Raw genomic sequence first — 945,473 nt, 5'->3', positions numbered from 1 at the left:
TACTGCAAATGTGGCTTAGTAGTTCTGAGTTAGAGCACTAGACTTATAAACCATTGGTTGTGAGCTCCAATCTTACTGGGGCCTACTCAAAATTAGCTCAGTATTTAAATTCACCGTCAATTAACAAGGGCTTTAATTATAAATATTTAACAGTTCCAAGACTGACCATGCAACAACAGGCTCGTCTCTCTTGCACTCTCTCTCCCCTTCCAAAGCCCTCTCTGCCTTCCCCATCACGACCCGTTCTACATCTTTTTACCCCGTCTTTCACTCATGCCCCTCTGCCCCCTTTCCACTCGATCGCCTCACCCTCTCTCCTTCCCCCTCACTCCCATTCCCCTCTCTCTCCCCTTCCCCTCTCTTGCTCTCCCCTTCCCTCTCTACTTTTATTCGCTCCCCACTCCTTCCCCTCTCCCTCCTTCCTCGTCTATCTTACTTCTCTCCCCAACCCCTCTGTCCACTAACCACTCCTTCCCCCTCTCTCCCCTTGCCTCTCTCACTCCATTCACTCTCTCCCTCCCTTCCACACACTCTCTCCCCTTCCCCCCTCTTTCCTCTCCGCGTCTGTCTCTCCCCTTCCCCTCTCTCTTCCTCCCTGTCTCCCTTTTCCCCTCTCTCTCACTCCTTTCCCACTCGCTCCCCTTCACCTCTCTCTCTCCCCTTCCCCCGCTCTCCTCCCCTTCCACTCTCTCTTCCTCCCTCTCTCCCCTTCCCCCTCTCTCACTCCCCTGCCACTCTCTCTTTTCCCTTCTCCATTCTTTCCTGCTCCGTTGCAGAGCAGGTGGCTTCATAGCTCAGGGGTTACAGCACTGGTCTATTAAACCAGAGGTCGCGGGTTCAACATTCCAGCAAAGCCCTACTCAAAATTAGCTCAGCATTAAAATTCACCGTCAATTAACAAAGGCTCAAAATATAAAAAAGCTCTGAGACTGACCCTAAAAGAAAACTTTCTCCTTTTGTCCCTCTCTCCCTGCTTTCCCCATCACTACACATTCTGCCTCTTTTTACTCATTCCCGCTCTCTCGCTTTCCCCGTTTCTCTTTATCACTCATTCCCCTCTCTCTCCCCTTCCCCACTCTCTCCCCTTCCCCACTCTCTGCCGTTCCCTTCCCTCTCTTTCCCTTTCCCCCTCTCTCTCTCACATCTTCCTCTCTCTCACCCATTCCCTCTTTCCTCCACCCATTTCCACACTCTCTCTCCCCTTCCCTCTCTCTCTCCCCTTCCCCCTGTCCCTCTCTCTTTCCCCCGTCGCTCTCGCACCTTCCCCCTTCTCCCTCTCCCCTTCCCTCACTATCTCTCTCCTTCCCCCGCTCTCTCTCCTTCCCCCCATCTCTCTCCCCTCCCCCCTCTCTCTCTCCTTCTCTCTCTCCCTCCCCTTCCCCCCCCTCTCACTCCTTCCACTCTCGCTCTCCCCTTCCCCTCTCTCTGTCTCCTTGTCTCACTTCCCCTCTCTTTCCTGCTCCTCCCCCTGGCTTATTTATAGCAGGTGGCTCCATAGCTCAGGGGTTGGCCACGAAGTATTGGTCGAGTCGCCCCACGAAGGTTTCCCAATCATCTCCCTCTGAAAATTTCTCCAGGATGCCAACTGTTCTCTGCATCTTTGGGTTCATCAGTATCTCGTCGCCAGTTGTTGTGTATGAATAAAGAGTCTGACCAGATACTGCGGGCTCAAAGCAAAGTGTGACCTTAGTCTTTTATTACAGGTCTCCAGAGTGCCTCTCCAGCCTGTGAGGCCTCCTTATGTACAGGTGCTCCCAAGGGACTGTTGGATCCCTTGGGACTCCAGGGGATGAGCCCTCTGGTGGTTACACAAAGTATTTACAGGTTTACATATATAACACCCATCATGACCCGTTCTATATCTTTTTACCCCTCTCTCCCTTTCCCACCATCTTGCTTTCCCCGTCTCTCACTCATTCCCCTCTCTCACTCTCTCCCGTCTCCCTCGCCTCACCCTTTCACCTTCCCCCTCTCCCTCTCTCTCCTACCCACTCTCTCCACCCTCTCTCCCCTTCTCTCTCTCCCCTCCCCCTTTCTCTCCCCATCCCCCTGTCTCTTTTTTCCCTTCCCTCTCTCTCTCCTTCCCCCTCTCTCTCCCCTTCCCTCTCTCTCTCACTCCCTCAAATCTCTCTTTTCCCTTCCCCTCTCTTTCCTACTCCTTTCCCTGTCAGCTACTGCAAATGTGGCTTAGTAGTTCTGAGTTAGAGCACTAGACTTATAAACCATTGGTTGTGAGCTCCAATCTTACTGGGGCCTACTCAAAATTAGCTCAGTATTTAAATTCACCGTCAATTAACAAGGGCTTTAATTATAAATATTTAACAGTTCCAAGACTGACCATGCAACAACAGGCTCGTCTCTCTTGCACTCTCTCTCCCCTTCCAAAGCCCTCTCTGCCTTCCCCATCACGACCCGTTCTACATCTTTTTACCCCGTCTTTCACTCATGCCCCTCTGCCCCCTTTCCACTCGATCGCCTCACCCTATCTCCTTCCCCCTCACTCCCATTCCCCTCTCTCTCCCTTCCCCTCTCTTGCTCTCCCCTTCCCTCTCTACTTTTATTCGCTCCCCACTCCTTCCCCTCTCCCTCCTTCCTCGTCTATCTTACTTCTCTCCCCAACCCCTCTGTCCACTAACCACTCCTTCCCCCTCTCTCCCCTTGCCTCTCTCACTCCATTCACTCTCTCCCTCCCTTCCACACACTCTCTCCCCTTCCCCCCTCTTTCCTCTCCGCGTCTGTCTCTCCCCTTCCCCTCTCTCTTCCTCCCTGTCTCCCTTTTCCCCTCTCTCTCACTCCTTTCCCACTCGCTCCCCTTCACCTCTCTCTCTCCCCTTCCCCCGCTCTCCTCCCCTTCCACTCTCTCTTCCTCCCTCTCTCCCCTTCCCCCTCTCTCACTCCCCTGCCACTCTCTCTTTTCCCTTCTCCATTCTTTCCTGCTCCGTTGCAGAGCAGGTGGCTTCATAGCTCAGGGGTTACAGCACTGGTCTATTAAACCAGAGGTCGCGGGTTCAACATTCCAGCAAAGCCCTACTCAAAATTAGCTCAGCATTAAAATTCACCGTCAATTAACAAAGGCTCAAAATATAAAAAAGCTCTGAGACTGACCCTAAAAGAAAACTTTCTCCTTTTGTCCCTCTCTCCCTGCTTTCCCCATCACTACACATTCTGCCTCTTTTTACTCATTCCCGCTCTCTCGCTTTCCCCGTTTCTCTTTATCACTCATTCCCCTCTCTCTCCCCTTCCCCACTCTCTCCCCTTCCCCACTCTCTGCCGTTCCCTTCCCTCTCTTTCCCTTTCCCCCTCTCTCTCTCACATCTTCCTCTCTCTCACCCATTCCCTCTTTCCTCCACCCATTTCCACACTCTCTCTCCCCTTCCCTCTCTCTCTCTCCCCTTCCCCCTGTCCCTCTCTCTTTCCCCCGTCGCTCTCGCACCTTCCCCCTTCTCCCTCTCCCCTTCCCTCACTATCTCTCTCCTTCCCCCGCTCTCTCTCCTTCCCCCCATCTCTCTCCCCTCCCCCCTCTCTCTCTCCTTCTCTCTCTCCCTCCCCTTCCCCCCCCCTCTCACTCCTTCCACTCTCGCTCTCCCCTTCCCCTCTCTCTGTCTCCTTGTCTCACTTCCCCTCTCTTTCCTGCTCCTCCCCCTGGCTTATTTATAGCAGGTGGCTCCATAGCTCAGGGGTTGGCCACGAAGTATTGGTCGAGTCGCCCCACGAAGGTTTCCCAATCATCTCCCTCTGAAAATTTCTCCAGGATGCCAACTGTTCTCTGCATCTTTGGGTTCATCAGTATCTCGTCGCCAGTTGTTGTGTATGAATAAAGAGTCTGACCAGATGCTGCGGGCTCAAAGCAAAGTTGACCTTAGTATTTTATTACAGGTCTCCAGAGTGCCTCTCCAGCCTGTGAGGCCTCCTGAAGTACAGGTGCTCCCAAGGGATTGTGGGAACCCTTGGGACTCCAGGGGATGAGCCCTCTGGTGGTAACACAAAGTATTTACAGGTTTACATATATAACACCCATCATGACCTGTTCGACATCTTTTTACCCCTCTCTCCCTTTCCCACCATCTTGATTTCCCCGTCTCTCACTCATTCCCCTCTCTCACTCAATCCCGTCTCCCTCGCCTCACCCTCTCAACTTCCCCCCTTTCCATCTCTCCCCTACCCACTCTCTCCACCATCTCTCCGCTTCTCTCTCTCCCCTCCCCCTTTCTCTCCCCATCCCCCTGTCTCTCTTTCCCCTTCCCTCTCTCTCTCACTCCTTCCACTCTCTCTTTTCCCTTCCCCTCTCTTTCCTGCTCCTTCCCCTGATTTTCCAAAACCAGGTAGCTCCATAGCTCAGGGGTTAGAGCACTGGTCGAGTAAACCAGGGATTGTGAGTTCACATTTCACTGCTTCTTACTCAAAATTAGCTCAGTATTTAAATTCACCATCAATTAACAAGGGCTTTAATTATAAATATTAAACAGCTCTGAGACTGACCTTGGAACAACAGGTTCTCTCTCCCTTCTCCATCACGACCCATTCTACATCTTTTTCCCGCTATCTCGTTTTCCCCGTCTCTCACACATTTCCCCCTCACTCACCTCACCCTCTCTCCCCTCACTCTCTGCCCTCCCCCTCTCTCTCTCTCACTCCTTCCCCCTCTCTCCCCTTAACATCTCTTTCCCCTTCCTCCCTTTCTCTCCCCTTCCCCTCCTCTCTCTCACTCTCTCTTCCCTCTCTCATTTCCCTTTCCTTTCAGATTCTTCCCTTCTCCCTCTCTTTCCCTTCCCCATCTCTCTCCCTTTCCCCTCCCTCTCTTTCCCCTTCCCTCTTTCCTACTCCTTCCCTTCTCTCTCCCCCTTCTACATTCTCCCCACCTCCCTCTCTCCCCTTCCCCTCCCTGTCTCCCCTTCTCCCTCTCCCTCACTCCTTCCCCTCTCTTCACTTCCCCTTCCCTTCTCTCCCCTCCCCCTGTCTCACTCCCCTTCTGCTCTGTCCTCTTCTTCACTCTTTCTCACTCCTTCCCTCTCTCTTCCCTTAACCTCTCTTTCCCCGTTACTCTCTTTCTCCGCTGACCCTCTCTCTTTCTCCTGATCTATCCTTCCCCCTCTCTCTCACTCCTTCACCACTCTCTCCCGTTTCTCTCCCTCTCTCGCCCCTTCCACTCTCTCTCACTCCTTCCACTCTCGCTCTCCCCTTCCCCTCTCACTTCTGCCCTGTCTCCCCTTCCCCTCTCATTTCTGTTCCTTCCACTGTCATTATTAAAGCAGGTGGCTCCATAGCTCAGGGATTAGAGCTCTGGTCTTGTAAACCAGGGGTCATGGGTTCAAATCTCACTGGGGCTTACTTAAAATTAGTTTAGTATTTAAATATGCATCACTCTCTTCTGCCTTTTCCCTTTCCTTTCAAACTCCCCCCTTCTCTCTCTCTCTCTCTCTCCCTTTCCCCTCTATTTCCCTCTCCTTGACTCTCGACCCCCATCATAAAAGGTTTATAAAACAACAGCACTTGTGTGCTGAGAGATTTGCTTAGTATTGTCACTGGTGGCAATAAACGCCTGGGCTGTCGCTATGGCCTGACTCAAGGTTGGCGTCTCGACAGGCAAAAGTTTGCGAAGTATATAGAAGTCCTTGAGCCTGTGCTCCAAATGTCCTTCAAAATTTACAATGTCCTGCAAGGCCCCTTAGCTTGGTGACATAGCTTGCCACTTCCTGGACTTTAGACCTCTTGCACGTGTAGAACCGGTACCTCGCCATCAGAATGCTTTCGTTCGGGTTCCATGCTCCCGGTCCAGTGTGCACAACTCATCGTACGATTTCTCTGTGGGTTTCGCTGGAGCAAGCAGGTTTTTCATGAGGCCATACGTTGGTGCCCTGCAAACGGTGAGGAGAATCGCCCTTCGATTGGCAGCGTTCGTTTCTCCTTCCATCTCGTTGGCCACGAAGTATTGGTCGAGTCGCTCCACGAAGGATTCCAATCATCTCCCTCCGAAAATTTCTCCAGGATGCCCACTGTTCTCTGCATCGTTGGGTTCGTCATCTGTATCTCGTCGCCAGTTGTTGTATATGAATAAAGAGTCTGACCAGATACTGCGGGCTCAAACCAAATTGTGACCTTAGTCTTTTATTACAGGTCTCCAGAGTGCCTCTGCAGCCTGTGAGGCCTCCTTAAGTACAGGAGCTCCCAAGGGATTGTGGGATCCCTTGGGACTTCAGGGGATGAGCCCTCTGGTGGTTACACAAGGTATTTACAGATTTACATATATAACACCCATCATGACCCGCTCTACATCTTTTTACCCCATCTCACTTTCCCACTATCTCGCTTTGCCCGTCTCTCACTCATTCCCCTCTCTCACTCTCTCCCGTCTCCCTCGCCTCACCCTCTCACCTTCCCCCCTCTCTCCCCTACCCACTCTCTCCACCCTCTCTCCCCTTCTCTCTCTCCGCTCCCCCTTTCTCTCCCCATCCCCCTGTCTCTCTTTCCCCTTCCTCTCTCTCTCTCACTCCTTCCCCCTCTCTTTCCCCTTCCCCCTCTCGCTCTCCCCTTCCCCCTCTCTCTCCCCTTCCCCCTCACTCTCCCCTTCCCCACTCTCTCTCACCCATTCCCTTTCTCTCCTCTACCCAATTCCTCCTCTCTCTCCCCTTCCCCTCTCTCTCCTTCCCCCTCTCTCCCCTTCCCCTCTCGCTCCTCTTCCACCATTCCCTCACTCTCTTCTTCCCTTCCCTCTCTCTCTCTCCTTCCCCTGTCGCTCTCGCACATTCCCCCTTCTCCCTCTCCCCTTCCCTCGTTATCTCTCTCCTTCCCCGCTGTCTCCACTTCCCCATCTCTCTCCCCCCTCTCTCTCCCCTTCCCCTTCCCCATTTCTCTCCCCTTCCCTCTCTCCCTCCCCTTCCCCCCTCTCTCTCTCCCTTTCCCCCTCTCTCTCCCCTTCCACTTTCGCTCACTCCTTCCTCTCTCCCTTTTCATTTTCTCCCCTTCCCTCTCTCTCTCTCCTTCCCCTGTCGCTCTCGCACCTTCCCCCTTCTCTCTCTCCCCTTCCCACTCTCTCTCTCCTTCCCCCATCGCTTTCGCACCTTCCCCCTTCTCCCTCTCTCCTTCCCTCGCTATCTCTCTCCTTCCCCGCTGTCTCCCCTTCCTCCCATCTCTCTCCCCTCCACCCTCTCTCTCCCCTTCCTCGTCCCCATTTCTCTCCCCTTCCCTCTCTCCCTCCCCTTCACCCCCACTCTCTCTCCCCTCCCCTGTCTCTACTTTTCTCGCCCTCTCCCTCCTCCCTATATCTTCTTCCCTCGCTCTCGCTCTCCTCTTTCCCATCAGACTCTCCCCCTCCCCCTCTGGCCCATTCCCCCCTCTAAATCTCCCCTTCCCCTCTCTCTCTCTCCCTTTCCCCCTCTCTCTCTCATTCCTTCCACTCTCTCTTTTCTCTTCCCCTCTCTTTCCTGCTCCTTCCCCTGTTTTTCCCAAAACAGGTGGCTCCATAGCTCAGGCGTTAGAGCACTGGTTTTGTAAACCGGTCGTGAGTTCAAATCTTACTGGGGCATACTCAAAATTAGTTCAGTATTTAAATTCACCATCAATTAACAAAGACTTTAATTATAAATATTAAACAGCTCTGAGACCGACCCTGGAACAGAAGACTCTCCTGTTCTCATTTTGCCCCCTTAGCCGTCCTTTCCCCTTCTCCCTCTCTCCCTGCTTTACCCATCACTGCACATTCTGCCTCTTTTTACTCTTTCCCGCTCTCTCACTTTCCCCGTTTCTCTTTATCACTCATTCCCCTCTCTCTCCTCTTCCCCACTCTCTCTCTGCTTCCCTCTCTCTCCCCTTCCGCTTCCCCCTCCCTCTCTCCCCTTCCCCCTCTCCCTTCCCCCTCCCTCTCTCTGCTTCCCTCTCTCTCTCGCCTCCACCCTCTCTCTCCCCTTACCCCCTCTCTCCGTCCACTGTTGGTCACTCCTTCCCCTCTCCCTTTTCATTTTCTCCGCCACTCTCTCTCCTCCCCTGTCTCCCTCCCTCACTCCCTCCCTCCTCCCTTTCTCTCCTTCCCTCGATCTCGCTCTCCCCATTCCCATCAGACTCTCTCCCTCCCCCACTGGCCCATTCCCCACTCTCTCCCTTTCTCCCTCCCCACGCTCTCCCCTCCCCCACTCTCTCCCCTTCCCCCTCTCTCCCCTTACCCCCACTCCCCTTCCCGCTCTTCAACACTCGTTATACTCTTTCTCACTCCTACCCCTCTCTCCCTTCCCCCTCTCTCCCATTCACCGATCTCTCACTCCTTCGCCGCTCTCTCACTCCTTCACCACTCTCTCCCCCTCCCTCCCTATCTTTCCCCTACCCGCCTGTCTCTCTCCCCTTCCCCTCTCTCTCCCCTTCCCCCTCTCTGTCACTCCTTCCACTCTCTCTTTTCTCTTCCCCTCTCTTTCCTGCTCCTTCCCCTGTATTTCCCAGGGCAGGTGACTCCATAGCTCAGGGGTTAGCGCACTGATCTGGTAAACAAGAGGTCGTAAATACAAATATCACTGGGGTCTACTCAAAATTAGCTCAGTATTTCAATTATAAATATTAAACAGCTGCGAGACCATCCCGAGATCAAAAAACTCTCCTGATCTCCTTTCGCCGCCTTACCCATCCTTTCCCCTTCTACCTCTCTCCCTGCTTTCCCCATCACTTCACATTCTGCCTTTTCTTACTCTTTCCCGCTCTCTCGCTCTCCCCGTTTCTCTTTATCACTCATTCTGCTCTCTCTCCCCTTCCCCCTCTCTCTCCCCTTCCCCACTCTCTCCCCTTCCCCTCTCTCTTTCCCATTCCCCCCCTCTCTCACATGTTTCAATTTCTCATCCGTTCCCTCTCTCTTTTCCACTCATTTCCTCCTCCCTCTCCCTCTCCTTCCCCTCCCTCTCGCTCCCCTTCCGCCTCTCTCCCTCCCCATCCCCTCTCCCTCCCCTTCCCCCTCTCTCTCTCCCCTTCCCCCTCTCTCTCCCCTTCCCCCTCTCTCTCCCCTTCCCCACTCTCTCTCAACCATTCCCTTTCTCTCCTCTACCCAATTCCTCCTCTCTCTCCCCTTCCCCTCTCTCTCCTTCCCCCTCTCTCCCCTTCCCCTCTCGCTCCTCTTCCACCATTCCCTCACTCTCTTCTTCCCTTCTCTCTCTCTCTCTCCTTCCCCCGTCGCTCTCGCACCTTCCCCCTTCTCCCTCTCCCCTTCCCTCGTTATCTCTCTCCTTCCCCGCTGTCTCCACTTCCTCATCTCTCTCCCCCCTCTCTCTCCCCTTCCCCACTCTCTCTCAACCATTCCCTTTCTCTCCTCTACCCAATTCCTCCTCTCTCTCCCCTTCCCCTCTCTCTCCTTCCCCCTCTCTCCCCTTCCCCTCTCGCTCCTCTTCCACCATTCCCTCACTCTCTTCTTCCCTTCACTCTCTCTCTCTCCTTCCCCCGTCGCTCTCGCACCTTCCCCCTTCTCCCTCTCCCCTTCCCTCGTTATCTCTCTCCTTCCCCGCTGTCTCCATTTCCCCCATCTCTCTCCCTCCTCTCTCTCCCCTTCCCCTTCCCCATTTCTCTCCCCTTCCCTCTCTCCCTCCCCTTCCCCCCTCTCTCTCTCCCTTTCCCCCTCTCTTCCCCTTCCACTTTCGCTCACTCCTTCCTCTCTCCCTTTTCATTTTCTCCCCTTCCCTCTCTCTCTCTCCTTCCGCCGTCGCTCTCGCACCTTCCCCCTTCTCTCTCTCCCCTTCCCACTCTCTCTCTCCTTCCCCCATCGCTTTCGCACCTTCCCCCTTCTCCCTCTCTCGCTATCGCTCTCCTTCCCCGCTGTCTCCCCTTCCTCCCATCTCTCTCTCCTCCACCCTCTCTCTCCCCTTCCTCTTCCCCATTTCTCTCCCCTTCCCTCTCTCCCTCCCCTTCCCCCCCTCTCTCTCTCCCCTCCCCTGTCTCCACTCTTCTCGCCCTCTCCCTCCTCCCTTTATCTTCTTCCCTCGCTCTCGCTCTCCCCTTTCCCATCAGACTCTCCCCCACCCCCTCTGGCCCATTCCCCCCTCTAAATCTTCCCTTCCCCTCTCTCTCTCTCCCTTTCCCCCTCTCTTTCACTCCTTCCACTCTCTCTTTTCTCTTCCCCTCTCTTTCCTGCTCCTTGCCCTGTTTTTCCCAAAACAGGTAGCTCCATAGCTCAGGCGCTAGAGCACTGGTCTTGTAAACAAGGGGTCGTGAGTTCAAATCTCACTGGGGCATAATTAAAATTAGTTCAGTATTTAAATTCACCATCAATTAACAAAGACTTTAATTTTCAATATTAAACAGCTCTGAGACCGACCCTGGAACAGAAGACTCTCCTGTTCTCATTTTGCCCCCTTAGCCGTCCTTTCCCCTTCTCCCTCTCTCCCTGCTTTACCCATCACTGCACATTCTGCCTCTTTTTACTCTTTCCCGCTCTCTCACATTTCCCCGTTTCTCTTTATCACTCATTCCCCTCTCTCTCCTCTTCCCCACTCTCTCTCTGCTTCCCTCTCTCTCCCCTTCCGCTTCCCCCTCCCTCTCTCCCCTTCCCCCTCTCCCTTCCCCCTCCCTCTCTCTGCTTCCCTCTCTCTCTCGCCTCCACCCTCTCTCTCCCCTTACCCCCTCTCTCCGTCCACTGTTGGTCACTCCTTCCCCTCTCCCTTTTCATTTTCTCCGCCACTCTCTCTCCTCCCCTGTCTCCCTCCCTCACTCCCTCCCTCCTCCCTTTCTCTCCTTCCCTCGATCTCGCTCTCCCCATTCCCATCAGACTCTCTCCCTCCCCCACTGGCCCATTCCCCACTCTCTCCCTTTCTCCCTCACCACGCTATCCCCTCCCCCACTCTCCCCCCTTCCCCATCTCTCCCCTTACCCCCACTCCCCTTCCCGCTCTTCAACACTCGTTATACTCTCTCTCACTTCTACCCCTCTCTCCCTTCCCCCTCTCTCCCCTTCACCGCTCTCTCACTCCTTCGCCGCTCGCTCACACCTTCACCACTCTCTCCCCCTCCCTCCCTATCTTTCCCCTACCCGCCTGTCTCTCTCCCCTTCCCCTCTCTCTCCCCTTCCCCCTCTCTGTCACTCCTTCCACTCTCTCTTTTCTCTTCCCCTCTCTTTCCTGCTCCTTCCCCTGTATTTCCCAGGGCAGGTGACTCCATAGCTCAGGTGTTAGAGCACTGATCTGGTAAACAAGAGGTCGTAATTACAAATATCACTGGGGTCTACTCAAAATTAGCTCAGTATTTCAATTATAAATATTAAACAGCTGCGAGACCATCCCGAGATCAAAAAACTCTCCTGATCTCCTTTCGCCACCTTACCCATCCTTTCCCCTTCTACCTCTCTCCCTGCTTTCCCCATCACTTCACATTCTGCCTTTTTTTACTCTTTCCCGCTCTCTCGCTCTCCCCGTTTCTCTTTATCACTCATTCTGCTCTCTCTCCCCTTCCCCCTCTCTCTCCCCTTCCCCACTCTCTCCCCTTCCCATTCCCCCTCTCTCTCACATCTTTCAATTTCTCATCCGTTCCCTCTCTCTTTTCCACTCATTTCCTCCTCCCTCTCCCTCTCCTTCCCCTCCCTCTCGCTCCCCTTCCCCCTCTCTCCCTCCCCCTCCCCCTCTTCCTCTCTCTCCCCTTCCCCCTCTCTCTCTCCCCTTCCCCCTCTCTCTCCCCTTCCCCCTCTCTCTCCCCTTCCCCACTCTCTCTCACCCATTCCCTTTCTCTCCTCTACCCAATTCCTCCTCTCTCTCGCCTTCCCCTCTCTCTCCTTCCCCCTCTGTCCCCTTCCCCTCTCGCTCCTCTTCCACCATTCCCTCACTTTCTTCTTCCCTTCCCTCTCTCTCTCTCCTTCCCCCGTCGCTCTCGCACCTTCCCCCTTCTCCCTCTCCCCTTCCCTCGTTATCTCTCTCCTTCCCCGCTGTCTCCACTTCACCCATCTCTCTCCCCCCTCTCTCTCCCCTTCCCCTTCCCCATTTCTCTCCCCTTCCCTCTCTCCCTCCCCTTCCCCCCTCTCTCTCTCCCTTTCCCCCTCTCTCTCCCCTTCCACTTTCGCTCACTCCTTCCTCTCTCTCTTTTCATTTTCTCCCCTTCCCTCTCACTCTCTCCTTCCCCCGTCGCTCTCGCACCTTCCCCCTTCTCTCTCTCCCCTTCCCTCTCACTCTCTCCTTCCCCCATCGCTTTCGCACCTTCCCCCTTCTCCCTCTCTCCTTCCCTCGCTATCTCTCTCCATCCCCGCTGTCTCCCCTTCCTCCCATCTCTCTCCCCTCCACCCTCTCTCTCCCCTTCCTCTTCCCCATTTCTCTCCGTTTCCCTCTCTCCCTCCCCTTCCCCCCCACTCTCTCTCCCCTCCCCTGTCTCCACTCATCTCGCCCTCTCCCTCCTCCCTTTATCTTCTTCCCTCGCTCTCGCTCTACCCTTTCCCATCAGACTCTCCCCCGCCCCCTCTGGCCCATTCCCCCCTCTAAATCTCCCCTTCCCCTCTCTCTCTCTCCCTTTCCCCCTCTCTCTCACTCCTTCCACTCTCTCTTTTCTCTTCCCCTCTCTTTCCTGCTCCTTCCCCTGTTTTTCCCAAAACAGGTGGCTCCACAGCTCAGGCGTTAGAGTACTGGTCTTGTAAATCAGGGGTCGTGAGTTCAAATCTCACTGGGGCATACTCAAAATTAGTTCAGTATTTAAATTCACCATCAATTAACAAAGACTTTAATTATAAATATTAAACAGCTCTGAGACCGACCCTGGAACAGAAGACTCTCCTGTTCTCATTTTGCCCCCTTAGCCGTCCTTTCCCCTTCTCCCTCTCTCCCTGCTTTACCCATCATTGCACATTCTGCCTCTTTTTACTCTTTCCCGCTCTCTCACTTTCCCCGTTTCTCTTTATCACTCATTCCCCTCTCTCTCCTCTTCCCCACTCTCTCTCTGCTTCCCTCTCTCTCCCCTTCCGCTTCCCCCTCCCTCTCTCCCCTTCCCCCTCTCCCTTCCCCCTCCCTCTCTCTGCTTCCCTCTCTCTCTCCCCTCCACCCTCTCTCTCCCCTTACCCCCTCTCTCCGTCCACTTTTGGTCACTCCTTCCCCTCTCCCTTTTCATTTTCTCCGCCACTCTCTCTCCTCCCCTGTCTCCCTCCCTCACTCCCTCCCTCCTCCCTTTCTCCCCTTCCCTCGATCTCGCTCTCCCCATTCCCATCAGACTCTCTCCCTCCCCCACTGGCCCATTCCCCACTCTCTCGCTTTCTCCCTCCCCATGCTCTCCCCTCCCCCACTCTCTCCCCTTCCCCCTCTCTCCCCTTACCCCCACTCCCCTTCCCGCTCTTCAACACTCGTTATACTCTCTCTCACTCCTACCCCTCTCTCCCTTCCCCCTCTCTCCCATTCACCGATCTCTCACTCCTTCGCCGCTCTCTCACTCCTTCACCACTCTCACCCCCTCCCTCCCTATCTTTCCCCTACCCGCCTGTCTCTCTCCCCATCCCCTCTCTCTCCCCTTCCCCATCTCTGTCACTCCTTCCACTCTCTCTTTTCTCTTCCCCTCTCTTTCCTGCTCCTTCCCCTGTATTTCCCAGGGCAGGTGACTCCATAGCTCAGGGGTTAGAGCACTGATCTGGTAAACATGAGATCGTAAATACAAATATCACTGGGGTCTACTCAAAATTAGCTCAGTATTTCAATTATAAATATTAAACAGCTGCGAGACCATCCCGAGATCAAAAAACTCTCCTGGTCTCCTTTCGCCGCCTTACCCATCCTTTCCCCTTCTACCTCTCTCCCTGCTTTCCCCATCACTTCACATTCTGCCTTTTTTTACTCTTTCCCGCTCTCTCGCTCTCCCCGTTTCTCTTTATCACTCATTCTGCTCTCTCTCCCCTTCCCCCTCTCTCTCCCCTTCCCCACTCTCTCCCCTTCCCCTCTCTCTTTCCCATTCCCCCCCTCTCTCACATCTTTCAATTTCTCATCCGTTCCCTCTCTCTTTTCCACTCATTTCCTCCTCCCTCTCCCTCTCCTTCCCCTCCCTCTCGCTCCCCTTCCCCCTCTCTCCCTCCCCATCCCCCTCTTCCTCTCTCTCCCCTTCCCCCTCTCTCTCTCCCCTTCCCCCTCTCTCTCCCCTTCCCCCTCTCTCTCCCCTTCCCCACTCTCTCTCACCCATTCCCTTTCTCTCCTCTACCCAATTCCTCCTCTCTCTCGCCTTCCCCTCTCTCCCCTTCCCCTCTCGCTCTTCTTCCACCATTCCCTCACTTTCTTCTTCCCTTCCCTCTCTCTCTCTCCTTTCCCCGTCGCTCTCGCACCTTCCCCCTTCTCCCTCTCCCTTTCCCTCGTTATCTCTCTCCTTCCCCGCTGTCTCCACTTCCCCCATCTCTCTCCCCCCTCTCTCTCCCCTTCCCCTTCCCCATTTCTCTCCACTTCCCTCTCTCCCTCCCCTTCCCCCTCTCTCTCTCCCTTTCCCCCTCTCTTCCCCTTCCACTTTCGCTCACTCCTTCCTCTCACTCTTTTCATTTTCTCCCCTTCCCTCTCACTCTCTCCTTCCCCCGTCGCTCTCGCACCTTCCCCCTTCTCTCTCTCCCCTTCCCACTCTCTCTCTCCTTCCCCCATCGCTTTCGCACCTTCCCCCTTCTCCCTCTCTCCTTCCCTCGCTATCTCTCTCCTTCCCCGCTGTCTCCCCTTTCTCCCATCTCTCTCCCCTCCACCCTCTCTCTCCCCTTCCTCTTCCCCATTTCTCTCCGTTTCCCTCTCTCCCTCCCCTTCCCCCCACTCTCTCTCCCCTCCCCTGTCTCCACTCTTCTCGCCCTCTCCCTCCTCCCTTTATCTTCTTCCCTCGCTCTCGCTCTCCCCTTTCCCATCAGACTCTCCCACTCCCCCTCTGGCCCATTCCCCCCTCTAAATCTCCCCTTCCCCTCTCTCTCTCTCCCTTTCCCCCTCTCTCTCACTCCTTCCACTCTCTCTTTTCTCTTCCCCTCTCTTTCCTGCTCCTTCCCCTGTTTTTCCCAAAACAGGTGGCTCCATAGCTCAGGCGTTAGAGTACTGGTCTTGTAAATCAGGGGTCGTGAGTTCAAATCTCACTGCGGCATACTCAAAACTAGTTCAGTATTTAAATTCACCATCAATTAACAAAGACTTTAATTATAAATATTAAACAGCTCTGAGACCGACCCTGGAACAGAAGACTCTCCTGTTCTCATTTTTCCCCCTTAGCCGTCCTTTCCCCTTCTCCCTCTCTCCCTGCTTTACCCATCACTGCACATTCTGCCTCTTTTTACTCTTTCCCGCTCTCTCACTTTCCCCGTTTCTCTTTATCACTCATTCCCCTCTCTCTCCTCTTCCCCACTCTCTCTCTGCTTCCCTCTCTCTCCCCTTCTGCTTCCCCCTCCCTCTCTCCCCTTCCGCCTCTCCCTTCCCCCTCCCTCTCTCTGCTTCCCTCTCTCTCTCCCCTCCACCCTCTCTCTCCCCTTACCCCCTCTCTCCGTCCACTGTTGGTCACTCCTTCCCCTCTCCCTTTTCATTTTCTCCGCCACTCTCTCTCCTGCCCTGTCTCCCTCCCTCACTCCCTCCCTCCTCCCTTTCTCTCCTTCCCTCGATCTCGCTCTCCCCATTCCCATCAGACTCTCTCCCTCCCCCACTGGCCCATTCCCCACTCTCTCCCTTTCTCCCTCCCCACGCTCTCCCCTCCCCCACTCTCTCCCCTTCCCCCTCTCTCCCCTTACCCCCCACTCCCCTTCCCGCTCTTCAACACTCGTTATACTCTCTCTCACTCCTACCCCTCTCTCTGTTCCCCCTCTCTCCCATTCACCGCTCTCTCACTCCTTCGCCGCTCTCTCACTCCTTCACCACTCTCTCCCCCTCCCTCCCTATCTTTCCCCTACCCGCCTGTCTCTCTCCCCTTCCCCTCTCTCTCCCCTTCCCCCTCTCTGTCACTCCTTCCACTCTCTCTTTTCTCTTCCCCTCTCTTTCCTGCTGCTTCCCCTGTATTTCCCAGGGCAGGTGTCTCCATAGCTCAGGGGTTAGAGCACTGATCTGGTAAACATGAGATCGTAAATACAAATATCACTGGGGTCTACTCAAAATTAGCTCAGTATTTAAATTATAAATATTAAACAGCTGCGAGACCATCCCGAGATCAAAAAACTCTCCTGATCTCCTTTCGCCGCCTTACCCATCCTTTCCCCTTCTCCCTCTCTCCCTGCTTTACCCATCACTGCACATTCTGCCTCTTTTTACTCTTTCCCGCTCTCTCACTTTCCCCGTTTCTCTTTATCACTCATTCCCCTCTCTCTCCTCTTCCCCACTCTCTCTCTGCTTCCCTCTCTCTCCCCTTCTGCTTCCCCCTCCCTCTCTCCCCTTCCGCCTCTCCCTTCCCCCTCCCTCTCTCTGCTTCCCTCTCTCTCTCCCCTCCACCCTCTCTCTCCCCTTACCCCCTCTCTCCGTCCACTGTTGGTCACTCCTTCCCCTCTCCCTTTTCATTTTCTCCGCCACTCTCTCTCCTCCCCTGTCTCCCTCCCTCACTCCCTCCCTCCTCCCTTTCTCTCCTTCCCTCGATCTCGCTCTCCCCATTCCCATCAGACTCTCTCCCTCCCCCACTGGCCCATTCCCCACTCTCTCCCTTTCTCCCTCCCCACGCTCTCCCCTCCCCCACTCTCTCCCCTTCCCCCTCTCTCCCCTTACCCCCCACTCCCCTTCCCGCTCTTCAACACTCGTTATACTCTCTCTCACTCCTACCCCTCTCTCTGTTCCCCCTCTCTCCCATTCACCGCTCTCTCACTCCTTCGCCGCTCTCTCACTCCTTCACCACTCTCTCCCCCTCCCTCCCTATCTTTCCCCTACCCGCCTGTCTCTCTCCCCTTCCCCTCTCTCTCCCCTTCCCCCTCTCTGTCACTCCTTCCACTCTCTCTTTTCTCTTCCCCTCTCTTTCCTGCTCCTTCCCCTGTATTTCCCAGGGCAGGTGTCTCCATAGCTCAGGGGTTAGAGCACTGATCTGCTAAACATGAGATCGTAAATACAAATATCACTGGGGTCTACTCAAAATTAGCTCAGTATTTAAATTATAAATATTAAACAGCTGCGAGACCATCCCGAGATCAAAAAACTCTCCTGATCTCCTTTCGCCGCCTTACCCATCCTTTCCCCTTCTACCTCTCTCCCTGCTTTCCCCATCACTTCACATTCTGCCTTTTTTTTACTCTTTCCCGCTCTCTCGCTCTCCCCGTTTCTCTTTATCACTCATTCTGCTCTCTCTCCCCTTCCCCCTCTCTCTCCCCTTCCCCACTCTCTCCCCTTCCCCTCTCTCTTTCCCATTCCCCCCCTCTCTCACATCTTTCAATTTCTCATCCGTTCCCTCTCTCTTTTCCACTCATTTCCTCCTCCCTCTCCCTCTCCTTCCCCTCCCTCTCGCTCCCCTTCCCCCTCTCTCCCTCCCCATCCCCCTCTCCCTCTCTCTACCCTTCCCCCTCTCTCTCTCCCCTTCCCCCTCTCTCTCCCCTTTCCCCTCTCTCTCCGTCCACTGTCACTCACTCCTTCCCCTCTCCCTTTTCATTTTCTCCCCCACTCTCTCTCTCCCCTCCCCTGTCTCCACTTTTTACGCCCACTCCTTCCTCCCTTTCTCTCCTTCCCTCGTCCTCGCTCTCCCCATTCCCATCAGACTCTCCACTTCCCCCTCTGGCCCATTCTCCCCTCTCTTCCTTTCTCCCTCCCCACTCTCTACCCACTCTCTCACCCCTCTCTCATCTTCCCCACTCTCTCCCCTTCCCAACTCTATCTCCCCTCTTCCCCACTCTCTCCCTTCCCCCCTCTCCCCTTCCCCCCTCTCTCCACCTCCCCTCCCCGCCTCGCTCTCTCCCCTTCCCCTCTCTCTTTCTCCCTATTTTCAGGGGTCGTGAGTTCAAATCTCACTGGGGCCTACTCAAAATTAGCTCAGTATTTAAATTCACTATCAGTTAACAAGGGGTTTAATTATAAATATTAAACAGCTCGACATTGGATCTACAGGCTCAACTCACATCCTTCCCCCTCTCCTCTTCTCGTCTCTCTTACACTCTCTCTCCCCTTCCAAATCTCTCTCTCCCTTCCCCATCATGACCCGTTTTACATCTCTTTACCCCTCTCTCACTTTCCCGCTATCTCGCTTTCCCCATCTCTCACTCATTCCCCTCTGCCTCTTCCCCTTGCCTTGCCTCACCCTCTCTCCTTCCCTCTCTCTCTTCCCTTCCCCTCTCTTGCTCTCCCCTTCTCTCTCTACTTTCATTCTCTCCCCACTCCTTCCCCTCTCTCTCCTTCCTCGTCTATCTTACTTCTCTCCCCAACCCCTCTGTCCGCTAACCACTCCTCCCCCCTCTCTCCTATTCCCTCTCTCACTCCATCCACTCTCTCCCTCCCTTCCACACACTCTCTCCCCTTCCCCCCTCTTTCCTTTCCCCCTCTGTCTCTCCCCTTCCCCTCTCTCTTCCTCCCTGTCCCACCTTCCCCCTCTCTATCCCCTTCCACTCTCTCTTTTCCCTTCCCCTCGCTTTCCTGCTCCTTCCCCTGTTTTTCCCAAAGTAGGTGGCTCTGTTGCTCAGGGGTTAGAGCACTGGTTTAGTAAACCTGGGGTTGTGTCTTCAGCTTTCAGGGGGGCCTCCTCAAAATTTACTCAGTATTTAAATTATCTGTCAATTAACAAAGGCTTTGATTATAAATAATAAACAGCTCCAAGACCGACCCTAGAAGAAAAGGTTTCCCTATTCTTGTCTCTCTCTCCTTTCCCTCTCTCCCTGCTTTCCCCATCACTAAACATTCTGCCTCTTTTTACTCGTTCCCGCTCTCTCACTTTCCTCATCTCTGTTCATCACTCATTCCCCTCTCTCTCCCCTTCCCCTCTCTCTCCCCTTTCCCATTCTCTCCCCTTCCCCTCTCTCTCCCCTTCTCCCTCTCAACCCACTCTCCCCCCTCCCCCCTCTCTCTCCTCCTTTCCCTCCCTCTCTTTCTTTCTTTCTCCTCCCCCTCTCTCTCACTCCTTCCACTCTCTCTTTTCCCTTCCCCTCTCTTTCCTGCTCTTTCCTGCTCTTTCCCCTGTTTCTACAGCGTAGGTGGCTTCATAGCTCATGGGTTCAAGCACTCGTCGAGTAAACCAGAGATCGTGAATTCAAATCTCACTAAGGCCTACTTTAGTATTTAAATACCCATCTCCTGTCTCTCTTTTTTCCCTTTCCTTTCAGGTTCTCCCCCTCTCTCTGCCCTCGCCCCTCTCTCTCACCCCTTCCCCCTCTCTCCCCTTGACATCTCTTTCCCCTTCTTCTCTCTCCCTCCTCTCACTCTCCTTTCCCTTTCCTTTCAGATTCTTCCCTTCTCCCTCTCTTTCCCTTCACCATCTCTCGCCCCTCCCCTCCCTCTCTTTCCCCTTCCCCTTTCTCGTCCCTCTTTCCTACTCCTTCCCATCTCTCTCCCCACCTTCTAAATTGTCCCCACCTCTCTCTCTTCCCTTCCGCTCCCTGTCTCCCCTTCCCTCTCTCTCTCACTCCTTCACCACTCTTTCCCGTTCCTCCCCCTCTCTCTCCCCTTCCGCTCTCTCTCACTCCTTCCACTCTCGCTCTCCCCTTCCCCTCTCTCTGCCTCCCTGTCCCCCTTCCCCTCTCTTTCCTGCACTTTCCCCGGGCTTCCTTAAAGACGGTAGCTCCATAGCTCAGTGGTTAGAGCACTGGTTTTGTAAACTAGGAGTCGTGAGTTCAAATCTCACTGGGGCCGACTTAAAATTAATTTAGTAATTAAATATGCATCTCTCATTTTTGGCACTCTCTTCCACCTCTGCCTTTTCACTTTCAGTCTCACTTTTCCCTTTCCTTTCAGACTGCCCCCTTCTCCCTCTCTCTCTCCCCTTCCCCTCTCCTTGCCCTCCCTCCCACCCCCCCCCCACTCACTCTCTCCCCATCATAAAAGGTTAATAAAACAACATCACTTTGTTCACAGTACTTGCAGCAGCACTTGTGTGCTGAGAGATTTGCTTAGTATTGTCACTGGTGGCAATAAACGCCTGGGCTATCGCTATGGCCTTACTCAAGGTTGGGGTCTCTACAGTCAAAAGTTTGCGAAGTACAGTTTCGTGGCCAATGCCAAGTACAAAGATGTCCTTGAGCATGTGCTCCAAATGTCCTTCAAAATTTGCAATGTCCTGCAAGGCCCCTTAGCTTGGTGACATAGCTTGCCACTTCCTGGCCTTCAGACCTCTTGTACGTGTAGAACCGATACCTCGCCATCAGAACACTTTCCTTCGGGTTCCCATGCTCCCGGACCAGTGTGCACAACTCATCGTATGATCTCTCTGTGGGTTTCGCTGGAGCAAGCAGGTTTTTCATGAGGCCATACGTTGGTGCCCTGCAAACGGTGAGGAGAATCGCCCTTCGTTTGGCAGCGTTCGTTTCTCCTTCCATCTCGTTGGCCACGAAGTATTGGTCGAGTCGCTCCACGAAGGATTCCAATCATCTCTCTCCGAAAATTTCTCCAGGATGCCCACTGTTCTCTGCATCGTTGGTTTCGTCATCAGTATCTCGTCGCCAGTTGTTGTGTATGAATAAAGAGTCTGACCAGATACTGCGGGCTCAAAGCAAAGTGTGACCTTAGTCTTTTATTACAGGTCTCCAGAGTGCCTCTACAGCCTGTGAGGCCTCCTTAAGTACAGGTGCTCCCAAGGGATTGTGGGATACCTTGGGACTTCAGGGGATGAGCCCTCTGGTGGTTACACAAGGTATTTACAGATTTACATATATAACACCCATCATGACCCGCTCTACATCTTTTTACCCTCTCTCACTTTCCCACTATCTTGCTTTCCCCATCTCTCACTCATTCCCCTCTCTCCTTCCCTCACTCACTCCTTCCCCTCACTCTCTCCATCCCCTCGCTCTCTTTCCCGACCTCCCTCTCTTCCTCGCTGTCTCCCCTCACCCCTCTCTCTCTCTCCCCCTCCCCTCTCTCACTCCTCCCCCTCTCTCTTTCCCCTTCCCCCCCTTTCTCACTCCTTCTGCACTCTCTTTTCCTTTCCCCTCTCTTTCCTGCTCCTTCCCGTTTTTCCCAGAGCAGGTGGCTCCATCGCTCAGGGTTTAGAGCAGTGGATCGTGAGTTCAAATCTCACTGGGGCCTAATGTTAGTATTTAAATACTCGTCTCTCATTTCTCCCACTCGTTTCCCTCCCTCCTATCTCTCTCTTTGCCCTTTCCTTTCAGGTTATCCTTCTCTCTCTCTCCCCCCCCTCTCTCTCACTTCTTCCCCCTCTCTCCCCTTAACCTCTCTTTTCCTGTCCTCCCTCTCTCTCCCCTGCCGCTCTCTCTTCCACCCAATCTCCCCATCCCCTTCCCCTTCCCCCTCTATCTCACTCCTTCCGCTCTCTCCCCTCCCCCTCTCGCTCCCCTTCCCCTCTCTCTCTCACACCTTCCCCTCTCTCTTTCCCCTTGTCCCCTCTCTCTCACTCCTTCCCCTCTCTCTCCCCTTCCCCTTCCTCTGGTCCCCTTTCTCTCCCCTTCCGCTCTCTCCCCTGCCCTTCTCTCCCACTCCTTCTACTCTCTCTCCCTCCCTTCCACACCCTCGCTCTCCATCCCCTTCCTCTCTTTGCCCTCCTCCTTCTTTTCCTCGCTGTCTCCCCTTCCGTCTCTCTCACTCCTTCCCCACTCTCTCCCCTTCCCCTCTCTCTACCCTTCCTCTCTCTCTCCCCTTCCCCTCTCTCTCACTCCTTCCCCTCTCTCTCCCCTTCCGTCTCTCTCACTCCTTCCCCTCGCTCTCACCTTCCTCTCACTCTCTCTCACCCCTTCCCCCCTCTCTCTCCTTCCCTTTCTCTCTCCCCTTCCATCCCTCTCTCCGCTTCCCCATCTCTCTCCCCTTCCCCCTCTCTCTCCCCCTCTCTCTCTTTGTCCACTGTCGCTCACTCCTTCCCCTCTCTCCACTCTTCTCACCCCCTCCCTCCTCCCTTTCTCTCCTTCCACCCCTGTCTCTCCCCATTCCCATCAGACTCTCCCCTCCACCTCCAGCCCATCCCCCCTCTCGCCCCTTCTGCTCCCCTCTCTCCCTTCCCCCTCTCTCCCATTCCCTTCTCTCTCACTCTTTTGCCACTCTCTCCCCCTCCCTCCCTCTCTTTCCCCTCCCCGCCTCTCTCTCTCCTTTTCCCCTCTCTCTTTCTCCCTGTCTCCAGGGATTGTGGGTTCAAATCTCACTGGGGTCGACTCAAAATTAGCTCAGTATTTAAATTCACCGTCAACGAACCAGAGCTTTAATTATAAATATTAAACAGCTCTGAGACTGACCCTGGAACAACAGGCTCCCCTCACACCCTTCCCCCACTCCTCCTCTCGTCTCTCTTACACTCTCTCTCCCCTTCCAAATCTCTCTCTCCCTTCCCCCTCACAACCCATTCTACATCTTTTTACCCCTCTCTCCCTTTCCCACAATCTCGCTTTCCCCGTCTCTCCATCATTCCCCTCTCCCCCATCCTCCTCCCTCACCACACCCTCTTTCTAATTCCCCCTCTCTTCCCTCACTCTTTATCCTTCCCCCTCTCTCTCCCTTCCCCTCACACTCCCCTTCCCCTCTCTCTACCCGGCTCCTTCTCTCTCCCCTTCCCTCTCTCACTCTCCCCGTCTTCCCCTCATTCCACTCTCCCTGCCTTCTCCCTCCCTCCCCTCTCTCTTCCCTTCCACACTCTCTTCCCTTCCCCTGCCTCTCGCTCCCCTTTCCCCCTCTCTGTCACTCCTTCCATTCTCTCCCTTTCCCCTTTTCCCTCCCTCCTGTCTTTCTCTTTTTCCGTTCCTTTCAGGTTTTCCCCCTCTCTCTCCCCTCCCCCTCTCTCTCACTCTCACTCCTTCCGCCTCTCTCCCCTTCCCCTCTCTCTTTCTCCCAGTCTCCCCTTCCAACCTTCTCTCCCACTCCTTCCCTTCTCTCTCCCACCCTTCCACACACTCTCTCTCTCTCCATCCCCTCCCTCTCTTTCCCCACCTCACTCTCTTCCTCGCTGTCTCCCCTTCCCTCTCTTTCACTCTCTCCCCTTCCCCTCTCTGTCCTCCCCCTCTCTCTCTCACTCCTTCCCCCTCTCTCCTCTTAACCTCTCTCTCCTTTTCCCCTCTCTATTCCTCCCATCTCCCCTTTCTCCCCTCTCTCTCACTCCTTCCCATTTCTCTCCCCATCCAATCTCTCCCCTCCCCTCTCTCCCACTCCTTCCCCCCTCTCCCCCCACCCTTCCACATTCTCTCTCCTCTCCCTCTCTTTCCCCAACTCCCTCTCTTCCTCGCTGTCTCCATTCCCCTCCCTCTCTCTCCCCTTCCCTCTCTCTCTCACTCCTTCCACTTTCTCTTTTCCCTTCCCCTCTATTTCCTGCTCCTTCCCTTGTCTTTCCTAAAACAGGTGGCTCCATAGCTCAGGGGTTGTGAGTTCAAATCTCACTGGGGCCTACTCAAAATTAGCTCAATATTTAAATTCACTGACAATTAACAAGAGCTTTAATTATAAATATTAAACAGCTCCGAGACCGACCCTGGAACAACATGCCTCCCCTCTCCTCTTCTCATCTCTGTTACACTTTCTCTCCATCCAAATCTCTCTCCGCCTTTCCCCATTCTACATCTTTTTAGCCCTCTCTCCCTTTATCGCTTTCCCTGTCTCTCACTCATTCCCCTCTCCCCCCTTCCCGCTCCCTCCCCTTCCCCTCTCTTTTCCCCTTCTCCTCTCACTCCGGCCTTCCCGCTCGCACCTTCCCCCTCTCTTTTCCTCTCTCCTCTCTCTCACTCCTTCCCCTCTTGCTCACCTTCCCCTCCCTCTCTCTCCCATTCCCCTCTTTCTTCCTACCTGTCTCACCTTCCCTCTCTCACTCCATCCAATCTCTCTCCCCACCCCCTCTCTCTCTCCCCTCCCACTCTCTCCCCTCCCCATTCTCTCTCCTTCCTCACTCTCTCCCGTTCCCCTCCCACTCTTTCCCCTTCCCCCTCGCTCACACATCTTCCTCTGTCTCACCTGTTCCCTCTCTCTCCTCTACTCATTTTCTTCTCTCTCTCTCTCCTTCCCCTCTCTCTCTCCCCTTCCCCCTCTCTCTCTCCTTCCCCTATCTCACCCCTTCCCCCTGTCTCTCTCCCCTGGAGTATTGTGTACAGTTTTGGTCTCCTAATATGAAGAAGGACATTCTTGCTATTGAGGGAGTGCAGCGAAGGTTCAACAGACTGATTCCCGGGATGGCAGGACTGATCTATCAAGAACGACTGGATCAACTGGGCTTGTATTCACTGGAGTTCAGAAGAATGAGAGGAGATCTCATAGAAATGTTTAAAATTCTGATGGGACTGGACATGTTAGATGCAGGAAGAATGTTCTCGATGTTGGGTAAGTCCAGAACCAGGGGTCCCAGTCGAAGGATAAGGGGTAAGCCATTTAGGACCGAGATGAGGAGAAACATCTTCACCCAGAGAGTGTTGAACCTGTGGAATTCTCTACCACAGAAAGTTGTTGAGGCCAATTCACTAAATATATTCAAAAAGGAGTTAGATGTAGTCCTTACTAGTAGGGGGATCAAGGGGTATGGCGAGAAAGCAGGAATGGGGTCCTGAAGTTGTATGTTCAGCCATGAATTCATTGAATGGCGGTGCAGGCTCGAAGGGCCGAATGGCCTACTCCTGCACCTATTTTCTATGTTTCTATGTTTCTATGTTTCCCTCACTCTCTCTCCCCTTCACCCTGTCTGTCTTCCCTTCGCTCACACTCTCTCCCCTCACCCTGTCTCTCTCCACTTCCCTCGGTATCTCTTCCCTTTCCCCTCTCTCTCCCCTTCCCCTTCCTCTCCCCTTCCCTCTCTCTCTCCTCTTCCCCCTCTCTCTCTCTCTCCCCTTCCACTGTCAGACACGCCTTCCCCTCTCCCTTTTAATTTTCTCCCCCATTCTCTCCCTCTCCTCCCCTCGTCTCGCCCCCCTCCCACCTCCCTTTCTCTCCTTCCCTCGCTCTCGCTCTCCCCTTTCCCATCAGACTCTCCCCCTCCCCGTCTGGCTCATTCCCCCTCTCTCCCCTTCTCCCTCTCGACTCACCCTCCCCGCTTTCCCTGCTCTCTCGAACTCCTTCCACTCTCTTTTTTCCCTTCCCCTCTCTTTCCTGCTCCTTCCCCTGTCTTTCTCAGAGTAGGTGGCTCCATAGCTCAGGGGTTAGAGCACTGTAAACCAAAGGTCGTGGTTTCAAATCTCACTGGGGCCTTCGCAAAATTAGCTCAGTGTTTAAATTTATGTCAATTAACAAGGGCTTTAATTACAAATATGAAACAGCTCCGAGACTGACCCGAGATCAAAAGGCTTTCCTGTTCTTGCCTCTCTCCCCGATCGTCCCCTGATCCACCCTTTCCCTCTCTCCCTACTTTCCCCATCACTACACAATCTGCCTCTTTTTACTCGTTCCCGCTCTCTCATTTTCCCCGCTACTTTTCTCACTCATTCCACTCTCTCCCCTTCCCCACTCTCTGCCCTTCCCCACTCTTTCCCCTTCCCCCTCTCTCACACATCTTCCTCTATTTACTGTTCCCTCTCTCTCCTCTACCCATTTTCTCCCCTCTCTCTCTCTTTCTCTCTCCTTCCTTCCTCTCTTCCTTCCCCCCCTCTCTCTCTCTCCTTCCCCCTGGCTCCCCTTCACCCTTCACCCTCTCCCCTTCCCTCTCTCTCTCCCCTTCCCCCTCTTTCCCCTTCCCTCTCTCTCTCCCCTTCCCCCTCTTTCCCCTTCCACTGTCGCTCACTCCATCCCCTCTCCCGCATAATGTTCTCCCCCACTCTCTCCCTCCACTCCCCTGCCTCCACTCTTCTCGCCCCCCTCCCTCCTCCCTCCTCCCTTTATCTCCTTCCCTCGCTCTCACTTTCCCCTTTCCCATCAGGCTCCCCCTCCCCCTCTGGCCCATTCCCCCCTCTCTCCCTTTCTCCCTTTCTCTCCCCTTTCCCCCCCCCCCACCTCTCTCCCCTTCCCCTCCCTCTCTTTCCCCTTCACCCCCTCTCTCACTCCTTCCACTCTCTCTTTTTTCCCTTTCCTTTCAGATCCTACCCCGCTCTCTCCCCATCCCCCACTCTCTCTCCCTTTCTCACTCCTTCCCTACTCTCTTCCCCCTCTCTTCCCTCCCTCCCCTCACTCTCTTTTCCCTTTCCTTTCAGATTTTTCCCTTCTCCCTCTCTCTCTCCTTCCCTTCCCCATCTCTCTCCCTTTCCCCTTCCCCTCTCTCTTCCCTCTTTCCTACTCCTTCTCTTCTCTCTCCCCACCTCTCTCCCTCCCCTTCCCCTCTCTGTCACCCCTCCCCCCCCTCTCTCACTCCTTCCCCTCTCTTCCCTTCCCCTTCACTTCTCTCCCGTCCCCCTGTCTCACTCCCCTTCTGCTCTCTCCTCTTTCTCACTCCTTCCCCCTCTCTTCCCTTAACCTCTCTTTCCCCATCCCTCTCTCTCTCCCCCCTCTCTTTCTCCTCATCTACCCTTCCCTCTCCCTCTCACTCCTTCACCACTCTCTTCCGTTCCTCTCCCTCTCTCTCCCCTTCCCCCTCTCTCTCACCCCTTCCACTCTCTCTTTTCCCTTCCCCTCTCTTTCCTGCTCCTTCCCTGTCATTTTCAGAGCAGCTGGCTCCATAGCCCAGGGGTTAAAGCAGTGGTTTGGTGAACCAACGGTTGTAAGATCAAATATCAATGCGGCCTGCACAAAGTTAATTCTGTATTTAAATTCGCCATCAGTTAACAAGGATGTTAAACAGCTCCGAGACCGACCCTGGAATAACACTCTCTCTCTCCCGTTCTACATCTTTTTCCCGCTATCTCGCTTTCCCCGTCTCTCATTCATTCCCCCTTCCCCCTCTCTTGCTCTCCACTTCCCTCTCCACTTTCATTCACTCCACACTCCTTCCCCTCTCTCTCCCCTTCACTCTCTCCCTCTCTCCCTCCACACACTCTCTCCCCTTCCCCCCTCTTTCCTCTCCCCCTCTGTCTCTCCCCTTCCCCTCTCTCTTCCTCCCTGTCTCCCCTTTTCCCTCTCTCCTTCCCCACTCTCTTCCCTTCTCCCTCTCTCTCACTCCTTCCCCATTCGCTGCCCTTCCCTCTCTCTTTACTTTTCCCCCTCTCTCTCACTCCTTCCACTCGCTCTTTTCCCTTCCCCTCACTTTCTGCTCCTTCCACTGGCTGTATCAGGGCAAGTGGCTCCATAGCCCAGGGGTTAGAGCACTAGTCTAACAAACCAGCGGTTGTGAGTTCAAATCTAACTTGTGCCTACTCAAAATTAGCTCAGTGTTTTAGTTCATCGTCAATTAACAAGGACTTTAATTATAAATATTAAACAGCTCCGAGACTGACCCTGGAACAAAAGGTTGTCCTTTTCTCTTCTGCAACTTTCCCCATCATGACAAGTTCTGTCTCTTTTCCCTTCCCCTTCCCCCTCTTCCTCTCTCTCAAACATTCAGCAAGAAAACACCATTTTTAATAGTTATATTATTGGCTTCTCGTGTGATGTCAAATTTTCAACCTCCACTAACTCGCTAATAATTTTTTTTAAATTTGCAAGGTTTTATATTTACTTAAAGAACTTCATGATATTAACTCACATTGAAAAGTCTGATTCAAAGCTAGGATTATATCAAACAATTAACATCCATTTCTGTTCTTTTAATGGAACTGGTGACCAACATTTTGTGAGGAGTGTCGTTGATCCTGGTTCTTTTCTCATTTGTATTGGTCTCTCCCAACATTTTGCTGCCTTCTGTCAAAGATTGCTAGCCAATTGGAGTCTCACCACATTGATCCAGTCATTGAATTGGGTGCAGCATTGTGCACACTTAATCTGGCCAATCACAGCAGAAACCTGATGACATTGCAAAATAAAATTATAAGATTTTAGCTGGTTCAGTATTAACAAGACCAGTTATGTGAATTGCATGAAATATTGTTGAATGGCGGAGCAGGCTCGAGGGGCTAGATGGCCTACTCCTGTTCCTAATTCTTATGTTCTTATTCTCTCTCTCTCCTTTGTCCATTTCCTCCTCTCTTTCTCTCTCTCTCCTCCCCCTTTCTCTCTCCCCTTCCACCTCTCTCTCCCTTCCTCCCTCTCTCTCTCCTTCGCTCACTCTCTCTCCTCTCCCTTTCCTCCCTTCAACCTCCACCCTCTCCCCTTCCCTCGGTATCTCTCCCCTTTCCCCCTCTCCCCTCTTCCCTTTCCCCTCTCTCTCCTCTTCCCCCACTCTCTCCCCTTCCCCTCTCTCTCTCCCCTTCCACTGTCACTCACTCCTTCCCCTCTCCCTTTTCCTTTTCTCCCCCACTCTCTCCCTCCACTCCCCTGTCTCCACTCTTCTCGCCCTCTCCCACCTCCCTTTCTCTCCTTCCCTCGCTCTCGCTCTCCCCTTTCCCATCAGACTCTCCCCCTCCCCCTCTGGCACATTCACCCCTCTCTCCCCTGCTCCCTCTCTCCTCTTCCCCCCTCTCTATCCCCTTCCCCTCCCTCTTTTTCTCCTCCCCCTCTCTCTCACTCCTTCCACTCTCTCTTTTCCCTTCCCCTCTCTTTCCTGCTCCTTCCCCTGTCTTTCCCAAAACAGGTGGCTCCATAGCTCAGGGGTTAGAGCAATAGTCTAGTAAACCAAGGGTCGTGGGTTCAAATCTCACTGGGGCCTACTCAAAATTATCTCAGTATTTAAATTCACTGTCAATTAACAAGGGCTTTAATTATAAATATTAAACAGCTCCATGACTGACACTGGAACAAAAGGCTCTTCTGTTCTCCTTTTGCCCCCTTACATGTCCTTTCCCCTTCTCCCTCTCTCCCTGCTTTCCTCATCACTACACATTCCGCCTCTTTTTACTCTTTCACACTCTCTCGCTTTCCCCGTGTCTCTTTATCACTCATTCCCCTCTCTCTCCCCTTCCCCACTCTCTCACTCCCCTTCCCCACTCTCTCGCTCCCCTTCCCCACTCTCTCTCCCCTTCCCCCTCTCTCTCCTCTTCCCCCCTCTCCCCTCTCTCTCCGTTTCCCCCTCTCTCTCCCCTTCCCCTCTCACTTTTCATTTTCTCCCCCACTCTCTCCCTCCCCTCCCCTGTCTCCACTCTTCTCGCCCCCTCCCTCCTCCCTTTCTCTCCTTCCCTCGATCTCACTCTCCCCTTTCCCATCAGACTCTCCCCCTCCCCCTCTGGCCCATTCCCCTCTCTAAGTCTTTCTCCCTCCCCACTCTCTCCCCTACCCACTCTGTCCCCACTCCATCCCCCTCTCTCTCCCCTTCCCCCTCTCTCTCCCTTTCCCTCCTCTCTCAAGCCTTCACCCACTCTCTCCATTTCCCCCTCTCTCTCACTCCTTCCCTTCTCTCTTCCCACCCTTCCACACACTCTCTCTCTCCATCCCATCCCTTTCTTTCCCCTCCTCCCTCTCTTGCTCGCTGTCTCCTCTTCCCTCTCTCTCACTCCTTCCACTTCATCTCTCTCCCCTTCCCCCTCTCTCTCACTCCTTCCACTCTCTCTTTTCCCTTCCCCTCTCTTTCCTGCTCCTTCCCCTGTTTTTCCGCGAGCAGATGGCTCCATAGCTCAGGGGTTAGAGCGCTAGTCTAATAAACCAGCGGTCATGAGTTCAAATCTCACTGGAAACTCCTCAAAATTAGCTCAGTATTTAAATTCACCAGCAATTAACAAGGGGTTTAATTATAATTATTAAACAGCTCCAAGACCAACCCTGGAACAACAGGGACCCATTCTACATCTTTTTACCTTCTCTCCCTTTCCCGCTATCTCGCTTTCCCTGTCTCCCACTCATTCCCCTCTGCCTCTTCCACTTCCCTTGCCTCACCCTCTCTCCTTCCCCCTTTCTCCTTCCCCTCTCCAGTTTCATTTTTTCCTCACTCCTTCCCTCTCTCTCTCCCCTTCCCCTCACTCTCTCTCTCCCCTTCCACTCTCTCTCTCTCCACTTCCCCTCTCTTTCCCCCTTCCCTCCCTCTCTCTCCCATAACCCTCTCTCTTCCTCCCTGTCTCACCTTCCCTCTCTTACTCCATCCACTCTTGCTCCCCTTCCCTCTCTCTCTCACTCCTTCCACGCTCTCTTTTCCCTTCCCCTCTCTTTCCTGCTCCTTCCCCTGTCTTTCCCTGAGCAGGTGGTTCCATAGCTCAGGGGTTAGAGACTGGTCTAGTAAACCAGGCGTCGTGGATTCAGATCTCAGTGGGGCCTACTCAAAATTAAATCAGTATTTAAATTCACCATCAATTAACAAGGACTTTAATTATAAATATGAAACAGCTCCGAGACCGACACTGGAACAAAAGTCTCTCCTGTTCACCTCATCCCCTCTCTCTTTCCTGTTCCCCCTCTCTCTTATCTGTTCCCTCTCTCTTCTCTACCCATTTCCTCCTCCCTCTCTCTTTTCTTCCCCCCGCTCTCTTTCACCTTCCCCCTGTCTCCCCTTCCCCCTTCCTTTGCCCATCCCCGTCTCTCTCCCTTTCCCCCTTCTCTCTCCCGTTCCCCATCTCTCTATCCCCTTTCCCCCTTCTCCCTCTCCCCTTTCCTCACTATCACTCCCCTTCCCCTCCCTCTCTCCACTTCCCCTCTCTCTCCCCTTCGCCTTCTCTCCCCCTTCCCCCTCCCTCTCTCTGCTTCCCTCTCTCTCCCCTTCCCCCTACTCCCCTTCCCGCTCTTAAACACTCATTATACTCTCTCTCACTCCTACCCCTCTCTCCCTTCCCCCTCTCTCCCTTTCACTGCTCTCTCTCTCCCCTTCCCCATCTCTCAATCCCCTTTCCCCCTTCTCCCTCTCCCCTTTCCTCGCTATCTCTCCCCTTCCCCTCCCTCTCTCTTTTCTTCCCCCCGCTCTCTTTCACCTTCCCCCTGTCTCCCCTTCCCCCTCCCTTTGCCCATCCCCATCTCTCTCCCTTTCCCCCTTCTCTCTCCCCTTCCCCATCTCTCTCTCCCCTTACCCCCTCTCTCCGTCCACTGTTGGTCACTCCTTCCCCTCTCCCTTTTCATTTTCTCCGCCACTCTCTCTCTCTCTTCCCCTGTCTCCACTTTTTTCACTCCCTCCCTCCTCCCTTTCTCTCCTTCCCTCGCTCTCGCTCTCCCCATTCCCATCAGACTCTCTCCCGCCCCCTCTGGCCCATTCCCCACTCTCTCCCTTTCTCCCTCCCCACGCTCTCCCCTCCCCCACTCTCTCCCCTTCCCCCTACTCCCCTTCCCGCTCTTAAACACTCGTTATACTCTCTCTCACTCCTACCCCTCTCTCCCTTCCCCCTCTCTCCCATTCACTGCTCTCTCACTCCTTCACCACTCTCTCCCCCTCCCTCCCTATCTTTCCCCTACCCGACTGTCTCTCTCATCTTCCCTTCTCTCTCCCCTTCCCCTCTCTCTCACTCCTTCCACTCTCTCTTTTCCCTTCCCCTCTCTTTCCTGCTCCTTCCCCTGTATTTCCCAGGGCAGGTGACTCCATAGCTCAGGGGTTAGAGCACTGGTCTAATAAACCAGAGGTCGTAGATTCAAATATCACTGGGATCTACTCAAAATTAGCTCAGTATTTCAATTATAAATATTAAACAGCTCTGAGACCAATCCTGGAACAGAAGACTCTCCTGTTCTCCTTCTTTCCCCTTCTCCCTCTCTCCCTGCTTTGCACATTCTGCCTCTTTCGCGCTCTCTCGCTTTCCCCGTTTCTCTTTACCACTCATTCTGCTCTCTCTCCCCTTCCCCCTCTCTCTCCCCTTCCCTTCTCTCTTTCCCATTCCCCCCCTCTCACATGTTCCACTCTCTCATCCGTTCCCTCTCTCTTCTCTACTCATTTCCTCCTCCCTCTCCCTCTCCTCCCCCTCCCTCTCTCTCCCCTTCCCCCTCTCCCTCTCCTTCCCCTCCCTCTCTCTCCCCTTCCCCCTCTCTCTCTCACCTTCCCCCTCTCTCACTCCTTCCCCCTCTCTCTCCGTCCACTGTCACTCACTCCTTCCCCTCTCCCTTTTCATTTTCTCCCCCACTCTCTCCCTCCCCTCCCCTGTCTCCACTTTTTACGCCCCCTCCCTCCTCCCTTTCTCTCCTTCCCTCGCTCTCGCTCTCCCCTTTCCCATCAGACTCTCCCCTTCCCCCTCTGGCCCATTCCCCCCTCTCTTCCTCACTCCCTCCCCACTCTCTACCCACTCTCTCCCCTTCCCAACTCTATCTCCCCCTTCCCCCCTCTCTCCCTTCCCCCCTCTCTCCCCTTCCCACTCTCTCCACCTCCCCTCCCCGCCTCTCTCTCTCCCCTTCCCCTCTCTCTTCCACCCTATCTTCAAGGGTCGTGAGTTCAAATCTCACTGGGACCTACTCAAAATTAGCTCAGTATTTAATTTCACTATCCGTTAACAAGGGCTTTAATTATAAATATTAAACAGCTCCGAGACCGACATAGGAACTACAGGCTCCCCTCACATCCTTCCCCCTCTCCGCTTCTCGTCTCTCTTACACTCTCTCTCCACTTCCAAATCTCTCTCTCCCTTCCCCATCACGACCCGTTTTACATCTTTTTACCCCTCTCTCACTTTCCCGCTATCTCGCTTTCCCCGTCCCTCACTCATTCCCGTCTGCCTCTTCCCCTTCCCTTGCCTCACCATCTCTCCTTCACCCTCTCTCTTCCCTTCCCCTCTCTTGCTCTCCCCTTCCCTCTTACTTTCATTCTCTCCCCACTCCTTCCCCTCTCTCTCCTTCCTCGTCTATCTTACTTCTCTCCCCAACCCCTCTGTCCGCTAACCACTCTTCCCCCCTCTCTCCTCTTCCCTCTCTCACTCCATCCACTCTCTCCCTCCCTTCCACACACTCTCTCCCCTTCCCCCCTCTTTCCTATCCCCCTCTGTCTCTCCCCTTCCCCTCTCTCTTCCTCCCTGTCTCACCTTCCCCCTCTCTCTCCCCTTGCACTCTCTCGTTTCCCTTCCCCTCTCTTTCCTGCTCCTTCCCCTGTCTTCCCCAAAGTCGGTGACTCTGTAGCTCAGGGGTTAGAGCACTGGTTTAGTAAACCTGGGGGTGTGTCTTCAGCTTTCAGGGGGGCCTCCTCAAAATTTACTCAGTATTTAAATTCACTGTCAATTAACAAGGGCGTTGTTTATAAATAATAAACAGCTCCAAGACCGACCCTAGAAGAAAAGGTTCCCTATTCTTGTCTCTCTCTCCTTTCCCTCTCTTCCTGCTTTCCCCATCACTAAACATTCTGTCTCTTTTTACTCGTTCCTGCTCTCTCGCTTTCCTCGTCTCTGTTCATCACTCATTCCCCTCTCTCTCCCCTTCCCCTCTCTCTCCCCTTCCCCACTCTCTCCCCTTCCCCTCTCTCTCCCCTTCTCCCTCTCAACCCACTCTCCCCCCTATCCACTCTCTGCCCACTCTCTCCTCTTCCCCTCTCTCTCTCCTCCTTCCCCTCCCTCTCTTTCTTTCTTTCTCCTCCCCCTCTCTCTCACTCCTTCCACTCTCTCTTTTCCCTTCCCCTCTCTTTCCTGCTCTTTCCTGCTCTTTCCCCTGTTTTTCCAGAGCAGGTGGTTCCATAGCTCAGGGGTTCGAGCACTGGTCGAGTAAACCAGAGATCGTGAGTTCAAATCTCACTAAGGCCTAACTTAGTATTTAAATACCCACCTCTCTTTTTCCCTTTACTTTCAGGTTTTCCCCCTCTCTCTGCCCTCCCCCCTCTCTCTCACCCCTTCCCCCTCTCTCCCCTTAACATCTCTTTCCCCTTCCTCTCTCTTCCTCCTCTCACTCTCCTTTCCCTTTCCTTTCAGATTCTTCCCTTCTCCCTCTCTTTCCCTTCCCCATCTCTCGCCCCACCCCTCCCTCTCTTTCCCCTTCCCCTTTCTCTTCCCTCTTTCCTACTCCTTCCCTTCTCTCTCCCCACCTTCTACATTTTCCCCATCTCTCTCTCTCCCCTTCCCCTCCCTGTCTCCCCTTCCCTCTCTCTCTCACTCCTTCACCACTCTTTCCCGTTCCTCCCCCTCTCTCTCCCCTTCCCCTCTTTCACTCCTTCCACTCTTGCTCTCCCCTTCTCCTCTCTCTGCCTCCCTGTCTCCCTTCCACTCTCTTTCCTGCTCCTTCCCCTATCTTCCTTACAGCAGGTGGCTCCATAGCTCAGGCGTTAGAGCACTGGTCTAGTAAACCAGGGGTCATGAGTTTAAATCTCACTGGGGCCTACTCAAAATAAGCTCAGTGTTTAAATTAACGAAGACTTTAATTATAAATATTAAACAGCTCTGAGACCGATCCTAAAACAAAAGTCTCTCCTGTTCTTGCCTTTCGTCCCCTTCTCCCTGCTTTCCCCATCACTATACATTCTGCCTCTTTTTACTCTTTCCCACTCTCTCGCTTTCCCTGTTTCTCTTTATCACTCATTCCCCTCATCCCTTCCCCACTCTCTCCCCTTCCCCATTCTCTTCCCTTCCCCTCTCTCTCCCGTTCCCCTCCCTCTCTCTCCCCTTCCCCCTCCCTCTCTCCCCCTTCCCCCTCCCTCTCTCCCCTTCCCTCTCTCTCCCCTTCCCCCTCTCTCTCCCCTTCACCCACTCTCTCCCCTTCCCCCTCTCTCTCCCCTTCCACTGTCACTCACTCCTTCCCCTCTCCCTTTTCATTTTCTCCCCCACTCTCTCCCTCCCCTCCCCTGTCTCCACTCTTCTCACCCCCCTCCCACCTCCCTTTCTCTCCTTCCCTCGCTCTCGCTCTCCCCTTTCCCATCAGACTCTCCCGCTCCCCCTCTGGCCCTTTCCCCCCTCTCTCCCTTTCTGCTCCCCCCTCTCTCCCCTTCTCCCTCTCTCCCATTCTCCACTCTCTCACTCCTTCGCCGCTCTCTCACTCCTTCGCCTCTCTCTCCCTATCCCCACCCTCTCTTTCCCCTCTCTGCCTCTCTCTCTCCCCTTCCCCTCTCTCTTCCTCCCTGTCTCCAGGGGTCGTGAGTTCAAATCTCACTGGGGCCTGCTCAAAATTAGCTCAGTATTTAAATTCACCGTCAATTAACAAGGGCTTTAATTATAAATATTAAACAGCTCCGAGACCGACCCTGGAACAACAGGCTCCCCTCACACCCTTCCCCCCTCTCATCTCGTCTCTCTTACACTCTCTCTCGCCTTCCAAATCTTTCTCTCCCTTCCCCATCACGACCCATTCTACATCTGTTTACCCCCCTCTCCGTTTCCCACTATCTCGCTTTCCCCGTCTCTCACTCATTCCCCTCTCCCCCTCCCTCACCATACCCTCTTTCTAATTCCTCCTCTCTCCCCTCACTCTCTATTCTCCCCCTCTCTCTCCCTTCCCCTCATACTCCCCTTCCCCTCTCTCGACCCGGCTCCATCTCTCTCACCTTCCCTCTCTCACTCTCCCCGCCTGTCACTCATTCACCTCTCCCCGCCTTCCCCCTCCCTCCCCTCATGCTCTCCCCTTCCCCCTCTCTTTCCCCTTCCTCCCTTCTCTCCCACTCCTTTTCTTCTCTCGCCCCACCATTCGATACACTCTCTCTCTCTCTGCATCCCCTGCCTTTCTTTCCCCAGCTCCCTCTCTTCCTCTCTTCCTCGCTGTCTCCCTTCCCCTCTCTCTCTCTCTCCGCTCCCCTGCTCTCTCACTCCTTCCACTCTCTCTTTTCCCTTCCCCTCTCTTTCCTGCTCCTTCCCCTGTCTTTCCCACAGCATGTGGCTCCAGAGCTCAGGGGTTAGAGCACTATTCTAGTAAACCAGGCGGTCATGAGTTCAAATCTCACTGGGGTGTAATTTGGTATTTAAATACCTGTGTCTCATTCCTCCCACTTTTCCCTTTCCTTTCAGGTTCTCCCACTCTCTCTCACTTCATTCCCATTCCTCCCTCCTCTCTCTCACTACTTCCCCACTCTCTTCCCTACCTCCTCTCACTCTCTTTTCCCTTTCCTTTCAGATTCTTCCCTTCTCCCTCTCTCACTCCTTCCCCTCTCTTTCCCGTCCCCATCTCTCTCCCTTTCCCCTTCCCCTCTCTCTTCCCTCTTTCCTACTCTCTCCCCACCTCTCTCTCTCCCTGTCTCCCCTCCCCACCTCCCTCCCTCCCCTTCCCCTCCCTGTCACCCCTCCCCCTCTCTCTCACTCCTTCCCCTCTCTTCCCTTCCCCTTCACTTCTCTCCCCTCCCCCTGTCTCACTCCCCTTCTGCTCTCTCCTCTTTCTCACTTCTTCCCCCTCTCTTCCCTTAACCTCTCTTTCCCCATCTCTCTCTCTCTCCCCTCTCTCTTTCTCCTCATCTACCCTTCCCTCTCCCTTCACTCCTTAACCACTCTCTTCCGTTTCTCTCCCTCTCTCTCCCCTTCCCTCTTTCTCTCACCCCTTCCACTCTCTCTTTTCCCTTCCCCTCTCTTTCCTGCTCCTCCCCTGTCATTTCTACAGCAGCTGGCTCCATATCGCAGGGGTTAAAGCAGTGGTTTGGTAAACCAGCGGTTATAAGATCAAATGTCAATGCGGCCTACACAAAGTTAATTCTGTATTTAAATTCGCCATCAGTTAACAAGGATATTAAACAATTCCGAGACTGACCCTGGAACAACAAGCTCCCCTCTGTAGCACTCTCTCTCTCCCGTTCTACATCTTTTTACCCCTCTCTCCCTTTCCCACTATCTCGCTTTCCCGTCTCTCTTTCAGTCCCCTCTCCCCACTTTCTCCTTCCCCCTCCCTCCCTTCCCCCTCTCTTGCTCTCCACTTCCCTCTCTACTTTCATTCACTCCACACTCCTTCCCCCTCTCTCCCCTTCCCTCTCTCACTCCATCCACTCTCTCCCTCCACACACTCTCTCCCCTTCCCCCTCTTTCCTCTCCCCCTCTGTCTCTCCCCTTTCCCTCTCTCTTCCTCCCTGTCTCCCCTTTTCCCTCTCTCTATCTCCTTCCCCACTCTCTTCCCTTCTCCCTTTCTCTCACTCCTTCCCCATTCGCTCCCCTTCCCCTCTCTCTTTACTCTTCCCCCTCTCTCACTCCTTCCACTCGCTCTTTTCCATTCCCCTCTCTTTCCTGCTCCTTCCCCTGGTTGTCCTAGAGCAGGTGGCTCCATAACTCAGGGGTTAGAGCACTGGTCTAGTTAAACCAGGGGTCGTGAGTTCAAATCTCACTTGGGTCTACTCAAAATTAGCTCAGTGTTTTAGTTCATCGTCAATTAACAAGGGCTTTAATTATAAATATTAAACAGCTCCGAGACTGACCCTGGAACAAAAGGTTCTCCTTTCCCGTCCTTTTCTCTTCTCCAACTTTCCCTATCACGACACGTTCTGTCTCTTTTCCCTTCCCCTTCCCCCTCCCTCCCACATCTTCCTCTCTCTCAAACATTCCCCTCTCTCTCCTTTGTACATTTCCTCCTCTCTCTCTCTCTCCTCCCCTTTCTCTCTCCCCTTCCCCCTCTCTCTCCCTTCCTCCCGCTCACTCTCTCTCCTCTCCCTTTCCCCCTTCACCCTCCACCCTCTCCCCTTCCCTCGGTATCTCTCCCCTTTCCCCCTCTCCCCTCTTCCCTTCTCCCTTTCTCTCCCCTTCCCCCTCTATCTCTCCCCTTCCACTGTCACTCACTCCTTCCGCTCTCCTTTTTCATTTTCTTCCCCCCCTCTCTCCCTCCCCTCCCCTGTCTCCACTCTTCTCGCCCTCTCCCACCTCCCTTTCTCTCCTTCCCTCGCTCTCGCTCTCCCCTTTCCCATCAGACTCTCCCCTCCCCCTATGGCCCATTCCCTCCTCTCTCCCCTTTTCCCTCTCTCCTCTTCCCCCTTCTCTCTCCCCTTCCAATCCTTCTCTTTCTCCTTCTCCTCTCTCTCACTCCTTCCACTCTCTCTTTTACCTTCCCCTCTCTTTTCTGCGCCTTCCCCTATCTTTCCCAACGCAGGTGACTCCATAGCTGAGGGGTTAGAGCACTGCTCTAGTAAACCAGGGGTCGTGAGTTTAAATCGCACTGGTGCCTAATTTAGTATTTAAGTACATTTCTCCCACTCTTTTCCCTTTTCTTTCAGGTTCTCCCCCTCTCTGCCCTTCCCCTCTCTCGCTCTATCTCTCTCTCTCTCTCACTCCTTCCCCCTCTCTCCCCTTAACATCACTTTCCCCTTCCTCCCTTTCTCTCCCCTTCCCCTCCTCTCTCTCACTCTCTATTCCCTCCCTCCTCTCTCTCTCCTCTCCCTTTCCTTTCAGATTCTTCTCTTCTCCCTCTCTCTCCCCTTCCCCTCTCTTTCCGCTCCCCATCTCTCTCCCCTTCCCCCCTCTCTTTCCCCCTTCCCTCTTTCCTACTCCTACCCTTCTCTCTCCCCCTTCTACATTCTACATTCTCCCCACCTCCCTATCTCCCCTTCCCCCTCTCTCACTCCTTTCCCTTTCTTCCCTTCCCATTCACTGCTCTCCCCTCCCCCTGTCTCACTCCCCTTCTGCTCCCTCCTCTTCTTCACTCTTTCTCACTCCTTCCCCCTTTCTTCCCTTAACCTCTCTTTCCCGGTCCCTCTCTCTCTCCCCTGCCCCTCTCTCTTTCTCCTAATCTACCCTTCCCTCTCTCTCTCACTCCTTCACCACTCTTTCCCGTTCCTCCACCTCTCTCTCCCCTTCCCCTCTCTCTCACTCCTTCCACCCTCACACTCCCCTTCCCCTCTCTCTGCCTCACTGTCCCCCTTCCCCTCTCTTTCCTGCTCCTTCCCCTGTCTTTCTTACAGTAGGTGGCTCCATAGCTCCGGGGTTAGAGCACTGGTGTTGTAAACCAGGGCTCGTGAGTTCAAATTTCACTTGAGCCTACTCAAAGTTAGTTTAGTATTTAAATATGCCTCTCTTTTCTGCATCTGCCTTTTCACTTTCGCTCTCACTTTTCCCTTTCCTTTCAGACTCTCTCATTCTCCCTCTCTCTCTCTCTCTCTCTCCCCTTCCCCTCTTTTTCCCTCTCCTTTCCCTCCCTCCCCACCCTCATAAAAGGTTTATAAAACAACATCACTTTGTTCACAGTACTTGTAGCAGCACTTGTGTGCTGAGAGATTTGCTTAGTATTGTCACTGGTGGCAATAAACGCCTGGACTATCGCTGTGGCCTTACTCAAGGTTGGGGTCTCTACAGTCAAAAGTTTGCGAAGTACAGTTTCGTGGCCAATGCCAAGTACAAAGAAGTCCTTGAGCATGTGCTCCAAATGTCCTTCAAAATTTGCAATGTCCTGCAAGGCCGCTTAGCTCGGTGATATAGCTTGTCACTTCCTGGCCTTCAGACCTCTTGTACGTGTAGAACCGATATCTCGCCATCAGAACACTTTCCTTCGGGTTCCGTTGCTTCTGGACCAGTGTGCACAACTCATCGTACGATTTCTCTGTGGGTTTCACTGGAGCAAGCAGATTTTTCATGAGGCCATACGTTGGTGCCCTGCAAACGGTGAGGAGAATCGCCCTTCGTTTGGCAGTGTTCGTTTCTCCTTCCATCTCGTTGGCCACGAAGTATTGGTCGAGTCGCTCCACAAAGGTTTCCCAATCATCTCCCTCCGAAAATTTCTCCAGGATGCCCACTGTTCTCTGCATCGTTGTGTTCATCATCTGTACCTCGTCGCCAGTTGTTGTGTATGAATAAAGAGTCTGACCAGATACTGTGGGCTCAAAGAAAAGTGTGACCTTAGTCTTTTATTACAGGTCTCCAGAGTGCCTCTCCAGCCTGTGAGGCCTCCTTAAGTACAGGTGCTCCCAAGGGACTGTGGGATCCTTTGGGACTCCAGGGGATGAGCCCTCTGGTGGTTACACAAGGTATTTACAGGTTTACATATATAACACCCATCATGACCCGTTCTACATCTTTTTACCCCTCTCTCCCTTTCCCACCATCTTGCTTTCCCCGTCTTTCACTCATTCCCCTCTCTCACTCTCTCCCGTCTCCCTCTCCTCACCCTCTCAACTTCCCCCTTTCCCTCTCTACCCTACCCACTCACTCCATCCTCTCACCCCTTCTCTCTCTCCCCTCCCCCTTTCTCTCCCCATCCCCCTGTCTTTCTTTCCCCTTCCTCTCTCCCTCTCCTTCCACCTCTCTTTCCCCTTCCCCCTCTCTCTCACACCTTCCACTTTCTCTTTTCACTTCGCCTCTCTTTCCTGCTCCTTCCCCTGTCTTTCTTAGAAAATGTGGCTCCATATCTTCGGGGTGAGAACAGTGCATTTGTTAATAAGGGGTCGTGAGTTCAAATCTCACTGGCGCCTACTCAAAGTTATATTTTTATTTAAGTTCATTGTCAATTTACAAGGGCATTAATTTTAAATATTAAACAACTCTGATACTGACCCTGGAACAAAAGATTCTCCTGTTCTCTTTTCGCCCCCTTACCCGTCCTTTCCCCCTTTCCCTCTCTCCCTGCTTTCCCCATCACTACACATTCTGCCTCTTTTTACTCTATCCCGCTCTCTCGCTTTCCCCGTTTCTCTTTCTCACTCATTCCCCTCCCTCTCCCCTTCCCCCTCTCTCTCCCCTTCCCCACTTTCTCCCCTTCCCCCTCTCTCTCCTCTTCCCCCCTCTCTCTCCCCTTCCCCCCTCTCTCTACGCTTCCACCTCTCTCTCCTCTTCCCCCTCTCTCTCCCCTTCCCCCCTCTCTCTACGCTTCCCCGTCTCTCTCCGCTTCCCCCACTCTCTATCCCCTTCCCCCTCTCTCTCGACTTCCACTGTCACTCACTCCTTCCCCTCTCCCTTTTCATTTTCGCCCCCACTCTCTCCCTCCCCTCCCCTGTCTCCACTCTTCTCGCCCACTCCCTCCTCCCTTTATCTCCTTCTCTCACTCGCGCTCTCCTTTCCCATCAGACTCCCCCCTCCCTCTCTGACCCATTCCCTCCTCTCTCTCTTTCTCCCTCCCTCCCCACTCTCTCCCATACCCACTCTGTCCCCACTCTCCCCCCTCTCCTCTTCCCCCACTCTCTCTCCCCTTCCCCCTCTCTCCCTTTTCCCGCTCTCTCCCCTTCCCCCTCTCTCTCACTCGTTCCACTCTCTTTTCCCTTCCCCTCTCTTTCCTGCTCCTCCCCTGTCTTTCTCAGAGTAGGTGGCTCCACAGCTCAGGGGTTAGAGACATAGAAACATAGAAATATAGAAAATAGGTGCAGGAGTAGGCCATTCGGCCCTTCTAGCCTGCACCGCCATTCAATGAGTTCTTGGCTGAACATGCAACTTCAGTACCCCATTCCTGCTTTCTCGCCATACCCCTTGATCCCGCTAGTAGTAAGGACTACATCTAACTCCTTTTTGAATATATTTAGTGAATAGGCTTCAACAACTTTCTGTGGTAGAGAATTCCACAGATTCACCAGTCTCTGAGTGAAGAAGTTTCTCCTCATCTCGGTCCTAAATGGCTTACCCCTTATCCTTAGACTGTGACCCCTGGTTCTGGACTTCCCCAAAATTGGGAACATTCTTCCTGCATCTAACCTGTCTAAACCCGTCAGAATTTTAAACGTTTCTATGAGGTCCCCTCTCATTCTTCTGAACTCCAGTGAATACAAGCCCAGTTGATCCAGTATTTCTTGATATGTCAGTCTCGCCATTCCGGGAATCAGTCTGGTGAACCTTCGCTGCACTCCCTCAATAGCAAGAATGTCCTTCCTCAAGTTAGGAGATCAAAACTGTACATAATACTCCAGGTGTGGCCTCACCAAGGCCCTGTACAACTGTCGGAACACCTCCCTGCCCCTGTACTCAAATTCCCTCACTATGAAGACCAACATGCCATTTGCTTTCTTAACCGCCTGCTGTATCTGCATGCCAACCTTCAATGACTGATGTACCATGACACCCAGGTCTCGTTGCACCTCCCCTTTTCCTAATCTGTCACCATTCAGATAATAGTCTGTCTCTCTGTTTTTACCACCAAAGTGGATAACCTTACATTTATCCACATTATACTTCATCTGCCATGCATTTGCCCACTCACCTAACCTATCCAAGTCACTCTGCAGCCTCATAGCATCCTCCTCGCAGCTCACACTGCCACCCAACTTAGTGTCATCCGCAAATTTGAAGATACTACATTTAATCCCCTCGTCTAAATCATGAATTTACAATGTACACAGCTGGGGCCCCAGCACAGAACCTTGTGGTACCCCACTAGTCACCACCTGCCATTCTGAAAAGTACCCATTTACTCCTACTCTTTGCTTCCTGTCTGCCAACTCGTTCTCAATCCATGTCAGCACACTACCCCCAATCCCATGTGCTTTATCTTTGCACATTAATCTCTTGTATGCGACCTTGTCAAAAGCCTTCTGAAAGTCCAAATACACCACACCAACTTGTTCTCCCTTGTCCACTCTACTGGAAACATCCTCAAAAAATTCCAGAAGATTTGTCAAGCATGATTTCCCTTTCACAAATCCATGCTGACTTGGACCTATCATGTCACCTCTTTCCAAATGCGTTGCTATGACATCCTTAATAATTGATTCCATCATTTTACCCACTACCGATGTCAGGCTGACTGGTCTATAATTCCCTGTTTTCTCTCTCCCTCCTTTTTTAAAAAGTGGGGTTACGTTGGCTACCCTCCACACCACAGCACTAGTCTAGTAAACCAGGGATTATGAGTTCAAATCTCACTCCAACCTGCACAAAGTTAGCACTGTATTTATATTCACCGTCAATTTACAAGGACTTTAATTATAAATATTAAACAGCTCCGAGGCCGACCCTGGAACAACAGGATCCCCTCGTCTCTGTAACAATCTCTCTCCGCTTCCAAATCTCTCTCTCCCTTCCCCATTCTACATCTTTTTACCCCTCTCTCCCTTTCCCGCTATCTCGCTTTCCCCGTCTCTCACTCACTCCCCTCTTCCCCCTTCCCCCTCCCTCGCCTTATCCTCTCTCCTTCCCCCTCACTCCCCTTCCCCTCTCTCTTCCCTTCCCCTCTCTCTCCCCTTCCCCTCTCTTGCTCTCCCCTTCCCTCTCTACTTTCATTCGCTCCCCACTCCTTCCCCTCTCTCTCCTTCCTCGTCTATCTTACTTCTCTCCCCAACCCTGCTGTCCGCTAACCACTCCTTCCCCCTCTCTCCCCTTCCCTCTCTCACTCAATCCTCTCTCTCCCTCCCTTCCACACATTCTCTCCCCTTCCACTCTCTTTCCTCTCTCCCTCTGTCTCTCCCCTTCCCCTCTCTCTCCCTCCCAGTCTCCCCTTCCCCCCCTCTCTCACTCCTTCCCCTCTCTCTCCCCTTCCCTCTCTCACCCCATCCATTCTCTCCCTCCGTTTCACACACTCTCTCTCCTTCCCCCCCCTTTCCTCTCCCCGTCTGTCTCTCCCCTTCGCCTCTCTCTTACTCCCAGTCTCACCTTCCCCCTCTCTCTCACTCCTTCCCCTCTCTCTCCCCTTCCCTCTCTCACTCCATCCACTCTCTCCCTCCGTTCCACACACTCCCTCCCCTTCCCCCGCTCTCTCTCCCCTTCCCCTCCCACTCTCACTCCTTCCCCCTCTCTCTCACTCCTTCCACTCTCGCTTTTCCTTACCCCTCTCTTTCCTGCTCCTTCCCCTGTTTTCTCATAGAAGGTGGCTCCATAGCTCAGGGGTTAGAGCACTCACGGGTCTCGTTAACCAGGGGTTGTGAGTTCGAATCTTCACAGGGAGCTACTCAAAATTAGCTCAGTATTTAAATTCACCGTCAATTAACAAGGTGTTTAATTTTAAATATTAAACAGCTCCGAGACTGAACCTGAAACAAAAGTCTCTCCTGTTCTCCTTTCCCCATCACTGCACATTCTCTCGCTTTCCCCATTTCTCTTTATCACTCATTTCCCTCTCCCCTTCTCCACTCTCTCCCGTTCCCCTCCATCTCTTTCCCCTTCCCCCTCTCTCTCATCCGTTCCCTCTCTCTTCTCTACCCATTTCCTCCTCCCTCTCTCTCTCCTTCCCCTCCCTCTGTCACTCTCCCCTTCCCCCCTCTCTTTCCCCTTCCTCCTGTCTCTCTCCCCTTCCCCATCTCTCAATCCCCTTCCCCCCTTCTCTCTCTCCCCTTTCCTCGCTATCTCTCCCCTTCCCCCTCCCTCTCTCCGCTTCCCCCTCTCTCTCCCCTCGCCTTCTCTCACCCCTTCCCCCTCCCTCTCTCCACTTCCCTTCCCCCTCTCTCTCTCCCCTTCCCCCCTCTCTCTGTCCACTGTTGCTCAGACATTCCCCTCTCCCTTTTCATTTTCTCCCCCACTCTCTCTCTCTCCTCCCCTGTCTCCACTTTTTTCGCCCACTCCCTCCTCCCTTTCTCTCCTTCCTTCGCTCTCTCTCTCCCCATTCCCATCAGACTCTCCCCCTCCCCCTCCCCCTCTGGCCCATTCCCCACTCTCTCCCTTTCCCACCATCTTGCTTTCCTCGTCTCTCACTCATTCCTTTCTCTCACTCTCTCCCGTCTCCCTCGCCTCACCCTCTCACCTTCCCCCGTCTCCCTCTCTCCCCTACCCACTCTCTCCACCCTCTCGCCCCTTCTCTCTCTCCCCTCCCCCTTTCTCTCCCCATCCCCTTTCTCTCCCCATCCCCCTATCTCTCTTTCCCCTTCCTCTCTCTCTCTCACTTCCCCCTCTCTCTCCCCTTCCCTCTCGTTCTTTTCCCTTCCTCTCTCTTTCCTACTCCTTTCCCTGTTGTCATCTGCAAATGCGGCTTAGTCGCTCAGGGGTTAGAGCACTAGACTTATAAACCATTGGTTGTACGTTCAAATCTTACTGGAGCCTTCTCAAAATTCACCGTCAATTAACAAGGGCTTTAATTATAAATATTAAACAGCTCCAAGACTGACCATGCAACAACATCCACTCTCTCTCTCCCCTTCCTCTCTGTTGCTCCATGTCTCCCCTTCCCCCCATCTCTCTCTCCCCTTCCACTGTCGCTCAGTCCTTCCTCTCTCCCTTTTCATTTTCTCCACCACTCTCTCTCTCCCCTCCCCTGTCTCCACTCTTCTCGTCCCCTCCCTCCTCCCTTTCTGTCCTTCCCTCGCTCTCGCTCTCTCCTTTCCCATCAGACTCTCCCCCTCCCCCTCTGGCCCATTCCCCCCTCTCAATCTCCCCTTCCCATCCCTCTCTTTTCCCTTCCTCTCTCTTTCCTGCTCCTTCCCCTGTCTTTCACAAAACAGGTGGCTCCATAGTTCAGGGGTTGGAGTATTGGTCTTGTAAACCAGGGGTCGTGAGTTCAAGTTTCACTGAGGCCTACTCAAAATTAGCTCAGTATTTAAATTTACTGATAAATATAAAACTGCTCTGAGACCGACCCTGAAAGAAAGCTCTACTTTCATCCCTTTTCTCTTCCTGCTTTCCCCATCACTACACATTCTGCCTTTTTTTACTCGTTCCGCTCTCTCGCTTTCCCCGTTTCTCTTTATCACTCATTCCCCTCTCTCTCCCCTTCCCCCACTCTCTCCCCTTCCCCACTCATTCCCCTTCCCTCTCTCTCACCCATTCCCTTTCTCTCCTCTACCCAATTCCTCCTCTCTCTCCCCTTCCTCTCTCTCTCTCTCCTTCCCCTCTCTCTCCTTCCCCGTCCCCTCTCCCTCCTCTTCCCCATCCCTCACTCTCTTCTCCCCTTCCCTCTCTCTCTTCCCTTCCCCCGTCGCTCTCTCTCCTTCCCCCGTCGCTCTCGCACCTTCCCCCTTCTCCCTCTCCCATTCCCTCGCTATTTCTCTCCTTCCCCGCTGTCTCCCCTTCCCCCCATCTCTCTACCCACCCCTCTCTCTCCCCTTCCCCTTCCCCATTTCTCTCCCCTTCCCTCTCTCCCTCCACTTCGACCCTCTCTCTCTCCCTTTCCCCCTCTCTCTCCCCTTCCACTGTCGCTCACTCCTTCCTCTCTCCCTTTTCATTTTCTCCCCTTCCCTCTCTCTCTCTCTCGTTCCCCCGTCGCTCTCGCACCTTCCCCTTCTCCCTCTCCCCTTCCCTCGTTATCTCTCTCCTTCCCCGCTGTCTCCCCTTCCCCCATCTCTCTCCCCCCTCTCTCTCCCCTTCCCCTTCCCCATTTCTCGCCCCTTCCCTCTCTCCCTCCCCTTCCCTTCTCTCTCTCCCTTTCCCTCTCTCTCTCCTCTTCCACTGTCACTCACTCCTTTCCCTCTCCCTTTTCATTTTCTCCCCCACTCTCTCTCCCTTCCCCTGTCTCCACTCTTCTGGCCCCGTCCCTCCTCCCTTTATCTCCTTCCCTCGCTCTCGCTCTCCCCTTTCCCATCAGACTCTACCCCTCCCCCTCTGGCCCATTCACCACTCCCAATCTCCCCTTCCCCTCTCTCTCTCCCCTTCCCCCTCTCTCTCACTCCTTCCACTCACTCTTTGCCCTTCCCCTCTTTTTCCTGTTCCTTCCCCTGTTTTTCCCAAAACAGGTGACTCCATAGCTAGGGGGTTAGAGCACTGGTCTAGTAAACCATGGGCCGTGGGTTCAAATCTCGCTGGGGCATACTTAAAATTGGCTCAGTATTTAAATTCACTGTCAATTAACAAGGGCTTTAATTATAAACATTAAACAGCTCTGAGACCGACCCTGAAACAGAAAACTCTCCTGTTCTCCTTTTGCCTCCTTACCCATCCTTTCCCCTTCTCCCTCTCTCCCTGCTTTCCCCATCACTACACATTCTGCCTCTTTTTACTCTTCCCCGCTCTCTCGCTTTCCCCGTTTCTCTTTATCACTCATTCCGCTCTCCCCTTCCGCTCTCTCTCCCCTTCCCCACTCTCTCGCGTTCCCCTCCCTTTTTTCCCCTTCCCCCTCTCTCTCACATCTTCCTCTCTCTCATCCGTTCCCTCTCTCTTCTCTACCCATTTCCTCCTCCCTCTCTCTCTCCTTCCCCTCCCTCTCGTTCCCCTTCCTCCTGTCTTTCTCCCCTTCCTCCGGTCTCTCTCTCCTTCCCCCTCTCTCTCCTCATCCCCTCTCTCTTTCCCGTTCCCCCTCTCTCTCTCACATCTTCCTCTCTCTCATCCGTTCCCTCTATCTTCTCTACCCATTTCCTCCTCCCTCTCTCTCTTCTTCCCCTCCCTCTCTTTCACCTTCCCCCTGTCTCCCCTTCCCCCTTCTCTTTGCCCTTCCCCGTCTCTCTCCCTTTCCGCCTTCTCACTCCCCTTCCCCCTTCTCTCTCCCCTTCCCTCCTCTCTCTCCCCTTCCCCATCTGTCAATTCCCTTCCCCCTTCTCCCTCTCTCCTTTCCTCGCTATCTCTCCCCTTCCCCCTCCCTCTCTCCGCTTCCCCCTCTCTCTCCCCTTCGCCTTCTCTCTCCCCTTTCCCCTCTCTGTCCCCTTCCCCCCTTCCCCTTCCCCCTCCCTCTCTCTGCTTCCCTCTCTCTCTCCACTTCCCCTCTCTCTCCACTTCCCCCTCACTCTCCCCTTCCCCCCTCTCTCCGTCCACTGTTGGTCACTCCTTCACCTCTCCCTTTTCATTTTCTCCCCCACTCTCTCTCTCTCCTTCCCTGTCTCCACTTTTTTCACTCCCTCCTTCCTCCCTTTCTCTCCTTCCCTCGCTCTCGCTCTCCCCATTCCCAGCAGACTCTCTCCGTCCCCCTCTGGCCCATTCCCCACTCTCTCCCTTTCTCCCTCCCCACGCTCTCCCCTCCCCCCTTCTCTCCCCTTCCCCACACTCCCCTTCCCGCTCTTAAACACTCGTTATACTCTCTCTCACTCCTACCCCTCTCTCCCTTCCCCCTCTCTCCCATTCACCGCTCTCTCACTCCTTCGCCGCTCTCTCACTCCTTCACCAATCTCTCCCCCTCCCTCCCTATCTTTCCCCTCCCCGACTCTCTCTCTCCCCTTCCCCTCTTTCTCTCCTTCCCCTCTCTCTCACTCCTTCCACTCTCTCTTTTCCCTTCCCCTCTCTTTCCTGCTCCTTCCCCTGTATTTCCCAGGGTAGGTGGCTCCATAGCTCAGGGGTTCGAGCACTGGTCTAGTAAACCAGAGGTTGTAGCTTCAAATATAACTGGGGTCTACTCAAAATTAGCTCAGTATTTAAATTATAAATATTAAACATCTCTGAGCCCGACCCTGGAACAGAAGGCACTCCTGTTCTCTTTCCTCTCTCCCTGCTTTTGCCATCACTACACATTCTGCCTCTTTTTACTCTCTCTCGCTTTCCCCATTTCTCTTTATCACTCATTCCCCTCTCTCTCCCCTTCCCCCTCTCTCTCCCCTTCCCCACTCTCTCCCCTTCCCCTCTCTCTTTCCCATTACCCCCCCCCCACCTCTCACATCTTCCACTCTCTCATCCGTTCCCTCTCTCTTCTCTACTCATTTCCTCCTCCCTTCCCTCTCCTTCCCCTCCTCCTCGCTCCCCTTCCCCCTCTCTCCCTCCCATCCCACTCTCCCTCTCTCTCCCCTTCCCCCTCTCTCTCTCCCCTTCCCCCTCTCTCTCCCCTTCCCCCTCTCTCTCCATCCACTGTCACTCACTCCTTCCCCTCTCCCTTTTCATTTTCTTCCACACTCTCTCTCTCCCCTCCCCTGTCTCCACTTTTTACGCCCACTCCCTCCTCCCTTTCTCTCCTTCCCTCACTCTCGCTCTCCCCATTCCCATCAGACACTCCCCTTCCCCCTCTGGCGCATTCCCCCTCTCTTCCTTTCTCCCTCCCCACTCTCTACCCACTCTCTCCCCCCTCTCTCATCTTCCCCACTCTCTCACCTTCACAACTCTCTCTCCCCTGTTCCCCACTCTCTCCCTTCCCCCCTCTCCCCTTCCCCCTCTCTCTCTCCCCTTCCCCCGCTCTCTCCGTCCACTGTCACTCACTCCTTCCCCTCTACCTTTTCATTTTCTTCCCCACTCTCTCCCTCCCCTCCACTGTCTCCACTTTTTATGCCCACTCCCTCCTCCTTTTCTCTCCTTCCCTCGCTCTTGCTCTCCCCATTCCCATCAGACACTCCCCTTCCCCCTCTGGCCCATTCCCCCCTCTCTTCGTTTCTCCCTCCCCACTCTCTCCCCCCTCTCTCATCTTCCCCACTCTCTCCCCTTCCCAACTCTATCTCCCCTCTTCCCCACTCTCTCCCTTCCCCCCTCTCCCCTTCCTCCCCCTCCCCTCCCCGCCTCTCTCTCTCCCCTTCCCCTCTCTCTTTCTCCCTATCTTCAGAGGTCGTGAGTTCAAATCTCACTGGGGCCTACTCAAAATTAGCTCAGTATTTAAATTCACTATCGGTTAACAAGGGGTTTAATTATAAATATTAAACAGCTCGACATTGGAACTACAGGTTCCCCTCACATCCTTCCCCCTCTCCTCTTCTCGTCTCTCTTACACTCTCTCTCCCCTTCCAAATCTCTCACTCCCGTTTTACATCCTTTTACCCCTCTCTCACTTTCCCGCTATCTCGATTTCCCCGTCGCTCACTCATTTCCCTCTGCCTCTTCCCCTTCCCTTGCCTCACCCTCTCTCCTTCCCTCTCTCTCTTCCCTTCCCCTCTCTTGCTCTCCCCTTCCCTCTCTACTTTCATTCTCTCCCACTCCTTCCCCGCTCTCTCTCCCCTTCCCTCTCTACTTTCATTCTCTCCCCAGTCTTTCCCCTTTCTCTCCTTCCTCGTCTATCTTACTTCTCTCCCCAATGCCTCTGTCCGCTAACCACTCCTCCCCCCTCTCTCCTCTTCCCTCTCTCACTCCATCCACTCTCTCCCTCCCTTCCACACACTCTCTCCTCTTCCCCCTCTTTCCTTTCCCCCTCTGTCTCTCCCCTTCCCCTCTCTCTTCCTCCCTGTCTCACCTTCCCCCTCTCTCTCCCCTTCCACTCTCTCTTTTCCCTTCCCCTCTCTTTCCTGCTCCTTCCCCTGTCTTCCCCAAAGTAGGTGACTCTGTAGCTCAGGGGTTAGAGCACTGGTTTAGTAAACCTGGGGTTGTGTATTCAGCTTTCAGGGGGGCCTCCTCAAACTTTACTCAGTATTTAAATTCACTGTCAATTGACAAGGGCTTTGATTATAAATAATAAACAGCTCCAAGACTGACCCGAGAAGAAAAGGTTTCCCTATTCTTGTCTCTCTCTCCCTGCTTTCCCCATCACTACACATTCTGCCTCTTTTTACTCGTTCCCGCTCTCTCACTTTCCTCGTCTCTGTTCATCACTCATTCCCCTCTCTCTCCCCTTCTCCTCTCTCTCCCCTTCTCCATCTCAACCCTTCTCCCCCCTATCCACTCTCTCCCCACTCTCTCCTCTTCCCCCTCTCTCTCCTCCTTCCCCTCCCTCTCTTTCTTTCTTTCTCCTCCCCCTCTCTCTCACTCCGTCCACTCTCTCTTTTCCCTTCCCCTATCTTCCCCTCTCTTCCCCTCTCTTTCCTGCTCTTTCCTGCTCTTTCCCCTGTTTTTCCAGAGTAGGTGGCTTCATAGCTCAGGGGTTCGAGCACTGGTCTCGTAAAGCAAAAATCGTGAGTTCAAATCTCACTACGGCCTAATTTAGTATTTAAATGCCCATCTCTAGCTACCTCCTGTCTCTCTTTTTTCACTTTTCTTTCAGGTTCTCCCCCTCTCTCTGCCCTCCCCCTCTCGCTCTCACCCCTTCCCCTTCCTCTCTCACTCTCCTTTCCCTTTCCTTTCAGATTCTTCCCTTCTCCCTCTCTTTCCCTTCCCCATCTCTCGCCCCTCCCCTCCCTCTCTTTCCCCTTCCCCTTTCTCTTCCCTCTTTCCTACTCCTTCTCGTCTCTCTCCCCACCTTCTACATTCTCCCCACCTCTCTCTCTCCCCTTCCCCTCCCTGTCTCCCCTTCCCTCTCTCTCTCACTCCTTCACCACTCTTTCCCGTTCCTCCCCCTCTCTCTCCCCTTCAGCTCTCTCACTCCTTCCACTCTCGCTCTCCCCTTCCCCTCTCCCTGCCTCCCTGTCCCCCTTCCCCTCTCTTTCCTGCTCCTTCCCCTGGCTTCATTAAAGCAGGAGGCTCCATAGCTCAGTGGTTAGAGCACTGGTTTTGTAAACTAGGGGTCGTGAGTTCAAATCTCCCTTGGGCCCACTCAAAATTAATTTAGTTTTTAAATATGGATCTCTCATTTGTGGCACTCTCTTCCACCTCTGCCTTTTCACTTTCACTCTCACTTTTCCCTTTCCTTTCAGACTCCCCCCTTCTCCTTCCCTCTCTCTCTCTCCCCTTCCCCTCTCTCCCCCTCTCCTTGCCCTCCCTCCCCCCCGCCCACTCACTCTCTACCCATCATAAAAGGCTTATAAAAAAACATCACTTTGTTCACAGTACTTGTAGCAGCACTTATGTGCTGACAGATTTGCTTCGTATTGTCACTGGTGGCAATAAACACCTGGGCTATCGCTATGGCCTTACTCAAGGTTGGGGTCTCTACAGTCAAAAGTTTGCGAAGTACAATTTCGTGGCCAATGCCAAGTACAAAGAAGTCCTTGAGCATGTGCTCCAAATGTCCTTCAAAATTTGCAATGTCCTGCAAGGCCCCTTAGCTCGGTGACATAGCTTGCCACTTCCTGGCCTTCAGACCTCTTGTACGTGTGGAACCGGTACCTCACCATCAGAACACTTTCCTTCGGGTTCCATGCTCCCGGACCAGTGTGCACAACTCATCGTATGATTTCTCTGTGGGTTTCGCTGGAGCAAGCAGGTTTTTCATGAGGCCATACGTTGGTGCCCTGCAAACGGTGAGGAGAATCGGCCTTCGTTTGGCAGCGTTCGTTTCTCCTTCCATCTCGTTGGCCACGAAGTATTGGTCGAGTCGCTCCACGAAGGATTCCCAATCATCTCCCTCCGAAATTTTCTCCAGGATGCCCACTGTTCTCTGCATCGTTGGTTTCGTCATCAGTATCTCGTCGCCAGTTATTGTGTATGAATAAAGAGTCTGACCAGATACTGCGGGCTCAAAGCAAAGTGTGACCTTAGTCTTTTATTACAGGTCTCCAGAGTGCCTCTCCAGCCTGTGAGGCCACCTTAAGTACAGGTGCTCCCAAGGGATTGTGGGATCCCTTGGGACTTCACGGGATGAGCCCTCTGGTGGTTACACAAGGTATTTACAGATTTACATATATAACACCCATCATGACCCGCTCTACATCTTTTTACCCCTCTATCACTTTCCCACTATCTCGCTTTCCCCATCTCTCACTCATTCCCCTCTCTCCTTCCCTCACTCACTCCTTCCCCTCACTCTCTCCATCCCCTCCCTCTCTTTCCCGACCTCCCTCTCTTCCTCGCTGTCTCCCCTCACCCCTCTCTCTCTCTCCCCCTCCCCTCTCTCTCACTCCTCCCCCTCTCTCTTTCCCCTTCCCCCCTCTCTCACTCCTTCTGCTCTCTCCTTTCCCTTCCCCTCTCTTTCCTGCTCCTTCCCGTTTTTCCTAGAGCAGGTGGCTCCATCGCTCAGGGGTTAGAGCAGTGGGTCGTGAGTTCAAATCTCACTGAGGCCTAATGTTAGTATTTAAATACCCGTCTCTCATGTCTCCCACTCGTTTCCCTCCCTCCTATCTCTCTCTTTGCCCTTTCCTTTCAGGTTATCCTCCTCTCTCTCCCCTCCCCCTCTCGCTCTAACTCCTTCCCCCTCTCTCCCCTTAACCTCTCTTTTCCTGTCCTCCCTCTCTCCCCTGCCGCTCTCTCTTCCAACCAGTCTCCCCATCCCCTTCCTCTTCCCCCTCTCTCTCACTCCTTCCGCGCTCTCCCCTCCCCCTCTCTCCCACTCCTTCCACTCTCTCTCCCTCCCTTCCACACTCTCTCTCCATCCCCTTCCTCTCTTTTCCCACCTCCTTCTCTTCCTCGCTGTCTCCCCTTCCGTCTCTCACTCCTTCCCCTCTCTCTCCCCTTCCCCTCTCTCTCCCCTTTCCCTCTCTCTCTCACTCCTTCCCCTCTCTCTTTTCCCTTGTCCCCTCTCTCTCACTCCTTCCCCTCTCTCTCCCCGTCCCCTTCCTCTTGTCCCCTTTCTCTCCCCTTCCGCTCTCTCCCCTGCCCCTCTCTCCCACTCCTTCCACTCTCTCTCCCTCCCTTCCACACTCTCGCTCTCCATCCCCTTCCTCTCTTTCCCCTCCTCCTTCTTTTCCTCGCTGTCTCCCCTTCCGTCTCTCTCACTTCTTCCCCACTCTCTCCCGTTCCCCTCTCTCTACCCTTCATCTCTCTCTCCCCTTCCCCTCTCTGTCACTCCTTCCCCTCTCTCTTTCCACTTGTCACCTCTCTCTCACTCCTTCCCCTCGCTCTCACCTTCCTCTCTCTCTCACCCCTTCCCTTTCTCTCTCCCCACTTCCCCCTCTCTCTCGCCACTTCCCTCTCTCTCCCCCCGTCCACTGTGGCTCACTCCTTCCCCTCTCTCCACTCTTCTCACCCCCTCCCTCTTCCCTTTCTCTCCTTCCCCCCCTCTCTCTCCTCATTCCCATCAGACTCTCCCCTCCACCTCCAGCCCATCCCTCGTCTCTCCCCTTCTGCTTCCCCCCTCTCTCCCCTTCCCACTCTCCCATTCCCCTCTCTCTCACTCCTTCGCCACTCTCTACCCCTCCCTCCCTCTCTTTCCCCGCCCCGCCTCTCTCTCTCCCCTTACCCTCTCTCTTTCTTCCTGTCTCCAGTGATTGTAGGTTCAAATCTCACTGGGGCCTACTCAAAATTAATTCAGTATTTAAATTCACCGTCAATGAACCAGGGCTTTAATTATAAATATTAAACAGCTCTGAGACTGACCTTGGAACAACAGGCTCCCCTCACACCCTTCCCCCACTCCTCTTCTCGTCTCTCTTACACTCTCTCTCCCCTTCCAAATCTCTCTCTCCCTTCCCCATCACGACCAGTTCTACATCTTTTCACTCCCCTCTCCCTTTCCCACTATCTCGCTTTCCCCGTCTCTCCCTCATTCCCCTCTCCCCCATCCTCCTCCCTCACCACACCCTCTTTCTAATTCCCCCTCTCTTCCCTCACTCTTTATCCTTCCCCCTCTCTCTCCCTTCCCCTCACACTCCCCTTCCCCTCTCTCTACCCGGCTCCTTCTCTCTCCCCTTCCCTCTCTCACTCTCCCCATCTTCCCCTCATTTCCCTCTTCCCGACTTCCCCCTCCCTCCCCTCTCTCTTCCCTTCCCCACTCTCTCCCCTTCCTCTGCCTCTCGCTCCCCTTTCCCCCTCTCTCTCACTCCTTCCACTCTCTCCCTGCCCCTTTTCCCTCCCTCCTGTCTTTCTCTTTTCCCTTTCCTTTCAGGTTTTCCCCCTCTCTCTCCCCTCCCCCTCTCTCTCACTCCTTCCGCCTCTCTCACCTGAACCTCTCTCTCCCCTTCCCCTCTCTCTTTCCCCCAGTCTCCCCTTCCTAACTTCTCTCCCACTCCATCCCTTCTCTCTCCCACCCTTCCACACAATCTCTCTCTCTCCATCCCCTCCCTCTCTTTCCCCACCTCACTCTCTTCCTCGCTGTCTCCCTTGCCCTCTGTCTCACTCTCTCCCCTTCCCCTCTCTGCCCTCCCCCTCTCTCTCTCACTCCTTCCCCCTCTCTCCTCTTAACCTCTCTCTCCTTTTCCCCTCTCAATTCCTCCCATCTCCCCTTCCTCCCCTCTCTCTCACTCCTTCCCATCTCTCTCCCCACCCAATCTCTCCCCTCCCCCTCCCCTCTCTCCCCACCCTTCCACATTCTCTCTCCCCTCCCTCTCTTTCCCCACCTCCCTCTCTTCCTCGCTGTCTCCCTTCCCCTCCCTCTCTCTCCCCTTCTCCCTCTCTCTCACTCCTTCCACTCTCTCTTTTCACTTCCCCTCTCTTTCCTGCTCCTTCTCCTGTCTTTCCTAAAACAGGTGGCTCCATAGCTCAGGGGTTGTGAGTTCAAATCTCACTGGGGCCTACTCAAACTGAGCTCAATATTTAAATTCACTGTCAATTAACAAGAGCTTTAATTATAAATATTAAACAGCTCCGAGACTGACCCTGGAACAACATGCCTCCCCTCTCCTCTTCTCATCTCTGTTACACTTTCTCTCCATCCAAATCTCTCTCCGCCTTTCCCCATTCTACATCTTTTTAGCCCTCTCTCCCTTTCTCGCTTTCCCTGTCTCTCACTCATTCCCCTCTCCCCCCTTCCCACTCCCTCCCCTTCCCCTCTCTTTTCCCCTTCCCCTCTCACTCCGCCCTTCCCGCTCGCACCCTCCCCCTCTCTTTTCCTCTCTCCTCTCTCTCACTCCTTCCCCTCTTGCTCACCTTCCCTTCCCTCTCTCTCCCAGTCCCCTCTTTCTTTCTCCCTGTCTCACCTTCCCTCTCTCACTCCATCCAATCTCTCTCCCCACCCCCTCTCTCTCTCCCCTCCCACTCTCTCCCCCTCCCCACTCTCTCTCCTTCCTCACTCTCTCTCGTTCCCCTCCCACTCTTTCCCCTTCCCCCTCGCTCACACATCTTCCTCTGTCTCACCTGTTCCCTCTCTCTCCTCTACCCATTTTGTTCTCTCTCTCTCTCTCCTTCCCCTCTCTCTCTCCCCTTCCCCCTCTCTCTCTCCTTCCCCTATCTCACCCCGTCCCCCTGTCTCTCTCCCCTGGAGTATTGTGTAAAGTTTGGTATCCTAATCTGAAGAAGGACATTCTTGCCATTGAGGGAATGCAGCGAAGGTTCACCAGACTGATTCCCGGGATGGCAGGACTGACCTATCAAGAAAGACTGGATCAACTGGGCTTGTATTCACTGGAGTTCAGAAGAATGAGAGGAGATCTCATAGAAATGTTTAAAATTCTGATGGGACTGGACATGTTAGATGCAGGAAGAATGATCCCAATGTTGGGGAACTCCAGAACCAGGGGTCACAGTCTAAGGATAAGGGGTAAGACATTTAGGACCGAGATGAGGAGACACTTCTTCACCCAGAGAGTGGTGAACCTGTGGAATTCTCTACCACAGAAAGTTGTTGAGGCCAGTTCACTGAATATATTCAAATAGGAGTTAGATGTAGTTCTTACTACTAGGGAGATCAAGGGGTATGGAGAGAAAGCAGGAATGGGGTACTGAATGCATGTTCAGCTATGAATTCATTGAATGGCGGTGCAGGCTCGAAGGGCCGAATGGCCTACTCCTGCACCTATTTCTATGTTTCTATGTTTCTATGTTTCCCTCACTCTCTCTCCCCTTCCTCCTGTCTCTCTTCCCTTAGCTCACACTCTCTCCCCTCACCCTGTCTATCTCCCCTTCCCTCGGTATCTCTCTCCTTCCGTCTCTCTCTCCCCTTCCCCTTCCTCTCTCCTTCTATCTCGCTCTCTCCCCTTCCCCCCCTCTCTCTCTCTCTCCCTTTCCACTGTCGCACACGCCTTCCCCTCTAACTTTTAATTTTCTCCCCCATTCTCTCCCTCTCCTCCCCTCGTCTCGCCCCCCTCCCACCTCCCTTTCTCTCCTTCCCTCGCTCTCGCTCTCCCCTTTCCCATCAGGCTCTCCCCCTCCCCCTCTGGCCCATTCCCCCCACTCCCCCCTTCTCCCTCTCGACCCACTCTCCCCGCTATCCCCGCTCTCTCGAACTCCTTCCACTCGCTCTTTTCCCTTCCCCTCTCTTTCCTGCTCCTTCCCTGTCTTGCCCAGGGCAGGTGGCTCCATAGCTCAGGGGTTAGAGCACTGGTCTTGTAAACCAGGGGTCGTGGGTTCAAATCTCACTGGGGTCTTCACAACATTAACTCAGTATTTAAATTTATGTCAATTAACAAGGGTTTTAATTACAAATGCTAAACAGCTCCGAGACTGACCCGAGATCAAAAGGCTTTCCTGTTCTTGTCTCTCTCCCCCATCGTCCCCTGACCCGCCCTTTCCCCCTTTCCCTCTCTCCCTACTTTCCCCATCACTACACATTCTGCCTCTTTTTCTCGTTCCCGCTCTCTCGTTTTCCCTGCTACTTTTCTCACTCATTCTACTCTCTCCCCTTCCCCTCTCTCTCCCTCATTCCCCACTCTTTCCCCTTCCCCCTCTCTCACACATTTTCCTCTATTTACTGTTCCCTCTCTCTCCTCTACCCATTTTCTCCTCTATCTCTCTCTCCTTCCCCCCTCTCTTTCCTTCCCCCCCTCACTCTGCTTCCCCTATCTGTCCCCTGCCCCCTGGTTCCCCTTCACCCTTCACCCTCTCCCTCCCCTTCCCCCTCTTTCCCCTTCCACTGTCGCTCACTCCATCCCCTCTCCCGTTTAATTTTCTCCCCCACACTCTCCCTCCCCTCCCCTGTCTCCACTCTTCTCGCCCCCCTCCCTCCTCCCTTTATCTCCTTCCCTCGCTCTCTCTCTCCCTTTTCCCATCAGACTCCCCCTCCCCCTCTGGCCCATTCCCCCCTCTCTCCCCTTCTCCCTTTCTCCCTTTCTCCCTTTCTCTCCCTTCCCCCCCCACCACTCTCCCCTTCCCCTCCCTCTCTTTCCCCTTCCCCCCCTCTCTCACTCCTTCCACTCTCTCTTTTCCCTTCCCCTCTCTTTCCTGCTCCTTCCCCTATCTTTCCCAGAGCAGGTGGCTCCAGAGCTCAGGGTTTCGAGCCCTCGTCTAGTAAACCAGGGGTCGTGGGTTCAAATCTCCCTTGGGCCTAATTTAGTATTTAAATACCTGTCTCTTATTCCTCCCACTTTTCCCTTTCCTTTCAGGTTCTCCCCCTCTCTCTGCCCTCCCCCTCTCTCTCACTTCTTTCCCCTTCCCCTCCTCTCGTTCACCACTTCCTCCCTCATCTCACTCTCATTTCCCTTTCCTTTCAGATCCTTCCCCTCTCTTTCCCTTCCCCATCTCTCACTCTCTTCCCTTCCCCTTCACTTCTCTCCTCTTTCTCACTCCTTCCACCTCTCTTCCCTGAACCTCTCTTTCCCCATCCCTCTCTCTTTCTCCGAATCTACCCTTCCTTCACTGCTCTCTTCCGTTCCTCTCCCCTTCCCTCTCTCTCTCACTCCTTCCATCTCTCTTTTCCCTTCCCCTCTCTTTCCTGCTCCTCCCTTGTCATTTTTAGAGCAGGTGGCTCCATAGTACAGGGGTTAAAGCAGTGGTTTGGTAAACCAGCGGTTGTAAGATCAAATATCACTGTGGCCTACACAAAGTTAATTCTGTATTTAAATTCGCCATCAGTTAACAAGGATATTAAACAGCTCCGAGGCCAACCCTGGAACAACAGGCTCCCCTGTGTAACAATCTCTCTCTCCCTTCCCCATCACAACCACTTCTACATCTTTTTGCCGCGATCTCGCTTTCCCCGTCTCTCATTCATTCCCCTCTCCCCACTTTCTCCTTCCCTCTCCCTCCCTTCCCCCTCTCTTGCTCTCCACTTCCCTCTCTACTTTCATTCACTCCACACTCCTTCCCCCTCTCTTCCCTTCCCTCTCTCACACCATCCAATCTCTCCCTCCACACACTCTCTCGCCTTCCCCCCTCTTTCCTCTCCACCCTCTGTCTCTCTCTTCCTCCCTGTCTCCCCTTTTCCCTCTCTCTCACTCCTTCCCCACTCTCTTCCCTTCTCCCTCTCTCTCACTCCTTCCCCATTCGCTCCCCTTCCCCTCTCTCTTTACTCTTCCCCTCTCTCTCTCACTCCTTCCAGCCGCTCTTTTCCCTTCCCCTCTCTTTCCTTCTCCTTCCCCTGGCTGGCCTAGTGCAGGTGGCTCCATAGCTCAGGGGTTAGAGCACTGGTCTAGTAAATCTCACTTGAGCCTACTCAAAATTAGCTCAGTATTTAAATTCATCGTCAATTAACAAGGGCTTCAATTATAAATATTAAACATCTCCGAGACTGACCCTGGAACAAAAGGTTCTCCTTTTCCCTTCTCCAACTTTCCCCATCATGACACGTTCTGTCTCTTTTCCCTTCCCCTGCCCTTTCCCCCTCCCTCTCACATCTTCCTCTCTCTCAAACATTCCCTCTCTCTCCTTTGTCCATTTCCTCCTCTCTCTCTCTCTCTCTCTCTCTCTCCTCCCCCTTTCTCTCTCCCTTCCCCCTCTCTCTCCTTCGCTCACTCTCTCTCCTCTCCCTTTCCCCCTTCACCCTCCACCCTCTCCCCTTTCCCCCTCTCCCCTCTTCCCTTCCCCCTCTCTCTCCCTTCCCCCCTCTCTCTCTCCTCCCCATCTCACTCCTTCCCCCGTCTCTCTTCCCGTCGCTCACTCTCTCTCCTCTCCCTTTCCCCCCGTCACCCTCCACCCTCTCCCCTTCCGTCGGTATCTCTCCCCTTTCCCCCTCTCCCCTCTTCCCTTCCCCCTCTCTCTCCCTTCCCCCCTCTCTCTCTCCTCCCCTATCTCACCCCTTCCCCGTATCTCTTCCCTTCGCTCAATCTCTCTCCTCTCCCCTTCCCCCCTTCACCCTCCACCCTCTCCTCTTCCCTCGGTATCTCTCCCCTTTCCCCCTCACCCCTCTTCCCTTCCCCCTCTCTCTCCCCTTCCCCCTCTCTCTTCCCTTCCCCCTCTCTCTCTCCCCTTCCACTGTCACTCACTCCTTCCCCTCTCCCTTTTCATTTTCTCCCCCACTCTCTCCCTCCCCTCCCCTGTCTCCACACTTCTTGCCCCCTCCCACCTCCCACCTCCCTTTCTCTCCTCCCCTCGCTCTCGCTCTCCCCTTTCCCATCAGACTCTCCCCCTCCCCCTCTGGCCCATTCCCCCCTCTCTCACCTTCTCACTCTCTCATCTTCCCCCCTCTCTCTCCCCTTCCCCTCCCTCTCTTTTCCCTTCCCCTCTCTTTCCTGCTCCTTCCCCTGTCTTTCCCAAAGTAGGTGATTCCATAGCTCAGGGGTTAGAGCACTGGTCTCGTACACCAGCGGTTGTGGGTTTAAATCTCACTGGGGCCTAATTTAGTATTTAAGTACCTGTCTCTCATTCCTCCCAATCTTTTCCCTTTTCTTTCAGGTTCTACCCCTCTCTGCCCTCCTCCTCTCTCTCTCTCACTCCTTCCCCCTCTCTCCCCTTAACATCTCTTTCCCCTTCCTCCCTTTCTCTCCCCTTCCCCTCCTCTCTCTCAATCTCTATTCCCTCCCTCCTCTCTCTCTCCTTTCCCTTTCCTTTCAGATTCTTCCCTTCTCCCTCTCTCTCCCCTTCCCCTATCTTTCCGTTCCCTATCTCTCTTCCCTTCCCCTCCCTCTCTTCCCCCCTTCCCTCTTTCCTACTCCATCCCTTCTCTCTCCCCCCTTCTACATTCTACATTCTCCCCACCTCCGTATCTCCCCTTCCACTCCCTGTCTCCCCTTCCCCCTCTCTCACTCCTTTCCCTCTCTTCCCTTCCCCTTCACTTCTCTCCCCTCCCCCTGTCTCACTCCCCTTCTGCTCCCTCCTCTTCTTCACTCTTTCTCATTCCTTCCCCCTTTCTTCCCTTAACCTCTCTTTCCCGGTCCCTCTCTCTCCCCCCGGCTCCTCTCTCTTTCTCCTAATCTACCCTTCCCTCTCTCTCTCACTCCTTCACCACTCTTTCCCGTTCCTCCACCTCTCTCTCCCCTGCCCCTCTCTCTCACTCCTTCCACCCTCACTCTCCCCTTCCCCTCTCTCTGCCTCACTGTCCCCCTTCCCCTCTCTTTCCTGCTCCTTCCCCCGTCTTCCTTACAGCTGGTGGCTCCATAGCTCCGGGGTTAGAGCACTGGTCTTGTAAACCAAGGGTCATGAGTTCAAATCTCACTTGGGCCTACTCAAAGTTAGTTTAGTATTTAAATATGCATCTCTTTCGCTTTCCCTTTCCTTTCAGAGTCCTCCCTCACACTCTCTCTCTCCCCATCATAAAAGGTTTATAAAACAGCAGCACTTGTGTGCTGAGAGATTTGCTTAGTATTGTCACTGGTGGCAATAAACGCCTGGGCTATCGCTTTGGCCTTACTCAAGGTTGGGGTCTCTACAGTCAAAAGTTTGCGAAGTATAGTTTCGTGGCCAATGCCAAGTACAAAGAAGTCCTTGAGCATGTCCTTCAAAATTTGCAATGTCCTGCAAGGCCCCTTAGCTCGGTGACATAGCTTGCCACTTCCTGGCCTTCAGACGTCTTGTACGTGTAGAACCGGTACCTCGCCATCAGAACGCTTTCCTTCGGGTTCCCATGCTCCCGGACCAGTGTGCACAACTCATCGTACGATTTCTCTGTGGGTTTCGCTGGAGCAAGCAGGTTTTTCATGAGACCAAACGTTGGTGCCCTGCAAACGGTGAGGAGAATCGCCCTTCGTTTGGCAGCGTTCGTTTCTCCTTCCATCTCGTTGGCCACGAAGTATTGGTCGAGTCACTCCACAAAGGTTTCCCAATCATCTCCCTCCGAAAATTTCTCCAGGATGCCCACTGTTCTCTGCATCGTTGGTTTCGTCATCAGTATCTCGTCGCCAGTTGTTGTGTATGAATAAAGAGTCTGACCAGATACTGCGGGCTCAAAGCAAAGTGTGACCTTAGTCTTTTATTACAGGTCTCCAGAGTGCCTCTCCAGCCTGTGAGGCTTCCTTAAGTACAGGTGCTCCCAAGGGATTGTGGGATCCTTTGGGACTCCAGGGGATGAGCCCTCTGGTGGTTACACAAAGTATTTACAGGTTTACATATATAACACCCATCATGACCCGTTCTACATCTTTTTACCCCTCTCTTCCTTTCCCACCATCTTGCTTTCCCCATCTCTCACTCATTCCCCTCTCTCACTCTCTCCCCTACCCACTCTCTCCACCCTCTCTTCCCTTCTCTCTCTCCCCTTCCCCTTTCTCTCCCCATCCCCTTGTCTCTTTTTCCTCTTCCTCTCTCTCTCTCCTTCCCCCTCTCTTCCCCGTTCCCTCTCTCTCTCACTCCTTCCAGTCTCTCTTTTCCCTTCCCGTCTCTTTCCTACTCCTTTCCCTATTAGCTTTTACAAATGTGGCTTAATAGCTCTGGGTTAGAGCACTAGATTTATAAACCATTGGTTGTGAGTTCAAATCTTACTGGGGCCTGCTCAAAATTAGCTCAGTATTTAAATTCACCATTAATTAACAAGGGCTTTAATTATAAATATTAAACAGCTCTAAGACTGACCATGCAACAACAGGCTCGTCTCTCTTGCACTCTCTCTCCCCTTCCAACACCCATCTGCCTTCCCCATCACGACCTGTTCTACATCTTTTTACCCCGTCTTTCACTCATTCCCCTCTGCCCCCTTTCCACTCAATCGCCTCCCCCTCACTCCCATTCCCCTCTCTCTCCACTTCCCCTCTCTTGCTCTCCCCTTCCCTCTCTACTTTCATTCACTCCCCACTCCTTCCCCTCTCTCTCCTATCTCGTCTATCTTACTTCTCTCCCCAACCCCTCTGTCCGCTAACCACTCCTTCCCCCTCTCTCCCCTTCCCTCTCTCACTCCATCCACTCTCTCCCTCCCTCCACACACTCTCTACCCTTCTCCCCTGTCATGTATTCAACCAGCATTGTAACCCATGTATAAACTGACCTAAGTTGTACACCGTGAGAACACTGACCACTAGGTGGGAGACACTCCTAACCTGGACCTTCAGGTATAAAAGGGGAAGCTCCACCCACCTTCATCACTTGAGTGCTAAGGAATAAAGGACAGGTCACAGACTGACCTTCTCTCAAGCATGGGCCTCGTGTGCATTTATACTGTGTAGTAAGGACGTATCAATGGCGACAAGAAACTGGGATTTAAACCATGCAAGCATGGCCACTAGCAGAACAGACGAGAGGTACTGTGTTAAGGAATGGTTGGGACAGAGATTCAACATTGTTAAAGCAGCACACAGTTCTCCAGGCAGACAAGGGCAGTCAGGCATGCCCCAACATGTAGTTGAACCCAGAGGGGGAGTTCGACAGAGACAATGGCAAGCTGAACAGCGATTCACACCATTGCAAGGGACAATGCGGCCAGTAATGGGCCCATCAACACCTGTTAATGGTGCACTCAAGGACAATAACAGGGGCAGTCAGGGACGATCGACTGGCAAAGGACCTTTTGTTTCAAACCGCAACTCATGCTGGAGGCTTGGAGGCACACATTCAGCCGGAGTTTGCAGAGATGAGCAAAATACCTGCAGAAATTGCAGAAATGGACACTGGGGGAAATCGCTGGAAGCTGAAGTTCAGTGAGTTCATGTGGAGCACGTATACAGGACGCCACCGATAATGATGAAAGTGCTCCTCAATGGCATCCCAGTATCAATGGAGTTAGACACGGGTGCCAGCCAGTCCCTGATGGGTATCAAACAGTTCGAAAAGTTGTGGGCATCCAAGGCCAGGAGGCCAAAATTATCGCCGATTGACGCACAGCTACGGACTTATACAAAGCAGATCATTCCGCTAGGCAGCGCCACGGAAGTCGTGACCCACAAAAATTCGGAGAACAGGTTGCCACTCTGGATTGTCCCAGGGGACGGTCCCGCACTACTGGCGAGGAGTTGGCTTGCTGTCATGAACTGGAAATGGGGCGATGTCAATGCAATTTCCTCTGTGGAGCGAGTATCATGCTCACAGGTCCTGGACAAATTTGACTCATTATTTCAACCTGGCATTGGCACTTTCATGGGGGCCAAGGTAGTGATTCACATAAACCCGGACGCCAGACCAGTACAGCACAAGGCCAGAGCGGTCCCGTACGTGATGCGGGAAAAGATAGAAGGTGAATTGGACCACCTGTTGAGGGAAGGCATCATCTCACCAATCGAATTCAGTGACTGGGCGAGCCCGATTGTGCCGGTGCTCAAGGCGGATGGGTCGGTCAGGATATGTGGCGATTACAAGGCCACCATCAATTGGATGTCGCTCCAAGACCAGTACCCGCTACCGAGAGCGGAGGACCTCTTTGCGACCCTATCCGGTGGCAAACTTTTTTCAAAATTGGACCTGGCTTCAGCTTACATGACCCAGGAGCTGGTGAGTGAGTCGAAGAAGCTGACCACCATCACGACACACAAGGGGTTGTTTGAGTACAACAGATGTCCATTCGGGATTTGCTCGGCCGCCGCGATCTTACAATGAAATATGGAAAGCCTCCTCAAGTCGATTCCAGGGACGGTGGTTTTTCAGGACGACATCCTCATTACGGGTTACGATACTGAAGAACACCTCCACAACCTGGAGGAGGTGCTACGCAGACTGGACCGGGTAGGTCTGTGAGTGAAAAAGGCGAAGTGCATCTTCCTAGCTCCAGAGGCAGAATTCCTGGGGGGGAGGGTAGCAGCAGACGGGTTCAGCCCTACTGCGTCCAAGACAGAAGCGATCCAGAGAGCACCCAGACCCCGTAACACGATGGAGCTGCATTCGTTCCTGGGGCTCCTGAACTATTTTGGTCACTTTCTTCCCAAATTGAGCACGCTGCTAGAGCCGCTACACGTGCTCCTACGCAAAGGTCGTGAATGGGTCTGGGGGGACAGCCAGGAAAGGGCTTTTAATAGAGCACGCAATTTGTTATGTTCCAACAATCTGTTAACGCTATATGACCCATGTAAGAAACTTGTGTTAACGTGCGATGCGTCGTCCTATGGTGTCGGTTGTGTGTTGCAGCATGTCAATGCCAAGGGTCAGTTACAGCCGGTAGCTTATGCCTCCAGGAGTCTGTCCCAGGCAGAAAGGGGCTACGGGATGGTAGAAAAGGAGGCGCTCGCATGTGTATATGCGGTAAAGAAAATGCACCAGTACCTGTTTGGCAGGAAATTTGAGCTGGAGACAGATCACAAACCCCGAACGTCCCTTTTGGCCGACAACAAGGCCATAAATGCAAACGCATCGGCCCGCATACAGAGGTGGGCACTCATGTTAGCTGCCTATGACTACACAATTCAAAACAGACCGGGCACCGAAAACTGCGCTGATGCACTCAGCAGGCTCCCACTAGCCACCACTGAGGGGGCTACCGAGCATGGTGCTGAGATGGTCATGGCTGTTGAAGCTTTCGGAAGCGAAGGCTCCCCCGTGACAGCCCGTCAGATTAAAGTCTGGACAAATAGAGACCCGCTATTGTCTTTAGTCAATAAATGTGTCCTGAATGGGAACTGGGCAGCCACGTACAGGGCATGCCCTGAGAAATTTAAACCATTTCACAGGCGCAAGGATGAGCTCTCGATTCAGGCCGATTGCCTACTGTGGGGAAACCGCGTAGTCATGCCCCAGATGGGCAGAGAGGTGTTCATCAGAGAACTCCACAATGGGCACCCGGGCATTGTCACGATGAAGGCAATTGCCAGGTCACATGTTTGGTGGCCAGGATTAGATGCAGATCTGGAACTTTGTGTTCGCAGGTGCAACACGTGTGCCCAGCTGGGCCATGCGCCCAGGGAAGCCCCCCTTAGCCCCTGGCCATGGCCCGCCAAGCCTTGGTCACGCATTCATGTGGACTATGCAGGTCCTTTCATGGGGAAAATGTTTTTGGTTGTAGTAGACGCCGACTCCAAATGGATCGAGTGTGACATTTTAAATCCAAGCACATCCTCTGCCACGGTAGAAAGTCTACGGGCAATGTTCGCCGCCCACGGTCTACCGGACATCTTGGTCAGCGACAATGGCCCGTGCTTCACAAGCACTGAATTCCAGGACTTCATGGCAGGCAATGGAATTAACCATGTTAGAATGGCACCGTTCAAGCCGGCCTCAAACGGCCAGGCAGAACGAGCAGTGCAGATAATCAAACAGGGGATGCTCAGATTCCAAAGGGGTTGCCTACAAACCCGCTTATCACGCCTCCTGTTAGCCTATAGATCCCGACCACACTCGCTCACAGGGGTTCCACCCGCAGAGCTACTAATGAAAAGGGCGCTCAAAACCCGATTATCCCTTATACACCTCACCATGAAAGAAATTGTCGAGAGCAGGCGCCAGTCACAATATCACTACCATGACAGGAATGCGAGGGCGCGATGTATTGATGTAAATTATCCTCTTTTTGTCCTCAACTACGCTGCAGGGCCCAAATGTCTCGCAGGCACTGTGGTTGCCAAAGAGGGAAATAGGATTCTGGTAGTTAAACTTACCAATGGACAAATCTGCCGCAAACATGTGGATCAAACAAAAAGGAGATTCAGCAACCCCATAGAAGAAGCAGAGGAAGAACACGATATAGAGTTCACTCCACCACAGGTGACCGACCACCGGAACCAAAGGAAGGAGAGCCCAGTCACTGTGGGCAGTCTGGACAGGCCTGAGGCACTGCAAACAGCAGACACTCAGGCCAGCGCCCAACTACCGGAGCCCCAACTCAGGCGCTCTACAAGGGAGCGTAAACCACCAGAGAGACTCAACCTGTGATCCCAATAAGACTTTGGGGGGGGAGGTGATGTCATGTATTCAACCAGCATTGTAACCCATGTATAAACTGACCTAAGTTGTACACCGTGAGAACACTGACCACTAGGTGGGAGACACTCCTAACCTGGACCTTCAGGTATAAAAGGGGAAGCTCCACCCACCTTCATCACTTGAGTGCTAAGGAATAAAGGACAGGTCACAGACTGACCTTCTCTCAAGCATGGGCCTCGTGTGCATTTATACTGTGTAGTAAGGACGTATCACCCCCTCTTTCCTCTCCCCCTCTGTCTCTCCCCTTCCCCTCTCTCTTCGTCCCTGTCTCCCCTTCCCCCTCTCTCTCACTCCTTCCCCACTCTCTCCCCTTCCCCTCTCTCTCCCCTTCCCCTTCTCTCTTCTCTTCCTCCCTCTCTACCCCTCCCCCTCTCTCTCACTCTCTCCCCTTCCCCCGCTCTCGTTTCCCTTCTCCACTCTTTCCTGCTCCATTCCAGAGCAGGTGGCGTCATAGCTCAGGGGTTACAGCACTGGTTTATTAGACCAGAGGTCGAGGGTTCAACATCCCAGTAAAGCCCTACTCAAAATTAGCTCAGTATTAAAATTCACCGTCAATTAACAAAGGCTAAAGATATACAAAAGCTCTGAGACCGACCCTCAGAGAAAACTCTCTCCTGTTCTCATTTTGTCCCTCTCTCCCTGCTTTCCCCATCACTACACATTCTGCCTCTTTTTACTCATTCCCGCTCTCTCGCTTTCCCCGTTTCTCTTTATCATTCATTCCCCTCTCTCTCCCCTTCCCCACTCTCTCCCCTTCCCAACTCTCTGCCGTTCCCCTCCCTCTCTTTCCCTTTCGCCCTCTCTCTCTCTCACATCTTCCTCTCTCTCACCCATTCCCTCTCTTTCCTCGACCCATTTCCTCCTCTCTCTCCTTCCCTCTCTCTCCCCTTCCCCCTGTCTCTCTCTCTTTCCCCCGTCGCTCTCGCACCTTCCCCCTTCTCCCTCTCCCCTTCCCTCATTATCTCTCTCCTTCCCCCATCTCTCTCCCCTCCCCCCTCTCTCCCCTTCTCCTTCCCCCCCTCTCACTCCTTCCACTCTCGCTCTCCCCTCCCCCTCTCTCTGCCTCCCTGTCTCACTTCCCCTCTCTTTCGTGCTGCTTCCCTTGTCGTTTTTATTGCAGGTGGCTCCATAGCTCAGGGGTTAGAGCACTGGTCTTGTTAAACCAGGGGTCTTCAGTTCAAATCTCACTGGGGCCTACTCAAAATTAGCTTAATATTTAAATTCACCATCAATTAACAAGGGCTTTAATTATAAATATTTAACAGCTCCAAGACCGACCCTGGAACAAAAGGCTTTCCTGTTCTCGTCTTTCGCCCCTTTCAATGTCGCTCATTCCTTCCCCTGTCTCCACTCTCCTCGCTCCCTTTCTCTCCTTCCCTCGCTCTCGCTCTCCCCTTTCCCATCAGACTCTCCCCCTCTGGCCCATATTCCCTACCCTCTCTCTCCTCTTCGCTCCTCTCTCTCTCCCCTTCCTGCTCTTAAACACTCGTTACCCCCTTTCTCACCTTCACCCACTCAATTCGTGGGAAACCCCCCCCACAGTGTTTGGACTCATTGGAAAGGAAATTTAACTTGGAACTATCTACCAGAAAGTTTGAAGTCTTAAAATACTCATGGAAGAAACTACAAACTTTAATCGAATTTTGGATTCTGCACGACAAATTAAGTCTGTGGGCAGGTTTAGTAGAACTAAATAAAGAAGCCAGTTTGATTATTGAAACTGTTTGGGGCATTGAGACTAAAATAGATTGTGTGGAAAATGGATACTCGAAAACCCTTCTCCACAAGAGACATTAACATTGCAACAATTAATTCAGAGATGGCCAGCCATCAACCTGAACCTGGAAAGCCATTTTCAGCTGATGCCATAAAAAAAAGACCCACTCTAGCCTTTATGCAAAAACCAAGCACAAAGAACATTGTGATTACCAAGCTAATATTTCCATCAAGAAACAGATTTAGAAGATCAGCCCACCCGAGACATATTAGCTTTTATCGAGCCTGCCAAAATTAAACAAAGAATTTTGGTCTGATTTGGCACGAAGGTAAGGACAGCTCCTACAGTATAACTGTTTTAACAAAGGGTATGCCATAATGTGCCTTGGCCATCAAGAAGGGAGAGAAACCAACGCGACAGTTGTAAACTAACATCTCCAGCCTTGACGTCCTGAAATCAAAAAGGAAGGAAGAACATCACCTGCGCGGCAGCAACAGACCACAGCCAATGTGGTACCACTAAAAACCACCGCGATCGACCAACCTCGAAACAAAACTTCACAAGGAAGAAACCGAAGAATCGAAAGTTTCCACTCTACAATCTCGGCCTGACTACCAACAGGTGAAAACGTTACCTAAAAGGACTTTGAAACCTATTTCTAACGAAAGAAAATGCGTACTTACCCCACAAATCCAAAACGTGCCCTACCGCATCAGTGGACTCAGCCCAACTGAAGATTGAGCAGTAAGAAGTCTTCTCCGACGTTCGGGGTACGGCAAGCAGAACCTACAGAATCCAACGAACCACAAAACCGCCAACTACCACTAACTGACCAGAAAGGATTGGTAAGCATAGTCCCTGCCTGCCCTGGAATCCAACCTAGCTAGGATTAGGAATCGGGGAGGTAGGAGGTATAATTTTCACTGTAACCCCTTTGAATGTGTGATGTATTGTTCTTTATTAGTGTAATTATAAGTGTGACATTGTATTTTCTTATCCTTAATAAAATCAAAGTTTTTTTGCACCAAACCAGTTGTCTCTTCCACTTTATCACACCCCAAATTAATCCATAATCTCGAACCCAAGAGAGTGGGGGCAATTTGAACTGCTTAGAAGGTCAGAGGTGAACCTGACCCCCGGGACCATCCCATACACCTCTCTCTCTCCCCCTCCCCTCTTTCTCTTTCCCCTTCCCGCCTCTCTCTCTCTTCCTCCCTCTCTCCAGGGATTGAGTTCAAATCTCACAGGGGCCGACTCAAAATTAGCTCAGTATTTAAATTCATCGTCAATTAACAATGGCTTTAATTATAAATATTAAGCAGCTCCGAGACCCACCCTGGAACAAATGTTCTCCTGTTCTCCTTACCCTTCCTTTCCCTTCTCTATCTTTCCCTGCTGTCCACATCACTACACATTCTGTCTCTTTCTGCTTCCCCCGTTACTTTTCGCATTCATTCCCCTCTCCCCTTCCTCCTCTCTCTCTCTCCCCTTTCCTCTCTCTCTCCCCTTCCCCCTATCTCTCTCTCCCCTTTCCTCTCTCTCTCCCCTTCCCCCTCTCTCTCTCCCCTTTCCTCTCTCTCTCCCCTTTCCTCTCTCTCTCCCCTTCCCCCTCTCTCTTTCCCCTTCCCTCCCTCTCTCTCTCTCTCCTTCCCCCTCTCTCTCTCTCCTTCGCACACTCTCTCTCTCCCCTTCCCTCTCTCTCTCTCCCCTTCCCCCGCTCTCTCTCCCCCCTTTCATTGTCGCTAACTCCTTCCCCTCTCCATTTTCATTTTCTCCCCAACTCTCTCCCTCCCCTCCCCTGTCTCCACTTTTTCGCTCCCCTCTCTCCTCCCTTTATCTCCTTCCCTTCCTCCCTTCTCTCCCACTCCTTCCCTTCTCTCTCCCACCTTTCCACACACTCTCTCTCTCTCTCTCCATCCCCTCCCTCTCTTTCCCCACCTCACTCTCTTCCTCGCTGTCTCCCCTTCCCTCTCTCTCACTCTCTCCCCTTCCCCTCTCTGCCATCCCCCTCTCTCTCTCACTCCTTCCCCCTCTCTCCTCTTAACCTCTCTCTCCTTTTCCCCTCTCTATTCCTCCGATCTCCCCTTCCTCCCCTCTCTCTCACTCCTTCCCCTCTCTCTCCCCACCCAATCTCTCCCCTCCCACTCTCTCCCACTCCTTCCCCTCTCCCTACCCACCCTTCCACATTCTCTCTCTCTCCACCCCTCCCTCTCTTTCCCCACCTCCCTCTCTTCCTCGCTGTCTCCCTTCCCCTCCCTCTCTCTCCCCATCCCCCTCTCTCTCACTCCTTCCACTCTCTCTTTTCCCTTCCCCTCTTTTTCCTGCTCCTTCCCCTGTCTATCTTAAAACAGGTGGCTCCATAGCTCAGGGGTTAGAGCGCTGATTTTGTAAACCAGGGGTTATGAGTTCAAATCTCACTGGGGCCTACTCAAAATTAGCTCAATATTTAAATTCACCGTCAATTAACAAGGGCTTTAATTATAAATATTAAATAGCTCCGAGACCGACCCTGGAACAACAGGCCTCCCCTCTTCCACTTCTCATCTCTGTTACACTTTCTCTCCATCCAAATATCTCTCCTCCTTTCCCCATTCTACATCTTTTTAGCCCTCTCTCCCTTTCTCGCTTTCCCTGTCTCTCACTCATTCCCCTCTCCCCCCTTCCCGCTCCCTCCCCTTCCCCTCTCTTTTCCCCTTCCCCTCTCTCTCCGGCCTTCCTGCTCGCACCTTCTCCCTCTCTTTTCCTCTCTCCTCTCTGTCACTCCTTCCCCTCTTGCTCACCTTCCCCTCCCTCTCTCTCTCCCATTCCCCTCTTTCTTCCTCCCTGTCTCACCTTCCCTCTCTCACTCCATCCAATCTCTCTCGCCTTCCCCTCTCTCTCCCCTTTGCCTCTCTCTCTCCCCTTCCCCTCTCTCTCACTCCTTCCCCTCTCTTTTCCCCTTCCCCTCTCTTTCCTGCTCCTTCCCCTGTCTGTACCAGAAAAAGTGGCTCCATAGCTCAGGGGTTAGAGCACTGGTCTAGTAAACCAGGCATCATGAATACAAATCTCACTGGGACCTAATTTATTATTTAAATACCCGTCTCTCATCCCTCCCACTCTCGTCACCCTTTTCCCTCCCTCCTGTCTCTCTCTTTTCCCTTTCCTTTCAGGTTCTCCCCTTCTCTCTCCCCTTCCCCTCTCTGTCCTCCCCCTCTCTCTCTCACTCCTTTCCCCTCTCTCTCTCACTCCTTCCCCTCTCTCCCCACCCTCCACACGCTCTCTCTCCATCCCCTCCCTTTCTTTCCCCACCTCCCTCTCTTCCTCTCTCTCTCCACTTCCACCAATCTCTCCCCTTTCCTCTTTCTCACTCCTTCCACTCTCTCTTTTCCCTTCCCCTCTCTTTCCTGCTCCTTCCCCTGTCTTTCCCAGAGCAGGTGGCTCCATACCTCAGAGGTTAGAGCACTGGTCCAATAAACAGGGGCCTACTCAAAATTAACTCAGTATTTAAATTAACAAGGGCTTTAATTATAAATATTAAACAGCTCCGAGACTGATCCTAGATCAAAAGGTTTCCTTGTTCTTGTCCCTTTCCCTCTCTCCCTGCTTTCCCCATCACTACATATTCTGCCTCTTTTTACTCGTTCCCGCTCTCTCATTTTCCTGGCTACTCTTCTCACTCATTCCCCACTCTCTCCCCTTCCCCAATCTCTCCCGTTCCCCTTCCACTCTCTCCCCCACCCCACTCTCTCCCCTTCCTCTCTTTCTCCCCTTCCCCACTCTCTCCCCTTCCCCACTCTCTCCCCTTCCCCTCTCTCTCCCCTTCCCCACTCTCTCCCCTTCCCCACTCTCTCCCCTTCCCCTCTCTCTCCAGTTCCACACTCTCTCCCCTTCCACTCTCTCTCCCCTTCCCCTCTCTCTCCCCTTCCCCTCTCTCTCCCCTTCCCCACTCTCTCCCCTTCCCCACTCTCTCCCCTTCCATAGTCTCTCCCCTTCCCCTCTCTCTCCTCTTCCCCACTATCTCCCCTTCCCCACTCTCTCCCTTTCCCCACTCTCTCCCCTTCCCCTCTCTCCCCTTCCCCACTCTCTCTCCTTCCCCACTCTCTCCCCTCCCACTCTCTCCCCCTCCCCACTCTCTCTCCTTCCTCACTCTCTCTCGTTCCCCTCCCACTCTTTCCCCTTCCCCCTCGCTCACACATCTTCCTCTGTCTCACCTGTTCCCTCTCTCTCCTCTACCCATTTTCTTCTCTCTCTCTCTCCTTCCCCCCTCTCTCTCCCCTTCCCCCTCTCTCTCTCCTTCCCCTATCTCACCCCTTCCCCCTGTCTCTCTCCCCTGGAGTATTGTGTACAGTTTTGGTCTCCTAATCTGAAGAAGGACATTCTTGCTATTGAGGGAGTGCAGTGAAGGTTCACCAGACTGATTCCCGGGATGGCAGGACTGGCCTATCAAGAAAGACTGGATCAACTGTGCTTGTAGTCACTGGAGTTCAGAAGAATGAGAGGAGATCTCATAGAAATGTTTAAAATTCTGATGGGACTGGACATGTTAGATGCAGGAAGAATGTTCCCAATGTTGGGTAGGTCTAGAACCAGAGGTCACAGTCGAAGGATAAGGCGTAAGCCATTTAGGACCGAGATGAGGAGAAACTTCTTCACCCAGAGAGTGGTTAACCTGTGGAATTGTTGAGGCCAGTTCACTAAATATATTCAAAAAGGAGTTAGATGTAGTCCTTGCTACTAGGGGGTTCAAGGGGTATGGCGAGAAAGCAGGAATGGGGTCCTGAAGTTGGATGTTCAGCCATGAACTCATTGAATGGTGGTGCAGGCTCGAAGGGCCGAATGGCCTACTCCTGCAACTATTTCCTATGTTTCTATGTTTCTATGTTTCTATGTTTCCCTCACTCTCTCCTTCCTCCTGTCTCTCTTCCCTTCGCTCACACTCTCTCCCGTTCCCCTCCCTCTTTTTCCCCTTCCCCCTCTCTCTCACATCTTCCTCTCTCTCATCCGTTCCCTCTCTCTTCTCTACCCATTTCCTCCTCCCTCTCTCTCTCCTTCCCCTCCCTCTCTTTCCCCTTCCTCCTGTCTTTCTCCCCTTCCTCCGGTCTCTCTCTCCTTCCCCCTCTCTCTCCTCATCCCCTTGCTCTTTCCCGTTCCCCCTCTCTCTCTCACATCTTCCTCTCTCTCATCCGTTCCCTCTCTCTTCTCTACCCATTTCCTCCTCCCTCTCTCTCTTCTTCCCCTCCCTCTCTTTCACCTTCCCCCTGTCTACCCTTCCCCCACTCTTTGCCCTTCCCCTGTCTCTCTCCCCTTCCCCCCTCTCACTCCCCTTCCCCATCTCTCAATCCCCTTCCCCCCTTCTCCCTCTCTCCTTTCCTCGCTATCTCTCCCCTTCTCCCTCCCTCTCTCCGCTTCCCCCTCTCTCTCTCCTTCGCCTTCTCTCTCCCCTTCCCCTTCCCCCTCCATCTCTCTGCTTCTCTCTCTCTCTCCACTTCCCCTCTCTCTCCACTTCCCCTCTCTCTCCACTTCCCCCTCTCTCTCCACTTCCCCCTCTCTCTCCCCTTACCCCCTCTCTCCGTCCACTGTTGGTCACTCGTTCCCCTCTCCCTTTTCATTTTCTCCTGCATTCTCTCTCTCTCCTCCCCTGTCTCCACTTTTTTCACTCCCTCCTTCCTCCCTTTTTCTCCTTCCCTCGCTCTCGCTCTCCCCATTCCCATCAGACTCTCTCCCTCCCCCTCCCCACTCTCTCCCTCCCCCTCCCCACGCTCTCCCCTCCCCCACTCTCTCCCCTTCCCCCTTCTCTCCCCTTCCCCCCACTCCCCTTCCCGCTCTTAAACACTCGTTATGCTCTCTCTCACTCCTACCGCTCTCTCCCTTCCCCCTCTCTCCCATTCACCGCTCTCTCACTCCTTCTCTGCTCTCTCACTCCTTCACCACTCTCTCCCCCTCCCTCCCTATCTTTCCCCTCCCCGACTCTCTCTCTCCCCTTCCCCTCTCTCTCCCCTTCCCCTCTCTCTCACTCCTTCCACTCTCTCTTCGCCCTTCCCCTCTCTTTCCTACTCCTTCCCCTGTATTTCCCAGGGCAGGTGACTCCATAGCTCAGGGGTTAGAGCACTGGTCTAGTAAACCAGAGGTTGTAGATTCAAATATCACTGGGGTCTACTCAAAATTAGTTCAGTATTTAAATTATAAATATTAAACAGCTGCGAGACCAACCCGAGATCAAAAAACTCTCCTGTTCTCCTTTTGCCCCCTTCTCCCTCTCTCCCTGCTTTCCCCATCACTACACATTCTGCCTCTTTTTGCTCTCTCGCTTTCCCCGTTTCTCTTTATCACTCATTCCGCTCTCTCTCCCCTTCCCCCTCTCTCTCCCCTTCCCCTCTCGCTTTCCCATTCCCCCCCTCTCTCTCACATCTTCCACTCTCTCATCCGTTCCCTCTCTCTTCTTTACTCACTTCCTCCTCCCTCTCCCACTCCTTCCCCTCGCTCCCCTTCCCCCACTCTCCCTCCCCTTCTCCCTCTCCCTCTCCTTCCCCCTCTCTCTCCCCTTCCCCCTCTCTCTCCGTCCACTGTCACTCACTCCTTCCCCTCTCCCTTTTCATTTTCTTCCCCACTCTCTCCCTCCCCTCCCCTGTCTCCACTTTTTACGCCCACTCCCTTTCTCTCCTTCCCTCGCTCTCGCTCTCCCCATTCCCATCAGACTCTCCCCTTCCCCCTCTGGCCCATTCCCCACTCTCTCCCTTTCTCCCTCCCCACTCTCTACTCACTCTCACCCCCCTCTCTCATCTTCCCCACTCTCTCCCCTTCCCAACTCTATCTCCCCTCTTCCCTTCCCCCCTCTCTCCACCTCCCCTCCCCGCCTTTCTCTCTCCCCTTCCCCTCTCTCTTGCTCCCTATCTTCAGGGGTCGTGAGTTCAAATCTCACTGGGGCCTACTCAAAATTAGCTCAGTATTTAAATTCACCGTCAATTAACAAGGGGTTTAATTATAAATATTAAACAGCTCCGAGACCGACATTGGAACTACAGGCTCCCCTCACATCCTTCCCCCTCTCCTCTTCTCGTCTCTCTTACACTCTCTCTCCACTTCCAAATCTCTCTCTCCCTTCCCCATCATGACCTGTTTTACATCTTTTTACCCCTCTCTCACTTTCCCGCTATCTCGCTTTCCCCATCTCTCACTCAGTCCCCTCTGTCTCTTCCCCTTCCCTTGCCTCACCCTCTCTCCTTCCCCCTCTCTCTTCCCTTCCCCTCTCTTGCTCTCCCCTTCCCTCTCTACTTTCATTCTTTCCCCACTCCTTCCCCTCTCTCTCTCACCTTCCCTCTCGACTTTCATTCTCTCCCCACTCATTCCCCTCTCTCTCCTTCCTCGTCCAACTTACTTCTCTCCCCAACCCCTCTGTCCGCTAACCACTCCTCCCCCTCTCTCCTCTTCCCTCTCTCACTCCATCCACTCTCTCCCTCCCTTCCACACACTCTCTCCCCTTCCCACCTCATTCCTCTCCCCCTCTGTCTCTCCCCTTCACCTCTCTCTCTCGCCTTCCACTCTCTCTCCCCTTCCCCCTCTCTCTCCCCTTCCCACCTCTTTCCTCTCCCCCTCGGTCTCTCCCCTTCCCCTCTCTCTCTCGCCTTCCACTCTCTCTCCCCTTCCCCCTCTCTCTCCCCTTCCACGCTCTCTTTTCCCTTCCCCACTCTTTCCTGCTCCTTCCCCTATCTTCTCCAAAGTAGGTGACTCTGTAGCTCAGGGGTTAGAGCACTGGTTTAGTAAACCTGGGGTTGTGTCTTCAGCTTTCAGAGGGGCCTCCTCAAAATTTACTCAGTATTTAAATTCACTGTCAATTAACAAGGGCTTTGATTATAAATAATAAACAGCTCCAAGGCCGACCCTAGAAGAAAAGTTTTCCCTATTCTTGCCTCTCTCCCTGCTTTCCCCATCACTACACATTCTGCCTCTTTTTACTCGTTCCTGCTCTCTCACTTTCCTCGTCTCTGTTCGTCACTCATTCCCCTCTCTCTCCCCTTCCCCACTCTCTCCCCTTCCCCTCTCTCTCCCCTTCTCCCTTTCAACCCACTCTCCCCCCTATCCACTCTCTCCCCACTCTCTCCTCTTCCCCCCTCTCTCTCCTCCTTCCCATCCCTCTCTTTCTTTCTTTCTCCTCCCCCTCTCTCTCACTCCTTCCACTCTCTCTTTTCCCTTCCCCTCTCTTTCCTGCACTTTCCTGCTCTTTCCCCTGTTTTTCCCAACGTAGGTGGCTTCATAGCTCAGGGGTTCGAACACTGGTCTAGTAAACCAGAGATCGTGAGTTCAAATCTCACTGAAGCCTAATATAGTATTTAAATACCCATCTCTTGCTACCTCCTGTCTCTCTTTTTTTCCTTTCCTTTCAGGTTCTCCCCCTCTCTCTGCCCTCCCCCCTCTCTCTCACCCATTCCCCCTCTCTCCCCTTAACATCTCTTTCCCCTTCCTCTCTCTCCCTCCTCTCACTCTCCTTTCACTTTCCTTTCAGATTCTTCCCTTCTCCCTCTCTTTCCCTTCCCCATCTCTCGCCCCTCCCCTCCCTCTCTTTCCCCTTCCCCTTTCTCTTCCCTCTTTCCTACTCCTTCGGTTCTCTCTCCCCACCTTCTACATTCTCCCTACCTCCCTCGCTCCCCTTCCCCTCCCTGTCTCCCCTTCCCCCTCTCTCTCACTCCTTCCCCTCTCTTCCCTTCCGCTTAATTTCTCTCCCCTCCCCCTGTCTCACTCCCCTTCTGCTCTCTCCTCTTCTTCACTTTTTCTCACTCCTTCCCCCTCTCTTCCCTTAACCTCTCTTTCCCCATCCCTCTCTCTCCCCTGCTCCTCTCTCTTTCTCCTAATCTACCCTTCCCTCTCTCTCTCACTCCATCCACTCTCGCTCTCCCCTTCCCCTCTCTCTCACTCCTTCCACTCTCGCTCTCCCCTTCCTCTCTCTCTGCCTCCCTGTCTCACTTCCCCTCTCTTTCCTGTTCCTTCCCCTGTCTTCCTTATAGCAGGTGACTCCATAGATCAGGGGTTAGAGCACTGGTCTTGTAAACCAGGGTGTTGTGACTTCAAATCTCACTGGGGCCTACTCAAAATTAGTTTAGTATTTAAATATGCATCTCTCCCTCCTCACTATTACTTTGCCCTTTCAGACTCCCCCCTTCTCCCTCTCTCCCCATCATAAAAGGTTTAAAAAACAGCAGCATTTGTGTGCTGAGAGATTTGCTTAGTATTGTCGCTGGTGGCAATAATCTCCTGGGCTATCGCTATGGCCTTACTCAAGGTTGGGGTCTCGACAGTCAAAAGTTTGCAAAGTAGAGTTTCGTGGCCAATGCCAAGTACAAAGAAGTCCTTGTGCATGTGCTCCAAATGTCCTTCAAAATTTGCAATGTCCTGCAAGGCGCCTTAGCTCAGTGACATAACTTGCCACTTCCTGGCATTCAAACTTCTTGTACGTGTAGAACCGGTACCTTGCCATCAGAATGCTTTCCTTCGGGTTCCGATGCTCCCGGACCAGTGTGCACAACTCATCTTATGGTTTTGCTGGAGCAAGCAGGTTTTTCATGAGGCCATACGTTGGTGCCCTGCAAACGGTGAGGAGAATCGGCCTTCGTTTGGCAGCGTTCGTTTCTCCTTCCATCTCGTTGGCCACTAAGTATTGGTCGAGTCGCTCCACGAAGGTTTCCCAATCATCTCCCTCCAAAAATTTCTCCAGGATGCCCGCTGTTCTCTGCATCGTTGGGTTTGTCATCTGTATCTCGTCGCCAGTTGTTGTGTATGAATAAAGAGTCTGACCAGATACTGCGGGCTCAAAGCAAAGTGTGACCTTAGTCTTTTATTACAGGTCTCCAGAGTGCCTCTCCAGCCTGTGAGGCCTCCTTAAGTACAGGTGCTCCCAAGGGATTGTGGGATCCCTTGGGACTTCAGGGGATGAGCACAAGGTATTTACAGATTTACATATATAACACCCATCATGACCCGCTCTACATCTTTTTACCCCTATCTCACTTTCCCACCATCTTGCTTTCCCCATCTCTCACTCATTCCCCTCTCTCCTTCCCTCACTCACTCCTTCCCCTCACTCTCTCCATCCCCTCCCTCTCTTTCACGACCTCCCTCTCTTCCTCGCTGTCTCCCCTCACCCCTCTCTCTCTCTCCCCCTCCCCTCTCTCTCACTCCTCCCCCTCTCTCTTTCCTCTTCCCCCCTCTCTCACTCCTTCTGCTCTCTCTTTTCCCTTCCCCTCTCTTTCCTGCTCCTTCCCGTTTTTCCCAGAGCAGGTGGCTCCATCGCTCAGGGGTTAGAGTAGTGGGTCGTGAGTTCAAATCTCACTGGGGCCTAATGTATGTATTTAAATACCCGTCTCTCATTTCTCCCACTCGTTTCCCTCCCTCCTATCTCTCTCTTTGCACTTTCCTTTCAGGTTATCCTCCTCTCTCTCCCCTCCCCCTCTCTCTCTCACTCCTTCCCCCTCTCTCCCCTGAACCTCTCTTTTCCTGTCCTCCCTCTCTCTCCCCTGCCGCTCTCTCTTCCACCCAATCTCCCCATCCCCTTCCCCTTCCCCCTCTCTCTCACTCCTTCCCCTTTCTCTCCCCTTCCGCTCTCTCCCCTCCCCCTCTCTCCCACTCCTTCCACTCTCTCTCCCTCCCTTCCACACTCTCTCTCTCCATCCCCTTTCTCTCTTTCCCCACCCCCTTCTCTTCCTCGCTGTCTCCCCTTCCCCCTCTCTCACTCCTTCCACTCTATTTTCCCTTCCCCTCTGTTTCCCGCTCCTCCCTCTCTCTTTCCCAACTTTCTTCCATTCCCGTCTCTCCCCTTCTCCCCTCTCTCTCACTCCTTCCTCTCCCTCTCTTTCCCCTTCCATCGCTCTCTCACTCCTTCCACTCTCTCTTTCCCCTTCCCCTCTCTTTCCTGCTCCTTCCCTTGTTTTTCCCAGCGCAGGTGGCTCCATAGCTCAGAGGTTATAGCACTGGTCTAATAAACTAGGGGCTGTGAGGTCAAATCTCACGGGGGCCTACTCAAAATTAGTTCATTATTTAAATTAACAAGGGCTTTAATTATAAATATTAAACAGCTCTGAGACCGACCCTGGAACAACAGGCTCCCCTCACACCCTTTCCCCTCTCCTCTTCTCATCTCTCTTACATTCTCTCTCCGCTTCCAAATCTCTCTCTCCCTTCCCCATCATAACCCGTTCTACATCTTTTTTCCCCGTCACTCACTCATTCCCCTCTCCCCCCTTCCCCCTCCCTCGCCTCCCCCTCTCTCCTTCCCCCTCTCTACTTTCATTCTTTCCTCACTCCTTCCCTCTCTCTCCCCTTCCCCTCTCTCTCTCCCCCTCCCCCTCTCTTTTCCTTTCTTCTCTCTCTCACTTCTTCCCCTCTCTCTCCCCTTCCCCTCCCTCTCTCTCTCATACCCCTCTCTCTTCCTCCCTGTCTCACCTTCCCTCTCTCTCCATCCACTCTCTCTCCCCTTCCCCCTCTCTCTCACTCCTTCCACTCGCTCTTTTCCCTTCCCCTCTCTTTCCTGCTTCTTCCCCTGTCTTACCGAGAGTAAGTGGCACCATAGCTCAGGGGTTAGAGCACTGGTCTTGTCAAACAACGGGTCGTGGGTTCAAAGCTTACTGGGACCTAAATGCCTGTCTCCCACTCTTTTCCCTTTTCGTTCAGGTTCTCCCCCTCTCTGCCTTCCCCCTTTCCCCCTTTCTCTCTCTCACTCCTTCGCCCTCTCTCCCCTTGACATCTCTCTTCCCTTCCCCTACTCTCTCTCACTCTCGCTTCCCTCCGTCCTCTCTCTCGCCTTTCCCTTTCTTTTCATATTCTTCCTTTCTCCCTCTCTCTCCCCTTCCCCTCTCTTTCCCTTCCCCATCTCTCTCCCCTTCCCCTCCCTCTCTTTCCCCTTCCCCTCTCCCTTTCCTCTTTCCTACTCCTTCCCTTCTCTCTCCCCTTCTACATTCTCCCCACCTCTCTCTCTCCCCTTCCCCTCCCTGTCTCCCCTTCCCCCTCTCTCTCACTCCTTCCCTTCTCTTCCCTTCCCCTTCACTTCTCTCCCCTCCCCCTGTCTCACTCCCCTTCTGCTCCCTCCTCTTCTTCACTCTTTCTCACTCCTTCCCCCTCTCTTCCCTTCACCTCTCTTTCCGTGTCCCTCTCTCTCTCCCCTGCACCTCTCTCTTCCTCCTAATATACCCTTCCCTCTCTCTCTCACTCCTTCACCACTCTTTCCCGTTCCTCCACCTCTCTCTCCCCTTCCCCTCTCTCTCACTCCTTCCACTCTCGCTCTTCCTTTCCCCTCTCTCTGCCTTGCTGTCTTCCTTCCCCTCTCTTTCCTGCTCTTTCCCCTGTCTTCCTCACAGCCGGTGGCTCCATAGCTCAGGCGTTAGAGCACTGGTCTTGTAAACCAGGGGTCGTGAGTTCAAATCTCACTGTGGGCCTACTCAAAGTTAGTTTAATATTTAAATCTTTCACTTTTCCCTTTCCTTTCAGATTCCCCCGCTCTCCTCTTTTTCCCTCTCCTTTGCATCGTTGGGTTCGTATCTCGTCGCCAGTTGTTGTATATGAATAAAGAGTCTGACCAGATACTGCGGGCTCAAAGCAAAGTGTGACCTTAGTCTTTTTTTTTTACAGGTCTCCAGAGTGCCTCTGCAGCCTGTGAGGCCACCTTAAGTACAGGTGCTCCCAAGGGATTGTGGGATCACTTGGGACTTCAGGGGATGAACCCTCTGGTGGTTACACAAGGTATTTACAGATTTACATATATAACACCCATCATGACCCGCTCTACATCTTTTTACCCCTATCTCACTTTCCCACTATCTCGCTTTCCCCGTCTCTCACTCATTCCCCTCTCTCCTTCCCTCACTCACTCCTTTCCCTCACTCTCTCCATCCCCTCCCTCTCTTTCCCGATTCCCTCTCTTCCTCGCTGTCTCCCCTTACCCCTCTCTCTCCACCTCCCCTCTCTCTCACTCCTCCCCCTCTCTCTTTCCCCTTCCCCCCCTCTCTCACTCCTTCTGCTCTCTCTTTTCCGTTCCCCTCTTTCCTGCTTCTTCCCGTTTTTCCCAGAGCAGGTGGCTCCATCGCTCAGGGGTTAGAGCAGTGGGTCGTGAGTTCAAATCTCACTGGGGCCTAATGTTAGTATTTAAATACCCGTCTCTCATTTCTCCCACTCGTTTCCCTCCCTCCTATCTCTCTCTTTGCCCATTCCTTTCAGGTTATCCTCCTTTCTCTCCCCTCCTCCTCTCTCTCTCACTCCTTCCCCCTCTCTCCCCTTAACCTCTCTTTTCCTGTCCTCCCTCTCTCTCCCCTGCCGCTCTCTCTTCAACCCAATCTCCCCATTCCCTTCCCCTTCCTTTCTTATCCCACCTCCTTCTCTTCCTCGCTGTCTCCCCTTCCCTGTCTCTCACTCCTTCCCCTCTCTCTTTCCCCTTGTCCCCTCTCTCTCACTCCTTCCCCTCTCTCTCCCCTTCCCCTCTCTCTCACTCCTTCCCCTCTCTCTTTCATCTTGTCTCCTCTCTCTCACTCCTTCCCCTTTCTCTCCCCTCCCGCTCTCTCCCCTTCCCCACTCTCCCACTCCTTCCACTCTCTCTCCCACCCATCCACACTCTCTCTCCATCCCCTTCCTCTCTTTCCCCACCTCCTTCTCTTCCTCGCTGTCTCCCCTTCCGTCTCTCTAACTCCTTCCCCACTCTCTCCCCTTCCCCTCTCTCTCCCCTTCCCCTCTCTCTCACTCCTTCCCCTCTCTCTTTCATCTTGTCCCCTCTCTCTCACTCCTTCCCCCCTCTCTCCCCTTCCCCCTCTCTCTCCCCTTCCCTTTCTCTCTCCCCTTCCATCCCTCTCTCCCCCTTCCCCCTCTCTGTCCCCTCTCCCCCTCCTCTCTCGCCTTACCCCTCTCTCTCCGTCCACTGTCGCTCACTCCTTCCACTCTCCACTCTTCTCACCCCCTCCCTCCTCCCTTTCTCTCCTTTCCCCCCTCTCTCTCCCCATTCCCATCAGACTCACCCCTCCCCCTCTCTCCCCTTCCCGCCCTCTCTCCCCCTCCCCTCTCTCTCACTCCTCCCCCTCTCTTTCCCCTTCCCCCCCTCTCTCACTCCTTCTGCTCTCTCTTTTCCCTTCCCCTCTCTTTCCTGCTGCTTCCCGTTTTCCCATTGGGGCCTAATGTTAGTATTTAAATACCCGTCTCTCATTTCTCCCACTCGTTTCCCTCCCTCCTATCTCTCTCTTTGCCCATTCCTTTCAGGTTATCCTCCTCTCTCTCCCCTCCCCCTCTCTCTCTCACTCCTTCCACCTCTCTTTTCCTGTCCTCCCTCTCTCTCCCCTGCCGCTCTCTCTTCAACCCAATCTCCCCATCCCTTTCCCCTTCCTTTCTTTTCCCACCTCCTTCTCTTCCTCGCTGTCTCCCCTTCCCTCTCTCTCACTCCTTCCCCTCTCTCTTTCCCCTTGTCCCCTCTCTCTCTTCCTCGCTGTCTCCCCTTCCCTGTCTCTCACTCCTTCCCCTCTCTCTTTCCCCTTGTCCCCTCTCTCTCACTCCTTCCCCTCTCTCTCCCCTTCCCCTCTCTCTCACTTCTTCCCTTCTCTCTTTCCTCTTGTCTCCTCTCTCTCACTCCTTCCCCTTTCTCTCCACTCCCGCTCTCTCCCCTTCCCCACTCTCCCACTCCTTCCACTCTCTCTCCATCCCCTTCCTCTCTTTCCCCACCTTCTTCTCTTCCTCGCTGTCTCCCCTTTCGTCTCTCTAACTCCTTCCCCACTCTCTCCCCTTCCCCTCTCTCTCCCCTTCTCCTCTCTCTCACTCCTTCCCCTCTCTCTTTCATCTTGTCCCCTCTCTCTCACTCCTTCCCCTCTCTCTCACCTTCCTCTCTCTCTCACCCCTTCCCCCCTCTCACCCCTTCCCCCTCTCTCTCCCTTCCCTTTCTCTCTCCCCTTCCATCCCTCTCTCCGCTTCCCCCTCTCTCTCCCCTTCCCCCTCTCTGTCCCCTCCCCCCTCCTCTCTCGCCTTACCCCTCTCTCTCCGTCCACTGTCGCTCACTCCTTCCCCTCTCCACTCTTCTCACCCCCTCCCTTTCTCTCCTTTCCCCCCTCTCTCTCCCCATTCCCATCAGACTCACCCCTCCCCCCTCTCTCCCCTTCCCGCCCTCTCTCCCATTCCCCTCTCTCTCACTCCTTCGCCACTCTCTCCCCCTCCCTCCCTCTCTTTCCCCTCCCCACCTCTCTCTCTCCCCTTCCCCTCTCTCTTTCTCCCTGTCTCCAGGGTTGTGGGTTCAAATCTCACTGGGGCCTACTCAAAATTAACTCAGAATTTAAATTCGTCTTCAATGAACCAGGGCTTTAATTATAAACATTAAACAGCTCTGAGACTGACCCTGGAACAACAGGCTCCCCTCACAGCCTTCCCCCTCTCTTCTTGTCTCTCTTACACTCTCTCCCCTTCCAAATCACTCTCTCCCTTCCCCCTCACGACCCGTTCTACATCTTTTTACCCCTCTCTCCCTTTCCCCGTCTCTCACTCATTCCTCCTACACCCCCCCTCCTCCTCCCTCACCACACCCTCTTTCTAATTCCCCCTCTCTTCCCTCACTCTTTAGCCTTCCCCCTCTCTCTCCCTTCCCCTCACACTCCCCTTCCCCTCTCTCTACCCAGCTCCCTCTCTCTCCACTTCGCTCTCTCACTCTCCCCATCTTCCCCTCTCCCCGCCTTCTCCCTCCCTCCCCTCTGTCTTCCCTTCCCCACTCTGTCCCCTTCCCCTGCCTCTCGCTCCCCTTCCCCCCTCTCTCTCACTCCTTCCACTCTCCCTTTCCTCTTTTCACTCCCTCCTGTCTTTCTCTTTTCCATTTCTTTTCAGGTTTTCCCCCTCTCTCTCTCCTCCCCCTCTCTCTAACTCCTTCCGCCTCTCTCCCCTGAACCTCTCTCTCCCCTTCCCCTCTCTCTTTCTCCCAGTCTCCCCTTCCTCTCTTCTCTCCCACTCCTTCCCTTCTCTCTCCCCACACTTCCACACTCTCTCTCTCTCCATCCCCTCCCTCTCTTTCCCCACCTCACTCTCTTCCTCGCTGTCTCCCCTTCCCTCTCTCTCACTCTCTCCCCTTCCCCTCTCTGCCCTCCCCCTCTCTCTCTCACTCCTTCCCCCTCTCTCCTCTTAACCTCTCTCTCCTTTTCCCCTCTCTGTTCCTCCCATCTCCGCTCTCTCTCACTCCTTCCCCTCTCTCTCCCCTCCCCGTCTCTCCCACTCCTTCCCCTCTCTCTCCCCACTCTTCCACATTCTCTCCATCTCCTCCCTCTCTTTCCCCACCGTCCTCTCTTCCTCGCTGTCTCCCTTCCCCTCCCTCTCTCTCCCCTTCTCCCACTCTCTCACTCCTTTCACTCTCTCTTTTCCCTTCCCCTCTCTTTCCTGCTCCATCTCGTTGGCCATGAAGTATTGGTTGAGTCACTCCACGAAGGTTTCCCAGTCATCTCCCTCCGAAAATTTCTCCAGGTTGCCCACTGTTCTTTCCATCGTTGGGTTTGTCATCTGTATCTCGTCGCCAGTTGTTGTGTATGAATAAAGAGTCTGACCAGATACTGCGGGCTCAAAGCAAAGTGTGACCTTAGTCTTTTATTACAGGTCTCCAGAGTGCCTCTCCAGCCTGTGAGGCCTCCTTAAGTACAGGTGCTCCCAAGGGATTGTGGGATCCCTTGGGACTCCAGGGGATGAGCCCTCTTGTGGTTACACAAAGTATTTACAGATTTACATATATAACACCCATCATGACCCGCTCTACATCTTTTTACCCCTCTCTCCCTTTCCCACCATCTTGCTTTCCCCATCTCTCACTCATTTCCCTCTCTCACACTCTCCCGTCTCCCTCGCCTCACCCTCTCACCTTCCCCCCTCTCCCTCTCTCCCCTACCCACTCTCCCTTTCTCTCTCTCCCCTCCCCCTTTCTTTCCCCATCTCCCATTCTCTCTTTCCACTTCCTCTTTCTCTCTCCTTCCCCCTCTGTTTCCCCTTTCCTCTTTCTCTCACTCCTTCCACTCTCTCTTTTCCCTTCCCTCTCCCTTTCCTGTTCCTTCCCCTGTCTTCCGCAGAAAAGGTGGCTCCATAGCTCAGGGGTTAAGAGCACTGGATTTGTAAACTAAGTGTCGTGAGTTCAAATTGCACTATTCAAAAATTATTTAAATTCATTATCAATTAACAAGGACTTTAATTATAAATATGAAACAGCTCTGAGACCGACCCTAGATCGGAAAGGCTCTCCTGTTCTCCTTACCCGTCCTTTCCCCTTCTCCCTCTCTACCTACCTTCCCCATTGTGAATGTTTAAAAATGTATAGAGACATTGAAGTTGAGAACGTGGGAATTGTATAGGGACAGTATAAGCTAACAAAGAATTCATGGAGGAATAGCCATGACATCTCAGACTCGAGACTGCGAAATGTTACAACACTAACACATATTGAAAAAAAACCCACAGCTTGCAGAAAATCCTCAAGGTCTTATTAAATCATGTTATTAACCTGAAACATTAACAGAAGATCTTTGTTTAAAATCAGACCATACTTAGGTCAGCTTATGAGTGGACAAAGGGAAAGAGGGATCAAAAGAGATAGGCTGAACTAGGATGTCACTCTGGCCCTATCTTGTTATCTTTTGCCGAAAATGAATAACCGTCGTCCCTTTACAATGTAACGCCACTTTGTCCGTAGGAAGTGGGTGCGTTCTATCAGAGTTGCATTCCTTCTGTCTGATAAGGTCCCCGATCGGGATTTGCTTTTTAAATAAAAGCTTGCTTTGTTTAAAGCACAAACGGTATTCGTTTCAGTAATTTTGCTGAACCAGATTGAGGTAAAAGAATCCAGAAATCAACATTTGGTGTCAGAAGTGGGATCTCAACGGACGACTGTCGAAAACTTGTGAATTAAGAGCCAGACTAGCCTTGGACGAGACGAGGGGAAAGTGGCCACTGGAGTGAGTATGATTTCAATACTGCTCCAGTTTCCCCCGGTTTCAAAAGTCTGAGGAAAGTTTAGCCACTCGCTGGTTCTCAGGTAGTGTCTGAACGAGATCCAGGACAATCTGGTGAATACCTTTCAAACTTAGAATAGGGATAGAGATAGGGAAATTGCACGGTGATGCAAACCAAGTGGCGACTTGGAAAGATAGGTTAGAATAGGTAAGTCTTGCGCGGTGACGCAAACCAAGCGGCGACTTGGAAAGATAGGTTAGAATAGGTAAGTCTGCCTGGGTTTGAGGCCCAGAGCCTGCCTGGGTTCGAGGCCCAGTGTCTGTGTGGGTTCAAGGCCCAAGTATATCCGTGCGGCGACACGGAGAGTAGGGATAGTTAGAGCTAGATAGGGATAGATGATCAATCATGGATCCAAAAATTAATAGGAAAGAAAAGAGACTCTTGTGAACGTTTGTTTTAAATGAGAAATGCTTGTGTGATTTTTACTGTGTAAAAAAAAAGCCGGGGAGTTGTGGTTTGTTTTAGCTCCACCCACTTTTTCAAACAGAATGAAAGTTTTTTTTAACCCTTCGTAGTGTTGTCCTGTATGTGGGAAGTTTAAGAGTGTGAACCTTATTGAATTACGTATATTCGGATGATAAGTTACGGAGCCAGGAAATGCACAAAGGATAGGTTTGTTGAGTAAAAAAAAAAAAGAAAAAAATACATGGTCCCGGTGGTTAAAAAAAAGGATTTGACATGCTCACTTACTTGTCGAAAGAAAACATTCAGAGAAGGCACAGCAAAACAACTGAGATGGATTCAAAAGGATTCAAAAAAAATATTATATTAAATAACATGACCTTGAGGCTGGAACAATTGAGATAACGAAAAGCAGTCCACAGCCTATGTGCCAGACTTCTCTCTAGTTATGGAAAAGACAAAAAAAAAGTAACGTACTAAATAGGTGCTGAAAGAAAAAAAAAATGTTCTGAGATTTTAAATTATGAGAAAAATTCCACTGCAGTCTAAAAAAAAATCACTCCTGTCGAGTTGGCAGAAAAACGCCATTAAATTAGGGCTTTCATTGACAGAAGGAGGACATATTAAAAACCGTAGACGTCTTAAAGAAAGAGTGCACGCACGAGAAACGTACTCAGAGTTCCACTGGGACCTCTGAGAAATGTATCGATAGACTACTTAGTTAAAATGGTTGGCTTTGCGTTGACCGAGGCTGATGACGAAATTGAATTTCAGTAAACAAATGTGTGGTCTCGTTTTAAATCAATTAAAAAAAAATATCTTTGGCAAGTACTTGAACAAGAAGTTAAAAAAATATTGGAGTTTAATCAAATGCTGCCTTTCCTGATGAAAATATTTTTTTTCACATGGTTACGTGAAGTCACGTAATGACATCAGGTCTTCTTACAAACCTGTAAAGGAGTTAACCCTTTCCATTGAAAGCCATTTCATACTGAACATTACCAATTTGGATTTCTTAATAGAAAAAAGTCTCACCTAATAGAGGAATGGTGCGATAGTCAGAATAAAAATAAAAACAGAACTAGCTTATGTAATAATACTTGCCTGATACAATAAAGAAATAGATACTCAAACAAAACAAATTGAAGAGTTAAAAGGCTAAGATAAATAAGCTGAAAGGGATCCACAAACCCAACTTAACCCTGACCTCCGATTTCACGGAGTGACCTCGACATGCATGGATATAATGCAGAATCAAGGGACCTGTGGGCCCTGGTAAAGCAAACCCTGAGCCCAACTGAGCATGCCTGATTTCTAACTCACCTAGGACGTGCTACTCATGATGCATTGGTAGTTGCTCACCCTAACGATGTCCAGGATCGCCTAAACGCTTTCTTTAATGCTCTCACCACGACCCTTCAGAAGCCCATCAGTATGGAGCCGCCTTGGGTGGAAGGACCAAAACCTGACCCAAGGGGATACCAGATGGAACCGCAGTATTGCGTGCAGGGTTGGGTGGATAAACAGAGATACGGTTATATCAAACACCCAAATGGCCCGGGCCCTGCTAATTACGGACCGCCCTACTGTCCCCAGCCTGGTATGGGAAGAGGTCGGGGCTGGGAAAGACAAGATGGATGCTTTATTTGTGGGCAAGAAGGACATTGGAATAGAAATTGTCCCTCCCGTCAGCACGAAAAAGGAAGAGGAGGAAGAGGAGGGGGGCAAGGGGGGAGAGGACGGGGATCTTACACTAACTTCTCCCAGAACAACCCCTTTGGCCAACCGTCCCCCGATTCGTATTGACTACGCAGCTTGATTGTGCAGGGACCCTCCCCGGACGACGAACCGATGATATTGTTAAAAATTCGGAATGAGTGGCAACCCTTCTTGATAGATACGGGAGCCTTCATGTCTTCTGTACAATCAAAGCTTAAACTCCCCGCCTTCACTGAAACACAGGAACTTTCAGGATTCCTGGGACAAGTCTCGACATTCCCGGTGTCAGAACCGGTTAAAATGGGTTACCAGGAAGAATCGGTGGAACATCGATTTATTATCACAACCAATCTGGACTGTAACTTGATGGCTAGAGACCTCCTCTGCAAATTCCAGTTGCATTTGGAGTGTGGAGATGATGGGATTATTGTAAAACAGGGAACCCTTAAGCGGCAGTATTATACCACTAGAACCCCTCAGTGGTGGTCTCTGGACTTGCCGCAGGCACCCTATCACGTGACCCTAGCATACGATCCCAGTGGAAAGAATCAGGACCTGCAGAACTTTTATCAGGATCACGAAGGGGAAGTGAAGGAAATTCTATTAAGGGCTCGAATGACTGGACCGGAAGGGAAGGCAGATTTTGTGGAAATGGACAGTTCCCAACGGTGGCACCACATATTACTCGTGAAGTATTACCTCCCCACCACGCTAAAGATTTGGAAGTTATGGTGCGCCAGGCTATAGACGAGGCTGACCCTACCAGCCGGGATGTGCAAATTGTAAAACATGGCCGAACAGTCCAATTCCACGGGGACCCTGAGAAGGTCTTAACGACTCTACAGCATCATACTGGCTCTGACATACCTGACTATGTGGATCCGTATGTGTGGGCAGAGGACCCCTCCCAAGTGGGTTATACTCCCATTGATCCGATTGAGATCCCAGTGTAGGGCAATGTGGACTGGCCCTCTATCTGACAGAACCCACTGAAATCACAGGCAATCCTAAACTGACCTTTCGGCACTGTACTGCCATTAATCCGGCCTGTTTTCTTACTGAGCCACCCCAAGATGAGGAAGAACCCAGTCATGATTGTTTATCTTTAATTTAAGAGGCCACATCAGTCATGGAAGATTTAGTTGATGTACCAATGGAAGATCCAGACTGTATTATGTATGTTGACGGAAGTTCTTCTATTAATCCAGAAGGTATACGAATCTCAGGATACGCCATAGTAAACCAGGAGAATCAGGTCTTGGAATCTGCCGCTTTTGAAACCGCCTATTCTGCCCAACAAGCTGAACTATTCGCCCTCACCCGAGCCTGTATCTTGGCCAAAGATCTCAAAGTCAATATCTATATCGACTCTAGGTATGCCTTTGGGGTGGCCCATGATTTCGGACAATTATGGCAAAATAGGGGATTCCTAACCTCACAGGGGAATGAGATATCCCGTAACTAGTATCTGATTTGTTGCAAGCCCTCATTCTCCCCAAACACATTACAGTTGTTAAATGTACCGCCCACACCACCGGAAAATCCCTGGTTGATATAGGGAACCACTGTGCTGATAAAGAGGCTAAACAGGCCTCTCGTGACCAACAGATGGTAGTGCCCAAAATGATGAGTCAGACTAAAAATCCTGCGAAGGATAAGTTAGCCAATGCAAACCATCCAAGATGTTATAAAAGCACAGGAGGACGCTCCTGAAAAAGATAAACTGTTGTGGAAATATTATGGATGTACTTATGACAATGTTTCTAAACTCTGGACCACTCCCACGGAACAGACTTGCATGTCTGATGAGTTGGCTCTATGGGTTATTGACTGTATGCATTTTGCTACTCATTGTGGAGCAAGAACCACGAGTGATACACTTTTGGCTACTTGGTGGCACCCTAGACTCCAGGCACTCGCCCAGAACATCAGTAGTCATTGCCTGGTTTGCCAGCAACATAATCCAGGAAAGGGAGTCCCCTGTGATTGGGGTAAAATGCCCCTACCCGAAGGTCCCTTTGAGACATTTCAGTTGGACTACATTGAGTTGCAAAAAGTTCAGTGTTACAAATATGTGTTAGTAATAGTAGATGTGTTTAGCAAATGGATTGAAGCCTACCCTACCCTGGACAATGAGGCTCAAACTGTTGTTAAGGTGTTAATGAGGGAAATTGTTCCTAGATATGGTATCTCAGCTCGACTGATGACCACCTATGTTCTTTCTCTGACTCAGGCTCTGCGACTAGCTCACAACCAGGTTCAAGATGCTCACCTCGACCTCCCAGTTTTACCTGAATTGTCCCTCGTGGCACCAGGGAAGTATGGATTCGGAAGGGATTAGAGCCACAATGGGAGGGGCCTTTTCAGGTGATCCTCACTACCCCCACTGCAGCCAAGGTTGAGGGGAAAAGTGCCTGGGTTCACCTGCACCACTGCAAGCTCACCACCCTCTAACTAACCTATTTTACTGGTTATTCTAACTCCTGTTTCTGTTCCAGACTTCCTCTTCTCCATAGCTGAACAAGGCCATTGGCATCCTAATTGGAACGTGGACCAGTTTGAACTTTTACCCGTAGTGATAGACAGCCAGCTACACCGACGGTGACCTGAGAAGAGAGACGGGAAAACTGAACTCTTTTAATCAGCAAAATAATTGGACTATTTATCTAAATCCTGAGCCATAAGATGAAACTGTCTGTATGCCACAGTCTGTATAATAGTGTTGATATATGACAGTTTCGGCGCATGGGAGGGGAGACAGAGACGAGAGCTCCATGTAAACACCTTTTTGTACATGTCTTATGTTTATGCGCAAAATGGGAACTTTTCTAGATGTTGGGTGTGTTCACATTCCTTATACATTCCAAAGGGGGAATTCCTTTGCGCCCCGTTCCACTAACCCTAACTGAGACTGTCAGATGGATTCAGAGCCAAACTATCACGAGAGGAGGGGGGCCAATACAATACTGCTGAAGCTCTGGAGGGCATCACAGCTGTAATGGTAGCAATAAGGATCGTAGCATTACAAAACCGAATGGCCCTCGATTATCTGTTAGCTGAGAAAGGGGGAACGTGTGCCCTGATAGGGTCTGAATGTTGCACTTACATTCCTGATAGTTCAGAAAACATAACCAATCTCGCTGATCACATAAGAAGGGAGGTGAAGAAGTTATCCACACCAGCAGAAGGATCTAGCTGGTTTGATTGGCTATCAGATGGATCTTGGAGATCCTATCTAATTGTTGGTTGCCTTAACCTTTGATGTAAAGTAATGATGGCAAGGTTAGCAAACCCTCTTGTGGTCAAGGGCTCTCGAGTTATGATCCAACGAACTAAAGAACTAGTCGACACTAACAACAATATGGATCAGGAAAGAGAGTGCGAACGGCTGAATGCGATACTTCTGGAATAGTCATCAGGGTTATCATGGAATGATAAAAGGGGGGAATGTGAATGTTTAAAAATGTATAGAGACATTAAGTTGAGAATGTGGGAATTGTATAGGGACAGTATAAGCTAACAAAGAATTCATGGAGGAATAGCCATGACATCTCAGACTCGAGACTGCGAAATGTTACAACATTAACACATATTGAAAAAAAAACCACAGCTTGCAGAAAAACCTCAAGGTCTTATTAAATCATGTTATTAACCTGAAACATTAACAGAAGATCTTTGTTTAAAATCAGACCATACTTAGGTCGGCTTATGAGTGGACAAAGGGAAAGAGGGATCAAAAGAGATAGGCTGAACTAGGATGTCACTCTAGCCCTATCTTGTTATCTTTTGCCGAAAATGTATAACCGTCGTCCCTTTACAATGTAACATCACTTTGTCCGTAGGAAGTGGGTGCGTTCTATCAGAGTTGCATTCCTTCTGTCTGATAAGGTCCCCGATCGGGATTTGCCTTTTAAATAAAAGCTTGCTTTGTTTAAAGCACAAACGGTATTCGTTTCAGTAATTTTGCTGAACCAGATTGAATCCAGAAATCAACACAGTCATCCTGGTTAATCGTTGCCACTGGATAAAGACCTAGCTCTGTCAAGCTTGTGTGGTGGCTGATGTGCAACGGTCACCACACATTAAAAAAATTCACGCACAGGCATCCTCCACCCCCTCAACTGGAGTTCAGGACTGGAACATCGGGTCCTTTATTGAAACATCTGTGAACTCTCGTGGAAGAAAGTCATCCTCGCTCGAGGGCCTGCCTATGATGATGATAATTTAATGCAGAGATTGTAAAGTGATGCATTTTGGAAGGAAGAAAAAGGGGAGGCATTTTAAACTAAATGGTACAATTTAAAGGGGATGCAGAAACATGTGTATGTACACAAATCTGGGAGGGTGACAGGATCAGCTGATCAATCTGTTAAAGCATATGGAGCCTTGGCTTTATGAACAGCAGTATAGAATATAAAACCAAGTAAGTTATGCAATGAGGAACTTAACACAATCACTAAGGAGATGGTACTTAGTAAGATAATGGGACTAAAAGCGGATAAATCCCCTGGACCTGATTGTTTGCATCCGAGGGTCTTAAGAGAAGTAGCAGCAGGGATTGTGGATGCATTGGTTATAATTTACCAAAACTCCCTGGATTCTGGGGAGGTCACAGCAGATTGGAAAACTGTAAAAAAGGAGGCAGACAAAAAGCAGGAAACCATAGACCAGTTAGCCTAACATCTGTGGTTGGGAAAATGTTGGAGTCCATTATTAAAGAAGCAGTAGCAGGATATTTAGAAAAGTATAATTCAGTCAGGCAGAGTCAGCATAGATTTATGAAGGGGAAGTCATGTTTGACAAATTTGCTGGAATTCTTTCAAGGATGTAACAAACAGGGTGAATAAAGAGGAACCAGTGGATGTGGTGTATTTGGACTTCCAGAAGGCATTTGACAAGGTGCCACATAAAAGTTTACTGCACAAGATAAAAGCTCACAGGGTTGGGGGTAATATATTAGCATGGATAGAGGATTGGCTACCTAACAGAAAACAGATAGTTGGGATAAGTGGTTCATTCTCTGGTTGGCAAACAATAACTAACTAATGGAGTGCCGCAGGGATCAGTGCTGGGACCCCAACTATTTACAATCTATATTAACGACTTGGAAGAAGGGACTGAGTGTAACGTAGCCAAGTTTGCTGATGATACAAAGATGGGAGGAAAAGCAATTTGTGAGGAGTACAAAAAAACCTGCAAAAGGATATAGACAGGCTAAGTGAGTGGGAAAAATTTAGGCAGATGGAGCATTATGTTGGAAAATGTGAGGTCATGCACTTTAACAGAAAAAAATCAAAGAACAATTTATTATTTAAATGGAGAAAAATTGCAAAAGGGTGCAGAAAAGACTAAGGGGCATGATTACAGGGATGAGGGACTTCAGTTATGTGGATAGAATGGAGAAGCTGGGGTTCTCCTTGGAGCAGAAAAGGTTGAGAGGAGATTTGATGGAGGTGTTCAAAATCATGAGGGGTCTGCACAGAGTCGATAGAGAGGCTGTTCCCATTGGCCGAAGGGTGAAGAACCAGAGGACACAGAGTTAAGATGATTGGCAAAGGATCCAAAGGCAGCAGAAGAAAACAATTTTTTACGCAGTGAGTGGTTAGGATGTGGAATGTACGGCCTGAAAGGGTGGTGGAGGCAGACTCAATTGCGGTGTTGAGAAGGGAGTGGGATCAGGGTGTGAAGGAGAGACAATTGTGGTGTTGAGAAGGAGTGGGATCAGGGTGTGAAGGAGAGACAATTGTGGTGTTGAGAAGGAGTGGGATCAGGGTGTGAAGGGGAGACAATTGTGGGGTTGGGAAGGGAGTGGGATCAGGGTGTGAAGGAGAGACAATTGCGGGGACTGGGACTCCCTGAGATGCTCTGGCAGGGAGCCGGCACGGGCCGAGGGACCTCCCTCTATGATGTCACCAGTCTCTGATTCTGTGCCTGAGGCTTCAACTGGCGAAGTCCCGCCCCTCGCCCCCCCTCCGATTGGTTAGAGGACCCGCCGCCACCTCAGCTCTCCAAGCCCCGCCCGTGCTCTCGCAGCTAACGTCAGTCACCGCCGTGGAATGGATCACGTGACCCAGTCCCGCTCCCTGCAGGAGACCCCGTGCTGTCGCCGCTCAATCCGCTCCGCTCGGTGCCCGGGCCGCTCCGGTTTGTATTTTATTTTTATTTATCTCTCCGCCCGCGCTCATTCCGCTATTTATATAAAAAAAACCCTCATAAAACTCACTTTCCGCGGGTGATCCGGGCTCTCAGGCGGGGTGTGCGCTGAGCATCCGCGGTGGGGGCCGCGTGGCTGTGGGCGGGGCCAGGGGGCGCATGCGCGGTGCTCGCCACAACTCAGCGCGGAGAGCTTTCTGGGGCGCGGGGGCTTGTGGGTTTTTGCAGCCGCCATTACTATTGGTGCAACCTGTGCAGCAGCTGGGGTCTGGAAATCAGCTTCACTGCCGCTGGGCTGGGAAAGGACGATTTGAGACAACATTTTTAAGTTTGTGATGCTTTGTCGTTTGGGAATTTCCAGCCCCAAAATTAATATTTTTTATTAATAGAGTAACTTTTGAGAATTATATTGGGTGGGAGGACAAAGTGCCAAGGGTGGATGTAGACATGATTCAGTTGGTGGGTCCCACAGGTGAGCTTTGGTTCAAATATGGGAATGTGTTTTTTTCCACTCTCCCCTCCTGTGTGTGTGTGTAAGTCACCCATGGCTCAGTGGGTAGCACTCTCGCCTCTGAGTCAGAAGGTAGTGGTTTGAAGTCTCACTCGAGAGACTTGAACACAAAATCTAGGCTGACACTGCAGCGCAGTGCTGAGGGAGTGTCACTCTGTCGGAGGTGCCGTCCTTTAGATGAGATGTTAAACTGAAGTCGGGTCTGCTCTCAGGTGGATGTAAAAGATCCTGTGTCACAATTTTGAAGAAGAGTAGGGGAGTTATCACCGATGTTCTGGGGCCAATATTTATCTCTCAATAGACATCATTAAAACACATCATCTGGTCATTATCACATTTGCACTTCAAAATTGGGTGTAAATGCTTTGGACCGTCCAGTGGTCGGAAAAGGCGTTATATAAATGCAGGTCTATCTTTCTTTATTGATGTTCAAAGAGGCCATTAATGGTCCTATAGAATCGTAACAACACAGAAGGCGGCCATTTGGCCCGTCGAGCCCATGCCGAATCTGAGCTAGTCTTACTCCCTTGCCCTTTCCACGTAGCCCTGCAAACATCACCCATCACTCCTGTGCTCGCTGACCTATATTGGCTCCCAGTTAAGCAACACCTCGATTTCAAAATTCTTATCCTTGTTTTCAAATTCCTCCATGGGCTCGGCCCTCCCTATCTCTAATCTCCTCCAGCCCTATAATCCCCCTACAGCTTCCTATTCTGGCCTTTTGATTATTGCTAATTTTAATTGCTCCACTATTGTCGGTCATGCCTTCAGCTGCCTCGGTCCTAAGCTCTGCAATTATCTCCCTAAATCGCTCCTCCTCTCCACTTCACTTTTCTCCTTTTAAAAGGCTCCTTAAACCCTACCTATCATGCAGGTACAGCAGGCAATTGGAAAAGCAAATGGTATGATGGCCTTTAATACAAAAAGATTTGAGTATCAGAGTAAAGACGTACAAATGCAATTATATGGGGCCCTGGTGAGACCGCATCTGGAGTATTGTGTACAGATTTGGTCTCCTTACATAAGGAAGGATATACTTGCCATAGAGGGAGTGCAACAAAGGTTTACCAGATGGATTCCTGGGATGGGGGGATTGTCCTATGAGGAGAGATTGAGCAGACTAGGCCTACACTCTCAAGAGTTTAGAAGAATGAGAGGTGATCTCCTTGAAACATGCAAAATTCTCAAAGGGCTTGACAGGGTAGATGCAGGGAGGATGTTTCCCTTGGCTGGGGCATCGACAACCAGGGGCCACAGTCTCAGAATAAGAGATCAGCCATTTAGGACTGAGAAGAGGCGAAATTTCTTCACTCAGAGGGTGGTGATTCTTTGGAATTCTCCACTCCAGAGGGCTGTGGAGGCTCAGTCTTTTATATATTCAAGACCGAGATGGATAGATTTTTGGATATTAAGGGATATGGGGATTGGATGTGAAAGTGGGGTTGAAGTAGAAGATCAGCCATGATCTCATTGAATGGCGTAGCTGGCTCGAGGGGCCGAATAGCCTTCCTGCCCCTATTTATTATGTTCTCCTCGCCCAATCGTTTGGTCATCTGCCCCAACATCTCCTGGGCTTCAGGGTCCCGGTGATCAGCAGAGAAAGAACAACAACTTAGAATCATAGGCCCCAAGTTTCGTCCCGCGGCGAAAACGGCGCTTAAAAAAAAGTCCGATATTCTAGCTCGATGTCTGCTTGGCGCGGCGTGCTCTTCGCAGCAGGGGGCGGAGCCTAACACTCGCGCCGATTTTCTAAGTAGGAGGGGGCGGGTACAATTTAAATTAGCCTTCGTGGTGCCGGCAACCCTGCGCGTGCGCGCATGCGCAGTCTCAAACAAACATTGGCACTCGGCCATTTTTAAAAGGACTGCAGAAAAAGTGAAGATTTGTTTCTTGGACCCACTGACGCCGCCCCATAAGCATGGCCGAACGGCCTAAAGAATCTTAATCAGCTGCGTGTGTCCTGTGTTCTTTCTTCGGCTCCCGGCCAGCCACTGACACCGCTGCTATCTCATGGCCGAATGGCCTCATGTCCGTCCTTCCGCTCCTAATTCTTCGGCTGCCTTCGAGCCACTGACGCCGCCCCATAAGCGTGGCCGAATGGCCTAAAGAATCTTAATCAGCTGCGTGTGTCCTGTGTTCTTTCTTCGGCTCCCGGCCAGCCACTGACGCCGCTGCTATCTCATGGCCGAATGGCCTCATGTCCGTCCTTCCGCTCCTGATTCTTCGGCTGCCTTCGAGCCACTGACGCCGCCCCATAAGCATGGCCGAATGGCCTAAAGAATCTTAATCAGCTGCGTGTGTCCTGTGTTCATTCTTCGGCTCCTGGCCAGCCACTGACGCCGCTGCAATCCCATGGCCGAATGGCCTCAAGTCCGTCCGGGTGCTGCATCTTCGCGGGGAATGAAGGCCTGCCTCAAGCACCGCAGCTCAGCTCGAAGGCTGCTTCCCGCCTACCGCTGCCGTCGAGACACCCCTGCCTGTCTCCAACATGAAAGGCCTGCCTGAAGCACAGCAGCTCGAATGCTGCTGCTGTTTCACACAGGTAGGAAGATTTATTTAATATTTTCTTTGCTTATACATTTTTATTCAGGTTTGATTTATTTGTATAATATTTGTATAAGTATAACTAAGGATTGATTGTAGAATTTAATGACTTCCCTTCCCCCACCCCCCACCTCGTTCCCTATGCCTAATTTGTAACCTATGCCTGATTTTATAAAGTGTAGACAAGGTTTTTGAGCGTACAAAAATCTTCACTTACTCCATTCTAGTTTGGAGTAAGTTTTCACTGCCGAAACTTTGAAAACAGGCATAAGTGGCCGGACACGCCCCCTTTTTGAAAAAGAAATTCTGTTCCAAAGTGAAACTGTTCGAACTGACTAGAAATCAGGAGCAAATCATGTCGAAACTTGGGGCCATAGAATGGTTACAGCATAAAAGGCGGCCATTCAGTCTGTCGAGCCCATGTGGGCTTTCAGCTAGTCCCTCTCCCCCGCCTGCAAACTATTCCCCTTCAGATACTTATCCAACTCCCTTTTGAAAGATAAGATTAAGTCTGCCTCCACCACCCTTTCAGGCCATGCATTCCAGATCTTAACCACTCACCGTGTAAAAAAAAAGTTTCTTCTTATGTTGCCTTTGGTTCTTTTGCCATCACCTTAACTCTGTGTCCTCTGATTCTCCACCTTTCTACCAATGGGAACAGTTCTCTCTATCTGCTCTGTCCAGATCCCTCATGATTTTGAACACCTCTATCAAATCTCCTCTCAATCATCTCCGCTCCAATGAGAACAACCCCAGCTTCTCCAGTCTATCCATGTAACTGAAGTCCCCCATCCATGGAATCATTCTCGTAAATCTTTTCTGCATCCTCTCTAAGGCCTTCACATCCTTCCTACAGTGCGGTGCCCAGAATTGGACACAATACTCCAGTTGGGGCTGAACCAGGGTTTTATACAGGTTCATCATAATTTCCACACTTTTGTACTCTACCTCTATTTATGAAGCTCAGGATCCTGTAAGCCTTTTTAACTGCTTTCTCCAGCTGCCCTGCCACCTTCAATGATTTTTTGCATACATACCCCGAGGTCTCTCTGTTCATGCACCCCCTTTAGGATTGTACCATTTAGTTTATATTTCCTCTCACATTTTGGTAGAAAGAATATCACTTCACACTTTTCTGGGTTAAATTTCCTCTGCCACGTGTCCGTCCATTTTACCAGCCCGTCTATGTCTTCCTGAAGTTTATCACTCTCCTTGTCACTGTTCACTATACTTCCAAGTTTTGTGTCATGTACAAATTTTGAAATTGTGCCCCAAGTCATTAATATACATCAAGAAAAACAGTGGTCCTAGAACCGAACCCTGGTGAACACCACTGTATACCTTCCCCCAGTCCAAAAAACAACCGTTCACCACTACTCTGTTTCCTGTCCCTTAGCCTATTTTGTATCTATGCTGTCACTGTCCCTTTTATCCCATGGGCTTCAACTTTGCTGGCAAGCCTTTTATGTGGCACTTTGTTGAACGCCTTTTGGAAATCCATGTACACCATGTCAACTGCATTACCCTCATCAACCCTCTCGGTTACCTCATCAAAAAACTCGATTAAGTTGGTTAATCATGATTTGCCTTTAATAAATCCATGCTGGCTTTCCTTAATTAATCCACACCTATCCAAGTGACTGTTAATTTTGTCTCTGATCACTGTTTCTAAAAGCTTCCCCACTACTGACGTTAAACTGACTGGCCTGTAGTTGCTGGGTTTAATTTTACACCTTTTTTGAACAATGGTGTAATATTTACAATTCTCCAGTCCTCTAGCACCACTCCTGTATCTATGGAGGTTTGGATTATTATGGCCTGTACTTTTGCGATTTCTGCCCTCAATTCCCTCAGCATCCTAGGATGCATCACATCTGCACCTGGTGATTGATCTACTTTCAGTACAGCCAGCCTTTTTAATACCTCTTCTTTATCAATTTCTATCCATTCAAGGATCTCCACAACTTCCTCCTTCACTATGTCTATGGCAGCATCCTCTTCCTTGGTGAAGACAGATACAAAGTACTCATTTAGTACCTCAGCCATACTCTCTGCCTCCATGCATAGGTCTCCTTTTTGGTTTTTAATCAGCCCCACCCTTTTACTATTTATATGCCTGTATCAGAACATAAGAAATAGGAGCAGGAGTAGGCCCAACACCCCCTCAAGCCTGCTCCGCCATTCAATAAGATCATGGCTGATGATTCCACTAGACTCCAAAAATCTATCTATCTCAGCTTTGAATATATTTAGAGACTCAACATCCACAGCCCTCTGGGACCACAAATTCCATAAGATTCACACCCCTCTTAGTGAAGGAATCCCTCCTCATCTCTGTCTTAAATGGCCTTCCCCTTATCCTGAGTCTGTACCCCCTAGTACTAGACACTCCAGCCAGGGGAAACAACCTCTCAGCATCTACCCTGTCATTCCCCTTCAGAATTTTGTATGTTTCAATCAGATCACCTCTCATTCTTCTAAACTCAAGACTTTTGGATTACCTTTGATGTTGGCTGCCATTCTATTCTCCTGCCCTCTTTGCCCCTCTCATTTTCTTCTTCACTTCTCCTCTGATCTTTCTATATATATATCCTGATTCTCAGATGTATTAGCAACCGCACATCTGTTATACACACTCTTTTTCTGCTTGATCATATTCTCAAAGTGTTTCGTCATCCGGGGAGCCTTGACTTTGGTTGTCCTACCAGTGGGAATGTACTCAACTTGTACCTGAACTATTTATTCTTTAAAGGCAGACCACTGATCCATTACAGGTTTAAACTAGCTTGGCAGGGGGATGGGAACCTGAAAATAGATTCAGTAGGTAGAGGAGTAAAGCTGGAATTAGAAAGCAAATATAAAGAAAGTGAGTTTGAAGGAGAGAGGAAACAAGTAGGAAAAAAGGGTAAAAAAACAAACTTAGGCACTTTGTCTGAATGCATGTAGCATTTGTAACAAAATAGATGAGTTGATGGCACAAATTGAGACAAATGGGTATGATCTGATATTATAGAGATGTGGTTGCAAGGTGACCAGGACTGGGAATTAAATATTCAGGGGTACTTGACAATCCGGAAGGACAGACAGAAAGGAAAAGGAGGTGAGGTAGCTCTATGGATAAAGGATGGAATCACTGCAATAGTAAGAAATGATATTGGCTCAAATGATAAGGGTGTTGAGACAGTTTGGGTGGAGATAAGGAATAATAAGGGGAAAAAGTCACTGGTGGGCATAGTCTATAGGCCCCCGAACAGTAACAACTCTATTGGTCGCAGCATAAACCAGGAAATAGTGGGGGCTTGTAAAAAGGGAACAGCAATAATCATAGGTGATATTAACCTCTATATTGATTGGACAAATCAAATTGGTCAGGGCAGCCTTGAGGAGTTCATGGAGTGCATAAGCAACGGGTTCCTTGAGCAGTATATAACAGAACCAACCAGGGGCAGACTATCTTAGATCTGATCCTGGTGTAATGAGACAGGATTAATAAACAATCTCCTAGTAAAGGATCCCCTCGGAATGAGTGATTATAGCATGACTGAATTTCAAATTCAAATGGAGGGTGAGAACGTTGGATCTCTAATCAGCGTACTAATCTTAAATAAAGGAGACTATGAAGGTGTGAGGGCAGAATTGGGTAAAGTGGACTGGGAAAATAGATTGAAGTATAGGACAGTTGATGAACAGTGGTGTACATTTAAGGAGATATTTCACAACTCTCAAGAAAAATATATTCCAGTGAGGAGGAAAGGGTGTAAGAGAAAAGATAGCCATCTGTGGCTAACTAAAGAAATAAAGGACGGTAACTAAAAACAAGGGCATACAAAGTGACCAAAACTAGTGGGAGGACAGAAGACTGGGAAGCTTTTAAAAGCCAGCAAAGAATGACAAAAAAAATTATTAAGAAAGGGAAGATAGACTATGAAAGTAAACTAGCACAAAATATAAAAACAGATAGCAAGAGTTTCTATTGGTATATAAAAAGGAAAAGAGTGGCTAAAGTAAATGTTGGTCCCTTAGAGGATGAGACCGGGGAATTAGTAATGGAGAACATGGAGATGGCAGAAACCCTGAACAAATATTTTATATCAGTCTTTACAGTAGAGGAAATCAACAATATTCCAACAGTGGATAGTCAAGGGGCTATACCGGGGCAGGAACTTAACACAATCACAATCATTAAGGAGGTGGTACTCCGTAAGATAATGGGACTAAAGGGAGATAAATCCCCTGGAGCTGATGGCTTGCATCCTAGGGTATTAAGCGAAGTAGTGGCAGGGATTGTGGATGAATTGGTTGCAATTTACCAAAATTTCCTGGATTCTGGGGCAGTCCCAGCAGATTGGAAAACTGCAAATGTAACGTCCATATTTAAAAAAAGGAGGCAGACAAAAAGCAGGAAACTATAGACCAGTTAGCCTAACATCTGTGGTTGGGAAAATGTTGGAGTCCATTATTAAAGAAGCAGTAGCAGGACATTTGGAAAAGCAAAATTCAGTCAGGCAGAGTCGGCATGGATTTATGAAGGGGAAGTCATGTTTGAAAAATTTGCTGGAATTCTTCGAGGATGTAACAAACAATGTGGATAAAGGGAACCAGTGAATATGTTGTATTTGGACTTCCAGAAGGCATTTGCCACAGAAACGGTTACTGCACAAAATAAAAGTTCACGGGGTTGGGGGTAATATATTAGCATGGATAGAGGATTGGCTAACCAACAGAAAACAGAGAATTGGGATAAATGGTTCATTCTCGGGTTGGCAATCAGTAACTAGTGGGGTGCCGCAGGGATCAGTGCTGGAAACCCAACTATTTACAATCTATATTAATGACTTAGAAGTGTAACGTAGCCAAGTTTGCTGATGATACAAAGATGGGAGGAAAAGCAACGTGTGAGGGGGACACAAAAAATCTGCAAAATGACATAGACAGGCTAAGTGAGTGGGCAAAATTTTGGCAGATGGAGCATAATGTTGGAAAGTGTGAGGTCATGCACTTTGGCAGAAAAAAAAACCAAAGAGCAAGTTATTATTTAAATGGAGAAAGATTGCAAAGTGCTGCAGTACAGCGGACCTGGGGGTACTTGTGCATGAAACACAAAAGGTTAGTATGCAGGTACAGCAAGTGATCAGGAAGGCCAATGGAATCTTGGCCTTTATTGCAAAGTGGATGGAGTATAAAAGCAGGGAAGTCTTGCCACAGTCATACAGGGTATTGGTGAGGCCACACCTGGAATACTGCCTTGGTTTCCATATTTCCGAAAGGATATAGTTGCTTTGGAGGCAGTTCAGAGAAGGTTCACGAGGTTGATTCTGGAGATGAGGGGTTTGACTTATGAGGAAAGGTTGAGTAGGTTAGGCCTCTACTCATTGGAATTCAGAGGAATGAGAGATGATCTTATCGAAACGTATAAGATTATGAGGGGGCTTGACAAAGTGGATGCAGAGAGGATGTTTCCACTGATATGGGAGACTAGAACTCAAGGGCATAATATTAGTTTTAAATGGGTGGCCCCTTATTCTAAGATGAGGAGGAATTTCTTCTCTTAGAGGTTGTAAATCTGTGGAATTCACTGCCTCAGAGAGATGTGGAAGCTGGGACATTGAATAAATTGAAGACAGAGATAGACAGTTTCTTAACCGATAAGGGAATAAGGGGTTATGGGGAGAGGGCAGGGAAGTGGACCTGAGTCCATGATCGGATCAGCCATGATGGGGGTAATGTACTGACGTGGATAGAGAACTGGTTGGCAGACAGGAAGCAGAGAGTCAGGATTAATGGGTCCTTTTCAGAATGGCAGGCAGTGACTAGTGGAGTGCCGCAGGGCTCAGTGCTGGGACCCCAGCTCTTTACAATATATATTAATGATTTGGATAATGGAATTGAGTGTAATATCTCCAAGTTTGCAGATGACACTAAACTTGGTGGCGGTGTGAGCTGTGAGGAGGACACGAAGAGGCTGCAGGGTGACTTGGACAGGTTAGGCGAGTGAGCAAATACATGGCAGATGCAGTATAATGTGAGGTTATCCACTTTGGGAGCAAAAACACGAAGGCAGAATATTATCTGAATGGCGACAGATTAGGAAAAGAGGAGGTGTAACGAGACCTGGGTGTCATGGTTCATCAGTCATTGAAAGTTGGCATGCAGGTACAGCAGACGGTGAAGAAGGCAAATGGTATTTTGACCTTCATAGCAAGGGGATTTGAGTATAGGAGCAGGGAAGTCTTGCTGCAATTGTACAGGGCCTTGGTGAGGCCCCACCTGGAATATTGTGTTCAGTTTTGGTCTCCTAATCTGAGGAAGGACGTTCTGGCTATTGAGGGGGTGCAGCAAAGGTTCACCAGACTGATTCCAGGGATGGCTGGACTGACATATGAGGAGAGACTGAATCAACTGTGCCTTTATTCACTGGAGTTTAGAAGGATGAGAGGGGATCTCATAGAAATATATAAGATTCTGACTGGACTGGACAGGCTAGCTGCGGGAAGTATGTTCCCGATGTTGGGGAAATCCAGAACCAGGGGACACAGTCTTAGGATAAGGGGCAGGCCGTTTAGGACTGAGATGAGGAGAAACTTCTTCACTCAGAGAGTTGTTAACCTGTGGAATTCCCTGCTGCAGAGAGTTGTTGATGCCAGTTCATTGGATATATTCAAGAAGGAGTTAGATATGGCCCTTACGGTTAAGGGGATCAAGGGGTATGGAGAGAAAGCAGGAAAGGGGTACTGAGGTGAATGATCAGCCATGATCTTATTGAATGGTAGCGTAGGCTTTAAGGGCTGAATGGCCTACTCCTGCATCTATTTTCTTTGTTTCTATGATCTTATTAAATGGCGGAGCAGGCTCGAGGGGCCTTACGGCCTACTCCTGCGTCTATTTTTTATGTTCTTATGTCCATGTTCCGACTGTGGGAAGAGCTTTAAAAGTCCCAGGGAGCTGAAGGTGCACCAGCGAGCTCTCATTGGGGAGAGGCCACTCACCTGCTCCATGTGTGGGAAGTGATTCACTCAGCTATCCACCCTCCTGTCACACCAGCTTGTTCACACTATCGAGAGACCGTTGAAATGTTCTGACTGTGGGAAGTGCTTTAAAAGCTCAAAGCGTTAAGAGACACCAGCGTGTTCACACTGATCATAGCATCCTGCAGCACATGAAGCTTCGGCCCTTCATGTCTGTGCTGCCATTTTAAAAGAGCTGTCCAATTTAGTCCCCCACCCCAGCTTTATCCCCATAACCCTGTAATCTAGTTCTCTTCAAGCACACGTCCAATTGCTGTTTGGAAGTTCCTATGGAACCTGAATCCACTATCCTTTCAGATGGTGCATTCCAGACCTTAACTACCCTCTGTGTGAAAACAATTCTCTCTAGTTATTGTGGCAATTATTTTGAATCTGTGACCTTTGGTTACCGACCCTTTTGCCAGAGGCAACAGTTTCTCCCGACTTGCTCTATCATAACCCCTCATAACCTTTAATATCTCTATTAGGTCTCCTCTTAACCTTCTCTGCTCTAAGGGGAACAATCCCAGCTTCTCCAGTCTCTCCACATAACTGAATTCCCCCATCCCTGGTAACATCCTGGTAAACCTCCTGTGTACCTTCTCCAAGGCCATGTCATCCTACCTAAAGTGTGGTGCCCTGAACTGTACACAAGGCTCCAGCTGAGGCTAAAACCCTGCAGCTATACAGAGCCCTGGTTAGACCACACCTGGAGCACTGTGAGCAGTTCTGGGCACCACACCTTGGGAAAAATAGATTGGTCTTGGAGGGAGCGCAGTGTAGGTTTACCAGAATGATAGCCGGACTCCAAGCGTTAAGTTACAAGATTACACAAATTAGGGTTTTGTTCCTTAGAAGTTGGAAGGTTAAGGGGTGATCTGATCGAAGTGTTCAGGATATTAAGGGGAACAGATAGGGTAGATAGAGAGAAACTATTTCTGCTGGTTGGGGATTCTAGGATGAGGGGGAGGGGGTTAGTCTAAAAAATTAGAGCCAGTCCTTTCAGGAGTGAAATTAATAAAGACTTCTACACACAAAGGGTGGTAGAAGTTTGGAAAACTCTTCTGCAAATGGCAATTGATGCTAGATCAATTGTTAAACCTGAGATTGATGGCTTTTTTTAACCAAAGGCATTAAGGGATATGGGCCAAAGATGGGTGTGTAGAGTTAGGTCGCAGATCAGCCCTGATCTCATTGAATGGCAGAACAGGCTCGAGGGGCTGAATGGCCAACTGCTGTCCTATGATCTTAACTAGTGATTTGCAAAGGTTTAGTGTAACTTCCTTGCTTTTGTATTCAATGGCCCTATTTGTAAAGCCAAGTATCCCATACACTTTCTGAACCACCTTACCAACTTGCTGTTGCACTTTCAATGATTTGTGAATGTGCAACCCCGGGTCCCTCTGTCTTGCACCCCCTCCAAATATGGCCAGTTAGATTATACTACCTCGCCATGTTGTTTCTCCAAAAGTGCATCACTTCACACTTATCCGCATTCCATTGCATCTGCTATGTGTCTGACCATTTCACCGGTCTGTCTATGTCCTCCTGACGCCTGCTACTATCATGCTCACTATTTACAATGTTGCCAAATTTTGTATCATCCGTAAACTTTGAAATTGTACACCCATACACAAGTCTAGGTCATTTATATATAACAAGGAAAGCAATACTGCTAATACCAACCACTGGGAACCCCACCGCATACTTCCCTCCAGTCAGAAACCTATCCATTCAGCACTACTCTCTGCCGCCTATCCCTTAACCAATGATATACTCAATTTACCATCATTCCTTTCATTCCCTGTGCTTCTTTTTTCCGATTACCTCACTTATGTGATCCTTTATCAAATGCCTTTTGAAAGTCCATATACACAACAACATCTGCACCACCTTTGTCAACCCTCTGTTACTTCATCAAAAACCTCAATCAGGTTAGTCAGACACGATTTGTCTTTAACAAATCCATAATGGGGGCCCCTTATTAACCCATGCTTCCCCTCGTGAGAATTCATTTTGTCCTTGACAATGGTCTCTAGTCATTCACCCACCACTGACGTTAGAGTGATTGGCCTGTAGTTACCAGGTTTAGCCCTCTCCCCTTTTATAAACAGGGGTGTAATATTTCCAATCCTCCAGTTCTCTGGCTCCACTCCCATATATCCACTCCCATCTTTCCTCCTTATGCTTGGTTTGTACCCGGTGTCAAATGTTGTTTATAATGCTCTGATGAGTAACAAATTCCGGAGAGGGGAAAAAATACTATTTTTAGTTTCAAATATTAAATTCCACAGAAGCACGGGGTTTGTCTGCTTTTATTCATGAATTTAAAAAGTCTACATTAAAATCTGAGCCAGTGGGTTGTAAGCCCCAGAGCCTTGTGTCCAATAAGGGCAATAAAGGCCCGCCGCCTCCCCTGGCCCCAGGCCCTGAACAATGGACAGCACAAAGTCCCTCCCCTCGGGCTCCCCGATTGGTTGGAGGACGCGCCGCCGGCTCGCTCCTCCAGCCCCGCCCCGCCCCGCCCCGCTCGCTCTGTATTGGTCGGAAGCTCCTCCAGCACCGACCCTTGCTCCCCATTGGTCGGAAGCTCCTCCTGCCCCGCTCGCTCCATTGGTGGAAGCTCCCGTCAATCTTCTCCGGAAGGACCCGTGCCGACTCCGCACCACAGGATACGAGCGCGCAGGCGGAGCACCGAGTGTGGGGGAGGGGCGGTTACTGTTCTCTGGGCCTGCGCGGTTATTACCGATAGCGACCGAGAGGGGCCACTGTGCCGGACGCGGTTCTGCGTGCGCATGCGTGGACTCGGCTGTCAATCACCCATCATGCAGCGCGGTTGCTGGTGACACCTGTGACATCATAGAATCAGAGCCATTGACATCACAGAAGGAGGCCATTCGGCCCATCGTGTCCCTGCCGGCCGACACAGAGCTATCCGGCCTAATCCCACTTTCCAGCTCTTGGGCCGTAGCCTTCTGGGTACAACACTTCAGGTGAACATCCAAGTACTTTATAAACGTGGTGAGGGGTTCTGCCTCTACCACCCTTTCAGGCAGTGAGTTCCTGACCCCTACAACCTTCTGCGTGAAAACATTTCTCATCAAATCCCCTCTAAACCTTCTGCCAATTACTTTAAATCTATGCCCCCCAATTATTGACTCCTCTATTAAGGGAATTAGGTCCTTCCTATCCACTCTATCTAGGCCCCCCCATAATTTATACTCCTCAATTAGGTCTCCCATCAGCCTTCTCCAATCCAAAGAAAACAAACCTAGCCTATCCAATCTTTTCTCATCGCCAAAATTCTCCAGTCCAGGCAACATCCTCGTGAATCTCCTATGTACCCTCTCGAGTGCAATCACATCTTTCCTGTAATGCTGTGGCCTAACTAGTGTTTTGTACAGTTGAAGCATAACCCTGCTCTTGTAGTCTATGCCTTGGCTAACAAAGGCAAGTATCCCAAATGCCTTCTGAACCACCTTATCTAGCTGGCCTGCTATTTTCAGGGATCTGTAGACATGCATTCCAAGGTCCCTCTGTTCCTCTACACTTCTCAATGTCCTACCATTTATTGTATATTGCATTGTCTTGTTAGCCCTTCCCAAATGCATTGCCTCACACTTCTCTGGATTGAATTCCATTTGCCACGTTCTGCCCACCTGACCAGTCCATTGATATCTTCCTGCCGTCTACAGCTTTTTTCTTCATTTTCAACCACACGGCCAATTTTTGTATCATCTGCAAACTTCTTCGTCATATCCCCTACATTCAAGTTCAAATCATTGATCTATACCACAAAAAGCAAGGGACCTAGTACTGAGCACTGCGGAACGCCATTGTATACAGCCTTCTAGTCACAAAAACACCCATCGACCATTACTCTTTGCTTCCTGACTCTGAGCCAATTTTGGATCCAACTTGCCACTTTGCCCTGGATCCCATGGGTTTTTACCTTTGTCTACCATGTGGGACCTTATCAGAAGCTTTGCTAAAATCCATATCGACTACATCACATACACAACCCTCATCGACCCTCCTTGTTACCTCGATGGTAGAGCTATCCAATTAGTTCCACCCTCCTGATCTTTCCCAATATCTTCCCTTCAGTATTTATCCAATTCACTTTTGAAAGGTACTATTGAATCTGCTTCCACCATCATTTCATGCAGTGCATTCCAGATTGCAACAACTCGCTCATAAAATGTTTTTCCTCACGTCGCCTCTGCTTCTTTTGTCAATCACCTTATTCTGTCTCCTCAGGTTACCAACCCTTCTGCCTCTGGGAAAGTGTTTCTCTTTATTTAGTCTATTAAAACTGTTCATGATTTTGAACACCTCGATGAAATCTTCTCTTAAACTTTTCTAAGGCTAAGGATTAAGCCATTTAGGACCGAGATGAGGAGAAACTCCTTCACCCAGAGAGTGGTGAACCTGTGGAATTCTCTACCACAGAAAGTTGTTGAGGCCAATTCACTAAATATATTCAAAAAGGAGTTAGATATAGTCCTTACTACTAGGGGGATCAAGGGGTATGGCGAGAAAGCAGGAATGGGGTACTGAAGTTGCATGTTCAGCCATGAACTCATTGAATGGCGGTGCAGGCTTGAAGGGCCGAATGGCCTACTCCTGCACCTATTTTCTATGTTTCTATGTTTTCTATGTTTCTGCTCCAAGGAGAATAACTGCAGCTTCTCCAGTATCTCCACATAACTGAGGCCCTTCATCCTTGGTACCATTCTAGTAAATCTCTTCTGCACCCTCTCTAAGGTGTAGACATCCTTCCGAAAGTGTGGTGCCCACAATTGAACACAATGTGCCAGCTGAGGCCTAACCAGTGTTTATAAAGGTTTAGCATAACTAAACATCAAATGCTGATATTTGTGTGATGGGGTTTAGACGGGTGAGGTTTATCCAGTCAGTTGGATGTGAGCTGAAGCATGTGCACTTGGAGCGGAGAGCCAGGGACACGCTGTGTAACCGGGCACAGACACTCTGCACAGCCCACACATCACTTGTTTCCCACTTGGCCCAAAAGGAATATATTAATTGCAACAATTCAGTTGAATTAATTTTAAGTAGTTTTGTTTATTAATTTAATCATGCTTCTCTAATTTTATTTCTTAACTCAGATTCACGGCCTCATTTTATTTCTTCCTCTGAGCCCCTCAACTTCATCTGGCAGCATAATGTTGCTGAGTGGTGATTGATTGCCCTGGGAACCAACAGGAAGAGAGCTCAGCGGCCGGAGGGCCCAGGGAGCAGCGTGTTCTGCAACCAATCGCGGGGCTTGGGGGATGGATCCTGAGTCGGCCAGTCAGGTGAGTCAGTGGGAACCGCTGTTAAACAATTGATCTTTTAAAAGTTATATGAGATTTCTTTTGTCAACCAAACAGTTTACCATTTGTCAGTATTTTGTTTCCCTAGAGTTCCTATTATGAGTTTCAGACATTTCAGTGTCAAGTGGAGCATTTAAAGGTCATTCAATTTCCTCTTTCCATGTCACTGTTTGAAACGGACAGAGATTGATTACCTAAGAGCATAAGAAATAGGAGCAGGAGTAGGTCATTTGGCCCCTCGAGCCTGCTCTGCCATTTAATAAGATCATGGCTGATCCGATCATGGACTCAGTTCCACTTCCCTGCCCGCTCCCATAACCCTTTACTCCCTTACCGCTCAAAAGTCTGTCTATCTCCGCCTTAAATATATTCAATGACCCAGCCTCCACAGCTCTCTGGGGCAGAGAATTCCACAGATTTACAACCATCTGAGAGTAGAAATTCCTCCTCATCTCAGTTTTAAATGGGCAGCCCCATATTCTGAGACTATGTCCCTGAGTTTTAGTTTCCCCTATGAGTGGAAATATCCTCTCTGCATTCTCCTTGTCAAGCCCCCTCATTAACTTATATGTTTCGATAAGGTCCCCTCTCATTCTTCTGAACTCCAATGTGTATAGGTCCAACCTACGGAACCTATCTTCATAAGTCAACCCTCTCATCTCCAGAATCAACCTCGTGAACCTTCTCTGAATAGCCTCCAGTGCAAGTATATCCTTCCTTAAATACGGAGACTAAAACTGAACGCAGTACTCCAGGTGTGGCCTCACCAATACCCTGTACAGTTGCAGCAGGACTTCTCTGATTTTATACTCTATCCTCCTTGCAATAAAGGCCAACATTCCATTTGCCTTCCTGATCACTTGCTGTAGCTGAATACTAACTTTTTTTGTTTCATGCACAAGGACCCCCAGGTCCCTCTGTACTGCAACACGTTGCAGTTTTTCTTAATTTAAATTATAATTTGCTTTTCTATTTTTTCTGCCAAAGTGGATAACCTCACATTTTCCCATATTATACTCCATCTGCCAAATTTTTTCCCACTCACTTAGCCTCTCTATGTCCCTTTGCAGATTTTTTGTGTCCTCCTCACAATTTGCTTTCCCACCCATCTTTGTATCATCAGTAAACTCAGCTACATTACACTCGGTCCCTCCATCCAAGTCATTGATAGAGATTGTAAATAGTTGAGACCTCAGCACCGATCCCTGCGGCACCCAATAGTCACTCTTTGCCAACCGGAAAATGACCTGTGAACTTTTATCTTGTGCAGTAACCTTTTATGTAGCACCTTAACGAATGCCTTCTGGAAATTGAAATACACCACATCCACTGGTTCCCTCTTATCCACTCTGCTCATTACATCCTCAGAGAACTCCAGCAAATTTGTGAAACATGATTTCCCTTTCATAATACCACGCTGAATGAATTATGCTTTTCCAAACATCCTGCTACTGCTTCCTTAATAATGGATTCCAGCATTTTCCCAACGACAGATGTTAGGCTAACGGGTCTATACTTTCCTGCTTTCTGTCTACCTTTTTTAAATAGGGGCGTTACATTTGCCGTTTTCCAGTCCGCTGGGACTTCCCCAGAATTCAGGGAATTTTAGTAGATTACAACCAATGCATCCACTATCTCTGCAGCCACTTCTTTTAAGACCCTAGGATGTAAGCCATCAGGTCCAGGGGACTTGTCCACCTTTAGTCCCATTATTTTACCGAGTACTACTTCTTTAGTGATAGTATTAAGTTCCTCCCGATCTATAGCCCCTTGATTATAGAAATATAGAACATAGGTGTGGGAGTAGGCCATTCGGCCCTTCGAGCCTGCACCATCATTCAATAAGATCATGGCTGATCATCACCTCAGTACCCCTTTCCTGCTTTCTCTCCATACCCCGTGATCCCTTTAGCCATAAGGGCCATATCTAACTCCCTCTTGAATATATCCAACGAACTGGTATCAATAACTCTCTGCGGTAGAGAATTCCACAGGTTAACAACTCTCTGAGTGAAGACGTTTCTCCTCATCTCAGTCCTAAATGGCTTACCCCTTATCCTTAGACTATGTCTTTCTGGTTCTGGACTTCCCCAACATCGGGAACATTCTTCCTGCATCTAACCTGTCCAGCCCGTCAGTATTTTATAAGTTTCTATGAGATCCCCTCTCATTCTATAAACTCCAGTGAATACAGGCCCAGTCGATCCAGTGTCGTCTCATATTTCAGTCTTGCAATCCCAGGAATCAGTCTGGTGAACCTTCGTTGCACTCCCTCAATAGCAAGAACGTCCTTCCTCAGATTATGAGACCAAAACTGAACACAATATTCCAGGTGAGGCCTCACCAAGGCCCTGTACAACTGCAGTCAGACCTTCCTGCTCCTATACTCACATCCCCTAGCTATGAAGGCTAACATGCCATTTGCCTTCTTCACCACCTGCTGTATCTGCATGCCAACTTTCAATGACTGATGTACCATGACACCCATGTCTCGTTGCACCTCCCCTTTTCCTAATCTCTCGCCATTCAGATAATATTCTGCCTTTCGTGTTTTTGCCATCAAAGTGGATAACCTCACATTCATCCACATTATACTGCATCTGCCATGCATTTTCCCATTCACCTAACCTGTCCAAGTCATCCTGCAGCCTCTTGGCATCCTCCTCGTAGCTCACACCGCCACCCAGCTTAGTGTAATCTGCAAACTTGGAGATATTGCACTAAATTCCTTCATCTAAATCATTGATGTGTATTGTAAATAGCTGGGATCCCAGCACTGAGCCCTGCGGTACCCCACTAGTCACTGCCTGCCATTCTGAAAAGGTCCCGTTTATCCCGACTCTCTGCTTCCTGTCTGCCAACCAGTTCTCTATCCACGTCAATACATTACCCCCAATACCATGTGCTTTAATTTTTCACATCAATCTCTTGTGTGGGACCTTGACAAAAGCCTTTTGAAAGTCCAAATACACCACATCCACTGGTTCTCCCCTGTCCACTCTCTCAGTTACATCCTCAAAAAATTCTAGAAGATTTGTCAAGCATGATTTCCCTTTCATAAATCCATGCTGACTTGGACCGATCCTGTCACTGCTTTCCAAATGAGCTGCTATTTCATCTTTAATAATTGATTCCAACATTTTCCCCACCACTGATGTCAGCCTAACCGGTCTATAATTCCCCTTTTTCTCTCTCCCACCTTTCTTAAAAAGTGGTGTTACATTAGCTACCTTCCAGTCCATAGGAACTGATCCAGAGTCGATAGACTGTTGGAAAATGATCTCCAATGCATCCACTATTTCTAGGACCACTTCCTTAAGTATCCACTATTGGGATGTTTTTAGTGTCTTCTACCGTGAAGACCGATACAAAATATTTGTTCAATGTCTCTGTCTTTTCCCTATTCCCCATTATTAATTATTAATTCCCCCATTATACATGTGTCGTAGTTAAAGTAACATCCTTCCTGTTAGTGAGTCATATTCTGCACTGGGGGAGACGGCTGGTGGCTTCAGCCTTTAACATTCTCATCCTCTTGTTCTAATCCCTCCAAGGCCTCACCCCTCCCTATCTCTGTAAACTCCTCCAGCCCACCAACACGCTTAATAAGGAGGCACAGTTTTCAGTGTCAGGAGGATCAGTAACCAGAGACTCAGATTTAAAGTGATTGGCAAATGAACCAGATTGTACATGAAGGGAGAAATGAAGCAGCGAGATGTTATGACCTGGAGCACACTGCCTGAAAGGGTGGTGGAAGCAGATTCAATCGTAACTTTCAAAAGAGATCAGTACTTGAGTTGGAAAAAAATACCGGGTTATGGGGTAAGAGCAGGGGAGTGGAACTAATTCTACAGCTTCGGAGGAAATAATGTTCCAGAGAAACTCGAACTGTCTGATCAGAATATCTATGCTGTGATTACTTTTTAAATTATGAAGCCAGATTGCAGAGACTCGGCTTGTATTCCCCAGAATATAGAAGAATAAGGGGGATCTAATTGAGGTGTTTAAGATGATTAAAGGCGTTGATGGGGTAGATAGAGAGAAGTGATTTCCTCTGGTGAAGGGGACAGAACGTTTAAGAAAATGAAAGCTCGGGGATGAAAGCTCACAAATGCTGAGAGGTTGTTTCCCCGGCTGGAGAGTCTAGAACTCAGGGTCATAGTCACAGAATAAGGGCTCGGACATTTTGGACTGAGATGAGAAGAAACTTCTTCACTCAGAGGGTTGTGGATCTTTGGGATTCTCTGCCCCAGAGAGCTGTGCATGTTCAGTCTGTGAGTATATTCAGGGCTGAGATAGATGTATGGACACTTAAGGAATTAAGGGATACGGGGATATGGCGGGAAAGTGAAGTTGAAGCACAAAATCAGCCTTGATCTTATTGAATGGCAGAACAGGCTCAAGGGACTGAATGGCCTTCTCATGCTCCTATGTTCCTATTTGCAGTGATGACTTTTGTAAACTCCTTTTCCAGGGGATTAGAAGGTGAAGATATGCAGAAGGGATTAAACCTGGGTCCCTCCTGTTAATATGACTCAGTCACATCGGTCAGTGTCTTTACCCACTGAGCCATTGGGAGGAGGGTTCTGTGACCCTGCTGGAGAATGCATGTGTAAGGCCTCAAGGGAGGGCAGTGGAATAGTCTGTCGACACTCAACTGTTGAGGTTCACTCATGGAGATTGGGCACATGGGTCACATATTGGAGAGAAACTGGTGAGTGTAGAACTGAACCCAGCCAGAGTCAGCACCTTCAGGGGGAGGAGAGGGAGGGGAACCAGTGAGTGTAGAACTGAACCCAGCCAGAGTTAGCACCCTCAGGGGGAGGAGAGGGAGGGGAACCAGTGAGTGTAGAACTGAACCCAGCCAGAGTTAGCACCCTCAGGGAGAAGAGAAGGAGGGGAACCAGTAAGTGTAGAACTGAACCCAGCCAGAGTCAGCACCCTCAGGGAGAGGAGAGGGAGGGGAACCAGTGAGTGTAGAACTGAACCCAGCCAGAGTCAGCACCCTCGGGGGTGGAGAGGAGAGCAGGGAATTAATGCAAAGTACCTTGTGCCTTGTTCTCGCCCTGGTATCATAAATCAACTGAACTCAGTCTTCCCCTCCTGAAGTCTATAGGCTCTAAAACTTTAGCTTGGTGTCACTCAGTCCCTACTCCTTGACTTACCTCCCCTTCTCTCCTCCTCTTTCCCCCTTGTGTTCCACTCTGGGCCTTGGGCCTTCCCCGGGGATTCTCAGTATGAACAGGGGGATGTGTGTTGAGACAGGATGTCCCAGCTCTCCACCTTTAAAGGGACAAGGAGAGGACCAGCTGGGCTGAATGGCCCTGCTTTATGACATCACTGCAGTGCCCAGCAACCACCTTCCCTGAGCCCTGCTCATTATGGGCTGGGTTGAGCTCAGTGCTGTTACAGGAAGGGAAACAGGAGCAGGGTTCGGCCCGTGTGGAGCCCAGGATTAATGGGGAGAGGTACAGGATCAAATTATACCTTACTGAGTGAGAAATGTCAGTGTCCCAGACACTCCCTGTCCCTCCGTACCTGTGTCGGGGAGCAATTGATGGGTTTCAATTTAGGTGAATTTTTGTGCTCATCGAGGTGATGGAGGTTAGTGCCGGGCAACAGGATATTTGATAAGAACAGAAGAATTCGGAGCAGGAGTAGGCCATACGGCCAATCGAGCCTGCTACGCCATTCAACAGGATCATAGCTTATCTTAAAAGTTTTTATCAGTCAGAGAACCTCTTGTCAACCTCTGGGATTCCTGGGGCAGGGACTAGAGCTAATTTACATACAGAATATAACTCCATCGACACTTCCCTGGGAGTGTTTGATGGGGACAGTGTAGCGGGAACTTTACTGTGTATCTAACCTGTGCTGTACCTGCCCTGGGAGTGTTTGATGGAACAGTGCAGAGAGAGCTTTTCTCTGTATCTAACCCATGCTGTACCTGCCCTGGGAGTGTTTGATGGGACAGTGTAGAGGGAGCTTTACTCTGTATCTAACCCGTGCTGTACCTACCCTGGGAGTGTTTGATGGGACAGTGTAGAGGGAGCTTTACTCTGTATCTAACCCGTGCTGTACCTACCCTGGGAGTGTTTGATGGGACAGTGTAGAGGGACCTTTACTCTGTATCTAACCTGTGCTGTACCAGCCCTGGGAGTGTTTGATGGGACATTGTAGAGGGAGCTTTACTCTGTATCTAACCCGTGCTGCACCTGACTGCAGAATGCTTCAGGCAGACACTTGGTGCTCAGAATACCCCATTCCACGGCACTGACATCCATCACTTCCATGAGAACAACATTTAACTGTAATTAAAAGATATGAGAAACCCATCAGTTCCTCCCCTGGACACAGATCCAGAGGGACAGTGAGTGTCCCGAACATTGTTGTACAGTGTGCTCGACAGTTCTTCCCTGGATCTGAACGTTTTGGTGATGATTTGAATTTGATGCCCTCGAGTTACTGACTCACCGACTGGTGGAAATAGTTTATCCTCATTTATCTAATCAACTGTGAACAGCTCCCTCAGATCTCCAATTCCCCTTTGTTCTAATGAAAAGAGCCCCAGTTTCTCCAATCTCCCCTGATAACTAAAGCCTCTCTTCCCTGGTCCCATCTCAGTGAATCTCTCTGCACCCTCTCCATGACCTCGACGTCCTTCCTGGTGTAAGATCCCCAAAACCTGACACAATATTCGAACTGCAGCCTAACCAATGATTTGTGCAGGTTTACCCTTTTGTACTCCACACCCCTATTTATAAAACCTAGGATCCCATGTGCTTTTTAACCACTTTATCAACTTAAAGATTTGTGTATCTGAACTCCTTGTAGGTTTTAGAGTTATTAACATATCATGACTAAAATATGTTGACATCAAATAGCTGATTAATGTGTATTGTGGGAAATAGAGGTTAAGTCTGAGTTAGAAACTCAAACAGGCCTTCACTGTCGACAGGTTGCTATGACAACACTGATAAGACATTCCATTTACTGAATCAACTGGTTGTAATCTGATCGGGGAAAGGACAGGGTTTGTCTGTTATTAACTGCAATATAAACTTAAACCAGAGTGAGTAATAGAATAGATTAGATTATAATGTGTGATGTTTATACCTATAACTGTTAAACAATCTGAAATAAAGTAATGAACAGCAAGCAGGGGAGTTTAGGGATAAAGAGAAAATTACTGAGAAAAGTAACTGCTGGGAACCAGGGAAAGTGACCTTGTAAATCACAGATTAGAGAAATTCCAGCTGTCTTTTCCTCACTTCCTGCCCAAACCCAGCAGAGAAAACAAAGAAGAGTCCGGTGCCAGAGGTGGATCAGTGCAGGGTATAAAAGTGAGGGGAGACTGATGTAAGGGGGCAGTCGGTACTGGAGACATCGGAGATCAAGCTCAGGGCGCCCGAGGTTCCATCCAGCGGGCTGACCTGGTGTCAGTTACTGTGGACACGCGGGACTTGTATCTTTACTCTGATTGATGGATCAATATAAGGTACGTCAGTGGACTGAGAATCTGCTCATCTTGTATTTCTTAGTAAGATATTAAAGTTCCTGCCACTGGACTCTTGAACCTGCTAATTAATGAGGCAAGACGTTAGCTAGAATCTTACAACCCTAAATCTCTCTACTCTGCTACTCTTTTTAAAGTTTTACCATTTAATGTACATTTTCTCCCAAAATCTATCATCACATTTCTCTGCATTAAATTTCATTTGCCATTTACCTGCCCCATTTACTAACCTGTGTGTTCACACTGAAGTCACTTACAGTCCCTTCACAGTTGGCCATGGTCCCACTTTTGGCATCATCTGGAGATTTTGATCTTGACCCGATGGCCTACATCCTAGGGTTTTGAAGGAGGTGGCCATTGAGATAATGGATGCATTGGCTGTCGTCATCCAAAATTCCATAGATCCCAGAAAGGTTCCCACATATTGGAAGGAAGCTAATGTAACTCCGCTATTTAAGAAAGGAGGGAGAGAGAAAATGGGGAACTTACAGACCAGTTAGCCTGACATCAGTCGGAGGGAAAATGCTAGAATCTAATATTAAGTATGTGGTAACAGAGCAATTAGAAAATAGTAATAGGATTGGGCAGAGTCGACATGGATTTATGAAAGGGAAATCATGTTTGACAAATCTGTTAGAGGTTTTTGAGATTGTAACTAATAGAATAGATAAGGGGGAACCAGTGGATGTGGTGTATTTGGATTTTCAGAAAGCATTCGATAAGGTGCCACACAAGAGGTTATTAAACACAATTGGGGCTCATGGGATTGGGGGTAATATACTAGCATGGATTTAGGATTGGTTAACGGGCAGAAAACAAATAAACGGTAATTTTCGGCTTGGCAGGCTGTTACTAGTGGGGTGCTGCAAGGATTGGTACTTGGGCCCCAGCTATTCAGAATTGAATGGGGGAATTGTCCAATAAGGAGAGATTGAGTAGACTAGGCCTATATTCTCTAGAGTTCAGAAGAATGAGATGTGATCTCATTGAAACATATACAATTCTTACAGGGCTTGACAGGGTAGATGCAGGGAGGATGTTTTCCCTGACTGGGGAGTCGAGAACCAGGACTCACAGACTCAGAATAAGGGGTCGGCCATTTAGGACTGAATTGAGGGGAAACTTCTTCACTCAGAGGATGGTGAATCTTTGGAATTTTTTACCCCAAAGGGATATGAAGACTCAGTCTTTGAGTATATTCAAGACAGAGATCAATAGATGTTTGGATATTAAGGGAATCGAGGGATATGGGGACAGTGCAGGAAAGTGGAGTTGAGGTAGAAGATCAGCCATGATCTTATTGAATGGCGGAGCAGGCTCGAGAGGCCGAGTCACGTACACTTGCTCCTAATTCTTATATCCTTCTGTTCTTAGACCCTAGCCCAGATCGTTTCTCTATATTGGGAAGAGCAATGGTCCCAACACCGACCCCGAGGGATACCACTGTTTGCATCCCTCCAATCTGAAGAACATCCATTAACCACTACTCTCTGTTTTATGCCCTTAACTCAACTTCCTCTTCACGCTGCCCCACTCACTCCCTATAATACTGTGAGCCTTAATTTTGATGAACAAACCTTCTGTCCGGCACTTTATCAAACACCTTTTGACAATCCATCTACACAACATCCACTGCATTTCCTGTCTCACTACACTGTTATTTCCTGAAATAATCCCTGCTGTCTGTCCTGAATCAATCCATTTCACTACCAAATGTTGCAGAGTTTGCTCCAACCCACAGGGTTTCATCTGTTTAAAGCCACAACAGATAGGCCCACAAAGCGGCACCACGGCAAACTCCAGGGACAGGGAGGAAGTGAGTCAGGGAGCGTCTGTAAATGAGAGAGAAATAGAAACTGGTGAGGGAGCGTCAATGAATGAAGGAGAAATCCAGACAGGTCAGGGAATGTCTCTAAATGAAGGAGAAATGGAGACTGGTCAGGGAGCGTCTGTAAATGAAGGAATAATGGTGACTGGTCAGGATGAGGGCTTCAGCAGCGGATGAGCTGAGGTAAGGGTTGAGGTGGGTGATGCTACGGAGGTGGAAATAGTGGGTCTTCGTTATGCTGCAGATATGAGGTCGAAAGCTCATTCCAGGGTCAAATATGACACCAAGGTTGCGAACAGTGTGGTTCAGCCATAGACAGAAGTTGGGGAGAGGGATGGAGTCAGTGGCTCGGGAACGGAGTTTGTGGCAGGGACTGAAAACAATGGCTTCGATCTTCCCAATATTCAATTGGAGAAAATTTCTGCTCATCCAGAACTGGATGTCAGACAAGCAGACTGACAATTTAGAGACCGTGGAGGGGTCGAGAGACGTGGGAGTGAGGTAGAGCTGGGTGCCGTCAGCGTACATGTGGAAACTGATGCTGTGTTTTCAGATGATGTCGCCAAGGGGCAACATGTAGATGAGAAATAGGAGGGGGCCAAGGACAGATACTTGGGGGACACCAGAGATAACAATGGGGATAACAACAGTGGGAAGAGAAGCCATTGCAGGAGATTCTCTGGCTACGATTAGATAGATAAGAATGGAACCAGGCGAGTGCAGTCCCACCCAGCTGGACGATGGTGGAGAGGTGGTGGGGAAGGTTCGAGTGGTCAACCGTGTCAAAGGCTGCAGACAAGTCAAGAAGGACAAGGAGGGCTAGTCTGCCTTTGTCACAGTCACAAAGGACGTGGTTTGTGACTTTGATGAGAGCCGTCTCGGTACTGTGGCAGGCGCGGAAACCCGATTGGAGGGATTCAAACATGGAATTGTGGGAAAGGTGGGCACGGATCTGGGAGGTGACAACAGTTCAAGGACTTTGGAGAGGACACATAGCAGCATAGAAACATAGAAATTTACAGTGCAGAAGGAGGCCATTTCGGCCCATCGTGTCTGCGCCGGCCGACAAAGAGCCACATGGCCCTCGGTCAGCAGCCCTAAAGGTTACATACAAACCCATGAACAATGACGGAAAGGCAAAGAGCACCCAGCCCAACCAGTCCGCCCCACACCACTGCAACACCCCTTATACTAAAAACATCTACACTCCACCCCAACCGGAGCCATGTGATCTCCTGGGAGAGGCAAAAACCAGATAGAAACCCAGGCCAATTTAGGGAGAAAGAAATCTGGGAAAATTCCTCGCCGACTCATCCAGGCGATCGACACTAGTCCAGGAGATCACCCTGGCCGTATTCTATTCCCTGCAGTACTTATCATTATATCTGTGCTGACCAACAAAAAGTCATCTCGTCTAATCCCAATTACCAGCTCGAGGTCCGTAACCCTGCAGGTTACAGCACTTTAAGTGCCCATCCAACCATCTCTTAAAAGTGGTGAGGTTTTCTGCATCCACCGCTCTTCCAGGCAGTGAGTTCCAGCCCCCCACAATCCTCTGCATAAAGAAGCCCCTCCCCCCTCAAATCCCCTCTAAACCTTCCACTAACCACCTTAAAACTATGCCCCCTCAGAATAGCCCCCTCCACCAATGGAAATAGACCTTTACTATCCACTATGTCCAGGCCCCTCAATATTTTGTGCATCTCGATGAGGTCTCCTCTCAACCTCCTCTGTTCCAATGAGAACAAACCCAGCCTATCCAATCTGTCCTCATAACTAAGATTCTCCATTCCAGGCAGCATCCTAGTAAATCTCCTCGGCACCCTCTCCAGTGCAATCACGTCCTTCCTATAATACGGACCAGAACTGCACGCAGTACTCCAGCTGTGGCCTAACTAAAGTATTATTCAATTTAAGCATAACCTCCCTGCACTCATATTCTATGCCTTGGTCAATAAAGGCATACATTCCGTATGCCTTCTTAACCACCTTATCCACCTGGCCTGCTACTTTCAGCGATCTGTAGACAAGCATTCCAAGGTCCCTTTGTTCATCTATACTATTTAGTGACCTACCGCTTAATGTATATACCCTTTCCTTATTAGCCCTCCCAAAGTGCATCACCTCAGACTTCTCTGAATTAAATTTAATTTGCCACTGCTCTGCCCACCTGACCAGTAGATTAATATCCTCCTGCAGCCCATGACTTTCCTCTTCATTATCAACCACACAGCTAATTTTAGTGTCGTCTGCAAACAAGGGGAGGTTGGAGATGGGGCAGTAGTTTGCAAGGATCGTGAGGGGTGAGGGGGGCGGGTGCGGAAATTGAGGGTTAGTTTTTTGAGAAGAGCAGTGATGATGACAGATTTGAGGGAGGGGGGACAGTACCTGAGGAGAGAGAACCGTCAACAATTTCAGCTAAATGGTGACTGGTCAGGGAGCATCTGTAAATGAAGGAGAAATGGAGACTGGTCAGGGAGCGTCTGTAAATGAAGGAGAAATGGTGACTGGTCAGGGAGCGTGTGGAAATGGTGACTGGTCAGGGAGCGTGTGGAAATGGTGACTGGTCAGGGAGCGTGTGGAAATGGTGACTGGTCAGGGAGCGTGTGGAAATGGTGACTGGTCAGGGAGCGTGTGGAAATGGTGACTGGTCAGGGAGCGTGTGGAAATGGTGACTGGTCAGGGAGCGTGTGGAAATGGAGACTGGTCAGGGAGCGTGTGGAAATGGTGACTGGTCAGGGAGCGTGTGGAAATGGTGACTGGTCAGGGAGCGTGTGGAAATGGTGACTGGTCAGGGAGCGTGTGGAAATGGTGGGAATTGGTGACAGGTGAAATGTGGAAAGTGGAACTCGCTGCCACAAGGAGTGGTTGAAGCAGACAGCATTAAAGAGGAGGCTTGATGCATCCATGAGGGAGGAGGGAATAGAGGAATATGGGGGCAGGGTGGGATGATATCATTAGAGTGAGAAGAGATGGTATTGAGTATAAACATTGGCGCAGACCCGCTGGGTTGAATGGCCTGTTTCTATGCCTGTACAGCAGGGGTGGTTTAATACTTGGGCCTCTGGGACCCTGGGGTAGATTCATGCACAGAACTATGTGGCCGACGGGCCCTCCCCAGAGGAGGATCAATGCTCGTGCCTATGGGGCCCTCCCCCAGGGATGGATTGACACTGCTGATGGCCCACAGTGCCTTTTGGGTCTCCAGTTTTTATGCTAAGTCTGTTCAGTCTATCACACTTAGCTCGATGGATCATAGAATCATAGACATTTACGGCATGGAAGGAGGCCATTTCGGCCCATCGTATCCGTGCTGGCTGACAAACAGCTATCCAACCTAATCCCACTTTCCAGCTCTTGGTCCGTAGCCCTGCAGGTTACAGCACTTCAAGTGCACATCCAAGCATCCCTTAAATAATCATGGGTGATTTTAACCTTCATATTGATTGGACAAAGCAAATTGGTCAGGGTAGCCTTGAGGAGTTCATAGAGTGCATCCCGGATAGTTTCCTTCAATAGTACGTTGCAGAACCAATCAGGGAGCAGGGTATCTTAGAGCTAGTACTGTGTAATGAGGCAGGATTAATAAATTATAAGAACATAAGAAATAGGAACAGGAGTAGGCCATGCAGCCCCTCAAGCCTGCTCCGCCATTCAATAAGATCATGGCTGATCTGATCATAGACTCAGCTCCACGTCCCTGCCCGCTCCCCAGAACCCCTTATTCCCTTATTGTTTAAGAATCTGTCTATTTCTGTCTTAAATTTATTCAATGTCCCAGCTTCCACAGCTCTCTGAGGTAGCAAATTCCACAGATTTACAACCCTCTGAGAGAAGAAATTTCTCATCTCTGTTTTAAATGAGCGGCCCCTTATTCTAAGATTATGCTCCCTAGTTCTAGTCTCCCCCATCAGTGGAAACACCCTCTCTGCATCCACCTTGCCAAGCCCCCTCATAATCTTATATGTTTCTATAAGATCACCTCTCATTCTTCTGAGGCCCAACCTACTCAACCTTTCCTCATAAGTCAAACCCCTCAATCCTGGAATCGACCTAGTGAATCTTCTCTGAACTGCCTCCAAAGCAAGTATATCTTTTTGCAAATATGGAAACCAAAACTGTACACAATATTCCAGGTCTGGCCTCACCAATACCTTATATAGCTGTAGCAAGATTTCCCTGCTTTTATACTCCATCCACTTTACAATAAAGGCCAAGATACTATTGGCTTTTCTGATCACTTGCTGTACCTGCATACTATCCTTGCGTTTCATGCACAAGTACCCCCAGGTCCCGCTGTACTGCAGCACGTTGCAATTTTTCTCCATTTAAATAATAACTTGCTCTTTGATTTTTTTCTGCCAAAGTGCATGACCTCACAATTTCCAACATTATACACCATCTGCCAAACTTTTGCCCACTCACTTAGCCTGTCTATGTCCTTTTGAAGATTTTGTGTGTCCTCCCATCTTTGTATCATCAGCAAACTTGGCTACGTTAGTCCCTTCTTCCAAGTCAATATAGATTATAAATAGTTGGGGACTCAGCACATCCCTGCGGCACCCCACGAGTTACTGGTTGCCAATCAGAGAATGAACCATTTATCCCGACTCTCTGTTTTCTGTTAGTTAGCCAATCCTCTATCCATGCTAATATATTACCCGCAACCCCATGAACTTTTATCTTGTGCAGTAATCTTGTCAAATGCCTTCTGGAAGCCCAAATACATCACATCCACTGGTTCCCCTTTATCCACCCTGTTTGTTACATCCTCGAAGAACTCCAGCAAATTTGTCAAACATGAATTTCCCTTCATAAATCCATGCTGACTCTGCCTGACCAAATTTTTCTTTTCCAAATGTCCTGCTACTGGTTCTTTAATAATGGACTTCAACATTTTCCCAACCACAGATGTTAGGCTAACTGGTCGATAGTTGCCTACTTTTTGTCTGTCTCCTTTTTTAAATAGGGGCCTATTTAAATTACAACCAATGCATCCACAATCCCTGCCGCTACTTCTCTTAAGACCCTAGGATGCAAGCCATCAGGTCCAGGGGATTTATCTGCCTTTAATCCCATTATCTTATCTCATAGTAAAAGATCCTCTCGGAATGAGTGATCATAATATGGCTGAATTTCAAATTCAGTTGGAGGATGAGAAAGTTGAATCTCAAACCAGTGTCCTAAGCTTAGATAAAGGAGAATACAAAGGTATGAAGGCAGAGTTGGCTAAAGTGGACTGGCAAAATAGACTAAGTAATGGTTGATGAACAGTGGCAGACATTTAAAGAGATATTTCATAACTCGCAACAAAAATATATCCCAATGAGAAGGAAAGACTGTAAGAGAAGGGATAACCATCTGTGGCTAACTAAGGAAATAAGGGATGGTATCAAATCGAAAACAAAGGCATACAATATGGCCTAGTGGGAGGCCAGAGGATTGGGAAATTTTTAAAAGCCAACATTGAACGACTAAAAAAATGATTGAGAGGGAAGATAGATTATGAAAGTAAACTAGTATGAAATATAAAAACAGACAGCAAGAGTTTCTACAGGTACATAAAAAGGAAAAGAGTGGCTAAAAAAATGTTGGTCCCCTGGAGAATGAGACTGGGGAATTAATAATAATAATAATAATTAATAAAAACAGAGAGACAGACTATTATCTGAATGGTGACAGATTAGGAAAAGGGAAGGTGCAACGAGACCTGGGTGTCATGGTACATCAGTCATTGAAGGTTAGCATGCAGGTACAGCAGGCGGTTAAGAAAGCAAATGGCATGTTGGCCTTCATAGCGAGGGGATTTGAATACAGGGGCAGGGAGGTGTTGCTACAGTTGTACAGGGCCTTGGTGAGGCCACACCTGGAGTATTGTGTACAGTTTTGGTCTCCTAATTTGAGGAAGGACATTCTTGCTATTGAGGGAGTGCAGCGAAGGTTCACCAGACTGATTCCCGGGATGGCGGGACTGACCTATCAAGAAAGATTGGATCAACTGGGCTTGTATTCACTGGAGTTCAGAAGAATGAGAGGGGACCTCATAGAAACGTTTAAAATTCTGACGGGTTTAGACAGGTTAGATGCAGAAAGAATGTTCCCAATGTTGGGGAAGTCCAGAACCAGGGGTCACAGTCTGAGGATAAGGGGTAAGCCATTTAGGACCGAGATGAGGAGAAACTTCTTCACCCAGAGAGTGGTGAACCTGTGGAATTCTCTACCACAGAAAGTAGTTGAGGCCAATTCACTAAATATATTCAAAAGGGAGTTAGATGAAGTCCTTACTACTCGGGGGATCAAGGGTTATGGCGAGAAAGCAGGAAGGGGGTACTGAAGTTTCATGTTCAGCCATGAACTCATTGAATGGCGGTGCAGGCTAGAAGGGCTGAATGGCCTGCTCCTGCACCTATTTTCTATGTTTCTATAATGGAGAACAGGGGAATTAATAATGGAGAACAGAGAAATGGCAGAGACGTTGAACAAATATTTTATATCGGTCTTCTCTGTAGATGACATGAAGAATATCCAATAGTGGATAATCAAGGGGCTATAGGTAGGGAGGAACTTAATACAATCACTGAAGTAATACTGTGTAAAATAATGGGACTAAAGGTGCATAAATCCCCTGGACCTGATGGCTTGCATCCTTAGGAGAAGTAGCGGCAGGAATAGTGGATGCATTGGTTGTAATTTACCAAAATTCCCTGGATTCTGGGAGGGTCAAACTGGAATTGTAACACCCCTATTTAAAGAAGGAGGCAGACAAAAAGCAGGAAACTATGGACCAATTAGCCTAACATCTGTCATTGGGAAAATGCTGGAATCCATTATTAAGGAAACAGTAGCGGGACATTTGGAAAAGCATGATTCAATCAAGCAGAGTCAGCATGGTTTTATGAAAGGGAAATTATGTTTGACAAATTTGCTGGAATTCTTTGAGGATGTAACAAGAAGGGTGGCTAAGAGGGAACCAGTGGATGTGATGTATTTGGATTTCCAGAAAGCATTCGATAAGGTGCCACATAAGAGGTTACTGCATTGGTGGGAGTTGTCTTTTGGCCTCCAAACAGTAGTGGTAGTGTAGGGGATGGCATCAAAAAGGAAATTAGAGATGCATGTAACAAGGGTACTACAGTAATCGTATGTGACTTTAATCTACATATAGACAGGCCAAACCAAATTATTAATAATACTGTAAAAGATGAATTCCTGGAGTGTGTACAAGATGTTTTTTAGACCAATATGTTGAGGAGCCTACTAGGGAACAGGCTATCCTAGATTGGGTATTGTGTGATGAGAAGGGGTTAATTAACAGTCTTGTTGTGCTGGGACTTTTAGGGAAGAGTGACCTTAACATGATTGAATTCTTTATTAAGATGGAAAGTGAAGTAATCTAATCCGAAACTAGGGTCCTAAATCTAAACAAAGGAAACTACGAAAGTATGAGGAGTGAATTGGCTATGATAGATTGGGAAGATTCATTAAAAGGCATGGTGGTGGATAGGCAATCGCTAACATTTAAGGAAACATAGAAATTAGGTGCAGGAGTAGGCCATTCAGCCTTTCGAGCCTGCACCGCTATTCAATAAGATCAGGGCTGATCATTCACCTCAGTACCCCTTTCCTGCTTTCTCTCCATACCCCTTCATCCCTTTGCCTGTAAGGGCCATATCTCACTCCCTTTTGAATATATCTAACGAACTGGCCTCAACAACTTTCTGTGGTAGAGAATTCCACAGGTTAACCACTCTCTGAGTGAAGAAGTTTCTCCTCATCTCGGTCCTAAATGGCTTACCCCTTATTCTTAGACAATGACCCTGGTTCTGGAACTCCACAGCAATGGGAACATTCTTCCTGCCTCTAACCTGTCCAATCCCGACAGAATTTTATATGTTTCTATGAGATCCCCCCTCATTCTTCTAAACTCCAGTGGATACAAGCCCAGTTGATCCAATCTCTCCTCATATGGGAATCAATCTGCTGAACCTTCGCTGTACTCCCTCAATGACAAGAACGTCCTTCCACAGATTAGGAGACTAAAACTGAACACAATATTCCAGGTGTGGCCTCACTAAGGTCCTGTACAACTGCAGTAAGACCTCCCTGCTCCTACACTCAAATCCTCTAGCTATGAAGGCCAACATGCCATTTGCCTTCTTCGCCGCCTGCTGTACCTGCATGCCAAACTTCAATGACTGATGTACCATGACACCCAGGTCTCATTGCACCTCCCCTTTTCCTAATCTGTCACCACTCAGATAATATTCTGTCTTCCAGTTTTTGCCAGCAAAGTGGATAACCTCACATTTATCCACATTATACTGCATCTACCATGCATTTGCCCACTCACCTAACCGGTCCAAGTCACCCTGCAGCCTCTTAGCATCCTCCTCACAGCTCACACCACTACCCAGCTTAGTGTCATCTGCAAACTTGGAGATATTACACTCAATTCCTTCATCCAAATCATTGATGTATATTAGAAATAGCTGGGGTCCCAGCACTGAGCCCTGCGGCACCCCACTGGTCACTGCCTGCCATTCTGAAAAGGAATGAATGAATGAATGAATGAATTGCAACAGTTATACATTCCTTTCTGGCATAAAAACACAAAAGGAATGGCTAACAAAAGAAATTAAGAATAGTATTAGATTCAAAGAGGAGTCATACAAAGTTGCCAGAAAAAGTAGCAAGCCTGAGGATTGGGAGCAGTTTAGAATTCAGCAAAAAAGGACTAAGACATTGATTAAGAGGGGAAAAATAGAGTATGAGAGTCAATTTGTAAGGAACATAAAAAACGACTGCAAAAGTTTCTAGAAATGCGGAAAAAGAAAAAGTGAAGACAAATGCAGGTCCTTTACAGACAGAAACGGGAGAATTTATAATGGGGAACAAAGAAATGGCAGAACAATTAAATAAATACTTCGGTTCTGTCTTCACGGAAGAGGACACAAATAACATCCCAGAAATTCTAGGGAACCAAAGATCTAGTGAGCAAGAGGAATTAAAGGAAATGATTATTAGTAAGAAAATAGTGCTGGAGAAACTAATGGAACTGAAGGCCGATAAATTCCCAAGGCCTGATGATCTGCATCCAGAGTACTAAAAGAGGTAGCCATGGAAACAGTGGATGCATTGGTTGTCATCTTCCAGAATTCTATAGATAATGGAACAGTTCCTGCAGATTGGAGGGTGGCAAATGTAACCCCACTATTTAAAAAAAGGAGGGGGGGAGAAAACAGGAACTACACATCAGTAGTAGGGAAAATGCTGGAGTCTATTATAAAGGATGTGATAACGGTACACTTAGATATCAACGGGATTAGACAAAGTCAACATGGATTTACGAAATTAAAATCATTTTTGACAAACCTACTGGAGTTTTTTGAGGATGTAACTGATAGAATAAAAAGGGAGAACAAGTGGATGTAGTGCATTTAGATTTTCAGAAGACCTAAGATAAGGCCCCACATAAGAGGTTAGTGTGCAAAATTAAAGCACATAGACAGGATTGGGGCAATGTACTGGCTTGGATTGAAAATTGGTCAACCGACAGGAAACAGAGAGTAGGAATAAACAGGTCTTTTTCAGGGTGGCGGGCAGTGACTAGTGGGGTACCACAGGAATCAGTGCTTGGGCCCCAACTATTCACAATATTTATAAATGATTTGGATGAGGGAACCAAATGTAATATTTCCAAGTTTGCTGACGACACAAAACTAGGTGGGATTGTGAGTTGTGAGGAGGATGCAAAGACGCTGCAAGGCGATTTAGATTGGTTGAGTGAGTGGGCAAACACATGGCAGATGCAGTATAATGTGGATAAATGTGAAGTTATCCACTTTGGTAGGGAAAACATATGGACAAAGTATTATTTAAATGGTGATAGCTTGGAAAGTGTCGATGTACAGAGGGACCTGGGTGTCCTTGTACACCAGTCATTGAAAGCAAACATGCAGGTGTAGCAAGCAGTTAGGAAGCCAAATGGTAGGTTGGCCTTCATTGCAAGAGGATTTGAGTACAGGATCAAGGATGTCTTTTTTTTTATTAAAAAAAAAATAGGTGCTGGAGTAGGCCATTTGGCCCTTCGAGCCTGCACCACCATTCAATAAGGTCATGGCTGATCATTCCCTCAGTACCCCATTCCTGCTTTCTCTCCATACCCCTTGATCCCCCCAGCCGTAAGGGCCATATCTAACTCCCTCTTGAATATATCCAATGAACTGGCATCAACAACTCTCTGCGGCAGGGAATTCCACAGGTGAACAACTCTGAGTGAAGAAGTTTCTCCTCATCTCAGTCCAAAATGGCCTACCCCTTATCCTAAGACTGTGTCCCCTAGTTCTGGACTTCCCCAACATCGGGAACAATGTACACGTATCTAACCTGTCCAGTCCCGTCAGAATCTTATACGTTTCTATGAGATCCCCTCTCATCCTTCTAAACTCCAGTGAATAAAGGCCCAGTTGATCCAGTCTCTCCTCATATGACAGTCCAGCCATCCTTGGAATTAGTCTGGTGAACGGTCGCTGCACTCCCTCAATAGCAAGAACGTCTTTCCTCAGATTAGGAGACCAAAACTGAACACAATATTCCAGTTGAGGCCTCACTAAGGCCCTGTACAACTGCAATAAGACCCCCCTGCTCATATTCTCAAATCCACTAGCTATGAAGGCCAACATACCATTTGCCGCCTTCACCGCCTGCTGTACCTGCATGCCAACCTTCAATGACTGATGTACCGTGACACCCAGGTCTCGTTGCACCTCCCCTTTTCTTGATCTGCCGCCATTCAGATAATCTGCCTTCATGTTTTTGCCACCAAAATGGATAACATCACATTTATCGAAATTATACTGCATCTGCCATGCATTTGCCCACTCTGCTAACCTGTCCAAGTCACCTTGCAGCCTCTTAGCATCCCCCTCACAGCTCACACTGCCACCCAGTTTAGTGTCATCTGCAAAATGGAGATATTGCACTCAATGCCTTCATCCAAATCGTTACTGTATATTGTAAAGAGCTGGGGTCCCAGCACTGAGCCCTGCGGCACTCCACTAATCACTGCCTGCCACTCTGAAAAGGACCCGTTTATCCCGACTCTCTGCTTCCTGTCTGCCAACCAGTTCTCTATCCACGTTAGTACATTACCCCCAATACCATGCGCTTTAATTTTGCACACAAATCTCTTGTGTGGGACCTTGTCAAAAGCCTTTTGAAAGTCCAAATACACCACATCCACTGCATCCCAGAGTACTTAAGGAGGTGGCCTTGGAAATAGCGGATGCATTGACAGTCATTTTCCAACATTCCATAGATTCTGGATCAGTTCCTATGGAGTGGAGGGTAGCCGATGTAACCCCACTTTGTAAAAAAGGAGGGAGAGAGAAAACAGGGAATTATAGACCGGTCAGCCTGACATCGGTAGTGGGTAAAATGATGGAATCAATTATTAAGGATGTCATAGCAGCGCATTTGGAAAGAGGTGACATGATAGGTCCAAGTCAGCATGGATTTGTGAAAGGGAAATCATGCTTGTCAAATCTTCTGGAATATTCTGAAGGTGTTTCTAGTCGAGTGGACAAGGGAGAACCAGTTGATGTGGTGTATTTGGACTTTGAGAAGGCTTTCGAAAAGGTCCCACACAAGAGATTAATGTGCAAAGTTAAAGCACATGGGATTGGGGGTAGTGTGCTGACGTGGATTGAGAACTGGTTGGCAGACAGGAAGCAAAGAGTAGGAGTAAATGGATACTTTTCAGAATGGCAGGCAGTGACTAGTGGGGTACCGCAAGGTTCTGTGCTGGGGCCCCAGCTGTTTACATTATACATTAATGATTTAGACGAGGGGATTAAATGTAGTATCTCCAAATTTGCGGATGACACTAAGTTGGGTTGCAGTGTGAGCTGCAAGGAGGATGCTATGAGGCTGCAGAGTGACTTGGATAGGTCAGGTGAGTGGGCAAATGCATGGCAGATGAAGTATAATGTGGATAAATGTTATCCACTTTGGTGGTAAAAACAGAGAGACAGACTATTATCTGAATGGTGACAGATTAGGAAAAGGGGAGGTGCAACGAGACCTGGGTGTCATGGTACATCAGTCATTGAAGGTTGACATGCAGGTACAGCAGGCGGTTAAGAAAGCAAATGACATGTTGGCCTTCATAGCGAGGGGATTTGAGTACAGGGGCAGGGAGGTATTGCTACAATTGTACAGGGCCTTGGTGAGGCCACACCTGGAGTATTGTGTACAGTTTTGGTCTTCTAACTTGAGGAAGGAATTCTTGCTATTGAGCGAGTGCAGCGAAGGTTCACCAGACTGATTCCCGGGATGGCGAGACTGACATATCAAGAAAGACTGGATCAACTGGGCTTGTATTCACTGGAGTTCAGAAGAATGAGAGGGGATCTCATAGAAACGTTTAAAATTCTGACGGGGTTAGACAGGTTAGATGCAGGAAGAATGTTCCCAATGTTGGGGAAGTCCAGAACCAGGGGTCACAGTCTAAGGATAAGGGGCATGCCATTTAGGACCAAGATGAGGAGAAACTTCTTCACCCAGAGACTGGTGAACCTGTGGAATTCACTACCACAGAAAGTTATTGAGGCCAATTCACTAAATATATTCAAAAAGGAGTTCGATGGAGTCCTTACTACTAGGGGGATCAAGGGGTATGGCGAGAAAGCAGGAATGGGGTACTGAAGTTGCATGTTTAGCCATGAACTCATTGAATGGCGGGGCAGGCTCGAAGGGCCAAATGGCCTACTCCTGCACCTATTTTCTATGTTTCTCCTTTGTCCACTCTGCTCGTTACATCCTCAAAAAATTCTAGAAGATTTGTCAAGCATGATTTCCCTTTCAGAAATCCATGCTGACTTGGACCAATCCTGTCACTGCTTTCCAAATGCTCTGCTATTTCATATTTAATTACTGATTCCAACATTTTCTCTACCACTGATGTCAGGCTAACCAGTCTATAATTCCCTGTTTTCTCTCTCCCTACTTTTTAAAAAAGTGGTGTTACATTAGCTACCCTCCAGTCCATAGGAACTGATGCAGAGTCAATACAATGTTGGAAAATGATCACCAATACATCCACTATTTCTTGGGCCACTTCCTTAAGTACTCTGGGATGCAACCTATCAGGCCCTGGGGATATATCGGCCTTCAATCTCGTCAATTTCCCTAACACTATTTCCTGACTAATAAGGATTCCCTTCAGTTCCCCCTTCTCGCTGGACCCTCGGAGCCCTAATATTTCTTGAAGGTTATTTGTGTCTTCTTTAGTGAAGACAGAATCAAAGTATTTGTTCAATTGGTCTGCCATTTCCTTGTTCCCCGTTATAAATTCACCTGATTCTGACTGCAAGGGACCTACATTTGTCTTCACTAACCTTTTTCTCTTCACATATCTATAGAAGCTTTTGCAGTCAGTTTTTATGTTCCCTGCAAGCTTCCTCTCATACTCTATTTTCCCCCTCCTAATTAAACCCTTTGTCCTCCTCTGCTGAATTCTAAATTTCTCCCAATCCTCAGGTTTGCTGTTTTTTCTGGCTGATTTATATGCCTCTTCCTTGGATTGAACGTTTCCTCTAATTTCCGTTGTTAGCCACGGTTGAGCCACATTCCCCGTTGTATTTTTACTCCAGACAGGGATGTACAATTGTTGAAGTTCATCCATGTGATCTATAAATGTCTGCCATTGCCTATCCACTGTCAATCCTTGAAGTATCATTTTCCAGTCTATCCTAGCCAATTCACGTGTCATACCATCGGAAGTTATCTTTCCTTAAGTTCAGGACCCTAGTCTCTGAATTAACTGTTTCACTCTCCATTTTAATAAAGAATTCGACCATATTATGGTCACTCTTCCCCAGGGGACCTCACACAATAAGATTGCCAATTAGTCCTCTCTCATTACACAACACCCAGTCTAGGATGGCCAGTTGTCTAGTTGGTTCCTCGACATATTGGTCGAGAAAACCATTTCTAATACACTCCAGGAAATCCTTCTCTACCGTATTGAAATCAGTTTGGTTAGCCCAATCTATCTGTAGATTAAAGTCGCCCATGATAACTGCTGTACCTTTATTGCATGCATCCCTAATTTCCTGTTTGATGCCATCCCCAGCCTCACTACTACTGTTTGGTGGTCTGTTTACAATTCCCACTAACGTTTTCTGCCGTTTGGTATTCCGCAGCTCTACCCATACAGATTCCACATCATCCAAGCTAATGTCCTTCCTTACTGTTGCGTTAATTTCCTCTTTAACCAGAAATGCTGCCCCACCTCCTTTTCCTTTCTGTCTATCCTTCCTGAATGTTGAATACCCCTGGTTGTTGAGTTCCCAGCCTTGGTCTTCCTGGAGCCATGTCTCCGTAATCCCAATTATATCATGTTCGTTAAAAATTGCCTGCGCGGTTAATTCATCCACCTTATTATGAATACTCCTTGCATTGAGACACCGAGTCTTCAGGCTTGTTTTTTTAACACTCTTTGTCCCTTTTAGAATTATGCTGTAACGTGGGCCTTTTTGATTTTTGCCTTGGATTTCTCTGCCCTCCACTTTTACTTTTCTCCTTTCTATCTTTTGCTTCTGCCCCCATTTTACTTCCCTCTGTCTCCCTGCATAGATTCCCATCCCCCTGCCATATTAGTTTAACCCCTCCCCAAAAGCACTAGCAAACACTCCCCCTCGGACATCAGTTCCGGCTCTGCCCAGGTGCAGACCATCCGTTTTGTACTGGTCCCACCTCCCCCAGAACCGGTTCCAATATCCCAGGAATTTGAATCCTTCCCTCTTGCACCATTCCTCAATATACGTATTCATCTTAATTATCCTGTTATTTCTACTCTGATTAGCACGTGGCACTGGTAGCAATCCTGAGATTACTATCTTTAAGGTCCGACTTTTTAATTTAACTCCTAGCTCCTTAAATTCAGCTTGTCGGATCTCATCCCGTTTTTTACGTATGTCGTTGGTACCTATATGCACCATGTTAGGGTTAACTTCAAACCACCACTCGGAGTCCATTAGCCTTAAAGTAAATGCAGTTTTTATTAATAAAAGATACAAACCGGCAGGAGAGTTATCCTTGAAGGAATGCTCAAAGAAACTGCCACAGACATCTTATTTTATCCACTTTCAGATTATAGCATTACGTAATTACGCAAGTTACAATTAATACGTGCTGATTGATTAACACATGATTGATTGGTCGGGTGCTTCCTCCAATCTGCCTTCTATATGCCTTAATTGGTAATTCCAGATACATGTTGTTATGATTCTTTTTATACAATTCAAATTCTGTTATCTGTGTCTGTGCCTGGCTCCTAAGGCCTTTGGTCTATGAATTGGAACATCTGCTCCTCTGTGGAAGGCATCCCACACATGCTTCCCACAGTCTGAAAATCAGGCTGTGGGATCCATTTAAAAAAACCTGTTCACCCCATTTTAAAACATCCCAATTATTATTATGAATTGTAATTACAATTTGTAATCTGCCCTTTCAGTCCCTCCTGTTGGTCCCTGATTATTTCTAAATAATCAGCTTAGCACATATATATTCTGAGCTATCTGCTGGAAATGGTGATATCAAGTCCATATCCTTGGGATCGCTCATAGTTCCATCTTTTGCAGAGTGTTTACATACTACCCCTGACCATTTCCCTGGGATATTGGCACGTCACTTATATTTGTTTTTGTCCATACAGAGCATAAGCTCGGGAGGCTTAGTTGTTTCCCTAATGTGTTACAAAGTCATTCGCCTCCCTATCATGCCTACATTATATAGTTAACAAGGCTGTTTGCTGTTCGGCTAGAACCACACGGTTGTATATCCCTCAGATCTTACACAGCAGATATAGTTGTATCACGATATATATCCCTACCACTACATTATTACCACAATTGTATGCCACATCAATTTGAGGACTGCGTAGGCTTTAGGTGACCAGCCCTTAAAAATGTCTCGCCATGAACAACAATTTTCCTTTCCCTGCCTTATCCTGTCTTGATTCGTGTGTCTCCCGCCTCGGTTTCGTTAATCAGGCGATAGGATTGGGACACTCCCGACTCATTATCAGGTATTTGTTCTGTCTTTGTGTTTGATAACAAAGGCTTTCTGCGTTCTTGGTTACAGGCCTTGGCCAACGTCTTCGCTCTGCGTCTCTTGTATTTGCCTGCACATTCTCCCCGGAGTATCAGCACCACTATTGCTGCACTAGGACTAACACATGGGATATAATTCTAATCCCTATCTTGTAACTTTACTCGGGTATGCCTCACACTTGTTACATGACATCACCAACCAACTCGAGGCTATTCCTATCTGTACTACCACTAGTGTATGTGAAAGGATCCTTATCCACGGATGTATAATCTCAAGTACCAAGGCAGGTTTTTCAGGTTATCCTTTATTTCACTGTCCAGTTCTTTTGCTTTTATTCTTTAGCTCATAATATATTTTAATGTTATTTCTTAATGGTCCTTTGAGCTCAGTGAATCTTCAAGTAACAGGGGAATTGGTGGTGCTTGCTCTTCCATGTAATCATCAATATCTTGCTTCATCTCATCGCTTATGTTTAATGTCATTGTCTTCCTGGCGTGTATATACGTCATGCGTGCTCTTCCCACTGCCACCGTCATTCTGGGAGTAAAGCAAAAGTTAGGCATTGTAATGTTACAAGTCAAACCTCCGTAATTGTAAGTTCCCAGGCTAGTTACCACACAATATTCTCCTCGCCCTTGATAGGTGTAATGTGTGGGTTCGGTTCGGGCAGGGCTTATTCCAGTGACACATCCTTCCGTAGTATTGTCAAACCCGCAGCTATCCTTGCTCCCGTCTCCCACTGGGTGAGGGCATATAGTTAGGCTTCCTTCTCTCCGGCACCCGGATAAAGATATTCCCCTTATATTTCCATTCTTTTTGATCTCATACTGGTCCATCACGGATGTACTCTTCCCCTCGTATTATGTCTGTTTCCCCTCGCATCCTCCTGTAACCGCATACACCCTAGAGCAGGTCTCCAGTCATCCTGGTTCAACCCTTGTCACTGGATAAAGGCCAAGCTCTGTCAAGCCCCGAGTGGTGGCTGATATGCAACGGTCACCACACATTAAACAAATCCAGGCACAGGCATCTTCCACCCTTCAATTGGAGTTCAGGACTGGAACATCGGGTCCTTCATTGAAACATCTGTGAACTCATGTGGAAGCAAGTCATCCTGGTTCCAGGGAACGCCTATGATGATGAGTCATTCCTTTCAGGGTGCAGGCGTCTAATGGCCCAGTGTGCTGTGCCATTTCTTTCAACTGGGTGCTATTTATTCAATCTGGAACTTGCCCGGTTTGTATCTGATCCATATTGTGTCTCACCTGACCGATCATACATCTCCCATAGGCATGACATGTGTCTCTTTTCTTGTCCTCGCCATTGTCCTCTTATTCCTGCTTATTTAGCTCATTAATTGTTCGTGCATGGCCTTCCAATACGGATATCCCTCTAGCAGTATTTTGGATGTTTCAGATCCTAACTCTGAAGATTCTATCCCTATCCTGGCCGATTTCCTCATTAGTACCTCCATCATTCCCCTCAAACTATCTACTCCTGATGGGATCGCCTGTATATCTAGTGCATCTATTAGAGGGGGGCATGTACAGTTAATACGTCATTCTCTATAGATCTCCTCTGTCTTCCTCCTTTGTGTCTCAGCTTCTTGTGTTACTCCCTTGCTCCTCATGTGTCACTAGCTTTTCTCAGGATTGTGTCTAGTAATCGTGTGTGCAACGCTTTAGTCTTGGGGCTAAACTTTTCTGGCAGGTATAGGGCTGATAAATTTATTTAACATTTCATACTGCACATTGTCAAATAACAACATTACTTCTGTTCCAGGTTTAACTTCCATGCACTTTCCCAAGGTTAATTCCCCTGGTTTACAATATTCAGGTAACATTTTGTTACCCACTTATCTTGTGGCTTCAAGATAAACGCTCCTGACATTCAGATGCCACCTCCTAGGGGCTGCTTTATGTAGTTGTTGTACCCTCCGGTGTGGGTATATGCTTCTGGGCCCCCAGGGGCAACCTTGTAGCTTGTCCTTGTAGAATAGGAAGAGCGGTGGTGATCACGTTTATATTCTGTTGATAAAACACACCCTGGATATTCCAGGTTTTTAGTTAGAGTCTTACCATTTCTATTTCAACCGCATTGTTTGCACCATTTTTTCTCCGATTGTTTGCACCGTTTCTCCGGGCATGTGCCCCTTTCTAGAGCAATATTATTATAGCCAGTACCCCTAATATTGCAAATATCCATCCTAATCCTCTAAAACTTCCCTCTGTCGTACCCTTATATCCTTTCAGCTGGGACCAGTGCTTCCACCAGCCCCTACCTTTCATACTCACGCAAGCACATGTATCTCCACTAATTAATACCTTCTATGGTCCACTCCACCGAGGTGCGAACCCTGGTTTCTCTGTCACCTCCTTAACCATTGCCTTCGCCCCCACCTCTGGGATTATAGCCGAGGCGATTATCACACCATCTTCATCTCCCTCCTTCTGCCTTTCCCACACCTCCTGTCGCATATCTTTCAACTGCTCACTCAATTCCCTCACACACTTTCTGATTCTGTCTCATAGTACGTTCCTCCTGTCACTATTCCTTCTGGTAACCTCATTGCCTCACTCGAGCCGGTTGTAAGGGTTCGATTCATTCTCTCTACCATCCCTGAACTCTAGGGGTGATATGGGATGTGAATCTTCTGCTTAATGCCGAATATTCTACAAGTTTCTTTCATCACTTGACCCGTGAAATGAGTCCCTTGATCCGAGTCAATCATGTGGTAATAGGACTGCCTCCCATTTAGCATTTCCACCAGTGTGTGTTTTGTGTGCAGTATTATTTCTCCTGTCATTATGACATGCTCACTAATTTTGACTGCCCAAGTGACACAATCCAGTGCGGCCACACATCTGGACAGACCGGGAGCCGCTGGTGATTGCTGTGTCCAGTAGTAAGCTACGGGTCTCATTCTATCCCCATGTATGTGTGTCACCACAGCTCCATAGAAGTCTCCCTGGTTCTCACAATGTACATGGAACGGGAGATCCATGTTCGGGAGTCCCAGCCCTAGAGCTGACATTAAGGCTTCCTTCAGATTACCGTATGCTGCTTCTTGTTCGGGGCCCCACTCTATAGTTTCTAAGCATGGTCTTCCCCCTTTCACTAGCCGCTGTAATGCTTCTGCAATTGTCGCAGTTAGATACAAAATTCCTACAATAGTTAAAGAACCCCAGTACCTTACACACCCCTCGGACTGTTTTTGGTCGGGGAATAATCCTAATGGCCTCCTTCCTGTCATTGGACATGGTCCTAGTTCCTTGGGATATTTTGTGTCCCAGGTATGACAGCTTGTCCAATTTGTGCTTTTTTGGGATTTACTTTAAATCCTGCTTTCCGTTATCTCAAATGTCTTTTCCATAACTAGAATAGAGTCTAGCACGTAGGCTTTGAAAGCTGCTTTCCGTTATCTCAAATGTTCCAGTTTCAAGGCCCATTACATCTCACTTTCTGTGGTTCTTCAACCACCGTATCTGAAGTCACAAGTTCAACTTATGTTGTCCTTTGTTCTAAACTGCTAAAACCTGTAGTTTTAACATTTTAATTTTTCCAAAATCCCTTTTACATTTTCGCAGATAGCTCCCCACTTGCCCAGGAGTTTGACCTGATCCCTGAAGGTATTTCTAGATTGTTCGAAACCTTTTAGTTTTATTTCCTTTTTTTTTAACAAAAGATCAGATTTAACTTTTTATTTTAAATGTATCTCATTTTTTTGTGCCTTTTCTTAATCAGTGGTACTTGAAACCTTCACAACAAAATTAACTCTTCACTGTTCCCATCCTAATTACTGTTCCCCTTTTGTAGTATTTGTACTTATTGTTGGATTACAAAATGTCAAATATGGTAATACTGTTTTTTTTTTAACATCGGACTTCTCATTTATGTTTATAGTGATTCTCAGATCACAGAATGTAAAGTACTTGTTTTATAATTATGTGCTTAACTTCTGTTTTAGAGGCTGATCAAAAACTCTAATCTTTTGCTCTGTAACTTCAATTTTGTGATACAGTATCTCATAAATTACATCTTTTTAAGCTTCAGCTTCTGACGCAGTATGTGTACTTTTATTAAAAGGCTTCCAAACCCAAGATTTTCCAATACAACCAAAATGTTTATCAAGGAAAATCACCTGAAATATCTCAAAATCCCAATTCAAATATTGTACTGCCGATCTTTTATTTCAAAATTTTTTTTACTGAGCTAGAAGCTTTCGCGTCAAGGTTTTACACAAAGGAAAATGGGGGGGGGGGGGTGACTTCCCCAGCCTGCAGCCCACGCAGGCTTTAAAAAAAAAGGCATTACAACTTCCCTTCTCTGTTCTTTATCTCATTCCTAAACTAAATTTATTGTCTTTCAACCCAATGTAATCAATGATTACATGTTTTCTTTTGACAAATGAGCGTGTCGAAATTTTTTAAAAAACCAACGGGACCACACATTTTTTATCTTTTGCTCAACAAACCGATCCTTTGTGTATTTCCTATCTCCGCAACTTATCATCCGAATAAATCCGCACCTTAAAATGTAATTCAATTCTAGGTACACACTTTCTTCAAACTTCCCACATACAGAGCAACACTGCAAAGAATTTAAAAGAAAACTTTCACTCTGTCTGAAAAAGTGGGTGGAGCCACCATTTTCCCAAACAGGCTTTCAGACACATGAAAAATTCATTAATTCCCACCTCAAATATTCCGCAGTCAAAAATCACACAAGCACTTTCATTCAAAGACAGACATTCACAAAAGTCTCTCTTCATTCAACAAAGCTTATTGTTTGGCTGGCTCTATTTTAGGATCCATACTTCACTTAAGATAGTCACTATAAGATTTTTATGGTCGTCCGAAAAATATCTACTAAGCGAGCCGTCCGGCCCCCAATCAATTCTTTAGTTTCCTCGGGTCCTAATCCTAACCCTGTTAATGGGGGATACAAATTTGGGCCAAATTCCTTTGTCCATTCCCTTTTGTCATCTATATCTATTTTTATACTTGCATCCTCTTGCCTTTTGTCACTTTCTCTGTCCATCTCACCTTCGGGTATCTTTCTATTCGTCTGTACGGCTGCTAAAATGATTTTTATCCCTTCATAATATCCTGCCTCAACCATCTTCTTAACCTTTTCAAATTTATCTCTCAGAAACTCTTCTAGTAGTTTATACCTCACCCCTCCAAGGGCCTTGGCAGTTTCCTTTGCCATTTCTTACACCGGGGCTTTTTTCCCAGTTCCCGTTTTTCCGCCTTTACTTATGCGGAGCTTTTTCCACCGAGGCTTTTTCCCCGATATCCCGTATACGTACTTATTCTCCTGACACACGTATCTACTTACAGTGTTCTGACACACCCCTCAGCTGGATTTACCGGCTGCACGGACTCTGCTTCAGATTTGTTGGATCTCTGGCTGGGACTTTGGGAGGAGAATTTCTCAAGGTAATTCTCTACTCACTCGGTTTGGCTGTTTGAGTTGAATCTTCCCCTGCAGTAGATCCTGCCCGACTACGCCAAGTTGTTAGGGTTAACTTCAAACCACCACTCGGAGTCCGTTAGCCTTAAAGTAAATGCAGTTTTTATTAATAAAAGATACAAGCCGGCAGGAGAGTTATCCTTGAAGGAATGCTCAAAGAAACTGCCACAGACATCTTATTTTATACAGTTTCAGATTATAGCATTACGTAATTACGCAAGTTACAATTAATACGTGCTGATTGATTAACACATGATTGATTGGTCGGGTGCTTCCTCCAGTCTGCCTTCTATATGCCTTAATTGGTAATTCCAGATACATGTTGTTATGATTCTTTTTAAACAATTCAAATTCTGTTATCTGTGTCTGTGCCTGGCTCCGAAGGCCTTTGGTCTATGAATTGGAACATCTGCTCCTCTGTGGAAGGCATCCCACACATGCTTCCCACAGTCTGAAAAACAGGCTGTGGGATCCATCTTAAAAAACCTGTTAACTCCATTTTAAAACATCCTAATTATTATTATGAATTGTAATTACAATTTGTAATCTGCCCTTTCACACCACGGCAACTGGCTGTTCACACCCCCCCCCCCACCCCCCTCCAGAATGCACTGCAGCCGCTCCAAGTCATCCTTGACCCTTGCACCAGTGAGGCAACATACCATACCATCCTGGAGTCTCGGTTGCGACCGCAGAAATGCCTATTTATTCCCCTTACAATAGAATCCCCTACAACTATCGCTCTCCCACTCTTTTTCCTGCCCTCCTGCGCAGCAGAGCCACCCCTGGTGCCATGGACTTGGCTGTTACTGTCTTCCCCTGATGAGTCATCTCCTCCAACAGTACCCAAAGTGGCGTATCTGTTTTGGAGGGAGAGGACCCCTGCACTACCTTCCTTCCACTGCTCTGCCTGATGGTCACCCATTCCCTATCTGCCTGTGTAAACTTTATCTACAGTGTGACCAACTCACTAAACGTGCTATTCACGACATCCTCAGCATCGCGGATGCTCCAGAGTGAATCCATGTGCAGCTCCAGTGCTGCAATGCAGTCTGTCAGGAGCTGCAGCTGGATACACTTCCTGCAAACATAGAAGTGTTCCTGATTTCCCACATAGCACAGGAGGAGGAGGAGGAGGAGGAGGAGGAGGAGAGGGAGGGGAACCAATGGCTCCCCTTCAGGGGAGGAGAGGGAGGGGAACTTTCAGAGGAGGAGAGAGAGAGGAACCAATGACACTATATCTGAACCCACCCCAAGTCAGCACCTACAGGGGAGGAGAGGGGAACAAGCGAGTGCGAACTGAACCCAGCCAGAGTCAGCACCTTCAGGGGAGGGGAGGGAGGGGAACCAGTGAGTGTAAAACTGAACGCGGCCACACTCAGCACCTTCATGCGAGGGCAACCAGTGAGCGCAGAACTGAACTCAGCCAGAGTCAGCACCTTCAGGGGAGGAGAGGGAGGGGAACCAGTGAGTGTAGAATTGAACACAACAATAGTCAGCTCCTTCAGGGGAGCAGAGGGAGGGGAACGAATGAGTCTATATCTGAACCCACCCCGAGTGAGCCCCTTCAGGGGAGGAGAGGGGAACAAGCGTGTGCGGAACTGAACCCAGCCAGAGTCAGCTCCTTTTGGACAGGGAGGGGTAACCAGTGAGTGTAGAACTGAACCCAGACAGAGTCAGCACCATCACAGGAGTAGAGGGAGGGGAACCAGTGAGTGTAGAGTTGAACCCAGTCAGAGTCAGCATCTTCAGGGGAGGGGAACCGGTGAGTGCAGAACTGGACCCAGCCCCTTCAGGGTAGGAGAGGGAGGGGAACCAGTGAGTGTAGAACTTAACCCAGCCAGAGTAAGCTCATTTGAGAGGGAGGGGAAGCAGTGAGTGCAGAACTGGACCCAGCCAGAGTCTGCACCATCAGGGGAGGAGAAGGAGGGAAACCAGAGTGTGTAAAATTGAACCCAGCCACAGTCAGCACCTTCAGGTTTACTCCCTGGTTCCACTCATAGAAACATCAAAAATAGGTGCAGGATTAGGCCATTCGGCCCTTCGAGCCTGCACCACCATTCAATAAGATCATGGCTGATCATTGCCTCAGTACCCCTTTCCTGCTTTCTCTCCATACCCCTTGATCCCCTTAGACGTAAGGGCCATATCTAACTCCCTCTTGAATATATCCAATGAACTGGCATGAACAATTCTCTGCGGCAGAGAATTCCACAGGTTCACAACTCTGAGTGAAGAGGTTTCTCCTCATCTCGGTCCTAAATGGCCTACCCCTTATCCTAAGACTGTGTCCCCTGATTCTGGACTTCCCCAACATCGGGAATATTCTACACGCATCTAACCTGTCCCATCCTGTCAGAATCTTACATGTTTCTATGAGATCCCCTCTCATCCTTCTAAACTCCAATGTATAAAGGCCCAGTTGATCCAGTCTCTCCTCATATGTCAGTCCTGCCATCCCGGGAATCAGTCTGGTGAACCTTCCCTGCACTCCCTCAATAGCAAGAACATCCTTCCTCAGATTAGGAGACCAAAACTGAACACAATATTCCAGATGAGGCCTCACCAAGGCCCTGTACAACTGCAGTAAGACCTCCCTGCTCCTATACTCAAATCCCCTAGCTATGAAGGCCAACATACCATTTGCCGCCTTCACCGCCTGCTGTACCGTCATGACAACTTTCAAAAACTGATGAACCATGACACCCAGGTCTCGTTGCACCTCCCCTTTTCCTAATCTGCCGCCATTCTGATAATATTCTGTCTTCACGTTTTTGCCACCAAAGTGGATAACCTCACATTTATCCACATTATACTCCCATCTGGAAATCCCCTCATCACGGGAATGGAGACAAGTCCAGACCTAAAGTGTGCGCAGTACTCCAGGTGTGGTCTTACCAACGCCCTGTACAGTTGTAGCAGGACTTCCCTACTTTTATACTCCATCCCTCTTGCAATAAAGGCCAGCATTCCATTTGCCTTCCTGATTACTTGCTGTACCTGCATGCTAACTGTTTGAGTTTCATGTACAAGAACCCCCAGATCCCTCTGCACTACGGCATTTTGTAATAGTCTCCATTTAAATAATAATTTGCTTTTTTATTTTTCCTACCAAAGGGGATAACCTGACATTTTACAACACTATAGTCCATCTGCCAGATTTTTGCCCGTTCATTGAGCCTATCTATATCCCTTTGTAGATTCTTTGCGTCCTCCTCACAACTTGCTTTCCCACCTATCTTTGTATCATCTGCAAATTTGGCTACGTTACACTCGGTCCCTTCATCCAAGTCATTAACATAAATTGTAAATTGTTGAAGCCCCAGAACTGATCCCTGCGACACCCCACTAGTTACAGTTTGCCAACCGAAAAATGACCCATTTTTCCTGAATCTGTTTTGTGTTAGTTAACCAATCCTCTATCCATTTTGACTGCAGGGGTTGGATTCTACTATTATTGCTGGTGTTACTCGCATCCTGACTGAATCGTGTTTGTTCTGTCAGTTGGAGTTTGTTCTGCTGAAGTTGATAACCCCGAAAACTGGGCTGGAGTTGAATATTTTGATATTTCAAACAACACAGTGTGTCGATAATTGACGTTTCCAAGATAAGGTGAGACTAATTGATGTCCTGTTACCGACTGCACCATTTTGCGCATTTTCTCCTTTCTAATTTGAATATTTCAGTTCTCATACCTTCAATTACTCTTATGGACAAATCCCAGTCCCCCATAAATTTGAGAGTATTTCTCCTTACATAAGAACATAAGAAATAGGAGCAGGAGTAGGCTATTCCTCGAGCCTGCTCCACCATTTAACATGATCATGGCTGATCCAATCATTGACTCAAGTCCACTTCCCTGCCCGCTACCCATAATCCCTTATTCCCTTATCAGTTAAGAAACTGTCTATCTCTGTCTTAAATTTATTCAATGACCCAGCTTCCACAGCTCTCAGACGGTTATAAATCTGTGGAATTCACTGCTTCAGAGAGAAGAAATTCCTCCATCTCAATTTTAAATTGGCAGCCCCTTATTCTAAGATCATACCCCCTAATTCTAGTCTCCTCTATCAGTGGAAACATCCTCTCTGCATCCACCTTGACAAGCCCCCTCATAAACTTATACGTTTCGGTAAGATCACCTCTCATTCTTCTGAATTCCAATGAGTAGAGGCCCAACCTACTCAACCTTTCCTCTAAAGTCAACCCCCTCATCTCTGGAATCAACATTGTGAGCCTTCTCTGAATTGCCTTCACAGCAAGTATATCCTTTCTTAAATATGGAAACCAAAATTGTATGCAACATTCCAGGTGTGGCCTCACCAATACCCTGTATAACTGTAGCAAGACTTCCCTGCTTTTATACTCCATCCCCTTTGCAATAAAGGCCAAGATTCCATTGGCCTTCCTGATCACTTGCTGTACCTGCATACTAACCTTTTGTGTTTCATGCACCAGGTCCCGCTGTACTGCAGCACTATGCAATTTATCTCCATTTAAATAATAACTTGCTCTTTTATTTTTTTCTGCCAAAGTGCATAACCTCACACTTTCCAACATTATACTCCATCTGCCAAACTTTTGCCCACTCACTTAGCCTGTCTGTGTCCTTTTACAGGTTTTTTGTGTCCACACTGTTTTACCTCCCATCTTTGTAACATCAGCAAACTTGGCTACGTTACCCTCGGTCTCTTCTTCAATATAGGTTGTAGATAATTGGGATCCCAGCACTGTTCCCTGCAGCACCCCACTCGATACTGATTGCCAACCCAAGAATGAACCATTTGTCCCGACTCTGTTTTCTGTTAGTTAGCCAATCCTCTATCCATGCTAATATATTACCCCCAACCCCATGAGCTTTTATCTTGTGGTAACCTTTTATGTGGCACCTTATCGAATGCCTTCTGGAAATTCAAACACATCACATCCACTGGTTCCCTCTTATCCACCCTGTTCATTACAACCTCAAAGAACTCCAGAAAATGTGTTAAACATAGTATATTCTTCAATGCAAGGAGTCTAGGGAATAAGGCAGATGAGCTGAGGGCACAGATATACACGTGGGAGTATGATATTGTAGCTATTACTGAGACATGGCTAAAAGAAGGGCAGGAATGGCAGCTCAACATTCCTGGTTACAGGGTTTTCAGATGAGATAGAGATGGGGTAAAAAAGGAGGGTGCATTGCAGTATTGATTAAAGAAACAATTAAAGCTGTGAGGAGGGATGATGTGTCAGAAGGATCATCAAATGAGGCTACATGGGAGAACTGAAGAAGGGACAGTCACACTGCTGGGGATGTACTATAGACCCCCAAACAGTCAGAGGGAGACAGAAGAGCACATATGTCGGCACATTTCTGACAGGTGCAAAAACAATAGGGCAGTAATAGTCGTAGATTTCAACTACCCTAATATTAACTGGGATAGAATTAGTGTGAATGGTATAGAGGGAGCAGAATTTTTAAAACGTATTCAGGAGAACTTTTTTAGCCAGTACGTAGCAATCCCAGCAAGAGAGGGGGCAGTTCTGGACTTAGTTTTAGGAATGAAGCTTAGGCAGGTGGAAGGGGTATCAATGGGAGAGCATCTTTGGTGCTGGTGATCATAATTCAGTCAGATTTACGGTAGCCATGGAAAAGGACAAAGATGGACCAGGAATAAAAGTTTTCAACTGGGGAAAAGCTAATTTTACTCAGCTGAGATGTGATTTAGCCAAAGTGGACTGGAAACAGCTACTTGAAGGTAACTCAGTGTCCGAGCAGTGGGATGCATTCAAGGGGGAGATAGAGGGTTCAGAGCAAGTACGTTCTCCTAAAGAGAAAGGGTGGGGCTAATAAATCTAGAGGGACGAACATTTACTTTAGCCACTCTTCTTTTTTATATACCTGTAGAAACTCTGTTTTTAGATTTCTTGCTAGTTTACTTTCCTAATCTATCTTCCCTTTATTATTTTTTTAGTCATTGTTTGCTGGTTTTTCAAAGTTTCCCAATCCTCTAGCCTCCCACTAATCTTGGCCATTTTGTATGACATTGTTTTCAATTTGATACCCTCCCTTATTTTCTTAGTTAGCCACGGATAGTTATCCCATTTGTTAAAGTCTTTCCCTCTCATTGGAATATATTTTTGTTGAGAGCTATGAAATATCTCCTTAAATGTCTGCCACTGTTCATCAACCGTGTTACACTTTAAATCTATTTTCCCAGTCCACTTTAGCCAGCTCTGCCTTCATACCTTTGTAGTCTCCTTTATTTAAGCTTAGAACACTGGTTTGAGATCCAACTTTCTAACCCACCAACTGAATTTGATATTCAACCAAGCTATGACCACTCTTTCCCAGTGGATCCTTTACTAGGAGACCATTTATTAATTCTGTAAAAATTATGAGGACAGGTTGCACAGACTAGGCTTGTATTCCATTGAATATAGAAGATTAAAGGGTGATCTAATTGAGGTGTTTAAATGATTAAAGAAGTTGATCGGGTGGATGGAGAGAAACGATTTCCTCTGGAGGAGGAGTCCACAACAAGGGGTCACAACCTTAAAATCAGAGCCAGGCCGTTCAGGATGAGGTTAGGAAGCACTTCCTCACACAAATGCTGATTGGCTGTTTCTCTTGGCTCGAGAGTCCAGAACTAGAGGTCAGAGTCTCAGGATAAGGGGTCGGCCATTTAGGACTGAGATGTGGAGAAATTTCTGTAGTCCGAGGGTTGTGAATCTTTGGAATTCCCTACCCCAGAGTACTGTGGATGCTGAGTCGTTGAGTATATTCAGGGCTGAGAGAGAGAGCTGTTTGGACAGTAAAGGAATCATGGGATACGGGGATAGTGCGGGAAAGTGGAGCTGAAGAACAAGATCAGCCTTGATCTTATTGAATGGCGCAGCAGGCTTGAGGGGCTGTTTAACCCACTCCTGCTCATATTTCTTATGTTCTTAAAGCCGAGTGGAAATCTGGAACTCTGTTCCCCATAAAACTGAGGCTGGCCGGGACAATTGAAAATTCTAAAACTGAGATAGATAGATTTCCTTAGGCAAGGGTATTAATGGCGATGGAACCAAGGCAGGTAGACAGAGTTAAAATACTGATCAGCCACAATCTCATTGAATGGTGGGACAGGCTCAAGGGGCTGAATGGCCTATTCCTGTTCCTATGTTCTTACTTACAGTGATGACTTTTGCGAACAGCTTTCACAGGGGATTAGAAGGTGAGGATATGCAGACAGGATTAAACCTGGGTCCTCCTGTTCCTATGACTCAGTCACACTGGGCATTACCTGTACCCACTGAGCCATTAGGAGGACGGTCCTGTGACCCTGCTGGAAAATGCACGTGTGAGGCCTCAGGTGAGGACAATGGAATAGCTTGTCGACACTCACTGTCGAGGTTCACACAGGGAGATTGGGCACATGGGTCACATATTGGAGAGAAATTGGTGAGTGTAGAACTGAACCCAGCCAGAGTCAGCACCTTCAGGGAGGCGAGGGAGAGGCACCAGTGAGTATAGAACTGAACACAGCCAGAGTCAGCACCTTCAGGGGAGGAGAGGGCGGGGAACCAGTGAGTATAGAACTGAACACAGCCAGAGTCAGCACCTTCAAGGGAGAAGAGGGAGGGGAACCAATGAGTGTAGAACTGAACACAGCCAGAGTCAGCAGCTGCAGGTGAGGAGAAGTAAGTGTACCAGTGAGTGAGTGTAGAACTGAAACCAGCCAGAATTGGTGGTGAAAACTGGGAGTGGAGGAGAAACAGTATAGAAATGTGCGATGGTTTGGATTTCAGCACAGCAGGAGGGACAATGTGTGGGAGCTTTGGAAGAACAAGAGAGGAAAGAATGTTCCATGGAAACTAGATGTGTCTATTCTGAATTTCTGCCTTGTACTGACAGTGATGAGTTTTATTATCTCCTTTTACAGCGTATTATAAGGGGAGATTTTCAGACAGGAAACACAAACCAAACATCACATCACATCAAGATCTGACACAGTCACTCCATTCATCAGGACCTGAATATCATCGGCCTTTGAAAGTGGAAGGAGAAATATTTGTTTATTCTGTCTGTGGGAAAAGATTTCAAACATCAGTGTGACTGGAAAAGCACCGAGACACACACACCCGAGTGAGTGTTCCAGTGCACTGCCTGTGGAAAGAGCTTTAACCAGTTACACAGTCTGAAAAAACATCGCACCATTCAAAGCGCGAATAAACTGTAAACATGTTGTGTGCGTGGGCGAGGCTTCAGCTGATCGTCCAACCATGGAGAGTCACAAAGATACCCGCACCATGGAGAAACCGTGGAAATGTGCTGAATGTGGGCAGGTATTCAGATCACCATCTGAGCTGGAAATTCATCAACGCAATCACACTGGGGAGAGGCCGTTCACCTGCTCAGAGTGTGGGAAGGGATACACTTGTTCATCCTACCTGCAGTCACACCAACGCACTCACACTGGGGAGAGGCCGTTCACCTGCCTCGTGTGTGGGAAGGGATTCATTCAGTCATCCCACCTTCAAAGTCACAAGCGAGTTCATACTGGGGAGAGGCCATTCACCTGCTCTGAGTGTGGGAAGAGATTCACTCATTCATTCATCCTGCTGACACACCAGCGAGTTCACACTGGGGAGAGGCCATACACCTGTTCTGAGTGTGGGAAGAGATTCACTCGGTCATCCACCCTGCTGAATCACCAGCGAGTTCACACTGTGGAGAGGCCATACACCTGCTCTGAGTGTGGGAAGAGATTCACTCGGTCATCCACCCTACTGAATCACCAGCGAGTTCACACTGGGGAGAGGCCATTCTCCTGCTCTGAGTGTGGGAAGGGATTCACTCGGTCATCCTTCCTGCTGATACACCAGCGAGTTCACACTGGGGAGAGGCCATTCACTTGCTCTGAGTGTGGGAAGGGATTCACTCAGTCATCCACCCTGCTGATACACATGCGAATTCACACTGGGGAGAGGCCGTTCACCTGCTCTGTGTGTGGGAAGGGATTCATTCAGTCATCCACCCTGCTGATACACATGCGAGTTCACACTGGGGAGAGGCCGTTCACCTGCTCTGTGTGTGGGAAGGGATGCAGTACGTCATCCAATCTGCTGAAACACCAGCGCGTTCACAAGTGACTGCAGGGGTTGGAATCTGCTGTTGTTAATCACATCCTGACAGAACCATGTTCATTCTGACAGTTGAGGTTTGTTTCTGCTGATAATAACCTTTTCACTGGGCTAGGCTTTAATATTCTGGATATATTGCTGATTGTGTTCGTGCGGCTGCAGTGTCCATTTAAGAGAAGCTGTGTGTTACCTTTCCCCTTAATTCAGCGACTCTCAACAGAAATTCAGTTTGGAATAAAATTATGAACTTTTATTTAAATTCTAAACTGATCTTTGGTACAAAATCTACAATAGTGTGTGAAAGTTTCCACTGAATAAAATCTCCAATTAGAAAAAGCTTGCTGACAATTCTTACTGACTTGCACATTACACACAGTGGCCCCTCCATTATCCACCAGAAAGAAGGGGAATGGGAATTGGTGGGGAATCAATGTCCCCAAATGTTGCCCCTCCCATCTGGTGTAGCAATCCCCTTGGCACGGGAATGGAGACAAGTCCAGACCAAAACTGTGCAGTACTCCAGGTGTGGTCTTGCCAACGCCCTGTACAGGTGTAGCAGGACTTCCCTACTTTTATACTCCATCCCATTTGCCTTCCTGATTAATTGCTGCAACTGCATGCTAACGTTTTTAGTTTCATGTACAAGAACCCCAAGATCCTTCTGTACGACAGCATTTTGTAATTTTCACATTTAAATAATTTATTTTTTTATTTTTCCCACCAAAGGGGATAACCTGACATTTTACCACATTATAGTCCATCTGCCAGATTTTTGCCAGCTCATTGAGCCTATCTATATCCCTTTGTGGATTATTTGTGTCCTCCTTTCAACTTGCTTTCTCACTCATCTTTGTATCATCAACAAATTTGGCTACGTTACACTCAGTCCCTTCATCCAAGTAATTAATATAAATTGTAAATATTTGAGGCCCCAACACTGATACCTGCGGCACCCCACTAGTTACTGATTGCCAACCAGAGAATGACCCATTTATCTCGACTCTCTGTTCTCTGTTAGTTAGCCAATCCTCTATCCATGCTGATATATTACCCCCAACCCCATGAACTTTTACCTTGTGCAGTAACTTTTTATGTGGCAACTTGTCAAATGCCTTCTGGAAGTCAAAATGCACCTGATCCACTGGTTCCCCTTTATCCACCCTGTTCATTACATCCTCAAAGAATTCCATCAAATTTGTCAAACATGACTTCCCCTTCATAAATCAATGCTGACTCTGCTTGACCGAATTTTGCTTTTCCAAATGTCCTGCTATTGCTTCTTTAATAATGGACTCCAACACTTTCCCAACCACAGATGTTAGGCTAACTAGTTTCCCGCTTTTTGTCTGCCTCCTTTTTTAAATAGGGGCATTACATTTGCAGTTTTCCAATCTGCTGGGACCTACCCAGAATCCAGGGAATTTTGATAAATTACAACCAGTGCATCCACTATCCCTGCCGGTACTTCTCTTAAGACACGAGGATGCAAGCCACTTCGTTGCTCTTGCCTCATAACCCTGCAAATCTTTCCAACTCAAATATTTATCTCTTTTGAAAGTAACGTGAATCTGCTTCCATCACCCTTACAGGCAGTGCGTTACAGGCCATAACATCTGGCTGCTTAATTTTTCCCCTTCGTGTAACATCTGGTTCAGTTGCCAATCACCTTAAATGGGTGTCCTCTGGTTACCGAGCCTTCTGACACTGAAAATTGTTTCTCCTTATTAAGAGAGTTGGTGGGCTGGAGGAGGTTACAGAGATAGTGAGGGGCGAGGCCTTGGTGGGATTTGGACAAGAGGAGTATTTTAAAGGTTGAAGCCACCAGCTGTCTCTCCCAGTGCAGAATGTGACTCACTGCTAACAGGAAAGATTTTTGTTTAACGACTAAAGATGCATAATGAGGGTAAATCAATCTCTGTACCTTTAACTAACAGCAACATGGACCCCCGACACTGTAAATTGTTTCTCATTATAGAAGCATAGAAATTTACAGCACGAAAGGAGGCCATTTAGGCCCATCGTGTCTGCGCAGGCCGACAGAGAGCTATCCAGCCTAATCCCACTTTCCAGCTCTTAGTCCGTAGCCATGTAGGTTACAGTACTTCAAGCACACATCCAAGTATTTTTTAAATGTGGTGAAGGTTTCTGCCTCTACCAACCTTTCAGGCAGTGAGTACCAGACCACACACCACCCTCTAGGTGACAAAATTTCCCCTCAAAACCCCTCTAATCCTCCTACCAATTACTTTAAATCTATGCCCCCTGATTGTTGACCCCTCTGCAAATGGAAATAGGTCCTTCCTATGCACTCTATCTAGGCCCTTCTCAATTTTATACACCTCAATAGGGTCTCCCCTCAGCCTCCTCTGTTCCTAAGAAAACAAACCCAACCTATTAAGAGCGTTGCTGGGCTGGAGGAGGTTACAGAGATAGGCAGGCGTGAGACTTTGGAGGGATTTCAACAAGTGGAGGAGTATTTTAAAGGCTGAAGCCGCCAGCTATTCCTCCAGCACAGAATGTGACTCACGACCAATAGGAAGGATGTTACTTTAACTACGACGACTGCATAATGAGGGGAAATCAATCTCTGTCCCTTTAAGTAACAGTGACATGGTAAGAGGGAAATGAATGATCTTTTCAACATCTATTCCACTTGGCACTGAAGTGTCTGGAACTCATACTAGGAACTTTTGGGAAACAAGATATTGACAAATGTTAAACTGTTATGTTGAGAAAACAAACCTCGATTTAACTGTTAAAAGATAAATTCTTTAAGAGGGCTTCACGCTGACTCACCTGACAGCCCGACTCAGGCTCCAACCCTGAAGCACCTCGATTGGCTGCAGAACACGCTGCTGCCTTGGCCCACCTGTCATGGCCTACTCCTGCACCTATTTTCTATGTTTCTATAGCAGGAATGGGGTACTGAAGTTGCATGTTCAGCCATGAACTCGTTGAGTGGCGGTGCAGGCTCGAAGGGCTGAATGGCCTACTCCTGCAACTATTTTCTATGTCATGTATGCAACCCCAGGCAACCTGTATAATGCTGCCACCAAAGGGCTTACCTGTTGGAGTCCCAAGGGATCCCAGCATCCCTTGGGAGCACTGTATATAAGCAGGCCTCCCACGCTGTACCAGCATTCTGGATGGAGTCTGCATAAAGGAGCTAAGGTCACACTTACTCATTGTCTACAGTACTCAGTTGCATTACTTTATTATGAGCATAACAATTGGCGATGAGATAACGAACAACCACGCTTAAATGAAGAGAACTGTTGGTATCCTGGAGAAATTCTCAGAAGGGGATGATTGGGAGGCCTTCGTAGAGCGAATGGACCAATGCTTTGTAGTCAACGAGCTGGAAGGGGATAAGAACACTGCCAAACGAAGGGCGATCCTCCTCACCGTCTGCGGGGCAACAACCTATGTGGCCTCATGAAGAATCTTCTCGCTCCGATGGAACCAACAACCAAATCCTATGAAGAACTGTGTACGCTGGTCCGAAAGCACCTAAATCTGAAGGATAGCGTTCTGATGGCAAGGTATCGATTCTACACGTGTCAGCAGTCTGAAAGCCAGGAAGTGACGAGCTACGTCGCCAAACTAAGGCGCCTTGCAGGACATTGCAAATTCGATGGATTCCTTGAGCAAATGCTAAGAGACTTTTTTGTGCTTGACATTGGCCATGAGGTTATCCTTCGCAAACTGTTGACTGTTGAAACACCAAATCTGAACAAAGCCACTCACTCACCTACTCACTCACTCACTCACTCATCCACCCACTCATTCACTCCCACTCAATTACTCACTCACTTACTCACTCACTCACTCACCCACCCACTCACTCCACACACTCACCCACCCACTCACTCAGCGACTCACTCACTCATCAAATCACCCACTCACTCACTCTCCCACTCATCACTCACTCACTCCGATATTGGGGAAGTCCAGAACCAGGGGACACAGTCTAAGGATAAGGGGCAGGCCATTTAGGACTGAGATGAGGAGAAACTTCTTCACTCAGAGAGTTGTTAACCTGTGGAATTCCCTACCACGGAGAGTTGTTGATGCCTGTGCATTGGATATATTCAAGAGGGAGTTAGATATGGCCCTTGCAGCTAAAGGGATCAAGGGGTATGGAGAGAAAGCAGGAAAGGGGTACTGAGGGAATGATCAGCCATGATCTTATTGAATGGTGGTGCAGGCTCTAAGGGCCGAATGGCCTACTCCTGCACCTATTTTCCATGTTTCTATGATAGCCCAGGCATTTATGTCCACCAGCGATAACACCAAACATATTTCACAGCATAAAGAGGTTTCGGCAAGTACGGTACACAAAGTAACATTGTTTTCAGGCAGAAATGCATATGACAGAACGTAAACGCCGGCAGCTGCACGACCTCAGGTGACCCAGAGTCCACCATCAACCATTAATTCGAGGCAGTTAACACCTTGTTGGTGCTGTGGAGGTGATCATCGAGCCCATCAATGCCGCTTCAAACACTATGTGTGCAAAGGCTGTGGAACAATGGGACACCTCCAGCGAATGTGCAGATGAGCTGTAAATCCTATAAACCACCACATTGCAGAGGAGAATAGATTCATGGCGGATCAGGCTGAACTAGAGACTCGAACCAAGGAGGCAGAAGTGTACAGGGTACACACTTTCACCACCGATCATGCTAAAAGTTTAATTGGATCGAATTCCAGTATCCATGGAACTGGACAAGGGTGCGAGGCAGTCTATCATGAGCAAAAAGGCCTTCAACAAGCTGTGGTGCAACAAGGCACACAGGCCCAAGATTAGCTCCATTCATACCAAGGTAAAAACTTACACTAAAGAGCTCATCCCTGTAATTGACAGTGCAGCAGTAAAAGTCTCCTATGATGGAGCAGTGCACGAACTCCCAGTATGGATTGTACCAAGAGATAGCTTCACACTGGTCGGCAGAAGCTGGCTGGGAAAAATCTGTTGGAATTGGGACAGTATCCGAGCATTCTCGTCCATCGACAACACCTCGTGCCCAGGTTCTGAGCAAGTTCCCATCATTGCTTCAGCCAGGCATCAGCAGTTCCTTGGGGTCACAGGTACAGATCCACTTGGTTCCTGGTACACACAAGGCATAGGCAGTACCATATATGATGCGAGAGAAAGTGGAAATTGAGCTGGACAGGCTGCATTGAACTCCATCATCGCGCCGATGGAGTTCAATGAGTGGGCCAGTCCTATTGTTCCAGTTCTCAAAGGTGACAGCACGGTCAGAATTTGTGGGTACTATAAAGTAATGATTAATTGTTTTTCGCGACAGGACCAGTACCCACTACCTAAGGCAGACGACCTATTTGCGACTCTGGCTGGAGGAAAGACATTCACCAAGTTGAACCTGGCTTACATGACGCAGGAGCTGGTGGAATCTTCAAAAGGCCTCACCTGCATCAACACGCACAAAGGTCTGTTCATCTACAATAGGTGCCCGCTTGGGATTCAATCGGCCGCGGCAATTTTCCAAAGGAACATGGAGAGTCTGCCACAGTCGGTTCTGCACACCGTTGTTTTCCAGGACGACATACTGGTCACAGGTCGGGACACCATCGAACACTTGCAGAACCTGGAAGAGGTTCTAAGTCGGCTAGATCGCGAGGGACTCAGGTTGAAATGCGCAAAGTGTGTTTTCCTGGCACCAGAGGTCGAGTTCTTAGGGAGAAGAATCGCGGCAGACGGCATCAGACCAACCGACACCAAGACAGAAACCATCAAGAATGCGCCAAGACCACAGAACGTGATGGAGCTGAGGTCGTTCCGGGGACTCCTCAACTATTTTGGTAATTTCCTACCCGGTTTAAGCACCTTGCTAGAACCTCTACATGTGCTACGCAAGGGAGACAACTGGATATGGGGGAAATCACAAGAGGCTGCTTTTGAGAAAGCCAGAAATCTGTTATGTTCCAACAAACTGCTTGTCTTGTATAACCCATGTAAACGTTTAGTGCTAGCTTGCGATGTGTCTTCATACGGGATCGGATGTGTGTTATAACAAGCTAACAAATCGGGAACATTGCCACCAGTCGCCTATGTGTCCAGGAGCTTATCCAAGGCCAAAAGGGCCGACAGCATGATTGAAAAAGAAGCTCTGGCATGCGTTTACGGGTGAAAAAAATGCACCAGTATCTCATGTTTGGTCTCATGTTTGAGCTGGAAACTGACCATAAGCCGCTCATATCGTTATTCTCAGAGAGCAAAGGGATTAATACCAATGCCTCTGCCCGCATCCAAACATGGGCGCTCATGCTGGCTGCATACAACTATGTAATCCACCACAGACCAGGCAGAGAAATGCACTGATGCTCTCAGTCGGCTACCATTGCCCACCACCGGGGTGGAAATGGCACAGCCTGCAGACTTGCTCTTGGTGATGGATGCATTTGCAAACGAAAAGGCATGTGTTATGGCCCGCCAGATGAGGACCTAAACCAGCCAGGATCCTTTACTATCCCTTGTAAAAAAAACTGTGTCCTCCTTGGGAGCTGGTTCAGCTTCCCAGCGGAAATGCATGAAAAGATCAAGCAGTTCCAGCGGTGCAAAGACGAAATGTCCATACAGGTGCACTTTCTTTTGTGGGATAATCTCGTGGTTTTGCCCAAGAATCATAGAAACATAGCAATTAGATATAGGAGCAGGCCAAATGGCCCTTCGAGCCTGCACACCATTCAATTAGATCATGGCTAATCATTCAACCTCAGTACCCCTTTCCACTTTCTCTCCATACCCCTTGATCCCTTTGGCCGTAAGGACCATATCTAACTCCTTTTTGAATATATCTAACGAACTGGGCTCAACAACTTTCTGCGGGAGAGAATTCCACAAGTTCACAATTCTCTGAGTGAAGACGTTTCTCCTCATCTCGGTCCTAAATGGCTTACCCCTTATTCTTAGACTGTGACCCCTGGTTCTGGAACTCCCCAGCAACAGGAAAATTCTTCCTGCCTCGAACTTGTCCAGTCCCATCAGAATTTTATATGTTTCCATGAGACCCCCTCTCATTCTTCTAAACTCCAGTGGATACAAGCCCAGATGATCCAGTCCCTCCTCATATGTCAGTCCTGCCATCCCGGGAATCAGTCTGGTGAACCTTCGCTGCACTCCGTCAATAGCAAGAACGTCCTTCCTCAGATTTGGAGACCAAAACTAACACAATATTCCAGGTGTGGCCTCAGCAAGGCCCTGTACAACTGCAGTAAGACCTCCCTGCTCCTATACTCAAATTCTCTAGCTATGAAGGCCAACATACCATTTGCCGCCTTCACTGCCTGCTGTACCTGCATGCCAAACTTCAATGACTGATGTACCATGACACCCATTTCTCATTGCACCTCCCCTTTTCCTAATCTGTCACCATTCAGATAATATTCCGCCTTCCTGTTTTTGCCACCAAAGTGGATAACCTCACATTTATCCACATTATACTGCATCTCCCATGCATTTGCCCACTCACCTAACCTATCCAAATCATCCTGCAGTCTCTTAGCATCCTCCTCATAGCTCACACCACCACCCAGCTTAGTGTCATCTGCAAACTTGGCGATATTATACTCAATTCCCTCATCTAAATCATTGATGTATATTGTAAATAGCTGGGGTTCCAGCACTGAGCCCTACGGCACTCCACGAGTCACTGCCTGCCATTCTGAAAAGGACCCGTTTATTCCGACTCTCTGCTTCCTGTCTGCCAATGAGTTCTCTATCCTCGTCAATACATTAAACCCAATACCATGTGCTTTAATTTTGCACACTAATCTCTTGTGTGGGACCTTGGCAAAAGCCTTTTGAAAGTCCAAATACACCACATCCACTGTGTCCACTCTACTAGTTACATCCTCAAAAAATTCTAGAAGATTTGTCAAGCATGATTTCCCTTTCATAAATCCATGCTGACTTGGACCGATCCTGTCACTGCTTTCCAAATGCGCTGCTATTTCATCTTTAATAATTGATTCCAACATTTTCCCCATCACCGATGTCAGGCTAACCTGTCTATAATTCCCTGTTTTCTCTCTCCCTCCTTTTTTAAAAAGTGGTGTTACTTAGCTACCCTCCAGTCCATAGGAACTGATCCAGAGACAATAGAATGTTGGGAAATGATCACCACTATTTCTCGGGCCTTAAGTACTCTGGGATGCAGCCTATCAGCCCCTTGAGATTTATTGGCCTTCAATCCCATCAATTTCCCGAACACAATTTCCTGATTTCCTTCAGTTCCTCCTTTTTGCTAGACCCTCGAATCCCTAGTATTTCCGGAAGGTTATTTGTGTCTTCCTTAGTGAAGGCAGAACCAAAGTATTTGTTCAATTGGTCTGCCATTTCTTTGTTTCCCTTATAAATTCACCAGATTCTGTCTGCAAAGGACCTACGTTGGTCTTCACTAATCTTTTTCTCTTCACATATCTATAAAAGCTTTTGTAGTCAGTTTAAATGTTCTCTGCAAGCTTCCTCTCATACTTTATTTTCCCCTTCTAATTAGACCCTTTGACCTCCTCTGCTGCATTCTAAATTTCTCCCAGTCCTCAGATTTGCTGCTTTTTCTGGCCAATTTATATGCCTCTTCCTTGGATTTAACACTATCCCTAATTTCCCTTGTTAGCCACGGTTGAGCTACCTTCCCCTTTTTATTTTTACTCCAGACAGAGATGTACAATTGTTGAAATTCATCCATGTAATCTATAAATGTCTGCCATTGCCTATCCACTGTCAACCCTTTAAGTATTATTTGCCAGTCTATCCTAGCCGATTCATGTCTCATACCATTGAAGTTACCTTTCCTTAAGTTCGGGACACTAGTCTCTGAATTAACCCTGTCACTCTCCATCTTAATAAAGAATTCTACCATATTATGGTCACTCTTCCCCAGGGGGCCTCGCACAACAAGATTGCTAATTAATCCTCTCTCATTACACAACACCCAGTCTAGTATGGCCAGCTCTCTAGTTGGTTCCTCGACATATTGAACTAGAAAGCCATCCCTCATACACTCCAGGAAATCCTGCTCCACCGCATTGCTACCACCTTGGTTAACCCAATCTAGATGTAGATTAAAGTCGCCCATGATAACTGCTATATTGCTAATTTCTTGCTTGATGCCATTCCGAACCTCACTACTATTGTTTGGTGGTCTGTCCACAACTCCCACTAGCGTTTTCTGCCCTTTGATATTCTGCAGCTCTACCAATACAGATTCCACATCTTCCAAGCTAATGTCCTTTCTTACTGTTGCGTTAATTTCCTCTTTAACCAGCAATGCTACCCCACCTCCTTTTCCTTTCTGTCTATCCTTCCTGAATGTTGAATACCCCTGGATATTGAGTTCCCTGCCTCGGTCACCCTGGAGCCATGTCTCCGTAATCCCAGTTATATCATAATCTTTAATAGCTGCCTGCGCAGTTAATTCATCCACCTTATTACAAATACTCCTCGTATTGAGGCACAGAGCCTTAAGCCTTGTCTTTTTAACACTCTTTGCCCCTTTAGAATTTTGCTGTAATGTGGCCCTTTTTGATTTTTGCCTTGGGTTTCTCTGCCCTCCACTTTTACTATTCTCCTTTCTATCTTTTGCTTCTGCCCCCATTTTATTTCCCTCTGTCTCCGTGCATAGGTTCCCATCCCCCTGTCTGGGAAACGTTCATACGCGACCTACACAGTATCCATCCAGGGATAATAATGATGAAAGCTATAGCCAGATCCCATGTGTGGTGGCCCGGCATCAAGGTAGACAGAGTCATGCATGTGCCAATGCAACAGTTGCTCTCAACTGAGTAATGCACCCAGAGAGGCACCGCTAAGTTTGTGGTCATGGCACTCCAAACCGTGGCCGAGGATCCACGTTGACTTTGCAGGCCCATTCCTGTTTTTGGTTGTTGTGGATGCTTATTCAAAATGGATTGAATGTGTAATAATGTCTGCAAGCATGTCCCCACTGCCACATCGAAAGCCTATGAGCCATGTTTGCCACACATGGCCTGCCCGATGTCCTTGTCAGTGACAATGGGCCATACTTCATCAGTGCTGAATTCAAGGAATTCATGACCCGCAATAGGATCAAGCACTTCACATCTGCCCCGTTCAAGCCCACATTCAATGGTCAGGCAGAATGGGCAGTCCAGACCATCAAGCAAAGCTTGAAATGCGTATTGAAAGGCTGCCTGCAAACCCGCCTCACCCGAGTCCTGCACCAGACCCCACTCGCTCACTGGGGTTCCTCCAGCCGAGCTGCTCATGAAAAGGGCGCGCAAAACAAGGTTCTCTCTTGTCCACCCTGATCTCCATGATCACATCGAGGACAGGTGGCATCAATAAAGCATGTACCATGATCGCGCAAACTTGTCACGTGATATTGAATCAATGACCCTGTATTTGTACTCAGTTATGGACATGGTCCCAAATGGCTTGCTGGCACTGTCATAGCCAAAGAAGAGATCAGGGTGTTTCAGGTCAAACTTGCCAATGGACTAATATTCAAAAAGGCTTTGGACCAAACCAAACTGCGATTCACAAACAGCCACGAGCAACCCGATGAGGACACCACCAACTTCGACCCTCCAACATACACACAAGTGGCAACCGACATGACGGTTGACCACGAAACTGAACTCACCATCCCCAGTAGCCCAGCAAGGCCAGCTGTCCAGCAGCCCAGTGAAGAACCAACCAACTCACCCACACCCGCATTTGTACCGAGACTATCGACAAGGGAGCGAAAAGCCCCAAATCGTCTCACCCTGTAAATAAGAGTACTATTGACTTTGGGCGGGAGTGATGTCATGTATGCAACTCCAGGCAACTTGTATAATACAGGCACCAGAGGGCTTACCTGTTGGATCCCAGCATCCCTTTGGAGCACTGTATATAAGCTGGCCTCCCACACTGTACCAACACTCTGGAGTCTGAATAAAGGAGCTAAGGTCACACTTACTCATTGTCTACAATACTCAGTTGAATTACTTTATTATGAGCATAACACCACCGATCTCTGAGCTCTCTTCCTGTTGGTTCCCAGGGCAATCAATTACCACTCGCCAACATTATGCTGCCAGATTAAGTTGACGGGCGCAGAGGAAGTAATAAATTGAGGCGGTGAATTTGAGTTAAGAAATAAAATTAGAGAAGCATGAATAAATGAATGAGGAGAGGCAATATAAACTAAAGGGTACAATCCTAAATGGGGTGCATGAACAGTGAGAACTGCGGGTTTACGCACACAAATCGCTGAAGGTGGCAGAAAAGGTTGAGAAAGCAGTTAAAAAACTTACAGGATCCTGGGCATCACAGAGGTGAGGCATACAAAAGCAAGGAGGTTATGATGAACCTTTGTAAAACACTGGTTCAGCCTCAACTGGAGCAGTGTGTCCAATTCTGGTCACCGCACATTATGATGTGAAGGCCTTAGAGAGGGTGCAGAAAAGATTTACAAGAATGATTCACGAGATGAGGGACTTCAGTTACATGGATAGACTGGAGAAGCTGGGGTTGTTCTTCCTTGAGCAGAGAAGGTTGAGAGCAGAATTGATAGAGGTGTTCAAAATCATGAGGGATCCAGACAGATTAGATAGGGTTGCAGGGTGGCCAAGACTGAGAATTAAACATACAGGGGTATCTGACAATTCGGAAAGATAGACAAGAAGGGAAAGGACGTGGGGTAGCTCTGTTAATAAAGGATAATATCAGGGCAGTTGTGAGAGACGATATTGGCTCTAATGAACAAAATGTTGAATCATTGTGGGTGGAGATTAGAGATAGTGAGGGGAAAAAGTCACTGGTGGGCGTAGTTTATAGGCCCCCAAATAATAACTTCACGGTGGGGCGGACAATAATCAAGGGAATAATGGAGGCATGTGAAAAAAGAACGGCAGTAATCATGGGGGATTTTAACCTACATATCGATTGGTCAAATCAAATTGCATGGGGTAGCTTTGAGGAGGAATTCATAGAATGCATAAGGGATTGTTTCTTAGAACAGTATGTTACAGAACCTACAAGGGAGCAAGCTATCTTGGATCTGCTCCTGTGTAATGAGACAGGAATAATAAACGATCTCCAAGTAAAAGATCCTCTCGGAATGAGTGATCACAGTATGGTTCAATTTGTAATACAGATTGAGGGTGAGGAAGTAGTGTCTCAAACGAGTGTACATAAGAACATAAGAACATAAGAATTAGGAACAGGAGTAGGCCATCTAGCCCCTCGAGCCTGCTCTGCCATTCAAAAAGATCATGGCTGATCTGGCCGTGGACTCAGCTCCACATACCTGCCCGCCCCCATAACCCTTAATTCTTTTATTGGTTAACAATCTATATGATTTGAATACATTCAATGAGCTAGCCTCAACTGCTTCCTTGGGCAGAGAATCCCACAGATTCACAACCCTCTGGGAGAAGAAATTCCTTCTCAACTTGGTTTTAAATTGGCTCCCCCATATTTTGAGGCTGTGCCCCCTATTTCGAGTCTCCCCGATCAGTGGAAACAACCTCTCTGCCTCTATCTTGTCTATCCCTTTCATTATTTTAAATGTTTCTATAAGATCACCCCTCATCCTTCTGAACTCCAACGAGTAAAGATCCAGTCTACTCAATCTATCATCAAAAGGTAACCCCCTCATCTCCGGAATCAGCCGAGTGAATCGCCTCTGTACCCCCTCCAAGGCTAGTATATCCTTCCTTAAGTAAGGTGACCAAAACTGCACGCAGTACTCCAGGTGCGGCCTCACCAATACTCTGTACAGTTGCAGCAGGACCTCCCTGCTTTTGTACTCCATCCCTCTCGTAATGAAGGCCAACATTCCATTTGCCTTCCTGATTACCTGCTGCACCTGCAAACTAACTTTTTGGAATTCATGCACAAGGACCTGCAATTTCTGCGGTCTGGAGGAGTCCGTGTTCCATGTTTTTATTGAATGCACAAGGTTGCAGCCCCTGTTCCACTATTTGAAGGGGCTGCTCCTGAAATTCTGGCTGCACTTCAGTCCCACTCTCCTGATCTTTGGGCACCCTGTGCGGAGGGGAGCGGGTAGGTCCGAAGGCCTCCTCGTAGGACTGCTCCTGGGCACGGCCAAGGGTGCCATCAGCCGGTCCAGGCAGCGGGCGGTCGAGGGGGTCGTTCAACCTGACTGCCTGCCTCTCTTCCGCTCTTACATCCGGTCCAGGGTGTCCTTGGAGATGGAGCACGCGGTGTCCACCGGTACGCTCGCGGCCTTCCGCGAGAGGTGGGCACCGGAGGGACTGGAGTGCATCATCACGCCCGGCAACCAAATTTTAATTTGATTTTACGTTTTAAAGTTAATTTGTTTTAATTGCCGGTGCTTTTAGTGTCCCCTTCCCTTTTATAGGGGGCACTGGGGAAAAATTGTGATTTTAGTGCCCAAAAAAAAAAAAAAAAAACACAAAAAAAAACCAAAAAAAGGAAAAAAGGGCCTTGTAAATGTCTGGTGTGTCACCCAGGTCGGGTGGCACAGTTTAATGTTTATGTTTTGCAGGTAGACTCTAAAAGAGTTTCATGCACAAGGACCCCCAGGTCCCTCTGCCCCGCAGCATGTTGTAATTTCTCCCCATTCAAATAATATTCCCTTTTACTGTTTTTTTTCCCAAGGTGGATGACCTCACATTTTCTGACATTGTATTCCATCTGCCAAACCTTAGCCCATTCGCTTAACCTATCCAAATCTTTTTGCAGCCTCTCTATGTCCTCTACACAACCCGCTTTCCCACTAATCTTTGTGTCATCTGCAAATTTTGTTACACTACACTCTGTCCCCTCTTCCAGGTCATCTATGTATATTGTAAACAGCTGTGGTCCCAGCACCGATCACTGTGGCACACCACTAACCACCGATTTCCAACCCGAAAAGGACCCATTTATCCCAACTCTCTGCTTTCTCTTAGCCAGCCAATTCTCAATCCATGCTAATACATTTCCTCTGACTCCGCATACCTTTATTTTCAGCAGTAACCTTTTGTGTGGCACCTTATCGAATGCCTTTTGGAAATCTAAATACATCACATCCATCGGTACACTCTATCCACCATGCTCGTTATATCCTCAAAAAATTCCAGTAAGTTAGTTAAACATGATTTCCCCTTCATGAATCCATGTTGCGTCTGCTTGATTGCAATATTCCTATCTAGATGTCCCGCTGTTTCTTCCTTAATGATAGCTTCAAGCATTTTCCCCACTACAGATGTTAAACTAACCAGCCGATAGTTACCTGCCTTTTGTCTGCGCCCTTTTTTAAACAGAGGCGTTGCATTAGCTGCTTTCCAATCTGCTGGTACCTCCCCAGAGTCCAGAGAATTTTGGTAGATTATAACGAATGCATCTGCTATAACTTCTGCCATCTCTTTTAATACCCTGGGATGCATTTCATCAGGACCAGGGGACTTGTCTACCTTGAGTCCCATTAGCCTGTCCAGCACTACCTCCCTAGTGACAGTGATTGTCTTAAGGTCCTCCCTTCCCACATTCCTGTGACCAGCAATTTTTGGCATGGTTTTTGCGTCTTCCACTGTGAACACCGAAAGAAAATAATTGTTTAAGGTCTCAGCTATTTCCACATTTCCCATTATTAAATCCCCCTTCTCATCTTCTAAGGGACCAACATTTACTTTAGTCACTCTCTTCCGTTTTATATATCGGTAAAAGCTTTTACTATCTGTTTTTATGTTTTGCGCAAGTTTACTTTCGGAATCTATCTTTCCTTTCTTTATTGCTTTCTTAGTCATTCTTTGCTGTCGTTTAATATTTTCCCAATCTTCTAGTTTCCCACTAACCTTGGCCACTTTATACGCATTGGTTTTTAATTTGATACTCTCCTTTATTTCCTTGGTTATCCATGGCTGGTTATCCCTTCTCTTACCGCCCTTCTTTTTCACTGGAATATATTTGTGTTGAGCACTATGAAAGAGCTCCTTAAAAATCCTCCACTGTTCCTCAATTGTGCCACTGTTTAGTCTGTGCTTCCAGTCTACTTCAGCCAACTGTGCCCTCATCCCACTGTAGTCCCCTTTGTTTAAGCATAGTACGCTCGTTTGAGATACTACTTCCTCACCCTCAATCTGTATTACAAATTCAACCATACTGTGATCACTCATTCCGAGAGGATCTTTTACTAGGAGATCGTTTATTATTCCTGTCTCATTACACAGGACCAGATCTAAGATAGCTTGCTCCCTTGTAGGTTCTGTTACATACTGTTCTAAGAAACAATCCCGTATGCATTCTATGAATTCCTCCTCAAGGCTACCCCATGCAATTTGATTTGACCAATCGATATGTCGGTTAAAATCCCCCATGATTACTGCCGTTCCTTTTTCACATGCCTCCATTATTCCCTTGATTATTGTCTGCCCCACCGTGAAGTTATTATTTGGGGGCCTATAAACTACGCCCACCAGTGACTTTTTCCCCTTACTCTCTCTAATCTCCACCCACAATGATTCAACATCTTGTTCATTAGAGCCAATATCATCTCTCACAACTGCCCTAATATCATCCTTTATTAACAGAGCTAACCCACCTCCTTTCCCTTCTTGTCTATCCTTCCGAATTGTCAGATACCCCTGTATGTTTAATTCCCAGTCTTGGCCACCCTGCAACCACGTTTCTGTAATGGCCACCAAATCATACCCATTTGTAATGATTTGTGCCGTCAACTTATTTACTTTATTTCAAATGCTGCATGCGTTTTGGTAATGTGTTTAAATACTAGTTTTTAAACCATGATTTTTAGTTTTGACCCCTCCTGCAGCCCCTTTATATTCATACATATTGTCCCTTCTTATCATCTTGTGGTTTGCACTTACCCCAGTGCTACTCTGCTCTGTTGCATACTGCCTTTTGCATTCTTTCTTGGGGTCCTGTTCCTCTGCGCTCTCACCCACTCTAACTAGCTAAGAGCCCTCTCCTGGGTTCCGAATACTCCTCGCATTGAGGCATCGAGCTTTCATGCTTGCCTTTTTATTACACTTTGACCCTTTAGAATTTTGCTGTACATTGGCCCTTTTTGTTTTTTGCCTTGGGTTTCTCTGCCCTCCACTTTTACTCATCTCCTTTCTGTCTTTTGCTTCTGTCTCCATTTTGTTTCCCTCTCTCTCCCTGCTTTGGTTCCCATCCCCCTGCCATATTAGTTTAACTCCTCCCCAACAGCACGAGCAAACATTCCCCCTCGGACATTAGTTCCGGTCCTGCCCAGGTGCAGTCCGTCCGCTTCGTACTGGTCCCACCTCCCCCAGCACCGGTTCCAATGCCCCAGGAATTTGAATCCTTCCCTGCTGCACCACTGCCCAAGCCACGTATTCATCTGAGCTATCCTGCGATTACTACTCTGACTAGCACGTGACACTGGTAGCAATCCCGAGATTACTACTTTTGAGGTCCTACTTTTTAATTTAGCTCCTAGCTCCTTAAATTCGTCTCGTAGGACCTCATCCCTTTTTTTTTTTAACCTATGTCGTTGGTACCAATGTGCACCACGACAACTGGCTGTTCTCCCTCCCTTTTCAGAATGTCCTGCACCCACTCCGAGACATCCTTGACCCTTGCACCAGGGAGGCAACATACCATCCTGGAGTCTCGGTTGCGGCCGCAGAAACGCATATCTGTTCCCCTTACAATTGAATCCCCTATCACTATCGCTCTCCCACTCTTTTTCCTGCCCTCTTGTGCAACAGAGCCAGCCACGGTGCCATGAACTTGGCTGCTGCTGCCCTCCCCTGATGAGTCATCCCCCTCAACAGTACTCAAAGCATTGTATCTGTTTTGCAGGGGGATGACCGCAGGGGACCCCTGCACTACCCATTTGTAATGATTTGTGCCGTCAACTCATTTACTATATTTCGAATGCTGCGTGCGTTTAGGTAAAATGTTTTAATACTAGTTTTTAAACCATGATTTTTAGTTTTGACCCCTCCTGCAGCCCCTTTATATTCATTACATATTGTCCCTTCTTATCACCTTGTGGTTTACACTTACACCAGTGCTACTCTGCTCTGTTGCATCCTGCCTTTTGCATTCTTTCTTGGGGTCCTGTTCATCTGTGCTCTCACCCACTCTAACGAGCTCAGAGCCCACTCCTGGGTTCCGAATACTCCTTGCATTGAGGCACCGAGCTTTCAGACTATGCTTAAATAGAGGGGACTACAGTGGGATGAGGGCAGAGTTGGCTAAATTAGACTGGGAACACAGACTAAACGGTGGCACAATTGAGGAACAGTGGAGGACTTTTAAGGAGCTCTTTCATAGTGCGCAACAAAAAATATATTCCAGTGAAAAAGAACGGCGGTAAGAGAAGCGATAACCAGCCATGGATAACCAAGGAAATAAAGGAGAGTATCAAATTAAAAACCAATGCGTATAAGGTGGCCAAGGTTAGTGGGAAACTAGAAGATTGGGAAAATTTTAAATGACAGCAAAGAATGACTAAGAAAGCAATAAAGAAAGGAAAGATAGATTACGAAAGTAAACTTGCGCAAAACATAAAAACAGATAGTAAAAGCTTTTACCGATATATAAAACGGAAAAGAGTGACTAAAGTAAATGTTGGTCCCTTAGAAGATGAGAAGGGGGATTTAATAATGGGAAATGTGGAAATGGCTGAGACCTTAAACAATTATTTTGTTTCGGTGTTCACAGTGGAAGACACAAAAACCATGCCAAAAATTGCTGGTCACAGGAATGTGGGAAGGGAGGACCTTGAGACAATCACCATCACTAGGGAGGGTGTGCTGGACAGGCTAATGGGACTCAAGGTAGACAAGTCCCCTGGTCCTGATGAAATGCATCCCTGGGTATTAAAAGAGATGGCAGAAGTTATAGCAGATGCGTTCGTTATAGTCTACCAAAATTCTCTGGACTCTGGGGAGGTACCATCGGATTGGAAAGCAGCTAATGTAACGCCTCTGTTTAAAAAGGGGGGCAGACAAAAGGCAGGTAACTATAGACCGGTTAGTTTCACATCTGTAGTGGGGAAAATGCTTGAAGCTATCATTAAGGAAGAAATAGCGGGACATCTAGATAGGAATAGTGCAATCAAGCAGATGCAACATGGATTCATGAAGGGGAAATCATGTTTAACTAATTTACTGGAATTCTTTGAGGATATAACGAGCAAGGTGAATAGAGGTGTACCGATGGATGTGATGTATTTAGATTTCCAAAAGGCATTCGATAAGGTGCCACACAAAAGGTTACTGCAGAAGATAAAGTTATGCGGAGTCAGAGGAAATGTATTCGCATGGATAGAGAATTGGCTAACTAACAGAAAGCAGGGAGTCGGGATAAATGGGTCCTTTTCAGGTTGGAAATCAGTGGTGTGCCACAGGGATCGGTGCTGGGACCACAACTGTATACAATATACATAGATGACCTGGAAGAGGGGACAGAGTGTAGTGTAACAAAATTTGCAGATGACACAAAGATTAGTGGGAAAGCGAGCTGTGTGGAAGACACAGAGAGGCTGCAAAGAGATTAAGCGAATGGGCTAAGGTTTGGCAGATGGAATACAATGTCGGAAAATGTGAGGTCATCCACCTTGGGAAAAAAAAACAGTAAAAGGGAATATTATTTGAATGGGGAGAAATTACAACATGCTACAGTGCAGAGGGACCTGGGGGTCCTTGTGCATGAATTCCAAAAAGTTAGTTTGCAGGTGCAGCAGGTAATCAGGAAGGCAAATGGAATGTTGGCCTTCATTGCGAGAGGGATGGAGTACAAAAGCATGGAGGTCCTGCTGCAACTGTACAGGGTATTGGTGAGGCCGCACCTGGAGTACTGCGTGCAGTTTTGGTCACCTTACTTAAGGAAGGATATACTAGCTTTGGAGCGGGTACAGAGGCGATTCACTAGGCTGATTCCGGAGATGAGGGGGTTACCTTATGATGATAGATTGAGTAGAATGGGTCTTTACTCGTTGGAGTTCAGAAGGATGAGGGGTGATCTTATAGAAACATTTAAAATAATGAAAGGGATAGACAAGATAGAGGCAGAGAGATTGTTTCCACTGGTCAGGGAGACTAGAACTAGGGAGCAGAGCATCAAAATACGAGGGAGCCAATTTAAAACCGAGTTGAGAAGGAATTTCTTCTCCCAGAAGGTTGTGAATCTGTAGAATTCTCTGCCCAAGGAAGCAGTTGAGGCTAGCTCATTGAATGTATTCAAATCACAGATCGATAGATTTTTAAGCAGTAAGGGAGTTAAGGGTTATAGGGAGCGGGCGGGTAAGTGGAGCTGAGTCCACGGCCAGATCAGCCATGATCCTGTTGAGTGGCAGAGCAGGCTCGAGGGGCTAGATGGCCTACTCCTGTTCCTAATTCTTATGTTCTTATGTACTGTTCCCACTGGCGGAAGGGGTGAGAACCAGAGGAGACAGATTTATGGTGATTGGCAGAAGATCATCATCATCATAGGCAGTCCCTCGAATCGAGGATTACTTGCTTCCACGTTAAAAAGTTCACAGGTGTTTCAATGAAGGACCTAAAATTCCAGGTCCAAACTAAATCTTAAAGGGTGGAAGATGCTGTGTGTGGAATTTTTAACGTGTGGTGACCGTTGCATGCCAGCCACCACACGGCCTTGACAGAGCTAGGTCTCGGTCCACTGGCAAAGATTAATCAAGACGACTGGAAACCAGCTCTGCTGCACGGACCTAGTGCACACACAAATCGCAGTGTGGACTGGCCCGTGCTGCACCTGGGTCCTCGCCTCTTCTGGGCCCTGAACTTGCGCCTCTCCTGGGCCCCGATCACGTCCCTCTACAATTTCTCGCCACTCCTTCGCCCCGACCTCGCCGCTCCTGCTGTACCTGCCCATGCTCCAATCACTGACCTGGACCTTGGTAACGTCCCTTTTCACTGCCGTTGCTCTCCTGCTGCAGCATGTGAGCTCCCTGGAGTGGTGTGCTGCCACGTTGCTCCTTCCACTCCGTGGCCTGCTCCAATGGTGCTTGCAGGCCGGGGGCCACTCACCCTGCTGGGCCAGGCCACCACGCTGCTCCTTCCCCTCATCGGCCTGCTTCAATGGTGGTCACAGGCTGGGGGCCACTCAGACTGCTGGTCTGGGCCACTCAGACTGCTGGTCTAGGCCACCACGCAGCTGCGTCCGCTCGCTGGCCTGCTCCGATGGTGCTTGCAGGTCGGGAGCCGCTAAGTCTTCTGGGCTAGGCTGCTATGCTTCTCTTTCTGCTACCCGGCCTGCTCCTATGGTGCTCGCAGGCTAGGGGCCGCACAGACTGCTAGGCCAGGTAGACATGCTGCTCCTTCCATTCCCCGGCCTTCTCCTATGGTGCACTGATTGGTAGACTGCGGGTAAGGCACACAAAGAAACTACACTCAGGGCAGTTGAACGGCCTCTCCCCAGTGTGAATTCGCTCGTGTACCAGCAGGTGGGATGGACGAGACACACAAACACCCGAGTGAGAGTGTTCCAGTGCACTGCCTGTGAAAAGAGCTTTTACCAGTTGCACAGCCTGAAAAAACATCGCACCATCCACAGCGGGGAGAAACCGTACATATGTTGTGTGTGTGGACGAGGCTTCAACTGATCGTCCAACCTGGAGAGACACAAGGACACCCGCACCACAGAGAAACCGTATAAATGTGGGTATTCAATTTCCCCTCTGCGATGGAAACCCATCGATGCCGTCACAATGGAGAGAGGCCGTTCAACTGCCCCGTGTGTGGCAAGGGATTCACTGGTTCATCCAACCTGCTGGTACACGAGCGAATTGGCAAAAGAACCAAAGGCAATGTAAGAAAAATAATTTTTATGCGGCGAGTGAACACAAGAACATAAGAATATAAGAATTAGGAACAGGAGTAGGCCATCTAGCCCCTCGAGCCTGCTCCGCCATTCAAGAAAATCATGGCTGATCTGGCCGTGAACTCAGCTCCACTTACCCGCCCGCTCCCCGTAACCCTTAATTCCCTTATTGGTTAAAAATCTATCGATCTGTGATTTGAATACATTCAATGAGCTGGCCTCAACTGCTTCCTTGGGCAGAGCATCCCACAGATTCACAACCCTCTGAGAGAAGAAATTCCTTCTCAACTCGGTTTTAAATTGGCTCCCTCGTATTTTGATGCTCTGCTCCCTAGTTCTAGTCTCCCTGACCAGTGGAAACAATCTCTCTGCCTCTATCTTGTCTATCCCTTTCATTATTTTAAATGTTTCTATAAGATCACCCCTCATCCTTCTGAACTCCAACGAGTAAAGACCCAGTCTACTCAATCTATCATCATAAGGTAACCCCCTCATCTCCGGAATCAGCCTAGTGAAGTTTCTCTGTACCCACTCCAAAACTAGTATATCCTTCCTTAAGTAAGGTGACCAAAACTGCACGCAGTACTCCAGGTGCGGCCTCACCAATACCCTGTACAGTTGCAGCAGGACCTCCCTGCTTTTGTACTCCATCCCTCTCGCAATGAAGGCCAACATTCCATTTGCCTTCCTGATTACCTGCTGCACCTGCAAACTAACTTTTTGGAATTCATGCACAAGAACCCCCAGGTCCCTCTGCACCGCAGCATGTTGTAATTTCTCCCCATTCAAATAATATTCCCTTTTACTGTTTTTTTTTCCAAGGTGGATGACCTCACACTTTCCGACATTGTATTCCATCTGCCAAACCTTAGCCCATTCGCTTAATCTATCTAAATCTCTTTGCAGCCTCTCTGTGTCCTCTACACAACCCGCTTTCCCAATAATCTTTGTGTCATCTGCAAATTTTGTTACACTACACTCTGTCCCCTCTTCCAGGTCATCGATGTATATTGTAAACAGTTGTAGTCCCAGCACCGATCCCTGTGGCACACCACTAACCACTGATTTCCAACCCAAAAAGGACCCATTTATCCCGACTCTCTGCTTTCTGTTAGTCAGCCAATTTTCGATCCATGCTAATATATTTCCTCTGACTCCGCGTACCTTTATCTTCTGCAGTAACCTTTTTTGTGGCACCTTATCGAATGCCTTTTGGAAATCTAAATACACCACATCCATCGGTACACATCTATCCACCTTGCTCATTATATCCTCAAAGAATTCCAGTTCGGGCCTGAAAGGGTAGTGGAGGCAGACTCACTAACAGCTTTCAAAAGAGAGTTGGATAAGTATCTGAAAGAAAACATTTGCAGGGCTGGGGGGAAAGGGCGGGGCAGTGGGACAAGCTGGGATCCGGCAAGGTCTCGACGGGCAGAATGGCCTTCCGTGCTGTAACCGTTCTCTGATTGTGTGAGGAGAACCACTCTGTTCCCTGACTCAATCTAAAACCTACCTGATTGTGAGCACCTCTGTTAAACCTGCCCTGACCCTTAACTGCTCCAAGGAGAACCACCCCAGATGCTGCAGCCATCATCTTATTGAATGGTGGCAAGCTCCAGGGACCAAATGCCGACTCATCTCCTATTTCTGATGTTCTCATGTGTTCATGTCACTGGTCCCCATCCTGCACCTGATGGCCTCCCTGCAGTAAGATGGCCGCCGCGCATGCTCCCTGCCCTGCAGCGGGACAATGGCAAGCATTGTGACGTCGAGGAAGCCCCGCCCCTGTCACTCCCTGCGGCGGGCAGACCCGTGCTGCCCAAAGATGGCGGCCGAACTCCCCGCAACCCCCGACAGTAACCAAGGCCCTCCCCAGCCAATGGCGAGGCGGCGCGGGGCACCAGCCCACCCAGCGCGCGCTGCACCGCGCCAATCAGCGGCGGGGGGGCGGGGCCGCGGCACCAATCAATCAATCGGCGAACAATCCAGGGCGCGTGGTGCTGAAGGGAAAGTGTCTCTGGCGACACAAACAGAAGATGCTGGAAGTGTCCGCGGCTCAGGCAGCATCTGTGGGCAGCGTCAGAGGGGGCGGGGCCGCGGCCCTCCGTCACAACTGGAGAGTGCTGGGAAAGAACAGATCCTGAAGGAGCACTGAAAGGGGGAGGGGGAGAAAGTACAACAGGGAAGGTCTGTGATAGGGGAAAGGCAGGAGAGATTAGAGAGACAAAAGGGAGGATGGGCCGAATTCATTGGTAATGGCAGGAGTTAGAACAACATTAGTCAGGATGGGGTGTGAATGGTGGGATAATGATTAGCGGCCATTCGAGACAAGGAGAAAAAACAGACTCCCGTGGGGGCGGGGGGGGGAGACCATGAGAAATAGGAGCAGGAGTGCGCCAACCGGCCCGCAGAGCCTGCACTCCATTCAATAAGATCATGGCTGATCATTCACCTCAGTACCCCTTTCCTGCTTTCTCTCCATACACCTTGATCCCTTTAACCATAAGGGCCATATCTAACTCCCTCTTGAATATATCTAATCAACTGGCATCAACAACTGTCTGCGGTAGGTAATTCCACAGGTTAATAACTCTCTGAGTGAAGAGCTTTCTCCTCATCTCAGTCCTAAATGGCTTACTCCTTATCCTAAGATAAGGTCCCCTGGTTCTGGACTTCCCCAACATCGGGAACATTCTTCCTGCATCTAACCTGTCCAGTCCCATCAGAATTTTATATGTTTCTATGAGATCCCCTCTCATCCTTCTAAATTCCAGTGAATAAAGGCCCAGTCGATCCAGTTTCTCCTCATATGTCAGTCCTGCCACCCCAGGTATCAGTCTGTGAACCTTCGCTGCACTCCCTCAATAGCAAGAACGCCCTTCCTCAGATTAGGAGACCAAAACTGAACACAATATTCCAGGTGAGGCCTCACTAAGGCCCTGCACAACTGCAGTAAGACCTCCCTGCTCCTATACTCAAATCCGCTAGCTATGAACGCCCACATACCATTTGCCTTCTTCACCACCTGCTGTACCTGCATGCTAACTTTCAATGACTGATGTACCATGATACCCAGGTCTCGTTGCACCTGCCCTATCCTAATCTGCCACCATTCAGATCATATTCTGCCTTCATGTTTTTTCCACCAAAATGGATAAACTCACATTTATCCACATTATACTGCATCTGCCATGAGTTAACCCACTCATCTAACCTGTCCAAGTCACCCTGCAGCCGCTTAGCGTCCTCCTCACAGCTCACACCGCCACCCAGTTTAGTGTCACTGCAAACTTGGAGATATTACACTCAATTACTTCATTTAAATCATGAATGTATATTGTAAATAGCTGGCGTCCCAGCATTGAGTCCTTCAGCACCCAACTAGTCACTGCCTGCCATTCTGAAAAGAAATCGTTTATCCTGACTCTCTCCTTCCTGTCTGTCAACCAGTTCTCTATCCACGTCAGTACATGTACTTTACCATGTACTTTAATTTTGCACAACAATCTCTTCTGTGGGACCTTGTCAAAAGCCTTTTGAAAGTCCAAATACACCACCTCCACTGGTTCTCCCTTGTCCACTTTACTAGTTACATCCTCAATAAATTCTAGAAGATTTGTCAAGCATGATTTCCCTTTCATAAATCCATGCTGACTTGAGCTGATCCTGTCACTGCTTTCCAAATGCGCTGTTATTTCATCTTTAATAATTGATTCCAACATTTTCCCCACTACTGATGTCAGGCTAACTGGTCTATAATTACCCGTTTTCTCTCTCCCTCCTTTTTAAAAAAGTGGTGTTACTTTAGCTACCCTCCAATCTATAGGAATTGATCCAAAGTCGATAGACTGTAGGAAAATGATCACCAATGCATCCACTATTTCTGGGGCCACTTCCTTAAGCACTCTGGGATGCAAGCTATCAGGCCCCGGGGATTTATCGGCCTTCAAGCCTATCAATTTCCCTGACACAATTTCGCACCTAATAAGGATTTCCTTCAGCTCCTCCTTCTCACTAGACCCTCGGTCCACTCATATTTCCGGTTGGTTATTGGTGTCTTTCTTCGTGAAGACAGAACCAAAGAATTTGTTCAACTGGTCCGCCCTTTCTTTGTTCCCCATTATAAATTCACCTGAATCTGACTGCAAAGGACCTACATTTGACTTCACTAATCTTTTTCTCTTCACATATCTATAGAAGCTTTTGCAGCCAGTTTTTATGTTCCCAGCAAGCTTCCTCTGAAACTCTATTTTCCACCTCCTAATTAAACCCTTTGTCCTCCTCTGCTGAATTATAAAATTCTCCCAGTCCTCAGATTTGCTGCTTTATCTGACCAGTTGATATGCCTCCTCCTTGAATTGAACATTATACTTAATTTCCCTTGTTAGCCACGGTTGAGCCACCTTCCCCGTTTTATTTTTACTCCAGACAGGGATGTACAATTGTTGAAGTTCATCAATGTGATCTTTAAATGTTTGCCATTGCCAAGCCACCATCAACCCTTTAAGTATCATTCATCAGTCTATTCTAGCCAATTCATGTCTCATCCCATCGAAGTTACCTTTCCTTAAGTTCAGGACCCTAGTCTCTGAATTAACTGTGTCACACTCCATCTTAAGAAAGAATTCTACCATATTATGGTCACTCTTCCCCAAGAGGTCTCGCACAACAAGATTGCTAATTAGTCCTCTCTCATTACACATCACCCAGTCGAGGATCGCCAGCCCTCTAGTTGGTTAATCGACATATTGGTTTAGAAAACCATCCATAAAAGACTCCAGGAAATCCTCCTCCACCTCATTGCTACAGTTTGGTTAGCCCAATCAATATGCAGATTAAAGTCGCCCATGATAACTGCTATACCTTTATTGCACACATCCCTAATTTCTTGTTTGATGCTGTCCCCCACCTCACTACTATTGTTTGGTGGTCTGTACATAACTCCCACCAGCGTTTTCTGCCCTTTGGTATTCCGTAGCTCCACCTATACTGATTCCACATTATCCAAGCTAATGTCTTTCCTTACTATTGCGTTAATTTCCTCTTTAACCAGCAACGCCACCCCACCTCCTTTTCCATTCTGTCTATCCTTCCTGAATGTTGAGTACCCCTGGATGTTGAGTTCCCAGCCTTGGTCACCCTGGAGCCATGTCTCCGTGATGCCAATTACATAATATCCGTTAACAGCTATCTGTGCAGTTAATTCGTCCACCTTATTATGAATACTCCTCGCATTGAGGCACAGAACCTTCAGGCTTGTCTTTTTAATACACTTTGCCCCTTTAGAATTTTGTTGTAATGTGGCCCTTTTTGCTTTTTGTCTTGGGTTTCTCTGCCCTCCACTTTTACTTTTCTTCTTTGTACTCCTGCATCCTACTCCATTCATCTACACTCACTGATTCCTGGTATTGTTGTTGATGTACAAAATTCTAAATAAATGACACTGCTCTCTGAACAGCACTTAATTACAATTGTTGACATTTACAATGGGTTTGCTTCTGCCCCCATTCTACTTCCCTCTGTCTCCCTGCATAGGTTCCCATCCCCCTGCCATATTAGTCTAACCCCTCCCCAACAGCACGAGCAAACACTCCCCCTCGGACATTGGTTCCGGTCCTTCCAGGTGCAGATCAATTGTACTGGTCCCACCTCCCCCAGAACTGGTTCCAATATCCCAGAAATTTGAATCCCTCCCTTCTGCACCACTGCTCAAGCCACATATTCATCTGAGCTATCTTGTGCTTCCTACTCTGACTAGCACGTGGCATTGGTAGCAATCCTGAGATTACTATCTTTGAGGTCCTACTTTTTAATTTAGCTCCTTGCTCCCTAAAATCGTCTCGTAGGACCTCAACCAGAACAAGTTTGGGGTTTGATATGATAGAAGGCAAACTAGGTGAGAAGTGACATTAGTTAGATTGAGAAAAAGCACTAAAATGGAATATCAATTGGTAGAAACATAGAAAAATAGAAACATAGAAAAAAGATGCAGGAGTAGGCCATTCGGCCCTTCGAGCCTGCACCACCATTCAATGAGTTCATGGCTGAACATGCAACCTCAGTACCTCATTCCTGCTTTCTCACCGTACCCCTTGATCCCCCCTTAGTAGCAAGGACTATATCTAACTCCTTTTTGAATATATTTAATGAATTGGCCTCAACAACTTTCTGTGGTAGAGAATTCCACAGGTTCACCACTCTCTGGGTGAAGAAGTTTCTCCTCATCTCAGTCCTAAATGGCTTACCCCTTATCCTTAGAATGTGACCCCTGGTTCTGGACTTCCCCAACATTGGGAACATTCTTCCTGCATCTAACCTGTCTAAACCGTCAGAATTTTAAACGTTTCTATGAGATCTCCTCTCATTCTTCTGAACTCCAATGAATACAAGCCCAGTTGATCCAGTCTTTCTTGATATGTCAGTCCCGCCATCCCGGGAATCAGTCTGGTGAACCTTCGCTGCACTCCCTCAATAGCAAGAATGTCCTTCCTCAAGTTAGGAGACAAAAATTGTGCACAATACTCCAGGTGTGGCCTCACCAAGGCCCTGTGCAACTGTAGCAATACCTCCATGTACTGTGATCACGAAGCAATCAAATATTCGAAACACTGTTTGAAACACAGATACTTTATTCAACATTTATACAGGGTTTTAAATTCCAGCTCAGGTATAGGGGTTATTAAGATCATCAGAAACGAACAAGAGCTGCCAGAATGAACATGGTTCAGTGCCCTATTAAATCACAGTAAATCCTGTTCTATTCACAAATGCAGCCTTTCTCCTCAGCCCATTTAAAACTGAGATGAGGAGGAATTTTTTTTCTCAGAGGGTTATAAATCTGTGGAATTCTCTTCCCCAGAGAGCAGTGGAGGCTGGTTCATTGAATATATTTAAGGCGGAGATAGACAGATTTTTGAGCGATAAGGGAGTAAAGGGTTTTGGGGAGCCTGGGAAGTGGAGCTGAGTCTGTGATCAGACCAGCCAAGATCTTATTGAATGGGGAGCAGGCTCGGGGGGCCGGCGGGCCCACTCCTGCTCCGATTTCTCATGGTCTTATGTACCCAACATGCCCCGCGGGGGATAATGTGCCGCAACAAGATTACAGGAGCTCAGTGCGCGTGCGCATGCGCAGGTTCTGGTGGGTGGGCTTTGGAGCAGGCGCGTTGCGGGTAATAGCGGAGGCAGCACGTTTTAGACAGGCTCTTCAGAAGTGTCCTTTTCAGCGGGAAGGAGCGGAGTAATGGACCAGCGGGGATCCCGGGATGCTTCATAAACAACCGGTGCCCGCCGCAAGCCGGAAATAATAACCGGAATATCAGCGGTTGCAGCTTCGGGGCTTTCTCCCGGTCACAGGCCCTGGCTAACGGCGGCCATCTTTGTGTAGGAAGTCAGGTTCAACGGTCCGCCATCAATATTGAGTGAGTAGCACAGCACATGCGCGGCCATCTTGGTGCAGGAACAATGTAAATGATGTCAGTGTCTGGAATTGAACCCAGCCAGAGTCAGCACCTTCAGGGGAGGGGAACCAGTGAGTGTAGAACTGAACCCAGCCAGAGTCAGCACTTTCAGGGGAGGAGAGGGAGGGGAACCAGTGAGTGAGGAACTGAACGCAGCCAGAATCGGTGGTGAAAACTGGGGGTGGAGGGGAAACTCTAGAACATAAGAAATAGGAGCAGGTGTAGGCCATTTGGCCCCTTGAGCCTGCTCCCCATTCAATAAGATCATGGCTGATCCGATCATGGACTCGGCTCAAATTCCCCGTCCGCTCCCCATAACCCTTTACTCCCTTATCGCTCAAAAATGTGCCTATCTTCACCTTAATTGTGTCACTCTCCATCTTAATAAAGAATTCTACCATGTTATGGTCACTCATCCCCAAGGGGCCTCGCACAACAAGATTGCTAATTAGTCCTCTCTCATTACAGCTCACCCAGTCTAGGAAAGCCAGCCCTCTAGTTGGTTCCTCGACATATTGGTCTAGAAAACCATCCGTAAAAGACTCCAGGAAATCCTCCTCCACCGCATTGCTACCAGTTTGGTTAGCCCAATCAATATGTAGATTAAAATCGCCCATGATAACTGCTGTACCTTTATTGCACGCATCCCTAATTGCTTGTTTGATGCTGTCCCCAACCTCACTGCTACTGTTTGGTGTTCTTTACATAACTCCCACTAGCGTTTTCTGCCCTTTGGTATTCCGTAGCTCCATCCATGCTGATTCCACATCATCCAAGCTAATGTCCTTCCTTACTATTGCGTTAATTTTCTCTTGAACCAGCAACGCCACCCCACCTTCTTTTCCATTCTATCTATTCTTCCTGAATTTTGAATACCCCTGGATGTTGAGTTCCCAGCCTTGGTCACCCTGGAGCCATGTCTCCGTGATGCCAATTACATCATATCCGTTTACAGCGATCTGTGCAGTTAATTCGTCCACCTTATTCCGAATACTCCTCGCATTGAGGCACAGAGCCTTCATAGAAACATAGAAAATAGGTGCAGGAGCAGGCCATTCGACCCTTAGAGCCTGCACCACCATTCAATAAGATCATGGCTGATCATTCCCTCAGTACCCCTTTCCTGCTTTCTCTCCATACCCCTTGATCCCTTTAGTCGTAAGGGCCAGATCTAACTCCCTCTTGAATACATCCAATGAACTCCGACACTCCCTCAGTACTGCCCCTCCGACAGTGCGGCACTCCCTCAGTACTGCCCCTCCAACAGTGCGGGGCTCCCTCAGTACTGCCCCTCCGACAGTGCGGGGCTCCCTCAGTACTGCCCCTCCGACACTGCGGCACTCCCTCAGTACTGCCCGTCCGACAGTCACTCCCTCAGTACTGCCCCTCCCACAGTGCGGCACTCCCTCAGTACTGCCCCTCCCACAGTGCGGGGCTCCCTCAGTACTGCCCCTCTGACAGTGCGGCTCTCCCTCAGTACTGCCCCTCCGACAGTGCGGCACTCCCTCAGTACTGCCCCTCCGACAGTGTGGCACTCCCTCAGTAGTGTACGGTACCCGCCCCTCCCCCACTCACTTCAGGCTTGTCTTTTGAACACACTTTGCCCTTTAGAATTTTGCTGTAATTTGGCCCTACACTTTAACCATCCTACACTTCAATCTATTTTTCCAGTCCACTTTTGCCCAATCTGCCCTCATACCTATGTAGTCTCCATCATTTAAGCTTAGAACGCTAGTTTGAGATCCACATTTCTCGCTCTCCATCTCAATTTGAAATTCAACCATGCTATGATCACTCATTCCAAGGGACTCCTTTATTTGGAGATTGTTTATTAATCCTATCTCATTACACAGGACCAGATCTAAGTTAGCCAGCACTTAAGAGGAGGAGAGGGAGAGGAAACCAGTTATTGTAGAATTAAACCCAGCCAGTGTCAGCACCATCAGGGAAGGGAGAGGGAGGGGAACAAGTGAGTGTAGAACTGAACTCGCCAGATCAAGCTCATTCAGGAGAGGAGAGGGAGAGGAACCAGTGAGTGCAGAACTGAACCTAACCACAGTCAGCACCATCAGGGGAGGAGAGGGAGGGGAATCAGTGAGTGTCGAACTGAACCCAGCCAGTGTCTGCACCATCAAGGAAGCAGAGGCTGGGGAACCAGTGAGTGTCGAACTGAGCCCAGCCAGAGTCAGCACCATCAGGGGAGGGGAGGGAGGGGAACCAGTGAGTGTAGAACTGAACCCAGACAGAGTCAGCATAAGAACATAAGAAATAATAGCAGGAGTAGGGCATACGGCCCCTCGAGTCTGCTCCACCATTTAATACGATCATGGTTGAGCCGATCATGGACTCAGATCCACTTCTCTGCCTGCTCACCCTAACCCCTTATTCCCTTATCGCTTAAGAAATTGTCTACCTCTGTCTTAAATTTATTCAATGACCCAGCTTCCACAGCTCTCTGAGGCAGCAAATTGCACAGATTTACAACCCTTTGAGGGAAGACATTCCTCCTCATCTCAGTTTTAAATGGGCGGCCCCTTATTCTAAGATTATGCCCTTTAGTTCTCGTCTCCCCTATCAGTGGAAACATCCTCTCTGCATCCACCTTGTCAAGCCCCCTCATAATCTTATACGTTTCAATAAGATCACCTCTCATTCGTCTGAATTCCAATGAGTAGAGGCCCAACCCTTCTCAACCTTCCCTCATAGGTCAACCCCCTCATCTCCGGAATCAACCTTGTGAACCTTCTCTGAACTGCCTCCAAAGCAAGTATATCCTTTCTTCGATATAGAAACCAAAACTGCACGCAGTATTCCAGGTGTGGCCTCACCAATACCCCGTATAACTGTAGCAATACTTCAATGTTTTTATACTCCATCCCCTTTGCAATAAAGTTCAAGATTCCATTGGCCTTCCTGTTCACTTGCTGTACCTGCATACTAACCTTTTGTGTTTCATGCAGCAGGAGTCCCCAGGTCCTGGTGTACTGCAAATTTTTATCCATTTAAATAATAACATGCTCTTCGAATTTTTTTCGCCAAACTGCAGAACCTCACACTTTCCAACATTATACTCCATCTGCCGAATTTTTGCCCACTCACTTAGCCTGTCTATGTCGTTTTGCAGTTTTTTTTGTCCTCGCACATTACATTTCCTCCCATCTTGGCTACATTACACTCGGTCCCTTCATCCAATTCATTAATCTAGATTGTAAATAGTTGGGGGCCAAACACTGATTCCTGAACACCAAACACTGGTGAGCCTGAAGGCTTTGTGTCTTAATGCAAGGAGTATCCGCAATAAGGTGGATGAATTAATTGTGCAAATAGATGTTAACAAATATGATGTGATTGGGATTACGGAGACGTGGCTCCAGGATGATCAGGGCTGGGAACTCAACATTCAGGGGTATTCAACATTCAGGAAGGATAGAATAAAAGGAAAAGGAGGTGGGGTAGCATTGCTGGTTAAAGAGGAGATTAATGCAATAGTTAGGAAAGACATTAGCTTGGATGATGTGGAATCTATATGGGTAGAGCTGCAGAACACCAAAGGGCAAAAAACGTTAGTAGGAGTTGTGTACAGACCTCCAAACAGTAATAGGGATGTTGGGGAGGGCATCAAACAGGAAATTAGGGGTGCATGCAATAAAGGTGCAGCAGTTATAATGGGTGACTTTAATATGCACATAGATTGGGCTAGCCAAACTGGAAGCAATACGGTGGAGGAGGATTTCCTGGAGTGCATAAGGGATGGTTTTCTAGACCAATATGTTGAGGAACCAACTAGGGGGGAGGCCATCTTAGACTGGGTGTTGTGTAATGAGAGAGGATTAATTAGCAATCTCATTGTGCGAGGCCCCTTGGGGAAGAGTGACCATAATATGGTGGAATTCTGCATTAGGATGGAGAATGAAACAGTAATTTCAGAGACCATGGTCCAGAACTTAAAGAAGGGTAACTTTGAAGGTATGAGGCGTGAATTGGCTAGGATAGATTGGCGAATGATACTTAGGGGGTTGACTGTGGATGGACAATGGCAGACATTTAGAGACCGCATGGATGAAGTACAACAATTGTACATTCCTGTCTGGCGTAAAAATAAAAAGGGGAAGGTGGCTCAACCGTGGCTATCTAGGGAAATCAGGGATAGTATTAAAGCCAAGGAAGTGGCATACAAATTGGCCAGAAATAGCAGCGAACCTGGGGACTGGGAGAAATTTAGAACTCAGCAGAGGAGGACAAAGGGTTTGATTAGGACAGGGAAAATGGAGTACGAGAAGAAGCTTGCAGGGAACATTAAGGCGGATTGCAAAAGTTTCTATAGGTATGTAAAGAGAAAAAGGTTGGTGAAGACAAACGTAGGTCCCCTGCAGTCAGAATCAGGGGAAGTCATAACGGGGAACAAAGAAATGGCGGATCAATTGAACAAGTACTTTGGTTCGGTATTCACTAAGGAGGATACAAACAACCTTCCGGATATAAAAGGGGTCAGAGGGTCTAGTAAGGAAGAGGAACTGAGGGAAATCTTTATTAGTCGGGAAATTGTGTTGGGGAAATTGATGGGATTGAAGGCCGATAAATCCCCAGGGCCTGATGGACTGCATCCTAGAGTACTTAAGGAGGTGGCCTTGGAAATAGCGGATGCATTGACAGTCATTTTCCAACATTCCATTGACTCTGGATCAGTTCCTATGGAGTGGAGGGTAGCCAATGTAACCGCACTTTTTAAAAAAGGAGGGAGAGAGAAAACAGGGAATTATAGACCGGTCAGCCTGACCTCAGTAGTGGGTAAAGTGATGGAATCAATTATTAAGGATGTCATAGCAGTGCATCTGGAAAATGGTGACATGATAGGTCCAAGTCAGCATGGATTTGTGAAAGGGAAATCATGCTTGACAAATCTTCTGGAATTTTTTGAGGATGTTTCCAGTAAAGTGGACAAGGGAGAACCAGTTGATGTGGTATATTTGGACTTTCAGAAGGCTTTCGACAAGGTCCCACACAAGAGATTAATGTGCAAAGTTAAAGCACATGGGATTGGGGGTAGTGTGCTGACGTGGATTGAGAACTGGTTGTCAGACAGGAAGCAAAGAGTAGGAGTAAACGGGTACTTTTCAGAATGGCAGGCAGTGACTAGTGGAGTGCCGCAAGGTTCTGTGCTGGGGCCCCAGCTGTTTACATTGTACATTAATGATTTAGACGAGGGGATTAAATGCAGTATCTCCAAATTTGCGGATGATACTAAGTTGGGTGGCAGTGTGAGCTGCGAGGAGGATGCTATTAGGCTGCAGAGTGACTTGGATAGGTTAGGTGAGTGGGCAAATGCATGGCAGATGAAGTATAATGTGGATAAATGTGAGGTTATCCACTTTGGTGGTAAAAACAGAGAGACAGACTATTATCTGAATGGTGACAGATTAGGAAAAGGGAAGGTGCAACGAGACCTGGGTGTCATGGTACATCAGTCATTGAAGGTTGGCATGCAGGTACAGCAGGCGGTTAAGAAAGCAAATGGCATGTTGGCCTTCATAGCGAGGGGATTTGAATACAGGGGCAGGGAGGTGTTGCTACAGTTGTACAGGGCCTTGGTGAGGCCACACCTGGAGTATTGTGTACAGTTTTGGTCTCCTAACTTGAGGAAGGACATTCTTGCTATTGAGGGAGTGCAGCGAAGGTTCACCAGACTGATTCCCGGGATGGCGGGACTGACCTATCAAGAAAGATTGGATCAATTGGGATTGTATTCACTGGAGTTCAGAAGAATGAGAGGGGACCTCATAGAAACGTTTAAAATTCTGACGGGTTTAGACAGGTTAGATGCAGAAAGAATGTTCCCAATGTTGGGGAAGTCCAGAACCAGGGGTCACAGTCTGAGGATAAGGGGTAAGCCATTTAGGACCGAGATGAGGAGAAACTTCTTCACCCAGAGAGTGGTGAACCTGTGGAATTCTCTACCACAGAAAGTAGTTGAGGCCAATTCACTAAATATATTCAAAAGGGAGTTAGATGAAGTCCTTACTACTCGGGGGATCAAGGGTTATGGCGAGAAAGCAGGAAGGGGGTACTGAAGTTTCATGTTCAGCCATGAACTCATTGAATGGCGGTGCAGGCTCGAAGGGCTGAATGGCCTGCTCCTGCACCTATTTTCTATGTTTCTATGTTTCTATGTTTCCTGCAGCACCCCACTGGTTACTGATTGCCAACCCGAGAATTTATCTCGACTCTCTGTTTTCTTTTAGTTAACCAATCCTCTATCCATGCGAATATATTACCCCCAACCCCGTGAACTCTTATCTTGTGCGGTAACCTTTTATGTGGCACCTTGTCAAATACCTTCTGGAAGTCCAAATACACCACATCCACTGGTTTCCCTTCATTCACCCTGTTCCTCAAAGCCAGAGTCAGCACTTTTAGGGGAAGAGAGGGAGGAGAACCAGTGAGTGTAGAACTGAACCCAGCCAGAATTGGTGGTGAAAACTGGGAGTGGAGGAGAAACAGTCTAGAAATGTGCGATGGGTTTGGATTTCAGCACAGCAGGAGGGACAATGTGTGGGATAGGAATTTACAGCTTTGGAAGAACAAGAGAGGAAAGAATGTTCCATGGAAACTAGTTGTGTCTATCCTGAATTTCTGTCTTGTACTGACAGCGATGAGTTTTATTATCTCCTTTTACAGAATATTAGAAGGGGAGATTTTCAGAGAGGAAACACAAACCAAACATCACGTCAAGATCTGACGGAGTCAATCGATTCATCAGGACCTGAATATCATCGGCCTTTGAAAGTGGAAGGAGAAATGTTTGCCTGTTCTGCCTATTGGAAAAGATTTCAAACATCAGTGTGACTGGAAAAGCACCGAGACACACACACACCCGAGTGAGTGTTCCAGTGCACTGCCTGCGGAAAGAGCTTTAACCAATTAAACAGCCTGAAAAATCATCGCACCATTCAAAGCGCGAAGAAACTGTAAACGTGTTGTGTGCGTGGGCGAGGCTTCAACCCATCGTCCAACCATGGAGAGTCACAAGGATACCCGCACCATGGAGAAACCGTGGGAATGTGGTGACTGTGGGAAGGTATTCAGATCACCGTCGATGCTGGAACTTCATCGACGCAGTCACACTGGGGAGAGGCCGTTCACCTGCTCCGAGTGTGGGAAGGGATTCACTGGGTCATCCCAACTTGTAGCTCACCAGCGAGTTCACTCCGGGGAGAGACCGTTCATCTGCTCTGAGTGTGGGAAGGGATTCACTTGTTCATCCCAACTGCTGAAACACCAGCGAGTTCACACTGGGGAGAGGCCGTTCATGTGCTCAGAGTGTGGGAAGGGATTCACTTGTTCATCCCAACTGCTGAAACACCAGCGAGTTCACACTGGGGAGAGGCCATTTACCTGCTCTGAGTGTGGGAAGGGATTCACTTGTTCATCCCACCTGCTGACACACCAGCGAGTTCACACTGGGGAGAGACCGTTCATGTGCTCAGAGTGTGGGATGGGATTCGTTACTTCAGCCACCCTGCTGACACACCAGCGAGTTCACACCGGGGAGAGGCCATTCACCTGCTCTGAGTGTGGGAAGGGATTCACTCGGTCATCTGAACTCCTGAAACACCAGCGAGTTCACACTGGGGAGAGGCCGTTCACCTGCTCTGAGTGTGGGAAGGGATTTACTCAATCATCCAACCGGCTGACACACCAGCGAATTCACACTGGGGAGAGGTCATTCACCTGCTCCAAGTGTGGGAAGGGATTCACTTGTTCATCCGACCTGGTGAAACACCAGCAAGTTCACACTGGGGAGAGGCCATTCACCTGCTCTGAGTGTGGAAAGCGATTCACTCGTTCATCCACCCTGCTGACACACCAGCGAGTTCACACTGGGGAGAGGCCATTCACCTGCTCTGAGTGTGGGAAGCGATTCACTCGGTCATCCCACCTGCTGAGACACCAGCGAGTTCACAAGTGACTGCAGGGTTTGGAATCTGCTGTTATTGCTGCTGTTAATCACATCCCGACTGAATCATGTTCATTCTGACAGTTGGGGTTTGTTTCTGCTGATGTTAATAACCCTATAACTGGGCTGGACTTTAATATTCTGGATATATTGCAGATTGTGTTCTCGGGGCTGCAGTGTCCATTTAAGAAACGCTGTGTGTTATCTTTCCCCTTAATTCAGCAACTCTCAACAGAAAGTTAGTTTGCAATAAAATTATGAACTTTTACTTCAATCCTAAATTGATTTTTGGTACAAAATCTGCAATAGTGTGTGAAAGTTTCTACTGAATAAAATGTCCAATTAGAAAGAGCTTGCTGATGATTCTTACTGACTTGCACATTGCACACAGTGGCCCCTCCATTATCCACCAGAAAGAAAGGGAATGGGAATTGGTGGGGAATCCGTGTCCCTAAATGTTGCTCCTCCCGTCTGGTGTAGCAATCCCCTCGGCACGGGAATAGAGACAAGTCCAGACCAAAACTATGCGCAGTACTCCAGGTGTGGTCTTACCAACACCCTGTACAGGTGTAGCAGGACTTCCCTACTTTCATACTCCATCCCCCTTGCAGTAAAGGCCAGCATTCCATTTGCCTTCCTGATTACTTGCTGTACTTGCATGCTAACTTTTTGAGTTTCAGGTACAAGAACCCCCAGATCCATCTGTACAACAGCATTTTGCAATAGTCCTCATTTAAATAATAATTTTGTTTTTTCGTTTTCCTACCAAAGGGGATAACCTGACATTTTACCACATTATGGTCCAACTGCCAGATTTTTGCTCGCTCACAGAAACATAGAAAATAGGTGCAGGAGTAGGCCATTCGGCTCTTCGAGCCTGCACCACCATTCAATGCTTTCTCCCCATATCCCTTGATCCCTTTAGCTGTAAGGGCCACATCTAACCCCCTTTTGAATATATCTAACGAACTGGCCTCAACAACTTTCTGTGGTAGAGAATTCCACAGGTTCACAATTCTCTGAGTGAAGAAGTTTCTCCTCATCTCAGTCTTAATTGGCTTACCCCTTATCCTTAGACTGTGACTCCTGGTTCTGGACTTCCCGAACATCCGGAACATTCTTCCTGCATCTAACCTGTCCAATCCCCTCAGAATTTTATATGTTTCCAATGAGATCCCCTCTCATTCTTCTAAATTGCAGTGAATATAAGCCTAGTCGATCCAGTCTTTCTTCATATGTCAGTCCTGCCATCCCAGGAATCAGTCTGGTGAACCTTCGCTGCACTCCCTCAATAGCAAGAATGTCCATCCTCCGATTAGGAGACCAAAACTACACAATATTCAAGGTGTGGCCTCACCAAGGCCCTGTAGAACTGCAGTAAGACCTCACTGCTATACTCAAATCCTCTCGCTATGAAGGCCAACATGCCATTTGCCTCCTTCACTGCCTGCTGTACCTGCATGCCAACTTTCAATGACTGATGTACCATGACACCCAGGTCTCGATGCACCTCCCCTTTTCCGAATCTGTTACTATTCAGATAATATTCTGCCTTCATGTTTTTGCCACCAAAGTGGATAACCTCACATTTATCTACATCATACTGCATCTGCCATGCATTTGCCCACTCATGCAACCTGTCCAAGCCACCCTGCAGCCTCTTAGCATCCTCCTCACAGCTCACACTGCCACCCAGTTTAGTGTCATCTGCAAACTTGGAGAGATTACATTCAATTCCTTCATCTAAATCATTGATGTATATTGTAAATAGCTGAGGTCCCAGCACTGAACCTTGCGGTACCCCACTAGTCACTACCTGCCATTCTGAAAAGGACCCATTTATGCCTACTCTTTGCTTCCTGTCTGCCAACCAGTTCTCTATCCACGTCAATACATTACCCCCAATACCATGTGCTTTAATTTTGCACACTAATCTCTTTTGTGGGACATTGTCAAAAGTCTTTTGAAAGTCCAAATGCACCACAGCCACTGGTTCTCCCTTGTCCACTCTACTAGTTACATCATCAAAAAATTCAAGAAGATTTGTCAAGCATGATTTCCCTTTCATAAATCCATGCTGACTTGGACCAATCCTGTCACTGCTTTCCAAATGTGCTGCTGTTACATCTTTAATAATTGATTCCAACATTTTCCCCACTACTGATGTCAGGCTAACCGGTCTCTAATTCCCTATTTTCTCTCTCCCTTTTTTAAAAAAGTGGTATTACACTCGCTACCCTTAAATCCATAGGAACTGATCCAGAACCGATAGAATGATGGAAAATGACCACCAATGCATCCACTATTTCTAGGGCCATTTCCTTAAGTACTCTTGGATCCAGACTATCAGGCCCTGGGGATTTATCGGCCTTCAATCCCATAAATTTGTGTAACACAATTTCCTGACTAATAAGGATTTCCTTCAGTTCCCCCTTCTCGCTAGACCCTCGGGCCCCTAATATTTCTGAAAGGTTATTTGTGTCTTCCTTAGTGAAGACAGAACCAAAGTATTTGGTCAATTGGCCTGCCATTTCTTTGTTCCCCATTATGAATTCACCTGATTCTGACTGGAAGCAATTTATGTTTCTTTTCACTAATCTTTTTCTCTTCATACATCAATAGAAGCTTTTGCAGTCAGTTTTTATGTTTCCTGCAAGCTTCCTCTCAGATGTTGCCTGACCTGCTGAGATTTCCAACAGTTTGTTATTATTTCAGATTTCAACATCTGCAGTATTTTGCTTTTGTATTAAGAAAGAAAGACTTGCATTGATATAGCGCCTTTCATGTCCACCAAACGTCTCAAATGCTTTACAGCCAATGAAGTACTTTTGGAGTGTAGTCACTGTTGTTATGTGGGAAACGCGGCAGCCAATTTGAACACAGCAAGCTCCCACAAACAGCAATGTGATAAATGACCGGATACCCTGTCCATGTTATATTGGAAGATCGAGGTATGTTATGGCAGATCAGGGCCATAAAAGGAGCAGCGTGCGGCCCAGGGAGCAGCGTGGAGGCATGCAGCTTCAGGGAGCAACGCGAGCTGTGAAGGCAACAAAGAGTGACGTCATCAAGGTCCAGGTTGATGATTGGACCGTGGGTCAGTGCAGCAGGAGCGGCGAGGGACGTGATTGGGGCCCAGGAGAGGTGTGAGTTCGGGGCCCAGGGGCAGCACGGGCCAGCCCACACTGATATGTGTGCGCACTAGGTCCATGCAGCAGAGCTGGTCTCCATTCGTCCTGGTTAATCCTTGCCACTGGACCAAGACCTAGCTCTGTCAAGCCCGTGTGGTGGCTGGTGTGCAACGGCCACTACACGTTAAAAAAATCCATGCACAGGCATCTTCCTCCCTTCAGGATGTAGTTCGGGACATCCAGTATTTTGCCAATGACCGATGATTCCACATCATCCAAGCTAAGGTCCTTCTTACTATTGTGTTAATCTCCTCTTTAACCAGCAACACTACCCCACCTCCTTTTCCTTTCAGTCTAACCTTCCTGAATATTGAGTTACCAGCCTTGGTCACCCTGGAGCCATGTCTCCGTAATCCCAATTACATCATATCCGTTAACAGCTATCTGCACCTTATTATGAATGCTCCTCACATTGAGACACAGTCTTCAGGCTTATTTTTTAACACTCTTTGTTCTTTTAGAATTATGTTGTAATGTGGCCCTTTTTGATTTTTGCCTTTGATTTCTCTGCCCTCCACTTTTCCTTATCTCCTTTCTACCTTTTGCTTCTGCCCCCATTTTACTCTGTCTCCCTGCATAGATTCCCATCCCCCGGCTGTATTAGTTTAAACCCACCCCAACAGCACTCGCAAACACTCCCCCTAGGACATCAGTTCTGGTCCTGCCCAGGTGCAGACCGGTTGTCATGGTCCCACCTCCCCCAGAACTGGTTCCAATGTCCTAGGAATTTGAATCCCTTCTTCTTGCACCATTCCTCAAGAAACGCATTCATCTTAACTATCCTGCTATTTCTACTCTGACTAGCACGTGGCACTGGTAACAATCCTGAGATTACTACCTTTGAGGTCCGACTTTTTAAATTAACTCCTAGCTCCCTAAATTTAGCTTGTTGGATCTCATCCCATTTTTTACCTACATCGTTGGTACCTCATTATCCTATCTATATCCCTTTCTAGATTATTTGCATCTTCCTCACAACTTGGTTTCCCACCTATCTTTGTATCATCAGCAAATTTGACTGTGTTACACTTGGTCCCTTCATCCAAGTCATTAATATAAATTGTAAATAGTTGAGGCCCCAGCACTGATCCCTGCAGCACCCCACTAGTTACAGTTTGCCATCTGGAAAATGACCCATTTATACCGACTCTCTGTTTTCTGTTACTTAGCCAATCCTCTATCCATTCTGATATATTACCCCCAACCCCGTGAGCTCTTAGCTTGTGCAGTAACCTTTTGTGTGGCACCTTATCGAATGCTTTCTGGAAATGCAAATATACAACTTCAACTGGTATTCCTTTATGCACTCTGCTCATTACATCGCCAAGCAACTCCAGCAAATTTATCAACCATGATTTCCCTTTCATAAAACCATGCTGAATCTGCTTGACTGCAACATGATTTTCTAAATGTCCTGCTACTAATTCCTGAATGATGGATTCCAGTATTTTCCCAATGACCGATGGTAGGCTAACTGGTCTATGGTTTCCTGCTCTCTGCCTCCCTCCTTACTTGAATAGGGGTGTTACATTTGCAGTTTTCCAGTCTGCTGGGACCTCTCCAGAATTCAGGGAATTTTGGTAGATTACAACCAGTATATCCACTATCTCTGCAGCCACTTCTTTTAAGACCTTAGGATGCATGCCATCAGGTCTGGGGGATTTGTCCACCTTTAGTCCCATTTGTTTGCTGAGTACTTTATCTCTAGTGATAGTGACTGTTTTAAGTCCCCCCTCACACCACCCTGACCACCGCAATAGCTCCTTGATTATGGGATGTTTTTAGTGTCCTCTACCGTGAAGAATATTACAAAATATTTGTTCACAATCTCTGCCATATCCGTGTTTCCCGTTATTAATTCTTTAGTCTAATCCTCTAAGGGACCAACGTTTACTTTCGCTACTCATTTCCCTTTTATATACCTGTAGCTGCTCTTACTGCCTGTTTTTATATTTCTTGCTAGTTTGTTCTAATGCTATCTTTTCTGTCTTTATCATTTTATTGTCGTCCTTTGCTGATTTCTAAAAAATTCCCAATCTTCTGGCCTTCCACTGTCTTTCACAACATTATATCAGACAGGAGGGGATTGGTGTCTGACTGTGGGGTTGGTTTATATCAGACAGGAAGGGATTGGTGTCAGTGACTGTGAGGTTGGTTTATATCAGACAGGAGAGGATTGGTGTCAGTGACTGTGGGGTTGGTTTTTTCAGACAGGAGAGGATTGGTGACATGGAATCATTGCAGTTTACAACACAGAATGAGGCCATTAGGCCCATCATGTCTGTGCAGCCGAAAAAGAGCTATCCAGCCAAATCCCACTTTCCAGCTCTTAGTCCGTCGCCCTGTAGGTTAATGCACTTCCAGTGCATATCCAAGTACTTTTGTAAATGCGATGAGGGTTTCTGCCCCAACAATTCTTTCAGGCAGTAAGTTCCAGATTCCCATCTCCCTCTGGAGGTTATGCTGGAACTGTGTAAAACACAAGTTAGGACACAGCTGGAGTACTCACACAGTTCTGATCATTACATTACCCTATTGGGCCAGCCCTTGCTCACCCTATTGGACCAACATGGGCTCACCCTATTGGACCAGCAGAGAAAATCAGCAGCTCATTTAGTTTATTCTCACTCTGCGCACAGCGGGTGCAGAACTGAACCCAACCTTGTAAGCTGGCAATGCATCATTACAGTCACACTGGGGAGAGGCTGTTCACCTGCTCTGAGTGTGGGAAGGGATTCACTCATTCATCCAACCTGCTGAGACACCACCAAGTTCACAAGTGGCTGCAGGGGTTGGTTTCTACTGTTACTGCTGCTATTAATCACATCCTAACTGAATCATGTTCATTCTGTCAGTTGGGGATTGTTTCTGCTGATGTTAATAATCCCTATAACTGGGCTGGAGTTTAATATTTTGATATTTCAAATAACAGAGTGTGTCGATATTTGATGACTCCAAAATAAGAAGAGACTAATTGACATCCTGTTACTGACTGCTCCATTTTGTGCCGTATCTCCTCTCTAACTCTGGATTATTTCAGTTCTTATACCTTCAGTTACTCTCAGGGGCAAGTCCCAGTTTCCCATATCTTCCAGAGTTGATCTCCTAGCCTTGGTATCCAGGGAAGGTGTTGGTAACACGCCCAGGATCACTAAACATAAAACCCAGTCTGTTAATCACCTTCAGATACTGGACTTAGCGTGTGTCCCACATCTCTCTCACCTTCGATGTGTGAATGGAGCATCACGCCTGCAAACCTGGTTTCAATTTGTATTGAATCCACTCAGAAAACATATTTTTAAAAATACGTACATGTAAACCAATCACATCAAATAATTGGCAAAGATTTAGAGTCAACAAGATGAATAAGTAAACACATTACGGCCCAATAAACCAGCTCTATATTCATAGGAGAAAGTTTGTTATCTAATTCGTCAAATGTCAGTTGGTGAGATGAGCGACTGAATCACTTTCCATGTACAACAGCATCCATTCCCACTGTCCCCACATTTACAGTGTTGAGTCAGGTGGGTGCACGGGTCTCACAGGCTGTACGATTGGTTGAAGTTGTATCCACACACACAACATGTGTCCTGTTTCTCCCCACTGTGATTGGTGTTTTTACAAAGGCTGATGAGAAGGTAATCCTGATCAATCCGGGAATCTGTCAAATCTTGATGCAATGTTTGGTTTGAGTTTCCCAGCTGCAGATCATCCCCTTCTAATTCCCTGCAAATAAATGGTGCTTACAAACATTATTACTTTAAATACAGGATGCAAATTCAGAACAGACAATTCTAGATTCTACACAACATTCTGTCACCTCCTGTCGCTCCTAAGCTATAAATTCCTTATTCTAGACACTCTCCCTCCATCCTCACTGTCTAAATTCAACATTCCTTTCATCGTCTGAGATTTATTATCTCCAGAAAATGCTGAATCTGGCTGTGTGCAATTCTACAGACAGTAGTTAACCTCTAGTGCCTCACCGTCAGTCGACTCAATGAGTGCCAGCGGATTTCCACTGTGGTAGGCATCACAGCTTCAAATCCTGTCCTCAAATGACACCCACACACTTCCCCAGTTGAGTTCACTGGATCAGTATGAACAGTAGAGACACTGGCTGATTTTTACTCATATTTAGCCCAGTGGTACTGAGGACACTCATAATCCCTGAACTGCTGCCTTGGCTGAGGTCAACTCTCAACCCAGATCATGAATCGAACTTGGGAACTTCCCAGTCAGTATTGCAGTGTTCTAAAATTTGGGGGGTTGGGGGAGGGTTAGAACAGAATATTTTGAAACAAATTTGACTCCACCTTTAACCAACACCTTCATCACACTGCACAATTCTGAAATCTTTCCAAATTATACAAGTGGATCATCAAACACAGTGAGACATTTTAGAAAGGCTCAAGTCACTGAAATAGATAGCTTTACAATCTCTGCACAGTACAGAAAGGAGCGACTGTTGATGGGAGCTGTGTTAGTGAAGTCCTCCGACACCCCAAGATAAACTGGACTGTCCCTTTAACTATAATGAGGCAGAGAAAGGGGAGTCCCTACCCCTTTAAATATCTGCCCCATTCCCCCAGGCAGTGGGAGGAGGAACAGCGCGCGGTCTCTTTATATCCTGATCCACCAAGCACCGCTGGATGAGCTAAAGATCATAGAATGATGATCGCATCAGGTTACACAGAACAACTGAAATGAGCACACAAAGTCTATATATATATATATATCATAGCATATATATATATATATATATATATATATCGCATTTTTTTTTCTATATATATATAGTGTTTGTGTATACAGAGCACATCATTTTTAATATTTGCTAGTCAATTCCAGAGATAAATTATCTTCACCAATTATTTTCCAGCATTTTATTTCCAATGTAATTGCAGAGTGTTTAATACCTTTACCATTTATTGATAACCCATTGTCTTGTGTGGTCTTGTTCAGAAAGTGATGTCACACTGACCATTCCGTTACCAAGGTGACCATGTCTGTCCACAGTGTTCAGTGGGAAAGGGGACTAAATCACACCGAGGATAATGAGCTGCCCACCACCGGTCTCCGAGCTTTATTGTCCAGTGATCACCTCACCATCACACAGAAGCTCCTGATATTTACCTCCAGTGTGGATCATTGGTCGAAGTGATGGTCAAAATGAAATTGGATGTGTGAAATATGGGTTGGGGTGAAGGAGGGTTTGGTGTGAGGGGGCTTGGGGTGAGGGGGGTTGCAGAGTAGGAGTGAGGGGTGTTGGGGTGAGGGGGGTTGGGGCGAGGGGTGAAGGAGAGGTTGGGGTGAGGGGGGTTGAAGTGAGGGGGGTTGGGGTGAGGCGGGTTGGGGTGAGGGGGTGAAGGAGGGGTTGGGATGAGGGCGGTTGGGGTGAGGGGGTGGAGGAGGGGTTGGGATGAGGGGGGTTGGGGTGAGGGGGTGAAGGAGGAGTTAGTGTGAGGGGGGTTGGGGTGAGTGGGTGGAGGAGAGGTTGGGATGAGGGGGGTTCGGGTGAGGGGGTGAAGGAGGGTTTGGGGTGAGGGGGGTTGGGGTGAGGGGGTGGAGGAGGGGTTGGGGCAAGCAGTTGGAGAGTAGGGGTGGCTGGTGTGCAACCACATGTTAAAAAAATCCAGGCACAGGCATCTTCCACCCTTCAGGATGTAGTTTGGGATCCGGAATATTAGGTCCTTCATTGAAAAACCTGTGAACTCATCTCTTTTTGCATAGAAGCAAGTCATCCTCATTTCGAGGGACTGTCTATGATGATAATGATGATGATGATGATGGTGCAGATGGTGCAACGTTACCGAGAGGGTCCTTTAATTTGGAAATAACTTCAAGGTGTAAACGACCTTGATCTTTGCTGGAACAAAAAGAAGAACTCCAGTTATGTTCAACTTCTTATCTGCAGTAATGGATCTTGAATACCACAGCATGGTGACAAAATTGAATGTAAGACTTTTTGAAAAAAATGCCTGGAATGAATGATTTGGAATTATGTGTTATCTTCCACGACAGATTGCTCAAGAGGGAAGATAAAGAACTTGCAGCAAACACATTGCAGATACCTTTTGTATTGTTCAATCACAAAGGCTGGACATAGGTTTGTGTGAAAATAAAATTGACTATCTAAATAGATAGGAGTTGCTGCTCAAGCATTCGGGAATGGAAATGTAATCCATATAATCTAAGTTTGAGCTGTGGAGGGAAGACCTCTCACAGAGCGGTGCTATTTTTTGTTTTGTTTTTTTCTTGCAGAAGCAAGTGGAAGTGAGGTCGCAGGATGAAATATCGCAGCCAGCAAGGTCCAGGTGAACGAGGGAATGCTGTGCATAGAATGCTGGGGAAACATCGTTGACCTACATTCTTCCTGGTTAAGCAACGCCTCGATTTCAAAATGTTCATGCTTGTTTTCAGATCGCTCCATGGCCTCGCCCCTCCCTATCTCTGTAATCTCCCCCAGCCCCACAACCGCTGAGATATCTGCTCTCCTCTAATTCTGCCTTTTTGAGCATCCCTGATGGTAATCGCTCAACCTTCTGTTGCCTTGACCCCAATCTCTAAAACCTCTCCGCCTCTCATTCCTCCTTTAATCTGCTCCTGAAAACCTATGTCTTTGACCAAGCTTTTGGTCACCTGTCCTGATATCTGTTTATGTGGCTTGGTGTCAAGTTTTTGTCTTATAATACTCTGTGAAAATCCTTTGGACGTTTTATACATTAAAGGCATTATATAAATACAAGTTTTTGTTTTTGCTGATTCCCTTGATTTGACCTCTCATGGTATTTCATGGAACACTGCACAGAAACAGGCCATTCGGCCCAACTGGTCCATGTCGGCGTTTAAACTCCACACGACCCTCCTCCCACCCGATCAACATATCCTCCTATTCCTCTACAGTGAGGAGTTCCACAGTCACTGGTTGCCTTCTGGTGCCCGTCCAAAGGGCCAATGTGTGAGGGTATGCAGTGATTGTTGGCAGCCTATTCAACCTTGGGGGCATCACAGTCCAAAACAACGCCCCCTTTGCAGACTTGGCCTTTGCTGCTGGGGTGAGTGGACAGTGATCAGTAGCAGGAGCCCAGGGCACTGAGGTTAACTGCAGTCTCCCCAACTGCAGCCCTGGATGGGATCCGCTGACAACCCCCACAGTGAGAAGCTGGAATGTGCAACCTCTCCTGCACTTGGGAGCAAGGGAGGTCAAGGGTCAGCACAGAATCAAATCAACCTTGACCCCCAGCCTCCCTCACTCAGGAGAACCAAGTTGCATTGTATCATGACGTCTGTACTCTTCATGACGTCAACACGTTCCAGCGCGCGTCACCCTCGGCCGCCCGCCCACTGTTCCCGCGGTCTCACTCCCCATTGGTCGGGAGCTCCCGTCAATCAGGCCGTGGGCCCGGGTCACGTGTCGCTCGAGTGCGCGCGCCGCCCAACGGCCGGAGGCGGAGAGAAGGTTCCGGAGCGGGGAGGAGGACGAAGCGGCGGCGGCGCAGGGGAGCCCCGGAACCGGCGGGGAGGCTTTCTAAACACCTGGGGTAGGCCTCAGGCCACCAACAACAACCTGCGGCTCCGGCGTTTGCCCCGAGCTCGAGTGGGTCAGACCCTTCGGGGAGGCGGGAGGAGATTGTGGGGGCGGCGGAGGGTGTGGACCCGCGGGTGGGCCGGGGAGCTTCACCCACACCCGCTGTAGGCCTCAGGCCCCAATCACAGCCCACAGGCTGAGCCCGGCTTTGTCCCCCCCGCGGTGACAGGCCCAGGGGCTGGCTCACTCTGGCTGCCTGCCTCTCCTCCACGGTCAGGGAAGGAGGGAGAGAGAAAACGGGCAATTCGGGGCCAGTTAGTCTGACATCAGTCCTTGGGGGAAATGCTGCAATCCATTACTACACAAGTGTAACAGGGCACTGAGAAAATCAGGCTCTCAGTCTGCTCTCAACATGGTCTTGTGGGAGGGAAATCGTCTTTAATGCATTTATTAAGCTTTTTGAGGATGTCAGCAGCAGGGTGGATGAAGGGGAACCAGTGGCTGTAATGTTGCAGGATTTCTAAAACGCATTTGATGTGCCACATAAAATGCTAATTGAGAGCTCACGGAGTTGGGGGTAATATATTAGCACGGATAGAGGATTGGTTAACGGACAGAGAGTCGGGATACACGGGACATGTTCCGGTTGGCGGGCTGTAACTAGTGGGGTACTGCAAGGATCGGTCAGCTTTGGTCTTAGCTTTGCTTTGGCCTCAGCTAATTACAATCTGTATTAAAGACTTGCATGAAGGGATCAAGTACAATGTATCCAAGTTTGCTGACGATACAAAGCCAGGTGGGAAAGTACGCTGTGAGGAGGACGCAAAGAGCCTGCAAAGGGATCATGGACAGGTCAAGAAAGTGGGCAATAAGGTGGCAGATGGAGGAGTATAATGTGGGGAAATGTGAGGTTATTCACTTTGGTAGGAAGAATAGAAAAACAGAATATTTTTTAAATGGTGAAAAACTAATAAATGTTAATGTTCAGAGAGATTTAGGTGTCCTCGTACAGGAAACACAGAGCGCTGGCCTGCAGGTACGGCAAGCAATCAGGAAGGCATGTGGGCCTTTATTGCTAGGGGTACAAGAGTAAGGAAGTCTTGCTACAATTGTACAAGGCCTTGGTGAGACCACACCTGCAGTACTGTGTACAGTTTTGGTCTCCTTATCTGAGGAAGGATATACTTGCCTTAGAGAGAGTGCAATGAAGGTTCACCAGATTGATTCCCGGGATGGGGGGGATTGTCCTATGAGGAGGGATTGAGCAGTATGCGCCTATACTCTTCCGGAGTTTAGAAGAATAAGAGGGGATCTCATTGAAACATGTAAAATTCTGAGGGGGACTGACAGGGTAGATGCTGAGAGGTTGTTCCCCTCGGCTGGAGAGTCTAGAAATAGGGCCCACAGTCTCAGAATAAGGGGGTCGGCCATATAAGACTGAGATGAGGAGGAATTTCTTCACTCAGAGGTTTGTAAATCTTTGGAATTCTCCACCCCAAAGGCCTGTGGGTGTTAGTATATTCAAGACTGAGATAGATAGATTGTTGGACTCTGGGGGAATCAAGGGATATGGAGATCAGGCAGGAAAGTGGAGCTGAGGCTGAAGTTCAGCCATGATCATAGTGAATGGTGGAACAGGCCTGAGGGACCGTATGGCTTATTCTTGCGCTTAATTCTTGTGGTCTTTTGTCTTGTCGGTGCCCGGATGGCCCTGGAGAGGGAACATGCGGTGTGCACTGGTTCCTTGATGCCTTGGTGACCGGTGGCACCCCAGGGTATGGAGTGTCTCATACACACTGGGAACAACATTCTGGTTTAGTTGGGAAAGTGCCCTTTGCTTTTGTTGCTTATTTTGCCGCCTTTTAATTTGATTGGATCACATGTTTGTGGGAACAAGAGAGGAAAGAATATTCCATGGAAGCTGGAATTGTCTGTTTTGATTTTCTGCCCTGGACTTACAGTGATGACTTTTGTGAACTCTTTTACAGGGTATTAGAAGGGGAGGATTTGCAGACGGGAAATTCAAACCAAACATCACATCGTCACTCGATTCATCAGGACCTGAATATCATCGACCTTTTGCAAGTGGAAGAAGAAATGTTTGCCTGTTCTGCCTGTGGGAAAATATTTCAAATATCAGTGTGACTGGAAAAGCACCGAGACACACTCACCCGAGTGAGATTATTCCAGTGCACTGACTGTGGAAAGAGCTTTAACCAGTTACACAGCCTGAAAAAACATCGTGTCATTCACATTGGGGAGAAACCGTACACATGTTCTGTGGGGACCAGGCTTCAACTGATCGTCCAACCTGGAGAGACACACGGACACCTCGCACCATGCAGAAACCGTGGAAATGTGGGGACGGTGGGAAGGGGTTCAATTACCCATCCCTGTTGGAAACTCATCACTACAGTCACACCGGGGAGAGGTCGTTCTGCTAAGAGTGTGGGAAGGGATTCATTCGCTCATCCACCCTGTCGGCACACCAGCGTCACTGACACCACGTGGACTGGGAAAGTATGTTAAACGGTAAGACTGTAGAAATGCAGTGGCAAACATTTAAGGAGATATTTCATAACTCTCAGCAAAGATTTATTCGTGAGAAACAAAGATGCTTAGAGAAGGCTGGACCATCCCTGGCTAACTAAGGAAGTAAAGGATGGCATCAAATTGAAAAAAAGCATACAATGTTTTGAAGGACAGTGGAAGGCCAGAGGATTGTGAAATTGTTCGAAACCAGCAAAGGACGACTAAAAAAATGATGACAGAGAAGATAGCAGCTGAGAGCAAACTAGCAAGAAATATCAGTAAGAGTTTCTGCAGGTATATAAAAAGGAACCGAGTAGCTAAAGTAAACATTGGTCCTTTCGAGGATGAGACTGGAGAATTAATATTGGGAAACATAGAAATGGCAGAGATTTTGAACAAATATTTTGTATTGCTCTTCATGTTGGAGGACACTAAAAACATCCCAACAGTTGATAATCAAGGAGCTATTGCTGTGGTGGTGGGGGAAGGGGGGACTTAAAACAGTCACTATCACTCGAGATAAAGTACTCAGCAAACAAATGGGACTAAAGGTGGACAAGTCCTCTGGACCTGATGGCACGCATCCTAGGGTCTTAAAAGAAGTGGCTGCAGAGATAGTGGATGCATTGGTTGTAATCTACCAAAATTCCCTGAATTCTGGAGAAGTCCCAGCGGACTGGAAAACCGCAAATGTTACATTCCTATTCAAGAGATGAAGACAGAAAGCAGGAAACTATACACTAGTTAGCCCACCATGTCATTGGGAAAATACTGGAGCCCATCATTAAGGAAGAAGTAGCAGGACATTTAGAAAATCATATTGCAGTCAAGCAGAGTCAGCATGGTTTTATGAAAGGGAAATCATGTTTGACAAAGTTGCTGGAGTTGTTTGAGGATGTAACAAGCAGAGTGAATAAAGGAGAACCCTTTGATGTCTTACATTTTGATTTCCAGAAAGCATTCGATAAGGTGCCACACAAAAGGTTACTGCACAAACTAAGAGCTCACGGGGTTGGGGGTAATATATTAACATGGATAGAGGATTGGTTAACTAACAGAAAACAGAGAGTTAGGATAAATGGGTCATTTTCAGGTTGGCAAACAGTAACTAGTGGTGTGCTGCAGGGATCAGTGCTGGGGCTTCAACTATTTATAATTTATATTAATGACTTGATGAGGGGACTTAGTGTAATGCAGCCAAATTTTCTGCTGATACAAAGATAGGTGGAAAGCAAGTTGTGAGGAGGACACGAAGGATCTACAAAGGGATTTGGATAGGCTCTGAGTGGGCAAAAATCAGGCAGATGGACTATAATGTGGTAAAATGTCAGGTTATCCCCTTTGGTAGGAAAAATTTAAAAAAATTATTATTTAAATGAGGACGATTACAAAATGCTGTAATACAAAGAGATCTGGGCGTTCTTATACATGAAACGCAAAAAGTTAGCATGCAAGTCAGCAAACAATCAGGAAGGCAAATGGAATGCTGGCCTTTATTGCAAGGGGGATGGAGTATAAAAGTAGGGAAGTCCTGCTACACCTGTACAGGGCGTTGGTTAGACCACAGCTGGAGTACTGCACACAGTTTTGGTCTGGACTTGTCTCTATTCCTGTGCCGAGGAGATTGCTACACCAGACGGGAGGGGCAACATTTGGGGAGACTGATTCCCCACCAATTCCCATTCCCCTTCTTGTGGATAATGGAGGGGCCACTGTGTGTAATGTGCAAGTCAAGAATTGTCAGCCAGCTCTTTCTAATTGGAGATGTTCTTCAGTGCAAACTTTCATACCATTGTAGATTTTGTACCAAAGATCAACTTAGGATTAAAGTAAAAGTTCATAATTTTATTGCAAACTAAATTTCTGTTGAGAGTCGCTGAATTAAGGGGAAAGATAACATACAGCGTTTCTTAAATGGACACTGCAGCCCCAAGAACACAATCAGCAATATATCCAGAATCTTAAAGTCCAGCCCAGTTGTAGGGTTATTAACATCAGCAGAAACAAACCCCAACTGTCAGAATGAACATGGTTCAGTCGGGATGTGATTAACAGCAGCAATAACAACAGATTCCAACCCCTGCAGTCACTTGTGAACTCGCTGGTGTGTCAGCAGGTCGGATTACCGAGTGAATCCCTTCCCATACTCCGAGCAGGTGAACGGTCTCTCCCCAGTGTGAACTCTCTGGTGAGTTACAAGTTGGGAAGACCCAGTAAATCCCTTCCCCCACACGGGGCAGATGAACGGCCTCTCCCCAGTGTGACTGCATCGATGAATTTCCAGCTCTCACGGTTTTCTGAATACCTTCCCACAGTCCCCACATTTCCATGGTTTCTCCATGGTGCGGGTATCCTTGTGACTCTCCATGGTTGGACAATCAGTTGTGAATGGTGTGATGATTTTTCAGGCTGTGTAACTGGATAAAGCACTTTCCACAGGCAGTGCACTGGAACACTCTCACTAGGGTGTGTGTGTCTCGGTGCCTTTCCAGTCACACTGATGTTTGATATCTTTTCCCACAGACAGAACAGGCAAACATTTCTCCTTCCACTTTCAGAGGCCGATGATATTCAGGTCCTGATGAATCGATTGACTTCGTCAAATCTTGACATGATGTTTGGTTTGTGTTTCCTGTCTGAAAATCTCCCCTTCTAATACGCTGTAAAAGGAGATAACAAAACTCATCACTGTCAGTACAAGACAGAAATTCAGAATAGACACATCTAGTTTCCATGGAACATTCTTTCCTCTCTTGCTCTTCCAAACCTGTAAATCCCTGTCCCACTCATTGTCCCTCCTGCTGTGCTGAAATCCAAATCAACACACATTTCTAGACTGTTTCTCCTCCACTCCCAGTTTTCACCACCAATTCTGTCTGGGTTCAGGTCTACACTCACTGGTTCCCCTCCCCCTCCTCCCCTGAAGGAACAGTGCAGATGGAGCTTTACTCTGTATCTTACCCTTGCTGTACCTGCCCTGGGAGTGTATGATGCGACAGTGTAGAGGGAGCTTTATTGTGTATCTGGCTCTTGCTGTATCAACATGGGAATGTTTGATGGGACAGTGTAGAGAGAGCTTTCCTCGATATCTAACCCTTGCTGTACCTGCCCTGGGGATGCTTGCTAGGACAATGTAGAGGGATCTTTGTTTTGTATTTAACACGAGCTGTCCCATCCCTGGGAGTTTTTGGATGGTACAGTGTAGAGGGAGCTTTACTCTGTATCTAACCCATGCTGTACCAGCTGTGAGCGTGTTTGACGGACCAGGGTAGAGGGAGCTTTATGGTGTATCTAGGAGCTTTACTCTGTATCTAAATGATGCTGTACCTGCCCTGGGAGTGATTGATGGGAAGATATAGAGTGAGATTTTCTCTATCTAAACTGTGCTGTACCTGCCCTGGGAGTGATTGATGGGAAGGTATAGAGGGAGATTTTCTCTATCTAACCCGTGCTGTACCTGCCCTGAAAGTGTCTAATTAGTGAGTGTAGAACACAAGCACAAACGAATATAAGAAACTGGAGCAGCAGCAGGCCATACTGCCCCTCGAGCCTGCTCCGCCACCCAACACGATCATGGCTGATCCGATCATGGACTCGGGTCAATTCCCTGCGCTCCATATAACCCTTTATTCCCTTATCAGTTAAGAAACTGTCTATTTCTGTCTTAAATTTATTCAATGTCCCGTCTTCCACAGCTCTCTGAGGCAGCGAATTCCACAGATTTACAACTCACCGAGAAGAAATTACTCCTCATCTCAGTTTTAAATGGGCGGCCCCTTATTCTAAGATTATGCCCCCTAGTTCTAGTCTCCCCTATCGGTGGAAACATTCTCTCTGCATCCACCTTGTCAAGCCCCCTGATAATATTATACGTTTCGATAAGATCACCTCTCATTCTTCTGAATTCCAATGAGAAGAGGCCCAACCTACTCAACCTTTCCTCATAAGTCAACCCCCTCGTCTCTGGAATCAACCGAGTGAACCTTCTCTGAACTGCCTCCAAAGCAAGTATATCCTTTCGTAAATATGGAAACCAAAACTGCACGCAGTATTCCAAGTGTGGCCTCACCAATACCCTGTATAACTGTAGCAAGACTTCCCTGCTTTTATTCTCCATCCCCTTTGCAATAAAGGCCAAGATTCCATTGGCTTTCCTGATCACTTGCTGTACCTGCATACTAACCTTTTGTGTTTCATGCACAAGTACCCCCAGGTACCACTGGACTGCAGCACTGCAATTTTTTTCCATTTAAATAATAACTTGCTCTTTGATTTTTTTTCTGCCAAAGTGCATAACCTCACACTTTCCAACATTATACTCCATCTGCCACATTTTTGCCCACTCACTTAGCCTGTCTATGTCCTTTTGCAGGTTTTTTGTGTCCTCCTCGCACATTGCTTTTCCTCCCATCTTTGTATCGTCAGTAAGCTTGGCTACGTTACACTCGGTCCCTTCTTCCAAGTCATTAATATAGATTGTAAATAGTTGGGGTCCCAGCACTGATCCCTGCAGCACCCCACCAGTTACTGATTGCCAACCCGAGAATGAACCATTTATCCCGACACTCTGTTTTCTGTTAGTTAGCCAATTCTCTATCCATGCTAATCATCATCATAGGTAGTCCCTCGGAATCAAGGACGACTGAGTCCTTAGGTGGCTGAATAGTCCAATATGAGAGCCACAGTCCCTGCCACAGGTGGACAGACAGTCGTTGAGGGTAAGGGAGGGTGGGACATGTTTGCTGCACATTCTTTCCGCTGCCTGCGCTTGATTTCTGCATCCTCTTGGCAATGAGACTCGAGGCGTTCAGTGCCTTCCTGGATGCACTTCCTCAACTTAGGGTAGTCTTTGGCCAGGGACTCCCAGGTGTCGGTGGGGATGTTGGACTTTATCAGGGAGGCTTTGAGGGTGTCCTTGTAACGTTTCCTCTGTCCACCTTTGGCTCGTTTGCCATGAAGGAGTTCCGAGTAGAGTGCTTGCTTTAGGAGTGTCATGCCTGGCATGCGGGCAGTGTGGCCTGCCCAGTGGAGCTGATCAAGTGTGGTCAGTGCTTCAATGCTGGGGATGTTGGCCTGGTCGAGGACGCTAATGTTGGTGCACCTGTCCTCCCAGGGGATTTGTAGGATCTTGCAGAGGCATCGTTGGTGATATTTCTCCAGTGATTTGAGGTGTCTACTGTAGATGGTCCATGTCTCTGAGCCATACAGCAGACAAATACCCCAGCTATTTACAATATACATTAATGATTTGGATGAAGGAATTGAGTGTAATATCTCCAAATTTGCAGATGACACTAAACTGGGTGGCGGTGTGAGCTGTGAGGAGAACGCTAAGAGGCTTGAGGGTGACTTGGACAGGTTAGGTGAATGGCCAAATGCATGGCAGATGCAGTTTAATGTGGATAAATGTGAGGTTATCCACTTTGGGGGCAAAAACATGAAGGCAGATTATTATCTGACTGGTGGTCGATTAGGAAAAGGGGAGGTGCAATGAGACCTGGGTGTCATGGTGCATCAGTCATTGAAAGTTGGCATACAGGTACAGCAGGCGGTGAAGAAGGCAAATGGTATGTTGGTCTTTATAGCTCGGTATTTTGAGAATATGAGCAGGTAGGTCTTACTGCAGTTGTACAAGGCCTTGGTGAGGCCTCACCTGGAATATTGTTTTCAGTTTTGGTCTGCTAATCTGAGGAAGGATGTTCTTGCTATTGAGGGAATGCAGCGGAGGTTCACCAGACTGATTCCCGGGATGGCTGGACTGACATATGAGGAGAGACTGGATCGACTGGGCCTTTATTCACTGGAGTTTCGAAGGATGAGAGGGGATCTCATAGAAGCATATAAAATTCTGATGGGACTGGACAGGTTAGATGCAGGAAGAATGTTCCCAATGTTGGGGAAGTCCAGAACCAGGGGACATAGTCTGAGGATAAGGGATAAGCTATTTAGGACTGAGATGAGGGGAAACTTTTTCACAGAGTTGTTAACCTGTGGAATTCCCTACCGCAGAGAGTTGTTGATGCCAGTTCATTGGATATATTCAAGAGGGAGTGAGATATGGCCCTTATGGCTAAAGGGATCAAGGGGTATGGAGAGAAAGCAGGAAAGGGATACTGAGGTGAATGATCAGCCATGATCTTATTGAATGGTGGTGCAGGCTTGAAGGACTGAATGGCCTACTCCTGCACCTATTTTCTACATTTGTATGTTTCTATGTATCTATCCCATGCTGTACCTGCCCTGGAAGTGTCTGATGGGAGAGTGTAGAGAGAGCTTAGCTCTGTATCCAACCCTTGCTGTACCTACCCTGGAAGTGTCTAATGGACAGTGTAGAGGGAGCTTTGCTCTGTATCTATCCCATGCTGTACCTGCCCTGGAAGTGTCTAATGGACAGTGTAGAGGGAGCTTTGCTCTGTATCTATCCCTTGCTGTACCTGCCCTGGAGTGTTTGAGGGAACAGAGTAGAGGGAGCTTTGCTCTATATCTTTCCCTTGTTGTACGTATCCATTATCCCTGCTCTCTGTCTCCTGCCATTTAGCCAATTTCCTAACCAGGTCAATAATTTGCCCCCAATTCTGTGACTTCTACCTTGAATAACAGTCTCTATGTGGGACTTTATCAAATGCCATCTAGAAATCCATATCAATAAAATTACACCAAACTAATAGCGAATTATTTCTCCCATTGAATTATTTTTAGTGTCGCTTCGCTCATTAGTATTTTCCCAATACCTTCCCTGCATCCCAAGGCTAGGAAAGGCACGCTGGAAGGTATGGAAAGCTGGGACTTGTCAATGATAGTAACCTTATGTATAAAAACTGAGATAATCTAGAGTGAGAAAGGAGAAAAGGCCCCAAAATGGAGCAGTGGGTAACAGGACATCAATTAGTCTCCTATGTCTTACAGAAATAAAGAACATAAGAAATAGCAGCAGGAGTTGGCCATATCACCCCTTGAGCCTGCTCCGCCATTCAATCTTTTATCTCAACTCCACTTTCCTGCACTATCCCCATAGCCCTTGATTCCCCAAATATACAAAAATCTATCCATCTCTACCTTGAATATACTCAACGACTGAGCTTTCACACCTCTCTGGGGTAGAGAATTCCAAAGATTTATTGCCCTCGGAGTGAAGAAGTTTCTCCTCATCTCAGTCCCAAATGGCCGACCCCTTATTCTGAAAATGTAACACCTGGTTCTAGACTGCACAGCCAGGGGAAACATCCACCCTGTCAAGCCCTGTAAGTATTTTATATGTTGCAATGAGATCACCTCTCATTCTTCTACATTCATAAGAACATAAGAACATAAAAAATAGGAACAGGAGTAGACCATACGGCCCCTCGAGCCTGCTCTACCATTTAATATGATCATGGCTGATCTGATCATGGACTCGGCTCCACTTCCCCGCCCGCTCACCATAACCCCTTATCGTTTAAGAAACTGTCTTAAATTTATTCAATGTACCAGCTTCCAGAGCTGTCTGAGGCAGCAAATTCCACAGATTTATAACTGAGAGAAGAAATTTCTCTTCATCTCAGTTTTAAATGGCAAACCCTTATTCTAAGATCATGCCCTCCAGTTCTAGTCTACCCCATCAGTGGAAACATCCTCTCTGCATCCACCTTGTCAAGCCCTCTCATAATCTTATATGTTTTGATAAGATCCCAGAGAATATAGGCCCAGTCTCCTCAATCTCTCCTCATAGGGCAACCAACCCCCCACCCCCCGCCCCCACAATCCCGGGAAGCAGTCTGGTGAACCTTCATTGCACTCCCGCTATGACAAGTATATCCTTTCCTAGGTAAGGGGACCAAAACTGTACACAATACTGCAGGTGTGGTCTCACCAAAGCCCTAACTAACTGCAGTAAGACATCTTTACTCTTATCCTCAAATCCTCTTGTAATAAAGGCCCCATACCATTTGCTTTCTTAATTTCTTGCTGTATCTGCATGTTAACTTTGTGATTTGTGTACAAGGACACCCAGGTCCCTCTGAACACCAACATTTCCCAATCTCTCACTATTTTAAAAAGTACTCTGCTTCTCGATCTTTCCGACCAAAGTGGATAACTTCACATTTCTCCACATTATATTCTATTTTCCATGTTCTTACCCACTCACTGAGACTGTCAAAAACCCCTTGAAGCCTTTTTGCATCATCCTCACAACTTATATTCCCACCTCGCTTTGTGTCATCAGCAAACTTGGATATTCAGGTTGAACCTCCCTGGTCCGGCAACCTCCCTGGTCCGGCATCATTCCCGGCGAGGGGACGCGACCCACGCTGGGTCCCGGGGCTGGTCGCTTCTCCTCTTTCCCCCCACCCCCTGGTCGGGTCAGAGGGGGAACGAGAAGTGCGGTAGCCGACCGAGGTGTCGAAGCTAGGCCTGAAATGCTGTGCAGTGAGCTACTGCACAGCGCATGCGCAGAACACAGCCGGATCTTTGTGCAGCATTTCAGGCCCAGCTTCGGCGCCTTGGTCGGCCGGCACACTCCTGGCTCCCTCTCCACGCTGATCTGACCGGGGAGGGGGCAGCGGCTGGCCCCAGGTCACAGCATGCCCCCCCCCCCCCATTCCTGGGACACAAGAGATAAAGTGCCCTCCCCCAGGGACACAGCATGTGCAACAGCTGCACGGCACCTCGTGTTAACTGGACTCTGACGTGGATCCCAGTGAATGGAGCAGAAACCTGTCCGGAAACATTGCTGCCAATGGGATTTTAAAATCTGGGGGTCTGTGTAATCTCCCGTGGTCTGGAAAATGCTCTGGTCTGGCACTGGTCAGGTTCCGAGGGTGCTGGACTGGAGAGGTTCAACCTGTGTTACATAGAAACATAGAAAATAGGTGCAGGGGTAGGCCATTCGGCCCTTCGAGCCTGCACCGCCATTCAACAAGATCATGGCTGATCACCCACCCCAGCACCTCCCCCCCCCCCCCCCCACACCCCCTGAACACCCCCCCAGACGCAAGGACCACATCCAACTCCCTCCCGAACACATCCAATGAATTGGCATCAACACCTCTCCGCGGCAGGGAACCCCACAGGCCAACAACTCCCCAGGTGAAGAAGTCTCTCTCCATCCCAGCCCCAAACAGCCCACCCCCCCCGGCTCCGGACCCACCCAACACCGGGAACACGCCCCCCGCACCCAACCCGCCCCGTCCCGTCAGAATCCTTCCCAAATGCCGAATACTCCCGGATGTTGAGCCCCCAGATCCGGCCACCCCGGAGCCACGCCCCCGCGACGCCAACCACACCACATCCACCAACCGCCATCTGCGCAGTCAATCCGTCCACCCTACTCTGAACACTCCCCGCACCGAGGCACAGAGCCCCCAGGCCCGCCCCTCCAACACACTTCGCCCCCCCCAGACCTCCGCTGCAATGTGGCCCCTCCTGTCCCCCACCCTGGGTTTCTCCGCCCCCCACCTCCACCACTCTCCCCTCCATCCCCCGCTCCCGTCTCCCCTCATCTTCCCTCTGCCTCCCCGCACAGGCTCCCATCTTGGGGGCAGTAACCTTCTGGGGCCAGGAATTTTAGCCCCCGGCATGGAAGTCCTGCTCTCGCCGCAGAATTGGCCTTACCACCCCTCACTGGAAGCGGAGTGCAATTTCCCACACTCCACTTCCTTTGGGGGCAGTTACCGGGCTACGACTGGATTCTCCTGTGACAGTTTGAACTGGTGCTCTCCACTCTCTCTCCTGCAACAGTTACATTGGGTCCCTTCATCCAAATCATTGATATAGATTGTGAATAGCTGAGGCCCAGTCACCGACCCTTGCGGTACCCCACCAGTTACAGCCTGCCAATCTGAAAATGACGCGTTTATTCCTATCCTCTGTTTTCTCTCCATTAACCAATCCTCAATCCATGCTAGTATTTTACCCACAATCACATGGGCCCTCATTTTGTTCAATAACCTCTTGTGTGGCACCTTATCAAATGCCTTCAGTAAATCCAAATACACCCCATCCACTGATTCTCCCTTATCGAACCTACTAGTTACAACCTCAAAAACTGTATTCGCTGTTCACGATGTGGTCTCCTGTATATTGGGGAGACCAAATGCAGATTGGGTGAGCACTTTGTGGAACACCTCCGTTCAGTCTGCGAGTGTGACCCTAGCTTCCGGTCTCCTGTCACTTTAATTCTCCACTCCCACTCTGACCTCTCTGTCCTTGGTGTCCTACACTGTTCCAGTGCAGCTCAACGCAAGCCCAAGGAACAGTACCCCATCTTTCGATTAGGCACTTTACAGCCTTCCGGACTCAACATCAAGTTCAACAATTTCAGACCATAATCTCTGCCCATATTTTGTTCCCTTTCCTCCCTTTTTTTTTACAAACTTCTCCCAGTTTCCCATGACAGCTGGTAATTATTCAGGCATTCACACCCTATCTAGACTCATCTTTTGTTTCCTAACTTGTGCCATTACTTTATCAGTTTGGCCCATCATCACCTTTGTCTCTTAAACCACTTCTGCCTCCCACCTGATCACAGATATTCCCTTTTGTTCTTTCCTCCCCTCCCCCTTTCAGGGCCCCAGCACTTCCTTAACAATCTGTTACATTTGAAACTTTTGCCAGTTCTGATGAAAGGTCACAGACCCGAAATGTTGGCTCTGCTTCTCTCCACTGATGCAGCCTGACCCGCTGAGATTTCCAGCTTTTTCTGTTTTAAATTGATTCGTTAATTCATTCTTTTTTATGATTTTAGTTTTATTATTTATTGGTTTTATCTCATTTAGTCACTAATTAAAGAAAGTAGTTATGAATTAGATTGTTTGTCCGTTATCTAGAATCAGATGAGCAGAAATTTTCTCCAAATATTGCAAAGACCGAAGCCATTATCTTTGGCTCCCGCCATAAACTGCGTTCCCTAACCACTGACTCCATCCCTCTCCCGAGCATGAATCTGAGAGTGAACAAGACTGTTCACAACCTCAATGTCATATTTGACCCTGAAATGAGTTGAGCCACATATCCGCAGTATAACTAAAATTGCCTTTTTCCACCTCCGTGACATTGCCCACTTCAGGCCCTGCTTCAGCTCTTCTGCTGCTGAAACCCTCATCCATGTCTTTGTTACCTCTAGACTTGACTATTCCAACTCACTCCTGGCCTCCCACATTCTACACTACAGAAACTTGAGGTCATCCAAAACTCAGCAGCCCGTCCTAACTCGCACCAAGTCACGATCACCCACCACCCCTGTGCTCGCTGACCTACATTGGCTCCTGGTTAAACAACGCTCGATTTCAAAATTCTCGTCCCTGTTTACAAATCGCTCTTTCTCAGCCTCACAACCCCACGAGATGTCTGCACGCCCCAAATTCTGCCCTCTTGAACATCCCTCATTACAATTGCTCCACCAGCGGTGGCCGTGCCCTCAGCTGCCTGGGCCCCAAGCTCGGGAACTCCCTCCCTAAACCTCTCCCCCTCTTTCCTCCTTTAACACGCTCCTTAAAACCTGCCCCTTTAAACAAGTTGTTGGACATCTGCCTTAATTTCTCCTTTTGTGTCTGGGTGTTAAATGTATGTGTTGTGTCTGTAACGCTGCTGTGAAGCCCTTGGGACGTGTTGCTCTGTTAAAGGGCGCTATATAAATACAAGATGTGATTCCAGCAATGGACACTTTGTCAGCCCGCGGAGGGACAAAGCTTGTCCGACTCACCAACCAATCAGCGTCCTGCAGCACCGTGACGTCATTACCCCTCAGCAGATTCTGCCCCAAGATGGCGGCCGGTGCCGGGGGCCTGTCACCGGGAGAAGCCCCGCTGCTGCCCCCCGGGGACCCCGCTCGGGGCAAACGCTGGAGACGTAGGTTTTTGTTTAGGGCCTGAGGCCTACCCCGGGTGTTCAGAAACCCTCTCCGCCGGTTCCAGGGCTCCCCTGTGCCGCCAATGAAAGACCTAATATTCCGGAACCCGAACTGCACCCTGAAGGGTGGAAGATGCCTGTGCTTGTATTTTTTTAACGTGTGGTTGCACACCAGCCACCCCTACTCTCCAATTACTAACCCCAACCTCTCCTTCACCCCGACTCTCAAACCCCCCTCACCCTAACCAATCCTTCACCCCAACTCTCAAACCCCCCCTCACCCCAACTCCTCATTCATCCCTACTCTAACCCCCTCACACCAACCCCTCCTTCACCCCAACTCCTATTTCACACATACAATTTCATTTTGACCATCACTTATACCAATTATCACACACTGGAGGTAAATATCAGGAGCTTCTGTGTGATGGTGAGGTGATCACTGGACAATAAAGCTCAGAGACTGGTGGGGGGCTGCTCATTATCCTCGGTGTGATTTAATCCCCTTTCCCACTGAATACTGCGGACAGACATGGTCACCTTGGTAACAGAATGGTCAGTGTGACATCACTTTCTAAACAAGACCACACAAGACAATGGGTTATCAATAAATGGTAAAGGTATTAAACAGTCTGCAATTACATTGCAAACAAAATGGAAATAAAATGCTGGAAAATAATTGGTGAAGATAATTTATCTCTGGAATTGACGAGCAAACATTAAAAATGATGTGCTCTGTATACACACACAATATATATATAGTGCGATCCACATTCTATGATCTTTAGCCCATCCGGCGGTGCTTGCTGGGTCAGGATCTAAAGAGACCGTGCGCTGTTCCTCTCCCCACTGCCTGGGGGAATGGGGCAGATATTTACAGGGACAGGGACTCCCCTTTCTCTGCCTCATTATATTTAAAGGGACAGTCCAGTTTATCTTGGGGTGTTGGAGGACTTCACTAACAGAGCTCCCATCAACAGTCGCTCCTTTCTGTACTGTGCAGTGATTGTAAAGCTGTCTATTTCATTGACTTGAGCCTTTCTAAAATGTCTCACTGTTTTTGCTGATTCAAGTGTATAATTTGGAAAGATTTCAGAAGTGCACACTGTGACGAAAGTGTTGGTTAAAGGTGGAGTCAAATTTGTTTCAAAATATTCTGTTCTAATCCTCCCCAACCCCCGCAAATTTTAGAACACTGCAATACTGACTGGGAAGTTCCCAAGTTCAATCCATAATCTGGGCTGTGAGTTGATCTCAGCCAAGGCAGCAGTTCAGGGGTTATAATTGTCCTCAGTACCACTGGGCTAAATATGAGTTAAAAATCAGCCAGTGTCCCTACTCTTCATACCGATCCAGTGAGCTCAACTGGGAAGTGTGTGGATGTCATTTGAGGACAGGATTTGAGGCTGTGATGCCTACCATAGTGGAAATCCTGCTGGCACTCACTGAGTCGACTGACCGTGAGGCCCTAGAGGTTAACTAATGTCTGTGGAATTGCACCCAGCCAGATTCAGCATTTTCTGGAGATAATAAATCTCGGACGATGAAAGGAATGTTGAATTTAGACAGTGAGGATGGAGGGTGAGTGTCGAGAATAAGGAATTTACAGTTTAGGGGGGACAGGAGGGGACAGAATGTTCTGTAGAATCTAGAATTGTTCTGAATTTCTATCCTGTATTTAAAGTAACAATGTTTGTAACCACCATTTATTTGCAGGATATTAGAAGGGGAGGATCTGCAGCTGGGAAACTCAATCCAAACATCGCATCAAGATTTGACAGATTCCCGGATTGATCAGGATCACCTTCTCATCAGCCTTTGTAAAAACACCAATCACAGCGGGGAGAAACAGGACACATGTTGTGTGTGTGGATACACCTTCAACCAATCGTTCAGCCTGTGAGACTCATGTACCCACCTGACTCAACACTGTAAATGTGGGGACAGTGGGAATGGATGCTGTTGTACATGGAAAGTGATTCAGTCGCTCATCTCACCAACGGACGTTCGAGGCATTAGATAACAGACTTTCTCCTGTGAATATAGAGCTGGTTTATTGGGCCGTAATGTGTTTACTTATTCATCTTGTTGACTCTAAATCTTTGCCAATTATTTGATGTGATCGGTTTACATGTACGTATTTTAAAAAGTCTGTTTGCTGAGTGGATTCAAATACAAATTGAAACCAGGTTTGCAGGCGTGATGCTCCATTCACACATTGAAGGTGAGAGAGATGCTGTGGGGCACACGCTAAGTCCAGTGTCTGAAGGTGATTAACAGACTGGGTTTTATGTTTAGTGATCCTCGGCATGTTATCAACACCTTCCCTGGATACCAAGGCTAGGAGATCAACTCTGGAAGGTGTGGGAAACTGGGACTTGCCCCTGAGAGTAACCGAAGGTATAAGAACTAAAATAATCCAGAGTTATAGAGGAGAAAAGGCCCAAAATGGAGCAGTCAGTAACAGGATGTCAATTAGTCTCTTCTTATTTTGGAGTCATCAAATATCGACACACTCTGTTATTTGAAATAACAAAATATTAAACTCTAGCCCAGTTATAGGGGTTATTAACATCAGCAGAAGCAATCCCCAACTGACAGAATGAACACGATTCAATTAGGATGTGATTAACAAAGAAACATAGAAAATAGGTGCAGGAGTAGGCCATTTGGCCCTTCTAGCCTGCACCCCCATTCAATGAGTTCATGGCTGAACATGCAACTTCAGTAGCCCATTCCTGCTTTCTCGCCATACCCCTTGATCCCCCTAGTAGTAAGGACTTCATCTAACTCCTTTTTGAATATATTTAGTGAATTGGCCTCAACAACTTCTGTGGTAGAGAATTCCACAGGTTCACCACTCTCTGGGTGAAGAAGTTTCTCCTCATCTCGGTCCTAAATGGCTTACCCCTGATCCTTAGTCTGTGACCCCTAGTTCTGGACTTCCCCAACATTGGGAACATTCTTCCTGCATCGAACCTGTCTAAACCCGTCAGAATTTTAACGTTTTTATGAGATCCCCTCTCATTCTTCTGAACTCCAGTGAATACAAGCCCAGTTGATTCAGTCTTTCTTGATATGTCAGTCCTGCAATCCTGGGAATCAGTCTGGTGAAACTTTGCTGTACTTCCTCAATAGCAAGAATGTCCTTCCTCAAGTTAGGAGACCAAAACTGTACACAATACTCCAGGTGTGGCCTCAGCAAGGCCCTGTACAACTCTGGTAATACCCCCCTGCCCCTGTACTCAAATCCCCTCGCTATGAAGGCCAACATGCCATTTGCTTTCTTAACCACCTGCATGCCAACCTTCAATGACTGATCTACCATGACACCCAGGTCTCGTTACACCTCCCCTTTTCCTAATCTGTTAACATTCAGATAATAATCTGTCTCTGTTTTTACCACCAAAGTGGATAACCTCACATTTATCTACATTATACTTCATCTGCCATGCATTTGCCCACTCACCTAGCCTATCCAAGTCACTGCAGCCTCATAGCATCCTCCTCGCAGCTCACACTGCCACCCAACTTAGTGTCATCCGCAAATGTGGAGATACTACATTTAATCCCCTCGTCTAAATCATTAATGTACAATGTAAACAGCTGGGGCCCCAGAACAGAACCTTGCTGTACCCCACGAGTCACTGCCTGCCATTCTGAAAAGTACCCATTTACTCCTACTCTTTGCTTCCTGTCTGCCAACCAGTTCTCAATCCACGTCAGCACACTACCCCCAATCCCATGTGCTTTAACTTTGCACATTAATCTCTTGTGTGGGACCTTGTCGAAAACCTTCTGAAAGTCCAAATACACCACATCAACTGGTTCTCCCTTGTCCACTCTACTGGAACCATCCTCCAAAAATTCCAGAAGATTTGTCAAGCATGATTTCCCTTTCACAAATCCATGCTGACTTGGACCTATCATGTCACCTCTTTCCAAATGCGCTGCTATGACATCCTTAATAATTGATTCCATCATTTTACCCACTACCGATGTCAGGCTGACCGGTCTATAATTCCCTGTTTTCTCTCCCTCCTTTTTTAAAAAGTGGGGTTACATTAGCTACCCTCCACTCCATAGGAACTGATCCAGAGTGTATGGAATGTTGGAAAAAGACTTGTCAATGCATCCGCTATTTCCAAGGCCACCTCCTTAAGTACTCTGGGATGCAGATCATCAGGCCTTGGGGATTTATCGACCTTCAATCCCATCAATTTCCCCAACACAATTTCCTGACTAATAAGGATTTCCCTCAGTTCCTCCTACTAACTAGACCCTCTGATCCCTTTTATATCCGGAAGGTTGTTTGTGTCCTCCTTAGTGAATACCGAACCAAAGTACTTGTTCAATTGGTCTGCCATTTCTTTGTTCCCAGTTATGACTTCCCCTGATTCTGACTGCAGTGGACCTACGTTTGTCTTTACTAACCTTTTTCACTTTACATATCTATAGAAGCTTTTGCAGTCCGTCTTAATGTTCCTGCAAGCTTCCTCTTGTACTCTATTTTCCCTGCTCTAATCAAACCCTTTGTCCTCCTCTGCTGAGTTCTAAATTTCTCCCAGTCCCCGGGTTCGCTGCTTTTTCTGGACAATTTGTATGCCACTTCCTTGGCTTTAATACTATCCCTGATTTCCCTTGATAGCCACGGTTGAGCCACCTTCCCTTTTTTATTTTTACGCTAGACAGGGATGTACAATTGTTGCAGTTCATCCATGCGGTCTCTAAATGTCTGCCATTGCCCATCCACTGTCAACCCCTGAAGTATCATTCGCCAATCTATCCGAGTCAATTCACGCCTCATACCTTCAAAGTTACCCTTCTTTAAGTTCTGGACCATGGTCTCTGAATTAACTGTTTCATTCTCCATCCTAATGTAGAATTCCACCATATTATGGTGACTCTTCCCCAAGGGGCCTCACACAACAAGATTGCTAATTAATCCTCTCTCATTACACAACACCCAGTCTAAGATGGCCTCCCCCCTTGTTGGTTCCTCGACATATTGGTCTAGAAAACCATCCCTTATACACTCCAGGAAATGCTCCTCCACCGTATTGCTTCCAGTTTGGTTATCCCAATCTATATGCATATTAAAGTCACCCATGATAACTGCTGCACCTTTATTGCATGCAACCCTAATTTCCTGTTTGATGCCCTCTCCAACATCACTACTACTGTTTGGAGGTCTGTACACAACTCCCACTAATGTTTTTTGCCCTTTGGTATTCCGTAGCTCCACCCATACCGATTCCACATCATCCAATCTAATGTCTTTCCTTACAATTGCATTAATTTCCTATTTAACCAGCAACGCCACCCCACCTCCTTTTCCTTTCTGTCTATCCTTCCTAAATGTTGAATACCCTTGGATGTTGAGTTCCCAGCCTTGGTCACCCTGGAGCCTTGTCTCCGTGATGCCAACCACATCGTATCCGTTAACTGCTATCTGCACAGTTAATTCGCCCACCTTATTCTGAATACTCCTTGCATTGAGGCACGGAGCCTTCAGGCTTGCCTTTTTAACACACTTAGACTCTTTAGAATTCTGCTGCAAAGTGGCCCTTTTTTTTTTGCCTTGAGTTTCTCAGCCCTCCACTTTTACTCATCTCCTTTCTGTCTTTCGCTTCTGTCTCCATTTTGTTAACAGCAGCAACAACAGTCGATTCCAACCCCTGCAGTCACTTGTGAGCTCGCTCAGTACAAACGGTCTGCACCTGGCAGGACCGGAACCAATGTTTGCAAGTGCTGTTGGGGAGGGTTTAAACTAATACGGCAGGGGGATGGGAATCTATGCAGGGAGACAGAGTAAAATGGGGGCAGAAGCAAAAGGTAGAAAGGAGATAAGGAAAAGTGGAAGGCAGAGACATCAAAGGCAAAAATCAAAAAAGGCCACATTACAACATAATTCTAAAAGAATCAAGAGTGTTAAAAACACAAGCCTGAAGGATCTGTGTCTCAATGTGAGGAGCATTCATAATAAGGCGCAGATAGCTGTTAACGGATATAATGTAATTGGGATTACGGAGACATGGCTGCAGGGTGACCAAAGCTGGGAACTCAACATCCAGGGGTATTCAGTATCCAGGAAGGATAGACAGAAAGGAAAAGGAGATGGTGTAGTGTTACTGGTTAAGGAGGAGATAAATGCAATAGTAAGGAAGGACATTAGCTTGGATGATGTGTAATCTGTACGGGTACAGCTGCGGAACACCAAAGGGCAGAAAATGCGAGTGGGAGTTGTGGACAGATCACCAAACAATAGTAGTGAGTTTGGGGATGGCATCAAACAGGAAATTAGGGATGCGTGCAATAAAGGTACAGCAGTTATCATGGGTGACTTTAATCTACATATAGATTGGGCTAACCAAACTGGTAGCAATACGGTGGAGGAGCATTGCCTGGAGTGTAAAAGGGATGGTTTTCTCGACCAATATGCAAAGGAGCCAACTAGAGAGCTGGCCATCCTCGACTGGATGTTGTGTAATGAGAGAGGATTAATTAGCAATCTTGTTGTGCGAGGCCCCTTGGGGAAGAGTGACCATAATATGATAAAATTATTCCTTAAGATGGAGAGTGACACAGTTAAATCAGAGACTAGGGTCCTGAACTTAAAGAAAGGTACCTTCGATGGTATGAGACGTGAATTGGCGAGGATAGACTGGCGAATGATACTTAAAGTGTTGATGGTGGATAGGCAATGGCAGACATTTAAAGATCACATGGATGAACTTCAACAATTGTACATCCCTCTCTGGCGTAAAAAAATCGGGAAGATGGCTCAACCATGCTAACAAGGGAAATTAGGGATAGTGTTAAATCCAAAGAAGAGGCATATAAATTGGACAGAAAAAGTAGCAAACCTGAGGACTGGGAGAAATTTAGAATCCAGTAGAGGAGGACAAAGGGTTTAATTAGGAGGGGGGAAATCATCATCATAGGCAGTCCCTCAAAACGAGGATGACTTGCTTCCATGACAAAATAGGATGAGTAAACAGGTGTTACAATAAAGCATCTAATATTCCAGGTCCCGAACTACATCCTGAAGGGTGGAAGATGCCTCTGCATAGATTTTTTTAATGTGTGGTGGCCGTTGCACACCAGCCACCTCATGGGCTTGACAGAGCTAGGTCTTGGTCCAGTGGCAAGGATTAACCAGGACGACTGGAGACCAGCTCTGCTGCATGGACCTAGTGCACACACATATCGCAGTGTGGGCTGGCCCGTGCTGCCTCTGGGCCCCTGGCCCAGAACTCACACCTCTCCTGGGCCCCAATCACGTCCCTCCACAGTCTCTCGCCGCTTCTTCGCCCTGACCTCGCTGCTCCTGCTGCACCGACCCACCTTCCAATCATCAACCTGGACCTTGATGCCATCACTCTTTGTTGCCTTCACAGCTCGCGCTGCTCCCTGGGCCGCACGCTGCTCATTTTATGGCCCCGATCTGCCATAACGTATCCCGATCTTCCAATATAACATGGACAGGGTATCCGGTCATTTATCACATTGCTGTTTGTGGGAGATTGCTGTGTTCAAATTGGCTGCCGCGTTTCCCACATTACAACAGTGACTACACTCCAAAAGTACTTCATTGGCTGTAAAGCGTTTGAGACGTTTGGTGGACATGAAAGGCGCTATATCAATGCAAGTCTTTCTTAATACAAAAGCAAAATACTGCAGATGCTGAAATCTGAAATAATAACAAACTGTTGGAAATCTCAGCAGGTCAGGCAACATCTGAGAGCAAAAATAGAGTGTGAGAGGAAGCTTGCAGGAAACATAAAAACTGACTGCAAAAGCTTCTATAGATATGTGAAGAAAACTAGATAAGTGAAAACAAATATAGGTCGCTTGAACAGAATCAGGTAAATTTATAATGTGGAACAAAGAAATGGCAGGCCAATTGAACAAATACTTTGGTTCTGTCTTCACTAAGGAAGACACAAATAACCTTTCAGAAATATTAGGGGACCAAGGGTCTAGCGAGAAGGGGGAACTGAAGGAAATCCTGATTAGTCAGGAAATTGTGTTACGGAAATTTATGGGATTGAAGGCCGATAAATCCCCAGGGCCTGATAGACTGCATCCCAGAGTACTTAAGGAAATGGCCCTAGAAATAGTGGATGCATTGGTGGTCATTTTCCTTCATTCTATCGACTCTGGATCAGTTTCTATGGATTTAAGGGTAGCGAGTGTAATACCACTTTTTGAAAAAGTGAGCAAGAAAACAGAATTATAGACCGGTTAGCCTGACATCAGTCGTGGGGAAAATGTTGGAATCAATGATTAAAGATGTAACAGCAGTGCATTTGGAAAGCAGTGACAGGATCGGTCCAAGTCAGCATGGATTTATGAAAGGGAAATCATGCTTGACAAATCTTCTAGAATTTTTTGACGATGTAACTAGTAGAGTGGACAAGAGAGAGCCAGTGGATGTGGTGTATTTGGACTTTCAAAAGGCTTTTGACAAGATCCCACAAAAGAGATTAGTGTGCAAAATTAAAGCACATGGTATTGGGGGTAATGTATTGACGTGAATAGAGAACTGGTTGGCAGACAGGAAGCAAAGAGTAGGCATAAATGGGTCCTTTTCAGAATGGCAGGTAGTGACTAGTGGGTTACCGCAAGGTTCAGTGCTGGGACCTCAGCTATTTACAATATACATTAATGATTTAGACGAAGGAATTGAATGTAATCTCTCCAAGTTTGCAGATGACACTAACCTGGGTGGCAGCGTGAGCTGTGAGGAGGATGCTAAGAGGCTGCAGGGTGGCTTGGACAGGTTGCATGAGTGGGCAAATGCATGGCAGATGCAGTATGATGTAGATAAATGTGAGGTTATCCACTTTGGTGGCAAAAACATGAAGGCAGAATATTATCTGAATGGTGACAGATTAGGAAAAGGGGAGGTACATCGAGATCTGGGTGTCATGGTACATCAGTCATTAAATGTTGGCATGCAGGTACAGCAGGCAGTTAAGGCGGCAAGTGGCATGTTGACCTTCATAGCGAGAGGATTTGAGTATAGCAGGGAAGTCTTACTGCAGTTGAACAGGGCCTTGGTGAGGCCACAACTTGAATATTGTGTACAGTTTTGGTCTCCTAATCTGAGGATGGACATTCTTGCTATTGAGGGAGTGCAGCGAAGGTTCACCAGACTGATTCCTGGGATGGCAGGACTAACATATGAAGAAAGACTGGATCAACTCGGCTTATATTCACTGGAATTTAGAAGAATAAGAGTGGATCTCATAGAAACATAAAATTCTGACAGGATTGGACGGGTTAGATGCAGGAAGAATGTTCCGGATGTTGGGGAAGTCCAGAACCAGGTCTCACAGTCTAAGGGGTAAGCCAATTAAGACTGAGATGAGGAGAAACTTCTTCACTCAGAGAATTGTGAACCTGTGGAATTCTCTACCACAGAAAGTTGTTCAGGCCAGTTCGTTAGATATATTCAAAAGGGAGTTAGATGTGGCTCTTACAGCTAAAGGGATCAAGGGGTATGGGGAGAAAGAATTGAATGGTGGTGCAGGCTCGAAGGGCCGAATGGCCTACTCCTGCATCTATTTTCTATGTTTCTATAACGGGCAAAAATCTGGCAGATGGACCATGTGGTAAAATGTCAGGTTATCCCCTTTGGTAGGAAAAAGAAAAAACAAAATTATTGAAATGGGGACTATTGCAAAATGCTGTAGTACAGAGGAATCTGGAGGTTCTTCGACATGAAACTCAAAAAGTTAGCATGCAAATACAGCAAGTAATCAGGAAGGCAAATGCAATGCTGGCCTTTATTGCAAGGGGGATGGAGTATGAAAGTAGGGAAGTCCTGCTACACCTGTACAGGGCATTGGTAAAACCACACCTGGAATACTGCGCACAGTTTTAGTCTGGACTTGTCTCTATTCCCATGCCGAGGGGATTGCTGCACCAGACGGGAGGGGCAACATTTGGGGACACGGATTCCCCACCAATTCCCATTCCCCTTCTTTCTGGTGGATAATGGCGGGGCCACTGTGTGTAATGTGCAAGTCAGTAAAAATTGTCAGTAAGCTCTTTCTAATTGGACATTTTATTCAGTAGAAACTTTCACACACTATTGCAGATTTTGTACCAAAGATCAATTTAGGATTAAAGTAAAAGTTCACAATTTTATTGCAAACTAACTTTTTGTTGAGAGTTGCTGAATTAAGGGGAAAGATAACACACCATGTTTCTTAAATGGACACTGCAGCCCCGAGAACACAATCAGCAATATATCCAGAATATTAAAGTCCAGCCCAGTTATAGGGTTATTAACATCAGCAGAAACAAACCCCAACTGTCAGAATGAACATGGTTCAGTCAGGATGTGATTAACAGCAGTAATAACAGCAGATACCAACCCCTGCAGTCACTTGTGAACTCGCTGGTGTGTCAGCAGGTGGGATGACCGAGTGAATCCTTTCCCACACTCAGAGCAGGTGAATGGCCTCTCCCCAGTGTGAACTCGCTGGTGTCTCAGCAGGTCGGCTGAACATGTGAATCCCTTCCCACATTCAGAGCAGGTGAATGGCCTCTCCCCGGTGTGAAGTCGCATGTGTATCAGCAGGGAGTATGACCGAGTGAATCCCTTCCCACACTCTGAGCAGGTGAATGGCCTCTCCCCAGTGTGAACTCGCTGGTGTGCCAGCAGGGTGGATGACTGAATGAATCCCTTCCCACACTCTGAGCAGATGAACGGCCTCTTCCCAGTGTGAACTCGCTGGTGTGTCAGCAGGGTGGATGACCGAATGAATCCCTTCCCACACTCTGAGCAGGTGAATGGCCTCTCCCCAGTGTGAACTCGCTGGTGTTTCAGCAGGTAGGATGACTGAGTAAATCCCTTCCCACACTCAGAGCAGGTGAATGGCCTCTCCTCAGTGTGAACTCGCTGGTGTATCTGCAGGATGGATGAATAAATGAATCCCTTCCCACACTCAGAGCAGGTGAACGGTCTCTCCCCGGTGTGAACTCGCCGATGAGCTATAAGTTGGGATGACCCAGTGTATCCCTTCCCACACTCTGAGCAGGTGAACGGCCTCTCCCCAGTGTGACTGCGTCGATGAATTTCCAGCTTAGATGGTGATCTGAATACCTTCCCACAGTCACCACATTTCCATGGTTTCTCCATGGTGCGGGTATCCTTGTGACTCTCCATGGTTGGACGATGGGTTGAAGCCTCACGCACGCACACAACACGTTTACAGTTTCTTCGCGCTGTGAATGGTGCGATGATTTTTCAGGCTGTTTAATTGGTTAAAGCTCTTTCCACAGGCAGTGCACTGGAACACTCACTCAGGTGTGTGTGTCTCGGTGCTTTTCCAGACACACTGATGTTTGAAATCTTTTCCCACAGACAGAACAGACAAATATTTCTCCTTCCACTTTCAAAGGCCGATGATATTCAGGTCCTGATGAATCGATTGACTCCGTCAGATCTTGACGTGATGTTTGGTTTGTGTTTCCTGTGTGAAAATCTCCCCTTCTAATATTCTGTAAAAGGAGATAATAAAACTCATCACTGTCAGTACAAGACAGAAATTCAGGATAGACACAACTAGTTTCCATGGAACATTCTTTCCTCTCTTGTTCTTCCAAAGCTGTAAATCCCTATACCACACATTGTCCCTCCTGCTGTGCTGAAATCCAAACCCATCGCACATTTCTAGACTGTTTCTCCTCCCCTCCCAGTTTTCACCACCAATTCTGGCTGGGTTCAGTTCTACACTCACTGGTTCCCCTCCCTCTCCACCCCTGAAGGTGCTGACTCTGGCTGGGTTCAGTTCTACACTCACTGGTTCCTCTCCCTCTCCACCCCTGAAGGTGCTGACTATGGCTGGGCCCAGTTCCACATTCACTGGTTTCCCTCCCTCTCTTCCCCTAAAAGTGCTGACTCTGGCTTTGAGGAACAAGGTGAATGAAGAGGAACCAGTGGATGTGGTGTATTTGGACTTCCAGAGGTATTTGACAAGGTGCCACATAAAAGGTTACCGCACAAGATAATAGTTCACGGGGTTGGGGGTAATATATTCGCATGGATAGGATTGGTTAACGAACAGAAAACAGAGATTCGGGATAAATTCTCGGTTTGGCAATCAGTAACTAGTGGGGTGCTGCAGGAATCAGTGTTGGGCCCCCAACTGTTTATAATCTAGATTAATGAATTGGATGAAGGGATCGAGTGTAATGTAGCCAAGATGGGAGGAAATGTAATGTGCGAGGAGGACACAAAAAACCTGCAAAATGACATAGACAGGCTAAGTGAGTGGGCAAAAATTTGGCAGATGGAGTATAATGTTGGAAAGTGTGAGGTTATGCACTTTGGCAGAAAAAAATTCGAAGAGCATGTTATTATTTAAATGGAGAAAAATTTGCAGTACAGCGGGACCTGGGGAGTCCTGCTGCATGAAACACAAAAGGTAAGTATGCAGGTACAGCAAGTGAACAGGAAGGCCAATGGAATCTTGGCCTTTATTGCAAAGGAGATGTTGTATAAAAGCAGGGATGTCTTGCTACAGTTATACGGGGTATTGGTGAGGCCACACCTAGAATACTGCATACAGTTTTGGTTTCCATATCTAAGAAAGGATATACTTGCTTTGGAGGCAGTTCAGAGAAGGTTCACAAGGTTGATTCCGGAGATGAGGGGGTTGACTTATGAGGAAAGGTTGAGAAGGTTGGGCCTCTACTCATTGGAATTCAGACGAATGAGAGGTGATTTTATAGAAACGTATAAGATTATGAGGGAGCTTGACAAGGTGGATGCAGAGAGGGTGTTTCCACTGATAGGGGAGACTAGAACTAGAGGGCATAATCTTAGAGTAAGGGGCCGCCCATTTAAAACTGAGATGAGGAGGAATGTCGTCCCTCAAAGGGTTGTAAATCTGTGCAATTTGCTGCCTCAGAGAGCTGTGGAAGCTGGCTCATTGAATAAATTTAAGACAGAGATAGACAATTTCTTAATCGATAAGGGAATAAGGGGTTATGGGGAGCAGAGAGAGAAGTGGACCTGAGTCCATGATCGGCTCAACCATGATCGTATTAAATGGTGGAGCAGACTCGAGGGGCCGTATGACCTACTTCTTCTTATGTTCTTATGCAGACTCTGGCTGGGTTCAGTTGTACACTCACTGGTTCCCCTTCCTCCCCTCCCCTGATGGTGCTGACTCTGGCTGGGTTCAGTTCTACACTCACTGGTTCCCCTCCCTCTCCCTCCCCTGATGGTGGTGATTCTGGCTGGGTTCAGTTCTACACTCACTGGTTCCCCTCTCTCTCCTCCCCTGATGGTGCTGACTCTGGCTGGGTTCAGTTCTTCAATGAAATGTTCACCACTCTCTGCTCCCTTGATGGTGCTGACTCTGGCTGGGTCCAGTTCTTCAATCACACGTTTCCCACTCTCTGCTCCCCTGATGGTGCTGACTCTGGCTGGGTTCAGTTCTTCAATCACACGTTCCTTTCTCTCTCCGCCCCTGAAGGTTCTGACTCTGGCTGGGTTCAGTTCCACACTCACTGGTTCCTCACCTCTCCTGAAGATGCTGACTCTGGCTGGGTTCAGTTCTACACTCACTGGTTCCCCTCTCTCTCCTCCCCTGATGGTGCTGACTCTGACTGGGTTCAGTTCTACAATAACTGGTTTCCTCTCTCTCTCCTCCTCTGAAGTGCTGGCTATCTTAGATCTGGTCCTGTGTAATGAGATAGGATTAATAAACAATCTCCGAATAAAGGAGCCCCTTGGAATGAGTGATCATAGCGTGGTTGAATTTTAAATTCAGATGGAGAGCGAGAAATTTGGATCTCAAACCAGAGTTCTAAGCTTAAATGATGGAGACTACATAGGTATGAGGGCAGATTGGGCAAAAGTGGACTGGGAAAATAGATTAAAGTGTAGGATGGTTAAAGTGTAGGGCCAAATTACAGCAAAATTCTAAAGGGGCAAAGTGTGTTAAAAACACAAGCCTGAAGGCTCTGTGCCTCAATGCGAGGAGTATTCGGAATAAGGTGGACGAATTAACTGCACAGATAGCTGTTAACGGATATGATGTAATTGGCATCACGGAGACATGGCTCCAGGGGGACCAAGGCTTGGAACTCACCATCCAGGGGTATTCAACATTCAGGAAGGATAGACAGAATGGAAAAGGAGGTGGGGTGGCATTGCTGGTTAAAGAGGAAATTAATGCAATAGTAAGGAAGGACATTAGCTTGGATGATGTGGAATCAGTATGGATGGAGCTACGGAATATCAAAGGGCAGAAAACGCGAGTGGGAATTATGTACAGACCACCAAACAGTAGTAGTGAGGTTGGGGACAGCATCAATTAAGAAATTAGGGATGCGTGCAATAAAGGTACAACAGTTATCATGGGCGATTTTAATCTACATATTGATTGGGCTAACCAAACTGGTAGCAATGCTGTGGAGGAGGATGTCCTGGTGTGTATTAGAGATCGTTTTCTAGACCAATATGTCGAGGAACCAACTAGAGGGCTGGCCATCCTAGACTGGGTGATGTGTAATGAGAGAGGACTAATTAGCAATCTTGTTATGCGAGGCCCCTTAGGGATGAGTGACCATAATATGGTAGAATTCTTTATTAAGATGGAGAGTTACACATAATTAAGGTGAAGATAGGCACATTTTTGAGCGATAAGGGAGTAAAAGGTTATGGGGAGCGGACGGGGAATTGGAACCTAATCCATGATCGGATCAGCAATTATCTTATTGAATGGGGAGCAGGCTCAAGGGGCCAAATGGCCTACACCTGCTCCTATTTCTTATGTTCTCGACAGTTTCCCCTCCACTCCCAGTTTTCACCATCGATTCTGGCTGGGTTCAGTTCTACACTCACTGGTTCCCCTCCCCTGAAGGTGCTGACTCTGGCTCAGTTCAGTTCTACACTCACAGGTTCCCCTCCCCTGAAGGTACTGACTCTGGCTGGGTTCAGTTCCACACTCACTGGTTCCCCTCCCCTGTAGGTGCTGACTCTGGCTGGGTTCAGTTCCAGACACTGACATCATTCACATTGTTCCTGCACCAACATGGCCGCGCATGCGCTTTGCTACTCACTGAATATAGATGGCAGACCGTTGAACCTGACTTCCTGCACAAATATGTCCGCCGTTAGCCTGGGCCTGTGGCCGGGAGAAAGCCCCGAAGCTGCAACCGCCGATATTCCGGTTATTATTTCGGGCTTGCGGCGGGCACCGGTTGTTTATGAAGCCTCCCCGGCTCCCCGCTGGTTCATTACTCCGCTCTGTACCGATGAAAAGGACACTTCTGAGGAACCAACCCAAAACATACTGCCTCCGCCATTACCCGCACCACAAATGCTCCAAAGCCCCTCCCCCGCCCCCCCAGGACCCGCGCCTGCGCACTGAGCTCCTGTAGTCTGGGTGCAGCACATTCTTCCCCGCGGGGCATGCTGAGTACATAAGACCATGAGAAATAGGAGCAGGAGTGGGCCACCCGGACCCCTGGGCCTGCTCCCCATTCAATAAGATCATGGCTGATCTGATCATAGAGTCAGCTCCACTTCCCTGCCCGCTCCCCAGAGCCCTTTACTCCCTTATCGCTCAAAAATTTGTCCATCTCCGCCTTAAATATATTCAATGAACCAGCCTCCACTGCTCTCTAGGGCAGAGAATTCCACAGATTTACAACCCTCTGAGAAAAGAAATTCCTCCTCATCTCAGTTTTAAATGGGTTGAGGAGAAAGGCTACATTTGTGAATAGAACAGGATTTACTGTGATTTCACTGGGCACTGTACCATGTTCATTCTGGCAGCTCTTGTTCGTTTCTGATGAACTTAATAACCCCTATACCTGAGCTGGAATTTAAAACCCTGTCTAAATATTGAATAAATTATCTGTGTTTCAAACACAGTGTTTCGAATATTTGATTGCTCCGTGATCACAGGAGACCAAGTGATGTTCCATTTTAGTGCTTTTTCTTAATCTAACTTATATCACTTCTCACCTAGTTTGCCTTCTATCATATCAACCCCCAGACTTGTTCTGTTTAAGGTCCTACAAGACGAATTTGTGGAGCTAGGAGCTAAATTAAAAAGTAGGACATCAAAGGTATTAATCTCAGGATTGCTATCAATGCCACGTGCTAGTCAGAGTAGGAAGCACAGGATAGCTCAGATGAATACATGGCTTGAGCAGTGGTGCAGAAGGGAGGGATTCAAATTCCTGGGATATTGGAACCAGTTCTGGGGGAGGTGGGACCAGTACAATTGATCTGCACATGGGAGGGACCGGAACCAATGTCCTCGGGGGAGTGTTTGCTCATGCTGTTGGGGAGGGGTTAGACTAATATGGCAGGGGGATGGGAACCTATGCAGGGAGACAGAGGGAAGTAGAATGGGGGCAGAAGCAAACCCATTGTAAATGTCAACAATTGTAATTAAGTGCTGTTCACAGTGCAGTGTCATTTATTTAGAATTTTGTACATCAACAACAATACCAGGAATTAGTGAGTGTAGATGAACCAGAGTAGAATGCAGAAGTAGAAAGAAAAAAAGTAAAAGTGAGGGCAGAGAAACCCAAGACAAAAAGCAAAAAGGGCCACATTACAGCAAAATTCTAAAGGGGCAAAGTGTGTTAAATAGACAAACCTGAAGGCTCTGTGCCTCAATGCGAGGAGTATTCGTAATAAGCTGGAGGAATTAACTGCACAGATAGCTGTTAACGGATATGATGTAATTAGCATCACAGAGACATGGCTCCAGGGTGACCAAGGCTGGGAACTCAACATCCAGGGGTATTCAACATTCAGGAAGGATAGACAGAATGGAAAAGGAGGTGGGGTGGCGTTGCTGGTTAAAGAGGAAATTCGTGCAATAGTAAGGAAGGACATTAGCTTGGATGATGTGGAATCAGTATGGGTGGAGCTATGGAATACCAAAGGGCAGAAAACCCTAGTGGGAATTATGTACAAACCACCAAACAATAGTATTGAGGTTGGGGACAGCATCAAATAAGAAATTAGGGATGCGTGCAACAAAGATACAGCAGTTATCATGGGCGACTTTAATCTGCATATTGATTGGGCTAACCAAACTGGTAACAATGCGGTGGAAGAGGATTTCCTGGAGTCTTTTACGGATGGTTTTCGAGACCAATATGTCGAGGAACCAATTAGAGGGCTGTCCATCCTAGACTGGATGATGTGTAATAACAAAGGACTAATTAGCACTCTTATTTGCGAGGCCCTTTGAGGAAGAGTGACCATAATATGGTAGAATTCTTCATTAAGATGGAGAGTGACACTGTTAATTCAGAGACTAGGGTCCTGAACTTAGGAAAGGTAACTTCGATGGTATGAGACATGAATTGGCTAGAATAGACTGGTGAATGAGACTTAAAGGGTTGACGGTGGCTTGGCAATGGCAAACATTTAAAGATCACATGGATGAACTTCAACAATTGTACATCCCTGTCTGGAGTAAAAATAAAACGGGGAAAGTGGCTCAACCGTGGCTAACAAGGTAAATTAAGTATAGTGTTCAATCCAAGGAAGAGGCATATCAACTGGTCAGATAAAACAGCAAATCTGAGGACTGGGAGAATTTTATAATTCAGCAGAGGAGAACAAAGGGTTTAATTAGGAGGCGGAAAATAGAGTTTGAGAGGAAGCTTGCTGGGAACATAAAAACCGGCTGCAAAAGCTTCTATAGATATGTGAAGAGAAAAAGATTAGTGAAGACAAACGTAGGTCCCTTGCAGTCAGATTCAGGTGAATTTATAATGGGGAACAAAGAAATGGCAGACCAGTTGAACAAATACTTTGGTTCTGTCTTCACGAAGAAAGACACCAATAACCTTCCGGAAATATGAGTGGACCGAGGTTCTAGTGAGAAGGAGGAGCTGAAGGAAATCCTTATTAGGCGGGAAATTGTGTTAGGGAAATTGATGGGATTGAAGGCCGATAAATTCCCGGGGCCTGATCGTCTGCATCCCAGAGTACTTAAGGAAATGGCCCTAGAAATAGTGGATGCATTGGTGATCATTTTCCAACCGTCTATCGACTCTAGATCAGTTCATATTGGCTGGAGGGTTGCTAATGTAACGGCACTTTTTTAAAAAGGAGGGAGAGAGAAAACGAGTAATTATAGATCAGTTAGCCTGACATCAGTAGTGGGAAAAATGTTGGAATCAATTATTAAAGATGAAATAACAGCGCATTTGGAAAGCAGTGACAGGATCAGTTCAAGTCAGCATGGATTTATGAAAGGGAAATCATGCTTGACAAATCTTCTAGAATTTTTTCAGGATAGTGGATGCGGTGTATTTGGACTTTCAAAAGGCTTTTGACAAGGTCCCACACAAGAGATTGGTTTGCAAAATCAAAGCACATGGTATTGGGGGTAATGTACTGACGTGGATAGAGAACTGGTTGGCAGACAGGAAGGAGAGAGTCGGGATAAACGGGTCCTTTTCAGAATGGCAGGCAGTGACTAGTGGAATGGTTCAGTGCTGGGACCCCAGCTATTTACAATATACATTAATGATTTATGTGAAGGAATTGAGTGTACTATCTCCAAGTTTGCAGATGACACTAAGCTGGGTGGCGGTGTGAGCTGTGAGGAGGACGTTAAGAGGCTGCAGGGTGACTTGGACAGGTTAGGTGAGTGGGCAAACTCATTGCAGATGCAGTATAATGTGGATAAATGTGAGCTTATCCACTTTGGTGGAAAAAATATGAAGGCAGAATATTATCTAAATGGCGGCAGATTAGGAAAGGGGAATTACAACGAGACCTGGGTATCATGGTACATCAGCCATTGAAAGTTGGCGTGCGGTACAGCAGATGGTGAAGAAGGCAAATGGTATGTGGGCGTTCATATCTAGCGGATTTGAGTACAGGAGCAGGGAGGTCTTACTGCAGTTGTACAGGGCCTTAGTGAGGCCTCACCTGGAATATTGTGTTCAGTTTTGGTTCCTAATCTGAGGAAGGACGTTCTTGCTATTGAGGGAGTGCAGCGAAGGTTCACCAGACTGATTCCCGGGATGGCAGGACTGACATATGAGGAGAGACTGGATCGACTGGGCCTTTATTCACTGGAGTTTAGAAGAAATTAAAAACCAATGCGTATAAGGTGGCCAAGGTTAGTGGGAAACTAGAAGATTGGGAAATTTTTAAACAACAGCAAAGAATGACTAAGAAAGCAATAAAGAAAGGAAAGATAGATTACGAAAGTAAACTTGCGCAAAACATAAAAACAGATAGTAAAAGCTTTTACCGATATATAAAACGGAAGAGAGTGACTAAAGTAAATGTTGGTCCCTTAGAAGATGAGAAGGGGGATTTAATAATGGGAAATGTGGAGATGGCTGAGAACTTAAACAATTATTTTGCTTCGGTCATCACAGTGGAAGACACAAAAACCATGCCAAAAATTGCTGGTCACAGGAATGTGGGAAGGGAGGACCTTGAGACAATCACTGTCGCTAGGGAGGTAGTGCTGGACAGGCTAATGGGACTCAAGGTAGACAAGTCCCCTGGTCCTGATGAAATGCATCCCAGGGTATTAAATGAGATGGCAGAAGTTATAGCAGATGCATTCGTTATAATCTACCAAAATTCTCTGGAGTCTGGGGTGGTACCAGCGGATTGGAAAGCAGCTAATGTAACGCCTCTGTTTAAAAAAGGGGGCAGACAAAAGGCTGGTTAGTTTAACATTTGTAGTGGGGAAAATGCTTGAAGCTATCATTAAGGAAGAAACAGCAGGACATCTAGATAGGAATAGTGCAATCAAGCAGACGCAACATGGATTCATGAAGGAGAAATCATGTTTAACTAATTTACTGGAATTCTTTGAGGATATAATGAGCATGGTGGATAGAGGTGTACCGATGGATGTGATGTATTTAGATTTCCAAAAGGTATTCGATAAGGTGCCACACAAAAGGTTACTGCTGAAGATAAAGGTACGTGGAATCAGAGGAAATGCATTAGCATGGATAGAGAATTGGCTGGCTAACAGAAAACAGAGAGTCGGGATAAATGGGTCCTTTTCGGGTTGGAAATCAGTGGTTAGTGGTGTGCCACAGGGATCGGTGCTGGGACCACAACTGCTTACAATATACATAATTGACCTGGAAGAGGGGACAGAATGTAGTGTAATAAAATTTGCAGATGACACAAAGATTAGTGGGAAAGCTGGTTGTGTGGAGGACACAGAGAGGCTGCAAAGAGATTTAGATAGGTTAAGCGAATGGGCTAAGGTTTGGCAGATGGAATACAATGTCGGAAAATGTGAGGTCATCCACCTTGGGGAAAAAAACCGTAAAAGCGAATATTATTTGAATGGGTAGAAATTACAACATGCTGCGGTGCAGAGGGACCTGGGGGTCCTTGTGCATGAACTCTTTTGGGGGAAACAAAAACATTAAATCGTGGCCCCCCGATCTGGGGGACGCACCAAACATTTACAAGGCCCTTTTTTTTTGTTTTTTGTATTTTTTTTGTTTGTTTTTTTTTAAAGTTTTTTTTTGGGCACTAAAATCATATTTTTTTCTCCAAGTGCCCCCTATAAAAGGGGAGGGGGACACTAAAAACACCGGCAATTAAAACAAATTAAACTTTAAAATATAAAATCAAATAAAAATTTGGTTGCCGGGCGTGATGATGCACTCCAGTCCCTCCAGTGCCCACCTCTCGCGGAAGGCCGCGAGCGTACCGGTGGACACCGCGTGCTCCATCTCCAAGGACACCCTGGCACGGATGTACGCGCAGAAGAGAGGCAGGCAGTCAGGTTGAACGACCCCCTCGACCGCCCGCTGCCTGGACCGGCTGATGGCACACTTGGCCGTGCTCAGGAGCAGTCCTACGAGGAGACCCTCGGACCTACCCGCTCCCCTCCGCACAGGGTGCCCAAAGATCAGGAGTGTGGGACTGAAGTGCAGCCAGAATTTCAGGAGCAGCCCCTTTAAATAATAAAACAGGGGCAATAATAAAACAGGGGCTCCTTGTGCATGAATCCCAAAAAAAAGTTAGTTTGCAGGTGCAGCAGGTAATCAGGAAGGCGAATGGAATGTTGGCCTTCATTGTGAGAGGGATGGAGTACAAAAGCAGGGAGGTCCTGCTGCAACTGTACAGGGTATTGGTGAGGCCGCACCTGGAGTACTGCGTGCAGTTTTGGTCACCTTACTTAAGGAAGGATATACTAGCATTTGAGGGGGTACAGAGATGATTCACTCGGCTGATTCCGGAGAGGAGGGGGTTACCTTATGATGATAGATTGAGTAGAGTGGGTCTTTACTCGTTGGAGTTCAGAAGGATGAGGGGTGATTTTATAGAAACATTTAAAAATAATGAAAGGGATAGACAAGATAGAGGCAGAGAGGTTGTTTCCACTGGTAGGGGAGACTAGAACTAGGGGGGCACAGCCTCAAAATACGAGGGAGCCAATTTAAAACCGAGTTGAGAAGGAATTTCTTCTCCCAGAAGGTTGTGAATCTGTGGGATTCCCTGCCCAAGGAAGCAGTTGAGGCTAGTTCATTGAATGTATTCAAATCACAGATAGATAGATTGTTAACCAATAAGGGAATTAAGGGTTTTGGGGAGGGGGCGGGTAAGTGGAGCTGAGTCCACGGCCAGATCAGCCATGATCTTTTTGAATCGCGGAGCAGGCTCGAGGGGCTAGATGGCCTACTCCTGTCCCTAATTCTTATGTTCTTATGTACGCTCGTTTGAGACACTACTTCCTCACCCTCAATCTGTATTACAAATTCAACCATACTGTGATCACTCATTCCGAAAGGATCTTTTACTTGGAGATCGTTTATTATTCCTGTCTCATTACACAGGAGCACATCCAAGATAGCTTGCTCCCTTGTAGGTTCTGTAACATACTGTTCTAAGAAACAATCCCGTATGCATTCTATGAATTCCTCCTCAAGGCTACCCTGTGCGATTTGATTTGACCAATCGATATGTAGGTTAAAATCCCCCATGATTACTGCCATTCCTTTTTCACATGCCTCGATTATTCCCTTGATTATTGTCCGCCCCAACGTGAAGTTATTATTTGGGGGCCTATAAACTTTTCCCCCTTATTATCTCTAATCTCCACCCACAATGATTCAACATTTTGTTCATTAGAGCCAATATCGTCTCTCACAACTGCCCTGATATTATCCTTTATTAACAGAGCTACCCCACCTCCTTTCCCTTCTTGTCTATCTTTCCGAATCGTCAGATACCCCTGTATGTTTAATTCTCAGTCTTGGCCACCCTGCAACCACTCTATCTAATCTGTCTGGATCCCTCATGATTTTGAACACCTCTATCAATTCTGCTCTCAACCTTCTCTGCTCAAAGAAGAACAACCCCAGCTTCTCCAGTCTATCCACGTAACTGAAGTCCCTCATCTCATGAATCATTCTTGTAAATCTTTTCTGCACCCTCTCTAAGGCCTTCACATCATAATGTGCGGTGACCAGAATTGGACACACTGCTCCAGTTGAGGCTGAACCAGTGTTTTACTAAGGTTCATCATAACCTCCTTGCTTTTGTCTGCCCAGGATCCTGTAAGTTTTTTAACTGCTTTCTCAACCTTTTCTGCCACCTTCAGCGATTTGTGCGCGTAAACCCACAGTTCTCACTGTTCATGCACCCCCTTTAGGATTGTACCCTTTAGTTTATATTGCCTCTCCTCATTTATTTATTTATGCTTCTCTAATTTTATTTCTTAACTCAAATTCACGGCCTTAATTTATTACTTCCTCTGCGCCCGTCAACTTAATCTGGCAGCATAATGTTGGCGAGTGTTAATTGATTGCCCTGGGAACCAACAGGAAGAGAGCTCAGAGATCGGTGGTGTTATGCTCATAATAAAGTAATTCAACTGAGTACTGTAGACAATGAGTAAGTGTGACCTTAGCTCCTTTATTCAGACTCCAGAGTGTTGGTACAGTGTGGGAGGCCAGCATATATACAGTGCTCCAAAGGGATGCTGGGATCCAACAGGTAAGCCCTCTGGTGGCAGTATTATACAGGTTGCCTGGGGTTGCATACATGACATCACTCCCTCCCAAAGTTAATAGTACTCTTATTTACAGGGTGAGACGATTTGGGGTTTTTCGCTCCCTTGTCGATAGACTCGGTAGAAATGCGGGTGTGAGTGAGTTGGTTGGTTCTTCGCTGGGCTGCTGGACAGCTGGACAGCTGGCCTTGCTGGGCTGCTGGGGATGGTGAGTTCAGTTTCGTGGTCAACCGTGATGTCGGTTGCCACTTGTGTGTATGTTGGAGGGTCGAAGTTGGAGTCCTCATCGGGTTGCTCGTGGCTGTTTGTGAATCACAGTTTGGTTTGATCCAAAGCCTTTTTGAATATTAGTCCATTGGCAAGTTTGACCTGAAACACCCTAATCTCTTCTTTGGCTATGACAGTGCCAGCAAGCCATTTGGGACCATATCCATAACTGAGTACAAATACAGGGTCATTGATTCAATATCACGTGACAAGTTTGCACGATCATGGTACATGTTTTATTGATGCCACCTGTCTTCGATGTGATCATGGAGATCAGGGTGGACAAGAGAGAGCCTTGTTTTGAGCGCCCTTTTCATGAGCAGCTCGGCTGGAGGAACCCCGGTGAGCGAGTGGGGTCTGGTGCAGTAGCTGAGCAGGACTCGGGTGAGGCGGGTTTGCAGGGAACCTTCCAACACGCATTTCAAGCTTTGCTTGATGGTCTGGACTGCACATTCTGCCTGACCATTGAATGTGGGCTTGAACGGGACAGATGTGATGTGCTTGATCCTATTGCGGGTCATGAATTCCTTGAATTCAGCACTGGTGAAGTATGGCCCATTGTCACTGACAAGGACATCGGGCAGGCCATGTGTGGCAAACATGGCTCGTAGGTTTTCGATGTGGCAGTGGGAACATGCTTACAGACATTATTACACATTCAATCCATTTTTAATAAGCATCCACAACAACCAAAAACAGGAATGGGCCGCAAAGTCAACGTGGATCCTCGACCACGGTTTGGAGTGCCATGATCACAAACTTAGCGGTGCCTCTCTGGGTGCATTACTCAGTTGAGAGCAACTGTTGCATTGGCGCATGCACAACTCTAAGTCTACCTTGATGCCGGGCCACCACACATGGGATCTGGCTATAGCTTTCATCATTATTATCCCTGGATGGGTACTGTGTAGGTCACGTATGAACATTTCCCTGACAGGGGGATGGGAACCTATGCACAGAGACAGAGGGAAATAAAATGGGGGCAGAAGCAAAAGATAGAAAGGAGAATAGTAAAAGTGGAGGGCAGAGAAACCCAAGGCAAAAATCAAAAAAGGCCATATTACAGCAAAATTCTAAAGGGGCAAAGAGTGTTAAAAAGACAAGCCTGAAGGCTCTGTGCCTCAATACGAGGAGTATTCGTAATAAGGTGGATGAATTAACTGCGCAGGCAGCTATTAAAGATTATGATATAATTGGGATTACGGAGACATAGCTCCAGGGTGACCGAGGCAGGGAACTCAACATCCAGGGATATTCAACATTCAGGAAGGATAGACAGAAAGGAAAAGGAGGTGGGGTAGCGTTGTTAGTTAAAGAGGAAATTAACGCAACAGTAAGAAAGGACATTAGCTTGGATGATGTGGAATCTGTATGGGTAGAGCTGCGGAATATCAAAGGGCAGAAAACGCTAGTGGGAGTTGTGTACAGACCACCAAACAATAGTAGTGAGGTTCGGAATGGCATCAAGCAAGAAATTAGCGATATAGCAGTTATCATGGGCGACTTTAATCTACATCTAGATTGGGTTAACCAAGGTGGTAGCAATGCGGTGGAGCAGGATTTCCTGGAGTGTATGAGGGATGGCTTTCTAGTTCAATATGTCGAGGAACCAACTAGAGAGCTGGCCATACTAGACTGGGTGTTGTGTAATGAGAGAGAATTAATTAGCAATCTTGTTGTGCGAGGCCCCCTGGGGAAGAGTGACCATAATATGGTAGAATTCTTTATTAAGATGGAGAGTGACAGGGTTAATTCAGAGACTAGTGTCCCGAACTTAAGGAAAGGTAACTTCAATGGTATGAGACGTGAATCGGCTAGGATAGACTGGAAAATAATACTTAAAGGGTTGACAGTGGATAGGCAATGGCAGACATTTATAGATTACATGGATGAATTTCAACAATTGTACTTCCCTGTCTGGAGTAAAAAATAAAAAGGGGAAGGTAGCTCAACCGTGGCTAACAAGGGAAATTAGGGACAATGTTAAATCCAAGGAAGAGGCATATAAATTGGCCAGAAAAAGCAGCAAATCTGAGGACTGGGAGAAATTTAGAATGCAGCAGAGGAGGTCAAAGGGTCTAATTAGGAGGGAAAATAAAGTATGAGAGGAAGCTTGCAGAGAACATTTAAACTGACTGCAAAAGCTTTTATAGATATGTGAAGAGAAAAAGATTAGTGAAGACCAACGTAGGTCCTTTGCAGACAGAATCTGGTGAATTTATATGGGAAACAAAGAAATGGCAGACCAATTGAACAAATACTTTGGTTCTGCCTTCACTAAGGAAGACACAAATAACCTTCCGGAAATACTAGGGATTCGAGGGTCTAGCAAAAAGGAGGAACTGAAGGAAATCCTTATTAGTCAGGAAATTGTGTTTGGGAAATTGATGGGATTGAAGGCCGATAAATCTCAAGGGGCTGATAGGCTGCATCCCAGAGTATTTAAGGCCTGAGAAATAGTGAATGCATTGGTGATCATTTCCCAACATTCTATTGTCTCTGGATCAGTTCCTATGGACTAGAGGGTAGCTAAGTAACACCACTTTTTAAAAAAGGAGGGAGAGAGAAAACAGGGAATTCTAGACTGGTTAGCCTTACATCGGTGGTGGGGAAAATGTTGGAATCAATTACTAAAGATGAAATAGCAGCGCGTTTGGAAAGCAGTGACAGGATCGGTCCAAGTCAGCATGGATTTATGAAAGGGAAATCATGCTTGACAAATCTTCTAGAATTTTTAGAGGATGTAACTAGTAGAGTGGACACAGTGGATGTGGTGTATGTGGACTTGCAAAAGGCTTTTGCCAAGGTCCCACACAAGAGATTAGTGTGCAAAATTAAAGCACATGGTATTGGGTTTAATGTATTGACGTGGATAGAGAACTGGTTGGCAGACAGGAAGCAGAGAGTCGGAATAAACGGGTCCTTTTCAGAATGGCAGGCAGTGACTAGTGGAGTGCCGCAGGGCTCAGTGCTGGAACCCCAGCTATTTACAATATACATCAATAATTTAGATGAGGGCATTGAGTATAATATCGCCAAGTTTGCAGATGACACTAAGCTGGGTGGCGGTGTGAGCTGTGAGGAGGATGCTAAGAAACTGCAGGGTGACTTGGACAGGTTAGGTGAGTGGGCAAATGCATGGGAGATGCAGTATAATGTGGATAAATGTGAGGTTATCCACTTTGGTGGCAAAAACAGGAAGGCAGAATATTATCTGAATGGTGACAGATTAGGAAAAGGGGAGGTGCAATGAGAAATGGGTGTCATGGTACATCAGTCATTGAAGTTTGGCATGCAGGTACAGCAGTTAGTGAAGGTGGCAAATGGCATGTTGGCCTTCATAGCTAGAGGATTTGAGTATAGGAGCAGGGAGGTCTTACTGCAGTTGTACAGGGCCTTGCTGACGCCACACCTGGAATATTGTGTTAGTTTTGGTCTCCAAATCTGAGGAAGGACGTTCTTGCTATTGAGGGAGTGCAGCGAAGGTTCACCAGACTGATTCCCGGGATGGCAGGACTGACATATCAAGAAAGACTGGATCAACTGGGCTTGTATCCACTGGAGTTTAGAAGAATGAGAGGGGGTCTCATGGAAACATATAAAATTCTGATGGGACTGGACAAGTTCGAGGCAGGAAGAATTTTCCCATTGCTGGGGAGTTCTAGAACCAGGGGTCACAGTCTAAGAATAAGGGGTAAGCCATTTAGGACCGAGCTGAGGAGAAACCTCTTCACTCAGAGAATTGTGAACCTGTGGAATTCTCTACCGCAGAAAGTTGTTGAGTCCAGTTCGTTAGATATATTCAAAAAGGAGTTAGATATGGTCCTTACGGCCAAAGGGATCAAGGGGTATGGAGAGAAAGCGGAAAGGGGTACTGAGGTTGAATGATTAGCCATGATCTTATTGAATGGCGGTGCAGGCTCGAAGGGCCATTTGGCCTGCTCTGCATCTAATTTCTATGTTTCTATGATTCTTGGGCAAAACCACGAGATTACCCCACAAAAGAAAGTGCACCTGTATGGACATTTCGTCTTTGCTCCATTGGAACTGCTTGATCTTTCATGCATTTCCGCTGGGACGCTGGACCAGCTCCCATGGAGGACGCAGTTTTTTTACAAGGGATAGTAAAGGATCCTGGCTGGTTTAGATCCTGATCTGGCAGGCTGGAACGGGTGCCTTTTCGTTTGCAAATGCATCCATCACCAAGAGCAAGTCTGCAGGCTGTGCCATTTCCACCGCGGTGGTGGGCAATGGTAGCCAACTGAGAGCATCAGTGCATTTCTCTGCCTGGTCTGTGGTGGATTACATAGTTGTATGCAGCCAGCATGAGCACCCATGTTTGGATGCGGGCAGAGGCATTGGTATTAATCCCTTTGCTCTCTGAGAATAGCGATATGAGCGGCTTATGATCAGTTTCCAGCTCAAACATGAGACCAAACATGAGATACTGGTGCATTTTTTTCACCCCGTAAACGCATGCCAGAGCTTCTTTTTCAATCATGCTATAGGCCCTTTTGGCCTTGGACAAGCTCCTGGACGCATAGGCGACTGGTAGCAATGTTCCCGATTTGTTAGCTTGTTGTAACACACACCGGATCCTGTATGAAGACACATCGCAAGCTAGCACTAAACGTTTACATGGGTTATACAAGACAAGCAGTTTGTTGGAACATAACAGATTTCTGGCTTTCTCAAAAGCAGCCACTTGTGATTTCCCCCATATCCAGTTGTCTCCCTTGCGTAACACATGTAGGGGTTCCAGCAAGGTGCGTAAACCGGGTAGGAAATTACCAAAATAGTTGAGGAGTCCCCAGAACGACCTCAGCTCTGTCACGTTCTGTGGTCTCGGCATGTTCTTGATGGCTCTTCTGTCTAGGTGTCGGTTGGTCTGATGCCGTCTGCCGCGGTTCTTCTCCCTAAGAACTCGACCTCTGGTGCCAGGAAAACACACTTTGCGCATTTCAACCTGAGTCCCTCGCGATCTAGCTGACTTAGAACCTCTTCCAGGTTCTGCAAGTGTTCGATGGTGTCCCGACCTATGACCAGTATGTTGTCCTAGAAAACAACGGTGTGCAGAACCGACTGTGGCAGACTCTCCATGTTCCTTTGGAAAATTGCCGCGGCCGATCGAATCCCAAACGGGCACCTATTGTAGATGAACAGACCTTTGTGCGTGTTGATGCAGGTGAGGCCTTTTGAAGATTCCACCAGCTCCTGCGTCATGTAAGCCAGGTTCAACTTGGTGAATGTCTTTCCTCCAACCAGAGTCGCAAATAGGTCGTCTGCCTTAGGTAGTGGGTACTGGTCCTGCAGCGAAAAACAATTAATCATTACTTTATAGTACCCACAAATTCTGACCGTGCTGTCACCTTTTAGAACTGGAACAATAGGACTGGCCCACTCATTGAAGTCCACCGGCGCGATGATGCCTTCTCACTGCAGCCTGTCCAGCTCAATTTCCACTTTCTCTCACATCATATATGGTACCGCCCATGCCTTGTGTGTACCAGGAACCAAGTGGATCTGCACCTGTGACCCCGAGAAACTGCCGATGCCTGGCTGAAACAATGATGGGAACTTGCTCAGAACCTGGGCACGAGGTGTTGTCGATGGATGAGAATGCTCGGATACTGTCCCAATTCCAATGGATTTTTCCCAGCCAGCTTCTGCCGAACAGTGTGAGGCTATCTCCTGGTACAATTCATAGTGAGAGTTCATGCACTACTCCATCATAGGAGACTTTTACTGCTGCGCTGTCAATTACAGGGATGAGCTCTTTAGTGTAAGTTTTTACCTTGGTATGAACGGAGCTAAGCTTGGGCCTGTGTGCCTTGTTGCACCACAGCCTGTCGAAGGCCTTTTTGCTCATGATAGACTGCCTCGCACCCTTGTCCAGTTCTATGGATACTGGAATTCGATCCAGTTAAACTTTTAGCATGATCGGTGGTGAAGGTGTATACCCTGTACACTCGTGCCTCCTCGGTTCGAGTCTCTAGTTCAGCCTGATCCGCCATGGATCTGTTCTCCTCTGCAACGTGGTGGTTTACAGGATTTGCAGGTCATCTGCACATTCGCTGGAGGTGTCCCATTGTTCCACAGCCTTTGCACACATAGTGTTTGAAGCGGCATTGATGGGCTCGATGATGACCTCCACAGCACCAACAAGGTGTTAACTGCCTCGAATTAATGGTTGATGGTGGGCTCTGGGTCATCTGAGGTCATGCAGCTGCCGGCGTTTACGTTCTGTCATATGCATTTCTGCCTGAAAACGATGTTACTTTGTGTACAGTACTTGCTGAAACCTCTTTATGCTGTGAAATATGTTTAGTGTTATCGCTGGTGGACATAAATGCCTGGGCTATCATAGAAACATAGAAAATAGGTGCAGGAGTAGGCCATTTGGCCCTTCGAGCCTGCACCACCATTCAATAAGATCATGGCTGATCATTCCCTCGGTACCCCTTTCCTGCTTTCTCTCCATACCCCTTGATCCCTTTAGCTGTACGGGACGTATCTAACTCCCTCTTGAATATATCCAATGCACAGGCATCAACAACTCTCTGTGGTAGGGAATTCCACAGGTTAACAACTCTCTAAGTGAAGAAGTTTCTCCATATCTCAGTCCTAAATGGCCTGCCCCTTATCCTTAGACTGTGTCCCCTGGTTCTGGACTTCCCCAACATCGGAGTGAGTGAGTAATGAGTGGGAGAGTGAGTGAGTGAGTGATTTGGTGAATGTGAGTGAGTGAGTGGATGGGTGAGTGAGTGGAATGAGTGAGTGGGTGAGTGAGTGGATGGGTGAGTGGATGGGTGAGTGGATGGGTGAGTGGATGGGTGAGTGGGTGGGTGAGTGTGTGGAGTGAGTGGGTGAGTGAGTAAGTGAGTGGGTGGATGAGTGAGTGAGTGGGAATGAGTAGGTGAGTTAGTGGCTTTGCTCAGATTCGGTGTTTCAACAGTCAACAGTTTGCGAAGGATAACCTCATGGCCAATGTCAAGCACAAAAAAGTCTCTTAGCATTTGCTCAAGGAATCCATCGAATTTGCAATGTCCTGCAAGGCGCCTTAGTTCAGCGACGTAGCTCGTCACTTCCTGGCCTTCAGACTGCTGACACGTGTAGAATCGATACCTCGCCATCAGAACGCTATCCTTCAGATTTAGGTGCTTTCGGACCAGCGTACACAGTTCTTCATAGGATTTGGTTGTTGGTTCCATCGGTGCGAGAAGATTCTTCATGAGGCCACATAGGTTGTTGCCCCGCAGACGGTGAGGAGGATCGCCCTTCGTTTGGCAGTGTTCTTATCCCCTTCCAGCTCATTGACTACAAAGCATTGGTCCATTCGCTCCACGAAGGCCTCCCAATCGTCCCCTTCTGAGAATTTCTCCAGGATACCAACAGTTCTCTTCATTTAAGCGTGGTTGTTCGTTATCTCATCGCCAATTGTTATGCTCATAATAAAGTAATGCAACAGAGTACTGTAGACAATGAGTAAATGTGACCTTAGCTCCTTTATGCAGACTCCATCCAGAATGCTGGTACAGCGTGGGAGGCCTGCTTATATACAGTGCTCCCAAGGGATGCTGGGATCCCTTGGGACTCCAACAGGTAAGCCCTCTGGTGGCAGCATTATACAGGTTGCCTGGGGTTGCATACATGACATAGAAAATAGGTGCAGGAGTAGGCCATTCGGCCCTTCGAGCCTGCACCGCCACTCAACGAGTTCATGGCTGAACATGCAACTTCAATACCCCATTCCTGCTATAGAAACATAGAAAATAGGTGCAGGAGTAGGCCATGACAGGTGGGCCAAGGCAGCAGCATGTTCTGCAGCCAATCGAGGTGCTTGAGGGTTGGAGCCTGAGTCGGGCTATCAGGTGAGTCAGTGTGAAGCCCTCTTCAAGAATTTATCTTTTAACAGTTAAATCGAGGTTTGTTTTCTCAACATAACAGTTTAACATTTGTCAATATCTTGTTTCCCTAGAGTTCCTATTATGAGTTCCAGACACTTCAGTGCCAAGTGGAATAGATGTTGAAAAGATCATTCATTTCCCTCTTACCATGTCACTGTTACTTAAAGGGACAGAGATTGATTTCCCCTCATTATTCAGTCGTAATAGTTAAAGTAACATCCTTCCTATTGGTAGTGAGTCACATTCTGTGCTGGAGGAATAGCTGGCGGCTTCAGCCTTTAAAATACTCCTCCACTTGTTGAAATCCCTCCAAAGCCTCACCCCTGCCTATCTCTGTAACCTCCTCCAGCCCAGCAACCCTCTTAATAGGTTGGGTTTGTTTTCTTTGGAACAGAGGAGGTTGAGGGGAGACCTTATTGAGGTGTATAAAATTGAGAGGGGCCTAGATAGAGTGCATAGGAAGGACCTATTTCCGTTCGCAGAGGGGTCAACAACCAGGGGGCATAGATTTAAAGTAATTGGTAGGAGGATTAGAGGAGAAATTTCTTCACCTAGAGGGTGGTGTGGGGTCTGGTACTCACTGCCTGAAAGGTTGGTAGAGACAGAAACCTTCACCACATTTAAAAAATACTTGGATGTGTACTTGAAGTACTATAACCTACATGGCTACGGACTAAGAGCTGGAAAGTGGGATTAGGCTGGATAGCTCTCTGTCAGCCTGTGCAGACACGATGGGCCTAAATGACCTCCTCCCATGCTGTAAATTTCTATGCTTCTATAATGAGAAACAATTTACAGTGTCGGGGGTCAATGTTGCTGTTAGTTAAAGGTACAGAGATTGATTTACCCTCATTATGCATCTTTAATCGTTAAACAAAAATCTTTCCTGTTAGCAGTGAGTCACATTCTGCACTGGGAGAGACAGCTGGTGGCTTCAACCTTTAAAATACTCCTTGTCCAAATCCCACCAAGGCCTCGCCCCTCACTATCTCTGTAACCTCCTCCAGCCCACCAACTCTCTTAATAAGGAGAAACAATTTTCAGTGTCAGAAGGTTCGGTAACCAGAAGGCACCCATTTAAGGTGATTGGCAAATGAACCAGATGTTACATGAGGGGGAAAAATTAAGCAGCCAGATGTTATGGCCTGGAATGCACTGCCTGTAAGGGTGATGGAAGCAGATTCACGTTACTTTCAAAAGAGATAAATATTTGAGTTGGAAAGATTTGCAGGGTTATGAGGCAAGAGCAGCGGAGTGGCTTGCATCCTCGTGTCTTAAGAGAAGTAGCGGCAGGAATAGTGGATGCACTGGTTGTAATTTATCAAAATTCCCTGGATTCTGGGTAGGTCCCAGCAGATTGGAAAACTGCAAATGTAACGCCCCTATTTAAAAAAGGAGGCAGACAAAAAGCGGGAAACTAGTTAGCCTAACATCTGTGGTTGGGAAAGTGTTGAAGTCCATTATTAAAGAAGCAGTAGCAGGACATTTGGAAAAGCAAAATTCGGTCAAGCAGAGTCAGCATCGATTTATGAAGGGGAAGTCATGTTTGACAAATTTGATGCAATTCTTTGAGGATGTAATGAACAGGGTGGATAAAGGGGAACCAGTGGATCAGGTGCATTTCGACTTCCAGAAGGCATTTGACAAGTTGCCACATAAAAGGTTACTGCACAAGGTAAAAGTTCATGGGGTTGGGGGTAATATATCAGCATGGATAGAGGATTGGCTAACTAACAGAGAACAGAGAGTCGGGATAAATGGGTCATTCTCTGGTTGGCAATCAGTAACTAGTGGGGTGCCGCAGGTATCAGTGTTGGGGCCTCAACTATTTACAATTTATATTAATTACTTGGATGAAGGGACTGAGTGTAACTTAGCCAAATTTGCTGATGATACAAAGATGGGTGAGAAAGCAAGTTGAAAGGAGGACACATATAATCTACAAAGGGATATAGATAGGCTCAATGAGCTGGCAAAAATCTGGCAGATGGACTATAATGTGGTAAAATGTCAAGTTATCCCCTTTGGTGGGAAAAATAAAAAAATAAATTATTTAAATGTGAAAATTACAAAATGCTGTAGTACAGAAGGATCTGGGGGTTCTTGTACATGAAACTAAAAACGTTAGCATGCAGGTACAGCAAGTGATCAGGAAGGCAAATGGAATGCTGCCCTTTATTGCAAGGGGGATGGAGTATAAAAGTAGGGAAGAGTTGCTACAACTGTACAGGGCGTTGGCAAGACCACACCTGGAGTACTGTGCACAGTTTTGGTCTGGAGTGGTCTCTATTCCCGTGCCAAGGGGATTGCTACACCAGATGGGAGGGGCAACATTTGGGGACACTGATTCCCCACCAATTCCCATTCCCCTTCTTTCTGGTGGATAATGGAGGGGCCACTGTGTGTAATGTGCAAGTCAGTAAGAATTGTCAGCAAGCTTTTTCTAATTGGAGATTTTATTCAGTGGAAACTTTCACACACTATTGTAGATTTTGTACCAAAGATCAGTTTAGAATTAAAGTAAAAGTTCATAATTTTATTCCAAACTGAATTTCTGTTGAGAGTCGCTGAATTAAGGGGAAAGGTAACACACAGTGTTTCTTAAATGGACACTGCAGCCCCGAGAACACAACCAGCAATATAGCGAGAATATTAAAGCCTAGCCCAGTTATAGGGTTATTAACATCAGCAGAAACAAACCCCAACTGTCAGAATAAACATGGTTCTGTCAGGATGTGATTAACAGCAGCAATAACAGCAGATTCCAACCCCTGCAGTCACTTGTGAACGCGCTGGTGTTTCAGCAGGTTGGATGACGTACTGCATCCCTTCCCACACACAGAGCAGGTAAACGGCCTCTCCCCAGTGTGAACTCGCATGTGTATCAGCAGGGTGGATGACTGAGTGAATCCCTTCCCTCACCTGCAGCTGCCGACTCTGGCTGGGTTCAGTTCCACACTCACTGGTGCCTCTCCCTCGCCTCCCCTGAAGGTGCTGACTTTGGCTGGGTTCAGTTCTACACTCACCAATTTCTCTCCAATATGTGACCCTTGTGCCCAATCTCCGTGTGAACCTCGACAGTGAGTGTCGACAAGCTATTCCACTGTCCTCACCTGAGGCCTCACACAAATGCACGTGTGAGGCCTCAGGTGAGGACAGTGGAATAGCTTGTGACACTCCACTGCTCGAGGTTCACACGGCAGATTGGGCACAAGGGTCACATATTGGAGAGAAATTGGTGAGTCGTAGAACTGAACCCCTGTGAATGCTGTTGCAAAAGTCAGCACTGTAAGTAGGAACATAGGAACAGGAATAGGCCATTCGGCTCCTTGAGCCTGTCCCACCATTCAATGAGATTGTGGCTGATCAGTATTTTAACTCCGTCTACCTGCCTTGGTTCCATCGCCATTAATACCCTTGCCTAAGGAAATCTATCTATCTCAGTTTTAGAATTTTCAATTGTCCCAGCCTCAGTTTTATGGGGAACAGAGTTCCAGATTTCCACTCGGCTTTAAGAACATCAAAAATATGAGCAGGAGTGGGTTAAACAGCCCCTCGAGCCTGCTGTGCCATTCAATAAGATCAAGGCTGATCTTGTTCTTCAGCTCCACTTTTCCACACTATCCTCGTATCCCATGATTCCTTTACTGTCCAAACAGCTCTCTCTCTCAGCCCTGAATATACTCAACGACTCAGCATCCACAGTACTCTGGGGTAGGGAATTCCAAAGATTCACAACCCTCGGACTACAGAAATTTCTCCACATCTCAGTCCTAAATGGCCGACCCCTTATCCTGAGACTTTGACCTCTAGTTCTGGACTCTCGAGCCAAGAGAAACAGCCACTCAGCATTTGTGTGAGGAAGTGCTTCCTAACCTCACCCTGAACGGCCTGGCTCTGATTTTAAGGTTGTGACCCCTTGTTGTGGACTCTTCCTCCAGAGGAAATAGTTTCTCTCCATCCACCCGATCAACTTCTTTAATCATTTAAACACCTCAATTAGATCACCCTTTAATCTTCTATATTCAATGGAATACAAGCCTAGTCTGTGCAACCTGTCCTCATAATTTTTACAGGATTAATAAATGGTCTCCTGGTAAAGGATCCACTGGGAAAGAGTGATCATAGCTTGGTTGAATATCAAATTCAGTTGGTGGGTAAGAAAGTTGGATCTCAAACCAGTGTTCTAAGCTTAAATAAAGGAGACTACAAAGGTATGAAGGCAGAGCTGGCTAAAGTGGACAGGGAAAATAGATTTAAAGTGTAACACGGTTGATGAACAGTGGCAGACATTTAAGGAGATATTTCATAGCTCTCAACAAAAATATATTCCAATGAGAGGGAAAGACTTTAACAAATGGGATAACCATCCGTGGCTAACTAAGAAAATAAGGGAGGGTATCAAATTGAAAACAATGTCATACAAAATGGCCAAGCTTAGTGGGAGGCTAGAGGATTGGGAAACTTTGAAAAACCAGCAAACAATGACTAAAAACATAATAAAGGGAAGATAGATTAGGAAAGTAAACTAGCAAGAAATCTAAAAACAGAGTTTCTACAGGTATATAAAAAGGAAGAGTGGCTAAAGTAAATGTTCGTCCCTCTAGATTTATTAGCCCCACCCTTTCTCTTTAGGAGAACGTACTTGCTCTGAACCCTCTATCTCCCCCTTGAATGCATCCCACTGCTCGGACACTGAGTTACCTTCAAGTAGCTGTTTCCAGTCCACTTTGGCGAAATCACATCTCAGCTGAGTAAAATTAGCTTTTCCCCAGTTGAAAACTTTTATTCCTGGTCCATCTTTGTCCTTTTCCATGGCTACCGTAAATCTGACTGAATTATGATCACCAGCACCAAAGATGCTCTCCCACTGATACCCCTTCCACCTGCCCAAGCTTCATTCCCTAAAACTAAGTCCAGAACCGCCCCCTCTCTTGCTGGGATTGCTACGTACTGGCTAAAAAAGTTCTCCTGAATACATTTTAAAAATTCTGCTCCCTCTATACCATTCACACTAATTCTATCCCAGTTAATATTAGGGTCGTTGAAATCTACGAGTATTACTGCCCTATTGTTTTTGCACCTGTCAGAAATGTGCCTACATATTTGCTCTTCTGTCTCCCTCTGACTGTTTGGGGGTCTATAGTACATCCCCAGTAGTGTGACTGTCCCTTCTTCAGTTCTCCCATGTAGCCTCATTTGATGATCCTTCTGACACATCATCCCTCCTCACAGCTTTAATTGTTTCTTTAATCAATACTGCAATGCACCCTCCTTTTTTACCCCCATCTCTATCTCGTCTGAAAACCCTGTAACCAGGAATGTTGAGCTGCCATTCCTGCCCTTCTTTTAGCCATTTCTCAGTAATAACTACAATATCATACTCCCACGTGTCTGTCTGTGCCCTCAGCTCATCTGTCTTATTCCCTAGACTCCTTGCATTGAAGAATATATTATGTTTAACAAATTTTCTGGAGTTCTTTGAGGCTGTAATGAACAGGGTGGATAAGAGGGAACCAGTGGATGTGATGTGTTTGAATTTCCAGAAGGCATTCGATAAGGTGCCACATAAAAGGTTACCACAAGATAAAAGCTCATGGGGTTGGGGGTAATATATTAGCATGGATAGAGGATTGGCTAACTAACAGAAAACAGAGTCGGGATAAATGGTTCATTCTTGGGTTGGCAATCAGTATCGAGTGGGGTGCTGCAGGGAACAGTGCTGGGATCCCAATTATCTACAACCTATATTGAAGAAGAGACCGAGGGTAACGTAGCCAAGTTTGCTGATGATACAAAGATGGGAGGTAAAACAGTGCGGACACAAAAAACCTGTAAAAGGACACAGACAGGCTAAGGGAGTGGGCAAAAGTTTGGCAGATGGAGTATAATTTTGGAAAGTGTGAGGTTATGAACTTTGGCAGAAAAAAATAAAAGAGCAAGTTATTATTTAAATGGAGATAAATTGCATAGTGCTGCAGTACAGCGGGACCTGGTGCATGAAACGCAAAAGGTTAGTATGCAGGTACAGCAAGTGATCAGGAAGGCCAATGGAATCTTGGCCTTTATTGCAAAGGGGATGGAGTATAAAAGCAGGGAAGTCTTGCTACAGTTATACAGGGTATTGGTGAGGCCACACCTGGAATATTGCATACAATTTTGGTTTCCATATTTAAGAAAGGATATACTTGCTGTGAAGGCAATTCAGAGAAGGTTCACAATGTTGATTCCAGAGATGAGGGGGTTGACTTTAGAGGAAAGGTTGAGTAGGTTGGGCCTCTACTCATTGGAATTCAGAAGAATGAGAGGTGATCTTACCGAAACGTATAAGTTTATGAGGGGGCTTGTCAAGGTGGATGCAGAGAGGATGTTTCCACTGATAGAGGAGACTAGAATTAGGGGGCATAATCTTAGAATAAGGGGCTGCCAATTTAAAATTGAGATGGAGGAATTTCTTCTCTCTGAAGCAGTGAATTCCACAGATTTATAACCATCTGAGAGCTGTGGAAGCTGGGTCATTGAATAAATTTAAGACAGAGATAGACAGTTTCTTAACTGATAAGGGAATAAGGGATTATGGGGAGCGGGCAGGGAAGTGGACTTGAGTCAATGATTGGATCAGCCATGATCATGTTAAATGGTGGAGCAGGCTCGAGGAATAGCCTACTCCTGCTCCTATTTCTTATGTTCTTATGTAAGGAGAAGTACTCTCAAATTTATGGGGGACTGGGATTTGTCCATAAGAGTAATTGAAGGTATGAGAACTGAAATATTCAAATTAGAAAGGAGAAAATGCGCAAAATGGTGCAGTCGGTAACAGGACATCAATTAGTCTCACCTTATCTTGGAAACGTCAATTATCGACACACTGTGTTGTTTGAAATATCAAAATATTCAACTCCAGCCCAGTTATAGGGGTTATCAACTTCAGCAGAACAAACTCCAACTGACAGAACAAACACGATTCAGTCAGGATGCGAGTAACACCAGCAATAATAGTAGAATCCAACCCCTGCAGTCAAAATGGATAGAGGATTGGTTAACTAACACAAAACAGATTCAGGAAAAATGGGTCATTTTTCGGTTGGCAAACTGTAACTAGTGGGGTGCCGCAGGGATCAGTTCTGGGGCTTCAACAATTTACAATTTATGTTAATGACTTGGATGAAGGGACTGAGTGTAACGTAGCCAAATTTGCAGATGATACAAAGATAGGTGGGAAAGCAAGTTGTGAGGAGGACGCAAATAATCTACAAAGGGATATAGATAGGCTCAATGAGCGGGCAAAAATCTGGCAGATGGACTATAGTGTTGTAAAATGTCAGGTTATCCCCTTTGGTAGGAAAAATAAAAAAGCAAATTATTATTTAAATGGAGACTATTACAAAATGCCGTAGTGCAGAGGGATCTGGGGGTTCTTGTACATGAAACTCAGCATGCAGGTACAGCAAGTAATCAGGAATGCAAATGGAATGCTGGCCTTTATTGCAAGAGGGATGGAGTATAAAAGTAGGGAAGTCCTGCTACAACTGTACAGGGCGTTGGTAAGACCACACCTGGAGTACTGCGCACACTTTAGGTCTGGACTTGTCTCCATTCCCGTGATGAGGGGATTGCCAGATGGGAGTATAATGTGGATAAATGTGAGGTTATCCACTTTGGTGGCAAAAACGTGAAGACAGAATATTATCAGAATGGCGGCAGATTAGGAAAAGGGGAGGTGCAACGAGACCTGGGTGTCATGGTTCATCAGTTTTTGAAAGTTGTCATGACGGTACAGCAGGCGGTGAAGGCGGCAAATGGTATGTTGGCCTTCATAGCTAGGGGATTTGAGTATAGGAGCAGGGAGGTCTTACTGCAGTTGTACAGGGCCTTGGTGAGGCCTCATCTGGAATATTGTGTTCAGTTTTGGTCTCCTAATCTGAGGAAGGATGTTCTTGTTATTGAGGGAGTGCAGGGAAGGTTCACCAGACTGATTCCCGGGATGGCAGGACTGACATATGAGGAGAGACTGGATCAACTGGGCCTTTGTACATTGGAGTTTAGAAGGATGAGAGGGGATCTCATAGAAACATGTAAGATTCTGACAGGACGGGACAGGTTAGATGCGTGTAGAATATTCCCGATGTTGGGGAAGTCCAGAATCAGGGGACACAGTCTTAGGATAAGGGGTAGGCCATTTAGGACCGAGATGAGGAGAAACTTCTTCACTCAAGAGTTGTGAACCTGTGGAATTCTCTGCCGCAGAGAATTGTTGATGCCAGTTCATTGGATATATTCAAGAGGGAGTTAGATATGGCCCTTACGTCTAAGGGGATCAAGGGGTATGGAGAGAAAGCAGGAAAGGGGTACTGAGGCAATGATCAGCCATGATCTTATTGAATGGTGGTGCAGGCTCGAAGGGCCGAATGGCCTAATCCTGCACCTATTTTTGATGTTTCTATGAGTGGAACCAGGGAGTGAACCTGAAGGTGCTGACTGTGGCTGGGTTCAATTTTACACACTCTGGTTTCCCTCCTTCTCCTCCCCTGATGGTGCAGACTCTGGCTGGGTCCAGTTCTGCACTCACTGCTTCCCCTCCCTCTCAAATGAGCTTACTCTGGCTGGGTTAAGTTCTACACTCACTGGTTCCCCTCCCTCTCCTACCCTGAAGGGGCTGGGTCCAGTTCTGCACTCACCGGTTCCCCTCCCCTGAAGATGCTGACTCTGACTGGGTTCAGCTCTACACTCACTAGTTCCCCTCCCTCTACTCCTGTGAAGATGCTGACTCTGTCTGGGTTCAGTTCTACACTCACTGGTTACCCCTCCCTGTCCAAAAGGAGCTGACTCTGGCTGGGTTCAGTTCCACACACGCTTGTTCCCCTCTCCTCCCCTGAAGGGGCTCACTCGGGGTGGGTTCAGATATAGACTCATTCGTTCCCCTCCCTCTGCTCCCCTGAAGAAGCTGACTATTGTTGTGTTCAATTTTACACTCACTGGTTCCCCTCCCTCTCCTCCCCTGAAGGTGCTGACTCTGGCTGAGTTCAGTTCTGCGCTCACTGGTTGCCCTTGCATGAAGGTGCTGAGTGTGGCCGCGTTCAGTTTTACACTCACTGGTTCCCCTCCCTCCCCTCCCCTGAAGGTGCTGACTCTGGCTGGGTTCAGTTCGCACTCGCTTGTTCCCCTCTCCTCCCCTGTCGGTGCTGACTTGGGGTGGGTTCAGATATAGTGTCATTGGTTCCTCTCTCTCTCCTCCTCTGAAGGTTCCCCTCCCTCTCCTCCCCTGAAGGGGAGCCATTGGTTCCCCTCCCTCTCCTCCTCCTCCTCCTCCTCCTGTGCTATGTGGGAAATCAGGAACACTTCTATGTTTGCAGGAAGTGTATCCAGCTGCAGCTCCTGACAGACTGCATTGCAGCACTGGAGCTGCACATGGATTCACTCTGGAGCATCCGCGATGCTGAGGATGTCGTGAATAGCACGTTTAGTGAGTTGGTCACACTGTAGATAAAGTTTACACAGGCAGATAGGGAATGGGTGACCATCAGGCAGAGCAGTGGAAGGAAGGTAGTGCAGGGGTCCTCTCCCTCCAAAACAGATACACCACTTTGGGTACTGTTGGAGGAGATGACTCATCAGAGGAAGGCAGCAGCAGCCAAGTCCATGGCACCAGGGGTGGCTCTGCTGCGCAGGAGGGCAGGAAAAAGAGTGGGAGAGCTATAGTTGTAGGGGATTCTATTGTAAGGGGAATAGATAGGCATTTCTGCGGTCGCAACCGAGACTCCAGGATGGTATGGTATGTTGCCTCACTGGTGCAAGGGTCAAGGATGACTTGGAGCGGCTGCAGTGCATTCTGGAGGGGGGTAGGGGGGGGGTGTGAACAGCCAGTTGTCGTGGTGTGAAAGGGCAGATTACAAATTGTAATTACAATTCATAATAATAATTAGGATGTTTTAAAATGGAGTTAACAGGTTTTTTAAGATGGATCCCACAGCCTGTTTTTCAAACTGTGGGAAGCATGTGTGGGATGCCTTCCACAGAGGAGCAGATGTTCCAATTCATAGACCAAAGGCCTGAGGAGCCAGGCACAGACACAGATAACAGAATTTGAATTGTTTAAAAAGAATCATAACAACATGTATCTGGAATTACCAATTAAGGCATATAGAAGGCAGATTGGAGGAAGCACCCGACCAATCAATCATGTGTTAATCAATCAGCACGTATTAATTGTAACTTACGTAATTACGTAATGCTATAATCTGAAACTGTATAAAATAAGATGTCTGTGGCAGTTTCTTTGAGCATTCCTTCAAGGATAACTCTCCTGCCGGCTTGTATCTTTTATTAATAAAAACTGCATTTACTTTAAGGCTAACGGACTCCGAGTGGTGGTTTGAAGTTAACCCTAACAACTTGGCATAGTCGGGCAGGATCTACTGCAGGGGAAGATTCAACTCAAACTGCCAAACCGAGTGAGTAGAGAATTATCGAGAAATTCTCCTCCCAAAGTCCCAGCCAGAGATCCAACAAATCTGAAGCAGAGTCCGTGCAGCCGGTAAATCCAGCCGAGGGGTGTGTCAGAACACTGTAAGTAGATACGTGTGTCAGGAGAATAAGTACGTATACGGGATATCGGGGAAAAAGCCTCGGTGGAAAAAGCTCCGCATAAGTAAAGGCGGAAAAACGGGAACTGGGAAAAAAGCCCCGGTGTAAGAAATGGCAAAGGAAACTGCCAAGGCCCTTGGAGGGGTGAGGTATAAACTACCAGAAGAGTTTCTGAGAGATAAATTTGAAAAGGTTAAGAAGACGGTTGAGGCAGGATATTATGAAGGGATAAAAATCATTTTAGCAGCCGTACAGACGAATAGAAAGATACCCGAAGGTGAGATGGACAGAGAAAGTGACAAAAGGCAAGAGGATGCAAGTATAAAAATAGATATAGATGACAAAAGGGAATGGACAAAAGAATTTGGCCCAAATTTGTATCCCCCATTAACAGGGTTAGGATTAGGACCGGAGGAAACTAAAGAATTGTTTTGGGGCCGGACGGCTCGCTTAGTAGATATTTTTCGGACGACCATAAAAATCTTATAGTGACTATCTTAAGTGAAGTATGGATCCTAAAATAGAGCCAGCCAAACAATAAGCTTTGTTGAATGAAGAGAGACTTTTGTGAATGTCTGTCTTTGAATGAAAGTGCTTGTGTGATTTTTGACTGCGGAATATTTGAGGTGGGAATTAATGAATTTTTCATGTGTCTGAAAGCCTGTTTGGGAAAATGGTGGCTCCATCCACTTTTTCCAGACAGAGTGAAAGTTTTCTTTTAAATTCTTTGCAGTGTTGCTCTGTATGTGGGAAGTTTGACGAAAGTGTGTACCTAGAATTGAATTACATTTTAAGGTGCGGATTTATTCGGATGATAAGTTGCGGAGATAGGAAATACACAAAGGATCGGTTTGTTGAGCAAAAGATAAAAAATGTGTGGTCCCGTTGGTTTTTTAAAAAATTTCGACACGCTCATTTGTCAAAAGAAAACATGTAATCATTGATTACATTGGGTTGAAAGACAATAAATTTAGTTTAGGAATGAGATAAAGAACGGAGAAGGGAAGTTGTAATGCCTTTTTTTTAAAAAGCCTGCGTGGGTCTCTCGAGGCTGAAGGCTGGGGAAGTCACCCCCCACCCCGCATTTTCCTTTGTGTAAAACCTTGACGCGAAAGCTTCTAGCTCAGTAAAAAAAAATTTGAAATAAAAGATCGGCAGTACAATATTTGAATTGGGATTTTGAGATATTTCAGGTGATTTTCCTTGATAAATATTTTGGTTGTATTGGAAAATCTTGGGTTTGGAAGCCTTTTAATAAAAGTACACATACTGCGTCAGAAGCTGAAGCTTAAAAAGATGTAATTTATGAGATACTGTATCACAAAATTGAAGTTAAGAGCAAAAGATTAGAGTTTTTGATCAGCCTCTAAAACAGAAGTTAAGCACATAATTATAAAACAAGTACTTTACATTCTGTGATCTGTGAATCACTATAAACATAAATGAGAAGTCCGATGTTAAAAAAAAAAACAGTATTACCATATTTGACATTTTGTAATCCAACAATAAGTACAAATACTACAAAACGGGAACAGAAATTAGGATGGGAACAGTGAAGAGTTAATTTTGTTGTGAAGGTTTTAAGTACCACTGATTAAGAAAAGGCACAAAAAAATGAGATACATTTAAAATAAAAAGTTAAATCTGATCTTTTGTTAAAAAAAAAGGAAATAAAACTAAAAGGTTTCGAACAATCTAGAAATACCTTCAGGGATCAGGTCAAACTCCTGGGCAAGTGGGGAGCTATCTGCGAAAATGTAAAAGGGATTTTGGAAAAATTAAAATGTTAAAACTACAGGTTTTAGCAGTTTAGAACAAAGGACAACATAAGTTGAACTTGTGACTTCAGATACGGTGGTTGAAGAACCACAGAAAGTGAGATGTAATGGGCCTTGAAACTGGAACATTTGAGATAACGGAAAGCAGCTTTCAAAGCCTACGTGCTAGACTCTATTCTAGTTATGGAAAAGACATTTGAGATAACGGAAAGCAGGATTTAAAGTAAATCCCAAAAAAGCACAAATTGGACAAGCTGTCATACCTGGGACACAAAATATCCCAAGGAACTAGGACCATGTCCAATGACAGGAAGGAGGCCATTAGGATTATTCCCCGACCAAAAACAGTCCGAGGGGTGTGTAAGGTACTGGGGTTCTTTAACTATTGTAGGAATTTTGTATCTAACTGCGACAATTGCAGAAGCATTACAGCGGCTAGTGAAAGGGGGAAGACCATGCTTAGAAACTATAGAGTGGGGCCCCGAACAAGAAGCAGCATACGGTAATCTGAAGCAAGCCCTAATGTCAGCTCTAGGGCTGGGACTCCTGAACATGGATCTCCCGTTCCATGTACATTGTGAGAACCAGGGACACTTCTATGGAGCTGTGGTGACACACATACATGGGGATAGGATGAGACCCGTAGCTTACTACTGGACACAGCAATCACCAGCGGCTCCCGGTCTGTCCAGATGTGTGGCCGCACTGGATTGTGTCACTTGGGCAGTCAAAATTAGTGAGCCTGTCATAATGACAGGAGAAATAATACTGCACACAAAACACACACTGGTGGAAATGCTAAATGGGAGGCAGTCCTATTACCACATGATTGACTCAGATCAAGGGACTCATTTCACGGGTCAAGTGATGAAAGAAACTTGTAGAATATTCGGCATTAAGCAGAAGTTTCACATCCCATATCACCCCTAGAGTTCAGGGATGGTAGAGAGAATGAATCGGACCCTTACAACCGGCTCGAGTGAGACAATGAGGTTACCAGAAGGAATAGTGACAGGAGGAGCTGACTTAGGCCCCCTATGAGACCGAATCAGAAAGTATGTGAGGGAATTGAGTGAGCAGTTGAAAGGTATACGACAGGAGGTCCGGGAAAGGCAGAAGGAGGAGGATGAAGATGGTGTGATAACTGCCTCGGCTATAATCCCCGAGGTGGGGGCGAAGGCAATGGTTAAGGAGGTGGCAGAGAAACCAGGGTTCGCACCTCGGTGGAGTGGACCATAGGAGGTATTAATTAGTGGAGATACATGTGCTTGCGTGAGTATGAAAGGTAGGGGCTGGTGGAAGCACTGGTCCCAGCTGAAAGAATATAAAGGTACGACAGAGGGACTTTTTAGAGGATTAGGATGGATATTTGCAATATTAGGGGTACTGGCTATAATAATATTGCTCTGGAAAGGGGCACATGCCCGGAGAAACGGTGCAAACAATCGGAGAAATGGTGCAAACAATGCAGTTGAAATAGAAATGGTAAGACTCTAACTAAAAACCTGGAATATCCAGGATGTGTTTTATCAACAGAATATAAACGTGATCACCACCGCTCTTCCTATTCTACAAGGACAAGCTACAAGGCTGCCCCTGGGGGGCCCAGAAGCATATACCCACACCGGAGGGTACAACAACTACGTAAAGCAGCCCCTGCGGGGTGGCATCTGAATGCCAGGAGCGTTTATCTTGAAGCCACAAGATAAGTGGGTAACAAAATGTTACCTGAATATTGTAAACCAGGGGAATTAACCTTGGGAAAGTGCGTGGAAGTTAAACCTGGAACAGAAGTAATGTTGTTATTTGACAATGTGCAGTATGAAATGTTAAATAAATTTATCAGCCCTATACCTGCCAGAAAAGTTTAGCCCCAAGACTAAAGCGTTGCACACAAGATTACTAGACACAATCCTGAGAAAAGCTAGTGACACATGAGGAGCAAGGGAGTAACACAAGAAGCTGAGACACAAAGGAGGAAGACAGAGGAGATCTATAGAGAATGACGTATTAACTGTACATGCCCCCCTCTAATAGATGCACTAGATATACAGGCGATCCCATCAGGAGTAGATAGTTTGAGGGGAATGATGGAGGTACTAATGAGGAAACAGGCCAGGATAGGGATAGAATCTTCAGAGTTAGGATCTGAAACATCCAAAATACTGCTAGAGGGATATCCGTATTGGAAGGCCATGCACGAACAATTAATGAGCTAAATAAGCAGGAATAAGAGGACAATGGCGAGGACAAGAAAAGAGACACATGTCATGCCTATGGGAGATGTATGATCGGTCAGGTGAGACACAATATGGATCAGATACAAACCGGGCAAGTTCCAGATTGAATAAATAGCACCCAGTTGAAAGAAATGGCACAGCACACTGGGCCATTAGACGCCTGCACTCTGAAAGGAATGACTCATCATCATAGGCGTTCCCTGGAACCAGGATGACTTGCTTCCACATGAGTTCACAGATGTTTCAATGAAGGACCCGACGTTCCAGTCCTGAACTCCAATTGAAGGGTGGAAGATGCCTGTGTATGGATTTGTTTAATGTGTGGTGACCGTTGCACATCAGCCACCACTCGGGGCTTGACAGAGCTTGGCCTTTATCCAGTGACAAGGGTTGAACCAGGATGACTGGAGACCTGCTCTAGGGTGTATGCGGTTACAGGAGGATGCGAGGGGAAACAGACATAATACGAGGGGAAGAGTACATCCGTGATGGACCAGTATGAGATCAAAAAGAATGGAAATATAAGGGGAATATCTTTATCCGGGTGCCGGAGAGAAGGAAACCTAACTATATGCCCTCACCCAGTGGGAGACGTGAGCAAGGATAGCTGCGGGTTTGACAATACTACGGAAGGATGTGTCACTGGAATAAGCCCTGCCCGAACCGAACCCACACATTACACCTATCAAGGGCGAGGAGAATATTGTGTGGTAACTAGCCTGGGAACTTACAATTACGGAGGCTTGACTTGTAACATTACAATGCCTAACTTTTGCTTTACTCCCAGAATGTCGGTGTCAGTGGGAAGAGCACGCATGACGTATATACACGCCAGGAAGACAATGACATTAAACATAAGCGATGAGATGAAGCGAGATATTGATGATTACATGAAAGAGCAAGCACCACCAATTCCCCTGTTACTTGAAGATTTAACTGAGCTCAAAGGACCATTAAGAAATAACATTAAAAGATATTATGAGCTAAAGGATAAAAGCAAAAGAACTGGACAGTGAAATAAAGGATAACCTGAAAAACCTGCCTTGGTACTTGAGATTATACATACGTGGATAAGGATCCTTTCACATACACTAGTGACAGTACAGATAGGAATAGCCTCGAGTTGGTTGGTGATGTCATGTAACAAGTGTGAGGCATATCCGAGTAAAGTTACAAGATAGGGATTAGAATTATATCCCATGTGTTAGTCCTAGTGCAGCAATAGTGGTGCTGATACTCCGGGGAGAATGTGCAGGCAAATACAAGAGACGCAGAGCGAAGACGTTGACCAAGGCTTGTAACCAAGAACGCAGAAAGCCTTTGTTATCAAACACAAAGACAGAACGAATACCTGATAATGAGTCGGGAGTGTCCCAATCCTATCGCCTGATCAACGAAACCGAGGCGGGAGACACACGAATCAAGACAGGATAAGGCAGGGAAAGGAAAATTGTTGTTCATGGTGAGACATTTTTAAGGGCTGGTCACCTAAAGCCTACGCAGTCCTCAAATTGATGTGGCATCCAATTGTGGTAATAATGGTAGTGGTAGGGATATATATCGTGATACAACTATATCTGCTGTGTAAGATCTGAGGGATATACAACCGCGTGGTTCTAGCCGAACAGCAAACAGCCTTGTTAACTATATAATGTAGGCATGATAGGGAGGCGAATGACTTTGTAACACATTAGGGAAACAACTAAGCCTCCCGAGCTTATGCTCTGTATGGACAAAAACAAATATAAGTGACGTGCCAATATCCTAGGGAAATGGTCAGGGGTAGTATGTAAACACTCTGCAAAAGATGGAACTATGAGCGATCCCAAGGATATGGACTTGATATCACCATTTCCAGCAGATAGCTCAGAACATATATGTGCTAAGCTGATTATTTAGAAATAATCAGGGACCAACAGGAGGGACTGAAAGGGCTGATTACAAATTGTAATTACAATTCATAATAATAATTGGGATGTTTTAAAATGGAGTTAACAGGTTTTTTAAGATGGATCCCACAGCCTGATTTTCAGACTGTGGGAAGCATGTGTGGGATGCCTTCCACAGAGGAGCAGATGTTCCAATTCATAGACCAAAGGCCTTAGGAGCCAGGCACAGACACAGATAACAGAATTTGAATTGTAGAAAAAGAATCATAACAACATGTATCGGGAATTACCAATTAAGGCATATAGAAGGCAGATTGGAGGAAGCACCCGACCAATCAATCATGTGTTAATCAATCAGCACGTATTAATTGTAACTTGCGTAATTACGTAATGCTATAATCTGAAATTGTATAAAATAAGATGTCTGTGGCAGTTTCTTTGAGCATTCCTTCAAGGATAACTCTCCTGCCGGTTTGTATCTTTTATTAATAAAAACTGCATTTACTTTAAGGCTAATGGACTCCGAGTGGTGGTTTGAAGTTAACCCTAACATGGTGCATATAGGTACCAACGACATACGTAAAAAACGGGATGAGATCCGACAAGCTGAATTTAAGGAGCTAGGAGTTAAATTAAAAAGTCGGACCTTAAAGATAGTAATCTCAGGATTGCTACCAGTGCCACGTGCTAATCAGAGTAGAAATAACAGGATAATTAAGATGAATACGTATATTGAGGAATGGTGCAAGAGGGAAGGATTCAAATTCCTGCGATATTGGAACCGGTTCTGGGGGAGGTGGGACCAGTACAAAACGGATGGTCTGCACCTGGGCAGAGCCGGAACTGATGTCCGAGGGGGAGTGTTTGCTAGTGCTTTTGGGGAGGGGTTAAACTAATATAGCAGGGGGATGGGAATCTATGCAGGGAGACAGAGGGAAGTAAAATGGGGGCAGAAGCAAAAGATAGAAAGGAGAAAAGTAAAAGTGGAGGGCAGAGAAATCCAAGGCAAAAATCAAAAAGGCCCACGTTACAGCATAATTCTAAAAGGGACAAAGAGTGTTAAAAAAACAAGCCTGAAGACTCTGTGTCTCAATGCAAGGAGTATTCGTAATAAGGTGGATGAATTAACCGCACAGGCAATTATTAACAAACATAATATAATTGGGATTACGGAGACATGGCTCCAGGAAGACCAAGGCTGGGAACTCAACATCCAGGGGTATTCAACATTCAGGAAGGAGAGACAGAAAGGAAAAGGAGGTGGGACAGCATTGCTGGTTAAAGAGGAAATGAACGCAATAGTAAGGAAGGACATTAGCTTTGATGATGTGGAATCTGTATGGGTAGAGCTGCGGAATACCAAAGGGCAGAAAACGTTAGCAGGAGTTGTGTACAGACCACCAAACAGTAGTAGTGAGGCTGGGGATGGCATCAAACAGGAAATTAGGGATGCATGCAATAAAGGTATAGCAGTTATCATGGCGACTTTAATCTACATATAGATTGGGCTAACCAAACTGGTTTCAATATTGTGGAGAAGGATTTCCTGGAGTGTATTAGAGATGGTTTTCTAGACCAATATGTCGAGGAACCTACTGGACAACTGGCCATCCTAGACTGGGTGTTGTGTAATGAGAGAGGACTAATTGAGTGACCATAATATGGTAGAATTCTTTATTAAGATGGAGAGTGAAACAGTTAATTCAGAGACTAGGGTCCTGAACTTAAGGAAAGATAACTTCCGATGGTATGACACGTGAATTGGCTAGGATAGACTGGCAAATGATACTTAAAGGATTGACAGTGGATAGGCAATGGCAGACATTTATAGATCACATGGATGAACTTCAACAATTGTACATCCCTGTCTGGAGTAAAAATACAACGGGGAATGTGGCTCAACTGTGGCTAACAAGGGAAATTAGGGAAAACATTCAATCCAAGGAAGAGGCATATAAATCAGCCAGAAAAAACAGCAAACCTGAGGACTGGGAGACATTTAGAATTCAGCAGAGGAGGACAAAGGGTTTAATTAGGAGGGGGAAAATTGAGTATGAGAGGAAGCTTGCAGGGAACATAAAAACTGACTGCAAAAGCTTCTATAGATATGTGAAGCGAAAAAGATTAGTGAAGACAAATGTAGGTTCCTTGCAGTCAGAATCAGGTGAATTTATAATGGGGAACAAGGAAATGGCAGACCAATTGAACAAATACTTTGGTTCTGTCTTCACTAAAGAAAACACAAATAACCTTCCAGAAATACTCGGGCTCCGAGGGTCTAGCGAGAAGGGGGAACTGGAGGGAATCCTTATTATTCAGGAAATAGTGTTAGGGAAATTGACGAGATTGAAGGCCGATATATCCCCAGGGCCTGATAGGTTGCATCCCAGAGTACTTAAGGAAGTGGCCCTAGAAACAGTGGATGCATTGGTGATCATTTTCTAACATTGTATTGACTCTGCATCAGTTCTTATGGACTGGAGGGTAGCTAATGTAACACCAATTTTAAAAATAGGAGGGAGAGAGAAAACAGGGAATTATAGACCGGTTAGCCTGACATCAGTGGTGGGGAAAATGTTGGAATCAATTATTAAAGATGAAATAGCAGCTCATTTGGAAAGCAGTGACAGGATCGGTCCAAGTCAGCATGGATTTATGAAAGGGAAATCATGCTTGACAAATCTTCTAGAATTTTTTGAGGATGTAACGAGCAGAGTGGACAAAGGAGAAACATAGAAACATAGAAAATAGGTGCAGGAGTAGGCCATTCGAGCCTGCACCGCCATTCAATGAGTTCATGGCTGAACATGCAACTTCAGTACCCCATTCCTGCTTTCTCGCCATACCCCTTGATCCCCCTAGTAGTAAGGACTACATCTAACTCCCTTTTGAATATATTTAGTGAATTGGCCTCAACAACTTTCTGTGGTAGAGGATTCCACAGGTTCACCACTCTCTGGGTGAAGAAGTTTCTCCTCATCTCGATCCTAAATGGCATGCCCCTTATCCTTAGACTGTGACCCCTGATTCTGGACTTCACCAACATTGGGAACATTCTTCCTGCATCTAACCTGTCTAAACCCGTCAGAATATTAAATGTTTCTATGAGATCCCCTCTCATTTTTCTGAACTCCAGTGAATACAAGCCCAGTTGATCCAGTCTTTCTTGATATGTCAGTCCCGCCATCCCGGGAATCAGTCTGGTGAACCTTCGCTGCACTCCCTCAATAGCAAGAATGTCCTTCCTCAAGTTAGAAGACCAAAATTGTACACAATACTCCAGATGTGGCCTCACCAAGGCCCTGTACAACTGTAGTAACACCTCCATGCCCCTGTACTCAAATCCCCTTGCTATGAAGGCCAACATGCCATTTGCTTTCTTAACCACCTGATGTACCTGCATGCCAACCTTCGATGACTGATGTACCATGACACCCAGGTCTCGTTGCACCTCCCCTTTTCCTAATCTGTCACCATTCAGATAATAGTCTGTCTCTCTGTTTTTACCACCAAAGTGGATAACCTCACATTTATCCACATTATACTTCATCTGCCATGCATTTTCCCACTCACCTAACCTGTCCAAGTCACTCTGCAGCCTCATAGCATTCTCCTCGCAGCTCACACTGCCACCAGTTACCAATTCCCTTCATGTACAGACGCTCCCTGACCAGTCACGATTTCTCCCTCATTTCCACACACTCCCTGACCAGTTACCAATTCCCTTCATCTACAGAAGCTCCCTGACCAGTCACCATTTCTCCCTCATTTCCACATGCTCCCTGACTAGTCACCATTTCCACACGCTCCCTAACTAGTCACCATTTCTCCCTCATTTCCACACGCTCCCTGACTAGTCACCATTTCCACACGCTCCCTGGCCAGTCACCATTTCCACACGCTCCCTGACCAGTCACCATTTCCACACGCTCCCTGACCAGTCACCATTTCCACACGCTCCCTGACCAGTCACCATTTCCACACGCTCCCTGACCAGTCACCATTTCCACACGCTCCCTGACCAGTCACCATTTCCACACGCTCCCTGACCAGTCACCATTTCCACATGCTCCCTGACCAGTCACCATTTCCACAGCTCCCTAACTAGTCACCATTTCTCCCTCATTTCCACACGCTCCCTGACTAGTCACCATTTCCACACGCTCCCTGACCAGTCACCATTTCCACACGCTCCCTGACCAGTCACCATTTCCACACGCTCCCTGACCAGTCACCATTTCCACACGCTCCCTGACCAGTCACTATTTCTCCCTCATTTCCACACACTCCCTGACCAGTCACCATTTCTCCTTAATTTACAGACACTCCCTGACTTATCACCAATTCCCTTGAGCACATCGATCTCGGCTGACACTCCAGTGCAGTGATGAGGGAATGATGCTCTGTTGGAGGTGCCATATTTCGGATGGGACGTTAAACTGAGGCCCCGTCTGCTCTCTCAGGTGGTCATAAAAGATCCCATGGCACTATTTCGAAGAAGAGCCAGGGACTTCTCCCTGGTGTCCTGGCCAATATTTATCCCTCAATCAACATGACAAAAACAGATTATCTGATCATTATCACACTGCTGTTTGTGGGAGCTTGCTGTACTCAAGTTGGCTGCCTGCTGCGCTTCCCACACTACAACAGTGACTACACTCCAAAAGTAATTCACTGGCTGTAAAGCGTTTTGAGACTTCTGGTGGTCATGACCGGCACTATATAAATACAAGTCTTTCTTTCTTCTTTCTTTCTTGATTGACAGACGCTCCCTGACCAGTCTCCATTTCTCCTTCATTTACAGACGCTCCCTGACCAGTCACCATTTCTCCTTCATTTACAGATGCTCCCTGACCAGTCACCATTTAGCTGAAATTGTTGACGGTTCTCTCTCCTCAGGTACTGTCCCCCTCTCCCTCAAATCTGCCATCATCACTGCTCTTCTCAAAAAACTAACCCTCAATTCCCCTCCCCCCCCCACCCGATCCTTGCAAACTACCGCCCCATCTCCAACCTCCCCTTGTTTGCAGACGACACTAAAATTGGCTGTGTGGTTGATAATGAAGAGGAAAGTCATGGGCTGCAGGAGGATATTAATCTACTGGTCAGGTGGGCAGAGCAGTGGCAAATTAAATTTAATTCAGAGAAGTCTGAGGTGATGCACTTTGGGAGGGATAATAAGGAAAGGGTATACACATTAAGCGGTAGGCCACTAAATAGTGTAGATGAACAAAGGGACCTTGGAATGCTTGTCTACAGATCCCTGAAAGTAGCAGGCCAGGTGGATAAGGTGGTTAAGAAAGCATACGGAATGTATGCCTTTATTGGTCAAGGCATAGAATATGAGAGCAGAGAGGTTATGCTTAAATTGAATAATACTTTGGTTAGGCCATAGCTGGGGTACTGCGTGCAGTTCTGGTCTGTATTGTAGGAAGGACGTGATTGCACTAGAGAGGGTGCAGAGGAGATTTACTAGGATGCTGCCTGGAATGGAGAATCTTAGTGATGAGGACAGATTGGATAGGCTAGGTTTGTTCTCATTGGAACAGAGGAGGTTGAGAGGAGACCTCATCGAGGTGTACAAAATGTTGAGGGGCCTGGACATAGTGGATAGTAAAGGTCTATTTCCATTGGTGGAGGGTGCTATTCCGAGAGGGCATAGTTTTAAGGTGGTTGGTGGAAGGTTTAGAGGGGATTTGAGAGGAGGCTTCTTTACGCAGAGGGTTGTGGGGATCTGGAACTCACTGCCTGGAAGAGTGGTGGATGCAGAAACCCTCACCACTTTTAAGAGATGGTTGGATGGGCACTTAAAGTGCTGTAACCTGCAGGGTTACGGACCTAGAGCTGGTAATTGGGATTAGATTAGACGACTTTTTGTTGGTCAGCACAGATATAATGGTAAGTACTGCAGGGAATAGAATACGGCCAGGGTGATCTCCTGGACTAGTTTCGATCGCCTGGATGGGTCGGAGAGGAATTTCCCAGATTTTTTTCTCCCTAAATTGGCCTGGATTTCTATCTGGTTTTTGCCTCTCCCAGGAGATCACATGGCTCCGGTTGGGGTGGAGTGTAGATGTTTTTAGTATAAGGGGTGTTGCAGTGGTGTGGGGTGGACTGGTTGGGCTGGGTGCTCTTTGCCTTTCCGTCATTGTTCATGGGTTTGTATGTAACCTTTAGGGCTGCTGACCGAGGGCCGTGTGGCTCTTTGTCGGCCGGCGCGGACACGATGGGCCGAAATGGCCTCCTTCTGCACTGTAAATTTCGATGTTTCTATGTTGCTATGTTTCCTCTCCAAAGTCCTTGAACTGTTGTCACCTCCCAGATCCGTGCCCACCTTTCCCACAATTCCATGTTTGAATCCCTCCAATCGGGTTTCCGCGCCTGCCACAGTACCGAGACGGCTCTCATCAAAGTCACAAACCACGTCCTTTGTGACTGTGACAAAGGCAGACTAGCCCTCCTTGTCCTTCTTGACTTGTCTGCAGCCTTTGACATGGTTGACCACTCGAACCTTCCCCACCACCTCTCCACCATCGTCCAGCTGGGTGGGACTGCACTCGCCTGGTTCCATTCTTATCTCTCTAATTGTAGCCAGAGAATCTCCTGCAATGGCTTCTCTTCCCACTGTTGTTATCCCCATTGTTATCTCTGGTGTCCCCCAAGTATCTGTCCTTGGCCCCCTCCTATTTCTCATCTACATGTTGCCCCTTGGCGACATCATCTGAAAACACAGCATCAGTTTCCACATGTACGCTGACGGCACCCAGCTCTACCTCACTACCACTTCTCTCGACCTCTCCACGGTCCCTAAATTGTCAGTCTGCTTGTCCGACATCCAGTTCTGGATGAGCAGAAATTTTCTCCAATTGAATATTGGGAAGATCGAAGCCATTGTTTTCGGTCCCTGCCACAAACTCCGTTCCCTAGCCACTGACTCCATCCCTCTCCCCAACTTCTGTCCATGGCTGAACCACACTGTTCGCAACCTTGGTGTCATATTTGACCCTGAAATGAGCTTTCGACCTCATATCCGCAGCATAACGAAGACCCACTATTTCCACCTCCGTAGCATCACCCACCTCAACCCTTACCTCAGCTCATCCGCTGCTGAAGCCTCATCCTGACCAGTCACCATTATTCCTTCATTTACAGACACTCCCTGACCAGTTTCCATTTCTCCTTCATTTAGAGACATTCCCTGACCTGTCTGGATTTCTCCTTCATTCATTGACGCTCCCTCACCAGTTTCTATTTCTCTCTCATTTACAGACGCTCCCTGACTCACTTCCTCCCTGTCCCTGGAGTTTGCCGTGGTGCCGCTTTGTGGGCCTATCTGTTGTGGCTTTAAACAGATGAAACCCTGTGGGTTGGAGCAAACTCTGCAACATTTGGTAGTGAAATGGATTGATTCAGGACAGACAGCAGGGATTATTTCAGGAAATAACAGTGTAGTGAGACAGGAAATGCAGGGGATGTTGTGTAGATGGATTGTCAAAAGGTGTTTGATAAAGTGCCGGACAGGAGGTTTGTTCATCAAAATTAAGGCTCACGGTATTAAAGGGAGTGAGTGGGGCAGCGTGAAGAGGAAGTTGGGTTAAGGGCATAAAACAGAGAGTAGTGGTTAATGGATGTTCTTCAGACTGGAGGGATGTAAACAGTGGTATCCCTCGGGGTCGGTGTTGGGACCATTGCTCTTCTCAATATAGAGAAACGATCTGGGCTAGGGTCTAAGAACAGAAGGATATAAGAATTAGGAGCAAGTGTACGTGACTCGGCCTCTCGAGCCTGCTCCGCCATTCAATAAGATCATGGCTGATCTTCTACCTCAACTCCACTTTCCTGCACTGTCCCCATATCCCTCGATTCCCTTAATATCCAAAAATCTATTGATCTCTGTCTTGATTATACTCAAAGACTGAGTCTTCATATCCCTTTGGGGTAAAAAATTCCAAAGATTCACCATCCTCTGAGTGAAGAAGTTTCCCCTCAATTCAGTCCTAAATGGCCGACCCCTTATTCTGAGTCTGTGAGTCCTGGTTCTGGACTCCCCAGTCAGGGAAAACATCCTCCCTGCATCTACCCTGTCAAGCCCTGTAAGAATTTTATATGTTTCAATGAGATCACATCTCATTCTTCTGAACTCTAGAGAATATGGGCCTTGTCTACTCAATCTCTCCTTATTGGACAATCCCCCCATTCAATTCTGAATAGCTGGGGCCCAAGCACCAATCCTTGCAGCACCCCACTAGTAACAGCCTGCCAAGCCGAAAATTACCGTTTATTTGTTTTCTGCCCGTTAACCAATCCTAAATCCAAGCTTGTATATTACCCCCAATCCCATGAGCCCTAATTGTGTTTAATAACCTCTTGTGTGGCACCTTATCGAATGCTTTCTGAAAATCCAAATACACCATATCCACTGGTTCCCCCTTATCTATTCTATTAGTTACAATCTCAAAAACCTCTAACAGATTTGTCAAACATGATTTCCCTTTCATAAATCCATGTCGACTCTGCCCAATCCTATTACTATTTTCCAATTGCTCTGTTACCACATCGTTAATATTAGATTCTAGCATTTTCCCTCCGACTGATATCAGGCTAACTGGTCTGTAAGTTCCCCATTTTCTCTCTCCCTCCTTTCTTAAATAGCGGGGTTACATTAGCTTCCTTCCAATATGCGGGAACCTTTCTGGAATCTATGGAATTTTGGATGACGACAGCCAATGCATCCATTATCTCAATGGCCACCTCCTTCAAAACTCTAGGATGTAGGCCATCAGGTCAAGATCAAAATCTCCAGATGATGCCAAAAGATGGACCATGGCCAACTGTGAAGGGGCTGTAAGTGACTTCAGTGTGAACACACAGGTTAGTAAATGGGGCAGGTAAATGGCAAATGAAATTTAATGCAGAGAAATGTGATGATAGATTTTGGGAGAAAATGTACATTAAATGGTAAAACTTTAAAAAGAGTAGCAGAGTAGAGAGATTTAGGGTTGTAAGATTCTAGCTAATGTCTTGCCTCATTAATTAGCAGGTTCAAAAGTCCAGTGTCAGGAACTTTAATATCTTACTAAGAAATACAAGATGAGCAGATTCTCCGTCCTCTACCGTACCTTATATTGATCCATCAATCAGAGTAAAGATACAAGTCCCGCGTGTCCACAGTAACTGACACCAGGTCAGCCCGCTGGATGGAACCTCGGGCACCCTGAGCTTGATCTCCGATGTCTCCAGTCCCGACTGCCCCCTTACATCAGTCTCCCCTCACTTTTATACCCTGCACTGATCCACCTCTGGCACCGGACTCTTCTTTGTTTTCTCTGCTGGGTTTGGGCAGGAAGTGAGGAAAAGACAGCTGGAATTTCTCTAATCTGTGATTTACAAGGTCACTTTCCCTGGTTCCCAGCAATTACTTTTCTCAGTAATTTTCTCTTTATCCCTAAACTCCCCTGCTTGCTGTTCATTACTTTATTTCAGATTGTTTCACAGTTATAGGTATAAACATCACACATTATAATCTAATCTATTCTATTACTCACTCTGGTTTAAGTTTATATTGCAGTTAATAACAGGCAAAACCTGTCCTTTCCCCGATCAGATTACAACCAGTTGATTCAGTAAATGGAATGTCTTATCAGTGTTGTCATAGCAACCTGTCTACAGTGAAGGCCTGTTTGAGTTTCTAACTCAGACTAAACCTCTATTTCCCACAATACACATTAATCAGCTATTTGATGTCAACATATTTTAGCCATGTTATGTTAATAACTCTAAAACCTACAAGGAGTTCAGATACACAAATCTTTAAGTTGATAAATTGGTTAAAAAGCACATGGGATCCTAGGTTTTATAAATAGGGGTGTGGAGTACAAAAGGGCAGAGGGCATGTAAACCTGCACAAATCATTGGTTAGGCTGCAGTTCGAATATTGTGTCAGGTTTTGGGGATCTTACACCAGGAAGGATGTTGAGGTCATGGAGAGAGTGCAGAGAGATTCACTGAGATGGTACCAGGGAAGAGAGGCTTTAGTTATCAGGGGAGATTGGAGAAACTGGGGCTCTTTTCATTAGAACAAAGGGGAATTGGAGATCTGAGGGAGCTGTTCAAAGTTGATCAGATAAATGAGGATAAACTATTTCCACCAGTCGGTGAGTCAGTAACTCGAGGGCATCAAATTCAAATCATCACCAAAACGTTCAGATCCAGGGAGGAACTGTCGAGCACCAACAATGTTCGGGACACTCACTGTCCCTCTGGATCTGTGTCCAGGGGAGGAACTGATGGGTTTCTCATATCTTTTAATTACAGTTAAATGTTGTTCTCATGGAAGTGATGGATGTCAGTGCCGTGGAATGGGGTATTCTGAGCACCAAGTGTCTGCCTGAAGCATTCTGCAGTCAGGTGCAGCACGGGTTAGATACAGAGTAAAGCTCCCTCTACACTGTCCCATCAAACACTCCCAGGGCTGGTACAGCACAGGTTAGATACAGAGTAAAGATCCCTCTACACTGTCCCATCAAACACTCCCAGGGTAGGTACAGCACGGGTTAGATACAGAGTAAAGCTCCCTCTACACTGTCCCATCAAACACTCCCAGGGCAGGCACAGCACAGGGCTAGATACAGAGTAAAGCTCCCTCTACACTGTCCCATCAAACACTCCCAGGGCAGGTACAGCACAGGTTAGATACACAGTAAATTTCCCGCTACACTGTCCCCATCAAACACTCCCAGGGAAGTGTCGATGGAACTATATTCTGTATGTAAATTAGACTCTAGTCCCTGCCCCAGGAATCCCAGAGGTTGACAAGAGGTTCTCTGACTGATAAAAACTTTTAAGATAAGCTATGATCCTGTTGAATGGCGTAGCAGGCTCGATTGGCCGTATGGCCTACTCCTGCTCCGAATTCTTCTGTTCTTATCAAATATCCTGTTGCCCGGCACTGACCTCCATCATCTCGATGAGCACAAAGATTCACCTAAAGGTAACACAAACCCATCAATTGCTCCCCAACACAGGTACTGAGGGACAGAGAGTGTCCGGGACACTGACATTTCTCACTCAGTAAGGTATAAATTGATCCTGTACCTCTCCCCATTAATCCTGGGCTCCACACGGGCCGAACCCTGCTCCTGTTTCCCTTCCTGTAACAGCACTGAGCTCAACCCAGCCCATAATGAGCAGGGCTCAGGGAGGTTGGTTGCTGGGCAGTGCAGTGATGTCATAAAGCAGGGCCATTCAGCCCAGCGGGTCCTCTCCTTGTCCCTTTAAAGGTGGAGAGCTGGGACATCCTGTCTCAACACACATCCCCCTGTTCATACTGAGAATCCCCAGGGAAGGCCCAAGGCCCAGAGTGGAACACAAGGGGGAAAGAGGAGGAGAGAAGGGGAGGTAAGTCAAGGAGTAGGGACTGAGGGCCACCAAGCTAAAGTTTTAGAGCCTATAGACTTCAGGAGGGGAAGACTGAGTTCAATTGATTTATGATACCAGGGCGAGAACAAGGCACAAGGTACTTTGCATTAATTCCCTGCTCTCCTCTCCACCCCCGAGGGTGCTGACTCTGGCTGGGTTCAGTTCCACACTCACTGGTTCCCCTCCCTCTCCTCTCCCTGAAGGTGCTGACTCTGGCTGGGTTCAGTTCTACACTCACTGGTTCCCCTCCTTCTCCTCTCCCTGAGGGTGCTGACTCTGGCTGGGTTCAGTTCTACACTCACTGGTTCCCCTCCCTCTCCTCTCCCTGAAGGTGCTGACTCTGGCTGGGTTCAGTTCTACACTCACTGGCTCCCCTCCCTCTCCTCCCCCTGAAGGTGCTGACTCTGGCTGGGTTCAGTTCTACACTCACCAGTTTCTCTCCAATATGTGACCCATGTGCCCAATCTCCATGAGTGAACCTCAACAGTGAGTGTCGACAGGCTATTCCACTGCCCTTCCCTGAGGCCTCACACGTGCATTCTCCAGCAGGGTCACAGGACCCTCCTCCCAATGGCTCAGTGGGTAAAGACACTAACCGATGTGACTGAGTCATATTAACAGGAGGGACCCAGGTTTAATCCCTTCTGCATATCCTCACCTTCTAATCCCCTGGAAAATGAGTTTACAAAAGTCATCACTGCAAGTAGGAACATAGGAGCATGAGTAGGCCATTCAGCCCCTTGAACCTGTTCTGCCATTCAATAAGATCAAGGCTGATTTTGTGCTTCAACTTCACTTTCCCGCCCTATCCCCGTATCCTTTAATTCCTTAAGTGTCCATACATCTATCTCAGCCCTGAATATACTCACAGACTGAACATGCACAGCCCTCTGGGGCAGAGAATCCCAAAGATCCACAACCCTCTGAGTGAGGAAGTTTCTTCTCATCTCAGTCCAAAATGTCCGAGCCCTTATTCTGTGACTATGACCCTGAGTTCTAGACTCTCCAGCCGGGGAAACAACCTCTCAGCATTTGTGTGAGGAAGTGCTTCCTGACATCACCCTGAACGGCCGAGCTTTAATTTTCTTAAACGTTCTGTCCCCTTCACCAGAGGAAATCGCTTCTCTCGATCTACCCCATCAATGCCTTTAATCATCTTAAACACCCCAATTAGATCCCCCTTATTCTTCTATATTCTGGGGAATACAAGCCTAGTCTCTGCAATCTGGCTTCATAATTTAAAAAGTAATCACAGCATAGATATTCTGATCAGACAGTTCGAGTTTCTCTGGAACATTATTTCCTCTGAAGCTGTAGAATTAGTTCCACTCCCCTGCTCTTACCCCATAACCCGGTATTTTTTTCCAACTCAAGTACTGATCTCTTTTGAAAGTTACGATTGAATCTGCTTCCACCACCCTTTCAGGCAGTGTGCTCCAGGTCATAACATCTCGCTGCTTCATTTTTCCCTTCATGTAGAATCTGGTTCATTTGCCAATCACTTTAAATCTGAGTCTCTGGTTACTGATCCTCCTGACACTGAAAACTGTGTCTCCTTATTAAGAGTGTTGGTGGGCTGGAGGAGGTTACAGAGATAGGAAGGGGTGAGGCCTTGGATTAGAACAAGAGGATGAGAATGTTAAAGGCTGAAGCCACCAGCCGTCTTCCCCCAGTGCAGAATATGACTCACTAACAGGAAGGATGTTACTTTAACTACGACACATGTATAATGGGGGAATTAATAATTAGTAATGGGGAATAGGGAAATGACAGAGACATTGAACAAATATTTTGTATCGGTCTTCACGGTAGAAGACACTAAAAACATCCCAATAGTGGATACTTAAGGAAGTGGTCCTAGAAATAGTGGATGCATTGGAGATCATTTTCCAACAGTCTATCAACTCTGGATCAGTTCCTATGGACTGGAAGGTAGCTAATGTAACACCATTTTTTAAGAAAGGAGGGAGAGAGAAAAAGGGGAATTATAGACCGGTTAGGCTGACATCAGTGGTGGGGAAAATGTTGGAATCAATTATTAAAGATGAAATAGCAGCTCATTTGGAAAGCAGTGACAGGATCGGTCCAAGTCAGCATGGATTTATGAAAGGGAAATCATGCTTGACAAATCTTCTAGAATTTTTTGAGGATGTAACTGAGAGAGTGGACAAGGGAGAACCAGTGGTGTATTTGGACTTTCAAAAGGCTTTTGTCAAGGTCCCACACAAGAGATTGTTGTGAAAAATTAAAGCACATGGTATTGGGGGTAATGTATTGACGTGGATAGAGAACTGGTTGGCAGACAGGAAGCAGAGAGTCGGGATAAACGGGACCTTTTCAGAATGGCAGGCAGTGACTAGTGGGGTACCGCAGGGCTCAGTGCTGGGATCCCAGCTATTTACAATACACATCAATGATTTAGATGAAGGAATTTAGTGCAATATCTCCAAGTTTGCAGATTACACTAAGCTGGGTGGCGGTGTGAGCTACGAGGAGGATGCCAAGAGGCTGCAGGATGACTTGGACAGGTTAGGTGAATGGGCAAATGCATGGCAGATGCAGTATAATGTGGATGAATGTGAGGTTATCCACTTTGATGGCAAAAACACGAAGGCAGAATATTATCTGAATGGCGAGAGATTAGGAAAAGGGGAGGTGCAACGAGACGTGGGTGTCATGGTACATCAGTCATTGAAAGCTGGCAAGCAGGTGCAGCAGGTGGTGAAGAAGGCAAATGGCATGTTAGCCTTCATAGCTAGGCGATTTGAGTATAGGAGCAGGAAGATCTGACTGCAGTTGTACAGGGCCTTGGTGAGGCCTCACCTGGAATATTGTGTTCAGTTTTGGTCTCCTAATCTGAGGAAGGACGTTCTTGCTATTGAGGGAGTGCAACGAAGGTTCACCAGACTGATTCCTGGGATTGCAAGACTGAAATATGAGGAGACACTGGATCGACTGGGCCTGTATTCACTGGAGTTTATAGAATGAGAGGGGATCTCATAGAAACTTATAAAATACTGACGGGCTGGACAGGTTAGATGCAGGAAGAATGTTCCCGATGTTGGGGAAGTCCAGAACTAGGAAGACACAGTCTAAGGATAAGGGGTAAGCCATTTAGGACTGAGATGAGGAGAAACTTCTTCACTCAGAGAGTTGTGAACCTGTGGAATTCTCTACCGCAGAGAGTTATTGATGCCAGTTCATTGGATATATTCAAGCGGGAGTTAGATATGGCCCTTATGGCTAAAGGGATCACGGGGTATGGAGAGAAAGCAGGAAAGGGGTACTGAGGTGATGATCAGCCCTGATCTTATTGAATGATGGTGCAGGCTCGAAGGGCCGAATGGCCTACTCCCGCACCTATGTTCTATGTTTCTATAATCAAGGGGCTATAGGTAGGGAGGAACTTAATACTATCACTAAAGAAGTAGTACTCGGTAAAATAATGGGACTAAAGATGGACAAGTCCCCTGGACCTGATGGCTTACATCCTAGGGTCTTAAAAGAAGTGGCTGCAGAGATAGTGGATGCATTGGTTGTAATCTACTAAAATTCCCTGAATTCTGGGGAAGTCCCAGCGGACTGGAAAACGGCAAATGTAACGCCCCTATTTAAAAAAGGCAGACAGAAAGCAGGAAACTATAGACCAGTTCGCCTAACATCTGTCGTTGGGAAAATGCTGGAATCCATTATTAAGGAAGCAGTAGCAGGATGTTTGGAAAAGCATAATTCAGTCAGCGTGGTATTATGAAAGGGAAATCACGTTTCACAAATTTGCTGGAGTTCTCTGAGGATGTAATGAGCAGAGTGGATAAGAGGGAACCAGTGGATGTGGTGTATTTCAATTTCCAGAAGGCATTCGTTAAGGTGCTACATAAAAGGTTACTGCACAAGATAAAAGTTCACAGGTCATTTTCCGGTTGGCAAAGAGTGACTATTGGGTGCCGCAGGGATCGATGCTGAGGTCTCAACTATTTACAATCTCTATCAATGACTTGGATGGAGGGACCGAGTGTAATGTAGCTGAGTATACTGATGATACAAAGATGGGTGGGAAAGCAAATTGTGAGGAGGACACAAAAAATCTGCAAAGGGACATAGAGAGGCTAAGTGAGTGGGAAAAAATTTGGCAGATGGAGTATAATATGGGAAAATGTGAGGTTATCCACTTTGGCAGAAAAAATAGAAAAGCAAATTATAATTTAAATTAAGAAAAACTGCAACGTGTTGCAGTACAGAGGGACCTGGGGGTCCTTGTGCATGAAACACAAAAAGATAGTATTCAGCTACAGCAAGTGATCAGGAAGGCAAATGTAATGTTGGCCTTTATTGCAAGGGGGCGAGAGTATAAAAGCAGAGAAGTCCTGCTGCAACTCTACAGGGTATTGGTAAGGCCACACCTGGAGTACTGCGTACAGTTTTAGTCTCTGTATTTAAGGAAGGATATACTTGGATTGGAGACTATTCAGAGAAGGTTCACAAGGTTGATTCTGGAGATGAGAGGGTTGACTTATGAAGATAGGTTGCGTAGGTTGGACCTATACACATTGGAGTTCAGAAGAATGAGAGGGGACCTTATCGGAACATATAAGTTAATGAGGGGGCTTGACAAGGAGAATGCAGAGAGGATATTTCCACTCATAGGGGAAACTAAAACTCGGGGACATAGTCTCAGAATATGGGGCTGCCCATTTAAAACTGAGATGAGGAGGAATTTCTACTCTCAGAGGGTTGTAAATCTATGGAATTCTCTGCCCCAGAGAGCTGTGGAGGCTGGGTCATTGAATATATTTAAGGCGGAGATAGACAGACTTTTGAGCGGTAAGGGAGTAAAGGGTTATGGGAGTGGGCAGGGAAGTGGAACTGAGTCCATGATCGGATCAGTCATGATCTTATTAAATGGCAGAGCAGGCTCGAGGGGCCAAATGACCTACTCCTGCTCCTATTTCTTATGTTCTTAGGTAATCAATCTCTGTCCGTTTCAAACAGTGACATGGAAAGAGGAAATTGAATGACCTTTAAATGGTCCACTTGACACTGAAGTGTCTGAAACTCATAATAGGAACTCTAGGGAAACAAAATACTGACAAATGGTAAACTGTTTGGTTGACAAAAGAAATCTCATATAACTTTTAAAAGATCAATTGTTTAACAGCGGTTCCCACTGACTCACCTGACTGGCCGACTCAGGATCCATCCCCCAAGCCCCGCGATTGGTTGCAGAACACGCTGCTCCCTGGGCCCGCCCACCTTTGAGCTCTCTTCCTGTTGGTTCCCAGGGCAATCAATCACCACTCAGCAACATTATGCTGCCAGATGAAGTTGAGGGGCTCAGAGGAAGAAATAAAATGAGGCCGTGAATCTGAGTTAAGAAATAAAATTAGAGAAGCATGATTAAATTTATAAACAAAACTACTTAAAATTAATTCAAATGAATTGTTGCAATTAATATATTCCTTTTGGGCCAAGTGGGAAACAAGTGATGTGTGGGCTGTGCAGAGTGTCTGAGCCCGATTACACAGCGTGTCCCTGGCTCTCCGCTCCAAGTGCACATGTTTCAGCTCACATCCAACTGACTGGATAAACCTCACCCATCTAAACCCCATCACACAAATATCAGCATTTGATGTTTAGTTATGCTAAACCTTTATAAACACTGGTTAGGCCTCAGCTGGCACATTGTGTTCAATTGTGGGCACCACACTTTCGGAAGGATGTCTACACCTTAGAGAGGGTGCAGAAGAGATTTACTAGAATGGTACCAAGGATGAAGGGCCTCAGTTATGTGGAGATACTGGAGAAGCTGCGGTTATTCTCCTTGGAGCAGAAACAAAGAAAACATAGAAACATAGAAAATAGGTGCAGGAGTAGGCCATTCGGCCCTTCGAGCCTGCACCGCCATTCAATGAGTTCATGGCTGAACATGCAACTTCAGTACCCCATTCCTGCTTTCTCGCCATACCCCTTGATCCCCCGAGTAGTAAGGACTACATCTAACTCCTTTTTGAATATATTTAGTGAATTGGCCTCAACAACTTTCTGTGGTAGAGAATTCCACAGGTTCACCACACTCTGGGTGAAGGATTTTCTCCTCATCTCGGTCCTAAATGGCTTACCCCTTAGCCTTAGAAAAGTTTAAGAGAAGATTTCATCGAGGTGTTCAAAATCATGAACAGTTTTAATAGACTAAATAAAGAGAAACACTTTCCAGAGGCAGAAGGGTTGGTAACCTGAGGAGACAGAATAAGGTGATTGACAAAAGAAGCAGAGGCGACATGAGGAAAAACATTTTATGAGCGAGTTGTTGCAATCTGGAATGCACTGCATGAAATGATGGTGGAAGCAGATTCAATAGTACCTTTCAAAAGTGAATTGTATAAATACTGAAGGGAAGATATTGGGAAAGATCAGGAGGGTGGAACTAACTGGATAGCTCTACCATCGAGGTAACAAGGAGGGTCGATGAGGGTAGTGCATGTTATGTAGTCGATATGGATTTTAGCAAAGCTTCTGATAAGGTCCCACATGGTAGACAAAGGTAAAAACCCATGGGATCCAAGGCAAAGTGGCAAGTTGGATCCAAAATTGGCTCAGAGTCAGGAAGCAAAGAGTAATGGTCGATGGGTGTTTTTGTGACTAGAAGGCTGTATACAGTGGCGTTCCGCAGTGCTCAGTACTAGGTCCCTTGCTTTTTGTGGTATAGATCAATGATTTGAACTTGAATGTAGGGGGTATGACGAAGAAGTTTGCAGATGATACAAAAATTGGCCGTGTGGTTGAAAATGAAGAAAAAAGCTGTAGACGGCAGGAAGATATCAATGGACTGGTCAGGTGGGCAGAACGTGGCAAATGGAATTCAATCCAGAGAAGTGTGAGGCAATGCATTTGGGAAGGGCTAACAAGACAATGCAATATACAATAAATGGTAGGACATTGAGAAGTGTAGAGGAACAGAGGGACCTTGGAATGCATGTCTACAGATCCCTGAAAATAGCAGGCCAGGTAGATAAGGTGGTTCAGAAGGCATTTGGGATACTTGCCTTTGTTAGCCAAGGCATAGACTACAAGAGCAGGGTTATGCTTCAACTGTACAAAACACTAGTTAGGCCACAGCTAGAGTACTGCGTGCAGTTCTGGCCACAACATTACAGGAAAGATGTGATTGCACTGGAGAGGGTACAGAGGAGATTCACGAGGATGTTGCCTGGACTGGAGAATTTTGGCGATGAGGAAAGATTAGATAGGCCAGGTTTGTTTTCTTTGAATTGGAGAAGGCTGAGGGGAGACCTAATTGAGGAGTATAAATTATGGGGGGGCCTAGATAGAGTGGATAGGAAGGACCTAATTCCCTTAATAGAGGGGTCAATAACTGGGGGGGCATAGATTTAAAGTAATTGGTCGAAGGTTTAGAGGGGATTTGATGAGAAATGTTTTCACCCAGAGGGTGGTGGGGGTCTGGAACTCACTGCCTGAAAGAGTGGTAGAGGCAGAACCCCTCACCACGTTTATAAAGTACTTGAATGTTCACCTGAAGTGCTGTACCCAGAAGGCTACGGCCCAAGAGCTGGAAAGTGGGAATCGGCCGGATAGCTCTGTGTCGGCCGGCAGGGACATGATGGACCGAATGGCCTCCTTCTGTGCTGTCAATGGCTCTGATTCTATGATGTCACAGGTCTCACCAGCAACCGCGCTGCCTGATGGGTGATTGACAGCCGAGTCCACGCATGCGCACGCAGAACCGCGTCCGGCACAGTGGCCCCTCTCGGTCGCTATCGGTAATAACCGCGCAGGCCCAGAGAACAGCAACTGCCCCTCCCCCACACTCGGTGCTCCGCCTACGCGCTCTGATCCTGTGGTGCGGAGTCGGCACGGGTCCTTCCGGAGAAGATTGACAGGAGCTTCCAACCAATGGAGTGAGTGGGGCAGGAGAAGCTTCCGACCAATGGGGAGCAAGGGACAGTGCTGGAGGAGCTTCCAACCAATACAAAGCGAGCGGGGCGGGGCTGGAGGAGCGAGCTGGCGGCGGGTCCTCCAACCAATCGGGGAGCCCGAGGGGAGGGACTTTGTGCAGTCCATTGTTCAGGGCCTGGGACCAGGGGAGGCGGCGGGCCTTTATTGCCCTTATTGGACACAAGGCTCTGGGGCTTACAACCCACTGGCTCAGATTTTAATGTAGACTTTTTAAATTCATGAATAAAAGCAGACAAACCCCATGCTTCTGTGGAATTTAATATTTGAGACTAAAAATAGTATTTTTTTCACTCTCCGGAATTTATTGTTACTTTCAGACAATAAATGTATTTATACAGTGTTTTTAACGTAGTAAAACGACCCAACGTGTTTCATCAGAGCATTATAAACAACATTTGACACCGGGTACAAACCAAGCATAAGGAGGAAAGATGGGAGTGGATATATGGGAGTGGTGCCAGAGAACTGGAGGATTGGAAATATTACACCCCTGTTTATAAAAGGGGAGAGGGCTAAACCTGGTAACTACAGGCCAATCACTCTAACGTCAGTGGTGGGTGAATGACTAGAGACCATTGTCAAGGACAAAATGAATTCTCACTTGGAGAAGCATGGGTTAATAAGGGGCCCCCATTATGGATTTGTTAAAGACAAATCGTGTCTGACTAATATGATTGAGTTTTTTGATGAAGTAACAGAGGGTTAACAAAGGTGGTGCAGATGTTGTTGTGTATATGGATTTTCAAAAGGCATTTGATAAAGTACCACATAAGTGAGGTAATCGGAAAATAGAAGCACAGGGAATTAAAGGGATGATGGTAAATTGAGTATATCATTGGTTAAGGGATAGGAGGCAGAGAGTAGTGCTGAATGGATGTGTTTCTGACTGGAGGGAAATATGCAGTGGGGTTCCCCAGGGGTTGGTATTAGCACTATTGCTTTCCTTGTTATATATAAATGACCTAGCCTTGTGTATGGGTGTACAATTTCAAAGTTTACGGATGATGCAAAATTTGGCAACATTGTAAATAGTGAGCATGATAGTAGCAGGCGTCAGGAGGACATAGACAGACCGGTGAAATGGTCAGACACATAGCAGATGCAATGAAATGCAGATAAGTGTGAAGTGATGCACTTTTGGAGAAACAACATGGCGAGGCAGTATAATCTAACTGGCCATATTTTGGAGGGGGTGCAAGACAGAGGGACCCGGGGTTGCACATTCACAAATCATTGAAAGTGCAACAGCAAGTTGGTAAGGTGGTTCAGAAAGTGAATGGGATGCTTGGCTTTACAAATAGGGCCATTGAATACAAAAGCAAGGAAGTTACACTAAACCTTTGTAAATCACTAGTTAGGATCATAGGACAGGAGTTGGCCATTCAGCCCCTCGAGCCTGTTCTGCCATTCAATGAGATCAGGGCTGATCTGTGACCTAACTCTACACACCCGTATTTGGCCCATATCCCTTAATGCCTTTGCTTAAAAAAAGCCATCAATCTCAGGTTTAACAATTGATCTAGAAACAATTGCCATTTGCAGAGAGTTTCAAACTTCTACCACCCTTTGTGTGTAGAAATGTTTCCTAATTTCACTCCTGAAAGGACTGGCTCTAATTTTTAGACTCTGTCGTTTGTTCCCCCCCCACCCCCCGCTCATCCTAGACTCCCCAACCAGCAGAAATAATTTCTCTCTATCTCACCTATATGTTCCCCTTAATATCCTGAACACTTTGATCAGATCACCCCTTAAACTTCCAACTTCTAAGGAACAAAACCCTAATTTGTGTAATCTTGTAACTTAACGCTTGGAGTCCGGCTATCATTCTGGTAAACCTACACTGCGCTCCCTCCAAGAACAATCTATTTTTCCCAAGGTGTGGTGCCCAGAACTGCTCACAGTGCTCCAGGTGTGGTCTAACCAGGGCTCTGTCTCGCTGCAGGGTTTTAGCCTCAGCTGGAGCCTTGTGTACAGTTCAGGGCACCACACTTTAGGTAGGATGACACAGCCTTGGAGAAGGTACACAGGAGGTTTACCAGGATGTTACCAGGGATGGGGGAATTCAGTTATGTGGAGAGACTGGAGAAGCTGGGATTGTTCCCCTTAGAGCAGAGAAGGTTAAGAGGAAACCTAATAGAGATATTAAAGGTTATGAGGGGTTATGATAGAGCAAGTCGGGAGAAACTGTTGCCTCTGGCAAAAGGGTCAGTAACCAAAGGTCACAGATTCAAAATAATTGCCACAATAACTAGAGAGGAATTGTTTTCACACAGAGGATGGTTAAGGTCTGGAATGCACCATCTGAAAGGATAATGGATTCAGGTTCCATAGGAACTTCCAAACAGCAATTGGACGTGTGCTTGAAGAGGACTAGATTACAGGGTTATGGGGATAAAGCTGGGGTGGGGGACTAAATTGGACAGCTCTTTTAAAATGGCAGCACAGACATGAAGGGCCGAAGCTTCATGTGCTGCAGGATGCTATGATCAGTGTGAACACGCTGGTGTCTCTTAACGCTCTGAGCTTTTAAAGCACTTCCCACAGTCAGAACATTTCAACGGTCTCTCGATAGTGTGAACAAGCTGGTGTGACAGGAGGGTGGATAGCTGAGTGAATCCCTTCCCACACACGGAGCAGGTGAGCGGCCTCTCCCCAGTGTGAGCTCGCTGGTGCACCTTCAGCTCCCTGGGACTTTTAAAGCTCTTCCCACAGTCGGAACATGTACATAAGAACATAAAAAATAGACGCAGAAGTAGGCCGTACGGCCCCTCGAGCCTGCTCCGCCATGTAATAAGATCAAAGAAACATAAAAAATAGACGCAGAAGTAGGTCGTACGGCCCCTCGAGCCTGCTCCGCCATTTAATAAGATCAAAGAAACATAGAAAATAGGTGCAGGAGTAGGCCATTCAGCCCTTAAAGCCTACACCACCATTCAATAAGATCATGGCTGATCATTCACCTCAGTACCCCTTTCCTGCTTTCTCTCCATACCCCTTGATCCCCTTAAGCGTAAGGGCCATATCTAACTCCCTCTTGAATATATCCAATGAACTGGCATCAACAACTCTCTGCAGCAGGAAATTCCACAGGTTAACAATTCTCTGAGTGAAGAAGTTTCTCCTCATCTCAGTCGTAAATGGCCTGCCCCTTATCCTAAAACTGTGTCCCCTGGTTCTGGACTTCCCCAACATCGGGAACATACTTCCCGCATCTAGCCTGTCCAGTCCAGTCAGAATCTTATATGTTTCTATGAGATCCCCTCTCATCCTTCTAAACTCCAGTGAATAAAGGCCCAGTTGATCCAGTCTCTCCTCATATGTCAGTCCAGCCATCCCTGGAATCAGTCTGGTGAATCTTCGCTGCACCCCCTCAATAGCCAGAATGTCCTTCCTCAGATTAGGAGACCAAAACTGTACACAATATTCCAGGTGGGGCCTCACCAAGGCCCTGTACAACTGCAGCAAGACTTCCCTGCTCCTATACTCAAATCCCCTAGCTATGAAGGCCAACACACCATTTGCCTTCTTCACCGCCTGCTGTACCTGCATGCCAACTTTCAATGACCGATGAACCATGACACCCAGGTCTCACTGCACCTCCCCTTTTCCTAATCTGCCGCCATTCAGATAATATTCTGCCTTCGTGTTTTTGCCCCCAAAGTGGATAACCTCACATTTATCCACATTATACTGCATCTGCCATGTATTTGCCCACTCCCCTAACCTGTCCAAGTCACCCTGCAGCCTCTTTATGTCCTCCTCACAGCTCACACCGCCACCAAGTTTTGTGTCATCTGCAAATTTGGAGATATTACACTGAATTCCATCATCCAAATCATTAATATATAATGTCCCAGCTTCCACATCTCTCTGAGACAGTGAATTCCACAGATTTACAACCCTCAGAGACAAGAAATTCCTCCTCATCTTAGAATAAGGGGCCGCCCATTTAAAACTAAGATTATGCCTTCGCGTTCTAGTCTCCCCTATCAGTGGAAACATCCTCTCTGCATCCACCTTGTCAAGGCCCCTCATAATCTTATACGTTTCGATAAGATCATCTCTCATTCCTCTGAATTCCAATGACTAGAGGCCCAACCTACTCAACCTTTCCTCATAAGTCAAACTCATCTCCAGAATCAACCTCGTGAACCTTCTCTGAACTGCCTCCAAAGCAAGTATATCCTTTCGTAAATATGGAAACCAAAACTACATGCAGTATTCCAGGTGTGGCCTCACCAATACCCTGTATGACTGTAGCAAGACTTCCCTGCTTTTATACTCCATCCACTTTGCAATAAAGGCCAAGATTCCATTGGCCTTCCTGATCACTTGCTGTATCTGCATACTGACCTTTTGTGTTTCATGCACAAGTGCCCCCAGGTCCCGCTGTACTGCAGCACTTTGCAATCTTTCTCCATTTAAATAATAACTTGCTCTTTGATTTTTTTTCTGCCAAAGTGCATGACCTCACACTTTCCAACATTATACTCCATCTGCCAAATTTTTGTCCACTCACTTAGCCTGTCTATGTCCTTCTGCAGATTTTTTGTGTCCTCCTCACACATTGCTTTTCCTCCCATCTTTGTATCACTCAGTCCCTTCTTCCAAGTCATTAATATAGATTGTAAATAGTTGGGTTCCCAGCACTGATCCCTGCGGCATCCCACTAGTTACTGATTGCCAACCCGAGAATGAACCATTTATCCCAATTCTCTGTTTTCAGTTAGTTAGCCAATACTCTATCCATGCTAATATATTTCCAACCCCGTGAACTTTTATTTTGTGCAGTAACTGTTTCTGTGGCACCCTGTCAAATGCCTTCTGGAAGTCCAAATACAACACATCCACTGGTTCCCTTTATCCACATTGTTTGTTACATTCTCGAAGAATTCCAGCAAATTTGTCAAACATGACTTCCCCTTCATAAATCCATGCTGACTCTGCCTGACTGAATTATGCTTTTCCAAATGTCCTGCTACTGCTTCTTTAATAATGGACTCCAACATTTTCCCAACCACAGATGTTAGGTTAACTGGTCTATAGTTTCCTGCTTTTTGTCTGCCTCCTTTTTTAAATAGGGACATTGTATTTGCAGTTTTCCAATCTGCTGGGACCTCCCCAGAATCCAGGGAATTTTGGTAAATTGCAACCAATTCTTCCACAATCCCTGCCGCTACTTCTCTTAAGACCCTAGGATGCAAGCCATCAGGTCCAGGGGATATATCTGCCTTTAGTCCCATTATCTTACTGAGTACCACCACCTTAGTGATTGTGAGTGTGTTAAGTTCCTCCCCCGCTATAGCCCCTTGACTATCCACTGTCGGAATATTGTTAATTTCCTCTACCGTAAAGACTGATATAAAATATTTGTTCAGGGTTTCTGCCATCTATCTCCATGTTCTCCATTATTAATTCCCTGGTCTCCTCCTCTAAGGCACCAACATTTACTTTAGCCACTCTTTTCCTTTTTATATACCAATAGAAACTCTTGCTATCTGTTTTTATATTTTGTGCTAGTTTACTTTCATAATCTATCTTCCCTTTCTTAATAATTTTTTTAGTCATTCTTTGCTGGCTTTTAATAGCTTCCCAATCTTCTGTCCTCCCGCTAGTTTTGGTCACTTTGTATGCCCTTGTTTTTAGTTGGATACCGTCCTTTATTTCTTTAGTTAGCCATGGATGGCCATCTTTTCTCCGCCACCCTTTCCTCCTCACTGGAATATATTTTTCTTGAGAGTTGTGAAATATCTCCTTAAATGTACACCACAGTTCATCAACTGTCCGACACGTCAATCTATTTTCCCAGTCCACTTTATCCAACTCTGCCCTCATACCTTCATAGTCTCCTTTATTTAAGCTTAGTACGCTGGTTAGAGATCCAACTTTCTCACCCTCCATCTGAATTTGAAATTCAATCATGTTATGATCACTCATTCCGAGAGGATCCTTTACTAGGAGATTGTTTATTAATCCTGTCTCATTACACAGGACCAGATCTAAGATAGCCTGCCCCTGGTTGGTTCCGTTACATACTGCTCAAGGAACCCGTCCCTGATGCACTCTATGAACTCCTCCCTCAAGGCTACCCTGACCAATTTGATTTGTCCAATCAATGTAGAGGTTAAAATCACCCATGATTATTGCTGTTCCCTTATTGCAAGCCCCCACTATTTCCTGGTTTATGCTCCGACCAACAGAGTTGCTACTGTTCAGGGACCTATAGACAACGCCCACCAGTGACTTTTTCCCCTTACTGTTCTTTATCTCCACCCAAACTGTTTCAACATCCTCATCATTTGAGCCAATATTGTTTCTTACTATTGCAGTGATTCCATCCTTTATCAATAGAGCTACCCCACCTCCTTTTCCTTTCTGTCTGTCCTTCCGGATTGTCAAGTACCCCTGAATATTTAATTCCCAGTCTTGGTCACCTTGCAACCATGTCTCTGTAATGGCTATCAGATCATACCCATTTGTCTCAATTTGTGCCGTCAACTCATTTATTTTGTTACAAATGCTACATGCATTCAGACAAAGTGCCTAAGTTTTATTTTACCTTTTTTTCCTGCTTGTTTCCTCTCTCCTTCAAATTCACTTTCTCTATATTTGCTTTCTAATTCCAGCTTTACTCCTCTCCCTACTGAATCTATTTTCAGGTTCCCATCCCCCTGCCAAGCTAGTTTAAACCTGTAATGGAACAGTGGTCTGCCTTTAAAGAATAAATAGTTCAGGTACAAGTTGAGTACATTCCCACTGGTGGGAAAGGTAGGGCAACTAAAGTCAAGGCTCCCCGGATGACGAAACACCTCGAGAATATGATCAAGCAGAAAAAGAGTGTGTATGACAGATGTGAGGTTGCTAATACACCTGAGAATCAGGCTATATATAGAAAGATCAGAGAAGTGAAGAAGAAAATAAGAGGGACAACGAGAGGGTATGAGAATAGAATGGCAGCCAACATCAAAGATAATCCAAAAGTCTGGCATTTAGAAGAATGAGAGGTGATCTGATTGAAGCATACAAAATTCTGAAGGGGAATGACAGGGTAGATGCTGAGAGGTTGTTTCCCCGGCTGGCGTGTATAGAACTCGGAGGCACAGACTCAGGATAAGGGGTCAGCCATTTAAGACAGAGATGAGGAGGAATTCCTTCACTCAGAGGGGTGTGAATCTTTGGAATTTGTGGTCCCAGAGGGCTGTGGATGCTGAGTCACTGAATATATTCAAAGCTGAGATAGATAGATTTTTGGAGTCTAATGGAATCAAGGGACATGGGGATCAGGCGGGAAAGTGGAGTTGAGGTCAATGATCAGCCATGATCTTATTGAATGGCGGAACAGGCTTGATGGGGTGTTGGGCCTACTCCTGCTACTATTTCTTATGTTCTTATACAGGCATATAAATTGTAAAAGGGTGGGGCTGATTAAGGACCAAAAAGGAGACCTATGCATGGAGGCAGAGAGTATGGCTGAGGTACTAAATGAGTATTTTATCTGTCTTCACCAAGGAAGAGGATGGTGCCATAGACATAGTGAAGGAGGATGTTGTGGAGACCCTTGAATGGATAGAAATTGATAAAGAGGTATTAAAAAGGCTGGCTGTACTGAAAGTAGATCAATCACCAGGTGCAGATGTGATGCATCCTAAGATGCTGAGGAAATTGAGGGCGGAAATCGCAAAAGTACTGGCCATAATAATCCAAACCTCCATCGATACAGGAGTGGTGCCAGAGGACTGGAGAATTGTAAATATTACACCATTGTTCAAAAAAGGTGTAAAATTAAACTCAGCAACTACAGGCCAGTCAGTTTAACCTCAGTAGTGGGGAACCTTTTAGAAAGTGATCAGAGACAAAATTAAGTCACTTGGATAGGTGTGGATTAATTAAGGAAAGCCAGCATGGATTTATTAAAGGCAAATCATGATTAACCAACTTAATCGAGTTTTTTGATGAGGTAACCGAGAGGGTTGATGAGGGTAATGCAGTTGACGTGATGTACATGGATTTCCAAAAGGCGTTCAACAAAGTGCCACATAAAAGGCTTGCCAGCAAAGTTGAAGCCCATGGGATAAAAGGGACAGTGACAGCATAGATACAAAATAGGCTAAGGGACAGGAAACATAGTGGTGAACGGTTGTTTTTTGGACCGGGGGAAGGTATACAGTGGTGTTCGCCAGGGTTCGGTTCTAGGACCACTGTTTTTCTTGATGTATATTAATGACTTGGGGAACAATTTCAAAATTTCTACATGACACAAAACTTGGAAGTATAGTGAACAGTGACAAGGAGAGTGATAAACTTCAGGAAGACATAGACGGGTTAGTAAAATGGACGGACACATGGCAGAGGAAATTTAACCCAGAAAAGTGTGAAGTGATATTCTTTCTACCAAAATGTGAGAGGAAATATAAACTAAATGGTACAATCCTAAAGGGGGTGCATGAACAGAGAGACCTCGGGGTATGTATGCAAAAATCATTGAAGGTGGCAGGGCAGCTGGAGAAAGCAGTTAAAAAGGCTTACAGGATCCTGAGCTTCATAAATAGAGGTAGAGTACAAAAGTGTGGAAATTATGATGAACCTGTATAAAACACTGGTTCAGCCCCAACTGGAGTATTGTGTCCAATTCTGGGAACCGCACTGTAGGAAGGATGTGAAGGCCTTCGGGAGGATGCAGAAAAGATTTACGAGAATGATTCCATGGATGGGGGACTTCAGTTACATGGATAGACTGGAGAAGCTGGGGTTGTTCTCATTGGAGCGGAGATGATTGAGAGGAGATTTGATAGAGGTGTTCAAAATCATGAGGGATCTGGACAGAGCAGATAGAGAGAACTGTTCCCATTGGTAGAAAGGTGGAGAATCAGAGGACACAGAGTTAAGGTGATGGCAAAAGAACCAAAGGCAACATAAGAAGAAACTTTTTTTACACGGTGAGTGGTTAAGATCTGGAATGCACGGCCTGAAAGGGTGGTGGAGGCAGACTCAATCTTATCTTTCAAAAGGGAGTTGGATAAGTATCTGAAGGGGAATAGTTTGCAGGCGGGGGAGAGGGACTAGCTGAAAGCCCACATGGGCTCGACGGACTGAATGGCCGCCCTTTATGCTGTAACCATTCTATGGCCCCAAGTTTCGACATGATTTGCTCCTGATTTCTAGTCAGTTCGAACAGTTTCACTTTGGAACAGAATTTCTTTTTCAAAAAGGGGGCGTGTCCGGCCACTTATGCCTGTTTTCAAAGTTTCGTCAGTGAAAACTTACTCCAAACTAACTTAGAATGGAGTAAGTGAAGATTTTTGTACGCTCGAAAAAACCTTGTCTACACTTTATAAAATCAGGCATAGGTTACAAATTAGGCGTAGGGAACGAGGTGGGGGGTGGGGGAAGGGAAGTCATTAAATTCTACAATCAATCCTTAGTTATACTTATACAAATATTATACAAATAAATCAAACCTGAATAAAAATGTATAAGCAAAGAAAATATTAAATAAATCTTCCTATCTGTGTGAAACAGCAGCAGCATTCGAGCTGCTGTGCTTCAGGCAGGCCTTTCATGTTGGAGACAGGCTGGGGTGTCTCGACGGCAGCGGTAGGCGGGAAGCAGCCTTCGAGCTGAGCTGCGGTGCTTGAGGCAGGCCTTCATTCCCCGCGAAGATGCAGCACCCGGACGGACTTGAGGCCATTCGGCCATGGGATTGCAGCAGCGTCAGTGGCTGGCCGGGAGCCGAAGAATGAACACACAGCTGATTTAAGATTCTTTAGGCCATTCGGCCATGCTTATGGGGCGGCGTCAGTGGCTCGAAGGCAGCCGAAGAATCAGGAGCGGAAGGACGGACATGAGGCCATTCGGCCATGAGATAGCAGCGGCGTCAGTGGCTGGCCGGGAGCCGAAGAAAGAACACAGGACACACGCAGCTGATTAAGATTCTTTAGGCCGTTCGGCCACGCTTATGGGGCGGCGTCAGTGGGTCCAAGAAACAAATCTTCACTTTTTCTGCAGTCCTTTTAAAAATGGCCGAGTGCCAATGTTTGTTTGAGACTGCGCATGCGCGCACGCGCAGGGTTGCCGGCACCACGAAGGCTAATTTAAATTGTACCCGCCCCCTCCTACTTAGAAAATCGGCGCGAGTGTTAGGCTCCGCCCCCTGCTGCGAAGAGCGCGCCGCGCCAAGCAGACATCGAGCTCCTTGAATATCGGACTTTTTTTTAAGCGCAGTTTTCAGCGCAAAAAACAGGCGGCCAGCTCGGAGGTGCGCTGTTTTCGCCACGGGACGAAACTTGGGGCCTATGATTCTAAGTTGTTGTTCTTTCTCTGCTGATCACCGGGACCCTGAAGCTCAGGAGATGTTGGGGCCGATGACCAAATGATTGGGTGAGGAGAACATAATAAATAGGGGCAGGAAGGCTATTCGGCCCCTCGAGCCAGCTACGCCATTCAATGAGATCATAGCTGATCGTCTACTTCAACTCCACTTTCACATCCAATCCCCATATCCCTTAATATCCAAAGATCTATCCATCTCGGTCTTGAATATATACAAAGACTGAGTCTCCACAGTCCTCTGGAGTGGAGAATTCCAAAGAATCACCACCCTCTGAGTGAAGAAATTTCGCCTCTTCTCAGTCCTAAATGGCCGATCTCTTATTCTGAGACTGTGGCCCCTGGTTGTAGATGCCCCAGCCAAGGGAAACATCCTCCCTGCGTCTACCCTGTCAAGCCCTATGAGAATTTTGCATGTTTCAAGGAGATCACCTCTCATTCTTCTAAACTCTTGAGAGTGTAGGCCTAGTCTACTCAATCTCTCCTCAAAGGACAATCCCCCATCCCAGGAATCCATCTGGTGAACCTTTGTTGCACTCCCTCTATGGCAAGTATATCCTTCCTTATGTAAGGAGACCAAAACTGTACACAATACTCCAGATGCGGTCTCACCAGGGCCCTATATAATTGCATTTGTACGTCTTTACTCTGATACTCAAATCTTTTTGTATTAAAGGCCATCATACCATTTGCTTTTCCAATTGCCTGCTGTACATGCATGATAGGTAGGTTTTAAGGAGCCTTTTAAAAGGAGGAAAGTGAAGTGGAGAGGAGGAGCGATTTAGGGAGATAATTGTAGAGCTTAGGACTGAGGCAGCTGAAGGCACGACTGACAATAGTGGAGCAATTAAAATTAGCAATGATCAAAAGGCCAGAATAGGAAGCTGTAGGGGGATTATAGGGCTGGAGGAGATTACAGAGATAGGGAGGGCCGAGCCCATGGAGGAATTTGAAAACAAGGATGAGAATTTTGAAATCGAGGTGTTGCTTAACTGGGAGCCAATATAGGTCAGCGAGCACAGGAGTGATGGGTGATGTTTGCAGGGCTACGTGGAAAGGGCAAGGGAGTAAGACTAGCTCAGATTCGGCATGGGCTCGACGGGCCAAATGGCCGCCTTCTGTGTTGTTACGATTCTATAGGACCGTTAATGGCCTCTTTGAACATCAATAAAGAAAGATAGACCTGCATTTATATTACGCCTTTTCCGACCACTGGACGGTCCAAAGCATTTACACCCAATTTTGAAGTGCAAATGTGATAATGACCAGATGATGTGTTTTAATGATGTCTATTGAGAGATAAATATTGGCCCCAGAACATCGGTGATAACTCCCCTACTCTTCTTCAAAATTGTGACACAGGATCTTTTACATCCACCCGAGAGCAGACCCGACTTCAGTTTAACATCTCATCTAAAGGACAGCACCTCCGACAGAGTGGCACTCCCTCAGCACTGCGTTGCAGTGTCAGCCTAGATTTTGTGTTCAAGTCTCTCGAGTGAGACTTCAAACCACTACCTTCTGACTCAGAGGCGAGAGTGCTACCCACTGAGCCATGGGTGACTTACACACACACACAGGAGGGGAGAGTGGAAAAAAACACATTCCCATATTTGAACCAAAGCTCACCTGTGGGACCCACCAACTGAATCATGTCTACATCCATCCTTGGCACTTTGTCCTCCCACCCAATATAATTCTCAAAAGTTACTCTATTAATAAAAAATATTAATTTTGGGGCTGGAAATTCCCAAACGACACAGCATCACAAACTTAAAAATGTTGTCTCAAATCGTCCTTTCCCAGCCCAGCGGCAGTGAAGCTGATTTCCAGACCACAGCTGCTGCACAGGTTGCACCAATAGTAATGGCGGCTGCAAAAACCCACAAGCCCCCGCGCCCCAGAAAGCTCTCCGCGCTGAGTTGTGGCGGGCACCGCGCATGCGCCCGCTGGCCCCGCCCACAGCCACGCGGCCCCCACCGCGGATGCTCAGCGCACACCCCGCATGAGAGCCCGGATCACCCGCGGAAAGTGAGTTTTATGAGGGTTTTTTTTATATAAATAGCGGAATGAGCGCGGGCGGAGAGATAAATAAAAATAAAATACAAACCGGAGCGGCCCGGGCACCGAGCGGAGCGGATTGAGCGGCTACAGCACGGGGTCTCCTGCAGGGAGCGGGACTGGGTCACGTGATCCATTCCACGGCGGTGACTGACGTTAGCTGCGACCAATAGCGAGAGCACGGGCGGGGCTTGGAGAGCTGAGGTGGCGGCGGGTCCTCTAACCAATCGGAGGGGGGGCGAGGGGCGGGACTTCCGCCAGTTGAAGCCTCAGGCACAGAATCAGAGACTGGTGACTTCATAGAGGGAGGTCCCTCGGCCCGTGCCGCCTCCCTGCCAGAGCATCTCAGGGAGTCCCAGTCCCCGCAATTGTCTCTCCTTCACACCCTGATCCCACTCCCCTCTCAACACCGCAATTGTCTCTCCTTCACACCCTGACCCCACTCCCTTCTCAACACCGCAATTGTCTCTCCTTCACACCCTGATCCCACTCCCTTCTCAACACCACAATTGTCTCTCCTTCACACCCTGACCCCACTCCTTCTCAACACCACAATTGTCTCTCCTTCACACCCTGATCCCACTCCCTTCTCAACACCACAATTGTCTCTCCTTCACACCCTGACCCCACTCCTTCTCAACACCGCAATTGTCTCTCCTTCACACCCTGATCCCACTCCCTTCTCAACACCACAATTGTCTCTCCTTCACACCCTGATCCCACTCCCTTCTCAACACCACAATTGTCTCTCCTTCAAACCCTGATCCCACTCCTCAACACCACAATTGTCTCTCCTTCACACCCTGATCCCACTCCTTCTCAACACCACAATTGTCTCTCCTTCACACCCTGATCCCACTCCCTTCTCAACACCACAATTGTCTCTCCTTCACACCCTGATCCCACTCCCTTCTCAACACCACAATTGTCTCTCCTTCACACCCTGATCCCACTCCTTCTCAACACCACAATTGTCTCTCCTTCACACCCTGATCCCACTCCTTTCTCAACACCACAATTGTCTCTCCTTCACACCCTGATCCCACTCCCTTCTCAACACCACAATTGTCTCTCCTTCACACCCTGATCCCACTCCCTTCTCAACACCACAATTGTCTCTCCTTCACACCCTGATCCCACTCCCTTCTCAACACCACAATTGTCTCTCCTTCACACCCTGATCCCACTCCCTTCTCAACACCGCAATTGAGTCTGCCTCCACCACCCTTTCAGGCCGTACATTCCACATCCTAACCACTCACTGCGTAAAAAATTGTTTTCTTCTGCTGCCTTTGGTTCCTTTGCCAATCATCTTAACTCTGTGTCCTCTGGTTCTTCACCCTTCGGCCAATGGGAACAGCCTCTCTATCGACTCTGTGCAGACCCCTCATGATTTTGAACACCTCTATCAAATCTCCTCTCAACCTTCTCTGCTCCAAGGAGAACCCCAGCTTCTCCATTCTATCCACATAACTGAAGTCCCTCATCCCTGTAATCATGCTCCTTAGTCTTTTCTGCACCCTTTTGCAATTTTTCTCCATTTAAATAATAAATTGTTCTTTGATTTTTTTCTGTCAAAGTGCATGACCTCACATTTTCCAACATTATGCTCCATCTGCCTAAATTTTTCCCACTCACTTAGCCTGTCTATGTCCTTTTGCAGGTTTTTTTGTACTCCTCACACATTGCTTTTCCTCCCATCTTTGTATCATCAGCAAACTTGGCTACGTTACACTCAGTCCCTTCTTCCAAGTCGTTAATATAGATTGTAAATAGTTGGGGTCCCAGCACTGATCCCTGCGGCACTCCATTAGTTAGTTATGTTTGCCAACCAGAGAATGAACCACTTATCCCAACTCTCTGTTTTCTGTTAGTTAGCCAATCCTCTATCCATGCTAATATATTATCCCCAACCCTGTGAGCTTTTATCTTGTGCAGTAAACTTTTATGTGGCACCTTGTCAAATGCCTTCTGGAAGTCCAAATACACCACATCCACTGGTTCCTCTTTATTCACCCTGTTTGTTACATCCTTGAAAGAATTCCAGCAAATTTGTCAAACATGACTTCTCCTTCATAAATCTATGCTGACTCTGCCTGACTGAATTATACTTTTCTAAATATCCTGCTACTGCTTCTTTAATAATGGACTCCAACATTTTCCCAACCACAGATGTTAGGCTAACTGGTCTATGGTTTCCTGCTTTTTGTCTGCCTCCTTGTTTACAGTTTTCCAATCTGCTGTGACCTCCCCAGAATCCAGGGAGTTTTGGTAAATTATAACCAATGCATCCACAATCCCTGCCGCTACTTCTCTTAAGACCCTCGGATGCAAACAATCAGGTCCAGGGGATTTATCCGCTTTTAGTCCCATTATCTTACTGAGTACCACCTCCTTAGTGATTGTGTTAAGTTCCTCATGGCATAACTTACTTGGTTTTGTACTCTATACTGCTGTTCATAAAGCCAAGGCTCCATATGCTTTAACAGATTGATCAGCTGATCCTGTCACCCTCCCAGATTTGTGTACATACACATGTTTCTGCATCCCCTTTAAATTGTACCATTTAGTTTAAAATGCCTCCCCTTTTTCTTCCTTCCAAAATGCATCACTTTACAATCTCTGCATTAAATTATCATCATCATAGGCAGGCCCTCGAGCGAGGATGACTTTCTTCCACGAGAGTTCACAGATGTTTCAATAAAGGACCCGATGTTCCAGTCCTGAACTCCAGTTGAGGGGGTGGAGGATGCCTGTGCGTGAATTTTTTTAATGTTTGGTGACCGTTGCACATCAGCCACCACACAAGCTTGACAGAGCTAGGTCTTTATCCAGTGGCAACGATTAACCAGGATGACTGTGTTGATTTCTGGATTCTTTTCCCTCAATCTGGTTCAGCAAAATTACTGAAACGAATACCGTTTGTGCTTTAAACAAAGCAAGCTTTTATTTAAAAGGCAAATCCCGATCGGGGACCTTATCAGACAGAAGGAATGCAACTCTGATAGAACGCACCCACTTCCTACGGACAAAGTGATGTTACATTGTAAAGGGACGACGGTTATACATTTTCGGCAAAAGATAACAAGATAGGGCTAGAGTGACATCCTAGTTCAGCCTATCTCTTTTGATCCCTCTTTCCCTTTGTCCACTCATAAGCCGACCTAAGTATGGTCTGATTTTAAACAAAGATCTTCTGTTAATGTTTCAGGTTAATAACATGATTTAATAAGACCTTGAGGTTTTTCTGCAAGCTGTGGTTTTTTTTTCAATATGTGTTAATGTTGTAACATTTCGCAGTCTCGAGTCTGAGATGTCATGGCTATTCCTCCATGAATTCTTTGTTAGCTTATACTGTCCCTATACAATTCCCACGTTCTCAACTTAATGTCTCTATACATTTTTAAACATTCACATTCCCCCCTTTTATCATTCCATGATAACCCTGGTGACTATTCCAGAAGTATCGCATTCAGCCGTTCGCACTCTCTTTCCTGATCCATATTGTTGTTAGTGTCGACTAGTTCTTTAGTTCGTTGGATCATAACTCGAGAGCCCTTGACCACAAGAGGGTTTGCTAACCTTGCCATCATTACTTTACATCAAAGGTTAAGGCAACCAACAATTAGATAGGATCTCCAAGATCCATCTGATAGCCAATCAAACCAGCTAGATCCTTCTGCTGGTGTGGATAACTTCTTCACCTCCCTTCTTATGTGATCAGCGAGATTGGTTATGTTTTCTGAACTATCAGGAATGTAAGTGCAACATTCAGACCCTATCAGGGCACACGTTCCCCCTTTCTCAGCTAACAGATAATCGAGGGCCATTCGGTTTTGTAATGCTACGATCCTTATTGCTACCATTACAGCTGTGATGCCCTCCAGAGCTTCAGCAGTATTGTATTGGCCCCCCTCCTCTCGTGATAGTTTGGCTCTGAATCCATCTGACAGTCTCAGTTAGGGTTAGTGGAACGGGGCGCAAAGGAATTCCCCCTTTGGAATGTATAAGGAATGTGAACACACCCAACATCTAGAAAAGTTCCTATTTTGCGCATAAACATAAGACATGTACAAAAAGGTGTTTACATGGAGCTCTCGTCTCTGTCTCCCCTCCCATGCGCCGAAACTGTCATATATCAACACTATTATACAGACTGTGGCATACAGACAGTTTCATCTTATGGCTCAGGATTTAGATAAAGAGTCCAATTATTTTGCTGATTAAAAGAGTTCAGTTTTCCCGTCTCTCTTCTCAGGTCACCGTCGGTGTAGCTGGCTGTCTATCACTACGGGTAAAAGTTCAAACTGGTCCACGTTCCAATTAGGATGCCAATGGCCTTGTTCAGCTATGGAGAAGAGGAAGTCTGGAACAGAAACAGGAGTTAGAATAACCAGTAAAATAGGTTAGTTAGAGGGTGGTGAGCTTGCAGTGGTGCAGGTGAACCCAGGCACTTTTCCCCTCAACCTTGGCTGCAGTGGGGGTAGTGAGTATCACCTGAAAAGGCCCCTCCCATTGTGGCTCTAATCCCTTCCGAATCCACACTTCCCTGGTGCCACGAGGGACAATTCAGGTAAAACTGGGAGGTCGAGGTGAGCATCTTGAACCTGGTTGTGAGCTAGTCGCAGAGCCTGAGTCAGAGAAAGAACATAGGTGGTCATCAGTCGAGCTGAGATACCATATCTAGGAACAATTTCCCTCATTAACACCTTAACAACAGTTTGAGCCTCATTGTCCAGGGTAGGGTAGGCTTCAATCCATTTGCTAAACACATCTACTATTACTAACACATATTTGTAACACTGAACTTTTTGCAACTCAATGTAGTCCAACTGAAATGTCTCAAAGGGACCTTCGGGTAGGGGCATTTTACCCCAATCACAGGGGACTCCCTTTCCTGGATTATGTTGCTGGCAAACCAGGCAATGACTACTGATGTTCTGGGCGAGTGCCTGGAGTCTAGGGTGCCACCAAGTAGCCAAAAGTGTATCACTCGTGGTTCTTGCTCCACAATGAGTAGCAAAATGCATACAGTCAATAACCCATAGAGCCAACTCGTCAGACATGCAAGTCTGTTCCGTGGGAGTGGTCCAGAGTTTAGAAACATTGTCATAAGTACATCCATAATATTTCCACAACAGTTTATCTTTTTCAGGAGCGTCCTCCTGTGCTTTTATAACATCTTGGATGGTTTGCATTGGCTAACTTATCCTTCGCAGGATTTTTAGTCTGACTCATCATTTTGGGCACTACCATCTGTTGGTCACGAGAGGCCTGTTTAGCCTCTTTATCAGCACAGTGGTTCCCTATATCAACCAGGGATTTTCCGGTGGTGTGGGCGGTACATTTAACAACTGTAATGTGTTTGGGGAGAATGAGGGTTTGCAACAAATCAGATACTAGTTACGGGATATCTCATTCCCCTGTGAGGTTAGGAATCCCCTATTTTGCCATAATTGTCCGAAATCATGGGCCACCCCAAAGGCATACCTAGAGTCGATAAAGATATTGACTTTGAGATCTTTGGCCAAGATACAGGCTCGGGTGAGGGCGAATAGTTCAGCTTGTTGGGCAGAATAGGCGGTTTCAAAAGCGGCAGATTCCAAGACCTGATTCTCCTGTTTTACTATGGCGTATCCTGAGATTCGTATACCTTCTGGATTAATAGAAGAACTTCCGTCAACATACATAATACAGTCTGGATCTTCCATTGGTACATCAACTAAATCTTCCATGACTGATGTGGCCTCTTAAATTAAAGATAAACAATCATGACTGGGTTCTTCCTCATCTTGGGGTGGCTCAGTAAGAAAACAGGCCGGATTAATGGCAGTACAGTGCCGAAAGGTCAGTTTAGGATTGCCTGTGATTTCAGTGGGTTCTGTCGGATAGAGGGCCAGTCCACGTTGCCCTGCACTGGGATCTCAATCGGATCAATGGGAGTATAACCCACTTGGGAGGGGTCCTCTGCCCACACATGAGGATCCACATAGTCAGGTATGCCAGAGCCAGTATGATGCTGTAGAGTCGTTAAGATCTTCTCGGGGTCCCCGTGGAATTGGACTGTTCGGCCATGTTTTACAATTTGCACATCCCGGCTGGTAGGGTCAGCCTCGTCTATAGCCTGGCGCACCATAACTCCCAAATCTTTAGCGTGGTGGGGAGGTAATACTTCACGAGTAATATGTGGTGCCACCGTTGGGAACTGTCCATTTCCACAAAATCTGCCTTCCCTTCCGGTCCAGTCACTCGAGCCCTTAATAGAATTTCCTTCACTTCCCCTTCGTGATCCTGATAAAAGTTCTGCAGGTCCTGATTCTTTCCACTGGGATCGTATGCTAGGGTCACGTGATAGGGTGCCTGTGGCAGGTCCAGAGACCACCACTGAGGGGTTCTAGTGGTATAATACTGCCGCTTAAGGGTTCCCTGTTTTACAATAATCCCATCATCTCCACACTCCAAATGCAACTGGAATTTGCAGAGGAGGTCTCTAGCCATCAAGTTACAGTCTAGATTGGTTGTGATAATAAATCGATGTTCCACCGATTCTTCCTGGTAACCCATTTTAACCGGTTCTGACACCGGGAATGTCGAGACTTGTCCCAGGAATCCTGACAGTCCCTGTGTTTCAGTGAAGGCGGGGAGTTTAAGCTTTGATTGTACAGAAGACATGAAGGCTCCCGTATCTATCAAGAAGGGTTGCCACTCATTCCGAATTTTTAACAATATCATCGGTTCGTCATCCGGGGAGGGTCCCTGCACAATCAAGCTGCGTAGTCAATACGAATCGGGGGACGGTTGGCCAAAGGGGTTGTTCTGGGAGAAGTTAGTGTAAGATCCCCGTCCTCTCCCCCCTTGCCCCCCTCCTCTTCCTCCTCTTCCTTTTTCGTGCTGACGGGAGGGACAATTTCTATTCCAATGTTCTTCTTGCCCACAAATAAAGCATCCATCTTGTCTTTCCCAGCCCCGACCTCTTCCCATACCAGGCCGGGGACAGTAGGGCGGTCCGTAATTAGCAGGGCCCGGGCCATTTGGGTGTTTGATATAACCGTATCCCTGTTTATCCACCCAACCCTGCACGCAATACTGCGGTTCCATCTGGTATCCCCTTGGGTCAGGTTTTGGTCCTTCCACCCGAGGCGGCTCCATACTGATGGGCTTCTGAAGGGTCGTGGTGAGAGCATTAAAGATAGCGTTTAGGCGATCCTGGACATCGTTAGGGTGAGCAACCACCAATGCATCATGAGTAGCACGTCCTAGGTGAGTTAGAAATCGGGCATGCTCAGTTGGGCTCAGGGTTTGCTTTACCAGGGCCCACAGGTCCCTTGATTCTGCATTATATCCATGCATGTCGAGGTCACTCCGTGAAATCGGAGGTCAGGGTTAAGTTGGGTTTGTGGATCCCTTTCAGCTTATTTATCTTAGCCTTTTAACTCTTCAATTTGTTTTGTTTGAGTATCTATTTCTTTATTGTATCAGGCAAGTATTATTACATAAGCTAGTTCTGTTTTTATTTTTATTCTGACTATCGCACCATTCCTCTGTTAGGTGAGACTTTTTTCTATTAAGAAATCCAAATTGATAATGTTCAGTATGAAATGGCTTTCAATGGAAAGGGTTAACTCCTTTACAGGTTTGTAAGAAGACCTGATGTCATTACGTGACTTCACGTAACCATGTGAAAAAAAATATTTTCATCAGGAAAGGCAGCATTTGATTAAACTCCAATATTTTTTTAACTTCTTGTTCAAGTACTTGCCAAAGATATTTTTTTTTAATTGATTTAAAACGAGACCACACATTTGTTTACTGAAATTCAATTTCGTCATCAGCCTCGGTCAACGCAAAGCCAACCATTTTAACTAAGTAGTCTATCGATACATTTCTCAGAGGTCCCAGTGGAACTCTGAGTACGTTTCTCGTGCGTGCACTCTTTCTTTAAGACGTCTACGGTTTTTAATATGTCCTCCTTCTGTCAATGAAAGCCCTAATTTAATGGAGTTTTTCTGCCAACTCGACAGGAGTGATTTTTTTTTAGACTGTAGTGGAATTTTTCTCATAATTTAAAATCTCAGAACATTTTTTTTTTCTTTCAGCACCTATTTAGTACGTTACTTTTTTTTTGTCTTTTCCATAACTAGAGAGAAGTCTGGCACATAGGCTGTGGACTGCTTTTCGTTATCTCAATTGTTCCAGCCTCAAGGTCATGTTATTTAATATAATATTTTTTTTGAATCCTTTTGAATCCATCTCAGTTGTTTTGCTGTGCCTTCTCTGAATGTTTTCTTTCGACAAGTAAGTGAGCATGTCAAATCCTTTTTTTTAACCACCGGGACCATGTATTTTTTTCTTTTTTTTTTACTCAACAAACCTATCCTTTGTGCATTTCCTGGCTCCGTAACTTATCATCCGAATATACGTAATTCAATAAGGTTCACACTCTTAAACTTCCCACATACAGGACAACACTACGAAGGGTTAAAAAAAACTTTCATTCTGTTTGAAAAAGTGGGTGGAGCTAAAACAAACCACAACTCCCCGGCTTTTTTTTTACACAGTAAAAATCACACAAGCATTTCTCATTTAAAACAAACGTTCACAAGAGTCTCTTTTCTTTCCTATTAATTTTTGGATCCATGATTGATCATCTATCCCTATCTAGCTCTAACTATCCCTACTCTCCGTGTCGCCGCACGGATATACTTGGGCCTTGAACCCAGAAAGACACTGGGCCTCGAACCCAGGCAGGCTCTGGGCCTCAAACCCAGGCAGACTTACCTATTCTAACCTATCTTTCCAAGTCGCCGCTTGGTTTGCGTCACCGTGCAATACTTACCTATTCTAACCTATCTTTCCAAGTCGCCGCTTGGTTTGCATCACCGTGCAATTTCCCTATCTCTATCCCTATTCTAAGTTTGAAAGGTATTCACCAGATTGTCCTGGATCTCGTTCAGACACTACCTGAGAACCAGCGAGTGGCTAAACTTTCCTCAGACTTTTGAAACCGGGGGAAACTGGAGCAGTATTGAAATCATACTCACTCCAGTGGCCACTTTCCCCTCGTCTCGTCCAAGGCTAGTCTGGCTCTTAATTCACAAGTTTTCGACAGTCGTCCGTTGAGATCCCACTTCTGACACCAAATGTTGATTTCTGGATTCTTTTACCTCAATCTGGTTCAGCAAAATTACTGAAACGAATACCGTTTGTGCTTTAAACAAAGCAAGCTTTTATTTAAAAAGCAAATCCCGATCGGGGACCTTATCAGACAGAAGGAATGCAACTCTGATAGAACGCACCCACTTCCTACGGACAAAGTGATGTTACATTGTAAAGGGACGACGGTTATTCATTTTCGGCAAAAGATAACAAGATAGGGCCAGAGTGACATCCTAGTTCAGCCTATCTCTTTTGATCCCTCTTTCCCTTTGTCCACTCATAAGCTGACCTAAGTATGGTCTGATTTTAAACAAAGATCTTCTGTTAATGTTTCAGGTTAATAACATGATTTAATAAGACCTTGAGGATTTTCTGCAAGCTGTGGTTTTTTTTTCAATATGTGTTAGTGTTGTAACATTTCGCAGTCTCGAGTCTGAGATGTTATGGCTATTCCTCCATGAATTCTTTGTTAGCTTATACTGTCCCTATACAATTCCCACGTTCTCAACTTCAATGTCTCTATACATTTTTAAACATTCACAATGGGGAAGGTAGGTAGAGAGGGAGAAGGGGAAAGGACGGGTAAGGAGAACAGGAGAGCCTTTCCGATCTAGGGTCGGTCTCAGAGCTGTTTAATATTTATAATTAAAGTCCTTGTTAATTGATAATGAATTTAAATAATTTTTGAATAGTGCAATTTGAACTCACGACACTTAGTTTACAAATCCAGTGCTCTTAACCCCTGAGCTATGGAGCCACCTTTTCTGCGGAAGACAGGGGAAGGAACAGGAAAGGGAGGGGGAAGGGAAAAGAGAGAGTGGAAGGAGTGAGAGAAAGAGGAAAGGGGAAACGGAGGGGGAAGGAGAGAGAAAGAGGAAGTGGAAAGAGAGAATGGGGGATGGGGGATGGGGAAAGAAAGGGGGAGGGGAGAGAGAGAAAGGAAGAGAGGGTGGAGAGAGTGGGTAGGGGAGAGAGGGAGAGGGGGGAAGGTGAGAGGGTGAGGCGAGGGAGACGGGAGAGAGTGAGAGAGGGAAATGAGTGAGAGATGGGGAAAGCAAGATGGTGGGAAAGGGAGAGAGGGGTAAAAAGATGTAGAGCGGGTCATGATGGGTGTTATATATGTAAATCTGTAAATACTTTGTGTAACCACAAGAGGGCTCATCCCCTGGAGTCCCAAGGGATCCCACAATCCCTTGGGAGCACCTGTACTTAAGGAGGCCTCATAGGCTGGAGAGGCACTCTGGAGATCTGTAATAAAAGACTAAGGTCACACTTTGCTTTGAGCCCGCAGTATCTGGTCAGACTCTTTATTCATACACAACAACTGGCGACGAGATACAGATGACGAACCCAACGATGGAAAGAACAGTGGGCAACCTGGAGAAATTTTCGGAGGGAGATGACTGGGAAACCTTCGTGGAGCGACTCAACCAATACTTCATGGCCAACGAGATGGAGCAGGAAAGAGAGGGGAAGGGAAAAGAGAGAGTGAAAGGAGTGAGAGAGAGAGAGAGGGGGAAGGGGAGAGAGAGGGAGGGGAAGGGAGACAGCGAGGAAGAGAGGACGGTGGGGAAAGAGAGGGAGGAGATGGAGAGAATGTGGAAGAGTGGGGAGAGAGAGGGGAAGGAGTGGGAGAGACGGGGAGGGGAGAGAGAGGGGAAGGAGTGAGAGAGAACGGAGATGGGAGGAACAGAGAGGGGAAAAGGAGAGAGAGGTTAAGAGGAGAGAGGGGGAAGGAGTGAGAGAGAGAGGGGGAGGGCAGAGAGGGGAAGGGGAGAGAGTGAGAGAGAGGGAAGGGGAGACAGCGAGGAAGAGAGGGAGGGGATGGAGAGAGAGAGAGTGTGTGGAAGTGTGGGGAGAGAGAAGGGAAGGAGTGGGAGAGAAGAGAGGAAGGGGAGACTGGGAGAAAGAGAGAGGGGAAGGGGAGAGAGAGGTTCAGGGGAGAGAGGCGGAAGGAGTGAGAGAGAGGGGGAGGAGAGAGAGAGGGGGAAAACCTGAAAAGAAATGGAAAAGAGAAAGACAGGAGGGAGTGAAAAGAGGAAAGGGAGAGAGTGGAAGGAGTGAGAGAGAGGGGGGAAGGGGAGCGAGAGGCAGGGGAAGGGAAGACAGAGGGGAGGGAGGGAGAAGGCGGGGAGAGGGGAAGATGGGGAGAGTGAGAGAGCGAAGGGGAGAGAGAGGGAGCTGGGTAGAGACAGGGGAAGGGGAGTGTGAGGGGAAGGGAGAGAGAGGGAGAAGGCTAAAGAGAGGGGGAATTAGAAAGAGGGTGTGGTGAGGGAGGAGGATGGGGGGGGGTAGGAGGAATGAGTGAGAGACGGGGAAAGGGAGAGAGGGGTAAAAAGATGTAGAACGGGTCGTGAGGGGGAAGGGAGAGAGAGATTTGGAAGGGGAGAGAGTGTAAGAGAGACAAGAAGAGAGGGGGAAGGCTGTGAGGGGAGCCTGTTGTTCCAGGGTCAGTCTCAGAGCTGTTTAATGTTTATAATTAAAGCCCTGGTTCATTGAAGATGAATTTAAATACTGAGTTAATTTTGAGTAGGCCCCAGTGAGATTTGAACCCACAACCCTGGAGACAGGGAGAAAGAGAGAGGGGAAGGGGAGAGAGAGAGGTGGGGAGGGGAAAGAGAGGGAGGGAGGGGGAGAGAGTGGCGAAGGAGTGAGAGAGAGGGGAATGGGAGAGAGGGCGGGAAGGGGAGAGAGGGGGGAGGGGTGAGTCTGATGGGAATGGGGAGAGAGAGGGGGGAAAGGAGAGAAAGGGAGGGGGTGAGAAGAGTGGAGAGGGGAAGGAGTGAGCGACAGTGGACGGAGAGAGAGGGGTAAGGCGAGAGAGGAGGGGGGAGGGGAGAGAGAGGGGGAAGCGGAGAGAGGGATGGAAGGGGAGAGAGAAAGGGAAGGGAGAGAGAGGGGGAAGGGGGGAAGGGGTGAGAGAGAGAGGAAGGTGAGAGAGAGAGGGGACAAGATGAAAGAGAGAGGGGAAGGAGTGAGAGAGAGGAGAAGGGGAGAGAGAGGGGAAGGGGAGAGAGTGGGGAAGGAGTTAGAGAGACGAAAGGGGAGACAGCGAGGAAGAGAAGGAGGTGGGGAAAGAGAGGAAGGGGATGGAGAGAGAGTGGAGGGAGTGGGAGAGTGGGGAAGGGGAGAGAGCGGGAGGGGAGAGAAAGGGGAAGGAGTGAGAGAGAGGAGACAAGAGGAAAGAGAGAGGGGAAGGAGTGAGAGAGAGGGGAATGGGAGAGAGAGGGGAAGGAGTGAGAGAGAGGGGACAAGGGGAAAGAGAGAGGGGAAGGAGTGAGAGACAGGGAAGGGGATACAGCGAGGAAGAGAGAGAGGGGACAAGGGGAAAGAGAGAGGGGAAGGAGTGAGAGAGAAGGAAGGGGAGACAGCGAGGAAGAGAAGGAGGTGGGAAAAGAAAGGAAGGGGAAAGGGATGGGGAGATTGGGTTGAAGAGAGAGCGGCAGGGGAGAGAGAGGGAGGACAGGAAAAGAGAGGTTAAGGGGAGAGAGGTGGAAGGAGTGAGAGAGAGAGGGGGAGGGGAGAGAGAGGAGGATAACCTGAAAGGAATGGGCAAAGAGAGAGATAGGAGGGAGGGAAACGAGTGGGAGAAATGAGAGACGGGTATTTATATACTAACATTAGGCCTCAATGGGAAAACGGGAAGCAGCAGGAAAGAGAGGGGAAGGGAAAAAAGAGAGCAGAAGGAGTGAGAGAGGGGGGGAAGGGGAAATGAGGGGGAGGAGTGAGAGAGAGGGGAGGGGGAGAGAGGGCGGGAAGGGGAGAGAGGGGGAGGGGTGAATCTGATGGGAATGGGGAGAGAGAGGGGGAAAGGAGAGAAAGGGAGGAGGGAGGGGGTGAGAAGAGTGGAGAGTGGAAGGAGTGAGCGACAGTGGACGGAGAGAGAGGGGTAAGGCGAGAGAGGAGGGGTGGAGGGGACAGAGAGGGGGAAGGGGGGAGAGAGGGATGGAAGGGGAGAGAGGGGGGAAGGAGTGAGAGAGAGGGGACAAGATGAAAGAGAGAGGGGAAGGAGTGAGAGAGAGGGGAAGGGGAGAGAGAGGGGAAGGGGAGAGAGAGGGGAAGGGGAGAGAGTGGGGAAGGAGTTAGAGAGACGGAAGGGGAGACAGCGAGGAAGAGAAGGAGGTGGGGAAAGAGAGGAAGGGGATGGAGAGAGAGTGTGGATGGGAGGGAGAGAGAGTGGAAGGAGTGGGAGAGTGGGGAAGGGGAGAGAGCGGGAGGGGAGAGAAAGGGGAAGGAGTGAGAGAGAGGAGACAAGATGAAAGAGAGAGGGGAAGGAGTGAGAGAGAGGGGAAGGGGAGAGAGAGGGGAAGGAGTGAGAGAGAGGGGACAAGGGGAAAGAGAGAGGGGAAGGAGTGAGAGACAGGGAAGGGGAGACAGCGAGGAAGAGAAGGAGGTGGGAAAAGAAAGGAAGGGGAAGGGAATGGGGAGATTGGGTTGAAGAGAGAGCGGCAGGGGAGAGAGAGGGAGGACAGGAAAAGAGAGGTTAAGGTGAGAGAGGGGGAAGGAGTGAGAGAGAGAGGAGGAGGGGAGAGAAAGGAGGATAACCTGAAAGGAATGGGCAAAGAGAGAGATAGGAGGGAGGGAAACGAGTGGGAGAAATGAGAGACGGGTATTTAAATACTAACATTAGGCCCCAGTGAGATTTGAACTCACGACCCACTGCTCTAACCCCTGAGCGATGGAGCCACCTGCTCTGGGAAAAACGGGAAGCAGCAGGAAAGAGAGGGGAAGGGAAAAGAGAGAGCAGAAGGAGTGAGAGAGGGGGGGAAGGGGAAAGAGAGAGGGGGAGGAGTGAGAGAGAGGGGAGGGGGAGAGAGAGGGGTAAGGGGAGACAGCGAGGAAGAGAGGGAATCGGGAAAGAGAGGGAGGGGATGGAGAGAGTGAGGGAAAGGAGTGAGTGAGGGAAGGAGAGAGGGGAATGAGTGAGAAACGGGGAAAGCGAGATAGTGGGAAAGTGAGATAGGGGTAAAAAGATGTAGAGCGGGTCATGATGGGTGTTAGAAATGTAAATCTGTTAATACCTTGTGTAACCACCAGAGGGCTCATCCCCTGAAGTCCCAAATGATCCCACAATCCTTTGGGAGCACCTGTACTTAAGGTGGCCTCACAGGCTGCAGAGGCACTCTGGAGACCTGTAAAAAAAAAGACTAAGGTCACACTTTGCTTTGAGCCCGCAGTATCTGGTCAGACTCTTTATTCATATACAACAACTGGCGACGAGATACAAACCCAACGATGCAAAGGAGAGGGAAAAAGAGGAGAGCGGGGGAATCTGAAAGGAAAGGGAAAAGTGAAAGATTTAAATATTAAACTAACTTTGAGTAGGCCCACAGTGAGATTTGAACTCACGACCCCTGGTTTACAAGACCAGTGCTCTAACGCCTGAGCTCTGGAGCCACCTGCTGTGAGGAAGACAGGGGAAGGAGCAGGAAAGAGAGGGGAAGGAAGACAGCAAGGCAGAGAGAGGGGAAGGGAAGAGCGAGAGTGGAAGGAGTGAGAGAGAGGGGAAGGGGAGAGAGAGGTGGAGGAACGGGAAAGAGTGGTGAAGGAGTGAGAGAGAGAGGGAAGGTATATTAGGAGGAAGAGAGAGGTGCAGGGGAGAGAGAGAGGGACACGGAAAGAGAGGTGAAGGGAAGAGAGGGGGAAGGAGTGAAGAAGAGGAGGGAGCAGAAGGGGAGTGAGACAGGGGGAGGGGAGAGAAGTGAAGGGGAAGGGAAGAGAAGGGAAGGAGTGAGAGAGAGGGGGAAGGGGAGACAGGGAGGGGAAGGGGAGAGAGAGAGGTGGGGAGAATGTAGAAGGGGGAGAGAGAAGGGAAGGAGTAGGAAAGAGGAAAGAGAGAGGGGAAGGGGAAAGAGAGGGAGGGGAGGGAGAGAGATGGGGAAGGGAAAGAGAGGGGAAGGGGAGAGAGAGGGAGAAAGGAAGAATATGAAAAGAAAGGGAAAGGCGAGAGAGAGGACGGAGGGAAGCGAGAGTGAGAGAGAGTAGGGGAAGGGAAGAGAGATGTCAAGGGGAGAGAGGGCGAAGGAGTGAGAGAGAGAAAGGGGGAAAGGGGGAAGGCAGAGAGGGGGAGAACCTGAACGAAAAGGGAAAAGAGTGGAAGGAATGAGAGACAGGCATTTAGGTCCCAGTAAGCTTTGAACCCACGACCCGTTGTTTGACAAGACCAGTGCTCTAATCCCTGAGCTATGGTGCCACTTACTCTCGGTAAGACAGGGAAGAAGCAGGAAAGAGAGGAGAAGGGAAAAGAGCGATTGGAAGGAGTGAGAGAGAGGGGGAAGGGGAGAGAGAGTGGATGGAGAGAGAGGGAAGGTGAGACAGGGAGGAAGAGAGAGGGGTATGAGAGAGAGAGAGAGGGTAAGAAGTGAGAGAGAGAAGAAAGGAAAAGAGAGGGGGAGGGGGAGAGAGAGAGGGGAAGTGGAGAGAGAGGGAAGGAGTGAGGAAAGAATGAAAGTAGAGAGGGGGAAGGAGAGAGGGTGAGGCGAGGGAGGGGGAAGGGGGGAGAGGGGAATGAGTGAGTGACGGGGAAAAAAGATGTAGAACGGGTTATGATGGGGAAGGGAGAGAGAGATTTGGAAGCGGAGAGAGAATGTAAGAGAGACGAGAAGAGGAGAGGGGAAAGGGTGTGAGGGGAGCCTGTTGTTCCAGGGTCGGTCTCAGAGCTGTTTAATATTTATAATTAAAGCCCTTGTTAATTTAAATAATGAACTAATTTTGAGTAGGCCCCCGTGAGATTTGACCTCACAGCCCCTAGTTTATTAGACCAGTGCTATAACCTCTGAGCTATGGAGCCACCTGCGCTGGGAAAAACAAGGGAAGGAGCAGGAAAGAGAGGGGAAGGGGAAAGAGAGAGTGGAAGGAGTGAGAGAGCGATGGAAGGGGAAAGAGAGGGAGAGGAAGGAGTGAGAGAGAAGGGAGAAGGGGAGAGACGGGAATGGAAGAAAGTTGGGAAAGAGAGAGGGAGGAGCGGGAAACAGAGGGGAAGGGAAAATAGAGTGGAAGGAGTGAGAGAGAGGGAAGGGGAGACAGCGAGGAAGAGAAGGGGGTGGGGAAAGAGAGGAAGGGGATGGAGAGAGAGAGTGTGGAAGGGAGGGAGAGAGAGTGGAAGGAGTGGGAGAGAGGGGGAGGGGAGAGAGCGGAAGAGGAGAGAAAGGGGAAGGAGTGAGAGAGAGGGGGAAGGGGAAGGGGATGGGGAGATTGGGTGGAAGAGAGAGCGGCAGGGGAGAGAGAGGGAGGACAGGAAAAGAGAGGTTCAGGGGAGAGAGGAGGAAGGAGTGAGAGAGAGAGGGGGAGGGGAGAGAGAGGAGGATAACCTGAAAGGAAAGTGCAAACAGAGAGATAGTAGGGAGGGAAACGAGTGGGAGAAATGAGAGACCGGTATTTAAATACAAACATTAGGCCCCAGTGAGATTTGAACTCACGACCCACTACTCTAACCCCTGAGCGATGGAGCCACCTGCTCTGGGAAAAACGGGAAGCAGCAGGAAAGAGAGGGGAAAGGAAAAGAGAGAGCAGAAGGAATGAGAGAGGGGGGAAGGGGAAAGAGAGAGGGGGAGGAGTGAGAGAGAGGGGAGGGGGAGAGAGAGAGAGGGGTGAGGGGAGACAGCGAGGAAGAGAGGGTGGTCGTGAAAGAGAGGGAGGGGATGGAGAGAGTGAGGGGAAGGAGTGAGTGAGGGAAGGAGAGAGGGGAATGAGTGAGAGATGGGGAAAGCGAGATAGTGGGAAAGTGAGATAGGGGTAAAAAGATGTAGAGCGGGTCATGATGGGTGTTATATATGCAAATCTGTAAATACCTTGTGCTCATCCCCTGAAGTCCCAAGGGATCCCACAATCCCTTGGGAGCACCTGTACTTAAGGAGGCCTCACAGGCTGGAGAGGCACTCTGGAGACCTGTAATAAAAGACTAAGGTCACACTTTGCTTTGAGCCCGCAGTATCTGGTCAGACTCTTTATTCATATACAACAACTGGCGACGAGATACAGATGATGAACCCAACGATGCAGAGAACAGTGGGCATCCTGGAGAAATTTTCGGAGGGAGATGATCGGGAAACCTTCGTGGAGCGACTCGACCAATACTTAGTGGCCAACGAGATGGAAGGAGAAACGAACGCTGCCAAACGAAGGCCGATTCTCCTCACCGTTTGCAGGGCACCAACGTATGGCCTCATGAAAAACCTGCTTGCTCCAGCAAAACCATAAGATGAGTTGTGCACACTGGTCCGGGAGCATCGGAACCCGAAGGAAAGCGTTCTGATGGCGAGGTACCGGTTCTACATGTACAAGAGGTCTGAAGGCCAGGAAGTGGCAAGTTATGTCACTGAGCTAAGGCGCCTTGCAGGACATTGCAAATTTTGAAGAACATTTGGAGCACATGCACAAGGACTTCTTTGTACTTGGCATTGGCCACGAAACTCTACTTTGCAAACTTTTGACTGTCGAGACCCCAACCTTGAGTAAGGCCATAGCGATAGCCCAGGAGATTATTGCCACCAGCGACAATACTAAGCAAATCTCTCAGCACACAAGTGCTGCTACAAGTACTGTTGTTTTTTTAAACCTTTTATGATGGGGAGAGAGGGAGAAGGGGGGAGTCTGAAAGGGCAAAGTAATAGTGAGGAGGGAGAGATGCATATTTAAATACTAAACTAATTTTGAGTAGGCCCCAGTGATATTTGAAATCACGACACCTGGTTTACAAGACCAGTGCTCTAACCCCTGATCTATGGAGTCACCTGCTGTAAGGAAGACAGGGGAAGGAACAGGAAAGAGAGGGGAAGTGAGACAGGGAGGCAGAGAGAGAGGAAGGGGAGAGCGAGAGTGGAAGGAGTGAGAGAGAGGGGAAGGGGAGAGCGAGAGTGGAAGGAGTGAGAGAGAGAGGGAAGGGTAGATTAGGAGAAAGAGAGAGGAGCAGGGGAGAGAGAGGGATGGGGAAAGAGAGGTTAAGGGAAGAGAGGGGGAAGGAGTGAGAAAAAGTGAAGAAGAGGAGAGAGCAGAAGGGGAGTGAGACAGGGGGAGGGGAGAGAAATTAAGCGGAAGGGAAGAGAGGGGAAGGAGTGAGAGAGAGGGGGAAGGGGAGACAGGGAGGGGAAGGGGAGCGAGGGAGGTAGGGAGAATTTAGAAGGTGGGGAGAGAGAACCGAAGGAGTAGGAAAGAGGGAAGAGAAAGGGGAAGGGGAAAGAGAGGGAGGGGAGGGGCGAGAGATGGGGAAGGGAAAGAGAGGGAGAAGGGAAGAATCTGAAAGGAAAGGGAAAGGAGAGTGAGAGAAGGGAGAGAGAGGAAGGGGAAAGAGATGTTAAGGGGAGAGAGGGGGAAGGGGTGAGAGAGAGGGGGGAGGGCAGAGAGAGGGGGAGAACCTGAAAGGAAAGGGAAAAAAGAGAGACAGGAGGTAGCAAGAGATGGGTATTTAAATACTATATTAGGCTTTAGTGAGATTTGAACTTACGATCTCTGGTTTACTAGACCAGTGCTCGAACCCCTGAGCTATGAAGCCACCTACGTTGGGAAAAACAGGGGAAAGAGCAGGAAAGTGCAGGAAAGAGAGGGGAAGGGAAAAGAGAGAGTGGAAGGAGTGAGAGAGAGGGGGAGGAGAAAGAAAGAAAGAGAGGGAGGGGAAGGAGGAGAGAGAGGGGGGAAGAGGAGAGAGTGGGAAGAGAGTGGATAGGGGGGAGAGTGGGTTGAGAGGGAGAAGGGGAGAGAGAGGGGAAGGGAGAGAGTGGGGAAGGGGAGAGAGAGGGGAATGAGTGACGAACAGAGACGAGGAAAGCGAGAGAGCAGGAACGAGTAAAAAGAGGCAGAATGTGTAGTGATGGGGAAAGCAGGGAGAGAGGCAAGAATAGGGAAACCTTTTCTTCTCGGGTCGGCCTTGGAGCTGTTTATTATTTATAATCAAAGCCCTTGTTAATTGACAGTGAATTTAAATACTGAGCAAATTTTGAGGAGGCCCCTCTGAAAGCTGAAGACACAACCCCAGGTTTACTAAACCAGTGCTCTAACCCCTGAGCTACAGAGTCACGTACTTTGGAGAAGACAGGGGAATGAGCAGGAAAGAGTGGGGAAGGGAAAAGAGAGAGTGGAAGGGGAGAGAGAGGGGGAAGGGGAGAGAGAGTGGAAGGTGAGAGAGAGAGGGGAAGGGGAGAGACCGAGGGGGAGAGGAAAGAGGTGGGAAGGGGAGAGAGAGGGGGAAGGGGAGAGAGAGTGGAAGGCGAGAGAGAGAGGGGAAGGGGAGAGACAGAGGGGGAGAGGAATGAGGTGGGAAGGAGAGAGAGTGTGTGGAAGGGAGGGAGAGAGTGGATGGAGTGAGAGAGGGAAGAGGAGAGAGGGGGGAGGAGTGGTTAGCGGATAGAGGGGTTGGGTAGAGAAGTAAGTTGGACGAGGAAGGAGAGAGAGGGGAATGAGTGGGGAGAGAATGAAAGTCGAGAGGGTAGGTGAGAGAGAGAGGGGAAGGAGTGGGGAAAGAATGAAAGTAGAGAGGGAAGGGGAGAGCAAGAGAGGGGAAGGGAAGAGAGAGGGGGAAGGAGAGAGGGTGAGGCAAGGGAAGGGGAAGAGACAGAGGGGACTGAGTGAGAGATGGGGAAAGCGAGATAGCGGGAAAGTGAGAGAGGGGTAAAAAGATGTAAAACAGGTCGTGATGGGGAAGGGAGAGAGAGATTTGGAAGTGGAGAGAGAGTGTAAGAGAGACGAGAAGAGGAGAGGGGGAAGGATGTGAGGGGAGCCTGTAGTTCCAATGTCGGTCTCGGAGCTGTTTAATATTTATAATTAAACCCCTTGTTAATTGACGGTGAATTTAAATACTGAGCTAATTTTGAGTAGGCCCCAGTGAGATTTGAACTCACGACCCCTGAAGATAGTGAGCAAGAGAGAGGGGAAGGGGAGAGAGAAAGCCGGGGAGGGGAGGTGGAGAGAGGGGGGAAGGGAAGAGGGGAGATAGAGTTGGGAAGGGGAGAGAGTGGGGAAGATGAGAGAGGGGGGTGAGAGTGGGTAGAGAGTGGGGGGGGAGAAAGGGAGAGAGTGGGGAATGGGCCAGAGGGGGAAGGGGAGAGTCTGATGGGAATGGGGAGAGCGAGAGCGAGGGAAGGAGAGAAAGGGAGTGGGCGTAAAATGTGGAGACAGGGGAGGGGAGGGAGAGAGTGGGGAAGAAAATGAAAAGGGAGAGGGGAAGGAGTGAGTGACAGTGGACGGAGAGAGAGGGGGAAGGAGAGAGAGAGGGGGAAGGGGAGAGAGAGAGGGAGGGGAAGGAGAGGGAGAGGGGGAAGGGGATGGAGAGTGGGGGAAGGGGAGCGAGAGCGAGGGGAAGGAGTGGGAGAGGGAGGAGGAAATGAGTAAAGAAGAGAGAGGGAACGGATGAGAGAGTGGAAGATGTGAGAGAGAGGGGGGGAATGGGAAAGCGAGAGGGGAAGGGGAGAGAGAGGGGGAAGGGGAGAGAGAGCGGAATGAGTGATAAAGAGAAACGGGGAAAGCGAGAGAGCAAAAAGAGGCAGAATGTGTAGTGATGGGGAAAGCAGGGAGAGAGGGAGAAGGGGGCAAAAGGAGAACAGGAGAGTTTTTTGATCTCGGGTCGGTCTCGCAGCTGTTTAATATTTATAATTTAAATACTGAACTAATTTTGAGTAGACCCCAGTGATATTTGAATCTACAACCCCTGGTTTACTAGACCAGTGCTCTAACCCCTGAGCTATGGAGTCACCTGCCCTGGGAAATACAGGGGAAGGAGTAGGAAAGAGAGGGGAAGGGCGAAGAGAGAGTGGAAGGAGTGAGAGAGAGGGGAAGGGGAGAGAGAGGGGAAGGGGAGAGAGAGAGTCGGGGAGGGGAAAGATAGGGAGGGAGGGGGAGAGAGTGGTGAAGGAGTGAGAGAGCAGAGAAGGAGTGAGAGAGCGGTGAATGGGAGAGAGGGGGAAGGGAGAGAGCGGTAGGAGTGAGAGAGAGCATAACGAGTGTTTAAGAGCGGGAAGGGGAGTGGGGGGAAGGGGAGAGAATGGGGAAGGGGAGAGAGTGGGGGAGGGGAGAGCGTGGGGAGGGGGAGGGAGAGAGTCTGATGGGAATGGGGAGAGCGAGAGCGAGGGAAGGAGAAAAAGGGAGGAAGGAGGGAGTGAAAATAGTGGAGACAGGGGAGGAGAGAGAGAGAATGCTGGAGAAAATGAAAAGGGAGAGGGGAACGAGTGACCAACAGTGGACGGAGAGAGGGGGTAAGGGGAGAGAGAGGGGGAAGTGGAGAGAGAGGGGGAAGTGGACAGAGAGGGGAAGTGGAGAGAGAGGGGAAGTGGAGAGAGAGAGAGAAGCAGAGAGATGGAGGGGGAAGGGGAAGGGGAGGGGGAAAGGGGAGAGAGAAGGGGAAGGGGAGAGAGAAGGCGAAGGAGAGAGAGAGGGGGAAGCGGAGAGAGGGAGGGGGAAGGGGAGAGATAGCGAGGAAAGGAGAGAGGGAGAAGGGGGGAAGGGGATTGAGAGATGGGGAAGGGGAGTGAGAGGGGGAAGGGGAGAGAGACAGGGGAAGGGCAAAGAGTGGGGGAAGGATAGACAGGGGGAAGGTGAAAGAGAGGGAGGGGAAGAAGAGAGAGAGGGAGGAGGAAATGGGTAGAGAAGAGAGAGGGAACGGATGAGAGAGAGGAAGATGTAAGAGAGAGAGGGGGAACGGGAAAGAGCAAGGGGATGAGGAGAGAGAGGGGGAAGGAGAGAGAGACCGGAGGAAGGGGAGAAAGACAGGAGGAAGGGGAAAGAGAGGGAGGGGAAGGAGAGAGAGAGGGAGGAGGAAATGGGTAGAGAAGAGAGAGGGAACGGATGAGAGAGAGGAAGATGTGAGAGAGAGGGGGAAGGGGAAAAAGAGGGAGGGGAACGGGAGAGAGTGTGAGCGAAGGGAAGAGAGACAGGAGGAAGGAGAGAGTGAGGGAAACATAGAAACATAGAAACATAGAAACATAGGAAATAGTTGCAGGAGTAGGCCATTCGGCCCTTCGAGCCTGCACCACCATTCAATGAGTTCATGGCTGAACATCCAACTTCAGGACCCCATTCCTGCTTTCTCGCCATACCCCTTGAACCCCCTAGTAGCAAGGACTACATCTAACTCCTTTTTGAATATATTTAGTGAACTGGCCTCAACAATTCCACAGGTTCACCACTCTCTGGGTGAAGAAGTTTCTCCTCATCTCGGTCCTAAATGGCTTACGCCTTATCCTTCGACTGTGACCCCTGGTTCGAGACTTCCCCAACATTGGGAACATTCTTCCTGCATCTAACATGTCCAGTCCCATCAGAATTTTAAACATTTCTATGAGATCTCCTTTCATGCTTCTGAACTCCAGTGACTACAAGCACAGTTGATCCAGTCTTTCTTGATAGGCCAGTCCTGCCATCCCGGGAATCAGTCTGGTGAACCTTCACTGCACTCCCTCAATAGCACGAATGTCCTTCTTCAGATTAGGAGACCAAAACTGTACACAATACTCCAGGGGAGAGAGACAGGGGGAAGGGGTGAGATAGGGGAAGGGGAGAGAGAGGGGGGAAGGAGAGAGAGAGAGAAGAAAATGGGTAGAGGAGAGAGAGGGAACAGGTGAGACAGAGGAAGATGTGTGAGCGAGGGGGAAGGGGAAAGAGTGGGAGGGGAACGAGAGAGAGTGAGGAAGGAGAGAGAGTGGGGAGGGGGAGAGAGTGGGAGGGGAGAGAGTGGGGAAGGGGAGAGAGGGGAAGGGGAGAGAGTGGGGAAAGGGAGAGAGTGGGGAAGGGGAGATAGTGGGGAAGAGGAGAGAGAGGGGAAGGGGAGAGACTATGGAAGGGGAGAGAGTGGGGAAGGGGAGAGAGAGGGGAAGGGGAGAGAGAGGGGAAGGGAAGAGAGAGTGGAAGGGGAGAGAGTGTGGAACTGGAGAGAGAGGGGAAGGGGAGAGAGTGGGGAAGGGGAGAGAGTGGGGAAGGGGAGAGAGAGGGGAAGGGGAGAGAGTGGGGAAGGGGAGAGAGTGGGGAAGGGGAGAGAGAGAGGAAGGGGAGAGAGTGGGGTGGGGGAGAGAGTGGAAGGGGAACGGGAGAGATTGGGGAAGGGGAGAGAGTGGGGAATGAGTGAGAAGAGTAGCCAGGAAAATAAGAGAGCGGGAACGAGTAAAAAGAGGCAGAATATGTAGTGATGGGGAAAGCAGGGAGAGAGGGAAAGGGACAAGAACAGGGAAACCTTTTGATCTAGGATCAGTCTCGGAGCTGTTTAATATTTATAATTAAAGCCCTTGTTAATTTAAATACTGAGTTAATATTGAGTAGGCCCCTGTTTATTGGACCAGTGCTCTAACCCCTGAGGTATGGAGCCACCTGCTCTGGGAAAGACAGGGGAAGGAGCAGGAAAGAGAGGGGAAGGGAAAAGAGAGAGTGGAAGGAGTGAGAAAGAGGAAAGGGGAGAGATTGGTGGAAGTGGAGAGAGAGAGGAAGAGAGGGAGGTGGGGAAAGAAAGGGAGGGAATGGAGAGAGAGCGTGTGGAGGGTGGGGAGAGAGGGGAAGGAGTGAGAGAGAGAGGGGAAAGGAGTGAGAGAGAGAGGGGGAGGACAGAGAGGGGAAGGGGAGAGAGAAGGGGAGAACCTGAAAGGAAAGGGAAAAGAGAGAGACAGGAGGGAGGGAAAAGGGTGACGAGAGTGGGAGGGATGAGAGACGGGTATTTAAATAATAAATTAGGTCCCAGTGAGATTTGTATTCATGATGCCTGGTTTACTAGACCAGTGCTCTAACCCCTGAGCTATGGAGCCACTTTTTCTGGTACAGAGAGGGGAAGGAGCAGGAAAGAGAGGGGAAGGGGAAAAGAGAGGAGAAGGAGTGAGAGAGAGGGAAGGGGAGAGAGAGAGGCAAAGGGGAGAGAGAGGGGAAGGCGAGAGAGATTGGATGGAGTGAGAGAGGGAAGGTGAGACAGGGAGGAAGAAAGAGGGGAATGGGAGAGAGAGAGGGAGGGGAAGGTGAGCAAGAGGGGAAGGAGTGACAGAGAGGAGAGAGGAAAAGAGAGGGAGAAGGTGCGAGCAGGAAGGCCGGAGTGAGAGGGGAAGGGGAAAAGAGAGGGGAAGGGGAGGGAGCAGGAAGGGGGGAGCTGGGAATGAGTGAGAGACAGGGAAAGCGAGAAAGGGAGAGAGGGCTAAAAAGATGTAGAATGGGGAAAGGCGGAGAGATATTTGGATGGAGAGAAAGTGTAACAGAGATGAGAAGTGGAAGAGGGGAGGCCTGTTGTTCCAGGGTCGGTCTCGGAGCTATTTAATATTTATAATTATAGCCCTTGTTAATTGACAGTGAATTTAAATATTGAGCTAATTTTGAGTAGGCCCCAGTGAGATTTGAACTCATAACCCCTGGTTTACAAAATCAGCGCTCTAACCCCTGAGCTATGGAGCCACCTGTTTCAAGATAGACAGGGGAAGGAGCAGGAAAAAGAGGGGAAGGGAAAAGAGAGAGTGGAAGGAATGAGAGAGAGGGGGATGGGGAGAGAGAGGGAGGGGAAGGGAGACAGCGAGGAAGAGAGGGAGGTGGGGAAAGAGAGGGAGGGGATGGAGAGAGAGAGAATGTGGAAGGGTGGGTAGGGAGAGGGGAAGGAGTGGGAGAGAGGGGGAGGGGAGAGATTGGGTGGGGAGAGAGAGGGGAAGGAGTGAGAGAGAGGGGAGGAAGGGGAGATCGGAGGAATAGAGAGGGGAAAAGGAGAGAGAGGTTAAGAGGAGAGAGGGGGAAGGAATGAGAGAGAGAGGGGGATGGCAGAGAGGGGAAGGGGAGAGAGTGAGAGAGAGGGAAGGGGAGACAGCGAGGAAGAGAGTGAGGTGGGGCAAGAGAGGGAGGGGATGGAGAGAGAGAGAGAGTGTGTGGAAAGGTGGGAGAGAGAAGGGAAGGAGTGGGAGAGAAGGGAGGAAGGGAAGGAGATAAAGGGAGGAGAGAGGGGAGCGAAAAAGTGGAGACAGGGGAGGGGAGGGAGAGAGTTGGAGAGAAAATGAAAATGGAGAGGGGAAGGAGTTAGCGACAGTGAAAGGGGGAGAGAGAGCGGGGGAAGGGGAGAGAGAGAGAGGGAAGGGGAGAGAGAGAGTGTGCGAAGGGGAGAGAGAGAGGGGGAAGGAGAGAGAGAGAGAGGGAGGGAAGGGGAAAGAGAGAGGGGGAAGGGGAGAGAGAGAGGAAAGGGGAGAGAGGGAGGGAAGGGGAAAGAGAGAGGGGGAAGGGGAGAGAGAGAGGAAAGGGGAGAGAGAGGGGAAAGGGGAGAGAGAGAGAGGAGGAAGGGGAGAGGGGAATGAATGCAAAAAGTAACGGGGGAAGCAGAAAGAGACAGAATGTGTAGTGATGTGGACAGCAGGGAAAGATAGAGAAGGGGAAAGGAAGGGTAAGGAGAACAGGAGAGCATTTGTTCCAGGGTGGGTCTCGGAGCTGCTTAATATTTATAATTAAAGCCATTGTTAATTGACGATGAATTTAAATACTGAGCTAATTTTGAGTCGGCCCCTGTGAGATTTGAACTCAATCCCTGGAGAGAGGGAGGAAGAGAGAGAGAGGCGGGAAGGGGAAAGAGAAAGAGGGGAGGGGGAGAGAGAGAGGTGTATGGGGTGGTCCCGGGGGTCAGGTTCACCTCTGACCTTCTAAGCAGTTCAAATTGCCCCCACTCTCTTGGGTTCTAGATTATGGATTAATTTGGGGTGTGATAAAGTGGAAGAGACAACTGGTTTGGTGCAAAAAAACTTTGATTTTATTAAGGATAAGAAAATACAATGTCACACTTATAATTACACTAATAAAGAACAATACATCACACATTCAAAGGGGTTACAGTGAAAATTATACCTCCTACCTCCCCGATTCCTAATCCTAGCTAGGTTAGACTCCAGGGCAGGCAGGGACTATGCTTACCAATCCTTTCTGGTCAGTTAGTGGTAGTTGGCGGTTTTGTGGTTCGTTGGATTCTGTAGGTTCTGCTTGCCATACCCCGAACGTCGGAGAAGACTTCTTACTGCTCAAACTTCAGTTGGGCTGAGTCCACTGATGCGGTAGGGCACGTTTTGGATTTGTGGGGTAAGTACGCATTTTCTTTCGTTAGAAATAGGTTTCAAAGTCCTTTTAGGTAACGTTTTCACCTGTTGGTAGTCAGGCCGAGATTGTAGAGTGGAAACTTTCGATTCTTCGGTTTCTTCCTTGTGAAGTTTTGTTTCGAGGTTGGTCGATCGCGGTGGTTTTTAGTGGTACCACATTGGCTGTGGTCTGTTGCTGCCGCGCAGGTGATGTTCTTCCTTCCTTTTTGATTTCAGGACGTCAAGGCTGGAGATGTTAGTTTACAACTGTCGCGTTGGTTTCTCTCCCTTCTTGATGGCCAAGGCATATTATGGCATACCCTTTGTTAAAACAGTTATACTGTAGGAGCTGTCCTTACCTTCGTGCCAAATCAGACCAAAATTCTTTGTTTAATTTTGGCGGGCTCGATAAAAGCTAATATGTCTCGGGTGGGCTGATCTTCTAAATCTGTTTCTTGATGGAAATATTAGCTTGGTAATCACAATGTTCTTTGTGCTTGGTTTTTGCATACAGGCTAGAGTGGGTCTTTTTTTTATGGCATCAGCTGAAAATGGCTTTCCAGGTTCAGGTTGATGGCTGGCCATCTCTGAATTAATTGTTGCAATGTTAATGTCTCTTGTGGAGAAGGGTTTTCGAGTATCCATTTTCCACACAATCTATTTTAGTCTCAATGCCCCAAACAGTTTCAATAATCAAACTGGCTTCTTTATTTAGTTCTACTAAACCTGCCCACAGACTTAATTTGTCGTGTAGAATCCAAAATTCGATTAAAGTTTGCAGTTTCTTCCATGAGTATTTTAAGACTTCAAACTTTCTGGTAGATAGTTCCAAGTTAAATTTCCTTTCCAATGAGTCCAAACTCTGTGGGGGGGTTTCCCACGAATTATCCCACGAAGAGAGTGGGTGAAGGTGAGAAAGGGGGTAACGAGTGTTTAAGAGCAGGAAGGGGAGAGAGAGGAGCGAAAGGGGTAGGGAGTATGGGCCAGAGGGGGAGGGGGAGAGGGAGAGTCTGATGGGAAAGGGGAGAGCGAGAGCGAGGGAAGGAGAGAAATGGAGCGAGGAGAGTGGAGACAGGGGAAGGAATGAGCGATATTGAAAGGGGCGAAAGACGAGAACAGGAAAGCCTTTTGTTCCAGGGTCGGTCTTGGAGCTGTTAAATATTTATAATTAAAGCCCTTGTTAATTGATGGTGAATTTAAATATTAAGCTAATTTTGAGTAGGCTCCAGTGAGATTTGAACTGAAGACCCCTGGTTTAACAAGACCAGTGCTCTAACTCCTGAGCTATGGAGCCACCTGCTATAAAAAAGACAGGGGAAGCAGCACGAAAGAGAGGGGAAGTGAGACAGGGAGGCAGAGAGAGGGGAAGGGGAGAGCGAGAGTGGAAGGAGTGAGAGGGGGGGGAAGGAGAAGGGGAGAGAGAGGGGAGGGGAGAGAGATGGGGGAAGGAGAGAGATAATGAGGGAAGGGGAGAGGGAGAAGGGGGAAGGTGCGAGAGCGACGGGGGAAAGAGAGAGAGACGGGGGAAGGGGAGAGAGAGGGAAGGAGAGAGAGAGGAGGAAATGGGTCGAGGAAAGAGAGGGAATGGGTGAGAGAGAGGAAGATGTGAGAGAGAGAGGGCGAAAGGGAAAGAGAGGGAGGGGAACGGCAGAGAGTTGGGAAGGGGAGAGAGTGGGGAAGGGGAGAGAGAGGGGAATGAATGATAAAGAGAAACGGGGAAAGCGAGAGAGCGGGAATGAGTAAAAAGAGGCAGAATGTGTAGTGATGGGGAAAGCAGGGAGAGAGGGACAAAATGAGAACAGGAGAGAGTTTTCTTTTAGGTTCGGTCTCAGAGCTTTTGTATATTTTTAGCCTTTGTTAATTTTAATACTGAGCTAATTTGAGTAGGGCTCTACTGGGATGTTGAACCCTCGACCTCTGGTTTAATAAACCAGTGCTGTAACCCCTGAGCTATGACGCCACCTGCTCTGGAATGGAGCAGGAAAGAGTGGAGAAGGGAAAAGAGAGAGGGGGAAGGGGAGAGAGTGAGAGAGAGGGGGAGGGGTAGAGAGGGAGGAAGAGAAGAGAGAAGGGGAAGGGGAGAGAGAGAGGGGAAGGGGAGAGAGTGGGGAAGGAGTGAGAGAGAGGGGGAGGGGGAGACAGGGACGAAGAGAGAGGGGAAGGGGAGAGACAGAGGGGGAGAGGAAAGAGGGGGTGATACGTCCTTACTACACAGTATAAATGCACACGAGGCCAATGCTTGAGAGAAGGTCAGTCTGTGACCTGTCCTTTATTCCTTAGCACTCAAGTGATGAAGGTGGCTGGAGCTTCCCCTTTTATACCTGAAGGTCCAGGTCAGGAGTGTCTCCCACCTGGTGGTCAGTGTTCTCACGGTGTACAACTTAGGTCAGTTTATACATGGGTTACAATGCAGGTTGAATACATGACATCACCTCCCCCCCCAAAGTCTTATTGGGATCACAGGTTGAGTCTCTCTGGTGGTTTACGCTCCCGTGTAGAGCGCCTGAGTTGGGGCTCCGGTTGTTGGGCGCTGGCCTGAGTGTCTGCTGTTTGTAGTGCCTCAGGCCTGTCCAGACTGCCCACAGTGACTGGGCTCTCCTCCCTTTGGTTCCGGTGGTCGGTCACCTGTGGTGGAGTGAACTCTATATCGTGTTCTTCCTCTGCTTCTTCTATGGGGTTGCTGAATCTCCTTTTTGTTTGATCCACATGTTTGCGGCAGATTTGTCCATTGGTAAGTTTAACTACCAGAATCCTATTTCCCTCTTTGGCAACCACAGTGCCTGCGAGCCATTTGGGCCCTGCAGCGTAGTTGAGGACAAAAAGAGGATAATTTACATCAATACATCGCGCCCTCGCATTCCTGTCATGGTAGTGATATTGTGGCTGGCGCCTGCTCTCGACAATTTCTTTCATGGTGGGGTGTATAAGGGATAATCGGGTTTTGAGCGCCCTTTTCATTAGTAGCTCTGCGGGTGGAACCCCTGTGAGCGAGTGTGGTCGGGATCTATAGGCCAACAGGAGGCGTGATAAGCGGGTTTGTAGGCAACCCCCTTGGAATCTGAGCATCCCCTGTTTGATTATCTGCACTGCTCGTTCTGCCTGGCCGTTTGAGGCCGGCTTGAACGGTGCCATTCTAACATGGTTAATTCCATTGCCTGCCATGAAGTCCTGGAATTCAGTGCTTGTGAAGCACGGGCCATTGTCGCTGACCAAGATGTCCGGTAGACCGTGGGCGGCGAACATTGCCCGTAGACTTTCTACCGTGGCAGAGGATGTGCTTGAATTTAAAATGTCACACTCGATCCATTTGGAGTCGGCGTCTACTACAACCAAAAACATTTTCCCCATGAAAGGACCTGCATAGTCCACATGGATGCGTGACCAAGGCATGGCGGGCCATGGCCAGGGGCTAAGGGGGACTTCCCTGGGCGCATGGCCCAGCTGGGCACACGTGTTGCACCTGCGAACACAAAGTTCCAGATCTGCATCTAATCCTGGCCACCAAACGTGTGACCTGGTAATTGCCTTCATCGTGACAATGCCCGGGTGCCCATTGTGGAGTTCTCTGATGAACACCTCTCTGCCCATCTGGGGCATGACTATGCGGTTTCCCCACAGTAGGCAATCGGCCTGAATCGAGAGCTCATCCTTGCGCCTGTGAAATGGTTTAAATTTCTCAGGGCATGCCCTGTACGTGGCTGCCCAGTCCCCATTCAGGACATATTTATTGACTAGAGACAATAGCGGGTCTCTATTTGTCCAGACTTTAATCTGACGGGCTGTCACGGGGGAGCCTTCGCTTCCGAAAGCTTCAACAGCCATGACCATCTCAGCACCATGCTCGGTAGCCCCCTCAGTGGTGGCTAGTGGGAGCCTGCTGAGTGTATCGGCGCAGTTTTCGGTGCCCGGTCTGTGCCGAATTGTGTAGTCATAGGCAGCTAACGTGAGTGCCCACCTCTGTATGCGGGCCGATGCGTTTGCATTTATGGCCTTGTTGTCGGCCAAAAGGGACGTTCGGGGTTTGTGATCTGTCTCCAGCTCAAATTTCCTGCCAAACAGGTACTGGTGCATTTTCTTTACCGCATATACACATGCGAACGCCTCCTTTTCTACCATCCCATAGCCTCTTTCTGCCTGGGACAGACTCCTGGAGGCATAAGCTACCGGCTGTAACTGACCCTTGGCATTGACATGCTGCAACACACACCCGACACCATAGGACGATGCATCGCACGTTAACACAAGTTTCTTACATGGGTCATATAACGTTAACAGATTGTTGGAACATAACAAATTGCGTGCTCTATTAAAAGCCCTTTCCTGGCTGTCCCCCCAGACCCATTCGCGACCTTTGCGTAGGAGCACATGTAGCGGCTCTAGCAGCGTGCTCAATTTGGGAAGAAAGTTACCAAAATAGTTCAGGAGCCCCAGGAACGAATGCAGCTCCATCGTGTTACGGGGTCTGGGTGCTCTCTGGATCGCTTCCGTCTTGGACGCAGTAGGGCTGAACCCGTCTGCTGCTACCCTCCCCCCCAGGAATTCTGCCTCTGGAGCTAGGAAGATGCACTTCGCCTTTTTCACTCACAGACCTACCCGGTCCAGTCTGCGTAGCACCTCCTCCAGGTTGTGGAGGTGTTCTTCAGTATCGTAACCCGTAATGAGGATGCCGTCCTGAAAAACCACCGTCCCTGGAATCGACTTGAGGAGGCTTTCCATATTTCATTGGAAGATCGCGGCGGCCGAGCAAATCCAGAACGGACATCTGTTGTACTCAAACAACCCCTTGTGTGTCGTGATGGTGGTCAGCTTCTTCGACTCACTCACCAGCTCCTGGGTCATGTAAGCTGAGGTCAGGTCCAATTTTGAAAAAAGTTTGCCACCGGATAGGGTCGCAAAGAGGCCCTCCGCTTTCGGTAGCGGGTACTGGTCTTGGAGCGACATCCGATTGATGGTGGCCTTGTAATCGCCACATATCCTGACCGACCCATCCACCTTGAGCACCGGCACAATCGGGCTCGCCCAGTCACTGAATTCGACTGGTGAGATGATGCCTTCCCTCAACAGGTGGTCCAATTCACCTCTATCTTTTCCCGCATCACTTACGGGACCGCTCTGGCCTTGTGCTGTACTGGTCTGGCGTCCGGGTTTATGTGAATCACTACCTTGGCCCCCATGAAAGTGCCAATGCCGGGTTGAAATAATGAGTCAAATTTGTCCAGGACCTGTGAGCATGATACTCGCTCCACAGAGGAAATTGCATTGACATCGCCCCATTTCCAGTTCATGACAGCAAGCCAACTCCTCCCCAGTAGTGCGGGACCGTCCCCTGGGACAATCCAGAGTGGCAACCTGTTCTCCGAATTTTTGTGGGTCACGACTTCCGTGGCGCTGCCTAGCGGAATGATCTGCTTTGTATAAGTCCGTAGCTGTGCGTCAATCGGCGATAATTTTGGCCTCCTGGCCTTGGATGCCCACAACTTTTCGAACTGTTTGATACCCATCAGGGACTGGCTGGCACCCGTGTCTAACTCCATTGCTACTGGGATGCCTTTGAGGAGCACTTTCATCATTATCGGTGGCATCCTGGTGTATGAACTGTATACGTGCTCCACATGAACTCACTGAACTTCAGTTTCCAGCGATTTCCCCCAGTGTCCATTTCTGCAATTTCTGCAGGTATTTTGCTCATCTCTGCAAACTCCGGCTGAATGTGTGCCTCCAAGCCTCCAGCATGAGTTGCGGTTTGAAACAAAAGGTCCTTTGCCAGTCGATCGTCCCTGACTGCCCCTGTTATTGTCCTTGAGTGCACCATTAACAGGTGTTGATGGGCCCATTACTGGCCGCATTGTCCCTTGCAATGGTGTGAATCGCTGTTCAGCTTGCCATTGTCTCTGTCGAACTCCCCCTCTGGGTTCAACTACATGTTGGGGCATGCCTGACTGCCCTTGTCTGCCTGGAGAACTGTGTGCTGCTTTAACAATGTTGAATCTCTGTCCCAACCATTCCTTAACACAGTACCTCTCGTCTGTTCTGCTAGTGGCCATGCTTGCGTGGTTTAAATCCCAGTTTCTTGTCGCCATTGATACGTCCTTACTACACAGTATAAATGCACACGAGGCCCATGCTTGAGAGAAGGTCAGTCTGTGACCTGTCCTTTATTCCTTAGCACTCAAGTGATGAAGGTGGGTGGAGCTTCCCCTTTTATACCGGAAGGTCCAGGTTAGGAGTGTCTCCCACCTAGTGGTCAGTGTTCTCACGGTGTACAACTTAGGTCAGTTTACACATGGGTTACAATGCTGGTTAAATACATGACAGGGGAGAAGGGGAGAGAGTGTGTGGAGGGAGGGAGAGAGTGGATGGAGTGAGAGAGGGAAGGGGATAGAGGGGGAAGGAGTGGTTAGCGGACAGAGGGGTTGGGGAGAGAAGTAAGATAGACGAGGAAGGAGAGAGAGGGGAAAGAGTGGGGAGTGAATGAAAGTAGAGAGGGAAGGGGAGAGCAAGAGAGGGGAAGCGGAGAGAGAGGGGGAGGCGATTGAGTGGAAAGGGGGCAGAGGGGAATGAGTGAAAGACGGGGTAAAAAGATGTAGAACAGGTCGTGATGGGGAAGGCAGAGAGGGCGTTGGAAGGGGAGAGAGAGTGCAAGAGAGACGAGCCTCTTGTTGCATGGTCAGTCTTAGAGCTGTTTAATATTTATAATTAAAGCCCTTGTTAATTAATGGTGAATTTAAATACTGAGCTAATTTTGAGCAGGCCCCAGTAAGATTTGAACTCACAACCAATGGTTTATAAGTCTAGTGCTCTAACCCAGAGCTATTAAGCCACATTTGCAGAAGCTGATAGGAAAAGGAGTAGGAAAGAGAGGGGAAGGGAAAAGAGAGAGTGGAAGGAATGAGAGAGAGGAAGAGGAAAAAGAGACAAGGGGATGGGGAGAGAAAGGGGAAGGGGAGAGAGAGAAGGGAAGAGAGGGTGGAGAGAGTGGGTAGGGGAGAGAGTGAGAGAGGGGAATGAGTGAGAGACGGGGAAAGCAAGATGGTGGGAAAGGGAGAGAGGGGTAAAAAGATGTAGAACGGGTCATGATGGGTGTTATATATGTAAATCTGTAAATACTTTGTGTAACCACAAGAGGGCTCATCCCCTGGAGTCCCAAGGGATCCCACAATCCCTTGGGAGCACCTGTACTTAAGGAGGCCTCACAGGCTGGAGAGGCACTCTGGAGACCTGTAATAAAAGACGAAGCTCACACTTTGCTTTGAGCCCGCAGTATCTGGTCAGACTCTTTATTCATATACAACAACTGGCGACGAGATACAGATGACGAACCCAACGATGCAAAGAACAGTGGGCAACCTGGAGAAATTTTCAGAGGTCGATGACTGGGAAACCTTCGTAGAGCGACTCAACCAATACTTCATGGCCAACGAGATGGAGCAGGAAAGAGAGGGGAAGGGAAAAGAGAGAGTGAATGGAGTGAGAGAGAGGGAGAAGGGGAGAGAGAGGGAGGGGAAGGGAGACAGCGAGGAAGAGAGGGCGGTGGGGAAAGAGAGGGAGGGGATGGAGAGAATGTGGAAGAGTGGGGAGAGAGAGGGGAAGGAGTGGGAGAGAGGGGGAGGGGAGAGAGAGGGGAAGGAGTGAGAGAGAGGGGAGACGGGAGGAACAGAGAGGGGAAAAGGAGAGAGAGGTTAAGAGGAGAGAGGAGGAAGGAGTGAGAGAAAGAGGAAAGGGGAAACGGAGGGGGAAGGAGAGAGAAAGAGGAAGTGGAAAGAGAGAATGGGGGATGGGGAAAGAAAGGGGGAGGGGAGAGAGAGAAAGGGAGAGAGGGTGGAGAGAGTGGATAGGGGAGAGAGGGAGAGGGGGAAGGTGAGAGGGTGAGGCGAGGGAGACGGGAGAGAGTGAGAGAGGGAAATGAGTGAGAGATGGGGAAAGCAAGATGGTGGGAAAGGGAGAGAGGGGTAAAAAGATGTAGAGCGGGTCATGATGGGTGTTATATATGTAAATCTGTAAATACTTTGTGTAACCACAAGAGGGCTCATCCCCTGGAGTCCCAAGGGATCCCACAATCCCTTGGGAGCACCTGTACTTAAGGAGGCCTCACAGGCTGGAGAGGCACTCTGGAGACCTGTAATAAAAGACTAAGGTCACACTTTGCTTTGAGCCCGCAGTATCTGGTCAGACTCTTTATTCATATCCAACAACTGGCGACGAGATACAGATGACGAACCCAACGATGCAAAGAACAGTGGGCAACCTGGAGAAATTTTCGGAGGGAGATGATTGGGAAACCTTCGTAGAGCGACTCAACCAATACTTCGTGGCCAACGAGATGGAAGGAGAAACGAACGCTGCCAAACGAAGGGCGATTCTCCTCATCGTTTGCAGGGTACCAACGTATGGCCTCATGAAAAACCTGCTTGCTGCAGCGAAACCGTACGATGAGTTGTGCACACTGGTCCGGGAGCATCGGAACCCGAAGGAAAGCGTTCTGATGGCGAGGTACCGGTTCTACACGTACAAGAGGTCTGAAGGCCAGGAAGTGGCAAGCTATGTCACCGAGCTAAGGGGCCTTGCAGGACATTGCAAATTTTGAAGGACATTTGGAGCACATGCTCAAGAACTTCTTTGTACTTGGCATTGGCCACGAAACTATACTTCGCAAACTTTTGCCTGTCGAGACCCCAACCTTGAGTAAGGCCACAGCGATAGCCCAGGCGTTTATTGACACCAGTGACAATACTAAGCAAATCTCTCAGCACACAAGTGCTGCTGTTTTATAAACCTTTTATGATGGGGAGAGAGAGAGTGTGAGGGTGCGGAGGGAGGGCAAGGAGAGGGAGAGAATAAGAGACTCTGAAAGGAAAGGGAAAGTGAGGAGGGAGAGCGAAAGGGCAGAGGAGAGAGATGTATATTTAAATACTAAACTAACTTTGAGTAGGCCCAAGTGAGATTTGAATTCATGACACTTGGTTTACAAGACCAGTGCTCTAACCCCGGAGCTATGGAGCCACCTGCTGTAAGGAAGACGGGGGAAGGAGCAGGAAAGAGAGGGGAAGGGGGACAGTGAGGCAGAGAGAGGGGAAGGGGAGAGTGAGGGTGGAAGGAGTGAGAGAGAGGGGAAGGGGAGAGAGAGGTGGAGGAACGGGAAAGAGTGGTGAAGGAGTGAGAGAGAGAGGGAAGGGTAGATTAGGAGAAAGAGAGAGGAGCAGGGGAGAGAGAGAGGGACCGGGAAAGAGAGGTTAAGGGAAGAAAGGGGGAAGGAATGAGAAAGAGTGAAGAAGAGGAGGGAGCAGAAGGGGAGTGAGACAGGGGGAGGGGAGAGAAGTGAAGGGGAAGGGAAGAGAGGGAAAGGAGTGAGAGAGGGGGAAGGGGAGACAGGGAGGGGAAGGGGAGATACGGAGGTGAGGAGAATGTAGAATGTAGAAGGGGGGAGAGAGAAGGGATGGAGTAGGAAAGAGGGAAGGGGGAAAGAGAGGGAGGGGAAGGGAAGAGAGATAGGGAACGGAAAGATAGGGGAAGGGGAGAGAGAGGGAGAAGGGAAGAATCTGAAAGGAAATGGAAAGGAGAGAGAGAGGAGGGAGGGAATAGAGATTGAGAGAGAGGAGGGGAAGGGGAGAGAAAGGGAGGAAGGGGAAAGAGATGTTAAGGGGAGAGAGGGGGAAGGAGTGAGAGAGAGAGAGGGGGAGGGCAGAGAGGGGGAGAACCTGAAAGAAAAGGGAAAAGATTGGGAGGAATGAGAGACAGGTACTTAAATACTAAATTAGGCCCCAGTGAGATTTAAACCCACAACCGCTGGTGTACGAGACCAGTGCTCTAACCCCTGAGCTATGGAATCACCTACTTTGGGAAAGACAGGGGAAGGAGCAGGAAAGAGAGGGGAAGGGAAAAGAGAGGGAGGGGAAGGGGAGAGAGAGGGGGGAAGATGAGAGAGTGAGAAGGTGAGAGAGGGAGGAATGGGCCAGAGGGGGAGGGGGAGAGTCTGATGGGAAAGGGGAGAGCGAGAGCGAGGGGAGGAGAGAAAGGGAGGTGGGAGGTGGGAGGGGGCAAGAAGTGTGGAGACAGGGGAGGGGAGGGAGAGAGTGGGGGAGAAATTAAAAGGGAGAGGGGAAGGAGTGAGTGACAGTGGAAGGGGAGAGAGAGAGGGGGAAGGGGAGAGAGAGGGGGAAGGGAAGAGAGAGGGGGAAGGGGAGAGAGAGGGGGAAGAGAAGAGGGGTGAGGGGGAAAGGGGAGAGATACCGAGGGAAGAGGAGAGGGTGGAGGGTGAAGGGGGGAAGGGGAGAGGAGAGAGATTGAGCGAAGGGAAGAGAGACGGGGAAGGGTTGAGATAGGGGAGGAGAGAGAGAGGGGGGAAGGGAGAGAGAGGGGGAAGGGAAGAAGGGAGAGGGGGAAAGGGGAGAGATACCGACGGAAGGGGAGAGGGTGGAGGGTGACGGGGGGAAAGGGAGAGGAGAGAGAGTGAGCGAAGGGAAGAGAGACGGGGGAAGGGGTGAGATGGGGAGGAGAGAGAGAGGGGGGAAGGGAGAGAGAGGGGGAAGGGAAGAGGGGAGAGGGGGGAAGGGAAGAGGGGAGAGGGGGAAAGGGTAGAGGGTGGAGGGTGAAGGGGGAAAGGGAGAGGAGAGAGAGTGAGCGAAGGAGAGAGAGGGGGAAGGGAGAGAGAAAGGGGGAGGAGAGAGAGAGAGAGAGAGAGGAGGAAATGGACAAAGGAGAGAGAGGGAATGTTTGAGAGAGAGGAAGATGTGAGAGGGAGGGGGAAAGGGCAGGGGAAGGGAAAAGAGACAGAACGTGTCATGATGGGGAAAGTTGGAGAAGGGAAAAGGAGTACCTTTTGTTCCAGGGTCAGTCTCGGAGATGTTTAATATTTATAATTGAAGCCCTTGTTAATTGACGATGAATTTAAATACTGAGCTAATTTTGAGTAGGCTCAAGTGAGATTTACTAGACCAGTGTTCTCACCCCTGAGCTATGGAGCCACCTGCACTAGGACAACCAGGGGAAGGACAAGGAAAGAGAGGGGAAGGGAAAAGAGCGGGTGGAAGGAGTGAGAGAGAGAGGGGAAGAGTAAAGAGAGAGGGGAAGGGGAGCGAATGGGGAAGGAGTGAGAGAGAGGGAGAAGGGAAGAGAGTGGGGAAGGAGTGAGAGAGAGGGAAAAGGGGAGACAGGGAGGAAGAGAGAGACAGAGGGGGGAGAGGAAAGAGGGGGGAAGGCGAGAGAGTGTGTGGAGGGAGAGATTGGATGGTGTGAGAGAGGGAAGGGGAGAGAGGGGGAAGGAGTGTGGAGTGAATGAAAGTAGAGAGGGAAGTGGAGAGCAAGAGAGGGGGAAGGGAGGGAGAGGGAAGGAGAAAGTGGGGAGAGGGGAATGAATGAGAGATGGGGAAAGCGAGATCGCGGCAAAGGGAGAGAGGGGTAAAAAAATGTAGAAGTGGTTGTGATGGCGACGGGAGAGAGAGATTGTTACACAGGGGAGCCTGTTGTTCCAGGGTTGGCCTCGGAGCTGTTTAATATCCTTGTTAACTGATGGCGAATTTAAATACAGAATTAACTTTGTGTAGGCCACAGTGATATTTGATCTTACAACCGCTGGTTTACCAAACCACTGCTTTAACCCCTGCGCTATGGAGCCACCTGCTCTAAAAATGACAAGGGAGGAGCAGGAAAGAGAGGGGAAGGGAAAAGAGAGATGGAAGGAGTGAGAGAGAGAGAGGGAAGGGGAGAGGAACGGAAGAGAGCAGTGAAGGAAGGGTAGATTCGGAGAAAGAGAGAGGGATGGGGAAAGAGAGGTTCAGGGAAGAGAGGTGGAAGGAGTGAGAAAGAGGAGAGAAGTGAAGGGGAAGGGAAGAGAGTGAGAGATGGGGAAGGGAAAGAGAGGGGAAGGATCTGAAAGGAAAGGGAAAGGAGAGTGAGAGGAGGGAGGAAGTGGTGAGCGAGAGGAGGGGAAGGGGAAAGAAGTGAGAGAGAGGGGGAGGGCAGAGAGAGGGGGAGAACCTGAAAGGAAAGGGAAAAGTGGGAGGAATAAGAGATAGGTATTTAAATACTAAATTAGGCCCAAGGGAGATTTGAACCCACGACCCCTGGTTTACTAGACGAGGGCTCGAAACCCTGAGCTCTGGAGCCACCTGCTCTGGGAAAGATAGGGGAAGGAGCAGGAAAGAGAGGGGAAGGGAAAAGAGAGAGTGGAAGGAGTGAGAGAGGGGGGGAAGGGGAAAGAGAGGGAGGGGAAGGGGAGAGAGGTGGGGGGAAGGGAGAGAAAGGGAGAAAGGGAGAAAGGGAGAAGGGGAGAGAGGGGGGAATGGGCCAGAGGGGGAGGGGGAGTCTGATGGGAAAAGGGAGAGAGAGAGCGAGGGAAGGATATAAAGGGAGGAGGGAGGGGGGCGAGAAGAGTGGAGACAGGGGAGGGGAGGGAGAGTGTGGGGGAGAAAATTAAACGGGAGAGGGGATGGAGTGAGCGACAGTGGAAGGGGAAAGAGGGGGAAGGGGAGGGAGAGGGTGAAGGGTGAAGGGGAACCAGGGGGCAGGGGACAGATAGGGGAAGCAGAGTGAGGGGGGGAAGGAAAGAGAGATAGAGGAGAAAATGGGTAGAGGAGAGAGAGGGAACAGTAAATAGAGGAAGATGTGTGAGAGAGGGGGAAGGGGAAAGAGTGGGGAATGAGGGAGAGTGAGGGGAAGGGGAGAGAGTGGAATGAGTGAGAAAAGTAGCAGGGAAAACGAGAGAGCGGGAACGAGAAAAAGAGGCAGAATGTGTAGTGATGGGGAAAGTAGGGAGAGAGGGAAAGGGGGAAAGGGCGGGTCAGGGGACGATAGGGGAGAGAGACAAGAACAGGAAAGCTTTTTGATCTCGGGTCAGTCTCGGAGCTGTTTAATATTTGTAATTAAAACCCTTGTTAATTGACATAAATTTAAATACTGAGTTAATGTTGTTAATTGACATAAATTTAAATACTGAGTTAATGTTGTTAATTGACATAAATTTAAATACTGAGTGAATGTTGTGAAGGCCCCAGTGAGATTTGAACCCACGACCCCTGATTTACAAGACCAGTGCTCTAACCCCTGAGCTATGGAGCCACCTGCTCTGGGCAAAACAGGGAAGGAGCAGGAAAGAGAGGGGAAGGGAAAAGAGAGAGTGGAAGGAGTTCGAGAGAGCGGGGATAGCGGGGAGAGTGGGTCGAGAGGGAGAAGGGGAGAGTGGGGGGAATGGGCCAGAGGGGGAGGGGGAGAGCCTGATGGGAAAGGGGAGAGCGAGAGCGAGGGAAGGAGAGAAAGGGAGGTGGGAGGGGGGCGAGACGAGGGGAGGAGAGGGAGAGAATGGGGGAGAAAATTAAAAGTTAGAGGGGAAGGCGTGTGCGACAGTGGAAAGGGAGAGAGAGAGAGAGAGGGGGAAGGGGAGAGAGCGAGATAGAAGGAGAGAGGAAGGGGAAGGGGAGAGAGAGACGGAAGGAGAGAGATACCGAGGGAAGGGGAGATAGACAGGGTGAGGGGAGAGAGTGTGAGCTAAGGGAAGAGAGACAGGAGGAAGGGGAGAGAGAGGGAGGGAAACATAGAAACATAGAAACATAGAAAATAGGTGCAGGAGTAGGCCATTCGGCCCTTCGAGCCTGCACCGCCATTCAATGAATTCATGGCTGAACATGCAACTTCAGTACCCCATTCCTGCTTTCTCTCCATACCCCTTGATCCCCCTAGTAGTAAGAACTACATCTAACTCCTATTTGAATATATTTAGTGAACTGGCCTCAACAACTTTCTGTGGTAGAGAATTCCACAGGTTCACCACTCTCTGGGTGAAGAAGTGTCTCCTCATCTCGGTCCTAAATGTCTTACCCCTTATCCTTAGACTGTGACCCCTGGTTCTGGAGTTCCCCAACATTGGGATCATTCTTCCTGCATCTAACATGTCCAGTCCCATCAGAATTTTAAACATTTCTATGAGATCTCCTCTCATTCTTCTGAACTCCAGTGAATACAAGCCCAGTTGATCCAGTCTTTCTTGATAGGTCAGTCCTGCCATCCCGGGAATCAGTCTGGTGAACCTTCGCTGCACTCCCTCAATGGCAAGAATGTCCTTCTTCAGATTAGGATACCAAACTTTACACAATACTCCAGGGGAGAGAGACAGGGGGACGGGGTGAGATAGGGGAAGGAGAGAGAGAGGTGGAAGGGGAGAGAGAGAGGGGAAGGAGAGAGAGAGAGAGAACAAAATGGGTAGAGGAGAGAGAGGGAACAGGTGAGACAGAGGAAGATGTGTGAGCGAGGGGGAAGGGGAAAGAGTGGGAGGGGAACGAGAGAGAGTGAGGAAGGAGAGAGAGTGGGGAGGGGGAGAGAGTGGGAGGGGAGAGAGAGAGGGGGTGGGGAGAGAGATTGGATGGAGTGAGAGAGGGAAGGTGAGACAGGGAGGAAGAAAGAGGGAACTGGGAGAGAGAGGGAAGGGAAGGTGAGCAAGAGGGGAAGGAGTGAGAGAGAGGAGAGAGGAAAAGAGAGGGGGAGGGTGCGAGCGGGAAGGGCGGAGTGAGAGGGGAAGGGGAAAAGAGAGGGGAAGGGGAGGGAGTGGGAAGGGGGGAGAGGGGAATGAGTGAGAGACAGGGAAAGCGAGAAAGGGAGAGAGGGCTAAAAAGATGTAGAATGGGGAAAGGCGGAGAGAGATTTGGATGGAGAGAAAGTGTAACAGAGATGAGAAGAGGAGAGGGGAGGCATGTTTTTCCAGGGTCGGTCTCGGAGCTGTTTAATATTTATAATTAAAGCTCTTGTTAATTGACAGTGATTTAAATATTGAGCTAATTTTGAGTAGGCCCCAGTGAGATTTGAACTCACAACCCCTGAGCTATGGAGCCACCTGTTTTAGGAAAGACAGGGGAAGGAGCAGGAAAGAGAGGGGAAGTGAAAAGAGAGAGTGGAAGGAGTGAGAGAGAGGGGGAAGGGGAGAGAGAGGGAGGGGAAGGGAGACAGCGAGGAAGAGAGGGAGGTGGGGAAAGAGAGGGAGGGGAGAGAGAATGTGGAAGGGTGGGGAGAGAGGGGGGAAGGAGTGGGAGAGAGGGGGAGGGGAGAGATTGGGTGGGGAGAGAGATGGGAAGGAGTGAGAGAGAGGGGAGGAAGGGGAGATGGGAGGAATTGAGAGGGGAAAAGGAGAGAGAGGTTAAGAGGAGAGAGGGGGAAGGAGTGAGAGAGAGAGAGGGGGAGGGCAGAGAGGGGAAGGGGAGAGAGTGAGACAGAGGGCAAGGGAGACAGCGAGGAAGAGAGTGAGGTGGGGAAAGAGAGGGAGGGGATGGAGAGAGAGAGATTGTGTGGAAGGGTGGGAGAGAGAAGGGATGGAGTGGGAGAGAAGTTAGTAAGGGGAGACTGGGGGAAAGAGAGAGGGGAAGGGGAGAGAGAGGTTCAGGTGAGAGAGGCGGAAGGAGTGAGAGAGAGGGGGAGGGGAGAGAGAGGGGGAAAACCTGAAAGAAAAGGGAAAAGAGAAAGACAGGAGGGAGGGAAAAGGGGAAAGGGAGAGAGTGGAAGGAGTGAGTGAGAGGGGGAAAGGGGAGCGAGAGGCAGAGGAAGGGGAGAGAGTGGGGAAGGGAAGAGAGAGGGGAGGGAGGGAGAAGTCGGGGAGAGGGAAATGAGGGGAAGATGGGGAGAGTGAGAGAGGGAAGGGGAGAGAGAAGGAGCCGGGTAGAGAGAGGGGAAGGGGAGTGTGAGGGGAAGGGAGAGAGAGGGGGAAGGATAAAGAGTGAGGGAAGAGAGGGGGAATTAGAAAGAGGGTGTGGTGAGGGAGGAGGATGGGGGAGAGGGGAATGAGGGAGAGACGGGGAAAGCGAGATAGTGGGAAAGGGAGAGGGGAGTGAAAAGATGTAGAACTAGTCGTGATGGGGAAGGGAGAGAGAGATTTGGAAAGGGAGAGAGAGTGTAAGAGAGACGAGAAGAGGAGAGGGGGAAGGGTGTGAGGGGAGCCTGTTGTTCCAGGGTCAGTCTCAGAGCTGTTTAATATTTATAATTAAAGCCCTGGTTCATTGACGGTGAGCGGGTCATGATGGATGTTACATATGTAAATCTGTAAATACCTTGTGTAACCACCAGAGGGCTCATCCCCTGAAATCCCACAATCCCTTGGGAGCACCTGTACTTAAGGTGGCCTCACAGGCTGGAGAGGCACTCTGGAGACCTGTAATAAAAGACTAAGGTCACACTTTGCTTTGAGCCCGCAGTATCTGGTCAGACTCTTTATTCATACACAACAACTGGCGACGAGATAGTGATGACGAAACCAACGATGCAGAGAACAGTGGGCATCCTGGAGAAAATTTCGGAGGGAGATGATTGGGAAACCTTCGTGGAGCGACTCGACCAATACTTTGTGGCCAACGAGATGGAAGGAGAAACGAACGCTGCCAAACGAAGGGCGATTCTCCTCACCGTTTGCAGGGCACCAACGTATGGCCTCATGAAAAACCTGCTTGCTCCAGCGAAACCCACAGAGAAATCATACGATGAGTTGTGCACACTGGTCCGGGAGCATGGAACCCGAAGGAAAGCGTTCTGATGGTGAGGTACCGGTTCCACACGTACAAGAGGTCTGAAGGCCAGGAAGTGGCAAGCTATGTCACCGAGCTAAGGGGCCTTGCAGGACATTGCAAATTTTGAAGGAATTTGGAGCACATGCTCAAAGACTTCTTTGTACTTGGCATTGGCCACGAAACTGTACTTCGCAAACTTTTGACTGTAGAGACCCCAACCTTGAGTAAGGCCATAGCGATAGCCCAGGTGTTTATTGCCACCAGTGACAATACGAAGCAAATCTGTCAGCACATAAGTGCTGCTACAAGTACTGTGAACAAAGTGATGTTTTTTTATAAGCCTTTTATGATGGGTAGAGAGTGAGTGGGCGGGGGGGAGGGAGGGCAAGGAGAGGGGGAGAGAGGGGAAGGGGAGAGAGAGAGAGGGAGGGAGAAGGGGGGAGTCTGAAAGGAAAGGGAAAAGTGAGAGTGAAAGTGAAAAGGCAGAGGTGGAAGAGAGTGCCACAAATGAGAGATCCATATTTAAAAACTAAATTAATTTTGAGTGGGCCCAAGGGAGATTTGAACTCACGACCCCTAGTTTACAAAACCAGTGCTCTAACCACTGAGCTATGGAGCCTCCTGCTTTAATGAAGCCAGGGGAAGGAGCAGGAAAGAGAGGGGAAGGGGGACAGAGAGGCAGGGAGAGGGGAAGGGGAGAGCGAGAGTGGAAGGAGTGAGAGAGCTGAAGGGGAGAGAGAGGGGGAGGAACGGAAAAGAGTGGTGAAGGAATGAGAGAGAGAGGGAAGGGGAGACAGGGAGGGGAAGGGGAGAGAGAGAGGTGGGGAGAATGTAGAAGGTGGGGAGAGAGACGAGAAGGAGTAGGAAAGAGGGAAGAGAAAGGGGAAGGGGAAAGAGAGGGAGGGGAGGGGCGAGAGATGGAAAGGGAAAGAGAGGGAGAAGGGAAGAATCTGAAAGGAAAGGGAAAGGAGAGTGAGAGAGGAAGGGGAAGGGGTGAGAGCGAGGGGGGGGGAGGGCAGAGAGAGGGGGAGACCCTGAAATAAAAGTGAAAAAAGAGAGACAGGAGGTAGCTAGAGATGGGCATTTAAATACTAAATTAGGCCTTAGTGAGATTTGAACTCACGATTTTTGCTTTACGAGACCAGTGCTCGAACCCCTGAGCTATGAAGCCACCTACTCTGGAAAAACAGGGGAAAGAGCAGGAAAGAGCAGGAAAGAGAGGGGAAGAGAGGGGAAGATAGGGGAAGGGAAAATAGAGAGTGGAAGGAGTGAGAGAGAGGGGGAGGAGAAAGAAAGAAAGAGAGGGAGGGGAAGGAGGAGAGAGAGGGGGAAGAGGAGAAAGTGGGGAGAGAGTGGATAGGGTGGAGAAGGAGTTGAGATGGAGAAGGGGAGAGAGAGGGGAAGGGGAGAGAGAGGGAAATGAGTGATGAACAGAGACGAGGAAAGTGAGAGAGCGGGAACGAGTAAAAAGAGGCAGAATGTGTAGTGATGGGGAAAGCAGGGAGAGAGAGACAAGAATAGGGAAACCTTTTCTTCTAGGGTCGATCTTGGAGCTGTTTATTATTTATAATCAAAGCCCTTGTCAATTGACAGTGAATTTAAATACTGAGTAAAGTTTGAGGAGGCCCCCCTGAAAGCTGAATACACAACACCAGGTTTACTAAACCAGTGCTCTAACCCCTGAGCTACAGAGTCACCTACTTTGGGGAAGACAGGGGAAGGAGCAGGAAAGAGAGGGGAAGGGAAAAGAGAGAGTGGAAGGGGAGAGAGAAGGGGAAAGTTAAACAGGGAGGAAGAGAGAGGGGAAGGGGAGAGACAGAGGGGGAAAGGAAAGAGGGGGAAGAGGAGAGAGTGTGTGGAAGGGAGGGAGAGAGTGGATGGAGTGAGAGAGGGAAGAGGAGAGAGGGGGGAGGAGTGGTTAGCGGACAGAGGCATTGGGGAGAGAAGTAAGATAGACGAGGAAGGAGAGAAAGGGGAAAGACTGGGGAGAGAATGAAAGTAGAGAGGGAAGGGGAGAGAGAGCGGGGAAGGAGTGGGAGAGAATGAAAGTAGAGAGGGAAGGGGAGAGCAAGAGAGGGGAAGGGAAGAGAGAGAGGGAAGGAGAGAGGGTGAGGCAAAGGAAGGGGAAGAGGCAGAGGGAAATGAGTGAGCGACGGGGAAAGCGAGATAGCGGGAAAGTGAGAGAGGGGTAAAAGGATGTAAAACGGGAGTGAGAGATTTGGAAGGGGAGAGAGAGTGTAAGAGAGACGAGAAGAGGAGAGGGGGAAGGATGTGAGGGGAGCCTGTAGTTCCAATGTCGAGCTGTTTAATATTTATAATTAAACCCCTTGTTAACTGATAGTGAATTTAAATACTGAGCTAATTTTGAGTAGGCCCCAGTGAGATTTGAACTCACGACCTCTGAAGATAGGGAGAAAGAGAGAGGGGAAGGGGAGAGAGAGAGGCGGGGAGGGGAGGGGGAGGAAGGGGAGAGGGGGGAAGGGAGAGAGTGGGGAAGAGGGGAGATATAGTTGGGAATGGGAGAGAGTGGGGAAGATGAGAGAGGGGGGAGAGAGTGGGGAGGGGGAAACGAAGAGAGGGGGGAATGGGCCAGAGGGGGCAGGGGAGTGTCTGATGGGAATGGGGAGAGCAAGAGCGAGGGAAGGAGAGAAAAGGAGGAGGGAGTGGGCATAAAAAGTGGAGACAGTGGAGGGGAGGGAGAGAGTGGGGAAGAAAATGAAAAGGGAGAGGGGAAGGAGTGAGTGACAGTGGACGGAGAGAGCGGGGGAAGGGGAGAGAGAGAGGGGGAAGGGGAGAGGGGGGAAGGGAGAGAGTGGGGAAGAGGGGAGAGAGAGTTGTGAAGGTGAGAGAGTGGGGAAGATGAGAGAGCGGGGAGAGAGTGGGTAGAGAGTGGGGAGGGAGAAAGGAAGAGAGGGGGAATGCGCCAGAGGGGGAAGGGGAGAGTCTGATGGGAATGGGGAGAGCGAGAGTGAGGGAAGGAGAGAAAGGGAGGAGGGAGTGGGCGTAAAAGGTGGAGACAGGGGAGGGGAGGGAGAGAGAAGGGAAGAAAATGAAAAGGGAGAAGGGAAGGAGTGAGTGACAGTGGACGGAGAGAGCGGGGGAAGGGGAAGGGAGAGAGTGGGGAAGAGGGGAGAGAGAGTTGGGAAGGGGAGATAGTGGGGAAGATGAGAGAGGGGGGAGAGAGTGGGTAAAGAGTGGGGAGGGAGAAAGGAAGAGAGGGGGAATGCTCCAGAATGGGAAGGGGAGAGTCTGAAGGGAATGGGGAGAGCGAGAGCGAGGGAAGGAGAGAAAGGGAGGAGGGAGTGGGCGTAAAAAGTGGAGACAGGGGAGGGGAGAGAGAGAGTGTGGAAGAAAATGAAAAGGGAGAGGGGAAGGAGTGAGTGACAGTGGATGGAGAGAGAGGAGGAAGGGGAGAGAGAGGGGGAAGGGGAGAGAGAGAGGGGGAAGGGGAGAGAGAGGGAGAGTGGGATGGGAGGGAGAGAGGGGGAAGGGGAGCGAGGAGGAGGGGAAGGAGAGGGAAGGGAGGAGGAAATGAGTAGAGAAGAGAGAGGGAACGGATGAGAGAGTGGAAGATGTGAGAGGTGGGGGGGGTAATGGGAAAGAGAGAGGGGAAGGGGAGAGAGTGGGGAAGGGGAGAGAGAGGGAAGGGGAGAGAGAGGGGAATGAGTGATAAAGAGAAACGGGGAAAGCGAGAGAGAGTAAAAAGAGGCAGAATGTGTAGTGATGGCAAAAGCAGGGAGAGAGGAAAGAGAACAGGAGTGCCTTCTGTTCCAGGGTCGGGCTCAGAGATGTTTAATATTTATAATTTAAATACTGAGCTAATTTTGAGTAGACCCCAGTTATATTTGAAGCTACAACCTCTGGTTTACTAGACCAGTGCTCGAACCCCTGAGCTATGGAGTCACCTACCCTGGGAAATACAGGGGAAGGAGCAGGAAAGAGAGGGGAAGGGAAAAGAGAGAGTGGAAGGAGCGAGAGAGAGGGGAAGGAGAGAAAGAGGGGAAGGGGAGAGAGAGAGTCGGGGAGGGGAAAGATAGGGAGGGAGGGGGAGAGATTGGTGAAGGAGTGAGAGAGCGGCGAAGGAGTGAGAGAGCGGTGAATGGGAGAGAGGGGGAAGGGAGAGAGGGGTAGGAGTGAGAGAGAGTATAACGAGTGTTTAAGAGCGGGAAGGGGAGTGTGGGGAAGGGGAGAGAAGGGGGGAGGGGAGAGCGTGGGGAGGGAGAAAGGGAGAGAGTGGGGAATGGGCCAGAGGGGGACGGGGAGAGTCTGCTGGGAATGGGGAGAGCGAGAGCGAGGGAAGGAGAGAAAGGGAGGAAGGAGGGAGTGAAAAAAGTGGAGACAGGGAAGGAGAGAGAGAGAGTGGGGGAGAAAATGAAAAGGGAGAGGTGAAGGAGTGACCAACAGTGGGCGGAGAGAGGGGGGAAGGGGAGAGTGAGGGGGAAGGGGAGAGAGAGGGGAAGTGGAGAGAGAGGGGAAGTGGAGAGAGAGAGGGAAGCAGAGAGAGGGAGGGGGAAGGGGAAGGGGGGAAGGGGACAGAGAGGGGAAAGGGGAGAGAGAAGGCGAAGGGGAGAGAGAGGGGGAAGCGGAGAGAGGGAGGGGGAAGGGGAGAGATAGCGAGTAAAGGAGAGAGGGAGAAGGGGGAAGGGAATTGAGAGATGGGGAAGGGGAGAGAGAGGGGGGAAGGGGAGTGAGAAGGCAGAAAGGGAGAGAGACGGGGAAGGGCAAAGAGAAGGGGGAAGGGGAGACAGGGGGAAGGTGAAAGAGAGGGAGGGGAAGAAGAGAGAGAGGGAGGAGGAAATGGGTAGAGAAGAGAGAGGGAACGGATGAGAGAGAGGAAGCTGTGAGAGAGAGAGGGGGAACGGGAAAGAGAGAGGGGATGAGGAGAGAGAGGGGGAAGGAGAGAGAGACCGGAGGAAGGGGAGAAAGACAGGAGGAAGGGGAACGAGAGGGAGGGGAAGGAGAGAGAGAGGGAGGAGGAAATGGGTAGAGAAGAGAGAGGGAACGGATGAGAGAGAGGAAGATGTGAGAGAGAGGGGGAAGGGAAAAAAAGGGAGGGGAACGCGAGAGAGTGGGGAAGGGGAGAGAGAGCGGAAGGGGAGAGCGGAATGAGTGATAAAGAGAAACGGGGAAAGCGAGAGAGCGGGGAAGAGTAAAAAGAGGCAGAATGTGTAGTGATGGGGAAAGCAGGGAGAGAGGGAGAAGGGGAAAGGATGGGTAAGGAGGCAAAAGGAGAACAGGAGAGTTTTCTGTTTCAGGGTCGGTCTCAGAGCTGTTTAATATTTATAATTAAAGCCCTTGTTAATTGACAGTGAATTTAAATACTGAGCCAATTTTAAGTATGCCCCAGCGAGATTTGAACCCACGACCCGTGGTTTACTAGACCAGTGCTCTAACCCCCGAGCTATGGAGTCACCTGTTTTGGGAACAACAGGGGAAGGAACAGGAAAGAGAGGGGAAGGGCAAAGAGTGAGTGGAAGGAGTGAGAGAGAGGGGAAGGGGAGATTGGGAGTGGTGAATGGGCCAGAGGGGGAGGGGTAGAGTCTGATGGGAAAGGGGAGAGCGAGAGCGAGGGAAGGAGATAAAGGGAGGAGGGACGGGGCCAGAAGAGTGGAGACAGGGGAAGGGAGAGAGAGTGGGGGAGAAAATGAAAAGGGAGAGGGAAAGGAGTGAGTGACAGTGGAAGAGGAGAGAGAGAGGGAAAGGGAGAGAGAGAAGGGAAGGGGAGGGAGAGAGGGAAGGGGCGAGAAATGGGGAAGGGGAAGGGGAGAGAGAGGGGGGAGAGAGATGGGGGAAGGGGAGACAGCGGGGAAGGAGAGAGATAACGAGGGAAAGGGAGAGGGAGAAGGGGAAGGTGCGAGAGCGACGGGGGAACGAGAGAGAGAGAGAGGGAAGGGGAGAAAATGAAAAGGGAGAGAGGAAGGAGTGAGCGACAGTGGAAGGGGAGAGAGAGGGGGAAAGGGAGAGAGAGAGGGGGGAAGTGGAGGGAGAGAGGGAAGGGGAGAGAAATGGGGAAGGGGAAGGGGAGAGAGAGGGGGAGGGGAGAGAGATGGGGGGAAGGGGAGACAGCGGGGAAGGAGAGAAATAGCGAGGGAATGGGAGAGGGAGAAGGGGGAAGGTGCGAGAGCGACGGGGGAAGGAGAGAGAGCGACGGGGGAAGGGAAGAGAGAGAGGGAAGGGGAGAAGAGAGTGAGGGATGAGGAAGAGGAGGGAGAGGGGATGGGGAAGGAGAGAGAGGGGAAGGAGAGAGAGAGAGAGGAAGGGGAGAGAGAGGAGGAATTGGGTAGAGGAGAGAAAGGGAATGGGTGAGAGAGAGGGAAGGGGAATGAGTGGGGAAGGGGAGAGAGTGGGGGAAGGGGAGAGAGAGGGGAATGAGTGATAAATTGAAACGGGGAAAGCGAGAGAGCGGAACGAGTAAAAAAAGGCAGAATGTGTAGTGATGGGGAAAGCAGGAAGAGAAAAGGGATGAAAGTAGAGCTTTCTTTCAGGGTCGGTCTCAGAGCAGTTTTATATTTATCAGTAAATTTAAATACTGAGCTAATTTTGAGTAGGCCTCAGTGAGACTTGAACTCACGACCCCTGGTTTACAAGACCAATACTCCAACCCCTGAACTATGGAGCCACCTGTTTTGTGAAAGACAGGGGAAGGAGCAGGAAAGAGAGAGGAAGGGAAAAGAGAGGGATGGGAAGGGGAGATTGAGAGGGGGAATGGGCCAGAGGGGGAGGGGGAGAGTCTGATGGGAAAGGAGAGAGCTAGAGCGAGGGAAGGACTGAAAGGGAGGAGGGAGGGGGCGAGAAGAGTGGAGACAGGGGAGGGGAGAGAGAGAGTGGTGGAGAAAATGAAAAGGGAGAGAGGAAGGACTGAGCGACAGTGGAAGGGGAGAGAGAGATGGGGGGAAGGGGAGACATGGAGCTCCCTGTGAAGATTCGAACTCACAACCCCTGGTTAACGAGACCAGTGAGTGTTCTAACCCCTGAGCTATGGAGCCACCTTCCTTGAGTAAACAGGGGAAGGAGCAGGAAAGAGAGGGGTAAGGAAAAGCGAGATTGGAAGGAGTGAGAGAGAGGGGGAAGGAGTGAGAGTGGGAGGGGAAGGGGAGAGAGAGCGGGGGAAGGGGAGGGAGTGTGTGGAACAGAGGGAGAGAGTGGATGGAGTGAGAGAGGGAAGGGGAGAGAGAGGGGAAGGAGTGAGAGAGAGGGGGAAGGTGAGACTGGGAGTAAGAGAGAGGCGAAGGGGAGAGACAGACGGGGAGAGGAAAGAGGGGGAAGGAGAGAGAGTGTGTGAAACGGAGGGAGAGAATGGATGGGGTGAGAGAGGGAAGGGGAGAGAGAGGGGAAGGAGTGAGAGAGAGGGGGAAGGGGAGACTGGGAGGGAGAGAGAGGGGAAGGGGAGAGACAGAGGGGGAGAGGAAAGACAGGGGAAGGGGAGAGAATGTGTGGAACGGAGGGAGAGAGAGGATTGAGTGAGAGAGGGAAGGGGAGAGATGGGGAAGGAGTGGTTAGCGGACAGCAGGGTTGGGGAGAGAAGTAAGATAGACGAGGAAGGAGAGAGAGGGGAAGGAGTGGGGAGCGAATGAAAGTAGAGAGGGAAGGGGAGAGCAAGAGAGGGGAAGGGGAGAGAGAGGGGAAGGGAAGAGAGAGGGGAAGGGGAGTGAGGGGGAAGGAGAGAGGATAATGCGAGGGAGGGGGAAGGGGGAAGAGGGGAATGAGTGAGAGACGGGGAAAGCGAGATAGCGGGAAAGGGAGAGAGGGGTAAAAAGATGTAGAATGGGGAAGGGAGAGAGAGATTTGGAAGCGGAGAGAGATTGTTACAGAGACGAGGGGATCCTGTTGTTCCAGGGTCGGCCTCGGAGCTGTTTAATATTTATAATTAAAGTCCTTGTAAATTGACGGTGAATATAAATACAGTGCTAACTTTGTGCAGGTTGGAGTGAGATTTGAACTCATAATCCTTGGTTTACTAGACTAGTGCTGTGGTGTGGGTAGCCAACGTAACCCCACTTTTTAAAAAAGGAGGGAGAGAGAAAACAGGGAATTATAGACCGGTCAGCCTGACATCGGTAGTGGGTAAAATGATGGAATCAATTATTAAGGATGTCATAGCAACGCATTTGGAAAGAGGTGACATGATAGGTCCAAGTCAGCATGGATTTGTGAAAGGGAAATCATGCTTGACAAATCTTCTGGAATTTTTTGAGGATGTTTCCAGTAGAGTGGACAAGGGAGAACAAGTTGGTGTGGTGTATTTGGACTTTCAGAAGGCTTTCGACAAGGTCGCATACAAGAGATTAATGTGCAAAGTTAATGCACATGGGATTGGGGGTAGTGTGCTGACATGGATTGAGAACGAGTTGGCAGACAGGAAGCAAAGAGTAGGAGTAAATGGATACTTTTCAGAATGGCAGGCGGTGACTAGTGGGGTACCACAAGGTTCTGTGCTGGGGCCCCAGCTGTTTACATTGTAAATTCATGATTTAGACGAGGGGATTAAATGTAGTATCTCCAAATTTGCGGATGACACTAAGTTGGGTGGCAGTGTGAGCTGCGAGGAGGATGCTATGAGGCTGCAGAGTGACTTGGATAGGTTAGGTGAGTGGGCAAATGCATGGCAGATGAAGTATAATGTGGATAAATGTAAGGTTATCCACTTTGGTGGTAAAAACAGAGAGACGGACTATTATCTGAATGGTGACAGATTAGGAAAAGGGGAGGTGCAACGAGACCTGGGTGTCATGGTACATCAGTCATTGAAGGTTGGCATGCAGATACAGCAGGCGGTTAAGAAAGCAAATGGCATGTTGGCCTTCATAGTGAGGGGATTTGAGTACAGGGGCAGGGAGGTGTTCCGACAGTTGTACAGTGCCTTGGTGAGGCCACACCTGGAGTATTATGTACAGTTTTGATCTCCTAACTTGAGGAACGACATTCTTGCTATTGAGGGAGTGCAGCGAAGGTTCACCAGACTGATTCCCGGAATGGCGAGACTGACATATCAAGAAATACTGGATCAACTGGGCTTGTATTCACTGGAGTTCAGAAGAATGAGAGGGGACCTCATAGAAACGTTTAAAATTCTGACGGGTTTAGACAGGTTAGATGCAGGAAGAATGTTCCCAATTTTGGGGAAGTCCAGAACCAGGGGTCACAGTCTAAGGATAAGGGGTAAGCCATTTAGGACCGAGATGAGGAGAAACTTCTTCACTCAGAGACTGGTGAATCTGTGGAATTCTCTACCACAGAAAGTTGTTGAAGCCTATTCACTAAATATATTCAAAAAGGAGTTAGATGTATTCCTTACTACTAGCGGGATCAAGGGGTATGGCGAGAAAGCAGGAATGGGGTACTGAAGTTGCATGTTCAGCCATGAACTCATTGAATGGCGGTGCAGGCTAGAAGGGCCGAATGGCCTACTGCTGCACCTATTTTCTATATTTCTATGTTTCTATATCTCTAACCCCTGAGCTGTGGAGCCACCTACTCTGAGAAAGACAGGGGAGGAGCAGGAAAGAGAGGGGAAGGGAAAAGAGAGTGGAACGAGTGAGAGAGAGGGGGAAGGGGAGAGAGCGGGAAAAGGGAGAGAGGGGGAAGGGGAGAGAGAGTGGGGAAGAGGAGAGGGGGGAGAGTGGGGACAGAGTGGGTATGGGAGAGAGTGGGGAGGGAGGGAGAAAGAGAGAGAGGGGGAATGGGTCAGAGAGGGAGGGGGGTGTCTGATGGGAAAGGAGAGCGCGAGTGAGAGAAGGAGATAAAGGGAGGAGGGAGTGGGCGAGAAGAGTGGAGGCAGGGGAGGGGAGGGAGAGAGTGGGGGCGAAAATGAAAAGGGAGAGGGGAAGGAGTGAGTGACAGTGGAAGTCGAGAGAGTGGGGGAAGAGGAGAGAGAGGGGGAAGCGTAGAGAGAGGGGGGAAGGGGAGAGAGAGGGGGGAAGAGGAGAGAGAGGGGGAAGGGGAGAAAGAGGGGAAGGGGAGAGAGAGGGGGAAGGGGAGAGGGAGGGGAATGAGTGAGAAAGAGAAACGGGGAAAGCGAGAGAGCGGGATAGAGTAAAAAGAGGCAGAATGTGTAGTGATGGGGAAAGCAGGGAGAGAGGGAAAGGGGGAAAGGACGGGTAAGGGGGCGAAAAGAGAACAGGAGAATCTTTTGTTCCAGGATCAGTATCAGAGTTGTTTAATATTTAAAATTAATGCCCTTGTAAATTGACAATGAACTTAAATAAAAATATAACTTTGAGTAGGCGCCAGTGAGATTTGAACTCACGACCCCTTATTAACAAATGCACTGTTCTCACCCCGAAGATATGGAGCCACATTTTCTAAGAAAGACAGGGGAAGGAGCAGGAAAGAGAGGCGAAGTGAAAAGAGAAAGTGGAAGGTGTGAGAGAGAGGGGGAAGGGGAAAGAGAGGTGGAAGGAGAGAGAGAGAGGAAGGGGAAAGAAAGACAGGAGGATGGGGAGAGAAAGGGGGAGGGGAGAGAGAGAAGGGGAGAGAGGATGGAGTGAGTGGGTAGGGTAGAGAGGGAAAGGGGGAAGTTGAGAGGGTGAGGAGAGGGGGACGGGAGAGAGTGAGAGAGGGGAATGAGTGAAAGACGGGGAAAGCAAGATGGTGGGAAAGGGAGAGAGGGGTAAAAAGATGTAGAACGGGTCATGATGGGTGTTATATATGTAAACCTGTAAATACCTTGTGTAACCACCAGAGGGCTCATCCCCTGGAGTCCCAAGGGATCCCACAGTCCCTTGGGAGCACCTGTACTTAAGGAGGCCTCACAGGCTGGAGAGGCACTCTGGAGACCTGTAATAAAAGACTAAGGTCACACTTTGCTTTGAGCCCGCAGTATCTGGTCAGACTCTTTATTCATACACAACAACTGGCGACGAGGTACAAATGACGAACACAACGATGCAGAGAACAGTGGGCATCCTGGAGAAATTTTCGGAGGGAGATGATTGGGAAACCTTCGTGGAGCGACTCGACCAATACTTCGTGGCCAACGAGATGGAAGGAGAAACGAACACTGCCAAACGAAGGGCGATTCTCCTCACCGTTTGCAGGGCACCAACGTATGGCCTCATGAAAAATCTGCTTGCTCCAGTGAAACCCACAGAGAAATCGTACGATGAGTTGTGCACACTGGTCCAGAAGCAACGGAACCCGAAGGAAAGTGTTCTGATGGTGAGATATCGGTTCTACACGTACAAGAGGTCTGAAGGCCAGGAAGTGACAAGCCCGATCACCGAGCTAAGCGGCCTTGCAGGACATTGCAAATTTTGAAGGACATTTGGAGCACATGCTCAAGGAGTTCTTTGTACTTGGCATTGGCCACGAAACTGTACTTCGCAAACTTTTGACTGTAGAGACCCCAACCTTGAGTAAGGCCATAGCGATAGCCCAGGCGTTTATTGCCACCAGTGACAATACTAAGCAAATCTCTCAGCACACAAGTGCTGCTACAAGTACTGTGAACAAAGTGATGTTGTTTTATAAATCTTTTATGAGGGTGGGGAGGGAGGGTAAGGAGAGGGAAAAAGAGGGGAAGGGGAGAGAGAGAGAGAGAGAGGGAGAATGAGAGAGTCTGAAAGGAAAGGGAAAAGTGAGAGCGAAAGTGAAAAGGCAGAGGCAGATTTAAATACTAAACTAACTTTGAGTAGGCTCAAGTGAAATTTGAACTCACGACCCCTGGTTTACAACACCAATGCTCTAACCCCGGAGCTATGGAGCCACCTACTGTAAGAAAGACAGGGGAAGGAGCAGGAAAGAGAGGGGAAGGGGGACAGTGAGGCAGAGAGAGGGGAAGGGGAGAGAGAGGTGGAGGAACGGGAAAGAGTGGTGAAGGAGTGAGAGAGAGAGGGAAGGGTAGATTAGGAGAAACAGAGAGGGGCAGGGGAGAGAGAGAGGGACCGGGAAAGAGAGGTTAAGGGAAGAAAGGGGGAAGGAGTGAGAAAGAGTGAAGAAGAGGAGGGAGCAGAAGGGGAGTGAGACAGGGGGAGGGGAGAGCAGTGAATGGGAAGGGAAGAAAGGGAAAGGAGTGAGAGAGGGGAAGGGGAGATAGGGAGGTGGGGAGAATGTAGAATGTAGAAGGGGGGAGAGAGAAGGGTAGGAGTAGGAAAGAGGGAAGGGGGAAAGAGAGGGGGGAAGGGGAGAGAGATGGGGAGCGGAAAGAGAGGGGAAGGGGAGAGAGAGGGAGAAGAGAAGAATCTGAAAGGAAAGGGAGAGGAGAGAGAGAGGAGGGAGGGAATAGAGAGTGAGAGAGAGGAGGGGAAGGGGAGAGAAAGGGAGGAAGGGGAAAGTGATGTTAAGGGGAGAGAGGGGGAAGGAGTGAGAGAGAGAGAGATAGAGAGAGAGAGGAGAAGGGCAGAGAGGGGGAGAACCTGAAAGAAAAGGGAAAAGAGTGGGAGAAATGTACTTAAATACTAAATTAGGCACCAGTGCGATTTAAACTCACGACCCCTGGTTTACTAGAGCAGTGCTCTAACCCCTGAGCTATGGAGTCACCTGCGTTGGGAAAGATAGGGGAAGGCGCAGAAAAGAGAGGGGAAGGTAAAAGAGAGAGTGGAAGGAGTGAGAGAGAGGAGAAGGAGAAAGAGAAGGATTGGAAGGGGAGAGAGAAGGGGGAAGAGGAGAGAGGGAAAAGGGGAGAGAGGAGGGAATGGGCCATAGGGGGAGGGGAGAGTCTGATGGGAAAGGGGAGAGCGAGAGCGAGAGAAGGAGAGAAAGGGAGGTGGGAGGGGGCGAGAAGAGTGGAGACAGGGGAGGGGAGGGAGAGAGGGGGGGAAGAACATGAAAAAGGAGAGCGGAAGGAGTGAGTGACAGTGGAAGGGGAGAGAGAGAGGGGGAAGGGAAGATAGAGGGGGAAGGGGAGAGAAAGGGAGAAGGGAAGAGGGGAGAGGGGGAAAGGGGAGAGATACCGAGGGAAGGGGAGAGGGTGGAAGGTGAAGGGGGAAAGGGAGAGGAGAGAGAGTGAGCGGGAGGAAGGGAGAGAGAGGGGGAAGGGGAGAGAGAAAGGGGAGGAGAGAGAGAGAGAGAGAGGAGGAAATGGACAAAGGAGAGAGAGGGAATGTTTGAGAGAGAGGAAGATGTGGGAGGGAGGGGGAAGGGGAAGGGAAAAGAGACAGAGCGTGTCGTGATAGGGAAAGTTGGAGAAGAGAAAAGGACGGGAAAGGAGAACCTTTTGTTCCAGGGTCAGTCTCGGAGCTGTTTAATATTTATAATTAAAGCCCTTGTTAATTGACGATGAACTAAAACACTGAGCTAATTTTGAGTAGACCCAAGTGAGATTTGAACTCACGACCCCTGGTTTAACTAGACCAGTGCTCGAACCCCTGAATTATGGAGCCACCTGCTCTGGGACAACCAAGGGAAGGAGCAGGAAAGAGAGGGGAATGGAAAAGAGCGAGTGGAAGGAGTGAGAGAGGGGGAAGAGTAAAGAGAGAGGGGAAGGGGAGCGAATGGGGAAGGAGTGAGAGAGAGGGAGAAGGGAAGAGAGTGGGGAAGGAGATAGAGAGAGGGAAAAGGGGAGACAGGGAGGAAGAGAGAGGGGAAGGGGAGAGAAAGAGGGGGAGAGGAAAGAGGGGGAAGGGGAGAGAGTGTGTGGAGGGAGAGAGTGGATGGAGTGAGAGAGGGAAGGGGAGAGAGGGGGAAGGAGTGTGGAGTGAATGAAAGTAGAGAGGGAAGTGGAGAGCAAGAGAGGGGGAAGGGAGGGAGGGGGAAGGAGAAAGTGGGGAGAGGGGACTGAAAGAGAGACTGGAAAGCGAGATAGTGGGAAAGGGAGAGAGGGGTAAAAAGATGTAGAACGTGAGAGAGAGAGTGCTACAGAGGGGAGCTTGTTGTTCCAGGGTCAGTCTCGGAGTTGTTTAATATCCTTGTTAACTGATGGCGAATTTAAATACAGAATTAACTTTGTGTAGGCCGCATTGATATTTGATCTTATAACCGCTGGTTTACCAAACCACTGCTTTAACCCCTGCGATATGGAGCCAGCTGCTGTAGAAATGACAGGGGAGGAGCAGGAAAGAGAGAGGAAGGGAAAAGAGAGAGTGGAAGGGGTGAGAGAGAGAGGGAAGGGGAGAGAGAGGGAGAGAAACGGAAGAGAGTGGTTAAGGAGTGAAGGGAGAGGGAAGGGTAGATGAGGAGAAAGAGAGAGGGGAGAGAGAGAGAGATGGGGAAAGAGAGGTTAAGGGAAGAGAGGGGGAAGAAGTGAGAAAGAGGAGAGAGCAGAAGGGGAGTGAGACAGGGGGAGGGGAGAGAAGTGAAGGGGAAGGGAAGAGAGGGGAAGGAGTGAGAGAGAGGGGGAGGGGTGACAGGGAGGGGAAGGGGAGGGAGGGAGGTGGGGAGGGGAGACAGGGAGAGACAGAGGTGGGGAGAGAGTAGGAAAGAGGGAAGAGAGAGGTGACGGGGAAAGGGAGAGAGATGGGGACGGGAAAGAGAGGGGAAGGAGTGAGAGAGGGAGAAGGGAAGAATCTGAAAGGAAAGGGAAAAGAGAGTGAGAGGAGGTAGGGAAGAGAGTGGGGAAGTAGTGAGAGAGAGGAAGGAGGAATGGGAATGAAGTGAGAGAGAGGGGGAGAACCTGAAAGGAAAGGGAAAAGTGGGAGGAATGAGACACATGTATTTAAATACCAAATTACACCCCAGTGAGATTTGAACTCATGACCGCCTGGTTTACTAGAATAGTGTTCTAACCCCTGAGCTCTGGAGCCACATGCTGTGGGAAAGACAGGGGAAGGAGCAGGAAAGAGAGGGGAAGGGAAAAGAGAGAGTGGAAGGAGTGAGAGAGCGGGGGAGGGGAAAGAGAGGGAGGGGGAGGGGAAGGGGAGAGAGTGGGGGGGAAGCGGAGAGAGAGAGAGAGGGGAAGGGAGACAGCGAGGAAGAGAGGAAGAGAGGGAGCTGGGGAAAGAGAGGCAGGGGATGCAGAGAGAGAGAGAGTGTATGGAATGGTGGGGAGAGAGAAGGAAAGGAGTGGGAGAGAAGGGAGGAAGGGGAAAGAGAGGGGGAAGGGGAGAGCATGAGGGGAGGGAGGGGGAAGGCGGGGAGAGGTGAATGAGTGACAGGCGGGGAGAGTGAGAGAGGGAAGGTGAGAGACATGGAGCCGGGTCGAGAGAGGGGAAGGGGAGTATGAGGGGAAGGGAGAGAGAGGGGGAAGAATAGAGAGTGAGGGGAGAGAGGGGGAATTAGAAAGAGGGTATGGTGAGGGAGGGGGAAAGGGGGGAGAGGGGAATGAGTGAGAGACGGGGAAAGCGAGATAGTGGGAAACGGAGAGGGGGGTAAACAGATGTAGAATGGGTCGTGATGGGGAAGGGAGAGAAAGATTTGGAAGGCGAGAGAGAGTGTAAGAGAGACGAGATGAGAGGGGGAAGGGTGTGAGGGGAGCCTGTTGTTCCAGGGTCGGTCTCGGAGCTGTTTAATATTTATAATTAAAGCCCTTGTTAATTGACGGTGAATTTAAATACTGAGCTAATTTTGAGCAGGCCCCAGTGAGATTTGAACTCACGACCCCTGGAGACAGGGAGGAAGAGAGAGGGGAAGGGGAGAGAGAGAGGCAGAGAGGGGAAAGAGAGGGTGAGGATAGGGAGAGAGAGGCGAAGGAGTGAGAGAGCGGCGAAGGAGTGAGAGAGCGGAGAATGGGAGAGAGGGAGAAGGGGAGAGAGGGGGGAGCAGAAAGGGAGAGAGGGGGAAAGGGCCAGAGGGGGAGCGGGAGAGTCTGATGGGAAAGGGGAGAGCGAGAGCGAGGGAAGGAGAGAAAGGGAGGTGGGAGGGGGGTGAGAAGAGTGGAGACAGGGGAGGGGAGGGAGAGAGTGGGGGAGAAAATGAAAAGGGAGAGGGGAAGGAGTGAGTGACAGTGGAAGGGGAGAGAGAGGGGGAAGGGGAGAGAGTGGGTGAAGGTGAGAGAGAGGGGGAAGGGGAGCGAGAGGGGAGGGGGAAGAGGGGAGAGAGGGAGGGGGAAGGGGAGAGAGAGGGAGGGGAACGGGAGAGAGAGGGGAAGGGAAGAGAATGGGGAAGGGGAGAGAGTGGGGAAGGGATGAGGGGAATGAGTGATAAAGAGAAACAGGGAAAGCGAGAGAGTGGGAAAGAGTCAAAAGAGGCAGAATGTATAGTGATGGGGAAAGCAGGGAGAAGGGGACGAAAGGCAAGAACAGGAGAGACTTTTGTTTTAGGATCGGTCTCAGAGCTGTTTAATATTTATAATTAAAGTCTTCGTTAATTTAAACACTGAGCTTATTTTGAGTAGGCCCCAGTGAGATTTAAACTCACGACCCCTGGTTTACTAGACCAGTGCTCTAACGCCTGAGCTAAGGAGCCACCTGCTGTAAGGAAGACAGGGGAAGGAGCAGGAAAGAGAGTGGAAGCGAGACAGGGAGGCAGAGAGAGGAGAAGGGGAGAGCAAGAGTGGCAGGAGTGAAAGAGGGGAAGGGGAGAGAGAGGGGGAGGAACGGGAGAGAGTGGTGAAGGAGTGAGAGAGAGAGGGAAGGGGAGACAGGGAGGGGAAGGGGAGAGAGAGAGGTGGGGAAAATGTAGAAGGTGGGGAGAGAGAAGGGAAGGAGTAGGAAAGAGGGAAGAGAAAGGGGAAGGGGAAAGAGAGGGAGGGGAGGGGCGAGAGATGGGGAAGGGAAAGAGAGGGAGAAGGGAAGAATCTGAAAGGAAAGGGAAAGGAGAGTGAGAGGAGGGAGAGAGAGGAAGGGGAAAGAGATGTTAAGGGGAGAGAGGGGGAAGGGGTGAGAGAGAGGGGGGAGGGCAGAGAGAGGGGGAGAACCTGAAAGTAAAGGGAAAAAGAGAGGTGGGTATTTAAATACTAAGTTAGGCCTTAGTGAGATTTGAACTCACGATCTCTGGTTTACTCGACCAGTGCTCGAACCCCTGAGCTATGGAACCACCTGCTCTGGAAAAACAGGGGAAAGAGCAGGAAAGAGCAGGAAAGAGAGGGGAAGGGAAAAGAGAGAGTGGAAGGAGTGAGAGAGAGGGGGAGGAGAAAGAAAGAAAGAGAGGGAGGGGAAGGAAGAGAGAGAGAGGGGAAGAGGAGAGAGTGGGCAGAGAGTGGATAGGGGGGAGAGTGGGTTGAGAGGGAGAAGGGGAGAGAGAGGGGAAGGGGAGAGAGTGGGGAAGGGGAGAGAGAGGGGAATGAGTGATGAACAGAGACGAGGAAAGCGAGAGAGCAGGAACGAGTAAAAAGAGGCAGAATGTTTAGTGATGGGGAAAGCAGGAAGAGAGGGAAAGACAAGAATAGGGAAACCTTTTCTTCTAGGGTCGGTCTTGGAGCTGTTTATTATTTATAATCAAAGCCCTTGTTAATTTAAATACTGAGTAAATTTTGAGGAGGCCCCCCTGAAAGCTGAAGACACAACCCCAGGTTTACTAAACCAGTGCTCTAACCCCTGAGCTACAGAGTCACCTACTTTGGGGAAGACAGGGGAAGGAGCAGGAAAGAGAGGGGAAGGGAAACGAGAGAGTTCAAGGGGAGAGAGAGGGGGAAGGTGAGACAGGGAGGAAGAGAGAGGGGAAGGGGAGAGACAGAGGGGGATAGGAAAGAGGGGGGAAGGGGAGAGAGTGTGTGGAAGGGAGGGAGAGAGTGGATGGAGTGAGAGAGGGAAGAGGAGAGAGGGGGGAAGAGTGGTTAGCGGACAGAGGGGTTGGGGAGAGAAGTAAGATAGACGAGAAAGGAGAGAGAGGGGAAGGAGTGGGGAGAGAATGAAAGTAAGAGGGAAGGGGAGAGCAAGAGAGGGGAAGGGAAGAGAGAGGGTGAAGGAGAGATGGTGAGGCAAGGGAAGGGGAAGAGGCAGACGGGAATGAGTGAGAGACGGGGAAAGCGAGATAGCGGGAAAGTGAGAGAGGGGTAAAAAGATGTAAAACGGGTCGTGATGGGGAAGGGAGAGAGAGATTTGGAAGTGGAGAGAGAGTGTAAGAGAGACGAGAAGCGGAGAGGGGGAAGGATGTGAGGGGAGCCTGTAGTTCCAATGTCGGTCTTGGAGCTGTTTAATATTTATAATTAAAGCCCTTGTTAACGGATAGTGAAATTAAATACTGAGCTAATTTTGAGTAGGTCCCAGTGAGATTTGAAATCACGACCCTTGAAGATAGGGAGGAAGAGAGAGGGGAAGGGGAGAGAGAGAGGCGGGGCGGGAAGGTGGAGAGAGTGGGGAAGGGGAGAGAGGGGGGAAGGGAGAGAGGGGGGAAGGGGGAGATAGAGTTGGGAAGGGGAGAGAGTGGGTAGAGAGTGGGGAGGGAGTGAGGAAGAGAGGGGGGAATGGGCCAGAGGGGGAAGGGGAGAGTCTGATGGGAAAGGGGAGAGCGAGAGCGAGGGAAGGAGAGAAAGGGAGGAGGGAGGGGGCGTAAAAAGTGGAGACAGGGGAGGGGAGGGAGAGAGTGGGGGAGAAAATGAAAAGGGAGAGGGGAAGGAGTGAGTGACAGTGGACGGAGAAAGAGGGGGAAGGAGTGAGAGAGGGGAAAGGTGAGAGAGAGAGGGGGAAGGGGAAAGAGAGGGAGGGGAAGGAGAGGGAGAGGGGGAAGGGGAGAGAGAGGGAGGGGGAGGAGAGGGAGGAGGAAATGAGTAGAGAAGAGAGAGGGAACGGATGAGAGAGTGGAAGATGTGAGAGAGGGGGGGGAATGGGAAAGAGAGAAGGGAAGGGGAGAGAGAGGGGGAAGGGGAGAGAGAGCAGAATGAGTGGTAAAGAGAAACGGGGAAAGCGAGAGAGCGCGAAAGAGTAAAAAGAGGCAGAATGTGCAAAGCAGGGAGAGAGGGAGAAGGGGAAAGAAGGAGAACAGGAGAGTCTTCTGTTCCAGGATTGGTCTCAGAGCTGTTTAATATTTATAATTGAAATACTGAGCTAATTTTGAGTAGATCCCAGTGATATTTGAATCTACGACCTCTGGTGTATTAGACCAGTGCTCTAACCCCTGAGCTATGGAGTCACCTGCCCTGGGAAATACAGGGGAAGGAGCAGGAAAGAGAGGGGAAGGGAAAAGAGAGAGTGGAAGGAGTGAGAGAGAGGGGAAGGGGAGAGAAAAGGGAAGGGGAGAGAGACAGTCGGGTAGGGGAAAGATAGGGAGGGAGGGGGAGAGAGTGGTGAAGGAGTGAGAGAGCAGTGAATGGGAGAGAGGGGGAAGGGAGAGAGGGGTAGGAGTGAGAGAGAGTATAACGAGTGTTTAAGAGCGGGAAGGGGAGTAGGGGGAAGGGGAGAGAGGGGGAAGGGGAGAGAGTGGGGGAGGGGAGAGCGTGGGGAGGGAGAAAGGGAGAGAGTGGGGAATGGGCCAGAGGGGGAGGGAGAGAGTCTGATGGGAATGGGGAGAGCGAGAGCGAGGGAAGGAGAGAAAGGGAGGAGGGAGGGAGTGAAAAAAGTGGAGACAGGGGAAGAGAGAGAGAGTGGCGGAGAAAATGAAAAGGGAGAGGGGAAGGAGTGACCAACAGTGGAAGGAGAGAGGATGTAAGGGGAGAGAGAGATGGGGAAGGGGAGAGAGAAGGGGGAAAGGGAGAGAGACGGGGATGGGCAAAGGGAGGGGGAAGGGGAGACAGGGGGAAGGTGAAAGAGAGCGGGGGGAAGAAAAGAGAGAGGGAGGGGAAGGGGAGAGATAGCGAGGAAAGGGGAGAGGGAGAAGGGGGAAAGGGGATTGAGAGATGGGGAAGGGGAGAGAGAGAGAGCAGTGAATGGGAGAGAGGGGGAAGGGAGAGAGGGGTAGGAGTGAGAGAGAGTATAACGAGTGTTTAAGAGCGGGAAGGGGAGTAGGGGGAAGGGGAGAGAGAGGGAAGCAGAGAGAGGGAGGGGGAAGGGGGAGAGAAGGCGAAGGGGAGAGAGAGGGGGAAGTGGAGAGAGGGAGGGGAAGGGGAGTGATAGTGAGGAAAGGGGAGAGGGAGAAGGGGGAAAGGGGATAGAGAGATGGGGAACGGGAGAGAGAAGGGGGAAGGGAGAGAGGCGGGGATGGGTAAAGGAAGGGGGAAGGGGAGACAGGGGGAAGGTGAAAGAGAGCGGGGGGAAGAGGAAATGGGTCGAGAAGAGAGAGGGAACAGATAAGAGAGAGGGGGAACAGGAAAGAGAGAGGGGATGAGGAGAACAGGAGAGACTTTTGTTCCAGTGTCGGTCTCGGAGCTGTTTCATATTTATAATTAAAGTCCTTGTTAATTGACGGTGAATTTAAATATTGAGTTAATTTTGAGTAGGCCCCACTGAGATCTGAATCCACGACGCCTGGTTTACTAGACCAGTCTCTAACCCCTGAGCTATGGAACCACCTGCTCAGGGAAAGACAGGGGAAGGAGCAGGAAAGAGAGGGGAAGGGAAAAGAGAGCGTGGAAGGAGTGAGAGAGAGAGGGAAGGGGAGCAAGAGTGGATGGAGTAAGAGAGGGAAGGTGAGACAGGGAGGAAGAGAGAGGGTTATGGGAGAGAGAGGGGGGGAAGGGGGAAAGAGAGGGGAAGTGGAGAGAGAGAGAGTGGAAGGGGAGAGAGAGAGTGAGGGGAAGGGGAGAGAGAGAGGGAAGGAGTGAGGAAAAAATGAAACTGGAGAGGGGAAGGAGAAAGGGGGAAGGAGAGAGGGTGAGGCAAGGGAAGTGGAAGAGGCAGAGGGGAATGAGTGGGAGACAAGGAAAGCGAGATAGCGGGAAAGGGAGAGAAGGTAAAAAGATGTAGAATGGGTCCCGTTGTTCCAGGGTTGGTCTTGGAGCTGTTTAATAATTATAATTAAACCTCTTGTTAATTGCTGATGAATTTAAATACTGAGCTAATTTTGAGGAGTCTCCAGTGAGATTTGAACTCATGACCGCTGGTTTATTAGACTAGTGCGCTAACCCCTGAGCTATGGAGCCATCTGCTCGTGGAAAAACAGGGGAAGGAGCAGGAAAGAGAGGGGAAGGGAAAAGAGAGAGTGGAAGGAGTGAGAGAGAGGGGGAAGGGGAGAGAGATGAAGTGGAAGGAGTGAGAGAGAGGGAAGAGGAGACAGCGAGCAAGAGAGGGAGGAGGGGAAAGAAAGGGATGGGATGGAGAGAGAGAGTGTGTGGAAGGGTGGGGAGAGAGAAGGGAAGGAGTGAGAGAGAGGGGGAAATGGAGAGAGTGGGTGAAGGCTTGAGAGAGCAGTGAATGGGAGAGAGGAGGGAAAGGGAGAGAGAGGGGGAAGGGGAGAGAGAGGGGGATGGAGTGGGGACAGAGTGGGTAGGGGAGAGAGTGGGGAGGGAGAAAGACTTAGAGAGGGGAATGGGCCAGAGGGGGAGGGGGAGAGTCTGATGGGAAAGGGGAGAGTGAGATCGAGGGAAGGAGAGAAAGGGAGGAGGGAGGGGGCGAGAAGAGTAGAGACAGGGGAGGGGAGGGAGAGAGTGGGGGAGAAAATGAAAAGTGAGAGGGGAAGGGGAGAGAGAGGGGGAAACGGAGAGAGAGGGGAGAGGGGGAAGAGGAGAGAGAGGGGGAAGGGGAGAGAGAGAGGGGGTAGGGGAGAGAGAGAGTGGGGAAGGGGAGAGAGAGGGGGAAACAGAGAGAGAGGGGAGAGGGGGGAAGAGGAGAGAGAGGGGGAAGGGGAGAGAGAGTGGGGAAGGGGAGAGAGAGGGGAATGAGTGATAAAGAGACACGGGGAAAGCGAGAGAGTGTGAAAGAGTAAAAAGAGGCGGAATGTGTAGTGATGAGGAAAGCAGGGAGAGAGGGAGAAGGGGAAAGGACGTGTAAGGGGGCAAAAGGAGAACAGAAGAGCCTTTTGTTCCAGTGTCAGTCACGGAGCTGTTTAATATTTATAATTAAAGTCCTTGCTAATTGACAGTGAATTTACATACTGAGATAATTTTGAGTAGGCCCCAATGAGATTTGAACCCACGACCCTTGGTTTACTGGACTATTGCTCTAACCCCTGAGCTATGGAGCCACCTGTTTTGGGAAAGACAGGGGAAGGAGCAGGAAAGAGAGGGGAAGGGAAAAGAGAGAGTGGAAGGAGTGAGAGAGAGGGGGAGGAGAAAGAGAGGGAGGGGAAGGGGATAGAGAGGGGGGAAGAGGAGAGAGGGAGCAGGGGAGAGAGGGGTGAATGTGCCAGAGGGGGAGGGGGAGAGTCTGATGGGAAAGGGGAGAGCGAGAGCGAGGGAAGGAGAGAAAGGGAGGTGGGAGAGGGCGAGAAGAGTGGAGACAGGGGAGTGGAGGGAGAGAGTGGGGGAGAAAAGGAAAAGGGAGAGGGGAAGGAGTGAGTGACAGTGGAAGGGGAGAGAGAGAGGGGAAGGGGAGAGAATGGGGGAAGAGGAGAGAGAGGGGGAAGGGAAGAGAGGAGAGGGGGAAAGGGGAGAGATACCGAGGGAAGGGGAGAGGGTGGAGGTTGAAGGGAGGAAAGGGAGAGGAGAGAGAGTGAGCGAAGGAGAGAGAGAGGGAGGAAGGGAGAGAGAGGTGGAAGGGGAGAGAGAAAGGGGGTGGAGAGAGAGAGAAAGAGAGGAGGAAATGGACAAAGGAGAGAGAGAGAATAAGAACATAAGAATTAGGAACAGGAGTAGGCCATCTAGCCCCTCGAGCCTGCTCCGCCATTCAACAATATTTCATGCAATTCACATAACTGGTCTTGTTAATACTGAACCAGCTAAAATCTTATCATTTTATTTTGCAATGTCATCAGGTTTCTGCTGTGATTGGCCAGATTAAGTGTGCACAATGCTGCACCCAATTCAATGACTGGATCAATGTGGTGAGACTCCAATTGGCTAGCAATCTTTGACAGAAGGCAGCAAAATGTTGGGAGAGACCAATACAAATGAGAAAAGAACCAGGATCAACGACACTCCTCACAAAATGTTGGTCACCAGTTCCATTAAAAGAACAGAAATGGATGTTAATTGTTTGATATAATCCTAGCTTTGAATCAGACTTTTCAATGTGAGTTAATATCATGAAGTTCTTTAAGTAAATATAAAACCTTGCAAATTAAAAAAAAATTATTAGCGAGTCAGTGGAGGTTGAAAATTTGACATCACACGAGAAGCCAATAATATAACTATTAAAAATGGTGTTTTCTTGCTGAATGTTTGAGAGAGAGGAAGAGGGGGAAGGGGAAGGGAAAAGAGACAGAACTTGTCAGGATGGGGAAAGTTGGAGAAGAGAAAAGGACAACCTTTTGTTCCAGGGTCAGTCTCGGAGCTGTTTAATATTTATAATTAAAGTCCTTGTTAATTGACGATAAACTAAAACACTGAGCTAATTTTGAGTAGGCACAAGTTAGATTTGAACTCACAACCGCTGGTTTATTAGACCAGTGCTCTAACCCCTGGGCTATGGAGCCACTTGCCCTGATACAGCCAGTGGAAGGAGCAGAAAGAGAGGGGAAGGGAAAAGAGCGAGTGGAAGGAGTGAGAGAGAGGGGGAAAATTAAAGAGAGAGGGAAGGGCAGCGAATGGGGAAGGAGTGAGAGAGAGGGAGAAGTGAAGAGAGTGGGGAAGGAGGAGACAGGGAGGAAGAGAGAGGGGAAGGGGAGAGACAGAGGGGGAGAGGAAAGAGGGGGGAAGGGGAGAGAGTGTGTGGAGGGAGAGAGTGGATGGAGTGAGAGAGTGAAGGGGAGAGAGAGGGGAAGGAGTGTGGAGTGAATGAAAGTGGAGATGGAAGTGGAGAGCAAGAGAGGGGGAAGGGGGAATGAATGAGAGACGGGGAAAGCGAGATAGCGGGAAAAAGATGTAGAACGGGCGAGAGAGAGAGTGTTATTCCAGGGTCGGTCTCGGAGCTGTTTAACATCTTTGTTAAATGATAGCGAATTTAAATACAGAATTAACTTTGTGTAGGCCGCATTGATATTTGATCTTACAACCGTTGGTTCACCAAACCACTGCTTTAACCCCTGGGCTATGGAGCCAGCTGCTCTGAAAATGACAGGGAAGGAGCAGGAAAGAGAGGGGAAGGGAAAAGAGAGAGTGGAAGGGGTGAGAGAGAGGGGGAAGGGGAGAGAGAGGGAGAGGAACGGAAGAGAGTGGTGAAGGAGTGAGAGGGAGAGGGAAGGGTAGATGAGGAGAAAGAGAGGGGGGAGAGAGAGAGGGATGGGGAAAGAGAGGTTAAGGGAAGAGAGGGGGAAGGAGTGAGAAAGAGGAGAGAGCAGAAGGGGAGTGAGACAGGAGGAGGGGAGAGAAGTGAAGGGGAAGGGAAGAGAGGGGAAGGAGTGAGAGAGGGGGGGAGGGGTGACAGAGAGGGGAAGGGGAGGGAGAGAGGTGGGGAGAGAGAAGGGAAGGAGTAGGAAAGAGGGAAGAGAGAGGGGAAGGGGAAAGGGAGAGAGATGGGGAAGGGAAGGAGAGAGAGAGGGAGAAGGGAAAAATCTGAAAGGAAAGGGAAAAGAGAGTGAGAGGAGGGAGGGAAGAGAGGGGGAAGAGAGTAGGGAAGGAGTGAGAAAGGGAGAGAGAGTGGGGGAAGGGGAGAGAGCGGGGTAGGATCTGAAAGGAAAGGGAAAAAAGAGAGAGTGGAAGGAGTGAGAGAGGGGGGGAAGGGGAAAGAGAGGGAGGGGAAGGGGAAGGGGAGAGAGAGGTGGGGGGTGGGGAAAGGGGAGAGAAAGGGAGAAAGGGAGAGAGGGGGGAATGGGCCAGAGGGGGAGGGGGAGTCTGATGGGAAAGGGGAAAGTGAGAGCGAGGGAAGGAGATAAAGGGAGGAGGGAGGAGGGAGGGGGGCGAGAAGAGTGAGGGGAGGGGAGGGAGAGAGTGGGGGAGAACATTATGCGGGAGAGGGGATGGAGTGAGCGACAGTGGAAGGGGAAAGAGGGGGAAGGGGAGAGAGAGAGGGAAGGGGAAAGAGGGGGAAGGGGAGAGAGAGAGGGAAGGGGAGAGGGTGAAGGGTGAAGGGGAGCCAGGGGGAAGGAGAGAGAGAGAGGGGGGGAAGGAAGAGAGGAAGGAAGGAGAGAGAAAGAGAGAGAGAGGGGAGAAAATGGGTAGAGGAGAGAGAGGGAACAGTAAATAGAGGAAGATGTGTGAGAGAGGGGGAAGGAGAAAGTGTGGGGAAGGGCAGAGAGTGGGGAAGGGGAGAGAGTGGAATGAGTGAGAAAAGTAGCGGGGAAAACGAGAGAGCGGGAACGAGTAAAAAGAGGCAGATTGTGTAGTGATGGGGAAAGTAGGGAGAGAGGGAAAGGGTGGATCAGGGGACGATCGGGGAGAGAGACAAGAACAGGAAAGCCTTTTGATCTCGGGTCAGTCTCTGAGCTGTTTCATATTTGTAATTAAAGCCCTTGTTAATTGACATAAATTTAAACACTGAGCTAATTTTGTGAAGGCCCCAGTGAGATTTGAAACCACGACCCTTGGCTTACAAGACCAGTGCTCTAACCCCTGAGCTATGGAGCCACCTACGCTGAAAACAACAGGGGAAGGAGCAGGAAAGAGAGGGGAAGGGAAAAAAGAGAGTGGAAGGAGTTCGAGAGAGCAGGGAAAGCGGGGAGGGTGAGTAGAGAGGGAGAAGGGGAGAGAGGGGGAATGAGCCAGACGGGGAGGGGGAGAGTCTGATGGGAAAGGGGAGAGCGAGAGCGAGGGAAGGAGAGAAAGGGAGGTGGGAGGGGGGCGAGACGAGGGGAGGAGAGGGAGAGAATGGGGGAGAAAATTAAAAGGGAGAGGGGAAGGCGTGTCTGACAGTGGAAGGGGAGAGAGAGAGAGAGGGGGAAGAGGAGAGAGAGAGGGAAGGGGAGAGGAAGGGGAAGGGGAGAGAGAGGGGAAAGGGAAGAGATACCGAGGGAAGTGGAGAGAGACAGGGTGAGGGGAGAGAGTGTGAGCGAAGGGAAGACAGACAGGGTGAAGGGGAGAGAGAGTGAGGGAAACATAGAAACATAGAAACATAGAAAATAGGTGCAGGAGTAGGCCATTCGGCCCTTCGAGCCTGCACCGCCATTCAATGAATTCATGGCTGAACATACAACTTCAGGACCCCATTCCTGCTTTCTCGCCATACCCCTTGATCCCCCTAGTAGTAAGGACTACATCTAACTCATTTTTGAATATATTTAGTGAATTGGCCTCAACAACTTTCTGTGGTAGAGAATTCCACAGGTTCAACACTCTCTGGGTGAAGAAGTTTCTCCTCATCTCCGTCCTAAATGGCTTACCCCTTATCCTTCGACTGGGAACCCTGGTTCTGGACTTACCCAACATCGAGAACATTCTTCCTGCATCTAACATGTCCAGTTCCATCAGAATTTTAAATATTTCTATCAGATCTCCTCTCATTCTTCTGAACTCCAGTGAATACAAGCCCAGTTGATCCAGTCGTTCTTGATAGATCAGTCCTGCCATCCCGGGAATCAGTCTGTTGAACCTTCGCTGCACTCCCTCAATAGCAAGAATGTCCTTCTTCATATTAGGAGACGAAAACTGTACACAATACTCCAGGGGAGAGAGACAGGGGGAAGGGGTCAGATAGGGGAAGGAGAGAGAGAGAGGGGGAAGGGGAGAGAGAGAGGGGAAGGAGAGAGAGAGAGAAGAAAATGGGTAGAGGAGAGAGAGGGAACAGGTGAGACAGAGGAAGATGTGTGAGCGAGGGGGAAGGGGAAAGAGTGGGAAGGGAACGGGAGAGAGTGAGGAAGGAGAGAGAATGGGGAGGGGAGAGAGTGGGAGGGAAGAGAGAGAGGGGGTGGGGAGAGAGATTGGATGGAGTGAGAGAGGGAAGGTGAGACAGGGAGGAAGAAAGTGGGGAATGGGAGAGAGAAGGAGGGGAAGGTGAGCAAGAGGGGAAGGAGTGAGAGAGAGGAGAGAGGAAAAGAGAGGGGGAAGGTGCGAGCGGGAAGGCCGGAGTGAGAGGAGAAGGGGAAAAGAGAGGGGAAGGGGAGGGAGCGGGAAGGGAGGAGAGGGGAATGAGTGAGGGACAGGGAAAGCGATAAAGGGAGAGAGGGCTAAAAAGATGTAGAATGGGGAAAGGCAGAGAGAGATTTGGATGGAGAGAAAGTGTAACAGAGATGAGAAGAGGAGAGGGGAGGCATGTTGTTCCAGGGTCGGTCTCGGAGCTGTTTAATATTTATAATTAAAGCTCTTGTTAATTGTCAGTGAATTTAAATATTGAGCTAATTTTGAGTAGGCCCCAGTGAGATTTGAACTCAACCCCTGAGCTATGGAGCCACCTGTTTTAGGAAAGACAAGGGAAGGAGCAGGAAAGAGAGGGGAAGGGAAAAGAGAAAGTGGAATGAGTGAGAGAGAGAGGGAAGGGGAGAGAGAGGGAGGGGAAGGGAGACAGCGAGGAAGAGAGGGAGGTGGGGAAAGAGAGGGAGAGGAGAGAGAATGTGGAAGGGTGGGGGGGGAGAGGGGGGAAGGAGTGGGAGAGAGGGGAGGGGAGAGATTGGATGGGGAGAGAAATGGGAAGGAGTGAGAGAGAGGGGAGAAAGGGGAGATGGGAGGAATAGAAAGGGGAAAAGGAGAGAGAGGTTAAGAGGAGAGAGGGGGAAGGAGTGAGAGAGAGAGGGGGAGGACAGAGAGGGGAAGGGGAGAGAGTGAAAGAGAGGGAAGGGGAGACAGCGAGGAAGAGAGTGAGGTGGGGAAAGAGAGGGAGGGGATGGAGAGAGAGAGAGTGTGTGGAAGGGTGGGAGAGAGAAGGGAAGGAGTGGGAGAGAAGGTTGGAAGGGGAGACTGGGAGAAAGAGAGAGGGGAAGGGGAGAGAGGCGGAAGGAGTGAGAGTGAGAGAGAGGGGGAGGGGAGAGAGAGGGGGAAAACCTGAAAGGAAAGGAAAAAGAGAAAGACAGGAGGGAGGGAAAAGGGGAAAGGGAGAGAGTGGAAGGAGTGACAGAGAGGGGGGAAAGGGGAGCGAGAGGCAGGGGAAGGGAAGAGAGTGGGGAAGGGAAGAGAGAGGGGAGGGAGGGAGAAGGCAGGGAGAGTGGAATGAGGGGAAGACGGGGAGAGTGAGAGAGGGAAGGGGAGAGAGAAGGAGCCGGGTAGAGAGAGGGGAAGGGGAGTGTGAGGGGAAGGGAGAGAGAGGGGGAAGGATAAAGAGTGAGGGAAGAGAGGGGGAATTAGAAAGAGGTTGTGGTGAGGGAGGAGGATGGGGGAGAGGGGAATGAGGGAGAGACGGGGAAAGCGAGATTGTGGGAAAGGGAGAGAGGGGTAAAAAGATGTAGAATGGGTTGTGAGGGGAAGGGAGAGAGAGATTTGGAAGGGGAGAGAGAGTGTAAGAGAGACGAGAAGAGGAGAGGGGGAAGGGTGTGAGGGGAGCCTGTTGTTCCAGGGTTAGTCTCAGAGCTGTTTAATATTTATAATTAAAGCCCTGGTTCATTGACGGTGAATTTAAATACTGAGCTAATTTTGAGTCGACCCCAATGAGATTTGAACCCACAATCCCTGGAGACAGGGAGAAAGTGAGAGGGGAAAAGGAGAGAGAGAGGCGGGGAGGGGAAAGAGAGGGAGGGAGGGGGAGAGAGTGGCAAAGGAGTGAGAGAGAAGGGAATGGGAGAGAGGGGGAAGGGAGCAGAAGGGGCGAGAGGGGGGATGGGCTGGAGGTGGATTGGAGAGTCTGATGGGAATGGGGAGAGAGAGGGGTGGAAGGAGAGAAAGGGAGGAGGGAGGAGGTGAGAAGAGTGGAGAGAGGGGAAGGAGTGAGCGACAGTGGACAAAGAGAGAGAGGGGGAGAGAGAGGGGGAAGGGGAGAGAGATGGGGAAGCGGAGAGAGGGATGGAAGGGGAGAGAGAAAGGGAAGGGGAGAGAGGGGGGAAGGGGTGAGAGATAGTGAGAGGAAGGTGAGAGCGAGGGGAAGGAGTGAGAGAGACGGAAGGGGAGAGAGAGGGGAAGGAGTGAGAGAGAGGGGACAAGGGGAAAGAGAGAGGGGAAGGGGAGAGAGAGAGGAAGGGTAGAGAGAGGGGAAGGGGAGAGAGTGGGGAAGGAGTGAGAGAGACGGAAGGGGAGACAGCGAGGAAAAGAAGGAGGAGGGCAAAGAGAGGAAGGGGATGGAGAGCGAGGGTGTGGAAGGGATGGAGAGAGAGTAGAAAGAGTGGGAGAGAGGGGCAGGGGAGAGAGCGGAAGGGGAGAGAAAGGGAACCACAGGAAGGGGAAGGGGAGAGAGAGGGGAAGGAGTGAGAGAGAGGGGACAAGGGGAAAGAGAGAGGGGAAGGTGTGAGAGAGAGAGGGGAAGGGGAGCGAGAGGGGGAGGGGAGAGAGCGGAAGGAGTGAGATAGAGGGGGAAGGGGAAGGGGATGGGGAGATTGGGTGGAAGAGAGAGCGGCAGGGGAGAGAGAGGGAGGACAGGAAAAGAAAGGTTAAGGGGAGAGAGAGAGAGGAGGATAACCTGAAAGGTAAGGGCAAAGATAGAGATAGGAGGGAGGGAAACGAGTGGGAGAAATGAGAGACGAGTATTTAAATACTAACATTAGGCCCCAGTGAGATTTGAACTCACGACCCACTGCTCTAAGCCCTGAGCGATGGAGCCACCTGCTCTGGGAAAAACGGGAAGGAGCAGGAAAGAGAGGGGAAGGGAAAAGAGAGAGCAGAAGGAGTGAGAAAGGGGGGGAAGGGGAAAGAGAGAGGGGGAGGAGTGAGAGAGGGGAGGGGGAGAGAGAGAGAGGGGTGAGGGGAGACAGCGAGGAAGAGAGGGAGGTCGGGAAAGAGAGGGAGAGGATGGAGAGAGTGAGGGGAAGGAGTGAGTGAGGGAAGGAGAGAGGGGAATGAGTGAGAGATGGGGAAAGCAAGATAGTGGGAAAGTGAGAGAGGGGTAAAAAGATGTAGAGCGGGTCATGATGGGTGTTATATATGTAAATCTGTAAATACCTTGTGTAACCACCAGAGGGCTCATCCCCTGAAGTCCCAAGGTATCCCACAATCCCTTGGGTGCACCTGTACTTAAGGAGGCCTCACAGGCTGTAGAGGCACTCTGGAGACCTGTAATAAAAGACTAAGGTCACACTTTGCTTTGAGCCCGCAGTATCTGGTCAGACTCTTTATTCATACACAACAACTGGCGACGAGATACTGATGACAAAACCAACGATGCAGAGAACAGTGGGCATCCTGGAGAAATTTTCAGAGGGAGATGATTGGGAAACCTTCGTGGAGCGACTCGACCAATACTTCGTGGCCAACGAGATGGAAGGAGAAACGAACGCTGCCAAACGAAGGGCGATTCTCCTCACCGTTTGCAGGGCACCAACGTATGGCCTCATGGAAAACCTGCTTGCTCCAGCGAAACCCACAGAGAAATCGTACGATGAGTTGTGCACACTGGTCCGGGAGCATGGGAACCCGAAGGAAAGCGTTCTGATGGCGAGGTATCGGTTCTACACGTACAAGAGGTCTGAAGGCCAGGAAGTGGCAAGCTATGTCACCGAGCTAAGGGGCCTTGCAGGACATTGCAAATTTTGAAGGACATTTGGAGCACATGCTCAAGGACTTCTTTGTACTTGGCATTGGCCACGAAACTGTACTTCGCAAACTTTTGACTGTAGAGACCCCAACCTTGAGTAAGGCCATAGCGATAGCCCATGCATTTATTGCCACCAGTGACAATACTAAGCAAATCTCTCAGCACACAAGTGCTGCTACAAGTACTGTGAACAAAGTGATGTTGTTTTATTAACCTTTTATGATGGGGAGAGAGTGAGTGGGGGGGGGGGGGGAGGGAAAGGAGAGGGGAAGGGGAGAGAGAGAGAGAGAGAGGGAGAAGGGGGCAGTCTGAAAGGAAAGGGAAAAGTGAGACTGAAAGTGAAAAGGCAGAGGTGGAAGAGAGTGCCAAAAATGAAAGATGCATATTTAATTACTAAATTAATTTTAAGTCGGCCCCAGTGAGATTTGAACTCACGACTCCTAGTTTGCGAAACCAGTGCTCTAACCACTGAGCTATGGAGCTACCTGCTTTAAGGAAGCCCGGGGAAAGTGCAGGAAAGAGAGGGGAAGGGGGACAGGGAGGCAGAGAGAGGGGAAGGGGAGAGTGAGAGTGGAAGGAGTGAGAGAGAGGAGGAGGAACGGGAAAGAGTGGTGAAGGAGTGAGAGAGAGAGGGAAGGGGAGACAGGGAGGGGAAGGGGAGAGAGAGAGGTGGGGAGAATGTAGAAGGTGGGGAGAGAGATGGGAAGGAGTAGGAAAGTGGGAAGAGAAAGGGGAAGGGGAAAGAGAGGGAGGGGAGGGGCGAGAGATGGGGAAGGGAAAGGGAGGGAGAAGGGAAGAATCTGAAAGGAAAGGGAAAGGAGAGTGAGAGGAGGGAGAGAGAGGAAGGGGAAAGAGATGTCAAGGGGGAGAGAGGGGGAAGGGGTGAGAGAGAGGGGGAGGGCAGAGAGAGGGGGAGAACCTGAAAGGAAAGGGAAAAAAGAGAGACAGGAGATGGGTATTTAAATACTAAATTAGGCCTTAGTGAGATTTGAATTTACGATCTCTGGTTTACTCGACCAGTGCTTGAACTCCTGAGCTATGAAGCCACCTACGCTGAAAAAACAGGGGAAAGAGCAGGAAAGAGCAGGAAAGAGCAGGAAAGAGCAGGAAAGAGAGTGGAAGGGAAAAGAGAGAGTGGAAGGAGTGAGAGAGAGGGGGAGGAGAAAGAAAGAAAGAGAGGGAGGGGAAGGAGGAGAGAGAGGGGGGAAGAGGAGAGAGTGGGGAGAGAGTGGATAGGGGGGAGAGTGGGTTGAGAGGGGAAGAGAGAGGGGAAGGAGAGAGAATGGGAAAGGGGAGAGAGAGGGGAAGGGGAGAGAGAGGGCAATGAGTGATGAACAGAGATGAGGAAAGTGAGAGAGCGGGAACGAGTAAAAAGAGGCAGAATGTGTAGTGATGGGGAAAGCAGGGAGAGAGGGAAAGGAGAGAGAGACAAGAATAGGGAAACCTTTTCTTCTAGGGTCGGTCTTGGAGCTGTTTATTATTTATAATCAAAGCCTTTGTTAATTGACAGAGAATTTAAACACTGAGTAAAGTTTGAGGAGGCCCCCCTGAAAGCTGAAGACACAACCCCAGGTTTACTAAACCAGTGCTCTAACCCCTGAGCTACAGAGCCACCTACTTTGGGAAAAAAACAGGGGAAGGAGCAGGAAAGCGAGGGGAAGGGAAAAGAGAGATTGGAAGGGGAGAGAGAGGGGGAAGGTGGGACAGGGAGGAAGAGAGAGGGGAAGGGGAGAGACTGAGGGGGAAAGGAAAGAGGGGGGAAGGGGAGAGAGTGTGTGGAAGGGAGGGAGAGAGTGGATGGAGTGAGAGAGGGAAGAGGAGTGGTTAGAGGACAGAGGGGTTGGGGAGAGAAGTAAGATAGACGAGGAAGGAGAGAGAGGGGAAGGACTGGGGAGAGAATGAATGTAGAGAGGGAAGGGGAGAGAGAGAGGGGAAGGAGTGGGGAGAGAATGAAAGTAGAGAGGGAAGGGGAGAGCAAGAGAGGGGAAGGGAAGAGAGAAAGGGAAGGAGAGAGGGTGAGGCAAGGCAAGGGGAAGAGGCAGAGGTGAATGAGTGAGAGATGGGGAAAGCGAGATAGCGGGAAAGTGAGAGAGGGGTAAAAAGATGTAAAACGTGTCATGATGGGGAAGGGAGAGAGAGATTTGGAAAGGGAGAGAGAGTGTAAGAGAGACGAGAAGAGGAGAGGGGGAAGGATGTGAGGGGAGCCTGTAGTTCCAATGTCGAGCTGTTTAATATTTATAATTAAACCCCTTGTTAACTGATAGTGAATTTAAATACTGAGCTAATTTTGAGTAGGCCCCAGTGAGATTTGAACTCACGACCCCTGAAGATAGGGAGAAAGAGAGAGGGGAAGGGGAGAGAGAGAGGCGGGGAGGGGAGGTGGAGAGAGGGGGGAAGTGGAGAGGGGGGAAGGGAGAGAGTGGGGAAGAGGGGAGATAGAGTTGGGAAGGGGCGAGAGTGGGGAAGATGAGAGAGGGGTGAGAGAGTGGGTAGAGAGTGGGGAGGGAGAACGGAAGAGAGGGGGGAATGGGCCAGAGGGGGAAGTGGAGAGTCTGATGGGAATGGGGAGAGCGAGGACGAGGGAAGGAGAGAAAGGGAGGAAGGAGTGGGCGTAAAAAGTGGAGACAGGGGAGGGGAGAGAGAGAGTGGGGAAGAAAATGAAAAGGGAGAGGGGAAGGAGTGAGTGACAGTGGTCGGAGAGAGAGGGGAAAGGGGAGAGAGAGGGGGAAGGGGAGAGAGAGGGAGAGGGGGATGGGGAGGGAGAGAGGGGGAAGGGGAGCGAGAGGGAGGGGAAGGAGAGGGAGAGGGAGGAGGAAATGAGTGGAAAAGAGAGAGGGAACGGATGAGAAATTGAAAGATGTGAGAGAGGGGGGGAATGGGAAAGAGAGTGGGGAAGGGGAGAGAGAGGGGGAAGGGGAGAGAGAGCAGAATGAGTGATAAAGAGAAACGGGGAGAGCGAGAGAGCGGGAAAGAGTAAAAAAAGGCAGAATGTGAAGTGATGGAGAAAGCAGGGAGAGAGGTAGAAGGGGAAAGGATGGGTAAGGCGGCGAAAGGAGATCAGGAGAGTTTTTTGATCTCGGGATGGTCTCGCAGCTGTTTAATATTTATAATTTAAATACTGAGCTAATTTTGAGTAGACCCCAGTGATATTTGTATTTACGACCTCTTGTTTACCAGATCAGTGCTCTAACCCCTGAGCTATGGAGTCACCTGCCCTGGGAAATACAGGGGAAGGAGCAGGAAAGAGAGGGGAAGAGAAAAGAGAGAGTGGAAGGAGTGACAGAGAGGGGGAAGGGGAGAGAGAGGGGAAGGGGAGAGAGACAGGCGGGTAGGGGAAAGATAGCGAGGGAGGGGGAGAGAGTGGTGAAGGAGTGAGAGAGCGGCGAAGGAGTGAGAGAGCGGTGAATGGGAGAGAGGGGGAAGGGAGAGAGGGGTAGGAGTGAGAGAGAGTATAACGAGTGTTGAAGAGCGGGAAGGGGAGTGGGGGTAAGGGGAGAGAGGGGAAAGGGGAGAGAGTGGGGGAGGGGAGAGCGTGGGGAGGGAGAAAGGGAGAGAGTGGGGAATGGGCCAGTGGGGGAGGGAGAGAGTCTGATGGGAATGGGGAGAGCGAGAGCGAGGGAAGGAGAGAAAGGGAGGAGGGAGGGAGTGAGGGAGGGTGACAGGGGAGGAGAGAGAATGGCGGAGAAAATGAAAAGGGAGAGGGGAAGGAGTGACCAACAGTGGACGGAGAGAGGGGGTAAGGGGAGAGAGAGGGTGGAGGGGAGAGAGAGAGGGAAGCAGAGAGAGGGAGGGGGAAGGGAGAGGGGGAAGGGGAGAGAGGGAGGGGGAAGCGGAAGGGGAGAGAGAGGGAAGCAGAGAGAGAGTGGGGAAGAGGAGAGAGAGGGGAATGAGTGATAAAGAGAAACGGGGAAAGTGAGAGAGCGGGAAAGAGTAAAAAGAGGCAGAATGTGCAGTGATGGGTAAAGCAGGGAGAGAGGGAGAAGGGGAAAGGACGGCTAAGGGGGCAAAATGAGAACAGGAGAGTCTTCTGTTCCAGGGTCGGTCTCAGAGCTGTTTAATATTTATAATTAAAGTCTTTGTTAATTGATGGTGAATTTAAATACTGAACTAATTTTGAGTATGCCCCAGTGAAATTTGAACTCATGACTCCTGGTTTACAAGACCAGTGCTCTAACGCCTGAGCTATGGAGCCACCTGCTTTGGGAAAAATAGGGGAAGGAGCAGGAAAGAGAGGGGAAGAGAAAAGAGAGAGTGGAAGGAGTGAGAGAGAGGGGGAAAGGGAGAGAGAGAGAGGGGAAGGGGAGATTTAGAGGGGGGAATGGGCCAGAGGGGGAGGGGGCGAGTCTGATGGGAAAGGGGAGAGCGAGAGCGAGGGGAGAAGATAAAGGGAGGAGGGAGAGGGCGAGAAGAGTGGAGACAGGGGAGGGGAGAGAGAGTGGGGGGGAAGGGGAGGGAGAGAGGGAAGGGGAGAGAAATGGGGAAGAGGAAGGGGAGAGAGAGGGGGGAGGGGAGAGAGATGGGAGGAAGGGGAGACAGCGGGGAAGGAGAGAGATAGCGAGGGAAGGAGAGAGGGAGAAGGGGGAAGGTGCGAAAGCGAAGGGGGAAGGAGAGAGAGAGTGGGAAGGGGAGAGAGAGAAGGGGGAAGGTGCGAGAGCGACGGGGGAAGGAGAGAGAGAGAGGGAAGGGGAGAAAATGAAAAGGGAGAGAGGAAGGAGTGAGCGAAAGTGGAAGGGGAGAGAGAGGGGGAAAGGGAGAGAGAGAGGGGGGAAGGGGAGGGAGAGAGGGAAGGGGAGAGAAATGGGGAAGGGGAAGGGGAGAGAGAGGGGGGGAGGGAGATGGGGGAAGTGGAGACAGCGGGGAAGGAGAGAGATAACGAGGGAAGGGGAGAGGGAGAAGGGGGAAGGTGCGCGTGCGATGGGGGAAGGAGAGAGAGAGAGGGAAGGGAACAAGAGAGTGAGGGAATGGTGGAAGAGGAGCGAGAGGGGATGGGGAGAGAGGGGGAAGGAGAGAGAGGGGAAGGGGAGAGAGAGGAGGAATTGGGTAGAGGAGAGAAAGGGAATGGGTGAGAGAGAGTGGGGAAGGGGAGAGAGTGGGGAAGGGGAGAGAGGGGATGAGTGATAAAGAGAAACGGGGAAAGCGAGAGAGCGTAAAAAGAGGCAGAATGTGCAGTGATGGGGAAAGCAAGAAGAGAGGGAGGAAGGAGAGTTTTCTTTCAGGGTTGGTCTCAGAGCTGTTTTATATTTATAACTTTTGCGAACTAACAGTGAATTTAAATACTGAGCTAATTTTGAGAAGGGCTCAGTGAGACTTGAACTCATGACACTTGGGTTACTAGACCAGTGCTCTAACCCCTGAGCTATCGAGCCACCTGCTATGGGACACACAGGTGAAGGAGCAGGAAAGAAAAAGAGAGGGAGGAGAAGGGGAGAATCTGATGGGAAAGGAGAGAGCGAGAGCGAGGGAAGGAGAGAAAGGGCGAGAAGAGTGGAGAGAGAGGAAGGGGAGAAGGGGAGACATGGAGGAAGAGAGTGGATGTTGTTGCATGGTCAGTCTTGGAGCTGTTTAATATTTAGAATTAAAACTCTTGTTAATTGACAGTGAATTTTGAGTCGGCCCCAGTAAGATTTGAACATACAACCAATGGTTTATAAGTTTACTGTTCTAACCCCTGAGCTACTAAGCCGCATTTGCAGATGACAACAGGGAAAGGAGTAGGAAAGAGAGCGGAAGGGAATAGAGGGAACGGAAGGAGTGAGAGCGAGAAGGGGAAGGGGAAAGAGAGACAGGGGGATGGGGAGAGAAAGGGGGAGGGGAGAGAGAGAAGGGGAGAGAGGGTGGAGAGAGTGGGTAGGGGAGAGAGGGGGGAAGGTGAGAGGGTGAGGCGAGGGAGAAGGGAGAGAGTGAGAGAGGGGAATGAGTGAGAGACGGGCAAAGCGAGATAGTGGGAAAGTGAGATGGGGTAAAAAGATGTAGAGCGGGTCATGATGGGTGTTATATATGTAAATCTGTAAATACCTTGTGTAACCACCAGAGGGCTCATCCCCTGAAGTCCCAAGGGATCCCACAATCCCTTGGGAGCACCTGTACTTAAGGAGGCCTCACAGGCTGCAGAGGCACTCTGGAGACCTGTAATAAAAGACTAAGGTCACACTTTGCTTTGAGCCCGCAGTATCTGGTCAGACTCTTAATTCATATACAACAACTGGCGACGAGATACAGATGACGAACACAACGATGCAGAGAACAGTGGGCATCCTGGAGAAATTTTCGGAGGGAGATGATTGGGAAACCTTCGTGGAACGACTCGACCAATACTTCGTGGCCAACGAGATGGAAGGAGAAACGAACGCTGCCAAACGAAGGGCGATTCTCCTCACCGTTTGCAGGGCACCAACGTATGGCCTCATAAAAAACCTGCTTGCTTCAGCAAAACCCACAGAGAAATCATACGATGAGTAGTGCACACTGGTCCGGGAGCATGGAACCCGAAGGAAAGCGTTCTGATGGCGAGGTACCGGTTCTACACGTACAAGAGGTCTGAAGGCCAGGAAGTGGCAAGTATGTCACCGAGCTAAGGGGCCTTGCAGGACATTGCAAATTTTGAAGGACATTTGGAGCACATGCTCAAGGACTTCTATATACTTCGCAAACTTTTGCCTGTCGAGACCCCAACCTTGAGTAAGGCCATAGCGATAGCCCAGGCGTTTATTGCCACCAGTGACAATACTAAGCAAATCTCTCAGCACACAAGTGCTGTTGTTTTATAAACCTTTTATGATGGGGGTAGAGAGTCAAGGAGAAGGGGAGAGAGAGAAGGGGGAGTTTGAAAGGAAAGGGAAAAGGCAGAAGAGAGTGATGCATATTTAAATACTAAACTAATTTGAAGTAAGCCCCAGTGAGATTTGAACTCATGACCGCTGGTTTACAAGACCAGAGCTCTAATCCCTGAGCTATGGAGCCACCTGCTTCAATAATGACAGTGGAAGGAACAGAAGAGAGGGGAAGGGGAGACAGGGCAGAAGTGAGAGGGGAAGGGGAGAGCGAGAGTGGAAGGAGTGAGAGAGAGTGGAAGGGGCGAGAGAGGGAGAGAAACGGGAGAGAGTGGTGAAGGAGTGAGAGAGAGGGGGAAGGATAGATCAGGAGAAAGAGAGAGGGGCAGCGGAGAAAGAGAGTAACGGGGAAAGAGAGGTTAAGGGAAGAGAGAGGGAAGGAGTGAGAAAGAGTGAAGAAGAGGACATAGCAGAAGGGGAGTGAGACAGGGGGAGGGGAGAGAAGTGAAGGGGAAGGGAAGAGAGGGGAAGGAGTGAGGGAGAGAGAGAAGGGGAGACAGGGAGGGGAAGGGGAGAGAGGGAGGTGGGGAGAATGTAGAAGGGGGAGAGAGAAGGGAAGGAGTAGGAAAGAGGGAAGGGGAAAGAGAGGGAGGGGAAGGGGAGAGAGATAGGGAAGGGAAAGAGAGGGAGAAGGGAAGAATCTGAAAGGAAAGGGAAAGGAGAGAGGGAAGAGAGAGTGAGAGAGAGGAGGGGAAGGGGAGAGAAAGGGAGGAAGGGGAAAGAGATGTTGAGGGGAGAGAGGGGGAAGGAGTGAGAGGGAGGGCAGAGAGGGTGAGGTGAGTGAGGGGGAAAGGGAGAGAGAGGGGAATGAGTGAGAGACGGGGAAAAGATGTAGAATGGGGAAGGGAGAGAGAACCTGTTGTTCCAAGGTCAGTCTCAGAGCTGTTTAATATTTATAATTAAAGCCCTTGTTAATTGATGGTGAATTTAGATACTGAGCTAATTTTGAGTAGGCCGCAGTGATATTTGAACTCACAATCCCTGGTTTACTAGACCAGTGCTCTAACCCCTGAGCTATGGAGCCACCTGCTTTTGGAAAATCAGGGGAAGGAGCAGGAAAGAGAGGGGAAGGGAAAAGAGAGAGTGGAAGGAGTGAGAGAGAGAGGGAAGGGGAAAGAGAGACAGGGGGATGGGGAGAGAAAGGGGGAGGGGAGAGAGAGAAGGGGAGAGATGGTGGAGAGAGTGGGTAGGGGAGAGATGGAAAGGGGGGAAGTTGAGAGGGTGAGGCGAGGGAGACGGGAGAGAGTGAGAGAGGGGAATGAGTGAGAGACGGGGAAAGCAAGATGTTGGGAAAGGGAGAGAGGGGTAAAAAGATGTCGAACAGGTCATGATGGGTGTTATATATGTAAACCTGTAAATACTTTGTGTAACCACCAGAGGGCTCATCCCCTGGAGTCCCAAGGGTTCCCACAATCCCTTGGGAACACCTGTACTTCAGGAGGCCTCACAAGCTGGAGAGGCACTCTGGAGACCTGTAATAAAAGACTAAGGTCAACTTTGCTTTGAGCCCGCAGTATCTGGTCAGACTCCTTATTCATACACAACAACTGGCGACGAGATACTGATGAACCCAAAGATGCAGAGAACAGTGGGCATCCTGGAGAAATTTTCAGAGGGAGATGATTGGGAAACCTTCGTGGGGCGACTCGACCAATACTTCGTGGCCAACCCCTGAGCTATGGAGCCACCTGCTATAAAGAAGCCAGGGGGAGGAGCAGGAAAGAGAGGGGAAGTGAGACAAGGAGGCAGAGAGAGGGGAAGGGGAGAGCGAGAGTGGAAGGAGTGAGAGGGGGTGAAGGGGAGGGAGATAGAGAAGGGGAGAGAGAGGGGTGAGGGGAGAGAGATGGGGGGAAGGAGAAAGAGCGGGGGAAGGAGAGAGATAGTGAGGGAAGGGGAGAGGGAGAAGGGGAAGGTGCGAGAGCGAAGGGGGAAAGAGAGAGGGACAGGGGGAAGGGGAGAGAGAGAGAGGGAAGGGGAGAGAGAGTGTGTAAATGGGTGGAGGAAAGAGGGAATGGGTGAGAGAGAGGAAGATGTGAGAGAGAGAGGGGGAAAGGGAAAGAGAGGGAAGGGAACGGCAGAGAGTGGGGAAGGGGAGAGAGTGGGGAAGGGGAGAGAGAGGGGAATGAGTGATAAAGAGAAACGGGGAAAGCGAGAGAGCGGGAATGAGTAAAAAGAGGCAGAATGTGTAGTGATGGGGAAAGCAGGGAGAGAGGGACAAAAGGAGAAAGTTTTCTTTTAGGGTGAGTCTCAGAGCTTTTTTATATTTTTAGCCTTTGTTAATTGACGGTGAATTTTAATACTGAGCTAATTTTGAGTAGGGCTCTGCTGGGATGTTGAACCCGTGACCTCTGGTTTAATAGACCAGTGCTGTAACCCTTGAGCTATGAACCCACCTGCTCTACAACAGAGCAGGAAAGAGTGGAGAAGGGAAAAGAGAGAGTGGCAGGGGAGAGAGAGAGGGGGAAGGGGAGAGAGTGAGGAAGGAGTGAGAGAGGGGGGGAGGGGGAGAGAGGGAGGAAGAGAGAGTGGAAGGGGAGGAGAGCGGGGGAAGGGGAGAGAGAGAGGGGAAGGGGAGAGAGTGGGGAAGGAGTGAGAGAGAGGGGAAAAGGGAGACAGGGAGGAAGAGAGAGGGGAAGGGGAGAGACAGACGGGGAGAGGAAAGAGGGGGGAAGGGGAGAGAGTGTGTGGAAGGGAGGGAGAGAGTGGATGGAGTGAGAGAGGCAAGGGGAGAGAGGGGGAAGGAGTGGTTAGCGGACAGAGGGGTTGGGGAGAGAAGTAAGATAGACGAGGAAGGAGGGAGAGGGGAAGGAGTGGGGAGCGAATAAAAGTAGAGAGGGAAGGGGAGAGCAAGAGAGGGGAAGGGGAGAGAGAGGGGAATGGGAGTGAGGGGGAAGGAGAGAGGGTGAGGCGATCGAGTGGAAAGGGGGCAGAGGGGAATGAGTGAAAGACAGGGTAAAAAGATGTAGAACGGGTCGTGATGGGGAAGGCAGAGAGGGCTTTGGAAGGGGAGAGAGAGTGCAAGAGAGACGAGCCTGTTGTTGCATGGTCAGTCTTGGACCTGTTAAATATTTATAATTAAAGCCCTTGTTAATTGACGGTAAATTTAAATACTGAGCTAATTTTGAGTAGGCCCCAGTAAGATTGGAGCTCACAACCAATGGTTTATAAGTCTAGTGCTCTAACTCAGAACTACTAAGCCACATTTACAGTAGCTGACAGGGAAAGGAGTAGGAAAGAGAGGTGAAGGGAAAAGAGAGAGTTGAGGGAGTGAGAGAGAGAGAGGGAAGGGGAGAGAGAGGGGGAAGGAGAGAGAGAGGGAAGGGAAAAAAGAGACAGGGGGATGGGGAGAAAAAGGGGGAGGGGAGAGAGAGAAGGGGAGAGAGGGTGGAGAGAGTGGGTAGGAGAGAGAGGGAGAGGGGGAAGGTGAAAGGGTGAGGCGAGGGAGACGGGAGAGAGTGAGAGAGGGGAATGAGTGAGAGACGGGGAAAGCAAGATAGTGGGAAAGGGAGAGAGGGGTAAAAAGATATAGAATGGGTCATGATGGGTGTTATATATGTAAACCTGTAAATACTTTATGTAACCACCAGAGGGCTCATCACCTGGAGTCCCAAGGGATCCAACAGTCCCTTGGGAGCACCTGTACTTAAGGAGGCCTCACAGGCTGGAGAGGCACTCTGGAGACCTGTAATAAAAGACTAAGGTCACACTTTGCTTTGGGCCCGCAGTATCTGGTCAGAATCTTTATTCATACATAACAACTGGCGACGAGATACAGATGACATACCCAACGATGCAGAGAACAGTGGGCATCCTGGAGAAATTTTCGGCGGGAGATGATTGGGAAACCTTCGTGGAGCGACTTGACCAATACTTCGTGGCCAACGAGATGGAAGGAGAAATGAACACTGCCAAACGAAGGACGATTCTCCTCACCGTTTGCAGGGCACCAACGTATGGCCTCATGAAAAACCTGCTTGCTCCAGCGAAATCCACAGAGAAATCGTACGATGAGTTGTGCACACTGGTCCGGGAGCATCGGAACCCGAAGGAAAGCGTTCTGATGGTGAGGTATTGGTTCTACACGTACAAGAGGTCTGAAGGCCAGGAAGTGACAACCTATGTCGCTGAGCTAAGGGGCCTTGCAGGACATTGCAAATTTTGAGCACATGCTCAAGGACTTATTTGTACTTGGCATTGGGCACGAAACTGTACTTCGCAAACTTTTGACTGCAGAGACCCCAACCTTGAGTAAGGCCATAGCGATAGCCCAGGCGTTTATTGCTACCAGTGACAATACGAAGCAAATCTCTCAGCACACAAGTGCTGCGAACAAGGTGATGTTGTTTTATTAACCTTTTATGATGGGGGGAGAGGGAGAGGGAGAGTGGAGGAGGAGGAGGAGGAGGGAGGCAAGGAAAGAGAGAGTGAGCGAGAGAGAGAAGGGGGCAGTCTGAAAGGAAAGGGAAAAGTGAGAAGGCAGAAGAGAATGCCAGAAATGAGAGATGCATATTTAAATACCAAACTAATTTTGGGTAGGCACCAGTGAGATTAGAATTCACGACCCCAGTTCTCTAACCCCTGAGCTATGGAGTCACCTGCTTTAGTGAAGCCAGGGGAAGGTGCAGGAAAGAGAGGGGAAGGGGCGACAGGGAGGCAGAGAGAGGGGAAGGGGAGAGCGAGAGTGGAAGGAGTGAGAGAGAGGAGAAGGGGAGAGAGATATGGAGGAATGGGAAAGAGTGGTGAAGGAGTGAGAGAGAGAGGGAAGGGTAGATTGGGAGAAAGAGAGAGGGGCAGGGGAGAGAGAGGGACGGGGAAAGAGAGGTGAAGGGAAGAGAGGGGGAAGGAGTGAGAAAGAGTGAAGAAGAAGAGAGAGGACAGGGGGAGGGGAGAGAAGTGAAGGGGAAGGGAAGAGAAGGGAAGGAGTAGGAGAGAGGAAGGGGAAGGGGAGAGAGATGGGGTACGGAAAGAGAGGGGAAGGGTAGAGAGATGGAGAAGGGAAGAATCTGAAAGGAAAGGGAAAGGAGAGAGAGAGGAGGGAGGGAAGAGAGAGTGAGAGAGAGGAGGGAAAGGTGAGAGAGTGGGGAAGGTGAGAGAGTGGGGAAGGTGAGAGAGTGGGTAAGGGGAGAGAGTGGGGAAGGGGAGAATCTGAAAGGAAAGGGAAAGGAGAGAGAGAGGAGGGAGGGAAGAGAGAGTGAGAGAGAGTGAGAGAGAGGAGGGAAAGGTGAGAGAGTGGGGAAGGTGAGAGAGTGGGGAAGGTGAGAGAGTGGGGAAGGTGAGAGAGTGGGTAAGGGGAGAGAGTGGGGAAGGGGAGAGAGTGGGGAAGGGGAGAGAGAGTGGGGAAGAGGAGAGAGTGGGGAAGGTGAGAGAGTGGGTAAGGGGAGAGAGTGGGTGAGTGGGGAAGGGGGGAGAGAGTGGGGAAGGGGGGAGAGGAGAGAGAGGAGAAGGGGAGAGAGAGGGGAAGGGGAGAGAGTGGGGAAGGGGAGAGAGAGTGGGGAAGAGGAGAGAAGGGGAGAGAGGGGAGAGAGTGGGGAAGGGGAGAGAGTGGGGAAGGAAAGAGAGGGGAAGGGAAGAGAGAGGGGAATGAGTGAGAAATGTAGCGAGGAAAACGAGAGAGCGGGAACGAGTAAAAAGAGGCAGAATATGTAATGATGGGGAAAGCAGGGAGAGAGGGAAAGGGACAAGAACAGGGAAACCTTTTGTTCCAGGGTCAGTCTCTGAGCTGTCTAATATTTATAATTAAATCCCTTGTTAAATGACGGTGAATTTAAATACTGAGCTAATTTTGTGTAAGTCTCACTGAGATTTGAACCCACGACCCCTGGTTTAGAGGACCAGTGCACTAACCCCTGAGGTATGGAGCCACCTGTTTTGGGAAAGACAGGGGAATGAGCAGGAAAGATAGGGGAAGGGAAAAGAGAGAGTGGAAGGAGTGAGAGAGAGGGGGAAGGGAAGAGGGAGAGAGAGGGGAAGGGAGACAGCGAGGAAGAGAGGGAGCTGGGGAAAGAGAGGGAGGGGATGCAGAGAGAGAGAGTGTGTGGAATGGTGGGGAGAGAGAAGGGAAGGAGTGGGAGAGAAGGGAGGAAGGGGAGAGAGAGGGGGAAGGGGAGAGAGTGGGGAAGGGGAGAGAGAGGGGGAAGGGGAGAGCGTGAGGGGAGGGAGGGGGAAGGCAGGGAGAGGGGAATGAGTGACAGACGGGGAGAGTGAGAGAGGGAAGGGAAGAGAGAGGGAGCCGAGTCGAGAGAGGGGAAGGGGAGTGTGAGGGGAAGGGAGAGAGAGGGGGAAGAATAGAGAATGAGGGGAGAGAGGGGGAATTAGAAAGAGGGTGTGGTGAGGGAGGGGGAAAGGGGGGAGAGGGGAATGAGTGATAGACGGGAAAGCGAGATAGTGGGAAAGGGAGAGGGGGGTAAAAAGATGTAGAATGGGGCGTGATGGGGAAGGGAGAGAGAGATTTGGAAGGCGAGAGAGAGTGTAAGAGAGACGAGAAGATAAGAGGGGGAAGGGTGTGAGGGGAGCCTGTTGTTCCAGGGTCGGTCTCAGAGCTGTTTAATATTTATAATTAAAGCCCTTGTTAATTGACGGTGAATTTAAATACTGAGCTAATTTTGAGCAGGCCCCAGTGAGATTTGAACCCACGACCCCTGGAGACAGGGAAGAAGAGAGAGGGGAAGGGGAGAGAGAGAGGCAGAGAGGGGAAAGAGAGGGAGGGGATGGGGAGAGAGTGGCGAAGGAGTGAGAGAGCGACGAAGGAGTGAGAGAGCGGTGAATGGGAGAGAGGGAGAAGGGAGAGAGGGGGGAGCAGAAAGGGAGAGAGGTGGGAATGGGCAAGAGGGGGAGGGGGAGAGTCTGATGGGAAAGGGGAGAGTGAGAGCGAGGGAAGGAGAGAAATGGAGGTGGGAGGGGGGTGAGAAGAGTGGAGACAGCCGAGGGGAAGGAGAGAGTGGGGGAGAAAATGAAAAGGGAGAGGGGAAGGAGTGAGTGACAGTGGAAGGGGAGAGAGAGGGGGAAGGGGAGATAGTGGGGGAATGGGAGAGAGAGGGGGAAGGGGAGAGAGGGAGGGGGAAGGGAGAGAGTGGGGGAAGGGGAGAGAGTGAGGGGGAAGGGGAGAGAGAGGTGGAAGGAGAGAGAGAGGAAAGGGGAGAGAGGGAGGGGGAAGGGGAGAAGGGGAGAGAGAGGGAGGGGAACGGGAGAGAGAGGGGAAGGGAAGAGAATGGGGAAGGGGAGAGAGTGGGGAAGGGATGAGGGGAATGAGTGATAAAGAGAAACAGGGAAAGCGAGAGAGCGGTAAAGAGTAAAAAGTGGCAGAATGTGCAGTGATGGGGAAAGCAGGATGGCTGGGTCAGGGGGCGAAAGGCAAGAACAGGAGAGACTTTTGTTTTCGGATCGGTCTGAGAGCTGTTTAATATTTATAATTAAAGTCCTTGTTTATTGACAGGGAATTTTGAGTAGGCCCCAGTGAGATTTGAACCCACAACTCCTGGTTTACGAGACCAGTGCTCTAACCCCTGAGCTATGGAGCCAACTGCTTTGAGAAAGATAGGGGAAGGAGCAGGAAAGGGAGGGGAAGGGAGAAGAGAGAGTGAAAGGAGTGAGAGAGAGGGGAAGGGGAGACAGCGAGGAAGAGAGGGAGGCGGGGAAAGAGAGGGAGGGGATGGAGAGAGAGAGAATGTGGAAGGGTGGGGAGAGAGGGGAAGGAGTGGGAGAGAGGGGGAGGGGAGAGAGTGGGTGGGGAGAGAGTGGGGAATGAGTGAGAGAGAAGAAAGGAAGGGGAGACTGGAAGAAAGAGAAAGGGGAAGGGGAGAGAGAGGTTAAGAGGAGAGAGGGGGAAGGAGTGAGAGAGAGAGGGGGAGGGCAGAGAGGGGAAGGGGATAGAATGAGAGAGAGGGAAGGGGAGACAGCGAGGAAAAGGGTGAGGTGGGGAAAGAGAGGGAGGGGATGGAGAGAGATAGAGTGTGTGGAAGGGTGGGGAGAGAGAAGGGAAGGAGTGGGAGAGAAGGGAGGAAGGGGAGACTGGGAGAAAGAGAGAGGGGAAGGGGAGAGAGAGGTTAGAGGGGGAAGGAGTGAGAGGGGGAGGGGAGAGAGAGAGGGAAAACCTGAAAGGAAAGGGAAAAGAGAAAGACAGGAGGGAGGGAAAAGGGAAAAGGGGAAAGAGAGAGAGTGGAAGGAGTGAGCGAGAGGGGGAAAGGGGAACAAGAAGCAGGGGAAGGGGAGAGAGTGGGGAAGGGAAGAGAGAGGGGAGGGAGGGAGAAGGCGGTGAGAGGTGAATGAGGGGAAGACGGGGAGAGTGAGAGAGGGAAGGGGAGAGTGAAGGAGCCGGGTAGAGAGAAGGGAAGGGGAGTGTGAGGGGAAGGGAGAGAGAGGGGGAAGGATAGAGAGTAAGGGGAGAGAGGGGGAATGAGAAAGAGGGTGTGGTGAGGGAGGGGGAAGGGGGAGAGGGGAATGAGGGAGAGACAGGGAAAGCGAGATAGCGGGAAAAAGATTTAGAACGGGTCGTGATGGGGAAGGGAGATAGAGTGTAAGAGAGATGAGCCTGTTGTTCCAGAGTCGGTCTGAGAGCTGTTTCATACTTATAATTAAATCCTTTGTTAATTAACAGCAAATTTAAATACTGAGCTAATTTTGAGTCGGCCCCAGTAAGATTTGAACCCATGCCCACGGGTTTAAAAGACCAGTGCTCTAACCCCTGAGCTATGGAGCCACCTACTCTCAGAACGACAGGGGACGGAGCAGGAAAGAGAGAGGAAGGGAAAAGAGAGAGTGGAAGGAGTGAGAGAGAGAGGGGAAGGGGTGAGAGAGAGGGGAAGGGGTGAGAGAGAGGGGGAGGGGAGCGAGAGGGGGAGGGGGAGACAGGGAGGAAGAGAGAGGGGAAGAGGAGAGTGAGGTTAGAGGGGGAAGGAGTGAGAGAGAGGGGGAGGGGAGAGAGAGAGGGGGAGGGGAGCGAGAGGGGGAAAACCTGAAAGGAAAGGCAAAAGAGAAAGACAAGAGGGAGGGACAAGGGAATAGGGGAAAGAGAGAGATGCAGGGGAAGGGGAGAGTGTGTGGAAGGGAGTGAATGGAGTGAGAGAGGTGGAAGGAGTGGTTAGCAGACAGAGGGGTTGGGAATAGAATAAGATAGACAAGGAAGGAGAGTGAGATCGTGGGAAAGGGAGAGAGATATTTCGATGGAGAGAAAGTATAACAGAGATGAGAAGAGGAGAGCGGAGAGTTGCTAAAGGGTCAGTCTCAGAGCTGTTTAATATTTATAATTAAAGCCCTTGTTAATTGACAGTGAATTTTGAGTAGGCCGCAGTGGAATTTGATCCCACAACCCCTGGTTTACTAGACCAGTGCTCTAACCCCTGAGCTATGGAGCCAACTGCTTTGAGAAAGATAGGGGAAGGAGCAGGAAAGGGAGGGGAAGGGAGAAGAGAGAGTGAAAGGAGTGAGAGAGAGGGGAAGGGGAGACAGCGAGGAAGAGAGGGAGGCGGGGAAAGAGAGGGAGGGGATGGAGAGAGAGAGAATGTGGAAGGGTGGGGAGAGAGTGGGAGAGAGTGGGTGGGGAGAGAGTGGGGAATGAGTGAGAGAGAAGAAAGGAAGGGGAGACTGGGAGAAAGGGAAAGGGGAGAGAGAGGTTAAGAGGAGAGAGGGAGAAGGAGTGAGAGAGAGAGGGGGAGGGCAGAGAGGGGAAGGGGATAGAATGAGAGAGAGGGAAGGGGAGACAGCGAGGAAAAGAGTGAGGTGGGGAAAGAGAGGGAGGGGATGGAGAGAGATAGAGTGTGTGGAAGGGTGGGGAGAGAGAAGGGAAGGAGTGGGAGAGAAGGGAGGAAGGGGAGACTGGGAGAAAGAGAGAGGGGAAGGGGAGAGAGAGGTTAGAGGGGGAAGGAGTGAGAGGGGGAGGGGAGAGAGAGGGGGAAAACCTTAAAGGAAAGGGAAAAGAGAAAGACAGGAGGGAGGGAAAAGGGAAAAGGGGAAAGAGAGAGAGTGGAAGGAGTGAGCGAGAGGGGGAAAGGGGAACAAGAGGCAGGGGAAGGGGAGAGAGTGGGGAAGGGAAGAGAGAGGGGAGGGAGGGAGAAGGCGGGGAGAGGGGAATGAGGGGAAGACGGGGAGAGTGATAGAGGGAAGGGGAGAGAGAAGGAGCCGGGTAGAGAGAAGGGAAGTGGAGTGTGAGGGGAAGGAAGAGAGAGGGGGAAGGATAGCGAGTAAGGGGAGAGAGGGGGGATGAGAAAGAGGGTGTGGTGAGGGAGGGGGAAGGGGAAGGGGGAGAGGGGAATTAGGGAGAGACGGGGAAAGCAAGATAGCGGGAAAAAGATTTAGAACGGGTCGTGATGGCGAAGGGAGATGAGCCTGTTGTTCCAGAGTCGGTCTGAGAGCTGTTTCATATTTATAATTAAATCCTTTGTTAATTAACATCAAATTTAAATACTGAGCTAATTTTGAGTCGGCCCCAGTAAGATTTGAACCCATGCCCACGGGTTTAAAACACCAGTGCTCTAACCCTTGAGCTATGGAGCCACCTACGCTCGGAAAGACAGGGGAAGGAGCAGGAAAGAGAGAGGAAGGGAAAAGAGAGAGTGGAAGGAGTGAGAGAGAGGGGGAAGGGGTGAGAGAGTGGAAGGAGAGAGAGAGAAGGGAGGGGAAGAGGTGAGAGAGTAGAAGGAGTGAGAGAGAGGGGACAAGGGGAGAGAGGGGAAGGGGAGAGAGTGGGATGGAGTGAGAGAGATGGAAGGGAAGACAGCGAGGAAGAGAAGGATGTGGGGAAAGAGAGGGAGGGGATGGAGCGAGAGTGTGGAAGGGAGGGAGAGAGAGTGGGAGAGAGAGGGAGGGGAGAGAGCTTAAGGGGAGAGAAAGGGGAAGGAGGGGGAAGGGAAAAGAGAGAGTGGGAGGAGAAGGGGCGGAGGAGGGGAAGGAGTGAGAGAGAGGAGAGAGGAAAAGAGAAGTGGAGTGAGGGGCAAGATAGAGGAGGAAGGAGAGAGAGGGGAAGGAGTGAATAAAGTATGATAGTGGAGAGGGGAAGGGAAGAGGGTGAGAGGAGGGAGGGGGAAGGGGAGAGAGGGGAATGAGTGAGTGATGGGGAAAGCGATAGCGGGAAAGGGAGAGAGGGGTAAAAAGATGTAGAATGTGGAAGGCGGAGAGCGATTTTGATTGAGAGAAAGTGCAATCGAGACGAGAGCCTGTTGATCCAGGGTCGCTCACGGAGCTGTTTGATATTTATAATTAAAGCCCTTGTTAATTGACATACTGAGCTAAATTTGAGTAGGCCCCAGTGAAATTTGAACTCACGACCCCTGGTTTACGAGACCATTGCTCTAACCTCTCAGCTATGGAGCCGCCTGTTTAGAAACAAATAGGGGAAGGAGCAGGAAAGAGAGGGGAAGGAAAAAGAGAGAGTGGAAGGAGTGTAAGAGAGAGGGGAAGGGGAGAGTGAGCGGATGGAGAGAGGGAAGGTGAGACAGGGAGGAAGAGAAAGGGGTATGGGAGAGAGAGGGAGGGGAAAGGGAGCAAGAGGGGAAAGAGTAAGAGAGAGGAGAGAGGAAAAGAGAGGGGGAGGGGCAGAGCAGGAAGACGAGAGTGAGAGGGGAAGGAGAAAAGAGAGGGGAGGGGGAGAGAGAGGGAAGGAGTGAGGAAAGAATGAAAGTAGAGAGGGGAAGGAGAAAGGGGAAGGAGAGAGGGTGAGGCGAGGGAGGGGAAAGAGGAAGAGGGGAATGAGTGAGAGACGGGGAAAGGGAGATAGTGGGAAAGGGAGATAGTGGGAAAGGGAGAGAGGGGTAAAAAGATGTAGAAGGGGAGAGAGGGGAGAGAGGGAAGGGGAGAGAGTGGGGAAGGGGAGAGAGTGGGGAAGGGGAGAGAGAGGGGAAGGGGAGAGAGTGGGGAAGGGGAGAGAGTGGGGAAGGGGAGAGAGAGGGGAAGGGGAGAGAGTGGGGAAGGGGAGAGAGTGGGGAAAGGGAGAGAGTGCGGAAGGGGACAGAATGGGGAAGGGGAGAGAATGGGGAAGGGGAGAGAGAGGGGAAGGGGAGAGAGTGGGGAAGGGGAGAGAGAGGGGAAGGGGAGAGAGTGGGGAAGGGGAAAGAGTGGGGAAGGGGAGAGAGTGGAATGAGTGAGAAAAGTAGTGGGGAAAACGAGAGAGCGGGAACGAGTAAAAAGAGGCAGAGTGTGTAGTGATGGGGAAAGTAGGGAGAGAGGGAAAGGGTAGGTCAGGGGACGATAGGGGCGAGAGACAAGAACAGGAAAGCCTTTTGATCTTGGGTCAGTCTCAGAGTTGTTTAATATTTACAATTAAAGCCCTTGTCAATTGAAAATGAATTTAAACAATTTTTGAATCGGCCCCAGTGCAATTTGAACTCACAACACCTAGTTTACGAATCCAGGGCTCTAACCCCTAAGCTATGGAGCCACTTTTGCTGGCGAAGATCCGAGAAGGAGCAGGAAAGAGAGGGGAAGGGAAAAGAGAGAGTGGAAGGAGTGAGAGAGAGGGGGAAGGGGAAAGAGAGGTGGAAGGAGAGAGAGAGAGAGGAAGGGGAAAGAGAGACAGGGGGATGGGGAGATAAAGAGGAAGGGGAGAGAGGGTGGAGAGAGTGGGTAGGGGAGAGAGGGAGAGGGGGGAAGGTGAGAGGGTGAGGCGAGGGAGACGGAAGAGAGTGAGAGAGGGGAATGAGTGAGAGACGGGGAAAGCAAGATGGTGGGAAAGGGAGAGAGGGATAAAATGATATAGAATGGTTCATGATCGTTGTTATATATGTAAACCTGTAAATACCTTGTGTAACCACCAGAGGGCTCATTTCCTGGAGTTCCAAGGGCTCCCACAATCCCTTCGGAGCACATGTACTTAAGGAGGCCTCACAGGCTGGAGAGGCAGTCTGGAGACCTGCAATAAAAGACTAAGGTCATACTTTGCTTTGAGCCCGCAATATCTGGTCAGACTCTTTATTCATACATAACAATGCGTGACGAGATACAGATGACTACCACAACGATGCAGAGAACAGTGGGCATCCTGGAGAAATTTTTGGAGGGAGATGATTGGGAAACCTTCGTGGAGCGACTCGACCAATACTTCGTGGCCAACGAAATAGAAGGAGAAACGAACGCTGCCAAACGAAGGGCGATTCTCCTCACCGTTTGCAGGGCACCAACGTATGGCCTCATGAAAAACCTGCTTGCTCCAGCGAAACCCACAGAGAAATCGTACGATGAGTTGTGCACACTGGTCCGGGAGCATCGGAACCGAAGGAAAGCGTTCTGATGGCGAGGTATCGGTTCTACAAGTACAAGAGGTCTGAAGGCCAGGAAGTGGCAAGCTATGTCACCAAGCTAAGGGGCCTTGCAGGACATTGCAAATTTTGAAGGACATTTGGAGCACATGCTCAAAGACTTCTTTATACTTGGCATTGGCCACGAAACTATACTTCGCAAACTTTTGACTGTAGAGACCCCAACCTTGAGTAAGGCCATAGCGATAGCCCAGGCGTTTATTGCCACCAGTGACAATACTAAGCAAATCTCTCAGCACACAAGTGCTGCTACAAGTACTGTGAGCAAAGTGATGTTGCTTTATAAATATTTTATGAAGGGGAGAGAGAGAGTGGAGGGGTGTGGGGAGGGGGGCAAGGAAAGGGAAAAAGAAGGGAATGGGAGAGAGAAAGAATGAGAGAGTCTGAAAGGAAAGGGAAAGTAAGGAGGGAGAGCGAAAGGGCATAGGCAGAAGAGAGAGATGCATATTTAAATACTAAACTAACTTTGAGTAGGCCCCAGTGAGATTTGAACTCACGACGTCTGGTTTACAAGACCAGTGCTTTAACGCATGAGCTATGGAGCTACCTGCTGTAAGGAAAACAGGGGAAGGAGCAGGAAAGTGAGGGGAAGGGAGACAGGGAGGCAGAGAGAGGGGAAGGGGAGAGTGAGGGTGGAAGGTGTGAGAGAGAGGGGAAGGGGAGAGAGAGGTGGAGGAACGGGAGAGAGTGGTGAAGGAGTGAGAGAGAGAGGGAAGGATAGATTAGGAGAAAGATAGAGGGACGGGGTGAGAGAGAGGGACGGGCAAAGAGAGGTTAAGGGAAGAAAGGGGGAAGGAGTGAGAAAGAATGAAGAAGAGGAGGGAGCAGAAGGGAAGTGAGACAAGGGGAGGGGAGAGAAGTGAAGGGGAAGGGAAGAGAGGGAAAGGAGTGAGAGAGGGGGAAGGGGAGACAGGGAGGGGAAGGAGAGATAGGGAGGTGGGGAGAATGTAGAATGTAGGAGGGAGAGAGAGAAGGGAAGGAGTAGGAAAGGGGGAAGGGGGAAATAGAGGGTGGAAGGGGAGAGAGATGGGGAACGGAAAGAGAGGGGAAGGGGAGAGAGAGGGAGAAGGGAAGAATCTGAAAGGAAAGGGAAAGGATAGAGAGTGGAGGGAGGGAATAGAGAGTGAGAGAGAGGAGGGGAGGAGGAGAGAAAGGAAGGAAGGGGAAAGAGATGTTAAGGGGAGAGAGGGGGAAGGAGTGAGAGAGAGAGAGGGGGAGGGCATAGAGGGGGAGAACCTGAAAGAAAAGGGGAAAGGGTGGGAGGAATAACACACAAGTATTTAAATACTAAATTGGCACGAGTGAGATTTGAACCCACAGACACTGGATGACAAGATCAGTGCTCTAACCCCTGAGCTATGGAGCCACCTGCTCTGGGCAAGACAGGGGATAGAACAGGAAAGAGAGGGGGAAGGGAAAAGAGAGAGTGGACGAGTGAGAGAGGGGGAAGGGGAGAGAGCAGATGGAGTGAGAGAGGGAAGGTGAGACAGGAGGAAGAGAGACGGGTATGGGAGAGAGAGGGACGGAAAGGGGAGCAAGAGCAGAAGGAGTAAGAGTGAGGAGAGAGGAAAAGAGAGGGGGTGGGGCAGAGAGAGGGAAGGAGTGAGGAAAGAATGAAAGTAGAGAAGGGAAGGAGAGAGGGGGAAGGAGAGAGGGTGAGGTGAGGGATGGGGAAGGGGGGAGAGGGGAATGAGTGAGAGACAAGGAAAGCGAAATAGTGGGAAAGGAAGAGAGGGGTAAAAAGATGTCGAACGGGTCATGATGGGGAAGGGAGAGAGAGATTTGGAAGGGGAGAGAGAGTGTGAGAGAGACGAGAAGAGGAGAGTGGAAAGGGTGTGAGGGGAGCCTGTTGTTCCAGGGTCGGTCTCGGAGCTGTTTAATATTTATAATTAAAGCCCTTGTTAATTGACAGTGAATTTAAATACTGAACTAATTTTGAGTAGGCCCCAGTGAGATTTGAACTCACAATCCCTGGGGACAGGAAGGAAGAGAGAGGGCAGGGGGAGAGCGAGAGGCGGAGAGGGAAAAGAGAGGGAGGAAGGGGGACAGTGAGAGAGCTGCGAAGGAGTGAGAGAGCGGCGAAAGAGTGAGAGAGTGGCGAATGGGAGAGAGGGGTAGGAGTGAGAGAGAGGGTAACGCGTGTTTAAGAGCAGGAAGGGGAGAGAGGGGGGAGGGGGGGCAGGGAGAAAGTGAGAGAGGGGGGAATGGGCCAAAGGGGGAGGGGGAGAGTCTGAGGGGAAAGGGGAGAGCGAGAGCGAGGTAAGGAGACAAAGGGAGGAGGGAGGGGGCCGAGAAGAGTGGAGACAGGGGAGGGGAGGGAGAGAGTTAGGAGAAAATGAAAAGGAAGAGGAGAATGCATGAGCGACAGTGGAAGGGGAGGGAGAGGGGAAAGGGGAGAGTGAGAAAAGTAGCGGGGAAAGCTAGAGAGCAGGAAAGAGGAACAGCACAGACTTTTGTTCCCGGGTCGGTCTCAGAGCTGTTTAATATTTAAAATTAAATCCTTCGTTAATTGACAGTGAACTTAAATACTGAATTAATTTTGAGTAGGCCCCAGTAAGATTGGATCTCACGACCCGCTGGTTTACTAGACCAGCGCTCTAATCCCTAGCTATGGAGCCACCTGCTTTTAGAAAATCAGGGGAAGGAGCAGGAAAGAGAGGGGAAGGGAAAAGAGAGAGTGGAAGGAGTGAGAGAGAGGGGGAAGACGAGAGAGAGGGAGGGGAAAGAGAGACAGGGGGATGGATAGAGAAAGGGGGAGGGGTGAGAGAGAAGGGGAGAGAGGGTGGAGAGAGTGGGTAGGGGAGAGAGGGAGAGGGGGTAAGGTGAGAGGGTGAGGCGAGGGAGACGGGAGAGAGTGAGAGAGGGGAATGAGTGAGAGACGGGTAAAGCAAGATGGTGGGAAAGGGAGAGAGGGGTAAAAAGATGTAGAATGGGTCATTTATATGTAAACCTATAAATACCTTGTGTAACCACCAGAGGGCACATTCCCTGGAGTCCCAAGGGATCCCACAATCCCTTGGGAGCACCTGTACTTAAGGATGCCTAACAGGCTGGAGAGGCACTCTGGAGACCTGTAATAAAAGACTACGGTCACACTCTGCTTTGAGCCCGCAGTATCTGGTCAGACTCTTTATTCATACACAACAACTGGCGACGAGATACAGATGACGAACCCAACGATGCAGAGAACAGTGGGCATCCTGGAGAAAATTTCGGAGGGAGATGAATGGGAAACCTTCGTGGAGCGACTCGACCAATACTTCGTGGCCAACGAGATGGAAGGAGAAACGAACGCTGCCAAATGAAGGGCGATTCTCCTCACCGTTTGCAGGGCACCAACGTATGGCCTCATGAAAAACCTGCTTGCTCCAGCGAAACCCACAGAGAAATCGTACGATGAGTTGTGCACACTGGTCCGGGAGCATGGGAACCCGAAGGAAAGCGTTCTGATGGCGAGGTATCGGTTCTACACGTACAAGAGGTCTGAAGGCCAGGAAGTGACAAGCTGTGTCACCGAGCTAAGGGGCCTTGCAGGACATTGCAAATTTTGAAGGATATTTGGAGCACATGCTCAAGGAGTTCTTTGTACTTGGCATTGACCACGAAACTGTACTTCGCAAACGTTTGACTGTAGAGACCCCAACCTTGAGTGAGGCCATAGCGATAGCCCAGGCGTTTATTGCCACCAGTGACAATACGAAGCAAATCTCTCAGCACACAAGTGCTGCTACAAGTACTGTTAACAAAGTGATGTTGTTTTATAAACCTTTTATGATGGGGAGAGAGAGAATGGAGAGGTGTGGGGAGGGAGGGCAAGGAGAGGGAAAAAGAGGGGAAGGGGAGAGTCTGAAAGGAAAGGGAAAAGTGAAAAAGCAGATGCATATTGAAATACTAAACTAATTTTGAGTAGGTGCCAGTGAGATTTGAACTCACGACCGCTGGTTTACAAGACCAGTGCTCTAACCCCTGAGCTATGGAGCCACCTGCTGTAAAGATGACAGGGGAATGAGCAGGAAAGAGAGGGGAAGCGAGACAGGGAGAGTGGAAGGAGGGAGAGAGGGAAGGTGAGTCAGGGAGGAAGAGAGAGGGGTATGGGTGAGAGAGGGAGGGGAAGGGGAGCAAGAGGGGAAGGAGTAAGAGAGAGGAGAGAGGAAAAGAGAGGGAAAGCGGGAGAGTGGGAAGATGGGAGTGAGAAAAGAGAGGGGGAAGGGGAGAGAGTGGGGGAAGGAGAGAGAGAGGGAAAGAGTGAGGAAAGAATGAAAGGAGAGAGGGTGAGGCAAGGGAGGGGGAAGGGGGAAGGGGGGGAGAGGGAAATGAGTGAGGGACGGGGAAAAAGATGTCGAATGGGTCAGGGAGAGAGAGAGTGCACGAGAGACAAGAAGACGAGAGGGGGAAGGGTGTGAGGAGAGCCTGTTGTTCTATGGTCGGTCTTGGAGCTGTTTAATATTTATAATTAAAGCCCTCGTTAATTGATGGTCAATTTAATTACTGAGCTAATTTTGATTTGGCCCCAGTGAGATTTGAAACCACGACCCCTGCTTTACAAGACCAGTGCTCTAATCCCGGAGCTATGGAGCCACCTATTCTGGGAAGCATAGGGGAAAGAGCAGGAAAGAGAGGGGAAGGGAAAAGAGAGGGTGGAAGGAGTGAGAGAGAGGGAAGGGGAGACAGCGAGGAAAAGAAGGAGGTGGAGAAGGAGAGGAAGGGGATGGAGAGAGAGAGTGTGGAAGGCGTGGGATAGAGGGGGAGGGGAGAGAGCGGAAGGGGAAGGAGAGAGAGAGAGAGAGAGCGAGGGCAGAGAGGAGAAAGGGAGAGACGGTGTGAGAACCTGAAAGGAAAGGGAAAAGAAAGACAGGAGGGAGGAATGAAAGACGGGTATTTAAATAATAAACTAGACACCCGTGAGATTTGAACTCACAACCTTTGGTTTACAAGACCAATGTTCTAACTCCTGAAGGGTTGTTATGTATCTCACACTACTGTACATAACTGTAGCTTACCATGCTATACATGACTGTAACCAGAAATGACCTGTAACCACAAGCTTACCTTACCACCAGGGGTGCACTTGCAGGAGACACTGGATACTTGTCCCAGACAGGTATATAAGGACAGGTCTCAGGCAAGTGTGGCATTCGAGAGCTGTGTAATAAAGGTGCAGGTCCTGAGTGACCTTGACTTCAGTATGTGCCTCGTGTGAATCTGTACTGCGGGGACAGGACTTTACAGTGGCGACGAGTTACGGGATTACAGAATCCACAGAATGGCGACCAACGGCTCAGATGAGAAATACAATGCGGGAGACAATTGGGAGGACGTTATAGAAAGACTCCCAGCAAAGCTTTGTAAGCAAAGACTGGTTCGACGATGATACGGCAGACAAGAGAAGAGCCCATCTCTTGACCAGCTGTGGCTCGAAAACATACGCTTTAATGAAGGACCTGCTGGCACCCGAGAAACCAGCAAGCAAGTCGTTTGAAGAGTTGGCTGGTAAGAGACCATCTGAAGCCAGCGAGCAGCCCACACATGGCCAAACACAGGTTCTACAACTACAGACGCTGTGTAGGCCAGAGCATACCCAACTTCGTGGCGGAACTTCGGAGGTTGGCTAGCTTATGTGATTTCTCCGATGAACTAAGGAGAGAAGTACTGAGAGACTTTTTAATTGAAGGAATAGGCCACGCAGGCATATTCCGAAAGCTCATAGAGACCAAGAACTTGACCTTAGAGGCAGCAGCACTGGTTGCACAGACATTCTTGGCAGAAGAAGAAGAAACGAGGTTGATCTACACTGCAGGTACGACAACTAATGAAACATCGGAACAAGGGGTTCACAGCGTGAAACAAGCCGGTACCCCCACACACAGATAAAGGCAGGAGAGCAGGCCCTCAGCAGCAGGCAGTAGCGCCAGAAGCCATCAAGGACCACATGAACGGCCGTTCACACCTCATCAACCCACAATGCGAGCAATCAACTACAGACTGAGAGAAGCTCAAGAGAGATCAGCCAGACGCAGCTCATCCTTTGGAAACAATGGAAGCGGTCTGTGCTGGAGATGTGGGGGAAGGCACTCATCAAGGGGGTGTCAATTTCAGCATGCTGTTTGCAGAAACTGCAACTATACAGAACATCTGGCCCGCATGTGCAGAAAAACGGCAGCTTGGCTGGTATACGAATCGGAAGGGTCGGAAAGCGGACCAGAAGACGGTGGGGACAGTACCCGGGATGCCGAGGTACAGCGGGTCAACACGATCAATAGCCACTGATCCTACAACAAGACGCCTCCAATAATGATGAGGGTCCTACTCAACGGGATACCCGTCAACATGGAGCTGGTTACGGGAGTGAGTCAATCTCTCATGAGCGCTCAACAATTTGAACAGCTGTGGCCGCACAAAAGAGACAGACCAAAACTCACAAGGGCCGACACCAAACTAAAGACCTATACCAAAGAAATCGTACCAGTCCTCGGGCAGCGCCATGCTCTCAGTCACACACAAAGGGACAGTGAACCGACTTCCCCTGTGAATTGTCCCCGGAGATCTCCCAGCACTGCTGGGGAGAAGCTGGCTGGCAAAACTAAACTGGAAATGGGGTGATATTCACGCCATGTCGTCAGAGGAACGGACCTCCTACTCAACAGTTCTAAGTTGATTTGAACACCTCTTTCAGCCAGGTGTGGGCACCTTCAAAGGGACTAAAGTCAAAATCTACAGCAGACAGAATGCTAGACCGGTCCATCACAAGGCCGGAGCTGTGCCCTATGTGATGAGGGAAAAGATTGAACACGAACTAGACAGGTTTCTGCGGGAAGGCATTATATCACCTGTGGAATTTAGCGACTGGGCAAGTCCCATCATCCCCGTCATGAAGCCTGATGGATCCGTACTAATCTGTGGGGTCGACAAATCTAACATAAACAGAGTCTCCCTACAGGACCAATACCCGCTGCCCAGAGTAGAGGACTTATTTGCCACATTAGCTGGAGGTAAACTTTTCTCAAAATTAGACCTCACATCTGCGTATATGACGCAAGAATTGATCGAGGTGTCCAAGCTACTCACCACCATCAACACACATCGAGGCCTTTTCATGTACAATCGATGCCCATTCGGCATCAGGTCGGCAGCTGCCATATTCCAGCGCAACATGGAAAGTCTGCTCAAGTCCATCCCGGGGACGGTTGTATTTCAAGATGACATAGTTATCACGGGCAGGGACACCGACTCCCATCTCCGTAATTTGGAGGAAGTACTAAGTCGATTGGATCGGGTAGGCCTACGAGTCAAGAAATCCAAGTGTCTGTTTCTTGCGCCCGAGGTTGAATTTTTGGGCAGAAGGATTGCCGCTGATGGAATCCGCCCAACAGAGTCCAAAACAGAAGCAATTCGCCTGGCACCCAGGCCCCGGAATGTCTCAGAACTGCACGCCTTTCTTGGGCTACTCAATTACTTTGGTAACTTTATGCAGAACTTAAGCACACTGCTGGAACCTCTCCACGTGCTGCTCAGGAAGGGGTGCGATTGGTTTTGGGGGGACGCCCAAGAACGCGCCTTCAATAAGGCACGCAACCTTCTGTGTTCCAACAGTGTTTTGGCTTTCTTTGATCCAGGTAAAAAGCTAGTTCTCACATGCGATGCGTCAGCGTATGGGGTCGGATGTGTTTTGCAACATGTCAATAGTGCGGGTAAATTACAACCCAGAGCTTATGCCTCCAGGTCACTTTTGCGGGCGGAGCGCGGGTACGGAATGGTGGAGAAAGAGGCGCTCGCGTGTGTGTATGGTGTCAAAAAGATGCACCAATATCTTTTCGGGGCCAAGTTCGCATTAGAAACCGACCACAAGCCCCTCACGTCCCTCCTATCCGAGAGCAAGGCAATAAACGCCAAAGCCTCGGCGTGAATTCAACGGTGGGCACTCATGCTGGCGTCCTACGACTATACCATAAGGCACAGACCAGGCACAGACAACTGTGCCGACGCGCACAGCAGGCTACCCCTGGCGACCACGGAAAGGTCTGATGAACAGGACTGTGAGATACTCATGGCAATCAATGCCTTTGAGTCCACAGGTTCGCCCATGACGGCTCGCCAAATCAGAGCCTGGACAGCCAGCGACCCCACGTTGTCCTTAGTAAAAAGATGTGTCCTAACTGGTGACTGGGCAGAGGCTCACGATGTCTGCCCCGAGGAATTAAAACCCTTTCACAGGCGCATGCATGAGCTATCACTACAAGCAGACTGCCTGATGTGGGGCAGCCGAGTAGTCATGCCTCTGCGAGGTGGAGAGGCATTTGTCCGGGAGCTCCACAGCGAGCACCCGGGGATCATTCTCTTGAAGGCCATAGCCAGATCCCACGTCTGGTGGCCTGGTATTGACGCGGACTTGGACCTCTGCGTCCGAAGGTACACCATTTGTGCCCAACTCAGCAATGCCCCCAGGGAGGCTCCACTGAACCCCTGGCCTACTAAAGCGTGGTCGCGGGTGCACGTAGATTTAGTGGGCCCATTCATGGGCAAAATGTTCCTCGTAGTTGTAGATGTATTTTCAAAGTGGATCGAATGCACCATTTTAAACTCGACCACAACCCTCACCACTGTGGAGAGCCTCGCAATCATGTTTGCAACGCACGGAATTCCTGACATATTGGTCAGTGACAATGGTCCGTGCTTCACCAGCGTAGAATTCCAAGACTTTATAATTGACCACGGCATAATCATGTCAAGACGGCACCGTTCAAGCCAGCCTCCAACGGCCAGGCGGAGAGAGCAGTGCAAATCATTAAACAAGGCATGCTTAAAATCGAAGGTCCCACGCTGAAGGGTTGCCTGTCGCGACTGCTGCTGGCATACAGATCTCGTCCGCACTCATTGACTGAGATCCCCCCCCCCGCGCAACTGTTGATGAAAAGGAGGCTCTCATTAATCCTCCAGACATGCACGAAATCGTTGAGGCAAAGCGCCGTAAGCTGACTGAGTACCATGACAGAAATTCGAGGGGGAGATGGAATGAGATAGGGGACAAAGTGTTTGTGCTAAACTATGGCAGGGGTCCCAAATGGCTTGCAGGGACAGTAACAGGTAAGGAAGGAAACAGGCTACTGGTAGTACAAATGGACAATGGCCAAACCTGCCGGAGGCAAGTAGACCAAGTCAAAAGTAGATTTACCAACAACACTGCAGAACCAGAGGCAGACTACAATGTGGAACTCACATCACACCTGATGGACAGGCAGAGGGAACAACCTGAGGAAAGGGCAATCCCAACAGACAGCCCAGGCGAGATACCAGCAATCACACTGAAAGAACAACAGGCACCAAGGCAAACAACTGAACCACAACTAAGACACTCCACGCGAGAGCGTAGACCACCTGAGAGACTGAATCTATAAAGACAATAAGACCTTGGGGGAGGGTGATGTATCTCACACTACTGTACATAACTGTATCTTACCATACTATACATGACTTTAACCAGAGATGACCTGTAACCACAAGCTTACCTTACCACCAGGGGTGCACTTGCAGGAGATACTGGATACCTGTCCCAGACTGGAAAATAAGGACAGGTCTCAGGCAAGTGTGGCATTCGAGAGCTGTGTAATAAAGATGTACGTTCTGAGTGACCTTGACTTCAGTATGTGCCTCGTGTGAGTCTGTACTGAGGAGACAGGACTTTACACAGGGGAAGGAGCAGGAAAGAGAGGGGTAGGGAAAAGAGAGAGTGAAATGAGTGAGAGAGGGGGAAGAGGAGCGAGGGAGGGGAAGGGGAGAGAGAGGGGGTAGAGGAGAGAGGGGGATAGAGTGGGTATAGAGGGAGAAGGGGAGAGAGGGGGGAATGGGCAAGAGGGGGGAATGGGCAAGAGGGGGAGGGAAGAGTCTGATGGGAAAGGGGACAGCGAGAGCGAGGACAGGAAGAAAGGGAGGTGGGAGGGGGTGAGAAGAGTGGAGACAGGGGAGGGGAAGGAGAGAGTGGGGGAGAAAATTAAAAAGGAGAGGAGAAGGCTTGAGCGACAGTGGAAGGGGAGAGAGGGGGGAAGTGGAGAGACAGAGAGGGAAGGGGAGAGGGAGGGGAAGCAGAGAGAGAGGGGAAAGGGGAGAGAGTGAAGTGTGAAGGAGAGAGAAGGTGGAAGGGGAGAGAGACAGGGGGAAGGGGTGAGATAGGGGAAGGAGAGAGGGGGAAGGAGAGAGAGAGGGCGAAGGAGCGAGGGAGAGAGGAGAAAATGGGTAGAGGAGAGAGAGGGAACAGGTGAGAGAGAGGAAGATGTGTGCGAGAGGGGGAAGGGGAAAGAGTGGGAGGGGAACGGGAGAGTTTGGGGAAGGGGAGAGAGAGGGGAAGGGGAGAGAGAGGTGAAGGGAAGAGAGTGGGGAAGGGGAGAGAGAAGGGAAGGGGAGAGAGAGGGGAAGGGCAGAGAGTGGGGAAGGGGAGAGAGAGGGGAAGGGCAGAGAGTGGGGAAGGGGAGAGAGAGGGGAAGGGGAGAGAGTGGGGAAGGGGAGAGAGAGTGGGGAAGGGGAGAGAGAGGGGAAGGGGAGAGAGTGAGGAAGGGAAGAGAGTGGGGAAGGTGAGAGAGTGGGGAAGGGAAGAGAGAGGGGAATAAGTGAGAAAAGTAGCGGGGAAAGCGAGAGAGCGGGAACGAGTAAAAAGAGGCAGAATGTGTAGTGATGGGGAATGTATGGAGAGAGAGAGAAGGGAAAAGGAGGCGATAGGAGAGCGAGAGACAAGAACAGGAAAGCCTGTTGTTCCAGGCTTGGTTTAATATTTATAATTAAAGTCTTTGTTAATTGACCGTGAATTTAAATACTGAGCTAATCCCAGTGAGATTTGAACCCACGACCACTGGTTTACTAGACCAGTGCTCTAACCCCTGAACTATGGTGCCACCTGCTCTGGGAAAGACAGGGGAAGGAGCAGGAAAGAGAGGGGAAGGGAAAAGACAGACTGGAAGAAGTGAGAGAGAGGGGGAAGGGGAGACAGGGAGGAAGAGAGGGGGTAAGGGGAGAGAGTGTGTGGAAGGGAGGGAGATAGTGGATGGAGTGAGAGAGGGAAGGGGAGAGAGGGGGAATGAGTGGTTAGCAGACAGAGGGGTTGGGGAGAGAAGTAAGATAGAGGAGGAAGGAGAGAGAGGGGAAGTAGTGGGGAGCGAATGAAAGTAGAGAGGGAAGGGGAGAGAGAGGGTGAGGCAAGGGAGGGGGAAGGAGCGAGAAGGGAATGAGTGAAAAACGGGGAAAGCGAGATAGGGGTAAAAAGATGTAGAACAGGAAGGGGACATGGTGTGTGGAAGGGAGGGAGAGAGTGCTCGAGAGACGAGAAGAGAGCCAGTTGTTCCAGGGTCAGTCTCGGAGCTGTTTAATATTTATAATTAAAGCCCTTGTTAATTGACAGTGAATTTAATACTGAGCTAATTTTAAGTCGGCCCCAGGGAGATCTGAACTCACAACTCCTGGTTTGTAACACCAGAGCTCTAACCCTTGAGCTATGAAGCCACCAACTCTGGGAAAGACTGGGAAGGAGCAGGAAAGAGAGGGGAAGGGAAAAGAGAGAGTGAAAGGAGTGAGAGAGAGGGGGAAGGGGAGAGAGAGAGAAGGGGAGAGATAGCAAGGGAAGGGGAGAGGGAGAGGGGCACGGGAGAGAGTGGGGATAGAGTGAGAGAGAGGGAAGGGGAGACAGCGAGGAAGAGAGGGAAAGAGAGGGAGGGGATGAAGAGAGAGAGTGTGGAAGGGGGTGGAGAGAGAGGGGTTGAAGTGGGAAAGAGGGTAATGGGAGAGAGCGGAAGGGGAGAGAAAGGGGAAGGAGTGAGAGAGAGGGGGAATGGGAGAGAGAGGGAGGAAGCGGAAAGAGATGCTAAGGGGAGAGAGGGGGAAGGAGTGAGAGAGAGAGGGGGAGGGGAGAGAGAGGGTGAGCCAAGGGAGGGGAAGGAGCGAGAAGGGAATGAGTGACAGATGGGGAAAGCGAGAGAGTGGGAAAGGAAGAGAGGGGTAAAAAGCTGTAGAACGGGACGTGATGGGGAAGGGAGAGTGAGATTTGGAAGGGGAGAGAGAGTGCAAGAGAGACGAGAAGAGGAGAGGGGGAACATAAGAACTAGGAACAGGAGCAGGCCATCTAGCCCCTCGAGCCTGCTCCGCCATTCAATAAGATCATGGCTGATCTGGCCGTTGTCTCAGCTCCACTTACCCGCCCGCTCCCCGTAACCCTTAATTCCCTTATTGGTTAAAAATCTATCTATCTGTGACTTGAATGCATTGAATGAGCTAGCCTCAACTGCTTCCTTGGGCAGAGAATTCCACAGATCCACAACACTCTGGGAGAAGAAATTCCTTCTCAACTCGGTTTTAAATTGGCTCCCCCGTAATTTGAGGCTGTGCCCCCGAGTTCTAGTCTCCCCGACCAGTGGAAACAACCTCTCTGCCTCTATCCTGTCTCTCCATTTCATTATTTCAAATGTTTCTATGAGATCACACCTCATCCTTCTGAACTCCAACAAGTGAAGACACAGACTACTCAATCTATCATCATAAGGTAACCCCCTCATCTCCGGAGTCAACCAAGTGAATCGTCTCTGTACCCCGTCCAAAGCTAGTATATCCTTCCTTAAGGAAGGTGACCAAAACTACACGCAGTACTCCAGGTGCGGCCTCACCAATACACTGCACAGCTGGGTGTGAGGGGAGCCTGTTGTTGCAGGGTTGGTCTCGGAGCTGTTTAATATTTATAATTAAAGCCCTTGTTAATTGACAGTGAATTTCAATACTGAGCTAATTTTGAGTAGGCCCCAGTGAGACTTGAACTCACGACCCCTGGTTTACTAGACCAGTGCTCTAACCCCTGAGCTATGGAGCCACCTGTATTGGGAACGACAGGAGAAGGAGCAGGAAAGAGAGGGGAAGGGAAAAGAGAGAGTGGAAGGAGGGAGAGAGGGTGAAGGGGAAAGAGAGAGGGGAAGGAGTGAGAGAGAGCGGGAAGGGGCGACAGGGAGGAAGAGAGAGGGGAAGGGAGAGACAGAGGGGGAAAGGAAAGAGGGGGTAAGGGGAGAGAGTGTGTGGAAGAGAGGGAGAGAGGGGATGGAGTGAGAGAGGGAAGGGGAGAGAGGGTGAAGGAGTGGTTAGTGGACAGAAGGGTTGGGGAGAGAAGGAAGATCGACGAGGAAGGAGAGTGAGGGGAAGGAGTGGGGAGCGAATGAAAGTAGAGAGGGAAGGGGAGCGAGAGGGGAAGGAGAGAGGGTGAGGCGAGGGATGGGGAAGGAGGGCGAGGGGAATGAGTGAAAGACGGGGAAAGCGAGATCGGGGTAAAAAGATGTAGAACAGGAAGGGGACAGAGTGTGTGGAAGGGAGGGAGAGAGTGCTCGAGAGACGAGAAGAGAGCCAGTTGTTCCAGGGTCAGTCTCGGAGCTGTTTAATAATTATAATTAAAGCCCTTGTTAATTGACAGTGAATTTAATAATGAGCTAATGTTGAGTAGGCCCCAGTGAGATCTGAACTCACAACTCCTGGTTTGTAACACCAGAGCTCTAACCCTTGAGCTATGAAGCCACCAACTCTGGGAAAGACCGGGAAGGAGCAGGAAAGAGAGGGGAAGGGAAAAGAGAGAGTGAAAGGAGTGAGAGAGAGGGGGAAGGGGAGAGAGAGGGAAGGGGAGACAGCGAGGAAGAGAGGGAAAGAGAGGGAGGGGATGAAGAGAGAGAGTGTGGAAGGGGGTGGAGAGAGAGGGGTTGAAGTGGGAAAGAGGGTAATGGGAGAGAGCGGAAGGGGAGAGAAAGGGGAAGGAGTGAGAGAGAGGGGGAATGGGAGAGAGAGGGAGGAAGCGGAAAGAGATGCTAAGGGGAGAGAGGGGGAAGGAGTGAGAGAGAGAGGGGGAGGGGAGAGAGAGGGAGAGAACCTGAAAGGAAAGGGAAAAGAATGAGACAGGAGGGAGGGAAAAGGGCGAAGAGAGTGGGAGGAATGAGAGACGGGTATTTAAATAATAAATTAGGCCCCAGTGAGATTTGAACTCACGACCCCTGGTTTACTAGACCAGTGCTCTAACCCCTGAGCTACGGAGCCACCTGTTCGGGTAAAGACAGGGGAAGAAGCAGGAAAGATAGGGGAAGGGAAAAGAGAGAGTGGAGGGAGTGAGAGAGAGGGGGAAGGGGAGAGAGTGCCGATGGAGTGAGCGAGGGAAGGTGAGACGGAGGAAGAGAGAGTGCTTTGGGAGAGAGAGGGAGGGGAAGGAGTGAGAGAGAGGAGAGAGGAAAAGAGAGGAGGAGGGGGAGAGCAGGAAGGGGAGAGAAAGGGGAAGGAGTAAGAGAGAGGGGGAATGGGAGAGAGAGGGAGGAAGCGGAAAGAGATGCTAAGGGGAGAGAGGGGGAAGGAGTGAGAGAGAGAGGGGGAGGGGAGAGAGAGGGAGAGAACCTGAAAGGAAAGGGAAAAGAAAGAGACAGGAGGGAGGGAAAAGAGCGAAGAGAGTGGGAGGAATGAGAGACGGGTATTTAAATAATAAATTAGGCCCCAGCGAGATTTGAACTCACGACCCCTGGTTTACTAGACCAGTGCTCTAACCCCTGAGCTACGGAGCCACCTGTTCGGGTAAAGACAGGGGAAGAAGCAGGAAAGATAGGGGAAGGGAAAAGAGAGAGTGGAGGGAGTGAGAGAGAGGGGGAAGGGGAGAGAGTGCCGATGGAGTGAGCGAGGGAAGGTGAGACGGAGGAAGAGAGAGTGCTTTGGGAGAGAGAGGGAGGGGAAGGAGTGAGAGAGAGGAGAGAGGAAAAGAGAGGAGGAGGGGGAGAGCAGGAAGGGGGAGCAAGAGGGGAAGGGGAAAAGAGAGGGGAAGGGGAGAGAGAGAGGAGAAGGGGAGAGAGAGGGAAGGAGTGAGGAAAGAATGAAAGTAGAGAGGGGAAGGAGAAAGGGGGAAAGAGAGAGGGTGAGGGGTGGGAGGGGGAAGGGGGAGAAGGGAATGAGTGAGAGACGGGGAAAGCGAGATAGTGGGAAAGGGAGAGAGAGGTAAAAAGATGTAGAACGGGTCGTGATGGGGAAGGGAGAGAGAGATTTGGAAGGGGAGAGAGAGTGTAAAAGAGACGAGAAGAGGAGAGGGGGAAGGGTGTGAGGGGAGCCTGTTGTTCCAGGGTCAGTCTCAGAGCTGTTTAATATTTATAATTAAAGCCCCTGTTAATTGACGGTGAATTTAAATGCTGAGCTAATTTTGAGTAGGCCCCAGTGAGATTTGAACTCACAACCCCTGGGGACAGGGAGGAAGAGAGAGGGGAAGGGGAGAGAGAGGTTGAGATGGGAAAGAGAGGGAGGGAGGGGGAGAGAGTGGCGAATGAGTGAGAGAGAGGGGGAAGGAGAGAGTGGGGAGGGGAGAGAGTGGGGAGGGAGGAAGAAAGGGAGAGAGGGGGGAATGGGCCAGAGGGGGAGGGGGAGAGTCTGATGGGAAAGGGGAGAGCGAGAGCGAGGGAAGGAGAGAAAGGGAGGTGGGAGGGGGCCAAAAAAGTGGAGACAGGAGAGGGGAGAGAGAGTGTGGGAAGGGGAGAGAGAGTGAGAGAAAGGGGGAAGGGAAGAGAGAGGGGGTAGGTGAGAGGGGGGGAAGGGATGAGAGAGAGAGGGGGGATGGAGAGGGGGAAGGGGGAGAGAGGGATGGGGAAGGGGAGAGAGGGTGGAGGGGAGGCAGCGAGGAAGAGAGGGAGGTGGGGAAAGAGAGGGAAGGGATGGACACAGAGAGAGTGTGGGAGGGAAAGGAGTGGGAGGGGGGAGAGCGAAAGGGGAAGGAGTAAGAGAGTGGGGGAAGGGGAGAGAGTGGGGAGAGGCTGGGTAGGGGAGAGAGTGGGGAAGGAGTAAGAGAGTGGGGGAAGGGTAGAGAGGGGGGAGATACTGGGTAGGGGAGAAAGTGGGGAAGGAGTGAGAGACGGGGAAAGGGAGACAGGGAGGGAGAGAGAGGGAGGGAAAGGTAAGCAAGAGGGGAAGGGGTGAGAGAGAGGAGAGAGGAAAAGAGAGGGGGAGCAGGAGAGCGGGAAGGGGGGAGTGAGAGGGGAAGGGGTAAAGAAAGTGGAAGGGGAGAAAGAGGGAAGATAGAGGAGGAAGGAGAGAGAGGGGAGGAGTGGGGAGTGAATGAAAATAGAGAGAAGAAGGGAAGAGTGTGAGGAGAGGGAGGGGGAAGGGAATGAGTGAGAGACGGGAAAAGTGAGTGTAATGTCTGTAAGCTTGTAATGTTTGTAGCTCCACACTGTGGATGTGGACGTATTGTGTACTGCAACTGCAGAGTTAATAATAAACAGAACCAGGCAGATTTCCGGAGACTTCCGACAGAGCTGCCTGCCATGTTCGGAAGCTGCGTGTGAATATATCACATTTGGCAGCGAGATGGGATTTTTCGGATGATTTGAAGCTTAAATTTTGTTGGTGAACGATTCAGCCAGCCGACAGAGTGACTTTGGAAGGTTCTGTCTTTGGAAAAAGCTGCAATAATCCGAGGTAAAATACAGCACACGGTGTGAACAGCTAGAGATTAAAATGGCTGGTGTAATCGGACATTTAGGAGAATATAGACACGGCCGGGAACGTTTTAAAGCGTATGTGGATCAACTACAAATGTATTTCACTGCAAATAACATAATCGAAGTTCCAGACAATGCAGTCCAGAACCGGGCTGTGTTGGAACATAAGAAAGCGATCTTCTTATCAGAGGCAGGTCCGACATTATACAAAAACCTTGTAAATCTGCTTGTGGCTGACGAGCCAAAGGACACAACGCTTAAAGAGATTTTAACGAAACTGGAGCAGCACTATAACCCCAAACCGTTAGAAATTGCTGAAAGCTATCATTTCGGGATTCGGAATCAAAAGGCTGATGAAAATATCAGTGATTACATCGTAGCATTAAAAAAGCTATCGATGCACTGTAATTTTGGAAACTTTCAAAACCGCGCATTACGGGATCGTTTTGTTTGTGGGGTGAAAAATGATGCGATCAGAAGGAAGTTATTGACGACAGATGACTTGACTTTTGAGATTGCTTGTCAGACAGCGAAGTCGATGGGCATGGCCGAACAATATTCCCGAGAATTAAATAATAATTACGGTCGTCAGTCAACCGAGGTAAATCACCTGCACGATCAAGGTAAAAGACAGTTGGGGCCCAAAGTCTCAGAAACTGCAAATTCTAACAGAGTGTCGAAGTCGTGCTATAGGTGCCTGGGACAACACATTGCTCAAAGTTGTCCATACGTGAAGGCAGAGTGTTTCTTCTGCAAAAAGACTGGGCATCTTGCAAAGGCATGCCGACTGAAGGGCAAACCAGTTTTTAAAGCTATGAGTCCAGCGTTCAAAGCTATGATAGAAATCCCAAGAGACTACATAGCATGGAAGAACAACAACAGGACAAGGAGATGTTCGAGTTACATGTCATCAGGAGCACGAGGTTAACGGACAGCGATTCGGGAAGCATCAAAAGCCACATAGATGTTACGGGATTCAAGATACCAATGGAAATTGACACGGGTGCATCCGTGAGTGTAGTACCGGAGTCACTGTACCTCGACAATTTCCAACTGGAGAAATCCAAGATAGAGCTGCGAGGCTACTCGGGAGAGAAAATTCCTGTGGTAGGTCGTATCACCGTACCAGTGAAATATAAAGATCAATTTCAGAACTTGCCTCTAATAGTAGTGAAAGGAGACAAGCCTGCTTTACTCGGAAGAAATTGGTTGAGCTCACTGAAGCCGGATTGGAGTGAGATTTTCTGTGTGGAAGCAAGATTTTCATCAACGGATGAGGTTATCAAGCAGTATCCGAAGGTGTTCTGTGAAATGGGCAGTCCGATCCAAGGCTTCAAGGCGAGTGTCAGGGTACAGAAGGACGCTAGATCAGTTTAATTACAAGCCACGTTCCGTACCATATGCACTCAAGGAGAAAGTTGAGCAAGAACTCAAAAGGCTAGAGACTGAGAACATTATTTGTAAGATAGATTGATGTATATTGGGCTACACCATTGTTGTTGTACCTAAGTCTGATGGTAAGGTAAGATTGTGTGGTGATTATAAGGTAACCGTAAACCAGGTTCTAGAGGGTAATGTCCCCAATACATTGCCGAATATAGAAGATTTGTTCACAACACTGACAGGTGGTCAGATCTTCTCAAAACTGGATCTGACGAATGCCTACTTACAGCTTGAACTAGATGAAGAGTCCAAGTCATGTTTGACTATAAATACTCATCTCGGCCCATATCAATTTAATAGGTTACCGTTTGGAGTGTCTTCCGCCCCTGTCATATTCCAAGGGGTAATGAACCAGGTTTTGTAAAGGTATTGAAGGGGTAGTATGTTATTTGGATGACATACTAATTTCAGCATCAAATAGGCAAATTCATAATAATACAGAAACATAGAAACATAGAAAATAGGTGCAGGAGCCGGCCATTCGGCCCTTCGAGCCTGCACCGCCATTCAATGAGTTCATGACTGAACATGCAACTTCAGTACCCCATTCCTGCTTTCTCGCCGTACCCCTTGACTACATCTAACTCCTTTTTGAATATATTTAGTGAATTCACCTCAATAACCTCACATTTCTCCACATTATTCTTCATCTGCCATGCATTTGCCCACTCACCTAACCTATCCAAGTCACTCTGCAGCCTCATAGCATCCTCCTCGCAGGTCATACTGCCACCCAACTTAGTGTCATCCGCAAATTTGGAGATACTACATTTAATTCTCTCGTCTAAATCATTAATGTACAATGTAAACAGCTGGGGCCCCAGCACAGAACCTTGCGGTACCCCACTAGTCACTGCCTGCCATTCTGAAAAGTACCCATTTACTCCTACTCTTTGCTTCCTGTCTGCCAACCAGTTCTCAATCCACGTCAGCACATTACCCCAATCCCATGTGCTTTAACATTGCACATTAATCTCTTGTGTGGGACCTTGTCGAAAGCCTTCTGAAAGTCCAAATATACCACATCAACTGGTTCTCCCTTGTCCACTCTACTGGAAACATCCTCAAAAAATTCCAGAAGATTTGTCAAGCATGCTTTCCATTTCACAAATCCATGCTGACTTGGACCTATCATGTCACCTCTTTCCAAATGGGCTGCTATGACATCCTTAATAATTGATTCCATCATTTTACCCACTACCGATGTCAGGCTGACCGGTCTATAATTCCCTGTTTTCTCTCTCCCTCCTTTTTTAAAAAGTGGGGTTACATTGACTACACTCCACTCCATAGGAACTGATCCAGAGTCTATGGAATGTTGGAAAATGACTGTCAATGCATTCGCTATTTCCAAGGCCACCTCCTTAAGTACTCTGGGATGCAGTCCATCAGGCCCTGGGGATTTATCGGCCTTCAATCCCATAAATTTCCCCAACACAATTTCCCGACTAATAAGGATTTCCCTCAGTTCCTCCTTCTTACTAGACTCATTACTAAAACATTGAATGAAGTCCTCAAACAGCTAGAGAAGCACAGAGTGCGAGTGTCTGCTCGTAAGTGTGAGTTATTTAAAAACTCAGTTGAGTACTTAGGGTACAGAGTAGACAAAGATGGCTTACATCCAACCATGGAAAAATTGGATGCAATTTGAAATGCACCCACTACCAAGGTGTGGCAAAGGCTACATATTGATTTTGCTGAGTTAGAAGGACAACAATTGTTCATTGTGATTGATAGCCATTCGAAGTGGGTTGAGGTGTTTCCAATGTGGAAAATAACAACAAGTAAAACAGTGGACATTTTACGAAAATTATTTTCTTCATTTGGCTTCGCTGAAGAAATTGTTTCAGATAATGGACCACAATTTCGTTCAGAAGAATTTGCACAATTCACGAGCAAAAATGGTGTGAAACATACCAAGGTTCCACCACACCACCCTGCTTCGAATGGTGCAGCAGAGCGCACTGTAAAAATTGTAAAACGTGCCTTCATAAAACAAATGTTAGATCCAAATCCAAGGAAACGACAATTGTCATTGGATCACAAATTGGCAAATTTTTTGATTACATATCGAAATACTCCTCACACAACCACTGGTAGAACACCAGCAGAGTTGTTTCTCCAATGACAGCCATGAACCAGATTCTCGTTGTTAAAGCCAAATTTGGCACAGTCCGTCGAAGAGACACAATTAAAACAGAAAGAGAATCATGATAGAGGTAGAGTAAAAGAGAGAAATGTGAAATTAAACCAGAAGGTGAGAGTGAAGAACCATCACCATAAATGGTTAAAGTGATTACCAGGAAGAGTGGTGAAGATATGTGGTCCTCGCACATATTTGGTAAAGATGTTTGATAATGGACAGGTTAGGTTTGTCCATATTGATCATATTTTACCTACAGACATTGAAGGAGTTGAAGGTGGGAATGATTCAATTATTTCTGACTCATCAGATAGTTTTGATACACCAGTAGCAAATCCTAAATCCAATGGACTGGAAACAAATCCAGGAGAGAATCAGAATGAAAGTCTGAGTCCGAGTCAGGAAAACAAAGAGCCTGACGTTAGAGTGAGTTCAAATGAAAATCAAGGAAATTCCGTGGAGGAAAACGTTCCTCAGGATGAGCCTCGAATGAGTGTGAAATCGACACCATGTTTGGAAGGTCCTGTTCGAGAGCGAAGGGATCCTCTTCGAAATGGAAAACAAGTGGTAAAGTTAAATTTGTAAATATGGGAAAAATAATAAGTTTATATCCTGTGTTATGTATAAACATGAAAGTTATGTATGATGTTTGTTATAATTACTTCTTCATTAAGGAGGGAGAAGTGTAATGTCTGTAAGCTTGTAATGTTTGTAGCGCCACACTGTGGATGTGGACGTATTGCGTACTGCAACTGCATAGTTACTAATAAACAGAACCAGGCAGATTTCCGGAGGCTTCCGAGCGTGCTGCCTGCCATGTTGGAAGCTGTGTGTGCTTGTGCTCTGTAAATATATCACAGTGAGATAGCGGAAAAGGGAGAGAGGGGTAAAAAGACAAAGGCAGATGGAGAGATGGTGCAACTGAGACGAGAAAAGAACTTGTTGTTTCAGGGTTGGTCTCAGTGCAGTTTAATATTTATTATTAAAGCCCTTGTTAATTGACAGTGACTTTAAATACTGAGCTAATTTAGAATGAACCCCCGTGAGATTTGAACCCACGATCTTGGTTTACTAGACCAGTGCTCTAACCCCTGAGCTATGGAGCCACCTGCCCGAGGCTGTGGGTCATTCCCCAGTTAGTGCTGTGTGTTTGAAGAATGCGGAGGGGTCAGTGAAACGCTCAGATTGTGTCTCATCCCCCAGACTCCTGCCTCCACCTCTTCAATATTCGCCTCTCAACATCGATATATCGTATCTTTCACGTGATAAAACATCCCAAGGCAACTCAGTCACACTCTGGCCCAATCTCTCTGTCTCTCTGTCTCTCTGTCTCACTCCCTCTGTCTCTCTATCACTTTCTCTCTGTCGCTCACTGTCTCTCGAGCCGGAAGGAGTTAGAGAGGGGCAAGGAGAAAGTCAGAAGGGAAAGGAGAGAGAGAGAGAGGGAGGAGAGAGATTGAGGAGTGAGTGGAGAGAGAGGAGCGGAGAATGGGGAGGGGAGAAAGCGGGGGAAAGGGACAGGGAGAGGGAAGGAGTGAGTGAGAGGGGGAAGGGGAGAGAGAGAGAGAGAGAGGGAAGGAGAGAGAGAGGAGCGTATCAGTAGTTGTTATTACATCGATAGTCCACTAGGTGGGGCTCTATTAGAGGACGAGAGAGGGAAGGGGAGAGTGAGGGGAAGGAGTGAGAGAGAGGGAAGGGGAGAGTGAGGGGAAGGAGTGAGAGAGAGGGAAGGGGAGAGTGACGGGAAGGAGTGAGAGAGAGATGGAAGGGGAGAGTGAGGCGAATGAGTGAGAGAGAGGGAAGGGGAGAGTGAGGGGAAGGAGTGAGAGAGAGACGGGGAAGAGGAGAGACAGAGGGAACAACAACAATAATGTATATTTATACAGCGCCTTTAACGTAGTGAAACGTCCCAAGGTGCTCCACAGGAGGATTATGCGATAAAAATTAGTGCAGGTGGGGGGGCGGTTTTAAGGAGTGTCTTGAAGGAGGAAAGAGAGGTAGAGAGGCGGAGAGGTTTAGGGAGGGAGTTCCAGAGCTTGGGGCCCAGGCAACAGAAGGCCCGGCCAGCGATGGTGGAGCGATTATAATCAGGGATGGTCAGAGGGCAGAATTAGAGGAGTGCAGACATCTCAGGGGGTTGTGGGGCTGGAAGAGATTACAGAGATAGGGGGGGTGTAGCGGCTGGAGGAGGTTACAGAGATAGGGAGGGGTGTAGGGGCTTGGGGAGGTTACAGAGATAGGGAGGGATGTAGTGGCTTGGGGAGGTTACAGAGATAGGGAGGGGTGTAGGGCTGGAGAAGGTTACAGAGATAGGGAGGGCTATAGGTGCAGGAAGAGGTTACAAAGATAGGGAGGGGTGTAGGGGCTGGATGAGGTTACAGAGATAGTGAGCAGTGTAGGGGCTGGAGGGGGTTACAGAGATAGGGAGGGTTGTAGTGGCTGGAAGAGGTTACAGAGATAGTGAGGGGTGTAAGGGCTGGAGGAGGTTACAGAGATAGGGTGGGGTGTCGTGGCTGGAGGAGGTTACAGAGATAGGGAGGGGTGTAGGGGCTGGAGTAGGTTACGGAGATAGGGAGGGGGTGTAGAGGCTGGAGAAGATTACAGAGATAGGGAGGGGTGTAGGGGCTGGAAGAGGTTACGGAGATGGGGAGGGGCGAGGGTCCATGGAGGGATTTGAAAACAAGGATGAGAATTTTGAAATCGAGTCGTTGCTTAACCAGGATTCAATGTCGGTCGGCGAGCACAGTGGGTGAGGGGTGAGCAGGACTCGGTGCGAGTTAGGACACGGGTCAGCGAGCACAGGGGGTGATGGGTGAGCGGGACTCGTTGCGAGTTAGGACACGGGACAGCAAGCACAGAGGGTGATGGGTGAGCAGGACTTGGTGCGAGTTAGGACACGGGGCAGTGAGCACAGGGGGTGATGGGTGAGCGGGACTCGGTGCGAGTTAGGACATGGGACAGCGAGCACAGTGGGTGATAGGTGAGCGGGACTCGGTGCGAGTTAGGACACGGGGCAGTGAGCACAGGGGGTGATGGGTGAGTGGGACTCGGTGCGAGTTAGGACACAGGGCAGTGAGCACAGGGGGTGATGGGTGAGTGGGACTCGGTGCGAGTTAGGACATGGGGCAGCCGAGTTTTGGATCACCTCTAGTTTATGTCGGGCAGAATGTGGGAAGGAGTGAGAGAGAGAATCAGAGAATCATAAACATTTACACAGCACGGAAGGAGGCCATTTCGGCCCATTGTGTCCGCGCCGGCCGACCAAGAGTTACCCAGCCTCATCCCACTTTCCAGCTCTCAGTCCGTAGCCCTGTAGGTTACGGAACTTCAAGTGCACATCCAAGTAGTTTTTAAATGTGGTGAGGGTTTCTGCCTCTACCACCCTTTCAGGCAGTGAGTTCCAGACCCCCCCCCCCACCTTCTGGGTGAAGACATTTCCCCTCAAATCCCCTCTAAACCTCCCCCCAATTACTTTAAATCTATGCCCACCGGTTGTTGACCCCTCTGCTAAGGGGAAATAGGTCCTTCCTATCCACTGTATCCAGGCCTCTCATAATTTTATACACCTCAATTAAATCTCCCCTCAGCCTCCTCTGTTCCCAGGAAAACAACCCCAGCCTATCCAATCTTTCCTCATAGCTAAAATTTTCCAGTCCTGGCAACATCCTGGTAAATCTCCTCTGCATCCTCTCCAGTGCAATCACATCCTTCCTGTAATGTGGTGACCAGAACTGCACGCAGTACTCCAGCTGTGGCCTAACCAGTGTTGTATACAGTTCGAGCGTAACCACAGGGCGGGGGTAAGGTATGCATTTAATAAATTTGGTGAATTTACAGAATGCCCTCCGAGGGTCAAACAGATGTGGCCGTGGGATTCATTATTTGTGGAAAATCCCAACTGGATCATCTTGTGTCCATTGCCGCATCTTGAGACTAGAACCAGCGAAGGCAGGAACTGGGAAATGTCAGGATATCACAGGAAGGATGTGATTGCACTGGAGAGGGTGCAGAGATTTACCAGGATGTTGGCGGGACTGGAGAATTTTAGTGACGAGGAAAGATTGGATGGGCTGGGGTTGTTTTCTTTGGAACAGAGGAGGCTGAGGGGAGACCTCCATTCCTTCACCCAGAGGATGGTGGGGGTCTGGAACTCACTGCCTGAAAGGGTGGTAGAGGCAGCAACCCTCACCACGTTTAAAAGGTACTTGGATGTGCACTTGAAGTGCCGTAAGCTGCAGGGCTACGCACCGAGAGCTGGAAAGTGGGATTAGATCACCATCATAGGCAGTCCCTCGGAATCGAGGAAGACTTGCTTCCACTCTCAACATGAGTCCTGAGGTGACTGAACAGTCCAATACAGGAACCACAGTCCCTGTCACAGGTGGGACAGATAGTCGTTGAGGGAAGGGGAGGGTGGTGCTGGTTTGCCACACGATCCTTCCACTGCCTGCGCTTGGCGACGAGCTCAGCGCCCTCTCAGATGCACTTCCTCCTCCACTTAGGGCAGACTGGTCTTTGGCCAGGGACTCCCAGCTGTCGTTGGGGATGTTGTACTTTATCAGGGAGGCTTTGAGGGTGTTCCTGTAACATTCCCTCTGCCCACCTTTGGCTTGCTTGCCGTGAAGGAGTTCCGAGTCGAGCGCTTGCTTTGGGAGTCTCGTGTCTGGTGCATGCAGACTATGTGGCCTGCCCAGCAGATAGGTCTTGGTCGGCCGGCACAGACACGATGCGCCGAAATGGTTTCCTTCCCATCTGTAAGTTTCTATGAGTCGATGATATATTTGTGTCTCTGAGACTGGATGTGGAAAAGGTGGGATACAGACTGGGGGTGGGAAGTGAAAGTGATGTGGGCAGATTGTAAAGTGCGGAGTGAGCGGTTCCTGTTGATGGTGTCGGCCTGTCGCCGATTGACAGTCAATTCAGTAACAGAAGCCAAGATTGAGTTGACCCCAATGAGATTTGAACCCACAACCCCTGGTTTACAAGACCAGTGCTCTAACCCCTGAGGTATGGAGCCACTTGTGACACTTACTCCTTTTTGCATCTTACTATTGTTAACATGGAGGTGGGGCCCGAATAATCATTGTTGGTGATTCATCTCTGAACATTGACAGAATCTTACAGCACACAAGGAGGGCCATTCAGCCAATCGTGTCTGTGCCGGCACTGTGAGAGAGATTAGTGCTTGGAAGTTGTAAAAGGAGGGAGAGAGGGGAATGAGTGGGAGAGGGAATGGGAGAGAAAGGGGGAAGGAGTCAGCCAGAGGGGAATGGGAGAGAGCGGAATGGGAGAGAGCGAGAGGGGGAGGGGAGAGAAATGGGAAGTCGAGAGAGGGAGGAGGCAGGGGAGAGAGAAAGGAAGGGGAGAGGGAGGGAGCAGGGGAGAATCTGAAAAGAAAGGCAAAAGAGTGAGAGAGAGGAGGGAGGAGAAGGGAAGGGGAGAGAGAGGGAAAGGGGAGAGAGATGGGAAGTCGAGAGAGGAAGGAGGCAGGGGAGAGAGAAAGGAAGGGGAGAGAGAGGGAGCAGGGGAGAATCTGAAAAGAAAGGCAAAAGAGGGAGAGAGAGGAGTGAGGGGAGGGAGCGGAAGGAGAGAGAGGGGAAGGGGAGAGATAGATGGAGAAAGTGAGATCGCGGGAAAGTGAGAGAGGAGCTAAAAAAAAATGTAGAACGAGTCGTGATCTGGAAAGCAGAGAGACAAGGAAAGGCGTGAGGGGAACTTGTTGTTTCAGGGTCAATCTCAGAGCTGTTTAATCTTTATAATTAAAGCCCTTGTTAATTGACAGTGAATTTAAGTACTGAGCTAATTTTGAGTAGGCCCCACTGAGATGTGAACCCATGACCCCTGTTTTACCAGACCAGTGCTCTAACCCCTGAGCTATGGAGCCACCTGCCCCGGGCTGTGCGTCATTCCCCAGAGCGAGAGGGGGAGGGGAGAGAGATGGGAAGTCGAAAGAGGGAGGAGGCAGGGGAGAGAGAAAGGGGACGGGGAGAGAGGGAGAAGGGGAGAATCTGAAAGGAAAGGGAAAAGAAATAGAGAGAGGAGGGAGGGGAAGAAAGGGAGCGGAGAAGGAGGAGGGAGAGGGAGAGTGGAAAGGCAGAGTCGGAAGGGGAGAGAGTGGGACGGGAAGAGGGTGAGGCGAGAGAGGGGAAAGGGGGAAGAGGGGAATGAGTGAGAGACGGAGAAAGTGAAATAGCGGGAAAGTGAGTGAGGAATAAAAAGATGTGGAACGGGTCATGATTGTTGTGTATGCATGTAAACGTCACCAATATGTAAGACTTGCCACTAGGGGGCACACCTGTGGGAGACCCAATGGTCACCTGAGCACCCTGGGACAAGCAGGTATATAAGGTGACTCACCATGCTACTTCCCCACTCTGGAGTCTGAATAAAGAGCACAAGGTCACAACAGTTTGAGCTTTCAATACAGTCCTGTGGATTTATTCTGAACATCACATACTGGCGACGAGTAACGGATCACGAACCTTTATGCAGTAATGGCTGCCGTTGGTATTGTTGAGGGATTTGTTGAGGGTGATGATTTGGGAAGCCTTCGTTGAGCGTCTCGACCGGTACTTCGTCGCCAACGAACAGGACGAGGCTAAGAGAGAGCGATCAAGCCCAGGGCGATTCTCCTCACCGTATGTGGGTCTCCGATATACGGCCTGATCAAAAATCTGCTGGCACTGGTCAAACCAGAGGAGAAGACTTACACAGAGCTGTGTGCGCTGGTGTGGGAACGCCTTAAGCCGAAGGAGAGCATCTTAAAGGCCAGGTATCACTTTTACAAGCACCGTCGCTCCCAGGGCCAGAAGATTCCTTGCGAGGCAGTACGATTTTTGATGGATCTTTGCGGCAAATGTTGATGAACGGTTTCGTGCTTGGAATCGGCCACGAGGTCATCCTTCGCAAGCTGCTGTCTGCCGAATCCAGGGATAAACGGGTCCTTTTCGGAATGGGAGGCAATGACTAGTGGAGTGCCGCAGGGCTCAGTGCTGGGACCCCAGCTATTTACAATATACATCAATGATTTGGATGCAGGAAGTGAGTGTAATATCTCCAAGTCTGCAGATGACACTAAACTGGGTGGCAGTGTGAGCTGTGAGGAGGACGCTAAAAGGCTGCAGGGTGACTTGGACAGGTTAGGTGAGTGGGCAAATGCATGGCAGATGCAGTATATTGTGGATAAATGTGAGGTTATCCACTTTGGGGGCAAAAACACGAAGACAGAACATTATCTGAATGGTGACAGATTAGGAATAGGGGAGGTGCAATGAGACCTGGGTGTCATGGTACATCAGTCATTGAAAGTTGGCATGCAGGTACAGCGGGCGGTGAAGAAGGCAAATAGCATGTTGGCCTTCATAGCGAGGGGATTTGAGTATAGGAGCAGGGAGGTCTTACTGCAATTGTACAGGGCCTTGGTGAGGCCTCATCTGGAATATTGTGTTCAGTTTTGATCTCCTAATCTGAGGAAGGACGTTCTTGCTATTGAGGGAATGCAGCGAAGGTTCACCAGACTGATTCCCTGGATGGCTGGACTGATATATGAGGAGAGACTGGATAAACTGGACAATTATACACTGGAGTTTAGAAGGATGAGAGTGGATCTCATAGAAACGTATAAGATTCTGACGGTATGGGACAGGTTAGATGCAGGAAGAATGTTCCCGATGTTGGGGAAGTCCAGAACCAGGGGTCACAGGCTAAGGATAAGGGGTCGGCCATTTAGGACTGAGATGAGGAGAAACTTCTTCACTCAGAGAGTTGTTAACCTGTGGAATTCTCTACCACAGAGAGTTGTTGAGGCCAATTCATTGGATATATTCAAGAGGGAGTTAGCTACGGCCCTTACGGCTAAAGGGATCAAGGGGTATGGAGAGAAAGCAGGAAAGGGGTACTGAGGTGAATGATCAGCCATGATCTTATTGAATGGTGGTGCAGGTTCGAAGAGTCGAATGGCCTACTCCTGCACCTATTTTCTATGTTTCTACGTTTCTATCTGAGCAAGGCCATCGCGATAGCCCAAGCCTTCATATCCACGAGCGATAACACGAAACAGATACCCTCACAGAATCGAAGCTCACCGGCAAGTACTGTGCATAAAATAATGTATTCAGCAGGCAGAACGGCACAGGACAGGGCCCACATGACCGCAGAGGCCAGACCTAGGCCTAGAGTGACTCAGAGTCCGCCGTGGGGCATGAATGCGTATCCATTAGCACCATGTTGGCGCTGCTGGGGCAGCCATCGAGCTCATCAATGTCGATTCAAGCCCTGTGTGTGTAAGGGCTGTGGAACAATGGGGCACCTCCAGCGAATGTGCAAACGATCTGTGACTCACCACGTGGCAGAGGGTCACGCTGAACGAGCAGGAGAGGCAACTCAACCTGAGGCTGAAGGGGAAGTAGATGGGATACACACCTTCACCACCAAAAGCCCTCCGATAATGTTAAAAGTTGAACTTAACGGCACTCCAGTCTCCATGGAACTAGACACGGGGGCGATTCAATCAATAATGAGCCAGAAGGCATTCGAGAGGCTGTGGGGGGCGACAGAGCACAATGACCCAAGCTGATCCCGATTCAGGCAAAGCTGCGCACCTACACCAAGGAACTGATACCAGTTATTGGTAGTGCGGGCATAAGGGTATCCCATGAGGGAGCAGTGCACGATTTACCACTGTGGATTGTTTCAGGTGATGGGCCAATGCTGCTTGGTAGAAGGTGGATGGGGAAGATTCGATGGAACTGGGAAGACCTCCGTGTACCTTCTCTGGCGAACAACCTCTCCCCTTGCTCAAAGGCTGAGCAAGCCCCCACCTTCAGCTGAACCAGGCGTCGAAGTGCAGATCGATTTGCAGAACCCCGAGGCACAGGCCGCTCGTCGCGACCACGAGGAGGCGAAGATCAACCGAGCAGCGGTTACAGACGGGGGTACCCACCACCCGAAGCCGATGACCTCTTCGCGGCGACGGAAAAGGCTCCAGGTCAACCAAGTGGAGCGGGGCTCCGTCCGAAACCGAATGTGTCTTCCCGACGCCAGATGTGAAATCCCTGGGGAGGAAGATGGTGGCAGTCGAGAGAAGCGTCCAGACCACGGGTCGAGAGAGCGTTCAGACGGCGGGATGTGGCCGCAACGGAACAGAGGCATGTGTTGCCCAGCAAGGAAGGCGACTGGGTTTGGGGCAAAGATAAAGTGGAGGGCCGCTGAGAAGGCCAGGAACCCACTACGTTTGCACTGTGGAACCCATGTGAGCATTCTTTCGCGGCCAATGATGTACTATCATATGGGGTCGGGGGTACATTAAAACAAGCCAAAGTAGAGGGCAAACACCAACCAGTTGTATATGTATCTGACAAAGTGTTTGTAGCAAGTGATGTGTTATAACACGAGGTCGGGAGTGTTGTACAGCAAGCCAAAGTAGCGGGTGAGCCCCAACCAGTTGTATATGTATCTGACAAAGTGCTTGTAGCAAGTGATGTGTTACCACACGAGGTCGGGAGTGTTGTACAGCAAGCCAAAGTAGCGGGCGAATCCCAACCAGTTGTATATGTCTCTAACAAAGTGTTCGTAGCAAGTGATGTGTTACCACACAAGTTCCGGAGTGTTGTACACCAAGCCAAAATAGCGGGCAAGCCCCAACCGGTACATGTATCCTATAAGTTACCCAAGGCAGTAGCCTGCGTTCACAGGGCAAAAGAGACGCACCAACGTGGATCCCAATATGTGCCCGAGTCAGACAAGCTGCACATCCCACAGTTTTGGGAGAGCAGAGGCACCATTATTAAGGCTTTGTTTCGAATATGTCTTACACTGTCTGTGCTCTGTAACATGATCCGCCACGGGCCAGGCACTGAGAACGGCGCTGATGCCCTCAGTTGGCCAACCTTGCCCACCAACCGGGATGGAAATGGCGCAGCCCACAGACCTGCTCGTTGTTACGGAAGTGCGAGAAAGCGATGAGTCAACCGTAACGGCCCCCTCAGTTTAGGACCTGGACCAACCAGGGTCCCACATTACCGCCTGCTCACGGCGAACCGCCAGATGGGGGTGATGCAGCTTATCCATCGCAAAGACATAATGCTCATCCCATCAGATTGCCCCCCCTGTGGGGCAAACCCTGCAACGTTGCAAAGAAAGGCAGGGAGGCTACACACAGTCGGTGGTGCGGGAACCTCTGTACTATGGCCCAGGATCCACGGGGACCACACGGCCTCCCGCTACCACTGAAAGTCTCAGGGCCGTATCGGCCATCCTGGGCTCGCCAGACCTTAGGGTCAGCGACAATAGTCCGCAGCGGGCAGCCCAAACCACAAAGCCGAGCACCACACATGTCACGGTAGACTCCCTGCAGACCCTGGCTGTCCCGGGTTGCTACGCAGTCACCAGGCAGAATCGCTCAGGACCGAGCCTTCTGTATGCTTTCAGCAGAGAATGCACCACGATCGTACGCTCCCCTCCACGCCACATCAGAGTAAGTGACGTCGACAATATTCAGGGACCCCAGATGGGCCGAGAGCACTGTGTTAGCCAAAGAGGGGAATGGAGTGTGTGTGTGTGTGATGAAAATGGAGTGTTTGGTTGTGAAACCATATACTGGGCAAACGCAGAAAGCGTTTGGACCAGACCAGACTGAAAACTATCGATAAGCAGGCCACCATTGTGAAAAGAACTGGCCACGTCAGTCCCATCACACCAGCCACTCGGCCAGGCAGCAACGTTCCGACCAACTCACCCATGCCAAGAATTCAAATCAGGTGATCGACCCGGGGACACAGGGCGTCATATCGCCTCAACTTGCAAATAACTTGTACATAAGCTTTTGGATGGGGCTGGGGGGGGGGAGTGATGTTATATATGCACGTAAACCTCACCAATATGTAAGACTTGCCACTAGGGGGCACACCTGTGGGAGGCCTAAGGGTCACTTGTGCACCCTGGGGCAAGCAGGTACATAAGGTGATCTACCATGCTGCTTTCCCACTCTGGGGTCTCAATAAAAAGACCAAAGTCACAATAGTTTCAGCTTACGATACAGACCTGTGGATTTATTCTGAACATAACAGTGATGGGGAGGCCAGAGAAAGATTTGGAAGGGGAGAGAGAGTGTAAGAGAGACAAGGGAAGCCTGTTGATCCAGGGTCGGTCTCAGAGCTGGTTAATATTTATAATTAAAGCCCTTGTTAATAGACGGTGAATTTAATAAATTAGCTGATGTTGAGTAGGCCCAGTGAGATTTGAACTCACGACCGCTGGTTTACTAGACCAGTGCTCTAACTCATGAGTTTTGGAGCGACCTGCTCTGGGAAAGACAGGGTAAGGAGCAGGAAAGAGAGGGGAAGGGAAAAGAGAGCGTGGAAGGAAAGAGAGAGAGGGGGAAGGGGAGACAGCGAGAGAAGGAGTGAGAGAGAGCAGGAAGGAGTGAGAGAGAGGGGGAAGAGGAGACAGAGAGGGGAAGGAGTGAGAGAGAGGGGGAAGGGGAGACAGAGAGGGAAGAAGTGAGAGAGAGTAGGATGGAGTGAGAGAGAGGGGGAAGAGGAGACAGAGAGGGGAAGGAGTGAGAGAGAGGGGGAAGGGGAAAGAGAGGGAGGGAAAGGAGTGAGAGGGGGAAAGGGGAAAGAGAGTGTGGAAGGAGTGAGAGAGGAAGGGAAGGGGAAAGAGAGGGAGCAGAAGGAGAGAGAGAGGGGAAGGGGAGAGAGAGAGAGTGTGGAAGGGAGGGAGAGAGGCGAGAGGAGAAAGGGGGGAAAGGGGAGAGAGAGTGTGGAAGGGAGGGAGAGAGTGGAAGGAGTGAGAGGGGGAGGGGAAGAGAGTGGAGGAGTGAGAGAGGGAAGGTGACAGAGAGGGAAGGGAGACAGGGAGGTAGAGAGCGGGAAGGGGAGAGAGGGGGGGAAGGGAGGGCTGTGGCAGGGGAAAGAGGAAGAAAAGGGAAAAAGAGGGGGAAGGAGTGAGAGAGAGAGTGGAAGGAATAAGAGGGTGGGGGAAGGGAGAGAGAGGGGGAAGGAGTCAGAGAGAGAGGGGAAGGAATGAGTGGGAGGGGGAAGGGAGAGAGAGGGGGAAGAAGTCAGAGAGAGAGGGGAAGCGGAGAGAGAGTGGAAGGAGTGAGAGAGAGGGGAAGGACTGAGAGCGAGGAGGAAGGGGAAAAATGGAGGAAGAGAGAGAAGGGAAGGGGAGAGAGAGAGGGGCAGAGGAGAGAGAGGGGGAGAGGAGAGATCGGAACAGGAAAGAGAGGGAGAAGGGGAGAATCTTAAAAGAAAGGGAAAAGGGAGAGACAGAGGAGGTAGGGGAGGGGAGAGAGGGGAGGGGAGAGGGAAAGGGAGAGTGAAAAGGCAGAGGGGGAACGGGAATGAGGGGGAGGGGAGGGAGAGGGAAGATAGGGGAGGAAGGAGAGAGAGGGAAGGAGTGCACGGTGAATGAAAGTGAGAGAGAAGGGGAGAGAGGGGAAGTGGAGAGCGAGAAAAGGGAAGGGTTAGAGGGAGGTGGGAAGGGGAATGCGAGAGTGGAGGAGTGGAAAGAGACGTGAAGGGGAAAGAGAGCGGGAAGGGGAGAGGGGAAAGAAAGAGAGATGGTGAAAGGGTGGGGGAGAGGGGTAGAGGGGAGCCTGTGAGGGATGGGGAAAGCTCGATAGCGGGAAAAAGATGCAGAATGGGAAGGGAGAGTGATATTACTGGAGACAGAAGGAGATTGTTGCTCCAGGGTCAGTCTCAAAGCTGTTGTTAATTGAGGGCGAATTTAAATATTGATTTAACTTTGAGTAGGCCCCAGTGAGATTTGAACACATGACCGCTGGTTTACAAGACCAGTGCTCTAACCCCTGAGCTATGGAGCCACCTGCTTTTGCAGTTACAGGGGAAGGAACAGGAAAGAGAGGGGAAGGGAAAAGCGAGAGTGGAAGGAGTGAGAGAGAGGGGGAAGGGGAAAGAGAGGGATGGGAGAGAGAGGGAGACAGAGTGAGAGAGAGGGGAGTGTCAGAGAAGGAGAGAGGGAGTGGATAGACGGGAAGAGGAGAGAGATGGGAAGACGAGAGAGGGAGGAGGCAGGGGAGAGAGAAAGGAAAGGGAGAGAGAGGGAGAAGGGGAGATCTGAAAAGAAAGGGTAAAGAGAGAGAGTGGAGGGAGGGGAGGGAAGAGAGTGGAAGGGGAGAGGGAGAGTGATGGGGAGAGTGAAAAAGCAGAGGGGGAAGGGGAGAGAGGGGGGAGAGAGAGAGAGAGGCAAGCTAGAGGAGGAAGGAGAGAGGGGGGAAGGAGTGGGGGGAGAATGACAGTCGAGAGGAAAGGGGAGAGAGAGAGAGAGAGGGGAAGGGGAATGAGCGAGGGGAATGGTAATGTGGGAGGGGAAGGGGAGAGAGAGAGGGGGAGGGGGAAAGAGTGGGGACGAAGAGAGAGTTAAGGGGGATGGGAGAGAGAGGGGAAGGACTGAGAGAGGGAAGGGGAGAGAGAAGAATAGATGGTTCTGTTGTGTATCTGTAAAGCATGCACTCCCATCTTCCACCACCAGGGAGTGCATCCCCTGAAGTCCCAATGGATCCCAGCATCCCTTGGGAGCACTGTATATAAGCCGGCCCCTAAGGCCTGTTCTTCACTCTGGAGTGTCTTAATAAAGACTGAGGCCACTGTTACTTTAACCTCCCTGTGTGCAGTCTCATCTGTGTTAGGAACACAAGAGGTTCATTCTCTGGTTAGCAACCAGTAACTAGTGGGGTGCCGCAGGGATCAGTGCTGGGATACCAACTATTTACAATCGAGATTAACGACTTGGAAGAAGGGACTGAGTGTAACGTAGCCAAGTTTGCTGACGATACAAAGATGGGAGGAAAACCAATGTGTGAGGAGGACACAAATAATCTGCAAAAAGACATAGACAGGCTAGGTGAGTGGGCAAAGATTTGGCAGATGGAGTATAATGTTGGAAAGTGTGAGGTCATGCACTTTGGCAGCAAAAAAATCAAAGAGCAAGTTTTTATTTAAATGGAGAACGATTGCAAAGTGCTGCAATACAGCGAGACCTTGGGGTATTGTGCATGAAATGCAAAAGGATAGTACGCAGGTACAGCAATTGATCAGGAAGGCCAATGGAATCTTGGCCTTTATTGCAAAGGGGATGGAGTATAAAAGCAGGGAAGTCTTGCTTCAGTTATACAGGATATTGGTGAGGCCACACCTGGAATACTGCGTGCAGTTTTGGTCTCCGTATTTACGAAAGGATATACTTGCTTTGGAGGCAGTTCAGAGAAGGTTCACTCGGTTGATTCCGGGGATGAGGGGGTTGACTTTGAGGAAAGTTTGAGTAGGTTGGGCCTCTACTCATTGGAATTCAGAAGAATGAGAGGTGATCTTATCGAAATGTATAGGATTATGAGGGGGCTTGACAAGGTGGATGCAGAGAGGATGTTTCCACTGATGGGGGAGAATAGAACTAGGGAGCATGGTCTTAGAATAAGGAGCCGCCCATTCAAAACTGAGATGAGAAGAAATTTCTTCTCTCAGAGGGTTGTAAATCTGTGGAATTCACTGCCTCAGAGAGCTGTGGAAGCTGGGACATTCAATAAATTTCAGACAGAAATAGACAGTTTCTTAAACGATAAGGGGATAAGGGGGCGGGCGGGGAAGTGGACCTGAGTCCATGATCGGATCAGCCATGATCGTATTAAATGGCGGAGCAGGCTCGAGGGGCCATATGGCCTACTCCTGCTGCTATTTCTTATGTCCGTATATTTTTATCGGAGAATCTGAAAAGAAAGGGAGAAGAGACACAGAGAGTGGGTAGGGGAGAGGGTGAGAGAGGGGAATGAGTGAGAGACTGGGAAAAAGATGTTGAATGGGTTACAATGGGAAGGGAGGAGAGAGTACGAAGGAAGCCTGTTGTTTCAGGGTCGGTCTCTGAGCTGTTTAATATTCATAATTAAAGCCCTTGTTAATTGACGGTGAATTTAAATACTGAGTTAATTCTGAGCAGGCCCCAGTGAGATTTGAACTCACGACCCCTGGTTTACTAGACCAGTGCTCCAACCCCTGAGCTATGGAGCCACCTGCGCTGGGCTGTGGGTCATTCCCCAGTTAGTGATGTGTGCTTGAAGAATAAGGAGGGGTCAGTGAAACGCTCAGATTGTGTCTCATCCCCCAGACTCCTGCCCCCGTCTCTTCAATATTCGCCTCTCAACATCGATATATCGGGTCTTTCACGTAGTAAAACATCCCAAGGCAACTCAGTCACACTCTGTCCCAATCTCTCAGTCTCCCTGTCTCTCTCTTTCTGTCATGTATGTGTGCTTGGGGTTATTAGCCACCAGGTGGGGCCACTGTTGGAGGTCATTGGGCTGTGCACACGTGTGTGCGGCCCAGGTATAAAAGGCCAGCCATCTTGTAATGTAATCACTTTGGGCCCTAATAAAGTAGAGCCAGGTTTGTACCTGTTCGAAGTTTACAGTATTCCGTCTGTTCAGTTATTGCACAAACAACACTTTCTCACTCTCTCTGTCTCTCTCACAGACTCTCACTTTCTCTCTGTGTGTCTCTCGAGGGGGAAGAAGAGAAAGGGGAAGGGGAGAGAAGGGGAAGAAGTGGGGAGAGAATGAAAGTAGAGAGGGAAGGGGAGAGAGGGGGGAAGGAGTGGGGAGAGAATAAAAGTCGAGAGGGAAGGGGAGAGAGGAGAGAGAGGGGAAGAGGAGAGCGAGGAAGGGGAAGGGGAGAGCGAGGAAAGGGAAAGAGAGAGAGGGAAACGGGAAAGAGAGGGAGGGGAAGGAGAGAGAGGGGTGGTGAGAACGGGGAGGGGAAGGAGGGAGAGACGGGAAGGAGAGAGGATAAGAAAGGAGAATGAGTGAGAAAAGATGTAGAATGAGTCATGATGGGGAAGGGAAAGAGAGCTTTTTAATATGGGAGAGAGAGTAAACCAGGACGAGAAGAGGAGAGGGGAGCTGTCATTCCAGGGTCAATCTCAGAGCTGTTTAATATTTATAATTAAAGCCCTTGTTAATTGACAGTGAATTTAAATACTCAGCTAATTTTGATTTGGCTCCAATGAGATTCAAACTCACGACCGCTGGTTGACAAGATCAGTGCTCGAACCCCTGAGCTATGGAACCACCTACTCTAGGAAAAACAGGGGAAGGAGTAGGAAAGAGAGGGGAAGGGAAAAGAGAGAGTGGAAGGAGTGAGAGAGTGGGGGAAGGGGAGAGAGAAGGGGGAAGGGGAGTGAGAGGGGAAAGAGAGGTAGAGAGGCGGAGAGGTTTAGGGAGGGAGTTCCAGAGCTTGGGGCCCAAGCAACAGAAGGCACGGCCACCGATGGTGGAGCGATTATAATCAGGGATGCTCAGGAGGGCAGAATTAGAGGAGCGCAGACATCTCGGGGGGTTGTGGGGCTAATGGAGATTACAGAGATAGGGAGGGGTGTAGGGGCTGGAGAAGGTTACAGAGATAGGGAGGGGTGTTGGGGCAGGAGGAGATTACAAAGATAGGGAGGGGTGTTGGGGCTGGGGGAGGTTACAGAGATAGGGAGGGGTGTAATGGCAGGAGGAGGGTACAGAGATAGGGAGGGGTACAGGGGCTGGATGTGGTTACAGAGATAGGGAGGGGTGTCGGGCTGGAGAAGGTTACAGAGATAGGAAGGAGTGTAGGGCCTGGAGGAGGTTACAGAGATAGGGAGGTGTGTTGGGGCTGGGGGAGGTTACAGAGATAGGGAGGGGTGTAGTGCTGGAGAAAGTTACAGAGATAGGGAGGGTGTAGGGGCTAGTGGAAGTTACAGAGATAGGGAGGGGCGAGGGCCAAGGAGGGATTTGTAAACAAGGATGAGAATTTTGAAATCGAGGTGTTGGTTAACCGGGAGCCAATGTTGGTCGGCGAGCACAGGGGGTGATGGGTGAGCGGGACTGGGTGCGAGTTAGGACACGGGGGCAGCCGAGTTTTAGATCACCTCTAGTTTACGTGGGGTAGAATTTAGGAAGAAGTGATAGACAGGGGAAAGGGGATGGGAGGGGCGGGGAGGGGATGGAGAGAGTGAGGGGAAGGAGTGAGAGAGGGAATGGGAGAGAGAGAGAGACAGGAAAAGATTGAAAGTGAGGGGAGAGAGGGTGTGGCGAGGGGGGAATGAGTGAAAGACGGGGAGAGCGAGATAGCGTTAAGGGAGAGCGGGGTAAAAAGATGTCAAATGGGAAAAGGCAGAGAGAGATTTGGATGGATAGAAAGTGTAAGAGAGACAAAAGCCTGTTGTTGCAGGGTCAGTCCTGGAGGTGTTTAATATTTATAATTAAAACCCTTGTTAATATTTATAATCGAAGCTTTTCCTAATTGACAGTGAATTTTGAGTCAACCCCTGCGAATTCTGAACTCACGACCCTTGGTTTGCAAGACTAGTGCTCTAACCCCTGAGCTATGGAGTCACCGGTTTTGGGAACGACACTGGAAGGAGCAGGAAAGAGAGGGGAAGGGGAGAGAGAGACGGGGAAGAAGTGAGAGAGAGGGGGAAGAGGAGACTAGCAGGGGCAGGGGAGAGAGAGGAAGGAAGGTGCAAGAGAAGTTAAGGGGAGAGATGGGGAAGGAATGAGAGAGAGAGGGAGGGCTGAGAGGGGAAGGGGAGAGAGAGCGGAGGAAATGGGTACAGGAGAGAGAGGTGAAGGGGAGAGAGAGGGAAACGGGAGAGAGTGGGGAAGGGGGGAGAGAGCGGGGAAGGAGTGTGAGAGGGGAAGGAGTGAGAGAGTGGGGAACGGGAGAGAGTGGGGAAGGGGAGAGAGAGGGGAACGGGAGAGAGTGGGGAACGGGAGAGAGTGGGGAAGGGGAGAGAGTGGGGAAGGAGTGAGAGAGAGGGGAACGGGAGAGAGTGGGCAAGGGGAGAGAGTGGGGAATGGGAGAGGGAGAGGAAGAGTAAAAAGAGGCAGAATGTGTAGTGATGGGGAAGGTCGGGAGAGAGAGAGAAGGGTAAAGAACGGGTCAGGGGGCAAAAGGAGAACAGAAGAGTCTTTTGTTGCAGGTTTGGTCTCGGAGCTGTTTAATATTTATAATTAAATTCCTCGTTAATTGACATTGTATATAAATACTGAGCGAATTTTGACAAGGGAGACTTCAACTCACGATCCCTGGTTTAACGAGACCAGTGCTCTAACCCCTGAGCTATGGAGCTACCTGCGCTGTGAAAGATAGAGAAAGTAGCAGGAAAAAGACAGGAAGGGAAAAGAGAGAGTTGATTGAGTGAAAGGGAGGGGGAAGGGGAGAGAGAGGAGAAGGAGTGAGATAGAGGGGGAAGGGGAGACAGGGGGGAAGAGAGAGGGGAAGGGGAGAGACAGAGGGGGAGAGGAAAGAGGGAGGAAGGGGAGAGAGTGTGTGGATGGGAGGGAGAGAGTGGATGAAGTGAGAGAGGCAAGGAGAGAGGGGGAAGGAGTGGTTAGCGGACAGAGGGGTTGGTGAGAGAAGTAAGATAGACGAGGAAGGAGAGAGAGGCGAAGGAGTGGGGAGCGAATGAAAGTAGAGAGGGAAGGGGAGAGCAAGAGAGGGGAAGGGGTGAGCGAGGGGAAGGGGAGAGAGTGGGGAAGGGGAGAGAGTGGGGAAGGGGAGAGAGAGAGGCGAAGGGGAGAGAGTGGGGAAGTGGAGAGAGAGGGGAATGGGGTGAGGAATGGGAGAGAGTGGGGAAGGGGATAGAGTGGGAAAGGGGAAAGAGTGGGGAAGGGGAGAGAGAGGGGAAGGGGAGAGAGTGGGGAAGGGGAGAGAGAGGGGAACGGGAGAGAGAGGGGAACGGGAGAGAGTGGGGAAGGGGAGAGAGATGGGAAGGGGAGAGAGTGGGGAAGGGGAGAGAGAGGGGAAGGGGAGAGAGTGGGGAAGGGGAGAGAGAGGGGAACGGGAGAGAGAGGGGAAGGGGAGAGAGAGGGGAAGGGGAGAGAGTGGGGAATGAGGGAGAGAGTGGGGAATGAGGGAGAGAGTGGGGAATGAGGGAAAGAGTGGGGAAGGGGAGAGTGAGGGGAAGGGGCGAGAGTGGGGAAGGGGAGAGAGAGGAGAAGGGGCGAGAGTGGGGAAGGGGAGAGAGTGGGGAAGGGGAAAGAGTGGGGAATGAGGGAGAGAGGGGGGAAGGGGAGAGAGAGGGGAAGGGGCGAGAGTGGGGAAGGGGAGAGAGAGGGGAAGGGGAGAGTGTGGGGAAGGGGAGAGAGCGGGGAAAGGGAGAGGGGAATGAGTGATAAAGAGAAACGGGGAAAGCGAGAGAGCGGGAAAGAGTAAAAAGAGGCAGAATGTGCAGTGATGGGGAAAGCAGGGAGAGAGGGAGAAGGGGAAAGGAGAATCTTCTGTTCAAGATTCGGTCTCGGAGCTATTTAATATTCATAATTAAACCCTTTGTTAATTGACAGTGTATTTAAATACTAAGCTAATTTTGACAAATCCCCAGGGAGATTTGATCTCACGACCCCAGGGGTGACAAGACCAGTATTCTAACCCCTGAGCTATGGAGCTACCTGCTCTGTGAAATAAAGAGGAAGGAGCAGGAAAGAGACAGGAAGGGGAAAGAGAGAGTTGATGAGTGAGAGAGAGGGGGAAGTGGAGAGAGAGGAGAAGGAGTGAGAGAGAGGGGGAAGGGGAGACAGGGGGGAAGAGAGAGGGGAAGGGGAGAGACAGAGGGGGAGAGGAAAGAGGAAGGAAGGGAAGAGAGTGTGTGGAAGGGAGGGAGAGAGTGGATGGAGTGAGAGAGGCAAGGAGAGAGGGGGAAGGAGTGGTTAGCGGACAGAGGGATTGGAGAGAGAAGTAAGATCGACGAGGAAGGAGAGAGAGGGGAAGGAGTGGGGAGCGAATGAAAGTAGAGAGGGAAGGGGAGAGCAAGAGAGGGGAAGGTTGAGAGAGGGTGAGGCGAGTGAGGGGGACGGGGGGAGAGGGGAATGATTCAGAGACGGGGAAAGCGAGATAGTTGGAAAGGGAGAGAGGAGGAAAAAGATGCAGAACAGGTCGTGATGGGGAAGGGAGAGAGAGATTTGGAAGGGGAGAGCGTGTAAGAGAGACGACATGCCTGTTGTTCCAGGGTCGGTCTCAGAGATGTTTAATATTTATAAGTAAAGCCCCTGTTAATTGACTGTAAATTTAAATACTGACACTAATTTTGAGTCGCCCCCAGTGACGTCTGAACCTACGACTCCTGGTTTACAAGACCAGTGCTCTGACCCCTGAGCTATGGAGCCACCCGCCCTGGGAAAGACAGGAGAAGGAGCAGGAAAGAGAGTGGAAGGGAAAAGAGAGAGTGGACGGAGTGAGAGAGAGGGGGAAGGCGAGAGAGAGGGAGGGGAAAGGGAGAGAGTGGGGAAGAGAGGGAGGTGGGGCAAGTGAGGGAGGGGATGGAGAGAGGGAGAGTGTGGAATGGGCGAGAGAGGGGAAGGGAAGAGAGTGGGGAAGGAGTGGGAGAGAGAGAGGGAGAGGAGAGAGTGGGAGGGGAAGGGGATGGGGAGACAGTGAGTAATAGAGAGGGTCAGGGGAGAGAGTGGGGAAGGGGAGAGAGTGGGGAAGGGGAGAGAGAGGGGAATGAGGGAGCGAGTGGGGAAGGGGAGAGAGAGGGGAAGGGGCGAGAGTGGGGAAGGGAAGAGAGTGGGGAATGAGGGAGCGAGTGGGGAAGGGGAGAGAGAGGGGAAGGGGCGAGAGTGGGGAAGGGGAGAGAGAGGGGAAGGGGAGAGAGAGGGGAAAGGGAGAGAGTGGGGAATGAGGGAGAGAGTGGGGAAGGGGAGAGAGAGAGGGAAGGGGAGAGAGTGGGGAAGTGGAGAGAGAGGGGAAGGGGAGAGTGGGGAATGGGAGAGAGTGGAGAAGGGGAGAGAGTGGGAAAGGGGAGAGAGTGGGGAAGGGGAGAGAGTGGGGAAGCGGAGAGAGAGGGGAAGGGGAGAGAGGGGAAGGGGAGAGAGTGGGGAAGGGGAGAGAGTGGGAAAGGGGAGAGAGAGTGGAAGGGGAGAGAGTGGGGAAGGGGAGAGAGAGGGGAACGGGAGAGAGAGGGGGAGGGGAGAGAGTGGGGAAGGGGAGAGAGAGGGGGAGGGGGAGAGAGTGGGGAAGGGGAGAGAGAGGGAAGGGGAGAGAGAGGGGAAGGGGAGAGAGTGGGGAAGGGGAGAGAGTGGGGAATGAGGGAGAGAGTGGGGAAGGGGAGAGAGAGAGGAAGGGGCGAGAGTGGGGAAGGGGAGAGAGAGGGGAAGTGGCGAGAGTGGGGAAGAGGAGAGAGTGGGGAATGAGGGAGAGGAGTGGGGAAGGGGAGAGGGGAATGAGTGATAAAGAGAAATGGGGAAAGCGACAGAGCGGGAAAGAGTAAAAAGAGGCAGAGTGTGTAAAGCAGGATCTTCTGTTCAAGATTCGGTCTCGGAGCTGTTTAATATTCATAATTAAAGCCCCTGTTAATTGATAGTGTATTTAAATACTGACACTAAATTTTGAGTCGGCCCCAGTGAGATTTGAACCCACGACTCCTGGTTTACAAAACCAGTGCTCTGACCCCTGAGCTATGGAGCCAGCAGCCCTGGTAAAGACCGGGGAAGGAGCAGGAAAGAGAGTGGAAGGGAAAAGAGAGAATGGAATGAGTGAGAGAGAGGGGGAAGGCGAGAGAGAGGGAGGGGAAAGGGAGAGAGTGGGGAAGAGAGGGAGGTGGGGCAAGTGAGGGAGGGGATGGAGTGAGGGAGAGTGTGAAATGGGTGAGAGAGGGGAAGGGAAGAGAGTGGGGAAGGAGTGGGAGAGAGAGAGGGAGAGGAGAGAGTGGGAGGGGAAGGGGATGGGGAGACAGTGAGTAATAGAGAGGGTCAGGGGAGAGAGTGGGGAAGGGGAGAGAGTGGGGAAGGGGAGAGAGAGGGGAATGAGGGAGCGAGTGGGGAAGGGGAGAGAGAGGGGAAGGGGCGAGAGTGGGGAAGGGAAGAGAGTGGGGAATGAGGGAGCGAGTGGGGAAGGGGAGAGAGAGGGGAAGGGGCGAGAGTGGGGAAGGGGAGAGAGAGGGGAAGGGGAGAGAGAGGGGAAAGGGAGAGAGTGGGGAATGAGGGAGAGAGTGGGGAAGGGGAGAGAGAGAGGGGAAGGGGAGAGAGTGGGGAAGTGGAGAGAGAGGGGAAGGGGAGAGTGGGGAATGGGAGAGAGTGGAGAAGGGGAGAGAGTGGGAAAGGGGAGAGAGTGGGGAAGGGGAGAGAGTGGGGAAGCGGAGAGAGAGGGGAAGGGGAGAGAGGGGAAGGGGAGAGAGTGGGGAAGGGGAGAGAGTGGGAAAGGGGAGAGAGAGTGGAAGGGGAGAGAGTGGGGAAGGGGAGAGAGAGGGGAACGGGAGAGAGAGGGGGAGGGGAGAGAGTGGGGAAGGGGAGAGAGAGGGGGAGGGGAGAGAGTGGGGAAGGGGAGAGAGAGGGGAGGGGGAGAGAGAGGGGAAGGGGAGAGAGTGGGGAAGGGGAGAGAGTGGGGAATGAGGGAGAGAGTGGGGAAGGGGAGAGAGAGAGGAAGGGGCGAGAGTGGGTAAGGGGAGAGAGTGGGGAATGAGGGAGAGAGTGGGGAAGGGGAGAGAGAGAGGAAGGGGCGAGAGTGGGGAAGGGGAGAGAGAGGGGAAGGGGAGAGAGAGGGGAAGGGGAGAGAGTGGGGAAGGGGAGAGAGTGGGGAATGAGGGAGAGAGTGGGGAAGGGGAGAGAGAGAGGAAGGGGCGAGAGTGGGGAAGGGGAGAGAGAGGGGAAGTGGCGAGAGTGGGGAAGAGGAGAGAGTGGGGAATGAGGGAGAGAGTGGGGAAGGGGAGAGGGGAATGAGTGATAAAGAGAAATGGGGAAAGCGACAGAGCGGGAAAGAGTAAAAAGAGGCAGAGTGTGTAAAGCAGGATCTTCTGTTCAAGATTCGGTCTCGGAGCTGTTTAATATTCATAATTAAAGCCCCTGTTAATTGATAGTGTATTTAAATACTGACACTAAATTTTGAGTCGGCCCCAGTGAGATTTGAACCCACGACTCCTGGTTTACAAAACCAGTGCTCTGACCCCTGAGCTATGGAGCCAGCAGCCCTGGTAAAGACCGGGGAAGGAGCAGGAAAGAGAGTGGAAGGGAAAAGAGAGAATGGAATGAGTGAGAGAGAGGGGGAAGGCGAGAGAGAGGGAGGGGAAAGGGAGAGAGTGGGGAAGAGAGGGAGGTGTGGCAAGTGAGGGAGGGGATGGAGTGAGGGAGAGTGTGAAATGGGTGAGAGAGGGGAAGGGAAGAGAGTGGGGAAGGAGTGGGAGAGAGAGAGGGAGAGGAGAGAGTGGGAGGGGAAGGGGATGGGGAGACAGTGAGGAAGAGAGAGGGTCAGGGGAGAGAGTGGGAAAGGGGAGAGAGTGGGGAAGGGGAGAGAGAGGGAAAGGGGCGAGAGTGGGGAAGGGGAGAGAGAGTGGGGAAGGGGAGAGAGAGGGGAAGGGGCGAGAGTAGGGAAGGGGAGAGAGTGGGGAAGGGGAGAGAGTGGGGAATGAGGGAGAGAGTGGGGAAGGGGAGAGAGAGGGGAAGGGGCGAGAGTGGGGAAGGGGAGAGAGAGGGGAAGGGGAGAGAGTGGGGAAGGGGAGAGAGAGGGGAAAGGGAGAGAGTGGGGAATGAGGGAGAGAGTGGGTAAGGGGATAGAGAGGGGAAGGGGAGAGAGTGGGGAAGGGAGAGAGTGGGGAAGGGGAGAGAGTGGGGAAGGGGAGAGGGGAATGAGTGATAAAGAGAAACGGGGAAAGCGAGAGAGAGTAAAAAGAGGCAGAATGTGTAGTGACGGGGAAAGGGAAAGGAGAATCTTCTGTTGAAGGTTCGGTCTCGGAGCTGTTTAATATTCATAATTAAACCCCTTGTTAATTGACAGTGTATTTAAATACTAAACTAATTTTGACAAATCCCCAGAAAGATTTAATCTCACGACCCATGGTTGATAAGACCAGTGCTCTAACCCCTGAGCTATGGAGCTACCTGCTCTGTGAAAGATAGAGGAAGGAGCAGGAAAGAGAGTGGAAGGGAAAAGAGAGAGTGGAAGGAGTGAGAGAGAGGGGGAAGGCGAGAGAGAGGGAGGGGGAAGGGAGAGAGTGGGGAAGAGAGGGAGAGAGAGAGGGAGAGGAGAGAGTGGGAGGGGAAGGGGATGGGGAGACAGTGAGGAAGAGAGAGGGTCAGGGGAGAGAGTGGAGAAGGGAAGAGAGTGGGGAAGGGGAGAGAGAGGGGAAGGGGCGAGAGTGGGGAAGGGGAGAGAGAGGGGAAGGGGCGAGGGTGGGGAAGGGGAGAGAGTGGGGAAGGGGAGAGAGTGGGGAATGAGGGAGAGAGTGTGGAAGGGGAGAGAGAGGGGAAGGGGCGAGAGTGGGGAAGGGGAGAGAGAGGGGAAGGGGAGAGAGTGGGGAAGGGGAGAGAGAGGGGAAAGGGAGAGAGTGGGGAATGAGGGAGAGAGTGGGTAAGGGGAGAGAGAGGGGAAGGGGCGAGAGTGGGGAAGGGGAGAGAGAGGGGAAGGGGCGAGAGTGGGGAAGGGGAGAGAGTGGGGAAGGGGAGAGAGTGGGGAATGAGGGAGAGAGTGGGGAAGGGGAGAGAGAGGGGAAGGGGCGAGAGTGGGGAAGGGGAGAGAGAGGGGAAGGGAAGAGAGTGGGGAAGGGGAGAGAGAGGGGAAAGGGAGAGAGTGGGGATGGGGAGAGAGAGGGGAAGTGGAGAGAGTGGGGAAGGGGAGAGAGTGGGCAAGGGGAGAGGGAAATGAGTGATAAAGAGAAATGGGGAAAGCGAGAGAGAGTAAAAAGAGGCAGAATGTGTAGTGATGGGGAAAGGGAAAGGAGAATCTTCTGTTCAAGGTTCGGTCTCGGAGCTGTTTAATATTCATAATTAAACCCCTTGTTAATTGACAGTGTATTTAAATACGAAACTAATTTTGACAAAACCCCAGAGAGATTTGATCTCACAATCCCTGGTTGATAAGACCAGTGTTCTAACCCCTGAGCTATGGAGCTACCTGCTCTGTGAAAGATAGAAGAAGGAGCAGGAAAGAGACAGGAAGGGAAAAGAGAGAGTTGAATGAATGAGAGGGAAGGGGAAGGGGAGAGGGAGGGGAAGGAGTGAGAGAGAGGGGGAAGGGGAGACAGGGGGGAAGAGAGAGGGGAAGCGGAGAGACAGAGGGGGAGAGGAAAGAGGGAGGAAGGGGAGTGTGTGGAAGGGAGGGAGAGAGTGGATGGAGTGAGAGAGGCAAGGAGAGAGGCGGAAGCAGTGGTTAGCGGACAGAGGGGTTGGGGAGAGAAGTAAGATAGATGAGGAAGGAGAGAGAGGGGAAGGAGTGGGGAGCGAATGAAAGTAGCGAGGGAAGGGGAGAGCAAGAGGTGAGAGAGGGTGAGGCGAGGGATTGGGACGGGGGGAGAGGGGAATGAGTCAGAGACGGGGAAAGCGAGATAGTTGGAAAGGGAGAGAGGAGGAAAATGATGTAGAACAGGTCGTGATGGGGAAGGGATAGAGAGATTTGCAAGGGGAGAGCGTGTAAGAGAGACGACATGCCTGTTGTTCCAGGGTCGGTCTCAGAGATGTTTAATATTTATTATTAAAGCCCCTGTTAATTAACTGTGAATTTAAATACTGACACTAATTTTAAGTAGACCCCAGTGAGGTTTGAACCCACGACTCCTGGTTAACAAGACCAGTGCTCTAACCCCTGAGCTACGGAGCCACCTGCGCTGGGAAAGACGGGAAGGAGCAGGAACGAGAGTGGAAGGGAAAAGAGAGAGTGGAAGGAGTGAGAGAGAGGGGGAAGGCGAGAGAGAGGGAGGGGGAAGGGAGAGAGTGGGGAAGAGAGTGGGGAAGGGGAGAGAGTGGGGAAGGGGCGAGAGAGGGGAAGGGGCGAGAGTGGGGAAGGGGAGAGAGAGGGGAAGGGGCGAGAGTAGGGAATGAGGGAGCGAGTGGGGAAGGGGAGAGAGAGGGGAAGGGGCGAGAGTGGGGAAGGGGAGAGAGAGGGGAAGGGGCGAGAGTGGGGAAGGGGAGAGAGAGGGGAAGGGGAGAGAGTGGGGAATGGGAGAGAGAGGGGAAAGGGAGAGAGTGGGGAATGAGGGAGAGAGTGGGGAAGGGGAGAGAGAGGGGAAGGGGAGAGAGAGGGGAAGGGGAGAGAGTGGGGATGGGGAGAGGCGAAGGGGAGAGAGTGGGGAAGGGAGAGAATGGGGAAGGGGAGAGAGTGGGGAAGGGGAGAGGGGAATGAGTGATAAAGAGAAACGGGGAAAGCGAGAGAGCGGGAAAGAGAAAAAAGAGGCAGAATGTGTAGTGATGGGGAAAGGGAAAGGCGAATCTTCTGTTCAAGGTTCGGTCTCGGAGCTGTTTAATATTCATAATTAAAGCCTCTGTTAATTGATAGTGTATTTAAATACTGACACTAATTTTGAGTTGGCCCCAGTGAGATTTGAACCCACGACTCCTGGTTTACAAAACCAATGCTCTGACCCCCTGAGCTATGGAGCCACCAGCCCTGGCAAAGACAGGAAAAGGAGCAGGAAAGAGAGTGGAAGGGAAAAGAGAGAGTGGAATGATTGAGAGAGAGGGGGAAGGCGAGAGAGAGGGAGGGAAAAGGGAGAGAGTGGGGAAGAGAGGGAGGTGGGGCAAGTGAGGGAGGGGATGGAGAGAGGGAGAGTGTGGAATGGGCGAGAGAGGGGAAGGGAAGAGAGTGGGGAAGGAGTGGGAGAGAGAGAGGGAGAGGAGAGAGTGGGAGGGGAAGGGGATGGGGAGACAGTGAGGAAGAGAGAGGGTCAGGGCAGAGAGTGGGGAAGGGGAGAGAGTGGGGAAGGGGAGAGAGTGGGGAAGGGGAGAGAGAGCGGAAGGGGCGAGAGTGGGGAAGGGGAGAGAGAGGGGAAGGGGCGAGAGTGGGGAAGGGGAGAGAGTGGGGAAGGGGAGAGAGTGGGGAATGAGGGAGAGAGAGGGGAAGGGGAGAGAGAGGGGAAGGGGCGAGAGTGGGGAAGGGGCGAGAGTGGGGAAGGGGAGAGAGGGGAAAGGGAGAGAGTGGGGAAGGGGAGAGAGAGGGGAAAGGGAGAGAGTGGGGAATGAGGGAGAGGGGAATGAGTGATAAAGAGAAACGGGGAAAGCGAGAGAGAGTAAAAAGAGGCAGAATGTGTAGTGACGGGGAAAGGGAAAGGAGAATCTTCTGTTCAAGGTTCGGTCTCGGAGCTGTTTAATATTCATAATTAAACCCTTTGTTAATTGACAGTGTATTTAAATACTAAACTAATTTTGACAAAACCCCAGAGAGATTTGATCTCACGAACCATGGTTGATAAGACCAGTGTTCTAACCCCTGAGCTATGGAGCTACCTGCTCTGTGAAAGATAGAGGAAGGAGCAGGAAAGAGACAGGAAGGGAAAAGAGAGAGTTGATTGAGTGAGAGGGAGGGGGAAGGGGAGAGGGAGGGGAAGGAGTGAGAGAGAGGGGGAAGGGGAGAGACAGAGGGGGAGAGGAAAGAGGGAGGAAGGGGAGAGAGTGTGTGGAAGGGAGGGAGAGAGTGGATGGAGTGAGAGAGGCAAGGAGAGAGGGGGAAGGAGTGGTGAGCGGACAGAGGGGTTGTGCGCCGGCGTGGGCCAGCCTATTGGCCGCGGACGGACGATGCTTCGCCGCCGCCGTCGCGGAGGATGGAGGAGCGCGCCCGGCGTCCCTACGGACTCACATTCTCACGGACATGCGCGGGCGGCGAGATTTGGTTGGCGGATGGCGGCTGCGGGACACCTTCGGGCGGGGACGGGCCTTTGTTACTGTCGGGGGTTGCGGGGAATTCGGCCGCCATCTTTGGGCAGCACGGGACCGACCGCCGCGGGGAGCGACAGGGGCGGGGCTTCCTCGACGTCACAATGCTTCCCATTGTCCCGCTGCAGGGCAGGGAGCATGCGCGGTGGCCATCTTACTGCAGGGAGGCCATCAGGTGCAGGCTGGGGACCAGTGACATGAATACATGAGAACATCAGAAATAGGAGATGAGTCGGCATTTGGTCCCTCGAGCCTGCCACCATTCAATAAGATGATGGCTGCAGCATCTGGGGTGTTTCTCCTCAGAGCAGTGAAGGTGCAGGGCAGGTTTAACAGAGTTGCTCACAATCAGGAACGCTTTCGATTGAGTCAGGGACCAGACTTATGTGTTCTGCTCACACAATCAGAGAATGGTTACTACACGAAAGGCCATTCAGCCCATCCAGCCCTTGCTGGCTCCCAGTTAGTCCCACTGCCCCGCCCTGCAAATGTTTTCTTTCAGATAATTATACAACTCCCTTTTGAAAGTAGTGATTGAGTCTGCCTCCACCACCTTTTTCAGGCCGTGCATTCCAAATTGTAACCACTTGCTGCATAAAATAGATTTTTCTTACATCACCTTTGGCTCTTCTGCCAATTCGCTCATGTACCAGCAGATTGGATGAACGAGTGAATCCCTTCATATACACAGGGCAGTTGAACGGCCTCTCTCCATTGTCACGCCGTCGATGAGTTTCCAGTGCAGAGGGGCAATTGAATCCCTTCCCACAATCCCCACATTTTCACGGTTTCTCCGTGGTGCGGGTGTCCTTGTATCTCTCCAGGTTGGACGATCAGTTGAAGCCTGATCCACACACAGAACATGTGTACGGTTTCTCCCCACTGTGAATGGTGTGATGTTTTTTCAGGCTGTGTAATTGGTTAAAGCTATTTTCACAGGCAGTGCACTGGAACACTCTCACTCGGGTGTGTGTGTGTGTCTCGTTCATTCCACTTACTGGTACACGAGCGAATTCACACTGGGGAGAAGCTGTTCAACTGTCCTGTGTGTAATTTCTTTGTGTGTCTTACCCGCAGTCTACCAAAGAGTGCACCATCGGAGCAGGCCAGGGAGCAGAAGGAGCAGCATGGCGGCCTGGCCCAGCAGTCTGTGCGGACCCTAGCCTGCGACCACCATTGGAGCAGGCCGGGGAGCAGAAAGAGAAGCATGGCAGCCTAGCCCAGCAGACTGAGCGGCCCCCGGCCTGCGAGCACCATCGGAGCAGGCCAGCGAGCGGACGCAGCAGCGTGGTGGCCTAGACCAGCAGTCTGAGTGGCCCCCGGCCTGCGACCACCATTGAAGGGAGCAGAATGTGCTGCAGCAGGTGAGCAATGGCAGTGAAAAGGGCCGTCACCAAGGTCCAGGGCAGTGATTGGAGCGTGGGCAGGTACAGCAGGAGCGGCGAGTTCGGGGTGAAGGAGCGGCGAGAGATTGTAGAGGGGCGTGATCGGGGCCCAGGAGAGGCGCGAGTTCAGGGCCTAGAAGAGGTGAGGACCCAGGTGCAGCATGGACCAGCCCACACTGCGATTTGTGTGCGCACTAGGTCCGTGCAGCAGAGCTGGTCTCCAATCGTCTTGATTAATCCTTGCCACTGGACCAAGACCTAGCTCTGTCAAGGCTGTGGTGGCTGGCATGCAATGGTCAGCACACGTTAAAAATTCCACGCACAGGCATCTTCCACCCTTCAAGATTTAGTTTGGACCTGGAAATTTAGGTGCTTCATTGAAACACGTGTGAACTTTTTAACATGGAAGCAAGTCATCCTCGATTCGAGGGACTGCCTATGATGATGATGATCTTCTGCCAATCACCATAAATCTGTCTCCTCTGGTTCTCAACCCTTCTGCCAGCGGGAACAGTATCTCTCTATCTAATCTGTCTGGACCACTCATGATTTGGAACACCTCTATCAACTCTGCTCAAAGAAGAACAACCCCAGCTTCTCCAGTGTATCCACGTAACTGAAGTCCCTCATCTCATGAATCATTTTTGTCAATCTTTTCTGCACCCTCTCTAAGACCTTCACATCCTAATGTGCGGTGCCCAGAATTGGACACAATGCTCCAGTTGAGGCTGAACTAATGTTTTACAAAGGTTCATCATAACCTCCTTGCTTTTGTACGCCATGCCTCTGTGATGCACAGGATCCTGTAAATTTTTTAACTGCTTTCTCAACCTGTCCTGCCACCTTCAGCGATTTGTGTGCGTAAACCCGCTCACTGTTCATGCACCCCCTTTAGGATTGTACCCTTTAGTTTATGTTGCCTCTACTCGTTCATTTATTAATGCTTCTCTAATTTTATTTCTTAACTCAGATTCACGGCCTCAATTTATTACCTCCTCTGAGCCCATCAACTTAATCTGGCAGCATAATGTTGGCGAGTGGTGATTGATTGCCCTGGGAATCAACAGGAAGAGAGCTCAGAGATCGGTGGTGTTATGCTCATAATAAAGTAATGCAACTGAGTACTGTAGACAATGAGTAAGTGTGACCTGAGCTCCTTTATTCAGACTCCAAAGTGTTGGTACAGTGTGGGAGGCCTGCTTATATGCAGTGCTCCCAAGGGATGCTGGGATCCAACAGGTAAGCCCTCTGGTGGCAGTATTATACAGGTTGCCTGGGGTTGCATACATGACATCACTCCCTCCCAAAGTCAATAGTACTCTTATTTACAGGGTGAGATGATTTGGGGCTTTTCACTCCCTTGTCGATCGTCTCGGTACAAATGCAGTTGTGGGTGAGTTGGTTGGTTCTTCGCTGGGCTGCTGGACAGCTGCCCTTGCCGGGCTGCTGGGGATGGTGAGTTCAGTTTCGTGGTCAACCGTGATGTCGGTTGTCGCTTGTGTATATGTTGGAGGGTCGAAGTTGGTGGTGTCCTCATCAGGTTGCTCGTGGCTGTATGTGAATCGCAGTTTGGTTTGGTCCAAATGATTTCTGCACATTAGTCCATTGGCAAGTTTGACCTGAAACACCTGACTCCCTGCTTTGGCTATGACAGTGCCAGCAAACCATTTGGGACCATTTCCACAATTGCGTACTAATACAGGGTAATTGACGTCAATATCACGTGATAAGTCTGCATGATCATGGTACCTGCTTCATTGATGCCACCTGTCCTCGATGTGATCATGGAGATCAGGGTGGACAAGAGAGAGCCTTGTTTTGAGCGCCCTTTTCATGAGCAGTTTGGCTGGGGGAACCCCCGTGAGTGAGGGGGGTCTGGTGCTGTAGCTGAGCAGGACTTGGGACAGGCGGGTCTGCAGGGAGCCATCCGATAAGCATTTCAAGCTTTGCTTGATGGTCTGCACTGCCCGTTCTGCCTGACCGTTGGATGTGGGCTTGAACGGGGCAGATGTGAAGTGCTTGATCCCATTGCGGGTCATGAATTCCTTGAATTCAGCACTGGTGATGTATGACCCATTGTCGCTGACAAGGACATCGGGCAGACTGTGTGTGGCAAATATGGCTTGAAGGCTTTCAATGGTGGCAGTGGATGTGCTTACAGACAATATTACAGATTCAATCCATTTTTAAGCATCCACAACAACCAAAAACATTTTGCCGAGGAACGGGCCTGCAAAGTCATTGTGGACCTCGACCATGGTTTGGAGGGCCATGACCACAAACTTAGCGGTGCCTCTCTGGGTGTATTGCTCAGTTGAGAGCAAGTGTTGCATTGGCGCATGCATGACTCTAAGTCTGCGTCGATGCTGGGCCACCACACATGGGATCTGGCTATAGCTTTCATCATTACTATGCCTGGGTGGGTACTGTGTAGGTCGTGTATGAACATTTCCCTGCCTTTCTTAGGCAAAACCACACGATTACCCCACAAAAGAGAGTCCGCCTGTATGGACATTGCGGCGTTGCACCGCTGGAATGGCTTGATCTCTTCATGCATCTCCGCTGGGATGCTGGACCAGCTCCCATGGAGGACACTGTTTTTTACAAGGGACAGTAAAGGATCCTGGCTGGTCCAGGTCCTGATCTGGCAGGCGGTAACGGGTGACTTTTCATTTTCAAATGCATCCATCACCAAGAGCAAGTTGCAGGCTTTGCCATTTCCACCCCGGTGGTGGGCAATAGTAGCTGACTGAGAGCATCAGCGCATTTCTCTGCCTGGTCTGTGGTGGATTACATAGTTGTATGCAGCCTGCATGAGTGCCCATGTTTGGATGCGGGCAGAGGCATTGGTATTAATCCCTTTGCTCTCTGAGAATAGCGATATGAGCGGTTTATGGTCAGTTTCCAGCTCAAACATGAGACCAAACAGATACTGGTGCATTTTTATCACCCCGTAAATGCATGCCAGAGCTTCTTGTTCAATCATGCTATAGACCCTTTTGGCCTTGGACAAACTCTTGGATGCATAGGCGACCGGTTGCAATGTTCCCGATTTGTTAGCTTGTAACACACACCCGATCCCGTATGAAGATGCATTGCAAGCTAGCACTAAGCGTTTACATGGGTTATACAAGACAAGCAGTTTGTTGGAACATAACAGATTTCTGGCTTTCTCAAAAGCAGCCTCTTGTGATTTACCCCATACCCAGTCATCTCCCTTGCATAGCACATGTAGAGGTTCTAGCAAGGTGCTTAACCCAGGTAGGAAATTACCGAAATAGTTGAGGAGTCCCCAGAATGACGGCAGCTCTGTCATGTTCTGTGGTCTTGTCGCATTCTTGATGGCCTCCGTCTTGGCGTCGGTTAGTCTGATGCCATCTGCCGTAATTCTTCTCCCTAAGAACTCGACCTCTGGTGCCAGGAAAACACACTGCGCATTTCAACCGGAGTCCCACATGATCTAGCCGACTTAGAACCTCTTCCATTTTCTGCAAGTATTCGACGGTGTCCCGACCTATGACCAGTACGTCGTCCTGGAAAACCACGATGTGTGGAACCAACTGTAGCACACTTTCCATGTTCCTTTGGAAAATTGCTGCGGCCGATCGAATCTCAAACGGGCACCTATTGTAGATGAACAAACCTTTGTGCGTGTTGATGCAGGTGAGGCCTTTCGAAGATTCCACCAGCTCCTGCGTCATGTAGGCCATGGTCAGGTCCAACCTGGTGAACTTCTTTCCTCCAGCCAGAGTCACAAAATAGGTCATCTGCCTTGGGTAGCGGGTACTGGTCCTGTAGCAAAAAACAGTCAATCGTTACTTTCTAGTCCCACAAATTCTGACCGTGCCGTCGCCTTTGAGAACCAGAACAATAGGGCTGGCCCACTCATTGAACTCTACCGGCGCAATGATGTCTTCTCACTGCAGCCTGTCCAGCTCAATTTCCACTTTCTCTCGCATCATATATGGTACCGCCTTTTGGTGGATGGGTTGTGTACCGGGAACCAAGTGGATCTGTCCCTTTGACCCCGAGAAACTTCCGATGCCTGGCTCAAACAATGATGGGAAATTGCTCAGAACCTGGGCACATGAGGCGTCATCAACGGACGAGAGTGCTCGGATGCTGTCCCAGTTCCAGCGGATTTTTCCCAGCCAGCTTCTGCCGAACAGCGTGTGGCCATCTCCTGGTGCAATCCATAGTGAGAGTTCGTGCACTGTTCCATCATAGGAGACTTTTACTGCTACCCTGCCAATTACAGGGATCAGCTCTTTAGTGTAAGTTCTTACCTTGGGATGAATGGAGCTAATCTTGGGCCTGTGTGCCTTGTTGCACCACAGCCTGTCAAAGGCCTTTTTGCTCATGATAGACTGACTCGCACCCGTGTCCAGTTCCATGGATACTGGAATTCCATCCAGTTTGACTTTTAGCATGATCGGTGGCCATTTCGTGGTGAAGGTGTGTACCCAGTACACTTCTGCCTCCTCAGTTCTAGTCTCTAGTTCAGCCTGATCCGCCATGGATCTGTTCTCCTCTGCAACATGGTGGTTTTCAGGGTTTGCAGCTCATCTGCACATTCGCTGGAGGTGTCCCATTGTTCCACAGCCTTTGCACACATAGTGTTTGAAGCGGCATTGATGGGCTCGATGATCACCATCACAGCAACATCAAGGTGTTAACTGCCTTGCATTAATGATTGATGGCAGACTCTGGGTCATCTGCGGACATGCAGCTGCAGGCGTGTACATTCTGCCATATCCATTTCTGCCTGAAAAGGACATTACTTTGTGTACAGTACTTGCCAAAACCTCGTTATGCTGCGAAATTCGTTTAGTGTTATCGTTGGTGGCCATAAATGCCTGGGCTATCGTTATGGCTTTGCTCAGATTTGGTGTTTCAACAGTCAACAGTTTGCGAAGGATAACCTTATGGCCAATGCCAAGCACAAAAAGTCTCTAAGCATTTGCTCAAGGAATCCATCGAATTCCAATGTCCTGCAAGGCGCCTTAGTTCGGCGATGTAGCTTGCCACTTCCTGGCCTTCAGACCACTGACACATGTAGAATTGATACCTTGCCATCAGAACGCTTTCCTTCGGATTTAGGTGCGTTCTGACCAGCGTACACAGTTCTTCATAGGATTTGGTTGTTGGTTTCACCGGAGCGAGAAGATTCTTCATGAGGCCATAGGTTGTTGCCCCGCAGACGGTGAGGAGGATCGCCCCTCGTTTGGCAGTGTTCTCATCTGCTTCTAGCTCGTTGACTACAGAGTATTTGTCGAGTCACTCCATGAAGGCCTCTCAATCATCCCCTTCTGAGAATTTCTCCACGAGACCAACAGTGTTCCGTGGTTGTTCGCGTGGTTGTTCATTATCTCGTCGCCAATTGTTATGCTCATAATAAAGTAATGCAACTGAGTACTGTAGACATAGAAACATAGAAAATAGGTGCAGGAGTAGGCCATTCGGCCCTTCGAGCCTGCACAACCATTCAATAAGATCATGGCTGATCATTCCTTCAGTACCCCTTTCCTGCTTTCTCTCCATACCCCTTGATCCCTTTAGCTGTAAGGGCCATATCTAACTCCCTCTTGAATATATCCAGTGAACTGGCATCAACAACTCTCTGCGGTCGGGAATTCCACAAGTTAACAACTCTCTGGGCGAAGAAGTTTCTCCTCATATCAGTCCTAAATGGCATGCCCCTTATCCTAAGTCTGTGTCCCCTGGTTCTGGACTTCCGGAACATTCTTCCCGCATCTAAGCTGTCCAGTCCCATCAGAATCTTACATGTTTATATGAGATCCCCTCATCCTTCTAAACTCCAGTGTATAAAGGCCCAGTTGATCCAGTCTCTCCTCATATGTCAGTCCAACCATCCCTGGAACCAGTCTGGTGAACCTTCGCTGCACTCCCTCAATAGCAAGAACGTCCTTCCTCAAATTAGGACTGAACACAATATTCCAGGTGGAGCCTCACCAAGGCACTGTACAACTGCAGTAAGACTTCCCTGCTCCTATACTAAAATCCCCTTGCTATGACGGCCAACATACCATTTGCCTTCTTCACCGCCTGCTGTAGCTGCATGCCAACTTTCACTGACTGATGCAGCGAGACCCAGGTCTCGCTGCATCGCCCCTTTTCCTAATCTGCCGCCATTCAGATAATATTCTGCCTTCGTGTTTTTGCCTCCAAAGTGGATAACCTCACATTTATCCACATTATACTGCATCTACCATGTATTTGCCCACTCGCCTAAACTGTCCAAGTCACCCTGCCGCCTCTTAGCGTCCTCCTCACAGCTCACACCGCCACCCAGTTTAGTGTCATCTGCAAACTTGGAGATTTTGCACTCAATTCCATCATCTAAATCATTAATATATATTGTAAAGAGCTGGGGTCCCAGCACTGAGCCCTGCAGCACTCCACTAATCACTGTCTGCTATTCTGAAAAGAACCCATTTATCCCGACTCTCTGCTTCCTGTCTGCCAATCAGTTCTCTATCCTCATCAGTACATTACCCCCAATACCATGTGCTTTAATTTTGCACACCAATCTCTTGTGTGGGACCTTGTCAAAGCCTTTTGAAAGTCCAAATACACATCCACTGGTTCTCCCTTGTCCATTCTACTAGATACACCCTCAAAAAATTCCAGAAGATTTGTCAAGCATGATTTCCCTTTCATAAATCCATGCTGACTTGGACCAATCTATCACTGCTTTCCAAATGCGCTGCTATTTCATCCTTAATGATTGATTCCAACATTTTTCCCACTACTGATGTCAGGCTAACCGGTCTATAATTACCCGTTTTCTCTCTCCCTCCTTTTTTAAAAAAAGTGGTGTTACATTAGCAACCCTCAAGTCCATAGGAACTGATACAGAGTCGATAGATTGTTGGAAAATTACCAATGCATCCGCTATTTCTTGGGACACTTCCTTAATTACTCTGGGATGTAGACTATCAGGCCTTGGGGATTTACCGGCCTTCAATCCCGTCAATTTCCCAAACACAATTTCCCGCCTAATAAGGATAACCTTCAGTTCCTCCTTCTGTAGCCCCTCGGTCCCTTGGTACATCCGAAAGGTTATTTGTGTCTTCCTTTGTGAAGACAGAATGAAAGTATTTGTTCAATTGGTCAGCCATTTCTTTGTTCACTATTATAAATTAACCCGAATTCGACTGCAAGGGATCTACGTTTGTCTTCACTAATCTTTTTCTCTTCACATATCTATGGACGCTTTTGCAGTCAGTTTTTATGTTTCCAGCAAGCTTCCCCCTCTTAATTAAACCCTTTATCCTCCTCTGCTGAATTCTAAATTTCTTCCAGTCCTCCAGTTTGCTGCTTTTTCTGGCTAATTTATATGACAATGAGTAACTGTGACCTAAGCTCCTTTATTCAGACTCCAGAGTGCTGGTACAGTGTGGGAGACCTGCTTATATACAGTGCTCCTAAGGGATGCTGGGATCCCTTAGGACTCCAACAGGTAAGCCGTCTGCTGGTAGTATGCAACCCCAGGCAACCTGTATAATACATGACAGGTGGGCCAAGGCAGCAGCATGTTCTGCGACCAATCGCGCTGATTGAGGGTTGGATCCTGAGTCGGACTGTCAGGTGAGTCAGTGTGAACCCCTCTTAAAGAATTTATCTTTTCACAGTTAAATCGAGGTTTGTTTTGGCAACATAAGAGGTGAACATTTGTCAGTATTTTGTTTCTCTGGAGTTCCTATTATGAGTTCCAGGCACTTCAGTGCCAAGTCGAATAAAAATTGAAAAGATCATTCATTTCCCTCTTAGCATGTCACTGTTAGTTAAAGGAACAGAGATTGATTTCCCCTCATTATGCATTCGTAGTAGTTAAAGTAACAGCCTTCCTATTAGTAGTGAGTCACATTCTGTGCTGGAGGAGATGGCTGGTGGTTTCAGTCTTTAAAATACTCCTCCACTTGTTGAAATTCCTCCAAAGTATCACCCCTGTCTATCTCTGTGGCCTCCTCCAGCCCAGCAACCCTCTTAACAATTTGGGTTTGTTTTCTTTGGAACAGAGGAGACTGAAGGGAGACGTTATTGAGGTGTATAAAATTATGAGGGGTCTAAATAGAGTGCATAGAAAGGACCTATTTCCGCTCACAGAGGGGGGTCAACAACCAGGGGGCATAGATTTAAAGTAATTGGTAGGAGGTTTAGAGGGGAAATTTCTTCACCTAGAGAGTGGTGGGGGTCTGGTACTCACTGCCTGAAAGGTTGGTCGAGGCAGAAACCCTCATCACATTTAAAAAATACTTGGATGTGTACTTGAAGTACTGTAACCTACAAGGCTACGGACAAAGAGCTGGAAAGTGGAATTCGGCTGGATAGCTCTCTGTCGGCCTGCGCAGACACGATGGGCCTAAATGGCCTCCTTCCGTGCTGTAAATTTCTATGCTTCTATAATGAGAAACAATTTACAGTGTCGGGGGTCTGTGTTGCTGTTAGTTAAAGGTACAGAGATTGATTTACCCTCATTATGCATCTTTAGTCATTAAACAAAAACCTTTCCTGTTAGCAGTGAGTCACATTCTGCACTGGGAGAGACAGCTGGTGGCCTCAACCTTTAAAATACTCCATGTCCAAGTCCCACCAAGGCCTCGCCCCTCACTATCTCTGCAATCTCCACCAGCCCACCAACTCTCTTAATAAGGAGAAACAATTTTCAGTGTCAGAAGGCTCGGTAACCAGAGGTCACCGATTTAAGGTGATTGGCAAATGAACCAGATGCTACACGAGGTGGAAAAATTAAGCAGCCAGATGTTATGGCCTGGAATGCACTGCCTGTAAGGGAGATGGAAGCAGATTCATGTTACTTTGAAAATAGATAAATATTTGAGTTGGAAAGATTTGCAGGGTTATGAGGCAAGAGCAGCGGAGTGGGAAGTAGCGGCAGGGATAGTGGATGCACTGGTTGTAATTTGCCAAAATTCCCTCGTTTCTGGGGAGGTCCCAGCAAATTGGAAAACTGCAAATGTAACGCCCCTATTTAAAAAAGGAGGCAGACAAAAAGCCTAACATCTGTGGTTGGGAAAGTGTTGGAGTCCATTATTAAAGAAGCAGTAGCAGGACATTTGGAAAAACAAAGTTCGGTCAAGCAGAGTCAGCATGGATTTATGAAGGGGAAGTCATGTTTGACAAATTTGCTGGAATTCTTTGAGGATATAACGAACAGGGTGGATAAAGGGGAACCAGTGTATTTGGACTTCCAGAAGGCATTTGACAAGGTGCCACATAAAAGGTTACTGCACAAGGTAAAAGTTCCTGGGGTTGGGGGTAACATATCAGCATGGATAGAGGATTGGCTAACTAACAGAAAACAGAGAAGTGGGATAACTGGTTTATTGTCTGGTTGACCATCAGTAACTAGTGGGGTGCCGCAGGGATCAGTGCTGGGGCCTCAACTATTTACAATTTATATTAGTTACTTGGATGAAGAGACCGAGTGTAACGCGGCCAAATTTTCTGATGATACAAAGATGGGTGGGAAAGCAAGTTGTAAGGAGGACACAAATAATCTACGAATGGGTATCGATAGGCTCAGTGAGCTGGCAAAAATCTGGCAAAAATCTGGCAGATGGACTATAATGTGGTAAAATGTCAGGTTATCCTCTTTGGTAGGAAAAATAAAAAAGTAAATTATTATTCAAATGTGACAATTACAAAATGCTGTAGTACAGAAGGATCTGGGGGTTCTTGGACATGAAACTCAAAAAGTTAGTATGCAGGTACAGTAAGTAATCAGGAAGGCAAATGGAATGCTGGGGGATGGTATAAAGGTAGGGAAGTCCTGCTACAACTGCACAGGGCATTGGTAAGACCACACCTGGAGTACTGCGCACAGTTTAGGTCTGGACTTGTCTCCATTCCCGTGCCAAGGGGATTGCTACACCAGACGGGAAGGGCAACATTTGGGGACACGGATTCCCCACCAATTCCCATTCCCCTTCTTTCTGGTGGATAATGGAGGGATCACTGTGTATAATGTGCAAGTCAGTAAGAATTGTCAGCAAGTTCTTTCTAATTTTATTCAGCGAAAACTTTGATACGATTGTAGATTTTATACCAAAGGTCAATTTAAAATTAAAGTAAACGTTCATAATTTTATTCCAAACTGAATTTCTGTTGAGAGTCGCTGAATTAAGGGGAAAGATAACACACAGCGTTTCTTAAATGGACACTGCAGCCCCGAGAACACAATCAGCAATATATCCAGAATATTAAAGTCCAGCCCAGTTATAGGGTTATTACATCAGCAGAAACAAACCCCAATTGTCAGAATGAACATGGTTCAGTCAGGATGTGATTAACAGCAGTAATAACAGCAGATTCCAACCCCTGCAGTCATTTGTGAACTCGCTGGTGTGTCAGCAGGGTGGATGACCAAGTGAATCCCTTCCCACACTCAGGGCAGGTGAACGGCCTCTCCCCAGTGTGAATTCGCTGGTGTCTCAGCAGGGTGGATGACTGAGTGAATGCCTTCCTACACTCAGAGCAGGTGAATTGCCTCTCCCCAGTGTGAACTAGCCGGTGTGTCAGCACGTGGGTTGAACAAGTGAATCCCTTCCCACACTCAGAGCAGGTGAATGGCCTCTCCTCATTGTGAACTCGCTGGTGTGTCAGCAGGGTGGATGACTCAGTGAATCCCTTCCCACACTCAGAGCAGGTGAATGGTCTCTCCATAGTGTGAATTCGCTGGTGTTTCAGCAGGGTGGATGACTGAGTGAATCCCTTCCCACACTCAGAGCAGGTGAACGGCCTCTCCCCAGTGTGAACTCGCTGGTGTGACTGTAGATGGGATAATCGAGTGAATCCCTTCCCACACTCACAGCAGGTGAACGGCCTCTCCCCAGTTTGACTGCGTTGATGAACTTCCAGCTCAGATGGTTTTCTGAATCTCTTCCCACAGTCACCACATTTCCACGGTTTCTCCATGGTGCGGGTATCCTTGTGACTCTCCATGTTTGGACGATCAGTTGAAGCCTCACCCACGCACACAACACGTTTACAGTTTCTCTGCAATTTGAATGGTGCAATGTTCATTTAGGCTGTGCAACTGCTAAAGCTCTTTCCACAGTCAATGCACTGGAACACTCACTCGGGTGTGTGTGTCTCGGTGCTTTTCCAGTCACACTGATATTTGAAATCTTTACCCACAGGCAGAACAGACAAACATTCCTCCTTCCACTTTCAAAGGCCGATGATATTCAGGTCCTGATGAATCGATTGTCTCCGTCAGATCTTGACGCAACGTTTGATTTGTGTTTCCTGTCTGAAAATCTAACCTTCTAAAAAGCTGTGAAAGGAGATAACAAAACTCATCACTGTCAGTACAAGACAGAAATTCAGAATAGACACATCAAGTTTCCATGGAACATTCTTTCCTCTCTTGTTCTTCCAAAGCTGTAAATGCCTGTCCCACACATTGTCCCTCCTGCTGTGCTGAAATCCAAACCCATCGCACATTTCTGGACTGTTTCTCCTCCACTCCCAGTTTTCACCACCAATTCTGGCTGGGTTCAGAAATACACTCACTCACTGGTACACTTCCTTCTCCTCACCTGCAGCTGCTGACACTGGCTGGGTTCAGTTCTACACTCACTGGTTCTCCTCTCCTAAAGGAGCTGACTCTGGCCGTGTTCAGGTCTACACTCATAAGAACATAAGAACATAAGAATTAGGAACAGGAGTAGGCCATATAGCCCCTCGAGCCTGCTCCGCCATTCAACAAGATCATGGCTGATCTGGCCGTGGACTCAGCTCCACTTACCCGTCCGCTCCCCATAACCCTTAATTCCCTTATTGGTTAAAAATCTATCGATCGGTGACTTGAATACATTCAATGAGCTAGCCTCAACTGCTTCCTTGGGCAGAGAATTCCACAGATTTACAACCCTCTGGGAGGAGAAATTCCTTCTTAACTCGGTTGTAAATTGGCTCCCCCGTATTTTGAGGCTGTGCCCCCTAGTTCGAGTCTCCCCGACCAGTTGAAACAACCTCTGTGCCTCTATCTTGTCTATCCCTTTCATTATTTTAAATGTTTCCATAAGATCACCCCTCATCCTTCTGAACTCCAACGAGTAAAGACCCAGTCTACTCAATCTATCATCATAAGGTAACCCCGCCTCATCTCCGGAATCAGCCCAGTGAATCGTCTCTGTACCCCCTCCAAAGCTAGTATATCCTTCTTTAAGTAAGGTGACCAAAGCTGCACGCAGTACTCCAGGTGCGGCCTCACCAATACCCCATACAGTTACATAGAAACACAGAAAATAGGTGCAGGAGTAGGCCATTCAGCCCTTCGAGCCTGCACCGCCATTCAATGAGTTCATGGCTGAACATGCAACTTCAGTACCCCCTTCCTGCTTTCTCGCCATACCCCTTGATCCCCCGAGTAGTAAGGACTTCATCTAACAACCTTTTGAATATATTTAGTGAATTGGCCTCAACTATTTTCTGTGGTAGAGAATTCCACAGGTTCACCACTCTCTGGGTGAAGAAATTTCTCCTCATCTCGGTCCTAAATGGCTTACCCCTTATCCTCAGACTGTGACCCCTGGTTCTGGACTTCCCCAACATTGGGAACATTCTTCCTGCATCTAACCTGTCTAAACCCGTCAGAATTTTAAACATTTCCATGAGGTCCCCTCTCATTCTTCTGAACTCCAGTGAATACAAGCCCAGTTGATCCAGTCTTTCTTGATAGGTCAGTCCCGCCATCCCGGGAATCAGTCTGGTGAATCTTCGCTGCACTCCCTCAACAGCAAGAATGTCCTTCCTCAAGTTAGGAGACCAAAACTGTCCACAATACTCCAGGTGTGGCCTCACCAAGGCCCTGTACAACTGTAGCAACACCTCCCTGCCCCTGTATTCAAATCCCCTCGCTATGAAGGCCAACATGCCATTTGCTTTCTTAACCGCCTGCTGTACCTGCATGCCAACCTTCAATGACTGATGTACCATGACACCCAGGTCTCGTTGCACCTTCCCTTTTCCTAATCTGTCACCATTCAGATAATAGTCTGTCTCTCTGTTTTTACCACCAAAGTGGATAACCTCACATTTATCCACATTATACTTCATCTGCCATGCATTTGCCCAGTCACCTAACCTATCCAAGTCACTCTGCAGCCTCATAGCTTCCTCCTCGCAGCTCACACTGCCACCCAACTTAGTGTCATCCACAAATTTGGAGATACTACATTTAATCCCCTCGTCTAAATCATTAATGTACAATGTAAACAGCTGGGGCCCCAGCACAGAACCTTGTGGTACCCCACTAGTCACTGCCTGCCATTCTGAAAAGTACCCATTTACTCCTACTCTTTACTTCCTGTCTGACAACCAGTTCTCAATCCACGTCAGCACACTACCCCCAATCCCATGTGCTTTAACTTTGCACATTAATCTCTTGTGTGGGACCTTGTCGAAAGCCTTCTGCAAGTCCAAATATACCACATCAACTGGTTCTCCCTTGTCCACTTTACTGGAAACATCCTCAAAAAATTCCAGAAGGTTTGTCAAGCATGATTTCCCTTTCACAAATCCATGCTGACTTGGACCTATCATGTCACCATTTTCCAAATGCACTGCGATGATATCCTTAATAATTGATTCCATCATTTTACCCACTACTGAGGTCAGGCTAACCGGTCTATAATTCCTTGTTTTCTCTCTCCCTCCTTTTTTAAAAAGTGGGGTTACATTGGCTACCCTCCACTCGATAGGAACTGATCCAGAGTCAATGGAATGTTGGAAAATGACTGTCAATGCATCCACTATTTCCAAGGCCACCTCCTTAAGTACTCTGGGATGCAGTCCATCAGGCCCTGGGGATTTATCTGCCTTCAATCCCATCAATTTCCCCAACACAATTCCCTGACTAATAAAGATTTCCCTCAGTTCCTCCTCCTTACTAGACCCTCTGACCCCTTTTATATCCGGAAGGTTGTTGGTGTCCTCCTTAGTGAATACCGAACCAAAGTACTTGTTCAATTGGTCTGCCATTTCTTTGTTCCCAGTTATGACTTCCCCTGATTCTGACTGCAGGGGACCTACGTTTGTCTTTACTAACCTTTTTCTCTTTACATAGCTATAGAAACCTTTGCAATCCGCCTTAATGTTCCCTGCAAGCTTCTTCTAATACTCCATTTTCCCTGCCCTAATCAAACCCTTTGTCCTCCTCTGCTGAGTTCTAAATTTCTCCCAGTCCCCGGGTTCACTGCTATTTCTGGCCAATTTGTATGCAATTTGCAGAAGGACCTCCCTGCTTTTGTACTCCATCCCTCTTGCAATGAAGGCCAATATTGCATTCGCCTTCCTGATTGCCTGCTGCACCTGCAAACTAACTTTTTGGGATTCATGCACAAGGACCAATTGTGGAGCAGTGGAGGCGTGTCCTGCACAGTAGGAGCTGTGAGCAGTGAGAGGAGCAGCTATCAACTTGTGCTCCTGCCTGGAAGGCCTGGAGAGCCCTGAGAACAGCCCAGGAAGAGAAGGAAGGAAGGGGCTTCACCACCAACTTTCACCCAGAGGGAGAGGAGGAGAAAAGAAAACTTTCAAACATTTTACCATTCTACAAAGAGTTGGAGAGAGGGGGAAAGGACCAACAAACATCCAGTGTGGAAGGAGGGAGACTCTACTATTTCTACAGGTGGGTGTATTGGTGCAGTCCCAAAAAGACTTTGTTGAATCAGTGGGGGGAGGAAAGAAGACCACTGAGGGCCGGAACATCGCGGGGGGTGTGTGTGTGTGGAAGTGTGTGTGGGGGCCTTGCTACAACTAGGCCCCACACACAATTGAACCCCCCCCCCCAATTGCCTAGCCTGGGATAGCTGGAGCTACCAGGCTCAAGACTTTCATCACCTAATTAAACATCGTTGGGAGTGTGTGCCTGGTTGGCTCGAGCTGCCCCAGGTGAAGACATCTTCTCCCCTCACCTGAAGACCATCCCAAAGACTGTGTTTGTGTTTTTGCCATCTGGGGATTGCACCCACCCACAGCTGCGAGGGGAGACCTGACCTCGCAGTTCCCCCCCCCCCTTCCCACCCCCCTCTCTCTTTCTCTGTTATTCTCTGTTTCTCCCCTCTCTCTCTGAGACCCCTTCCTCCTAAATTAAAAAAAAAGATAAAACAATTAAGACAACTGAGCAGAGGGAGCAAGGCCCCGCCCCAATTGCCAACTAGGGGAGAGGTGCCTCGTTAAGAGCTCCTCTGCTCAGTCAAATCAAACGAGGCCAATCAAGACCATTAAGGCCTGTGACTTTGGGGTTGGTGTAGCCCTTAAAGGGACCCCGTGATGGCGACCCCATCCACGCCGGTGGCAGGGCCAGCAAGAACATATGCGCAGGTGGCAACCGCTTCCACGGCACCTCCTGCGCCACCTGCTGCCCTGCCACCCTTTCGACTTATTACTAAAAACACAGGGTCAAGAGCTACACTCACCCCACAATGAGCATTGAACAGTGCGTGCGGGCGATGGCTGGGGTAGTCGGCCCCTCGGCCATTGTCGCAGCCTCCAAGATGTCTGGGAAGGCCGTGTTCTTCCTGGGGTCGGAGCGGGCGGTGTCCCTGGCCCTCGAAAAGGGGCTCACGGTGGGCGGGACGTTCCTGCCGGTGGACCCTCTCGAGGCCACCGCGCAGAGGGTCATCATATCGAACGTCCCGCCCTTTGTTCCCGCTGAGCTCCTCCTCCCTCACCTACACCAACTGGGGGAGGTAAGGTCGGGGATCAACCCCATACCGCTCGGCCTCAGGGAGAACAGCCTGCACCATGTGTTCTCCTTCCGCCGCCAGCTGTTTGTCCGGCTGGTGCGGGAGGAGACGACGGAGGGGTCTTTTAATGTGGTGCACGAGGGGACTGCCTACCGCGTCTTTTGGACGTCGGACGGCGTGCGGTGCCGTGCCTGCAGGGAGGTGGGGCACGTTCGCAAGAACTGCCCCGCCTCCAAGGCCGCCAAACCACCGAAGGCGGCCAAGGCTGGCGCCGCCGCCACCCCTCCCCCTAGATGCGTCCACATGCCGTAGGTGCGCGAGCATCGCCGGGGGCCGATGCTTTCACGGCCTCTGGCGGGGGGGAGGGATTGCGTCCGACCGGAAAGAAGGCGCGGAAGAAGGCAAATCATCTAGAGGCGGATCCCCTCAGTGCGCCAGAAAATATGACCACCGCGCTCAGCCCAACCCCGTCACCGGCGAGCGCGGGGTGACCTGAGCCCGTGCCTGAGCCCTTGACCAATACCTCAGAGGGGCCCGGGCGCGGGCAAGAAAAGGAAAAGGGGGGGCGGAGCGGGAGGCCTCGGCAGACATGGAGGTCTCCCTGCCTTATTGCACCCCCAGGAACAAAAAGAGGCACCACCCCAATGAGGCGGAGGGGGAACAACATCCCTCCGCAGAGGAGGCGGTGCCCGCCGCGTGTCCCGCGTCCCCCACCAGCGCCCCCAAATTGCGCTGCAGGCGCGAGGAGTCTGTCCCCGGGGAGGGTGAGACAGTTGAGGCTGCCCAGCCGCTGCCTCCTGGGGAGGGCGTGGAAGATCTGCCTGTCGTGGGGGGCGTGGGGCCGGCGGAAGAATGCGTAGCCGCCGGGTCGAGCATCCCGGGGACTGAGGCGGGCGGGGCCGAAAAGGCCGAACCTGAGCCCGCCCAGCCAATACCCAATTTTCCCCGGGATTTGCTCGACTCGGCAGAAACTGAAAATTTTAACATACATCCACACGATGGACCGGGGGGTGGCGGCGGGGAGGGGGAAGAACAACAACCCTCGCCCCCTACTTTGGAGCTGAGGGACTTGGTGGGCCTGGAGAATTTTCTAAACCAGGTCTCTCCGTGTTCCCCGGCTCCTGGGGTGGAGGAGGAACCCCTTCCGCTGTCGCTTCCCGACCCAGCACCAATTTTAAAAGAGCCCAGTGGGGACTCCTCTGCTGACGATCCTGGGGGTGGGATCGGGGCAGAACCAGGGCCAGATGGAGCGGCCGGGCCGTTTGCCGTACCTCGTGCGGTCGACGGGCCGGCTGCAAGCAGCGACCTCCCGGAGGGGGACGGGGACTCGGTGGAGGACGCGGGTGAAGATCTCGAGTCCATCGCCAGTGAGGCGGTGGATCTGCTCGCGGCCGCCACTGAGACCCTCCTCATTCCTGCAGAGGAACTCCGGGACTTTTTGGTCCAGTGCCGGGGTCGCCGCGACCATGCCCGTCTGGCCCTGGAAAGATGGTCCGAGCCGGGGCTGCTCGTCGCGTCCGTCCGCGCCGCCGCTAAAACCATGGCCGCGGGCCGGCCCTTATCAAAGGCTCAAGGCCTTGAGCTGCGCCGGCTCAAAAAGTTCCTCGCTGGGCTGCTGAAGGAGTGGAGGTCAACAAACGACTCCACTCCCACCCCCACAATAGGTTAGGTAGAGGTTGTACTATGCTCTAGTCATGAAGATAACCATAGCCAGCCTCAACATCAACGGCGGCAGAGGGGCACGCCGTAGATTTGACAATTTTTCGCTCCTGCGGGAGGGGAAATATGCGGTGTGCTTCCTGCAAGAAACCCACACCGTTCCGGGAGACGAAGCCACGTGGCTCCTGGAATGGCAAGGAGAGGTCCGCATGAGCCACCTCACCGCCATTTCTAGTGGGGTGGCCATCTTGCTGGGCCCGCATTTTCAGCCGGAGATCTTGGGGGTCGAGGAGCCCGTGCCAGGCCGCTTGCTGCACGTAACGGTTCGCCTGGGGGACGTGCCGATCCATCTCGTGAACGTGTACGCCCCTCAGCCCGGCCCGCAGCAAACGCGCTTCTTTGAAGAGGTGTCCGCTCTTCTTGGCTCCGTCGATGTCGGCGACTGCATTGTCCTCGGGGGGGAATTTAACTGCACCCTCGAGGCGAGGGACTGCTCCGGTGCCCTGCAGTGCATTACGGCGATGGAGAAGTTGAGGGACCTGGTCGGGTCCTTCGACTTGGTGGACGTCTGGCGAAATCTCCACCCCGACTCCAGCGCCTTTACTTGGGTGAGGCCTGGAGTAGGATGGTCCAGAGTCGACCGCCTTTACGTGTCTCGGGCGTACGTTTCCTGCATCCCGGCGGCCTCCATGCGGCCGGTGCCGTGTTCGGACCACCACCTGGTGTGGGCGGAGCTCGCTTCGCTCCGCGCGAGGACGGGGTTCGCGTACTGGCACTTTAACAACCAGCTGCTGGAGGACGTGCGGTTCCAGGACTCGTTCCGTCGATTCTGGGCCGACTGGAGAAGGAAGCAGGGGGGCTTCCCCTCCTTGAGGCTATGGTGGGACGTGGGCAAGGCTCACGTCCGCGTCTTCTGTCAAGAGTACGCGAGGGGGTCGACCAAGAGGCGGGGGGCCAGAGTCGGGCGCCTAGAAAAAGAGGTGCTCGACCTGGAAGCCAGTCTCGGTCAAGTCGTCCAGGACCCGGCCCTGTGGACGGTGTACGAAGCGAAGAAGGCCGCGCTGAAGGACCTGCAGCTCGTCGGGTCCCGAGGCGCGTTCGTGAGGTCGCGGATCCGGTTCCTGCGGGATCTGGACCGTGGCTCCCCCTTCTTCTACTCGCTGGAAAAAAGGCAGAGTGTCCGTAAGCAGCTCTTGACGCTGCTGGCCGACGGCGGCTCTCTCGTCTCGGATCCGGAGGGCGTCAACAACAGGGCACGTGAATATTACGAGGCTCTGTTCTCTCCGGATCCGTCCAGCGAGGAAGCGCGTAGAGCTTTGTGGGAGGACCTGCCGAAGGTCAGCCCGGAGAGCGCCGAAAATCTGGAAGCTCCGCTAAGCCTGGTGGAGCTGACCGGTGCCCTCGCCCGGCTCTCGAGGGGAAAATCTCCGGGGCTGGACGGGCTGACCGTGGAGTTCCACAGGGCATTCTGGGACGTCCTGGGGAGCGACTACGCGCGGGTCCTGGGGGACAGTCTGGCGACCGGGGAGATGCCCCTCTCTTGGCGCAGGGCAGTCATCGTCCTGCTGCCTAAGAAGGGCGATCTCCGCCTCCTTAAGAACTGGCGCCCGGTCTCCCTCCTCAGCACGGACTACAAAATCTTCGCCAGGGCGATGTCTGCTCGCCTTGGTGCCGTGCTGGACCACATGATCCACCCCGACCAGTCCTACACGGTCCCGGGCCGGACAATCCACGATAACATCCATCTGGTCCGGGACCTCATCCATTGTTCCCAGGAGGCTGGTCTGTCGGTCGCCTTCCTATCCCTCGACCAAGAGAAGGCGTTCGATAGGGTGGATCATGACTATCTGCTCGGAACTCTGCGCGCTTTCGGGTTCGGGACGCATTTCGTCGCCCGGATCCGACTTTTGTATGCCGCCGCGGAGTGTCTGATTAAGGTTAACGGGTCCTTGACGGCGCCCCTTCGCTTTAGGAGAGGGGTGCGCCAGGGATGCCCCATGTCCGGCCAGTTATACGCCGTTTGCGTGGAGCCTTTCCTGCGCCTCTTGCGGACGAGGTTGACGGGACTGGCTCTGCAAGGGCCGGGCGTGGAGGTCGTCCTCTCGGCTTACGCCGATGACGTGCTCCTCGCGGTAGAGGATCCCGCTGACCTGCGGAGGATGCGTGAGTGCCAGGAGATTTACTCGGCCGCGTCCTCCGCCAGGATCAACTGGGAGAAATTTTCCGGACTCCTGGTGGGTCAGTGGCGGGTGGACTCCCTGCCGGAGGAGCTCAGGCCTTTTGCCTGGAGCACGACCCATCTCCTCTATCTGGGAGTCTACCTTAGCCCCGACGAGGGAGCCTGGCCGGCGAACTGGCAGGAGCTGGAGGCCAAGTTCGCCGCTCGCCGAGGGCGCTGGACAGGACTGCTCCGAGTGCTCTCCTACAGGGGTCGAGCGCTAGTCATAAACCAGCTGGTGGCCGCAATGTTGTGGTACCGGCTGGTCACTTTGACCCCTCCCCCTGCGTTTGTCGCCAAGATACAGAAGAAGCTGGTGGACTTCTTCTGGAACAACAGGAAGCACTGGGTCTCTGCTGCGGTCCCGAGTCTCCTGCTTGAGGAGGGCGGTCAGTCGTTGGTGTGCGTCCATCTTCAGACCCTGCAGAGATACCTTTACGTCGAGCCCCCTCCTGGCTGGTGTGCTCTGGCGAGGTATTTCTTCCACCAGCAGCGCGACCTCAATTATGACACGCAGCTCCTGTTTGTCAACTTGGGGGGTGCTAGGACCGCCCTCCGGGAGCTGCCTGTCTTTTACAGGGAACTCATCAGGGTCTGGAACAAAGTCTCCACCAAGCGCAGCTCTCCGCCGGCTGGAGTGGCGGCCGTCCTCCAGGAGCCGCTGCTCGGGAATCCGTACCTCCACGACCGAGGTTTTATGTGGCGGTCGGAAGAGAGGGCTGTGGCTGGTGAGGTGACCAGGGTCAGGGACCTGCTCGATGGCACGGTGCCTAAATTCTGCCAACGTCCGCCACGCAGCCGATGCCATCGAGTCGCTAAAAACAGCTCTGGGCCCTGACCCCGTTAGGTGCATCGAGGAGGCTCAAGCACGTGGGGAGATCCCGTCCGAACTGACCCCCGTCCGGACGGAATTCCTCATCGGCGCCAAACCCCGGAACCTCCCTCGGGGGCCGGCGCCTCACAACTTGAGCCGCCTCGGGGAAATCCCCTCCGTGCCTTTCAGTTCCGCGTGGAGGGGTTTCTTGTACGGGCTGCTCCTGCACACTCTCAACTTTGCCATCCTCGCCGGCCGTCCGGACACGCCATGGCGTACCATCTTGCCGTCCGGAGGAGACGGGGGTCTCCGATGGAGGGCACTCTACGCAGGGGTCCTCCCACTATTCGTCGGGGACTTGGCCTGGAGGGTGGTGCATGGAGCAGTGCCGTGCAACAAATTTTTAAGCCGGTTCACGGACTCCCAGGCCGCCTGCAATTTCTGCGGTCTGGAGGGGTCCGTGTTCCATGTTTTTATTGAGTGCACGAGGTTGCAGCCCCTGTTTTATTATTTGAAGGGGCTGCTCCTGAAATTCTGGCTGCACTTCAGTCCCACTCTCCTGATCTTTGGGCACCCTGTGCGGTGGGGAGCGGGTAGGTCCGAAGGCCTCCTCGTCGGACTGCTCCTGGGCACGGCCAAGGGTGCCATCAGCCGGTCCAGGCAGCGGGCGGTCGAGGGGGTCGTTCAACCTGACTGCCTGCCTCTCTTCCGCTCTTACATCCGGCCCAGGGTGTCCTTGGAGATGGAGCACGCGGTGTCCACCGGTACGCTCGCGGCCTTCCGCGAGAGGTGGGCACCGGAGGGACTGGAGTGCATCATCACGCCCGGCAACCAAATTTTAATTTGATTTTACGTTTTAAAGTTTAATTTGTTTTAATTGCCGGTGCTTTTAGTGTCCCCCTCCCCTTTTATTGGGGGCACTGGAAAAAATTTGATTTTAGCGCCCCAAAAAAAAAAAAAAAGGAAAAAGAAAAAGGGGCCTTGAAAATGTCTGCTCTGTCACCCAGGCGGGTGGCACGGTTTAATGTTTATATTTATTTTCAGGTAAACTCAAAAGAGTTTCATGCACAAGGACCAATTGTGGAGCAGTGGAGGCGTGTCCTGCACAGCTGGAGCTGTGCTGCAGTGAGGAGAGGAGCTACCAACTTTTGCTCCTGCCTGGAGAGCCCTGAGAACAGCCCAGGAAGAGAAGGAAGGAAGGGGCTTCACCACCAACTTTCACCCAGAGGGAGAGGAGGAAAAAGCAGAAAACTTACAACTTTTTACCATTTCTACAAAGAGTTGGAGAGAGGGGGAAAGACCAAAACAACATCCAGTGTGGAAGGAGGAAGACTCTACCATTTCGACAGGTGGGTGTGGGTGCATTTCCCAAAAAGACTTTGTTGTATCGGTGGGGGGAGGAAAGAAGACCACTGAGGGCCGGAACATCACGAGGGGTGTGTGTGTGTGGAAGTGTGTGTGGGGGCCTTGCTTACAACTAGGCCCTACACACAACTAAACCCCCCCCCCCCATTTGCCTAGCCTGGGATAGCTGGAGCTACCAGGCTGAAGATTTCTTTTCTTTAAATACCCATTTTAACATCGTTAGGAGTGTGTGCCTGGTGGCTCTAGCTGCCCCAGGTGAAGACATCTTCTCCCCTCACCTGAAGACCACCCCAAAGACTTTGTGTTTTGCCATCTGGGGATTGCACCCACCCACAGCTGCGAGGGGAGACCTGCCCTCGCAGTTCGCCCCCCCCCTTCCCACCCCCCTCTCTCTTTCTCTGTTACTCTGTTTCTCCCCTCTCTCTCTGAGACCCCTTTCTCCCAAATTAATTTTAAAAAAACAATTGAGACAACTGAGCAGAGGGAGCAAGGCCCCTCCCCAATTGCCAACTAGGAGAGAGGTGTGCCTCGTTAAGGGCTCCTCTGCTCAGTCTTTAGACAAGAGGCCAATTAAGACCATTAAGGCCTGTGACTTTGGGGTGGGTGTAGCCCTTAAAGAGACCCCGTGATGGCGACCCCATCCACGCCGGTGGCAGGGCCAGCAAGGACATATGCGCAGGTGGCAACCGCTTCCACGGCACCTCCTGCGCCACCCGCTGCCCTGCCACCTTTTCGACTTATTACAAAAAAACACGGGGTCAAGAGCTACACTCACCCCACAATGACCATCGAGGAGTGCGTGCGGGCGATGGCTGGGGTAGTCGGCCCCTCGGCCATTGTCGCAGCCTCCAAGATGTCTGGAAAGGCCGTGTTCTTCCTGGGGTCGGAGCGGGAGGTGTCCCTGGCCCTTGAAAAGGGGCTCACGGTGGGCGGGACGTTCCTGCCGGTGGACCCTCTCGACGCCACCGCGCAGAGGTTCATCGTTTCAAATGTCCCGCCCTTTGTTCCTGCTGAGCTCCTCCTCCCTCACCTACAAGAACTGGGGGAGGTAAGGTCGGGGATCAACCCCATACCGCTCGGCCTCAGGGAGAACAGCCTGCGCCACGTGTTCTCCTTCCGCCGCCAGCTCTTTGTCCGGCTGGCGCGGGAGGAGACGACGGAGGGGAACTTTAATGTGGTGCACGAGGGGACTGCCTACCGCGTCTTCTGGACGTCGGACGGCGTGCGGTGCCATGCCTGTAGGGAGGTGGGGCACGTTCGCAAGAACTGCCCCGCCTCCAAGGCCGCCAAACCACCGAGGGCGGCCAAGGCTGGCGCCGCCGCCACCCCTCCCCCTAGTTGCGTCCGCGTGCCGGGAGCCGTAGGTGCGCGGGCATCGTCGGGGGCCTTTGTTTTCACGGCCTCCAGCGGGGGGGAGGGAGAGCGTCCGATCGAAAAAAAGGCGCGGTAGACGACGAGACATCTAGAGGCGGGTCCCCTCAGTGCGCCGGAAAGTTTGACCACCGCGCTCGGCCCAACCCAGTCACCGGCGAGCGCGGGGTGCCCTGAGCCCGTGCCCTTGAACAACACCGCAGAGGGGCCCGGGCGCGGGCAAGAAAAGGAAAAGGGGGGCGGAGCGGGAGGCCTCAGCAGACATGGAGGTCTCCCTGACTCAGCGCACCTCCAGCAACAAAAGGAGGCGCCGCTCCGTTTAGGCGGAGGGGGAACAACATCCCTCCGCGGAGGAGTCGGTGCCCGCCGCGTGTCCCGCGTCCCCCACCAGCGCCCCCAAGCAGTGCCATACGCGGGAGGAGTCTGTCCCCGGGGAGGGTGAGACAGTCGAGGCTGCCCAGCCTCTGCCGCCCGGGTATGGCATGGAAGATCTGCCTGTCGTGGGGGGCGTGGGGCCAGCGGAGGAATGCATTGCCGCCGGGCCGGGCGTCCCGGGGACTGAGGCGGGCGGGGCCGAAAAGGCCGAACCTGAGCCCGCCCAGCCAATATCCAACTTCCCCCGGGATTTGCTCGACCCGGCAGAAACCGAAATTATCAAGAATTTTAACGAAACTGTAAATGCTGGGCCGGGGGGTGGCAGCGGGGAGGGGGAGGAACACCCACCCTCGCCCCTTACTTTGGAGCTGGGGCACTTGGGGAGCCTGGGGATTTCCTATGGCCGGGTCTCTCCTTGTTCCCCGGTTCCTGGGGCGGAGGGGGAACCCCTTCCGCTGTCATTTCCCGACCCAGCACCATTTTGAAAAGAGCCCAGTGGGGACTCCTCTGCCGACGATACTGGGGGTGGGATCGGGGCAGAGCCAGGGCCGGTTGGAGCGGCCGGGTCATTTGCCGTACCTTGTGCGGTCGATGGGCCGGCTGCTGGCGGCCACCTCCCGGAGGAGGACGGGGACACGGTGGGGGACGCGGGAGAAAATCTAGAGACCACCGCCAGCGAGGCGGTGGATCTGCTCGCGGCCGCTGCCGAGACCATCCTCATTCCTGCAAAGGAACTCCGGGACTTTTTGGCCCAGAGCCGGGGTCGCTGCAACCAAGCCTGACTGGCCCTGGAATAATGGTCCGAGCTAGAGCTGATCAAGGGGTCCGTCCGCGCCGCCATTAAAACCTTGGCCTCGGGCGGGCCCTTGACAAACGCGCCACAACTTGAGCTGCGCGAGCTCGAGGGACTCCTCGCTGGGCTGCGGAGGGAGCGGAGTTCAACAAAAGACTCCGCTCCCTCCCCCACAATAGGTTAAGGTAGAGGTTGCACTATGCTTTTGCCATGAAGATAACCATAGCCAGCCTCAACATCAACGGCGGCAGAGGGGCACGCCGTAGATTTGACAATTTCTCGCTCCTGCGGGAGGGGAAATATGTGGTGTGCTTCCTGCAAGAAACCCACACCGTTCCGGGAGACGAAGCCACGTGGCTCCTGGAATGGCAAGGAGAGGTCCGCATGAGCCACCTCACCGCCATTTCTAGTGAGGTGGCCATCTTGCTGGGCCGGCATTTTCAGCCGGAGATCTTGGGGGTCGAGGAGCCCGTGCCAGGCCGCTTGCTGCACGTAACGGTTCGCCTTGGGGACGTGCCGCTCCATCTCATGAACGTGTACGCCCCTCAGCCCGGCCCGCAGCAAACGCGCTTCTTTGAAGAGGTGTCCACTCTTCTTGGCTCCGTCGACGGCGGCGACTGCATTGTCCTCGGGGGGGATTTTAACTGCACCCTCGAGGCGAGGGACCGCTCCGGTGCCCCGCAGTGCATGACGGCGATGGAGAAGTTGAGGGACCTGGTCGGGTCCTTCGACTTGGTGGACGTCTGGCGAAATCTCCACCCCGACTCCAGCGCCTTTACTTGGGTGAGGCCTGGAGTAGGATGGTCTAGAGTTGACCGCCTTTACGTGTCTCGGGCGTACGTTTCCTGCGTCCCGGCGGCCTCCATGCGGCCGGTGCCGTGTTCGGACCACCACCTGGTGTGGGCGGAGCTCGCTTTGCTCCGCGCGAGAACTGGGTCCGCGTACTGGCACTTTAACAACCGGCTGCTGGAGGACGTGCGGTTCCAGGACTCGTTCCGTCGATTCTGGTCCGACTGGAGAAGGAAGCAGGGGGGCTTCCCCTCCTTGAGGCTATGGTGGGACGTGGTCAAGGCTCACGTCCGCGTCTTCTGTCAAGAGTACACGAGGGGGTCGACCAAGAGGCGGGGGGCCAGAGTCGGGCGCCTAGAAAAAGAGGTGCTCGACCTGAAAGCCTGTCTCGGTCAAGTCGTCCAGCACCCGGCCCTGCGGACGGTGTACGAAGCGAAGAAGGCCGCGCTGAAGGGTCCAGAGGCGCGTTCGTGAGGTTGCGGATCCGGTTCCTGCGGGATCTGGACCGCGGCTCCCCCTTCTTCTACTCGCTGGAAAAAAGGCAGAGTGTCCGTAAGCAGCTCTTGACGCTGCTGGCCGACGACGGCTCTCTCCTCTCGGATCCGGAGGGCGTCAACAACAGGGCGCGTGAATATTACGAGGCTCTGTTCTCTCCGGATCCGTCCAGCGAGGAAGCGCGTAGAGCTTTGTGGGAGGACCTGCCGAAGGTCAGCCCGGAGGGCGCCGAAAATCTGGAAGCTCCGCTAAGCCTGGCGGAGCTGACCGATGCCCTCGACCGGCTCTCGAGGGGAAAATCCCCGGGGCTGGACGGGCTGACCGTGGAGTTCCACAGGGCGTTCTGGGACGTCCTGGGGAGCGACTACACGCGGGTCCTGGGGGAAAGTCTGGCAACCGGGGAGATGCCCCTCTCTTGGCGCAGGGCAGTCATTGTCCTGCTGCCTAAGAAGGGTGATCTCCGCCTCCTTAAGAACTGGCGCCCGGTCTCCCTCCTCAGCACGGACTACAAAATCTTCGCCAGGGCGATGTCTGCTCGCCTTGGTGCCGTGCTGGACCACATGATCCACCCTGACCAGTCCGACATGGTCCCGGGCCGGACAATCCACGATAACATCCATCTGGTCCGGGACCTCATCCATTGTTCCCAGGAGGCTGGTCTGTACCGGTCGCCTTCCTATCCCTCGATCAAGAGAAGGCGTTCGACAGGGTGGATCACGACTATCTGCTCGGAACTCTGCGCGCTTTCGGGTTCGGGACGCATTTCGTCGCCCGGATCCGACTTTTGTACGCCGCCGTGGAGTGTCTGATTAAGGTTAACGGGTCCTTGACGGCGCCCCTTCGCTTTAGGAGAGGGGTGCGCCAGGGATGCCCCATGTCCGGCCAGTTATACGCTGTTTGAGTGGAGCCTTTCCTGCGCCTCTTGCGGACGAGGTTGACGGGACTGGCTCTGCAAGGGCCGGGCGTGGGGGTCGTCCTCTCGGCTTTCGCCGATGACGTGCTCCTCGCGGTAGAGGATCCCGCTGACCTGCGGAGGATGAGTGAGTGCCTGGAGATTTACTCGGCCGCGTCCTCCGGCAGGATCAACTGGGAGAAATGTTCCGGACTCCTGGTGGGTCAGTGGCGGGTGGACTCCCTGCCGGAGGAGCTCAGGCCTTTTGCCTGGAGCACGACCCATCTCCTCTATCTGGGAGTCTACCTTAGCCCCGACGAGGGAGCCTGGCCAGCGAACTGGCAGGAGCTGGAGGCCAAGGTCGCCGCTCGCCTAGGGCGCTGGACAGGACTGCTCCGAGTGCTGTCCTACAGGTGTCGAGCGCTAGTCATAAACCAGCTGGTGGCCGCAATGTTGTGGTACCGGCTGGTCACTTTGACCCCTCCCCCTGCGTTTGTCGCCAAGATACAGAAGAAGCTGGTGGACTTCTTCTGGAACAACAGGAAGCACTGGGTCTCTGCTGCGGTCTTGAGTCTCCCGCTTGAGGAGGGCGGTCAGTCATTGGTGTGTGTCAGCGCCCAGCTCGCGACTTTCCGTCTTCAGACCCTGCAGAGATACCTTTACGTCGAGCCCCCTCCTAGGTGGTGTGCTCTGGCGACGTATTTCTTCCGCCAGCAGCGCGACCTCAATTACGACACGCAGCTCCTGTTTGTGAACTTGGGGAGTGTCAGGACCGCCCTCCGGGAGCTGCCTGTCTTTTCCAAGGAACTCATCAGGGTCTGGAACAAAGTCTCCACCAAGCGCAGCTCTCCGCCGGCTGGAGTGGCGGCCGTCCTGCAGGAGCCGCTGCTCGGGAATCCGTACCTCCACGACCGAGGTTTTATGTGGCGGTCGGAAGAGAGGGCTGTGGCTGGTGAGGTGACCAGGGTCAGGGACCTGCTCGATGGTGGAGGAGCGGGCTGGATGGCGCCAGACACGCTGGCGCGGCGCCTAAATTCTGCCAACGTCCGCCACGCGGCCGATGCCATCAAGTCGCTAAAAACAGCTCTGGGCCCTGACCCCGTTAGGTGCATCGAGGAGACTCAAGCACGTGGGGAGATCCCGTCCGAACTGACCCTCGTCCGGACGGAATTCCTCATCGGCACCAAACCCCGGAACCTCCCTCGGGTCCGGCGCATCACAACTTGAGCCGCCTATGGGAAATCCCCTCCGTGCCTTTCAGTTCCGCGCGGAGGGGTTTCCTGTACGGGCTGCTCCTGCACACTCTCAACTTTGCCATCCTCGCCGGCCGTCCGGACACGCCGTGGCGTACCATCTTGCCGTCCGGAGGAGGCGGGGGTCCCCGATGGAGGGCACTCTATGCAGGGGTCCTCCCACTATTCATCGGGGACTTGGCCTGGAGGGTGGTGCACGGAGCAGTGCCGTGCAACAAATTTTTAAGCCGGTTCACGGACTCCCAGGCCGCCTGCAATTTCTGCGGTCTGGAGGAGTCCGTGTTCCATGTTTTTAATGAGTGCACGAGGTTACAGCTCCTGTTTTATTATTTAAAGGGGCTGCTCCTGAAATTCTGGCTGCACTTCAGTCCCACTCTCCTGATCGTTGGGCACCCTGTGCGGAGGGGAGCGGGTAGGTCTGAGGGCCTCCTCGTAGGACTGCTCCTGGGCACGGCCAAGGGTGCCATCAGCCGGTCCAGGCAGCGGGCGGTCGAAGGGGTCGTTCAAACTGACTGCCTGCCTCTCTTCCGCTCTTACATCCGGTCCAGGGTGTTCTTGGAGATGGAGCACGCGGTGTCCACCGGTACGCTCGCGGCCTTCTGCGAGAGGTGGGCACCGGAGGGACTGGAGTGCATCATCACGCCCGGCAACCAAATTTTAATTTGATTTTATGTTTTAAAGTTTAATTTGTTTTAATTGCTGGTGCTTTTAGTGTCCCCCTCCCATTTTATACGGGGCACTGGAAAAAAAATGTGATTTTAGTGCCCAAAAAAAAAAAAAAAAAAAAAACACAAAAAAAACACAAAAAAGGGAAAAAAAAGGGCCTTGTAAATGTCTGGTGTGTCATCCAGGTCGGGTGGCACGGATTAATGTTTTATATTTTTCAGATAAACTCCAAAAAGAGTTTCATGCACAAGGACCAATGGTGGAGCAGTGGAGGCGTGGCCTATTCCATTGGAGCCCTGCTGCTGTGAGGGAAGGAGCTACCTGCTTTGCTACTGTGTGGAAGGCCTGGAGTGAGCCCTGAGACCAGCCCAGGAATAGGAGGGAAGGACTGGCTTGCTACCCACTCAACATCCGGAGGGAGAGGTGGAGTACAGAAACATTTATCACCTTTATTACTGCTACAGAGAGTTGGAGAGAGGGGTAAAAAATAACAACCTGTGTGGAAGGAGGGAGATTCTGCATCATTCTACAGGTGGGTGTTGGTGCATTCCCCGAAAGACATTGTTGTATTGGTGGGGGGAGAAAAGAAGACCTTTCGAGGGCCGGAACATCGCGGGGGGTGTGTTTGTGTGGAAGTGTGTTTGGGGGTCTTGCTTTCAACTAGGCCCCACACACCACTGAAGCACCCCTCCCCCATTGCCTAGCCTGGGATAGCTGGAGCTACCAGGCTGATAACTATATATTTACCCTAATTAACATCGTTGGGAGTGTGTGCCTGTGTGGCTCCAGCTGCCCCAGGTGAAGACATCTTCTCCCCCCACCCGAAGACCACCCCAAAGATTGTGTTTTGTTTGCCATCTGGGGAGTGCACCCAACCATCGATGTGAGGGGAGACCTGCCCTCGCAGCCTCCCTCTTTCCCACACCCCCTCACTCTATCTCTCTCTCTCTGTCTCTCCCCTCTCTCTCTGAGAGCCCTTTCCTCCTAAATTTTAAAAAACAATTAAGACAACTGAGCAGAGGGAGCAAGGCCCCTCCCCAATTGTCAACTAGGGCAGAGGTGTGCGTCGTTAAGAGCTCCTCTGCTCAGTCTTATTGAACGAGGCCAATTAAGACCATTAAGGCCTGTGACTTTGGTGTGGGTGTAGGCCTTAAAGGGACCCCGTGATGGCGACCCCATCCACGCCAGTGGCAGGGCCAGCAAGGACATATGCGCAGGTGGTGTCCACATCCACGGCACCTCCTGCGCCACCTGCTGCCCTGCCACCTTTCAGACTTATCACCAAGAAACACGGGGTCAAGAGCTACACTCACCCCACAATGAGCATCGAGGAGTGCGTGCGGGCGATGGCTGGGGTAGTCAGCCCCTCGGCCATTGTCGCAGCCTCCAAGATGTCTGGGAAGGCTGTGTTCTTCCTGGGGTCGGAGCGGGCGGTGTCCCTGGCCCTTGAAAAGGGGCTCACGGTGGGAGGGACGTTCCTGCCGGTGGACCCTCTCGAGGCCACCGCGCAGAGGGTCATCATTTCAAACGTCCCGCCCTTTGTTCCCGCTGAGCTCCTCCTCCTTCACCTACACCAACTGGGGGAGGTAAGGTCGGGGATCAACCCCATACCGCTCGGCCTCAGGGAGAACAGCCTGCGCCATGTGTTCTCCTTCCGCCGCCAGCTTTTGGTCCAGCTGGCGTGGGAGGAGACGACGGAAGGCAATTTTAATGTGGTGCACGACGGGACTGCCTACCGCGTCTAATGGACGTCGGACGGCGTGCGGTGCCATGTCTGCAGGGAGGTGGGGCACGTTCGCAAGAACTGCCCCGCCTCCAAGGCCGCCAAACCACCATTCAAATAATATTCCCTTTTACTGTTTTTTTCCCCCAAGGTGGATGACCTCACATTTTCCGACATTGTATTCCATCTGCCAAACCTTAGCCCATTCGCTTAACCTATCCAAATCTCTTTGCAGCCTCTCTGTGTCCTCTACACAACGCTGTTTCCCACTAATCTTTGTGTCATCTGCAAATTTTGTTACACTACACTCTGTCCCCTCTTCCAGGTCATCTATGTATATTGTAAACAATTATGGTCCCAGCACTGATCCCTGTGCCACACCACTAACCACCGATTTCCAACCCGAAAAGGAACCATTTATCCTGACTCTCTGCTTTCTGTTAATCATCCAATTCTCTATCCATGCTAATACATTTCCTCTGACTCTGCATACCTTTATCTTCTGCAGTAACCTTTTGTGTGGCATCTTATTGAATGTTTTTTGGAAATCTAAATACACCACATGGTTAGGATCTGGAATGCACGGCCTGAAAGGGTAGTGGAGGAAGAATCAACAACAGCTTTCAAAAGAGAGTTGATTAAGTTTCTGAAAGAAAACATTTGCAGGGCCGGTGTGAGGGAAGGGCGGGGCAGTGGGACGAGCTGGGAGCCAGCAGGGTCTCGACGGGCCTAATGGCCTTCCGTGCTGTAAACATTCTCTGATTGTGTGAGGAGAACCACTCTGTTCCCTGACTCAATCTAAAGCTTCCTGATTGTGAGCACCTCTGTTAAACCTGCCCTGCACCTTCACTGCTCCAAGGAGAACCACCCCAGATGCTGCAGCCATCATTTTATTGAATGGCGGCAAGCTCGAGGGACCAAATGCCGACTCATCTCCTATTTCTGATGTTCTCATGTATTCATGTCACTGGTCCCCATCCTGCACCTGATGGCCTCCCTGCAGTAAGATGGCCGCCGCGCATGCTCCCTGCCCTGCAGAGGGACAATGGAAAGCATTGTGACGTCAGGAAGCCCCGCCCCTGTCGCTCCCTGTGGAGGCCGGTCCCGTGCTGCCCAAAGATGGCGGCCGAACTCCCCACAATCCCCGACAGTATCCAAGGCCCGTCCCCGCCGGAAGGTGCCCCGCAGCCGCCACCCGCAGACTCGGCGGCCAAATCTCGCTACCCGCGCGTGTCCGTGAGTATGTGAGTCCGCAGGGAGACCGGGCGCGCTGCTCGGGCCGCTGCTCCATCCTCCGCGACGGCGGTGAAACGTCGTCCATCCGTCCGCGGCCAACAGGCTGGCCCGCGCCTGCGCACAACTCCGCCCCGCCTCACCCGGGCCCCCGAGTTCAAAGGCCGCGAGCGGAGCCCGCCAACCGCCCGTCAGCCCGCAGCCAATAGCGAGGCGGCGCGGGACACCAGCCCACCCAGCGCGCGCTGCTCCGCGCCAATCAGCGGCGGCGGGGGCGGGGCCGAGGCGCCAATCAATCAATCGGCGAACAAGCCAAGGCGCGCGGTGCTGAAGGGAAAGTGTCTCTGGCGACACAAACAGAAGATGCTGGAAGTGTCCGCGGCCCAGGCAGCATCTGTGGGCAGCGTCAGAGGGGGCGGGGCCGCGGCCCTCCGTCACAACTGGAGAGTGCTGGGAAAGAATAGATCCTGAAGGAGCACTGAAAGGGGGAGAGGGAGAAAGGACAACAGGGAAGGCCTGTGATAGGGGGGAAGGCAGGAGAGATTAGAGAGACAACAGGGAGGATGGGCCGAATTCAAATAGTACTGACAGGAGTTAGAACAACATTAGTCAGGATGGGGTGTGAATGGTGGGATAATGATCAGTGGGCACTAGAGACAAGGGAAAAAAACATGCTCGGTGGGTGAAGACCATGAGAAATAGGAGCGGGAGTGGGCCACCCGGACCCCAAGCCTGCTCCCCATTCAATAAGATCATGGCTGGTCTGATCATAGAGTCAGCTCCACTTTCCTGCACACTCCCCAGAACCCTTTACTCACTTATCGCTCAAAAATCTGTCTATCTCCGCCTTAAACATATTCAATGACCCAGCCTCCACAGCTCTCTGGGACAGAGAATTCACCGATTTACAACCCTCTGAGAGGAGAAATTCCTCCACATCTCAGTTTTAAATGGGCGGCCACTTTTTCTGAGACTATATCCCCTAGATACACTATCCCATCAAAAACTGCCAGGGCAGGTACAGCACGGGTTAGACAGGAAGGTTTAAGCTGGGCATTCCAGAACTTGGGGCCTGGACAACAGAAGGCACAGCCAACAAAGCCACCAGTGGTTGAACAATGATAATCAGGGATGCTCAGGAAGGCAGATATCTTTTTGGCCGAGGGGTGAGGGGAGCAGATGTGGGGCTGGAAGAGATTACAGAGCTAGGGAGGGGCGAGGCCATGGAGGGATTTGAAAATAAGTATTAGAATTTTGAACTCAAGGCGTTGCTTAACAAAAGCCAGTGTAGGTCAGCGAGCAGAGGGGTGATAGGTGAGCAGGACTTGGTGTGAGTTCGGACACGGGCAGCCGAGTTTTGGATCAACTCTGGTTTATGTAGGGTAGAATGTGGGAGGAGTGCGTTGGAATTGTCAAGACCAGAAGTAACAAAGGCATGGATGAGGGCTTCAGCGGTGGATGAGCTGAGGCAAGAGCAGAGATGGGCGATGTTACAGAGGTGGAACTAGACAATCTTAGTTATGCTGTGGATATGTGGTCAAAAACGTATTTCAGGGTTAAGTATGACACCAAGGTTGCGAACAGACTGGTTCAGTGTCAGACAGAAGTTGGGGAGAGGAATGGAATCAGTGACTAGGGAACGGAATTTGTGGCAATAACAATTACAAATATCACGATATTTCACAGGCTATCACGTGTAAAATGTGTGGATGAGTTTGTTAAATTTAATCTGTTCCAAAACCGGGTTAACTGATACAGAAAGTAACGGATTTCAAATCGTACATAGAAATCATAGAAAATAGGTGCAGGAGTAGGCCATTCGGCCCTTCGAGCCTGCACCGCCATTCAATGAGTTCATGGCTGAACATGCAACTTCAGTACCCCATTCCTGCTTTCTCGCCATACCCCTTGATCCCCCTAGTAGTAAGGACTACATCTAACTCCTTTTTGAATATATTTAGTGAATTGGCCTCAACAACTTTCTGTGGTAGAGAATTCCACAGGTTCACCACTCTCTGGGTGAAGAAGTTTTTCCTCACCTCGGTGCTAAATAGCTTACCCCTTATCCTTAGACTGTGACCCCTGGTTCTGGACTTCCCCAACATTGGGAAGATTCTTTCTGCATCTGACCTGTCTAAACCCGTCAGAATTTTAAACGTTTCTATGAGATCCCCTCTCATTCTTCTGAACTCCAGTGAATATAAGCCCAGTTGATCCAGTCTTTCTTGATATGTCAGTCCTGCCATCCCAGGAATCAGTCTGGTGAACCTTCGCTGCACTCGCTCAATAGCAAGAATGTCCTTCCTCAAGTTAGGAGACCAAAACTGTACACAATACTCCAGATGTGGCCTCACCAAGTACAACTGTAGTAACACTTCCTTGCCCTTGTACTCAAATCCCCTCGCTATGAAGGCCAGCATGCCATTTGCTTTCTTAACCGCCTGCTGTAACTGCATGCCAACCTTCAATGACTGATGTAGCATGACACCCAGGTCTCGTTGCACCTCCCCTTTTCCTAATCTGTCACCATTCAGATAATGGTCTGTCTCTCTGTTTTTACCACCAAAATGGATAACCTCACATTTATCCACATTATACTTCATCTGCCATGCATTTGCCCACTCACCTAACCTATCCAAGTCACTCTGCAGCCTCATAGCATCCTCCTCGCAGCTCACACTGCCACCCAACTTAGTGTCATCCGCAAATTTGGAGATACTACATTTAATCCCCTCGTCTAAATCATTAATGTGCAATGTGAACAGCTGGATCTCCAGCACAGAACCTTGCGGTACCCCACTAGTCACTGCCTGCCATTCTGAAAAGTACCCATTTACTCCTACTCTTTGCTTCCTGTCTGCCAACCAGTTCTCAATCCACGTCAGCACACTACCCACAATCCCATGCGCTTTAACTTTGCACATCAATCTCTTGTGTGGGACCTTGTCGAAAGCCTTCTGAAAGTCCAAATACACCACATCAACTGGTTCTCCCTTGTCCAGTCTACTAGAAACATCATCAGAAAATTCCAGAAGATTTGTCAAGCAGGATTTCCCTTTCACAAATCCATGGTGACTTGGACCTATCATGTCACCTCTTTCCAAATGCGCAGCAATGACATCCTAAATAATTGATTCCATCATTTTACCCACTACCGATGTCAGGCTGACCGGTCTATAATTACCTGGTTTTTCTCTACCTCCTTTTTTAAAAAGTGGTGTTACATTAGCTACCCTCCACTCCATAGGAACCGATCCAGAGTATATGGAATGTTGGAAAATGACTGTCAATGCATCCGTTATTTCCAAGGTCACCTCCTTAAGTATTCTGGGATGCAGTCCATCAAGCCCTGGGGATTTATCGGCCTTCAATCCCATCAATTTGCCCAACACAATTTCCCGACTAATAAGGATTTCCTCCAGTTCCTCCTTCTCATGAGACCGTCTGACCCATAGTAACATAGAAAATAGGTGCAGGAGTAGGCCATTCGGCCCTTCTAGCCTGCACCGCCATTCAATGAGTTCATGGCTGAACATGCAACTTCAGTACCCCATTCCTGCTTTCTCGTCATACCCCTTGATCCCCCTAGTAGTCAGGACTTCACCTAACTCCTTTTTGAATATATTTAGTGAATTGACCTCAACAACTTTCTGTGGTGGAGAATTCCACAGGTTCACCACTCTCTGGGTGAAGAAGTTTCTCCTCATCTCGGTCCTAATTGGCTTACCCCTTATCCTGAGACTGTGACCCCTGGTTCTGGACCTCCCCAACATTGGGAACATTCTTCCTGCATCTAACCTGTCGAAACCGATCAGAATGTTAAACATTTCTATGAAATCCCCTCTCATTCTTCTGAACTCCAGTGAATACAAGTCCACTTGTTCCAGTCTTTCTTGATATGTCAGTCCTGCCATCCCGGGAATCAGTCTGGTGAACCTTCGCTGCACTCCCTCAATAGCAAGAATGTCCTTCCTCAAGTTAGGAGACCAAAACTGTACACAATACTCCAGGTGTGACCTCACGAAGGCCCTGTAGAACTCTAGTAACACCTCCCTGCCCCTGTACTCAAATCCCCTGGCTATGAAGGCCAACATGTAATTTGCTTTCTTAACTGCCTGCTGTACCTGCATGCCAACCTTCAATGACTGATGTACCATGACACCCAGGTCTCGTTGCACCTCCTCTTTTACATCCGGAAGGTTGTTTTTGTCCTCCTTAGTGAATACCGAACCAAAGTACTTGTTCAATTGGTCTGCCATTTCTTTGTTCCCCGTTATGACTTCCCTTGATTCTGACTGCACCAGCATTCAATAAGATCATGGCTGATCATTCCCTCAGTACCCCTTTCCTGCTTTCTCTCCATACCGCTTGATCCCTTCAGCCATAAGGGCCATATCTAACTCCCTCTTGAATATGTCCGATGAACTGGCATCAACAACTCACTGCGGTAGGGAATTCCACAGGTTAACAACTCTCTGAGTGAAGCAGTTTCTCCTCATCTCAGTCCTAAATGGCTTACCCCTTATCCTTAGATAAGGTCCCCTGGTTCCGGACTTCCCCGACATCGGGAACATTCTTCCTGCATCTAAACCTGTCCAGTCCCGTCAGAATTTTATGTTTCTATGAGATTCCCTCTCATCCTTCTAAACTCCAGCGAATTAAGGCCCAGTTGATCCAGTCTCTCCTCATATGTCAGTCCTGCCATCCCGGGAATCAGTCTGGTGAACCTTCGCTGCACTCCCTCAATAGCAAGAACGTCCTTCCTCAGATTAGGAGACCAAAACTGAACACAATATTCCAGGTGAGGCCTCACTAAGGCCCTGTACAACTGCAGTAAGACCTCCCTGCTCCTATACTCAAATCCGCTAGCTATGAACGCCCACATACCATTTGCCTTCTTTACCACCTGCTGTACCTGTATGCCAACTTTCAATGACTGATGTAGCATGATACCCAGGTCTCGTTGCACCTCCCCTTTCCTAATCTGCCACCATTCAGATAATATTTTGCCTTCATGTTTTTTCCACCAAAGTGGATTAGCTCACATTATACTGCATCTGCCATGAGTTTGCCCACTCACCTAACCTGTCCAAGTCACCCTGCAGCCTCTTAGCGTCCTCCTCACAGCTCACACTGCCACCCAGCTTGGTGTCATCTGCAAACTTGGAGATATTACACTCAATTCCTTCATCTAAATCATTAACGTATCTTGGAAATAGCTGGCGTCCCAGCATTGAGTCCTGCGGCACCCCACTAGTCACTGCCTGCCATTCTGAAAAGGACTAGTTTATCCCAACTCTCTCCTTCCTGTCTACCAACCAGTTCTCTATCCACGTCAGTACATTACCCACAATACCAGGTGCTTTGATTTTGCGCACCAATCTCTTATGTGGGACATAGAAACATAGAAACATAGAAAATAGGTGCAGGAGTAGGCCATTTGGCCCTTCTAGCCTGCACCGCCATTCAATGAGTTCATGGCTGAACATGCAACTTCAGTACCCCATTCCTGCTTTCTCGTCATACCCCTTGATCCCCCTAGTAGTAAGGACTTCATCCAACTCCCTTTTGAATATATTTAGTGAATTGGCCTCAACTACTTTCTGTGGTAGAGAATTCCACAGGTTCACCACTCTCTGGGTGAAGAGGTTTCTCCTCATCTCGGTCCTAAATGGCTTACCCCTTATCCTTAGACTGTGACCCCTGGTTCTGGACTTCCCCAACATTGGGAACATTCTTCCTGCATCTAACCTGTCTAAACCCGTCAGAATTTTAAACGTTTCTGTGAGGACCCCTCTCATTCTTCTGAACTCCAGTGAATACAAGCCCAGTTGATCCAGTCTTTCTTGATAGGTCAGTCTCACCATCCCGGGAATCAGTCTGGTGAATCTTCGCTGCACTCCGTCAATAGCAAGAATGTCCTTCCTCAAGTTAGGAGACCAAAACTGTACACAATACTCCAGGTGTGGCCTCACCAAGGCCCTGTGCAACTGTAGCAACACCTCCCTACCCCTGTACTCAAATCCCCTCGCTATGAAGGCCAACATACCATTTGCTTTCTTAACCGCCTGCTGTACCTGCATGCCAACCTTCAATGACTGATGTACCATGACACCCAGGTCTCTTTGCACCTGTCCTTTTCCAAATCTGTCTGAATTCAGATAATAGTCTGCCTCTCTGTGTTCACCTCACATTTATCCACATTATACTTCATCTGCCATGCATTTGCCCACTCACCTAACCTATCGAAGTCACTCTGCAGCCTCATAGCATCCTCATCGCAGCTCACACTGCCACTCAACTTAGTGTCATCCGCAAATTTGGAGATACTACATTTAATCCCCTCATCTAAATCATTAATGTACAATGTAAACAGCTGGGGCCCCAGCACAGAACCTTGTGGTACCCCACTAGTCACTGCCTGCCATTCTGAAAAATACCCATTTACTCCTACTCTTTGCTTCCTGTCTGCCAACCAGTTCTCAATCCATGTCAGCACACTACCCCCAATCCCATGTGCTTTAACTTTGCACATTAATCTCTTGTGTGGGACCTTGTCGAAAGCCTTCTGAAAGTCCAAATATACCACATCAACTGGTTCTCCCTTGTCTACTTTACTGGAAACATCCTCAAAAAATTCCAGAAGATTTGTCAAGCAGGATTTTCCTTTCACAAATCCATGCTGACTTGGACCTATCATGTCACCTTTTTCCAAATGCGCTGTGATGACATCCTTAATAATTGATTCCATCATTTTACCCACTACTGAGGTCAGGCTGACCGGTCTATAATTCCCTGTTTTCTCTCTCCCTCCTTTTTTAAAAAGTGGGGTTACATTGGCTACCCTCCACTCGATAGGATCTGATCCAGAGTCAATGGAATGTTGGAAAATGACTGTCAATGCATCCGCTATTTGACCTTGTCAAAAGCCTTTTGAAAGTCCAAATACACCACATCCATTGGTTCTCCCTTGTCCACTTTACTAGTTACATCCCCAAAAAATTCTAGAAGATTTGTCAAGCATGATTTCCCTTTCATAAATCCGTGCTGACTTGAACTGACCCTTTCACTGCTTTCCAAATGCGCTGTTATGTCATCTTTAATAATTAATTCCAACATTTTTCCCACTCCTGATGTCAGGCTAACTGATCTATAATTACCCATTTTCTCTCTCCCGCCATTTTAAAAAAAGTGGTGTTACATTTAGCAACCCTCCAGCCTATAGGAACTGATCCAGACTGTTGGAAAATGATCACCATTGCATCCACTATTTCTAGGGCCACTTCCTTAAATACTCTGGGATGCAGACTATCATGCCTTGAGGATTTATCGGCCTTCAATCCCATCAATTTCCCTCACACAATTTCCCGTCTAATAAGGATTTCCTTCAGCTCCTCCTTCTCACCAGACCCTCGGTCTGCTAGTATTTCCGGAAGGTTATTGGTGTCTTTCTTCATGAAGACAGAACCAAAGTATTTGTTCAACTGGTCCGCCATTTCTTTGTTCCCCATTACAAATTCACCTCAATCTGACTGCAAGGGACCTACGTTTGTCTTCACTAATCTTTTCCTTTTCACATATCTATAGAAGCTTTTGCAGCCAGTTTTTATGTTCCCAGCAAGCTTCCTCTCAAACTCTATTTTCCGCTTCCTAATTAAACCCTTTGTCCTCCTCTGCTGAATTATAAAATTCTCCCAGTCCTCAGATTTGCTGCTTTATCTGACCAGTTGATATGCCTCCTCCTTGGATTGAACATTATAATTAATTTCCCTTGTTAGCCACGATTGAGCCACCTTCCCCGTTTTATTTTTACTCCAGACAGAGATGTACAATTGTTGAAGTTCATCAATGTGATCTTTAAATGTTTGCCATTACCAAGCCACCATCAACCCCTTAAGTATCATTCACCAGTCTATTCTAGCCAATTCACGTCTCATACCATCGAAGTTACCTTTCCTTCAGTTCAGGACCCTAGTCTCTGAATTAACTGTGTCACTCTCCATTTTCTACCAAAACATTCTACCATATTATGGTCACTCTTCCCCAAGGGACCTCGCAAACAAGAGTGCTCATTAATCATTTCTCATTACACATCACCCAGCCTAGGATGGCCAGCCCTCTAGTTGGTTCCTCGGCATATTGGTCTAGAAAACCATCCGTAAAAGACTCCAGGAAATCCGCTTCCACCGCATTGCTACCAGGTTGGTTAGCCCAATCAATATGCAGATTAAAGTCGCCCATGATAACTGCAGTACCTTTATTGCACGCATCCCTAATTTCTTATTTGATGCTGTCCCCAACCTCACTACTACTGTTTGGTGGTGTGTAAATAACTCCCACTAGCGTTTTCTGCCCTTTGGTATTCCGTAGCTCCACCCATACTGATACCACATTATCCAAGCTAATGTCCTTCCTTACTATTGCGTTAATTTCCTCTTTAACCAGCAACGCCACCCCACCTCCTTTTCCATTCTGTCTATCCTTCCTGAATGTTGAATACCCCTGAATGTTGAGTTCCCAGCCTTGGTCACCCTGGAGCCATGTCTCCGTGATGCCAATTACATCATATCTGTTAACAGCTATCTGTGCAGTTAATTCGTCCACCTTATTACTAATACTCCTCGCATTGAGGCACAGAGCCATCAGGCTTGTCTTTCTAACACACTTTGCCCCTTTAGAATTTTTCTGTAATGTGGCCCTTTTTGCTTTTTGTGTTGGGTTTCTCTGCCCTCCACTTTTACTTTTCTTCTTTCTACTCCTGAATCCTACTCCATTCATCTACACTCACTGATTCCTGGTATTGTTGTTGATGTAAAAAAATTCTAAATTAATGACACTGCCTTTTGAACAGCACTTAAATAGAATTGTTGACATGTACAATGGGTTTGCTTCTGCCCCCATTCTACTTCCCTCTGTCTCCCTGCATAGGTTCCCATCCCCCTACCATATTACTCTAATCCCTCCCCAACAGAACGAGCAAACACTCCCCCTAGGACATTGGTTCCGGTCCTTCCCAGGTGCAGATCAATTGTACTGGCCCCACCTCCCCCAGAACCAGTTGCAATATTCCAGGAATTTGAATCCCTCTTTTCTGCACCACTCCTCAAGCCACGTATTCCTCTGAGCTATCCTGCGATTCCTACTCTGACCAGCACGTGGCATTGGTAGCAATCCTGAGATTACTACCTTTGAGGTCCTACTTTTTAATTTAGCTCCTATCTCCATAAATTCGTCTTGTAGGACCTCAAACAGAACAAGTTTGGGGTTTGATATGAAAGAAGACAAATTGGTGAGAAGTGATATAAGTTAGATTAAGAAAAAGCACTAAAATGGAACATCAATTGGTCTCCTGTGATCACGGAACAATCAAGTATTCGAAACACTGTTTTTGAAACACAGATAATTTATTCAACATTTATACAGGGTATCAATTTCCAGCTCACGTATAGGGGCTATTAAGATCATCAGAAACTAACAAGAGCTGCCAGAATGAACATGTTTCAGTGTCCAATGCAATCACAGTAAATCCTGTTCTATTCACAAATGCAGCCTTTCTCCTCAGCCCATTTAAAACTGAGATGAGGAGGAATTTCTTTTCTCAGAGGGTTGTAAATCTGTGGAATTCTCTGCCCCAGAGAGCCGTGAGGGCTGGTTCATTGAATATATTTAAGGCGGAGATGGACAGATTTTTGAGCGATAAGGGAGTAAAGGGCTCTGGGGAGCGGGCAGGGAAGTAGAGCTGACTCTATGATCAGATCAGCCATGATCTTATTGAATGGGGAGCAGGCCCGGGGGTCCGGGTGGCCCACTACTGCTTATATTTCTCATGGTCTTATGTACCCAGCATGCCCCGTGGGGAAGAATGTGCCGCACCCAGACTACAGGAGCTGAGTGCGCAGGCGCGGGTCCTGGGGGGCGGGGCTTTGGTGTGTGTGTGCAGTGCGGGTAATGGCGGAGAGCACAAGTTTTGTGTGGGCTCCTCAGAAGTGTCCTTTTCATCGGTACAGAGCGGAGTAATGAACCAACGGGGAGCCGGGGAGGCTTCATAAACAACCGGTGCCCGCCGCAAGCCCGGAATAATAACCGGAATATCGGCGGTTGCAGCTTCGGGGCTTACTCTCGGTCACAGGACCAGGCTAACGGCGGACATTTTGGTGTAGGAAGGCTGGTTCAACGGTCTGCCATCTGTATTCAGTGAGTAGCAAAGCGCATGCGCGGCCATGTTAGTGCAGGAACAAAGTGAATTATGTCAGTGTCTGGAACTGAACCCAGCCAGAGTCAGCACCTACAGGGGAGGGGAACCAGTGAGTGTAGAACTGAACCCAGCCAGAGTCAGTACCTTCAGGGGAGGGGAACCAGTGAGTGTAGAACTGAACCCAGCCAGAGTCAGTACCTTCAGGGGAGGGGAACCAGTGAGTGTAGAACTGAACCCAGCCAGAATCGGTGGTGAAAACTGGGAGTGGAGGGGAAATTCTCTAGAACATAAGAAATAGGAGCAGGTGTAGGCCATTTGGCCCCTTGACCCTGCTCCCCATTCAATAAGATCATGGCTGATCCGATCATGGATTAGGTTCGAATTCCCTGTCCGCTCCCCATAACCCTTTACTCCCTTATCGCTCAAAAATGTGCCTATCTTCACCTTAATTATGTGTCACTCTCCATCTTAATAAAGAATTCTACTCTTCCCCAAGGGGCCTCGCACAAGATTGCTAATTAGTCCTCTCTCATTACACATCACCCAGTCTAGGATGGCCAGCCCTCTAGTTGGTTCCTCGACATATTGGTCTTGAAAACGATCTCTAATACACACCAGGAAATCCTCCTCCACCACATTGCTGCCAGTTTGGTTAGCCCAATCAATATGTAGATTAAAATCGCCCATGATAACTGCTGTACCTTTATTGCATGCATCCCTAATTTCTTATTTGATGCTGCCCCCAACCTCACTACTACTGTTTGGTGGTGTGTACATAATTCCCACTAGCGTTTTCTGCCCTTTGGTATTCCGTAGCTCCATCCATATTGATTCCACATCATCCAAGCTAATGTCCTTCCTTACTGTTGCGTTAATTTCCTCTTTAACCAGCAATGCCACCCCACCTTCTTTTCCATTCTGTCTATCCATCCTGAATGTTGAATACCCCTGAATGTTGAGTTCCCAGCCTTGGTCACCCTGGAGCCATGTCTCCGTGATGCCAATTACATCATATTGGTTAACAGCTATCTGTGCAGTTAATTCGTCCACCTTATTCCGAATACTCCTCGCATTGAGGCACAGAGCCTTCAGGCTTGTGTTTTTAACACACTTTGCCCCTTTAGAATTTTGCTGTAATTTGGCCTTACACTTTAACCGTCCTACACTTCAATCTATTTTCCCAGTCCACTTTTGCCCAATCTGCCCTCATACCTATGTAGTCTCCGTCATTTAAGCTTAGAACGCTGGTTTGAGATCCAAATTTCTCGCTCTCCATCTGAATTTGAAATTCAACCATGCTATGATCACTCATTCCAAGGGGCTCCTTTATTCGGAGATTGTTTATTAATCCTATCTCATTACACAGGACCAGATCTAAGATAGCCAGCACTTCAGAGGAGGAGAGAGAGAGGAAACCAGTTATTGTAGAACTGAACCCAGTCAGAGTCAGCACCATCAGGGGAGGGAGAGGGAGGGGAACCAGTGAGTGTAGAACTTAACTCGTCCAGATCCAGCTCATTCAGGAGAGGAGAGGAGAGGAACCAGTGAGTGCAGAACTGAACCCAGCCAGAGTCAGCAGCATCAGGGGAGGAGAGAGAGAGGGGAACCAGTGAGTGTAGTACTGAACCCAGCCAGAGTCAGAAGCTTCAGGGGCAGAGAAAGGAACATGTGATTGAAGAACTGAACCCAGCCAGAGTCAGCACCATTAGGGGAGGGGAACCAGTGAGTGTAGAACTGAACCCAGCCAGAGTCAGCATAAGAAGAAGTAGGCCATACGGCCCCTCGAGTCTGCTCCACCATTTAATATGATCATGGTTGAGCCGATCATGGACTCAGGTCCGCTTCTCTGTTTGTTCCCCATAACCCCTTATTCCCTTATCGATTAAGAACTTGTCTATCTCTGTCTTAAATTTATTCAATGAGCCAGCTTCCACAGCTCTCTGAGGCAGCGAATTGCACAGATTTACAACCCTTTGAGGGAAGACATTCCTCCTCATCTGTTTTAAATGGGCGGCCCCTTATTCTAAGATTATGCCCTCTACTTCTAGTCTCCCCTATCAGTGGAAACACCCTCTCTGCATCCACCTTGTCAATCTCCCTCATAATCTTATACGTTTCGATAAAATCACCTCTCATTTGTCTGAATTCCAATGAGTAGAGGCCCAACCTTCTCAACCTTTCCTCATAAGTCAACCCCCTCATCTCCGGAATCAACCTTGTGAACCTTCTCTGAACTGCCTCCAAAGCAAGTATCTCCTTTCTTAGATATGGAAACCAAAACTGTACGCAGTATTCTAGGTGTGGCCTCACCAATAACCCGTATAACTGTAGCAAGACATCCCTGCTTTTATACTCCATCTCCTTTGCAATAAAGGCCAAGATTCCATTGGCCTTCCTGTTCACTTGCTGAACCTGCATACTTACCTTTTGTGTTTCATGCAGCAGGACTCTCCAGGTCCCGCTGTACTGCAAATTTTTCTCCATTTAAATAATAACATGCTCTTCGAATTTTTTTCTGGCAAACTGCATAACCTCACACTTTCCAACATTATACTCCAACTGCCAAATTTTTGCCCACTCACTTAGCCTGTCTATGTCATTTTGAAGGTTTTTTGTGTCCTCACACATTGCATTTCCTCCCATCTGGGCTACATTACACTCGGTCCCTCCATCCAATTCATTAATCTAGATTGTAAATAGTTGGGTGCCCAACACTGATTCCTGCAGCACCCCACTAGTTACTGATTGCCAAACCGAGAATTTATCCCGACTCTCTGTTTTCTGTTAATTAACCAATCCTCTATCCATGCGAAAATATTACCCCCAACCCCGTGAACTTTTATCTTGTGCGATAACCTTTTATGTGGCACCTTGTCAAATACCTTCTGGAAGTCCAAATACACCACATCCACTGGTTCCCCTTCATCCACCCTGTTCCTCAAAGCCAGAGTCAGCACTTTTAGGGGAAGAGAGGGAGGGAAACCAGTGAATGTGGAACTGAACCCAGCCATAGTCAGCACCTTCAGGGGTGGAGAGGGAGGAGAACCAGTGAGTGTGGAACTGAACCCAGCCAGAATTGGTGGTGAAAACTGGGAGTGGAGGAGAAACAGTTTAGAAATGTGCGATGGGTTTGGATTTCAGCACAGCAGGGGGGACAATGTGTGGGATAGGGATTTACAGCTTTGGAAGAACAAGAGAGGAAAGAATGTTCCATGGAAACTAGATGTGTCTATCCTGAATTTCTGTCTTGTACTGACAGTGATGAGTTTTATTATCTCCTTTTACAGAATATTGGAAGGGGAGATTTTCAGACAGGAAACACAAACCAAACATCACGTCAAGATCTGACGGACTCAATCGATTCATCAGGACCTGAATATTATCGGCCTTTGAAAGTGGAAGGAGAAATGTTTGTCTGTTCTGCCTGTGGGAAAAGATTTCAAACATCAGTGTGACTGGAAAAGCACTGAGACACACACACACCCTAGTGAGTGTTCCAGTGCACGGCCTGTGGAAAAAGCTTTAACCAATTAAACAGCCTGAAAAAGCATCGCACCATTCACAGCGCGAAGAAACTGTAAATGTGTTGTGTGCATGGGCGAGGCTTCAACCCATCGTCCAACCATGGAGAGTCACAAGGATACCCGCATCATGGAGAAACCGTGGAAATGTGGTGACTGTGGGAAGGTATTCAGATCACCGTCTGAGCTAGAAATTCATCGACGCAGTCACACTGGGGAGAGGCCGTTCACCTGCTCCGAATGTGGGAAGGGATTCACTGGGTCATCCCAACTTGTAGCTCACCGGCGAGTTCACACCGGGGAGAGACCGTTCACCTGCTCTGAGTGTGGGAAGGGATTTACTCGGTCATCCGACCTGCGGATACACCAGCGAGTTCACACTGGGGAGAGGCCATTCACCTGCTCTGAGTGTGGGAAGGGATTCACTTTTTCATCCAACCTGCTGGCGCACCAGCGAGTTCACACTGGGGAGAAACCTTTCACCTGCTCTGAGTGTGGGAAGCGATTCACTCAGATATCCCACCTGCTGACACACCAGCGAGTTCACACTGGGGAGAGGCCATTCACCTGCTCTGAGTGTGGGAAGGGATTCACATGTTCATCTGACCTGCTGATACACCAGCGAGTTCACACTGGGGAGAGACCGTTCGCCTGCTCAGAGTGTGGGAAGGGATTCACTACGTCATCCACCCTGCTGACACACCAGCGAGTTCACACTGGGGAGAGGCCATTCACCTGCTCTGAGTGTGGGAAGGGATTTACTCGGTCATCCGACCTGCTGATACACCGGCGAGTTCACACTGGGGAGAGGCCATTCACCTGCTCTGAGTGTGGGAAGGGATTCACTTTTTCATCCAACCTGCTGGCGCACCAGCGAGTTCACACTGGGGAGAAACCTTTCACCTGCTCTGAGTGTGGGAAGCGATTCACTCGGTCATCCCACCTGCTGACACACCAGCGAGTTCACAAGTGACTGCAGGGGTTGGAATCTGCTGTTATTGCTGCTGTTAATCACATCCCAATTGAACCATGTTCATTCCGACAGTTGGGGTTTGTTTCTGCTGATGTTAATAACCCTATAACTTGGCTGGACTTTAATATTCTGCATATATTGCTGATGGTGTTCTCAGGGCTGCAGTGTCCATTTAAGAAACGCTGTGTGTAATCTTTCCCCTTAATTCAGCGACTCACAACAGAAAGTTAGTTTGCAATATATTATGAACTTTTACTTTAATCCTAAATTGATCTTTGGTACAAAATCTACAATAGTGTGTGAAAGTTTCTACTGAATAAAATGTCCAATTAGAAAGAGCTTGCTGACAATTCTTACTGACTTGCACATTACACACAGTGGCCCCTCCATTATCCACCAGAAAGAAGCGGAATGGGAATTGGTGGGGAATCAGTGTTCCCAAATGTTGCCTCTCCCGTCTGGTGTAGCAATCCCCTCGGCACGAGAATAAAGACCACTCCAGCACAAAACTCTGCGCAGTGCTCCAGGTGTGGTCTTACCAACGCCCTGTACAGTTGCAGCAGGACTTCCCTACTTTTATACTCCACCCGCCTTGCAATAAAGGCCAGCATTCCATTTGCCTTCCTGATTACCTGCTGTACTTGCATGCTAACTTTTTGTGTTTCATGTACAAGAATCCCCAGATCCATCTGTGCATAGAAACATAGAAAATAGGTGCAGGATTCGGCCCTTCGAGCCTGCACCACCATTCAATAAGATCATGGCTGATCATTCACCTCCGTACCCCTTTCCCGCTTTCTCTCCATACCCCTTGATCCCTTTAGCCGTAAGGGCCTTATCTGACTCCCCCTTGAATATATCCAATGAACTGGCATCAACAACTCTCTGCGATAGGGAATTCCACAGGTTAACAACTCTGAGTGAACTTTATCCTCATCTCAGTCCTAAATGGCTCAGCGTTTATCCTTAGACTATGTCCCCTGGCTCTGGACTTCCCCAATATCGGCAACATTCTTTCTGCATCTAACCTGTCCAGTCCTGTCAGAATTTTATATGTTTCTGTGAGATCCCCTCTCATCCTTCTAAACCCCAGTGAATACAGGCCCAGTTGATCCAGTCTCTCCTCATATGTCAGTCTTGCGATGTCAGGAATCAGTCTGGTGAACCTCCGCTGCACTCCCTCAATAGCAAGAACGTCTTTCCTTAGATTAGGAGATCAGAACTGAACACAATATTCCAGGTGTGGCCTCACGAAGGCCCTGTACAACTGCAGTAAGACCTTCCTGCTCCTATACTCAAATCCCCTTGCTATGAAGGCCAACATACCATTTGCCTTGTTCACCGCCTGATAATCCTGAATGCCAACTTTCAATGATTGATGTACCATGACACCAAGGTCTCGCTGCACCTCCTCTTTTCCTAATCTGCCGCCATTCAGATAATATTCTGCCTTCGTGTTTTTGCCACCAAAGTGGATAACCTCACATTTATGCACATTATACTGCATCTGCCAGGCGTTTGCCCACTCACCTAACCTGTCCAAGTCACCCTGCAGCCTTTTAGCATCCTCCTCACAGCTCACACTGCCACCCAGTTTAGTGTCATCTGCAAACTTGGAGATAATACACTCAATTTCCTCATTCAAAGCATTAATGTATATTGTAAATAGCTGGGGTCCCAGCACTGAGCTCTGCGATACCCCACTAGTCACTGCCTGCCATTCTGAAAAGGACCCGTTTATCCCGACTCTCTGCTTCCTGTCTGCCAACCAGTTCTCTATCCACATCAGTACATTACCCCCAATTCCATGTGCTTTAATTCTGCACACCAATCTCTTGTGTGGCACCTTCTCAAAAGCCTTTTGAAAGTCCAAATACACCACATCCACTGGTTCTCCCTTGTCCATTCTACCAGTTACATCCTCAAAAAATTCTCGAAGATTGATCAAGCAGGATTTCCCTTTCATAAATCCATGCTGATTTGGGCCGATCCCATCACTGCTTTCCAAATGTGCTGCTATTTCATCTTTAATAATTGAATCCAACATTTTCCCCATTACTGATGTCAGGCTAACCGGTCTATAATTACTCGTTTTCTCTCTCCCTCCTTTCTTAAAAAGTGGTGTTACATTGGCTACCTCCAGTCCACAGGAACTGATCCAGAATCGATAGACTGTTGGAAAATGATCACCAATGAATCCACTAATTCTCGGGCTACTTCCTTAAGTACTCTGGGATGCAGTCGATCATGCCCCGGGAATTTATCAGCCTTCAATCCCATCATTTTCCCGAACACCATTTCCCACCTAATAAGGATTTCCTTCAGTTCCTCCTTCACACTAGACCCTCGGTCCCCTAATATTTCCGGAAGATTATTTGCGTCTTCCTTCGTGAAGACAGAACCAAAGTAGTTGTTTAACTGGCCCGCCATTTCTTTGTTCCCCATTATAAATTCACCTGAATCTGACTGCAAGGGACCTACGTTTGTTTTCACTAATCTTTTTCTCTTCACATATCTATAGAAGCTTTTGCAGTCAGTTTTTATGTTCCCTGCAAGCTTCTTCTCATACTCTATTCTTTCTCTCAGATGTTGCCTGACCTGCTGAGATTTCCAGCAGTTTGTTATTATTTCAGATTTCAGCATCTGCAGTATTTTGCTTTTGTATTAAGAAAGAAAAACTTGCATTGATGTAGTGCCTTTTATGTCCACCAAATGTCTCAAACGCTTTACAGCCAATGAAGTACTTTTGGAGTGTTGTCACTGTTGTAATGTGGGAAACGCAGCAGCCAATTTGAACACAGCAAGCTCCCATAAACAGCAATGTGATAAATGTCCGGATACCCTGTCCGTGTTATATTGGAAGATCGGGATATGTTATGGCAGGTCGGGGCCATAAAAGGAGCAGTGTGCAGCCCAGGGAGCAGCGTGGAGGCATGCAGCTTCAGGGAATAGCGCAAGCTGTGAAGGCAGCAAAGAGTGACGTCATCAAGGTCCAGGTTGATGATTGGACCAAGGGTCGGTGCAGCAGGAGCGGCGAGGTCGGGGCAAAGGAGCGGTGAGAGACTGTGGAGGGACATGATTGGGGCCCAGAAGAGGTGTGAGTTCGGGACCAGGGGCCCAGAGTCAGCACGGGCCAGCCCACACTGTGATATGTGTATGCACTAGATCCATGCAGCAGAGCTGGTCTCCAGTCGTCCTGGTTAATCCTCGCCATTGGACCAAGACCTAGCTCTGTCAAGCCCATGTGGTGGCTTCTGTGCAACGGCCACCACCTTAAACAAATCCACGCACAGGCATCTTCCTCCCTTCAGGATGTAGTTCAGGACCTGGAATATTAGGTCCTTTATTGAAACACCTGTGAACTCATCCTATTTTGGCGTGGAAGCAAGTCATCCTAGTTTTGAGGGACTGCCTATGATGATGATTTCCCCCTCCTAATTAAAACCTTTGTCCTCTGCTAAATTCTAAATTTCTCCCAGTCCTCAGGTTTGCTGCTTTTTCTGGCTAATTTATATGGCTCTTCTTTGGATTTAACACTATCCCTAATTTCCCTTGTTCGCTACGGTTGAGCCACCTTTCCCATTTTATTTTTACCCACGACAAGGATCTACAATTGTTTAAGTTCATCCATGTGATCTTTAAATGTCTGCCATTGCCTATCCACCATCAACCCTTTAAATATCATTCGCCAGTCTATCCTGGACAATTCATGTCTCATACCATCGAAGGTACCTTTCTTTAAGTTCAGGACCCTAGTCTTTGAATTAACTGTGTCACTCTCCATCTTAATGAAGAATTCTGCCATATTAATGTCACTCTTCCCCAAGGGGCCTCGCACAACAAGATTGCTAATTAATCCTCTCTCATTACACAACACCCAGTCGAGGATGGCCAGCTCTCGAGTTGGTTCCTTGGCATATTGGTCGAGAAAACCATCCCTTATACACTCCAGGCAATCCTCCTCCACTGTATTGCTACCAGTTTGGTTAGCCCAATCTATATGTAGATTAAAGTCACCCATGATAACTGCTGTACCTTTATTGCACGCATCCCTAATTTCCTGTTTGATGCCATACCCAACCTCCCTACTACTGTTTGGTGGTCTGTACACAAGTCCCACTAGCATTTTCTGCCCTTTGCTGTTCTGCAGCTCTACCCATACAGATTCCACATCATCCAAGCTAATGTCCTTCTTACTATTGCGTTAATCTCCTTTTTAACCAGCAACACTACCCCACCTCCTTTTCCTTTCTATCTATCCTTCCTGAATATTGAATACCCCTGGATGTTGAGTTACCAGCTTTGGTCACCCTGGAGCCATGTCTCCGTAATCCCAATTGCATCATATCCGTTAACAGCTATCTGCGCCTTAGTATGAATGCTCCTCACATTGAGACAGTCTTCAGGCTTGTTTTTTTTAACACTCTTTATTCTTTTCGAATTATGTTGTAATGTGGCCCGTTTTGATTTTTGCCTTTGGTTTCTCTGCCCTCCAATTTTCCTTATCTCCTTTCCACCTTTTGCTTCTGCCCCCATTTTACTTCCTTTTGTCTCCCTACATAGATTCCCATCCCCCTGCTGTATTAGTTTAAACCCTCCCCAACAGCACGAGCAAACACTCCCCCTAGGACAGTTCCGGTCCTGCCCAGGTGCAGACCGGTTGTATTGGTCCCACCCCGCACCCCCCCCCCCAGAACCGGTTCCAATGTCCCAGGAATTTGAATCCCTCCCTCTGGCACCATTCCTCAAGAAACCTATTCATCTTAACTATCCTGCTATTTCTACTCTGACTATCATGTGGCCCTGGTAACAATCCTGAGATTACTACCTTTGAGGTCCTACTTTTTAATTTAACTCCTAGCTCCCTAAATTCAGCTTGTTGGACCTCATCTCATTTTTTACCTATATCGTTGGTACCTCATTATCCTATTCATATCCCTTTCGAGATTATTTGCATCTTCCTCACAACTTGGTTTCCCACCTATCTTTGTATCATCAGCAAATCTGACTGTGTTACACTTGGTCCCTTCATCCAAGTCATTAATATAAATTGTACATAGTTGAGGTCCCAGCACTGATCCCTGCAGCACCCCACTAGTTACAGTTTGCCAACCAGAAAACGACCCATTTATACCGACTCTCTGTTTTCTGTTACTTAGCCAATCCTCTATCCATTCTGATATATTACCCCCAACCCCGTGAGCTCTTAGCTTGTGCAGTAACCTTTTGTGTGGCACCTTATCGAATGCTTCCTGGAAATGCAAATATACAAGTTCAACTGGTATTCCTTTATGCACTCTGCTCATTACATCGCCAAGCAACTCCAGCAAATTTATCAACCATGATTTCCCTTTCATAAAACCATGCTGACTCTGCTGGACTGCAACATGATTTTTGAAATGTCCTGCTACTAATTCCTTAATGATGCATTCCAGTATTTTCCCAATGACCGATGGTAGGCTAACTGGTCTGTGGTTTCCTGCTCTCTGCCTCCCTCCTTACTTGAATAGGGGTGTTACATTTGCAGTTTTCCAGTCTGCTGGGACCTCTCCAGAATTCATGGAATTTTGGCAGCTTACAACCAGTACATCCACTATCTCTGAAGACCTTAGGATGCATGCCATCAGGTCCGGGGGATTTGTCCACCTTTAGTCTCATTTGTTTGCTGAGTACTTTATCTCTAGTGATAGTGACTGTTTTAAGTCCCCCCTCACCCCACCCTCACCACCACAATAGCTCCTTGATTATCAACTGTTGGGATTTTTTAATGTCCTCTACCGTGAAGAACAAGACAAAATATTTGTTCAAAATCTCTGCCATTTCCGTGTTTCCCGTTATTAATTCTTCAGTCTCATTCTCTAAGGGACCAACGTTTACTTTAGCTACTCATTTCCTTTTTATATACCTGCAGATGCTCCTACTGTCTGTTTTTATATTTCTTGCTAGTTTGTTCTCATGCTATCTTTTCTGTCTTTATCATTTTTTTGTCGTCCTTTGCTGGTTTCTAAAAAATTCCCAATCTTCTGGCCTTCCATTGTCCTTCACAAGATTATATCAGACAGGAGGGGATTGGTGTCAGTGACTGTGGGGTTGGTTTATATCAGACAGAAGAGGATTGGTGACATGGAATCATAGCAGTTTACAACACAGAATGAGGCCATTAGACCTATCATGTCTGTGTGGCCGAAAAAGAGCTATCCAGCCTAATCACACTTTCCAGCTCTTGATCCGTAGCCCTGTAGGTTAATGCACTTCCAGTGCACATCCAAGTACTTTTGTAAACGCGATGAGGGTTTCTGCCCCTACTATTCTTTCAGGCAGTAAGTTCCAGATTCCCACCTCCCTCTGGAGGTTATGCTCGAACTGTGTAAAACACTAGTTAGGACACAGCAGGAGTACTCACACAGTTCTGGTCTTTGCATCACCCTGTTGTGCCAGCCCAGGCTCACCCTATTGGGCCAGCACAGGCTCATCCTATTGGGTCAGCCCGGGCTCAACCTATTGAGCCAGCCCGGGCTCATCCTATTGGGCCAGCATGGACTCAGCCTATTGGGCCAGCCCGGGTTCAGCCTATTGGGCCAGCACAGAAGACCCAGTAGAGAAAATTAGCAGCTCATTGAATTTATTCTCACTCTGCGCACAGCAGGTGCAGAACTGAACCCAACTTGTAAGCTGGAAATGCATCGTCGCAGTCACACTGGGGAGATGCTGTTCACCTGCTCTGAGTGTGGGAAGGGATTCACTCATTCATCCGACCTGCTGAGACACCAGCGAGTTCTCAAGTGACTGCAGGGATTGGATTCTTCTGTTATTGCTGCTGTTAATCACATCCTAACTCAATTGTGTTCATTCTATCAGTTGGGGATTGTTTCTGCTGATGTTAATAACCCCTATAACTGGGCTGGAGTTTAATATTTTGCAATTTCAATTAACAGAGTGTGTCAATATTTGATGACTCCAAAATAAGATGAGACTAATTGACATCCTGTTACCGACTGCTCCATTTTGGGCCTTTTCTCCTTTCTAACTCTGGATTATTTTAGTTCTTATACCTTCGGTTACTCTCAGGGGCAAGTCCCAATTTCCCATACCTTCCAGAGTTGATCTCCTAGCCTTGGTCTCCAGGGAAGGTGTTGGTAAGACGCCCAGGATCACGAAACATAAAACCCAGTCTGTTAATCACCTTCGGATACTGGACTTAGTGTGTGCCCCACAGCATCTCTCTCACCTTCGATGTGTGAATGGAGCATCACACCTGCAAACCTGGTTTCAATTTGTATTTGAATCCACTCAGCAAACATATTTTTTAAAAGACGCACATGTAAACCAATCACACCAAATAATTGGCAAAGATTTAGAGTCAACAGGATGAATAAGTAAACACATCACAGGCCAATAAACCAACTCTATATTCACAGGAGAAAGTCTGTTATCTAACTCCTCGAATGTCAGTTGGTGAGATGAGCGACTGAATCACTTTCCATGTACAACACCATCCATTCCCACTGTCCCCACATTTACAGTGTTGAGTCAGGTGGGTGCACGGGTCTCACAGACTGAACGATTGGTTGAAGGTGTATCCACACACACAACATGTGTCCTGTTTCTCCCCGCTGTGATTGGTGTTTTTACAAAGGCTGATGAGAAGGTGATCCTGATCAATCCGGGAATCTGTCAAATCTTGAGGCGATGTTTGGATTGAGTTTCCCAGCTGCAGATCCTCCCCTTCTAATACCCGGCAAATAAATGGTGCTTACAAACATTGTTACTTTAAATACAGGATAGAGATACAGAACAGACAATTCTAGATCCGACACAACATTCTGTCCCCCCGGGGGGGGGCCTGTCACCGGGAGAAAGCCCCGCAGCTGCCCCCCGCCCGGGGAAAGGCCGGAGGCCCACAGCGGGTGTGTGTGAGGCGGATAATGCGGAGTGTTGTCTCTCGGGCGGGACGGCGGGGCCTGGGCCCGCACTCGGTGTGTGTGAAGCCCGCGGCCCCCCGGGTTTTATTAACCCGCTCCCTCCCTCCGCCCATCTCACAGCCGCCCCACCGCGCATGCTCAGCTCACGCTGCACGGGTGATTGACGGCGGCTCCGGTCCAATAGGATGAGCAGGGGGCGGGGCTGGAGGACCGAGCGGGCGGGGCTGGAGGACCGAGCGGGCGGTTGGTCCTCCAAGCAATCGGAGTGTGCGAGGGGCGGGGCTTGCGGTCACCATTCCCCCCCCCCCCCGGATCTCCAGCACTGAGCATGCGCGGGCGGCGGCGGCAACAATTGGTGGAGCCCGGATGATGTGGGACACGAGACGGTGGGTTGTCGGCGCGGGGCAGGAATTGGAGCCGCGAGTGGGGCTGGTGAGTGACATAAACACCTGGTGTAGGGCCCAGGGCCCAATAACAGGCCAGAGGCACCGGAGGGACTGGAGTGCATCATCACGCCCGGCAACCAAATTTTAATTTGATTTTACGTTTTAAAGTTAATTTGTTTTAATTGCCGGTGCTTTTAGTGTCCCCTTCCCTTTTATAGGGGGCACTGGGGAAAAATTGTGATTTTAGTGCCCAAAAAAAAAACAAAAAAAGAAAAAAAAAAAAAAAAAAAACAGGCCAGAGGCTGAGCCCGGGGTTGTCCCGCCCGCCCGCGGGGACAGGGCCTCAGGCTCCCAGGGACACCCACACTCAATGCATTCTGGAAGCAGGAGAGAAATGGGAGGCATTCTAAACCAAATGGTCCAATTTAAAGGTGACCACAAATCTGTGAGGGGCAGGATCAGCTAATCAATCTGTTAAAGCATTAATAGCAGTATAGAGCACAACAACAAGCTTATTATGGTCAACCTTTATCAGTCACTAGTTAGACCTCAGATATTGAGGGTTGGGCTCAATTCTGGGCACCACACTTTGAAAAGTTCATCAATAATAACATAGAAAATAGGTGCAGGAGTAGGCCATTCGGCCCTTCGAGCCTGCACCACCATTCAATAAGATCAGGGATGATCATCACCTCAGTACCCCTTTCCTGCTTTCTCTCCATACCCCTTGATCCCTTTAGCCGTAAGGGCCATATCTAACTCCCTCTTGAATATATCTAATGAACTGGCATCAACAACTCTCTGCGACAGGGAATTCCACAGGATAACAACTCTCTGAGTGAAGAAGTTTCTCCTCATCCCTGTCCTAAATGGCCTACCCCCTTATCCTTAGACTGTATCCCCTGGTTCTGGACGTCCCCAACATCAAGAACGTTCTTCCCGCATCTAACCTGTCCCGTCCCGTCAGAATCTTATACGTTTTTATGAGATCCCCTCTCATCCTTCTAAACTCCAGTGAATACAGGCCCAGTTGATCCAGTCTCTCGTCATATGTCAGTCCAGCCATCCCTGAAATCAGTCTGGTGGACCTTCGCTGTACTTCCTCAATAGCAAGAACGTCCTTACTCAGATTAGGAGACCAAAACTGAACACAATATTTCAGGTGAGACCTCACCAAGGCCCTGTACAATTGCAGTAAGACCTCCCTGCTCCTATACTCAAATCCCCTAGCTATGAAGGCCAACATACCATTTGCTTTCTTTACTGCCTGCTGTACCTGCATGCCAACTTTCAATGACTGATGAACCATGACACCCAGGTCCCATTGCACTTCCCCTTTTCCTAATCTGCCTCCATTCAGATGATAATCTGCCTTTGTGTTTTTGCCACCAAAGTGAATAACCTCACATTTATCCACATTATACTGCATCTGCCATGCATTTGCCCACTCACCTAACCTGTCCAAATCACCCTGCAGCCTCTTAGCATCCTCCTCACAGCTCACACCGCCACCCAGTTTAGTGTCATCTGAAAACTTGGAGATATTACACTGAATTCCTTCATCCAAATCATTTATGTATATTGTAAAGAGCTGGGGTCCCAGCACTGAGCCCTGCGGCACTCCACTAGTCACTGGCTCCCATTCCGAAAAGGACCCGTTTATCCCGACTCTGCTTCCTGTCTGCCAACCAATTCTCTATCCACGCCAGTACATTGCCCCCAAAACTTTGATTTTGCACATCAATCTCTTATGTGGGACCTTATCAAAGGACTTTTGAAAGTCTAAAAATTCCACATCCACTGGTTCTCCCTTGTCCACTCTACTAGTTACATCCTCAAAAAATTCCAGAAGATTTGTCAAGCATGATTTCCCTTTCATAAATCCATGCTGACTTGGACCGATCCTGTCGCTGCTTTCCAAATGCGCTGCTATTTCATCCTTAATAATTGATTCCAACATTTTCCCCACTACTGATGTCAGGCTAACCGGTTTATAATTACCTGTTTTCTCTCCCTCCTTTTTTAAAAAGTGGTGTTACATTATCTCCCCTCCAGTCCATAGGAACTGATCCAGAGTCGATAGACTGTTGGAAAATAATCACCAATGCATCCACTATTTCTAGGGCCACTTCCTTAAGTACTCTGGGATGCAGACAATCAGACCCCGGGGATTTATCGGCCTTCAATCCCATCAATTTCCCCAACACAATTTCCCGCCTAATAAGGATATCCTTCAGTTCCTCCTTCTCACTAGACCCTTGGTCCCCTAGTACATCCAGAAGGTTATTTGTGTCTTCCTTCGTGAAGACAGAACCAAAGTATTTGTTCAATTGGTCTGCCATTTCTTTGTTCCCCATTATAAATTCAACTGAGTCCGACTGCAAGGGATCGACGTTTGTCTTCACTAATCTTTTTCTCTTCACATATCTATAGAAGCTTTTGCAGTCAGTTTTTATGTTCCCGGCAAGCTTCCTCTCGTACTTTATTGTCCCCCTCCTAATTAAACCCTTTGTCCTCCTCTGCTGAATTCTAAATTTCTCCCAGTCCTCAGGTTTGCTGCTTTTTCTGGCCAATTTATATGTCTCTTCCTTGGATCTAATACTATCCTTAATTTCCCTTCTTCGCCAAAGTTGAGCCACCTTCCCCGTTTTCTTTTTATTCCAGACAGGGATGTACAATTGTTGAAGTTCATCCATGTATCTATAAATGTTTGCCATTGCCTATCCACCATCAACCTTTTAAGTATCATTTGCCAGTCTATTCTAGCCAATTCACGCCTCATGCCATCGAAGTTAGCTTTCCTTAAGTTCAGGATCCTAGTCTCTGAATTAACTGTGTCACTATCCATCTTAATAAAGAATTCTACCATATTATGGCCACTCTTCCCCAAGGGGCCTCGCACAACAAGATCGCTAATTAGTCCCTTCTCATAATACATCACCCAGTCTAGGATGGCCCGCTCTCGAGTTGGTTTCTTGACATATTGGTCAATAAAACTATCCCTAGAACACTCCAGGAAATCCTTCTCCACCGCATTGCTAGCAGTTTGGTTAGCCCAATCTATATGTAAATTAAAGTCGCCCATGATAAATGCTGTATCTTTATTGCACACATCCCTTATTTCTTGTTTGATGCTGTCGCCAACCTCACTACTAATGGTTCGTGGCCTGTACACAACTCCCACCAGCGTTTTGTGCCCTTTGGTATTCCGTAGCTCCACCCATACCGATTCCACATCATCCAAGCCAATGTCCTTCCTTACTATTGCATTAATTTCCTCTTTAACCAGCAACGCCACCCCACCTCCTTTTCCTTTCTGTCTATCCTTCCTAAATGTTGAATACCTCTGGATGTTGAGTTCCCAGCCTTGGTCACCCTGGAGCCATGTCTCTGTGATGCCAATTACATCATATCCATTAACTGCTATCTGCACAGTTAATTCGTCCACCTTATTCCGAATACTCCTCGCATTGAGGTATAGAGCCTTCAGGCTTGTATTTTTAACACACTTTGCCCCTTTAGAATTTTGCTGTAATGTGGCCCTTTTGTTTTTTGCCTTGGATTTCTCTGCCCTCCACTTTTATTATTATTCTTTCTATCTTTTGCCTCTGTCTCCCTTTTATTTTCCTCTGTCTCCCTGCATAGGTTCCCATCCCCCTGCCATATTAGTTTAACTCCTCCCCAACAGCACGAGCAAACACTCCCCCTAGGACATTGGTTCCGGTCCTGCCCAGGTGCAGACCGTCTGGTTTGTACTCATCCCACCTCCACCAGAACTGGTTCCAATGTCCCAGGAATTTGAATCCCTCCCTTCACTCCTCAAGCCACGTATTCATCTGAGCTATCCTGCAATTCCTACTCTGACTAGCACGTGGCACTGGTAGTAATCCTGAGATTACGACTTTTGAGGTCCTACTTTTTAATTTAGCTCCTAGCTCCCTAAATTCGTCGCATAGGACCTCATCCCGTCTTTTACCTATATCGTTGGTACCTATATGAACCACGACAACTGGCCGTTCACCCTCCCTTTTCAGAATGTCCTGCACCCGCTTCGAGACATCCTTGACCCTTGCACCAGGGAGGCAACATACCATCCTGGAGTCTTGGTTGCGGCCGCAGAAACGCCTATCTATTCCCCTTACAATTGAATCCCCTATCACTATCGCTCTCCCACTCTTTTTCCTGCGCTCCTCTGCAGCAGAGCCCGCCACAGTGCCATGAACTTGCCTTTCCCTGATGAGTCATCCCCCTCAACAGCACCCAAAGCGGTGTATCTGTTTTGCAGGGGGATGACCGCAGGGGACCCCTGCACTTCCTTCCTTGCACTGCTCTTCCTGTTGGTCACCCGTTCCCTCTCTGGCTGTGTACCCTTTACCTGCGGTGTGACCAACTCGCTAAACGTGCTATTCACGTCATTCTCAGCATCATGGATGCTCCAGAGTTCATCCACCCGCAGCTCCAGAGCCGCAATGCGGTCCGTCAGGAGCTGCAGGTAGATGCACTTCCCGCACACGTAGTCGTCAGGGACACCGGAAGCGTCCGAGTTCCCAAATAGTACAGGAGGAGCATAACACGTGTCCGAGCTCTCCTGCCATGACTTAACCCTTAGATTAACTTAATTGAGCAACAACAATGTTAAAATGTTACTGACTGATAAAGAAAGAAAAAGAAAAACTACTTGCCAATCACTTACCCCCTTGGCTGTGACATCACCTTTCGATTTCTTTTTACTTTTTTGCCTCCCTGTAGCTGCACAAGCTCCGCCTCTCCACGCACCTCCCGAGCCTCTCGCCGACGCGCCACGAACTCCCGACGACTCACAGACGCTGGGCCTTTTTATAGGCCTCTCCTCGCACCTCCCGAGCCTCTGGCTGATGCACCACGAACTCCCAACGACTCACGGAGGCTGGGCCTTTTTATAGGCTTCTCCATGCAATAATTTTCAAAACGATAAGTGCTTCGGAGGAGTTGCCTGGACTGGAGAATTTTAGCTATGAGGAAAGATTGGATAGGCTGGGTTTTTTTTTGGAAGGGAGGAGGTTGAGAGGGGAGACCTAATTGAGGTGTATTAAATTATGAGGGGCCTGGATAGAGTGGATAGTAGGACCTATTCCCCTTAGCAGAGGGTCAACAACCAGGGGGCATAGATTTAAAGTGGTAGGAGGTTTAGAGGGGATAGCTCTTCACCCAGAGGGTGGTGGTGGTCTGGAACTCGCCACCTGAAAGGGTGGTAGAGGCAGAAACACTCATAGCATTTAAAACAAACTTGGATATGCATTTGAAGTGCCGTGACCTACAAGGCCACGGACCAAGAGCTGAAAAGTGGGATTAGGCTGGATAGCTCTTTGTCGGCCGGCACAGACACGATGGGCTGAATGGCCTCCTTCAATGCTATAAACTTCAGTGATTCCATGATCCTGTACTTAGTGATGACGTTTGTAAATTATGAGAAATATAGAAGATTAAAGGGTGATATAATTGAGGTGTTTAAGATTAAAGGAGTTGATAGGGTGGATGGAGAGAAACGATTTCCTCTGGTGGAGGAGTCCACAACAAGGGGTCAAAACCTTAAAATCAGAGCCAGGCCGTTCAGGGTGATGTCAGGAAGCACTTCCTCACACAAATGCTGATTGGCTGTTTCTCTTTGTTGGAGAGTCTAGAACTAGGGGTCATAGTCTCAGGATAACGGACGGTCATTTAGGACTGAGATGAGGAGAAATGTCTTCACTCAAAGGGTTGTGAATCTTTGGAATTCTCTGTCCCAAAGAGCTGTAGATGCTCAGTCGTTGAGTGTATTCAGGGCCGAGATCGATAGATGTTTGGACACTAAAGAAATCAAGGGGATACGGGGTAGTGCGGGAAAGTGGAGCTGAGGTAGAAACATAGAAAGTAGGTGCAGGAGTCGCCATTCGGCCCTTTGAGTCTGCACCACCATTCAATATGATCATGGCTGATCATGCAACTTCAATACCCCATTCCTGCTTTCTCTCCATACCCCTCAATCCCTTTAGCTGTAAGAGCCACATCTTACTCCATTTTGAATATATCTAACGAACTGAACTCAACAAATTTCTGTGGTAGAGAATTCCACAGGTTCACAATTCTCTGAGTGAAGAAGTTTCTCCTCATCTCGGTCCTATAGGCCCTTATCCTTAGACTGTGAACCCTGGTTCTGGACTTCCCCAACATCGGGAACATTCTTCCTGCATTTGACCTGTCCAATCCCGTCAGAATTTTATATGTTTCTATGAGATCCCCCCTCATTCTTCTAAATTCCAGTGAATACAAGCCTAGTTGATCCAGTCTTTCTTCATATGTCAGCCTTACCATCCCATCAGCCATGATCTTATTGAATGGTGGAGCAGGCTCGAGGGACTGTTTAGCCTACTCCTGCTCCTATTTCTTATGCTCTTAAAGCCTAGTGGAAATCCGGAACTCTGTTCCCCATAAAACGGAGGCTGGGGACCAATTGAAAATTCCAAAACTGAGATAGATAGATTTCCTTAGGCAACAGTATTAATGGCGATGGAACCAAGGCAGGTAGACGGAGTTAAAATACTGATCTAATTGAATGGCGGAACAGGCTCAAGGGGCTGAATGGCCTATTCCTGTTCCTATGCTCCTACTAATAGCCTGTCGACACTCACTGTCGAGGTTCACACACGGACATTGGGCACATGGGGGGGGGGGTGTGTGTTACTGTGTTTTGGGCAGTGGGTGGGGAAGGGGATTATCAATGACTGGGCTGTAGGGTGGGGAAGGGGATTATCAATGACTGGGCTGTAGGGTGAGGAAGGGGATTATCAATGACTGGGCTGTAGGGTGGGGAAGGGGATTATCAATGATTGGGCTGTAGGGTGGGGAAGGGGATTATCAATGATTGGGCTGTAGGGTGAGGAAGGGGATTATCAATGATTGGGCTGTAGGGTTGGGAAGGGGATTATCAATGATTGGGCTGTAGGGTTGGGAAGGGGATTATCAATGATTGGGCTGTAGGGTGGGGAAGGGGATTATCAATGACTGGGCTGTAGGGTTGGGAAGGGGATTATCAATGATTGGGCTGTAGGGTGGAGGAGGGGATTATCAATGACTGGGCTGTAGGGTGGGGAAGGGGATTATCAATGACTGGGCTGTAGGGTGGGGAAGGCGATTATCAATGATTGGGCAGTGGGTGGGGAAGGGGATTATCAATGATTGGGCTGCAGGGTGGGGAAGGGGATTATCAATGACTGGGCTGTAGGGTGGGGAAGGAGAGAGAGGGGAACCAGTGAGTGTCGAACTGAACCCAGCCAGAGTCAGACATTAGTGAACCAGTTGGGTTTTTACGACAATCCGGCCGCTTTCATGGTCACTTTGTTCGAGTGCCGGCCCCACAAATTAGCAGATTCATTGTTCAATTTTCTAATCTGCCTCTTTGTGGGTTCTCTCTCACACTCCCTTTTTCCTGTTTTAAATTAATTTTACAGGGTATTAGAAGGGGCGGATTTGCAGACGGGAAGCTCAGATCGCACACTGCATCAAGATCTGACAGAGTCACTCGATTCATCGGGACCTGAATATCATCGGCCTCTCAATATGGAAGCAAAAAGCACCGTTGACGGTGGGGAGAAAGTGTACACGTGTTGTGTGTGTGGACGTGGCTTCAGCCGAATCTCTGGCCTATCAAGGCACAAGCGCAATCACACTGGGGAGAGGCCGTTCACCTGCTCCGAGTGTGGGAAGGGATTTACTCAGTCATCCGACCTTCTGAATCACCAGCGAGTTCACACTGGAGAGAGACCGTTCACCTGCTCCGTGTGTGGGAAGGGATTTACTCAGTCATCCGACCTTCTGAATCACCAGCGAATTCACACTGGGGAGAGACCTTTTAAATGCCCGGACTGCAGGAAATGCTATAAAAGTTCTGGGGAACTGAGCTGCCATCAACGTGTTCACAGTGGGGAGAGACCGTTCAGGTGCTCTCACTGCGGGACTGGGTTCAGGCGATCATCTAAACTCACTGTACACCAACGAGTTCACACTGGGGAGAGGCCATTCACCTGCTCTGAGTGTGGGAAGGGATTCACTCAGTCATGCAACCTGCTGCTACACCAGCGAGTTCACACTGGGGAGAGGCCGTTCACCTGCTCTGAGTGTGGGAAGCGATTCACTCGTTTATCCAGCCTGCTGGCACACCAGCGAGTTCACAAGTGACTGCAGGGTATGGATTCTGCTGTTTTTGCTGCTCTTAATTACAAGCAGGACTGAACCATGTTCATTCTGACAGAGGATCGTTCAGCGGGAACAGAACCTCAGCCTGGACACAGTCCTTCAGGACCACACTGAGAGGGGAAAATGGCACTTTGGTCTTCCTCGTCTCTCTGCACTGACACAAAGTCGTCGTGCGGGTTAATCTTGAGGTGTGTACGAAATGAGTCCCAGCCACACTCTTCCATTGTTCAGAGCTCCTGGGCACGGAACAGAAGGCTCCTTTAGAAATGAACCCCAGTACTTTGTTTGCTGTTTTAAATGGCCGTATTAACCCGTGTCGCTACTTTCAGTGATTTGTGTATCTGTACCCCTCGATCCCTTTGCTCCTCTGCCCCATTTAGACTCTTATTTTCCAAATATAATGTGGCCTCCTTATTCTTCCTACCAAAACGCACCACCTCTCACTGATCTGTACTGAAATACATTTGCCAATTACACACGCATTCTGAAACTTATTAATGTCTTGCATTTTGTCACAGTCTTCCTCAGTATTAAATCTACTTTCCAATTTGTGTCATCTAAAAATGTGGAAATTGTACTTCTGATTCCCGAGTCCAAATCCTTTATGTAAATGGTGAACAACAGTGGTACCAGCACCGATCCCTGTGGAACACCACCTCCCACCTATTGCCAGAACAGTGGTCCCAGCACCGATCCCTGTGGAACACCACCTCCCACCTATTGCCAGAACAGTGGTCCCAGCACCGATCCCTGTGGGACACCACCTCCCACCTATTGCCAGAACAGTGGTCCCAGCACCAACCCCTGTGGAACACCACCTCCCACCTGTTGCCAGAACAGTGGTCCCAGCATCGATCCCTGTGGAACACTACCCCCCACCTATTGCCAGAACAGTGGTCCCAGCACCGATCCCTGTGGAACACCACCTCCCGCCTATTGCCAAACTGGGTAGCTACACTTAATCCCTACTCTGTTTCCTGTTTTGTAACCAGCTTGCTATCCACAACAGTATGTAAGATCTGCAAGATGACCAAGGTCAGGCCGTGTGGAGTGAAGGGCCAGGCAGCAGAATGGATGGAAAGATGGCTGCAAAACAGAAATCATTTGTTGGAGTTGAGGGCAGTTTGTTGCCATATTTCCATCCATTCTGTTACCTGACCTTTGACTCCACACGATCTGACCATGGTCATTTTGTAAGAGGGTACATACTGCAGACACAGTGCACCAGAGGTGGAGGGGGTGGATATTGAGTCCTGTGACAGGGGCGCTGATTTCTCAGTCAGTTTTGTGGCAGCGCTCGTGGCGTTTTTCACCACGTTCCAATTTTTAAAATAAAAATCTTATTGCCAGTTTATTAAAGCCATTAAAAGCCTCTCTGATAGGGGTCACAATAAAATGATGCCTCATAGCTTTCCATCAGAGTTAGAATCCTAGTTAGAAAGCATTTAGTGACTGAGCCAGACTGGGCCGGGCCTAAGGTGTGAGTTAGTGATGGAAAAGTGGTGGCCAGCGTACTTGGCCCCAGGGCTGAGAACCCGGGCACTCGGGTTTCTGTGACATTGATTGATGAATTTTGTTCATTGCCCAGTCTCAGTCGCAATGGCGGGTCATCTTACTGTCCAGCGGAGGGGGGGGTCCCCAATGGAGGGCTCTCTACGCAGGGGTCCTTCCCTGCACCATTGGGGATCTGGGGTGGAGAGTGTTGCACGGAGCAGTCATGTGCAACAGTTTTTATTATTATTAATAACTTTTATTTATAGGGCGGCTTTAACATAGTAAAACGGCCCAAGGTGCTTCACAGCAGTGTAACAAGACACAACAGATACATTTGACACTGAGCCATAAAAGAAATTAAGGCAGATGACCAAAAGCTTGGTTAAAGAGATAGGTGTTAAGGAGCATCTTAAAGGAGGAAAGAAAGGTAGAGAGGCGGAGAGGTTTAGGGAGGGAGTTCCAGAGCTTAGGGCCCAAACAGCTGAAGGCACGGCCATCAATGGTTGAGCAGTTACAATGAGGGATGTTCAAGAGGACAGAATTTGAGGAGTGCAGAGGTCTTGTGGGGTTGTGAGGCTGAAAAAGACAGGGAGGGGCAAGGCCATGGAGCGATTTGTAAACAAGGATGAGAATTTTGAATCGAGGCCTTGTTTAACTGGGAGCCAATGTAGGTCAGAAAGCACAGGGGTGATGGGTGATCGTGACTTGATGCGAGTTAGGACATGGGCTGCTGAGTTTTGGATGACCTCAGGTTTACGTAGTGTAGAATGTGGGAGGCCAGCCAGGAGTGAGTTGGAGTAGTCAAATCTAGAGGTAACAAAGGCAAGAATGAGGGTTTCAGCAGCAAGAGAGCCGTTCTTAACACCCTTCCAGATTCCAAGGCTGGGTTTGTTTTTTGCAGCCTAGAGGAGTCCATGGCCCATGTATATATTCAATGTGAGAGGTTGCAGTCCCTGTATAGTTACCTGAAGGGTGTGCTCCTCAATTTTTGGTTCCCCTCCCTCCTCCCCTGAAGGTGCTGACTCTGGCTAGTTTCAGTCCTACACTCACTGGTTCCCCTCCCCTGAAGGTGCTGAGTCTGGCTGGGTTCAGTTCCACACTCACTGGTTCCCCACTTTTTGCGAAGTGCTCCTGGCACTTTATTAAACACACATACAGTAGAAGCACATTAATGTGATGGGAGATCACTGACACACAAGCAGCCAGCGCTGTGGAGCCTCCTGAGAATCCGGTCCCTTTACAGCCAGTATTTACAGGAGCTGGGACACGGAAAGATTCCCATTAAAATCACTGATACATTTGTTAACTAAAAATAGTAATTTCTCCTCCATTTACAGACGCTCCCTGACCAGTCCCCATTTCTCCTCCATTTACAGACGCTCCCTGACTCGATGGGGATTTCCCGGCATTTGCTGGTTGTCTCGGGGTTTGTGTCTGAAACTGGCGGGTAGTTGTGGGGAGGCGGATAATGCGGAGTTTGTCTCGGGCCTGGGCCCGCACTCGGTGTGTGGAGACCCCCCCCAGGGGTTCGGAAGAGCGGGGCGGGGCCAGAGCTAGTCGTCAGATGGTCCTCCAACCAATCAGTGTGAGGGGCAGGGCTTGTGCCACTCAGTGGGCGGGGCTGAGCCCGGATCTCCCTCATTGGCTGAAACACTGCATCATTTTTAAAGTTGATTTATCTTGAGAAAACGGGATCTTTCTGTTGTGGCTTTAAACAGATGAAATGCTGTGGTGCGGAGCAAACATTCCAACATTTGTTTGTGAAATGTATTCATTCAGGACAGACAGCAGGGTTTCAGGAAATGCAGGGGATGTTGTGTAGATGGATTGTCAAAAGGTGTTTGATAAGGTGCCGGACAGGAGGCTTGTTGATCAAATTAAGGCTCAGAGTATTAAAGGGAGTGGGGCAGCTGGATAGGAAGTTGGATTTAGGGCAGAAAACAGAGTAGCGGTTAATGGAGGTTCTTCATAGAAACATAGAAAGTAGGTGCAGGAGTAGGCCATTCAGCCCTTTGAGCCTGCACCACCATTCAATATGATCATGGCTGATGATGCAACTTCAGTACCCCATTCCTGCTTTCTCTCCATATCCCTCCATCCCTTTAGCTGTAAGGGCCACATCTAACTCCCTTTTTAATGTATCTAATGAATTGGTCTCAACAACTTTCTGTGGTAGAGAATTCCACAGGTTCACAATTCTCAGTGAAGAAGTTTCTCCTCATCTCGGTGCTAAATGGCTTACCCCTTATCCTTAGACTGTGAACCCTGGTTCTGGACTTCCCCAACATCGGGAACATTCTTCCTGCATCGAACCTGTCCAATCCCGTCAGAATTGGAGGGCGTAAACAGTGGAGTCTTCCTGGGTCAGTGTTGGGACCATTACTCTGCTCGATGTAGAGAAATGATCTGGGCTTAGGTGTATGGGGCATATGATCAAAATCTCCAGTTAATGCCAAAAAGGACCCATGGCCAACTGAAGCGGACTTTAAGTGCCTTCATTGTCAATACACAGGTTAGTAATTGGAGCGGGTAAATGTGAAATGAAATTTAATGCAGAGAAATGTGCTGCGATAGATTTTGGGAGGAAGAAAAAGAGAGGAAATGTACATTAAATGGTAAAACTTTCAATGGAGTAGAGGAGCAGAGAGATTTAGGATTGTAAGATTCTACTAATTCCTTGTCTTATTAAGGATCGAGAGTCTAGTGTTAGAACACAAGAAATAGGAGCAGGAGTAGGCCATCTGGCCCCTCGAGTCCGCTCTGCCATTCAATAAGATCATGGCTGATCTGATCCTGGCCTCAACTCCACTCCACTTCCCTGCCTGCTCCCCATAACCCTTCACTCCCTTATCTTTCAAAACTCTGTCTATCTCCACCTTAAATATATTCAATTATTATTAGCAACTTTAACATAAGAAATATAATTTGAGCAGATCCTCTGTGCTCTACCACATCAGAGTAAAGATGCAAGTCCTGCGTGTCCACAGTAACTGACACCAGGTCAGCCCGCTGGATGCCCTGAGCTTGATCTCCGGTGTCTCCAGTCCCGACTGCCCCCTTACATCAGTCTCCCCTCACTCTTATACCCTGCACTGATCCACCTCTGGCACCGGACTCTTCTTTGCCTTCCCAGCTGGGTTTTGGCAGGAAGCGAGGAAAAGACAGCTGGAACTTCTCTCATTTGTGATTTACAAGGTCACTTTCCCTGGTTCCCAGCAGTTACTTTTCTTCAGTAATTTTCTCAATATCCCTAAACTCCCCTGCCTGCTGTTAGTTGTTATTTCTTATAGTTCCACAATTATAGGTATCAACATCACACATTATAATCGAATCTATTGTGTTACTCACTCTGGTTTGAGCTTACATTGTGGTTACTGACAGACAAACCCTGTTCTTTCCCCCGATCTGATTACAGATTGCAACAGTGGGTTCAGTGAATGGAATGTCTGATCAGTGTTGCCATGGTGACCTGTCTGCAGTGAATCGATTGTTTGAGTTTCTAACTCAGACTAAACTTTTCTTTCCCATGATGCACATTTAAGTTAAAGTCAATGTATTTTAGCCATTTTATGTTGATAAAGTGGTTAAACAGCACATGGGGTCCTAGGTTTTATAAATAGGGGTGTGGAGTACAAAAGAGCAGAGGGCATGTAAACCTGTACAAATCATTGGTTAGGCTGCAGTTCGAATATTGTGTCAGGTTTTGGGGATCTTACACCAGGAAGGATGTCGAGGCCATGGAGAGGGTGCAGAGAGATTCACTGAGATGATACCAGGGAAGAGAGGCTTTAGTTATCAGGGGAGATTGGAGAAACTGGGGCTCTTTTCATTAGAACAAAGGGTAATTGGAGATCTGAGGGAGGTGTTCAAAGTTTGATCAGGTAAATGAGGATAAACTATTTCCACCAGTCGATGAGTCAGTAATTCGAGGGCATCAAATTCAAATCATCACCAAAAGGCTCAGACCACGGGAGGAACTATCGAGCACACTGTACAACAATGTTCGGGACACTCACTGTCCCTCCGGATCTGTGTCCGGGGAAGGAACTGATGGGTTTCTCTTATCTTTGGGTTAACTGATGTTCTCATCGAGGTGATGGATGTCTGTGGCGGGGAATGGGGTATTCTGAGCACCTAGTGTCCGCCATAAACACTCTCCAGTCAGGTACAGCACGGGTTAGATAAAGCTCCCTCTACATTGTCCCATCAAACACTTCCAGGCAGGTACATGGACATGTTACCAATACCTTCTCTGGATACCAAGGCTAGGAGAGACACTCTGGAAGGTATGGCGAGCTGCGGTTTGTCCATGAGAGTAACTGAAGGTATGAGAATTAAAATAATCACAAGTAATGATCGGGTGTCAGTCGTGGCTCAGCGGTAGCAGTTTTGTCTCTGAGTCAGTAGGTTGTGGGTTCAAGTCCACCTGTAGAGACTTGAGCACAAAATCTAGGCTGACATTCCAATGCAGTACTGAGGGAGTGCTGCCCTGTCAGTGTTCCCATCTTTCGGATGAATCGCTGAACCGAGGCCCCATCAGCCTTCAATCAATATCACTAAAACAGATTATCTGACCAGTATCACATTGCTGTTCGTGGGAGCTTGCTGTGTGCAAATTGTCTGCCGCATTTCCTACATTGCAACAGTGAATGCACTTCAAATGTACTTTGATGTTGTTGTACCTCATTGGCACTTTGGGACATCCTGAGGTCAGGTAAGGTGCTACATAAGGACAGGTCTTTGTTAAATGGAGAAAAGTTCCAAAAAAGGATCAGTCAGTAACAGGATATCAATTAGTCTCCTCTTATATTGGAGAAATCAAGGAATCGACACACTGTGTTGGAACCAAAGCTGATTTATTTGTCAGATATCCAGAAAATAAAATTCCAGCCCAGTTACAGGAGAAACACAGCCCGACTGTCAGAATGAACACTGTTCAGTTCCGATGTGATTCACAGCAGAATCCAATCCCTGCAGTCACTTGTGAACTCGCTGGTGTTTCAGCAGGTGGGATGGGGCAGTGAATCCCTTCCCACACTCAGCGCAGGTGAACGGCCTCTCCCCAGTGTGGATATGTTGGTGTTTCCTCAGATCACTTCTGCTTTTAAAGCTCTTCTCACAGTTATAACATTTAAATGGTCTCCTATTGGTGTGAACAACTTGGTGTGCAGTGAGATTGCATGACTGAGTGAATCCCTTCCCACACACACAGCAGGTGAATGGCCTCTCCCCAGTGTGAACTCGCTGGTGTCTCAGCAGACTGGATGACTGACTGAATCCCTTCCCACACTCAGAGCAGGTAAACGGCCTCTCCCCAGTGTGGATACGCTGGTGAGCCAGAAGGTTGGATGAATTTGTGAATCCCTTCCCACACAAGGAGCAGGTAAACGGTCTCTCGTCAGTGTGAAAACGCAGGTGTCTCAGGTGGTGAGATGATTTCATGAATCCTTTCCCACACACACAGCAGACAAATGGTCTCTCTCCAGTGTGAATTCGTTTGTGATGAGTGAGGTGAGATGAACAAGTGAATCTCTTCCCACACTCTGAGCAGGTGAATGGCCTCTCCCCGGTGTGAACTCGCTGGTGTTCAATGAGGTTGGATGAAATAGTAAATCCCTTCCCACACACAGAGCAGGTGTACGGCCTCTCCCCAGTGTGACTGCGTCGATGAATTTCCAGCAGGGACGGGGAACGGAATCCCTTTCCACAGTCCCTACATTTCCACGGATTCTCCATGGTGCGGGTGTCCTTGTGTCTCTCCAGATTGAACGATCAGTTGAAGCCTGGTCCACACACACAACATATGTACAGTTTCTCCCCGCTGTGAATGGTGCGATGTTTTTTCAGGCTGTAACTGGTTAAAGCTCTTTCCACAGTCTGCACAGGAACACTCACTCGGGTGTGTGTGTCTCGGTACTTTTCCAATCACACTGATGTTTGAAATCTTTTCCCACAGACAGAACAGACAAACATTTCTCTTTCCACATTTAGAGGCCTATGATATTCATGTTGCGGTGGATCGAGTGACTGTCAGATCTTGGTGATGTTTGGTGTGAGTTTCCCATCTACAAATCTTCCTTTTCTAATCCCCTGTAAAAGGAGTTTACAAAAGTCATCACTAAGGACAGGATAGAAATTCAGAACAGTCAATTCTAGTTTCTATGGTACACACATTCCTCTCTGGTGTCCCCACAGCTGTAAATCCCCATCACACACACTATCCCTACTCCCCATGCTGAAATCCAAACCCATTACATCATCTCCAACATTTTTTCCTTCTTGCTGAAGGTGCTGACTCTGGCTGGGTTCAGTTCTACACTCACTGGTTCCCCTCCCTCTCTGACCCTGAAGGTGCTGACTTTGGCTGGGTTCAGTTCTGCACTCACTGGTTCCCTTCCCTCTCCTCCCCTGAAGGTGCTGACTGGCTGGGTTCTAGTTAGGCCACAGCTAGAGTACTGTGTGCAGTTCTGGTCACCACATTACACGAAAGATGTGATTGCACCAGAGAGGGTACAAAGATTTACTTGGATGTTGCCTGGACTGGAGAATTTTATCTATGAGGACAGATTGGATAGGCTGGGGTTGTTTTCTTTGGAACAGAGGGGAGACCTCATTGAGGTGTATAAAATTATGAGGGGCCAAGATAGAGTGGATAGGAAGGACCTATTTCCCTTAGTAGCAGGGTCAATAACTGGGGGGGCATAGATTTAAAGTAATTGGTCGAAGGTGTAGATGGGATTTGAGAAGTTTTTTTCACCCAGAGGATGGTGGGAGTCTGGAACTCACTGCCTGAAAGGGTGGTAGAGGCAGAAACCCTCATAGCATTTAAAAGTACCTGGATGTGCACTTGAGGGGCCTAGATAGAGTGGATAGGAAGGACCTGTTTGCTTTAGCAGAATGGTCAATAACTCAGGGGGCAGAGAATTAAAGTAATTGGTAGAAGGATTAGAGGGGAGACCTAAATGAGGTGTATAAAATTATGAGGGCCTGGATCGAGTGGATAGCAAGGACCTATGTCCCTTAGCAGAGGGGTCAGCTGTAGCTCAGTGGGTAGCACTCTCATCTGAGACAGAAGGTTGTGAGTTCAAGACCCACTCCAGAGACTTGAGCACAAAAAAAAATCTAGGCTGACACACCAGTGTCGTGCTGAGGGAGAGGAGCTGACTTTCGGATGAGACATCAAACCGAGGCCCCGTCTGCTCTCTCTCTGGTGGACGTAAAAGATCCATTGGCACTATTTCGAAGAAGAGCAGGGGAGTTATCCCTGGTGTCCTGGCCAATATTTATCCCTGGTGTCCTGGCCAATATTTATCCCTCAATCAACATAACAAAAATAGTTTATCTGGTCATTATCACATTGCTGTTTGTGGCAGCTTGCTGTGCTCAAATTAGCCACTGCATTTCCCACATTGCAACAGTGACTATGCTCCAACAGTACTTCGTTCTCTGTAAAGAACTTTGAGATGCCAATCGTCGTGAAAGGCGCTGTATAAATGTAAGTCTTTCTTTTTTGTGCCGTTACCTACAGGGCTACAGACCAAGAGCTGTAAAGTGGGATTAGGCCAGAGAGCTCTGTGCCGGCTGGCAGGGACACGATGGGCCCAATGGCCTCCTCCTGTGCTGTAAATGTCTGGGATTGTATGATGTCACAGGTCTCACCAGCAGTCGCACTGCCTGATGGGTGATTGACAGCCCAGAGTCCACGCCTGCGCACCGGGAACCGTGTCCGGCACAACGCCTCCCTCTCGGTCGCAATGGTAATAACCGCATATGCCCAGAGGACACCAACCGCCCCCTCCCCCCACACTCGGAGCTGCACCTGCGCACTCGGATCCCGTAGCACGGAGTCGGCATGGGGCCTTCCGGGGAAAGGCGTTTGTGTCTGTTTAAGAGCCGCAATCGGAGTTTTCTCTGCTCCGATTGGGTAGAGAATTGCGCGGGGGGCAGCGGGGGAGAGAATAAAGGGAAATCCAAACCTGAGAGTACGCACACCCGGGTCCCGAGACCAGTTTCCACCAGTTTGGCGGAGCACGCTCGTAGGACACGTGACACGGGCCCACGGCCTGATTGACGGGAGCTTCCGACCAATGGGGAGCGAGTGGGGCGGCCTGGAGCAGCGAGCCGGCGGGTCCTCCAACCAATCGGGGAGCCCGAGGGGCGGGACGTGCACCGCTGATTGTCTGAGCCGCAGCGCGCGGCTTTGTGCAGTCCCTTGTTCGGGGCCTTAAATATATTCAATGACCCAGTCTCTACAGCTCTCTGGGACGGAGAATTCCACAGATTTACAACCCTCAGAAGAAATTCCTCCTCATCTCAGTTTTAAATGGGCGGCCCCTTATTCTAAGACTATGTCCCCTAGTTTTAGTTTCCCCTATGAGTAGAAATATCCTCTCTGCATCCACCTTGTCGAGCCCCCTTCATATCATATGTTTCGATAAGATCACCTCTCATTCTTCTAAATTCCAATGGGTATAGGCCCAATCTACTCAACCTACCTTCATAAGTCAACCCCGTCATCTCCAGAATCAACCTAGTGAACCTTCTCTGAACAGTCTCCAATGCAAGTATATCCTTAAATACAGAGACCAAAACTGTATGCAGTACTCCAGGTGTGGCCTCATCAATACCCTGTACAGTTGTAGCAGGACTTCTCTGCTTTTATACTCTCGACCCATTGCAATAAAGACCAACATTTCATTGGCCTTCCTGATTACTTGCTGTACCTGCATACTAACTTTGTGTTTCATGCACAAGGACCCCCAGATTTGTTAGATTTCTATGAGGAAAGACAGGAGGAGGCTCGAGTGGAGCAGAAACGCTAGCACGGACTAGTTGGGCCGAATGGCCTGTTTCTGTGCTGTATATCCTATGTAAAATCAGTTGTGAATAACCTTGTGCATTAATTTTCCAGTTTTATGCCATGAAAGAACCCACAGGTTAACAGGTTAATGATTTACATCAGTTTTTTCTTACTAATGAATTGAATAGATTGGTCGACTGCTTTTACAATAGTCGTGATCATTATTTGATAATTGCATTAAGTCCTGCATCAGACATTACATGCTTCCATTTCATTTATCATCTTATTTGAAGTCCATATGAATAATATTTACATGTACTCTTGTCTGGTATAAGAACTTAATAGGAGCAGGAGTAGGCCATACGGCCCCTCGAGCCTGCTCCATCATTCAAGCTGATCATGGCTGATCCGATCACGGACTCGGGTCCACCTCCCTGCCCGCTCCCCATAACGCCTTATTCCCTTATCGTTTAAGGAACTGTCTATTTCGGTCTTAAATTTATTCAATGTCCCAGCTTCCACAGCTCTCTGAGGCAGTGAGTTCCACAGATCCACAACCCTCAGAAGAAATTTCTCTTCATCTCAGTTTTAAATGGGCGGCCCCTTATTCTAAGATTTTGCTCTCTAGTTTTAGTCTCCCCCATCAGTGGAAATATCCTCCCTACATCCATCTTGTCAAGCCCCCTCATAATTATTGTGTATGTAGGCACTCTGTTAATGACTCCACGAGGCAGGGGTATGGCACTCGAACTGAACAGACTGTAGTCCTTTATTGCAGCTCCTAAAGTGAGGACACCAAGAGGTGAGCTCCCTTTTATACTGGGTTACCTGCAGTGTACAGGTGACCAATGGGTCTCCAGCAGCAGCACCCTCTGGTGTACAGGTAAGGTATATACAGGGTGAAGGTACATTCAGGTCCAGTGTTCAGTACATCATTACATCATTGACATGCATACATAACAATAATCTTATACGTTTCGATAAGATCACCTCTCATTCTTCTGAATTCTAATGAGTAGAGGCCTTTCCTCATAAGTCAACCCCCTTATCTCCAGAATCAACCTTGTGAACCTTCTCTGAACTGCCTCCAAAGCAAGTATCTCCTTTCATAAGTATGCTTAAGATGTGCACACTTAAAATTTTACGGGTTATCTAAGAAAACAGGAAAGGCTCTCCGTTCAAATAGATCAAGCACTAACTCCTAATGCAGAAGACCAAGTCATGGAGGAAGTAGTTCAGAAGCCAGAGAACATTGTTCGGACAAAGATGCAGTTGGTGAGGTGCAGGGAGATTCTGGCTGTAGGGAGGTGGGTTGTGATGCAGTTGGTGAGGTGCAGGGAGATTCTGGCTGTAGGGAGGTGGGTGGTGATGCAGTTGGTGAGGTGCAGGGAGATTCTGGCTGTAGGGAGGTGGGTGGTGATGCAGTTGGTGAGGTGCAGGGAGATTCTGGCTGTAGGGAGGTGGGTTGTGATGCAGTTGGTGAGGTGCAGGGAGATTCTGGCTGTAGGGAGGTGGGTTGTGATGCAGTTGGTGAGGTGCAGGGAGATTCTGGCTGTAGGGAGGTGGGTTGTGATGCAGTTGGTGAGGTGCAGGGAGATTCTGGCTGTAGGTTGTTGGGTTGTGATGCAGTTGGTGAGGTGCAGGGAGATTCTGGCTGTAGGGAGGTGGGTGGTGATGCAGTTGGTGAGGTGCAGGGAGATTCTGGCTGTAGGGAGGTGGGTTGTGATGCAGTTGGTGAGGTGCAGGGAGATTCTGGCTGTAGGGAGGTGGGTTGTGATGCAGTTGGTGAGGTGCAGGGAGATTCTGGCTGTAGGGAGGTGGGTGGTGATGCAGTTGGTGAGGTGCAGGGAGATTCTGGCTGTAGGGAGGTGGGTTGTGATACAGTTGGTGAGGTGCAGGGAGATTCTGGCTGTAGGGAGGTGGGTGGTGATGCAGTTGGTGAGGTGCAGGGAGATTCTGGCTGTAGGGAGGTGGGTGATGAGTGTGGTAATGATGATGAATTGCGAACCGAGAAATAGGTCTGTGCACATTGAAGATAAATGACAAAAGGTACTGGAGGAGCAGCAGAAAGGGCTAAATGACAGTGTAAGAAATCCTGTAAGGACTCAAGCTTCCCATGCAAGAATGGCTTGGAAAAATCAAGGCAATTTCCTTTGTTATACTTCCAGTTTTTGGTGAAAAAGATGCTTGCAAAGAATATTTCAAATATGAATAACTGTCAGTCTGCTGCGAAAATAATACTGGGACTTAGAAAAGTAAATGGCGGTGTTCTTCTGAGAAAAAATGGGAGAGAGATGACCAAATAAAAACCATGGAACTGGTCAGGAACATTGAAGTAGCTGCAAGAAGCATTTACATTGGAGGAGGGAGCAGGCCAGGAGGAAAGGTGATCCAAATGACATTGATTACAGAGTGGAATCTAGACAGCAGGTGGGAGATATACAAGAACCAGGTAACATTAACAAGGGTAAACTAGGGGCCAAAAGATGGAACATCTACAGTAAGCTGTATAGACGTGAATGCTGAATGCATTCGGAATCAGCAATTCCAAAACACGAGGCTACTGTGGCACTCGGGAACTCCAGTGTTGTGGGAATATTATAAACATGGCTGACTGCAGAGGATGGTGCACAGGGACAGGAGGAGCCTGTTCCACCATTCAGTGAGATCTGTACCTCAACTGCATTTACCCACTTCTGCTCCATATCCCTTGATGCCCTTAACCAACAACAATTTACCCATCTCAGTTTTGAAAATGTTGAATTGTTTGATCCTCGTATTCAGTCTTTTAAGGGAGGGAGTTCCAGATTTCCACAACTCAGTCAAATGAATTTGAAAAAAAAAGTAAATTAGAGGAAAAAAATATATTCAGGCACAGCAGAGTAGACAGCAGGGATGTGATGTGGGCCTGGATGTCAAAGACACCAAGGAGATTAAAGCTGTTCATTCTGTGAAAGAGCTGTCCAATTTATTCCCACACCCAATCCTTTCCCCATAACCCTGCAAATTAGTTCTCTCCAACTACATGTCCAATTGCCCTTTGAACGTCCCAACGGAATCTGCTTCCACCACCCTGAGGCCTAACCAGTGATTTATAAAGGTTCAGCATGACTTCCTTGTATTGAATTCAATGCCCCCATTTACAAAGCCAAGTATCCCACAAGCTTTCTTCACTGTCTTATCAACTTGCCCTGCCACCTTCAAAGGTTTGTGAACATTTACCCAATTCCTTCTGTTCTTTCACAACCCACAAAATAGCACGATTTAGGTTACACTGCCTCTCCATGTTGTTTGTCCCAAAATACATCACTTCACACTCATCCGCATTAAATTGTATCCCTCCTCTGCCTCACCATTCCCCATCCCATCCCCCTTCCTCTCCTCCTTCCCATCCCCCCTCCCCAATGTACGTTGGGTCCCATACTCTCTGGAGTTAAAAAGAAAGAGAGGTGTTCTCATTGAAACACAAGATTCTGAGGGGGGACTGATAGGGTAGATGCTGAGAGGTTGTTTCCCATCTGGAGAGTCTAGAACTAGGGGACATAGTCTCAGGATAAGGGGTCGGCCATTTAAGACCGAGATGAGGAGGAATTTCTTCGCTGAGAGGGATGTGAATCTTTGGAATTCTGTAACTGTAACCCAAAGGGCTATGGATGCTGAGTCTCTGAGTATATTTAAGGCTGAGATCGATAGATTTTTGGACTCTGGGGGAATCAAGGGATATGGGGATTGGGCAGGAAAGTAGAGTTAAGGTCAAAGATTAACCATGATCTTATTGAACGGGGGAGCAGACTCGAATGGTAAGCGGGGGGGGGACCCTGATAATAAAGGATGACAATAGAGAATAATAAAGAACCTAGTTTCCCCTTAATTGCATCTATGCTATTCGCCTCAACAACTCCATGCAGCAGCAAATTCCACATTCTCAACACTCTCTGGGTAAAGAAGTCATCCTCTTAAAACTGTGCCTTCATATAGTGTGACAGGAGGGAGATAATTGCACCAAGACCTGCCCCCAACTCCTCCTGTCTATTTTTCTGTATTACCAGCTTGGGTTTTTTTAAGACTCAGAAGGTTATAAGTTTAAGTCCTGCTCCACCTTGAGCACAGAATCTAGGCTGACACACCAATGCAGTGCTGAGGGAGCGCTGCACTGTCGGAGGTGCCGTCTTTCGGATGAAATCTTAAACCGAGCCCCCGTCTACCCCCTCAGGTGGATGTAAAAGATCTCATGGCACTATTTTGAAGAGCAGGGGAAGTTATCCACAACGCCCTGGCCAATATTTATCCCTCAACCAACATCAACAAAAACATATTATTTGGTCGCTAACACATTGCTGCTTGTGGGAGCTTGCCGTGTGCAGATTGACGGCCACGTTTCCTACATTACAACCACAAGTACACTTCAAAAGTAGTTCCAGATCACAACAACTCGCTGTGTTTAAAAAAACAAAGTTTCATTTCACCCCGCTTCTTAAATCGGTGTCAACACTGAGCCACGTGAGGAGATATTAAGACAGGTGACCAAAAGCTGGTAAAAGAGGCAGGTTTTAAGGAGCGCTTTAAAGGAGAGGGGTAGAGAGGCGGAGAGGTTTAGGGAGAGAATCCAGAGCTCAGGGCCCAGGCAGCTGAAGGCACGGCTGCGGTTTGTGAATTTAAAAATGATCCGCTATATGGTGCCCACTCCAAATAACAGACTTGGCAGGTCCGGAATTAGGTGCATTACCTTCCAATAGATGAAACATTTGATCTGTGCCCTCTGCAGCACATCCTGTACCCAGCAGCCAGGCCTGTGGCTCACTCACTGGGCAGCAGACCCTGTCATTGCAAACACTGTTTCAATGTGTTTCCCCTGTGTAACAATCCACAACAACATTCAACACATTATATATAGTACAGACTGGAGCAAACACATCCCCCTCCTCCTCAATCCCCCCTCCCCTCATCCCAGCCCTCACCCCCCGGGTATAAAACCAGGCGGCTCCAACTCACCGACACAAGGGCCCAGCGCCGCGTCACTGGCGCCCGGCCCAAACACACTGCCCGAGCTCCGAGTCCCACTGAGGCCCGGGTCCGCCTCCCTCACTCTGAGTGACAGACGCTCCGGCCAATCCGCTTCCCCCGGGAGAGCCCCGCCACCGCAAACCCGCCTCCCTCACTCTGAGTGACAGGCGCTCCGGCCAATCCGCTTCCCCCGGGAGCTCCTCACCGGGCCGCCCCTGGCCAATCAGCGCTGCCGGGAGGCGGGGTTTGCGGCCTTGATTTGGGTTGAGCGAGGCTCGCGCTCGGAGCTTGGCGGTTGGGTTGAAATATTTGAATGTTTAACGGGCGGTGACCTTTGCCCCTGTGTTCCACTCCAGGACATTGTGACTATTTACTGAGGCGGCCGAGAGCTCGGGCCTTACACTGAACATCCGTAAGACAAAGGTCCTCCAGCAGCCTGTCCCCGCCGCACAACACTGCCCCCCAGTCAGCAAGGTCCACGGCGCGGCCCTGGACACCGGGGACCATTCCCCAAACCTCGGGAGTCTCTTATCAACAAGGGCAGGCATTGACCACCAGATCCAACACCGCCTCCAGTGCGCCAGTGCAGCCTTCGGCCGCCTGAGGAAAAGAGTGTTTGAAGACCAGGTCCTCAAACCTACCACCAAGCTCATGGTCTACAGGGCTGTAGTAATAGCCGCCCTCCTGTATGGCTCAGAGACATGGACCATGTACAGCAGACAGCTTAAGTCGCTGGAGAAATACCACCAACGATGTCTCCGCAAGATCCTGCAAATCCCCTGGGAGGACAGACACACCAACGTTAGCGTCCTCGACCAGGCCAACATCCCCAGCATTGAAGCACTGACCACACTCGGTCAGCTCCGCTGGGCAGGCCACATTGTCCGCATGCCAGACACGGGGCTCCCAAAGCAAGCGCTCTATGCGGAGCTCCGTCACGGCAAATGAGCCAAAGGTGGGCAGACGAAACGTTACAAGGACACCCTCAAAGCCTCCCTGATAAAGTGCAAAATCCCTACTGACACCTGGGAGTCCCTGGCCAAAGACCGCCCTAAGTGGAGGAAGTGGATCGGGAGGTTGTTGAGCTCTTCGAATCTCAACGCCGCGAGTGTGAAGAGGTCAGGCGCAGGCAGCGGAAGGAACGTGTGATAAATCAGTGCCATCCCCACCTTCCTCCGACAAATATCTGTCCCACCTGTGTCAGGGTCTGTGGCTCTCGTATTGGACTGTTCAACCACCAAAAAACTCATTTTAGGAGTGGAAGCAAGTCTTCCTCGATTCCGAGGGACTGCCTATGAAAAAAAGAGGGATTGGCGGGACAACAACAGCAACTTGTGTTTATATAGTGCCTTTAACACAGTAAAAGGTCCCCAGGCGCTTCACAGGAGGGTCACAGATTGTTTTGTCTATTCCGAGGCGGATCTGCGATTGTCACCGAACTAATCTGCCTCCCACAATATCTACAGAATCCCGGGAATACCCGCAACCTCCCCGAGAATGGTCTTCATCATCATCAGCGCTCCCTGGAACCAGGATGACTTGCTTCCACATGGGTTTGCAGATGTTTCAATGAAGGAGCCGATATTCCAGTCCTGAACTCCAATTGAAGGGTGGAAGATGCCTGTGCCTGGATTGTTTTAACGTGTGGTGACCGTCTCACACCAGCCACCATACGGGCTTGACAGAGCTCGGCCTTTATCCAGCGGCAAGGGTTAATCAGGACGGCAGGAGACCTGCTCTGCTGCAAGGACCTAGTGCGCACACATATCGCAGTGTGGGCAGGCCCGTGCTGCCCCTGGGCTCTCGGCTCTTCTGGGCCCCGTACCCTCATTTACCGCACCTCCGCCACGATCTCTCAGCGCACCTTCGCCACGATCTCTCACCGTTCCTCCGCCACGATCTCTCACCGTTCCTCCGCCACGATCTCTCACCGTTCCTCCGCCACGATCTCTCACCGCACCTCCGCCACGATCTCTCACCGCACCTCCGCCACAATCTCTCACTGTTTCTCCGCCACGATCTCTCACCGCTCATCCGCCCCGACCATCCCGCTCCTCCGCTGTACCTGGACCCCGTCGATGTTCCTGCCCACGCTCCAAACTGCGACCTGGGTTTTGCTGATGTCATCCAGTCGCCCACCTCGAAGCCGTTGCACACTTGTAGCAGCTCACTCTGGAAGCTGCAGTGGTATGCTCTTTTATCCTCCCGACCCGCGGTGGCTTTTTTTTCTTCAAAAATGTACTTTATTCATATAAAATTTTCACAATACATTGGAAAATAGTTCAGTACCTTGTGGTCAGCAATTCCATACAATTCGTTTGGATGCTGACAGCAGTTCCATACGATGCACTAGCGTGCATTTCATTTCAAGGTACAGTTTAGTACAATCTGTAAATCACGTTACATGTAGTACTGTGCAAATAAGGGTATTACATGGAGCAGATAATAACAGGATTACATTACATTCCAGGATACATTTCAATACCGATCATGAATCACGTTACATGTAGCACTATGCAGATGAAAGCATTACATGGAACAGATGAGAATATGTCCTCTCACAGGTCAGGGTGGCCCGCGATGTCCCAGGACCCATGCTGCTCTTTTATCCTCCCGACCTGCGGTGGTGACCTCTCACAGGTCAGGGTGGCCCTCGATGTCCCAGGACCCACGCTGCTCTTTTATCCTCCCGACCTGCGGTGGTGTCCTCTCACAGGTCGGGGTGGCCCACGATGAATAAATGCCCCGGAATAAGTTGCCCTGATATTGACGCTCATTGTAATTATTTCTGTGGTTCCCAACTTTAATATTCTCCTGAAAGTCCCACTGCAATCCAGTTCCAGTTCCATTGAGGGTGTAAAAGAAAAGATAGCCATCCGTGGCTAACTAAAGAAATAAAGGACGGTATCCAATTAAAAACAAGGGCATACAAAGTGGCGAAAACTAGGAAGGACAGAAGATTGGGAAGCTTTTAAAAGCCAGCAAAGAATGACTAAAAAAATCATTAAGAAAGGGAAGATAGACTGTGAAAGTAAACTAGCACAAAATATAAAAACAGATAGCAAGAGTTTCTCTCGGTATATAAAAAGGAAAAGAGTGGCTAAAGTAAATGTTGATCCCTCAGAGGATGAGAACGGGAATTAGTGATGGGGAACATGGAGATGGCAGAAACTCTGAATAAATATTTTGTATCAGTCTTTATGGTAGAGGACACAAACAATATTGCAACAGTGGATAGTCAAGGGGCTATAGCGGGGGAGGAACTGATCACAATCACTAAGAAGTAAGATAATGGGACTAAAGGTGGATAAATCCCCTGGATCTGATGACTTGCATCCTAGGGTCTTAAGAGAAGTAATGGCAGGGATAGTGGATGCATTGGTTATAATTTACCAAAATTCTCTGGATTCTGGAGAGGTCCCAGCAGATTGGAAAACGGCAAATGTAACACCACTATTTAAAAAAGGAGGCAGACAAAAAGCAGGAAACTAGACCAGTTAGCCTAACATCTGTGGTTGGGAAAATGTTGGAGTCCATTATTAAAGAAGCAGGAGCAGGACATTTGGAAAAGCATAATTCGGTCAGGCAGAGTCAGCATGGATTTATGAAGGGGAAGTCATGTTTGACAAATTGCTGGAATTCTTTGAGGATGTAACGAACAGGGTGGATAAAGGGGAACCAGTGGATTTGGTGTATTTGGATTTGCAGAAGGCATTTGAGAAGGTGCCAAATAAAAGGTTACTGCGCAAGATAAAAGTTCACGGGGTTGGGGGTAATATATTAGCATGGATAGAGGATTGGCTAACAGAAAACAGAGAGTCGGGATAAATGGTTCATTCTCAGGTTGGCAATCAGTAACTAGTGGGGTGCTGCTGGGACCCCAACTATTTACAATCTATGTTAACAACTTGGAAGAAAGGACCGAGTGTAACGTAACCAAGTTCGCTGACGATGCAAAGATGTGATAAAAAGCAATGTGTGAGGAGGACACAAAAAACCTGCAAAACAATAGACAGGCTAAGTGAGTGGGCAAAAATTTGGCAGATGGAGTATAATGTTGGAAAGTGAGGGTCATGCACTTTGGCAAAACAAATCAAAGAGCAAGTTATTATTTAAATGGAGAAAAATTGCAAAGTGCTACAGTGCAGCGGGACCTGGGTTATTTGTGCATGAAACACAAAAGGTTAGTATTCAGGTACAGCAAGTGATCAGGAAGGCCAATGGTATCTTGGCTTTTATTGCAAAGGGGATGGAGTATAAAAACAGGGAAGTCTTGCTTGTTGTACAGGGTATTGGTGAGGCCACACCTGGAATACTGCCTTGGTTTCCATATTTACGAAAGGATGTACTTGCTTTGGAGGCAGTTCAGAGAAGGTTCGCTAGGTTGATTCCGGAGATGAGGGGGTTGACTTACGAGGAAAGGTTGAGGAGAATGGGCCTATATTCATTGCAATTCAGAAGAATGAGAGGTGATCTTATCGAAACATATAAGATTATGAGGGGGCTTGACAAGGTGGATGCAGAGAGGATGTTTCCACTGAGAGGGGAGACTAGAACTTGGGGGCATAATCTTAGAATAAGGGGCCGCCCATTTAAAACTGAGATGAGGAGAAATTTCTTCTCTCAGGGTTGTAAATCTGTGGAATTCGCTGCCTCAGAGAACTGTGGAAGCTGGGACATTGAATAAATTTAAGTCAGAGGTAGAAAGTTTCTTAACTGATAAGGGATTAAGGGGTTATGGGGAGCAAGCAGGAAAGTGGACCTGAGTCTACAATCAGATCGGCCATGATTGTATTAAATGGCAGAGCAGGCTCCAGGGGCCATTTGGCCTACTCCTGCTCCTATTTCTTATGTTCTTATGTAAAAGGCCGATGATAATCAGCCCTTGATGAATCGACTAAATCTGGCAGATAGGGACGTGATCTTTGGGTTTGATGTTCCCGTGTGCTAATCTTCTCCTTCTAATATTCTTTAAAAGGAGTTTACAAAAGTCATCACTGTAAGTACAGGATAGAACTTCAGAACATTCTCTCCTTCTTGTTCCTGTCCCATGGGCCATGCAGCGCCGATACACCTGGGTAATCTGGGCCTGTCACTGATGGTAAAACCCGCAGCTCCCGCCCCGCTGGACACACACGTGACAACCAATGAGCCAATGGTTTTCCTGGTGCCCTCCCCGCCCCTGGTGCCAGGCTCGGTAATTGACCATCATGTGGGTCGGTGCCCTATCCCACCCCCCCCCACCACCACTGGTGCCAGGCTAGATACACGGCCATCCTGTGGGGTCGGTGCCCTCCCCTGGTGCCAGGCTCGGTGTACACCATCCTGTGGGGTCAGTGCCCTCCCCTGCTGCCAAGCTAGATACACGCCCATCCTCTGGGGTCGGTGCCCTCCCCTGGTGCCAGGCTCGGTATACGCCATCCTGTGGGGTGGGTGCCCTCCCGTGGTGCCAGGCTTGGTATACGCCCATCCTGTGCGGTCGGTGCCCACCCCGACATGACGTCATAGAGACTGCGTTGCCAGGTTACTGATGTCACACAGCTCGCGTTGCTGGGGTTTGACGTCACGCACCCCTTCTTGCCGGGTTGTAACGTCACGCAGCTCGTGCTGCCGGATTGGTGACGTCACTGGCGCTGAGTGAGCGACGGCGCGGGTTCGAATCGCAGCCACGTGACCCGCAGCGAGCTGCTTCCGACTGTGGGAGTAGGCGGGGTAAATGGCAGATACAGGGCCGCGATTGGTGGACGGCCTGTCAATCAGGTCAATCAGCCAATTGCAGGGGCGGACAACGCCTCCCTGAGCACGCTGTGAGGCGGCACTGCGCATGTCCGGGATCCTGGATTGCAGTGAGACAAGATGGCGGAAAGTGAGCGGAGCTGAGCGGCACCGGAGGGGGAGGGGGCCGAGGGAGAGTATCCCGGGGGGAGAGTGGGAGGGGGCCGAGGGAGAGTGTCCCGGGGGGAGAGTGGGAGGGGGCCCCGGACACGCGCACACAGACTGACACAGGCACACCCCCAGAATGACTGGGGAGGGAGGTTCCTGCGAAAGCTCAGGGACTACTGTAGTCGTCTCTCTCTTCCCCTCCGCCCCCCCCCCCCCCGCACTCCTCTTCCCCCCTCCCCATCCCCATGGCGCCTCGTCTGGGACCCAGTCAGTGTGTAACCCGGGGGCCCAGTGAGATCAGACAGTGTGTAACCCGGGGGCCCAGTGAGATCAGACAGTGTGCAACCCGGGGGCCCAGTGAGATCAGACAGTGTGTAACCCGGGGGCCCAGTGAGATCAGACAGTGTGTAACCCGTGGCCCAGTGAGATCAGACAGTGTGTAACCCGGGGCCCAGTGAGATCAGACAGTGTGTAACCCGGGGCCCAGTGAGATCAGACAGTGTGTAACCCGTGGCCCAGTGAGATCAGACAGTGTGTAACCCGGGGGCCCAGTGAGATCAGACTGTGTGTAACCCGGGGGCCCAGTGAGATCAGACTGTGTAACCCGGGGAGAATTCTGGTGATTTTCTGTAAGTCCAGACGGATGAGAGATCTGAGGAAAAGGATGAAATCAAACAGAAATGCTGGACATGTACTTTTCTGAAATGTTGGAAAAACACTTTACATTACATTCCACTTCACAACATTAACCTTCTAACTTTCTGCCCTGTGATAATTAGATCTCCCGGTGAATGGCGGAGTGATTGAGAAAATTCCACAGCTGGAAGGAAACAGGGATTGTGGACTGAGGAACAACAGCAGGTGAACCAGCACAGGATTGTGAGAGCACCAACCAGGGAGCCCCTTCCGATTGAAAGCGCTTCAATAGATCGACTGGGGAGAAAGGTAAGAGAAAGTGCCATTTACTCAGATACACACCGGTCCTGTAGACAGTACACACAGGTTACAAGGTAAGACAGGAAATGAGACCGGGGGAGACTAACCACTGAGCACAATTATCCAGCATGAGTCCGTGCAATGGGATGTGAAGTGAGATCAGTTTCTGTCTTTAAACACAGTCACAGTGAAAATGTGTGTTTTAGAGTAAAGGGCTTTGATCTAAGAGGTGACTCCAGTTTGAGGGAGAGCCCAGCAGATGGACCGGTCTCTGTACATTAGGTGCGGCTGAACTCGCACCAACACCATCAGATCTCATGTTGAAATATTTCCCATCTGGTGAGAAAGCCAATGGAAAGATTGAACCGGAAGCACATCATCAATTCACTGATCACGGTGCACAGTCCAATCTGAAAGACCAGCACGGCCTATCACCCACAGAATCAATTATTCATTCATGAACATTTAGAATTATAAGAAAATATATTGATAACTACCGTATATACTCGCGTATCATGCGACTTTTGAAGACCTAAATTGTAACCTAAATTTGGGGGGTCGCATGATACGCGAGATACAAAATTTGCGGGTGTGAAGTGCTGGCCAAGATTAGGCTGTTAGGCTGTTAAGCAGACCGTATCCACGCTGAATCTCAGCAGGTATCTCCTGGGCTGGATTGCAGCCTCTATTGTCACTTGTACTGTATCTTTGCTGTGGTCTAGAGATCGCCACCCACAACTCCCTCTGAAGTTTGCTGCATTATTAGAGGCTCCATCTATCTCAGCCCATGCTTCTTTTACCCGCAAACACAGTAGAGGCTGTGGCTGAACGACGCTAGTCAAGCCAGCTGGAATGATTGCTGTATCGGTGTTCGATTCGCGAACAGCTTTCACAACAGAATCCACTCGATGTTTCATAATTCGGTTGTTAAGGTCTGTATTCGATCGTTGTTATGTGTTAGGGTACTTGTTACGTGTTGGGTACTTGTTAAACTTGTTTGATAGCCTAGCCTAGTGGCATCTGGTATATCAAAAAAGTGACTCGCATGATACATGAGATATATGATAAAATCATGTTTTGGGGACGAAAATTTAGGGGTCGCATGATACGTGAGATCGTAGGATACGCGAGTATATACGGTACTTGTATTGATAACTACTAATATTGAAACATTGATCACTAGAGATATGCAGTATTCTAATATGCTGAAACACAGATATGGAGAGTTGCAATTTATTGATTGGCGTCGTACTTGACCCCGAGATGAGCTTCTGAACCCATATTCCCTCGATCACCAAGTACGCTTACTTCCACCTCCATAACATCGCCGGTCTCTGCCCCTTCCTCAGCTCATCTGCTCAAACCCACATCCATGCCCCTGATCGGTCTCACACCTCGCACTCTCTATAAACTTGAGCTTAAACTTAGGGGGCATAGTTTTAAGGTGGTTGGTGGGGGAGTTGAGGGGGGGTGCTTCTTTACGCAGAGGATTGTGGGGATCTGGAACTCACTGCCTGGAAGAGTGGTGGATACAGAAACCCTCACCACTTTTAAGAGATGGTTGGATGGGCACTTAAAGTGCCATAACCTGCAGGGTTACGGACCAAGAGCTGGTAATTAGGATTAGACGAGATCACCTCTTGTTGGCCGGCGCAGATATAATGGTAAGTGCTGCAGGGAATCGAATATGGCCAGGTTGATCTGGACTAGTTTTGGTCGCCTGGATGGGCAAGAGAGAAATTTTCGCAGATTTTTTTTTCCCTAAATTGGCCTGGGTTTTTGCCTGGTTTTTGCCTCTCCCAGTACATTACATGGTTCTGGTTGGGATGGAGTGTCGAATGTTTCGGTCAAGGGGTGTCGCAGTTGTGTGAGGCGGGCTGGTTGGGCTGGGTGCTATTTACCTTCCCGACATTGTTCATTGTTCATAGGTTTATATGTAACCTTCAGGGCTGCTGACCGAAGGCCGTGCGGCTCTTTGTCGGCCGGCGCGGACACGATGGTCTGAAATGGCCTCCTTCTGCGCTGTAAATTTCTATGTTTCTTCAACACTCCTGCCCATATCCTTACTCAAGAACACAAGAAGTAGCAGCAGGAGTTGGCCATACGGCCCCTCCCATCTACTCCGCCATTCAGTAAGATCTCTATTCGATAGAGAATTTTAAAGATTCATAACTCTGAGTGAAGAAATAGCTCCTCCACATAGTCTTAAATGACCGATCTCTTATCCTAATACTAGGACCCCTAACTCTAGACTATCCAGCCCTTGTCAATTCCTCTCAGAATTTTATATGTTTCAATGATATCACCTTCCGTTCTTCTAAACTCCAGAGAATATCGGCCTATTCTACTCAATCTGTCCTCAGCCCTCTCATCCCAACTTGTACCAATTTCCGTTCACTCATCACCCCTGTGCTCGCTGAACTACATTGGATCCTGGTCCATCAGTGCCTCGCTTTCAAAATTCTCATCCTTGTTTTGAAATCCATCCAGGACCTTGCCCCTCCCTATTGCTGTAACCTCCTCCAGCGCGACAACCCTCAGATCTTTGCATTCCTCCAATTCTGGCCTCTTGAGCAGCGCCAATGTTCAGCAATATTGGTGGCCGTACCTTCAGCTGCCGAGGCCATAAGCTCTGGAATTCCTCCCTAAACCTCTCCACCTTTAAAATGCTCCTTAATACCTACCCTTTTGAACAAGCTTTCAGTCACCTGTGCTAATATTTCCTTCTGTGACTGGGTGTCAAAGTTTGTTTGCTAACAGTCCTGTGAAGTGCCTTGGGACATTTTACTACGTTTAAGGCGTGATATAGATGCCATTTGTTGCTGATAACCGAAGATATTTTGAATCGTAATATAACAAAACTACAGGCAATAGATTGATAACTGCAGAGGAAGAGGATTGTCATGTATTGCTAATAGTGTGAATTCTTTTAATGTGAAGTGGCCCTTGCACATTCGCTACCACACGGGATTGGCAGAGCAAGGTCTTGGTCCAATGGCAAGGGATCCAAGATGACTGGAGACCAGGCTCTGCTGCATGTTTCCTCTGGCACTGATTCTCACTGGGATACAGGCTAAGTGAGTGGGCAAAACTTTGGCAGATGGAGTATAGTGTGGGAAAATGTGAACTTACCCACTTTGGTAGGAGAAATAAAAAAGCAAATTATTATTTAAATGGGGAGAGAATACAAAATGTCGTGTACAGATGGACCTGGGGGTCCTTGTACATGAAACACAAAAATTTAGCATGCAGTTACTGCAATTAATTAGGAAGTCAAATGGAATGCTGGCCTTTATTGCAAGGGGGATGGAGTATAAAAGTAGGGAAGTCCTGCTGCAACTGTATATAGCATTGGTAAGACCACACCTAGAGTACTACGTACAGTTTTGGTCTCCTTATTTAAGGAAGAATATACTTGCACTGGAGGCAGTTCAGAGAAGGTACACGAGGTTGATTACTAAGATGAAAGGTTGAGCAGGTTGGGCCTATATTCCTTGGAGTTTAGAAGACGTAGAGGTGATCTCATTGAAACGTATACAATTTTGAGGGGGCTTGACAGGATAAATGCAGAGAGCATGTTTCCCTTCGTGGGGGAATCTAGAACTAGGTGGCATAGTTTCAGGATAAGGGGTCGCTCATTTAAAACGGAAATGAGGAGGAATTTCTCCAGGAGGGACGTAAATGTTTGGAATTTTCTATCTCAGCTGTGGGGGCTGGGTCATTGAATGTATTTAAAGTGGGGATAGACAGATTTTTAAAAGATAAGGGAGTCAGGGATTATGGAGAACGGGCGGGGAAGTGGAGTTGAGGCCTGGATCCAATCAACCATGATCTTGTTGAATGGCGGAGCAACCTCGGGGGGCCAAATGGCCTACTCCTGCTCCTATTTCTTGTGTTCTATACCTGCCCTTGGAGCTTTTGATGGGACAGTGTAGAGGGAGTATTACTCTGTATCTAACCCATGCTGTACCATGCCCTGGGAGTCTCTGATTGGACAGTGTAGGCAGAGGTTTACTCTGTATCAAATCCGTGCAGCACCTGCCCTGGGAATGTTTCGTTAGACAGTGTACATAAGAGCATAAGGAACAGGAGTAGGCCATACGGCCCCTCGATCCTGCTCCGCCATTCAATAAGATCATGGACTCAGCTCCACTTCCTTGCCCGCTCCCCATAACCCCTTATCCCCTTATCGTTTAACAAACTGTCTATTTCTGTCTTAAATTTATTCAATGTCCCAGCTTCTACAGCTTTCTGAGGCAGAGAATTCCACAAATTTAGAACCCTGTGAGAGAAGAAATTTCTCCTCATCTCTGTTTTAAATGGGCGGCCCCTTATTCTAAGATCATGCCCTCTAATTCTTGTCTCCCCCATCAGTGGAAACATCCTCTCTGCATCCACCTTGTTGAGCCCCCTCATAATCTTATACATTTCGATAAGATCGCCTCTCATTCTTCTGAATTCCAGTGAGTAGAGGCCCAACCTACTCAACCTTTCCTCATGTCAACCCTCTCATCCCCGGAATCAACCGAGTCAACCTTCTCTGAACTGCCTCCAAAGCAACTATATCCTTTTGTAAATATGGAAACCAAAACTGCACACAGTATTCCAGGTGTGACCTCACCAAAACCTTGTATAGCTGCAGCAAGACTTCCCTGCTTTTATACTTCAACCCCTTTGCAATAAAGGCCAAGATACCATTTGCCTTCCTGATCAATTGCTGTATCTGCATACTATCCTTTTATGTTTCATGCACAAGTACCCCCAGGTCCCGCTGTACTGTGGTGCTTTGCAATCTTTCTCCATTTAAATAATAACTTGCTCTTTGATTTTTTTCTGCCAAAGTGCATGACCTCACACTTTCCAACATTATACTCCAACTGCCAAATTTTTGCCCACTCACTGAGCCTGTCTATGTCCTTCTGCAGTTTTTTTTGTGTCCTGCTCACACATTGCTTTTCCACCCATCTTTGTATTGTCAACAAACTTGGCTACGTTACATTCAGTCCCTTCTTCCAAGTCGTTAATATAGATTGTAAATAGTTGGGGACCCAGCACTGATCCCTGCGGCACCCCACCAGTTACTGGTTGCCAACCAGAGAATGAACCATTTATCCCGACTCTCTGTTCTCTATTAGTTAGCCAATCCTCCATCCATGCTAATATATTACCCCCAACTCCGTGAACTTTTATCTTGTGCAGCAACCTTTTATGTAGCACGTTGTCAAATGCCTGCTGGAAGTCCAAATACACCATATCCACTGGTTCCACTTTATCCACCCTGTTCGTTACATCCTCAAAGAACTCCAGCAAATTTGTCAAACATGACTTCCCCTTCATAAATCCATGCTGACTCTGCCTGACAGAATTTTGCTTATCCAAATGTCCTGCTACTGCTTCTTTAATAATGGACAAGGGCAACATTTTCCCAACCACAGATATTAGGCTAACTGGTCGATAGTTTCCTGTTTTTTGTCTGCCTCCTTTTTTAAATAGGGGCGTTAAATTTGCAGTTTTCCAATCTACTGGGACCTCTCCAGAATCCAGGGAATTTTGGTAAATTACAACCAATGCATCTACAATCCCTGCCGCTACTTCTCAAGACCCTAAGTTGCAAGCCATCAGGTCCAGGGGAAATATCTGCCTTTAGTCCCATTATCTTACTGAGTACCACCACCTTAATGATTGTGATTGTGTTAAGTTCTTCCCCCCGCTGTAGCCCCTTGACTATCCACTGTTGGAATATTGTTAGTGTCCTCTAACGTAAAGACAGATACAAAATATTTGTTCAGAGTTTCTGCCATCTCCATGTTCCCCATTACTAATTCCCTGGTCTCGTCCTCTAAGGGACCAACATTTACTTTAGCCACTCTTTTCCTTTTTATAAACCTATAGAAACTCTTGCTATCTGTTTTTATATTTTGTGCTAGTTTACTCTCATAGTCTAACTTCCCTTTCTTCATTTTTTTTGTCATTCTTTGCTGACTTTTAAAAGCTTCCTAGTCTTCTGTCCTCCCACTAGTTTTGGTCACTTTGTATGCCCTTATTTTTAGTTGGATACCGTCCTTTATTTCTTTAGTTAACCACAGATGGCCATCTTTTCTCTTGCACCCTTTCCTCCTCACTGGAATGTATTTTTCTTGAGAGTTGTGAAATATCTCCTTAAATGTACACCACTGTTCATCAACCGTCTTACACTTTAATCTATTTTCCCAGTCCACTTTACCCAACTCTGCCCTCATACCTTCATAGTCTCCTTTATTTAAGCTTAGTACGCTGGTTAAAGATCCAACTTTCTCACCCTCCATCTGAATTTGAAATTCAATCATGCTGTGATCACTCAATCCGAGGGGATCCTTTACTAGGAGATTGTTTATTAATCCTGTCTCATTACACAGGATCAGATCTAAGATAGCCTGCCTCCTGGTTGGTTCTGTTACATACTGCTCAAGGAACCCGTCCGTTATGCACTCCATGAACTCCTCCTCAAGGCTGCCCTGACCAATTTGATTTGTCCAATCAATATGGAGGTTAATATCACCTATGATTATTGCTGTTCCCTTTTTACAAACCACCACTATTTTCTGGTTTATGCTGCAACCAACAGAGTTGTTACAGTTCGGGGGCCTATAGACTATGCCCACCAGTGACTTTTTCCCCCTTATTATTCCTTATCTCCACCCAAACTCAACATCCTTATCATTTGAGCAAATATCATTCCTTACTAGTGCAGTGATTCCATTCTTTATCCATAGAGCTACCCCACCTCCTTTTCCTTTCTGTCTATCCTTCCGAATTGTTCAAGGACCCCTGAATATTTAATTCCCAGTCCTGGTCACCTTGCAACCACATCTCTGTAATGGCTATCAGATCATACACATTTGTCTCAATTTGTGCTGTCAACTTATCTATTTTGTTACAAATGCTACGTGCATTCAGACAAAGTGCCTAAGTTTTTTTTTACCTTTTTTTCCTGTTTGTATCCACTCTCCTTCAAACTCACTTTCTTTATTTTTGCTTTCTAATTCCAGCTTTACTCCTCTCCCCACTGAATCTATTTTCAGGTTTCCATCCCCCTGCCAAGTTAAACCCTCCCCAACAGCACTAGCAAACCCCCCCCGCGAGGATATTGGTCCTTGCTATGTTGAGGTGCAACCCGTCCGGCTTGTACAGGTCCCACCTCCCCCAGAAGCGATCCCAATGCCTCAGGAAACTAAAGCCCTCCCACCTGCACCATCTCTCCAACCATCTGCTCGATCCTCCTATTTCTGTACTCACTAGCTCGTGGCACCAGGAGTAATCCAGAGATTACTACCTTTTGAGGTCCTGCTTTTCAGTCTCTCTCCTAGCTCCCTAAACTCTGCCTGCAGGACCTCATTCCTCTTCCTACCCATGTCATTGGTACCGATGTGGACCACGACCTCTGGCTGTTCAACCTTCCCCCCCCCCCCCCCCCAGAGTGCAGAGAGAGCTTTACTCTCCACATAACCCGTGCTGTACCTGCCTTGTGAGTGATTGATGGGACACTTCAGAGGGAGCTTTGCTCTGTGTCTAACCCATGCTCTACCTGTCCTGTGAGCTTTGATGGGTTGGTGTATAGGAAGCTTTCCTCTATATCTAACCCGTACTCTACCTGTCCTCGTTGTGTTTGATAGGACAGTGTAGAGGGAGGTTTACTCTGTATCTAATCCATGCTGTACCTGTCCTAGGAGTGTTTGATGGGACGGTGTAGAGGGAGGTTTACTCTGTATTTAACACAAGCTGTACCTGCTCTTGGAATATTTGATGGGACAGTGTAGAGGGAGCTTTCCTCTATATCTAATCCATGCTGTACCTGCCCTGCAAGTGTTTGATGGGACAGTGTAGACGGAGCTTTATTCTGTATCTAATTTTGCTATACCTGCCCTGCGAATGTTTGATGCGGCAGTGTAGAGGGAGATTTATTCTGTATCTAATTTTGCTGTACCTGCCCTGCGAGTGTTTGATGCGGCAGTGTAAAGGAAGCTTTACTCTGTATCTGGCCGCACTATACCTGCCCTGGGAGTTTTTGATGGGACAGTGTAGAGGGAGCTGTACTCTGTATCTAACCCGTGCTGTACCTGCTGTAGCAGTGTTTGAGGGGACAGTTCGAGAGAGCTTTAGTCGGTACCTAACCCATGCTGTACCTGCCCTGAGAGTATTTGATGGGACAATGTAGAGGGAGATTTACTCTGTATCTAACCCGTGTTGTACCTGCTCTGCGAGTGTTTGATGGATAATGTAGACGGAGATTTACTTTGTATCTAACTCGTGTTGTACCTGCTCTGCGAGTGTTTGATGGATAAGATAGACGGAGATTTACTTTGTATCTAACCCGTGTTGTCGCTGCTCTGCGAGTGTTTGATGGATAATGTAGACAGAGATTTACTCTGTATCTAACCCATGTTGTGCCTGCTCTGCGAGTGTTTGATGGATAATGTAGACGGAGATTTACTCTGTATCTAACCTGTGCTAACTTAGCAAGTTGTGAGGAGGACACATAAAGAACCTACAAAGGGATATGAAGAGGCTAAGTGAGTGGGCAAAACTTTGGCAGATGGAGTATAATGTGGGAAAATGTGAGGTTATCCACTTTGGTAGGAAAAATAAAACAGTAAATTCTTATTTAAATGGGGAGAGATTACAAAATGCGATAGTACAGAGGGATCTGGGGGTCCTTGTACATTAAACACACAAAGTTAACATGCAGTTACAGCAATTAATTAGGAACGCAAATGGAATGTTGGCCTTTATTGCAAGGGAGATGGAGTGTAAAAGTAAGAAACTGTACAGGGCGTTGGTGAGACCACACCTGGAGTACTGCGTACAGTTTGGTCTCCTTATTTAAGGAAGGTATATTTGCACTGGAAGCAGTTCAGAGAAAGTTCCCGAGGTTGATTACTGAGATGAAGGAGTTGTCATAAGAAGAAAGGTAAAGCAGGTGGGGCTTATACTCTTTGGAGTTTAGAAGACTTTGAGGTGATCTTATTGAAACGTTTAAGATTCTAAGGGGGCTTGACAGCATACATGCAGAGAGCATGTTTCCCTTCGTGGGGGAATCTAGAACTAGGGAGCATAGTTTCAGAATAAGAGGTAGCTCATTTAGAACTGAAATGAGGAGGAATTTCTTATCTGAGGGATGAGAATCTTTTGGAATTCTCTAAATCCCAGAGCTGTGGCGACTGGATCATTGAATGTATTTAAGGTGGAGATAGACAGATTTTTGAATGATAAAGGGAGTCCACGGTTATGGGGAGAGGGCGGGGAAGTGGAGTTGAGGCCAGGATCAGATCAGCCATGATCTTATTGAATGGCGGAGCAGGCTCGAGGGGCCTAATGGCCAACACCTGCATCTATTTCTTATGTTCGAGACCTGCCCTTGGAGTGTTTAATGGGACAGTGTAAAGGGAGCTTTACTCTGTATCCAATTTTGCTGTGCCTGCTTTGGCAGTGTTTGATGGGACAGTGTAGAGGGAGCTTTATTCTGTATCTAACCCATGCTGTACCTGCTCTGCGAGTGTTTGATGGATAATGTAGATGGAGATTTACTATGTATCTAACCTGTGCTAACTTAGCAAGTTGTGAGGAGGTCGCTAAGAATCTACAAAGGAATATAGCGAGGCTAAGTGAGTGGGTAAAACTTTGGCAAATAGAGTATAACGCGGGAAAATGTGAGGTTATCCACTTTGGTCGGAGAAATAATAGAGCAAATTATTATTTAAATTGTGAGAGATTACAAAATGCAGTGGTACAGTGGGATCTGGGGGTCCTTGTACAGTAAACACACAAAGTTAGCATGCAGTTACTGCAATTAATCTGCAAGGCAAATGGAATGTTGGCCTTTATTGCAAGGGGGATGGAGTATAAAAGTAGCGAAGTCCTGCTGCAACTGTACAGGGCATTGGTAAGACCACACCTGGAGTACTGCGTACAGTTTTGGTCTCCTTATTTAAGGAAGGATATACTTGCACTGGAGGCAGTTCAGAGAAAGTTCCCGAGGTTGATTACTGAGATGAAGGGGTTTTCATAATGAGAAAGGTTGAGCAGATTGGGCCTGTACTCATTGGAATTTAGAAGTCTTAGAGGTGATCTTATTGAAACGTATAAGATTCTGAGGGGGCTTGACAGGGTAGATACAGAGAGGATGTTTCCCCTCGTGGGCGAATCTAGAACTAGGGGGCATAGTTTCAGGATAAGGGGTAGCTCATTTAAAACTGAAATGAGGAGGAATTTCTTCTCTGAGGGTTGTGAATCTCTGGAATTCTCTACCTCAGAGAGCTGTGGGGGCTGGGTCATTGAATGTATTTAAGGTGGGGATAGACAGATTTTTGAATGATAAGTAGGTCAAGGATTATGGGGAGTGGGCAGGGAAGTGGAGTTGAGGCCAGGATAGATCAGCCATGATCTTATTGAATGGCGGAGCAGGCTCGAGGAGCCAAATGGTCTACTCCTGCTCCTATTTCTTATGTTCCATACCTGCCCTTGGAGTGTTTGATGGTACAGTGTAGTGGGAGATTTGCTCTGTATCTAATCGATGCTGTACATGCCCCGGGAGCTTTTGACAGGACAGTGTAGAGGGAGCTTTCCTCCATATCTAATCCGTGCTGTACCTGCCCGAGGAGTCTCTGATGGGACAGTGTAGGCAGAGGTTTACTCTGTATCTAATCCGTGCTGCACCTGGCCTGGGAGCGTTTCGTAAGGCAGTGTACATAAGAACATAAGGAACAGGAGTAGGCCATACGGCCCCTCGATCCAGCTCCGCCATTCAATAAGATCATGGTCTCAGCTCCAGTTCCCCGCCCACTCCCCATAAACCCTTATCCCCTTATCGTTTAACAAACTGTCTATTTCTGTCTTAAATTTATTCAATGTCCCAGCTTCCACAGCTCTCCCAGGCAGCGAATTCCACAGATTTACAACCCTCAGAGAAGAAATTTCTCCTCATCTCTGTTTTAAATGGGTGGCCCCTTATTCTAAGATCATGCCCTCTAGTTCCAGTCTCCCCCATCAGCGGAAACATCCTTTCTGCATCCACCTTGTCGAGCCCCCTTATAATCTTGTATGTTTCGATAAGATTGCCTCTCATTCTTCTGAACTCCAGTGAGTAGAGGCCCAACCTACTCAACCTTTCCTCATAAGTCAACCCCCTCATCCCTGGAATCAACCGAGTGAATCTTCTCTGAACTGCCTCCAAAGCAACTATATCCTTTTGTAAAGATGGAAACCAAAACTGCACACAGTATTCCAGGTGTGGCCTTACCAAAACCTTGTATAGCTGCAGCAAGACTTCCCTGCTTTTATACTCCATCCCCTTTGCAACATAGGCCAAGATACCATTGGCCTTCCTGATCACTTGCTGTACCTGCATACTATCCTTTTGTGTTTCATGCACAACTACCCCCAGGTCCCGCTGTACTGTGGCACTTTGCAATCTTTCTTCATTCAAATAATAACTTGCTCTTTGATTTTTTTCTGCCACAGTGCATGACCTCACACTTTCCAACATTATACTCCAACTGCCAAATTTTTGCCCACTCATTTAGCCTCTCTATTTCCTTCTGCAGATTTTTTGTGTCCTCACACATTGCTTTTCCACCCATCTTTGTATTGTCAGCAAACTTGGCTACGTTACACTCAGTCCCTTCTTCCAAGTCGTTAATGTAGATTGTAAATAGTTGGGGTCCCAGCACTGATCCCTGCGGCACCCCACTAGTTACTGGTTGCCAACCAGGGAATGAACCATTTATCCCCACTCTCTGTTCTCTACTAATTAGCCAATACTCTATCCATGCTAATATATTACCCCCAAACCCGTGAACCTTTATCTTATGCGGTAACCTTTTATGTGGCACCTTGTCAAATGCCTGCTGGAAGTCCAAATACACCATATCCCCTTTATCCACCCTGTTCGTTACATCCTCAAAGAACTCCAGCAAATTTGTCAAACATGACTTCCCCTTCATAAATCCATGCTGACTCTGCCTGACCGAATTTTGCTTTTCCAAATGTCCTGCTACTGCTTCTTTAATAATGGACTCCAACATTTTCCCAGCCACAGATGTTAGGCTAACTGGTCTATAGTTTCCTGTTTTTTGTCTGCCTCCTTTTTTAAATAGGGGCGTTACATTTGCAGTTTTCCAATCTGCTGGGACCTCTCCAGAATCCAGAGAATTTTGGTAAATTACAACCAATGCATCCACAATCCCTGCCGCTACTTCTCTGAAGACCCGAGGATGCAAGCCATCAGATCCAGGCGAGATATCTGCCTTTAGTCCCATTATCTTACTGAGTACCACCTTCTTAATGATTGTGAGTGTGTTAAGTTCCTCCCCCACCCTATAGCCCCTTGTCTATCCACTGTTGGAATATTGTTGGTGTCCTCTAATGTAAAGACAGATACAAAATATTTGTTCAGAGTTTCTGCCATCTCCATGTTCCCCATTACTAATTCCCTGGTCTCGTCCTCTAAGGGACCAACATTTACTTTAGCCACTCTTTTCCTTTTTATATACCTATAGAAACTCTTGCTATCTGTTTTTATATTTTGTACTTTTTTATTTTTATAGTCTATCTTCCCTTCAGTTTTTTTAGTTCTTTGCTGACTTTTAAAAGCTTCCTCGTCTTCTGCCCTCCCACTAGTTTTGGTCACTTTGTATGCCCTTGTTTTTAGTTGGATACCGTCCTGTATTTCTTTAGTTAGCCACGGATGGCTATCTTTTCTCTTACACCCTTTCCTCCTCACTGGAATATATTTTTCTTGAGATTTGTGAAATATCTCCTTAAATGTACACCACTGTTCATCAACCGTCCTACATTTTAATCTATTTTCCCAGTCCACTTTACCCAACTCTGCCCTCATACCTTCATCGTCTCCTTTATTTAAGCTTAGTACGCTGGTTAGAGATCCAACTTTCTCACCCGGCATCTGAATTTGAAATTCAATCATGTTATGATCGCTCATTCTGAGAGGATCCTTTACTAGGAGATTATTTATTAATCCTGTCTCATTACACAGGATCAGATCTAAGATAGCCTGCCCCCTGGTTGGTTCTGTTACATACTGCTCAAGGAACCCGTCCCTTATGCACTCCATGAACTCCTCCTCGAGGCTACCCTGACCAATTTGATTTGCCCAATCAATATGGAGGTTAATATCACCTATGATTAATGCTGTTCCCTTTTTACAAGCCCCCACTATTTCCTGGTTTATGCTCTGACCAACAGAGTTGCAAATGTTCGGGGGCCTATATCCTATGCACACCAGTGACTTTTTCCCCTTATTATTCCTTATCTCCACCCAAACTGTCTCAACACCCTTATCATTTGAGCAAATATCGTTCCTTACTATTGCAGTGATTCCATCCTTTATCCATGGAGCTACCCACCTCCTTTTCCTTTCTGTCTGTCCTTCCGGATTGTCAAATACCCCTGGATATTTAATTCCCAGTCCTGGTCACCTTGCAACCACATCTCTGTAATGGCTATCAGATCATAACCATTTGTCTCAATTTGTGCCGTCAACTTATCTATTTTGTTACAAATGCTACGTGCATTTAGACAAAGTACCTTTCAGTTTGTTTTTTTACCTTTTTTTCCTGCTTGTTTCCTCTCTCCTTCAAACTCACTTTCTTTATTTTTGCTTTCTAATTCCAGCTTTACTCCTCTCCCTACTGAATCTATTTTCAGGTTCCCATCCCCCTGCCAAGATAGTTTAAACCCTCTCTAACAGCACTAGCAAACCCACCCGCGAGGATATTGGTATTTGCTATGTTGAGGTGTAACCCGTCTGGCTTGTACAGGTCCCCCCTCCCCCAGAAGCGGTCCCAATGTCTCAGGAAACTAAAGCCCTCCCACCTGCACCATCTCTCCAGCCATCTGCTCGATCCTCCTATTTCTGTACTCACTAGCTCGTGGCACCAGGAGTAATCCAGAGATTACTACCTTTTGAGGTCCTGCTTTTTAATCTCTCGCCTAGCTCCCTAAACTCTGCCTGCAGGACCTCATTCCTCTTCCTACCTATGTCATTGGTATCGATGTGGACCACGACCTCTGGCTGTTCAACTCTCCCCCCCAGAGTGTAGAGAGAGCTTTACTCTCTACATAACCCATGCTCTACCTGCCCTGTGAGCTTTGATGGGTTGGTGTAGGGGAAGCTTTCCATTATATCTAACCCGTACTCTACCTGCCCTAGTTGTGTCTGATAGGACAGTGTAGAGGGAGGTTTACTCTGTATCTAATCCATGCTGTACCTGCCCTGGGAGTGTTTGTTGGGACAATGTAGAGGAAGGTTTACTCTGTATCTAACATAAGCTGTACCTGTTCTTGGAATATTTGATGGGACAGTGTAGAGGGAGCTTTCCTCTATATCTAATCCATGCTGTAGCTGCCCTGGGACTGTTTAATGGAACAGTAGAGAGGGATATTTTCTCTGCATCTAACCAGTACTGTACCTGCCCTGCAAGTGTTTGATGGGGCAGTGTAGACGGAAATTTACTCTGTTTCTGACCCGTGCTGTCCCTGCCCTGGGAGTTTTGGATGGGACAGTGTAGAGGGAGCTGTACTCTGTATCTAACCCGTGCTGTACCTGCTGTAGCAGTGTTTGAGGGGACAGTTAGAGGGAGCTTTAGTCGGTACCTAACCCATGCTGTACCTGCCCGAGAGTATTTGATGGACAGTGTAGAGGGAGCTTTACTTTGTATCTAACCCGTGTTGTACCTGCTCTGCGAGTGTTTGATGGATAATGTAGACAGAGATTTACTTTGTATCTAACCTGTGCTAACTTAACAAGTTGTAAGGAGGACGCAAAGAATCTACAAAGGGATATAGAGAGGCTAAGTGAGTGAGCAAAACTTTGGCAGATGGAGTATAATGTGGGAAAATGTGAGGTTATCCACTTTGGTAGGAAAAATAAAACAGCAAATTATTATTTAAATGTGGAGAGATTACAAAATGCGATAGTACAGAGGGATCTGGGGGTCCTTGTACATTAAACACACAAAGTTAGCATGCAGTTACAGCAATTAATTAGGAACACAAATGGAATGTTGTCCTTTATTGCAAGGGAGATGGAGTATAAAAGTAAGAAAGTGCTTCTGCAACTGTACAGGGCTTTGGTGAGACCACACCTGGAGTACTGCGTACAGTTTGGTCTCATTTAAGGAGGGGTGTACTTGCACTGGAAGCAGTTCAGAGAAAGTTCCCGAGGTTGATTACTGAGATAAAGGGGTTGTCATGAGAAGAAAGGTAAAGCAGGTTGGGCCTATCGGAGTTTAGAAGACTTGGAGGTGATCTTATTGAAACGTATAAGATACTGAGGAGGCTTGACAGGGTAGATACGGAGAGGATGTTTCCCCTCGTGTGGGAATCTAGAACTAGGGGCATAGTTTCAGAATAAGGAGTTGCTCATTTAAAATTGAAATGAGGAGGAATTTCTTACCTGAGGGACGTGAATCTTTGAGATTCTTTACCTCAGAGAGCTGTGGGGGCTGGGTCATTGAATGTATTTAAGGTGGGGATAGACAGATTTTTGAATGATAAGGGAGTCAAGGGTTATGGGGAGCGGGAGGGGAAGTGGAGTTGAGGCCAGGATCAGATCAGCCATGATCTTATTGAATGGCGGCGCAGGCTCGAGGGGCCAAATAGCCGACTCCTATTTCTTATGTTCTATACTTACCCTTGATGGGACAATGTAAAGGGAGCTTTCCTTTATATCTAATCCAGGCTGTACCTGCCCTGGGAGTGTTTGATGGGACAGTGCAGAAGGAGATTTACTCTGTATCTAACCTGTACTGTGTCTGTCATGGGAGTGTCTGATGGGACCGTGTAGAGGGAGGTTTACTCGATCTAATCTGTGTTGTACCTGCCCTGGTGGGATAGTGTAGATGGGACTTTACTCTGTATCTGACCCGTGCTGTACCTGCTCTGGGAGTGTTTGATGGGACTGTGTAGAGGGAGCTTTACTCTGTATCTGACCTGTGCTGTACCTGCCCTGGCATTGTTTGATAGGGGAGAATAGAGAGAGCTTTACCCTCCGCCTAACCCATGCTATACCTGCCCTTGGAGTGTTTGTTGGCTGGTGTAGAAGAATCTTTTCTATGTATCTAACCCATACTGTACCTCCCCTGGGAGTGTTTGATGGGAAGTATAGAGGGAGCTTTACTCTGTATCTAACCCGTGCTGTACCTGCCCTGGGAGTGTTTGATGGGACAGTATAGAGGGAGCTTTACTCTGTATCTAACCCGTGCTGTGTGGGCCCTTGGAGTATTTGATGGGACAGTGAAGTGGGACCGTTACTGTGTATTAAGACCCAAGGTTGCAAGCCATCAGGTCCAGGGGACTTTTCCATCTTTAGTCCCATTATTTTACTGAGCCCTTTTTTTGTGATAGTGATTGCTTTAAGTTCCCTCCTCACTATAGCTCCTTGATTATCTATTATTGGGATGTTTTTAGTGTCTTCTACTGTAAAGACTGATACAAATTATTTGTTCAAAGTCTCTGCCATTTCCCTGTTCCCCATTATTAATTCCCCAGTCTCATTCTCTAAGGGACAACGTTTACTTTAGCTACCCTATCCTTTTTACATACCTGTAGAAGCTCATACTATCTTTTTTGTATTGCTTGCTAGTTTACTCTCATAATCTATCTTCCCTCTATTATTTCTTTAGTCATTTGCTGTTTTTTTTAAAAATTTGCCAATGCTCCGGCCTCCCACTGATCTTGGCCACTTTGTATGACATTGTTTTCAAATTGATACCATCCTTTACTTCCTTCGTTAGCCACGGATGATTCTCCCTTCGCTTAAAGTTTTCCCTTCTCACTGAAATATACTTTTGTTGAGAGTTATGAAATATCTCCTTTTTTGTCTGTCACTTTTTCTCAACCGTCTTACACTTTAACCTATTGTCCTAGTCGACTTAAGCCAACTTTTTTTTAATACGTTCACGGGATGTGGGCGTCGCTGGCAAGGCCAGCATTTATTGCCCATCCCTAATTGCCCTTGAGAAGATGGTGATAAGCCACCTTCATGAACTGCTGCAGTCCGTGTGGTGATGGTAGTGCCACAGTGCTGTTAGGGAGGGAGTTCCAGGAATTTGACCTCGCGACGATGAAGGGATGGCGATATGCTTTCAAGTCAGGATGGTGTGTGACTTGGAGGGGAATGAGGAGGTGGTGGTGTTCCCATGTGCTTGCTGCCCTTGACCTTCTCAATGTTAGAGGTCACAAGTTTGGGAGGTGCTGCCGAAGAAGCCTTGGCGAGTTGCTGCAATGCATCTTGTAGATGGTACACACTGCAGCCACGGTACGCCGGTGGTGGAGGGAGTGGATGTTTAAGGTGGTGGATGAGGTGCCAATCAAGCGGGCTGCTTTGTCCTGGATGGTGTCGAGCTTCTTGAGTGTTGTTGGAACTGCACTCATCCAGGCAAGTGAAGAGTATTCCATCACACTCCTGGCTTGTGACTTGTAGATGATGGACAGGCTTTGGGGAATCAGGAGATGACACACTCGCCGCAGAATACCTAGTCTCTGACCTGCTCTTGTTGTCACAGTATTTATGTGGCAGGTCCAGTTAAGTTTCTGGTCAATGGTGTCCCCCAGGATGTTGATGGTAGGGGATTCGGCGATGGTAATGCCATTGAATGTTAAGGGGCAGTGGTTAAACTCTCACTTGTTGGATATTGTCAGGCACTCGAGTGGCGCGAATGTTACTTGCCACTTATCCGCCCAAGTCTGAATGTTGTCCAGGTCTTGCTACAAGCGGGCATGGACTGCTCCATTATCTGAGGAGTTGCAAATGGAACTGAATACTGTGCAGTCATCAGCGAACATCCCCAGTTCTGCTTTCATACCTTTGTAGTTGCCTTTATTTAGAATCAGGACACTGGTTTGAGATCTGACTTTCTCACCCTCCAACTGAATTTGAAATTCAACCATGTTACGATCACTTTTTCCTAGAGGATCCTTTACTATGAGATAATTTATTAATCGTGTCTCATTACACAGTACCAGATCGAAGATAGCCTGCTCCCTGATTGGTTACTTCAACTTACTGTTCAAGGAAACCATCCCGGATACACTCTTATAAACTCTTCCTCAAGTCTACCTTGGCCAATTTGATTTGTCTAATCAATATGAAGATTAAAATCGGCCATGATTATTGCCGTACCTTTCTTACAAGCCTCCATTATTTCTTGATTTCTACTCCATCCAACAGTGTAGCTACTGTAAGGGGGCCTATGGACTACGACCATCAGTGACTTATTCCCCTTATTTTTTCTTATCTCCACTCAAACTGATTCTACATCTTGATCTTCTGAGCCAATATAATTTCTCACTACTGCACTGATCTCATTCTTTATTAACAGAGCTACCTCACCTTTTCCTTTCTGTCTATCCTTCTGAATTGTTAAATGCCCCTGAATATTCAGTTCCCAGCCTTGGTCACCTTGCAACCACGTCTCTGTAATGGCTATCAGATCATACCCATTTGTATCTATTTGTGCCGTCAACTCATCTATCTTTTTCCGAATGTTGTGTGCATTCAGATAAAGAGCTTTTAATTTTGTTTTGTTACCATTTTTGTCTGCTTTGACCCTATTTTCTGTTATTTTATACATTCTGTCCCTTCCTGTCACAGTCTGGCTATCATTTCCCCCACCACTACCCTGCTCTATTGCCTTCGCCTTACACTTTGAATGTTTTAATTTCCTCTCATCTGAACCCTCCCCCCCACCTATTTAGTTTAAAGGCCTCTTTATAGCCCTAGTTATTCGCTTTGCCAGGACACTAGCAGCAGCCTGGTTCAAGTGAAGCCCGTCCTAAAGGAACAACTCCCTCTTGCCCCAGTACTGGTGTCATTGCCCCATGTACCGAAACCCATTTCTCCCACACCAGTCTTTGAGCAACGTGTTCATCTCTCTGATCTTATTTACCCTATGCAAATTTACTCGTGGCTCAGATAGTAATCCAGAGATTATTGCCTTGTGGTTCTGCTTTTTAATTTAGCTCCGAGCTGCTCAAAATCACTCAGCAGAATCTCTTTCTTTGTTCTGTCTATGTCATTGGTCCCTACGTGGGCCACGACAACTGGATCTTCCCCCTCCCACTCCTAGTTCCTCTCCAGCCCAGAGGAGATGTCCTGAACCCTGGCACCAGGCAGGCATCACAGCCTTCGGGACTCCCGCTCTCGGCTGCAGAGAACAGTATCTATCCCCCGAACTATACCCTTTCCGACCACTACAACATTTATTTTTACTCTTCCCCATTGAATGGCCTCCTGTACCACGGCGCTGTGGTCAGTTTGCTCATCCTCCCTGCAGTTCCTGCCCTCGTCCAAACAGGGAGCAAGAATCTCGTACCTGTTGGACAATTGCAGGGGCTGAGGCTCCTCTATCACTACCTCCTGGGTCCCCACAGCTGCCTCGCTCGTAGTCACACCCTCCTGTCCCTGACCACGGACCAAATTTGAATGAATTAATCTAAGGGGTGTGACTGCCTCCTGGAACACAGGGTCCAGGTAAGTCTCCCCCTCCCTGATGTGTCGCAGTGTCTGCAGCTCGGACTCCAGCTCATCAACGCGGAGCCGAAGTTCCTCGAGCAGCCAACACTTACTGCAGATGTGGTCGCCGTGGACCTCAATGGGGTCAACCAGCTCCCACATGTAGCAGCAGTAACACATCGCCTGCCCTGCCATCTCGAATGGATTTAATTAAGTTTTCATGTTTTGAAAGTTTAGATTTTTAATCCCAGCTCTTAATTTAAACCAATGCCCAAGAAAAGAGAAAAACTGACCAACCAATCACTTCCCTGCTTTCCTGTGACATCACACTTTGAATCTTTTTACTTCTTACCCTCCCAGGTCACTTGGTGCTGTTTCGGCTGTCTGCTCGGCTGACTCACGCCCTTTGTCGGCTTACCGCTGCTCCCACTCTGTGCCCTTTCCGAAGTCCCGCAGCTCGGCTGACTCACGCCCTTTGTAGGCTTACCGCTGCTCCCACTCTGTGCCCTTTCCGAAGTCCCACTGCTCGGCTGACTCACACTCTTTGTAGGCTTACCGCTGCTCCCACTCTCGCGCCCTTTCCGAAGGGATGGGCGCAAGTAGGTTTTCCCCCTCGTGTTGGTTCTCTCACCACCTGCTGCAGGCCCAGTCTGGCAGCGATGTCCTTCAGGACTCGGCCAGCTCGGTCAGTAGTGGTGCTGCCGAGCCAGTCTTGATGGACGTTGAAGTCCCCCACCCAGAGTACATTCTGTGCACCTTGCTACTCTCAGTGCTTCTTCCAAGTGGTGTTCAACATGGAGGAGCACTGATTCATCAGCTGAGGGAGGATGGTGGGTGGTAATCAGCAGGAGGTTTCCTTGCCCATGCTTGACCTCGAGCCATGAGACTTCATGGGGTCCGGAGTCAATGTTGAGGAGTCCCAGGGCCACACCCTCCCGACTGTATACTACTGTGCTGCCACCCCTGGTGGATCTGTCCTGACGGTGGGACAGGACATACCCAGGGATGGTGATGGAGGAGTCTGGGACATTGGCTGAAAGGTATGATTCTGTGAGTATGACGATGTCAGGATGTTGCTTGACTAGTCTGGGACATCTCTCCCAATTTTGGCACAAGTTCCCAGATGTTGGTGGGAAAGACTGGGCTGGGTGTGCCGTTGTCGTGTCCGTAACCGGGGCGGAGGTCGATGCCGGGTGGTCCGTCCGGTTTTATTCTTATTATTGATTTTCATAGCGGTGGATCAATTGATGAATCAATATGTACTTATTGAATGGCGGAGCAGGTTCGAGGAGACAAATGGCCGACTCCTGCTTCTAATTCTTATGTATTTATACCTTAGCCCAGATCATTTCTCTATATTAAGAGCAATGGTCCCAACACTGACCCTGGGGACACCACTGTTTACATCCCTCCAGTCTGAAGAACATCCATTAACCATTACTCTCTGTTTTCTGCCCTTTACCCAACTACCTCTCCACGCGGCCCCACTCCCTTTAATACCGTGAGCCTTAATTTGATCAACAAGCCTCCTGTCCGGCACCTTATCAAACACTTTTTGACAATCCATCAACACAGCATCCCCTGCATTTCCTTTCTCACTGCACTGTGTTATTTCCTGCAATAATCCCTGCTGTCTGTCCTGAATCAACCCATTTCACTACCAAATGTTGCAACGTTTACTTCTGTAGCCAGAATCCCCCGCGCAGGGGTAAAGTGCTCTATCAATGACAACAGGAGCCCAGACGTGGGACCGGGCTGTGCTCTGAGCAGGCCCAGTGCCAGTGGTGGAGGTGGTCTGAGGCGGAAGAGGCGTTCCGCGAGTCGGTAGGAGCTTGTGGGCTCAGCAGAGGAATTGGACCCCTGGGTGGGCTGGGCAGCTTCATAAATACCTGGTGTAGGCCTCAGGCCCCGAATACGAGCCCACAGGCCCCATGTTTGACCCGCGGTGATAGGCCGGACCGCTCGGGGTAACTAGCCAAATTCTTGGACAGGATCAGGGCGCCTGCGCGGCTATCTTGCTACAGGAGCAGAGGGTGGGCGGGGCTTTAGAGTCCCAGTGACCAGAAGAGAAACTCATTCCTCATTTATTCTCAGTCTGCACACTAGGGATGTAGAACTGAACTCAACCAGAGAAGAGGGAGTGAGAAAACAGCAGATGGAAGAAAGAAATGATGGAGATGGTGCGATGACTTTGGATTTCAGCAGCAGGAGGAGGGAGAGTGTGTGGGACGGGAATTTACAGCTTTGGGGGAACAAGAGAGGAAAGAATGTTCCGTAGAAACTAGGATTGTCTGTCCTCAATTTCTATCCTGCACTTCCAGTGCTGACTTTTGTAAACTCCTTTTACAGGATATTAGAAAAGGAGGATTTGCAGACGGGAAACTCCAACCAATCATATCGAGATCTGACAGAGTCACTCGATTCACCTGTATATCATCAGCCTTTGAATGTGGAAGGAGAAACATTTGTCTGTTCTGTCTGTGGGAAAAGATTTTCAACATTAGTGTGACTGGTAAAGCACCGAGACACACACACCCGAGTGAGAGTGTTCCAGTGCACTGACTGTGGAAAGAGCTTTAACCAGTTACACAGCCTGAAAAAACATTGCACCGTTCACAGCGGGGAGAAACCGTTCATGTATTGTGTGTGTGGACGAGGCTTCAACTGATCGTCCAACCTGGAGAGACACAAGGACACCCACACCATGGAGAAACCGTGGAAATGTGGGGATTGTGGGAAGGATTCAATTGTCCCTCTGAGCTGGAAACTCATCGCTGCAGTCACAACGGAGAGAGGCTGTTCACCTGCCTCGTGTGTGGGAAAGGATTCACTTATTCATCCAGCCTGCTGGTACATGAGCGAATTCACATTGGGGAGAGGCCGTTCACCTGCCCCGTGTGTGAGAAGGGCTTCACTCAGTCATCCAACCTGCGGACACACCAACTCACTCACACTGGGGAGAGGCCATTCATCTGTTCCGAGTGTGGGAAGGGATTCACTTGTTTATCCAACCTGCTGAGACACCAACGCATTCACACTGGGGAGAGGCCGTTCATCTGCTCTGCGTGTGGGAAGGGATTCACTCGATCATGTGAGCTGCTGACACAGCAACGCATTCACACTGGGGAGAGGCCGTTCATCTGCTCTGAATGTGGGAAGGGTTTCACTCGATCAACCCATCTGCTGACACACCAACGCATTCACACTGGGGAGAGGCCGTTCACCTGTTCCGTGTGTTCGAAGGGATTCACTCAATTATCCATCCTGCTGATACACCAACGCATTCACACTGGGGAGAGGGCATTCACCTGCTCTGAGTGTGGGAAGGGGTTCACTCAGTCATCCAACCTGCTGAGACACCAGCGACTTCACAAGTGACTGCGGGGGTTGGACTCTGCTGTTATTGTTGCCGTTAATCACATCCAAGTCTGAACCATGTTCACTCGGACAGTTGGGGTTTGTTGCCGTTGGTGTAATTAATCCCTTATAACTGGGCTGGAGTTTAATTTTCTGGATATCATAGAATGGTTACAGCACAGAAGGAGGCCTTTCGGACCGTCGAGCCCTTGCCAGCTCTCTGCAAGAGCACTTCAGCTAGTCCCACTCCCTGCCCTTTCCCCGTAGCCCTGCACATGCTTTATTTCCGGTACTTATCCAATTCACTTTTTGAAAGCCACGATTGAATCTGCCTCCACCAGCCTTTCAGACTGTGCATTCCAGATCCTAACCACTCGCTGCGTAAAAAAAAAATATTTTCTCATGTCGCCTTTGGTTCTTTTGCCGATCACCTTGAATCTGTGTCCTCTGGTTCTCCACCCTTCCACCAATGGGAATATTTTCTCTCTACTCTGTCCAGACCCCTCATGATTTTATCAAATCTCCTCTCAACCTTCTCTGTTCTAAGAACAACCACCCCAGCTTCACCAGTCTATCCATGTAACTGAAGTCCCTCATCCCTGGAATCATTCTTGTAAATCTTTTCTGCACCCTCTGTCAAATAACTGTCAAATAAATCAGCTTTGTTTCCTACATACAGTGAGTCGATTCCTTGATTTCTCCATGGGGGAGACTAATTGATGCCCTGTTACCGATTGTTTCAGTTTTGAACCTTTTTTCCGTTGTTAAAGGAAGACTTGTATTTATAAAATGTTTTTCATGGCCTCTGTTTTAGTGATGTTGATTGAGGGATAAATGTTAGCCAGGACACCAGAGATCTTTCTTCTTCGAAATAACGTCATGGAATCTTTTACGCCCACTTGAGAGGTCAGATGGTTCTGATTCTTTTTTTATTCGTTCACAGGATGTGGGCATCGCTGGTAAGGCCAGCATTTATTGCCCATCCATAATTGCCCTTGAGAAGATGATGGAGAGCCACCTACTTGAACTGCTGCAGTCCATCTGGTGATGGTACTCCCATAGTACTGTTGGGGAAGAAGTTCCAGGATTTTGACCCAGCGATAATGAAAGAACGGCGATATGCTTCCAGATCAGGATGGTGTGTGACTTGGAGGGGAACGTGGAGATGGTGGTGTTCCCATGCGCCTGCTGCCCTTGTCCTTCTTGGTGGTACAGGTCGTGGGTTTGGGAGGTGCTGCCGAAGAAGCCTTGGCGAGTTGCTGCAGTGCATCTTGTACCTGGTAAACACTGCAGCCACGGTACGTCAATGATGGAGGGAGTGAATGTTTAAGGTGGTGGATGGGGTGCCAATCAAGCAGGCTGCTTTGTCCTGGATGGTGTCGAGCTTCTTGAGTGTTGTCACAGTTGCACCCATCCAGGCAAGTGGAGAGTATTCCATCACACTCCTGACTTGTGCCTTGTAGATGGTGGAAAGGCTTTGGCGAGTCAGGAGGTGAGACACTCGCCGTAGAATACCCAGCCTCTGACCTGCTCTTGTTGCCACAGTATTTATGTGGCTGGTCCAGTTAAGTTTCTGGTCAATGGTAACCCCGAGGATGTTGATGGTAGGAGATTCGGCGATGGTAATGCCATTGAATGTTATGGGACAGTGGTTAGACTCTCGCTTGTTGGAGATAGTCATTGCCTGGCACTTTTGTTCGTGAATGTTACTTGCCACTTATCAGCCCAAGCCTGAATGTTGCCCAGGTCTTGCTGTATACAGGCATGAACTGCTCCATTATTTAAGTTGTGAATGGAACTGAACACTGTGCAGTCATCAGCAAACATCCCCACTTCTGACCTTATGAAGAAAGGAAGGTCATTGATGAAGCAACTGAAGATGGTTGGGCCTAGGACACTGCCCTGAGGAGCTCTTGCAGCGATATCCTGGGGCTGTGATGATTGGCCTCCAACCACCACAACCACCTTCCTTTGTGCTAGGTATGATTCCAGCCAGTGGAGAGTTTTCCCCCTGATTCCCATTGACTTCAGTTTTACTAGGGATCCTAGATGCCACACTCGGTCAAATGCTGCCTTGATGTCGAGGGTAGTCACTCTCACCTCACCTCTGGAATTCAGCTTTTTTGTCCATGTTTGGACCAAGGCTGTGATGACGTCTGGAGCTAAGTGGTCCTGGGGGAGCCCAAACTGGGTATCAGTGAGCAGGTTATTGGTGAGTAAGTGCAGCTTGATAGCACTGTTGACGAAACCTTCCATCACTTTGCTGATGATTGAGAGTAGACTGATGGGGCGGTAATTGGCCGGATTGGATTTATCCTGCTTTTTGTGGACAGGACATACCTGGGCAGATTTCCACATCGTCTGATAGATGCCAGTGTTGTAGCTGTACTGGAACAGCTTGGCTAGAGGCGCGGCTAGTTCTGGAGCACAAGTCTTCAGCACAACAGCCAGTATGTTGTCAGAGCCCATAGCCGTTGCTGTATCCAATGCATTCAGCCGTTGCTTGACATCACGTGGAGTGAATCGAATTGGCTGAAGACTGGCTTCCTTAGGAGGCGGCTGATATTGATCATCCTCTTGGCATTTCTGGCTGAAGATGGTTGTAAACACTTCAGCCTTTTCATCTCACACGATCAAGATGTAGAATCAGTTTGTGTGGAGATAAGAAATAATAAGGGAAAGAAATCACTGGTGGGAGCAGTCTATAGGCCCTCTAACAGTAGCTACACTACAGGACAGCATATAAATCAAATTATTTTAATTTTGATTGGACAAATCAAATTGGCAAAGGTAGCCTTAAGGAAGAGTTCATAGAGTGTATTCGGGATGTTTTCTTAGAACAATAGGATGTGGAACCAACCAGGGAGCAGACTATTTTAGATCTGGTAATATGTAATGTGACTGGATTAATTAATGATCTCATAGTAAAGGATCCGCTTGGGAAGAGTGATCATAACATGGTATAATTTCAAATTCGGTTTGAGACTGAGAAACTTGGATCTCGTACTAGCGCCCTGAACTTAAATAAAGGCAATTACAAAGGAAGGGTAAGATGGTAGCTAAGCAGTGGCAGACATTTAAGGAGATATTTTATAACTCTCAGCAAAGATATATTCCAGTGAGAAAGAAAGACTGAAGAAGGGTGAACCAGCCATGTCTAACTAAGAAGTAAAGGATGGTGTCAAATTGAAAACAAAAGCATACAATGTTGCAAAGATTAGCGGAAGGCCAAAAGATTAGGAACAACTAAAAAAAGAAAAAAGGGAAAGGAGATAGATTGAGAGTATACTTGCAAGAAATATAAAAAGAGACAGTTAGAGATTCTACAGGTATATAAAAAGGAAGAGAGCAGCTAAGTTGGTCCCTTAGAGGATGAGACTGGGGAATTAATAATGGGAAACCGGGAAATGGCAGAGAATTTGAAAAATATTTTGTATCGGTCTTCACTGTAGAAGACACTAAAAGCATCCCAATCATGGATAATCAAGGGGCTATCGGGAGGGTGACAAGATGGACAAGTCCCCTGGACCGAATGGCCTGCATCCTATGGTATTAAAAGAAGTGGCTATAGAGATAGTGGCTGCATTTGCAAAAATCCCTGGATCCTGGAGAGGTCCCAGTGGATTGGAAAACAGCAAATGTAATTCCCCTATTTAAGAAAGGAGGGAGACAGAAAGTAGGAAACCATTAGCCTAACATCAGTCACTGGGAAAATGCTAGAGTCCATTACATAGAAACAGAGAAAATAGGTGCAGGAGTAGGCCATTCGGCCCTTTGAACCTGCACCACCATTCAATAAGATCATGGCTGATCATTCCCTCTACCCCTTTCCTGCTTTCTCTCCATACCCCTTGATCCCTTTAGCCGCAAGGACCATATCTAACTCCCTCTTGAATATATCCAATGAACTGGCATCAACAACTCTCTGCGGTAGGGAATTCCACAGGTTAACAACTCTGAGTGAAGAAGTTTCTCCTCATCTCAGTCCTAAATGGCCTACCCCTTATCCTAAGACTATGTCCCCTGGTTCTGGACTTCCCCATCATCAGGGGTCACAGTCTGAGGATAAGGGGTAAGCCATTTAGGACCGAGATGAGGAGAAACTTCTTCACCCAGAGAGTGGTGAACCTGTGGAATTCTCTACCACAGAAAGTAGTTGAGGCCAATTCACTAAATATATTCAAAAGGGAGTTAGATGAAGTCCTTACTACTCGGGGGATCAAGGGTTATGGCGAGAAAGCAGGAAGGGGGTACTGAAGTTTCATGTTCAGCCATGAACTCATTGAATGGTGGTGCAGGCTAGAAGGGCTGAATGGCCTGCTCCTGCACCTATTTTCTATGTTTCTATGTTTCTATGGAACATTCTTCCTGCATCTAACCTGTCCAGTCCCGTCAGAATCTTATATGTTTCTATGAGATCCCCTCTCATCCTTCTAAACTCCAGTGTATAAAGGCCCAGTTGATCCAGTCTCTCCTCATATGTCAGTCCAGCCATCCCGGGAACCAGTCTGGTGAATCTTCGCTGCACTCCCTCAATAGCAAGAACGTCGTTCCTCAGATTAGGAGACCAAAACTGAACACAATATTCCAGGTGAGGCCTCACCAAGGCCCTGTACAACTGCAATAAGACCTCCCTGCTCCTATACTCAAATCCCCTAGCGATGACGGCCAACCTTCGCCGCCTGCTGTACCTGCATGCCAACTTTCAATGACTGATGAACCATGACACCAAGATCTCGCTGCACCTCCCATTTTCCTAATCTGCCGCCATTCAGATAATCTGCCTTTGTGTTTTTGCCCACAAAGTGGATAACCTCACATTTATCCACATTATACAGCATCTGCCATGCCTATAAAAAGCCGCGAGAGGCGTCAGTAGGTGCGTCGGAGAGTCGTGAGTCCGAGGTCGGCGAGAGGCCTACAAAAGGCGTGTCGGTGCAGCTACAGGGAGAGGGGAAAAAAGAAAGAAATAGAAAGGTGACGTCACAGCCAAGGGGGTAAGTGGCTGGTGATTGGTAAGTAGTTTGCCTTCTTTTTTCTCTTCTATATCAGTGAGTAACTTTTAGCATTGTTGTTGCCAATTTAAGTGTATCTAAGGGTTAAGTCATGGCAGGAGAGCTCGGACACGTGTTATGCTCCTCCTATACTATGTGGGAAATCAGGACGCCTCCGGTGTCCCTGACGACGACGTGTGCGGAAAGTGTATCCGCCTCCAGCTCCTGATGGACCGCGTTGCGGAATTGGAGCTGAAGGTGGATTCACTCTGGAGCATCCACGATGCTGTGAATAGCACGTGCAGCGAGTTGCTCTTACCGCAGGTAAAAGGTCCACAGCCAGATAGAGAATGGAAGACCAAGGAAGGTAGTGCAGGGATCTCCTGCGGTCATCCCCCTGCAAAACAGATACACCGCTTTGAGTACTATTGAGGGGGATGACTCCTCGGGGGGGAACAGCAGCAGCCAAGTTCATGGCACCATGGCTGGCTCTGCTGCACAGGAGGGCAGGAAAAAGAGTGGGAGAGCGATAGTGATAGGGGATTCAATTGTAAGGGGAATAGATAGGCAATTCTGCGGCCGCAACCGAGACTGCAGGATGGTATGTTGCCTTCCTGGGTCAAGGATGTCTCTGAGCGGGTGCAGGACATTCTGAAAAGGGAGGGTGAGCAGCCAGTTGTCGTGGTGCATATAGGTACCAATAACAAACGTAAAAAACGGGATGAGGTCCTACGAGGCGAATTTAGGGAGCTAGGAGCTAAATTAAAATGTAGGACCTCAAAAGTAATCTCAGGATTGCTACCAGTGCCACGTGCTAGTCAGAGTAGGAATTGCAGGATAACTCCGATGGCTTGAGGAGTGGTGCAGAAGGGAGGGATTCAAATTCCTGGGACATTGGAAGCGGTTCTGGGGGAGGTGGGACCAGTACAAACTGGATGGTCTGCACCTGGGCAGGACCAGAACCAATATCCTAGGGGGAGTGTTTGCTAGTGCTGTTGGGGAGGAGTTAAACTAATATGGCAGGGGGATGGGAACCTATGCAGGGAGACAGAGGGAAATAAAAAGGAGGCAGAAGCAAAATATAGAAAGGAGAATAGTAAAAGTGGAGGGCAGAGAAACCCAAGGCAAAAAACAAAAAGGGCCACATTACAGCAAAATTCTAAGGGGGCAAAGTGTATTAAAAAAAAAACAAGCCTGAAGGCTCTGTGCCTCAATGCGAGGAGTATTCGGAATAAGGTGGATGAATTAACTGCTCAGATAGCAGTTAACGGATACGATGTGATTGGCATCACGGAGACATGGCTCCAGGGTGATCAAGGCTGGGAACTCAACATCCAAGGGTATTCAGCATTTAGGAAGGATAGACAGAAAGGAAAAGGAGGCAAGGAGGCGGGGTGGCGTTGCTGGTTAAAGATGAAATCAATGCAAATGTAAGGAAGGACATTAGCTTGGATGATGTGGAATCGGTATGGGTGGAGCTGCGGAATACCAAAGTGCTGAAAACACTAGTGGGTGTTGTGTATAGACCACCAAATAGTAGTAGTGAGGTTGGGGACAGCATCAAGCAAGAAATAAGGGATGTGTGCAATAAAGGTGCAGCAGTAATCATGGGCGACTTTAATCTACACTTTGATTGGGCTAACCTAACTGGTAGCAATGCGGTGGAGGAGGATTTCCTGGAGTGTATTAGGGATGGTTTTCTAGACCAATATGTCGAGGAACCAATCAGGGAGCTGGCCATCCTAGACTGGGTATTGTGTAATGAGAAGGGACTAATTAGCAATCTTATTGTGCGAGGCCCCTTGAGGAAAAGTGACCATAATATGGTAGAATTCCTTATTAAGATGGAGAGTGACAAAGTTAATTTGGAAACCAGGGTCCTGAACTTCAGGAAAGGTAACTTCGACGGTATGAGGTGTGAATTGGCTAGAATAGACTAGCAAACGATACTAAAAGGGTTGACGGTGGATAAGCAATGGCAAACATTTAAAGATCACATGGATGAACTTCAGCAAATGTACATCCCAGTCTGGAGTAAAAATAAAACTGGGAAGGTGGCTCAACCCTGGCTAACAAAGGAAATAAAGGATAGTGTTTAAAGCAAAGGAAGGGGCATATAAATTGGCTAGAAAAAGCAACAAATCTGAGGACTGGGAGAAATTTAGAATTCAGCAGAGGAGGACTAAGGGTTTAATTAAGAGGGGGAAAATAGAGTATGAGCTGAAGCTTGCAGGGAATATAAAAACTGACTGCAAAAGTTTCTATAAATATGTGAAGAGAAAAAGATTAGTAAAGACAAACGTAGGTCCTTTGCAGTTAGATGCAGGTGAAATTATAGTGGGGAACAAAGAAATGGCAGACCAATTGAACCAATCTTAGGTTCTGTTTTCACGAAGGAAGATACAAATAACCTTCCAAAGATACTAGGGGACAGTGGGTCTAGTGAGAAGGAGGAACTGAAGGATATCCTTATTAGGTGGGAAATTGTGTTGGGAAAATTGATGGGATTGAAACATAGAAAAACATAGAAACTAGGTGCAGGAGTAGGCCATTCAGCCCTTCTAGCCTGCACTGCCATTCAATGAGTTCATGGCTGAACATGCAACTTCAGTACCCCCTTCCTGCTTTCTCGCCATACCCCTTGATCCCCCGAGTAGTAAGGACTTCATCTGACTCCCTTTTGAATATATTTAGTGAATTGACCTCAACTACTTTCCGTGGTAGAGAATTCCACAGGTTCACCACTCTCTGGGTGAAGAAGTTTTTCCTCATCTCGGTCCTAAATGGCTTACCCCTTATCCTTAGACTGTGACCCCTGGTTCTGGACTTCCCCAACATTGGGAACATTCTTCCTGCATCTAACCTGTCTAAAGCCGTCAGAATTTTAAACGTTTCTATGAGGTCCCCTCTCATTCTTCTGAACTCCAGTGAATACAAGCCCAGTTGATCCAGTCTTTCTTGATAGGTCAGTCCCACCATCCCGGGAATCAGTCTGGTGAATCTTCGCTGCCTCCCTCAATAGCAAGAATGTCCTTCCTCAAGTTAGGAGACCAAAACTGTACACAATACTCCAGGTGTGGCCTCACCAAGGCCCTGTACAACTGTAGCAACACCTCCCTGCCCTTGTACTTAAATCCCCTCTCTATGAAGGCCAACATGACATTTGCTTTCACGTCACCGCGCAGTTTAAATCCAATCAGTGCCTGGACGGGCCAAGTGATATACAAGGTCGACGTCACACCTGACTTGGACACTTATTTCCTAAGTTTAGAAGGTATTCGCCAGATTGACCTGGATCTCGTTCAGACACTACCTGAGAACCAGCGAGTGGCTAAACTTTCCTCAGACTTTTGAAACCAGGGGAAACTGGAGCAGTATTGAAATCATACTCACTCCAGTGGCCACTTTCCCCTCGTCTCGTCCAAGGCTAGTCTGGCTCTTAATTCGCAAGTTTTCGGCAGTCGTCCGTTGAGATCCCACTTCTGACACCAAATGTTGATTTCTAGATTCTTTTCCTTCAATCTGTTTCAGTGAATACACTGAGGCGAACACCAAAGGAGCTTGTAACAAAAGCAGTCTTTATTTCTCTCACCGGTCGAGACTTATCAGACAGAAGGAATACTCTCTTGATAGAGCGTACACACTTCCTACGGACAAGTAAGTTTTCATTGTGAAGGCACACAGTTATACATTTTTTGGTACAAGATAACAAGATACAATTAGAGTGACATCCTAGTTCAGCCTATCCCTTTTGATCCCTCCTTTCCTTTGTCCACTCATGAGCCGACATCTATACGAGCTGTTTTTACTAAAGATCGGGCATTGTTTCTAAATGTTACAATTTTACTGGCGTGACTAGTAACTGAGACCTTGCAATTCTGCTAATTGTGCTGATGTTGTAATATTTGCAATCTGACATTCTCTTAGTTATTTTTCCATGGCTTATACATTTTCATATATTCAGTTCACTTCACTGTCTTTATTTTCATATACCCAGTTCACATATCCACACCCGGGGAGCTGGCCAAGCACGCCGTGTCGGAAGGGAAAAAGGCGGTGACCGAGTACACCAGCTCCAAGTAAAACTCCACGCTGTCCTGACAGAACACCCCAAACACAACGGCTCTTTCAAGAGCCGCCCACAACCTCGCTGAAAGAGCTGCACAAGCATCACCCTTTAGACTCAATTTACTGTAATTATTTACTGTAATTATTTCCTAACCAAATGTGTTTGAGAACCTTTGCAGTTCCAGCTGTGGATTTAGTTTTGAATTCTCATAAGCAGCTTCACTGACCGGTTCGATGTTGAGCCGCTGTTGAATTTCCCGCCATTCAAGCTACAAACACAGTTCCTCTCGCTCTTTCCCATTTACAGTGCCTGCCGAAGAATTAAGAGCTTGTTTAGGGGATGAGAATCAGATTTCAGTCACCTCATTCTCTCGCAAGCCCTTTTCAAGTTTATTTTTCAATTCCTATTGTGGGTCAATCCGTTTATTAACCCGGGACTCCCCGCAGTGTAACAACCCAGAATGGGAGTTCGGACAGAGACCAGAACGGGAGCAGTGTGAACACTCTGTCCCTCTTATCTTTTCACAGAAGGACCCCCAGTTCTGGTCTCACTCCCGGCTGTGCGGAGGATCGATCCATGATCTGTGATTCCCAACTTTTACACAGTTTGAGCTGGAATGTGTCCCTGTTACAGAGTCAGTGGGGATTGATTGCTGTCCGTTACAAACAGTTTGAAAGTGAACGTGAATTTAATCCTGATTGTAACAGCCTGGAATTTGTAAGGGAAATATGGAATAAAATAAAAGGAAGTAAAACCTGTTTGTAAACCTTTGGCTAATGATGAATTTATTAACATAATCCGCACTTAAAAAAATTATTGGGGTTTTTGAAATTAAAAATGGTTCGAGGTCTGACTGTTGACAGGAATTTCCGCCCTCGTTTCATTGGTGGTCTCAACAGACTATGGGTAAGGCGAGAGGTTAACATTCAGCGGCGATTTGAGTGAAGAATCATCATGTCTGGCCAAGGTAAAGGAGGCAAAGGACAGGGTAAAGGCGGGGCCAAACGGCACCGTAAAGTGCTCCGTGATAACATCCAGGGCATCACAAAACCAGCCATCCGCCGCCTGGCTTGCCGTGGCGGTGTCAAGCGGATCTCGGGCCTGATCGACGAGGAGACCCGCGGGGTGCTGAAGGTTTTCCTGGAGGATGTGATCCGGGATGTGGTCACCTACACTGAGCACACCAAGCGCAAGACGGTCACTGCCATGGATGTGGAGTACGCTCTGAAACGGCAGGGCCGCGCTCTCTGTGGATTCGGTGGCTGAACAACTCGACCCTTTCCCCCCAACACAACATAAAGGCTCTTCTCAGAGCCGCCCACCGCCTCACAGAGAGAGCAGTGACCTGGGGAACGGGGCGGGGGCGAGACAGTTGATTTACATTTTGTTCAGCATAGATACGTTTTTCGCCAAGATCTGTATTGTGGCGTTAGGTTTATTAAATCAGCATATGCACGATGGACGCAGTGTCCTTTTAGTCTTCGAATCATAGACATTTACGGCATATTCCAGGTGAAGGTAATACTGAAACAACTAATGTAGTTACAGCAGTGACCGATAAGAAAGGTGTTGAATTAACCGGTGGGAGGACAGTGAGGGTCTCTTGCCCTCACAGAAGGATTCCCAAGTCCTGATCAGAAGTGACCCTCAGGCAATCTCGGATATAAACAGGTCAATGTCTGGAACATGTAGACATCTAGACCGACAAAGACAGCAGCGAGTTTGCTGTTCAGATTATTGAATATATATATATATATAGGAAAACACGTGAATGAACCTTCCTCACAAGACCGCCGTCAGTAACCATGTTTGCCTGAGAGCAGAATAGAAACAGAATAGAATAAAAGGAAAAGGAGGTGGGGTAGCATTGCTGGTTAAAGAGGAGATTAATGCAATAGTTAGGAAAGACATTAGCTTGGATGATGTGGAATCTATATGGGTAGAGCTGCAGAACACTAAAGGGCAAAAATCGTTAGTGGGAGTTGTGTACAGACCTCCAAACAGTAGTAGTGATGTTGGGGAGGGCATCAAACAGGAAATTAGGAGTGCATGCAATAAAGGTGCAGCAGTTATAATGGGTGACTTTAATATGCACATAGATTGGGCTAGCCAAACTGGAAGCAATACGGTGGAGGAGGATTTCCTGGAATGCATAAGGGATGGTTTTCTAGACCAATATGTCGAGGAACCAACTAGGGGGGAGGCCATCTTAGACTGGGTGTTGTGTAATGAGAGAGGATTAATTAGCAATCTCATTGTGCGAGGCCCCTTGGGGAAGAGTGACCATAATATGGTGGAATTCTGCATTAGGATGGAGAATGAAACAGTTAATTCAGAGACCATGGTCCAGAACTTAAAGAAGGGTAACTTTGAAGGTATGAGGCGTGAATTGGCTAAGATAGATTGGCTAATGATACTTAAGGGGTTGACTGTGGATGGGCAATGGCAGACATTTAGAGACTGCATGGATGAATTACAACAATTGTACTTTCCTGTCTGGCGTAAAAATAAAAAAGGGAAGGTGGCTCAACCGTGGCTATCTAGGGAAATCAGGGATAGTATTAAAGCCAAGGAAATGGCATACAAATTGGCCAGAAATAGCAGCGAACCTGGGGACTGGGAGAAATTTAGAACTCAGCAGAGGAGGACAAAGGGTTTGATTAGGGCAGGGAAAATGGAGTACGAGAAGAAGCTTGCAGGGAACATTAAGGCGGATTGCAAAAGTTTCTATAGGTATGTAAAGAGAAAAAGGTTAGTAAAGACAAACGTAGGTCCCCTGCAGTCAGAATCAGGGGAAGTCATAACGGGGAACAAAGAAATGGCAGACCAATTGAACAAGTACTTTGGTTCAGTATTCACTAAGGAGGACACAAACAACCTTCCGGATATAAAAGTGGTCAGAGGGTCTATTAAGGAGGAGGAACTGAGGGAAATCTTTATTAGTCGGGAAATTGTGTTGGGGAAATTGATGGGATTGAAGGCCGATAAATCCCCAGGGCCTGATGGACTGCATCCCAGAGTACTTAAGGAGGTGGCCTTGGAAATAGCGGATGCATTGACAGTCATTTTCCAACATTCCATTGACTCTGGATCAGTTCCTATCGAGTGGAGGGTAGCCAATGTAACCCCACTTTTTAAAAAAGGAGGGAGAGAGAAAGCAGGGAATTATAGACCGGTCAGCCTGACCTCAGTAGTGGGTAAAATGATGGAATCAATTATTAAGGATGTCATAGCAGCGCATTTGGAAAATGGTGACATGATAGGTCCAAGTCAGCATGGATTTGTGAAAGGGAGATCATGCTTGACAAATCTTCTGGAATTTTCTGAGGATGTTTCCAATAAAGTGGACAAAGGAGTACCAGTTGATGTGGTATATTTGGACTTTCAGAAGGCTTTCGACAAGGTCCCACACAGGAGATTAATGTGCAAAGTTAAAGCACATGGGATTGGGGGTAGTGTGCTGACGTGGATTGAGAACTGGTTGTCAGACAGGAAGCAAAGAGTAGGAGTAAATGGGTACTTTTCGGAATGGCAGGCAGTGACTAGTGGGGTACCGCAGGGTTCTGTGTTGGGGCCCCAGCTGTTTACATTGTACATTAATGATTTAGACGAGGGGATTAAATGTAGTATCTCCAAATTTGCGGATGACACTAAGTTGGGTGGCAGTGTGAGCTACGAGGAGGATGCTATGAGGCTACAGAGTGACTTGGATAGGATAGGTGAGTGGGCAAATGCGTGGCAGATGAAGTATAATGTGGATAAATGTGAGGTTATCCACTTTGGTGGTAAAAACAGAGAGACAGACTATTATCTGAATGGTGACAGATTAGGAAAAGGGAAGGTGCAACGAGACCTGGGTGTCATGGTACATCAGTCATTGAAGGTTGGCATGCAGGTACAGCAGGCGGTTAAGAAAGCAAATGGCATGTTGGCCTTCATAGCGAGGGGATTTGAGTACAGGGGCAGGGAGGTGTTGCTACAGTTGTACAGAGCCTTGGTGAGGCCACACCTGGAGTATTGTGTACAGTTTTGGTCTCCTAACTTGAGGAAGGACATTCTTGCCATTGAGGGAGTGCAGCGAAGATTCACCAGACTGATTCCCGGGATGGTGGGACTGACCTATCAAGAAAGACTGGATCAACTGGGCTTGTATTCACTGGAGTTCAGAAGAGTGAGAGGGGACCTCATAGAAACGTTTAAGATTCTGACGGGTTTGGACAGGTTGGATGCAGGAAGAATGTTCCCAATGTTGGGGAAGTCCAGAACCAGGGGTCACAGTCTAAGGATAAGGGGTAAGCCATTTAGGACCGAGATAAGGAGAAACTTCTTCACCCAGAGAGTGGTGAACCTGTGGAATTCTCTACCACAAGAAGTAGTTGAGGCCAATTCACTAAATATATTCAAAAGGGAGTTAGATGAAGTCCTTACTACTCGGGGGATCAAGGGGTATGGCGTGAAAGCAGGAAGTGGGTACTGAAGTTTCATGTTCAGCCATGAACTCATTGAATGGCGGTGCAGGCTAGAAGGGCTGAATGGCCTGCTCCTGCACCTATTTTCTATGTTTCTATGTTTCTATAAAGAACAGAGTATAAATCTGGAGGGGATGTAACTGATGACCTCATACAAGAATTTGAGATTGTGGCGAGCAATAAATCTGATTGGATGTTTAAAGAGACCAATCAGAGACATATGGAACAATGGAAATTGACAACGCAACCAATGAACCAATCACATTCATTGCCTTCACCCATCCCTCATTAGCATAGGGCTGTGGGCGGAGTGTGGGGGCTGCCTATATAATGCGAGCCCGGAGCAGATCTCCCTTCAGATCTGTGCCTGACTGAACAAGACGATGTCTGAGGAAAAGAAACAAGCTTCAAAGAAAGGCGCCAAGAAAGTAATCAAGAAAACACCACCGAAGGGCGGCAAGAAGCGCAGAAAGTCGAGGAAGGAGAGTTACTCCATCTACATCTACAAAGTGATGTTCACCCCGACACCGGCATCTCCTCCAAGGCCATGGGCATCATGAACTCGTTTGTGAACGATATTTTCGAGCGCATCGCGGGTGAGGCTTCCCGCCTGGCCCATTACAACAAGCGCCGCACCATCAGCTCCCGGGAGATCCAGACCGCCGTGCGCCTGCTGCTGCCCGGGGAGCTGGCCAAGCACCCCGTGTCGGAAGGGACAAAGGCGGTGACCAAGTACACCAGCTCCAAATAAAACTCCACGCTGTCCTGACCGAACAAACCCCAAACACAACGGCTCTTTTAAGAGCCATCCACAACATCATTCAAAGAGCTGCACAAACCCTTTATACTGAATTTACTGTAATTATTTTCCGAACAAGTGTGTGTGAGAACCTTTGCAGTACTAGTTATGGATTCAGTTTTGAATTCTCAAGCAGCTTCGCTGTCTGGTTCGACCTTGGCGTCGCTGGAATTTCCCGCAGTGAGTAAACTCCAAACACTGTCCCTGGTCGCATTCCCTTTGCTCTCAGACCCGTTCATTCACAGCGCCTGCTGACAAAGGGCTTATTTTGGGGGGCGGGGAAACTCCGATTTCAGTCATACATTCTCACTCAAGCCCTTTTCACTTTTTTTTTTATTCCGTTGCGGCTCAGTCCGTTATTAACCTGAGACTTCCCTCAGTGTAATAACCCAGAACGGGAGCAGTTTGAACACACTATCTCTCTTCACAGAAGAACGCCCAGTTCTGGTCTCACTTCCACAGCAGTTCCTGTGAAAAGAAGTTCACTTTTACAAAGATGAGCTGGGAATGTGTCCCATTACAGAATCAGTGAGGACTGAGTCCCGCCCGTTACAGACAGTTTGAAACTGAAGCCGAATGTAATCCTGATTGTAGCAGCCTGGAATTTGCAAGGGAAATATGGAATAAGATAAAAGGAAACAGTGTTTTGAAGTATTTGCTAATGGTGAAGTTACTAGTATAATTCACAATTTTAACAATTATTGGCGGGATTTTTTAATTTAAAAAATCGTTAGCTTCTGACTGTTGAGAACCAGTAATTTCCGCCCTCCTTTCATTGGTGGACTAAGCAGGCTGTGATTGGTCATCGGAAACAACCAATGAAATTCACTAGAGAGTGACCAATTACAACTTCACTCCCTGAATCCCTCCAGAAGCTATAAGAAGGGCAGATGTGGGAGGAGCTTCTCATTCTTTCTCTGAGCCTGTGGATTGTGGAAATGTCTGGAAGAGGGAAAACTAGCGGAAAAGCTCGGGCCAAGGCCAAGTCTCGCTCCTCCCGGGCCGGACTGCAGTTCCCTGTGGGCCGTGTTCACAGGCTCCTGCGGAAGGGGAACTACGCTGAGCGTGTGGGTGCCGGAGCCCCGGTCTACATGGCTGCTGTGCTCGAGTATCTGACCGCTGAAATCCTGGAACTGGCCGGCAACGCGGCCCGTGACAACAAGAAGACCCGCATCATCCCCAGACACCTGCAGCTGGCCATCCGCAACGACGAGGAGCTCAACAAGCTGCTGGGAAAGGTGACCATAGCTCAGGGCGGAGTGCTGCCTAATATCCAGGCTGTGCTGCTACCCAAGAAAACCACCACTTCGTCCAAGAGCAAGTAAAGCGGACAGGATTTAATCTAATAACCCAAAGGCTCTTTTCAGAGCCACCCACAGTATCTGTGAAAGGCTGCTTACTGTCTGAATGGAGACCTTGAGGTAATGTACCGATAAATTGGCCTGTTTCAGACCTGTATTCGGGAGTTTTCAGTTACCGGTCTCTGCATTACGGTTCTCTACTCACACAAACGCTCTTCTAGTTAGCAGCGAATAATTGAACTACAGTTGTTAAAGACTCAAAAATTGTATAAATACCGCAACCGGTTCCCTAAATATTTTTTAGTCTGTCAATGAAAGCTGTATGAAGAGAGTCGGCGGTTATTAAAAGGGCCTAGTTTAATTCTGGTCTGGTTTGAGAGTTTGAATGCTGGTTCTGTTCTCGGGAGATCCGGCCGTTTCCGGGCTGTGTATTTCTCTCCTGAGCCGGTCAGTTCAGACCTACACTGAGTAGCCAAGCGCAAGATGGTCACTGCCATGGATGTGGTGTACGCTCTGAAACGGCTGGGCCGCATTCTATGGATTCAACGCGACCCTCTTCCCCCAAGCAAAAAGCAAAGGCTCTTCTAAGAGCCACCCACCGCCTCACAGGCGGGCGGGGGAGGGAGAGATAGTTGATTTACATGTTGGTCTGTATAGATATATGTTTTTCGCCAAGGTCTATGTTTTAAATCAGCATATGCACGATGAACGGAATATCCTTTTAAGTCTGAGAATTATAGACATTTATCATCGAAGCTTACATAGAAACATAGAAAATAGGTGCAGGAGTAGGCCATTCGGCCCTTCGAGCCTGCATCGCCATTCAATGAGTTCATGGCTGAACATGCAACTTCAGTGCCCCATTCCCGCTTTCTCGCCATACCCCATGATTCCCCTAGTAGTAAGGACTACATCTAACTCCTTTTTGAATATATTTAATGAATTGGCCTCAACAACTTTCTGTGGTAGAGAATTCCACAGGTTCACCACTCTCTGGGTGAAGAAGTTTCTCCTCATCTCGGTCCTAAATGGCTTACCCCTTATCCTTAGATGATGACCCCCTGGTTCTGGACTTCCCCAACATTGGGAACATTCTTCCTGCATCTAACCTGTCTAAGCACATTAGAATTTAAACGTTTCTATGAGATCCCCTCTCATTCTTCTGAACTCCAGTGAATACAAGCCCAGTTGATCCAGTCTTTCTTGATATGTCAGTCCCGCCATCCCGAGAATCAGTCTGGTAAACCTTCGCTGCACTCCTTCAATAGCAAAAATATCCTTCCTCAAGTTAGGAGACCAAAATTGTACACAATACTCCAGGTGTGGCCTCACCAAGGCCCTATACAACTGTAGTAACACCTCCCTGCCCCTGTACTCAAATCCCCTCGTTATGAAGGCCAACATGCCATTTGCCTTCTTAACCGCCTGCTGTACCTGCATGCCAACCTTCAATGATTGATGTACCATGACACCCAGGTCTCGTTGCACCTCCCCTTTTCCTAATCTGTCACCATTCAGATAATAGTCTGTATCTCTATTTTTACCACCAAAGTGGATAACCTCACATTTATCCACATTATACTTCATCTGCCATGCATTTGCCCACTCACCTGACCTATCCAAGTCACTCTGCAGCCTCATAGCATCCTCCTCACAGCTCACACTGCCACCCAACTTAGTGTCATCCGCAAATTTGGAGATACTACATTTAATCCCATCGTCTAAATCATTAATATACAATGTAAACAGCTAGGGTCCCAGCACAGAATCTTGTGGTACCCCACTAGTCACTGCCTGCCATTCTGAAAAGTACCCTATTACTCCTACTCTTTGCTTCCTGTCATAAGATTTAGGAACAGAAGTAGGCCATCTAGCCCCTCGAGCTTGCTCCGCCATTCAACAAGATCATGGCCGATCTGGCCGTGGACTCAACTCCACTTACCCGCCCGCTCCCCATAACCCTTAATTCCCTTATTGGTTAAACATCTATCTATTTGTGATTTGAATACATTCAATGAGCTAGCCTCAACTGCTTCCTTGGGCAGAGAATTCCACAGATTCACAACCCTCTGGGAGAAGAAATTCCTACTCAACTCGGTTTTAAATTGGCTCCCCCGTATTTTGAGGCTGTGCCCCCTAGTTCTAGTCTCCCTGACCCATTGAAACAACCTCTCTGCTTCTATCATGTCTATCCCTTTCATTATTTTAAATGTTTCTAGAAGATCACCCCTCATCCTTCTGAACTCCAACGAGTAAAGACCCAGTCTACTCAATCTATCATCATAAGGTAACCCTCTCATCTCCGGAATCAGCCTAGTGAATCGTCTCTGTACCCCCTCCAAAGCTAGTATATCCTTCCTTAAGTGAGGTGACCAAAACTGGCAACCAGTTCTCAATTCACGTCAGCACACTACCCCCAATCCCATGTGCTTTAACTTTGCTCATTAATCTCTTGTGTGGGACCTTGTCGAAAGCCTTCTGAAAGTCCAAATACACCACATCAACTGGTTCTCCCTTGTCCACTCTACTGGAAACATCCTCAAAAAATTCCAGAAGATTTGTCAAACATGCTTTCCCTTTCACAAATCCATGCTGACTTGGATCCATCATGTCACCTCTTTCCAAATGCGCTGCTATGACATCCTTAATAATTGATTCCATCTTTTTACCCACTACTGATGTCAGCTGTCTGGTCTATAATTCCCTGTTTTCTCTCTCTCTCCTTTTTTAAAAAGTGGGGTTACATTGGCTACCCTCCACTTCATAGGAACTGATCCAGAGTCTATGGAATGTTGGAAAATGACTGTCAATGCACCCGCTATTTCCAAGGCCACCTCCTTAAGTACTCTGGGATGCAGACCATCAGGCCCTGGGGATTTATCGGCCTTCAATCCCATCAATTTCCCCAACACAATTTCCCGACTAATAAGGATTTCTCTCAGTTCCTCTTCCTTACTAGACCCTCTGACCTCTCTTATATCCGGAAGGTTGTTTGTGTCCTCCTTAGTGAATACCGAACCAAAGTACTTGTTGAATTGGTCTGCCATTTCTTTGTTCCCAGTTATGACTTCCCCTGATTCTGACTGCAGGGGACCTACGTTTGTCTTTACTAACCTTTTTCTCTCTACATATCTATAAAAGCTTTTGCAGTCCATTTTAATGTTCCCTGCAAGCTTCCTCTCGTACTCTATTTTCCCTGCCCTAATCAAACCCTTTGTCCTCCTCTGCTGACTTCTAAATTTCTCCCAATCCCCGGGTTCACTACTATTTCTGGCCAATTTGTATGCCACTTCCTTGGCTTTAATACTATCCCTGATTTCCCTTGATAGCCACGGTTGAGCCACCTTCCCTTTTTTATTTTTACGCCAGACAGGGATGTACAATTGTAGTTCATCCATGCGGTCTCTAAATGTCTGCCATTGCCCATCCACTGTCAACCCCTTACAGCACGGAAGGAGGCCACTTCGGCCCATCGTGTCCGCCGGCCAACAAGAGGCTATCCAGCGGAATCCCACTTTCCAGCTCTAGGTCCGTAACCCTGCAGGTTACGACACTTCAAGTGCACATCCAAGTAGTTTTAAATGTGGTGAGGGATTCTGCCTCTACCACCCTTTCAGGCAGTGAGTTCCAGACCCCACCACCCTCCGCGTGAAGACATTTCCCCTCTAAACCTTCGACCAATTATTTTAAATTTATGCCCTCTGTGCTAAGGGAAATAGGCCCTTTACGGCACAGAAGGTATGGCATATTTCAGGTGAAGGTAATACAGAAACAGCTAATGTAGTTACAGCAGTGACCGATAAGAAAGGTGTTGAATTAAACGGTGAGCGGAAGGACAGTGAGGGTCTCTTGCCCTCAAAGAAGGACTCCCAGGTCGTGATCAGAAGTGACCCTCAGGCAATCTCGGTGATAAACCGGTTAATGTCTCTCGAACATGTAGAAATCTAGATCGACAGTGACTTTGCTGTTCAGATTATTGAATATATATATATGGAAAACACGTGAATGAACCTTCCTCACAAGACCGTCCGTCAGTAACCATTTTTGCCTGAGAGCAGAATAGAAACATAAAGAACAGAGTATAAATTGGGAGGGGATGTAATTGATGACTTCGAATTTGAGATTGTGGCGAGCAATAAATTTGATTGGTCTCTTTAAACATCCAATCAGAGAGATACAGAACAATAGAAATTGACAACGCAGCCAACGAACCAATCACAGTCATTGCCTTCACGCATCCCTCATTAGCATCGGGCTGTGGGCGGAGTGTGGGGCTGCCTATATAATGCGAGCTCCGAGCTGAGTTTCTTTCATAATTGTGCCTGACTGAACAAGACAATGCCTGAGGAAAAGAAACAAATTGCCAAGAAAGGCGCCAAGAAAGTAATCAAGAAAACACCACCGAAGGGCGGCAAGAAGCGCAGAAAGTCGAGGAAGGAGAGTTACTCCATCTACATCTACAAAGTGATGAAGCAGGTTCACCCCGACACCGGCATCTCCTCCAAGGCCATGGGCATCATGAACTCGTTTGTGAACGATATTTTCGAGCGCATTGCGGGTGAGGCTTCCCGCCTGGCCCATTACAACAAGCGCCGCACCATCAGCTCCCGGGAGATCCAGACCGCCGTGCGCCTGCTGCTGCCCGGGGAGCTGGCCAAGCACGCAGTGTCGGAAGGGACAAAGGCGGTGACCAAGTACACCAGCTCAAAGTAAAACTCCACGCTGTCCTGACAGAACAAACCCCAAACACAACGGCTCTTTTAAGAGCCACCCACAACATCGTTGAAAGAGCTGCACAAACGCGTCATCTTTTAAACTCAATTTACTGTAGTTATTTCCTGAGCAAGTGTGTTTGACAACCTTTAAAGATCCAGCTGTAGATTTAGATTTGAATTCTCAGATAAGCGGTTTTACTGTCTAGTTCAACCTGAGCTTCGCTGATGAATTTCCCTCCCAGTAAACTACACACACTGTCCCTGGTCGCCTGCCGACGAATTATGATCTTGTTTTAGGGGGTGAGACTCAGACTTTAGTCACCTCATTCTCTCTCTTTATAGTTTAAAATAAAATTGTAGTTCGGGGTCAATCTGCTTATTAACCGAGACTCCGTGTGTAACAAGCCAGAATGGGAGTTCTTCCAGAGACCAGAACGGGGGCAGTTTGAACACTCTGTCCCTCTTTTCTCACAGAAGGACTCCCAGTTCTGGTCTCACTCCCGCCTGTGCGGAGGATCGATCACCATCTGTGATTCCCAAATTGTACAAAGATTGAGCTGGAATGTGTCCCGTTACAGAAAATTCCCGCCCATTACAGACTGTTTGAAACTGAACCCGAATTTAATCCTGATTGTAACATCCTGGAATTTGCAAGGTAATATAGAATAAGACAGAAGGAATTAAAACTCTTTGACTAATGATGAATTTATTAATATAATCCGCACTTGTAAAAATTATTGGCGGGCTTTTTGAAATTGAAAATTCGTCAAAGATCGGACTGTTAACAATAATTTTCGCCCTCTTTTCATTGGCGGACTAAAAAGACGGTGATTGGTCATCAGAAATGACCAATCACAAGTTCGCTCCCTGCATCCCTCCAGGATGTATAAGAAGGGCAGATGTGGGAGGAGTTTCTCATTCTTTCTCTGAACTTGTGGATTGTGGAAATGTGTGGAAGAGGAAAAAGCGGCGGAAAAGCTCGGGCCTAGGCCAAGTCTCGCTCCTCCCGGGCCGGACTGCAGTTCCCTGTTGGCCGTGTTCACAGGCTCCTGCGGAAGGGGAACTACGCTGAGTGTGTGGGTGCCGGAGCCCCGGTCTACATGGCTGCTGTGCTCGAGTATCTGACCGCTGAAATCCTGGAGCTGGCCGGCAACGCGGCCCGCGACAACAAGAAGACCCGCATCATCCCCAGACACCTGCAACTGGCCATCCGCAACGACGAGGAGCTCAACAAGCTGCTGGGAAAGGTGACCATCGCTCAGGGCGGGGTGCTGCCTAATATCCAGGCTGTGCTGCTGCCCAAGAAAACCACCACTTCGTCCAAGAGCAAGTAAAGCGGACAGGATTTAATCTAATAACCCAAAGACTCTTTTCAGAGCCACCCACAGTATCTGTGAAAGGGCTGGTTACTGGTCTATGGATTATAATTGTTCGAGATCTAATTTAACAGATTGAATGTCTGGCAATCAAGCTGCGAATTTCCTGATCAGAAATGAGGCTAAAACATTTTCAGTATAAGCGAATGCATTGAACCATGCAGAATTTTACCCTTTAAATTTGCATACAGGAATGACCCAGAATTACAGCTCTGGTCATTTTAAAATATTCCAAATAGTATCCCACCTGTCACCGCATTAAGAGCTGGGTTTAAAGGCAGGATTCAGACTTCGTGCTCTCTCCTGAAAATCTATCCCGGTCTGTGGATAATTTACTTATTCCTACCCACGTTGAGCAGGTGCAATCAGTATATGGGACACCTCGACCAAACCCACATGGTGAGATCTTAACCGCATGCACTGTATAAACCCTCAGTTACAGTAACTCGGCCTTTTGGCTAAGATCATGCATAACTGACCTGACCAGCCACCATGACCTCCGGGTGGTTTCTCCCTGGTCAGGAAGGTATATGCTTGCTTTTTTGGAAACAGGAGGTGGGTGGGGTGGCTTGACCCATCCACCTCCACGGAGGTGTGTGGGGGACCTGACCCATCCACCTCCATGGCACGAACCTGGTATTGCAGTACTTCCAGGAACGGTGCAGTGGCTCTAGGCCTTTTGGCTAAGAGCATTGGCGCAGAGTGATCCTTGGCGTGTGCAAGGTGACCTCTGGCGTTTGTGATTTGACAAAGAATTGGAACGATTGGCTACGAATTTCAAAAAAAAAAAGACTACAAGACCCACACAGTTAGATAGTCACCTCCTGCACTGTATAAACCCCCAGTTACAGTAACACTACAAGACTCACACAGTCAGATATTCACCTCCTGCACTGTATAAACCCCCAGTTACAGTAACACTACAAGACCCACACGGTCAGATATTCACCTCCTGCACTGTATAAACCCCCAGTTACAGTAACACTACAAGACTCACACAGTCAGATATTCACCTCCTGCACTGTATAAACCCCCAGTTACAGTAACACTACAAGACTCACACAGTCAGATATTCACCACCTGCACTGTATAAACCCCCAGTTACAGTAACACTACAAGACCCGCACGGTCAGATATTCACCACCTGCACTGTATAAACCCCCAGTTACAGTAAGACTACAAGACCCACACGGTCAGATATTCACCACCTGCACTGTATAAACCCCCAGTTACAGTAACACTACAAGACCCACACAGTCAGATATTCACCACCTGCACTGTATAAACCCCCAGTTACAGTAACACTACAAGACCTGCACGGTGTGTGCATAGGCCAGTTTACCTGGTGCCGGTCGCAGCTCTTTCCTTTGCTGATTTGGTGACTCTGAAAAGAGCGGTTGTTGCACTTGGTGCTGAAGCTCCGAGCCGGGGCAGGGGGAGTCTCGGCGCGCTCTCCACGGATGCGGCGGTCCAGCTGGATGTGTTTGGGCATGATGGTGACTCGCTTGGCGTGGATGGCCTCAAAGAGCCCCACCAGGTAAGCCTCGCTGGCCTCCTGCAGGGCCATGACGGCCGAGCTCTGGAAGCGCAGGTCGGTCTTGAAGTCCTGAGCGATCTCCCACACCAGGCGCTGGAAGGGCAGTTTGCGGATCAGCTGCTCGGTGGATTTCTGGTAGCGGCAGATCCCCCTCAGAGCCACGGTGACGGGTCTGTAGCGATGAGACTTCTTCACTCCGCCTGTGGCCGGGGCGCTCTTCCGGGCCGCTTTGGTCGCCAGCTGATTGTGAGGAGCTTTCCCTCCGCTCGGTTTGCGCTCTGTCTGCTTGGTCCTGGTTCACCAAGAGAAAAACAATGTGCACAGAATGATCCCAAATTGAGCATCTCAAAGGGTCAAGGCTCCCAGCTTTAAACATTCTCTGTCCTTGCCCCCCAGGTCCAGTTCCTTTGCTCAGATTCTGATAAAAGTAAATTGGGAAAAGTTCACTTTGATTTAAAGGCTGAATTATTGCAGAGAGCTGCGCATGCGGGGTTAAGCCCCGCCCCCTGTGACGATTTCCAGGAAGCAGAAGGGCGCATGCGCCCTCCCTCCCCCAGCCCTGCCTGTGAGCGCCATTCACTCAGTGAGCGGAAGGAGATGGTTTAAACAGCCGGGAATGGAGACTCTGCGGCCCCGGGGTAAGGCAGCGAGCAGCAGCCTCCTTACAACAGCACATCGCTTTGGGAGCGTGTCCGCAGATGGGCTCAGAGATCGGCACTGAGTCCGGGGGAAGTTCAGGGGGAATCGGGGTCTGTGTGTAACAGGCGGAGTGGAGCAAGAACTGGTCTCAGTGCGTGGAGTGAGTGGGGGAAGGGAGAGGCCATTCTCGGGCTGTGTGTGGACAGCGTGTGTCCCGGGTAAGGGAGACAGAATGGGAAGGATCTGCTGTTTACAATCATTGCTGCTTTCTCCCTGCAAACCAGTAGTGAACGTTCCTGCTTTAGTTCCAGTCTCACCGTGTTTGTTGTCATTGGACAGCGAGCAGTGGAAGCAGAGCCGGACACTGAGGATTTATACAAGGACCATCTATTGCAGGCACCGGGTGAGAAATGTGAAGGACATGTTTTAAACAGCGGCTTATTGTTTTTGGTTGAACGGTTAGTGCCCTGGGAGAGGGGAGGAGCAATCTGAGCTGTGTAAAGATCCGCGCTCCATCGGGCAGTCCCATTCCTGAAGCAGGGGTTGGGTTGTGTCTGGATGTCAGTAAATTGCTGTAAATCTGCCTAACACACTTGGTGTGCAGAAGCTGGGTGCTACAATACTGCAGTCGAGTCAGACACAAACTGTTTGTATCGCTGGCTTCCCTTTGTGAATGTTCATAACGAATATTAATTGAACGATTACATTCATCACTTTAGTATTTTCTACCTCTCCTGTTCTTGAATGATCAGAGATACATTTTCTTCCTCCAGGTAAGTAATTGAAGGAACCGGAACAAATGTGAAGTTTATTCCACCTGAGACATAAGGAACAGTGCAACCGGCTCCTTGTCACACACAGTAAGTACGGTATCACTCACAGAGTGCAAATACACAGAGAGATAAGAACATAAGAAATAGGAGCAGGAGCAGGCCACATGGCCCCTCGAGCATGCTCCGCCATTTAATACAATCTTGGCTGATCCGATCCTGGACTCCGGTCCACTTCCCTGCCCGCTCCTCATAACCTCTTATTCCCTTATCGGTTAAGAAACTGTCTATTTCTGCTTAAATATATTCAATGTCCCAGTTTCCACAGTTGTCTGAGGCAGCGAATCCACAGATTTACAACCCTCGGAGAAAATACATTTCTCCTTATCTCTGTTTTAAATGGGCGGCCCCTTATTCTAAGATTATGCCCCATAGTTCTAGTCTTCCCCCATCAGTGGAAACATTCTCTCTGCATCCACCTTGTCAAGCCCACTCATGATCTTATATGTTTCGATAAGATCACCTCTCAATCTTCTGAATTCCAATGAGTAGAGGCCCAACCAACTCAACCTTTCCTCCGAAGTCAACCCCCTCATCTCCGGAAATAACCAAGTGAACCTTCTATGAACTGCCTCCAAAGCAAGTATATCCTTTTGTAAATATGGAAACTAAAACTGCATGCAGTATTCCAGGTGTGGTCTCACCAATACCCTGTGCAACTGTAGCAAGACAATAGTTGGGTTCCCAGCACTGAAACCTGCGGCACCCCACTAGTTACTGATTGCCAACCCGAGAATGAACCATTTATCCTGACTTTCTGTTTTCTGTTCATTAGCCAATCCTTTATATCAGCCATGCTGATATAATACCCCCAACCCCATGAACTTTTATCTTGTGCAGTAACCTTTTATGTGGCACCTTGTCAAATGACTTCTGGAAGTCCAAATACACCACATCCACTGGATTTTATCCACCTTCTTCATTACATCCTCCTTCTTCATTACATCCTCAAAGAATTCCAACAAATTTATCAAACATGACTTCCCCTTCATAAATCCATGCTGTCTCTACCTGACTGAATTATGCATTTCAAAATGTTATGCTACTGCTTCTTTAATAATGGACTCCAACATTTTCCCAACCACAGATGTTAGGCTAACTGGTCTATAGTTTCCTGCTTTTTGTCTGCCTCTTTTTTTTAAAATAGGGGTGTTACAGTTTCAGTTTTCTAATCTGTTGGGACCTCCCCAGAATCCAGGGATTTTTGGTAAATTACAACCAGTGCATCCACTACTCCTCTTAAGGCCCAAGGATACAAGCCATCAGGTCCAGGGGATTTATCTGCCTTTAGTCCCATTATCTTACTGAGTACCACCTTCTTAGTGATTGTGTAAAGTTCCTACCCCCCCATAGCCCCTTGACAATTCACCTTTGGGATATTGTTAGTGTCCTCTACTGTAAAGACTAATACAAAATATTTGTTTAGAGTTTCTGTCATCTCCATGTTCCCCATTACTAATTCCCCGGTCCCGTCCTCTAAGGGACCAATGTTTACTTTAGCCACTCTTTACCTTTTTATATACCTATAAAAAGTTTTGCTATCTGTTTTTATATTTTGTGCTAGTTTACTTTCATAGTCTATTCTCCCTTTCTTAATCATTTTTTTAGTAATTCTTTGCTGATTATCAATTCCACACTCACAGACGGCAGAAGTAGTCAGTCCTGCAATGATCCCAATTTGCAGATATACATTTTCAATCCAGCAATCAAACAGAGCAGGAGAGACAGAAGTTGTTAACATTTCACCACAACTCAATACCATTCACAGGTGGATCCATCAATCCCAGTCCAAAAACACACCCATTATCAGCTGGAAAGCCACTATGCTAATCTCACAATTGTGCAGCCTTAGTGACAAATCAAATATCAGAGAGAATAGACAAATAGTATCTGAAAGATAGAGAATAAAACCACAACATATACCCCAGATTGGAGACTTATCTACACATTACATACCCATCCAAAAGTCTCAGGAAGATTCAGACTGAGAGATACAGAATGAATCCCACAATCACTAACAGTACCAGAGACTGAAAAATGCAGAATGTATTCCACACTCACACAGTACCACAGATGGATAGAGACAAAATCAATCCTACACTCACACAATACTTGAGACTGAACGATACTCAATGAATCCCAGACTCTCACACCGTACCAGAGACTGAGCTACAGAATGAATCCCATACTCTCACACCGTACCAGAGATTGAGAGCTACAGAATGAATCCTATACTCTCACAAAGTACCAGAGACTCAGAGCTACAGAATGAATCCCATACTCACACACCGTACCAGAGACTGAGAGATACAGAATGAGCCCACGTTAATAAACTATACCAGAAGCTGACAGACATTGAACAAATTCAACACATACATTAAGTGGCAAATAACAACTAAAGCATGATTAACCCCACATTCAACTATTTAAATCTATATTAATGACTTGGATGAAGGGACTGAGTGTAATGCAGCCAAGTTTGTTGTTGATACAAATATGGGTGGGAAAGCAAATTGTGAGGAGGACACACAAAATCTGCAAAGGGATATAGACAGGCGAAGTGAGTGGGCAAAAATTTGGCAGATTGAGTATAATGTGGGAAAATGTGAGGTTATCCACTTTGGCTGGTTACAAATTTACAATTGGTAGTTTTTGACCAATATCGACTCCCACAGGGAGAGATAATTCTGCAATAAGGAAGGAACTGGGCAAGATTTGAAATGTTTTAACAAAGGATTCGAGGGACTCTTGCATTTTGGATCTTTATTTTGTCCACTCGAGGAGTTAGATAATAGACTTTCTCCTGTGAATATAGAGCTGTAATATTAGGCCATGATCTGTTTACTTGTTCATCTTCTGTTCAATACATTTGCTGAGTAAATTGAAAACCAGATTTGCAGGCGTGATGCTCTATTCACACATCGAAGGTGAGGGAATGCTGTGGGGCACACGTTAAGTCCAGTAGCTGAAAGCAATTAACAGACTGGGTTAAATGATTCCGGGCATGTGAAGAAACATTGCATAGAAACTAGAATTGTCTGTTGTGAATTTCTATCTTGTACTTACAGTGATGACTTTTGTAAACTCATTTTACAGGGTATTAGAAGAGGAGGATTTACAGATGAGAAACTCAAACCAAACATCACATCAAGATCTGACAGAGTCACTCAAGTCATCAGGACCAGAATATCATCGGCTTTTGAATGTGGAAGGAGAAATGTTTGTTTGTTCTGTCTGTGGGAGAGGATTTCAAACATCAGTGTGACAGGATAATCACCGAGACACACACACCCGAGTGAGAGTGTTTCAGTGCACTGACTGTGGAAAGAGCTTTAATCAGTTACAAATCCTGAAAAAACATCGCACCATTCACAGCGGGGAGAAACTGTACACTAGTTCTTTGTGTGGATGAGGCTTCAACTGATCATCCAACCTGGAGAGACACATGGACATCCGCACCATGGAGAAACCATGGAAATGTGAGGGCTGTGGGAAGAGATTCAATTACCCATCCCAGCTGGAAACTCATCAACGATTTCACACTGCGGAGAGGCCATTCACCTGCCGTGTGTGAGAAGGGATTTGCTCAGTTATCCAACCTGCTGAATTACCAGCGAGTTCACACCGGGGAGAGGCCGTTCACCTGCTCCGTTTTTGGGAAGGGATTCACTCTGTTCGTCTGTCTCCAGATACACCAGCGAGTTCACACTGAGAAGAGGCCGTTCAGCTGCTCTGTCTGTGGGAAGAGATTCACTCAGTCATCCCACTTGCTGGTACACAACAAGCGAGTTCACACGAAGGAGAGACCGTTTCCTTGCTCCGTGTGTGTGAAGGGATTCACTGTATCATCCGACCGCCTGAAACACCAACAAGTTCACAACTGACTGCAGGGGTTGGATTCTGCTGTTAATTACACCCAAGACAGAACTATGTTAATTCTGGAAGTTGGGATTTGTCTCTGCCTGTAACTGGGCTATAGTTTGATAATCTGTATAAATGTCAAATAAATCAATCAGCTTTCTTTTAAACACCGTGTGCCTAGTCCTTGATACCTCAATGACAAGACAAGCTGATTGAGGACTTGTTACGAACTGGGTGGAATCCAGCTTAGAACAGAGTTCCCACAACTTTTTAAAAGATGAATCTACAAGACATTCAAGTCTGACATTCGATTTCAAATTATGGGAAATATTCTGATAATCTGTTACTGTCACGGGGCAAAGCAGCATTGTTACTTTAACATCAGTTTAATCAAACTCAATGGGCAATCTGATCTCCAAAGGGAAACGTCTTCTTAAAGCTGATGGTGTCGGCAGTTCTGCAGCTCCTTTCTCACTGTGAGCTCATTCTTTATTTCTTCATTCATTCTCGGGATGTGGGCGAGCCAGGTCGGCATTTATTGCCCATCCTTAATTGCCCCTTTAGAAGGTGGTGGTGAGCCGCTGTCTTCTTGAACCATGCTGCAGTCTATGTGCTGAGGTCAGGCTGGTGTGTGACTTGGAGGGGAACTTGGAGGAGCTGGTCTTTCCATGGACCTGCTGTCCTTGTCCTTCTACATGGTGGAGATTATGGGTTTAGAAGGTGCAGTCACAGAAGCCTTGTTGACTTGCTGCTGTTGATGGTGACACAGTGGTCCTCATGTTTTTAATCCAAGACAGGCCTCAGCCCAGTCATTTGTTCCCAATCTTGATGCAGTGGTTCAAGAGATGACAGGTATCTGGAGCAGTATCGAGAGGTGCTGGGTATCAGGAGCAGTATCTGGGATGGGTGGGACAGTAAGCTGTGCCGTGAACACAAAGCATCTGCAAAAGGATATGGACAGGTTAAGAGAGTGGGCAATAAGGTGGCAGATGGAGCATAATGTGGGGGACTGTGAGGTTATTCACTTTAGTAGGAAGGACAGAAAAACTGAATGTTTTAAGTTGTGAGAAAATGTTAAATGTTGGGTGTTCCGAGAGGCTTGGGTGTCCTCGTACAGGAAACACACAGTTGGCATGCAGGTACAGCAAGCAATTAGGAAGGTGAATGGCATGTTGGCCTTTATTGCAAGGGGTTTGGAGTACAAGAGTGAGAAAGTCTTACTACAATTGTACAGGGCTTTGGTGAGGCCACAGAGGCGGTCCAACGAAGGTTCACCAGATTGATCCCTGGGATGAGAGGGTTGTTCTATGAGGAGAGATTGAGTAGATTATACTCTCTGGAGTTTAGAAGAATGAGAGAGGATCTCATTGAAAAATATTAGATTCTGAGGGGGATTGACAGGGTAGATGCTGAGAGGTTGCTTCCCCTGGCTGGAGAATCCAGAAATAGGGGGCATAGTGTCAGGATAAGGGGTATGCCTTTTCAGACCAAGTTGAGGAGGAATGTCTTCACTCAGAGGGTTGTGAATCTTGGGAATTCTCTACCTAAAAGGACTGTGGATGCTGAGTCATTGAGTATATCCAAGGCTAAGATAGATAGATTTATGGACTCTAGGGGAATCACAGGACTATGGGGAACAGGCCTGAAAGTAGAATTGAGGTCGATGATAATCCATGATCTTATCGAGTGACAGAGCAGGCTCCAAGTGCTTCCAATTCTTATGCTCTTCTGTTCTTAACTAGTTTCCAGAGACTGAAGGGTGTGTAACCAGAGGACACAGTTTTAACTAGCGAAAGAATCAGAGGCGAAATGAGGAAAGTAAGTACGCAGTGAGCTGTTATGATCTGGAATACACGGCCTGAAAGGGTGCCAGGAGCAGATTCAGTAATAAGTTTCTAAAGGGAATTGAGTAAATACTTGAATTGGAAAAAATGCAGGGCTATTGGGAAAGAGTAGGGGGAATGGGACTAATTGGGATATTGGGAAGGAGCAGGGGGAGTGGGACTAATTGGGATATTGGGAAGGAGCAGGGGGAGTAGGACTAATTGGGATATTGGGAAGGAGCAGGTGGAGTGGGATAATTGGTTAGATCTTTCACATGAGTTCCAGCACAGGCACCAGTGGGCTGGATGTACACGATCTGAAATGTATCATTCTTCGACTCTGTGATTCAGTAACTACATCATGTCTCTGTTTATATTACACTACACCCTGTCTCTGTTCATATTATACTAGACCCTGTCTCTGTTTATATTACACTAGACCCTGTCTCTGTTTATATTACACGAGATCCTGTGTCTGTTTATATTACACTAGGCCCTGTCTCTGTTCATATTACACTAGGCCCTGTCTCTGTTTAGATTACACTACGCCCTGTCTCTGTTTATATTACACTGGGCCCTGTCTGTGTTTATATTACACTAGACCCTGTCTCTGTTTATATTACACTGGACCCTGTCTCTGTTAATATTGCACCACACTCTGTCTCTGTATTCCACTAGATCCTGTATCTGTTTACATCACTCTGGGCCCTGTAGCAGTTATTACTGCACTAGACCCTGTCTCTATTTATATTACATGAGGCCCTAACTCATTTACTTAACGCGATTCCCTTTCTCACTTTATATTACAATACAACCTCTCTCAGCTAATACTGAACCCGGTCTTGCATCTGTAAGATATAGAGACAGATGATAGATAGAGGAATTTATAAATATTGATAATCATAAAGATATGTATTTGCATGTGTGAAAGGATGCAATCATTTTGTTTTTTTTACTTAGAAGCAGGTTTATTCTTGTTAATAGCTATCAGCAGCTGTGGGCAATGTCCTGTTGATCTGGTATTGTGTGGGTAATATTTGTGTTGAGAGGATGGGGTGAATCTTGTAACAATCTCCCAGAGATGGACTGGGATTGAGGGACAGGACTGAAGGGGAGCAATTCACTTTGCCCTACTTAGTGGCACTCTGTGTGTTAAAGGTTACTAATTCACACTGTGTCCTGTGCCAACTGTTCACAGATTTTAATGCTAAGGATTGTTTTTCCTGCAGTGTTTTCCATTGAGCTTTGCCTGGCCCACTGATTGTGTCAGACAGAGCCTGGAACAGGGACCTCACAGCACCGCCGGATGGGCAGCCGCAGGGTCCTAATGTCCGCTGGGTACACTAACTCTCATCTGGTTAAGAGAAACAACTGGGAAAAAAAGCACACACCTCACTCTATATATGTGGGGTGTGTGGGTGTACAAAGTACATCATAATGTTTGCAAGTGCATTCTGCAAAAATAAATGATTATCTTCACCAGTTATTTTTCACCATTTTATATCCTTTTATTCAGAATGTAATTGCAGATAGTTTAATATAATTCCCATTTATTGATAACCCATTGTCTTGTTTAGAAAGTGATGTCACACTGACCATTCCGTTACCAAGGTGACCATGTCTGTCCACAGTATTCAGTGGGAAAGGGGATTCAATCACACTGAGGATAATGAGCAGCACACACTGGTCTCTGCACTGATCGCCTCACCATCACACAGAATCTCCTGATATACACCTGGAGTGTGTGATGGTTGGTGTAAGTGATGGTAAAAATAAAACTACCTGTACGTGGCATGAAGTTAATAAACCTGTAATTCTCTGCCCGAATAGTTCCCTCATTTGAAAAGAATGAAACACTTTTTACTCTCGAGAGTGGGAGAGCTATAGTGGTAGGGGGTTCAATTGTAAGGGGAATAGATAGACGTTTCTGCGGCCGCACTCAAGACTCCAGGATGGTATGTTGCCTCCCTGGTGCAAAGGTCAAAGATGTCTCAGAGCGGCTGCAGGACATTTTGGAGGGGGTGGGGGGTGAACAGCCAGTTGTCGTGGTGCATATAGGTACCAACGATATAGGAAAAAAATGGGATGAGGTCCTACAAGCTGAATTTATGGAGCTAGGAGTTAAATTTAAAAAGTAGGACCTCAAAGGTAGTAATCTCAGGATGGCTGCCAGTGCCACGTGTTAGTCAGAGCAGGATAGCTCAGATGAATACGTGGCTTGAAGAGTGGTGCAGAAGGGAGGGATTCAAATTCCTGGGACATTGGAACCGGTTCTGGGGGAGGTGGGACCAGTACAAACAGGACGGTCTGCACCAGGGCAGGATTGGAACCAACGTCCTCGGGGGTGTGTTTGCAAGTACTGTTGGGAGGTGTTAAACTAATATGGCAGGGGGATGAGAACCTATGCAGGGAGACAGAGGGAAGTAGAATGGGGGCAGAAGCAAAAGATAGAAGAAGAATAGTAAAAGTGGAGGGCAGAGAAACCCAAGGCAAAAATCAAAAAGGGCCATATTACAACAAAATTCTAAAGGGGCAAAGTGTCTTAAAAAGACAAGCCTGAAGGCTCTGTGCCTCAATGCGAGGAGTATTTGGAATAAGGTGGACGAATTAACTGCACAGGCAGCAATGAATGAATATGATATCATTGGCATCACAGAGACATGGCTCTAGGGTGACCAAGGCTGGGAACTCAACATCCAGGGGTCTTCAACATTCAAGAAGGATAGACAGAAAGGAAAAGAAGGTGGGGTAGCATTGCTGGTTAAAGAGGAAATTAACGCAATAGTAAGGAAGGACATTAGCTTGGATGATGTGGAATCTGTATGGGTGGAGCTGCGGAATACCAAAGGGCAGAAAACATTAGTGGGAGTTGTGTACAGACCACCAAACAGTAGCAGTGAGGTTGGGGACAGCATCAAACAAGAGATTATGGATGCATGCAATAAACATACAGCAGTTATCATAGGTGACTTTAATCTACATATAGATTGGGCTAACCAAACTAGTAGCAATACGGTGGAGGAGGATTTCCTGGAATGTATTAGGGATGGTTTTCTAGACCAATATGTCGAGGAACCAAGTAGAGGTCATCCTAGACTGGATGATGTGTAATGAGAAAGGACTAATTAGCAATCTTGTTGTGCGAGGCCCCTTGGGGAAGAGTGACCATAATATGGTAGAATTCTTCATTAAGATGGAGAGTGATACAATTAATTCAGAGACCAGGGTCCTGAACTTAAGAAATTTAGACTGGCAGATGATACTTAAAGGGTTGACGGTGGATAGGCAATGGCAAACATTTAAAGATCACATGGCTGAACTTCAACAATTGTACATCCCTGTCTGGAGTAAAAATAAAACGGGGAAAGTGGTTCAACCATGGCTAACAAGGGAAATTAAGGATAGTGTTAAATCCAAAGAAGAGGCATATAAATTGGCCAGAAAAAGCAGCAATTCTGAGGGCTGGGAGATATTTAGAATTCAGCAGAGGAGGATAAAGGGTTTAATTAGGAGAGGGAAAATGAGAGGAAGCTGGCCGGGAACATAAAAACTGACTGCAAAAACTTCTATAGATATGTGAAAAGGAAAAGATTAGTGAAGACAAACGTAGGTCCCTTGCAGTCACATTCAGGTGAATTTATAATGGGGAACAAAGAAATGGCAGACCAGTTGAACAAATACTTTGGTTCTGGCTTCACGAAGGAAGACACAAATAACCTTCAGGAAGTACAAGGGGACCGAGGGTCTAGTGAAAAGGAGGAACTGAAGGATATCCTTATTAGGCGGGAAATTGCGTTCAGGAAGTTGATGGGATTGAAGGCCGATAAATCCCCGGGGCCTGATAGTCTGCATCCCAGAGTAATTAAGGAAGTGGCTCTAGAAATAGTGGATGCATTGGGGATCATTTTCCAACAGTCTATCGACTCTGGATCATTTCCTATGTGCTGGAGGGTAGCTAATGTAACACCACTTTTTAAAAAAGGAGGGAGAGAGAAAACAGGTAATTATAGACCAGTTATGCTGACATCAGTAGTGGGGAAAATGTTGGAATCAATTATTAAAGATGAAATAACAGCGCATTTGGAAAGCAGTGATAGGATCGGTCCAAATCAACATGGATTTATGAAAGAGAAATCATGCTTGACAAATCTTTTGGAATTTATTAAGGATGCAACTAGTAGAGTGGACAAGGGAGAACCAGTGGATGTGGTGTATTTGGACTTTCAAAAGGCTTTTGACAAGGTCCCACACAAGAGGTTGGTGTGCAAAATTAAAGCACATGATATTGGTGGTTATGCACTTACGTGGATAGAGAACTGGTTGGCAGACAGAAAGCCGAGAGTCGGGATAAACGGGTCCTTTTCAGAATGCCAGGCAGTGACAAGTGGTGTGCCGCAGGGCTCAATGCTGGGATCCCAGCTATTTACAATATACATTAATGATTTGGATGAAGGAATAAGAACATAAGAATTAGGAACAGGAGAAGGCCATCTAGCCCCTCGAGCCTGCTCCGCCACTTAACAATATGATGGCTGATCTGGCCGTGGACTCAGCTCCACTTACCCGCCCGCTCCCCATAACCCTTAATTCCATTATTGGTTAAAAATCTATCTATCTGTGACTTGAATACATTCAATGAGCTAACCTCAACTGCTTCCCTGGGCAGAGAATTCCACAGATTCACAACCCTCTGGGAGAAGAAATTCCTTCTCAACTCGATTTTAACTTGGCTCCTCTGTATTTTGAGGCTGTGCCCCCAAGTTCTAGTCTTCCCGACCAGCAGAAACAACCTCTCTGCCTCTATCGTGTCTATCCCTTTCATTATTTTAAATGTTTCCATAAGATCACCCCTCATCCTTCTGAACTCCAACGAGTAAAGACCCAGTCTACTCAATCTATCATCATAAGGTAACCCCCTCATCTCCGGAATCAGCCGAGTGAATCGTCTCTGTACCCCCTCCAAAATTAGTATATCCTTCCTTAAGTAAGGTGACCAAAACTGCACGCAGTACTCCAGGTGCGGCATCACCAATACCCTGTACAGTTGCAGCAGGACCTCCCTGCTTTTGTACTCCATCCCTCTCGCAATGAAGGCCAACATTCCATTTGCCTTCCTGATTACCTGCTGCACCTGCAAATTAACTTTTTGGGATTCATGCACAAGGACCAATTGTGGAGCAGTGGAGGCGTGTCCTGCACAGTTGGAGCTGTGAGCAGTGAGGAGAGCAGCTAGCAACTTGAGCTCCTGCCTGCAGAGCCCTGAGACCAGCCCAGGAACAGAAGGAAGGAAGGGGTTTCACCACCAAATTTACCCAGAGGGAGAGGAGGAGAACAGAAAACCTTTAAACAACTTTACCATTCTGCAAGGAGTTGGAGAGAGGGGGAAAAACCACAACAACCATCCAGTGTGGAAGGAGGGAGACTCAACTACTCTACAGGTGGGTGTGGGTGCATTTCCCCAACAGACTTTGTTGTATCGGTGGGGGGAGGAAAGAAGACCACTGAGGGCCGGAACATCGCGGGGGGTGTGTGTGTGTGTGTGGTAGTGTGCGTGGGGGCTGTGCTTACAACTGGGCCCCCCCCACAATTGGAACCCCCCCCACCCCCCCCACATTTGCCTAGCCTGGGATAGCTGGAGCTACCAGGCTGAAGAGTCATTAATCACCCTATTGAGGATCGTTAGGAGTGCCTGGTGGCTCCAGCTACCCCAGGTGAAGACATCTTCTCCCCCCACCTGAAGACCACCCCAAAGACTTTTGTGTTTTGCCATCTGGGGAGTGCACCCACCCACAGCTGCGAGGGGAGACCTGCCCTCGCAGCCCCCCCCCCTTCCCACCCCCCTCTCTCTTTCTCCGTTACCCTCTGTTTCTCCCCTCTCTCTCTGAGAACCCTTTCCTTCCAAATTTTTAAAAAAATAACAATTAAGACAACTGAGCAGAGGGAGCAAGGCCTCTCCCCAATTGTCAACGAGGGGAGAGGTGCCTCGTTAAGGGCTCCTCTGCTCAGTGAACATAAGAGGCCATTAAAGACCATTAAGGCCTGTGACTTTGGGGTGGGTGTAGCCCTTAAAGGGACCCCGTGATGGCGACCCCATCCACGCCGGTGGCAGGGCCAGCAAGGACGTATGCGCAGGTGGCAACCGCTTCCACGGCACCTCCTGCGCCACCCGCTGCCCTGCCACCATTTAGATTAATTACTAGAAAACACGGGGTCAAGAGCTACACTCACCCCACAATGAGCATTGAGGAGTGCGTGCGGGCGATGGCTGGGGTAGTCGGCCCCTCGGCCATTGTCGCAGCCTCCAAGATGTCTGGGAAGGCTGTTTTCTTCCTGGGGTCGGAGCGGGCGGTGTCCCTGGCCCTCGAAAAGGGGCTCACGGTGGGCGGGACGTTCCTGCCGGTGGATCCTCTCGAGGCCACCGCACAGGGGGTCATCGTGTCGAACGTCCCGCCCTTTGTTCCCGCTGAGCTCCTCCTCCCTCACCTACAACAACTGGGGGAGGTAAGGTCGGGGATCAACCCCATACCGCTCGGCCTCAGGGAGAACAGCCTGCGCCACGTGTTCTCCTTCCGCCGCCAGCTCTTTGTCCGGCTGGCGCGGGAGGACGTGACAGAAGGGCACTTTAATGTGGTGCACGAGGGGACTGCCTACCGCGTCTTCTGGACGTCGGACGGCGTGCGGTGCCATGCCTGCAGGGAGGTGGGGCATGTTCGTAAGAACTGCCCCGCCTCCAAGGCCGCCAAACCACCGAAGGCGGCCAAGGCTGGCGCTGCCGCCACCCCTCCCCCTAGTTGCGTCCGCGTGCCGGGAGCCATGGGTGCGCGGGCATCGTCGGAGGCCTTTGTTTTCAGGGCCTCCGGCGGGGGGGAGGGAGAGCGTCCGAGCGGAAAGAAGGCGCGGAAGAAGGAGAAACATCTAGAGGCGGGTCCCCTCGGTGCGCCGGAAAGTCTGACCACCGCGCTCAGCCCAACCCAGTCACCGGCGAGCGCGGGGTGCCCCGAGCCCGTGCCCGGGCCCTTGAATACCACCACAGAGGGGCCCAGGCGCGGGCAAGAAAAGGAAAAGGGGGGGGCGGAGCGGGAGGCCTCGGCAGACATGGAGGTCTCCCTGACTCCGCGCGCCCCCAGGAACAAAAAGAGGCACCGCCCCAATGAGGCGGAGGGGGAACAACATCCCTCCGCGGAGGAGGCGGTGCCCGCCGCGTGTCCCGCGTCCCCCACCAGCGCCCCCAAATTGCGCTGCAGGCGCGAGGAGTCTTTCCCCGGGGAGGGTGAGACAGTTGAGGCTGCCCAGCCTCTGCCTCCCGGGGATGGAGTGGAAGATCTGCCTGTCGTGGGGGGCGTGGGGACCGCGGAGGAATGCGTAGCCGCCGGGTCGAGCGTCCCGGGGACCGAGGCGGGCGGGGCCGAAAAGGCCGAACCTGAGCCCGCCCGGCTATTATCCAACTTCCCCCGGGAGTCGCTCGACCCGGCAGAAAAACAAACAAATAACTATGACACTGTAGATGCTGGGCCGGGGGGTGGCAGCGGGGAGGGGGAGGAACACCCACCCTCGCCCCTTACTTTGGAGCTGGAGCACTTGGAGGGCCTGGGGATTTCCTATGGCCGGGTCTCTCCTTGTTCTCCGGTTCCTGGGGCGGAGGGGGAACCCCTTCCGCTGTCATTTCCCGACCCGGCACCATTTTTAAAAGAGCCCAGTGGGGACTCCTCTGCCGACGATCCTGGGGGTGGGATCGGGGCAGTGCCAGGGCCGGTTGGAGCGGCCGGTTCATTTGCCGTACCTTGTGCGGTCGATGGGCCGGCTGCTGGCGGCCACCTCCCGGAGGAGGACGGGGACTCGGTGGGGGACGCGGGTGAAGACCTAGAGACCACCGCCAGGGAGGCGGTGGATCTGCTCGCGGCCGCCGCTGAGGCCCTCCTCGTTCCTGCAAAGGAACTCCGGGACTTTTTGGCCCAGAGCCGGGGTCGCCGCGACCAAGCCCGACTGGCCCTGGAAAAATGGTCCGAGCCAGAGCTGATCAAGGGGTCCGTCCGCGCCGCCGTTAAAACCTTGGCCGCGGGCGGGCCCTTGACAAAGGAGCAGCACCTTGAGCTGCGCGAGCTCGAGGGACTCCTCGCTGGGCTGCGGAGGGAGCGGAGTTCAACAAAAGACTCCGCTCCCTCCCCCACAATAGGTTAAGGTAGAGGTTGCACTATGCTTTTGCCATGAAGATAACCATAGCCAGCCTCAACATCAACGGCGGCAGAGGGGCACGCCGTAGATTTGACAATTTTTCGCTCCTGCGGGAGGGGAAATATGCGGTGTGCTTCCTGCAAGAAACCCACACCGTTCCGGGAGACGAAGCCACGTGGCTCCTGGAATGGCAAGGAGAGGTCCGCATGAGCCACCTCACCGCCATTTCTAGTGGGGTGGCCATCTTGCTGGGCCCGCATTTTCAGCCGGAGATCTTGGGGGTCGAGGAGCCCGTGCCAGGCCGCTTGCTGCACGTAACGGTTCGCCTGGGGGACGTGCCGCTCCATCTCGTGAACGTGTACGCCCCTCATCCCGGCCCGCAGCAAACGCGCTTCTTTGAAGAGGTGTCCGCTCTTCTTGGCTCCGTCGACGTCGGCGACTGCATTGTCCTCGGGGGGGATTTTAACTGCACCCTCGAGGCGAGGGACCGCTCCGGTGCCCCGCAGTGCATGACGGCGATGGAGAAGTTGAGGGACCTGGTCGGGTCCTTCGACTTGGTGGACGTCTGGCGAAATCTCCACCCCGACTCCAGCGCCTTTACTTGGGTGAGGCCTGGAGTTGGATGGTCTAGAGTCGACCGCCTTTACGTGTCTCGGGCGTACGTTTCCTGCGTCCCGGCGGCCTCCATGCGGCCGGTGCCGTGTTCGGACCACCACCTGGTGTGGGCGGAGCTCGCTTCGCTCCGCGCGAGGACGGGGTCCGCGTACTGGCACTTTAACAACCGGCTGCTGGAGGACGTGCGGTTCCAGGACTCGTTCCGTCGATTCTGGTCCGACTGGAGAAGGAAGCAGGGGGGCTTCCCCTCCTTGAGGCTATGGTGGGACGTGGGCAAGGCTCACGTCCGCGTCTTCTGTCAAGAGTACGCGAGGGGGTCGACCAAGAGGCGGGCGGCCAGAGTCGGGCGCCTAGAAAAAGAGGTGCTCGACCTGGAAGCCCGTCTCGGTCAAGTCGTCCAGGACCCGGCCCTGCGGACGGTGTACGAAGCGAAGAAGGCCGCGCTGAAGGACCTGCAGCTCGTCGGGTCCCGAGGCGCGTTCGTGAGGTCGCGGATCCGGTTCCTGCGGGATCTGGACCGCGGCTCCCCCTTCTTCTACTCGCTGGAAAAAAGGCAGAGTGTCCGTAAGCAGCTCTTGACGCTGCTGGCCGACGACGGCTCTCTCGTCTCGGATCCGGAGGGCGTCAACAACAGGGTCCGTGAATATTACGGGGCTCTGTTCTCTCCGGATCCGTCCAGCGAGGAAGCGCGTAGAGTTTTGTGGGAGGACCTGCCGAAGGTCAGCCCGGAGGGCGCCGAAAATCTGGAAGCTCCGCTAAGCCTGGCGGAGCTGACCGGTGCCCTCGCCCGGCTCTCGAGGGGAAAATCCCCGGGGCTGGACGGGCTGACCGTGGAGTTCCACAGGGCGTTCTGGGACGTCCTGGGGAGCGACTACGCGCGGGTCCTGGGGGAAAGTCTGGCGACCGGGGAGATGCCCCTCTCTTGGCGCAGGGCAGTCATCGTCCTGCTGCCTAAGAAGGGCGATCTCCGCCTCCTTAAGAACTGGCGCCCGGTCTCCCTCCTCAGCACGGACTACAAAATCTTCGCCAGGGCGATGTCTGCTCGCCTTGGTGCCGTGCTGGACCACATGATCCACCCCGACCAGTCATACACGGTCCCGGGCCGGACAATCCACGATAACATCCATCTGGTCCGGGACCTCATCCATTGTTCCCAGGAGGCTGGTCTGTCGGTCGCCTTCCTATCCCTCGACCAAGAGAAGGCGTTCGACAGGGTGGATCACGACTATCTGCTCGGAACTCTGCGCGCTTTCGGGTTCGGGACGCATTTCGTCGCCCGGATCCGACTTTTGTACGCCGCCGCGGAGTGTCTGATTAAGGTTAACGGGTCCTTGACGGCGCCCCTTCGCTTTAGGAGAGGGGTGCGCCAGGGATGCCCCATGTCCGGCCAGTTATACGCCGTTTGCGTGGAGCCTTTCCTGCGCCTCTTGCGGACGAGGTTGACGGGACTGGCTCTGCAAGGGCCGGGCGTGGAGGTCGTCCTCTCGGCTTACGCTGATGACGTGCTCCTCGCGGTAGAGGATCCCGCTGACCTGCGGAGGATGCGTGAGTGCCAGGAGATTTACTCGGCCGCGTCCTCCGCCAGGATCAACTGGGAGAAATGTTCCGGACTCCTGGTGGGTCAGTGGCGGGTGGACTCCCTGCCGGAGGAGCTCAGGCCTTTTGCCTGGAGCACGACCCATCTCCTCTATCTGGGAGTCTACCTTAGCCCCGACGAGGAAGCCTGGCCGGCGAACTGGCAGGAGCTGGAGGCCAAGGTCGCCGCTCGCCTAGGGCGCTGGACAGGACTGCTCCGAGTGCTGTCCTACAGGGGTCGAGCGCTAGTCATAAACCAGCTGGTGGCCGCAATGCTGTGGTACCGGCTGGTCACTTTGACCCCTCCCCCTGCGTTTGTCGCCAAGATACAGAAGAAGCTGGTGGACTTCTTCTGGAACAACAGGAAGCACTGGGTCTCTGTCGCGGTCTTGAGTCTCCCGCTTGAGGAGGGCGGTCAGTCGTTGGTGTGCGTCAGCGCCCAGCTCGCGACTTTCCGTCTTCAGACCCTGCAGAGATACCTTTACGTCGAGCCCCCTCCTAGGTGGTGTGCTCTGGCGAGGTATTTCTTCCGCCAGCAGCTCGACCTCAATTATGACACGCAGCTCCTGTTTGTGAACTTGGGGGGTGCCAGGACCGCCCTCCGGGAGCTGCCTGTCTTTTACAGGGAACTCATCAGGGACTGGAACAAAGTCTCCACCAAGCGCAGCTCTCCGCCGGCTGGAGTGGCGGCCGTCCTGCAGGAACCGCTGCTCGGGAATCCGTACCTCCACGGCCGAGGCTTCATGTGGCGGTCGGAAGAGAGGGCTGTGGCTGGTGAGGTGACCAGGGTCAGGGACCTGCTCGATGGCGGAGGAGCGGGCTGGATGGCGCCAGTCACGCTGGCGCGGCGCCTAAATTCTGCCAACGTCCGCCGCGCGGCCGATGCCATCGAGTCGCTAAAAACAGCTCTGGGCCCTGACTCCGTTAGGTGTATCGAGGAGGCTCAAGCACGTGGGGAGATCCCGTCCGAACTGACCCCCGTCCGGACGGAATTCCTCATCGGCGCCAAACCCCGGAACCTCCCTCGGGGGCCGGCGCCTCACAACTTGAGCCGCCTCGGGGAAATCCCCTCCGTGCCTTTCAGTTCCGCGCGGAGGGGTTTCCTGTACGGGCTGCTCCTGCACACCCTCAACTTTGCCATCCTCGCCGGCCGTCCGGACACGCCATGGCGTACCATCTTGCCGTCCGGAGGAGGCGGGGGTCCCCGATGGAGGGCACTCTACGCAGGGGTCCTCCCACTATTCATCGGGGACTTGGCCTGGAGGGTGGTGCACGGAGCAGTGCCGTGCAACAAATTTTTAAGCCGGTTCACGGACTCCCAGGCCGCCTGCAATTTCTGCGGTCTGGAGGAGTCCGTGTTCCATGTTTTTATGGAATGCACGAGGTTGCAGCCCCTGTTTTATTATTTGAAGGGGCTGCTCCTGAAATTCTGGCTGCACTTCAGTCCCACTCTCCTGATCTTTGGGCACCCTGTGCGGAGGGGAGCGGGTAGGTCCGAGGGCCTCCTCGTAGGACTGCTCCTGGGCACGGCCAAGGGTGCCATCAGCCGGTCCAGGCAGCGGGCGGTCGAGGGGGTCGTTCAACCTGACTGCCTGCCTCTCTTCCGCTCTTACATCCGATCCAGGGTGTCCTTGGAGATGGAGCACGCGGTGTCCACCGGTACGCTCGCGGCCTTCCGCGAGAGGTGGGCACCGGAGGGACTGGAGTGCATCATCACGCCCGGCAACCAAATTTTAATTTGATTTTACGTTTTAAAGTTTAATTTGTTTTAATTGCCGGTGCTTTTAGTGTCCCCCTCTCCTTTTATAGGGGGCACTGGAAAAAGGAAAAATTTGATTTTAGTGCCCCAAAAAAAAAAACACAAAAAAATAAATAAAAAAGGGGCCTTGTAAATGTCTTGTGTGTGTCATCCAGGTCGGGTGGCACGGATACATGTTTTATGTTTTTGCAGGTGAACTCCAAAAAGAGTTTCATGCACAAGGACCAATTGTGGAGCAGTGGAGGCGTGTCCTGCACAGTTGGAGCTGTGAGCAGTGAGGAGAGGAGCTATCAACTTTTGCTCCTGCCTGGAGAGCCCTGAGAACAGCCCAGGAAGAGAAGGAAGGAAGGGGCTTCACCACCACTTTCACCCAGAGGGAGAGGAGGAAAAAGCAGAAAACTTTGAACAACTTTACCATTCTGCAAAGAGTTGGAGAGAGGGGGAAAAGACCAAAACAACATCCAGTGTGGAAGGAGGGAGACTCTACAATTCTACAGGTGGGTGTGGGTGCATTTCCCAAAAAGACTTTGTTGTATCGGTGGGGGGAGGAAAGAAGACCACTGAGGGCCGGAACATCGCGGGGGGTGTGTGTGTGTGTGGTAGTGTGCGTGGGGGCCGTGCTTACAACTAGGCCCCCCCCCACAATTGGAACCCCCCCCACCCCCCCCACATTTGCCTAGCCTGGGATAGCTGGAGCTACCAGGCTGAAGATTTTCATTAATCACCCAATTAAAGATCGTTAGGAGTGCCTGGTGTCTCCAGCTACCCCAGGTGAAGACATCTTCTCCCCCCACCTGAAGACCACCTCAAAGACTTTTGTGTTTTGCCATCTGGGGAGTGCACCCACCCACAGCTGCGACGAGAGACCTGCCCTCGCAGCCCCCCCCCCTTCCCACCCCCCCCCCCCCTTTTCTCTGTTACTCTGTTTCTCCCCTCTCTCTCTGAGAGCCCTTCCTTCCAAATTTAATTTAAAAAAACAAACAATTTAAGACAACTGAGCAGAGGGAGCAAGGCCCCTCCCCAATTGCCAACTAGGGGAGAGGTGTGCCTCATTAAGGGCTCCTCTGCTCAGTCAATCTACAAGAGGCCTAATAAAGACCATTAAGGCCTGTGACTTTGGGGTGGGTGTAGCCCTTAAAGGGACCCCGTGATGGCGACCCCATCCACGCCGGTGGCAGGGCCAGCAAGGTCGTATGCGCAGGCGGTGTCCACATCCACGGCACCTCCTGCGCCAGCCGCTGCCCTGCCACCTTTCAGACTAATAACTAAAAAACACGGGGTCAAGAGCTACACTCACCCCACAATGAGCATTGAGGAGTGCGTGCGGGCGATGGCTGGGGTAGTCGGCCCCTCGGCCATTGTCGCAGCCTCCAAGATGTCTGGGAAGGCCGTGTTCTTCCTGGGGTCGGAGCGGGCGGTGTCCCTGGCACTTGAAAAGGGGCTCACGGTGGGCGGGACGTTCCTGCCGGTGGACCCTCTCGAGGCCACCGCGCAGAGGGTCATCATTTCAAACGTCCCGCCCTTTGTTTCCGCTGAGCTCCTCCTCCCTCACCTACAACAACTGGGGGAGGTAAGGTCAGGGATCAACCCCATACCGCTCGGCCTCAGGGAGAGCAGCCTGCGCCACGTGTTCTCCTTCCGCCGCCAGCTCTTTGTCCGGCTGGCGCGGGAGGACACGACGGAGGGAGATTTTAATGTGGTGCACGAGGGGACTGCCTACCGCGTCTTCTGGACGTCGGACGGCGTGCGGTGCCATGCCTGCAGGGAGGTGGGGCATGTTCGCAAGAACTGCCCCGCCTCCAAGGCCGCCAAACCACCGAAGGCGGCCAAGGCTGGCGCTGCCGCCACCCCTCCCCCTAGTTGCGTCCGCGTGCCGGGAGCCATGGGTGCGCGGGCATCGTCGGAGGCCTTTGTTTTCAGGGCCTCCGGCGGGGGGGAGGGAGAGCGTCCGAGCGGAAAGAAGGCGCGGAAGAAGGAGAAACATCTAGAGGCGGGTCCCCTCGGTGCGCCGGAAAGTCTGACCACCGCGCTCAGCCCAACCCAGTCACCGGCGAGCGCGGGGTGCCCCGAGCCCGTGCCCGGGCCCTTGAATACCACCACAGAGGGGCCCAGGCGCGGGCAAGAAAAGGAAAAGGGGGGGGCGGAGCGGGAGGCCTCGGCAGACATGGAGGTTTCCCTGACTCCGCGCGCCCCCAGGAACAAAAAGAGGCACCGCCCCAATGAGGCGGAGGGGGAACAACATCCCTCCGCGGAGGAGGCGGTGCCCGCCGCGTGTCCCGCGTCCCCCACCAGCGCCCCCAAATTGCGCTGCAGGCGCGAGGAGTCTTTCCCCGGGGAGGGTGAGACAGTTGAGGCTGCCCAGCCTCTGCCTCCCGGGGATGGAGTGGAAGATCTGCCTGTCGTGGGGGGCGTGGGGACCGCGGAGGAATGCGTAGCCGCCGGGCCGGACGTCCCGGGGACTGAGGCGGGCGAGGCCGAAAAGGCCGAACCTGAGCCCGCCCAGCTATTATCCAACTTCCCCCGGGAGTCGCTCGACCCGGCAGAAAAACAATTAAATAATTATGACACTGTAGATGCTGGGCCGGGGGGTGGCAGCGGGGAGGGGGAGGAACACCCACCCTCGCCCCTTACTTTGGAGCTGGAGCACTTGGAGGGCCTGGGGATTTCCTATGGCCGGGTCTCTCCTTGTTCTCCGGTTCCTGGGGCGGAGGGGGAACCCCTTCCGCTGTCATTTCCCGACCCAGCACCATTTTTAAAAGAGCCCAGTGGGGACTCCTCTGCCGCCGATCCTGGGGGTGGGATCGGGGCAGTGCCAGGGCCGGTTGGAGCGGCCGGTTCATTTGCCGTACCTTGTGCGGTCGATGGGCCGGCTGCTGGCGGCCACCTCCCGGAGGAGGACGGGGACTCGGTGGGGGACGCGGGTGAAGACCTAGAGACCACCGCCAGGGAGGCGGTGGATCTGCTCGCGGCCGCCGCTGAGGCCCTCCTCGTTCCTGCAAAGGAACTCCGGGACTTTTTGGCCCAGAGCCGGGGTCGCCGCGACCAAGCCCGACTGGCCCTGGAAAAATGGTCCGAGCCGGAGCTGATCAAGGGGTCCGTCCGCGCCGCCGTTAAAACCTTGGCCGCGGGCGGGCCCTTGACAAAGGAGCAGCACCTTGAGCTGCGCGAGCTCGAGGGACTCCTCGCTGGGCTGCGGAGGGAGCGGAGTTCAACAAAAGACTCCGCTCCCTCCCCCACAATAGGTTAAGGTAGAGGTTGCACTATGCTTTTGCCATGAAGATAACCATAGCCAGCCTCAACATCAACGGCGGCAGAGGGGCACGCCGTAGATTTGACAATTTTTCGCTCCTGCGGGAGGGGAAATATGCGGTGTGCTTCCTGCAAGAAACCCACACCGTTCCGGGAGACGAAGCCACGTGGCTCCTGGAATGGCAAGGAGAGGTCCGCATGAGCCACCTCACCGCCATTTCTAGTGGGGTGGCCATCTTGCTGGGCCCGCATTTTCAGCCGGAGATCTTGGGGGTCGAGGAGCCCGTGCCAGGCCGCTTGCTGCACGTAACGGTTCGCCTGGGGGACGTGCCGCTCCATCTCGTGAACGTGTACGCCCCTCATCCTGGCCCGCAGCAAACGCGCTTCTTTGAAGAGGTGTCCGCTCTTCTTGGCTCCGTCGACGTCGGCGACTGCATTGTCCTCGGGGGGGATTTTAACTGCACCCTCGAGGCGAGGGACCGCTCCGGTGCCCCGCAGTGCATGACGGCGATGGAGAAGTTGAGGGACCTGGTCGGGTCCTTCGACTTGGTGGACGTCTGGCGAAATCTCCACCCCGACTCCAGCGCCTTTACTTGGGTGAGGCCTGGAGTTGGATGGTCTAGAGTCGACCGCCTTTACGTGTCTCGGGCGTACGTTTCCTGCGTCCCGGCGGCCTCCATGCGGCCGGTGCCGTGTTCGGACCACCACCTGGTGTGGGCGGAGCTCGCTTCGCTCCGCGCGAGGACGGGGTCCGCGTACTGGCACTTTAACAACCGGCTGCTGGAGGACGTGCGGTTCCAGGACTCGTTCCGTCGATTCTGGTCCGACTGGAGAAGGAAGCAGGGGGGCTTCCCCTCCTTGAGGCTATGGTGGGACGTGGGCAAGGCTCACGTCCGCGTCTTCTGTCAAGAGTACGCGAGGGGGTCGACCAAGAGGCGGGCGGCCAGAGTCGGGCGCCTAGAAAAAGAGGTGCTCGACCTGGAAGCCCGTCTCGGTCAAGTCGTCCAGGACCCGGCCCTGCGGACGGTGTACGAAGCGAAGAAGGCCGCGCTGAAGGACCTGCAGCTCGTCAGGTCCCGAGGCGCGTTCGTGAGGTCGCGGATCCGGTTCCTGCGGGATCTGGACCGCGGCTCCCCCTTCTTCTACTCGCTGGAAAAAAGGCAGAGTGTCCGTAAGCAGCTCTTGACGCTGCTGGCCGACGACGGCTCTCTCGTCTCGGATCCGGAGGGCGTCAACAACAGGGTCCGTGAATATTACGGGGCTCTGTTCTCTCCGGATCCGTCCAGCGAGGAAGCGCGTAGAGTTTTGTGGGAGGACCTGCCGAAGGTCAGCCCGGAGGGCGCCGAAAATCTGGAAGCTCCGCTAAGCCTGGCGGAGCTGACCGGTGCCCTCGCCCGGCTCTCGAGGGGAAAATCCCCGGGGCTGGACGGGCTGACCGTGGAGTTCCACAGGGCGTTCTGGGACGTCCTGGGGAGCGACTACGCGCGGGTCCTGGGGGAAAGTCTGGCGACCGGGGAGATGCCCCTCTCTTGGCGCAGGGCAGTCATCGTCCTGCTGCCTAAGAAGGGCGATCTCCGCCTCCTTAAGAACTGGCGCCCGGTCTCCCTCCTCAGCACGGACTACAAAATCTTCGCCAGGGCGATGTCTGCTCGCCTTGGTGCCGTGCTGGACCACATGATCCACCCCGACCAGTCATACACGGTCCCGGGCCGGACAATCCACGACAACATCCATCTGGTCCGGGACCTCATCCATTGCTCCCAGGAGGCTGGTCTGTCGGTCGCCTTCCTATCCCTCGACCAAGAGAAGGCGTTCGACAGGGTGGATCACGACTATCTGCTCGGAACCCTGCGCGCTTTCGGGTTCGGGACGCATTTCGTCGCCCGGATCCGACTTTTGTATGCCGCCGCGGAGTGTCTGATTAAGGTTAACGGGTCCTTGACAGCGCCCCTTCGCTTTAGGAGAGGGGTGCGCCAGGGATGCCCCATGTCCGGCCAGTTATACGCCGTTTGCGTGGAGCCTTTCCTGCGCCTCTTGCGGACGAGGTTGACGGGACTGGCTCTGCAAGGGCCGGGCGTGGAGGTCGTCCTCTCGGCTTACGCCGATGACGTGCTCCTCGCGGTAGAGGATCCCGCTGACCTGCGGAGGATGCGTGAGTGCCAGGAGATTTACTCGGCCGCGTCCTCCGCCAGGATCAACTGGGAGAAATGTTCCGGACTCCTGGTGGGTCAGTGGCGGGTGGACTCCCTGCCGGAGGAGCTCAGGCCTTTTGCCTGGAGCACGACCCATCTCCTCTATCTGGGAGTCTACCTTAGCCCCGATGAGGAAGCCTGGCCGGCGAACTGGCAGGAGCTGGAGGCCAAGGTCGCCGCTCGCCTAGGGCGCTGGACAGGACTGCTCCGAGTGCTGTCCTACAGGGGTCGAGCGCTAGTCATAAACCAGCTGGTGGCCGCAATGCTGTGGTACCGGCTGGTCACTTTGACCCATCCCCCTGCGTTTGTCGCCAAGATACAGAAGAAGCTGGTGGACTTCTTCTGGAACAACAGGAAGCACTGGGTCTCTGTCGCGGTCTTGAGTCTCCCGCTTGAGGAGGGCGGTCAGTCGTTGGTGTGCGTCAGCGCCCAGCTCGCGACTTTCCGTCTTCAGACCCTGCAGAGATACCTTTACGTCGAGCCCCCTCCTAGGTGGTGTGCTCTGGCGAGGTATTTCTTCCGCCAGCAGCTCGACCTCAATTATGACACGCAGCTCCTGTTTGTGAACTTGGGGGGTGCCAGGACCGCCCTCCGGGAGCTGCCTGTCTTTTACAGGGAACTCATCAGGGTCTGGAACAAAGTCTCCACCAAGCGCAGCTCTCCGCCGGCTGGAGTGGCGGCCGTCCTGCAGGAACCGCTGCTCGGGAATCCGTACCTCCACGGCCGAGGCTTCATGTGGCGGTCGGAAGAGAGGGCTGTGGCTGGTGAGGTGACCAGGGTCAGGGACCTGCTCGATGGCGGAGGAGCGGGCTGGATGGCGCCAGTCACGCTGGCGCGGCGCCTAAATTCTGCCAACGTCCGCCGCGCGGCCGATGCCATCGAGTCGCTAAAAACAGCTCTGGGCCCTGACTCCGTTAGGTGTATCGAGGAGGCTCAAGCACGTGGGGAGATCCCGTCCGAACTGACCCCCGTCCGGACGGAATTCCTCATCGGCGCCAAACCCCGGAACCTCCCTCGGGGGCCGGCGCCTCACAACTTGAGCCGCCTCGGGGAAATCCCCTCCGTGCCTTTCAGTTCCGCGCGGAGGGGTTTCCTGTACGGGCTGCTCCTGCACACCCTCAACTTTGCCATCCTCGCCGGCCGTCCGGACACGCCATGGCGTACCATCTTGCCGTCCGGAGGAGGCAGGGGTCCCCGATGGAGGGCACTCTACGCAGGGGTCCTCCCACTATTCATCGGGGACTTGGCCTGGAGGGTGGTGCACGGAGCAGTGCCGTGCAACAAATTTTTAAGCCGGTTCACGGACTCCCAGGCCGCCTGCAATTTCTGCGGTCTGGAGGAGTCCGTGTTCCATGTTTTTATTGAGTGCACGAGGTTGCAGCCCCTGTTCCATTATTTGAAGGGGCTGCTCCTGAAATTCTGGCTGCACTTCAGTCCCACCCTCCTGATCTTTGGGCACCCTGTGCGGAGGGGAGCGGGTAGGTCCGAAGGCCTCCTCGTAGGACTGCTCCTGGGCACGGCCAAGGGTGCCATCAGCCGGTCCAGGCAGCGGGCGGTCGAGGGGGTCGTTCAACCTGACTGCCTGCCTCTCTTCCGCTCTTACATCCGGTCCAGGGTGTCCTTGGAGATGGAGCACGCGGTGTCCACCGGTACGCTCGCGGCCTTCCGCGAGAGGTGGGCACCGGAGGGACTGGAGTGCATCATCACGCCCGGCAACCAAATTTTAATTTGATTTTACGTTTTAAAGTTAATTTGTTTTAATTGCCGGTGCTTTTAGTGTCCCCTTCCCTTTTATAGGGGGCACTGGGGAAAAATTGTGATTTTAGTGCCCAAAAAAAAAACCAAAAAAAGAAAAACACAAAAAAAAACAAAAAAAGGGGGGGGAAAAAAGGGCCTTGTAAATGTCTGGAGTGTCACCCAGGTTGGGTGGCACCGTTATTGTTTTATGTTTTCACAGGTAGACTCTAAAAGAGTTTCATGCACAAGGACCAATTGTGGAGCAGTGGAGGCGTGTCCTGCACAGTTGGAGCTGTGAGCAGTGAGGAGAGGAGCTATCAACTTTTGCTCCTGCCTGGAGAGCCCTGAGAACAGCCCAGGAAGAGAAGGAAGGAAGGGGCTTCACCACCACTTTCACCCAGAGGGAGAGGAGGAAAAAGCAGAAAACTTTGAACAACTTTACCATTCTGCAAAGAGTTGGAGAGAGGGGGAAAAGACCAAAACAACATCCAGTGTGGAAGGAGGGAGACTCTACAATTCTACAGGTGGGTGTGGGTGCATTTCCCAAAAAGACTTTGTTGTATCGGTGGGGGGAGGAAAGAAGACCACTGAGGGCCGGAACATCGCGGGGGGTGTGTGTGTGTGTGGTAATGTGCGTGGGGGCCATGCTTACAACTAGGCCCCCCCGCCACAATTGGAACCCCCCCCCACGCCCCCACATTTGCCTAGCCTGGGATAGCTGGAGCTACCAGGCTGAAGTTTCTTTAAATCACCCTATTAAAGATCGTTAGGAGTGTGTGCCTGGTGGCTCTCGCTACCCCAGGTGAAGACATCTTCTCCCCCCACCTGAAGACCACCCCAAGGACTTTTTGTTTTGCCATCTGGGATTGCACCCACCCACAACTGCGAGGGGAGACCTGCCCTCGCAGTTCCCCCCCCCCTTCCCACCCCCCTCTCTCTTTCTCTGTTACTCTGTTTCTCCCTTCTCTCTCTGAGGCCTCTTTCTTCCAAATTAATAAAAAAAAAAACAATTAAGACAACTGAGCAGAGGGAGCAAGGCCTCTCCCCAATTGACAACGAGGGGAGAGGTGCCTCGTTAAGGGCTCCTCTGCTCAGTTAATATACGAGGCCATTAAAGACCATTAAGGCCTGTGACTTTGGGGTGGGTGTAGCCCTTAAAGGGACCCCGTGATGGCGACCCCATCCACGCCGGTGGCAGGGCCAGCGAAGACGTATGCGCAGGTGGCAACCGCTTCCACGGCACCTCCTGCGCCACCCGCTGCCCTGCCACCTTTCAGACTTATAACCAGGAAACACGGGGTCAAGAGCTACACTCACCCCACAATGAGCATCGAGGAGTGCGTGCGGGCGATGGCTGGGGTAGTCGGCCCCTCGGCCATTGTCGCAGCCTCCAAGATGTCTGGGAAGGCTGTGTTCTTCCTGGGGTCGGAGCGAGCGGTGTCCCTGGCCCTCGAAAGGGGGCTCACGGTGGGCGGGACGTTCCTGCCGGTGGACCCTCTCGAGGCCACCGCGCAGAGGGTCATCATATCGAACGTCCCGCCCTTTGTTCCCGCTGAGCTCCTCCTCCCTCACCTACACCAACTGGGGGAGGTAAGGTCGGGGATCAACCCCATACCGCTCGGCCTCAGGGAGAGCAGCCTGCGCCACGTGTTCTCCTTCCGCCGCCATTTCTTTGTCCGGCTGGCGCGGGAGGAGACGACGGAGGGGAACTTTAATGTGGTGCACGAGGGGACTGCCTACCACGTCTTTTGGACGTCGGACGGCGTGCGGTGCCATGCCTGCAGGGAGGTGGGGCACGTTCGCAAGAACTGCCCCGCCTCCAAGGCCGCCAAACCACCGAAGGCGGCCAAGGCTGGCGCCGCCGCCACCCCTCCCCCTAGTTGCGTCCGCGTGCCGGGAGCCGTAGGTGCGCGGGCATCGTCGGAGGCCTTTGTTTTCAGGGCCTCCGGCGGGGGGGAGGGAGAGCGTCCGACCGGAAAGAAGGCGCGGAAGAAGGCAAAACATCATGAGGCGGGTCCCCTCAGTGCGCCAGATAATTTGACCACCGCGCTCAGCCCAACCCCGTCACCGGCGAGCGCGGGGTGCCCCGAGCCCGTGCCCGAGCCCTTGAACAACACCACAGAGGGGCCCGGGCGCGGGCAAGAAAAGAAAAAGGGGGGGCGGAGCGGGAGGCCTCGGCAGACATGGGGGTCTCCCTGCCTCAGCGCATCTCCAGCAACAAAAGGAGGCGCCGCTCCGTTGAGGCGGAGGGGGAACAACATCCCTCCGCGGAGGAGTCGGTGCCCGCCGCGTGTCCCGCGTCCCCCACCAGCGCCCCCAAGCAGCGCCGTAGGCGGGAGGAGTCTGTCCCCGGGGAGGGTGAGACAGTCGAGGCTGCCCAGCCTCTGCCTCCCGGGGATGGCATGGAAGATCTGCCTGTCGTGGGGGGCGTGGGGACCGCGGAGGAATGCATTGCCGCCGGGCCGGGCGTCCCGGGGACTGAGGCGGGCGGGGCCGAAAAGGCCGAACCTGAGCCCGCCCAGCCAATACCCAACTTCCCCCGGGAGTCGCTCGACCCGGCAGAAACACAATTTATTGATTTTAATGAAACTGTAGATGCTGGGCCGGGGGGTGGCAGCGGGGAGGGGGAGGAACACCCACCCTCGCCACTTGCTGTGGAGCTGGGGCACTTGGAGAGCCTGGGGATTTCCTATGGCCGGGTCTCTCCTTGTTCCCCGGTTCCTGGGGCGGAGGGGGAACCCCTTCCGCTGTCATTTCCCGACCCAGCACCATTTTTAAAAGAGCCCAGTGGGGACTCCTCTGCTGACGATCCTGGGGGTGGGATCCGGGCAGAGCCAGGGCCGGTTGGAGCGGCCGGTTCATTTGCCGTACCTTGTGCGGTCGATGGGCCGGCTGCTGGCGGCCACCTCCCAGAGGAGGACGGGGACTCGGTGGGGGACGCGGGTGAAGACCTAGAGACCACCGCCAGCGAGGCGGTGGATCTGCTCGCGGCCGCCGCCGAGACCATCCTCATTCCTGCAAAGGAACTCCGGGACTTTTTGGCCCAGAGCCGGGGTCGCTGCAACCAAGCCCGACTGGCCCTGGAAAAATGGTCCGAGCCAGAGCTGATCAAGGGGTCCGTCCGCGCCGCCGTCAAAACCTTGGCCGCGGGCGGGCCTTTGACAAAGGCGCAACACCTTGAGCTGCGCGAGCTCGAGGGACTCCTCGCTGGGCTGCGGAGGGAGCGGAGTTCAACAAAAGACTCCGCTCCCTCCCCCACAATAGGTTAAGGTAGAGGTTGCACTATGCTTTTGCCATGAAGATAACCATAGCCAGCCTCAACATCAATGGCGGCAGAGGGGCACGCCGTAGATTTGACAATTTTTCGCTCCTGCGGGAGGGGAAATATGCGGTGTGCTTCCTGCAAGAAACCCACACCGTTCCGGGAGACGAAGCCACGTGGCTCCTGGAATGTCAAGGAGAGGTCCGCATGAGCCACCTCACCGCCATTTCTAGTGGGGTGGCCATCTTGCTGGGCCCGCATTTTCAGCCGGAGATCTTGGGGGTCGAGGAGCCCGTGCCAGGCCACTTGCTGCACGTAACGGTTCGCCTGGGGGACGTGCCGCTCCATCTCGTGAACGTGTACGCCCCTCAGCCCGGCCCGCAGCAAACGCGCTTCTTTGAAGAGGTGTCCGCTCTTCTTGGCTCCGTCGACGTCGGCGACTGCATTGTCCTCGGGGGGGATTTTAACTGCACCCTCGAGGTGAGGGACCGCTCCGGTGCCCCGCAGTGCATGACGGCGATGGAGAAGTTGAGGGACCTGGTCGGGTCCTTCGACTTGGTGGACATCTGGCGAAATCTCCACCCCGACTCCAGCGCCTTTACTTGGGTGAGGCCTGGAGTAGGATGGTCTAGAGTCGACCGCCTTTACGTGTCTCGGGCGTACGTTTCCTGCGTCCCGGCGGCCTCCATGCGGCCGGTGCCGTGTTCGGACCACCACCTGGTGTGGGCGGAGCTCGCTTCGCTCCGCGCGGGGACGGGGTCCGCGTACTGGCACTTTAACAACCGGCTGCTGGTGGACGTGCGGTTCCAGGACTCGTTCCGTCGATTCTGGTCCGACTGGAGAAGGAAGCAGGGGGGCTTCCCCTCCTTGAGGCTATGGTGGGACGTGGGCAAGGCTCACGTCCGCGTCTTCTGTCAAGAGTATGCGAGGGGGTCGACCAAGAGGCGGGCGGCCAGAGTCGGGCGCCTAGAAAAAGAGGTGCTCGACCTGGAAGCCCGTCTCGGTCAAGTCGTCGGGGACCCGGCCCTGCGGACGGTGTACGAAGCGAAGAAGGCCGCGCTGAAGGACCTGCAGCTCGTCGGGTCCCGAGGCGCGTTCGTGAGGTCGCGGATCCGGTTCCTGCGGGATCTGGACCGCGGCTCCGCCTTCTTCTACTCGCTGGAAAAAAGGCAGAGTGTCCGTAAGCAGCTCTTGACGCTGCTGGCCGACGACGGCTCTCTCGTCTCGGATCCGGAGGGCGTCAACAACAGGGTCCGTGAATATTACGGGGCTCTGTTCTCTCCGGATCCGTCCAGCGAGGAAGCGCGTAGGGTTTTGTGGGAGGACCTGCCGAAGGTCAGCCCGGAGGGCGCCGAAAATCTGGAAGCTCCGCTAAGCCTGGCGGAGCTGACCGGTGCCCTCGCCCGGCTCTCGAGGGGAAAATCCCCGGGGCTGGACGGGCTGACCGTGGAGTTCCACAGGGCGTTCTGGGACGTCCTGGGGAGCGACTACGCGCGGGTCCTGGGGGAATGTCTGGCGACCGGGGAGATGCCACTCTCTTGGCGCAGGGCAGTCATCGTCCTGCTGCCTAAGAAGGGTGATCTCCGCCTCCTTAAGAACTGGCGCCCGGTCTCCCTCCTCAGCACGGACTACAAAATCTTCGCCAGGGCGATGTCTGCTCGCCTTGATGCCGTGCTGGACCACATGATCCACCCCGACCAGTCCTACACGGTCCCGGGCCGGACAATCCACGATAACATCCATCTGGTCCGGGACCTCATCCATTGTTCCCAGGAGGCTGGTCTGTCGGTCGCCTTCCTATCCCTCGACCAAGAGAAGGCGTTCGACAGGGTGGATCATGACTATCTGCTCGGAACTCTGCGCGTTTTCGGGTTCGGGACGCATTTCGTCGCCCGGATCCGACTTTTGTACGCCGCCGCGGAGTGTCTGATTAAGGTTAACGGGTCCTTGACGGCGCCCCTTCGCTTTAGGAGAGGGGTGCGCCAGGGATGCCCCATGTCCGGCCAGTTATATGCTGTTTGCGTGGAGCCTTTCTTGCGCCTCTTGCGGACGAGGTTGACGGGACTGGCTCTGCAAGGGCCGGGCGTGGAGGTCGTCCTCTCGGCTTACGCCGATGACGTGCTCCTCGCGGTAGAGGATCCCGCTGACCTGCGGAGGATGCGTGAGTGCCAGGAGATTTACTCGGCCGCGTCCTCCGCCAGGATCAACTGGGAGAAATGTTCCGGACTCCTGGTGGGTCAGTGGCGGGTGGACTCCCTGCCAGAGGAGCTCAGGCCTTTTGCCTGGAGCACGACCCATCTCCTCTATCTGGGAGTCTACCTTAGCCCCGACGAGGGAGCCTGGCCGGCGAACTGGCAGGAGCTGGAGGCCAAGGTCGCCGCTCGCCTAGGGCGCTGGACAGGACTGCTCCGAGTGCTGTCCTACAGGGGTCGAGCGCTAGTCATAAACCAGCTGGTGGCCGCAATGTTGTGGTACCGGCTGGTCACTTTGACCCCTCCCCCTGCGTTTGTCGCCAAGATACAGAAGAAGCTGGTGGACTTCTTCTGGAACAACAGGAAGCACTGGGTCTCTGCCGCGGTCTTGAGTCTCCCGCTTGAGGAGGGCGGTCAGTCGTTGGTGTGCGTCAGCGCCCAGCTCGCGACTTTCCGTCTTCAGACCCTGCAGAGATACCTTTACGTCGAGCCCCCTCCTAGGTGGTGTGCTCTGGCGAGGTATTTCTTCCGCCAGCAGCTCGACCTCAATTATGACACGCAGCTCCTGTTTGTGAACTTGGGGGGTGCCAGGACCACCCTCCGGGAGCTGCCTGTCTTTTACAGGGAACTCATCAGGGTCTGGAACAAAGTCTCCACCAAGCGCAGCTCTCCGCCGGCTGGAGTGGCGGCCGTCCTGCAGGAGCCGCTGCTCGGGAATCCGTACCTCCACGGCCGAGGTTTCATGTGGCGGTCGGAAGAGAGGGCTGTGGCTGGTGAGGTGACCAGGGTCAGGGACCTGCTCGATGGCGGAGGAGCGGGCTGGATGGCGCCAGACACGCTGGCGCGGCGCCTAAATTCTGCCAACGTCCGCCACGCGGCCGATGCCATCGAGTCGCTAAAAACAGCTCTGGGCCCTGACTCCGTTAGGTACATCGAGGAGGCTCAAGCACGTGGAGAGATCCCGTCCGAACTGACCCCCGTCCGGACGGAATTCCTCATCGGCGCCAAACCCCGGAACCTCCCTCGGGGGCCGGCGCCTCACAACTTGAGCCGCTTCGGGGAAATCCCCTCCGTGCCTTTCAGTTCCGCGCGGAGGGGTTTCCTGTACGGGCTGCTCCTGCACACCCTCAACTTTGCCATCCTCGCCGGCCGTCCGGACACGCCATGGCGTACCATCTTGCCGTCCGGAGGAGGCGGGGGTCCCCGATGGAGGGCACTCTACGCGGGGGTCCTCCCACTATTCATCGGGGACTTGGCCTGGAGGGTGGTGCACGGAGCAGTGCTGTGCAATAAATTTTTAAGCCGGTTCACGGACTCCCAGGCCGCCTGCAATTTCTGCGGTCTGGAGGAGTCCGTGTTCCATGTTTTTATTGAGTGCACAAGGTTGCAGCCCCTGTTCCATTATTTGAAGGGGCTGCTCCTGAAATTCTGGCTGCACTTCAGTCCCACACTCCTGATCTTTGGGCACCCTGTGCGGAGGGGAGCGGGTAGGTCCGAAGGCCTCCTCGTAGGACTGCTCCTGGGCACGGCCAAGGGTGCCATCAGCCGGTCCAGGCAGCGGGCGGTCGAGGGGGTCGCTCAACCTGACTGCCTGCCTCTCTTCCGCTCTTACATCCGGTCCAGGGTGTCCTTGGAGATGGAGCACGCGGTGTCCACAGGTACGCTCGCGGCCTTCTGCGAGAGGTGGGCACCGGAGGGACTGGAGTGCATCATCACGCCCGGCAACCAAATTTTAATTTGATTTTACGTTTTTTAAGTTTAATTTGTCTTAATTGCCGGTGCTTTTAGTGTCCCCCTTCCCTTTTATAGGGGGCACTGGGGAAAATTGTGATTTTAGTGCCCAAAAAAACAAACAAAAAAAAAGGCCTTGTAAATGTCTGGAGTGTCACCCAGGTCGGGTGGCACCGTTTAATGTTTTTATGTTTTGCAGGTAAACTCAAAAGAGTTTCATGCACAAGGACCAATTGTGGAGCAGTGGAGGCGTGTCCTGCACAGTTGGAGCTGTGAGCAGTGAGGAGAGGAGCTATCAACTTTTGCTCCTGCCTGGAGAGCCCTGAGAACAGCCCAGGAAGAGAAGGAAGGAAGGGGCTTCACCACCAACTTTACCCAGAGGGAGAGGAGGAGAACAGAAAACATTTCAACTTTTTTACCATTCTGCAAGGAGTTGGAGAGAGGGGCAAAAGACCAACAACATCCAGTGTGGAAGGAGGGAGACTCTACATCTTCTACAGGTGGGTGTGGGTGCATTTCCCAAAAAGACTTTGTTGTATCGGTGGGGGGAGGAAAGAAGACCACTGAGGGCCGGAACATCGCGGGGGGTGTGTGTGTGTGTGGTAGTGTGCGTGAGGGCCGTGCTTACAACTAGGCCCCCCCGCCACAATTGGAACCCCCCCCCACGCCCCCACATTTGCCTAGCCTGGGATAGCTGGAGCTACCAGGCTGAAGTTTCTTTAAATCACCCTATTAAAGATCGTTAGGAGTGTGTGCCTGGTGGCTCTAGCTACCCCAGGTGAAGACATCTTCTCCCCCCACCTGAAGACCACCCCAAAGACTTTTTGTTTTGCCATCTGGGATTGCACCCACCCACAGCTGCGAGGGGAGACCTGCCCTCGCAGTTCCCCACCCCCCTTTCCACCCCCCTCTCTCTTTCTCTGTTACTCTGTTTCTCCCCTCTCTCTCTGAGGCCTCTTTCTTCCAAATTAATTAAAAAAAACAATTAAGACAACTGAGCAGAGGGAGCAAGGCCTCTCCCCAATTGCCAACGAGGGGAGAGGTGCCTCATTAAGGGCTCCTCTGCTCAGTTAATATACGAGGCCATTAAAGACCATTAAGGCCTGTGACTTTGGGGTGGGTGTGGCCCTTAAAGGGACCCCGTGATGGCGACCCCATCCACGCCAGTGGCAGGGCCAGCGAAGACGTATGCGCAGGTGGCAACCGCTTCCACGGCACCTCCTGCGCCACCCGCTGCCCTGCCACCTTTCAGACTTATAACCAGGAAACACGGGGTCAAGAGCTACACTCACCCCACAATGAGCATCGAGGAGTGCGTGCGGGCGATGGCTGGGGTAGTCGGCCCCTCGGCCATTGTCGCAGCCTCCAAGATGTCTGGGAAGGCTGTGTTCTTCCTGGGGTCGAAGCGAGCGGTGTCCCTGGCCCTCGAAAAGGGGCTCACGGTGGGCGGGACGTTCCTGCCGGTGGATCCTCTCGAGGCCACCGCGCAGAGGGTCATCGTGTCGAACGTCCCGCCCTTTGTTCCCGCTGAGCTCCTCCTCCCTCACCTACAACAACTGGGGGAGGTAAGGTCAGGGATCAACCCCATACCGCTCGGCCTCAGGGAGAACAGCCTGCGCCACGTGTTCTCCTTCCGCCGCCAGCTCTTTGTCCGGCTGGCGCGGGAGGACACGACGGAGGGAAGTTTTAATGTGGTGCACGAGGGGACTGCCTACCGCGTCTTCTGGACGTCGGACGGCGTGCGGTGCCATGCCTGCAAGGAGGTGGGGCACGTTCGTAAGAACTGCCCCGCCTCCAAGGCCGCCAAACCACCGAAGGCGGCCAAGGCTGGCACCGCCGCCACCCCTCCCCCTAGTTGCGTCCGCGTGCCGGGAGCCGTAGGTGCGCGGGCATCGTCGGAGGCCTTTGTTTTCAGGGCCTCCGGCGGGGGGGAGGGAGAGCGTCCGACCGGAAAGAAGGCGCGGAAGAAGGCAAAACATCAAGTGGCGGGTCCCCTCAGTGCGCCAGATAATTTGACCACCGCGCTCAGCCCAACCCCGTCACCGGCGAGCGCGGGGTGCCCCGAGCCCGTGCCCGAGCCCTTGAACAACACCACAGAGGGGCCCGGGCGCGGGCAAGAAAAGGAAAAGGGGGGGGCGGAGCGGGAGGCCTCGGCAGACATGGAGGTCTCCCTGACTCCGCGCGCCCCCAGGAACAAAAAGAGGCACCGCCCCAATGAGGCGGAGGGGGAACAACATCCCTCCGCGGAGGAGTCGGTGCCCGCCGCGTGTCCCGCGTCCCCCACCAGCGCTCCCAAATTGCGCTGCAGGCGCGAAGAGTCTGTCCCCGGGGAGGGTGAGGCAGTCGAGGCTGCCCAGCCGCTGTCTCCTGGGGATGGAGTGGAAGATCTGCCTGTCGTGGGGGGCGTGGGGCCAGCGGAAGAATGCATTGCCGCCGGGCCGGGCGTCCCGGGGACTGAGGCGGGCGGGGCCGAAAAGGCCGAACCTGAGCCCGCCCAGCCAATACCCAACTTCCCCCGGGAGTCGCTCGACCCGGCAGAAAAACAATTTATTGATTTTAATGAAACTGTAGATGCTGGGCCGCGGGGTGGCAGCGGGGAGGGGGAGGAACACCCACCCTCGCCTCTTGCTGTGGGGCTGGAGCACTTGGAGAGCCTGGGGATTTCCTATGGCCGGGTCTCTCCTTGTTCCCTGGTTCCTGGGGCGGAGGGGGAACCCCTTCCGCTGTCATTTCCCGACCCAGCACCATTTTTAAAAGAGCCCAGTGGGGACTCCTCTGCCGACGATCCTGGGGGTGGGATCGGGGCAGAGCCAGGGCCGGTTGGAGCGGCCGGTTCATTTGCCGTACCTTGTGCGGTCGATGGGCCGGCTGCTGGCGGCCACCTCCCGGAGGAGGACGGGGACTCGGTGGGGGACGCGGGTGAAGACCTAGAGACCACCGCCAGCGAGGCGGTGGATCTGCTCGCGGCCGCCGCCGAGACCATCCTCATTCCTGCAAAGGAACTCCGGGACATTTTGGCCCAGAGCCGGGGTCGCTGCTACCAAGCCCGACTGGCCCTGGAAAAATGGTCCGAGCCAGAGCTGATCAAGGGGTCCGTCCGCGCCGCCGTTAAAACCTTGGCCGCGGGCGGGCCCTTGACAAAGGCGCAACACCTTGAGCTGCGCGAGCTCGAGGGACTCCTCGCTGGGCTGCGGAAGGGAGCGGAGTTCAACAAAAGACTCCGCTCCCTCCCCCACAATAGGTTAAGGTAGAGGTTGCACTATGCTTTTGCCATGAAGATAACCATAGCCAGCCTCAACATCAACGGCGGCAGAGGGGCACGCCGTAGATTTGACAATTTTTCGCTCCTGCGGGAGGGGAAATATTCGGTGTGCTTCCTGCAAGAAACCCACACCGTTCCGGGAGACGAAGCCACGTGGCTCCTGGAATGGCAAGGAGAGGTCCGCATGAGCCACCTCACCGCCATTTCTAGTAGGGTGGCCATCTTGCTGGGCCTGCATTTTCAGCCGCAGATCTTGGGGGTCGAGGAGCCCGTGCCAGGCCGCTTGCTGCACGTAACGGTTCGCCTGGGGGACGTGCCGCTCCATCTCGTGAACGTGTACGCCCCTCAGCCCGGCCCGCAGCAGACGCGCTTCTTTGAAGAGGTGTCCGCTCTTCTTGGCTCCGTCGACGTCGGCGACTGCATTGTCCTCGGGGGGGATTTTAACTGCACCCTCGAGGCGAGGGACCGCTCCGGTGCCCCGCAGTGCATGACGGCGATGGAGAAGTTGAGGGACCTGGTCGGGTCCTTCGACTTGGTGGACGTCTGGCGAAATCTCCACCCCGACTCCAGCGCCTTTACTTGGGTGAGGCCTGGAGTAGGATGGTCTAGAGTCGACCGCCTTTACGTGTCTCGGGCGTACGTTTCCTGCGTCCCGGTGGCCTCCATGCGGCCGGTGCCGTGTTCGGACCACCACCTGGTGTGGGCGGAGCTCGCTTCGCTCCGCGCGAGGATGGGGTCCGCGTACTGGCACTTTAACAACCGGCTGCTGGAGGACGTGCGGTTCCAGGACTCGTTCCGTCGATTCTGGTCCGACTGGAGAAGGAAGCAGGGGGGCTTCCACTCCTTGAGGCTATGGTGGGACGTGGGCAAGGCTCACGTCCGCGTCTTCTGTCAAGAGTACGCGAGGGGGTCGACCAAGAGGCGGGCGGCCAGAGTCGGGCGCCTAGAAAAAGAGGTGCTCGACCTGGAAGCCCGTCTCGGTCAAGTCGTCCAGGACCCGGCCCTGCGGACGGTGTACGAAGCGAAGAAGGCCGCGCTGAAGGACCTGCAGCTCGTCGGGTCCCGAGGCGCGTTCGTGAGGTCGCGGATCCGGTTCCTGCGGGATCTGGACCGCGGCTCCCCCTTCTTCTACTCGCTGGAAAAAAGGCAGAGTGTCCGTAAGCAGCTCTTGACGCTGCTGGCCGACGACGGCTCTCTCGTCTCGGATCCGGAGGGCGTCAACAACAGGGCCCGTGAATATTATGGGGCTCTGTTCTCTCCGGATCCGTCCAGCGAGGAAGTGCGTAGAGTTTTGTGGGAGGACCTGCCGAAGGTCAGCCCGGAGGGCGCCGAAAATCTGGAAGCTCCGCTAAGCCTGGCGGAGCTGACCGGTGCCCTCGCCCGGCTCTCGAGGGGAATATCCCTGGGGCTGGACGGGCTGACCGTGGAGTTCCACAGGGCGTTCTGGGACGTCCTGGGGAGCGACTACGCGCGGGTCCTGGGGGAAAGTCTGGCGACCGGGGAGATGCCCCTCTCTTGGCGCAGGGCAGTCATCATCCTGCTGCCTAAGAAGGGCGACCTCCGCCTCCTTAAGAACTGGTGCCCGGTCTCCCTCCTCAGCACGGACTACAAAATCTTCGCCAGGTCGATGTCTGCTCGCCTTGGTGCCCTGCTGGACCACATGATCCACCCCGACAAGTCCTACACGGTCCCGGGCCGGACAATCCACGATAACATCCATCTGGTCCGGGACCTCATCCATTGTTCCCAGGAGGCTGGTCTGTCGGTCGCCTTCCTATCCCTCGACCAAGAGAAGGCGTTCGACAGGGTGGATCACGACTATCTGCTCGGAACTCTGCGCGCTTTCGGGTTCGGGACGCATTTCGTCGCCCGGATCCGACTTTTGTACGCCGCCGCGGAGTGTCTGATTAAGGTTAACGGGTCCTTGACGGCGCCCCTTCGCTTTAGGAGAGGGGTGCGCCAGGGATGCCCCATGTCCGGCCAGTTATATGCCGCTGGCGTGGAGCCTTTCCTGCGCCTCTTGCGGACGAGGTTGACGGGACTGGCTCTGCAAGGGCCGGGCGTGGAGGTCGTCCTCTCGGCTTACGCCGATGACGTGCTCCTCGCGATAGAGGATCCCGCTGACCTGCGGAGGATGCGTGAGTGCCAGGAGATTTACTCGGCTGCGTCCTCCGCGAGGATCAACTGGGAGAAATGTTCCGGACTCCTGTTGGGTCAGTGGCGGGTGGACTCCCTGCCGGAGGAGCTCAGGCCTTTTGCCTGGAGCACGACCCATCTCCTCTATCTGGGAGTCTACCTTAGCCCCGACGAGGGAGCCTGGCCGGCGAACTGGCAGGAGCTGGAGGCCAAGGTCGCCGCTCGCCTAGGGCGCTGGACAGGACTGCTCCGAGTGCTGTCCTACAGGGGTCGAGCGCTAGTCATAAACCAGCTGGTGGCCGCAATGCTGTGGTACCGGCTGGTCACTTTGACCCCTCCCCCTGCGTTTGTCGCCAAGATACAGAAGAAGCTGGTGGACTTCTTCTGGAACAACAGGAAGCACTGGGTCTCTGCCGCGGTCTTGAGTCTCCCGCTTGAGGAGGGCGGTCAGTCGTTGGTGTGCGTCAGCGCCCAGCTCGCGACTTTCCGTCTTCAGACCCTGCAGAGATACCTTTACGTCGAGCCCCCTCCTAGGTGGTGTGCTCTGGCGAGGTATTTCTTCCGCCAGCAGCGCGACCTCAATTATGACACGCAACTCCTGTTTGTGAACTTGGGGGGTGCCAGGACCGCCCTCCGGGAGCTGCCTGTCTTTTACAGGGAACTCATCAGGGTCTGGAACAAAGTCTCCACCAAGCGCAGCTCTCCGCCGGCTGGAGTGGCGGCCGTCCTGCAGGAACCGCTGCTCGGGAATCCGTACCTCCACGGCCGAGGTTTTATGTGGCGGTCGGAAGAGAGGGCGGTGGCTGGTGAGGTGACCAGGGTCAGGGACCTGCTCGATGGCGGAGGAGCGGGCTGGATGGCGCCAGACACGCTGGCGCGGCGCCTAAATTCTGCCAACGTCCGCCACGCGGCCGATGCCATCGAGTCGCTAAACACAGCTCTGGGCCCTGACTCTGTTAGGTGCATTGAGGAGGCTCAAGCACGTGGGGAGATCCCGTCCGAACTGACCCCCGTCCGGACGGAATTCCTCATCGGCGCCAAACCTCGGAACCTCCCTCGGGGGCCGGCGCCTCACAACTTGAGCCGCCTCGGGGAAATCCCCTCCGTGCCTTTCAGTTCCGCGCGGAGGGGTTTCCTGTACGGGCTGCTCCTGCACACCCTCAACTTTGCCATCCTCGCCGGCCGTCCGGACACGCCATGGCGTACCATCTTGCCGTCCGGAGGAGGCGGGGGTCCCCGATGGAGGGCACTCTACGCAGGGGTCCTCCCACTATTCATCGGGGACTTGGCCTGGAGGGTGGTGCACGGAGCAGTGCCGTGCAACAAATTTTTAAGCCGGTTCACGGACTCCCAGGCCGCCTGCAATTTCTGCGGTCTGGAGGAGTCCGTGTTCCATGTTTTTATTGAGTGCACGAGGTTGCAGCCCCTGTTCCATTATTTGAAGGGGCTGCTCCTGAAATTCTGGCTGCACTTCAGTCCCACTCTCCTGATCTTTGGGCACCCTGTGCGGAGGGGAGCGGGTAGGTCCGAAGGCCTCCTCGTAGGACTGCTCCTGGGCACGGCCAAGGGTGCCATCAGCCGGTCCAGGCAGCGGGCGGTCGAGGGGGTCGTTCAACCTGACTGCCTGCCTCTCTTCCGCTCTTACATCCGGTCCAGGGTGTCCTTGGAGATGGAGCACACGGTGTCCACTGGTACGCTCGCGGCCTTCCGCGAGAGGTGGGCACCGGAGGGACTGGAGTGCATCATCACGCCCGGCAACCAAATTTTAAGTTGATTTTACGTTTTTAAGTTTAATTTGTTTTAATTGCCGGTGCTTTCAGTGTCCCCCTTCCCTTTTATAGGGGGCCCTGGGGAAAATTGTGATTTTAGTGCCCAAAAAAAAAACAAAAAAAGAAAAACACAAAAAAAAAAGGGGAGAAAAAAAATAAAAAGGGTCTTGTAAATGTCTGGAGTGTCACCCAGGTCGGGTGGCACCGTTTAATGTTTTATGTTTTCGCAGGTAAACTCAAAAGAGTTTCATGCACAAGGACCAATTGTGGAGCAGTGGAGGCGTGTCCTGCACAGTTGGAGCTGTGAGCAGTGAGGAGAGGAGCTATCAACTTTTGCTCCTGCCTGGAGAGCCCTGAGAACAGCCCAGGAAGAGAAGGAAGGAAGGGGCTTCACCACCAACTTTCACCCAGAGGGAGAGGAGGAGAAAAGGAAACTTTTTTACATCTTTACCATTTCTGCAAGGAGTTGGAGAGAGGGGGAAAAGACCAACAACAAACATCCAGTGTGGAAGGAGGGAGACTCTACAATTCTACAGGTGGGTGTTGGTGCAGTCCCAAAAAGACTTTGTTGAAGCGGTGGGGGGAGGAAAGAAGACCACTGAGGGCCGGAACATCGCGGGGGGTGTGTGTGTGTGGAAAGTGTGTGTGGGGGCCTTGCTTACAACTAGGCCCTCCCCACAATTGGACCCCCCCCCCCATTGCCTAGCCTGGGCTAGCTGGAGCTACCAGGCTGAAGATTGCTTTAAATCACCAATTGAATATCGTTAGGAGTGTGTGCCTGGTGGCTCTAGCTGCCCCAGGTGAAGACATCTTCTCCCCTCACCTGAAGACCACCCCAAAGACTTTGTGTTTTGCCATCTGGGGATTGCACCCACCCACAGCTGCGAGGGGAGACCTGCCCTCGCAGTTACCCCCCCCTTTCCACCCCCCTCTCTCTTTCTCTGTTACTCTGTTTCTCCCCTCTCTCTCTGAGGCCCCTTTCTCCTAATTTAAAAAAAACCAAAAAAACAATTGAGACAACTGAGCAGAGGGAGCAAGGCCCCTCCCCAATTGCCAACTAGGGGAGAGGTGTGCCTCATTAAGGGCTCCTCTGCTCAGTTAATATACGAGGCCAATAAAGACCATTAAGGCCTGTGACTTTGGGGTGGGTGTAGCCCTTAAACGGACCCCGTGATGGCGACCCCATCCACGCCGGTGGCAGGGCCAGTGAGGACATATGCGCAGGTGGCAACCGCTTCCATGGCACCTCCTGAGCCACCCTCTGCCCTGCCACCTTTTCAACTTATCACCAGGAAACACGGGGTCAAGAGCTACACTCACCCCACAATGAGCATTGAGGAGTGCGTGCGGGCGATGGCTGGGGTAGTCGGCCCCTCGGCCATTGTCGCAGCATCCAAGATGTCTGGGAAGGCTGTTTTCTTCCTGGGGTCGGAGCGGGCGGTGTCCCTGGCCCTCGAAAAGGGGCTCACGGTGGGCGGGACGTTCCTGCCGGTGGACCCTCTCGAGGCCACCGCGCAGAGGGTCATCGTGTCAAACGTCCCGCCCTTTGTTTCCACTGAGTTCCTCCTCCCTCACCTACACCAACTGGGGGAGGTAAGGTCGGGGATCAACCCAATACCGCTCGGTCTCAGGGAGAACAGCCTGCGCCACGTGTTCTACTTCCGCCGCCAGCTCTTTGTCCGGCTGGCGCGGGAGGACATGACGGAAGGGCACTTTAATGTGGTGCATGAGGGGACTGCCTACCGCGTCTTCTGGACGTCGGACGGCGTGCGGTGCCATGCCTGTAGGGAGGTGGGGCACATTCGCAAGAACTGCCCCGCCTCCAAGGCCGCCAAACCAGCGAAGGCGGCCAAGGCTGGCGCCGCCGCTACCCCTCCCCCTAGTTGCGTCCGCGTGCCGGGAGCCATAGGTGCGCGGGCATCGTCGGAGGCCTTTGTTTTCAGGGCCTCCGGCGGGGGGGAGCGAGAGCGTCCGAACGGAAAGAAGGCGCGGAACAAGGAGAAACATCTAGAGGCGGGTCCCCTCGGTGCGCCAGACAATTTGTTTACCGCGCTCGGCCCAACCCAGTCACCGGCGAGCGCGGGGTGCCCCGAGCCCGTGTCCGAGCCCTTGAACAACACCACAGAGGGGCGCGGGCAAGAAAAGGAAAAGGGGGAGGCGGAGCAGGAGGCCTCGGCAGACATGGAGGTCTCCCTGCCTCCGCGCACCCCCAGGAACAAAAGGAGGCACGGCTCCGATGAGGCGGAGGGGGAACAACATCCCTCCGCGGAGGAGTCGGTGCCCGCCGCGTGTCCCGCGTCCCCAACCAGCGCCCCCAAGCTGCGCTGTAAGCGAGAGGAGTCTGTCCCCGGGGAGGGTGAGACAGTCGAGGCTGCCCAGCCTCTGCCTCCCGGGGATGGCGTGGAAGATCTGCCTGTCGTGGGGGGCGTGGGGATCGCGGAGGAATGCATTGCCGCCGGGCCGGGCGTCCCGGGGACTGAGGCGGGCGGGGCCGAAAAGGCTGAACCTGAGCCCGCCCAGCCAATACCCAACTTCCCCTGGGAGTCGCTCGACCCGGCAGAAAATGAAACATATGTCTGTTATGACACTGTAGATGCTGGGCCGGGGGGTGGCAGTGGGGAGGGGGAGGAACACCCACCCTCGCCTCTTGCTGTGGAGCTGGAGCACTTGGAGAGCCTGGGGATTTCCTATGGCCGGGTCTCTCCTTGTTCCCCGGTTCCTGGGGCGGAGGGGGAACCCCTTCTGCTGTCATTTCCCGACACAGCACCATTTTTAAAAGAGCCCAGTGGGGACTCCTCTGCTGACGATCCTGGGGGTGGGATCGGGGCAGAGCCAGGGCCGGTTGGAGCGGGCGGGTCATTTGCCGTACCTTGTGCGGTCGATGGGCCGGCTGCTGGCGGCCACCTCCCCGGAGGAGGACGGGGACTCGGTGGGGGACGCGGGTGAAGACCTAGAGACCACCACCAGCGAGGCGGTGGATCTGCTCGCGGCCGCCGCCGAGACCATCCTCATTCCTGCAAAGGAACTCCGGGACTTTTTGGCCCAGAGCCGGGGTCGCTGCAACCAAGCCCGACTGGCCCTGGAAAAATGGTCCGAGCCAGAGCTGATCAAGGGGTCCGTCCGCGCCGCCGTCAAAACCTTGGCCGCGGGCGGGCCCTTGACAAAGGCGCAACACCTTGAGCTGCGCGAGCTCGAGGGACTCCTCGCTGGGCTGCGGAGGGAGCGAAGTTCAACAAAAGACTCCGTTCCCTCCCCCACAATAGGTTAAGGTAGAGGTTGCACTCTGCTTTTGCCATGAAGATAACCATAGCCAGCCTCAACATCAATGGCGGCAGAGGGGCACGCCGTAGATTTGACAATTTTTCGCTCCTGCGGGAGGGGAAATATGCGGTGTGCTTCCTGCAAGAAACCCACACCGTTCCGGGAGACGAAGCCACGTGGCTCCTGGAATGGCAAGGAGAGGTCCGCATGAGCCACCTCACCGCCATTTCTAGTGGGGTGGCCATCTTGCTGGGCCCGCATTTTCAGCCGGAGATCTTGGGGTTCGAGGAGCCCGTGCCAGGCCGCTTGCTGCACGTAACGGTTCGCCTGGGGGACGTGCCGCTCCATCTCGTGAACGTGTACGCCCCTCAGCCCGGCCCGCAGCAAACGCGATTCTTTGAAGAGGTGTCCGCTCTTCTTGGCTCCGTCGACGTCGGCGACTGCATTGTCCTCGGGGGGGATTTTAACTGCACCCTCGAGGCGAGGGACCGCTCCGGTGCCCCACAGTGCATGACTGCGATGGAGAAGTTGAGGGACCTGGTCGGGTCCTTCGACTTGGTGGACGTCTGGCGAAATCTCCACCCCGACTCCAGCGCCTTTACTTGGGTGAGGCCTGGAGTTGGATGGTCTAGAGTCGACCGCCTTTACGTGTCTCGGGCGTACGTTTCCTGCATCCCGGCGGCCTCCATGCGGCCGGTGCCGTGTTCGGACCACCACCTGGTGTGGGCGGAGCTCGCTTCGCTCCGCGCGAGGACGGGGTCCGCATACTGGCACTTTAACAACCGGCTGCTGGAGGACGTGCGGTTCCAGGACTCGTTCCGTCGATTCTGGTCCGACTGGAGAAGGAAACAGGGGGGGCTTCCCCTCCTTGAGGCTATGGTGGGACGTGGGCAAGGCTCACGTCCGCGTCTTCTGTCAAGAGTACGCGAGGGGGTCGACCAAGAGGCGGGCGGCCAGAGTCGGGCGCCTAGAAAAAGAGGTGCTCGACCTGGAAGCCCGTCTCGGTCAAGTCGTCCAGGACCCGGCCCTGCGGACGGTGTACGAAGCGAAGAAGGCCGCGCTGAAGGACCTGCAGCTCGTCGGGTCCCGAGGCGCGTTCGTGAGGTCGCGGATCCGGTTCCTGCGGGATCTGGACCGCGGCTCCCCCTTCTTCTACTCGCTGGAAAAAAGGCAGAGTGTCCGTAAGCAGCTCTTGACGCTGCTGGCCGACGACGGCTCTCTCGTCTCGGATCCGGAGGGCGTCAACAACAGGGCCCGTGAATATTACGGGGCTCTGTTCTCTCCGGATCCGTCCAGCGAGGAAGCGCGTAGAGTTTTGTGGGAGGACCTGCCGAAGGTCAGCCCGGAGGGCGCCGAAAATCTGGAAGCTCCGCTAAGCCTGGCGGAGCTGACCGGTGCCCTCGCCCGGCTCTCGAGGGGAAAATCCCCGGGGCTGGACGGGCTGACCGTGGAGTTCCACAGGGCGTTCTGGGACGTCCTGGGGAGCGACTACGCGCGGGTCCTGGGGGAAAGTCTGGCGACCGGGGAGATGCCCCTCTCTTGGCGCAGGGCAGTCATCGTCCTGCTGCCTAAGAAGGGCGATCTCCGTCTCCTTAAGAACTGGCGCCCGGTCTCCCTCCTCAGCACGGACTACAAAATCTTCGCCAGGGCGATGTCTGCTCGCCTTAGTGCCGTGCTGGACCACATGATCCACCCCGACCAGTCCTACACGGTCCCGGGCCGGACAATCCACGATAACATCCATCTGGTCCGGGACCTCATCCATTGTTCCCAGGAGGCTGGTCTGTCGGTCGCCTTCCTATCCCTCAACCAAGAGAAGGCGTTCGTCAGGGTGGATCACGACTATCTGCTCGGAACTCTGCACGCTTTCGGGTTCGGGACGCATTTCGTCGCCCGGATCCGACTTTTGTACGCCGCCGCGGAGTGTCTGATTAAGGTTAACGGGTCCTTGATGGCGCCCCTTCGCTTTAGGAGAGGGGTGTGCCAGGGATGCCCCATGTCCGGCCAGTTATAAGCCGTTTGCGTGGAGCCTTTCCTGCGCCTCTTGCGGACGAGGTTGACGGGACTGGCTCTGCAAGGGCCGGGCGTGGAGGTCGTCCTCTCGGCTTACGCCGATGACGTGCTCCTCGCGGTAGAGGATCCCGCTGACCTGCGGAGGATGCGTGAGTGCCAGGAGATTTACGCGGCCGCGTCCTCCGCCAGGATCAACTGGGAGAAATGTTCCGGACTCCTGGTGGGTCAGTGGCGGGTGGACTCCCTGCCAGGGGAGCTCAGGCCTTTTGCCTGGAGCACGACCCATCTCCTCTATCTGGGAGTCTACCTTAGCTCCGACGAGGGAGCCTGGCCGGCGAACTGGCAGGAGCTGGAGGCCAAGGTCGCCGCTCGCCTAGAGCGCTGGACAGGACTGCTCCGAGTGCTGTCCTACAGGGGTCGAGCGCTAGTCATAAACCAGCTGGTGGCCGCAATGTTGTGGTACCGGCTGGTCACTTTGACCCCTCCTCCTGCGTTTGTCGCCAAGATACAGAAGAAGCTGGTGGACTTCTTCTGGAACAACAGGAAGCACTGGGTCTCTGCCGCGGTCTTGAGTCTCCCGCTTGAGGAGGGCGGTCAGTCGTTGGTGTGCGTCAGCGCCCATCCCGCGACTTTCCGTCTTCAGACCCTGCAGAGATACCTTTACGTCGAGCCCCCTCCTAGGTGGTGTACTCTGGCGAGGTATTTCTTCCGCCAGCAGCGCGATCTCAATTATGACACGCAGCTCCTGTTTGTGAACTTGGGGGGTGCCAGGACCGCCCTCCGGGAGCTGCCTGTCTTTTACAGGGAACTCATCAGGGTCTGGAACAAAGTCTCCACCAAGCGCAGCTCTCCGCCGACTGGAGTGGCGGCCGTCCTGCAGGAGCCGCTGCTCGGGAATCCGTACCTCCACGGCCGAGGTTTTATGTGGCGGTCGGAAGAGAGGGCTGTGGCTGGTGAGGTGACCAGGGTCAGGGACCTGCTCGATGGCGGAGGAGCGGGCTGGATGGCGCCAGACACGCTGGCGCGGCGCCTAAATTCTGCCAACGTCCGCCATGCGGCCGATGCCATCGAGTCGCTAAAAACAGCTCTGGGCCCTGACTCCGTTAGGTGCATCAAGGAGGCTCAAGCACGTGGGGAGATCCCGTCCGAACTGACCCCCGTCCGGACAGAATTCCTCATCGGCGCCAAACCCTGGAACCTCCCTCGGGGGCCGGCGCCTCACAACTTGAGCCGCCTCGGGGAAATCCCCTCCGTGCCTTTCAGTTCCGCGCGGAGGGGTTTCCTGTACGGGCTGCTCCTGCACACCCTCAACTTTGCCATCCTCGCCGGCCGTCCGGACACGCCATGGCGTACCATCTTGCCGTCCGGAAGAGGTGGGGGTCCCCGATGGAGGGCACTCTACGCAGGGGTCCTCCCACTATTAATCGGGGACTTGGCCTGGAGGGTGGTGCACGGAGCAGTGCCGTGCAACAAATTTTTAAGCCGGTTCACGGACTCCCAGGCCGCCTGCAATTTCTGTGGTCTGGAGGAGTCCGTGTTCCATGTTTTTATTGAGTGCACAAGGTTGCAGCCCCTGTTCCATTATTTGAAGGGGCTGCTCCTGAAATGCTGGCTGCACTTCAGTCCCACTCTCCTGATCTTTGGGCACCCTGTGCGGAGGGGAGCGGGTAGGTCCGAAGGCCTCCTCGTAGGACTGCTCCTGGGCACGGCCAAGGGTGCCATCAGCCGGTCCAGGCAGCGGGCAGTCGAGGGGGTCGTTCAACATGACTGCCTGCCTCTCTTCCGCTCTTACATCCGGTCCAGGGTGTCCTTGGAGATGGAGCACGCGGTGTCCACCGGTACGCTCGCGGCCTTCCGCGAGAGGTGGGCACCGGAGGGACTGGAGTGCATCATCACGCCCGGCAACCAAATTTTAATTTGATTTTACGTTTTAAAGTTTAATTTGTTTTCATTGCCGGTGCTTTTAGTGTCCCCCTCCCCTTTTATAGGGGACACTGGAAAAATTTGATTTTAGCGCCCCAAAAAAAAAACCAAAAAAAAGAAAAAAAAGGAAAAAAAAAAAAAGGGGCCTTGAAAATGTCTGCTGTGTCACCCAGGCGGGTGGCATGGTTTTAATGTTTATGTTTATTTTCAGGTAAACTCAAAAGAGTTTCATGCACAAGGACCAATTGTGGAGCAGTGGAGGCGTGTCCTTCACAGTTGGAGCTGTGAGCAGTGAGGAGAGGAGCTATCAACTTTTGCTCCTGCCTGGAGAGCCCTGAGAACAGCCCAGGAAGAGAAGGAAGGAAGGGGCTTCACCACCAACTTTCACCCAGAGGGAGAGGAGGAGAAAAGGAAACTTTTTTACATCTTTACCATTTCTGCAAAGAGTTGGAGAGAGGGGGAAAAGACCAACAACATCCAGTGTGGAAGGAGGGAGACTCTACATTTCTACAGGTGGGTGTTGGTGCAGTCCCAAAAAGACTTTGTTGAATCGGTGGGGGGAGGAAAGAAGACCACCGAGGGCCGGAACATCGCGGGGAGTGTGTGTGTGTGGAAAGTGTGTGTGGGGGGCCTTGCTTACAACTAGGCCCCACACACATTTGACCCCCCCCCCCCCAATTGCCTAGCCTGGGATAGCTGGAGCTACCACGCTGAAGTTTCTTTAAATCACCAATTGAATATCGTTAGGAGTGTGTGCCTGGTGGCTCTAGCTGCCCCAGGTGAAGACATCTTCTCCCCCCACCTGAAGACCAACCCAAAGACTGTTCTTGTGTGTTTTGCCATCTGGCTGAGTGTCCGTAAGCAGCTCTTGACGCTGCTGGCCGACGACGGCTCTCTCGTCTCGGATCCGGAGGGCGTCAACAACAGGGCCCGTGAATATTACGGGGCTCTGTTCTCTCCGGATCCGTCCAGAGAGGAAGCGCGTAGAGTTTTGTGGGAGGACCTGCCGAAGGTCGGCCCGGAGAGCGCCGAAAATCTGGAAGCTCCGCTAAGCCTGGCGGAGCTGACCGGTGCCCTCGCCCGGCTCTCGAGGGGAAAATCCCCGGGGCTGGACGGGCTGACCGTGGAGTTCCACAGGGCGTTCTGGGACGTCCTGGGGAGCGACTACGCGCGGGTCCTGGGGGAAAGTCTGGCGACCGGGGAGATGCCCCTCTCTTGGCGCAGGGCAGTCATCGTCCTGCTGCCTAAGAAGGGTGATCTCCGCCTCCTTAAGAACTGGCGCCCGGTCTCCCTCCTCAGCACAGACTACAAAATCTTCGCCAGGGCGATGTCTGCTCGCCTTGGTGCCGTGCTGGACCACATGATCCACCCCGACCAGTCCTACATGGTCCCAGGCCGGACAATCCACGATAACATCCATCTAGTCCGGGACCTCATCCATTGTTCCCAGGAGGCTGGTCTGTCGGTCGCCTTCCTATCCCTCGACAAAGAGAAGGCGTTCGACAGGGTGGATCACGACTATCTGCTCGGAACTCTGCGCGCTTTCGTGTTCGGGACGCATTTCGTCGCCCGGATCCGACTTTTGTACGCCGCCGCATAGTGTCTGATTAAGGTTAACGGGTCCTTGACGGCGCCCCTTCGCTTTAGGAGAGGGGTGCGCCAGGGATGCCCCATGTCCGGCCAGTTATACGCCGTTTGCGTGGAGCCTTTCCTGCGCCTCTTGCGGACGAGGTTGACGGGACTGGCTCTGCAAGGGCCGGGCGTGGAGGTCGTCCTCTCGGCTTACGCCGATGATGTGCTCCTCGCGATAGAGGATCCTGCAGACCTGCGGAGGATGCGTGAGTGCCAGGAGATTTACTCGGCCGCGTCCTCCGCCAGGATCAACTGGCAGAAATGTTCCGGACTCCTGGTGGGTCAGTGGCGGGTGGACTCCCTGCCGGAGGAGCTCAGGCCTTTTGCCTGGAGCACGACCCATCTCCTCTATCTGGGAGTCTACCTTAGCCCCGACGAGGGAGCCTGGCCGGCGAACTGGCAGGAGCTGGAGGCCAAGGTCGCCGCTCGCCTAGGGCGCTGGACAGGACTGCTCCGAGTGCTGTCCTACAGGGGTCGAGCGCTAGTCATAAACCAGCTGGTGGCCGCAATGCTGTGGTACCGGCTGGTCACTTTGACCCCTCCCCCTGCGTTTGTCGCCAAGATACAGAAGAAGCTGGTGGACTTCTTCTGGAACAACAGGAAGCACTGGGTCTCTGCTGCGGTCTTGAGTCTCCCTCTTGAGGAGGGCGGTCAGTCGTTGGTGTGCGTCAGCGCCCAGCTCGCGACTTTCCGTCTTCAGACCCTGCAGAGATACCTTTACGTCGAGCCCCCTCCTAGGTGGTGTGCTCTGGCGAGGTATTTCTTCCGCCAGCAGCGCGACCTCAATTATGACACGCAGCTCCTGTTTGTGAACTTGGGGGGTGCCAGGACCGCCCTCCGGGAGCTGCCTGTCTTTTACAGGGAACTCATCAGGGTCTGGAACAAAGTCTCCACCAAGCGCAGCTCTCCGCCGGCTGGAGTGGCGGCCGTCCTGCAGGAATCGCTGCTCGGGAATCCGTACCTCCACGGCCGAGGTTTTATGTGGCGGTCGGAAGAGAGGGCTGTGGCTGGTGAGGTGACCAGGGTCAGGGACCTGCTCGATGGCGGAGGAGCGGGCTGGATGGCGCCAGACACGCTGGCGCGGCGCCTAAATTCTGCCAACGTCCGCCACGCGGCCGATGCCATCGAGTCGCTAAAAACAGCTCTGGTCCCTGACTCCGTAAGGTGCATCGAGGAGGCTCAAGCACGTGGGGAGATCCCGTCCGAACTGACCCCCGTCCAGACGGAATTCCTCATCGGCGCCAAACCCCGGAACCTCCCTCGGGGGCCGGCGCCTCACAACTTGAGCCGCCTCGGGGAAATCCCCTCCGTGCCTTTCAGTTCCGCGCGGAGGGGTTTCCTGTACGGGCTGCTCCTGCACACCCTCAACTTTGCCATCCTCGCCGGCCGTCCGGACACGCCATGGCGTACCATCTTGCCATCCGGAGGAGGCGGGGGTCCCCGATGGAGGGCACTCTACGCAGGGGTCCTCCCACTATTAATCGGGGACTTGGCCTGGAGGGTGGTGCACGGAGCAGTACCGTGCAACAAATTTTTAAGCCGGTTCACGGACACCCAGGCCGCCTGCCATTTCTGCAGTCTGGAAGAGTCCGTGTTCCATGTTTTTATGGAATGCACAAGGTTGCAGCCCCTGTTTTATTATTTGAAGGGGCTGCTCCTGAAATTCTGGCTGCACTTCAGTCCCACTCTCCTGATCTTTGGGCACCCTGTGCGGAGGGGAGCGGGTAGGTCCGAAGGCCTCCTTGTAGGACTGCTCCTGGGCACGGCCAAGGGTGCCATCAGCCGGTCCAGGCAGCGGGCGGTCGAGGGGGTCGTTCAACCTGACTGCCTGCCTCTCTTCCGCTCTTACATCCGGTCCAGGGTGTCCTTGGAGATGGAGCACGCGGTGTCCACCGGTACGCTCGCGGCCTTCCGCGAGAGGTGGGCACCGGAGGGACTGGAGTGCATCATCACGCCCGGCAACCAAATTTTAATTTGATTTTACGTTTTAAAGTTTAATTTGTTTTAATTGCCGGTGCTTTTAGTGTCCCCCTCCCCTTTTATAGGGGGCACTGGAAAAAATTTGATTTTAACGCCCCAAAAAATAAAACCAAAAAAAAAGGAAAAAAAAAAGGGGCCTTGAAAATGTCTGCTGTGTCACCCAGGCGGGTGGCACGGTTTAATGTTTATGTTTATTTTCAGGTAAACTCAAAAGAGTTTCATGCACAAGGACCAATTGTGGAGCAGTGGAGGCGTGTCCTGCACTGTTGGAGCTGTGAGCAGTGAGGAGAGGAGCTATCAACTTTTGCTCCTGCCTGAAGAGCCCTGAGACCAGCCCAGGAAGAGAAGGAAGGAAGGGGCTTCACCACCAACTTTCACCCAGAGGGAGAGGAGGAAAAAGCAGAAAACTTTGTACATCTTTTTTTTTACCATTCTGCAAAGAATTGGAGAGAGGGGGAAAAACCAACAAACATCCAGTGTGGAAGGAGGGAGGCTCTACCATTCAACAAGTGGGTGTATTGGTGCAGTCCCAAAAAGACTTTGTTGAATCGGTGGGGGGAGCAAAGAAGACCACTGAGGGCCGGAACATCGCGGGGGGTGTGTGTGTGTGGAAGTGTGTGTGGGGGCTTTGCTTACAACTAGGCCCCACACACAACTGAACCCCCCCCAATTGCCTAGCCTGGGGTAGCTGGAGCTACCAGGCTGAAGATTTCTTTTCCTTAAATACCCTGTTAAACATCATTAGGAGTGTGTGCATGGTGGCTCGAGCTGCCCCAGGTGAAGACATCTTCTCCCCTCACCTGAAGACCACCCCAAAGACTTTGTGTTTTGCCATCTGGGGATTGCACCCACCCACAGCTGCGAGGGGAGACCTGCCCTCGCAGTTCCCCCCCCCCTTCCCACCCCCCTCTCTCTTTCTCTGTTACTCTGTTTCTCCCCTCTCTCTCTGAGGCCCCTTTCTCCTAATATTTTAAAAAAACAATTGAGACAACTGAGCAGAGGGAGCAAGGCCCCTCCCCAATTGCCACCTAGGGGAGAGGTGCCTCGTTAAGGGCTCCTCTGCTCAGTTAATATACGAGGCCAATAAAGACCATTAAGGCCTGTGACTTTGGGGTGGGTGTAGCCCTTAAAGGGACCCCGTGATGGCGACCCCATCCACGCCGGTGGCAGGGCCAGCGAAGACATATGCGCAGGTGGCAACCGCTTCCACGGCACCTCCTGCGCCACCCGCTGCCCTGCCACCTTTCAGACTTATAACCAGGAAACATGGGGTCAAGAGCTACACTCACCCCACAATGAGCATTGAGGACTGCGTGCGGGCGATGGCTGGGGTAGTCGGCCCCTCGGCCATTGTCGCAGCCTCCAAGATGTCTGGGAAGGCCGTGTTCTTCCTGGGGTCGGAGCGGGCGGTGTCCCTGGCCCTCGAAAAGGGGCTCACGGTGGGCGGGACGTTCCTACCGGTGGATCCTCTTGAGGCCACCGTGCAGAGGGTCATCGTATCGAACGTCCCGCCCTTTGTTCCCGCTGAGCTCCTCCTCCCTCACCTACACCAACTGGGGGAGGTAAGGTCGGGGATCAACCCCATACCGCTTGGCCTCCGGGAGAACAGCCTGCGCCACGTGTTCTCCTTCCGCCGCCAGCTCTTTGTCCGGCTGGCGCGGGAGGAGACGACGGAGGGGTCTTTTAATGTGGTGCACGAGGGGACTGCCTACCGCGTCTTTTGGACGTCGGACGGCGTGCGGTGCCATGCCTGTAGGGTGGTGGGGCATGTTCGCAAGAACTGCCCCGCCTCCAAGGCCGCCAAACCACCGAAGGCGGCCAAGGCTGGCGCCGCCGCCACCCCTCCCCCTAGTTGCGTCCGCGTGCCGGGAGCCATGGGTGCGCGGGCATCGTCGGGGGCCTTTGTTTTCACGGCCTCTGGCGGGGGGGAGGGAGAGCGTCCGACCGGTAAGAAGGCGCGGAAGAAGGCAAAACACTTAGAGGCGGATCCCCTCAGTGCGCCAGAAAATTTGACCACCGCGCTCAGCCCAGCCCCGTCACCGGCGAGCGCGGGGTGCCCTGAGCCCGTGCCTGAGCCCTTGACCAATACCGCAGAGGGGCCCGGGCGCGGGCAAGAAAAGGAAAAGGGCGGGGCGGAGCGGGAGGCTTCGGCAGACATGAAGGTCTCCCTGCCTTCGCGCGCCCCCAGGAACAAAAAGAGGCACCGCCCCAATGAGGCGGAGGGGGAACAACATCCCTCCGCGGAGGAGGCGGTGCCCGCCGCGTGTCCCGCGTCCCCCACCAGCGCTCCCAAATTGCGCTGCAGGCGCGAGGAGTCTGTCCCCGGGGAGGGTGAGGCAGTCGAGGCTGCCCAGCCGCTGTCTCCTGGGGATGGAGTGGAAGATCTGCCTGTCGTGGGGGGCGTGGGGCCAGCGGAAGAATGCATTGCCGCCGGGCCGGGCGTCCCGGGGACTGAGGCGGGCGGGGCCGAAAAGGCCGAATCTGAGCCCGCCCAGCTATTAATCAACTTCCCCCGGGAGTCGCTCGACCCGGCAGAAACACAAATCAGTGATTTTAATGAAACTGTAGATGCTGGGCCGGGGGGTGGCAGCGGGGAGGGGGAGGAACACCCACCCTCGCCTCTTGCTGTGGGGCTGGAGCACTTGGAGAGCCTGGGGATTTCCTATGGCCGGGTCTCTCCTTGTTCCCCGGTTCCTGGGGCGGAGGGGGAACCCCTTCCGCTGTCATTTCCCGACCCAGCACCATTTTTAAAAGAGCCCAGTGGGGACTCCTCTGCCGACGATCCTGGGGGTGGGATCGGGGCAGAGCCAGGGCCGGTTGGAGCGGCCGGTTCATTTGCCGTACCTTGTGCGGTCGATGGGCCGGCTGCTGGCGGCCACCTCCCGGAGGAGGACGGGGACTCGGTGGGGGACGCGGGTGAAGACCTAGAGACCACCGCCAGCGAGGCGGTGGATCTGCTTGCGGCCGCCGCTGAGACCATCCTCATTCCTGCAAAGGAACTCCGGGACTTTTTGGCCCAGAGCCGGGGTCGCTGCAACCAAGCCCGACTGGCCCTGGAAACATGGTCCGAGCCAGAACTGATCAAGGGGTCCGTCCGTGCCGCTGTCAAAACCTTGGCCGCGGGCGGGCCCTTGACAAAGGCGCAACACCTTGAGCTGCGCGAGCTCGAGGGACTCCTCGCTGGGCTGCGGAGGGAGCGGAGTTCAACAAAAGACTCCGCTCCCTCCCCCACAAAAGGTTAAGGTAGAGGTTGCACTATGCTTTTGCCATGAAGATAACCATAGCCAGCCTCAACATCAACGGCGGCAGAGGGGCACGCCGTAGATTTGACAATTTTTCGCTCCTGCGGGAGGGGAAATATGCGGTGTGCTTCCTGCAAGAAACCCACACCGTTCCGGGAGACGAAGCCACGTGGCTCCTGGAATGGCAAGGAGAGGTCCGCATGAGCCACCTCACCGCCATTTCTAGTGGGGTGGCCATCTTGCTGGGCCCGCATTTTCAGCCGGAGATCTTGGGGGTCGAGGAGCCCGTGCCAGGCCGCTTGCTGCACGTAACCGTTCGCCTGGGGGACGTGCCGCTCCATCTCGTGAACGTGTACGCCCCTCAGCCCGGCCCGCAGCAAACGCGCTTCTTTGAAGAGGTGTCCGCTCTTCTTGGCTCCGTCGACGTCGGCGACTGCATTGTCCTCGGGGGTGATTTTAACTGCACCCTCGAGGCGAGGGACCGCTCCGGTGCCCCGCAGTGCATGACGGCGATAGAGAAGTTGAGGGACCTGGTCGGGTCCTTGACTTGGTGGACGTCTGGCGAAATCTCCACCCCGACTCCAGCGCCTTTACTTGGGTGAGGCCTGGAGTTGGATGGTCTAGAGTCGACCGCCTTTACGTGTCTCGGGCGTACGTTTCCTGCATCCCGGCGGCCTCCATGCGGCCGGTGCCGTGTTCGGACCACCACCTGGTGTGGGCGGAGCTCGCTTCGCTCCGCGCGAGGACGGGGTCCGCGTACTGGCACTTTAACAACCGGCTGCTGGAGGACGTGCGGTTCCAGGACTCGTTCCGTCGATTCTGGTCCGACTGGAGAAGGAAGCAGGGGGGCTTCCCCTCCTTGATGCTATGGTGGGACGTGGGCAAGGCTCACGTCCGCGTCTTCTGTCAAGAGTACGCGAGGGCGTCGACCAAGAGGCGGGCGGCCAGAGGCGGGCGCCTAGAAAAAGAGGTGCTCGACCTGGAAGCCCGTCTCGGTCAAGTCATCCAGGACCCGGCCCTGCGGACGGTGTACGAAGCAAAGAAGGCCGCGCTGAAGGACCTGCAGCTCGTCGGGTCCTGAGGCGCATTCGTGAGGTCGCGGATCCGGTTCCTGCGGGATCTGGACCGCGGCTCCCCCTTCTTCTACTCGCTGGAAAAAAGGCAGAGTGTCCGTAAGCAGCTCTTGACGCTGCTGGCCGACGACGGCTCTCTCATCTCGGATCCGGAGGGCGTCAACAACAGGGCCCGTGAATATTACGGGGCTCTGTTCTCTCCGGATCCGTCCAGCGAGGAAGCGCGTAGAGTTTTGTGGGAGGACCTGCCGAAGGTCAGCCCGGAGGGCGCCGAAAATCTGGAAGCTCCGCTAAGCCTGGCGGAGCTGACCGGTGCCCTCGCCCGGCTCTCGAGGGGAAAATCCCCGGGGCTGGACGGGCTGACCGTGGAGTTCCACAGGGCGTTCTGGGACGTCCTGGGGAGCGACTACGCGCGGGTCCTGGGGGAAAGTCTGGCGACCGGGGAGATGCCCCTCTCTTGGCGCAGGGCAGTCATCGTCCTGCTGCCTAAGAAGGGCGATCTCCGCCTCCTTGAGAACTGGCGCCCGGTCTCCCTCCTCAGCACAGACTACAAAATCTTCGCCAGGGCGATGTCTGCTCGCCTTGGTGCCGTGCTGGACCACATGATCCACCCCGACCAGTCCTACACGGTCCAGGGCCGGACAATCCACGATAACATCCATCTGGTCCGGGATCTCATCCATTGTTCCCAGGGGACTGGTCTGTCGGTCGCCTTCCTATCCCTCGACCAAGAGAAGGCGTTCGACAGGGTGGATCACGACTATCTGCTCGGAACTCTGCGCGCTTTCGGGTTCGGGACGCATTTCGTCGCCCGGATCCGACTTTTGTACGCCGCCGCGGAGTGTCTGATTAAGGTTAACGGGTCCTTGACGGCGCCCCTTCGCTTTAGGAGAGGGGTGCGCCAGGGATGCCCCATGTCCGGCCAGTTATACGCCGTTTGCGTGGAGCCTTTCCTGCGCCTCTTGCGGACGAGGTTGACGGGACTGGCTCTGCAAGGGCTGGGCGTGGAGGTCGTCCTCTCGGCTTACGCCGATGACGTGCTCCTCGCGGTAGAGGATCCCGCTGACCTGCGGAGGATGCGTGAGTGCCAGGAGATCTACTCGGCCGCGTCCTCCGCCAGGATCAACTGGGAGAAATGTTCCGGACTCCTGGTGGGTCAGTAGCAGGTGGACCCCCTGCCGGAGGAGCTCAGGCCTTTTGCCTGGAGCACGACCCATCTCCTCTATCTGGGAGTCTACCTTAGCCCCGACGAGGGAGCCTGGCCGGCGAACTGGCAGGAGCTGGAGGCCAAGGTCGCCGCTCGCCTAGGGCGCTGGACAGGACTGCTCCGAGTGCTGTCCTACAGGGGTCGAGCGCTAGTCATAAACCAGCTGGTGGCCGCAATGCTGTGGTACCGGCTGGTCACTTTGACCCCTCCCCCTGCGTTTGTCGCCAAGATACAGAAGAAGCTGGTGGACTTCTTCTGGAACAACAGGAAGCACTGGGTCTCTGCTGCGGTCTTGAGTCTCCCGCTTGAGGAGGGCGGTCAGTCGTTGGTGTGCGTCAGCGCCCAGCTCGCGACTTTCCGTCTTCAGACCCTGCAGAGATACCTTTACGTCGAGCCCCCTCCTAGGTGGTGTGCTCTGGCGAGGTATTTCTTCCGCCAGCAGCGCGACCTCAATTATGACACGCAGCTCCTGTTTGTGAACTTGGGGGGTGCCAGGACCGCCCTTCGGGAGCTGCCTGTCTTTTACAGGGAACTCATCAGGGTCTGGAACAAAGTCTCCACCAAGCGCAGCTCTCCGCCGGCTGGAGTGGCGGCCGTCCTGCAGGAATCGCTGCTCGGGAATCCGTACCTCCACGGCCGAGGTTTTATGTGGCGGTCGGAAGAGAGGGCTGTGGCTGGTGAGGTGACCAGGGTCAGGGACCTGCTCGATGGCGGAGGAGCGGGCTGGATGGCACCAGACACGCTGGCGCGGCGCCTAAATTCTGCCAACGTAAGCCACGCGGCCGATGCCATCGAGTCGCTAAAAACAGCTCTGGGCCCTGACTCCGTTAGGTGCATCGAGGAGGCTCAAGCACGTGGGGAGATCCCGTCCGAACTGACCCCCGTCCGGACGGAATTCCTCATCGGCGCCAAACCCCGGAACCTCCCTCGGGGGCCGGCGCCTCACAACTTGAGCCGCCTCGGGGAAATCCCCTCTGTGCCTTTCCGTTCCGCGCGGAGGGGTTTCCTGTACGGGCTGCTCCTGCACACCCTCAACTTTGCCATCCTCGCCGGCCGTCCGGACATGCCATGGCGTACCATCTTGCCGTCCGGAGGAGGCAGGGGTCACCGATGGAGGGCACTCTACGCAGGGGTCCTCCCACTATTCATCGGGGACTTGGCCTGGAGGGTGGTGCACGGAGCAGTGCCGTGCAACAAATTTAATTTTTAAGCCGGTTCACAGACTCCCAGGCCGCCTGCAATTTCTGCTGTCTGGAGGAGTCCGTGTTCCATGTTTTTATTGAGTGCACAAGGTTGCAGCCCCTGTTCCATTATTTGAAGGGGCTGCTCCTGAAATTCTGGCTGCACTTCAGTCCCACTCTCCTGATCTTTGGGCACCCTGTGCGGAGGGGAGCGGGTAGGTCCGAGGGCCTCCTCGTAGGACTGCTCCTGGGCACGGCCAAGGGTGCCATCAGCCGGTCCAGGCAGCGGGCGGTCGAGGGGGTCGTTCAACCTGACTGCCTGCCTCTCTTCCGCTCTTACATCCGGTCCAGGGTGTCCTTGGAGATGGAGCACGCGGTGTCCACCGGTACGCTCGCGGCCTTCCGCGAGAGGTGGGCACCGGAGGGACTGGAGTGCATCATCACGCCCGGCAACCAAATTTTAATTTGATTTTACGTTTTAAAGTTTAATTTGTTTTCATTGCCGGTGCTTTTAGTGTCCCCCTCCCCTTTTATAGGGGGCACTGGAAAAATTTGATTTTAGCGCCCCAAAAAAACCAAAAAAAAAACAAAGGGCCTTGAAAATGTCTGCTGTGTCACCCAGGTCGGGTGGCATGGTTTTAATGTTTATGTTTTTGCAGGTAAACTCAAAAGAGTTTCATGCACAAGGACCCCCAGGTCCCTCTGCATCGCAGCATGTTGTAATTTCTCCCCATTCAAATAATATTCCCTTTTACTGTTTTTTTTTTCCAAGGTGGATGACCTCATATTTTACAACATTGTATTCCATCTGCCAAACCTTAGCCCATTCGCTTAACCTATCTAAATCTCTTTGCAGCCTTTCTGTGTCCTCTACACAACCCGCTTTCCCACTAATCTTAGTGTAATCTGCAAATTTTGTTACACTACACTCTGTCCCCTCTTCCAGATCATCTATGTATATTGTAAACAGTTGTGATCCCAGTACCGATCCCTGTGGCACACCACTAACCTGATTTCCAACCCGAAAAGGACCCATTTATCCCGACTCTGCTTTCTGTTCGCCAGCCAATTCTCTATCCATGCTAATACATTTCCTCTGACTCCGCGTACCTTTATCTTCTGCAGTAACCTTTTGTGTGGCACCTTATCGAATGCCTTTTGGAAATCTAAATACACCACATCCATCAGTACGCCTCTATCCACCATGCTCGTGATATCCTCAAAGAATTCCAGTAGATTAGTTAAACATGATTTCCCCTTCATGAATCCATGCTGCGTCTGTTTGATTGCACTATTCCTATCTAGATGTCCCGCTATTTCTTCCTTAATGATAGCTTCAAGCATTTTCCCCACTACAGATGTTAAACTAACCGGCCTATAGTTACCTGCCTTTTGTCTGCCCCCTTTTTTAAACGGAGGCGTTACATTAACTGCTTTCCAATCTGCTGGTCCCTCCCCAGAGTCCAGAGAATTTTTGTAGATTATAACGAATGCATCTGCTATAACTTCCGCCATCTCTTTTAATACCCTGGGATGCATTTCATCAGGAACAGGGGACTTGTCTACCTTGAGTCCCATTAGCCTGTCCAGCACTACCCCACTCGTGCTCGTGATTATCTCAATTGAGTATAATATCTCCAAGTTTTCAGATGACATTAAACTGGATTGTGGTTTGAGTTGTGAGGAGGACGCTAAGAGGCTGCAGGGTGACTTGGACAAATTAGGTGAGTGGGCAAATGCATGGCAGATGCAGTATAATGTGGATAAATGTGAGGTTAGAATATTATCTGAATGGCAGCAGATTAGGAAAAAGGGAGGTGCAACAAGACCTGGGTGTCATGGTACATCACTCATTGAAAGTTGGTATGCAGGTACAGCAGGCGGTGAAGAAGGAAAATAGTATGTTGGCCTTCATAGCTAGGGCTTTTGAGTATAGGAGCAGGGAGCTCTTACTGCAGTTGTACAGGGCCTTGGTGTGGCCTCACCTAGAATATTGTGTTCAGTTTTGGTCTCCTAACCTGAGGAAGGACGTTCTTGTTATTGAGGGAGTGCAGTGAAGGTTCACCAGACTGATTCCTGGGATGGCAGGATTGACACATGAGAGACTGGATCAACTGGGCCTTTATGCACTGAAGTTTAGAAGGATGAAAGGGGATCTCATAGAAACGTATAAGATTCTGATGGGACTGGACAGGTTAGATGCAGGAAGAATGTTCCCGATGTTGGGGAAGTCCAGAACCAGGGGACACAGTCTAAGGATAAGGAGTAAGCCATTTAGGACTGAGATGAGGAGAAACTTCTTCATTCAGAATTGTTAACCTGTGGAATTCCCGACCGCAGAGAGTTGTTGATGCCAGTTCATTGGATATATTCAAGGGGGAGTTAGAGACGGCCCTTATAGCTAACGGCATCAAGGGGTATGGAGAGAAAGCAGGAAAGGAGTATTGAGGTGAATGATCAGCCATGATCTTATGGTGGTGCAGGCTCGAAGGGCCTACTCCTGCACCTATTTTCTATGTTTCTATGCACAGAAGGATCTGGGGGTTCTTGTACATGAAACTCAAAAAGTTAGCATGCAAGTACAGCAAGTAATCAGGAAGGCAAATGGAATATTGGCCTTTATTGCAAGGGGGGTGGAGTATAAAAGTAGGGAAGTCCTGCTGCAACTGTACAGGGAATTGGTAAGACCACACCTGGAGTACTGCGCACAGTTTTGGTCTGGACTTGTCTCTATTCCCATGCCGAGTGGATTGCTGCACCAGATGGGAGGGGCAACATTTGGGGACACATTTCCCACTAATTCCCATTTCCCTTCTGTCTGGTGGATAATGGAGGGGCCACTGTGTGTAATGTGCAAGTCAGTAAGAATTGTCAGCCAGCTCTTTCTAATTGGACATTTTATTCGGTAGAAACTTTCACACACTATTGCAGATTTTGTACGAAAGATCAATTTAGGATTAAAGTAAAAGTTCATAATTTTATTGCAAACTAACTTTCTGTTGAGAGTTGCTGAATTAAGGGGAAAGATAACACACAGCGTTTCTTAAATGGACACTGCAGCCCCGAGAACACAATCAGCAATATATCCAGAATATTAAAGTCCAGCCCAGTTATAGGGTTATCAGCAGAAACAAACCCCAACTGTCAGAATGAACATGGTTCAGTCGGGATGTGATTAACAGCAGTAATAACAGCAGATTCCAATCCCTGCAGTCACTTGTGAACTCGCTGGTGTGTCAGCAGGTTGGATGACCGAGTGAATCGCTTTCCACACTCAGAGCATGTGAATGGCCTCTCCCCAGTGTGAACCCGCTGGTGCCTGAGCAGGTCGGACGAACAAGTGAATCCCTTCCCACACACGGAGCAGGTGAATGGCCTCTCCCCAGTGTGAACTCGCTGATGTTAAAGCAGGGTGAATGACTGAGTAAATCTCTTCCCACACTCAGAGCACGTGAATGGCCTCTCCCCAGTGTGAACTCGCTGGTGTCTCAGCAGGTCGGATGAACAAGTGAATCCCTTCCCACACATGGAGCAGGTGAACGGCCTCTCCCCAGTGTGAACTCGCTGGTGTTTCAGCAGGTTGGATGAACAAGTGAATCGCTTCCCACACACGGAGCAGGTGAACGGCCTCTCCCCAGTGTGAACTCGCTGGTGATTTACAAGGTCGTGTGACACATTGAATCCTTTCCCACACTCAGGGCAGGTGAATGGCCTCTCCCCAGTGTGAACTCGCTGGTGTGTCAGCAGGTCAGATGAACAAGTGAATCCCTTCCCACACACGGAGCAGGTGAATGGCCTCTCCCCAGTGTGAACTCGCTGGTGTTTCAGCAAGGTGGATGACTGAGTAAATCCATTTCCACACTCAGGGCAGATGAATGGCCTCTCCCCAGTGTGAACTTGCTGGTGTTTCAGCAGGTTGGATGAACAAGTGAATCCCTTCCCACACTCAGAGCAAGTGAACGGCCTCTCGCCAGTGTGAACTCACTGGTGATTGACAAGGTCGTATGACACATTGAATCCTTTCCCACACTCAGGGCAGGTGAATGGCCTCTCCCCAGTGTGGATGCGCTGGTGTATCAGCAGGCTGGATGACGTAGTGAATCCTTTCCCACACTCGGAGCAGGTGAACGGCCTCTCCCCAGTGTGAACTCGCTGGTGTGTCATCAGGTCAGATGACTGAGTGAATCCCTTCCCACACTCGGAGCAGGTGAATGGCCTCTCCCCAGTGTGACTGCGTCGATGAATTTTCAGCTTAGACGGTGATCTGAATAGCTTCCCACAGTCACCACATTTCCACGGTTTCTCCATGGTGCGGGTATCCTTGTGACTCTCTATGGTTGGACGATGGGTTGAAGCCTCGCCCACACACACAATACTTTTACAGTTTCTTCGCGCTGTGAATGGTGCGATGTTTTTTCAGGCTGTGTAATTGGTTAAAGCTCTTTCCACAGGCAGTGCACTGGAACACTCACTCGGGTGTGTGTGTCGCGGTGCTTTTCCAGTCACACTGATGTTTGAAATCTTTTCCCACAAACAGAACAGACAAACATTTCTCCTTCCACTTTCAAAGACCGATGATATTCAGGTCCTGATGAATCGACCGACTCGGTCAGATCTTGACGTGATGTTTGATTTGCGTTTCCTGTCTGAAAATCTCCCCTTCTAATATTCTGTAAAAGGAGATAATAAAACTCATCACCGTCAGTACAAGACAGAAATTCAGGATAGACACATCTAGTTTCCATGGAACATTCTTTCCTTTCTTGTTCTTCCAAAGCTGTAAATCCCTGTCCCACACATTGTCCCTCCTGCTGTGCTGAAATCCAAACCATCACACATTTCTACACTGTTTCTCCTCCACTCCCAGTTTTCACCACCAATTCTGGCTGGGTTCAGTTCTACACTCTCTGGTTCCCCTCCCTCCCCACCCCTGAAGGTGCTGAGTCTGGCTGCATTAAGTTCCACATTCACTAGTTTCCCTCCCTCTCTTCCCCTAAAAGTGCTGACTCTGGCTTTGATGAAGGGGACCAGTGGATGTGGTGTATTTGGACTTCCAGAAGGTATTTGACAAGGTGCCACATAAAAGGTTACTGCACAAGATAAAAGTTCACGTGGTTGGGGGTAATATATTCGCATGGATAGAGGATTGGCTAACTAACAGAAAACAGAGAGTCGGGATAAATTCTCGGGTTGGCAATCAGTAACTAGTGGGGTGCCGCAGGAATCCGTGTCGGGACCCCAACTATTTACAATTTATATTAACGACTTGGGTGAAGGGACCGAGTGTAATGTAGCCAAGGTGGGAGGAAATGCAATGTGCGAGGACACAAAAAACCTGCAAAACGACATAGACAGGCTAAGTGAGTGGGCAAAAATTTGGCAGATGGAGTATAATGTTGGAAAGTGTGAGGTTATGCACTTCGGCAGAAACAAAATGTGAAGAGCAAGTTATTATTTAAATGGAGAAAAATTTGCAGTACAGCGGGACCTGGGGGTTCCTGCTGCATGAAACACAAAAGGTTAGTATGCAGGTACAGCAAGTGAACAGGAAGGCCAATAGAATCTTGGCCTTTATTTCAAAAGGGGATGGAGAATAAAAGCAGGGAAGTCTTACTACAGTTATACAGGGTATTGGTGAGGCCACACCAAGAATACTGCGTACAGTTTTGGTTTTCATATCTAAGAAAGGATATACTTGCTTTGGAGGAAGTTCAGAGAAGGTTCATGAGGTTGATTCCAGAGATGAGGGGGTTGACCTATGAGGAAAGGTTGAGAAGTTTGGGCCTCTGCTCATTGGAATTCAGAAGAATGAGAGGTGATCTTATCGAAACGTATAAGATTATGAGGGAGCTTGACAAGGTTGATGCAGAGAGGATGTTTCCACTGATATAGGGGAGACTAGAACTAGGGGCATAATCTTAGAATAAGGGGCCGCCCATTTAAAACTGAGATAAGGAGAAATGTCTTCCCTCAAAGGGTTGTAAATCTGTGCCATTTGCTGCCTCAGAGAGCTGTGGAAGCTGGCTCATTGAATAAATTTAAGACACTGGTTCCCCTCCCTCTCCTCTCCTGATGGTGCTGACTCTGGCTGGGTTCAGTTCTACACTCACTGGTTCCCCTCCCTCTCCTCCACTGAAGGTGCTGACTCTGTCTGGGTACAGTTCTACACTCACTGGTTACCCTCCCTCCCCTCCCCTGATGGTGCTGACTCTGGCTGGGTTCATTTCTACACTCACTCATTCCTCTCCTGCTGGTGCTGACTCTGACTGTGTTCAGTTCTACACTCACTGGATCCCCTCCCTCTCCTCCCCTGAAGGTGCTGACTCTGGCTGGGTTCAGTTCTACACTCACTGGTTCCCCTCCCTCTCTTCCCCTGAAGGTGCTTACTCTGGCTGGGTTCATTTCCACACTTACTGGTTCCCCTCCCTCTCCTCCACTGAAGGTGCTGACTCTGTCTGGGTACAGTTCTGCACTCACTGGTTCCCTTCCCTCTCCTCCCCTCATAGTGCTGACTGTGGCTGGGTTCAGTTCCATACTCACTGGTTCCCCTCCCTCCCCTGATGGTGCTGACTCTGGCTGGGTTCAGTTCTGCACTCACTGGTTCCTCTCCCTCTCTTCTCCTGAATGTGCTAGATCTGGCTGAGTTCAGTTCTATACTCATTTGTTCCCCTCCCTCTTCCTCCCCTGATGGTGCTGACTCTGGCTGGGTTTAATTCTACAATCACTGGTTTCCTCTCCCTCGCCTCCTCTGAAGTGCTGACTATCTTAGATCTGGTCCTGTGTAATGAGATAGGATTAATAATCAATCTCCGAATAAAGGACCCCCTTGGAATGATCGTAGCATGGTTGAATTTCAAATTCAAATGGAGGGCGAGAAAATTGGATCTCAAACCAGCGTTCTAAGCTTAAATGATGGAGATTACAAAGATATGAGGGAAGATTTGGCTAAAGTCAACTGGGAAAATAGATTAAAATGTAGGACAGTTGATGAACAGTGGCGTCCATTTAAGGAAATATTTCGCAACTCTCAAGAAAAATATATTGCAGTGAGGAGGAAAAGGTGTAAAAGAAAAGATATCCATCCGTGGCTAACTAAAGAAATAAAGGGCTTTTAAAGTGGCCAAAACTATTGGGAGGACAGAAGATTGGGAAACTTTTAAAAGCCAGCAAAGAATGACTAAAAAAATGATTAAGAAAGGGAAGATAGACTATGAAAGTAAACTAGCACAAAATATTAAAACAAATAGCAAGAGTTTCTACAGGTATATAAAAAGTAAAAGAGTGGCTAAAGTAAATGTTAGTTCCTTAGAGGATGAAACCAGGGAATCAGTGATGGGGAACATGTGTGGATATCTGAACGGAATATATGGAATTAAGGACAGTAAAGTAAACGGGATATATGAAAATGTATAAGCCATGGAAGAATAGCTGGGAGAATGTCAGATTGCAAATAGTGCAACATCAGCATAGCTAACAGTCTGTCTCAAGGTTTCAAGTCACTAATCCTGCCAATAATATATAATTGTAACATGAAATACATCTGCAGAATTGCAAGGTCTCAGTAAATAGTCACACCATTAGGATTGAAACATTTGGAGGCAATACTTGAGCTTTCAAGAAGAACATCTCATATAGATTGACTAATGAGTGGCTGAGTTAGACTGTCAATCCATTTGTATTTTGTTATCTGATTTCAAAACTGTATAACTGTTAACGCTTTACGATGTAACTTCACCTATCCGTAGGGAGTGTGTACGCTCTATCCAGAGAGTATATCTTCTGTCTGATAGGTCTTACTGGCCGGTAATAAAGACTGCTTTGTTCAAAGCACAAGAGGTATTCGACTCAGTAATTTTACTGAACCAGATTGAAGTAAAAGAATCCAGGAATTAACATTTGGTGTCAGAAGTGGGATCTCAACGGACGACTGCCGAAAACTTGCGAATTAAGAGCCAGACTAGCCTTGGACGAGACGAGGGGAAAATGGCCACTGGAGTGAGTATAATTTCAATACTGCTCCAGTTTCCCCCGGTTTCAAAAGTCTGAGGAAAGTTTAGCCACTCGCTGGTTCTCAGGTAGTGTCTGAACGAGATCCAGGACAATCTGGTGAATACCTTTCAAACTTAGAATAGGGATAGAGATAGGGAAATTGTGCGATGATGCAAACCAAGCGGCGACTTGGAAAGATAGTTAGAGCTAGATAGGGATAGATGATCAATCATGGATCCAAAAAAAATTAATAGGAAAGAAAAGAGACTCTTATGAATTTCTGTTTAAATGAGAAATGCTTCTGTGACTTTTACTGTAAAAAAAAGCCGGGGAGTTGTGGTTTGTTTTATCTCAAACAGAATGAAAGTTTGTTTTAACCCTTCGTAGTGTTGTCCTGTATGTGGGAAGTTTAAGAGTGTGAACCTTATTGAATTACGTATATTCGGATGATAAGTTGCGGAGCCAGGAAATGCCCAAAGGATAGATTTGTTAAAAAGAGAAAAAATTACATGGTCCCGGTGGTTTAAAAAAAAAAAGAAAAACTTGTTGAAAGCAAACATTCAGAGAAGGCACAGCAAAACAACTGAGATGGATTCAAAAGGATTTAAAAAAAAAAAATTATATTAAATAACACGACCTTGAGGCTGGAACAATTGAGATAACGAAAAGCAGTCCACAGCCTACGTGCCAGACTTCTCTCTAGTTATAAAAAAAAAAGTAACGTACTAAATAGGTGCCGAAAGAAAAAGATGTTCTGAGATTTTAAATTATGAAAAATATAAAATCACTCCTGTCCAGTTGGCAGAAAAACTCCATTAAATTAGGGCTTTCATTGACTGATTGAATTTAAACTGCGCAGTAACGTCAAAGGATAGGGAAATTTGGAGACTAAAAGAAATTAATTGAGGCTCATAAGAAATCAAAATTAGAAAATTAGGCTCACAGGGAATAAAATGGGGATTTAAATAGAGGATAGGTGTTCAACTCAGGTACGACGTCGACCTTGTATATCACTTGGCCCGTCTAGGCTCTGATTGAATTTAAAAAAAAACCCCGCAGCAACTCGGAAGGTAGGGCCGACGCGAACGCGCGGCCGAGAGAGAGAAGGGCCGAAGCGAACGCGCAGTGACGTAAACGCGCAGTGAAGCGAACGCGCAGTGACGTCAACGTGCAGTGACGTAGACGCGCGGTGACGTAAACGCGCAGTGACGCCGACGCGTAATGACGCAGAGGCGCAGCAACGCGAATCGCGAAAGTCAGTGCTAATGGCAGTAAGTCTGTAAGTCTTAAAGTGTTTAGAGTTTTAAGTTTAGTTTTAAGATCGCGCGGCTATGCGGACCGTGCGGTGATGCGGGTAATTTTGTAGATCGTGCGGCTATGCGGACCGTGCGGCGATGCGGGTAAGTGTTAGAAGTCTTTGTCTATTTTGTAGATCGCGCGGCTATGCGGACCGTGCGGCGATGCGGGTAAGTGTTTGAAGTAAAGTTAAAGTATCTTAACTCGCGCGGCGACGCGAGCCACGGGTCGACGCGGATTGCGCGGCGACGTGAACTGCGAGGCAACGCGGATTGCGAGGCGACGTGAACTGCGAGGCGACGTGGTAGTTTAGTATTGAGATCGTGCGGCGACGCGGACCGTGCGGCGATGCGGGTAAGTGTTAGATTTGGAGTTAGTTAAAGTCCGTGTTAGTTCTGTAAAGTCTGTGTCTATTTGTAAGTTTGTTTAAATTGCACGACGACACGAACGCGTAGCGACACAGTAATACGAGGGGCAGTGTGAAAATGGGAAATCAGTTAGATAAAACCACGGATGCGGATAGTCCGCTACAAAAGTTATGTGAGGAATTCCCTGAAAGAGCTGAAGACTTTAGAAAATTATCAGGAGCCCTGAACAAATTATTAGGGGATGACCAGTGGCCTCTAAGTGACACTAGAAGCGTAGAGGTAAAAAAAAAGCACAGGGATTAATTTGGAGAAGGGGACGAGGAAAAGGGGATAAAAAAAATTTAATTGCAACCTGGCGACATTATTGTCAGAAATTAAAAGATGCATCACTTCTATCGAGTTGGCAAACAATGCTATTAAATTAGGACTTGCATTGACAGAGGGAACACATGTTAAAACTGTAGACGTCTTTAAAAAAAAAGAATGAATGTGCGCACGAGAAACTTGCTAAGAGATCCTCTGGGACCTCTGAGAAAGGTATTGATCAACTACAAGTTAAAATGGCTGGCTTTGTGTTAACCGAGGCTGATGATGAAATTGATGAGTGGCCACTGACTCAGCGCCCAACGGCGCCTCCCGCACCCCCTGGCCTCTTGCTCCAGTCCTCTTCCCAACACCCTCCACCTAACACTCCGGTAAAAAGAGTTAGGAACAACCACATATCACCAAAGCAACAAACCCAAACTGACTCCTCATCCTCTGATAGCGATTCGGATCCCCAGTTTACAAGCAATACAGCCGAAAGAACCAGATCTCACACTCGAAAGGGCAGAACTATATCTCAACATCACAAACAGTCCCGTAAATCTTCTAGTCAACCTACCAGTCCAAGTTGTGAAAGACATAGCAAACACCCCCGCCGATCGAGACGCAGAACTGTCAAGCAGTCAGACAGCTCTGAAACATCCTCCGGCCTGGAAATGATTTCCAAGATCCCAAAGTCCCGACACCAATTCCCTGTCAGACCAATGCCAAACCCTGATGCACAACAAGCTGCAGACCACCTCTCTATAGATGTCTGTGATCTTCAAACAACTATTTGATTGCTCACGCTATCCGGACAGATGGAAAGGGCAGTTAAATATTATTGGCAGAAAAAGAAAGGGGAGGGGGGAGGTGCGCCCCCAACCCGGGTCAAAACTGAATACGTGACTAGAAAGGAAGAGCCATCTCGGGAGGAAGGATCAATAGAACCGCAGTGTTGCATACAGGATTGGATGGATAAGCAAGGATACGGTTATACTAAACAACCAAACGGCCCGAGCCCTGCTAATAAACCTCCCTATTGTCCCCGGCATGGTATGGAAAGAGGCCGGGACTGGGTAAGAGGAATTGACTGTTTTAATTGTGGGCAGGAAGGACATTGGAATAAAAATTGCCCCTACCGTCAGCATGGAAAAGGAAGAGGAGGAAGAACAGGGGGGCAAGGGGGGAGAGGAGGATCTTACACTAACTTCTCCCAGAACAACCCCTTTGGTCAATTGTCCCCCGATTGACTACGCAGCTTGATTGTGCAGGGATCCTCCCCGGACGACGAACCCATTCTGAATGAGTGGCAACCCTTTTTGATAGATACGGGAGCCTTCATGTCTTCTGTACAATCAAAGCTTAAACTCCCTGCTTCTACTGAAACACAGGAACTTTCAGGATTCCTGGGACAAATCTCGACATTCCCAGTGTCAGAACCGGTTAAAATGGGTTACCAGGAAGAATCGGTGGAACATCGAGTTGTTATCACAACCAATCTGGACTGTAACTTGATGGCTAGAGACCTCCTTTGCAAATTCCAGTTGCATTTGGAGTGTGGAGATAACGGGATTATTGTAAAACAGGAAATCCTTAAGCGGCAGTATTATACCACTAGAACCCCTCAGTGGTGGTCTCTGGACCTGCCGCAGGCACCCTGTCACGTGACCCTAGCATACGATCCCAGTGGAAAGAATCAGGACCTGCAGAACTTTTATCAGGATCACGATGGGGAAGTGAAGGGAATTCTATTAAGGGCTAGAGTGACTGGACTGGAAAGAGAGGCAGATTTTGTGGAAGTGGATAAGAATCTGTGGAAACAGCCCCTAACAATGGCACCACATATTGCTTGTGAAGTATTAGCCCCTCACCATGCTAAAGATTTGGGAGTTATGGTACGCAAGGCCATAGATGAGGCTGACCCTACCAGCCGGGATGTGCAAATTTCATGGGGACCCCGAGAAGGTCTTAACGACTCTACAGCATCATACTGGCTCCGGCATACCTGACTATGTGTGGGCAGAGAACCCCTCCCAAGTGGGTTATACTCCCATTGATCCGATTGAGATCTCAGTGCAGGGCAATCCGACAGAACCCACTGAAATCACAGGCAATCCTAAAATGACTTTTTGGCACTATACTGCAATTAATCCGGCCTGTTTTCTTACTGAGCCACCCCAAGATGAGGAAGAACCCAGTCATGATTGTTTATGTTTGTTCACGGAAGTACTTCTATTAATCCAGAAGATACACGAATCTCAGGATACGCCATAGTAAACCAGGAGAATCAGGTCTTGGAATCTGCTGCTTTGAAACCGCCTATTCTGCTCAACAAGCTCAACAATTCGCCCTCACCCAAGCCTGTATCTTGGCCAAAGATCTCAAAGTCAATATTTATACCGACTCTAGGTATGCCTTTGGGGTGGCGCATGATTTCGCACAATTATGGAAAAATAGGGGATTCCTAACCTCACAGGGGAATGAGATATCTCATAAACAGTTAGTATCTGATTTGTTGCAAGCCCTCATGTTCCCCAAACGCATTGCCATTGTACCAAGAGGCCAAACAGGCCTCTCGTGACCAACAGATGGTAGTGCCCAAAATTATGAGTCAGATTAAAAATCCTGCAAAGGATAAGTTAGCCTCGGAAAAACCAATGCCAACCATCCAAGATGTTATAAAAGCACAGGGGGACGCTCCTGAAAAAGATAAACTGTTGTGGAAATATTATGCATGTACTTATGACAATGTTTCTAAACTCTGGACCACTCCCGCGGAACAGACTTGCATGTCTGACGAGTTGGCCTCATGGGTTATAGAATGTCTGCATTTTGCTACTCATTGTGGAGCAAGGGCAACAAGTGATACACTTTTGGCTACTTGGTGGCACCCTAAACTCCAGGCGCTCACCCAGAATATCAGTAGTCGTTGCCTGGTTGGCCAGCAACATAATCCAGGGAAGGGAGTCCCCTGTGATTGGGGTAAAACGCCCCTACCCGAAGGTCCCTTTGAGACATTTTAGTTGGACTACATTGAGTTGCAAAAAGTTCAGTGTTACAGATATGTGTTAGTAATAGTAGATGTGTTTAGCAGATGGATTGAAGCCTACCCTAACCTGGACAATAAGACTCAGACTGTTGTTAAGGTGTTAATGAGGGAAATTGTTCCTAGATATGAGATCTCAGCTAGACTGATGACCACCTATGTTCTTTCTCTGACTCAGGCTCTGCGACTAGTTCACAACCAGGTTCAAGATGCTCACCTCGACCTCCCAGTTTTACCCGAATAGTCCCTCGTGGCACCAGGGAAGTATGGATTCGGAAGGGATTAGAGCCACAATAGGAGGGGCCTTTTTAGGTGTCACTCACTACCCCCACTGCAGCCAAGGTTGAGGGGAAAAGTGTCTGGGTTCACCTGCACCACTGCAAGCTCATCACCATTTAAACAAATTTTGCTGGTTAGTCTAATTCCTGTTTCTGTTCCAGATCTCCTCCTCCCTATAGCTGAACAAGGCAGTTGAAGGAGGATCAGTTTGACCAAATACACTGACGGAGACCTGAAGGGAAACGTGAAAACAGAACTCTTTTTATCAGCTAAATAATTGGACTATTTATAAGATGAGATTGTGTCTGTATGCTACTGTCTGCATAATAGTGTTGATATATGACAGTTTTGGTGCACGGGAAGGAAGACAAAGGCGAGAGCTCCATGTAAACACCTTTTTGTATATGTCTTACGTTTATGCGGAAAAAGGGCACTTCACTAGATGCTGGGTGTGTTCACATATCCCTATACATTCCAAAGGGGGAATTCCTTTGCGCACCGTTCCCCTGACCCTAACTGAGACTGTTAGATGGATTCAAAGAAACGATATTGGAACAGGTAGCTCACCGCACTGCTGAGGCTCTGGAGGGCATCACAGCTGAAATGGTAGCGATAAGGACCGTAGCATTACAAAACCGAATGGCCCTCGATTACCTGTTAGCTGAGAAAGGGGGAACGTGTGCCCTGATAGGATCTGAATGTTGCACTTACATTCCTGATAGTTCAGAAAACATAACCCACCTTGCCGATCACATAAGGAGGGAGGTGAAAAAGTTATCCACACCAGCAAAAGAACTTAGCAGGTTTGATTGGTTTCTGGGTGGATCTTGGAGATCCTATCTAATACATGGGGCAATTGTTCTCATCATAATAATTACCTGCTGTTTGATTGTTGGTTGCCTTAACCTCTGCTGTAAAGCAATGACAAGGTTAGCAGACCCTCTTGTGGTCAAGGGTTCCCGGGTTATGATCCAACAAACTAGAGAACTACTCAACAATGCAATACTCATAGAATGATCCTAAATGTTATCATAGAATGATAAAAGGGGGGATGTGGATATCTGAACGGAATATATGGAATTAAGGACAGTAAAGTAAACGGGATATATGAAAATGTATAAGCCATGGAAGAATAGCTGGGAGAATGTCAGATTGCAAATAGTGCAACATCAGCATAGCTAACAGTCTGTCTCAAGGTTTCAAGTCACTAATCCTGCCAATAATATATAATTGTAACATGAAATACATCTGCAGAATTGCAAGGTCTCAGTAAATAGTCACACCATTAGGATTGAAACATTTGGAGGCAATACTTGAGCTTTCAAGAAGAATATCTCATATAGATTGACTAATGAGTGGCTGAGTTAGACTGTCAATCCATTTGTATTTTGTTATCTGATTTCAAAACTGTATAACTGTTAACGCTTTACGATGTAACTTCACCTATCCGTAGGGAGTGTGTACGCTCTATCCAGAGAGTATATCTTCTGTCTGATAGGTCTTACTGGCCGGTAATAAAGACTGCTTTGTTCAAAGCACAAGAGGTATTCGACTCAGTAATTTTACTGAACCAGATTGAAGTAAAAGAATCCAGGAATTAACACATGCAGATGGCAGAAAATCTGAACATATATTTTGTATCAGTCTTTATGGTTGAGGACACCAAAAATATCCCAACAGTGGATAGTCAAGGGGTTATAGCGAGGGAAGGAACTTACCACAATCACAAAGGAGGTGGTATTCGGACTAAAGGCGGACAAGTCCCCTGGACGTGATGCCTTACATCCTAGAATCCTAAGAGAAGTGGCTGCAGAGATAGTGGATGCATTGTTTGTAATCTACCAACGTTCCCTGGATTCTGGGGCGGTCCCAGCAGATTGGAAAACTGCAAATGTAATGCCCCTATTTAAAAAAGGAGGCAGACAAAAAGCAGGAAACTATAGACCATTCGTCTAACATCTGTGGTTGGGAAAATCCTGGAGTCCAATATTAAGGAAGCAGTAGCAGATCATTTGGAAAAGCATGATTCGATCAAGCAGAGTCAGCATGGTTTTATGAAAGGGAAATCATGTTTGACAAATTTGCTGGAGTTCTTTGAAGATGTAACGAGCAGGGTGGATAAGGGGGAACCAGTGAATGTGGTGTATTTGGATTTCTAGAAGGCATTTGATAAGGGGCCACATGAGAGGTTACTGCACAAGATAAAAGCTCACAGGGTTGAGGGTAATATATTAGCATGGATAGAAGATTGGTTAACTAACAGAAAACAGAGTTGGGATAAATGGGTCATTTTCCGGTTGGCAAACAGTGACTAGTGGGATGCCGCAGGGATCGGTGCTGGGTACCCAACTATTTACAATCTATATTAATGACTTGGATGAAGGGACTGAGTGTAATATAGCCAAGTTTGCTGACTACACAAAGATGGGTGGCAAAGCAAATCTGCAAAGGGATATAGACAGGCTAAGTGAGTGGGCAAAAACTGGCAGATGGAGTATAATGTGGGAAAATGTGAGGTTATTCACTTTGGCAGAAATAATAGAAAAGCAAATTATAATTTAAATGGAGAAATATTGTAAAGTGCCTGCAGTACAGAGGGACCTGGGGGTCCTTTTGCATGAAACACAAAAAGTTAGTGTGCAGGTACAGCAAGTAATCAGGAAGGCAAATGGAATGTTGGCCTTTATTGCAAACGGGATAGAGTAGAAACATAGAAACATAGAAAATAGGTGCAGGAGTAGGCCATTCGGCCCTTCCAGCCTGCACCGCCATTCAATGAGTTCATGGCTGAACATGCAACTTCAGTACCCCATTCCTGCTTTCTCACCATACCCCTTGATCCCCCTAGTAGTAAGGACTACATCTAACTCCTTTTTGAATATATTTAGTGAATTGGTCTCAACAACTTTCTGTGGAAGAGAATTCCACAGGTTCACCACTCTCTGGGTGAAGAAGTTTCTCCTCATCTCGGTCCTAAATGGCTAACCCTTACCCTTAGACTTTGACCCCTGGTACTGGACTTCCCCAACATTGGGAACATTCTTCCTGCATCTAACCTGTCTAAACCCATCAGAATTTTAAACGTTTCTATGAGATCCCCTCTCATTCTTCTGAACTCCAGTGAATACAAGCCCAGTTGATCCAGTCTTTCCTGATATGTCAGCCCCGCCATCCCGGGAATCAGTCTGGTGAACTTTTGCTGCACTCCCTCAATAGCAAGAATGTCCTTCCTCAAGTTAGGAGACCAAAACTGTACGCAATACTCCAGGTGTGGCCTCACCAAGGCCCTGTACAACTGTAGCAACACCTCCCTGCCCCTGTACTCAAATCCCCTCGCTATGAAGGCCAACATGCCATTTGCTTTCTTAACTGCTTGCTGTACCTGCATGTCATCCTTCAATGACTGATGTACCATGACACCCAGGTCTCGTTGCACCTCCTCTTTTCCTAATCTGTCACCATTCAGATAATAGTCTGTCTCTCTGTTTTTACCACCAAAGTGGATAACCTCACAGTATAAAAGCAGATAAGTCCTGCTACAACTGTACAGGGTATTGGTGAGGCCACACCTGGAGTACTGCATACAGTTTTGGTCTCCGCATTTAAGAAAGGATATACTTGCATTGGAGGCGGTTCAAAGAAGGTCACTGGGTTGATTCTGGAGATGAGGGGGTTGACTTATGAGGATAGGTTGAGTTGGTTGGGCCTATACACACTAGCGTTCAGAAGAATGAGGGGTGATCGTATTGAAATTATAAGATTATGAGGGGGCTCGACAAGGTGGATGTAGAGAGGATATTTCCATTCATCAGGGAACCTAAAACTAGGGGACATAGTCTCAGAATAAGGGGCCACCCATTTAAAACTGAGATGAGGAGAAATTTCTTCTGAGGGTTGGAAATCCATGGAATTCTCTGCTCCAAAGAGCTGTGGAAGCTGGGTCATTGAATATATTTAAGGTGAAGATAGACACATTTTTGAGCGATAAGGGAGTAAAGGGTTATGGGGAGCGGACAGGGAAGTGGAGCCGAGTCCATGATCGGATCAGCCATGACCTTATTGAATGGGGAGCAGGCTCGAGGGGCCAAATGGCCTACTCCTGCTCCTATTTTTTATGGTCTAACCTGTTTCCCCTCCACTCCCAGTTTTTACCACCGATTCTAGCTGCGTTCAGTTCGACACTCACTGGTTCCCCTCCCTCTCCTCCCCATCAATATTCTGACTGTAGCTGGGATCAGTTCCACACTCGCTGGTTCCCCTCTCCTCGCCTGAAGACGCTGATTCTGTCTGGGTTCAGTTCCACACTCACTGGTTTCCCCTCCCCTGAAGGTGTTGACTCTCAGTTCTCTTTATTCACTTCGTCCCTGCACAAAGATGGTCGCGCATGCGCTGTGCTACTCACGGAATCAACATAGCGGAGCACTGAATCTGCCTTCCTACACGAAGATGGCCACCTTTAGCCTGGGCCTATGACCGGTAGAAATCCCAGAAGCTGCAACCACCGATATTCCGGGCTTGCAGCGGGCACGGGTTGTTTATGAAGCCTCCCCTGCTCCCCGCTGGTCAATTACTCCGCTCCGTCCCGCTGAAAAATACACTTCTGAGGAGCCTGTCCAAAACGTATCTCTTCCTCCAAAGCCAGGCAGGATTCGCGCCTGCGCATTGAGCTCCTGTAGTCTGGGTGCGGCACATTCTTCCCCGCGGGGCATGCTGGGTACATAAGACCATGAGACATTGGAGCAGGAGTGGGCCACCCGGTCCCCCCGAGCCTGCTCCCCATTCAATAAGGTCATGGCTGATCTGATCATAGACTCATCTCCACTTTCCTGCCTGTTCCCCAGAACCGTTTACTGCCTTATCGCTCAAAAATCTGTCTATCTCCGCCTTAAATATATTTAATGACCCAGCCTTCATGGCTCTCTGGGGCAGAGAATTCCACAGATTTACAACTCTCTGAGAGAAGAAATTCCTCCTCAGCTCAGTTTTAAATGGGCTGAGGAGAAAGGCTGCATTTGTAAATAGAACAGGATTTACTGTGATTGCATTGGGCACTGAACCATATTCATTCTGGCAGCTTTTGTTTGTTTCTGATAATCTTAATAACCCCTACACCTGAGCTGGAAATTAATACCCTGTATAAAAGTTGAATAAATTATCTTTGTTTCAAACACAGCGTGTCGAATATTTGATTCCTCCATGATCAGAGGAGACCAATTTAGTGTTCCATTTTAGTGCTTTTTCTGAATCTAACTTTTAGCACTTCTCACCTAGTTCACCTTCTATCATAACAAACCCCAAACTTGTTCCGTTTGAGTACATGAGTTGTGGTTGTAATAGACTTAACTGCAGTGTCTCACTTTAAACACAGCTGAAATCCTTTGAATCACCCCGTTATTGAACTGTCTTGAATAAGATTTGAAATCCGTTACTTTCTGTGTCAATTAACCCAGTTTTGGAACCGATTGAATTTTAAAAACTCATCCACACATTTTACACGTGATAGCCTGTGAAATATTCTAATATTTGTAATTGTCTTTTCCACAAACTCCTTTCCCAAGCCACTGACTCCATCCCTCGCCCCAACTTCTTTCTGAGGCTGAACCAGACTGTTCACAGCCTTGGTGTCATACTTAACCCTGAAATAAGTTTTTGACCACATATCCACAACATAACTAAGATTGCCTATTTCCACTTCTGTAACATCGCCCGTCTTCACCCCTGCCTCAACTCATCCATTGCTGAAGCCCTGATCCATGCCTTTGTTACTTCTGGTCTTGACTATTCCAATGCACTTCTCCCACATTCTACCCTACATAAACTAGAGTTGATCCAAAACTCGGCTGCCCATGTCCTAACAAGTCCAGCTCACCCATTACCCCTGTGCTCACTGACCAACATTGGCTTCTGGTTAAGCAACGCCTTGATTTCAAAATTCGAATATTTATTTTCAACTCCCTCCATGGCCTCGCCCCTCCCTAGCTCTGTAAACTCCTCCAGCCCCACATCCCGCCCATGAGATATCTGTCTTCCTGAGCATCCCTAATTCTAATTGTTCAACCATTGGTGGTTTTGTTTGCTGTACCTACTGTTGCCCAGGCCCCAAGTTCTGGAATGCCCAGCTTAAACCTTCCTGTCGAACCCATGCTGTACGTGCCCTGGCAGTTTTTGATGGGATAGTGCAGAGCAATTTTTTCTCTGTATCTAGTGGACATAGTCTCAGAAAAAGGGGCCGCCAATTTAAAACTGAGATGAGGAGGAATTTATTTTCTCAGAGGGTTGTAAATCTGTGAATTTTCTGCCCCAAAGAGCTGTGGAGGCTGGGACATTGAATATATTTAAGGCCGTGATAGGCAGATTTTTGAGCGATAAGTGAGTAAAGGGTTCTGGGGAGCGGGCAGGAAAGTGGAGCTGAGTCTATGATCAGACCAGCCATGATCTTATTGAATGGGGAGCAGGCTCGGGGTCCGGGTGGCCCACTCCCGCTCCTATTTCTCATGGTCTCCACCCACCGAGCCTGTTTTTTTTCCTTGTCTCTAGTGCCCACTGATCATTATCCCACCATTCACACCCTATCCTGACTAATGTTGTTCTAACTCCTGCCAGTACCATTTGAATTCGGCCCATCCTCCCTTTTGTCTCTCTAATCTCTCCTGACTTCCCCCCTATCACAGATCTTCCCTGTTGTCCTTTCTCTCCCTCCCAGTGCTTTTTCAGGATCTGTTCTTTCCCAGCACTCTCCAGTTGTGATGGAGGGCTGCGGCCCCGGCCCCGGCCCCGGCCCCTCTGACGCTGCCCACAGATGCTGCCTGAGCCGCAGACACTTCCGGCATCTTCTGTTTGTGTCGCCAGAGACACTTTCCCTTCAGCACCGCGCGCCCTGGATTGTTCGCCGATTGATTGATTGGTGCCGCGCCCCCCCACTGATTGGCGCGGAGCAGCGCGCGCTGTGTGGGCTGGTGCCCCGCGCCGCCTCGCCATTGGCTGCGGGCTGAGTGCTGCGCGCGCGGGCGGTTGGCAGTTTGTTGGCGCGCTCCGCTCGCGGCCTTTGAGCTCGGGGGCCCGGGTGAGGCGGGGCGGAGTTGTGCGCAGGCGCGGGCCAGCCTATTGGCCGCGGATGGACGGACGTTTCGCCGCCGCCGTGGAGGATGGAGGAGCGGCCCGAGCAGCGCGCCCGGTCTCCCTGTGGACTCACGGACACGCGCGGGCAGCGAGATTTGGCCGCCGAGTCGGCGGGTGGCGGCTGCGGGGCACCTTCGGGTGGGGAGGGGCCTTGGTTACTGTCGGGGGTTGCGGGGAGTTCGGCCGCCATCTTTGGGTAGCGCGGGACTGCCCACCGCAAGGAGCGACAGGGGCGGGGCTTCCTCGACGTCACAATGCTTGCCATTGTCCTGCTGCAGGGCAGGGAGCATGCGTGGTGGCCATCTTACTGCAGGGAGGCCATCAGGTGCAGGATGGGGACCAGTGACATGAATACATGAGAACATCCGATATAGGAGATGAGTTGGCTTTTGGTCCCTCGAGCCTGCCGCCATTCAATAAGATGATGGCTGCAACATCTGGGGTGGTTCTCCTTGGAGCAGTGAAGGTGCAGGGCAGGTTTAATTATACAACTCCCTTTTGAAAGCAGTGATTGAGTCTGCCTCCACCACCTTTTTCAGGCCGTGCATTCCAAATCGTAACCACTTGCTGCATAAATAAGATTTTTCTTACATCACCTTTGGTTCTTCTGCCAATTCGCTCATGTACCAGCAGGTTGGATGAACGAGTGAATCCCTTCACATACTCAGGGCAGTTGAACGGCCTCTCTCCATTTACACGGCGTCGATGAGTTTCCAGTGCAGGGGGCAATTGAATCCCTTCCCACAATCCCCACATTTCCACAGTTTCTCCGTGGTGCTGGTGTCCTTGTGTCTCTCCAGGTTGGACGATCAGTTGAAGCCTGATCCACACACAGAACATGTGTACGGTTTCTCTGTGAATGGTGTGATGTTTTTTCAGGCTGTGTAACTGGTTAAAGCTATTTTCACAGGCAGTGCACTGGAACACTCTCACTCGGGTGTGTGTGTGTCTCGTTCATCCCACCTACTGGTACACGAGCGAACTCACACTGGGGAGAACTGTTCAACTGTGTCTAGTTTCTTTGTGTGCCTTACCCGCAGTCTACCAAAGAGTGCACCATCGGAGCAGGCCGGGGAGCAGAAGGAGCAGCATGGCGGCCTGGCCCAGCAGTCTGTGCGGACCCTAGCCTGTGACCACCATTGGAGCAGGCCGGGGAGCAGAAAGAGAAGCATGGCAGCCTAGCCCAGCAGACTGAGCGGCCCCCGGCCTGCGAGCACCATCGGAGCAGGCCAGCGAGTGGACACAGCAGCGTGGTGGCCTAGACTAGCAGACTGAGCGGCCCCCGGCCTGCGACCACAATTGGAGCAGGCCAGCGAGCGGACGCAGCAGCGTGGTGGCCTAGACCAGCAGTCTGAGCGGACCCCGGCCTGCGACCACAATTGGAGCAGGCCAGCGAGCGGACACAGCAGCGTGGTGGCCTAGACCAGCAGACTGAGCGGCCCCCGGCCTGCGACCACAATTGGAGCAGGCCAGCGAGCGGACGCAGCAGCGTGGTGGCCTAGACCAGCAGTCTGAGCGGCCCCTGGCCTGCGACCACCATTGAAGCAGGCCGGGGAGCGGAAGGAGCAGCGTGGCGGCGTACCACTCCAGGGAGCAGAATGTCCTGCAGCAGGTGAGCAATGGCAGTGAAAAGAGCCGTCGCCAAGGTCCAGGTCAGTGATTGGAGCGTGGGCAGGTACAGCAGGAGCGGCAAGGTCGGGGTGAAGGAGCGGCGAGAGATTGTATAGGGACGTGATCGGGGCCCAGGAGAGGCACAAGTTCAGGGCCTAGAAGAGGTGAGGACCCAGGTGCAGCATGGACCAGCCCACACTGCGATTTGTGTGCGCACTAGGTCCGTGCAGCAGAGCTGGTCTCCAGTCGTCTTGATTAATCCTTGTCACTGGACCAAGACCTAGCTCTGTCAAGGCCGTGTGGTGGCTAGCATGCAATGGTCACCACACGTTAAAAATTCCATGCACAGGCATCTTCCAGCCTTCAAGATTTAGTTTGGACCTGGAATTTTAGGTCCTTCATTGAAACATGTGTGAACTTTTTAACATGGAAGCAAGTCATCCTCGATTCGAGGGACTGCCTATGATGATGATGATCTTCTGCCAATCACCATAAATCTGTCTCCTCTGGTTCTCAACCCTTCTGCCAGTGGGAACAGTATCTCTCTATCTAATCTGTCTGGACCACTCATGATTTGGAACACCTCTATCAACTCTGCTCTCAACCGTCTCTGCTCAAAGAAGAACAACCCCAGCTTCTCCAGTCTATCCACGTAACTGAAGTCCCTCATCTCATGAATCATTTTTGTCAATCTTTTCTGCACCCTCTCTAAGACCTTCACATCCTAATGTGCGGTGCCCAGAATTGGACACAATGCTCCAGTTGAGGCTGAACTAATGTTTTACAAAGGTTCATCATAACCTCCTTGCTTTTGTACGCCACGCCTCTGTGATGCACAGGATCCTGTAAATTTTTTAACTGCTTTCTCAACCTGTCCTGCCACCTTCAGCGATTTGTGTGCGTAAACCCGCTCACTGTTCATGCACCCCCTTTAGGATTGTACCCTTTAGTTTATGTTGCCTCTACTCGTTCATTTATTCATGCTTCTCTAATTTTATTTCTTAACTCAGATTCACGGCCTCAATTTATTACCTCCTCTGAGCCCCTCAACTTAATCTGGCAGCATAATGTTGGCGAGTGGTGATTGATTGCCCTGGGAATCAACAGGAAGAGAGCTCAGAGATCGGTGGTGTTATGCTCATAATAAAGTAATGCAACTGAGTACTGTAGACAATGAGTAAGTGTGACCTTAGCTCCTTTATTCAGACTCCAAGTGTTGGTACAGTGTGGGAGGCCAGCATATATACAGTGCTCCCAAGGGATGCTGGGATCCAACAGGTAAGCCCTCTGGTGGCAGTATTATACAGGTTGCCTGGGGTTGCATACATGACATCACTCCCTCCCAAAGTCAATAGTACTCTTATTTACAGGGTGAGACGATTTGGGGCTTTTCACTCACTTGTCGATAGTCTCGGTACAAATGCAGTTGTGGGTGAGTTGGTTGGTTCTTCGCTGGGCTGCTGGACAGCTGCCCTTGCCGGGCTGCTGGGGATGGTGAGTTCAGTTTCGTGGTCAACCGTGATGTCGGTTGTCGCTTGTGTATATGTTGGAGGGTCGAAGTTGGTGGTTTCCTCATCAGGTTGCTCGTGGCTGTTTGTGAATCGCAGTTTGGTTTGGTCCAAATGATTTTTGCACATTGGTCCATTGGCAAGTTTGACCTGAAACACCTGACTCCCTGCTTTGGCTATGACAGTGCCAGCAAACCATTTGGGATCATGTCCATAATTGCGTACTAATACAGGGTCATTGACGTCAATATCACGTGATAAGTCTGCATGATCATGGTACATGCTTCATTGATGCCACCTGTCCTCGATGTGATCATGGAGATCAGGGTGGACAAGAGAGAGCCTTGTTTTGAGCGCCCTTTTCATGAGCAGCTTGGCTGGGGGAACCCCCATGAGTGAGTGGGGTCTGGTGCTGTAGCTGAGCAGGACTTGGGACAGGCGGGTCTGCAGGGAGCCTTCCGATAAGCATTTCAAGCTTTGCTTGATGGTCTGGACTGCCCGTTCTGCCTGACCGTTGGATGTGGGCTTGAACGGGGCAGATGTGATGTGCTTGATCCCATTGCGGGTCATGAATTCCATGAATTCAGCACTGGTGATGTACGACCCATTGTCGCTGACAAGGACATTGGGCAGACCGTGTGTGGCAAACATGGCTTGAAGGCTTTCGATGGTGGCAGTGGATGTGCTTACAGACAATATTACACATTCAATCCATTTTTAAGCATCCACAACAACCAAAAATATTTTGCCTAGGAACGGGCCTGCAAAGTCATTGTGGATCCTCGACCATGGTTTGGAGGGCCATGACCACAAACTTAGCAGTGCCTCTCTGGGTGTATTGCTCAGTTGAGAGCAAGTGTTGCATTGGCGCACGCATGACTCTAAGTCTGCGTCGATGCCGGGCCACCACACATGGGATCTGGCTATAGCTTTCATCATTACTATGCCTGGGTGGGTACTGTGTAGATCGTGTATGAACATTTCCCTGCCTTTCTTAGGCAAAACCATGCGATTACCCCACAAAAGAGAGTCCGCCTGTATGGACATTTCGTCGTTGCACCGCTGGAACGGCTTGATCTCTTGATGCATCTCCGCTGGGATGCTCTACCAGCTCCCATGGAGGACACTGTTTTTTAAAGGGACAGTAAAGGATCCTGGCTGGTCCAGGTCCTGATCTAGCAGGCGGTAACATAGAAACATAGAAAATAGGTGCAGGAGCAGGCCATTCAGCCCTTCCAGCCCGCACCGCCATTCAACGAGTTCATGGCTGAACATGAAACTTCAGTACCCCCTTCCTGCTTTCTCGCCATACCCCTTGATTCCCCGAGTAGTAAGGACTTCATCTAACTCCCTTTTGAATATGTTTCGTGAATTGGCCTCAACTACTTTCTGTGGTAGAGAATTCCACAGGTTCACCACTCTCTGGGTGAAGAAGTTTCTCCTCATCTCGGTCCTAAATGGCTTACCCCTTATCCTTAGACTGTGACCCCTGATTCTGGACTTCCACAACATTGGGAACATTCTTCCTGCATCCAACCTGTCCAAACCCGTCAGAATTTTAAACGTTTCTATGAGGTCCCCTCTCACTCTTCTGAACTCCAGTGAATACAAGCCCAGTTGATCCAGTCTTTCTTGATAGGTCAGTCCCACCATCCCGGGAATCAGTCTGGTGAATCTTCGCTGCACTCCCTCAATAGCAAGAACGTCCTTCCTCAAGTTAGGAGACCAAAACTGTACACAATACTCCAGGTGTGGCCTCACCAAGACCCTATACAACTGTAGCAACACCTCCCTGCCCCTGTACTAAAATCCCCTCGCTATGAAGGCCAACATGCCATTTGCTTTCTTAACCGCCTGCTGTACCTGCATGTCAACCTTCAATGACTGATGTACCATGACACCCAGGTCTCACTGCACCTTCCTCCTTCCTAATCTGTCACCATTCAGAAAATAGTCTGTCTCTCTGTTTTTACCACCAAAGTGGATAACCTCACATTTATCCACATTATACTTCATCTGCCACGCATTTGCCCACTTACCTAACCTATCCAAGTCACTCTGCAGCCTCATAGCATCCTCCTCGCAGCTCACACTGCCACCCAACTTAGTGTCATCCGCAAATTTGGAGATACTACATTTAATCCCCTCGTCTAAATCATTAATGTACAATGTAAACAGCTGGGGCCCCAGCACAAGAACCTTGCGGTACCCCACTAGTCACTGCCTGCCATTCTGAAAAGTACCCATTTACTCCTACTCTTTGCTTCCGTCTGACAACCAGTTCTCAATCCACGTCAGCACACTACCCCCAATCCCATGTGCTTTAACTTTGCACATTAATCTCCTATGTGGGACCTTGTCGAAAGCCTTCTGAAAGTCCAAATATACCACATCAACTGGTTCTCCTTTGTCCACTTTACTGGAAACATCCTCAAAAAATTCCAGAAGATTTGTCAAGCATAATCTCCCTTTCACAAATCCATGCTGACTTGGACCTATCATGTCACCATTTTCCAAATGCGCTGCTATGACATCCTTAATAATTGATTCCATCATTTTACCCACTACTGAGGTCAGGCTGACCGGTCTATAATTCCCTGCTTTCTCTCTCCCTCCTTTTTTAAAAAGTGGGGTTACATTGGCTACCCTCCACTCCATAGGAACTGGTCCAGGGTCAATGGAATGTTGGAAAATGACTGTCAATGCATCCGCTATTTCCAAGGCCACCTCCTTAAGTACTCTGGGATGCAGTCCATCAGGCCCTGGGGATTTATCGGGTTCAATCCCATCAATTTCCCCAACACAATTTCCCGACTAATAAAGATTTCCCTCAGTTCCTCCTCCTTACTAGACCCTCTGACCCCTTTTATATCCGGAAGGTTGTTTGTGTCCTCCTTAGTGAATACTGAACCAAAGTACTTGTTCAATTGGTCTGCCATTTCTTTGTTCCCCGTTATGACTTCCCCTGATTCTGACTGCAGGGGACCTACATTTCTCTTTACTAACCTTTTTCTCTTTACATACCTATAGAAACTTTTGCAATCCGCCTTAATGTTCCCTGCAAGCTTCTTCTCGTACTCCATTTTCCCTGCCCTAATCAAACCCTTTGTCCTCCTCTGCTGTGTTCTAAATTTCTCCCAGTCCCCAGGTTCGCTGCTATTTCTGGCCAATTTGTATGCCACTTCCTTGGTTTTAATACTATCCCTGATTTCCCGAGATAGCCACGGTTGAGCCACCTTCCCTTTTTTATTTTTACGCCAGACAGGAATGTACAATTGTTGTAATTCATCCATGCAGTCTCTAAATGTCTGCCATTGCCCATCCACAGTCAACCCCTTAAGTATCATTCGCCAATCTATCTTAGCCAATTCATGCCTCATACCCTCAAAGTTACCCTTCTTTAAGTTCTGGACCATGGTCTCTGAATTAACTGTTTCATTCTCCCTCCAAATGCAGAATTCCACCATATTATGGTCACTCTTCCCCAAGGGGCCTCGCACAATGAGATTGTTAATTAATCCTCTCTCATTACACAACACCCAGTCTAAGATGGCCTCCCCCCTCGTTGGTTCCTCGACATATTGGTCTAGAAAACCATCCCTTATGCACTCCAGGAAATCCTCCTCCACCGTATTGCTTCCAGTTTGGCTAGCCTAATCTATGTGCATATTAAAGTCACCCATTATAACTGCTGCACCTTTATTGCATGCGCTCCTAATTTCCTGTTTGATGCCCTCCCCAACATCACTACTACTGTTTGGAGGTCTGTACACAACTCCCACTAACGTTTTTTGCCCTTTAGTGTTCTGCAGCTCTACCCATATAGATTCCACATCATCCAAGCTAATGTCTTTCCTAACTATTGCATTAATCTCCTCTTTAACCAGCAATGCTACCCCACCTCCTTTTCCTTTTATTCTATCCTTCCTGAATGTTGAATACCCCTGGATGTTGAGTTCCCAGCCCTGATCATCCTGGAGCCACGTCTCCGTAATCCCAATCACATCATATTTGTTAACATCTATTTGCACAGTTAATTCATCCACCTTATTGCGGATACTCCTTGCATTAAGACACAAAGCCTTCAGGCTTGCTTTTTTAACACCCTTTGTCCTTTTAGAATTTTGCTGTACAGTGGCCCTTTTTGTTCTTTGCCTTAGGTTTCTCTGCCCTCCACTTTTCCTCATCTCCTTTCTGTCTTTTGCTTTTGCCTCATTTTTGTCTCCCTCTGTCTCCCTGCATAGGTTCCCATCCCCCTGCAATATTAGTTTAACTCCTCCCCAACAGCACTAGCAAACACTCCCCCTAGGACATTGGTTCTGGTCCTGGCCAGGTGCAGACCGTCTGGTTTTTACTGGTCCCACCTCCCCCAGAACCGGTTCCAATGCCCCAGGAATTTGAATCCCTCCCTGCTGCACCACTGCTCAAGCCACGTATTCATCTGCATTATCCTGCGATTCCTACTCTGAATAGCATGTGGCACTGGTAGCAATCCCGAGATTACTACTTTTGAGGTCCTACTTTTTAATTTAGCTCCTAGCTCCTTAAATTCTTTTTGTAGGACCTCATCCCTTTTTTTACCTATGTCGTTGGTACCAATGTGCACCACGACAACTGGCTGTTCTCCCTCCCATTTCAGAATGTCCTGCACCCGCTCCGAGGCATCCTTGACCCTTGCACCAGGGAGGCAACCCACCATCCTGGAGTCTCGGTTGCGGCCGCAGAAACGCCTATCTATTCCCCTCACCATCGAATCCCCTATCACTATCGCGCTCCCAATCTTTTTCCTGCCCTTCTGTGCAGCAGAGCCAGCCACAGTGCCATGAACTTGGCTGCTGCTGCCCTCCCCTGATGAGTCATCCCCCCCAACAGTACTCAAAGCAGTGTATCTGTTTTGCAGGGGGATGACCACAGGGGACCTCTGCACTATCTTTCTTGCACTACTCTTCCTGCTGGTCTTCCATGCCCTATCTGGCTGTGGACCCTTCTCCTGCGGTAAGACCAACTCACTACACGTGATACTCACGTCATTCTCAGCATCGTGGATGCTCCAGAGTGAATCCACCCTCAGCTCCAATTCCGCAACGCGGACCATCAAGAGCTCGAGGCGGATACACTTCCCACACATGTAGTGCCCAGGGACACCGGAAGTGTCCCCGAGTTCCCACATGGTAGAGGAGGAGCATATCACGTGACCGAGCTCTCCTGCCATGTCTTAACCCTTAGATACACTTAAATTGGTAGTAACAATGCTAAAGTTCACTTACTGATATAAAAAATAAAAAGAAAAGCTACTCACCAATCACCAGCCAATCACTTACCCCATTGGCTGTGATGTCACTTTTTGATTCCCTTTCACTTCTATTTTGCTTTCTCTCCCGCTGTAGCTGCACCGGTATGCTTTTGATAGGTCGCGCCCCTCTCACCAACTGCCGCTGGCTCTCGATCTCCCGCTGGGCTTTTGATAGGTCGCTCCCCTCTCACCAACTGCCGCTGGCTCTCGATCTAACGGGTGACTTTTCATTTTCAAATGCATCCATCACCAAGAGCAAGTTGCAGGCTTTGCCATTTCCACCCCGGTGGTGGGCAATAGTAGCTGACTGAGAGCATCAGCGCATTTCTCTGCTTGGTCTGTGGTGGATTACATAGTTGTATGCAGCCTGCATGAGTGCCCATGTTTGGATGCGGGCAGAGGCATTGGTATTAATCCCTTTGCTCTCTGAGAATAGCGATATGAGCGGCTTATGGTCAGTTTCCAGCTCAAACATGAGACCAAACAGATACTGGTGCATTTTTTTCACCCCGTAAATGCATGCCAGAGCTTCTTTTTCAATCATGCTATAGACCCTTTCGGCCTTGGACAAACTCTTGGATGCATAGGCGACCGGTTGCAATGTTCCCGATTTGTTAGCTTGTTGTAACACACACCCGATCCTGTAAGAAGATGCATTGCAAGCTAGCACTAAGCGTTTACATGGGTTATACAAGACAAGCAGTTTGTTAGAACATAATAGATTTCTGGCTTTCTCAAAAGCAGCCTCTTGTGATTTACCCCATACCCAGTCATCTCCCTTGCGTAGTACATGTAGAGGTTCTAGCAAGGTGCTTAACCCAGGTAGGAAATTACCGAAATAGTTGAGGAGTCCCCAGAATGACGGCAGCTCTGTCACGTTCTGTGGTCCTGTCGCATTCTTGATGGCCTCCGTCTTGGCGTCGGTGGGTCTGATGCCATCTGCCGTAATTCTTCTCCCTAAGAACTCGACCTCTGGTGCCAGGAAAACACACTTTGCGCATTTCAACCTGAGTCCCACATGATCTAGCCGACTTAGAACCTCTTCCATGTTCTGCAAGTGTTCGATGGTGTCCCGACCTGTGACCAGTACGTCGTCCTGGAAAACCACGATGCATGGAACCAACTGTAGCACACTTTCCATGTTCCTTTGGAAAATTGCTGCGGCCGATCGAATCTCAAACGGGCATCTATTTAGATGAACAGACCTTTGTGCGTGTTGATGCAGGTGAGGCCTTTCGAAGATTCCACCAGCTCCTGCGTCATGTAGGCCGAGATCAGGTCCAACCTGGTGAACTTCTTTCCTCCAGCCAGAGTCACAAATAGGTCATCTGCCTTGGGTAGCGGGTACTGGTCCTGTAGCAAAAAACAGTTAATCGTTACTTCCTAGTCCCCACAAATTCTGACCGTGCCGTCGCCTTTGAGAACCAGAATAATAGGGCTGGCCCACTCATTGAACTCTACCGGCGCGATGATGTCTTCTCACTGCAGCCTGTCCAGCTCAATTTCCACTTTTGCTCGCATCATATATGGTAGCGCCCGTGCCTTTTGGTGGATGGGTTGTGTACCGGGAACCAAGTGGATCTGTCCCTTTGACCCCGAGAAACTTCCGATGCCTGGCTCAAACAATGACGGGAACTTGCTCAGAACCTGGGCACATGAGGCGTCATCAATGGACGAGAGTGCTCGGATGCTGTCCCAGTTCCAGCGGATTTTTCCCAGCCAACTTCTGCCGAACAGTGTGGGGCTATCTCCTGGTGCAATCCATAGTGAGAGTTCGTGCACTGCTCCATCATAGGAGACTTTTACTGCTGCGCTGCCAATTACAGGGATCAGCTCTTTAGTGCAAGTTCTTACCTTGGTATGAATGGAGCTAATCTTGGGCCTGTGTGCCTTGTTGCACCACAGCCTGTCAAAGGCCTTTTTGCTCATGATAGACTGACTCGCACCCGTGTCCAGTTCCATGGATACTGGAATTCCATCCAGTTTGACTTTTAGCATGATCGGTGGCCATTTCGTTGTGAAGGTGTGTACCCAGTACACTTCTGCCTCCTCAGTTCTAGTCTCTAGTTCAGCCTGATCCGCCATGGATCTGTTCTCCTCCGCAACATGGTGGTTTGCAGGGTTTGCAGCTCATCTGCACATTCGCTGGAGGTGTCCCATTGTTCCACAGCCTTTGCACACATAGTGTTTGAAGCGGCATTGATGGGCTCGATGATCACCTTCACAGCAACATCAAGGTGTTAACTGCCTTGCATTAATGATTGATGGCAGACTCTGGGTCATCTGAGGTCGTGCAGCTGCAGGTGTGTACATTCTGCCATATCCATTTCTGCCTGAAAAGGACATTACTTTGTGTACAGTACTTGCCAAAACCTCTTTATGCTGCGAAATTCGTTTAGTGTTATCGTTGGTGGCCATAAATGCCTGGGCTATCGTTATGGCTTTGCTCAGATTCGGTGTTTCAACAGTCAACAGTTTGCGAAGGATAACCTTATGGCCAATGCCAAGCACAAAAAGTCTCTAAGCATTTGCTCAAGGAATCCATCGAATTCCAATGTCCTGCAAGGCGCCTTAGTTCGGCGATGTAGCTTGCCACTTCCTGGCCTTCAGACCACTGACACATGTAGAATTGATACCTTGCCATCAGAACGCTTTCCTTCGGATTTAGGTGTGTTCGGACCAGCGTACACAGTTCTTCATAGGATTTGGTTGTTGGTTTCACCGGAGCGAGAAGATTCTTCATGAGGCCACAGGTTGTTGCCCCGCAGACGGTGATGAGGATCGCCCCTCGTTTGGCAGTGTTCTCATCTGCTTCTAGCTCGTTGACGACAGAGTATTTGTCGAGTCACTCCATGAAGGCCTCTCAATCATCCCCTTCTGAGAATTTCTACACGAGACCAACAGTGTTCCATGGTTGTTCGCATGGTTGTTCATTATCTCGTCGCCAATTGTTATGCTCATAATAAAGTAATGCAACTGAGTACTGTAGACATAGAAACATAGAAAATAGGTGCAGGAGTAGGCCATTCGGCCCTTTGAGCCTGCACAACCATTCAATAAGATCATGGCTGATCATTCCTTCAGTACCCTTTTCCTGCTTTCTCTCCATACCCCTTGATCCCTTTAGCCGTAAGGGCCATATCTAACTCCCTCTTGAATATATCCAGTGAACTGGCATCAACAACTCTCTGCGGTAGGGAATTCCACAGGTTAACAACTCTCTGGGTAAAGAAGTTTCTCCTCATATCAGTCCTAAATGGCCTGCCCCTTATCCTAAGTCTGTGTCCCCTGGTTCTGGACTTCCCCAACATTGGGAACATTCTTCCCGCATCTAAGCTGTCCAGTCCCATCAGAATCTTACATGTTTCTATGAGATCCCCTCATCCTTCTAAACTCCAGTGTATAAAGGCCCAGTTGATCCAGTCTCTCCTCATATGTCAGTCCAACCATCCCTAGAACCAGTCTGGTGAACCTTCGCTGCACTCCCTCAATAGCAAGAACGTCCTTCCTCAGATTAGGAGACCAAAACAGAACACAATATTCCAGGTGGAGCCTCACCAAGGCCCTGTACAACTGCAGTAAGACTTCCCTGCTCCTATACTAAAATCCCCTTGCTATGACGGCCAACATACCATTTGCCTTCTTCTCCGCCTGCTGTACCTGCATGCTAACTTTCACTGACTGATGAACCATGACACCCAGGTCTCACTGCATCTCCCCTTTTCCTAATCTGCCGCCATTCAGATAATATTTTGCCTTCGTGTTTTTTCCCCCAAAGTGGATAACCTCACATTTATCCACATTATACTGCATCTGCCATGTATTTGCCCACTCGCCTAACCTGTCCAAGTCACCCTGCCGCCTCTTAGCGTCCTCCTCACAGCTCACATCGCCACCCAATTTAGTGTCATCTGCAAACTTGGAGATTTTGCACTCAATTCCATCATCTAAGTCATTAATATGTATTGTAAAGAGCTGGGGTCCCAGCACTGAGCCCTGCGGCACTCCACTAATCACTGTCTGCTATTCTGAAAAGGACCCATTTATCCCGACTCTCTGCTTCCTGTCTGCCAATCAGTTCTCTATCCACATCAGTACATTACCCCCAATACCATGTGCTTTAATTTTGCACACCAATCTCTTTTGAAAGTCCAATACACCACATCCACTGGTTCTCCCTTGTCCACTCTACTAGATACACCCTCAAAAAATTCCAGAAGATTTGTCAAGCATGATTTCCCTTTCATAAATCCATGCTGACTTGGACCAATCTATCACTGCTTTCCAAATGCGCTGCTATTTCATCCTTAATGATTGATTTCAACATTTTCCCCACTACTGATGTCAGGCTAACCGGTCTATAATTACCCGTTTTCTCTCTCCCTCTTTTTAAAAAAAAAAGTGGTGTTACATTAGCAACCCTCCAGTCCATAGGAACTAATACAGAGTCGATAGATTGTTGGAAAATTACCAATGCATCCGCTATTTCTTGGGACACTTCCTTAATTACTCTGGGATGTAGACTATCAGGCCTTGGGGATTTATCGGCCTTCAATCCCGTCAATTTCCCAAACACAATTTCCCGCCTAATAAGGATATCCTTCAGTTGCTCCTTCTCTAGCCCCTCGGTCCCCTGGTACATCCGGAAGGTTATTTGTGTCTTCCTTTGTGAAGACAGAACCAAAGTATTTGTTCAATTGGTCAGCCATTTCTTTGTTCCCCATTATAAATTCACCCGAATCCGACTGCAAGGGACCTACGTTTGTCTTCACTAATCTTTTTCTCTTCACATATCTATGGATGCTTTTGCAGTCAGTTTTTATGTTTCCAGCAAGCTTCCCACTCTTAATTAAACCCTTTTTCCTCCTCTGCTGAATTCTAAATTTCTCCCAGTCCTCCAGTTTGCTGCTTTTTCTGGCTAATTTATATGACAATGAGTAACTGTGACCTAAGCTCCTTTATTCAGACTCCAGAGTGCTGGTACAGTGTGGGAGACCTGCTTATATACAGTGCTCCTAAGGGATGCTGGGATCCCTTAGGACTCCAACAGGTAAGCCGTCTGCTGGTAGTATGCAACCCCAGGCAACTTGTATAATACATGACAGGTGGGCCAAGGCAGCAGCATGTTCTGCAACCAATCGCGCTGATTGAGGGTTGGATCCTGAGTCGGACTGTCAGGTGAGTCGGTGTGAACCCCTCTTAAAGAATTTATCTTTTCACAGTTAAATCGAGGTTTGTTTTGGCAAAATAAGAGGTGAACATTTGTCAGTATTTTGTTTCCCTGGAGTTCCTATTATGAGTTCCAGGCACTTCAGTGCCAAGTCGAATAAAAATTGAAAAGATCATTCATTTCCCTCTTAGCATGTCACTGTTAGTTAAAGGAACAGAGATTGAGTTCCCCTCATTATGCATTTGTAGTAGTTAAAGTAACAGCCTTCCTATTGGTAGTGAGTCACATTCTGTGCTGGAGGAGATGGCTGGTGGTTTCAGCCTTTAAAATACTCCTCCACTTGTTGAAATTTCTCCAAAGTATCACCGTTGCCTATCTCTGTAGTCTCCTCCAGCCCAGCAACCCTCTTAACAGTTTGGGTTTGTTTTCTTTGGAACAGAGGAGGCTGAAGGGAGACGTTATTGAGGTGTATAAAATTATGAGGGGTCTAAATAGAGTGCATAGGAAGGACCTATTTCCGCTCGCAGAGGGGGGTCAACAACCAGGGGGCATAGATTTAAAGTAACTGGTAGGAGGTTTTGAGGGGAAATTTCTTCACCTAGAGAGTGGTGGGGGATCTGGTACTCACTGCCTGAAAGGTTGGTAGAGGCAGAAACCCTCACCACATTTAAAAAGTACTTGGATGTGTACTTGAAGTACTATAACCTACAAGGCTACGGACAAAGAGCTGGAAAGTGGGATTAGGCTGGATAGCTCTCTGTCGGCCTGCGCAGACACGATGGGCCTAAATGGCCTCCTTCCATGCTGTAAATTTCTATGCTTCTATAATGAGAAACAATTTACAGTGTCGGGGGTCTGTGTTGCTGTTAGTTAAAAGGTACAGAGATTGATTTACCCTCATTATGCATCTTTAGTCATTAAACAAAAACCTTTCCTGTTAGCAGTGAGTCACATTCTGCACTGGGAGACAGCTGGTGGCCTCAACCTTTAAAATACTCCATGTCAAAGTCCCACCAAGGCCTCGCCCCTCACTATCTCTGTAATCTCCTCCAGCGCATCAACTCTCTTAATAAGGAGAAACAATTTTCAGTGTCAGAAGGCTCGGTAACCAGAGGTCACTGATTTAATGTGATTGGCAAATGAACCAGATGCTACACGAGGGGGAAAAATTAAGCAGCTAGATGTTATGGCCTGGAACGCACTGCCTGTAAGGGAGATGGAAGCAGAATCACATGTTACTTTCAAAAGAGATAAATATTTGAGTTGGAAAGATTTGCAGGGTTATGAGGCAAGAGGAGTGGTTTGCATCCTCGTGTCTGAAGAGAAGTAGCGGCAGGGATAGTGGATGCACTGGTTGTAATTTACCAAAATTCCTTGGATTCTGGGTCGGTCCCAGCAGATTGGAAAACTGCAAATGTAACACCCCTATTTAAGAAAGGAGGCAGACAAAAAGCGGGAAACTAGTTAGCCTAACATCTGTGGTTGGGAAAGTGTTGGAGTCCATTATTAAAGAAGCAGTAGCAGGTCATTTGGAAAAACAAAGTTCGGTCAAGCAGAGTCAGCATCGATTTATGAAGGGGAAGTCATGTTTGACAAATTTGATGAAATTCTTTGAGGATGTAATGAACAGGGTATATAAAGGGGAACCAGTGTATTTGGACTTCCAGAAGGCATTTGACAAGGTTACTGCACAAGATAAAAGTTCATGGGGTTGGGGGTAATATATCAGCATGGATAGAGGATTGGCTAACTAACAGAAAACATAGAGGTGGGATAACTGGTTCATTGTCTGGTTGACCATCAGTAACTAGTGGGGTGCTGCAGGGATCAGTGCTGGAGCCTCAACTATTTACAATTTATATTAGTTACTTGGATGAAGGGACCGAGTGTAATGCGGCCAAATTTGCTGATGATACAAAGATGGGTGGGAAAGCAAGTTGCAAGGAGGACACAAATAATCTACAAAGGGATATAGATAGGCTCACTGAGCTGGCAAAAATCTGGCAGATGGACTATAATGTGGTAAATTGTCAGGTTATCCCCTTTGGTAGGAAAAATAAAAATAAATTATTATTCAAATGTGACAATTACAAAATGCTGTAGTACAGAAGGATCTGGGGGTTCTTGTACATGAAACTCAAAAATTTAGTATGCAGGTACAGCAAGTAGGCAAATGGAATGCTGGGGGATGGTATAAAAGTAGGGAAGTCCTGCTACAACTGTACAGGGCATTGGTAAGACCACACCTGGAGTACTGCGCACAGTTTTGGTCTGGATTGTCTCCATTCCCGTGCCAAGGGGATTGCTGCACCAGACGGGAAGGGCAACATTTGGGGACACGGATTCCCCACCAATTCCCATTCCCCTTCTTTCTGGTGGATAATGGAGGGACCACTGTGTGTAATGTGCAAGTCAGTAAGAATTGTCAGCAAGCTCTTTCTAATTGGAGATTTTATTCAGTGGAAACTTTGACACGATTGTAGATTTTATACCAAAGATCAATTAAAGTAAAAGTTCATAATTTTATTCCAAACTGAATTTCTGTTGAGAGTCGCTGAATTAAGGGGAAAGATAACACACAGTGTTTCTCAAATGGACACTGCAGCCCCGAGAACACAATCAGCAATATATCCAGAATATTAAAGTCCAGCCCAGTTATAGGGTTATTAATATCAGCAGAAACAAACCCCAATTGTCAGAATGAACATGGTTCAGTCGGGATGTGATTAACAGCAGCAATAACAGCAGATTCCAACCCCTGCAGTCATTTGTGAACTCGCTGGTGTGTCAGCAGGGTGGATGACCGAGTGAATCCCTTCCCACACTCAGAGCAGGTGAACGGCCTCTCCCCAGTGTGAACTCGCTGGTGTCTCAGCAGGTGGGATGAACAAGTGTATCCCTTCCCACACTCAGAGCAGGTGAACGGCCTCTCCTCATTGTGAACTCGCTGGTGTGTCAGCAGGGTGGATGACTGAATGAATCCCTTCCCACATTCAGAGCAGGTGAATGGCCTCTCCCCAGTGTGAATTCGCTGGTGTTTCAGCAGGGTGGATGACTGAGTGAATCCCTTCCCACACTCAGAGCAGTTAAACGGCCTCTCCCCAGTGTGAACTCGTTGGTGTGACTGTAGATGGGATAATCGAGTGAATCCCTTCCCACACTCAGAGCAGGTGAACGGCCTCTCCTCATTGTGAACTCGCTGGTGTGTCAGCAGGGTGGATGACTGAGTGAATCCCTTCCCACACTCAGAGCAGGTGAATGGCCTCTCCCCAGTGTGAATTCGCTGGTGTTTCAGCAGGGTGGATGACTGAGTGAATCCCTTCCCACACTCAGAGCAGGTAAACGGCCTCTCCCCAGTGTGAACTCGCTGGTGTGACTGTAGATGGGATAATCGAGTGAATCCCTTCCCACACTCACAGCAGGTGAACGGCCTCTCCCCAGTGTGACTGCGTCGATGAACTTCCAGCTCAGATGGTTTTCTGAATCCCTTCCCACAGTCACCACATTTCCACGGTTTCTCCGTGGTGCGGGTATCCTTGTGACTCTCCATGTTTGGACAATCAGTTGAAGCCTCACCCACGCACACAACACGTTTACAGTTTCTCTGCAATTTGAATGGTGCAATGTTCATTTAGGCTGTGCAACTGGCTAAAGCTCTTTCCACAGTCAATGCACTGGAACACTCACTCGGGTGAGTGTGTCTCGATGCTTTTCCAGTCACACTGATATTTGAAATCTTTACCCACAGGCAGAACAGACAATCATTCCTCCTTCCACTTTCAAAGGCCGATGATATTCAGGTCCTGATGAATCGATTGACTCCGTCAGATCTTGACGCGACGTTTGATTTGTGTTTCCTGTCTGAAAATCTAACCTTCTAAAACGCTGTAAAAGGAGATAACAAAACTCATCACTGTCAGTACAAGACAGAAATTCAGAACAGACACATCTAGTTTCCATGGAACATTCTTTCCTCTCTTGTTCTTCCAAAGCTGTAAATCCCTGTCCCACACATTGTCCCTCCTGCTGTGCTGAAATCCAAACCCATCGCACTTTTCTAGACTGTTTCTCCTCCACTCCCAGTTTTCACCACCAATTCTGGCTGGGTTCAGAAATACACTCACTCACTGGTACACTTCCTTCTCCTCACCTGCAGCTGCTGACACTGGCTGGGTTCAGTTCTACACTCACTGGTTCTCCTCTCCGAAAGGAGCTGACTCTGGCCATGTTCAGGTCTACACTCATAAGAACATAAGAACCTAAGAATTAGGAACAGGAGTAGGCCATCAAGCCCCTCGAGCCTGCTCCGCCATTCAACAAGATCATGGCTGATCTGGCCGTGGACTCAGCTCCACTTACCCGCCTGCTCCCCATAACCCTTAATTTCCTTATTGGTTAAAAATCTATTGATCTGTGACTTGAATACATTCAATGAGCTAGCCTCAACTGCTTCCTTGGGCAGAGAATTCCACAGATTCACAACCCTCTGGGAGGAGAAATTCCTTCTTAACTTGGTTTTAAATTGGCTCCCCCGTATTTTGAGGCTGTGCCCCCTATTTCGAGTCTCCCCGATCAGTGGAAACAACCTCTCTGCCTCTATCTTGTCTATCCCTTTCATTATTTTAAATGTTTCTATAAGATCACCCCTCATCCTTCTGAACTCCAACGAGTAAAGACCCAGTCTACTCAATCTATCATCATAAGGTAACCCCGCCTCATCTCCGGAATCAGCCCAGTGAATCGTCTCTGTACCCCCTCCAAAGCTAGTATATCCTTCCTTAAGTAAGGTGACCAAAACTGCACGCAGTACTCCAGGTGCGGCCTCACCAATACCCCATACAGTTGCAGAAGGACCTCCCTGCTTTTGTACTCGATCCCTCTTACAATGAAGGCCAACATTCCATTCGCCTTCCTGATTGCCTGCTGCACCTGCAAACTAATTTTTTGGGATTCATGCACAAGGACCCATCTCCTCTATCTGGGAGTCTACCTTAGCCCCGACGAGGAAGCCTGGCCGGCGAACTGGCAGGAACTGGAGGCCAAGGTCGCCGCTCGCCTCGGGCGCTGGACAGGACTGCTCCGAGTGCTGTCCTACAGGGGCCGAGCGCTAGTCATAAACCAGCTGGTGGCCGCCGTGTTGTGGTACCGGCTGGTCACTTTGACCCCTCCACCTGCGTTTGTCGCCAAGATACAGAAGAAGCTGGTGGACTTCTTCTGGAACAACAGGAAGCACTGGGTCTCTGCGGTGGTCTTGAGACTCCCGCTTGGGGAGGGCGGTCAGTCGTTGGTGTGCGTCAGCACCCAGCTCGCGACTTTCCGTCTTCAGACCCTGCAGAGATACCTTTACGTCGAGCCCCCTCCTAGGTGGCGTGCTCTGGTGACGTATTTCTTCCGCCAGCAGCATGGCCTCAATTATGACATGCAGCTCCTGTTTGTGAACTTGGGGGGTGCCAGGACCGCCCTCCGGGAGCTGCCTGTCTTTTACAGGGAACTCATCAGGGTCTGGAACAAAGTCTCCACCAAGCGCAGCTCTCCGCCGGCTGGAGTGGCGGCTGTCCTGCAGGAGCCGCTGCTCGGGAATCCGTACCTCCACGGCCGAGGTTTTATGTGGCGGTCGGAAGAGAGGGCTGTGGCTGGTGAGGTGACCAGGGTCAGGGACCTGCTCTATGGCGGAGGAGCGGGCTGGATGGCGCCAGACACGCTGGCGCAGCGCCTAAATTCTGCAAACGTCCGCCACGCGGCCGATGCCATCGAGTCGCTAAAAACAGCTCTGGGCCCTGACTCCGTTAGGTGCATCGAGGAGGCTCAAGCACGTGGGGAGATCCCGTCCGAACTGACCCCCGTCCGGACGGAATTCCTCATCGGCGCCAAACCCCGGAACCTCCCTCGGGGGCCGGCGCCTCACAACTTGAGCCGCCTCGGGGAAATCCCCTCCGTGCCTTTCAGTTCCGCGCGGAGGGGTTTCCTGTACGGGCTGCTCCTGCACACCCTCAACTTTGCCATCCTCGCCGGCCGTCCGGACACGCCATGGCGTACCATCTTGCCGTCCGGAGGAGGCGGGGGTCCCCGATGGAGGGCACTCTACGCAGGGGTCCTCCCACTATTCATCGGGGACTTGGCCTGGAGGGTGGTGCACGGAGCAGTGCCGTGCAACAAATTTTTAAGCCGGTTCACGGACTCCCAGGCCGCCTGCAATTTCTGCGGTCTGGAGGAGTCCGTGTTCCATGTTTTTATTGAATGCACAAGGTTGCAGCCCCTGTTCCACTATTTGAAGGGGCTGCTCCTGAAATTCTGGCTGCACTTCAGTCCCACTCTCCTGATCTTTGGGCACCCTGTGCGGAGGGGAGCGGGTAGGTCCGAAGGCCTCCTCGTAGGACTGCTCCTGGGCACGGCCAAGGGTGCCATCAGCCGGTCCAGGCAGCGGGCGGTCGAGGGGGTCGTTCAACCTGACTGCCTGCCTCTCTTCCGCTCTTACATCCGGTCCAGGGTGTCCTTGGAGATGGAGCACGCGGTGTCCACCGGTACGCTCGCGGCCTTCCGCGAGAGGTGGGCACCGGAGGGACTGGAGTGCATCATCACGCCCGGCAACCAAATTTTAATTTGATTTTACGTTTTAAAGTTTAATTTGTTTTAATTGCCGGTGTTTTTAGTGTCCCCTTCCCTTTTATAGGGGGCACTGGGGAAAATTGTGATTTTAGTGCCCCAAAAAAAAATCAAAATGTCTGGAGTGTCACCCAGGTCGGGTGGCACCGTTTAATGTTTTATGTTTTCGCAGGTAAACTCAAAAGAGTTTCATGCACAAGGACCCATCTCCTCTATCTGGGAGTCTACCTTAGCCCCGACGAGGAAGCCTGGCCGGCGAACTGGCAGGAACTGGAGGCCAAGGTCGCCGCTCGCCTCGGGCGCTGGACAGGACTGCTCCGAGTGCTGTCCTACAGGGGCCGAGCGCTAGTCATAAACCAGCTGGTGGCCGCCATGTTGTGGTACCGGCTGGTCACTTTGACCCCTCCACCTGCGTTTGTCGCCAAGATACAGAAGAAGCTGGTGGACTTCTTCTGGAACAACAGGAAGCACTGGGTCTCTGCGGTGGTCTTGAGACTCCCGCTTGGGGAGGGCGGTCAGTCGTTGGTGTGCGTCAGCACCCAGCTCGCGACTTTCCGTCTTCAGACCCTGCAGAGATACCTTTACGTCGAGCCCCCTCCTAGGTGGCGTGCTCTGGTGACGTATTTCTTCCGCCAGCAGCATGGCCTCAATTACGACACGCAGCTCCTGTTTGTGAGTGTGGGGGGCGTCAGGACCGCCCTCCGGGAGCTGCCTGTCTTTTACAAGGAACTCAATAGTGTCTGGAACAAAGTCTCCACCAAGCGCAGCTCTCCACCGGCTGGAGTGGCGGCCGTCCGGCAGTAGCCGCTGCTCGGGAATCCGTACCTCCATGACCAAGGTTTTAGGTGGCGGTCGGACGGGAGGGCTGTAGCTGGTGAGGTGACCAGGGTCAGGGACCTGCTCGATGGCGGAGGAGCGGGCTGGATGGCACCAGACATGCTGGCGCGGCGCCTAAATTCTGCCAACGTCCGTCAGCCAGCCGATGCCATCGAGTCGCTAAAAAGAGATCTGGGCCCCGACTCCGTTAGGTGCATCGAGGAGGCTCAAGCACGTGGGGAGATCCCGTCCGAACTGACCCCCGTCCGGACGGAATTCCTCATCGGCGCCAAACCCCGGAACCTCCCTCGGGGGCCGGCGCCTCACAACTTGAGCCGCCTCGGGGAGATCCCCTCCGTGCCTTTCAGTTCCGCGCGGAGGGGTTTCCTGTACGGGCTGCTCCTGCACACTCTCAACTTTGCCATCCTCGCCTGCCGTCCGGACACGCCATGGCATACCATCTTGCCATCCGGAGGAGGCGGGGGTCCCCGATGGAGGGCACTCTACGTGGGAGTCCTCCCAGTATTTATCGGGGACTTGGCCTGGAGGGTGGTGCACGGAGCAGTGCCGTGCAATAAATTTTTAAGCCGGTTCACGGGCTCCCAGGCCGCCTGCAATTTCTGTGGTCTGGAAGAGTCCGTGTTCCATGTTTTTATGGAATGCACGAGGTTGCAGCCCCTGTTTTATTATTTAAAGGGGCTGCTCCTGAAATTCTGGCTGCACTTCAGTCCCACTCTCCTGATCTTTGGGCACCCTGTGCGGAGGGGAGTGAGTAGGTCCGAGGGCCTCCTCATAGGACTGCTCCTGGGCACGGCCAAGGGTGCCATCAGCTGGTCCAGGCAGCGGGCAGTCGAGGAGGTCGTTCAACCTGACTGCCTGCCTCTCTTCCGCTCTTACATCCGGTCCAGGGTGTCCTTGGAGATGGAGCACGCGGTGTCCACCGGTACGCTCACGGCCTTCCGCGAGAGGTGGGCACCGGAGGGACTGGAGTGCATCATCATGCCCGGCAACCAAATTTTAATTTGATTTTCCGTTTTAAAGTTTAATTTGTTTTATTGCCGGTGCTTTTAGTGTCCCCCTCCCCTTTTATAGGGGGCACTGGAGGAAAAAAAAGTGATTTTAGTGCCAAAAAAAAAAAAGGCCTTGTAAATGTCTGGTGTGTCATCCAGGTCGGGTGGCACCGATTAATGTTTATATTTTACAGGTAAACTCCAAAAGAGTTTCATGCACAAGGACCCCCAGGTCCTTCTGCACCGCAGCACATTGTAATTTCTCCCCATTCAAATAATATTCCCTTTTACTGTTTTTTTCCCCAAGGTGGATGACCTCACACTTTCCGACATTATATTCCAGCTGCCAAACCTTAGCCCATTCGCTTAACCTATCTAAATCTCTTTGCAGCCTCTCTCTGTCATCTACACAACCCGCTTTCCCACAAATCTTTGTGTCATCTGCAAATTTTGTTACACTACACTCTGTCCCCTCTTCCAGGTCATCTATGTATATTGTAAACAGTTGTGGTCCCAGCACCGATCCCTGTGGCACACCACTAACCATTGATTTCCAACCCGAAAAGGACCCATTTATCCCGACTCTCTGCTTTCTGTTAGCCAGCCAATTCTTTATCCATGCTAATACATTTCCACTGATTCCGCGTACCTTTATCTTCTGCAGTAACCTTTTGTGTGGCACCTTATCGAATGCCTTTTGAAAATCTAAATACACCACATCCATCGGTACACCTCTATCCACCATGCTCGTTATATCCTCAAAGAATTCCAGTAGATTAGTTAAACATGATTTCCCCTTCATGAATCCATGCTGTGTCTGCTTGATTGCACTATTCCTATCTAGATGTCCCGCTATTTCTTCCTTAATGATAGTTTCAAGCATTTTCCCCACTTCAGATGTTAAACTAACCGGCCTATAGTTACCTGCCTTCTTTTTTAAAACAGAGGCGTTACATTAGCTGCTTTCCAATCTGCTGGTACCTCCCCAGAGTCCAGAGAATTTTGGTAGATTATAACGAATGCATCTGCTATAACTTCCGCCATCTCTTTTAATATCCTGAGAAGCATTTCATCAGGACCAGGGGACTTGTCTACCTCGAGTCCCATTAGCCTGTCCAGCACTACTCCCCTAGTGATAGTGATTGTCTCAAGGTCCTCCCTTCCCACATTCCTGTGACCAGCAATTTTTGGCATGCTTTTTGTGTCTTCCACTGTGAAGACCGAAGCAAAATAATTGTTTAAGGTCTCAGCCATTTCCATATTTCCCATTATTAAATCCCCCTTCTCATCTTCTAAGGGACCAACATTTACTTTAGTCACTATTTTCCGTTTTATATATCTGTAAAAGCTTTTACTATCCGTTGTTATGTTTTGCGCAAGTTTACCTTCGTAATCTATCTTTCCTTTCTTTATTGCTTCCTTAGTCATTCGTTGCTGTCGTTTAAAATTTTCCCAATCTTCTAGTTTCCCACTAACCTTGGCCACCTTATACGCATTGGTTTTTAATTTGATACTCTCCTTTATTTCCTTGGTTATCCACGGCCACTGTTTAGTTTGTGTTTCCAGTCTACTTTAGCCAACTCTGCCCTCATCCCACTGTAGTCACCTTTGTTTAAGCATAGTACGCTCGTTTGAGACACTACTTCCTCACCCTCAATCTGTATTACAAATTCAACCATAATGTGATCACTCATTCCATGAGGATCTTTTACGAGGAGATCGTTTATTATTCCTGTCTCATTGCACAGGACCAGATCTAAGATAGCTTGCTCCCTTGTAGGTTCTGTAACATCCTGTTCTAAGAAACAATCCTGTATGCATTCTATGAATTCCTCCTCCAGGCTACCCCGTGCGATTTGATTTGACCAATCGATATGTAGGTTAAAATCCCCCATGATTACTGCCATTCCTTTTTCACATGCCTCCATTATTCCCTTGATTATTGCCCGCCCCACCGTGAAGTTATTATTTGGGGGCCTATAAACTACGCCCACCAGTGACTTTTTCCCCTTACTATCTCTAATCTCCACCCACAATGATTCAACATTTTGTTCATTAGAGCCAATATCGTCTCTCACAACTGCCCTGATATCATCCTTTATTAACAGAGCTACCCCACCTCCTTTCCCTATCATCAGATACCCCTGTATGTTTAATTCCCAGTCTTGGCCACCCTGCAACCACGTTTCTGTAATGGCCACCAAATCATACCCATTTGTAATGATTTGTGCCGTCAACTCATTTACTTTATTTTGAATGCTGCATGAGTTTAGGTGGAGTGTTTTAATACTAGTTTTTAAACCATGATTTTTAGTTTTGACCCCTCCTGCAGCCCCTTTATATTCAGTGGCCCTTTTTGTTTTTTGCCTTGGGTTTCTCTGCCCTCCACTTTTATTAATCTCCTTTCTGTCTTTTGCTTTTGTCTCCTTTTTGTTTCCCTCTGTCTCCCTGCATTGGTTCCCATCCCCCTGCCATATTAGTTTAACTCTTCCCCAACAGCACTAGCAAACACTCCCTCTAGGACATTGGTTCTGGTCCTGCCTAGGTGCAGACTCACTGGTTCCCGACCCTATCCCTCCCCTGAAGATGTTGGCTCTGGCTGGGTTCAGTTCTACCTTCACTGGTTCCCCTCCCTCTCCTCCCCTGAAGATGCTGACTCTGGCTGGGTTCAGTTCTACACTCACTCGCTCCCCTCAAGATGCTGACTCTGGCTGGGTTCAGTTCTACACTCACTGGTTCCCCTGCTGCTCCTTCCCTGTCGGTACTGATTCTGGCTGGGTTCAGATATAGACGCACTGGCTCCCCTCTCCTCCATTGAAGATGCTGACTCTGTCTGGAATCGGTTTTGCACTCACTGGTTCCAATCCATCGCCCTCCCCTGAAGATGCTGACTCTGGCTGGGTTCAGTTCCACAGTCACTGGTTCCCCTCCCCTGAAGATGCTGACTCTGGCTGGGTTTAGTTCTACAATCACTGCTTCCTCTCCCTCTTCTCCCCTTAAGGTGCTGACTGTGGCTGGGTTCACTTCCATGCTCACTGGCTCCCCTCTCCTCCGCTAAAGGTGCTGACTCTGTCTGGGTTCAATTCTATACTCACTGGTTCCCCTCCCTCACAATTCTCTCCTCCCCTAAAGCTGCTGAGTCAGGCTGTATTCAGTTCGACACTCACTGGTTCCCCTCCCTCTCCTTCCCTGAAGATGCTGACTCTGCCTGGGTTCAGATGTAGACTCGCTGGTTCCCTTCGCTCGCAGCTCTCTCCTCTGAATTTGCTGAGTTTGACTGTGCTAAATTCCGCACTAACTTGTTCCCCTCCCTCTCCTCTCGTGAAGGTGCTGACTGACTGGGTTCAGTTCCAAACTCACTGGCTACCCTCTCCTCCCCTAAAGATGCTGTCTCTGGCTGGGTTCAGTTCTGCATTCACTTGTTCCCCTCTCTCTTCTCCCCTGAAAGTGCCGACTCTGTCTGGGTTCAATTTCACACTCACTGGTTCCCCTCCCCTAAAGATGCTGACTCTATTTGGGATCAGTTCTACAATACCGGTTCCCCTCCCCTCCATCTTTCTCCTCCCCTAAAGATGCTGACTCAGGCTGGGTTCAGTTCTACACTCACAGGTTCCCCTCCCCTGAAGATGCTGACTCTGTCTGGGTACAGTTCCACACTGACTGGTTCCCCACCCCTGAAGGTGCTGACTCTGACTGAGTTCAGTTCCAGAAACTGACATAATTCACTTTGTTCCTGCACCAAGATAGCCGCGCATGCGCTGTACAACTCACGGAATCAAGATGGCGGAGCGCTGAAACTGCCTTCCTGTACAAAGATGGCCGCCGTTAGCCTGGGCTTGTGACCGGGAGAAAGCCCCGAAACTACAACCGCCGATATTCCAGTTATTATTTCGGGCTTCTGGCGAGCACCGGTTGTTTATGAAGCCTGCCCGGCTCCCCGCTGGTCCATTACTCCGCTCCGTCCCGCAGAAAAGGACACTTCTGAGGAGCCTGTCCAAAATGTGTTTCCTCCGTCATTACACGCACTGCGCATGCTCCAAACCCAGCCAGGGCCCGCGCCTGCGCACTGAGCTCCTGTAATCTGGGTGTGGCACATTCTCCCCCGCGGGGCATACTGGGTACATAAGACCATGAGAAATTGGAGCAGGAGTGGGCCACCCGGACCCCCGAGCCTGCTCCCCATTCAATAAGATCACGGGTGGTCTGATCATTGACTCAGCTCGACTTACCTGCCCGCTCCACAGAACCCTTTACTCCCTTACCAAACCTGGAGTACCGTGCACAGTTTTGGTCTCCTTATCTAAGGAAGGATGTACTTGCCTTACTTAGATACACAGAGTAAAGCTTCCTCAACACTGTCTCACCAGACATTCCAAAGGCAGGCAATAGGTGCGGCGTGGGAGGATGAAAGGTGGCGGCAGCAGCGACTGAGAGTGGCGGCAGTCCGAGGGGCTAGCATCACGAGAGGAGCAGCTTGGGAGGATGAAGGGCGGCAGCAGCGACTGAGAGCGGCGGCAATCCGAGGGGCCAATATCGCGAGAGGACCAGCTTGGGAGGATGAAGGGCAGCAGCAGCGACCGAGAGCGGCGGCAATCCGAGGGGCCAATATCGCGAGAGGAGCAGCTTGGGAGGATGAAGGGCAGCAGCAGCGACCGAGAGCGGCAGCAGTCCGAGGGGCCAGCATCGCGAGAGGAGCAGCGCGGGAGGATGAAGGGTAGCGGCAGTGACTGAGAGCGGCTGCAGTCTGAGGGGCCAGCATCGCGAGAGGAGCAGCGCGGGAGGATGAAGGGTAGTGGCAGTGACTGAGAGCGGCGGCAGTCCGAGGAACCAGCATCGCGAGAGGAGCAGCGCGGGAGGATGAAGGGCGGTGGCAGAGACTGAGAGCGGCGGCAGTCTGAGGAACCAGCATCGCGAGAGGAGCAGCTTGGGAGGATGAAGGGTAGTGGCAGTGACTGAGAGCGGCAGCAGTCCGAGGAACCAGCATCGCGAGAGGAGCAGCGCGGGAGGATGAAGGGTGGTGGCAGTGACTGAGAGCGGCAGCAGTCCGAGGAACCAGCTGGTGCAGAGGCCGAAGGTAAAACAAAGAAGTAGAAAAAAATCAAAGGGTGACATCACAGCCAAGTGGGTAAGTGATTGGCTGGTGGATTGGTGAGTATTTAATCTTTTTTTTCTTTTTATTTCTTTATCAGTAGGTAACCTTTGACATTGTTGCCAAATTAAGGTAATCTAATGGTTAAGTCATGACAGGATAGCCCAGACCCATGTCATGCTCCTCCTGTGCTATGTGGGAAGTCAGGGATGCTTCCAATGTCCCTGATGACTACATGTGCAGGAAGTGTATCCAGCTGCACCTCCTGATGGATCGTATTGCAGCACTGCAGCTGCGCATGGATTCGCTCTGGAGCATCCGCGATGCTGAAGCTGTCATGAATAGCACATTTAGTGAGTTGGTCACACCGCAGGTAAAGGTTATTCAGGCAGATAGGGAATGGGTGACCATCAGGCAGAGCAGCGGAAGGAAGGTAGTGCAGGGGTCCCCTGCGGTCATCCCCCTCCAAAACAGATACACCACCTTGGGTGCTGTTGGGGAGATGACTCATCGCGGGGGGTGGGGCCGGGCGGGTAGCAGCAGCCAAGTTCATGACACCAACGGTGGATCTGCTGCACAGGAGGGCAGGAAAAAGAGGGGAGAGGTATAGTGGTAGGGGATTCTATTGTAAGGGGAATAGATAGGTATTTATGCAACCACAATCGAGACTTCAGGATGGCATATTCCTTCCCTGTTGCAAGGGTCAAGGATGTCTCGGAGCAGCTGCGGCACATTTTGGAAGGGGCGGGTGAACAGCAAGTTGTCGTGGTGCATATAGGTACCAACAATATAGGTAAAAAAACAGGATGAGGTCCGACAAGCTGAATTTAGGGAGCGAGGAGTTAAATTAAAAAAGCAGGACCTCAAAGGTAGTAATCTCAGGATTGCTACCAGTGCCACGTGCTAGTCAGAGTAGAAATAGCAGGATAGTTCAGATGAATATGTGGCTTGTGGAGTGGTGCAGGAGGGAGGGATTCAAATTCCTGGGACTCGGGGAGGTGGGACCAGTACAAACCGGATGGTCTGCACGTGGCAGGACTGGAACCAATGACCAAGGGGAGTGTTTGCTAGTGCTGTTGGGGGGGAGAGGGGATAAACTAATATGGCAGGGGGATGGGAACCTATGCAGGGAGACAGAGGGAAGTAAAATGGGGTCAGAAGCTAAAGATAGAAGAAGCAAAGTAAAACTGGAGGGCAGAGAAACCCAAGGCAAAAATCAAAAAGGGCCGCATTACAGCAAATTTCTAAAGGAACAAAGTGTGTTAAAAAGACAAGCCTAAAGGCTCTGTGCCTCAATGTGAGTATTCATAATCAGGTGGACGAATTAACTGTGCAGGCAGCTACTAACGAATATGATATGATTGGGATTATGGAGACATGGCTCCAGGGTGACCAAGGCTGGGAACTCAACATCCAGGGATATTCAACATTCAGGAAGGAATAGACAGAAAGGAAAAGGAGTTGGAGTAGCATTGCTGGTTAAAGAGGAAATTAACGCAATAGTAAGGAAGGACATTAGCTTGGATGATTTGGAATCTGTACGGTTAGAGCTACGGAATACCAAAGGGCAGAAAACGCTCGTGGGAGTTGTGTACAAACCACCAAACAGTAGTAGTGAGGTTGGGGACAGCAGCAAACAAGAAATTAGGGATGCGTACAATAAAGGTACAGCAGTTATCATGGGCGACATTAATCTACATATAGATTGGGCTAACAAATTGGTAGCAATACGGTGGAGGAGGATTTCCTGGGGTGTATTAGGGATTAGACCAATATGTCGAGGAACCAACTAGAGGCTGGCCATCATAGACTGGGTGATGTGTAATGAGAAAGGACTAATTAGCAATCTTGTTGTGCGAGACTCCTGGGGGAAGAGTGACCATAATATGGTAGAACTCTTCATGAAGATGGAGAGTGACACAGTAAATTCGATGGTATGAGATGTGAATTGGCAAGAACAGACTGGCAAATGATACTTAAAGGGTTGACGGTGGATAGGCAATGGCAGACATTTAAAGAGCACGTGGATGAACTTCAACAATTGTACATACCTGTCTGGAATAAAAATAAAATGGGAAGGTGGCTCAACCGTGGCTAACAAAGGAAATTAGGGATAGTGTTAAATCCAAGGAAGAGGCATATAAATTTGCCAGAAAAAGCAGCAAACCTGAGGACTGGGAGAAATTTAGAATTCAGCAGAGGAGGACAAAGGGTTTAATTAGGAGGGGGGAAATAGAGTATGAGAGGAAGCTTGCTGGGAACATAAAAAACTGACTGGAAAAGCTTCCATAGAGATGTGAAGATTAGTGAAGACAAACGTAGGTCCCTTGCAGTCAGAATCAGGTGAAAGAAATGGCAGACCAATTGAACAAAGACTTTGGTTCTGTCTTCACTAAGGAAGACACAAATAACCTTCCGGAAATACTAGGACACTGAGGGTCTATCGAGAAGGAGGAACTGAAGGAAATCCTTATTAGTCAGGAAATTGTGTTTGGGAATTGATGAGATTGAAGGCCGATAAATCGGCAAGGCCTGATAGTCTGCATCCCAGGATACTTAAAGAAGTGGCCCTAGAAATAGTGGATTCATTGGTGATTTTTCAACAGTCTATCGACTCTGAATCAGTTCCTATGGACCGGAGGGTAGCTAACCTAACACCACTTTTTAAAAAAGGAGGGAGAGAAAACGAGGAATTATAGACTGGTTAGCCTGACATCGGAGGTGGGGAAAATGTTGGAATCAATTATTAAAGATGAAATAGCAGCGCATTTGGAAAGCAGTGACAGGATCAGTCCAAGTCAGCATGGATTTATGAAAGGGAAATCATGCTTGACAAATCTTTTGGAATATTTTGAGGGTGTATCTAGTAGAGTGGACAAGGGAGAACCAGTGGATGTGGTGTATTTGGACTTTCAATAGGCTTTTGACAAGGTCCCGCACAAGAGATTGTGTGCAAAATTAAAGCACATGGTATTGGGGGTAATGTATTGATGTGGAGGGAGAACTGGTTGGCAGACAGGAAGTAGAGAGTCGGGATAAACGGGTCCTTTTCAGAATGGCAGGCAGTGACTAGTGGAGTGCTGCAGGGCTCAGTGCTGGGACCCCAGTTCTTTACAATATACATTAACGATTTGGATGAAGGAATAGAGTGTAATATCTCCAAGTTTGCAGATGACACTAAACTGGGTGGCGGTGTGAGCTGTGAGGAGGACGCTAAGAGGCTGCAGGGTGATTTGGACAGATTAGATGAGTGGGCAAATGCATGGCAGATGCAGTATAATGTGGATAAATGTGAGGTTATCCATTTTGGGGGCAAAAACACGAAGGCAGAATATTATCTGAATGGCGGCAGACTAGGAAAAGGGGAAGTGCAACGAGACCTGGGTGTCATGTTTCATCAGTCACTGAAAGTGGGCACGCAGGTACAGCAGGCGGTAAAGAAGGCAAATGGTATGTTGGCCTTCATAGCAAAGGGATTTGAGTATAGGAGCAGGGAGGTCTTACTGCAGTTGTACAGGGCCTTAGTGAGGCCTCACCTGGAAGATTGTGTCCAGTTTTGGTCTCCTAGTCTGAGGAAGGCCATTCTTGCTATTGAGGGAGTGCAGCGAAGGTTCACCAGACTGGATGGCTGGGCTTTCATATGAGGAGAGACTGGATCAACTGGGCCTTTATTCACTGGAGTTTAGAAGGATGAGAGGGGATCTCATAGAAACATATAAGATTATAAGATTCTGACAGAACTGGACAGGTTCGATGCGGGAGGAATGTTCCCGATGTTGGGGAAGTCCAGAACCAGGTGACATAGTCTTAGGATAAGGGGTATGCCATTTAGGACTGAGATGAGGAGAAACTTCTTCACTCAGAGAGTTGTTGATGCCAGTTCACTGGATATATTCAAGGGGGAGTTAGATATGGCTCTTACGGTTAAGGGGATCAAGGGCTATGGAGAGAAAGCAGGAAAGGGGTACTGAAGGAATGATCAGCCATGATCTTATTGAATGGCGGTGCAGGCTCGAAGGGACGCATGGCCTACTCCTGCACCTATTTTCTATGTTTCTATGGACTAGGCTCCACTTCCCTATTCGCTCCCCATAACCCTTTACTTCCTTATCACTCAAAAATGTGTCTAAATCCACCTTAAATATATTCAATGGCACCCAGATTCCACAGCTCTTTGGGGCAGAGAATTCCATGGATTTACAACCTCATCTCAGTTTTAAATGGGTGGCCCCTTATTTGAGACTGTGTCCCCGAGTTTTAGTTTCCCTGATGAGTGGAAATATCCTTTCTACATCCACCTTGTCGAACCCCCTCATTATCTTATAAGGTTCAATAAGATCACCCATCATTCTTCTGGACTCCAATGTGTATAGGCCCAACCTATCCTCAGAAGTCAACCCCCTCATCTCCGGAATCAACCTAGTGAACCTTCTCTGAACAGCCTCCAATACAAGTATATCCTTCCTTAAATACGGAGACCAAAACTGTGCGCAGTACTCCTGCTGTGGCCTCACCAATACCCTTTACAGTTGTAGCAGGAATTCTCTGCTTTTATACTCTATCCCCTTTTGCAATAAAGGCCAACATTCCATTTGCCTTCCTGATTACTTGCTGTACCTGCACACTAACTTTTTGTGTTTCATGCACCAGACCCCCAGGTCCCTCTGTACTGCAGCACTTTGCAATTTTTCTCCATTTAAATTATAATTTGCTTTTCTATTATTTCTGCCAAAGTGAATAACCTCACATTTTCCCACATTATACTCCATCTGCCAATTTTTGCCCACTCACTTAGCCTGTCTATCTCTTTGCAGATTTTTTGTATCCTCCTCACAATTTCCTTTCCCACCCATCTTTGTGTAGTCAGCAAACTTGGCTACATTACACTCAGTCCCTTCATCCAAGTCATTAGTATAGATTGTAAATAGTTGGGAACCCAGCACCAATCCCTGCCGCATCCCACTAGTCGCTGTTTGCCAACCGGAAAATGACCCATTTATCCCAACTCTATTTTCTGTTAGTTAGCCAATCTTCTATCCATGCTAATATATTACCCCCAAACCCTGTGAGCTTTTATATTGTGCAGTAACCTCTTAAGTCGCCCCTTATCGAATGCCTTCTAGAAATCCAAATATACCACATTCACTGGTTCCCCCTTATCTACCCTGCTCATTACATCCTCAAAGAATTCCAGAAAATTTGTCAAACATGATTTCCCTTTCATAAAACCATGCTGACTCTGCTTGATCGAATCATGCTTTTCCAAATGATCCACTACTGCTTCCTTATTAATGGACTCCAGCATTTTCCCAACCACATATGTTAGGCTAACTGGTCTATAGTTTCCTGCTTTTTGTCTGCCTCCTTTTTTAAACAGGAGCGTTACATTTGCAGTATTCCAATCTGCTGGGACCGCCCCAGAATCCAGGGAACTTTGGTAGATTACAACCAATGCATCCACTATCTCTGCAGCCACTTCTCTTAAGATCCTAGGATGTAAGGCATCAGGTCCAGGGGCCTTTAGTCCCATTATCTTACTGAGTACCACCTCCTTTGTGATTGTGGTAAGATCCTTCCCCGCCTATAGCCCCTTGGCTATCCACTGTTGGGATATTTTTAATGTCCTCAACCATAAAGACTGATACAAAATATGTGTTCAGATTTTCTGCCATCTCCATGTTCCCCATCACTGATTTCCCGGTTTCATCCTCGAAGGGACCAACATTTACTTTAGCCACTCTTTTCCTTTTTATATACCTGTAGAAACTCTTGCTATCTGTTTTTATATTTCGTGCTTGTTTACTTTCATAGTCTATCTTCCCTTTCTTAATTTTTTTAGTCATTCTTTGCTGGCTTTTAAAAGCTTCCCAATCTTCTGTCCTTCCAGTACTTTTGGCCACTTTGTATGCCCTTGTTTTTAATTGGATACCATCCTTTATTTCGTTAGTTAGCCCTGGATGACTATCTTTTCTTTTACACCCTTTCCTCCTCACTGGAATATATTTTCCTTGAGAGTTGTGAAATATTTCCTTCAATGTATGCCAGTGTTCATCAACGGAAGAAATAGCGGGACATCTAGATAGGAGTAGTGCAATCAAGCAGACGCAACATGGATTCATGAAGGGGAAATCATGTTTAACTAATTTACTGGAATTCTTTGAGGATATAACGAGCATGGTGGATAGAGGTGTACCGATGGATGTGGTGTATTTAGATTTCCAAAAGGCATTCGATAAGGTGCCACACAAAAGGTTACTGCAGAAGATAAAGGTACGCGGAGTCAGAGGAAATGTATTAGCATGGATAGATAATTGGCTGGATAACAGAAAGCAGAGAGTCGGGATAAATAGGTCCTTTTCGGGTTGGAAATCGGTGGTTAGTGGTGTGCCACAGGGATCGGTGCTGGGACCACAACTGTTTACAATATATGTTGTAGGCATTAGGCACCTGCTGAATATATCAAAACACTAGGCATTAGACACCGGCTGAATATATCTAAACTCATATAAGTTTAAAGTGGACACATATAAAATGGCTACCCAAGCATGATGGGAACCCCATTAGTCAAGTAATGAACTGGGGTTGACCGAGCAATGACCGAGCAATGACCCTGTGAGGCTCACTACCAGGAATGCCTTGGATACAAAATAATTATAACGAACCATTATAGTACACTGGTATAATCAGTGACTTCACACAGCCGAACCCTGAGGAACAGAGCTAAGGGGAGAACCTGCCTCACATAACGAGGTCATTAATCAGCCCGAGCTGACAAAAAACGAACACACAGCTCCTGTGGTGTCAGGGGAATTCTATTGGGTTAAAGAAACCTATATGTAATCTATAATCGTTAGGATTGGATTGTGTCCAGCCGAAGTGGGCTGAGTAACTGTAAAGAACTATTGTAAAACATATAAATATCGATGACTTTCTTTGTTCGTTGGAGAGAAGTGCCTGGATCCAGTCCTGAGGCTTCCTCCCTGTATGTGAAAATAAAGGCCGCATTGGCATTGGAACCGACTCTGAGTGTTGAGTGATACTTCTGAGAAAACATTCACGCTAACAGTGGTGTCACGGACAGGATTTCGGGGTCGCTGACGCTCTTGGAGAAACCGGGTGAGTATACCTTAAACAAAATTTTATAACGGGTGCAGAAGGTAGATGCTGGTTGATCGACACGAGGAGACGGTCCAATATCTCAAAAACCTAGCCTGAGCCTGAATTAAGAGGACTTTAGTCCCACGTGACGGCCAGGAACTAAGTAGGTTCCGGGAACACACTTGGACCGTGGGATCATGATACCGAAAGACATCTTCCGGACCCAGTAGTGTAATTTGAAATATACCCCGGGGTAGAACCAAGCGATGTACAGCAGCTAACAGAATCCAAACCTGTGAACAGCGTCGGACCAATGGGCAGAGCGGTGGTAGGTAGTCGTCAAGGATACGTAGAGCACTGTGGGAATTGCTTAAACGCATTTTAAGAATTGTATAAGTTTGTGTAACAGCAGAACTTGTGACCTGACAGTAGCCAGGAGACGGTCTACTACAAGTTATGCTAGGTAGAAAGCGGACATCTGAGAGTAGATTCCTAACGGTTCTAGTCCTATAGGAATGGCCACGAAAGCAAGTAACCTCGAGTGGGGACCAGAAGGGCCCCTTACCCGCCACCTGGCGGAAAAACAAAAGAAACTAATTGAGAAAATGATTAGAGCAGGGTGGGATCCTCAGGACCTGCCAGCGAAGCAAAGGGAATGGTGGGAGAAGGAAAGGAAAGACAAAGAGGGAAAGGCAGTAGTTTTGATACTGCGAGCCCATGTAAAGTTAACAGAGAAAGTTAACCAGTTTGTGCAAACAAAAAGAAAGCAAGTAACTGTTGAAAACGGACAGTTTTGCCAGTCCTGACCATAAATAGCCCAAGTGCGCCACCTAGTGAGGAAGATTGGGAATGCCTAGGGAATGAAACGGATAGTTGCGACTCGGTTAAAGGGGACGTCTTGCCACCCCCATATGCCACAATAAACCCGGCCAAGATCGCGCCGCTAAAGGTGGAACGCATACCCACGGTCCCAGCAGGAGCAAGACGTCATGGCAGTCCCGCCCTACCCGCACAAACACAAATAACATATACATCGTTGTCCCCCTGGGACACGATGTAGTTGTTAGACAAATTGCCACCCCTAATACCCCGCCATAGCAATGCAACCTTCTGGCAGAAGCTCAAGGAAATGAAAATTTGCTACCAGCTCCACAATCAAGACATCGCTGGTATAGTTAGGATTAAAATGCCAGAAAACTACTGGGACAGACGACATAATGAGTACCGAAGCGGTACCTGGTGTACCGACCTGCCTGCTACTAGGCAGCAGCAGGAGACGAGCATGACAGCATTCAAAGTGAACGTGACACTCGTCTTAGGCCAGGTTCCCGTAAACTGGAACTCTATAGTGGGAGTAGTGCAAAAGAAGGACGAACGGGCACAAGAGTACGGGGTTAGAAAATTTGAGGCGTTCTTGACACATAGCGGAGTACTGGATGCAGACCGGCAGAACCCGGCCTTCATACAGTTGTATAAGGACAGACTAAGCTCCGCACACCAAGCCATCCTAAAAACAGGCTTAGTGGTCTATAATAATTTTGATGATCTGGAAAGTTGGGCGACCTCGGTAGACAATCAACAAAGGTCCAAAATAGCCGCCAGTACAGCGGAGGTCTGAGCGGTCACCGACAAAAAGACGGCTGAGACATGCTATAATTGCAACAAAACGGGACATTGCCGCGCCGAGTGTAGAGCCCCAAAACGCGACGGACGCAAAAAGTGCAGGAACTGTGACCGATTAGGTCACGAGTCAAAGGACTGTTGGGCAAAGGGAGGCGGCAAGGAAGGGAAGGGACCGCAACGGGGACCTAAAACAGGACAAAACCCCAATGAAAGAGCACCAGGCGTTAGTACCCTCGGAAATCAGCAGCTGCTGGACATTATACAGCAGCTGATCCAGAAGCAGACGAATCCCCAATGAATCGCATCGGCCCCCAGCCAAGAACCCGATCCCCATATGTGGATCAATGCACCGTTCGGGGGCCGGCGATGCAGTATGTTGATAGACACCGGGGCGTCGTTATCCCTAACCAATCTCGACCTACCCACTACCCGGCGATCCATCATAATCCAAGGGGTAGGGGGAGACAGGACCACGGCATATCAAAGTGAAACACAAGTGCTCAAGGTGGACGGTATAATGGTACCGGTCCAGTTCTGGGTATGTCAAAATTCAGAGGGCACTATATTAGGGATGGACCTACTCCGCGAACTAGGCACCATAGTGGACGCACAGCGAAGACGGGTAACCTGGAAGACTAAGAAAGGATATAAGGATAAAGTTGCCAGGAGATGGGCCCCAGTAAAAAATATAGCCACATTAGGTAAAACAGGCACCTTGACGAGAGACTGGTCTAAGGACGGGATGTTGGGATTACTGTGTCAGGCCATCCCGGGAGTTTGGGCAAAAAGCAAACAGGACTGTGGACTCATTGATATAGCACCGGAGAAGGTCACGGGACCGGTACATCCTCCCCACAAACAATACCCTATTAAACCAGAGGCCATGCAGGCCACTGAGGAAATAGTAGAAGCCCTGGTAGACCAAGGCATATTACGACAGACAGTGTCAGTCACGAACTCCCCGATGTGGTCAGTTAAAAAGCCGGATGAGAGTTACCGACTAACGATAGATGATACAGCCCTAAATAAAGTAACGCCCAGGGAACATTAGTTTGTGGCCAGCCCAGCGACTATCTTCAACGGTCTGAATCCGGAACACAGGATTTTCACCATTTTAGATATTGCTAACGGATTTTGGTCAATCCCACTGGACCCTGCGTCTCAGGAAAGATTCGCATTTACCTCCAGAGGCAGACAATACACGTGGACCCAACTCCCTCAGGGATTCCATAATAGTCCGAACATTTTCCACCGAGTCATGAGTAATGCCTTGGAACAGTGTAACTTAACCCCTTACAATAGCACAATCCTTCACTACGTGGATGACATCTTGATAGCCTCGTCAAGCGACCAAGAACATTTAGGGGCCGTAGCCACGGTTTTAAGGACTCTAGACAAGGCAGGTTTTAAAATAAATCCAAAAAAGGCACAGATCGGGCAAGCCATGGTTCGATATCTGGGACACGATATCAGTCAGGGGAAAAAGACCCTTCCGACAGACCGAAAGACAGCCATAGCTGATATGCCCCGACCAACCACGGTGCGGGCAGTGCGACGGGTGATGGGCTTGTTCAACTATTGCAGGAATTTTATTCCTCAATTTGTGAATATGGCCGAACCCATTCAGCGACTAGTGAGGGGAGGAAAACCAGGAAGAGAACAGGTAGAGTGGGGATTGGAGCAAGAGGAATCCTATGGGAAATTAAAAGCCGAATTATTGGCAGCCCCGGCACTGAAGCTACCTGACATGACGAAGCCGTTATCGAGGGAGGTTTCTATAGCGCCGTCATAACCCAGGAAAAGGGAGGGGTAATGAGACCAGTAGCGTATTACTCAACACAAGAGTCCCCGGTAGTGAAGGGACTTCATCGGTGTGTGGCTGCCCTCGATTGCGCCGCTTGGGCTGCAAGAATATGCGAACCAGTCACAATGTCGGGGCAGCTAATCCTACACATGAAGCACACCATAGTGGAATTGCTAAACACCGAGAGGTTAAAAACAGTGTCAGATGCGCGACGAGCTACCTGGGAGGCAGTACTATTACCCAAAGACCAGTCCATACAAGTAATCAGGGATATAGGTTTTAATCCCGCGGAGGGAATAGTGACCGAAGGTGAACCCCATAGTTGCAAAACTGAGATAGACCAAGGAACGGAAGGGGGAATAGCCGATGAACCTCTGAGCGACCCCGATTTAACCCTTTACGTTGATGGGTCCCGACGATATATTGACGGGCAATTCCGCACCGGATGGGGCGTGGTAGACCAGGACGGTGCCACCCTCCTGCGAGGAGCACTGGAAGGAACAGTGTCCGCCCAAGTGGCGGAGCTTGTAGCATTGAACGAAGCCCTCAAATGGGCAGAGGGGAAGCGTGTAAATGTTTATATTGACAGCCGGTACGCATTCGGGGTAGTACACGACTACATGATAGCATGGAGCAGACTGGATACATAACTTCGGGGGGGGGGGGGCACATTAAACACGAGAATATAGTTCGGGAATTGGTAAAAGCCGTTAAAAGACCCGCGACAGCAGCAGTATTAAAGATCAAGGCGCATCAAAGGGTAGAGAGCAGGGAACAGCGGGGAAACATGCTGGCAGATCAAGCAGCCATCAAAGGGTAGAGACCAGGGAACAGCGGGGAAATATGCTGGCAGATCAAGCAGCAATCAAAGGGTAGAGACCAGGGAACAGCGGGGAAACATGCTGGCAGATCAAGCAGCAATCAAAGGGTAGAGACCAGGGAACAGCGGGGAAACATGCTGGCAGATCAAGCAGCCAGAAGCGCAGCGGAAGAAGATGAGCCCCAGATAATCAAAGTAGCCGTGATAGGACCAGGAGAGCTGAATATCCGTAAGGTACAGGAAGAAAGTAGCTCGGAGGAACGGTCGCTATGGGAAAGCAAGGGGGCCAGCATTGGGGAGGACGGGGTGTGGAGGAAGGGATTACAAGTAGTCGCCCCGTCCTCAATCCAGACCGAACTACTCCGGCTACACCACGAGCCGGACCACACTGGGCGAGACGGAATGCTGAGCCGTCTGCTCAAAGACTGGTGGTGGGCCGGGGTAGGGCGAGACGTAGCCAAGCATTGCCAGCGCTACATAGTATGCACACAGCATAATCCAGGCAGACCCATAAAGGTCAAAATGACACATCAGACACGTCCCAGGGGCCCGTGGGAGAATCTACAGATTGATTTCACAGGGCCCCTACCCAACAGTCGGGGAAAGAAATACTGCCTGGTCATTATCGATCAGTTTACCAGGTGGGTTGAGGTTTTTCCCACCCGGGATTGTGGAGCATCCACGGTAGCGCAGATTCTCGCATTCGACATAATCCCACGGTGGGGAGTGCCCCTTCAAATTGACTCAGACCAGGGGACACACTCCACGGGACAGGTCATGAAGCGGGCATGCGGTCTGCTCGGAATCCGACACCGGTTCCACATCCCGTACCACCCCCAGAGCTCAGGAATGGTTGAGCGAATGAACCGCACCCTCAAGACAGCAATTGCCAAAGCCATAACTGAAACCAGGAAGGGATGGGTGGATGTTTTACCCTGTATACTAATGAGACTTAGGGCCACCCCTAACCGGACCACAGGCCTGACCCCCTTTGAATTAATGACGGGGAGGGCATGAGACTCCCCGAAGGCATCAGAACGGGGGGAGAGGACACGGGGCCTTTACGAGATCGGATTAAACAATATGTAAAACAATTAGATTCACAGCTAAAGGAACTAAGGAAAGAGGTGATAGAGCAACAGACCATACGGGACTTGGAGACCGAAAACAAAGGAAAGGCCGATGCACAGCTCCCACAGGTAGGCGACAAAGTGTTGATGCAAGTCACCCCCGACAGGACGGGGTTTACCCCAAGGTGGACCGGGCCGTATGACATCATTTTGACTAGCGACACATGTGCATGTGTCGACATGAGAGGGAGAGGCCGGTGGAAGCACTGGTCGCAATTAAAAAGGTATAACTCAGAAGGGTAATGGCTGAACCAAGGGTGATACGCCTCGATAAGATGGAATGGTATGCTGTAAAATACCAGGAGTGATTAGACACCCTTTTGGAAGGGGTGTTCGGAGGAATAGCTTTGGCCTTGGTGATAGTAGGAGTTTGGGTAATATTTAAGTGGGTAAAGACACGGACGCACGTCCTACAGATTCAGCTCAAAATGGTTCGATTGTAACCTTGTGCTTCTGATTTCGCAGGGTGACCGGGACATTCGTAGAGCAAAACCTAACCACTGGTGATGACCAGGCCGTCTGTTTAAAATTACAGATAATACTTACCAGAATGGGAATACGAACGGCGCTACTCGTAATATGGATAGCCCTGCGACATGCACGTACCCTGGACAACACCGACGGACAGCAGAGCACGCTGGAAATAAACAATTACATGAACTACGGAGTTTTATTCAATTTGACGGATGGAGTGTGTGTCCCAGCGACTAAAGATTGGAGCATGGACAGGACTTATTTTAATGCATGGTAACAAGTAAATCCTAATAAGGACCGGGTATGTGTACAGTGCTCCACGGGTATAAGGAGCAGCTGCATTAAATGGAGGGATGTCAAAGGGCCCGATGAATGTACTTTCGGCATAATTTGCGCACCTCCGGGACAGTCCCAGCAATCAGTCATCCGCAAAAAGGGAATGGGGCTGTGTGGGTACTACGAGGAGGTGGAGGCGGCTGCAATATGTTTCTCACCCCCTCCAACACCGCGCCCCATAAGAACCACTACATTGCCCGAGGAACTGCCTTGTCCCATAACTACTAAGGGACCAGAGAATGGGATTGTAATGTACAACGAAGGGGAATTATTGTATGATAATGTTAAACATGAAATTGTGCCTGTCCTGATCAATATTTCAGGCATCCAGATGCCGGAATACTGTACAGAACAGTCAAGGAAGATGTACAATGTATTAAGTAAAGTTGTAATGCAGCAGGCTGCCGATGCAATGGGTGCCAGTAGATTCTGGGGACAGGGGTCAGCCCCCAGGGTCAAGAGGGAAATAGTTAATGATATTGCCACAGTTTTCAATACAGGGACCTCCGTAGTAAACTGGGTAGATATACAAGGGTTAAATGAGAGGGTGGAACAGCTTAGAGGGGTGATGAAGGGGTTATTAGAGAGGGTGGAGCAAAACCAGGAAGACCAAGCCAACCTAGGAAAAGAGGGTGCCGAAATCCAGTTGGATGGCATCTCAGTCCTGGAAGCTCACGCCAAAACCATCAATCACCTCATTGATAGAGAAAAAGAAGATACAGGAAAGCAAAGACAGGGGCAACTCTGTCACGCTTATGGTCTGTGGATGGTGGGACAGATCTGCCACAATCTCGACCAGATCCAACGCGGGGAAGTACCCGAATGGATAGACAGTTCACATTTGGCTCAGTTGGCTAACCAGAGGGGGACACTGGATAATTGTACTCTGAAGGGACTGACCCGAGTATACCCAGCAATTCCAGATTGCCAGATGGGTAGGAATACTGGAATAGGGATAATCCTGATGATCCCTATAGCTACGCCGGACTCAGGGCCGTTCCCCCTGTACTAACTAGAGAATATCGGAGTAATACGGGAAAATGTCTCCATGCGTTACTATCTGACCACCACCTCCGCCGTTCATCAAAACAACATACTTACCAGGATTTCCCTAACAGATTGCAAGCAAAGGGGGGGAGATCACAGTATGCCCTCACCCGGTAGGCCGAGGTGAGCTAGACGAGTGCGGGCTTAACTGAACCAACGGGTGTGTACAAGAAATAGTGCCCGCACACAGGCACTTCGCGAGGGCAGGCTACAGAGGGAAGGGAAGATACTGCGTCTCTACCACAGAGCGTTCATACCAGTATAATGACCTGCAGTGCCCTATACCACAGCCAAACTTTTGCTTTATGCCACTACGACCTGTCACGATCAGGCAAGCGCATATCACCCAGGTTAGGCGCCGGAAGTCCAAAGTTATTGAGGTAACTGATCAGCTCCATGATCATTTTCAGGATTATGACGAGCCAGATCAGGTCCCTATCCCACATCTAACCGAAGTATTACGAAAGTTGAGGCTCAGAGTGGGTCAATCCGTAAAGCTCTACCACCAAGTGCAAACTAAAATCAAAGTACTGGAAGAAGATATCGATGTCGACTTACAAAGTCAGAGTTGGTGGAGAAAGGTCTGGGATTGGGGAATAAATGTGAACATCCATCCTTGGATTAGAATAATTTCACACATACTGGTCGGGATACAATTGATCTTAGCAATAACATGGGGCATAATGGCCTGCCAGGCATGCAGGCACCAAGCACAACGAAGAGGGACCCATGACCGGTCCCCAAATACTAAACAAGCCTGTCTAATAAAGGGGCAGGAAGATTTGGCCTTTGTCAATTTGATTTAAGCAACCGGGACTCCTGAAACGGTGTGACTGGCCAGCACGTTGAGGCAGGGAGCACCGGGCCATGCACAAAATCTAATAAAAGTAGGGCGGTCGGTTAAAGGGGGATTAGGACTAGTCCCTTTACCGAAAGGAGGGAATTGTTGTAGGCATTAGGCACCTGCTGAATATATCAAACACTAGGCATTAGGCACCTGCTGAATATATCAAACACTAGGCATTAGGCACCTGCTGAATATATCTAAACTCATATAAGTTTAAAGCGGCCACATGTAAAATGGCTGCCCAAGCATGATGGGAAGCCCGTTAGTCAAGTAATGAACTGGGGCTGACCGAGCAATGACCGAGCAATGGCCCTGTGAGGCTCACTACCAGGAATGCCTTGGATACATGATAATTATAATGAACCAGTGATTTCACACAGCCGAAGCCCGAGGAAGAGAGATAAGGGGCGAACCTGCCTCACATAACGAGGTCATTAATCAGCCCGAGCTGACAAAAACCGAACATGCAGTTCCTGAGGTATCAGGGGAATTCTATTGGGTTAAAGAAACCTATATGTAATCTATAATCGTTATGATTGGATTGTGTCCAGCCGAAGTGGGCTGAGTAACTGGAAAGAACTATTGTAAAACATATAAATATCGATGAGTTTCTTTGTTCGGCGGAGAGAAGTGCCTGGATCCAGTCCTTTGGCTTCCTCCCCGCTAGCGTAAATAAAGACCGCATTGGCGTTGGAACCGACTCTGAGTGTTGAGTGATTCTTCTGAGAAAACATTCACGCTAACATGGGCATCCTGGAGAAGTTCTCGGAGGGTGAGGACTGGGAAGCCTATGTCGAACGGCTAGACCTGTACTTTGTATCCAACGAGCTGGACAGAGAAGAAAGCACTGCAAAAAGGAGAGCGGTCCTCCTCACGGTCTGCGGGGCACCGACCGACAGCCTCATGAAGAATCTTCTGGCTCCAGTGAAACCCACAGATAAGTCATATGAGGAGCTGTGTACACTGGTTCGGGAGCATCTTAACCCGAGGGAGAGCATGCTGGTGGCGAGGTATCAGTTCTACACGTGCCAGCGATCATAAGGTCAGGGAGTGGCGAGCTATGTCGCTCAGCTAAGGCGACTTGCAGGACAATGTGAGTTTGATGGCTACCTGGAGCAAATGCTCAGAGACTTTTTTGCACTGGGCATCGGCCACGAGACCATCCGATGAAAACTTTTGACTGTAGAGACACCGACCCTCAGTAAGGCCATTGCGATAGCACAGGCGTTTATGTCCACCAGTAATAACTCCAAACAAATCTCTCAGCACACAAATGCGAGCAATGTTCATAAATTAACTGGCACTGTGTTTGCAAGCAGAAATGTACAGGGCAGAAACCAAGAGTCTGCAACTGCCAGCAGGCCTCAGGTGACCCAGATGACTTGGAGTCCACAACAAAGGATGAATGCAAGGCAATTGTTGGCGTTGTGGAGGCTTCCATTCAGCCTATTCATGCCACTTCAAAGGTTATGTTTGCAAGAGCTGTGGAACAATGGGGCATTTCTAATGAGTTTGCAGATGAGCTGCAAGCTCTGTGAAACCTGCTAACCACCACGTGGCAGAGGAAGATCGGTTCATGGTGGATCAAAGTAATTTTGAGCCTGAGAGAGGAGGCAGATGCTGAAGTACACGGGGTGCACACATTTTCAACGAAATGTCCACCTATAATGCTAAATGTAAAATTGAATGGCTTACCCATAGCCATGGAACTGGACACTGGCACTAGCCAATCCATCATCAGTAAAAATATATTTGAGAGACTGTGGTGCAACAAGGCACTCAGACCAGCCCTGAGCCCCATCCACACGAAACTCAATATGTACACCAAAGAGCTTGTCACTGTCCTGGGCAGTGCCTTGGTCAAGGTCACCTACAAGGGCATGATGCACGAATTGCCACTCTGCATTGTCCCGGGCGATGGCCCCACACTGCTTGGAAGCAGCTGGCTGGGCAAAATCCACTGGAACTGGGATGACATCTGAGCGCTATCACATGTCGATGAGGCCTCATGTACCCAGGTTCTTAACAAATTTCCTTCCCTTTTTGAGCCAGGCATTGGAACCTTTTCCGGGGCGAATGTGCAGATCCAATTGGCATGACCCATTCACCACAAGGCGCGAGCGGTGCCTCACATGATGAGGCAATGCGAGGGCATCATCGCCCCAGTGGAATTCAGCGAGTGGGCCAGCCCGATTGTTCCAGTACTCAAAAGTGATGGCACAGTCAGGATTTACGGCGATTATAAAGTAACTATTAATTGTTTCCCGCTACAGGGCTAATACCCGCTACCTAAGGCAGACAACCTATTTGCGGTGCTGGCAGGTGGCACGATGTTCACCAAGCTCGACCTGACTTCGGCTCACATGACACAGGAGCTGGAGAAGTCTTCGAAGGGCCTCACCTGCATCAACACGCACAAGGGACTGTTCATCTACAACAGATACCCGTTTGGAATTCGGTCTGCTGCAGCGATCTTCCAGAGAAACATGGAGAGCCTACTCAAGTCGATACCACGCATGGTGGTTTTTCAGAACGACATATTGGTCATGGGTTGGGACACCGTCGAGCACCTACAAAACCTGGATGAGGTCCTCCAGCGATTGGATCGCATAGGGCTGCAGCTGAAGAGGTCGGAATGCGTCTTCATGGCAACAGAAGTGGAGTTTTTGGGGAGAAAGATCGCAACGGACGGCATTCGACCCACAGACGCCAAGACAGAGGCTATCAGGAACGCTCCCAGGCCACAGAACGTCATGGAGCTGCAATCGTTCCTGGGACTCCTCAACTATTTCGGTAACTTCCTACCAGGATTAAGCACCCTCTTAGAGCATAAAGGTGAGAACTGGGTATGGGGAAAAAAACAAGTAATTGCTTTTGAGAAAGCCAGAAACATTTTATGCTCCAACAAGCTGCTTGTATTGTATAACCCGTGTAAAAGAATTGTGCTAGCATGTGCTGCATCAGCGTACGGAGTCGGGTGTGTAATACAACAAGCTAACGTTGCAGGGAAGTGATCCCCCTAGTAGTAAGGACTTCATCTAACTCATTTTTGAATATATTTAGTGAATTGCCCTCAACAACTTTCTGTGGTAGAGAATTCCACAGGTTCACCACTCTCTGGGTGAAGAGGTTTCTCCTCAGCTCGGTCCTAAATGCCTTACCTCTTATCCTTAGACTGTGACCCCTGGTTCTGGACTTCCCCAACATTGGGAACATTCTTCCTGCATCTAACCTATCTAAACCCGTCAGAATTGTAAACGTTCCTCTGAGATCCCCTCTCATTCTTCTGAACTCTAGTGAATACAAGCCCAGTTGATCCAATCTTTCTTAACATGTCAGTCCCACCATCCCAGGAATCAGTCTGGTGAACCTTCGCTGCACTCACTCAATAGCAAGAATGTCGTTCCTCAAATTAGGAGACCGAAACTGTACACAATACTCCAGATGTGGCCTCACCAAGGCCCTGCACAACTGTAGCAACACCTCCCTGCCCCTGTACTCGAATCCCCTCGCTATGAAGGCCTACATCCCATTTTCTTTCTTAACCGCCTGCTGTACCTGCATGCTAACCTTCAATGACTGATGTACCATGACACTCAGGTCTCGTTGCACCTCCCCTTTTCCTAATCTGTCACCATTCAAATAATAGTTTGTCTCTCTGTTTTTACCACCAAAATGGATAACCTCACATTTATCCACATTATACTTCATCTACCATGCATTTGCCCACTCACCTAACCTATCCACGTCACTCTGCAGCCTCATAGCATCCTCCTCGCAGCTCACACTGCCACCCAACTTAGTGTCATCCGCAAATTTGGAGATGCTACATTTAATCCCCTCGTCTAAATTATTAATGTACAATGTAAACAGCTGGGGCACCAGCACAGAACCTTGCAGTACCCCACTAGTCACTGCCTGCCATTCTGAAAAGTACCCATTTACTCCGACTCTTTGCTTCCTGTCTGACAACCAGTTCTCAATCCACGTCAGCACACTACCCACAATCCCATGTGCTTTAACTTTGCACTTTAATCTCTTGTGTGGGACCTTGTCGAAAGCCTTCTCAAAGTCCAAATACACCACTTCAACTGGTTCTCCCTTGTCCACTCTACTGGAAACATCCTCAAAAAATTCCAGAAGATTTGTCAAGCATGATTTCCCTTTCACAAATCCATGTTGATTGGACCTATCATGTCACCTCTTTTCAAATGCGCAGCTATAACATCCTTAATAATTGATTCCATCATTTTACCCACTACTGATGTCAGGCTGACCGGTCTATAATTCACTGTTTTTTCTCTCCCTCCTTTTTTAAAAAGTGGTGTTACATTAGCTACCCTCCACTCCATAGGAACTGATCCAGAGTCTATGGAATGTTGGAAAATGACTGTCAATGCATCCGCTATTTCCAAGGTCACCCCCTTGAGTACTCTGGGATGCAGTCCATCAGGCCCTGGGGATTTATCGGCCTTCAATCCCATCAATTTTCCCAACACAATTTCCCGACTAATAAGGATTTTCATCAGTTCCTCCTTCTCACGAGACCCTCTGATCCATATAAACATACAAAATAGGTGCAGGAGTAGGCCATTCGGCCCTTCTAGTCTGCACCGCCATTCAATGAGTTCATGGCTGAACATGCAACTTCAGTGTCCCATTCCTGCTTTCTCGCCATACCCCTTGATCGCCCTAGTAGTCAGGACTTCACCTAACTCCTTTTTGAATATATTTAGTGAATTGGCCTCAACAACTTTCTGTGGTAGAGAATTCCACAGGTTCACCACTCTCTCGGTGAAGAAGTTTCTCCTTATCTCGGTCCTAAATGGCTTACCCCTTATCCTTAGACTGTGACCCCGATTCTGGACTTCCCCAACATTGGGAACATTCTTCCTGCATCTAACCTGTCTAAACCCATCAGAATATTAAACGTTTCTATGAGATCCCCTCTCATTCTTCTGAACTCCAGTGAATACAAGCCCAGTTTTTCCAGTCTTTCTTGATATGTCAGTCCTGCCGTCCCGGGAATCAGTCTGGTGAACCTTCGCTGCACTCCCTCAATAGTAAGAATGTCCTTCCTCAAGATAGGAGACCGAAACTGTACACAATACTCCAGGTGTGGCCTCACCAAGGCCCTGTACAACTGTAGTAACACCTCCCTGCCCCTGTACTCAAATCCCCTCGCTATGAAGGCCAACATGCCATTTGCTTTCTTAACTGCCTGCTGTACCTGCATGCCAACCTTCAATGACTGATGTACCATGACACCCAGGTCTCGTTGCACCTCCCCTTTTATATCCGGTAGGTTGTTTGTGTCCTCCTGAGTGAATACCGAACCAAAGTACTTGTTCAATTGTTCTGCCATTTCTTTGTTCCCTGTTATGACTTCCCCTGATTCTGACTGCACCACCATTCAATAAGAGCATGGCTGATCATTCCCTCAGTACCTCTTTCCTGCTTTCTCTCCATACTGCTTGATCCCTTCAGCCATAAGAGCTATATCTAACTCCCTCTTGAATATATCCAATGAACTGGCATCAACAACTCACTGCGGGAGGGAATTCCACAGGTTAACAACTCTCTGAGTGAAGAAGTTTCTCCTCATCTCAGTCCTAAATGGCTTACCCCTTATCCTTAGATAAAGTCCCCTGGTTCCTGACTTCCTCGACATCGGGAACATTCTTCCTGCATCTAACCTGTCCAGTCCCGTCAGAATTTTATATGTTTCTATGAGATCCCCTCTCATCCTTCTAAACTCCAGCGAATTAAGGCCCAGTCAATCCAGTCTCTCCTCATATGTCAGTCCTGCCATCCCGGGAATCAGTCTGGTGAACCTTTGCTGCACTCCCTCAATAGCAAGAACGTCCTTCCTCAGATTCAGAGACCAAAACTGAACACAATATTCCAGGTGAGGCCTCACAAAGGCCCTGTACAACTGCAGTAAGACCTCCCTGCTCCGATACTCAAATCCGCTAGCTATGAACGCCCACATACCATTTGTCTTCTTCACCACCTGCTGTACCTGCATGCCAACTTTCAATGACTGATGTAGCATGATATCCAGGTCTCGTTGCACCTCCCCTTTCCTAATCTGCCACCATTCAGATAATATTCTGCCTTCATGTTTTTCCACCAAAGTGGATTAGCTCACATTTATCCACATTATACTGCATTTGCCATGAGTTTGCCCACTCACCTAACCTGTCCAAGTCACCCTGCAGCCTCTTAGCGTCCTCCTCACAGCTCACACCGCCACCCAGGTTAGTGTCATCTGCAAACTTGGAGATATTACACTCAACTCCTTCATCTAAATCATTAATGTATCTTGTAAATAACTGGTGTCCCAGCATTGAGTCCTGCGGCACCCCACTAGTCACTGCCTGCCATTCTGAAAAGGACTCGTTTATCCCAACTCTCTCCTTCTGGTCTGCCAACCAGTTCTCCATCCACATCAGTACATTACCCCCAATACCAGGTGCTTTGATTTTGCGCACCAATCTCTTATGTGGGACCTTGTCAAAAGTCTTTTGAAAGTCCAAATACACCACATCCACTGGTTCTCCCTTGCCCACTCTAGTAGTTACATCCTCAAAAAATTCTAGAAGATTTGTCAAGCATGATTTCCCTTTCATAAATCCACGCTGACTTGAACTGACCCTTTCACTGCTTTCCAAATGCGCTGTTATGTCATCTTTAATAATTAATTCCAAAATTTTTCCTACTACTGATGTCAGGCTAACTGGTCTATAATTACCCGTTTTCTCTCTCCCGCCTTTTTAAAAAAGTGGTGTTACATTAGCAACCCTCCAGCCCATAGGAACTGATCCAGAGTCGATAGACTGTTGGAAAATGATCACCAATGCATCCACTATTTCTAGAGCCACTTCCTTAAGTACTCTGGGATGCAGACTATCATGCCCTCGGGATTTATCGGCCTTCAATCCCATCAATTTCCCTCACACAATTTTCTGTCTAATAAGGATTTCCATCAGCTCCTCCTTCTCACTAGACCCTCGGTCCGCTAGTATTTCCGGAAGGTTATTGGTGTCTCTCTTCATGAAGACAGAACCAAAGTATTTGTTCAACTGGTCCGCCATTTCTTTGTTCCCCATTATAAATTCACCTGAATCTGACTGCAAGGGACCTACGTTTGTCTTCACTAATCTTTTTCTCTTCACATATCTATAGAAGTTTTTATGTTCCCAGCAAGCTTCCTCTCAAACTCTATTTTCCGCCTCCTAATTAAACCCTTTGTCCTCCTCTGCTGAATTATGAAATTCTCCCAGTCCTCAGATTTGCTGCTTTATCTGACCAGTTGATAGGCCTCCTCCTTGGATTGAACATTATACTTAATTTCTCTTGTTAGCCACGGTTGAGCCACCTGCCCCGTTTTATTTTTACTCCAGACAGGGATGTACAATTGATGAAGTTCATCAATGTGATCTTTAAATGTTTGCCATTGCCAAGCCACCATCAACCCTTTAAGTATCATTCGCCAGTCTATTCTAGCCAATTCATGTCTCATACCATCGAAGTTACCTTTCCTTAAGTTCAGGACTCAAGTCTCTGAATTAACTGTGTCACTTTCCATCTTAATAAAGAATTCTACCATGTTATAGTCACTCTTCCCCAAGGGGCCTCGCAAACAAGAATGCTAATTATTCCTTTCTCATTACACATCACCCAGCCTAGGATGGCCAGCCCTCTAGTTAGTTCCTCGGCATATTGGTCTAGAAAACCATCCGTAAAAGACTCCAGGAAATCCGCCTCCACCGCATTACTACCAGGTTGGTTAGCCCAATCAATATGCACATTAAAGTCTCCCATGATAACTGCTGTACCTTTATTGCATGCATCCCTAATTTCTTATTTGGTGCTGTCCCCAACCTCACTACTACTGTTTGGTGGTCTGTAGATAACTCCCACTAGCGTTTTCTGCCCTTTGGTATCCTGTAGCTCCACCCATACTGATTCCACATCATCCAAGCTAATGTCCTTCCTTACTATTGCGTTAATTTCATCTTTAACCAGCAACGCCACCCTACCTCCTTTTCCATTCTGTCTATCCTTCCTGAATGTTGAATACCCCTGAATGTTGAGTTCCCAGCCTTGATCACCCTAGAGCCATGTCTCCGTGATGCCAATTACATCATATCTGTTAACAGCTATCTGTGCATTTAATTTGTCCACCTTATTATGAATACTCCTCGCATTGAGGCACAGAGCCTTCAGGCTTGTCTTTCTAACACACTTTGCCCCTTTAGAATTTTGCTGTAGTGTGGCCCTTTTTGCTTTTTGTCTTGGGTTTCTCTGCCCTCCACTTTTACTTTTCTTCTTTATACTCCTGAATCCTACTCCATTCATCTACACTCACGGATTCCTGGTATTGTTGTTGATGTAAAAAAATTCTAAATTTATGATACTGCTCTCTGAACAGCACTTAAATACAATTGTTGACATTTACAATGGGTTTGCTTCTGCCCCCATTCTACTTCCCTCTTTCTCCCTGCATAGGTTCCCATCCCCCTACCATATTAGTCTAACCCCTCCCCAACAGAACTAACAAACACTCCCCCTAGGACATTGGTTCCGGTCCTTCCCAGGTGCAGATCAATTGTACTGATTCCACCTCCCCCAGAACTGGTTCCAATATTCCAGGAATTTGAATCCCTCTCTTCTGCACCACTCCTCAAGCCACGTATTCCTCTGAGCTATCCTGCGATTCCTACTCTGACCAGCACATGGCATTGGTAGCAATCCTGAGATTACTACCTTTGAGGTCCTACTTTTTAATTTAGCTCCTAGCTCCATAAATTCGTCTTGTAGGACCTCAAACAGAACAAGTTTGGGGTTTGATATGATAGAAGGCAAACTAGATGAGAAGTGATATAAGTTAGATTAAGAAAAAGCACTAAAATGGAACATCAATTAGTCTCCTGTGATCACGGAAGCAATCAAATATTCGAAACACTGTGTTTGAAACACACATAATTTATTCAAGATTTGTACAGGGTGTCAATTTCCAGTACAGGTATAGGGGCTATTAAGATCATCAGAAACGAACAAGAGCTGCCAGAATGAACATGTTTCAGTGTCCAATGCAATCACAGTAAATCCTGTTCTATTCACAAATGCAGCTTTTATCCTCAGTCCATTTAAAACTGAGATGAGGAGGAATTTCTTTTCTCAGAGGGTTGTAAATCTGTGGAATTCTCTGCCCCAGAGAGCAGTGGCGGCTGGTTCATTGAATATATTGAAGGCGGAGATGGACAGATTTTTGAGCGATAAGGGAGTAAAGGGCTCTGGGAAGAGGGCAGGGAAGTGGAGCTGACTCTATGATCAGATCAGCCATGATCTTATTGAATGGGGAGCAGGCCCGGGGGACCGGGTGGCCCACTCCTGCTTATATTTCTCATGGTCTTATGTACCGAGCATGCCCCGCGGGAAAGAATGTGCTGCACCCAGACTACAGGAGCTCAGTGCGCAGGCGCGGGTCCTGGGGGGGGGGGGGGGGAGGGGCTTTGGAGCATGTGCGGTGCGGGTAATGGCGGAGGCCACGCGTTTTAGGTAGTCTCCTCAGAAGTGTCCTTTTCATATGTACAGAGCGGAGTAATAAACCAGCGAGGAGCCGGAGAGGCTTCATAAGCAACCGGTGCACGCCGCAAGATCGAAATAATAACCGGAATATCGGCGGTTGCAGCTTCGGGGCTTTCTCCCGGTCACAGGCCCAGGCTAACGGCGGACATTTTAGTGTAGGAAGTCAGGTTCAACGGTCTGCCATCTATATTCAGTAAGTAGCAAAGCGCATGCGCGGCCATGTTGGTGCAGGAACAATATGAATGATGTCAGTGTCTGGAACTGAACCCAGCCAGAGTCAGTACCTTCAGGGGAGGAGAGGGAGGGGAACCAGTGAGTGCACAACTGAACCCAGCCAGAGTCAGCACCTTCAGAAAAGGGGAACCAGTGAATGTAGAACTGAACCCAGCCAGACTCAGCAACTTCAGGGGAGGGGAACCAGTGAGTGTAGAACTGAACCCAGACAGAGTCAGCACCTTCAGGGGAGGGGAACCAGTGAGTGTCGAACTGAACCCAGCCAGAGTCAGCACCTTCAGAGGAGGGGAACCAGTGAGTGTAGAACTGAACCCAGACAGAATCGGTGGTGAAAACTGGGAGTGGAGGGGAAACTGTCTCGAACATAAGAAATAGGAGCAGGTGTAGGCCATTTGGCCCCTTGAGCCTGCTCCCTATTCAATAAGATCATGGCTGATCCGATCATGGATTAGGTTCCAATTCCCCATCCGCTTCCCATAACCCTTTATTCCCTTATCACTCAAAAATGTGCCTATCTTCACCTTAATTATGTGTAACTCTCCATCTTAATAAAGAATTCTACCATATTATGGTCACTCATCCCCAAGGGGCCTCGCACAACAAGATTGCTATTTAGTCCTCTCTCATTACACATCACCCAGTCTAGGATGGCCAGCCCTCTAGTTGGTTCCTCGACATATTGGTCTAGAAAACCATCCCTAATACACACCAGGAAATCCTCCTCCACCGCATTGCTACCAGTTTGATTAGCGCAATCAATATGTAGATTAAAATCGCCCATAACTGCTGTACCTTTATTGCACGCATCCCTAATTTCTTATTTGATGCTGGCCCCAACCTCACTACTACTGTTTGGTGGTCTGTACATAATTCCCACTAGCGTTTTCTGCCCTTTGGTATTCCATAGCTCCATCCATACTGATTCCACATCATCCAAGCTAATGTCCTTCCTTACTATTGCGTTAATTTCCTCTTTAACCAGCAATGCCACCCCACCTCCTTTTCCATTCTGCCTATCCTTCCTGAATGTTGAATACCCCTGGATGGTGAGTTCCCAGCTTTGGCCACCCTGGAGCCATGTCTCCGTGATACCAATTACATCATATCGGTTAACAGCTATCTATGCAGTTAATTCATCCACCTTATTCCGAATACTCCTCGCATTGAGGCACAGAGCCTTCAGGCTTGTGTTTTTAACACACTTTGCCCCTTTAGCTATTTGCTGTAATTTGGCCCTACACTTTAACCGTCCGATACTTTAATCTATTTTCCCAGTCCACTTTTGCCCAATCTGCCCTCATACCTTTGTAGTCTCCATCATTTAAGCTTAGAACGCTGGTTTGAGATCCAAATTTCTCGCTCTCCATCTGAATTTGAAATTTAACCATGCTATGATCACTCATTCCAAGGGGCTCCTTTATTCGGAGATTGTTTATTAATCCTATCTCATTACACAGGACCAGATCTAAGATAGCCAGCACTTCAGAGGAGAAGAGAGAGAGAGGAAACCAGTTATTGTAGAACTGAACCCAGCCAGAGTCAGCACCATCAGGGGAGGAGAGAGAGGGGAACCAGTGAGTGTAGACCTGAACCCAGCCAGAGTCAGCACCATCAGGGGAGGAGAGAGAGAGGGGAACCGGTGAATGTAAAACTGAACCCAGCCAGAGTCAGCATCTTCAGGGGAGGTGAGGAACCAGTGAGTGTGGAACTGAACCCAGCCAGAGTCAGAACCTTTAGGGGCGGAGAGAGAAAGGAACGTGTGATTGAAGAACTGAACCCAGCCAGAGTCAGCACCATCAGGGGAGGGGAGGGAGGGGAACCAGTGAGTGTAGAACTGAACCCAGCCAGAGTCAGCACCTTCAGGGGAGGGAGAGGGAGGGGAACAAGTGAGTGTAGAACTGAACTTGGCCAGATCCAGCTCATTCAGGAGAGCATAGGGAGGGGAACCAGTGAGTGCAAAACTGAATCCAGCCACAGTCAGCACCTTTAGGGGAGCAGAGGGTGGGGAACATGTGATTGAAGAATTGAACCCAGCTAGTGTCTGCACCATCAAGGAAGCAGAGACTGGGGAACCAGTGAGTGTAGAACTGAACCCAGCCAGAGTCAGCACCATCAGGGAGGGGAGGGAGGGGAACCAGTGAGTGTAGAACTGAACCCAGCCAGAGTTAGCAAAAGAACATAAGAAATAATAGCAGGAGTAGGCCATACGGCCCCTTGTGTCTGCTCCACCATTTAATACGATAATGGTTGAGCCGATCATGGACTCAGGTCCACTTCTCTGTCTGCTCCCCCTAACCCCTTATTCCCTTATCGGTTAAGAAATTGTCTATCTTTGTCTTAAACTTATTCAATGAGCCAGCTTCCACAGCTCTCTGAGGTAGCAAATTGCACAGATTTACAACCCTTTGAGGGAAGACATTCCTCCTCATCTCAGTTTTAAATGGGTGGCCCCTTATTCTAAGATTATGCCCTCTACTTCTAGTCTCCCCTATCAGTGGAAACACCCTCTCTGCATCCACCTTGTCAAGCTCCCTCATAATCTTATACGTTTCGATAAAATCACCTCTCATTCGTCTGAATTCCAATGAGTAGAGGCCCAACCTATTCAACCTTTCCTCATAAGTCAACCCCGTCATCTCCGGAATCAACCTTGTGAACCTTCTCTGATATGCGTCCAAAGCAAGTATCTCCTTTCTTAGATATGGAAACCAAAACTGTACGCAGTATTCTAGGTGTGGCCTCACCAATACCCGTATAACTGTAGCAAGACATCCCTGCTTTTATACAACATTCCATTGGCCTTCCTGTTTAGTTACTGTACCTGCATACTTACCTTTTGTGTTTCATGCAGCAGGACTCCCCAGTCCCGCTGTAATGCAAATTTTTCTCCATTTAAATAATAACATGCTCTTTGAATTTTTTTCTGCCAAACTGCATAACCTCACGCTTTCCAACATTATACTCCATCTGCCAAATTTTTGCCCACTCACTTAGCCTGTCTATGTTGTTTTGCAGGTTTTTTGTGTCCTCCTCGCACATTACATTTCCTCCCATCTTGGCAACATTACACTCGGAAACCTTCATCCAATTCATTAATCCAGATTGTAAATACTTGAGGTCCCAACACTGATTCCTGCAGCACTCCACTAGTTACTGATTGCCAACCCGAGAATTTATCCCGACTCTCTGTTTTCTGTTAATTAACCAATCCTCTATCCATGCGAAAATATTACCCCCAACCCCGTGAACTATTATCTTGTGCGGTAACTTTTTATGTGGCACCTTGTCAAATACCTTCTGGAAGTCCAAATACACCACATCCACTGGTTCCCCTTCATTCACCCTGTTCCTCAAAGCCAGAGTCAGCACTTTTAGGGGAAGAGAGGGAGGGAAACCAGTGAATGTGGAACTGGGCCCAGCCAGAGTCAGCACCTTCAGGGGTGGAGAGGGAGGGGAACCAGTGAGTGTAGAACTGAACCCAGCCAGAATTGGTGGTGAAAACTGGGAGTGGAGGAGAAACAGTCTAGAAATGTGCGATGGGTTTCGATTTCAGCACAGCAGGAGGGACAATGTGTGGGATAGGGATTTACAGCTTTGGAAGAACGAGAGGAAAGAATGTTCCATGGAAACTAGATGTGTCTATTCTGAATTTCTGTCTTGTACTGACAGCGATGAGTTTTGTTATCTCCTTTTACAGAATATTAGAAGGGGAGATTTTCAGACAGGAAACACAAACCAAACATCACGTCAAGATCTGATGGAGTCAATCGATTCATCAGGACCTGAATATCATCGGCCTTTGAAAGTGGAAGGAGAAATGTTTGTCTGTTCTGCCTGTGGGAAAAGATTTCAAACATCAGTGTGACTGGAAAAGCACCGAGACCGACACCCGAGTGAGTGTTCCAGTGCACTGCCTGTGGAAAGAGCTTTAACCAATTAAACAGCCTGAAAAACCATCGCACCATTCACAGCGCGAAGATAGTGTAAACGTGTTGTGTGCGTGGGCGAGGCTTCAACCCATCGTTCAAGCTGGAGAGTCGCAAGGATACCCGCACCATGGAGAAACCGTGGAAATGTGGTGACTGTGGGAAGGTATTCGGATCACCGTCTCAGCTGGAAGTTCATCGACGCAGTCACACTGGGGAGAGGCCGTTCACCTGCTCTGAGTGTGGGAAGGGATTTACTCAGTCATCGAACCTGCTGACACACCAGCGAGTTCACACTGGGGAGAGGCCATTCACCTGCTCAGAGTGTGGGAAGGGATTTACTCAGGCATCCAACCTGCTGACACACCAGCGAGTTCACACTGGGGAGAGGCCATTCACCTGCTCAGAGTGTGGGAAGGGATTCACTGGGTCATCCGAACTTGTAGCTCACCGGCGAGTTCACACCGGGGAGAGTCCGTTCACCTGCTCTGAGTGTGGGAAGGGATTCACTTATTCATCCATCCTGCTGAGACACCAGCGAGTTCACACTGGGGAGAGGCCGTTCACCTGCTCAGAGTGTGGGAAGGGATTCACTGGGTCATCCGAACTTGTAGCTCACTGGCGAGTTCACACCGGAGAGAGTCCGTTCACCTGCTCTGAGTGTGGGAAGGGATTCACTTATTCATCCATCCTGCTGAGACACTAGCGAGTTCACACTGGGGAGAGGCCGTTCACCTGCTCTGAGTGTGGGCAGGGATTCACCCGATCATCCAACCTGCTGATACACCAGCGAGATCACACTGGGGAGAGGCCATTCACCTGCTCAGAGTGTGGGGAGGGATTCACTCGGTCATCCAACCTGCTGATACACCAGCGAGATCACACTGGGGAGAGGCCATTCACCTGCTCAGAGTGTGGGGAGGGATTCACTCGGTCATCCACCCTGCTGATACACCAGCAACTTCACACTGGGGAGAGGCCATTCACCTGCTCAGAGTGTGGGGAGGGATTCACTCGGTCATCCATCCTGCTGACACACCAGCGAGTTCACACTGGGGAGAGGCCGTTCACCTGCTCTGAGTGTGGGAAGCGGTTTACTCGGTCATCTGGCCTGCTGAGACACCAGCGAGTTCGCACTGGGGAGAGGCCGTTCACCTGCTCTGAGTGTGGGAAGGGATTCATTTGTTCTTCCGATCTGCTGAGACACCAGCGAGTTCACACTGGGGAGAGGCCGTTCACCTGCTCTGAGTGTGGGAAGGCATTCACTTGTTCATCCACCCTGCTGAGACACCAGCGAGTTCACAAGTGACTGCAGGAGTTGGAATCTGTTGTTATTGCTGCGGTTAATCACATCCCAACTGAATTATGTTCATTCTGACAGTTGGGGTTTGTTTCTGCTGATGTTAATGAACTGGGCTGGACTTTAATATTCTGGATACATTACTGATTGTGTTCTCGGGGCTGCAGTGTCCATTTAAGAAACGCTGTGTGTTATCGTTCCCCTTAATTCAGCAACTCTCAACAGAAAGTTAGTTTGCAATAAAATTATGAACTTTTACTTTAATCCTAAATTGATCTTTGGTACAAAATCTACAATAGTGTGTGAAAGTTTCTACTGAATAAAATGTCCAATTAGAAAGAGCTTACTGACAATTCTTACTGACTTGCACATTACACACAGTGGCCCCTCCATTATCCACCAGAAAGAAGGGGAATGGGAATTGGTGGGGAATCCGTGTCCCCAAATGTTGCCCCTCCCATCTGGTGCAGCAATCCCCTCGGCACGGGAATAGAGACAAGTCCAGACCAAAACTGTGCGCAGTACTCCAGGTGTGGTCTTACCAATGCCCTGTACAGGTGTAGCAGGACTTCCCTACTTTCATACTCCATCCCCCTTGCAATAAAGGCCAGCATTCTATTTGTCTTCCTGATTACTTGCTGTATTTGCATGCTAACTTTTTGAGTTTCATGTAGAAGAACTTCCAGATCCCTCTGTACTACAGCATTTTGCAATAGTCCCCATTTAAATAATTTTTTTTCTTTTTCCTACCAAAGGGGATAACCTGACATTTTACCACATTATGGTCCATCTGCCAGATTTTTGCTCGTTATAGAAACATAGAAAATAGGTGCAGGAGTAGGCTATTTGGCCCTTCGAGCCTGCACCACCATTCAATGCTTTCTCCCCATACCCCTTGATTCCTTTAGTTGTAAGAGCCACATCTAACTCCTTTTGAATATAACGAACTGGCCTGAACAACTTTCTGTGGTAGAGAATTCCACAGGTTCATAATTCTCTGAGTGAAGAAGTTTCTCCTCATCTCAGTCTTAATTGGCTTACCCCTTATCCTTAGACTGTGACCCCTGGTTCTGGACTTTCCCAACATCCGGAACATTCTTCCTGCATCTAACCCGTCCAATCCCGTCAGAATTTTCTGTTTCTATGAGATCCACTCTTATTCTTCTAAATTCCAGTGAATATAAGCCTAGTCGATCCAGTCTTTCTTCATATGTCAGTCCTGCCATCCCAGGAATCAGTCTCGTGAACCTTCGCTGCACTCCATAGCAAGAATGTCCATCCTCAGAATAGGAGACTAAAACTGTACACAATATTCAAGGTGTGGCCTCACCAAGGCCCTGTACAACTGCAGTAAGACTTCCCTGCTATACGCAAATCCTCTCGCTATGAAGGCCAACATGCCATTTGCTTTCTTCACTGCCTGCTGTACCTGCATGCCAACTTTTAATGACTGATGTACCATGACACTCAGATCTTGATGCACCTCCCCTTTTCCTAATCTGTCACCATTCAGATAATATTCTGCCTTCATGTTTTTGCCACCAAAGTGGATAACCTCACATTTATCTACATCATACTGCATCTGCCATGCATTTGCCCACTCATGGAACCTGTCCAAGCCACCCTGCAGCCTCTTAGAATCCTCCTCACAGCTCACACTGCCACCCAGCTTAGTGTCATCTGCAAACGTGGAGAGATTACATTCAATTCCTTCGTCTAAATCATTAATGTATATTGTAAATAGCTGAGGCCCCAGCACTGAACCTTGCGGTAACCCACTAGTCACTACCTGCCATTCTGAAAAGGACCCATTTATCCCTACTCTTTGCTTCCTGTCTGCCAACCAGTTCTCTATCCACGTCAATACATTACCCCCAATACCATGTGCTTTAATTTTGCACACTAATCTCTTTTGTGGGATCTTGTCAAAAGCCTTTTGAAAGTCCAAATACACCACATCCACTGGCTCTCCCTTGTCCACTCTACTTGTTACATTCTCAAAAAATTCGAGAAGATTTGTCAAGCATGATTTCCCTTTCATAAATCCATGCTGACTTGGACCGATCCTGTCACTGCTTTCCAAATGCGCTGCTGTTACATCTTTAATAATTGATTCCAACATTTTCCCCACTACTGATGTCAGGCTAACCAGTCTCTAATTCCGTTTTCTCCCTCACTTTTAAAAAAAGTGGTATTACACTCGCTACCCTTAAATCCATAGGAACTGATCCAAAGTCGATAGAATGATGGAAAATGACCACCAATGCATCCACTATTTCTAGGACCATTTCCTTAAGTGCTCTGGGATGCAGTCTATCAGGCCCTGGGGATTTATCGGCCTTCAATCCCATAAATTTCCATAACACAATTTCCTGACTAATCAGGATTTCCTTCAGTTCCCCCTTCTCGCTAGACCTTTGGTCCCCTAATATTTCTGAAAGGTTATTTGTATCTTCCTTAGTGAAGACAGAACCAAAGTATTTGTTCAATTGGCCTGCCATTTCTTTGTCCCCCATTATAAATTTACCTGATTCTGACTGCAAGCGACCTACGCTTGTTTTCACTAATCTTTTTCTCTTCACATATCTATAGAAGCTTTTGCAGTCAGTTTTTATGTTTCCTGCAAGCTTCCTCTCATACTCTATTTTTTCTCTCAGATGTTGCCTGACCTGCTGAGATTTCCAGCAGTTTGTTATTATTTTAGATTTCAGCATCTGCAGTATTTTGCTTTTGTATTAAAAAAGAAAGACTTGCATTGATATAGCGCCTTTCATGTCCACCAAACGTCTCAAACGCTTTACAGCCAATGAAGTACTTTTGAGTGTAGTCATTGTTGTAATGTGGGAAACACGGCAGCCAATTTGAACACAGCAATCTCCCACAAACAGCAATGTGATAAATGACCAGATACCCTGTCCATGTTATATTGGAAGATCGAGGTATGTTATGGCAGGTCAGGGCCATAAAAGGAGCAGTGTGCTGCCCAGGGAGCAGCGTGGAGGCATGCAGCTTCAGGGAGCAGCATGAGCTGCAAAGGCAGCAAAGAGTGATGTCATCAAGGTCCAGGTTGATGATTGGAATGTGGGTCGGTGCAGCAGGAGCAGCGAGGTCGGGGCGAAGGAGCAGCGAGGGACGTGATTGGGGCCCAGGAGAGGTGTGAGTTCGGGGCCACAGGCCCAGGGGCAGCACGGGCCAGCCCACACTGCGATATGGGTGCGCACTAGGTCCATGCGGCAGAGCTGGTCTCCAGTCCTGGTTAATCCTCGCCACTGGACCAAGACCTAGCTCTGTCAAGCCTATGTGGTGGCCTCTGTGCAATGGCCACCACACGTTAAAAAAATCCATGCACAGGCATCTTCCTCCCTTCAGGATGTAGTTCAGGACCTGGATTATTAGATCCTTTATTGAAACATCCTTTTTTGGCGTGGAAGCAAGTCATCCTCGTTTTGAGGGATTGCCTATGATGATGATTTTCCCCTCCTTATTAAACCCTTTGTCCTCCTCTGCTGAATTCTAAATTTCTCCTAGTCCTCAGGTGTGCTGCTTTTTCTGGCTAATTTATATGGCTCTTCTTTGGATTTAACATTATCCCTAATTTCCCTTGTTAGCCACGGTTGAGCCACCTTTCCCATTTTATTTTTACGCCAGACAAGGATGTACAATTGTTGAAGTTCATCCATGTGATCTTTAAATGTCTGCCATTGCCTATCCACCATCAACCCTTTAATTATCATTAGCTAGTCTATCCTGGACAAGTCATGTCTCATACCATCGAAGGTACCTTTCTTTAAGTTCAGGACCCTAGTCTTTGAATTAACTGTGTCACTCTCCACCTTAATGAAGAATTCTGCCATATTAATGTCACTCTTCCCCAAGGGGCCTCGCACAACAAGATTGCTAATTAATCCTCTCTCATTACACAACACCCAGTCGAGGATGGCCAGCTCTCGAGTTGGTTCCTTGGCATATTGGTCGAGAAAACCATCCCTTATACACTCCAGGCAATGCTCCTCCACTGTATTGCTACCAGTTTGGTTAGCCCAATCTAAATGTAGATTAAAGTTACCCATGATAACTGCTTTACCTTTATTGCACGCATCCCTAATTTCCTGTTTGATGCCATACCCAACCTCCCCACTACTGTTTGATGGTCTGTACACAAGTCCTACTAGCGTTTTCTGCCATTTGATGTTCTGCAGCTCCACCCATACAGATTCCACATCATCCAAGCTAATGTCCTTCTTACTATTGTGTTAATCTCCTCTTTAACCAGCAACACTACCCCACCTCCTTTTCCTTTCTGTCTATCCTTCCTGAATATTAAATACCCCTGGATGTTGAGTTACCAGCCTTAGTCACCCTGGAGCCATGTCTCCGGAATCCCAATTACATCATATCCATTAACAGCTATCTGCGCCTTATTATGAATGCTCCTCACATTGAGACACAATCTTCAGGCTTGTTTTTTTAACACTCTTTGTGCTTTTAGAATTATGTTGTAATGTGGCCCTTTTTGATTTTTGCCTTTGATTTCTCTGCTCTCCACTTTTCCTTATCACCTTTCTACCTTTTGCTTCTGCCCCCATTTTACTTCCCTTTGTCTCCCTACATAGATTCCCATCCTCCTGCTGTATTAGTTTAAACCCTCCCCAACAGCACTAGCAAACACTCCCTCTCGGACATCAGTTCTGGTCCTGCCCAGGTGCAGACCGGTTGTATTGGTCCCACCTCGCCCAGAACCGGTTCCAATGTCCCAGGAATTTAAATCCCTCCCTCTTGCACCATTCCTCAAGAAACGTATTCATCTTAACTATCCTGCTATTTCTACTCTGACTAGCACATGGCACTGGTAACAATCCTGAGATTACTACCTTTGAGGTCCAATTTTTTAATTTAACTCCTCGCTCCCTAAATTTAGCTTGTTGGACCTCATCCCATTTTTTACCGATATCGTTGGTACCTCATTATCCTATCCATATCCCTTTCTAGATTATTTGCATCTTCCTCACAACTTGGTTTCCCACCTATCTTTGTATCATCAGCAAATTTGACTGTGTTACACTTGGTCCCTTCATCCAAGTCATTAATATAAATTGTAAATAGTTGAGGTCCCAGCACTGATCCCTGCAGCACCTCACTAGTTACAGTTTGCCAACCAGAAAACGACCCATTTATACCGACTCTCTGTTTTCTGTTACTTAGCCAATCCTCTATCCATTCTGATATATTACCCCCAATCCCGTGAGCTCTTAGCTTGTGCAGTAACCTTTTGTGTGGCACCTTATCGAATGCTTTCTGGAAATGCAAATATACAACTTCAACTGGTATTCCTTTATGCACTCTGCTCATTACATCGCCAAGCAACTCCGGCAAATTTATTAACCATGATTTCCCTTTCATAAAACCATGCTGACTCTGCTTGACTGCAACATGATTTTCTAAATGTCCTGCTACTAATTCCTTCATGATGGATTCCAGTATTTTCCCAATGACCAATGGTAGGCTAACTGGTCTATGGTTTCCTGCTCTCTGCCTCCCTCCTTACTTGAATAGGGGTGTTACATTTTCAGTTTTCCAGTCTGCTGGGACCTCTCCAGATCTCAGGTAATTTTGGTAGATTACAACCAGTGCATCCACAATCTCTGCAGCCACTTCTTTTAAGACCTTAGGATGCATGCCATCAGGTCCAGGGGATTTGTCCACCTTTAGTCCCATTTGTTTGCTGAGTACTTTATCTCTAGTGATAGTGGCTGTTTTAAGTCCCCCCTCATCCCACCCTCACCACCGCAATAGCTCCTTGATTATGGGATATTTTTAGTGTCCTCTACCGTGAAGAACAATACAAAATATTTGTTCAAAATCTCTGCCATTTCCGTGTTTCCCATTATTAATTCTTCAGTCTCATCCTCTAAGGGACCAACGTTTACTTTAGCTGCTCATTTCCTTTTTATATACCTGTCGATGCTCTTACTGTCTGTTTTTATATTTCTTGCTAGTTTGTTCTAATGCTATCTTTTCTGTCTTTATAATGTTTTTGTCATCCTTTGCTGCTTTCTAAAAAATTCCCAATCTTCTGGCCTTCCACTGTCTTTCACAACATTATATCAGACAGGATGGGATTGGTATCAGTGACTGTGGGGTGGGTTTATATCAGACAGGAGGGGATTGGTGTCAGTAACTGTGCGGTTGGTTTATATCAGACAGGAGAGGATTGGTGACATGGAATCATAGCAGTTTACAACACAGAATGAGGCCATTAGGCCCATCATGTCTGTGCGGCCGAAAAAGAGCTATCCAGCCAAATCCCACTTTCCAGCTCTTGGTCCGTAGCCCTGTAGGTTAACGCACTTCCAGTGCATATCCAAGTACTTTTGTAAATGCGATGAGGGTTTCTGCCCCAACTATTCTTTCAGGCAGTAAGTTCCAGACTCCCATCTCCCTCTGGAGGTTATGCTTGAACTGTGTAAAACACTAGTTAGGACACAGCTGGAGTACTCACACAGTTCTGGTCATCACGTTACCCTATTGGGCCAGCCCTTGCTCACCCTATTGGGCCAGCATAGGCTCATCCTATTGGGCCAGCCCAGGCTCAGCCGATTGGGCCAGCCCGAGCTCAACCTATTGGGCCAGCCCGGGCTCACCCTATTGGGCCAGCCCGGGCTCATCCTATTGGGCCAACATGGGCTCACCCTATTGGATTGGATGGGCTCACCCAATTGGGCTAGCAGAGAAAATCAGCAGCTCATTTAGTTTATTCTCACTCTGCGCACAGCGGGTGCAGAACTCAACCCAACCTTGTAAGCTGGCAGTGCATCGTTACAATCACACTGGGGAGAGGCTGCTCACCTGCTCTGAGTGTGGGAAGGGATTCATTCATTCATCCGACCTGCTGAGACACCAGCGAGTTCACAAGTGGCTGCAGGGGTTGGTTTCTACTGTTACTGCTGCTGTTAATCACATCCTAACTGAATCATGTTCATTCTGTCAGTTGGGGATTGTTTCTGCTGATGTTAATAACCCCTATAACTGGGCTGGAGTTCAATATTTTGATATTTCAAATAACAGAGTGTGTCGATATTTGATGACTCCAAAATAAGACGAGACTAATTGACATCCTGTTACTGACTGCTTCATTTTGGGCTTTTTCTCCTCTCCAACTCGGGATTATTTCAGTTCTTATACCTTCGGTTACTCTCAGGGGCAAGTCCCAGTTTCCCATACCTTCCAGAGTTGATCTCCTAGCCTTGGTATCCAGGGAAGGTGTTGATAACACGCCCAGGACCACTAAATATAAAACTCAGTCTGTTAATCACCTTCAGATACTGGACTTAGCGTGTGCCCCACAACATCTCTCTCACCTTCGATGTGTGAATGGAGCATCACGCCTGCAAACCTGGTTTCAATTTGTATTTGAATCCACTCAGCAAACATATTTTTTTAAATACGTACATGTAAACCAATCACATCAAATAATTGGCAAAGATTTAGAGTCAACAAGATGAATAAGTAAACACATTACGGCCCAATAACCCAGCTCTATATTCACAGGAGAAAGTCTGTTATCTAATGTCCGTTGGTGAGATGAGCGACTGAATCACTTTCCATGTACAACAGCATCCATTCCCACTGTCCCCACATTTACAGTGTTGAGTCAGGTGGGTGCACGGGTCTCACAGGCTGAACGATTGGTTGAAGGTGTATCCACACACACAACATGTGTCCTGTTTCTCCCCGCTGTGATTGGTGTTTTTACAAAGGCTGATGATAAGGTGATCCTGATCAATCCGGGAATCTGTCAAATCTTGATGCAATGTTTGGATTGAGTTTCCCAGCTGCAGATCCTCCCCTTCTAATACCCTGCAAATAAATGGTGCTTACAAACATTGTTACTTTAAATACAGGATAGAAATTCAGAACAGACAATTCTAGATTCTACACAACATTCTGTCCCCTCCTGTCCCCCCTAAGCTGTAAATTCCTTATTCTAGACACTCTCCCTCCATCCTCACTGTCTAAATTCAACATTTCTTTCATCGTCTGAGATTTATTATCTCCAGAAAATGCTGAATCTGGCTGGGTGCAATTCCACAGACAGTAGTTAACCTCGAGTGCCTCACCATCAGGCAACTCAGTGAGTGCCAGCAGGATTTCCACTGTGGTAGGCATCACAGCTTCATATCCTGTCCTCAAATGACATCCACACACTTCCCAGTTGGGTCACTGGATCAGTATGAAGAGTAGGGACACTGGCTGATTTTTACTCATATTTAGCCCAGTGGTACTGAGGACACTCATAATCCCTGAACTGCTGCCTTGCCTGAGATCAACTCACAGCCCAGATCATGGATCGAACTTGGGAACTTCCCAGTCAGTATTGCAGTGTTCTAAAATTTGGGGGGTTGGGAGAGAGTTAGAACAGAATATTTTGAAACAAATTTGACTCCACCTTTAACCAACACCTTCATCACACTGAACAATTCTGAAATCTTTCCAAATTATACAATTGGATCATCAAACACAGTGAGACATTTTAGAAAGGCTCAAGTCACTGAAATAGACAGCTTTACAATCACTGCACAGTACAGAAAGGAGCGACTGTTGATGGGAGCTCTGTTAGTGAAGTCCTCCGACACCCCAAGATAAACTGGACTGTCCCTTTAAATATAATGAGGCAGAGAAAGGGGAGTCCCTGTTCCTGTAAATATCTGCCCCATTCCCCCAGGCAGTGGGAGGAGGAACAGCGCGCGGTCTCTTTATATCCTGATCCACCAAGCACCGCCGGATGAGCTAAAGCTCGTAGAATGTTGATCGCATCAGGTTACGCAGAACAACTGAAACGAGCACATAAAGTCTATATATATATCATAGCATATATATATATATATAGCATATATATATTTTTTCTATATATATATAGTGTGTGTGTATACAAAGCACATCATTTTTAATGTTTGCTCGTCAATTTCAGAGATAAATTATCTTCACCAATTATTTTCCAGCATTTTATTTCCATTTTGTTTACAATGCAATTGCAGACTGTTTAATACCTTTCCCATTTACTGATAACCCATTGTCTTGTGTGGTCTTGTTTAGAAAGTGATGTCACACTGACCATTCTGTTACCAAGGTGACCATGTCTGTCCGCAGTATTCAGTGGGAAAGGGGATTAAATTACACCGAGGATAATGAGCAGCCCCCCCACCAGTCTCTGAGCTTTATTGTCCAGTGATCACCTCACCATCACACAGAAGCTCCTGATATTTACCTCCAGTGTGGATCATTGGTGTAAGTGATGGTCAAAATAAAATTGTATGTGTGAAATAGGGATTGGGGTGAAGTAGGGGTTGGGGTGTGGGGCGTTGGAGAGTAGGGGTGAAGGAGGGGTTGTGGTGAGGGGGTGAAGGAGGGGTTGGGGTGAGGGGGTGAAGGAGGGGTTGGGGTGAAGGAGGGAATGGGGTGAGGGGGTGAAGGAGGGGTTGGGGTGAAGGAGGGGTTGGGGTGAAGGGGTAAAGGAGGGGTTGGTGTGAGGGCGTGAAGGAGGGGTTGGAGTGAGTGGGGTTGGGGTGAGAGGGTGAAGGAGGGGTTGGGGTGAGGGGGTGAAGGAGGGGTTGGGATGAGGGGTGAAGGAGGGGAGGGGGTGAAGGAGGGGTTGGGTTGAGGGGTTGGAGTGAGGGGGGTTGGGGTGAGGGGGTGAAGGAGGGGTTGGAGTGAGGGGGTTGGGGTGAGGGGTGAAGGAGGGGTTGGGGTGAGGGGATGGAGGAGGGGTTGGGGTGAGGGAGTGGAGGAGGGGTTGGGGTGAGGGGGGTTGGGGTGAGGTGATGAAGGAGGGTTTGGGGTGAGGGGGTGAAGGAGGGGTTGGGGTGACGGGGTGGAGGAGGGGTTGGGGCGAGCAGTTGGAGAGTAGGGGTGGCTGATGTGCAACCACAGGTTAAAAAAATCCATGCACAGGCATCTTCCACCCTTCAGGATGTAGTTGGGGTCCGGAATATTCGGTCCTTCATTGAAAAACCTGTGAACTCATCCCTTTTCGGCATAGAAGCAAGTCACCTCATTTCGAGGGACTGTCTGTGATGATGATGATGGTGCAACGTTACTGAGAGGGTCCTTTAATTTGAAAATAACTTCAAGGTGTAAACAACCTTGATCTTTGCTGAAACAAAAAAAAGAACTCCAGTTATGTTCAACTTCTTATCTGCAGTAATGGATCTTGAATACCACAGCATGGTGACAAAATTGAATGTAAGACTTTTTGAAAAAAATGCCTGGAATGAATGATTTGGAATCATGTGTTATCTTCCACAACAGATTGCTCAAGAGGGAAGATAAAGAACTTGCAGCAAACACATTGTAGATAGCTTTTGTATTGTTCAATCACAAAGGCTGGACATAGGTTTGTGTGAAAATAAAATTGACTATCTAAATAGATAGGAGTTGCTGCTCAAGCATTCGGGAAGGGAAATGTAATGCATATAACCTAAGTCTGAGCTGTGGAGGGAAGACCTCTCACAGAGCGGTGCTATTTTTCCTTTTGTTTTTTTCTTGCAGAAGCAAGTGGAAGCGAGGTCGCAGGATGAAATATCGCAGCCAGCAAGGTCCAGGTGAACGAGGGAAGGCGAGTGTGCCTAGAATGCTGGGGAAGCATCGTCGACCTACATTCTTCCTGGTTAAGCAACGCCTCGATTTCAAAATGTTCATGCTTGTTTTCAGATCCCTCCATGGCCTCGCCCCTCCCTATCTCTGTAATCTCCCCCAGCCCCACAACTGCTGAGATATCTGCTCTCCTCTAATTCTGCCTTCTTCAGCATCCCTGATGGTAATCGTTCAACCTTCTGTTGCCTAGACCCCAATCTCTAAAACCTCTCTACCTCTCATTCCTCCTTTAATCTGCTCCTGAAAACCTATGTCTTTGACCAAGCTTTTGGTCACCTGCCCTGATATCTGTTTATGTGGCTTGGTGTCAAGTTTTTGTCTTATAATACTCTGTGAAAATCCTTTGGACGTTTTACACATTAAAGGCATTATATCAATACAAGTTTTTGTTTTTGTTGTTGCTGATTCCCTTGATTTGACCTTTCATGGTATTATATAGAACACAGCACAGAAACAGGCCATTCAGTCCAACTGGTCCATGTTGGGGTTTAAACTTCACACGACCCTCCTCCCACCCGATCAACATATCCTCCTATTCCTCTACAGTGAGGAGTTCCACAGTCACTGGTTGCCTTCTGGTGCCCGTCCAAAGGGCCAATGTGTGAGGGTATGCAGTGATTGTTGACAGCCTATTCAACCTTGGGGGCATCACAGTCCAAAACAACGCCCCCTTTGCAGACTTGGCCTTTGCTGCTGGGGTGAGTGGACAGTGATCAGTAGCAGGAGCCCAGGGCACTGAGGTTCACTGCAGTCTCCCCAACTGCAGCCCAGGCTGGGATCCGCTGACAACCCCCACAGTGAGCAGCTGGAATGTGCAACCTCTCCTGGTCTGCACTGGGGAGCAAGGGAGGTCAAGGGTCAGCACAGAATCAAATCAACCTTGACCCCCAGCCTCCCTCACTCAGGAGAACCAAGTTGCATTGATATCATAACGTCTGCACTTTTCATGACGTCAACACGTTCCAGCGCGCGTCACCCTCGGCCGCCCGCCCACTGTTCCCGCGATCTCGCTCCCCATTGGTCGGAAACTCCTGTCAATCAGGCCGTGCGCGCGCCGCCCAACGGCCGGAGGAGGAGGAAGCGGCGGCGGCGCAGGGGAGCCCCAGAACCGGCGGGGAGGCTTTCTAAACACCCGGGGTAGGCCTCAGGCCCCCAACAACAACCTGCGGCTCCGGCGTTTGCCCCGAGCTCGAGTGGGTCAGACCCTTCGGGGAGGCGGGAGGAGATTGTGGGGGCGGCGGAGGGTGTGGACCCGCGGGTGGGCCGGGGAGCTTCACCCACACCCGCTGTAGGCCTCAGGCCCCAATCACAGCCCACAGGCTGAGGCCGGGTTTGCCCCCCCCGCGGTGACAGGCCCAGGGGCTGGCTCACTCTGGCTGCCTGCCTCTCCTCCACGGTCAGGGAAGGAGGGAGAGAGAAAACGGGCAACTCGGGGCCAGTTAGTCTGACATCAGTCCTTGGGGGAAATGCTGCAATCCATTACTACACAAGTGTAACAGGGCACTGAGAAAATCAGGCTCTCAGTCTGCACTCAACATGGTCTTGTGGGAGGGAAATCGTCTTTAATACATTTATTAAGCTTTTTGAGGATGTCAGCAGCAGGGTGGATGAAGGGGAACCAGTGGCTGTAATGTTGCAGGATTTCCAAAACGCATTTGATGTGCCACATAAAATGCTAATTGAGAGCTCACGGAGTTGGGGGTAATATATTAGCACGGATAGAGGATTGGTTAACGGACAGAGAGTCGGGATACACGGGACATGTTCCGGTTGGCAGGCTGTAACTAGTGGGGTACTGCAAGGATCGGTCAGCTTTCGTCTTAGCTTTGCTTTGGCCTCAGCTATTTACAATCTATGTTAAAGACTTGGATGACAGGATCAAGTACAATGTATCCAAGTTTGCTGACGATACAAAGCCAGGTGGGAAAGTACGCTGTGAGGAGGATGCAAAGAGCCTGCAAAGGGATATGGACAGGTCAAGTGAGTGGGCAATAAGGTGGCAGATGGAGTATAATGTGGGGAAATGTGAGGTTGTTCACTTTGGTAGGAAGAATAGAAAAATGGAATATTTTTTAAATGGTGAAAAACTAATAAATGTTGGTGTTCAGAGAGATTTAGGTGTCCTTGTACAGGAAACACAGAGCACTGGCATGCAGGTACGGCAAGCAATCAGAAAGGCATGTGGGCCTTTATTGCCAGGGGGTTGGAGTACAAGAGTAAGGAAGTCTTGCTACAATTGTACAAGGCCTTGGTGAGACCACACCTGCAGTACTGTGCACAGTTTTGGTCTCTTTATCTGAGGAAGGATATACTTGCCTTAGAGAGAGTGCAATGCAGGTTCACCAGATTGATTCCCGGGATAGGGGGATTGTCCTATGAGGAGGGATTGAGCAGTATGGGCCTATACGCTCCGGAGTTTAGAAGAATAAGAGGGGATCTCATTGAAACATGTAAAATTCTGAGGGGGACTGACAGGGTAGATGCTGAGAGGTTTTTTCCCCCGACTGGAGAGTCTAGAAATAGGGCCCACAGTCTCAGAATAAGGGGGTCGGCCATATAAGACTGAGATGAGGAGGAATTTCTTCACTCAGAGGTTTGTAAATCTTTGGAATTCTCCACCCCAAAGGACTGTGGGTGCTGAGGTATTAGTATATTCAAGACTGAGATAGATAGATTGTTGGACTCTGGGTGAATGAAGGGATATGGAGATCAGGCAGGAAAGTGGAGCTGAGGTTGAAGTTCAGCCATGATCATATTGAATGGCGGAGCAGGCCCGAGGGGCCGTATGGCCGATTCCTGCGCCTAATTCTTGTGGTCTTTCGTCTTGTCGGTGCCCAGATGGCCCTGGAGAGGGAATATGCGGTGTGCACTGGTTCCTTCATGCCTTGGTGACCGGTGGCACCTCAGGGTACGGAGTGTCTCATACACACTGGGAACAACATTCTGGTTTAGTTGGGAAGGTTCCCTTTGCTTTTGTTGCTTATTTTGCCGCCTTTTAATTCGATTGGATCACATGTTTGTGGGAACAAGAGAGGAAAGAATATTCCATGGAAGCTGGAATTGTCTGTTTTGATTTTCTGCCCTGGACTTACAGTGATGACTTTTGTGAACTCTTTTACAGGGTATTAGAAGGGGAGGATTTACAGACGGGAAATTCAAACCAAACATCACATCAAGATCTGACGTCGTCACTCGATTCATCAGGACCTAAATATCATCGGCCTTTGAAAGTGGAAGGAGAAATGTTTGCCTGTTCTGCCTGTGGGAAAAGATTTCAAACATCAGTGTGACTGGAAAAGCACTGAGACATACACACCCGAGTGAGATTGTTCCAGTGCACTTACTGTGGAAAGAGCTTTAACCAGTTACACAGTCTGAAAAAACATCGCACCATTCACCCTGGGGAGAAACCGTACACATGTTCTGTGGCGACCAGGCTTCAACTGATCGTCCAACCTGGAGAGACACAAGGACACCCCGCACCATGGAGAAACTGTGGAAATGTGGGGACTGTGGGAAGGGATTCAATTACCCATCCCTGTTGGAAACTCATCACTACAGTCACACTGGGGAGAGGTCGTTCTGCTCAGAGTGTGGGAAGGGATTCACTCGCTCATCCACTCTGTCGGCACACCAGCGTCACTGACACCACGTGGACTGGGAAAGTATGTTAAAGGGTAAGACTGTAGAAACGCAGTGGCAAACATTTAAGGAGATATTTCATAACTCTCAGCAAAGATTTATTCGTGAGAAATAAAGATGCTTAGAGCAGGCTGAACCATCCCTGGCTAACTAAGGAAGTAAAGGATGGTATCAAATTGAAAAAAAGGCAAACAATGTTGTGAAGGACAGTGGAAGGCCAGAGGATTGGGAAATTGTTAGAAACCAGCAAAGGGCGACAAAAAAAAATGATGACCGAGAAGATAGCAGTTGAGAGCAAACTAGCAAGAAATATCAGTAAGAGCTTCGACAGGTATATAAAAAGGAACCGAGTAGCTAAAGTAAACATTGGTCCCTTAGAGGATGAGACTGGAGAATTAATATTGGGAAACATGGAAATGGCAGAGATTTTGAACAAATATTTTGTGTTGGTCTTCACGTTAGAGGACACTAAAAACATCCCAATGGTTGATAACCAAGGAGCTATTGTGGTGGGGAGGGGGGGACTTAAAACAGTCACTATCACTAGAGATAAAGTACTAAGCAAACTAATGGGACTAAAGGTGGACAAGTCCCCTGGACCTGATGGCTTGCATCCTAGGGTCTTAAAAGAAGTGGCTGCAAAGATATTGGATACATTGATTGTAATCTACCAAAATTCCCTGAATTCTGGAGAGGTCCCAGCGGACTGGAAAACCGCAAATGTTACATTCCTATTCAAGAGACGGAGACAGAAAGCAGGAAACTATAGACCAGTTAGCCTACCATGTCATTGGGAAAATACTGGAGCCCATCATTAAGGATGTAATAGCAGGACATTTCGAAAATCATATTGCAGTCAAGCAGAGTCAGCATGGTTTTATGAAAGGGAAATCTTGTTTGACAAATTTGCTGGAGTTGTTTGAGGATGTAACGAGCAGAGTGGATAAAGGAGAACCCGTTGATGTCATATATTTGGATTTCCAGAAATAATTCGATAAGGTGCCACACAAAAGGTTACTGCACAGGCTAAGAGCTCACGGGGTTGAGGGTAATATATTAGCATGGATAGAGGATTGGTTAACGAACAGAAAACAGAAAGTCAGGATAAATGGGTCATTTTCAGGTTGGCAAACTGTAACTAGTGGTGTGCTGCAGGGATCAGTGCTGGGACTTCAACTATTTATAATTTATATTAATGACTTGGATGAAGGGACTTAGTGTAATGCAGCCAAATTTGCTGCAGATACAAAGATAGGTGGAAAGCAAGTTGTAATGAGGACGCGAAGAATCTACAAAGGGATTTGGATAGGCTCAGTGAGTGGGCAAAAATCTGGCAAATGGACTATAATGTTGTAAAATGTCAGGTTATCCCCTTTGGTAGTAAAAATTAAAAAAATTATTATTTAAATGAGGACGATTACAAAATGCTGTAATACAAAGAGATCTGGGCATTCTTATACATGAAACTCAAAAAGTTAGCATGGAAGTACAGCAAACAATCAGGAAGGCAAATGGAATGCTGGCCTTTATTGCAAGGGGGATGGAGTATAAAAGTAGGGAAGCCCTGCTGCACCTGTACAGGGCGTTGGTAAGACCACAGCTGTGGGGATTGCTACAACAGACGGGAGGGGCAACATTTGGGGACACTGATTCCCCACCAATTCCCATTCCCCTTGTGGATAATGGAGGGGCCACTGTGTGTAATGTACAAGTCAGTAAGAATTGTCAGCCAGCTCTTTCTAATTGGAGATGTTCTTCAGTGGAAACTTTCATACTATTGTAGATTTTGTATCAAAGATCAACTTCGGATTAAAGTAAAAGTTCATAATCTTATTGCAAACTAAATTTCTGTTGAGAGTCGCTGAATTAAGGGGAAAGATAACATACAATGTTTCTTAAATGGACACTGCAGCCCCAAGAACACAATCATCAATATAAAGTCCAGCCCAGTTATAGGGTTATTAACATCAGCAGAAACAAACCCCAACTGTCAGAATGAATGTGGTTCAGTCGGGATGTGATTAACAGCAGCAATAACAACAGATTCCAACCCCTGCAGTCACTTGTGAACTCGCTAGTGTGTCAGCAGGTCGGATGACGGAGGGAATCCCTTCCCACACTCCGAGCAGGTGAACGGTCTCTCCCCAGTGTGAACTCTCTGGTGAGTTACAAGTTGGGAAGACCCAGTGAATCCTTTCCCACACTCAGAGCAGGTGAATGGCCTCTCCCCAGTGTGAACTCGCTGGTGTGTCAGCAGGTTGGATGACCCAGTGAATCCCTTCCCATAATCTGAGCAGGTGAACTGCGTCAATGAATTTCCAGCTCAGACGGTGATCTGAATACCTTCCCACATTTCCATGGTTTCTCCATGGTACGGATATCCTTGTGACTCTCCATGGTTGGACGATCAGTTGTGAATGGTGCGATGTTTTTTCAGGCTGTGTAACTGGATAAAGCTCTTTCCACAGGCAGTGCACTGGAACACTCTCACTCGGGTGTTTGTGTCTCGGTGACTTTCCAGTCACACTGATGTTTGATATCTTTTCCCACAGGCAGAACAGACAAACATTTCTCCTTCCACTTTCAAAGGCCGATGATATTCAGGTCCTGATGAATCGATTGACTCCGTCAGATCTTGACGTGATGTTTGGTTTGTGTTTTCTGTCTGAAAATCTCCCCTTCTAATATTCTGTAAAAGGAGATAACAAAACTCATCACTGTCAGTACAAGACAGAAATTCAGGATAGACACATCTAGTTTCTATGGAACATTCTTTCCTCTCTTGCTCTTCCAAACCTGTAAATCCCTGTCCCACACATTGTCCCTCCTGCTGTGCTGAAATCCAAATCCATCGCACATTTCTAGACTCTTTCTCCTCCACTCCCAGTTTTCACCACCAATTCTGTCTGTGTTCAGGTCTACACTCACTGGTTCCCCTCCCCCTCATCCCCTAAAGGAACAGTGCAGATGGAGCTTTACTCTGTATCTTACCCTTGCTGTACCTGTCCTGGGAATGTATGATGGGACAGTGTAGAGGGAGCTTTACTGTGTATCTGGCTCTTGCTGTATCAACATGGGAATGTTTGATGGGACAGTGTAGAGGGAGCTTTGCTGTGTATCTGGCTCTTGCTGTATCAACATGGGAATGTTTGATGGGACAGTGTAGAGAGAGCTTTCCTCGATATCTAACCCTTGCTGTACCTGCCCTGGGGATGCTTGCTCGGACAATGTAGAGGGATCTTTGCTTTGTATTTAACACGAGCTGTCCCATCCCTGAGAGTTTTTGGATGGTACAGTGTAGAGGGAGCTTTACTCTGTATCTAACCCGTGCTGTACCAGCCGTGAGCGTGTTTGATGGACCAGGGTAGAGGGAGCTTTACTCTGTATCTAAATGATGCTATACTTGCCCTGTGAATTTTTGATGGTAATTGCAGAGCAAGCTTTGCTTTATCTAACCCGTGCTGTACCTGCCCTGGGAGTGATTGATGGGAAGGTATAGAGTGAGATTTTCTCTATCTAACCCGTGCTGTACCTGCCCTGGGAGTGATTGATGGGAAGGTATAGAGGGAGATTTTCTCTATCTAACCCGTGCTGTACCTGCCCTGGGAGTGATTGATGGGAAGGTATAGAGGGAGATTTTCTCTATCTAACCCGTGCTGTACCTGCCCTGGGAGTGATTGATGGGAAGTTATAGAGGGAGATTTTCTCTATCTAACCCGTGCTGTACCTGCCCTGGAAGTGTCTAATTAGTGAGTGTAGAACATAAGCACAAACGAATATAAGAAATAGGAGCAGCAGCAGGCCATACGGCCCCTCGAGCCTGCTCCGCCACCCAACACGATCATGGCTGATCCGATCATGGACTCAGCTCCAATTCCCTGCGCTCCCTATAACCCTTTATTCCCTCATCAGTTAATAAACTGTCTATTTCTGTCTTAAATTTATTCAATGTCCCGTCTTCCACAGCTCTCTGAGGCAGCGAATTCCACAGATTTACAACCCTCTGAGAGAAGAAATTCCTTCTCATCTCAGTTTTAAATGGGCGGCCCCTTATTCTAAGATTATGTCCCCTAGTTCTAGTCTCCCCCATCAGTGGAAACATTCTCTCTCTATCCACCTTGTCAAGCCCTGTCATAATCTTATACGTTTTGATAAGATCACCTCTCATTCTTCTGAATTCCAATGAGAAGAGGCCCAACCTTCTCAACCTTTCCTCATACGTCAACCCCCTCATCTCTGGAATCAACCGAGTGAACCTTCTCTGAACTGCCTCCAAAGCAAGTATATCCTTTCGTAAATATGGAAACCAAAACTGTACGCAGTATTCTTGGTGTGGCCTCACCAATGTCCTGTACAACTGTAGCAAGACATCCCTGCTTTTATACTCCATCCCCTTTGCAATAAAGGCCAAGATTCCATTCGCCTTCCTGATCACTTGCTGCATCTGCATACTATTCTTTTGTATTTCATGCACAAGTACCCCCAGGTACCACTGTACTGCAGCACTGTGCAATTTTTCTCCATTTAAATAATAACTTGCTCTTTGATTTTTTTTCTGCCAAAGTGCATAACCTCACACTTTCTAACATTATACTCCATCTGCCACATTTTTGCCCACTCACTTAGCCTGTCTATGTCCTTTTGCAGGTTTTTTGTGTCCTCCTCACACATTGCTTTTCCTCCCATCTTTGTATCATCAGCTACGTTACTTGGCTACGTTACGCTCGGTCCCTTCTTCCAAGTCATTAATATAGATTGTAAATAGTTGAGGTCCCAGCACTGATCCCTGCAGCACCCCACTAGTTACTGATTGCCAACCCGAGAATGAACCATTTATCCTGACTCTCTGTTTTCTGTTAGTTAGCCAATTCTCTATCCATGCTAATCATCATCATAGGTAGCCCCTCGGAATCGAGGACGACTGGCTTCCACTCTTAGAATGAGTCCTTAGGTCCAATACAAGAGCCACAGTCCCTGCCACAGGTGGACAGACAGTCGTTGAGGGTAAGGGAGGGTGGGACACGTTTGCTGCACATTCTTTCCGCGGCCTGCGCTTGATTTCTGCATCCTCTCGGCGATGAGACTCAAGGCGTTCAGCGCCCTCCTGGATGCACTTCCTCAACTTAGGGTGGTCTTTGGCCAGGGACTCCCAGGTGTCGGTGGGGATGTTGGACTTTATCAGGGAGGCTTTGAGGGTGTCCTTGTAACGTTTCCTCTGTCCACCTTTGGCTTGTTTGCCATGAAGGAATTCCGAGTAGAGCGCTTGCTTTGGGAGTGTCATGTCTGGCATGCGGACAGTGTGGCCTGTCCAGTGGAGCTGATCAAGTGTGGTCAGTGCTTCAATGCTGGCCTGGTCGAGGACACTAATGTTGGTGCGCCTGTCCTCCCAGGGGATTTGTAGGATCTTGCAGAGGCATCGTTGGTGGTATTTCTCCAGTGATTTGAGGTGTCTACTGTAGATGGTCCATGACTCTGAGCCATACAGCAGACAAATACCCCAGCTATTTACAATATACATTAATGATTTGGATGAAGGAATTGAGTGTAATATCTCCAAATTTGCAGATGACACTAAACTGGGTGGCGGTGTGAGCTGTGAGGAGGACGCTAAGAGGCTTGAGGATGACTTGGACAGGTTAGATGAATGGCAAAATGCATGGCAGATGCAGTATAATGTGGATAAATGTGAGGTTATCCACTTTGGGGGCAAAAACATGAAGGCAGAATATTATCTGAATGGTGGTAGATTAGGAAAAGGGGAGGTGCAACGAGACCTGGGTGTCATGGTACATCAGTCATTGAAAGTTGGTATACAGGTACAGCAGGCGGTGAAGAAGGCAAATGGTATGTTGGTCTTTATAGCTCGGGATTTTGAGAATATGAGCAGGGTGGTCTTACTGCAGTTGTACAGGGCCTTGGTGAGGCCTCACCTGGAATATTGTTTTCAGTTTTTGTCTGCTAATCTGAGGAAGGATGTTCTTGCTATTGAGGGAGTGCAACGAAGGTTCACCAGACTGATTCCCAGGATGGCTGGACTGTCATATGAGAAGAGACTGGATCGACTGGGCCTTTATTCACTGGAGTTTAGAAGGATGAGAGGGGATCTCACAGAAACATATAAAATTCTGACGGGACTGGACAGGTTAGATACAGGAAGAATGCTCCCAATGTTGGGGAAGTCCAGAACCAGGGGACATAGTCTGAGGATAAGGGATAAGCTATTTAGGACTGAGATGAGGAGAAACGTCTTCACAGAGTAGTTAACCTGTGGAATTCCCTACCGCAGAGAGTTGTTGATGCCAGTTCATTGGATATATTCAAGAGGGAGTTAGATATGGCCCTTATGGCTAAAGGGATCAAGGGGTATGGAGAGAAAGCAGGAAAGGGGTACTGAGGTGAATGATCAGCCATGATCTTATTGAATGGTGGTGCAGGCTCGAAGGACCGAATGGCCTACTCCTGCACCTATTTTCTACATTTGTATGTTTCTATGTATCTATCCCATGATGTACCTGCCCTGGAAGTGTAAGGGGTTTTCAGGGAGTGTTGTTGTGCCTTGTGTGTCTCTCTCTGGGCTTCTGCCCTCACAGCTTATGCCTGGCCTGTGAGGTACCCTGAGTGCTGCAAGAGCACCCCTGGAGAGACTGTGTCCACAGCTTATGAAGGGGGTTTTGAGACTCGTGCGCTCCCACAGCTTATGCCTAGATTGTGAGGCACCTGTGAGTGTCAAACACTCCTAACCCCTTCCCTAGCCTGTGACACACAGTTGAGCGTTTTCGAGGCGCTCCTAGCTTCCCTTACACAGTTCTGACGTAAGTCTCATGATCAGGAGATGTAATACAATAGAACTGAGATAAGGTGATTCCTAGAGGAACTTAGGCTTCCAATTTATTTGACAAGGTGTATCTCAACAAACAGCAATACACCAACAAAACAATCCCACTAAACGGACACAACGAAAATCTTGACACAAGTTTAGCAGTACAATGCCCAACCTCCCACCTTTCCTGGCCTAACTGAGTTGGGAGTTCCGGGGACCAGAGGTTATACTCACTACTGTGCCTTCTGCAAGTCTGGTGGTTTGTTTCTTCTATCTTCGGTGTCTTCGGACACTGGTTTTCCTTCAGTGTCGAGAGGCTTGCTGAGTTGTTGGATCACGAGGGCAGGGAACCACCCACACTACGTCAGAAACCCCTTTTTATAGCCAGATTATCCAGTCCGCCTCTCCTGCTGAAATCGATTCTTCCCATTGGTGGGCTTTGTGATTTTGAAAAATGCAGCAGTTTTAGATTATTGCGTGTTTTTTCCACTGATGTTAACCTACTCAAGGTTTGAATAGGTGTTAATTGGGTTGGCCTCCTGTAGCCATTGTGTAGGCCCTTAGGTTGTTTTGGGTTCTCTGGTTTTCTGAAGATCTGCATAATTTCCTTCCACAGTGTAAACATGGGGAAGACAATAGTCCGATAATGGCTGTGAGTCAGTCCCACAGTTTTCGAGCAAGTGCTCTCCCATTGGCTTGAAAGCTTCGGGCTGACTCTGTCACACCATTGGCCCTCCGGTGTCCTCCCCTGTTTAATCACTGCTCTGCCAAGGTCAAACTGTATCGGTTTCAATTCACAGCACAGACTGATCCCACAGCCCTTTTCCTTCTGGGTAAAATCAGGGGGGTTTCGTCCTCCCCTACATAATTGTCTGATGGGAGAGTGTAGAGAGAGCTTAGCTCTGTATCCAACCCTTGCTATACCTACCCTGGAAGTGTCTAATGGAAAGTGTAGAGGGAGCTTTGCTCTGTATCTATCCTTTCTGTACCTGCCCTGGAGTGTTTGAGGGAACAGAGTAGAGGGAGCTTTGCTCTATATCTTTCCCTTGCTGTACGTATCCATTATCCCTACTCTCTGTCTCCTGCAGTTTTGCCAATTTCCTAACCAGGTCAATAATTTTCCCCCAATTCTGTGACTTCTACCTTGAATAACAGTTTTTATGTGGGACTTTATCAAATGCCTTCTGGAAATCCATATCAATAAAATTACACCAAACTAATAGCGGATTATTTCTCCCATTGAATTATTTTTAGTATCGCTTCGCTCATTGGTATTTTCCCAATACCTTCCCTGCATCCCAAGGCTAGGAAAGACACTCTGGAAGGTAGGGGAGCTGGAACTTGTCAATGATAGTAACCGAATGTATAAAAACTGAGATAATCTAGAGTGAGAAAGGAGAAAAGGCCCCAAAATGGAGCAGTGGGTAAAGGACATCAATTAGTCTCCTATGTCTTACAGAAATAAAGAACATAAGAAATAGCAGCAGGAGTAGGTCATATCACCCCTTGAGCCTGCTCCGCCATTCAATAAGATCACAGTTAATCTTTTATCTCAACTCCACTTTCCTGCACTATCCCCATAGTCCTTGATTCCCCAAATATACAAAAATCTATCCGTCTCTACCTTGAATATACTCAACGACTGAGCTTCCACACCTCTCTGGGATAGAGAATTCCAACGATTCATCACCCTCGGAGTGAAGAAGTTTCTCCTCATCTCAGTCCCAAATGGCCGACCCCTTATTCGGAAAATGTAACACCTGGTTCTAGACTGCACAGCGAGGGAAAACATCCACCCTGTCAAGCCCTGTAAGTATTTTATATGTTGCAATGAGATCACCTCTCATTCTTCTACATTCATAAGAACATAAGAAATAGGAACAGGAGTAGGCCATACGGCCCCTCGAGCCTGCTCTACCATTTAATACAATCATGGCTGATCTGATCATGGACTCAGCTTCACTTCCCTGCCCGCTCCCCATAACCCCTTATCGTTTAAAAAAACTGTCTTAAATTTATTCAATGTCCCAGCTTCCACAGCTCTCTGAGGCAGCGAATTCCACAGATTTAAGAAGAAGAAATTTCTCCTCATCTCAGTTTTAAATGGCAGCCCCTTATTCTAAGATCATGCCCTCTAGTTCTAGTCTCCCGAATCAGTGGAAACATCCTCTCTGCATTCACCTTATCAAGCCCCCTCATAATCTTATACGTTTCAATAAGATCCCAGAGAAAAAGGCCCAGTCTGCTCAATCTCTCATAGGGCAACCCACCAACCCCCTCTGCCCCCCAGCCCCCGGCCCCCACAATCCCGGGAAGCAGTCTGGTGAACCTTCATTGCACTCCCCTATGGCAAGTATGTCCTTTCCTGGGTAAGGAGACTAAAACTGTACACAATACTCCAGGTGCAGTCTCACCAGGGCCCTAAATAACTGCAGTAAGACATCTTTACTCTTATCCTCAAATCCTCTTGTAATAAAGGCCAACATACCATTTGCTTTCTTAATTTCTTGCTGTACCTGCATGTTAATTTCCAGTGATTTGTGTACAAGGACACCCAGGTCCCTTGAACACCAACATTTCCCAATCTCTCACCATTTAAAAAGTACTCTGTTTCTCTATCTTTCCGACCAAAGTGGATAACTTCACATTTCTCCACATTATATGCCATTTTCCATGTTCTTACCCACTCACTGAGATTGTCAAAAACCCCTTGAAGCCTCTTTGCATCCTCCTCACAACTTATATTTCCACCTAGCTTTGTGTCATCAGCAAACTTGGATATTCAGGTTGAACCTCCCTGGTCCGGCAACCTCCCTGGTCCGGCATCATTCCCGGCAAGGGGTCGCGACCCACACTGGGTCCCGGGGCTGGCCGCTTCTCCTCTCCCCCCATCCCCCACCTCCCGGTCGGGTCGGAGAGGGAGCGAAGAGTGCGGTAGCCGACCGAGGCGCCGAAGCTGGGCCTGAAATGCTGTGCAGTGGGTTACTGCAGAACGCAGCCGGGTTTTTGTGCAGCATTTCGGGCCCAGCTTCAGCGCCTTGGTCGGCCGGCACACTCCTGGCTCCCTCTCCGCGCTGATCTGACTGGGGAGGGGGCAGCGGCTGGCCCCAGGTCACAGCGTGCCCCCCCGGGACACAGGACACAGCGGCCCCCCTCCCCTCCCAGGACACAGGACATATCATTCCCCCGCCAACCCGGGACACAGGAGACAACGTGCCCCCCCCCGGGACACAGGAGACAACGTGACAACGTGCCCCCCCCCCCCCCCGGGACACAGCGTGTGCAACAGCTGCACGGCACCTCGTGTTAACGGGACTCTGACGTGGATTGCAGTGAATGGAGCAGAAACCTGTCCGGAAACATTGCTGACAATGGGATTTTTAAATCTGGGGGTCTACGTAATCTCCCACGGTCTGGGAAATTCTCTGGTCCGGCAGGTTCCGAGGGTGCCGGACTGGAGAGGTTCAACCTGTGTTACATTGGGTCCCTTCATCCAAATCATTGATATAGACTGTGAATAGCTGGGGCCCAGGCACCGACCCTTGCGGTACCCCACCAGTTACAGCCTGCCAACCTGAAAATGACCCGTTTATTCCTATCCTCCGTTTTCTCTCCATTAACCAATCCTCAATCCATGCTAGTATTTTACCCACAATCGCATGGGCCCTCATTTTGTTCAATAACCTCTTGTGTGGCACCTTATCAAATGCCTTCAGTAAATCCAAATACACCCCACCCACTGATTCTCCCTTATCGAACCTACTAGTTACAACCTCAAAAACTGTATTCGCTGTTCACGATGTGGTCTCCTGTATATTGGGGAGACCAAATGCAGATTGGGTGAGCACTTTGTGGAACACCTCCGTTCAGTCCGCAAGTATGACCCTGAGCTTCCGATCTCCTGTCACTTTAATTCTCCATTCCCACTCTGACCTCTCTGTCCTTGGTGTCCTTGGTGTCCTACACTGTTCCACTGCAGCTCAACGCAAGCCCAAGGAACAGGACCCCATCTTTCGATTAGGCACTTTACAGCCTTCCGGACTCAACATCAAGTTCAACAATTTCAGACCATAATCTCTGCCCATATTTTGTTCCCTTTCCTCCCTTTTTTTTTACAAACTTCTCCCAGTTTCCCATGGCAGCTGGTAATTATTCAGGCATTCACATCCTATCTAGACTCACCTTTTGTTTCCTAACTTGTGCCATTACTTTATCAGTTTGGCCCATCATCACTTTTGTCTCTTAAACCACTTCTGCCTCCCACCCGATCACAGATATTCCCTTTTGTTCTTTCCTCCCCTCCCCCTTTCAGGACCCCAGCACTTCCTTAACAATCTGTTACATTTGAAACTTTTGCCAGTTCTGATGAAAGGTCACAGACCCGAAATGTTGACTCTGCTTCTCTCCACTGATGCTGCCTGACCCGCTGAGATTTCCAGCTTTTTCTGTTTTAAATTGATTTGTTAATTCATTCTTTTTTATGATTTTAATTTTATTATTTATTAGTTTTATCTAATTTAGTCACTAATTAAACAAAGTAGTTATAAATTAGATTGTTTGTCCGTCATCCAGTATCGGATGAGCAGAAATTTTCTCCAAATATTGGAAAGACCAAAGCCTTTATCTTTGGTCCCCGTCACAAACTGCGTTCCCGAACCACTGACTCATCCCTCTCCCGAGCATGAATCTGAGAGTGAACAAGACTGTTCACAACCTCAATGTTATATTTGACCCTGAAATGAGTTGTGCCACATATCAGCAGCATAACTAAAACTGCCTTTTCCCACCTCTGTGACATTGCCCACTTCAGGCCCTGCTTCAGCTCTTCTGCTGCTGAAACCCTCATCCATGCCTTTATTACCTCTAGACTTGACTATTCCAACTCACTCCTGGCCTCCCACATTCTACACTACAGAAACTTGAGGTCATCCAAAACTCAGCAGCCCGTCCTAACTCGCACCAAGTCACGATCTACATTGGCTCCCGGTTAAACAACGCCTCGATTTCAAAATTCTCATCCCTGTTTACAAATCACTCTTTTTCAGCCTCACAACCCCACGAGACGTCTGCGCTCCCCAACTCCTGCCCTCTTGAACATCCCTCATTATAATCGGTCAACCAGCAGTGGCCGTGCCCTCAGCTGCCTGGGCCCCAAGCTCAGGAACTCCCTAAACCTCTCCCTCTCTTTCCTCCTTTAACACGCTCCTTAAAACCTGCCCCTTTAAACAAGCTTTTGGTCATCCGCCTTAATTTCTTCTTTTGTGTCTGGGTATTAAATGTATGTGTTGTGTCTGTAACGCTGCTGTGAAGCCCTTGGGACGTGTTGCTCTGTTAAAGGCACTATATAAATACAAGTTGTGATTCCAGCAATGGACAGTTTGTCAGCCCGCGGAGGGACTAAGCCTGTCCAACTCACCAACCAATCAGCGGCCTGAAGCACCGTGACGTCATTATCCCTCAGCAGATTCTGCCCCAAGATGGCGGCCGTTGCCGGGGGCCTGTCACCGGGAGAAAGCCCCGCAGCTGCCCCCTGGGGACCCCGCTCGGGGCAAACGCCGGAGCCTCAGGTTTTTGTTTAGGGCCTGAGGCCTATCCCGGGTGTTTAGAAAGCCTCCCCGCCAGTTCCAGGGCTCCCCTGCGCCCCGCTGCCGCTTCCTCCTCCTCCCCGCTCCAGAATCTTCTCTTCGCCTCCGGCCGTTGGGCGACGCGCGCAATTGAGCGGCACCTGACCCGGGCCTACGGCCTGATTGACAGGAGCTCCCGACCAATGAGATCGCGGGAACAGTGGGCGGGCGGTGGAGGGTGACGCACGCTGGAACGTGCAGACGTCATGACGACAATACAACTTGGTTCTCCTGAATGAGGGAGGCTGTGGGGGAGGGTCAAGGTTGATGTGATTCTGTGCTGACCCTTGACCTCCCTTGCTCCCCAGTGCAGACCAGGAGAGGTTGCACATTCCAGCTGCTCACTGTGGGGGTTGTCAGCGGATCTCAGCCTGGGCTGCAGTTGGGGAGACTGCAGTTAACCTCAGTGCCCTGGGCTCCTGCTACTGATCACTGTCCACTCACCCCAGCAGCAAAGGCCAAGTCTGCAAAGGGGACGTTGTTTTGGACTGTGATGCCCCCAAGGGTGAATAAGCTGCCAACAATCACTGCATACCCTCACACATTGGCCCTTTGGACGGGCGCCAGAAGGCAATCAGTGACTGTGGAACTCCTCACTGTAGAGGAATAGGAGGATATGTTGATAAGGTGGGAGGAGGGTCGTGTGAAGTTTAAACCCTGACATGGACCAGTTGGGCTGAATGGCCTGTTTCTGTGCTGTGTTCTTTATAATACCATGAAAGGTTAAATCAAGGGAATCAGCAAAAACAAAAACTTGTATTGATATAATGCCTTTAATGTGTAAAATGTCCCAAGGATTTTCACAGAGTATTATAAGACAAAAACTTGACACCAAGCCACATAAACAGATATCAGGACAAGTGACCAAAAGCTTGGTCAAAGACATAGGTTTTCAGGAGAAGATTAAAGGAGAAATGAGAGGTGGAGCGGTTTTAGAGATTGGGATCGAGGCAACAGAAGGTTGAGTGATTACCATCAGGGATGCTGAAAAAGGCAGAATTAGAGGAGAGCAGATATCTCAGCGTTTGTGGGGCTGGGGGAGATTACAGAGATAGGGAGGGACGAGGCCATGGAGGGATCTGAAAACAAGCATGAAAATGTTGAAATCGAGGCGTTGCTTAACCAGGAAGAATGTAGGTCGACGATGTTTCCCCAGCATTCTAGGCACACTGGCCTTCCCTCGTTCACCTGGACCTTGCTGGCTGCGATATTTCATCCTGCGACCTCACTTCCACTTGCTTCTGCAAAAAAAAACAAAAGGAAAAATAGCACCGCTCTGTGAGAGGTCTTCCCTCCACAGCTAAAACTTAGGTTATATGGATTATATTGTCTGATATAAACCAACCCCACAGTCACTGACACCAATCCCCTCCTGTCTGATATAATGTTGTGAAAGACAGTGGAAGGCCAGAAGATTGGGAATTTTTTAGAAACCAGCAAAGGACGACAAAAAATTGATAAAGACAGAAAAGATAGCATGAGAACAAACTAGCAAGAAATATAAAAATGGACAGTAAGAGCTTCTACGTGTATAGAAAAAGGAAATCTGTAGCTAAAGTAAACGTTGGTCCCTTAGAGGATGAGACTGAAGAATTAATAACGGGAAACACGGAAATGGCAGAGATTTTGAACAAATATTTTGTATTTTTCTTCACGGTAGAGGACACTAAAAACATCCCAACAGTTGATAATCAAGGAGCTATTGCAGTGGCGAGGGTGGGGTGATGGGGGGACTTAAAACAGTCACTATCACTAGAGATAAAGTACTCAGCAAACAAATGGACTAAAGGTGGACAAATCCCCCGGACCTGATGGCATGCATCCTAAGGTCTTAAAAGAAGTGGCTGCAGAGATAGTGGATGCACTGGTTGTAATCTGCCAAAATTACCTGAATTCTGGAGAGGTCCCAGCAGACTGGAAAACTGCAAATGTAACACCCCAATTCAAGTAAGGAGGGAGGCAGAGGGCAGGAAACCATAGACCAGTTAGCCTACCATCGGTCATTGGGAAAATACTGGAATCCATCATTAAGGAATTAGTAGCAGGACATTTAGAAAATCATGTTGCAGTCAAGCAGAGTCAGCATGGATTTATGAAAGGGAAATCATGGTTGATAAATTTGCTGGAGTTGCTTGGCGATGTAATGAGCAGAGTGCATAAAGGAATACCAATTGAAGTTGTATATTTGCATTTCCAGAAAGCATTCAATAAGGTGCCACACAAAAGGTTATTACACAAGCTAAGAGCTCACGGGATTGGCGGTAATATATCAGAATGGATAGAGGATTGGCTAAGCAACAGAAAACAGAGAGTCCGTATAAATGGGTCATTTTCCGGTTGGCAAACTGTAACTAGTGGGGTGCTGCAGGGATCAGTGTTGGGACCTCAACTATTTACAATTTATATTAATGCCTTGGATGAAGGGATCAAGTGTAACACAGTCAAATTTGCTGATGATACAAAAATAGATCGGAAACCAAGTAGTGAGGAGGATGCAAAGAATCTACAAAGTGATATCGATAGGATAATGAGGTACCAACATATAGGTAAGAAATGGGATGAGGTCCAACAAGCTGAATTTAGGGAGTGAGGAGTTAAATTAAAAAGTAGGACCTCAAATGTAGTAATCTCAGGATTGCTACCAGTGTCACGTGCTAGTCAGAGTAGAAATAGCAGGATAGTTAAGATGAATACATTTCTTGAGGAATGGTGCAAGAGGGAGGGATTCAAATTCCTGGGATATTGGAACCGGTTCTCGGGGAGGTGGGACCAGTGCAAACGGTCTGCACCTGGCAGGACCGGAACCGATGTCCGAGGGGGAGTGTTTGCTAGTGCTGTTGGGGAGGGTTTAAACTAATACAGCAGGGGGATGGGAATCTTTGCAGGGAGACAGAGGAAGTTAAAATGGGGGAGAAGCAAAATGTAGAAAGGAGATAAGGAAAAGTGGAGGGCAGAGACATCAAAGGCAAAATTCAAAAAGGGCCACATTACAACATAATACTAAAAGAACAAAGAGTGTTAAAAAAACAAGCCTGAAGGATCTGTGTCTCAATGCGAGGAGCATTCATAATAAGGCGCAGTTAGCTGTTAACGGATATAATATAATTGGGATTACGGAGACATGACTCCAGGGTGACCAAGGCTGGGAACTCAACATCCAGGGGTATTCAATATTCAGGAAGGATAGACAGAAAGGAAAAGGAGATGGGGTAGTGTTATTGGTTAAAGAGGAGATTAATGCAATAGTAAGGAACGACATTAGCTTGGATGATGTGGAATCTGTATGGGTAGGGCTGCAGAACACCAAAGGGCAGAAAACGCTAGTGGGACTTGTGTACAGACCACCAAGCTGTAGTTGTGAGTTTGGGGATGGCATCAAACATGAAATTAGGGATGCATGCAATAAAGGTACGGCAGTTATCATGGGTGACTTTAATCTACATATAGATTGGGCTAACCAAACTGGTAGCAATACGGTGGAGGAGGATTGCCTGGACTGTAAAAGGGATGGTTTTCTCGACCAATATGCCAAGGAACCAACTGAAGAGCTGGCCATCCCAGACTGGATGTTGTGTAATGAGAGAGGATTAATTAGCAATCTTGTTGTGCGAGGCCCCTTGGGGAAGAGTGACATTAATATGGTAAAATTATTCCTTAAGATGGAGAGTGACACAGTTAATTCAGAGACTAGGATCCTGAACTTAAAGAAAGGTACCTTCGATGGTATGAGACGTGAATTGGCGAGGATAGACTGGCGAATGATACTTAAAGTGTTGATGGTGGCTAGATAATGGCAGACATTTAAAGATCACATGGATGAACTTCAACAATTGTACATCCCTCTCCGGCGTAAAAATAAAATGGGGAAGATGGCTCAACCGTGCTAACAAGGGAAATTAGGGATCGTGTTAAATCCAAGGAAGAGGCATATAAATTGGCCAGAAAAAGTAACAAACCTGAGGACTGGGAGAAATTTAGAATTCAGCAGAGGACAAAGGGTTTAATTAGGAGGGGGAAAATCATCATCATAGGCAGTCCCTCGAAATGAGGATGACTTGCTTTCATGCCAAAATAGGATGAGTTCACAGGTGTTTTAATAAAGGACCTAATATTCCAGGTCCTGAACTACATCCTGAAGAGTGGATGGATTTTTTTAACATTTGATGGCCGTTGCACAGAAGCCACCACATGGCTTGACAGAGCTAGGTCTCGGTCCAGTGGCAAGGATTAACCAGGACTGGAGACCAGCTCTGCTGCATGGACCTAGTGCACACACATATCGTAGTGTGGGCTGGCCTGTGCTGCCTCTGGGCCCCTGGCCCCGAACTCACACCTCTCCTGGGCTCCAATCACGTCCCTCCACAGTCTCTCGCCACTTCTTCGCTGCTCCTGCTGCACCGACCCATGGTCCAATCATCAACCTGGACCTTGATGACATCACTCTTTGCTACCTTCACAGCTCGCGCTGCTCCCTGAAGCTGCATGCCTCCACGCTGCTCCCTGGGCCGCACGCTGCTCCTTTTATGACCCCGACCTGCCATAACATACCCTGATCTTCCATTACAACAGTGACTACACTCCAAAAGTACTTCATTGGCTGTAAAGCGTTTGAGACGTTTGGTGGACATGAAAGGCACTATATCAATGCAAGTCTTTCTTAATACAAAAGCAAAATACTGCAGATGCTAAAGTCTGAAATAATAACAAACTGCTGGAAATTTCAGCAGGTCAGGCAACATCTGAGAGAAAAAATAGAGTATAAGAACATAAGAATTAGGAACAGGAGTAGGCCATCTAGCCCCTCGAGCCTGCTTCGCCATTCAATAAGATCATGGCTGATCTGGCCGTGGACTCAGCTCCACTTACCCGCCCGCTCCCTGTAACCCTTAATTCCCTTATTGGTAAAAAATCTATCTATCTCTGACTTGAATACATTCAATGAGCTAGCCTCAACTGCTTCCTTGGGCAGAGAATTCCACAGATTCACAACCCTCTGGGAGAAGAAATTCCTTCTCAACTCGGTTTTAAATTGGCTCCCCCGTATTTTGAGGCTGTGCCCCCTAGTTCTAGTCTCCCCGACCAGTGGAAACAACCTCTCTGCCTCTATCTTGTCTATCCCTTTCATGATTTTAAATGTTTCTATAAGATCACCCCTCATCCTTCTGAATTCCAACGAGTAAAGACCCAGTCTACTTAATCTATCATCATAAGGTAACCCCCTTATCTCCGGAATCAGCCTAGTGAATTGTCTCTGTACCCCCTCCAAAGCCAGTATATCCTTCCTTAAGAAAGGTGACCAAAACTGCACACAGTACTCCAGGTGCGGCCTCACCAATACCCTATACAGTTGCAGCAGGACCTCCCTGCTTTTGTACTCCATCCCTCTCGCAATGAAGGCCAACATTCCATTCGCCTTCCTGATTACCTGCTGCACCTGCAAACTAACTTTTTGGGATTCATGGCAGCGGCCGCGTGGACTAATGGATAAGGCGTCTGACTTCGATTATAACCGCGAAGTTATCGGAAGATTGCAGGTTCGAGTCCTGCCGCGGTCAACTTAGCTTGCTGCGTGAAATTTAACTTTCTCAAAAGAGTTTCAAAAAAAAAAACTCAAAAGAGTTTCATGCACAAGGACCCCCAGGTCCCTCTGCACCTCAGCATGTTGTAATTTCTCCCCATTCAAATAATATTCCCTTTTACTGTTTTTTTTCCCAAGGTGGATGACCTCACACTTTCCGACATTGTATTCCATCTGCCAAACCTTAGCCCATTCGCTTAACCTATCCAAATCTCTTTGCAGCCTCTCTGTGTCCTCTACACAACCCGCTTTCCCACTAATCTTTGTGTCATCTGCAAATTTTGTTACACTACTCTCTGTCCCCTCTTCCAGGTCATCTATGTATATTGTAAACAGTTGTGGTCCCAGCACCGATCCCTGTGGCACACCACTAACCACCGATTTCCAACCCGAAAAGGACCCATTTATCCCGACTCTCTGCTTTCTGTTCGCCAGCTAATTCTCTATCCATGCCAATACATTTCCTCTGACTCCGCATACCTCTATCTTCTGCAGTAACCTTTTGTGTGGCACCTTATCGAATGCCTTTTGGAAATCTAAATACACCACATCCATCGGTACACCTCTATCCATCATGCTCGTTATATCCTCAAAGAATTCCAGTAAATTAGTAAAACATGATTTCCCCTATGAGAGGAAGCTTGCAGGAAACATAAAAACTGACTGCAAAAGCTTCTATAGATATGTGAAGAGAAAAAGATAAGTGAAAACAAACGTAGGTCGCTTGCAGTCAGAATCAGGTAAATTTATAATGGGGAACAAAGAAATGGCAGGCCAATTGAACAAATACTTTGGTTCTGTCTTCACTAAGGAAGACACAAATAACCTTTCAGAAATATTAGGGGACCGAGGGTCTAGCGAGAAGGGGGAACTGAAGGAAATCCTGATTAGTCAGGAAATTGTGTTACGGAAATTTATGGGATTGAAGGCCGATAAATCCCCAGGGCCTGATAGACTGCATCCCAGAGTACTTAAGGAAATGGTCCTAGAAATAGTGGATGCATTGGTGGTCATTTTCCATTATTCTATCGATTCTGGATCAGTTTCTATAGATTTAAGGGCAGCGAGTGTAATACCACTTTTTTAAGAAGTGAACGAGAAAACCGAATTAAAGACCGGTTAGCCTGACATCAGTAGTGGGGAAAATGTTGGAATCAATTATTAAAGATGTAACAGCAGCGCATTTGGAAAGCAGTGACAGGATCGGTCCAAGTCAGCATGGATTTATGAAAGGGAAATCATGCTTGACAAATCTTCGAGAATTTTTTGAGGATGTAACTAGTAGAGTGGACAAGGGAGAGCCAGTGGATGTGGTGTATTTGTACTTTCAAAAGGCTTTTGATAAGGTCCCACAAAAGAGATTAGTGTGCAAAATTAAAGCACATGGTATTGGGGGGTAATGTAATGACGTGGATAGAGAACTGGTTGGCAGACAGGAAGCAAAGAGTAGGCATAAATGGGTCCTTTTCAGAATGGCAGGTAGTGACTAGTGGGGGAACCGCAAGGTTCAGTGCTGAGACCTCAGATATTCACAATATACATTAATGATTTAGACAAAGGAATTGAATGTAATCTCTCCAATTTTGCAGATGACACTAAACTGGGTGGCAGTGTGAGCTGTGAGCAGGATGTTAAGAGGCTGCAGGGTGGCTTGGACAGGTTGCATGAGTGGGCAAATGCATGGCAGATGCAGTATGATGTAGATAAATGTGAGGTTATCCAATTTGGTGGCAAAAACACGTAGGCAGAATATTACCTGAATGGTGACAGATTCGGAAAAGGGGAGGTGCATCGAGACCTGGGTGTCATGGTGCATCAGTCATTGAAAGTTGGCATGCAGATCCAGCAGGCAGTGAAGGCGGCAAATGGCATGTTGGCCTTCATAGCTAGGGGATTTGAGTATAGGAGCAGGGAAGTATCATTGCAGTTGTACAGGGCCTTGGTAAGGCCACACCTTGAATATTGTGTACAGTTTTGGTCTCCTAATCTGAGGATGGACATTCTTGCTATTGAGGGAGTGCAGCAAAGGTTCACCAGACTGATTCCTGGGATGGCAGGCCTGACATATGAAGAAAGACTGGATTGACTAGGCTTATATGCACTGGAATTTAGAAGAATAAGAGTGGATCTCATAGAAACACAAAATTCTGACGGGATTGGACAGGTTAGATGCAGGAAGAATGTTCCGGATGTTGGGGAAGTCCAGAACCAGGTCTCACAGTCTAAGGATAAGGGGTAAGCCAATTAAGACTGAGATGAGGAGAAACTTCTTCACTCAGAGAATTGTGAACCTGTGGAATTCTCTACCACAGAAAGTTGTTCAGGCCAGTTCGTTAGATATATTCAACAGGGAATTAGATGTGGCTCTTACAGCTAAAGGGATCAAGGGGTATGGGGAGAAAGCATTGAATGGTGGTGCAGGCTCGAAGGGCCGAATGGCCTACTCCTGCACCTATTTTCTATGTTTCTATAACGGGCAAAAATCTGGCAGATGGACCATAATGTGGTAAAATGTCAGGTTATCCCCTTTGGTAGGAAAAAGAAAAAACATTATTTAAATGGGGATTATTGCAAAATGCTGTAGTACAAAGGGATCTGGAGGTTCTTCTACATGAAACTCAAAAAGTTAGCATGCAAGTACAGCAAGTAATCAGGAAGGCAAATGCAATGCTGGCTTTTATTGCAAGAGGGATGGAGTATGAAAGTAGGGAAGTCCTGCTACACCTGTACAGGGCATTGGTAAAACCACACCTGGAGTACTGCGCACAGTTTTGGTCTGGACTTGTCTCTATTCCCGTGCCGAGGGGATTGCTGCACCAGATGGGAGGGGCAACATTTGGGGACACGAATTCCCCACCAATTCCCATTCCCCTTCTTTCTGGTGGATAATGGAGGGGCCACTGTGTGTAACGTGCAAGTCAGGAAGAATTGTCAGTAAGCTCTTTCGAATTGGACATTTTATTCAGTAGAAACTTTCACACACTATTGCAGATTTTGTACCAAAGATCAATTTAGGATTAAAGTAAAAGTTCATAATTTTATTGCAAGCTAACTTTCTGTTGAGAGTTGCTGAATTAAGGGGAAAGATAACACACTGTGTTTCTTAAATGGACACTGCAGCCCCGAGAACACAATCAGCAATATATCCAGAATATTAAAGTCCAGCCCAGTTATAGGGTTATCAGCAGAAACAAACCCCAACTGTCAGAATGAACATGGTTCAATCAGGATGTGATTAACAGCAGTAATAACAGCAGATTCCAACCCCTGCAGTCACTTGTGAACTCGCTGGTGTGTCAGCAGGTGGGATGACTGAGTGAATCCCTTCCCACACTCTGAGCAGGTGAATGGCCTCTCCCCAGTGTGAACTCGCTGGTGTATCAGCAGGGTGGATGACCGAGTGAATCCCTTCCCACACTCTGAGCAGGTGAATGGCCTCTCCCCAGTGTGAACTCGCTGGTGTATCAGCAGGTCGGCTGAACATGTGAATCCCTTCCCACACTCAGAGCAGGTGAATGGCCTCTCCCCGGTGTGAACTCGCATGTGTATCAGCAGGCTGAATGACCGAGTGAATCCCTTCCCACACTCTGAGCAGGTGAATGGCCTCTCCCCAGTGTGAACTCGCTGGTGTTTCCGCAAGTTGGATGACTGAGTAAATCCCATCCCACACTCAGAGCAGGTGAATGGTCTCTCCCCAGTGTGAACTCGCCGGTGAGCTACAAGTTGGGATGACCCAGTGAATCCCTTCCCACTCTCTGAGCAGGTGAATGGCCTCTCCCCAGTGTGAACTCGCTGGTGTGCCAGCAGGGTGGATGACCGAGTGAATCCCTTCCCACACTCAGAGCAGGTGAACGGCCTCTCCCCAGTGTGAACTCGCTGGTGTCTCAGCAGGTTGGCTGAAAATGTGAATCCCTTCCCACACTCTGAGCAGGGGAATGGCCTCTCCCCAGTGTGAACTCGCTGGTGTGCCAGCAGGTTGGATGACTGAGTAAATCTCTTCCCACACTCAGCGCAGGTGAACGGCCTCGCCCCAGTGTGAGTGCGTTGGTGTGACTGCAGGTGGGATAATCGAGTGAATCCCTTCCCACACTCTGAGCAGGTGAACGGCCTCGCCCCAGTGTGAACTCGTTGGTGTGCCAGCAGGGTGGATGACCGAGTGAATCCCTTCCCACACTCTGAGCAGGTGAACGGCCTCGCCCCAGTGTGAGTGCGTTGGTGTGACTGCAGGTGGGATGATCGAGTGAATCCCTTCCCACACTCTGAGCAGGTGAACGGTCTCTCCCCAGTGTGACTGCGTCGATGAATTTCCAGCTCAGACGGTGATCTGAATAGCTTCCCACAGTCACCACATTTCCACGGTTTCTCCATGGTGCGGGTGTCCTTGTGACTCTCCATGGTTGGACGATGGGTTGAAGACTCGCCCATGCACACAACACGTTTACAGTTTCTTCGCGCTTTGAATGGTGCGATGATTTTTCAGGCTGTGTAATTGGTTAAAGCTCTTTCCACAGGCAGTGCACTGGAACACTCACTCGGGTGTGTGTGTCTCGGTGCCTTTCCAGTCACACTGATGTTTGAAATCTTTTCCAACAGACAGAACAGACAAACATTTCTCCTTCCACTTTCAAAGGCCGATGATATTCAGGTCCTGATGAATCGATTGACTCCGTCAGATCTTGACGTGATGTTTGGTTTGTGTTTCCTGTCTGAAAATCTCCCCTTCTAATATTCTGTAAAAGGAGATAATAAAAGGTTACCGCACAAGATAATAGTTCACGGGGTTGGGAGTAATATATTTGCATGGATAGGATTGGTTAACTAACAGAAAACAGAGATTCGGGATAAATTCTCGGGTTGGCAATCAGTAACTAGTGGGGTGCTGCAGGAATCAGTGTTGGGACCCCAACTATTTACAATCTAGATTAATGAATTGGATGAAGGGACCGAGTGTAATGTTGCCAAGATGGGAGGAAATGTAATGTGCGAGGAGGACACAAAAAACCTGCAAAATGACAGACAGGCTAAGTGAGTGGGCAAAAATTTGGCAGATGGAGTATAATGTTGGAAAGTGTGAGGTTATGCACTTTGGCAGAAAAAAATTCGAAGAGCATGTTATTATTTAAATGGAGAAATATTTGCAGTACAGCAGGACCTGGGGAGTCCTGCTGCATGAAACACAAAATGTAAGTATGCGGGTACAGCAAGTGAACAGGAAGGCCAATGGAATCTTGGCCTTTATTGCAAAGGGGATGTTGTATAAAAGCAGGGATGTCTTGCTACAGTTATACGGGGTATTGGTGAGGCCACACCTAGAATACTGCATACAGTTTTGGTTTCCATATCTAAGAAAGGAGATACTTGCTTTGGAGGCAGTTCAGAGAAGGTTCACAAGGTTGATTCCGGAGATGAGGGGGTTGACTTATGAGGAAAGGTTGAGAAGGTTGGGCCTCTACTCATTGGAATTCAGACGAATGAGAGATGATTTTATCGAAACGTGTAAGATTATGAGGGAGCTTGACAAGGTGGATGCAGAGAGGGTGTTTCCACTGATAGGGGAGACTAGAACTAGAGGTCATAATATTAGAATAAGGGGCCGCCCATTTAAAACAGAGATGAGGAGGAATGTCTTCCCTCAAAGGGTTGTAAATCTGTGCAATTCGCTGCCTCAGAGAGCTGTGGAAGCTGGCTCATTGAATAAATTTAAGACAGAGAAAGACAATTTCTTAATCGATAAGGGAATAAGGAGTTATGGGGAGCAGACAGAGAAGTGGACCCGAGTCCATGATCGGCTCAACCATGATCGTATTAAATGGTGGAGCAGACTCGAGGGGCCGCATGGCCTACTTCTTCTTATGTTCTTATGCTGACTCTGGCTGGGTTCAGTTCTACACTCACTGGTTCCCCTTCCTCCCCTCCCCTGATGGTGCTGACTCTGGCTGGGTTCAGTTCTACACTCACTGGTTCCCCTCCCTCTCCCTCCCCTGATGGTGTTGACTCTGGCCGAGTTCAGTTCTACACTCACTGGTTCCCCTCTCTCTCCCCTGATGGTGCTGACTCTGGCTGGGTTCAGTTCTTCAATCACACGTTCACCACTCTCTGCTCCCCTGATGGTGCTGACTCTGGCTGGGTTCAGTTCTTCAATCACACGTTCACCACTCTCTGCTCCCCTGATGATGCTGACTCTGGCTGGGTTCAGTTCTTCAATCACACGTTCCTTTCTCTCTCCGCCCCTGAAGGTTCTGACTCTGGCTGGGTTCAGTTCCACACTCACTAGTTCCTCACCTCCCCTGAAGATGCTGACTCTGGCTGGGTTCAGTTCTGCAATAACTGGGGGGTTTCCTCTCTCTCTCTCTCTCCTCCTCTGAAGTGCTGGCTATCTTAGATCTGGTCCTGTGTAATGAGATAGGATTAATAAACAATCTCCGAATAAAGGAGCCCCTTGGAATGAGTGATCATAGAGTGGTTGAATTTCAAATTCAGATGGAGAGCGAGAAATTTGGATCTCAAACCAGTGTTCTAAGCTTAAATGATGGAGACTACAAAGGTATGAGGGCAGATTGGGCAAAAGTGGACTGGGAAAATAGATTGAAGTGTAGGACGGTTAAAGTGTAGGGCCAAATTACAGCAAAATTCTAAAGGGGCAAAGTGTGTTAAAAACACAAGCCTGAAGGCTCTGTGCCTCAATGCGAGGAGTATTCGGAATAAGGTGGATGAATTAACTACACAGATAGCTGTTAACCGATATGATGTAACTGGCATCACGGAGACATGGCTCAAGGGTGACCAAGGATGGGAACTTACCATCCAGGGGTATTCAACATTCAGGAAGGATAGACAGAATGGAAAAGGAGGTGGGGTGGCATTGCTGGTTAAAGAGGAAATTAACGCAATAGTAAGGAAGGACATTAGCTTGGATGATGTGGAATCAGTATGGATGGAGCTACGGAATACCAAAGAGCAGAAAACGCCAGTGGGAGTTATGTACAGACCACCAAACAGTAGTAGTGAGGTTGGGGGCAGCACCAAATAAGAAATTAGGGATGCGTGCAATAAAGGTACAGCAGTTATCATGGGCGACTTTAATATACATATTGATTGGGCTAACCAAACTTGTAGCAATGCGGTGGAGGAGGATTTCCTGGAGTGTATTAGGGATGGTTTTCGAGACCAATATGTCGAGGAACCAACTAGAGAGCTGGCCATCCTAGACTGGGTGATGTGTAATGAGAGAGGACCAATTAGCAATCTTGTTGTGCGAGGCCCCTTGGGGAAGAGTGACCATAATATGGTAGAATTCTTTATTAAGATGGAGAGTGAAACATAATTAAGGTGAAGATAGGCACATTTTTGAGCGATAAGGGAGTAAAGGGTAATGGTGAGTGGACGGGGAATTGGAACCTAATCCATGATCGGATCAGCAATTATCTTATTGAATGGGGAGCAGGCTCAAGGGGCCAAATGGCCTACACCTGCTCCAATTTCTTGTGTTCTAGACAGTTTCCCCTCCACTTCCAGTTTTCACCACCGATTCTGGCTGGGTTCAGTTCTACACTCACTGGTTCCCCTCCCCTGAAGGTGCTGACTCTGGCTGGGTTCAGTTCTACACTCACTGGTTCCCCTCCCCTGAAGGTGCTGACTCTGGCTTGGTTCAGTTCCAGACACTGACATCATTCACATTGTTCCTGCACCAACATGGCCGCACATGCGCTTTGCTACTCACTGAATATAGATAGCAGACCGTTGAACCTGACTTCCTACACCAAAATGTCCGCCGTTAGCCTGGGCCTGTGACCGGGAGAAAGCCCCGAAGCTGCAACCGCCGATATTCCGGTTATTATTTCAGGCTTGCGGCGGGCACCGGTTGTTTATGAAGCCTCTCCAGCTCCCTGCTGGTTCATTACTCCGCTCTGCACCGATGAAAAGGACACTTCTGAGGAGCCGGCCCAAAACGTGTGGCTTCCGCCATTACCCGCACCATACATGCTCCAAAGCCCCTCCCCGCAGGACCCGCGCCTGCGCACTGAGCTCCTGTAGTCTGGGTGCGGCACATTCTTCCCCGCGGGGCATGCTGGGTACATAAGACCATGAGAAATCGGAGCAGGAGTGGGCCACCCGGACCCCCGGGCCTGCTCCCCATTCAATAAGATCATGGCTGATCTGATCATAGAGTCAGCTCCACTTCCCTGCCCGCTCCCCAGAGCCCTTTACTCCCTTAGCGCTCAAAAATCTGTCCATCTCCGCCTTAAATATATTCAATGAACCAGCCCCCATGGCTCTCTGGGGCAGAGAATTCCACAGATTTACAACCCTCTGAGAAAAGAAATTCCTCCTCATCTCAGTTTTAAATGGGCTGAGGAGAAAGGCTGCATTTGTGAATAGAACAGGATTTACTGTGATTGCATTGGACACTGAAACATGTTCATTCTGGCAGCTCTTGTTCGTTTCTGATGATCTTCATAGCCCCTATACCTGAGCTGGAAATTGATACCCTGTACAAATGTTGAATAAATTATGTGTGTTTCAAACACAGTGTTTCGAATATTTGATTGCTCCGTGATCACAGGAGACCAATTGATGTTCCATTTTAGTGCTTTTTCTTAATCTAACTTATATCACTTCTCACCTCATTTGCCTTTTATCATATCAAACCCCAAACTTGTTCTGTTTGAGGTCCTACAAGACGAATTTATGGAGCTAGGAGCTAAATTAAAAAGTAGGACCTCAAAGGTAGTAATCTCAGGATTGCTACCAATGCCACGTGCTGGTCAGAGTGGGAAGCGCAGGATAGCTCAGAGGAATACGTGGCTTGAGAAGTGGTGCAGAAGAGAGGGATTCAAATTCCTGGAATATTGGAACTGGTTCTGGGGGAGGTGGGACCAGTACAATTGATCTATACCTGGGAAGGACCAGAACCAATGCCGTAGGGGGAGTGTTTGCGAGTTCTGTTGGGGAGGGATTAGACTAATATGGTAGGGGGATGGGAACCTATGCAGGGAGACAGAGGGAAGTAGAATGGGGGCAGAAGCAAACCCATTGTAAATGTCAACAATTGTATTTAAGTGCTGTTCTGAGGGCAGTGTCATTAATTTAGAATTTTTTTACATCAACAACAATACCAGGAATCAGTGAGTGTAGGTGAACGGAGTAGGATTCAGGTGTAGAAAGTAGAAAAGTAAAAGTGGAGGGCAGAGAAACCCAAGACAAAAAGCAAAAAGGGCCACATTACAGCAAAATTCTAAAGTGGCAAAGTGTGTTAGAAAGACAAGCCTGATGGCTCTGTGCCTCAATGCGAGGAGTATTTGGAATAAGGTGGACGAATTAACTGCAGAGATAGCTGTTAACAGATATGATGTAATTGACATCACGGAGACATAGCTCCAGGGTGACCAAGGCTGGGAACTCAACATTCAGTGGTATTCAACATTCAGGAAGGATAGACAGAATGGAAAAGGAGGTGGGGTGGTGTTGCTGGTTAAAGAGGAAATTAACACAAGAGTAAGGAAGGACATTAGCTTGGATGATGTGGAATCAGTATGGGTGGAGCTACGGAATACCAAAGGGCAGAAAACGCTAGTGGGAGTTATTTACACATCACCAAACAGTAGCAGTGTGGTTGGGGACAGCATCAAATAAGAAATTAGGGATGCGTGCAATAAAGGTACAGCAGTTATCATGGGCGACTTTAATCTGCATATTGATTGGGCTAACCAACCTGGTAGCAATGCGGTGGAGGAGGATTTCCTGGCGTCTTTTACGAATGGTTTTCGAGGCCAATATGCCGAGGAACCAACTAGAGGGCTGGCCATCCTAGGCTGGGTGATGTGTAATGAGAAAGGACTAATTAGCACTCTTGTTTGCGAGGCCCCTTGGGGAAGAGTGACCATAATATGGTAGAATTCTTTATTAAGATGGACAGTGACACAGTTAATTCAGAGACTAGGGTCCTGAACTTAAGGAAAGGTAACTTCGATGGTATGAGACCTGAATTGGCTAGAATAGACTGGTGAATGATACTTAACGGGTTGACGGTGGCTTGGCAATGGCAAACATGTAACAATCACATTGATGAACTTCAACAATTGTACATCCCTGTCTGGAGTAAAAATAAAACGGGGCAGGTGGCTCAACCGTGGCTAACAAGGGAAATTAAGTATAATGTTCAATCTAAGGAGGAGGCATATCAACTGGTCAGATAAAGCAGCAAATCTGAGGACTGGGAGAATTTTATAATTCAGCAGAGGAGGACAAAGGGTTTAATTAGGAGGCGGAAAATAGAGTTTGAGAGGAAGCTTGCTTGGAACATAAAAACTGGCTGCAAAAGCTTCTATAGATATGTGAAGAGAAAAAGATTAGTGAAGACAAACGTAGGTCCCGTGCAGTCAGATTCAGATGAATTTATAATGGGGAACAAAGAAATGGCAGACCAGTTGAACAAATACTTTGGTTCTGTCTTCATGAAGAAAGACACCAATAACCTTCCGGAAATACTAGCGGACCAAGGGTCTAGTGAGAAGGAGGAGCTGAAGGAAATCCTTATCAGACGAGAAATTGTGTGAGGGAAATTGATGGGATTGAAGGCCGATAAATCCCCAGGGCATGATAGTCCGCATCCCAGAACACTCAAGGAAGTGGCCCTAGAAATAGTGAATGCATTGGTGATCATTTTCCAACAGTCTATCGACTCTGGATCAGTTCCTATGGGCTGGAGGGTTGCTAATGTAACACCACTTTTTTTAAAAAGGCGGGAGAGAGAAAACGGGTAATTATAGACCAGTTAGCCTGACATCAGTAGTGGGAAAAATGTTGGAATCAATTATTAAAGATGACATAACAGAGCATTTGGAAAGCAGTGGAAGGGTCAGTTCAAGTCAGCATGGATTTATGAAAGGGAAATAATGCTTGGCAAATCTTCTAGAATTTTTTGAGGATGGACCGAGTAAAGTGGACAAGGGAGAACCAATGGATGTGGTGTATTTGGACTTTCAAAAGGCTTTTGACAAGGTCCCACATAAGAGATTGGTGCGCAAAATCAAAGCACCTGGTATTGGGGTAATGTACTGACGGGGATAGAGAACTGGTTGGCAGACAGGAAGGAGAGAGTTGGGATAAACGAGTCCTTTTCAGAATGGCAGGCAGTGACTAGTGGGGTGCCACAGGACTCAATGCTCGGGCGCCAGCTATTTACAAGATACATTAATGATTTAGATGAAGGAACTGAGTGTAATAGCTCCAAGTTTGCAGATGACACTAAGCTGGGTGGCGGTGTGGGCTGTGAGGAGGACGCTAAGAGGCTGCAGGGTGACTTGGACAGGTTAGGTGAGTGGGCAAGCTCATGGCAGATGCAGTATAATGTGGATAAATGTGAGCTAATCCACTTTGGGGGTAAAAAACATGAAGGCAGAATATTATCTGAATGGTGGCAGATTAGGAAATGGGAGGTGCAACGAGACCTGGGTATCATGCTACATCAGTCATTGAAAGTTGGCATGCAGGTACAGCAGGTGGTGAAGAAGGCAAATGGTATGTGGGCGTTCATAGCTAGCGGATTTGAGTATAGGAGCAGGGAGGTTTTACTGCAGTTGTACAGGGCCTTAGTGAGGCCTCACCTGGAATATTGTGTTCAGTTTTGGTCTCCTAATCTGAGGAAGGACGTTCTTGCTATTGAGGGAGTGCAGCGAAGGTTCACCAGACTGATTCCCGGGATGGCAGGACTGACATATGAGGAGAGACTGGATTGACTGGGCCTGTATTCGCTGGAGTTCAGAAGGATGAGAGGGAATCTCATAGAAACATATAAAATTCTGACGGGACTGGACAGGTTAGATGCAGGAAGAATGTTCCCGATGTCGGGGAAGTCCAGAACCAGGGGACCTTATCTAAGGATAAGGGGTAAGCCATTTAGGACTGAGATGAGGAGAAACTTCTTCAATCAGAGAGTTGTTAACCTGTGGAATTCCCTACCGCAGTGAGTTGTTGATGCCAGTTCATTGGATATATTCAAGAAGGAATTAGATATGACCCTTATGGCTGAAGGGATCAAGCGGTATGGAGAAAAAGCAGGAAAGGGATACTGGGGGAATGATCAGCCATGATCTTATGTTCCCAATGTTGGGGAAGTCCAGAACCAGGGGTCACAGTCTAAGGATAAGGGGTAAGCCATTTAGGACCAAGATGAGGAGAAACTTCTTCACCCAGAGAGTGGTGAACCTGTGGAATTCTCTACCACAGAAAGTTGTTGAGGCCAATTCACTAAATATATTCAAAAAGGAGTTAGATGAAGTCCTGATTACTAGGGGGATCAACGGGTATGGCGAGAAAGCAGGAATGGGGTACTGAAGTTGCATGTTCAGCCATGAACTCATTGAATGGCGGTGCAGGCTAGAAGGGCCGAATGGCCTACTCCTGCACCTATTTTCTATGTTTCTATGGGTTAGAGGGTCTAGTGAGAAGGAGGAACTGAGGGAAATCCTTATTAGTAGGGAAATTGTGTTGGGCAAATTGATGGGATTGAAGGCCGATATATCCCCAGGGCCTGATGGACTGCATCCCAGAGTACTTAAGGAGGTGGCCTTGGAAATAGCGGATGCATTGACAGTCATTTTCCAACATTCCATAGACTCTGGATTAGTTCCTATGGAGTGGAGGGTAGATAATGTAACACCACTTTTTAAAAAAGGAGGGAGAGAAAAAACAGGTAATTATAGACCGGTCAGCCTGACATCGGTAGTGGGTAAAATGATGGAATCAATTATTTTGGATGTCATAGCTGCGCATTTGGAAAGAGGTGACATGATAGGTCCAAGTCAGCATGGATTTGTGAAAGGGAAATCATGCTTGACAAATCTTCTGGAATTTTTTGAGGATGTTTCCAGTAGAGTGGACAAGGGAGAACCAGTTGATGTGGTGTATTTGGACTTTCAGAAGGCTTTCGACAAGTTCCCACACAAGAGATTAACGTGCAAAGTTAAAGCACATGGGATTGTGGGTAGTGTGCTGACGTGGATTGAGAACTGGTTGGCAGACAGGAAGCAAAGAGTAGGAGTAAATGGGTACTTTTCGGAATGGCAGGCAGTGACTAGTGGGATACAGCAAGGTTCTGTGCTGGTGCCCCAGCTGTTTACATTGTACATTCATGATTTAGACGAGGGGATTAAATGTAGTATCTCCAAATTTGCGGATGACACTAAGTTGGGTGGCAGTGTGAGCTGTGAGGAGGATGCTATGAGGCTGCAGAGTGACTTGGATAGGTTAGGTGAGTGGGCAAATGCATGGCAGATGAAGTATAATGTGGATAAATGTGAGGTTATCCATTTTGGTGGTAAAAACAGAGAGAGACTATTATCTGAATGGTGACAGATTAGGAAAAGGGGAGGTGCAACGAGACCTGGGTGTTATGCTACATCAGTCATTGAAGGTTGGCATGCAGGTACAGCAGGCAGTTAAGAAAGCAAATGGCATGTTGGCCTTCATAGCGGGGGGATTACAATACATGGGCAGCGAGGTGTCACTACAGTTGTACAGGGCCTTGGTGAGGCCACACCTGGAGTATTGTGTACAGTTTCGGTCTCCTAACTTGAGGAAGGACATTCTTGCTATTGAGCGAGTGCAGCGAAGGTTCACCAGACTGATTCCTGGGATGGCGGGACTGACATATCAAGAAAGACTGGGCTTGTATTCACTGGAGTTCAGAAGAATGAGAGGGGATCTCATATAAACGTTTAAAATTCTGACGGGTTTAGACAGGTTAGATGCAGGAAGAATGTCCCAATGTTGGGGAAGTCCAGAACCAGGGGTCACAGTCTAAGGATAAGAGGTAAGCCATTTAGGACCGAGATGAGGAGAAACTTCTTCACCCAGAGAGTGGTGAACCTGTGGAATTCTCTACCACAGAAAGTTGTTGAGGCCAATTCACTAAATATATTCAAAAAGGAGTTAGATGTAGTCCTTACTACTCGGGGGATCAAGGGGTATGGCAAGAAAGCAGGAATGGGGTACTGAAGTTGCATGTTCAGCCATGAACTTATTGAATGGCGGTGCAGGCTCGAAGGGCCGAATGGCCTACTCCTGCACCTATTTTCTATGTTTTCTATGTTTCTATGTAAGATTTGAAATCCGTTACTTTCTGTATCAGTTAACCCGGTTTTGGAACCGATTGAATTTAACAAGCTCATCCACACATTTTACATGTGATAGCCTGTGAAATATCGTGATATTTGTCATTGTTATTGCCACAAACTCCGTTCCCTAGTCACTGATTCCATCTCTCTCCCCAACTTCTGTCTGACGCTGAACCAGTCTGTTCGCAACCTTGGTATCATACTTAACCCTGAAATAAGTTTTTGACCACATATCCACAGCATAACTAAGATTGTCTATTTCCACCTCTGTAACATCGCTCGTCTCTGCTCTTGCCTCAGCTCATCCACTGCTGAAGCCCTCATCCATGCCTTTGTTACTTCTGGTCTTGGCAATTCCAACACACTCCTCCCACATTCTACCCTACGTAAACTAGAGTTGATCCAAAACTCGGCTGCCCGTGTCCTAACTCACACCAAGTCCTGCTCACCCATCACCCCTCTGCTCGCTGACCTACACTGGCTTTTGTTCAGCAAGCCTTGAATTCAAAATTCTAATACTTATTTTAAAATCCCTCCATGGCCTCGCCCTTCCCTGGCTCTGTAAACTCCTCCAGCCCCACATCTGCTCCCCCCACCCCCCCACACCCCGGCCAAAAAGATATCTGCCTTCCTGAGCATCCCTGATTACAATTGTTCAACCACTGGTGGCTTTGTTGGCTGTGCCTTCTGTTGCCCAGGCCCCAAGTTCTGGAATGCCCAGCTTGAACTTTCCTGTCTAACCCGTGCTGTACCTGCCCTGGCAGTTTTTGATGGGATCGTGTGTAGCAAGCTTTTCTCTGTATCTAGTGGACATAGTCTCAGAAAAAGTTGCCGCCCATTTAAAACTGAGATGTGGAGGAATTTCTTCTCTCAGAGGGTTGTAAATCTGTGAATTTTCTGCCCCAGAGAGTTGTGGAGGCTGGGTCATTGAATATATTTAAGGCAGAGATAGACAGATTTTTGAGCGATAAGTGAGTAAAGGGTTCTGGGGAGTGGGCAGGAAAGTGGAGCTGACTCGATGATCAGACCAGCCATGATCTTATTGAATGGGGAGCAGGCTCGGGGTCCGGGTGGCCCACTCCTGCTACTATTTCTCATGGTCTCCACCCACCGAGCCTGTTTTTTTTCCTTGTCTCTAATGGCCACTGATCATTATCCCACCATTCACACCCTATCCTGACTAATGTTGTTCTAACTCCTGCCATTACCATCTGAATTCTGCCCATCCTCCCTTTTGTCTCTCTAATCTCTCCTGCCTTCCCCCCTATCACAGACCTTCCCTGTTGTCCTTTCTTCCCCTCCCCCTTTCAGTGCTCCTTCAGGATCTGCTCTTTCCCAGCACTCTCCAGTTGTGACGGAGGGCCGCGGCCCCGCCCCCTCTGACGCTGCCCACAGATGCTGCCTGAGCCGCGGACACTTCCGACATCTTCTGTTTGTGTCGCCAGACACTTTCCCTTCAGCACCGCGCGCCCTGGATTGTTCACCAATTGATTGATTGGTGCCGCGGCCCCTCCTCCCCGCCGCTGATTGGCGCGGAGCAGCGCGCGCTGGGTGGGCTGGTGCCCCGCGCCGCCTCGCCATTGGCTGCGGGCTGAGTGCTGCGCGTGGGCGGGCGGTTTGTTGGCGGGCTCCGCTCGCGGGCTTTGAGCTCGGGGGCCCGGGTGAGGCGGGGCGGAGTTGAGCGCCCAGTGGGCGGGACTGAGACAGGGTGGGCGGGGCTTTCGGCCCCCAGTGGGCGGGGCTGAATCGCGGTGGGCGGGGCTTGCGGCTCCAGTGGGCGGGGCTGAGCCCGGGTGTTGCCGCCGATGAACAGAGTGACAGACCTGGGCGATGCCACAAGACCTTCCCCAGGGACCGCAGCAGCTTCTCCCCGGAGCGCGGGCCCTCTGTTTCAGGCCGGAACAGGCGAGGCTGCGGGATTCTGGTCCCATCCGCCAATCAGATCATCCGGCTGGAGGAAAGTTCCGGAACAAACCGCCTCCAACTGCCCGCCCAGCACCACGTGGGCCCGGCCTGACTGACGGGAGCTCGGACCAATAGGAAAAGCGCGGCGCAAGTGGGCGGACCGAGCTCGTGGCGGGTCCTCCAACCAATGGCAGTGCGGCAAGGGGGCGGGGCCTGGTGCCCAACTCGGGTGCGTGTGGGGCGATTGTGACGCGCTGTCCCCAGGTGAGAGCAGCTGAGAGAGCACAGAGCTGGGGCTGGATTCTGGGAGAGGGGCCACAGTGAGCCCAGAGCTGGGGCTGGAATCTGGGAGAGGGGCCACAGTGAGCCCAGAGCTGGGGCTGGAATCTGGGAGAGGAGCCACAGTGAGCACAGAGCTGGGGCTGGAATCTGGGAGAGCGGCCACAGTGAGCACAGAGCTGCGGCTGGTCTCTGGGAGAGGGGCCATAGTGAGCACAGAGCTGGGGCTGGAATCTGGGAGAGGGGTCACAGTGAGCACAGAGCTGGAATCTGGGAGAGCGGCCACAGTGAGCACAGAGCTGGGTCTGGAATCTGGGAGAGGGGTCACAGTGAGCACAGAGCTGGGGCTGGAATCTGGGAGAGGGGCCACAGTGAGCACAGAGCTGGGGCTGGAATCTGGGAGAGGAGCCACAGTGAGCACAGAGCTGCGGCTGGAATCTGGGAGAGGGGCCACAGTGAGCACAGAGCTGGGTCTGGAATCTGGGAGAGGGGCCACAGTGAGCACAGAGCTGGGGCTGGAATCTGGGAGAGGGGCCACAGTGAGCACAGAGCTGGAATCTGGGAGAGCGGCCACAGTGAGCACAGAGCTGGGTCTGGAATCTGGGAGAGGGGTCACAGTGAGCACAGAGCTGGGGCTGGAATCTGGGAGAGGGGCCACAGTGAGCACAGAGCTGGGTCTGGAATCTGGGAGAGGGGCCACAGTGAGCACAGAGCTGCGGCTGGAATCTGGGAGAGGGGCCACAGTGAGCACAGAGCTGGGTCTGGAATCTGGGAGAGCGGCCACAGTGAGCACAGAGCTGCGGCTGGACTCTGGGAGAGGGGCCACAGTGAGCACAGAACTGGGGCTGGAATCTGGGAGAGGGGCCACAGTGAGCACAGAGCTGGGTCTGGAATCTGGGAGAACGGCCACAGTGAGCACAGAGCTGTGGCTGGACTCTGGGAGAGGGGTCACAGTGAGCACAGAGCTGGGTCTGGAATCTGGGAGAGGGGCCACAGTGAGCACAGAGCTGGGGCTGGAATCTGGGAGAGGGGTCACAGTGAGCACAGAGCTGGGGCTTGAATCTGGGAGAGGGGCCACAGTGAGCCCAGAGCTGCGGCTGGACTCTGGGAGAGGGGCCACAGTGAGCACAGAGCTGGGTCTGGAATCTGGGAGAACGGCCACAGTGAGCACAGAGCTGCGGCTGGACTCTGGGAGAGGGGCCACAGTGAGCACAGAGCTGGGGCTGGAATCTGGGAGAGGGGCCACAGTGAGCAACCTTTCGAAGGGCCAGAGGGACAGCAGCTTCACCACACAAGCTTATTTAAATAAAAATTACCTGCAGTTTCAGAGGCAGCCCCGGTCACTCTGCATAAACTGTTTCATAATCGCCCGTAATTTGCGGCCAGTGGCGAAGCGAAGACTTTCGCCCCGGCCCCAAAGTGAGCTTCGCACAAAGGCGTGGTGATCTCTGTCGAGAAGTTCGTGTTTTCTGACATGTAATTCAAATCAACAGAGTACAATGGGAATCCCCAAGCACGAGCTGCTGTGATGTCAACAAGCTGTGTAAACAGCCAATCTAAACTCAGAATCCTCATAGGCCACGAACAAGGAGGTGGATAAGCTCTTCAAATTCTAACCTCAAAAGTGTTAGAGCAAAACAAAGATTGTGGCTCACACATGGGGAAACTACAAACCTGAAATAAAGGTGAATAACTTTTTTTTTAAAGTTACTTAACAATTTTATTTTTTGTTAAAATGGATAAATTTGACACTGCCCAACCTTTTTCTTTCTTAACGCTGACTGATTTGACATTATTGCACTCACCAGGTGCCATGGCAATCGATTCAACAAACACTTAAAGACATTCAGTTGGATGTATAAAAGCTTTTCAGGCCGATAACCTTTGTTAAGCAGTCAGCACGCTGTTAAAACCCCAGTTGCACCTAATTCCTTTGGGTCTAACTTTTAGTGGAGAATTTAACAGCGGTATTTCTGTGGAAGAGCTGTAATTTTCATCAGTTTCCCAGAGTTGAGAGATTTCCCTGATTGCCAACTCTGCAGGCTGGGGGAACATCGCAGCCTGTGGAGGAGCAGTGAATGACAGACCACAACTTCAGTATTTCCACATTACGCTGCACATGTGCTAAATCCTGAATTACCATCAGTTTCAAAGGTGGAATGACAGCGAATGACAACCAATACCACTAAATAACAGATGATCTGGATATTATCACATTGCTGTTTGTGGGAGCTTGCTGTGAGCACAAATTGTCTGTCATATTTCCTACATTACAACAGTGACTACACTTCTAAACTTAATTGGCTGTAAAGCTCTTTGGGACATTCTGTGGCCATGAAAGGTGCTCTTTTTCTTTCTTAATACTGATTGATTTGATGTTATTGCGCTCACCAGGTAGCACATCAATCGATTCAACAAACTCACAAAGACATTTCAGTTTGGTGTATAACTTTATTAGTCCAAAGTCCATCACCAAGACTGGCTCGGTAGCACCACTACTCACCAATCCCATCTGGAACAATCTGGCGCAAGATATAGTTCAACACTAGATCCTATTTCACACCATTCATGATTCCCAAGTCTCAGGATTGCCTTTTCTGTCTCGCTATTTGTCTGTATCATTTGCACTATGTGTTTCTACGATGTCCTAATTCACTCAATTATGAGCTTTAAAGCCAGTGACAGGGGAGATGTATAATGTTCCATATGCAGAATGGCTCCATCCTCTGGAGGTTGTCTTATCTGCCGCCTGGTGGCATTATGATGATGTATCAGTACCAATGTTTTAACACCGATACGCGTGTTCCTCGGTGGAATCAAGCAAAAGTGATGTTCAAGCATGGGGCTTCGGGTTGAACCCACAATCATATGCGTGGCAGCAGTAGTCACACAATATTGTCCTTTTCCTTTATGCACAGTATTAGTTTGGTTTTCACCCCATTTTGATGATTCTTTGTCGAGGGTGAACCCAAAAGCTGGAACAGTATGTTGATGGACTTTGTCACATCTACAAACCCATGTTGTCCCTTTCAGAGTACACCACTGCATATCTGGTGCTATCCAAGTTCCTCCCTTCTTAATCAGATATCTTGGCTACTCCTCATACTGTTTATGGATCAGACCTAACTCAGAGTCTTCCAGCATTGCAACCGATTCTACCCGATACACCTTCCAATGTTTCATTTCATTTCCATTTTACCTCAACAAAGGCAAGACCAATCCCACTAGTCTAATATCTTCATTTCTTTTCCCTTCCCTGGGGGAAAAAAACCCATTCCCATTTGCTGCATCACATCATAGTCTATGTCTTGGTTCCTTTAAAGCATTTGCTCAGTTGTTCTTCATGAATAAACAAAGGGAATTTATTACCCACTGCGTTGTCCAGTCGCTTCTGTACCACATGCATCACAAAGGTCACACAGAGGCTACACGCGATACCTCGAGTAAGGTTTTGATTCTGGTTAACCTCATTGATTGCCAATAATCTTTTTAATTGCCTCTTCATTACCTCATTGTGTTCCCACATAGTTTCTATATCTCTCCTGTTTACTCCTGCTAACCTTGCCATGGCTCCTATTCCTAGTTATCCTGTCAGCTCTTGCTTTCCAATTTAAATGGATTCTCCTTATGTTCCCCGCCTTCCTCATCAGTTGGTTCCTGTTTTTTTATTCTTTACAAACACATCCTTTACTAATTCTCTTACCATTTTGTCCATTAACTGTGATGTGGAATGTCTTTTTTAGTCCTGCATTTGATCACCATCAGCGATTGTACTTGGCAAACCAATAGTTAACATTACTTATCAACATAAGATATTTCTTACTTTAAAATAACCTGCTGTAATTACCTTTTCAGTCTACAACGTTCTTGAATTACTTATTGCCCTAGAGTGATGTCAACTCTTTAACTGAATCCTATTAATTCCAGATATTATGCTTTTGAGAGGCTATATCTCAGTTTATCACTGATTCCAAACATAAACCTTTTTAGATCCTCTGATTCCTCCTGGAGGTCATAAGAACATAAGAAATAGGAGTAGGTCATATGGCCCCTTGAGCCTGCTTTGCCATTTAATACGATCATGGCTGATCCAATCATGGACTCAGGTCCACTTCCCTGCCCGCTCCCCATAACCCCTTAATCCCTTATCGGTTAAGAAACTGTCTAACTCTGTCTTAAATTTATTCAATATCCCAGCTTCCACAGCTCTCTGAGGCAGAGAATTCCACAGATTTATAACCCTCAGCGAAGAAATTCCTCCTCATCTCAGTTTTAAATGGGCGGCCCTTATTCTAAGATTATGTCCCCTAGTTCTAGTCTCTCCTATCAGTGGAAACATCTTCCCTGCATCCACCTTGTCAAGCCCCCTCATAATCTTATACGTTTCAGTAAGATCACCCCTCATTCTTCTGGATTCCAATGAGTAGAGGCCCAACCTACTTAATCTTTCCTCATAAGTCAACCCCCTCATCTCTGGAGTCAACCCAGTGAACCTTCTCTGAACTGCCTCCAAAGCAAGTATATCCTTTCATAAATATGGAAACTAAAACTGTATGCAGTATTCCAGGTGTGTCCTCACCAATACCCTGTATAACTGTAGCAAGACTTCCCTGCTTTTATACTCCATCCCCTTTGCAATAAAAGCCAAGATTCCATTGGCCTTCCTGATCACTTGCTGTACCTGCATTTTTCTCCATTTAAATAATAACTTGCTCTTTGATTTGTTTCTGCCAAAGTGCATGACCTCACACTTTCCAACATTATATTCCATCTGACAAATTTTTGCCCACCCACTTAGCCTGTCTATGTCCTTTTGCAGATTTTTGTGTTCTCTTCAAACATTGCTTTTCCTCCCATCTTTGAATCGCCAGCAAACTTAGCTACGTTACACTCAGTCCCTTCATCCAGGTCGTTAATATATATTGTAAATAGTTGGGGTCCAGTCACTGATCCCTGCGGCACCCCACTAGTCACTGTTTGCCAACCCGAGAATGAACCGTTTATCCTGACTCTCTGTTTTCTGTTAGTTAGCCAATCCTCTATCCATGCTAATATATTACCCCTCGCCTCATGAACTTCTATCTTGTGAAGTAACCTTTTATGTGGCACCTTGTCAAATGCCTTCTGAAAGTCCAAATACACCACTCACTTGGATCCATGCTTTATTATGGAACCTGTAAGGTATAGCCTCCTTGTCTCCCACCTACAGCTTGTAGCTGATTTTTATACAGCCATGGCCACCTTGTCCAGACAAAGACAGATTGACTTTTTTTGTTTTTAGCCTCCCTACAAGCTTTCTTTGTTCAGTACTTAGTGGAGGCCTTGAAACTGACGACTATTCTCGCTGCAAGGAAATCCTAATTTGGTCACCATGAACTTTACTTTTAATATTAATGCCTCTGGCAGGTAGCAGTGTGTTTAATTTTATCCTGATTATTTCAAAATCGGTTTTTCTATGGAGAATGTGTCATAGTCTTGATGATCACCTGAGCCACATTAGCCATTTCATGTTGTGCTGTTGTCGATAACTGAGCATGTCTGAGACTCGTTTGTTCACACACACACACACACACACACACACACACACAAACACCCGTATCCCAATATCATGCCGCATGTAACATCTGATCCATTCCCGGGCTTTCAGCTGATCTTAACAAAAGATTGTAGGGTGTCTGGAGATCTTTGCTCATCTCCCTGCACATGGTCCCGATGTCTCGGGTAGTGACCAAGCTATCAAATTCAGTTTCCTTACTGTTCAGTATAGGCAATGAGACAAACATCCCAAAGAGAAAGCTTAGCAATTTACTACACTTCTCTGACCTCACAAGAATTTACATTGACCACCCAGTTGATTTATGCCAATTCACCAAATAACAATGATTTAAGAAAAATTCCCATTTGATAGTGTAATTTTCCTGTTTTCATCTTATATCCTCACTCACGTCCTCTCATTCAATGTTATACAGTTTTCACTGAGCCCCGGAGGAACTTTACTGTCTAATACAATATTATTATAATATCTTTAAAACATAGATCAAACATTTCCACTTGGTCCAAGTTTCAACCCATTTTGTTTGTTTAATTTTATTTAAACGAACCTCTTCTTGGACCTTTTATTCCCCAAAATATGCTAGACAGCACTTCAGTCTGCAAGATGAAGGATGTTAGTTACCTTTAACACAACAATCTTCCCCTAAAAACTTCTTCCTGAATACATAGTTTGGACGGAACCACATAGACTGGACCTTTTCAAAAATAAAGCTTGATTATCCCCTTAAATTTCAGCTAAATTTCCATTCCCGTGTGCTTGAACAACAACTCATCAATTTATATCATCAATTTTAATTTCACAAACAAATTATGCCCAGACTTTGTGATTTTACAAAGAAGACAAAAGTAACAATTGCATTTGGATGCAAGTCATTTATCGTATCCTTCGAGCAATGTGTCTTGAAAAATAGGATTACATAGGAGAGGAAGCAGAGTTAACATTTCGGGTCGATGACCCTTCGTCAGAACTGGAGAGTGTTCGGAAAGAACAGATTCTTAACAAGCACTGAAAGGGGGAGGGGAAGGCAGAACAAAAGGGAAGGTCTGTGATAGGTCCCACCACCAATCACATCTTCCCCTTCCCTCTCAGCATTCCGAAGGAACCGCTCCCTCCAGGCACCCTGGTCCATTCCGCAATCACCCCCAGCACCTCCTCCCCTTTCCACGGCACCTTTCCATGCAAACGCAGGAGATGCAACACCTGCCCTTTTACCTCCTCCGTTCCCGCTATCCAGGGCCCCAAATACTCCTTCCAGCTGAAACAGCGATTTACTTGTACTTCTTTCAATTTAGTATACTGTATTCTCTGCTCACGATGTGGTCTCCTCTACAGCGTAGATTGAGTGACCGCTTTGCGGAACACCTCTGTTCAGTCCGCAAGTGTGACCAACTTCCGGTAGCCTGTCACTTTAATTCTCCACTCCATTCCCACTCTGACATCTCTGTCCTCGGTCTCCTACACTGTTCCAACGAAGCTCAATGCAAGCTCAAGGAACAGCACCTCATCTTTCGTTTAGGCACATTACAGCCTTCTGGACTCAACATCGAGTTCAAAAATTTCAGAGCCAATCTTTGGCTCTCTTTCCGCAGCCCCCCTCCCCCCGCCCCCACCCTTAACCTGTTTCTTTATTTCTCCTTGTCTCGAATGGCAGTTGGTCATTATCCTGCCATTCACACCCTATCTTGACTAATGTTTTTCTAACTCCTGGCATTGCCATTTGAATTTGGGCCATCATCCATTTTGTCTCTCTAATCTCTCCTGTCTTCCAACCTATCACAGATCTTCCCTTTTGTTCTTTCTTCCCCTCTCCCTTTCAGTGCTTGTTAAAAATCTGTTATTTCCGAACACTCTCCAGTTCTGATGAAGGGTCATCGACCCGAGACATTAACTCTGCTTCCTCTCCACAGATGCTGCCTGACCTGCTGAGATTTCCAGCATTTTCTGTTTTTATTCCAGATTCCAGCATCCGCAGTATTTTGCTTTAGGATTACGTAGGATATATGGCATAGAAACATACCATTCGGCCTAACCAGTCCATGCCGGCGTTTACACTCCACTCGAGCCTCCTCCTGTCTTTCCTCATCTAACTATCAGCATAATCCTCTATTCCCTTCTCCCTCATATGCTTGTCAAGCCTCCCTTTAAATGCATCTATACTATTCGCTTCAACCACTCCCTGTGTAGCGAGTTCCACATTCGCACCACTCTCTGGGCAAAGAAGTCTCTTCTGAATTCCCTATTGGATTTCTTGGTGACTATCTTATATTGATGGGCTCTAATTATGCTCTTCCCAATAAGTGGAAACACTCTCTCTGTATCATTCATAATGTTAAAGCCCTCTATTAGGTAACCACTCAGCCTTCTTTTTTCAAGAGAAAAGAGACCCAGCTTATCTATCCTTTCCTGATAGGTATACACTCTCATTTCTGGTATCATACTTGTAAACCTTCTTTGTACCCTCTGTGGTCTAACCAAGGTTTGATGTAAGTTTAACATAACTTCACTACTTTCCCATTCTATAACAATTCCATTTTATAATAATCGATCCCAATAATTGGGCATTGCCCAATATGGTAGTCCCTGGATACTGCATAGTCCAGAGACACAAGTCTGCATTTTCTTCAACTGACATCAACGTTAGAAGCAGGTAAAAACACTGTGGCCTTCCTGTGGCAAGCCACTGGTCTCTAGTTTTTTCTTATCCTAACAATATTTTGAATCTGAACTTTCTCTGGTGAAAAAATCCAATTTCCATCACACCTCTCATCTTCCATTCACTTCAATTGAAAGGTAACTGACAGATTGTACCAGTCAGGATTTGGAAGATATTTACAACAGATTCTAGATGTTCTTAGAGTTGGGATCTTTCTCTATTTTGCCTACTCAAGGAGTTAGATAACAGACTTTCTCTTTTGCAGATAGAACTGGGTTTTGTGATCCTGGGCTTGTTACCAAGATCTTCCCTGCATACCAAGGCTAGGAGGGGCACACTGGAAGGTATGGGGAGCTGGGACTTGTCCATGAGAGTAATCGAATGTATGAGAACTGAAATAATCTAGTTAGGAAGGAGAAATGGCCCCAAAATGGAGCAGTCGGTAACAGGACAACAATTAGTCTCCTCTCATCATGGAGACATCAAATATCGACAGACTGTTACTTGAAGTATCAAAATATTAAACGCAAGCCCAGTTATAGGAGTTATTAATATCAGCAGAAACAAAATCCACTGTCAGAATGGAGATGATTCAGTCAGGATGTGATTAACAGCAGCAGAACAGCAGTATCTAAGCCTTGCAATCACTTGTGAACTTGCTGGTGTCTCATCAGTTTGGGTGACTGATCGAATCTCTTTCCACACTCAGAGCAAGTGAACGGTCTCTCCCCAGTGTGAACTCGCTGGTGTTTCAGCAGGTGGGATGATTGAGTGAATCCCTTCTCACACACGGAGCAGGTGAATGGCCTCTCTCCAGTGTGCACTCGCTGGTGTTTCCGCAGGTCGGATGACCGAGTGAATCCCTTCCCACACTCAGAGCAAATGAACGGTCTCTCCCCAGTGTGAACTCGCTGGTGATTTAGAAGGTGGGATGAAGAAATGAATCCCTTCCCACACTCAAAGCAGGTGAACGGCCTCTCCCCGGTGTGAACTCGCTGGTGTCTCAGCAGGTGTGATAACTGAGTGAATCCCTTCGCACAGTTGGAGCAGGTGAACGGCCTCTCCCCAGTGTGAACTCGCTGGTGTATCAGCAGATTCGATGATTTAGTGAATCCCTTCCCACACTCAGAGCAGGTGAACGGCCTCTCCCCAGTGTGAACTCGCTGGTGTGTCAGCAGGGTGGATGAACAAGTGAATCCCTTCCCACACTCAGCACAGGTGAATGGCCTCTCCCCAGTGTGAACTCGCTCGTGTATCAGCAGATTGGATGAACAAGTGAATCCCTTCCCACACTCAGAGCAGGTGAATGGCCACTCCCCAGTGTGAATGCACCGATGAATTTCCAGCTCAGAAGGGTAATTGAATCCCTTCCCACAATCCTCACATTTCCACGGTTTCTCCATGGTACGGGTGTCCTTGTGACTCTCCAGGTTGGACGATCAGTTGAAGCCTCGTCCACACACAGAGCACATGTACAGTTTCTCCCCGCTGTGAAAGGTGCGATGTTTTTCCAGGCTGTGCAACTGGTTAAAGCTCTTTTCACAGTCAGTGCACTAGAACACTCTCACTTGGGTGTGTGTGTCTCGGTGCTTTTCCAGACACACTGATGTTTGAAATTTTTTCCCACAAGCAGAACAAACAATTCTCCTTCCACATTCAAAGGCTGATGATATTCAGGTCCTGATGAATCGATTGACTCTGTCAGATCTTGACATGATGTTTGGTTTGAGTTTCCCATCTGCAAATCTCCCTTTCTAATATGCTGTAAAAGGAGATGACAAAACTCATCACTGCAAGTACAGGACAGAAATTCAGAACAGGTAATTCTCGTCTCTATGGATGATTCCTTCCTCTCTTGTTTCTCTAAATCTGTAAATCTCATCCCACACACTCTCCCTCCTCCCTGTGCTGAAATCCAAACAGATCACATGGCTCAATACTGTTTATCCTCCATTTGCACCATCTCTGGCTGGGTTCAGTGCTACAATCACTGGTTCCCCTCCCTCTCCTCCCCTGAAGGTGCTGACTCTGGCTGGGTTCAGTGCTACAATCACTGGTTCCCCTCCCTCTCCTCCCCTGAAGGTGTCGACTCTGGCAGGGTTCAGTTCTGCACTAATATAAAAGCAAGTAGAAGAGAAGTGTCAGTGAATTAACTGGAAGAGAAGTTGCAGTACATTTCAGTTCTACACTCACTGGTTTCCTTCGCTCTCCTCCCCTGACGTTGGCTGTGTTCAGTTCCGCATTCACGGGGACCCTGTAGCCCTGCCTACTAATGGGCTCTTTACAAAGATGGCCGCGCGTGCGCTCTGCTACTCAGTGCATCACAATGGCGCTGCAGAAACCGTCCGTTGTGTTTTACAAAGATGGCATCCGTCAGCCTTGGCCTGTCACCGGGAGAAAGCCCCGGAGCTGCAAACGCGGGACCTGTAGGTTCTTAGTCAAGGTTTGCGGCTTATGCCAGGTCTTCATGAAGCCCACCAGCCATGTGAGCTACTCCCCTGCGCCCGCTGATTCATAATCAGCGGAAAACTGCGTCTCCGGGCTCGACCCGTTTCCAACCTTCGTACGGTTCTGATCAGTGACATTGCGCATGCTCCAAAAACCACCTGGTCCTGCGCCTGTCAACTGTGAATAGGGCACATTCTCCTCCGGGGGGCATGCTGGATCACAGCCCCGCCATTGAAAGCCCCAGTTAGTGAATGGAGATTGATTTTCTGTGACCCGCTTGAGAGAAAATTAATAAATCATGCACAAACAAACGGGCACTCTGCCATGGGTCAGTTCTGGATATGATTAATAACCTCTGCAGCCACTGGCGTCTCAGCAAGTGGGGTGAATTTCTTTCCATACACAGGATATTGAAACAGCTTCTCTCCGAGTATCGGTGCGGTGATCGTGCATCAGCTACTTTGATCTTGGAAAGTTTTTCTCACAGTCAGAGCATTTAAAGCAACTATTCTCAATGTGGATAATCTGCAGTGTAAACAGTTGGGACAACGGAGTGAATACCTTCCCACATGTGAAGTATCTAAAAGGTCTCTCCCCGGTGTGACTGTGCTGGTGTGTCAGTAAATGGTATAATCGATTGCATCGCTTTCCACGTACAGAGCAGTGATGGATTCTCCTCATTATAAACATGCCAGAGTGTCATTTGGTAAGATGAGCGAGTGAATCTCTTTCCACACTCAGCTGATAAACAGCCTCTCCCTGATGAGTTACCACCTCAGACAGGCAACTGAATCCGTACCCAGTCCCCCCATTTGCACTGTTGATTCTTCAGGTTGAATCTGTCAAATTTTGACGTAATGTTTGGTTTGAGCTTCCCGACTGCAGATCCTCCCCTTCTAATACCCTGCAAATGGTGGTTACAAGAGTTGTTAACTTTAAATACAGGATAGAAATTCAGAACAGACAATTCTAGATTCTATAAAACATTCTTTCCCCTCCTGTCCCTCCTAAGCTGTAAAATCCCCATTCTACACACTCTACCACCATCCTTACTGTCTAACATCAACATTCATTATATTGGCTGGGAGTTTCTTCCTCCAGAAGGCTCTGAATCTGGATGGGTGCAATTCCACAGACATTAGTTAACCTCTAGTGCCTCACCATCAGTCGTCTCCGTGAGAGTCAGCAGGATTTCCACTGTGGTAGGCATCACAGCCGAGATCAATCCTGCCCTCAATTGACATCCACGCACTCCCCAGTTGACTGGATTGGTGTCAAGAGCAGAGGCACTGGCTGATTTTTACTCTTGATAGCCCAGTGGTACTGAGGACAATTAAAGCCCCTGAACTGCTGCCTTGGCTGAGATCAACTAACAGCCCAGATCAAGGTTTGAACTTGGGACTTTCCCAGTCAGTGTTTTTAAGTTTTTCCAGTGTCTTTTATTTGATTGTTGTCATTCTACTTCCAAAAATGAGGAATAAAGAAGCAGATTTGGAGAATTCTGTTTGAACCGTTAATTTTAAATAAAATTCCAACTGTGAGTTTATTTTTAAAGTTGTTGTTTGTCCTTCGAGACAGCGGTTCTTAAACTGGAAAAATTACTAGTAACATAATGAAACTTTATTAGTGATGTGCCTCAGCACTTCTCAGATCCTCCGTCTGTTGTGCTGAACATGGTTGTTTAAATTTGGTGCCTGACAGTTATGGGCAGAATGTTTCTGTGCAGCTTCTGGTATCTTCCGGTTCGTCGGCAGCAGTCATTCCGTTAAAGGTTTGGTGGGTTCGGGGCGAGGGGAGGGGAGGGATAGATCAGAATAGTTTGAAACAAATGCTATTCCATCTTTAAAGGAATCTTTCGTCTCACTGCAAAATTCTGAATTTTTTGAAAATTAACCAAGCAAGTCAAATGGATCGTTAAAAAAGAGGCACATTTTAGAAATGATCAAGTCACTGAAATAAAGAGGTTTACAACTACTACACAGTGCAGAATGGAACGACTGTTAATAGGAGCTCTGTTAGTGAGGTCCTCCATCACTTCAAGATAATTTAAATATTCAGAGAAAGAGGATTCACTGTCCCTTTAAATATCTGCCCCATTCCCCCAGGCAGTGTGAGGAGGAACAATGCGTGGTCTCTTAATATCCTGACCCAGCAAGCACCATCGGATGGGCTGCCACAAGTGGGAAACCGCTCTATGCGGGAATCACTTACACAGTGCCATTAAATCCAGGAACCACATATACTGTGGCAACAAATCTAAGGACCACTTACAGTGAGACACCAAATCCAAGGACCACTTACTAAGACATCAAATCCAGGGACCACTTACACTGAGACACCAAATCCAGGGACCACTTACACTGAGACACCAAATCCAGGGACCACTTACACTGAGACACCAAATCCTGGGACTACTTACACTGAGACACCAAATCCAGGAACCACTTACACTGAGACACCAAATCCAATGACAGGTTATTGTCAGAAGCCCTTTTCAGGCAAGCCGATAATTGGATGTAACCAATGCAACACCCGGATCATCCCATTCTTGTCCCAAAGTCTAATGTCCCTGATGTCTTTTCTGTGGGAAATGTAGAGGTGTGAAAGAAAGCAGCAAATCGGGCTCAGGCCAGAAAGATGATTCCTTGAATGAACAATTAATAAGGTTGTTTTGCGATTTACCTGTATGAGGTTAAAAAACGAGAAATGAAAAAGGAGGCATCTAGTGACAACGGGCGTTGTCAATAGTGGTGTGTAACCCTAATCACTATCTCATAAGCCTAACATTGTAACCCGAACCCCAGCCTGACACCAGCCTCTAAACCCATCCCTAACCCCAGCCACTAAACACTAATCCTACCCCTAACCAAGGATTATTGACAGCGCTCAATTGGGCCAAAGTCCTGATAAAGGAAAAGTTTGAAACAATTATCATGTTTAAAAAAAATAGTGCAACGTCTGTTAGTAACAAGAGATTAAACCAACGAGACCATCAAAATCAGTAATGAGAATGACAAATATCATACATTTCAAAGGCAATTGCATGCAATGTGTGTAGAGAACTTTTACTAATCCGGATCGAAAAAGTGGTAAATGATACAGATAATAACAGATTTCAAATCTGATACAAGGTATTACAAAGGGGTTATTCAAAGGAATTTCAGATGTGTGTAAAGTGCGACACTACAGTTCAGACTATGTCTCCTACAAGCCATGTTCTCAAACAGAACAGGCTTGGGATTTGATATGGTCCAAGGCAGACTAGAGGAGAACTGAAATAATCTAGAGTAAGAAAAGGCCCCAAATGGAACAGTCGGTAACAGAACATCAATTAGTCTCCTCTTATCATGGAGAAATCAAATATTAAACGCACTGTGTACTTGGAACAAAGCTGATTTATTCAACATTTATATAGAATATTAATCACCAATCCAGTTATTGGGGTTATTAAGATCAGCAGAAACAAACTATAACTGCCAGAATGAACATGGTTCAGTGCTCAATGCAATCACAGTAAATCCTGTTCCATTCACTAATGTGGCCTTTCAATGGCAGGGCTTTTATCCAGCAAAATCCTGAGGGACAGGATAAATCTTCACTTAGAAAGACACGGATTAATCAGGGACAGTCAGCATGGATTTGATAAGGGAAGGTCATGTCTGACTAGCTTGATTGAATTTTTCGAGAAGGTAACCAGGAGTGCCGATGAAGGCAAAGCGTATGATGTAGTGTATATGGATTTTACCAAAGCTTTTGATAAGGTCCCACATGGCAGACTGGTCACAAAAGTAAAAGCCCATGGGATCCAGGGCAAAGTGGAAAATTGGATCCAAAACTGTCTCAGAGGCAGGAAGCAACGGTAATGGTTGATGGATGTTTTTGCGACTGGAAGGATGTTTCCAGTGGGGTTCTGCAGGGCCCAGTACTAGGTTCCTTGCTTTTTGTGATACACAACAATGATCTAGAGTTGAATATAGGGGGGTATGATTAAGAAGTTTGCAGATACTACAATCAGCTGTGTGGTTGATAATGAAGAAGAAAGCTGTAGGAAGATATCATTCAACTGCACAGGTGGGCAGAACAGTGGCAAATGGAATGTAATCCAGAGATGTGAGGTAATGCATTTTGGGAGGGCTAACAAGGAAAGGGAATATACATTAAGTGGTAGGACACTGAGAAGTGTCGAGAAACAAAGGGACCTTGGCGTTGTATGAAAGACTGGTATTAGAGATTCATAAATATATATTCAATTTGTAGTCATTGACCAAATTAATCTTACCCATGATTCTCTGTGGGCATGTGAATGTTAGTAGCTTCTTGAATGTACGCAGAACTCAGTTTAAACTAGGTTCAAACAGCAAACTAACACGAGCTGCGATCCCAGGTCAGATTATTATAATAACAAAGTAGAAATTGGAGTCGGTCTATTCAAAACTAACAGTTCGAACACAGGAGCATAATTAAGTTAGGTCGAAAGGAGATGAAGTAATTTATAAACAAGATAACATGGACAAGCAGGCATTTATAGAAAATTACTGGAGGCAGGAGTGGTCACATGCTAGCTCTGGTTTTGAGTGCCAATGGTATTTTAACCATTAGAACCAAGAGCAAGTTATTATTTAAATGGAGAAAGATTGCAAAGTGCTGCAGTACAGCGGGACCTGGGGATACTTGTGCATGAAACACAAAATGTTAGTATGCAGGTACAGCAAGTGATCAGGAAGACCACTGGAATCTTGGCCTTTATTGCAAAGGGGATGGAGTATAAAAGCAGGGAAGTCTTGCTACAGCTGTATAAGGTATTGGTGAGGCCACATCTGGAATACTGCGTGCAGTTTTGGTTTCCATATTTACGAAGGGATATGCTTGCTTTGGAGGCAGTTCAGAGAAGGTTCACTAGATTGATTCTGGAGATGAGGGGGTTGACTTATGAGGAAAGGTTGAGCCTCTACTCATTGGAATTCATAAGAATGAGAGGTGATCTTATCGAAACGAATAAGATTATGAAGGGCTTGACAAGGTGGATGCAGAGAGGATGTTTCCACTGATAGGGGGCATGATCTTAGAATAAGGGGCCGCCCATTTAAAACTGAGATGAGGAGAAATTTCTTCTCTCAGAGGGTTGTGGATCTGTGAAATTGGCTGCCTCAGAGAGCTGTGGAAGCTGGGACATTGAATAAATTTAAGACAGAAACAGACAGTTTCTTAAACGATAAGGGAATAAGGGGTTATGGAAAGTGGGCGGGGAAGTGGACCCGAGTCCATGATCGGATCAGCCATGATCATATTAAATGGCAGAGCAGGCTCAAGGGGCTGTATGGCCTACTCCTGCTCCTATTTCTTATGCTCTTATGTTCTTATATTAAGGTGATTTTGTTGAAGACCATATGTGGACACTGGCCAAATGAACTTTTGATAAGAAATTGGTTAAAACATCGATACTCAAAGAATGCCTGAGCTCAGAGACAGCTGGAATAGCAATGTACAGATTTAGGAAAACATCGACTTGTGCACGGGAGTTCCAGGGACCTGGATCTGCAAGCTTCCGTTTGATGTCGTTTCTTGTTAATTACACTATTGCTGTAAGCTTAATAAATCTAATCTATTGCACAAACCGTACTGACTGCTGCCTAATTGGTATGTCTGGTTATGGGACATTAAAAGGTTCTACAATAGAGTAAAGCTTCCTCGACGCTGTCTCATCAAACACTCCCTGGGCAGGAAGAACACATGTTAAATACAGAGTAAAGCTGTCTCTGCACTATCTCTTCAAAAACTCCCACGGCAGGTTACATACAGATTAAATCTCCCTCTACACTGTCCCATTAAACATTCCCAGGGCAGGCACAACATGGATTAGATACAGAACAAAGCTCCCTCTAAATTGTCTCATCAAACACTCCCAGGGCAGATACAGCACAGGGTTATATATAGAGTACAGCCTCTCAACACTGTCCCATCAAACACTCCCAGGGCAGGTACAGCACAGGGTTATATATAGAGTACAGCCTCTCAACACTGTCCCATCAAACACTCCCAGGGCAGGTACTGCACAGGGTTATATATAGAGTAAAGCTCCCTCTACACTGACCCATCAAACACTCCCAGGGCAGATACAGCACAGGGTTATATATAGAGTACAGCGCTCTCTACACTGTCCCATCAAACACTCCGAGGGCAGAAACAGCATGCGTTATAAGCCGTGTGGTTGATAATGAAGAAGAAAGCTGCGGACCACAGGAAGATATCAATCAACTAGTCAGGTGGGCAGAACTGTGGCACATGGAATTTAATCCGGAGAACTGTAAGGTAATGCATTTGGAGACAGCTAACAAGGAAAGGGAATATACATTCAATGGTAGGACTCTAAGAAGTGTAGAAGAACAAAGGGACCTGGTAGTGCATGTCCACAAATCCTGGAAGGTAGCAGGCCAAGTAGATAAAGTGGTTAAGAAGGCATACGGAATGCTTGCCTTTATTAGCCGAGGCATAGAATATAAGAGCAGGGGGCATGCTTAAACTGTATAAACCACTGGTTAGGCCACAGCTGGAGTACTGCATGCAGTTCTGGTCACCACATTACAGGAAGGACATAAATGCACTGGAGAGGTACAGAGGAGGTTTACAAGGATGTTGCCGGAAGTGGAGAATCTTAGCTATGAGGACATATTGGATAGGCTGGGTTTGTTTTCCCTGGAACAGAGGAGGCTGAAGGGAGACCTCATTGAGGTGTATAAAATTATGAGGGGCATAGATATAATGGATAGAAAGGGCCTATTTCTCTTAGCAGAGGGGTCACCAACTAGGGGGCATAAATTAAAAGTAATTGGTAGAAGGTTTAGAGGGGATTTGAGGGGAAATTTCTTCACACAGAGGATTGTGGGGGTCTGGAACTCGACCTGAAAGGGTGGTAGAGGCAGAAACCCTCACCACATTTAAAAAGTACTTGGATGGGCACTTGAACTGCCATGACCTGCAGGGTTACGGACCTAGAGCTGGAAAGTGGATTTTCCAGCACGGACACGATGGGCCGATGTGGTCTCCTTCCGTGCTGTAAACTTCTATGATTCTATGATATGCAGATTAAATCCCCCATTACACTGTCCCATTAAACAATCCCAGGGCAGATACAGCACGGATTAGATATGAGGTAAAGCTCCCTCTGCACTGTCCTGTCAAACACTCTGAGGCACATACAGCATGGATTAGATACAGAGTAATTCACCCCCTAGACTGACCCATCAAATATTCCCAGGGCAGGTACAGCACGGGTTAAATACGGAATAAATCTCCCTCTGCACTGTCCCTTCAAACACTCCCACGTCCGGTATAGTATGGGTCAGATACAGAGTCAAGCCTCCTCTACGCTGTCCTGTCAAATACTCCCAAGGCACGTACAGCACGGGTTAGATACAGAGTAAAGCTTCATCTGCATTGTCCCATCAAAGACTCCCAGGGCAGGTACATCATAGAGTCATAAAGGTTTACAACACGGAAAGAGGCCATTTCTGCCCATCGTGTCCGCACCGGTCAACAAGAGGCTATCCAGCCTAATACCACTTTCCAACTCTTGGTCCATAACCCTGCAGGTTACAGCACTTGAAGTGCACATCCAAGTAGTTTTTAAATGTGGTGAGGGTTTCTGCCTCTACCACCCTTTCAGGCAGTGAGTTCCAGACCCCCACAACCCTCTGCATGAAGAAATTTTCCCTCAAATCCCCTCTAAACCTTCCCCCAATTACTTGAAATTTTTGCCCCCTGGTTGTTGACCCCTCTCTGCTAAGGGAAATAGGCCCTTTCTATCCACTGTATCGAGGCACCTCATAATTTTATACACCTCAATGAGGTCTCCCCTCAGCCTCCTCTATTCCAAGGAAAATGAACCCAGCCTATCCAATCTATCCTTATAGCTAAGATTCTCCACTCCCGGCAACATCCTCGTAAATCTCCTCTGTACCCTCTCCAGTGCAATCATGTCCTTGCTGTAATGTGCTGACCAGAACTGCATGCAGTACTCCAGTTGTGGCTTAACCAATGTTTTATACAATACAAGCATAAGCCCCCTGCTCTTATATTCTAAGACTCGGCTAATAAATGCAAGCATTCAGTATGCCTTCTTAACCACCTTATCTACCTGGCCTGCTACTTTCAGGGATCTGTGTACATGCACTCCCAGGTCCTCTTGTTCCTCTACACTTGTCAATGTCCTACCATTTAATGTATATTCCCATTTCTTGTTAGCCCTCCCCAAATGCATTACCTCACACTTCTCTGGATTAAATTCCATTTGTCACTGCTCTGCCCACCTGATTGATATCTTCCTGCAGTCTGCAGCTTTCTTCTTCATTATCAACCACACAACCTATGTTTGTATCATCTGCAAACTTCTTAATCATACCTCCTATATTCAAGTCTAGATGATTGATCAATGACACAAAAAGCAAGGGACCTGGCACTGAGCCCTGCAGAACCCCACTGGAAACATCCTTCCAGTCACAGAAACACCCATCAACCATTACCCTTTGCTTCCTGCCTCTGAGACAATTTTGGATCCAACTTTCCACTTTGCCCTGGATCCCATGGGCTTTTACTTTTGTGACCTGTCTGCCATGTGGGACCTTATTGAAAGCTTTGCTAAAATCCATATAGACTACATCATACACACTGCCCCCATCGACCTTTCTGGTTACTTCCTCGAAAAAGTCAATCAAGTTAGTCAGACACGACCTTCCCTTAACAAATCCGTGCTGACTGTCCCTGATTAACCCGTGTCTTTCTGAATGTGGATTTATCCTGTCCTTCAGGAGTTTTTCTAATAATTTACCCACAACTGAGGTTAGGCTGACTGGCCTGTAATTACACGGTCTATCCCTTTCTCCATTCTTAAACAAACATTAGCAGTCCTCCAATCCTCTGGCAGCACACCTGAAGCCAGAGAGGATTGGAAAATGATGGTCAAAGCCTCTGCTGTTTCCTCTTTTGCTTCGCCTAACAGCCTGGGATACATTTCATCTGGGCCTGGGGACTGATCCACTTTCAAAGCTGCTAAACCCCTTAATACCGCTTCTCTCAGTGTTTATTGCATCTAATATTTCAAATTACTCCTCCTCGACAGCAGTGTCTGCATCACCCCCTCTTTTGTGAAAACAGACGCAAAGTATTCATTAAGAACCATACCCACATCTTCCGCCTCCAGACACAGATTACCCTCATGGTCTCTAATAGGCCCTATCCTTTCTTTGGTTATCCGCTTGCTCTTAATATATTTATAAAACATCTTTGGGTTTTCCTTGATTTTAGTTGCCAAGAATTTGGGTCAGCATGGGTTAGATGCAGAGTAAATCTCCCTCTACATTGTCCCATCAAACACGCTCAGGGTAAATACAGCACAGATTAGATACAGAGTAATTCTCCCCCTCAACAGACCCAGCAAACATTCCCATCACAGGCACAGCACGAGTTAGATAAAGAATAAAGTTCCCTCAACACTGTCCCATCAAACACTCCCAGGGCAGGAACAGGACGGGTTAGATACAGAGTAAATCTCTCTCCACATTGTCCCATTAACCACTTGCAGGCCAGGTACAGCACGGGTTAAATACAGAGTTAAGCTCCCTCTGGCTTGTCCTTCAAAAACTCCCAAGGCAGGCTCAGTATGGGATGGATACAGAGTAAAGCCTCCTCTACACTGTAGCATCAAACAGCTCCAAGACAGGTACAATAAGGGTTAGAGACAAAGCAAAGCTCCCTCTACACAGTCGATCAAACATTCCCAGGGCAGGTATAGCAGAGTAAAGCTGCCTCTACACTGTCCCACCAAGCACTCCCAGGGCAGGTACTGAATTGTTGAAATAGTAAACCTCCCTCTAAACAGTTCAGTCAAATGATCCTACAACAGGTATAGACAGGTGAGAGAGTATAACTCACGCTGCACTATCCCATTAAACACTTCCAGGGCAGGTGCAGCACGGGTTACATACAGATTAAATCTGCCTCTACACTGTCCCATTAAACAATCCCAGGGCAGGTACAGCACGAGTTAGATACAGAGTAAAGCTCCCTCTACATGTCCCGACAAACACTCCCAAGGCAAGTACAGAATGGTTGAGGTATAGAGTAAACATTACTCTAAACATTCCTGTCAAAGGCTCCCAGAACAGGTATTGCACGGGTTAGATACAGAGTAAAGCTCCCTCTATACTGTCCCATCAAACACTCCCAGGGCAGGTACAGCACGGGGTTAGATACAGAGTAAATCACACTCTGCACTGTCCCATTAAACTATCCCAGGACAGCTACAGCACGGGTTAGATACAGAGTAAAGCTCCCTCTATATTGTCCCATCTAATGTAGTACCTTTGTTTAAGAAGGGAGAAAGGGATAGACCGCGCAATTGCAGGCCAGTCAGCCTAACCTCAGTGGTGGGAAAACTATTGGAAAAAATCCTTAAGGACAGGATAAATCTTCATTTAGAAAGACACGGATTAATTAAGCGCAGTCAGCATGGATTTGTTCAGAAAAGGTCGTGACTAGCTTGATTGAATTTTTCGAAGAGGTAACCAAGAGGATTGATGAGGGCAAAGCGTATGATGTAGTGTATATGGATTTTAGCAAAGCTTTTGATAAGGTCCCACATGGCAGATTGGTTACGAAAGTAAAAGCCCATGGGATCCAGGGCAAAGTGGCAAGTTGAATACAAAATCCAGAATGCTTGCATTTATTAGCTGAGGCATAGAATACAAGAGCAGTGGGGTTATGCTTGAACTGTATAAAACACTGGTTAGGCCACAGCTGGAGTACGGCATGCAATTCTGGTCACCACATTACAGGAAGGACGTGATTGCACTACAGAAAACATAAGAATATAAGAAATACGAGCAGGAGTAGGCCATACGGCCCTTCGAGCCTGCTCCGCTATTTAATACGATCATGGCTGATCCGATCATGGACTCAGGTCCATTTCCCTGCCTGCTCCCCATAACCCCTTAATCCCTTATCGATTAAGAAACTGTCTATCTCTGTCTTAAATTTATTCAATGTCCCAGATTCCACAGCTCTCTTGAGGCAGAAAATTCCACAGATTTACAACCCTCAGGAGAAAAAATTCCTCCTCATCTCAGTTTTAAATGGGCAACCCCTTATTCTAAGATTATGCCTCCTAGTTCTAGTCTGCCCCATCAGTGGAAACATTCTCTCTGCATCCATCTTGTCAAGTCCCCTCATAATCGTATGCGTTTTGATAAGATCACCTCTCGTTCTTCTGAATTCCAATGAGTAGAGGCCCAACCTCCTCAACCTTTCCTCATAAGTCAACCCGCTCATCTCCGGAATCAACCTAGTAACCTTCTCTGAACTGCCTCCACAGCAAGTATATCCTTTCGTAAATATGGAAACCAAAACTGCACGCAGTAATCTAGGTGTAGCCTCAATACCCTGTATAACTGTAGCAAGACTTCCCTGATTTATACTCCATCCGCTTTGCAATAAAGGCCAAGATTCCATTGGCCTTCCTGATCCCTTACTGTACCTGCATACTAACCTTTTGTGTTTCATGCACAAGTACCCCCAGGTCCCGCTGTACTGCAGCACTTTGCAATCTTTCTCCATTTAAATAATAACTTGCTCTTTGATTTTTTTCTGCCAAAGTGCATGACCTCACACTTTCCAACATTATACTCCATCTGCCAAATATTTGCCCACTCACTTAGGCTGCCTATGTCCTTCTGCAGATTTTTCTCTGTCCTCCTCACACATTGCTTTTCCTCCCATCTTTGTATCATTAGCAAACTTGGCTACGTTACACTCAGTCTGTTCTTCCAAGTCGTTAATATAGATTGTAAATAGTTGGGGTCCCAGCACTGATCCCTGCGGCACCCCACTAGTTACTGATTGCCAACCCGAGAATGACCCATTTATCCCGACTCTCTGTTTTGTGTTACTTAACCAATCCTCTATCCATGCTAATATATTACCCCCAACCCCTTGAACTTTTATCTTTTATGTAACCTTTTATGAGGCACCTTGTCAAATGCCTTCTGGAAGTCCAAATACACCACATCCACTGGTTCCCCTTTATCCACCCTGTTCGATACATCCTCAAAGAATTCCAGCAAATTTGTCAAACATGACTTCCTCAACATAAATACATGCTGACTCTGCCTGACCAAATTATGCTTTTCCAAATGTCCTGCTACAGCTTCTTTAATAATGGACTCCGACATTTTCCCAACCACAGATGTTAGGCTAACTGGTCCATAGTTTCCTGCTTTTTGTCTGCCTCCTTTTTTAAATAGGGGCATTACATTTGCAGTTTTCCAATCTGCTGGGACCTCCCCAGAATCCAGGGAATGTTCGTAAATTACAACCAATGCATCCACTATCCCTGCCGCTACTTCTCTTAAGACCCTAGGATGCAAGCCATCAGGTCCAGGGGATTTATCCGCCTTTAGTCCCAGTATCTTACTGAGTACCACCTCCTTAGTGATTGTGATTGTGTTAAGTTCCTCCCCCGCTATAGCCCCTTGACTATCCACTGTTGGAATATTGTTTGTGTCCTCTACCGTAAAGACTGATACAAAATATTTGTTCAGAGTTTCTGCCATGTCCATGTTCCCCATCACTAATTCCCCGGGTCTTGTCCTCTGAGGGACCAACATTTACTTTTGCCACTCTTTTCATTTTTATACACCTATAGAAACTCTTGCTGTCTGTTTTTATATTTCATGCTACTTTACTTTCATAGTCTATCTTCCCTTCCTTAATCATTTTTTTTAGTCATTCTTTGCTGGTTTTTAAAAGCTTCCCAATCTTCTCTCCTCCCACTGGTTTTGGCCACTTTTTATACCCTTGTTTTTAATTGGATACCATCCTTTATTTCCTTAGTTAGCCACAGATGGCCATCTTTTCTTTTACACACTTTACTCCTCACTGGAATATATTTTTCTTGAGAGTTGTGAAATATCTCGTACAGAGTTACAAAGGAAATTTATGATTATGTTGCCAGGAATGGACAATCTTAGCTATGAGGACAGATTGGATAGGATGGGTTTGTTTTCCTTGGAACAGAGGAGGCTGAGGAGAGACCTCATTGAGGTGTATAAAATTATGAGGGGCCAGATATAGTGGATAGGAAGGACCTATTTCCCTTAGCAGAGGGGTCAAACAACCAAGGGGCATAAATTTAAAGTAATTGGGAGAAGGTTTAGAGGGGATTTGAGGGGAAATTTCTTCACGCAGAGGGTTGTAGGGTTCTGGAACTCACTGCCTGAAAGGGTGGTAGGGGCAGAAACCCTCACCACATTTAAAAAGTACTTGGATGGGCACTTGAACTGCCGTGACCTGCAGGGTTATGGATCTAGAGCTGGAAAGTGGGATTCGGCTGGATAGCCTCTTGTTTTCTGGTACGGACATGATTGGCCGATATGGTCTCCTTCCATGCTGTAAACTTCTATGATTCTATGATATACAGGTTAAATCTCCCTCTACACTGTCCCATTAAACAATCCCAGGGCAGCTACAACACGGGTTAGATACAGAGTAAAGCTCCCTCTACACAGTCCCATCAAACACTCTGAGGGTAGATACAGCACGGATTAGATGCAGAGTAATTCTCCCCCTAGACTGACCCATCAAACATTCCCAGGGCAGTTACAGCCCGGGTTAGCTGCGTAGTAAAACTCCCCCTACACTGCACGTCAAACAGTCCCATGTTAGATGCAGAGTAAAACTCCCTCTACACTGTCCCATCAAATACTCCCCAGACAGGTAACACACAGGTTAGATACAGAGTAAAGCTCCCTCTACACTGATGCATCAAACATTCCCATTGCAGGTACAGCACAGGTTAGATAGAGAGTAAAGCCCGCTCCTCATTGTCCCATCTAATGTGGTACCTTTGTTTAAGAAGGGAGAACGGGATAGACTGAGTAATTACAGGCCAGGTAGCCTAAGCTCAGTGGTGGGAAAATTATTGGAAAAAATCCTGAAGGACAGGATAAATCTTCATTTAGAAAGACACGGATTAATCAGGGATAGTCAGCATGGATTTGTTAAGGGAAGGTTATGTTTGACTAACTTGATTGAATTTTTCGAGGAGGTAACTACGAGAGTCAATGAGATTTTAATAAAGCTTTTGATAAGGTCCCACATAGCAGATTGGTCACAAAAGTAATAGCCCATGGGATCCAGGGCGAAGTGGAAAGTTGGATCCAAAACTGGCTCAGTGGCAGGAAGCAAAGGGTAATGGTTGATGGGTGTTTCGGTGACTGGGAGGCTGTTTCCAGTAGGGTTCTGCAGGGCGCAGGGCTGGGTACTTTGCTTTTTGTGTTATGCATGAATGATCTAGACTTGACTATAGGAGGTATGATTAAGAAGTTTGCAGATGATACTAAAGTCGGCTGTGTGGTTGATAATGAAGAAGAAAGCTGTAGACTGCAGGAAGGTATCAATCACCTGGTCAGGTGGGCAGAATAGTGGCAAATGGAATTTAATCCAGAGAAGTGTGAGGTAATGTATTTGTGGAGGACTAACAAGGAAAGGGAACATACATTAAATGGTAGGCCACTGAGAAGTGTAGAGGAACAAAGGGACCTTAGAGTGCAGATCCACAGATCCCTGAAGGTAGTCGGCTAGGTAGATAAGGTGGTTAAGAAAGCATATGGAATCCTTGCCTTTATTAGGTGAGGCATAGAATACAAGAGCAGGGAGGTTTTGCTTGAACTGTATAAAACACTGGTTAGGCCACAGCTGGAGTACTGCGTGCAGTTCTGGTCACCTCATTACAGGAAGGACGTGATTGCACTGGAGGGGGTACAGAGGAGATTTATGAGGATGTTGCCGGGAATGTAAAACCTTAGCTATGAGGACAGATTGGATAGGCTGGGCTTGTTTTCCTTGGAACAGGGGAGGCTGAGGGGAGACCTCATTGAGGTGTATAAAATTATGAGGTGCCTAGATATAGTGGATAGAAAGGGCCTATTCCCTTAGCAGAAGGGTCAACAACCAAATTTAAAGTAAGTGGTAGAAGGTTTAGAGGGGATTTGAGTGTTCATTTCTTCAACCAGAAGGTTGTGGGGGTCTGGAACTCACGGCTTGAAAGGGTGATAGAGGCAGAAACCCGCACCATATTTAAAAAGTACTTGGATGGGCACTTGAACTGCCGTGACCTGCAGGGTTATGGTCCGAGAGCTGGAAAGTGGGATTAGGCTGGATAGCCTCTTGTTTTCCGGCACGGACACGATGGGCTGATATGGTCTCCTTCCGTGCTGTAAACTTCAATGAATCGATGATATACAGGTTAAATCTCGCTCTACACTGTCCCATTAAACAACCCAAGGCAGCTACAGCACGGATTAGATACAGAGTAAAGCTCCCTCTACACTGACGCATCAAACATTCCCATCGCAGGTACAGCACGGGTTAGATACGGGGTAAAGCTCCCTCTGCACAGTGCATCAAACATTCCCATTGCAGGTACAGCACGGATTAGATACAGAGTAAAGCTCCCTCTGCACAGTGCATCAAACATGCCCAGGGCAGGTAATGCACAGGTTAGATACAGGGTTAACCTCTGTCTACGCTGTCCCATCAAACACTCCAGAACAGGTACAGGATGGGTTAGATAAAAAGTAAAGCTCCCTCTATACTGTCCCATCAAATACTCCCAGGGCTGGTGCAGCACAAGTTGCATGTGGAGCAAATGACCCATAAAACAATCCCGGGGTAAGTATAGCCCACGTTAGATACGGAATATAGCTCCCTCTACAATGTCCCATAAAACACTCCCAGGTCAAGAGGAGCACGGATTCAATATATAAAGTAAATGTCCGTCAGGACAGGTACAGCACGGGTTAGACAGCGTAAAGCTCCCCCTACACTATCCCATCAAACACTCCAAGCGTAGGTACAACACGGGTTAGATACTGAGTAAAGCTCCCTCTACACTGTCCCATCAAACCCTGCCAGCCCATAATGAGCAGGGCTCAGGGAGGTTGGTTGCTGGGCACTGCAGCAATGTCATAAAGCAGGGCCATTCAGCCCAGCTGGTCCTCTCTTTGTCCCTTTAAAAGGTGGAGAGCTGGAACATCCTGTCTCAACACACATCCCCCTGTTCATACTGAGAATCCCCGGGGAAGGTCCATAGGAACATAACCAAGGGGGAAAGAGGAGGAGAGAAGGGGAGGTAAATCAGGGAGTAGGGACTGAGGGCCACCAAGCTTCAGTTTTAGAGCCTGCAGACTTCAGGAGGGGAAGAGTGAGTTCTGTAGTTTTAGGATCCAGGGAGCGAAGAAGGAATAAGGCACCTTACACAAATTGCTACTATTTCACCCTCACAGTTCAACACTCACTGGTTCCTCTCCCTCTCCTCCCCTGAAGGTGCTGACTCTGGCTGGGTACAGTTCAACACTCACTGGTTCCCCTCCCTCTCCTCCCCTGAAGGTGCTGACTCTGGCTAGGTTCAGTTCAACACTCACTGGTTCCCCTCCCTCTCCTCCCCTGAAGGTGCTGACTCTGGCTGGGTTCAGTTCTACACTCACCAGTTTCTCTCCAATATGTGACCCATGTGCCCAATCTCTATGTATGAATCTCGACAGTGAGTGTCGACAGGCTATTCCACTGTCCTTACCTGAGGCCTCACATGTGCATTTTCCAGCAGGGTCACTGGACCCTCCTCCCAATGGCTCAGTGGTTAAAGGCACCACCCAGTGTGACTGAGTCCTAGGAACAAGAGGGACCCAGGTTTAATCCTGTCTGCATATCCTCACCTTCCAATCCCTTGTAAAAGCTGTTTACAAAAGTCATTACCAAGTAGGAACATAGGAACAGGAATAGGCAATTCGGCTCCTTGAGCCTGTTCTGCCATTCAATTAGATTGTGGCTGATCAGTATTTTAACTCCGTCTACCTGCCTTGGTTCCATCGCCATTAATACCCTTGCCTAAGAAGAATCTAACAACCTCAGTTTTAGAATTTTCAATTGGCCCCCAGCCTCAGTTTTATGGGGAACAGAGTTCTGGATTTCCACTAGGCTTTAAGAGCATAAGAAATAGGATATACTTTAACCATTAAAGACGCATAATGAGGGGAAATCAATCGATGTGCCTTTAACGAACAGCGACATGGAAAGAAGGAATTGAATGACCTTTAAACACCTGGTCCACTTGGCACTGAAGTGTCTGAAACTCATAATAGAAACTCCAAGGAATCAAAATACAGACAAATGTTAAACTATTTGATTGACAAAAGAAATCTCAATTTAACTTTTAAAAGATAAATTGTTTAACAGGGGTTCACACTGACTCACCTGACTGGCGGACTCAGGATCCACCCCTCAAGCACCGCGATTGGTTGCAGAACATGCTGAACCCTGGGCCCTCCGGCCTCTGAGCTCTCTTCCTATTGGTTCCCAGGGCAATCAATCACCACTCGCCAACATTACGCTGCCAGATGAAGTTGAGTCTCTCAGAGGAAGAAATAAAATGTGGCCGTGAATCTGAGTTAAGAAATAAAATTAGAGAAGCAAGATTAAATTTATAAACTAAACTATTTAAAATCAAATCAATTGCTGCATTTAACATATTCCTTTGGGGCCAAGTGGGAAACAAGTGATGTGTGGGCTGTGCAGTGTCTGTGCCCGGTTACACAGCGTGTCCCTGGCTCTCCACTCCAAGTGCACATGTTTCAGCTCACATCCAACTGACTGGATAAACCTCGCCTGTCTAAACCCCATCACAGAAATATCAGCATTTGATGTTTAGTTATGCCATACCTTTATAAAACATAGTTAGACCTCAGCTGATGCATTGTTCTTAATTCTGGGCACCACACTTTCAGAAGGATGTCTATACCTTAGAGAGGGTGTAGAAGAGATTTAGTAGAATGGTACCAAGAATGAGGGACTTATGTGGAGATACTATGGTTATTCTCCTTGGAGCAGAAATGGTTAAGAGGAGATTTGATAGAGTGTTCAAAATCATGAACGGTTTTAATAAATCAGATCAGCCATGATCTTATTGAATGGCGGAACAGGCTCGAGGGGCCAAATAGCCTACTTTTTCTTATGTTCTTATCTTCCCTTTGGCTCGTTTCCCAACTACACTAAATCTCTGGTTACCAACCCTTCAGCCATTGTAGTTTCTCTTTTTTAATATTCATTCATGGAATGTGGGCATCATTGGGAAGGCAGGCATTTATTGCCCATCCATAATTACCCTCGAGAAGGTGGTGGTGAGATGCCTTCTTGAAGCTCAGGGGCAGTTAAGAGTCAATCACATTGGTGTGGGTCTGGAGTCACATATAGGCCAGACCAGGTAAGGACGGCAGATTTCCTTCCCCAAAGGACATTAGTGAACCAGATAATCCGGGAGTTTTCATGGTCATCATTTCTGATACTAGCTTCATATTCCAGATTTCTTTAATTGAATTCCCCAGCTGCTGTGGTGGGATTTCAACTCTTGTAACCTGATCCATTAGTCCAGGCCTCTGGATTACTAGTCCAGTAACCCAGGGGAGTGTCAGCCAGTGGCTCAGTGGCTAGCACAACCTTGCCTCTGAGTCAGGAGGTTGTAGGTTCAAGTCCCACTCTAGAGACTGGAGCACAAAAATCTAGGCCGACACTGCAGTGCAGTACTGAGGGTGTGCTGCACTGTTGGAGGCCCTCTGTTCTCTCAGGTGGATGTAAAAGATCCCATGGCACTGTTTTGAAGAAGAGCAGGGGAGTTATCCCCACTGGGCTGGTCAATATTTATCCCTCAATCAACATCACTAAAACAGATTATCTGGTCATTATCATATTGCTGTTTGTGGGAGCTTGCTGTGCGCAAATTGCCAGCCACGTTTCCCACACTACAACAGTGACTACACTCCAAAAGTACTTCATTGGCTGTAAGGCACTTTGGGACATTGTTAAAAGCGATGTATAAATGCAAGTCTCTTTTCTTTCAGTAATGTCCCTCGGCACCCCAGGAAAAGAGTGAGCACTACAGAGGTACTGACCAGAATCTTCCAATCCTCCTTGGATACAGGGCTGGAGAATTGCAAATATTTGACACTTGATCAAAAAAGCATTCAAGGATAAACCCAGCAACTACTGGCCAGTCAGTTTAACCTCTGTAGTGGGGAAGCTTTTAGAAATGATAATCCGGGTCAAAATTAACAGTCACTATTATGGATTATTAAGGAAAGTCAGCACGGATTTGTTAAAGGCAAATCATGTTTATCCAACTTGATTGAGTTTTTGATGAGGTAACAGAGAGGATTGATGAGGGCATTGCAGTTGATGTGATATACATGGACTTCCAAAAGGCGTTTGATAAAGCGCCACATAATAGGTTTGGCAGCAAAGTTGAATCCCATGGAATAAACGGGATAGTGTCTGCATGGATATGAAATTGGCTAAGTGACATGAAACAGAGAGTAGTGATGAACGGTTGTTTTTCGGACTGAAGAAAGTTATGCAGTGATGTTCCCCAAGGGTTGTTACTTGGATCACTGTTTTTCTTGATCTATATTAATGGCTTAGATTTGGGTGTGCAGGGCACAATTTCAAAAGGGCGCAGATAACAAAACTTGGAAGTATGGTGAACAAGTGCGGAAGATAGTAATTGACTTTAAGAGGGCACAGGCTGGTGAAATGGACGGACACGTGGCAGATTAAATTTAATGCAGAAAAGTGCGATTTTGGTAGGAAGAATGAGGAGAGGCAATATAAACTAAAGGTTACAAACCTGAAGGGGGTGCATGTGGGTATATGTGCACAAATCGTTGAAGGTGGCAGGACAGGTTGAGAAAGTGGTTAAAAAAGCTTATGGGATCCTGGGCATCATAGAGGCATAATAGTAATCACTACTTTATATAGCGCCTTTAACATGGTAAAACATCACAAGGTGCTTCACAACAGTGTTACAGACAAACAGATCAATTTGACACCAAGCCATAGAAGAAATTAAGGCAGACGACCAAAAGCTTGTTTAAAGAGGTAGGTTTTAACGAGTGTCTTAAAGGAGGAAAGAGAGGCGCAGAGATTTAGGGAGGGAGTTCCAGAGCTTAGGGCCCAGGCAACCGATGGTTGAGCAGTTATAATGAGGGATGTTCAAGAGGCCAGAATTTGAGGAGCGCAGACACCTTGTGGGGTTGTGAGGCTGAAAAAGATTAGAGAGATACAGAGGGGCATGTCCATGGAGTGATTTGTAAACAAGGATGTGAATTTTGAAATCGAGGTTGTTTAACTGGGAGCCAATGTGGGTCAGAAAGCACAGGGTGATGGGTGACCTTGACTTGGTGTGGGTTAGTACACGTGCTGCTGAGTTTTGGATGACTTCAAGTTCACATAGTGTGGAAGGCCGGCCAGGAGTGAGTTGGTGTCGTCAAGTCTAAAGGTAACAAAGGCATGAATGAGGGTTTCAGCAGCAGAAGAGCTGAGGCAGGGGCGGAGGCGGGCAATGTTATGGAGGTGGAAAAAGGAGATTTTAGTTATGCCGTGGATATGTGGCTGGAACCTCAAGAGTACAAAAGCAAGGAAGTTATGATGAACATTTATAAAACACTGGTTCGGCCTCAACTGGAGTATTGTGTCCAATTCTGGCCACCGCACTTTAGGATGTGAAGGCCTTAGAGAAGGTGCAGAAAAGATTTACAGGAATTTTTCCACGGATGAGGAACTTCAGTGGATAGACTGGAGAAGCTGGAGTTGTTCTCCTTGGAACAGAGATGGTTGAGAGGAGATTTGATAGACCTGTTTAAAATCATGAAGGGCCTGGACAGAGTGGATAGAGAGAAGCTGTTCCGATTGGCAGATGGGTCAAGAACCAGAGGACACAGATTTAAGGCGATTGGCAGAAGAACCAAAGGTGACACAAGAAAAATCATTTTTACGCAGCGAGTGGTTAGGATCTGGAATGCACGGCCTGAAAAGGTGGTGGAGGCAGACTCAATCACGACTTTCAAAAAGGAATTGGATAAGTGCCCTGTATCGGAAAGAAAAACATTTGAAGGGCTCAGGGGAAAGGTTGGGAGAGTGGCACAGGCTCGATAGGCCGAATGGCCTTCCGTGCTGTAGCCATTCTCTGATTGTGTGAGCAGAACCACTCTGTTCCCTGACTCAATCTAAAGCCTTCCTGATTGTGAGCACTTCTGTTAAACCTGCCCTGCACCTTCACTGCTCGAAGGATAACCACCCCAGCTGCTGCAGCTTTACTCATGTCAATGGTCACCATCCTGCACCTGATGGCCTTCCTGCACTAAGATGGCCACCGCACATGCTCCCTGCCCTGCAGCGGAACAATGGGAAGCGTTGTGACGTCAGAGCAAGCCCCGCCCCTCTCGTTCCCTGCTCCCCGTGGCGGGCGGGCGGCCCTGCGTTGCCCAAAGATGGCGGCCGAACTCTTTCCTAATAAACCGTCATCTCTCTCCCCTCCACTCCGCCAGTAAACAAGACCCGTCGCCGCCCGAAGCTCTCCGGCAGCCACCACCCACTTACCTTTCGGTGGCACAAACCTCACTGCCCACAATATACACTAACGATTTGGATGAAGGAATAGAGTGTAATATCTCCAAGCTTGCGGATGACACTAAACTGGGTGGTGGTGTGAGCTGTGAGGAGGATGCTAAGAGGTTGCAGAGTGACTTGGACAGGTTAGGTGAGTGGGCAAATACATGGCAGATGCAGTATAATGTGGATAAATGTGAGGTTATCCATTTTGGGGGCAAAAACAGGAAGGCAGAATATTATCTGAATGGCGGCAGAAAAAAGGGAGTTGCAACGAGACCTGGGTGTCATGGTTCATCAGTCATTGAAAGTGGGCACGCAGGTACAGCAGGCGGTAAAGAAGGCAAATGGTATGTTGGCTTTCATAGCTAGGGGATTTGAATATAGGAGCAGGGAGGTCTTACTGCAGTTGTACAGGGCCTTGGTGAGGCCTCAACTAGAATATTTTGTTCAGTTTTGGTCTTCTAGTCTGAGGAAGGACATTCTTGCTATTGAGGGAGTACAGCGAAGGTTCACCAGACTGATTCCCGGGATGGCTGGACTGTCATATGAGGAGAGACTGGATCAACTGGGCCTTTATACACTGGAGTTTCGAAGGATGAGAGGGGATCTCATAGAAACGTATAAGATTCTGACGGGACGGGACAGATTAGATGCGGGAACAATGTTCCCGATGTTGGGGAAGTCCAGAACCAGGGAACACAGTCTTAGGATAAGGGGTAGGCCATTTAGGACTGAGATGAGGAGAAACTTCTTCACTCAGAGAGTTGTTGACCTGTGGAATTCCCTGCCGCAGAGAGTTGTTGATGTCAGTTCATTGGATATATTCAAGAGGGAGTTAGATATGGCCCTTACGGCTAAAGGGATCAAGGGGCATGAGAGAAAGCAGGAAAAGGGTACTGAGGTGAATGATCAGCCATGATCTTATTGAATGGCGGTGCAGGCTTGAGGGGCCGAATGGCCTACTCCTGAACCTAATTTCTATGTAAGTGAGTGGCCCAGCGCCTGCGCACAACTCCGCCTGCCTCACCCACTGCAGCTCACCGAACATCCGGGCCGCGAGTGGAGCCTGCCGGCCAACCGCCCTCCCGCGCGCCACCGTCACTCAGCCCACAGCCAATGGCGAGGCCACGTGGGGCATCAGCCCGCGCTATTCTGCGCCAATCAGCGGCAGGGGGCGGGGCTACAGCAACAATCAATCAATCGGAGTAAAATACAGGGTGCGCTCTCCCTGAGAGGCAGGGTCACTGAGCCTGTTTAAAGGGGCAGGGTCACTGTGCCTGTTTGTAGGGGCAGGGTCACTGTGCCTGTTTGTAGGGGCAGGGTCACTGTGCCTGTTTGTAGGGGCAGGGTCACTGTGCCTGTTTGTAGGGGCAGGGTCACTGTGCCTGTTTGTAGGGACAGGGTCACTGAGCCTGTTTGTAGGGACAGGGTCACTGAGCCTGTTTGTAGGGGCAGGGTCACTGAGCCTGTTTGTAGGGGCAGGGTCACTGAGCCTGTTTGTAGGGGCAGGGTCACTGAGCCTGTTTGTAGGGGCAGGGTCACTGAGCCTGTTTGTAGGGGCAGGGTCACTGAGCCTGTTTGTAGGGGCAGGGTCACTGAGCCTGTTTGTAGGGGCAGGGTCACTGAGCCTGTTTGTAGGGGCAGGGTCACTGAGCCTGTTTGTAGGGGCAGGGTCACTGAGCCTGTTTGTAGGGGCAGGGTCACTGAGCCTGTTTGTAGGGGCAGGGTCACTGAGCCTGTTTGTAGGGGCAGGGTCACTGAGCCTGTTTGTAGGGGCAGGGTCACTGAGCCTGTTTGTAGGGGCAGGGTCACTGAGCCTGTTTGTAGGGGCAGGGTCACTGAGCCTGTTTGTAGGGGCAGGGTCACTGAGCCTGTTTGTAGGGGCAGGGTCACTGAGCCTGTTTGTAGGGGCAGGGTCACTGAGCCTGTTTGTAGGGGCAGGGTCACTGAGCCTGTTTGTAGGGGCAGGGTCACTGAGCCTGTTTGTAGGGGCAGGGTCACTGAGCCTGTTTGTAGGGGCAGGGTCACTGAGCCTGTTTGTAGGGGCAGGGTCACTGAGCCTGTTTCAAGGGGCAGGGTCACTGAGCCTGTTTCAAGGGGCAGTGTCACTGAGCCTGTTTCAAGGGGCAGGGTCACTGAGCCTGTTTCAAGGGGCAGGGTCACTGAGCCTGTTTCAAGTGGCAGGGTCACTGAGCCTGTTTCAAGGGGCAGGGGCACTGAGCCTGTTTCAAGGGGCAGGGTCACTGAGCCTGTTTCAAGGGGCAGGGTCACTGAGCCTGTTTCAAGGGGCAGGGTCACTGAGCCTGTTTCAAGGGGCAGGGTCACTGAGCCTGTTTCAAGGGGCAGGGTCACTGAGCCTGTTTCAAGGGGCAGGGTCACTGAGCCTGTTTCAAGGGGCAGGGTCACTGAGCCTGTTTCAAGGGGCAGGGTCACTGAGCCTGTTTCAAGGGGCAGGGTCACTGAGCCTGTTTCAAGGGGCAGGGTCACTGAGCCTGTTTCAAGGGGCAGGGTCACTGAGCCTGTTTCAAGGGACAGGGTCACTGAGCCTGTTTCAAGGGGCAGGGTCACTGAGCCTGTTTCAAGGGGCAGGGTCACTGAGCCTGTTTCAAGGGGCAGGGTCACTGAGCCTGTTTCAAGGGGCAGGGTCACTGAGCCTGTTTCAAGGGGCAGGGTCACTGAGCCTGTTTCAAGGGGCAGGGTCACTGAGCCTGTTTCAAGGAGCAGGGTCACTGAGCCTGTTTCAAGGGGCAGGGTCACTGAGCCTGTTTCAAGGGGCAGGGTCACTGAGCCTGTTTCAAGGGGCAGGGTCACTGAGCCTGTTTAAAGGGGCAGGGTCACTGAGCCTGTTTAAAGGGGCAGGGTCTTCTCTTCTGCCGCAGTCCCTCGGAGTCGAGGATCACTTGCTGCCACATTAAAAATGACATCGATGGTCAGGAAAATGCTGGAGTCAATTATTAAAAATGAAATAGCAGCGCATTTGGAAAGCTGTGACAGGCTCGGTCCAAGTCAGCATGGATTTATGAACGGGAAATCATGCTTGACAAATCGAGTTTTTTGCGGATGTAACTGTAGAGTGGACAAGGGAGAACCAGTGGATGTGGTGTATTTGGACTTTCAAAAGGCTTTTGACAAGGTCCCACACAAGAGATTGGTGTGCAAAATTAAAGCACATGGTATTGGGGGTAATGTACTGACGTGGATAGAGAACTGGTTGGCAGACAGGAAGCAGACAGTTGGGATAAACGGGTCCTTTTCAGAATGGCAGGCAGTGACTAGCAGGGTACCGCAGGGCTCAGTGCTGCGATCCCAGCTATTTACAATATACAATAATGATTTAGACGAAGGAATTGAATGTAATATCTTCAACTATGCAGATGACACTAAGCTAGGTGGCAGTGTGAGCTGCGAGGAGGATGCTAAGAAGCTGCAGGGTGACATGGACAGGTTAGGTGAGTGGGCAAATGCATGGTAGATGCAGTATAATGTGGGTAAGTGTGAGGTTATCCACTTTGGTGGCAAAGTCAGGAAGGCAGATTATCTGAATGGTGACAGATTAGTAAAAGGGGAGGTGCACCGAGACCTGGGTGTCATGATACATCAATCATTGAGGTTGGCATGCAGGTATAGCAGGCAGTAAAGAAAGCAAATGGCATGCTGGCCTTCACAGCAAAGGAATTTGAGTATAGGGGCAGGGAGGTCTGGCTGTAGTTATACAGGGCCTTGGTGAGACCACACTTTGAGTATTGTGTGCAGTTTTGGTCTCCTAATCTGAGGAAGGATGTGCTTGCTATTGAGGGAGTGCAGCGAAGGTTCACCAGACCGATTCCCGGGATGGCAGGACTTACATATGAGGAAAGACTGGATCGGCTAGGCTTATACTCACTGGAATTTAGAAGAATGAGAGGGGATCTCATAGAAATGTATAAAATTCTGACGGGATTGGACAGGTTAGATGCAGGATAAATGTTCCCGATGTTGGGGAAGTCCAGAACCAGGGGTCACAATCTAAGGATAACGGGTAAGCCATATAGGACCAAAATGAGGAGAAACGTTTTCACCCAGAGAGTTGTGAACCTGTGGAATTCTCTGCCACAGAAAGTTGTCGAGTCCAGTTCGTTGGACATATTCAAAAGGGAGTTTGATGTGGCCCTTGCGGTTAAAGGGATCAGGGTGTATGGAGAGAAAGCAGGAATGGGGTACTGAAGTTGCATGGTCAGCCATGATCATATTGAATGGTGGTGCAGGCTCGAAGGGCCAAATGGCCTGCTCCTGCACCTATTTTCTATGTTTCTATGAGTTCTCAGGTGACTGAAGAGTCCAATGCAGGAATTACAGTCTCTGTCACAGGTGAGGTAGAAGGTAGTTGAAGGAACGGGTGGATGGGGAGCCTGGGTTGTCGTGCGCTCCTTCCGCTGTCGGTGCTTGGCTTCAGCTTGCTCCCGGCGAAGAGACTCGAGCTGTTCAGCGCCTTCCCGGATGCTTTCCTTCACTTCGGGTGGTCTTAAGCCAGGAATTCCCAGGTGCCGGTGGGGATGTTGCACTTTTTCAAGGCGGCTTTGAGGGTGTCACTGCCTGTTTAAAGGTGCAGTGTCTCTGTGCCTGTTTCAATGAGGAGTGTCTCTGTGCATGTTTAAAGGTGCAGTGTCTCTGTGCATGTTTAAAGGTGCAGTGTCTCTGTGCATGTTTAAAGGTGCAGTGTCTCTGTGCATGTTTAAAGGTGCAGTGTCTCTGTGCATGTTTAAAGGTGCAGTGTCTCTGTGCATGTTTAAAGGTGCAGTGTCTCTGTGCATGTTTAAAGGTGCAGTGTCTCTGTGCATGTTTAAAGGTGCAGTGTCTCTGTGCATGTTTAAAGGTGCAGTGTCTCTGTGCATGTTTAAAGGTGCAGTGTCTCTGTGCATGTTTAAAGGTGCAGTGTCTCTGTGCATGTTTAAAGGTGCAGTGTCTCTGTGCATGTTTAAAGGTGCAGTGTCTCTGTGCATGTTTAAAGGTGCAGTGTCTCTGTGCATGTTTAAAGGTGCAGTGTCTCTGTGCATGTTTAAAGGTGCAGTGTCTCTGTGCATGTTTAAAGGTGCAGTGTCTCTGTGCATGTTTAAAGGTGCAGTGTCTCTGTGCATGTTTAAAGGTGCAGTGTCTCTGTGCATGTTTAAAGGTGCAGTGTCTCTGTGCATGTTTAAAGGTGCAGTGTCTCTGTGCATGTTTAAAGGTGCAGTGTCTCTGTGCATGTTTAAAGGTGCAGTGTCTCTGTGCATGTTTAAAGGTGCAGTGTCTCTGTGCATGTTTAAAGGTGCAGTGTCTCTGTGCATGTTTAAAGGTGCAGTGTCTCTGTGCATGTTTAAAGGTGCAGTGTCTCTGTGCATGTTTAAAGGTGCAGTGTCTCTGTGCATGTTTAAAGGTGCAGTGTCTCTGTGCATGTTTAAAGGTGCAGTGTCTCTGTGCATGTTTAAAGGTGCAGTGTCTCTGTGCATGTTTAAAGGTGCAGTGTCTCTGTGCATGTTTAAAGGTGCAGTGTCTCTGTGCATGTTTAAAGGTGCAGTGTCTCTGTGCATGTTTAAAGGTGCAGTGTCTCTGTGCATGTTTAAAGGTGCAGTGTCTCTGTGCATGTTTAAAGGTGCAGTGTCTCTGTGCATGTTTAAAGGTGCAGTGTCTCTGTGCATGTTTAAAGGTGCAGTGTCTCTGTGCATGTTTAAAGGTGCAGTGTCTCTGTGCATGTTTAAAGGTGCAGTGTCTCTGTGCATGTTTAAAGGTGCAGTGTCTCTGTGCATGTTTAAAGGTGCAGTGTCTCTGTGCATGTTTAAAGGTGCAGTGTCTCTGTGCATGTTTAAAGGTGCAGTGTCTCTGTGCATGTTTAAAGGTGCAGTGTCTCTGTGCATGTTTAAAGGTGCAGTGTCTCTGTGCATGTTTAAAGGTGCAGTGTCTCTGTGCATGTTTAAAGGTGCAGTGTCTCTGTGCATGTTTAAAGGTGCAGTGTCTCTGTGCATGTTTAAAGGTGCAGTGTCTCTGTGCATGTTTAAAGGTGCAGTGTCTCTGTGCATGTTTAAAGGTGCAGTGTCTCTGTGCATGTTTAAAGGTGCAGTGTCTCTGTGCATGTTTAAAGGTGCAGTGTCTCTGTGCATGTTTAAAGGTGCAGTGTCTCTGTGCATGTTTAAAGGTGCAGTGTCTCTGTGCATGTTTAAAGGTGCAGTGTCTCTGTGCATGTTTAAAGGTGCAGTGTCTCTGTGCATGTTTAAAGGTGCAGTGTCTCTGTGCATGTTTAAAGGTGCAGTGTCTCTGTGCATGTTTAAAGGTGCAGTGTCTCTGTGCATGTTTAAAGGTGCAGTGTCTCTGTGCATGTTTAAAGGTGCAGTGTCTCTGTGCATGTTTAAAGGTGCAGTGTCTCTGTGCATGTTTAAAGGTGCAGTGTCTCTGTGCATGTTTAAAGGTGCAGTGTCTCTGTGCATGTTTAAAGGTGCAGTGTCTCTGTGCATGTTTAAAGGTGCAGTGTCTCTGTGCATGTTTAAAGGTGCAGTGTCTCTGTGCATGTTTAAAGGTGCAGTGTCTCTGTGCATGTTTAAAGGTGCAGTGTCTCTGTGCATGTTTAAAGGTGCAGTGTCTCTGTGCATGTTTAAAGGTGCAGTGTCTCTGTGCATGTTTAAAGGTGCAGTGTCTCTGTGCATGTTTAAAGGTGCAGTGTCTCTGTGCATGTTTAAAGGTGCAGTGTCTCTGTGCATGTTTAAAGGTGCAGTGTCTCTGTGCATGTTTAAAGGTGCAGTGTCTCTGTGCATGTTTAAAGGTGCAGTGTCTCTGTGCATGTTTAAAGGTGCAGTGTCTCTGTGCATGTTTAAAGGTGCAGTGTCTCTGTGCATGTTTAAAGGTGCAGTGTCTCTGTGCATGTTTAAAGGTGCAGTGTCTCTGTGCATGTTTAAAGGTGCAGTGTCTCTGTGCATGTTTAAAGGTGCAGTGTCTCTGTGCATGTTTAAAGGTGCAGTGTCTCTGTGCATGTTTAAAGGTGCAGTGTCTCTGTGCATGTTTAAAGGTGCAGTGTCTCTGTGCATGTTTAAAGGTGCAGTGTCTCTGTGCATGTTTAAAGGTGCAGTGTCTCTGTGCATGTTTAAAGGTGCAGTGTCTCTGTGCATGTTTAAAGGTGCAGTGTCTCTGTGCATGTTTAAAGGTGCAGTGTCTCTGTGCATGTTTAAAGGTGCAGTGTCTCTGTGCATGTTTAAAGGTGCAGTGTCTCTGTGCATGTTTAAAGGTGCAGTGTCTCTGTGCATGTTTAAAGGTGCAGTGTCTCTGTGCATGTTTAAAGGTGCAGTGTCTCTGTGCATGTTTAAAGGTGCAGTGTCTCTGTGCATGTTTAAAGGTGCAGTGTCTCTGTGCATGTTTAAAGGTGCAGTGTCTCTGTGCATGTTTAAAGGTGCAGTGTCTCTGTGCATGTTTAAAGGTGCAGTGTCTCTGTGCATGTTTAAAGGTGCAGTGTCTCTGTGCATGTTTAAAGGTGCAGTGTCTCTGTGCATGTTTAAAGGTGCAGTGTCTCTGTGCATGTTTAAAGGTGCAGTGTCTCTGTGCATGTTTAAAGGTGCAGTGTCTCTGTGCATGTTTAAAGGTGCAGTGTCTCTGTGCATGTTTAAAGGTGCAGTGTCTCTGTGCATGTTTAAAGGTGCAGTGTCTCTGTGCATGTTTAAAGGTGCAGTGTCTCTGTGCATGTTTAAAGGTGCAGTGTCTCTGTGCATGTTTAAAGGTGCAGTGTCTCTGTGCATGTTTAAAGGTGCAGTGTCTCTGTGCATGTTTAAAGGTGCAGTGTCTCTGTGCATGTTTAAAGGTGCAGTGTCTCTGTGCATGTTTAAAGGTGCAGTGTCTCTGTGCATGTTTAAAGGTGCAGTGTCTCTGTGCATGTTTAAAGGTGCAGTGTCTCTGTGCATGTTTAAAGGTGCAGTGTCTCTGTGCATGTTTAAAGGTGCAGTGTCTCTGTGCATGTTTAAAGGTGCAGTGTCTCTGTGCATGTTTAAAGGTGCAGTGTCTCTGTGCATGTTTAAAGGTGCAGTGTCTCTGTGCATGTTTAAAGGTGCAGTGTCTCTGTGCATGTTTAAAGGTGCAGTGTCTCTGTGCATGTTTAAAGGTGCAGTGTCTCTGTGCATGTTTAAAGGTGCAGTGTCTCTGTGCATGTTTAAAGGTGCAGTGTCTCTGTGCATGTTTAAAGGTGCAGTGTCTCTGTGCATGTTTAAAGGTGCAGTGTCTCTGTGCATGTTTAAAGGTGCAGTGTCTCTGTGCATGTTTAAAGGTGCAGTGTCTCTGTGCATGTTTAAAGGTGCAGTGTCTCTGTGCATGTTTAAAGGTGCAGTGTCACTGTGCATGTTTAAAGGTGCAGTGTCTCTGTGCATGTTTAAAGGTGCAGTGTCTCTGTGCATGTTTAAAGGTGCAGTGTCTCTGTGCATGTTTAAAGGTGCAGTGTCTCTGTGCATGTTTAAAGGTGCAGTGTCTCTGTGCATGTTTAAAGGTGCAGTGTCTCTGTGCATGTTTAAAGGTGCAGTGTCTCTGTGCATGTTTAAAGGTGCAGTGTCTCTGTGCATGTTTAAAGGTGCAGTGTCTCTGTGCATGTTTAAAGGTGCAGTGTCTCTGTGCATGTTTAAAGGTGCAGTGTCTCTGTGCATGTTTAAAGGTGCAGTGTCTCTGTGCATGTTTAAAGGTGCAGTGTCTCTGTGCATGTTTAAAGGTGCAGTGTCTCTGTGCATGTTTAAAGGTGCAGTGTCTCTGTGCATGTTTAAAGGTGCAGTGTCTCTGTGCATGTTTAAAGGTGCAGTGTCTCTGTGCATGTTTAAAGGTGCAGTGTCTCTGTGCATGTTTAAAGGTGCAGTGTCTCTGTGCATGTTTAAAGGTGCAGTGTCTCTGTGCATGTTTAAAGGTGCAGTGTCTCTGTGCATGTTTAAAGGTGCAGTGTCTCTGTGCATGTTTAAAGGTGCAGTGTCTCTGTGCATGTTTAAAGGTGCAGTGTCTCTGTGCATGTTTAAAGGTGCAGTGTCTCTGTGCATGTTTAAAGGTGCAGTGTCTCTGTGCATGTTTAAAGGTGCAGTGTCTCTGTGCATGTTTAAAGGTGCAGTGTCTCTGTGCATGTTTAAAGGTGCAGTGTCTCTGTGCATGTTTAAAGGTGCAGTGTCTCTGTGCATGTTTAAAGGTGCAGTGTCTCTGTGCATGTTTAAAGGTGCAGTGTCTCTGTGCATGTTTAAAGGTGCAGTGTCTCTGTGCATGTTTAAAGGTGCAGTGTCTCTGTGCATGTTTAAAGGTGCAGTGTCTCTGTGCATGTTTAAAGGTGCAGTGTCTCTGTGCATGTTTAAAGGTGCAGTGTCTCTGTGCATGTTTAAAGGTGCAGTGTCTCTGTGCATGTTTAAAGGTGCAGTGTCTCTGTGCATGTTTAAAGGTGCAGTGTCTAAATGCATGTTTAAAGGTGCAGTGTCTCTGTGCATGTGTAAAGGTGCAGTGTCTCTGTGCATGTGTAAAGGTGCAGTGTCCCTGTGCATGTTTAAATTTGCAGTGTCCCTGTGCCTGTTTAAAGGTGCAGTGTCTCTGTGCCTATTTAAATTTGCAGTGTCCCTGTGCCTGTTTCAATTTGCAGTGTCCCTGTGCCTGTTTAAAGGTGCAGTGTCCCTGTGCCTGTTTAAAGGTGCAGTGTCCCTGTGCCTGTTTAAAGGTGCAGTGTCCCTGTGCATGTTTAAATGTGCAGTGTCCCTGTGCCTGTTTAAATGGGCAGTGTCTCTGTGCCTGTTTAAATGGGCAGTGTCTCTGTGCCTGTTTAAATGGGCAGTGTCTCTGTGCCTGTTTAAATGGGCAGTGTCTCTGTGCCTGTTTAAATGGGCAGTGTCTCTGTGCCTGTTTAAATGGGCAGTGTCTCTGTGCCTGTTTAAATGGGCAGTGTCTCTGTGCCTGTTTAAATGGGCAGTGTCTCTGTGCCTGTTTAAATGGGCAGTGTCTCTGTGCCTGTTTAAATGGGCAGTGTCTCTGTACCTGTTTAAATGGGCAGTGTCTCTCTGTGCCTGTTTAAATGGGCAGTGTCTCTGTGCCTGTTTAAATGGGCAGTGTCTCTGTACCTGTTAAAGGGAGAGGGAGTGAAATTTTGCTACTTTACATCTCGTGTTACTGCCCCCAGCTCACAAAATGGGGTGCAAGAGAGTTTGCGACTGGGCGCGGTGAGAACAGTGCTTTCCGCTAAAGTTGGCGGGAGTTTTGCAGTGACTCTGCTGCACTCCGTGATGCTGAAGTCATAACCATGCACAGCGCCCCGGACCAAAAATTGTCCCTCGCCCCCTGGTCCTGTGCCTGGCACTGACAACCAAAGCTTCAGCAGTCGGGGTTCAGTCGGATGTCGGCTGGTGGAGCGCTACTTACAGGCAACGTAGTAATTCCAGCCTCCTGTATGGCTCAGAGACGTGGACCATGCACAGTAGACACCTCAAGTCGCTGGAGAAATAACACCCACGATGTCTCGCAAGATCCTACAAATCCCCTGGGAGGACAGACGCACCAACATTAGCGTCCTCGTCCAGGCCAACATCCCCAGCATTGAAGCACTGACCACACTCGATCAGCTCCGCTGGGCAGGTGGCCTGCCCAGCGGAGCTGTCCGAGTGTGGTCAGTGCTTCAATGCTGGGGGAATGTTGGCCCTGGCGAGGAGGCTAATGGTTGGGTGCGTTAGTCCAACAAGGACACCCTCAAAGCCTCCCTGATAAAGTGTGACATCTCCACTGACACCTGGGAGTCCCTGGCCAAAGACCGCCCGAAGTGGAGGAAGAGCATGCGGGAAGGCGCTGAGCTCCTCAGTCTCGTCGCCGAGAGCATGCAGAAGTCAAGTGCAGGCAGCGGAAAGAGCGTGCGGCAAACCAGACTCCCCACCCTCCCTTTCCTTCAACCACTGTCTGTGGTTCTCGGATTGGACTGTTCAGCCAACTAAAAACTCATGCTAAGAGTGGAAGCAAGTCTTCCTCGATTCCGAGGGACTGCCTATGATGACTTACAGGCGCCAGCATCTGGTTTACTTTTAGTCAGCCAATAATGCTTCTTTCTTAGTTTCACATAGTCTCTGTGCCTGTTTAAAGGGAGAGTCTCTGTGCCCGTTTAAAGGGACAGTTTCTTTGGATTCTCTGATTACTTCAAACAGGGGTATGCCCCACTTTGTGATTTGGAGAACAACAGGCAGTGATGTTAGCAGCAGTGACACCGAACCTCAATGCTCATATCAGCATCTTGGAAAAGATAAGAGGAAGGCTGCAAAGTCCAAAAGGACGTTGTTTGAACAGCCAAGGAAGAGCAAGAGGCAATGGGAAATCCTCATAGGGGACTCCATCATCAGGAACACAGACAGCACCCTATGTAGAGGCAAGGCTGTGTCAAGAGCAGACTTCTGTTTTCCAGGAGCCAAGATAGCTGATCTCCGGGATCGTGTGGATGAACTAATGAAAGGTGAGTGTCAGGATTCTGCAGTAGGTTTACATATTGGAACTAACGATATCATGGATAGAAGTCCATTTGTTTTGCAGGATTCTGACAAAAGCCTCATAGATGTCCTTCAGCAAAGGGGTGCAAGGTTAGTAGTCTCCGGGCTATTACCAGTCATGTCCAGATCGATGGAGAGGAACAGGCAAATCCGTGGGATTCAACATCGGCTTCAGGACCTCTGCAAGAAGAAGCTTCACTTCATCAATAATCGGGAGGTGTTCAGCAAGGGGATAGTGTAGATAAGTTCAAAGTTAGCCTTACTGTACGTGATAATTACATAGCAGCAAAGCATGAAGATAAACCAGTAGGGAGGAAACAAGAATTAATAGATGTGAGACCTTTTAAATTGCTTTCATGTAAATGCAAAGGAGTGTTAGAAGCAAATTGTTAGAATTGCAATCCTGTGCTGTGTTGAAGAATTTAGACATTGTGTATTTCTCAGACATGACTAGATGACAATGATGGCACAGACATTCACCTAAAGTGCTACAAGGGTTTCAGAAAGGTTAGTGTAGGCCAAAGGGGAGGTGGGGTTGCTATTTTTATCAGTGAGAATCTAACAGCTCGAGAGAGACTTGATATTGCCTCATTAGGCACAGCTGAAGCTATCTGGGTTCAAGTGGACCAAGCTCACGGGCAGGGATTAATTATCGCTAATTGCCTGTATTTTTAATTGCTCACTGCACTCTGGAATGGTTCCGACAGATTGGAAGGAGTCCCCATTTTTAAAAAAGGTGACAATGCAGACCCAGGTAGCTATAGGCCCATCAGTTTGACATCAGTAATAGGTAAAACCCCAGACACCATGAAGTCTCAAGGCTTCAGGTCAAGCATGGATAAGGAAACCTGCTGATTACCACCTACTGCCCTCCATCAGCTGATGAATCAGTACTCCCCCATGTTGAACACCACTTGGAAGAAGTACCGAGAGTAGCAAGGACACAAAATGTACTCTGGGTGGGGGACTTCAATGTCCATCATCAAGAGTGGCTCGGTAGCACCACAACTGTCCGAGCTGGCCGAGTCCTGAAGGACATAGCTGCCAGACTGGGCCTGCAGCAGGTGGTGAAAGAACCAACATGAGGGAAAAACCTATTTGACCTCGTCCTCAACAATCTACCTGTCGTAGATGCATCTGTCCACGACAGCATTGGTAGCAGCGACCACCTCACAGTCATTCTGGAGATGAACTCCCGTCTTCACACGGAGGACACCCTCCATCGTGTTGTGTGGCACTACCATCGTGCTAAATGGGATATATTCAGAACAAATCTAGCAGCTCAAAACTAGGCATCCATGAGGCACTGTGGGCCATCAGCAGCAGCAGAATTATATTCCACCACAATCTGTAACCTCATGGCCCGGCATATCCCTCACTCTACCATTACCATCAAGCCAGGGGACCAACCCTGGTTCAATGAAGAGTGTAGAAGAGTATGCCAGGAGCAGCACCAGGCATACCTGAAAATGAGGTGCCAACCTGGGGAAGCTGCAACACAGGACTACACGCATGCTAAAAAGCGGAAGCAGCATATCATAGACAGGGCTAAGCGATCCCACAACCAACGGATCAGATTAAAGCTCTGTAGTCCTGCCACATCCAGTGGTGAATGGTGGTGGACCATGAAACAATTAACGGGAGGAGGAGGCTCCATGAATATCCCCATCCTCAATGATGGCAGAGCCCAGCACGTGACTGCAAAAGAAAAGGCTGAAGTGTTTACAACCATCTTCAGCCAGAAGTGTCGAGTGGATGATCTATATCGGCCTCCTCCTGAGGTCCCCACCATCACAGAAGCCAGTCTTCAGCCAATTCGATTCACTCCACGTGATAGCAAGAAAGGGCTGAATGCACTGGATACAGCAAAGGCTATGGGCCCCGACAACATCCCGGCTGTTGTGCTGAAGACTTGTGCTCCAGAACTAGCCGCACCTCTAGCCAAGCTGTTCCAGTACAGCTACAGCACTGGCATCTAGCCAACAATATAGAAAACTGCCCAGGTGTGCCCTGTCCACAAAAAGCAGGACAAATCCAATCCGGCCAATTACCGCTCCATCAGTCTACTCTCAATCATCAGCAAAGTGATGGAAAGTGTCGTCCACAGTGCTATCAAGCGGTACTTACTCACCAATAACCTGCTCACCGATACCCAGTTTGGGTTCCCCCAGGACCACTCGGTTCCAGACCTCATTACAGCCTTGGTCCAAACATGGACAAAAGAGCTGTATTCCAGAGGTGAGGTGAGAATGACTGCCCTTGACATCAAGGCAGCATTTGACCGAGTGTAGCATCAAGGAGCCCTAGAAAAACTGAAGTCAATGGGAATCAGGGGAAAAACTCTCCACTGGCTGGAGTCATACCTAGCACAAAGGAAGATGGTTGTGGTGGTTGGAGGTCAATCATCATAGCCCCAGGAGTTCCTCAGGGCAGTGGCCTGGGCCCAACCATCTTCAGTTGTTTCATCAATGACCTTCCTTCCAGAAGTGGGGATGTTCGCTGATGACTGCACAGTGTTCAGTTCCATTCGCAACAGCTCAGATAATGGAGCAATCCATACCCATATACAGCAAGACCTGGACAACATTCAGGCTTGAGCTGATAAGTGGCAAGTAACATTCACGACACAAAAGTGCCAGGCAATGACTATCTCCAACAAGCGAGACACCACTTCCCCATAACATTCAATGGCATTACCATCGCCGAATCCCCTACCATCAACATCCTCGGGGTTACCATTAACCAGAAACTTAACTGGACCAGCCACATAAATACTGTGGTAACAAGAGCAGGTCAGAGACTGGGTATTCTACAGCCAGTGTCTCACCTCCTGACTCCCCAAAGCCTTTCCACCATCTACAAGGCACAAGTCAGGAGTGTGATGGAATACTCTCCACTTGCCTGGATGAGTGCAACTGTGACAACACTCAAGAAGCTCGATACCATCCAGGACAAAGCAGCCCACTTTATTGGCACCCCATCGAACACCTTAAACATTCACTCCCTCCATCATCGACGTACCTTGGCTGCAGTGTTTACCATGTTCAAGATGTACTGCAGCAACACGCCAAGGCTTCTTCGGCAGCACCACCTGAACCCACAACCTCTACCACCTTGAAGGACAAGGGCAGCAGGCACATGGGAACACCACCACCTCCATATTCCCCTTCAAGTCACACACCATCCTGATTTGGAAGCATATCGCCATTCCTTCATTGCCGCTGAGTCAAAATCCTGGAACTCCTTCCCTAACAGTACTGTGGGAGTACCATCACCACACGGACTGCAGCGGTTCAAGAAGGTGGCTCCCCACCATCTTCTCAAGGGCAATTATGGATGGGCAATAAATACATACAAACATAGAAAAAAGGTGCAGGAGTAGGCCATTCGGCCCTTCGAGCCTGCACCACCATTCAATATGATCATGGCTGATCATGCAACTTCAGTAACCCATTCCTGCTTTCTCTCCATACCCCTTGATCCCTTGAGCTGTAAGGGCCACATCTAACTCCCTTTTGAATATATCGAACGAACTGGCCTCAACAACTTTCTCTGGTAGAGAATTCCACAGGTTCACAATTCTCTGAGTGAAGAGGTTTCTTCTCATCTCGGTCCTAAATGGCTTACCCGTTATCCTTAGACTGTGACCCCCAGGTTCTGGACTTCCCCAACATCGGGAACATTCTTCCTGCATTTAATCTGTCCAATCCTGTCAGAATTTTATATGTTTCTATGAGATCTCCTCTCATTCTTCTAAATTCCAGTGAATATAAGCCTAGTCGATCCAGTCTTTCTTCATCTGTCAGTCCTGCCATCCCGGAATCAGTCTGGTGAACCTTCGCTGCACTCCCTCAATAGCAAGGATGTCCTTCCTCAGATTAGGAAACCAAAATTGTACACAATATTCAAGGTGTGGCCTCACCAAGGCCCTGTACAACTGCAGTAAGCCCTCCCTGCTCCTGTGCTCAAATCCTCTCGCTATGAAGGCCAACATGCCGTTTCCACTGCCTGCTGTACCTGCAGACCAACAGACTGATGTACCATGACATCCAGGTCTTGCTGCACCTCCCCTTTTCCTAATCTGTCACCATTCAGATAATATTCTGCCTTCCTGTTTTTGCCACCAAAGTGGATAACCTCACATTTATCTACATTATACTGCATCTGCCATGCATTTGCCCACTCACCTAACCTGTCCAAGTCACCCTGCAGCCTCTGAGCATCGTCCTCACAGCTCACACTGCCACCCAGCTTGGTGTCGTCTGCAAACTTGGCAATATTACATTCAATTCCTTCGTCTAAATCATGAATGTATATTGTTAATAGCTGGGATCCCAGCACTGAAACTTATGATACCCCTCTAGTCACGGCCTGCCATTCTGAAAAAAAAACGTTTATTTCTAATCTTTGCCTCCAGTCTGCCAACCAGTTCTCTATCCACGTCAATACATTACCCCGAATACCATGTGCTTTAATTTTGTACACTAATCTCGTGTGGGACCTTGTCAAAAGCCTTTTGAAAGTCCAAATACACCACATCCACTGGTTCTCCCTTGTCCACTCTTCTAGTTACATCTTCAACATTTTTTAGAAGATTTGTCAAGCATGATTTCCCTTTCATAAATCCATGCCGATTTGGACCGAGCCATTCACTGCTTTCCAAAGCCGCTGCTATTACATCTTTAATAATTGATTCCAACATTTTCCCCACTACCGATGTCAGGCTAACCTGTCTATCATTCCCTGTTTTCTCACTCCCTCATTTTTTGAAAAAGTGGTTTTACATTCACTACCTTCCAATCCATAGGAACTGATCCAGAGTCTATAGAATGTTGGAAAATGACCACCAATGCATCCACTATTTCTAGGGCCACTTCCTTAAGTATTCTGTGATGCAGACTATCAGGCCCTGGGGATTTATCGTCCTTCAATCCCATCAATTTCCCGAACACAATTTCCTGACTAATAAGGATTTTCTTCAGTTCCCCCTTCTCGCTGGACCCTCAGTCCCCTAGAATTTCCGGAAAGTTATTTGTGTCTTCCTTAGTTTAGACAGAACCAAAGTATTTGTTCAATTGGTCTGCCATTTATTTGTTCCCCATTACAAATTCACCTGATTCTGACTGCAAGGGACTATATTTGTCTTCGCTAATCTTTTTCTCTTCACATATCTATGGAAGCTTTTGCAGTCAGTTTTTATGTTCCCGGCAAGCTTCCTCTCATACTCTATTTTCTACCTCCTAATTAAACGCTTTGTCCTCTGCTGAATTCTAAATTTTTCCCAGTCCTCAGGTTTGCTGCTTTTTCTGGCCAATTTATATGCCTCTTGCTTGGATTTAACACTATCCCCTAATTTCCCTTATTAGCCACGGTTGAGCCAACTTCCCCGTTTTATTTTTACGCAAGACAGGGATGTCCAATTGTTGAAGTTCATCCATGTGACCTTTAAATGTCTACCATTGCCTATCCACTGTCAACCCTTTAAGTATCATTCGCGAGTCTATCCTAGCCAATTCACTAGTTGGTTCCTCGACATAATGGTCTAGAAAACCATCCCTTAGACACTCCAGGCAATCCTCCTCCACCGTATTGCGACCAGTTTGGTTAACCCAATCTATATGTAGATTAAAGTCACCCATGATAACTGCTCTACCTTTATTGTACGCATCCCTAATTTCCTGTGTGATGCCAACCCCAAACCTCACTACTACTGTTTGGTGGTCAGTGCACAACTCCCACTAGCGTTTTCTGCAGCTCTACCCATACAGATTCCACATCATCCAAGCCAATGTCCTTCTTTACTATTGTGTTAATCTCCTCTTTAACCAGCAATGCTGGCCTTACCAGCGATGCCTACATTCCTTGAACGAATAAAAAAATGAATCAGACCCATCTGACCTCTCAAGTGGGTGTAAAAGATTCCATGACGTTATTTTGAAGAAAAAATATCTCTCCGGTGTCCTGGTCAACATTTATCCCTCAACCAACATCACTAAAACAGAGGCTGTGAAAAGCATTTTATAAATACAAGTCTTCCTTTAACAAAGGAGAAAAAGCTTAAAAATGGAACAGTCGATAACAGGACATCAATTAGCCTCCCCATGGAGAAATCAAGGAATCGATTCACTGTATGTAGGAAACAAAGCTAATTTATTTGACAGTTGTTTGACAGAGGGAGCAGGAAAGATTTACAAGAATGATTAAGAAATATAGAAAATGAGTGTAGGAGTGGGCCATTCCGCACTTCGAGCCTACACCACCATCCAATAAGATCATGGCTGATCATTCCCTCAGTACCTCTTTCCTGCTCTCTCCATACCCCTTGATCCCTTTAGCCATAAGGGCCATATCTAACTCCCTCTTGAATATATCCAATGAACTGGCATCATCAACTCTCTGTGGTAGGGAATTCCACAGGTTAACAACTCTCTGAGTGAAGAAGTTTCTCCTCATCTCAGTACTAAAAGGCCTACCCCTTATCCAAAGACTGTGTTCCCTGGTTCTGGACTTTTCCATCATCGGGAACATTCTTCCCGCATCTAACCTGTCCAGTCCCGTCAGAATCATGTAAGTTTCTGTGAGATTCCCTCTCATCCGTCTAAACTTCAGTGTATAAAGGCCTAGTTGATCCAGTCTCTCCTCATATGTCAGTTCCACCATCCCGGGAATCAGTCTGGTGAACCTTCGCTGCACTCCCTCAATAGCAAGAACATCCTTCCTCAGATTAGGAGACCAAAATTGAACACAATATTCCAGGTGAGGCCTCACCAAGGCCTTGTACCACTGCAGTAAGACCTCCCTGCTCCTATATTCAAATCCCCTAGCTATGAAGGCCAACATACCATTTGCTGCCTTCACCGCCTGCTGTACTTGCATGCCAACTTTCAATGACTGATGAACCATGACACCCAGGTCTCGTTGCACCTCCCCCTTTCCTAATCTGCTGCCATTCAGATAATATTCTGCCTTTGTGTTTTTGCCCACAAAGTGGATAACCTTACATTTATCCACATTATACTGCATCTGCCATGCATTTGCCCACTCACGTAAGCTGTCTAAGTCACCCTGCAGCCTCTTAGCATCCTCCTCACAGCTCACACCGCCACCCAGTTTAGTGTCATCTGCAAACTTGGAGATAGTACATTCAATTCCTTCATCCAAATCATTGATGTATATTGTAAATAGCTGGGGTCCCAGCACTGAACCCTGCGGCACCCCACTAGTCACTGTCTACCATTCTGAAAAGGACACGTTTATTTCCACTCTTTGCTTCCTGTCTGCCAACCAGTTCTCTATCCACGTCAGTACATTACCCCCAATACCATGTGCCTTAATTTTGCACACCAATCTCTTGTGTGGGACCTTGTCAAAAGCCTTTTCAAAGTCCAAATACACCACATCGACTGATTCTCCCTTGTCCACTCCACTAGTTTTGTCCACATCCCCAAAAACTTCCAGAAGATTTGTCAAGCATGATTTCCCCTTCATAAATCCATGCTGACTTGGAACGATCCTGTCACTGCTTTCCAAATGCACTGCTATTTCATCTTTAATAATTGATTCCAACATTTTCCCCACTACTGATGTCAGTCTATAATTACCCGTTTTCTTTCTCCCTCCTTTTTTAAACAGTGGTGTTACCCTCAAGTCCATAGGAACTGATCCAGAGTCGATAGACTGTTGGAAAATGACCACCAATGCATCCACTATTTCTATGGCCACTTCCTTAAGTACTCTGGGATGCAGACTATCAGGCCCTGGGGATTTATCGGCCTTCAATCCCATCAATTTCCCTAACACAATTTCCTTCTTTATAAGGATATCCTTCAGTTCCTACTTCTTACTAGACCCTCGGTCCCCTTGTATTTCCGGAAGGTTATTTGTGTCTTCCTTCGTGAAAACAGAACCGAAGTATTTGCTTAACTGGTCTGCCATTTCTTTGTTCCACATTATAAATTCACCCGAATCTGACTGCAAGGGACTTACGTTTGTTTTCACTAATCTTTGTCTCTTCACAAATCTATAGAAGCTTTTGCAGTCAGTTTTTAATGTTCCGAGCAAGCTTCCTCTCATACTCTATTTTCCCCCTCCTAACTAAACCCTTTGTCCTCCTCTGCTGACTTGCAAAATTCTCCCAGTCCTCAGGTTTGCTGCTTTTTCTGGCCAATTTATATACCTCTTCCTTGGATTTAACACTATCCTTAATTTCCCTTGTTAGCCACGGTTGAGCCACCTTCCCCGTTTTATTTTTACTCCAGACAGGGATGTACAATTGTTGAAGTTCATCCACGTGATCTTTAAATGTTTGCCATTGCCTATCCACCGTCAACCCTTTAAGTATCACTCACCAGTCTATTCTAGCCAATTCACGTCTCATACCATCGAAGTTACCTTTCCCCAAGTTCAGGACCCGAGTCTATGAATTAACTGTGTCACTCTCCATCTTAATAAAGAATTCTACCATATTATGGTCATTATTTCCCAAGGGGCCTTGCACAACAAGATTTGCGGGATGAGGGACTTCAGTTACATGGATAGACTGGAGAACCTGGGGGTGGTCTTAGAACAGAGAAGGTTGAGAGGAGATTTGATAAAATCATGAGGGGTCTGGACAGAGTAGAGAGAAAATATTCCCATTGGCGGAAGGGTGGAGAACCAGAGGACACAGATTCAAGGTGATTGGCAAAAGAACCAAAGGCAACATGAGAAAAAACTTTTTTTACACAGCGAGTGGTTAGGATCTGGAATGCACGGCCTGAAAGGCTGGTGGAGGCAGATTCAATCGTGGCTTTCAAAAAGTGAATTGGATAAGTACCGGAAATAAAGCATTTGCAGGGCTACGGGGAAAGGGCAGGGAGTAGGACTAGTTGAAGTGCTCTTGCAGAGAGCCGGCACGGGCTCGACGGTCCGAAAGTCCTCCTTCTGTGCTGTAACCATTCTATGATATCCAGAAAATTAAACTCCAGCCCAGTTATAGGGATTAATTACACCAGCGGCAACAAACCCCAACTGTCCGAGTGAACATGGTTCAGTCTGGGATGTGATTAACGGCAACAATAACAGCAGAGTCCAACCCCTGCAGTCCTGTGAATTCGCTGGTGTGTCAGCAGGTCACATGTTCGAGTGAATCCCTTCCCACATTCAGAGCAGATGAACGGTCTCTCCCCAGTGTGAATGCGTTGGTGTGTCAGGAGGGTGGATGAAGCAGTGAATCCCTTCCCACACTCGGAGCAGGTGAACGGCTTCTCCCCAGTGTGAACTTGCTGGTGTGCCAGCAGCTGGGATGATCGAACGAAACCCTTTCCACATTCAGAGCAGATGAACGGTCTCTCCCCAGTGTGAATGCGTTGGTGTGTCAGCAAGTTGGATAAACAAGTAAAGCCCTTCCCACACTCGGAGCAGGTGAATGGCCTCTCCCCAGTGTGAGTGCACAGGTGTGCCCGTAGGCTGGATGACTGAGTGAAGCCCTTCCAACACACGGGACAGGTAAATGGCCTCTCCCCAGTGTGAATACGCTGGTGTGCTAGCAGGTGGGATGAACGAGTGAATCTCATCTCACACACCGAGCAGGTGAACGGCCTCTCCCCAGTGTGAACTCGCTGGTGTGCTCGCAGGTGGGATGAACGAGTGAATCCCTTCCCGCACACAAGACAGATGAATGGCCTCTCCCCAGTGTGAACTCGCTGGTGTACCAACAGAGCGGATGACCGAGTGAATCCCTTCCCACACACGAGGCAGGTGAACGGCCTCTCTCCGGTGTGACTGCGTCGATGAGTTTCCAGCTCAGATGGGTAATTGAATCCCTTCCCACAGTCTCCACATTTACACGGTTTCTCCATGGTGTGGGTGTCCTGTGTCTCTCCAGATTGGACGATCAGTTGAAACCTCGTCCACACACACAATACATGAACGGTTTCTCCCCGCTGTGAATAGTGCGATGTTTTATAAGGCTGTGTAACTGGTTAAAGCTCTTTCCACAGTCAGTGCACTGGAACACTCTCACTCGGGTGTGTGTGTCTCGGTGCTTTTCCAGTCACACTAATGTTGAAAATCTTTTCCCACAGACAGAACAGACAAATGTTTCTCCTTCCACATTCAAAGGCCGATGATATACAGGTGAATCGAGTGACTCTGTCAGATCTCGATATGATTGGTTGGAGTTTCCCGTCTGCAAATCCTCCTTTTCTAATATCCTGTAAAAGGAGTTTACAAAAGTCAGCACTGGAAGTGCAGGATAGAAATGGAGGACAGACAATCCTAGTTTCTACGGAACATTCTTTCCTCTCTTGTTCCCCCAAAGCTGTAAATTCCCGTCCCACACACTCTCCCTCCTCCCGGTGCTGAAATCCAAACTCATCGCACCACCTCCATCATTCTTTCTTCCATCTGCTGTTTTCTCACTCCCTCTTCTCTGGTTGAGTTCAGTTCTATATCACTAGTATGCAGAATGAGAATAAATGAGGAATGATTTTCTCTCCTGGTCACTGGGACTCTAAAGCCCCGCCCACCCTCTGCTCCTGTAGCAAGATGGGCAAGCAGGCGCCCTGCTCCTGTCCAAGTATTTGGCTAGTTACCCCGAGCGGTCGGGTCTATCACCGCAGGTCAAACATGGGGCCTGCGGGCTCGTATTCGGGGCCTGAGGCCTACACCAGGTGTTTATGAAGCTGCCCAGCCCACCCAGGGGTCCAATTCCTCTGCTGAGCCCACAAGCTCCTACTGACTCGCGGAACGTCTCTTCCGCCTCAGACCACCTCCACCACTGGCACTGCGCCTGCTCAGAGCACAGCCCGGTCCCGTGTCTGGGCTCCTGTTGTCATTGATAGAGCACTTTACCCCTGCGCGGGGGATTCTGGCTACAGAAGTAAACGTTGCAACATTTGGTAGTGAAATGGGTTGATTCAGGACAGACAGCAGGGATTATTGCAGGAAATAACACAGTGCAGTGAGAAAGGAAATGCAGGGGATGTTGTGTGGATGGATTGTCAAAAGGTGTTTGATAAGGTGCTGGACAGGAGGCTTGTTGATCAAATTAAGGCTCACGGTATTAAAGGGAGTGGGGCCGCGTGGAGAGGAAGTTGGGTAAAGAGCAGAAAACAGAGAGTAGTGGTTAATGGATGTTCTTCAGACTGGAGGGATGTAAACAGTGGTGTCCCCAGGGTCAGTGTTGGGACCATTGCTCTTAATATAGAGAAATCATCTGGGCTAAGGTATAAACACATAAGAATTAGAAGCAGGAGTAGGCCATTTGACTCCTCGACCCTGCTCTGCCATTCAAGACCATACTGATTCATCAACTGATCCACCGCTACGAAAATCAATAATAAGAATAAAACCGGACGGACCACCCGGCATCGACCTCCGCCCCGGTTACGGACACGACAACGGCACACCTAGCCCAGTCTTTCCCACCAACATCTGGGGACTTGTGCCAAAATTGGGAGAGATGTCCTAGACTCGTCAAGCAACAGCCTGACATCGTCATACTCACAGAATCATACCTTTCAGCCAATGTCCCAGACTCCTCCATCACCATCCCTGGGTATGTCCTGTCCCACCGTCAGGACAGACCCACCAGGGGTGGCAGCACAGTAGTATACAGTCGGGAGGGTGTGGCCCTGGGACTCCTCAACATTGACTCCGGACCCCATGAAGTCTCGTGGCTCGAGGTCAAGCATGGGCAAGGAAACCTCCTGCTGATTACCACCCACCGCCCTTCCTCAGCTGATGAATCAGTACTCCTCCATGTTGAACACCACTTGGAAGAAGCACTGAGAGTAGCAAGGTGCACAGAATGTACTCTGGGTGGGGGACTTCAATGTCCATCAAGACTGGCTCGGCAGCACCACTACTGACTGAGTCCTGAAGGACATCGCTGCCAGACTGGGCCTGCAGCAGGTGGTGAGAGAACCAACACGAGGGGAAAAACCTACTTGCGCCTACCCCTTTGGAAAGGGCACAGAGTGGGAGCAGCGGTAAGCCTACAAAGGGCGTGAGTCAGCCGAGCAGACAGCCGAAACAGCACCAAGTGACCTGGGAGGGTAAGAAGTAAAAAGATTCAAAGTGTGATGTCACAGGAAAGCAGGGAAGTGATTGGTTGGTCAGTTTTTCTCTCTTTTCTTGGGCATTGGTTTAAATTAAGAGCTGGGATTAAAAATCTAAACTTTCAAAACGTGAAAACTTAATTAAATCCATTCGAGATGGCAGGGCAGGCGATGTGTTACTGCTGCTACATGTGGGAGCTGGTTGACCCCATTGAGGTCCACGGCGACCACATCTGCAGTAAGTGTTGGCTGCTCGAGGAACTTCGGCTCCGCGTTGATGAGCTGGAGTTCGAGCTGCAGACACTGCGACACATCAGGGAGGGGGAGACTTACCTGGACACTGTGTTCCAGGAGGCTGTCACACCCCTTAGATTAATTCATTCAAATTTGGTCCGTGGTCAGGGACAGGAGGGTGTGACTATGAGCGAGGCAGCTGTGGGGGCCCAGGAGGTAGGGATGGAGGAGCCTCAGCCCTTGCAATTGTCCAACAGGTACGAGATTCTTGTTCCCTGTTTGGACGAGGGCTGGGACTGCAGGGAGGATGAGCAAACTGACCACAGCGCCGTGGTACAGGAGGCCATTCAATGGGGGGAGTAAAAATAAATGCTGTAGTGGTAGGAAAGAGTATAGTTCGGGGGGATAGATACTGTTCTCTGCAGCCGACAGCGGGAGTCCCGAAGGTTGTGTTGCCTGCCTGGTGCCAAGGTTAAGGACATCTCCTCCGGGCTGGAGAGTGGGAGGGGGGAGATCCAGTTGTCGTGGTCCACGTAGGAACCAATGACATAGACAGAACAAAGAAAGAGGTTCTGCTGAGGGATTTTGAGCAGCGAGGGGCTAAATTAAAAAGCAGAACCACAAAGGCAATAATCTCTGGATTACTACCCGAGCCACAAGCAAATTTGCATAGGGTAAATAAGATCAGAGAGATGGACACGTGGCTCAAAGACTGGTGTGGGAGAAATGGGTTTCGGTTCATGGGGCACTGGCACCAGTACTGGGGGGGTGGGGGGGGAAAGAGGGTTCAGGCTAGCAGAAATTTGAAAAGTCAAAGAGCAAGGAGAAGGCAATAGAGCAGGGTAGCAGTGGGGGAAATGATAACCAGACTGTGACAGGAAGGGACAGAATGTATAAAATAAGAGTGTAACAGAAAGTAGGGTCAAAGCAGGGGAAAATGGTAAAACGACAAAACTAAAAGCTCTTTATCTGAATGCACGCAACATTTATAACAAGATAGATGAGTTGACAAGACAAATAGATACAAGTGGGTATTATCTAACAGCCATTACAGAAACGTGGTTGCAAGGTGACCAAGGCTGGGAACTGAATATTCAGGGGTATTTAACAATTCAGAAGGATAGACAGAAAGGAAAAGGTGAGATAGTTCTGTCAATAAAGGATGAGATCAGTGCAGTAGTGAGAAATGATATTGGCTCAGAAGATCAAGATGTAGAATCAGTTTGAGTGGAGATAAGAAATAATAAGGGGAAGAAGTCACTGGTGGGCGTAGTCCATAGGCCCCCTAACAGTAGCTACACTGTTGGACGGAGTATAAATCAAGAAATAATGGAGGCTTGTAAGAAAGGTACGGCAATAATCATGAGCGACTTTAATCTTCATGTTGATTAGACAAATCAAGTTGGCCAAGGTCGACTTGAGGAAGAGTTTATAAGAGTGTATCCGGGATGGTTTCCTTGAAGAGTAAGTTGAAGAAACCAATCAGGGAGCAGGCGATCTTAGATCTGGTACTGTGTAATGAGACAAGATTAATAAATTATCTCATAGTAAAAGATCCTCTCAGAAAAAGTGAACATAACATGGTTGAATTTCAAATTCAGTTGGAGGGTGAGAAAGTCAGACCTCAAACCAGTGCCCTGATTCTAAATAAAGGCGACTATAAAGGTATGAAAGCAGAAGTGGGGATGTTCGCTGATAACTGCACAGTATTCAGTTCCATTTGCAACTCCTCAGATAATGGAGCAGTCCATGCCCGCTTGCAGCAAGACCTGGACAACATTCAGACTTGGGCAAGTGACATTCGCGCCACTCAAGTGCCTGACAATGACTATATCCAACAAGTGAGAGTCTAACCACCACCCCTTAACATTCAATGGCATTACTATCGCCGAATCCCCTACCATCAACATCCTGGGGGTCACCATTGACCAGAAACTTAACTGGACCTGCCAAATAAATACTGTGGCAACACGAGCAGGTCAGAGGCTGGGTATTCTGCGGTGAGTGTGTCATCTCCTGACTCCCCAAAGCCTTTCCATCATCTACAAGGCACAAGCCAGGAGTGTGATGGGATACTCTCCACTTGTCTGGATGAGTGCAGCTCCAACAACACTCAAGAAGCTTGACATCATCCAGGACAAAGCAGCCCACTTGATTGGCACCCCATCCACCACCTTAAACACCCACTCCCTCCACCACCGGCGTACCGTGGCTGCAGTGTGTACCATCTACAAGATGCACTGCAGCAACTCGCCAAGGCTTTTTCAGCATCACCTCCCAAACCCGCGACCTCCAACATCGAGAAGGACAAGGGCAGCAAGCGCATGGGAACACCACCACCTCCACATTCCCCACCAAGTCATACACCATCCTGTCTTGAAAGCATATCGCCATTCCTTCATCGTCGCGAGGTCAAATTCCTGGAACTCCCTCCCTAACAGCACTGTGGCACTACCATCACCACACGGACTGCAGCAGTTCATGAAGGTGGCTTACCACCATCTTCTCAAGGGCAATTAGGGATGGGCAATAAATGCTGGCCTTGCCAGCGACGCCCACATCCCATGAACGTATTAAAAAGAAAAGTTGGCTTAAGTCAACTGGGAAAATAGATTAAAGTGTAAGACAGTTGAGAAGCAGTGACAGACAATAAAGGAGATATTTCATAACTCAACAAAAATATATTTCAGTGAGAAGGAAAGACTTTAAGCGAAGGGAGAATCACCCGTGGTTAACGAAGGAAGTAAAGGATGGTATCAATTTGAAAACAATGTCATACAAAGTGGCCAAGATCAGTGGGAGGCCGGAGCATTGGCAAATATTTTAAAAACAGCAAATGATGACTAAAGAAATAATAGAGAGGGAAGATAGATTATGAGAGTAAACCTGCAAGCAATATAAAAAAGATCGTATGAGCTTCTACAGGTATGTAAAAAGGATAGGGTAACTAAAGTAAACGTTGGTCCCTTGGAGAATGAGACTGGGGAATTAATAATGGAGAACAGGGAAATGGCAGAGACTTTGAACAAATAATTTGTGTCAGGCTTCACGGTAGAAGATACTAAAAACATCCCAATAATAGATAATCAAGGGGCTATAGCGAGGGAGGAACTTAAAGCAATCACTATCACAAAAAAAGGGCTCAATAAAATAATGGGACGAAAGATGGAAAAGTCTCCTGGACCTGATGGCTTGCAATCTTGGGTCTTAATACATAGTAATCCCACTTCATTGTCCCATCAAATACTCCAAGGGCCCACACAGCACGGGTTAGATACAGAGTAAAGCTCCCTCTATACTGTCCCATCAAACACTCCCAGGGGAGGTACAGTACGGGTTAGATACAGAGTAAAGTTTCCTCTATCCTGTCCCATCAAACACTTCCAGGGGAGGTACAGTACGGGTTAGATACAAAGTAAAGTTTCCTCTATACTGTCCTATCAAACACTCCCAGGGGAGGTACAGTACAGGTTAGATACAGAGTAAAGTTTCCTCTACACCGGCCAACAAGACACTCCAAGGGCAGGTATAGCTTGGGTTAGGCAGAGGGTGAAGCTCCCTCTATACTCCCCGATCAAACAATGCCAGGGCAGGCATAGCATATGCTAGATAAGAGCAAGGCTCCTTCTACACTGTCCCATCAAACACTCCCAGGACAGGTACAGCACAGGTTAGATACAGAGTAAACCTACCTCTATACTGCCCCAAACACTCCCAGAGCAGGTACAGCATGGGTCAGATACAGAGTAAAGCCCTGTGTACACTATCCCACCAGGGCAGGTACAACACGGATTAGATAGCGTAAACCTCCCTCTATACTGTCCCATCAGACACTCCCAGGACAGGTACAGTACTGGTTAGATACAGAGTAAATCTCCTTCTACACTGTTCCATCAAACACTCCCAGGGCAGGTACAGCCTGGATTAAATATAGAGGAAAGCTCCCTTTTCATTGTCCCATCAAACACTCCAAGGGTTGGTATAGAACATAAGAAATGGATGCAGGAGTTGGCCATTTGGCCCCTCGAGCCTGCTCCGCCATTCAATAAGATCATGGTTGATCTGATCCTGGCCTCAACTCCACTTCCCCACCCGCTCGCCATAACCCTGGACTCCCTTATCATTCAAAAATCTGTCTATCCCCACCTTAAATACATTCAATGACCCAGCCTCCACAGCTCTCTGAGGTAGAGAATCCCAAAGATTCACGTCCCTCAGATAAGAAATTCCTCCATTTCAGTTTTAAATGAGCTACCTCTTATTCTGAAACTATGCTCCCCAGTTCTAGATTCCTCCACGAGGGGAAACATCCTCTCTGTATCAACCCTGTCAAGCCCCCTCAGAATCTTAAACATTTCAATACGATCACCTCGAAGTCTTCTAAACTCCAATGAGTATCAGCCCCACCTGCTTCACCTTTCTTCTTATGACAACTCCTTCATCTCAGTAATCAACCTTGGGAACTTTCTCTGAACTGCTTCCAATGCAAGTATACCCCTCCTTAAATAAGGAGACCAAACTGTACACAGTACTCCAGGTGTCGTCTCACCAACACCCTGTACAGTTGCAGAAGGACTTTCTTACTTTTATACTCCATCCCCCTTGCAATAAAGGACAACATTCCATTTGTGTTCCTAATTAATTGCTGTAACTGCACACTAACTTTTTGTGTTTAATGTACAAGCACCCCCAGATCCCTCTGTACTATTGCATTTTGTAATCTCTCCCCATTTAAATAATCATTTGCTGTTTTATTTCTCCGACCAAAGTGGATAACCACACATTTTCCCACATTATACTCCATCTACCAAGATTTTGCCCACTTACTTAGCCTCTCTATATCCCTTTGTAGATTCTTTGCGTCCTCCTCACAACTTGTTAAGTTAGCACAGGTTAGATACAGAGTAAATCTCCATCTACATTATCCATCAAACACTCGCAGAGCAGGTACAACACGGGTTAGATACAAAGTAAAGCTCCCTCTACATTGTCCCATCAAATACTCTCAGGGCAGGTACAGCATGGGTTAGGTACCGATTAAAGCTCCCTCTAACTGTCCCCTCAAACACTGCTATAGCAGGTACAGCACGGGTCAGAAACAGAATAAAGCTCCGTCTACACTGTCCCATCAAACACTTGCAGGGTAGTTTCAGCATAGATTAGATAGAGTAAACCTCCCTCTACACTGTCCCATCAAACACTCCCAGGACAGGTACAGCTTGGATTAGATACAGAGTAAACCTCCCTCTACACTGTCCTATCAGACACAACGAGGGCAGGTAGAGTATGGGTTAGATATAGAGGAAAGCTTCCCCTACACCAACCCATCAAAGCTCACAGGGCAGGTAGAGCATGGGTTAGATACAGAGCAAAGCTCCCTCTGAAGTGTCCCATCAGTCACTCACAAGACAGGTACAGCACGGGTTATGTGGAGAGTAAAGCTCTCTCTACACTCTGGGGGGAGAGTTGAACAGCCAGAGGTTATGGTTCACATCGGTACCAATGGCATGGGTAGGAAGAGGGATGAGGTCCTGCAGGCAGAGTTTAGGGAGCTAGGAGAGAAATTAAAAAGCAGGACCTCAAAAGGTAGTAATCTCTTGATTACTCCCGGTGCCACGAGCTAGTGAGTACAGATGGCTGGAGAGATGGTGCAGGCGGGAGGGCTTTAGCTTCCTGAGGCATTGGGACTGCTTCGAGGAGAGATGGGACCTGTACAAGCCGGACGGGTTGCACCTCAACATAGCAGGGACCAATATCCTTGCGGGTGGGTTTGCTAGTGCTGTTGGGGGGGGTTTAAACTAGCTTGGCAGGGGGATGTGAACCTGAAAAAGATTCAATAGGGAGAGGAGTAAAGCTGGAATTAGAAAGCAAAAATAAAGAAAGTGAATTTGAAGGAGAGAGGATACAAGCAGGAAAAAAAGGTAAAAAAAAACAAACTTAAAGGCACTGTGTCTAAATGCACGTAGCATTTGTAACAAAATAGATAAGTTGACGGCACAAATTGAGACAAATGGATATGATCTGACAGCCATTAGAGAGATGTGGTTGCAAGGTGACCATGACTGGGAATTAAATATTCAGTGGTACTTGACAATCCGGAAGGACAGACAGAAAGGAAAAGGAGGTGGGGTAGCTCTATTGATAAAGGATGGAATCACTGCAAAAGTGAGAGATGATATTGGCTCAAATGATAAGGGTGTTGAGACAGTTTGGGTGGAGATAAGGAATAATAAGGGGAAAAAGTCACTGGTGTGCATAGTCTATAGGCCCCCGAACAGTAGCAGCTCTGTTGGCCGGAGTATAAACCAGGAAATAGTGGGGGCTTGTAAAAAGAGAACAGCAATAATCATAGGTGATATTAACTTCCATATTGATTGGACAAATCAAATTGGTCAGGGCAGCCTTGAGGAGTTGTTCATGGAGTGGATAAGGGACGGGTTCCTCGAGCAGTATGTAACAGAACCAACCAGGAGGCAGGCTATCTTAGATCTGATCCTGTGTAATGAGACAGGATTAATAAACAGTCTCCTAGTAAAGGATCACCTCGGAATGAGTAATCATAACATGATTGAATTTCAAATTCAGATGGAGGGTGAGAAAGTTGGATCTCTAATCAGCGTACTAAGCTTAAATAAAGGAGTCTATGAAGGTATGAGGGCAGAGTTGGATAAAGTGGACTGGGAAAATAGATTAAAGTGTAAGACGGTTGATGAACTGTGGTGTACATTTAAGGAGATATTTCACAACTCTCAAGAAAAATATATTCCAGTGATGAGGAAAGGGTGCAAGAGAAAAGATAGCCATCGATGGCTAACTAAAGAAATAAAGGACGGTATCGAACTAAAAACAAGGGCATACAAAGTGACCAAAACTAGTGGGAGGACAGAAGACTTGGAAGCTTTTAAAAGTCAGCAAAGAATGACTAAAAAAAATGATGAAGGGAAGATAAACTATGAAAGTAAACTAGCACAAAATATAAAAACAGATAGCAAGAGTTTCTATAGGTATATAAAAAGGAAAAGAGTGGCTAAAGAAAATGTTGGTCCCTTGGATAACGAGACCAGGGAATTAGTAATGGGGAACATGGAGATGGCAGAAACTCTGAACAAATATTTTGTATCAGTCTTTACGTTAGAGGACACGAACAATATTCCAACAGTGGGGGGGGGGGAGGAACTTAACACAATCACAATCACTAAGGAGGTGGTACTCAGTAAGATAATGGGACTAAAGGCAGATATATCCCCTGAACCTGATGGCTTGCATCCTAGGGTCTTAAGAGAAGTAGCGGCAGGGATTGTAGATGCATTGGTTGTAATTTACCAAAATTCCCTGGATTCTGGAGAGGTCCCAGCAGATTGGAAAACTGCAAATGTAACGTCCCTATTTAAAAAAGGAGGCAGACAAAAAACAGGAAACTATAGACCAGTTAGCCTAACATCTGTGGTTGGGAAAATGTTGCCAGAGTCCATTATTAAAGAAGCAGTAGCAGGACATTTGGATAAGCAAAATTCGGTCAGGAGAGTCAGCATGGATTTATGAAGGGGAAGTCATGTTTGACAAACTTACTGGAGTTCTTTGAGGATGTAACGAACAGGGTGGATAAAGTGGAACCAGTGGATATGGTGTATTTGGACTTCCAGAATGCATTTGACAAGGTGCCACATAAAAGGTTGCTGCACAAGATAAAAGTTCAGAGTTGGGGGTAATATATTTAGCATGGATAGAGGATTGGCTAACTAATAGAGAACAGAGAGTCGGGATAAATGGTTCATTCTTTGGTTGGCAACCAGTAACTAGTAGGGTGCCGCAGAGATCAGTGCTGGGTCCCCAACTATTTACAATCTATATTAACGACTTGGAAGAAGGGACTGAGTGTAACGTAGCCAAGTTTGCTGACAATACAAAGATGGGAGGAAAAGCAATGTGTGAGCAGGACACAACAAATCTGCAGAAGGACACAGACAGGCTCAGTGAGTGGGCAAAAATTTGGCAGTTGGAGTATAATGTTGGAAAGTGTGAGGTCATGCACTTTGGCAGAAAAAAAATCAAAGAGCAAGTTATTATTTAAATGGAGAAAGATTGCAAAGCGCCACAGTACAGCGGGACCTGGGGGTACTTGTGCATGAAACACAAAAGGATAGTATACAGATACAGCAACTGATCAGGAAGGCTAATGGTATCTTGGCCTTTATTGCAAAGGGGTTGGAGTATAAAAGCAGGGAAGTCTTGCTGCAGCTATACATAGTGTTGGTGAGGCCACACCTGGAATACTGCGTGCAGTTTTGGTTTCCATATTTGCGAAAGGATATAGTTGCTTTGGAGGCAGTTCAGAGAAGGTTCACTCGGTTGATTCTGGGGATGAGAGGGTTGACTTATGAGGAAAGGTTGAGTAGGTTGGGCCTCTACTCACTGGAGTTCAGAAGAATGAGAGGCGATCTTATCAAAACATCTAAATTTATGAGGGGGCTCGACAAGGTGGATACAGAGAGGATGTTTCCACTGATGGGGGAGACTAGAACTAGAGGGCATGATCTTAGAATAAGGGGCCGCCCATTTAAAACAGAGATGAGGAGAAATTTCTTCTCTCACAGGGTTCGAAATCTGTGGAATTCGCTGCCTCAGAAAGCTGTAGAAGCTGGGACATTGAATAAATTTAAGACAGAAATAGACAGTTTCTTAAACGATAAGGGGTTATGTCCTCTTCACAACTTGCTAGGTTAGCACAGGTTTGGCACACAGTAAATCTCCATCTACACTGTCCCATCAAACACTCCCAGGGCAGGTACAGTATATGGGTTAGATTCAGAGAAAAGCTCCCACCACACTGTCCCATCAAATACTCCCAAGGCAGTTACAGTATGGGTTAGATAGACAGAAAAGCTTCCTCTAAACTGTCCCGTCAAACTCTGCCAGATCAGGTACAACATGGGTTAGATACAGCGCAAAGCTCCCTTTACATTATCCTGTCAAAAACTCCCAGGGCAGGTACAGCACAGGGTTAGATTCAGAGTAAAACTCTCTCTATACTATCCCATCAAACAGTCCCGGGACATGTACAACATGGGTTAGATACAGAGTAAAGCTCCCTCTACACTGTCCCAGCAAACAATCCCAGGGCAGGTACAGCACGGGTTAGATACAGGGTAACTCTCCCTTACTACAACAGTGACTACAATCCAAAAGTACTTCATTGGCTGTAAAGTGCTTTGAGGGGTCCTTTGGTCGTGAAAGGCGCCAAATAAATCCAAGTCTTTCTCCCTCTTCACTGTCCCATCAGACACTGCCAGCCCATAATGAGCAGGGCTCAGAGAGGTTGGTTGCTAGGCACTGCAGTGTTATCATAAAGCAGGGCCATTCAGCCCAGTGGGTCCTCTCCATGTCCCTTCAAAGGTGGAGAGCTGGGACAGCCTGTCTCAACACACATCCCCCTGTTCATACTGAGAATCCCCGGGGAAGGCCCAAGGCCCAGAGTGTGGAACACAACCAAGGGGGAAAGAGGAGGAGAGACGGTGCAGTGTGGGAGAGGAGGGAGGAGTCTGCTCATTCCCAGGGGCAGATCAGACAAAGTGCTTTGAGTGGTGGGTCCAGCAGTGAAGCTGAAAACAAACAAAGGGAATAAATAAAGATCCAATCCAAGGGAACAAGCAACGGGTCATTGGGCAGACATCATAACCGGCCCAGAATTATTCAATGGGTGAGCATCGATTGCTTATTGTGGGAGGTTCCACACTTCAACCATCCATTGAGTGAAGAAGTGTATCCTAACATCTCTCCTGAATGGCCTGGCTCGGATTTTAAGTTTATGTCCCCTCGTCCTAGACACCCCAAGCAGCAGAATAAATTTCTCTCTATCTACCCTAGCAGTTGCTTTCAAATTCACACTAAATTCCCACAGACTAGGGGGCGTATGGGTTAGATACAGAGTAAAATTCCCCCTACCCTGCCGCAGGGCACACTTCGGTGTCCGTCCCAACCGCACTGCTGGCAGCTTATCAATTAAAATTCAGCAGCAGTACGATCTGTCACTGCACTGAAAACTTTCCACCCGCAGCTCCTGATCACTTTCAGGTTAAAGCTCCCTCTAAACTGTCCCATCATGCACTCTCAGGGAAGGGACAGCACAAATTAGGTACACAGTAAATCTGTGTCAGAGGAAACTGTACCCCAGAGAGAGTCAGTGCCAGAGGAAACTGTACCCCAGTGAGAGTCAGTGCCAGAGGAAACTGTACCCCAGTGAGAGTCAGGGCCAGAGGAAACTGTACCCCAGTGAGAGTCCGTTCCAGGGGAAACTGTACCCCAGTGAGAGTCCGTGCCAGAGGAAACTGTACCCCAGTGAGAGTCCGTGCCAGAGGAAACTGTACCCCAGTGAGAGTCAGTGCCAGAGGAAACTGTACCCCAGTGAGTCAGTGTCAGAGGAAACTGTGCCCCAGTGAGTGTCAGTGCCAGAGGTAACTGTACCCCAGTGAGAGTCAGTGCTACAGGAAACTGTATCCCAGTGAGAGTCAGTGACACAGGAAACTGTATCCCAGTGAGAGTCAGTGCCAGAGGAAACTGTATTCCAGTGAGAATCAGTGCTACAGGAAACTGTATTCCAGAGAGAATCGGTGACACAGGAAACTGTACTCCAGTGAGAGTCAGTGCCAGAGGAAACTGTACCCCAGTGAGAGACTGTGCCAGAGGAAACTGTATCCTAGTGAGAGTCAGTGCCAGAGGAAACTGTATCCCAGTGAGAGTCAGTGCCAGAGGAAACATGCAGCAGAGCCTGGTCTCCAGTCATCTTCGATCCCTTGCCATTGGACTAAGACCTTGCTCTGCCAAGCCCGTGTGGTAGTTAATGTGCAAGGGCCACCTCACATTAAAAGAATGCACGCTATTAGCAATACATAAAAATCCTCTTCCTCTGCAGTTATCAATCTGTTGCAATTCCCCATGCATGTAATTTCGTTATATTACAATTCGAAATATCTTCAGTTATCAGCAACAAATTGCATTTATATCGTGCCTTAAATGCAGTAAAATGTCCCAAGGCACTTCACAGGACTGTTAGCAAACAAAATTTGACACCCAGTCACGTAAGGAAATATTAGCACAGGTGACTGAAAGCTGGTCCAAAAGGCTAGGTATTAAGGAGCATTTTAAAGGTGGAGAGGTTTAGGGAGGAATTCCAGAGCTTTTGGCCTCAGCAGCTGAAGGTACGGCCACCAATATTGCTGAAAATTGGGGCTGCTCAAGAGGCCAGAATTGGAGGAATGCAAAGATCTGAGGATGGTCACGCTGGAGGAGGTTACAGCAATAGGGGCAAGGTCCTGGACGGATTTCAAAACAAGGATGAGAATTTTGAAAGCGAGGCACTGATGGACCAGGAGCCAATGTAGTTCAGCGAGCACAGGGGTGATGGGTGAACGGAAATTGGTACAAGTTGGGATGAGAGGGCTGAGGACAGATTGAGTAGAATAGGCCTATATTCTCTGGAGTTCAGAAGAACAGAAGGTGATATCATTGAAACATATAAAATTCTGAGAGGAATTGACAAGGGCTTGATCGTCTCGAGTTAGGGTTCCTATGTATTAGGATAAGAGATCGGTCATTTAAGACTATGTGGAGGAGCTATTTCTTCACTCAGAGTTGTGAATCTTTAAAATTCTCTATCGAATAGAGATCTTACTGAATGGCGGAGTAGATGGGAGGGGCCGTATGGCCAACTCCTGCTGCTACTTCTTGTGTTCTTGAGTAAGGATACGGGCAGAAGTGTTGAAGAAACATAGAAATTTACAGCACAGGAGGCGGCCATTTCAGACCATCGTGTCCGCGCCGGCCGACAAAGAGCCGCACGGCCCTCGGTCAACAGCCCTGAAGGTTACAGATAAACCTATGAAGAATGAACAATGGTGGAAAGGTAAATAGCACCCAGCCCACCTCATAGAACTGCGACACCCCTTGCACCGAAACATTCTACACTCCACCCCAACCAGAACCATGTGATGTCCTGGGAGAGGCAAAAAAACAGGTAAAAACCAAGGCCAATTTAGGGAAAGAAAATGTGGGAAAATTTTTCTCCCACCCATCCAGGTGATCGAAACTAGTCCAGATCACCCTGGCCATATTCGATTCCCTGCAGCACTTACCATTATATCTGCGCCAGCCAACAAGAAGTGATCTAGTCTAATCCCAATTACCAGCTCTAGGTCCGTAACCCTGCAGGTTACGGCACTTTAAGTGTCCATCCAACCATCTCTTAAAAGTGGTGAGGGTTTCTGTATCCACCACTCTTCCAGGCAGTGAGTTCCAGATCCCCAAAACCCTCTGCATAAAGAAGCCCACCCCCACTCAAATCCCCTCTAAGCCTTCCACCAACCACCTTAAAACTATGCCCCCAAAGTTTAAGCTTAAGTTTACGGAGAGTGTGAGGTATGAGGCCGATCAGAGGCATGGATGAGGGTTTGAGCAGATGAACTGAGGAAGGGGCAGAGACCGGCGATGTTATGGAGGTGGAAGTAAGCGGACTTGGTGATTGAGAGAATATGGGTTCGGAAGTTCATCTCGGGGTCAAGTACGATGCCAATCAATAAATTGCAACTCCCCATATCTGTGTTTCAGTATATTAGAATACTATGTATCTCTAGTGATCAATGCTTCAATATTAGTAATTATCAATATAAAGTCATTATCAATATATTTTCTTATCATTCTAAATGTTCATGAATGAATAATTGATTCTGTGGGCGATAGGCCGTGCTGGTCTTTCAGATGGGTCGTGCTGGTCTTTCAGATGGGTCTGTGCACCGTGATCAGTGAATTGACGATGTGCTTCCGGTTCAATCTTTCCATTGGCTTTCTCACCAGATGGGAAATATTTGAACATTGAGATCTGATGGTGTCGGTGAGAGTTCAGCCGCACCTAATGTACAGAGACCGGTCCATCTGCTGGGCTCTGCCTCAAACTGGAGTCACCTCTTAGATCAAAGCCCTTTACTCTAAAACACACACAAGATTCACTGTGACTGTGTTTAGAGACAGAAACTGATCTCACTTTACATCCCATTGCACGGCCTCATGCTGGATAATTGTACTCGGTGGTTAGTCTCTCCCGGTCTCATTTCCTGTCTTACCTTGTAACCTGTGTGTACTGTCTACAGGACCGGTGTGTATCTGAGTAAATGGCACTTTCTCTTACCTTTCTCCCCAGTCGATCTATTGAAGCGCTTTCAATCGGAAGGGGCTCACTGGTTGGTGCTCTCACAATCCTGTGCTGGTTCACCTGCTGTTGTTCCTCAGTCCACAATCCCTGTTTCCTTCCAGCTGTGGAACTTTCTCAATCACTCCGCCATTCACCGGGATCTAATTATCACAGGGCAGAAAATTTGAAGATTAATGTTGTGAAGTGGAATGTAATGTAAAGTGTTTTTCCAAAGTTTCAGAAAAGTATATGTCCAGTATTTCTGTTTGATTTTATCCTTTTCCTCAGATCTCTGTCCCGCCCGTCTGGGCTTACAGAAAATCACCAGAAATCTCCTCGGGTTACACACTGTCTGATCTCACTGGGCCCCCGGGTTACACACTGTCTGATCTCACTGGGCCCCCGGGTTACACACTGTCTGATCTCACTGGGCCCCCGGGTTACACACTGTCTGATCTCACTGGGCCCCCGGGTTACACACTGTCTGATCTCACTGGGCCCCCGGGTTACACACTGTCTGATCTCACTGGGCCCCGGTGACGAGAAGCCGAGGGGAGGGGGAGGAAACTCTTTTTGGAGTTCACCTGCAAAACATAAAACATTAAACGGTGCCACCCGACCTGGGTGACACTCCAGACATTTACAAGGCCCTTTTTTTTTTGTGTTTTTTCTTTCTTTTTTTTTTTTTTTGGGCACTAAAATCACAATTTTTCCCCAGTGCCCCCTATAAAAGGGAAGGGGACACTAAAAGCACCGGCAATTAAAACAAATTAACTTTAAAACGTAAAATCAAATTAAAATTTGGTTGCCGGGCGTGATGATGCACTCCAGTCCCTCCGGTGCCCACCTCTCGCGGAAGGCCGCGAGCGTACCGGTGGACACCGCGTGCTCCATCTCCAAGGACACCCTGGACCGGATGTAAGAGCGGAAGAGAGGCAGGCAGTCAGGTTGAACGACCCCCTCGACCGCCCGCTGCCTGGACCGGCTGATGGGGGAGGGGGAGGGGGAGGAAAGGGGATGGGAGGGGGAGAGGAGTGGGGGACAATTACAGGAGTCCGTCAGCTTTCCCAGGAACCCCCACCACTCTCACACCCGGTCTGTCTCCTCCCTCCCCAGTCATTCTGGGGGTGTGCCTCCTGTGTCAGTCTGTGCGCCCGTGTGTCTCTTTTGCCCTCCTCCCCTCCCCTCCCCACCCCACCCGCCTGGTACACTCACCCTCCCCCCCGGGACACTCTCCCTCGGCCCCCTCTCCCCCCCGGGACACTCTCCCTCGGCCCCCCCCACCACCCCCGGTGCCGCTCAGCTCCGCTCACTTTCGGCCATTTTGTTTACCTTCACCAAAGGCCAGCCTGCGGGGATCCCGCACATGCGCAGTGCCGCCTCACAGCGCGCACAGGGAGGCGTTGTCCGCCCCTGCAATTGGCTGATTGACCTGATTGACAGGCCGCCCACCAATCGCGGCCCTATTTCTGCCATTTACCCCGCCCACTCCCACAGTCGGAGGCGGCTTGCTACGTGGCTACGATTCGAACCCGCGCCGCCACTCACTCAACACCAATGACGTCACCAATTCGGTAGCATGACTGCGTGACGTCACAACCCGGTAAGAAGGGGTGTGTGACGTCAAACCCCAGCAACGCGAGCTGTGTGACACAGTAACCTGGCAACGCAGTCTCTATGATGTCATGTCGGGGAGGGCACCCACCCCACAGGATGGGCGTATACCGAGCCTGACACCACGGGAGGGCACCGACCCCACAGGATGGTGTATACCGAGCCTGGCACCAGGGGAGGGCACCCACCCCACAGGATGGCATATACCGAGCCTGGAACAAAGGGAGGGCACCGACCCCACAGGATGGGTGTATACCGCGGTAGCCTGGCACTAGGGGAGGGCACAAACCCTACAAGATGGCCATATACCGAGCCTAGCACAAGGGGAGGGCACCGACTCCACAGGATGGGGGTATACCGAGCCTGGCACCAGGGGAGGGCACCGACCCCACAGGATGGCCATGTATCTAGCCTGGCACCAGGGGAGGGCACAAATCCCACAGAATGGCCGAGTATTGAGCCTGGCACCAGGGGAGGGCACAAACCCCACAGAATGGCCGAGTATTGAGCCTGGCACCAGGGGAGGGCACAAACCCCACAGGATGGCCGAGTATTGAGCCTGGCAACAGTGGTGGGGGGTGGCGGACGTGGGGAGTGCACCAACACCACAGAATGGCCATGTATTGAGCCTGGCACCAGGTGCGTGGAGGGCAGCAGGAAAACCATTGGCCCATTGGTTGTCACGTGTGTGTCCAGCGGGGCGGGAGCTGCGGGTTTTATCATCAGTGACGGGCCCAGATTACCCAGGTGTATCGGCGCTGCATGGCCCACGGGACAGGAACAAGAAGGAGAGAATGTTCTGAAGTTCTATCCTGTACTTACAGTGATGACTTTTGTAAACTCCTTTTACAGGGTGTTAGAAGGAGAAGATTAGCACACGGGAAGCTCAAACCCAAAGATCACATCCCGATCTGCCACAGTCAGTCGATTTATCAAGGGCTGATTATCATCGGCCTTTTACATAAGAACATAAGAAATAGGAGCAGGAGTAGGCCGTAAGGCCCCTGGAGCCTGCTCCGCCATTTAATACAATCATGGCTGATCTGATTATAGACTCAGGTCCACTTTCCTGCCCGCTCCCCATAACCCCTTAATCCCTTATCGGTTAAGAAACTGTCTACCGCTGTCTTAAATTTATTCAATGTCCCAGCTTCCACAGCTCTCTGAGGCAGCGAATTCCACAGATTTACAACCCTCTGAGAGAAGAAATTTCTCCTCATCTCAGTTTTAAATGGGCGGCCCCTTATTCTAAGGTTATGCCCCCTAGTTCCAGTCTCCCCTATCAGTGGAAACATCCTCTCTGCATCCACCTTGTCAAGCCCCCTCATAATCTTATACGTTTCGATAAGATCACCTCTCATTCTTCTTAATTCCAATGAGTCGAGGCCCATTCTACTCAACCTTTCCTTGTAAGTCAATCCCCTCATCTCCGGAATCAACCTAGTGAACCTTCTCTGAACTGCCTCCAAAGCAAGTACATCCTTTCGTAAATATGGAAACCAAGGCAGTATTCCAGGTGTGGCCTCACCAATACCCTGTACAATTGTAGGAAGATTTCCCTGCTTTTATACTCCATCCCCTTTGCAGTAAAGGCCAAGATACCATTGGCCTTCCTGATCACTTGCTGTACCTGAATACTAACCTTTTGTGTTTCATGCACAAATACCCCCAGGTCCCATTGAACTGCAGCACTTTGCAATTTTTCTCCATTTAAATAATAACTTGCTCTTTGATTTTTTTTTTATCAAAGTGCATGACCTCACACTTTCCAACATTATGCCAAATTTTTGCCCACTCATTAGCCTGTCTATTGTTTTGCAGGTATTTTGTGTCCTCCTCACACATTGCTTTTTATCCCATCTTTGCATCGTCAGCAAACTTGGTTACGTTACACTCGGTCCTTTCTTCCAAGTTGTTAATATAGATTGTAAATAGTTGGGGTCCCAGCGGCACCCCACTAGTTACTGATTGCCAACCCGAGAATGAACCATTTATCCCGACTCTCTGTTTTCTGTTAGCCAATCCTCTATCCATGCTAATATATTACCCCCAACCCCGTGAACTTTTATCTTGCGCAGTAACCTTTTATGTGGCACCTTGTCAAATGCCTTCTGGAGGTCCAAATATACATCCACTGGTTCCCCTTTATCCACCATGTTTGTTACATCCTCAAAGAATTCCAGCAAATTTGTCAAACATGACTTCCCCTTCATAAATCCACGCTGACTCTGCCTGACCGAATTATGCTTTTCCAAATATCCTGCGACTGTTTCTTTAATAATGTACTCCAACATTTTCCCAACCACAGATGTTAGGCTAACTGGCCTAGTTTCCTGCTTTTTGTCTGCCTCCTTTTTTAAATAGGGGCGTTACATTTGTAGTTTTCCAATCTGCTGAGACCTCCCAGAGTCCAGGGAATTTTGGTAAATTGTAACCAATGCATCCACTATCCCTGCCGTTACTTCTCTTAAGACCGTAGGATGCAAGTCATCAGGTCCCATTATCTTACTTCTTAGTGATTGTGATAAGTTCTTTCCCCCACTGATACAAAATATTTGTTTAGAGTTTCTGCTATCTCTTTGTTCCCCATCACTAATTCTCGTTCTCGTCCTCTGAGGGACCAACATTTACTTTAGCCACTGTTTTCCTTTTTATATACCTATAGAAACTCTTGCTGTCTGTTTTTATATTTTGTGCTAGTTTACTTTCATAGTCTATCTTCCCTTTCTTAATGATTTTTTTAGTCATTCTTTGCTGACTTTTAAAAACTTCCCAATCTTCTGTTCACTCACTAGTTTTGGCCACTTTGTATGCCTTTGTTTTTAATTGGATACCGTCCTTTATTTCTTTAGTTAGCCACGGATGGCGATCTTTTCTTTTACACCCTCAATGGAACTGGAACTGGATTGCAGTGGGACTTTCAGGAGAATATTAAAGTTGGGCACCAGAGAAATAATTACAATCTGAGCGTCAATATCAGGGCAACTTATTCCCGGGGCATTCATTCATCGCGGGCCACCCCGACCTGCGAGAGGACACCACCGCAGGTCGGGAGGATAAAAGAGCAGCATGGGTCCTGGGACATCGTGGGTCACCCTGACCTGTGAGAGGACATATTCTCATCCGTTCCATGTACTGCTTTCATCTGCATAGTGCTACATGTAACGTGATTCGTGATCGGTATTGAAATGTATCCCGGAATGTAATGTAAACCTGTTATTATCTTCTCCATGTAATACCCTTATTTGCACAGTAGTACATGTAACATGATTTACGGATTGTACTAAACTGTACCTTGAAATGAAATGCACGCTAGTGCATCGTATGGAACTGCTGTCAGCATCCAAACGAATTGTATGGAATTGCTAACCGCAAGGTACTGAACTATTTTCCAATGTACTGTGAAAATTTTATATGAATAAAGTATATTTTTGAAGGAAAAAAAAGACTATCGTGGGTCAGGAGGATAAAAGAGCATACCACTGCAGCTTCCAGAGTGAGCTGCTACAAGTGTGCGACGGCTTCGAGGTGGGCGACTGGATGACATCATCAAAATCCAGGTCACAGTTTGGAGCGTGGGCAGGAACATCGGCGGGGTCCAGGTACAGCGGAGGAGCGGGAAGGTCGGGGCGGATGAGCGGCGAGAGATCGTGGCGGAGGAGCGGTGAAAGATCGTGGCGGAGGAACGGTGAGAGATCGTGGCGGAGGAACGGTGAGAGATCGGGACGGAGGAGCGGCGAGAGATCGGGACGGAGGAGCGGCGAGGGATCGTGGCGGAGGAGCGGCGAGAGATCGTGGCGGAGGAGCGGTGAGAGATCGTGGCGGAGGAATGGTGAGAGATCGTGGCGGAGGAACGGTGAGAGATCGTGGCGGAGGTACGGTGAGAGATCGTGGCGGAGGAATGGTGAGAGATCGTGGCGGAGGTACGGTGAGAGATCGTGGCGGAGGAGCGGGAAGGTCGGGGCGGAGGAACGGTGAGAGATCGTGGCGGAGGAGCGGTGAGAGATCGTGGCGGAGGAGCGGGAAGGTCGGGGCGGAGGAACGGTGAGAGATCGTGGCGGAGGTACGGTGAGAGACCGTGGCGGAGGTACGGTGAGAGACCGTGGCGGAGGAACGGTGAGAGATCGTGGCGGAGGTACGGTGAGAGATCGTGGCGGAGGAGCGGGAAGGTCGGGGCGGAGGTACGGTGAGAGATCGTGGCGGAGGTACGGTGAGAGATCGTGGCGGAGGAGCGGGAAGGTCAGGGCGGAGGAACGGTGAGAAATCGTGGCGGAGGAGCGGGAAGGTCGGGGCGGAGGTACGGTGAGAGATCGTGGCAGAGGAACGGTGAGAGATCGTGGCGGAGGAACGGTGAGAGATCGTGGCGGAGGTACGGTGAGAGATCGTGGCGGAGGAACGGTGAGAGATCGTGGCGGAGGTACGGCGAGAGATCGTGGCGGAGGAGCGGCGAGAGATCGTGGCGGAGGAACGGTGAGAGATCGTGGCGGAGGAACGGTGAGAGATCGTGGCGGAGGAGCGGGAAGGTCGGGGCGGAGGAATGGTGAGAGATCGTGGCGGAGGAACGGTGAGAGATCGTGGTGGAGGAGCGGTGAGAGATCGTGGCGGAGGAGCGGGAAGGTCGGGGCAGAGGAACAGTGAGAGATCGTGGCGGAGGAGCGGGAAGGTTGGGGCGGAGGAACGGTGAGAGATCGTGGCGGAGGAACGGTGAGAGATCGTGGCGGAGGAGCGGGAAGGTTGGGGCGGAGGAACGGTGAGAGATCGTGGCGGAGGAACGGTGAGAGTTCGTGGCGGAGGAGCGGCGAGAGATCGTGGCGGAGGAACGGTGAGAGATCGTGGCGGAGGAACGGTGAGAGATCGTGGCGGAGGAACGGTGAGAGATCGTGGCGGAGGAACGGTGAGAGATCGTGGCGGAGGAACGGTGAGAGATCGTGGCGGAGGAATGGTGAGAGATCGTGGCGGAGGAGCGGTGAGAGATCGTGGCGGAGGAACGGTGAGAGATCGTGGCGGAGGAGCGGGAAGGTCGGGGCGGAGGAACGGTGAGAGATCGTGGCGGAGGAACGGTGGGAGATCGTGGCGGAGGAGCGGGAAGGTCGGGGCGGAGGAACGGTGAGAGATCGTGGCAGAGGTACGGTGAGAGATCGTGGCGGAGGTACGGTGAGAGATCGTGGCGGAGGAACGGTGAGAGATCGTGGCGGAGGTACGGTGAGAGATCGTGGCGGAGGTACGGTGAGAGATCGTGGCGGAGGTACGGTGAGAGATCGTGGTGGAGGAGCGGTGAGAGATCGTGGCGGAGGAGCGGTGAGAGATCGTGGCGGAGGAGCGGGAAGGTCGGGGCGGAGGAATGGTGAGAGATCGTGGCGGAGGAACGGTGAGAGATCGTGGCGGAGGAGCGGGAAGGTCGGGGCGGAGGAATGGTGAGAGATCGTGGCGGAGGAATGGTGAGAGATCGTGGCGGAGGAGCGGTGAGAGATCGTGGCGGAGGAGCGGGAAGGTCGGTGCGGAGGAACGGTGAGAGATCGTGGCGGAGAAACGGTGAGAGATCGTGGCGGAGGTACGGTGAGAGATCGTGGCGGAGGAGCGGGAAGGTCGGGGCGGAGGAACGGTGAGAGATCGTGGCGGAGGAACGGTGAGAGATCGTGGCGGAGGAACGGTGAGAGATCGTGGCGGAGGAGCGGGAAGGTCGGGGCGGAGGTACGGTGAGAGATCTTGGCGGAGGTACGGTGAGAGATCGTGGCGGAGGAGCGGGAAGGTCGGGGCGGAGGAACGGGAGAGATCGTGGCGGAGGAACGGTGAGAGATCGTGGCGGAGGAACGGTGAGAGATCGTGGCGGAGGTACGGTGAGAGATCGTGGCAGAGGTACGGTGAGAGATCGTGGCGGAGGTACGGTGAGAGATCATGGCGGAGGAACGGTGAGAGATCGTGGCGGAGGTACGGTGAGAGATCGTGGCGGAGGTACGGTGAGAGATCGTGGCGGAGGAACGGTGAGAGATCGTGGCGGAGGAGCGGGAAGGTCGGGGCGAAGGAACGGTGAGAGATCGTGGCGGAGGAACGGTGAGAGATCGTGGCGGAGGTACGGTGAGAGATCGTGGCGGAGGAGCGGGAAGGTCGGGGCGGAGGAACGGTGAGAGATCGTGGCGGAGGAGCGGGAAGGTCGGGGCGGAGGAACGGTGAGAGATCGTGGCGGAGGTACGGTGAGAGATCGTGGCGGAGGTACGGTGAGAGATCGTGGCGGAGGAACGGTGAGAGATCGTGGCGGAGGAGCGGGAAGGTCGGGGCGGAGGAACGGTGAGAGATCGTGGCGGAGGAACGGTGAGAGATCGTGGCGGAGGTACAGGGAGAGATCGTGGCGGAGGAACGGTGAGAGATTGTGGCGGAGAAACGGTGAGAGATCGTGGCGGAGGTACGGTGAGAGATCGTGGTGGAGGTGCGATGAGAGATCGTGGCGGAGGTGCGGTGAGAGATCGTGGTGGAGGAACGGTGAGAGATCGTGGCGGAAGAACAGTGAGAGATCATGGCGGAGGAACGGTGAAAAATCGTAGCGGAGGTGTGATGAATGAGGGTACGGGGCCCAGAAGAGCCGAGAGCCCAGGGGCAGCACGGACCTGCTCACACTGCGATATGTGTGCGCACTAGGTCCTTGCAGCAAAGCAGTTCTCCTGCCGTCCTGGTTAACCCTTGCCACTGGATAAAGGCCGAGCTCTGTCAATCCTGTGTGGTGGCTGGTGTGAGACGGTCACCACACGTTAAAACAATCCAGGCACAGGCATCTTCCACCCTTCAATTGGAGTTCAGGACTGGAATATCGGCTCCTTCATTGAAACATCTGCGAACCCATGTGGAAGCAAGTCATCCTGGTTCCAGGGACCGCCGATGATGATGAAGACTATTCTCGGGGAGGTTGCGGGTATTCCCAGGATTCTGTAGATATTGTGGGAGGCAGATTAGTTCGGTGACAATCGCAGATCTGCCCCGGAATAGACAAAACAATCTGTGACCCTCCTGTGAAGCGCCAGAGGACGTTTTACTGCGTTAAAGGCGCTATATAAAGACAAGTTGTTGTTGTTGTCCCGCCAATCCCTCTTTTTTTTCATAGGCAGTCCCTCGGAATCGAGGAAGGCTTGCTTCCACTCCTAAAATATGAGATCTTTGGTGGTTGAACAGTCCAATATGAGAGCCACAGACCCTGTCACATGTGGAACAGATATTCGTCGGAGGAAGTGGTGGGTGGCACTGAATTATCACACATTCCTTCCGCTGCCTGTGCCTGACCACTTCACGCTCGCGGTGTTGAGATTCGAAGTGCTCAACAACCTCCCGATGCACTTCCTCCACTTAGGGCGGTCTTTGGCCAGGGTCTCCCAGGTGTCAGTGGGGATGTTGCACTTCATCAGGGAGGCTTTGAGGGTGTCCTTGTAACGTTTCCTCTGCCCACATTTGGCTCGATTGCCGTGACGGAGCTCCGCGTAGAGCGCTTGCTTTGGGAGTCTCGTGTCTGGCATGCGGACAATGTGGCCTGCCCAGCGGAGCTGGTCGAGTGTGGTCAGTGCTTCAATGCTGGGGATGTTGGCCTGGTCGAGGACGCTAACGTTGGTGCGTCTGTCCTCCCAGGGGATTTGCAGGATCTTGCGGAGACATTGTTGGTGGTATTTCTCCAGCGACTTGAGCTGTCTGCTGTACATGGTCCATGTCTCTGAGCCATACAGGAGGGCGGCTATTACTACAGCCCTGTCGACCATGAGCTTGATGGTAGGTTTGAGGGCCTGGTCTTCAAACACTCTTTTCCTCAGGCGGCCGAAGGCTGCACTGGCGCACTGGAGGCGGTGTTGGATCTGGTGGTCAATGCCTGCCCTTGTTGATAAGAGACTCCCGAGGTTTGGGGAATGGTCCCCGGTGTCCAGGGCCGCGCCGTGGACCTTGCTGACTGGGGGGCAGTGCTGTGCGGCGGGGACAGGCTGCTGGAGGACCTTTGTCTTACGGATGTTTAGTGTAAGGCCCGAGCTCTCGGCCGCCTCAGTAAATACGTCACAATGTCCTGGAGTGGAACACAGGGGCAAAGGTCACCGCCCGTTAAACATTCAAATATTTCAACCCAACCGCCAAGCTCCGAGCGCGAGCCTCGCTCAACCCAAATCATGGCCGCAAACCCCGCCTCCCGGCGGCGCTGATTGGCCAGGGGCGGCCCGGTGAGGAGCTCCCGGGGGAAGCGGAGCGGCCTGTCACTCAGAGTGAGGGAGGCGGGCCTGGACCCGGGCCTCAGAGCTCGGGCAGTGTGTTTGGGCTGGGCGCTAGTGACGCGGCGCTGGGCCCTTGTGTCGGTGAATTGGAGCCGGTGGGAGCGGCGGCCTGGTTTTATACCCGGGGGGTGAGGGGTGAGGGGTGAGGGCTGGGGTAAGAGGAGGAGGGGATTGAGAAGGTGGGATGGGGTTTGGAGCAGGATGTGGGGTGGGTAGTGAGGATAGGTGTAAGGAGGCGGAATGGGGGTGAGGAAGAGGGAGGATGCGGGGCAGGATGTGGGTGGTGTGTGAGGAGGGGGACTGTGTGGGTGAGGGGGGATGGAGGTGGGTGGTGTGTGAGGGGGGGGACTGTGTGGTTGAGGGGGGGACTGTGTGGTTGAGGGGGGTGATGGGGGTGAGGGGGGATGGGGGTGAGGAGGAGGAGGAGGGAGGATGGGGGTGAGGAGGAGGAGGGGGGATGGGGGTGAGGAGGAGGAGGGGGGATGGGGGTGAGGAGGAGGAGGGGGGATGGGGTGAGGAGGAGGGATGGGGGTGAGGAGGAGGGAGGGGGGTGAGGAGGAGGGAGGGGGGGTGAGGAGGAGGAGGGGGGATGGGGGTGAGGAGGAGGGAGGGGGGAGGAGGGATGGGGGAGGAGGGGGATGGGGGTGAGGAGGAGGAGGGGGGATGGGGGTGAGGAGGAGGAGGGGGGATGGGGGTGAGGAGGAGGAGGGGGGATGGGGGTGAGGAGGAGGAGGGGGGATGGGGGTGAGGAGGAGGAGGGGGGATGGGGGTGAGGAGGAGGAGGGGGGATGGGGGTGAGGAGGAGGAGGGGGGATGGGGGTGAGGAGGAGGAGGGGGGATGGGGGTGAGGAGGAGGAGGGGGGATGGGGGTGAGGAGGAGGAGGGGGGATGGGGGTGAGGAGGAGGAGGGGGGATGGGGGTGAGGAGGAGGAGGGGGGATGGGGGTGAGGAGGAGGAGGGGGGATGGGGGTGAGGAGGAGGAGGGTGGATGGGGGTGAGGAGGGGGGATGGTGGTGAGGAGGGGGGATGGGGGTGAGGAGGAGGGGGGATGTGGGTTAAGATGTGGGGAGGAGATGGGGGCAGAGGATGGGGCAGTGAGGAGGAGGGGGTGGTGTGTGAGGAGGAGATGGGACAGGAATGTGGAGGTGAAGGAGGGGTCACATTGTCCAGTTTAACACTTTGCCGATTGTACAAATTATAAATTTACTTTTAATTTTTTTAATTTTAGCAGCGCCGTGGCTCTTGTCAGCTCCTAGAATCATCGATGCACACAGCACAGGAAAAGGCCATTCAGCCCATCGTGCCTGTGAAAGAGCTGTCCCATTAGTCTCACTCCCCTGCTCTTACCCCAGAGCCCTGCGAATGTCTCCTATTTAACTATTTATCTAATTCTCTTTTGAAAGTTACTATTGAATCTGCTTCCACCACCCTTTCAGGCAGGGCACTCCAGATCACCATAACTCGCTGTGTAAAAATGTATCCCCTCATTTACCCCCTGGATTTTTTTTTTGCCATTTGCCAATTATCTTCAGATCTCGCAGTTTCAATCCCAGGAGAAAATGAACATAATCCTACATTCTCCGAGGCAGAAGAAAACCTCTTTTGACGATTTTGAGTTTGATCAGCAAGAGAACATCTCCGAAATGACGGTGAATTCTCAATGGGCCGATGTGGGCTGTGCTGGTACAGTTAGCGTGTTATGTATCCCATGCTGGCTAACAGAACTCTATCCCTGTGCATTTTCAGCAGCGTGGCTTGGCTTTTATTAAGCATTGTGATCAATGTGCTGGTGAGCTGCGATAGTTTTGTTTCCTTCTTTAACAAACTCTCTGTCTTCACAGGAACAGTCGAATCAATCGCAGAACCTCATCGATTCTGAATTTTCTACATTGCGCAATATTTTGGATGAAAAGGAACAAAATTTGGTCGAAGAACTGAATGAGGAAAAGGATGATATTTTATTCAGAATGGAGACAAATCTGTGAGAAATCTGAGACAATTCACAATAAGCTTTCCTTGTTGATAAAGAACCTGAACTTGGGGATAGAAAGTACAATTTTGAAGTTTACAGACGAGTCAAAACTTGGCAACGTAGTGAATAGTGAGCAGGATAGTAGCAGACTTCAGGAGGACCAAGACCAGACACATGGCAGGTACAGTTTAATGTGACTGTGTGTGAAGTGATGCACTTTGGGAAGGACAACATGGAGAGGCAGTGTCATCTAAATGGTGCTATTTTGTAGGTTGTGAAAGAACAGAAGGAACTGGGGTAAATGTTCACAAATCTTTGAAGGTGGCAGGGCAAGTTGATAAGACAGTCAAGAAAGCCTGTGGGATACTTGGCTTTGTAAACGGGGGCATTGAATTCAATACAAGGAAGTCATGCTGAACCTTTACAAATCACTGGTTAGGCTGCAGCTGGAGTATTGTGTAGAATTCCGGGAACCAGACTTGAGGAAGGATGTCAAGGTCTTGGAGAGAGTAAGGAGGAGGTTTATTGGGATGAGAGTAGGAATGAGGGACTTCAGTAAAGTGGAGAGATAGCAGAAGCTGGGATTGTTCTCCTTGGAGCAGCAAAGGTCAAGGGGACACCTAATGGAGGTAATCAAAATTCTGAGGGGATTTGATTGAGCAAACGGGAGAAACTGTTTCTTCAAGCAACCGGATCGGTAGCCCGAGGTCACAGATCTAAAATAATTGGCAAGAGAACTAGAGGGAAATGTGGAGATATGTTTTCAGATTTGGAACCTGAAAGGGTGGTGGAAGCAGATTCCATCGGGATGTTCAAAGGGCAATGGGACATGTAGCTGGAGAGAACTAATTTTCAGGGTTGTGGGGAAAGGATTGGGTGTGGGAATAAATTGGACAGCTCTTTCACAGGATCAACAGCTTTAATCTCCTCGTGTCTTTGACATCCAGGTCCACATCACATCCTTGCTGTCTACTCTGCTGTGCCTGAATACTCTTCCAAAAATTATTCATTCACAGAGTTGTGGAAATCTGGAACATTCTCCCTCAAAATTGAATGCTTGGATCAAATAATTCACCATTTTCCAGACTGAGATGGGTAGATTGTTGTTGGTGAAGGGCATCAAGGGATATGGAGCAGAAGTGGGTAAATGCAGTTGAGGTACAGATCTAACTGAATGGTGGAACAGGCTCCTCCTGTCCCTGTGCACCATCCTCTGCAGTCAGCCGTGTTTATAATATTCCCACAACACTGGAGTTCCCGAGTGCCGCAGTAACCTCGTGTTTTGGAATTGCTGATCCCGAATGCATTCAGCATTCACGTCTATACAGCTTACTGTAGATGTTCCATCTTTTGGCCCCTAGTTTACCCTTGTTAATGTTACCTGGTTCTTGTATATCACCCACCTGCTGTCTAGATTCCACTCTGTAATCAATGTCATGTGGATCACCTTTCCTCCTGGCCTTCTCCCTCCTCTAATGTAAATGCTTCTTGCAGCTACTTCAACGTTCCTGACCAGTTCCATGGTTTTTATTTGGTCAGCTCTCTCCCATTTTTTGTCACAAGAACAGCACCATTTACGCTTCAACGTCCCAGTATTATTTTCGCAGCAGATTTACACAATTTGCGATTTTCTTTGCAAACATCTTTGTCACCAAAAACAGGAAGTACAACACAGGGAATTGCCTTGATTTTCTCGGCCATCCTTGCATGGGAGGGTTCAGAGCCCTTACAGGATTTCATACATTGCCATTTAGCCTCCCCTGCTCCTCCAGTACCTTTTGTCATTTATCTTCAATGTGCACAGACCTATCTCTGGGTAACCAACTCATCATCATTACCGCACTCATTACCACCCACCTCCCTACAGCCAGAATCTCCCTGCACATTAACAGACTGCAGGAAGATATCAGTGAATTGGTCACGTGGGCAGAACAGTAACAAATAGAATTCAATCCACAGAAGTGTGAGGTAATACATTTGGGGAGGGCTAACAAGGCGAGGGAATACACATTAAATGGTGGGACACTGAGCAGTGTAGAGGAGCTGACACTGAGAGGCACACGGGCTCTACAGTAGCAGGCGGGAGTGAATTGTTCCTTTACCCGCTGTGTACTGTACATGTACAGGAGCTGACACTGAGACACACACGGGCCATACAGTACCAGCCGGGAGTGAATCGTTCCCCTTTACCCGCTGTGTGCTGTACATATACAGGAACTGGCACTGAGAGGCACACGGGCCATACAGGACCAGACGGGAGTGAATCGTTCCCCTTTACCCGCTGTGTACTGTACATGTACAGGAGCTGGCACTGAGAGGCACACGGGCCATACAGTAGCAGAGTGGAGAATCGTTCCCCTTTACCCGCTGTGTACTGTACATGTACAGGAGCTGGCACTGAGAGGCACACGGGCTCGACAGTAGCAGAGTGGAGAATCGTTCCCCTTTACCCGCTGTGTACTGTACATGTACAGGAGCTGACACTGAGACACACATGGGCTTTACAGAAGCAGCCGGGAGTGAATTATTCCTTTATCCGCTGTGTACTGTATATGTACAGGAGCTGACACTGAGACACACATGGGCTTTACAGTACCAGATCGGATTTATGAGGATGTTGCCTGGACTGGAGAATTTTAGCTTTGAGGAAAGACTGGATATGCTGGGATTGCTTATTCTTTGGCAAAGAGGAGGCTGAGGAGAGAGCTGAGTGAATAGGAAGGACCTATTTCCTTTAGCATGGGGTCAACAAGCAGGGGGCATAGATTTAAAGTAATTGGTAGGAGGTTTAGCGGGTATTTGAGGGGAAATGTTTTCACCCAGAGGGTGGTTGGGGTATGGAACTCACTTACCGAAAGGTTGGTCGAGGCAGAAAACCTCACCACTACTAAAACGTACTTGAATGTGCACTTGAAGTGCCATAACCTACAGGGCTAGGACCGAGAGCTGGAAAGTGGGATTAGGCCGGATAACTCTTCGTCGGCCGGCACGGACACAATGGGCCGAAATGGCCTCCTGCCCTGCTGTAAATTTCTAGGATTCTGTGAACTGCATCTTTGTCCTAACTATGTTCTCTGGCTTCTGAACTACTTGTTCCTCCATTACTTGGTCTTCTGCATTCGGAGTTAGTGCTTGATCTAATTAAATGGTGGAACAGTCTCGAGGGGCTGAATGGCCTACTCCTGTTCTTATGTTCCTATATCTACACATTGTTGTGACTTTCTCAGTGTCTTTACAAGCATTCTTCCTGCCGTCGGTGCACCCTCTATTATCTTATGTGCTCGGTTTCCCCCAGCAGTTATTTCTGTTTCTTGCTGCCCCTGTACCTGTTTGCAAAAATCCCTGTCCCAGCTCCCCAGTGACTCGCCCTCAATATTGAGTACCAGCCCATGCACTTCACTAAACTGACTCAATTTGTCCAATACTACCCACTAGTCTTTGCTTATTAGCTTTCCAACCATTTCCTTCCATTAGTTCCCATCTGCTCCTCTCAAAGGCCCAAACATAGAAACATAGAAAATAAGTGCAGGAGTAGGCCATTCGGCCATTCGAGCCTGCACCGTCATTCAATGAGTTCATGGCTGAACATGAAACTTCAGTAACCCATTCTTGCTTTCTCACCATACCCCTTGATCCCCCTAGTAGTAAGGACTACATCTAACACCTTTTTGAAAATATTTAGTGAATTGGCCTCAACAACTTCCTGTGGTAGAGAATTCCACAGGTTCACCACTCTCTGGGTGAAGACGTTTCTCCTCATCTCGGTCCGAAATGGGTTACCCCTTATTCTCAGACTGTGACCCCTGATTCTGGACTTCCCCAACATTGGGAACAATGTTCCTGCATCTAACCTGTCTAAACCCGTCAGAATTTTAAACGTTTCTATGAGATCCCCTCTCATTCATCTGAACTCCAGTGAATACAAGCCCAGTTGATCCAGTCTTTCTTGATATGTCAGTCCCGCCATCCCGGGAATCAGTCTGGTGAACCTTCGCTGCACTCCCTCAAAATAACAAGAATGTCCTTCCTCAAGTTAGGAGACCAAAACTGTACACAATACTCCAGGTGTGGCCTCACCAAGGCCCTGTACAACTGTAGCAACACCTCCCTGCCCCTGTACTCAAATCCCCTTGCTATGAAGGCCAACATGCCATTTGCTTTCTTAAACGCCTGCTGTACCTGCATGCCAACCTTCAATGACTGATGTACCATGACACCCAGGCTCGTTGCATCTCCCCTTTTCCTAATCTGTCACCATTCAGATAATAGTCTGTCTCTCTGTTTTTACAACCAAAGTGGATAACCTCACATTTATCCACATTATACTTCATCTGCCATGCATTTTCCGACTCACCTAACCTATCCAAGTCACTTTGCAGCCTCATAGCATCCTCCTCGCAGCTCACACTGCCACCCAACTTGGTATCATCCACAAATTTGGAGATACTACATTTAATCCCCTCGTCTAAATCATTAATGTACAGTGTAAACAACTGGGGCCCTAGCACAGAAACTTGCGGTACCCCACTAGTCACTGCCTGCCATTCTGAAAACTACCCATTTACTCCTACTCTTTGCTTCCTGTCTGCCAACCAGTTCTCAATCCACGTCAGCACACTACCCCCAATCCCATGTGCTTTAACTTTGCACACTAATCTCTTGTGTGGGACCTTGTCAAAAGCCTTCTGAAAGTCCAAATACACCACTTCAACTGGTGCCCCCTTGTCCATTCTACTGGAAACATCCTCAAAACATTCCAGAAGATTTGTCAAGCATGATTTCCCTTTCACAAATTCATGCTGACTTGGACCTATTATGTCACCTCTTTCCAAATGCGCTGCTATGACATCCTTAATAATTGATTCCATCATTTTACCAACTACCGATGTCAGGCTGACCAGTCTATAATTTCCTGTTTTCTCTCTCCCTCCTTTTTTAAAAAGTGGGGTTACATTGGCTACCCTCCACTCCATAGGAACTGATCCAGAGTCTGAGGAATGTTGGAAAATGACTGTCAATGCATCCGCTTTTCCAAGGCCACCTCCTTAATACTATGGGATGCAGACCATCAGGCCCTGGGGATTTATAGGCCTTCAATCCCATCAATTTCCCCAACACAATTTCCCAACTAATAAGGATTTCCCTCAGTTCCTCCTTCTTACTAGACCCTCTGACCCCTTTTTTATCCGGAAGGTTGTTTGTGTCCTCCTTAGTGAATACCGAACCAAAGTACTGGTTCAATTGGTCTGCCATTTCTTTGTTCCCATTTATGACTTCCCCTAATTCTGACTGCAGGGGACCTACGTTTGTCTTTACTAACCTTTTTCTCTTTACATATCTATAGAAGCTTTTGCAGTCCATTTTAATGTTCCCTGCAAGCTTCCTCTCGTACTCCATTTTCCCTGCCCTAATCAAACGCTTTGTCCTCCTCTGCTGAGTTCTAAATTTCTCCCAGTCCCCTGGTTAGCTGCTATTTCTGGCCAATTTGTATGCCACTTCCTTGGCTTTAATATTATCCCTGATTTCCCTTGATAGCCACGGTTGAGCCACCTTCCCTTTTTTATTTTTACGCCAGACAGGGATGTACAATTGTTGTAGTTCATCCATGTGGTCTCTAAATGTCAGCCATTGCCCATCCACTGTCAACCACTTGAGTATCATTCGCCAATCTATCCTAGCCAATTCACGCCTCATACCTTCAAAGTTATCCTTCTTTAAGTTCTGGACCATGGTCTCTGAATTAACTGTTTCCTTCTCCATCCTAATGTAGAATTCCATCATATTATGGTCACTCTTCCCCAAGGGGCCTCTCACAACGAGATTGTTAATTAATCCTCTCTCATTACACAACACCCAGTCGAAGATGGCCTCCCCCACTAGTTGGTTCCTTGACATATTGGTCTGGAAAACCATCCATTATGCACTCCAGGAAATCCTCCTCCACCGTATTGTTTCCAGTTTGGTTAGCCCAATCTATATGCATATTAAAGTCACCCATGATAACTGCTGCACCTTTATTGCATGCACCCCTAATTTCCTGTTTGATGCCCTCCCCAACATCACTACTACTGTTTGGAGGTCTGTACACAACTCCCACTAGTGTTTTCTGCCCCTTGGTATTCCGTAGCTCCACCCATACCGATTCCACATCATCCAAGCTAATGTCATTCCTTACAATTGCATTAATTATCTCTTTAACCAGCAATGCCACCCCACCTCCTTTTCCTTTCTGTCCATCTTTCCTAAATGTTGAATACCCTTGGATGTTGAGTTCCCAGCCTTGGTCACCCTGGAGCCATGTCTCTGTGATGCCAACCACATCGTATCCGTTAACTGCTATCTGCACAGTTAATTCATCCACCTTATTCCGAATACTCCTCGCATTGATGCACAGAGCTTTCAGGCTTGCCTTTTTATTACACTTTGACCCTTTAGAATTTTGCTGTAAAGTGGCCCTTTTTGTTTTTTGCCTTGGGTTTCTCTGCCCTCTACTTTTACTCATCTCCTTTCGGTCTTTTGCTTCTGTCTCCATTTTGTTTCCCTCTGTCTCCCTGCATTGGTTCCCATTCCCCAGCCATATTAGTTTAACTCATCCCCAACAGCACTAGCAAACACTCCCCCTAGGACATTGGTTCCGGTCCTGCCTAGGTGCAGACAGTCCGTTTTGTACTGGTCCCACCTCCCCCAGAACCGGTTCCAATGCCCCAGGAATTTGAATCCCTCCCTGCTGCACCACTGCTCAAGCCACGTATTCATCTGAGCTCTCCTGCGATTCCTACTCTGACTAGCACGTGACACTGGTAGCAATCCCAAGATTACTACTTTTGAGGTCCTATTTTTTAATTTAGCTCCTCGCTCCTTAAATTCATCTCGTAGGATCTCATCCCGTTTTTTACCTATATCGTTGGTACCAATGTGCACCATGACAACTGGCTGTTCACCCTCCCTTTTCAGAATGTCCTGCACCCACTCCGAGACATTCTTTACCCTTGCACCAGGGAGGCAACATACCATCCTGGAGTCTCGGTTGCGGCCGCAGAAACACCTATCTATTCCCCTTACAATTGAATCCCCTATTACTATCGCTCTCCCACTCTTTTTCCTGCCCTCCTGTGCAGCAGAGCCAGCCACGGTGCCTTGAACTTGGCTGCTGCTGCCTTTCCCTGGTAAGTCATCCCCCCCAACAGTACTCAAAGCGGTGTATCTGTTTTGCAGGGGGATGACCGCAGGGGACCCCTGCACTACCTTCCTTGCACTGCTCTTCCTGTTGGTCTTCCATTCCCTATCTGGCTGTGGACCCTTCACTTGCAGTAAGACCAACTCGCTATACGTGCTACTCAAGTCATTCTCAGCATCGTGGATGCTCCAGAGTGAATCCACCCTCGGCTCCAATTCCGCAACGCGGTCCGTCAGGAGCTGGAGGTGGATACACTTCCCGCACACGTAGTTGTCAGGGACACCGGAAGTGTCCCTGAGTTCCCACATGGTACAAGAGGAGCATATCACTTCAGGTTTTGGGCAGCTGAGATCAGTGAGTTGCTCCACACTTTACTATTGACTCTCTAGCTCTCTCATGCTGCAAAGTCGAGCCTTGTTTAGTCTGTTTGAGCACTGCCAGCGGTCTGCTGTGCGTTAACATTTGTGTTTCTGTCTATTTCAGGAGAGTCCGCCGGAGGAGCAGAGGTACGACACGCTCCAAAAATAACTGAACAACATTATAAAGTAGGATATTGAAGAGCGGTTTTATTTTCTGCTGTTCAATATTTCATATTTACATTATTAGTGAAGCGAACTATCAGCCAAACATAGCGAGAGGCAGCCTGTCTCTGGGAGCATTTAAGGGACCCACCCAGTATAGAGTGTGGAGACATGTAATGGACATTCTCAACCCTGGTACGGAGGGCCTTTCCTGGTTTCTCACTTAACCCGTAAAACCCTCAATAAGTGGGCACATCTTAAGAATACCAGACACGAGTAAAAGAATGTAAATATTATCCATACCCCTTCAAATAAGAAAATAGATGAAATGGCAGCATTTGATATCTGATTCATGATTTATAATGCAACAATCTAATAATCACAACTATTTTAGAAGCAATCGGCCATTAGAATTCATTCATTAGTAAACAAAAACAGTGATCTAAATCATTAACCTGTTACACTGTGTTCTCTCATGGTTTAAAACTGGAAAATTAATGCACGAGTATATTCACAACTGATTTGGTCAAATCACTTTCAATCACCTCCTGACTCCTCAAAGCCTTTCCCCCATCTCAAAGGCATAAGTCAGGAGTGTGATGGAATACTCTCCACTTTCCTGGATGAGTGCAGCTCCAACAAAGTTCAAGAAGTTCGACACCATCCAGAACAAAGCATCCCGCTTGATTGGCACCCCATCCACCACCTTCAACATTCACTCCCTCCACCACCGGCGTACCGTGGCTGCAGTGTGTACCATCTACACGTTGCACTGCAGCAACTCCCAAACCCGCGACCTCTACCACCCAGAGGGACAAGGGCAGCAGTTGCAGGGGAACACCCTCACCTACAAGTTCCCCTTCACGTTGCACACCATCCTCACTTGGGAAATATATCAGCTGTTCCTTCATCGCTGGATCAAAATCCTGGAACTCCCTCCCTCGTATCCCTGTGGGAGCACCTTCACCACACGGACTGCAGTGGTTCAAGAAGGTGGCTCACCACCCCCTTCTCGAGGGCAATTAGGGATGGGCAATAAATGCTGGCCTTGCACCACCATATCCCAGCAACGAATGAAAAAAATACAGAAGAGACTTTCAACATGAAATGTTCAAACTTTCATGGACAAAGATGAAGGAACGGCCTTGAAGGGAGTGGAACACGGGGAAGGTTGAAAATATTTGTATACAAAATGAAGTAAATCAGAAATATAATGGTTGCGATGTCAGGAATGTGTTTGTTTTTAGGAAAGAGATCTGTTTTATAAAAAATATTTCTGAGCGGCCTCCAGCGAGTGTTTGAAGAGCAGCTGGTTCGGCCACTCAACGTGCCCTCACTCCGCCCATTTGTACCTCAGAATTGCAGTCAGGGTCCTCTGTACATCACGGGACCCCAGTTTGATGAGGTTTCCCCCCCTGAAACAGGCAGGCGTTCCCGCTGCCCATCTCAGGACCCCACCCACGGTGACGATGGCTGAAGCACCAGCGTAAACTTTAGTGCCATTTCCAGGCGACTATCGCTCCGGTTACACCAGGCAGGGGCTCTTAAAATCAGTCCTGTTAGTTCAGGATAGGAGCAGGAAGAGGCCATTCAGCCCCTGGAGCCTGTCCCACCATTCAATGAGATCACGACTGATCTGTGACCTGTCTCCATAAACCCGCCTTTGGCCCATATCCCACAATCCCTTTGGTTAACGAAAATCCATCAACCTCCGGTTTAAAATTAACAATTGAAGCTGCATCAATTGTGGTTTGCAGAAGAAAATTCCAAACTTCTCCCACCCTTTGTGTGTCGAAGTATTTTCTAACTTCACTCCTGAAAGGCCTGGCTATAATTTTTAGACGATGCCCCCAGTCCTAGACAACCCACGCAGCGGAAAGGCTTACTCTCGGTTCTTAATATCTTGAAAACTTCGATCAAATCACGGCTTAAACTTCTAAATTCCAGGGATGGGTAAGGTGCAAATTTAAAATAAAAACATTTAGTACATGACTTTGGGATGTCGTTAAGCCCCCAATTCGCTTAAAAAAAAATCAATGTTGCTTCTGTTGTGTAGTTTAATAACAGGCTTGCCAGAAGAGGTGTTGCACTAATTCATCTCAAACACCTCCATGTAGTGTCACCTTCTGCCTGTGGAGCAACATTACAGGCAGCAAGATCACCGGATTCTTGTGTTACACAGCTCATTCCACCCAGTAACTCCCCGTCTACAATTCACCATCGATTTGTTTCTTCTCTCTTCCCCGCCCCCCCACCCCACTCCGCGCACGCGCTTTCTCTCCCTCGCTCCCTCGCTCCCCAGCTCCCTCCCCGCACCACCTGTGACTGGGACCAACGGCCAGCAGGTGGCAGGTTGACATTTTGGGAAGGGCCTGTTGGTGACCTTTAACCCCACAGATTGTCAGTGGTGCGGAGTTTTTCCCGCCATCATTCAGCCCCGGGGAGAAGTAGGGAAAGGTTCTCTCAGTGAAAGTGTGGAGATGGGACATGATGGGACAAGTTGTCTGCATTGTAAAATGACACCTGTACACCCTCATAGTCCAGGTACACCCTGATCGTCAGGGGCTTCACACTCTGGGTGAGGTGGGTTAGTGAGGGGGAGGTGCCGGCAAAATAGCCTCTTCCGGGATCCAGCCCCACAATCCAGTATCCGGTCTCTGTGCTCGGGGTGAATAGCCCTTTTCTCCTGGCAGACTCTCGGACCACTCCCAGACCCCACCTTGTTCCACACCTTCGCCTCTGATCCCAGGACACAGCCCCAGGGATCAAACCTCTCCAGGGTGTCAGGGAGCGGCTGCCATTTGTCTCCGGGTCTCACACAGGTCCGGTCCTCAGACAGGATGAGTCGGGGATTCGCTGTGTTCGGATCCAGAGTCATCGAGGCTGGAGCTTGGGGAAAGATAAAATACAACAGTCAGTGATTCAGTTTCTTGCTGCGATTTATTCAAACACTTTCCTGTTTAAAGTGCCTACTCGGGCTCTGGGTTGTGATCATAGAATCAGCTACTGCTCCAGGGTTTACGCCCTGGGGGGCGATTTACGTCGATTTCGACCCGAATCAGCGCCTGGAGATAAAGACCCGAAAACCACTGGAGAGAGCGGGATAGAAACATTGAAATAAAGTGCAGGAGTCGGCCAAAACTGAACACAATATTCCAGGTGAGGCCTCACTAAGGTCTGGTACAACTGCAGTAAGACCTCCCTGCTCCCATACTCAAATCCCCTAACTAGGAAGGCCTTCTTTACCGCCTGCTGTACCTGTATGCCAACTTTCAATGACTAATGTACCATGACACCCAGATCTCATTGCACCTCCCCTTTTCCTAATCTGCCACCATTCAGATAATATTCTGCCTTCGTGTGGGGGGAGGGGGAGAGAGAGTGGGTAGTTGGGGGGGGTGGGGTAAAGCGCGGGGGGAGGAAAAGTGGGGGACAGAGAGCGGGGAGGGGGAGAGTGTGCAGGGGGGTGAGAAAGTGGGGGGGGGGTGGAGAGAAAGAAGAGGGGGAGAAAGAGCAGGTGAGGGGGGTGGGGGGAGAGCAGGGGGAGGGGAGAGAGAGCGGGAGAGGGGTGGGGGCAGCTGTTTCCAAAGGCCACAAGGAAAGTAGTGTTGTGAATAAAATATTTCACAGGTAAGACAGCGTCCAGTATAAGGAATGCGATGGAAATAAACACACTGCAATTACATCTGAAGGAGAAACTTACATTTCCAATATCCCTGACAAATATCTCAAACCACTTCCCACAATGTATTACTTCCCATACCCTCTGCATAAAGTAGTTGGGAGTGATTTACGTCTCACTATTGTCCGGATTTACACTGTAAACAGAGCAGTAACGAGACAAAAATCTCCCGCAGTGGTTCCCACTAAGGGCCGCCGGGAAATTATGCCGCAGCCGCAAAATAGGAATCCAGCGTTCCCGCACTAAACATGGGGGAAGCCGCATTAGTTTATGCAAACCGGATCCCAGAATGTACATGGGACCCCCGTGCAATCTTGGTCTTCCATTGATCATTGTGTGAGCTGTGCAAGTCCCGCCCAGTGGAACAGTCTGTAGAATGGCCCAACCTGTGGTCCTTAAAGGGACTGCTGGAAGCCCCCAGAGGGAATGATGCAAGGAGTTAGTTCCGTCCGGTGTCCTGGACAATATTTATCCATCAACCAACATCATGAGAACTGGTTATCTGGTCATTATCACTTTGCTGCTTGTGGGAGCTTGCTGTGCACAAATTGCAACAGTGACTACACTTTAAAAACTCTTCATTGTCTGTAAAGAGCTTCGGGACGTCCCGAGGTCGTGAAAGGTCGGATATAAAAACAGGTTCTTTCTATTTATTCTGTGTGTAAGTTTCTCTGTGGCCGGGAGGTGCAGAAATTGTCCTGCCCGCTGCTGGCTGCTCCTCGACTTTGCCCCTCTGCTCCACAACCCTCCCCCACCATCCTATCTCCTTCCCCCGCCCCCCTCCCCCACCATCCTATCTCCTTCCCCCGCCCCCACCATCCTATATCCTTCCCCCTCCCCCCGCTATATTTTCCCGCCATTCTCTGAGTTTGAGACTATCGCTACTTTGTTGTCGACTCTGACTGTGTTAAACCTCTGGATGTTTATCTTCTCTCTGTGGCTAAGGATCTTGAATATTTCAGTAAGATGACCCCAAGCCCTCCCTTATCCAATGCAAAGACTCCTGACTTCCAGACTAGACACGGACATCAGTGATCTTTTAATCCAGGGTCTGGAAGCCGGTTTAGGCCTTTCTCATCTGGATTGAGAAATGCGAGAGAACAGGTCGGCAAGTATAAGTGCTGGAGCGGTGGGCCTGGGACATCGTGGCCCCCACCCCCCAGCCTGCGAGAGAACAGCTCCGCAGGTCGGCAAGTATAAGAGCTGGACCACTCCAACCTCCAGCGTGAGCTGCTCCAAGTATGCAATGGTTTTGAGATGGGCGACTGGGTGACGTCATCAAAACACTGGTCGCCATTTTGGTGCGAGGGCAGGAACATCGGCAGGGCCCAGGTACAGAGGAGTGGGAAGGTCGGGGCGGATGAGTAGTGAGTGTTTGTGGCGAGATGCGGTGAATGTTTATGGTGAAGGAGCGGCGAGAGATCATGGCAGAGGTGCGACATGAGGGTACAGGGCCCAGAAGAGCCAAGGGCCAGGGGTAGCATTGGCCAGTCCACACTGTGATATGTGCGCGCACTAGGTCCGTGCAGCAGAGCAGGTCTCCAGTCGTCCTGGTTAACCCTTGCCACTGGATAAAGGCCTAGCTCTGTCGTGCCCGTGTGGTGGCTGATGTTCAACGGTCACCACACGTTAATAAAAATCCAGGCACTGGCATCTTCCACACACTCAATTGGAGTTCAGGACTGGAACATCGGGTCCTTTATCAAAATACCTGTGAACTCGTGGAAGCAAGTCATCCTTGTTCAATGGACCGCCTATGATATAAATCAGAAAAAGGAATATAGGAGATTTACCCAGGTTAATGTCGCCTATCATGTCTCTCCACATTGTGTATTGTAAAGGGCCATCTGCTACTGACAGCTTGAGATAGTCCTCACTAATCCTGTAAATATTACACAGTTAATGTTATAAATTGACCATAAACACTTTCCCAAACTGCAGAGTTTCAGTAAAGAACATGTCCTACCTCCTCTTCTGACAAGCTTCCTCCTGAAATAAATAAAACACAAACAGTGAGGAGGTTAGTAAAAGACTTCAGGAGTCCATCGACAGGCTGGTGAAATGAGCAGATATAGGGTGGATAAAATTTAAAACAGAAATGTGTGAAGTGATGCATTTTGGAAGAAAGAATGAGGAGAGGCAATATAAACTAAATGGTACAATTTTAAATGGGGTGCAGGAACAGAGACCTGGGGGTCACATACACAAATGAAGGAGTGTGGGGATTGGTTTTAAGTGAATCATAGAAATGTACAGCACGACAGGAGGCCATTCAGCCCATTGTGTCCATGCCGGCCGACAAAGCGCTATCCAGCTTAATCCCACGCTCCAGCTCTTGGTACGTAGGTTTAAAAGTTACGCCTCTAAGTACATATTCAAGTATTTTTAAATGTGGTGAAGTTTTCTGCCTCTACCACCGTTTCAGGCAGTGAGTTCCAGATCCCCACCACTCTCTGGGTGAAACATTTCCCCCTCAAATCCCCTCTAAACCTGCTACGAATTGCTTTAAATCTATGCCTCCTGGTTGTTGACCCCTCTAAGGGAAATAGGCCCTTCCTATCCACTCTATCTAGACCCCTCATAATTCGATACACCTCAATATGTTCTCCCCTCAGTCTCCTCTGTTCCAAAGTAAACAACCCCCAGCCTATCGAATCTTTCCTCATAGCTAAAATTCTCCAATCCAGGCAACATCCTTGTAAATCTCCTCTGCACCCTCTCTAGTGCAATCACATATTTCCTGCAATGTGGTGATCAGAACTGTACGCAGTACTCCAGCTGCAGCCTAACTCGTGTTTTATACAGTTCAAGCATAATCTCTCTGTTCTTGTATTCAATGCCTCGGTGAATGAAGGCAAGTATTCCGTATGCCTTCTTAACAACCTTATCTACCTGTCCTGCTACCATCGGGGATCTGTGGACATTTACTCCAAGGTCCCTCTGTTGGGTCTCTGTTGGCTTAGAGACGTGGACCATGTACAGTCGACACCTCAAATCACTGGAGAAATACCACCAACGATGCCTCCGCAAGATCCTGCAAATCCACCATCATCAGTGTCTTCGTGCAGGCAATCCCCAGCATTGAAGCACTGAGCACACTTAATCAGCTCCGCTTGGCAGGCCACATTGTCTGCATGCCAGACACAAGACTCCGAAAGCAAGCGCTCTACTCAGAACTTCATGGCAAATGAACCAAAGGTGGGTGGAGGAAACGTTACAAGGACACCCTCAAAGCCTCCCTGATAAAGTGCAACATCCCCACTGACACTTGGGAGTCTCTGGCCAAAGACTGCCCTAAGTGGAGGAAGTGCATCTGGGAGGGCGCGGAGTGCCTCAAGTCTCATTGCCGATTGCATGCAGAAGACAAATGCAGGCAGTGGAAAGAACGTGTGGCAAACCTGTCCCACCCTCCCTTACCCTCAATGACTGTCTGGCCCACCCGTGACAGGGACAGTGGTTCTCGTATTGGACTGTTCAGCCACCTAAGGACTCATTCTAAGAGTGGAAGCAAGTCTTCCTCGATTCCGAGGGACTGCCTATGATGATGATGATCCACAATGACTTGTGATGATCAGGAATGCACTGAATGACAGCGTGGAGGAAGCAGATTCCATAGTAATTTTAAAAAGGGAATTGGAAATACACTTGAAAAGGAAATAAATGCAGGGCTATGGGGAAAGAGGAGTGGGACTAATTGGATCGCTGTTTCAAAGAGCTGCACAGACACGATGGGCCATTTGTGCTGTAGGATTCTATGATTGTAAGTAGTTGAACATTCCGATTCGTGTGTCAGATACTGGAACTATACATCAGTGCCACTCACAGACACAGTGACTGTCACACCCACCGTACCATACACACCCACACACTCACAACATGGAACTGTAACTGGATTGCAATGAGAGTTCTGGCAGATATTAAACAATGGGGCAGCACACAAATAATTATAAGCAAAGTACTACGATCACGGCAATTCATTCCTATGATTCTACAGACAGTGTGGGAGTGGGATCATTCCATGTCGATAGCAGAACCGCCCATGAACAGATAAAACAATGGGTTTAAATCAGTTTAGAAATGTTCAGCAAATGCTGTATTTATTTTCATTATCGTCGGTTATTTTGTGACTGGAAAGTTTCACTGAACTGACCCACAATATAATCCTCACCTTCAGAAATATCAGTCCGTCTTTTTGCTCCATCTGTTTCTGCAACGGTAAGAGCTCCTCCTGAATAGAATTTAAATTCTCTTGAATTTCTCAAAGGTTTTTCTCCATTGTTTCTAGAATCTGACCCCCTTGTTCCCTGAGATATCGGATTAAACGTGGAAGAGCTAGGGGAGAGGTGTTTAAGAAGATGGTTGGCAGTGGAGAATAGAAGCTGGGGTTTATCTTTGTATTCTAGAATGACTCTGGGAGAGTGTTCCTGGAATTAACCACAACACAGACAGAGACAGGGTACCTTTAAATGTCCAGCTCACCTGCTCGGCACCGCGCATGCTCAGGAGTCCCACAAACCGGCCTCTCCTGCGCCTGCGCACCGGGCTCGGTGTCATTTCAAACATTCGCCAGATTTGACGAAGGGTCATCGACCTGAAACGTTAACTCTGTTTCTCTCTCCACAGTCGCTGAGATTTCCAGCATCTGCAGTATTTTACTTTATTAGTGTCTTGGGAAAGGTCGGCCGTTGAGGCCGAATCACCGACAGAAAATGCGTTTTCTGAACCGATTTAACTCGAGGTGGGTGCGGGGAGAGGGAATATAGTGACATCCAAACCCGAGAGTCGGTCGAGAGCTCCCCGGACACCGAATGGAGCGGATTCAGCCTCATGTCACCTGGTGTTGCGAGGGGGCGGAGTGAACTGGAGCACGTGACACCGGGGCCCGGCCTGACTGACGGGAGCATTGATCAATGGGAAGAGCCCGGCGGAGGTGGGAGGAGCAAACTGGCGGCGGGTCCTCCAATTAGTGGTGGTGCAACTAGGGGGCAGGGCTTGGTGTTCAGCTCAGCTGTGCTGGGGACGATTGTGTGGCGCTGGCCACGGGTGAGAGCAGCTGAGAGAGCACAGAGCTTGAATCTGGAAGAGGGACCACAGTGAGCACAGAGCTGGAATCTGGGAGAGGGGCCACAGTGAGCACAGAGCTGGAATCTGGGAGAGGGGCCACAGTGAGCACAGAGCTGGAATCTGGGAGAGGGGCCATAGTGAGCACAGAGCTGCGGTAGGAATCTGGGAGAGGGGCCATAGTGAGCACAGAGCTGGAATCTGGGAGAGGGGCCACAGTGAGCACAGAGCTGGAATCTGGGAGAGCGGCCACAGTGAGCACAGAGCTGGGGCTGGAATCTGGGAGAGCGGCCACAGTGAGCAACCTTTCGAAGGGCCAGAGGGACAGCAGCTTCACCACACAAGCTTATTTAAATACAATTTCATGCTCATCACCTTCTCGAGTGCAATAAACGCCAGCGATGCCCGCATCACATAAACAAATTTAAAAAAGCTATTCCACTTGTCTCACAAGCTTCTATTCCTTTTTTCCCTCGTGTGTTTTCCTCAGAGTTTTCCCATACATGTATCTATTCCACTCAGGAGTTCACGCATAAACTCAGAAGAGCGCTCTCTGCTGGATTATTCTTGTCTGTGCAGTGGAAATCCCGCCCCTCGGACCTCCCGATTGGTTGGAGGGCCCGCCGCCACCTCAGCCCTCCAAGCCCCGCCCGCTCTCTCCCTATTGGTGGGAGCTCACGTCAGTCACGGCCGTGGAGTTGATCACATGGCCTAGTCTGGTACCCTGCAGGAAACCCCGTGCCGCGGCCGTTCAGTCCGCTCCACTCAGTTCCGCTGGGCGCTCGGTGTCTGCCCTCGGTGCCGGGGGGCGCTCGGACTCTGCAGTTTGTATTTTATTTATTTCCCCGCCCACGCTTCACTCCGTTATTTATTTAAAAAACCCTCATAAATCTAACTTTCCGCCGGTGATCCGGGCCCTCGGGTGATGTTTGTGCCAAGCATGCGCGGTACGGGCCGGGCGCTTGTGTGTGTGGTTTGTCGGGGGTGCAGGGGGCGCTTGCGCGGTGTCAGCCACAACTCAGCGCGGGGGCCGGAGCACTTTCTGCAGCGCGGGGATTTGTGGGTATCATAACCACCATTACTGTTTGTCATTTCAACCAACCTGTGCAGCAGCTGGGCCTGAAAATCAGTTTCAGTACCCCAGTGCTGGGAAAGGGCGATAAGAGACAACATTTTTAAAGTTTCTGCTGATGGGTTGTTTGGGCATTTCCACCCGCCCCCCCCCACCGAAAAAAAATTAATCTTTTTTTGAATAAAAATAGAGTAACTTTTGAGAAAGCAATATCATATTGAGTGGGAGGATAGAAACAGTCAAGAAAGCCCTCTGGTTTCTTGAGCATCTCTTTGTCCCAACTCACTATTCACCAACTGAGAGGATATCGACATGATTCAGTTGGTGGGTCCCACAGGCAAGCTTTGATTCAAATATTGGAATATGTGTTGGTCTTTTCCTCTTTGCTCCCCTCCTGTGTGTGTGCGAGCCAGCCGTGGCTCAGTGGGTAGCACTCTCACACTTGAGTCAGAAGGTTGTGGGTTGAAGTCACACTCCAGAGACTTGAACACAAAATCTAGGCTGACACTCCAGTGCAGTGCTGAGGGAGTGCTGCTGTGTCGGAGGTGCTGTCTTTTGGATGAGACGTTAAACCAAGGTCCTTTCTGCTCTCTTAGGTGGACGTAAAAGATTCCATGACACAATTTTGAAGATGAGCAGGGGAGTTATCCCTGGTTCCCTCGCCAATATTCATCGCTCAATCAACATAATTAAAACAGATTATCTGGTCATTATTATATTGTAGATATTGGCTGCCGCATTTCCCACTTTACATCAGTGACTGCACTTGAAAATTGGGTGCAAGCACTTTGGAATGTCCAGTATCGTGAAAGGTGCTATATAAATGCAAATTTGTCTGTCTCAATCGATTTTTAAAAAGGCCATTAATGGCCCTTTAGAATCATAGAATGGTTACAGCACAGAACAAGGTCATTTAGCTCATCGAGCCCGTGCCGACTCTCAGCTCAGCCCATTCCCCTGTTCTTTCCCCGTAGCCCATATCTTTCCCACTATCTGGTGGTCTATAGAATACACCAAGTAGTGTAATGGATGAGGTAAAAAGAATGAGGAGAGGACATATAAACTAAATGGTGCAATCCTGAAAAGGGTGCACAAAGAGAGAGACCTGTGGGTATATGTGCATAAATTGCTGATGATGGCAAGGCAGGTTGAGAAAGCAATTAAAAAGGCTTACAGGATCCTGAACATGAGTGTGGAAATTATGATGAACCTGTATAAAACACTGGTTCGGCCCCTAACTGGAGTTTTGTGTCCAATTCTGGGCACCACACTTTAGGAAGGCTATGACGGCCTTAGAGAAGGTGCAGAAAAGATTTATGAGGATGATTCCAGGAATGAGGGCCTTCAGTTACATGGATAGACTGGAGAATCTGGGATTGTTCTCATTGAAGCAGAGACGATGGCGAGGAGATTTGATCGAGGTTTTCAAAATCATGAGGGGTCTGGACATGCAGCTAGAGGGAAACTGTTCCCATTGGCAGAAGGGTTGAGAACCAGAAGACATATAGAGTAAGGTGATTAACAAAAGAAGCAAAGGTGACCTAAGAAGAAACTTTTTTTATGCAGTGAGTGGTTCAGATCGGGAATGCAGAGCCTGAAAGGGTGGTGGAGGCAGACTCAATCTTATCTTTCAAAAGGGAGTTGGATAAATATCTGATGAAAAATAATTTGCAGTCGGGGAAGTGGGACTAATTGAGAGTCGGCATGGACTCGACGGGCCGAATGGCTGCCTTTGTGCTGTAATCATTCTATGGTTCTAATTTGTTGTTTCTCTGCTGGTCACTGGGACCCTGAAACCCAAGAGATGTCAGGGAAGATGAGATTGGGCGATGAGGACAAAAGACATAGGAGCAGGAGTCGGCCATTTGGCCCCTCGAGCCTGCTCTGCCTTTCAATAAGATCATCCAGAGTCGATAGACTGTTGGAAAATGATCACCAATGCATCCACTATTTCTAGGGCCACTTCCTTAAGTACTCTGGGATGCAGACTATCAGGCCATGGGGATTTATCGGCCTTCAATCCCATCAATTTCCCTAACACAATTTCCTGACCAATAAGGATTTCCTTCAGTTCCTCCTTCTCACTAGACCCTCGGTCCCCTAGTGTTTCCGGAAGGTTATATGTGTCTTTCGCGAAGACAGAACCAAAGTATTTGTTCAATTGGTCTGCCATTTCCTTGTTCCCCATTATAAGTTCATCTGAAGGCTCGCTAGACTGATTCCTGGGATGGGGGGATTTATCTATGAGGAGCGATTGAGTAGACTTGGCCTATATTCTTACAGGGCTTGATAGGGTAGATGCAGGGAGGATGTTTCCCCTGGCTGGGGAGTCTAGAACCAGGGGTCACAGTCTCAGAATAAAGGGTCAGCCATTTAGGACTGAGATGAGGAGAAATTTCTTCACTCAGAGGGTGGTGAATCTTTGGAATTCTCTACCCCAGAGAGCTTTGGAACCTCAGTTGTTCAGTATATTGAAGACAGAGATCAATAGATTTTTGGATATTAAGTGAATCAATGGATATGGGGATAGTGCAGGAAAGTGGAGTTGAGGTGGAAGATCAGCCAGTTCCTATGGACTGGAGAGTAGCTAATGTAAGACCACTTTTGAAAAAGGAGGGAGAGAGAAAACTGGGAATTATACAGTGGTTAGCCTACATCAGTAGTGGGAAAAATGTTGGAATCAATTATCAAAGATGAAATAGCAGCGCATTTGGAAAGCATTGACAGGATTGGTCCAAGTCAGCATGGATTTATGAAAGGGAACTCATGCTTGACAAATCTTCTGGAATTGTTTGAGGATGTAACTAGTAGAGTGGACAAGGGAGAACCAGTGGATGTGGTGTATTTGGACTTTAAAAAGGCTTTTGACAAGGTTCCACACAAGAGATTAGTGTGCAAAATTAAAGCACATGGTATTGGGGGTAATGTATTGACGTGGATTGAGAACTGGTTGGCAGACAGGAAGGAGAGAGTAGGAATAAACAGGTCCTTCTCAGAATGGCAGGCAGTGACTAGTGGGGTGCCACAGGGCTCAGTGCTGGGACCCCAGCTATTTACAATATACATCAATGATTTGGATGAAGGAATTGAGTGTAATATCTCCACGTTTGCAGGCGACACGAAGCTGGGTGGCCGTGTGAGTTGTGAGGATGATGCTACGAGGCTGCAGGGCAACTTGGACAGGTTAGGTGAGTGGGCAAATGCATTGCAGATGCAGTATAATGTGGATAAATGTGAGGTTATCCACTTTTGTGGCAAAAACATGAAGGCAGAATATTATCTGAATGGCAGCAGATTAGGAAAAGGGGAGGTACAACGAGACCTGGCTGTCATGGTACATCAGTCATTGAAAGTTGTCATGCAGGTACAGCAGGCGGTGAAGAATGCAAATGGCATGTTGGCCTTCATAGCTAGGGGATTTGAGTATAGGAGCAGGAAGGTCTTAATGCAGTTGTACAGGGCCTTGGTGAGGCCTCATCTGGAATATTGTGTTCAGCTTTGTTCTCCTAATCTGAGCAAGGACGTTCTTGCTATTGAGGGAGTGCAGCAAAGGTTCACCAGACTGAGTCCTGGGATGGCGGGACTGAAATATGAGGAGAGACTGGATCGACTGGGCATGCATTCACTGGAGTTTAGAAGAATGAGAGGGGATCTCACAGAAACATATAAAATTCTGACGGGACTGGACAGGTTAGATGCAGGAAGAATGTTCCTGATGTTGGGAAGTCCAGAACCAGGGGTCACAGTCTAAGGATAAGGGGTAAGCCATTTAGGAACGAGATGAGGAGAAACTTCTTCACTCGGAGAGTTGTTAACCTCTGAAATTTTCTACTGCAGAGAGTTGTTGATGCCAGTTCGTTAGATATATTCAAGAGGGATTTAGATATGACCCTGATGGCTAAAGGGATTAAGGGGTATGGAGAGAAAGCAGGAAAGGGGTACTGAGGTGAATGATCATCCATGATCTTATTGAATGGTGGTGCATTCCTATTTTCTATGTTTCTATGCTTCATTATATTCCCTCTATGGCAAGTGTATCCTTCCTTAGGTAAGGAGACCAAAACTGTACACAATTCTCCAGGTGCGGTCTTACCCAGGGCTCTATATAATTGCATTCGGATGGCTTTACTCTTGTACTCAAATCCTCTTATATTAAAGGCCAACATATCATTTGCTTTTCTAATTACTTGCTGTGCCTCCATGTTAGGTAGGTTTTAAAGAACACTTAAAAGGTGGAAAGTGAAGTTAAGTGGAGAGGTGAAACGATTTAGGGAGGGAATTCCAGAGTTTGGGACCAAGGCAGCCGAAGGCGCGATCGTCAATGGTGGAGCAATTAAAATCGGTGATGGTCAAAAGGCCAGAATAGGTGGAGTATTGAAATCTGGGGGATTATAGGGCAGGAGGAGATTCCAAAGCTTTGGAGGAGCAAGCCCATGGAGGGATTTGAAAACAAGGATGAGAAGTTTGAAATTGATGTGTTGCTTAACTGAGAGCCAATGTAGGTCAGAAAGCACAGGAGTGATGGGAGAACGGGACTTGGTGAGAGTTAGGACCACGGGCAGCCGAGGTTTGAATGGCCTCAACTTTATAGAGGGTAGAACTAGGTAGGCCAGCCAGGAGTGCGTCGGAATAGTCAAGTCTAGAGGTGATGGATGAGGCTTTCGGCAGCAGATAAGTTGAGTTAGGGCAGAGACGGGCGATATTATGAAGGGTGGTATTAGTGATAGAACAGATATGAGACGGGAAGCACAATTTGTGATCAAATATCACACCAAGGTTGCTAACAGATTTGGTCAGCCTCAGACAGTTGCCAGCAAGATAGATCAAATCAGTGGAAAGGGACCGGAGGTTGTGGCATGAACCGAAGACAATGGCTTCAGTCTTCCCGATATTTAATTGGAGGAAATTTCTACCCATGCAGTGCTGGATGTTGGCCAAGCAGTCCGATAGTATATATAGTACATATTCACGTAGCAGAATGGATGGAAAGATTGCTACAAAACAGAAATCAGAGTGTAGAAGTTTAAGGACGTTTCTCAGACTGGTGGAAAGTGACAAGTGGTGTCCCACAGGGATCTATGCTGCTGGGACCAGTGCTGTTTACCATGGTTTAGACTCAGAACTTGGGAGTATGGTGTCAGAATTTGAAGATGACACCAAATTGGATGGTATAACTAATAGTGTGGGGGCTGCACCAAAATACAGGAAAACATAAACAGGCAGAGTGGCATAGAAATGGGGAATGAAATTCATTATTGTGAAATGTGAGCTGGTTCATTTTGGTAGAAGGAATAAGGAGACCACTTATTCCTTAGAAGGGAAGAAATTAAATAAACTAGAGATATAAAAAGACCTGGGAAAAAAGACAACAAATTAGCAATACAATTTGGACAGGCCATAAACAGTGCAAAGAAAATACTGGGGCTCATTTCTAGAACCGAATACAAATACAAAAGCAGAGAGGTAACATTTAATCTATGTCGGACCTTGGTTAGACACAGTTGGAGCACTATGGCAGTTCTGGGCTCCACACTGCAAAAGGATATTGATGCACTGGAGAAAATGCTGAAAAGATTTCCAAGAATGTTACCAGAATTGAGAGGATGCAACTCGCAGGCAAGATTGAGCGGGATGGGGCTTGGGCTTTCTCTGGAAAAGGGGAGACGAAGAAAAGACCAGAAAGATATGAAGGGGTTTGATAGGGTAAATGTGGATAAACTGTTTCCACTTATGGCTGAGTCAGAACAAGGAAATAGAAACATAAGATAGTCACTGACAGATCAAATAAAGAATTAGGAGCAATTTACTTACTCAGAGGGTGGTGAGAATGTGGAACTTGTTGCCACAAGAAGTGGTTGAAGCAGATAGCATTTAAGGGGAAGCTTGATGTATCCATGAGGGAGAAGGGAATCGAGGGATATGGGGACAGGATGGGATGAGATCATCAGAGTGAGAAGAGGTTCGTATGGAGTATAAACACTGGCACAGACCAGTTGGGCCGAATGGCCTGAATTTATGCTGTAAATTCTATATCTGTATGGCAGGGGTGGTTTAATACTCGGGCCTACGAGGTCCTGGGGTGAATGAATGATCAGAACTATGTGGCCCTTGCCCATGGGGTGGCTTAATGCTTGGGCTGATTGGCCCTCCCCAGACTGGCTCACCAATTGGGGTTCTCAATGGCGGAATCTTTACCTATAGTCCCCGCACGGCAGAAAGTGCCCTATCAATGACAACAGGAGCCCAGTGCGCAGGCCCAGGACCGGACTGTGCTCTGAGCATGTGCAGTGCCAGTGGTGGAGATGGTCTCGGGCGGAAGAGACGGTTTCCCGAGGTGGTAGGAGCTTGTTGGTGCAGGGGAGGAATTGGACCCCTGGGTGGGCCTAGCAGCTTCATAAACTCTCGGTAAAGGACTCAGGTCCTGAATAAAAGCCCACAGGCCCCGAATAAGAGCCCACTGGTCCCGGATTTGCAACGTAGTGATAGGCCCCGTCGCCCGGTGTAACTGGCCGCCATCTTGGACAGGGAGGGATTAGGGCTCCTGTGTGGCCATCTTGCTAGTGACTTTCTCTGTGGAGACAGACCCAGGCTATAGTGCATGTGCGGCCATCTTGGTACAGGAGCAGAGAGTGGGCAGGGCTTCAGGGTCCCAGTGACCAGGAGAGAAAATCATTGCCTCATTGATTTTATTCTCACTCTGCACGCAGCGGGTGTGGAACTGAACCCAACCAGAGCAAAGGGAGGGAGAAAACGGGATGGAGGAATGAAATGATGGAGATGTTACGATTGGGTTTGGATTTCAGCACGAGCAGGGAGGGAGAGTGAGTGGGACAGGGATTTACAGCTTTGGGGGAACAAGAGAGGAAAGAATATTCCATAGAAACAAGGATTGTCTGTCAATTTCTATCCTGTGCTGACCTTTGTAAACTCCTTTTACAGGGTATTAGAAGGGCAGGATTTGCAGACGGGAAACGTGAACCAAACATCACATCAAGATTTGGCAGTCACTCGATTCATCAGGACCTGAATATCTGCAGCCTTTCAAAGCAGGAGAAATGTTTATCTGTTCTGTCTGTGGGAATAGATTTCAAACATCATTGTGATTGGAAAAGCACCGAGACACACACACCCGCGTGACAGTGTTCCAGTGCAATGACTGTGTAAAGAGCTTTAATCAGTTACACAGCCTGAGAAACATCGCACCATTCACAGTGGGGAGAAACTGTACACGTGCTGTGTGTGTGGACGAGGTTTCAACCGATCGTCCAACCTCCATAGACACAAGGACACCCACACCATGGAGAAACCATGGTAATGTGGAGACTGTGGGAAGGGATTCAATTACCCATCTGAGCTGGAAACTCATCGACGCAGTCACACCGGGGAGAGGCCGTTCACCTGCCCCGTGTGTGGGAATGGATTCACTCGGTCATCCGCCCTGCTGACACACCAGCGAGTTCACACTGGGGCGAGGCCGTTCACCTGCTCCATGTGTGGGAAGGGATTCACTCAGTCATCCGCTCTGCTGACACACCAGCGAGTTCACATTGGGGAGAGGCCATTCACCTGCTCAGTTTGTGGGAAGGGATTCACTCAGTCACCCAACCTGCTGGTACACCAGCGAGTTCATGCTGGGGAGAGACCATTCACCTACTCAGTTTGTGGGAAGGGATTCACTCGGTCATCCAACCTGCTGAGACACCAGCGAGTTCACAAGTGACTGCAGGGTTTGGATTCCGCTGTTATTGCTGCTGTTATTCACATCCTAATGAATTGTTCATTCTGTTAGTTGGCGTTTGTTTCTGCTGATGTTAATAACCCTTCAACTAGGCTGGAGTTTAGTATTTTGATACTTCAAATAACAGTGTTGATATTTGATGTCTCTAAGATAAGAGGAGACTAATTGATGTCCTGTTTCTGATCGGGGCGCAGGAGCAGTGAGAGATCGGGGCCCAGGAATGAGGTTTTGGGGCCCGGAGAGGCGAGGGCCCAGGGGCAGCACGGGCCAGCCCACACTGCGATCCATGGATAGTAGGAGCATGCGTGCGCACTAGGTCCGTGCAGCAGAGCTTGGTCTCCAGTCATCTTGGTTAACCCTTGCCACTGGATCAACACCTAGCTCTGTCAAGCCCGTGTGGTGGCTGGTGTGCAACGGCCACCCCACGTTAAAAGAATCCATGCACAGGCATCTTCCACCCTTCAGTATGTAGTTCAGGACCTCGAATGTCAGGTCCCTCATTGAAACACCTGAGAACATCCCTTTTTGGTGTGGAAGTGGGACATCCTCGATACGAGGGACGGCCTAATACTATACGACCATTTTTGAGCCTTTTCTCCTTTCTGACTCTAGATTAGTTCAGTTCTCATACCTTCAGTTATTCAGGGACAAATCCAAGCTCCCCATACCTTCCAGAATGCCTCTCCTAGCCTTGGTATCCAGGGAAGGTATCAGTAACACGCCCGGGATCACTAAACACAAAACCCAGTCTGTTAATCACTTTCAGCTACTGGACTTAGTGTGTGCCCCACAGCATCTCTCTCACCTTCGATGTGTGATTGGAGCATCACGCCTGCAAACCTGGGTTCAATTTAAATTTAAATCCACACCGTGTATTTAAAAAAAATACATACAAGTATACAGATCACATCAAATAATTGGCAACGGCAACAAGATGAAGCTGTAGCCACACCAAGGCCCAATAAACCAGCTCTGTATTCACAGGAGAAAGTCTGTTATCTAACTCCTCGAGTGGCAGAGAAAGATCGGGACTCTAAGAACATCTAGAATCTGTTGTAAATATGTTTCAAATCCTCACTGGGACAACCTGTCTATTTCTTTTCAATTGAAGTGAATGGAAGATGAGGAGGTGTTGGAGAGTAGGGGTGGGAGAGGAATTGGGGTGGGTTGGAGAGTAGGGGTGAAGGGGGTTGGAGAGAGTAGGGGTGAAGGAGGAGTTAGGGTGAGGGGGGTTGGAGAGTTGGGGTGGGAGAGGAGTTAGAGTGGGAGAGGGGGGGTTGGAGAGTTGGGGTGAAGGTGGATGGAGAGGAGTTGTAATGGAGGAAATGCAGCAGCCAATTTGTGCACAGCCAGATCCCACAAACAGCAATGTAATGATGACAAGATAATCCATTCTCAGTGATGTTAGTTGAGGGATACACATTGTGCAGGACACCGTGGAGAACTCCACCTGTTCTTCCTCAGAATCGTGGCCATGGGATCTTTTATGTCCAACTTATGGACTCGAGGGGACATCGATTAAATGTCTAATCTGAAAGACGGCACCTCTGATGTGCAGCACTCCCTCTGTACTGGCACCTGGAGTTTCGACCGAGATTATGTGCTCGGGTCTCTGGATTGGGAATTGAACCCTTGACCTCTGACTCAGGGCGAGAGTGCTACCACTGAGCTAAGGCTAACATGTTCCCATTACACTAGACCGTGCCTGTGTTATTACACTAACCCCACCCATTCATACTGCAGTGGGCCTTGACTCTGTTATTAGACATTCGGCAAAGCATTTGTTACAACAACAAAACAACCAGAACTTACATTAATACAGCGCCTTTAACTCAGTGAAACTTCTCACGGCGCTTAACAAGATCAATATCAATAAAAAAACATTTTTGACACAGCCACAGAGAAAGATATCAGGACAGATTCCCAAAAGGTTGATCGAAGAGGTATATTTTAAAAAGAACCTTGAAAGAGGAGGTGGAGGTTTCGGGGAATTCCAAAACTTGGAGCCTCGGCAGCTGAAGGCACGGTCGCCAATGGTGGAGCGATTAAAATCGGGGATGCTCAAGAGGACAGATTTGGAGGAGCACAGGGAACTCAGAGGGTTGTGGGGCTGGAGGAGATTACAGAGATAGGGAGGGGCGAGGCCATGGAGAGTTTTGAAACCAAGGATTAGAATTTTTTAATTAAGGCGTTGCTTAACTGGGAGCCAATGTAGGTCAGTGAGCACAGGGGTGATGGGTGAATAAGGTTATAGCAATAGGCCCTGACTTGCACACACTATTAGATGAGACCCAATCTTTGTTTTGTTGCACTAGATACTGGCTGTGTGACCATCACACTAGATCCAGCATTGTGTTCAGTATAACACTTGAGTCTGCCTCTGTTATTATTGGATCAAACACTGTCTTTGTTAATCTCACAGTGGGCCATGCATTTGCTGTTATTACTCTGGACCCTGTCTCCACTCTTATTGTATGGGCCCCTGTATCTGGAATTGTTACACTAGACCCGGCTCTGCTATGATTGGAAAATAACCTGCCCCTGTTATTCCAGTTCTAGTGCACGCCTCTATTATAACCATAGATCTTGTCTCTGTTGTATTCAATAGAGTATGTTTCTGATATTGTTAAAGTAGACCCGGCTTCTGTTAGTGTGACACTATCTCCTCTTTCAGTTATTATTGCAAAAAAACTTTAGATTCTTAAAGACTTGTTTCTAGTGTAAAACAAGGCCTTGTTTCAGTTATTAATGCAAAACACCCTGTGTCTGTTTATATTACACTAGACCTGTCTCTGTTTATATTACACTGGGCCCTGTCTCTGTTTATATTACATTAGACCCTATCTCTGTTTATATTACACTAGACCCTGTCTCTGTTTATATTACACTGGGCCCTGTCTCTGTTTATATTACATTAGACCCTGTCTTTGTTTATATTACACTAGACCATGTCTCTGTTTATATTACACTAGACCCTGCCTCTGTTTATATTACACTAGACCATGTCTCTGTTTATATTACACGAGACCATGTCTCTGTTTATATTACATGAGACCCTGTCTCAGTTTATTGAACCTCGACCATGTTTTAGTTACTGCGGCACTAAACAACATCCACAAATATTGGAAGTGGTTGGGGAGGAAACAGTGAAAGTAACAGTTGCAAGTGTTTCATTCCTTCCCAAACGAAGGACATAACCAGTGAGAGAATGAGAGATTTATTAACCTCACAGCAGTATAGATACAGCTTCACTTTTACCATCACTGGCACCAATCATCACACACTGGGGGTAAATCTCAGGAGCTTCTGTGTGATGGTGAGGTGATGACTGGACAATAAAGCTCAGAGACTGGTGGGGGGCTGCTCATTATCCTCGGTGTGATTTAATCCCCTTTCCCACTGAATACTGTGGACAGACATGGTCTCCTTGGTAACAGAATGGTCAGTGTGACATCACTTTCTAAACAAGAGCATACAAGACAATGGGTTATCAGTAAATGTTGAAGGTATTAAACACTCTGCAATTATATTTTACATAAAAGGAAATAAAATGCTGGAAAATAATTGGTGAAGATAATAATTTATCTCTGTGGAATTGACTAGCAAACATTACGAATGATGTGTTTTGCTTACACATACACAAACACACAAATATAGCAAAGACCGTGAGTGTACTCTTTTCAGGTGTTCTGCTACACCCGATGTTATTAATTTCTGTGGACTTTAGGACCCTGCGACAGCCCATCCGGCGGCACTTGCTGAGTCAGGATATAAAGAGACCGCGCCCTGTTCCTCCTCCCACTGCCTGGGGGAATGGGCAGATATTTAAAGGTCAAGGGACTCCCCTTTCTCTGCCTATTTATAGTTAAAGGGACAGTCCAATTTATCTTGCGGTGTTGGAGGACTTCACTAACAGAGCTCCCATTAACAGTCGCTCCCTTCTGTACTGTGCAGTGATTGTAAAGCTGTCTATTTCAGTGACTTGAGCCTTTCTAAAATGTCTCACTGTTTTTGATGATCCATTTAACTTGCTGCAGAATTTGGAAAGATTTCAGAATTGTGCAGTGTGACGAAGGTTTCGGTTGAAGGTGGAGTCAAATTTGTTTCAAAATATTCTGTTCTAACCCTCCCCGAACCCCCCAAATTTTAGAACACTCTGCAGTACTGACTGGGAAGGTCCCAAGTTCGATCCTAGATCTGGGCTGTTAGTTGATCTCAGCCAAGGCAGCAGTTCAGGGATTATAATTGTCCTCTATACCACTGGGCTAAATATGAGTAAAAATCAGCCAGTGCCCCTGCTCTTCATACCGATCCAGTGACCTCAACTGGGAAGTGTGTGGATGTCATTTGAGGACAGGATTTGAGGCTGTGATGCCTACCACAGTGGAAATCCTGCCGGCACTCAATGATTCGACTGTCAGTGAGGCACTAGAGGTTAACTAATGTCTGTGGAATTGCACCTCCCCGCACACCCCCCCCCCCCACACACACACCACACACACCCCCCACACACACACACCACACACATCCCACACACATACACACTCCCCACATACCCCCCTCCACACACCCACACCCCCCATACACACAACACCCCCATCCCCCACACACGCAACCCCCACACACACACATACACACCCCCCCACACACACACCCACACACAGCCCCACCCCCCGCACACACGAAGCCCACACACACACACAGCCACACACACCCCCCTCCACACACACCCCACACACACATAGATGCACCCCCCACATGCAAACCCCCCCACACACACATAGATGCACCCCCCACATGCAACCCCCCCCACACACACACCCACAGACACACACCCTCCCCCACACACACACCCCCACACCCCCCCCACACACACACACCACCCCACACACACACACCCACACAAACACCCACACGCACACCTTCACACATATGCATACATACGCACACCCATACCCCCCCACACACACCCCACACACACAGATGCACACCCGCCCACACACACCCACAGCACCCACACCCCCCCCACACACACCCCCAACACACACACACCCCCACACACACACACACAGCCCCACCCCCCGCACACACACAGAGATGGAACCCCCACATGCAACCCCCCTCCCCACACACCCACAAACACACACACATACACCCACACAGACACACACAACCCCCCCATGTACACCCACACACATCCACACATACACATACCCCACACACACCTTCACACACATGCATACACACACACACCCATACACCCCGCCCCACACACACCCCACCACACTCACAGCCCCACCCCCCGCACACGCACACCCCACACACCCCCCTCCACACACACTCCCCCATACACACCCAACACACACACACAGATGCACCCCCACATGCAACCCCCCCCACATACACACACCCACACAGACACATACACACACACACATCCACACACACACACACACCCCACACACACCTTGACACACATGCATACACACACACACCTTCACACACATGCATACACAACACACCCATACACCCCGCCCCACACACACCCCACCACACACACAGCCCCACACCCCGCACACACACCCCCCTCCACGCAAACCCCCCCTCCACACACACTCCCCCACACACACCCAACACACACACACAGATGCACCCCCACATGCAACCCCCCCACACACACACACCCACAAAGACACACACACACACAACCCGCCCCACATACACCCACACACACACAAACCCCCCACACAACCCCCCCGCACACCCACACAAATATCCCCCCCCCACGCACACCCCCCCCACACACATCTTCACAGACATGCATACGCACACACAGCCCCACACTCCCACACACACAGATGCACTCCCCACATGCAACCCCCCACCCACACACACCCACATAGGCACACCCACACAGACACACAGACACACACACACACACCCACCATTATAGGACAAGATTTCAGGCTGTATTGCCTATCACAGTGGAAATCCTGCTGGTACTCACTGAGTCGACTGACGGTGAGGCACTAGAGGTTAACTAATGTCTGTGGAATTGTACCCAGCCAGATTCAGCACTTTCTGCAGATAAAAAATCTCAGACGCTGAAATGACTGTTGGTTTTAGACAGTGAAGTTTGAGGGAGAGTGTCTAGAATAAGGAATTTCTAGCTTAGGAGGGACAGGAGGGGGACAGAATGTTCTATCGAATCTAGAATTGTCTGTTCTGAATTTCTATCCTGTACTTAAAGTAACAATGTTTGTAACCACCATTTATTTTCAGGGTATTAGAAGGGGAGGATCTGCAGCAGGGAAACTCAATCCAAACATCGCATCAAGATTTGACAGATACCCGGATTATCATCAGCCTTTGTAAAAACACCAATCACAGCGGGGAGAAACAGGACACATGTTGTGTATATGAACACACCTTCAACCAATCGTTCAGCCTGTGAGACTCGTGCACCCACCTGACTCAACACTGTAAATGTGGGGACAGTGGGAATGGATGCTGTTGTACATGGAAAGTGATTCATCTCACCAACTGACATTCGAGGAGTTAGATAACAGACTTTCTCCTGTGAATATAGAGCTGGTTTATTGGGCTGTGATGTGTTTACTTATTCACCTTGCTAACTCTAAATCTTTGCCGATTATTTGATGTGATTGGTTTACATGTACGTATTTTTAAAAATATGTTTGCTGAGTGGATTAAAATTTAAATTGAAACCAGGTTTGCAGGCGTGATGCTCCATTCACACATCGAAGGTGAGAGAGATGCTGTGGGGCACACGCTAAGTCCAGTATCTGAATGTGATTAACAGACTGGGTTTTATGTTTAGTGATCCCGGGCATGTTCCCTGGATACCAAGGTGAGGAGAGGCACTCTGGAAGATATGGGAAACTGGGACTTGTCCCTGAGAGTAACCGAAGGTCTGAGAACTGAAATAATCCAGAGTTAGAAAAGAGAAAAGGCCAAAAATGGAACAGTCAGTAACAGGACATCAATTAGTCTCCACTTATTTTGGAGGCATCAAATATCGACACACTATATCAAATATTAAACTCCAGCCCAGTTATAGAGGTTATTAACATCAGCAGAAACAAACACCAACTGACAGAAAAAACACGATTCAGTCAGGATGCGATTAATAGCAGCAATAAGAATAGAGTCCAACCCCTGCAGTCACTTGTGAACTCGCTGCTGTCTCAGCAGGTCGGATGACTTGGTGAATCACTTTTCACACTCAGAGCAGGTGAACAGCCTCTCCCCAGTGTGACTGTGACAATGCATCTCCAGTTTACAAGGTTGGGATCAGTTCTGCACCCGCTGTGCGCAGAGTGACAATAAAATCAATAAGCTGTTAATTTTCTTTGTTGGATAATTGGCCTTTTGTGCTGGCCCAATAGGGTGAACCCGTGCTGGCCCAATAGGGTGAACCCGTGCTGGCCCAATAGGGAGAGCCCGGACTGGCCCAATAGGGTGAGCCCGGGCTGGCCCAATAGGGTGAGCCTGGGCTGGCCCAATAGGGTGAGCCCGGGTTGGCCCAATAGGGTGAGCCCGGCCTGGCCCAATAGGGTGAGCTCAGACTAGCCCAATAGGGTGAACCCTGGCTGGTCCAATAGGGTGAGCCTGGGCTGGCCCAATAGGGTGAGCTGGGTTGGTCCAATAGGGTGAGCCTGTGCTGGCCCAATAGGGTGAGCTGGGCTGGCCCAATAGGGTGAGCCCGGCCTGGCCCAATAGGGTGAGCTGGGCTGGCCCAGGGTCACAAGACAAAAATTAGCACAACAAGGCTCCCTTTCAGGGGCCACTGACCTGGGCACAAATATGTGTCCAATCAAACTGACAGACATCCTGAAGCCCCGACCACCCATTGTCCCTGCCGAGTCGAAGCTCCGAGTAGAGCGCTTGCTTTGGGAGTCTCCTATTGGGCAAATGGACAGCTGAATTTGTAGAGTACACTCCATAATCCCTCACGTTTAACAGTGTCAAAGGCCTTGGTCAGGTCAAAGAAGGTTGAACCAACCCCACAGTCACTGACACCAGTCTCCTCCCATGTGATATAAATCGACACTTGTCACTGACACCAAGTGGATTGGGAAAATATGTTCAAGGGTAAGACTGTAGAAACACAATGGCAAACATTTAAGGAGATATTACATAACTCTCAGCAAAGATTTATTTAAATGAGAAATAAAGATGCTAAGAAAAGGATGAACCATCCCTGGCTAACTAAGGAAGTAAAGGATGGTATCAAATTGAAAAAAGGCATACAATATTGCGAAGGACAGTGGAAGGCCAGAGGATTGGGAAATTTTTAGAAACCAGCAAAGGACGACTAAAAAATGATAAAAACAGAGAAGATAGCAGATGGAGCAAACTAACAAGAAATATAAAAACAGACAGTAAGAGCTTCTACAGGTATATAAAATGGAAATGAGTAGCTAAAGTAAACATTGGTCCCTTAGAAGATGAGACTGGAGAATTAATAATGGGAAACACGGAAATGGCAGAGACTTTGAACAAATATTTTGTATCGGTCTTCACGGTAGAGGATACCAAAAACATCCCAACAGTTGATAATCAAGGAGCTAATGCGGGGGAGGGGGTTAACTTAAAACAGTCACTGTCACTAGAGATTAAGTACTAATCAAACTAATGGGACTAAAGGTGGACAAGTCTCCTGGACATGATGACATGCATCCTAGGGTCTTTAAAGAAGTGGTTGCAGAGATAGTGGATGCATCGGTTGTAATCTACCAAAATTCCCTGAATTCTGGAGAGATCCCAGCGGACTGGAAAACTGCAAATGTAACATCCCTAATTAAGAAACGAGGGAGACAGAAAGCAGGAAACTATAGACCAGTTAATCTACCATCTGTCATTCGGAAAATACTGGAGTCCATCATTAAGGAAGTAATAGCAGGACATTTAGCAAATTATATTGCAGTCAAGCAGAGTCAGCATGGTTTCATGAAAGGGAAATCATGTTTGACAAATTTCCTGGAATTATTTGAGGATGTAACAAGCAAAGTGGATAAAGGAGAACCAGTTGATGTCATATATTTGGATTTCCAGAAAGCATTCCATATGGTGCCACACAAAAGGTTACTTCACAAACTCAGAGTTCACGGGGTTGGGGGTAATATATCAGCATGGATAGAGGATTGGCAAACTAACAGAAAACTAACAGAGAGTCAGGATAAATGGATCATTTTCAGCTTGGCAAACTGTAATTAGAGGGGTGCCGCAGGGATCAGTGCTGGGGACTCAACTATTTACAACTAATATAAATAACTTGGCTGAAGCGGCCGAGTGTAACATAGTCAAATTTGCTGATGATACAAAGATAGGTTGTGAGGAGAACGCAAAGAATCTACAAGGTGACATAGATAGGCTCAGTGAGTGGGCAAAAATCTGGCAGATGGACTATAATGTGGTAAAATGTCAGGTTATCCCTTTTGGTAGGAAAAATAAAAAAGCAAATAATTATTTAAATGGGGACAATTACAAAATGCTGTAGTACAGAGGGATCTGGAGGTTCTTGTACATGAAACTCAAAAAGTTTGCATGCAGGTACAGCAAGTAATCAGGAAGGCAAATGGAATGCTGGCCTTTATTGCAAGGGGGATGGAGTATAAAAGTAGGGAAGTCCTGCTACAACTGTACAGGGCGTTGGTAAGACCACACCTGGAGTACTGCGCACAGTTTTAGTCTGGATTTGTCTCCATTCCCGTGCCGAGGGGATTGCTACACCAGACGGGAGGGGCAACATTTAGGGACACTGATTCCCCACCAATTCCCATTCCCCTTCTTTCTGGTGGATAATGGAGGGACCACTGTGTGTAATGTGCAAGTCAGTAAGAATTGTCAGCAAGATCTTTTTAATTGGAGATTTTATTCAGTGGAAACTTTGACACAATTGTAGATTTTGTACCAAAGATCAATTTAGAATTAAAGTAAAAGTTCATAATTTAATTGCAAACTAAATTTCTGTTGAGAGTTGCTGAATTAAGGGGAAAGCTAACACACAGCATTTCTTAAGTGGACACTGCAGCCCCAAGAACACAATCAGCAATATATCCAGAATATTAAAGTCCAGCCCAGTTATAGGGTTATTAACATCGGCAGAAATAAACCCCAAATGTCAGAATGAACATGGTTCAGTCGGGATGTGATTAACAGCAGTAATAACAGCAGATTCCAACCCCTGCAGTCATTTGTGAACTCGCTGGTGTGTCAGCAGGGTGGATGACTGAGTGAATCCCTTCCCACACTCAGAGCAGGTGAATGGCCTCTCCCCAGTGTGAACTCGCTGGTGTTTCAGTAGGTTGGATTGCTCAGTGAATCGCTTCCCACACTGAGAGCAGGTGAACGGTCTCTCCCCAGTGTGAACACGTTGGTGTTTCAGCAGGTTGGATGATGCAGTGAATCCCTTCCCACACTCAGTGCAGGTGAATGGCCTCTCCCCGGTGTGAACTCGCCGGTGTGTCAGCAGGTTGGATGACTGAGTGAATCCCTTCCCACACTCAGAGCAGGTGAAAGGCCTGTCCCCAGTGTGACAGCGTCGATGCATTTCCAGCTCAGATGGTGATCTGAATACCTTCCCACAGACATCACATTTCCACGGTTTCTCCGTGGTGCAGGTATCCTTGTGACTATCCATGGTTCGACAATCAGTTGAAGCCTCGCCCACTCACACAACACGTTTACAGTTTCTCTGTGCTTTGAATGGTGCGATGTTTTTTCAGGCTGTGTAACTGGTCAGAGCTCTTTCCACAGTCAGTGCACTGGAACACTCACTCGGGTGTGTGTGTCTCGGTACCTTTCCAGTCAGGATGATAATTGAAATCTTTTCCCACAGACAGAACAGTCAAACATTTCTCCTTCCACTTTCAAAGACCGATGATATTCAGCTCCTGATGAATCAACTGCCCCTGTCAGATCTTGATGTGATGTTTGGTTTGTGTTTCCTGTCTGAAAATCTCACCACCTAATACGCTGTAAAAGGAGATAACAAAACTCATCACTGTCAGTACAAGACAGAAATTCAGAATAGACACATCTAGTTTCCATGGAAAATGTTTTCCTCCCTCGTTTTTACAAAGCTGTAAATCCCTGTCCCACACATTGTCCCTCCTGCTGTGCTGAAATCCAAACCATCGCAAATTTCTAGACAGTTTCTCCTCCACACCCAGTTTTCACCACCAATTCAGGCTGGGTTCAGTTCTACACTCACTGGTTCCCATCCCTCTCCTCCCCAGAATGTACTGATACTGGCTGGGTTCAGGTCTACACTCACTGGTACACTTCCTTCTCCAAAAGAAGTGGACTCTGGCTGAGTTCAGTTCTACACTCACTGGTTCCCCTCCCCTGAGTGTGCTGATTCTGGCTGGGGTCAGTTCTACACTCACTGGTTCCCCTCTCCACCCCTGAAGGTGCTGATTCTGGCTGGGGTCAGTTCTACACTCACTGGTTCCCCTGTCCTCTCCTGAAGGTGCTGACTCTGGCTGGGTTCAGTTCTACACTCACTGGTTCCCCTCCCTCTCCTCCCCCGAAGGTGCTGACTCTGGCTGGGTTCTGTTCCACAAACATTGACATCACTCACCTTGTTCCTGCACCAAGATGGCTGCGCATGCGCCTTGCTACTCACTAAACCAAGATGCCAGAGCGCTGAACCGGCCTTCCTGTACAAACATGGCCGCCGTTAGCCTGGGCCTGTGACCGGGAGAAAGCCCCGAAACTACAACCGGCGATATTCCGGTTCTTATTCCGGGTTTGCGGCGGGCACCGGTTGTTTATGAAGTCGCCCCGGCTCCCCGCTGGTCCATTACTCCGCTCCGTCCCGCTGCAAAACACAACTCTGAGGCGCCTGTCCAAAATGTGTCTCCTCCGCCATTACAGGCACCGCGCATGCTCCAAACCCAGCCAGGACCAGCGCCTGCGCAATGAGCTCCTGTAGTCCAGGTGAGACACATTCTCCCCGCAGAGAATGCTGGGTAAAGATATCGCCATTCAAAGCCCATGTTATTGAATGGAACATGATTTATTGAGATTGCATTGGTCACTGAACCATGTTCATTCTGGCAGTAAGACTTTGTTTCTGATGCTCTCAATAACCCCTATATGTGGGCTGGAGATTAATATCCGGTATAAATATTGAATAAATCAGATTTGTTTCAAACACAGTGTGTCGAATATTTGATTTCTCTATAATCAGAGGAGACTAGTTGATGTTCTGTTACCCACTGTTCCATTTTAGGGCTTTTTCTTACTCTAACTTATATCACTTCTCACCTAGTTCGCCTTCTATCATATCAAACCTCAAAGTTGTTCCGTTTGAGCACATGACTTGTGGTTGTAGTAGACTTAACTGCAGTGTTTCACTTTAAACTCAGCTGCAATCCTTTGAACAACCTCTTTATTGAACTATCTTGCATATTTGAAATCCGTTATTTCTGTATCAGTTAACCCGTTTTTGGAACCAATTTAATTTAAAGAACTCATCCACACATTTTGCATTTGATAGCCTGTGAAATATTCTAATATTTGTAATTGTCATTGTCACAATCTCCGTTCCCTAGCCATTGACTCCATCCTCTCCCCAGCTTCTGTCTGATGCTGAACCAGACTGTTCGCAACCTTGGTGTTATACTTGACCTTGAAATAAGTTTGTGACCATATATCTGTAGCATAACTAAGATTGCTTATGTCCACCTCTAACACATCGCCCGTCTACACTATTGCCTCAGCTCATCCACTGCTGAAGCCCTTATCCATGCCTTTGTTACCTCTGGAATGACTATTCCAAAGTACTCCTCCCACATTCAACCCTACATAAACTAGAGTTGATCCAAAACTCGGCTGCCCATGCCCTAACTCACAACAAGTCAAGCTCACCCGTCACCCCTGTTCTTGCTGAGCTGCATTGCCTTCTGGTTAAGCAGTCAGTGGGCGTGGTCTAGTCAGTGGTTGGGGATTGCTCTGTATCTGACCCATGCTGTACGTGCCCTGGGAGTATTTGAGGCAGGGTAGAGGGAGCTTTATTCTGTATCTAACCCATGCTGTACGTGCCCTAGGATAATGTAGACTGTGGTTTACTCTGTATCAACCCTGGTAGTGTTTGGGACAGGATGGAGTGAGATTTACTCTGTATCTAAGCCGTGCAGTACCGGTAGCCATGAAATCAGTGGTAGAGAAAATGCTTGAATCGATTATTAAGCACGTGGTAACAGGGCACTTCGGAAGTAATAACAGGACTGGGCAGAATCAACACGGATTTATGAAGGGGAAATTATACTTGACAAATCTGTTAGTGTTTTTTGAGCTTGTTGTTGGTGTTTCGGACAGTGGGGTAATGCCCCTTTGGAATTTTGCATTCCTTACTGCCACTTTTGATCGGCTCACGTTTTCTGGAGTTTACTACTCAGCCTTTCTTGCCCTTGTTCCTTCATTTATCCTCTTTAGTTATTTTCATTATTTTGAATTATTTTGATTAAGAGTATGATCCTTTAGGTTCTAGTTTCTTCTTTTTTGGTAAATTGGATTCTCTGATGCCATCTGTTTATTGTGTCTGGACCACTGTGCTTTGTGTGTCGTCCTGGACACTGATGCAATGCTCTGCATATAGATTAAATCTAGGGTGGGGTTAATATGGGTAATATACATTCTGTTCGAGCTTTCTCGTTTTAGTTGTTTGGGTTTTCTCCTGTCCATTACTTGCTGTATCAGAGCTGCTGTGGCTTTGTATGTCATTCTGGACACTGACGCCTTGTTCTAATTTTATTCTGGATACTGGTGTACCATTCTATTTCTAGGGTTAGGGCCTTTGTTGTTTGGCACAGTGAGGTAATGTTCCTTTGGAACTTTTATGGAAGTGTTTTATTAATAATTAAATTGATGGTAAATTGAAATTAACCAAGAGATTACATTGATGAAGATTGGATTGTATTTATATACAGTCCCTCTTTGGGGGGTGTTGGTTTAGGAAGGGTTATTTTTGAGGGGAGGGGGCTGGGTTTGTCAGTTAAAATTAGTTATTGAGTGGAATGTTAGTTCCTTACTATGTATTCAATTGATATTTGTGGAGTTAGGGAACTTATTAATTATAAGTAAGCCAATTGTATTTTTTGGATTTATTAATAATATTATTACCAGTGTTTTAAGTTAGGGATATTAATTGGGGAATTATTGTTATATTTAAGCTGTTCAAAGATCCTGTGGAACCTGCCTATTGGAAACAGAGGCTTGTTGCTGCTGTTGGGCAGAATGCTGATTGGTCACAGCATGGAGCCGCGTGTCCCTGAGTCTGTGTCTTCCCATTTTATTCATTTAAACATTTGTGAATTTGTGGATTAAGTTTCGGTTACATGGGTGGGGAGGGCGGGAGGGATTTGGTGGGTGTGCTAAAGTTTTTTGGTTGTGGAGAGTAGGTCCGTTGTTTATTTATTTGGAGCGAACGGTGGCTGAGGAAAAGAGTGTTCGAAGATCAGACCCTCAAATCTGCCACCAAACTCATGGTCTACAGGGTTGTAGTAATACCCACCCTCCTGTATGGCTCAGAGACATGGACCATGTACAGTAGACACCTCAAATCGCTGGAGAAATACCACCAAAGATGTCTCCGCAAGAACCTACAAATCCCCTGGGAGGATAGATGCACCAACATTAGCGTTGTCGACCAGGCCAACATTCACAACATTGAAGCACTGACCACACTCGATCGGCTCCACTGGGCAGGCCGCATAGTTCGCATGCCAGACACAAGACTCCCAAGGCAAGCACTCTATTCGGAACTCCTTCACGGCAAACGAGCCAAAGGTGGGCAGAGGAAACATTACAAGAACACCCTCAAGGTCTCCTTGATAAAATGCAACATCCCCTCTGACATCTGGGAGTCCCTGCCCAAAGAACACCCTAAGTGGAGCAAGTGCATCCTGGAGAGCGCTGAGCACCTCGAGTCTCATCACCGAGAGCAAGCAGAAATCAATCGCAGGCAGTGGAAAGAGCGTGTGGCAATCCAGTTCCACCTACCCTTTCCCTCAACGACTCTCTGTCCCACCTGTGAGAGAGTCTGTGGTTCTCGTACTGGACTGTTCAGTCACCTGAGAAATCACTTTTAGAGTGGAATAAGTCTTCCTCGATTCTGAGGCACTGCCGATGATGATGATGATGACCTCTATGTTTTGCTGGGATCTCCGATTTTATATTTTTGAAAAACAATTATTTTTGTTTTTCTGCAATTGTATCTTGCTGCAAGGTCTCGGTTAGGTTGTGTGTGTGGGGAAGGGTCATGGTTAGGTTGTGTGTTAGGGTGGGGTTCTCGGTTAGGTTGTGTGTGGGGGGGTACGCGGTTAGGTTGTGTGTGGGCGGATCTCGGTTAGGTTGTGTGTGGGGGAGTCTCGGTTAGGTTGTGAGGGGGGGTCACAGTCAGGTTGTGTGATGAGGTCTTGGTTAGGTTGAGTGGAGGGTGGTCTCAGTTATGTTATGTGGGAGGGTCTCGGTTCGGTTGTGTGTATGAGGGTAGGTCTTGGTTAGTTTGTATGTGGGGGGGCTAAGTTAGGTTGTGTGTGTGGGGGGGGGTCTTGGTTAGATTGTGTGTGTGGGAGGGTCACGGTTACGTTGTGTGTATGGGGAGGGGTCTTGGTTAGGTTGTGTGTGTGGGAGGGTCACGGTTACGTTGTGTGTATGGGGAGGGGTCTCGGTTAGGTTGTGTGTGTGGGAGGGTCACGGTTAGGTTGTGTGTATGGGGAGGGGTCTCGGTTAGGTTGTGTGTGTGGGAGGGTCACGGTTACGTTGTGTGTATGGGGGGGTCACGGTTAGGTTGTGTGTATGAGGATAGGTCTTGGTTAGTTTCTATGGGGGGGGACACAGGTGTGTGTGGGGGGGGGTCTTGGTTAGGTTGTGTGTGTGGGGAGGGGTCTTGGTTAGGTTGTGTGTGTGGGGAGGGGTCTTGGTTAGGTTGTGTGTGTGGGGAGGGGTCTTGGTTAGGTTGTGTGTGTGGGGAGGGGTCTTGGTTAGGTTGTGTGTGTGGGGAGGGGTCTTGGTTAGGTTGTGTGTGTGGGGAGGGGTCTTGGTTAGATTGTGTGTGTGCGGGGAGGTCTCGGTTAGGTTGTGTGTGTGGGGTGGGGGGGGGGGGAGTCTTGTTTAGGTTGTGTGGAGGGGGTCTTGGTTAGGTTGTGTGGGGAGATCGCGATTACGCTGTGTGGGTGGGGGGGATCTTAGTTAGGTTGTGTGTGGGGGGGTCATGGTTAGATTGTGTGTGGCGGTGTCTCGGTTAGGTTGTGCGTGGGAGGGGTTTCGATTTGGTTGTTTGTGTGGGGGGAGTCTCGGTTAGGTTGTGTGGGGGGAGTCTCGGTTAGATTGTGTGGGGGGGTCTCAGTTAGGTTGTGTGGGGGGGACTCACGGTTAGATTGTGTGTGGCGGTGTCTCGGTTAGGTTGTGCGTGGGGGGGGTTTCGATTTGGTTGTTTGTGTGGGGGGGGTCTCAGTTAGGTTGTGTGGGGGGGACTCATGGTTAGATTGTGGGGGGGGGGGCGGTTATCGGTTAGATTGAGTGTGGGGGGTGGTCACGGTTAGGTTGTGTTGGGAGGTCTCAGTTAGATTGTGTGTGTGTGTGTGGGGGCGGGGGTCACGGTTAGGTTGTGTTGGGAGGTCTGAGTTAGATTGTGTGTGTGGGGGCGGGGGGGGGTCACGGTTAGGTTGTGTTGGGAGGTCTCAGTTAGATTGTGTGTGTGGGGGAGGGGGTCACGGTTCGGTGGTGTGGGTTGTGGTCTCTTTAATTTTTGTGGCTTTTAGGGATTGAGTAGTCAGGTCAATTCGTTGTTGGTTATTTTTGGGCCTAGAGATGATTAAAAGCCTCGGGTCGGATTTAAGCTGCGGCCAAGGGGGCGGGTTGGAGCGGAGGTCTTGTTGTTCCCGGGGAAGGGATTGGTCTCTGGATTTTGAAGGTGCTTGATTTTAAGTCGCTATTACCTTCTTTCAGGAAGATTGATTTATGTACTTTGATGTGCTGATTTTTATTTTTTTAATTTTAAATGTTAGTAGTTTTTTGTTATTTTTTAATTTATTTTAAGTGTCTGTTTTTGGGTGAGGGTTGTTTTAATGAGTCATTCAGTTGCAGGATGGGGAAGGGGGGGTTATGTCCTTTTATGGTCTTAGCGGGTCGATCAGGGTCCTTGCCGAGTTGGAGGATCATGTGGGGGGAGGAGGAGGGAGAATTTAGGAAACACTCTTTCCTTTGATTGTTTTTTAATTTATTTTCTTAAATCCTGTGTGTGTCATCATCAAAGTGAATTCTCAGTTGACTGAATAGTCGAGGATCTGCAAGATCCTACAAATCCCCTGGGAGGACAGACGCATCAACGTTAGCGTCCTCGACCAGGCCAACATCCCCAGCATTGAAGCACTGACCACACTCGATCAGCTCCGCTGGGCAGGCCACATTGTCCGCATGCCCGACACGAGACTCCCAAAGCAAGCGCTCTACTCGGAACTCCTTCATGGCAAACAAGCTAAAGGTGGGCAGGGGAAACATTTCAAGGACACCCTCAAAGCCTCCCTGATAAAGTGCAACATCCCCACCGACACCTGGGAGTCCCTGACCAAAGACCGCTCTAAGTGGAGGAAGTGCATCCGGGAGGGCGCTGAGCACCTCGAGTCTCGTCGCTGAGAGCGTGCAGACAGCGGAAAGAACGTGCGGCAAACCTGTCCCACCGACCCTTTCACTCAATGACTATCTCTCCCACCTGTGACAGGGACTGTGGTTCTCGTAATGGACTGTTCAGCCACCTAAGGACTCATTTTACGAGTGGAAGAAAGTCTTCCTCAATTCCAAGGGACTGCCTATGATGAACAGTCCAATAAGAGAATTACAGTCTCTGTCACAGGTGGGACTGGTTTTCCGCACGCTCCTTCTGCTGCCTGCGCTTGATTTCTGCATGCTCTCGGCAATGAGACTCTAGGTGTGTGCGCACGTAGTGGTTCGATGGCAATAGTGTTCTGTTGGGTAGGGTTGTGGGGGGGTGCGGGGAGGTGGGAGCAGAGAAAGCACTTATCCTACTAGTTCTAAATAGCAGTACAATTAGAGCTGGTACGGAGAACATTTTTTGTTAAGAACGAAGAGAAATGAGAGATCGGCTTTTTTAAAAAGAAAAAAACCAGCACCGTTGTTTGGGAGTGTGGAGAGAGTGAGGAAGAAGTCTCCCAAGGGCCGGGGGAGAAAAGTAAGGTGGGGTTTTTCGGGGGGGGCGCAGATTTATACTCACTTCATGATCCATCATCTTGGTGGTTGATTGTAGTTGATAGGCCTAATGTTTCACCCTTACTGAGGTTTCATCAGAGACCAGGAAAAGCAAATGGGTCAGGGGGGAGAGTTCAAGGGTCAGAGGGTATCAGATTGATAACCTTACAGTGAGACGTTATGGAGGGTTTAGAGCTCCCTACCTTCCACCAGGTCAGTCGGAACGAGAAGGGCTGGGAAAGAAACTATTTAAACCTCCTCCCTCTCAGTGATGAGCTGTTAATTGTGTGCTTTGTCTGGTGTTATGGTTTGTGTTTATACTCCTGGTGTGTTGTCTGTGTGCTCAGTGGTCCTCCCTGTTTGTTAGGTACAAATGTGGAGCTCTGCTCCCTTTTTGTTCGTGTTTGTGTGTAATGTGATGACTCACCTGGTTGAATGTCTGTGGTTTGGGGTTTTTTGTGGGGGTCTAATGTTTTGATTTACTGACAGTTTGTTCATTTATTTTAAATTTTTTATCCCATTCTCCCCTTACTTCCTGTAAATTTTTGTTTTTTGATTTTAATAAATAATTTTTTTTTTTTAATTAAAATGTTTTGTTTTGTACTTTTTTTTTTAGTTTGTTATAGTTTGAAGGATAGTTCTGCAATGTTTTTGTTATTACTGTCTTCGTTCAGTCCAGTGTTTTGTTTTATTCCCGGTTTGGTTCCCTACGTCGTCTGTTGTCCCCGATTGTTGTACACCCTTCTGTTTCCTGGTCTGCCCGGGGGAGGACGGTTTAGGCCTCTGTTTTACACACAGTTCTGTTTAGTTCCTGTTTCCTTGAGGAGGAGGAGGGAAGGGCTGGGAGTTGATTAAGGGGCATTTAGAGTTAGGTCTTGGGGTTAGGGTCTGCATTAATATGTTTTAGGTTAGGGTTCAGTCTTGGGGTCTATGGCCTGGGGTTAGGATTGGGTTTGGGAGCTGTGGTGTGGGCTGTTCAGGTTTTGGTTAGGGTTCGGTTTCTGAGGTTTAGGATCTAGAGTTAGGGTTGGGGTCTGGACTGTTATGTTTTATGTTGGGGTTAGATTTTAGTGGGGTTAGGGTCTTGGGTTAGGGTTTGGTTTTGGGGCTGGGGTTCTGTGTTTACAAGTTTTAGGTTTAGGTTTATGTGGGTTGGGGTTTGGAGTTAGGGTTAGGTTTTGGGGCTGGGCTAGATTTAAAGGTTACAAGGTTTAGGTTTATGAGAGTTAGGGTCTGGAGTTCGGTTTAGTTATTTTCGTTGTTTTAAATTATTCTAATTAAGAGTATGTTTTTTTCTATTCTGGTTTCTTCTTTTTGGTAAATTGGATTCTCTGTTAAGGTTTGGGATTAGTTTTAGTGTTTATTGTTAGTCTGGGAACTAGGATTGGGTTTAGGGTTATGGCTAAGGCCTGGGAGTTTGGCTATTCTGTCATCTGGGCTTGGGTATATGGGGCACATGATCAAAAACTCCAGGGAATGCCAAAAAGGGCCCATAGCCAACTATGAAGAGGAATTTAAGTGCCTTCATTGTCAATACACAGGTTAGTAATTGGGGCAGGTAGATGTGAAATGAAATTTAATGCAGAGAAATGTGCTGCGATAGATTTTGGGAGAAGAAAAAGGGAGGAAATGTACATTAAATGGTAAAACTTTCAATGGAGTAAAGGAGAAGAGAGATTTAGGGTTGTAAGATTCTAGCTAATTCCTTGTCTTGTTAAGGATCGAGAGCCTAGTGTTAGAACACAAGAAATAGGAGCAGGAGTAGGCCATCTGGCCCCTCGAGTCCGCTCTGCCATTCAATAAGATCATGGCTGATCTGATCCTGGCCTCAACTCCACTTCCCTGCCCGCTCCCCATAATCCTTCACTCCCTTATCTTTCAAAACTCTGTCTATCTCCACCTTAAATATATTCAATGATTATCAGCAACTTTAATATCTTAAGAACTATAATTTGACCAGATTCTCTGTGTTCTACCACATCAGAGTAAAGATACAAGCCCCGCGTGTCCACAGTAACTGACACCAGGTCAGCCCGCTGATGCCCTTAGCTTGATCTCCGGTGTCTCCAGTCCCGACTACCCTCTTACATCAGTCTCCCCTCACTTTTATACCCTGCACTGATCCACCTCTGGCACCGGACTCTTCTTTGGCTTCGCTGCTGGGTTTGGGCAGGAAGCGACAAAAGACCGCTGGAACTTCTCTAATCTGTGATTTACAAGGACATTTTCCCTGGTTCCCAGCAGTTACTTTTCTTCACTAATTTTGTCATTATCCTTAAACTCCCCTGCACGATGTTAGTTGTTATTTTTTATAGTTTCACAATTATAGGTATAAACATCACACATTATAATCTAATCTATTGCGTTCCGCAGTCTGGTTTAAGCTTACATTGTGGTTACTAACAGACAAACCCTGTTCTTTCCCCTGATCTGATTACAGATTCCAACAGTGGGTTCAGTGAATGGAAAGTCTTATCAGTGTTGCCATGGCAACCTGTCTGCAGTGAATCGATTGTTTGAGTTTCTAACTCAGACTAAACTTCTCTCTCCCATGATGCACATTATATCAGCCAGTTTATGTCTGTGTTTTAGCCATGCTATGTTAATATGTTTAAAATCTACAAGGGTTTCAGTTGGACAAATCTTTAAAAGTCAGAGGACAAGTTGATAAAGTGGTTAAACAGCATACGGGATCCTAGGTTTTATAAATAGGGGTGTGGAGTACAAAAGGGCAGAGGTCATGTAAACCTGCACAAATCATTGGTTAGGCTGCAGTTCGAATATTGTGTCAGGTTTTGGGGATCTTACACCAGGAAGGATGTCGAGGCCATGGAGAGGGTGCAGAGAGATTCACTGAGATGATACCAGGGAAGAAAGGCTTTAGTTATCAGGGGAGATTGGAGAAACTGGGGCTCTTTTCATTCGAACAAAGGGGAATTGGAGATCTGAAGGAACGGTTCAAAATTTGATCAGGTAAATGAGGATAAACTATTTCCACCAGTCGATGAGTCAGTAATTCGAGGGCATCAAATTCAAATCATCACCAAAAGGCTCAGACCCAGGGAGGAACTATCGAACACACTGTACAACAATGTTCGGGAAACTCACTGTCCCTCTGGATCTGTGTCCGGGGAGGAACTGATGGTTTTCTCTTATCTTTGGGTTAAATTTTGTTCTCATCGAGGTGATGGATGTCACTGCCATGAAATAGTGTATTCTGAGCACCAAGTGTCTGCCTGAAACACTCTCCAGTCAGGTACAACACGGGTTAGATACAGAGTAAAGCTCCCTGTACACTGTCCCATCAAATACTACCAGGGCAGGTACAGCATAGGATTGCTGCACTGTCAGTGTTGCCATCTTTCAGATGAGTTGTTCAACCAAGGCCCCATCAGCTCTCAACCAATATCATTCAAACAGATTATCTGGCCATTGCTGTTCATGGCAGCTTGCTGTGTGCAAATCATCTGCTGCATTTCCTATACTACAACAGTGAATGCACTTCAAATGTACTTTGGAGTTGTTAGCGCGAATGTACCTTCCAAGAATCACTCGTCACTCCGGGTCGGTCCATACATCACAACGGTTTATTACGCCGGCGGGGAGATGAAGCAACTGGTGGGTCCAGGTATCTCTCTCTGCCGAACAAAGGGTTTCATGGATTTTTATATGTTTTACAACAGTTTACTACAGTTACATCAGCCCATTTTGGCCGGACACTATCCAATCATATTCATTATAGATTACATATAGATTCAAATCGACCAATAGAAGTGGTCTCTAAACATTAGGTGACTGCGTGATTGCCTCATGTGTTGCTAAGGGTAACAGACCAATAGAAGTAGTCTCTAACCATTATGTGACTGCTAGTCTCTAACCATTATGTGACTGCGTGATTGTCTCATATGTTACTAAGGATTATTCATGGTCTTGTGACATGGTCTGGGCACCCCCCCCCAACCCTTATCTTACTGTCCTTGGGTGCTGTCTTTGGGCAGTCTCCTTATCTTAGTCCTGTTACAGAGTCGTATTGTTCTAACATGGACCGGGACGTCTCATCTGTGGCCTATTAGCCCGTTGATTAGGGACATCTGCAGAGCTCATGTGTATCCCTGTGTGAGAAAACAGCCGTTATCAGTAACTAAGAATGCAGCCTCTTTATGCTGGCTGAAATCCCTTGGGGCTTTACTAAACCACAAGTAGCCATCTTTATACATTTTACACACGCATTTAATACTACAATTACATCTTTCGTTCTAACATCTATGCTACAAGTGCCTTTGCCCGAGGGGAGAATCTTTCTCTATAACAGTGTTGTTGTACTTCATTGGCTCTGAAGCACTTTGGGACACCCTGAGGTCATGTGAAGTGCTACATAAGGACAGGTCTTTGTTAAATGAAGGAGAAAAGTTCCAAAAAAGGAACAGTTGGAAACAGGACAACAATTATTCTCTTATATTGGAGAAATCAAGGAATGGACACACTGTGTGTTGGAACCAAAGCTGATTTATTTGTCAGATATCCAGAAAATTAAACTCCAGCCCAGTTACAGGGGAAACACAGCCCGATTGTCAGAATGAACACGGTTCAGTCCCAATGTGATTCACAGCAGAATACAAACCCTGCAGTCACTTGTGAACTCGCTGGTGTTTCAGCAGGTCGGATGATGTAGTGAATCCCTTCCCACAGTCAGAGCAGGTGAATGGCCTCTCCCCAGTGTGAACTCGCTGGTGTGTCAGCAGGGCGGATGAATCACTGAATCCCTTCCCACACACGGAGCAGGTGAACGGTCTCTCCCCGGTGTGGATACGTTGGTGCATCATCAAACTATTTCTGCTTTTAAAGCTCTGCTCACAGTCAGAACATTTAAAAGACCTCTTATTGGTGTGAATAAGGAGGTGCATAGTGAGCTGTGATGACACAGAGAATCCCTTCCCACACACTGAACAGGTGAACGGTCTCTCCCCAGTGTGAACTCGCTGGTGTATCAGCAGCTCCGTTTTGGTTTTAAAGTTCTTCTCACAGTCAGAATATTTAAAAGTTTATGGCGGCCCAGGGGCCCGGAACTTTTAAAGCATTTCCTGCAGTCCGAACATTTAAAAGGTCTCTCCCCAGTGTGAACTCACTGGTGTGTCTTCAGGTGGGATGAATTAATGAATCCCTTCCCACAATCAGAGCAGGTGAATGGCCTCTCTCCAGTGTGACTGCATCGATGAATTTCCAGCTCAGGCAGGTAACTGAATCCCTTCCCACAGTCCCCACATTCCCATGGTTTCTCCATTGTGTGGATGTCCTTGTGTCTCTCCAGGTTGAACGATCAATTGAAGCCTCGTCCACACACAGAACACGTGTACGGTTTCTCCCCACTGTGAATGGTGCGATGTTTTTTGAGGCTGTGTAACTGGTTAAAGCTCTTTCCACAGTCAGTGCACTGGAACACTCTCACTCGGGTGTGTGTGTCTCGATGCTTTTCCAGTCACACTGATGTTTGAAATCTATTCCCACAGACAGAACAGACAAACATTTCTCCATCCACATTCAAAGGCCGATGATATTTAGGTCCTGATGCATCGAGTGACTCTGTCAGATCTTGACGTGATGTTTAGTTCCAATTCCCCGTCTGTGAATCCTCCCCTTCTAACACCCTGTAAAAGGAGTTTACAAAACTCACTACTGTAAGGGCAGGATAGAAATTCAGAACAGACAATTCTAGTTTCTATGGAACATTCTTTCCTCTCTTGTTCCCCCAAAGCTGTAAATCCCCATCCCACACTCTCTCCCTCCTCCCGGAGCTGAAACCCAAACCCATCGCACCACCTCCATCATTTCTTTCTTCTCGCTGTTTTTTTCCTTCCCCGAAGGTGCTGACTCTGGCTGGGTTCAGTTCTACACTCACTGCTTCCCCTCCCTCCCCTCCCCTGAAGGTGCTGACTCTGGCTGGGTTCACGTCGACACTGTATTCTATGGGTATTCTGAACACCGAGTGTGTGTCTGAAACATGTTCTGGTCAGGTACAGAGTAAAGCTCCCTCTACACTGTCCCATCAAACATACCCAGACCAGGTACAGCACAGGTTAGATACAGAGTAAAGCTCCCTCTATACTGTCCCATCAAACAAGTAGAAAGTGAATTTGAAGTCAGAGGAAACAAGCAAGACAAAAGGGTAAAATAAATTGAAAAGCTCTTTGTCTAAATGCACGTAGTATTCGTAACAAAATAGATGAGTTGATGGCACAAATAGATCTGATAGCCATTACAGAGTCATGGTTGCAAGGTGACCAGGACTGGGAACAAAATATTCAGGGGTATTTGACAATTCGGGAGGACAGACAGAAAGGAAAAGGAGTTCTGGTTGCACTGTTAATAAAGGATGGGATCAGTGAGTTAGTGAGAAACGATATTGGCTCAGAGGATCAAGAGGTTGAATCAGTTTGGGTGGTGATAAGGAATAATAAAGGGAAAAAGTCACTGGTGGACGTAGTCTATAGGCCCCTAACAGTAGCTACACGATTGGATGGAGTATCAATCAAGAAATAATGGAGACTTGTAAAAAAGGAACGGCAATAATCATGGGTGATTTTAACCTTCATATGTTTTGGTCTCTGTATTTAAGGAAGGATATACTTGCTTTGGAGGCTGTTCAGAGAAGGTTCACCAGGTTGATTCCAGAGATTAGGGGGTTGACTTATGAGGATAGGTTGAGTAGGTTGGGCCTCAACTCACTGGAGTTCAGAAGAATGAGAGGTGATCTTATTGAAACTTATAAGATAATGAGGGGGCTCGACAAGGTAGATGCAGAGAGGATACTTCCATTCATTAGGGGAAACTAAAACTAGGAGACGTAGACTAAGAATAAGGGGCTGCCCTTTTAAAACTGAGATGAGGAGAAATTTCTTCTCTCAGAGGGTTATAAATCCATGGAATTCTCTGCCTCAGAGAGCTGTGGCAGCTGGGTCATTGAATATATTAAAGGCGGAAATAGACAGATTTTTGAGCGATAAGGGAATAAAGGGTTATGGGGAGCAGGCAGGGAAGTGGAGCTGAGTCCATGATCAGATCAGCCAAGATATTGAATGGCGGAGCAGGCTCAAAGGACCAAATGGCCTACTCCTGCTTCTATTTCTTATGTTCTAAATCACTTCCAGGGCAGGTACAGCACGGGTTAGATACGGAGTAAAGCTCCTTCTACACTGTCCCATCAAACACTCCCAGGGCTGGTACAGCACGGGTTAGATACAGAGTAAAGCTCCTTCTACACTGTCCCATCAAACGTTAAACCCAGCCCATAATGAGCAGGGCTCAGGGAAGTTGGTTGCTAAGCACTGCAGTGATGTCATAAAGCAGGGCCATTCAGCCAAGCTGGTCCTCTCCTTGTCCCTTTAAAGGTGGAGAGCTGGGACATCCTGTCTCAACACACATCCCCCTGTTCATACTGAGAATCCCTGGGGAAGGCCCAAGGCCCAGCGTGTGGAACATAACCAAGGGGGAAAGAGGAGGAGAGAAGGGGAGGTAAATCAAGGAGTCGGGACTGAGGGTCACCAAGCTTCAGTTTTAGAGCCTGTAGACTTCAGGAGGGGAAGAGTGAGTGCTGTAGATTCAGGATCCAGGGAGAGAGCAAGGCACAAGGCACATTGCACAAATTCCTACTATTTTATCCTTCTCTCCTCTCCTACCCTGAAGGTGCTGACTCTGGCTGGGTTCAGTTCTACACTCACTGGTTCCCCTCCCTCTCCTCCCCTGAAGGTGCTGACTCTGACTGGGTTCAGTTCTACACTCACTGGTTCCCCTCCCTCTACTCTCCTGAAGGTGCTGACTCTGGCTGGGTTCAGTTCTACACTCACCAGTTTCTCTCCAATATGTGACCCATGTGCCCAATCTCCATGTATGAACATCGACAGTGAGTGTCGACAGGCTATTCCACTGTCCTCACCTGAGGCCTCACATAGGCATTTTCCAGCAGGGTCACTGGACCCTCCTCCCAATGGCTCAGTGGGTAAAGGTAACGTTCAGTGTGACTGAGTCATAGGAACAGGAGGGGCCCAGGTTTAATCCTGTCTGCATATCCTCCCCTTCTAATCCCCTGTAAAAGCTGTGTACAAAAGTCATCACTGTAAGTAGGAACATAGGAACAGGAATAGACCATTCAGCCCCTTGAGCCTGTCCCGCCATTCAATGAGATTGTGGCTGATCAGTATTTTAACTCCGTCGACCTGCCTTGGTTCCATCGCCATTAATACTGTTGCCTAAGGACAATCTATCAATCTCAGTTTTGGAATTTTCAATTGGCCCCCAGCCTCCGTTTTATGGGGAACAGAGTTCCAGATTTTCACTAGGCTTTAAGAGCATAAGAAATAGGAGCAGGAGTGGGTTAAACAGTCCCTCGAGCCTGCTGCATCATTCAATAAGATCATGGCTGATCTTCTACCGCAGCTCCACTTTCCCGCACTATCCCCGTATCCCTTGATTTCTTTACTGTCCAAACATCTATCGATCTCAGCCCTGAATACACTCAACGACTGAGCATCCACAGCTCTTTGGGGCAGAGAATTCCAAAGATTCACAACCCTTTGAGTGAAGACATTTCTCCTCATCTCAGTCCTAAACGGCCATCTGTTATCCTGAGATTGTGACCCCTAGTTCCAGACTCTCCAACCAAGAGAAACAGCCAATCAGCATTTGTGTGAGGAAGTGCTTCCTGACATCACCCTGAACGGCCTGGCTCTGATTTTAAGGTTGTGACCCCTTGTTGTGGACTCCTCCACCAGAGGAAATCGTTTCTCTCCATCCACCCTATCAACTCCTTTAATCTTAAACACCTCAATTAGATCACCCTTTAATCTTCTATATTTCTCATCATTTACAAACGTCATCACTAAGTACAGGATCATAGAACCACAGAAGTTTACAGAATTGAATGAAGCCATTCCAGCCCATCATGTCCGTGCCGGCCGACAAAGAACTATCAAGCCATATCCCACTTTTCAGCTCTTGGTCCATGGCCTTGTAGGTCACGGCACTTCAAATGCATATCTGAGTTCGTTTTAAATGCAACGAGGGTTTCTGCCTCTACCACCCTTTCAGGCAGTGGGTTCCAGACCCCCACCACCCTCGAAACCTGCTACCACTTTAAATCTACGCCCCCTAGTTGTTGACCCTCTGCTAAGGGGAATAGGTCCTTCCTATCCACTCCAACTAGGCCCCTCATAATTTTATACACCTCAATTAAGTCTCCCCTCAGCCTCCTCTGTTCCAAAGAAAACAACCCCAGCCTATCCAATCTTTCCTCATAGCTAAAATTCTCCAGTTCAGGCAACATCCTCGTAAATCTCCTCTGTACCCTCTCCAGTGCAATCACATCTTTCCTGTAATGTGGTGACCAGAACTGCACGCAGTACTCCAGCTGTGGCCAAACTAGTGTTTTATACAGTTCAAGCATAACCTTCCTGCTCTTGTAGTCTATGCCTCGGCTAATAAAGGCAAGTATTCCGTATGCCTTCTTAACCACCTTATCTACCTGTCCTGCTACCTTGAGGGATTTGTGGACATGCCCATCAAGGTCCCTTTGTTACTCTACACTTCTCAGTGTCCTACCATTTAATGTGTATTACCTTGCCTTGTTCGCCCTCCCCAAATGTATTACCTCACACTTCTCCAGTTTGAATTCCATTTGTCACTGTTCAGCCCACCTGATCAGTTCATTCATACCTTCCTGCAGCCGACAGCTTTCTTCTTCATTATCAACCACACAGCCGATTTTAGCATCATCTGCAGGGTTCTTAATCATATCCCCTACATTTAAGTCTAAATCATTGATATATACCACAAAAAGCAAGGAACCTAGTACTGAGCCCTGTGGAACCCCACTGAATACAGCCTTCCCGTTATAAAAACACCCATCGACCATTACCCTTTGCTTCCTGCCACTGAGTCAATTTTGGATCCAACTTGCCACTTTGTCCTGGATCCCATGGGCTTTTACTTTCGTGACCAGTCTGCCATGTGGGACCATCAAATGCCTTGCTAAAATCCATATGCACTACAACAAACGCATTACCCTCATCAACCCTCTTTGTTGCCGCCACAAAAAATTCAATGAAGTGAGTCAGACCCGACCTTCCCTGAACAAATCCATGCTGACTGTCCTTGATTAATCCATGTTTTTCTAAATGAAGATGCATCCTGTCCCTTAATGCCAGGGTATATAGAGACCCAGCTAAGAGAGCCCTATGCAGCCAGCGCCTCACAGCCAATCTGGCGTGCCTTGATGACCCTGACATGCTGAATGCCCACAGCGCTTGGTCTGTCCTCCAGGTCTCTATAACCAGTGCCTGTGAAGAGACACTTGGTCACTCAACTAGAAAACATCAGGACTGGTTTGATGAAAATGATCAGGAGATCGAAGAACTAATAGATTGCAAGCACAAAGCATTTCTGAGCCTCAAGCAACAAATAACTCGGGAGCTGCAAAACAACATTACAGATGGCTCAAGGCTCAGGTCCAACTAAAAACCCGGGACCTAAAGAACAGGTGGTGGATGGAGAAAGCACAGGAGATACAACAACTGGCCGATAGTCATGGTATGCGAGGATTCTTCACGGCAGTCAAGGCCACCTATGGTCCAAACTCCCAAGGCCCTACTCCACTCCTGACCAAGAACGGGGAAACACTCATCAAGGACACCGAGGCTGTCAGGGCCCGATGGAAGGGGCACTTTGAAGATCTCCTCAATCAAGACTCTGCCTTTGACTTGAGTGTTCTCGACTCCATCCTGCAGCATGCGACCCGCCACCAACTCAGTGAAACTCCAACATTGCACAAGGTAGGCAAAGCCATAAAACAGCTCAAGAACAACAAAGCTACAGGTGAGGATGGAATCCCTGCTGAGGCGCTAAAGTATGGCGGAGAGGCACTGTTGGCACGGATACATGACCTCATTTCTCTCATCTGGAGGGAGAGCATGCTGGGAGATCAGAGATGCAGTGATTGTGACCATTTCTTTTTAAAAAGGGGACGAATCCGACTGCGGCAACTACAGGGGAATCTCCTGCTATCAGCCACTGGGAAAGTTGTTGCTAGAGTTCTCCTCAATCGTCTTCTCCCTGTGACCGAGGAGCACCTCCCAGAATGACAATGTGGATTTCGTCCCCTATGGGGCACAACGGACATGATCTTTGCAGCGTGACAGCTGCAGGAAAAATGCAGGGAGCAGCTCCAGCCCTTATACATGGCCTTTCTCGATCTTACAAAGGCCTTTGACACTGTCAACCATGAGGGTCTATGGAGCGCCCTCCTCCGTTTTGGATGCCCCCAAAAGTTTGTCAACATCCTTCGTCTGCTTCACGATGACCTGCAGGCCGTGATCCTTATCAACTGATCCATTACAGACCCAATTCACGTCCGGACCGGGGTCAAACAGGGCTGCGTTATCGCTCCAACCCTCTTCTCAATATTCCTCGTTGCCATGCTCCACCTCACAATCAACAAGCTCCCCGCTGGAGTGGGACTAAACTACAGAACCAGTGGGAAGTTGTTTAACCTACGCCACCTCCAGGCCAGGTCCAAGATCACCCCAACCTCTGTCGTGGAGCTGCTGTATGTGGACGACGCCTGCATCTGTGCACATTCAGAGGCCGAACTCCAGGATATAGTCAATGTATTCACTGAGGCATACGAAAGCATGGGCCTTGCATTTAACATCCGTAAGACAAAGGTCCTCCACCAGCCTGTCTCCGCTGCACAGCACTGCCCTCCAATCATCAAGATTCACGGCACGGCCCTCGACAACGTGGACCATTTCCCATATCTCGGGAGCCTCTTATAAATAAAGGCAGACATTGATGCAGAGATTCAACATCACCTCCAGTGCAGCCTTCGGCCGTCTGAGGAAAAGAGTGTTTGAAGACCAGGCCCTCAAACCTACCACCAAGCTCATGGTCTACAGGGCTGTAGTAATACCCGCCCTCCTGTATGGCTCATAGACATGGACCATGTACAGTAGACACCTCAAGTCGCTGGAGAAATATCACCAACGATGTCTCCGCAAGATCCTACAAATTCCCTGGGAGGACAGGAGGTCTTCGAGTCTCAACGCAAAGAGCGTGAAGAGGTCAAGCGGAAGGAGCGTGCGGCAAACCAGCCCCACCCACCCCTTCCCTCGACGAATGTCTGTCCCACCTGTAACAGGGTCTGTGGCTCTCATATCAGACTGTTCAGCCATGAAAGAACTCACTTTGGGAGTGGAAGCAAGTCTTCCTCGATTCCGAGGGACTGCCTATGGGGATTATTCCTGGTCTATCTTTGTCCTTTTCCATAACTACCCTAAATCCAATTGAATTATGATCACTACCACCAAAATGCTCTCCCACTGATACCCCATTCACCTGCCCAGCTTCATTCCCTAAAATAAAGTCCAGAACCACCCCCTCTCTTGTTGGACTTGTTACATACTGGCTAAAAAGTTCTCCTGAATGCATTTTAGAAATTCCTCACCCTCTATACCATTCACACTAATTCTATCCCAGTTAATATTAGGGCAGTTGAAATCCCTGACTATTACTGCCCTATTGTTTTGCACCTATCAGAAATGTGCTTATATATTTGCTCTTCTGGCTCCCTCTGACTGTTTGGGGGTCTATAATACATCCCCAGCAGTGTGATTGCCCCTTTTTTGTTCTTCAGTTCTCCCATGTGGCCTCATTTGATGATCCTTCTGACATATCATCCCTCCTCACAGCTTTAATTGTTTCTTTAATCAATACTGCGACCACCCCCTTCCATTTTTACCCCCTCTCTATCCCGTCTGAAAACCCTGTAACCAGGAATGTTGAGCTGCCATACTTGCCCTTTCAGCCATGTCTCAGTAATAGTTATATTACACTCCCCCGTGTCTATCCGTGCTCGCAGCTCATCTGCCTTATACCCATAACTCCTTGCATTAAAGTATATACCTTTAAGCACTGCCAAACTGCCTTGTTGTCTATTTTATAGCCCTTGTTTCTTCTGTATTCCAAATTCACTTTATACTTTTTTGATTTCCAATTTCTCTCCGTTCTGAATCCATTCTCAGGTTCCCATCCACCTGCCAAATAATTTAAACCCTCCTCAACCACACTACCAAATCCCACCATGAGGATATTGGTTCCGGCTATGTTGCCAAACACCTTAAATCCGTGTCCTCTGGTTACCGGCCCTTCTGACACTGAAAATTGGTTCTGCTTATTAAGAGGGTTGGTGGGCTGGAGGAGGTTACAGAGATAGGGAGGGGCGAGGCCTTGCAGAGATTTGAACAAGAGGAGGAGTATTTTAAAGGCTGAAGCCACCAGCCATCTCCCCCAGTGCAGAATGTGACTCACTATTAACAGGAAGGATTTTTGTTTAACTACTAAAGCTGCATAATGAGGGGAAATCAATCTCTGTCCCTTTAACTAAAAGCAACATGAGGGAAATGAATGACGTGTAAACACCTGGTCCACTTGGCACTGAAGTGTCTGAATCTCGATTTAACTTTTAAAAGTTAAATTATTTAACAAGGGTTTACACTGACTCACCTGACAGGCAGACTCAGGGTCCACCCCTCAAGCCCCGCGATTTGTTGCAGAACATGCTACTCCCTGGGCCCTCCGGCCTCTGAGCTCTCTTCCTGTTGGTTCCCAGGGCAATCAATCACCACGCGCCAACATTACGCTGCCAGTTGAAGTTGAGGGGCTCAGAGGAAGAAATGAAATAAGGCTATGAATCTGAGTTAAGAAATAAAATTAGAGAAGCATGATTAAATTTATAAAGAAAACTATTTAAAGTCAAATCAAACAAATTGTTGCAGTTAATATATTCCTTTTGGGCCAAGTGGGAAACAAGTGATGTGTGGGCTGTGCAGACTGTCTGTGCCCGGTTACACAGCGTGTCCCTGGCTCTCCGCTCCAAGTGCACGTTTCAGCTCACATCCAACTGACTGGATAAACCTTGCCCGTCTAAACCCCATCACACAAATATCAGCATTTGATGTTTAGTTATGCTAAACCTTTATGAACACTGGTTAGGCCTCGGCTGGCACATTGTTTTCAATTGTGGGCACCACACTTTCAGAAGGATGTCTACACCTTAGAGAGAATGCAGACGCGATTTACTAGAACAGTATGAAGGATGAAGGACTTCAGTTATCTGGCGATACCGGAGAAGCTGCAGTTATTCTCCTTGGAGCAGAAAAGGTTAAGAGGAGATTTGATAGAGTGTTCAAAATCATGAATGGTTTTAATAGACTAAATAAGGAGAAACACTTTCCTGTGGCAGAAGGGTTGGTAACCTGAGGACACAGAGTTCAAGTAATTGGCAAAAGGAGCAGAGGCGACATGAGGAAACATTGTATAAGCAGCGAGTTGTTGCAATCTGGAATGCACAGCCTGACAGGGTGGTGGAGGCAGATTCAATAGTAACTTTCAAAAGTGAATTGGATAAATACTCAGTTACTGAATGTCTTGGTTCCTGCAACAAGGTGGCCGCGCATGCGCCATGAAGCGCCCACCATGGCGGCCGGTGACCCCGCTCTGACCCCGCGGGCGGGACAACCCCGGGCTCAGCCTCTGGCCTGTTATTTGGCCCTGGGCCCTGGGCCCGACACCAGGTGTTTATGTCACTCACCAGCCCCACTCGCGGCTCCAATTCCTGCCCCGCGCTGACAACCGTCTCGTGTCCCACATCATCCGCGCTCCATCAACTGTCCCCGCCGCCACCCGCGCATGCTCAGTGCGGGAGATCCGGGCTCAGCCCCGCCCACTGGGTGGGAATGGTGGCCGCAACGCCCGCCCCTCGCACACTCCGATTGGCTGGAGGACCAACCGCCGCTCGGTCCGCCAGCCCCGCCCCTGCTATTCCTATTGGTCCGGAGCCGCCGTCAATCACCCGGGCAGCATGAGCTGAGCATGCGCAGTGGGGCGGCTGTGTCTGAGGCAGCGGCTGAGAGTTGGGCGGAGGGAGGGAGCGGGTTAATAAACCCCGGGGGGCCGCGGGCTTCACACACACCGAGTGCGGGCCCAGTCCCAGGCCCCGCCGTCCCGCCCGAGAGACAACACTCCGCATTATCCGCCTCACACACACCCACTGTGGGCCTCAGGCCCCGAACAACAACCTGCGGCTCCGGCCTTTCCCCGGGCGGGGGGCCGCTGAGGGGATTTCTCCCGGTGACAGGCCCCCGGCAACGGCCGCCATCTTGGTCGGCTGAAGGGGCAGCAGGGCGCATGCGCGGCCTTTCCCTGGGCCAGGACCCAGGAGGAGAGAATGTTGTGAATTTCTATCCTGGACTCAGTGAGGGCTTTTGTAAACTGCTGTTCCAGGCTGAGAGAGAAGGGGGCAGCATTTACAGGCCGCAGACTCACACCCAACACAACTTACCTTTAAACCGTCACAGGAGAAATGGTGACTGGTCAGCGAGCATGGGTAAAGGAGAATCATTTAACAGTAATAGGACAGTAACAGACTGGTGAACAGACATAGACTGGTGAAATGGGCAGACACATGATAGATATAATCGTGTGCCACCCTGACCAGTGTGAGAACACCACCGCAGGTCGGGACTATAAATAGAGCTGGAGCACCGGGCCCTGGAACATCGTGGTGGAGGTGCAGCGAATGAGGATACGGGGCCCAGAAGAGCTGAGTGACCAGAGGCAGCAGGGACCTGCCCACACTGCGATATGTGTGCACACTGGGTCCGTGCAGCAGAGCAGGTCTCCAGTCATCCTGCTTAATCGTTGCCATTGGATAAAGACCTAGCTCTGTCAACCTTGTGTGGTGGCTGATGTGCAACGGTCACCACAAGTTAAAAAAATTTACGCACAGGCATCCTCCACCCCCTCAACTGGAGTTCAGGACTGGAACATCGAGTCCTTTTATTGAAACATCTGTGAACTCTCATGGAAGCAAGTCATCCTCGCTTGAGGGCCTGCCTATGATGATGATAATTTAATGTAGAGAATGTAAAGGGAGGCATTTTAAATTAAATGGTACAATTTAAAGGGGATGCAGAAACATGTGTATGTACACAAATCTGGGAGGGTGACAGGATCAGCTGATCAATCTGTTAAAGCATATCGAGCCTTAGCTTTATGAACAGCAGTATAGAGTACAAAACCAAGTAAGTTATGCAATGAGGAACTTAACACAATCACTAAGGAGGTGGTACTCAGTAAGATAATGGGACTAAAAGCAGATAAATCCCCTGGACCTGATTGTTTGCATCCGAGGGTCTTAGAGAAGTAGTGGCAGGGATTGTGGATGCATTGGTTGTAATTTACCAAAACTCCCTGGATTCTGGGGAGGTCACAGCAGATTGGAAAACTGCAAACAAGGAGGCAGACAAAAAGCAGGAAACCATAGACCAGTTAGCCTAACATCTGTGGTTGGGAAAATGTTGAAGTCTATTAATAAAGAAGCAGTAGCAGGACATTTGGAAAAGCAAAATTCGGTCAGGCAGAGTCAGCATGGATTTATGAAGGGGAAGTCAAGTTTGACAAATTTGCTGGAGTTCTTTGAGGATGTAACGAACAGGATGGATAAAGGGGAACTAGTGGATATGGTATATTTGGACTTCCAGAAGGCATTTGACAAGGTGCCACATAAAAGGTTACTGCATAAGATAAAAGTTCACAGGCTTGGGGGTAATATATTAGCATGGAGAGAGGATTGGCTAACTAACAAAAAACAGAGAGTCGGGATAAGTGGTTCATTCTCTGGTTGGCAAACAATAACTAACTAATGGAGTGCTGCAGGGATCAGTGCTGGGACCCCAACTATTTACAATCTATATTAACAACTTGGAAGAAGGGACTGAGTGTAATGTAGCCAAGTTTGCTGATGATACAAAGATCGGAGGAAAAGTGAGGAATACACAAAAAAAAACAGCAAAAGGACATAGACAGGCTAAATGAGTGGGAAAAATTTAGGCAGATGGAGCATAATGTTGGCATGATAAGAAAAAACTTTTTTATGCAGTGAGTGGTTAGGATCTGGAATGCACGGCAGGGAAAGGGTGATGGAGGCAGACTTAATTGCGGTGTTGAGAAGGAGTGGGATCAGGGTGTGAAGGAGAGACAATTGTGGTGTTGAGAAGGGAGTGGGATCAGGGTGTGAAGGAGAGACAATTGTGGTGTTGAGAAGGGAGTGGGATCAGGGTGTGAAGGAGAGACAATTGTGGTGTTGAGAAGGGAGTGGGATCAGGGTGTGAAGGAGAGACAATTGCGGTGTTGAGAAGGAGTGGGATCAGGGTGTGAAGGAGAGACAATTGTGGTGTTGAGAAGGGAGTGGGATCAGGGTGTGAAGGAGAGACAATTGTGGTGTTGAGAAGGGAGTGGGATCAGGATGTGAAGGAGAGACAATTGTGGTGTTGAGAAAGGAGTGCAATCAGGGTGTGAAGGAGAGACAATTGCGGTGTTGAGAAGGAGTGGGATCAGGGTGTGAAGGAGAGACAATTGTGGTGTTGAGAAGGGAGTGGGATCAGGATGTGAAGGAGAGACAATTGCGGTGTTGAGAAGGAAGTGCGATCAGGGTGTGAAGGGGAGACAATTGTGGTGTTGAAAAGGGAGTGGGATCAGGGTGTGAAGGAGAGACAATTGCGGTGTTGAGAAGGAGTGGGATCAGGGTGTGAAGGAGAGACAATTGTGGTGTTGAGAAGGGAGTGGGATCAGGGTGTGAAGGAGAGAAAATTGTGGTGTTGAGAAGGGAGTGGGATCAGGGTGTGAAGGAGAGAAAATTGTGGTGTTGAGAAGGGAGTGGGATGAGGATGTGAAGGAGAGACAATTGTGGTGTTGAGAAGGGAAGTGGGATCAGGGTGTGAAGGAGAGACAATTGCGGTGTTGAGAAGGGAGTGGGATCAGGGTGTGAAGGAGAGACAATTGTGGTGTTGAGAAGGGAGTGGGGTCAGGGTGTGAAGGAGAGACAATTGTGGTGTTGAGAAGGGAGTGGGATCAGGGTGTGAAGGAGAGACAATTGTGGTGTTGAGAAGGAGTGGGATCAGGATGTGAAGGAGAGACAATTGTGGTGTTGAGAAGGAGTGGGATCAGGGTGTGAAGGAGAGACAATTGCGGGGACTGGGACTCCCTGAGATGCTCTGGTAGGGAGCCGGCACGGGCCGAGGGACCTCCCTCTGTGAAGTCACCCCTCTGGGATGCTGAACGTGAGGCCTCAACCGGCAGAAGTCCCGCCCCTCGGGACCCCCGATTGATTGGAGGATCCGCCATCACCTCAGTCCTCCAAGCCCCGCCCCCGATCTCCCTATTGGTCGGAGCTCACGTCAGTCACTGCCGTGAAGTGGATCACGTGACCCAGTCCCGCTCCCTGCAGGAGATCCCGTGCTGCAGCTGCTCAATCCGCTCCGCTTGGTGTCCGGGCCGCTCCGGTTTGTATTTTATTTTTATTTCTCTCACCGCCCGCGCTTCACTCCGTTATTTATATAAAAAAGACCCGCATAAAACTCACTTTCCGCGGGTGATCCGCGCTCTCAGGCGGGGTGTGTGCTGAGCATCCGCGCTGTGGGCGTGGCCAGAGGGCGCATGCGCGGTGCCCGCCACAACTCAGCGCGGAGAGCTTTCTGGGGCGCGGAGGCTTATGGGTCTTTGCAGCCGCCATTACTGTTGGTGCAACCTGTTTAGCAGCTGGGGGTCTGGAAATCAGCTTCACTGCCGCTGGGCTGGGAAAGGACGATTTGAGACAACATTTTTAAGTTTGTGATGCTGTTTCGTTTGGGAATTTCCAGCCCCAAAATTAATATTTTTTATGAAAATAGAGCAACTTTTAAGAAAGCAACATTATATTGGGTGGGAGGATAGAAAGTGCCAAGGGTGGATGTAGACATGATTCAGTTGGTGGGTCCCACAGGTGAGCTTTGGTTCAAATATGGGAATTTTTTTTTTCCACTCTCCCCTCCTGTGTGTGTGTGTGTGTAAGTCACCCATGGCTCAGTGGGTAGCACTCTCGCCTCTGAGTCAGAAGGTTGTGGGTTGAAGTCTCACTCGAGAGACTTGAACACAAAATCTAGGCTGACACTGCAGCGCAGTGCTGAGGGAGTGCCACTCTGTCGGAGGTGCCGTCTTTTAGATGAGACATTAAACTGAGGTCGGGTCTGCTCTCAGATGGATGTAAAAGATCCTGTGTCACAATTTTGAAGAAGAGTAGGGGAGTTATCACTGATGTTCTGGGGCCAATATTTATCCCTCAATAGACATCATTAAAACACATCATCTGGTCATTATCACATTTGCACTTCAAAATTGGGTGCAAATGCTTTGGACCGTCCAGTGGTCGTGAAAGGTGCAATATAAATGCAGGTCTATCTTTCTTTATCGATGTTCAAAGAGGCCATTTAATGGTCCTATAGAACCGTAACATCACAGAAGGCGGCCATTTGGCCCGTTGAGCCCATGCTGACTCTCAGCTAGTCTCACTCCCTTGCCCTTTCCCCATAGCCCTGCAAACATCGCCCATTACCCCTGTGCTTGCTGACCTATATTGACTCCTAGTTAAGCAACACCTCGATTTCAAAATTATCATCCTTGTTTTCAAATCCCTCTATGGGCTCGGCCCTCCCTCTCTCTGTATTCTCCTATAATCCCCCTGGACTTCACACTCCCCCTATTCTGGCCTTTTGATCATCACTGATTTTAATTGCTCCATCATTGACGGTCGAGCCTTCAGCTACCTCGGTCCTAAGCTCTACAATTATCTCCCTAAATTGCTCTACAAATATCTCCTCTCCAATTCACTTTCCTCCTTTTAAAAGGCTCCTTAAAACCTACCTATCATGTAGGTACAACAGACAATTGGAAAAGCAAATGGTATGATGGCCTTTAATACAAAACGATTTGACTATCAGAGTAAAGACATACAAATGCAATTCTCTAGGGCCCTGGTGAGACTGCATCTGGAGTATTGTGTACAATTTTCATCTCCTTACCTAAGGAAGGATATACTTGCCATAGAGGGAGTGCAACAAAGGTTCACCAGATGGATTCCTGGGATGGGAGGATTGTCCTATGAGGAGAGATTGAGTAGACTAGGCCTACACACTCTCGCGTTTAGAAGAATGAGAGGTGATCTCCTTGAAACATGCAAAATTCTCATCGGGCTTGACAGGATAGATGCAGGGAGAATGTTTCCCTTGGCTGGGGCGTCTACAACCAGGGGTCACAGTCTCAGAATAAGGGGTCGCCCATTTAGGATTGAGAAGAGGCAAAATGTCTTCACTCAGAGGGTGGCGATTCTTTGGAATTCTCTATCCCAGAGGGCTGTGGAGGCTCAGTCTTTGAGTATATTCAAGACCGAGATGGATAGATTTTTGGATATTAAGGGATTCAAGGGATATGGGGATTGGATGTGAAAGTGGAAGATCAGCCATGATCTCATTAAATGGTGGAGCTGGCTTGAGGGGCCGAATGGCCTTCCTGCCCCTATTTATTATGTTCTCCTCGCCCAAACTTTTGGTCATCTGCACCAACATCTCCTGGGCTTCAGGGTCCCGGTGACCGGCAGAGAAACAACAACAACTTAGAACCATAGAATGGTTACAACACAAAAGGCGGCCGTTTGGTCCGTCGAGCCCATGTGGGCTCTCAGCTAGTCCCTCTTCCCCATCGGAAAACTATTCCCCTTCAGATACTTATCCAACTTCCTTTTGAAAGATAAGATTGAGTCTGCCTCCACCACCCTTTCAGGCTGTGCATTCCAGATCTTAACCACTCCCCGTGTAAAAGAAGTTTCTTCTTCTGTCGCCTTTGGTTCTTTTGCCATCACCTTAACTCTGTGTCCTCTGGTTCTCCACCTTTCTACCAATGGGAATAGTTCTCTCTATCTGTTCTGTCCAGATCCCTCATGATTTTGAACACCTCTATCAAATCTCCTCTCAATCGTCTCCGCTCCAATGAGAACAACCCCAGCTTCTCCAGTCTATCCATGTAACTGAAGTCCCCCATCCATGGAATCATTCTCGAAAATCTTTTCTGCATCCTCCCTAAGGCCTTCACATCCTTCCTACAGTGCGGTGCCCAGAATTGGACACAATACTCCAGTTGGGGCTGAACCAGGGTTTTATACAGGTTCATCATAATTTCCACACTTTTGTACTCTACCCTATTTATGAAGCTCAGGATCCTGTAAGCCTTTTTAACTGCTTTCTCCAGCTGCCCTGCCACCTTCAATGATTTTTTGCATACATACCCCGAGGTCTCTCTGTTCATGCATCTCCTTTAGGATTGTACTATTTAGTTTATATTTTCTCTCACATTTTGGTAGAAAGAATATCACTTCACACTTTTCTGGGTTAAATTTCCTCTGCCACGTGTCTGTCCATTTTACCAGCCCGTCTATGTCTTCCTGAAGTTTATCACTCTCCTCGTCACTGTTCACTATACTTTCAAGTTTTGTGTCATTACAAATTTTGAAATTGTTCCCCAAGTCATTAATATATATCAAGAAAAACAGTGGTCCTAGAACCGAACCCTGGCGAACACCACTGTATACCTTCCCCCAGTCCAAAAAACAACCGTTCACCACTACTCTGTTTCCTGTTCCTTAGCATATTTTGTATCTATGCTGTCACTGTCCCTTTTATCCCATGGGCTTCAACTTTGCTGGCAAGCCTTTTATGTGGCACTTTGTTGAACGCCTTTTGGAAATCCATGTACACCACGTCAACTGCATTACCCTCATCAACCCTCTCGGTTACCTCATCAAAAAACTCGATTAAGTTGGTTAATCATGATTTGCCTTTAATAAATCCATGCTGGCTTTCCTTAATTAATCCACACCTATCCAAGTGACTGTTAATTTTGTCTCTGATCACTGTTTCTAAAAGCTTCCCCACTACTGAGGTTAAACTGACTGGCCTGTAGTTGCTGGGTTTAATTTTACATCTTTTTTGAACAATGGTGTAATATTTACAATTCTCCAGTCCTCTAGCACCACTCCTGTATCTATGGAGGTTTGGATTATTATGGCCTGTACTTTTGCGATTTCTGCCCTCAATTCCCTCAGCATCCAAGGATGCATCACATCTGCACCTGGTGATTGATCTACTTTCAGTACAACCAGCCTTTTTAATACCTCTTCTTTATCAATTTCTATCCATTCAAGGGTCTCCACAACTTCCTCCTTCACTATGTCTATGGCAGCATCCTCTTCCTTGGTGAAGACAGATACAAAGTACTCAGTTAGTACCTCAGCCATACTCTCTGCCTCCATGCATAGGTCTCCTTTTTGGTCCTTAATCAGCCCCACCCTTTTACTATTTATATGCCTGTATCAGAACATAAGAAATAGGAGCAGGAGTAGGCCCAACACCCCCTCAAGCCTGTTCCACCATTCAATAAGATCATGGCTGATCATTGACCTCAACTCCACTTTCCCGCCTGATCCCCATATCCCTTGATTCCACTAGACTCCAAAAATCTATCTATCTCAGCTTTGAATATATTCAGGGACTCAGCATCCACAGTCCTCTGGGACAGCAAATTCCAAAGATTCACAACCTTCTGAGTGAAGGAATTCCTCTTCATCTCTGTCTTAAATGGCCTTCCCCTTATCCTGAGTCTGTACCTCCGAGTTCTAGACACGCCAGCCGGGGGAAACAACCTCTCAGCATCTACCCCGTCATTCCCCTTCAGAATTTTGTATGTTTCAATCAGATCACCTCTCATTCTTCTAAACTCCAGACTTTTGGATTACCTTTGATGTTAGCTGCCATTCTATTCTCATACCCTCTCGTCGCCCCTCTTATTTTCTTCTTCACTTCTCCTCTGATCTTTCTATATATATCCTGATTCTCAGATGTATTAGCAACCTCACATCTGTCATACACACTCTTTTTCTGCTTGATCATATTCTCGAGGTGTTTCGTCATCTGGGGAGCCTTGACTTAAGTTGCCCTACCTTTCCCACCAGTGGGAATGTACTCAACTGTAGCTGAGCTATTTATTCTTTAAAGACAGACCACTGTTCCATTACAGGTTTAAACTAGCTTGGCAGGGGATGGGAACCTAAAAATAGATTCAGTAGGGAGAGGAGTAAAGCTGGAATTAGAAAGCAAAAATAAAGAAAGTGAGTTTGAAGGAGAGAGGAAACAAGCAGGAAAAAAGGGTAAAAAAACCAAACGTAGGCACTGTGTCTAAATGCACGTAGCATTTGTAACAAAATAGATAAGTTGATGGCACAAATTGGAACAAATGGGTACGATCTGATAGCCATTACAGAGACGTGGTTGCAAGGTGACCAGGACTGGGAATTAAATATTCAAGGGTACTTGACAATCAGGAAGGACAGACAGAAAGAAAAAGGAGGTGGGGCAGCTCTATTGACAAAGGATGGAATCACTGCAATAGTAAGAAATTATATTGGCTGAAATGATAAGGGTGTTGAAAGAGTTTGGGTGGAGATAAAGAACAGTAAGGGGAAAAAGTCACTGGTGGGCGTAGTCTATAGGCCCCCTAACAGTAGCAACTCCGTTGGTCGGAGCATAAACCAGGAAATAATGGGGGTTTGTAAAAAGGGATCAGCAACAATCATGGGTGATTTCAACCTCCATATTGATTGGACAAATCAAATTGGTCAGGGCAGCCTTGAGGAGGAGTTCATGGAGTGCATAAGGGACGGGTTCCTTGAGCAGTATGTAATGGAACCAACCAGGGGGCAGGCTATCTTAGATCTGGTCCTGTGTAATGAGACAGGATTAATAAACAATCTCCTAGTAAAGGATCCCCTCGGAATGAGTGATCATAGCATGACTGAATTTCGAATTCAGATGGAGATTGAGAAAGTTGGATCTCTAACCAGCGTACTAAGCTTAAATAAAGGAGACTATGAAGGTATGAGGGCAGAGTTGGGTAAAGTGGACTGGGAAAATAGATTAAAATGTAGGATGGTTGATGAACAATGGTGTACATTTAAGGAGATATTTCACAACTCTCAAGAAAAATATATTCCAGTGAGGAGGAAAGGGTGTAAGAGAAAAGATAGCCATCTGTGGTGAAATAAAGGATGGTATCCGATTTAAAAACAAGGGCATACAAAATGACCAAAACTAGTGGGAGGACAAAAGATTGGGAAGCTTTTAAAAGCCAGCAAAGAACGACTCAAAAAATGATGAAGAAAGAGAAGATAGACTATAAAAGTAAACTAGCATGAAATATAAAAACAGATAGCAAGAGTTTCTACAGCTATATAAAAAGGAAAAGAGTGGCTAAAGTAAATGCTGGTCCCTTAGAGGACGAGACCGGGAATTAGTAATGGGGAACATGGAGATGGTAGAAACTCTGAACAAATATTTTATATCAGTCTTTACGGTAGAGGACACTAACAATATTCCAACAGTGGATAGCCAAGGGAGGGAGGAACTTAACACAATCACAATCACTAAGGAGGTGGTACTCAGTAAGATAATGGGACTAAAGGCAGATAAATCCCCTGGAACTGATGACTTGCATCCTAGGGTCTTAAGAGAAGTAACGGCAGGGATTGTGGATGCATTGGTTGTAAAGATTTACCAAAATTTCCTGGATTCTGGGGAGGTCCCAGCAGATTGGAAAACTGTAAATGTAACGCCCCTATTTAAAAAAGGAAGCAGACAAAAAGCAGGAAACTGACTTTGTTGTAAACCCATTTTACAGGATATAAGATGAGGAGAATTTGCAGATGGGAAACTTGAACCAAACATGATGTCAAGATCTGACAGTCACTCCATTCATCAGGACCTGAATATCATCGGCCTTTCAAAGTAGGAGAAATGTTTGCTTGTTCTGTCTGTCGGAAAAGATTTCAAATATCAGTGTGACTGGAAAAGCACCAAGGCACACACACCGAGTGAGAGTCTTCCAGTGCACTGACTGTAGAAAGAGCTTGTACCAGTACACAGCCTGAAAAAACATCGCACCATTCACAACGGGGAGAAACCGTACACGTGTTCTGTGTGTGGGCGAGGTTTCAACCTGAAGAAACACAAGGACACCTGCACCATGGAGAAACCGTGGGAATGTGGGGACTGTGGGAAGGGATTCAGATCACCCTCCCGGCTGGAAACTCATTGGCGCATTCACACCGGGGAGAGGCCGTTCACCTGCCCCGTGTGTGGGAAGGGATTTACTCGTTCATCTGACCTGTTGATACACCAGCGAATTCACACTGGGGAGAGGCCATTCATCTGCTCTGTGTGTGGGAAGGGATTCACTCGTTCATCCCACCTCACTTCACACCAGCAAGTTCACACCAATAAAAGGCCGTTTAAATGTTCTGACTGTGAAAAGAGCTTTAAAAGCAGAAATTATCTGATGAAACACCAACGAGTTCGCACCGGGGAGAGGCCGTTCACCTGCTGAGTGCGGGAATCAGTTCACTCGGTCATCCAGCCTGCTGGAACACCAGCGAGTTCACATTGGGGAGAGACCGTTCACCTGCTCTGAGTGTGGGAAGGGATTCACTTGTTCATCCAGCCTGCTGGCACACCAGCAAGCTCACACTGGGGAGAGGCCATTCACCTGCTCTGTGTGTGGGAAGGGATTCACTCGATCATCCAACCTGCTGAGACACCAGCGAGTTCACACTGGGGAGAGGCTGTTCACCTGCTCTGTGTGTGGGAAGGGGTTCACTCAGTCATCTAACCTGCTGAGACACCAGCGAGGTCACAAGTGACTGCGGGGGTTGGACTCTGCTGTTATTGTTGCCGTTAATCACATCCCGGACTGAACCATGTTCACTCGGACCGTTGGGGTTTGTTGCCGCTGGTGTCATTATCCCTATAACTGGGTTGGAGTTTAATTTTCTGGATATCATAAAATCATAGATTGGTTACAGCACAGAAGGAGGCCTTTCGGCCCATCGAGCCCTTGCCAGCTCTCTGCAAGAGCACTTCAGCTAGTCCCACTCCCCGCCCTTTCCCCGTAGCCCTGCTTCAGCTACTTATTCAATTCCCTTTTTGAAAAGGACGATTGAATCTGCCACCACCATCCTTGCAATCAGTGCATTCCAGATCCTAACCACTCGCTGCGTAAAATGGTTTTCCTCATGTTGCCTTTGGTTCTTTTGTCAATCACCTTGAATCTGTGTCCTCTGGTTCTGGACCTTTCCACCAATGGGAACAGTTTCTCTCTCTCTACTCTGTCTCGACCCCTCATAAGTTTAAACACCATGATCAAATCTCCTCTCAACCTTCTCTGCTCCAAGGAGAACCCCAGTTTCTCCAGAGTATCCATGTAACTGAAGTCCCTCATCCCTGGAATCATTCTTGTAAATCTTTTCTGCACCCTCTGTCAAATAAATCAGCTTTGTTACCTACATACAGTGAGTCGATTCCTTGATTTCTTAATTGATGTCCTGTTACCGACTGTACCATTTTTGAGCCTTTTTTCCTTTGTTAACGGAAGACTTGTATTTATAAAATGCCTTTCACCACCTCAGGAAGTCCCAAAGCCCTTTACTGCCAATGACATACCCTTTAAGTGCAGTCGCTGCTGTAATGTAGGAAATGCAGCAACCAATTTGCACACAGCTGGCTCCCACACACAGCAATGTGATCATGACCAGGTAATCTGTTTTAGTCATGTTGGTTGAGCGATAAATGTTAGCCAGGACACCGGGGAAAACTCCCACTTACTTTGAAATAACGTCATGGGATATTTTACGCCCACTTGAGAGGTCAGATGTGGTTGTATGTCTCACGTGAAAGACGGCACCTCTGACAGTGCAGCGCTCCTTCTGTACTGTATTGGAATGTCGGCCTAGATTTTATGCTCCAGGCTCTGGAGGTGGACTTGAAACCACATAACCGATTGACTCAGAGACTAAAGTGCTACCACTGAGCCACGACTAACAGCTCATTGCTCTGGAATATTTCAGTTCTCTTACCGTCGGTTACTCTCCTGGACAAGTCCGAGCTTCCCATACCTTCCATAGTACCTCTCCCAGTCTTGGGATCCAGGGAAGGTATTAGTAACATGTCCGTGTACCTGCCCTGGGAGTGTTTGAAGGGCCAGTGTAGATGGAGCTTTACTCTGTAACTAACTCTTACCGTATCTGCCCTGGGAAAATTTGATGGGGCAGTGTAGAGGGAACATTACTCTGCATCTAACCCCTGCTGGTACCCGCACTGGGGCTTTTTGGGACAGAGTAGAGGCATCTTTATTCTGTATTTAACCAGTGCAGTATCTGCCCTGGGAGAGTGTAGAGGAAGCTTTACTCTCTATTTAACCTGTGCAATACCTGCACCAGGAGAGTGTAGAGTGGGCTTTACTCTGTATCTTACCTGTGCTGTAGTGTCCCTGGGAGTGTTTGATGGGACAGTGTAGAGGGAGCTTTACTCTGTATCTAACCCTGTGCTGTACCAGCCCTGGGAGTGTTTGATAGGACAGTGTAGAGGGAGCTTTACTCTGTATCTAACCCCATGCTGTACCAGCCCTGGGAGTGTTTGATAGGACAGTGTAGAGGGAGCTTTACTCTGTATCTAACCCCATGCTGTACCAGCCCTGGGAGTGTTTGATGGGACAGTGTAGAGGGAGCTTTACTCTGTATCTAACCCCATGCTGTACCTGCCCTGGGAGTGTTTGATGGGACAGTGTAGAGGGAGTTTTGTTCTGTATCTAATCTGTGCAGTACTTGCCCTGTGAGTATTTACATAAGAACATAAGAATTAGGAACAGGAATAGGCCATTTGGCCCCGTGAGCCTGCTCCGCTATTCAATGAGATCATGGCTGATCTACCTTAACTCCACGTTCTTGCACTATCTCCATATCCCTTGATTCTCTTAATATCCAAAAATCTATCAATCTCTGCCTTGAATGTACTCAATGACTGAGCATCCACAGCCTGGTGTAGAGATTACCAGAGATTCACCACCCTCTGAGTGAAAAGGTTTCTCCTCTTCTCAGTCCTAAATGGCTGACCCCTTATTCTGAGACTGTGACCCCTTGGGTTCTAGACTCCCGAGCCAGGGGAAACATCCTCCCTGCATCTACCCTGTCAAGCCCTGTAAGAATTTTGCATGTTTCAATGAGATCACCTCTCATTCTTCTAAACTCTAGAGAATATTGGCCTAGTCTACTCAATCTCTTCTCATAGGACAATCCCCCCGTCCCAGGAATCAGTCTGGTGAACCTGGCCGTGAATATGGGTTGAGGAATTCACATGGAGGCTTCATTTCAGGTGTCATCACCCCTCAACAAAATTTCCATCAGGGCCTCGATGCAATCATCCACGATAAGCTCATGGGTGGGAAGGGCCTTGTTTGCAAGTGAACGGATGTTCCAGAGGGAGATGCAGAGAGGGTCAGCGATGGCTGCCCCACTGCCTGCATCCACAGGGTCAGCGCTAAGGCGGGGGTGGGAAGGGGGGAGTTGGACAGGGAGGAGATTGGCAAGATTTGCTCCCAGTGGGCCCGCTGGGTGGGAATGTCAGCGAGTGAGTAGGATGGGACTGTGTGGGTTGCTGCTCCTGAGGAGGCAGCGACGAGGGCCTTGATGGGCCCTTCGGAGGATGCCAAGAGATGCACCGAGGGAAGCTGCAGGCTTGTCTAGGAGGGAGTCAAGCCTGGGACAGCGGCAGGAGAATAGGAAGGTCAAAGAGTAATGAAGGATGAGGGAGGGATTTGGAAGGGCAGAGTATCCGAGAGAGAGGAGATGAAAGGAGGTGCGACGATAGGAGAGCGGTCAGGCAAGGATAGAGGGAAAAGGGGAAAAAGTGGAAAAGTATTGAATGGCTCGGGCCTGAGCAGCAGCCACAGTGCGCACATGAATGGACACGGGGAAAAGCTCAGGTTATATCGGCCTGGTTACATGTGATAATTAATGGGATACATATTGCCTGCCAGCAGGGAATAGGTTGGAGACAATATTGGGGAGACCAGGGTCAAAGTCCGAGGTCCCATGGAGGGACAAAGCTGATGGAAGTAGGACAGGGCCAGCACGGAGCATCGACGAACCGCTGTCCAAATTCAGAGACAGGTGTAGCAGGCGAGTGAAGTTCAGAGGCTATTTGAGGGGCAGAGTTTGAGAAGTGAGGTTGTTGCCGTAGGAATGAGAGTCAGTGGCGGTAAAAGAAGCTGATGGTGAAACAGACCCAAGTTGCAGGTCACCGTAGATCAAAGTGGCAGAGAAAAAGTAAAACCACAAGCCAGCGAGCAGCAAAGCTGGAAGCCGGTAGAACAAGTCACCGGACAGCAAGTGAAACAGCAGGTGTTAGCTATATGCCAACAGCGCTGAAAAACCACTGGAACTAGTTCAAAGGACACACAGCCGCAGTTTCAATTTTTTTTCGCAGCAGAGATGGAGACAAAGCACGTTAATCTTACAGTGCAATCCAATGTAGTTCAGTGCAGACACGTAATCTAAATGTCCGTTGAAGTCCAGGAGATCGGAAACTGATATGAGAAATGAATTCAGCAGCTGAAGACATTGAAGTGACTGAATAGCAGAGCAGAGACACAGCCGCTGAGTCACAGTGTGGTCAGTAGAGCAGCGTAGTCCTGTTGGCGAGGAATCCAGGTGATGGAATCAAGTTTCAGCAAAGTTCCGGCAGGTGAGCGAGCTCTGAGAACAAAGACACGCAAGGTCAGGGAATGGGCGGCGTACTCAGCAGGGACAGCTGTAAACCTGTAGTTTGGCATGAAATGCTTTCACCGTCAGAGCCATGGTATCTTAAGCAATGGGAGAAAGGAGATTGGGGGAAGAAGAGCAAAGGATGGCAATGGATGGCCAAGGATACAGTTGAAGAAAAGAGCAGCTCACTAAGGAGCTGTTAGCCCAGGAGTCATCTTGAATCCAATATTAACCAACCCCACAGTCACTGACACCAATCTCCTCCTGTCTGATATAAACCAACCTCACAGTCACTGACACCAATCTCCTCCTGTCTGATATAAACCAACCTCAGTCACTGACACCAATCTCCTCCTGTCTGATATAAACCCACCCCACAGTCACTGACACCAATCCCCTCCTGTCTGATATAAACCCACCCCACAGTCACTGACACTAATCTCCTCCTGTCTGATATAAACCAACCCCACAGTCACTGACACCATTCTCCTCCTGTCTGATATAAACCCACCCCACAGTCACTGACACCAATCCCCTCCTGTCTGATATAAACCAACCCCACAGTCACTGACACCAATCTCCTCCTGTCTGATATAAACCCACCCCACAGTCACTGACACCAATCCCCTCCTGTCTGATATACACCCACCCCACAGTCACTGACACCAATCTCCTCCTGTCTGATATAAACCAACCCCACAGTCACTGACACCAATCTCCTCCTGTCTGAAATAAACCAACCCCACAGTCACTGACACCAATCTCCTCCTGTCTGAAATAAACCAACCCCACAGTCACTGACACCAATCTCCTCCTGTCTGAAATAAACCAACCCCACAGTCACTGACACCAATCCCCTCCTGTCTGATATAAACCAACCCCACAGTCACTGACACCATTCTCCTCCTGTCTGATATAAACCCACCCCACAGTCACTGACACCAATCTCCTCCTGTCTGATATAAACCAACCCCACAGTCACTGACACCATTCTCCTCCTGTCTGATATAAACCCACCCCACAGTCACTGACACCAATCCCCTCCTGTCTGATATAAACCAACCCCACAGTCACTGATACCAATCCCCTCCTGTCTGATATAAACCAACCCCACAGTCACTGACACCAATCTCCTCCTGTCTGAAATAAACCAACCCCACAGTCACTGACACCAATCTCCTCCTGTCTGAAATAAACCCACCCCACAGTCACTGACACCAATCTCCTCCTGTCTGATATAAACCCACCCCACAGTCACTGACACCAATCTCCTCCTGTCTGATATAAACCCACCCCACAGTCATTGACACCAATCTCCTCCTGACTGCTTGACTGCAATATGATTTTCTAAATGTCCTGCTACTACATCCTTAATGATGGGCTCCAGTATTTTCCCAATGACATGGTAGGCTAACTGGTCTACAGTTTCCTGCTTTCTGTCTCCGTCTCTTGAATAGGAATGTAACATTTGCAGTTTTCCAGTCCGCTGGGACCTCTCCAGAATTCAGGGAATTTTGGTAGATTACAACCAATGCATCCACTATCTCTGCAGCCACTTCTTTTAAGACCCTAGGATGCAAGCCATCAGGTCCAGGGGACTTGTCCACCTTTAGTCCCATTAGTTTGCTTAGTACTTTATCTCTAGTGATAGTGACTGTTTTAAGTCCCCCCTCCCACCACAGTAGCTCCTTGATTATCAACCATTGGGATGTTTTTAGTGTCCTCTAACGTGAAGACCAACACAAAATATTTGTTCAAAATCTCTGCCATTTCCGTGTTTCCCAATATTAATTCTCCAGTCTCATCCTCTAAGGGACCAATGTTTACTTTAGCTGCTCGGTTCCTTTTTATATACCTGTCGAAGCTCTTACTGATATTTCTTGCTAGTTTGCTCTCAACTGCTATCTTTGCGGTCATCATTTTTTTTAGTCGCCCTTTGCTGGTTTCTAACAATTTCCCAATTCTCTGTCCTTCACAACATTGTTTGCCTTTTTTTCAATTTGATACCATCCTTTACTTCCTTAGTTAGCCAGGGATGGTTCAGCCTTCTCGAAGCATCTTTATTTCTCACGAATAAATCTTTGCTGAGAGTTATGAAATATCTCCTTAAATGTTTGCCACTGCATTTCTACAGTCTTACCCTTTAACATACTTTCCCAGTCCACGTGGTGTCAGTGACGCTGGTGTGCCGACAGGGTGGATGAGCGAGTGAATCCCTTCCCACACTCTGAACAGAATGACCTCTCCCCGGTGTGACTGTAGTGATGAGTTTCCAACAGGGATGGGTAATTGAATCCCTTCCCACAGTCCCCACATTTCCACGGTTTCTCCATGGTGCGGGGTGTCCGTGTGTCTCTCCAGGTTGGATGATCAGTTGAAGCCTGGTCCCCACAGAACATGTGAACGGTTTCTCCTCACTGTGAATGATGCAATGTTTTTTCAGGCTGTGTAACTGGTTAAAGCTCTTTCCACCGTCAGTGCACTGGAACAATCTCACTCGGGTGTGTATGTCTCGGTGCTTTTCCAGTCACACTGATGTTTGAAATCTTTTCCCACAGGCAGAACAGGCAAACATTTCTCCTTCCACTTTCAAAGGCCGATGATATTCAGGTCCTGATGAATCGATTGACTCCGTCAGATCTTGATGTGATGTTTGGTTTGAATTTCCCATCTGTAAATCCTCCCCTTCTAATACCCTGTAAAAGAGTTCACAAAAGTCATCACTGTAAGTCCAGGGCAGAAAATCAAAACAGACAATTCCAGCTTCCATGGAATAATCTTTCCTCTCTTGTTCCCACAAATATGTGATCCAATCGAATTAAAAGGCGGCAAAATAAGCAACAAAAGCAAAGGGAACCTTCCCAACTAAACCAGAATGTTGTTCCCAGTGTGTATGAGACACTCCGTACCCTGAGGTGCCACCGGTCACCAAGGCATTAAGGAACCAGTGCACACCGCATATTCCCTCTCCAGGGCCATCCGGGCACCGACAAGACAAAAGACCACAAGAATTAGGCGCAGGAATCGGCCATATGGCCCCTCGGTCCTGCTCCGCCATTCAATAAGATCATGGCTGAACTTCAACCTCAGCTCCACTTTCCTGCCTGATCTCCATATCCCTTGATTCCCCCAGAGTCCAACAATCTATCTATCTCAGTCTTGAATATACTCAACACCCACAGCCCTTTGGGGTGGAGAATTCCAAAGATTTACAAACCTCTGAGTGAAGAAATTCCTCCTCATCTCAGTCTTATATGGCCGACCCCCTTATTCTGAGACTGTGGGCCCTATTTCTAGACTCTCCAGTCGGGGGAAACAACCTCTCAGCATCTACCCTGTCAGTCCCCCTCAGAATTTTACATGTTTCAATGAGATCCCCTCTTATTCTTCTAAACTCCGGAGCGTATAGGCCCATACTGCTCAGTCTCTCCTCATAGGACAATCCCCCTATCCCGGGAATCAATCTGGTGAACCTGCACTGCACTCTCTCTAAGGCAAGTATATCCTTCCTCAGATAAGGAGACCAAAACTGTGCACAGTACTGCAGGTGTGGTCTCACCAAGGCCTTGTACAATTGTAGCAAGACTTCCTTACTCTTGTACTCCAACCCCCTGGCAATAAAGGCCCACATGCCTTTCTGATTGCTTGCCGTACCTGCATGCCAGCGCTCTGTGTTTCCTGTACGAGGACACCTAAATCTCTCTGAACACTAACATTTATTAGTTTTTCACCATTTAAAAAATATTCCGTTTTTCTATTCTTCCTACCAAAGTGAACAACCTCACATTTCCCCACATTATACTCCATCTGCCACCTTATTGCCCACTCTCTTGACCTGTCCATATCTCTTTGCAGGCTCTTTGCGTCCTCCTCACAGCGTACTTTCCCACCTGGCTTTGTATCGTCAGCAAACTTGGATACATTGTACTTGATCCCTTCATCCAAGTCTTTAATACAGATTGTAAATAGCTGAGGCCAAAGCAAAGCTAAGACCAAAGCTGACCGATCCTTGCAGTACCCCACTAGTTACAGCCCGCCAACCGGAACATGGCCCGTGTATCCCGACTCTCTGTCCGTTAACCAATCCTCTATCCGTGCTAATATATTACCCCCAACTCCGTGAGCTCTCAATTAGCATTTTATGTGGCACATCAAATGCGTTTTAGAAATCCTGCAACATTACAGCCACTGGTTCCCCTTCATCCACCCTGCTGCTGACATCCTCAAAAAGCTTAATAAATGTATTAAAGACGATTTCCCTCCCACAAGACCATGTTGAGTGCAGACTCAGAGCCTGATTTTCTCAGTGCCCTGTTACACTTGTGTAGTAATGGATTGCAGCATTTCCCCCAAGGACTGATGTCAGACTAACTGGCCCCGAGTTGCCCGTTTTCTCTCTCCCTCCTTCCCTGACCGTGGAGGAGAGGCAGGCAGCCAGAGTGAGCCAGCCCCTGGGCCTGTCACCGCGGGGGGGGCAAACCCGGCCTCAGCCTGTGGGCTGTGATTGGGGCCTGAGGCCTGCAGCGGGTGTGGGTGAAGCTCCCCGGCCCACCCGCGGGTCCACACCCTCCGCCGCCCCCACAATCTCCTCCCGCCTCCCCGAAGGGTCTGACCCACTCGAGCTCGGGGCAAACGCCGGAGCCGCAGGTTGTTGTTGGGGGCCTGAGGCCTACCCCGGGTGTTTAGAAAGCCTCCCCGCCGGTTCCGGGGCTTCCTGCTTCCTGCGCCGCCGCTTCCTCCTCCTCCCCGCTCCGGAACCTTCTCTCCGCCTCCGGCTGTTGGGAGGCGGGCGCACTCGAGGGGCACGTGACCCGGGCCCACGGCCTGATTGACAGGAGCTCCCGACCAATGGGGAGCGAGAACGCGGGAACAGTGGGCGGGCGGCCGAGGTTGACGCGCGCTGGAATGTGTGACATCTTGAAAAGTGCAGACGTCATGACGTCAGTGCAACTTGGTTTTCCTGAGTGAGGGAGGCTGGGGGTCAAGGTTGATTTGATTCTGTGCTGACCCTTGACCTCCCTTGCTCCCCAGTGCAGACCAGGAGATGTTGCACATTCCAGCTGCTCACTGTGGGGGTTGTCAGCGGATCCCAGCCTGGGCTGCAGTTGGGGAGACTGCAGTTAACCTCAGTGCCCTGGGCTCCTGCTACTGATCACTGTCCACTCACCCCAGCAGCAAAGGCCAAGTCTGCAAAGGGGGCGTTGTTTTGGACTGTGATGCCCCCAAGGTTGAATAGGCTGCCAACAATCACTGCATACACTCACACATTGGCCCTTTGGATGGGGGCTAGGAGTGTGGGAAATTGCGCTCCGCTTCCATTGAGGAGTGGTAAGGCCAATTCTGCGGCGGGAACAGGACTTCCACGCTGGGGGCTAAAATTCCCGGCCCCAGAAGGCTGCCGCCCCCAAGATGAGAGCCTGTGTGGGGAGGCAGAGGGAAGTGGAGGGGAGACGGGGGCGGGGGATGGAGGGGAGAGTGGTGGAGGTGGGGGGGGCGGAGAAACCCAGGGCGGGGGATGGGAGGGGCCACATTGCAGCGGAGGTCTGGGGGGGGCGAAGTGTGTTGGAGGGGCGGACCTGGGGGCTCTGTGCCTCGGTGCGGGGAGTGTTCAGAGTGGGGTGGACGGGTTGACTGCGCAGATGGCGGTTGGTGGATGTGGTGTGGTTGGCATCGGGGGGGTGTGGCTCCGGGGTGGGCGGGGCTGGGGGCTCGACATCCGAGGGTGTTCGGCATTTGGGAAGGATTCTGACGGGAAGGGGCAGGTTGTGTGCGGGGGGAGTGTTCCCGGTGTTGGGTGGGTCCGGAGCTGGGGTGGGGGGGGTGGGGGGACGTTCTTGAGATGGGGGGTGGGTTGTTTGGGACTGGGATGGGGAGAGACTTCTTCACTCGGGGAGTTGTTGGCCTGTGGGTTTCCCTGCCACGGAGAGTTGTTGATGCCGGTTCATTGGATGTGTTCGGGAGGGAGTTGGATGTGGTCCTTGCGGTTGGGGGGGTCGGCGGGTGTGGAGCGGGCGTGGGGGGGGGGGTGGTGCTGCGGTGGGTGATCAGCCATGATCTTGTTGAATGGCGGTGCAGCCTCGAAGGGCCGAATGGCCTACTCCTGCACCTATTTTCTATGTTTCTATATTTCTACCAGTGATTGTGGAACTCCTCACTATAGAGGAATAGGAGGATATGTTGATAGGGTGGGAGGAGGTTCGTGTGGAGTTTAAACCACGACATGGACCAGTTGGGCTGAATGGCCTGTTTCTATGCTGCACATTCTATATAATACCATGAAAGGTCAAATCAAGGGAATCAGCAAAAACAAAAACAAAAACTTGTATTTATATCATGCCTTTAATGTGTAAAACGTCCTGAAGAATTTCACAGAGTATTATAAGACAAAAACATAACACCAAGCCACATAAGCAGATATCAGGACAGGTGACCAAAAGCTTGGTCAAAGACAGAGGTTTTCAGGAGCAGATTAAAGGAGGAATGAGAGGTGGAGAGGTTTTAGAGATTGGGGTCGAGGCAACAGAAGGTTGAGCGATTACCATCAGGGATGCTCAAAAAGGCAGAATTAGAGGCAAGCAGATATCTCAGCGGTTGTGGGGCTGGGGGAGATTACAGAGATAGGGAGGGGCGAGGCCATGGAGGGATCTGAAAACAAGCATGAATATTTTGAAATTGAGGCGTTGCTTAACCAGGAAGAATGTAGGTCAACGATGCTTCACCAGCATTCTAGGCACACTCGCCTTCCCTCGTTCACCTGGACCTTGCTGGCTGCGATATTTCATCCTGCGACCTCGCTTCCACTTGCTTCTGCAAAAAAAAAAAAGGAAAAATAGCACCGCTCTGTGAGAGGTCTTCCCTCCACAGCTCAAACTTAGGTTATATGGATTACATTTCCCTTCCTGAATGCTTGAGCAGCAACTCCTATCTATTTAGATAGTCAATTTTATTTTCACACAAACCTATGTCCAGCCTTTGTGATTGAACAATACAAAAGGTGTCTACAATGTGTTTGCTGCAAGTTCTTTATCTTCCCTCTCGAGCAATCTGTCGTGGAAGATAACACATGATTCCAAATCATTCATTCCAGGCATTTTTTTCAAAAAGTCTTACATTCAATTTTGTCACCATGCTGTGGTATTCAAGATCCATTACTGCAGATAAGAAGTTGAACATAACTGGAGTTCTTCTTTTTGTTCCAGCAAAGATCAAGGTCGTTTACACCTTGAAGTTATTGCCATAGTAAAGGACCCTCTCGGTAACTTTGCACAATCATCATCATCATAGACAGTCCCTCGAAATGAAGATGACTTGTTTCTATGCCGAAAAGGGATGAGTTCACAGGTTTTTCAATGAAGGACCTAATATTCTGGATCCCAAACTACATCCTGAAGGGTGGAAGATGCCTGTGCATGGATTTTTTTAACGTGTGGTTGCACACCAGCCACCCCTACTATTCCAACTGCTCGCCCCAACCCCTCCTCCACCCCCTCACCCCAAGCCCCCTCACCCCAACCCCCCTCACCCCAAACCCCTCACCCCAAATCCCTCACCCCAACCCCTCCTTCACTCCCTGACCCCAACCTCTCCTTCACCCCCTCACCCCAACCCCTCCTTCACTCCCTCACCCCAACCCCCTGCACCTCAACCCCCCTCACCACAACCCCTCCTTCACCCCCTCACTCCAACCCCCCTCACCCCCTCACCCCAACCACCCTCATCCCAATCCCTCCTTCACTCCCTCACCCCAACCCCCCTCACCCCAACCTCTCCTTCACTCCCTCACCCCAACCCCCTCACCCCAATCTCTCCTTCACTCCCTCACCCCAACCCACCTCGCCCCAACCCCCCTCACCCCAACCCCTCCTTTAATCCCTCACCCCAACTCCCCTCACCCCAACTCCCCTCACCCCAACCCCTCCTTAACCCCCCTCACCCCAACCCCTCCTTCACCCACTCACCCCAACCCCCCTCACTCCAACGCCCCTCACCCCAGTCCCTCCTTCACCCCCTTGCCCCAACCCCCCTCACCCCAACCCTCCTCACTCCTACTCTGCAACCCCCCTCACCCCAAGCCCCCTCACACCAAACCCTCCTTCACCCCAACCCCTATTTCACACATACAATTTCATTTTGACCATCACTTCGACCAATGATCCACACTGGAGGTAAATATCAGGAGCTTCTGTGTGATGGTGAGGTGATCACTGGACAATAAAGCTGAGAGACTGGTGGGGGGCTGCTCATTATCCTCGGTGTGATTTAATCCCCTTTCCCACTGAATACTGTGGATAGACATGGTCACCTTGGTAACAGAATGGTCAGTGTGACATCACTTTCTAAACAAGACCACACAAGACAATGGGTTATCAATAAATGGTAAAGGTATTAAACAGTCTGCAATTACATTGGAAATAAAATGCTGGAAAATAATTGGTGAAGATAATTTATCTCTGGAATTGACTAGCAAACATTAAAAATGATGTGCTCTGTATACACAAACACTATATATATATATATAAAGAAAAAAACATGCTATATATATATATATATATGCTATGATATATATAGACTTTGTGTGCTTATTTCAGTTGTTCTGTGTAACCTGATGCGATCAACATTCTATGATCTTTAGCTCATCCGGCGGTGCTTGGTGGATCAGGATATAAAGAGACCGCGCGCTGTTCCTCCTCCCACTGTCTGGGGGAATGGGGCAGATATTTAAAGGGGCAGGGACTCCCCTTTCTCTGCCTCATTATAGTTAAAGGGACAGTCCAGTTTATCTTGGGGTGTCGGAGGACTTCACTAACAGAGCTCCCATCAACAGTCGCTCCTTTCTGTACTGTGCAGTGATTGTAAAGCTGTCTATTTCAGTGACTTGAGCCTTTCTAAAATGTCTCACTGTGTTTGATGATCCACTTGCATAATTTGGAAAGATTTCAGAATTGTGCAGTGTGATGAAGGTGTTGGTTAAAGGTGGAGTCAAATTTGTTTCAAAATATTCTGTTCTAACCCTCCTCCAACCCCCCAAATTTTAGAACACTGCAATACTGACTGGGAAGTTCCCAAGTTCGATCCATGATCTGGGCTGTGAGTTGACCTCAGCCAAGGCAGCAGTTCAGGGATTATAATTGTCCTCAGTACCACTGCGATAAATATGAGTAAAAATCAGCCAGTGTCCCTACTGTTCATACCGATCCAGTGACCTCAACTGGGAAGTGTGTGGGTGTCATTTGAGGACAGGATTTGAAGCTGTGATGCCTACCACAGTGGAAATCCTGCTGGCACTCATTGAGTCGACTGACGGTGAGGCACTAGAGGTTAACTACTGTCTGTAGAATTGCACACAGCCAGATTCAGCATTTTCTGGAGATAATAAATCTCAGATGATGAAAGGAATGTTGAATTTAGACAGTGAGGATGGAGGGAGAGTGTCTAGAATAATGAATTTACAGCTTAGGGGGGGACAGGAGGAGATAGAATGTTGTGTAGAATCTAGAATTGTCTGTTCTGAATTTCTATCCTGTATTTAAAGTAATAATGTTTGTAAGCACCATTTATTTGCAGGATATTAGAAGGGGAAGATCTGCAGCTGGGAAACTCAAACCAAACATTGCGTCAAGATTTGACAGATTCCCGGATTAATCAAGATCACCTTATCATCAGCTTTTGTAAAAACATCAATCACAACGGGGAGAAACAGGACACATGTTGTGTGTGTGGATGCACCTTCAACCAATCGTTCAGCCTGTGAGACTCGTGCACCCACCTGACTCAACACTGTAAATGTGGGGACAGTGGGAATGGATGCTGTTGTACATGGAAAGTGATTCGGTCGCTCATCTCACCAACAGACATTTGAGGAATTAGATAACAGACTTTCTCCTGTGAATATAGAGCTGGTTTATTGGGTTGTAATGTGTTTACTTATTCATCTTGTTGACTCTAAGTCTTTGCCAATTATTTGATGTGATTGGTTTACATGTACGTATTTTTAAAAATATGTTTGCTGAGTGGATTCAAATACAAATTGAAACCAGGTTTGCAGGCGTGATGCTCCATTCACACATCGAAGGTGAGAGAGATGCTGTGGGGCAGATGCTCAGTCCAGTATCTGAAGGTGATTAACAGACTGGGTTTTATGTTTAGTGATCCTGGGCGTGTTACCAACACCTTCCCTGGATACCAAGGTTAGGAGATCAACTCTGGAAGGTATGGGAAACTGGGACTTGCCCCTGAAAGTAACCAAAGGTATAAGAACTGAAATAATCCAAAGTTAGAGAGGAGATACGGCACAAAATGGAGCAGTCAGTAACGGGATGTCAATTAGTCTCTTCTTATTTTGGAGTCATCAAATATCGACACACTCTGTTATTTGAAATATCAAAATATTAAATTCCAGCCCAGTTATAGGGGTTATGAACATCAGCAGAAACAATCCCCAACTGACAGAATGAACATGATTCAGTTAGGATGTGATTAACAGCAGCAGTAACAGTAGAAACCAACCCCTGCAGTCACTTGTGACCTTGCTGGTGTCTCAGCAGGTCGGATGAATGAGTGAATCCCTTCCCACACTCAGAGCAGGTGAACAGCCTCTCGCCAGTGTGACTGTAACGATGCATTGCCAGCTTACAAGGTTGGGTTCAGTTCTGCACCCGCTGTGCGCAGAGTGAGAATAAACTAAATGAGCTGCTGATTTTCTCTGCTGGCCCAATAGGGTGAGCCCATGCTGGTCCAATAGGGTGAGCTATGCTGGCCGAATAGGATGAGCCCGGGCTGGCCCAATAGGGTGAGCAAGGGCTGGCCCAATAGGGTGAGCAAGGGCTGGACCAATAGGGTGATGTAATGAGCAGAACTGTGTGAGTACTCCAGCTGTGTCCTAACTTGTGTTTTACACAGTTCTAGCATAACCTCCAGAGGGAGATGGGAGTCTGGAACTTACTGCCTGAAAGAATAGTCGAGGCAGAAACCCTCATCGCATTTACAAAAGTACTTGGATATGCACCGGAAGTGCGTTAACCAACAGGGCTACGGACCAAGAGCTGGAAAGTGGGATTAGGCTGGATAGCTCTTTTTCGGCCGCACATACATGATAGGCCTAATGTCCTCGTTCTGTGTTGTAAACTGCAATGATTCCATGTCACCAATCCTCTCCTGTCTGAAAAAACCAACCCCACAGTCACTGACACCAATCCTCTCCTGTCTGAAAAAACCAACCCCACAGTCACTGACACCAATCCCCTCCTGTCTGATATAAACCAACCCCACAGTCACTGACACCAATCCCCTCCTGTCTGATATAAACCAACCCCACAGTCACTGACACCAATCCCCTCCTGTCTGATATAATGTTGTGAAAGACAGTGGAAGGCCAGAAGATTGGGAATTTTTTAGAAACCAGCAAAGGACGACAATAAAATGATAAAGACAGAAAAGATAGCATTAGAACAAACTAGCAAAAAATATAAAAACAGACAGTAAGAGCAGCTACAGGTATATAAAAGGGAAATGAGTAGCTAAAGTAAACGTTGGTCCCTTAGAGGATGAGACTAAAGAATTAATAACGGGAAACACGGATATGGCAGAGATTGTGAACAAATATTTTGTATTGTTCTTCACGGTAGAGGACACTAAAAACATCCCATAATCGAGCTATTGCGGTGGTGAGGGTGGGGTGAGGGGGGACTTAAAACAGTCACTATCACTAGAGATAAAGTACTCAGCAAACAAATGGGACTAAAGGTGGACAAATCCCCCGGACCTGATGGCATACATCCGAAGGTCTTAAAAGAAGTGGCTGCAGAGATAGTGGATGTACTGGTTGTAATCTACCAAAATTACTTGAATTCTGGAGAGGTCCCAGCAGACTGGAAAACTTCAAATGTAACACCCCTATTCAAGTAAGGAGGGAGGCAGAGAGCAGGAAACCATAGACCAGTTAGCCTACCATTGGTCATTGGGAAAATACTGGAATCCATCATTAAGGAATTAGTTGCAGGACATTTAGAAAATCATGTTGCAGTCAAGCAGAGTCAGCATGGTTTTATGAAAGGAAAATCATGGTTAATACATTTGCTGGAGTTGCTTGGCGATTAAATGAGCAGAGTGCATAAAGGAATACCAGTTGAAGTTGTATATTTGCATTTCCAGAAAGCATTCGATAAGGTGCCACACAAAAGGTTACTGCACAAGTTAAGAGCTCACGGGATTGGAGGTAATATATCAGAATGGATAGAGGATTGGCTAAGTAACAGAAAACAGAGAGTCGGTATAAATGGGTAATTTTCCAGTTCGCAAACTGTAACTAGTGGGGTGCTGCAGGGATCAGTGCTGGGACCTCAACTATTTACAATTTATATTAATGACTTGGATGAAGGGACCAAGTGTAACACAGTCAAATTTGCTGATGATACAAAGATAGGTGGGAAACCAAGTTGTGAGGAAGATGCAAAGAATCTAGAAAGGGATATGGATAGGATAATGAGGTACCAACGTTATAGGTAAAAAATGGGATGAGGTCCAACAAGCTGAATTTAGGGAGCTCGGAGTTAAATTAAAAAGTAGGACCTCAAAGGTAGTAATCTCAGGATTGTTACCAGGTCCACATGCTAGTCAGAGTAGAAATAGCAGGATAGTTAAGCTGAATACGTTTCTTGAGGAATGGTGCAAGAGGAAGGGATTCAAATTCCTAGGACATTGGAACCGGTTCTGGGGGAGGTGGGACCATGACAACCGGTCTGCACCTGGGCAGGACCGGAACTGATGTCCTAGGGGGAGTGTTTGCTCGTGCTGTTGGGGTGGGTTTAAACTAATACAGCAGGGGGATGGGAATCTATGCAGGGAGACAGAGTAAAATGGGGGCAGAAGCAAAAGGTAGAAAGGAGATAAGGAAAAGTGGAGGGCAGAGAAATCAAAGGCAAAAATCAAAAAGGGCCACATTACAACATAATTCTAAAAGAACAAAGAGTGTTAAAAAAACAAGCCTGAAGACTGTGTTTCAATGTGAGGAGCATTCATAATAAGGTGCAGATAGCTGTTAACGGGTATGATGTAATTGGGATTACGGAGACATGGCTACAGGGTGACCAAGGCTGGTAACTCAACATCCAGGGGTATTCAATATTCAGGAAGGTTAGACAGAAAGGAAAAGGAGGTGGGGTAGTGTTGCTGGTTAAAGAGGAGATTAACACAATAGTAAGAAGGACCTTAGCTTGGATGATGTGGAATCATCGGTCATTGGCAAAATACTGGATGTCTCGAACTACATCCTGAAGGGAGAAAGATGCCTGTGCATGGATTTTTTTAACGTGTGGTGGCCGTTGCACACCAGCCACCACACGGGCTTGACAGAGCTAGGTCTTGGTCCAGTGGCAAAGATTAACCAGGACGAATGAAGACCAGCTCTGCTGCATGGACCTAGTGCGCAAACATAGAAACATAGAAACATAGAAAATAGGTGCAGGAGTAGGCCATTCGGCCCTTCTAGCCTGCACCGCCATTCAATGAGTTCATGGCTGAACATTCAACTTCAGTACCCCATTCCTGCTTTCTCGCCATACCCCTTGATCCCCCTAGTAGTAAGGACCTCATCTAACTCCTTTTTGAATATATTTAGTGAATTGGCCTCAACAACTTTCTGTGGTAGAGAATTCCACAGGTTCACCACTCTCTGGGTGAAGAAGTTCCTCTGCATCTCGGTCCTAAATGGCTTACCCCTTATCCTTAGACTGTGACCTCTGGTTCTGGACTTCCCCAACATTGGGAACATTCTTCCTGCATCTAACCTGTCTAACCCCGTCAGAATTTTAAATGTTTCTATGAGGTCCCCTCTCATTCTTCTGAACTCCAGTGAACACAAGCCCAGTTGATTGGGCATTGGTGAGGCCACACCTGGAGTATTGTGTACAGTTTTGGTCTCCTAACCTGAGGAAGGACATTCTTGCTATTGAGGGAGTGCAGCGAAGGTTCACCAGACTGATTCCTGGGATGGCAGGGCTGACATATGAAGAAAGACTGGATCGACTAGGCTTATATTCACTGCAATTTAGAAGAATGAGAGGGGATCTCATGGAAACATATAAAATTCTGACGGGATTGGACAGGTTAGATGCAGGAAGAATGTTCCGGATGTTCGGGAAGTCCAGAACCAGGGGTCACAGTCTAAGGATAAGGGATAAGCCAATTAAGACTGAGATGAGGAGAAACTTCTTCACTCAGAGAATTGTGAACCTGTGGAATTCTCGACCACAGAAAGTTGTTCAGGCCAGTTCGTTAGATATATTCAAAAGGGGGTTAGATGTGGCCCTTACAGCTAAAGGGATCAAGGGGTATGGGGAGAAAGCATTAAATGGTGGTGCAGGCTCGAAGGGCCGAATGGCCTACTCCTGCACATATTTTCTATGTTTCTGTGAGCGAGCAAAAATCTGGCAGTTGGACTATAATGTGGTAAAATGTCAGCTTATCCCCTTTGGTAGGAAAAAGAAAAAACAAAATTATTATTTAAATGAGGACTATTGCGAAATGCTGTTGTACAGATGGATCTGGGGATTCTTATACCTGAAACTCAAAAAGTTAGCGTGCAGGTAAAGCAAGTAATCAGGAAGGCAAATGGAATGCTGGCCTTTATTGCAAGGAGGATGGAGTATGAAAGTAGGGAAGTCCTGCTACACCTGTACAGGGCATTGGTAAGACCACACCTGGAGTACTGCGCATAGTTTTGGTCTGGACTTGTCTCTATTCCCGTGCCGAGGGGATTGCTACACCAGACGGGAGGAGCAACATTTAGGGACACGGATTCCCCACCAATTCCATTCCCTTTCTTTCTGGTGGATAATGGAGGGGCCACTGTGTGCAATGTGCAAGTCAGTAAGAATTGTCAGTAAGCTCTTTCTAATTGGACATTTTATTCAGTAGAAACTTTCACACACTATTGCAGATTTTGTACCAAAAATCAATTTAGGATTAAAGTAAAAGTTCATAATTTTATTGCAAACTAACTTTCTGTTGAGAGTTGCTGAATTAAGGGGAAAGATAACACACAGCGTTTCTTAAATGGACACTGCAGCCCCGAGAACACAATCAGCAATATATCCAGAATATTAAAGTCCAGCCCAGTTATAGGGTTATTAACATCAGCAGAAACAAACCCCAACTGTCAGAATGAACATGATTCAGTCGGGATGTGATTAACAGCAGCAATAACAGCAGATTCCAACCCCTGCAGTCACTTGTGAACTCGCTGGTGTCTCAGCAGGTGGGATGACCGAGTGAATCGCTTCCCACACTCAGAGCAGGTGAATGGCCTCTCCCCAGTGTGAACTCGCTGGTGTTTCACCAGGTTGGATGAACAAGTGAATCCCTTCCCACACTCAGAGCAGGTGAATGGCCTCTCCCCAGTGTGAACTCGCTGGTGTGTCAGCAGGGTGGATGACCGAGTGAATCGCTTCCCACACTCAGAGCAGGTGAATGACCTCTCTCCAGTGTGAACTCGCTGGTGTGTCAGCAGGTGGGATGACCGAGTGAATCGCTTCCCACACTCAGAGCAGGTGAATGGCCTCTCCCCAGTGTGAACTCGCTGGTGTTTCACCAGGTTGGATGAACAAGTGAATCCCTTCCCACACTCAGAGCAGGTGAATGGCCTCTCCCCAGTGTGAACTCGCTGGTGTGTCAGCAGGGTGGATGACCGAGTGAATCGCTTCCCACACTCAGAGCAGGTGAATGACCTCTCTCCAGTGTGAACTCGCTGGTGTGTCAGCCGGTTGGATGACTGAGTAAATCCCTTCCCACACTCAGAGCAGGTGAACGGCCTCTCCCCAGTATGAACTCGCTGGTGTTTCAGGAGGTCAGATGACCGAGTGAATCCCTTCCCACACTCAGAGCAGGTGAATGGCCTCTCCCCGGTGTGAACTCGCTGGTGTATCAGCAGTGTGGATGAAGTAACGAATCCCATCCCACACTCTGAGCACATGAACGGCCTCTCCCCAGTGTGAACTCGCTGGTGTGTCAGCAGGTGGGATGAACAAGTGAATCCCTTCCCACACTCAGAGCAGGTAAATGGCCTCTCCCCAGTGTGAACTCGCTGGTGTTTCAGCAGTTGGGATGAACAAGTGAATCCCTTCCCACACTCAGAGCAGGTGAATGGCCTCTCCCCAGTGTGAACTCGCTGGTGTATCCGCAGGTGGGATGACTGAGTAAATCCCTTCCCACACTCAGAGCAGGTGAACGGTCTCTCCCCGGAGTGAACTCGCCGGTGAGCTACAAGTTGGGATGACCCAGTGAATCCCTTCCCACACTCGGAGCAGGTGAACGGCCTCTCCCCAGTGTGACTGCGTCGATGAATTTCCAGCGTCGAAGGTGATCTGAATACCTTCCCACAGTCACCACATTTCCACGGTTTCTCCATGGTGCGGGTATCCTTGTGACTCTCCATGGTTGGACGATGGGTTGAAGCCTCGCCCATACACACAACTCGTTTACAGTTTCTTCGCGCTTTGAATGGTGCGATGTTTTTTCAGGCTGTGTAACTGGTTAAAGCTCTTTCCACAGGCAGTGCACTAGAACACTCTCACTCGGGTATGTGTGTGTCTCGGTGCTTTTCCAGTCACACTGATGTTTGAAATCTTTCCCAACAGACAGAACAGGCAAACATTTCTCCTTCCACTTTCAAAGGCCGATGATATTCAGGTCCTGATGAATCGATTGACTCCGTCAGATCTTGACGTGATGTTTGGTTTGTGTTTCCTGTCTGAAAATCTCCGCTTCTAATATTCTGTGAAAGGAGATAATAAAACTCATCGCTGTCAGTACAAGACAAAAATTCAGGATACACACATCTAGTTTCCATGGAACATTCTTTCCTCTCTTGTTCTTCCAAAGCTGTAAATCCCTGTCCCACACATTGTCCCTCCTGTTGTGCTGAAATCCAAACCATCGCACATTTCTAGACTGTTTCTCCTCCACTCCCAGTTTTCACCACCAATTCTGGCTGGGTTCAGTTCTACACTCACTGGTTCCCCTCCCTCTCCACCTCTGAAGGTGCTGACTATGGCTTGGCCCAGTTCCACATTCACTGGTTTCCCTCCCTCTCTTCCCCTAAAAGTGCTGACTCTGGCTTTGAGGAACAGGGTGAATGAAGGGGAACCAGTGGACGTGGTGTATTTGGACTTCCAGAAGGTAATTGATAAGGTGCCACATAAAAGGTTATCGCACAAGATAAAAGTTCACGGGGTTGGGGGTAATATATACGCATGGATAGAGGATTGGTTAACGAACAGAAAACAGAGAGTCGGGATAAATTCTCGGGTTGGCAATCAGTAACTAGTGGGGTGTTGCAGGAATCAGTGTTGGGCGCCCATCTATTTAAAATCTAGATTAATGAATTGGATGAAGGGACCAAGTGTAATGTAGTCAAGATGGGAGGAAATGCAATGTGCGAGGAGGACACAAAAAACCTGCAAAACGACATAGACAGGCTAAGTGAGTGGGCAAAAATTTGGCAGATGGAATATAATGCACATATAACATCACATAGTGCGCACAATGTCACACATCAGACGGTGCGCACAGTCACACATCACACAATGCGCACAGTCACACATCACATCGTGCACGTTGTTACACATCACACACCGTGCACATTGTCACACATCACACCGTGCACATTGTCACACATTACACCGTGCACATTGTCACACATCACACACTGCGCACATTGTCACACACCACACCGTGCACATTGTCACATCACACAATGCGCACATTGTCACACATCACACCGTGCACATTGTCACACATTACACCGTGCACATTGTCACACATCACACACTGCGCACATTGTCACACACCACACCGTGCACATTGTCACATCACACCGTGCACATTGTCACACATCACACGGTGCGCACACTGTCACACATCACACATCGGGCACATTGTCACACATCACACCGCGCACATTGTCACACATCACACCGCGCACATTGTCACACATCACACGGTGCGCACACTGTCACACATTACACACCGGGCACATTGTCACACATCACAATGTAACCCTACTTTTTAAAAAAGGAGGGAGAGAGAAAACAGGGAGTTATAGACCGGTCAGCCTGACATCGGTAGTGGGCAAAATGATGGAATCAATTATTAAAGATGTCATAGCAGCACATTTGGAAAGAGGTGACATGATAGGTCCAAGTCAGCATGGATTTGTGAAAGGGAAATCACGCTTGACAAATCTTCTGGAATTTTTTGAGGATGTTTCCAGTAGAGTGGACAAGGGAGAACCAGTTGATGTGGTATATTTGGACTTTCAGAAGGCTTTCGACAAGGTCCCACACAAGAGATTAATGTGCAAAGTTAAAGCACATGGGATTGGGGGTAGTGTGCTGACGTGGATTGAGAACTGGTTGGCAGACAGGAAGCAAAGAGTAGGAGTAAATGGGTACTTTTCAGAATGGCAGGCAGTGACTAGTGGGGTATCGCAAGGTTCTGTGCTGGGGCCCCAGCTGTTTACATTGTACATTAATGATTTAGACAAGGGGATTAAATGTAGTATCTCCAAATTTGCGGATGACACTAAGTTGGGTGGCAGTGTGAGCTGCGAGGAGGATGCTATGAGGCTGCAGAGTGACTTGGATAGGTTAGGTGAGTGGGCAAATGGATGGCAGATGAAGTATAATGTGGATAAATGTGAGTTTATCCATTTTGGTGGTAAAAACAGAGAGACAAACTATTATCTGAATGGTGACAGATTAGGAAAAGGGGAGGTGCAGCGAGACCTGGGTGTCATGGTACATCAGTCATTGAAGGTTGGCATGCAGGTACAGCAGGCGGTTAAGAACGCAAATGGCATGTTGGCCTTCATAGCGAGAGGATTTGAGTACAGGGGCAGGGAGGTGTTGTTGCAGTTGTACAGGGCCTTGGTGAGGCCACACCTGGAGTATTGTGTACAGTTCTGGTCTCCTAACTTGAGGAAGGACATTCTTGCTATTGAGGGAGTGCAGCGAAGTTTCACCAGACTGATTCCCGGGATGGCGGGACTGACCTATCAAGAAAGACTGGATCAACTGGGCTTGTATTCACTGGAGTTCAGAAGAATGAGAGGGGACCTCATAGAAACATTTAAAATTCTGACGGGGTTAGACAGGTTAGATGCAGGAAGAATGTTCCCAATGTTGGGGAAGTCCAGAATCAGAGGTCACAGTCTAAGGATAAGGGGTAAGCAATTTAGGACCGAGATGTGGAGGAACTTCTGCACCCAGAGAGTGGTGAACCTGTGGAATTCTCTACCACAGAAAGTTGTTGAGGCCAATTCACTAAATATATTCAAAAAGGAGTTAGATGAGGTCCTTACTACTAGGGGGATTAAGGGGTATGGCGAGAAAGCAGGAATGGGGTACTGAAGTTGCGTGTTCAGCCATGAACTCATTGAATGGTGGTGCAGGCTTGAATGGCCTACTCCTGCACATATTTTCTATATTTCTATGTTTCTATAATGTAGGAAAGTGTGAGGTTCTGCAGTTTGGCAGAAAAAAATTCGAAGAGCATGTTATTATTTAAATGGAGAAGAATTTGCAGTACACCGGGACCTGGGGAGTCCTGCTGCATGAAACACAAATGGTAAGTATGCAGGTACAGCAAGTGAACAGGAAGGCCAATGGAATCTTGAACTTTATTGCAAAGGGGATGGAGTATAAAAACAAGGAAGTCTTGCTACAGTTATACGGGGTATTGGTGAGGCCACACCTGGAATACTGCGTACAGTTTTGGTTTCCATATCTAAGAAAGGATATACTTGCTTTGGAGGCAGTTCAGAGAAGGTTCACAAGGTTGATTCCGGAGATGAGGGGGTTGACTTATGAGGGAAGGTTGAGTAGGTTGGGCCTCTACTCATTGGAATTCAGACGAATGAGAGGTGATCTTATTGAAACGTATAAGATTATGAGGGAGCTTGACAATGTGGATGCAGAGAGGGTGTTTCCACTGAGATGGGGAGACTTGAAGTAGAGGGCATAATCTTAGAATAAGGGGCCGCCCAGTTAAAACTGAGATGAGGAGGAATGTCTTCCCTCAAAGGGTTGTAAATCTGTGCAATTTGCTGCCTCAGAGAGCTGTGGAAGCTGGCTCATTGAATAAAGTTAAGACAGAGATAGACAATTTCTTAATCGATAAGGGAATAAGGGGTTAGGGTGAGCAGGCAGAGAAGTGGACCTGAGTCCATGATCGGCTCAACCATGATCGCATTAAATGGTGGAGCAGACTCGAGGGGCCGTATGCCCTACTCCTGCTATTATTTCTTATGTTCTTATGCTGACTCTGTCTGGGTTCAGTTCTACACTCACTGGTTCCCCTCCCTCCCCTCCCCTGATGGTGCTGACTCTGGCTGGGTTCAGTTCTACACTCACTGGTTCCCCAGCCTCTGCTTCCTTGATGGTGCAGACACTGGCTGGGTTCAGTTCTTCAATCACACGTTTCCCACCCTCTGCTCCCCTAAGGTGCTGACTGTGGCTGGATTCAGTTCTACACTCACTGGTTCCCCTCCCTACGCTCTCCTGAATGAGCTGGATCTGGCCGAGTTCAGTTCTGCACTCACTTGTTCCCCTCCCTCTCCCTCCCCTGATGGTGCTGACTCTGGCTGGGTTCAGTTCTACACTCACTGGTTCCCCTCCCTCTCCTCCCCTGAAGGTGCTGACTCTGGCTGGGTTCAGTTCTACACTCACTGGTTCCCCTCCCTCTCTTCCCCTGATGGTGCTGACTATGTCTGGGTTCAGTTCTGCACTCACTGATTCCCCTCCCTCTCCTCCCCTGAAGGTGCTGACTCTGGCTGGGTTCAGTTCTACACTCACTGGTTCCCCTCCCTCTCTTCCCCTGATGGTGCTGACTCTGGCTGGGTTCACACTGGTTCCCTTCCCTCTCCTCCCCTGAAGATGCTGACTCTGGCTGGGTTCAGTTCTACACTCTGGTTCCCCTCCCTTTCCTCCCCTGATGGTGCTGACTCTGGCTGGGTTCAGTTCTACACTCACTGATTCCCCTCCCTCTCCTCCCCTGATGGTGCTGACTGTGGTTAGGTTCAGTTCTGCACTCACTGGTTCCTCTCCTCTCCTCTCCTGAATGAGCTTGATCTGGCAAGTTCAGTTCTACACTCACTTATTCTCCTCCCTCTCCCATCCTCTGGCTGAGTTTAATTCTACAATAACTGGTTTCCACTCAAGTGCTGGTTAACTTAGATCTGCTCCTGTGTAATGAGATAGGATTAATAAACAATCTCCGAATAAAGGAGTCCCTTGGAATGAGTGATCATAACATGGTTGAATTTCAAATTCAGATGGAGAGCGAGAAATTTGGATCTCAAACCAGCGTTCTAAGCTTAAATGACGGAGACTACATAGGTATGAGGGCAGATTGGGCAAAAGTGGACTGGAAAAATAGATTGAAGTGTAGGATGGTTAAAGTGTAGGGCCAAATTACAGCAAAATTCTAAAGGGGCAAAGTGTGTTCAAAAGACAAGCCTGAAGGCTCTGTGCCTCAATGCGAGGAGTATTCGGAATAAGGTGGACGAATTAACTGCACAGATAGCTGTAAACGGATATGATGTAATTGGCATCACGGAGACATGGCTCCAGGGTGACCAAGGCTGGGAACTCAACATCCAGGGGTATTCAACATTCAGGAAGGATAGATAGAATGGAAAAGGAGGTGGGGTGGCGTTGCTGGTTAAAGAGAAAATTAACGCAATAGTAAGGAAGGACATTAGCTTGGATGATGTGGAATCAGTATGGATGGAGCTATGGAATACCAAAGGGCAGAAACCGCTAGTGGGAGTTATGTAAAGAACACCAAACAGTAGTAATGAGGTTGGGGACAGCATCAAACAAGAAATTAGGGATGCGTGCAATAAAGGTACAGCAGTTATCATGGGCGATTTTAATCTACATATTGATTGGGCTAACCAAACTGGTAGCAATGCGGTGGAGGAGGATTTCTTGGAGTCTTTTACGGATAGTTTTCTAGACCAATATGTCGAGGAACCAGCCAGAGGGCTGGCCATCCTAGACTGGGTGAGGTGTAATGAGAGAGAATTAATTAGCAATCTTGTTGTGCGCGGCCCCTTGGGGATGAGTGACCATAATATGGTAGAATTCTTTATTAAGATGGAGTGACACAATTAAGGTGAAGATAGGCACATTTTTGAGCGATAAGGGACTAAAGGGTTATGGGGAGCGGACGGGGAATTGGAGCCGAGTCCATGATCGGATCAGCCATGATCTTATTGAATGGGGAGCAGGCTCAAGGGGCCAAATGGCCTCCACCTGCTCCTATTTCTTATGTTCTCGAGTTTCCCCTCCACTCCCAGTTTTCATCACCGATTCTGGCTGGGTTCAGTTCTACACTCACTGGTTCCCCTCCCTCTCCTCCCCTGAAGGTGCCGACTCTGGCTGGGTTCAGTTCCTCACTCACTGGTTCCCCTCCCTCTCCTCCCCTGAAGGTGCCGACTCTGGCTGGGTTCAATTCCAGACACTGACATCATTCACATTGTTCCTGCACCAAGATGGCCGCGCATGTGCTGTGCTACTCACTCAATATTGATGGAGGACCGTTGAACCTGACTTCCTATACAAAAATGGCCGCCGTTAGCTAGGGCCTGTGACCGGGAGAAAGCCCCGAAGCTGCAACCGCTGATATTCCGGTTATTATTTCCGGCTTACGGCGGGCACCGGTTGTTTATGAAGCATCCCGGGCTCCCTGGTGATCCATTACTCCACTCCTTCCCGCTGAAAAGGACACTTCTGAAGAGCGTATCTAAAACATGCTGCCTCCGCCATTACCCGCACCGCGCCTGCTCCAAAGCCCACCCACCAGAACCTGCGCCTGCGCACTGAGCTCCTGTAATCTGAGCTGGAATTTAAAACCCTGTATAAATGTTGAATAAAGTATCTGTGTTTCAAACAGTGTTTCGAACATTTGATTGCTCCGTGATCACAGGGCAGGGAGGTATTGCTACAGTTCTACAGGGCCTTGGTGAGGCCACACCTGGAGTATTGTGCACAGTTTTGGTCTCCTAACTTGAGGAAGGACATTCTTGTTATTGAGGGAGTGCAGCGAAGGTTCACCAGACTGATTCCTGGGATGGCGGGACTGACATATCAAGAAAGGCTGGGGGATCAAGGGGTATGGCGAGAAAGCAGGAATGGGATACTGAGGTTGCATGTTCAGCCATGAACTCATTGAATGGCGGTGCAGGCTCGAAGGGCCGAATGGCCTACTCCTGCATCTATTTTCTATGTTTCTATGTTTCTACCAATTGATATTCCATTTTAGTGCTTTTTCTCAATCTAACTTATGTCACTTCTCACCTAGTTTGCCTTCTATCATATCAAACCCCAAACTTGTTCTGGTTGAGGTCCTATGAGACGATTTTAGGGAGCAAGGAGCTAAATTAAAAAGTAGGACCTCAAAGATAGTAACCTCAGGATTGCTACCAATGCCACGTGCTAGTCAGAGTAGGAAGCACAAGATAGCTCAGATGAATATGTGGCTTGAGCAGTGGTGCAGAAGGGAGGGATTCACATTTCTGGGATATTGGAACCAGTTCTGGGGAGGTGGGACCAGTACAATTGACCTGCACCTGGGAAGGACCGGAACCAATGTCCTAGGGGGAGTGTTTGCTAGTGCTGTTGGGGAGGGGTTAGACTAATATGGCAGGTGAGGCCTCACTAAGGCCCTGCACAACTGCAGTAAGCCTCCCTGCTCCTATACTCAAATCCCCTAGCTATGAACGCCCACATACCATTTGCCTTCTTCACCACCTGCTGTACCTGCATGCCAACTTTCAATGACTGATGTACCATGATACCCAGGTCTCGTTGCATCTCCCCTTTCCTAATGTGCCGCCATTCAGATAATATTCTGCCTTCACGTTTTTTCCACCAAAGTGGATAAGCTCACATTTTATCACATTATACTGCATCTGCCATGAGTTTGCCCACTCACCTAACCTTTTAAAGTCACCCTGCAGCCTATTAGCGTCCTCCTCACAGCTCACACCACCACCCAGTTTAGTGTCATCTGCAAACTTGGAGATATTACACTCAATTACTTCATCTAAATCATTAATGTATATTGTAAATAGCTGGCATACCAACATTGAGTCCTGCGGCACCCCACTAGTCACTGCCTGCCATTCCGAAAAGGACTCGTTTATCCTGACTCTCTCCTTCTTGTCTGCCAACCAGTTCTCTATCCATGACAGTACATTACCCCCAATACCATGTGCTTTAATTTTGCACACCAATCACTTGTGTGGGACCTTGTCAAAAGCCTTTTGAAAGTCCAAATACACCACATCCACTGGTTCTCCCTTGTCCACTTTACCAGTTACATCCTCAAAAAATTCTAGAAGATTTGTTAAGCATGATTTCCCTTTCATAAATCCATGCTGACTTGAACTGATCCTTTTACTGCTTTCCAAATGCGCTGTTATTTCATCTTTAATAATTTATTCCAACATTTTCGCCACTACTGATGTCAGGCTAACCAGTCTATAATTTCCCGTTTTCTCTCTCCCTCCTTTTTAAAAATGTGGTGTTACTTTAGCTACCCTCCAGTCCATAGGAACTGATCCAGAGTCGATAGACTGTTGGAAAATGATCACCAATGCATCCACTATTTCTAGGGCCACTTCCTTAAATAGCCTGGGATGCAGACTATCAAGCTTTGGGGATTTATCGGCCTTCAATCCCATCAATTTCCCTAACACAATTTCCCACTAATAAGGATTTCCTTCAGCTCCTCCTTCTTGCTTGACCCTCGGTGTGCGAGTATTTCCGGAAGGTTATTGGTGTCTTTCTTTGTGAAGACAGAACCAAAGTATCTGTTCAACTCGTCCGCCCTTTCTTTGTTCCCCATTATAAATTCACCAGAATCTGACTGCACGGGGCCTACGTTTGTCTTCACTAATTTTTTTCTCTTCACATATCTCTCGAAGCTTTTGCAGCCAGTTTTTATTTTCCCAGCAAGCTTCCTCTCAAACTCTATTTTCCGACTCCTAATGAAACCCTTTGTCCTCCTCTGTTGAATTATAAAATTCTCCCAGTCCTGGAATTTGCTGCTTTATCTGACCAATTTATATGCCTCTTCCTTGGATTAAACACTATATTTCATTTCACTTGTTAGCCACGGTTGAGCCACCTTCCCCGTTTTATTTTTACTCCAGACAGGTATGTACAATTGTTGAAGTTCATCAATGTGATCTTTAAATGTTTGCCATTGCCAAGCCACCATCAACCCTTTAAGTATCATGCACCAGTCTATTCTAGCCTATTCATATCTCATACCATCGAAGTTACCTTTCATAGGAACAGGAGTAGGCCATCTAGCCCCTCGAGCCTGCTCCACCATTCAACAAGATCATGGCTGATCTGAACTCCCACTAGTGTTTTCAGCCCTTTGGTATTCCGTAGCTCCATCCATACTGATTCCACATCATCCAAGCTAATGTCCTTCCTTACTATTGCGTTAATTTACTCTTTAACCAGCAACACCACCCCACCTCCTTTTCCATTCTGTCTATCCTTCCTGAATGTTGAATACCCCTGGATGTTGAGTTCCCAGCCTTGGTCACCTTGGAGCCATGTCTCCATGATGCCAATTACATCATATCTGTCAACAGCTATCTGTGCAGTTAATTCATCCACCTTATTATGAATACTCCTCGCATTGAGGCACAGAGTCTTCAGGCTTGTCTTTTTAACACACTTTTCCCCTTTAGAATTTTGCTGTAATGTGGCCCTTTTTGCTTTTTGTCTTGGGTTTCTCTGCCCTCCACTTTTACTTTTCTTCTTTCTACTTCTGCATTCCACTCCATTCATCTACACTCACTGATTCCTGGTATTGTTGTTGATGTACAAAATTCTAAATAAATGACACTGCCCTCTAAACAGCAATTAATTACAATTGTTGACATTTACAATGTTTTTGCTTCAGCCCCTATTCTACTTCCCTCTGCCTCCCTGCATAGGTTCCTATCCCCGTAACCCATCCCCAAGAGCACTAGCAAACACTCCTCCAAGGACATTGGTTCCGGTCCTTCCCAGGTGCAGGTCAATTGTACTGGTCCCACCTCCCCCAGAACTGGTTCCAATATCCTAGGAATTTGAATCCCTCCCTTCTGCACCATTGCTCAAGCCACGTATTCATCTGGGTTATCCTGTGTTTCCTACTCTGACTAGCACGTGGCATTAGTAGCAATTCTGAGATTATTACCTTTGTGGTCCTACTTTTTAATTTAGCTCCTAGCTCCCTAAATTCGTCTCGTAGGGCCTCAAACAGAACAAGTTTGGTGTTTGATATGATAGAAGGCAAACAAGGTGAGAAGCGACATAAGTTAGATTAAGAAAAAGCACTAAAATGGAACATCAATTGGTCTCCTGTGATCACGGAGCAATCAAATATTTGAAACACAGATATTTATTCAAAATTTATACAGGGTATTAATTTCCAGCTCAGATATAGGGGTTATTATGATCATCAGAAACGAACAAGAGCTGCCAGAATGAACATGGTTCAATGCCCAATGCAATCACAGTAAATCCTGTTCTATTCACAAATGCAGCCTTTCTCCTCAGCCCATTTAAAACTGAGATGAGGAGGAATTTCTTTTCTCAGAGGGTTGTAAATCTGTGGAATTCTCTGTCCCAGAGAGCAGTGGAGGCTGGTTCATTGAATATATTTAAGGCGGAGATAGACAGATTTTTGAGCGATAAGGGAGTAAAGGGTTCTGGGGAGCCTGGGAAGTGGAGCTGACTCTATGATCAGATCAGCTATGATCTTATTGAATGGGGAGCAGGCTTGGGGGTCCGGAGGGCCGGAGGGCCGACGGGCCGACTCCTGCTCCTATTTCTCATGGTCTTATGTACCCAGCATACCGCGCGGGGAAGAATGTGCTGCACCCAGACTACGGGAGCTCAGTGCGCAGGCGCGGGTCCTGGCGGTAGGTGTGGGGCCTTAGGAGCATGCGCGGTGCGGGTAATGGCGAAGGCAACACGTTTTGGACAGGCTCTTCAGAAGTGTCCTTTTCAGCGGGACGGAGCGGAGTAATGAACCAGCGGGGAGCCGGAGAGGCTTCATAAACAACCGGTGCCCGCCGCAAGCCCGGAATAATAACCGGAATATCGGCGGTTGCAGCTTCGGGGCTTTCTCCCGGTCACAGGCCCAGGTTAGCGGCGGCCATGTTTGTCTAGGAAGTCAGGTTCAACGGTCCGCCATCGATATTCAGTGAGTAGCACAGCACATGCGCAGCCATGTTGGTGCAGGAACAAAGTGAATGATGTCAGTGTCTGGAACTGAACCCAGCCAGAGCCAGCACCTTCAGGGGAGGAGAGGGAGGGGAATCAGCGAGTGGGGAACTCAACGCAGCCAGAATCGCTGGTGAAAACTGGGAGTGGAGGGGAAACTCTCGAACATAAGAAAAAGGAGCAGGTGTAGGCCATTTGAAACCCTTGAGTCTGCTCCCCATTCAATAAGATCATGGCTGATCCGATCATGGACTCCGCTCCAATTCCCCATCTGCTCCACATAACCCTCTACTCCCTTATCGCTCAAAAATGTGTCACTCTCCATCTTAATAAAGAATTCTACCATATTATGCTCAATCTTCCCCAACGGGCCTCGCACAACAAGATTGCTAATTAGTCCTCTCTCATTACACATCATTCAGTCTCGGATGGCCAGCCCTCTGGTTGGTTCCTCGACATATTGGTCTAGAAAACCATCTGTAAAAGACTCCAGGAAATCCTCCTCCACCGCATTGCAACCAGTTTGGTTAGCCCAATCAATATGTAGATTAAAATCGCTCATGATAACTGCTGTACCTTTATTGCACGCATCCCTAATTTCTTGTTTGATGCTGTCCCCAACCTCACTACTACTGTTTGGTGTTCTTTACATAACTCCCACTAGCGTTTTCTGCCCTTTGGTATTCCGTAGCTCCATCCATACTGATTCCACATCATCCAAGCTAATGTCCTTCCTTACTATTGCGTTAATTTTCTCTTTAACCAGCAACGCCACCCCACCTCCTTTTCCATTCTGTCTATCCTTCCTGAATGTTGAATACCCCTGGATGTTGAGTTCCCAGCCTTGGTCACCCGAGAGCCATGTCTCCGTGATGTCAATTACATCATATCCATTAACAGCAATCTGCACAGTTAATTCGTCCACCTTATTCCGAATACTCCTTGCGTGAGGCACAGAGCCTTCAGGCTTGTCTTTTTAACACACTTTGCCCCTTTAGATTTTTGCTGTAATTTGGCCCTACACTTTAACCGTCCTACACTTTAATCTATTTTCCCAGTCCACCTTCGCCCAATCTGCCCTCATACCTATGTAGTCTCCATCATTTAAGCTTAGAACGCTGGTTTGAAATCCAAATTTCTCGCTCTCCATATCAATTTGAAATTCAACCATGCTATGATCACTCATTCCAAGGTGCTCCTTTATTCGGAGATTGTTTATTAATCCTATCTCATTACACAGGACCAGATCTAAGTTAGCCAGCACTTCAGAGGAGGAGAGGGAGAGGAAACCATTTATTGTAGAATTAAACCCAGCCAGAGTCAGCACCATCAGGGGAGGGGAACCAGTGAGTGCAGAACTGAATCCAGCCACAGTCAGCACCTTTAGGGAGCAGAGGATGGGAAAGTGTGATTGAAGAACTGAACCCAGCCAGTGTCCGCACCATCAAGGAAGCAGAGGCTGGGGAACCAGTGAGTGTAGAACTGAACCCAGCCAGAGTCAGCACCATCAGGGGAGGGAGGGGAACCAGTGAGTGCAGAACTGAACCCAGACAGAGTCAGCATAAGAACATAAGAAATAATAGCAGGAGTAGGCCATATGGCCCCTCGAGCCTGCTCCACTATTTAATACGATCATGGTTGAGCCGATCATGGACTCAGGTCCACTTCTCTGTCTGCTCCCCCTAACCCCTTATTCCCTTATCAGTTAAGAAATTGTCTATCTCTGTCTTAAATTTATTCAATGACCCAGCTTCCACAGCTCTCTGAGGCAGCAAATTGCACAGATTTACAACCCTTTGAGGGAAGAAATTTCTCCTCATCTCAGTTTTAAATGGGCGGCCCCTTATTCTAAGATTATGCCCTCTAGTTCTAGTCTCCCCTATCAGTTGAAACATTCTCTCTGCATCCACCTTGTCAAGCCCCCTCATAATCTTATACGTTTCAATAAGATCACCTCTCATTCGTCTGAATTCCAATGAGTAGAGGCCCAACCTTCTGAACCTTTCCTCATAAGTTAACCCCCTCATCTCCGGAATCAACCTTGTGAACCTTCTCTGAACTGCCTCCAAAGCAACCATATCCTTTCTTAGATATGGAAACCAAAACTGTACTCAGTATTCCAGGTGTGGCCTCACCAATACCCTGTATAACTGTAGCAATACTTCAATGTTTTTATACTCCATCCCCTTTGCAATAAAGGTCAAGATTCCATTGGCCTTCCTGTTCACTTGCTGTACCTGCATACTAATGTTTCATTCAGCAGGACTCCCCAGATCCCGTTGTACTGCACATTTTTCTCCATTTAAATAATAACATGCTCTTCAAATTTTTTTCTACCAAACTGCATAACCTCACACTTTCCAACATTATACTCCATCTGCCAAATTTTTGCCCACTCACTTAGCCTGTCTATGTCTTTTTTCAGGTTTTTTGTGTTCTCCTCGCACATTGCATTTCCTCCCATCTTGGCTACATTACACTCAGTCCCTTCATCCAATTCATTCATCTAGATTGTAAATAGTTGGGGTCCCAACACTGATTCCTGCAACACCCCACTAGTTACTGATTGCCAACCCGAGAATTTATCCCGAATCTCTGTTTTCTTTTACTTAACCAATCCTCCATACATGCGAATATATTACCCCCCAACCCCGTGAACTTTTATCTTGTGCGGTAACCTTTTATGTGGCACCTTGTCAAATATCTTCTGTAAGTCCAAATACACCACATCCACTGGTTTCCCTTCATTCACCCTGTTCCTCAAAGCTAGAGTCAGCACTTTTAGGGGACGAGAGGGAGGGAAACCAGTGAATGTGGAACTGGGTCCAGCCATAGTCAGCACCTTCAGGGGTGGAGAGGGAGGGGAACCAGTGAGGGTAGAACTGAACCCAGACAGAGTCAGCACCTTCAGGGGTGGAGAGGGATGGGAACCAGTGAGTGTAGACCTGAACCCAGCCAGAATTGGTGGTGAAAAATGGGAGTGGAGGAGAAACGGTCTAGAAATGTGCGATAGGTTTGGATTTCAGCACAACAAGGGGGACAATGTGTGGGACAGGGATTTACAGCTTTGGAAGAACAAGAGAGGAAAGAATATTCCATGGAAACTAGATGTGTCTATCCTGAATTTCTGTCTTGTACTGACAGCGATGAGTTTTGTTATCTCCTTTTACAGAATATTAGAAGGGGAGATTTTCAGACAGGAAACACAAACCAAACATCACATCACATCAAGATCTGACACAGTCACTCCATTCATCAGGACCTGAATATCATCGGTCTTTGAAAGTGGAAGGAGAAATATTTGTCTGTTCTGCCTGTGGGAAAAGATTTCAAACATCAGTATGACTGGAAAAGCACCGAGACACACACACCCGAGTGAGTGTTCCAGTGCACTGCCTGTGGAAAGAGCTTTAACCAGTTACACAGCCTGAAAAAACATCGCACCATTCACAGCGCGGAGAAACTATAAACGTGTTGTGTGCGTGGGCGAGGCTTCAACCCATCGTCCAACCATGGAGAGTCACAAGGATAAGCGCACCATGGAGAAACCGTGGAAATGTGGTGACTGTGGGAAGGTATTCAGATCACCGTCGGAGCTGGAAATTCATCGACGCAGTCACACTGGGTAGAGGCCGTTCACCTGCTCAGAGTGTGGGAAGGGATTCACTGGGTCATCCCAACTTGTAGCTCACCGGCGAGCTCACACCGGTGAGAGACCGTTCACCTGCTCTGAGTGTGGGAAGGGATTTACTCAGTCATCCCACCTGCTGACACACCAGCGAGTTCACACTGGGGAGAGACCGTTCACCTGCCCTGAGTGTGGGAAAGGATTCACTCGATCATCCAACCTGCTGACACACCAGCGAGTTCACACTGGGGAGAGGCCATTCACCTGCTCAAAGTGTGGGAAGGGATTCACTACGTCATCCAACCTACTGACACACCAGCGAGTTCACACTGGGGAGAGACCGTTCACCTGCTCAGAGTGTGGGAAGGGATTCACTACGTCATCCAACCTACTGACACACCAGCGACTTCACACTGGGGAGAGACCGTTCACCTGCCCTGAGTGTGGGAAAGGATTCAATGTGTCACACAACCTTGGAAATCACCAGCGAGTTCACACTGGGGAGAGGCCGTTCACCTGCTCTGAGTGTGGGAAGCGATTCACTTGTTCATCACAACTGCTGAAACATCAGCGAGTTCACTCTGGGGAGAGGCCGTTCACCTGCTCTGAGTGTGGGAAGGGATTCACTCAGTCATCTGACTTGCTGAAACACCAGCGAGTTCACACTGGGGAGAGGCCATTCACCTGCTCTGAGTGTGGGAAGGGATTCACTCGGTCATCCACCCTGCTGATACACATGCGAGTTTACAAGTGACTGCAGGGGTTGGAATCTGCTGTTATTGCTGCTGTTAATCACATCCCGACTGAACCATGTTCATTCTGACAGTTGGGGTTTGTTTCTGCTGATGTTAATAACCCTGTAACTGGGCTGGACTTTAATATTCTGGATATATTGCTGATTGTGTTCTTGGGGCTGCAGTGTCCATTTAAGAAAAGCTGTGGGTTATCTTTCCCCTTAATTCAGCAACTCTCAACAGAAAGTTAGTTTGCAATAAAATTATGAACTTTTACTTTAATCCTAAATTGATTTTTGGTACAAAATCTGCAATAGTGTGTGAAAGTTTCTACTGAATAAAATGTCCAAGTAGAAAGAGGTTGCTGACAATTCTTATTGACTTGCACATTACACACAGTGGCCCCTCCATTATCCACCAGAAAGAAGGGGAATGGGAATTGGTGGGGAATCCGTGTCCCTAAATGTTGCCCCTCCCATCTGGTGTAGCAATCCCCTCGGCACGGGAATAGAGACAAGTCCAGACCAAAACTGTGCGCAGTACTCCAGGTGTGGTTTTACCAATGCCCTATACAGGTGTAGCAGGACTTCCCTACTTTCATACTCCATCCCCCTTGCAATAAAGGCCAGCATTCCATTTGCCTTCCTGATTACATGCTGTACTTGCATGCTAACTTTTTGAGTTTCAGGTACAAGAATCTCCAGATCCCTCTGTACCACAGCATTTTGTAATAGTCCTCATTTAAATAATAATTTTGTTTTATCTTTTTCCTACCAAAGGGGATAACCTGACATTTTACCACGTTATAGTCCAACTGACAGATTTTTGCTCGCTCACAGAAACATAGAAAATAGGTGCAGGAGTAGGCCATTCGGCTCTTCGAGCCTGCACCACCATTCAATGCTTTCTCCCCACATCCCTTGATCCCTTTAGCTGTAAGTGCCACATCTAATCCCCTGTTGAATATATCTAACGAATTGGCCTCAACAACTTTCTGTGGTAGAGAATTCCACAGGTTCACAATTCTCTGAGTGAAGAAGTTTCTCCTCATCTCAGTCTTAATTGGCTTACCCCTTATCCTTAGACTGTGACTCCTGGTTCTGGACTTCCCGAACATCCGGAACATTCTTCCTGCATCTAACCTGTCAAATCCCATCAGAATTTTACATGTTTTCATGAGATCCCCTCTCATTCTTCTAAATTCCAGTGAATATAAGCCGAGTCGATCCAGTCTTTCTTCATATGTCAGCCCTGCCATCCCAGGAATCAGTCTGGTGAACCTTCGCTGCACTTCCTCATCAATAGCAAGAATGTCCATCCTCAGATTAGGAGACCAAAACTACACAATATTCAAGGTGTGGCCTCACCAAGGCCCTGTAGAACTGCAGTAAGACCTCACTGCTATACTCAAATCCTCTCGCTATGAAGGCCAACATGCCATTTGCCTTCTTCACTGCCTGCTGTACCTGTATGCCAACTTTCAATGACTGATTTACCATGACACCCAGGTCTCGATGCACCTCCCCTTTTCCTAATCTGTCACCATTCAGGTAACATTCTGCCTTCATGTTTTTGCCACCAAAGTGGATAACCTCACATTTATCTACATCATACTGCATCTGCCATGCATTTGCCCACTCATGCAACCTGTCCAAGCCACCCTGCAACCTCTTAGCATCCTCCTCACAGCTCACACTGCCACCCAGCTTAGTGTCATCTGCAAACTTGGAGAGATTACATTCAATTCCTTTGTCTAAATCATTAATGTATATTGTAAATAGCTGAGGTCCCAGCACTGAACCTTGCGGTACCTCACTAGTCACTACCTGCCATTCTGAAAAGAACCCATTTATGCCTACTCTTTGCTTCCTGTCTGCCAACCACGTCAATACATTACCCCCAATACCATGTGCTTTAATTTTGCACACTAATCTCTTTTGTGGGACATTGTCAAAAGCCTTTTGAAAGTCCAAATACACCACATCCACTGGTTCTCCCTTGTCCACTCTACTAGTTACATCCTCAAAAAATTCTAGAAGATTTGTCAAGCATGATTTCCCTTTCATAAATTCATGCTGACTTGGACCGATCCTGTCACTGCTTTCCAAATGCGCTGCTATTACATCTTTAATAATTGATTCCAACATTTTGCCCACTACTGATGTCAGGCTAACCGGTCTATAATTCCCTGTTTTCTCTCTCCCTTGTAAAAAAAAGTGTTATTACACTTGCTACCCTTAAATCCATAGGAACTGATCCAGAGTCGATAGAATGATGGAAAATGACCACCAATGCATCCACTATTTCGAGGGCCATTTCCTTAAGTACTCTGAGATGCAGACTATCAGGCCCTGGGGATTTATCGGCCTTCAATCCCATAAATTTCAATAACAAAATTTCCTGACTAATCAGGATTTCCTTCAGTTCCCCCTTCTCGCTAGACGCTCAGGCCCCTAATATTTCTGAAAGGTTATTTGTGTCTTCCTTCGTGAAGATAGACCAAAGTATTTGTTTAATTGGTCTGCCATTTCTTTGTTCCCCATTATAAATTCACCTGATTCTGACTAGAAGCAACTTATGTTTGTTTTCACTAATCTTTTTCTCTTCACATATCTATAGAAGTTTTTGCAGTCAGTTTTTATGTTTCCTGCAAGCTTCCTCTCATACTCTATTCTTTCTCTCAGATGTTGCCTGACCTGCTGAGATTTCCAACAGTTTGTTATTATTTCAGATTTCAGAATCTGCAGTATTTTGCTTTTGTATTAAGAAAGAAAGACTTGCATTGATATAGCGCCTTTCATGTCCACCAAACATCTCAAACGCTTTACAGCCAATGAAGTACTTTTGGAGTGTAGTCACTGTTGTAATGTGGAAAACGCAGCAGCCAATTTGAACACAGCAAGCTCCCACAAACAGCAATGTGATAAATGACAGGATATCCTGTCCGTGTTATATTGGAGGATCGGGGTATATTATGGCAGGTCAGGGCCATAAAAGGAGCAGCGTGTGGCCCAGGGAGCAGCATGGGGGCATGCAGCTTCAGGGAGCAGCGCGAGCTGCAAAGGTAGCAAAGAGTGACGTCATCAAGGTCCAGGTTGATGATTGGAAGGTGGGTCGGTGCAGCAGGAGCAGCGAGGTCGGGGCGAAGAAGCGGCGAGAGACTGTGGAGGGACGTGATTGGGGCCCAGGAGAGGCGTGAGTTCGGGGCCGCGAGCCCAGGGGCAGCATGGGCCAGCCCACACTGCGATATTTGTGTGCACGAGGTCCATGCAGCAGAGCTAGTCTCCAGTCGTCCTGGTTAATCCTCGCCACTGGACCAACACCTAGCTCTGTCAAGCCCGTGTGGTGGCTTCTGTGCAACAGCCACCACACATTAAAAAAATCCATGCACAGGCATCTTCCTCCCTTCAGGATGTAGTTCGGGACCTGGAATATTAGGTCCTTTAATGAAACACCTGTGAACTCATCCTTTTTTGGCGTGGAAGCAAGTCATCCTCGTTTCGAGGGATTGCCTATGATGATGATTTTCCCCCTCCTTATTAAACCCTTTGTCCTCTGCTGAATTCTAAATTTCTCCCAGTCCTCAGGTGTGCTGCTTTTTCTGTCGAATTTATATGCCTCTTTTTTGCATTTAACACTATCCCTAATTTCCTTTGTTAGCCACGGTTGAGCCACCTTTCCCGTTTTATTTTTACGCCAGACAAGGATACAATTGTTGAAGTTCATCCATGTGATCTTTAAATGTCCGCCATTGCCTATCCACAGTCAACCTTTTAAGTATCATTCACCAGTCTATCCTAGCCAATTCACGTCTCATACCATCGAAGGTACCTTTCTGAAAGTTCAGGATACTAGTCTTTGAATTAACTGTGTCACTATCCATTCTAATGAAGAATTCTGCCATATTAATGTCACTCTTCCCCAAGGGGCCTCGCACAACAAGATTGCTAATAGAAACATAGAAACATAGAAAATAGGTGGAGGAGCAGGCCATTCAGCCCTTCTAGCCTGCACCGCCATTCAATGAGTTCATGGCTGAACATGAAACTTCAGTACCCCCTTCCTGCTTTCACGCCATACCCCTTGATCCCCCGAGTAGTAAGGACTTCATCTAACTCCCTTTTGAATATATTTAGTGAATTGGCCTCAACTACTTTCTGTGGTAGAGAATTCCACAGGTTCACCACTCTCTGGGTGAAGAAGTTTCTCCTCATCTCGGTCCTAAATGGCTGACCCCTGGTTCTGGACTTCCCCAACATTGAGAACATTCTTCCTGCATCCAACCTGTCCAAACCCGTCAGAATTTTAAACGTTTCTATGAGGTCCCCTCTCACTCTTCTGAACTCCAGTGAATACAAGCCCAGTTGATCCAGTCTTTCTTGATAGATCAGTCCCACCATCCCGGGAATCAGTCTGGTGAATCTTCGCTGCACTCCCTCAATAGCAAGAATGTCCTTCCTCAAGTTAGGAGACAAAAACTGTACACAATACTCCAGGTGTGGCCTCACCAAGGCCCTGTACAACTGTAGCAACACCTCCCTGCCCCTGTACTCAAATCCCCTCGCTATGAAGGCCAACATACCATTTGCTTTCTTAACCGCCTGCTGTACCTGCATGCCAACCTTCAATGACTGATGTACCATGACACCCAGGTCTCGTTGCATCTTCCCTTTTCCTAATCTGTCACCATTCAGATAATAGTCTGTCTCTCTGTTTTTACCACCAAAGTGGATAACCTCACATTTATCCACGTTATACTTCATCTGCCACGCATTTGCCCACTCACCTCACCTATCCAAGTCACTCTGCAGCCTCATAGCATCCTCCTCGTAGCTCACACTGCCACCCAACTTAGTGTCATCCGCAAATTTGGAGATACTACATTTAATCCCCTTGTCTAAATCATTAATGTACAATGCAAACAGCTGGGGCCCCAGCACAGAACCTTGTGGTACCCCACTAGTCACTGCCTGCCATTCTGAAAAGTACCCATTTACTCCTACTCTTTGCTTCCTGTCTGACAACCAGTTCTCAATCCACGTCAGCACACTGCCCCCAATCCCATGTGCTTTAACTTTGCACATTAATCTCTTGTGTGGGACCTTGTCGAAAGCCTTCTGAAAGTCCAAATATACCACATCAACTGGTTATCCTTTGTCCACTTTACTGGAAACATCCTCAAAAAATTCCAGAAGATTTGTCAAGCATCATCTCCCATTCACAAATCCATGCTGACTTGGACCTATCATGTCACCATTTTCCAAATGCGCTGCTATGACATTCTTAATAATTGATTCCATCATTTTACCCACTACTGAGGTCAGGCTGACCGGTCTATAATTCCCTGCTTTCTCTCTCCCTCCTTTTTTAAAAAGTGGGGTTACATTGGCTACCCTCCACTTGATAGGAACTGATCCAGAGTCAATGGAATGTTGGAAAATGACTGTCAATGCATCCGCTATTTCCAAGGCCACCTCCTTGAGTACTCTGGGATGCAGTCCATCAGGCCCTGGGGATTTATCGGCCCTCAATCCCATCCGCTATTTCCCCAACACAATTTCCCGACTAATAAAGATTTCCCTCAGTTCCTCCTCCTTACTAGACCCTCTGACCCCTTTTATATCCGGAAGGTTGTTTGTGTCCTCCTTAGTGAATACTGAACCAAAGTACTTGTTCTATTGGTCTGCTATTTCTTTGTTCCCCATTAAGACTTCCCCTGATTCTGACTGCAGGGGACCTACGTTTGTCTTTACTAACCTTTTTCTCTTTACATATCTATAGAAACTTTTGCAATCCGCCTAAATGTTCCCTGCAAGTTTCTTCTCGTACTCCATTTTCCCTGCCCTAATCAAACCCTTTGTTCTCCTCTGCTGAGTTCTAAATTTCTCCCAGTCCCCAGGTTCGCTACTATTTCTGGCCAATTTGTATGCCACTTCCTTGGCTTTAATACTATCCCTGATTTCCCTAGATAGCCACGGTTGAGCCACCTTCCCTTTTTTATTTTTTATTAATTTAATTAATCCTCTCTCATTACACAACACCCAGTCTAGGATGGCCAGCTCTCCAGTTGGATCCTTGATATATTGGTCGAGAAAACCATCCCTTATACACTCCAGGCAGTCCTCCTCCACTGTATTGCTACCAGTTTGGTTAGCCCAATCGATATGTAGATTAAAGTCACCCATGATAACTGCTGTACCTTTATTGCACGCATCCCTAATTTCCTGTTTGATGCCATACCCAACCTCCCGACTACTGTTTGGTGGTCTGTACACAAGTCCCACTCGCGTTTTCTGCCCTTTGATGTTCTGCAGCTCCACCCATAAAGATTCCACATCATCCAAGCTAATATCCTTCTTAGTATTGCGTTAATCTCCTCTTTAACCAGCAACACTACCCCACCTCCTTTTCCTTTCTGTCTATCCTTCCTGAATATTGAATATCCCTCGATGTTAAGTTACCAGCCTTGGTCTCCCTGGAGCCATGTCTCCGTAATCCCAATTACATCATATCCGTTAACAGCTATCTGCGCCTTATTATGATTGCTCCTCACATTGAGACACAGTCTTCAGGCTTGTTTTTTTAACACTCTTTGTGCTTTTAGAATTATGTTGTAATGTGGCCCTTTTTGATTTTTGCTTTTGATTTCTCTGCCCTCCACTTTTCCTTATCTCCTTTCTACCTTTTGCTTCTGCCCCCATTTTACTTCCCTTTGTCTCCCTGCATAGATTCCCATCCCCCTGCTGTATTCGTTTAAACGCTCCCCAACAGCACTAGCAAACACTCCCCCTCGGACATCAGTTCCGGTCCTGCCCAGGTGCAGACCGGTTGTATTGGTCCCACCTCCCCCAGAACCGGTTCCAATGTCCCAGGAATTTGAATCCCTCTCTCTTGCACCATTCCTCAAGAAACTTATTCATCTTAACTATCCTGCTATTTCTACTCTGACTAGCATGTGGCACTGGTAACAATCCTGAGATTACTACCTTTGAGGTCCTACTTTTTAATTTAACTCCTAGCTCCCTAAATTCAGCTTGTTGGACCTCATCCCATTTTTTACCTATATCGTTGGTACCTCATTATCCTATCCATATCCCTTTCTAGATTATTTGCATCTTCCTCACAACTTGGTTTCCCACCTATCTTTGTATCATCAGCAAATCTGACTGTGTTACACTTGGTCCCTTCATCCAAGTCATTAATATAAATTGTAAATAGTTGAGGTCCCAGCACTGATCCCTGCAGCACCCCACTAGTTACAGTTTGCCAACTGGAAAATGACCCATTTATACCGACTCTCTGTTTTCTGTTACTTAGCCAATCCTCTATCCATTCTGATATATTACCCCCAATCCCGTGAGCTCTTAGCTTGTGCAGTAACCTTTTGTGTGGTACCTTATCGAATGCTTTCTGGAAATGCAAATATACAAGTTCAACTGGTATTCCTTTATGCACTCTGCTCATTACATCGCCAAGCAACTCCAGCAAATTTATTAACCATGATTTCCCTTTCATAAAACCATGCTGACTCTGCTGGACTGCAACATGATTTTCTAAATGTCCTGCTACTAATTCCTTAATGATGCATTCCAGTATTTTCCCAATGACCGATGGTAGGCTAACTGGTCTATGGTTTCCTGATCTCTGCCTCCCTCCTTACTTGAATAGGGGTGTTACATTTGCAGTTTTCCAGTCTGCTGCGACCTCTCCAGAATTCAGGTAATTTTGGGAGATTACAACCAGTACATCCACTATCTCTGCAGCCACTTCTTTTAATACCTTAGGATGCATGCCATCAGGTCCGGGGGATTTGTCCACCTTTAGTCCCATTTGTTTGCTAAGTACTTTATCTCTAGTGATAGTGACTGTTTTAAGTCCCCCCTCACCCCACCCTCACCACCGCAATAGCTCCTTGATTATGGGATATTTTTAGTGTCCTCTACCGTGAAGAACAATACAAAATATTTGTTCAAAATCTCTGCCATTTCCGTGTTTGCCATTATTAATTCTTCCGTCTCATCCTCTAAGGGACCAATGTTTACTTTAGCTACTCATTTCCTTTTTATATACCTGTCGATGCTCTTACTGTCTGTTTTTATATTTCTTGCTAGTTTGTTCTTATGCTATCTTTTCTGTCTATCATTTTTTTGTCATCCTTTGCTGCTTTCTAAAAAATTCCCAATCTTCTGGCCTTCCACTGTCTTTCACAACATTATATCAGACAGGATGGGATTGGTGTCAGTGACTGTGGGGTGGGTTTATATCAGGCAGGAGGGGATTGGTGTCAGTGACTGTGGGGTTGGTTTACATCAGACAGGAGGGGATTGGTGTCAGTGACTGTGGGGTTGGTTTATATCAGACAGGAGAGGATTGGTGTCAGTGACTGTGAGGTTGGTTTACATCAGACAGGAGGGGATTGGTGTCAGTGACTGTGGGGTTGGTTTATATCAGACAGGAGGGGATTGGTGTCAGTGACTGTGGGGTTGGTTTATATCAGACAGGAGGGGATTGGTGTCAGTGACTGTGGGGTTGGTTTATATCAGACAGGAGAGGATTGGTGACATGGAATCATAGCAGTTTACAACACAGAATGAGGCCATTAGGCCCATCATGTCTGTGCAGCCGAAAAAGAGCTATCCAGCCAAATCCCACTTTCCAGCTCTTGGTCCGTAGCCCTGTAGGTTAATGCACTTCCAGTGCATATCCAAGTACTTTTGTAAATGCGATGAGGGTTTCTGCCCCAACTATTCTTTCAGGCAGTAAGTTCCAGACTCCCATCTCCCTCTGGAGGTTATGCTAGAACTGTGTAAAACACTAGTTAGGACACAGCTGGAGTACTCACACAGTTCTGGTCATTACATTACCCTATTGGGCCAGCACAGGCTTATCCTATTGGGCCAGCCCGGGCTCATCCTATTGGACCAGCATGGGCTCACCCTATTGGACCAGCAGAGAAAATCAGCAGCTCATTGAGTTTATTCTCACTCTGCGCACAGCGGGTGCAGAACTGAACCCAACCTTGTAAGCTGGCAATGCATCGTTACAGTCACACTGGGGAGAGGCTGTTCACCTGCTCTGAGTGTGGGAAGGGATTCACTCATTCATCCGACCTGCTGAGACACCACCAAGTTCACAAGTGACTGCAGGGGTTGGTTTCTACTGTTACTGCTGCTGTTAATCACATCCTAACTGAATCATGTTCATTCTGTCAGTTGGGGATTGTTTCTGCTGATGTTAATAACCCCTATAAACTGGGCTGGAGTTTAATATTTTGATATTTCAAATAACAGACTGTGTCGATATTTGATGACTCCAAAATAAGAGACTAATTGACATCCTGTTACTGACTGCTCCATTTTGGGCCTTTTCTCCTCTCTAGCTCTGGATTATTTCAGTTCTTATACCTTCGGTTACTCTCAGGAGGAAATCCCAGTTTCCCATACCTTCCAGAGTTGATCTCCAAGCCTTGGTATCCAGGGAAGGTGTTGATAACACGCCCAGGACCACTAAACATAAAACCCAGCCTGTTAATCACCTTCAGATACTGGACTTAGCGTGTGCCCCACATCTCTCTCACCTTCGATGTGTGAATGGAGCATCACGCCTGCAAACTTGATTTCAATTTGTATTTGAATCCACTCAGCAAACATATTTTTTTAAATACATACATGTAAACCAATCACATCAAATAATTGGCAAAGATTTAGAGTCAACAAAATGAATAAGTAAACACATTACGGCCCAATAAACCAGCTCTATATTCACAGGAGAAAGTCTGTTATCTAATTACTCAACTGTCCGTTGGTGAGATGAGCGACTGAATCACTTTCCATGTACAACACCATCCATTCCCACTGTCCCCACATTTACAGTGTTGAGTTAGGTGGGTGCACGAGTCTCACAGGCTGAACGATTGGTTGAAGGTGCATCCACACACACAACATGTGTCCTGTTTCTCCCCACTGTGATTGGTGTTTTTACAAAGGCTGATGATAAGGTGATCTGTACAATCCGGGAATCTGTCAAATCTTGACGCAATGTTTGGTTTGAGTTTCCCAGCTGCAGATTCTCCCCTTCTAATTCCCTGCAAATAAATGGTGGTTACAAACATTGTTACGTTAAATACAGGATAGAAATTCAGAACAGACAATTCTAGATTCTACACAACATTCTGTCCCCTCCTGTCCCCCCTAAGCTGTAAATTCATTATTCTAGACACTCTCCCTCCATCCTCAATGTCTAAATTCAACATTCCTTTCATCGTCTGAGATTTATTATCTCCAGAAAATGCTGAATCTGGCTGTGTGCAATTCCACAGACAGTAGTTAACCTCTAGTGCCTCACCGTCAGTCGACTCAGTGAGTGCAAGTAGGATTTCCACTGTGGTAGGCATCACAGCCTCAAATCCTGTCCTCAAATGACACCCACACACTTCCCAGTTGAGTTCACTGGATCGGTATGAACAGTAGGGACACTGGCTGATTTTTACTCATATTTAGCCCAGTGGTACTGAGGACAATTATAATCCCTGAACTGCTGCCTTGGCTGAGGTCAACTCACAGCCCAGATCATGAATCGAACTTGGGAACTTCCCAGTCAGTATTGCAGTATTCTAAAATTTGGGGGGTTGGGGGAGGGTTAGAACAGAATATTTTGAAACAAATTTGACTCCACCTTTAACCAACACCTTCATCACACTGCACAATTCTGAAATCTTTCCAAATTATACAATTGGATGATCAAACACAGTGAGACATTTTAGAAAGGCTCAAGTCACTGAAATAGACAGCTTTACAATCACTGCACAGTACAGAAAGGAGCGACTGTTGATGGGAGCTCTGTTAGTGAAGTCCTCCGACACCCCAAGATAAACTGGACTGTCCCTTTAACTATAATGAGGCAGAGAAAGGGGAGTCCCTGCCCCTGTAAATATCTGCCCCATTCCCCCAGACAGTGGGAGGAGGAACAGCGCGCGGTCTCTTTATATCCTGATCCAGCAAGCACCGCCGGATGAGCTAAAGATCATAGAATGTTGATCGCATCAGGTTACACAGAACAACTGAAATGAGCACACAAATCGATATATATCTATCATAGCATATAGAGCATACATATTTTTTCTATATATAGTGTTTGTGTATACAAAGAACATCATTTTTAATGTTTGCTAGTCAATTCCAGAAATAAATTATCTTCACCAATTATTTTCCAACATTTTATTTCCATTTTGTTTACAATGTAATTGCAGACTGTTTAATACATTTACCATTTATTGATAACCCATTGTCTTGTGTGCTCTTGTTTAGAAAGTGATGTCACACTGACCATTCTGTTACCAAGGTGACCATGTCTGTCCGCAGTATTCAGTGGGAAAGGGGATTAAATCACACCGAGGATAATGAGCAGCCCTCCACCAGTCTCTGAGTTTTATTGTCCAGTGATCACCTCACCATCACACAGAACCTCCTGAGATTTACCTCCAGTGTGGATCATTGGTGTAAGTGATGGTCAAAATGAAACTGTATGTGTGAAATAGGAGTTGGGGTCAAGGAGGGTTTGGTTTGAGGGGGGTTGGGGTGAGGGGGGTTGCAGAGTAGGAGTGAGGGGGTGTTGGAGTGAGGGGGGCTTGGAGTGAGGGGGCTTGGAGTGAGGGGGGATTGGAGTGAGGAGGGGTTGGAGTGAGGGGGGGTTGGAGTGAGGGGGGGTTGGAGTGAGGGGGGGTTGGAGTGAGGGGGGGTTGGAGTGAGGGGGGGTTGGAGTGAGGGGGGGTTGGAGTGAGGTGGGGTTGGAGTGAGGGGGGGTTGGAGTGAGGGGGGGTTGGAGTGAGGGGGGGTTGGAGTGAGGGGGGGTTGGAGTGAGGGGGGGTTGGAGTGAGGGGGGGTTGGAGTGACGGGGGGTTGGAGTGACGGGGGGTTGGAGTGACGGGGGGTTGGAGTGACGGGGGGTTGGAGTGACGGGGGGTTGGAGTGACGGGGGGTTGGAGTGACGGGGGGTTGGAGTGACGGGGGGTTGGAGTGACGGGGGGTTGGAGTGACGGGGGGTTGGAGTGACGGGGGGTTGGAGTGACGGGGGGTTGGAGTGACGGGGGGTTGGAGTGACGGGGGGTTGGAGTGACGGGGGGTTGGAGTGAGGGGGGGTTGGAGTGAGGGGGGGTTGGAGTGAGGGGGGGTTGGAGTGAGGGGGGGTTGGAGTGAGGGGGGTTGGAGTGAGGGGGGTTGGAGTGAGGGGGGGTTGGAGTGAGGGGGGGTTGGAGTGAGGGGGGTTGGAGTGAGGGGGGGTTGGAGTGAGGGGGGTTGGAGTGAGGGGGGGTTGGAGTGAGGGGGGGTTGGAGTGAGGGGGGTTGGAGTGAGGGGGGGTTGGAGTGAGGGGGGGTTGGAGTGAGGGGGGTTGGAGTGAGGGGGGGTTGGAGTGAGGGGGGGTTGGAGTGAGGGGGGGTTGGAGTGAGGGGGGGTTGGAGTGAGGGGGGGTTGGAGTGAGGGGGGGTGGAGTGAGGGGGGGTTGGAGT

General features: G+C 48.9%; 10 protein-coding genes, 1 long non-coding RNA gene, 32 other non-coding genes and 4 pseudogenes across 80 annotated transcripts; 17 read left to right on the top strand and 30 right to left on the bottom strand.

Annotated features, from left to right (window-relative positions):
- Positions 1-5,254: 5,254 nt before the first annotated feature.
- trnat-ugu (transfer RNA threonine (anticodon UGU)) lies at positions 5,255-5,327 on the top strand. The gene has a single exon. It is a non-coding gene; the product is annotated as a tRNA-Thr (tRNA).
- A 14,254-nt stretch (positions 5,328-19,581) lies between these two features.
- Positions 19,582-19,654, top strand: trnat-ugu (transfer RNA threonine (anticodon UGU)). Its single transcript has one exon. It is a non-coding gene; the product is annotated as a tRNA-Thr (tRNA).
- An 8,811-nt stretch (positions 19,655-28,465) lies between these two features.
- trnat-agu (transfer RNA threonine (anticodon AGU)) lies at positions 28,466-28,538 on the top strand. The gene has a single exon. It is a non-coding gene; the product is annotated as a tRNA-Thr (tRNA).
- Positions 28,539-33,947: 5,409 nt separating this feature from the next.
- trnat-agu (transfer RNA threonine (anticodon AGU)) lies at positions 33,948-34,020 on the top strand. The gene has a single exon. It is a non-coding gene; the product is annotated as a tRNA-Thr (tRNA).
- Positions 34,021-50,593: 16,573 nt separating this feature from the next.
- trnat-ugu (transfer RNA threonine (anticodon UGU)) lies at positions 50,594-50,666 on the top strand. Its single transcript has one exon. It is a non-coding gene; the product is annotated as a tRNA-Thr (tRNA).
- A 5,510-nt stretch (positions 50,667-56,176) lies between these two features.
- On the top strand, positions 56,177-56,249 carry trnat-ugu (transfer RNA threonine (anticodon UGU)). The gene has a single exon. It is a non-coding gene; the product is annotated as a tRNA-Thr (tRNA).
- A 13,626-nt stretch (positions 56,250-69,875) lies between these two features.
- trnat-ugu (transfer RNA threonine (anticodon UGU)) lies at positions 69,876-69,948 on the top strand. The gene has a single exon. It is a non-coding gene; the product is annotated as a tRNA-Thr (tRNA).
- A 5,797-nt stretch (positions 69,949-75,745) lies between these two features.
- trnat-agu (transfer RNA threonine (anticodon AGU)) lies at positions 75,746-75,818 on the top strand. The gene has a single exon. It is a non-coding gene; the product is annotated as a tRNA-Thr (tRNA).
- Positions 75,819-79,847: 4,029 nt separating this feature from the next.
- trnat-ugu (transfer RNA threonine (anticodon UGU)) lies at positions 79,848-79,921 on the top strand. Its single transcript has one exon. It is a non-coding gene; the product is annotated as a tRNA-Thr (tRNA).
- Positions 79,922-93,656: 13,735 nt separating this feature from the next.
- On the top strand, positions 93,657-185,891 carry LOC139247115 (zinc finger protein 432-like). Of its 7 annotated transcripts, XM_070871527.1 has the most exons (4): positions 93,657-93,745; positions 108,943-109,131; positions 143,523-143,696; positions 147,998-149,534. In XM_070871527.1, exon 4 carries the CDS (start codon positions 148,338-148,340, stop codon positions 149,205-149,207), a length of 870 nt encoding a protein of 289 aa, XP_070727628.1. In that variant the 5' UTR covers positions 93,657-93,745; positions 108,943-109,131; positions 143,523-143,696; positions 147,998-148,337; the 3' UTR covers positions 149,208-149,534. The 7 variants fall into 7 exon arrangements, with proteins under 7 accessions (XP_070727628.1, XP_070727625.1, XP_070727631.1 ...); XM_070871524.1 differs by lacking the exons at positions 143,523-143,696; positions 147,998-149,534 and adding an exon at positions 184,128-185,891; XM_070871530.1 differs by lacking the exon at positions 143,523-143,696.
- LOC139247112 (zinc finger protein 432-like) lies at positions 177,177-699,091 on the top strand (annotated as a pseudogene).
- LOC139247122 (nuclear factor 7, ovary-like) lies at positions 196,012-836,300 on the top strand. 7 transcript variants are annotated; one of them, XR_011590832.1, is made up of 4 exons: positions 710,489-710,562; positions 712,547-713,102; positions 828,135-828,446; positions 835,926-836,300. XR_011590832.1 is itself a non-coding variant. In XM_070871544.1 (3 exons), the coding sequence occupies exons 1-3, from the start codon at positions 827,853-827,855 to the stop codon at positions 835,972-835,974; spliced, it is 279 nt and encodes a 92-aa protein (XP_070727645.1). In that variant the 5' UTR covers positions 827,646-827,852; the 3' UTR covers positions 835,975-836,300. The 7 variants fall into 7 exon arrangements, 1 of the variants encoding a protein (XP_070727645.1); XR_011590830.1 differs by lacking the exons at positions 710,489-710,562; positions 828,135-828,446; positions 835,926-836,300 and adding exons at positions 196,012-196,144; positions 763,413-763,565; XR_011590833.1 differs by lacking the exons at positions 828,135-828,446; positions 835,926-836,300 and adding an exon at positions 818,912-818,924.
- On the bottom strand, positions 220,549-641,534 carry LOC139247117 (zinc finger protein 432-like). Of its 9 annotated transcripts, XM_070871531.1 has the most exons (5): positions 289,998-290,087; positions 274,764-274,952; positions 248,520-248,693; positions 225,580-225,766; positions 220,549-222,006 (listed from the first exon to the last, which is right to left on the bottom strand). In XM_070871531.1, exon 5 carries the CDS (start codon positions 221,669-221,671, stop codon positions 220,886-220,888), a length of 786 nt encoding a protein of 261 aa, XP_070727632.1. In that variant the 5' UTR covers positions 221,672-222,006; positions 225,580-225,766; positions 248,520-248,693; positions 274,764-274,952; positions 289,998-290,087; the 3' UTR covers positions 220,549-220,885. The 9 variants fall into 9 exon arrangements, with proteins under 9 accessions (XP_070727632.1, XP_070727638.1, XP_070727634.1 ...); XM_070871537.1 differs by lacking the exon at positions 225,580-225,766; XM_070871533.1 differs by lacking the exon at positions 248,520-248,693.
- Positions 314,377-314,449, bottom strand: trnat-ugu (transfer RNA threonine (anticodon UGU)). Its single transcript has one exon. It is a non-coding gene; the product is annotated as a tRNA-Thr (tRNA).
- trnat-ugu (transfer RNA threonine (anticodon UGU)) lies at positions 329,073-329,145 on the bottom strand. The gene has a single exon. It is a non-coding gene; the product is annotated as a tRNA-Thr (tRNA).
- Positions 333,114-333,186, bottom strand: trnat-ugu (transfer RNA threonine (anticodon UGU)). The gene has a single exon. It is a non-coding gene; the product is annotated as a tRNA-Thr (tRNA).
- On the bottom strand, positions 348,773-348,845 carry trnat-agu (transfer RNA threonine (anticodon AGU)). The gene has a single exon. It is a non-coding gene; the product is annotated as a tRNA-Thr (tRNA).
- On the bottom strand, positions 357,720-357,792 carry trnat-ugu (transfer RNA threonine (anticodon UGU)). Its single transcript has one exon. It is a non-coding gene; the product is annotated as a tRNA-Thr (tRNA).
- Positions 363,181-363,253, bottom strand: trnaa-cgc (transfer RNA alanine (anticodon CGC)). Its single transcript has one exon. It is a non-coding gene; the product is annotated as a tRNA-Ala (tRNA).
- On the bottom strand, positions 369,658-369,730 carry trnat-ugu (transfer RNA threonine (anticodon UGU)). Its single transcript has one exon. It is a non-coding gene; the product is annotated as a tRNA-Thr (tRNA).
- trnat-cgu (transfer RNA threonine (anticodon CGU)) lies at positions 377,045-377,117 on the bottom strand. Its single transcript has one exon. It is a non-coding gene; the product is annotated as a tRNA-Thr (tRNA).
- On the bottom strand, positions 378,223-378,295 carry trnak-uuu (transfer RNA lysine (anticodon UUU)). Its single transcript has one exon. It is a non-coding gene; the product is annotated as a tRNA-Lys (tRNA).
- On the bottom strand, positions 378,878-378,950 carry trnat-agu (transfer RNA threonine (anticodon AGU)). Its single transcript has one exon. It is a non-coding gene; the product is annotated as a tRNA-Thr (tRNA).
- On the bottom strand, positions 380,832-380,904 carry trnat-cgu (transfer RNA threonine (anticodon CGU)). Its single transcript has one exon. It is a non-coding gene; the product is annotated as a tRNA-Thr (tRNA).
- trnat-ugu (transfer RNA threonine (anticodon UGU)) lies at positions 386,753-386,828 on the bottom strand. The gene has a single exon. It is a non-coding gene; the product is annotated as a tRNA-Thr (tRNA).
- Positions 393,647-393,724, bottom strand: trnat-agu (transfer RNA threonine (anticodon AGU)). The gene has a single exon. It is a non-coding gene; the product is annotated as a tRNA-Thr (tRNA).
- Positions 395,610-395,682, bottom strand: trnat-agu (transfer RNA threonine (anticodon AGU)). The gene has a single exon. It is a non-coding gene; the product is annotated as a tRNA-Thr (tRNA).
- trnat-agu (transfer RNA threonine (anticodon AGU)) lies at positions 396,809-396,881 on the bottom strand. The gene has a single exon. It is a non-coding gene; the product is annotated as a tRNA-Thr (tRNA).
- Positions 397,321-397,393, bottom strand: trnat-agu (transfer RNA threonine (anticodon AGU)). Its single transcript has one exon. It is a non-coding gene; the product is annotated as a tRNA-Thr (tRNA).
- Positions 407,838-407,910, bottom strand: trnat-ugu (transfer RNA threonine (anticodon UGU)). The gene has a single exon. It is a non-coding gene; the product is annotated as a tRNA-Thr (tRNA).
- Positions 415,647-415,719, bottom strand: trnat-ugu (transfer RNA threonine (anticodon UGU)). Its single transcript has one exon. It is a non-coding gene; the product is annotated as a tRNA-Thr (tRNA).
- trnat-agu (transfer RNA threonine (anticodon AGU)) lies at positions 417,844-417,916 on the bottom strand. The gene has a single exon. It is a non-coding gene; the product is annotated as a tRNA-Thr (tRNA).
- On the bottom strand, positions 424,261-424,333 carry trnat-ugu (transfer RNA threonine (anticodon UGU)). Its single transcript has one exon. It is a non-coding gene; the product is annotated as a tRNA-Thr (tRNA).
- trnat-ugu (transfer RNA threonine (anticodon UGU)) lies at positions 425,752-425,824 on the bottom strand. Its single transcript has one exon. It is a non-coding gene; the product is annotated as a tRNA-Thr (tRNA).
- trnat-ugu (transfer RNA threonine (anticodon UGU)) lies at positions 428,380-428,452 on the bottom strand. The gene has a single exon. It is a non-coding gene; the product is annotated as a tRNA-Thr (tRNA).
- trnat-ugu (transfer RNA threonine (anticodon UGU)) lies at positions 429,158-429,231 on the bottom strand. Its single transcript has one exon. It is a non-coding gene; the product is annotated as a tRNA-Thr (tRNA).
- Positions 463,144-495,250, top strand: LOC139247107 (zinc finger protein 432-like). Of its 3 annotated transcripts, none has more exons than XM_070871511.1 (3): positions 463,144-463,271; positions 473,276-473,462; positions 476,751-478,271. In XM_070871511.1, the coding sequence occupies exon 3, from the start codon at positions 477,058-477,060 to the stop codon at positions 477,955-477,957; it is 900 nt and encodes a 299-aa protein (XP_070727612.1). In that variant the 5' UTR covers positions 463,144-463,271; positions 473,276-473,462; positions 476,751-477,057; the 3' UTR covers positions 477,958-478,271. The 3 variants fall into 3 exon arrangements, with proteins under 3 accessions (XP_070727612.1, XP_070727613.1, XP_070727615.1); XM_070871514.1 differs by lacking the exon at positions 463,144-463,271 and adding an exon at positions 493,855-495,250 and having other exon boundaries at positions 473,223-473,462; positions 476,751-477,953; XM_070871512.1 differs by lacking the exon at positions 473,276-473,462.
- Positions 500,810-509,840, bottom strand: LOC139247108 (zinc finger protein 383-like). Of its 2 annotated transcripts, none has more exons than XM_070871515.1 (2): positions 509,763-509,840; positions 500,810-502,060 (listed from the first exon to the last, which is right to left on the bottom strand). In XM_070871515.1, the coding sequence occupies exon 2, from the start codon at positions 501,704-501,706 to the stop codon at positions 500,948-500,950; it is 759 nt and encodes a 252-aa protein (XP_070727616.1). In that variant the 5' UTR covers positions 501,707-502,060; positions 509,763-509,840; the 3' UTR covers positions 500,810-500,947. The 2 variants fall into 2 exon arrangements, with proteins under 2 accessions (XP_070727616.1, XP_070727617.1); XM_070871516.1 differs by lacking the exon at positions 509,763-509,840 and adding an exon at positions 509,497-509,601.
- LOC139247120 (zinc finger protein 239-like) lies at positions 515,622-540,396 on the top strand. Of its 2 annotated transcripts, none has more exons than XM_070871541.1 (3): positions 515,622-515,640; positions 516,437-516,602; positions 538,453-540,396. In XM_070871541.1, the coding sequence occupies exon 3, from the start codon at positions 538,825-538,827 to the stop codon at positions 539,479-539,481; it is 657 nt and encodes a 218-aa protein (XP_070727642.1). In that variant the 5' UTR covers positions 515,622-515,640; positions 516,437-516,602; positions 538,453-538,824; the 3' UTR covers positions 539,482-540,396. The 2 variants fall into 2 exon arrangements, with proteins under 2 accessions (XP_070727642.1, XP_070727641.1); XM_070871540.1 differs by lacking the exon at positions 515,622-515,640 and adding an exon at positions 516,011-516,286.
- Positions 548,453-563,259, bottom strand: LOC139247110 (histone H3-like). Its single transcript, XM_070871517.1, has 3 exons — positions 563,168-563,259; positions 562,526-563,012; positions 548,453-548,551 (listed from the first exon to the last, which is right to left on the bottom strand). Exons 1-3 carry the CDS (start codon positions 563,257-563,259, stop codon positions 548,453-548,455), a joined length of 678 nt encoding a protein of 225 aa, XP_070727618.1.
- LOC139247124 (U2 spliceosomal RNA) lies at positions 561,622-561,853 on the top strand (annotated as a pseudogene).
- Positions 563,268-571,373, top strand: LOC139247109 (uncharacterized). Of its 3 annotated transcripts, none has more exons than XR_011590816.1 (5): positions 563,268-563,358; positions 564,133-564,219; positions 567,286-568,526; positions 569,793-569,868; positions 571,103-571,373. It is a non-coding gene; the product is annotated as an uncharacterized lncRNA (long non-coding RNA). The 3 variants fall into 3 exon arrangements; XR_011590817.1 differs by lacking the exon at positions 563,268-563,358 and adding an exon at positions 563,366-563,762; XR_011590818.1 differs by lacking the exon at positions 569,793-569,868 and having other exon boundaries at positions 571,103-571,372.
- Positions 623,917-658,632, bottom strand: LOC139247111 (zinc finger protein 850-like; annotated as a pseudogene).
- LOC139247114 (zinc finger protein 432-like) lies at positions 706,350-906,121 on the bottom strand. Of its 11 annotated transcripts, none has more exons than XR_011590821.1 (3): positions 905,987-906,114; positions 903,454-904,009; positions 706,350-706,632 (listed from the first exon to the last, which is right to left on the bottom strand). XR_011590821.1 is itself a non-coding variant. In XM_070871521.1 (3 exons), exon 3 carries the CDS (start codon positions 735,512-735,514, stop codon positions 734,363-734,365), a length of 1,152 nt encoding a protein of 383 aa, XP_070727622.1. In that variant the 5' UTR covers positions 735,515-735,819; positions 903,454-904,009; positions 905,931-906,121; the 3' UTR covers positions 734,049-734,362. The 11 variants fall into 11 exon arrangements, 5 of the variants coding, with proteins under 5 accessions (XP_070727622.1, XP_070727619.1, XP_070727620.1 ...); XM_070871521.1 differs by lacking the exon at positions 706,350-706,632 and adding an exon at positions 734,049-735,819 and having other exon boundaries at positions 905,931-906,121; XM_070871518.1 differs by lacking the exon at positions 706,350-706,632 and adding an exon at positions 734,049-735,819 and having other exon boundaries at positions 905,987-906,121.
- LOC139247123 (zinc finger protein 420-like) lies at positions 754,801-816,867 on the bottom strand. Its single transcript, XM_070871545.1, has 4 exons — positions 816,761-816,867; positions 816,443-816,606; positions 800,065-801,183; positions 754,801-756,994 (listed from the first exon to the last, which is right to left on the bottom strand). Exons 3-4 carry the CDS (start codon positions 800,827-800,829, stop codon positions 756,242-756,244), a joined length of 1,518 nt encoding a protein of 505 aa, XP_070727646.1. The 5' UTR covers positions 800,830-801,183; positions 816,443-816,606; positions 816,761-816,867; the 3' UTR covers positions 754,801-756,241.
- On the bottom strand, positions 863,396-865,417 carry LOC139247121 (zinc finger protein 239-like). 2 transcript variants are annotated; one of them, XM_070871543.1, is made up of 2 exons: positions 865,125-865,417; positions 863,396-864,517 (listed from the first exon to the last, which is right to left on the bottom strand). In XM_070871543.1, the coding sequence occupies exon 2, from the start codon at positions 864,180-864,182 to the stop codon at positions 863,733-863,735; it is 450 nt and encodes a 149-aa protein (XP_070727644.1). In that variant the 5' UTR covers positions 864,183-864,517; positions 865,125-865,417; the 3' UTR covers positions 863,396-863,732. The 2 variants fall into 2 exon arrangements, with proteins under 2 accessions (XP_070727644.1, XP_070727643.1); XM_070871542.1 differs by having other exon boundaries at positions 865,170-865,417.
- On the top strand, positions 896,414-897,489 carry LOC139247119 (zinc finger protein 391-like; annotated as a pseudogene).
- Positions 906,122-945,473: the final 39,352 nt, after the last annotated feature.

The sequence above is a fragment of the Pristiophorus japonicus genome, unplaced genomic scaffold, assembly GCF_044704955.1.
Source record: "Pristiophorus japonicus isolate sPriJap1 unplaced genomic scaffold, sPriJap1.hap1 HAP1_SCAFFOLD_258, whole genome shotgun sequence".
Lineage (NCBI taxonomy): Eukaryota > Metazoa > Chordata > Chondrichthyes > Pristiophoridae > Pristiophorus > Pristiophorus japonicus.
Note: the sequence above shows the minus strand (reverse complement) of the source record. Positions and strands in the feature narration are given on the sequence as shown.

Bases quoted from the DNA above. Each gene is read 5' to 3' on its own strand.
- LOC139247115 (XM_070871524.1), top strand. From the start codon at position 184,465: ATGGAGAGTCACAAGGATACCCGCACCATGGAGAAACCGTGGGAATGT.
- LOC139247122 (XM_070871544.1), top strand. From the start codon at position 827,853: ATGAACATAATCCTACATTCTCCGAGGCAGAAGAAAACCTCTTTTGAC. The intron at 827,943-828,134 runs GTGAATTCTCAA...CTGTCTTCACAG, and splicing joins AGAACATCTCCGAAATGACG to GAACAGTCGAATCAATCGCA. The intron at 828,275-835,925 runs GTGAGAAATCTG...TGTCTATTTCAG, and splicing joins TTCAGAATGGAGACAAATCT to GAGAGTCCGCCGGAGGAGCA.
- LOC139247123 (XM_070871545.1), bottom strand. From the start codon at position 800,829: ATGGAGAAACCGTGTAAATGTGGAGACTGTGGGAAGGGATTCAATTAC. The intron at 756,995-800,064 runs GTTGGACTCTGC...CGTACCATGGAG, and splicing joins GAATTCACAGGACTGCAGGG to AAACCGTGGAAATGTGAGGA.
- LOC139247108 (XM_070871515.1), bottom strand. From the start codon at position 501,706: ATGGAGAATCCGTGGAAATGTAGGGACTGTGGAAAGGGATTCCGTTCC.
- LOC139247120 (XM_070871541.1), top strand. From the start codon at position 538,825: ATGTGGGGATTGTGGGAAGGATTCAATTGTCCCTCTGAGCTGGAAACT.
- LOC139247114 (XM_070871521.1), bottom strand. From the start codon at position 735,514: ATGGGCGAGTCTTCAACCCATCGTCCAACCATGGAGAGTCACAAGGAC.
- LOC139247121 (XM_070871543.1), bottom strand. From the start codon at position 864,182: ATGGATAGTCACAAGGATACCTGCACCACGGAGAAACCGTGGAAATGT.
- LOC139247117 (XM_070871536.1), bottom strand. From the start codon at position 221,671: ATGGAGAGTCACAAGGATACCCGCACCATGGAGAAACCATGGAAATGT.
- LOC139247110 (XM_070871517.1), bottom strand. From the start codon at position 563,259: ATGCGCCCTTCTGCTTCCTGGAAATCGTCACAGGGGGCGGGGCTTAAC. The intron at 563,013-563,167 runs GTGAACTTTTCC...TTGGTGAACCAG, and splicing joins AATTCAGCCTTTAAATCAAA to GACCAAGCAGACAGAGCGCA. The intron at 548,552-562,525 runs GTAAACTGGCCT...GTGTTCTGTCAG, and splicing joins AGAGCTGCGACCGGCACCAG to GACAGCGTGGAGTTTTACTT.
- LOC139247107 (XM_070871514.1), top strand. From the start codon at position 477,058: ATGGGCGAGGCTTCAACCCATCGTCCAACCATGGAGAGTCACAAGGAT. The intron at 477,954-493,854 runs GTGACTGCAGGG...GGAAGCAAAAAG, and splicing joins ACACACCAGCGAGTTCACAA to CACCGTTGACGGTGGGGAGA.